This window comes from Sus scrofa, chromosome 4 (genome assembly GCF_000003025.6).
Source record: "Sus scrofa isolate TJ Tabasco breed Duroc chromosome 4, Sscrofa11.1, whole genome shotgun sequence".
In the NCBI taxonomy this organism is placed as follows: Eukaryota; Metazoa; Chordata; class Mammalia; order Artiodactyla; family Suidae; genus Sus; species Sus scrofa.
The window spans coordinates 70,671,650-71,825,082 of record NC_010446.5 but is presented as its reverse complement, the minus strand read 5'-3'; the positions used below and the strand labels follow the sequence as shown (position 1 = coordinate 71,825,082).

At 40.4% G+C, this 1,153,433-nt stretch overlaps 4 protein-coding genes, 3 long non-coding RNA genes and 1 other non-coding gene across 23 annotated transcripts; 5 read left to right on the top strand and 3 right to left on the bottom strand.

The window, feature by feature from the left end:
- On the top strand, positions 199,945-204,504 carry LOC102162563. The gene is made up of 3 exons (XR_002343293.1): positions 199,945-201,972; positions 202,640-202,696; positions 203,517-204,504. It is a non-coding gene; the product is annotated as an uncharacterized LOC102162563 (long non-coding RNA).
- LOC102162444 lies at positions 204,507-210,199 on the top strand. 2 transcript variants are annotated; one of them, XR_002343295.1, is made up of 4 exons: positions 204,507-206,788; positions 208,216-208,510; positions 209,101-209,205; positions 209,716-210,199. It is a non-coding gene; the product is annotated as an uncharacterized LOC102162444 (long non-coding RNA). The 2 variants fall into 2 exon arrangements; XR_002343294.1 differs by having other exon boundaries at positions 208,216-209,205.
- NKAIN3 (sodium/potassium transporting ATPase interacting 3) lies at positions 216,584-784,437 on the top strand. 4 transcript variants are annotated; one of them, XR_002343291.1, is made up of 7 exons: positions 216,584-216,906; positions 507,140-507,277; positions 516,723-516,803; positions 642,021-642,218; positions 654,367-654,450; positions 733,324-733,384; positions 772,371-784,437. XR_002343291.1 is itself a non-coding variant. In XM_021089313.1 (7 exons), exons 1-7 carry the CDS (start codon positions 216,853-216,855, stop codon positions 772,378-772,380), a joined length of 612 nt encoding a protein of 203 aa, XP_020944972.1. In that variant the 5' UTR covers positions 216,782-216,852; the 3' UTR covers positions 772,381-784,437. The 4 variants fall into 4 exon arrangements, 2 of the variants coding, with proteins under 2 accessions (XP_020944973.1, XP_020944972.1); XR_002343290.1 differs by lacking the exon at positions 772,371-784,437 and adding an exon at positions 763,494-763,529; XM_021089313.1 differs by lacking the exon at positions 654,367-654,450 and adding an exon at positions 763,494-763,563 and having other exon boundaries at positions 216,782-216,906.
- LOC110260286 lies at positions 755,768-765,347 on the bottom strand. The gene is made up of 3 exons (XR_002343292.1): positions 764,105-765,347; positions 757,843-757,956; positions 755,768-756,498 (listed from the first exon to the last, which is right to left on the bottom strand). It is a non-coding gene; the product is annotated as an uncharacterized LOC110260286 (long non-coding RNA).
- GGH (gamma-glutamyl hydrolase) lies at positions 804,570-828,353 on the bottom strand. The gene is made up of 9 exons (XM_001926703.4): positions 828,098-828,353; positions 824,699-824,813; positions 820,432-820,482; positions 817,051-817,135; positions 814,252-814,390; positions 811,808-811,914; positions 811,352-811,442; positions 807,005-807,142; positions 804,570-804,956 (listed from the first exon to the last, which is right to left on the bottom strand). Exons 1-9 carry the CDS (start codon positions 828,204-828,206, stop codon positions 804,835-804,837), a joined length of 957 nt encoding a protein of 318 aa, XP_001926738.1. The 5' UTR covers positions 828,207-828,353; the 3' UTR covers positions 804,570-804,834.
- On the bottom strand, positions 844,200-864,503 carry TTPA (alpha tocopherol transfer protein). 2 transcript variants are annotated; one of them, XM_021089311.1, is made up of 5 exons: positions 863,949-864,503; positions 856,468-856,621; positions 851,494-851,687; positions 849,630-849,740; positions 844,200-846,967 (listed from the first exon to the last, which is right to left on the bottom strand). In XM_021089311.1, exons 1-5 carry the CDS (start codon positions 863,997-863,999, stop codon positions 846,797-846,799), a joined length of 681 nt encoding a protein of 226 aa, XP_020944970.1. In that variant the 5' UTR covers positions 864,000-864,503; the 3' UTR covers positions 844,200-846,796. The 2 variants fall into 2 exon arrangements, with proteins under 2 accessions (XP_020944970.1, XP_020944969.1); XM_021089310.1 differs by lacking the exon at positions 863,949-864,503 and adding an exon at positions 863,202-863,776.
- Positions 863,235-880,630, top strand: LOC106510071. Its single transcript, XR_002343289.1, has 2 exons — positions 863,235-863,563; positions 880,422-880,630. It is a non-coding gene; the product is annotated as an uncharacterized LOC106510071 (transcript).
- On the top strand, positions 896,244-937,982 carry YTHDF3 (YTH N6-methyladenosine RNA binding protein 3). Of its 11 annotated transcripts, XM_021089301.1 has the most exons (7): positions 896,269-896,624; positions 897,115-897,139; positions 898,474-898,541; positions 900,384-900,529; positions 902,760-902,845; positions 913,294-914,892; positions 934,910-937,982. In XM_021089301.1, the coding sequence occupies exons 4-7, from the start codon at positions 900,472-900,474 to the stop codon at positions 934,931-934,933; spliced, it is 1,767 nt and encodes a 588-aa protein (XP_020944960.1). In that variant the 5' UTR covers positions 896,269-896,624; positions 897,115-897,139; positions 898,474-898,541; positions 900,384-900,471; the 3' UTR covers positions 934,934-937,982. The 11 variants fall into 11 exon arrangements, 10 of the variants coding, with proteins under 10 accessions (XP_020944965.1, XP_020944960.1, XP_020944959.1 ...); XM_021089300.1 differs by lacking the exon at positions 898,474-898,541; XM_021089307.1 differs by lacking the exon at positions 900,384-900,529.

Sequence of the window (1,153,433 nt, the reverse complement as noted above, 5' to 3'; positions counted from 1 at the left end):
GACTAACTTCCTGAACAGTCTAACCATTCTAGAATCCACTCTCTCATTGATAAATGCACTTTCCATCACTAAAATTATGGACCAAGACTGACCCTTTGCCAGGGATGTATTATAGAGAGGAGGGCAAAGGAAACTGCATTAGACAAATTTATTTTTCTTGCCCCATGCTGAGATGGCAGAATTAAAGTTCTAAAATGATAAATCATGTTATCTTTTTCTCCTTGTTTTTCCCAGACTTTGTTTTTGTTTTCCTTCTTTAAAGCCAGTAGTTGTTATTGTATTTTTTTCATAAGAGGGAGATAGAAGATCCAAATGTAGAAAAAGCCTGTTAGCTCCTGGTTCTGATCTATTTCTGTCTGCCTGGACTTTAGCATATCTGATATGTGCCCTTGGCCAGTTCTGGTTGGTCAGCATGGCTTCTGAACCTCTGGCCCCTATCGTGGGATCTCCCAAAATGTCTTTGGGGAAGGTCTCCCTCTCTGATGATATCTTCCTATTTCCTCAAGTGGCACTTTAATTTCTATGGTTCTGGCCAGTCTCACATCCTTTACCAGTATTATTAAGCAGAATCTTGACACATTTATGAAATATGGTTTAAAAATATTTTTATATTATGATATGATAATACAAACTCTCAATTATTTTCTAAATTTCTGTATGAATAGGAAAATAAATAAAAGCATATACCATTTGAGTGAACTATAACATTTTTTGAATAAATAGTTGAATTATTTTGCAATCTCACACATGATTATAGTTAATGATATATTTTGTCAGAAATGACTGGTCTACAAAATATTCATTCTAGTTATTTAGATGATTTTTAAATAAACCAGCTGTATCAACAACTCCTTTAATCAGCTATTTTGTGATTGGTTAGTGAGGTTCAGTGGAAAGAGTTCAGAAGACATGGTAAAAAGTTCTTAAAAGGTAATACCGAGTATTATATGAATTTATTCAATTTACAAATATTTCCCATAGATCCACTGCATGGAATCACTGCACTGTAAGTGATAGACACGGAGTCTACCTTCACAGGTTTATAGTTTGTTTCAGAGATTGGCAGCCAGCTGCCTATTTTGTGTATGAAGTTTTGTTGGAACATGGCTACACCTACTTATTTATGTATTGTTTGTGGCTTCTTTCCTGCTATGATCACAGAGTGGAGGAGTTGTGGCAGAGACTATATGACCTGTAAAGTCTAAGATTTTTATAGCTATGTATTACCCTTTAGAGAAAATTTACTGACACTTGGTCTATTGTATGTCACAGGTGTAACAGCAATATCACAGGTAAATCATAAAGGAACAGAGAAGAAAATAAGTGATATTTTAGGCATTAAGAAAGGTGTCTATTCTAGGAGTTCCCGTCGTGGCGCAGTGGTTAACGAATCCGACTAGGAACCATGAGGTTGCGGGTTCGGTCCCTGCCCTTGCTCAGTGGGTTAACGATCCGGCGTTGCCATGAGCTGTGGTGTAGGTTGCAGACGCGGCTCGGATCCCGCGTTGCTGTGGCTCTGGCATAGGCCGGTGGCTGCAGCTCCGATTCAGCCCCTAGCCTGGGAACTTCCATGTGCCGCAGGAGCGGCCCAAGAAATAGCAAAAAAAGACAAAAAAAGAGAAAGGTATCTATTCTAGATTAGACACTTAAATAAATATTGTTGAATATAGTGAAGCCATCATTTGATTTGAACCCTGAAATATTTAAACTTCAGAGAGGGAATTTATACTGAGGATCTAGTCAAGTGAAACAATGAAACAAAATTTCAGAATGTCTTCCCCTGTGGTCCTGCTACATCGCCACTAACTTCCATCCCGCCTACACTCCATCCATCAAGACTGCCCGTCTTCTCAACACTTCTCCTCTGTCACTGAGCTTACACTTGTTGACATTATTGAACCTCCTCTGATACCCTTATCATTATCTGCCTATGGAATCCTACCCATCCTTCAAGATTCACATACAAGGTTATTTTAGTCCCATAAAGACTCTTCTTCTTGTCCTCATTTTTGGAAGCAATTTCTCTGACATTTGTCTTCTCTAAACTTTGTCCACAATTTTCTCATGGGACACTTCACAGCCATAAATTGTTCCTTTAGGTGTACGTTAGTAAACCGTGAGAGTATAAGCTTTTAGGGAACAAAGTTTATAGTTTACTTGCTTTAGTTCCTTGTGATTGTTACTAAGACACAGTCAGTGTGGGTGTAATAAACAATTGCTGCCATCACTGTTTTAACTCTCTGCAGAACATGTATTGTTATCTTGTATTTTCTTGATTGTTTTGTTGAATGGCTCTGTCCCAATAACAGAATGTAGACATCATTTGAGTAGGTATTGTGTCTGTCTTTTTCGTTGCTGTTCCAGTACCTGGCATATCCTAAGTGCTCAAACAAAATGTGTTAAGTGAATTAATGATTGAGGGAATGAATAAAATCTTAAACCTGTAGCTTCAAGAAGTAATGGTTAGTGCCTTCATACACTGAACCAACTTCATTTCATGTTTAATAACTTTGATAAATGAGGTCCCCAAATTATGTGTGAGCTGGCATTCTTATATTTACAGGTTCATAAATAGTTATATGGGAAATTGTATGCAAATTCAAAACCATTGATTAATTCTTCCAATATAAATATCAATATACCTGTAGGAAGGTATATCATTCTTCAAAATTAGTTATTAAAAATATGGGCTTTTTTTTTTTTTTGCCATTTGGAGCTGCATGGATGGACCTAGAGATTATCATAGTAGGCAAAGTAAGTCAGAAAGAGAAAGACAATTACCACTTATCACTTATATGTGGAATCTAAACTTTGATGCAAATGAAAATATCTAAAAAACAGAAACAGACTCATAGATATAGAAAACAGACATGTGGTTGCTAAGGGGTGCGGGGATTGGGGGCAGGATGGATTGGGAGTTTGGGATTAGCAGATGCAAACTATTATATATAGGATGGATATATATATATAGGGAATATAGGGAACTATATTCGATATCTTCTGATAAATCATAATGGAAAAGAATATGAAAAAGTATATATGTGTGTATATATGTCACTTTGCTTTACAGCAGAAATTAGCACAACATTGTAAACCAACTATATTTCAACGAAACTGAAAAAAATAAATTATGAGCATTTTTAAAAGTTTTGTACTGACATTTAGGAGATTGGAGAACTCAACTATCTGCAAATGCCTCCTACTACTCAATAAATTCTAACAGGGTAATTACTTATATGCTCTATTATTCTTCTTAAGGATAAGACATGATGGACAAGAAATTTCTAGTCAATCATTCTTCTCTGGTCTGGTTAGGAGGCTCTAGGCAGATAAAGGAACCATTTAATCATGCAAGAAAAGCTCCCATTTACTGAAAGAGTTCTGCTAGACTTTTAAGGTGACTCTCAAAATATAAAAAGGCACTTTCAATGGAGAAATACAGACATTGCACACAAGTAACACAGCTTTAGAGATGACAAGTGAAGAGGTTTCTGGTCATTTGTTGTAAAAGCTTAGGAAATACAGACGTTTCTACTTAAAATTTTCCCTTTATTGCTTGCTTATTTTCTTCAACTTGCTAAATTCACATTTAAATCATATTCATATGTTCTCAGTTTAAACTACAACCATATTTCTAATGTCAACCCATTTCCAAGCTAGAAAGATGACTCTACATCACTTTCAATGCCTCTTTTTATGTCCATGTTTGATCAAGAGTTCACACACTTAGATCGGTGCTGAGCAGAAATGCCTTAAAAGGCACATTTCACAGTTACTATCCACTGCAGGTGGAAGTGTTGGGGCTTCAGGCTGTAATCTCAGGCAGGTCTGGACTGGAAGGAATCCTGGCCCAGACAGCACTAACTTTGTGCCTTGAACAATAAACTTCAACCGAATTCTGGCCTATAACTGGGGGATAACAATAGCACTATTTTTTTTTCTTTTTGGGGCTGCACCCGTGGTATATGGAGGTTCTGAGAATACGGGTCAAATTGGAGCTACAGCTGCTGGCCTACACCACAGCCACAGCCATAGCAACACTGGATCCGAGCCATGACAGACCTACATCACAGCCCACTGCAATGCCTGATCCCCGACCCACTGAGCAAGGCTGGGGATCAAACCCACGTCCTCATGGATACCAGTCAGACTCGTTTCTGCTGCACTGCAACAGGAACTCCAATGGCACCAATTTTAAAGAGCTCTAGTGGGGATGAAATGAGATCATGAGAGAGATCCCCAACGCATGCCACACAGAGTTAGTGCTAAGCGTTTTCAATGTATTTCCCACTTCAGCCTCACAACAGCCCTGGAAGATCAGCACTGCTATTCTCCCCACTCTCAGAAGCAGAACTTGAGGCACAGATGATGGACTTAGATATAGTAACATCGTAATATGTATTATTATTTTTGTTGGTATATATGGAGGACTTTTATGTATTACTTGACTAAAAATATACTAAAAGTCAATCAACATTGCATTGACCCTGGAAGGAGACTGAAAACTTTATGTGATTTTCTCTCTTTTTTTTTTTTTTTTTTTTTTAACCACACCCATGGCGTGCAGAAGTTCCCAGGCCAGGGATCAAACCTGCCATAGCAGTGACCCAAGCCACAGCAATGGCACCACAAGGGAACTCCTTTACATGATTTCCTAAATTAATTCTGACATCATCCCTTGGCATGACTGCAGAAACCCCCATTTTGCAAATGAGCAAACAGAAGTTTAAAGAGGTTGTTATATGTCTGAGATATAAGAGCTAGAAGGCAAAAAAGCCAAGATGACAACCCAGCAGCCTGACTTCAAAGACTGCAAAAGTAAGGAGTTCCCATTGTGGCTCAGTGGTAATGAATCCAACCAGTATCCATGAGGACCTGGGTTTGATCCCTGGCCTCAGTCAGTGGGTTAAGGATCCAGCGTTGCCATGAATTGTGGTGTGGGTGGCAGACCAGCTCGGACCCCACATTGCTTGGCTGCGGCAAAGGTTAGCAGCTGCAGCTCCGAGTCGACCCCTACACTGGCAATTTTCATGTGCCATGGGTGCAGCCCTAAAAAAACAGAGAAAAGGCCCCACAAAGACTGCAAAAGTAACCTGTGCCATTAACTCTAGTCTGTTACCTAATATCCAGGTTGTTAAATAAATGAAGGGGCATGGATTTGACAAAGAGGTAGGCTTTAGACTAAGAAGAGCACCCGGAACGGCTTCCCCTCCATTTAACATATGCACTTGGGGCACAAGCAGTAATATATTTAATTGACTCTAAGGCGCCACCATTTGTAATAGGGATTTTTTTTTTTTCAATTAAGGAAAAGAGTGCCAAGGGTCACGGGAGACCCTGCAACAAGTTATAAACTTGGTACAAGAGTAAACAAGAAAAAAGTCCAACAGACAGAAAAGGACAAGGGAGGTTGTGTGTCTCAATCTCATCCCTGGGCGAAGGAGGAAAACAGACTCACTTGAAAATGTAAAGCTTATATTCACTCTTCTTTGTGGCCTGAATATACACTGCAGGTTTAATCTAAAGTGGTTTCAGATTGGCAGTTTCTGATGGAAGCCAACTCAAATAGTTTCTCCGAGAACACACTGCAGGGGTTCCCGTCATGGCTCAGCGGTAACGAACCCAACTAGGATCCATGAGGATGCGGGTTTGATCCCTGGCCTTGCTCAGCGGGCTAAGGATCTGGCGTAGCCGTGAGCTGTGGTATAGGTTGCACACGTGGCTCGGATCCCATGTTGCTGTGGCTGTGGCATAGGCTGGTGGCTACAGCTCGGATTCAACCACTAGCCTGGGAACCTCCATATGCCTTGGGTTTGGCCCTAAAAAGATAAAAAAAAACCAAAAAACAAAAAACAAAAAAACACTGCAATTCAAGCTTAGATGATCTGAATTGCCGTTGATTGTAAAATGCATTCTGACTTCCAAGTTGCTGAAATGTGGGGGAAAGAAACTCAGATTAGATGAAAGAGGATGTACAATGTACTTCCTGCCTTAAAAGAGCTTAGAAACATCTGATCTCATTATAACTAACAAGATAAAACACAAGCAACAATACAGGTTATTATATCAATGTGTGAAATGAGTGTTGCCGATGTGTAAGAAAATGAGAATTCAAAATTGACAAGCTTCTGGCGAGAATGGTGGGGTGGGACGTGTTCACGGGAAGATGGAACTCAACCTGGATCTTGACGTCTGGTTGCATTTGGAGAGTGAGGAGGGGAGGGAAGGCATGTGAAATAAGGGGTGGAATGAGATTAAACTACAGCATTTTTTTTAAATTTATTTTTTTAAACCTTTTTTTTGGCTGCGCCTGAGGAAAGTTAGAGGGCCAGGGATCAAAGCCATGCTGCTGCAGTGACAACACAGGATCCTTAACCTGCTGTGCTGCAGGGGAACTCCTAAACGACAATTTATATGTGGTACATTGTATTTTAAAAGCAAAAATACACTTATTCTAAAGGTAATTTGTTATGGCAGCAATAAAAAACGAGCACATTCTCTCTGATCAATTCTGCTTCCTTTGTCCCTCACGGGTGTTCCTTCTGAAAGCATTTGTCAATCGACTTCCTGCGCCCAATCTTTGCCTTGAAGTCTGTTCCCATGAATGTGACCTATGACACTAACACATATTTGACTCTTTTATATATTTTTCCTATTTGAAATATAGCTCTCATGTTCACCTAATCACTGGTGTCATGGCTGATAAAATCAGCTCAAAGACATGAGATTGGGCAGTTTTTTTTTTTGTTTTTTTTTTTGTTTTTTTTTTTGTTTTTTTTTTTGCCATTGTGTAGCTTGGATAGACCAGGTCCTCCTTTAAGGGACCGTGGCCAAGAATGGACCTGACAGGAGGATGCTGGTGTGTGGTGAGTCAGGGAAATCGAAGACCCAGCGCAGGGAGACTCAGGCCAGCACTAGGGGTCGCTCAGCTGGGGGCAGGTTGGGGAGGACCTCTACGGCAGGTTTTAGGAACCAGGGCAGAAGACTGTGAGGCAGAAGATTAAGGGCCTGGGCAGTAAATTTCCTGTGTGAAGATGCTGAGGCTGGCGTTAAAGAGGCAATTCATCCATGTGAGCTCCCTGTTTCTGTCCCCAAGTGGCTGAGACCCGCCTCTGTGGCATGGGACTCTTGCTCAGAGTATAATTTCCACTAGCAGCAGGAAAAAGTACTTTTTTTCTGGGTGAGCACTTTGAAGCAAGTAAAACCATTATTGAAAGCAAAAGGAAAAACTGTCAAACAAATTATCTCCTCTCTAATTTAAAAACAAAACCAGAATAACAAGAGCCAGATGTATGTCTGAAGGTAACTACCGGGAAAACAGAATGCGCTTGCTGTTCCCGCCTGTCACGGCGAGATGTAGCGTGCAGTGGAAGAGAGGATAAAAGCCACCATTAGTGTCACCGAGCCTGCACTGGGGGCCTGTGGGACACAGGAAATGCATTAGCTGCAAAGTATGCTCATTGGGGCACTTTTCTTAAGATGTCAGGGGGCTTTTTCACATTCGCCAGTGTTGAGGCTCACAGCCCTCTGCGGCATCGCGAACAGAATCACCAGATACCAGATGGCCTCTAGTGAAGACCTAATTACCTTCATCCAGGTTGTTGAATACATCTCAGCACTTGAATTAGCCCAGCCTCTGGGAAAAGGAGAGTGGCTGCAACATTGGCTCAAAGAGGTCCAGAGAAAGATGAATGCCAGGCTTGTTTTCTCCGTGCTTTATTTACAGCATGGCTCACGCGCTGCGGCTCTCATACCGGTGGTGTCTATGGCTGTGATCTGATGGACTGAAAACACCTTTTCATGAAGGCCTCAGTTTTATGGCTTTATTATCAATTTTCTTTTCTTTTTTTTAATGGAAGTTCCCAGGCTAGGGGTCGAATCAGAGCTGCAGCTGCTGTCCTACACCACATCTACAACAACGCCAGGTCTGAGCCGCGCCTGCAACCTACACCTAATATCATTAAAAAATGCACACGGTCCCACTAGGAGAGCCTTAACAAAAATGTTAGAATCATAGTGTACTATAAAAATTCAATTTAGGGAGTTCCCACTGTGGAGCAGTGGAAACTAATCCAACTAGCATCCAAGAGGATTTGGGTTCAATCCCTGCCCTTGCTCAGTGGGTTGGGGACCTGGTGTTGCTGTGAGCTGTAGTGTAAGCCAGCATCTGTAGCTCCAATTTGACCCCTAGCCTGGGAACTTACATATGCTGCAGGTGTCACCCCAAAAAGCAGGGGAAAAAAATCAGTTTAGTTGTTAATATGTATGTTAGTTAGCTTGGGCAAGCATAACAAAATACCATAGACTGGGTGGCTTAAACAATACAAATTTATCTTCTCACAGTCTGGAGGCTGGGAAGTCCAAGATCAAGGTTCTGGCAGGGTTGGTTTATGGACAGCTGCCTTCTTATATCCTCACCTTGTGGAGAGTGGGATGCTAAGAAGGAGAGAGACGGAGAGAGATGGGCAGACAGAGACAGAGAGACAGAGACAGAAAGAAAGAGAGAGAGCTCTATATTGTGTCTTGTTATAATGGCACTACTGAATTAGTGCCCCAGCCTTATGACCACATTCAATCTTAATTTCTTCTTTCAAGACTGCGTCTCTAATAGCCATACTAAGGGTTAGGGCCTCAGTGTATGAATTTGGGGGGAGCACAAACATTCATGTCATAACAGTGCCCATCATGTTGATATGGAAATATCGATTTATTGATAATTAAAAAGAACACAGAATTCTGAATATTTTATAATTCAATTAATAGCTGTGACGACTTGATTATTGTTAGAGATGCCCCCCCCCAAATCATTTCTTATTTTATTGTGCTTTTTAGCTTACAGGATTCTTTCTTATATATTAATGACCACAACTATCCAATAAGTGTTTTTAATTTTATTTCATTGATCAAATAATTTAAGACACTAAAAAATGACAAAAATGGAGTTCGTTAAGGATCTGGCATTGTCACTGCTGTGGCTCAGGTAGCTGCTGTGATGCCGGTTTGATCCCTGGCCTGGGAACTTCCACCTGCCAAAAAAAAAAAAAAAAAAAGAATTATGTGAAGAAAAATGAGCCCCAGACAACAGGCAACATTATGTTATATAACCTGACAGTCACAGTAAAAGTTACAGCAAAATGGTACATCCTTATATTTTACTGAACAAATATTGTCATGCTTATTATCATTATTCCCTTCCTTCTGTTCATGTTAGATATAATTTGCTTCTTTTTTCCCTCTAGCTTCTTATAGTGGATTAGTGACTTCAGATATTTCTTCTATTCCAATATAGGCATTAGTACTCTCAATTTCCTTTAGGTACTGCTTTACCTTCTTTTCACAAACTGTGGCATATTGTATTTTCATTTTCATTAATTTAATATATTTATGTCTTCTGATTTCTTCTTCGATTCATGAATTATTTAGAAGGATATTGATTAATTTCCAAATATTTGGGGTTTTCCAGATATCCTTCTGTACTAGTTTATTTCTGTCTTGCTTAAAAAAAATACTTTGTGTGATTTTTAAAAAAATATTTGTTATAGTTGATTTACAGTGTTCTGTCAATTTCTGCTGTGCAGCACACTGACCCAGTTATACATATAAATACCTTCTTTTTTTCATGTCAACCTCCATCATGTTCCATCACAAGTGATCAGATATAGCTCCCTGGGCTATACAGCACAATCAAGTTGCTTATCCGCTCCAAATGCAATAGTCTGCATCTACTAACCCCAGACTCCCAGTCCTTCCCACTCCCTTCCCCTCCCTCTTAGCAACCACAAGTCTATTCTCCCTGTCCATGAGTGTGTTTCTTTTCTGTAGATAGGTCCATTTGTGACATATATTAGATTCCAGATATAACGGATATCCTATGGTATTTGTCTTTCTTCTTCTGACTTAGTATGAGAGTCTCTAGTTCCTTCCGTCCATGTTGCTGCAAATGGCATTATTTTGCTCTTTTTTATGGCTGAACAGTATTCCCCTGTGTATATGCACCACATTTTCATAATCCATTCATCGGTCGATGGACATTTAGGTCGTTTCCATACTTTGTGTTATTTTTATCTTCTTCAACTTACTGAGACTTCTTTGAATGTCCAGAACAGAATCTCTCAGTGAATATTCTATATAAACTGTAAAAAAAAGGTGTTGGGTGGAGTGTTCTATAAAGTGAATTAGGCTAGCTAAAGTTTGTTGATTATATTGTTCTGGCCTTTTTTTCCTCACTAGTTTCCTTTTGACTTATTCTATCAATTATGGAGAGTGGTGTTGAAATCTCCAGGTAAAATTGTGGATTTGTCTACTTTTTGATTTCCTACAGTTTTTATTTCAGCTATAAAATATCCTACTTTTTACCTAATAATATTCCTTGTTTTAAAATCAGCTTTGTCTGATATTAATATACACGCTGCAGCTTTGTTACATTGAGTAGTTTCCTGGTATATATTTCTCTAACCTTTTCTTTTAATTCACTTACGTCTTAAACTCACATTTAAAGTGAGTTGCTTGGGGGGAAAAGTATATATTTGAATATTGATTTTTATCCAACATGAAAAATCTCTGTCATATTGCAAATATGTGTCTGTGTCATATGTCAAATATCTGTGTCATATATGAAATCTCTTTGTTGGGATGTTTAACCCATGTCTGTTAGAGTAATTATTGATATAGTTGGTGTTAAATCTACATCCTGTTATTTGTCTTCATGTTTTTTTGTTGTTGTTCTTTTTTCCTCTTTCTGCCATCTTATGATTTATCTGAATATTTTTATGACCCCTTTCACCTCCGCTGTTGCCCTGTTAAATGGACCCCTTTTGTTTGTTTTTAGTGATTGCTCTAAGAGTTAAAAAACACATTTTTAACTTAATAAAAGTCGACTTTCAAGAAATATTCTGCTACTTCATACTATTTCACAATCTTCTTCCATTTACCCCTCTCAAGCTTTGTGCTACTGTTGTCCATTACTTTACTTCTTTTACATTGCATTCATAAATCCTACAAAACAAGGTTATTATTTTTTCTTTAAATAATCATATCTTTTAAAGAAATTTTAAAAATAAGAAATATAAGATTAAAATATCTTTCACATTGAACAAATAATACAGGTTTAGCCAAGCAGTACATCTCATTACTCTGGCTACAGTGATTGATCCAGGGGTGGACATAGGATTTAATTCAATTGAACTGGTGCATCTACACATTTTTACTTAGAACTATGGGATAACATGAGCACATTACTCGTATCCAAATGATATAGAGTTCAGATGTGAGGTCTGGGACTGTATCAGTTATTTATAGTAACACCAGCAGAAAAAAAGGAAGAGCAAAGAGAATTAGAAAGACACAGAGGCATATCCCCAGTGACATTGTAATCTGAAGGATCAAGCCATCTCTAATAATGGCTCTATATCTGCACATTTCAGTTATATAAGCAAATACATTCTTATTTATTGTTTAGGTCAGGTGTGTTGATTTTTTTTTTGTTTATATGTTTGCAACATGCTAATTCAGAAACATACTGAATTCTGCACTTAATTGTGCTTTATTATAAATGTATATTTTCTCTAATTTTTAACATCAACTTTAATAATTTTGAAATATTTTATAATAATTTTAAAATATTTTAATGTTTTCACTCAGAAGTGAAAGATATTTCTAAGTCCACATCAATTTTTGTGTTATAATTTCACTGTTTACAGTAATTTCAGAAAAAATTCCAACAGTCTGAACAGTTTTAATATCACAAATGTTTACTTATCTGTTCCATCAAATTAATATAATCTTGGCACTATAATTTCAGTTTTACACAGTTTAATATTAAACCACTGTGAAGAGCAGCTGAAGGAAATAACAGAATGTTCTTGGGAATAGATTTCTTAAAAGTACAAAGTTGCAAGATAATCTCTCAAAAGAAAGAAGGAAGGAAGGAAAAGAAAGAAAGAATCCAAACTGAAAAATTGATGAAAAAATTCATCAGGTAAAGTAGGATGAGAGGAAGCTTAATGGTATTTGGTGCTATGCAAATTTGGCTGAGCCCTTTCTACCTATCCCAAGTAGATTTAACATTTCAAATCTTCTGAGAATTCAGGCAGAACACTAAAACATAGAAAGGTAAAATACCAACAAAAACATAATTGCATTCTAAGGCACTACATGAACCTTTTTTTTTTACTCTATATCACTGGTCATACCACACTTTCATTATTCACTAACTTAATTGTGAATGTTCAACACTTGAGGACTGGGTTAAGTACATAACCCGTAGGATTTGGGCTATTTCCTTTTCTATAAAATTGAGACTCTTGGCAGCACTATCAGTTAGAGCTCTTTGTCAGAAACAACAAAAATTGGTTCTAACTTGAGCAAAAGCCTTTCATTTGGAGAAAGGATATTGAGGTGTGTGTATGTAATCCTATGAGTAGATTTTCACAGAATTGTTACAAGGCTAGTATAGCAGCTTTGGAAGTAGGAAGAAGTCAAGAGCAAGACAGAGGGACACACACAGGAATATAACAGGACACAAACAACACAAATACCCATCTCTAAACTGTTGTGGTCCATGGGCGAATGCTGGAAAAAGATTTTCCAGACTCATAGCAAGTTGATGAGAGAGAAGAGTATATTGAGATGAGACACTGCTAGCCACTGGGATGGCTTCCTGATGATCAGGGAGAGCCAATGTCAAGTTTTTTTTATAACCAGGGATAGAGGAGAGGTCTTAGGATATACCTGCTGACCTGCTGATTGGTTGGGGAAAGAGGGGTCTTGCAATACACTCGCTGGTCGGTTGGTATAATGCACCTAAAGGGGTGGGGTGAGGAGTGGGCCACATACCTTTCCTAGTAGGTGTAGGAAGGAGTAGGCCAGGTTGCTCAAGGAGAGGGAGGGGGCATTACAAGGAGATGGGAGGAGGGGGTGATGATAAGGGTCTGGTAATTCTTGTTTTGGCCAGAGGCTTTGAATTCTATGTCCTTGAAGAGTCCTTGAAGTCCCATATAAGTTTTAAGAGCCTGTGCTGTTCCAACCACAAGAGGGATGGAATAGCTTCAGTTGTCCCTCTCACCACCTCACTTAGGCAAGAAGAATATCCTCAGGAGAGATGGATCATGTGGTCAGATGGTAGCAACATGCAGGGAAAGAAAAATAAAGTGTCTTCAGCTGGTGCTTCTGCACTGAGAAGTGCTTCTAATCTCCCCAAAGAAGCTGGGTACTACTATGGACTCCATCCAGACAAAATGGCATAACTGGCAACTGCACTATCTATAGAAATAGAACAAGGATCCAAAGTAATTCTTGGGTCCTCAATTGGCCAGGATACTAAAGGAGCAAACAGCATGATTCCTGTCCTTTTGTTTTGTTATTTTAAGCTGGTCAGAAAATTAAGATCTATCTAGAAATATATATCTCAAAGGTAAAATGCTATTTCTCTGGTAGGACAGTTTGAGAGAGGGAATTACTTAGAGATAATATTTGTCATCCTGCTGTTGAAAAGGCCAGTAGAAGGAGAATCCCCCTCGTCCGGACTTGGAAGAGGCGACACCCCAAATCACTCACGAGAAGCGGTCTTGATGCAAACAGCAAGAGGATTTTTATTCCAAGCGCGCTGGGGCCCACAGTCGTACACCACGCAGGGGTAGAGGACTGCGGCCCCGAGTGTGGAATCGGGACAGCTTTTATGGGGTTCACAACAAAGCCCGCGCTCCGTGGACCAATCATTTTAAAACATCGAGAGCCCGCACTCCGTGGACCAATCATTTTTCTACAGTTCCGGAGGTCCGCATTTGCACGGGCTCCTGGGCAGAGTGACAGATTGCAGTTGAGATAGGTCACTAGGGCTTTCAATGTGTAATCATTTCTTCTATGGCACAAGCAGTTTTACAGAATCCAGATAAGCGATTAGTCAACTCATTTCCTATTATCTTACTTAGGCCAGGATTACACACTCAAGGGCCTATTTTACATCCTTTCACCTAGTTTCATACAGAGAGCAGGCCCTGGAACAGCAAGAAGTGTGACCTTCTACCTATTTATTGGCAGGGAGCAGGGTCTGGAATTCGGGGGCATCTAGGGCTTTTTAGGAAGCTGGAGTTAGGGCTCTTTACTACCTTCTTGGGGTCTTGGAGGGTTAGGCTGCATTTTCATCCTTTCACTGTGTGACTCTGAAATGCTGTAGGAGGAAAAACTTGAGATTACAAACCTCCAAGCTGTGTTCTGCCACTTACAGAGATCAGGCCCCTTAAGTCCCATGCAAATAATAAAGAGCAGCCTTCCCGAAGGAAAAGGGATGGCTTCTCAAATTCACCTTTAAGGAGGGGATCGCAGGTAAAGTCAGTAAAACCATGAAAAATGCTTTTATTGGCAATATCACACTGAGTGAGAAAACAAAGTAGCATATTTATTTCAAGTCTTTGTCCTCCAGGTTTCTAGTAAACCATGTGGTTCACTCTTCTCACCTATAGAATCTGGCACGATGAACCTGATTTCCGAGTGCCTTGCCTTTGCTATATTGGATTATTTGAAGCCAGCTGAAGACGGCAGAGTTTGTTCTTAGACTAAAAGCCTGTGGACAAAAGCCCTGAGCTTGGCGTCAATTGTAGCTAAGCAACGAAAAAGAGATAGGCAGCAGGAGGAAAGGAAAATGCATCATTGTTCTTTAACAACCAGCCCATTTCCTTAATGCTCAAAAGAATGGTAATAGAAGAGCAATCACACTTTCCTATAAGCGATGCTTAGTAAATGTAATTCTCCAGCATAATATCTACATACTCAGTTGGTTCTGACAATTCCATCCATCACAATGCACCATTGCCATGTCACTGCCTCAGAACAATAGATGCAACTAGCCAAGTAGAAGGGCCCAGGGAAAAATATATAATGTGAAGTCACTTAGCCCCTTTGATACAGCTTTCCAAGATATATCATTTCTCCCATCCTTTGTTGTGTGTGTGTGTACCCGCCAGCATGATTACATGCTTTGCACACATTTATACAAAATTCATTTCTCTAAAATAGAAAAAAATCCCAATTTAGAAAAGGCTAGAGCTATATTAAAAATTGATTTGGATTCTGTTATGACTGAGGCAGAGTTAGTTAGAATTAAAGTTAAAAAAGAAGTATTACCTTTTTGACTTTTTCTTTATTGCCATTGAGGAGCACACTCTAAAATTTGTAGGCAGGTAGAACACAAAAGCAAGATTCAGTTATATCTCTTCTCCAATTGTTTTTCTTTTATTCCATGGTTCTAAAAAATGTAGACTACATTTATATGCACATTAAAGCAAAATGTTTATAGATGCATTGCAAAAAAGGTATTAATAATATGGATATAGTCATCTATATATCTATAACTTAAAATTTACAAAAATAAACAGGAGTTCTCATCGTGGCACAGCGGAAAGAATCCAACTAGGAACGCTGAGTTTGCAGGTTCCATCCCTGGCCTCACTCAGTGGGTTAAGGATCTGGTGTGGCCATGAGCTGTAGTGTAGGTCACAGACGTGGCTCAGATCTGGCATTGCTATGGCTCTGGCGCAGGCCAGCGGCTAATAGCTCCAAATATACCCCTAGCCGGGAACTTCCATGTGCCTAAAAAGACAAAACACAAAAAAATAAAACATAAATTAAAAAATAAACAAAAAGTTCCCATTCTCTTCCTTTCTTTTCCTGTATTTATTTTTAAATGTTACACTGATTTTATCAATATTTAATATGACTGGGTGTTGACTTAGTAAAAAGCCTAGTTTTTGATTCAGCTATCATTGCAGACTATTACATAAATATATGGAATCTCAAATAAACACATTTTTATTTACATATCATTAAGGAAGACAGCTTGAGTGGTATAACAGAAATAATACCAGCTAGAAAATAAGAGTGCTCTGGTCTCAAATTCTTCTCATAGAGCTCAGGAAACTCGTTAATATTGAAGTTTCAAAATTAATTTCTGTATCTATGGATTTTTATTTTCATAATATTAAAATGTACACCATCAAGAATCTTTAAGGATGTTATTTCACTCATTCCAGAAGTATTTACATAGGCCAAGGTCAGTCCTAGGCACTGTAGATGCACCCATGAACAAGATAAAGACCTTGACCTCTGGCAGTATAGCAGAATTCTGGCCTCTGCACACCTGCACCCATTAAGTTTCAGAGACAGAGTTTTGGGTGAAGAAGAAAGAACAGCTTTATTGCTTTGCCAGGCAAAGGGGGCCATGGTACGCTAATGCCCTCAAAACTGTGCTCTCCCTTGAGAGAGGATAGCAAGGCGTTTTATAGGTTTAGCCTAAAAAACAGGGCTGTTGGTAAGGGCTAGGGTGCCTGCGTTCTTCTCCCTCCATTGATCATTTCAAAGTCATCAAGGCTGGGGTCGGGTGGTCCAGTGACAGTTTCTGTTGGTCTTTGGGGTTGTCGAACCTTGACCTTCTCTCCAAAGTGAAGATGGCTCACAAAAAGAAGGGGGTGTCAGGGAGTGTTTCAAAGGAAAAGAAAACACCCCATGTAATATAGTTCTAATCTGGAAGTAACCAGTAGTAAAAGAAAGCATTAAGCAAGGAAGAGATCATTTGCAAGGAAAAGCTGGTTAGAATACGTTCTTTGGCCAAGTCAGGGCATAGCCTAATGGTAACTGTTTTAACTAGCTTTTAGTTGTAACAGTATTTCCTGATTAGCAACTCTTAAATCAGCTTCTTGAGATTGAGGGGAGGCCTGGAAGGCTAAAGGAAAAGCCTTTTACTTCAGAACACAAGGACATGGGTTTCAGGAGCTGACATTCTAGCAAGGGAGGCAAAATCAAGAAGAAAACAAATGATGTCCCTTGTGATAGATAATTGTGATAAAGAAAATAAAGCAAAGGAAGGGGAGAGAGAGCCATGCATGGTGCATAGTCAGGGGAGGGGACATTTGAGGGAGAAGGACAGTGAGATAATGTGGGGTCAGAACATTTCAGGTTCAAAGGGAAAAGACCTGGATGTCACCTCTATCGTGGAACAGCACAGTAATTTAACAGCATCCAGAAGGGTCTGTAAACTACATAATTTAATGCCACTGAACTCAGTCTAGTGTATCCTTCACTCAACTTTCTCATAGACGAGCATCTTCTCCAGTGTCACCTGAGCCATGTGACAGAGGAAGTACTAATGCAGGGAGACAAGTCCTAAACCTATTATTTTTCAAACATCTGCTTTATACAAATGTTACAGAAACATATGGCCTCTCCCAGTACCTTGAAAGGGGCTTGTATGGTGCAGGGACCTGATGCTTAAGCCTCATTAGCTTTATGGTGAATCCCCTTTCAGTCAAAGGTCACAGTTTATTATTTTCATCTCTTTTTAAAGTGAGCAATAAAATCACTATTTAAGTACCTGGTTAATACAAGGGTTTTGTTTGTTTATTTTTCCTTTCTAGGGCTGTACCTGTGCCATATGGAAATTTTCGGGCTAGGGGTCAAATCAGAGCTGCGGCTGCAACCTACACTGTAGCTTATGACAACACTCCATCCTTAAACCACTGAGCGAGGCCAGGGATCAAACCTGCATCCTCATGGATACTAATCGGTTCCTAACCCACTGAACCACAATGGGAACTCTAATACAAGGGTTTTTAATCCTAATGAAGAAAATTCTGACCAAAGACTTCCCAAAACCTAAGGAGGAGCCAGTATAAAAAAAGGTAAGTCCTGTTTTGGATGTGTTAAGTTTCAGGTGTCTTATTAGATAACCAAATGGAGATGCCACAACTCTAGAACTCATGAGAGATGTGTGTTTGGGAGTCATTAGCTTAGAGACAGTCTTCAAAATCCAACGATGAGGTGGACCACTTTAGGGTTTGAGTATAGTGGGAGAAGGACAGGGGGCCCATGACTGAACTTCAGCACTCTGCCATTTAGTCATTATTTGCTTAAGATAGAAGCAACTGTTTTGTTTTTGTCTACTGATACAGACACAAAAAAGAGAAAAAAATGAGGACACTGGGAGATGGGGCCTGGTTATAGGATCAGTGAGCCTGAACCAGGTGACAGGGAGTGGGATGCATGGGAAAGTGGAAGAGCCTGGCCTTGGCCCAGGTGGGGCAGTTTACCCATGAGAAGAGGTGGGCAAGGAGGGTGTGCAAGACAAGCGTGGGGTCCAGTGCAGTGAAGGGAAGGGAAGTACTGAAACACAGAAAACCCAGACTGTTTCTGCCTGTTGCTGTTCCTTCTGGGCCACAGACATGTTGCTCCCTCTACCTGTTTAAGATTCTTATATCTATTGATCTAACCATGTGTCTACCTATGTTTTCCATAATTGAAAGTAATTCTTTGAAGGCAAGAGTTATCCTTATAATTCCTTCACAAATGCAGTATCTTTCAATGTGCTTTGCACGTTGTAAGTACCCCATGAACTTTGCTTAAATGCAGGAAGCAGTTTATTATTAGTTTATTACAACCCATTAATTTATTACTAATTAATAAAAATAAGTAACGTTTGGTTACCACTGAAGTTAAACTCTATGAGGACAGGAATTTTGACTGTTTTGTGAACTGCTCTATTCCCAACATGAAGAGTCCAATTCATTAAATATTAGTGTCTGCTAATATTATGATTGAGTCTAAAGCCTGGGTATGTGGACTTTGAGGATTATTGTATATCAGGTCCCTTTGAAGGGTCAGAGGAAAAAATGTCTCCTATGACAGGTGATAAGACAAGAGGATTTTTAAAGTACTGACCTCAAACAAATAGACTGCCAATTATTTCTCTAGCAAAAAATTGGATTTACTTGGGATCAGCAAAGAATTATGACTCAGAGTCTGCAATTACAGGGAGCAACGCACAAGCCCTATGCAACAAGGAAAGGAGAAAAGGAAGTTGGAAGGGCAATAGTAAACAGAGTTCACTGGAGGAATTGAGAGTTCAAAGCATAGTGATTTTCATTGGCTAACTTGTGACAATCTGTCATTGGCTGAGGTCTTACCAGGTGAGATGAGACAGTCCTTCGCTTTCCTCTTGGGCTCTGCTATGGTCCTGTATATTGAGCGCTCCCCCACCCATTGGCCTCCCAACTATTTTGATTAAGGTTTCTATTTATTAATTTTTACAAAGGGAGAGGGAATAGCAAGATTAGAAACACAGACTCAGTTACAACTCCTTTAGGAGTTGCTGATATGTCTAAAAGAAATACTTATTTCTAGGGAATGGAGTGATGTAGCAGCTCAGAGCCTGTGGGTAAGGAGGGGGCTGGGCTCCTGTGTAGCTTAGGAGGCACCAGAAATTACGGTTTCCTGTGGGGGAGGGGGCAGCTGTGAGAGCTGGGAGTCCCAGATGAGCATGAGCTAAGTGGCCCTGAACCCAAGGGCTGATGGTCGGGCCCCTCAGGATTCATATAAATGACCTTGGAGAGTGAACTGTACTGGACAGAGCTGCATGGCGCCTGCTCAGCAGTGGGGGTGCTGGGCTCCCCGGCAGTGGAGTCTGGCTGAGTGAACACACGAGAACTTGCACCAGCCGGGGCAGAGCAGAAACAGGCGGGACTCCACGGTTCAGAGGGATGAACGCGTCTCTGCAGAGACCAGCCAGAGGGCAGCCAGGACCCAGAGGTTGGTGCCAGGGACCTCCCCTTGAGTCAGCCCCAGCCTGGGGGCGGAGCAGGGAGGGCAGGGAGGGACAGGAACGTGGATGGACTTTTACCCAGTAGCAATGACCGTGACTGAAGTAACCGAGGGGCCGCTGGGCTTGCATCTGCCCACGTCCTTGGCCCAGCCCAGGGAAGTGGAGCCTGGGGAGGAGCGGATCACAAGAGAAAATAAAGCCGTCATTGTCTTTGTTCTTATGGACCCAGTGTGTTAACGCTGGAAACTGTTAACCTGGAGGTCTGGGGGCTGTGAGAAGAGCAGCTTCCGTAGGAAACCAAGTGGTGGCCTGAGGCTCAGAGAGAAAAGGGCACCACTGTCCCCAGCCATGATAATAGCTGAGACTGCAGGGCCTGCCTGGGCAGGGCTGGAGGGAGAACCCTGGAAGGTTATGAGTCCGGGGGGAATGCCTAACCACCTGGGAGATTGGCAGCCGTGCTTCCAATCTGCTGCAAGCGACTGAACTGTCTAAGTGTCCTCAGCTACCCTGAACTGTGGGGCTCTAGCTAATCTAAATTGCCTCTACTGAGTATTCCGAAATCCCTAAAAAGGTAGTACAATTAAACATGCCCTTGGATTTCCTGGCATGGCTCAGTGGTAATGAACCCAACTAGCATCCATGAGCACACAGGTTCGATCCCTGGCCTCACCCAGTGAGTTGAGGACCTGGCGTTGACATGAGCTGTGGTGTAGGTTGCAGATGCGGCTGAGATCCTGCATTGTTGTGGCTGTGGTGTAGGCTGGTGGCTACAGCTCTGATTTGACTCTAGCCTGGGAGCTTCCATATGCCACAGGTGTGGCCCTAAAAAGACCAAAAAAAAAAAAAAAAAAAAAAAAGTGACACTGAAACATGCTCTGCTGCACCGTTTGCAGTGGGAGTACAATCGGAAGAATGGAAGGGGAAAGGCCAAAAAAAGAAAAACCCCAATGAACAGAGGGTTACAGTAGAAGTTTTCAAGGAGGCAATGATGCAGTGGGCTCTCGGGCTGCTGTTGGGGAGCCCTCGTTACTCCCTCAGCATCTCATTCTTGTCTGGATTGAGGAACGTAGACCTGAAAGAGGTAGATGGCTGTGTAAGGAAAGGGGTTCCCCAGCGTTTGTCAAAGGCTCTTAGACTTGATTGATTCCTCCTGAAATGCCCATATTCAGAATGGTATGAAGCTCCAAATGCTTTAGTCTATAAAATGCCCTTGGTACCTATTCTTCTTTGAAAGTTAAAGTTTCAGTATCTTTGGCCTTCAGTCCAGAGCATCTCATATGCAGGTTATCCCCCATCAGCAGCTTTGCTGTCTCACCAGAGAGTCCAAGGTTAACGCTGCATTAACGACCATGATCTTTGTATCTTCCAGTTTGTTGTCTCTCTATATATGACCCAATCATTGGCCTTCATTCTCTTTAGAAAGATTTTTTTTCAAAAGCAAAGTATCATTTTTCAATATATAATTCACGTGTGGCTACCTCCTGACTATTTATAGACTTAATTATAGATTATAAAGCTAATTATAATCTCCGTGGTGTTTTCCTCTGAAATTGCTCTAGATATGCTGCATTAACCTTCATTACATCTTTGCGAAGTTTAGCCATAAGATTGTTGTGCTTTAATAGAAAGAAGACAAGGAAAGTGGTTTGACAAGGTCACTCACCAAATTAGCACTGGGACCCTGCATAAAGCCCAGATCTCTTGATCCCTGCTCCTGTGCTCAATCAGGAAACCTTGCTGCCCCCAAACTGTGGAGTGGCTCCAGTTCAGCTCAGCAGCCAGACATCTCCTGAGGTGCATGGCGGGCCAGAGAGGACACAGGCCACTGCGTGGCCCAATCTATTCCTACCCTTTGATCAGAAAGCAGCAGACACTCAATTTATTACAGGACCACAAAGAAGCAGCCTCCCAGCTCCACCCAGCACACCAGACCATGCCTGAAAACTCCGTCTCATAAACCTGTCGTCACAACAACAGCAAAGGCAGAGGTGCCATAGACCCATGAGTCCCATCAATTTATTCCAAAATTGAGTCTAATACATGCAAGACCCCAAGGCATTTCCCATACGTCATCCCATTTCATCCTTACAAAACACCCTGAGGTACTGCCAACTTAAAAAATTTGCACAACCTAAAAGTTGAGAATTAAGTTTTATTTGTGTTATGGTGGCTGCCAGCAGCCCAAGGCCGGAGTCTATCAGCTCCTGCGTCTCTGTGGCCTCAGTGTACCAGCTCCAGCAGCTCTTTCACCCGGCGAGAAACCAAGCGAGCACTCGGAGAGTTGGAGAACTTAGGTTTATTAGGCCGGCAGGCTCAGAGGAGATCGCTCTCCGAAGTCTGAGCGCCGAAGAGGGGATTCACAAGGCTTTTATGGGCTAGTTCTTCCGGATCCATGCTTGGCGGACTGGAGTGAGAACTGGCGAAGTAATAGATGTAGGAGTGAGTTTTACAGAAGCGAATGTGTAGGGGAGGGGTAGTTAGAGGTAGTTGATTGGTTAGGGGCAGTTTGGCTGGATTTTGCTTAGTCATCATGGCTGGGGCGTCTCCTTTTGACCTTTTTGTCCGGTCATTTTCCCTTACATTTGGGCCAAAATGAGGACTTAAGCCCTGGAGGCAGCATCTCAAGTAACCTCGAGAAAACTGCTCTGAGGAGTTGGGGTAGAGGGAGCCAGGACATACAGGAGTCTGGTAACAAAGGGCAGGTGGTAGGAACAAAGGATTCCTGCTAATAATAGAAAGCCAGAGATCTCAAGTTAACAAATGTAGTGCTTTTCTTTGGGAAGACCCAGAGGTCTGGGCTCACTGAAACCATTCCTTTGATATGCACCTCAGCTCTCTGGGGCCAGTATCCTGGGTTTTCACAGCCTGAGTTTCCTCAGGGCTCGCTGTTAGGAGTGGCTGCAGTCTGATGGCTGCTAGATGGCAGGTATTCGTTGTTTCCTCCCTGAGTTCCCTCAGGACTTACCAGCAGGCTTGCACAGGTTTTACAGAAGTTTGCTACTGGTCGCCAATCGCTAAAGGTCACTACTGGTCACAAGGTGCAGACATCAGTCACCATGAAGGATTTTAGTGCTTTTCTAGATACAAGGAGATGCAAGAATTGGACTCATAAAATCTCCTAAAATATGTGTCTGAAGACCTGTCCGGCCAGTTTTCCCAGGGCACAGAGCACCTCACCCCTGATCTCCACCCTGAGCTCTGCTTAGGGTGTGTTGTGGGTCAGCAGCTGCAGTGGCTCATGATTCAGTCTGTGTAGAAGCTGATGGCAGGTGAGGGCAAGTGCCAGTTTCCAGTTTGCAGTATGTTAGTGAGCTGAACACAGAGTTGGTTGAGTAGCCAGAACCAGGACCTGAGTCCAGACCTAACTTCATCCTCCACTGTCAGAGCAGGAGGCCTGTGAAGGTGGGTCCTTCAGAGCAGACCATTGACATTCATGGGGACAGGGAGACAAACCCCTGGAAGTCACCTCAGGAGCCAGCTCGGCAGGAACCCGGAGATGGAGTAGAATGTGTGTCCCTTATGCTACCTCTTGGCTGTGCTACTAATTTAACATCCTGACCCTGGTATAGTCAAGTCCAGTGTCAAAATAAATGCATGGAGAAATGACTGATATTTAAACAGAAAAGATGCTGGAGTCATGGGATAATGGTAAATATCCTTCTGGGGGAGAGATACACGACCATAAAGTCTCTCCAAAGGGTTTGCCCTCTTAATTTTTAGCTATTCAGAGCTTCACTGCCCTTTTCCCCAAGACACTGAACTATCACACCTTTCCAGACATGCTCCAGAATAAATATGCAGTATATCCTGACACTTAAAAATATGCCCACCCAAACCAGGACTGGTTGGAATTAAAGTGTAGCCAGTAGTGATAAGGAGAAATGAGTGAGTAATATATCATTTTCTGAAATGTAGAAGGAATGATTTACCAGCCATGTGGTGCCACGTGGTGAGTGTATCAGCCACTTCTGTGCAACACGCTACCCCCAAACAAGTATTTATTTAGCTTATGATCTGTGAGTCAGCAAATTGATCTGGGCTCAGTCAGTATGGTCTTAACTGGGCTCTCTCATGGATATATCCTCAGGAGATGCCTGTGGGCTACATGGCTCACCTTCTAGGAATTCATGGGGCCAGCTGTTCAGCTGGGTCAGAAATGGTGATAGGACCACGTGTTTCTGATTATCCAATCAGCTAGTTCAGACTTTTGTCACATGGTCCCAAAAGCAGCAAGAGAGGAATCCCCAGTGGACTTGCACTCGTCCATCTTCTGCTTACACCATGTTTACTTCTAATCGGTTAGCCACAGCAAGTCACAAGGTCAGCCCAGACTGATGGAGGTAGAGGAAGATTTTTACCTTTGATGGGAGGTGCCACAAAGCATTGTGGATATTTTTGCCATTTACCTGTGCCTCTGGCTGCAATAATGTATCCTGCTTTCACATGCAAAATATGTCCCTCATCTCAGATTCCCTTAAGAGTATTATATTATTAGGGGAATCAGATTTGAAATCCAGGATCTCAGCATCTCCTCCAGTATGAGTTCTCTCAATCCAGAGACCAAGAAATTAAGACAAGGTATGTGCTCTCCACCACACCCACTCCCTGCATCCATGGCGTATAGACACACAATACCGAACCATGCTGCACCATGCCATATAGATATAACATACCCTAACAGACAATTCCATTCAATCACTGGCTTCCTGATTCATTGCTCTCCAGAACTGTTGGCTCTATTCCTTTGGCTTTTGGTTCCTTCTTGGAAATGTCCTTTACTTCTGAAAAAAAAAAAAAAAAAACCCTTAAAACATGTCTTTTAGTTTCTTAAATTCCCATTTACCTATTTGAAAGGTGTTTCTAGACCATAACCTAATCTTTTATAGACCTTAACAATTTTTTTATAGCTACACTCTTGGTCTTTACCATTATAAAGAATTTTACTGCATGAGAGGTGGAATGTGAAAGTTTTATTTTCAAACCCGGTGCATCCTGAATCTTTGAAATTTGCTCTGCATTTGCTGTAAAACAAAATAATTCCTTCTTTAACTCATTTCTGTCTTCCCTCATCTGTCATAAATGAAACAAAATGGCACTTTGAAGATTCCATCTGGGGATCTCAGCAAATCCCAAAGTTCATTACATATTTCCTCTTTTCCAAGGTCTTAAAGGTGTTAGTTTTGTCCATTGTTGTCCCATATAAACTCGAGTCAGCATTTCTGTAAATTTGCAACCAGCTTCTTCATTGTTTTTTGTTTGTTTGTTTGTTCGTTTGTTTTTTAATTTCCTAGCTCTGCCTATTCTCAAAGCCAGTGGCACCTATTTTAACTCTTTCACTGGGCCGCATCCCGCATCTAGCTTCTAACTTCATCATCAGTGTGTTTTACAGTTTAAAAACCACCCCAAAACTCAGCTGCTTAAGACGATCACCATTTATTCGAATTCTGATTTTCGTGGATCAGCAGTTTGGACGGGGCTCAGCAAGAGCTTGTTTCCCCCCGTGGCTCATTCGCATTCCCTCCTGGGCTGGATGGCACTGAGTTAGGGGCCTCGGCTGCTGGTTAGTCAGCAGGGCACCATAGCCGGGCGCGTGACTGGCCATGTGTTTTCCATCATTCGTGCGGAGGCCAGGTCAGGCTTTTCCTTGGAGATGGCAGGGGTCCCAGGAGCAGTGATGAGGTATTGTCTAAATCCTCTTCTGCTTTTCCATGTAGGGATAGCCTCTGTCTTCCTTTGCCCATAACTGCTTTCCCCCAAAACCTGGCACAGTGATTGACTTAAAAATATGTCTAATGTGTAAACACATTTGTAAATGTTTTTGTCTCCTCACGCTTTGTCAAGTTGAGAACATCCAGTTTTCTTTCCCTAGAATGTCAGGAAAGTGATATGTGCTATCTTGCCTTTGCAGATTGTTTTAACAGCTTTCCTTACAGAATTATACAGGAGAGAGCATTAAAATGACTTTTAAAACATTAAGTTTTTTAGCTGGAGGGTATCACCAAAGACTAAAAAATATTGCCACATAGATGTGAATAAAATCATTATTACATGTTTTAAAGTTTGTCTACTTTCTGTCTTATTTTCTGGTTTTGTTGAAATATAAAACCTAAAACCTACAGCCCATAAGAATTGATTTCACTGCAAATGATAAATGGAACATCTTTTTCACCTGCCAGGGCCTGTCACGAGTGCACAGAGAGTGCAGGGTACAAGTTACATTTTAAACATTTATTTTATAGTGCAGACATTTTTACCCATGTCTCTCTTTCTTGGAATTTTTAATTTTGTGATTGACTTAACCTAATATACCCTTAAAAGAGCTTCTTTCTTGTAGATTTTGTTTGTTTGTTTGTTTGTTTTAGCATGATAATTATTTTATGCAGTGGTTTAAACTTATTGCTTAAAAGTGTTGAAAGGTATTTAAGAACATGTCTTAAAAAAACCTTTTCACTTAAAATGAGCAAGTCACCTGACTCTTTTAAAAAATATTCATGATGCTATTACCATATATACTTTAAAAATCCCAACACATATATATTCACTATGTCATTTAACACACTGCTTAGCACTAAGATTAATTTCCTCCTAATAATATATTAAGTTAATATAAATGATTAATTTTCAGGGTCCTGAAAAGTTATTTAAATATTACTAATATAAAGTGACTAGTGGAGGTAAGAGAATTGAAATAAAGCATAATTCAGCTCTAAAACTTTTCAAGCTTTGCTTTCCCTGAAGAGAAGTTGTGAAATTTCTTATACAATTCAGACCTAAATTTCTTTTTTTTTTTGTCTTTTTGCTATTTCTTGGGCCGCTCCTGCAGCATATGGAGGTTCCCAGGCTAGGGTTTCCAATCAGAGCTGTAGCTGCCGGCCTGCACCACAGTCACAGCAACACCAGATCTGAGCAGTGTCTGCAACCTACACCACAGCTCACGGCAATGCCAAATCCTTAACCCACTGAGCAAGGGCAGGGATTGAACCCACAACCTCATGGTTCCTAGTTGGATTCGTTAACTACTGAGCCACAACGGGAACTCCAGGCCTAAATTTCTATTTCAATTTTGATAGATAAATATAACTCAGTTTTTTTTTTTTTAATAAATAGAGGCTACATTGGCAAAAACTAAAGTACAGCTTTTCTCTCAGAGTCTTTAAGTCAGTTTCTTTCTTTCTTTCCTTTTCTTTCTTTTTTTTTGGTTGAGCCTGGGGCATGTGGAAGTTCCTGGGCCCCAGGATGGAACCTGCATCACAGGAGCAAGCTGAACTGCTGCAGTGACAGTGCCAAATCTTTAACCTGCTGTACCACAAGAGAACTCCTCTTTAAGTCAATCTCTAAAGACCCTACTATGAAGATGGAGAAATGAGGCAAATGAGTTTTGTTTCTTGAGAGAAGAGGGAAGCAGGAGGAAAGAATCTAAATAACTTTAATTCTTATTTTTTAAATGATTGTATAACTAAAATTAAGTTAAAATGTTGATTTTCAAATTAGAGCAGGCATCCTAAGGGCTAGCAGGACCTCCACCCTCCTTACTTCCAATCTCAGAGAGAATTCTGAAGTGAGTGACTGAAAGTTGTCAGGAAGTGAATCAAAGTCTAATCTCGGTAATTACAGCCCAAACTACTCTTGTGAAGGCAGCATGATGCGTAGCTAAAAGACAGAGGTCGGTTATGAAGGAAATAAAAGGCTTTTAAATTGTCAAAAAAAGAAATAGTCTAATGAACCAAAAACTTAAATGAAGAAATCTAGTAAATCAAGTTAGGGATTCTTCCATTTATAATTTTGCCCATTGTGGCTCAGCAGAAACAAATCTGACTAGTACCCATGAGGACGTGGATTTGATCCTTGGCTCTGCTCAGTGGGTTAAAGAATCTGGCATTGCAGTGAGCTGTGGTCTAGGTCACAGATGTGGCTTGGATCCCACGTTGCTGTGGCTGTGGTGTAAGCTGGCAAGTGTGGCTCCAATTCGACCCCTAGTCTGAGAACTTCCATATGCCTTGGACACGGCCCTAAAAAGCTTAAAAAAAAAAAAAACATACTTATAATTGTGTCTAGATTTGGTGTGAATAAGCCTTGGTAAGCTCAAAAAAATGAAAAAATAGTAAGTAATGATGAAATAACCACTTGGGAAATTTAAATATAATGTCTAATCATTATATATTAAGAATATTAGATATTGCTTATTTATTCATTTTAAAATAATATTACGGTAACAAAATCTCCCCTGGAATTTGAGGTATTTGATAGTAAATAATGAAACAAAAAGCTACTGCTTAATCCATGTGCTTTTCACTAGAACATACCAGTCTGTTGTCATTAGAGACCGGAAGTGAGCAAAAGCCTTTTACCTTGAGACAACACTGAAATCATTTATCCAAATGGGAATGATCTTCTATTTCTAAAAGATAGTAATTAAAACATCATCATCAGGAAATCTGGGTTTATATGCTCCATCCGCCTCTACTCTATTTTTTGCTTTACGGGGACAGTTAAGTGATTCTTGAAAGTGATGACACTTTTAATTGATAATATGAATTAGTAAAAAAAAATCCACATATTCTGAATCTAATAAGAATGACAAAAAAGAACTTAATTATGAAACACAAACAAATTCAGGGATTTCAAAACCAATCATACAACTCATACAACACTGTAAGTCAACTATACTCCAATAAAAATTTTTAAAATTCCACATATTCTAAAATAAAATTTTGCTGTGTTGGGGATATATAATTAAGAGCAAAATCTTCTATAATGGGGGAGAAAAACCTCTCCATAAAAGTAGCAGCAACAGACAATAGTTTTACTATTGAATAAGCATTAAACCAGAACGGGATGATTGTCAAAGGCAACTTAAGAGTTCGAGAAAATAGACATCTCACCCTTTGAAAAGCTAAGCATATACAGCTTATTTCATACAGGTTCTCCAGATAAGCCATAACTAAACCTTAAGTCAGAGAACTTGACAACATCACTTATTAGATAGGGTTCATCTTGAATTCACCTATTCATATCAGTGACCATCCATCAGTCATTTGCTAATTGGTTTCATACTAGGGAAAATAAACGTGTGTGCTTAGGACAGAGGGTAGCTTTGCGGTTGGGAGCAGGGGACCTGTGAAGGGAGTTCCCACCCTCCCACGGAAAAGAGGTCCATGTGATAGGAGTGCAGCATCTTTTAATGATTGCATTTCAAGGAGCTGCCTCCCAGGTCCTAGAGAGAGGTATTCCTGGGTGATAATGCTGGCAAGAGGCTTATTTAGCTTCTAAAGCGATTTATACACATTTCAAGGATACAAAGAAATTGCATGTGATTACAATTTTTCTAAAGGAAGGGTGAAGAAATTTCTTACCTTATTTTCAATAGAGAGAATTAAACTTTTTTTAGTATTTTTTAATTTTGTAATGATTTTTATTTTTTCCATTAGAGCTGGTTTACAGTGTTCTGTCAATTTTCTACTCTACAGCATGGTGACCCAGTTACACATACATGTATACATTCTTTTTTCTCACATTATCATTCTCCATCATAAGTGACTAGATATAGTTCCCAGTGCTATACAGCAGGATCTCATTGCTTATCCATCCCAAAGGCAATAGTTTGCATCTATTAACCCAAAATTCCCAGTCCATCCCACTTCCTTCCCCTCTCCCTTGGCAACCACAAGTCTGTTATCCAAGTCCTTGAGTTTCTTTTCTGTGGAAAGGTTCATTTGTGCTGTATATTAGATTCCAAATGTAAGTGATATCATATGGTATTTGTCGTTTTCTTTCTGACTTACTTCACTTAGTATGAGAATCTCTAGTTCCATCCATTTAAATTTTAATTTTTATTTGTCCTTACCGCTGCCTCTATTCAATTTTTTTTAAACCAACAACTGTGGACATTTTTAGATGAAAATCATTTATATATTCTTTTATTGAACTATATGCATTTAATAGTTTAAAGAAATACAACTTTCCTGCTCCAGTAGGAAATTACTAAATTTCAAGAAATACAGATTTTACTGAGGGCACTAGTGTTGATCACTATGATGTTGGTATCCACACACTGACTGACAGTGTGAGGGAAAAATGAGAAGCTAAAGAATTTTGCCAAAATGAATATCTGCTTTCCTCCTTAAATGAAATTATCTTTAAAGTGTTTTTGCATTTCAAATAGTGTGATCTTGGACTACACTGATTTAAAACATACATGCCTTATTTAAATCTTTGAAAAATACCTAACATATTGGCCAGCACTCCTCCATGTGATCCAAAGAACTGTTTGCATCAGAATTGCCTGGGGCAGTGGTTCTCAAACTTGAAAATGAATGAGCCTCACCTAAAAGGTTTGCTAAAATCCTGCTTGCTAAACGGCCTTGGAGTTTCCATAGGTCTGGCAAGGTTCCCAAGGATTTGCATTTACAAGTTCCCAGATGCTGCTGATGCTGGTGGTGGTTGGAACCACACTTTGAGAACTACTGACCTAGGGTACCTGACAAGCATGCCTACACCTATTCCCATGCTAGCACCCAAGTTTCTGGAACTGGGTTCTTGGGATCTTAAAGAAACACCCAGGTAAGAGTTTTAAAAATCACAATTTTGAGGAACACTTTGGCAATTTGCCAGGTTAATTGAACTATCATTGACCACTAACTGTATACCACATATCAACCATGAGGATGCTAATAATGCTAAATGAATAATTTCAGGCCCAGCATGTTGAAAAGAAGGCAGTAGTCTTCAACTAAGAATAGAGTAATAATACAATTTATCCTTATTAATTACCTACTCTGGGCCAGGCAGTGTTCTAAGAGCCTCACATGTATCAGCTCCTTTAATCCTAATACTCATCCTGTGAGGTGAAAGGCATTATTATCTCTAATTTACAAAAAGGAAATGGGGGCCCGGAGAGTCCAAGGAAGTTGCTCAAGGCTGTTGGTCATGTGTTAATTTCTTGTGCGTATATTTTACGTTTTCTTAAATGTTTACCAGAAGCTATGTATACCTATGGCATCAAAAAGTAAAAATAAATTGGGGTCCACATTAATATAAAAAGATATTTAAAAAATGGACCTGAATCCCTTCAGTGTTTGGTAGATTTTACCAACGTGAAAACAACAAATAGGTAAATATGGAGGAGTATACCCATGACTTAGAGAGAGTACTCTGATTAAGCACTAAAATGAACATCATTTCTCAATTATGCTGTCAAAATGTCATAGTTTTGTCAAGTTTTGGCAAACAAACATAAATATTTCAGTCATTTAAAATGAGCAACAAGATAAACATATGAGATATTTGTCATTTATAACTTTAAAGTAAGCTTATTGAAAGTCTACAAATTATTCTGTTTGGATGTACTTGGATATTCTTGTTAGATCCAGTAAGAATTAAAATTTTAATTTTTTTCTTGAAACTTTGAACAGGAGATCACTAAAATTAGAAAGAAACATTTGTGAATGTACTTTGGGAGACAATGTTGAATGGGTATATGACTTTGTTTTTATCCACTGGCAAATTTTAACATTAAAGATAGTGAAAATTAGCAAACCTCAGTCTACTATTCATAAATTATTTGGTCTTTTAACTTCTGACTTGCAAAAGTTTACCTAAGCATTCAACACTTTCCAATGTTTTCAATTAATTTTTTATCAAAATCTTACATTCAAATTATTTTGTAATAATGGCCACATCAGATACCAAAAGGAAGAATTTTTAAATTGTTTTATGCAAGACATAAAACACAAAAATAAATTCTAACCTCTCATCACCATGAGAATAAAAAGAACAATTATTATGTGGTTGGAAGATTTTTAATTCATCAATTATAAATGTCATTTAGGAATTTCTAAGGGTGACACTAATGTAAGTGGCACTGAGGAGAGAAAAGCTTTAAGATGACACTGATGTAAGAAAAAGCACTACAGTTACTTAAGAGTAGTTATTAGCTAACAATAGGTACAATTGGGACAAAACATTCTAAAAGGCATGTTTATATAACACTATTGATATTTGAGTAAATAAACATTAATAGTGGAGCATAGACCTCAAGAAATGTTAAACATATTTAGAAAAGAGACCACAGGGCTAAGTGAACAGTGTTCATTCCAGGAAGGGAATAGCCACTAATTAGAATCAAGTATATAATGTAGTCAAGACCCAAGATCATTTCAAAATGTGATTTTGTTAGTGCCTTTTGGGATAAGTGGCATTTTTATTCTACCTTCTTCTGGAAGAAATACCGCTAATTTTGAATAATCACGATGGAATTGGGGGACAGAAATGGGGTGTATAGGGGTGAGTTAAGGTCATTCATGTCATGTTGCAATTTAAATACACACCTCGAGTCTAAAAATACCTGACCATCAATATTTCCTTCCAGAATTTTTATTGAGGCGGATCTGTTTAAAATGCATCCTGTATGTTTTATTTAACATTGTGCAGTGTAGTTTTAGTAAGTTCAGCTGCTTTGTTTTCACAGTGACTGACAATAACATCTAATCAGAAACAGGCAACAAAATCTCATTCTGTCTCAATATATGACTATATAGTATGTAGTGTACATATATATATGACATTACTGTATCAAAAAAACATTTTAACATACTTCGTGACTCCTGCTAAAGCCTCAGTTTGCAGCCATCCCTATGAATATTTCTAATACGGAATATTCACCTAGAAAGACTTACTCCCTGGGACCCAGTGTTCTTCTGTTGAGATGCAGCAGTCTGTCTTCAGCGCCATGTTGGATGTTCTACCCTTGTTCTTTCATGAGCATCTTTCATGGATTTATCGAGTTTGTTTTTGGATCTTTATTTTTGTTCCCTTTGCTTGTTTAGTTTAGTAGATTCTCAGGTAAAGCAGGATACCTGTGTACGTAGCCATATGGTTGGAGATGGTAAATATGCTGTAGCATTGGCATAGGGAAAGGAAACTGCAAAATCACAACAGCAACCTGGATCATTCACAGGAGGATAGTACAGTTACATTTCCAGTACTAAAGGGTCTGGGTAGAGGATCTTGGATTAAGCGGTGTTTTGGTAAAAAAGGGAATAAAAAGTTTCTTTTCCGTGGGGATATCTGGAATCCTCTGCTTCTGCATTAGAATTTCCATTCATGTCCCTAGCACGAAGGCTTCAGCAGTGCAACGAGAGTACAGGCATACGTTTTAACTGCATCAGCAAACCTCAGCTTTTTTGCTGCTCCTCCATTCACTAGCCTTGCTTTCCATCATGCTTAAACCTTCCCCCAAGTAAATGGGTTCTTCAGGGTCGTGGTTTACAAGCAGCCATCTCTACTTGTCTAGTATGACTTATGTATTGTCATCTGCTGTCATAAACCCACCTGCACACTCCAGACTTTGGTCATGAATACCCTGATGGGCTTTAACTCTTTTCCAGTACAGTTGGTATCTGGCTTCTTTGGTGTTTAATCCCACAGTAGAGGAGCCCTTGCTTTTCTGAGCTCATAAACAGTGCTTAATTACAGGTTGAGTTCATGTAGTTCTGTCATATTTGGCTCTTTTCTCTAGACTTTTGAGGTCCTGTCCTAACTTAGCAAAGAATATTCACCTTCTGATAAAGGTTTTCCATGACATCTGCCATCTCCTACTTATGGTGACTGGCATCTGCTTTCAACTTCATCCGCCCTGCTAGATAATTCTTTCAGGATCATCTGAATGTCTCGAAAGAAGATAATTGTTCAGAATATTAGGCTGCAGCTCACCCTGTTTTTCCAACAAAATACTATATGTGTGTTCTCAGTCATTTAGTATTTTGTTGGAAAAACAGGGTGACCTGCAGCCTAATATTCTGAATAATCTGATTGCTGATCCAGAGAGGAAGGTTAAACAATGCAGCCACGAATTCTCCATAGCCGTAGGCATATTTCTGTATCTGTAGTGGTGCCCTCCCAATGCTGGGAAGAGAGTAGGGGAGTGAGGACTGATGGGCTGGGCCACCAGGTGCCAGGCGTGATCCAGGCAGCAGTGTGTTCTCCGCCCTCTGGCTTTATTTTTAACAATCCTTTTGTGTGTGGGCACATGTATGTGGGTTTCTGTGTTACTTTATATGAGCACATACATTGTTTCTGTGACATTTGTTGCTTTGTAACAACTGTAAAAATGTCGTTTATCATCTGTTGAGTGAAAATTGCTTAGGGCAAATTTTAGGATTACTAAATGTAATATGGGCTCAGAACATAAATGAGAATTTTAAAAATAGAATAAATTTCTGAAATAATCAAGCTAAAAATACAAGTAAGTTTGTTAAGAATGGATATTACAATGACTTTTTGTTGTTGTTGTTGTCTTTTTGTGTTTTCTAGGGCCGCTCCCACGGCATATGGAGGTTCCCAGGCTAGGGGTCTAATCACAGCTGTAGCCCCCGGCCTACACCACAGCCACAGCAACACCGGACCTTTAACCCACTGAGCAAGGCCAGGGACCAAACACGCAACCTCATGGTTCCTAGTCAGATTCCTTAACCACTGCGCCACAACGGGAACCCCTACAATGACTTTTAATAAATGTTAGAAATATGTAAATTTACAGTTTTATCTTCAGCTTTATCAGCTTAATAAGGACATTTTAATGTTGAAGCGTATTATCTTCTAAACTGATTTTTTTTGGATTACATCTCTGAAAATTATTTCCGGGTGTTCAGATATTTAAATATGTGAATTGAGTTGATTATGCCAGTGGGGAAAGAGTGATGAAACTTACAGACCTTTCCTATAAGTAGTATTTGCCACAGAGTCCCTTGCTGGGTATTATTTTAATCTATCTAATGAGACAATACAAAAAAGTTCACTTTTTCAGAGGTAATAAAGGTAACGATGGCTTGCCTGCCTGCATACATAGCTATAGAACCGACAATTGCATAAACAATTAATTACACAAATTAATCAGCCAGCAGTTACTAATCACCTGCTCTCTACCTAGAAGTTTGCTAGGTAGTAAGAATGATGTAGAATAATGTCCTTACAAGTTTATATTAATTTCTCAGGAACTACTTTGGAAAAAAATAAGAAAGACAAATTGATATTTAAAACCAATGTGCAGCCATTATTTTGTTTTCAGATTTAACCACAAATAACTGCTTTATTGTCGTCCTTTCCACTGACTTTGTGAGGGGAACATCTGAGTCACTCAACTTTACAAAGAGCCCTAAAAATCACAAACATGACTCTCCAGTAATGCTTGGGATGGGTGGATGATATTCCTGATAGACCTCAAGACAGGTACATGGTATACATTTCTGGTTCTGTGTGACTACCATTGTGAAAGATTTGACTGTCTCAAATACTGCCTTAAAAACAGAACAACATAAGCTAAACTCCTTAATAAGAATGCTGTGCTTTAAGTTCCTTTTAAACATTAAGATATAAAAATATGACATTTGTATCAGTCAGGATCCCAAGAGGGAAGAGATGGTGCCCTCAAATTTGGATATTTCTAGGTGCATTTTATTTACAAAGGAAATAATTGCCAGGGTAGGCCAGGGTACAGGGAACCCCAGGTTTCCCATTAGCACAGGGAACCCAGAAGCAGTTGAGGTGTTACTATGCCCAGACCTGAAAGGGGGAACCACAGATACTAACACAGAGAGAGAAAGTATTGCCAGCTGAACTCAGAGACACCAAACAGGATACATTGTGGCAGCCATTTCTCCTTCCTCCCATGGTCGCTTTCACATTAAGTTGTCCTTCTTAGTCCTTCCCAGTAGATGAACTAGTGTTTGAGGAGCTGAAGAGGATAAAGAAATAGCCACCCCAACCCTGAGGTTTTCCCAGCATTGTGTCACTGTAGCTCTTCTCTACAAAACACTTACTGATCCTGACATGAAATCCACCGGACACCTTTCTGCCTGGTAGTTCTCAGGAAATTCTCAGTTACAAGTGATAGAGATTCAGCTAAAATTGGCCTGGGGGGTGGTGGTGGAAGGAACATTTGGATGATATAATTGAAAAACCTGTTTTGTTTTTTTTTTCCTACAAAAGTCATGAAATGACCAGGCCGGGTGACATGCCATCCCTGTGACCATGGAGATGCATTTCTGATGCTTTATCTCTGCCTCACAGATATAGACAACAAACTGGTGAATACCAGAAGAGAAGGCATTGGGGGGTAGGGTGAAGCAGGTGAAGGAGATTAAGAGGGATAAACTTCCAGTTAAAAAATAACTAAGCCATGGGAATATAATGCACAGCACAGGAAATCGAGTCAGTAGTATTGTAATAACTTTTTATGGTGACAGGTGGTTACTAGGCTTATCATGTGATCAGTTTGTAATGTATATAATTGTCAAATTACTATCTTGTATACCTGGGACTAATATAACATGTATGTCATCTATACTTCAATTAAAAAAAAAAGGACAATTGCTAGGAAACTGAACAGACTCAGGGGTACTTTTCAAAGATTCCTAATCATGAAAGAGGAAAATTCTTTTTTAAGTCTGATTTGTCTGCTATTAATTTTTATCACAATATTCTTCTCTAGAATAATGAACTTTAAACAATACTTTCCCAATAAAATACAGAAATTTATTTTGTTTTAAAAAGTAACTTGACTTCTATTGGGGTGTGAATGAAATAGGAAATTCTACACTTTTTATGATGCATGAGAATATACTTCCTTTTGAATAAATCAAGGTTTCTGAAAAAATAAAAATGAGGGAGTGAAGTTTCATGTTTCCATTACTCTAAAGCAGCAATGAGGTTTGCTAACAGTTGTGCAATTTACCAGTGATAATTACTATCATTATACTGCATGAATTTAAGATTAATTGAATATACTTAGTTCTCTCATGCAGTCCTTTGCAGCAGAAATTAAGCTGTGGCATCATTTCCTCTTATTTTGAAAATCAATGCACTGAAAAATGTATAAATAATTTATTTCTCTAGCACTTGTCAACCACACTTTTATAAGGGCCGTCTTTCGGAGGAGATAAAGGATTCAATGTGTCATTAAAATTACTGAAGGACACAAACCAAAATGGTATCACATGGATAGCTACAATTTACATGTATTCAAATTAACCTTAACTTTTACGTACACTCATTTTATAGCAAATGTTTACATATATCAATTTACATGTGCTTGATTTACATAACACTTACATATATATTAAAGTTGATTTACATATGCTTAAAGACAGAACTTTAGGCTGAGATTTTTTCTTAGAACTGCTAAGGACATGACTTCAAAATTTCTGAGAGATTTCTATTTTAAAAGCTGATTTTTAACTCCTGCATTTTTCATCTTTTGAGGGCAGAAAGACATTTACTCTAGGACTGGTTGGCAAGGAAGGAGGAAAGCAAAACATCGTATTGGGTAAGGTGAGTATATGGTTGCCCGTGTGTGTTTGTGTTGGTGTCAGAGCCTGAGCTTGTGTATTCCTTTTTTTTTGTCTTTTTGCCCTTTCTTGTGCCGCTCCCTCAGCATATGGAGGTTCCTAGGCTAGGGGTTGAATCGGAGCTGTAGCTGCTGGTCCACGCCAGAGCCACAGCAACGCAGGATCCGAGCCTTGTCTGCGACCTACACCACAGCTCACGGCAACTGAGCAAGGCCAGGGATCGAACCCGCAGCCTCATGGTTCCTAGTCGGATTCGCTAACCACTGAGCAACGACAAGAACTCCAGAGCTTGTGTATTCTTGTGTCCCTTTGATGCTAATATATCTGAGTCTTTGGGATTTTTGAAATGGGGGAACTCTATATTTCTGTTTCTGGAGTTTATCTCAAGAAACCCTCATCATGATACAGTAATACACAATATTTGGTGCATAGCTATGTCACAGATTGAGAAATAGGTACCAGAGATAAGTTCATTATTAATAGAATTGAAAACTTGGCATTCCCAGTCACAATTCCCCAAGCCCAAACGATGTTGTTTTTTTAGCTAAAGAGGAAAATGATTAGTGATATGTTTTATGATTACTTTCATTTCCCTTCTTTTTCCATTGTCATTACCCTTTTTGACCAGAAAAACTCTTCAGTCTTCAATCATTTATTCGCTTACTTGACAACTGTTTATTGACCATCCCACTACCTGTGCTACACTGTCCTCAGGTTCTACAGACAGAGATGAAAGCAACAAGGCTCCTGTTCCCAAGGAGCTCATAGCTGATTTGAATTGTCTAAAGGCAGAGGGCAGATGGAAAACAGCAAAGCTAGAGATGAGGCAAATGTCCACTTAGTTTACATTGATGACAAGATATTCAAGCATTGCTGTTTTTCCCATTGCAAGAAATTGGGGTCTTCAGAGAAAAGTCAGGACTACAGATGTCCTTTGATTTTTTTTTTTGTTTGTTTTTTTAAACTTGGAACCCTCCTCCAAAAATCTGAGCTTTCCAAAATAGAAGTCCAGAGTTGATTAGGGAGTTCATTTCCCTCCGATGATGAGAAATGAAATGGGTAGTGGAAACCAAGAGGAAATGGAGACAATTCCATGGAGAATAAGAAGAGTAGGAGTGTGTGTCTTCAGACGTGATTTTATTTTTAATTTCTCAATATTGTAAAATAAGAACAACAAAGATCTACTATACAGTAACCTTTATCCATCCAAGAATGCCCACGGTAATCTTGTGAGGGTTGAACTCATTTTTACACAAGCAGAAACTGAAGCTCAGGGAAGTTAGGTAACATGCTTGGACACTCAGCTATGAGGTGGCAGAAGGAGAATTTGAAATTAGGAGAGGCAGGCCCTGGAGCCTCCTCCTTCCCTACACTGCAGCCTCACGCAGTGCACATCGCCTGAGAATCTTTCAGCCACCCTGCTCCCCGCCTGTAGCTGAGGGCCACTCTGCCCCGGGTCCTTGGCCTCCCACTGCAGAATGAGGTAGAAATGGAATGTGTCCCCTTGGAGAGGAAAAAAAGTGACAGGGATGTGTTTTAATTAAATTTGAGTAGAATTTCCATTCCAAGAACGGTGTGAATTTATTCTCTTTCATAATCCTTCAGGGCCATTTAAATCCTATCTCCTAATTAAGAATTTCGCACCGAAATTGCATTAGTGCATACTTTGCTCTTCAAACTCTGTTTCAATCTAACAGAATATATTTTCAAACTTAGAAAAGTGAAAAGAATAAAGCACTTTAAAATTCATTTTGGTGTACTCAAAAGGAAGCCGGATGTCATTTTAAGCCCTGGCTCAGCACTTCACAGTGGATTTTGAGGGGACATTAGTGTTTCCTAAGAGTTCATCAGCATAGGAATTTTGTTAGGAAAAAAATGCTAAAGGTTCATTAAATTGCACACACATACATGTATACAAACTATATACAAAAAGCACATTCTACTAAACAAATGTACACTTTAAAAAATTTATGTGATGGCTTGTTTTTGAGATGAAGGATATTGTGTCTGAGAAAAGGAGCATCATCTGAAAGGCCACTGATGAATCACCTTGGTCCTCTGCCCATGAAATGTAAGTAGCCTTTCCAGTATGTTCTGAAAATGACACTGTGTTCACTTTCAGTTTTCTGTGCTTCCACATCCATGATTTGTAGAACCACTTTATACATTCAACATATAATTCTAAGATGGGATTCTGACTTTACTGGCTGTCCTCTCTGTGCCAACCACTTGACATGTCCCAGGGTTATAAAGACAAACAGGACATTGAATCTGCCTGCAGAGGCATAGCAGCTGGTCAGAGGCAGTAAGCCAACCTTCGCCAAAGCACAGCATCATCAGTTCAACAGAGAGGTAGGCGCAGGTACAGTGATGCTTGACTAGGATTTGGAAGGTTAAGAACTTAGGCATGGAAGAGGATCAGGCTATCTCTAAGTAAGCCAGCATTTCCCCTCTGAAATTACTTCTTTTTTTACATTATAGCTACTCTAAATTTTTAAGGAAAGAATGAACAATAAAAGTGTAGGTTTTAACCAGTTTCCAAAGTCAGGTATGTATAAAGAATTTTAGAACACTTTTCTATTTGTAATAATTTTGAATAGATTTGCTATTTTTCGTGACTAAAAAGCCTTAAGGGAATGGAAGTAGATGCTTGGTATTATAGTATTAAGTGTATATGGAAAAACTGAGTGAAATCACCAATAGCTTTTCCAAAATCATGGTGATTTCTCACCTAATGTAAGAGTATGCCATGACATTGAGTCTGAATTCTGTCATGATAAGTCTTACAGGGCAAAATAAAAGTAACAGCTGAGACCATTTAGAACTGAATTTGTCAGTCTTCAAAATAATGTTTTAAATGCAGACAAAAATCTCCAGGCCATTCATAAGTATTTTGCCTGTCCATTTATCTGGGTGCATAATTCATGTGTACAGTGTAATGCCAACTGTGATGATTTGTTTTTAACCAATAATTGTGTCTTTGCAATCACAAACAAAAAAATTCCTGAGCAGAGTCAGGATAATTGTTGAATAATAATTTCTATTCAATTCAGAATTTAACTTCTACCGTCACATCTACCATTTGACATTTAACTTTTAAAAATTGAGATCAAAGATAGAAAGAAGTAATTTTTTAAACAGTCTTTTTTTTTTTTTTCTTTTTAGGGCCACACCCATGGCATATGGAAGTTCCCAGGCTAGAGGTCGAATGGGTGCTGCAGCTGCCAGCCTACACCACAGCCATAGCAACGAGGGATCTGAGCCTCTTCTGTGAACTACACCACAGCACGGCAATGGCAGATCCCCGACCCACTGAGTGAGGCCAAGGATTGAACCCACATCATCATGGGTACTAGTCAGATTCATTTTTGCTGCACCACAATGGGAACTCCTGAAATACTTTTAGGTACAGAGAAAGTTTCAAAGATAGTACAGAGGATTCTCATCTACTTTCACTCTGCTACTAATGTTAACTTTCATAACTATTGTCTATCAAAACAATGTTTTCAGTTGTAAACTAGCAACTGAAATGCCTGCTTCTACCTTATTTTTTTAAGTTTTATTGAAGTATAGTTTATTTACAAGGTTGTGATCATTTCTGCTATGCAATCAGTCATACACATACACACATCCATTCCCTTTCAGATTCTGTTCCCACATAGATTATCACAGAATATTGGGTAGAGTTCTCAGTGTAAGCAAAAATATTGGTAAAATTCTGTTAACTAAGCTAGAGATTTTATTTGTATTTTGCCACTAATACCTGTTTTAATATTTATTGTTGTTGTTCCAGGATCCAACCTAGGATACCGAGTTTTATTTAGTTAACTCAGTTGCATCTCTAATCTGTTACAGTATTTCAGTCTTTACTTGATTTTTATAAACTTGGCATAGAGATTTTTGAAGAATCCTGGATATTATGTAGGATAGCCTTCGTTTGGGTCTTCTGATGTTTCCTCATAATTAGAGAGGATTATAAACTGGGGGGAAGGAGAGCACAGAGATGAAGTGCCCAGCTCATCACATCATGTCATGAAGTACATGATACCAACCTGGGTCATTTGGTTAAGGTTCTGTTTAATAGAGTTTCTCCACAGTCAAATTCCCATTTCCCTCTTTTCATGCTTTGTTCTTTGGATGCAGCTTGCTAAATTCAGTCCATAGTGAAAGGAAGAAATACTAAGTTTCAACTCCTAGGCGGGAGGTGAATATAAAAACAATCGGTAGACATGGGTTAAAACCCACACAGTAATTAGTAAATGTTTGAGGTAGGTACTTTGAGGCTATGCAGACAGCCCAGTTTCTCCTTGGAGTTCTGCCCATTAATGTTATCATTCATCAGTGGATCTTGCCCTGCAGCAGTTATTACTGTGGTAGCCAAGGGTAACTTTCTACTTTGCTCATACCATATTCTTTTGAAAAGCAACTAAAAAGATAAGAATTCTTGTGCAGGATTAATTTTATTATCAAGATGGCTTAGGTTAAATAAAATGCGTTCATTGTGTCTTCCTTGAAACAATATCAGCTCTAAGGAACAAAGCCCATCACATGCTTTCTCATGGACAAGTGCATTAGAGCAGTGAGTGCTTAATGGTTCTGGGAGCAGGTGCACCACCCTGACAGTCCTCATTTGCATATGCACGTTGAATCCTGGCAGGAGGTGTGATTCAGGGGTCCCCCAGAGCTGAAGTAGAGACATTCTCAGGTAAAAGTAGTTCTTCATAAACTTTATAACCTCATTCCAAACGCCAGTTGTCAGTGAACGACTTTCCAGATTGACAGCTTAACTCAAGAAAATGTCACCCATGTTCAGTAACTGGCCTAATCTTTTCTGTAAATTGCTGCCTGTGGTTTTCAAAAACATAGTAAATTGCTGGCAAATGACAGTGTGTCTCTCTGCACGGCTAACTTCACTCCTGCCAGTTAACAAATCAGTCTTAAATTATTCATCCGATCACCCAATGTCTATGTTCTGATTTTAGGGAGCTGGTATTCCATTTTTAATACTGAAGTAAAATTTGCCACCTGATTGTTTCTGTTCTCTTCAAATATATAATTAAAACTGTAAGCAGGGACAATAACTACACCTTCTGCCTCAACATCTCAGTTAATGAACAGAATTCCCTACTCAGAGCTTTTGCTGTCCTATAGTGCTCTGATGCAGAGCCAGCTGTTTTCTCAGACTAGTGTTTGAAATATAGAGGAGTTTTTCTCCATTAATTGTGTAATTATAGGAGAACAACAAAATGATTAATTATATGTATAACCTAGAACATCTAATGGCCCATTAAGAAATGGTACCCACTGGCACAGTGGGTTAAGGGTCCAGTGTTGCTGCAGCTATGGCTTAAGTTGCAACTCTAGCTCAGATTTCTTCCGTGGCCTCGGAACTTCCATATGCCATGGGTGCAGCTGAAAAAAAAATTGTACTCTTACACCATTGCACATTGTTCTGGGAACAGGGCTAGGTTGTCTCAAACATATCAACCAAATAGAATTTTGTTCCTGAAATAAGTTTAGGGATATAGTACTTTGTTCTGAAAAGACTTCTTAACACTATTTTTTTTTCCTAGCAGTTACTTTCTTAAGGGGATGTTACCAGAAGCATATTTACCCTTCTTTGAAATGTGGTTTTGATCAGTACTGGCTCTAAGCTAAATAATACTCATGGGCCATAAAGGAGTTTATATTTAAGAAGGAGACTGATTTGCTTCTATATTTGCAAAATAAAAAATCCTTCTATATTTGCTCAGCAAGTTAACTTGAGGGCACCTTAAAAGGATCCCCAACAAGAAGCATGGCACAGTTGCTCTGGTCTATACCACTGTCACTCCACAGTTTGGGTTAGAGCCCACTTCTTCAACAGGCAATGATCCACATTCTGATTCAGATGGTATGCAACTGCAAGTATAAACTACAGGTAAAAGAAGAATCTGGAAAAAGAGTGTGGGAGGGAGATAGATAAATCAACACAAATTCATCACAGGAGGTAGAAAAAACTGCTTTTCTTACAAGTCTGGCCGGGAACTTCGTCTTCAAGTGTGACTTATCAGCATTAGATATCAAGTATTAAGGGTGTATCTCTCAATTCTTAACCATGGAATTTATAAACCCATCGTATTTTCCTCTAGGAGAGCCAAGCTCATCCTTGTATTTAACACTCCTGCTCTATGTGCTCAGAACTCTAAGTTCCTTATTAGAACACTTTCATGTTCCATCATTGTTACTCATTACATTGTCTGTTTCCCATTATACAGAAAATTTCATAAGAACAGAAGCTGTCTTGTATATTCCTATGTTCCGATTGCCAGACTCATCAGTTCTAAATTAAAATATGTATGTATTTGTTCATATTAGGTAGGGTCGTGTATCACAGAAAAGCCCCCCAAACAACGGCTTATAAGATATCCTCAAATATACAAGAAATCTAATAGGGAAACAATCTAGATAAGAGGTCACAGCTCCACAAAGAAAGCTCTCCTGCTATCTTTCTGTTCTATTATCCTAACCAATGACTTGAATGCTCCAGGTTATTTTATGGCTCAAGCTCCGGTCAATCCTTTTTCCATCTTTCCCTACATATCTGGTTTGACCCCTTTCTCAGCATTCTGCTTCCCCTTCATTCTTAGCCTTATTCTTTTGCAGGGGGGGATCCAGAACTCTTGTGGCTATTCTGGGACTGCTGTATTAGTCAAACCACACATTAAATGCACAGGCCCTTTGGCACCTCCCCTAGTCAAGGACACTCCAGAGCCTTTACCCACAAATTCTCATCTATCAATAGTTGACTTTGAATATGGAAGTTCCCAGGCTAGGAATCAGAGCTACAGCTGCTGGCCTACACCACAGCCACAGCAACACGGGCCCTGAACCATGGAAATGCTTAATCCCAAACCCCCTGAGCGGGGCCAGGGACTGAACCCTCATCCTCATGGATATTGGTTGGATTTGTTCCACTGCGCCGTGAAGGGAACCCCAGGATTTTCCTTTTTTTAAAAAATCTTTCTAGGGGTGCACCCATGGCTTGTGGAGGGTCCCAGGCTAACGGTAGAATCAGAGCTGTAGCCGCTGGCCCACACCGCAGCCACAGCAATGCAGGATCCGAGCTGCATCTGTGACCTATGCCATAGCTCACGGCAGTGCTTGATCCTTAACCCACTGAGCAAGACCAGGGATTGAACCTGAGTCCTCATGGATGCTAGCCAGATTCGTTTCCACTGAGTCACTATGGGAACTCCAGGATTTTCCTCTTAATTGAAGTTTTTCTTACCTATAAGTGTATCCTGGTCTCACTCAGTGGGTTAAGGATCCAGTGTTGCTACAAGCTGCAGCCTAGGTCATGGATATGGCTCAGATCCACTGTTGCTGTGGCTGTAGGCCAGCAGCTGCAGCTCTGATTCAGTCCCTAGCCTGGGAACTTCCATCTGCTGCAGGTGCAGCTTTTAAAAACAAAATTCCACTGTACAGTTGAATTTCCTTTCAAAAAGCACAGCAACACATTGCACTAGACCCTTGGAAAGTTGTTTTCTTTGAAGAACAGTACTGCTTTCACTGACCTCTAGCAGCCATAGCTTACTCTCAATGGTTTAACTTTTGCAAACAGTGGCCCAGGAAAGGAAACCCCCAAGCCACAAGCCACAAGTGTGGTTTTCTCAGCCAGGGAACTGAGAAGAGATGAAGATCACACCCCATCTTAACAGCTAAAGTTGGTACAGATTCTCTGCGTTATGTACTAAGACATTGAAATGGGGACTGTAACACAGACGAGTTGGGGAAGGAGGTGTTGGAGAAAATATAGTCATTTCATATTTATACTGCCAAACTAAAACTATGATGTGAATGGATTACACAGATAAAACATCTACTTTTCTTTAAAAATTATTTATTCCCATTTGTGGACTGGAGAAAGGGTATAGTATGAAATAAAAATGGCAGAGACCACATTTTAGTATAGTTGTTCAATTATATTTGCACAGACCTATTCAATACAATTCTATTAGAAATATGAAATCAGAGAAGTGCTGAAAAGAGGGCAACGAAAATGGTCACAGAGAGGATCCTTTGGGGGAAAAGTGGCCAGTAATAAATTCTCTGTCAAGGAGCTGGTCAAGGATCATGATGCCTAGTGTTCAAGTCCAAGGCTCATTCATAATGTGCTGTTTTACCATATTTTATCACAAGCTCTTCAATAAGTGTCTACTCTGCCCAATGGTCCTGAGTTTGGTGGAAGAGAGGAGGTGACTGGCAGAGGACAACATCTCAGAAAACTGGGAGTGACAATGAGGAAATTGATCCCAGCACACAAAAACACAAGTTGCCAACTTCACAGTACATACCTTCTCTAGTTTAATTGGCAGTCTACGTCATATTAAGTTAAATAGAAGGAAATAAGAAAATTCAACTTACAAGATGTAAAATGGATTGAAATAAGCCTAAAGCTTAATGTACAGAATGATCTTATTTGTACGGTCTGAATTATTTTATAATCTACCTATGATAGAAGACAGGTAGTTATTAAAATAACACATTATAAAAGAGAAAATTAGATTACAGGTATTGAACTTAGTGTAGCAAATGCACTGTAGGGTCCACGGACACGTTTGCTGATGGGAAATACAGTGACAGGTTCCAGCTGATTATAACGTAGAACAAACAGTAACTGCCTCGGAAGGGTTAGAGGAAATCCTCCAGGGATGTCTTACTGCTTAAGGGAATCAATGTATTTTTTAACAAAATGAGCCTCGCTGGAGTTTTTGTTAGACTTATTCTGTAAGAATCTGTGCAGGTCAAAGCAGATTTTCTAAGCTCTAAACCACAAGGGCAAGTAGAACCCCTTCAGAGTACTGAGAAACCTTCGAGTGACTTAAAACAATAGCATACATTTGAATGTGGTGTATACATTTTTAATGTCTATATAAGACATTTAAAAATAGATGTGGGAGTTCCCATGGTGGCTTAGCACAAACAAATCTGACTAGCATCCATGAGGACGCAGGTTCGATCCCTGGCCTCGTTCAGTGGGTTAAGGATCTGGCGTTGCTGTGAGTTGTGGCGTAGTTCACAGATGTGGCTTGGATTCCGAGTTGCTGTGGCTGTGGTGTAGGCCAGTGGCTACCGCTCTGATTCTACCCCTGGCCTGGGAACCTCCATATGCCATGGGTGCGGCCCTAAAGAGACAAAATAAATAAATTATAAAAATAGATACGGCTTTTTACTGAATCATACTATGTAGGTTCTTCGCAATGACAAATTGTACTGTATACAAGAAAATGTTTAAATTACTTAAATAAAAATTCAACACAAGCTGCTCTTATTTTTGGAAGGCAATCCAATCCTGCTTCTGCAGGAATCGTGAAAAGCCTGTACTTGGCTGATTTGTGCTGGATAGACTGATGCAACCTGTGTAAAAGTGTTAGGGACTCTGGTTCTTCTGCCTGGTATCTTTTGAGCCGACAGAATGAGATTGAGTTCGGTTTAGAAGCAAAGGAGCGCTCTACTCTTTGATCGGAGAATGCAGAGGTGTGTGCTCTGCTCCAGAGGCTCCATCCTCCTCCCAGCAGGCCCCGGGATCTCGGGATCTGGCGGCGGGGAGTTCTTGTGGGCGCTGCTCATATTCACAATCAAGGGCTGCGCGCAGCCTCTCTGCGCACCTGCCCTCCGCCGCCATCTTGAAATCTCCGTGGCTCGCCAGCGCTTTTGCAATTAGGCCAAGCACAATGGAGGCAAAAAAAAAAAGGTTAGACTTTATTTTATTACCTGGATTCTGTTTTAATTCCTGGGCATTGTTCATGGGCTTTGCTGGTGACAGATACTTCCTCAGGCTTTTTTCCTGCTCCTCCCTCCGGAGGGGCGCTGACAGGTAACAGTTCATCTTCCGTAAGAGCTTCCTGCTGATCTTGAGCATCGTTGTAACACGGATGGAGGAGCAGAATTTTTCCCGGAGTCTTTAGATGTGTGGGATTGTCACCTGACCTCGGCTCTGACTATTTGTAGCCCTGCACAACCCCCATTTGTCGGACTTTTAGAGATAAGGGAACCTGGTCAATTTAGGATGCATGGCCCAAATATCAGTGAGGGAATAGCGGTCACATGTCACATTTTTCCTAAAGATGCGGGTCTTCGAGTTTTCGGCCTGTAGGTGAATATGCCCTGATGCTGAGGCTCGCTGCTATGGCCCCAGCATCCCTGCTCACACTTTGGTTGTTCTGCAGAAGAGCAGCTCCAGGTCAGAGGGACGCTTAGTCAGGGGGCCATTGCTGCAAGTGGTCTCTCCAGAGGTTGGGGCTTGGGGGCCTCTTCCCTCAAGCGTGATGCACCTACAGAGTGACCCCTGTGACTTCAGGGCAGAAGGATGGTTGGGATCATCAAATGGCTTCTATTCACTTAGGAGGGAGCTGGGCTTTCCTGCTGCCAGTTTTCCAGGGTTTCAGGTGCACCCAGTGTCCCTGCCAGAAGGGGTGCAGGGTCAGGTGGGTGGGTGTGGGCAGCACCTGGTGACCGTTTGCAGCGAGGACTTTCATGGTTTCTCCTACCTGGAGGCAACCTGGGTTGCTCTATTTCAAGGGAGTTAAGACGTCCCTTCTCTTGAGCTTGGGGAATGGCTCTACCGTCCATGAGTTCAAATGTACTTCATTTAACTTATCCCTTGGAGCTACCGCACACAGGGCAGGGCCATCAGAAGCAACTTAATGCAATTGTCTTGAATTTCCTGACATCGCTTGGTTAAGCTTCCTTTTCAGGTGTGATTGGAGCTCTCTACTTTCTCTACTAATTGGGGTCTCCAAACCGACCTCAAGGTCCATTTTATGCCCTGGGCACTAGTTATCCCCTTCGTTATTTGAGACACAAATGTTGGACCTGCCATTTCAGTTGTGGCAGGAAAAGCTTCCATTCACTCAGAAAATGTATCTACCAGCACTGAGGGATACCTGACATTGCCTGGTCTCTCTACTTGACAGTGAAACTGGGCTTCCATCCTACCGGGACATGTGGTCCTGGTGGCCCTCTGGTCTGAATGGACCTTATCTGGGGGCTTCTGTAGGATCTGGTGTTGGGGTTGTTCATGGTGCAGATGGGGCTGGTCTCAACTACCCAACTGATTATATTTTTCATGCCAGGAGTTACCAGGACCTCAACTAACCAGTTATGTAGTTCCTTGATGAGCCTCCCTAGTGGCTTAATAGGCTGCAGTTTAGGGAAAGAAGTATTACCCGAGTTCATTAACTAGCCTCCCGTGGCCCCTGGATCTCTGTGGGAGCTCCACTTTCAGGCTTTGTCTAATTCTTCCTTTGTGTAGGTGGGGGAATAATTGGATGGTTTGGCCTTTGAGGTTTGAGGGGTAGTTGCCAAGCTGCTGGTTCTAGGGCTGCCCTCTTGGCAGTTGCATCCATCTTGCTGTTTTCCTTTATTAGCTCCTCTTTTGGAAGCTGCACTGCTCTTAAGAGCTTCAGTATGCTTAAGCCATGTTTTGCCTGTGTAGTCCGCACAGTAAGCATCCCTCTTTCCTTCCCCAAAGCCCTGTTTGTGTGCGTAGGGTGGCACATACCGGAATCTGTGTAGCCACTGCACATCTTCCCTGTACTGAGCTCTAAGGCTCAGGTGAGCCTTAGCTCCATCTTTTAGAGAGACGTCCCTTGGGGAGGCTTCTTGCTTCTATGACTTGGGTCTGAGAAATCATTTCATTTACCACCAGCCTTTCCCTATCTCATAAAACTTGCCCCCATCTGTGAACCATTCCTCTTCAGGGTTTGGTGGAGGCTCACTTTCTATATTGGAGTGACTGGAATAGACCATGTCTCTCGTTTCTACACAGTCTCCCTCCAGGGGTCTCGTGTCTGTGGGTAGCAGTATGGCAGGATTTAACATGAGATGGGTTTTTATGGTGGTCACTGGGTTGTCTAAAAGCCAGCCTGAACTTGAATCAACCTTCCAGGGTATAGCCATTCTGTTCCCTTAGAACTTTTAAAAGCCTGAACCTGGTGAGGAGTCCATCTAGGGATTGCCTGACCAGAATCAACTTTCCAACCTCCTTTAGCAGGGTTGTGGTAGCTGCTACTGCCTGTAGACAAGGCAGCCACCCTTCAGTGGTTTGATCTAATCATTTAGAGAAATGAACAACCCCCCGGGGAAGAGGCCCCAGTTATTGAGCTAAGACCCCATGGGTGAGTCCCCTTGTCTCGTGAATATAAAGATCAAAGAGTTTAGCTAAATCTGGGAGGGCTAGAGCAGGGACCCGAACTAATTGCTTGTTTTAATTCTTGGAAGGCCCCTTCGCATTCTGAATTCTATTCAAAAGGATTATTGTCCTTCCCTTTGAACTTTTCATATAGAAGCTTAATTATTAGACCATAGTTAGGGATCCCAATGTGGCAAAAAACAGCCAATTCCAGGAAACCCCTAAGCTGTCATCTCGTTCTAGGAGGGGCAAGGCTGCCAATGGCTCCTTTCCTTTCCTGGGGTAGACTTTTCTGACCTTCGGTAAGAATGAAGGCTAGATTGCCCTCCCTGAAAGGCTGATTTACACAGTTCTTGTCCGTGGGGAGGAGGGTCGAGTTCTTCTAGGTTGGATGAAGAGGAGCAGCTTACAGACGAAGTGCTGGATGTATCAGCTCTGCACACTGTCCACCTAGCTGAAGGGTCAGGGGCAGCCATGTCATACTAGGGTCTCTGGTCTTAAGGGCCGGGTGCAAGGCCTCTGCGAGCAGCACCCAGTGCACAAGTGAAACTAGACTAGGCACAAAGGAGGGGGAAAAAAGACTTTATTACCCAGATTCTACTTTTATTTCTCAGGAAATGTTAATGGGCTTTGTCAGAGACATGAGTGTGCCTCTGGGCCACTCTGTGCTATCTGATCAGGACTTAGACATAAGAATCGCCACGAAAAAGCACTTGTTTATAAATAAGTGTTCCACTTAAACACGCAGAGGCCGTCCTTTGTGAGATACATACTTTTCAGAATTTATTCAAACTGATACCGATTTACTGTGCATGTTGTTGCATTAACCTTCTCAGTTCCCTTTTCTGCTTTGATAACAAGAATATTTAAAACAATGCTTCACTCACTTCTTTGGAGCTGTGGTCATGCTGATATTATTTATCTAAAAATACACATGAAGATATAATGGAATCCAAGTCTCACTTCAGAGTGAAAAAAACAAAACCATAAGACTATTATTTGAAGTTTTATTATGTTTACATATTTCCAGTGTCATTGTTTACATTTTAAATCAGCGTTTCTTTGATAATATTATCTTGATTGTTACCTTATAATATGTGTCATAATAATTTGTGAGTGTACTTTTCATACCAAAAGTATGAAAAACAGCATGATAAACTTGCCACAGAGAGACTACCTACTTCCTATTCCAAATAGATGATAAAAACATTCCTGGAGAGCAAAGGGCAGGTCACACTGCACACAAGACAAAAATAAAGTAAAAAGAGAGAAGAAAAATGTGGAGATGGAAGGCATGTATACAGCATAGGCCAATAATAAAAATGTCGGCAAGTTTAAATCTTCTGGGAAGACACAGAGCACTCACAGAATGTGCTCTTTGTAAAGTCCACTAAGATATTGCAAACTTCACAGTCCAGTAGTTTCTACCACTTCCAGGACCTGTGAGTGAAATTAATTTTAAAATTGTTTTACCAGCCTGAAAAATACAACTTTATCTTGAATGCTGACTTGATTACTCATTTTCGAGCATTCTTATTTTGTAACCAGTAACATTATGTTAGTTTTCGGTGAGGCCACCCATAACATCACAGTAAATTATGCTAATAAACTGTCAGGACTAGAGACTGTAAGTGACAGCACTTCCATAGGCCTGGTAGAAAGCTAGTTCTAAAAACAGATATTCAGACCTAAGTAAGGAAAGCCTATTTTCTTGATCCTTTTTTTTTTTTTTTTTTTTTTTTTTTTGTCTTTTTGCTATTTCTTTGGGCCGCTCCCACGGCATGTGGAGGTTCCCAGGCTAGGGGTCAAATTGGAGCTGTAGCCACTGGCCTACACCACAGCCACAGCAACGCAGGATCATTAACCCACTGAGCAAGGGCAGGGACTGAACCCGCAACCTCATGGTTCCTAGTCGGATTCGTTAACCACTGCGCCACGATGGGAACTCCTCTTGATCCATTTTATAAAAGTAGAAAATATACTTTCTGTGGATCATCTGGTAAAAATATTAACTAAAAAAGGCCATGAAGCTTGAATGAATAGGATTAAGATGAATGCATTAATGACAGATTTCCATAAAGAAGGAAAGCTTTCCAATCAAACTTGCAAATCTGTTGACGTGACACATTGATTCCTTTAAATTAATGACTCCTTCTGTATTAGAAGATACCTTAATTACTAGAGAGTATTGGTTACCATTAACTTAACTGGTTAGCTCAAGATGGAGATCTTGGGGCATATGAGTCACCTCTAGATACAGATAAAGAAATGATGCCCTAGAGAACTTCATTATAGAGCAGCTTGAGTGAATAAGAACGTTAATTTCCTTGGGAAAAATTCACCACCCAAAGTACAGTTTTCCCATTTATTTTACTTTGTCAGAAAAGTCCGTGAATTCTTGCTTGCCTTAATCTTCATTATATACTTACATTACAGTTATATACTAGTTACAGTTTTCTGTCAGTTAAGGTAGTAAGTGACCTTACCAGTTTTAAGTGATAAAAATTATAAAGAATGTTATATTTGTTTTCTTTATATTTATTATTTTATTCTCCATCCATTATTAGAATTATGCACTCTGATTAATAGTTATAGTCATTTAAAAAATCTTCTCAAAGGCTCATCATAGTTACAATTTTTTTTGGGGGGGTCTTTTTTAGGGCTGTACCCATGGTATATGGAAGTTCCCAGGCTAGGGGTCAAATCGGAGCTGCAGCTGCTGGCCTACACCACAGCCATAGCAACACCTGGATCCTTAACCATTGATTGAGGCCAGGGATCGAACCTGAGTCCTCATGAATACTGATCGTGTTCGTTACTGCTGAGCCACAACGGGAACTCCCATAGTTACAAAATTTAATTTACATTCTGTTTTCTGTTACTGATTTTTTTAAAAGTGTATATCCTGAATTTGTTAAGTTTAATGTCATATTACTCATTTTGCCTTTGAAATGGAGTTTTTTATAGTACAACTTATTTTTAAAGGACCGTAAAACAGTCAAGATGACCTAAGCTCTTGACTCTGGGGATTTGGAGAAGCTGGATAATATTAAGTCATTAAAAATAGGTTGAGGAGACTTCCCAGTTCAGCTTCCACAGTACAGCAAGAAAAGCTGAACAAAATGAAAATCAAAACTTTCATGGGTCTCAAGAGAGAACTGCCGCTCTGAAATTTGGAGGGACAGGCACATCCAGAGAGATGGATCTGGGGTCTGCCTGCCTGGAACATCAACTGCTGGCACCATAAACTATCAGGAACAACACTCATTTGTTGTGATTTTGATGAATTGTTTGAGGCCGAGTGTGGACGCTCATAACAGTGAGAAACTCCACAGGTTACGGTTTTCTGGGGCTTCCACACTTCCTTGGACTTTTCCTCCAAGAAACCCACCAGGTTCTCCTGAGAAGATCAGAGAAAGATCCCCATAGGGCTTTGTCAGAGGGTGGGGAGCTGGAAGAAGAGCCACTTTGAAATTAGGCCCACAGTCTTTGGAACAAAGCCTGCTCCAGGGCAAAGCATTTACTTGGTATTTATCCCAGGTCGGGGAAGAGAATTCCTCCTCTCCAGGCTTCCAGTCTCAGAAAATGGGGAAAATAGTCAGCAGGGTCAGGACTTCAGGAAAGCAAATTGGGAATTAGAGAAAGGAGGGGGCAACAGGGGGATATGGAGTAGGAGCCTTATAACTAGAGAAGTACTTGGTGAGGTCACAGTCCTGAGACACAGGCTGGCTAGAAGACCGAGGTTTAGATGGAAGATAATACACTCTCCCTCGTCCACACCTTACCACCACACCGATGAACTCCTTGTTTGATGAACACAGCACACTTCTAAATAACACACAGCTCCAGAAGAAGTCTCAAGAAAAAATTTTAAACATTTTGAGCTCATTAAAAATTGTTTTAAAAATCAAAGTATGTGGGGTACAGGAAAAACAGTGCTTAGAAGGAGATTTATAGCATTAAATGTATATATTGGAAAAGAAGAGGATCTAAAATCAATCATCTAATCTTAGGTGGAGAAGTAGGTGGAGAAAGAAGAGCAAATAAAAGCTAAAACAGGTAGAATAAAGGGAATAGTAATTTTAAAATACAGTGTGAATCAATGAAAGTGAAAAAAAAACAGAAAAATCAATAAAACAAGCTAGTTCTTGGAAAAGATCAATACAATTGATCCATCTCCTATCAGACTTACAAAGAGAGAAGAGAGAGGATACGAATTATCTGCTGTTACTTCATCATTCTTCTTAGACTTTCAAACCTCAGCTCGGCTGTCTGTATCCTCTCCTCCAAGAGGGCCCTTCACCAAGCTCCAGCCTCCCTAATTTGGATAATTAACTACTAGATAGAGAATCAGGTCTTCATATTTTGTACTTAAAATTTTCTCCAGCACTAGAACAGTGCAGTAGGAACTCAACTGAATGGATGAACACGAACAGCTATGACTTCCTAGTTGTGCCGCATCATAGAATGAAGCCTACTGCATCTTCTTGCCCAGATACCTTTTGCCTAGGTCAAATCCTCCCATTGCTGTCTGGTTTACATAATGTGTTTCTTGGTAGCAGATGTCATGATTGCAATTTAACTCTTAGGGAAAGGATTGTTCAGTAGAAGTATGGCTTTCACTGGTCTATACACCTAGTAGAATATTGGTCTTTTTTTACTCATGAGTGAATTTCAGAGTCTGGGACCCTACCTAGCACATAGCAAGATCTTAGTATATATTTCTAGGATAAATACTTTAAAAGGAATGAAGGAATAAAGGAAGAGAGGAATAGAGGAAGGGAGGGAAGAGGAAGAAAAGAAGAAAGAAGGTTGAAGAATAGTGTGAGAAGAGCTTGGTCATGTAGGTGGTCCAGGAAAGAGGATTGCGTACTATTTTTTTCACTTCATCCTGCTAATAATAAGGGGCCAAAAAAGAATTTTAGGCAAAGGAATAGCATGGTTTAGGAAATAATGTAAAAGTGGATTATGGAACAAAAAAGCTAAAGACAAATAGCAAATATAGTGTAGGAAAGAGATGATAGAAGCAAAAATCAAGGCAGTAATTGTGTAAAAATCAAAAGAGCTAGTGTCTAGTGGGTAAAAGCAATAAGGCTTGAAAACAGTACTGTCACGTGCATTCTCTATCCACAGAAGTAGTTGGTTTCAGGACCATCTGGCATTTGGTTACTGAGCAGAATACCATAAAATAAAAAGTCACTGATAAGTAAAAGTGCATTATGTTCCTAGTAAGAACATCAGAATTCAATACTAGTTTAATGTTTTAAAATGCATCATTGTGCCTGCAATCCCAGTACCACAGGACAAATGTTGGGTAGATTACATAGAAGATTGCAAAGGAGAGCTTTTGAAGAATTAAAAATAAGGCAGAACTTTCTTAACTCAGGACACAAGTGCCAGCTGATCTTAAAATCCTCAAGGCGCCCCACCATGGGCATTTTGAGCCCAGAGATGCTTCTGTGGCCCCAGCAAACTTCACCTCTGTGATGTGATAAAAAGAGCCCAGAGATGCTTCAGTGGTCCCAGTGAACCTCACCTCCGTGATGTGATTAAAAAATAAGGTGTCTTCTGAATTTCAGACAAGAAAGTTGTTGCTTTTGGAGAATTATTTATTTTTTAGACAAGGATAAATTTAAGTCATGACTGAACACTGGCATGTTTTGAGGAGGAAAAATATTCTGGGAGACCATATCACTGCAGAGGAAAACAAATTCCATAACCAAACTGAGCACCGTATGGTTAAATAGTTTCACTGAGAATTTATTTACATTTACCTATAGCATTTGCTTTTTGTACAACATTTTTTTGGATAATTGATTATAAATACTATCTATAGAAAATAAAATTAGGAACAATAAATAACTTATTAAATTGTAGCTTATAGTACATGACCTTTGTATTGGCCTAGAGTAGCGTGTGTATTTATCATATTTGCAAGAGTTAGAATACAGTGTTTTCTTTTTTCTCCCCAAATTAACTTAATGGTTTAGAGAAATATTCAGTAATATATAGGATAAAATTTATTTTGGATATGTCAAAAATAAATTCAGTATGTGTATTTCTAAGTTACTGAATTAATTATAATTTGAATTACATTGTTATTTTCAATCTTCAAACAAGAGTGATTTTAAAATGGGTTTTCATAGTTTTTGCATTTATAATTTATATTCTGATCATCTCTATGTTCATTTCTGTTTGTATGGCCAAAATCTGTACTCTGATTCTGATCAGTCTCTATTTTAAATTTCTGAGAAAAACTTGAATTCAGATCTGTTTTGAGATCATCTGAGCCATTTTGTGCTTGGTGTTCTGTGCTTTGTTCTCACTGTAACGTATTTGATATGTGCAAGCCCTTGTTATCCTCCTTGCAGACAATCCTTTATCAATATAATTCAGTATTTGAATTCTGGAACAATAATTCTATAATATGATGTCAGAGTGAATAACACATTATTTCATTCATCCTCTTGTAACAGTTTACTAATGTTTTTATGAAAAGACATGATAAACATAAGACACTTCTGATTACTATGTGTCAAAAGCTATTCTGACTGTTTTAAACCAACCCATACAGTAACTGTTATATGTAAAAAGTCACTAATAATAGGAGCCCAGTGAAGTCAAGGGAATCAAAAGATATGACTTTTAAAGAGGCTGAAAATCTCCATTTAAAAAACCCAACATAGCAATCTAATAGTGTTTAATTTAGGCACACATACTATTTTGATATTTCTTTCATGGTTGAAGTGGCAGATTACAGTTTCCAAAAATGTCCACAGAGTATTCTTTGTCCTGTATCCTTTTCCAGAACTTTGCCACTCCCCCATCAAGAGGTAGAATGGAATTCCCCTCCCCTCAAAATGAGACAGAGCTGTGGCTGCCTTGACAAGGAGAATATGGCAGAATTCAAGAACAAGATAGGCCACAGTCATTTGTTTAACTTCCACCAGCCTCCTTCCAGTCTTTGGGTGTTCTCCTGTGAACCCACCACAAGGTTGTAAAAGAAACCAGGCCACACAGTGGGGCTGATTGTAGGAGTTCTGGCTGACAGCACCCGCTAAGGCCTCAGCCAACAGCCTACATCAGCTTGCAGACATATGTGTGAGTGAGCCCTGTTTTCCAGCCTTTGCGTCATCCAGCTGAGACCCCAGATATCAGAGCGGAGAAGCAGGCTGTCTCCCTGGGGCCCTGCCTGAATGTCTTACAGCCAAATTTGTGAGCATGATAAATGGTTGCTTAAGCTCCTCAATTTCACAAGCATAATAACTGGAACAGCTATCTAGGTCTGCATATTCAATTTCATATTACGGTATCACATTAATAGATGTTTGTTACCAATTTCATAAACAGTATTTTGCAACTTTTCTCAGAATGTGCCAAGGATCTTGTAAGGATTATGATTTCAAGTATAATGTGGATGATGACAATATACAGAGAAATATATGTTTAAGTTGTCCATACTAGCAAAATCTGGGAAGACTTAAGATTTAAATTTCGTACCGTACTTGAGAAAATGATTGGCTTATTATACTTATGAACAATTTCAGGCTTACAATAATAGAGCTGGTGCTATGTGGAGGAAATTATTTCACATTATTGTCTCCCTGTGTGCAAATGCCCACTGTCTTTGTTTTCCTTTTTTTTTTTCTCAAAAGAATGGTAAGTTTGATGAGAACTAATAACAACTTATTAAAAACAAAGCTCCCTATTTATATTTTATAGCCTTAAACCTTGGTTCAAACTGGAGAAAAGCAATCCTTTTGAAATACATTTCGTAAGGATCTAACCTTTGCAAGATAAATTCTCTTGGATTAAGTAAAAACTCTTTTGAAATAGTCAAATTCAAATTACAGAGCCATGAGAGTTTGGGGGTACATCAGTATTAGTCCATTTCCATTATATATATAATACGGTCAAACAGTTATAAAATGTACTGAATATGCATTTATATAATTTCTAATGATGCAACTGAATTTCATGAAGTTCAGTGACTATCAAGATCATTATCATAGATAAGTTTTACATTCTATATCTATAATTTTCACAGTCTTACCTGCTGTATTACAATACTAACTGATATGTTTCAGGCTTCCTCCTCAGATTTAGTCTGATGAAATAATAATTCCAATAAAATGGACCAATGATTAGTTATACTGATAACACTAGAAACAACAGATTAGAAGTGGCCTAACTACGTGGCCTCTGACTGCCTGGCTGCAGGCAGAGCTGTGTGCAGCTGAACAACAAACCCAGCAAATTGAAACAACAATAACCCTCTTTACCTTAAACATCCTACCTAATTAAGTTTCCTGGCATGTGAAATGCATCCACTGTGAGAAATGATGTCTCAGACACCACTCACCATTTAACATTTTTATGTCATGAAGAAATATAAAAAAGATTTTCTCAAGTAGATGGTAGTTGTATGCATATATATGTAATAAAGCTTATTCTGATATCAATGAGTGGAGATCCACAACTTATATTTGCTGTAGAAATCTCTATATTTCACTTTTATAAATGAGTGCAAATAGCTTAGGGTTATAAAAGAATTAAGAACCACAACCATAAGAAGACTATCTGTAAGGGTCCCAGACTTTTGGTATAGTTGATGACAAGTAATACACACAAGAGCAATAACTCACATTTTGCATAAGGAGAGACATGACAGAGAGAGTAGAATATAGTTTGAAAGAAGATCTCCAAGGACAGCCTTGCAGTCGGCATCTTTGAAATCATAAGACATGAGGAGAACAGAAAAAAAAAGAGCAAACAGAAAGCCTAGTAATTTAGGGGGAATTGAACAGAAAGTAAAGGATAGCAAAACAAACATGGCATCCCCAAGGAGAAGCCCCAAAGGAACAACAAAACTACTGTCACAGCCTAGACAAAAGATAGCAAAGGATTCCTGGGAATGTGATTGCAGTTTCTTACTGTGGGTGTTCACAACGGTTTCCCAAAGTGACTGAACCATTTTGTACTCCCACCAGCAATGCAGGAGAGCTCCATTCACTCTGCACCCTTGCCTTTTTTTGTACATTTAGGATTTTTAAAATTTAATCATTCTAATATGTATTAAGTATATTCAGTATTTTTAATATCCCATTTACAACATAGCACTGGGTGATTTGGAGATAATGAAAGATAAGGCAGAAATGTCTTACTGTTTATAATCTCACAATTATAATCTAGTTTGAAATCAAAACCCAAGGCCTTTGTTCATTGGTATTAATTAGCAACATATAAAAACAACTCCTACTTTATTTAGAAGGTTACTATTATGTTCATTCTTATTTTTTCTTAAAATTTAGTGCAACGTTTACCTTCCACTGTACTTGAGCATTAGTTTAGGCACAGCAAACTGTAATTCTTCTCTTGTGGTGGTATATGAGTGACATTTGGGATGCACATTGTTCCAGTCGTATTCTCTGAATGCATTTTCGTTTATAACTGCAACTCTAAGTACTGGGAGGTAACAGATGATAGCAAATGTAGGCTGGGTACATGAAAAGGCGTGCGTTGTCTCATCACAGTGGTAGGTTGAGTTTCGGACCACATTCTTCATCTTTCCCCATATCCACCTTTTGCCATGGAACTTTGCAGTCCTGCCCCTAAGTATCAGACTGTACTTTCCCATGTCGTCAAATTTGACTTGGCCATGTGACTCTGAGCAATTTGTTGATTGTGGTTGTGATAAGCAGAAACTGGAAATGAACTCACACAGTGGGGCTTGTCCTCTTATACTTTTGCCATTTTTTTAATGAGAAAAATATGTCAGCTAGCCAGATGGCCCCAGGACCAGGATGAAAGACAGGTGGAAATGACCCACTCCGGTGCTTACAGCCTGAAGCTCAGTCCCTGCTGCCAACCCACTCTCTCAGGAGGAAACCCAGTGTCTGTTGTATACTACTGAAAATTTGAGGTTATTTGTTATGTAGCAGTAACTGACAGATTCCACATGTAGATAATGTATAAAGATTGAATATGAAAACTGATGAGATATTTCAATAATAAAGTTGAAGAGCTGTGTGTGTGTGTGTGTGTGTGTGTGTGTATGTGCATGTGTGTGCATGTTGGAGATTTAGGATTGGGACAAGATCAGAGCAATGGAGAATACCAAGTTGAAAAGTTTATAGTTCGGTGGGGAAGTCTGTGGAGAAAAAGAATGAAATGTGAAATGACAGAAACAGTGTGTTTAAAATGGAGTCAGCTGAGGGCAGAAACTAGAGGCTGCAGAACAAAATATATATATATATATATATGTCTTTTTTTGCCTTTTCTAGGGCTGCTCCTGCAGCATATGGAGGTTCCCAGGCTAGGAGTCTAATCGGAGCTGTAGCCACCAGCCTACGCCAGAGCCACAGCAACACGGAATCCGAGCCGCGTCTGCAACCTACACCACAGCTCACGGCAACGCCAGATCCTTAACCCGCTGAGCAAGGCCAATGATCAAATCTGCAACCTCATGGTTCCTAGTTGGATTCGTTAACCACTGAGCCACGATGGGAACTCCAGAACAAAATATTTTTTAAAGAATCCTGCAATGCTCAAGAAAAAGGACAATAACTTGCTATCTTTCTTCAGCAAAACCCAGAAATCTTACCTTATGGCATGTATTCTATGTATTATTCCAAAAAATGACCCTGGCTAAATATTACTCTCATTTAATTGAATCTACAAGCCTAATGACAGCCCAATATCCCTTAATAATGATGGTAGTTATAATCACCATCAATATAGTTGTTATCCAGCACAGCAAGTATCTGGAACCATTCTAAAAACTAAATGAAAGTAACCAAGCAACCACAGAGAATTTGAATTGACTGTGCCATGTAAAAGGCATTAGGCATTTATCATGTTAAATATACAACCAAGTGCTTCAAGAAGTGTGTGCCAAAGAGTTACCAGGGTTAATAGTGAGCCTTTTGTGGGTAATAAGCCCAAGTTGGCTGAAAACCTGGACAGAAGTCCAAGGACATAAGGATAAAGTGTCCTACTGTGGAGGAGAACTAGACTTAAGCTCAAATTCAAATTCATCTCTCAGATATTTTGGTTGGAATGACATGTGGCCAGGACCAGATATTTAGGATCCTTCACAAATTAGAGAAAGCTCTCTCATGATAGGAAGACAGTTCCTGGGGACAGAACTCTCCTTTGAAACAAGTCTGGGACTACACAAGGACTTAGGGGCAGGAAGTGAATTTAGGATTAGCGGAAACCACTTTTCCCCTTGGGAGCGGCTGTTCTAATCAGGCTGCCTGAAGGGCTGGAGACAGAGCTCAGCAATCTCTGTGAGATGCTTGAGAAGAAAACGCAAAGTTCATTTGTGGAAGCTGCCCCAAGTACCAAGCAACCCACTGAGAATAAGGTTGAAAGGACTGCTTCAAGTGTCTTTGTGTTTAAAACATAAAATAAATATAATAAGCCTTTTCACAGTGATTCATCTGGCATATATTGCAAACAGAATTCCTACGTGTATTAGTTCATTCTTTGAACATTGTGACTTTTTCCTTTGTCAAATTATGTTTTATTAATAATTAAAAGATGATTATATACATGAATGTCCATCCACATTATAGTATCTATCATGTATATATAGATGTCAGTGCTATCCTATATATAGTATAGAGCATGTAGCTATGACTTACATAATTCAGTATGTAAAATGGCTATTTGACAACCATCATACAAACCACTATATATGTATATGTGTGTATAGATATAGATATGGGTGTAGATGACTATATCTGTATTATATATTTTGTTATATACTATGTGTCATTTTATATAAATCTATACACACACATGCACAGGCACACACATACATATAGTAGTTTTCTGTGATGGTAATCAAATAGCATTTCACATTTTGAATTATCTCCAGGTCAGGAAGAAATAGAATAAATTAATGTCTTTGGGCCCTAAATTAGAAGAAAAGACTGCTTGGATTACTAATTTGGATGGTTATGATTAGAAAAATAAGACTTTTTACAATAAGACTTTGAACTTCAGTGCCTTATTAATTGTGAAACTTGTTCAATGTTCAGAAATGACATTATGCTCTAAGTTTCATGTCCATTAAGCAGAGTATAACCACTCCGTTGTAGTTATTAAGATACTAGGAAATAGTCTCCTGGGAAAAAGGCGGGTTAATGAGGGACTGTTGGTAAAAATAAAACATTTCTGGCTAGGAAATTAATACATAAAATGATGTTGAAAAATGCAGCTTCTACCTCTAGAAAGAGGGGGAGCTAAAGTTAGTCTAATCTAGTATAATTATGTTACCCAATGTGTTTTAACCCTGAGTCTTTGAAAGGGGATCTTTAGGTGTCCTTCAGAACTCTTCCCATATTTCCTGCCATAATTGGAACCTACCAATCATATGAGCTGTCATGATGACACACTGAATAAATACATGCATGATATGAATTAATGGATTGTCCTTGCTTTGAACGTGGAACGCTACAGAGGCTTCTTACTGAACTCATTGCAGACATTTAATGTTTTAACCAGAATCCGTGGGTAAGATGAGGGCTAATGGGAGGCATTCTTTCCCATGTACTTCTGGCTCTTTTTGCAGGGCCCCTATCAATCTCTCAAAAGGACACCATGCTTTCAACATTATTTAGATTGAAAGAAAATAAAGATATCATTGGAGTTATTCATCATGATGTCCCCTGCCTCCCCAGCCCCCCACAGCCTGGTTATGTCATGTTAGGAATGCTGCCAGTTTTCATTGCGACTACAATGACATTAGTGGTTTAGCTTAAAATGGTTTATTTCATCAGGTACAGTGTCATGATTTTTTGCCTTTCCATTGAAGTTTACATTTGTAAACAGTAAGCATAACACGAAAAGCTGTTAAATGAATAGGGCATGATGATCGTCATACATCACATCCTGCACCTCAAAGCCACTTAAACATCTGTACCCAGTTCCTTGGCTCCAGATTCCTACTTAGGTGGTTTCAGAGATCTAGGCTCTGGTCACAAGTGCTGTGGAGTAACACTGTCCTGGGAATCAGCAGAGCCCAGTCACAGCTAAGTGACCCTGAACAAATTACTTCACTTTGCTGAATTTCACTTACCTGATCCATAAATTGGGAACTCTTATTTCATAGAATCATTTGATCTATCAATAAGATAATATGTATAAATAATTTAAGATGCCAGAGAATGAGTGATTCACATGCTGTTCAAATAGGATGAGTTAGTTGAATCTCTCTATACATCAGTCAACCTTTTCATTTATAAAATGACCAAGTTAGGCCGAAAAATAAATTTAGGTCCTTCTAATCCTACAAATCTATACATTTGTTATACTTCCTACTGTATTGTACACCAAGAGTGGAGATATTTTTGCCTTTGTATTCTTATCAGGAATAGTGTTGACTGAATTTATAACAAAAAAAGTATAGCAAAATGTGTTGATTGTTCACTATCAAGAAGGTGTTCCTGAGTGATTCTCATAACTCTCAGAGCTAAATCTTATGAATCCCAAGACAGACTTATTTTTTAATGCAGCTCGTATTCTACTGTTGCTCATTTCTCTAAATCTCAGCTATACACGTCCTTTTCTTTTGTGCAAATTGTATCCATGTTGTTGTTGCTTTGAGTAGTCACCCTCTAGTGTTCATATCATAATAGTTGCCTTTTCTCATGTAATCTATTTTTAATTATTAATTCAACAAACATTTAATGAAGATCCCCATATCTTAGATGTAAGTGGGCACAGGAGAGTGAAAAAGCCAAATCCCAGTGCAGCATCAAACAGTACAGCTGCTCTAGCTGGAGGGGATTCTGTATAGAGACAAACATAAAATAAGATAGAGTGTGGGATTTCTGAGCAGCGGAGAAAAGATGTTTTTCACTTTCCTCCAAAACTGCTACCAAAAAAGTCACTGAGAAGTATTCTTTTGAAGTACAACTTCAAAAGACATAATGCAAATTGGTAGAATATTGTATTTAGGATATTTTCACAGATTCACAAAATAAATCAGAATATTTGAAAGTCTAGAGCAATATAATTATAGTTGGTGTGTATTTATTTATTGAGTCACATGATCAAGCTTAGCTGGCACCACTGCTGCAGAGGTGAACTGTCCAGCTGAGCCCTGATCAAATCACTGCTCTACAGAATCGCATTGTCTTGTGAGCCTTGGAACTAAGGTATCTTGAGACCAAGGAAGCAGGAGGCTAAAAAAGATGAGTCTGTGAATGTAGAGATAAATCGGAAAGATTCTGAGTCCTTCGTGACATAATTGAGTCACTGAATTTACCAAACCTGGGTACTGACAGTTAGATGAATTGGCTCCATTTGTTTTTTGTTGTTGTTGTTGATTTTTTTTTAACGTGTTGGCCTTATTTTACCCAAGTCACAGGAAACAACATGTAGTTTTTTTTGCCTTAGGCATCATGTTCATGCCTAGGCTTGTGGAAGGCAGGCTAGCTCAAGTGACCCTGCAGAGCTCCCTAACCCCTTCTGTCCTTAGATACAAGCATTCTATGACCTGGGAGAGGGCCCTCTTCTGCCCATGCCAGCACCCTGGTCTCAGTCTACCAGCCTCCAGACCTGCAATAAATGAACTTCTGTTGTTTATAAGCCACCCAGTCTGTGGTATTTTGTTATTGCAGCCCAAATGGAGTAAGACAGCCCCCCAGATGGTTTTATAGGAGAAGGTACTAATACATAAGCTAGTTAAAACTTACCTCTGCTATTAAGTGGCAAAGCCACAGTTTAAACAAAGAATTTAGTTGACTCCAGGACTGGTGTTCTTAGCCTCAATGGCCATACTACCTCTCTGATTAATTCTGCCTTACATATACTTCTTTAAAAACTCAAGTTCTGGGAGTTCCCTTCGTGTCTCAGTGGTTAACGAATCCAACTAGGGACCATGAGGTTGCGGTTTCGATCCCTGGCCTTGCTCAGTGGGTTAAGGATCTGGTGTTGCTGTGAGCTATGGTGTAGGTCAAAGATGCGACTTGGATCCTGCGTTGCTGTGGCTGTGGTGTAGGCTGGCAGCTACAGCTCCGATTCGACCCCTAGCCTGGGAACCTCCATATGCCACGGGAGCAGCCCTAGAAAAGGCAAAAAATATAAAAAAAGACAAAAAAAAAAAGACAAACAAAACTCAAGTTCTACAAAGATTCTAAGTTGCTCATGCTAGCCAGTTATTCTTTTGCATAGCTGCTAGTAGCAATCCTCAAAGCTATTCATGCATTTTTTAAAAATCTATTCAGTTTTCCCTTGTTAAGGTAGGTCTGTATTCTAAGAACTTCTTCCAGAGTCTCTCCATGAAATTTCAAAAGGAACAGAACTCCCAGAAAACAGCATTTTAAAGTCATTAACTCACAGATGCATCACTGACTTAACGTGCCACACTCACGTAGGTGCTGGGGGTACAAAGATGACCAAGGAGAAAGCTCTCAAAGAACTTGATGTCTGGTTAGTGTTCTGGGAAGCAGGCAATTAGGTAAACCGATAAACAAGTTTTATAATAAAGGCATGCATTCGTGCCAAGGGAGATTGGAGCTAGGTGCTAAAGAATAATGATGCTTGAGAGAATCTAGAAAGACTTCTTTTCTGGGTAGGTGTTATTTGAGCTTATCCTTGAAGGATAGAATAGAATTGAGCAGGATAATAAAGGAATAACTTTAAAGCACACAGATACATCTGTGTTCTGAACAATAGATACTCTCTGTATATTAATGAAAGAAAGACAACAGTACACGATGAGGTTTTTGGATGACTTAAAGATGACGTCTTTGGAATCTGAAGAGATTGGACTTGCACATGGATGGGTTATTGCCAAATAATGACATCACTGTATTCTAGTGCAGCTAAAATGCTTTAAATTTTATAAAGTTCCAATTTAAAGATGCAGTGCTCAGTCGTAAAACTAAAAATGAAAATTATCATAAAACATCTCAAAGAATGGAATGGACCAGCAAATTCCTCAGTGATCCAGTTGTCTTCCTAGAAACGTAATATATTACAAAGCTAATTTCTCATGTTTATTAATAGTACCATGACTTCCCAAAAGATTTATTGTTATTGAGGTTTTTACCATTCTCCTAGTTGACTTCCCAACTCTACCTCCCATGGGTAGTCTGTGGCTGGTGATCAAGAATTACCTATGGGTTAAATGCCACTTTTATAGAGAGTGATGCTACACGTATCAAGAGAATATAATTAATGTACAAGACATATGGTAATAAGTTTGGGAATGCTATAAACATTTACAGATTTAAAATAAGCCATATCTTCCTAGCCCATAGTCAATTAGTGAGTTATAAATGTATTTTTGTCATCAGTTTGAAAATGCAAATATCTTCTTGGGGAAAAGTCACTTTTAATGAGGTTAATAGCAGAATATTAAAGGAATAATGCAGTCCTTAAGCCATGTGGAAATTTTACCATGATTCTTCATATTTGCAACATTATTTTTCTCTACATTAGAAAACACCATTGTATCCTCTAAAAGTGTATACCATCTTAAACATTTTTAAAAGATGAATTTACCTAGATGTGTCCCTTAGAGAAACTAATACAGCCACTGCACATCAGATATGTTGCCTCCGTGTGGAGCACCACATCATGGTTTTTCCACATGGTTATACTTAAGTGGCCCATTGCTGCCTTTTATTTCCTGAACCTCCCAGAGTTCAGAGTTTGTGCTGTTTAAAAAAAGAAAGCATGGGCCTTTTCAATTTCTTAGCACATTCTGTGTCACCTTGGAAACTAACTGTGCAGTGCGTATCAGAAATTCCATTCTCTGATCTCAGGCTTGTCTAATGCTGCAGCCCTGTCCCAGGTATGGCGCCAAGTGCTTGTCAGAAACGCGGGTGGGTCCTTGGTGGAATGAAGAGAACTGTTACCTTTTAAGACATTTTCAATAGTTAGAGTCTTATTATAATTAATTACAGAGAAGTCTCTTACTGAGCAAGGCCAGGGAATGGGGTATTCTGTTTAATGGTTCAGCTGAAAGGAAGAGGAAGATAAAAGATGTTAGTGCTTCTAGATTCAGTCTGGGTCTGTGTGAGGGGATTGGGTTTTACCAGCATGTTTCTCACATATGGAAGGCCATCACAGGGCACCATGGGATAACTGAAGAGCAGCAAAAGAATTTTCAGAGTTGTTATGAACCCTGGTTTAAATGTGCTCCCCAATTCTTACCCACTTCCCATTTACAGCCTTTCCTCAGGGAAAGAATGTGGGGATGAAGTTGTGGCCAGGCCTTGTTTTCTGAGCCCTGACACCATGGGGAGCAGCAATGGGAACGACCCTGTGGAGACTGACGCAGAGTACTTCTCACTCTTCCATTCAAGTGGTCCAGGAAGTTTCTCTTTGTGTATTTGTCAAGCTGTAACAAAGCAATATTGCTTTTCCTTGCTTGTTTAAGTTGAGGATAACATGTCAAAAGTTAAATGAAAATGATCAAGATAACCCATTCTGGTTAGTAGTGCAGGAGGTCAAGCTTGCTCCTGAGTTTAACCTTCAGCACTCTTTCAGGTGTCCCTGGTACTCTGTTCCAAATATTTACTATGCCATTTTAGCATCGTCTTTAGATTAAATTATGTCCAAAAGTGTTGTTTTTTTAAATGTGGTTTAAGAAACATTGTGACCCTGAGCTAAGAGTGCAATGAATTGCCTTCATCAGCAAGGTACCAGCTTAGGGAAGTCTGCTTTCCTCTTGACCTTGCCAACCACCTCTGTTTGCCGAGACTCTTCCTCCAGCCTCCGGTGCATTTCTCTCACCTGCTTGTCCCCCTGTCTGGTTTTCTCAACATCCTCTGCTTGCTTTTCTTTCTTGGGCCACCCTGTAGCATCTGGAGGTTCCCAGGCTAGGGGTTGAATCAGAGCTGCAGCCACAGGCCTACCCCACAGCCACAGCAATGTCAGATCCCAGCCGCATCTGCAACCTGTAGCACCAGTGAACACCAAATCCTTAACCCACCGCAAGGCCAGGAATCGAACCTACATCCTCATGGATTCTAGTCAGATTTGTTTCCACTGAGCCATGACAGGAACTCCTTATTTTCTTTATCTTGCCTCTTAAATAGTGTTGTCCCTAGAATTTTGTCCTCAGTGCGTCTCTGTTTCTCTTCTACTCTAACTTTGTGGCATACTCCTTTCATTATAGCTTCAATTATACATCAAGAGGTTCTCAAATCTAATTTTTTTTTTTTTTTTTGTCTTTTTGCTATTTCTTTGGGCCGCTCCCGCGGCATATGGAGGTTCCCAGGCTAGGGGTCGAATCGGAGCTGTAGCCACCAGCCTACGCCAGAGCCACAGCAACGCGGGATCCGAGCCGCGTCTGCGACCTACACCACAGCTCACGGCAACGCCGGATCGTTAACCCACTGAGCAAGGGCAGGGACCGAACCCGCAACCTCATGGTTCCTAGTCGGATTCGTTAACCACTGCGCCACGACGGGAACTCCCTCAAATCTAATTTCATCTTCATTTCTGACCTCCCTCTTTAGTGAGAGTCCCAGATGCAATCACATACTTTAGTTAAATAGCATAGATATGGGATTATTGCCACACTCGATTCTTCATCTGAACTTATATTTCATAAATCAATGAATACATTATAGTCACCTGGTCATTCAAGTCAGAAAACATTTTCATAGAGGCCAAAATTTATTTGTTACTAAGTCTTGTCAGATTGTCCTCCAAAATGTATTTTAAACTCATTCTCTTGTTAGCTTAGGTTTTTGTTCCTTCTGTCTGAGTTTATTCTAAAAGCTAAAAGCTAAGGCATGCACTGATCTCCCCAACTTCAGTCTCGTCTCTTTCCTTCCCATCTGAAATGCTGCTTCCAGGATTATTTGTATGATATAAGATATTATTGTGTCTGTCCCCTGAAATTGCTGTTCCCCAGACTCACAGAATAAAGTCCAAGTTTGGGGTACAATGAAAAGCCCTTAAATATTTGAGCCTGATGCACACATCACATCTTTATCTCTCCTGCAGTAAAAGCAAAGTACAAGAACCTAACTCATTGGACATAAAATCCTTTCTATAGACTCCATGCAGTTTCCCAGTGCCTCCTAAAAAACAAAAACAAATAAAACTTTAAAGCACTGTGGTTTAGAGTTAATCCTTGGGTCCTCATTGCCGCTATTATCAATACCTTTCTCTTGGGTTTTTGTCAGCACCCCAAACTTGTGACAACAGAAGGAGCAAGAAGCTCCATAGACAAAGCTCTAACCCAGGAGAGTCACAGCTTCATCCACCCCACTGTGGAGTTTTACATCCAGTGAAAATATCCTTGAAAATTGGTATTAAAGACATTTTTGTAGACAAAAGCTAAGATAATTGATAGATCTTCCAGGCAACATACAGTAAAAAAAATACCTTTAGGCTGAAGAGAAGGATATTTATGTGTCTACAGGAAGAAATGAAGAACCGCAGAAAGGGAAAAATAGTTCAGTAAACATAGAAGGCTTATTTTTAATTACCCAGCTTTATTCATTTTCTGTAGTTTATTTAAAAGATGACTGGGGAGTGATGTGAGGAAGATGGCAAAATGAGAGGTCGCAGCCCTCACTGCCTTCATTGTGGTTTTAATTTGCTTTTCCTTGATGACTAATTTGGTTGAGCATATTTTCATGTGCTTAGTCTCTATCTCTATAGCCTCGTCAGTGAAATGTCTGTTCATGTCATTTGCCCATTTTATACTTAGATGGTATAGGTTTTTTTTTTTACTGTTGAGTTTTGAGATTTTCTTATACTTTTTAGATAACTAGTCCTTTATCCCATATGTTGTTTTCAAATAAGTTCTCTCAGGCTGGAACTTGTATTTTCATCTTCTTTACAGGGTATTTTGCAAAGCAAAAGTTTTTAATTTTGATGCAGTCCAAGTTGTTAATTTTTCCTAAGAGGGGATTATACTTTTTGCATAAAATCTAAGAGAACTCCTTGCCTCACCCTAGATGGCTACGATTTTCTACTATGCTTTTTTTTAAAGTTGTATAGCTTTATGTTTACATTTAAGTCCATAATCTATTTCAAGTTATTTTTGTATTAAGTATGAAGGTTAGGCTGAGGTTCATTTTTTTTTTAAACTACAGATTGTCCAGTTGCTCCAGCTTTTGCACCTTTGTCAGAAATCAATTGACCATATTTATGTGGGTCTATTTCTGGGTCTTCCGTTGAACATTATCTGAACATCTTTACTAAGAAATTGCTCTATTGACAATATGTCTATACTGCTGCCAATTAACAGATTTGATTATTGTGATTATCTATTAAAATGTAATAACTTGTAGAGTAATTCCCTCTATTTTATTCTTCTTTATCAATATTTTTCTTATGTATTCTAAGCTCTGTGACTTTCCATATAAATTTTAGAAGAAGCTTGTCTGCATGTACAGAAAATTTACTGGAATTTAATAGGGAAATTGCTTTGAACATATACAATTCAATTTTGGGAGGACTGACATTCTTACTATATTGAGTCTTCTAATCATAAATACAATATGCATTTCTTTATTTAGGTTTTCTTTGCTCTTTCCTCAGCATTAGATCATGTACATGTTTTGTTAGGCTTGACACCAAACATTTCATTTTGGGGGGAGCCAGGGTAATTGGTGATGTGTTTTAAATTTTATTTTCCACGTGTTTGTTTTGAATATATAAAACTGTGTTTGATTTGGTATGTTGATATTGTGTCCTGTGACATAGTTGAAAATCACTTGTTCTAAGACTTTTTTGTGCCTTTTCTTTTTCTTTTTCTTTTTTTTGGAATCTTTGTGATATCCCACATGGAAAATCATGCATCTGGAAATAGAGGGAATTATGTTTCTTTCTGTCTAATCTGTATGCCTTTTGCGTATTTTTCCTGACTTATTGACTTGAACTTCCAATACTATGTGGAGTAAGAGGGATGAAAGGGGAGATCCTTGTCTTTTTGGCTGTGAACTGAATTGCGTCTCCCATCTACCTCCCCCCAAATTCCCATTTTGGAGCCCTAACCCAGTGTGGCTGTATCTGGAGACAGGATCTTTTGGAGGTAATTGGGGTTAAATGATGTCAGACAGATGGGACTGTAATCTGATAGCATGGTGGCCTTAGAAAAAGAGGAAGATGTCTCTCTCTCCCATGTATACTTTCTGTCTCTCTATATTTTCCTATTCTGGACTTTGCTATGCATGAGGTCATAAAGTACGGAGTGTTTTGTGACTGATTTCTTTTCACTTGGCGTAATGTTTTCAAGATTTATCCATGTTGTAGCATGTGTCAGTACTTCATTCCTTTATTTCATTACGTGTATATACCACATGTTCTATCCATTTGTTTGTTGATGACATTTGCATTGTTTCTACCTTTGTGTATAATGAATAGTGCTGTTCTATCAACATTTGTGTACAAAGTTTTGTGTGACATATGTTTTCATTTCTCTTGGGTATACATCTAGGAATGGAATTGTTGAATCAAATGGTAACTCTGTATTTATTCTCTTGAAAAATGATCACAGTTTTTTCTTAAATTGCCATACCATTTTCTATTTCTTCCAGCAATGCGTAAGGGTGCCAAATTTCCACATCTTCACCAACACTTGCTATTATTTGACTGATTCTAGCCATCCTAGTGGGTGCCAAGTAGTATTTCATTGTGGTTTTAATTTCTATTTCCCTGAAGACATAGGACCTTGAGAATATTTTCATGTATTTATTGGCCATTTTTATACCTTCTTGGAGAAATGCCTACTCCGTGTCCATTTTTTATTAGCATTATTTTTTACCCTGGTCTTAGACTGCTCTTTCACTTACTACCTCAAATGTGATTTCATTTTGGCATAATTTCTCCCCCAAAGACATAGCATGAACCTATTTTGCAAGCTGTTCCTTCCCCAGTCTTATTTCCTGTGCAGCAATTTCTCTTGCAGGTTATAGGAAAATCTCAGATATAATAAGATTTTATGTCCACAAAATCCAGGTTATTCTCCATCTTTTGTCATTTGATATTACACATAAGCTGCGATGAAACATAGACTCTCTCCTTTTACCATTTCTTCTTGTTAGTGTTCATATTCTTTCACTGCAGTAGAGTGCATAATGCTGCTATTTATAGTGTTCTTCTTTAGAGATTTCTATTAGAATTAAAAAAGAATCTTGTTTTTCTTTTTAGTTCATGAATGCTAGTTCATTCCCCTAGATTGGACTCATGTTATGCAACCAAAACAAATAGTTTTTCCTCTGAGTTACTCAATCCCTGATTTACTAGAGAAGTATTCTCCCTCCGAGTTCCCATATAGCATTTCTCATTCCCTGGTTTTTGAACTACCCACAGTCAGTTTTATAATTTTCATCCCCTGTACATATTACATCGGGTGTCACACCTATTCTTGCTTCTCCACCAAGCTCTTACATTCCATGCATTCACCTCCAATTTCCCAGCACCTCCTACTCCTCTGTGGTGCTTCCTGGATCCTGCAAGAAAGCCTACACCCCTGTCTGCAAGTAATGTTGCTTCTAATACTGAAAATACTAGATCTTTGAAAACAATAGCTTTAAAATATCATCCCCATGGAAATTGTTTCCTTGGCTCATAGCCAGGATGTGAGCAATGGCGAACAAAGAAATCAGTCCTTAGAGAACAAAGGAATAAGTCTAAGTGAAGGTGGAAGGACCTGGGCTGAGTTCCCTCACCTTCTGACTGAAACAGAGGGCTCAGGGCAAATCCATGAAAACCTAATTTATGGGAACTGTGAACATAACAGCCTGTTCTGCTCTTTCCCTCAGTTGCCTCTGTAATGATCTACACAGAGTTCATCCATCCCATTCACAGAGGTTACTTTTTTTTTTCCTGCCAGGGGAACAGATGTGCCCTGGGCCCTCTCCTTGTCAGAGGACCCTTAAAATATGTGTGTATTTGTGTGCATTGTGGCCATGCATGTGTGTGTGTGTGTGCGTGTGTGTGTGTGTGTGTGAATCTGTAAATCTCTGCCCCTCTGTGCCCTCCTTCCAGCCCTGGCAAGGAGCCTGCACTCTCACCTGGCTCAGCGCCTGTGGATTTCCCCACACGATGGCTCCTCTAAGCTCTCTAACCAGCTGTTTCTACCCCTTTCCTCTGCAAGAACATCTCACCCACTGAGTGTTCTCTCTGCCCAGGAGCTCTGTAAGTTTCCCTTGATTGTTCTTGGACCGTTCATATGTTTCACCTCAGTCAAAGCTGCCTCTCCATTTGCAGTCAAACCACACAGCTTTCCATCCTAAAGTCACAGGGTATTCCCTTGTCTCTCATTTCCTTCTTTATAGCTGTATCAATTTAGTTTAAAGTCCCCACGACCCCTTTAGAATGGCAGAGAAAAGCTGTATGTTATTTATGAAAGAGGTGAAAGGATACAGGGACAAAGAGAGGAAAGTAACATAAAAATTACTAAAAATAAAAAATGGGGGAAGTGAGATAAGTATTTCATGTCCTTTTATAGCTACTAGAGAAACATTGACCTACTGTGAAAATGTGCACACCCATAACAGTGTTTACACAATCAAAAATACAGGAGTCTTTTATGTCTTCCATCAATAAATCTTCAAATGTGCAGACCTCTGTGGTCTAAATCTCACCTGAAAAAAAGGAAGTTACTCTCTTGATGCTTCTTTATGTTTTTGTACATTTATTTCTCAGGGGCCCACTCTTTATATGAAATAAGTATCATTGTACTAGTTCTAAAAGTTAAGCCTTCTCATTTGATCCTGGAACAGAGCAGCAAAATGCTTAAGTTGATGCTAGTGCAAGTCTAATTGGCAAATTTATAACTATAATCTACAATGATAATAGTAACACATGCTTACGGAGAGTTTACTGTGTGCCAGGCACAATTCTAAACACAATGCTTGCTTTGTTTCATTTAAGTCTCATTTCAGCTTTGTAAGGATGTCTTTTTAATACAGTTGAGTGAATTAAGACAGACACAGAGGATTTGAGTAATTTGTCCATGGTCTTCAGTAAGACTCGGAGCAGAACCATGATTTTTCTGCAGGGACTCGAACCATAGGGCTATTGCTCTTGACAGCCCCTTTGTGCAACTTTTCAAAAAATGACATCGTCTGTCGATATTCTTCAGCATGACATTTTCTATTTAAATCAACTTGAGTTTGCCCAAGCACATCATGAAAGCACGTCATGAAATTTCTGTGGGATTGTTCTTGTCATCATGATACTTCTGAACATCTGAAGTCTAACAAACAAGTGAAAGGAAATTAAATTTTGACCAGAAGAGAACTGATGTGCTGCTTCTCCAACTCTGGTCAAACATGCAGATTTCTGAGCCCAATTCCCAGTGTTCAATGTTCGTGGGAAGGTTAATGAGGATTTATGGCACCATTGACACAGGCAGTCCCTGAACAGACAAGAAATGCTGTGGCTTGTTGGGGAAGGGACAGGAGCAGAGAGCAGTATTATTTCCCTCTTCTTTGTCTTTTCTGTGGTGATGAACTCTAAGGACATGCTTTATTTTCCACTCCTGCTCTCCCACAATCAGTGGCCAAGGCAGCACCAGCAGGAAGTAGATGAATAACTTTATTTCCAACAATTCAGAGACCAACCAGCCTCCATATTAGCAGCTCAGGTGGGCTCCACAGATTGTAATTTCCTCGATGCTTTGGGGTTGGTTCACATCCTAAGACTGGGTTGTGATGTTAATCCTTTCTTAGCCTGCATTTTTTAGATTATTCTGCCTTTACTGCTTTCGGGCTGTGATTTGAATCCCAGCCTAAATAGGACCCAGACTAGTGGCTGATGTGGCTGAGGTTCTTGGTTCCTGCTGCCACCCTCCTTTTTTATTGATTCTTGTTGATTGTCTTCCTTCTATCTTTCATCCAATCTATCAGGCTCACTAAATCTCCTGCTGCTGACTCGCTCTGTGATCACTGTGGCTTGACTTGGTTTCTCTAGAAGGTGGCACCCTCTGGAGTTAGTATCTCTGCCACCCAGTGTGCCTAGAAGAGACTTAAATAATGCAGAGAAGTAAACTATGATTTACTTTAGATTCCAGTTTGTCACATGTGGAAAATTGAGTTGGACTGCCTATGCATAGACGGAAAGTCCAAGGAAATACTAAAGATGCTGTCTTTTAGAAGAGGTCTTCTGACTTTAAGAGAGAAAGATGACTTTTAAAACAGGATAGTTTTCTTACTCATGAAAAATAAAACAGCTTGTTCCAAAGAAAAGACAAGAAGACAGGATTTCTATTCTCAAAATATGCTGATAAGGCTAACAGGATATAACACTAAACTTGCTTGAAAATAAGAGATGGCAAGTGACAAGTACAGATGCTACACAAAACAGGACTTCAGAGGAGTTAAATAAAACCAATAGTAAGTCAAGAAAGGGTCAGAAAGGAGACAAACATTGAGTGGAGCTGTAAAGGATGAAAATAATTTGGAAAAAAAAAACAACCTGAAGATACTCTATTTCACTGTCATTTAATGTATACATTGGAAAGTAGGAGGAAAATGATCAGAGAAATCTAGCTTCAAAAACTCTTGAGTATCTCAAATGTCAGTATGAATATTAAAAGGACAAACTTTATTTTACTGCCACAAGACAATAAGAAGGTTTTTTCAGTAAATTCTTCAAATTTGACCCCTTTGCAGTTATCTGTAACAATAAGGATAAATTTTAGGCTGCAGCCCTTCCTTAGAGAAATCTTCTTCAGATTTTATAGAGCTGTTTGCTTCAGTAAGATCCAATTTTTGTTTTCCTTTTATCCAGCAAAGAGAATGATGATGATGCCACCATCAGGAATATGAAACATAAAGTTTTCTATTTTCTATCAGACAGCTGAAAATCTAAATGGTGTAGAACGTGTAAATGCTGAGCCAAAGATACGCGAATGACTTGCTGCGCTTCGGTTCGCAATTAGAGATCCTCCTTTCACTCTCCTCAGATGTTCAGACCTGTCAGGAGCTAATTAACTGCTTTGGCAGCGTGGAGAAGTGGCAACACAATTCACAGCTTCCGAATGGCTGCAAGGTATTTCATTTGAACAATAGGCGAATTAAAGGTCAGCAGTTAGCCGGAGTATCAGCAGATACTGATGCCTAAATGGTTCTTATTCAATTTTGAAAAAGAACTGCCTGAAGATTTATATTGGGATTTTTTTTTTTTTTTCACATTGAGAGAGGCTTACATTGCAAATGCCAGCCAGGGAAGGCAGCAGTGTGTAACTCTGAAGTGTAAATGCTAATATAGTGTTCCTGGTCAGCAGCAACAGGAGAGAGCGGGGTTTATGGCATTCATAAGAATGGGGTTTGTGGCCTCAAGGTCTGAACAGCCTGGCTTTGGCTAAGCCCTGTGTAAGTGAAGCAGACGATACTAGCCTGCCTGCAAACAATTATCTTAAAAAACAGAGGAATATATTCAGAATCTGTTAAGTACCTGAACCACTACTTATCCACTCTGTACCCACCCTCACCCTCTGTCTCAGTAGGAACAACTCACTTTGCGTATTTCTTGAATCCCTTCTGTATTAGTCAGAGTTCTCTAGAGAAACAAAACCAAGAGCTATATAGTCATATCTTTATCTACTTACATGCTTATATATTTTTCTTTATGGAGAGAGATGTAGAGACAGAGACACACAGAGAAAAGAAATACAGAGAGATTTATTTTGAGGAATTGGTTTATGAAATTGTAGAGGCTAGCAAGTCCAAAATTTTCAGTGTAGTACAGCAAATGGAGACCCAAGAAAGGATTAATGTTACAGTTTGGGCCTGAAGGGAAGATGGAGGCAAAATTCCCTCTTTTTCAAGGAATATCAGTCTTCTTTTATTCAGGGCTTCAACTGATTAGATGAGGTCCATCCACAGTATGCTTAATTTGAAGTCTACTGATTTAAATGTCAGTCTTATCTTAAAAATATCTTTAGAAACATCTAGATTATGCTTGACCAAATATCTGGGTACTGTGGCCTAACCCAATTGACACACAAAATTAACCATCATACTATTGAGTGGAGAAAACGCCTAAACTAAAAGTTGCAAGTTACATTTTATTGGGGTCCTTAATGAGAACTGTAGCCCAGGAGACAGCTCCTCAGATACCTCTGAGTAACAGTTTTGAAGAGAAAAGGAAGGAACCAGGCTATATTGGAGATTTTTGTTGAAGGAAAAATAAAAACATGTAGAGGAACATCAAAAGATTACTGCTAATTATACGAAACACGTCTCACGTTATTGCTTTTAGTTCTTTTCTATATATGGGAAGATACAAGATATTCTTGTATCTTGAAATTATTCCTCAGGTATGCACCTTAACTATTTAGGGCCAATATCCTATTTTCCTCCATCCTGAATTTCCCTCAGGGTACATTTCTTTCTTTTTTTTTTTTTTTTTTTGTCTTTTTTTTGTCTTTTTGTTGTTGTTGTTGCTATTTCTTGGGCCGCTCCCGCGGCATATGGAGGTTCCCAGGCTAGGGGTTGAATCGGAGCTGTAGCCACCAGCCTAGGCCAGAGCCACAGCAACGCGTGATCCGAGCCGCGTCTGCAACCTACACCACAGCTCACGGCAACGCCGGATCGTTAACCTGCTGAGCAAGGGCAGGGACCGAACCCGCAATCTCATGGTTCCTAGTGGGATTCGTTAACCACTGCGCCACGACGGGAACTCCTCTTTTTTTTTTTTTAATAATGATTTTTATTTTTTCCATTAGAGCTGATTTACAGTGTTCTGTCAATTTTCTACTGCACAGCAAGATGACCCAGTCACACATACATGTATACATTCTTTTTTCTCACATTATCATGCTTCATCGCAAGTGACCAGACATAGTTCCCAGTGCTATACAGTAGGATCCCTTTGCTTATCCATTCCAAAGGCAAGAGTTTGTATATTTTAACCCCAAATTCCCAGTCCCTCCCACTCCCTCCCCCTCCCTCTTGGCAACCACAAGTCTGTTCTCCAAGTCCATGATTTGCTTTTCTGTGGAAGGTTTCATTTGTGCCATGTACTAGATTCCAGATATAAGTGATACCATATGGTATTTGTCTTTTTCTTTCTGACTTACTTCACTTAGTATGAGAGACTCTAGTTCTATCCATGTTGCTGCAAAATGGCATTATTTTGTTCTTTTTTATGTCTGAGTAGTATTCCATTTTGTATGTATACCACATCTTTTTTTATATATATAATGATTTTTATTTTCTTTTTATTATAGCTGGTTTACAGTGTTCTGTTAGTTTTCTACTGTACAGCATGGTGATCCAGTTACATATACTTTTATAAATTCTTTTTTCTCACATTATCATGCTCCATCATAAGTGACTAGACATAGTTCACCTCAGGGTACATTTTTGTTTGGGGCAGGTGCAGTGGCTGATGGCTTGATAGTGGGTAGTGTTGTTTGTTTACTGAAATGGCAGATGACATTTTTTTGGTCTACAGTTATCTTCTGAAAGAGAGCTTCAGATGATAATAACTTGGTACTGGTCCATCTCATCTCCAATTTTATTGACTTTTATAGCTGAGGAGAAACATAAGTTTTGTTATGATGTCAGGATCTTTACATGTTATTTTATTGAACTCCCATGAGAATATATTCAAGATAATTCTGAGTTCCCAGAAAATTTCAAACCCAGGTCAGGCAATTCCAATACAACTCCATCAGTGTTCCATGTCCCAGCTTCCTAGAACTGTGTTTCTTGCCAGATCTGCTCTAATTTTCTTTATTTCTTATCCCTGGTTTATCTATCATTTCCTGTGGAGTTAAAGGCACCATAGCTTTCTTCTCACCTGAATTGGGTGCTACCTATCTGCTACCAGATGACCTTGAATATAAGATGGATTGTTTTTGACAGGACCTGTGGGGCTCAGTTCCCTAATCATGGGGATTCTTATATTGCCCCTGTCCTAATTCCAGCCACCAAAGAACTGAAGTAGACAGTGTTTGTATTTGTTTCCTGTTGCTGCTGTGACTGCTATGTACCACAGAATGGATGGCTTAATAACAATAGAAACTATTTCTGTCATAGTTCTGGAGGACAGAAATCCAAGATCAAGGTATTGACCTATGTTCCATCCATATGCCCTGGAGAAGATTCTCTCCTCACCTCTTGCTATCCTGTAGTGGCTGCTGGCAACCTATGGGGCCATCCTTCACTTGTGGCTATGTCACTCAAGTTTCTCCCTCTATCTTTGGGTGGCCACTGTTGTGTGTGTATGTGTGTGTATCTCTGTATGTCCTCTCCGCTTACAAGGACACCAGTCATTGGATTCAGGATCCATCCTAATCCAGTATGACCTCATCTTAATTTAACTAATTACATTTCAAAATAAGATCTTATTTCCAAATAAGTTTGCATTTGAGGTTCTGGATAGACATAAATTTGGGGATGCTATTTTTTTTCTTAACTATGTGAACCCTTCTGTTATGTGTCATTTTTTTTTATGGCTGTGTTTTAAAAAATGAATTTATACCTTTTTTCAAACAAGGCAATTACAGATATGTGATGTAATGGATCCTTTTATCTGTGACTTTAATACACTTAGAATAGATATAGGATTTTCTTGCTTTAAAGAGCATCCTAAACCAGTTCATAGCACCTAAGATTTTTTTGTGTGTGTAAAATATGGAGCATTTCAAGCATATGGAAAAGTATGGGAAATGATAAACAGACACTTACGTCACTATCACCATAATCAAACAGATGCTAACACTTTTTCTTGGTTTAGATTAGTTTTTTTTTTTTTTTGTCTTTTTTTTGTCTTTTTGCCATTACTAGGGCCGCTCCTGCAGTACATGGAGGTTCCCAGGCTAGGGGTCTATTCAGAGCTGTAGTTACCGGCCCACGCCAGAGCCACAGCAACGTAGAATCCGAGTTGTGTCTGCGAGTTGTGTCTGCGACTTACACCACAGCTCATGGCAATGCCGGATCCTTAACCCACTGAACAAGGCCAGGGATCGAACCCGAAACCTCATGGTTCCTAGTCAGATTCCGTAACCACTGCACCATGATGGGAACTCCTAGATTAGTTTTAAGGAAGAAAAGGTAAAGACACAAGCTTTATCTCCATCCATTTATGACCTTCTTCAGTTCCCAAAGGGAACTACCATCCTGAACCTAGAATAAATTATTCCCATGCACTTTGGGGCCTCTTTTTTTTTTGGCTTTTTAGCAGCATATGGAGGTTCCCAGGCTACGGGTCTAATCAGAGCTACAGCTGCCAGCCTACACCATGGCCACAGCAATGTGGAATCTGAGACGTGTGTGTAACCTACACCACAGCTTACGGCAATGCCAGATCCTTAACCCACTGAGCGAGGCCAGAGATCAGACCCGCAACCTCATGGTTCCTAGTCTGATTTGTTTCCGCCATGCCATGATGGGAATTCTTTTGCCTCTCTTTAATAAAAAAGTAACTATAAAAAATTTAGTGTTATAAAAATTTATGTCAGTTATGTTCTACCATACCCATTCTTTTTGCAGTTTTTTTTCCTGATTCTTCCTTAGTGTCAGCCCTAGAGAAATCAGTTGTGCATAATATCTGTATGAGAATTTTTACCACAGCACTGTATGTAAGACTGAAAAATTTATAAACAAGCTAATCATCCCACGGTGGGGTTAATATAAATGAAAAATGTTTTTTCAATTAAAGGGAATACAGTCTAGCCGCTAAAATAAATGAATAAGATGTATGTAACTTAGGGTTAAAAAATAAACTTAAACCAAAAGAGCAATATATAATACAATTTCTTAGAATTCTCTATTTTTTTAAAATCACTTACTTGATAATGTAACTTCTTTCGAAAAAAAAAAAAATCTCTTGGTCCTCTCACTCTTTGCTTTTTCTGAATATATGCAAACCCTTCAGTTCATGTGTTGCAGCAAAGTCAGCTGAAGGATGCTGGATTTTGACATTGCAATATGTTAGCGTCTTAGCAAACCTCATCCAACACTTGTCATTGACTCTACCAAGAAAAGTAATGATTAAAGAACATTTCTTTTTAATTTCTAAGAACAGTTTCCATATGCTATCACTGCAAAAAGTAGTCAGATTAGTAATGCTTTTTAGAAGCTTGATCTCTCTCAGTGTCTTGATTGATGTATCAACCGGGTCCTGCAAGGCTTTAGATAACTCATTATATGTGTTTTCAAATTGGCAGCTCTAACTGCTACAGCATCTAAAACGCCATGCATAGACAACAGTACATTATTTTCACTTTTACCTTCAGCTATAGGTGAGAATAATGCATGGGCATCTGTGTCAGTAGGTAGATGCTCAATAAAACAATATTGCTCCAGTATTTCAATACAGCGGAGATCTGATAATGGTAGCTTGACATATGTTAATGAGTAAATATTCAGGTGAACTTCACATGGGAAGCAAATACCCGTGTGAGTCCGAAATTAGGTGGTGTGCCCTTCAGCTCAGAGAGCAAGGCACAGCAGCCATTCTCAGCCTGCCTATGCTCTTACTTGATAGAGTTCATCACAACAGCAGTTACATAGTTACTATGTAACATAGTAATTACATAGATATGCTATACATAGTTCATCACAACAGGAATTACAGCATATGATTAAGGTTTTTTTTTTCACCTGCTAGACACTCAGCTGGTTGAGGTTAGAGACCATGCTCAGGATTTCCAAGATATTAGAGAAGGGAAGCAAGACAAATATAGTTACTAAAATAATCCACACCAATTTTGTCAATGAACACGCACAACAGATCAATAATTTTTTCATTACCTACAAAGAATTTGTCTGTACACAGTGAGAAATTATGGGAAAACAATGAAGATGCTTGAAAGAGTCACGGACACCATAATCTTGTCCAGAAATGGCCTACATGTGGCATGTTTGCTGCCACTTTCCAGTGGCAGACCTTGCCTAGTGAGCTGGGCGTTCTGCCTTGGTGAGCCCAGAGATGCCCCAAGAAGATCTTCATCTCAGTGCAGCAGACTCTTCCAGTCAATCAGGCTTGGCTCATGAGAGAGGACCATCTTCTATCCTCATCTGAATCCATCACTCTGTGTTTAAAGGAGAAAAGTAAGACCTCAACAGACAAATCCTCTTTCCCCCTAAAATATCAGAGCCCATTTTTGTACTTCTCCCCCCAGCATGTTTCCCTTCTCTTTCTGTGAGCCTCATTTCTATTTCTATGCTTGTTCAATTAATTTTATTGTTAGAAGCAATCTCAAATGTCAGTAAGAAAAATGTTAGTATATAACAATGGAAAGAGATAATAATTTTCCTGAAGTCACATAACTAGTTATTAGAAAGTCAAAATACTAGTTGAACACTAAGTAGCTATACTTGTGATTTTGAATAAGTTACCTACATAAGAAAGTATGAGAAGAAAATTGTTGGGTTAGGTTTTTTTTTTTTTTTTAATGCTTCTCAGTGGGAGAAGCACAAGATTTGAGAACTTCACTATCTTTTGTTGATGCCAAGAAAGTTACGGAAATGAAGTTCTAACTATAAGCTAACATTAGCAGCTTTTTAGAGAGCTATGGACATTTCAAATCATTTTTTGCTGAACTTTTGTGAAGTTGAAGCAAAATAATAAGGCAATTAAACATTAATTGTAATCGTAATTTTTTTTTGGTCTTTTTTTTTTTTAGGGCCCCACCCATGGCATATGAAGGGTACCAGGCTAAAGGGTCAAATCTGAGCTGTAGCTGCCAGCCTACACCACAGTCACACAGTGAGGGATCTGATCCGTGTCTGCTACCTATAGCACAGCTCATGGCAATGCCAGATCCTTAACTCACTGAGTGAGGCTGGGAATCGAATCCTTGTCCTCATGGATGCTAGTCAGGTTCACTAACCGCTGAGCCATGGTGGGAACAACTTAAATGTTGATTTTAGCCTCCTGGTTGAATTTGGATCAGATTTATTACAGAGAAAATGTATTTTATATCAGGTGCTTAATTTATACATTGATTCGACAAGGAATTGCAACTACGTAGTATTTTATCATACATTTGAATTCTCATGTGGTTTAGGTGGATATATCCTTGCTAACGTTTTTATTCATGACAGTAATTTATTTGCTATGAAATTCTTGGTCATAACTGCCTCAGTTATTTTCCCATGAAAAAATATGATCTATTTGTGATGCAGTGTCTAGATGTATATGGAAGCTGTACAGAGGAAGCATTGACTGTATCTCTGACCTGTGTAGAGCTTGAGGATGGGGTTCAAGAGGCAGCCTTTCAGGCAAAGGGAAGAAAGCAAAGGCAAAGACCCTGAGGCAAAAGAACAATTGGCATCTTTTGGAATGAACAATTTTGCCCTGGCCATAGCAGTTGATGAGGAAAGGGTGATGCAGTCAGAGAGCTGTGGAAGGTTGTCCAGGCCAATGCCAGGAATTTGGATTTTAATATAAATCTATTGGGAAGCCACAGCTGTGTTTTAAGTGCTAAAGTGGCATAACCTGACTTATCTTTTAAAATGATCATATTCCTTTTAACCTTGTATAACTGCTATTTGGTAAATAACTTGCAGTCTAGCTACCTAAGCATCTAAAGGTCAGGAACAGATTTTTTAAAATTCAGGTACAATATTATGTTAGTTTTAAGTGAACACTATAGCAAGTCTGTATTTTTATAGATTATACTCCATATAAAGTTAAAAAATACTATATTCCCTGCACTTTACATTATATCCTTATAACTTTTTTATTTTAGCTATTAGTTTGTACTTCTAAATCCCTTCATCTTATTTTTTCATGCCCCCACTGGTAACTACTAGTTTGTTCTCTGTGAGTTCCTTTCTGCCTTGTTATAGTTGTTTGTTTGCTTTATTTTTTTAGATTCCATATGTAAGTGAAAACATACAATCTTTGTCTTTCTCTGCCTAACTTATTTTACCAAGCATAATACTCTCCAGGTCCATCCATGTTGTCACAAATGGCAAAATATTCTTTTTTTGTGGCTGAGTAATATTCCATTGTATATATACTATAATTTTCTTATCTGTTCATCTGTTGATGGACACTTAGGGTGCTTTCATATCCTGGCTATTGTGAATAATGCTGCTATGAACATTGGAGTTCATTTATCTTTTTGAATTAGTATTTTTATTTTCTTGCAGTAAATACCCAGGAGTGGAAATGGTGGATCAGGTGGTAGTTCTGTTTTTAATTTTTTTGAGGATCCTCCATAGTGTCTGTGCCAACTTACATTTTCCACAACAGTGCACAAGGGTTCTCTTTTTTAGCATCTTTGCAAACATTGTTATTTCTTGTCTCTCTTTTTTTAATGGCTACACTCATGGCATATGGAAGTTCCTGGGCCAGGGATTGAATCCCAGCTGCAGCTGAGACCTACACTGCAACTGTGGCAACATTGATCCTTTAACCAACTGCACCAGGCCAGGGGTCAAACTTGTGCCCCCACAGTGACCCGAGCTGTTGCAGTCAGATTCTTAACCCACTGCACCACAGTGGGAACTCCTAGTTCTTGTCTTTTTGATGATAGACATTCTAACAGGTGGGAGGTATCTCATTGTGGTTTTGATTTACATTCCCTGATGATTAACGGTGTTGAGCATCTTTTCATGTGCCTGTTGAATATACATCTTCTTTGGAAAATGTCTGTTTAGGTTCTTTGCCCATTTTTGATTGTTTTTTTCTTTGTTATTGCTGTTTTGATACTGAATTACCTGAGTTGTTTACATATGTGAGATATGAACTTACTTCAGTCATGTTTATTATCTTTTCCTAATCTCATTTCTACAGGACAAAGACAGGCTCTCTCCCTCTCCGAATAACTTTTGCATAGTACCTGACAGCTGTGTCTTAAACATAAGGATGTTTGCTAAGTCATTTGATGGCAATTATCAAAGTCTGGGCCAAAAATATGTCTGCAGTTGATTAAATGAGTCAACATAAATAACACAGAGTTGCTTTTGAGAGCAAATAGAAAACTCAAAAGGCAAGTCTAAAAAGAATCTTGATAAGCTATGGTTATTTTGAACCAGTAGATCAGCAAAGAGATACCAGGATGGTAATCTCTGTGCCTGACAAAGTCACAGTGGAGCAACTATGAAGAAAGTAAACCAAAAGCAAATGACAGGAACAGGTTTTGATAAATCACTTTCTCTTTTACTCATAATTACCTATGCGAGTTAATTCTATGGGTCAACTTGACTGGGTTATAGGGTGCTCAGGTATTTGACTAAACATTATTTCTAGATGTGTTTGCAAGGGTGTTTCTGAATGGGATTAATATTGGAATGAGTGACCTGCATAAAACAGATATTCCTTCCCAACATGGAGAACCACATTCAGTCCATTCAAGGCCAGTACAGACCATAAGTCTCTCTCTATATTTGAGCTGGGACATTAATTTTCTTCTGCCCTACACTTGAACTAGAATTGAAACTCTACAATTGGCTGTCCTGGGTGTAGACTTCTCTGCTACCATAATTGCATGAGTCAATAATGTATACATGCGCACACACACATTTTCTGTTGGTTCTGTTTCTCTGGACAACCCTGACTGATACACTACTCATAGTAGATTATGACCTGGAATGAATGTTCATCAAATGTATAAAAGAATGAAAAATGAATGTATTACTGAATAAATAATGAATGTGAGGAAAGAAATATTAAGTGGATAGGATTAAAAGTGCATATTGGACCAGTTCTGGCCACCTCTAAAATCTGAATGGAAAGCTAAAGGTCTTTACGTAAGTGTGCATTTATGATTTAATATTGGAGGTGTAATTAGTCTTTGAAATTATTTTTCTCCAGAAGTTTGTTTATTCTCTATTTCTTGTGTTTCTTATGATAAGTTTCTTGTTGTTTTTAAGTAATTTCTTGTTGATGAGCATGCATTTAAATAGGATAATTTACTAAATTACATCTTCATAGAGAGGTTAAATTATTTTAATTACATATTTGTAAATATAAAATAAATATGATGGTGTTAAATATATGACAATAAATAGGATAGTGACAATTTAACAAGGCATTATAAATTTGGAATATTAACTGCTACTCATTTGAACTCAAATATTCTCAAAAATAAAAGCTGTAGAGTAATAATACCTCATTTACTCTATCTTATGTTTTTTGAAGTGTAATTTAAAAAAATTTTTTAAAAAGCCAAAAATTCTCTTTAAATGATGAAATCAGTATCCTACAAATATTCTCATTGCATTTCCAAATGTGAATGATAGCCTCAGATATTTTTGCAAATTTTGATTTTCACTGTCAATAATCTTGTGATAGATAATTCACAAATGTGTCTCTATTACATATAACAATGATTAATTTATATATTTAGGCATGTAAACTGTAGTTGAGTGCATTTTCTAAAGGTAACTTCACCCCACGTACTCTTCTGTATGTGGCCTGGCCACTCCCTATTGAGAGATGGAATCTATTCCCTCTTCCCCTTGAACCTGGGCAGGCCTTTGGTTGCTTGGACCAGTAAGAATATGGAGCACGTGGTGCTGTGCATCAGGAAAGGGCATTGACCTTTTCTAGCCTGGCAGCTGCTGCTTCCTGCTTTTTGGAATGCTTAGCCTTGGAATCTACGCTCTTTATTTTTTCCATATAGCGTTTAATGATTGACTTACAGATTGCTCAATGAAATATTCATTTAATGTGTGGCTCCCTCCAAAAGAATATAATCTGCTTTTCACTTTCAAATTCCTGGTACAAGGCAGGTGGTTAATAAAAATTCGTTGAGTCAATGAAGTAATGCCTGGAAAGGAAAAATCCCATATGGGATTTTGTGAAGTCGCAGTCTGCCTAGTGTGAAGAACCAGAATCAGTGCAAATTCCAGGCTTGAGTTGAGCCTCTGGTTTCCTGCAGCATGGCCCTCCAATAATAGCTGAAACTGAGACCCTCAAAGACCAACTAACTTTCTAAGGATGGAGTCAGTTGAATTTCTTTCTCTTTCACATTCAGTAGAGAAAGACGTTGAGCCCAGGGAAGGAGGATTTATTTTTCTCTTCATTCTGATATGCATAAAATCCTGACAGATATAAACAATGTAACATTTAGTAGAGGTAGGAATTGGTCAGTTTCTACAAAAACATAAACTTAGCAACACTGCTAACTTACCAATAAGTTCACCAGCATTAAGGAAACAAGCTCTACTTTTTAACAAGGGACACAACATAAAAATACTTTGTATATACAACAGGGAAAGCCAGTTTCCGCTTTGGCCATGATTGAGTAAATGGGATCAGACTTATCTTCCCACCATAAAGAACCATCAAACTCTGCTATTACACGAAGCAACTATTTTCATCATTGAACAGCAGGCAGTGCTGGACTGTCAACTGTGAGAGAAGGAAAACCATGAGGTAAGTGCTCCGCCTGCTTTGCCTTTCTGCCCGGGAGTGCTGTATAAATCGTGGGGTAGATAGATAACAACCATGGAGAAAAATGGTCCACCTGCTGAGGCAGAGATTTGAGTTTAGGGGTGCCTAGGAGGCTGTAATGTAGCCATTGGATCCAGGGAGGAGAAAGTTGTATCCTTTTTATGACTCAGCCTGGGAGTCATGAATATCATTTCTTTCACCATCAGAGGACCACCCAGATCCTAGGGAAGGAACAGAGGACCTGGCACCTGTGAGGAAAATGTTCATGGCACATTGTAGGAAGAGCTCGTGAGATGGGGACCTTGCTGTAGGCTTATGGAAAGTACCACTTGCCATAATCTTAGCAATTACTTTACATGGGTAATGGACTCAAGATTTTGTCTAAGGTCTGGCTCCCCAGGCAATTTTATATAATAATCCAGGAACACTTAATAAACATTTTTCTTTATTTGGGGCATTGATTTCATTCACCCTTAGAGTTCATGGAGAAAGGCAGAAAATAGAAGGAATTGAACTCCTCCTTTCCATGCTCCAGGCTGCCTCTCGTGAGTGGGTGCGACCAGTGCACACTCAACCACTGGAGCAGCCATAGAGCTTCATCTAAATCGAGAAGGGCTGGCCTTTCTCTCACATTCCTTCTTCTATATACTTTGCCTTTGGACCCAAACATTACCGGAAAGGCAAGATTCTCGACTGCGTGGGGCTTGTCATTTATTTTCTTTAATCATTATACTTAACCTTCAGTGACTCTTCTCTTTAATGATTATACTTAACCTTCAGGGAGTTGTATTTTTCTTGTCCTTGGAGAAAAGACAGTGAAAGGGAAAGTGCCAGCATGGCTTAAGTCACAAAAAGGCTTTGTTAATTCACCTGTGCACACCTTCCAATTTAATTTGTGTTTTCCTGGATATTAACTTTTAAAAGCCAGGACGTATAGACACTTAAATAGCATAAAGCTGTTAGTTTAATATTTAAATGGTAACATAATATACAAAGAGGACAAAAGCAGAGGACACAATGTTTAGATTTTGGCTGGGCTCCTAGTAGCTGTGAGACTCCGCATGGGTCACGGACGTTCCCTGGGGTGCCAGCTACTTAAACTTAACTGCGAGCATCAGACCAGATCGTTTCTAAGGCCTGCTTTTCTAATGACAGTCTATAGAACACCCTAATTCTTTTAGTAGTGTATCAACCAGTTTGAATTTTGTGTGACTTCAAAGGCTTTTTTTTTTTTAAAGTACACTTTTTTTTTTTTCCTTTTGCAGGTAGATTTTCAATTTCTATGATTTTTCCATGGGTGTCCATAAAAATATAACTTTTGTTCTGTTTAGCACAAACTTGATCTAACTGTCCTTTATCAGGAATGTATAAATACACAAGGTGGTGTTCTGTGGGCTCAATCTAGTCTGCTTCCTTTTTTTTTTTGTCAGTAAAGTTTTATTGGCACACAGACACACCTGTTAGTTTATATAATGTCTATGATGGTTCTTGCGCTACAGTGGCAGAGGTGAGTGCTTGAGACAGAAATTTTAGAGCTACAAAGCTTCAAATAATCACTTTCTGGCTTTTTACAGAAAAAGTTTGCATGTCTCTCTTCTAGGACAAAAGATGTCAAACCCAAAAATGAAAGTAAAAGTCTTCAGAAATTCTTATCCTTAGTTTGAAAGATCTCTGGTTGAATCTGGATACCTCAAGAGGTTTCTCACAATCTTAAGCAGATTTCAAAAGTAAATTTACATTAATAAACATTTTTAAAGTGTGTCATAGTAATAGGAAGGAGTTTGAAGTCCTGAGATACAGATTAAGTTTGTCCCTAACTTAAAATGGCACTTCTGGTGACTTACTGAGGTTATCCAGACCATTTTTCTTTATCACATCATTTTCCTTATGCTCCTGCTAATCTATACATTACTCTTCATAAGGTGTAAAAACTAGCTAAGGCTTTCAATGCCCACCAATATCATCAATGGCTCAAATTAATCACAGTAACAACAACAATAAAAAGAACTGTCTTCAAACTAAGGACAGTAATGCATCATAATACACAACTTTCCTGGTTTCTGTGATTCATTAAGAAAGTGACTTTACAGATTAAGTAAAAATCTTTAAGGTAAAAATTACTACATTATCCTAATATAATTTTATAGCTTTAGTTTTTTATTTGAAAGCCTATGGCATTCTTCATGAATTGAAAATTGTATCGGGGCTCTGGGGTAGAACTGCAAAAGAGGGACCGAAAAATATAGGTCCCCAAAATAGGATATAATTGCCACATGGAACACCACATAGACAGAAATTCATCAGCAGTATAAATGCAAAGAATACTGAAATTAAAATTACATTACTTTAGATCTCCCAGAGATCCTGTTTTAAGAGACTCTGATACCCTTTCATCTCCTTTTTCAGAGATACTCAGCCAAAGTCATGTCAATGCATTATTGACATGAAGCAGCTCCAGCATGCAAGGACCACATGGACAGTGATAATAATTTCATGTGGTCCATGCAGAAAATGAGTAACCTTAATGTGGCTCATTGAAAGTTTGGATAAACACTAGTTTAATTCACTCTGACCATACTGTGAGATACAACATCAGCAAGGAATAAATGGGCTTGGTGGGGGGCAATGTGAAGGTAATTTTCTACTTTAAACTATACATGTATTTTTAGGTGTTTTTAATGCCTAACAGTTACTCCTGCAGAGAACATAATCTGCCACTATAAATCATTTGCACTTGACCTGAAGGATAGGAATTAAAAAGAACTTTAATATGTATCAAAGCCAAATGTTACACTTATGATACAACTAAATGAATATAAGCTGTAGCTACCTCTAATATAAATGGACAATTCAGACCTAAAAGCCATAGCATAGGGCTGTGTGTGATAAATAGACCATCCGAACAGTCCTAAGTGCTCCATTAGGTTTAAAAATTTTGTACCTTCCCTATTTGTTAATGTTTCTAATCAAATACAGACACAAATTGGAACACAGCAGGCCAACTGGAACAATCATTCAGGAAATCAGGCCTGTATTTAACTATTTAGCAGACTCTGGATTGTTTCTAGACTTGGTTTTTATTCACCTATTTTTAAAATTTTTGATTTTTTTATTGTTTTATTCAAAATCTATCCTCATTATGGAAATATTAAATACATAAAGTAGATCAAATTGTGGAAGACTGACATCTTAATAATATTTAGTCTTCCAGCTCCTGAACATGGAATATCTCTCCATTTATTTAGATCTTTGAATTCTTTAATCAGTGTTTTACACTTTTGATCATACTGATCATGCATGTATTTTGTTATAATTATACATAAGTGCTATGTTATATTTTGGTACTAGTTTAAAGGGTATTATTATTTCTTAACTAAACGTCTATTTTTTATGTTAGGTGTGTATGAATAAAATGGATTTTTTGTGGGGTTTTGGGCATACAAAAAACTGAACATATTTAATAATGTATAGAACTTGATGAGTTTGAAGATAAGTATTATACCTGTTAAACTATCACCACAATCAGTCACAAATTTATCATTCAATTCCAAAAGTTTCCTTCTGCCCTCTTTATTGATTTGTATTTTTAATATTTCTTTTTGTGTGTCATAGGAGGACTTAACATAAATCTATCCCCTTAACAACATTTTGAGTATACGATCAGTATTGTTACCTATAGGCTGTATGTAGTACTATAGAGCTACAAAACTTAAACATCTCGCATAATTCTTGGCCATATGTTTTTAAATAATTCTGCTGAAATTTTTAATAATTTTATGTTATTAGTACAATATTTTTCTTCTTTAACATACTTTAGTTTAATTTTAATACTCTTTATTCAAGCAAATACTTTCTAGTCTTTGTAACAATCTTTTCCTTCATTCTTGGTCATAGTTTTCTGATTTTTGTATTTCGATGTATCTTTGCATGTCATGGAATGTCTTAGTGTGTATTGAAACTTCTGTATAAAATGAAGTAGTAAACAGGAAATCAATGGTTCTTAATTTCAAAACAGAAGATACCCTTCCTCAGTGAGAGCTGATCAAAGCTTTTATTGTAAATGGATCTGTTGTGGGTTGAAGGTTTTGTTCACTTGAGTTTACTCCTGTCTTCAGATGTTTTGGGGGTAAGAGCAGGACTTTGCATTTCATCTCGGAATCTAAGGATTGTGAGGCTCTCAAGCTCTCCTTGTACTTTATAGCAGCTTTTGGGCCATCATCCATCTCCAGAGATGGTACCCTGCCTTCCATGTAGCATGTTTCCATGCAGTTGGAGCCCTTGTGAGAACAAATCTATGGATGATCAAGGAAGTCCTTTGCTTTTGGGGCTTTTTCGAATTGAATCCATTGGTTTTCTTTTTTTTTTTTTTTGTATCCAACTCATCTTGCTATCCCTCATGTTCCATTAGAAATTCAGATGGTTTCTTCTTACCTATAGAACATCCCTGGCCCATAGGAGGTTTTGTTCTCTGTCCACTCTGTCCCCAGGCATAATATAAATAACCAGTCATTTCTTTTTTCCTAGGAAGCGATCGTTTCTCTCTGGAGTTTTCCTCATTTAAAATTCTGTGCATCTTTGGATTTCTAATGGCTTAAAAACTTTAATAAAACTTATCCAATTTTTAGAAATTATTATAGTGAGACATTTGGCCTCTTAAGATCCTTTAAACGCTAACTATATGTAAAGGTTTGACCTCAGCTCTCTTGATTGGAAAAGGAAAACAAAGAGATGGGATAGACCATGATGGAAGATAATATAAGAAAGGGAATAATATAAGGGGATAATAAAAGAAAGGGAATATATATATATGTACATTTATATATATATATATATATATATATATGACTGGGTCACTTTGCTGTACAGCAGAAATTGGCACAACATTGTATATCAACTATATTTTAATTAAAAAAAGAAAGGAAAGAGATAATATGTGTATATATAAGCACATGTATATTTAATCTGATAAATTGAAAAGTAGATATATATTGGATTAAAATGTATATATAAAAATGTACATATAAAGTATGTATCTTTTATATTTCATGCTAAAGATATATACTATATATATATGCACCTTGATTTGATATAAATATATATGTTTATATAAAGTATATACTGATTTTTATATGAAAACTACAAAAATCGTGGAACAGGAGTGTTTTTAGCACAGGGAAGGACAAATTCTTCCCTAATACAGGTATGCTCGCTGATCGCAATGACAAACACAAATTGTTTCTCTGTTGATTGCATCTCATTTCCAGCAGTAATGGTTGTTCTATGCAAATTCACTGAGGAAACTGTGACAAGAAAATGTGTGATAACATCTGTCTGGAAATGCTCAGAGCACTCAGCATTTGAATCGATGTGAGTAAGGGCAAGTGTAAACGTTTCTGAGTTACACTGAAGGAGCCTGACATGGAGGGTGTAATGAGGGAGGTGCCATCTGTGTGTAGAACACTTTTCCCGCAGGATGAGTGCTGCATGCAAAGACCTTTGAGGGAACTGTGTTTGTTAGCCGTGTAGTGTTGTTTGTGTTTTAATGTGGACTTTTATGCTCAAACACTGCAAGCTTGCTCTTACTGGGAACCAAAGAGGAGGGTTGAATAGAGGGAAAATATTAACAGAGAAATTGAGCTGCATGGTAATTGTCCCAGTAGTCTTCTAAAATGCACTGCCTCTGTTGTTACCAGGCTTATGAATAGTAATTGCATATATGTGAGCCTTCCTTATAGAAAGAGAATACATTTTAGAAAATGGATAAAAACCTTTGCCAGCTGAATGAGTTTGACCATATGCATACTAGAAAATACCACTCTTTTTGGAGTTCCTGTTGTGGTTCAGCAGTAACGAATCCAACTGGTGTCCATGAGGACGCAAGTTCAATCCCTGGCCGTGCTCAGTGGGTTAAGGATCCAGCATTGCCGTGAGCTGTGCTGTAGGTTGCAGACGTGGCTCAGGGCCTGCATTGCTGTGGCTGTAGCGTAGGCTGGCAGCTGCAGCTCCAACTCGACCTCTAGCCTGGGAACCTCCAAGTGCCACAAGTGCGGCCCTAAAAAAGACAAAAAGAAAAGATCACTTTTTAAAACATAAAATCTTTCCAGAGCATCCTAACATGTTCTATAAGAGTGCATCTCCCTCTCCAGTCTCATTTGGTTCACATATAAAGCTTAACTAGCACAGCCATAGTGGTCTTCTTTCAGTTCTCCAAATGTCAGCACTTTTGAAGTGTTCTAAGGATAGGAAACCTTGGAAATGCCAGGTCACAGTGCTCTGAGAACAGATGTTGATCTTCTCACAACATCCATGGTCCTCTATAGCAGCAGAAAGATTCCTAATACCGGTTTGGTAGCAAACTTAGTATGGGACACTCAGGAGAGAGAGTACATAGTAGGTGTCCTGAGGTTATTGTAACACATCAGTCTGGGAACTCAGGGAGTTTCAAAAAATTTATGTGCTTATTTATGCACATGGATGGGATAAAAGCGGGGTGTTCATAGAACTGTTTTTTTTTTTTTTTTTTGTGCCCATGGCATATGGAAATTCCCAGGCCAGGGATTGAAACGAACCAACCTGCACAGCTGCAACCTGCCACAGTTATGGTGGTGCAGATCCTTAACCCACTGTACCACAGCAGAAAGTCCCACAGAATTTTAATCTGACGTAAATATTAGTGTTATTCTATTTGAGATCACAGGATATATTTAATGAATACCTAGACCCAAGTATAAAAGGATTATTAAAAGTTAAGGTACAATAAATTATTGGTTTTTACTGTTACATGGAAAGATCTTGAAAGTCGTCCCTCTGTCTTTCCACAAGAAAAAAATCAGTAACTTTTCTTGGGGCCATCAGAAGATTGAGGTTGCAGGGCAATTTGCCACCCTCAGATCTGAGACAGGGGCATACAGAGAGTCACAGCTGAGATCAGTTCACCTGGAGAGGAAGCCGCAGGAGCCATACACTGGCAGGCCCACTTAAATAGTAATTTTGGTGAATTGATGGCAACTCCGTGAGGACCAGTTTGAAGAGTAAGAAACTTCTGGTACCCCATCCCTAGGGGGATTCCCATACGTTTTTGGGTCCTCATGGTGTAGAATTAAGGAAAGATTTCCTCTTGGCTCTGGCAGGGGGAGAGGGAGAGTAATCATTGTAAAACCTGATGAGAACATTCTCAAAAACAAACTCTGAACAACTCGTCAGGGGAAAAGCCTTTATCTCACCTGGGAGGAAGGCACTTCTCTGACTCCAGTCCCCTCTAACTTTCCTATAATTACCTAAAAGGGGTGGGAATGCTAAGAAACACTGGTGAAAGTCACAGCCCAGGAACACAATCCCACTGAAAGACCGATATTCAGTCATAAGATTACAGAACGCTTCCCTTCCCTGGTTACCACTACACCAACAGAGCTTCAACATAGTGACAATGAATTACCCCCAAAGAGCTGCAAGAGGCAAATTCGATCTCGAAGGAGTTGGTAGTGGGTCCAAAGGCAACAAGAAGAAGAAAAACTAGAGGAAGTGAAGCCCTGGCACCAAGGGCTGCAGTAAACATTAAACATAGCATGACTTCTAGGCCAGATTAACATAAAACCTCACACTAAAGGCCCATTAACTTCAGTTACTAAATAAGCAAATAAATAATGAATAGAGCAGATTTGTCCTCAGAAGCCAAACAAGTAATAAATGCATAGGGTGAAATATTTAAAGTGTTGAAAGAAAAACTGTCACCTAGAAGTCTGTGTCCAATGAAATTGTCCTTTAACATTGAAGGGGTTTCTCAGACTAACAAAAACTAAGGAAATTCATTACCAATAGACTTGTTCTGCAAGAAATGATTAAAAGATGACCCTCAAGAAGAAGGAAGGTGATATAGGTCAGAAACTCAGATAACCATTAGAAAAAGAAGAGCATCAAAGAAGGAACAAGGGAAGGTAAAATAAAATGTTATATTTTTTCAAATCCTCAGTTCATTTAAAGGATGCTTGCCTAAAGTGGTAATGGTAATACAGCATTTGGTAATTGTAGCAACTGGGTAAGTGAAATAAATGACAGCAATATAGTAAGAGAAGGGATGGAGGAAGGGAGAATACTTGGTCATAAATTTCCTGAACTGTATGTGAAGTGGCCTAGTGTTATTTGTGATGAATTTAGAATACTGTCAATACCTGAGAGACCACTAAAGTTCTTTGAAGAAGTGACACTGATATGCTCAGATAGAAGATAAAATCAATTATATGAAATGCTCAATGAAAATCAGAGAAGCCAGGATGAAAAAGGGGAAAGCAAAGAACAAATACAATAAATAGAAGGTTATAAACATGATAAATATTAAATCAACTTTAAAAAAAAATCCTTTACATATGAATAATCTAAATATACAAATTAGAAGGCATATTATGAAGGTGGATAATTAAAAAAAACTCAACTGTAATTTTGTCTACAAGGAACCACTTTAAAGATTCTGATAGTTTTAAAGTATAGGAATAGGAAAAGGTATACTATGCTAACATAAACTAAAAAAAGTTGGAGTAGCTATATAATTTCAGACAAAAAATAATTAAAAAGAGAGAAGCTTTCAGGAATGAAGAGTAGTATTTATGTAGTGACAAAATGTCAGTTTTCCAAGAGTGCATAACAATCTTAAATGTGTATGAATCCAACAGCAGATTGTCAAAATAAGGGACCAACTGATAGAAATGCAAGGAGAAATAGGTCACCCCACTATTCCAGTTGGAGATTTCAGTATTAACAGATAAAGCAGACCGGAAACATTTAAAGATATAATTGACCTGCAAAACACTATCAAATCAGAAGGATTTAATAGATGTTTATATATTACTGCTCAAATAACCACAGAACATTTTTCTCAAACTTGCTTAAGACATTTATCAAGATAGACCTTCCTCTTGACTATAAAAAAATGCTTAACACATCTTAAAAATAGGGATCATAGAAAAAGTGTTTCATACCACAATGGAATTAAACTAGAAATGAATAATAGAAAGATAGCTAGACTAGCCCCAAATATTTGGATCAAGCAACATACCTAAAACACATGGATCAAAGAAGTCTCAAGAGAAATTTTAAAATATTTTGAGCAAAATATAAATGAAAACACAACGTGTCAAAATGTGTATGATGCTTTGAAAGCAATACCTTGAGGAAAATTTATGGCATTGAATGAATATTTCAGAAAAGGAGGATGATCTAAAATCAATAATTTATACTGCCACCTAAGGAAACTGGAGAAAGAAAAGTAGTGTGTCTAAAGCAAGCAGAAGAAAAGAAATGATAAAAAAAGAATTACGATAGAAATCAGTGGAAATTAAAATAGGAAAACAATAGAGACAAATTAATGACCCCAAAACTTGTTCTTTAAAAAGGCCAAAAAAAAAAAAAAAGAATAATTCTCCAGCAAGGATACCAATTCTCTGAAAGAGAAAATAAACAAATGGCTAATACCAAAAATGTAAGAGGATTTATCACTACTTATCCAAGATTTTTTTTTTAAAAAAGGACTATTATGAAGAATGCTATGCCCAAAATTTGAGACTTTATTTTTATTTTTAATTTTTTTTTTAATTTTTAGGGCCACACCCACGGCACATGGAGGTTCCCAGGCTAGGGGTCAAATCGGAGCGGTAGCTGCTGGCCTACACCCCAGTCACAGCAATGCCGGATCTGAGCCATGTCTGTGACTTACACCACAGCTCATGGCAATGCAGGATTCTCAACCCACTGAGCAAGGCCAGGAATCAAACCTGTGTCCTCATGGATACTAGTCAGATTCCTTTCTGCTGACCCATGACAGGAACGCCCAGAAATTTGGTAATTTAGATGAAATGAACCAAATGTTTGAAAACCACAAACTACCAAAATTCATACAAGGAGAAATAGATATCTGAATACATTTACATCCATTAAAGAAATTGAATCAATAACTGAAAACCTTCCAAAAAAGAAAGCACCAAGCCTAGATGGATTTACTAGTGATGTCTACAAAATACTTAAGGAAGAATTCATACCAATTCTCCACCGTCTCATATGGCAAACAGAAGCAAAGTGAACATTTCCTAATTCATTCTATCCAGCATCACTATGGTAACAATACCAGATAGGATGTTACAAGAAAGAAAGGCTTCAGACCAGTATCTTTCATGAATATAGATGCAAAAATCTTCCACAAAATATTAGAAAATTGAATCCAACAATATGTGAAAATAATTATATATTACAACCAATTGGGATTTATTTTGGTTCTATGATGCTGATTCAACATTTGTAAATTAATCAATAGGGCAAGAAGAAAAATTATCAAAAGTCTCAAGAAGAAAATTCATATGATTGTATCATTTGACATTTGATACAGAAAAAGATACAAAAAACATTGACATTTTTGTAGTAAAATGTCTCAGAAAACTAGGATCAGAGTGGAGCTTCCTCAGTTTGATAAAGAATATTTTATGAAAAACCTTTAGCTAACATCACACTTAATGGTGAGAAGCTGAACATTTTCCTCTTGTAATCATGGATGAAACTGGCATCTTCTCTCTCACCACTCAGAATCAGCATTTCACTGGATGTCCAAGCTACTGCAATAAGAGAAGAAAAGAAAGAAAAAATATATTCAGACCGGGAAAAAAGAAATAAACTGTCTTTGTCCACTGATAACATGATTCTTTTTGTATATGACCCCAAAGAATCAACACAAAATTCCTGACTCTAATAACAAGGTTAGCAGTGTTATTTCTTCAAATAATAATAATCTGTTTAATTTTTGCTGCATATTCACATTTACTGAATATGTTTATAAGTATCTAATAACCTTTAAGCCTTTAAAGAATTTTCTGATTCCCATATTATAATTTTTCTTGTCTGGAAGCAACATTTGGTTCATTTTTATAAATCCTCTCGCATTTAGGTCTACACTTTATTTAAAATTTTAATTATGTTTGTAATTGCTGTATTGGAGTCATTTTCTGTGAATTCCATCATCTCTGTCCTATTTAGTTGTTTTAATAGTCTTATTTTTCTTCTAGTTCTGGGTAATATTTTCCTGCTTTTTTCATATTCTAGTAAATTTTAATTGGGTACTGGTCGTTCTGTTTGTTGCATTTTTGTGGGGAGTGTTCTTTTTTAAAAAATACTGAATTTAGTTTTGATAGTCAAATTATTTATGGAACAGGTTGATCCTTTTTAACGCTTGTTTTTAAAGCTTTTCGGGGTGGATCTGTACTGGATTTGCTGTAGGTATAGAGTAAACTTATTGCTGAGACATAATCCTCCTGATTTCTCTACTGAGTACCTGATGGTTCACTGAGCCATCTCTCCTATGGCAGGTTGTAACTTGAACCTGAGTGGTCACCAGGAATTGTTTATCTGATAATTAAAAGTATATCTTTGTCTGGCTTCAGGATAGTTATGCTACATATGAACAAATAATGTTCAGCCACACATTCAAGTGGCACTCTGCAGATTTCTAGAGCCCTTTCTCTGTGTAGCTTTGTCCTTTCCAATCTCTGTCCTTAAAATTTCAGCGGCTAGGGCCTCATCAAAATGCAACTTCCATCTCCTCAATTCAACAAAATCTCCATGGCCTGCCCTTATAAGCTGATTTTGAAAGTGCCTATATGAAAAACCTCAGGGTAACTTATAAGCTTCTTTGTTTATTTTAACTTTCTCAGGGATCACAGCCTTGCATTGCCTGTTGTCCAGTGTGTAAAGGCAGCTATTTCATATGTTGTGTCCAATTGTTTCCTAGTTATTTATGCCAAGAGGCAAAACTTGATACTGGTTACTCCAACATGGCTTACTGTGATTTTATAGCTTCTCTGACTTATTCTCATTATTACAATCAGAAGAACAGTCTCTTGAGTCTTTTTGCCTTCTAGCTCAATGTAGAAATCAGGACTACAATATTTGTTAAACCCTTGCAAGCATAAAAGGTTATATAAAATTATAAATTATGTATTACTCCACTTGGGATTTTACCACTTTGCTGTAAGAGTGGTGAGTGGGCTCTTAGGTGTCTCTGAGTGAGAGAGATTTATATCCCCAGTTCAACCTGTACCAAGTCATCAAATGAGACTTAAGCCATAGAGTGGTGGTTAGTGCTGAACCCTGATCAAATATGAAAGCACAGTAGACATAAGAGTGCTGAGAAAGTGAAAAATGCAGTGCAGTCTTCTAGGTAGCAACATTAAGGAACATAATACTCATTATTTCTTAGATTCATTGCTGCATGCTTATGTTGTGACATAATTTAATCTTTGATGATGATATAAACTCCATATTAAAATCACATGGTCTAGGACAAGCAGGTAATTTTTTAAAGTGCAATACACTTCAGATAGGCTATTCCCCATGAAAAGAAAAGAGACAATATGACCAAATATAACAATGACATTATAAGGCACAAAAAGCTTGCTAATATACCATGAATTTTCCAGGTTACTTTAAGGTATAGGCCCTTAATTCATGTCAGTGAATTCACTAATTCACATCAGTGTCACAGATAGTATTGTGGGTGACAGCCCCTTTCTTCTTACATAGTAGTTCACTAGAATAATGCTATAGTAATGGATAATTTTTAATATACTCCTGTATATCTTGTTTAAGGACCAAAAGCCATTTGTGAAGATTTCAGACTTGCAAATAACCATCATAATGATCCTGTATTTCCTAAACATCTTTGCAATGTCAGAGACCTTTTCTTTGCAATCCTGTAGATTATTTTGGGCCATTTGGCCATCTTCTAAGGAGGAATAATTTAAAGGAAAAATAAAGAGAAATTATCAAACTAGAAGACATACCTTTTAAGGGAACCAGGTTTAGTAAATGGTTGTTTCTAAAATGTTTTTTATTGCTTACTCCTCCTCTCGCACAAATTATATATCAAATATCGAACAACCTATGGTGAGTTAACAATATTTTATTTATTTATTTATTTTATTATTATTATTTTTTTAGGGCCTCACCCATGGCATATGGAGATTCCCAGGCAAGGGGTCTAATCAGACTATACCACAACCACAGCAATGCAGGATCCGAGCCACATCTGCGACCTACACCACAGCTCATGGCAACACCAGATCCTTAACCCACTGAGCAAAGTCAGGAATTAAACCTGCATCCTCATGTATGCTAGTCAGATTCGTTAACTGCTGAGGCACGACAGGAACTCCTATTTATACTTCAACTGGATGTGTATAGTCTTTAGGACAAATTAATTAACTTTTCTTTTTATGAGCCTCTCCTATTTGTTCAGAGTATCTCAAAAGATAATTAAGCATTCTCTAAGGCCTTTCTCAATCTTTACACCATTGATTTTTGCTAATAAGACAGCAGAAAGTAGTTCACTTTTTTCCAAGTTTATAGATTACTTTTTGAAGATGTTATTTTTGAGTATGATAAAATGATTACTGTAGCAATAATGCTTTTAGACACAAGCTGGAGTTAGAGCAAACACAGAGATGCCATTTGTTTCAATTTGTTGTATTTGAATCTATCAATGGGATTATATATGTGAAATTAAGAGTGTTTCACAAGTTCAGTTACAATACTGGTTACTGTAAGTTTTATGTCTCAATAAATTCAGCACAAATTAGTTCAGCCTGAGCTCCAGGCATAGAAAAGAATGTGGTTGCCACAGAAACAAAAATTTTATTAATATTTTTATTTTGAATTATGTAAAAGCTGCATTTCATTGCAGGAGTGGACTATTTGATGCATTTATATTAATTCATAATCTTATCTCTAACGAGCATTCTAGCTGATTAAATAAAAATGCCAGCATGTTTAGAAGCAAATTTTATAATCAGGAACCATGAAAGCATTTAAAGAAAGTAGAAACGTGCCTTTAACTGTCTCCATACCAAATCAAGAATAGACTTTTTAATTCCCCATTTTTCTTTCTTCTTATTTAACCTGGCAATCCCTAAACTTGAATGCAACTATTTATTCATTCAATGGGCATTTTTCTAGAGTATTCTGTCCCTCCCTGGGAAATTTTTATTTAAAAAGTGACACATGTTAGAGGAAACCTCTGCGCCAGGCTTTAAAATCAAGGCATGGTCTTTTGCCCATTTTTCCATTGGTTGATTGGCTTTTTTGCTGTTGAGTTGTATAAGTTGCTTGTATAGTCTAGAGATTAAGCCCTTGTCCGTTGCATCATTTGGAACTCTTTTCTCCCATTCTGAAAGTTGTCTTTTTGTTTTCTTTTTGGTTTCCTTTGCTGTGTAAAAGCTTGTCAATCTGATTAGGTCCCATGGGATTGTTTTTGCTCTGATTTCTATTGCTTTGGGAGACTGACCTGAGAAAATATTCATGATGTTGATGTCAGAGAGTGTTTTGTCTTTGTTCTCTTCTAGGAGTTTGATGGTGTCCTGTCGTATATTTAAGTCTTTCAGCCATTTTGAGTTTATTTTTGTGCATGGTGTGAGGGTGTGTTCTAGTTTCATTGTTTTGCATGCAGCTGTCCAGGATTCCCAGCAATGCTTGCTGAATAGACTTTCTTTTTCCCATTTTATGTTCTTGCCTCCCTTGTCAAAGATTAATTGACCGTAGGTGTCAGGGTTTATTTCCAGGTTCTCTATTCTGTTCCATTGGTCTGTCTGTCTGTTTTGATACCAGTAGCACACTGTTTTGATGACTGTGGCTTTGTAGTATTTCTTGAAGTCTGGGAGAGTTATGCCTCCTGCTTGGTTTTTGTTTCTCAGGATTGCTTTGGTGATTCTGGGTCTTTTGTTGTTCCGTATAAATGTTTGGATTGTTTGTTCTAGTTCTGTGAAAAATGTCCTGGGTAATTTGATAGGGATTGCATTGAATCTGTAGATTGCTTTGGGTAGTATGGCCATTTTTACAATATTGATTTTCCCAATCCAGGAACATGGAATATCTTTCCATTTCTTTACATCTTCTTTGATTTCTTTGATTATAGTTTTATAGTTCTCGGCATATAAGTCCTTTACCTCCTTGGTCAGGTGTATTCCGAGGTATTTGATTTTGTGAGGTGCAATTTTAAAAGGTATTGTATTTTTGTATTCCTTTTCTGATATTTCATTGCTGGTATACAGAAATGCAACTGACTTCTGAATGTTAATCTTATAGCCTGCTACATTGCTGAATTTATTAATCAGTTCAAGTAGTTTTGGGGTTGAGTCCTTAGGGTTTTCTAGGTATAGTATCATGTCGTCTGCATACAGTGACAGTTTTATCTCTCCTCTTCCTATATGGATACCTTTTATTTCTTTTGTTTGTCTAATTGCTGTGGCTAGGACTTCCAAAACTATGTTGAAGAGCAGTGGTGAGAGTGGGCATCTCTGTCTGGTTCCAGATTTGAGTGAGAAGGCTTTCAGTTTTTCCCCATTGAGTATTATGTTTGCTTTGGGTTTATCATAAATGGCTTTGATTATGTTCAGGAATGTTCCCTCTATACCCACTTTGGCGAGGGTCTTGATCATGAATGGATGTTGGACTTTGTCAAATGCTTTTTCTGCGTCTATTGAGGTGATCCATACACAATGGACTACTACTCAGCCATAAAAAAGAATGACATAATGCCATAGGCAGCAATATAGATGGAACTAGAGAATCTCATACAGAGTGAAATGAGCCAGAAAGACAAAGACAAATACCATATGATATCACTTATAACTGGAATCTTAATATCCAGCACAAATGAACATCTCCACAGAAAAGAAAATCAGGGACTTGGAAAATAGACTTGTGGCTGCCTGATGGGAGAGGGAGGGAGTGGGAGGGATCGGGAACTTGGGCTTATCAGACACAACTTAGAATAGATTTACAAGAAGATCCTGCTGAGCAGCATTGAGAACTATGTCTAGATACTCATATTGCAACAGAACAAAGCAGCATTGAGAACTATGTCTAGGTACTCATATTGCAACAGAAAAATGTATACATGTAAGGATAACTTGATCCCCTTGCTGTACACTGGGAAAAAATAAATTAAAAAAATAAATAAAAAGAAAAATAAAATAAAATCAAGGCATGGGAGGCAGAGGGTAAGCTTTCCAACCTGAAGAAGGGAAGTGAAGCCTACAGCTAGGGAGCTACCCCCCACAGTCCGTGTCCTGGCACTTGCTTCCTCCCTTCATGCCTTTACCCAACTCCCCCTCCACCTGGCAGGGCTTTGTCAGTCTATGCACCACATCACCTGTGCCTCCTAATCTCCTTCACTCTTTAAGCTCAGCTCATGCACTAAGTCCTCCCTTAGCATCTCTCATCTCATACTATTCTGTTGTTGTTGATCTGCATGGAGAAAGCATGGCACATAGGTCTTTGACAAATCAAATATGGCCATTTATATTCTTTTTTCTTTTGGCCACAGCCATAGCATGTGGAAGTTCCTAACTAGAGGTGGAATCTGTGGCACAGCAGCAACCCAAGCCACTGCAGTGACAACACTAGATCCTTTAACATGCTGTGCCGCGAGGGAACTCCTCAGATATTTTCTGCTTATATAAATATTCACATCAGAGAGAAAGATAAATTCCCACTCATCACCACTCTTTTCTCTAGCCGTGTTACGTACTGGCAAACAGTGGACGTTCTAGGTTGGACCAGCTTCATTAAATCTGTTTCATCACTTACTAGTTTCAGAACACTTAATATGTAAGTGTTTAACTTTCGTGTGCCTCAGTGTTCCCCCTTAGAAATAGGGGATAATAGTAGCTACTTTTGAAATTGGGAATAATAGCAGGTACTTTCAAAATTGGGGATATACTAGTTACATTATAAGGTAATTGTAAGCATTAAATTGTATAAGTGTAGAGCACAGTGTAAGCATTCAACACACATTAGCTAGTAAGTGGAGAAATTCTGTAGATCCATATCTCTAAGTAAATTCGAGAGAAGAAAATTCACCCATGCAGAGAAAATCTTTTGGGAGCTCTTTCAGCTGAGCCAGAAAATTCCACTCTGCCTCAGAGTATATGGGGCAGTGTTACCCAAATATCTTCCCTTTTTCAAAGAGCAAAGCCATGGGTATCAGTTTCTTTTCTGGCATCTTTGTATGAGTTCTTTATGGACTAGGAGTCAAGGATTCTCTGGGACTTAGTCTTGCAATAATTTCCCCCTCCTTTGGCAAATACTGACCTGTCTAGGTGGATGCCAGATAAGGTTCCATAGGCGCACACAAATGGACAATGCCTGCATGGGGTCAGGGAGGCTGATAGAAAAGATCCTGTTTAGAGGAAAGCTGATTCTTGGCCACCTGGCTGCTTTGGTAAGTTAGCCATAGGGACAGCAGGATGCCTTAACATGCTAAGTGGATCATTAGACAAGTTTTAATGCTTGTGCCCTACAGTCAAAAGTAAATTGCTTAAAAATGTATTTAACTCTGAGTATAAACTAAAGAGAATATCAGCACTTTTTTTCTAGCATGGGAACAAAGGGAAAACTTCCTGTTCTAAAAATTTTCACATCTGCAGTGCAGGTAAATAAGACCCAACATATTCATTTGATAAAGGGATATTTGGTTTTTATTTTATACTTTCTAATCTCTACAGGACAAAAAAAAAGTCATTGCACAAAATAATACTGTGGCAGATTTTTATTAAAGACTTCACAGTACATTTTATCAATTAAAATATAAAAATATGAATGATTTATTTTCACTTTTATTTCTGTTGCTTTGGGAGACTTACCTGAGAAAATAGTCAACAAAAATACAACTTACAGAATGGGAGAAAATAGTTTCAAATGATGCAGCTGACAAGGGCTTAATCTGTAGAATATAGAAGCAACTTATACAACTCAACAGCAAAAAAGCCAACAACCCAATGGAAAAATGGGCAAAAGACCTGAATAGACATTTTTCCAAGGAAGATGTACAGATGGCCAAAAAGCACATGAAAATATGCTCAACGTCCCTGATTATTAGAGAAATGCCAATCAAAACTACCACGAGATACCACCTCATACCAGTCAGAATGGCCATCACTAATAAGTCCACAAATAAGAAATGCAGGAGGGGGTGTGGAGAAAAGGGAACCCTCCTGCACTGTTGGTGGGAATGTAAGCTGGTACAGCCACTATGGAGATACCTTAGAAATCTATATGTAGAACTACCATATGACCCAGCAATCCCACTCTTGGGCATATATCCGGGCAAAACTTTCCTTAAAAAAGACGCATGTATCCACATGTTCATTGCAGCTCTATTCACAATAGCCAAGACATGGAAACAACCCAAATGTCCATTGACAGATGATTGGATTAGGAAGATGTGGTATATATACACAATGAAATACTACTTGGCCATAAAAAAGAACAAAACAATGCCATTTGCAGCAACATGGATGAACTAGAGACTCTCATACTGAATGACGTAAGTCAGAAAGAAAAAGCCAAAAACCATATGATATCACTTGTATCTGGAATCTATTATAAGGCACAAATGAACCTTTCCACAGAAAAGAAAATCATGGACTTGGAGAATAGACTTGTGGTTGCTGGGGGGGAGGGGGAGGGAGTGGGATGAATGGAGCTCTTGGGGTTGATAGATACAAACTATTGCCTTTGGAGTGGATTGGCGATGAGATTCTGCTGTGTAGCACTGGGAACTATGCCTGGTCACTTATGATGGAGCACGATAATGTGTAAAAATAGAATGTGTACATGTATGTGTAACTGGGTCACCACACTGTACAGTAGAAAAAAAACTGTATTGGGGAAATAACTATTTAAAAATTTAAATTAAAAATTTTTTTTAAATAAAATAAAAATACAAATGATGACTATAGTATTAACTATCATTTATTGCCTATCTCCTTGTGTCAGGTGCTTTATATGTATCCATTCAGTCAGCCTACACATAGATTGAGCATCTACTAAGGAGGTGCCATTAACAATACCAAAATGACATCTGCTCTTATAACCAGACTAACAAAGAGGAGAAATATTAAACTCAAATCACCATTCGTCAATTTCCACTGTGCACAAAACCGTAAAGGATAAATTCAGGTGATACAGGAAGACCTCCCTAAATGAGTGATTTTTAAAACTTGTGAACTACAATAAATAAATAAATGATCCTGCTGTATAGCGCAGGGATCTATAGCCAATCACTTGTGATGGAACATGATGGAGGATAATGTGAGACAGGAATGTGTGTATATATGTATATACATCTACATATGTATATATGTGTATATGCACTTTGCTGTGCAGCAGAAATTGACAGGTCACTATAAATCAACTGTGAAAATAACAAATTTTAGGAAATAAAAAGAAATGAGACTGTGAACTACAGGATGCAGTGAAGTTGTGATGAGGGACAGAGACATTCCAAGTAAAGAATATAGCAAGTGATGATTAAAAGTCAGGGATTATCCCCATTTTATAGGGAAAAACAGCAACTTGGGATTTAAGTTCTGTAACACACAAAAGGAAGAGCCAGAACTTGAACTCACATCTATCTGACATCAAAATCCTCCTTTTAAAATTATTTTATAATAATTTGTTTGATTTGGTCTGAAAGATGATTCTCCGAATTCCTGTTCTCACTCTGGTCACTCCATTCTTGCCTTAAGCACTATTTTCTTTCATGTACAGGGTTTCATTTTTCCTTTTCTTGACTTTCAATTTATTGAAAATTAGGATAATCTTCATGCTTTATTAATGTTTAAATGTATTAATCCAAAGGACACATCTTTGGAGGTCAGTTTAGGGTAATTACCTCATCAGAGACTATCCAAACACTCTAGAAATTGAACTTAGTTTTTCCAGTGATTTAATAAGCCCTAGATTTTTTAACCCATTTTCAATAACCAGGCAGACATCTCTCTTGTATTATTGAGATAGTTAAGGCATATGAGCTTGAGTGGAAACTACAAAGGTTTTATGCAGATACTATTTTTTAATCTAAAGTTTCATTATATTGATTCTTGATAAGACATTAAAATGTGACTAAAAATTCATTTCAGTATATTTTGCACTGAAGAAAATCTGCAAAACACAGAGCTTATTAATAAATATAGCATTAGATCATAAGCTCTTGATTATAATTTCACAATGATCTATTTATCTAAGTAGTATTACTAAAATTAGCTAATGATAATAAAGTAACATGCTCAGTCATCATCCAGACATTTTCTTTGGAACGCAAAATAGGCAAAGATACTTTTTAGAAATTTAAAACATAATGTATATGATTTTTATAAGAATTCATTTTAACTACCCCGATATGTGACTATTTTGTTTAGTAAAATATTAAGCTCCTAAGGTGTCATTCAGTGCCTCTGGCTCTTTTTTTTTTTTTTTTTTTTTTTTTGTATAATGTTATAAAATACTAATTTTGACAAAAGTGAATAAAGTCCTGGAATTCGACTGCTAAAATTATACTTTTATAGAAAAATACTCATTTAGGAAATAGAAGTCCTAGCTTCAGACCCAGTTATAAACTGATATCTACACTGAGAGTTGATGATGCTTTTAGAATCATTCATTGTGTAAGAGCTGAATTTTCAAATATACAAGATTCAATTCTACTCGTATACAAAGCCAGTTCTCTGATTGCAGTGTTCAATTTTTTCAACCCTTGCAGAAATAGGTTTATTGTTTCTAATATTCCTATTGCCCCAAACTGCATTCTTTTCTCTCCATTTTGTTATCAAACTTTTGAGTCTCAACGTCTTTAAAGGTAGACCTCACTTGAGTTCAAGTTTTAGTCATAGAATCATGCTAAACTTTTAAATTCACTAATTAACACAGAGAATCTAAAATTTCTGGTAAGTGCACCCACATCAGTCATTTTGATCCCATGTTCTATTACATTCTCTTTGGTCTAGTACCTTGGAATCAACTCAGACTCATTTCTCCATGTGCTTGCACTGCCTTTGTTGTATTACCTGCTCTGTTCTCCTGGGACCTCTTGACATAGACACCAGTATCAGCTCACATGATCGTCTCCTTAGTCATTAGGTTCCCAGAATACAGGTCCCTCCTCTATACTGAAAAACACCTGAACTAACCAAACAGAATCCATTCCCTTCTCTGAGGTCTGAGTTTCAGCTTGGTAGGGATCATTTTCCAAGCTTCCATATGTTAAGAATTTCAACTCCTCCCCCAATTTACCTTTCCCCATGATAACAGATTATTCCTTTCTGTATAGGTGTTAAGTATAGGCATAAACATACCTAATATAAAATATATTGCCATAACTTAATGGAGTTGGGTTTTTTTTTTGCATTTTGTATCTAGTTAACAGTTCTTTATATTAAGTTAACAATTCTTTGTATTGAATTCTCCATTAGAATAACTGCTGTAATGCTGTCTCCTGAGCAGACACTAACTGATAGAGAAATTTTTATCAGAAGTGGTCCCAGGAAACAGTCTCTCAAAGATGGAATTTAGGAGTTGGCTTGCTCACATCTCGAAGCTTGAACACAATCCCAGGCTCCTTCCCTAATTAACCCTAGGATGCTGTAGAATTATGAGTAATCACCTGTGGTTGATTTTCATGAAGTGCATTCTCAAGAAAGTGTCTTAGAGAACATGAGGTTTCCGTACTGAATTTTATACTGATGTTGACCACAAAAACAGTGACATTCAATTAGTAGTATTGGAGTGGTAAATGTTTAATAACTAATTCTCAAAAAAAAATCTTATCTATAGTAATGACCAGTTTTCCTGGTGTAAATATTCCTACCATGGCCAATATCAAGCTGTGGATGTGATGTTGCTGAACACAGAGTTGGGAAGACACACACCTCATGCTAGGTGCTATGAGCCAGTTCCAATGAATGGTGGCACGGGATAGATTTTTCTGACTGCACTGGGGTTCTTACTAAACAGTTACAGACTCGATTGTGTAAGCTCTCAGATCAAGGCATGATCAGAGAATAAAGAGCTTCTACAGTAGTCCTAGAAGAGACTTTTATTTATGAAACCATTGGAGAAAATGTTTCTGATAAACTAACATGGACTTTCGTTGTGAAGCTTGCAGAACTATAACTTGAGTTGGATTCAGAGTCATGTTGAGTTTTCATGTCAAAGTAGAGACTGTCACTGGGCAAGCGTGGACCCTGAGACTCAGGTCACAGGCATGCGGGTAGATGAGTTGAAGCAGGGGCATCTAGGTCATGCTAATACTCCCTTGTCAGTGAGAACAACTTGCCCCCAGGTTTTTGAGAAATCAGCCTCCCGTTGTTGAATACCTTGTCTTTAATAAAATAATCATGTAGGAGTCCCATCGTGGCTCAGTGGTTAACGAATCTGACTAGGAACCATAAGGTTGAGGGTTCAATCCCTGGCCTTGCTCAGTGGGTTAAGGATCTGGCATTGCCGTGAGCTGTGGTGTAGGTTGCAGACGTGGCTTGGATCCCTCGTTGCTGTGGCTCTGGCGTAGGCTGGTGGCTATAGCTCCAATTCAACCCCTAGCCTGGGGACCTCCATATGCCGTGGGAGTGGCCCAAGAAATGGCAAAAAAAAAAAAAAAAAAGAAAAAAGAAAAAGAAAAAAAGAGTCATGTATATTCATCTCTTTGGGCTTTTTAGCCTTCCTCCTTCATGCTTCCCAGAACATGGTGAAGATATGAGTAAAGCAGCTGATTTTTCTCCTTGTGAGAAAATGCTTTACACACTAGTTCTTAAAGTATGTTGCTAGGGACAGCAGTGTCTGCATCACTAGGAAACTGGTTAGAAATGCAATTATTAGGTCCAGTCTGGGTCTGTTGCTTTAGAAACTGTAGGGGTCGACTCAGTAGCTTGTTTAATGTTTAATGTCTTCTTTAGGAGATTTTGATTCTGCTAAAGTTTGAGAACCATTGCCTAAATTCTACCTTGAGCAACTTATTTTTTATTTCCTATATTAGCAAAAAACCCCTCTAGTATTGATTAATGTTTTTTTTAATTACATAGAGCTCTTCTTAAGAACCCACATAAAATACACTATTCATATATTACAGGCAAATGCAACCTTTAGTGAGGGGTATCATTCTCTTTTATGCTATAAAAATATATGTAATGAAGTTATTTACGTAGGTGCTGTATCAAGTCAGTGAGTATTTATTAGATACTTTATCTATACCACTCAAGTGTTAGGTACTAAAGGACAGAGTAGGGATAAAAATATCTTTCCTAAGAAAGATATCAAAAAGACATTTTGTTTATCATTTGTGGTAATTGAGATAAACTTTGTTTAGTTATACTCCGGCAGGCTCCATTGATAGAAGATCTCACAGTCTTAATGAGGAAATGAAGCTTATAAAGTAAAAACTGTTAGTAATTAGTACAAAATAATTTCTCATCAAGTGACATCTTGTGTAGTAAATTATTAATGCATCATTTGTTAGAGGAATTATTGTGGATTAAAAGAGTAAGAAAGCTTCAGTGGAAACACGTGAAATGAGCCTGTGACGTGGTCATAATTGAATCTGGTAAAAATGAAAGTATGAAGGGTTTTGCTAAAGAAGATCATGTAGGTATATGGTGTGAAGGTTGAGATTACCACATGGGCAAGGCAACAAGGTAGATATTTAGAATAATTGAGGAAGTAGTTTAATTAAATTAAACACTAATAAAATATATGAATATTTATATTAGCAGTTTAACTTGTATTAACAAACAAATAGTCCATACATCATGAAATATTTGAAAATGTGATCAGAAATGAATAGACATATGATAATTTACCTGAGACTGGCAAAGAAAATGCAACAAGACCAGAGAAAGTGTTGGAGGCAGAGTGGACATATGTATTGTTTGATCCTGGATTTGACCAACAAGAGATAAGTCTAAAACATGAGAAAACTCTAGGAAAGAAGAAAAGAATGTGGCAAATGATATACTGGTAGGACTAGAGAAAATATAACAATGTATAATCCCATATGTTTTTGCCATTTGTCTATCAATGAGTAGGCTAGCCTTTCTTGCCCAGTTTTCCCCTGTTATGTACCATATTTAATCTTTAGAAAGTTATATTGCACTTTTAAAATGAGAAGGGGGCCGTATTAAAAAAAAGAGATGGGAGTTCCCGCTGTGGTTAACGAATCCGACCAGAAACCATGAGGTTGCGGGTTCGGTCCCTGCCCTTGCTCAGTGGGTTAACGATCCGGCGTTGCCGTGAACTGTGGTGTAGGCTGCAGACATGGCTCGGATCCCGCGTTGCTGTGGCTCTGGCGTAGGGCGGTGGCTACAGCTCCGATTGGACCCCTAGCCTGGGAACCTCCATATGCCGCGGGAGCGGCCCAAGAAATAGCAACAACAACAAAAAGACAAAAGACAAAAAAATAAATAAATAAATAAATAAAAATAAAATAAAAAAAAGAGATGTCATATTGGATTAGGGAAGAAACTTGAGGGATAGGAGATACAAGTCATGAGGCTTAAGGGATTTATATGAAAACAAAAAGGAAGGAAGCTAAGTATTGCCATGGACTACATGTGAAAAATAACTCAAAGAATACTTGAGTTATTTTGTAATTGCTTTTAGTTGTTGGTCTTTGTGTTTTTTGCTCTGAGACTGGACCACATGACTCATGGTGTCAGCTTGGTTATAGTGAACATCAAGTGTATACCGTGATATTTACCATAAGAAAAAAAATTGCATGTCTTAAGTACATCATGAGTTAAAAGGCTAATCAATGTTACTCTTCAGCGTGTTCATCTGGTCTCTACAGAGAATCCACATTCTCCATAGTTTTCAAAGAGCTACCCGCTGCCTTCCCCATCACTCTACCCTGGAAATGTCTTTATATTGAGAAGGGGGCAGGATGAGGATAGGCAGAGATGTCCCTGAACCATTCCGGACAAGTCTAGAACAGCCTCTAGATAAAGCCGCAGCTCATCTCTTCACCCTGAAAAGGACTCTGAAATAAATCACAGTAACTTCAATCACCTCTTACATTACTGTAATTTTATAGGAAGTCCGGAAGTATGGTTCTTCGAGAGAAGAAAAATATTTTTCTTTATGGAATCCCCCAGAAGTCACCAGGAGTTTTCCCTGAGTAGGTAATTACAACAACAACAACTAATGTTTATTGAGTGCTTACTCTGTGCCAGAAACTCAAGGTGTTTTGTAGGTTTTATATGTAAAAAGTTCCCATAAGAAAGATTCTACTATTACACTCATGAACCCCCAGCTAGTGAATGGCCTGGGCAGGATTTATCATCAGGCTGCACGCTGCAGATTTCTTACTCTAAATATCACAAAAAATATTAATTGTTGAATGATTTCATCTGAAAAATTCTCACAAAAACAGCTGCAAAAAAGTCATCCAGAAAAGATGTCTCTAATCTTAAACTTGAAAATTTTAAGAATAGAAAATATCATTATATCCTGTGATAAGAATAGGCTAATAGTTGAGATATTATTACAAAGGAAGCGTCACTTTATATCTAATGCAGTGGTTTTCATCCAGGCTAGATTTCACCCCTAGGGACATTTGGCAATGTTTGAAGACTTTTATGGTTGTCAAAATCAAAAGAGTTGCTACTGGCTTTTCATGGATTGGGGCCAGAGATGCTGCTAAACATTCTACAAATCACTGAATGGTTCCCCATAACAAAGAATCAAAATGTCAACACTGCTGAGTTTGAGAAACCATGATGCACTCTAAAACTCTTCTCTTTGTATTACTCTTAAAATGAAATAAGAGAATTAATTTCAGTAAGAATTTACTGATTTCTCTCTTTATTCCACATTTTAAATATCAGATGCTTCAAAACTCTATTTCCCAAATTAGATCCCTGAATATTGCCAATTATTCCAGTGTAACTTTTCTAAAGCCTATGAAAACGTGGCTCTCCACTGCTCCTTATCCTCCTGTGGCTTCCTTTATGATTTAAAATCAAATCCAGACTGCAAACTAGGACCTGCAGTATACCACAGGACTTGGCTGCTGCCTAAGCTCAGTGCTTATTAGCCACGATGCTTCGATTTCAACTCTTTTAATTCTCTGCAGATACAAGTCCACCCCTTCTCAGGGCTCTGCACTTCTGTGTCCCCTGACTAGAATGTTCTTTCTCCTGAGTTTAACATAGCTTTTCTTTTTTAAATTTTAAGACCTGATCAAATGAAACTTTCTCCAAGAGACCCTTTCTCTGACCCATGATTGATTTTCCTCATAGCATTTATGACTTTCTGAAACAATCTTCTGTCTTTGTGTCTTACTTGTCTGTATTAATGACAAGAGTAGGTCCCTCAGGAGGAAGGGACTTGGCCCTACATTGTCATAGCATCCCTCATGTCTGGAATAATGCCTGACATGTATTAGATGATCAATAAATATCTGCAGAATAATGAGTGGATAATTGGAAGGATGAGTGAAATCTAAAGGTTGGGGGATCTGCTTAATGCTATGGATTCAGCAAGGTAGACACAGTACTTAACCTCCAGTCTTAGGATACGGTCATTTTCTCCTCAGGGAAGTAACAAATGAAATGATATTCCAAGAGCAGGAAAGAGTTACCCTGGAGAGTGAAAAGAGCTTTCCTTATAAATGGCCTGTGAAATGCCTGAGGCTCAGTTAAGGGAGCTGAGCCAGAGAAGGTGCTGAAAGAGGAACCGGATGGCTGCTCTGGAGACAGGGACTGAGGGAGCAGAGTTGAGCTGGAGGGTAGAAAGGCAGATCCCAAGGGCCGTTTGGATTGATGAGTGTGGACTTTATGGGGGGGGGGGTGGAGGGCTCTAGGAGGATTTTAATTGGGTAGGTAATACTGTCATATTACATAGTGGCCAGAGCATGGAACCTCAGTTAATCAAGACTGCAACTAAGCCACATTTATATAAACTCTGAGATCAGAATTAAGGTAAATAGGAGAGTTGGTGGTGAATGGAGGGTTCCTGGGAGTGTTGATCATCCAACACTCAGGACTCACGCTGGGTGAATGACAGAATGGCTCAGTGCCATTCAAATCTTGGCTCAAAGGACATTCTTGCATTGTGTTAAATATTTCACAAATTGCCGAAGACATTTTTTGACAGATTATTTCCGTTGTGAACTTTTCCAGAATTTTCCATTTTAAATAAGTTAAAGTTTCCCTTTCTATTCATGTGCAGATCTGCTAAATTATGTTGCACAAAAAGTGGTCAGACTTAATCAGACCATTCATACCAGCCAGAGCTCTTAGTAATTACTTTTATCTGAGATAATTTTAATTTGCTTTGCATTTACATAATCCCATTATTTTGTCTCACACTCTACCACGGTCTCAGGAGGGATATTTCAAAATACCAATATTCAGAAGTTCCCATCATGGCGCAGTAGTTGATGAATCCGACTAGGAACCATGAGGTTGCGGGTTCGATCCCTGGCCTCGCTCAGTGGGTAAAGGATCCGGCGTTGCCATGAGCTGTGGTGTAGTTTGCAGATGCGGCTTGGATCCCACGTTGCTGTGGCTCTGGTGTAGGCTGGTGGCTACAGCTCCGATTTGACCCCCAGCCTGGGAACCTCCATATGCCACAGGAGCAGCCCAAGAAATGGCAAAAAAAAAGACCAAAAAAAAAACACACCAATATTCAGTATTCATTAATTATTTATTTTGTTTGTTTAACAATATTTATATATATTCTACTATATGCACAGTGCTGTTGCTTAGGTACATCAAGTAGAAATATCATCATGATTATTTATAAAATATAAAATACAAAGCTAACAGTGATTTGGATGTCTATAAAAAATAATCTAGATAATTCAGGGCACAATGTAAAATTTTGGGGAGAATGTGTAATCAGATATGGCCACCTTCACAAAAATATTAATACATAATTTGATTTTGTTTTTAATTTGTAGACCAAAATTTATAAAAAATTATCTCTGTATGAGTGTGTTTTTAAGTGGTTTAAACTTAGTCCATGAGTTCCTGTAGCTGTATTTGCTTTGTAATCAGAAACTAAATCTTTTATAATTTCTGCATCTAGCACAGTGATGGACACAGAGTAGATGCAGATATATTTTTGTTGAATGAAATAGAGTGGGAATAATTGTCTTTTTTTCCTGCAGATAATTTGGCTGTTGATTCTGACTGTTGGGTAATTTTTTAATTGTTTATGAAATTTCATATTGAAAACTTGATTCCACATTAACATGTCATCACTTTAGCAGGTAACATTTGGTACTTACAAAATCAAGCTTACTGTCATGTTTTCCTTTGCATATGTATCCTATGCAGTCTTTTTTATCGCACACATATCTGTGATTCCCCAAAGACTAGCTTTTGAAAAAACATGAATGCTTTGTTTGTACATAAATAATATATATTCACATCTTGCTCCACCTATCAATTTTACTGAAATTTATTGAAATGTGGACACTTTAAGGCATATCATTATTAATATTAAAATAATGCAAAGCCAAGAAGTTTGTTTTGCATTAATGGAGCTCTTATGCAAACCATTTTTCCACTGTCAAATTAATGCTGAAATGTAAATATTGTTCTCTAAGGATTCATGAACTTGAGCACATGTAAGGTCAGAATTTTAATAGCAGATGAAATAAACTTTTGCGGAGTTCCTGTCGTGGTGCAGTGGTTAACGAATCCAACTAGGAACCATGAGGTTGCAGATTTGATCATTAGCCTTGCTCAGCGGGTTAAGGATCTGGCGTTGCCGTGAGCTGTGGTGTAGGTTGCAGATGCGGCTCGGATCCTGCGTTGCTGTGGCTGTGGCATAGATTCCAAACTCAGTGAAATATATGAGACAAATAATTTGCTTTAAATTCCGCCTATGGGTTATTGAATCATATTTCAAGCACTTTGGTCCCTCAATAAACAGTGAAAGTGCATTACTGGGATGTCCCTTATTAACTGATATTGTTTGTTGTACACCTTCTCCAAACATAGACTCTTTGAAACAGCTTAGAGGATTCTGCACATCGAAAAGTCTGTTTCTATCCTGTTCATTCTCTCAGTCATTTGTGCTGATACACCAACATCTCTGGTTTTGCTGTCAGGATGAAAATGAGTGTAACTCTTTTCCTCTGGTGCTGCATCCAGGAGACTGCAGTGCTGAATATGGAATCAGTTTTCATAACCTCAGGTCCTAGAATGTATTAGTAGTACTGTTGAAGAAGGTGATTATAAAACTTGCATTTAATTCCAATCAGCATCATTTAAAGACTACAACCACACATAACTTACAATGGATAAAAATGGAAAAGCAGTTGCTAAAAATTGCTGCTTCACCATTAACCCCAACAGATGTAGAACTTGACAGATAATCTCCTTAGGTTTTCTTGGTTTCTGTTTGCTTTCCACTCCTATATCTGCCCTATTCCTGGCTGGCCAATTAATTTTCATAGCATACTGGACTCACATTTAATGGGTCAATAAATATAATACATTTGCATTTTTAACTGCATAATGAAGTAAACCAGTAAGTAAAATAACTTTTTGAAGTTAAGATACTCAGAGGCTCCCAAAACAATTCAAATAGTTTACATTTCCATTAGTATTATTGTAAAAATTCTCTCTGTAAACTTATAACGTAGGTCTGAAAATGAGCTTTAATTCACCGAATCTCCTTGATAAAGTATGTACTTTAAAAAAGAGTGTAAACTTGCAGTTATAAGATGAATAAGGTCTGAGGATCTAATGTATAACATGGTAACTATAGCTGATAACACTATATTACATAATTTGTATTTGCTAATAGAGTAAAATTTAAATCTTCTCACAAAAAGACGAAAAATAGGTAGGGTGATGGATGTATAAATTAATTGAGGGGAAATCCTTTCATGACTTTTGCATCCAATCATTACCCTGCACACTTTAAATATCTTACAATTTTATTTTTTAATTTTACCCCAGTAATTTTCAAAGATTATACAACTGGCAATATTCTGTTGTAATGAAAAAAAAATCTATTTCTCTGTTTAAATTATATGTCCATTTCATGTAAAATCTCACTGTTTCTCAGATTTGAAAAGATAAGTAAAAGCAACCTTGTGTAAATTATAGATGTTCTACAAAATTTCTCAAAGCCTTACCCATTTATTTTACTTTTATTTATTTATTTATTTTTTTGTCTTCTGTCTTTTAGGGCTGCACCCATGGCATATGGAGGTTCCCAGGCTAGGGGTCTAATCAGAGCTGTAGCCACCAGCCTACACCACAGCCACAGCAATGCTAGATCCGAGCCACGTCTGCAACCTACACCACAGCTCACGCAACGCTGGGTCCTTAACCCACTGAGCAAGGCCAGGGATCAGACCCACAACCTCATGGTTCCTAATTGGATTCATTTCTGCTGTGCCACAATGGGAACTCTAAAGCCTTACCCATTTAAAAAATTTAATTGTTATGTTAGATCATGATTATCAAACTAAAATTTTTAGTGTCTCCAAAATAATATTGTAGAGTTTTAGTTATTAAGCTTTTCTTAGCATGTCTACTGCATGCTTTATTTAAATACAAAGTGATGCATTAATGATTTGAAGATACCTTATAGATATTGTGGCCATACTAAGTCAATTTTACTATCATAGACAATTTATTGAAAATATTTTGGGGAGTTCCCGTCGTGGCGCAGGGGAAACGAATCTGACTTGGAACCATGAGGTTGTGGGTTCAATCCCTGGCTTCACTCAGTGGGCTAAAAATCCAGCATTGCCATGAGCTGTGATGTAGGCCACAGATGAGGCTCGGCTCTGGTGTGTCTGTGGCTGTGGTGTAGGCCAGCAGCTGTAGCTCCAATTCGACCCCTAGCCTGGGAACCTCCATATGCCGTAGGTGCAGCCCTAAAAAGACAAAAAGACAAAAGAAAAAGAAAAGAAGATATATTTGGAACAGATCTTTTTGTTGCTACATATGTTTCCCAACTGAATCTAACATTATCTTTTATTCAAATTGTTAAGTTTTTAAATAGAGATAACAATCACTTTGCAAGACTCCTAGGATAATTGCATATAGTACATGAAATATGCACTGCAGAATGTTCAATACAATTCTGCTGTTTTTATTTGAGTACTTAAGTTTTTTCTTGCACTTTCTTTTTACACTTACTTCCAAAGGAGATAATACCCAAATTAAGAATTGAGATGATGGTACCTGCCTCATAGGAATGATGAGAAGGTCAGAGTTAATGGTGATAGAAGTGAAAGTGTTTGCAACTGCAGTGTTTGTGTAGGCCCACCAACATAGATATGTGAAAGACAAGGGGACTGAGGTTATTGCCACCACCAGAGAGTGATGAGCCAGCTGGACCATCTGGTGGGACAGCCAAGCCCAGAGTTAGCTTTTAGCTCTTGGTTTAGAAACTGGATCTTGTTGGCCCCCCTGCAAAGGTCAAGCTCAAGTAGGAGGAGTCACAGTGAACAGAAGCACAAGCATTGATGTCTGAATCAGGCTGCCTAATTATTTACACTGACAGAATTTAAATGCTGCAAGGATTTAGAGCACTTCCATCTTCCTAATACCCATTCTTACCCAGAGAGAACACTATAAGGAATCTGAAACATAAAAGTACATTGGAAGAACTCAAAATAGCTTGTGTTATTAAGGTCAAGCTTTTAAATTATTTGTACAAGTGGTTAATTTACCCATTTTGACTTTTCCTATTTCTACTCTCAAAATTAGGAAAATGCCTTACTATTCTTCTCAAATACTGACTATATCAATAATCAATGAATTCCGAGGAGTGGTTTACCTTCAAGAAACATCAATAGTGAACCCTAGTCAGTGTGTGTGTGTGTGTGTGTGTGTGTGTGTGTGTGTGTGTGTGTGTGCACTCTGTCTTTGGGGAGAAAGAAGTGGTAGGGGAGTGGGAAATAAATGCAAGAAAATTAGCTTGAAGAGCAAACAAGTATTATTACTGACACACAGGCTTATATTTGTAGTATCACTTAACTCTGGAGTTAATGGGTGTATCATATTCTAAAGTGGGGAACTATATCTACAAGTTAGTGGTTTCTCTCTCTTTAAAATTTATTTTTCATGTCTATTGCACATGTATTTTTATTTTTTATCCAAAGGATTTCATAACTTTTCCTTCTACTCCATGCTCAACCTTTTCTCTGCTTCCTTCATTATATTCAAATAAATTTTCTTCACATTTGAATTCCTTCTTCTTATGCTTACTTCTTTGTCCTCATTTTCACCTCTTCTCCAACTCCAGGTATCATTTTAATTGTACCTTGTCTCTGGGATTCTGATCCTATTTCACACCCTGGATTAAATCCTTATTTTCATTTCAAAGTTAGTAATTTCATTTAACTCCTTTCATAAGAACCCTGTAAATGAAGGACTCCTTTATCCACTAATATCTTTAGCTAATAAACCCCAAACACTCAGAGCATAGAGAACATCCCAATGATCTTCCCATACCATCCCAGGAAAGCTGTTAAGATGCCAGGGCTCTCAGTGCCTTTCGTTGAAGTTGCATCTACAAGTCTTCATGACTGTCCCCAAGGGTGAAAGGTACACAGAACTAGGCAGATAACTATTGCTCCCAGATGTTTATACCTACAGGGTTTACAAAGGCAATTGTTCTTCTTAGATGGAACTGAATATCCATTTTATTCATAGGAAAAGCCTTTGAAAAATAACATTAGTTCTCTAAGATAGTGCACTTCTACATTGCTTTAAATGATCCCCAGGGGGTTGAAAACTTAATTGGATTCCATGCAATTATGAAATTGTATCAGGAAGCAACTTAATAAACAAGGTATTCTGCTCTTTGGAAGAATGAAGACATTAAAATAATTTACCTTTGTGACTCCCCTGCAGGCATACCTATATCCATTAAAGGAATGCAGATATAGAAAAGCAATTCAAATTTCTCTCTTAATCAAAATGTTTATTCATGAAAATTTAAGCAAAGCAATGGGTTAACTTTTTTCATCAACAATGAACCCTTGCTGAATCCTAAAATGAATACTGCTTGGTTTTTCCACCTTATATGGCAGAGATTATCCAAATTAAGATGTTCTTTGATAATAAACTTTGAAAGCCTATGGGAAACCATAGCCTTGCTTTTCTCATTTTCTACATCAACCTACAGAGGTTAGTTTCAGATGAAGGAAACTTCCATCTATATTTTATATTCTGTGCCTTCTCACAGGACAAGTCAATCTTAAACTTACCACTAAGACTCATGAGCAGCACGCAATCTCTGGGTCATGTTTCTCTGTTGAGTGGGGTTAAGGCATAAAGGCAGTGCTCAGGCATGTCAAGATGATGTGGTTCTGTTTCCCTCTGGCCCCAACTGGCTTCTGGTTGCATGACTTCATATTTACAGTCTCCAGGGGAAAATCTCCCTTCCCCCAGCTGGGACCCTCTCAGAGAACAGGTCAGCCATGCCACAGCTTTTCCACCTACATCTAAGTGGGTAAATTCACTTCAGGCTTGTTTTGGAATGTCTACTGGAGCCTTTTTCCTGACTTTATCTAATAGCCATATACTTTGCAGGTTTAGAGAATTTCTTTGGCCCATTAATAAACCTGAGAAGCTAACTTCCCACTTAGCCACAGAGTTCTTTGTTAGTAAGTGACTGGACCATTTTAAGTCTAACATAGTCCTATGACAGATAAAGCTTATGTACTTTAGTACAGACGGAGCTAGGTTGAATCTCAATTCAGAGACTTCCTGTGAGAAATTGAGAAGTTTAAGTCCACTTGAACCCTGCTTTCTAAATTTTAAGTTAGGGTGACTTAATTGTAACAGTTATTTGAAAGTTATAGGTTGTAAGTGTAAAGAGCTTAGAATAGCACTTTATGAGCAATATACAGATTGAGGGTTTGATAAGAGCAGCTGATTAGGTGTGAGTAAAAATTAGTCTTCTTGTTTGGCTTGTTTGCGATCATTTACTATATTCATTAGGACTTGAATAGCCAGGGAAAGATCATTAAAGATAAAATTTACTTGGAAAAAGAAAATAAGATTTCCCTATCATGCAGTATACCCTGGTTCAAAATGAAATCCCCAGATATTAAAGATGGAAACAGTATAAATGTCTAAAAATTACAGCTTTTATATATCAAAGATAAAAAAATAAAAATTAGGATCAAATGGACTGGAAACTCTCAAAAAGACATCCTACTCCAGAAGACAAAGAGGAGGCCGCATCAAGAGGTAGGAGGATTACATGATATAAGCAACCCCATACCTCCTGGGTGGGAAGCCCCACAGACTTGAAAGTAACTGGTTCACTGAGAGTCACCTGCAGGAGTGAGAGTTCTGAGCCCTGCATCAAACTCTCACATGTGAAGATCTGGCCCTGGGAGAAAGAGCCCCTGGAGCATCTGGCATAGAAGGCCAGTGGGGCTTGTGCACAGGAGCTCCACGGGACTAGGGAAAACAGAGACCCCATTTTTTAAAGGCACACACAGACTTTCACATGCACTGGGTCCCAGGACAAAGCTAAGTCTCCATAGGAATCTGGGTCAAACCGGACTGCAGTTCTTGGAGGACCTCCTGGGAAAACAGGGGTGAATGTGGTTTGTTGTGGGGGAAGGACATTGGAAGCAAAGATCTCAGGAGTATTCAGCATTGTGCCTTACCCTGGAGGTGGCCATTTTGGGAAAATCTGGCCCCACCCATCAGCACTGAGAAGACCCAGGGCAAACAACAATCCAGGTGGAACCACAGCCCCACCCATCAGTAAACAGGCTGCCTTAAGACCTCTCAGGCACACAACCACCTCTAATCTCACCCAGAGACAAAGCCCCACCCACCAGAGGGATAGGAATAAGCTCCACCTACCAGTGGGCAGGCATCAGCCCCTCCCATCAGGAAGCCTATAGCAAGCCCCCATACCAGCTTCAGCCACAAGGAGGGCAGACACTAGAAGTAAGAAAGTCTACAACTCTATTATCTGTAAAAAGGTCACCACACCAAAAACCTATAAAAATGAAAAGACAAAGAACTATAACTCAGATAAGGGAGAAAAAAAATAACAGAAAAACAGCTAAGTGATTAGGAGAGTCTCAGCCTCCAGGAAAAAGACTTTAGACTGTTGATGCTGAAGATGATGCAAGACATTGGAAATAAACTGAAGCCAGATATGGATAATTTACAGGAAACACTGAGCAAAGAGATACAAGATATAAAACTGAAACAAGAAGAGATGCAAAATACAATAACTGATGTAAAAAATTCATTAGAAGCAGCCCACAGCAGAACACAGGAGGCAGAAAAACGAATAAGCGAGGTGGACGGCAGATTAGTTCAAATAATGGATGCAGAACAGAAAAGAGAAAAAAATGAAGAGAGTCTCAGAGAACTCTGGGACAATGTTAAACACACCAACATCTGTATTATAGGGGTGCCAGAAGGAGAAGAGAGAGAGAAGGGGACAGAAAAAATATTCAAAGAGATAATAGCCAAAAACTTCCCTAACATAGGAAAGGAACCACTCACTCAAATCCAGGAAGCACAATGAGTACCATATAAATAAACCCAAAGAGGAATACCCCGAGACACATTAATCAAACTGACCAAAATTAAAGACAAAGAGAAAATATTGAAAGCAGCTAGGGTAAAGAAACAAATAACATATAAGGGAACCCCAATAGGGGTAAAGAAACAAATAACATGTAAGGGAACCCCAATAAAGTAATAAAGCCTTACTTTACCCAGCAAGGTTCTCATTCAGATTTGAAGGAGAAATCAAAAGCTTCACAGATAAGCAAAAGCTAAGAGAATTCAGTGACACTAAACCAGCTCTACAACAAATGAAGATATGAAACTTCTAAAGGAACTTCTTTAGACAGAAAAGGCCACAACCAGAAATAAAAATACCACAAATGACAAGGCTCACCAGTGAAGATATACATATACAGTAAAGATATGAAATCATCCATGCACAATTATGCCACCAAAATCAGAAATCGTGAGAAACACATGGAGACTAAACAACATGCTACTAAACAACCAATGGATCACTGAAGAAATCAAAGAGGAAAATTAAAAAATACCTAGAAGCAAATGACAACAAAGATACTCCAAACCTCTAGGATGCAGCAAAAGCCATTCTAAGAGGAAACGTTAGCAATACAAGCCCACCTCAGGAAACAAGAAAAAGCTGAAATAAACAAGCTAACTTTACATCTAAAGCAGCTCGAGAGAGAAGAACAGACAAGACCTAAAGTTAGTAAAAGGTAAGAAATCATAAAGATCAGAGCAGAAATCAATGAAATAGAAATGAAGAAAACCATAGAAAAGATCAATGAAAGGAAAAACTGGTTCTTTGAAAAGATCAACAAAATTGATAAACCCTTAGTGAGACTTACCAAGAAAAAAAGAAGACTAAAATCAATAAGATTAGAAATGAAAAAGGAGAAGTAACAATGGACATTACAGAAATACAAAGAATCATAAGAGACTACTATATGCAGCTATATGCCAATAAAACAGAAAACCTAGAAGAAGCGGACAAATTCTTGGAAAAGTACAAACTTCCAAGACTAAACCAAGATGAAATAGAAAAGGGGAACAGACCAATCACAAGTACTGAAATTGAAACTGTGATTAAAAAACTTCCAACAAACAAAAGTCCAGGACCACAGGCAAATTCTGTCAAACATTTAGAGAAGAGCTCATACCAATCCTTCTGAAACTCTTTCAAAAATTGCAAAGGATACTCCCAAACTCATTTTATGAGGCCACCATCACCCTGATACCAAAACCAGACAAAGATACCACAAAAAAAGAAAACTACAGGCCAATTTCACAGATGAACATAGATGCAAAAATCCTCAACAAAATACTAGAAAACCACATCCAACAATATATTAAAAGGATTGTACATCAAGATCAAGTGGGATTTATCCCAGGGATGAAAGGGTTCTTCAATATCCGCAAAACCATCAGCGTGATACACCACATTAACAAACTGAAGAATAAAAACCATATGATCCTCTCAATAGACGTGGAAAAAAGCCTTTGACAAAATCCAACACCCATTTCTGGTAAAAACCCTTCAGAAAGTGGGCATAGCTGGAACCTACCTCAACATGATAAAGGCCATATATGACACACCCACAGCGAACATCTTTCTCAATGGTGAAAAGCTGAAAGAATTCCTGCTGAGATCAGGAATAAGACAAAGATGTCCACATTCACCACTGCTATTCAACATAACTTTGGAGTCCTAGCCACAGCAATCAGAGAAGTAAAAGAAATAAAAGGAATCCAAATTGGAAAGGAAGAAGTAAAACTATGACTATTTGCAGATAACATCATACTATACCCAGAAAATCCTCAAGAGTTTACCAGAAACCTGCTAAGAACTCATCAATGAATTTGGCAAAGTCACAGGGTACAAAATTAACACACAGAAATCGACAGCATATCTATATACTAACAGTGAAAGATCAGAAAGAGAAATTAGGGAGGCGGTCCCGTTTTCCATCACATCCAAAAGAATAAACTACCTAGGAGTAAATCTACCTAAAGAGACAAAAGAACTGTACTCTTAAAACTATGACACTGATGAAAGAAATCAAAGATGACAAAAATAGATGGAAAGACATACCATGCTCTTGGATTGGAAGAGTCAATATTATCAAAATGACTATACTACCCAAGGCAATCTACAGTTTCAATGCAATCCCTGTCAAGTTACCAAGGACATTTTTCACAGAACTTGAACAAAATATTTTAAAGTTTGTTTGGAAGCACAAAAGACCCAGAATAGCCAAAGACATCCTGAAAAAGAAAAATGGAGCTGGAGGAATCAGGCTCCTGGACTTAAGACTATACTACAAAGCAACAATCATCAAAACTGCATGGTATTGGCCCAAAGACAGAAATATAGGTCAGTGGAACAGGATAGAAAGCCCAGAATTAAACCCATGTACCCACAGTCAACTAATCTATGACAAAGGAGGCAAAAATATACAATGGAGAAAGGACAGCTTGTTCAATAAGTGGTGCTGGGAAAACTGGACAGCCACATGGAAAAGAATGAAATTAGAACACTCCCTAACACCATACACAAAAATAAACTCCAAATGGATTAAAGACGTAGATATAAGACTGGATACTATGAAACTCTTGGAGGAAAACATAGGCCAAACACTCTCTGACATAAACGACAGCAACATCTTCTCAGATCCACCTCTTAGAGTATTGACAATAAAAACAAAAACAAACACATGGGACTTAATCAAACTTAAAAGTTTCTGCACAGCAAAGGAAACTCTAAAAAAAATGAAAAGACAACCCACAGAATGGGAGAAAATCTTTGCAAGTGAATCAACTGACAAAGGATAATCTCCAAAATTTATAAACACCTTTTGCAGTTCCATACCAAAAAAGCAAACAAGCCTATCAAAAAATGGGCAGAAGATCTAAACAGACAGTTCTCCAAAGAAGACATACAGATGGCCAAAAAATACATGAAAAGATGTTCAACATCACTCATTATTAGAGAAATGCAAATCAAAACCTCCATGAGGTACCACCTTACACCAGCCAGAATGGCCATCATCAAAAAGTCTACAAACAGTAAGTGCTAGAGAGGGTATGGAGAAAAAGGAACCCTAGTAGACTGTTGGTGGGATTGTAAATTGGTGCAACTACTGTGGAAAAAGGTATGGAGATTCCTCAGAAAACTCAAAATAGAACTACCATTTGATCCAGCAATCCCACTCCTGGGCATCTATCCAGAGAAAACCATGACTAGCAAAGACACATGTACTCTAATGTTCATTGTAGCACTATTTTCAATAGCCAAGACATGGAAACAACCTAAATGTCCACCACAGAGGAGTGAATAAAGAAGAAGTGGTACACATACACAATGGAGTATTACTCACCCATTAAAAGGAATGAAATACCAGCATTTTTAGCAACATGGATGGATCTAGAAATTATCATGGTAAGTGAAGTCAGTCAGGCAATGAGACGGCAACATCAAATGGTTTCATGACATGTGGAAACTGAAAAAAGGACAGAATGAACTTCTTTGTAGAACAGATACTGACTCACAGACTTTGAAAAACTTATGGTTTGCAAAGGAGACAGTTCAGGGGGGTGGGGGGATATTCTGGGGGTGCGGGATGGAAATCCTATAAAATTGGATTGTGATGATCATTGTATGACTATAAATGCAATAAATTCATTGAGTAATAAAATTTTTTTTAAGTAAATAAATAAATTTTAAAAGAAGTTAAAAAAATTATCATTCTGAAAAGGTACATTCAATGTTCCAAAGTAACTCATAGGAAAAAACTTTAACATTCCATTTGGAAAAAATTTTTTTAGCAAACAGACATCACATATTTTTCTAGTACCAACTCAGTATAAAAACTCTACATAGCTCTTTGAAAATACTTAGGGAAAACTAATTAACATTTCAGAATTTTATGCTAACAGCTTATAATTTCCTCTATTAAATAATAGGGTGCCTAAGTTAAATATACCAATGATGAACAGTGTAGCCTTTGGGAATATTTTTGAAGAGTGATTTTCATTTCTATAAAAAAGAGAAAATTTTTTCCACCAGCTTCTTACCTACACAACAGAAACTGTGAGTAGAGAGATTTACCTTTTCTTCACAAAAATACACTTGACTTTGGGTTCGGAAAGCACCCCTCAGTGGCTCAAGGCTCACATGGAATTCCAGGCAACCTCAGTATTCCAGTGGCTATGGCCTTGGGAGAGCAATGTGCTGTGAGACCATTTGGATAGGGTATGTTGCCCAAACCCATTATGGCCACCCCATAAATTCTTAAGATTCCTCAGGGCATTGTGGGGATGGGGATATCTGCTTATCTTGTGGGGAGATCTGCTTATCTTGTGGGGCAACCTGCTCAGGACAAGTCTCACATGATATGGTCCCTTGCTTATCGTATGATAAGGTCGCTTGCTTATCATAACTGCTTCCTACCAACCTGGAATACTCTGCTTCTTTCTTAGGTCTCTTCTTGCCCTCTGTGTCCAGGAGCCAGTTTCAAATTTCACCTGGGGAAGCTCCCAGGATTGCAGATCAACACATGTTTTATTGTATTTAATCCTCACATACACATTAGGGTATTAATTATATTGTTGCCCATTTCATCAGTGAGAGACTAGGAGCTTAGAAAGGTGAAATCATCTGTGCTAGGTTACAGGGTTGATGAAGCAGGACCAGGATGAAGACCCAGATCAGTCTGTCCCTGGAGCCCCCAATCTTGGCCACCTGGACAGGTGTGGTCTTCCTCACTGAGGACCTTGTGTGACTGGGACACTGCCTTCCACTCCAACAGAATCATTAGTCTCAACTTCTAAACCAAAAAATTGCACAGTTGGTTTACGTGAAGATATTTAAAGTGAAAGTTTAGATCATTGCTTTGATGTTTTTATTTTTTTCAGTATAACTTTTAATATGGTATTTGCCTCTGTAAGTGCTTATTTGGTTGCATCTCATACATTTTGAAAAGTTGTGTTTCCATTTGCAATTAAAAATATTTTGGGAGTTCCCATCGTGGCGCAGTGGTTAACGAATCCAACTAGGAACCATGAGGTTGAGGGTTCAATCCTTGGCTTTGCTCAGTGGGTTAAGGATCCAGCGTTGCCATGAGCTGTGGTGTAGGTTGCAAACACGGGTTAGATCTGGAGTTGCTGTGGCTCTGGCATAGGCTGGCATCTATAGCTCTGTCTGATTAGACCCCTAGCCTGGGAACCTCCACATGCTGTGGGTGCGGTCCTAGAAGAGGCAAAAAGACAAAAAAAAAAAAAAAAACCCAAAAAACCCAAAAATATTTTGTAATTTTCTTTTTCAATGTACATCCAGTTGTTCAAGAAGCCAGTTTTGAAAATTCTTGCCTTTCATCTTTGATCATTTTGATGTCATAGAAAATTGATGAGCTATATAAGTGTGGGTTATTTCTGGGAACTCTGTTATGTTTCATTGATCTTTATCTTTATGCTGGTACCATACTTTCTTATTTATATAGTATTTATAGTTGGGTTGACACCCAAGAATGAAGGACATCCACCATTGTTTTTCTAAAGAAAAATTATTTAAAATATCCTGGGTTATTTACATTTCCTTATAATTTTAAAATACTGTTTGAGGTTTTTTTTTAAATATTTGATAGAACTCACTGTCATAAGTATCTGAGCCTAAAGTTATCACTGTGAGTATGGTTTGATCATGTTTTCAATTTATCATGTTTGTGAATATATTCATATTATTATTTTCATTTCATCTTGTGTCATATTTGGTGTTATTTAAAAATGAATCTATTACACCTAAGATATTATATTTGTTGGCATAACAGGTATAATGTATAGAACATATATGATCTATAATTTTTGTCCTTTTTTTTTTTTAAGGGCTGCACCTGTGGCATATGGAAGTTCTCAGGCTAGGGGTCGAATCGGAGCTGTAGCCACTGGCCTACACCAGAGCCATAGAAACGCGGGTCCGAGCCGCGTCTGTGACCTACACCACAGATCACAGCAATGCTGGATCTTTAACCCACTGAGCAAGGCCAGGGATGGAACCCGCACCTCATGGTTCCTAGTTGGATTCGTTTCTGCTGTGCCACGGCAGGAACTCCTTGATCTATAATTTATAGTTGCTCTTTTGTGGAAGATTAGCCTGATAGGAACAAATTCTGAAAATCATTCTTGATTTGATTTTACTATAGCAATCACACATAAGTTCCCATGTTTAAAAGTGTTAAAGATGTAAATAATAACTAAGAATACTACAAATGCGTCTTTTTTATTTACTTATCTCTGAGTAGGAAATATATTATCCTCATTTCTCTTTAGAATTCCAAATTCTTTAAAGATTACTTATTTGATGAAATATAGATTGACGCATAATAGGTTTTTTCCTCTAATAATTATGTAACATTTAAAATATTCTATTTTATACTGCAAGTAGAAGTATTTTCAAAATTCTGTCTTTCTCATTTTTAAATGACAAACAGAAGTTCATATAGTACATGTTTAATTTTAGCTGTATAGCTTCTTTTTATAAATATTTTCTTTTTTCCCACAAACATTATTATAATCTACAGAGCATTCACCCTGTTTTGGGGGGATTTTTTTTTTTTTTTTGTCTTTTGTCTTTTTAGGGCCACACCCACAGTATGTAGAGGTTCCCGGGCTAGGGGTCGATTCGGAGCCACAGCTGCCGGCCTACGCCACAGGCACAGCAACACTAGATCCAAGCCACACCTGTGACCCATGCCACAGCTCACAGCAATGCCCGATCCTTAACCCACTGAGCAAGGGCAGGGATTGAACCTGTGTCCTCATGGATACTAGTCAGATTCATTAACCACTGAGCCATGATGGCAACTCCCATCCTATACTTTTTTTTGTTTGCTTGTTTGTTTTTTCCATTTCTTAGGCCGCTCCTGTGGCATATGGAAGTTCCCAGGCTAGGGGTCGAATCGGAGCTGTAGCCACCGGCCTACACCAGAGCCACAGCAACGCGGGATCCGAGCCATGTCTGCAACCTACACCACAGCTCACAGCAACGCCGGATCCTTAACCCACTGAGCAAGGGCAGGGATCGAACCCGCAACCTCATGGTTCCTAGTCGGATTCGTTAACCACTGCGCCACGACGGGAACTCCACCCACCCTATACTTTTTTATCTTTATTGCTTTGCTTGTGCTGGTCCTTCCATAACAGAATTTCAAGTTCCTAATTTCATCTTTTCTGCATGTTTGAATCCTGCTTGTCTTTGAAGTTCTAATCAAAGACACTTCCTCCAGGCAGACTTATCTGTTACCCCTCAGTCACAGTGCTGTCTTATTTCTCAGCTTCTACAGGCTTATTATTACCCACATTGAGGCCAAACCTGTACTTGTGTTTCAATTACACCTATATATGCCTCAGTTCTTCACTCGACAAAGACTGGTATCTGTGATATTGTGTTTTGTAATAGGAAAAATATACCTGGTCTTTGTCCCTGCTTTTGGCCCAGAATACCTAAAACCCTTGGATTTCCTAAGTGGTGAGGGTGTCCAAGTTTTAAAGGTGTCTTTCATTGAGTTATTGAGGTGACTTTTGGACTACACCTAGGATAGGTGATGGATGCCAGTGAGGCCAACCAAGTGATTACAGGGTTGGAACTTCCAGTTCAACCCCGGACCTTCAGGGTGGGGAAAGGGTTCAGAGATTGAGTTCAATTACCAATGGCTAATGACTTAATCACTCATACCTATGTAATGAAGCCTCCATAAAAACCCAAAAGGAGAGGGCTTGTAGGGTTTCCACATTGGCAAACACATAGTGGAGCAGGAAGAGTGGCATACCTGGAGAGGCCAAGGTAGCTCTTCAACCTTTCCTACATCTTACCTTGTACACCTGTTCCACCTGGCTGTTCCTGAGTTACATCCTCTTATAAAAAACCGGTAATTCTATAAGTAAAATGTTTTTCTGGGTTCTGTGAGCTTCTCTAGCAAATTAATCAAATCCAAACAGGGAGTCATTGGGACCAATGATTGATCAGAAACACCAGTGATAACCTGGGCTTATGACTGGTGTCTGAAGGGAAGGGGATCCTTTTGCGAGACTGAACCTTAAGTGTCTCTCCATAGGTAGTGTCAGCATTGAGTTGAATTGTAGGACACCTATATCATGTCCAGAGCATTGCTTGGTGGTGGTGGAGAACCCTTACACTACACACAGAGACACTCATGTCAGAATTGGTGACCAGAACTTGTGCTATCCTGTTCAGTTTGTGGTTTCTTCTACATTCCATCCACTTGCTGAGTAAACTCTGAAGTTAGTGTATAAAAGTTGAAAAAAAAGATTGCTTTTATTTTTTAGACACATTTGAACTAAGGAATGGGATGTTTTTATGGCTGGTTCTTGTTTTTTGTTTGTTTGTTTGTTTTTGCTTTTTAGGGCCGCACCCACGGCATATGGAAGTTCCCAGGCTAGGGGTCCAGTCAGAGCCACAGCCATAGCAATGCAGGATCTGAGCCACATCTGCGAGCTACACCACAGCTCACGTCAACACCAGATCCTTAACCCACTGGGTGAGGCCAGGGATGGAACCCGCAACCTCATGGTTCCTAGTCAGATTTGTTTCCGCTGCGCCACAATGGGAACTCCTTGCTGCTTCTTGTTTATTTATTACACTTGCATTTTTAGAGATCTGAGTTCATTTATTGTTTATTAATTCAACAATTTATTATATAAATAAATGCTGTATTTCATTGTCCTATATGAGGAAGATGATTTATTTGGCAAAAGACAACATTTTAAATAATAATAATAATACTTTATATTTATAAAAGATAATTCCCAGCACATAAATGGCTAGCAGGCACATGAAAAGATGCTCAACATCATTAGTCATCAGAGAAATGCAAACTAAAACCACAGTGAGAATATCACCTCACTCCTGTCAGAATGGCTATCATCAAAGGGACCACAGATAACAAATGTTGGTGAGGATATGGAGAAAAGGGAACACTTGTACACTTTTGGTAGGAATATAAATCGGTGCAGCCACTATGGAAAACAGAATAGAAGTTTCTCAAAAACTAAAAATAGAACTAACATATTACCCAGCACCTCTCCTCCTGGGTATGTATCCAAAAAAATCCATGAAAACACTAATTCAAAAAGATATATGCACCTCAGTATTCATAGTAGAGTTAGTTTACAATAGCCACAATATAGAAGTAAACTAAGATTAATGGACAAAGAGTGAAATAAAATCCCTATCTTAGACCATTTATGAAAAATAACTGAAAATAAAGACTTAAACATAATATCTGAAACCATAAAACTTCTAGGAGAAAACATAAGGAAAAAAGCTCCTTGATGAAGGTTTGGCTACAGTTTTTTGGATATGACACTAAAAGCACAAACAGCCAAAGCAAAAATCAGTTCTTAAAAAAAAAGAAAGAAAGAAAAGTAAAAATCAGCAAGTAGGACTACATCAAACTAAAAAGTTTCTGCACTGCAAAAGAAACAGTCAACAAAGTGAAAAAGGCAACCTGCAGAGTGGGAGGAAGTATTTGCAAACTTTCTATTCGATGGGGCTGATATCCAAAATATATAAGGAATTCATATAACTCAATAGCCAAAAATGACACAAGAGGATTAAAAAATGGCAGAGAACTGAGCAGACATTTTTCCAAAGAAGATATACAGATGGTCAACAGGTACATATAAAGGGGCTCAACAGCATTAATCATCAGGGAAATGCAAATCAAAACTATAATAAGTTATCACCTCACACCTTTTGCCATGTCTATCAAAAAGACAGGAAATAACAATGTTGATCAAGATGAGAGAAAAGTGAACATTTATGCTCTATTGGTGGTAATGTAAGTTGGTACAGCCAGTGTGGAAAGCAGTATAGAGGTTCTTCAAAAAATTAAAAACAGAACTACCATATGATCCAGCAGTTCCACCTCTGGATATTTATCCAAATAAATACACTATCAGGAAGAAGTATCTTTACCCTCATGCTCATTGCAGCATTATTCACAATAAACAAGACATGGAAACAACCTAAGTGTCTATCTATGGATGAATGTATAAAGAAGATGTGATGTATACACATAGATAGGTATTATTCAGCCACAAGGAAGAAGTCCTGCCACTTTCAACAACGTGGATAAATCTTGAAAGCATTAAACTAAGTGATATAAGTCAAACGGAAAAGATAAATTTATTATATGATCTCACTTGTATGGGGAATCTGAAAAATCCAGGTTCTTAGAACAGAGGGTAGAATGGTGGTTACGAGAAGCTAAAAAGTGGGGAAATGGGGAGACCTTGATCAAAGGGTACGAACTTCCAGTTACAGGATGAGTAAGTTCTTGTGATATCATATATGGAAAAAGAGAAGACAAAACTGTCATGAACACAACTTTATAAGTAAGCAATAGTCTCTCTGGATAGGAAATATTTGAAGAGATTTCCGTAGAATATGAACAAGTGTTCATTCGAAAAATAATTCTGTGATAATAGAAGTGCTGGGGTAAAGGAAATTTAACAGATTTCTTTATTGCAAAAGTTTTCTGTGTTTATACTGAGCCCATGTGCATTGTGAAGATTCAAAAAGAGAGTATACTATGCATTGTCGCTATAACATATTTAACTATAGAAGCTTCTCCTCCTTAAAGAGTTGACAAGGCTGCCATTCATGGAACATACTTGGAGAAGCAAGGCCAGGGTTAGGAAGGAAGGCACTGGCTTCAGAAGGAGAGATTCCATCTTTCCCTGATTAGTATATTTTTTGGACCATGTTTTCCCATTGGGAAGTGGAAGTAATTACAGCCATTTATTGGTTTGTCTAGAGACCTGTTGGGCCAATCAGGTTTACATAGAACATAGGAACATTATATATGAAATAAAAATATATCATCTTCTGAATTTATTACATATTATCAATAATTTCCATTCTTCATAATGTTAAAAAGGAAACATTTCAAATAAAAGACCACATTTTTAAAGTACTTTTTTTCATTTGTGTACTTGAAAAAATCATTATAATAACCAGAGATTTCAATTCAAGCTGGTGAGAACAATTGTCCACTGAAAAGGAAGAATACCTAAAATGCACCCAAACTATCTAGTCTCTGGAACTATTTTAAAAATAATCTTATACGTGCTTATATTCCTAGTGGCTGGAGAAATGTCCCCGGAGTGCTATTTAAACATGTAATGGCACACTCAAATAAAGAACTGAGATATAGTCAGCTCTCTGAACCCACAGGTTCCACAACTAGGAATTCAACCAAGGACTGAAAATATTCAGAAAATTTTTTTCAGAGAGTTCCAAAAAGCAAAACTTGAATTTGCCATGTACTATCAACTATTTATATGGCATTTACATTGTACGGGGTATTATAAGTAATCCAGAGATGATTTGAAATATGTAGAAGGATATGTGTAGGTTATAGGCCAATACTATGCCATTTTATCTAAGGGACTTGAGTATCGCCAGATTTTGGTCCTAAAGCCAACCCCCAGCTTATACCAAGGGATAACTATATTACTATAGACACCAAACTTTGAAGTCCTCCACATGTCAAGGTCTAAAAGCAGAAAGTAATCCATTTACAACTGAATATCCCACTCACTGTTTGCCCAGTGGACTCCGACTGTGTGTGGACAAAAGTTTGACAGAGGCCTTATATAATTTCAGACCTTATATAATTCCTAGCAATAAGAGACCATAAGCATGTGTAAATGTTATGAAGAAGCAAGTTTAAAATGACTAACAAATACTTCGGTCTGGATGCTATTAAGAAATTCTTTTATTGGCCAATGAGCATAGTTCTGAAAAATAATGCTGATCTTTAATTTTTAGAACCCCAAAATACTTTATGTATCATGCAAAGCTGTCTGAAAAATACAGTATAAACCTTAAGTAAAACATTTCTGATAGTAATAATTCTTTATGAATTAGGAGTTCCCATCATGGCTCAGCAGAAACGAATCTGACTAGGAACCATGAGATTTCGGGTTCAATCCTTGGCCTCGCTCAGTGGGTTAAGGATCTGGCGTTGCCGTGGGCTGTGGTGTAGGTTGCAGACGCGGCTTGAATCTCGCATTGCTATGGCTGTGGTGTAGGCTGGCAGCTGTAGCTCCAATTTGACTCCTAGCCTGGGAACTTCCATATGCCATGGGTGTGGCCCTAAAAAGCAAAAAAAAACAAAAAACAAAAAAACACCAAAACTTTTTATGAATTAATCATGGGCAATTTGGATTTGGTAATTCTTCTTAAAAAATCAAGTATATTTGAATTTCATTAAAAATAACCTTCTATGAGTCGAAAAAATTTTCCTCATGAGAAAAAGAATAATTAAAAAAGGCCTAAGAACACTTTAACCAGGCTTGCCATTTCCCATCATGTTGTAACATTTTCTCATTAAAAAAAAATCATTTAGTTACTTTAGAATCCAGGTTGGTGACTATTTTGTGATTGTTTACAGAGCAGATGTGGATTATAAATAAGTAGAGCAGAACATTTTGGAATACTTCCACTCAAGGGACATGAAAATTTAAGCAACTCCTGATATTTCCCAAGAGATTTAGTTTAAAAGCTGAAAGTTAATCACATAACGTTGCAGCGCTAAGGCTGTTAAAACATAGAAACTTTTATTGCCCACCATTTGTCTGCAGGCATTTCCCTCTACCTCTCCCAGTTTTACCATAACTTTACCACGCCTCATTTGGTTGTTACCAGCATTAGCAATGTTTGGGCAGCTGAATCTCAGGAAGGGGTTCCAAGCTGTGTTGCCAAGGGATTATAATTTTGACTCATTTCTTAGTTATTTCTCAGCCATGTGTGTACTTTTTTGGTAATCTTTGGTTTATCTGTGTCACTTTAAAGAAATTACAGAGGAGAAGATGAAGTGTATCTTCACATGGTTGTTCACATTACTTGAAGTCCTCTTTGTCAAATAGTGACATTCAGGATGCAAGGTGAGAGTTTCGACTCCGAGTGACAACACAGTTCCTGAAAGTAATCGCTGAAACAGCTGTAATCATCAGATAGTAGAGAAGAACCTCTTCATGTAATCAGCAAAGAGACAGTGCTGGGTCCTCTTGGCCCGCACCAAGAATCAGAGGACTGACTGCAGTGAACATAGCGCCTTCCTGTTCTCAGAGGATAATCAGCAAACCCCAGGTTGAAAAAAAAGGTCATTTCATCATCAAATGTTAGCATTGCTGACGTTGAGTAAAAGTAGTGGAAGTGAAAATGAAATGGGTTTCTAAGAAACAACACAGTGAGGAAAAAAACTGTACAATAAGTGAGAAATATCCAAGTATGTCATGCAAAGTAAGATCAACCTGAGGTCTTTGCTACACTGGGTGCAGTAGTGCAGACACCTGGAAGGCTACAGTGATCTGTCTGTGGATTGGGGACCTCCTTCTGGGCAGTGGCAGTGGCAGTATTGCCTCAGATTATTTGTGAGATTCTCAGTGCAGATATGTGTGGTGATGTGATTAAGAGAACAAAGTCTAACATTTTTTAAAAAAATGCTTTGAAAACCCCTTCTCTGCATTCTGCTTCTTTTAGTGTCTTTGCTGTTGGCTCATCAAGTTGGATAATGAGTGATCCCAGTTCTCTTTCTTTGTGGACTTTCGGATGCACTAGGACGACCCCATGAGCTTGTCTAAGCCTTCTAAACTCAGCAGTGAGAAAGGTGTCCAGCCTCCTGGGCACCCTGACAGAGCAGTACTGCTTTTCTCTTTTGTTAACTATCATTTGGCAATATGTAGCCTGTTTATACTTCTCGAAGTAGTTTCTGGTAAGCAGTTTATGCTAAACTGAGTGATTTTCATTTTGTTCTACAATCCAGAGTTCTAAGATTAAGCCACACCAGCTGGATTTGCCTGTTTTATTTATTAGGGCTCTGGATAATATTATGAGAAATTAAATTGGAATTTTTTTTTAATTTTTATTTTTGCTTTTTAGGGCCTCACCTGTGGCCTGTGGAGGTTCCCAGGCTAGGAGTCGAATTGGAGTTGCAGCTGCTGGCCTACACCACAGCCACAACAATGCAGGATCTGAGCCACATCTTTGACCTACACCACAGCTCATGGCAACACCAGATCCTTAACCCGCTGAGCAAGGCCAGGGATGGAACCTGCATCCACATGGATCCTAGTTGGGTCTGTTAACCGCTGAGCCATGAAGGGAACTTCAGCAAATATTTTGATAAAAGGAGCATGAATAATACTTTGATAAAAAGAGATGCCCTGGGAGTTCCCATTGTAGCTCAGTGGGTTAAGGACTCGACATAGTCTCCATAAAGGTGCAGGTTTGATCCCTGGCCCCTCCCTGTGGGTTAAGGATCTGGCATTGCTGCAAGTTGCATGTAGGTCACCAGATGTGCCTTGAATTCGGTATTGCTGTGGCTGTGGCATAGGCCTCAGCTGCAGCTTCAATTCGACCCCTATCCTGAGAACTTCCATATGCCACAGGTACAGCCATAAAAATTTTAATTTAATTTAATTTAATTAAAAAAATAAAAAGACATGCTCTGGCTAAAATACATTTTAGAGCCACTAACTTAGTGGTTAAAAGTTAGAGTAAGCTGGATTAAAATCATGGCTCTACCTCTTTCTATTGGAATGATCATAAGAAACCTAACTCAGCTTCAAATTAATCATCTAGAAGTAGGGATAATGATATTTCATGAGCTGGTTATGAGAACAGAAGGGGATCATGAATGTAAAACTTACTTTAATGCCTGGCACTTAGTCTGCACCCAGTGACACTTCTTACTGTCGTCATTCTTAACAGAATAGCAAAATCCAAAGAGGGCTAGAATGGTCTAAATTTTCACGAGTGAATAACAACCTTTATATGTCGCTTTAGCACAGAGTGGAAGATAATCAAAGTAGATCCCTGACCATGAAACCGGGTCCCAGTAGAGGCCTGGAGAAAATCATTTCAGCGAAGCTAGATCATTGTTAGTTGATGCATTTTGTTGTATGAATTACAAGCAATTTGAACTTTCTACAGTTACTATAATAGCAATTTGGGGATAATTTATATACATTTCTTCCCTATAGTAACATTGTAAGGCAAATATGATTAACTATATTTCAAACATTAAGACACAGCAGGCCAAAATGATTAGGGCACATTTCTCAAAATCAAAAGCCAGAAATCAGCAGATTTAGAACCCAGATCTAACTCAGTACTCTTTTTATTCTCCCCTTGGCCTTGGGTTCCCAGCAAATCATAAACACCATACTCAGACAGGAGCTCCAGCGTTTGTGACAGGCGCACACGTGACTATTTGCTGCAGTTTCTTTGGTGCACTGTTCCCCAGTCAGCTTGGGGAGGCTGCATCAGTGACCACAGGTCACAGCAGCCCTTGCGCCAGCCCAACCTTGGGACTGGAGAGAAGGAAAGTATATTAGTTCCCCAGTGCTGTCCTAACAGTTACCACCAACTGGTTGATTTGAAACAGTGGGAATGGTCTTACAGTTCTGGAGGCTAGAAGCCTGAGGCCAAATTGTCAGCAGGACCATACTTTCTCTGAAACCTATAGGGGAATCCTTCCTTACCTCTTCCTAGCATCTTCTGTTTTGCTGTCAACTTTGCCATTCCTTGGCTCACATCTTCATCCCTCTAATCTCAGCCTCCATCTTCACGAGTCATCCCCCTCTGTGTGTCTCTGTCTCCACTCAGCTGTCTTCATATAAGAACACCTGGTCACCTGCTCCAGGATGACCTCATCTTAACTTACCTAATTACATCTTCAATGATCCTATTTCCAAATAAAGTCACATTCTGAAGAACAGAGAGGTGGGATGCCAACATATCTTTTCTAAGGGACACAATTCAACTCATAACAGAAACTTGCTTCTCTCATTTTTCTCTTCCATGCTTCCTAAAACTTTGTTTAATATGCAATCATGACCCTTGTTTAGAACCTGACAAGAGATACTGTCGCCGTGTGCTGCAACTTGGGTGCAACTAGAGACAATCATACTAAGTGAAGGAAGTCAGAAAAAGACAAATACCATATCACATGTGAGATCTAAAATATGGCACAAATGAACCTATCTACAAAACAGAAATAGACTCACAGACATAGAGAACAGACTTGTGGTTGTCAGTGGGGAGGGGGAAGAGAGTGGGATAGATGGAGAGTTTGGGGTTATTAGATATAAAGTATTACATTTAGAAGGGATAAGCAATGAGGTCCTATAGGACTGCACAGGGAACCATATCCAATCACTTGGGATAGACTATGATGGAAGATAATACAAGAAAAGGAATATGTGTATATGTATGACTGGGTCACTATGCTGTACAACAGAAATTGGCCAACATTGTAAATCAACTATAATTAAAAAAAGAAATACTGTCTTCAAAAAATACAAAAGAATAATACAATTCCAGAGTCAGGTAACTATGATATTTATATTTAGGTCATTTTTATGGAATGACCATTTTTATGGTCATTTTTATGGAATGTCATTTTCAGGTAACTATGATATTTATATTTAGGTCATCTTCCTAAGAATCACTGCATATATTGGTAATAGGATGGGAAATTAATACAAAATTAAGCATGTCTGATATACATTGGCATAGTAGAAATTAAGCCACATCCCTCCCAAGTCTCTTTTGTTAGAGGCAAGGAGGGATGGTTTCTTTATAGTTAGATCATTGCCGCATCTATTCTCTCCAGGAAAGCATCTCAACTTTTAATAGAACAACAGTCAGTCTGAACTCACATGAAAATGTGAGAGGTGGGGTCAGAACCTGTATTAAAATCTGATTTTATGATGGAACATTTATGAGATCCCAGGCCTAGAGGGAATGGAGATGACGAGAGAAGGGCAGATGGAGTGAGCACGTGGTCTCAGCAGCCACCTGCAAAATTGTGCAGCCATAGGCATCATGGTCTCAGCAGCCACCTGCAAAGTTGTGCAGCCACATGCATCTGTACACACGGCCATCACGAAACAGACCAGGCAGGAAGCAACCTCAGCTGCAGCCGCCGTAAGGGCAGTCGACTACGGTGGCTCCAGGACGTGGACCCCAAACAGAAAACCACTCTGGCTGAAAAGAGCTTGAAGAGGTTGTTAGTTCCACACCATCTAGAAAGTTAGTGGGAGCAGAAAAATACTATCCAGAAAAAAAATTTAATCTCAAAAAGCTCGGAGTGTAAAGATGCTAACAGAACCAAGCAAACGGGAGGATGCAAGCATCCATTCATAGGATGATAATTTAAGACAACAAAAAAACCAATGGTAAGAAATGTCCTTGCTGTCATCTCTGAGCACTTTCAGATGGAAAAGCTAAGAATGAATTCTGCACATTGTAGAGAAATCCCTAAAGGAGTTGAGAGAAAAAAGTGAAATTTCTGTTCAAAGCAGTGCTGCATAATGCTAATCTAACTATTATCAACAGCTAAATTTTTGCCTCCCAGAGTCCTACATTAATATATTTCTACAAGTAAGTATTACCTGAACCCCTTTTCTGACACGGTAGGGGTCCTGTGCCCTGGGTGTCCCAAGCATTGGTCAGATTCCATGGGAAATTGGCTCAGGCCAATGCCAGGGGGACATCCTTCATGAGCTGCACCATGTAGAACCCAGGGTGTCACCCAAAGAGTATGTTCTTGGGGAAGAATTTCAAGTGAAAATCAGGCAGATCATCCAACCACTTTATTTGTCAGAGAGAGCCAGCCAGCCAGGGAAAATCCAGCTATGGGAAGACTCTTGGGAAGACTCTTAGGAAAATGGATGAGAACAGTATATTCTGAGCAGAGGAGTTTGGAGAGCTGGAGGAATGTCCCAAACAGGGGAAAAGTGCTTATTATAGAGGAATCTTGCTACAGGGCAAGGGGGCAGGAGAAAACCTGGGGCAAACCTGGACCTGGAGCTTACTTCTTTTTTCTTTTTTCCTTTTTAGGGCCACACCTGTGGCATATGGAGATTCGCAGGCTAGGGATTGAATCAGAGCTGCAGCTGCTGGCTGTAGCCACAGCAACACCAGATCCAAGCTGCTTCTGGTCTACACCACAGCTTATGGCAACGCCAGACTCTTAACCCACTGAGCGAGGCCAGGCATTGAACCCGTATCCTCATGGATCTTAGTTGGGTGCATAACATGCTTAGCCACAATGGGGCCTCCCTGGAACTTATTTCTTTGGGCATGAACTATGTCACTTGGTCAGTCCTGATTCCTTCCTCTTTGGCTTCTCTGACCCATGTTAGCCCTCCAAGCATTGCATCATGAAATGAAACATACGACAGGGTGGCAATGACTGACCTGGTGCCCTTTTCTCAACTGTGGACCACCAGGGCTTTTACCAGTAAAATCTCACAGCATTACAAATATTGTGTCTTCATGAAGGGAAAAAGGATCTAGGAAACCTGGGGTCAGTTGGCATAAAAGTGATCCATGTGGATTTTCTCCAACATTAAAGCTCTGAGTACAATAATATAAATAACTTTCTCTTTCTACAACACTGAATTTTGACATGCTTAAAGTTTTCTGGGCTTCTTTTGTAAATTCTTGCAAAATCCTCCTCAGACAGATGAAGAACAAATACCTTCCTAACAGGTGCTCTGACGATCAATAATAACGAGTCACACTGAGAAGCACCCAGTACATTTCTTAATTTCATGCCCTCACATACCCTGCTCTGATGTCAAGATGGTCCTAAGCAGGTCCCCCAACTCCTGTGAAACAGTGACTGCGTTTTCCACAGCCTTTCAGAACATCTGCCAGTGCTGCCCAACAAATCCTGAGTTAATTAGCCCATCCTAATGTAAATGTTTAATTGAGGCATGGGATTCTCCTCTGATTACTTTGCTGCTGCAGAGAAATAGGACCTAATTTAACATTAAGCTTGTAATTAGCAAATAGAGCTCTTTTGCTAGGGTAAACTCAGTCTCTTGCATTTTGACAATAAACTTGCCTTCAAAAATTAAATTTAAATAACCTAGATCATCATAGCCCTAATTTGAACACATGAACCCGGTCAATCTCATTCAAGTTGCTTTCAAGGGTAAATTCAAATCACTGTTTCCTTGAGTGAATTTTATGTGGAACTTTTATTTTGGTTTTTTGTGTGTTTTTAATTTTTATTTTTAATGGCACAGGAATCTTCTATTACCTTTTTTTTCTTTTCTTTTTAAGTGCTTGCAGAGTGTATTAGAATATTTGTAGTTTTATAATTTAATATTAAAGTGGCACAGGTATAGGTGGTACAAATAGTCTTAATATACATCTTTGTTTGGTTCCTCCTGTTGAGAACAGGAGACAACCAGTAGCTCCATCTTTTGTATTTCAACAGGATGAGTAGTTTGGGCCAGTCTGAATTCTCAGTGTCTCTGGACACTTAGCCCTGTCTGTTGCTGAACAGAACAACTGATTGTCCTTATAGTTAATGTCACATATTAGAATTTAAACAGAGGCTGTCATTTGTTTGTATAGTTATTGGTAGTGACAAGATCTTGGGTATGCTCAGGAGAGTGTCTGAGAAAAGTGGTTAGATAACATTGTGGAAAGGAGATGGGCAACTGAGAGGCCAGAGTGTGGGAAGGATAATTTCAGGATAATTTCATGTATCCTGAAATTGTCAAGAATTAAAGGAAGAGAAAGTCCCAGTTTTCATGAAAGGAAATGACAGGAACTAGGCTCTATGATCAGTAGAAATGAATGGAAATAAGAAAACAAACCAAGTTATAAAAACTGTTATCTGGTAGGTGAAATTCAAAGCTTGAGGGGTCTCTAGAAGAAAGGGAAGAAGAATAGTTAGAAAGTAACAAGTAAGAAGAGGAAGTTGACCATCTGCCCCACTTTCCAGCACAACATTCAAGGTAGAAGAAAATACAGATGCCATTTGAGAGAGTGATGAGGAGGTAAGGTCCTCAGGAGAGAGGCAGGTTTTGCTACATGAAGAACATAAAAAGAGTGTTAGGGAGGAGGCTAAGGATACAGAGATATTTGCTTTTGATGAAAGGTGAGGTCCAATAGCCCAAAGGAAGGTTTTTAGAAGATGGAGGGAGATGGGAAAAGACAAGAGAAAGTGGGAAGGGCAGAGCCTTTTGTCTATAAGAGACTGGAGGGTGACTGATGTCCTAGGTCTGGAGATTCCTATGGTGACTGAAAACAGAAGAATCAAGCTTAGCAAAGTTAGTTTCTGCGGTTTCAAAGTAGGTGGTAGAAAGGCTGAGTGACGGGCAGTGGAGAGGAGGGCTCTCTGGGCTCTCTCTTCCCCTTGGATAAGGGGGGAGACGCTCTAGAGGAATCATGTGGTCAGTCTCAGCATGCAGTCAACTCCTGATTCCTGCTGGGGGAGGAGGATGGAGCTTGGAGCATTTGTGCTTTGGCTGCACCCTCACTGATGAAACTGAGACTTTTGAGGACTTACCATTGAAGGCATAGGGCCAGTTTCTACTTATGATGATAAAGGTGTGAGTAGGCCTGATCTCACTTCCAGTGCCCTCATCCGTTCCAGATGTTGTGACACGATTCAGTACTGCCTTAATTCTCTACAAAATGGGGAATTCTCTTCAATGGTCTGTCCCTCAAATACATAAAATTGAGGTTTAAGGGACCTAAGCTATATTCAAATTCGACCCTCTACATTCTACAGATGAGAAAATTGAGACTGAAAAGAATTGAGTACCTTGGATAACATCTTGCTGAAAGTTGGTGGACAAGTCAGAATTTTAACTCAGATTTTTATTTTTTATTTTTTGGCCTTGCCCACAGCATGTGTAAGTTCCTGGGCTAGGGATTGAACCCATGCCAACGCAGAAATCTGAATCACTGCAGTGACAATGCCAGATCCTTAATCTGCCGAGCCAAGTGGTAACTCCTTAACTCAGATATCTTAATTTCGAATCTTTTACTTTTCTACTTTTGAAGAGCCCTCTGTTGGCCTCTAATCACTTAAAAAATAGTTTTATGGCTGTTTTAAAAAATATTATTATGGCTATTTCTAATAATATTATTAATATTATTTTAATATGATTTTAAATATTTTAAAATATTTAATTATCTTAAAATAATATTATGGCTTTAATCACTTGAAAAATAGTTTTAGGTCAGAAGACATGCAGATTATTTAACTCACGACCTAAAACTTTTAAAGTGATAGTGTTATGATAATAGGAAAATAGAATTTATTCATATTTCAAGCATTTTCCACAAAACACTTAATACTTCAAGTCACATGAACAGTATCAGTCAAGGTGTTTTTTGGGGGGGACTTAAATGCTGAATAAGGAGTGTAGAATTGGGGTTACTACAGGACCTGTACTTGAACAAAGTCTTCTGAATTCTCTCTCTGTCTCCCTGGCAGTGGGATGCACATATGAGAGTCAGCACTCCTGCTCTGGAGATTGTGTCTGTTTACACAGTAGATTTTGAACTTTCTTTATGAAGGACCTCTCTCAGGGTGACATTGGGCACTAATCCATAGGTTTAAAATGACACACATAAAGCCCTGAGGCATCAAGGTAATTGCATTGCTAAAGTTCACCATTCCCTGTGGTTCCCTTGTTGCAGAAATTCCACATTTTTTGTGATAGGATTTATTGCCTAAAATATTATATTTTATGTTGGTCTTTATTTTGCTGGCAGAATTCAAACAGAGAGAGTGAAGTGGGTATGAGTTGGAAAAGAATTATGAATTAGATGAAATAATTTATATATCGTACATTAATGACCTGTGTTTTTTTGTTTTTCTATAACTTTATTGGGAATTATTCCCAAATATACAAGAGTCACAATATAGTGGTGTGCAAATTCAATCCAACTTACACTTATAGATGATTAAAATCGTGGATATACCAGTTTCTGATAATTACTATGTCCCCTGGACCTCCTTAGTAATTTTTTCTCAGTTAAAAGTCAAGATATTGGAGTTCCCGCCATGGCTCAGTGGTTAACAAACCCTGCTAAGAACCATGAGGATGCAGGTTCAATCCCCGGCCTCGCTTAGTGAGTTAAGGATCTGGCATTGCCGTGACCCGTGATATAGGTCAAAGACATGGCTCAGATCTGGCTTTGTTGTGGCTGTGGCATAAGCCAGTGGCTACAGAACCAATTTGACCCCTAGCCTGGGAATTTCCATATGCCACAGTTGCGGCCCTCAAAAAAAAACCTGATTCACCAGATTATTACATTCCAGACCATCCATAGAAGATACAATTTTTCTGTATTACTAATTTTCTGTAGAGAATTATAGTTTCTAGAAAAACTGTTTTTAGAAATTGTTATACTGGAGCTCCTGTTGTGGTGCAGCAGGTTAAGGACCTGACATTGCCTCTGTGAGGATGCAGTTCAATTCCCTTGCCTAGCTCAGTGCGTTAAGGATCCATTGTTGCTATAAGCTGTGGTGTAGGTCACACATGTGGCTTGGATCTGGTGTTGCAGTGGCTGTGGCATGGGCCTGCAGCTGCAGCTCTGATTCAACCCCTGGCCTGGAAACCTCCATATGCTGCAGAAAGTAAAAAAAAAAAAAAAAAAAAAAAAAAAGGAAAGAAAAAGAACTTATGCTATTCTGAATCAGTTGCATAACTTCATATAAATATTTAGCTAATTAATTAGGAATGATAAAAAAAATCCTCTTTTCTATGTTCTGCCTCTTCTGCCTTTATGTTCTCAATTTTCTGTAAGTATAAGTAGGAAGGAAAAGATAAATTCTATATAAACAACTTATGAATCAACTACCAGTGTTTTCTTTGCATTCTGAACACATCTTTTAATCTATAGAGATATCCTGATTAATATTTCAAATACTGGTGGAATTAATGTTTTATTGGGATCTGTCAGCAAGATCCTTTTATCCTGTTTGAAAAAAAGTGCAGTCTGACATAGCAAACAATGTTTTTCAACAGCTCAGAAAAACATGAAAATCACTGTCATTCAGGTATAGAGTTTTTTTTTGGTTCAAGAGATCAGCATGTTTTAAGTGGCATCATAGTCGTTATAGACAAGAAGTTGCCAGAAATCTGACTCTAATCCATGCTTAAAAGACATGAGTAGCATAGGTTCATCACACTGAAAATTAAAACTACATAACTGATCAGAAATTCCTGGAAGCATCTGATCTATCATGGACAAGAGAAAAATGTTAAAATGTTAAAATCTAAATCATGTCAAATTTCAGGAAATGAGATTCCAGTGTATTGGAGGTTGTTTTTGTTTTTTGTTTTTCGGTTTTTTGTTTTTTGTTTTCTTTTTAAGGCTACACCTGCGGCATATGGACGTTTCTGGGTTAGGCATCAGATCTGAGGTGTGTCTGCCACCTACACCACAGCTCATGGCAACACTGGATCCCTGACCCACTGAGCAAGGCCAGGGATCAAACCCACATCCTCATGGATTCTAGTAGGATTCATTTCCATTGCACCACAAAGGGAACTCTGTATTTGAGTATTTCCATTTTTCTACCAGTTCCTTACAACATTTGCTATTTCATTCTCCTACAGATGAATTGGTCAAATCTTTCTGAATGATTGGACAATCATCCTATATGGAGTTTTCTTCACATAATTTACATTAAAGAAATTGGTCCCTACTAAAAACCAGAATTACATCTTGGGATATTTTTATTTTCTTAGATATCAGTACTTTAATTCTCCATAGACTTGATAACTCCTTGATACCATTCAAAGGATCTAAGGAAACATCTTGTATGTCTTCTACAGTTCTTCTTACGTGTAATGTTTGAAAGACTTATTCTGCCTACACCACAGCTGTGGCAATAGCTGGATCCTTAACCTGCTGCTTCAGGCTGGGGATTGAACCCATGCCTCTGCAGTGACCTGAGCCCCTGCAGTTGGATTCTTAACACACTGCACCACAGCAGGAACTCCTACATTAAAATTATTTGATTATGATGCAGGCTGTTTTTTCTCTCTGAATTGCAGCCAGTTCATGTGTTTGGAAATATAAATTATCTCATAGCAAATGGGACAAAAGTAAAAGTTTAGAGGAAAACAAATTTATTATATTCACTTAAAATTTTCATAGGAAGTCAAGAATGAGAAATGTTAAATTGAAGTTAAAAAAGGACTTCAATTTATATAAACTCCAAATTCCTTAAATGTCTCTCTTTATAGTCAACTTGCTTTGTATTATTCATATTTTATAAACAGAACTGAGAAAAAATACTTCTCCATCTTTTCTCAAAATCATTTAAGATTTTCATTCCACCATAGCACATAAGACATTTTGTTTTGTGTTAAGGCAGAATAAGTCTTTCAGGCAACATAAGAAGAACTAGAAGATGTACAAAATATTTCTTTAAATCTTTTGAACGGTATCAAGGAGTTATCAAGTCTATGGAGAATTGAGGGGCTGATATCTAAGAAAATAAAAATATCCCAAGAAGTAATTCCACTTTTTAGGAGGGACCAATTTCTTCTTAGATCCTGAAGGGCTAAGAGATTGAAAAAAATCTTCAATCAGCTCATAGACTTCTGGGACAAAATTTGAAATTCAAGGTTCACAGTGCATGGCAAGTGCTGAGAGCTCTGAAAGTCTACACTTTATTTATTTATTTTTTTTGGCTGTACCATATTTTTTTTTCTTTTTTTCTTTTCCCACTGTACAGCAAGGGGGTCAGGTTATCCTTGCATGTATACATTACAATTACAATTTTTCCCCCACCCTTTCTTCTGTTGCAACATGAGTATCTAGACATAGTTCTCAATGCTATTCAGCAGGATCTCTTTGTAAATCTACACTTTAAAATAAGCAAACAGGGAGTTCCCCTTGTGACTCAGAGGTAACAAACCTGACTGGTGTCCGTGAGGACATGGGTTCGATCCCTGGCCTTGCTCAGTGAGTTAAGGATCTGGCATTGCCGTGAGCTGTGGTGTAGGTCAAAGTTGTGGCTCAGATCTCTCCTTGCTGTGGCTGTGGTGTAGGCTGGCAGCTGAAGCTCTGATTTGACCCCTAGCCTGGGAACTTCCATATGCCCTGGGTGCAGCCCTAAAAAAAGTAAACAATTCACAATTTTCCTCTTCTTTATCTGCCAAGAACATATCCCCTGAAGTTGTGATTGAAAGCTTCTGCTGTGAGGAGAGATGTCCTCTATTAGAGAAAAGAGGGACACACATGAGTTGGTTGAATTAAGGAGCTGTATTTGGGACTCTCTTGTAAATGGGTAGATAGTTACTAAGATTGTCTCTGTTGTCTAGAGAAAAGTCAGACAACTCTAAACTCAGAACTGACTTAGTAAAGAATAATTTCTTTTCTCTCGTCCTTTCTGCTGTGCCCTTTGAGTAACTTGAACTTGCTACCACCTGCTGTGCCCTTTGAGTAACTTGAACTTGCTACCACCTGCAGAGCAGGCAAGGAGTGGACCTGCATCTTAGCCATGGCAGGGCTTAGGGAGTGGTGATGACAGTGGTTAAAAGCCAGAGATTCTTTCCCCATGGTTGTAAAATAGATTTATGGCGAGTGGAGGGGCCATTGGTCTTCAGGGCAAAGACTAAAATGCAGTCCCTTAAACTAAATCAGATCCTCTATAATCCTAAAAATTGTCAGGCTCAGGTTTCTCTTCTATCAAATCAATGTGTTAATCTCTGAGCTTTTGCTGGATTGATGCGTTTCTGCTTGGTATTTACTTACTAAGGATAAATTATTTTATAATGCAAAAAACTGAGTATGGATTTCATTTGAAATATATATACATATATTGCAACATAGATGATAGATAGAAAGAAAGAAAGAAAGAAAGATAGATAGATAGATAGATAGATAGATAGATAGATAGATAGATAGATAGATAGATGGATAGATAGATAGATAGATAGATAAAATAAGGAGATAGATATTGGTCTAATACTGTCAGAATCCCCATTTATTTGCTGTTAACACTAGGGGTCAGGCTAAGAATAGTCCTGTTTTCTAAACTATTATGAGCCATGTCAGATACTACAGATACATTAAGATATTTAGATCTTAGTTATGTCTTCTGAATTTCCAGGATGTATTGTTAGATGACTCAAACATAGGTTTTCAACAATAAAGATAATAAGCTAAATGAGAATTTTCCTACAAACAAAAAAATTAAGGAAGTAAAAGTATACTTCTAATGTTTCTAATGCCAGTATTACAAATGAAAATCTAATAGGTGTTTTCAAAGTAAATCTTACAACCAAAAGCAAAACAGTTAGCAATCTATATTATCTTTTCCTAAATATACCATTGTTGTGTATGTTTTCTTAGCTTTCCTTGTTTCTCCTTTTCTTTTTTCTCCCCTGTGGAATTACAGGTACTATGACAAACGCAACAATTTTCTACAGACTCCAAATAACCTTGAACATCAAACAAAGGCAATCATAAAGATGAGGAATTAATAACATCCACTTTAAGTTTATTTTTCATGGGTTTTAGCAATATTTTCACCTTTTCAAGGCTCTAGGTATCGAATGTTTGTTAACTTACTAAATACAGGTGCACCTTAAACACCATCGGTTTTACACACCGGTGCACAGAGAAGTTGATGCAATGTGGCTTTACAGAGAATTGGTGAATTATTTCACCCCATGTCAGTAATCCAAAGCAGAGCAAGGAAGTGAATGAAGATGCAGTTAGAGCTCAAAAGGTCAACAAACATTAAACTAGGACTTCTTGAGTGTGAAAGTAGAGCTGGTCTCTAAGAAAATACAAACGTACACTGAATTCCATGAGGAGAACCTTCACTCTACAGAAAGGAAAAAAAAAAAGCACCATGTGTCTGTCACATTCATTCATTTAGCCCCTTTGTGCCTAGAACGTATCAACCGTCATTTTATTTTAGCCAGTATAAGTATGTGAATTTTGTACCCCCTAACAGAGGATGGGTTTCAGGAAACTATTCTTCCTTCAAAGAACCCTCTCCACCTGACCGTTTCTACATGAAGAATGATTTGCTAAAGAGTGAAGGCCCTGTGCAGAGACAGGAAAGATTGTACTAACTGAGGGTCTTTGGTTGAGACGGATCGTTGGGCTCAGGGAAGAGGGCCCTTTTCCGGTCAGGTCCGGTCAGTCCAGCACGCCCTGACCCAGCATGGTCCCCGCGCCCCACAACGCGTAGGGGCAGCAAGCTCTGGCTGCCAGACTTTGGATCAGCTGACTTTTATGGTTTTTTCATTGTTTCCACTGCCCTTTAAATTCCACAGCAATGTTTTGTTTTCTCCAGTGCATCTTTCTAGCCCCAGATAGCTAGGATGCCTTTTCCCTTATGGAAAATGATGCCGCCTTGCAGGTGGCGCTTGGAGGTGAAAGGCGGGGATCCAAGCGACGGCCCCTCCTCCTTTCTGATGCTGCTGGTTCATCAGGGAAAACCTTTACACTCACCTGAGTATTTTTGGCAGAAGAGCTCTGCCTTGTCTCCTAATTGCAAGGTTATAATAGTACCAGATTTTTTTTTAAAAAGCCAGAGTACATTTCTGAGAACCACTTTCACTTTTATTCATCCACCAGACAATAACCTGTTTTTTTCATGCACCAGACAATAGCACGTTTATTTATGTCCTCGTGAACCTGAGCAAGTTCCCAGCCGAGGCTTTCTACACCACGGGATGGTTATGCTCTTCTCCCTAATTCTGAGCATCCTGGTCCATCCAACCCTGAAGACAGAAGACTGCATTGTGCCCTGACAGGGTCAGCTGGAGTGAGAAAAGCAGAATCTAGCTCCTAAGGACATTTTTTCCACTTTCGTATTGCACACTTGCATAATGGGGTTAGTTTTGAGAAACTTCGGAAAACATCAAATCAGCTTGTTGACACTAATATTTGTTAGTAGAATGTGCAAATACAAGGCAAGGAAGAAGGCAAGTGAAATACTGCCTCTGCCTGTTCTCTAGCTGATTATAAGGCACTGCTACAGATAGTAAAATGTTCAACTGCTTTAGCATGATTGAGGATGGCTGACACTATGTAAATGTGAGGCATATATTGTTCATGTATATAAATCTTAATTGCTTGATTCTCTTTATATATTTATGTGTTCATTAAAAGTCTCTTAGGGAGTTCCCGTCATGGCTCAGTGTTTAATGAATCCAACCAGAAACCATGAGGTTATGGGTTCGATCCCTGGCCTTGCTCACTGGGTTAAGGATCTGGCGTTGCTGTGAGCTGTGGTGTAGGTTGCAGATGTGGCTCGGATCCCGCTTGGCTGTGGCTCTGGTGTATGCTGGTAGCTATGGCTCCGATTAGACACCTAGCCTGGGAATCTCCATATGCCGTGGGAGGGGCCCTAGAAAAGGCAAAAAAAAAAAAAAAAAAAAAAAAAAAAGACAAAAAAAAGCCTCTTAGGAATTACCTATTAACAAAAAGTAGATATACTATGGTGAGTAACAATGAAGAAGGTCTTGATGTGATCTGTTCAGTGAGGTGAATAATCCTTTTTTATTTATTGTGTATTTGTATCAGTACGTGGGTTTTGATACCTTTATATACAGTGAGTTACATAAATACATGGAGAATTGAATGTTAATAAGAGAGGAGAACAAAAAAAAAAAAAATAAGGGCACAGTTTATCACCTGCTGTTGTGTACCATGCATCATGTCAAGCATACCATCTCATTAACTTTTCTCAACAAAGCAAAAAGAAGGTACTTTTATGATACTTACTAGTTGGAGAAGTTAAATCACCAAGTCAGAGTCACATCCTGAGTTCCAGGCAAAGCTGGGATTCAAGCTGTTCCCATCTGACTTCTGAAGCCCATGTTTGGAACTTCTGCTCCTTCTTTGAAGAGAGAGCTTTTCAAATCGCTGAGAGCAGTTGTTGCTACACAGAGAAAGACTCTCACCCCTCACTTACCCTGCCATCCTAGGCACACATATTTAACCCTAAGATGATCAAAAGAGGTAAACTGCCTCTTGCCAACATAAAAAGGATGACAAGGGTTTTTTTTTGTTTTTTTTTTTTTAGGTTTTTTTTCCAATTGGAAAAGCACAACATACTAGTTTTTAATAATTGGGGTAAGGAGAAAGGTGAAAAAAATCACCAATACTGTAAACAGTTATATTTTTCAGTCTTTGTATCAGACATGTGTGACTTTTTATCCAACAAAGATGTGGTTTTAAAAATTGAATTCTTCCGGAGTTCCTGTCGTGGCGTAGTGGTTAACGAATCCGACTAGGAACCATGAGGTTGCGGGTTCGGTCCCTGCCCTTGCTCAGTGGGTTAACGATCCGGCATTGCCGTGAGCTGTGGTGTAGGTTGCAGACGCGGCTCGGATCCTTCGTTGCTGTGCCTCTGGCGTGGGCCGCTGGGAACCTCCATATGCCGCGGGAGCGGCCCAAGAAATAGCAACAACAACAACAACAACGAAAGACAAAAAGACAAAAGACAAAAAAAAAAAAAAAAAAATTGAATTCTTCCATGTTCAGGGATAGGAAGACTCAATATTGCCAAGATGTTAGTTCTTCCCAAGTTGATCTATAGATTCAATGCAATTCCAAACAAAATCACAGCAAGTTATGCCGTGAATATTAAAAAAACTTAGTCTAAAATTTATATGAAGGTGCAAAAGACCCAGGATAGCCAATTTGATTTTCAGCAGAAGAACAAAGTTGGAGGGCTGATACCACCTGACTTCGAGACTTATTCTAAGCCCACAGGAATCAAGATACTGTGGTACTGGTGAAAGAATAGACAAAGAGATGAATGGAACAGAATAAAAAGCCCAGAAATAGACTCATATAAATATAGTTAACACATCTTGACAAAAGAGTAAAACAATATAATGGAGCAAATATGGTCTTTTCAATAAATGGCTTTGGAACACCTGGACGTCTGTCATGCAAAAAGAAAAAAAAAAAAATCTAGACACAGACCATACACCTTTCACAAAAGTTAGCTCAAACTAAATCGTGGACCTAAATGTAAAACCCAGAATCTTGAAAGAGAAAACCTCAATGACCTTGAGCATAGCAATCACTTACCATCTCACCAAGGAAGATATGCAGATGGCAAATATGTATTTGGAAAGATGTTCAACATTGCATGTCATCAGGAAACTCAAATGAGCATAAAATGATACAACTGCCTTGGAAGACATTTTGGCAGTTTTTTTTACTAACTAAATATACTCCTACCATATGATACAACAGTCACTCTAGATATTTACCCAAATGAATTGAAAAATTTTGTCTATACAAAAATCTATACTTGGATGTTTATAGCAGCTTTCTTCATAATTGCCAAAACTTGAAAGCAACTAAGATGTCTTCCAGTAAGTGAATGGATAAATAAAGTATGGTACTTCCAGACAATGGAATATTATTCAGAGAAATGAGCTGTCATGACATGGAGGAAACTTAAATGGATATCGCTAATTAAAAGAAACCAATCTGAATAGACTACATATGATTCCAATTATATGATATTCTGGACAAGGAGGAAGGGATGAGGAGTCAGAACACAGAAGAATTTTAGGACAGTGAAAATACTCTTTATGATGCCATAGATAAAGTCCTTATACATTAATGCAAACCCACAGAATGTGCAACACCAAGAGTGAACCGTAACGCAGACAGTGGATTTCTGGTGATTATGCTGTGTAATGTGCTTTTACCAACTGTAACAAATGCAATGCTCTGGTGAAGAATGTTGACAATAGGGAGGCTATAGATGACCTCATTCCAGTCAATTCCAATCACCGATTCTTGGCCACCACAGCTGCCTCCCATTCAAAGCAGTCATTCTGCTCTCACCAAAGATAACTCACTTTAGAAGGAAAGCAAAGAGAGAAGGTAGTGGAAGAAGAATAAAATGAAGAGGAAGTAGAAAAAGTTATTTATATCCATCCCTGAATTTTTATTTCTATAATGATTTTAGACTATTAATTTTCTTCTAATTATTGTTTACATGTATGTAAGACACAATTTATTTATTATTATTATTTTTAAATAATTTTTATTATCCTTTTTTTTGTCTTTATAGGCCACACCCAAGGCACATGGAGGTTTCCAGGCTAGGAGTCGAATCAGGGCTGGAGCTGCTGGCCTGCACCACAGCCACAGCAACACCAGATCTGTGCTGCATCTGTGACCTACACCTCAGCTCACAGCAAAGGCAGATCCTTAACCCCCTCAGCAAGGCCTGAGATCGAACCTGCGCCCTCATGGATACTAGTCTGGTTTGTTACTGCTGAGCCGCAAGGGGAACTCCAATTTGTATTATCTTTATTCAAGATTATTTCAAGAGCTATTTAATAGAAGATTTTCTTTTTTATATTCTATGCCCTGTAGTTTCTGCTCTGTAAAGGTAGTAGTGTATTATTATTATTTTTTTTTTGTCTTTTTGCCTTTTCTAGGGCTGCTCCCTCGGCATATGGAGGTTCCTAGGCTAGGGGGCTAATCGGAGCTATAGCCACTGGCCTACACCACAGCCACAGCAAAGCGGGATCTGAGTCTCATCTGCTACCTACTCCACAGCTTACAGCAAGGCCGGATCCTTAACCACTGAGTGAGGCCAGGAATCAAACCTGGGTCCTCATGGATACAAGTCAGACTCACTTCTGATGAGCCACGATGGGAACTCCTGTAGTTGTTATCTCTTTATTGGGAATTGTGGCTTTTAAAATTAAAAGTGTCCTCCACTTAACTTTTTTTTCCTTGACTTCACAAATCTTACTTCTTGATATTTCCACTTGAGGGATATGTCCCTGAACTTCAGCCTTTTGGATCATCTTGTTTAGATATTCTGTTTATGTACAGAATTATAAATTCACACTACTTTGTTAGTAAAACTAAAAATCTTCTCATAATAGTTGAGCTAAACCCATCCACATTTATTGATATATGAGGTATATATGTGAGTTACTAAATAAGTCATATTTATAATTTTTATAAATTTATATAATTACAATTTCATAGTTATTGTATCAATTATGTCATATATGTGTTCTTTCTGTATTGGTTGTATATATTTTGTTCTTTATATTTTTAAATTTCATTAGGTACTTAGAATAGTTTATATTTTCTTCTAGGGATTACTTTGTTACTTGTACTTTTCTCATGGTCTGAGTACCCTGGTTTCTCATATAAACATATATTTGGTTTATTGATTTGTAATAGTATCTTTTGACTTCTGCCTATTGCCTATGTAAAACAATGAGCTATTCCATGTTCCTCTTTTGCTCTTTTTTCTTCCATTGTCTTAGTTGCATTATTTTTACTTTGAAAGAACATATACCATGTATTCAGTATTCTTCCATTTCCTTCACACTTGAGCCTCAATCTTAGTTCTGTGACATGTTAGTAAGATAAATGCTTATCACAAGCTTATCACAATTCCTTTCACTGAAGATTCTTCCAGTTATCTCTTTATTGGTTCATCCTCGAGAAGATTCTCCAAGGAGGTCTTGAGAGAGAAGCATAGCCTGGATTCTTGCGTGTTTAAAAATCATTTTTCTATACCCTTGATAGTTAAATGAGTTTTTCTGACTGCAGGATCTTTGTTCACATTTTTTTTTCCATTGAAAATGCTGCTCTATCATTGTTTAGCTTTTCATGTTGCTTTTCAAAAATCTAATGTCAGTCAATTCTCTTGTCCTTTTAAATTATTGATCTTTTTGCCTGTAAGTCAAAAGGATTTGCCTGTAAGACTTAAAGATTTTTTTTAATCATTAAAGTTTTATAGATTTATTAGCATACATCTTAGACTTGACCAGTGTTAAGGTTTAACCTGGCCAGCTCTCTTTCCTTTAAAGGTTTCATGTGTCAAAACACATCTCGCCACAGTGAATGATTGCTAGTAATTCAAAAGTTCATTACTCAGGTAAATGCGAAGTAAGGTGAGACCCTGGGCTTTGATCTCCAGGCCCAGAGAAATAGACCGGAGGTCCTGACAGGAACCCATTGGGGATTTTTTTAATAATGCCAAGGGTAGACAGATTTCAGAGTATTCCTAGTGTGGGAGAAGGCAGATAATGAAGCAGAGCAGTACTGAGTCTTGCTGAGGTGTCTGATGCTCAGCCCAGTAGGTTAACAATTTAGTCAAGTTCATTTTGTTGTGAGTGACTTATTGCTTCCAACTTTTCCTCGGTAGTTGTTTCAAGAAAAGTTCTCAGATACCTGTTGGGTGTCTTCCATATTTTAAAAGTGTTCTTATTTTTTATTTCCCATAATTTTTATATTAAAGAATGAAATACTGGCTCTATTTTATTGTTTTTCACTATCAGACTCCATATTACATGATGTTTTTATACCTACCTTTTTTTTCATTTTAACCAATTTTCTTCTCACCCTTTTTATTTCTTTTTTTAAACTGATTTTCATTCCTTAGTTGTTTTCCTACTTTTCTCCAAAGTCCTTTATTAAATTTCTGTTTAAGCCTATTCTCCCTAGGGTACCTTATAATTTAATCATCATTGCTGTTATAATTTTCCCCTCCTCTTCCTCCCCCTCCTTCTGCTCCTTCCCCTCCTTCCTGAGTTCAACCAAATTTTAGTTTACTTCTTCCTTAATGTATACATTTTTTATTCTGCATATATGTCTACAATCACTTGTCTGAGGATATTTAATTCACTTTGGAGAATTGTGTTAGAGTCCTCTTTCACTTTGTGGTTGGTTTTCTGAGAGAGGATTTTCACTTGGGAGAGGAAATGTCTGATCTTTATTGTTATCCTCCCATAACAGTGGGATGTGCAGGTGCACACAGCTCATGTGCAGGTGTGCACAGCTTACGGGCAGATGCTCACAGCTTACGTGTAGGTGCACACAGCTTACCTGTAGGTGCACACAGCTAACATGCAGATGCACACAGCTTATGTGCAGATGTGTACAGCTCATGTGCAGGTGCACACAGTTTGTAAGTAGGTTCACACAGCTTATGTCTATGCTGTTTGTAGTGGGAGGGGCTCTAAGTTTCCTATTTCAAGGCTAGGGAATTCTTGGTTTGTTTGGATGTCTGTGTGGTTAGTTTGGACAGAGATTTTATTCCTTTGATTTTGTTTTGTCTGTTCTCTTTTTTCTCAGCATGATCACACCCCTCCCCCTGACCCTTGCTTCTTTTCCTGCTTTATTTTACAGTCTCCAAAAAACACCGATCTCTTTCTTATATCCTCATCCTTCAGAAATAACGCTTCTCAGTCTTGTCACTGTGAGCCCCACACACCATCTACCCTTCTCTACTGTCAGTTCTCTGATTTATCAGAAATATTTTTCAGTATTTTCACACATACCTGGGGGAATTTTATATCACTCATGGCCATGTCTTCTCCTAGTCTCTCTTCCTAGGCAGTTTTTCCAAGCCCTCCTCCCCGTCTGTCTGCAAAGTTGAGAGATGGCTCTGCTGAAAATAGGCATTTACTTCTGTACAGGTAATTTGAAGTTAGTGTTGTGTGAATTCTAATTATGTCTTTTTCTGGTTTTATTTGCTATATTGAGCAAGAGATACTACAAAAAGTGGCCAGTGGGGAGAACATAGTGTCACAAAAGAAAAGGATAAAAAATTTTCAAGAACAATGATCTATGTGGCAAATGCTTCTGGGAGGTTGAGCAAGATAAAGGCAGAAAACTAGCTATTGGTTTAGGATCATCCATAGCTCTGAAGAGTCCTACTGCTGAGCAAAGTGTTAAAAGAAAGAATTGGCCTGGGTCTACAGAGAAAACAGTGTGAGAAAGTGAATACAGTAAATATAGGAAGTATAAAACACTGACTGGAGAAGGCTTATCATAAAAGATCATATAATTTTGTGGTAGTTAAGGCAATATGAGGTCATTTGACTTTAACTTTTAATATAACTGTATGCTTACAAAAAGTGCATGTATCTTAAATATACCCCTTAAATATAACTCAATAGTCTGCAGATCAAAGAATAGCCATCACCACCTTCCTGGAAGCCCCCAGTGCTGCAGGCAGTCACTAATTATCCCCAAAGGGTGATCTGTATGCTTATGTCTGATACCACAGTGCTCAAACCTTTTGGTAAGTGTTTCTGATATTTTACTATTATAAATTCAATAAAAGTTTTAATTAAATAAAATTATATTCATGTATCAGATCATTTTCATTTTCCAAAAATGAAAAATCTTAATTTTAAAAATAAAAAATAAAGGCTTTTTCACATAAGTAAAGGAAAAGTATTTTGATTAATTTAGTCAAACAATAAGTGTCCGTCATTGGCTTCCTATTGTAAGATATATGCCACTGTGCCATGGTATTAAATGTTAGAATATTATTATTGCATCATTTAATTTTTTTTCTTCATTTGCTTTACTTCTTTAGTCTTAGGAATACTATTCATTTTACATTATTTTTATCTGATTATATTTTTGTCACCTTTTAAATCTCAGCACTTTTGTTGTATGTTCTTTTTTTTTTTTTTTTTTTTTTGTCTTTTTTTTGCCATTTCTTGGGCCGCTCCTGCATCATATGAAGGTTCCCAGGCTAGGGATTGAATCGGAGCTGTAGCCATCGGCCTATGCCAGAGCCACAGCAACGCAGGATCCGAGCTGCATCTGCAACCTACTCCACAGCTCACGGCAACACTGGATTCTTAACCCACTGAGCAAGGGCAGGGATCAAACCCACAATCTCATGGTTCCTAGTCAGACTCATTAACCACTGAGCCACGATGGGAACTCCTTGTTGAATGTTCTAATGTATGTTTTCAATGACTCACTTGTCTTGGGTTGCTTTTTTTACATTTTATTTCTTGTGTATTTTAGCAAGTTTTAGTTCTTTTTTATCTTGTTTATTTTCATTACTCTTTAATTTATTTCATATTTTTATTTTTGTTAAATTTATTTTTAGCTTTTCTCAACTTGACTAGTAGAAAATATATTAGCAGCAGTTATTTAAATAACTCACATCCTAGCTTGAACACTTTTATTCAGCACTCAATGGATTTTTGGCTCATTGTAGTCATTTTTGTAGCAAAATATGTAATCAAAGTCCATGGTCTTTGCTTGTGCAATCATGAATTTTATAAGTTGTGCAATAGGTGTCTGTTTAGCAGAAGAGAGAGGTCAAGGTCAGCTGATAATTCTCTTCCAGACAAGTGCCTCCCTTTTTGATTAATTTAGTCAAACAATAAGTGTCCGTGAAATTTGGGGGATTTCTTCGACAGCGCTATATGCTAATTAGGGAGAAGTTGCTAGAGTCAGAATTTTCATTATGTAGTTTCGGAATGAAGACAGTTTCTTCTTTGTGGGATCAGATAGCAAACACAAAAATCGCCCTAAAAGTCAGTGTGATTTTATTTGATATTTCAGAGCAAAAAGAATTCTTGCCTCATTTTGTACTTTACTCTCAGCTGCCCTAAAAGAAGAATAGACTTCTTAGAGAGAACTTTTTCTTTAAACTACACTTCTGTCTTTGCTAAGTTAGGCAAAAAGTATGCAGGATATAGGTCTCAGTGACCTAGCACTGATAACCAGCCATATTATCATCTTGTTCCAGGTCCCGCTCTAAGGGAAATTGCTTTCCTTCAGTTCACTCTGCCCAGCTTCCTCCCTTAATTATTTTATGAATTAGTTTAAGAAATATGGTTTTATCCACACAGTTGATAAGAAAGAATGATATCATGTAGGAAAAAAATCATGGAAATAGAAGACTACAAGTAACAAACTATTCAGTAGAGCTGTTCATGGAATTGGAAGGGTTTTAGAGCATTTTAACAAATTTGCCCTACTGATTTTTTTTATATTTAGATTTCCTAATCAGATAGTTTTTTATGGAAGCATGTAACATAAAAGTAATAGTCATTTTTAGTGTTATAATTATTTCCCTAATGTTTTGAAAAATCACAAATGTCTTTTCAGAATTCTCTATTAACTGACTGAAAACTCTTATCAAATGACCCCTTTTAAAAAATTTATTATGATTAATTTACAATAGTCTGTCAATTTCTGTTGTACAGCAAAGTGACCCAGTCATACGTAGATATGCATTCTTTTTCTCACATTATTATCACGTTGATTAGATATATAGTTCCCTGTGCTATAGAGCAAGATCTTATTGCCTGTCCACTCCAAATTCGAGTTTTCATCTGCTAACCCCAGACTCCTAATCCATCCCACTCCCTCCCTCTAACCCCTGGCAAACACAAGTCTCTTCTACACGTCCATGATCTTTTCTGTTTTGTAGATAGATCATTTGTGTCATCTTTTAGACTCCACATGTAAGTGATATCATATGGTGTCTGTCTTTCTCTTTCTGACTTACTTCACTCAGTATGAGAGTCTCTAGTTCCATCCGTGTTGCTGCAAATGGCATTATTTTGTCCTTTTTAATGGCTGACTAGTATTCCATGGTATAGTACCACATCTTCCTAATCCATTCATCTATTGTTAGGCATTTAGGTTGTTTCCATGTCTTGGCTATTGTGAATAGTGCTGTGATGAACATACAGGTGTATGTATCTTTTTCAATGAAATTGTTATCTGGATATATGCCTACGAGTGTGATTGCTGGGTCATATGGTAGTTCTATATTTAGTTTTCTGAGGCATTTCCATACTGTTTTCCATAGTGGTTGTACCAATTTACATTCCCACCAACAGTGTAGGAGGGTTCCCTTTTCTCCACATCCTCTATAGCATTTGTTATTTGATGACTTGTTAATGATGCCCACTCTAACTGGTGTGAGGTGATACCTCATTGTACTTTTGATTTGCATTTCTCTAATAATTAGTGATGTTGAGCATTTTTTTATGTGCCTGCTGGCCATCTGTATATCTTCTTTAGTGAAATGTCTATTTACATCTTCTGTTGATTGGTTTATTTGTTTTTTTGTTGTTGTTGTTTTGTTGAGTTGTATGAGTTGTTTGTATATTGGAGATTAAACCTTTGTCACTTTAGTCATTTGCAAAAATTCTCTCCCATTCTGTGGGTTGTCTTTTTGTTTTTTTAATGGTTTCCTTTGCTGTGCAGGAATTTTGAGTTTAATTAGGTCCCATTGGTTTATTTGTGTCTTTATTGTCTTTATTCTAGGAAATGGATCAAACAAGATGTTGCTGTGATTTATGTCAAAGAGCATTCTGCCTATGTTTTCCTCTAGGAGTTTTATAGTGTCTGGCCTTATATTTAGGTCTTTAACCCATTTTGAGTTTATTTTTGTGTATGGTGTTAGACAATGTTCTAATTTCATTCTCTTAAAGCAGTTGTCCAGTTTTCCCAGCACCATTTATTGAAAAGACTATCTTCCCTCCACTGTATGTTCCTGTTTCCTTTGTCATAGATTAATTGACCATAGGTATTTGGGTTTATACCTGGGCTTTCTATTCTGTTCCATTGATCTATATTTCTGTTTTTGTGCCAGTACCATACTGTTTTGATGACCGTAGCTTTGTAGTAGACTCTGAAGTCAGGGAGCCTGATTCCTTCAGTTCCATTTTTTTCTTTTCAATATTGCTTTGGCTATTTGAGGTCTTTTGTATTTCCATACAAATTTTAAAATATTTTGTTCTAGTTCTGTAAAGAATGTCATTGGTAATTTGAGAGGGATTGCATTGAATCTGTAGATTGCCTTAGACAGTATTGTCATTTTGACTGTATCGATTCTTCCAATCCAAGAGCATGTTATGTTTTTCCATCTATTTGTGTCTTATTTGATTTCTTTCATCAGCATCTTATAGTTTTCAGAGTACAGGCCTTTGTCTCTTTAGGTAGGTTTATTCCTGGGTGTTTTATTTTTTTGATGCACTGGTAAATGGGATTGTTTCCCTAATTTCTCTTTCTGATCTTTCATTGCTGTATATAGAAATGCAATCAATTTCTTCGAGATCAATGAAACCAAAATTTGGTTTTTGAAAAGACCAAAAAAATTGATAAACTATTAGCCAGACTCATAAAGAAAAAAAGGGAGAGGGTTCATATCAATAAAATTAGAAATGAAAAAGAAGTTACAACTGACGGTGCAGAAATACAAAGTATCATGACAGACTACTATGAGCAACTGTATGCTAATAAAATGGACAACCTAGAAGAAATGGGCAGATTGTTACAAAGGTACAACTTACCAAGACTGAACCAGGAAGAAATAGAAAATACGAGTGGACCAACCACAAGTACTGAAATTGAAAATGCGATTTAAAAACTTCCAAAAAACAAAAGTCCAGTACCTGATGGCATCACAACTGAGTTCTACCAAACATTCAGAGAAGAGTTAACACCTCTTCTGAAACTTTTCCCGAAAATTGCAGAGGAAGGAACACTCCCAAGCTCGTTCTATGAGGCCACCATTATTCTGATACCAAAACCACACACACACACACACACACACACACAAAGTGAAAATTACAGGCCAGTATCACTGATGAACATAGATGCAAAAATCCTCTTAAAGTCCAATCTGTAACTATCATAGTGTCATTCCATTCCATCATGCCATGATGCTCAAAGGAATCTCAGTCCAGTGTAGATTCAATAGGAAGGGAAAACAAATCCACCCTCTCAAGGAGAGAAAGGTTAAAAAATCTGCAGATGGTGTTACTTTGCTACCATCTTTCCTGCAGCCAAATATTATTTACAGTTCTCCAAAATGCAGAATGCTTTCACTCCTTGCAAGTTGTCCAAAGTCATCATCTCAAAGTCCAGAACCTTATTATGTGTATCAGGACCAGGTTTGGCTGTGGTGCCTCAAGAGTACTGTTCTTTTGATCTGAAAATCTGTGTGCTAAAGAGACAAGTAATCTGCACACCTACAGACTCAATATATAATATGAGAGAGGGCCCCACAAAAGACACCTGCCTTCAACATGGGGGAAATCTGTAGGCACATAACTCAAACTCTACACCTGGACAGGTACATGTCGCCAATTTCTTGATCAGGGCTCTGTCCTAATATCCAGGAAATAGTCTCAGTGGTATTTGGATCCACCCTCCATGAATTTGGGTCCTTGTTCCTTTTCCATAAGAAATGCACAAGGCTTGCAACTGTGTACTCCTCTCAGCCAACTTATGGTCCATAAACAGGAAACCAAACACCAAAGTTTTCTTTTGTTTCATTATGTTCATTTTAATTAACAGTCTTTCAGCCTGTGCAAATACCCTAAAACTTTGTAGCTGTATAATACATCAGATTTATAGCTTGTCTCATTAGATAAAAGCCACACTCACATTACTGCCCAAGTGACCACTTATCTGCCTTGGGCAACCTGTGAGGTTTTGGAAAAAAAATTTTTTTTAATTATTAAAATTATTTTTTTATAATGATTTTTGTTTGTTCTATTATAATTAGTTTATAGTGTTGTGTGAATTTTCTACTATACAGCAAAGTGACCAAGTCACACATACATTCTTTTTCTCACATTATCCACCATCATGCCTCATCACAAGTGACTAGCTATAGTCCCCAGTGCTATACGGCAGGATCTCATTGCTTATCCATTCCAAATTCTTAAAAATGCTCTTTGCTGACAAAGATGATCTGTGAGGCACACCTTTGTATCTTTATGAAGGATTAAGGAAGCAGTCTTACAGCCTTGTTCTGACTTCAGCCTTTCCCAGACACCTAGTCTTACTGCCTTGGGTGTGACTTTTGCCCTATCTTTTGCCATTTCCTAGAGGATATTTTCCTGGCTAGTAAGACTGTGCTGGGTACTCTACATGTTTTCTAAATTCTGCTTAAAAAGTGAGCTTCTGCTTCTCTCTTTATATTTTACAATAGACTAGACTATTATATCATAGCTAGAATAATCAACATTTCAGCATTTTGCCTGGAAATAGCCTTAGGTAGATTAGTGAGTTTATTCATTAGGTACATTTTTTATCTTCTATATTCCTGCAGGTCATAAGTGTTGCCAAACTTTCGGGTGCTATGTAACTATGCTTCCCTCTCTTCAATAAAGTTCTAATTGTCTTTCCAGTATTCATAGACTACTTTCCCAAGACTCCTCCACCTTTCACTAACAGTCTCCTTAAGGCCATTCCAGCTTCTTCCTGCTTAGCCCCAATACCACTGGTTTCAGATTTTCTGTATGGCAGCACCTCACTCCTGGCAGCAAATACTGTTCCAGTCATCTATTCCTCTGTAGCAAAGTACCCAAATTTAGTGGCCAGAAACAACAACCATTTACTGATTCCTCACAATTTTCTGGATCAGGGATTTGGGTTCATCTCAGGTAGGTGATTCTTCTGCTTTATGGGGCATCAGCTGAGATCACTCAGTGGCAAATACCTTGGTGGGGAAGCTTATCTGCAGGGTCCAAGTCAGCTTTGCTCACTTGTCTGGCACCTGGGAGGGGTTGCTGGGAATATTGGGCTTACTTGGGCCCCTATTCCTAGTCAGGTAGACTCAGAGGCTCCCCATATAGTTTTTTGTCTACTTGTTTGTTTATTAAAGTATAGTTGATATACAGTGTTGTGTCATTATCTACTCTATAGCAAAGTGAGCCAGTCATGTGTATATATATACACACATTTTTTTCCTCATACTATCTTGCATCATGTTTTATCCCAAGAAATTGGATATAGTCCCCTGTGCTGTACAGTAGGACCTCATTGCTTATCCATCCTAAATGTAATAGTTTGCATCTACTAACGTCAGACTCCCAGTCCATCCCACTCCCTACCCTTTGGCAACTGCTAGTCTGTTCTCTGTGTCTGTGAGTCTGCTTTGGTTTTGTAGCTAGGTTCATTTGTGCCATGTGTTAAGCCTGCACACACAGCATAGGGACGTTCCTAGGTCAGGGACTGAATCTGAGCTGCAGCTGTGACCTCCTCTACAGTTGCAGCCATGCCAGATCCTTTAACCCACTGTACCGGGCCAAGAACTGAATCCACAGGTCTGCAGTGACCCCAGCCACTGCAGTCAGACTCTTAATCCACTGTGCCACAGTGGGAACCACCCCCCCACCACAGTTTTTATAGCACGGTAGTCAGATTTCTTAATATTGTGGTTTAGGAACCTAAGGCAAAAGGTATAAATAGCCAGTTATCTTAAAGGATTTGGCCCAACCTGATGTGGCATAACTTCCACTTTGCCTTATTAGTGCAACAGTTACAGGTCAGCCCAGATTCAACAAGACAGGAAATAGAACCCACCTCTTGATGGAAGAAATGTTAAAGAATTTATAGCCTCTGATATTATTCTTCCCTGAGGTCACACTCTGAATAGACAAGTGAATCCCCAAAAGGCTTGTACTGCAACATCCTGGCAGCCTCGATTTTAAAAATGTGTGCATCCAGTAGATAAGCATTTTGATATATAATGCTTCATTCTGTCACATGCCCTCTGTCCTCCATCGTCTCAGGTAAAACCCATTCTTTGTTTTCCTTTTCCCACTTTACCCCAGACACCCTAAGAAAATCTACCTGCTGTCTCTCCTTTTTTTCCTATCCAACTGTCTCTCCCTCATTTCTCCCCCTTTCTTCCTTTTTTATCTATATGCTAAACAAAATATTCTGCTTCATACACGACAGTGTGTCCTCATTGCTTTTAGTGAGGGGATTCCACCTCCATCCCAAACAGCTTTCCCTTTGCTCTCTAAATTCCTGCCACACCCTTTTCACTTTGCAGGCCCCTTTCTGCCTAAAACACGTGCATTTAAAACAATCTTCTGTTGTGAAACGATCTCTTCATTGTATCTTTTCTAGTAGATTATAAACAGAACTTCATATTTTTTATTGTGATTCTGTTCCAGCTCAGGGTCTGATACATATTTGCTCAGTAAATAAATGGAAAGAGGAATACTGTCAAAGTTTAGTGAAAATTGGTAGTAAGGATATGCTTATCCACAGGGGAAAATTCAAAAGTGTTAATGAAATTACAGAGGGTACACAGTGTTACACCAAGTACCAAAGCCTAAGAAAATGACCAGAAATTGTTTGCAGTATTTCTCCATGATGTCCTTCTACCTACTTCAGTTCCAATATTCAAGATGAAAAAATGGAACACGAGGCATCTATTTCCCATTCCTTCATTTCTTTTCATTGTTAAGGTCAAAGCAGTATTGCATTTATTCATTGGGCTAAATATCTTTTGGAGTCTAAACAGGAAAATTAATCAATGTTTTTAATCAAGAAAAATGCATTCTCATTTCCCAAAGCATGAAAAATTGAGGCACGACCAAGCTAAATAGAGGACTGCCTAAATAATCTACAAGTATAGAAAAATAAATAGGTTCTGTGCCATTTAAAAGTAGCATGGTACAACCCTTGAGGGCCATGTATAGCTTTAGTTTCTTTTACAATATGAATGCAAGTACAGCATTTAGGAAGGTTTCTAACCTTTTCTCCTGTTTATTGATTATAAAGACAGTAAATAAATGTATTTTTGAAAGACTTTCTTCATTCCCAGTGTGTGTTTTAAGTGCTACATTCAAAACTGTACGTTTTCCCAAAAAAATTGCAGTGTCACAACAAGTAGTTTGCAATCAGTGAAATTTGGTAAATATCTTCTAAGGCAGCAGTATTGGTTTAGTACACTATAAATGCTTATCATCACCTCTGGAATATTTTATGTTTGCTTTCTGCACATACTGATAAGATTTAATTTTTCTCAACACAGATCATTGATTTTAAAGCACAAATCATAGAATGCCAGCCCTGTAAAGGACCTTGAGATGTCATCTATTCCATAGCCTTGCCTTCATATGGGTCCACCCTAGCCCACACTGGATAATGTTCATTGACTCTACTTTTAAAGACCTGTGAAGGAAGAGGGTCCTTCAGTTTTCCTCTGTAGCACATTTCAGTGTTTAATAACCCATAAGGCTTTCAGGAAATTCTTCCTTATATCCATCCTAAATTGCCAATGGCACATGGATTTAGAATTCAGTCTTAAGTAACGGGAATAAATTACCTATGCTATGGAAACGGACATTCACTCTGAATTTGAAAAAGTATTGTCTGTGTGAAATAAACTGAAAATATTACTTCTCAGGGATGGGAGCAAGTGATTTTCAATCAAATGCCCCCAACTCCGTGGAGTTTTTGTGCTGAAGTAAGCTGGGCAATTGTTATCAAATTGACTTGGCAAAGCTCTTCAGGACACTCTGGAGCAGTAGAAGCACCAAGGCCAAAGCAGAAAGCGAAAGATGAACCATGACAAAGAGTCAGATAGATTATGGTCAGGCTGTATGGGTGATAGGCTATGTACACAGACAGGCATTCCAAATTGATCTCAGTAAACATACTGTATCTGAGCAGATGGTGATGGGCTGAGCCTGAGTTCCTGTGCATATTGGTGTCTGTGAGCAAGAGGGGACATTGCCAAAGAGACCTTCTTTTCAGAAAGTTTTTTTTTTTAATCATAATGCCACTCTATTATCTGCAGTGATACAACTTGGGTATTCCCAGGTAAAGATCTTCCTCTTTGCTTGTCCTCTAAATTCTTTTGCTCAGTGTTTGACCTTCACATTTTTGCTAGGTTCTGATGGTGGAAGGTCAAGAGTTTATGTAAACAGGCAGCACTCTTTATGGACTGAAGAAGATGGTGGTTAAAAAATAAGCTCCTGGAGCTGACTAAGCATGGATCAGAATCCTTATCATTTATGTAACTTTGAATACATTAGTTAATCTCTTTTAAAGCTAGATTTTTTTTAAACAGTAAAATAAAAATAACCATGCCTACATCACAAGTTTGCTTGAGGGCTGTGACATAATTCATGAGAAAAGTTTAGTACTTTTAGCTGTTATCACTCAGTTAATAAATGCAAGCATGCACATGCTAACATTAAAATAAATTCATTTATTTTTGACTCAGCAAACATTTGTCTATTATGTACATGAATATAAAACCCTGGTTCAGACCCTTTGGTGAAATCAAGAGTGAATTAAATTTCCTAGTTTCAGTCATAGAGTGAGGCCTATCAAGTATGATGTCTATACTCAGTAAATATTTTTCAGTCAATACTTATCTTAAAAAATTAGTTCAGCTCTCCACCTAAATGGATGGAGACACAAAATCTTATTCCATCCTCCATTTAAACATCTCTACATCTTTGTTGCAGAAGAGTAATAGAATCATCAATCTTTAGTGAGGAGGGTTTCACTCTTCAAGTATGCTCCTTTCACCCATATTCAAGACTGTGACCCTTCCTAGCAGCTTCTCGACTGATTCTCCCTCTTCTCTGTTTGCAGCTTCTTCCCTCTATTGGCTTATTCTATGCAGCTCACATCTTTAGCACTGAATGGATAAAATTCTTCATTACATTCTTTCCCACCTCAAATGTGCTGCTTAAAAAAAAAAAGTAGTCTGTGATATTTCTGGATTTTGGTCCGGTAGGTAAGGAGCTCAGAAGTCACTACTCTGTTTTAAAAACGGAAAAAACTGAGCAACTCTTCTTAAATCCAGAAGAAAAGTGAAGTTGCAGGACAAATTGATATCCTACATGAAATGGACCCATTCTTTGAAAGACAGTCTTCCAAAACTCACATATGGAGAAACAGACAATCTTAACATATCTGTATCTATTAAGGAAATTTGGATCGATAATCAGTGACCTTCTGAAACAGAAAGCACCAGGTCCAGATAAGTTCACTGGTGAATTCCAGCAAACATTTAAGAAAAGAAATTATTCTATGTCCCATCCCAAAAGGGAGAAAATGTAAAGAATAAAGAAGCCACTGTTCCAAAGCATTTTTAAATCCAATTTTGAGATAGAACTCCATCAGTTTCCAGGCCTAAGAATAATTCACTATAATTCTTGGCTCTTTCTACTTGTCTCATGGCTCAACTCTCCAGGACTGAGGTTTTTCCTCTGGGTGCCTGCATGTGTCTTCTAAGTTATTCTTTCTTTCAATGAAGATGGACTTACATTTGTAATGAGTAGTTTTTGTATGTAGAATTCAACAGCTTTCTTTAATTTCATTCTCTCTGTCCCTTTCAGTGCAAGTTGGGAGTGTTTTTGCTGATATAATATTTGCAAAAACCTTGTGGGTTTCCCACATATGTCACAGGTATTCAATCCACTAGACAAAGGCTCATTCAGAGGTCTTTTCTGGTTAATCTTAGCTCTATTTTTGGTTTCTGATGACGTGGCTGAGTGAGTTTATGACTCATATGTCTAATGTCTTAAAAAAGTTCTTTGTGGAGTTCCCGTCGTGGCACAGTGGTTAACGATTCCGACTAGGAACCATGAGGTTGCGGGTTCGATCCCTGGCCTTGCTCAATAGGTTAAGGACCCGGCGTTGCTGTGAGCTGTGGTGTAGTTTGCAGATGCGGCTTGGATCCCACGTTGCTGTGGCTCTGGCGTAGGCCAGTGGCTACAGCTCTGATTCGACCCCTAGCCTGGGAACCTCCATATGCCGCAGGAAGCGGCCCTAGAAAAGGCAAAAAGATGAAAACAAAACAAACAAACAAAAAAGAGTTCTTTGTCTGACTGAATACTTGGACCTTTTGATTCTTCTCAGGAACTGGTAAAAGGTTGTCGAGACATACCCTTGGCTTTTCCTCCAGAGGATTCTTTCCTAACAGGGAATTTCCTAATTTTAGCATCTTTTTGCAATCTGAGGAGGCTAGGACTTTTCCAAATCATCAAATCCTGGTTACTTTTTGCTTAATACTTCTGTTCTCAATTTATCTCTTTCCTCTCAAATTTGACTATAATCAACATGAAAAAACCAGGCCCTACTTTCAAAACTTTGCTCAGATAAATGTCTAACTTCATCACTTACACATTCTACTTCCCATATGACACAATTCAGTTAAAATTTCTGCTACTGTATAGCAAGAATCTCCCTTTTTTTTCCCCTCCAATTTCCAGTAATACATTCCTCCTTTCCTCTGAATTCTCACCTGGAGCACCTTTAATGTTCTGATTTCTACCAAAATTCTGTTCATAATGTTTTAGAAAAGTGCTTGTTATAGCAGCAGTCTACTTCTAGTACCAAAATATGTATTAGTTTCCTTTGGATGCCATAACAAATCACCACAAACTTAGTAGTTTAAAACTGTACATATTTATTCTTTTACATTTGTGAAAGTCAGAGGATCAAAATTAATTTTACTGGACTAATTTCAAGGAATCATCAGATAGTCCTTCTGCAGATTTTAGGGGAGAATCACCTCCTTGCTCCTTCCAGCTTTCAGAAGCTGTGGCAATCCTTTGCCCCTGGGCAATTTAATCTAGTTTCTGCTTCCATTATCATATTGTCTTATGTTTGCTAAATCAGTCCGGTGTTAGTGTATGTGCTTTTACCTTGATTGCTCTTTGCTGGAAAACTCATGCAAAAGCAACTGAAAGCCACTGGAGAAATAAGAAAAGAAGTAAAGAGAAAAACCTTTGAGTTATTCTTCTTTATAAGTTTCATTGCTATTCTTCTCTCAGAGTTCAGGTCATTAAAGAAGTGGTGTTAAAAATGCCAAGTTTTGGAGTTCCCATCATGGCTCAGGGGTTAACGAACCCAACTAGCATCTGTGAGGATGCGGGTTCAGTCCCTGGCCTCGCTCAGTGGGTTAAGGATCCGGTATTGCTGTGAGCTATGGTTTAGGTAACATATGCACTTGGATCCCTCATTGCTGTGGCTGTGGTATAGGCTAGTGGCTTCAGCTACGATTGGACCCTTGGACTTCGAACCTCCATGTGCCACAAGTATGGCCCTAAAAAGACAAAAAAAAAAAATTAATGGAAAACTCCAGAAATAATTCATAAATTTCAAATCGCACACTGTTCAGAGTTGCATAATGAAATCTCACAGCACCAAAACGAAACGAAACAAAACAAAACAACCAAAAAACCCACCAAAGTTTCTAAGGCAAAGTCAGGTAAGCAAGGGTAATGAACTTTGCTACTGAGTTTGTATTATCCTCATATGCAGTTAGTTATCTAAGGTTTTGATGTAAAATATAGATATAGGAAAACCTCTGTAGGGAATGTCCTACAAACTTAACCCTTTTTAACTTATGAAAAATTATAGTATCGGAATCTTTACTCCATGAACTTAGATGGTGCATGCTTGGCCATTTAAATATTGTGGCCTTAACAATATTTCTTTGAAATGGTGTATTAGGAATAGGCATTAGAAAATTGGAAAGCAAAGTGAAGACTCTTTGTCCGCAAGCTGTGACTAAGAAACATGACTAAATCTGTGGGTGGCGGAGAAATTGGGGAAAGGGAGACATTGATTTGATGGAAGGTTCTTCAAATTGTAATGGAGATTACAATAGGATATCTAATAGTCCCAATATTAGATATGTGAGGGGATCAGAATGGAAACATCCGAAAAAGGAAAGTCAAGATCTAGAGAGGTGATAGGAGAATTGGAGACCTTTCTTGCGAGATGACCAACAGCAGTATTATCAAGACAAATTCAGAGAATATAGGCATGAGAATTTTAGAGTTGGAAGAGCAAAAAAATAGCAGGCTACATACGTTTTTTGTGCTAACAGATATGCATTCAGATGAATGTTAGAAGGAGGTGGAGGAGAGAGAGATGAGGAGGAAGAAACGGGGAAGGAGAAGAAGAAAGAGAACAGCAGCAGCAGCAGTGGCAATGACAACAGCAAGGAAGGGTCTGTAACAAGCTGAGCTGGTGCCTTGATTGCAGAGCCCTGGAGACACTGAACACATACCACCCTCTAAGGCAGCAGACTCACTAGCACAGCTGACACCATGGCAGAAACTGAGAAGTACAGCTGGTGGCAAGGGCTCTCCCTGGAGGCACATCCTCCAGGTAATGGTAAGCAGTTGAGGAAGCTTAGTCTCAGCTGGAAAGTGTACTAGACCTGTGCATTCCTTCAATCTTTAATAGTTATAACAGTATTATAAGTACAGTTATTATCCTTATTTTATCAATGAGGAAATCGAAGAACAAAGAGATTAGGTAAACTTGCTTAAGCTAGTACATGCCAGAGCTGGGTTTTAAAACAAGGTAATCATATTCAAGAACCCACTCTTTTTTTAACTTTTAGGGCAGTACCCATGGCATATGGAAGTGCCCAGGCTAGGGCTGGCAGCCTACACACCACAGCCACAGCAATGCCAGATCTGAGCTGCATCTGCAACCTACACCACAGCTTACGGCAACGTTGAATCCTTAACTCACTGAGCAAGGCCAGGGATCTAACCCGCATCCTCAGGGATACTAGTCAAGTTCATTACCACTGAGCCACAATGGGATCTCCAGAGCCCACTCTCTTAAGTGCTATATTGGACTGCCTCTCTTAGAAAACTAGAATAGGGATTATTTTTTAAATGAAAGTTGTCGGTAGTATCCCTTGGAGTCACTGACCTCTGGCCAACTGAACAGAGTGGGGGCAGATCAATGCATTTTATTTATACGTACAACCATCAGTGCTGAGCAAAGTCAGTGAAAAATATATAACAAAAGGAAACTTAAAAGAGTTGTTTTTAATCTCATAAAAAACAAATGGTGATGTCTCACATTAATTTAGCAATATATGACATCTTATTTAATTTTCACAAACATGCTGGCATCAAAGAGAAATTATTACGCTTGTTTTAGAGATGAAAAATAGAAACTAAGTTTCAGTGATATTGGAATTATTATTTCTATAAAGGGATATTGTTTCTCAAAAGAAGTTCTCAACAAGTCTTTTATCAAATCATGTTCCCTTTTAATTATGACTTGTTGAAAATTAACATCTGTTGAAAAAAATTAAGTGTATATAAAATTTCCTACATCCGAGGTAAATGGAATACATACAACTATGAAAGCCACTGAAAAGGGATAACGGAGGACACTCCTTCCCAGGGTCACTCTTCCCAGGCCATCCTCTTGGGGATGTTGTTCTTGGGTCAGTAGAGACTTAGGGTCACAGATCATTGGCCTTCTGTCTGCGTAAACCTCTGATCCATGCAAGTTAAAAATAAAAGGAAGTAGGACTCCTTTGTTCTCCCAACCTCTGCTCATTCTGTCAAAATCCTGAAAGAAATTCCCTATCCTGTGATTGCAGGAGTGATATTCAGAATTGTGAACCAGCAGTATGGCTCCGGCACCCATCCATCACAGAGGCTATCTGTGGAGCTTGTGCCATTGTTGGGTCATGGGAGGTACAGGGAATGTATCAGGGATCCAAGGGATAGATGGGTTGGAGGGAAGAGTCCTTGAATAGCCTGGGAAAGTGGTCACTTTATTAATGGAAAAAACGTTTCAATATTTTAATACCAGCATAAGCCTCCCTGGATGCTCTATAGCTCAATATTAACATTTCTTGGGTCCCTAGAGGGCAGGAACTAAGGTCTAGTTTTCATTAAACACCATAGGTTCACAAGCATTTACATTCTGCAACCCACAAAGCTGTAAGATAAAAATTTTCTCTGTAACTCATTTGGCTGCAAAACCTCGTCTGTCTTGATGTGCGACCATTTGCAAACTTCATTATTCCTAAGTGAATGAGTCATGATATTCACTGCTGACACATTAATGTGTTTGATTATAGGATACTGCTTAGGGTTCCTCTGGGAGTATTTTGTAATAGAAGATGCACGCACTGTTTTACTTTCCTAAAACCTTAAATATTCTGCCTTCAGAAGCACATGTGGTCCCAAGAGTTTGAATAAAGGGCTGTGTTCGGAATACCATCCAGCTTTGTATATGCTCTGGGACAGAGTGGACTTCAACATCAAATTCTACGTTGCTGAATGGATGTGCCTATGTGGCTTTCAAAATTTTACTTTGGAGAGAATAAAGGGTAAAGGGAGTAGAAAAACCAGTTTCTGCTCAGACTTGCTTTTGTACACCTAGTTCATCTAAAGTCAGGGCCAAAATCCTATCATTGGATTTCTATCACCCCATCGTTTTCTCTGCAAAGGGCAGGACCAGTCTGTCCCATAGGGACATTTTATAAACGCAGATACTAAACAACAAGCCCACATGACTAAGTCAGCACATGCATAATTTCTCCTGGTCATGTGTAGAACCCTATGTGCAGAAATATTCATAATCCTAAAAGGAAGATCAACATCAATTTGGAGAACGATGCATCTCACTTTGCCCAGAAGTGTTTCCAGTGTTCAAAAATACCCTGACAATACATCGTGAATAGCCAGATCACCTTTTATATGCTTAAAGTGTTTAAAGATAAATAAATTGTTAGCCTTTAGAAGTACCGGTAATTATCTCATTGGAATACTGTGAAAGAAATGTCATTAAAGAAAGATGGGAAATCCCACATTTTAAAACATATTCCTATGCATACTTCTGCAAGATGAATTAGCTTGCACCCACTGGAATCTCCTCAAGTTTTATCAATGAAAGTTTCTCACCAAATCACAATCGTATAACTTGGACAGGAAACAGCATAAAGCCCAGAACAGTGGGATGAAGGGGAGCGGGGCAGAGAAGGTCAACAACCAAAAAGGCTTGGGACCTAGGGCAGTGAGAAAGCAGACTGCAGACGTGAATACTACCTGGAAGAGGTGAAGAATGGATTAGAACACAAGACATAAGCAGGCAAATCAGCTGGAAGACCATTGCAATAAATCAGGTTAGGCAGGATAAAAAACTGAACCAGAGTCGTGATAGTGAGGATGGAAAATATGAGAAGGAAATACAGAATATATTTAAAATTTTTATGTTGCTCTTTCTACGTAGATCTTAGACTCAAGCTAATGGGGTAATAACTCCAGGCAGATGGGCTAAAAGCTGATAGATTTTGCCTCTTTTAGCATATTTCTACCTATTTACAAAGGAAGAAAACAGACAATTACTGAGTAGATGCATGGCAATGGTTAGAAACGTTTTGTGAATGTTTCATGAGGAACTGAAGATGTAGAGCAGTCCTTGCACAATTGTCATGATCTGATGTATTTTACCACTGCTCTCCATCATGTTTATGGGAAGAAGAGTAAGAGAAAGATGGGCAGGCCTGCCCTTGGTGAGGTCCGACCACAGCAGCCGTGAGGTTCCTTTTTTAATCAGAGCATCATTATTCTTCATGATAAACTCAAAGAGTAAGGGAAACTACACTGAAGAAAGGAAACTATGGTTATATGAAGTGCCCTTTTGCTGTGCTGAAAACAAGTAAAAGCTGACATTTCATAGAAATCACTTGCACTATACCACAATCCATCAGACTCTTAAACATTTCTTCGAGGATAAAATTCTAAGGTTATTAATCTATATAAAACCAAGTTTTCCAGCCTTGAGGAAAGCTGAGAAAATTTACAGAGGGAATTTCTACTCTTCTCTGGGCCTGAAGAGAAGAACTGATTCAGATTTTTATCAATACACTTTTAAATAATACAGTGTATATTCATTTTTTAAAATGAAACACCTCTGGAGTTCCCGTCGTGGCGCAGTGGTTAACGAATCTGACTAGGAACCATGAGGTTGCGTGTTTGGTCCCTGCCCTTGCTCAGTGGGTTAACGATCCGGCTTTGCCCTGAGCTGTGGTGTAGGTTGCAGATGTGGCTCGGATCCCGAGTTGCTGTGGCTCTGGCGTAGGCCGGCGGCTACAGCTCCGGTTGGACCCGTAGCCTGGGAACCTCCATATGCCACGGGAGCGGCCCAAGAAATAGCAAAAAGACAAAAAAACAAAACAAAACAAAACAAAAATGAAACACCTCTTTAATAAGTTTTATTTACTTTTTCCATCTTTGCTGGGAAGCACTTGTGAGAGCTTTTAGGACTTGCATAATTTAATGAAATATCAAGAACTGAGTAAATACTTTATGCATCCACTTAAAGTTTCCCTTATGGTCTGATTATATTGATACTGAAAAGTGTTGCTCCATCACATTTTATAGTGAGTCTTATAAATACACAAATATAGCAGTTTTTACTAGTATTGATGATGAAAAAATAAAAACTGTTGTTTCTTGATGCATATTTTGTTGTCAAAAATGAGTTTGCATATTTGATTATTGGGTGAGTTTATTACTTGCAGCAGTATGGGAACTGGCTTGTTCTTTGATTTGAAGTGCTTCTCTTTATATGTAGGCATCACTTGCTTTGAGGTTTTTTTTTTTTTTTTTTTTTTTTTGTCTTTCTGTCTTTTCTAGGGCCACACACCACACCCAGGGCATGTGGAGGTTCCCAGACTAGGGGTCTAATAGGAGCTGTAGCTGCCGGCCTACACCACAGCCACAGCAACGCCAGATCCGAGCTGCGTCTGCAACCTATACCACAGCTCACAGCAATGCTGGAGCCTTAACCCACTAAGAGAGGCCAGGGATTGAACCCGCAACCTTATAGTTCCTAGTCAGATTCATTATCCACTGAGCCATGACGGGAACTCCTGCTTTGAGTTGTTTTGATTAGGCATCAGTTTTTTACTTTTTATTTTTTGGCTACACCTATTGGATGAAGAAGTTCCTGGGCCAAGGATCAAACCCATACCACAGCAGCAACTCAAGCCTCTGCAATGACAATATAAGATCCTTAACCCACTGCATCAGCAAGGGAACTCCTAGGTATCAGTTTTTATATCAGTAAAATTAAGAACAAACCAGAGTGGTCTTTTTTTCAAGATATGCATATATATTCTGGGCAAATTAATTTTATCCGTCATAATTAAAATACCAATAATATTTATTGCTAAGAATATTTGTGCATTCATTTAGGATATATTTACAAATATGTTTTAAAGAGTAGGGTATTATTTAATTAATTTTTCTGAGGTTGCCCCCAGTAAACTGCCTATGTACTATTACTTAAATCCTCCAGGACAAAGATAATGAAGAAAACCTAAGGATAAAACATTCCAACAGCGATGTCTTTTACAGTTGAAAAATCTGGCATCACAGATCTATATCTATATCTATATCTATGTCTATATATCTATATCTATATCTATATTCTTTTTAGGGCTGCACATGTGGCATATAGGAGTTCCCAGGCTAGGGGTAGAATTGGAGCTAAAACTGCCTGCCTGTGCCACAGCAATGCTAGATCTGAGCTGCATCTGCAACCTACACCGCAGCTCATGGCAACACTGGATCCTTTAACCCACTGAGTGAGGCCAGGGATCAAACCCGCATCCTCGTGAATACTGCTTGGTTCTTAACCTGCTGAGCCACAACGGGAACTCCAAATATATATATTTTTTCTCATAAACTAACAAATGATAGTGGAAACACAGGTAGAATTTTTAGTTATGTTTCTTTTAGTTTAGTTATTCCTCTAAGCCTTCTGATTCATTGATAAAAATATGAACTCAAAATTTCACCATCAATATTGAAACATGAAATTCTGACCACTAGAAAATACTGCTGGAAAAGCCTATCCAGGGAAGAAGTTTTTCACCACTGTACCGCAGAAGATGATCTGTACTCCTTGTTACAGTGCCTATACTCATTTGGAGGTGATGGAGTTTAAATCAGTCATTGAAATGCCTCCTTAATACCTACTCTTAATCTTTTGAGATGAAAGAAACTTCTGAGGTATGTGTATGAACAGATCTGCACTGTAGTTGTTTTAATTTCAACTTAGAGAAATCAGAGATTTGCTGAGCCTTCTCTGATATGTCTTTTCTAGCTCTAATCTTCATCAGCACTAGGATTTCTTTGAAAAACAGAGTAGTAAGTTCAGTGTGCCTACTCATTCTTACTCCTTCAGTAGTTGTTGAACTATTTATATTCTTGTCATATCAGCTCCCCTTATCTAAAAGATATTTATTTGCCTTTACGTATTTGAGGATCCCACTTCATGCTTCCTAAAACGTATTAGATTTTTTTAGAACTTAAATATCTGTGTGGGGGGGTTGTCCCTGAATCTTATAATTTTTGGCTTTTTCAAGCAATATTCTCCTTTTGATGTAGGTCTGCCTTTATTCTGGGCTAGTACCAATTCAATTCAATATTTAATTTGTATCTTCTCTAAATCCTGTATTTCGTTAGGCTCTGTTTGAGACCAAACAAGAAGAAAAATCCTAGAATTTCTCACAAGTCTGAATTTGGGGTGTATTCCCTCTGCAGCTTCCTTTCACTCACCTGAGTTCAAAAAACTCCCCCATCTGCATTTTCTCTCCTGCCCCAATCTCAAGCCATGTTACACATTTGCAAGAAGAGTGTCAAAAACTGCACAGGCAACCTAAGCTTACTATTAAACCGTGTACCTCAAATGTCAGATTCAGTAGTCTATTTGCAATGGCTGGAGTCCCACATAGTGCACCAAATATAGATCACCACAAGTGAGAGGTAAGAACTGGAGCAGTGACACCACATACTTCTGTGGTCTTTGAATCCAACCACCATCTCCTTCCAAGGCTAACTAATTACACTTATGTAATTAGCCTCAATCTGTTCTGTCAACTACTCAGTAAACAAATTGTCTTGGATAATGATTCCCCTTTGCCGTTCCCCTTTGGTGGTATAGCTTCTGCTAGAAAAGCTCTCATTATCAGTATTCCTTTTGATTTGGATAGCTTTTCTATTTTCCAAGTCCAGTGCAAGTAATATTCCCCTGACCCCAGCAACCAATCTTTCTGACCTGTTAACGTGGAGTCTAGTCACAGAAATGATCATTTTACCTTGTTCCTGGGATTGCAGCTTCTCTTCCCACTGATCCCCAGAATCCAACTCTTTGAATACTGCACATTGAGCCATCTGCTTATCTCAATGCGGATTAATAACTTTAGATTTTTATTTAATATTAAGAGAAAAATTAGTTTTCCACGCTGAAGTCCAACCCACCAACCAGAGGTAATTCCTGAACTGGGGATGTGAAGGTGGGAGTTCCTTACCTTTCAAATACCGTCTTTGTTTACACATCAGTCTACCCTCCCCCCAAATATCACCTTTTAATAACATCATTCTTCTTCCAGTCACCCACAATTTGAACTTCAAAATCATCTTTGGCTCATCTTATTCCACCCTGTCTTGGAGCTACTTCATTCCCAAGATCAGTTTTTCTATGTCATTTCCACTGCATAGTTATTATCGTGCAGCTCACCTTACACGTCATACATCATTCTTCAATTGTTTGTCTAAACTTCATGTCTCCCGCTCCAATCCATCCAGCATACCACAGCCAACCTTTATTAAGTAATGCTTTGATAATATCAATTCTGTTCGGAAGTTTCCAGTGATTTCATTTTTCCTGACATAATTAAGATTAACCAAGTTTTAGATATTGTGACCTTGCTGATCATGGCCTCACTCTATGTTTTCTATCTTATTTCTTGCTTATTCAATCTCTACTTTTTTTTTTTTTTTGTCTTTTTTAGGGCCGCTCCCACAGCATGTGGAGGTTCTCATGCCAGGGGTCAAATCAGAGCTGTTGCCGCCAACCTACACCACAGCCACAGCAACATAGGATTCGAGTCATTTCTGCGACCTACACCACCAGCCACGGCAACATCAGATCCTTAATCCACTGAGCAAGGCCAGGGATGGAACCTGTGTCTTCATGGCTGCTAGTCAGATTCGTTTCTGCTGAGCCACAATGGGAACTCCTATACCTTTGTATTCCAGTCAAGCTGTTCTCCTCACTATCCAAGAATATGCTGGGATCATTCTCCTGAGTCTTCAGTCATTGGATTAGTGCGGGTCTCTGCATGAAATGGATGGCAAATTAAGATGGGATGATTTGAGAGACTTAATACGGGAATACTTACAAAACTATGCACAGAGAAAACCACCAACGATAGCAGAATTCACTAGGGCTAGTTTGAGTGGGAATTATTATCATTTCTAGATCAAAAGGGATCAGCAGAAGTGAATGCTGGAAAGTGCAAGGGGAGATTCATGTTGATAGGGTAACTGGAGGGATCCTGGGGGTTGGTGGAGGGTCCCAGAGGCCTGAGGCCGTCCCACAGGGAAGGAGCCCAGAGAATCAATACCCTGGCATTACTTTCCTCCTTTATCTGATCTCCCCACAGGGGCTCCATGTCGCCATGCCCATCAAAATCCTGATGGTGATGATGAAGGAACATGTTGATGTAGCCTAAAAAGGTCAGCAAGTTCTGTGAAGAAGGAATAAGAATGATTAGGCAGCAAAACCAGAAGGTATCCAACATGTTTATTTCATTTTCCTTGTACTTACCTTTACACCTTCCTGCTTCCTACCCACTTTATTTTTATGTTTGATGTTTACATGCAATGAATATACTCTTGCTGGTGTGCAGTTTTAGCAGTTTTGAAAAGTGCATACAAAGAGTTGTGCAGCTCCAATCACAATCGAGATGCAGACCCTTCCATCCCACCCACAGATCCCCTCATGTAGTCCCTCTGCAAACAACTCTCTCCCAGTCTCCTAACCTGGCCACCCATCAGACATCTTCCTTTCTTGTAGTCTTATCTCTCGAAGAGTATCCTATAAATAGAATTATACAGTATATAACCTTTTAAATATAGTTTCTTTTATTAACCAAAGTCTTTTTGAGATCCATTCCTGTTGTTCTGTGCTTCCATAGTTCATTTGTTTTGAATTGCTGAGAAGAATTTCATTGTATCAATGCACTTTTAAAATATCCATTTACCAGCTGAAGGACATGAGGGGTAGGTCTAGTCTGGGATGGTTATGAACAAGAGGGCTACAGACTTTCATATGCAGGTTTTGTGTGAATCTCCTGGGAGTGCGACTGTGGGTCTTATGGTTAATGATGTTTTAATTTACAGAGTAACTGACATTTTGCATTCCCATGGGAAATGTCCAAGTTTCTCTTGCTTTGAATATTTTCTGGAGCTTGGTATTGTTGTTCATTTGTTCTGCTTTTTTGTATAGTCATTTTAGTATACATAAAGTGGTATTTCATTGTGATTTAAAATTGCAATTCTTGATGACATTATGTTGACTGTCTCTTCATATGCTTATTTGTACTTCACAAATCTTTTTTGTGGAGTTGTCTAAATGTTGGTCTTTTTTTTTTTTTTTTTTTTTTTTACTGGATGACTTGTTTTCCTACCTTTTTTTGTTTTGTTTTGTTTTGTTTTTGTTTTTGTTTTTTTTTGTCCTCTTAAGGCCACACCTGCAGCATATGGAGGTGCCCAGGCTAGGGGTCCAATCGGAGCTGTTGAGGCCGGCCTACACCACAGCCACAGCAACGCCGGATCCAAGCCACATCTTCGACCTACACAACAGCTCATGGCAACGCCAGATCCTTAACCCACTGAGCAAGGCCAGGGATTGAACCAGCAACCTCATGGTTCCTAGTCGGATTCACTTCCGCTGTGCCATGACGGGAAATCCATGTTTTCCTACCTTTTGACATTTATATATTTGTAACATCACATATGTTACTTATAAATGTTTTTTCTATTCTGAAACTTAACTTTTCTTTTATTTTTTTATTTTTTTATTTTCCCACTGTACAGCAAGGGGATCAAGTTATCCTTACATGTATACATTACAATTACATTTTTTTTCCCCACCCTTTGTTCTGTTGCAACATGAGTATCTAGACAAAGTTCTCAATGCTATTCAGCAGGATCTCCTTGTAAATCTATTCTAAGTTGTGTCTGATAAGCCCAAGCTCCCGATCCCTCCCACTCCCTCCCCCTCCCATTAGGCAGCCACAAGTCTCTTCTCCAAGTCCATGATTTTCTTTTCTGAGGAGATGTTCATTTGTGCTGGATATTAGATTCCAGCTATAAGTGATATCATATGGTATTTGTCTTTGTCTTTCTGGCTCATTTCACTCAGGATGAGATTCTTTAGTTCCATCCATGTTGCTGCAAATGGCATTATGTCATTCTTTTTTATGGCTGAGTAGTATTCCATTGTGTATATATACCACCTCTTCCGAATCCAATCATCTGTTGATGGACATCTGGGTTGTTTCCATGTCCTGGCTGTTGTGAATAGTGCGGGTGCATGTGTCTCTTTTAAGGAGAGTTTTGTCCAGATATATGCCCAAGAGTGGGATTGCGGGGTCATAAGGAAGTTCTATGTATAGATTTCTAAGGTATCTCCAAACTGTTCTCCATAGTGGCTGTACCAGTTTACATTCCCACCAGCAGTGCAGGAGGGTTCCCTTTTCTCCACAGCCCCTCCAGCACTTTTCAATCATAGTAGTGCCTCTTCAAGAGCAGAAGAGCAAAAGTTTATAATATCGAAATATAAAAAAGGAATTAGCCATAAAATAGAAAAAAATTAAATCACAAGAAACAATGTTTTATTATACTGTTTGAAATACTAGAAAAAATGCAATGCATTAAAATTGACTCTGATAGTAGAAGTCAGAACCATTACCAACATAGAAATACGAGATGTAGGTAACAAAAACCACTGGGCCAAGATGGTTTTGAGGAGGAATTTTGACAGACTTTTAAATAGTTGATCATCTGAATGCTACTTAAATTATTTGAGAGTATAGAAAAAGAAGGAAATGTTCTAATTTCATTTTATGATTTGCCTCAAAGTAATGCAGGGAAACAAGTTTATGGAAATATAGATGGAATAAAACTGGTCTTGACTGAGAACTATTAAATTCAGGTAATAGATGCGTGAGGGTAAGTTGTATTCTGTAGTTCTGGGTTGTCTTCAGTGTTGCAAAATGGTGGTTTTTAGTAAATAAGTCCATATTTTTTGCCATGAATATAAAGCATTTATGACTATAAGTGAAAAATAACAATAACTTTTATGATAGTATAATAAATAAGTTAAAAAGCAGAATCCCACCAATAATAAGAGATTTGAACAAAATATTGGCAAGCTAAGACAAGCAATTGGAATGAAAAATTAATGATAGGTTCAAACATGTAAAAATAGGATAAAGCTGAATGTTCTATTTAAAAATATAAACAATATTCTCTGATCATGATATATTAAACTACAAGTTAAATTTTAAAGAGGTTAGGAAAACTTTACAATTAGAATTTAAAACTTCCTTATAGATAATCTCGATTCAAAGGGAAAAAATAAATCAAAATCGAAGAATTTCTTTTATTTTTTTTTATTATTTATTTATTTATTTATTTATTTTGTCTTTTTGCCATTTCTTGGGCCGCTCCCGCGGCATATGGAGGTTCCCAGGCTAGGGGTCTAATCAGAGCTGCAGCTGCCAGCCTACGCCAGAGCCACAGCAACGCGGGATCCGAGCCAAGTCTGCAACCTACACCACAGCTCACGGCAACGCTGGATCCTTAACCCACTGAGCAAGGGCAGGGACCGAACCCGCAACCTCATGGTTCCTAGTCGGATTCGTTAACCACTGCGCCACGATGGGAACTCCGAATTTCTTTTAGAAATCATTAAAACTATGCAAAAGAAAATCTATGTAATATAATTAAAACAATATTTAGAGGAAATGCAATTAAAAAAAGAAAGAAAAGGGAGTTCACATCGTGGCTCAGTGGTTAACAAACCTGACTAGTGTCCATGAGGATGTGGGTTTGATCCCTGGCCTCGCTCAATGGGTTAAGGATCCAGAGTTGCCGTGAGCTGTGGTGTAGGTCGCAGATGCTGCTCAGATCCTGCGTTGCTGTGGCTCTGGCGTAGGCCGGCAGTTACAGCTCCGATTAGACCCCTAGCTTGGGAACCTCCCTGTGCCATGGGTGCGACCCTAAAAAAAAAAAGACAAAAAAGATAGAGGAAAATGATTCTTAATAAAGATAACAAAAGGGGGGAGGAGATCCACTTCTTAAAGCAAGAAAAGGAACAAAATAAATATTGGAAAAACGAATGAAAGAATAAAGATGAAAGTAGACAACACATTAGAAAACAAGAAAACATAACTAACACATAAATACACAAAGTAGTATTTTCAAGTAATCAACCTAATAGGCAAACCAGCAGCTGAGATAATCAAGAAAAATGGAAGGAAACACAAAGTACACAAAACAAAAAATGAAAAGGAAAATAATTTTTGAAATTACAGAAATAAATAAATTCCTGAAAGAAACCTGTACACAATTCTTTGTAAATAAGTTTGGAAACTTAGATTTAAAAAGGTAAATTACCAGGAAAACAAAATTTACCAAAGACAACCCCAGGAAGAAGAGGAAGTTTGAATTTAAGTGTTGTTAGAAGAAATAGAAAACTGTATCAAAGAGCTATATCCTCCAAAAGGACCTTAGTTGTATATTTTCACAGGACGTCTATCAAACCTTCAAAGAAGCACTAATGCTACTGCTCTTTAAACTGTTTCAGAGCTTATAAAATAAGGGAAACTTCCAAATCAATTTCATGAAGGGAATGACAGAGATCCCAAACCTGACCCTGATTGCAACACTAATTACAGCTACACAAACCACTAGATTACAGATGAATCTCAAAAACTGATGAAAAGTTATAAATAAATCATTAACAAATAGAATCCAACAGGGCCATACAAAAGATGCCTCAGAGTAAGTGGAAGGTGTTCCAAGAAAATGAAAACAAATCAACATTAGCATCTTCATTAGCAAAGAAACATCTTTTCCATCCTCACTAAAATCATGAACAAGGCAAGAGTGACTGTAATACCTACTGCTTATTGTTATACTGGGGAAATGAGCTAATCCTTCGGACATGATCAATAATTTGAGGCATAACAGTTAAAAGGAAGGAAGAAAATTTTATTCATAGACTTCATAGCAGTATACCTCAAAAACCAAAGGCAATCAGTAAAAAAAATTAATGCAGACAATAAGAGAATCAGTAGTTAAGCAGGCTAGGAATTCCCGTGGTGGCTCAGTGGTTAACGAATCCAACTAGGAACCATGAGGTTGTGGGTTCGATCCCTGGCCTTGCTCAGGGGGTTAAGGATCCGGCATTGCTGTGAGCTGTGGTGTAGGTCGCAGATGTGGCTCGGATCCTGCGTTGCTGTGGCTCTGGTGCAGGCTGGCAGCTATAGCTCTGATTAGATTCCTAGCCTGGGAACCTCCATATGCCGCAGGTGTGGCCTTAAAAGACAAAAAGACCAAAAAAAACAAAAACAAAAACAAAAAAAAAAAAAACAGGTTATAAAGTTAAAACACAAAACCAACAGACTTTTTTTTTTTTTTTTATGAAGTGGTACAGTGGATTAAGGATCTAGCAATGACACTGCAGCAGCTCTGGCCACTGCTGTGGTGTGGGTTCATTCCCTGGCCCAGGAACTTCCACATGCTGTGGGAAGCACCAAAAAAATTAACAGACTGTTTTAGACCAAAAATAACAATAGATACAAATGTTGGCAGAGAAAGCCACCACTTATAGCAACAACACCAACAGCAACAAATATCCAGAAATATTATTGACATATGCAAAATCTAACTGAGGAGAAAACTAAAAGCAGAGAAAATGTTAGGCTTGATCAGGTGGACTGATCTTCTAAGGTTTTAAATGGAGCAACTCAATTAAAAGATGTCAGTACTTTCCAAGTGGTAGATACATGCAATGTGATAATGGAATTCAACAAGTTTAACTTTATTTTCTTGGTCTGAAGCTGTACAAGCTAATTCTAAACTTTTTAAATAAATACATAAATAGATAAACCACGACTGTCCAGAAAATCCTGAAAATCAGAGTAATTGAGTTACAAGAGGCTAACAATTTAAATTTTTTAAAAAACATAATAAAAAGTTTCTATAATTAAAAGGGCTCATAAATAGATTGTTATGTTAATAGAACCAAATGGAGTCTGAAATCCCAAAAGATATGTAGAAAACTTTTAAATGATAAAGATGCAATCTCAAGAACAGAAGAAGACCGTGTTTTTAATCATCGTTTTGGAATGCCTAATTAGTCATTTAGAACAAGGAGATTTAGAAATTATACCTCATACAACCCTCTTCAAAAAACTAAAAATGATGGGAGGTCTAAACGTACAAATTAAATCATACAAGTTCTAAGGGAAAATGAGCACCTTATTTTAGACCATGGGAGGGAAGACTGCTTTTCCAACTAAGATTCAAAATCCAAGGAAGAGAAAAATGATTACGTAAGCAACACACAATTTCATTTCTAAGCATCATGCCAAAACAGTACACTGCGAGTGTTGTAAAAAGACCAACAGAAGAAAATACTTGCAGCTAGTATCACAGATAGAGATGTCAATTCTGCAATGTGTTAACAGGTCTAAAACAACTGTGAAAAGAAGCGACTTCCAGAATGGTAGTGTAAGCAGCTCCACAGACCGGCTCACCAGCAACACAACCGTAATGCTGAATATTAGGACAGGTAAAGTTTCTGGAAATTGTGCTAAGGTTATACAAAAAAGGAAGAAACATATTTTTCAAAAAAAAATTGATTAAATCTTGGTTGGAACGGAGTGTCACTTGACCACGACCTGTTCCCTCCCTTCCCACACACAACTCTGCAGGAAGGAAGCTCTTCTCCCTAGGTGGGTGTGGTGAGAAACCAGGGCTCCCTCTGCTCACAGCCCTTAACCAAGGGCTATGAGGTATTTCTGGGAGGAACAGTGGCTCAGAGATTTTGCTCAGAGGTGGAAGCAGGTCAGAGCCCCAAGGCTTTATCCCCAAAGCTGACTTTCTTTTGAACTGAATATGGGTTTGTTCAGGCTGGAGGTTGCTTTCAATATTGATGGAGATTTTTGTGGAAAGCTATTATGAGGAGGATGGTAGCTCCATGAAAACAGCTGGTGGGCTACCTTACCAAAGAGAAAAAGTCCTCCCAGGGTCAGAACAAAATTCACATATTAACTTCAAAAGATATCCCGCTGTTCTCTTATGGCTCAGCGTTTCAAGGATCCAGCGTTGTCACCGCAGCCACCTGGGTCATTGCGATGGCGTGGGTTTGATCCTGGTCTGGGCATTTCCATGTGCTGTGGCAGTGTCAAAAAAAAAAAAAAAAAAAAAAAATCTCTGTAGCGGGTATTAGATGTGGAGAAATTTATGCCCCAGGCCATTATTGAAAACAATAGAGTGATTAGTCAGCTATTAGCGCAGCCTAAAAGCTGCAGAGGATAAAATCAGAGGTAGACAGCTTAGCAGATTGATTAGAGATAGAGACATTCAGAGTGAACCGATAATACAGCTGTCATCCTGAGGACAGTGTGCGTGCCCTGGGCTGCAGCCTCCCAGGAGTGTTGAGTGACAGTTATGAAGAAGACGCCAAGAAGATCTCCAGACGCTGGCCCTGGCCTCCTAGCACTGTTGGAGCAAAGCCAACAGGCACCTACACGCAGACTTTTTGGTATGTAAGAAAAACAAATCCTGACTTGAGTATGCTTTTATAAATCAGGCTTCATGCAACTCGCTGCTTTCCAAACTTGGAGATCAAGAGTACCGTGTGCAGGGTTCTGTTTCTCCAAACTTCCTAAGACCCACCTGGTAGGTGCAGTGTTGGTGGAGGGGAGGGTGGGCCTGGAGTTTGTTTAAAAGTTTACCTACCTGGACTCTAGGGCATTCTCACTCCTTGGCCCTGGACAAGGTCTAGAAACCTGAATTAAAAAAAAAAATTATGAGAGTTGATTTACAATGTTGTATCAATTTCTGCTGTACGGCAAAGTGATTCACACACACACATTCCCTTTCTTTTTTCTTTTTTTTCTTTTTTTTTTTTTTTTTTTGTTGTTGTTGTTGTTGCTATTTCTTGGGCTGCTCCCGCGGCATACGGAGGTTCCCAGGCTAGGGGTTGAATCGGAGCTGTAGCCACTGGCCTACGCCAGAGCCACAGCAATGCGGGATCCGAGCCGTGTCTGCAACCTACACCACAGCTCACGGCAACGCCGGATCGTTAACCCACTGAGCAGGGGCAGGAACCGAACCCGCAACCTCATGGTTCCTAGTCGGATTCGTTAACCACTGCGCCATGACGGGAACTCCAGAACCCTGGATTTTTAATAAGCATCTCAGAGATTTTTAAGAAAATGGCATATAGGTGTCAGTGTTTAGTTTCAAACATTATAGTTTATATTAGTGTAATTCTTTCTTCTAAACTCTTTAGTTTTCATCAGGTCCATCTGTATTGAGAAAACTGTTACTTTTCTTGGGATGTAGCTATGCCCAGTATTTCAGAAATCACATATATGTGAAAAGATAATGTAAGATAATTTAATTAATGGGTTCATTTTTCTTTTTTTTTAGACAATGGAGGTGCATAAAGCGCCCCCTGCCAAAGTGAGAAAGTTATCTTAAAATGGAAAAACGAGGCAAGCAGCTTTGTATAATCAGTGGGGCACTGCTGAAGAGCCCCTGGCACAGTGTGTTAGTTAACCTAGGGTGTGAGGTGCATGCTTGGAAATAGGACATGCATTCCTAGGCGAAGATTCATGAATGGGTACCTAGTCCTGTGGGCACTGGGAATACAGTCTTCCTTCTTCATTGTCAGGGGACTGCTAGAGCATAGAGGCCACTTGGTCCTAATGCTTATGAAACAATATCTATTAATTACAAAGCCCCTTATGACAGAGAGGTACAGTGCAGCCCTGTGCGGGAAGGAAAGAAAGGACAGCCGAAGGACCGAAGGACCTGTACAGGCCCAAGATGGCATCAGTTAGGCTAACAGCCATACAATTTTAACCATATCTCAAAGGAAACAGACTATAGAAACAAGAGAATTCCTTGTGCTCCATTTCTCAAATGAGCACACTAAGTGGAAAGCTACTCAGCTCAGTAGCATAATAAAGCAACAGTGCCCTAATTGTGGATAACTCGTGGACACACAATAAGGTGTCAGTTCACTCCTTGCCCTTACCTGTGAATCCACTCCTTCCAGTCTGCACTGCCTCTTTTGTCTATTTGAAATTAATAAGAATTAATAAATATTCTTTTACTGTCTTCAACACTAGTTGTTGAATTCTCCAGAACCTTCATGGGCCTGCTGAGGGCGACAAGACATCCCTTACTCTCACAAGCTTGAAGCCCAAGACGCCCATTCATGGAACTGTTGATGTCACTTGCTGCTGGAACACAGCAAGAAACTGCACACAGAGGAGTTCCCTGGTGGCCTAGCAGTTAAGGACTCGATGTTGCCACTATTGTGGCTGGAGTTCGATCACTGGCCCAGGATCTTCTGCGTGTTGCAGGCACAGACAAAAAAAAAAAAAAAAAAGCCAAACAAACAAAACAAAACAAAACAAACAAAACACCACATAGGAAAAAAATTTTTTGGATAAAACATCCATCTAGTTTGAATTCTTCAAGCTCAAGAAAATACAGTTCCGAACTCAAGAACTATTGACTTCTGATTTTTTACATTTTTGGCCACTACATTATGAAATAGGTCACTTTAAATCTATTTTCCTCTATTTAGAATAACAAGGGTAATATCACACATTTCAAAGGCCTGGGTGTGGAATAGCCAGGATTTCAGTAAAAGTACGTTGGAACTGGAAACCACCAAGTGCTAAGTGTTATTTTAACTGCTGCACCTTGGAAAGCATCCATCAGCGGGCCCAGGTGTTGCTCTGGGGGTCTGGATGTTCTGTGAAGGCTAGCCCATCCCATTTTGCTTCTCCACAACTCATTGATCTAAGCTCTTTGACACTGCTTGAACTTCATGTTTCTTAGAGTGCTTAGAGCTCGTAGCTGACTGCTCACTGGGGCTGCCTTGCAGTGCCCCAAAGCAATATTAATGACAGCTTGAACTGGATGTGTAAGGGAATCTGAGAGGTGAAAAATTATAGGCCTATAAGGTACATTCCCTCCAATGCTTCTAATTTGGCTCTGGGGTAGACTTTCTCTAGAAATATGTTATCTGAGCAACTTAGAAATTCCAGTAGCAATAACTCATCTGGCTGTGACTGTGGGTTTTCAGCATCTCCAAGTTTTAAGGTGAAGATTCTGCAGAGCAGTAGAAATCTGAAATCTGGCACATACCCCAGACTCCTGGTGCTATTGGACTCTAAATGATGAATATTCCTTATCCGATATTCAATCCAGCTACACCTCCAGCAAGAGTGAGCATGTTTGTCATCAAGCAGAAAACATGAAAATTTTAGAAACATTTTGTGTGTTTTCGTTTAGCTTCCTCTAAAAGTAGAGCTTGAAAGAGGGTTTAAGGGCAGGTCGTTTATCCAAGAGATGAACTCAAGAAGCAGAGGTGAGGAAGGGAGGGAGACAGAATCACAGAAGGAGGAAGACACTATAGTTTCCATTGCCAAAGGTGATTCATTGAGAACCTCTGAGAAATGAACAGGACGCTTTCCAGAAATGTCTTCATGAAAGTCAAGAGGCTGTAGCCTTATCACTGACATTCATCTCCCATTGGTTGAAGGTCACTGCCAAGGGTGCTCGCTTCATGCTGTACCTACAACTGGCCAATGGAAAGCCACCTCTGAAAGACCTGGAGCATGGAGCATTGACTCAGGCCCTGTGTGTAGAAGGTGCAGCAAGGTGAGTCCGAGCTCAGGGCCCACTGTCCTCTGCAGAGGAAGCCGAAGCTGCCCTGAGCCCAGTGGCATCCGCTACAGTCCAGCCTGTTGAACTCTTCAGACTGTCCCTTTGTGTCCCTCGCTACGTCCACTCTGTCACATTTTCAAGGTGGGGACTGGCTACAATTTTTCTGTCAAAAAGTTTTAGACAGGCAGGTTTAGTAGAACAAGCTGTGGCCCTCCTGTTGCAACTGGTACCCGAAAACGAGTAAACTTTTCATCCCCCCACCCATGTCTCATAGATGTCCCTCACGTCATCCAGCACTGCAGCAGAACTAGGCTGCTCATGGATGGAGAGCTCAGACCTTCATTCTGGAGGGACTGCATTCTTCATTGTCTTGCCCTTTTTGTGGGGATGGTTGTTACAATTGTCTGCCTAGTAATCATCCGGCATAGAAGGACCACAGCACCCAAGTTGCAGCCGTATTCCCTTTTCAGCTCCTGATGGTCATCAGAGCTGATTACACTAAAAAGTACAATTCTTCCATGCTGAAACAAAGAATCTAAAATATCCAATAAATTTCTGGGTAAACTGTCCCTTCCCATCCCTTGGTGAAATGTTTCCTGTTGTTTTCTTTCCCTGGACTGCTGATGCTATGGGGTCAGAAACCTATGTAACACACATGCTGCAGGTGTGCCGCTGGAAGCACTGGGGAGTGATGCAACTCCCCTGGCAGCTTGGCTGGATGCAGACGTCCATCAGGCCCCAACCCAGGCCTCAAGATGCCATTATTTCCAACCAGGGCCCTTACTTTAGCAGAGGACACCTCTCCAGACTAAACATCATCTCCCTCGAGCTCTCATCCTTATAATTTAATTCTGGGATGTATGTTTAGCATATTTTGCCATATGTCTGGAGGAGGCATTTAAGCATTTCCATGAGTCTTTCTGGCTGTTACTGTCTGCTCTGCATTGAGGAACCTGCGTCTGACACTCCTTTTTGTTCAAGCCTTCCTAGGCAGTCAGTGAATGCCAGCCAACTCCATAACCTTCGCAGTAACCATCGCCCTGTGCTGCTCCTTTGCTTGAGTGACTGCATGGCCCATGCTGGCCCTTCTTCCCTGCCCCTCACCCCAGCCACCTCACATATGGTGTCATAATTAGGATGCTAAGCATGCCTGGGATTATTGCACTCCCATCAGCAATATGGGAGTTCCTGCTGTGGAGCAATAGGATTGGTAACCTCTTGGGAGCAGGTTCGGTCCCAGGCCCTGCACAGTGGGTTAAGGATCCAGTGTTGCTGCGGCTTAGGTCACCACTGGAGATCTGATCTGATCCCTAGCTTGGGAACTCCATAGCCCATGAGGCAGCAAAAAAAGAAAAAAAAAAAAAAAGGGCTGATGATTCATGATAGACCCAGCTCCGGAACCTCATGCTGGGTACTTTTCTAGGATCACTTCTTACACCAACTGTGTTGGCTTAAGTTCCAATCCAAGGACAGCCTGTGACAAGGATTAGCGCACCCCTATTTTTTTGAGAGGTGATTGTAGGGGAATGAGGAAGCAGGGATATTGAGGAAAGATGAAAAGCCAGTATAAGGGTACGTTATCTAAGCTGCTACTCTGACCAACAGTAGCTCAATTTTGCCATTACTGTTCAGAGCCCAGAGAATGCTCCTAGAATCATCTAATCCCTTTCCCCAACGGAGCTGCAAAATTTCTGTACTTTTAGGCTGCACATAAGCACAGGCTGAAATGAGATACCGCTAACTTAGTCTAGCAAAGATGCAGGTGTTCCATTAGTCAGGTGGGGTGCTGGCAGCACAAAAGCAGGCTGAGCTTCGGTGGAACTGTCCACCACAATTAAAAGTTAAGTCAATTAAAAATAAAATCAGAAGTGCACCAGGTTACTGGGAAGGGAGCATGTGACACGTCTGCTACAATGTGGCGTTAAGAGGGAGTAATCTCCTTGCCTGGCCTGAAGCACACCCTCCCCAAGCCCAACTCGACCTGCTAGTAGCTCTGCCAGATCCCACCCCAGCAATGAGGCATGTGAGCTAGTGCCTGTCGAGCAGCCAGAGGCCCACTGCACCTTCTCCTGCACTTTCACCTCCTGCCCTGCAGATGACGCTGGTCGCATGTAAAAAAAGAAGGCCTGGAAGCTGGTTTTTTTGTTTTTGTATTTTTTTTTTCAACCTGTGACCTCACACTGTATAAAGGGGTCCCTTGTCTTGTTCATAGTGTATGTCACAGGGCATCAAAGTCTAGCCTTTGAATTCCTGAACTTGAATTCCTTCCCCAGAGACAGGACGACGGGGGGAAGGGGGGTTGTGGTTAGCACAGGGCTTGAGGGTGACAGCCTTGGTTTATTTCCTGGCTCAAAACCAATGGTGCATTCTTTGTCAAGTTAAACCAGCTACACATGTTTTGGCTTCCCATCCTGGAAAAGAAGAAATCCTCTCATTCATGGGCTCATCTAAAGGATGACATTTTGGTGTTATGTGTTTATATACGTATAGTATGCACTGTTTTGTACACTGCCTGGTGCCGTGTAAATGTTCTGGAAGTATCCCTGGGCACGGCAGCTGTTAGGCGACTGGGACTTTGCCCAGTCTTCTCCATCCTTCCTGAGCACCCCTCTCTCACACCTCCTCACAGCCGTCCCACTGAAGTGTCCTTGGTAAGCTCAGACAGTCACCGCATGGTGCTCAGAGACCAAATGCAGTCCTATGTGAGACATCACCAGATGCCTCGTGAAAATACAAATGTCTCTGCATTTCACTCCAGAAACCCTATTGAGAAAGGAAATTATTTTTATCTTACATGACTTGCAGTTAGGACATCCATGCTGCACTTTTCAAACGCTAAGGAAACATCTTGCTAAATCACTCTCCTGTCTTCCATAGGTGGAACCTAGTTTGTGGAATCAAAGGCAGACAGCTTTGGATAGATGGCTGTAGATCCAGGCTTAGGCTAGATCAGGCCCTCCAGGAAGTGGCTCCCGGGGAAGGGTTGGAGGTACAGGCGATTTGTTGAGAAAGTGCCCTGAAGCTAAGCAGGGAGGAAACAGGAGGAAGTAAGGGAGCCTTTAGACTGTGCTGCAGGGGTGGCTCCTGGGAGAGAAGCCTGGAAAGGAACGGTGGGGGAGGAGAGCCTCAGACCACCATGTGGTTTTGGGACAGCTTCCACAAGCTGATAGGAAGTCCCCAGGCAAGGGGGAGCCCCACATCTGGCACGTGTGTCCTGCTCTGGCAGCCCTGCCCTGCTCAGTCATTGACTGAGCAGCAGGGGAAGCAGGGCCACAGGCTGGGTACCCCAGGGCCCTGGAGCACCAGCAGGGCTGCGTCCTCTGCGGGAAGTCCTCCTGCTGGGAGGTATTAGGGAGCAACCCTACGGTTCCCTCTTTTCGAGTGGCACTTTCCTATTTTGAATCTTGGAGGATATGTGATTTCTGGCCCAAATGCTCTTGATAGCTTAGAGTAAAATTTGTCCAGGCCAGCAGATTGGACTCATTCAGAGCTAAGTGTGTAAGCCAACACATCTCGATCCCACGCAAAATCCCAATGATCTGAACATGACTTAATCCGCAAGGCCCCTTTGAGTCTGGTGGGAAGAGATGGTTGATCTGCTCTTCACCACTCATCATCTCACCCATGAGTGACATGTGGCTCAGCCCGGCCAGTCGTGCCCTGCCCCAGAGGTGCAGGATTTTAAAGAAACAGGTAGCTAAGTGTGGGGTGTGCTGAGGGCTGATCTTTTCTAAGCACTTGATTGCAGATTTTTTTGCTGCATCATTGAGCTTTGGCATGTAACCAACTCCAGGCATTTCAAGCAATGCCTTTGACTGATCTGGAGCTTTCTGTCTCATTCAGCGAATCGCTCCTTCATTTTTTCACCCCCTGCACGTTTCTTGTTAAGAGATGTTCATGCTAGCTGCAGTTGGCAGGTTGAGTGGAAAGCCTCAGACTGCTCTTTTAACAGAGAGCTTTGTCTCTGTCCTGTGGTTTATCAAACAGCTTCCCTGGCACTGTAATCAGTTTGCCAAGCTCATCTTTTGTCTCTATTGATGAGCATTTGGCTGTAATTTTTTTTTTCCAGGATGGAATCTTTCTCTATCTACAGATCAATTTGGACTTGACGTTTAAAGCTAAGACTTCCTTCTATTTCTGAGCAGTTTTGTTGATATCACTTTCTACACTCTGTCAGTTCCAATGCTATTTAGTATCTTTTCTAATTTAACGTTAAGAGCATTACAGAAAATATAAACAAGCTGGCAGTTTTGAGTCTCTGACACTCCCTGATTTGTCAGTTGCAATTTATCTGGTTTTTCCTTTGGATAACCAAGGAACCAGACAGGTTTTATCTTTTCCACATCCTATCCCATGGCTCCAAATTGAATGCTATGAGTTTCTTCCTCCAGGTGGAATGAGAGAGGCAACTAATTTTCGGTTTTTGATATGAGGATGCACAAGTGACTCTTTGATTTTATATCCCCCAAGTTAGCTGAATGACAGCATTGATCTGATAGGGAGAGCATGTACACAGGGTCTGAGAGTTGCCGTGGACAACTCTTCACTGCTTCCCAGGAGACGAGGTCCAGGTGTCAGAATATCATCCCAGCCTGTAAACAGCCGATGTCTCTGGAAAAAACCTGTTCAGCTCTAAAATGAATCCTTCCTCCTTCAACTGTTATCTGCCTTCCTATTACAATCATTATTTAAAGGTATAATTGCTTCACAAACAGAAGTTCATTATTCCTCACATCAGTTTATGAGGTAGAAAAGGAAATGGGACCTTTAAGGCTTAATCTCTGTAAGGGCTGAGACGGCGGTTTAAAGCCATCACCAGGACCCTTCTACGTCCACCAAAGCCGTTTGATCATTCCACTTAATATTTGTTTTCACCTTTCTTTTTTTATATACTTTCTTATTTTAAATTGGGTACCAATTGTTTGGCCTACGGAGTCAGAGACGTGTACCACTGACAAAAATACTTGGGTAATAAGCCACACATTAGAAAGCATCTTTCATCGCATGTATGTTTTTCTTCTGTTGGTCACTTTATTCTATTTATGTATGGCAAAAAAAATCTAACTTTTTCCTTTTCCTTTGGATACATTTATTTTTTTGTTCTATTGTATGTGCCACCTGTTTTCCCTGGGGACAACGTCTGCTATTTTATATCTTTGTTTCTTGCCTTCCATCAGCGTGGCCACTTAGCATACTGCCACATTTCAGGACAGGAGGAAATGCAAAGGCATTCTTTGTCCCCTCTTTGACCTTGAGGTCTGATATTTAAGGGGGCTTCTTGTGCTGTGTCCCCACATGACAATAAGAATGCTATGAGTGCCTTGGAACCACTTGCAGTTCAATTCCATTAAGTGAAAATTTATGGAAAGTAGTTCCACGGAGTTATAGGGACGCACTTTTATGATTATTATTATTGATTGCAATAGGTTTCAGTCCCACTCTAATCTCGGTATCCGGGGTCCATGCAAGGATGAAGAAAGTACCTGTGACCTTGGACTCGGCTGTTTGTTTTCCCACCATTTGTTCTTGAAGTATGAGCCACAGGAAGTCCGTTTTAACTATATTATATACACTGAAGTGTATTCAGTTTTTCATGTGGTTTTCTTTCCTAAGAGTTATAAGTTTTAGGATTAATTTCCTTTAGATTATATTCTCTATGCACTAAAGTTTAAACTGGAAACAGATTTAAAAAGCAAATTTTGACATCATAGTTACTGGCTCAAAAACTTCAGGGAAAGAGTTTTCAGGCTGGAGGCTTTCATTAAAATATTTTGGAAGAAGATACTAAATAATAAGTGTTTATTTATGGGCATGTAGTCTTTAGTCTTGCTTCCAGTTTGATATAGAATACCGTTTTTAGATCAAAACCAAACAGTGCACTAACATTTGGGGGACCACAAATTTTCTTTGATGTAATCCCTTGCAATAGACCCTGAATTGTAGCAATCAAGAAGTAATCACTGATGTCCTACAATATCCCCAGTGAGGAAAATTAGTGTCAGAGGGCTCTCTTAACTGACACATTAGACTAATGAGAACATGCCAGGGGCCACTCAGGGCTGATCTGCAGTGGTTTCAGGGAATGCAAAGGAGTCCGTGGTAGCAGCAGCACAGTAGAAAATCTGTGTTGGGGAAGTGACAGGACTCTAAACAGAGCCTTCCAGGTCTGCATCTGCTTTGGGGGCAGGTGACAGAGCTGATGAATCCATGGAGTAGGTTCCTACATTGGGTGACCTGTCGGAGTGGAAAGATGGAAAAAGGTATCATAGGTGAGGCTCAGGAAGAAGCCAAATGGAGAACCCCCCTCTTCTGTCTCCACTCTCAGTGCTGGTGAAGGTCTGGCACCTGAGACCTGACTGGCATTCCAGGATGAAGTCAGCCCAGTCCGTAGGATTCCATACGTTACTCTTTTGCAGATGGTAACAGAGGGAAAAGGGGGCTGTGAAATCGACAAGGTGAAGGGAGAGCCTGACACCCCCAATCCCTATCTCTTCCAGATAACGTTCCTGTGCCGACTCTCAGCACAAGCTACTGGTAAGTCCTTCCCTCTGGCGAGAACCCTGCATGGCTCTGCCGCTTGCTGTCCTCACTCATTGCACATCACCTTACGTGAAGATGGAGAAGAAGTGGGAGGCCACTAGGAGGTTTTCTACTGGAAAAGGAAATGAGCCGTGGGGTGGGTGGTGCAGAGAAGGATCTGTGACCCTGAAACTAAGGACAGGCCCCTTTGTGCCCTGCTTTCTGACTTGCATGCAACTGTCCATGAGGATGAGTATTGTTTACATATTTAAAAATGTTTTTATATATTATATTGTGATGTTTTGGCATCTTAAAAACCTTCCTGGGAGTTCCTGTCATAGTCATCGCTCGGAGGAAGGGAATCTGACTAGTATTCATGAGGACGAAGGTTTGATCCCTGGCCTTGCTCAGTGGGTTAAGGGTCTGGTCTTGCCATGAGCTGTGGTGTAGGTGGCAGACACAGCTTGGATCCCGCATTGCTGTGGCTGTTGTGTAGGTTGGCAGGTATAGCTCCGATTTGACCCCTGGCCTGGGAACCTCCATATGCCATGGGTGCCGCCCTAAAAAGACAAAACAAACAAACTTTTTGGCTGGGGAGTGGCTGCCCCTCCTGGAGCTAAAGGCCGGCCCAAGGCCTGCCTTTATATGTAAACTAACCAATCCAAAGAGATATTTTTCAATAGTAAATATTAGAGTTCTGCAAGATCCCCTGTTGATTGAATCTACAGATGTGGCGTTGAGGATATTGAAGGAACATCAGTTTTCAAACATCAGTTTAAAGTGCATGACTATAAGTTATATTTGGATTTTCAGTTCTGCAGAGGGTTGGGGCCCCTGACCTCCCTGTTGTTCAAGGGTCAACCATATTCTCATTGGACATGAAGCTTAAGACATTTTATTTCTTCAGATTTTACTCTACTCCTATAGAAAACATTCAACTTAATGAAGAAAAAAATTATTATCATCATCTCTACATAATTTTATTCACTTTATATTATAAATTCTGATCAATGTCTGTATGATTAAAAAGAGGGAAAGAGGGAGAAGGAACCAGGACTTGCCAACTCTATTGCAATGAAAAGTATAAGCAAATACACTCTCCATCACTGAGTGCCTGGTACTGTCAAAGGCAGCTCTTGTTGATCTTGTAATTGTTTAGAACACATAATACATGCAGAAGGTGACTTATTATGATGTGCTTAATGAAAACTGAGTTCCTTGCATTATGATCCCCTCACCTCCACAAATAAGGTGGCCAGTCGTCCTTTAACTCCATCTCTTAGGGAAGTGCTTTGTGGACAGCGTGGACTATGCGAGGTGGCTCTTTGCTTAGTCATGTTGCAAAGAACACAGGATGCGTGTGCCATCTGGATCTAGAGACAGAGCACAGTCTGGCTAAACCATCCTTCATTCAATTCCTTCCCTTTTCATCTGTCTGTAACACAATAAAGGAAATTAAAATCAGTGATTGATTGTGTTTCAGTGCATTATCATCAAGACCGCATACATAAACAGTGCACCAAATGAGAAGCTATTTAATCACATGCTTCTTTTCTGTGTCTCTAACTCAGTATGTCACAGGCCAAATAATTGACATTTATTTTATTCAAAAGAGGAAAGGAAATTCATTTATTCCCTTTGAGTGTTTCTCCTCTGTTAACAGAACATTCTATTTTCCTTGAAGAATTTATATTTAGGAAAATACACAAAAATCTTTATTAAATGGAAATCGTTATCATGTAACCCCTTTGATAGCACTGCTAGCTCAGTGTTTCCCCTTCACTATTTGTTATTAGTTTATTTGAGTTCCTAGAAATCTTAAGTGTGAATTCTGACATTTCAAATAGGCCAGGAAATTAATTTTCTTCATCAGAAAGGGCATAAGATGGCTGTTCCTTTTACTGAACCAGATTATCTTAGTGCATTAGATTTTATTCGGAAATTAGTTTGATACACTTAAAATAGAAAAAAAAGCATCTCAAACCTATTGTTTCCAATTTCCTTCTAAGGATAACCTTATGTCCTAGAATAATTGGCTCATACTAGTGCCTTTTACTTGGTTAATTACTTATGCGGTCATAAAGACATTTGGTATTTCTAAATTTTATTCACCAACAGTGAATAAAAGAAGCTGGTAGGTTTTTGGTTTGTTTGTTCCTTGTTTTTGGCTTTTTTAGGGCTGCACTTGCAGCATGTGGAAGTTCTCAGGCTAGGGGTCAAATCAGACCTGCAGCTGCCGGCCTATGCCACAGCCACAGCAATGCAGGATCTGAGCCGTGTCTGCAACCTATACCACAGCTCACGGCAACATTGGATTCTAAACCTACTGAACAAGGCCAAGGATCAAACCAGCATCTTCATGGATACCAGTTGGGTTCATTACCACTGAGCCACAACAGGAATGCCCAAGCTGGTGTTATATAAGTTGGACATACAAAGTGCAGTGCAAATCTGGAGGAAATTTTGAGATTGTTTTTTAAAAGGTGGTCTTTTCTCCCTTCTGTTAAAGTGTTTGTGACTTGATCATAGAAATGGCATTGTTTTATTTAGTTAACAAGTATAGAGAGTGACCAGTTCTAGGGAAGAGAGCTCTCCAGTGTGAATAGTCTCTCTAAGGGGGGTTAGCATTGTTTGTGAGAGACAGTGACGTGCTGATGCAGCACATTTCCCAGGATCCATGTGGACTGTCACGTTTCTAACCATCTAGGCTTATTTACAAAGGGGTCCTGGGAGGAGGCTAGTGTTGTGGATTTTGGTCAGGACTCAAGTATGTTACACTGTCTCAAGTTCTACAAGAGTGCAGAGCTGCTGCCTCAAACTCACAGTTGTACCCTGGGCAAGTTGCCTAGCCTGCCTGAGCTTCAGCTTTCTAATCTGTGGAATCAGGATAAACATGTCCACATCCCAGACGCAGCTTGAGCCCTGTAGTCTTATATTACAGCAAATACTCCTCCAATGCTGCTGGAGGGCCTTCTACCCAGGGCTGAGAATCCCGCTTCGATAGTTCCAACTGATGGGTGAGGGTAATGAATTTCATCAAAATGCCAAATGAAGCTCCCTTATTTGTCCAAGATTTTGTACAATTAGAGAAGGTTAAACAGAGCCACCTGAGTGCAAGGCAATACTTGATTTGTGGATTCACAGATATTTTACTATAAAGTTATTTTATGGAGTGAACTGTCCATGGGTGGATGCTAACACATTTATATCTTGTGCAGGTCTCCACTGAGGTGAGATATACAGTGTTCCAGAAGTGTGTGTGGCTTGAGCCAAAAAGCTGGGATACTTCTGTTAGATAAGCTATTGTGGAAATGCATCTCCTTCGGAGCAAGAATGATATGAAATAGGAGGGTTTAAGCAGCCTTGGTGCTATGGTTTGAATGTTTTTGCCCCCACAGTTCAAATGCTGAAATCCTAGTGCCCAGTGTGAAGGTAGTAGGAGATGAAGCCTTTGGGAAGGGTAGGTCATGACAGCAGAGCCCTCACGAATGGGATCATTTCCTTGTAAAAGAGGCTCCAGAGAGAGCTCTTGCTGCCTCCACCACCGGAGGACTTAGAGAGAAAACAGCTGCCTATGAACCAGGAAATGGGCCTTATAGAGAGAAAACAGCTGCCTATGAACCAGGAAATGGGCCCTTAGCTGCCGTACAGAACCTGCCAGCACCTTGATCATGGATTTCCAGCCTCTAAAACTGTGAGAAATTTGTGTTGCTTATAAGCCACACAGTCTGTGGTATTTTGCTACAGCAGCCCAAACAGACAGCCAAAATCTTTGTGTCTGCCTTCTTTAGACCCTCCTAGGATGAAGACTGGGTATCAGTAAAAGATGTGCCAGGCAATGAGAAGAAACACCAAAACAATCTCTAAAGTCAGTACTTTTCCTCAGCTACAGATATCTGGTCTGTTTGGCATGCATATGTGTTTCTGGAAGGCAAAGCCTGGGTCTGTGTATGAAAAATATTTAAACCTTTAAGACCTATATGAATAAAAGAGATTGTTTTTAATGGTAGAAATCCAGTGGTGTTAATTTCCATAAAGTGCAAATTAGTTAAAAATAATATGTGCTAATGTAGGACAAGGACAAAGAACATAGAGATAATGTAAAAATTAAAAAAGCACCTGGCATCAAATGTGTTAAAATCATTCTTCCAGGGTTTTTTTTGTTTTTTGTTTTTTGGTTTTTTTTGGTCTTTTTAGGACTGCACCTGTGGCATATGGAGTTTCCCAGGCTAGGGGTCCCAGTGGAACTACAGCTGCCAGCCTACACCACAGCCACAGCAACACTGGGTAGGAGCCGCATCTGTGACCTACACCCCAGCTCACAGCAATGCCAGATCTTTAACCTACTCAGCAAGACCAGGGATTGAACCCATGTCCTCATAGATACTAGTCGGGTTCGTTAACCACTGAGCCATGATGGGAACTCCCTAGTTTTTCTTTATTAAAACAAAGGGAATATTTACCATTTTTGCTTCAGATTCTTTTATAAGAAATAAGTCTTACAGGAGTTCCCTTGGTGGCTCAGTGGTAACAAACCTGACTAGTATCCATCCATGAGGATGCAGGTTTGATCCTTGGCTCGGGTCAGTGGGTTAAGGATTCAGCGTTCTGTGAGCTGTGGTGTAGGTCACAGACACAGCTTGGATCCCACCTTGCCATGGCTGTGGTGTAGGCTGGCAGCTGCAGCTCTGATTCTATGACTAGCTTGGGAACTTCCATATGCCGTGGGTGCATGAAAGCAAGCAAGCAAGCAAGCAAGAAAAAGAAAGGAAGGAAGGAAGAAAGTCTTACAAATATACTTAAAATTCCTATTTATCTCATCTCTTACCGGTCTGAAATATTCAGCATATCTGTGATTTTTTTTTGTTGTTGTTGCTAACACACTTTTCTCCATTGGTTTTTTAATGCATCATTAAGCCAAAGCAAGCAATTTTAATTATAATTATATATGTGTTAATACTTGATAGAGTATTATATTTCAAAATAATCTTGGTTAATCCCTTTCCATTGGTTTTTCAATATAACTTTCAAGAACAAAATCTAAGAAAAATACTAGTGGAGTATTCATTGGAGTAACTATACATTTATAGATTGCCATTTTTATGATTCTGTGCCTTCGCATCCATGAACATGGTATAGTCTTATTTTATTTCTTAATTTAGGTATCTATAGATATTTACATTACTCAATAACATTAAGTGAAAGCTCTTACATGTGTTTTCTGGATTAATTTGTAGGTACATTAATGTTTAATGCTATTATAAATGGGCTATTTTAAAAACAATATTTTTAATTAGTTGCTGCTCTTTTGTAACAATGTCATTGATTTTTTTTTACTTTATATCTAAAAATCTTACTGATTTGAATAGTGTTAACTAGAGATTTTCTTTTTTTCTAAGGGTAATTTAAGCATCTCTAAACAATGACAACTTGTATTTTTTCTGTTTCTCATTTTGCAGCATTTCTTTGTCTTGTCTTATTGTGCTGACCAAGAACTCCAGAAAAAATGATAAATGTAAGCTATGTCAGCAAACACCTCTTTTCTTTTCTTAGCTTTTATAGAAAATATTGATCGTTTCAACATCCGATATGATATCATTGATGGTTTTGTTTTAGATAAACAGGTTTAGAAAGTTGTCTTCTATTCCTAAGTTGGTAAAAATCTTAATATAAATGGATATTGGATACTGTCATGTGTTTTTCCTGCATCTTCAGAGACAATCCTATGGTTTCCTTCTTTCAATCTATTAATGTGGTAAGTGACATTAAAAGAATTTCTATTGTTCAGGCATTTTTGCATTACTGTGTAAAACCAATGACATTATTCTGTATTACTGATGAATTTTTAAAATATATGGGCAGCTTAGTTTTCTAATATTTTCAGGAGAATTTTACACATGTACTCTTAAAGAAACTGGCATATCATGTCTATATCATCTACCTATGGGAGGAACTGGCTGGAGGTGATACAGGAGGAGGGGAGAAGTGACTTTTCCTACTTGCCCTAACGCTATCCCCAGGGCAGCTGCAGTACCAATAATGCTGAAAGTAGTGACAACATTGATTTCCACAGCAGTAGCAGCGTGGAGGGATCCCCATGATACAGGCTATGGGGGCAGCAATAGGAATAATTCAGGAGTAATGACAATATTAGCTGCAGCTATAGCAGCTAACATGTGACTCCTCGTGGTGGCAGCTTCAAAAACAGCAGGAACAGCCCAGCTCAAGAAGGGCAGCTTCCTAGGCTCCTGCTTAAAGAAGCTCAACTTGGACATCTGAAGGTCTGAAGTACCTTCCACTGACCCCAGCAACATTTTCACTCCAACTTGGTAGAAGCAGAGATTTCTTGTAGTTATTAATTTTCAAACAACCCTATCTTTTCACCTATTGCTCCACACACCCTCGCAAATGATTTCTCTATGAAATATGATACATATGACTCACTTGTTTTGCTAGCCCATAGAGTGTTTTAATTTTTAAATCACTTGCAATTGTGGAAAAATTGGGAGAGCCCACATAAAATTGCAGTTTTCAGCCTTCTCTTGATCTTTAGAGTGGGCAATGCTGTTTGCGCTTCCTGCAGGGCCACAGAGGTCTGATGCTGAGTAATGACTGTCCCTTTCAACAAGTTCGCCAGGTCCCCCACCTGGACTGCTTCCATTGACCACACCTCCTGCCTGGCCCTGCACACTTGGATGTTCGCCACACCTAATATACATGGTAAACAAGCAGAGCAGAATTTCAGAAATACTGTATCGTTTATTTTCTTCACTTACCAAAGCCAGATGTATTACGAAAAGGACATAAAGATAATTGACTTAAATTTCAGGAGAAATATTTAGAGCCCCCTGTAGCTATTAAATGACAAATCGAATAGACTAATCATATAAATAAAGGTTTTAAAGTTAGTTGTTTAGGACTAGCAGGGTTTTTGTTTTTTGGTTTTGTTTTGCTGGTTATTTTAAGGCTTAAGTAAAAAAGGGAGGTTACTTGCTCTGCATTCTCAATTCTTTGTAGCTTCAGAGTGGAGTTTTTTCCTTCTGTGCATATGAATCCTTTGAAGTCAACCAGAGCTGACTGCAGAGGACTGTTTGTGCAATCCAATCAGGCTAATTTCAATTTCAAGTGCAGGAGGCAGGCCTGCTTTTCACCGCCTCCTTTGTGAAGCTGTGATGGATTGACTACTGTTGAGTTAGTAAGATTTCCAGGAAAGGACAGTACAAATGCTGTCCTAAGCAGCCTGCTAATAAATAGACTTCAAGGCTTGAAATCATCCACATGCTATTTTAAGAGTGGAGTAAAGCTCCACTAAAGCACAGAATACATTTCACTTTGCAGTTTCATCTGAAGAGCTACCGTTATTTACATTCCCACTTGTTTCTAATAGGAATTGCAAGGAAGAAAGTCCTGTGTAAGAGAACACAAACCATAAGAGCAAGAACTGGTAAGAAAAAGTAGAGTTTCACGCTATCTAAACCTATTCTTATTTCCTTTACCCATTAAAAAATACTTTATCAAAATCTGTTTTTCAAAGACTATGGGCAGAATGTAAGCTCCTAACCCATTAAAATGATTTCTAAATGATTGTTATGTGTATATTTGTATGTGTGTTAAGTGTAAAAAAATCAAATCGTCATTTGAAAAGAAGCATGAGCTATATTAAACTTAGGAAAAATTAAAGTGTTTCCTAATGATGTTCTTTAATTTACTTTCTATTGCTTGAATTCTTCCAAAAGAAACACAGACGTATGAAATAATGAACAAAAACAAAGAAAAAGCAAAATCAATTATGAACCGAATCCAACATCAATTTTCAATTAAAATCAAGAGATTTTAAAAAATTGTACTAGTCAATTTAATACCTACTGCTTAGTGCACATTCACCCCAGGACCGGGGAGGTTCCAATGGCTTTATACTAATTTCCTCAATTCTTGTAACACCTCTGTGTTCAAAACCTTCATCATGCTCCTCATTTTACAGAGGATACAGAAATAATGTATGTTTCTCAATGCCGTGGAGCTAATCCCTGGTGAAACAGGATTCTAATTGTCTCTTACTACTAGTTGTTGTCTACTATACTACTAGCACTACTTGTTACGAGGTTTGCAATTATTTCTCTGAGATCTTATTTCTCCTTCCAGACAGTACGCTCTTCAAGGGCTGGGGCAAGATTTCATTGCCCAAAACCAGCTGCAGCACTTGGTTCATTGCAGAGTCTCAAAAAATATTTGATCTAGTATTGCTGTCATTCCATTATTTTTAGGAAAACTCTATTGGGTCAAACTTGAAAGGATGCTCCAACTGGGAGAGAAGAAGAGACTGATGAAGGAAGGCATGGTCTGAAGCGTCACCTGCCGCTGAGAGAGTCTTAAGAGGCAAGCGATGAAGAGAAAGCAGTAGGGTAACATGGTGATCATGGCTCTCACAGCTGCTCAGAAGGGGACTCAAACTCAGACATGTCTGTTAGCAAAGCTGGTCTTCTTTCCCTCAGGTCATATTGTCTCCACCTCAGAAAGGCATGGGAGGAGAGAAAGCCAGATGCACAGTAGCTTTTGGTATTAATATCAAGAAAGAATGGTGGTGAAGTTTGGATGAGTGGCCTGGATCCAGCCTCTAAAGGGCCTTGGATCCCAAAGGAGGACCCGAAGACAGTGTACTATCTAGTTTCCACAGGGAAGATATGATTCAGCCAGGCCCCCTCCGGTGAAGCTTGCATCCCTGGGCTGGGAACTATCTGACAACTTTGGACCAGGGCAAAGAAACCAGGCCTTCTTTAGCCAAACAGTAGAAATAAGACTGTCTTCAGGGGCAGAGCTGCTGGACATCATTAGCCAGGCTTTTGTTCCAGGCATTAAAAAAAAAAATAAGGAACATTAAGACTGAGGCCAGACTTAGGGTTAGAACCTTGCTTGGAATGCCCAGAGCTTTCCTTTTTATTCAAGACCCAAATTAGCATTATCATGTGCTTTTTCGCATGAAGACTAAGCCATCTGCATTTCCTTTTTAAAACTAATGATCTTTATGCTTAAAATGACAAATGATACTGGTATGTTATAGAGTATATGTTGTATTTATCTTTATGGTCACCCTATGACTTGGACTCAATAGTAATGAGAGAAGGAGTTTCTACTGTAGCTCAGTGGTAGCAAACTTGACTAGTAACTATGAGGACATGAATTTTGTGGCCTCGCTCAGCGGGTTAAGGATCCGGCATTGCCCTGAGCTGTGATGTAGGTCACAGGTGCGGCTTGGATCTGTTGTTGCTGTGGGTGTGGTGTAAGCCAGCAGCTGCAGCTCTGATTTGACCCCTAGCCTGGGAACTTCCATATGCCACAGGTATGGCCCTAAAAAGAAAAAAAAAATAGTAATGAGAGGAAAGTTTTTCCTGAATTCCTGTGCGTTAGATCATGTAATAATGAGAAAAAATTTTGCCTGTCTTCTTCAGGCTAAGCTCAGAGGATCTACTCCAACTTTCTGAGGAATAAGTTAAATGTACATAGATCAATAGCAGGATCATATGTTGATTATGATAAGAAGGCTGTGCTTCCTCCTGCGCTGTACTTTTGCAGAGCATAAGGATAAAAACTCTTCCTCTCAGTCTTAGTAACTTAGTTATTTTATATAAAGTGTTTCAATTTCAACGAAGAATGTTATTTCCTAGCATGAGATATAAGCATGTATGAATTTAAAATCAGTCATCTTTATATCTGTTTCTTCAAGGATATATTGAACATAGAATTTGCTAAAAACACCAGTGAGCCCATAAAATATTCAATGGCATCCACATAAAAGGTAATGGCAGACAAACATCTTCTGAAACACTTATATCAGAAATAGGGTCAGCCAGTATCTGAGGAGGTGACAGGCTGATCTGAAAGACTTAATTGTATGGGTAGCTCAAGAAGCCCCAGGCAGAGGGTATGAGCCTGAGACTCTTCTTGCACAGGAGCAAAGGGCAAAAGTTCCTGGTAGCAGATGTTGTTTCACCACATGCATAACTTTGGGGATTAGCATTCTCAATGATTCCCATTTTGGCTCAGCAGAAACTTCTCCTCCCCACCACTGTCCATTTGCCCATTCGTTCAACAATTTTTAAAGGTAGAAACTATGCTAGGGACAGGGAAAGCTCAAAGACTGAGGCAGGACTGCTCTCTGTAACAAACTGCAGGCATCTTGGAGGGTTCTGACCCAATATATCTGTACTTTGGGATTATAACTCTGTATTAGAAATGAAGGTTACTGTCATCTATTTTTTTAAATAATCTCTCTGCCTATTGTGATTTGTGGATATGACAAATTTCTCCATGTTCTTATGACTCTTTCCTCTTCCTTTTCTACCATGATAGAAGGAAATAAGACATAATATTGAAAGAGCTAAATATGTTTCTTCTCCCTACACTTCCCCTGCTCTGCCAAAGACATGGCAGAAGTCAAATTCCTTTTCACTTATTAAACCATACAGCGTATAAGAACAGTTATCATGGAGGCACTTTCTTTTGCACCTATTGAAAACCCTCAATTCATGAACAGCGAACATATCACTGGAGACAGTGTCTGGAGTGATATTAGTATAGCTAAAAATAGGGATAAAAATCACTTAAGAATCCTTTTTAAAAATGGCCAACAATAGCATCCTATATATAGGATAGGATAGATACATATGCAGTAGTAATTATGCTGTTTCCTGTTAACTGTATCTCTTATTGCTAACTATATGCATAACATAATTATTTTACCTTTAAATTATATTACCTACTGATATATTGAGAACAAACTGATCCTCTAAGATTTGGTAATTTGGCCCATTTTAATACTATGTTGAAATAATGAATTCAGATTGAAAGAAGGAAATTACACCAACCTACATCCTATTTAGATTCATATAAGAGTTTTGATGCCCACACGGATGCTAGAAGGGACCAGAAGTTCTCATTTCCAGGCTTCTTCTGCTCCCAAATCCCCCACTGCAGCAGGGTGCATGTTCACTGCCCCTTGAGGACAGCTGAGGGTCTAACTGAAGTCACATCCCTAGCATGTGATTTGGGAAGTGGCGGACAATAAAGTCTTTATAGATGATCATGTCCTATGGGCATGAATGGGAGACTCATGTGTTCAATAGTTTCCAAATATTGCTGATTGAGCACTGTGGGGGCTTTAAAAATACAGGTTTCTAGGCCCCTCACTGGCCCATTATAAAAGAATGAGATTTTACTGCTTAGTTTCTGCTTCAGTAATGCTATGTAACCAACACTGCTAAAACGCTCAGGGGCTTACACTTCTCTCTTGCTCACAGGTGTACAAATTGGTTGTAGCTCAACTGGGCTGGGATTGGGTTCATGTCTGATCCATGCATTCTCATTCCAGAACATATACAAAGGGACAGTAGCCACCTGGAGCCTTCTTGTGGCGAATGGCAGGACCATAAGAGGGATGAAAACAGGTGATGGGCCTCAGAGCCCCTGTTTTGAACTGACTCACTTTTGCAAATGCCCACATTCCATCAGTCAAAAAGCAAGTCAGATGACCAAGTCCAAGGTCAGTGAGCTTGGGATGTATCTCTGCCCAAGGGAGGAGGGAGGAGGAATGGTCACTTGGGGTTGGTACTGAGGAACAAGGTGTAACACATTCTGTAGGAGATTCTTATGAAGTCAGGCCCATGTCTGTTGGAGGATTTCCATTTTGGTGCCACTAGAGAATATAAGAGGAAAAGTGGGCTTCATTCTCTCAGTAGCTCAGCAAGTACCTTTTGTCACTAATACACATTGTCCAAAGATAGAGCATGTAATGGAGCTCATGTAATTTAATAATAGTGGATAATTAAGATGGAAAGGGAACAACAAAAGGGGTACCTTACACAAACTGAGCTTGGGGATGAGAACATCAGGGAAGATTTCCCTGAGGAGGCAACATCTAAGCTCAGCTCCCGTGATGGGTGAATACTCTCTAGACAGGAGAAGTGCATAAAGGGGAGGGAGTATTCTAGTGGAGGGGACTACAGCACAAAATGAGAACTTAGGTGATATTATATCACCTGGCAGAGAGGGCTATGCGTTCTCAAAATTCTGCTTCTTTCTCCTCGTGGTCCCAGAGCTGGGTTACATTTGCCAGCCTTCCTTGAACTTGGGTGTGGCCATGTGGCTGAGTATTAGCCAAAGAACAAGCCCAGAAATGATGTGTTCCTTTCTAGGTCTGGTCCTTAAAAACCTTCCACAAGCAAACCTCCCTTCTCTCCCTCTTTCCCCTTCAATCAGCGGAAAGGGAGGAGGGTGAAGCGACAAGATGGAAGCAGCGGAGTCTCTGGAGGATCATGGGGAATGTCTTCCCCATCAACTAGGAATATTTGTGTGGGGGAGAGGGAAAGTCGTACTGTGTGCAGCCAGTAAGACTTGGGGTTCGTTTGTTATAGCAGCTTAACTTGCCTTCACTCATGGAGTTAACCTGTGTTTTGTTGATGGTAAGCAATGGCTATAGGGCAGAAAAGAGATTAACAGCTACTGACTAGCTGTGATAGTTGCTTGTTCTAGATACCTCTGTGGTTATTTTGACAGCCATGTGAATTAAAAAGATATAATAGCACCTTAGAACTATAAATCTGGGCAAAGCATTAATGTTCACATGATGCTCAGTTGAAAGGGTGGTTCATGCTACAGAAACTGTGCGCCCAAAGCAATCATTTATAGGATGCCTTTATGGCAGAAGAACCATGACAGCTGGTAGCTTTTTTATTTCGAATAGGCTTTGACATGTATTCCCAAAGGTCAAGCTTAACTGTCACTAAGATGGGCCTCTTTCTCCATCTTTCAACCTTGGACATGTCTTTTATCCAGTGGGACTTAAGAGAGAAAACCCAACTCATTAATCAGTGTGTCATCACAGGCCTGGAATTAAACAGTAAAGCAGTAAAACCTCCAGGTTAAAGTCATAGCAAGTGTCACAGGTGTACTTTGTTGCTTCCTTTTCAGAGTATGACACCATCTGGCAGGTGTTCTTCCTGCCAAAAGGAGCAGACAAAAAGGCTCACCTTTCCTTCTCAGAATGAGGGCTCACAGAGAAGGGAGCCCTGACAAACAGAGAAAAAAAGCCCTCGATGGAGGCGTAGGGGACTGATGAGAGATGAACGGGAAGAAACCCTGTCCGAAGCAACTTTGTCTGAATAGAAGAGATGGTAACTTGGTGCTGAAAATAGACTTTGAGCTGCACACAAGCCGAGATTGAGAGTAACCGGCACATAATTAGAATAAGAGTTTTGATGCAAAGGTAAGATTACTTCACTGGAGATCATCCCTGCACAACGTATAGAGAAGCAGGCTTGGCAGAACCCATCAATGCTAGAAGAGAAATACAGATGTGAGCAAAGGGAGAGTGAGTTACTGCAGTCACCTCTTGCCAAGAGTGTCCCTAATCTTGAGCAGGGAGGAGGTGGGAAATTCAAGTTGGCAGCTGCACTGAGTAACATTTTTAGCTTGTAGTATATGGTGATGTTTGGGTGAGCGACATGAACTATATGCCCTTCTGATCCGATACTGTGGGTTAAGTCATTATCCACTCATCTTTCTGTTAGTTTCATAAAATCGATTTAAAGAATCACTAACTTATTTTCATGTATAAAAAATCAGGTTGAAGCCTACTGGTGACTTATTCAACATACCCTTGCCAAGAATGGAACACCAGGAGAGGGTAACTGTGTCTTAGTTTGGGCTTTTATGGAAATAGACCCTTAGATAAAAATTCAAAGGCAAGCAGTATGGGAGATGATCCCTGGAACCCGTGGAAAAGGAGTGTGGATGTGAAACCAGAAGGGGTAGGGCCGATAAGAGGTGGATTATGAAACAAATCCCCCCTCACAGGCCACCAAAGCTGGGGACATCTGGAAATGATGCAGAATAATCACTCTGACTCATTTTCTCTGAGGGTCCAGGCAGCTGAAGCATTTATCTACCAACTGCTAGCAGGTGGGTTTCCAGAGTCGCTCCTGGGAGGGGGTCCTTCTCCAGAAGTGCAGCCTGCCCCACAGGTGAAATACAGGTGCTGCTGGGAGGAACCAGCCCTATGTGCCCAGAAGTGGTCAGAATGAAGGGCTGAGGGTGGGACAGCCAGAGCATCACTGAGAACCCCAGCTGGATGCCATCTTAACAAGGGCCCAGCTTGGATGTGCTGCAGAGGAAAATGACATTTGTGCATTTCCCACTCTTCTGGCATCAGTGAGATGGCTATACCCCTAGGAGCTCTTGGTGGGGCCTCAGGATTGATTTGAACCAAGAATCATATTTCTCTGTCCTTTACTTTTCAATCAAATTATTTTTATATATGACTTATATTCAAACCCGAGTTATATTTACAACTATTCCTGAGTTTCTTGCCACTGTTCAGTGTAAGCATTCCCTGGAAAACATAGCAGCGCACCCTAAAAGGTCTAAGGCCACTGTATAATAAAATGTACTGTCCTGTGTTGTTTCTTTCAGGTGAGGCCGTAGCCTTACTGCAGGCACATGTGGGATCGAGGAGGTACAAAGGGAACTAGACTATCTGGCCTGGAATGTCACTGCCAGGAATGTCAAGACTGCCTCAGACTGTCACAGTGACTTTATAAATGACTACTCCTTTTCTCTATCAATTCCATTTTCTTATTTTCCCACTCAAAAATATAAAGGGAAATTATATGATTGTACTACCTTTAATTTTTTTTTTTAAAAAAACCTCTAGATTTCTTTGAGTATAAATGCATGGGAATGAGCAGCAGCATGTTCATTGTGAATTGACAGCTCGTGTCACTGATTTTAAAAATAAAATGAATGTCTATTTATGCACATTGGTATAATTTGGGGGACTGTATATGCATATTATAATACCATGGATAAATTAAGAAGTCATCATTTATATGTTACTAAAAAAGTTTACTCCACATTAGCCTGAGTGAATGTAATTTGTATCAGGTTTTATGTTTCTTTTCTTTTTATGGCTACACCTGTGGCACATGGAAGTTTCCTGGGCTAGGGGTTTAGTAGGAGTTGCAGCTGCATGCCTGTGCCACAGCCACAGCAACACCAGATCCAGCTGCATCTGCGACCTACACCACAGCTTGTGGCAACGCCAGATCCTTAACCCACTGAGTGAGGCCAGGGATGGAACCTGCATCCTCACAGACACTATGTCTAGTTCTTAACCTGCTGAGTCACAAGGGGAACTCCAGGTTTTCTGTTCAGTACTGCAAATGCCTGCTGTGGCAAGTGTTGTGCATTTTATATGATTGCTTCTTACTTTTAACTATTAATTTTAGAGTAATATTAGACTTACCAAAAAGGCACCAAAGTAAATTTCAGAGATCCTATATACTTTCCGTAATGTTAACATCTTACATAAGTGTCATACAATAATATAGGACCAATTTTGGTACCAGATAGATGTAAGCAAATCTGCAGCCAAAATTCATCATCTTGTCTAGGTATTCTCTCCATGTATGTCCATGTATGGTACTGGAATGAATAAAAACGTTTTAATGTTCTTGGTTTAAAAACAGCAGAATAAAAGAAAAAAAAATCTTTGCTTTACTTTGGAACTCAATGTAATCCAATAGAAAGATAGATAACTAGATAGCTAGCCAGACAGGTAGCTAGCTAGTTAGATAGAGGAATACATACAGATGATGTGTTGGGTGGCATCAGGCTTCACTAAGACTGTATTAATATTTTCTTTTTATTTTCAGTTATGTCACCTTCTCTCTTCCTTTGTTACTGCCAATTGTTGGAGGTCTAGCTAAGCCACATGCAGAGGCACCTAATCTGATCTTCTAGAATCTTGAAGAAAGCAGAGGGCAGGGGAGCAAATCTGGCAGTAAGGAAGTGTTTGTGTCTCTGACCTGAGGGCTCTGATGTAGTAGACGTATAGCAGTGTTGGTTGCACAGAAATCCCCAGTGGTTGGCCAGTGTTCAGCAACAAACCACACAGTGAGAAGGGCTTGGACTCCTGCTGTCAGAAGGGGCGGCTCAAAGTACAAGGCCAGGAAAACTCTACATGCGTATCCTTGCGATACTAATTATGATGACAGGAACCATAAGTTCAATGCTGTTAGACCACTAAAGCGTACGATAGGTAAATTTTTTTTTTTTTTGTCTTTTTTTGCTATTTCTTGGGCCGCCCCTGCGACATATGGAGGTTCCCAGGCTAGGGGTCGAATCGGAGCTGTGGCCACCGGCCTACGCCAGAGCCACAGCAACTCGGGATCCGAGCCGCGTCTGCAACCTACACCACAGCTCACGGCAACGCCGGATCGTTAACCCACTGAGCAAGGGCAGGGACCGAACCCGCAACCTCATGGTTCCTAGTCGGATTCGTTAACCACTGCGCCACGACGGGAACTCCCCGATAGGTAAATATTAAACGAGGCTTAACCCAAACTGAAATTTTAAAAGATGGCGCTTGACTATCTCTTGCAAAATTTAAAACTAGTTATTACTAACAGTTCTTGAATCAAAATATACCCAATGTCCTTATTCTTTCTCCTTTTGTAATTCTTACATGCTCCAGGCTTTCCCATGTCCTTAAAATACTCCCACACCACCTTTATTTCTGCCACTTCTCTCACCTTATCTCCTAATAATACAACCCTCTGGGGGTCACTTTTAAATCCTATGATGTAAGCGCATTTAATAGAAAGAAGTTTTTCTCTCCTTAGAGAGTAAGGAAATATTGAGACTATGACTGCCTTCTCTCTTCATGCCCACAGCATTCTGGCACGTTCATTGCTATGGCTAATGAGTGAATCAGTTCTAACTAGAACTGATGGTGGCCTCAACAAGCTCTGGACAGCACACTAGTGAACTGCAGCCATCACCGCCATGCTTCTCTCTCAGGTAGGTCTCCAAATTCTGCTCCAGTGTAAACTTTATCTTTGCTCCAACCGAGCAGCCATACTCTCATTGTGATGTCTGTCAGGAATTCATGGAGTTAAGCCAGTTGCAGGAAGAGGTGTGGATTTTAATTTGCTTGCTCCAGAGAGGTGCCAAGAGAAGTACCAGAGAAAAAACGTATTTAGTGGCACATTTAGGAACTGGAGATAAAAGAATGCTTGATCAGACTGCACACTGTTTCATGCAAACAAAAATGCCAAACTGGAAGGCTTACAAAAAAAAAAAAAAGGCAGTGAAATAACTAAGGAGAAACTTTCATTCCTTCCAGCTGGTATCTCAAAATCCTATTGTTTGTGACACTATGAAATCTAGAAATCTGCACCTTTGGGTCTGGTCTCTAGGGGTGCTCTCTTAACTCAGTAATTTTACGCTTGTGCATAAATAATTTGCTTCTCTCTCAAATTTAAGGGAGATAGGACTGGAGTCTCCTGAATTTTACTGAGAAACTGAGAAATAACAAGGACTGAAGAAAGAAAACTACCACAGACTTGGATGTCATTAGGGTATGTGTGCATGTGTATACAAATATGTTTAATACTTACTCTATTCTACATGTGTGTGTGGATACGTGAATATTCAACACTGTGTGCAAAATATTATGCTAAAATATGCACCTGTTATTTTTCATTCAACAAATGTTGCATTTATTGTTATAAGCATGGGAGAAATAGCACTGTTTTGAGTGAGGGAGATGAGAATTTATAATGTAAATAAATCAATGTTTTGGATGAAAATGCAATAGGCCAGTTGGGGTGTTACATCAGAGGGTGCGGTCATCGAAGGCCTCAATGGGACCAAACATGAGGCTGAGAGGCGAGGGAGCAGGACACACGTAGGGGAGGATTGAGAACAAATGTCACGCTTAGTCCTACGGGGCAAATCAGACATCACACCCACTTTGCACAGGAAAATGAGGACCCGCAGGGAAGCAAAGTGACTTGTCTGAGATTCTGCAGTGAGGAAGTGGCACGACCAACCACAATGGGATTGATGGTTCCTTCCATTACAATTTCCTCCTCAATCAGCTTTTCCAAGATCCTCTCTAGACCCCCCCACCCTTCCCATGGCTCGGTCGGTCATTTTCTGCTCTCCTCTCTCCCTTCCCCAAGAGACAGGTATTCCCTTACCCGTACAGGCAGGAGACCCAATGACAGACTCGGTGCCAAGTGGGCTCTGCTTCACTGACTTCCCACCTCCTAGCCCTTGAGGGGAAAAGAGGGAGTATATCACTTTGCTTTGCAAACCTGGCAGCCAGCATAGCCTGTGACATAAAAGCCATTAAGAAAAGAAGCAAGGAAGAAATTTTTGAGGGCAGTGTCAAGGAAGGAAGGAAACAAATAGGGGAGGAAGATTTTTAGTTCATGATGAAATTCGATTTAGAAAATGAGTATGAGAGACCACAGAGACAAACAGAGGTAGTTTCACACAATTTCTAGACTTATCATTAGCACTCTGCTATCTCTGAATTCTTGCTTTCTCTCTTTCAAAGTCAAATGCATTTGTTCAACTGTCTTAAACTATATAAAGAAGCAGCTTCAGAGTTCCCGTCGTGGCGCAGTGGTTAACGAATCCGACTAGGAACCATGAGGTTGCAGGTTCTATCCCTGCCCTTGCTCAGTGGGTTAACGATCCGGTGTTGCCATGAGCTGTGGTGCAGGTTGCAGACGCGGCTCAGATCCCGAGTTGCTGTGGCTCTGGCGTAGGCCGGTGGCTACAGCTCCGATTCGACCCCTAGCCTGGGAACCTCCATATGCTGCAAGAGTGGCCCAAGAAATGGCAAAAAGACCAAAAAAAAAAGAAGAAGCAGTTTCAATCTGGATCTATCAGTAGAGGGGGCATTAGGAAAAGGAAAGGTCCAAGAGGACCTCCTGGTCCCCTGGGATCACACCAGGTAGGTGGCAATGACTCTGGGGGTGGGGTTAATGCAAATTACCATGCCTATTTCCTAGGGAGCAGTTAGTTCCAGTGCAGGTGTCATTGGTGTCCTAAGAGTCATAGGCAGCATGGCGGTCAAGGTGTTAGTCAAGGAGCTCTTTGAGTCAGATGACCTGGCTTTGTGCTCCTCTTCATCCATTCAGTGGCCGCAGGATATCCTGTTCCCATTTCCACATCTTTTCACTGGGGATGCTGACAGCCCCACTTCAAAGGCTGTTATGAGAATTAAATAAGTGAATAATATACACATAGCACTTAGACTGGTGCACTGGATGCAGTGCATCTTAGTTGCAAATTTGGAACTTCCTACATGAATAAAGAAAGTGATGATGAAAAGGATATTGGGTTAAAGGTACCTAATCTGATGGGGAAGGAAGGGCCATTATCACAATCTCTGGAGGTGAAGAGGCTATTGTAATTTCTGGAAGTTGTAGGCAGACTAGGTCATGTCCTCTCTTCAGATGCCTGCTACATCTTTCAGAGGGGTCAGTGGCCTGGAATTTCTGCACTGTCCTTTTCTATATGCTAAATTTGTCAGGGTCTGTTTTTTCCTATTGTTTTCATTCATCATAAACGGTGACAGTTATGTTTATTGTGCATAAAAGAAGCATGCCCTCATAATCCAAAATCTTTGATCTCTGATGTCTTAAAAGGTGGGTTAAACCAAAAAAAAAAAAAAAAAAAAAAGGCTTCTGGGAGTTCCCATTGTGGCTCAGTGATAAACCCTAACTAGTATCCATGTTCCATCTCTGGCCTTGCTCAGTGGGTTAAGGATCTGGCGTTTCCGGTGAGCTGTGGTGTAGGTCGCAGTTGCAGCTTGGATCTGCTGTTGCTGCGACTGTGGTGTAAACGGCAGTTCCAGCTCTGATTTGACCCCTAGCCTGGGAACCTCTATGTGCTGTGAATGCAGCCCCCAAAAGCAAAATAAATAAATAAGTCTTAAAAGTAAAAATTAAAAATATAAAAATACTAAAAAAAAGTCGTCTCACTCTATTATTACCCTTCTCCAAAACAACGGACAGAGGTGGAGCCTAAGTAGTGAATGTTCTCCACCCCTTCATTGACCCAAATCCTGTTTACTCGTGTGTTTCCCTAATAGTTCAAAGATAGCATGAAACGATTTTCCTGGGAACTATTAAGTTATAAGTTATAAACTCAAGTCCTGAAGGCACAATTCAGAAAGAGCCTGTTAATTTCAAAACCAATCCAAAGAGAACTCCCTTTAATGTTTGAGCAGAGTTTCCATACATGGAGTGAATTTTAAAAAAACGGCAGAGATCGCTCTCCTTTCCTCACTAAGCTACCACTAAGGACCCAGGAGGGCAGCAGTGGGTTAGAACGAGGTTTTGGGGCCAAGTTCCGCAGAAAGCCTCTTTTGAGACAATTGGCTGGGAGGCCGGTTCCTGCTCTTCTAGATGTGCGAGCTCCTTTCGTAAGGTACAGCCAATGTGCCCAGGAAATCCTACACTGAGCCTGAAGAAATCAAATCCGCCGCAAAACTTCTAGGCTCTCATCTAGTGATGAGAGCGCAAGGGAGTCGCCTTGCGGTTCGCGGAGAGTTAGTCGGGGTCTTCGCTATCCCGGACCAGGTCTTAGTTCCGAGGCCCTCTCAAACAGTTGAATTCTCCCTGGGAAGAAATCATATTTATCCTCATCCCGGAAACATTCTCCATTCCTAGAAAAAAGCCACGCATCTTCTGCTTTCACGCCTGGGGACAATCTCTAGCAGCCCTTTAGGTGACAAACACAAGCCGGGTCTCCTAGCAGCGTCCCGCTCCGTCGCCACGCTCCCTGCGGGCGCATCTCCTCGCCGCCGCAACGCCTCTCTCTCATCCGCCTCGTCCAGCTTGCCCTCTGGGATTCCACCAGGGGCACCCTCCGGGCAGCACCGCAGCGACTCTGGCCCTACGCTCGCGGGGCTGCGCGCCCGGCGCCGACCGAGCCGACCCACCCGCGCCCGCAGCCCGCCGTCTCGGAGCTCGGCCCGTGCTCCGCGCGCTCGCCCACCCTCGGCTTCCCGTCTCCCGGCCCTTCTTCCACCGACATCGAGCCGTCTCACCTCCCACCCTCCCCACCTCCAGGGCACCTCGGCCAAACCGTGTCCCCTCTGCACGCGCCTCCCCTGCAGGGACCCCGCACAGCCCCCGCGAGAAAGCCCCTCCCGGGTCCCCCTAGTTCCTCCGCTGGCGGAGAGGCTCCAGCGCCCGCGGCTGCCTAAGTCACTCTCATTCATATTCATTCTCCTTTTCTTCGTCGTCTCTCTCCAAAGACCCCTAACAAGACAGCCGATCCTCCTCCGGGGCACTCCCTCTCATTCATTCCCTCCCATCACACACACACACACACACACACACACACACACACACGCACACCCCCCACTCCACTTTTCAGACGCCCACCTCCCACATACTCCCCTCCCCTAACCAGACTTCCACCCACTCACCATCTGTGGCCTCCCTTCCGCCCCCGCCCCTCCCGCCGGCTCCCCCACCCGAAGAAGCAGACCCGCTGGTGGGCTACAGGGACCCCCGGCAGACGCTCGAGTCTAGCGCGCCGCACTGACCCCTGCCCGCCCGGGAAACTAACAAAGGCGGCGCGCGAGCCTGGCCCCGAGAGCAGCGAGCGGCGGCCGCGGGGCGGGCGAGCCTGGGCCGGGCCGGGCCAGCGCCGGGCGGGGGCCACTCCGGAGTCGGGAGGCGGCGGCGCGGGACGACGCGGATCTCAGGCGGCGCGCGCCGCTCGGACGCCGCGGGCACCATGGGCTGCTGCTCCGGGCGCTGCTCCCTCATCTGCCTCTGCGCGCTGCAGCTGGTGAGTTCCTGCCCCGGGACCGGCGCCCAGCTCCCTCCGTGGACACGGGGACACCGGGACCCGCGGCGCCCGGAGGCGGCCGAGCCCGGCTCTCCCGCCGCTCGGACCCACACTACCCTCCGGCCGCGGGCGCTCCTCGGGTCGCCCAGCCCTGCGGGAGGGTGCGGTCTCCCCGTGGCCCCGCCGGGCGTCGCCACGAGGTCCGGGGGCAGCTGCCCGGGCGCCGGGGGAGGGAGCGGTTTCCCCGCCCCTCGGGCGACCGGCCGGCTTTAGCACCTCCGCGTTCCCGCCGAAGTTTCCCGGGGGCTGGGGGCTGGTGGGCTCTTTCTTCTCGGGGTGGTTTCCAGGAATGAGGGGGCAGGAGAAGATGCGTGGGAATGCCCAGGTTCCGTCCGAGGAGACGGAGCAGCTCTAAGTGTGCCTTAAGAGCCAGGTGGTTCTTCTCTTGGCAGGTTGAAAGGGGGTGCCCTAGGAGCCGAAGGCGCGTTCTGTGTTTTTGAACAGTATTTCAGCCCTGGCCTTATAGTTTCTATTTGGATGTTGTTGAAATTTTTCGTGTTCAGACAGAGACAGACTGACAGCTGTCATTAGGGAGAGAAGGCGCGGTGGCCTGCCAGAAATGCATGTGATGGGAAGTTGGGGACCAGGGTGCAGAGTGGAAGGGCTCTCAGTGTGGAGCCAGTGCTTTTCTTAACGTACGTCCTGTTGGGACCTAGCCTGGCCCTGTGGTCTCTTTCTTAGTCACTTGAGGTCAAGGCCACAGACCTTATGGGAGACTTTTGTGTGTGAGAGATTCATAGACGTCTCCCTTTTATTCCTCTTAAGACGGATTCTGGAAGCTTGGCCAAGCTCTCTTCCGAGTGTTCTCTGTTAAAGTCACAAACATTAGCTAGCATATTTTTGACTAGCAAGAGGAAAAAGGTTTTCAGTGAACTTGACTGAGTAATGTCAACCCTTGCAAGACTCATTAACTGAGCGACAAAATAATGCTCTTTCTTTAGTAGTTAGTCCTTGTACCCATGAATGTTTCAGAGGGTTTCACTTTTCTCTTGCTTCAGTGTTTTGCTCGCCCATTAAACCCTCACTTTAGACGCTCTCTTCATTGTTTACATGTGTGCCTGATTTATGTACTGACACATCTGAAGTCACTGGCTCCTTTTCTTTAAATCTATGGAAGGGGCCCTCCTGTCCTGTATTTTATTGAGTTTTCCTGAAAAGATAATTTAAAAATTCACCGGAACATGGATGTTTTCTTTCATTAAGGAAAGACAGCCAGAAGCTAATTTGCACTTTGGTTATTAGAAATGGACATGGTTTACAAGCTGGGGACACTGAATAAATGTTTAGCCAACCTTTGAATATGCAGAACAAGCATACTGGATTGTATAATCTCTCATGGCATAATGCTTTCTGTCTCACGTGGAAATGACATGGAAGGGTTTTTGATGCAGCAAATGTACCAATAGTTATGATTTCCTTAGTTGATATTGGAATACTTGTGACAATAGTGTGTTTGGTGTTTCATGTATCAGCCTGGAATGGCTCCATTTTCCACATATACCTTCTCAATTGATGGAAATGCAACTTATTCTTCCAAGCTTATTTCAAAATTCCACCTTCTCTATAAAGTCTTCCCCGGTGCTCCAGCTAAAATCAATCACTTTTCCTTTGATTGCATAGTGCATTTTCCTCTGTTAGAATGTATTTCATCCTCTTACACTATTTTAAGTGCTTTGCACATTACTAGACTTTAAGCACCCTGAGGATAAGGATCAAACATGATCCATTTTTGCTATCCCTACAAATCCTTAGGAGTGCTCATATTAGAAACAGACATATTGCTGAATCGATGATGGTAATGAACATTTGTGATCCATACAGGTAAACATTTTATTTTATTTTATTTTATTGCATGAACATTTTTTTTTTTTATCCCTAAAATTATTCTCTGAGGAAGGTGCCCACTTCACTAGTTTGCAGATGAGGAAGGTGACACCCATAGAGTTAAACAACTTCTTCAAATCAAGTTTTTGGATGGTGGAGACAGCAGAGTGATGATAAATGTTTACTAGTTGGGTCTTGGACAAAATAAAACATGTATGTATACATTACATTATTACATAAGACATCAAAATATTACATCTATAAAGGATTGTTGCACTGACTTTGATACATAAAAATAGTAAAATATGGAGTCCACTTTATTGTGAATTCTACAAAGCAGATTAATTCTGGCAGACTCTTTTGTTTGATGAATGTGAAGAGCTCTTGTTTCTGTGGTTTTGACATACATGCTGCTTAATATGTTTATTTCCTTTGAGAAAGAATAGCAAAGTGAAACAAGGGGATGGTATTGGAACTTCCTGATGTCAGAGACATGATCTTGGTTGGAAACCTCAGGAACTTTCACAGGTGAAATTCTAATCTGGCCTGAATAGCCCGAGAACAAGGAGAGCCAGAAGAAGCAGGCAACTCCTGATTGGTCGGCGGCAGGTTTCATGAGCAGGGGAGCTCGTAAGGCTTGTTTTGGGCAGCTGCGCTCGAGAGGAGGGGCTCTCTGTCTTCCGCGGCCAGAATATTACAGGTTTATTTAGAGGCCTTTACTGAGTTCAGTCATGTCTACTGTTCCGAGGTCTCAACAGCACTTTGCTCTAGCAGGGCCGTGCATCCTTGGAAGGGCACCTTCTCTAGGCATATGTGGGCAGGATGTACATTCCAAGGGCTGGGAGGGCGTGAGGTCTGGCTCTAGGGTCAGCTGGAGGTCACATCCTCTCCATGGGCTCCTCCAACATCGGAGCAGATTCTTGGCTGCTTTGGGTAATAGTTTTCAAGTACTGGAAAATTATTTCCTCAATTAAAAAAATTTAATGACAGTTGCTTTACAATATTGTGTTCGTTTCAGGTGTTGGGCTTCATATTTTTTTCCATTATAGATGATTCCAAGATAGTGAATATAGTTCCCTGGGATATACAGTAAATCCTTGTCATTTCTCGGTGTCACATATAGTAGTGTATATTTGTTAATCCCACATTCCGAATTTATCCCTTCTCCTTCCCCCTTTGGTAGCCATAAGTTTGTTTCCTATGTCTACTGTCTGTTTCTGTTTTGTAAATAACTTGATTTGTATTATTATTTAAGATTCCACATATAAATGGTATCATATGATATTTGTCTTTGTCTGATTTATTTCACTTAGCATGATAATCCTAGGTCCATCCATATTGCTGCAAATACCAATATATTTTTTTATGGCTAAGTAGTATTCCATTGTGTAATGTACCACAACTTCTTTATCTGTTTCTCTGTTGGTGGACACTTAGCTTGCTTCTGTGTCTTGGCTATTGCTCTGAACATTGAGATGTGTGTATTTTTTTGAATTAGAGTTTTCATTTTGTCTGGATATATACCCAGGAATGTGATTGCTGGATCATATGGTAACTCTATTTTTAGTTTTTTTAAGGCAGCTCTCTACTGTTCCCCATAATGATTGTAGTGTACTTTCCCATCAACAGAATAGGAGGGTTCCTTTTTCTCTATGCCCTCTCTAGCACTCGTTATTTGTAGACTTTTTGATTATGATCTTTCTGACCAGTGTGAGGTGGTGCCTCATTGGAGTTTTGATTTGCATTTCTCTAATAATTTGTGACGTGGAACAACTTTTCATGTGCTTGTTGACCATCTGTATGTCTTCTTTGGAGAAATGCCTATATAGGTCCTCTGCCCATTTTTTTGATTATATATCTCCTCAGTTCTTTTGTGCTGTTGGCAACATAATGACATGACACATTTTAGGTTTAATGCACATTAGCAGGAAAAAATTCTCCATCATTTTCTTAACATCTAGGCAATCAACAAAACAATGTTATGCTGACTTTCAGCACTTGCCAATTTCTTTGGTGTAAATACTCCACCTTGGTCAGTTTGGAGTAAGTCCTTGGTATAGTATTTCCCTCAAAGAGATAAAATAGGCATAAATAACCTCAAAAGCAAAAAGGAAAACACAGTAAAATAATGAGGAAAGGGTATGTTCTAAATATTTAGTCCATCTCTTTTTAATATGACTTACTGAAAGTTTTTGCTATTTTTTTTAATGGTAATATTTAACAATTGGGTCACAGATTCCTAAAAGTTTAACAAACTCTGAGCCAACGTAAGCCTGCTCCAGTATACTGCCAGGTAGGACTCCCAGATCTAGTGAAAGCAGCTGTCTTTTGTTGTCCTTTCATGTTTTTTTTCTTCCGTTCCCACCGACTCTTGGAAGATGGGGGCTGTGAAGCAGGAAATAAGTGTGGGTGTTGAGGGGAATGGCATTTGGAGGACTCGCTTGCTGAAGGGAATCTCCTTGCTTGCTGATGGCTGAGTCACCGTTTGGGCCATTAGAAGATGGTTCCTTAGCTCCTCCACGAAGCTGGAGAAACAAATGCAAAGTTTTTATGGCCACATTCACATTTTATCTGCCTCCACCCTCCCCAGATTGGGGATATAATTGGAGAGAATTTACCATTTTAAGGCTGGAGTATTTAGTTTCTATTTCTTTTTTTATATTTAAATACTCTGGTTCATCTTATGAAACTTTGAAAAGGTTAGGGAAATTAAAGTTCTGGCTAATAATGAGACTTTAGTTATAATGTGATTGGTGTTGAAATCATTATAATATTCTGCCCTGGCCAGTTTTCTGCAATTCCAGATCCGTGTACAGCTCTCTTCTTATTTCTGTGAACCTTCAGGGTGTTGAATTTGCTTAAGCAGTGTTGCCTTCTTATGGGTTTATGGATTGGTTTGTGTTTCCCTCAAATTCTTATGTTGAAGTCCTGACTCCCAGTGGCTTAGAACCTGCCCTTGTCTGGTGAAGGGAAAACTGCAAGTGTAACTGGTTAAGATTAGGTCAAGGGGAAATTTGGACACATGCAGGCACACGTGAAGAAGCTGTGTGAGAATGAAGGCAGAGGACAGGGTGGTACTTCTTCCAGTGGAGGAAAGCCAAAGCTTGCTGGCAGACCACCAGAAGCTGGGCGAGAGGCGTGGGAAAGACTCTCCTGCACAGCCCTCAGGAGGAAACATCCCTGCCGACACCTTGATATTAAACTTCTAGCCAGAACCATAACCCCATAGGTTTCTGTGGTTTAATCCACTCAAGTTGCAGTACTTGTTTACAGCAGCCCTAGCAAACTAACACAGGTCTCAGGGTTTTTTATTTTCAAAGGACATGAATTACATGGCTCTCTGTGTACGTGCTATTTCTTTTACTGAATTTCAGGTCCACAAAGGACAAAGACTTTGATTTACTCGCAGAATCTTCCTCTCCTCCCTGCAAAGGGTGAGCACTCCAGAAATATTTGGAGAATAAATGGAGGCCAATGAATGGCTACACTTCACTGAGTGTTTTATATGTGTCAGGCATTGCTCTAGATTCTTTATATCTGTAAAATCACGTGGTTCTCCCAACCACTCACTTGAGAGATTCTGTAATTGAGGTAGAGAGGTTCAGCAACGTGCCCAAGACTCTCCAGCCAGTAAAGGATGAAACCAGGGTTCAGATTCAAATCTGCACTCTCTTTACTGTGTTTTTTGCTTCCTGTACCTGAAATCATCCACAGCATTCAACAGGTACCCCTGGAGTCCTGAGCACCGGGTGTACAGGTGGGAACTATTTTGTTGTCAACCCTCAGATGCCTGATATCTGAGGGCAGAAGGACTGTCCATAAACACATGAACAGAGATTATCTGATTACAAAGTGCCGTGGCGGAGATGAAAAGTGTAATATGTACAGAGAAATAGGGAGGGCTCGTCCTAGCTGGGGTCAGGGAGGATTCTCTGTCCTGCAGAGAGAGGGGACACTTCCTAAGCAGAGGCCACCAAACGTGCAGAGTCTGCACTTTTGACAGAGCAATGCACATTTTAGATGTGATAGGAATCTGGTGTTTTGAGGAGACGGCACTGGACATATGCGGTGACATCAGACTTTCTTCAAAGAGTGACGCAAATCTGGCAGAGCATTTTTTTAATCTTTTTTTTTTGAGTTAAAGTATAGTTGATTTACAAGGTTGTGCTGAATTCTGCTGCTGTAAGTAGATGCAGACTATTACATTTAGAATGGATAAGCACTGGAGCATTTAAAATAGAGTCATGGTGTCAAATGACTGTGTGTGCAAAACTGTCCTTGTTGAATAGAGAATAGATTGGCAAGAAGAAGCGGGGAGACAGGAGACAGGAAGACTTGTGTTGTTCCAGGCAGGAGAGAATGCCATCAGAGAGTCAGCTGCATGTAGTAGCAGAGGAGATGGGAAGGGATGGACCTGAGACACGATTCAGGACTAAAAGCCTAGGACTTGCTAACAGGTTGACCTACACATTTTGTGTCACAGAATTGAATTGTGGTGCTTTATACTGAAAGTGGGAAAACTGGGTGATGGGGGCATGGAGGTGGAGCCAGCGGTGTTGACTTGGAGATAGGCAAGTTTTGTTTGAGACCCTTTAAGACCCCGCCACCTAAGGCCAAGGAGCTGTCAGATCAATGAGCTTGGAACTCAGAGGATGACTTTAGACTGAATATTCAGAATTGGGCACCACGACAAAACTGGTATGAAAGCCCTGGAGGAGATTGCTCAAGAGGGAGTGAAGATAGATGAGAACCGGACAGAAACCAGGACTCCAAGTGGTAAAACTGAAGGACATGGAAATGAACAAAATTCACAGAAATGGAAATATTTACATACACTTTTTTCTTTTATTCTTCAGAGAATATCAGGTGCTATTGATTTTTTAATTGTCCTCAGTTTTAATAAAGTCGTTTTCATTCTGGTCACTTCCATGTGGATTTTTGTTTTGCCTAGTTCCCCCTCCCCTGTGGGATAATCCTTATCAGAAGAGATTGAAAAATACATTGCTTGCTATCCCCATAATTTCAGTAGTACTTTCTCTTTTTAAAAAATGATCTGCTTTGTCCATATTTTTTCACTTTTCTCTTGCAGATTTTACAATGTATGTTTTAGGTCTCCAGGAAAGATTTGAAGAATTATCCAGATTATGTAAACATCTTGCTTGAAAAAGCAGGATTTCTAGTGCTTTAATAAAAAACTACTCACTAAAGGTAAAAAATCAGACAGGAAAACACCAAATTTGAGGGCTTTCCCAACAATATGACAATGAAGGAAGCACTAATAGTGCTGGGAAGAAAAATGGAACAAACAGATGACCAAAAGACCTGAGGAATCCAGAAAGATATGGAGCAGGGTATACCTGATCAGAGCCTTCATATAGGGCTGTGGGCTTTGTGTGGGCACACAGGTGTTCTGTGTCAGACAGAAATCTCACACTTGATCTGCTTGTCATGAGGGGCCATCTGGTGCAGGGCTGGAGAATTGGGTGCCTTTTCATTTTGTATTTTGAAAATTAGCTGCCTGAGATCATTGTGGAGATAATATGGAATAGGAGAATCAATACATTCATCTTTTTCAAAGTAAAGCCAATTCAGAGGTAAATTAGGATGTATAGGAATTTAGACAAGGATAAGACGATTAAAAAGAAGAACCACGAATGATTATTTTTTGAATTGCTTATTTTTATTTATTTTTTTTAAAGGCTGCTCTGGTGGCACATGGAAGTTCTTGGGTTAGGGGTCGAACCAGAGCTGCAGCTGTGGTCTACACTGCAGCCACAGCAGCACTGGATCTGGGCCACATCTGCAGCCTACACTGCAGCTCTTGGCAACGCCAGATCCTTGTCCCACTGTGTGAGGCCAGGGATTGAATCTGAATCCTCACAGACTCTATGCTGGGTTCTTAACCCGCTGAGCCACAGGGAAACTCCTGCTTGTTTTGATTTTCTTGTAATAGTTTTTATGCTACATGTCAAAGTCACTTTAACATTAATTTTGAAAAAAGGAGAGGGTTTCAAATTATTGGGAAGACATTTTGAGTGTCAGATTGGAGGAAACTAGTTGGCAAATATTTGATCAGGTCAATGAGGATCTTCTTTCTTGAGTGCATCAAAAATTTATGCTTTTAATCCCCATTAACACTAATTGATGCTAATGTGTGTGAATCTTCCTGCATTTCCAACAGAATATAACATTAGACTAAAAGATAACACTTTGTCAGTGATTGGTATTCAAAATGCCAGTGAAATGGTAGAACAAGCAAATGACATATAGCACAAACTATCTAATTTACATTTTTAATTTGATATATTTGGCAAAGATGCAAAAATAAAATAGGAGAGTGGCCCTGGATGTCCTTTAATGGACCATTCTTAGTGGAAGACTAGTAGATTATTGGAGAACGGATATTTTAAGCTAAGCGTAGTTTAAAAAATTCTGAAAGCCTTGAGTCTTACTCGATGACTAAGTTAGGGAAGGTGAAACCCTCCAACTAGCAGCTTGCTGTTCTGTTTGACTCCTGCAAGAGAATCCCCAGTTCCTTGATTTGTAGAAGCATCTATTGGTAAAGGGAGATGGGGGTGAAGGCTAGTGGGCAACAGGGGTGCAGATAACTGACAAGGGCTCTGATGGCGAGAATTAAATGGTCCTTTGTTCAATGAAGCAGCGGCAAGATCTCATGGCAACATTAATGATCTTGTTCTGTTTTCATAGGTTTTTGTTTTTTTTTTTCCCTTCTGCCTAGAGGAGCACTCTTTAGGATGGTTTTCCTGATGAATTGCATTCCTGAGTCATTAAGTAAAATGAAATGTTTGAGTTTCTTCCCTCCATCCACAGGTGCTTGTATTAAGAATGGTCGCACACAGATGACCCGTTCCTTTGTTAACAAGAGGTATGGGAATAGGATTTTAGCAATCAGATTCTGGTAAGAGGTTTGGGCCTAATGGATATGATGATACGTTGTAAATATATTTCTGCCGGTTTCTCTATTCCAGTCATTGGAGACATGGTTGTACTTTGGTATTGATTCATATGTAGCATAATAAGTGCTTGCATGGGTTAAACCAGTTAATTAAGGTGCAAAGTGGAGTGCTCTGCACTGAAGTTACATCTCCTGTGCTGGTAACTGGCTATGACTGATCGTAATTAAGATAATGGGAAATATGAAATTCTTGGTAATGGCAACTCTTTATCAGTTTGTATTTAAAATATAAATTCTTGATGACAGGGCTCTTGCAAATTATAGTTTATGAAAGGTATGATGTCTCAGATTGGAGGGACCCTTAAGAAATTACCCGGACCTGTCTGTAGCACTACAGCAAGACAACGCACGCATCTTCAAAACCAAAGGCGTTCCTGTTGATTCTTAAATATCTCTGAGACTGGAACTTTTCAGTGTTAACCAAGTCCTCCTCATATTTAAATTGAGATTCTTGTGTTTCGATTTCTGCCCTGTATTCTGCATTCTGAGTAGCAGATGGAAGCAAGGATGCATCAGTGGGGGAAGAGTTGACTCAACATTTCCCGAAATTCTGTGAGCCAGTTGTTAATCATTAATTATATACATTTTAAATTATGTCGAAAGCAAAAGTAATACATACCCAGCACTCAACTTTTTCTAATTATCTTACTGCATCGCCCTCTTGCCTGTGCTCCAGGGGTGATTTTCCACCTCTGGTGTCTGTGGTAGAAATTCTGTGTCACAGCGCACAGCTTGGCTTCGCTTTCCAACTCTGCATCTGGTAACACCATATTGGTAGCAAGAATTCAATCGTGGTGAAGTATTTATATCATGAAGGTACACAACCTCCGATCAGAACCTCCTCTCGCTTCAGAGCCAGTTACCGAACATTTACCAGCCACCCCTGGGATGGGTCTTTCATCAGAAGATAGCCAGTTTTCTTCCTGGGACATGTAGGAACTGATTTATAAGCCCTTCATGTAACTAATGAGTGTGTGCCTAGAAAGTATATTTCCTAACCTAAATATTTTATTTATTGCTTTGAATGCATCTGCAGAATTGTATACACATAATGGAGAAGTTTTTGTTTTCAAAAACTCCAATATTAACTCCTTTTATACAATAGCTTTCGCATCCCCCCAGATAACTGATTTGTGACGGAATGATCCAGAATGGATCATGGGTCGTGGGTTTCACTTCTAGGTGGCTAACTGGAATCCCTCACTGAGAGGGAATGTCATCTCTGCCTGTGGGTGTTGATTGATTCCCATGAGGGTAGGGGGACTGGCCTCTGCACCCACCTGCCCCGCCTGCCCACTTGTTGGTCCTCATTGGCTCCTTCCACAGGGAAGTCAAGGAGTCAAAGGCAGAAAGACCAAAATACCCTTTTATGCCACCTTGGATTCTTCCAGGCTTAGGATGCACTTCAATTTTCCAATGTCCCGACCTTGAAATGCTAAATATTCAATTTTGGAGGAAGCGCTGTGAAGCTGTTTTACTTAAGAACACACTAGAAGATACTTGGTTCACAAAATTGATTCTCTGATTATTAAAAAGTAATCATGGTTGCAGTCTGGAATAAAAGCCTGTGGCCCCCTCAGTTTCCTTGTTGCATCCTTACAGCGCCTCCAGGAGGCAGATATTAATATTATTCCCATTTATAGTCGAGAAAACAAAAATGTGGAGACATTATGCTGTACATAGAAACCCTATGTTAGGAGGTGGCTTAAGCCATCAGAAATGAGCAAATGCGGGTAGCAGGCTTTTGCGTGGGTTACCTTGAGACTGGATTAAAAGAGAGAGTTTTTTCCCTGGGCTAAACTTGTTGGAAAGAGTGATTATTTAAGCAAGCAAATCTTTCCATAAGATGTGATTTTAAATATGTCCCCTTGTTGTACAGTAGAAAATTGACAGAACACTGTAAACCAGCTATAATGGAAAAAAAAATAAAAATCTTTAAAATAAAATAAAATGATCCAAGTGACTTAGGTAATAAGAAATGGCGTTTTAACTCTTTGAAGCAGCCTTCTCTTTCCTTCTGTTTCTGTTAGCAGAAGGTTGCTTTCCTCATGACGGACATGTATTTTTAGAGTTCCTCAGGAGGCACCCCAATCTATCCCCAAACAAAAGAATGAAATGCAAGCTTTCTGCAGACCCAGTAGTCTGCAGTTTTTGCATGCTCTACTTTCTTCAGCAGATGAACCACTTCTGACAATGCTTTCAACTGTCCAGCTAAAATCTTCTAATACCATCGGGACCTCTACTTATAAGCATCTTCTCTCTCTGTAAGACTCTGAGCCACGAACCCTTTTTGCTCTCTGATGGGAACCTCTGCCTTGTCCTGGGAGTGTATGATGGTCAAAGATCTAAATGTTGCAGCCACAGCATTGTCTGAGTGTCTTAAATGCAGGGCCAATTAGGGGGAAGCATTAGATGAAGCCGCTGAACCATTAGGAAGCCTGCAAAGATGCCCTCACAGCCTTTCCACCTCGAAGAGAGCTGTGGTTGGAAATACAGATGGAGTCCTCCTTGGGGATCTGTCCTTCACACGTGGCTCTGGTGAAGCATTTTATAAGTAGGAGACTTTAGGTTTTGTAACATTTCACAGACTACATCATACAGAGGCATGCTGGTCATCTATTATTGATATGTTAGTTTGACTAGTCCTAAAGTGTCTTTCTACATACTTTTTAACTCCTTCACTGCTGCTGATACTTTTATTGGAGGACAGAGGTTTGGGTGAGTTTAAAATGTAAATAATGGCTCAGTTTTTTAAAGTAAGTACAGAATGTTGATTTTCCTAGTATATTTTCTTTATTAATGATGAACTAGGTTGTGGTTAAAAAATATGCGTGGATTCTAATTCAAGATGCTTTGCTTTTGTCCCATTATATTGAAGAAATAATATTATTTGCAGACTTTAAAGGACCATACTAAAGATGAAGGGATAATTATATTTAAACATATTGTCAGACTTTATCTAGCCTTTATAGTTCTTATATTTTTAGTCATCATAAAATTTGATTTTTTTCCCTTTTAAAAAATTATAGTTGGTTTACAATGATGTACCAATTTCTGCTGTATAGCATAGTGACCCAGTCATTCATATATATATATATGTGTGTGTGTATGTATGTATGTATGTATACACACACACACACACACACACACACACACACATTCCCTTATATGTTATCTTACATCATGGTCTATCCCAAGAGACTGGATATAGTTCCTTGTGCTATAGAGTGAGACGTCAGTGCCTATCCATTGTAAATGTAACAGTGTGCATGTACTAACCCCAGACTCCCTGTCATTCTATTCCCTTCCCCGAAATGTGATTAATGGCTATTCTCCCAGTGAAAGGTTTAACATGTCCTTAGGAGAATGGTAGTTAAAGTTCTTTTTATGAACATTTAATCAGTATATACTTTGCATTATATTTAATTGAGACAATCTGTAATTCAGATTTAGGTTCAGCTTCACCTTTGATGTCTGTGTGCTTTCCATGACCCAAAGGGAAAGGAAAAGCAATGGAGAACCATTATCCCACAGGCAGCAGAATTATGCTGGTGGGTGGTTAGTTGCTTTGTAGCCACAATTTTCTCCAAGGTACTCGTGATTCCTTGACATTGACCTTATTGGGTGGGGGGAGATTACAACCAGATGGCAGGGGGTTCAAAACCACAGCAACACCAGATCTGAGCCATGTCTGCAACCTACACCACACTCACAGCAATACTGAATCCTTAACCCACTTATGGAGGCCAGGGATCGAACCTGAGTCCTCACGGATGCTAGTCAGATTTGTTTCTGCCGAGCCATGACAGGAATTCCTAATGTGATATAACTTAATCCAAGGGGGCAGCAGCAGCTAGACGTCATTGGAGGTAGGTTCTCTGGATTGAAGTAAATGAGTGAAAAGATAGTGCAGTAAATCCTGGCAAATTGTGTATGCTTCATCTACAAGCCTAAGGAATAAAATCTTTGGACATTTTCAGGACGTCTTGATATGTGGGCTTATTTTTTTTCTATCACATTCAAGTAGAGGGGAAACAATGGTTTTGATAGGATTAAACTCCACTGTCACCTATCAGTTCCATTATGTGCAGTAATAACAATCAGCGAGAAGGTCCTGGAGATAAAGATCTGAACAGCAATAAGGGGCAGGCAAAAGACGAATCAGCCGTGTAATAATTTTTCAGCAGTGAATATTGAAATGCCTAAACATAAGCATGATATGTAGCAATTCCATATTAGCATTGATAAGATATATTTAAGCAAAAGAATATGATAGTTTCACATTTCTCAGAGTGAAATAGTTAAAGAAATGTACAACTTACAGGGAATGCTAATTTGGAAATAGTTCAGAAGGAAAAATGAAAGAATTCAGATTATTTAGCCTAATGTTGGATTATTAGCATCACTTGGAACTGCCTTAGAAGGTGGAGAGGAAAAGACACTCCCCCTGCCTCACCTCCTCCTGCTTTAGTCTGTGTTTTCTTCATCCCTGGAATCAGTGTCCCCACTCTGCATATTCTGACCCACCCAAGTTACTGAGCCACTATTGACAGAATAGTATGTACATCAGTCATCTTCAGCTCCTCGTTTGGTCCCCATTAAGACTTTAAATCATATACTTAAAACTTTTTCTCAGAGGCAGAAAGAAGGAGAGATAATAGAATAGCAAGATGACTGACTAGAGAAACTTAGGCTGACCTACAAGACTCCTTACAAGAGTGGTCCCTAGTTCTTCCTTACCCACTTGGTTCCCAGGCTTTCTTGGTGCTTCCCAGGGCGTGACATTTGTGCGTCTAACCTAGAGTACTGCACTGGGCCTAGCCACATAATAAGATGCCATTGAGGTTAACTTAGCACCATGTGTAGTTACATCCGCTACCTGCGCTTTCTGCATCAGCCTCTTACTACAGAGAAGACTGCAGACACTGAGGTTTACATACTGACTGACTTTCATCACGGGGTACCTCCCTCAGCTGACCCCAGCTGCAGCTTGATCTGTTCAGCTGTCCGTGGTGACCGTAAAATTACAACATAACAGTGTCTCTGCAGCCGCTCCTGTGATCACCATCTGCCTGTGTCACACCATGAATTCTCCCCTCAGTTGTATTTTTGGGAGCGTGACACTCTTATGGAGGCTCTCAGAGGCCACCTGGAGCAGTGTTTTATGATCTGGTCTTTCCCACCCACATAGCTGAGAGGGGAGCCATGTGAAATTTCCACAACAGCCATTTCCTTGACATAAGAGAAAAGTGATATCAGAAACTTACACCTTATGGCAGCACATGGTAGATAAAACAGGTGCCTAAAAGGTGCCATTACAGAAAAGGTATTGGAGTTCATTTAGCTGTGCAAGTGATTAATTCTTAACTGTCTGCTTGCCACATCGTTGTTTAAAATTACTACCTGGAGCCCGAGAGTAGATACACGTTTCTTTTTACCACTCCTTTTGCTTTTCTTTCCATAGTAGAGCCATGGCGGTGACTATACTTATTCTCTTCTGGAAAAGTGGCAGGTGTGGTCAAATTCTGTAAACATGGTTGTCTGGACAAGAAGTGTTGTGACGTTTACTGGAAGATTTTGCAAGTTATTTCAATGACGACTTAAAGAGTAGAATAGATTGGAGCTTCTTTTGTCTAAAAGGATAGATTCAGCCTGTATTAGTCAGTGTTGTCCTGATAAATGGAACTGTTATGTGTGTGTGCGTAGTATTATATGTATATATGAGGAGAGTTATCATAGGAATTGCTTTACGTGATTATGGACGCTAAGTCCCCACCTGCCGTCTGCAAGCTGGAGAACCGGGAAAGCTATGTATCATATGACTGCATGATTCAGTCCAAGCCTGAGACCCAGGAGGGCTGATGTTCAGGGGCAGGAGAAGAAGACAGGTGTTCCAGCACATTCTGCCTTCCTCTCCCTTTTGTACTTTTCAGATCATCAACATATCGCATTATGACCACCAGCATTCCTGGGGGGCTCTGCTTTAGTTAGTCTGCTGATCCAAATGCTAATCTCTTGCCAGAGACACCCTCACGGGCATGCCTAGAAATGATGCTTTTTCCGTTTTTACTGAAGAGCAATTGACATGAATTACTGTATGAGTTTATACAGCCTGATGGTTTAATTAATATAGATTGTGAAATGATTATAGCAATAGGTTTAACTAATACCTGTCATGCCATTTAAATATAATATAAAGGAGTTCCCGTCGTGGCGCAGTGGTTAACGAATCCGACTAGGAACCATGAGGTTGCGGGTTCGGTCCCTACCCTTGCTCAGTGGGTTAACGATCCGGCGTTGCCGTGAGCTGTGGTGTAGGTTGCAGATGCGGCTCGGATCCTGCGTTGCTGTGGCTCTGGTGTAGGCCGGGGGCTACAGCTCCGATTCGACCCCTAGCCTGGGAACCTCCATATGCCGCAGAGGCGGCCCAAAGAAATAGCAAAAAGACAAAATAAATAAATAAATAAATATAATATAAAGAAATGAAAGAAGAAAGGAAAAAAGCTGTTCTCCTTATGATGGGAAATCTTAGGATTTATTCTCTTAACAACTTTCCTGCGTATCATATAGCAGTGTTAACTATAATCATCATGTCGTGTATTAATTCCATAATACTTATTTATAACTGGACATTTATGCCTTTTGATCACCTTTCACCAATCCACGCCAACTTTATTCTACCTCTGGTAATCCCATGTCTGATCTCTTTTTCTATCAGTTTGTTTGTTTTTGAGATTCCAGATATAAGTGAGAGCATACAGTATTTGTCTTTCTCTGACTTATTTCACTTAGCATAACGCCTTCAAGGTCCATCCATGTTGTGGTAGGATTGTCTTATATTTTTATGGCTGGAATATATATATATATATATATATATATATATATATATATGAAATATAATATATTATATGTATTAAATTTATACTTTAATACAATATATAAATATATGTATTATATATTTCTATGTATTTTTTATATAAAAAATCATATAGTCTTCAAATAGAGACCATTTTACTTCTTCCTTTCTAATTCTCAACCTTTATTTATTTTTCTTGCCTGATTGCTCTAGCTAGGACTTCCAATACTATGATGAATAGGGGTGGTGGGAGGGGGAATCCTTGTCTTATTCCTGATCTTATTGGGATCTTAATGAAAATCTTCAGTTTTTCATTACTGCATAGGATGTTGGCTGTGGGTTTGTCACATTTGGCATTTATTATGTTGAGATATGTTTCTTCTGTGCCTAATTTAAGAGTTTTTATGATGAATGGATGTTGAATTTTGTCAAATACTTTTTGTATCTGTTGAGATGATCATATGATTCTTTTCTTTCTTTGCATTAATGTGATGTATCACATTGATTTGCATATGTTGAACTATCCTTGCATTCCAGGTATAACTCCTATTTTATCATGGTGAATGATCCGTTTAATGTGCTGGTGAATTTGGTTTGCTAATATTCTACTGTAGTAGAAGTAATGTTTTATCAACTCTCTGGGCATTCTTTATCTTAGTCAAGTTGACACATAAAATAAATTAACACGCAGCTCTTGTTGGAGGCAAAAAAGCAAACCATGCAGCTTTCAGTAAACATCAACACATACACAATAGGCACATGATACTTGCGAAGCAAATATTTTTTGTCATTTGTTTACTTTTATAATTGTACATTTGAAATAATATCATCTCATTTAAATATGACATAAAACAGTTTAAATATTTTAATCATGTCTTTGAGCTAGTTATCGTCTCTTATTCACTCTTAAATTTGTAACACTAAATTAGAGTCTTTAGGAAGCTCTACATTAGTGAAACTTCTTTGGTTGCATTTTGTCTTCGATACACATGTTCATTTATGTGTATAACATCAAAACTGTAATCAAGTGGCTTCAGATTTGAAGGCACAAGGAAATTTCAAGCAGTTTCAAACTTTTAAATTGCCTGATGCCTTCCCAGTCTGTTTGGCTTGAGATTTTAAGTATCTGAAAGTCAGTAGATTCAAATATGCAATGTAATTCCTGCATTTGTCATATAGGACCATACTGAAAATAAACAGCACCCCAAGGACACATTTCTCAGGATAGTCCGTGATCCATAAAACTGATTTAGAATGAGTTCTTATTTGAAAGGGGGGAGGTCATTTTTTTTTCTCTCTTCTTTCTCTCTGCCACCTTTCTTCATTCATTCCTCTCTCTCACTTTCCTTCTACCTTTCCTGTCTTATATTTGTTTTCCACTTTCTATCAAGTTTGTGTAGAGGAAAGTGAGCCTGAAAGATTAATAATATGTTGTATAATAGCACAGATTTTTCCTGATTGCTAATTCATTTTCAAATATTTTTATTCTGCTTTGATAGGCTTGGAGCACTTAAAATTAATTCACTTCCACCAATGTGATTATTTGTGGGGCTTTTGAGAGCCTCATCTATGGAATCATAACAGGGAATTGTGACTAGATAGATCTGAACTAAAGTTCATAAGCTATTTCATTCATTCATACAGTCATCCCCCCATCCATCTATTCATTTGTTCATGAATTTATGCAAGGGTATTGACTGAGGGCTAACCATGTATGTTGCACAGTGCCAGACACTGGCTGAAGAGGGCACGTATAGCCCTCCCCTCAGTAAGTGTGACATGTGTGATAACAAAATGTAGTCCAGTCATGGTAGTTGTCTAAAGCACAGAGAATTATAACATGAGTAACTGTTATAATATACGTGGGAGATTTTTTCGCTAAAACTTATGGTAGGATTGTGATGAATGGTGATGTTACCTAATAAAATGTTTGAAACAATTTTTCTTTCATACTCTCCATTCTGTATTTATGACTGTCTATGAGACGAATTAAAAATTATCCTTTTACTGAGGAGTTTATAATCTTGTGACCAGATACAGGTAAATTGATAACATCAAGTGTAATATGCTGCAATACAGAACTAAGCCCTAGGGGCTCTTGGGTCTTGAGTGGGCACCTAACCCAGCCTGAGAGCTAGGGACTCAGGGAGGCTTCCTGGAGGAAGTGATACTGGAACAAAGTGGGAAGGATGGTGGCCCAGTGTCAGCCAGTTTTGATAGGATTAACTGATACAATCATGAGTAAATGATTTATGCTCAGCATTATTGTAAACAAAGTAGAAGGTTAAAGCACATGGAGCATTAGAAATATTTAAATTAATGAAAAATAGTAAATAAATAAATGGAGTTTTCTGGTGACAAAACAATTGACCTCGCTTTCTTCAAGAGAAGGAATAACAAGGTGTGACCATTAAAAAATACGCCATTGCACTGGTGTGCCCATTCACACACATGCTAGGATGTCCTCAGGAGTTGGACCATCCCAGAAAGTGTCCCTAGGCTTCCAGAGGTGAGCAAAAAGGGAACACCAACAAGGAGACTTGGGCTCCACTCCTGATCTTACTCTGTAGGAAATGAAGGCTCATGGCATTTTAAGCAGAACATTTAAGATTCTGTTTTGTAGAACTCTAAAATCCAAATAAGACTTTATTTGGGAAAGTGTTAACAAGTCGGTCCACCAGACCTGCCCTGGGATCATGGGATTCGCACAGCCAATAAGGAAATGGATGCTGAGACTGGAGCAGCACAGGCTTTATTCAATGGCCAGGAATGGAGAAGTAGGAACCTAGTTCGCTATTAACTTCTCAACCCAATTTGGGTGGAGACACCAAATGTACAGGAGAATCTAAGTAAAAGGAGGGAAGTAGAAAGAATGGGAGGAATATTCATGAGTTACCTGAAAACTGGGATGTAGTTTGGACCTGGAACTGATGGCAGCTCTCCTTTTCAGTCCTTGTATGGACTTCTTTTCAGGTTGTTGTCATGGAAGTTTTCAACCATCATGGCGCTGGTGGGTATGTCAGCATATAATGAGGCTCAAGATCCACAGGAAGTCAAATCTTCCACTGTCGTGCACCTAGTTGATTCTAACCAGTTCTTGGCTTTTTACTTTTTTGCAGCCTCCTCTTGAAACTTAGATAAGAGTAATTGGTTTCTGTTCCAAAGAGGGGCAGGGGTATGATTCTGGGGTACCAGCCTTGGTAACCAAAGGGGTTCTACAATTGAAACAGATCTTAAAGCCACTAGTTTAGAAAGTGTGAAGTGGTTCTCGATGTATTAAAATCTAGATTTTAATTTATTTATTAGAATTGTTAAATTTTTGTACATTAAAATTCTTGCTAAGAAGTTTCCATAGTAAAAAACTGAAGAAGCCTCTCTTCACATGCATACCTTCTTCATAAAAAGATGGCAAATCCTTCTAAAAATATACACACATAAAAATGGCAATTTTAAATAGAGATTATCAAAATTTCAGACATGTTCAGAGAAGCATAGCATGAAAGAGTTAATCTTACATGCCCTGTCTTTTAAGGGCACTCTTGAGAATGGTAGCACTTGTCCCATTCAAGAGTTGAAGTATCCAACCACATCTATCATTGCTCTTGTGTAACAACTGTTTTTAAAGGAAGCATATTTTCACTATGTTATATTATTTTCAAAAGTGTAATAGCTTTGGTTTTTGGCTTATAACAAATATTAAATAGAACTTTCTCATTGTGTTCAAAATTGAAATTTTGGTTCACATAGCTATGACTCAAAATTGTAGCAATAGAGTAAATCACTCAATTTGATTTTCCTGCACAGCGTTTTTCCTTGTATGGAAAGCTTACCCACCTTTTTTTTTTTTTTTAAAAAAACAGATTCCTACATCAATGAACCCTGGTGAAATTTTAGGGGTTTAGGTCAAATATTGGCAGTTTCATATGTTTTGCTCTAATTATTTGCCATGATGCTGTTGGCAGATAATATTCTACATTCAAATGAATATGTTTTATATTAAAGAAAGTTATCTTTTCTGAATTGCTACTTGGGGCCAATATTCTATATTGTTACAGCTCTTTAGTGTTTTCAAAAATTATTATTTGTGGAGTTCCCGTCGTGGCTCAGTGGTTAACGAATCCGACTAGGAACCATGAGGTTGCGGGTTCGATCCCTGGCCTTGCTCAGTGGGTTAAGGATCTGGCGTTGCCATGAGCTGTGGTGTAGGTCACAGACATGGCTCGGATCCCGTGTTGCTGTGGTAGTGGTGTAGGCTGGTGGCTACAGCTCCGATTTGACCCCTAGCCTGGGAACCTCCATATGCCACAGGAGCGGCCCTAGAAAAGGCAAAAAAAGACAAAAAAAAAATTATTTGTGTATATTTGCCCCTATTGTAGGATTGAAAAGGCTGTTGCCATCCTCATTTTTGTGTTCTTCACTTGCCTGTTCTCTGATTTACACACAGGAGTTGCTCAATAGATAGAAGCTGAAATCTGGGTAAATGAGTTATTATGTTTTCAGTATTATTAGGTTGCATTCCCTTGCAAGAAGCAAAGCACCCAGGTGCAAATTGGTTAAACCAGTGCTACTCAAAATGTGATCCACAGACTGGTATCAATGCACTCTCTTCAGGGGTTAACAAAGCTGACTAGTATCCATGAGGACATGGGTTTGATCCTTGGCCCTGCTTAGTGGGTTAAGGATCCAGCGTTGATGTGAGCTGTGGTGTAGGTCTCAGATTCGGCTCCGATCTGGCATTGCTGTGGCTCTGGTGTAGGCCAGCAACTGCAGCTCGGATTGGACCCCTAGCCTGGGAACGTCCATGTGACGTGGGTGCGGCCCTAAAAAGACAAAAGAAAAATAAAAAACGAAAACACTGTCTTTATTTCTGACCCGTGAAGAGCTGTGTAATTAAGTCAGTCTTTAGAACCATGTTAGTGTTTAAAATTGGCATGACATTCAAGTGCTTGACCATTATCTTAGGAATTTTTATTATATTTTACAATGGTTTTTATCCTCAACTGGTTAAAAAAAGAAATTTCCTTTATGCCTAAGTGTTTGAGAAGCACTGTTTTTTTGTTTTTGTTTTTGTTTTTGTTTTTTGGGTTTTTTTGTTTGTTTGTTTTGTATGGAGATATGATCAGACCTCAACTTCACAGAATATCTTTTTTTTTTTTTTTTTTTTGGCTTTTTTAGGGCTGCACCTGCAGCATATGGAGGTTCCAAGGCTAGGGGTCGAATGGGAGCTGTAGCTGCCAGCCTGTGCCACAGCAATGCCAGATCCAAGCCATGTTTGTGACCTATGCCACAGCCCACAGCAACGCTGGATCCCCAACCCACTGAGTGAAGCCTGGCATTGAATCTGGGTCCTCGTAGATGCTAGTCAGATTCGTTTCCACTGAGCCAGAACGGGACCTCGCAGAATATCTATTAGGCTAGATACTTTATGTAATTCTTCGTATTTTGTCCAACTCCCCTGCCCACGGCCACTGTTTTCCCTTTTTTACCGACAGGGACAGTGAGACGTGGAGAGTTTATGTATCTCACCCAAGGTCATATCCCTGGGAAGTGAAGCAGAGCTGGGAGCTGAGCTCTGCATCATGAGTATCTAGACCCAGTTCTTTCTCCTGTGTTACAAAGGCAGTTTTGCTTTGCTGCCCATTGGGTATGTGATATCAGAAACCTGGGAAAGTCTGACCTAGGGAGCTTGGCTTCCTGAATGCTGCTGTCTTCTACATAGGCAACGTGAAATACCTTACATTTCCATTGCAGCGAATTTGATTTCTGGCACATGGGTCTACATTTTTTTCCTATTTGCTCACTAAAAGGTGAACCCTCTTTGCTGCTGTCTGAAAAGTGTCCTCTGCACAAAACTGTCAATATCATCACTGCCCCAAGGGTTCAAGGCCTCCTCTTGGCGTGGGGTTGGACGTAACATGTACACAGACACATTCCCTGTAATTCTGAAATCTAAAAGACCACTGTTCTGTAAAATCCACGCGCATGGTGGAGACATGTAGCTTGAAACCTTACTAATGTGGCAGTATTCTATGTCAGCAGCACCCTGGCTCACCTAGTCTTTTGTGGGCTTTCAAAAAGCATTTTCAACCCAGAAGAGTGTTACACATCCAACTTTCAAACACTTCTTTGCAACAAAGCTCTTCAGTAAACTGAAAATTGCCCAGTTTATGAATTCTCCCTCTTGATCTTATAGTTTCTCCTATTCCAATTCCTCTAGAAAATTGCTTTGAGAAAGATTAGACAATATATCTCTGGAACAGTCCATATTTTTTTTTTTATTCTACTGCCGATCTGGGTATACAGTCCTATTATCTTTGACCATGTACCTTTTTGCAGGTGATATTCGGTTTTAGTTAATGTATGCATCAAACCACATGTACAGGGCAATAAAAATAAGCTTTGGGACATTCATCTTTAATGCCCAAATATGTAGATTTAGAATCCCATTTCTGAAGATTTTAGCACTTACCAGTCTACGGGGGTTCATCCTAAGATGTTTTTCCTTGCACAGCCATGTGTTGTCAATTATACTCAGTTGTAAGTTACCTCAGATCAGCAACTTTGACTTGTGTGACATTTGATAATCTCATTAATGTTGCCGACTCTGCCTTTGGATGAAAAATCCTCGCATGTCCCAAATGCATAATTAAACATTCTCATCAGGTTCACCATTTCATGAGAACTCATGAAAAGAAAACTTGGAGCAAAATTAGTCTATTTGTCTTCTAAATTTTCCAGGTACTTTAGGTTAAGTAAAAGTTATAATTTAGGTTAAAGTGCAAAGAATGCAAAGAAGTTTAATTAATTGTATTTTCGTTCATGTGCAGGTTTTCATGCTTTTTTTCCCATTGTTTGGCAACCCAAGTATCACATTTTTACTTTGAGAACATGATGTGATACTGGTATGGCAATATTGAAGGACTGGCTACATTGAAATTTAGGATGCCCTGTAAAATAATTCATTCTTACAGTTCTTTTGAAAATCGGTGAGAAGCTTAAACATTGGTATTAGAGACCTAGCTAATGTTTCCACTCATAAGAGCATAATGGATTGCTCCTATTTTCTTAGCATCAAACATGAAACGTATTCCGAGTATTCTCTCTGAAATCTTTTTCAAAGTATTTACAGGCTGCTTTAGTTTCAGTTAGAAACAGTTCAGAGTCAAAGGCTCAAATTATAAATCTTGGTGGATGTTTTTCTGCCCGGGTTGGAATGCAGCCTGAATAAGATTTACTGTGACCTAAACTTTCAACAGAATAGCTCATGACAGCAAGATAGGGCCTCAAATGAGGGTTTTTATTGCAATCAACCCTTTGACTTGTTTGTTCTTACTGTTGTCTTTAAGCCCAGGATTTGTGGCAGACGCACGAATTGGAAGTTGTAGAAAGAAAGCTTTACGTGGAACCGACTCCGGGAGGGAATGGAGCATGGGTTGCTTTTGTGGTCTGTGATAAAGCAGCAGGGTGCACCTGAGAGCTGAGGCAGATAAATAAACCTAGCTCTGACCTGAGAGGATTAGGAGGTGTTCTGGGTGATGGAAGCTAAGAATTTCAGTGTTACTTTATCCAGGACAATAAGGTTATGCTTTCACAATGCTCCATTTCCCATGTAATAAAGCCTTACCAAGGGTTGTATTTTAGCTCTTTCAAAATGTAAGGTTTCCACTGGTCCATTGGTGTGATAGCACCAGAAAGGACTAAGGATCTGTTTGTTTGCTTATTTATCTATTTATAATGATGTTTTAGAGATCATCCACCACAATCCCTTTCTTCTGAGAAGAAGTAGAATTGATTTCAGCTTTCCCGTTTCTTCAAAGGGCGTGCCGGGGAGCTGAAATCTTGTGGTTTGTCAGCTTTTTCTGCTCCCACACTTAGGCAAAGTCCACAAGGATCTGCGGTGAGCCAGAGGCACCGTGCCTGCCCGCTGTGGTTGGGGGCAGGAGGGCTCTCCTTGCACAGCTCAGCCCAGCAATTCATAAAAAGGTGTGGCTTTTAGCAGAGGCACTAACCAGTGGTTGAATGCTAGAAAAAAAGCCTGCCCTCCAGCCAGCCTCTGATGAAGCTCTAAGGTTCATAGTGGTTTTTTTTTTTGTTTTTTTTTTTTAATTTTAAGAAATTGAAGTCTAGTTGATTTGCAGTGTTGTGTAGGTTTTAGGTGTACAGCACAGTGATTCAGTTATACATATTTATGTATTCAGTTATACATCTCTGTATTCTTTATCAGCTCCTTTTCCTTTAAAGAGTATTACAAAATAATTGAGTATAGTTCCCTGTGGTATTCAGTAAATCCTTGTTGTTTAGATGTAGTGGTGTGTATCCGTTAGTCCCATACACCTAAATTTCCCTCCCTCTCCCTTCCCCTTCTGTAACCGTAAGTTTGTTTTCTATGTCTGTGAGTCTTTCTGTTTTGTAAATAAGTTCGTTTGTACCTTTTAAAAAATATTCTGCATACGAGTGATATCATATGATATGTGGCTTCCTAAGTGTGATCATCTCTAGGTCCAATCCATGCTGCATCCATGTTGCTGCATCATTTCATTCCCTGTCATAGCTGAGTGATACTCCATTGTGTGTGTGTGTGTGTGTGTGTGTGTGTGTGTGTATTTCAAGTCCTCATCCATTCCTCTGTCGATGGACACTTAGGTTGCTTGCATGACTTGGCGGTTGTAAATAGTGGTACTCCGTATGACTAGGATCATAGTGTTCTGATGTAAGAAGTGCTCGGTGAATATTTGCTGTACAAGTGAATGAATATGGGAAATAATGGATGGACTTTTGGAGTGGATGTGGATCCTAGATACAGGTAGTTCAGTCGTTTTCCTCTGGAATTCCCACAATGTGTCTTCTCACGTGGTTCTTCACAAAGGCAGTGTGGGACCCTCCTCTCTCTTGGGACATTTGGACCAGTGTGGTTACATTTTGGTTGTCATGGTGATGGGAGTGGTGGGGTGGATGAGGTGCCACTGGCACTTAGGTTCCCAAGGGCAGAGATGATCCTTCAGTGAACAGGAAGTCCTGCACATGAGGACTCCTGCCTGGAATGATAAGTAGCATCCACTGAGAAGCCCTCTGAGGTCTCTGATGGGAGGAAGGTTAGAGAAGGAAGTCATCACTTTCTCAAGTAACCATATAGCTTGTTGGACATATAGTATTCAGAAAAAAAGATTTCCTTACATTTAGCCAAAACCTCGAAAATTCCATCCATTGGCATCTGCCCTGTCTTCCAGAGGAATAGAGAGACCTGCCAGCTCCCTCTCATGTTATTCCCACAACTCACTCACTGACCTTCTCCATCCTGCTTACTTTCCTCAAGGTGTGACCAGGTTTTCTTTGTCCTGGTTGATGTGGGGCCTTTGGAACTTGACTCCATCCTCTGGCTATGGCTTGACCATGAAGCATGAAAAGCACCTGTAGCCTTAGAGATTACAGATAACATAGGACTTGATAGAGCTATAACTACTGTTATTTCTACTCATGCAACCTAAGATTGCATTACATTTTTTAAATTTTTTTGGCCATGCCCACAGTGTGTGGAAGTTCCTGGGTCAGGGTTCAAACTTGCACCACAGCAGTGACAGCGCCTCATCTTTAACCCACCAGGCCACCAGGGAACTCCAATTAAAAAAATTTTTTTTGTCTTTTCTAGGGCTGTACCCATGGCATATGGAGGTTCCCAGGCTAGGGGTCCAGAGCTGCAGCAGCGTGGGCTCCGAGCCTCACCTGCGACCTACACCACAGCTCACAGCAATGCCGGATTCCCAACCCATTGAGCAAGGCCAGGGATCGAACCCACAACCTCATAGTTCCTAGTAAGATTCGTTAACCACTGAGCCATGACAGGTACTCCCTTTAAAAAAATTTTATTAGCTGACTCTCCATTAAAAATTCAAGTCTTCGGGAGTTCCCGTCGTGGCACAGTGGTTAACGAATCCGACTAGGAACCATGAGGTTGAGGGTTCGGTCCCTGCCCTTGCTCAGTGGGTTAACGATCCGGCGTTGCCGTGAGCTGTGGTGTAGGTTGCAGACTTGGCTCGGATCCCGCGTTGCTGTGGCTCTGGCGTAGGCCGGTGGCTGCAGCTCCGATTCAACCCCTAGCCTGGGAACCTCCATATGCCGCGGGAGCGGCCCAAGAAATAGCAACAACAACAACAACAACAAAAGACAAAAAGACAAAAAAAAAAAAAAAAAAAAGAAAGCCTACAGCAAGCCCCCATACCAACTTCAGCCACAGCGGGGGCAGACACCAGAAGTAAGAGAGGCTACAACTATTATCTGTAAAAAAAAAAAAAAAAAAAAAAAATTCAAGTCTTCTTCGCATAACCATTGACAATCAAAGTTTCCATCATTCTGTAACAGGGGTTAGCCATCTTTTTTGGTAAAGAATCAAATAATAAATACTTTAGGCTTCACAAGCCAGCTGGTCTCTGTGGCAGCTACCCCACTCTGCTTTTGTAGCCAGAAAGCAGTTGTGGACATGACATAAATCTGTGAGTGTGGTCGCATTTCAATTACATGTTATTTATAAAAACAAGTGGCAGGATAGGTTTGGCTCCTGGGCTGCAGTTTGTCAACCCCTGTTCTGTACTTGGATTAAAATCCAAAAATGGTACTTGTTTATTTTGTCTCTTCACATTATTGTATTGATTTCAGCTGATCATTCCAACCCGATGAGAACCTCTTGAATTCTAATTATTCAAATTCTGTTATCCACAAAGAATTCAATTCTATTTCACTTTGTGTCACCTAAATACATCACTTCTCTGCTTTTATCCAGTTATTCTTCATACCAAAACAAAGACACCTCGAACAGAATAAAGTGAAAAAAAAAAAAAAAGACCCTATTCCATATAACTCGTTTTAGCTTAAGATGATGAGTGGTCTAAGTGATAAGGGTTTGATTAGCATAGTTTAACTGTCAGCTAATTCATGAAACCACATCAAAATGCTGTGACGCGCGGTGCAGTTACTTCTTTTCTTTACAAGAATCATGAACGGGTTCTGTGTGTTTTTCTTCCTGAAATCACAGCGTGTGTCTATGACAAGTTCTTGCCGTGCCACTTCATTAATGGCAACAAAGCTAATATTGCTCCTATAAAACTGCCTTTTAGCAAACCATCTGTTCATATATTCTCGCAGTTCGCCAAGAAGAGATGAAATCTTACCAGGCTCACCCTGTACCTGCTCCTTTCGATAGATTTGCCCATGGGGTTTTCAGGATCATAGCATGACTGCAAAAACGTCTGCCTGGTTCCAAGGCCACAGTTATGAGTCTCTTAGGACCCTCTGTGGGAAGGAAAGAGTTAACAGTGGTCCTAGGGCCCTTCCTCCTTCTCAGGGACACCCTGGGCCACTGCTGACCTCCACCAGGCATCCTGCAGCATTCAAGGAGATGTAGTAACAGAAAGATAGTCTAAGAAGCTCATATCTAAGAATGTCTTTAGGAGTATTCTTCTTTTATAAATAAGTAAACCTGGAATTGATGTGATACAGGTGGCCAGGGAGTGGAAGTTAGTCACAGGAGGTTTTTTTATCCACATGAGGAATACAGTATAGAAACTAAGAGGGCCCACAGCTTTTTTCTTTTTTCTTCCTTCCTTTTCTTTCTTTCTTTCTTTCTTCCTTCCTTCCTTCCTTCCTTCCTTTCTTTCTTTCTTTCCTTCTTTCCTTCCTTCCTTCCTTCCTTCCTCCTTCCTTTCCTTTCCTTTCCCTCCCTCCCTCCCTCCTTTCTTTCTTTCTTTCTTTCTTTCTTTCTTTCTTTCTTTCATCTTTTGTCTTTTCAGGGCCACACCCGTGGCATATAGAGGTTCCCAGGCAAGGGGTCTAATCGAAGCTACAGCTGCCTGCCTATACCACAGCCACAGCAATGCCAGATCTGAGCCGCGTCTGTGACCTACACCGCAGCTCATGGCACTGCTGGATCCTTAACCCACTGAGCGAGGCCAGGGATCGAACCCAAAACCTCATGGTTCCTAGTCAGATTCGTTTCTGCTGCGCCAGGACGGGAACTCTTCTTTCTTTCTTATAACTCGCCCTAGGCACATACGAGGCACTCATCTGTTACTCTGAAGCCAAATTGCCTCCATTTGGGATGAAGAATTTTTCGAAGCTGTGATAGTTTAGGGTTCCCCATTACCGCATGCGTGTCTGTGTCTCTTGTACTGTCAGAGATAAGCCCCACACTAGTTCAAGCACTAAGATAGATTTTCTTTGGTAACGCGCCATTGCAGTGGGAAGAGAGTCCAGGGGGACTGAGCACAGCTTGGATTTGTGTAGAGGCAATGTCGCGTTTTAAAGGGAGAATGAGGGTGTGGGGAGAGGGTGCATGGGAGGCCATAGACCTAGGGAAGGGAAAAATTACCAAAAGCAAGAGGGGGTATTGGTCCATGGGAAGGGTTTGCAGTCTGGTGCTAATGACTCAGTTTCCCTCTCCCACAGGCCCTGGGAGATGGGGGCGGGGGCTCAGCATTGGCTGGAACAAACACTAAACTCTTTGGGCAGCATTGAGCTTTCTCAGGCAGGTTCTTGCAGGGGGGATTATGGTCCTTCTTGAGGTGCAACCTTGAGCTCTTAGAAACCGTATTAGTGTTTGTCCTTCGAGGTCAAGGTTGACAGGCCCATTCAAGAAGGAGGCTCAGAGGAGCCTGGCTAGAATTTTCAAAGGGACTCGTTGTCAGTAGGTCCTTCATTGAAGTTGAATCTGCTGTGGTGATACAGCACTCTGGGATTCTGCACGATGTCATATTTAGTTGAGTCTGAAACTCTGATGCTCTGTGTGTGTGTGTTTGGCAGTGGCGGGGGGGTGGTGTCTCTGATTGCTTTATATATTTCCTGATTTCAGTTTTCTTTTAAGGTGTTTGGTATATTATTTCATGTTCCATCTTGGTTTGAAAAAGTAGAAGTAAGAGCATCTGTCATTATGAGCTTTTTCTGCCATTGTCCTCAAGTTGTAAGCCCATTATTTCCATAGTCATAGACTGAGTTCACTTTAAAAAAAACTATGTAAATTCTGCCTTTTCCATTTTAATGACCAGTTTTGATGATCAGTAGAGTAAATCTAAGTGCTGTAGAAGTGGTCAAATATTATTTATGTTAAAGCAGCAGGAGAACTTTTCATAATTTAAGTTACTCAGTATAATTTAGTGAATCACAGTGTACAATTTTTGTAGTATTATAATTTTTCTAATATAATTATATTATCAAAAAACTATTTCTATGAGTATTAATGTAATGTGAGCCTTTTAATTATTTTAATGTTTAAGTGGAACATATATATTGAGCAATATTCATCCTTCTGCATTTGAAGTGTACCATTAATTTTCTTCTTGGAATTCCTCATGACTTTTTAGATGCTAAAGAAAGATAAACTATTTGAGGCTATAGATTAGCTGTGTGGAAAATCAAGATGTCTTTTTCTTGGGTTTATAGAAGGCCCAATAGGTTGGAAATGTAGGAAAAAATTCAGACTTGGGAGCATGGTAGGTTACCAATATAGGTCAGTTATGCCAGTTCTGAGTTTTATTTTATAAAATTAATAATTAAAGGGAAGTATTTTTGAGTGGTGAGAGGGCTCTGCATTGCTAGGCAATGTCACTGGACTTAAGAAGAAAAGCTAGAGATGAAGCAATTATTATATTTCTAATGACCTCAAGCTCTATCCTAATGACCAGCTATAAAAAAGAGAGAAGATGTACTATAAAGCATGTATTTGCTTTGCGTCCATTTTATATTTACCCATATATTCAGTTTTGTCTATTAAAATCACTTTTTTGGTGTTGGCAGTTTTCCCAATTTATTAATTCATCTAGTTCTTTCAGGCAGTATTCAGTCAAGTGCTAAGAAAGGTTAAAATTGAAAGGCCAGGAATTTATAATTACTAGCAGTCATGCTTAAATTAATGAGAATGGTAATTTTCAATGCTTTTTCATTAGGAATAGTTTCAATTTGTCCCAAGTCAATCATCCCAATAAAATACTTATTTTGACTCTCTTTTTAGAATTCAGCTAATCTTTCTGTGTTTTAGAATTCAATTAATAGTTCTATGTAGTGGTGAGTAAAATGCATATTTTCTCATTACTGTTCTGAATTTTATTTCTCCTAGTACTCCATACTTTTAGCACAGAAGATTCTATTCCTTTGATTTCTGACTTGTTTGTTTTTGCCTTTGATTTGTATAATTCAATTATTTGCTAATACAGCTAAATTTTATTGATCACTGAATTTCACTTTTAATAATGATGTGTATAAAATGCCCTTTCCAGAAAAATACCCCTAAACAAACTACTTTTGAAATCAAGGCTAAATACTCTTGAATATAATATAATTTGTTATTAAAAAGCAAGTATGTGTCAGCTAAGTTTTTATTAAATCTGTCAACAGTTATCGGATAGACTATTGTATAAATAAGATATCTTTTTCTTGGGGTATTATCTGCATCTGTGTAGTAATTTGTAGTTTGTAGTTGAATAGAAAGAGGTTTGTATATTTGAGCATGTGGTTGACTTTGAAATTCAGCTTAGACCTGGGCAGGTTTGTGGAGATGTATAGGAGTGTGGGTATGGAGGGGTATTGATGACCACTCATGTCTGTCACTCACACTCCTGACCCTTCTGCCCTCTTCATCTGTGGGCTCTCGGTGGTGACTGACCTCTCATCAGAACGGAAGATGAGTCATTGTGTATTGTAGCTTGTGTGGTATAAAAATTTATCATCTTCTCTGAAACTGCTTAATATATAGTCATCTTTAAAGTCAAGGTGAAATGGCCAATTAGAAGTCCAAACCAAAGAGATTAAAATTTGTTTGCTTTATAGGAAGGATTAAGGTGAGTTGACATGGATTTAGGATATATCCTTGAATAAAGTTCACTTTATTTTTAAAATCCTCCTTTCATTATCTGTAGCCCTCTGCTTCTGGCAGATGAAGTACTGAATTTACTCTTTTGACATGAACAGCTCTAATGCTGGACCCACTCGATGAGGCGGTGGCACTGAGATGTTGGACAACAGGGCCGTGCAAGGCTATGACTCTGAGGAAAGGGAGACCCTAAAAGGTACTTTCTGAATGGGAAACAGGTTCTGGAGTCCACCTGGACAGCAGAGGTGTTGCCGATGTGAGGAGGCAGGTATTGGCGGTCAGGGCTGAAATTTATGGAGTGGGTAAGAGAGGGAGATGCCCAGGAGGGAATAAGGAGTCGACGAAGTTATGGCTCAAGACACTGGCTGTGGGTTGGGCCACAGAGAGCAAAGATTACCATTAGATTTATCAATATTTGGATACATATTTTTTTTCTTTCTTTATTTAAAAGGCAATAAAAATAATGGCGTTGTAGAGTTCCCTGGTGGCTCAGTGGGTTAAGGATTGGGTGTTGTCACTGCTGTGGCTTGGGTCACTGCTGTGTTGCAGGTTCGATTCGTGACCTAGGAACTTCTGCATGCTGCAAGAACAGCCAAAAAAAAAAAAAAATGGCATTGCATTAGGGGTATTACATCACATGTAGATGTAAGACATATGCAAGAGAGATGGTATTATAAATAAGATTGTTGTTATAAGACTCATATTTTACCAGAAATATTGTATTTCTAAGTATATTGTCCTAAATAAAGGATGCATATTGTAATTCCTACAAATAAACATAAAGGATAGTTGTGGTTTTGAAACCAGCAGAGAAAATAAAATTAGAAATAACTTCGATAATGACTTTAGAAAAAGCCAGAGAGGAGGGACAATAATATAGAAATCATAACTGACAAATTAGCAAATATACTATTATGCTATAGAAAATTCCAAGCAAATCAATAATTGCATCAAGTATAAACTGATTAAACACTTCCATTAAAAGCTATATATTGTCAGAATGGATTAAAAAATAATAATTCTGATATATGCAATTAAAATCAAAGATGGGGATAGATGGACTATGCCAACAGCAAGCATCGAAGAGCTAGTATGCTTTATGAATATTAGGCAAAATGGAAATTAGAAAAAGAGTATTACCATTTACAAAGGGAAACATTTTAAAAATAAAAGAGTCAAGCCAAAAAAAAATCCTAATATGCATTCAACTGCTAACAGAGTTTCAAAATACAATAAACAAAGCCAACAGAGCTATAGGGGAAAATAGATAAATTCACAATCAACAATATGAGCAACTCTCAATATCAACAGGAAAACCAGATTAAAAAAATAATTGGTAAGGATATAGAAGATGTAAACCATACTTTAAACCAAATTGACATGACTGATACTTATAAAACAGTGCACTCAAAACCTGCCCACAAGATTCAACATAATGCTGATCGAAAAATCTTAATTTAAAAAAAACCAAATTCTTAAATGTTAACAGGATGTAGATATCCCAAACAATCATGGTAAAGAACTACCTGATTTCCAGATTTACTGCAAACCTCCAGTAAGCAAGAGAGTGTGGCTTGGCATAAAGGTGAGCACATATAGTAAAAGAACATAAAGAGTTTGCAGTAGAAACTACAAATAGAACTACCATTTGATCCAGCAATCCCACTCCTGGGCATCTATCCAGAGAAAACCATGACTTGCAAAGACACATGTACTCCGATGTTCACTGCAGCACTATTTTCAATAGCCAAGACATGGAAACAACTTAAATGTCCATCAACAGAGGAGTGGATCAAGAAGATGTGGTACATATACACAATGGAATATTACTCAGCCGTTAAAAGGAACAAAATACCAGCATTTTTAGCAACATGGATGGACCTAGAAATTATCAAGCTAAGTGAAGTCAGCCATACAATGAGACACCAACATCAAATGCTTTCACTGATATGTGGAATATGAAAAAAGGACAGAATGAACTCCTTTGCAGAGCAGATGCTGACTCACAGACTTTTAAAAACTTATGGTCTCCAAAGGAGACAGTTTGTGGGGTGGGGGGATGTGCTTGGGTTGTGGGATGGAAATCCTATAAAATTGGATTGTTATGATGATTGTACAACTACAAATGTAATAAATTCATTGAGTAATTAAAAAAAAAGTGTGCAGTAGACTCACATGTAGTTGATCTATTAATTTTTGACAAAAGCACCAAGGCAGTTCAAGGGAGGAAAGAAAATCTTTTCAAGAGATGCTGCTAGAATACTGGATACACATATGGAAAAATATGAATTTTGACCCCTGTTCAGTTCCACTCACAAAAATTAATTTGAGGTGGATCACAGACATAAATGTAAAAGTTGAGCTCACAACTTTCTAGAAAAAAAACATGAGAGAAGAGCATTGCAGCCTTGGAATAGGCAAACGTTGCAAATGAAAATACAAGATACCATTATAGAAAATATTAGCATTATACCTTACTGACAAGGGACTTGCATTTACAATATTTTAAGAATGACTAAAAACGAACAATTAAAAGACAAAAAGGCCAATTTGAAAGTGGGCCAAGGGAAAAACAAAAATCAAAAAAAGTAAAAAAAAAAAAAATTAAAACGTTAAAACAAAAGTGGACCAAGGAATTGAAGAGCTAGATACACAAGGACGTATACAAATAATAGCGAGCACGTGAAAAGTATTCACACAGATATTGTTCAACAGGAACATGCAGGTTAAAATCACAACTAAATACTGTTCCTTACCCCTGAAAAAAACTGACCACGCAAATGGCGATGAGGATGTGGAGTAACTGGAACCCTCATTCGTTGCTGGCAGAATATAAAATGGGAAAACATTTAACAGCTTTTCAGAAATTTAAGCATATAATCCCTCCACTCCAGAATTTTACTCCTCGGTATTTACACAGGAACAATATATGTCAAAACAACAACTTGTACACAATTTTAATAGTAGATTTATTAATAGTATCCTCAAACTGCAAACAACCCAAGGATCCTAAGCTTTCTGAATGAACTACTGGTGTGCTCACTAACATGAATGAGTTTCAAAAATACTGTAATGAAAGAAGACAGACTTACTTAATCTTCTGGAAGAAAACATGATAGTTCTTATTGTAAAAACATGTCTAAGTTCAAGAGCATTTATTAGGATAGAAATAAGAATGGTGGTTCCTTATGGGAGGAGGAGGAGGAAAAAGAGTTGACTGGAAGGTGACAGGTGGGAACTTTCTGAAAGTGAAATGTCTGTATCTCTTTTGGATTTTTGGCCAAGGGGGTATATGCATTTGTCAAAACTCTTTGAATTGTAGAACTAAGATCTTTGTATTGCACTGGGTGTACATGTTTCTGCAGTCAAAAACATTTAGGTGCTCAGTTGGAGATTTCCTCTTAGTACCTTAAAGGTCTGATTTTTTTATGTGTCTTTCTCATTTAATAGAAATTATTTTTAGTATGGCAGTTACCTGCCATGTAGCTGTCCCAGTGCATCATTTTGATGACTTGTAGACACTGTCCTGTCATTAGCCTTAGGTCAGCTCTGAATTTTGTCCTTTGATGAGAAGGCATGTTAGTGCAGAGACCATTTCTTCCATCTTGTTAACCATTATGTTCATTCTTTATCATGGCCAATTGATGGCTGATAAATTTCTCACGGACTCCTGAAAACCAGGTAATTAGACTGATTTTTCTGGCAAGGTCTGACTTTTCTTTTCTTCTGAGGATTTTTGGCTATAGGTAAATACAGATACATAACCCCTCTCCCACCCCAGCATTTCAAATACTTTATTAGGCAGGCGGTTTGACAGGATATTCATGGTCACAGACCTGCTTATGGAAGATGCCTGGGGTGCCTTAATGGCTGTAAATCCTAAGGAAGGAAGGCAAGCAAATGATGGAGCTCCAACCAGAGCTGCTGAAATGCGCCACACCAGAGGCTGCGCTCATTAAAGACCTTCCTCAAGTCAACAATCTGGAGTGCTTTTCCTGAATTTTCAAAGAGACTGATGAAATTTACGCTTACATGTGCAAGCTTAAAGATCAAAAGTGCTTAATTTCAAGCCATGACTTATAATTTTCATTTTCAGTCACATGTGAGTGAACATTTTATTTGAAAAAAATTTGGAGTTTAGGTACTTGGGAAATAAATATAACAAGTCCAGGAAACTCTCTGTTGCCCCTGCAGATACTCTTATCTATTTTTTTAAAATAATGTGTTGATCTAATGAGAAATCATACAATAGGCAGCATAAAAGTGGCGAGAATTATGAAGATGATATATGAAAATTAAAGTTTGAAAATCCTATCCTTCTCCATGGAGAAACTGCAGTGCCTTGTAGTCTACCCACTATGAACTCCTTCCACATTTCCTTTCTTAGATCTTGAGACCATACAGTCCAGAATGCCACCTGCCTCCTCCACCTCTGGATGCATTTCACACCGGAAAGGGTGTCATCAAGGAGTCTCTGCTGGGGTCGGGTGAACCAGCATGGCGATGTTGCTGGCTGACTCAGAAAATTGTGTTTGTGGGACTCTGGGACTTCTTTGGCCATTGTAACCCCTGTGAAGATGGTGGTGGCAGTGATGGCCGTTCAGTCTTTTCTACTATCTTTGCTATAGTCCTCACTGTTCTGGCTCAGATGATGGATGTGTGGTGCTTAGTTTCAGAGTATGGCTCATTCAAGACCTAGCAGTAATGAAACACAGTGGGTTGAATTTCAACAAGAGGAAAAGGTTAAGCCATGAATATGGTATAAATGAGATGCAAAAATAAACTCTGAAACTGGGAAGTCCCACATAGGTAATTATTTAAATAAAACATGAGCCAATAAGAATTGCTAGATAAGTTTGGTACAAATGGCTTCAGTGATATCTGAGTTCAGTGGATTAGACATGCATCTGTGAGCAAGCTGGTGGAGAAACTGTCCTTTTAGTTTTCAGATTCCTTTCAGTGAAAAGTAGCAACACAGTAATTTAAAGCATTGGTCCAGGAATGAACTAGAATGGCTCTGTAATTTCAAGTATATTACTCTTTCTGGAAAATAAAGAGACACTGTCCTTGGACCCTTCAATATGCATCATAAAACTTCTCCTTTAATCTTTCCCTTGATGGATCCCAGGCTTCACAAATGCTAAAGCCACCCAAATATAGATATTCACTGAAGAAGAGAAAGTCACTGTAAAATTGAGAGTGTATGCCTTCTAAGCTGTTGATCTGAAGTTGCCATAAAATCTTGGCACAATAACACTTCTGCTGAGTTGTATATTATATGATATGGAGAAAAGTTGAGATGTTGGGCTCACCTAAAAAGATAGCACCTGCTTTTTGGCAATGCTGGCCTCGATTTATTTCATTATCTGGGGCTATGGCATTCTTTGGAGGTGTCCCTGGAATGAGAATTAGAGTTTAAGAGGCTGAGCCTAAAACCAGCTGAGCTGGAGCAGATGATGGTTAGCATCTCACCAGAGATTCCGTGAGTGCCATCCTGGCCTCTCTTCTCCTGTCTGCAGTTGATAGATGAGGGAAGCGCACATGCCTATGGAAATATCCAGACCAGGAAGCCTGAAAGCAATTGCAGTTTTTCTTTACTTAGGATTTTAGGTGATTTATCAACTCAATTTTCTACACTTGTACTTTGAAAAAAAAAGAAAGGCTAAATTAGACACAACTTTTCTCCTAGAAAATTGAATCTGTGTATTATGCTTGTGGGCATATTTATTTATGATGTACGTTCTTCCATTCCTGGACTTGTGGTAGTTCACATATTTTTAAGTGCAAGATAAGATATTTATATCTGCATCCTAAATGCCTCGCCAAGTGTTTGGTGTATAGTAGACACTCAGTAAATGTTTACTTAATCAAACTGAATCCAAAATAGAGCAAAGATGGTTTAAAGACAGGAAGTGATCATACCAAATGTCTGTAGCAGAAAGTCATCACTGGACCATAAGTTTGACTCCGAGCCTCCTAAATTCAGCACACTGTTCCCTTTGTAGCCATTGTCCAGGATTTGGTTTCTGACAAAACAGCATACAAACCTTCCTTTGAAAGTAAAAAGAACATAAAATTTATTTAAGCAAGCTTCATGTAAAGAAGTGGTGAAATATAATGGTCAGCATCCTTGACTATGTTTTCTTCCTATTTGTGTGAAAGAAGATGCAGAAATATTTTTACATGATCAGTTCTCATATATCTCCTCTCAAAGATGAAAGGCGCAATACTCTACCATATTCCAATGAAGGGATTCTCCATGGAGCAGAGAGAATGCTGTCTAGGAACCCTCTATTTATATTATAATTTAATATGATAGGAGTTGTATAATTTAAATGAATGGATTCCTATTAAACTATCATTTTCAAATATTAGTATTCTTGGCAAGTTCCCAGCAGCAGCCAGCTCATGATTCTCTAAGTACCTGCTCGTCATTGTTTCTGACAAAAGAAGCAATCTTGACACCTGACACCAGGAGGCAAAGTTGACGTTCACTAGGGAGTGGGCCAGGAGGCTGATTTGTGGTCTTAACTGGACAGAAATCAGTTCATTTCAGTATAAGACTGAGATGCTTGGGAACTTCGATGGGCGGAACAAATGGAAACAAGTCAATGGCATTTATCTGCACTTAGGTTATAGATACTTGGAAGTATATCTGGTTTCCTTTTAGAAAATCTTCCTTGGAATGTTTGGAAATTCCTTGCAGATCTTCTTTTAGAAAACAGCTTACATGAAAGACTGAAAGCTTAGAGTCCTGGTGTATTTCTAGTAGAACACAGAAAATCCTCATTATTCCCTCATGACCCGTCTGTTAAGTCTTTTGGTGGGTTTCTTTTGCCCGCAAACAGGTATCCTTGCATAGTCTGATTCTAACTGCTGGCTGTTCTCTGCTGACCTTGAATCACCCTCCCCTGTGTCTCCCTGCCCATTTATCACCGTGAAGCACACACACACCACATGCCTGCTGTTTGTGCTGGCTTGCTAAGTCTTGGCATGAGCAATATGTTCTAGTTTCCATTTGTTTTCTCATCTAATGTCTTCCTTCTCTTCTTCCCACCCTCACCCATCAAGAGCCTAGCAAGACTATATAGGAGTTTCTGTTGTGGGGCAGTGGGTTAAGAATCTGACTGCATGGAGGTCCCGTCGTCCATCACTCAGTGGGAAACAAAACCAACTAGTATCCCTGAGGACGCAGATTTGATCCCTGGCCTCAGTGGGTTAAGGATCCAGTGTTGCCATGAGCTATGGTGTAGACCGCAGAGGTGGCTTAAACCCCACCTTGCTGTGACAGTGGTGTAGGCTGGCGGCTACAGCTCCGATTTGACACCTAGCCTGGGAACCTCCATATACATATGCCCTAAGAAGACAGAAAAAAAATGCATTAACAAAGCTCCTAGGAGTCAGGCAATCATCCCAATGATTGTGGACTCAATGTGATTTCATGGCAATAATATGTGCTTTGGAGTTAGGCTGATTTGGGTTTGAATCCTGGTTCACTGACCAGCCATGTCACCTAGGACAATATGATAATTTGTGAGCTTCAGTTTTGTGATCTCTAAAGCCAAGAATGTTAACATACAGCTTTGATGATTAGTTATATATAAAGTACATGTGTTCCAATTTCACAGCTTCTTTCAGGAAGAAAGATTTGCATTGGTCATTTCCGCAGACCTTGGAACAACCCAAGGCCTCCCTTGCTCCCAGCTGCCCCAGACCTAGAGGCCATGTGACTCTGGAGAAGCTGCCATATTGGAGTCGGGAGAGTAAGGGACCTGAACTCAAGTTTCCCAGAATTCTCTGTGGAAAATTCTTCAGATCGTAGCCCCTTCTTTCTAGCTTGAATCTTTGGTTAGAAAATCTACTAGACAAAAAGTAGAATTTCTTAAAGGAAGTTTTTTATAATGCTTGTTTGTCAAGATTTATTCAGTTAATTATATTTATTTGTTTATCTATTCAACCATGCTTATTGAGTAATTACTTTGGGCCATGAAACTTCTATTTGCTGGGGATACAACAGTGAATAAGACAGGCAAATCAATGCCTTCATGGAATTATATGTCTTGTAAACTTATGCCCTAAATATGTGAAATGAAAATGTTGTGTTACAGTCCAAACTAGCCTGCATATCAGAGGATTACGTAGTTTTGGTTGTTCTGCAAGTCTACAACAAATCAAAAATCACCCCTGGTTTTGACTAGAGCGAAATCACCCTTAGCGTTTATTAGGATTTGTGTAATTCCATTAGGGGCTAGAAATATTTTTGTTTGGAGAAAGAAAGACATTTTACGAAGATGCAAGGATAAATGAAAGTTTTTTTAAGGAGAAATTAAAGAAGTGGATGCTGAAAAGCTTGCTGTTATTTCTTGTGGGGGTACAGTTAAGTGAAAAATAGGAAGGGTCTGAATAACTGACATGAGGAATCGATGCGAACTTGATTTGTAGAAAAGAGCTTGACTAACTAGATTAAATATATGAGTGTGGACTGTGTGTAGTGGTTTCATCATGATCCTTGACTAAGTTATGAGGGAGTTAAATGCCATCGAGTGTTGAAAACTTTAAATAAACTTTTAGAAGAAATTCCATGTTCTTTGTTGGGAAATCTTTGAGTGCATCATCTCATAGTCAGGGATGAATGTAGCATATTTATGGGACTAAAAAAATAGATATTCTACGGTTACTGCAATTAACATCATCAAAAGAGCAAGAAAGGACAAGATTTGTTTCAAGTGATTGAAAACTTGAGTTTTCAGTTTGGTGTTAGAGTTGTAAATTGGCAGTCTAATTGTGTTGTACTTACTCCTTTCCAAATCTGCATGGAGAGAAGAGAAAATGAATGTATTCCTTTGGTGTCCAATTACTATTAGAAGGCCATTTCATCAACTAGGAGAACTGGACTCTATCTAAATACATACATGTCATTGTTACAATAACATCATTTTTTTAAAAAAGTAGAATACTGTTCATCTACCTTTCTGTCTTTTTAGATTGAGTTATACTTAAATGATATCAAGACTCCTAATTAACATTTTGAAGTAAAATGACAGTGATAGATTTATTCCTGTTCAGTCACAAGACTTCTCCCACCAAATTCCATTGCAATAAAAAGGCTAACCTTACCACCCACTAATCTTTCTCTTATTTCAAATAGTATCTGATGCAACAAAATGAAATATTATTTACCACTATAAAATAATAGAACAAAATAGTTACAGAATCCTTTGAAGTTTATTAAAATAGCTTCCTGAAGGCATTCTTGGATTGAAAAAATAAGCTAATAACATCAACTTATATTTGCAATATTTTCCATCTTCATTTTTATGAGAATAATCCCAATAAGAGGGTATTATAAATTTTAATGTCAGTGTGAAAAAAAATACTTTTCTAGCCTAGGGAGTGTCCCTAAACTAACAGACTCTGTAAATATTTACTCTCTTCTCTTTTATTGAAAATGTGGAAGTGTTTAGAATATAGCACAGGTAGGTAATAATAAATATTTTCTTCATTTTTCTGGTTCTCCAAATATTTAGAATTTTTAATCTTTATAGACTTTCTTTAATTTGAAAAACACTTTCTAAGGGTGTATTCTGCTAGAAGATGACTGAGGTTACATGTTAGGATTCAGTAACTTGATAAATATAGTTTTCAAATACTGGGGAGGAAGGGGTACTGTTTTCTTGGAACCAGTGGTAAGTTTTATCGTTTTCCTTGAAAAGTGTTTTTGTTTTTTTTTTTTCCTGTTTGGTTGTCTTTTCTGAAGGGATAAGATTAAACCAAAATTGGAAGATAGAAACTAGTTAACTAAATTTTAAAGTTTTGTTCAGATAATCATTACCACTTCAGTCAAAATTTCATGAATGGATACTATTTATTGAATGTAGGGGAGTAAACATATTGATGGGAAGGATTTTTGAAGGAAAATTGAAGATATTTTTGTGAGTCATGTTTGCTTAAAATGCATTTATGGAGTTATTTCAAGAAACTTTTTTCTTGTGTTTGCTTTAATTAACTCTGGCTCTGTAAAATAAAATGGAGTGCTGTGAAATTAACCCAGAGAGCTAGTATGCTCAGGCCAAGAGCAGAAGTTGGTTTAATTGTGGATAATATAGCTGGCTAACCTAGATCATGGATTAAGTAAAAAGTAGGTCTCAGAAGCAGAGTTCCCACTGTGGTGTAGCAGAAACAAGCCAGCTCTTATCCATGAGGGTGTGGGTTTGATCCCTGGCCTCGATCAGTGGGTCTGGGGATCTGGCATTGCCTTGAGCTGTGGTGTAGGTCATAGATGTGGCTCGGATCCTGCATTGCTGTGGTGTAGGCTGACAGCTGCAGCTCCGATTCGACCCCTGGCCTGGGAACCTCCATATGCCATGGGTGTGGCCCTACAAAGCACTGCAGCGCGCACACACACACACACACACACACACACACACACACAAAGAGTAAATCTCAGGAGCATTTCTAGTGAGTTTTTCAAATACAGTTATAAATTCACTTATGCTTAGTGGACCCAGGAAAAATATAAACTAACGCTTGTTTGATGCAGTGTACCCTGGAGTCTTTTTCTCACCCAGTTTATAAATTAGTTCTACACGGAAGGCACTAATATTTACCATATGCCTTTCAGAGACAGCTACGGCTTCTGGGGAGTGTGTAGCTCTTTCAGGCCATGAAGTGGCTTAACCATCGCTCTGCACTGGGGGTTTCCTTATTTTGTGGATAGAGAGATGCACAGCTGAGGAAGGGAAGACTCACATTAATCATATCTATCCAGATTTGCAGAAATATACTGACTGCAGATTTCTTGAGCTCAGGACCTGGAATTGTTTATCCTTGAATCCATAGGGCCCGGCGTCTTGTGAAACTCATGTTAAGCTCAGAAAACCAGAGGGTTGCACATATTAAAGCATGTCTCTGCTTGTCTACTTGAGCCTTGTTTTTTGAACTTTCTTATTTAGTTACTGATTCCCAGTTTTTCTAATTTTCTATAATAATCGCTCAATCGCTCAATAATTCTCATGCTGTTCAAGTGGGACCATTAAAGCTCCTAGCAGATACTGATTTTATAAATAAAGTATATTTATTTATACTGAATTTATAAATGAATTTCAAAACACCTGGTTGTTTTGAAATTCATTAGTGTCTTCTATGCCTCCCCACCCCCCACCCAATTTGCTAACAAGAGAGCTTGTCAGACTGAGTGGAGACCTCATTTGGAGCACATTTCCAAATTCTAGGATTTTAAAAGTGTGGTTGAGAAGCTGTCTAATCCGGTCCTCTTATTTTAGAGATTAGGAAAGTGAAGATCAAAGGTGTTATCCAAGATCAGACAGCCAGTTAGTATCAGAGACCAAATCTAGGGCTCTGTATCACAGTACCGCCTTACCTAATCAGCGATTATACTCACATCTAGTTATCTCTCATTGGATTTGGTATGAAAGCATCAGTGACTCAGTGAACACGTGGTATCTCTTGGGTGCTTCACTGGCCGGCGGTTCCATGGTATCTGACCTGGGTAGTTGCTCAGGTCCTTGAGCTTAGAACGCCACACTTACTTGAATGCCTCACAATTACCTTTTTGAAAATGTTCACAGTTTTTTAACAAGGGGCCCGTATTTTCCTTTTGCGCTGGGCCATTCAGATGATGTAGCCTGTCCCCTGGATGCCGGTGACACTGTCTTCCTTCGAGGGCCTCACAGTATCACGTGGACACGCCAGGACTACAAATGAGACAGTAGATGAGTTTGCCTGGAAGAGGAAAAGGAATTGCAGGAGAAAGTGAAACGCGAACCGAGAGGCATGGGAATAAGCCAGTGGCGAGCGAGCTCGGAGTTCCAGTGGGTGTTGGGGGGCGTGGAAAGTAGTGGGACCAGGACAGAGCTCAGGAAGAGAGCCTGAAGGATGGAGGCCTAGCAGGGACAGCAGTTTTATATGTAGACAGGGATGAGGGCTGAATAAGGTCAAAGGCCAAGGACTGGGAGTGGGGGCTGGGGTGGGAATGTGTAGGGTTGATGAGCAGAGGGAAGGTGAAGACCCCCCCCACCCCCCAGCACTCATGCCCAAGTGCTTGGCTGGGTGGTGCTTTAATATAGCGAAGAGAGAGGAGAATTCTGGAAACTGGGTATATTGGTGCTACTATAAATTATCACTTAACTCACTGGGATTTTCAGCTTTCTCTGACTTTCCAAACTGTGATAACTTCCACATATTTCTCCACCTTCTTGAGAAAGGTGGAGTCTTTTCCAGGCTCTTCTCTCTCGTTCTCTGCCCCACCTCTCATTGTCACTCATGCACAACTCTGACCAGGCAAGAAAACAGAAGCCATCAAGTAGGCTCCCCGCATCTCTCTTGGAATACAAGAGAACGTTTCCCTCTTGTTGATAAAATGTTTTTACATTGAGATATATGTCTTACCGAATCTCTTTTGTCATTTTTTAACCTTTTTATGCTTTAGGGAGGCGTTTTGTGTTTTTTTGGGTGGTTTTTTGTTTTTGGTTTTTTTGCTTGTTTTGGGGAGTAGTGAGAAAACTCTGTGGATCAGAGGATTTACTGTGATGGGGATACAGACTGAGACACTGTCACGGACCAATTTCACAGTAAATGGAGCCTCAATGCCATGGTTCACTGGCCTGTGCTGACCCACACAGCCCTGGTGACAGGCCCCAGAACACCTCCTGCTGTTTGCACACCTGCTTCCCAGGGAGACTGGTGTCCTGGCCTCTTGCTGGAATAAAGGCTTTTCAGAAGCAGAACTCAGGACTGAAGCAGACTCCCTTGAATGTTTCCTTCCTTCATGGGAAGGTTTAACTTAAATGAATTTTATTTTCTCACTATAATTTTTTGTGTATGGTTAGGATCTATATTCAGGGTAATTTGAGAGAAACATTTTGCGAATTTAGGAGTTGAGGGTCATTCAAAAATGAGAGAGGTCTTGGAGTTCCCGTCGTGGCTCGGTGGTTAACGAATCTGACTAGAAACCATGAGGTTGTGGGTTCGACCCCTGGCCTTGCTCAGTGGGTTAAGGATCCAGTGTTGTCGTGAGCTGTGGTGTAGGTTACAGACGAGGCTCGGATCCCGAGTTGCTATGGCTCTGGCGTAGGCCAGTGGCTACAGCACCGATTCGACCCCTAATCTGGGAACCTCCATATGCCGCGGGAGCGGCCCAAGAAATAGCAAAAAGACAAAAAAAAAAAAAAAAAGAGAGAGAGAGAGAGAGAGAGAGAGAGAGGTCTTGCATTACCGCAAGTGTTCTTGCTTCTTTTATTCAACAGACTTTTATAACAATGTTCACACTTGCTATATCAAAAGAACTTTTTTTTTTTTTTTTGTCTTTTTGCTATTTCTTTGGGCCGCTCCCGCGGCATATGGAGGTTCCCAGGCTAGGGGTTGAATCGGAGCTGTAGCCACTGGCCTATGCCAGAGCCACAGCAACGCAGGATCCGAGCCGCATCTGCAACTTACACCACAGCTCACGGCAACGCCGGATTGTTAACCCACTGAGCAAGGGCAGGGACCGAACCCGCAACCTCATGGTTCCTAGTCGGATTCGTTAACCACTGCGCCACGACGGGAACTCCCAAAAGAACGTTTTATAGTTCCTCTTGGAAATATGACACCAATTGAACAACGTGTAGATGTAGAAAAGCTTGATTTTATTGCCTTTGCCATGTTTCTCCTGATTTAGAAAGAAATACTGTATTTTTTTTTTTTTTTGTCTTTTTGTTTTTTTAGGGCCGCACCCTTGGCATGTGGAGGTTCCCAGGCTATGGGCTGAATCAGAGCTGTAGCTGCCGACCTACACCAGAGCCACAGCAATGCGGGATCCAAGCCGGGTCTGTGACCTACACCACAGCTCACAGCAATGCCGGATCCTTAACCCACTGAGCAAGTCCAGGGATCGAACCTGCAACCTCATGGTTCCTAGTCGGATTTGTTAACCACTGAGCCACGACAGGAACTCCTAGAAACACTGTGTTGTATTATCAGTGTTGTGGTTTATTTTTAGCTAAAAAAGTTGGACTTTGAACTTTTGTTGACTTTCTACTTTGAACTTAATTGTGTTGCCAATACATTCTAAATTAGAAATTTGAGGCACTGGGGTTCTATCCGTGTCCCAAATCATAATCAGAAAGAGAATGGTTTCCCTTTCATTGGAAGGATCTGCATGGATGCATGAGTTCCACATCCTATAGAATCAGCTGTGACATGCTGTTCCTGTTGACTAGGAGTTTCATTTGTATCATCCAGCTGGACCTGAGTTTGCACATGTGGTGGTGGTGGCAGTGTTTTGTGTGTCTGTGAGTTGGCGGATGGAGTCCCTCTGAGAGTTGGCTGTTCAATAAACTTGAAAAAAATGTTTATAATAGTATGAAACATAATTGTATTATTTTAATTTGAAAAAGATAAGAAGAACCCTTTTTGGAACAGATGTATTAACAAAATTAAATTAAAGGAGAAGCAACAAATGAAATTATCATCCTCCTGATATGTCACTTATCTCTATCTGGGCAACATAATTTGATAACGGTAGGTATGGATCACAATGAGATTATCCACTCAAATGGAAAAGCAAAGCCAGATGTCAGAAAAAAGTTTAATTTCTAATCATAAAAAATAAAAACCATGGTCAGTGTTAACTCATTATTATCACCCCATTTTCATTCCCATTATTTATCATCAAATGGGAAAATGGCAAAGCACATTTTTCATATAAATAATTTAAAAGGTTTAGAGAATTCCCAGTCAGCTAGCAAGGAACATTGTGGAGGGGGGGTGCAGAGTGGATGCAGTGGGATCAGAAAGCTCCTTTTTGGTCCATTGAAACATTACATCTTCCTTAAATGTGTACTTTTGCTTCTTCTTACGTAGATTTTGAAGTTCCTTTATTACTAATCATTATGAAGTACAGATCATAATGAGAAAGAGCATACTATAAGCAAGCAAGACACAATATGATGGTTGTAAACTCAGTAGTTATTTTGTAGGCCTACAAACAGAAGACCACCAAACCTCATAAGGAACAAAGATTTTAGTACACAGAAAGATTGGTTATTGCTCTATTTTAAAAACATTCAATGTGGAGTTCCTGTTGTGGTGGGTCAAGGACCTGACGGTGTCTCTCAGAGGATGCGGGTTTAATCCCTGGCCTCACTCTGTGAGTTAAGGATCCAGCGTGGCTACAAGCTGTAGTGTAGGTTCCATAGGGGTCTCGGATCACGTGTTGCTATGACTGTGGCGAAGGTCTCAGCCGCAGCTCCACTTTGACTCCTAGCCTAGGAACTTCCATACGCCTCAGGTGCAGGCCCTAAAAAAATTCAGTGTATTAAGAGTATGAATTCTTTGCAGTCTAATTCATATGTTTAATGAAGCTAAATCTAAAGCTAAAGAGGAAATTCTATAAATTCTAAGTAATTCTAAATTTCACTTGAAGAAAACAATAGTAAAAAAAGTTTGTTTTTTTTTAAATATTTTTGTCTTTTAGGGCCACACAGGTGGCATATGGAGGTTCCCAGGCTAGGGGTCTAATCGAAGCTACAGCTGCCAGCCTACACCAGAGCCACAGCAGTGCCAGATCCTTAACTCACTGAGCGGGGCCAGGGATCAAACCCGCATCCTCATGGATGCGAGTCAGTTTCATTAACCACTGAGCCATGATGGGAACTCCTAAGAAAAACTTTTTAAATTTAACTGTTATTTAAGGGGAACTTTTATGCAGTTAGTGTAGACATGAAAAGGCAAGTTAATTTACAGAGTTTTCTGATTTTGGTACAAAAAATAGATATATAAAACAGAACCGTTTTCCCAGAAGTATTTCTTCATACTTCAGAATTTAATGATTATTGAAGAGAGCATTAAAAAATAATGAAGATGAGGAAGTGATATTGAAGTAAGTGATTAGAAATTTATGGAAGGATGACTATAAAGCCTCACCTTAAGCTGTCAATTTTTCAGGAATATAATTCTCTATTTTTAAGATTGAGAAATCAAAAATGAAAGGATCTATGATTATAAGAAGGGTAAAAATTGTGTGGGAAAAACAAAAAAAGCAAGCAAAAGATTAAGGAAATATTTGCAGCAATATAATGAAGGTATTTTTTCAATAAGAGTTCATAACATTAAGAATAGAATCCTTAAAACCCAATAAATTAGTGCTCAAAACTGTTCATCATGGCATTCCTTAAAAATGAGAAAGAAGACAACTATCAACAATTAGGGGATACTGAAATAACTTGTAGAATATATTTTTTTAATAAAAATGGGCCATCTTTTAAAATAATAATAAAGAAAGTCAAGTAGCTACAAAGACAAATACTTGAGGTTTGGGGATAAATGAAAATGCAAGGCATAAGTTGTATGCACTATCATTATAATGAGGGTAAAGACGCAGAAGGGAATATACATGTGTTAGAAAAGTTGTGTAAAGACAGTGTGAGGTCTTATTTTTACTCTGTGAAAAACTTTTTTATTGTCATTTTATGGTTTCTAACATTAAGAATAAACTTAGTTTAAAAATAAGAATTTGGAGTTGTTTGTATATCCCAAAAGTATTAAGAAAAGAAAAAAATCATTAAGTTTTAAAAATTAGTTTTATTCTAAAAGACTTTACTTTATAGGGAAATCTAATATTTCCCACTGGAATATGGTAAATATCAATTTGGAATAGATATTTTATTATGCAAGAAAAATACAAGCAATATTTTTAGGAATGGATGTTGTAAATATATTTTTAGTACTGAGGATAATTCTTTTGATTTTCATTTGAACTAATATCCTATGATATTACAGATTATTTTATTTCGGATTTTCTTATAGCATATAATCTCATTAGTAGGTGTCCATATTGGTCCTTCTTTTTACATCCATAGCATCCTGCTTTCCATGTCCTGTTTACTTATGACCCTAAGTAAACCCATCTAATTATGCTCCCATGTGAGGACCCAGCCCACAATCTGCTTTTCATTTTTTTGTCAACTGTACTGCATCTTCAGTGTTGTTCGGCTTTGTCTGAATAGAAGGAAATGGAAGAAATGAACTCTGCCTCCACCGGTGGATCTCTTTCCTCGTCTTTACGTTTCCCACCAGTCAAGTGGTCCCTATGGGTGGGTGCTGGGTGATGGGGTTAAGTGGCATCTGCAGGATCAAGGAGTTTGTGTAATACAAATTAATCCAGAAGCTAAGTGCCAGGTCTAAATGCCAGGGGGGCAAGTTGGGGAGAGGCAAAATTCAGGAGGGAATTTGAGAGGCAGAGAGGAAGAGTGAATTCAGATGAGGGAGCGTGCTAATAAAGTTATATAAAATCAAGTGGGAGGAGGACAGGGACGAGAGGGCTCAAGAGTCAGAAGAGAGGAGAAACTTATGTTTGTATTCACTTCACAAATCTTGCTGTATTATCCGCGCTGGGCACACCCGAGACAGGATTTGGCTGGGGGTGATGGTCCTGAAGTGGTAGAGCATGAGAGCCTGAAAAGGGGTCATGCTTTGAGTAGACATGTGGCCAAGTGGTCTGTCTACTTTATTTTTATTTTTATTTTTTTGTCTTTTGAGGGCTGCATTCGTGGCATATGGAGGTTCCCAGGTTCAGGGTCTAATGGGAGCTGTAGCTGCTGGCCTACACCACAGCCACAGCAACGACAGATCCAGGCCGTGCCTTCGACTTACACTGTAGCTCATGGCAACACCAGATCCTTAACCTGCTGAGGGCCAGGGATAGAATCCACAATTTCATGGTTCCTAGTCAGATTCGTTTCCACTGTGCCACGATGGGAACTCCAGTGATCTATCTACTTTAGATGTTATGGGTACATGCAGATGATGGCCTGATCATATGTATGCAGTGATTGGTTTTCCCTTTCTGTAAAGTTAGACAGCACTGAAAATACCTATCATGGCTTCAGGAATGGGGAAAACCAATTTTATAAACATAATCTAGGTCTTCTGGTGGTTCAGGAGCTGTATGTTGAGAATCTATAGACTTTAATGATATAATTACCATTATTTTCTGATAAGGTTCAACATAGAATGTGTATATTTATGTATACATTATTGTGAATGGGCTTTTTAATTGCTAACTCGTTAAAAATTTTTAAGTTGAAAATAATTATTGGGATATAGTTGACTTACAATGTGGTATTAGTTTCAGGTATACAGCAAAGTGAACGAGGTTTACCTATAAATATATCCATTCTTCTTTCCAACATGGGGAATCTATGGAGTAGATTTTCCTGTGCTATACAGTAGGTTCGTGTTAATCATCTATTTTATACGCTAGTGTGTGTATGTTGTCCTCACCCTCCCAATTCCTCCCTCCCCCAATGGTTTCATCTGTGGTAACCATGAGCTTGGCTTTGGCCAATTGCTAACTTTCAAGGAACTGGATTCCCACCTCTCTCGGTAGACATTTCCAGGAAAGCAGTGGTGTGTGTGGAAAGTATAGCATATTTTGAGAAATGCCAGTCAAGCAGGCAGGCGGGTGGTGATTCGTGATTCTTGCCCTCAATTACATCAGTGACCAGTCATATTATCCCCCACCCCCAGTTACAAGTAGAAATGGAAAACTTGAAATCTCAAGCTCACACTGAAATATGAGGTGAACTGCATATTGAAATGGACAGAAGCTTTGATGCTCCATCTTAGGATTTTGAGTCCTCTGGGATATGAAATTAGACTACTACTTTTCCTCATTTTTGGTGACTCAGCCACTTAAAATACTCACTGGTACACTTGCAGGATCCTGTAAATAAGAACCAGAGCTTCTGAAAATGCTGCCCGCTTTGATACCGTGCTTCTTTTCTGTTTGCCAGTCTGTGTGAGTTAGTCTGAGCACACTTTCTCTGTCTCTTCTGGTCAAGTTTTGTTTTTTGCTCCAAACGCCTTACCTATAATTCTAGGCTCTGACTACCAATGACGACCATGATGATGATGACAGCGGTAACCACAGCCAGATTTCTGGACATCTTACTTCTTCAGCAGGGGCATTTCAGCTTTAGCCCCACTGAGAGTGAGGGAGGCAGATAGATAACCCGAGGCTTGCACTTTGTGGAAGTGTGTAAACTGCAAAAGAAATGAGTTGGTACTGTTCCATATAGATTTGATAAAAGTGACATTATCTCTCATGTCTTACAGGAAGTAAAAGTCACAATTGCACTTTAATGTAAAGATTATATTTTAGAAAAATATTTTATTGTGAGATCTTCTGAATTGGCAATAATATAGTGCCCATTTAACAAAACTTCTGTGTGCTTTAGAATTCAACTTAACTGAGTTGATTCTCACAAGTCCCATGGAATAGATAATGAAAAGCTTAGTCATATTTTATTTATTTATTTATTTATTTATTTTGCTTTTTAGGGCCACACCTGTGGCATATGGAAGTTCCCAGGCTAGTGGTTGAATCGGAGCTACAGTCGCCGGCCTATGTCGCAACCATGGCAACTCGGGATCCAAGTCACATCTGCAACCTACACCATAGCTCACGGCAATGCCAGATCCTTAACCCACTGAGCAAGGCCAGGGATCGAACCCTCATGCTCATGGATGCTAGTCAGATTTGTTTTCGCTGCACCACAACGGGAACGCCTTTGGCTTAATCATATTTTAAGGTGAGGGAAACAAAGGTGTTGAGAGTCCAAGTGAGCTGCTTGGAGCAGAGAAGGAGACAGGATGATCTCCATGTAGGGGGGGGTCAAGCTGGAAACAAAGCGAAAAGCAGAAAAGAGCATCTGGTTTTCACAAAATCTTTCATGAAGTCGTACTACTTCAGAACTGGTCTCAGCAGAGCGAGATATCATTAAATTATGAGTCTTCACTTGGTCAGAGTTGTGAAGGGCGAAGAGTTCAGAGGCAGGTGCAGCAGAAGTCCCTGAGAGGTCCCTACAGGGGAGCACTGTCAGGGCCCTCAGGCTGGTTGTCCTGGTCCTCGCCAGGGTCCTCCTCATTGGAAACCCTGGGCGGTTGGAGTTCTTACTTTATGAAAGATGGCAGAGATACCCTTCCCAGGGACTGATCTACTCCTAAGGGTCATCCTGGGTCTTAATCGCATCCCGAGTGTCACTGACAGCTGCCCAGTCTTGATGGTCTTATATACTCTTCCTTCAACTCCAGCTCCCCAACACCCCTGCTTCTCAGCCTCATCGAGATATTCATGTCAGATCCCTCATCTCCTTCTTTTATTTCCAATTTATTTACTCATCTTGGAATGTTTTTTGTTTCTACATTTACTGTGGATCCACAGTTACCTTTCTTCATCAGTCATTTTGATGCCCTTCATCAGTCTGCTACAGCTACCCCACAAATCTTTAACCCGGAGTCAGTCTAGCTGTCCACCTGCATTCCAGTTTTGAATGAGGTGAAGAAGATAACACTGTTGTATAGTTTGTTGCTGATACACACTTGGAGCCTACAATTGAGCAAGGCCCATACAACTTTTCCAGGAATTATTGTTCTGAAGAGCATGCACTCTTATTCCCCAAAGTGCTTATTCTTGTTAATGAATCACTTTCAGTTTGTATGTCCCTAACTGCTTCTCACATACCAAATAAGACAGGCCTGAGCTACCCTAACTGGTCCTTCTCAAAGCTCCAGAAATAGCTCCATCCATAGTCCTTCTCACCTCCTCTCCTGTAGGGTTGTAGTGGTGCCTCATTTTTGTTTTCATGTGTCTTTCCCTAATTATTAGTGTATTTAGCTATGTTTGCACATACTTGTTGGCCATTTGAACTTTCCCTTTCCTGATGCCCATTCAAGCCTCTTCGCAATTTTTCTACTGGGTTGTTTATAAAAAAAATTGATTATTAGGGGTTCTTTATTGCTTCTAGAGACAAATCTCCTCCCATGTGTGGCTTGCATTCTTACTCCTTGATGCCTCCTCTCCTCCTCCTCAACCTCCTCCTTCTCCTGGCTCCTCCACCTCATTCATTCTAGCAGCTCCTCCACCTCATTCCTTCTAGCCGTTAGTCTGTTTTCTTAAAATCTGTCTCTGCTGGCCACCTCTACATTCTCCACTCTAATTTACTTCTCAAATAAATGCACTCTTCCTTTCCCGCTGCATTCTCATAATGCTTGCCTTGATAAAGGCTTTCTTACTGACAAATGCCATGGATACCTTTCATTTTCTTTCTTCTTGCTATCTGATTTGATCTTCCAGGGGCATTTTACGCTGCTGATGTCTCAGGCCTACATGAGACTCTCTCCTGTTCATTTACTTCCCTCTTCTGAGTCTCCTTGTTCACTCCACATTGATTGAGCAGGTATTATGCCCCAGGCCCACAGAACTTAACCTCATGGAATCTCTAGTTAAGTGATGAAGATTGACCCTGGAGAAGGAGAGATGTTTAGGATGCATAGGCGAATAATCAAAGCTTTGTGGGGATCAGCTGGACCCAGACTGGTCTGGGAGCTTTATGGATGAGGAAAGCTTTCTGAGGAAGTGATGTTTATGCTGAGACCAGAAGGAGGGGACAGAGTAGAGGCAGTCTACCACACTTTATAAGACCACAGAGTTATACATTGTAAATCTGCTTCCTGTGTAGCAGTGGGAACTCATTCAAAGTAGACTTGGTTTGTTCTATGTTGTATTGCTCATGCCTGGTGCTGTGGCTCATAAATTGTATATGAGTAGGAAATCAATGAAGAACCAAGCTAATGTATATATGGTGCTGATTTTGAATCATACCAGATCTATGTAATGCTTGACTCATTAATCCTGAGCTGTATGAAATTCTGGATGACTTGCAGTATCTGTAAAAGCCCTTTTGAAGCAGCGCAGGCCTAGAAAGCTGCTAATGCTCATAACCATCACCCTCTAATTTTTATAGTGAGGGCCAGTGCAGTCTTTTCAACACAGCACTTAGCTTTAATCTTTCCCATGTAAATGTGGTTTTGTAGGTCTTTGCTTTTTGGCTGTGGATCCTGACTGTTTGATGTGGGCCAGTAATAGTCCCAAAGGAGTAATCTCATGCACTGGACCATGGAGACTCAGACACAAAACAGGTTTCCCACGACGTATGTCTCTTTCGTTGTCCTCCAGTGTCTTATAAACAAAATCCTTTACATTTTATATGCCTTCTATGTGCCAGATGCTGTACAAGGTGTTTTCTCAATGTTGTCTCTTCTGAGACCTCAGGTAATTGATAAGATAGGCATTTTATCAGTTAGTAAAATGAGACATAGAGAAGTTAAGGAAATAGTTCTAGATCACTGGGCTAGTGGTGGTGGGAAGTTTGAGCTGCTGTGTCTCTGACTCTGCAGCCTTATCAACACACATCTCTCTTAAAACCCTGCACTGTTCTTTCCTCTGCAGTGATCACATCCTGCTCTCTAAGATTTTGTTTCTGCTTTGGACAACCGAAGTGTTCGAGAGGAGCTAAATCCAATTTAACCTTCATTCATTCCTTCCATAAAATTTTATGTTTGTCGTGCATGGCTAAGGGTGCCATGGGTCATGCTCCATATTGAGATCATACTCAGTCCCCGTTTTCAGTGAACTCACAGGTGATAGGGAAGAGAAGCCAGTAAGCAAGTCATTGCAGATTAAGGAGATAAAGACCACTGCAGAGGCATACACAGGGTGAAGTGGAGCCCAGGGAGCAAGGAGGAATTTTCCTTGGCTCAGGAGGCATTTGGTAGGTTCCTTATAGTAACCATCACTGGTCCAGGACCTCTAATTATAGGTCCACTGTGCTGAAGGATTCAGATGGACTTGCCAGACAGAAATACAACTCGCTTCAGTGCTAAGGGTTGTAGCTTGGCCTGCAGAGATTATAACTCTCAGAGCCTCACTGTATGGATCTCTGACCCAAGCTTTTCCCACTGGGGTGATGAGCAGAGAGGTCACAATCTAGCTAGACAGAACTCTTCTGGAATGTGAAGTGCACTCTCTATTTCTGTCCTTTCTCCAGAATTTGGGAACATGTCCACCAACCAGAGCAAATCTGGGAGGGGCATGAATGCTGCCCTCTGGCGGGGCCCAGGAGGTGGGGGTGGGTGGGGGGGGTGTAGCACAGCGCCACCACCTGATAGCCGATTACCTGTACCAGAAGATCTAGGGCCGCATGACATTTGCATCTGTTCAGTAAGTTCCCAGGGGAAAGAGCAGATTCAGGATTTAGCCACGTCTTTAACCCTTACCACATCTCAGCTACACTTGAAATAGAAGTAAAGCTGCTCTGGAGTTCCCTTGTGGCTCAATGGGTTAAGGATCTGGTGTTGTCACTGTGGTGGCTTGGGTTGGTGCTGTGGTGCAGGTTTGATCTCTGGCCTAGGAACTTCCACATGCTGTGGCAAAAAAAAAAAAAAAAAAAAAAAAAAAAAAAAAAAAAAAAAAATTGCTGTTCATCTTGGACATTGAAATAGGAACATACCCAGATTTTTTCAATTTCAGACCAATTCTGTCTCTCTCTTTTTTTCTCTCTCTCCCTGTCCTTCTGTCTCTCTCCCCTCCAAACCCTGTATCTCTCTATCTTTCACTCTCTTTCTCATACACATGCACACACACACACACACACAAAGCTCTGTGTTTGCTATTGGCCTTAATATGGCGAAAACAAGAGCAGAACTCTGAAGTCAGTCCATCCAGTTTGAATCAGTCTTTTTATCACATAAAAGTGCAAGAGGAGTAAATGTGAGGGCTGCCTTGTACACAACTGAAGTTGAAATCAGACCTGCGCTGTCATTAGGGCCTTAAACTCGGGATTTCATCTGGAAAAGCCCTACTGAGTGCTATCTTATCCCGGGCCCTTTTGGAAAATTCTTGGTTTTGAACAGCTGCTACCACAAGCTATCCTAAAGCGGCCTGCATGCCACTCCTTATTCAGCCTGAGTGTTCTCACTTGCCTAATTACCCTACAAGGCTTCCAAGACGAATGAAAACATGTTTGTCTAGAACTGCCTCCTTGACATGCTCAGCATTCTCAACCGAAGCTATTCATTGAAGCACAGCTTGGCGGGGTTTTCTACATCAGGTTCGCCAAGTGGGTAAACCCAGGGCATTCACGTGGGTCACCTATTCATTAGGAAGAAAGCACTTTCTGTCCTTCCCGTTAAATGTCTCTTCTACTCGCCTAAACCATGGGAATAAAAGCCATCCTTTCTTCTTACCTCCGCTGGTTTCCCAACTTCTTTGGCTGTCGTTTTTTATCAAAGGGACGTCCACAGGTCAGTATTTCAAAGAGTAGGCATTATTTCTAGGTGCTGTACAGAACAGTAATTAAAGTCCATTACACAAAAGCTCTGTTTTTCGTTAGCTTCTCATTAGAAACCATATCACCAACAAGGAAAATACCGACATGACTTTTAAAATATCATTTTAAGCAGCCTTATGCTTTGTTAGAGTTACAGAGTAGCCCAAGTTTGAGACCCTCAGAGATGTCACCATGGCCCTTGGAAGTCTGATCCAATAGTGATTTCTGGCTTTTGTCCTTGTGCCAATCGCATAGGAAATACTCAGTGAGTATTCACTGCCTGAGGAGGTGAATCCTAGCCTTGGCATTGTTTCAGAGATGAGAAAAGCTAAGGGAGATCTCCAGAGACCATGTCACAGAGTCAATTTTCTTAGTGAACAGAAGCAGAAGGGGAAATTAATGATGCTTGGGTTTAATCTGAGCGTCATAAAATATTATCTAGAGCACCTCTGTCAAAAGATTCTTGTTTTGTGTTGCTTGCCATCCCAAGGTTTCTTTTTTGCAATGGAGATGTTCTGGGAAAGTCCAGCCTGTTAACTCCTCCCATGCTTGCCTCTTAAGGAACAGTGGCAGCAGGACAAGTTCAAGTTGCAAATCATTGGAGCTGCGCGCCTGCGCTCTAGTGGGTTGAGTGAGTGTGCGGTGGAGAAGTTGTATTCCCTAGTCATGGCTTTGAACTCCTCGGGACTATTAAAAACAAGGCATAGAATTCAAACAGAGCAAGGACAATTGGGGAAATGCCTTCTCCGGTGGCTGATTTATCGTTTCTTTTGAAAACAGCTGGGCTCTTTGGTCACACATTCTATGACAATTCAAATGAAATGTGCGAAAAATGTTGAATGATTCCTGGATGAGACTAATAACCCTGGAAGCACTCCACGTGAGCACGGCCCCATTCACATTTGCTTTCGTGGTCACAGGGTTCTTGAAAAACAGCCAGTGACTGAGGGTTTAATTTTTAGTCCACTCATTTTTTTTTTTATAAGATTCCCCAGCTGTCCAAAAGGTATCTGCAAACACCTAACTGCACTTTAAGGTACCCAAGTGAGCTTTATCTGGACCAGATAATGCTGATTGCAGAATAGATTGCCTTAAAGTGAGGACCCATTTGGAAACTGTAGTTTAAGATGGTGAATACACAGTTTGGAAGCTATGAGAAAATGTAGTTGACGTATCAAAGAATAGTACTGACAGCTACTCTTCTTTATTGCTTTCTCTCAAATTAGATATTATACAGCTTAGGTAGGAATCAACTTATTTTTCGAAAGTGGTAACTTGAAAAATAAGATAACTTCAAATTCTAAGTTGTTGAGTTTGGAGCGTCTTTAAAAATATGTATTGAAAATATTGTTTAATTAATAAAAGAAATACAGCATCTAAAACTCAAAACCTAATGTTTTCATTTTAGTGTTATAGGATTGTACATGCATAGAGTAAAAAATAACCCAAGTAGAATTGCGAAAGTTGTTACAGCTTTATAGGTTTAATTTCCAAGGGAGTCTCTAGTCATCTTCTCTCTCTAATTACGTATTTTAAATAAAATGGGAATAGAGGTGTCTTTTTAAAAAGCTGCCAGAAGCAGGGAAGTAGAAAATGGGACAGACTTCATCTGGTCTCCAACCAGCCAAGAGATCCTGGGCAAGTCACTGTTTTTATATTTAAATTGGAATAAGACAAACATGGTCATCTACGGATATACATCCCAGGGGAAGGCATGGAAATGCGTTGCTGAGGATTTGTGTATCTGACCAAATTCATCTGCCTAAGCATGCACTCCAGCAGGAAGGGAACCAATGCAAGAAGTTATCACGACTCTGCTAGGGTCCCCATGAGGGGATAAAGGAGGTGGTGCCGCTTGATGGAGATCCAGTTCACTTCATTCTTACCAGAGAAGCACCTTTCTGATGCATAATTGAGTCTTCAAAGTCATTTTACATTGAAGAAAATTGTAAATCAACTAGCCCGGGCAGACACTTAACATGCATTTGATGAAATATAAATATGCAAATAGAATGAAGAAAGAACCAGAGATTGAGAAACAGCAGGTATAACTATGAGTCTCACTGTTGCTAACTGACCTGGGCCCTGGGCTAGTTACATATCCACTCTGTGACCAATATTCTGGATGTAGTTGTTCACAAGTCAGGAGTTAAAGCACTGCTGACTACCAGAGGAAAGCATCTGCCTCTCTTCTAACTTGCCCAAGGTCATAGCATCCCACTGTGATGGTGTCCTTGGCATAGGGGCGTCTAGTGTCAAGTGCATAGGACAGCAGAAGCTACCTATAAATCACAAGAAAATCCATTTTTAGGTGACCCAGACCTTATTTTTGGAAGTCTTGGTGGAAAGAGTGAGACATGAGAGGAAAATATAGGTAAATCTTAAGTTTTGAACCTCACTTGCTCTGTGACTTTGAGTCAGTAAAGTGAAGAGGTTATGGATTGTTTCAGTGACCAGAAGGGGGGTATATAAAGGAAATAGCACATTGCCTGGCACAGAAAAGTTTCTCTATAAAGACACTATTCTCAGCATCATATTTACCATAACACATCATTCACCTTCGTTATACAAAATTTAAAGTATTTTTTAAATCTTTCAACCCTTAGAGTAACAAATTCATCTTTATTGCTGTTGAAATTGGTAACTGTTTTGAAAACAGATATTTCTTTAAACATGACTTCAAAGCTCTAATGGTAACAGTTCATTCAGCGGAAATTGGATTTTAGGAGAAAATGGAATTTGAGTTACGGAATTGCATAAAGTATGCAGATATAATTTTGACAAGAGGATATTGCAAAGACTGCAGCTACCTTAAAAACTCATCTCAGTGCAGAATACAGTTTAATTAGGATAAACGTGTACCAGTTCAGTTCCTGTTTCTCATTGACAAATGCACTCCTAGACGCCACTGTTTTTTAAAGGGCACGTTATAACCTCCTTTCTAGAGACAATGGAAGCCAGTCCTCTTTCTATGCTTGGCCCTTAAAGAAAATGCCAGTGTGAGTGTCCTATAAATCTCCCCAAGGTCTAAGCAAGATGACGTTGCCAGACTACTTCTCGGGTCCATGGCCACTAACTTGTGGATGAAAAAGAATGAAAGGCTGGTCTCCACCTGCCTTCTCCATCTGGGTTCCAGAATTTGTGGTCTTTATGTATAGTTATAGTATTAGGTTTAAGGACCTTCATTCATTCTCATCCACTGCATCAGCAAATGGGGTACTTGGCCTCTGAGCCTTGAACTCCCTGTACCCTGCTGTGTAATGTCCCAGCCGTTGAGGGGGTGTCTGGTGCAGTGGGCTAGACAGTGCTCAGAGTAACACATCAGAACCCAGCAGGTGATGATGCTTCCTAACCCAGCATTTTGCAGCCTGTTGCTCTTCCTTGAACTATTAATATCTCTCTTGGAATTTTGGGTTGTGGTCAAATATTTTGATCCAACTTTGTTTTCATCTGTGAGTTTTAAACTGTTACATTGTTGAACAGTGTAGTTTTTATATCCGCCATCGATTTGCCTCTGCCTGTACTTTTCCTTTGTATTTTGTTAAATGTCTTACTCTTTTAAGTGCCTGTAACTGTTTTCTTACTCTTTTTTATTACTGGATTATAGCACTTGGGGAGAGAACTAAATTTTTTTTTTTTTTGTCTTTTGTCCTTTTAGGGCCACACCTGCAGCATATGGAGGTTCCCAGGCTAGGGACGGAATCAGAGCTACAGCTGCTGGCCTATACCACAGCCTCAGCAACGCCAGGTACAAGTCGCATCTGTGACCTACACCACAGCTCACGGCAATGCTGGATTCCTAACCCACTGAGTGAGGCCAGGGATCGAACCTGCAACCTCATGGTTCCTAGTTGGATTCGCTAACCACTGAGCCACGATGGGAACTCCAAGAGAGAACTAAATTCTATATTCTTTTCTGTCAAGTCCTTTTCTTAAATGAGATACAATTAACATATAACATATTAGTCTCGTGTAGAGTGCGATTCAGTATATGTACATGTTGCGAAAAAAATCATCACAATAAATCTAGCTAAACTCCATCACCACACAGTTACCATTTTTTCTTGTCATGAAAACCTTTAAGATCAAGTTTCTTAGCACCTTTCAAATATACAATGCAGTTGTCGGTTGCAATCACCGTGCTGTGTATTACATCCTTAGGACTTTATAAGTGGAAGTTTGTACCTTTTGACCACCTTCAGACTTTTTTATTAGGACCATCCCCATGGCATATGGAAGTTCCCAGGCTAAGGGTTGAATTAGAGCTACAACTGCTGGCCTACACCACAGCCACAGCAATGCAGGATCCAAGGCTTGTCTGTGACCTAATATCACAGCTCATGGCTACACCGGATCCTTAACCCACTGAGTAAGGCCCAGGATTGAACCCACATTCTTGTGGATACTGGTCAGATTTGTTTCTGCTGCACCATAACGGGAACTCTGTGACCACCTTCAGGCATCTTGAAGGAGTTTTTGAAAGAAGGACTTTTTTTTTTACCTTTTGCTGCACATGGCAGTGGGTAATAATTAGGTATCTCCCAAGAATTTAGAATTAAGAGCAATAAAACAGCTCAGAAAGTTGAACTGTTAAAGCAGAATGCAGTAAGAAAGAGCAAAGTTGTGAAAACCTTAATGAAATAGTTTTTCTCAGCCAGAGAAATACCTAAATGAATGTATTCTTCGATAAAGAAAGGGTGTGTCTCAGTCATCAGAAGGTGGAACATTGGGGTGAAGAGGGAGTGGAGAGAGGTATTGATCAGCAATAGAACATAGAAAAAGAAGAGTCAGGAGTTCCTTTTGTGGCTGAGTGGGTTGAGAACCCAGCATAGTGTCTGTGAGGTTGTGGGTTCAATCCCTGGCCTCGCTCAGTGGGTTAAGGATCCAGCCTTGCCGTGAGTTGATCATAGGTTGCAGACACAGCTCGGATCTGCTGTTGCTGTGGCTGTGGTGTAGCCTTGCTGCTGCAGCTCTGATTCAGGCCCTAGCCTGAGAACTTCCATATGCTGCAGGTGCAGCCCTAAAAAGAAGGATAGAAAAAAAAAAGTCAGAGTGTCCGAATTTTAATGCTGGTCATTCAACTGATGATGTTTTTAGAGGAGTGATCTGTCTGGCTAAAGAGCCAGGTAATAGAATTCCATGTCCATTCAGGATGGAAGATCACCAGCAGACAGACACGGCAGACCATCTTAGACTAATGCCATTGTCCTTTCAAATCCTATGACAAATCTTCCTGGTTCTGATCACTAAGAAAGAGTCACCTTAATGTTGGACACCCCGTGCAGGTGTGTCCGAAGGGAGAGTGTGTGCTGGTCATGACCACATCACTTCTGTCACACTTTTATTTCTCAGTGTGCATTAGAGGAGTCAAGTTGCATCCTAGTTTTACCACTTTGATTTTTGTGAGCATTGCTATTTGAATACCCTCCAGATGTGATTCACTGCTGCACCTGTTCTCCCAGTGCTGAGCCCATGGAGCTGGCGGCCCGTCCTTGTCAATCTTCCACCCCTGCCTCCTCCCTCCCCCCCATGAGACCTTAGGTGGCTGACCAGAGGCTTCTCTTGGTGACACACTCACCACTCACATGATTCCATTTTAAATGCCCTTTTACATACTCATTTAAAACACCAAATAGCTTTTTTTTTTCTTAAGTTTTAGTTCACTCTATTAAGAATGCCACACAAATAGCTTTATTGTTCTGGAATTCAGTGAGATCAGTAAGCCAAAATTTCAAGAATAAACATGTTCTCTTGCTCTGTTTTCTCTTTATCTCCTTTTCCTACTTTTTTCCATCCTTCCTCCCTTCCCCCTCCCTTCATCCCCTCCTTTCTCCTTTCTTTCTGTCTCTTTATCTCTCTTTCTTTCCTTACCTATTTATTTTTCTTCTTTCCTCTCCTCCCTGCCACCAGCATTTTTGGGAGCAGTCCTGTGAGCCTGACACTACTAAGTGCCAAGGGGGGAAAACCTCTTATAATCTTGCAGGGAAAAGAGACACATAATTAAACATGCAGTAAAAGGTTAAATATGTTTTTTTCTTTGTGACATGAATTCAGTTTAACCACACAAGTATTTGGCTTCTCTTGCATGCAAGCATGATTTTGGGTTTTGTGGAAGATGCAAAAAGCCTAAGACTTGGTTTCAAGTTGTGTTGTTCAACATGTAGAAAAAATAGGAAAAAAAAACCCACTAGGCAGCATGTGAGAAATCTTATGTGAATTGTACAAATTGTTTTCACAGGCAAAGAGAGAGCACACTTCTGGCTGGAGTGTTCTGGGATAAGGCGGGGGGTGTGGTCGTGCAGAGGGATGGCATTAACTGAATTTAAGTTGAGTGGAGAGGTGATTCGGGGGACCAGGGTTAAGGTAGGGTTGTGGGGAAGATAGAGTAAGATGAATATTATTGGCTGGAATGGCTCAAGGTGCTAAGGCTTAGAGACAAGTGTAACAGGCCAGGAGAACATAGCATTGTGGGAGCCGTAGTCTTGAGTGAAGAGATAGGGCAAGTTTGGCTGGATAGTTAGGTTGACACCAGGGCCAAAGGCCATCTCCTCAGAGAGGTGGGGAAGAAGCTAGTTGTTCTGAAAATTATTTAAAGAAAGTATACCGTTTTGATATTTAATTTTTTTGTGGAGATGGCTCTGAGTGGTCTAGTCAACTGCACCTCAAAGGCTTGTTCACCTGACAGATTCCTCAGCCACTCAGCTCTCTGTGTCTAAAGGCAACGTGGGAACCACAGGACTTAGGGTGAGTGTGGTTGGTAAGACGGCTGAGTCCGGGAAGGGGAAGAGCCTTCATGTTGAGTTAAGGAATTGGGAGTTGGGAGTTTAATTGGAGTTAAAATTGCAGGAAAAGGTGAAGAGTTTGAAGGTTGGTCAGAGATGGCCATGATCACAAGCAGTATATTAGAAAGATTATTCTGCCAAAAGCGAATCTGAATTCGGGACATTTATGGGTATATCATGCCTTTGGAAGAGGTATGAGACGGGTGAACTTGGATACTTGTACTCCTCATGAAAGGTCATCCCCAGGGTTCACGATGGAAATAAAATTGATAGAACTTGGCAATCAGTCGATGATAGGCAACAAATGAGAAACAAGACTCTTGTAATTCAAAGAGCTTAAGTCTAGGTGATAAGCCAACTTCTGTAAAAAAAAGAAGGTCCCCTTAGCGGATATAGAGAAATAAGTAAGTGATGAGGAGATTTGGAAATAGGACTTTCAGATCTGCTGAGAAATCTTGCATTTCACTGATGAAGTCTACCTGTGTAGTCGGTTGAGGGAGGTACTGTGTTTATCCTTCATTAATAAAATAGGTATTATTTTGCCTTACTTTGGAAAAGTGAGTCAATTATCTAATCAACTGTATATTGAAATTTAATTGTTTATCTTGAAAGTTAGTGAGATTCATACTGGATAGAAAACATTTTGGTGTTTTATCCAAAGGAAAAAAATTGTATCATTTTAAAACCCCAAATATCCACCCATTATGAAGCAATACTCAAGCCATATACCAAAAGTTGCATTATTTTATAAAAATGATGTTTATTTAAATTTGGAGTTTGAATTTTATTTTATTTATTATTATTATTTTTTAATAGTTATTTCCCCAATACAATTTTTTTATACTGTACATCATGGTGACCCAGTTACACATACATGTATACATTCTATTTTCACACATTATCATGCTCCATCATTAGTGACTAGAGATAGTTCCCAGTGCTACACAGCAGGATCTCATTGCTAATCCATTCCAAAGGCAATAGTTTGTATCTATTAACCTCAAGCTCCCCAACCACGCCACTCCCTCCTCTTCCCTCTTGGCAACCACAAGTCTATTCTCCAAGTCCATGATTTCCTTTTCTGTAGAAAGGTCATTTGTGCCTTATATTAGATTCCAGATATAAGTGATATCACATGGTTTTTGGCTTTCTCTTTCTGACTTACTTCATTCAGTATGAGAGTCTCTGGTTCCATCCGTGTTGCTGCAAATGGCATTATGTCATTCTTTTTTATGGCTGAGTAGTATTCCATTGTGTTTACATACCACATCTTCCTAGTCCAGTCATCTATTGATGGGCATTTGGGTTGTTTCCATGTCTTGGCTATTGTGACTAGAACTGCAATGAACATGTGGATACATGTGTCTTTTTTAAGGAAAGTTTTGTCTGAATATATGCCCAAGAGTGGGATTGCTGGGTCATATGGTAGTTCTATGTATAGATTTCTAGGGTATTTCCATACTGATCTCCATAGTGGTTGTACCAGCTTATATTCCCACCAACAGTGCAGGAGGGTTCCCTTTTCTCCACAAGTATTGCTGAGAAGGCTGTCTTTTTCCCATTTTATGTTCTTGCCTCCTTTGTCAAAGATTAATTGACCATAGGGTTTATTTCCGGGTTCTCTATTCTGTTCCATTGGTCTGTCTGTCTGTTTTGATACCAGTACCATGCTGTTTTGATGACTGTGGCTTTATAATATTGCCTGAAGTCTGGGAGAGTTATGCCTCCTGCCTGATTTATGTTCCTCATAATTGCTTTGGCAATTCTGGGTCTTTTGTGGTTCCATATAAATTTTTGGATTGTTTGGTCTAGTTCTGTGAAAAATGTCATGGGTAATTTGGTAGGGATTGCATTGAATCTGTAGATTGCTTTGGGTAGTATAGCCATTGAATTTTAAAAATCATAGTATTCGCACATGTGTTATGTGTCCCAATTGAAACAAATCCATTGAATCATGATTCAAGAGGTTGGAAGGGTAACATTAAAAAAAAAAAAAAGATTTCAGTTGCTGAAAAAATGTTATTTGAATTTATAAATAATATATGCTGTAAGAAGCACTGTGTGTTTATTGAGACGGAAAACTGCTCTGCCTAAATACTTCTTCTTTTGAGAATGTGCATACAAGGCACATTCAAAAGGGAATGAAAAGTCAAGAGCCACAAATCTACTAAATTCTAATCCATGGCAGAAGATAAAACCATCATGTCCCAGAGTCAGGCATGCTTTATTAAGTTGGTAGTTAATAGGTTCTAAGTGATATTTTAAGAGAATAATACTGGACTTGTTGGTAATATGAATGCTGATCCTCCCAAATCTTTGAGTCTGTTACCTCCAGAGAATCCACTCCTGGGACTTTAAATCCTTCAAGTTGTGTATTTGTTAGGATTTGTGTAGATAAGTATCATTCAAGTTTTTTCGTGTTTTCTGAAATGAAAGTATGTCCTGCCTCATGATTTAGCAGGAAGGTCAAGAAGTACTCTTGATTCTTTGAAGCAACCTCAATTGTTTACAATGAAACATTTAACATATTAATATTTTTCCCCAAATTCCAAGCAATGATTAAGCTATAAACGCTCTAATAGAATGGAATATGCCTGAAACATGTCTATATCCCACAATTCTGCATAGAACTGTATGTCTTGCATTATAACTCAATTATGAATGAAGTTTATAAACCCCAATACATGAAGAAAAATAGAAAATGATTATTGGTGACATAGTAGTATAACTCATTTGTTTGTAAAATAAAATAAGCTATACTGAGTTCTTGCTGTGGTACAGTGGGTTAAGAATCCAATGCATTGGCTTGGTTCACTGTGGATGTGCGGATTTGATTCCCAGCCTGGCGCAAATGGGTTAAAGGCTCTGGAGTTGCCATAGCTGCAGCTCACATTCAGTCCTTGGCCTGGGACCTTCCATATGCCATGGGTATGGCCATAAAAAAAATAATAAGCTGTACTTTTTTCAGATTACCTTCTTTATACTGTCTTATAAAATGCCTTAGTGTGAGAGACATATATGCTAAGAAGGAAGGGAAACTTTAAATAAGCATTCAACTTAAAAAATGTACCTTAAAGGCTTAAAGAAGAGAATATATTGGGTTGGATTCTGTTCCATGTAACTAAAAGGAAAATGTTGGCCATTTTTCTAAGTATTTAAACTCCACGTGACCTTTTAAAGCCATTTGGTTAGGAAGAGAGCTAAAGGATGGGGAAGACACCACTGTTTAAAACATCACAAAGCAAATTGTAGCTATTAATTCTAAAATTGTGGAACAGAACACTTTCATGTTAGGTAGATTATGTTTAGAAAGTATTTAGAAATTATTTCCACAATATAAATATTCCTACTTGATGGTAGGTGCTAGAGTATATGGGACTTTCTCTTTATTATTATTATTTTATTTATTTATTAGCTTGTAAGCCGATTAGTCTATAAGAGGCTGTGGGTAAAATAAAGTAGAAATGAGTTCAGCCATTACTTAGACTATCTGATCAAACACTGAATGAGCAGAAGAGTTGGTTCTTCTCTGTAAATCAGATCCACACAGACCTAGGGGCTGCTCTTCTCTGAAATGGAACTAAGCTGTAGTTATGAGACCAACCATCAACCAGGAAAGGAACCTCTCTGCTGCACACCTTTCCAGGAAGCTGGGTGTAGGTGATGGTGGTGACCCTAGGATCTCTATGAAGATCGGGACCGTCCTCCTCTAGGACCCCAGGACTTCAGTGGTCAATCCAGCATAGTCATGGCTACCCAAAACCCAGACTGAGACAGGAACAGTCGATCCAATACAATCTCTGGGCTATGCAAAAGCTCTTTTTGCTTCAAATTCATCTCACTACTAGGTTATACCTGGAATCCCAGCCCTTGAAGAGGTATTGCTTAGATGCAGGTTTGGATAACTAAATTTAAAAAACCTCACCAAGCCAAACAAAAGTAAAACAAAAAATGTAAGCCTGTGGGAAAATGCAGCACTTGTTTCCTGCCATTGTATATCTTAACCTTAAGGCAGAACTAACACACACACCTTTTTTTTTTTTTTTTTTTTTTTTTTTTTAGTAAGGAGATGGGCGGTGCACAGAGAGGGATGCTGGGTAACCAAGGTGGGGGTGGTGGTGGGGGGGGGAGAGAAAGGGGCAACAGAGACAGCTGTGTTGTGTGCCCTTGCTCAGTGCTTCAGGAAGGTATTGCTTCATTTAATCATCCCAAAAGCTTGCTTCATTTAGAAGGTGAAGATGCTGAGGGTGAAGAGATTTAGTTAAACTTCTTTCGGATAATAGGTGGCAGATCTCTGCTTTCATCTCATGTCTGTCTGACTCCAAATTCCGTGACCCTTTCAGCACCTGAGACTGCATTTACCTGGGAGGCCGACTGGGATAGGAGCCCCCTCCTCCCTGAGGCCATCTTGAGGACTTGCAGGCTGTTGGTAAGGAGACAGCACTGTGGGAGCCAGGACTAAGTAGTTTCACTCATCTAGGTCACCCTTCTATCCAGGGCATTTTCTAGACTGATTCAAGTCCATGGGGGAGTCTTGGTGTCAGTGAGCTCTTAGCCTGCTACTTTTCTTCAGACAAGGATGTGCATGCCAACCAGGGCATGTGGTGACGGCCATGGTGCACCTGTGCATGAAGACTTTCATGAGGATCCGTTTCTAGCACCTCAACTTCTGTACAGTTGTCTATAAAACTAACCTGCCTGAAATATGCCTGTGGTTAGAATGGGTTAGAATGGGTTCCCTTTTCCTCACCCCCATCTTTAAATTCCATTCTGCCACTCTGGAAAATAAAGGTTTACCTCTGACCTATCCCTCATTTCACTGTCATGCATGCTTCCGAGAAGTAAAAACCAGTGGAGGACCATAGAAAAGTGTGTGCAAAATACTGATGTTAGTATTAACAGAAAGAATGATAGTGACAAAAAATAAAAGTCCTAATAATAGATGGATTTTTGCAAAGAAATAAAAGAGTTTGAATGAAAGTTTTAAGAAAAAAAATACTTATATAAGAGAATGAAATTCCTTGGGAGATGTGAAATGTCAATGTGAGTTCAAGGAACGAAGGGAGCTCCATAAAATTTCTGACTCTTGACAGTCTGATCGTTCATGTCCATCATAGTATATGATTCTGGAGTCACTATAATATTTAGATTTGATGGATATTTTTAAAAGAGTAATGTAGCAGTTTTATTTTAAAATGTAATTAATAACAGTGAAAATTCCATCTTTTGTAATTACATAATTTTTTTGGATGTCAGATACATAGGTATATGTGAGGGTTTGAAGGAAAAACCTAGGGTTATATGAACAAAAAAAATGTTGCTGATCACTATGGATTCTGAGGGTCCTTGGGTTGAATGCACCATCCTGCTGGAATCGTCTTTATCGTCCAGCTAGATAGGATCAACTTTGGGAAAGAAAGACGAGGTGAGTGAGCTAGGATTCCACCCTGCCCACCCCTCCCCCACCTTACTTTGGCTCATACACTTGAAAAGCCACGCTGGGAGATGGGAGGTGTGCTGGGTTTATAGTTGCAAGAATGGTGATGGCTAAGAAATTTCCCAAAGAAATCTAAGGATTTGAAGCTGACTGTTCAAGTCCTCTTCCAAGTGACTTGTATATTTTTCTGCCTCCAGTCTTCAGGTTGCTAGTCGGTATAAGGAGATGAGATGCATGACAACGAGTCTTGAGTGGGAAGTGCACTGACGTGGGAACCTATTCAGTTTAAATTACTGTCCTTCTGTCCCCTATCCTGTTACCAACTATTGCTTCCAGTGAAGAAATAAGAACCACTTACTCCTCCTCTGCCTCTAGTCCATGCTAATTACAGATGTCTGGCTTTAATCCATGAAATTGTTGCAAAACACGAATGCGTGTAAACTCTCGGGTTTTTCCTGTTACTGATTCAATGGGTAACCGAGACCCTCTTTCAGAAAATCAGTTCCACAGATTGAATGAAGTTAACTTCTGGCTCCAAGTCATTTAAATAATGCAAGTTGTGTCTGTGAAATAACAATACGTTTTGGGTAGAATTTTAGCTAGCATTGTGATGTTTTCCTCCCTTTATTCTGAAAGCTGGAGGAAAATGACAGTTCAGGTATTGATTCACGACTGGCTTCTATACTTGCCTTGATGTGAGTCAGAATGTTTCTTGGGAAGAGCCAGTGCTCAGGACATAAGTGTCAGCAGTTTTGTAAAAGCTAGTATTAATTATCAGGAGCTCAAGGGGAAATAGTAAATACTACTGATGGGAATAATAGACACAATGGGCTGAATGCATGAAAAGATGGTTCTGTTTGAAGAACTTCTCCCTATTTCACTCACTGGTTCCAAAACACATAGAAGTCTATCCTTTCCGAAACTGGGCTATAAGCATTCTAGCAGCTTTTGTAAAAGGACAGAGATATTAGCACAACTGTTGACAGAGCTCCAAGCCCACCTTCAGACCAAATACCAAGCTACTTACTTCATTTCCATACTCTTTTGTCCATATATTTATTCATTCACAAAACATTTGTTGGAGATACAGTGTACAAAGCACTGGGGATATTGCTGTCAATAAGATAAACCTCATCTGTGACACAGAGATACAATAGGGTTTTCAGTTAAAGAGAGCGGCAATAAAAGGAATGCATGCATTTTTATCAGAATTGCTTCTGTGAATGGTCTCTTGATGTAAGACTGCTCTACAAGCATCCTTTGGTGAGTAAATCCACCTTCTAACAAACTCTCTGTCTCTCAAATTCTTAGGCAGGCACTCAGAATAAGGCCATGAATTAAGGGGGGATTGAAAATACTCTGCATTTAATACAACATTGAATCAAGTGTATAAAGCACAACCAAATGAAAATATTTTCATTCCTCAATTATTTGGCAAAATTTGCATGTTTCAGTATTTAATCGCACCCCAGAAAATGCTCCTGCTCTGTTAAACCGTCATTCTGCTGACGTAATCCAGAGCCACAGTCTGGCTATGGCGGCAGTCGGCATTGCTTGGGGTGCCATTTTCCAAGCTTTTGCTTGGGTTTTATTGTTCCCATCACAATGCGCAGGTGGAAAAGCCCCCTTCTAGCTATAGTGAGAGCATCAAGACTTGTGAAGAAACCAGATTCCTGTTCTTGGCTTTAGGTTAGGGTTCCCTAGTAGAAAGCCTTATTAATTCTATTGATAGGGAGCCAGTGTCTCCTTGTAACAGGGTTTCTCCTTTCAATGATCTTTACCTGGCTCCAGTTGCAGTGCTAGCCTGTATGACGTATTTTCTCCTCCTTGGCAAAAGTAGATTTAAGCGCTAGCTGCCACCCTTAGCCTCCAACTTGTGTTACATTAGAATTTGAAAATTTCTTTGATGGGAAGCCTTTAATTAAAAAGAACCCTGTCCATTTGAGGTGCACCGGCGATGATAACATATTTGCCAGTAATTAAAACATGGGCTCCTCTGTGGCAGATCTTTTTTTTTTTTTTTTTTTTTTTTTTTTGTCTTTTTGCCTTTTCTTGGGCCGCTCCTGTGGCACATGGAGGTTCCCAGGCTAGGGATCTAATCGGAGCCGTAGCCGCCGGCCTACGCCAGAGCCACAGCAACGCAGGATCCGAGCCACGTCTGCAACCCACACCACAGCTCACGGCAACGCCGGATCATCAACCCACTGAGCAAGGGCAGGGATCGAACCGGCAACCTCTTGGTTCCCAGTCGGATTCGTTAACCACTGCGCCACAATGGGAATTCCTGTGGCAGATGTTTTTAACATGCATTGTATACTGTATCAGTGCTAGCAAACTCTTATGTGACAAGGATCAGTAGTCATGAATACCGAAGCCAAAATTCTCCAGTGAAGAAAAGAGGTCTTTGCTTCAGGAGGTTAAATCGCAAGAGCTATAGCTCACGTAAGTTATAGGTGAGATGATTCCCCCAGCCTGCTTGTTTTCTCTAGCCGTGCTCAGCTTCTGGGCCCTGGCTGGGGATAGAATAGCCTGGTGTTTGATGTAAATAGATCACAGGGAAGACTTAATAGATTTTGAAGACACAGCCATCATCAAGGACACATTTCTTTTTCTCTGACAAGGATAGCAAATCTGTCTTAGCACGTGTTATCTAAGTAAAACCCCTGCTTAACCATATATTATAGTTGTTTAAAAAAAACTAGGAAGGAAAATACTATTGAAATGGAATTCATAGAAAGCTTTTACACAGTTTCCCGGAGTGCAACTACAAGCACAGATCATAATGTAAATATAATGGCCTGAGTAGTATTATTTCATAGATTTCTGTTACACTCCTCCTGAAGACTTTCTGCCTAGGACCCATCTATTAAATGTCTTGACCTCAATTTCCAGAGTAGCCTCAGGGATGCTTCAGAATTTGTTGCAAACGCTGAGATGAAATAATCTTTAACTTTGCTGGAGTTACCCCGTTGTCCACAATACTTCATTGGCGTTGATTTTGCTTGGGAAATGTTTTTAAAGAACATTTATCTTGGACAGTTGGAATGAGAGAGAACCCTGTTTCCAGATCTAAAATGTAAGTGTATCTGAAAGAGTCAGGCGTGATTAGCTTGAAGAAGGGCAGGATTCAGGGACCTGCAGCAGTGTAATGGTCCAAATCTTTTTCCACTGGAGGCTGGTGTCCAGTTAGAAAAGATGAGTCTTCTTACTTGAAATGCAAGTAACTCTGTGAACGAATGAGTGGCAGTCTTGAAAGTGGATTGATGTATTTTCATCATGCTTCCCTCTGTTAGAAGCAAACTCAAATTTGGTTTTTGGAGGGTAGGTAGAAATATATCAGCATTTATTCTTAATGATTACTGTAGAGTATTTGCAAATGTACCTGCACAAAATAAACGTTTTCATGCAAATACATATTATAGTGTGAAAGTGCTTTAAATGGGCCTCTTCTAACACTTACTGAATAAGTACTATAGGAAGGACGTAGTCTAAGTGTTGAAGGTCAGCGAGCAAATTAGTTGAGCTACTAAAAACAGATCAGACCGTAGATGGGGAGAAAATATTTGCAAAAGATGTATTTGATAAAGGGCTGGTATGCAAAATATGCAAAGGACTCTTGAAACTCAACAACAAGAAAATTAAAATTAAAAAAATGGGCAAAAGATCTGAACAGACAACTCCAAAAAAAAAAATTGGGCAAAAGATTTGAATAGATACCTCACCAAAGTTGTTATACGGATGGCCAATAAGTATGCAAAAAGATGCCCAGCATCATAGGTCAACAGAGAATTGCAAATTAAAACTACACACCTATTAGAATGGTTAATACCCGAAATACCGACCACATGAAATGCTGGCAAGGATGTGAAACAAGAATTCTCGCTTGTTGCTGGTGGAAATACAAAATGGTACAGTGGCCTTGGGAGACAGTTTGGTGGCTTCTTATAAACTTATATGTACGCCTACTGTGTGACTCAATAATTAAGCTCCTTTCTGTGCCCACACAGAAACCTGCACATGGATGTTCATAGCAGCCTTATTCATAATTGCCAAAACTTGGAATTAACGAAGGTGTCCTTCAGTAGGTGAGTGGATAAACAAATCATGGTGCGTTGGTACAGTGGAATCTTATTTAGCAAGAAAGATAAAAGCGCTATCAAGCTATGAAAAGACACAAAAGAAACTTGAGTACATATTGCTGAGTGAAAAAAAAAAGAGCCAGTTTGAAAACAGGGTACAAACTTCGTGATTCTAATTATATGGCATTCTGGACAAGGCACAACTATGGACCCAGTAAAAAGAAGGTCACTGGTTACTAGAGTTTGGGGTGAAGGGAGGGAGGGATAGATAAGAGGAGCATAGGGGATTTTTAGGGCAGTGAAACTGTTCTGTATGTGAAAATGTACTATAATGTCATTGTACATTTGTCAGGACTCATAGAATGCATAACGCCAAGAGTGAACCCTAGTGTAAACTATAGACTTTAGTAAAAAAAAAAAAAAAAAAAAAAAAAAAAAAATTACTGGTATAGATTCATCAGCTGTAACAAGCATACGACATCATTGCCAGGTGTTAATAAGGGGGAAAACTTGGCAGATGGGCACTAGGGTGACTCTGTAAATTCCATTGTCTGTCTGTAAACCTGAAACTGCTCCAAAAAATAAAGTCTGTTACAAAAAAAGGGACCCTAAACTTTTATTAAACTGGCTCAGCTGGGTCTTTAAGTAGAAACCTTTACATTTAGAACATTTACAATCTAAAAAAATATTCTTGTAAGTAATAAAATTCCATTAAAATGTTTTGTTACATAATCTCTTGTCACTAATTCAAACTGACCTCTCTACCAGTAATTCAAAACTGAGATTGATCTGATAACAAACAATGCTTTGGATTCATAACACATATTTAGAGATGGGCTGCTTTATCAATTGTTATATAATGCATATTTTTAAGAGATATTCATTATAAAAAGGGAGCTAAATTTTTAAGTACCAGTCTTCTTTCAATGACCTTAAATTAAACCAACCAACCAAACAAACAAAAAACTAACAACCTGGAAAAGCATAAAGAAAGCACCAAATTCCTGGCAAGTCAACAGACAAGGCACATTTGAGCTATCTCGATTGCTTACTAGTAAAGGAATGGGATCTTTGAAGATTAAAGTTTGGTAAGTCACAGCATCCACTTGTGAAAATGAAATGTAGCTCTGTATTTTGCTGATAGTCCAAAATAGTAAGTTGGTTATTCACTGTCTTGGCTGCAAGCTTGGATCTTGGACATTTATGTCCTTTACTGGTCTGGGAAGAAAAAAAAAAAAAATACACTATAAAAAGAAGTGTTATCTTGCACCGCCCTCTAGTTGTTAAGGTATATAGGATATAGTGGGTATTTTCTTTCTTTTTCTTTTCTTTTTCTTTTTTTTGGGGGGGAGGGGGCATGCCAGAGGCACATGGAAGTTCCTGGGCCAGGGATTAAACCCCTGCTACAACAGTGACCCAAGTCATTGCTGTGACAATGCCAGATCCTTAACCCACTGCACCGAAAGAGAACTCCCTGTAATGTGTATTTTCAACAACAGGGAAATGAATGCAGGTGGAATTGGTTCAAAAATACTTAGTGCAAGTTCTTTTAAGATCTTCAGAAAGATTGCTGCCACATTGTTCATTTATATAATGTAACCTCTAAATAACTTGTCCTCCATTACACAATCTATTTTCTGAATGCAAAATGTAGATTATTAGATATAGCATTCCTATGCTAATGCACTTATCTCTGTAGGGAATTTTAGTCCTCAATTTATGATACTATAATTTGTTTCAAAATAACATAAGCTCTACGAGCACCAGCACATGGTAGGCGCAGAATAAATGCTTGTTAAAGGAATGAGTGAAAATTTAATCAGACAAGTGGATATTAACACCCAATAAATTAACTAAACATTCTTTTAAATATTAATTAAAATTTTTATTTTGAGTTCATTATAGATTCACATGCAATTATAAGCAATAATATGTAGAGAGCTCATGTACATTTTACCTAATGGAAAAGCTTAACCAGCTTGCAAAGCTGTAGTACAGTCTCACAACCAGTGACCTTGATGAAGTCAAGATATAGACATTTCCATCACCACACAGATCCCAACTATTTTTCCCCCTTTCATTTTAGTTTTCCAAAAAATTTGGTTTTTATCGTGATAACATATGTATAATGTAAAGAATGCCTTCTTAATCATTTTCACTTGTATAGCTCAGTGGTATTCAAATCAGTTATATTGTTATGCAACCATCACCACCATCAGTCTCCAGAACTCTTTCCATCTTGCAAAACAGAAGGTCTGTTTGCATTAAGCAATAACTTCCATTTCCCTCCCCTCCATCCTCTGGCAACCACCATTATACTTTTTGTTTGTATGGTTTTTGATGATTCTAGGTGTCTTGTGTAAGTGGAATAATATAGTGTTTGTCCTCTGGTGACTGGATTATTTCACTAAGTGTAATGTTCTCAAGGTTCATGCATGTGGTTAAATATATCAGAACTTCATTCCTGTTTAAGACTTCCTGATAAATATTCCATTGTACGGTATATACCACAATTTGCTTACCTGTTCATCTGTTGATGGACACTTGGGTTGCTTCCATGTTTTAGCTGTTGTGAATAATGCTGCTATGAAGACAGGAGCACAAATAGCTCATTGAGACCTGACTTTCAATTTTTTTTTGCATCAATACCTAGAAATGGAATTACTGGATCATATGGTATACCTATTTCTTTATGTGTGTATATATATGTATATATATATATTTTTTTTGAGGAACTGTCATGCAGTTTTCCCCAGTAGCTGCACCATTTTATCTTCCCACCAACAGTTCACAAGGGTTCCAGTTTCTCCACATGCCAACACCTATTATTTTCTGGGTTTTTTCTTTTTCTTTTTCTTTCTTTCTTTTTTTTTTTTTTTTTTTTTTTGATAGTAGCTATCCTAATGGGTATGAGGTGATATCTAATTGTGCTTTTGATTTGCATTTCCCTAATGATTATGTGTTGAGCATCTTTTTGTGGGTTTTGTGTGTGTGTGTGTATGTGTGTGTGTGTGTGTGTGTGTGTGGTTTTTTTAAGGCCGAAGGCATGGCATATGGAGGTTTCCAGGCTAGGGGTCAAATCATAGCTGTAGCTGCTGGCCTGTGCCTCAGCCACAGCAACGCCAGATCTGAGCCATGTCTGTGACCAGTGCCACAGTTCACAGCAATGCTGGATCCTTAATCCACTGAGCCAGGCCAGGGATCGAACCTCATGGATGCTAGTCAGATTCGTTAATCACTGAGCCACTACGGGAATTCCAGTTGTTTGATTATTGTTGCTGAGTTTTAGGATGTGTGTGTGTGTGTATTCCAGATATTAATCCTTGATCAGGTATTAGATTTGCAAATGCTATCTCCTGTTCTATGGAGATATCTCCTCTTTTGTTGATGGTGATTATGTCCTTTGATGCAAACAAGTTTTATATTTTCATGAAGCCCAATTTTTTAATTTTTTCTTCAGTTACCTATGCCTTTAGTGTCATACCTAAGAAATCATTGCCATATCCAGTATCATAAAGCATTTGACCCATGTTTTCTTCTAAGGATGTTATGCTTTTAGTTCTTCTGTTAGGTTTTGATCCATTTTGAGTAAATTTTTATATATGGTGTTAGGTAAAGGTTCAATTTTATTTTTTTTAAATGTATATTCATTTTTTCTTGTACTATTTGTTGAAAAAACTATATTTCCCCTGATTGAATGGACTTGGCACCTGTTTTGAAAATATTTGACCATATATATGAGGGTTATTTCTGGACTCTCTATTCTATTCTATTCTATTCATGTCTGTCTTTATGCCAGGACAACTTTATTTTTATTACCGTAGCTTTGTAGTAAGTTTTGAAATCAGGCAATATGAGTCCCCCAATTTTGTTCTTTTTCAAGATTGTTTTGGATATTCAAGGTCACTTTGTATTTCATATTAAATTTACTATGTTTTTCTATTTCTGCAAAAAATGTTATTGAGATTTTGTAGGGATTTTATTGAATCTGTAGATTGCTTTGGATAGTATTGACATTTTAACAATATTAAGTCTTCTAATCCATGGACATGGGATGTCTTTCCATTTAGTTATGTCTTATTTAATTTCTTTCAGAAGTGTTTATAGTTTTCCTTATATAGTTTTTTAAAATAAATGTTTGCTACTTTAAAACAACACCTTAATAATGACATTTTTCTTATTGGTTCAGTCCTTAGCACTTCACCATCATATCGATCCATCTATTATGCCAGCTTATTTTATTTACAGGCAGATAGAGAAATACTTATCAATTGTACATATCGGCTAAAATTTATTAGCACAGTTAAATGACATTTAGTGCAGTACAGCTAGAAAATACTGCCAGTAGACCAGTTTATTATTAAAAGAATTTAGTTTTTGAATCACTTCTCACTAAGCTCAGCCTTGCCTTCTATAGAATTCACAAGTTCAATGCAAAGTAAAATAGTTTGATAGCTTTTGCCTTGTTTATGGTTCTCATTTTCTTGCTTAATGAACCTACTATTTCAGGCATTGTTTTCCTTTACCTTTTAATCCGTTTAAATGCATGAAAATGCCTCTAATAAAACAAGTATTATTGAAAGTAAAGCATGAGAATCTATGGGTAGCAATATTTCTTTCTTCCTCCTTTTCAAGATGTAAAGAAATACTGTAAATAATGTCTCACAGAGCTTTTCTGTTTTCTTCTGGGAATCAATCACCATATGCCATTAAACCAGCCCTTGTGCCGGGTATCTTATGCAAAAGAAGACCTTAACATCCTTGAGATTATGGTATACTAATGGTTCTGCTCCTAGCCAGACCTTCCTTAATTTTTTGCACTCCTGCTCTTCAGGTGTGCGTGCGTGTACACACACACACACACACACACACACACACACACACACACATGAATGTGAGCATATTGCTTCCCTACATTGAGACAGGCTGGGACCTGGGACCTTTGCTACAGTGGCTACAGTGCTTGCACCTAGACAGACATCTCCGTGAGCAATAAAATACGAAGAAACTATAAGGGGCCAAAAATAACTGCATGCATGCACAGTTGGGGTATTATGGACAGTAAGATAGAAAAAACTGAAAACAAACAAAAACACCTGCTGCTTATGAAGAGCCAAGAGTGAAAGCAGGGTGTTGGGAGCAGAAGCAGACAGCTATGCATGCCCCCTGTCTGTCTTCCTGGACACAGAGGCTTGTATCTCTGACTCCCATCTCTGCCAGGTCTCATCCCACTGCATAATAATCTGTGATTCACAGGCAGTCATGTTAGCACAAATCCGTGTGACTGATGCACAGTGAGGCCAAACAAACAGAAATGCCGGATTTGGGAGCAGAGAAAGGTTTATTGCAGGGCTCTTCATGGACACAGGTGGATCATGCCCCCCAAATATCTGAAACTCCCCAAACCAAAATTGCAAAGGCAAGGCGAGGGAGGGGTGTGGTTGGTTGTTGCAAACTTCTTGGTGCAGGAATCCTTTGTGCTTATAGCTTCCCACAGAGGTCAGGTCACAGTGTTACTGTAAACCTCCAACAAGATACATGTTATACTTTAGAGAGGAAGAGTAGAAGATATGGGGGAAGGACCTGCCCATTGAAGGCCCCATAGCATCCTGCTTGGTTCCAGTCTCTCCACTGATTGATAAACTCCTTGAAGGTGGAAACCAGCCCTCAGGTGCCTGGTGCTATCAGCACAGCATCTGGCATAAAATAGACAGTAAATGTGTGTGAAATGACTGAATGGCGAGGAGCATTGCATTCAAACAATCTGCTTTTTTTTCTGAAGTATACCATCCAAAGAAGAAAGCACTGGGCTTAGGAAGTCTTCGTTCTGCTTTAAGAGTTGGGAAAGCTTGAATAATTCTTTCCCGTCAGCTCTAGGAAGGAGTTTGATTTTTATCCTGGTTGAGCTGGACAGTGAGTTAATGAGTATTAGGGGCAGATATCTCCCAACTGGACTTATAACAACTAGTTTAAAGCTGGGAGGACCCATAGGTTACTGTGTATCTTGTCTTTGTCTGTGAAAGGCCAATTACACAATGCTTTGCAAGAGTTCTTTTCGAATGTAAAAAAAAAAAAAAAAATCCCTTTATTTCTTGTGTAACTCTGGCTTCAGATATGATTCAGCTGTCTTCTCTCAGAGGAGGCTCTTTGAAGTTAGGGGGACTCCCCAGCTGGATGACCAGGGCACAAACATGCTCTGACTGATCATGATATGAATTTGAAGGGAACAATTAAGGAGTTATTTCCATTTTGATTCTAAGAGAAAGCCTTTTTACTTCAATGCCTTTCAACCTGCCTGCCTTCCTTCTGAAACTTCAATGGAACCTCATGTCAGAGCTGTTACAAAGGCTTTGAAAGGGGAACGTGTGAAATTATAATGCCTCAGAAATAAGAAAATGTTTCTCAGTCCATTACATTCTTAACCCCTTGTTTCTGCCTAACAGACTTTGTTAAGGGTCAGTAGGAGTTTATTTATTTATCTTTTTAAACAGTGTGTGCTTTAGGCTTCCAGGGGAAGGTATTATTTTTCTCTGCATACCCATTGTTCGCAAGTGACTGGTTTGGTGTATTCTGAGTTTATATTTTGAGTAAAAACAAAAACTCATCATCAGAAAGAATTTAGCATACACCAAACTGACACCAAAAATTTCAAAGCTTCCAGTTAAGGAGACTACACACGAACATTTGAAATTTGGGGTGACTTTCTCACCTAAACTAATGAATAACATAACCTCTGTGTAATGGCTTGCAATTTACAAGGAACATTTCCATACACTTTCATTTTTCATCATAATGATTCAGTGATAGGTAGTAATATCCTTTTGTTCTGTGTATAAGGAGATGGAGACTGAGAAGATTAGATGATTTAAGGGTGCCTACTAAACTCTGCTGGAGCTACATTGTGAACCTAGGTCTCTCGTCACAAACCTCTGCTGCATCTATTTCATACGACATGGTGTTTCTCTATTTGTGTCTATTTCTATGTGAAAAGTTTTTCTTGAAGTTTACGAGATGGTTTTTGAAAATGCACAAGCTAATACTCCTAAAAATAGTTGCAGGTTTCCCATTACACTAGTATAGAAATATGTCATTTTATTATCAACTTTTCCCCTAAGAAATAAATTTTTTATTGTGTAAAAAAGCTAGCGCTACCCATCTCTAAAGGATATCTCTTTCAAGTACTTATTGGCATTTTTGAATTCATGGTTCGTTTCACCTTTTTATGACTCCAGAAATTAAATGATTCTTGGCTGTACATCAAAAGATTATCATGTAGTTATTATTTATTTTTATAGCTGAGGTGAATCTGATACTAACTCATTATAGTGAGTGTCCCACTGGCCAAATGAACACAGTCTGGAAATATGACATGCATTTTTAATAATAATAAGGCAATAATTCTACATTCCGCATAGGTGTACTGGGGGCAACTTAAGGGAGGTTTAATGTCACTTAAGAAATACTTTGACGCCCTTACAGAAATCCTGTGATAGTCACATATATCTCATCTTTTCCTGAAATCAGGTGTAAACAACCACTTGGGAAGAAGACTTACTAAGCATTAGCTTGATGTATCATTTTTCTTCACTGTACATGTTATCATTCAGTAAAAATAAGCAGCATAAACTTTTCTCCCATATTTAGAGTGATTGGCATTCTGAAGTATTGATAGACACAAATGTACATCATTAAATGCTTTGCCTATGCTTTGGCCTCAAGTATCATTATTTGAAAGTATTTAGAATGAGTAACTAAAAGCCATAGAAAATTTCCAAATCCCGTTTCAGAGAATAATTACAGTTATCCATCACCAAACTGCTGGCAAGTAATAGCATTGCCTCCTTGGATTTTGACCCCATTTTATGGCTCTGGCCATTCTAGGTGTAAGGTCTATGTGCCATTAAGTGGATTTGAAAGGCCAGGAGAACTGGAGGCCAGGAATCCTCCAGCCTTGTGACTTCAAGAATCAGTATGAAAAAGAGCATTGGCACAACATGGAGAACTAGCCTGAATATTTGGAATTTATATGTGCCAGGCCATGTGAAGATTATTACCCAGTACTGATAAATTTCCAAAAGAGGTCTTGCATCTTATTAGTGGTATTTGGAACGGATATATAAATTCTACTCACTGCCTCCTGCTGGAAGAGACGACATGAGTCCTCCAGGGCTGTAGTAACAAAGTGCCACCAGTCACGTATCTTAGAATAACAAATTTATTCTCTCACAGTTCTGGAAGCTGGAAGTTGGCAAGGCCATGTTCTTTCGGAAGGTTCTAGGGGAGGATTTCTTCTTTGCTTTGGATGGCTGCTGGTAGTCCCTGGCATCCCTTGTCTTAAAGAGGACTCACTCCAGTTTCTTTCTGCCTCCATCTTCACACAACCTTCTCCCCTGTAGGTCTGAGCTCATGTTTCCCCCTTATCAGGACACCAGTCACTGGATTAGAGCCCACCCTAATTCAGTATGACTTCACCTAAATTCGATTACATTTGCAAAGACCCTACTTGTCAGTAAGGTCAGATTCCTAAGTTCTGGGAGTTTGGACTTACGCATGTCTTTTGGGGAGACACAAGTCCACCCATAGCAGCGACCATCAATTTCCAAACCCAATAACTTTGAAGGGATGGTGTGTTGGAAATATAATTGTGTGTATTTAGTACCAATAGGAAACATGTGTTTATTCTCTATTGCTGTATAACAAACCACTTCAAAATGTAGTGCCTTAAAACCACAAACAATTTCATTGTATCTTGGGATTCTGTGGGTCAAAACTTGGGCAGGGTTGGGAGGGGAAGTTCTTCTCCATGTGGCTTCCATGGTGCCATGTAGCTCCTGGCTCTTCTGGAGGGTCAAGGAGGGCCTAATTCAGAGCCAGAAGTCTGGGGCTTCAGGACCATTTCACATACTTCCTTGAGCAGCCTACTTGGAGGGCTTACCTGGTAACGAGGGGCTCCAAGAGGAAATAACCCAAGAGATAGGAACACAGAACTTTCAGTTTCTTAAGGCCCAGTCCTCAAATTGGCACAGTATCTCTTCCACCATATTCATTGGCTGGTATAGTTACAGAGCATCCCAAGGTTGAAGGGTCTAAATTTTAGGGTATTTGAAGAAATGATGCAAAGAAGCATTTTTATCCAGTGGAAAGAAGTTATCAAGCTCGTCGTAAGATTCACAGAGGCCTTCTTTCCTGGCAGAGAGGGTTGAGTACAACCTTTAAGGTTCTTAGAAGACCTATTAGGTTTGCCCTCAAAATTTATGAGGTCTCAACAAAGAAACCCCCAGGAGCTTATTTATTTACCCCACAGCCTGTTTTACAGGCAATAGCCTGGATTTAACCTTTGTCCTGAGGCCATTTCTGATTTTGTGAGTCTACTGCTAGGAAAGACTGGGGTGAGAAACAATTTCATTTTCCTACCCAGGCAGCCCTGGCTCCTTTGTATTTCCTGTAAATCCTGCTCACAAACACAACAATTCCTTCTTTAGTTTATCTTTCTTCTCATATTTTACCCACAGTAAGTAGAAGCCAGTTGGCACTTTCTCTGTTCTGCCTGTTATTTTTCTCTGCCAGATTCACGAATTCATTAAGTTTCTTTTCCATTTTCTTCATTATCACATGCAACACTAATGCCCAAATTTTCTGCCAATACAGTAAAATAGCCCATATTCTCCTGCCTCTAGTAATGTATTTTCTTTGTTTGGTTTTGTGTGTGTGTATGTGTGTGTGTTTTTCCAGTAAAGTATTTCTTTGTCCCTCAAGGCTCCAGCAATAGTCTTTTCAAGGCTCTGGCAGCTTTTACTAACACTCTGAAAGTCTTTCTTTCCACTCACATTCTCCTAGAAGCCCTTCCAGCTTCTATCCACTGCCTGATTCCAAGGCCATTGACACATGTTGCAGGCAGGTTTTATACAATAACAGCATACTTCTAGATAGTGAATTATGTTCCAATTTCCTACTGTTGTACAAACATCCATCCTAAAACAAGTGGCTTAAAACAACAACCATTTTATTATACTCCATGATTTTTGTAGATTAAAAATACAGGCAGAGTGATTCTTCTGCTCTGTGTGGTGTCTTCTGCAGGCCTTTGGAGGTGTCTGGAATGGCCTAGAGTGGGATAAATGAACTTGTTATTGTTAAGGGCCAGAGAGTAAATATTTTTGGCTTTGTGGGGCATTATTTGTTATTACAACTACTCAGCTCCTCTGCTGAAATGCACAAGTAGTTACAGACATTATGAAAATAAATGGCCATAGTCCATGTTCTGGGAGCATTTCATTTACAAAATCAGGTGGCTGTGTTGTGGGTCATGGTTTGGTAGCACCTGGTCTGTAATATCCAAGAACGCTCCCTACACATGCCTTTTCCTTTCATGAAGGTGGCATGAAGGGAGGGCTCAGCTTCTTCCCATCTCTAGGTAGGTGTAAGGCCTTTTTCCATGGTTTCTCCAATAAGGGAGTCCCATTTCTTTCGTGGAAGCTTGGGCTCTAAGAGTGAGTGTTCCAAGAGGCAGGAAGTGGGAACAACTAAGCCTCGTAAGGTTTTGGTTAAGGAAATGGACACCATTCCTTGTTTCTGCTGTTTTCATTGCTCAGCACAATCGTAGATCTCCCCTCCCAGGTTGAAAGGGAAAAGACATGACCTCCAATGGAGAGTCTTAATGGAAAGGGTGTCAGATACCTTGTGACCATCTTTTTTTTTATTATTTAACTGAAGTATAGTTGATTTACAATGTCGTACTAGTTTCTGGTGTACAGCAAAATGATTCATATATATATATTTTTTTCTTTTTCAGATTATTTGCATTATAGATTGTTATAGGGTATTGATTATAGTTCCCTGTGGTATACAGTAGGTCCTTGTTGCATATCTGTTTATGTATAGTAGTATGTATCTATTAATCCCATACTCCTAAATTACTACCCTCCTTCCCATTTGGTAACTATAAGTTTGTTTTCTATGTCTGTGAGTCTGTTTCTCTTTTGTAAATAAATTCATTTGTATCATATTTTAGATTCCCACGTGTAAGTGAAATATATTACATAATTGTCTTTCCTCTGATTATCTTCACTTGGTATGATAATCTTTAGCTCTATCCATGTTGCTGCAAATGGCATTATTTCATTCTTTGTTATGGCTGAGTAACATTCCATTACACACACACACACATACACACACACACACACCCCCCACATCTTTATCCATTCATCTATCAATGGACATTTAGGCTCTTTCCATGTCTTGGCTATTGTAAATAGTGCTGCTGTGAACACTGGGGTGCATGTATCATTTAGAGTTTTCACCTTAACAGTTATATGCCCAGGAGTGGGGTTTCTGGATCATATGATAATTTTATTTTTATTTCTTTAAGGAACCTCCATCCTGTTTTCCATAGTGGCTGCACCAATTTGCACTCCCTTGTGGCCATCTTTAATCCAACACAATGCATGACCTTAATTCAGTTCACTAATGAATAAGACGTATTCCCACCCTCAAGGTACTTAAATTACAGTTGGAAACAGATATGACAACAATCATCTAATCTGAAATATAAGACAGAATGAAATATATCAAGGACAGGAACAAATAAAGTGAATACTGTAGGGGAGGATAAAGTTTTCCTTGACCCTCCAGAATCCTTGGCTGGATCTGAATATTAAACTGACAAAAACAGACCAACAGGAAGAAAGCATCCAAATTTGCTTAATATGAGTTTTATATGACACAAGAGCCTTTATAAGAAAATGAAGACCCCAAAGCACTAGTTAGACCTGAATATATTTTTATTTTTATTCTTTTAGGGTTTTTTTGTTTGTTTGTTTGTTTATCTTTTTAAGGCTATACCTGTGCCACACGGAGGTTCTCAGGCTAGAGGTTGAATTGGAGCTGCGGCTGCTGGCCTATGCCGCAGCCACAGCAATGCCAGATCTGAGCCCATGTCTGCGACCTACACCACAGCTCATGGCCACACCAGATCCTTAACCCACTGAGCGAGGCCAGGGATCAAACCTACAAACCTCATGGTTCCTAGTCGGATTCGTTTCCGCTGCGCCACGATGGGAACTCCTAGAGCTGAATGTTTTTGTGCTGGGTTTATGAAGAGTGGGCAGGCATGTACAGATAGATCAGGGAGTATGCGGTTTATGTAGTAAATGGGGGTAAGTCAGCAAAGCCTGTTTGTCAGGATAAGATGCTTCTTCCTGGTGTAAGGAGGGTGCCTCTCACATGAGGGTTTTAGGACATGTTTAAGGGGAAGGTGGGGGAAGGTCACAGTGATTATCTGCTTCAGTATTTTGCACAGTCTTTCAGTTTAATGTGCCGAGATGCCATGCTTAATGTGCCAAGGTGCCATGTTTTGGGGTAAAGTCCCTAAACCCCACCATTACCTTTATAGGCATATAAAAAATCTGAATATATGCATATGTTTGACAAGTTGTCACTAGCTCTTATTTCTATCTCTTTTATCATCAGCTATACTGGTTTTCAACTTGTGTGTAACTGCAAGCTATCATTTCCATGGTAACCCAGAATAAACATGTGCATACGCACACACACACACGTGTGCAAACATGCACACATATTCAAAGACAAAACTAAAACAAATTCCGTCAAATAGTAGTTACCCTACATCTGTGCAGTGTACTTTGATCTTTTCCATTCTTTTCTATTTTTTCTATCGTGTTTAATTTTTAGAAATTCTGGTCATTGTTCACTGAATTAATTTCACAACTGCAGTTTAGTTTCATAAACTGCAGTTGAAGAGTAGTTGTCTAAGGACAAAGAATCTTGTGGGCCATGATTGCACAATAACTTCCTGTTAAAAACTTACTTTTTTACAGGAAGAACTGGGAATTGATTTAACAGGGGAATATGAAAGAACCTTTCACACCAATTCTTTGCCCATTGGCTTCTCTGACAAAAGATTTGCCCAGTATCTTTGGATATATGTTATTTGATTCTCTGCCAATGATATGTCTGCTAAATTTGAGCTGTTCTAATGCGACATTAGTTTGAAGGAGCCATAAAACCTTGGTAACTTTGGTAGGTTGTGAAAATAGGATCATGTCCTTGTGGAAGTCATTATATTTTATGCTAAGAAAACTTTATAATCTTTCTAAGTTGTATAGAAGCTATATATTTATGTTAAGAATTTGATATAGAGAAATATATGGGGAAAAAAGGGTTTACTTGTGCTTGAAATGCAACAGCAAGCATGACAGCACAAATCTGCCATACATTCTTCAAGGACAGATAGAAAAAAAAGTTGTCAGACAAAAATGTGAGTTGTGGGGTTCCTGTTGTGGCTCAGTGGGTTAAAAACCTAACACAGTGTCTCTGAGGATGTGGGTTTGATCCCTGTCCTTGCTTAGTGGGTTAAGGATCCAGCGTTGTGTGAGCTGTGGAGTGGACTGCGGATGTGGCTTGGATCTAGTGTTGCTGTGGCTGTGGTGTAGGCCAGCAGCTGCAGCTCTAATTCGACCCCTAGCTGCTGGGGAACTTCCATATGCTGCAGGTGCAGCCCTAAAAAAGGAAAAAAAGAAAGAAAGAAAAATGGTTGTGAGTTGTGATGAATGCTATGAAAGGAACACACATATGCTGAAATCCAGAATATTGGGGTCAGCTCTTGACAGAGTGGTCGGGGGTGGAGAGTGGGCTCAGAGCAGGTGGCAACTAAGAGAATAAAGGATGATAAGGATATTCCTGTGATTAGACCAGAGGGAAGAGCGTTTCAGAGAGTGAGGAGGGGCTCCATGCAGGGATGTGATTGCTGTGTTTGGGGACCCCAGAATGAGTGAAGCCTAGTGAGTCAGGCCTGGGAGTTGTATGAGATGAGAGGCAAAGGGAGGTGGATAGGAGCCCATCCAGCAGGGCCTCAAAAGAGTGTGGATTTCTTTTCCTTTGCGCAATAGCAAGCTATGTAGTTATTGCTGCAGGAGAGGGCAAGGTCCAATTTATGTTTTTTGTTCGTCGTTTGTTTGGGGGGTTTTTTTGGCCTCACCCACAACACATGGAAGTAGTGGGGCCAGGGATCAAACCCACACCAAAGTTGTGACCTGCACCACAGCTGCAGCAATGCAGGATCCTTAACCCACTGCGCCACAGGGGAACAGATTTCCCAGTTTATGTTCTAAGAAGCTCTGGTTGACTGCTGTGAAAAGATTGACTTGGAGATGGGCAAAGTGAAGACACTGACCTTATTCCTTTTGAACGATTTCCACTCCACCCTTCTGGGTTCCTGACAAAGGACATCCCCCAATGTAATGAAAGTCAGATTAACAGGAGAAAAGTAAACAAAAGTTTAATGACATGTATTCCTTCTGTCTATATGGGAAAACTGAGTAACCCCCTGAAATGGCCCAAGCCATCACCTTAAGTACCCCCTTCAGCTAAAGACAAAATTGTTTTGGGGTGACCAGTTATATGAAGTTTATATGAAATTATCAGGAAAAGCATGGTCAACAAGTGTTGGTTATTATGCATATTTGTCACTGCCTTCTCCACTAAGAAGAGCTTACAGAGATTTAGTCATTTTTTTTCTTCCTGGTACAGAGAGGGAGACACCCTTACAAATAGGTATTTCCTTTATAAATGTAAATATCTCTTTTAAAAGGGTAACTTCAACATTGTTTTTAGAACCTCTCCTGTGTCTGCTGTTTCTTAAAAATAATTAGCTTAATATAATCCTTATGCCAAAGAGGCATATTTGGGGGTGGCAGTTTCTCCTACCTTTCAGTCCTGCACTTGAAACTTTAGATTCAGAATCCAGAAGCTGAGCTGCTCCATCTCTTTGAAGCGGTCTCTTAAGACTGAGTTAAGTTGAGTTAAACAATTATGTCATATTTCAGGAGGCAGTGATGCAGGTGAGCTCTCAAAGTTGGGCCTATAAGTTGCTAGCTATGAGGTATTTAATGAGGTATTTTTATGGAAACCAAAGAAAAATAAAGGTTAATGATTAGAGCAGGGTCTGTCTGATTCCTAAGGTCAGCCAGATGAAGGTTTTCAGGTTTCTAGATGTTGGAGTCTAAGTATCTTTTATAGTTTGAATGTCTCTAATGATGTCAATGCGTGTTTAGATAAACTTTCTGAGTTGCCCATACAGCAAAAAAGCATGGAGATTGTCCACACAAAATCTACCATTGTAAATTCTCTGAAGTTTATATTAAGTTGTTCACATTCATTTGCAAGGTTTTGGGGAAAAGGGCAGTGTTTGTTCCTAGTGATTCCAGGTCAAAAGAATGAGAGAAAATTAGAAACATTAGGTTGGAGTGTTTTAGCCAGATTATTTGAGGAAGCTAGAAGAATTCAGTATTCAATCCAGTGATGGGAAAAATAACAAAACCTCAAAGATAATGAATAGGACTAGAATCTGACATCCATGAAGGTATGTTATAGTTTCTACTGAAACATAATTTTTCTCTCTACAATCACCCCTATTTATACCATAGATAATTACAATAATTCTAATTTATTTTCAAACTAAGTCTAGTTGCAGTAAACTTGGCCTATCATTTACATAAATACACCAAAAATGATTGATTATATAGGCTCTTTTAAATCTGCTTTGTTAGGACTTTTCATAAAGAATCAGATTGGACTTAATAAGCCTTGAAGACAAGCCAAGAACTCACCGTTAAACTTCACCTCCAGTATTTATAGATTGGGTACATTTCTCTCTTCTCGAGGTCCCCCAGATACCCTGAAGTTTCTGAGCCTGCCAGGAGGTGACCTTCCTTATTCACATGACAAGGCTGCTGGAAGCCCTCTAAGCAAGGTGTCAATCTCTTTCTTCTTCCAAGGAGCTTCATTGGCTACATAGAATCAATTTTAGTTCCTTAAATTTGTCTGACTATATCTGACTCTATGTGTATCATTCTCAATTATGACATTTTGTCAAAGCCATGGAAATATAATCAGTGTTTCCAACTTAGTTCAGTCCTGTTATAAGAAGAACAGACTCTTATTTACCATATACCAAAAAACTATATTGTAGAGTTCCCCCATGGCGTAGTGGGTTAAGGGTCTTACTGCGGAGACGCAGGTGCATTCCTCCTGGTCTGGCACAGTGGGTTAAAGGATCTGGTGTTGCTGCAGCTGTGGTGCAGGTCGCAGCTGTGGCTCAGATTCAATCCCTGGCCTGGGTGCAGCCATAAAATTAAACAAACAAACAAAAAATCCCCACTATATTTCCATGATAATAAGAATACTTACTAAGAGTTTCCAAATTCTGAGGGATCAAGTAGGGAGGAGAATTGTCTCATCTTTGTTTAAAAGGATATACTTTATCAAATTACCGTTAAGTGGTAGCTTAAGAGAAAAGATTTTCTTAAATCAGGAAAATCAAAACATTAAAGGACCAGCAGTTTTCCAAACAAAAAATTCATAAAAATTATAGTCATCCTCATGAACTTGTTCAGTCCCATGTAATTAATTCTTCTTGATCTTGATCTTTTTAGCAGTGTTATGAATCCAGTTTTTCCTTTGAGTTCTGTAAATTCTTACCCAGTTCAATGGTATTATCTTAAAGTTATCACAAGCCTGTACTTGTCTGAGTCCTTTCCATGAATCTCTCTAAAGATCTCTCTCTGTTATTTAAGTCAAAGAGACTTAAAAATGGCCATGGTTAAAGGTCTAATGAGAGTTCTTTATAATGCTATTGACAAGGAAATTGGTTATTTCTGTAACATATAACGTTTTAAGATAATAACTACAAGTTACAACATTATACCAGGACATAGATTTCTTGGGATGTTACACAGATTATTAGAGCACTAACACATACTTATAAAAACACAACTGAGGAAGGCTTAGTAGTATTTGTTATTTGACAATACTTCCTATGTAATTTAACATATCAAATAAACCTAATTCATTTAGCATCCGTCTTTCATAAGGAGAGAGAACAAATCTTTTGCGATGTTCCAGGCACCTTCTGGAAAAAACTCAAGTTAACTCAAGGTAAAAAGACTTCGTTGAGAATCTGACTTTGAGAAGTTTATTAAAAAATATCAAAGGTTTTGGACACTTTCCTAAATAAGATCACAGATTCTTATGAAGCAGTACTTAATTAATCTATTTAACTAATGTGACAAAAGATTTTAAATACAGGAAGTTACATAGTTATGAGCAAAAATTAGCTCTTAATATTGAGAAGACTCAGGTTTTTTTTTGTTTGTTTGTTTGTTTTAAGAGATCTAAGGCTTTTAAAGGCATCATGAAGCATGGGAAGTTATTTTGATAAGACGCAAAATCTTTGCTTCGTAGGCAGATTACTTAAAAGATTAAGAAAAATCCTTCATAATTGCTTATCAAGAGTAGACTAATAATCCAATAAAACTTTGTCTTTTTAGCAGATGAAAGAAAATTTCAATTCCAGTTTTACTCAAGTACTCTATTGCTATTGAGGCTTTTTTTTTTTTTTTGTCTTTTTGTCTTTTTGTCTTTTCAGGGCCGCACCCCTGGCATATGGGAGGTTCCCAGGCTAGGGGTCCAATCGGAGCTACAGCTGCCAGCCTACACCACAGCCATAGAAAGGCCAGGTCCAAGCCACGTCTGCAACCTACACCACAGCTCATGGTTACACCGGATCCTTAACCCACTGAGCTAGGCCAGGGATCAAACCGCAACCTCATGGTTCCTAGTCAGATTCGTTTCCACTGCACTAGGACAGGAACTCCTATTGAGGCTTATTTTAAAAATCTTTATAATAACAATTCAAGTTTAGCCAGCTTGATTATACAAGGTAAAATTCTTTTTTTTCTTTCTCTCTCTTCCATTTTGTTCTTTATTCTCCTTTCCGCTTCTGAAATAACCAGTTTTACCTTAGGAAAAATTTACTTTCTCTTTTCTTAACAAAAATGCATCCCCATGTCTCAAACATTTTCTTAGCCAGAAATACATTCTACTTTCCTTGCAAGGAGAATTGTTTTCCTTATTATTTCTAGTAGCTTTAATTACATGTATTAGATTTCTTAATCCTTAAAAACCTTAATTTCTTGTGAAAAACTAACAAGCAAGCAAGTGTAAACTATTGCACCAGCAAGTTTATTTATATTGGCAAATTTATGATCACCTATCACAATTTCTAGAAGCGTATGCTTCCTCATTACATAATTTTTCAGTGTGGCATAAGATATGTTTACCAAAAACCCCAAATATCTTAAGTTCCTCTACAATAAGAAGCCAAAATAGATAACCTATATTCAGTAATTAATGCCCAATATTTTATTTTATTTGGAAATGATCTAGATATTCAATGATTCAATGATTGATTGATTCAGCAATTCAAATCCAATGAATTTCCCATCATTTAACTTACCAAAGTCTAAAGTTTCAAGTTACCAAAGAGATTTGGGAAACCTATTTTTAAGTAAACATACCATAAATCATATAATTATTGCCAAACAGTCTTATCCCATTTATATCTGTCTAAATCACTTGCTCTCATGAACTATGTGTAGACTACTCACAAAAATGTTATGAGACATTAGACAAAGTAAGCTGTCATACCGAGCTGTTTTTTTTTTTCCAACAAATTTTGTAACAGCATGAACTTATCACTAGTAAACCCAGGTACCATAAAAGTTATATATCTACATTATTTTTTACTTTGTATATATACCTATTTTAATTAGACCAAGAAACTTAAATTGGTTTTTATTTACCAAGGTTAACCTCAGATTATGTTAACTTGAAAAGGATTTAGGTTAGTTTCTATGCGTCTGAGGATTTTGGAATACCCAATACATGTAAGGGCTTTTTCCTTGAAAATAAGCAAGTAGCACTCTTTTACAAATTAGCTTTGGCAATCCCACGTGGAGATCACATATTTAAAACATACCTAATACAGAAACACATAAAGATACAGTTAGAGACCTTAAAACTTTCATTCCAAAATTTTAGCTATGAGTCAGGTACAGTAGTACAGAACTCACTAGTTTATAAAAGAACAATTGGGTGGGGGAAAAAACTGTAATTGCAATGTGTACATCTAAGGATAACCTGACCCCCTTGCTGTACAGTGGGAAAATAAAATTAAAAAAAAATTAATTTAAAAAAAAAGAACAATTGGATACAAAATTTGTATCTGGCAGTTGGAAAAAGTTAAGTTTACCTGCTCAGATTGCTAAAGTTTTTTAATATTTTTGGAGAAGACTTTTAAGATTTTGTATTTGTCCAATTTCCAAATAATTTATTTATTTTCCTTCTGATGAGAATCATTTCCCTACAGTTTACATTTCAAAGGAAGGCTCTAAAGTCCTAGAGAAGAGAAGGTAGAAATTTTACATCTCAAAGGCAGAGGGAAAGTATTCAGTTTTTCTCCAAGAAGTTTTGGGGCATATTTGCCTATTATCAGAGGTCTTAGGTAATTATTAAAATTTTCTTTTTCTTAAGTGTAGGGAAATTCTGTTTCCACTGTCCTGATCTTTGACAATATCTACAAGAATTTTGAGATGAGTAGGAGAGGTTTTAAGATTGGCAAGGACAGGTGGACTTTTAATTGATTCTAGAGCTGCATTTCTGGTTTTATAGAGATTCACAAGACAAAGACAGTAGTTTCCAATTCTCCAAAGAACTGGATAGCAGCCTGAATGATAAAGAGGCTTACCCTCTCATCCAACTACATTTTCAGTTTGCTTCTTTATATCAGGGAGAAGACGTCCAACTAAAATGGAAATCAAGGGACCTATTTTCTAGAGCTTCAGGGTTTTTAATGCATTATGCACTTGGGCTGTTTAAGGTATTTAACAAAAGCTTTCAGATGCTTTTCTTTGCCCTGAGTTTACAATCCAACCTTGAACCAAACTCCCATATGGAAGAAAACTTGTGCTATTGCTTCCATCAGTCCCTACTCATCGGCCTTCAGTTGTTCCAGTTACTTCTCGTTTTTAGGAGGGCCTGGGAGAAATTCCAATCATCTGCTTTTTTCTGTGAAGTAGATTTTCTGAAGGGAGCCCTCTGGCTTGTCTGACAAGTATACTCCTGGGTGGAAAGAAAACTTAACAGCCAATCTGGGTCCCTGTGAGCAGTGATGGAACAGCCACTGATCTTTCTAACTCTCCTCTAAATTTAGTAAGATCTGAAAATGGAGGGAAAACAGGCTTTGTGATTTTGTCTTGTTAAGGGAGGCCCCGAGGCTAATGGGCTTACTCCTCATGTCCTTTTTCCATTTCATCATTCCATAGGACAATTGTTTAGGATGAGAGCTCTCTACATTTTTTTTGTTGTTGTTGTTCAAATATTGAAGTGTTTCCAATTAAAAGGCTCCATCGTCTATCCATGACAACAGGATTGTCACTTCAATGATGACTCAAATCAGTCAGCCTTTTTATGGCTTAACTGTGGGTGCAAAGTCATCCCAAAAGAGGGTGCAGATGAAAATGTCCTTATAAGATCCAGAAAGTACACTCCCAAAGTTATCCTCAGAATGCAAAACCTTCTTTGCCACAGAGCGTAAGAACGGTGTTGTAAACATGGTGTTTCTGGGATCCCACAAGAGCGTGAGATGCTTCCATTCACAGACCCACTAATCTGTGACACTGGGCAGGCACTCCTGGAACAGATCCTTTCCAGCGCTAATGAGGCAATGAAGGTTGAGACGACAGAAGCCCCTTATGGATCAGGACTCTTAATGACATGCTCCCCTGAGAGCTGGCATGGCTATACAAAGAAAATGCTGCTGCGTGGATCCACAGCCTATTCAGCTGTCTGCCAGATGCATGGCAGTCCATGCGTCCTCCAGCTGGCAGAGATCAGAAAGAATATTCCCTGAGGTCACAAAGCTAAGCTCCCATGACACAGAGCAAGACAAAAGGAAAACCTCATGAGATCAGTATGGTGCTCCACCTTATGATAAATGACACAAAAGACAGAGGCAAAAGAAAATAATGACCGTCTCCTGGGAAAAGAGGATCAATGGAAACAAAAGTACTCATAACAAAAATCTTTACCAAAGTCACTATACTGTATACCCAAGGAACTAGTCCACACAAATATTTTAACCTGCTAACCTAATTTGGAAAGCAAGAGACAAGATAAAAGCTTTACCTTCCGCTCTGAAAGGATCTGACCCACCTCCTTTAATAACATCTGCAGCTAAAAACAACAGAAGATATGGATTTGGGCAGGGGAGGATGCCAGTTACCTGAAAAGCACAGTAAATAGTGATAAGATTGCTGTGCAGACTTGTCATTGCTTCCTCATTGATAAGAGTTCACAGAAATGTCCTATTCTTGGTACACAGAGACATCCCTACAAATGGAGGTTTCCCTTCTAAATGTAAATATGTAAATGTAACTGCTACTCACTTTTTAGAACTTCTCCCATGTTTGCTGTTTCTTAAAAGTAACCACCTCAAAATAATCCCTATGCCAAAGAGGCACATTTTGGGGTGTCATAGTTTGCCCTCCTTCACTGCCCATTAAAAGTAATTCCATTTTTCTTTATCTGGAAATTGCAGCATCTATTTTGGTGCTATTAGATTATCTTTGGAACTACTGTTGGCTATAGCAAGATTTCTGTATTGTTTAATTTAGAAATCACAGGACATATAGACAGCTCACTTATTATCTGTTAATCTGAACCTTTTAAAGACAAAAAGTGGCAGCTGGAACTTTGAAATATTTGTGTTTGCTTATTAATTCAATAGGGATTGTTTCGTAGGTACCATGGTAGATCCTGTCCCTTATTTAAAGCACATAATTTGATTCCAAATATGTTTGCAGTACTAATTTTATGACAAAGAGAAGATGATGTGAATCCTCATACCGTGGGCTTCTGGGTCGGGATGGCATGTTAACAAGAATGGAAAGTCTAATGAAATTAATCCTACAAATAATAGAACTTGTAAGGTAATCTAATTGCAATCCTCGTTGTATTGACTAAGAAGCAGAAAGAGGTCATGGAGCTATCTGGTCACTGCCTCCATCAAGGTAGAGCATTGAAGGCAAATTACTTGAACTGCAGTGGATTAAATCTCCAAAAATTACCTTTACTCAAGTACAGTTCAATAGAATACCTTTAACCTTTTATCCAGAGCTTTCACGTTTTCTAAAGAAGAGTCTAACTTGCTGCCTTTTTATAAAAAGGTCCACAGGAAAAATTCTCTCTAAAATTTGGAGCTAGGAAACAAAACAAAACAAAACAAAAAATTGCAACTGCTTCCCTTGTCAAGAATTATTGGATTTTCCTTTAGCAATAGTGTCCTATGAGGTTCATTTTGTTTCCCTTTTAACTGTGTGCCCAGGACCCTTAGTTAGGTGGAATGGGTTAAGGGAATTTTCTCGTTTTACTCTATACTGTTTACAGATTTCTTGTTTAAACCTTTTATATTTTTATTTGTTTTTTTTTGTTTTTTTGTTTTTTTTTTTTTTTTTTGGTATGCAAGCTTTTATTGCAAGTCACGCCACAAATCCCTTTTAAAAGCTATTAACTATAAATTGTTTAGAGGAGTTCCCCTGTGGTACAGTGGATTAAGAATCTGACTGTAGTATCATGGGTTGCTGCAGAGGTGCAGGTTTGAATCTGGCCAGGGCGGTGGGTTAAAGGATCTAGTGTTGATGCAGCTATGGTGTAGTTTGCAGCTGTGGTTCAGATTCAGTCCCCAGCCCAGGAACTTCCATATGCCACAGGTGTGGCCATAAAAAAATTAATAAAATTTAAAAATTAGTTATTTAGAAATAAATGCTTAACAACAAAGTCAAGACTCCAATTCAGGTCTTCCAACTCTCAATCCAAATTTTATTGCATTCTATCATTATTGGGAGACCATTCATATCCCTATATTTTCCCAATATAGAAAAATAGTTTCCAATATTTATGTAAATGGACGATATGAAGCAAAAGAGTCTGCCTCTCCCCCCTCTCTATAGTTGTGGTATGAATTTCAAAATTTCAAAATTTAATAATCACTTCTCACAACAGCTCAACTCAAAAGCGGAAAAAAAAAAAGACAGTGAAGAAACATTTTGCTTGCTTGCCTTGGAAAATTGGAAATATTTTATTGACACTCAGAACTGTTAGCATCTTATATAAATGCCTATATAGTAATAATAAACTTTGGGACGTATTTGAGTTTTCTTATGAATACAGCTTATGTCGACAAAGATCAATGCAGTAGAAACCTTTTAAATCAAGCTTTTTTCTCTGTAACAAAAAATGCTTGGTTTCCTGCTTCCTGAGTCCATGAATGCATTTTCACCCTCACCTGGTCTCATGCTTCTGGGCATCAGGTGGCCTCTCCTTTGGGGAAGCCTGAGACTTCTACATAAAGAAACTCCTAGCTCTTGATGTTTCTCTTCTGGGGACACTGAATGAGAGGGCCGCTTTTTCATTGATGTGCTGAATGCGAGAGGGTTATCACAGCAGCCACAGCCAGGTTGGCACAGCTGCCCGCACTCTTTATAACAGTCTCTGAAAAGAATACATTAATAACGTCAAAAGGTGCATTAGGCCATCCATCACCGGAAGAGCTGCCCTTGAGAGGTTAAGATATGGTCTCTTAGAATCCAGTGGGAGTCATGGTAGATGTTACAAAGATGGAGCAAGGCAGACTTTAATGTAACTGCTAATGTTCCAGTAAGAGACATTTGGAGGAGAAATTGAGAATATACCTGTAGAAAACAAATCTGGTGAGAACTCAGAGTGGAAAATACAAGCACAGGATGTTATTTTTGATTTCTAGCTATGGTGTATTGTATTTCCTTTATTATCATTATCATTGCAGAGTACAGATAACATTAGTTATTGTTAATCCTTTAGAAAATAATTTTGCAACTCGCACAGGGGTACAAAATTTCAGTGACAGACAAATCCTAGTTTTATGATGTGACTCCTGGACTACCCTGGGCAACTTACTTAATCTCACTTTGCCTTACTGCTTCACCTGCAAAATGGGGTTAATAATGGTGCCTGCTGTTTGAGATTGTTTTAAGGATTGATGGAACTAGTATTTGTGAGTCACACAGAGTGCTGCCTGGCATAGAGATAGCATTATTTAAATAGTTACTATTTTTATTTATATTAGCATCTTTACTCAGATGACATATTATTTTCTTGATAAAACATTACTCTCTCATTTATACATGTAAACCTACTACTATAATTTTTTCTTCTGAGACCAAAGTTTTTTCAGCTCCATTTTCTGCCCTGGGAGCCAGGGCAGATTTGAGAATCACTCAGAAACAGACTGTCGCAGCACTGGGTGGTCAGAAGTCCAGACACTTGAGTCCTAGCACCTCCCAGAGCATCCTCTCACTTTTCTCTTTGACCAAAGCTTCTTCCCCTAGATTCAGAGGGTAAGTGTCTTTTGAGCTATCTGTTTACTTCCACACCATCTAACCCAGAGTTTCTTGACTTTTTTTTTTTCTGTCCAAAAACTATTTTGGAAGTCTTTTGAAACCAGAAAATTGCTTCTCAGAATAGTAATTTTAAATGCATACAGTGAACCACAGTGGATTACAAAGGAAATCACAGAAACCAAAATAGCTTTATCAACATGTTCTTAAGATGTGAATATTGTGCTTCTTTATTAACACATTCAACAATAAGACCTATCGGTGGTTCTCATAACTCCATAATTTCCAGGTGATGATGAGCATGAATGATGTTTGACATATCTACAATAATTATAATGCGAAGTAAAATGAAAATATTTGTGATTTTTATTTGTGGTGACAGAGTCACAGATACTGCTGATACTACTGTAGTTTGTTGCCTACACTGAATAATTGAAGGTAGTGAAAAATTTCAATTAGATGTTAGTGAAAATCAAAATATATTGTTTTCTCATCTAAGATGACAGACTCTTTAAAATTCCATCCAAGACCATTCGGTGGATGCCAATTAAGAACTCCTATTCTAATCCAGATTGAACCAATACCCATCTCCTTCTGATCTTGGAGAAGGAAGGCAAGAAGGGCCTTCTGCGTCAGCACCCTGACCCAGGCTGTCCCTGTCCCTGTCCCTGTATCAGTGCAGGGTCCTTGGGCCTCATCATCTCAGTACTACCCCCATCCCCACCCCTTTCTGCCCTAAGCACTTTTCTAGAACTTTGGCTTCCTCTCTACCATTACATTTATTCTTTCTTTTATTTCTTTTTTAAAAAATTGAGATCTATTGGACATATAACACTGTGGAAGTTTAAAGTGTAACACAGGTTGATGCAATATACTTATATATTGCAGTATGATTACTACTAACACCTGCATCATGTGCAGATGTCATAATTATCATTTCTCCTGTGTGGTGAGAACATTTAAGATCTAGTATCTCAGCAATCTTCAAGTATATATCACCAAAAGGGTAACTGTACTCTATTAGATTCACAGAACTTTCTTGGAATTTTGAAAGAAAATTTTGAAATTTCCTTTGTTCTGCTAACTTCGAGCCTAGTTTTTTCTTCTTTTTCTAGTTCATTGAGTATACCATTGGGTTGTTAATTTGAGAGTTTTCTTTTTTTTAATATAATTTACTGCTATAAAGTCTTCTCTGAAAACTGCTTTTACAGTATCCCATAGGTTTTGGTATGCTGTGGTTCCATTTTTACTTTTTTTTTCAAGAAATATTTTGATTTTCCTTTGACCTGTTGGTTTTCAGGAGTGTATTGTTTGGTTTACACATATGTATATATGTTTCCAGCTTTCCTCAGGTTGATTTTTAGTTTACTCAGGATGATTTTAAGTTTTTAGATACTTGGTATGACATCAGTCTTCTTACATGTTCCTTGTGGACTTAAGATTGTATGTTTGATACTGGTGGTTTGAATGTTCTATTTGTCTGTTAGGTTGATTTTGTTTAAAGTCTGATTCAAGTTCAACATTGTCCTGTTGATTTTCTGTATGAATGATCTATTCAGTACTGAAAGTACAATATTGAAACCTCTTTCTATTATTGTGGTGTGCTCTCTTCTTTCTCCCTTCAACTCTGTTAGTATATGATTACCATATTTAGGTCCTCCAACCTGAGTGCATATACATTTACAATTGTTACAGATTCTTAGGGCATTGACCCCTTTTTCATTCTATAATGACCTTCTTTTCTTGTGTTACCATTTTTGGCTTAAAAATCTTTTTTTTTTTTTCTTCCTGATAAGTATATAGCTATCCCAACTCTTTTTTGGTTTCCATTTGGGTGGAATATCTTTTTACATCCACTCACTTTGAGCCTCTGTGTGGCCTTAAAGCTGAACTGAGTCTTTTGTAGGCAACATATAGTTGGGTCTGGAGTTTTTTGTTTTTAAAAAATCTATTCCATTACTCTGACTTTTGATTGGAAAATCCATTCCTTTTAAATTCAGAGTAATTATTGATATATTAGGACTTACTAATGCCATCTTCTTTGTTGCTTTCTGGCTGTTTTGTAGTTTCATTCTTTATTTCCTTCTTGCTGCAAACCTTTGTGGCTTGGTGATTTTTCGTCATTGCACGCTCTGATTTCCTTTCCTTTATCTTTTCACATAATTTGTATTAATGCCTTGTTGTCACATAGAACATTTTCTTGTTCAACAAATGTTTAAAAACATATATTTAGTGTACTCTGCATAGGAACTAGCCTTTTGAAAGTGAATGCAAAATTGCTGTAGTATAGAGTTCACATTATGATTCTTTATAGATGATCATGGGAGTGATTATGTTCAATGTATACTTAGTACTCCAGTGTTGCTTAATATTTTTAAAGTTAATGTTACTGATAGGGATTTTTAGCAAATCCTTTAACATAAGAAAAATCTTAAAAAGTTTTTTCATCTTGATATGAAAGTATGGATTGATTTTTGAGATTCAGAAGTAAATGTGAAAGCCAGGCTGTGTGTGAAGCGTGTCAGAATGGCTTCTAGAGAATTATTATCCTTGAGTTGGATCTTGATGGACTCCCTGAAAACCAAATAGAGCACTTTTTGAGATGAGTTTATAGGCATGTTGAATATTGAGTAGACCAATCTCTATGACTTCTACTTAATACCCATTGATGTAAATGGCAAATTTACTATACATAAGCACATTATTTGCTTATGAACATTTATGTACATGTATTATACATAAGTGCATAGCATGCACCATATTTCTAACTGTCTGTATTTTGAATTACTGTTACCACAACAATGCTCATGTTTGTGGTATTTCAAAGTTCTCCACACAGGTGGGAAGAATCATTAAAAGGCATTTTAAAATAAGCAATGAGATCCTGCTGTGTAGCACTGGGAACTATGTTTAGTCACCTGTGATGGAGCATGATAATGTGAGAAAATAGCATGGGTCACCATGCTGTACAATAGAAAAAAAAATTGTATTGGGAAAATAACAATTAAAAAAAATAAGAGAAAAAAATTCATTAGATAATCCTCTGCCTTGGAACATTTTTTTAGCTAGAAAGTTTAACATTTATATGTAAGCTTTTAATAGATAATAATGTATTATATTTTCTCTTCTCTATACTTCGCTTTTCTTATCAGTTGGCAGTGGGGAGGGCTGAACCTTATGATCTAATCAGCACTTTATAGCTCTAATTGCTATATTTTTTTAATCCTGCAACTCAGTTGCCTATGTGTGTTGACTGAAGTCAGTTTTCCAGTTTGTTAAACAGGTAGAATGCCACTGTTAAAACAGAGAAATCGGAATTGTGTAGTGTAACATAATAGGCATTAAGATATGAAGTTTCAATGATTTTTAAACCTTATTCAATGCTAACTAACTTGCATTAAATGATCTTTAATGTAATTAATCACATGTACATTTCAAAGGCTTTAAAATTATATACTGTTTAGACACTAAGGGCCAGTATGTGATTGGGGTGGTCCTGGGTCCCAGGAGGATCAAACACACAAGAAAACCAGTGGACCTATCTAGGAGAGGAAGCAGATCTGGCTTGGTTACAAGGCTCTTGAAGTACCTGAAAGAGTTGCGGAGGATGTCGCCTCAAAGGCAATTCCATCTGGAAGACAACTGTTCAGTCCATTCCAGTCTCAAAGGGTCAACCTAGAAATACCAGGATCCTCTCTGGTTGGATCCTTGTTCCATACCCACCTCCCACTTCTCCCAGGATCCAAAGCTATACTCACCCTCACTTTTCTTACTCCTTTGAGGTTTTGAGTTGTGTTCTGGCAAAGAGTCTACTTTTCTTGACAAGTTAATATTTACATATAATTTTGTGTGGCCCCAGTATATCACCCATGTAACCCTTGTGCATAGCTTGTAGGAATGTAAAATGGTTTAGCAGCTATGGAAAACAGTGCATTGACTCCTCAAAAGAATTAAACATAAAATCGCCATATAGCAATTATACTTTTGGGTATTTACCGAAAGAATGGAAAGTGAGGCCTCCAAGAGATAGTTGTACACCTATGATCATGGCAGCATTATCATGATAGCCAAGAGGTAGAAACAACCCATATATCCACTGACATGAATGGATAAACAAAGTGAGGCATACACCTACAATGGTATATTAGAAAATTTTCCTTAAAGAGGAGTGAAATTCCGACACATGTTGCAACATGGATAAACTTGAAGAAGTTCTGCCAAAATGAAATTCGCTGTGCATGAAGGAGCATATACTGTTTTATTCGACTTATATGAAGTCCCTAGGGTAGTCAAATTCATAGAGACAAAGTAGAATGGGGGTCACCAGAGGCTGGGGGGAGAGAGGAGAATGGGAAGTTATTATTTTATAGGGGCAGAGTTTCAGTTTGGGAAGGTGAAAAAGTTCTGGAGATGAACATGGTGATAGTTGCATAACAATGTCAGTGTACTTGATGCCACTGAACTGTACACTTAAAAATGGTTAAAAGGTAAATTTTATGTCATATATATTTTGTTTGTTTTTTAAAGATTTAGGCGGTTTTAGATTTACAACGAAATTGAGAAGTTAGACTTCCCATATACTCCAACCCCCACATTTTCCTAGTCTCTTCCATTATTAATATTATTTACCAGGATGGTACAATTTTTAACAAAGATAAACTCACGTTATAAAAAACCAAAGTCTGTGGTTACTTTAGGGTTCACTCTTGGCATTGTACATTCTATGGATTTGCACAAATGCGCAATGACCTCTATCCATCATTATAATATCCTGAGAGTATCTATGCCCTAAAAACCCTCTATGGTCTGCCTAGTCATCTCTTCCCCCACCACCCCAGCAACACTGATCTTTTTATTGTCTCCATAGTTTTAACTTTTTTAGACTCTCATGTAGTTAGAAACATACAGTATATACCTTGTCGTATTGGTTTCTTTCACTTAATAACATACATTTAAGATTCCTCCATGTCTTTACATGGCTTGATAACTCATTTCTTTTTAGCACTGAATGTGTCATTATATTTTAACTATCGTAAAAATATCAAAATATGTTGCCTTAGAGTGTAAGAAGCCTTTAATCACTGACAGTGATCAAGCAGAGGCAGAACATATGAAGACACAGGGATAGAGACAGATTTAAAGGTAGAGACAGAGATTTTTTTTGGAGACGTTATCTTAGCTAGAGAGACTGAAGGTGAAATTTTGACTATGTCACTTACTACCTGTGTGACTTAGGACAATTTATATGTTCTCCCTCTTCAGGTATCTGAATTTACAGAATAGAAATCATAGTTCCTAAGTTGAAGAGATATTACAACAACCAAATAATATGAAAAATACAAAATTACCCAGCAGAGCTTTTGTGGTTACCAAATGCCTGTTTAATGTTAATTTCTACTGAAAAGTACCTTTCAACCTTTCAGAGTTTATGACTCTAAGAGGAAGTAGCATCACCAAAAAGTAGTTTATTTTGCAATAAGTGTACATAAAGTGATTAATATAAAGATACACATATTTTGAGATATGATGCAGGAATCCTGAGCAAACGTGGAAGAAGCACGGTTGCAGAAGTTACGTTCTGGAATGGAGACAGGTGTTCCTCCTAAGCTGGGTCAGTACAAGCTACAGGCAGATCAGTAGAGATGAAGCTGGTTGGTTGGTCAAAGACCAGGTATGAAGGTTGGCAACACTTACCAGGTAGAGAGATGGATTGAAATGAAAGAATCAGAAAGAGTGGGAGAGAAGATACATTGGGAAGAAAGAATGACGCTTTTGAAACAGACTTCTTATCAGAGTAGGGATTTTTAGAGAACTTAGTAAAGGTGGGGCCCTAAGTGCTGAGATTCTTCCATTTCATACCTTCGTGCTGTTGAACTTCACCCTCTGTTTCTCATCAAGATCTCCTCTAGAGCTTTTCCAACAACCCCGAGAAAAATGAAACCTCCTTCTGTCTCCTCCACGCATTTCTCCCACAGCACATGGACCATTGTATTCTCTTATACTGATTCCAACCTATGGATTAAAGTTTAAGTGTTTTGTAGGGAGAGGCAATGTCTCTTCTGCCTCCATGGGGTTATGGAGGAGATGAATGAAATACCAAAGATGGGCAGAAAAGGAAGCTGAAGAGTGGGCAGGCCAGTCAGGTGCCTTGCCTGGAGGAGTCTTTGACGAAAGACAATTAAGCTAAACATCATCTTCTTCGATGGCCTCACTTCTTTCACCATTAAAGATAACTGACATTTGATCTTGATCTTGAAGAAGCAGATAGAAAGCAGGTGCTTTTGATTTCTGGAGATGACTTTGTCTCACACTCTGAACAAAAGTTAAAAAAAATAGTCGACCCTCAGACAGGGTTTCTTTAAGTCTAGTTTAATAATTTCTATGTGCATTCTTAGTAAGAAATATTAGCCCAGGGATTTTAATGCAATTAGAGTTTAAATTCTCCTTTCCACAAAGAAATGAATTTTCATTAACACTACTGATCTGAAATGGTTTCAGAAATCCCCAGGCTGCCCAAGCACGTATTTGATGCTTCGTCTAGATTCTTCTCAGTTTGCATACTTGTATTTCTTCATGCAGTATCCCTATATTCATTCATTCAGCTATTATTCAAAAATTTTTGTTAATATATGAATGGTGTGTTATCTGCTTTTTGAGGCACTTGAGGTTATAAGAGATTTTATTATAGACTCCTCTATTTTATTGGACATTGCATGATAACAGTAGTTATATTTTGTTACTTTTCATATAATAACATGTATCTCAGTTCCTTGCACATAGTAGGAGCTCAGCGAATTAATGCATGAATAAATTAAAATTTATTAATAAATTAATAAATTAGTGCATGAGTAAATGTCCTACTCTTATAGAAATATTCTTGTCAACTATGAATGCTTTTTCTTTGTGGAGAATCATACTGAACTGAATATTGAACATTGACACTGAAACAGCCACAAAGTTAAGATGTAAAATAGACCAACTGGCTTAAGATGTCAGAGGTATGATGTTAGGCATTTTCAGGTGCTGGGAGAACCTTCAAAACTAAAGGGATATTTGAATGGCTTCTGAAAGGAAGTGAGTGCGCATGAGGGATCTGAGATTGATTACAGCTCAATCTAAGATATTTAAGGGCTGAAGTTTTAACTGAATAGAGTAGGTTGTGTTTTGAAGAGTAAATGGAACGCATGCAGGTCACTGTTTTTTTCCCCTTAGGAAAGAGGAAATGTGTAAAACTGGCATTGGATGTGGAATTCTTTGGCAAAAACAACTAAGGATTATTAAACAATAAAAACATAAAACAGAAGTGCCATTGTTGCCAAGGCTACTTCTGTTCTTACTATAAAACATATGTACTCATTGAACTAAAAAGGGACCCAGAGATCATCTAGTCCAAGACGTTTTTATTCTAGACAAGTAAAGAAAGGAATGTTTTGAATTTTGACAAATGTGAAGGGTCTGAGATTCCACCCCACTCACAGACAAGCAAGGTAGCTAGTCACAGTTTCATGGGTGCTGGGAGAGGACCCAAGACTCCTGGGTCAGAAGTGGAAGACAGGTTATTACACACGGGAATGGCTGTGGCCAGTGTGTCAGCATCTGTGCACCCAACCCCTGAACCACAGGTCCCACAGGGAGACCATCGGACACACACACATGCAGTGGTTTGCATTCAAGAAGAGCCCTGAGATTAGGGACTCTGAATCTTTTCAAGTGGGCAGAAAGCATGTCTGCCCTTCTCTCTGTGAGAAGATTTATCTTCATTATCCTGGGGAATAAATATGCCTGCCCTTTTCCCTGGAGGGAGATGCTGTCTCTCTCTTCTAAGGCTATTTGCTATCTGGTGCGTCTTTGAAAACATAGTCCAGAAAAAAGGGCAGTGTCACACTGTCCAGATGTGCAGAAGTGCAAGAGAGCCAGTGTCTTTCAACAGAAAGGAGGCACCTATAGAGGACCACGAGGCGGTTTTCAAGCTTAGGGCTCTTCTCACACCACGGCGCTATTTCCCCGTAAACAGCCCGAGTCATAGCACGTACAGCTCTTCATTTCTGGAAGCCTTGTTTCTCCCAGTTTCAGAAGCAAACTCTGAAATCTTTGTGATTGAACTTAGAGAGTCAGTTTCGCAAATGTCACTCCTAATTCCACTTTACTCCACTGCCTCTGCTTCCAAGATCAGCCTTGGCTTCCCAATTTCAGCTTAGATAGGATTTAATCAGGCATCTCTTGAGTCAGTGGAGCAGTGAGGGTAGTGAAGGGTGGACAGGATCCAAATGTCAAAGAAGCCTGAATAAAAGGCAACTCAGCATAAAAGATGATGCTTCCACTTTCTCCATAAGAGGAACTCTTTTGGGGGGCCAACCTAAATGTCTGACTCTTAGAGATGTGGATAGAAGTCTGAGGCTTACTTATGATTCTTAATTTATCATTAGCATTCCTTAGGCATACTTAAAATCGCATATGCAATTACACGGTATATTAGTAAAAGTGCTTTTTTCCCTCATTTCTTAAAACAATGTCATTCAGATTCTTGGCCTGTGTCTTCCTCGTTTAGAGCCACTTTGGGATCATCTGCTGCAGTATTTTATGGCCATCCTTTCTACATTCATATTAGTGTTTAAGAAGTCAATAGGTTTTGTTTCTGTGTATGATGTTGCCGCAGTATATTTTATCTCAAACCATAAGTACATTAGGAAAGGTTTTTTTACATCTATGTTGTAGGGGTGTCAGGATCTCCAAAATGTAACAACACCATACGACTTTGCACAGCGATGTTTGAAAACTTTGAATACAGTAACTGCCAACAGTGGCAGGTGTGAGGACATAATCCGAGGTATTAATTCTAAATCCAGGTTATAGCTCTTGGATCCCACTTTCTGTCACTTTATTCAGCTGAGCTCCAGAAGCATCTCAACTAGAATTGGTTGAGGACATTTCAGGCTAGTGCAGTTTCTTCGCAACACAGTGAGTTATACAGAGCCGTGAACCATCAGAGATTGAATAAAGAAACATTTTCTCTTAACTGAGAGATGATTTAAAGGTGGAAGGGAATTGTCACCTTGTTGTATATGTGGTTTTAGCTTACTTCCATTGGGTAATTTGAAATTCTGATCCCATTTTTCTCATTGTTAAAATACAAAAAACTGGGAGTTCCCTGGTAGCCTAGTGGTTAAGGATCCAACATTGTCATTGCTGTGGCTTGGGTTTGATCCCTGGCCTAGGAACTTCCACATGCCATGGGCACAGCCAAAACAATACAGAAAAACTCTGTATACTGCCTATGTCTTGGAGTTGCTATGAGTGCTAGATAAAATAATAAGCGATAATGAGTGTGACAGAACTTTATAAATCATAATTTACATACAATCGTATATTGGCTCATTATGTTCCTTCTCCAATATCCTCTGTCTGGGTTGTTGGACCATATTCACCCAAAAGTTCAACTGTGGGAGGCATCTTTCACCTATTCCCTTATCAAACTAATTGCCAATTCCTGCCAATGTTTCCCTTTTAGGTAGAGCCCAGTCTTTATACTTCTCTCTTCCTATTGCCTTCCTTCTGGCCTTGATCATCTTGTTTTCACAAGCTCCGTGATTACCTTGCAGTCTCTTTTCACACTGCCCTCAGACCAATCTATCTTAAATGCCAACCAAACCAAGTCACTCTTAGGATTAAACTCTCTCTAAATGTCTCCTATTGGCCTGAAGTCATACCTCAAGTGTTTTGTGATCTCAAATGTTCTCTAAAGAAATGTTCACTTAAAAAAGCATTTTATAGTAAAAAGAACATTAGAAATTCTATAGAGTATTCAGAATTCTTATGGCTGAAAATTGCTCATTTGCATATAAAAGACTCTTAGAAGTCCTGGGATAAAGACCTTTCTTTGTTTTCCCAACTAACATCACATTCCCAAATTATTGGGTAATACAGTTCCTTTGTTGGACAAAACATCTGTTACTCCTCTGAGAAAGGCAACCCTGAAAAATAATGCCCAAACTCCTAACTGTGGTCCAGGGCCCGCCCTACTCTCATCATCTCACTTCACCCCTCTGGATGTTGCTCCCAAACTCTGGTAGCTGTCAAGAGAGTTCACGAGGGAAAAGGAGGGGGGTTGATTTCCTCAGAAATTAAGGTATCGTCTACACTCTTAAGATGCTAATCAGTTCTAAGTTTTGTTAGTCCTACTATTTATTTATTTATTTCTGTCTTTTTAGAGCCACACCCATGGCACATGAAGGTTCCCAGGCTAGGGGTCCAATCGGAGCCATACCTGCTGGCCTCCATCACAGCCACAGCAACACAGGATCCGAGCTGCGTCTATGACCTACACCACAGCTCATGACAGTAGTTCCACTCTATATTTAAAACTGTTCTTAGGTAATAATAGTTCGCCCAGTCGTTCTCTTTAATGCACATAAATGTCATCAGATTATTTGTTCTTCGTAGGTAGCTCATGGACTAATTAAATGCTAGATTTCTAATTTCGGCTAATATTTTAAGAGTAATCCTTGGAGTACATAACAGATTCGTAGCATGGAGGTAACAGATGGAAAAGTCCATCTAACTTACAAAGCCTAGGTGTTGTTAATATCTTGGCCACACATATGGAGGAAAGGCTGGAACTGTGTCACTGACACTTTCATCAAGAAGTACATATGTTTATAAGATTAAGAGTTGAAGCTAATTAATACTCTCTGACTTTTTTTTTTAAATACTCAAAAGACCTGAAGATAGTAGTTTGATAATTAGGCTGTTCTTCATTTTCAGACAGAAATTAGGCATGATTAGGAGTGCTGAAGAATGGGGCAGGTCAATTGCGTGTCATTATTAGAGCCATTTAATGCATTTTAATGGTGGTTGATAAGGTCCAAAATGCTACGTCAGCCCAAAGAAGAAGTTTTATTCCATTTTATGTAAGCATTGATATGAATAAACTCACATTTGCATTTTTTATGCATTAGTTCAAAAAAATTAAATGTGTTCTCTTAGATGTGAGGAGTAGAATATGTAATTTCTGAGAGATGAGCACTGCTGAAGCCAGCACCTCTTCACACAGGCACCTCGGGTTCAGCAGACACAAATTGCCCTTAACAGTAAAGTGAAAGAAAAGATGTCTTCGGCATTTGTGTTGCTGAAGAATCATACTTTAAGTTATAAAGTCAATTGCTTGTGTAACTAGCTTGTTCCACTAACCTGTTCATAAGTAGCTTATTTTTCTCAAATGTATTAATAAATATAAAGTAACTGACATGTTATCATATTATTTACACCAGGCTTACAGAGCTCATTGGTTTAAATGGATACAAAACCAAGCACACAACCTCCCTCCCCCTGCCAAAAAAAGTTCCAGGACAATTCCTAGGGGAGTCTCCATTTTCTTAGCTATGCTTTTAAAGTCTTTTACTAATTCCCATGTGCTTTAGATAAGATTCTTATATTTAAACATTTTTTCTTCTCTTTTTTGAGCCATTTTTAAATCAAATATAGTTGATTTACAGTGTTGTGTCAATTTCTGCTGTACAGCAGAGTGACCCAGTCATACACACATATATACATTCCCTTTCTCATATTATCTTCCAGCATGTTCTGTCCCAAGAGAACACGGACATAGTTCCCTGTGCTGTACAGTGGGGCCTCATTGCTTATCCATTCTAAATGTCATGGTTTGCATCTACTCACCCCAAACTCCCCATCCATCCCACTTCCTCCCCCTCCCCTTTGGCAATCACAAGTCTGTTCTCTGTGTCTTTTTCTTAAAGAACTAAGTGTCGGGATTGAGGAAGGTCAGTAAATATCATCCTTTCTATTTATCTGGTTTAGAGATAATTGAGACCTAGACACAAAGAGAGATCAAAATAATCACTTTTTGGTTTGGGCCTGATAAAGAGCTGTTCGACTGCATAGTTTGTATCTGTCAGCGAGGAATGAATTGGAGGTACCAACCCTTCCTGACCCCCAGGCTAGACTGCAGACCATTGCATCAAAGGGAAGATTTGGGTCTGCAGAGCAGAGATTCTTTTCCAGGATTGCTGCCTCTCTTTGGTCCAGGGGAGGAGGATGAATAGAGACCACATTCTCCATGCTCCACCCAATCAAGAGGACCAGTGGCTGCCATCCACTGACTCCTGAGACTCTACAAGTTGGAGAGGAACACGGTGAGGCCAGAGCTCTTCTCTTAGAAACCAGAGGGGCAGCAAACCTCCTCCCCCTTTATAGACTCTCACCGACACTCCTGCTGTGGCCAACACATGTAGTTTATGGGAGGACTATACCACTGCCCTGTGTTGTCTTAAGGGAAGTGATGGGAAAACCATGTATGCCTTCATTCTGTCCCTTCTGTAAAAGGTAAATGGAGCTTGGTGGTCACATTCCTGGTTGAGGGGACAGAGGTTGATTCTAGAGTTCTTCCAACATAAATGGCAAAGGAGGAACAGTCCTGGTGTCAACCTCCCCTTGCCCAGGAACATCGCTGTGACAAGTCTATGATCCACATTGCTCCTCAGGGTTGCCCACCCCAGACACTCACCTGGGCACAGTGCAGTCTCATTGCAACTGCACTTGTCCTGAGCCCTTCCTGGCGACCTGGGGTTGGGGTGGGGGAAGTATGAAGCCAGGAAGGAGGGGAGGAGCTGTCCATCTACATGATGGATGTGCAGGGTAACTGGCATTGAGCAGCTGTGCTTCGGGGTGTGAATGGCTGAGTGTCTGCATATGCGACCAACACGTGCGTGGACTGGTTATGGTGGAGGTTCCCAGGCAGCTTGTGCTGAACTCCTGATTATTTAAATCTCAATGATGATCACTATCAGGACATAATCAGATAGGCTTATTTAACAGGACACCGGCTTTTTACCACTTGGAGGAGTAAGTAGCTCTTTCATGAAAACTGTTGAGAGCATAGGAAGGGAGAAATAATTCACAAACCTCACGGTGGTTCTGAACAGCAAGGGTCTTTACTGTTCTCTTAATGGATTGTAATGCAGAGAGCTAGCATGTTTAGAACAGGCCAGGTTCTGCTCTAAGAGCTTAACATGAATTAAGTCATTCAGCATGAATTAACCCATTGGCAGCCTTCAAGCAACCCAAGTCTGTACTAACATTATTATAATTTGTTTCTTCATGTTATTAAAAAAAGGAATGAGATTCTTACAAGGTCAAGTAACCAACTGAATTTCATCTAGTTAGAAAATGCCAGAAGGAGGATTACAGCTGTCCTCCAAAGCCAGAACACAGAACGCCTGCAAGAGGAACCAGTCTGTTATCATTGCTTGCTATCCCTGCTAAACCAAGTGCAAGTCTAGAAGGTGAATCTGTGACTGTGGTTAGTCAGAAAGTTGTAAGGGAAATATAATGAATGCCATTTACCGCAAAGAATATTTAGTGTTGGTTTGATTTCAGCAGCATTTTTAGTAAATGAAATTTTTTATGTGGTTTGATCTTAGGTGTATGGATCATTTGCTCTGCTTTGCCTTTAATGTGTGTATTTGAAGTGCTGCATGATGTATTTAGCTGTTTACTGGTTTTAGAGTTGGTTTTTCCTTCCCTCTGATAGCATAGTAAGTAAGCATGTTGCGAGAAGTATTTAGCCATAGCAGGAATGCATTCAATATTTGTACAATGATTAAATGAATGAATAAAGTTAAAAAGTTATTTATTTAGTTGCTAGCAGCCCATTTTCTTTCTCACTGTAGTTTTAAGCAGAGAATAACTGTTACAAACTCAACATTTTTAGGGAGTTGAGACAAATGAATTATTGAAAATCTTTACAGGTCCATGACTGTATTAAATGTTGTACCTAATGACTCATACTCAATACAAGCGTGTGCTTAATGATTCATATTCTTAACATTAGTATGTACTTATTTATTTTTAATTGATGGAACGTGAAGGGAGCAGTCAGGAGTTAAGTGTTTAAAACTAAGATTTCCTCTGCCATTCCCAGCAGCTCCAGTAACGAGCAGTCTTGTGCATGTTTCTTTATACTTCTAGACTTTGAACATATGATTTCCTCTGTGTCTAATGCTCACTTCCTCCCTTTCACCTTGAAAATGCCTGTTCATCCTTTAGGGCTTAGCTTCTATGGCTCTCCCTCCAGGAGGCATTCCTAGACCCTCCAGGATGGGCTGAATACGCATTCTGGGCTACCTTCCCAGGCCCCTTTGGAAATGCACTGTAACTTATTTGTCTTTTGCTCTATTTCTCCCACTGGACCCTATTGTTATTGATGCCTGACATTCTCTCTAGTACCTCGGGCCAGATATGCTACAGCAGAGAATTTCACTAGCTACTGAATGAGTGAAGGAATGAATGATTGGGTACCAAGGGCTAAGCAAGAGGGTATGCTGTAAGAGTCCCTCTCAAGTATCAGGACATAATTTAGAAAACAGAATAGGAGCAGAGGCAGGAATTAGAAGGACACATTTAGACTGTTAAATGATTGTAATGGTTTCTGGCTTTTAAAGAACTAGGCATGTATCTTATCTGTCAACTCATGTCGGGTAGTTCTCAGAGCTTCTATGTGAGGTACAGAAGCAAGGAGAATGGAAGGGAACAGGAGGAGAAATGTGCATAGACCACACTTGATGAGGAAACAGCCGCTGCAGAAAGATAACTATTTGTCAGATTCAGGGACAGATTCTCAGTTGGCTGGAGAAACCCCTGAGGCATTGGAAACTGCATGAATCGCAGGCAGGAGAAACTACAGAACAAAAGAAAAAGCACACAGTACCCCAAAAATTGGAAGGACACCATAAATTAGATAAAGGAATAGTATAGGAGAGCAGGAAAGAAAGAGTATGAATAAAGATATGTAGAGAGGGCCGTAAACCTCCGAAAGAAGCAGTGATAACAAAGCAGTGTTTTGTTCTGAAGAAGAGCTTCTGAAGCAGAAGTGCCCTGGAGCATGTGCTTGGTGAGGCTCTTCCCATTCATCTCTTGTGATGGCCTCTGCACACACCTAAGGTGTCTTCCAGGGCTTTTGATTCTTTTGTCAGTGAATCAGCATGATGATGGCCAGGGTCTTATTGCTGGAGATCACTTTCTGGAATGTGTCTTCCTCCAGCTTTTTCATCTACAGTTCCAATTTCATCTTCCCTCCACCCTCATAGTGGAAACAGTGGGTTCTACCTACCTGTCTGGGGTGGTGAACATTAAGTCCGTCTCCTCAACACTCTGGACTTTGATGTTGTGCTTGTAGCTGTTCTTCTCTTTGAAGATTTGTCCTCATTGAGGACAAATGAACATGTCCTCAGCTGTGTGACAGCATATTCCAAAGTGGTACTCAAATGTTAGCGATTATTATTAGGGTAGATAAAAAAAATATTATTCAAAACTTACCATATAAAACTATATGTTTCAAGTGCCTTAAACTGTCAGAGAAAGGAGATATAATTTCTGCCTGAAATCATCAAACAAAAATCCCAGGGATTAAAGGAAAATTGTTTTTATGCCTGGCCCACCAGCTAACTTTTGGGCAAGCCAACATTTATTATAAAGTCTATGGGAGAATCTACTATCTCAAAGATGAGTTCTGTTTTAGAGAAAGGCATAGTTTCATAGAAAAAATGAATTATAAAGATGTTTAATTTGTTCTTATTTTCTTTCTATTTTTCAAAGCAGATTAGAAAAAAAGACCTTATGTAGAATGATGCAGTGTACCATAACAGTTGGGACTGGTTACCCAGAGGATATTTCTCATTTGATTTTCCTTCTCTAAAAGTTTGTGTGAGTTTAAAATTTTTCATGTTTCTTTTCCTTTAAAACCATTGGAGTATAAGGAAAAGTGAATGTTTATTGGGCATGTTAATGAGTGAATGAATAGTTTTCTATATGTGCTCTGTTGTAGTTTCATTAAATGAAAGCACTAAAACAAATGAGGGCATTACTTAATGTGTATATTAATAGATTCAGACCTATTAACATACAAAAAGTCAATTAGCAAATCAAGGCTTAAAGCAATGCCTTAAAGGTAATTATAAAACTTATATAAAAGTTTTTTTTCAAATCATTTAACTTCTAAAACGTGGAAATTTTATAGGAGTGGGTTCAAGATAGCAGTGTAGGAAGATCTTAAACTCACCTCTTGTTATGGACACAACAAATCTACAACTGCATATAATTGCGTATGGACACAGCAAATCTACAACTACAATAATTCCCTCAGAAAGGGATTTGAAAACTGGATGACCAGAGCCTCCACAACAAAGGGCAAAAGGACAGCGTTAAGACGGGAAGGAGAGGCAGAGAGACAGCTCACCAAGGGAAGAAACACAGCCCAATATGGCAACCCACAAGCAGGAGTGATCATAAAGGCACATGACTTTCCCCTGAAGAGTGAGGTTCAAGCTCCATCAAGCATCCAACCCAGAAATCCTGCAAAGGAAACATGAGCCCCCCTAAACACCTGGCCTTGAAAACCAACTGGAATATGTCCAGGAAAATCATAGGACTACACTGAATGAAAAATTCCTTCCTAAAGGGCCCACACCCCAAATGACTTGACTCAAAAACCAGAGCAGAAATACCAACCACATTGAAAAGCACATGGATAATAACTGCAGAGGATCTATTTACACTAATTTGAAGCTTCTGCTAGAGAGGCGAGAACCAGTTGGGATGATCTCCAGGGAAGGAGACACTGGTGGGAGCCATTTTTGTGATCTCAAGCTGCCTTGCTAACACTGATGCTGGTGGACATCCCTTTAAAATTCTCCCTCTAAGCTGTCAGTGCCAGTGGTGCAACCTGCTGAGAGCCTCGTCCACCCCTGTGCCTTGACTGAGGCTCACAGCCAGCCAAGCAATATCCCTATCTACCAACACAAGCAACAGTCTAAGGCAGGGCCCACAGCCAGTCCAGGGGCCAGCACTGCCCAGCAACATGCTGTGGCAGCAGGAGCAGCACCACCACATCAGGAGGGACATGCAGCCCATGGAGGGGACATCCCCTGACTACCTGGCTCTGGTAGCCAGGTAGGATTGTGCCTCTGAACCTTAGCAGACATCTACTAAATAAGGCCACTTTTTCAACACTGGGACAGGTAGCTGATTTACCTAATTCAAATGAAAGAATGAGGTAAAACCTCAGAAAAAAAGAACTAAATGAAACAGAGCTTTCTGTTTTTAAGAGTTTAAAGTAGTGGTCATAAACACACTCACTTCGAACACACAGGATTAATGCATGGACACAGGGAGAGCTTCAACAGAGAGATAGAAAATTTAAGAAAGTACCAACTAGAACTTATAACTGAACAGAAAGCATGTAATAGAGGTGTCCAACAGCAGATAGGATAGGGTGAAAGAATGAATCATCAAGCTGGAACTCACACAGCAGCAAAATGAAAAAAATTTTAAAAGGTGAAGATAATTTAAAGGACAGTTAGGATGACATCACATGGAATAGCTTCATATTATAGGGGTCTCAGAAGGAGAGGAGAGAGAGAGAGAGAGAGAGAAAGAGTCAGAAAAATTATCTGAAGCAATAGTGGCTAGAAACTTTCCTAGTCTAGGGAAGGAAACAGACTTCCTGCTCCAGAAAGCCCAGAAATCTACAATTAAATGAACCCAAAGAGAACCACACCAAGACACATTATAATTACAATGTTAAAAATGAGGAGTTCCCAGGTGGCATAGTGGGTTAAAGTTCTAGTCTTGTCAATGCTGGTGCTTGGGCCACTGCCATGTCACAGGTTCAGTCCCTGGCCCTGGAATTTCTACATGCCATGAGTGCAGCCAAAAAAAGAAAAAAAGTTAAAGAGAGAATCCTAAAAGCAGAAAAGGGAAACAAACAAACAAAAAGCTTGTTGCGTATAAGGGAAACCCCAGAAAGCCACGGAAGGTTTTTCAGCAGAAAGTTTACAGGCCAGAAAGGACCGGAATGACATGTTCAAGGTGCTCAAAGGAAAAGAACAACAATAAAACCTTTCAACCAAGAATTTTCCACCCAGCAAGAATTGAAGGCAAGATCAAGAGTTTCCTACATAAGCAAAAGCTAGAGTTCATCATCACTAAACCAGCCTTAAAAGAAATGTTAAAGGGCCTTCATTAAACCCGAAAGAAATGGCCTAATTAATAATGAGAAAATGTATGAAAGAAAAAAATGTCACTAGAAAAGGTAAATATATAATGAAGATAGGGGGTCATTCACTTGTAAAGTAAGCGTGAAGGTTATGAGAAAAAAGTAATAAATTTAACGAAAATGACTATAGTTAGGCTTATGAAATAAAAAGCTGTAAACTATGTCATGAAAAGTATAAATTTTGGGAGTGAGGGTAAAAAAAATTTTGGAATATGTTCAAGTCGCTAATAACTTAAAACAGGCTACTATTTACATAGGATGTTATATGTGAACTTCATGGTAACTACAAGGAGAAAATTTATAGCAAATACACAAGGAAAATGAAGAAGGAATCTAAATATAACACTAAATTAAACCACCAAGACACAAGGGAAGAGAGAAAGAGAAGAAGAAAGAAAGAACTACAGAAATAGCCAGAAGTTTAATTAGGTCCCATTTATTTATTTTTGTTTTTTATTTCCTTTACTTTAGGAGAAGGATCCAAAAAATGTTGCTGCAATTTATGTCAGAGAGTACTTAGCTTATGTTCTCCTCTAGGAGTTTTATAATATCCCATCTTACATTTAGGTCTTTACTCCATTGTGAGTTTATTTTTGTATATTGTATGTGGTGTTAGAGAGTGTTCTAATTTCATTCTTTAGATGTTGCTCTCCTGTTTTCCCAGCACCACTTACTGAAGGGACTGCTGTTTCTCCATTACTCTCACCTCCTTTGTCAAAGTTTAATTGACCATAAGTTCCTGGGTTTATTTCTGGGGTCTCTATCCTGCTGTATTACTTATGTGTCTGTTTTTGTGCCAGTTTGGAGGTTCCTCAAAAACAACAACAACAACAACAAAAAAAGACCCTAAAAATAGAACACAATTCCACTCCCGGGTGTGTGTGTGTGTGTGTGTATACATATATCTCCAAAAAAATCAAAAAATACTAATTCAGAAAGATACATGCACCCAATGTCCATAGCAGCAGCATTTACAATAACCAAGATATGGAAGCAATCTAAGTGTTCATCAAGAGATGAATGGATAAAGAAGACATAGGGTCAGGGTTCCTGTCATGGCACATGCGAACAAATCTGTTTAGAGATTTCGGGTTCAATCCCTGGTTTTGCTCAGTGGGTTAAGGATCCAGCATAGCCATGAGCTGTGGAGTAGATCACAGACTCAGCTTGGATCTGGCATTGCTGGGCTGTGGCCTAGGCCAGTAGCTGTAGCTCCAATTAGACCCCTAGCCTGGGAATCTTCATATGCCATGAGTGTGGTCCTAAAAAAAAAAAAGATATGGGGTGTATGTGTGTGTGTGTGTGTGTGTGTGTGTGTATGCTGAATTCTACTCAGCCATAAAAAAGCAAAATTTTACCATTTGCAATAATGTGGATGAGCTTGTAGGGAATTATGCTAAGTGAAATAAGACAGAGAAAGACAAATACTGTATGATATCACTTATATGTGGACTCTAAAAAATATAACAAACTGGTGAATACAACAAAAAAGAAGAGACTTGCAGATATAGAGAACAAACTAGTGGTTATGGGGGGGCAATATTGGGGTGGGGGAGAAGGAGGTTAAAACTATTGGGAGTAAAATAGGCTCAAAGGATATAGTGTACAACATGGGGAATATAGCTAATATATGATACTAACTGTAAATGGAAAGTAACCTTTAAAATTGCGTAAAAATTAAAAATAAAATGATAATAGGAAAGAAAAAAACAACCAGAAAGCAATTAAAATGGTGATAAATACATGCCTATCAATAGTTACTTTAAATGTGATTAGACTAAATATAGCAATCAAGACATGGAGTGGATAAATGAATTAAAAAAAAAAAAAAGACCCATCTATATGCTGCCTACCAGAGGCCCACTTCAGAAGTAAGGACACTGACAGACTGAAAGTGAAGGGATGGAAAAGATATTCCATGAAAAGGGAAATGAAAAGGAAGCTGGAGTAGCTATAGTCATATTGGACAAAGTATACTTTAAAGACGCTAATAAAATACAAAGGACATTACACAATGATAAAGGGGGCAGTTCATAAAGAAGATATAACATTTATAAATGTATATGCTCCCAACATAGGGAACATAGGGGCACCAAGATTTATAAACCAAATATTAATGGACTTAAAGGAAAAAATTCAAAGCAATATGATCATAGTAAGGGACTTTAGCAACCCCCTTACATCAATGGATAGATAATCCAGACAGAAAATCTATATGGAAGAATTTGACTTAAATGTCGCATTAGACCAGATAAACAATAGATATACACAGAATGTTTCTTCCAAAGCAGCAAAATACATATTCTTCTCAAGTGCATATGAAACGTTCTTGAGGAACAACTACATGTTAGGTCACAAAAATAAATCTCAGTTCAGGAAGACTGAAATTATATCAAGCATCTTCTCTCACCACAGTGATATGAAACTATAAATCAGTCACAAAGAAAAAAATGGGAAAAACATGAAAGCATGAAGATTAAACGACATGCTCTTGCACAATCAATAGGTCATAAAAGAAACCAAAGGAGAAATAAAAAAAAATGTCTAGAAACAAAACTGAAATATGACATACCAAAATCTGAGGTGCAACAAAAGTGGTTCTAAGAGGGAAGTTCATAGCAACACAGGCCTACCTCAAGCAAAATCCCAAATAAACTTTACATCTAAAGGAACTATAAAAAGAACAAATGAAGCCCCAAATTACTAAAATAAAGGGAAACAATAAAGATGAGAACAGAAATAAATGAAACAGAGACCAAAAAAGCAATAGAAAAGATATTAGATTAGTGGTTACCAGGGGGGAAGGGACTAGGGAATTGATGAACTGGATGAAGGGGGTCAACTGTATATTGGTTGTTACTATGGCAACTTGACTCCTGTTGGTGATCATTCTGTAGTGTATACAGATGTCAAATGCGGTACACTTGGAACTTACACAATAAAAAAGACAGTTTAGAGAGTTCCTTCTGTGGTGCAGCAAGTTAAGGATCTGGCATTGTCTCTGTGGCTGCTTGGGTTTGATCCCTGGCACTTCCATATTCTGCAGGTGCGGCCAAAAATTTTTTTGAAAGAAAGTTGATTAAAATTATAGCGTATGATCATGAAGAATTTAGCAAAGCCAAATGGTCTTTTTTTTTTTTTTTAAACTAAACTTGACTTACATCTAGCCCCTTGTAATTTTAGACATTGCTTGGAATCTAGACTTTGGAATTTATTTATTTTTAAGGATAGCAGCTTGCATGATAGATTCTAACATTTTCACACAGAGGTTTCTATCCTCTGTGGAGTTTCAAAATCATTAGAGGAAATTGTACTCTTCTTGTCTTCCCATTCTAATCCATTTTATTACCTATGGGGTATTTCACTTCCACAGTTCGCTGAAGTTTTTCTTACTTCAATTAATTAAAATATGCGTATGTTCAAAACCTTTATTTGCAGAGTCATTGTCCAGGCTGCCCTTCAAGACAAATCAGTTGAGCTTGAAGGTAATTTGTTAAAAGATCAGATCTAATGGAGAACCGATCTGTCACTCTCTGAAGATAGCGTGTGAAGAATCAAAAAATGAGTCAAAATCTAGATATGTTGTTTTTCAAATCTTTTTCCTTCATTTTATAATTGAAAGGGTTGTTTAAATTAATAAGATTTGATCTTATAGTGCATCATTATTCTTTTGATATTTTTTCAAGAATACAAAAAGTATGGAGGAAAAAACCAAAATGCCTGTGTATTTTTTGCTAAACTCATTCCCTCCCATCCTCCGTATTAGCAACATTTGGTGTTTGTTTTTCCCAGTAATCATTTTATACTTTATATTTATGGACCTATAAAAATATGGTATTGTTTCACATATTTAAACTTTATTTAAATAGTATTACATAAAACTTAAATATGTGCCATATAATACCTACAGTGCTTTTTCTGCTAAATCCAATGTTTTTCAGATATATTCATATTGACACATGAAGCTTTAGTTTACTTACTTTAATTTCTATACAGTATTCTATATAGAAGAGTGGACATCTTTGTTGTTCCTCATTTTTATTCTTACAAACTCTCTTGAAATAAACCATTTGATATATATCTCCTTATACACATTCTACAAGAATTTCTCTAAGCTTATAGGAGAGAAACAGATAAATCACAAAACTTAAACATTTCCAAGTTCTAATGCTATAGTTTGCACTAGTTCCCTGTAGGATCCCAGAGTGCATATTGCTATGCCATTACTCAGTACTTTCTGACTATAAATTTTTATCTGAGTATGAAGTGGTGTCTCATTATTGATTTAATTTGCATTTACCTGAGTAGTGTGATCTTGAGCACCTGAATATTTATATACATTCACATACATATTTAAAAAAATTCAAATCAACTATAATGGAAAAAATAAAAATCAGAAAATAAAAAAACACCAAAAAAGAAGAAAAATAAAATCTATCACTGGGAGCAGAGACTAAAAACATATTCAGTAAAAGTGTACTCATTAAAAATAGGAAAAAGAACTCAGGAAGAAAAATATTACCTATTGCTCCATTATTTATGGAAGACTGCTATTAGCATTTTGCATTTTAATGCATTTCCTTACTATTGCATTTTTCTTTGAATATCATTATTCATGGTTATGACTATACATCATATAATGATTTTAAATAGAATTAATTCAGGAATATTCACATGTTCTAGACTTAGAATACAAGAAGTTTGTTACTGGATGAATTATTTTATTTATTTATTTTTTTGTCTTTTGTCTTTTTAGGGCTGCACCCTCAGCATATGGAGGGAGGTTCCCAGGCTAGGGGTCTAACTAGAGCTGTAGCCACCAGCCTACACAACAGCCACAGCAATGTGGGATCCGAGCCACATCTGATACCTACACCACAGCTAAAGGCAGCTCCGGATCCTTAACCCACTCAGCGAGGCCAGGGATTGAGCCCGCAACCTCATGGTTCCTAGTCGGATTCGTTTCTGTTGTGCCATGACGGAAACTCCATGTTACTGGATGAATTATTAGTCTTCACTGTAAAATAAAAATGGATAACTGTCATATGCCATTCAATAAACTTAAAATTAACAATATATATGTACATACATATATATATGCATGTGTATATATTCCTTAAGTACCATAACAGTGTTGATTTCTGTAACACCTTGGCTTTTGTGAAAGAAAACTGAGCCTTTTTGACTAATAAGTCTCCTAGTAACACATTCAGTATTGTTAGTTAAGGAATATTACCAAAAATGGAACCAGTGCTACCTATTATAGTAAATAATCATTAAAATTACGAAACATTTTGTTTGAACCATGGGTAAAAATATAGCTTAAGAAACTATTTTTGTGACTGGTAGTGAGACAGATCCAGAAGAAAAGCTGTTGGAATTTTGCAGCATCCAGCTGCCCTAGACTGCACAAAACCCCTTGGGATTATTTTGAGATTTAAACCCAGTTAAAGTTGACTCACCAATCCAGTCTTACCTGAAGCCTGATTTGTGGATTTGTTTCTTTTCAACATTGGCTGTAGTAATCTTAAATCTTAAAGAACACTTGTAAACATGAGCACCTAAGTGTGGTGTGTCCTGAGCCATGGCATAGCTCCGTTACTGCCCTTCTGTTGCTTTAATTCACCAGTAAAAGTAGGGGCTGACCTCGCACCACGCTGTCTTATTCACGAGGCTCTGTCAGCATTATGCCTCTGGCCTGAATTTAATGCCTGGGGAAAGCCAAATCCAGACAACATATTTTGTTGCTCTGGTTGTTGTCATTATATCAAAGGCAGCCTTATTTCCCTAGTTCTTTTCTCATTTTCTTTCTCCTTTCATCCCTCCTCTTCCCCTTGTCTTTCTTTGTACTGCATTTTATTTTATTTTAATTTTACCTTCCTCTGTCCTTTCTACATATATGTCCATCTACATATAAGGTCACTTTCTGCTGTTTTTTGGCTGGAATGGAATTAGTGCTTACGTGCATAGTAAGAACTTTTTTGTTGAGTTCTAGAATAAAAGACAGTTTTGTTTTCTTTTATTATGACTTCTCCTTAGGTTATTGCTCCTTCCTCAACAGCTTCAATCCATAGGTTAGATCGCTGTTTCTGCCTTCCGTGCTTACCATGGTTTTCTTGTTTTAATATCTTTGGCGTTTCTTCTGAATTCTGGGGGAACTTTCTATGTGCTCAAGATCCTTGATTTTATTTTCTGCATTGTAAATTCTGAAGTGTAAATATCTGCTTTCCAATGTGGATTTTTATTCAGCTTTTACATTTTATAGTGATTTTAATATACCTGAAATCATTCCTTGTCTCACATATCTCCAGTATATTGCATGCTGTTGCTTTTAATTTTTACCTATACATTTTGGGCACTAGTGAGAATGATAAAGTAGTTTCTAAACTTTCCTCTTGATTCCTATGGTAAGTTATTTTCAGTGATTTATTTACTTCTTTATTCTTTGCAGGGTAGGGTCCCCTTTGCCTCTTTGTCAAGGTTTTATCAAAATATCTTTGCTTTTCTGTTTTTCTTTTTTCCTATTATTTATATTTGACAATAGAAACGTGTATCAAAGATGTAACTAAGTTCTTATTTTACCCAATCAACATAAAGACTTTCAATTCTGATTTTCTGGAATTGAAAAAAGCCATATTGATTATCTGTTGGACTCAGTATATTAGAACAAAGGATTTATGGAGACTGTAGCTCTTTTCCTTTTATATATTTAAGCAATTGCTTAAAAAGAAAAATGAAAAAATTTATATTACACACAAATATAAACTTTAAATAATATTTAGTAATATACAGAGGCACATTATTAAATTTTACTATTATTTCTCTAAAAAGACATAATATATCTTGAATAGGTCTTGTTTTCTTTTAATTGTATTCTTCTTTTCAGCAGGTAGAGGGTATTTACTCCGAACTTTGGTAATAATGTATTTTCATGTTTCTAACAAAGCCTATGATTTTCTACTTGAAGAAGGAGAAAAGTAACAGCCAAATGAATATCTTTAAATATTTATCTGGTAGTGGGTATTCACATCACACATTTTGTGTCAAAATTAAGTTGCTAGAGCACTAGATGTTATTTTACTAGGGATGTACTTTCTTACAGTTTTGATAGATAAATTTGAGGTTTATATGCTTGTGTATATGCTGGCCTCATTCTAAAATGCTATTGTTTCTTGATTTATTTTCATTTTATATCTCCAAGTTGTCTTAGAAGATGGTAACCAATTATACTGTCATAAAACCACAGCTTTATGAAGTATTTACAAAAGAGCAGAACACAGATAAAGGCAGAGATAGATCACTTTTGTAACATTTTCTTTCATGTATGAGCTAATATTTTATTAAATCCAACTTGCATAAAGACGTTTATTTTTAAAACAGTAGCTACCATTTATTTTCATCACTGCACAATAACAAAATTTTCAATAGTAAGGGGAGACTGAAAGAAACTCTTGCTCCATTAACAGAAACCACATTGCATGGGTTTAGCTAAAGATAAGGGTAAAACCAAATGTAATTTCATTTACCATGTCTGATTTTTTACTGATGCAATAATATATTCAAACAAACTTTGTTCTTGAAAACATTTGCATTTAATTTATATGGAGAAAACTAGGCTTTGGATGTGGAAGTGATGGTAACCTTGGAAAGAAGTGGTCTACCTTCAAGTTTACAATAGGGAGAGAAGGAAATAAAAGTGATAAAGATTTAAAAAATTCAGAATCCAAATAAGTAGAATCTCAAGGCCAGAGGCTGTAAAAAGGATTGTAGCTTAAGAGTGACTCAGAGATCTAAAAACAGGAATTTTGACCATAAACCTTAAATTCTGTTAATGAAGAAACAATGAGATAAAGCTGTGGTTTCACAACCCAAGTGCCCTTCAGTTTTGGAATGGATAAATAAATTGTGGTATGTCCACACAAGGGAATGCATGAGGCTTCGGTGAAGAACTGTTGACTGGGCATTGACGGGATCTGATTTTGACATGAGCCAGTCAGGAATTTCTGCTAAGTGAAAATGAGGCTCTAAATATGGAAAGGGCTAGAGTTGTCTCAGCTGTGCAGCCTGGCCCTGAGCTCTGTCTCCAAAGCCGTTTGCCTGTTCAGGGTGGTTTAGTTGCTGTTTAATTTGAATAAAATAAGTGGGGTTTTTTTGATGATCAAACATTAACTAATGGAGTTAAAACACAGGAAACTCATGATCCTATACTGTATGATGTTGCTGTTTATTTACTCCCACTAGACTGTGGGTACCTATTAGACCTAAGAAATTCTGAGCCTCTGAAAAGACAATGCTGTTTCTAAATTTGCCAAAAGTAAACAAAGAGGGAATTTAACTACAATCTATATTGTAGTCTCTCCTTTCCTTCCATACTTGTGAATGTAATTTTTTTTTACAAATCTTTCAAAAGCAGACATAATTCATCTATTACTTGAAAAGGTATGTTTAAGTAACTTTTAACTGATTTGGGGGGTTCTACTTAAACTGTGGTGTGTGATTGAAAAGTCCCACTGGATAGGAATCCATTGAGTTATCCTGGAGAATAGCTAAAATGTGGAAGAGGATTTCACTGATTTTTTTTTAATCTTTACTTGAATGGTTTCACTTTCTTAAAGTCAAGATAGCAAAAATTCTGATGCGGAAGGCGAAAATGATACCCAAGATCTCTTGTTTGGTCTCTGCCTTTATTGCCCTTTACCTTTTGATCTTACAGTAAACATTTTAACAATTCCCTTTCCCTCTTTTTGAATAGATTTTTTAAAATTTTATTTTCTGTTGTTGTTCTTTGTTGAGGAAAATAAACATTCTTACACCCGATGTTAGGATAAGCAAATCCTGGAAGCAGGTTAGCAAATCATTTTTAAAACCTGTTGAGTTCATGCATTTCCTTTGACTCAAAAATTCTGTTGCTAGAAAACGAGGAGAAAATAACTGGATTATTTATTTGAAAATATCACTAGAATCAAGTCTGGATGGAGATACTTATGAGAGTTAAATACCAGAATCCTGTGTGAGACGCTGCCTTTTATCCAAAGTGTTATCCTTTTTTTTGTTTTGTTTTGTTCTAGAAAAATAGAGTTACCTTAAAGGACTGTCAAATTACAGATGAGTTTTGAAAAACAAAAGTGTTTCACAATTCTATCATTAAATTAATGAAATTTGGATTAAGAAAATTTCCTGGCCAGATTTACTTTTAAGATTTCTACATTGAAATTCTCCTAACTTTATTATAAAAATCCGCATATGATTTCGTTTTCGGATTCTTAGAATAAGAATCAGAAATCTTGCCTACCCACTATTTCAGGGGTACCGTTATTCTCATTAAGAGAGGAGACATTATACTCATCTGTTTTGCTCCCATGTCTTATTCTATTTGCCCGTTTGGAAGTTTAAACCCTTTTAAAAACCAAGATTTTTGGATAAGTTAGTTCAGTCTCACAGCTTGATTTCCATAAAGCACCTTTACAGTTGAAATGATGGATCTTTTGCAGTAAGGTTGAAGGGAAAGCAAAGAAAGTCAAAAGCTTTAATGAAGATTTAAGTTACATTTTATTGCACTGAGGAAATGAATTGCCATTCATTGCAGCCATGCATCTACAAAGGGCCTTCCTTATCACACAGGTGTTCCTTGTTCTATATGTTGCAGACTTGACACCCAATGTCTTTTGTAGCAATTTTACTTCTTGAACTCAGAAAGCCACCCTTTATATGCAATATTCAAAATGAGAATGTTGTATTCCTGACCATCTTTGGAATAAAATCACTTTGGGCTAGTGCTGGTCACTAGAAATTCCACTTAAAATATTTTCATTACTAGACCGCAGACTCTGCTTCTGCAGCAGCAGAGTATAACTCATTACTCTTGGCAGTGGCAGCCTAACTCCCATTAGCCTAAATTTGCGGACAAAGTTAAAATGATGCTTTGGTTTCCCCAGGAACGATGCAGTACCTCAGGTGTCTGAGGTTTCAGGAGTCCAGCCTAAAAAAGATTGTTGAACAGCTTTAAGCAAAGTAAGGAGTGTTTTCCCTCCCGGGAAGGTTACTGCTAGTTTTCAACCATGAGTTTGAACCATGACATGAGGGCTTCTTAGTGGCAAATTCCAGAGTGAGGCAGTCAATTTTCATAGTTTTTTCTTTATAGCTTCACCGTTCCAGCCAGTCAAGAAAATCTTGGCAAATGAAGCAGTCCTAAGGGTAGGAGTGGGGAGTAGGATTGGAGATTTGAAAGGAATCTGGCAAAGTCCAAGTCAGTGAACTTCAAGCCAGTGGGTATTAACAGGAAAAGTTTTCACTGAAGTCAACGTTGTTCCAGCTTATTATCTGCCTATTCCATTTACTTAGAATAGAGTGTGTCATTTGAACACAAGATTCACTGAACTTCAGGAAAAATAATCACAACTAAAACCTACCTGCTTATAAAGAGAGGTGCATGGTATATTGGCAGCATTTCACAATTTTTGCTTCCTTTTTGTGTGTGAGCTTGTTAATCCTTTGAATAGTCCATTTTCAGTGTTTCTTATGTGTAAATACTCTGTTCTTCCCACCCTGAGTGAAACAATCCATAACCCTCAGTCGAGATGCATTATGTGACATGAATGATTCTTGATGTTGAGTTTAAAGTTAACCTGGTAGGTTTTGAATTAACAAGATCAGCTTTTGCACCCATCAGCTGCTTGGTCCTAGGCAAGTTGTTTCAGCTCAAAAATTAGAATCTGTCACCTATAAAATGGGGCCAGTGTGATCGGGACTGTATTCCTTAGACAGTGTGAAAATCGGTCATGTCAGGTCTATGAACCCTGTGAAGTGTGGAACAAATGCTCTGTGTTAATATTCCTAAGCACTGCAGGTTTTTCCTTTGAAAACATGCTTAAAACCCACAGCCGGTCTGCCTTGAAAATGAACAAATGTGAACCATGGGCCATGATGGTGATTCTAGGTGGCATGCTGTGGAAAGAACTTAAACTTGAGAATCAGAGTGGATCCAGATATTGTGCAGACTAGTGAGCCCTGAGTCATGTATTCAGCCATTCTGAGCTTCAGTTGGATTTTGATTCACAAGAGTAGGTCATGTATTTAGGACTAGCCAGTGTCAATCCAATTACCTAACTTAGCCGTCAGCCAGACCAAGGGTGGAATTTCAGAAGCAAAGTTTATTCAGAACATATCGTCCTGCCTGACAGGCTATATGGGAGATGGCCAAGCAGTTCCAAGAGGAGTTTCAAGAATGTCAGAATCCTTAGCTCACACGCAGTCTTAAAACTCTAACTGGAAAAAAAAAAAAAAAAAAAAAAAAAAAAAGATACTTTAAAAAGAGTTAAGAACCCTTGCAGTTCCTGTTATGGCCCAGCAGGTTGAGAACCCAGCTAGTATCCATGAGGATGCAGGTTCGATCCCTGGCCTTGCTCAGTGGGTTAAAGATCCAGTGTTGCCCCAAGCTGTGGCATAGGTTACAGATGTGGCCCAGATTTGGCCTTGCTATGGCTGTGGCATAAGCCAGCAGCTGCAGCTCAGATTAGACCCCTAGCCTGGGGACTTCCGTGTGCTGTGTGTGCGGCCCTAAAAAGAAGAAAAACAAGGATAAATTTTCAGGTGAGTTTTAGATGAAACTTCAGTCCGTGTATCTCGGCGCTGCTGTTCTGCATCGTTTCTGTCTCTGGTGGCTCTGACTTAGCCTTCTCTTGACATCCTGTTTGCTTCAGGCCATGAATGGAGTTCCTGCTTCATGTTGGGCTTGACATTAGATGCTGGGAACACGCCAGAACCAGAATGGACACCACCCCTGCCGTAAAGGAGCTTCCACTCATTCAGCCATTCATGAAACCACGCAGATCAAATGCAAAATGTTGAACTGCAGCTGTGTCGAGCAGTTCCCCTTCCTGTCAAAGCAAAGTCACCCCCAAAGCAGGACCCCCCCCACCCCATCGCCCATCTAAGTGTTCTCCATCTGTGAAGTGCTATGAGGTGTTAGTGGGATTCTATCAACTAACCTCTTATATGGGATTTAGAAATGTTCGTCTGTGCAGAAGGGCCTTCCCCGGAAACCAAAACTCTTGGGGCTCTTTTATCACCTTAACCTTGAACATGTCCTTTTCATGGCCACTCCCAGAGGGCCCAGGCCCAACTTGCAGGTTACTCCACTCTGTTCCTGGCTTGTTACACCGTAGTGCTCTCTTCCAACCACTAGTGTCCTGAGGTGCAGAGCCACACCCTGGAAAACCAGCTTTTTTCTGGTAGAGACACCTGGGTGACGGCCTCCTGATCTGCATTGTCTGCCATTGTCTGAGACCACCCTGCTTCCCGGCCCACCTGGGATGCTCCCCAGACCTTTCCCCCGCAGGCTGACCTAGACACAGGCCCATGTTTTCCAGCGTAAGCCTTGATAACGGCCTCCAAGTCTTGCTCTAAGTCTGACACGTGCAGCCTAGGCTTCACCTTGGACAACTTCTTAAAAGGACCCTGACGTTCGCCGTACAGCTGTGGTGCACTGCTAAGTCAGACCTAGTTGTGACAGTTCCTTCCTGGAAAGTTGGTGCAGTCAGTCATATTTAGAAGAGGCTCAGAGGGTCACCTTTAAGAGGGATGTGATATTTGAGTCTCCGCTTAAAATCAGATTGAATTGAAATAAGCAGAGAAAAGGAAAACAGCCTTTACTGGCTGACAAATATCTTGAGATCATCAGTGTCCAGGGGAAAATATACAGGAGAGAATCATGAATAAATCTGTGAAACCCATTTGGTCCTGGACACACTTACTGAGCATCTGCCATGTCCCAAGCCCCTGGGAGTTGCTAGGAGGATAAAATGACTCAAATTCTTTTTTCTTCAGGAGCTGACAGGAAAGTCGGTGGTTATATATGGAAGGATGAGAGGGGTCACAATATGAAACTTTCAAATGCTGATATGTTTAGGCTTTATTCTTTAAGCTAACTGGCATTTCTCATGGAGTTCTAACATAACTTCAATAGTAAATATAAGATATATTATCTCTAGATATTGGTAAAGTAGTATATGATCTTAATCTTTTATCTAGAATGGTTTCTTTGTGGAAGAGACTTATTTAAGTCACAATGGCTACTTTTATATTTAATTATATATGTTATATATGTAAGTATATATAAATTTATATAAATATATGTATTACCTATAGTATATATTATATAAATATATATACTTATATCTATTTCTCTGTAAAGCATAAAATAATAAGGCTGTAGGAAGACCTATATTTTATGCAGATAAAACATGCTAAAATTTTTTTCATGAAGTTTTATCATTAGAAAACTTTAGTACATAAACATAAGTTTTGATGAGAAGGTTAATGTAATGGAAAATTAACAATAGAATAAAAACACATTTTACTACCTAATTAGCATTTAATTAGGACTGAATTTTCATTTCCACTGTGAAAAAATGTTGATTGCTGAGAACATATACGCTCTTATTTTTAAAAAAATTCTCTTCTGTCTCTTCACCTTATTCTCTCTCTTTCAAACACACACACACACACACACACACACACACACACAGAGGAAAGTGTAGTTTCATATACATAAACACAACTTTTTTTTCTTTTTTTCCTTGAAAATAAACCTTCCGGATTCCCTATTTAGGCTTTTAAAAATTATTAAAGATTTTTTTTCTTGTTCTTTTTTTTCTTTTTAAGGCCACACCCACAGCATATGGAGGGCCCCAGACTAGGGGTCGAATCAGAGCTGTAGCTGCTGGCCTACGCCACAGCCACAGCAATGCCAGGTCTGAGCCACCGTGTGCGACCTTGACCACAGTTCACTGCAATGCTGGATCCTTAACCCACTGAGTGAGGCCAGGGAAGGAACTTGCGTCCTCATGGATGCTAGTAAGATTTGTTTCTGCTGAACCACAGCAGGAACTCATTTTTCTTTTAAACGCTTCATTTTTCAGAACCGTTTTCAGTCAAATGGTTGTTTCTTTTAAAAATGTTGTCCTGGAGTTCCCGTCGTGGTGCAGTAGTTAACGAATCCGACTAGGAACCATGAGGTGGCGGGTTCGGTCCCTGCCCTTGCTCAGTGGGTTAACGATCCGGCACTGCCGTGAGCTGTGGTGTAGGTTGCAGACGTGGCTCGGATCCCGCGTTGCTGTGGCTCTGACGTAGGCCAGTGGCTACAGCTCCGGTTCAGCCCCTAGCCTGGGAACCTCCATATGCCGCGGGAGCGGCCCAAAGAAATAGCAAAAAGACAAAAAAAATAAATAAAAAAATAAAAATGTTGTCCTATTATTAAGGAGGTTGACGTTTTCATTTTCAACAGGCTCCACACAAACCTATGCAGCACTAGCTGTCAGGAAAGAGAATGCCAGAAAGGGTGGCCATTTTCAAGTACACATCGGATATTAATAACCTGTCCTATGTTATTGCCTTTATGGAGCCAGAGTTGAAGGTGTTGGCCCCTGAATGTAGCATGGGTGGGGATAAGCCATCTTTCTTTTGGCACAGGTTCTTCACAGGGAACTCTCATGTGGGTTAGCTCCTCCAGCTGACATCCCTGCGTCACACGGGAGGATCCTGGGGCCCAGGCAGCCCTCCTCAGGTGACCTGACTAGGACTTGAGTCTCTGTGTGTCTTCTGCCGTTTTATCTCACTGCCTGAGGCAGTTACCTGTATTTAGGGAAAATTGTTTTGGCAGCGAAGGTTGTTAAATGGTAAAATTGTTTGGCAAAGGAGTTTGCTAACCAGTATGGTTCACAAACACGACAAAATATTTTTGTTAGAAATGGCTTAGGTAGGCTTCCGACTGGAGGGCGAAAGACAATGTAGCCTTTAATGTGGGCTAGGATGTCAGGAGATTTGTAAGTTCATAAGTGCTTTTCCACTGTCCAAAGCTACATGAAGTCCCTCGCTTGCTGCAGGGAAATAACTGAGGAGGCTCCTTGGACTTCTCAGTGTTCGTTTTTGCCATGAGGATAGCGGTTTCTCTTAGGTACCACTTTCATGTAATGAGCTTTTCCATCTTTCTCCTGTCAGATGACAGTGGGGATGTGGGCTGGAACATTCTCAGGTTATCCACGTCTTCTGGCTTATGGATGACCCAGGAGGTGGATGGCATGCTGGCCAGCACTGGACAGAAGCATGTGAGGCCTTCGTCACTCCAGGTGATAGACCTGCATGGGGGCTTTGACAAAGGGGACTGCGGTTCCCATGCTGGTCTCAGGAAAGCCTTGTCACAGCAGAGATGTAGAAGAAGCAGCCTCCACTCTGTGAGATAAGCAGGCTCCCCTTATCAGCTCCCGAGTTTCCAAACTTGAGTAATTTCTGGTTAATGTTCCAGTGAGATAAAGTGAGAGGGAAACAAAGGAAAAGCTCCTTTCATTATTTTAAAACATCCTGGTGAAAGCCTCGGTTTCAGCAGTCTACAGCTGTTCCTGAAAATGTGGGCACGGAAAGCAGATCACCACAGGTGATCTCAATCAAATGTTCATGTGTGAAATGTAAGCGCGGTTGTAAGCCGTTCTGAAGAACTATTATGCCAATAAAGAGCAAATGGTAATGGATTTTTTTTCCCCTCTGAGGCACAAATGGGAACTTTATAATTTACTTCTTACGGGGCCTATTGAAAAAACCCATTGTGATCTCCTTTTGAGGATCCCTGTTTTTAAAAATATCAATTACTTGGTTTTGCAATTAAAACATAAATTAACTGTGCTTTTCCCCATATTACATTTTCTGGAATAACATAAAGGTGAATAAAGTACTATTTGCATACGTTTATGAGACCCTTTATCATTTCTGAATGTTTGGAGCTTTAATTAGTTTGCTTTTTCTTCCCCTTGGCATGGACAGTTTTTCCTGTAGTTAAAATTTTTTACTTATTTTTTCTTGGCACGAGAAGCTTGAAGAATGCTGAAATCCATTTTCTCCCCATTCACCAAGTCATTTTTATCTTGCCAATCAAATTCAAGCTGAAATTTCACTCTCTGCCTGAAGCTTCAAGAGTGCATGAGACCACTTCATATAAAGATGCCCTTTTACCTTTTCCTTCACTACCCCAGGAGCCAAATATCTTAATCCTTTAGGTTTACAAAACATTGTTTGACTAGGATGATGCTTTGTTTATATTAAGGGGAAATACTTTGTCAATTAAGTACAGCAGGGAAAGGAAGGGTTGATTAGCACTGTAGAGATACATCGTGTTTTTTTCCACGTCTGCTCCCAAGTAGGTAGCATGACCAATTATATAAATAGTTATATTAAATGACTCACCCCACTGTAGATCTGTGATAGATGGAATGGAGAGAATTTGATCTGCACACTGGGCTAGACCCCACTCTCCTGACTGTGTTCTTTTCAAGGTAGAATAGCTGGTTACTATCAGTGGACATATACATATTCATGAGTTCCCCCAGACATGAATATTTTAATAATATTTTTATAAACCTGCATATGTGTGTTACTTATTCCCTCTCCTAACTTCTGGTTAAACTTCCTCAATATTAAGCTGAGAAGTTCCTTTGTTAGGGAGAACGGGAGCTGGAGACCCTTCCTCTCCCCCAGTGGTGAAGGATCGCCTTTTATCTCTTAAGACTATACTGCAGTCAGTTGTAAGCTAGGACCATGTTTAGTATTTTTTTGAGCATTAATCATCTGAAGATTCAGTGACTTCAGATGATTTTCTTGGTTCTAAGGATTTGATGTAGGCGGTTGAACTAAACTAAAATAAATAGCTTTTGCTAAAATCACCGTCATCATTGCAAAGACTTCAGAATTCCTCAAAGCTTTAGGGCTCAGAGCCTGCAGATCCCAAAGGATGACCTCAGAGGTAACTAGGGTTACTGAGAGATTTCCTAAATCATGGATAATCCAAAGATCTAGAGATACCTTGTGAGGCATCGCTGTTGTTTAAGAGACCTTTTAAAAATTATAAATGCAAGAACTACATAGGATACCTGTTTGACAGTGTTTTGTATATAGTAAATGCCTAATATTTATCTGCTGATTTCATTCTTCCTGGAAGCTTCCATGTGTTGATGTCTCATTGCTAGTGGGATGCAGGATCTTTTAGGAGAACACATTAACACAATCTTTATTTACAATCAGGACTCTGATAATCCAACTAGTTTCCTAGAGGCACACATTGTCCCCAAATGGTGTTCCTCTAACGGCAACTGCTGTTTCCATCCTCATTGTCATGATCAGCATCTTGAAGAGCGACACCATCGTTTCCCTTTAGTGAGTACTTTCTTTGCACCAGATTTTCTGCAAACATTATCTCCTTTAACTCTCAGCCGAAACTCTGGAGAGTATTCCTTGCCTCATTTCACAGATATAGCATGGAAGCCTAAGGAGTGTATTGTTACTTCCATTTACATATTCTAGACTGAGGCTCAGAGACACGATGATATTTAGTTAAATCACTCAGTGAAGTGCAGGTCCAGAATATAAATAACCCAGGGGTCCTTCTAACTTCAGTTCCTCCAACTCTGCACTATCACACACTTAACAAGAAGAGAATTTTTAAAATTACGTTTTGGTTTACATGCAATGCAATTCAATCTCTTTGATTACAGTTCTGTTGAGTTTTGACAAATGCATCGTGTCCTATAGCCACAACTGCAATCAGTGTAGTTCAGTTACTCACATGCACATGCGCGCGCATACACACACACACACACACAAATTCCATTGTGTTGTCTTTTTATAGTCAAACCCTCTTCTACCCCTAATCTTTGGCAACAACTGATATGTCTTCTGTCTCTATACCTTTTTCTTTTCCAGAATGGCATATAAGTAGAATCTACAATATGCATTTTTTGGGCTGGTTCTTTCACTAAGCACAATGAAGTTGAGATTCCTGCAGGTGGATTGCTTTGTGCATCTACGTGGAGGAAATGGATTGCATATTTACATGAATATATATGTGTGTGTATATGTATATATATAGTCCTTTGTTTATCCATTTAACAGTGCAGGATGGCCTCATTCCAGGACTGGTTGTCACCAGGCTACTGGCCAGGGAGCCTCAGTGCTCCTCATATGACATCTCCCACAGTAGCTTGGGCTCATGCATGTGGAGGTCTCAGTGTACCAAATAGATGGAATAGTGTCTGTGCCCTGGGACTTCTTTTCTCTTGCTTGCATAAATCAGCATTTTTTTTCATCCTCTGCTGACATCTCATTTGCTGCTATTCTGTGAACCAAAGAAAGTCACTTGGCCAAGCCCCAGAGTTATGATGTGGAGAAATAGGCTCCACTTTTTGAAAGGACATGTGATAAAGTCACATCTCAAGTTTCATAAATCAGGCAACTTGCTTATTACTTGCTCCAAATCTCAGTTTACTCATGTGTAACGTCGTTGTAATAATACCCACCTCATAGGGTTGTTTTGAAAATAAAAATTATAAAAAATAGAAAGCTCCCCATAAAGCACTGTCACTGATAAATGGTAGCTGTGATTATCCCTGGAGTGTATGGAACGGTTGCTGTTAGGTAAAAAACCCACTAGGCTATAAAGGCCATGATCTCTCCCCAAAAAGGGATGCCGAGTTTCTGATCACATCAATACATGATTTTAAGTAAATTATTTATGTATGGTTTTAAATAAATTATAGGTATGAATAATGAAACAGATGAATGGATTTATAATATAATAACTTGTTTTTGGACCTAACATGGTCATGAGGGGAAGAAGTTAGAGTGTTACTGGAGTGTACAGCATTATTTGAATGACAGACATGGTAAAGCATCATGATATGGGGGGAGCCTGCTGGTCTTAGAAGACCAGTTTGAGCACCAGCTCTGCCATTTACTGAGTAACTTTGGGCAAATTAATCTTCCTTTAAGAAAATTGAAATCATATCAAGCATCTTTTCTGACCACAATGCCATATGACTAGAAATCAACAATAAGAAAAAAAACACAGCAAAAAACACAAACACATGAAGACTAAACAACCTTCCTAAGTCTCATTTCTCTCACCTATAAAATGTGACTTATAAAAACTCATGTAATTCACCTCGAGGAGAGTATTGTGAGGACCAAGTGAAACAGTGCGCTTGAAAACTCCAAATCAGTATGTAGGAAGGAGCAGAAGAAAGGCAATAAATCAGACGTCCCAGAGACATGATAACAGATTATACTTCTCTAAGATTTGGGCTGCACATGAAAGGTCACGCTGCTGATAGGAAAGTATTGTGTCTATTTATTGATCATCTTCTCAGATGATCACAAGTACCTATCCAGGCCAGGCAGGTAGCATAATTGAATTGAGTGTCACACAGCAGGACATGGTGAATTCTGAAGTAGATGAGGGAATTCTTGTTCCATCAAAAGCAGGCAATCATGTCCCAAACAGAGAGTGGATGAAATAGAAATATGCTCATGGTAGAGTTGCCATGCAGGCTGCCATTTTTGACTCAGAGTGAGTCTCTGTCAGCTTACTTCTGCAGCCTTTCTTAACCCTCCCATGTTCAGTAAGTGTCATGGTTCATCATACCCCAGTGTTGGTGCTTACATTTGGAAAGGACCTATTATTTTATGGAGGACACATATGAATAAATAGATCACATTTGCTCATCATCACCTTTGTTCCTCTTTACTATGACCCTGCCTCCAGTTTGGAGGAGAAAAATGCAAACACTTGCCTGTTATGATAATATTCTCCCAGTTTAGCATATGTTTTGGTGATGCTGTGGCATGTTTGGAAAGTCACCTAGCCATGTTCCTTTTCTGTAAAATGAAGGCATTGGGCTAGATTAAATCTGCAGTGATTTTCACTCTAAAATTCCACTATAGTAAGACTGGTAGTAATTACAATTTTAAGCATACTGTTTCGCCTGCTTCTCTGTCTTTCCTTGAGAAAGGAGAAGTGGTAATTCTGCTTATGGTTTCTTGTTGCCTAGGTAAATATCTGGCAACAAAGATTTCTCTTTTATATATATATAAATTTTAAAAAATTCCAAATGTTCTTCTGTCAGGCATGGTGCATTTAGCCTGGTTAAATTTTAACTCATATGCCTTACTATTTAATGACATTCTGGGGTATCAGAATAAATTATTACTTCTTATCATAGAATAGTAACTTTAAAAGATTTAATAAAAGATTTAATAATTTCCACAAAAGTTTGCTTTTAAATTGTTATAGAACTTAATTTACTAATGTGGAATTAAAATAACATGTAATATAAGCTTCTGTGAATTAATATTTACATTATAAAATGTTATTGTGAATGTTTTACATATTGAATCAAATGCCTTGGTTTTTACAAATGTATTTTAGGACCCCTGAAGTGGAATTTTTCATATTAATAATTTGTATTGACCATGGTTAACACATTAAAGCTGCTAGATTTCCTTATCTTTGTTCGTTTATGAATATAGACACCTCCAATTTAATACTTGAACAGTATATTTGGATTTATTTCATGATTTTGAAAAAAAAAATGTTAGTAATACTTCGTCATTGTCTGTTCAGGCCCAACAAAGTAATAGATGGCAACAGAAAAACTCAGGGTTTGAGGAAAATCTTCAAGCATAAGTGGACTAATTGCAGGTCACACCTAATTAGCTATTTTTATCAAATCCTGGCCATTATCTTGCACACCAAGTTCTACTTCAGGCACTTTACAGTCATTATCTAAATTAATTTTTTAAATTAGCCATCAAGGTTGCATTATGTTAATCTTAAAATAAAGACACCAGAGCTCAATGAATTTGCACAACTTGTCTCCAAATTGAAATTTAAGCCAGATCTGCATACTGTGCATTATTCTGAATGCTGTTGGTCTAGTCCTTCCGGTTGTAAGGAAATCTCTAGTTGACCAAAAACTCTCTGACCACAGGGAGCAGTTGGGTCATCAGCTTTGTTAATGGGCTGGCCTAGAGCCTTATACCTCCCACATAGAGACTTCGCTGGTAAAACTGGAAACAAGACTAGAGTGGGCCCTCCAGGTACAGTGCGTGTAGCCTTAGCCTCAAGTGAGAAACCGTGCAGGGCAGGTACTCTACCTGAGTGAATTTCAGTCAGTGGGGGTGGAAGGTTGCTGCACGGCCACCCCCTCTCCCCCCAATCAGAACACAGTTTCATCTGCAGGAGAATGAGGTCCACAGTCTCAGGGCAGAGAGGAGTCCTGTGCTTTCAATGCCTTCCTTCCAGCCGGTGGAGAAACATGGCCCAGGAATGCAGGCTCTCACCTCTGGTGTTTGATACCTTCTGCTGTGTGAAAAAGAAACAGAGAAATGAAGGTAGAAATGCCCTTCCCAGCACTTCACTGAGGAAAAGAAGTCCTGGCAGAGATGACTTCCCTAGCAAGGCCAAGGGGGGGATGAGAAGAGGGAGACTCTGTCAGACCATCCCAGGCAGCCACGGCCATGCCATGCTGAGGGGTCTCTGGGCTGCCCTCTTTTTAGGTTATACCAATGTGGTATTAAGCCCTTTCCTGACATCTTAAAATAAACATGTTTGCATTCAAGGGAAACTCTGGGTAAATTTGTCTACTGTATCTGGATGTAGAAATATGTACAGGTGGATATTAAGGAAGAGGGATGCAAAGAAAGCAGAATAGCTGTTTATTAAATAGTTTCCTGATGTAGTTTAGTAGTCCAGGGGAATGCAATTAAGTGTCTGGGCCTCGTGAGTATCATTTGTTGCACAGTAGCAGAATGACTTATCTTAGGTAATGTTATTTTGCCTATTTTTTTTTCCTTTTTTTTTTGAGAATAATGGAATTCAGTTCAGTCTCAGGAGAGCCTGATTTGCTTTTATAGCCTTTGTGGGGCTACAGTAGTCCAGAAACAACATTTGCCTGTGCAGAGGGATGCATCTTTTCCTCTTGGAATGGTGGGAACTTTCCTGGGCTGCTCTGGGAAAATCGTCTCTCTATCCTTGCCTTAATGTTCAGAGACATGGCTTTATTATTATTTTTTTATTTTTTAGTCTTTCTAGAGCTGCACCTGTGGCATATGGAGGTTCCCAGGCTGGGGTCAAATTGGAGCTGTAGCTGCTGGCCTGCACCACAGCCATAGCAATGCCAGATCCAGGCTGCGTCTGCGATAGGCACCACAGCTCACAACAACACTGGATCCTTAACCCACTGAGCAAGGCCAGGGATCAAACCTGCGTCCTTATGGACGCTAGTCAGATTCATTTCTGCTGAGCCATGATGGGGACTCCCATCATGGTGGCTTTATTTAAAACAGAAGGGACTTAAATGATATGGCAGTAACTTGGTTGATGATAATCATGATCAAATTCAGGGTGTGGAATAAGGTCAAAATCAGGGGACAACAGCAAATTAAAAATGATGAGCATTAAGACTGTACCTAGAGTTGAACAGATGAAAGACAGGAAATAAAGAAAAGGGAAGTCAGCTTTTAATGTGCAGAAAGGTAATTTGGACACTGTGAAGGAAGAAGAGAAAAGATACACTGAAATGGAACCAAGTAGGAAAGTTAGGAAATCCTATGGATAAGAAGTGAAATGTATGTAACTATGACTTTAAAATAGGTTTTAGTGAAAATAAAACAATGATACAAATAAGAACAGGTGCTAATCTTTGAAATTTAATTTGCAGAATCAAATGAGAAATATGAATATAGAAACATTTTTAATGCCACATGTTGTTTCATGTAGTATGAAGATGAGTTTGTGTGTGTACACATGCGTGCACGTGTGTGTTTGAAAAATATTACATTCATTTGGGAAAAAATACATAGTGTCAAAAACATCACAAACATTTTCTCATGTTTCATGGAGGGAAATTATTATCTGACTCATTCTGGCCCAACTGAGGTTAATTTCTTTTTGACATATTAACCCCTGACTCTCTCTCTCTTAGTAACAATAGCCAGTACAAAAAATTCACTGGACAACTTGAGAAAGTTCTAATTAAAACCTTGAAAAATATTTGGTAGAAAAAAATCAGATTAATAAAATATTAGAGTTGTCAAATAGCTCAACATTCTAATAGTATAAGCCTCTGAGGAAATTTGTAGGACAAGTCTGTACTTTGGAAAAGAGTTACTACTGAACATTTTTACTCTGAATAGTAGTTAAGTTTATTGGCAATTACCTGGTTCCAGAGTAATTCAAAAATAAATAAACTTGTAACATAGAGAAATAAATTTATTGCACCATCATAAAGAGCATTTTGCTAACTACAACTTTTTAAAATTGTGTATAATTTCATGGGTCATTTTGCAGTCAAGTGAAGCCCACTTTAAAACTGGTTTTCAAGTTTAATGATAGAATTTAGATAAGTTTTACTGTTACAGTGGGAAGTTGAAATATTTAAATTGTTTTGAGCTACATAACTTCAAAAAATTGTCTTGCTTACTTGGCCCCTTCATTATGCAGAGAAAAGCACAAATGTATTATATTCATTGAACCATTAAATGGGAGTCCAGCAAACCATTAAAATTAATGGGTCATTCAGGAATAGGACAGATATAGCAGGAAAAAAATAAAACTTCTGTTGACTAGCTGTCAAAGTCTTGCATCCGTTTGGTAAGATGAACAGAGAAGTAACTATTTTATTGTCTTTCCAATTTCTTCATCATAATTCCTCTGGGTTGTTATTTAAAAGCTGCAGACTGGATTTAACTAAAAATATTCTAACTATATTCTTCAGAAATACTATAAATAAAATATGTAGGTTGGAGATAAGAAAACAATTTCATATTCAGCACAAAACAATTTCATATTCAGCACAATCAACTTCCTCAACTGTAACAGCAGCACTGATCTTCATGCTGACAATGTCCAAAGGTGTTGGTTTACTGGCAGAAAAGGTTAAGTAAAAAGTGAAGAGGGGTCATCAGAGTGCAAAACCCTATATTCTGTTTCAACAGAACCTGTGTCTGTAATTCACAGAAAATGTAAATTAAGCATTATTAGCTAGGAAGTGACACCAGAGTAACACACACTCATTATTTTCCTGAAGGAACCAAAGTGCGTTCTTTTGTAACATCAGGTGATACTCCATCATTGGTGTTTGAAGACGTTCTTACCTCATTTGGAATGCTTTCAATATGGTGTCATTTGGTCTTAAAATACTTTCGGAGTAAGAAGATATCCTTGTAAGTTGTTTTTTTGGTTTGTTTGTTTGTTTTTTGTCTTTTTGCCATTTCTTGGGCCGCTCCTGCGGCATATGGAGGTTCCCAGGCTAAGGGTCTAATCAGAGCTGCAGCCACCAGCCCACGCCAGAGCCACAGCAATGCAGGATCCAAGCCGCGTCTGCAACCTACACCAAAGCTCATGGCAACGCTGGATCGTCAACCCACTGAGCAAGGGCAGGGACCGAACCCGCAACCTCATGGTTCCTAGTCGGATTCGTTAACCACTGCACCACGATGGGAACTCCTATCCTTATAAGTTTAATGTTACTAGTTTTGGTAACTATCTTTCCATATTTTAATAATGGTAAGGAATTAAATGTTTCAAATTTTAGTGGTGTCATAGAGGCTTGTAAAAAAAAGATGTTATAAAAGTTACTAAATATGGGAGACTGTAAAACCATTAATAATTACCTCCCTGAGGCATACATGCTGCAGTCACAACTAGACAATAAAAACGAAAACAAGGCCTTGGCGTACGTGGGAGGCACACACATGCAAATTACATGTGTGCACACACTGCCTAACAACATAATGGAGCAGAATAGTCTTTAAATGCTTACAATTTTTATAGTGCAATGAATAACCACTAAAAGTATAGACATGCTAAGGAATACTACTCCAGAAGTGTGGAAAAATATCCACAAAATATATTGGTAATACGCTACTAAAGTTGCCAAAATTAATTCCTTGTTTACCATGGATAAAATGATGCTTTTCCCAGATCTTATAAAAATCATAGATGAGCATGTAATAGGGCAGGGGTAGAGAGTTCCCACTGTGGTGCAGTGGAAACGAATCTGACTAGTATCCATGAGGATGCGGGTTCAATCCCTGGTCTTGCTCAGTGGGTCAGGGATCCAGTATTGCCGTGAGCTGTGGTGTAGGTCGCAGACTTGGCTGGGATCCCACATTGCTGTGGCTCTGGTGTAGGCCAGCAGCAACAGCTCCGATCAGACCCCTAGCTTGGGAACCTCCATATGCTGCAGGTGCAGCCCTAGAAAAGACAAAAAGACAGAAAAAAAAAAAAAAGACTGGCAAATTCAATACTTTTCAATCAATTCAGGCTTTAAATTCAATCGGTTCTGGGTTCTCATCCCCGTACTTCTTGCCCCACACTCCCACTTCGCCCTCCGTCTCAATCCCAGTGTAGCGTTGGGAGCCTTGGAGCCGGGGTTCATGGCTATTGGAAGGAGGGTCATGTGGTCTGTGGTCTTCCTCCAGCCTCTCCTGACATTCAGAATGGCAGCTTGGAGTTGCTGAGCTTTGCAGATCTATCCCCATCTTTATCGCCTCCACTGCTGGAGACTGCTCACACACCTCTCGGAGTCACAGGCACTTCTGCCGGAAGTTCTAAAGATTGTGCTAGGTCCTTTCTGTTTGGGCATGTCAGGCCATCTTCTGACTGATGCTTTGCTATCCTCCTTCTGGAGTCTTTCTTTGGAAGTTTACTATTTTAGTCTTCACCCAGAAATCCAACAGAGTTCTCACCACTGATCAGTCACACGGGGCTTCCATCATTCTCATACCCACCACGCACTGGGAATTTCCCTGGAGGGGTGGTAAGAGATGCCGTCTTAGAAATCTCTGCTATCAGCTAAATCTCTCGTCTGCCTCCTTGTATCAGTTAGCTATTGTGTAAAAAACCCACTCCGAATTAGTGGTTTAAAACAACCATTTATTTGCCCATCACTAAGCAATCTGGGCTGGTTTTATCATGGTCTTTCCTGAGGTCATTTAAGTGACTGTTGGTCACTGGGGGCCCTGAGTCAGGCTGACTGACCCAAGAAAATTTTATTCACTTCTCTCTGCCTCAGCTGTGATGGTTGGAAGAGCTGAGGCCCGGCTAGACCTCTCTCCCACACAGACTCCCCATCAATGTGGCCACATGCTTACGTGACCGCTCAGGTATCCCAAAGAGTGAAAATGGATGCTCCTGGCCTTACTTAGCACCTGAAGCAATCCATTGGTCCAAGCAAGCCAAAACCAGCCCAGGTTCAGGGGAAGGGAAAATAGATCTGCCTCTGGATGTGAGGGGGTGGGGGATGATCTTACAGGGAGGGTAAAACTGGCACAGACTGTCTACCCCACGACTGGCAGAACTTCCTCTCCCCTGAGCAGGAAAAGAGGCTCTTCTGTCAACATGAATTCTCACCTCCTCTAAGTCCTTCGTGTTTCTAATACTTTGGAGATTCAGAAAAGCCTCATTATTACAATTTCATGCATTAGCTCTGAATTTTGTTTGCCATGGGTCTTGAGGCTTATTTTAGGTCAAAGTTAACATTTGACTGCAGTTGTATTTTCTCTTTCTCTGAGGAACTATCTCTCAGCTTCAGGGTCTATGAGAACAGGAGGGAGCAAATTCTATAAACCAATTTAAAAAAGTATCTGCTTATATTTAAAAATGCTTCTCCACTTACATATTTTTGGTTAGTTTCTGTATGATATGGCACATCTATCATTTTCCTGTTCTTGGTAAAATCTTTTTAAAGACCTATTCATTGAAACATTGCTAGAATTGCACTTGTTGACTACAAGAGTCACCACTGAAACCTCAGGTTATAAGAGAAGCCAAGTGGTTAGAAAAGATTGCTCTTTCGTGCCAGGAGTGGATCTCTGGTTACCAGCAGGCCCACTCAGATTGGGGGCCCTTCCCACCTTCACTGTGGTACCTACTGTGGGCTTCATTTTGGATGACAAGCATGAGGAAGGCCGGGGCAAGTAGGTCATGAATGTGAGTGAAGTCACAGCAACTCTAAGTATGTGCCACTCTCCACATTTAGAGCTCAAGTATATGAGCAGCCAGCATGTACACTTCCCCACAGAATCCCAAGTGTTACTCTCTGCTGCCTCCTTTCTTTGTCGTGGAGGGGAATGATGGAACTAAATCTGAGTGGAACAAAGCACTGATCGTGTGAAGTGTACAGGTAGAGGAGATGCTCCATTATTGAAAAGCATAAGGCACAATGGGGCGTTATTTTGTGGCACAGCAAGTTGAGAATCCAGTGTTGTCAGTGCAAAGGCTTGGGTTGCTGCTGTGGCGCAAGTTCAATCCCTGGCCCAGGAACTTCCACATGCCAGTGGCATGGCCAAAAAAAAAAAAAAAGACTCAATGCAGCAAGTTTGCGCTCTCCACTGTAGTAGCCACAAGCCCCAAGTGGCCATTGAGCGCTTGAATTTTGACTAATTTGACTAAGGGACTGAATTTTTAAATTTAGTTGGTCTAAATTACCTTAAATTAAAATTTCAAAGCCATCAGCATAAAATATTTTCCATTAAACACGATCTTTTACCATTTTGGTAGGACTCTTTCACTTTAATGAGTGAAAATTTAATGTCCAACTTGCCATAAAATACGTGTTAGATTCCAAAGACAACGACTTGGTGTGAAAAAGAATGGAAACTAGCTCATTCACGATTTCTGTGTTGATTACATGTTGAATTGATTAATATGTTAGATATATTGAGTTAAATAGATATATTAATAAAATTAATTTCACCTGTTTCGTTTGACTTTTTAAATATTCCTCTGTGGAAACTTAAAATTATGTGTGTGGCCCACATTATATTTCTGTTGAACGGCACGGGAGTAGACTGAAAGTTAAAACTTCAACATCAGGAGTTTCTATCGTGGCTCAGTGGTTAACGAATCCGAGTAGGAACCATGAGGCTGCAAGTTTGATCCCTGGCCTTGCTCAGTGGGTTAAGGATCCAGCGTTGCCCTGAGCTGTGGTGTAGGTTGCAGATGCGGCTCGGGATCTGGCGTTGATGTGGCTGTGGTGTAGGCTGGCGGCTACAGCTCCAATTAGACCCCTAGCCTGGGAATCTCCATGTGCCATGGGAGCGGCCCTAGAAAAGGCAAAAGACAAAAAACAAACAAACAAACAAAAAAAATTAAAAAAAAATAAAATAAAACTTCAACATCACTTATTTGTCCTGGATATAAACTAGTCTTTAAAAAATAGAAATCCCACCTTTTGTTTTATTCTCTCAAGGGTGTACATTATATCTTGATTTATGGTATTAGCAACAGTCTATACTGAGAAGCGACTTCACACTAAGTTCTCCCTGTTTAGCAATACTTAACTCTCAGTTGTTCTGCAAGACGCTAAACCAAATTAGTCTACACTTTACTCCCAGAACAGGCCCTTCATTTATTTTGCCCCTCTGACTTTCCTTGTGTTCATTGCCTCAGGAAAAGGTCCCCATCCACCACCTCAAAGAACCTTCTTAATGTGACTTTGTTTCCGGGGCATCAGGTTAGAGTGATTTCCTTCGGTATTTTTCTACCCTGAGCGCTCATGATGCTTAACCTCAGTTTATCGTGCAGGGAGAGAGGGTGCAGCCCTGAACCAGTGATCATATATACACAGTTTTGAGCAATCGGATGGAATGCACAACACAGGTTTGCTAAGTGTTATTTTGAGTATTGGGGTAGTCAGGCTATTATTTGAGGAGTTCTGGAGGAATCATCGGCAGACTCCCAGCCCAGGAATGGCATTTCTGTGATCGGTGGTGGTGCTCTCCCCCATCTTTAAGATTTGAGAGTGTTATGGGGATGCCATTACTCTTGCTACTCTGAAGATACTGATCCTTTCTCTCATCTTGACATTTCATTAGAGTAGAAAATAAAGTTTAGCCTCTCATCTGTGCCTTTGATTGCCTGTTTCCTTATTAAAAAAAAAAACCCCAAAGCTTCTCTAATCCACATTTTGTTGCTTTCTTTTGTTGTTTTACTGTGTGACGATATGGTGGTATGCAAGTGATTTTGTTTAAATTAGAGCTTTTCTCTCTTGAAGTATGCACTTCTTTTTCTTCAGAAGCACAAACAACTCTGCAGGCAATAACTCATTTAGCTCTTCAAATTCGGTGGAGGGTTGTAGGTGATAAGTAGTATATCCAATTTACAGGGAGCACAATTGAAATAGAATGATGGGGCGAACTGCTCTGAGTCGCAGAGCACAGCTGTAATGGAACTCAGGGTGGAACCAGGGTCTCCTGACTCCCAATTAGTTCTCTGTGCCCTAGATCACAGAACCTGCCCCCTCAGTCCTTGGAAAATAGATGATAAATTTTATATAAAGCTAACTTTCAGTTACCTAGGGTTTAACACGGAATCTACAGATCCTGGTTTACAGCACATTCTTGGTTGCTAGGTCGTTATGGGATGTCTGCCAGCATCCTTCAGCTAAGCTATCCCTTGCTGCTGTGGCAAAGGCAGGAAGAACTGCAAACAGGAAGACAGCAATGGAAGCAAAAGGATCTTGTGTATGGGGAACACACAACCTAGAAAGTTTGGGGAAACAGAATAGTAGTTGGCAGAGTGGATGGTGAGGGGTAGACTGCCCTCCCTTTGTGCAGAAGGATGGAAATTGAAACAATGATCCAGCTTTATTTCATTTTCCAAACCTGGAGATTATATAAGTATACTTAATAAGGACAAATCTAAACCGCAGCACCAATAGAAGCAAGCAACGTTTGAAGCTAGAACTTTCACAGTTCTTCAAAGTCATGCCCTTCCAAACCACAGGCAGATTTCATACAAGCTGTTGAATCTCTGGTATCAATAGAATGACAGCACAAAGTCGAAAGATAGCAATTTAAAGATTTCCAGACAGGAATGGTGGCAATTCCAGCACATGTATCACAAAGTTCAGGAGAAAGTTTATTTCAAATTCTTTAGTTTTTTATAAGTAGTAATTTGGCTCTGGCATGGTGGAGAAATGAGCCGAAGCAAGTTCACTATTAGCGGAAAAAATCTGTCACTATGCTGTTTCATTTATTATCTTTGTTTTGATTTCTCGGCCATTTCTAATGTATCTTCTTGAAGGTCAGAGTGGGTTGTGCTGTGGAAGAAATTATGGTCACAGTGTACATGGGATAAAGCTACTCAACTTTGTTTTTTGTTCCTACTGCTTGGAGGTGCTTATTTTTTCAGGAGCTCCCATTATGGCTCAGCAGTTAACGAATCTGAATAGCATCCATGAGGACACAGGTTCGATCCCTGGCCTTGCTCAGTGGGTAAAGGATCTGGCATTGCCAAGAGCTGTGGTATAGTTTGCAGATGTGGCTTGGATCCTGCGTTGCTGTGGCTGTGGTGTAGGCTGGCGGCTACAGCTTCAATTTGACCCCTAGCCTAGGAACCTCCACATGCCATGGGTGCAGCCCTAAAAAGCCAAAAATATATATATATTTTTCAGAAGATAAGATGGACTTATTACATGAAATGCATATTTATATATGAGTTTTATTTCGTCTGGTGTAATTGTGTAAAAAAAGGGAGAATGGAGAGTATGGTAATTCTGACAGAAAATATAAATAACTTATGTTATCTCTGATAGGGGCCTCCCATAAGGTCCTGGATGACTAGGAAGGTGTATCTCATTCAGTCCTTTATTCCAGCACCTAGAACAGTGCTTCTTGCTTAGTAAGCTCTCTGACAGTGTCTAAATGAATGATTGTCCATAAAATTCAGATTTCAGTGACTTGCAGAATGGAAGTGAAGATATGGAAGAAGTAAGCATAGAAATATCACTTAAGATTTTTCAACTACAGAGGAAATACGACCTGTCTCATAGATGTGAGAGGCTTTTTTTGAGCACTATTAAAAATTGAGGAGTTCTGGGGAGTTCCCGTCGTGGCTCAGTGGTTAACGAATCTGACTAGGAACCATGAGGTGTTGCTGGTTCGATTCCTGGCCTCGCTCAGTGGGTTAAGGATCCAACATTGCTGTGAGCTGTGGTGTAGTTTGCAGATGCGGCTCGGATCCCGCGTTGCTGTGGCTGTGGTGTAGGCCAGTGGCTCCAACTCTGATTCATCCCCTAGCCTGGGAACCTCCATATGCCGTGGGAGTGGCCCAATAAAATGGGAAAAAGAAAAAAAAAAGATTGAGTTCCGTGTTGGTCTAGTGGTTAAGGATCTGGCATTGTGACCGTAGTGGCTCCGGTTGCCACTGTGGCACACATTTGATCCCTGGCCCCAGAACTTCTCTATGCTGTGAATGCAGCCGAAACAAAATAAAAATCAGAGAAAAAGATTTAATATGGTGGAGCCAATGGATGATAGAGAAGAGAGAGGGATAATAAGTAAGAGGAGGGTTCTGAGCATCTAGGAGGGGATGGACCCCAGCAGAAGTGCAGAGCCCATCTCAGATGTTCAAGGCTTCCTCTGCTCATTCAAGAGTGAGGGGATAAGGTGAGATCATAAGGAAGGCTGGCCAGTTGGGAGAGTCCTGTATTGTGGATGCTACATTTTCTGAAAATTGGCTTTTCTATAGAAAAGACTGGAAGTATTAGCAGTAGATACGGAGAAAGTGTGAACAAGAGGCATGCAATAGGGGAGCCAGAGAAAAATGGGGTCCCTGTAAAAAGATACTACAGGGCTCCATAGTGGCACAGTCAGCAGAGCTGTGGAATCTTCTGCAGCCACTGCAGTAGGGGGGCCGAGGTGGAGAATGAGGTCCAGAGATCGGTCTAGAGGTGGTCCCTGGAAATAGCACATCAACCAAGCAATTCCACAGGCACTGAAATTACCCCGATGGTGATGGCACCACTTGGGTGGAGTGGAAGACAGGGACTAGTACTAAAGTCTACAGTGACTGAGGGAAGAGAAGGGACTTTAGATCATGGGAGAAGGAGGGTGCTATAGCTGTATGGCATAAATTGCACACAGACCCAAACAAGTTAACTATTCAGACAAGATCAGATCATAAATCAATAAAACCAATGACTAAACTAACAGCTTTCAGAAACCTAGCTTTGTATTTTCTTGATTGTAAATATTTGTCTTTTTAGTCTCTTTCTCCCGTATAAGGCCAAGTATATGAGGAAAAAATAACACAGGAATATTTCTAAGTGTGTAAGAGTTTGTTCATAAATTAGAGAGTGGCTCGAAGCTATAGTAATTTGCCCGAATCCCAAATAAAGATGTTGAAAAGTTTAGATTGATTAATGTAAGCACCAAAGACATTTCTGTTTATGTTCCATTTATACAAATACATAATTTCACACGTGTATCCCGAATATTTTAGCAGAATCCACATTTTATTGTTTATCTAAAGCTCTTTGTGAGGTGCAATAACAAATCTTAATATTAGAAGTTATTTTTGTTATTCTTTTTAATAACCCTGTAATATTTGAAAATATAGCTTTGCCTTGATTATTTCTTTTTCTCTTATTTAGGGAAATAATATTTCTTTTTCTCTTATTTAGGGAAGTAAAGAAGAAAAAATTGTAGATATTTCTTGTATTTCCAAGTGTGATTTAATTAATTTTTATAGCTACTAAAGCAGAAATAGAATGACTGCTATGCATAAAATAGATAACAAACAAGCACCTACTGTATAGCACAGGGAAATATATTAAATATTCTATAATAACCTATAGAAGAGGTTATTACAGAGTAGAATAGAGAAAAGAATCTGAGAATGGATATATATTTGTATAACTGATTCACTTTGCTATACACCTGAAACTAACACAACATTATGTCAACTATATTCCAATGACATTAAAAAAAAAGGATGATTACTTCAAGTTTACAAATATTCTAGGTCAGTATATTCAATAAAAGTTTTATAGGAGTCTCAGAAATTCTTACATTCCAGTGAACTCAAGTTCTGGAATCCTCAGAGAATCATATTTACATTTCTGCATAGCTAATTTTGATAATGTGAAAATACTTTGCATTGATAAGGGCTTTTATTAATGCAAAACAGACTTCTGCCCTAGTTTTACACAGCTTTAATATTAATAACAATATGCCTGAGATTTTGACACATTTCAATGTCAATAAAATGGTGGGAGGAACAAACTGTGAGTAAATTATTCACATACAAACAAGAACGTTCTTATTTTTCAAAAACTGGTCATTGGAGAATCACAGGTATAGGTGAGATAAAAACAGACTGAATAAGATACAACTGCGAAAGGAAAAGGACATAATTTAACTCTGTAAGTATTACGTATTGCTAAAGTGTATGTGAGCATCATTAATATGGAATCAGTTAGCGATGTTAAATTTCATAGACATTTAAATAAATCAATTACAGATAGTAAAGTCTAAGAGCGAAATATCTGTTTTATCCTATTCTATTCAGTAAATATTTAATCAGTGCCTACTTTGTGCCAGGCACAAAGAGCTGCAAAGGGCTGGTGATACAAACAAAAGCAGCCCTAACTGATGGCTACAAATGGGTGACTTCTATTCTGCAACATATATACACATTGTATTTCAATAAATTGGGTTTACAAAACTGAATATGAAGAAAAGCAGATTACGTCATTAATATACTTCTAAAGATGGGTAAACATGATTACAAACACGTTCTGCAAGATGTGATCAATTGTTTTCAGTCTCAAATCTTAGTTTTGATTTTATTTTGAAATAATTATAATCTCCCTACTCAATATGCCTTTGCCCACAGTACCTTGTACAAAGTAAGATTTCTGTGAGTATTTTTATTTCATTATTATTTTTTGTAGGGCTGCACCTGCTCCATATGGAAGTTCCCAGGCCAGGGATCCACTGAGCGAAGTGAGGATTGAACCTGCATCCTCATGGATACTAGTCGGGTTTGTTACCACTGAGCCACAACAGGAACACCTCTGTGCGTATTTTTGAAAGAATCAGGAAAAAAGGTGAAGAATGGATAAACGTTGTGTATTTCTGTTCCGAAATGTTTATCTCAGAGAAATGTTTCATGAAAAAAAAAAAGACAAAGTAAAAATATCTAAAGTATTCAAGAATAAAATGTAACTACTGAAAACTGTGGCAGGAAGGAACAAGTTGTCTGACAGAATCACATCCCTATTCTTTTTTTTTTTTTTTTTTTTTTTTTTTTTGTCTTTTGTTGTTGTTGTTGTTGTTGTTGCTATTTCTTGGGCCGCTCCCGCGGCATATGGAGGTTCCCAGGCTAGGGGTTGAATCGGACTGTAGCCACCGGCCTACGCCAGAGCCACAGCAACGCGGGAATCCGAGCCGCGTCTGCAACCTACACCACCGCTCACGGCAACGCCGGATCGTTAACCCACTGAGCAAGAGCAGGGACCGAACCCGCAACCTCATGGTTCCTAGTCGGATTCGTTAACCACTGTGCCACGACGGGAACTCCACATCCCTATTCTTTTTTGGAAATACAGGTTAGCATGTCTGAATTATATTCCACCTCCACAAGAGGGGAAAAATTATAGTTAGTCCATTCTGTAGAGGCAAAATATAAAAACTGGGACTAATTCATAACTTAAATAGTCCTACTAGCAAAACAACAACAACAACAAAAAAGGGGGGGCTTTTGAGCTGTGTGAAAAGTTAAAAAAAGGTATGTAAAGGAAGATTTCCTTTGGACTCGCCATTCATCTCTGACTAGCACTGAGTCATTACATCATTCATTCAGGGGAATGATAAATTGTGAGTCTTAAACATGCAATTATGCGCACGTGTAAAAGCTCCCCTCCCCCTATTCACTGCTAAACTTCCCTACCCTTAACCATTTGTAGCATTCATCAAGGCCAGCAAAGGAGAGAATATGCTAGGATGAAAGTCAGTCTTCTGTGCCTTAACTGCAGAATTGATATTCCATCACTTTTGCCTTCTTCTGTTGGTTAGAAGCCAATAGCTACGCTAGCCTACAGTCAAGGAGAGGAGATTACACAAAGATGCAAATACCAGGAGACTGGGATCTTTGGGGACCATCTTTGAGTCTGACGGTCACAGTTAATCATTTTTGTTTGGTCAAAGAAATATAAGAGTCTTCCAACCTCTTTTATTCTTTCCTGAAGCTATTCTCGAAGCTTATATTTGCTTTCTTGGTTTATCGCACATGGTATATATGTCTTCCTTGGCCTCAGGTATATGTCAGTCAATTTTATTTCTATGGCCTACTGATTTTTCCCACCCCAGGTCCATGACCTCATGGCTGCTCCTAGGCCACATTGGTATATTCCCACATGGCTCTAAAGTAATAACATAGGTCAGATCACTAATAAATAGTTGGTTAAAACATGCTAAAAAATAACATATTTCACTCTCATTACAATTCTTTCATCTATTCCTCTAAATCCTGGAGCACCCAGGTTACTTTCCATATATCTTAGTCATCTCTGTCTCAATGCATTTCTCTGGTGCTCTTCTCAGCTGTAACCTCTGTCCTTTCTTCCTACCTTAATCTTGCTCATATTTTAAGTTTAAATTCAACTGTTCTTGATGAGGCTTTCTCCCTTTCTAAGCTTACTAATTTCTCCTTTTTAACTAACGAAGTATCAATAATTTACACTGTACCAGTTATCACTTGATTGTAAATTATTTTGAACCATTGTCCAATTGTTTGAAATTTATGAGTCTCCTTTCTCCAATAAGTTCTTCTATCAATATTTCTCACTACAGTATAACCAAGGATAATTTGTCTTAGTCACCACAAATGTTTAATGAAATATTGTTCCACCGTCTTTCTTAGGGAAGTCAGGCTTGTGTTTAGTCTCTCTCCTCAATACCTAACACATGGCTGAGTACATATAATATATTCAGTAAATGCTTGTTGACTTGGTATGGGAAACTAGTAAATGTTTAAGGTGTGTAAAAAATTTCATTAAGTATATTTTCAACGTCTTAAAATGATAAAGGGTACACCTCACTAGAATAAGTGTCTGTGTTGTAGTGTATGAACTGTGTGTGAGCTCTTCAGAGAGATTCTATGTAAATTTAAGAAATAAATAGAATTTGTATGATGTCCCAGATTTGTTTTCAAAACGCAGGAAAATACTTGGCTATTGTAAATACACTGCACTGAACATAGGGGTGCATGTATCTTTTAAAGTTTTTACTTTCTTTAGATAAATAACCAGGAGTAGAATTGCTGAATGATATGGTAGTTCTATTTTTAATTTTTTAAGGAACTTCCATTCTGTTTCCCATAGTGGCTGCATCAACTTAGATGCCCACCAACAGTGTACAAGGGTTCCCTTTTCTCCACATCCTCAACAACATTTATTATTGTCGTTTTGATGATAGTCATTCTGATAGGTGTGAGGTGATATCTCATTGTGGTTTTGATTTGTATTTCCTTGATGATTAGTGATGTTGAGCATCTTATGTGTTTGTTGACCATCTATATCTCTTCTTTGGAAAAATGCCTATTTATGTATTCTGCCCATTTTTAAAATTGGATTGTTTGGGTTTTTTGATACTGTTATACATTCTTTACATCTTTAAGTATTAACTGCTTATCAGACATATTATTTGCAAATATCTTCTCTGATTCAGTAGGTTGCCTTTTTGTTTTGTTCATGGTTTCCTTCACTGTGCAGAGGCTTTTCAGTTTGATATGGTCTTATTTGTTTATTTTTACTTTTGTTCCTCTTGTCTGAAGAGTCAGACCCACAAAATATTTCTAAAATTGATTTCATAGAGGGTAATGTCTACATTTCTTCTAGGAGTTTTAGGTTTCAGGTCTTACATTAAATCTTTAACCCTTTTTGAGTTTATTTTTGTACATGGTTTGAGAATATTGTCTATTTTCGTTTTTATGCATGTAGCTGTGCAGTTTTTCTAACACCGCTTAATAAAGAAACTGTCTTTTCCTCCTTGGATATTTTTGCCTCCTTTGTAATAGATTAATTGACTATGTGTTGGGTTTACTTCTGGGCTCTCTATTCTGTTTCTTTGATTAATATTTCTGTTTTAATGTAAGTATCATACTGTTTTGATCACTGTAGCTTTGTAGTATAGCTTTAAATCAGGGCGCATGATACCTCCAACTTTATTCTTCCTTCTCAAAATTACTTTGGATATTCAGGGTCATTTGTTCTTCCATACAAGTTTTGGTATTATTTCTTCTCTATGAAATATGGCATTGATGTTTTGATAAGGATTTCATTGAATCATTCCTTCTGTAGATTGCTATGTGCAATATGGACATTTTAACAATATTAATTCTTTCAATCCATGAACATTTTCCATTTATCTGTTCTTCTCACTTATAACTCTGTTTTTATCTGCAGAAGTTTTTTTTTCATGGGGAGGGGAATCTTTGTCTTTTCAAAATACCAAGAAAAGAAACATTTAACTTGCAACACCCATGGCAGATGGAAGTTCCCAGGTGAGGGGTCGAATCAGAACTACAGCTGCCAGCCTACACCACAGCCACAGCAACATGGGATCCAAGCTGTGTCTGCAACCTACACCACAGCTCTCATGACAGTGACAGATCCCTGACTCACTGAGTGAGGCCAGGGATCAAACCAGCATCCTCATGGATATTAGTCAGATTCATTTCCACTGTGCCACAGTGGGAACTCCCGTCAGTCAGTTGTCTTGATGACATTCTATCTTTTCCTCTAAAAAAGCTCAATCTCTTATTCCTGTTACATGCCTTAAAATATTGGCCAGAATTTCCAAAAAAAAAAAAAAAGGTGGTAAATTATTATGACAATAGTCATCCTCCAAATTGTGTTCTTAGTTTTAGTGAGTCTCCCTCTAATATTTCACAGATTCCTGGATGTCATTCTCAGAGTTCTGCTGCAGTGGGTATGGTGTATGTATAAAACTGATGAAAAGGAATCAGATAATGTAGAAGTGAAAAATCTATTGGATTGATGAAAAACAAAATTATAAACCTTGATAGTTGTCAAAATAATTGCATTTTGACAATTCAAAGGCAAGAAAAATGAGAAGTTTTAATAAGCTCCTTTAAAGATTGAAGGTGTATTTAGCATTTGGTATTTGAATTTACAAGGTGGCTGTGTACCAGTTTCATGGAAATTGATGAGCAATTAGTTCCATTCAAAGGACATTGTGCATTTTGTATGCAATTTATAATCTTCAAAACCAGGAGAATATGATATGAAAAAACTTTTTCCCCCCAGTGGAAAAAAAGAGGGTTTTTTTTTGTTTAAATTAGTATATGTTTTGATAAAGTTGATTCAAATGATCTTTTTATTCTTACTCTAAAAATTATTCACACAAAAGTTTTAAATGTAAAAAAATTAAAATGCCCATTGCTGTCTTTCCTCATTATACTGAATGAAGTTTTGAAGTATTTCCATCATTTAGCTATGAGCTTGAGTGTGTCCATCTCTCAGTCTTAGATGCATGAGTGTTTTTCATATAGAGCCTAAGTGTGTATATGGTGGGTAGAGTAGGAGGAGACCCTAACTCCCGTGGGTTTGCTCTTTGGGAAAGTAGCCTATTTGGAGAAGAACACATACTACCTGCCTGGGGTGGAGTTTATTTGTTCTTGCACTTGGGGGAAACTGAGAGGCAGATTGATTGAATAATGTAAAGTTATAATGTCATGTAGTAGGTATGTGGGGAACTGAGATTCAAATTCAAGCTACTAGAACTCTGACTCTTCACTGCCACACTGAGTGGTGCAGAAAAGGGTCATGATGGATAGGAATCTGCATTAAGGTCTGTTATTATAGCCATGATTTTACAGGTATTGCTATTTGGCTTGTCAGAAATATGATGAGGTTCTTGGCCCCATTTTACAGATAAAATTTAGATAATAAAGATAATAAAGAACTAGAGAAAACTAAAATATGTAAGGTATTCTGTTTTAGGGCAAAATGTCATATGGTTAAGTTATATATTTTGTTTACTCTGAATGTTGAATGAAATACATCATTAAATATTTAAAGAAATAAGTTTTTCTCTAAAACTGAGAATTCTTTCTCAAGTCTGTGCTGTCTTTCCTAGAAGAATAGTGTGGTTTGAATGAACAGTACCTTAATCAATTTTTAAGATTATGAGTCTTTCCCTTGGTATGACCATGGAACACGGTGACAAAATTAGAATGTGAAAAGTATTCTGAATGCAAGATCAAACATATATAGGACCCCAGTAACCCTAGTAACCATGTTCTCTAGCTTTTGTTTGTTTTCTTCTTCTCCTCCTTTGAATAGAAAGCACATCCTCCATATTTTCCAAGTGAAGAATGAGGGCTAAGACAGAGGATTCCCTACTCAAAGATCACGTTAATAAAACCTTTCAAGGTGGTTTTGTTTCGGGAGCAAAACCTCGCGGCTTCATACAAGTACAAGCCACATGTGGCTATTGAACACTTTAAATGTGGCTGGTCTGAAGTAAGAGGAACTGTAGGTATCAAATTCAGACCTAACTACAAACACTTAGCCTGGAAAAAGAATATTAACTATTTCTTAAAATTTTGATACTTTTTCCATGCATTAAAAAAATTTTTATTGGAGTATAGTTGACTTACAATGTTGTATTAGTTTCAGGTGTGCAGCAAAGTGAATCAGTTATATGTATACATATATCCATTCCTTTTCAGGTTATTTTCCCCTGTAGGTTATTAGACAGTACTGCGTAGATTTCCCTGTTCTATGCAGTAGGTCCTTGTTACTTACCTATTTTATATATAGTAGTTGTATATGTTAATCCCAACCTCCTGATTTATCCCTCCCTCACCGTTTCCCCTTTGATAACCATCAGTTTGTTTTTGAAATCTTTGAGTCTGTTTCTATTTTGTGAATAAGGACTACAGAATTGGTTTGGAGATGGGAAGAGAGAAAGAATCCTGGAAGGGATGAAGGGATAATTTAGTAGGGCTCTTGTGGACCCTGACAAGACGGGCAGGCAGTCTTGGGCACAAACTGAGTACACATGGTGTGAGCCTGATTGACTGAGAAGTGGCACAGAAATAAAATTTAGGAGAAAGTGTGTGTTAGAAAGATGACACACTCTTAGCACGTAACAAACATGTTTATGGCTTTATATTTTATATAAATGTTCCTTGGAAAGCATTCTTCCTTTCATTAGGTGAGTTTTTTAATGTCGTATTCAAAGAAAATCTGAGTCAAAGAGGGATTCCTAGTTGGGTTACTTTAATGCAACTCATCAATCAGGCTGTATTCTTTGAAAGTAGACTTTCTGAAAACACGAAAACTAATTCTTTTAAATGTTCTTAATAAGGAATGTAAAGAATGAAGGTGCAGCTCATAGTTTTTTCACTTTTATCTCCTCTCTTTAAGTTAAATGTAGCCTATATTCAAAATAAACATATCAATAGCATTTCATTTCTGTCAACCATATTGTTATTTGTCCCGAGCTCTGACCGAACTGATTTATGCTAAATTGACTAAGATATGTGACCAAAAATAAACCAGTGTTGTACTTGAATTGTGAATTCGGAGAGGTGAATAGTGGGGAAACGATCATAATTTCAGGTAAAAGGTTCTTTTAACAAATAGATTGAACTTTCACAGAATGAAACAAATAACGTCTTTGTGTTTGTTCTTACCCAAGGCTTGTATCTGCAAAGCATTATTGCTGTAGCAATTGATTTTCTTGTATTCTAAAATAACAAAGGATTTTTTTTAATGTTTTCAGGTAGCCTAAAAAAAAAGGTGATTTATTTTCTGCTAAGTCTTGTTAGCAATCGATGGTAACAAGGACTGTAAAAGTGCCTTAGAGAATGCTTAATTATCTGCTTGAGATACTCTAAGAACAACCAAAAGGAAGGCATATAAAAAAGGAAAAAGTTAATTAACTTGCTCTAAGAACTATATCCACCCAATTAAAGTATAACTGACATGTAGTTATCCCATGTCAAAGCCCTTTAGATATTTAAGTATGTGTGAGAGAATCATTTTTAGCAAAAAAAAATAAGTGGTAGAAAAGAAATGGAGAACCAAACAGTTGACTGTGTGGCTCGATCCTCGGAAAGCTTCTAATTTATCATTTCTCTTTATAGAGTCTTCTCAATTTACTTGTCCCTAAAAGATAGCCACATCACTCAAAATAACCCATGAAACTTCACAAAGTCTCTGATGCTGTGAAAATACCAAGGGAACATGGGATCATTGTGATGACTGCATGCAAGTCTGAAATGGTCAGATTAGAAATTTCTGTAGGAATGGTTTTGTTTAACTTCAAGCCAGCTGAGTACTCACCTTTCCAGTCATGGGAAATCATAGCTCAGGAGCCCTTTTATCACTTGGAATAACTTCGAGAACTAGGGAAATTATTTCCTTATGACTAGACCATCATTTGAATGATCTACTTCTATGTTAGAACCACTGTGGAATGGCTTAGGTTGGTGACCCAGAAAACCTGCTGTGATGTGACTTAAGGGCTTGTGCGTCAAATTGCACTGCGACAGAAACTGTACGTTAGCATGATATTTGATGTCTGTCATATCACACACATATATCTGTTCATGCCGTCTTTGGTCTTTCTTAAGGGCTGTGTCAAGGGAGATAGCCTATCCAAAGTATAATGCGTTATCAAGATAGAATACATCCCAGTTTAAACTCCTTTGCCTGGACCATGTGAATTGAATTTTGAATGTCGATTTCATATTTGCTCCCAAAATTTGCATCTCTCTCAATTTGAACGACATGCAGTTGTGAGTCTAGGAACAGGAGACTGTATTGGCCCTTGGAATCTGACCTGTCATTTAGAAGACCACCATGCATTTCACACTACCCTGGTCCTATTTTCTGCTGTACAACATAGTGACCCAGATAGACACACACACACACACACACACACACACACACACACGCGCGCGCGCGCGCCGCACACACACATTCTTTTTCTCATACTGTCTTCCATCATGTTCTATCCCAGGAGATTGGATAGAGTTCCCTGTGCTGTATGTTAGGACCTTATTGCTTATCCATTCTCAATGACACTGTTGATCCCAGAACAAGGCTTTCATATTTGATCAGCACTCAGCACTATTCGTCACAGCTGCACCTTTAATGTTTCTTTTAGTGACTTGGTGCTGTTTAAACCAGGGAAATGAATCTGTCTCATTCTTAAGCATGTGACAGCCCAGTAACCACTCAAAGTACTTTGTTGCCTTCTTAATTCCAAATGGAATAAGCCCTAATTAATTCTTTGACAGAGCATCTTATGTGTGTGAATATTTAATAGATGTTGTGACCCTTTCAGGAGTAATATTTAACTATTTTTGGTATCTCTTTGTTCAAATAAAATCTTGTTGATTCCAGTTCAGTACAACTGGAAATGTAGAGGCATTGAAGGGCATGTCCTGCTAAATTTCAAATCACAGGTTTGTGGGCCATCTCTGAGCAGAAGCATCAAGTCCTAATAAATATTCAGTTTATCAGCTTATGTTACTGATGGTCTCTTGGTAGGAGCTGGGGAGCAGGAGTGATCAGCTCATAGAATTTAGTTAAGAAAGGGAAAGAAACAGTAAGGTCATCAGTCGTAACAAATGAAGCTTTTTTTTTTTTTTTGGTATTATTAGAGTACAGTCAATTTACAAGGCTGTGCCAGTTTCTGCTGTTTAGCAAAGTGACACTGTCATACATATATACATGCCTTTTCTTATATTATCTTCCTTCATGTTCTATTCCAAGAGACTGGACATAGTTCCCTGTGCTGTACAGTAGGGCCTCATTCCTTTCTTTAGAGGATGTCGATAGTGAGGGAGGCTCTGCCTGTCAGAGGGTAAGGGGTATTTGGAAAATTGCTGTACCTTCTCAGTTTTGCTGTTCCAAAACAATGATGGCTGGAAAATGCAAATGGAAACATAGTTACAGATATAAGTAAAACAAAAATACAATTCTAAGTAGCCATCTCTTCACTTGCCAGAAAAATGTGGGCAAAGTTACAGCTCATACAGTCTTCACAGAGTTGGGTGACTTTATTTGCATTTTATTTGCATTTTATAGTGATTTCTTAAGCCCTATATGCTAGGAAATCACTTTGTAAGGCTCTATTGGAAATGGAAATTTAGATATATAATATATTGTTCTTTATAAGATGACAGGGACTTTTCTCTAAGCAAGTCCCAGATTTGGAGTTTAGTACTTTAAATTTCATTTGACATTACATTTAACTAATGAAATTAATTGGTTAAAAAGGAGTTAATATTTTCCTTGATGGAAATATCTATAGGTGCTCCCTATTGTGGTTTTTGAAACAAAGTCTTTAATGAATAGAAAAGTCCAGTAAGGGCATGGAATCCTTTCCTTAATATCTTGTCAGCCTTTTGTGCTCTTGATTTTTTTTAAATGGATAAAGGAAATTTTATTTTATTTTATTTACAGGTGAATGATGTTCGCAATTTGCTTTATTTTTCACTTTTTAAAATTTTATTGAAGTAATTTACAATGTTGTGTTAATGTCTGCTAACAGCAAGAATGATTCAGTTATGCATATACACATATCCATTCTTATGCTTTTGATTTTTAACCTTCAGTTCACTCATGCAGCATATCTTTTTTGAGTATTAACCAAATGCAAGAGTTGATGCTGAGTCCTGGTGATTCAGCAAGACCAATATGTCCTCTGTCCACATGGAACTTATAGTCTGTGTGAGCTCACGTGGACCACACCAGGTTGAATAGGACAAGATCCAGTGAAGGAAATTCACATAAAATACTCAGTCACCCCCTGGGATAAGTCATCTGATAGAGATTGGCATTGACATGATAGAAGAACTCTACTCTTTATGAAGGTCAGAGTTGGTATCCTCTGGGAGCTTACACTTGAGACCCTATTGTTATCATTGAGTCATGAATGTCTCAACCTTTTTTTCCCTTTTTTGGCCTCCCCACAGCATATGGAGTTCCCCGGGCCAGGGGTCAAATCCAAGCTGCAGGTGTGAGCTAATCTGCACCTGCAGCAATGCTGGATCCTTAACTCCCTGTGCCAGGCCGGGGATTGCACCTATGTCCCAGTGCTCCCAAGACACCATCGATTCCATTGTGCCACAGCAGGAACTCCATGAATGTCTCAACTTTCTTTCTTCTCATTTTTTATTCATTCAACAATACTTCAGAGGAATCCAGGATGTGAAAGGCATTTTGCAGGAAGCTACAGAGGTGAGTCAATCAAAGACTCTGCTCTCAAATTTCACAGGGTGAGAGTGGGAGAAAAAGAAACAAGGAAGAAACGGATGGGCAAAATGTGGGATGAGAATGCAAAAGGTGGGGCTCTACTCCCCTGGGGAGCAGCCAGAGGACAATTCCCAGATGCAGTGACATTGCAAGAATGGGGAATGTGGCCCCAAGCTTTTCAGCCTTGAGTAGGTCCTGCTGGATTGTAGGAGTGTTATGTTTTATCAGAACCAGGGTTTATCTGAGGATAAAGACCTCACGATGCATAATTGAGGAATATTTTGGGAAGGGACCATTTCTCCTCCAAGTCTCTGCCCCTTCTCCTGATATAGGTAAAGAAAGAAATTATGTCATGATCAAGCCATTCCTTTCCATAAAGGCTTCAAACTCTGTCTAGAAGGAACTACTACTGGATTTAGGCTAGGAATTTTAAAAATGTCTTTTGGAAAGCATGAGTCCTGGGTATGTTTTGTGATTAAAAGAATTACTTGATGCTTAAATTTGGGAAGCATAGGTCTTTCTTGAAAATTAAATACATGTGTATTAAGAAGCTTAGAAATCCTGTCATTAAAAAAAATAAACAAGCTAACCATTTGAGTACCTTTTTTTCATGGAACATCTGTTAACACTGAGGGAGCTTTGGTATACATCAATTATTCTTAAACAGCAAGATATGCTCTCTTACCAAATAGCAGACATTAGCCAGGAGCATGCGTGAAGACATTGGGCTCTGAGGGGTAGAAGGAAGGAGAAGGAAGGGTGAAAGATGGGGCGGGAGGAAGAAGGGAAGAGAAGAGAGAAAAAGGGGATGATAATAGAGATTGATACAGGGACAATTTGGGGCCATCCCTAATACCTCTAGCTGCTGAAGCAAGACAATTTAGGCTTTGAAGTTCTGCCATAGGGTTTGCTGTATTTTCTGGCCACCTTCACCTACTGAAAGTGTGGGGACCTTATTGGCAAGGCTTTCTGATGGTTAAAGGCAGTTCTTCCTGGGGGACTGATAAGCAGTACCTGATTCACAGCAACATCAGATTCTGACAACTAAAGGCTGTAGACCCAATAAAATTTCTCCAACACAGCTTCTTTTATTTTTGCCTTTTACCAAAAACCACATGCTGACAGAGTTAGGGCGTGAGGGAACTGCATTGCTGGACAAATGGATTATATAAAAAATAAAAATTGTCAAGTATACATATGAAGTCAAAAATAATTTTAATCCCTTACAAACTCCACTGGAAGGAAGTTATTGCAAAAAATAACTATGCTAAATTTTGATTAGTTGTGCATATGTAAATACACATAAATGACTCCAAGTTCTCTCTTTTAACCCCCTTAACATGCTTAGAAATTAATATGTATTTTATCAAAGATTGCAAAGTAATATACATTTATTAGAACTGTAGAAAGTATGCAATAAATTTAAAATAAAAATTATTTCTCTGGTGATAAATAATATTTTGGTTATACTATTTCAGGATTTTTTTTCTACCATATACCTCTAAGTAAGGATAAGTTTTCTAAACTTCACCTCATACTACAAAAACTGGTTTCTAGACCTTCTTCATTCAAAAATGTCATGATAATATTTTTCCTAATCATTAAACAGTCTACACAACATGTCTTTATATGAACATGCTATAATTTTAACATATGTAATTGGCCTCTCTTTTATTCCCAATATTTTGTTTTAATTAATTTTTTATTAAAGTATAGTTGATTTACAATGTTGTGCCAATTTCTGCTGTACAGCAAAGTGACCCAGTCATCCATATATATATATATGCATTCTTTTTCTCATACTACCTTCCGTCATGTTCTATTCCAAGAGATTGGATATAGTTCCCTGTGCTGTACAGCAGAACATCATTGCTCATCCATTCTAAATGTAATAGTTTGCATCTACTAACCCCAAATTCCCTGTCAAGAAACACTTGGATAGGGAGTTCCTGTTGTGGTCAGCGGGTTACAAACCTGACTAATATCCATGAGGATTTGGGTTTGTTCCCTGGCCTTGCTCAGTGGGTTAAGGATCCCAGGCCGGCAGCTGCAGCTCCAATTCGACCCCTAGCCTGGGTACTTCCATATGCAGCACACTTGGATAAATGTTCTTAGATGTAAATAATTTTGTTTGCCTTTGGTTTTTTTTTCCTCCAAGATAAATTCCTGAAGGGAAATTGTTGGGTCAGCTAATGTGGACATTTTTAAACTATAATATAACAGATCATCAAATTGCCCCACAGATATTGTGTGTGTGTACCAGGGTCCACCAGATCGTATGTGGAAGAGTTTGTATGTCCTCATCCTCACTCATAAGTGGAGATTTTAAAGTGTCCCAAAGTCTTCTTTCACTCATCATTTACCCCCTTATATTCTAATTAAGGCAAGTAGATGAAGTTTTTCTTCGAGTAAAGCTGAATCCAAGGCTATGATTTTTACGTAAAGGTATTTTCCAAGGAAAGTATAAGCTGTACAGATATCTTTTATTTATTTAAATAGTATTTAATATGGAACTTTTGAAGAGGCAGAGCAAAGCCATTACATTTCTTCTTGTCAGATTAAGTGGTTATAAAACAGCTGTGAGCAGCAGCTTAATGAATGTAGAAATTTTATTTAAGCATCAATAGATTCAAGTCTTCATCTTTCTTTATTGTTAGTTGTTAAAGACACAATGAAGCAACTATATTAACACATAGAAACTGGAGATAGTCTCCATTTTCAGATATCTAAGGTCACTTAATGAGGATTTCTCACATGTTGACCCGTGTCCTAAAATTAACACTGATATAAATGTCAAATAGCTTTTGGTACAAATAGTATTGCATCGGAAATCAACTTTGTTGTACAATGAATGATAATGTCACAGGCTACTAGACAGATGCCATTGGACTTGGTAGTTAGCATTTTTCATGTTTCTCAAAAGCATAAGACTTTGCACAAATAGAATTAAGAAATGAAGATCCCTGAAAACTAAAACAAACAAACAAACAAAAAAGTATCGTCTTGCTGTGTGGGACATACCAAAAAGAGGGATGCATATTAAAACGAAGGAATAATTATATATAAATCTAAAGAAAATATGCCAAAGTAAATGAAATATTGTTTTAGATTCCTCCATGTATTGTTTTTTTCTAATCATTTTTACTTTCATTTCATGAGGTTAAAATAGAGGCAAATGAATTAGAAAGGAGAGATGCAGGACTACAAATTGCTATTATTTGATGTGGGATTTTCAATATTATTAGTGTGGCCAGAAGTAGAAGAGCTTTCTTTTGGCAGAAAAGGCTAAAAGCATATGAAAAACCATTAGATCCTTAATGACCTGTAATATCACACAGCATGGCTACTGCAACAAGAAAATAGGTATGGCTGATTTATTTGAACTTCCCTCAAAGAATCGTCATAAAATTTTTCCTGAGTAGAAACGAAGCTTTAATACTCTTAGTTAAAGAAAGAGAAGTTATGTTTTCTTTGCAAAATAAATTCCCCGAGGTCTACAGGTATACTCAGATAGTGGAATATTGAGATGTTTGCTTTGCACACAGGCTCAATGTTAGCTGTGAGCGTGGACATCCGGAAGGGCTGACTGATGACCGGGCAGTGCTTTTCTGTCACTTCTAGCACTGGCTTAACATGACTTGTCAGTGCTACAGGCTGTGTCCTCCTGTCTTCCTGTGCAAGCAAGGGTCCATGAGAGCAGGAAAGACAACATTTTAGAAGAGTCCTCAGGTTAACTCTTAGATCCTGTGAATTGAGACGTGTGTGATGACTTTTTTTTTATTTTTAATGTGAAACACTGGAAGGGACTTTAATATCCGAAGAGGGAATATATGATGTTCTATCTTCCTGATGGAATCAAGACAGTTATTTAGGTTGAAGTTTAGGAAGAATTTATGATAGCTTGAGAAACTGCTAGAAAAGGAGTAGGATATTAACAATGGTAAAATCTAAAAATAAGTCTAAAAACTACATACATCAAAAAGAGGCTAGAAGAAAGCACTACAGAGGTTTAACATTTGGTTTACTATGTAAAGACCTTGGGTCATTATTTGTTAATCTTCCCGTGTTCCTAATGTTCCAGATTTTCTTTAATAAACATATACTAATTTTTGTTGTATATAATGCTCCCTAATTTGAAAACACGTTGTGGGTCCCTTGAGCGAGTATGTGGGTGAAGGGAACACAGAGCATCTTGAAGAGGAGGTGGCCGTACCTGGCCCCACACCCCCCTTTGTGCCACTCCATCATCCTTGCTCCACTCCCCCCTCTTCTTTTCAGCCCTGTCTCTGTGCTGCTTTTGGCAAGTTTTACAGTTTCCTTATAGATCTTTGCATAATCAATGGCCCAATCCTTATTTGAAGGAATCAAAATCAACTTTTGTTCTCTCTCTCTATAGCTCTACTTTATATGGGGAATCAGTGGGCTAAAATCAGAAGTGAGCTGTGTCGGCAAAGAGAGAGAGTGACATTTACATTTAAGCTCAGTTACAGTTGCTCTGAGCACCCACTTCCCCTTTCTGTGACTTACATGTGCACCAGTGTGTCTGGCAGCTAACAGATCAGTCTGTCACCCAGAATCATCTCAGGTCACCTACCATATTCTCTCTGTCCTTGGCTCCCTCATCAAAGACACCCCTGAGGCCAGTGTCAGGAGCAGCCATCATCTGTGCTCAGAAGTGCCGATGGCCCCAAAATTGCTGGTCCTCAGATGCCAGAGCAGAGGGTTGAGGAATGAAAGAGGCCAATGTAGCAGAGGATGGACGGCAAGCAGGGTATACCCCAAGTTTAGCCTGGCAAGGTGGGCAAGGCTAATCATGCAGGACCTTCCAGGCCAAGTTCATTAAGGATATCAGGCTTTATCCGGGGTCACTAGGGAGCTCTCGAAAGATTTTAAGTGGGAGAGAGTGACGTGATCTGATGTGAAGCGTCAGTGATGATTCTGGCTGTGGTCCACCTTTGCACAGCTGGTGGGTGATGCACCAGGGCGAGAGTCCAGGTCCTCTGGATGGTGACACGCAGATTGCAAAGAAGTCCACACTGCAAGGAAGACTCTGCTAAGTACCCTTGCAGTTCACAAATTGTCAGGGAGATGTGGCATCTTAGGAGACTGTTAGGACAATTGCCATGCGACTCCCTATTTTTCTGTTAGTATAATTTTGATCCCTGCCAGCCCATGCTTTTCACTTCTTAAAAAGATCAAACTTAGCAGGTGTTTGAGCCTGGAAACCAGAAAGCAAGTGCAAATACCAGCGTCATTTTGGCTCACGAATAGGTATCCTTCAAGTGTCTCTGTACCTCAGCATTCATCCCGAGTGAAAAAAAGGACCCAGCCACAGACTGTATCCCTTAGGTTACTCTCTATGTCAGTCTTGGCAGTTGAAATCCTCTACCTAATCTGAGACAGAGTCGTAAACATTTGTACTTAGCCACATGGATCAAACACTGAGTGTCCTGAACATTTGCAGGCAGATGTTGTCAATGATATTCTCTTTTCACAGTTTCCTCGGTTCATTTGTGTAAAACAACTATTTCCACCGAACATGACGTGCAGTCTGTGGAGAAGCATTTTTGTTTGTTTGCTCTTGAATTATGTACATGTGTTCATACAGGGAGAGAATTTTACTTTATGCACGGGATCAACGCTTCCAATCTTGGTTGCTTGTAGTTTTTGTTATTTTACTTACTCTGATGTTAATGTGAAAAGAAAGGCTCTCCTGCTTTTTGCTTAGATGTTGATTTTAATGGAAGGAAATTGAGGACCCACCTTTTCATGGAATTCTGTCGCCTTTGTAACCAAGATTCGATGTTTTGCCTTTACTGCCGTGTGCCTTCTGTTTACTCCTTCATGCATGTCCAAGGTCAGGGCAGTTCTTGAATTAGGAAGACATCATCATCTCCAACATCGATTGTTGGTCTTCTTAGTTACCTTCCGTACTGAACGCCGAAAGGACCCAGAGGGTAAACACTGGAACAAAATCCAGCCCCAGCTAAAGATGTCCTTCAGGTATGAACCCTGTGACTTCTTCAGTCTCGTTCGAAAATGAATGTCAATGAACACATCCTTGTCCAACCTTCACTGAAGATGAAAAGCTGGTCAAGATTCAGACAAGATTGGCCGCTGACAAGGCAGCATCTTTGTCAGTAGATATGGGAGGAATCGGTTGAACCAATACATTGGCAGGAGTGTCCCTTTCACTCAGCCTTAGGAAATAAGAGTCCCACCTGCTGTCCTTGGCCATAGTCTCACCCAGTCCTTTCCATCGCCTTTCATTGTCAAGTCACCTCTCCCTCCAGACTTCTTCTACTGCCAGTTTTCCTGAAACCTACGTACATGTCCATGCTAAAAAAAAAAAAAAAAAAGTGTATCACTACGCATGTCAATATATACAATATAAATCTAACTTAGGTTATACATAACTATATATAGCTATACATATACGTGTGTGTATGTATGTATATAGATATATATATAAATTTCCCTTCCTCCTCAGTGACTCTCTAACAGCTACACTCTTCTTTTCTTTTTTCATCAAGCGAGAGCTAAGGATTGTGAAATAAAACTGGCAATGAGCTCTCTTTCCCCTCAGACATTCTTATTCTCCTGACATGCAGTGTTCCAGAAAGATTAATCTGGCCATGGGGTGCCAGAGGCAGGCAGATCCTTTTGTGGCTGTTGCAAGCATTTATTAAGTGTGAGGCGATAAATATTGGCACACAACTTCTGTTCCAAATAGCCTGACTTGTTGCAGAACTCCCAAGACTCAGGCACACATTGCTCTCAGAATCATCCCCGACACTGAGCTGTTGCTATCTACCCTCCTGTATTTCTAAGGCTTCATCAGCTTGGTATGTTTGTTTTCTCTTCTGTTTCTACTTTTGTTTACCTCTTGTTTGTCATTAAAATTACAGTGTCCCCCTCCCTCCCCCCAGCTGTGCCCAAAGCATGCAGTTTCTGGGCCAGGGATCAAACCCACACCATAGCAGTGACAACACTGGATCTTTAACCCACTGAGCCACCGGGAAACTACCAAGTTTACAGTTTTGAATACAGTTTAGGTCCCAGTGGTTTAAGCAAAGAGCTAAGGTTTTTATTCTTTCATGAAGAAGTAGCATGTAATGTCGCCGGTTTTAAGAGTTAATTAATCTCCATACTTTTTTTTCCCCACTGTACAGCAAGGGGATCAAGTTATCCTTACATGTATACATTACAATTACATTTTTTTCCCTACCCTTTGTTCTGTTGAAACATGAGTATCTAAAGTTCTCAATGCTACTCAGCAGGATCTCCTTGTAAATCTATTCTAGGTTGTGTCTGATAAGCCCAAGCTCCCGATCCCTCCCACTCCCTCCCTATCCCATCAGGCAGCCACAAGTCTTTTCTCCAAGTCCATGATTTTCTTTTCTGAGGAGATGTTCATTTGTGCTAGATTTTAGATTCCAGTTATAAGTGATATCATATGGTATTTGTCTTTGTCTTTCTGGCTCATTTCACTCAGTATGAGATTCTCTAGTTCCATCCATGTTGCTGCAAATGGCATGATGTCATTCTTTTTTATGGCTGAGTAGTATTCCATTGTGTATATATACCACCTCTTCCGAATCCAATCATCTGTTGATGGACATCTGGGTTGTTTCCATGTCCTGGCTATTGTGAATAGTGCTGCAATGAACATGTGGGTGCATGTGTCTCTTTTAAGTAGAGTTTTGTCCGGATAGATGCCCAAGAGTGGGATTGCGGGGTCATATGGAAGTTCTATGTATAGATTTCTAAGGTATCTCCAAACTGTTCTCCATAGTGGCTGTACCAGTTTACATTCCCATCACCAGTGCAGGAGGGTTCCCTTTTCTCCACAGCCCCTCCAGCACTTGTTATTTGTGGATTTATTAATGATGGCCATTCTGACTGGTGTGAGGTGGTATCTCATGGTAGTTTTGATTTGCATTTCTCTTATAATCAGCGATGTTGAGCATTTTTTTCATGTGTTTGCTGGCCATCTGTATATCTTCCCTGGAAAAATGTCTATTCAGGTCTTTTGCCCATTTTTCCATTGATTGATTGGCTTTTTTGCTGTTGGGTTGTATAAGTTGTTTATATATTCTAGAGATTCAGCCCTTGTCGGTTGCATCATTTGAAACTATTTTCTCCCATTCTGAAAGTTGTCTTTCTGTTTTCTTTTGGGTTTCCTTTGCTGTGCAAAAGCTTTTCAGTTTGATTAGGTTCCATGGGTTTATTTTTGCTCTAATTTCTACTGCTTTGGGAGACTGACCTGAGAAAATATTCATGATGTTGATGTCAGAGAGTGTTTTGCCTATGTTTTCTTCTAGGAGTTTGATGGTGTCCTGTCGTATATTTAAGTCTTTCAGCCATTTTGAGTTTATTTTTGCACATGGTGTGAGGGTGTGTTCTAGTTTCATTGCTTTGCATGCAGCTGTCCAGGATTCCCAGCAATGCTTGCTGAATAGACTTTCTTTTTCCCATTTTATGTTCTTGCCTCCCTTGTCAAAGATTAATTGACCATAGGTGTCAGGGTTTATTTCCGGGTTCTCTATTCTGTTCCATTGGTCTGTCTGTCTGTTTTGATACCAGTACCACACTGTTTTGATGACTGTGGCTTTGTAGTATTTCTTGAAGTCTGGGAGAGTTATGCCTCCTGCTTGGTTTTTGTTTCTCAGGATTGCTTTTGCAATTCTGGGTGTTTTGTGGTCCCATATAAATTTTTGGATTGTTTGTTCTAGTTCTGTGAAAAATGTCCTGGGTAATTTGATAGAGATTGCATTGAATCTGTAGACTGGTTTGGGTAGTATGGCCATTTTTACAATATTGATTTTCCCAATCCAGGAACATGGAATATCTTTCCATTTCTTTACATCTTCTTTGATTTCCTTGATTAAAGTTTTATAGTTCTTGGCATATAGGTCCTTTACCTCTTTGGTCAGGTGCATTCCAAGGTATTTGATTTTGTGAGGTACAATTTTAAAAGGTATCGTATTTTTGTATTCCTTTTCTGATATTTCGTTGCTGGTATACAGAAATGCAACTGACCTCTGAATGTTAATCTTATATCCTTCTACTTTGCTGAATTTATTAATCAGTTCATGTAGTTTTTGGGTTGAGTCCTTAAGGTTTTCTATGTATAGTATCGTGTCATCTGCATACAGTGACAGTTTTATCTCTCCTCTTCCTATGTGGATGCCTTTTATTTCTTTTGTTTGTCTAATTGCTGTGGCTAGGACTTCCAAAACTATGTTGAAGAGCAGTGGTGAGAGTGGGCATCCCTGTCTTGTTCCGGATTTGAGTGAGAAGGCTTTCAGTTTTTCTCCATTGAGTATTATATTTGCTGTGGGTTTATCATAAATGGCTTTGACTATGTTCAGGAATGTTCCCTCTATACCCACTTTGGCGAGGGTCTTGATCATGAATGGATGTTGGACTTTGTCACATGCTTTTTCTGCGTCTGTTGAGATGATCATATGATTTTTGACTTTTCTTTTGTTAATGTGGTGTATGATGCTGATTGATTTGCGTATGTTGAACTATCCTTGTGAACCTGGGATGAACCCAACCTGGTCATGGTTTATGATTTTTTTGATATGTTGTTGGATTTGGTTGGCTAAGATTTTGTTGAGAATTTTTGCATCTATATTCATCAATGATATTGGGCTATAGTTTTCTTTTTTGGTGGTATCTCTGTCTGGTTTTGGAATGAGGGTGATGGTGGCATCCTAGAATGTCTTTGGGAGTGTTCCTTCTTCTTCAACCTTTTGAAAAAGTTTAAGGAGGATGGGTGTAAGTTCTTCTTTGTATGTTTGGTAAAATTCTCCTGTGAAGCCATCTGGTCCTGGACTTTTATTTGTAGGGAGTGATTTTATGACCTCTTCAATTTCATTTCTAGTGATCGGTTTGTTCAGTTGGTCTGTTTCTTCTTGATTCAGTTTTGGCAGTCTGTAAGATTCTAGAAAATTGTCCATTTCTTCCAGATTGTCAAACTTGTTGCCATATAGTTGTTCATAGTATTCTCTTATGGTTTTTTGTATTTCTGCTGTATCCGTTGTGATTTCTCCTTTTTCATTTATAATTTTGGTTATTTGGGTTCTTTCTCTCCTCTTTTTAGTGAGTCTGGCCAGGGGTTTCTCAATTTTGTTCACCTTTTCAAAGAACCAGCTCTTGGTTTTATTAATTTTCTGTATTGTTTTTTGAATCTCTATTTTATTGATTTCTTCTTTGATCTTTATAATCTCCTTCCTTCTGCTGACTTTAGGTCTTTTTTTGTTTTTTTTTCTAGTTCGTTTAGGTGGAGGGTTAAGTTGTCAATTTGGGATCTTTCTTCTTTTTTGAGAAAGGCCTGTATTGCTATAAATTTCCCTCTGAGCACTGCTTTCGCAGCATCCCATAGATTTTGAGAGGTTGTGTCTTCATTATCATTTGTTCCAAGGTATTTTTTTACTTCCTTTATGATTTCCTCATTGACCCATTGGTTTTTTAGTAGCATGTTGTTTAGTCTCCATGTAGTAGGTTTTTTTCTCTTTCTTTTTCCCATGGTTGATTTCTAATTTCATGGCATTGTGGTCAGAGAAGATACTTGAGATAATTTCTATGCTCCTAAATTTGTTGAGGTTAGCTTTGTGTCCCAATATGTGGTCGATTCTTGAGAATGTTCCATGAGCATTTGAGAAGAATGTGTATTCTGATTTTTTTGGATGTAGTGTCTTGAAGATATCAATTAAGTCTAACTTTTCTGTTTCCTTTAGGATCTCTGTTGCTTTATTGGTTTTCTGTCTAGAGGATCTGTCCATTGATGTGAGGGGGGTATTAAGGTCTCCTATGATTGTATTCTCATCAATATCTCCCTTTATGTCTGTTAATATTTGTCGTATGTATCTGGGTGCTCCTGTATTTAGGGCATATATGTTGACGATAGTAACATCCTCTCCTTGGATGGATCCCTTAATCATTAAATAGTGTCCTTCTTTGTCTTTCTTTTGTTTTAAAGTCTATTTTGTCTGATATGAGTGTTGCGACTCCTGCTTTTCTGTCATGTCTATTGGCGTGAAATATTTTTCCCCACCCTTTCACTTTCAATCTATATGTATCCTTTGTCCTCAGGTGAGTTTCTTGTAGGCAGCATATTGAAGGTTTTTGCCTTTTTATCCACTCAGCCACTCTGTGTCTTTTGATTGGGGCATTCAGTCCATTGACATTTAAGGTGATAATTGATAGATGATTATTTATTGCCATTTTAAACCTCATGTTCCAGTTGATTCTATGGTTCTCCATTCTTCCTTTTTTTTTTTTTTTTGGTTGGATGGTCTCCTGTTATTATCTGCTTGAGTGTTTTGTTTTTTTTTTCATTTTTTGCGAATGCAATATTTGGTTTTGGCTTGTGGTTGCCCTGTTTTTTAAGTATGCTAACCCCTTCCTACAATTGTGTGTTTTAGCCTGATGATCCTGTAGGTTCAGACACTTCATTACTATATTAAAATTAAGAAGAGAAACATACAAACAAACAAACAAAAAGGGTTATTTATTTCCTAACATCCCTTGCTCACATTTTATGATTTTGATGACTCTTTTATTTTTTTCTTTTTAATTTTATTTTGTTTGAAGCATGTTCATGATTAAATCTGTATGCTGGCTTATTTGAGTGACTGCTCTCTGATTGTGGTTTCCTCAGTCCTAGTTCTTCCTCTTCTTCTTCTTTTTTTTTTCTTTTCTTTTTTCTTCCCTTTCCTTCCTTCCTTTTTGGTTTAGAGAAGCCCTTTCAGTATTTCTTTTAGCCTGGGTTTTGTGTTGCTGTATTCTTTTAGTTTTTGTTTGTTGGAAAAAATTTTTATTTCCCCTTCTACTTTAAATGATATTCTTGCTGGATAGAGTATTCTAGGTTGCATATTTTTTCCTTTTAGCACTTTAAATATCTCTTGCCATTCCCTCCTGGCCTGTAGTGTTTCTGTAGAGAAATCAGCTGATATTCTTATGGGGGTTCCCTTGTAGGTAACATTCTGCTTTTCTCTTGCTGCTTTTAGGATCCTCTCTTTATCACTAACTTTTGTCATTTTTATTATTATGTGTCTTGGTGGGGTCTATTTGGGTTCAATTTGTTTGGGGCCCTCTGTGCTTCCTGTATCTTGAACTCAGTATCCTTTAGATTTGGGAAGTTTCCAGCAATAATTTCTTCAAGTATATTTTCCATCCCCTTATCTTTTTCTACTCCTTCTGGAATTCCTATTATGCATAGATTGGCCTGCTTTATATTATCCCATAGGTCTCTTATATTGCTTTCCTGTTTTTTGATTTGGTTTTCTGTCTGCTGACCTGATTGGGTGATTTCCATTATTCTATCTTCCACATCACTAATTTGTTCTTCTGCAATATTCATTCCGGTTTTTACTGGCCTTAGTTCAGTTTGCATCTCTGCAAATGAATGTTCTAGTTTTTCTTGGCTCCTCCTTATATTTTCTAGCTCCTTTCTGAGGGTATCTGCATTACTGTTCATATCTTCTCTTAATTCCTTCAGTATTTTCACTATTTCTCTTTTGAACTCCAGGTCTGTCTGACTGCAGAGATCTGTTTCATTGTTGACTGCTTTAGGTGAGCTCTCCTGTTGGTTTAACTGGGGGTGGTTTCTCAGCTTCTTCATCTTGCTTGTTGTTTTCTTTCTCCTGAGGGAGTTGTACTCTCCGTTATCAGGCAGTGTTTGCCTTGTCACTGCCGTGGAATGTTTCCTGAGGGCTGTCGTTGTTGGTCAATCTTTTTTGAGGCAGTGTGGCTTTTTTCTGGAGTGTTGATGGAGCTAACAGGGTCTCTTTGAAGCAAAGGAGGACTTCCTGAGGGCAGACAGGACCGGGAGGTCCACACCACGATGGTAGCAGATTTCACTTGGTCATGCAGAGCTTGCTCTGGTGTTTTTAGGCTGTGGGGTTCTTGCAGGGGGTTGGCGGTGTTGGGCAGCTGTTCCTCAGGGGTGCAGCACCCCCTGAGGGCTGGAGCAGCTATCTGGGTCACTGAGAACCCAAGAGGCTCTTCCCCAGGGCAGCCCGACTCAGAAAGACTGTCTGAGAATTAGGCAGATCTTTTCACAGCCCGGCCAGGCTTGTTGTAGCTTTTCTGGGCTGCAGGGGGTCCTTCCTGGAGGTGGTAGTCCTATGCAGCTGATCTGTGAGAACTCGGCACCCCCCTGAGGGCTTGTGTGGCTAGCTGGGCCACTGCCAACCCAAGAGGCTCTTTCCCAGGGCAGGCTGACTCGAAAAGACTGTCTGAGAATTAGGCAGATCTTTTCACGGCCTGGCTAGGCTTGTTGTAGCTTTTCTGGGCTGCAGGCCTTTTCTCGGGGGCTGGTGGTGTTTGGTGCTGCTCTGTGGGGATGTAGCCCCTCCAAAGGGCAAGCAGGCCTGTGCAGGGACAGCCCCTGCGGTGGTAGGCTTCAGGCAGTTGTTGAGGCCAGCCTTCCCGGATGACAGGCAGCCCCAGGTCTGGCGAGTGTGCAGGGGTGGCAGGGGTGGGGGGAGGGGATGCACTGGTAAGCACAGCTTTCTGCTAGCTAGCGGGCCAGTAAGCTTGCTGTGCCATGGGGAGTATTCTATGCGGACCCACCCCTTCTTCTCTCCCCTCCCCAGCACAGGCGCAGACCAGGCTCTTCTCCCAGGTTCCCTCTGATGTGGCTTTCCACTTCCCCGCCCCTAGAGTATTGCTCCCTTCCTCTGCGACAGCTTTGTTTTCTATTCTCCCAGGCAGTCTCTGCCCCGTCAAACTTGACAGACCGGTTTCTAGACCTCCCAAGCAGTCTCCACTCCACCCCCGCCCCCAGCCCTTTCCCGGGGACTAACCTCTGGAGCCGAGGACTCGGTGCCCAGCCCCCACCCAGGCGTCTCAATTTTTGGTGAATGTGCCTGCAGTTCAGATGGTCCGTTTGGTTCTTGATCGGCTTTTCAGTACTCTAACTTACTGCTACACTCTTCTCTGCATCTGGAGATTCCTCTGGTTCGTTTGATCTTTCCCCCGAATAGGTGACTTTCCAGGGTGCAGGATCCCTTTCTCCTCCACAGTTCCCTTTCGGGAGCGCCCGTCCAACTTGGATTCACCTTCTCTCACTCTCCTCTTTTCTCTTGTTTTACCTAGTAATGTCACGAACTTCTTGCCGTTATTGGAGTTTAGGTTCTTCTGCCAGTGACTGGTTGCTGTTCTGTGCGAGTCATTTATCCTGTAGATGTGTTTTTTTTTGGCTGTGTTTATGGGAGAGGGCGAGCATGTCCCCCTACTCTTCCGCCATCTTGTCTCCTCCTTCCATACTCTTTTTACTACTACAGCTACGGTATTTTTTTTTTTCTTTTTTGTGTGTCTTTATGTATTAGATGGGTCACTTCCTCCTTTATTATAAATGTGTGATAAGATTTAATATCTTTACAAGGTGAGGTTGTCTATCAGTGAGTAGAATGTAACTCTCCATTTATTTCTTTATTTATTTATTGCTTTTTAGGGCTGCACCTGTGGCATATGGAAGTGCCCAGGCTAGGGGTCAAATCAGAGCTGTAGCTGCTAGCCTACACCACAGCTACAGCAATGCCAGATCCGAGCTGCATCTGTGACCTACACCACAGCTTATGGCAACACCGGATCCTTTAACCCACTGCACAAGGCCAGGTATCGAGCCTGTATCCTCATCGATACTAGTCAGGTTTGTTACCACTGAGCCACAACGGGAACTTCTCCGTTTATTTAGATCTTTTTATATCTATTAGTAGATTTGATAAAGTTTTAAAATAAAGAATTTTCTGTACCATGTCTTATGCATTATTTCTACATGATTACAACTATTCCTTTATTTCTTTTTGCTAGTTGGAATAATATCTTATTTTTGATTTTATTTCCTATTTATTTATTCATTGTGTAGAAGAAATTGTGACTGTTGATCTCATACTTTAAAACTTTCCAGAACTATCTTATTACTTTTAAGAATTTGTCTGTTAATCCTGTTCAGGTTTCCTCGCAGGTGAGCATATCTTGCTAAGTAATGGTACTGGGTCCCTCCTAATCATTTCCTATGTAGTATTTAAGCTTCATGAAAGATCTTATTAAGTTTTTTTTACTTTATTAGAGATTCATAGTCCCTCATTCAAAATGCTTAGGATGAGGTTGTTTCAGAATTCAGAACTTTCCTGGTTTCAAAAATATAATACGACACTTTCAGTATAAATTTCGTAAAAACCCCAGTGGAATCTTAGACGGAACTCTGTAATCAAGCACATTAGTGCTTCTGCAGGGGACTGTGTCAGAACTCTCACAAGGAGGATAAAGGAATACGTAGTTGTTTTCCTGTTTGTTTGTTTATCTTTTCTCTTTTTAGAGCTGTACCTGCGGCATATGGAGGTTCCCAGGCTAAGGGTCTAATCAGAGCTACAGCTGCTGGCCTACACCACAGCCACAGCAACGCCAGATCTGAGCCACGTCTGCGACCTACACCACAGCTCTCGGCAGCGCCAGATCCTTAACCCACTGAGCGAGGCCAGGGGTCAAACCCGCAAGCAACCTCATGGTTCCTAGTTGGATTCCTTTCCACTGTGCCATGACGGGAACTCCTAAGGAAATACGTAGCTAATTTCCAGGTCAGGTCAATCGTGCTACCAAATGAAGGAGTCCTAAAATTAAGAAAAACTTTGTCTATAAGGGATGTGATGTAGTGTGGACTTTTTTAATGCCCAGAAAATCCTCAAACTCCATTTAATTGATCTTTCCACCTTTCTTTCTTCTTGTTCACTACTAACGGTGAGAACACAGTTCCTAGTTTGACCTTAAACTTGTCTTACCCAGTGTCTGTTGATGGAACATATGTTAGCTGGGGTTTTTCAAGCCATGTTATTTGTCTTTCTTCTTTTATAGGATTTATCCTCGCTAACCCAAAGGTTTATTTCCCATGTGAAGATGTTTGTAATGTGGTCTTTGTAGGAAACTGAATATTTAAAGTGCACCAGAAATCTCAAAATACTTTTCTTATCTGGGGTTAGACAGCTTCATTTAAGTGAAAAACAACTGGTCTTTAGAAGCAGTGCTTACAAGGTTATGGGATCTGCTTTTCTGCATCCTTTTCCAAGACTGCACAGGGCTGTGTTGACAAATACTTTGAGAGATTCTAAATGAATGAAAACAAGCCTAAGATTAGAAGCCAGGCTTGCTCTATTGATAGTCTATTAAGTCTGCATCTGGCTTCCAGAACATCAACCTGCCATATTCCACTCTATATCTGTATTTGACTGGAAACATTCACAAATGCAGAGGGCATAAAATATTTAGAGCCCATGAAGCACTCAGGACTGTCAGAATGATCTATTTCATAGACACGGTCCTAAGCTGGGGCTTTTAGGGCAGATTTGCCCATTTGTGTTGAATATACTACAGTCTCTGCTCTCTTATATTTCATTGCGTTCTGTCATAAAACTAGCAATAAACTTGACATGCACTTGAGTTCTGTTTCTTTCTTGTTTTCTTTCTTTTCTAGCCTTTGGGTCATGTATACATGATTGAGAAAGTAGAGTATGTCTTCAGGATGAGTGAGTTTTAAGTGTTAAAATACCATAAGGACTGTTTATGGTTTAGACGGGGAATAAGGGCCCCCTCACCTCCTCCTTTTACTTCTTGATGAGCTTGTGCCTTACTGAATTGTTAGGAAAACCTGTCTTTATTGAAATTTGATAAGATGTAGTAAGCGTCACATGTCATAGACCACAAGGAAAGCCGCCCACTTACGGTCCTTCCTTCCTGGGTTTGCTGTCCGTAGTGGATATAAGTGGCTTTGATTGAAGTGAATCTTGGCTAGAAGATGAATGTGTATCTACACTGTCTAAGACAAGAGCCTCTGGAAAGAGCAAAATAATGTATTTTTAATATCAATATTCTTTGTATTCAGGTTACCAGTAAGTTTTAATGCTTATTTGTTGCTCCCTGTACCCGGGGGGAGAGGGTGATAATTTTGTTTTGCTTTCGGTGACTGATGTATTGCTCTCAGTCTTTATTTCAGTCATTTCCTTCCCCCAACTTTGCCATCTTTGGTTAATTCATGAAGAATGTTGTAACCTTACAAATCAAAAACTGAGACTAAACCTTACATCAGGCTATCAAATTGTGCTTTTAAAACGCCACTGGGTCTGCAACGTTACCGTCTTCATAAATCCCGTGACCAGGGCGTGTTGTTACTATCAATACTATCTCAGTCTTTAGTTTAACAAAGATCTTTTTGCTGCTACTATGATTGAGTGAGCTAATGAAATTCCAGCTCACCTTCACCATTTGCTAGAACCTCATTTAAGGACTGGCAGGATCACTAGAAAGAAGAAAATCACTTGATTTATTAAAATCATCTGAGTGATGTTTGAAGGGAATGATGTTTGAATTATCCTGAATCCTAATCTCCAACATTCGAAGCCAGCAGCTTCTGGAGTTCCCTGGTGGTGCAGCTGGTTAAGGGTCTGGCATTGTCACTGCCGTGCCTCTGGTTACTGCTGTGACACAAGTTTTGTCCCTGGCCTGGGCTATGAGTGCAGCCAACCCCCACCCCCCAAATAACCACAACAAAAAACAACAAAAACCCAAAAATAGGCAGCTACCTATTTTTCATTTGGTCTTAACATTTGCATTGTTTCAAAACCATTCTTGTAAGCCGAGGATGAGATTTGGTATAAGGGCACAGGTAAGGTAGGTAGGAAAGTAAGAGAAAGGCAAAGAACATGCCCCCAGACCCAGAAGAATTAGAAGAATAAGTGCTGGAATCCTGTCTCCAATTACATCTCAAAACCTGTCAAAATATTCTACAACAGACCAGTAGTAGGCTTAGGCTTGCTTCTCCAAAGCAAATACACTTAATCAATTTAATGGTAATAATTATTAGGTATCCAGGGGCTTGTTATGTACCAGGCACTACATTAAGTACTTTAAATAATGACTCATTTAACTTTTAAAATGGCCCAACAAAGAGATGCTGGTATTATCCACACTTTACAGGTAAAGAACTGAGGCTCAGAAAGGTTGAGTAGCCTGTCCTGGTCACACAGAGTTGACTGCAGAGCTAGGAGACGGAGACCAGTCAGTGTGGTTCCAGGGTCTTGGCTGCTCCTCTCTGCTCTGATGCCTTCTTATATATATCTACAGCATAATTCAGGATCAGAACCTAGGACCTTGCATCCCAGCAGAGGACATTTTATTCCTAAATAATTAAACCTATTTGGAAGAATGTCTTTTATCATCTTGGTGTTGTATATTTTGAAAACACATCTCTACAACCTTGTAAATGAGTAGTTAGAGGTGAATCATTCATTCTGTTGATGAGGAAGTATATACAGTGAACAGTGAGAGATACAGTGATTTCTCTCCAAAGGTCATATTGATGGTATTTATGCAGTGTAGAGTGTGGATAAGTTATGTTTGGACAGCAGTCTTGAAAACAGGAAATAGAATTATGATTATCTTTTTCTTAAATTAGTTTGGATTACATTTGTTTGGCAAAGAGGTAGCTGTCATTTATGACTATGTTCGTAGTAATTTTAAAGCAGCCAGGCTAGCACAGAGAACCATATTCAATGTCCTGTGATAAACCATGATGGAAAATAGTAGTTTTTAAAAAAGATTTTCTTAAAATATATAAAACTGGGAGTTCCAGTTGTGGCTCAGCGGAAACGAATCTGACTAGCATCCATGAGGACGCAGGTTCAATCCTTGGCCTTGCTCAGTGAGTTGAGGATCCAGTGTTGCCATGAGCTGTGGTGTAGGTTGCAGATATGGCTCAGATCTGGTGGTATTGTGGCTGTGGCATAGGCCAGCAGCTCCAGCTCCAGTTGGACTCCTAGCCTGGGAGCCTGGGAATCTCCATGTGCTGCAGGTGTGGCTCCCCCCTAAAAAAGGCTATATATATATACATATATATAAAACTGAATCATAGCAGACATCAACACAACATTGTAAATCAACTGTACTTCGTCACAAAAATAAAGCAGCTCTACTTATATAATTAACTAAAAACTAATCATTCACCGTGGGATCATCTTCCCTTGGATCATAAATCCTTTGTTTTCCCCCTCTTGTTCTACCTAGTTATGTGGAGGTCCTTTTTGCAGGTCTAAGGTCTTCTGCCAGCATTCAGTAGATGTTCTGTGTGAATCGTTCTACATGTAGATGGGTTTTGTGTGTGTGTGTTTGTGGGAGAAGGTTAGTGCCACATCTTGCTCCGCTGCTATTTTGATCACCATACTCCCTTGAAAACAGTCCTAGGTGCTTAAAAGTCTACTTGGTTTAAAAATCCAGTGTCCATGGAGTTCCCGTGGTGGCTCAGTGGTTAACGAATTCGACTAGGAGCCATGAGGTTGTGGGTTCGATCCCTGGCCTTGCTCAGTGGGTTAAGGATCTGGCATTGCTGTGGCTGTGGTGTAGGCCGGCGGCTACAGCGGCGATTAGACCCCTAGCCTGGGAACCTCCACATGCCGAAGGAGCGGCCCTAGAAAAGGCAACGAGACAAAAAAGAAGAAAAAAAAATCCAGTGTCCATTCCAACATGGATATCAGGGTGCAGTGTGATGAGCCTCAAAGGATTCCCCAGATCAATTCCTGATTATTTAGATGATTATTCAAAGCATAAATAATGTATGAATAAAGATTTATAGATAGACAGATAGCCTAAGTAGAAATTAGGCTTAAAGTCTCATACAGATGTCTCATGTATTCTTAGAGGTTTTTAAGAAGACAAACCAACATGTGCTATCTGCTTTCTAAATGACATGTATATTACCACTATGTGAAGGAAATAAGTATTTCTAAATAGTATTTGAAAAAGGCATTGAGGTCTGTGTATTTCCCTCATCAGTCCCCATCCTGAGCACATTATATTCATTCTCTCTCTGTCACACACACATTCCAGACCCAGAATGACATTAGCATTTCCCTCTTTTTCTAAAGTGATAGGTGTTCCAGCTGACCTTTGGCCAATCAGGTGACGACCTCTATCTAATAATTTACAAAGCAAAGTAAAAGCACTTGAAGCTAGGCAAGAAGTGAAGGTAGAAGTTGATGAGTTTGCAAAACAAACATTGGATTCAACCAAATGTCAAAGCGATGCATGAGGAAATCCCAATATCCATGTCATTTGCTGTTTTTCTGCACTGCTTAGTACTCTCAGAACATTTCAAGCAGCAGCTAGCTTAGCTAGTTGGACAACAGCTCATCCAGAAAATGCAAAGTGTTGATAAGCACCACGTGAGCAATCTGTTTCTAGACTCTTGCTATTTGGTGTATGTTTGCTGGAAAGATCTATGCTAACTAACATCTGCCATAAAAAATATTTTGTGGAATCCTAAAAACAGTGTTCTGAACAGTAGAAATAGATTGCTTAACATCATTCACAGTCAAGTATTCTTGAGACATTAAAAAAAATGTGTTATTAGAGTTCCGCAGAAGCCTAGCTGCTAAGGGTCTGTGTTGTTGGTGCTAGGGCTCGGGTCGGTGCTGTAGCACAGGTTCAGTCCCTGGTCTGGTGACGTCTGTATGCTGTGGGTACGGCCAAAAAAAATAAAAGAAAAATTAAAAATGTGGTTTTTTTTTTTGGAGTTCCCGTCGTGGCGCAGTGGTTAACGAATCCGACTAGGAACCATGAGGTTGCGGGTTCGGTCCCTGCCCTTGCTCAGTGGGTTAACGATCCGGCGTGGCCGTGAGCTGTGGTGTAGGTTGCAGACGCGGCTCGGATCCCGCGTTGCTGTGGCTCTGGTGTGGGCCTGCGGCTACAGCTCCAATTGGACCCCTAGCCTGGGAACCTCCATATGCCGCGGGAGCGGCCCAAAGAAATAGCAAAAAGACAAAAAAAAAAAAAAGTGTTATTTTTTATACTTCGGTTAATCTCCTAATTACCAAAGGAGTTATTTTCCATACCTCATGGAGGTGGTGATAGGAAGGTATTTTAAACTTCATTAAACAGTGCCCATATTCATAGCATAGTACAACTAGGAGCAATCTAGAAAGTTTCAGAATCCTGGGCAAAATATTTGAGGTCAGAAAAGCTAACGGGGCATGAAGATGACACAGCTGTTTAGTAGAACACTACCTGTTACACATACTACTTACACACGCACAGATATATGCTTACTTTATTGTCCAGGATACAGCAGTTAGTAGTTAAGGATGTTTGAACTCTAGTATGGTCCACTGGGTAGAATAATGTAGCTCATTCACCATGCTCAGGAAAACATAGCAAAACACCCAGAAGATGAGATCTCTATCTGTACAGGAGGACTTAAAATTAAATTAGAATGTTCCCACATGAGCACCGTGAGCTATTTTGTAAAGCATCAAGTTCTGTGATACTAGTGGTGTTCAGAGATGAGATAATCCACACGCAGTGATGGGTGATAGCAGATTTTTTCAGTCTATTGGAGGACAGGTGTGCCAACTTTGAAGTCTTCTCCAACTATGACCTGACCATGTGACTTTTGGGGGGAATGGAGTGGTTTGTCTAATGTTTCTTTTTTTTTTAATTTTAGCTTTATTGAAGTATATGCGTGTGTGACTTAATGTAACTGAGCACACTGATTTCCATCTGTGGTTTATGATTCTTATTTTTCTTCTTTTTAAGACACTTCCTCGTCTCATTTGAAAATCTCTTTTCTGGAGTTCCCGTCTTGGCGCAGTGGTTAACGAATCCGACTAGGAACCATGAGGTTGCGGGTTCGATCCCTGGCCCTGCTCAGTGGGTTAAGGATCCGGTGCTGCCATGAGCTGTGGGGTAGGCTTCAGACGCGGCTCGGATCCCGCGTTGCTGTGGCTCTGGCGTAGGCCGGCGGCTACAGCTCCGATTCGTTCCCTAGCCTGGGAACCTCCATATGCCGTGGGAGCGGCCCAAGAAATAGCAAAAAGACAAAAAAAAAAAAAAAAGAAAATCTCTTTTCTTATTCTTCTAGCTGTACGTTCTTTTTTCTAGGTAGATAATGATTAAAAAAAATATTGAGTAAAGCATGATTCAAGCACAGTTTACCATTGATTCAGATTTACACCAGTAGCTCTTAGTATATTAAATTAGTCATCTGTGGATATAATCTGAAACAATTTGGGTCTGTCATATATTGTAAATTACTTTTTCATACCATGGTCATTAGCACCTGCTTATACCCAATTAATTTTTATTCAGGGAAGATTTATTCAAGTGTTACTCAGGTGGATGAAACAGGCATTTGGCCCAAATTACCTAAACTGCCACACTGTCAGAGGCTCAGGTTTTCTGTCTCTGTGACTTGGGTTGTGTCTCTAGGTTGGTCCCAGAAGGGACTGGTTAGTGGATTAGTCCAGTTTGGTCTTCAGATTCTAGTCGAGAAACAAAAATTACAGCACTACAATAGACAACTTAAGACATATCATCATCTTCCCATTGGAGTATCTGCAAGTCTGTCTCTGTCAAGATTAATCTCTCTGTGTTCCTGAGCTGCTTAGTTGAAGCTGCTGTTTCCGAAAGATCCCTGGTCTTGTATTCAGCCCTTTGACTCGATTGCTTACTTCTAGTGCTATGTGCACAAAAACTTATTTGCCGAACTTTGAGGAATCAGAAAATTTTTGGAGAGGAAGCGTGTCAGAAAATTTTTCTGAGGAAGGGTTCAGAAAAATGTTAGAGAGGATCCTGTTAGGTGGATTCATGTTAATGCAAAAAGGAATAAGGCTTTTTAAAAAGACAAATATGTCAGAACCTATCTGCTCATGGAAACGAGACTGGAGCGTAGCATGTGGTTGGGTTTGGAGGTCATCGACCCAGCCTTTCCACAGTGTGAATAATGGCTGTTGGTAATTTAGTGCCCGACCCTGCACCAGCTGTCACTGTGAAGGACAAGAAGGAAGCATGTCCTGCTGGTCATCTTGATTTGGCAAAGCAGCTGAGGCAGACGGTTTTCCAAGTCTTTGCCTTTGAGGAACAGCAGTCGTTTGTCAGATGTAAGGTCTTTCTGATGCGTCTGAAATATTGTCCATCCACTTGACACCTGGGCTCTTCACGGGGCATGTGCACTCCGTGTTGCTGGCTTTGCAGACCTTGGGTCATAACATTTTCTTTTCAGAGAATGACCTTTTCCCATATTATTGAGTGCCCAGAACATTCCAGTCATGTCCAGCGTCTAAAAGCTGCTTCTCCCAGCCACATGTGTTCTCAAAGCTCCCACTGCTTTTTGTGGGCCCAAATCTTACAGCACATCTTGTATTAGACCTCTTATTAAATCTCATTTGTTCTTTCTTTCTGTTTCTCCTTTTAGATGTTGAGCTTCTTAAAGGGAAAAATAGTATTTGTATTCATTTTTTGTTATTCTGCTCAGAGCCAGTAAATGTTTTTGTATAAGAAGGAACAACAAAATGTGCAATGGAAGTTAAGTTTGGTCCTTCAAAATCCGGTTTAATAGAATCCAGCCAATTTAAAATCTATTTTAGGCATAGCGTAAGGCTTCTTAGCAATGAGCATTGCCATTACCTTGGAACATGTTGAAAATCAATGCAATCCATCTTGCAAAACAGAGCTACTTAGCAGAAAGACAACTTTCCTACTATGGTCTACATTGTAATATTGTAACTTATAGCTCCTTAAGTCCTGTGGTGGAAGATAGCAGACATATCCTAAAATGTACCAAAGATCTGTTAAATGAAAACTTGCTATTAAAACTGCCATTTTTGGACTGAATCTTGTGATAACTAAAAATTGTGTCACAATATGGAAAACATGTTTTGTTCATTCTTATTACCCTTAAAGCTGGTTCTTTGTCCCTAAATGCTTTCATCTTCGATGTGATCTTTCCCTTGCTTTGTGTATATTTTGTATGTATGTATGTATCTATCTATCTATCTATCTATCTATCTATCAGTCAGTGAGATCCAGCTAGCTACCTATTTATGTCTCAGTATCCCAGGACAAAAAGCAAAAAGTAAGGGGCATATGGAAACGCTGTATTATTTTTTTAACCTTTCTCTAAATCTTCAATTATCCCAAAATTTATTCAAAATAAATAAATGAAAGGTGCAGTATTTAGAAAGCATTCTCAAGTTAACACTGGCAAAGCTGGTACAACCCTTCATGCCTCTTAGATCATGAAGTCAGTAGAATTACTCTTGAAAATAGCATATTTTACCGAATAATTATTAATGTATGACCTCTCTAGGTATAAATACACATGTGTGTGTATATATTTGGAGTCACATATAATAAAGTTAGAAATAGGGTAATTACTGTTATTTGATTCATAAAATAACATTAAAAAATCAGTTACTATGTGGAGTTCCCATCCTGGCGCAGCAGAAACGAATCCGACTAGGAATCATGAGGTTGCGGGTTCGATCCCTAGCCTCGCTCAGTGGGTTAAGCATCTGGCATTGCCGTGATCTGTGGTGTAAGTTGCAGATGTGGCTCGGATCTGGCTTTGCTGTGGCTCTGGCACAGGCTGGCAGCTGTAGCTCCGATTAGACCCCGAGCCTGGAAACCTTCATATGCCGAGGGTGTGGCCCTATAAAGCCAAAAAGACCAAAAAAAAAAAAAAATCACTTACTATGTTGGCCTTCCTTTTTTCTTGTTTTTGTTAAAAAACATTTTAATGTTTGCTAAAAGTGTAATGCTAAAAAGTATATCTGAAATGCTACTTAGAATGTCTTATTTAAAGATGTTCGCAGATATGTCCTAATGATATTCCAAGTCTTGTAATATAAGAAAAGTCTCTCATGATGGGGCAGGAGGAGCTTTAGGTCTAATAACTATTTGGGGAAAGCAAAATAGTTTATTGTCCACTAAACTTTCTAGTTATTCAGTGCTGACTCTGAAAAATTCCAAAAGTGGAATCTTTCTTGATAGGACATTCCACTTGCCTCAGTCAACTTGAAATAGAGCTGTACCTGTGAATTGTCTGTCACAGAGCTGTTTAACAGAGCAGCTTACAATTCATTTGCCGGAATACCTAAGACTATAATTCAAGTGTGAAGATGGAATGCATATTTCAATATACTGAGTTTAGCATGTAGAAGGAATATATGTTTTCTAATGTGATCTTCTAAATGGCTTTCTACCTAATTTGGAAAATGTTTTAAAGACAGACAGAGCCTAGCCTTTTCAACTGTAAAATGGGAAGGTATCCATTTGCTGAAGCTTTCTTTTTTTAGAATGTTCAAACTCAGACATTTTATAGACTAAATAAATTGCTTAAGTCAACAATATCCTGGATTCTATAAATTAACAGCATCTTTCTTAAATTGCCATTATCGTATGCATTGCAAGTAATATACTATCATCTGATTTATACTCTAAGTTGCAAATGTATAATTACTAGAATTTAACCTCTCCAGATTGATGTAATTCAACCTAATTATCCTGGCTACATAAATGCATGCTAATCAGCAAGAACATACTTAAATAAAACAAGAATGTTAAAACACAACAAGTACAGAATAAACAAACACTTGAAGAAGGAAAAAAAATTCAAGGACTAATTAATAATCAGCAATAAATCATAAATGTGTACTATGTTAAAGGGTTTCCCTGTCCACTCGGACCTCAGTGTGGCCAGAATTGTTTCAGCATGTATTCTGAACACTGTCCACATTCATGGTTCTGCCTCTGTATTCATTTCTTTTCTTTCTTTCTTTCTTTTCTTTCTTTTCTTTCTTTTCTTTCTTTCTTTCTTTCTTTCTTCCTTTCTTCCTTTCTTTCTTTCTTTCTTTCTTTCTTTCTTTCTTTCTTTCTTTCTTTCTTTCTTTCTTTCTTTCTTTTGTATTCATTTCTTTACTTCATTAGCCATGCAATCTTCCTCATTTTGTTTATTCTCAGCCTGTTCTGAACTGGATAATGTAGAGGTGTCAGAGATGAGTCAGAAACAATTCCTGTCCTGAGTCTAGTTAAATGACTTACCTAACACTAATTCAGGAGTTCCCATCGTGGTGCAGCAGAAACAAATCCAACTAGGAACCATGAGGTTGCGGGTTTGATCCCTGGCCTTGCTCAGTGGGTTAAGGATTTGGCATTGCCGTGAGCTGTGGTGTAGGTCTCAGGTGTGGCTCAGATCTGGCATTGCTATGGCTGTGGTGTAGGCCAGCAGCTGTAGCTCCAATTAGACCCCTAGCCTGGGAACCTCCATATGCTGTAAGTACGGCCCTAAAAAGACAAAAGAGCAAAAAACAAAACAAAACACTAATTCAAAGAAAAAAGATAATGTTATTTTTAAAGGTTATTCATTTGCTTGCTGAACTCCCCCAAATGAGTCCCCATGAGGCTTAAATTCCAGTCCAACTCCTAACCTACAAGATCTTCCTCAACCTGGCTCTGACCTCTCCCTTGCTCTGAGGGTCTACACTGCAGCAACCACAGGAGGTGAATTCTTGTTTCTCTAAGATGCCTGACTCACTCCTGCCTCAGGGCCTTAGCACTTGCTTGTTACCTCCGTCCTGAAAGCTGGCTCTTGTTCCCTCATACCCCAGCCCCAAACAAGTCAGGTTCTAGGCAGTGCTTTCTTTCTATCACCTCCTCCATGTGTTTCTTAGAAACTGTATCAGCAAAAGAAAAAAAAAAAAGTCATATACTTCCCTAGAAAAGAAAAAATTACAGAATTCCTGACCAGGGATTTTGTAGTACAGAAATCACAGCCATATCATCAGTCTTATGGAAACAAAGGTACATTGCTTAAGTGGTTTATCCTGAAACCTTACAAGTTGGCGCTTCCTTTTGATCAGTGTATGTGATGCATACTTGTTAAAAAAAGTACAATTGTCCCAGTTATAAATTCATCTCAAGTCAGTGTGGAAACTACAATAAAAGATTACCTATTTCATTAACTATTATTTTTACCATTTGCAATATGCAGGACTTTGAGGAAAGATTATTTGAATGGTCGAGATTCTTAAAAGCTGCTCAAGGAGGTTATGTCCATGTCTTTTTGTTTCAGTGACTTTCTTTACATCAAGGAAAGTCACTATGATGCTCAAATATTGTCTCCTTCCTTGAAAAGAGCTTTTATTTTTGAGTTGACTCAACATTTTTCCCATTCATCTTTCCTAACATGATCAGTGGATTCAGTCACAAGTACGTCCTGTTTTCCCACAATCCAGGGTCTACGAAAAACTAGTCAAGTGATTTAAAGAAAGATCATTTAATTAACTAATTTATTTAATAGCTGAGATTTTGCCTGAATGTATTTTATATAAAAATACGGTTAATTGGAATTCCTATCGTGGCTCAGTGATTAATGAATTTGACTAGAAACCATGAGGTTGCGGGTTCGATCCCTGGCTTCACTTAGTGGGTTAAGGATCTGGCATTGCCATGAGCTGTGGTGTAGGTCGTAGATGTGGCTCGGATCCCATGTTGCTGTGGCTGTGGTATAGGCCAGAGACTACAGCTCCAATTAGACCCCTAGCCTGGGAACCTCCAAATGCCATGGGTGCGACCCTAGAAAAGACAAAGACAAAAAAAAAAAAATGTGGTTAATTGAATATAAATAGAAATGGGATCACAGAGAGAGGAAAGGAATATACTAACCAGGAGAGGAGCAGCAGCGGGCTCTGGGATTTTAAGAGCAAAGTGGTTTCCCTTATTTGGCTTCAGTTTTTCTGTTCAGTACTAAGGGATTAATCTCATTCAGGAAGGCAAATAATAGGTCCTCTCTTTTGTGCCAAACCAATTTGGTTAGAAGAGGCCACTGTGCTATGTTAAGAAGCATCTTGAGGCCACCTATGGTTTACCACAGGTCGACCTGACCTGGTCTGGCAGGTCGGTAGCATTGCTGTTTTGCCTCACCAGCTCCATCAGATGGCTCAGTACTTACCAACTGATTCACCCATCACTTCCCTTCTGGGTTTTAACCACAACACAATTTCTTCAGCAGAATTCAGGCTCTGAGCTGCACGGGCCCCAGCATGCTTTGCGGCTCACCCAGTTCACAGCAGCCTCGTCTTCACTAACAGAGGTTTTTCTAAATAAATTTATTAACGTATTTCAGGCTACCATTACCTTATCCGACCTCTGCTCTGCTGAAATACTGAGCAATATTGTTTTATTGATTGGGTACCTACTGACGGTAGCAATATGCACACATGCATTATTCACATACCACTGTCGTTTTAATAGTTTGGAGGTAATATTGAAAGTAATTTACTGTCATCTATATATGGCAGTTTGAAAGTTGTGGTCGTTAGAGCCACCAATTTGGAACTTCTGGTCTGCATACAAATGAGTTATCGCAAATCTTTTTAGAACTAACTTGATAAGACCAGATAGCAAGGAAGACCAAGCCTCGTCTGATTGCTATACACAAAAGCAGTAAATGGGAATGATTTATTAAGAATGAAAGATAGACTTTCTTTATCCTGAGTTTTCAGTGGCGTCATTGAGAGTTTGCTAACATGTTGACTTAATTTAGTGTCAAAACTCTGCACTTTTCTGCTGTCTGCCTTGTAGGATCGAACACAGGAGCAGAAGATGGAGCAGAGGTTTAGATAAAGAAAATCCTGAAACACTATTGTTGTGTTTTTCCCCCCCACCAGTGATAACACTAAGAATTTTTACGTAGTAAATCATTCAATATTTTATATTACCAAGGGATAAATCTTAGAAGCAAACAAAAACTGGCTGTTGTAAAAATTCACTTTATATTCATTGCTTCCCTTGGCCTAAATGCATTTTGAAATTAAAAAAAAAAAAGAGCTTAATTTCTATAAAGATGGGTAGATCTTGTTGATCATTTTAACTACTGGAGAACACTGATAGTATCCCATTCCATAAATCACATGTTATGTCAGCATTGCACAAGAGAAGAACAATTAGGTTGTTTTCATTTTTTGTTTTCCTAGCATACAGTGATGAAATGAAAATCCTTGTACATACCTCCTTATGCTACTTTCCCTTGGATAGACACCTGTAAAAAGTGGGAGAAAAATAAGCTGTAAAAAGTATGCAGTTGGATTTCGATTACATAAATCTTGAAAGACTCATGCACATATTATTTATCGATGAATCTATATTATAGAAGTTCAAAAACATGTATGAGAATGATCCACACCAACTTCAGGGGTGTGGAAACTTCTCGGAGAGGAAGGGGTACAGGATAGAATGGCATTTTAGCCATGTCTGTAACTTTGTATTTCTTTTAAAAAATTATCTGGAGCAAACTGCAATGTGTTAACATCTGTTGAGTCTCGGAAATAATTATGTAGATGTATTTTTTCTGATACTTTTAAATACACTTGGAATGTTTCACAAGTTCTGTTAAAATTTAAGTTCCATGAAAAGTTGCAAGATGTCATTTAGAGGAGGAAAATCTCTTGAGTATCATAAATCATTAGCGTTACCTACCGGTACAAAATCTTTGATACATACACTTATCTGCCCACTGTGGAAGGAGGTACATATGAGTTGGAAAAGTGTGAAAAAATTATCAAATCCCCATGTAGCAGAAGGACTCGTGGCTATGAACAGAAATAGTACTTTCTACTTTAAAGGGGAAGGGGAGGCACCTGGAAATCTTGAGAGTTTAGGGAGCTGAATCACATGTGGCCTGATAAGGACAACACAGCGCCATTCTTGGGCTGAGCAGGGCTTCATTACAGACAGGACTCCATCTTTGGGCAGGAAGGAAGTTATTATAGGGACCTTTAATGCCACATGAAATCAGAATTAAATCAGGGATTAGCTACAGAGAAAACCAGAGCTGAAGATTCTAGAAGAAAGGCAGGGCTATGGGGTGAGCCTGTGTGGTCCAGTGGGAAGCAGACCCTTCTGGAGTCAGCTCACCTGAGTGTGAAGGATGCTCACATGATAGTGAAGCTCTGAGACTTAGTTTCTTTATCTTGAAAGTAGGAAAAGTGCTATGCGGGTGCTATCCTTGTAAGATTAAATAAAGTAATACATGAAAGTTCTTAGCACCTCGAAAAAAAAAATCATTTTCCTCTCTGCTTGTTAAGGTAAGTGTAAGTGGAGTTGAAAGAGGGAGGAGACAGACAGAAAAGCAGTTTCCTTTTTTGGCTGAGGCTGAAGTTACCTGAACTGCTCTCTCAGAAGGGACCTAAGGAAGAGATCCCATCTCTGCTGCCACTTCCTAGATCTGGGAGTGGGACTGGGGTGAAGGGTGAGACTATGTGGTGACTAAAAACAGCTGCAAATTAGCAACATGCATGGATCTAGAAATGATCATACTAAGGGAAGTGAGTCAGATGGAGAAAGACAAATACTGTGGGAGATCACTAATATGTGGAGTCTAATAAAAAAATGATACTAAGAGCTTATTCACAAAACAGAAACAGACTTAAAGATTTGGAAACGAACTCTTGGTTACCAATGGGTGGAATCTGGGGAGAGAGGGATAAATTAGGAGGTTGGGATTAACACATACACACTACTATCTATAAAATAGATAGGTAACAAAAAACCACTTGTAGCACAGGGAAATCTACTCAATACTGTGTATTAACCTACATGGAAAAGAATCTGAAAAGGAATGGATATATGTATATGTCTAACTGATTCACTTTGCTGTATACCTGAAACTAACACAACATTGTAAGTCAACCATACTCCTATAAAATTAAAAAAAAAAAAAAAACAAAAAAACAGCTGCAAATGAACGAAGAGGACACTTATTAGATTATGCATGTATTCCTCAAATTAGTTAGGCTGCAGCAGTTGCTTGATTCAGTTCCACATATTAGAGGGGCAAGCTTAACTGTTCTGACCATGATGCTAAGCACCAGGCATCCTTGACCATGTTCTGAACACTGATCATAAGCAAGACAAACACTCAAGAACCAGGTATCGTGCGTTTCCGTCGTGGTGCAGAGGAAACGAATCCGACTAGGAGCCATGAGGTTTTGGGTTGGATCCCTGGCCTCCCTCAGTGGGTTAGGGATCTGGCATTGCCGTGAGCTGTGGTGTAAGTCGCAGACGCAGCTCAGATCTGCTGTTGCTGTGGCTGTGGTGTAGGCTGGCAGCTGTAGCTCCGATTGGACCCCTAACCTGGGAACCTCCATATGCCTCGGGTGTGGCCCTAAAAAGACAAAAGACAAAAAAATTAAAAAAAAAAAAAAAGAACCAGGTATCAATCAGTCCCTGCTGGGATCTCTGTACCAGCATGAAGTCACTGTCCCGCTCTGCTCCTGCTGTCTGCTGTGGAAGGCTGTCTCTCGCTTTAAAACATTCATCCCCTTAGAAATTTCCAGGGAACCATTTTGAAATCAAATAAGAATCTTTAATACAGGCATTCTTTCTCTGCTCCCACTCTTGCTCACTGCTGCTTTTTAACTCTCCTTTTATTCAAATTAAATACCTTACAGTCCTTCAGAAAGTCTGCCTTCTGTTGCCACATCTCTCCACCATCAGAACAGTTAATTAGCTCTTGGCAGGTCTGAGATTCTGAAGCGCTTGAAAGGATGATTTGTAACTGTGCACTGAAGTACAGCCAGTTGCTTCAAATAAACATGGTTAAAAGTCTATTGTTTGGCATTTGTCAATTTCTACCCCATCTAGATTCTCCTTTATTTGGCAGAAATAGAAAATCTTATTTGTTTCACATTTCTGAGGGCAGAGCCATCATCATTTCTTATACCTGAACAAATGAAGGCTGTAAAAACCTGAGGAAAAACATAAAAAGGAAAATGGGATCTTATTGAAGCAAAAAGCCCTATAAAATCTGAAAAGGGCTTTGCTAGGGAAGACCTATACCATAAAATTGATTCTTATGACTACTGTTACCTTTAAAGAGGTCAAAAACGAGAGACTTCCAGACAATCTTTCTTATTCATCTTTGCCAGCAAAACGGAGTCCATTCTTCCGAGATTGGCATTCAGAATCCTCAGGGGTTTTGAACCTGACACATTTCTCTGATCATTCCTCCCACTCCTTATCTACATACTCACAAGGTGGCAATTTTTGAACATTTCAGTCTTTCGTTAATAACAGCCTGACTCAAGTTTTACTTGCTTCTAGAGCCTCTTTTCTCCCACTAGTGGCCCTTCCTTCCTAGGGACAAATTTAGGAAAAATGCAGGCTGTCTAGATAAATTTGAATTTCAGATCAACAAGGATATAGCTATAGATAAAGATATAAATTGTAGCCCATGCAATATTTGGGATATACCTTCACTAAACATTTCTATCTTGTATATCTGAAATTCAAATTTAACCGGATGTCCTGTGGCAGCCCTACTTCCTCCTCTGAACTCTTGGGAGATTGGTGGTTCTTATCATTCACTTATCACCTGGCATTTCCAGCCTAGTCCTCTTGGCTTGTCTTCAGTCAGATTTTAAGCTCCTCAGAAACAGAAAGGAGTTCCACTTTCAGTTTGGGTACAGAAGGATATGCAAGATATTCATTCACGTGATAAAAACTAGAAATCACTAGGCCAACATACAAGCAAAAACAATCCTGATTTTTTTAAAGACTTTGAAGAATCCTGAGTGCAAAGAAGTGTTAAAGACATAATACCCAGGGGCTGCTGGAGGTGAGGCCGGTTTCGGAGGCTGTCAGGGAACACGAGGAGGCTAGCAGCTGGAGATGGACTCTGTTTGCTTGGACTGGCAGAAACCAGCACCTGATGGGCAGACCTTGGGGCTGGGATGTTATATTTAAATCTGATGCCACCCCAAAACCAAAGTAATCCCTTCTGCCTAGTAATTCCTCCTTGGGGAAATTTGCTGAGTAAGCAGAGGCTGGGAGCTGGGATCGAAAGTGGAGGAAGTTCTCATGATCTTGCATCCGGGAAAAAAAGCTCTGTATCTATAGGGAATAACAATAAATATGACATTGTAAGAAACAATGGAGGCACAGGAAAAATAGAAAATCTTTGAAGTGCCAAATACACAAAAACTAAACAATACTGTCAAACAGTTAAAAAAATTCAAAAATTATGATTAAATGAAAATAGTTTCAGATGAGCAAAAGATGAGAGAAACAGTTGTTGGCAGATTTGCATTATCAAAAATGCTAAGGATAATTTTTCCCGTTGAAGGAAAATGGTACCAGGTGGAAATTCATATCTATGATAAGAAATAAAAAACCTTGATAAGGGTGAAAGTAAAGAGTAAATATGAAGGATTATTTTCCCTCTTAAATTTTTAAAATGTCAATTAAAATATCTCACAATATATGTAAAAACATATGATGGATTCAAGGTCAATCATGATAAATTAAGATTGCATTTTTTCAACTATAATGATAATTTTTTTAATATTGCATATTTTAATTCCTAGAGCAATGATTATAAAAACAAGAAAAGTAGACATAGCTCCAAAGGCCAGTAGACAAGATACTAAAACATAATCATTTTGGAGTTCCTGTTGTGGCTCAGCAGGTTAAGGAGCAGGCGTTGTCTCTGTGAGGATGAGGGTTCGATCCCTGGCTTTGCTCAGTGGGTTAAAGATCCTTCATTGCCGCCAGCTGCAGCATAGGTCACAGATTCTGCTCTGATCTGGTACGCCATGGCTGTGGCATAGGCTGTAGCTGCAGCTCCAATTTGACACCTGGCCCAGGAATTTCCAGATGCCACAGGTGCAGCTGTAAAAAGAAAACGAAAAACTCATTTATACCACTTATCTCTGGGGTGGGGGGATAGGGGAGATGGAAAGAAGGAACAAAGTATAGAAAGAACCAAAAAGAGAATAGAGAACAAGTTTCCCTTTAGAGATCTCCATCTTTGTCATAAACTACTTTTTTTTTTTTTGTCTTTTGTCTTTTTAGGGCCGCACTTGTGGATATGGAGGTTCCCAGGCTAGGGGCTGAGTCAGAGCTACAGCTGCCGGCCTACACCTCAGCCACAGCAACGCCAGTTCTGAGCCGCATCTTTGACCTACACCACAGCTCACGGCAACACCAGATCCTTAACCCACTGAGCAAGGCCAGAGATCGAGCCCGAAACCTCATGGTTCCTAGTTGGATTCATTTCTGCTGTGACACGATGGGAACTCCATAAGCTACTTTTTTTTTTTAATTGAAGTATAGTTGATTTGCACTGATGTGTTAGTTGCCGGTGTACAGCATGATGATTCAACTGTGTGTGTGTGTCTATATATAGGTGTGTATATTCTTTTTCAGATTCCTTTTCCTCATAGATTATTACAAAATGTTGACTATAGTTTGACGTGCTATACAGGAGGTTACTCTTGGTTATCTATCTTTTTATATAGTAGTGTGCATATGTTACTCCTAAATTTCTAACTTATTTCCCCCTTTCCTCTTTGGTAATCATAAATTTGTTTTCTATGTTTTTCTAATTTTGTTTTCTACATGTATGTTCTATCTTTGTCAGAAACAACTTTAATTTTCTGAAGTAAATGAGAAAACCACAACACCTCCAACTTGGAGGACTGATGCATTCCAGCCCCCTTCTTCGTGGGCCTCTGTGAGCTGTCGTTCAAGGGACTTGCCTGGAAGGCTTGTACCTGAGTGGACGGTTTGTGTGGATGATTTTTTTTCAACAGCTTAATTGAGATACAATTTATTTGCCATAGAGTTCACCCATTTAAAGGATACAGTTCAATATTTTTTCATATATTTAAAGTTTTGCAGCCATCATTGTAACCTAATTGAAAAATATTTTATCATCCCTCAAGAAACCGCATGCTCCTCAGCCTTTTTCTTCTAACCGCTTTGCTTATTAAATTTGGAATCCCAGGATCTACCTTGAAGACACTGAAACCGAATGCTTATGGGCAGACTGGGGCGCATGCGTGTTTAACAAGCTCCCATGGCTGATTTCAGGGAACACGAACGTTTGACGACTGCATCGGTAATCGTGTTCGCCTCTCACCAGACCTGTTTCACTTCGCTTCTTCATTAAGTATGCTTCCATCCGCAAAGATCTCAAAATCCATGGTGAGAATGAACGCCCACCCCTGCTTCCTGCACCACCCATCCCCAGAGCACAGCTTCCAGGGCCTAGAATACAACCATATCTGTGCTTTGCTGTTTGTGGGGGGCTCCGCAGATTGGTGCGCGATCTGAGGGCCCTGTGCAAACTCACATAGATTTAAAATGGAAAAAGTTATGGCTAAAGAACATATACAGACATTTTAACTGATGGTCATAAATCATCGTCGGCAGTGTGGCTGAGAACAAGAGCATGAAGTGTGGCGAGGTCAGATCAAAGGGTCTGTCTTTGTGAACCTGAGCACATCACTCAAACTCACCTCAAGTCCTTCTCTGTCAAGTAACACATTCTTCTTGAGGTTGTGATGAGAATAAAAGGACAGGAAAGACATCAGTTATGTGAGAAAAACATCCAGTAGACGTTAATTAGTGTCATTATAGTTTATGGCTAACAGTTTCATGTTAGGGTGGTACTAAGACCAGTTTGAAGCATTTTGCTGCTCTATTCCGTGATCAAGTAAGAGGCTTGGAATTTTATAACCACGGCTCTTATTTCATAGGCATGTTGTCCCTGAGAAGTAGATATATGAAAACACAGAGGGAAGTGGTGGGATAGTAAATTGTCTTGCTTATTCAGGTGGAATTTAGAAAAGTTGAGTCTGCACATTTTTGGAAACTATTATTGTGAAAGCATAGACTACAACCATATCTTTGCTGTTGAAGGGTGGTTAGAAATGCATACATGTATAGTTACTATATGTTTCTATAGTAATTCAAAAGCCATTGTACTTTCCCCCACCCCAACATGTTGGGGTGATTTATTCATTTATGTTTTACTTCTGTTTGTCCCTGTCTCTTATTTCATAAATAATATCCTGCTTTCCTCTGACACTCTAAAGGGATCACAGGAATTCTAAATGGATCACTCCACCAAGACAGAGGGATACAGGAGGGGAGAGAGGACGCTGTGACTTTAGGATGGAAAGATGTGGTTTGACTACAAATGCAGAGGCAGCTTTGATTGGGGAAAACATAGGAAAGGTACATGAGCAATCAGACAAAGCTATTACAAATCTCCTGGGCAGAGGGAGATGTCAGCGCATTTCATGCGGGGAAGAAACAGCTGGTTAAAAATGTTAGAGTATCCATCATGTGGGGAAAGATACATGGAGGTGAGATGCAGGCTCTTTGCCAGGACTGGAAGGAGGGCAAGGATGGGCTTAGATTTACACACACACACACACACACACACACACACACACAGCATCTCTGTGGAGTCCTTTGCCAGTGACAGTGACAATGGCACACCCTTTACTCGGTGATGGGAATGAGAGCTGTGGGCTGTCTCTGTGTGGGGCCCCTGCAGAGGCAGCTAAGGAAGGAGCAACACAGGCTGTTATTCTCATTGATTTCATGGCTCTCCAGGGCACCGCGGCTCTCTCATCACGGCCACAGAGCCCAGAAAACAATTCTCCCCACAGGACAGTTCTTCTGGCTCTCCCTTTTATACTTCCATATATTGAGCTTCCTTGGGGGAGAGAAATCGTATTTCTAGGAGACAGGGGTGCTTGGTTCATTGTGTGAAGGGGGGCGGTGTATACTTTAGGACCCAGAGAGTCCCATAGGGAAAGAAAATGGGAAAAAGGGATTCCGCAGGAAAGCAGAAATAGGAGTTGTGACTCCTGCTGAAATATAATGCGTGCTGGAAGTGGAGAAAAAGAATGACATCCTGAGAATGAAGGCAGAGAAACAGGTTCACCTGTAAAATACAGATGATTGCAGAAGTATTCGAAAAAATATATATTACATAGTTTCCAGAGCCTACTTTGTTCCTAGAAAACAAACTAGTTTCTGTGAGCCAAAATTAATGCATAAGGGAGTTTCCTGTGGTGGCACAGCAGAAACGAATCCGACCAGGAACCATGAGGTTTGTGGGTTCGATCCCTGGCCTAGCTCAGTGGGTTATAGATTCAGCGTTGCCGTGAGGTGTGCTGTAGGTCACAGACATGGCTTGGATCCCGCGTTGCTGTGGCTGTGGTGTGGGCTGGAGGCTGTAGCTCCAATTCGACCCCTAGCCTGGGAATCTCCATATGCCACAGGTGCGGCCCTAGAAGGCAAAAAAAGAAAATAAATATTAAGATAAAATTAATGCATAATCAGTTATTTTTATAATAGAAGCATCTAAAGTGGAAAATGAAGAAGGAAAAAAATACCTCGCTATCATACTTTTATTGCACTGACAAAATCTGAAATTGATAAGCAGAAAGGATAAATGAAGGCATGGTCTGTGTTTCATTGTACTCTGTGGATAATATCATAAGACAAAGAATGGAAAATAACCCGGTTTTTGCGATCATCCTATCTTATACCTAAGATGCTCCCTAGACCTGAAAGAAAAATTGTTCCATAGCAAAAAAAAAAAAAATAGTTTATAAAATGAGTCTGTATACTCTGTGCTTTGGGGAAAGAAAAATGCCTTTGTAAAAAGTGAAGCACAAGAAGGACAATAGGTGACAGTACAGCAAACATCAGAATACTAAGTTACCACCAGGGGAAGAAAAATGCCACTTCAAATAAAAGATAGGAAACTCCTGAGATGTTTGAAAAGAGAGTTCCAGATTCATTCTTATAAGAAATTCAATTAAAAGTGCAAACAGGTCAAAGCCAGATATGTACGTTTTAGAGAGCATCACATACATGAAAATATCACCACTGAAGGAAGCAATGCAAATCAAAGACACTGGTGACAGAAATGTTGAGTTTTTGAGTGTGTACTTGTATATTATCTTTAGCATGTATAATACCAAATTCAACAGGATAAAATCTGCTCAGAGTGTTTTATATGAGCATGGAGGAGAGTGATTTTTTTTCCTCTCATGATAAGCAGCCAGTTTTATGGCCCATAAATAATAATTCAGAAGTGAAAGCTAGCTATAAAAATATGGCTAAATTGTATAAAATTTCCAGTTCTAAAAAGAACAAATCCTATCATAATCAAAGGGTGTCATCCCTGAGCAAAATTTTAATTTGAGATTTAGAAGTAACACAGCCACAGATGTAGCCACCCACTCTAAATTAAGTGCCATTACTGTGGAAATTATGAAATCAAGAGGGGATAAACTAATTTTTTAGAGAATTATGAACCCTAAAAGATCTCATCTATGAAAAGATAAAAGTGCATTAATTAGAAGGACAAGTCAAAATTTAAAATTAGTTTGTACCTAACACTTGTAAAAAAGTTTTTTTTTAAAAAAAAAGGAGAGAACAGACATAGAAAACAACCTTATGGGGGAGGATAAATTCAGAGTATGGGGTTAACAGATACACATCACTATATATAAAATAGATAAACAACAAGCACCTACTGTATAGCCCAGGGAACCGTATTTAATACCTTTTAATAATCTATAATGGAAAAGAATCTGAAAAAGATTATCCATCTATCTGAAGCACTTTGCTGTACACTTACACTAATACAAAATTGTACATCTATTATAGTTCAAAAATAAATTAAAAATAAGAAGGTGGAAGCTGAAGCCATATATTTGCTTGTCTGTTATCTCCATTCTTGGGTAGCTCTCCTGTCCAAGAGTGTCTGCTTTTAACACTAGCTTCATCCTCACCACTGTGGTTAGAAAGTCATTGTATGTTTGTCAATTTTTCATTTACGGATTTTTTTTCACAATGTTCTTACTCTTAAAGAAAAATCGTACGTAGTTCTATTACCCTAACACTTTAAAAAATATTTCTCTTTACATTTTCTTCCTATTCTTTGTCCGTTCAGTGTAAGCATTCTAACACAATAATGATGATAGCATGGTTTCTTTTTGAATCATATGTTCCACCTACAGCCTGGTTCTCTGCATTTCTAGACCAAGTACTGTTTGGGAGCCTTCATTCTCTACCCTTGCAAGGCCCTCTTTCCTGCCAAGAAAAACTGCTTTCTGTCACCTGCCACTTTTACTCTCCCAACAGTCTCCTGCTCATATTCTTCTAAAGTTTAAAGGAAACTTACAATTGCACTTTTCTCTCTGGCTTTATGATTAAAATCTTCTATAGACCATCACCCCAACTGTATCCTGCTTCCTGAATGTTCTTCAGTAGGAAGTTACTGCCATTTTGGGTGGGGCAGTTCTCCCTTGAATGCAGCATGCAATAACCGTGGTTTTTACTCACTATCCAGGAGTAAGGCTCCCCCTTTCTTTATGGCAAATATAAATGCCCCCACACATTCAAAATTCTTAGGAGGTAGGACCACCCCTCATTGAGAAACATTAACACATGTCATTCACTGTGTGTGCTAAAGATTCAGAACCAAATGACCACAATATCCCAGAAATGTGTCAAAGAGTCTCCCCAACAGGCTTCCATGATTTCTGAAATTCCCACCAATGGGCATTTCCCCAGTTAGGTATATAATTATAGAAAAATAAACATCATAAATGTACACAGCGCTTACCATATGCCAGACACTCTTCTAAGCGCTATTAATGCATGGTAACATAATGAATTCTAAAGGGTATTATCATTATTATTATTATTATTTCCATTTTACTGATGAGGAAACTGAGGAATAGACTCCTCTGGAACTAAGAAAACTGTAACTACTTGAACCAGGTATTCGGCTGTTTAATCGTAGGGCCAGGATTTGAACCAGGGCTATCTAGCTGAGTCCAGGTATGCCTCCTTGTAACTACCACCCTGTGATGCCTTTGTACAAAGCCAGGACACAAGTGCCAGGGGCTGCTCCTAAAATGACTATACATTACCTTGGAAGAAAGTAAAGTCATGCAGTATGCTAATTTTTAGCCAGGCTATATGGATGGCCCATTAAATATAAAATTAGAATAAGACAAATATGTGATACTAGTTAAAAATACAATCATTGAAGTCATTCAGACCTAACTTCCTCTCCTGAATCCACCAACTGCAAGTTGTGTAACCAAGCACTTAGCATAGTAAGCAGGATGAAGTAAACTTTCAGTACATACTAGTATTGGTGTTATCATCTTTATAACTAATCATCTTTATTATTAATATAAGTCAAGGAGCACTTTCCACAGTGCTTATCAACTCCTTTAAAGTCAGTGGGAAGGGTTGTAAAAATACTTACATCCTGGGTCATACACCATAAAAATAAGCCAGAATATCCAAGCTGTTGAGTTGGGGGCTGCTCATCAGGGCGTGGGTACAGCTCCCTGAATAATTCTAAAACATAGCCAAGGTCAAGAACAGTATCCGTCTGCTGATGTTCATACAACAGCCATGCAGTGTGCTGCGTGTAGAGGTGCGAGTGGCATAGTGATGGGCACCCAGGAGGTCCTCAGAGAAGGGAGCCCCCTGCCACGTATGGTGCACAGTGTGGAAATTTACTGCATGGACCCCAGGATCAGGCAGGTCTGGTTCCAACAGGGCCTTCTCTGCTTCATCTTCTAATCTGTTTCTCTTTTCTTACTGTGTGTCTAGTTTGGCCTGCAGGTGCTAGCCTCCGGGGTCATAAGAGGGCAGAGATGTCATGTTGAACTTGATATATTACTGAGGCTGATGGTTCTCTGAATCTGAGCAGTCTAATCATGAATTTCTAGGTGTGAGTGTTTTCACAGGAACTGACCTACATCTTCAGGGATTAATTTTATTATTGCTGTCATTAGAACTATAATTTATTAAGTACTTCTATCCTTTTTTTTTTTTTTTTTTTTTTTTTCCTTTTCAGGGCCACACCCACGCGTTCCTGGGCTAGGGGTTGAATTGGAGCTGCAGCTGCAAGGCTACTCCACAGCCACAGCAATTCAGAATCTGAGCTGCATCTGCAGTCTATGCCACAGCTGACGGCAGTGCCAGATCCTTAACCCTCTGAGAAGGCCAGGGATCAAACCTGCATTCTCATGGATACTAGTGGGTTCTCAGTCCACTGAGCCACAATGGGAACTCTGAGGTTCTCCATATATCTTCTCATTTAATCCTCAAAACCATGCCGCAAGATGGGCGATGGCTTGAGATCTACAGGTGAAGGAAGCAATGCAGAGAGAAATCCAAGTAGCCCAGACTCACACAGCTTCTGCGTGTGAGGTCTGATTTTGAACCCAGGTCTCAGCTTCAAATCCCCCCACCCTCCACTGTGCTTGTCTTGTCTGGGGGAGACATCCTGAGTCACCTTCGGGACTGCTCGCGGCATCTGGTCAGGTCTGGACTCACCCTATGTGGTCCTTAGTCTTGAAAATAACAGATCACTTTTGGTTCCTGAGGAGAAGGGAGTGCAGGTTAGGGACTAAGATTGTTCTGGAAAAACCAAATGCATTCAACAGGAACCTTATTCAAAAGTGAGGAAAGAGAAAAAAATGTGTCTCCATTGTCTCTCTGATCCAGACTGTGATGACTCTTAGAAGAAGAGATAAGGAATATTCTACCCCTCAGGGGCCCAGAGTAAACTTTCAGAAGCAAATCCGCTTGAGAAATGGAATTTCACAAGCTCCGTTTGGTGCAGTGTTGGTCAGCGTATTTCTGTCCCTTTTACCCTTATCGGAATTCTAAATAACAAAGAAACAAGGGAGAAAGGTAAAGAAAAAGGAATGAAGGGAGACGAGAAAAATTTTCCTAGAATATTCTGGAATTCCACTTGATTTTCTTTTGAGTCAAAGATTTTTTTTAAAAACAATGCTTGGTTTTAATATTACATCTCTCTTCACAGAAATTTAAATGGGAATTCAGTTACTCACAGTTTTTTATTGATAGTGTTTTCAGGATGAACTTGAGGAGGAAGTAATTAACATTTTATTCCTATTTGGATATAGGAATTAGAGGACAGAGTTGGGATTTCCCAAAGTCCCCCAGTGAGAGGAAAAATCAGCCCAAGACACTTTTAAAACGGTCCCAGCAGAGAGCTGCCTCAGGGCAGGTTGAGAAAAGCCCTGGGTTTCTATTTAAAGGACGGCTCTGAACTGTACCCAGAAAAATCATTTCTCAAATAACTGTGGGGCTTCCTTTGAAGCTCGACACCAAAGTCACAGACTTCTAGAGTCCACTGAATAGTGATGAGTTATAGGTTCTGGGTGCGGTGGGGGTGGGGGCTGAGGGCAGAGGTGATTTTTCTCAGTGTCTACAGAGTGCAGAATTTATAGAGACAAATGTAAGGAATGAGCAGAATGGATTAATTCCCCAGGGACCTGAAAGAGGCAAGAGAGGTGACAGAGACATCACTAATCCCAAGAAAATCCCAAGAAAACATGAACAGCCCACCTTCCTGGACTGACAGTTACTGTCAGGTCTGGATGTCTGGGCATAATCATTTAAAACCCAGCATCTGTCATGCTTTCATATTTATAATCATGATATCATTGTCATTTCATATTAATTGATTGATTTCATGACAGGTAATGCTAAATCTTTCTTTGATTTAGATATTCACATTCACTTTCGAAGTCTTCTAGCCCAGTGATGTTCAAAATATCCTGTAGTGCCTTTCCTCCTCTCATACCTGATGCTCCAGGATCATCTCATTGCTTGTAATTCCTGCACGTACCATACAGCTTCTCATCTCCACGCTCCCTACCTTTTCCTCTTGCCTGTCTCCAGCCATCTCTTACTTGTCCACCAAGACCTCAGAAGGACTTTCTCTAAGAAGGACCTAGATTGGGTGATATGTTCATCCTGTATAGACATAAAGATTCCTGTGCATAATTCTGCCATTGGACTTAACCCATTACATGTTAACCATCCATTTATTTCTGTCACCTCAACTAGAACTCGAAGCTGCTTGAGAGCCCATCAAATGACTCAGAGGCAGTTCCATGGCAACACTGAATGAATGTCCATTGATTTAATATCTGATGGAATAAAAAAGAGTGAAAATACATGGGATAGCTTTACTGAAAGTCATCTAGAAATACATAGAAGTAATCAAAGCTACAAATGCAATGTGTCATCTCAAGATTTGGTAGAATACAGGACAATAGGTCCACTAACCAAGGAAATTATCATATGCTTTAGTATACAATTAAATGTTAAGTGTGATAAAATCCTGTACTAATCAGAGAATTCTCACTTGTGAATATCTTAGGTTCTACTCAATTAAACATATATATATTTATATATTATATATTAAATATATATTTATATATTAAATATAAGTATATCTATAATTAAATATATATATTAACATAGAATTATATGTATTTACATTATATATTATTAAATATATGTTATATTATAAACATATAGATTATGTATAAAATATAATATATTATTAAATATATATTTATATATTAATATTATTAAATATATAAAAAAATATATATGGTATGTTTACCAAACCAAATTATTTTTATTGTGTGCTTTCCTTCTACCAGAAGGTTACTAAAACTATAAATACAAAAATATAGAAAATACTCAGAATATCTCTGTAATACTCTTCTTTCCCTAAACTGGGGCCACCGTCTTTGTTATTTAAAAGCTGGAGCTCTTCTGGTGGCTCACTAGGTTAAGAACCTGACATAGTGTCCGTGAGGATGAGGGTTCAATCCCTGGCCTCACTCAGTGGGTTAAGGATCTGGAATTGCCACCATCTGGGGCATAAGTCAAAAATGCAGCTCAGCTCCTGGATCACATGTTCCTGTGGCTGTGGTGCAGGCAGGTGGCTGCAGCTCCAAATCGACCCCTAGCCCAGGAACTTCCACAGGCCACAGGTGCAGCCATAAAAAAGGAAAAAAAAAAAAAAGCTGATGATCAATGGATTCTGTAAATGTCTCCATATTCCCTGCATGCATCAATATAGATGTAGTTCTTTCCATGCAGGGGATACGTCATCCTCCTGCCAGGTTTTGGAGCATGTATCTATCAGGATAAAGCTATCACTGAATATGGGGATACAGGGCCGGGGGTGGGTGACAGGGAGAGAAAAGTCTTTGAGGCCCCAACTTTCTTCTTTGGATATAGAAGAAAGACCCTTCATTTCTGCCCTTGAGCAGATAGGACCCCCTGACGGTCCAATTTCCAAAGAAGCTGGACTCACCATGAAGTGTGCATGTTGGGGGTGATTACCTTGTGTGGTCACAGGAAGCTCAGGCTATTGAGATGGATGTGGGAAGCCAAGTGGGGCTTTGGATAGAGAACCCATCTGATCCGAGGCGCTCAGAGGGATAGAGGTCGCTTTCCTGCTGGCCTCTGGGCAGCACTTAGCCCTTAGAGCAGACTCTCCCTGCAGCATCCAGGATCAGATGTTAGCCTCAGAGAGCTCCCCACGCCCACTAGCAGCAGCATCTTTGCTCCAGAAGGATGGCCAAGGCGGAGCTCACAGAGAGGCCAGCTGGAGATTGGCATCATGTAACAAAAGGCTGACACATGTTTTCACCATACAGATCCTCTGGTAGTGTGCACCCATGTACATACACACTCTAGCTTACCTCTCAGGGTACACAAGAATCTGTTCCCTTCCTTCTCACTTTGTATGGATTATCCTCTCCTCTCCGATGTAGACACGGCCCCAGAATGGGGAAAACTTGGTCTTCAGCCGCTGTGTCCTCATGCAGCCATTGCTTCAGCCCAGAGGGGCCCCCTGGAAACCCCCAGCCTTAGACAGCCATGCCCAGGCTTTGCTTGGGCAGCGTCAGGGACTGCATTTAGATGTGGACAGGCATTTGCTAGGCTCCAGATTCGGTGACAACAGCCCCTCCCATCCATCTAGGACAAATAAACCCTGTGCACAACTCTGCCATTAGACTCAGCACATTATATAGGAACTATTTCTGTGGACCTAACAAGAACGGAAGAGTCCCTGCCAGGCAGAGTCCCTGGGCCAGCAGGAGACACAGCCTTGACAGCGAATGCACAGCCCAAATAGCTCCTGCTTGCTTGTTCTGGCCTCACAACATTAGAATCGGGGCAACAAAACCCCAGAGAGGAGCATTGGTAATGGTGGGAGTGAGAATCCATGGGTCAATGCTGAGATGCATTTTCTTCAAATCCATTCCTAAGAGGCTTTGGAAATCTTCTTGGGGTCTGTATGTATCATTTCAGGTCAGGTCGGACGTATTAGATTATTTTTATTCGTTTTTACCCCATTGAGAGGAAATAACATTTTCATAGCACGAGTGTGCTAAATCCTGCTTAAACATCACTCATTCATTTATTCGTTAGGTAGATGTTTATTGGGTGCTCATTGTTTGCTGTCTTCTAAACTAGATGGTTGGCAATAGAGATTAAATCCATATATATTGGGGCCAGCTTTTTAAGGATCTTTTTATTCTGTGTCAAGAAGTTTGGGCTTTATTTGGTAATGGAGTGGAGCCAAGAACACTGATAGGAAGGTAACTTTGTGTTACATAGAGCAGGAGAACCCAGGATGGGTTGAAGGGACAAGAGTGTGGAGCTGTAGAGAGCATCTAAGAGTCTGTAGCACTTACTCAGGGAGAAGAAACTAAAATCTAAACATGGCAATGGCCCGGGGGAGAGAGAAGAGAGAATGGATTTGAGAGTGATTCTGGAGGTCGACTTGAGCGATTTAATGACAGATCAGATATGAAGCCTGAAGGAAAGTGTTTTAGCTTGAGTGAGCAAGGGATTGATAATGCATTAACTGATTTATGAAATATGGGTAGGGGGCAGGGCTGAGTGATGACAGTAAGTCGATGTTAATTAGGAAATAGTTGTAGGCTTTTGAGCCGAAAAAATGCTTTATAAATTAGAGTGTCAGGTCGGAGGAAGCCCAGGGATGGAGATGACAGAAAATTTGGGAAAGTGTGGGTTTATGGTTAAAGCCAGGAGAGAGGATTTAATCACACAAGACAAGAGAAGCAGAAAGAACAAATGCCAAGGACGGAGTCCTACGGACACCAACATTTAAGGGGCAAAATAAAATGAGCCAGCAAAGGAGATTTGAGAAAGTCGGCCAAGTGGAGACGAGATGAGACTGATAAAGGGATGCAGTGAGAGAAGAAGGTTCCAGGATCAGGAGGTAGATGTTGGAGGCAAGATGAAAGGGAACCTCGATAAATCAGAATCTGTTCATCTCAAAGATGAACAATCATATAAGGAGTTAATTCACTGCTTGTTGAGCTCAGGTCAGAGGGTTTCTTCCTTTCTTTCTTCCTCTTCCTCTTCTCATCCTCTTCCTCCTCCCCTCCTCCGCCTTTCACATTTTTCTGTGTAAATTCCCTCATCTGAATCTTTGGTGCTCACTCTTCGTTTTTATATATGAATCTCAAGGAGATGGTGTATTTGCAGAGGCAAAAGCAGCCTTTCATGTTATAATTCCAATAGCAGTGTTATCATGAAGAGACATGATTGGATTTCCAAATTGGCGCAATGGCTACTGCCTAATGTTTTAGTGATCCTCTCATTTGAAATGTTTTTTTTTTTTTCAGGAATTTTGAATATATGCATTGTCAAATATGATGACAGACTACATGTGACAATTTAACAAGCTGTGACGAGGTAGAAGAAGATCATGCTGAGGCTATTAATAGTAGAATCATTCAGTCCCATTATCACCACACATCTTGTAAACCTCTCACCTTCTTTTGAAATGTGCCTATTATCATCTTTTACAATGGCATTTAGGCCAGTTTTATTGCCAGCTACAAATTATGTGTGGGAAGAGAGTTTGGGGACATATACTAGAAAAAATGACAAATATCTGCAAATCTCTTGAGGAGTCTTGATGTTGCCATTAAACGTGAGAACTTCACTTTTGTAGTTTACTGCATTTCTACAAAGGCAGCTGGACCCCTAGAGAGACTTATTGGTCCATTTCATTGTTGGCCATGGTTTTACCTTAAAATCCAATTTTTATTTTTATGAGCTTAAACATTGTATCTTTAAATTGAAATTTATAAAGTTAGATCACTTTGGCTGAATGGAATCCAGTGTTGCAATAAATTTGGCAATAACTCAGCCAAGGTTGAGCCTGACCGCTTCCTGTCCCCAAGAACCACCTCCTTACCCACTGTTCCTCCCTCCCCCACAGAGAACATCTCCGTGTTCTGGAAGCATTTCAGACTCCCTTATCCTGAAGCCACTGTACCTACTATTCTCTGTGCTTTGCAGGTGTTTCTTCTTTGTCCCTCCTAGTTCTGACTTATCCTTCAAGGATGAGCTGAGTGTCAACTTCCCTGTGACATCATAGGCCCTGGATGTTCCTTTATCATGACGATTGACTTACTGCTTTTATATAATTGTCCCCAATAGGTAAAAAATTCTTTGAGAGTAGAATTGTTTTCTTTTTCATTGAACTGTTGTCTACCTGAAAGAGTAGCACATCATCTCAGTAAATACTAAACTTCCCTAAAGAGGAAAAACCCCACTTGTACCCTTGCCTGTCCATGGGTTCTGATCTGCCCTTCGTGATGGCCTGTCCTGATTGATGATTTTGGATTTCCTTATCTGAGCCTCACAATTGTATAAACCAATTCCTTGCACTAAATGTCTTAGTCTACTCTCTCCTACTAGTTCCACTTCTCTGGTTGATACAGGAGCAATTTATATGACTCTCCTCTTTGAGAGGAAGGAATGATAAATACAGGAGACAGTAAGAGATGAAACAATCATATTATATACTTCAAAGATTCAGAATGATGGCTGGGAATCTCAGAAGGTTGGGTGGAAAGGAGAGACATGGGAAGCAGTGAGGATAAACAGGAAGGATAAACTTCATCCAGAAGTTTAGGAATAGGGATGTGTTAACTTACTGAAAAGCAGAACTCCGTGAATGTTTACATGTAATTCACGAAGTATAAAGTTGATCCATGGGTGCAAAAGCAATGCCCAGCCCATCAGTCAAATCACAGCTCTGTCATGGGAGAGGCATTATATCAGGTCATGATGAAGAGAACAAGGGCTTTGGAGTCACAGAGACCTGAATTAAAATTGTGCCTTGGTGAATCAGTGCTAGTTGCCTCATCTTACAAAAGTTATTTAACCTCTTTGAAGCTCACTTATGTTATTACTTTTTAATGAAAATGTGAAATAATAATACCTTTCTCTCAGGGATATTATAAAAATCATAAGAAACAAGAGTAGGGCTATGATAAAATAAGCAATAAGTAGTAGCTAATAGTATTACATTGGGACTGTAGATTCTCACCACACTTTACCCTTTCTCATTTTCTGAACTTCTTACTACGAACCATTGTTGATGAACAAGCATCTTTCAAGGGTAATTGAGCACTGATATATTCCCTACCTATTGTGCCACAAGGAAGAAGAAATAGTAAATATTCAAAGAAAAGTCATTGGATCATGCTTCCCAAATTGTGTAGAAAGATTTGTTATAAATGTCACCACATGTCCTCCTAAGAAATGGACTACTTAGGCTATCCACTGGCAGTGTATGCTTTCTTCTATGTCATTACCAGACAATTGAAATTACAGGTGCAACACTGAATGGATCCTGTGGGGCAATGGTCAGCTGTTGTTCCTTTCCCCTGTGGTCTCCTCTTGCCCCTGTGGTCTCCTCTTTTATCTGGCTTACATCACTATTTTATTCCTACCTAGTCATAAGTTAGATGTTTTGGAAGTAACTGAATGTAGGATCTCCCTTTGTTTTCTCAAACTAACTGATACATTTGAATTATCTTTTGAAAGACTTATTCTAGACTTTTTTCCCCTCCTTTTTAAATTCCTTGATAGAAGTGAACAAAATAATAACCTCTAGGGGTTTAATGATATAGATATTAGCAATTTACTGTGGTCTGTATAACATTTAAAAAGCATTGAAAATCACTTAAATAGAGGAGAAAGAGGAGTTCTCCTCATGGCTCAGGGGTTAATGAATCTGACTGGCATCCATGAGGATGCAGGTTCAATCCCTGGCCTTGCTCAGTGGGTTAAGGATCCGGTGTTGCTGCGAGCTGGCAGCTACAGCACCGATTCAACCCCTAGCCTGGGAACCTCCATGTGCTCAAACTCTAGCCTGGGAACCTCCGTATGCTCAGGTGCGTGGTCCTAAAAAGCAAAAAAAAAAAAAAAAAAAAAAAAAAAAGGAGAAGGAGAGCAGGTGCATATGTGGGGTGGGAGAGATAATTCCATCTTGGATATGTGAAGTGATTTGAAGTCCTATTTGAGTGATTGTAGGCAATAAAGGTCCAGGCTAATGAGACGTTTCTGAGCATTATCCCCATTTCCTTGATTATTAGGACAAAAGCGGGAAAATAAAGGGGCTAAGCATAGAACCCTGGAGAGTCCACATATCAAACTGCAGGAAGAGAAGAAGCAGCTCATGGAGGAGGCCAAGGAAGAGATAAAGGAATGTGACTGTTTTAAAGAGAGTCAATAAAAAAAAAAAAAAAAAAAAAACGGAAAACTAAAAGCATTCCCTAGATCTGTTTGTTAAGAAAGTCACGAATAATCTTAATGAAAATAGTTTAACTAGAGTTGTGAAGACAGAAGATGCACTGCAATAGGTTGAGTCAAGAATGGTAGATAAAGAGAGGATAGAAAATGGTAGGAAACTCTCTTTTTCTCCCAAGAAGTTCATCTAAGAATGGAAGAATGAAGAAGATAGGGCCGTGTCAGGGATTTTAGGAGACCTTAATGGGTCCACGTCAGCATTCAACAAAAAATGAGATGCAGTTGCTTCTCTCCGGAAGTGTGGAGTGTCGTATTGTTTAGTAAACATAATGATGGGATTTGGTACCACTTGGTCTTAGCCTTGTCCGTGAATTACTTATGAAACTTTGTAAATACAGATGTCGAAGCCCGACCTTAAATCCGTGAACCAGTATCCCAGGGATGAGTGAATCTTCCTGGGTCCTGGTTTTGCTCTTGTCTTACCAGGGACTGTCTACATGCCCTGTGCCCTACCATACTGAGTTGTTTTTCTTTATATCAGAGCTCTTATAATAATTTCAAGATGTTCATGCGATCTGCCACGCTCAAATGTAAGCCTGAACACCAACCTTCCAACCATTGCTCTCTTGTAGTAGTTCAAATGTTCTGACTTGTTAACTCACGAATCTGTGAAAATGTCGGAAGTACAATTTTCTGCCGGTTTTGCAATTATGCTTTTTGCAGCTGCATGTGAATGACAGAAAATGCTATCAGTCCTTTAATGGGTAGCAATTTTGGAGGGAAAGAGCAACGTCTTTCCAAGAGGTCTCCTTAGAAATCTCTCCCTCCATGATCAGAAACCCTTTGTTCTATGGTTACTTCCTCTCTCTCTCACAGTCCATTATCACATTTTGCTGCAGCAGCTGTAGTTAAAACTGTTGGCCTGCTGCACTGCAGTTTTGCTGTAACTGTTTCATGCCCAATTATGTGTAAACTGTGTAAATCCTTATGAAATATTTTTTTTTTATTATTTTCCCACTGTACAGCAAGGGGGTCAGGTCATCCTTAGATGTATACATTGCAGTTACAGTTTTTTCCCCCACCTTTTCTTCTGTTGCGACATGAGTATCTAGACATAGTTCTCAATGCTATTCAGCAGGATCTCCTTATAAATCTATTCTAGAAATATTTTTGAATCAAAACTTAAGAATAGGTTTGAATGAGGGATCGAAATGAATAGAATAAGGGCATTGTTATACAGTCAAAAAAATAGACACCATACCAGAAAAGGGAAATCTATAGCTGAGCACTAGATATAAATAAATGAGCACAGGCTATTAATTAAATGTTAAAAATCAGCACTTGGGGGGAATAGCAGATACACTTTTGTATATGGAATGGCTGGTCAATGCGGACCTGTTGTGTAGCACAGGGAATTCTACTCGGTGTTCTGTGATAACCTATAGGGAATAGAGGATGCTCCTCTATTCTCATATGCTTATGTGTATATGTGTATATCTGTGGCTGAATCACTTTATTGTATAGCAGAAATTAACACAACATTGTAGATCAATTATACCTCAATGAAATTAAGTTTTTAAAGTATCGTCAATAGGTTTGAGAATCATACAGGTACATTTCTTTGGTGCTAAATTGGCCTTTTTCAACAAATTCATTTAATGGATCGTGCACATGATATGGGGTATACGAAAATAGAACTGCTCCCTTTTCTTGGGGAATAATTAAACAGAGAATATATAAAAATATATTAAAAATGTATTCTTGTGGGACAAAAAGCGTTTTTGATTATTTTATGAAAGAGAACTGTAGAGTTAACTGATCAGCTCAAAGTATAGCCTGGCACTGTGCTAAGCTGTTTCCCCATATTACTTAATATCTCAACAGCTTTCTCAACTAAGAGTCCTAACTGAAAGATGAGAGAATTGAAATTCATAAAGGCAAGGCAGTTTGCCTCAGGTCACACAGCGAGTAAGTTACCCTGAGGGCTGATTTCCAAGCCTGGAAGCCCTTTAGCTGTGGGGCCCAGGTGTAGTGACTCCAGCCCGGGGCTCACTCCACAGCACAGTGAAGTCAGAGCTTGACCCATTAAATTGGTCCAAGCAAGACATGTTCCATCTAGTAACTGGACATTGAGTTTGAGGGACCGCTTTTATTTCAAAGTATCATTTGCGGTTGTATGCTTTTATTAAAATCACCATGCCCTTTTCATTTAACAGCTTTTAATGGTGTGCTTATTGCTTATAATGTGTAAACATGAAAGAAAGGCAGAAAACTATAAATACACACAGGAAGAAATAAGCAGTTTTAAACAAGACTGCTAATAATATTCCTCATAGACTGCTTCCCAAGGGGCATAGAAAACTGATACAGCCAGCATTCGTAACATAGCCTCACCATTTGGGGCAAAGTCACATGTTTTAACAGCCTCAGTGTGTTTCTGATCTTTACTTCAGTCCTGTCTAAATGGTGCTCACAGTTGTGGGTATCAGGCTTGCCCAGAGCCTGCTTGCTGGGTGATCAGAGATGGGGTACAAGGAGCCGTGATGTAGAGGAAGGAATTCTGTAACCCCCATCTTGCCCACTGATATTTGGCTGACATGCAACAAACACTGGTAAAACAGGTTTAGTACCAGGTCGACTTGTATTGCTTATTCCAAGTTTGTCTCCATCTATTCATTCATTTCCTCACATATATGTTTATTCAGCATACCTCATAATGGACATCATATCAAGAGTAGATTTCAGGAGTTCCCCTCGTGGCTCAGCAGAAACGAATCTGACTAGTATCCAGGAGGATGCAGGTTCGATCCCTGGCCTCACTCAGTGCATAAAGGATCCGATGTTGCCGTGAGCAGTGGTGTAGATCACAGACGCGGCTCAGATCTGGCATTGCTGTGGCTGTGGTGTAGGCCGGCAGCTACAGCTCAGATTCAGCCCCTACCCTGGGAACCTCCATAGGCTGCAGGTGCATCCCTAAAAAGACCAAAAAAAAAAAAAAAAAAAAAGATTTCAGTGGTGTTGGGGAATGTGGGAAGAGTTCTGAAGTCCACTAGAGACCCTCCTTCAAAAAAGCAGAGCTAAAGTGGGTTGTACAACGTGGTTAGAATAGATTAGACTGACTTTAAACTCCTTTGGGGAGAGCAGAAGTTTCATTTGCTCTGATTGTTATGCAATTAGTATCTTAGCGGGAATGTTTTCAGTCTGTGGCCTCCTACTTTCCTGCTTCCTCACCGGTGCGGTGATTCTCTGGTATCTTTCTAACTACAATGGGTATGCTCTGCCTAATGGGTATGAGCTTTAGCGAATAATGTCATTTCTGAACACTTCATGAGTTTCACAATTAAGAAGGCATTGAAGTTCAAGGTCTTAAAAAAAACACATTTCCCTAAATGATACAGCTGCCAGCTAAGGAGTTGATAATCTGGGAAAGAAGTTGTTTCTTTGGCTTTAGGCTAGAATAAATTCTTTATGTCTTACCTTGACAAAATTCAAAGGGTTTGAAGTGCTTGTTGACAGCTATTGCAAAAAGAAAAAAACTTCGAAAATGTTATTCAATAGTTTTTAGTTATAAAAATGTAGAATTTGTGGGAAAGAAAGAGAAGGACAAACCATAGCAAAATGAACTGCTAAACATAGAATGTCAACCTCAGTTGTAGACTTGAAAACTAGTAGTGGAAGATAGGATATATATCCTGTTTTAGCAATAAAAACAAATAATGAAAAGCATCGAGGCCCTACTGTACAGCACAGGGAACTATATCTAATCTTTTGGAATAGGCCATGGTGGAGGATAGTATGAGTAAAAGAATATATTCATGCATATGTCTGGGTCACTATGCTATAGGGCAGAAATTGACACAACACTGTAAATCAATTATACTTTAATTAAAAATACAATAAAAATGAATAATGATAACTGAAGCAAAGTTCTATGGGATATGAGATATTTAGGCAGTGACGTCTAGATGTGCCCTGAATTTTCTTTTCCAGCTCCTGGCAGAAGTTGTAAAGGTGTCTGCTGCCTGGCAGGCAATTTAATTTAGAATAAACTCTTACAATGGAGAGTAGAAGAAGATGGTCTGCTAATCTTATAATTTGCTTCCAACCCACTAGTCCCTGCTTGCTTCCAGTCCTGTTTTCAATGGGGAGACGCTAAAGACTGTCATCCTGTTTCACGGAGGCCAGTTCCAATTAGGAGAGGACTCCAAGCACAGGCCCCACATATCCCTGATAAAATGCACTGACAGATTTGAACTTGATTTTGAAATCCAAGTGTCTTATACTGTGCCCTTGGGGTTTTGATTCCATTGCCCTTGGACATGTATGATTCTCTGAGTTCCCAGCTTTAGGGAATTTAGTTTATTGACTTCTGCAAACTGAGTTTCTGGCATTGCCGTCTTATTAGCTACAAAAATTTGAGGATGAACATCAGTAAACCTGCTGGCTCCTACTGCTGAAGCAGCTGAGTGGTTAAGGGGAAGGTGGGTAAGCCGCTTTGCTTGGCATTCATGCAATCAAGCCTCCTTTGTGGCTTAGTCTCTTTTATTTGGTTTTTAGAATATTGCCAGATGTGTGCATAAGTTTAACAGATGTAGTATGACTGTAAACTCTATGGTTTGACTGTATACTGTATAGTGTGCCTCTAAACTACCATAACACATAAGGAAGGGTGGTAATTATCAAGCCTTTGGGCTGTATCTAGAATAATATTTAGCCAGGGTTGTTATATAACATGTTGCAAAATAAGATGCTGGTTGCTTTGGCAAACAAACAAACAAAAAGTGACATAAAGGTAGCAGCCTTCAACCCTTGTCATTGAGCAGGGTAGAATTGGACTGAAGAATGCTTTGTTTTTATAGTCTCTAGTTTTTGGTTTATCTTTGAACTCCATTGTAAAAATTCCATAATGTAATTCTTTTTCTTCTCTGTCTTCCTGTCTTCATGTTGAAATGTTAGCTTTTTTTTTTTTTTTTTTTTTTTTTTTTTTTGGTCTTTCTGTCTTTTCTAGGGCTGCACCCGTAGCATGTGGAGGTTCCCAGGCTAGGGGTGCAGTTGGAGCTGTAGCTACCGGCCGACACCAGAACCACAGCAATGCCAGGTCCAGGCCACATCTGTGACCTACACCACAGCTCACAGCAATGCCGGATCCTCAACCCACTGAGCAAGGCCAGGGATCCAACCCAAAACTTCATGGTTCCCAGTCGGATTCACCTCTGCTGTGCCACAATGGAAACTCCTGAAATGTTAACTTTTAAATTTAGTTATGAAGACTCTCCCTCAACTGCTTTCTGTTCACTTTAGTCCTACCTCCAGCTCCACCATCTAACACCTGCTGTGTCACAGTGCTTCAGCTTTGTTACATTAACCTGTTCAATTGCTTCTCCAGCTCTCGCCTTCCACCATCATAAACACTCCACTGCACATTCCTTGAGGTGCCAGCAAAAGCTCAAGGGACAAAGCAAAAACAAAGCAAAAATATTTCCAAGCTTCTGCTTGGATCACATCTGCTACCATCTCATTGGCCAAAGAAAATCACACACCTAAGTCCAAAGTCAGTGTGTGTATCTGAGACAACTCAGACTGTCATAACAAAATACCATAGACTGGGTGGCTCAAACAACGGACATTTATTTCTCACAGGTCTGGGGGCTGGGAAGTCCAAGGTCGAGTCACAGCAGGTTCAGTTCTCAATCTGAGCCCTCTTCCTGGCTTGTAGATGGCATCCTTCTCACTGTGCTTGCAGGGCTTTCCTCCATGCCTGTGCCCAGAGAAAGATTCTCTTCCTTATTCTAAGGGCACTGATTCCATCATGAGGGGCCCACCCTGGTGACTTGACTTTCATTTAATTACCTCCTCAAAGCCCCACCTCCAGATACCATCACCTTGGGGGTTAGGAGGTCAACATGTGGATTTGGGGGGGCAATGCAAGCATTCGGTCTGAAGCAGAGTGGGAAAGTACCCTCTACTGTTTTAGGGAAGAACTGTAAAGTTACATGGCAAAGGTCTTCACAATGAATGAAGAACTGGCAGTAACTCAACCTCCTACGTGACACATGTATTTCCCTTCACTTAAATTCTTTTGCTATGTACTTGGGATTGTAGCTGGAAGCAAGACAGAGTCTCAGAGTTGATGACTCTTACAGCATGGTGGGGCCAACCATCACGGAGTAAACAAAGTACAGATGCAATCATTACTGTGATAGAAATTTCCTTGCCATATGCCATCCCCCCCAGCTGCATGTCCTTCCCACTTAATACCATTTATTTTTGTCTAATAGCAATTTCAAGATGGATTCAGATATCACCTTTTATAGGAAGTTGGTTTCCAACTGTAATCCTTTTTATTCTATGTTCTCCCACTTTTGTCAATTCAGCTTCTCTACTGAACCCCAGGAAAGGGTTTCTTGTTGATACATAGTTCTGTGGCAGATGTCAGATCATGCCATGTGACTGTCCCAGAGATAACTAAGCTGGAAGTAATAGTGGCACCTGTGTGAAGCACAGCTCTTAGTATAAGAAGGATGAGACCTTGGGGATAGTGAACGCAGGTAGCACCCTTTGTGAAGATAGAAGCTGGATTGTCTATTCTTTTGCTGCCTGTCTGGGACAGAATGCCATTGAATGATTCCCAAATCCAGCTTGACAGTGTTCACGGTGTCAGCAGTTTATTTGAGAGGTGAGTCTTTAATGCCTTCAAGCAAAATTAAATTTTATTTCTGTTAACTTAGAAGAAAATGATGTTCCATGTATCGCTGGGAGGGGAAATAAAGTGGCAAAGGTTATAGCATCATATCCCCCGAGGGATTGAAAGTCAGTATAAGCAGGTGCTTTAACCAAGGTTCGTTAATGACAATAGTAGGACTTAACATTTCCCTTTATCAACAGTTTAGGTGGTAGATTTTTAAGGATGTATTCTGGCCATCCCACTGATAAATCCTTGAAACCTGAGATAAACAAGGACTGTAAAAGAATACAGTGTCCTATCCCTGGTCCTCCCTCTCTCTCTCTCTCTCTCTCTCTCTCTTCTTTTTGTGTCCTTGTCACTGCAAGGAGTCTTCAGTTCACCAATTAATCTTCCTTTTTATAACGTCTTGTCATGGTTGAAGCATCTTCTAAGAACTGATAGCAGGAAGGGAGAACTGATGATTTATTTCAAGAGGAAGATCAGATGTAACAATTTAAGGCTGACACCAACTTCAGTGAACCCTCATGGGAGCGTGTTTGGATGGGTCTGAACGTGCGTACCGCTTATCACCCAGCAAGGTCGCAGGACCTGGGGATTTCAGAGTCCAGAGGACTCTATCATCTTCAACCCTCTATTTTGCAGGTGAGCCATCTGAGCCCCAGCAAAGTTAGTGCCCTATTTGAGAGCACACGGTGCATTGGTGTCCGAGCCTAGATTTGAACCCACATATTCTCTCTCTAATCCTGTGAATCTGATCAGCTTTCTTGGAGATTTATTTCAGTAGCTGAAACTTTAGTTAATGACATTTATCATGTCTTCCTTAAGTAAGGACAAATGCTACATGGGTTTAAATCCCGGGAGAAAAATGTCAGATCTTGTTCTCTTATGTAAGAAATGATCAGAAGACGAGTAGATGCTATGTCTATGGCACCACATACTGGTGGGAAGGATGAAAGATGAGGGCACAACAGAGGGGAGGATTTGGTCAAGGAAATGACCCTGGACTTGGGCCTTGATGAGTAGGCAGTATTTGATGTCATGTGGAAGCAGGAAGGGAATGGGAGTCTCAGAAAACCAGAGAAGGCAGAAGACCTAAGAGCACCAGCAAGGGAACATCTAGATCAGCATTCATCCCTCAAGCAGTGAGGATGGCACCAGGCTGCTGTGAGGGAGGAAGCAGGGTTTGCTCTGCCAGAGGTGGCTGCTAACCAAAAACAAAACGTTCCAGTGTTTCAGACCGTTTGAGAATATAGCAGTCGCTCTTCTGTTATGCTGATTAGCTGCGGATAAACAGATTCTTGCACATGTTCCTTTTTTCTGGTTGTTCCATTTTTGTTATATTTTGACTGTTTCCAAATAGACTGAATTGAGAATTGGAGGAAGGCAAAGTTCGTTTATGACATAATTGTGTTATTCCCAAATTTCCTAGTATTGTTTTATGAATATAGTATACTATTTTCATATAGTGAATAGATGAAAGAACAGGATGCAGGGAAAGAAATCATACCCTGACACTCCTTGAGTGCCTGTTGGAGGTCCCACCCTCATCCCCATGGCCCTCCTAAACCCTCCTAAGCCTGGCTCTTCTCTTTTTAAAATTGCTCTTCCAGGGACAGAGTAATCTAGGATGTGCTGAGAATTGTGTTCTCTTTGGAGCTTTCTCTTTAGGACCCACATGCTGCTTTTGCTAACCTTCATTAGCTTTCTCAACTCCCTCTGAGTTGCAAAACTTCCTACTCATTCCTGTCTATTCGGGTCTCCTCATCTCATGTTTGTTCCTGATTCGAAGCTTTCTCATTGCTCTTGTAAACTTCTCTTCTGGAGTCAAACTCTCTTCCCCTCTCTCCCCGCCACCCCCGATGTCTGGCCATTGTGCAAAATGTGCATTATTGCTGTTGTGTATTCAGTATAACAGGGCTGGACCTTCCCAGATCATCTTTCTGTGTGCTCTAAACATTTGTTTTATGATCACGCACTTAAAATCTGAAATCAATTTCTGTAGCAAACATAAGCCACCGGGACTTACACTTCCTGTTGTAAGGATTCAGATCAGTGCTACTGCATGTATGCAAAGTAAAATCATACATTTGAGGGGCTATCCTGGGTACGAACCATGTAACTATGCTAAGCGATGGGTCATATCTGAGATAGTGCATTTTTCTCAGTGGATGCCTTTTAAATATCACTGTAACCTAGTTGGATATTATGTTTAAGTTAATGATGGTTTAAATGGTCCCCATTTCCTAAATGTGCTGTAGAACTGCCCAGAGCTCTGTCTGCTCTCCCTCCTGTGACCCGTGCGATCACAGCAGGTGACCATCAGAAGGACGTAGCCTAGCACTAAGCATCATCATTCCCACTGCCACCCAAGGGTCTCCCAAGACAGGGAGGAAAACCTGTCTCTTTCTTACATATTCATATGCTTCCTTCTCCACTGTCTCATTGTGCCCAAATAAGCCTTTCCATAGATATTAAAATACACAGAAAAAAAAATACGTTTTTCTTCCCATTCCTCCATCCTCTGTCCTGTCTCTCATCTTCCTGTCACCGATAAATGTCAGGAAGGATGGGCTTTACTCCTTCACTGCGCCCCACCGCCCAGTCCTACAGTCTTGCTTCTGGGCTCTTCCAGTACCTGATGATTGACAGCACGTTGCCCTTGCAGAGCCGAGAATGACTTTTCCTTTGCAAAATTCAGTGTCCCCTTCCCGTTCCTTACCCTCCTGTAGCTTTCTTGTTTATTCCAGCCGACCACCTGCTCTTTTTGACCCAGCCTCTCTTGACTCCTGGGATACCGTGCTGTCCCCTTTCCTTCTTATTCTCATTCTACTTCTCAGTTTCCCCTTTCCAGTTCTCTCTCCACCTACCCTTTAGAAGTATCATTCTTGGTCTTCTCTGTTCCTATAGGTCCTCCCTAAATTTTCTCAGCCGCCTCCCCAGCCATCTCTATGCTCAGATGACTTGAAATCCGTGCCCCAGTTATTCTCTTGGGCAACACAGACACATCTGCAACAGCTTCCATGGCAGGGACGTTCTTCTGGCTTTCAAGTTCAATGTGTCCACAGTGAAACTGGACTGTGAAGAGTAGTGTAAAGAGCATGACCTTTGTACTCGCACAGACCAGGGTTCAATGTCTGGCTCTGTGTTGCCATAGGACCTTGGAGAGGTTATGCAGCTGTAACAAGAAGGCTACATACAGGAGGTCCCTGGTGGGATACTGGTTAAGAATCTGCATTGTCACGGCTGTGGTGTGGGTTCCATTCTCAGCCCAGGACCTTCCACCTGCTGAGTGCACAGCCAAAAAAAAAAAAACAAAAACAAAAAACAAAAAAATGTTTGAGACAGAACCTGGCAAATGGTGTCATCCAACACATAGGAGATGCTCCACCTTATTACCTTCCTTGTCTCCTCTTATTCCTATTGCTTTTAATCAAAATGTCATCATCCCGTAGCCACTCTCTCTCCCCCTGGATTCCAGTCCTCACTCCCAATCACTGGTCATGTCCTGTTGATTCTGCTTCTCTCGTTTCCCTCGGATCTACCCCTGCCCCTACTATCTATGTTTTGATGCTTGCTATTTGTTCCCTAGATTATTACAATAACTTCAAATAAATTTCCCTGCATTCTGTTTCCCATTTATACCTATCCCTGATATTGTTATTGAAGTTTCGTTTTACTTTGTTTTGTTTTCCTGCAACACAAAAATGAACCGGTTAGTCATCTCAAAATGCTTCAGGAGCTCCTTGTGCCTAGAGGATAAAGCTGCCATCATTCCTCAGATTAGCTGCCATTGTCTTTCACAGGGTTATTCCACTGTCTTTTCCAGGTTCTTCTCCCACCAGGGTATGCTCTGCTCTAGCAACATCAGGTCGTTCTGTAGCCCCCAAATAACTGTCTGTGTTAATGACACTCCTTCACTTTAGAAGCCCTTCTTCCCTGAACAAAAGGCCACTTACCTTTTGCCACTTCTTCCTTTTGTTCCTGTAACACTTGAATGTCTTTTTAGGGCTTTTCCATTTTCTTTCTTTCTTCCCGTCTTTCTTTCTTTCTTTCTTAATATGGAAGGCTTCATGAATCTGCATGTCATCCTTGTGCAGGGGCCATGCTAATCTTCTCTGTATCATTCCCATTTTAGTACATGTGCTGCCGAAGCAAGCACAGAGCTTTTCCATTTTCTTATAGTGTGCAGGCATTCTTTCTCCCCACAAGCTAAGTCTTTGGAGAGCAGACAAGAAAAAGTTAATGAAGCTAGAAAAAGAAAATAAAAAATCATAAAGGAAGAAGCAAGAAAAGCAATCCTGCCAAGAATAAGGTCAGTATGGCAGTGAGGGCAGTTACTGTGGCTATGCCCCAAACCTGGTCAAGATGTAGTATTAGTTCATTCTCTTCACAGATCGCTTTTGGGTGAATCCCCTGGGCCTAGCAAGGGGTATTGAAAGGCAACCAAAAATAAGACCGATCTGACTCCTACTCAGAAAAAAATTGTGGGAATAGGTCATATACTTGAAATGATCTTAGAGGAATAGGATCTTAGAGGAATAGAAGAGTCGACCATGAAGACCAGCATTCCTCTGGGTTCTAGCCTTTGAGAGGAATGTCCCATTTGGGACATGCTGTAGGGTATGTTGAGTGACATAAAAGGTAAGGCTCTCACCAGTGCTTTCATATTAAAAGTAGAAGCATAGCTTGATATGGCTGCTAATAACTCTTGGAAAGCAATTAATATTCCCGATGCTATAGGAGGGATTTGCTAAATCATTGTTGAAATCAGGCACTGTGACCTGATTGCGTCAGGCTTTTACCAAATATAGCCAAACCCACCTCCACTGCTGTCATTGACATCTTCGTCAAAGTGGTTTTGTGTGTTTGAGATATCAGCACCAAGAAGCCCTTGTTTTTCCAGCCCATATGTATCAGTTTTCTATTGCTGCTGTAACAAATTACCACACAATAGTGGCTTAAAATAACCAAACTTATTATCTTAGCAATTCTGTGGGTTAGAAGTCCCACACAGTTCTCATTGGGCTAAAATACGAAGGTATGGAGACCCTGGGGAAGAATCTGTTCCTTGGCTTTTTCCAGCTTCTAGAGGCCACCTGTACTCCTTGACTTGTTCTCTCTTCTGTAAGCCAGTATCACTGCATCCTTCTGGATGTTATTACATAGTCATATCCGCCTGCGACGACGACTGGAAAGGATCCTGTGCTTTAAAGGACCCATGTCATTAGATTGGGCACACCTGGGTAATCTAGACCACTCTTATTTTGAGGTCTGCAATCATATCTGCAAAGTTTGGTGTTTTTGTTTTTGGTCATACAAAGTGATATATCCAATAATCTGGGATTAGTGTGAGGACATTTGGGGGGATCTTTATTCTGTCTACCATGCCACCTTGCTGACATGTGCTGATTTACAGTGGAGACTGTGACTCCCCGATACCTGCTCAGAGCAGCAAATTGCATGATGTAATTCTGGACCCTCTCCCTCAAACAATAGCTGAAGTCACATTTCCTTAGTATCCATGGGCAATTGTATATGGATATGTGTGGCTTAAGACATATACATTCTTTTTTTTTTTCTAAGGTTAGAAATTAAAGAGGGTGTCTGGGGTGACAGGGTCTGGATCTGCTTCCTTTATAGGGACTATTGGAGGTCCCTCCCTCCTCCCCCCTCTTTCTAATGCTTTGCATTTCCCTTCTGTACACTTGATGTAGAATTGATAATAGGTTAAAAGCATCTATTCCATTTCTTTGACAGAAGCAAAATGGAGCAATAAAAAAATCTACCAACCCTGGGAAGCTCTTGCATAAATGACTGGTGTTTATTGCTCATGTAAAATGTTTTTGATTGTGAACATGCTGCTTATGTGATCCTCTGAATAAAGATAATTTTACACTCTATGAATAATTTCCCATTGTTTCCAAAGTGTGTGAGTGGTTAGAAAAAATATTTCTATTATGTGTTTGCTGGCTTCACTTTACATAATTGAAATAATCTTGGATATTGTGGATTCAACCAGATGGATTTGGTTTTCTGATTTGAATCTGGACGGTGAACAAAGCATAAAATGCTGCTTGTGGATTATGAGGTGCTCGCTGGGATTTATGGAAAACACGTGTAATCAGTACCTCGGCAACTAGCTAGTTCTGCATACAATAGACACTCAAGAAGTACTTATCGTTTGAACAAGAGAATCATGTTTCACTTTTTCCCTCTAGCCAACAGTTGGTTGATGGTATTCTTTCCAGTCAACCCAGTTTGAATCAGGTGGAAATGCTGGCCATTTCACCTGGACTAGTGCCTCCTACCATAGTTGTCCACTGTCCCCGCCATAGCTCAAGTCAGTGTCCTCTCCCAGTTCCTTACAAGGCTTTCTGCTGAGTGTCATCACCTTGCCATGTAAAATTGTATGCCACTGGTTGAGAATTACAAAGCTGCCATCATTTCTTTCCTTCTTTGTCTCTTTTTTTAAAAAGCCATGTCCCAGGATGAACAGAGAAGACATTATTTCTATGACATGCTCTTCCCTTCTGCTACAAACCTGCTTCCACCTCCTGCAGTTGTAACAAGTTATTCAGCACATGCAAAGCGTTCCAGATGGGATCTGTGAGAGTAACCAAGCCTGTACCAGGCTGCCCACTGCAGGGGTCTGTGATAAAGTAAGGGCTGGCTGAAAGGACACATGGAAAGAGACGGGGGCCGAGACTGCATCAGGGAAACTTTGCAGAGATTCTGTATCAGGGAACCTTTGCAGAGATTCTGCTAGCTCATCATAGATGCCTGAAAGAGCCATGTTTTTGTGCCTCAGTATAAAAGTGCTGAAAGACACCACGGCGTGTGGTTTTTCAGGCTCAGCTAAAACTGGCAGCTGGGATAACTTAGTGATGGGGCTTCTCAAGGGCAGGTGATATGTCACTGTTTCTAGGAAATCATTCCTTTTAGGCCTCTTTCCCTAGAGGGTCATTGAAGGTTGTGCACAGGGCTGGGGAGAAGGCAGGTCTTGAAAGCCTGGGGAGATTCTTTTTCAAGAGCTATGAGGCCTTCCCGCAGATGCAAAGAAGCCCAAGAAAGAGCCATTTAGAGAGTAAACCTGAATCATTCCAGGCCAGGCTTCACAACTGAAGACCTTGCTTTGCTCAGTTTTCAGTCCTTTGCTTCAGATCCACTCTTGCCCTGCCCCTGCCCACCTTGGCCTTCACTTTCCGAATCGCCCCTTTCCTCTCTAGCTCACTCAAGCCGAGGCACAACCACCAGTTCCCGTTGGTGCACATCATAAATGTCCCATCCGCTGTCACACTAGGCTGTGGCTTCTGCCACTGCAGTTGATCCAATGCCAAGCCTCTCGTGTGCTGGGGACCAGCCGGATGTGCCCATTGCCTGGCTTTGTTGGGGAGTTACCCAAAATCATGTGTCTCAAAGGCTTGGCCAGCTCCAAAGCGTTTTTCCAACAGGACACTGTCAACATTCTACAACCATGAAGATTCCGACCTCTCAGCCAGGACTTCGTATTCCCGAGTTTTATTACGGGTTTTCTTTCGGCTTGGAGATATTTCATCATGAATTTGTCAGTAATTTTTTAGAGTTAACATTTGATTGGAGTTCCAGTCATGGTGCAGTGGTTTACTAATCCGACTAGGAACCATGAGGTTGTGGGTTCGGTCCCTGGCCTTGCTCAGTGGATTAAGGATCCGGCGTTGCCGTGAACTGTGGTGTAGGTTGCAGACGCGGCTCGGATCCCACGTTGCTATGGCTGTGGCATAGGCTTGGCAGCTACAGCTCCGATTAGACCCCTAGCCTGGGAACCTCCATATGCTGCGGGAAGTGGCCCTAGAAAAGGCAAAAAGACAAAAAACAAATAAAAAACATTTGATTGAAGTATAACATGCATATAGAAATATATACCGGTTGTCAGTGTATAACAGTACACAAAGTAACCACACCAATATAACAAACACCCAGGAAAAGAAAGAGAACATTGGCGTTCCTGCTGTGGGCCAGTGGGTTGAGAATCTGACTGTAGCAGCTCAGGTCGCTGTGAAGGCATGGGTTCAGTCCCAGCCGGGAGCAGTGGGTTAAAGGATCTGGCATGTTCATAGCTGTGCATAGGTCACAGTTGGACTCAGATTCGGTCCCTGGCCTCGGACCTTCCGTATGCTCCAGATGTGGCCAGAAAAAAAAGAGAGAGAGAACATTATCATCATCAGTCCCCAGTGTGCCTTTATGCCTTTGTAAAATTTAGTAGATTTTTTGTCTCTTTGTTTTATTTTGCTTTATTTTAGTTTTATTAACGTATAGTTGATGTGTAGTATTGTGTTTGTTTCCACTGTACAGCAAAGTGATTCGGTTACACAGACATATATTCTTTTTCAGATTACTTGCCATTATAAGTTATTATAAGACCTTGAATATAGTGCCCTGTGCTGTATTTTAGAGGTATCTTAGAAAGGGTCTTTTGGAATTCATTCACTTCTTCCCACAATCATCAATCACGCACGGTCCCCTCAAGTATGTGCTGTTCTCTACTGTCTTTAAGGGAGGAGATGGCTTTCTTTATGGGGTCTACCCTATAGCCTTGTGGGGAGAGCAGGAAGACCCAGCACTAGGATAACTAAAGACTCTGCTCAGGAGTTCCCACTGTGGCTCAAAGGGCTTAGAACCCCCAACAGAGTGTCGATGAAGTGGTTTTGATCCCTGGCCTTACTCAATGGGTTAAGGATCCTGCGTTGCTGCAAGCAGACCTGTGCCACAGCTTTTGGCTGGGATCTGGTGTTGCTGTGACTGAGGCATAGGCCTGCAGCTGCAGCTCCAATTCAACTCCTAGCCCAGGAACTTCCATATGTCACCGGTTTGGCTGTAAAAAGAAAAAAAAAAAAAAAAAGCTCAGCTCAGATATCTGAGTGCAAGATGAGCATGAACCAGAGAACACGGATCACAGGGAGTGGGGGAGGGGAGTGTGGTGCACTTTTGTCAAGAAAAGCTTTGTCACAGGCTGAGAGAAGCGTTCAGAGACACATCTGTTCCTTATGCTTCACCTCACTTTATAGATTGTACCTCAGACCCTGTTTCACTGTCTCAGATCACTTTGACCACCCACCATGCCATCTGTCCCCGTGAAGGGTCCCAGCCAGGGAGATTTGTGGCCCTTGTTCTTTGCATCCTTCATCTGTCACTTTCAGTTATGTCTCTGCTCCATATGCTCCCTTCCTTTATTGCCAGTGTGGCATGTCCCTGGCCTAACAAAAACAGCCTTGAGCTACTGATGAAATGCAGCAGTGGTTGCATTCTTATCTCTAAGCACCATAAGCATCCAGGTACCAGAAGTGTCAGGTCACCACTAAATCGCCATGAGATAGAGGTCCACGATTCCAATAAGAGGCTGTTTGCCATGAAGCTGTGTCAGAAACTGCTATGAACTCCCTCCTCTGACTTTGATTATTCTACTAGGAGTTTTCCTTCGTATCATAACTCTCCTAAATAGTACATTATCCATGTCTCTCAATTACTAGCTTCATTCATATTTTCAAAGTGCTTAGACATTTTATTAAGTCACTACTAAGGACATACTGTAGACAAAACACTGAATCAGGTAGTGGAAAATTAAAATCATTTGGACATTGATCTTGCCCTCGAGCAAATTAAGGTCCAGGAAAGGACACAAGACAAGTGCATAAATACTTACATACTTTAAATCATTAAAGAGGTTTACAGGAAGGGAAATAGATGGTGAGGGATGGGAAGAGGGAGGTAATTCCTTAAGATTGGGAAGAAGAGGAAAGAACCACATGATGGAAAGTAATGCTTAAAGGGGCCTTCAAAGTTGAGCTGATTTGTGATTTATGATGATTTTGGTAAAAGGTGTTTTGGCAGAGGAATCAAAATGAATAAAGAGAAAAATGGACACAAAACAGAGTTTGTTTAAGAAACAGTGAACAGTTATTTATGTCTGTTAGAGATCCTTCTGTATAGCACAGAGAACTATATCTAGTCATTTGTGATGGAGCATGATGGAGGATAATGTGAGAAAAAGAACATGTGTGTGTGTGTGTGTGTGTGTGTGTGAGAGACTGGGTCACTTTGCTGTACAGTAGAAAATTGACACAACACTGTAAACCAACTATAATGGAAAAAATAAAAATCATTAAAAAAAAAAAAAAGAAAGACATGCTTTCAGATGGAAGGAACAACAACTCGTAAACTAGCTTAGAGTGAAGGGACCTTCAGGGCTTATCCTGCAAGAACCTGGAGGTGGCTGGTGCTGGGATTTGCTCAAGTTCAGCGGTGTCCTCATGGACCTGGTCTTCTCTTCTTTCACTCCATCATCCTCAGGACTTTGGCTCTTTTTGCCACTTTGCCCTGACAACTCACCTCTAGATCAATCATGGGAAGATTAAATAGATTTGCTGTGATCGTTTTAGACCATTTGCATTTGCAGTTGAGTCTCTTAGCAAAACAAGATTTGTGAGCAAGAAGGAGGAGGAAGTGGAGGAGAAAGGTGGAGGAAGAGACGGAGAAGAATGAGAAGAAAAGGAATGAGGAAGAGAAGGCGAGAGGAAACAGCCTGAAAGTTGAGTTTTAGCAGCATGAAGAGAGCGACGTTTGGGTATTGGGGGGGGGGCGTGTTATGGCCAAATTCTATAGCCAGTTGTTAACCGTCTCACTTGACCCCCTCTTGGCATCGGACTCTCTTGACTCCCCTTCCTTCTCCGTGTCAGCCTTTCGCCTGTGTTCTCCTTCTGCAGCACTGGCTACTCCTTCTCCATGTCATTTGCCCGTTCCCCCCAACCTTGGTTTCCCCGATACAGGGTAGGGCTCCAAGATCTCTTCAGTTTCTTTCCTTGTCTCACCTCTCCTAAAGGAGCCCACATGACCTTGCCAGGTTCATACTGACTGCTTGAAAACCGCTGGCACGAACTTTTGAGTATTCTTTCTGCCTTTGGCCTGGCTCCCCACACGCTTCTCAGCCTCTGTGTCTGCCCTCTTGCTTTCTGCAGGCCCTCAAATACCACATCCTCTCCCTGGGTTTTGCCAACTGATAATTTGTCAGTGATAACTTCGTTTAAGAGGCATTTCTTTTAGGATGCTTTCCTGCAATCTAATTCCTGGGACTCTCTGCTGGCATCCCTGTTTTCTCAACCCACCTTTTATATGCTTCGTTCACTATATTTAGCCATGTTTTCAGTGGCCAGTGACTCTCTAAGTCTCTCTACGGCCACTGTGACCTGCCCACCTCAGGCCACTGACAGCTCCCACCCAGATCACTGGGAGAGTCTTCTTTTTAACTTCCTTGTATCCTGCAGGCTCGCCGAACTCTGCTTTATGCCGCAGTGAAATCATCTTTCCTAAACAAAAAGAGTATGATGACTGTTCTCTGCTTTAAAACTTTTCAAAGATTGCTTGTTATTCTCAAGAGACAGACAGAGGTCCTTACACTTCATACAGAGCCCTGCAAGGGGATGCTCTTCAACTCTGATGCACGCTGGCCTCCCCACTGGCCTTCTGTCCTTTATTCAAAAGGCCAGTGCCGTCCCCTTCCTTCTCATCTTCACAATTTTTCTTTCCTTTGCTTGGAATGTTATCTTCTTTACCTTCACAGAACTAACATATACTCACCTGTCTGATCGTAGCTCAAAAACCACTTCCCTGGGGAAGGCTTTCTTAATGTTCAGGTCCACGTCTTCAGAGAGCCTTGTCCCACTCATTTGTAGTGCTTTATTTATGAGCGTGGATCTTTTTTCATGCTTTTTTAATTAATATATCTTTCCCTGTCTAAGTAGTCATCTCCATGAAAGCATCGGTTAGGTCGGTTTTGTTCGTGCTTGTATTCCCAGTGTCTTGCACGGTGCCTGGCAAGGACTGGATGCTCGGTAGATAGAATTCTCTTAGCAAAAATGAAGGAATGAATTGACTTTGCATTTTGTTATTATTTTTTTGAGACGGATTCATCTGGTCTTTTAATAAGACATTTTCCTGCTATTTTTGCAGGATGTCTTTTTTTTTTCATTGCCATTGATTTACAATGGTGTGCCAATTTCTGCTGTACAGCAAAGTGACCCAGTCATATGTATATATGTATTCCCTTTCTCACATTCTTTTCCATCATGGTCTATCCCAAGAGACTGGATATAGTTCTCTTTGCTCTTCATTGCTTACCCACCCTAAATGTCATAGTTTGCAGCTTCCAACCCCAAACTCCCAGTCCGTCCCATTCACTCCCCATCCCCTTCAGCAACCGCAAGTCTGTTCTCTCTGTCTGTGAGTCTGTTTCTGTTTTGTCGACAGGTTCATTTGTGCCATATTTTAGATTCCACATATAAGTCATATCATATGGTATTTTTGACCTTCTATTTTATACCATGAGGTTCTGGAGAACTCAGACAATGCTGATTTGACATGATATTCCCGGAAGAGTTCTCATCTGTGAATGTTACTAAAATTATGGTGGGTGCTTGATTCAATCAGTGGACTATTTTGGCGGCTATCATTCTAACGAATCTGTAGCAACCCATGGGAGATTGTAGGCTCGGAAGGAGTTTATTGCCCTCGCCAGCTCACCCCCAATACTCCCAGCTAGCTCTTCCCACCAATGCTCTCACCTCATTTCTTTTACCCTAATCTTCTCTTTTAAGTAGTTAGCGAAACAGAGAAACGTTCTCAATTCTGCCTCCTGTGGTCAGACCACATCAACAGGACCGCCTCCAGTATGCGACCGTGTTTTCCCTGGTTTCAAAGGATTTCGAGTTTTCTATCTCTCACTTCTTTTTCAACCTTATAGTCAGTTCTGTTCCTGGTTGATATTCACGTCTGTTTTTTAATCCTCCACATCACCTTCCTCGACCTCAAATTTCAGTCTTGTACTGACTCATTCTTTCATCTGGAAGCTACGTTGGGGGTAGAGGCACTTTGCAGGACTCCCGCAGACTCAAGTCCTAAAGGGCCACGTCCCCACCGCAGTGACTGATGCTAGGGGATCTCCTTCATGTGCAGAGAACAAACGGAGTGCTAATCCTACTGTCTGTATCTGAGCTGCTGCTACAGCTGCTGTCTCCCACCTGGGGTGTGATGTTTAAGCTCAGGTAAATCCTCACTTTCAGCCTCATCTTGGCTTTCCTTCCTGATCAGGAAAACTTTTATTTATCGTGTTTTTCATTTTCTCTGAACAGATGGTACATTACCAGCAAGTGACAAATAACTAACTTCCCAACAAGTATTTAGAAACAAGTAAATTTAATGACACACACACACACACACACACACACGAAGCCCACATGGTAGCAGGGTATATGGGAAACTCACTCAGGAAATGAGTTTATCTCACTATTTACTTTCCTACTGGTGTCCTAAGCCCATTTTTGAAAAAAAAATAATATAAAATGTTGAATGAAACTAAATTGGACAGCTCAGTTAGCAGCAGGTATATTTCACTGGAAGCACAATTATTGGGAAAAATAAATAATCTTCTCTTGTCAAAGCATTTGCATTCCTAAAAGACAGAAGCAGCGGTTTAGCCCCATGTGTATAAATAGTAGTCATGCATTATGATACATAGTTGCCTCATACCTTGCTAGGAAAAAAAAAAATTCTGAGGCCATTTACTATAATGAAATGTAATGCACATTCAGGCAACACCTTTGCAAAACTACATTCTGTCACATCAGACACATCACCCAGATTTTCTAGAGTTTAGGCACATGAACAGTTATGAGCCTGATCCATGTGTGTATGTATGAACCATTTGACACATCCATTTGTATTTCTGTGTTCCAGATTTTCAAGTGTTGCTTTCCCACACCACGTTTCTCTATTGGAATAATAGCTAGTGCTATACACAGGTTTCTCTGTATTTCATCAGAAATTGTGTTTGTGTAGTGAATTGGGTCTGCTCCATTGGGTTAAGTATAGCTTAAATTACATGCCAGTTCCTGGATTTACTACTACCAACAACTCACTTCCTTTTTACATACAGTATCCTTAAATTGATCCTTGAATATGAATATGCCATTGCAATATTGTTTTTGTCTATACATGTTTTCAAGAAAACAAAATCATGCTAAATTAAAAAAAAAAAAAACAACTGTGCTAAAGGGGTCATTCAGATTAACATTTTTTTTCTCCATTCAGCACTGTCTTCTAAAATCTATTATGCTATATGCACCACTAATATATTTCCTCTTTCTTTCTTTCTTTCTTTCTTTTTCTTTCTCTCTCGCTCTCTCTCTTTTTTTCTTTCTTTCTTTTCATTTTTAGGGCTGTACCTCTGGCACACGGACATTCCCAGGGTTGAATTGGAGCTGCAGCTGCCAGCCTATGCCACAGGCACAGTAACACGGAATCTGAGCCACATCTGCAGGCTGTGCTGCAACACTTGATCCTCAACCCACTGAGCAAGGGCAGGGATCAAACCCGCATCCCCATGGACACTGTGTTGGGTTCTTAACCCAATGAGCCACAACGGGAACTCCTACCTCTAATGTATTTCTAAGTTCCATAGCATAAACTGCAACTTTTTATTTCTCCTCTCCTAAATTGCCTCTCTCTTCCATACCACAAATAACATTGCAGTGAGTATCCTTAGATATAGTCCCTTTTGTCAAGATACAGTCTCTTTTGTTTGTTTACATCTATTTAATGCTAAGGACACAGATATCCTAAAGGAGAGGCAGACAGTTAAAAAATAGGGTTTTGAGTTTTTTCAAAACAGGATTTTGATTGTGAAAACTAGTGATTCAAAACTCTAACACAGAAACACATAAAAATCTAGAAAAATGCAACACGTATTTGATTTCTTGCCTGAATTACCTGATAACCCTGAAACATTCTTTTGAAGAGATGTCAATATTAAAATTGTGCAATTGTGTTACCACAGTGTTTAAACCATAAAACCAACATCTGGCTTATACCACACCTGACTTTATAAAAATAAAGCATGTTGGAGTTCCCGTTGTGGTGCAGTGGAAACGAATCCTACTAGGAACCACAAGGTTGTGGGTTCGATCCCTAGCTTCGCTCAGTGGGTTAAGGATCTGGTGTTGCTGTGAACTGTGGTGGAGGCCGCAGACACAGCTCGGATCTGGTGTTGCTGTGGCTGTGGTGTAGGCCATCAGCTGTAGCTCCAGTTCGACCCCTAACTTGGGAACCTCCACATGCCGCAGGGTGCAGCCCCCAAAAAGACAAAAAATTTTTAAAAAAAATAAAAAAAATACAGCGTATAAAATATAGAATTCAAAGAAGATCAGGGTGTGAATTTCCTGGTGGCCTAGTGGTTAAGTACTTAGCGTTATCACTGCTATGTGTGTATGAGTGTGTGTGTATATACACACATACATGCACGCACGCACACACCGAGGGGTGGATCTGTGATATCATAGGTTACACAAATAATCAGTGCACCAAGTACTGCCAGGTTGCTTTCCAGAAAGGCTGTATTAATGTAGACTCTCGCCAAAACTCTGCATGGGCTTCTGTTTCCCCACATCTTCACCGACACTTGATATTATTTAGACTTTGAAACTTTTGTCAGTCTAATGAAGGAGAAGTCGTATCTTGTTTTAATTTGCCTTTATTAGATTGCTGGTGAGGTTGAAGAGTTCTTCATATTCAGGTTAGCTTTTTGGATTTCACTATGGTTCGCCTCTTTATATGATTTGCTTGCATTTTCTTTGGGGTGTCCTACTGTCTTGATTTGTGAGTGTTTCCTTATATTTTTAAGATACTACCCCTTATTTATTTTAGACTCTGTAGAGCTTTACCAGTCTATGATGTATCCATCAACTTTGTCTAAGGTACACTCTTAGAACAAAAACTAAAATTTCCAAGTACTCATCCCTTGGTTTTTTTAAAAATATAGTTTGTGCGTTTGTGAGTCTCAAAATGCTCTATATATTCTTTTTTTTTTTTTTTTTTTTTTTTTGGTCTTTTTAGGGCTGCACCCACAGCATATGGAGGTTCCCAGACTAGGCTTCAAATCGGAGCCGTAGCCACTGGCATATACCACAGCCACAGCAACGTGGGATCCAAGCCGTATCTGCAGCCTACACCACAGCTCACAGCAATGCCAGATCCTTAACCCACTGAGCGAGGCCAGGGATTGAACCTGCATCCTCATGGATACTAGCCAGATTCCTTTCCACTGAACCACCAACAGGAACTCTACTGTATATATTCTTTTTTTTTTTTTTTTTTTCTTTTTGGCCATTTCTTGGGCCGCTCCCACAGCATATGGAGATTCCCAGGCTAGGGGTCAAATCGGAGCTGTAGCCACAGGCCTACGCCACAGCCACAGCAACTCGGGATCCGAGCGCCTCTGCAACCTATACTACAGCTCAAGGCAATGCCGGATCCTTACCCACTGAGCAAGGCCAGGGATCGAACCTGCAACCTCATGGTTCCTAGTCGGATTTGTTAACCACTGAGCCATGACGGGACCTCCTGCTGTATATATTCTTATATTAAACAATAGCTCCACCTTTCACAATCCATTTCTAATCACAGTTCCCTTTCAAATTCACCCTGATCCCCTTTCGGTGTGGTATAAGATTAGGATTCAGAAGGTTTTTTCTTTAATTGTTATGCAGATTTTTCCTAATATCTTCTACTAAACAGTCTACCATTTCACTCTTGATTAATGGCACCAGCATGATCACCTATCAAGTTAACACAGTCATGCAGTATGTTCAGAGGTCTCTGTTTTGCACCAGCACCATGCCTCTGTTTATTACTTTGAGGTGTATCCTCATATATGATAAAGCAAGACCTTTGTTTTTGCTCTTTTGTGTCAAAACAGCCTGAGTGGGGAGTTCCCGTTTTGGCTCAATAGCAACGAACAAGACTAATATCCATGAGGTTGTGGGTTCAATCCCTGGCCCTGTTCAGTGGGTTAAGGATCCAGTGTTGCCATGACCTGTGGTTAGGCCAGCAGCTACAGCTCTGATTTGACCCCTGGCCTGGGAACTTCCATATGCCACAAGTGTGACCCTAAAAAACAGAAAAAAAAAAAAAAAAAAAAAAAAAAAAAAAAAAAAAAAAAACAGCCAAAGTATAACATTACTTTTAGGTAAATTTTCCAAGGTCCTCAAAAAGCTTTTTCTGCAAATTTGATTAGCATTGTATCAAATTTACAAACTTGAGAAAAGTAAAGATTTTTAAAGTGTGAAAACATCCATTCATTACCAAAGTACATTTTCTTTTTAATTTGCATATGGTTGGTGTCCTCTAACAGAGTTTTTAAATTGTACTCTACAAATCTTACGTGTTCTTGGTTCACTGAGTTCCTAGATACTTGCAAACTGTATTGCGGTTATAAATATGTATCAGTAGTCCAAGTCTTTCTTTTAAGGAGCCGCTCTGTGTATGTACCAAGCTATGAATTTCAGATTTTCATTTTGGAAATCTCCTATTATTTAAAATGTCATGTCTACGCAACTGAGAATTTTATCTCCACCTCACACCCTAAATGCCTCCCCCCTCAGTCTCTTGCAGTTTAGTAATTGGTACCACTGCCAGCTCCATCCAGACATCTAGTCCTAAATCCGTTACTGATTTCTTTGCTTTAGTATCTTCTTTTTTACCATCGCATCTCATCCTTCAAGGTCTATTTTATTTTATTTTATTACCCCATGAATTTATTACATTTATAGTTGTACAATGGTTATCACAATCCAAATTTATAGGATTTCCTTCCCAATTTTAATGCCAAAGTTATTTGAGTGTTTTTTATTCAAAATTAGTGCAAAAATATGGACTGAATAAATGAGTGAATTAGTGTTGCCATTTCTTTTTTTCTGATTTTTCATCAGTCACTTATGGGTTTTAGATCATGGTAGTAACATTTTTCTGTCTTAAGCATGAAATAAAATAATGCTTCATCACAAAGACAATTGTTTTGCTAATAAAACTTATTTGCTAATAAAACTTACTCTCAGAAACTGCCACGAATATTAATTAGTAATAGATTAAGATACACTGTACTAACAAATATCCCCCAATTCCTAAGGTTTATTTCTTATTAAACAACATTGCCTACAGGTCTAGGCAATTCTCTGGGATAGTTGTTCTCCAAACAGTTTTGAAGCAATACAGGCAGGTGGAACTTTGCCGTTCTATAGCCAAATCATCTGGAACTCATGGCTTTTCACTGACACTGGAGGGGAAGCGAATGCTGTATGACCTTTCATCAGTGGGTAGAAGCTTTGGGTTGAAGCAATACATTTCTACTCAACAACCGTTGAACAATCACTTGCATCTTGTGCTGTGTACACTTTGTTCTCTCGGAATCATGGATTTTAAGTTCTCCTGAGATCCTGCGGTCAATAGTTTGATTACAAGTGGTCTATTTTTAATGTTTGCTTTTCAGAATTTCCTTACACAGAGCTATCTAGGAGAAATACACCTGTCTACCTCTTCACCTATATCTGTCTCAGTGTCCCTATTGCCACATCAGATGGATGGCATGGGAATCATAGCGTAAGATCACCTGACTAGTCCTATTCAGCCAGGTGACTTGACTGTGGGAGCAGACTGAAGACTCAAGTACCACTCAGCACCTACAGGTGCCCAGTCGATTCCATCATTGAAATGGATTCATGTTTGCCTTTGCGCTATTTAGGTAACCTCTTTTGGGGTCAGTTTTCTCATTGGGATGTTGGAGGATTAAATGAGATGATGCCTGTGACATATTTAGCACAGTTTCTGGCACACAGTAAATTCTCTCTCAGTGATGCTGGGTATTAAAAGTTACTATTTTGGGAGTTCCTGTTGTGGCACAGCAGAATCGAATCTGAATAGTATCCATGAAGATGCAGGTTCAATCCCCCCAGTCTTGATCAATGTGTTGGGGATCTGGCATTGCAGTGATCTGCAGTCTAGGTCACAGACACGGCTCAGATCCCGCATTGCTGTGGCTCTGGTATAGGCCGGCAGCTGTAGCTCTTATTCAACCCCTAGTCTGGGAACTTCTATATGCCACGGGTGCAACCCTAAAAAAAGAAAAAAAAATTACTATTTAACTGTGCATTAAACATTTGTTAAAAATTTTTATTAAAGTGTAGTTGATTTACAATGTTGTGCCAATTTCTGCTGTACAGCAAGGTGTCCCAGCCATATATATATATATATATATATATATATATATATATATACATATATATACATATACACATACACACACACATACACACACACACACATTGTTTTATTATGCTATATTCCATCATGATCTATATCAGGAGATTGGATATAGTTCCTTGTGCTGTACACAGGAGCTTATTGTCTACTCATTATAAATGTAGTAGTTTGTATCTATTAACCTCAAACCCCCATTCCATCCCACTCCCTCCCCCTCCAAACCTTTGGTTTTAACTCTAGACGTCAAGAACATCGGGTGTCAAAAGATTAAACATTGTCTTTCCTTCTTAAAAAATGACTTTTGAAAATTGAGAGACTTTAAAATATTTCGTCTGTGTATTTGAGTTGTTGTTAAGTGTCCACCTAAATTATCTCCACTGTTGCTAAAACAGCAGAAAGAAGCCAATCTCTTTGTGACCTGGATTCTAGCTGTGGTTTTCTGCTAACTAGCTGCAGGATTTAGAAGAGACATTACTGCCCGGGTGCCAGCTTTGTCAGTTCTACCATGAAGGGATTTACTAGGCAATCTCTCAGACTCATTTTAGCATTCCCATTCTAATGTTTAACAGCCTTAACAATGTGTAAGTGAACATATTTTTCCTAAGGTTAAATAAACATCACTCCACAGTATTTCATGTAGACCTTTGTACCAGGACTCAGTACATGCAAGAGAAGGTGAAAACACAGTCCCTACCTCTAGGAAACCTTTAATATGAGTGAGGTTTACTTCCTGACAGTGTTAGCATATTCAAAACAAATGCAATGACAGAAGTTAGTATTTTAAAATGTCGAGGAAAAGTTGGAGGGAGAAGTGGACTTGCCAAAAATCTCATGACGATTCATTAAAAGATCTGAAAGCAGAAATTTCATGCCTTCTGCTTTCAGCCTCCTGGGAGTGTGTCTGTGAGAACAGGCCAAATTCACTTTCCTGACCCTTAAAGTGGTGCTGTCCTGAATAGACCTTACACATCAAAGAAAAGCTGCTGGTCATTATATAATTTACTTTCTTAGAAGATCAGAATCTGTGAGAACATATACAATATTAATGCCTACACTCGCAGGGTGTACACCCACGGCATGTTCTTTGGGTATCATTAAGAGACACCTGAAAAGGATTCCAAGAAGAAATAACAAGGAGCCTTTAATGGAAGGCAATGGAAGTGAATACTAGTCCCCCAGAATCCACCTTCCGTGGGCTTCTCTGCATGGCCATCTCTCCTCTTGGACAGAGCTGGATCTGGTGTTGGGCCGCTTCGCAGCTCTAATCCATGAGGTAATACTTGAACTGATCGTTTCCATGTTAATAATGCTGCTCTTAGCCATTTGTAATCACAATAGCTTCCTAAATTGTCAAGTTTCCAGGACCTCTTCCCTCTCTGCATTTGGGCGTTGTCGCCAGCCCTGTCCTGAAGCACACACTTCATGCCATGTGTAACCCAGCACAGCCCTCTGCTCAGGCGCCGTCCAGCGCCACCCCAGGCCAGCCTGACAACGGAGGATGCAGAACAGTCCTTTTCCAGCATTTTCCCTTTTTTGGAAGACTCCCACTTCACATCTGTTATATGCAAAGTCTGAAACAAAACTCACAAAAAACAGAGAACCTTTAAGTGAATTTATTTGTGTACTTCAGATGTCCCTGTGCCTTAGACTTGTAATTAGCTGGAGCACTGGGACCATGCAGACACCCTTAAATCCTCTTCCTTGGGCCGCTTCTCATCATGCCTTTGTGCACAACATTCCAAATCCTGCTCTGCCGACTTCCTTCCTTTCCTCTCTCAACCTTTTAATTCTCTGTCAGATTTAGGATGCATATGAGGGGAATAACCAATAAAACAGAACTTCTGTTAGGGGATTCTTTTCAGGATTGTGATTAGTTACATAAAATATCATTTTTTAAAAAAAGATAAAATTATTATTTTTTCTTTTTAGGGCTGCACCTGCAGCACATGGACGTTCCCAGGCTAGGGGTCAAGTCAGAGCTGCATCTACCTGCCTAGGCCATAGCCATAGCATCGCTGGATCCTTAACCCACTGAGCAGGATCAGGGATCGAACCTGCATCCTCATGGATACTAGTCAGGTTCATAACCTGCTGAGCTGCAACACGAACTCCAAAAAAAGATAAAATCAATTTTGATAATATATTTTATTTAACACCCAGTGTCTTAGTCAGCTCTGGCTGCTGTGACAAAAGAGCACGGAGTCTGTGGCTTAAACAACAGACATTTACTTCTCAAAGGTCTGGAGGCTGGAAGGCTGAGATCAGGGTGCTGGTTGGGTTGGGTCCTGATAAGTCTACCCTCATCACCTCGTTACCTCTCAAAGGCTTCACCTCCACATCGCATCACATTGGAGTTTAGGGTTTTAAAGTATAAAATTTAGGGTGTGGGGAGGGACATAAATATTCATTCCACAGCATCTAGGTTATCCAGAATATTATAATTCAATGGATAATCAGTTTAAAAATATGAGATCCTTAAATTCTTTTTTAAGTCTTCAAAATCCTCTGTTTATTATACACTAAAAGATCCCTCAAAGCAGGTGCTAAATTTTCATCAGCAATACTTGAACACTATTTATAGGTCATACAATTGACATTTGAAAAAGTAAATGCTCAAACCAAGGTTGTTCCAAGCGCACTTCAAGTCTTCCACTCTATTAAAAAAAAAAAAAAAGGGTCTTCAGATCTAAAGTTAAATCATGTAAAATCAAATAAAATTAAGAATTCAATTTCTCAGTCACACCAGGTACACCTAGGCCAGGGGCTACCAATCTGGGCCACACAGAGACTTTTTATTTTATTCCATCTGGTTAGACTTTACTAGAAAGTAATATTTACATCTGGACTTAAGGGCTACGAAGAACTAGAGATAACTTTGAGAAACAAGTGAATGTCACAAAACTTTTTTAATATTTGAAAAGTTTTGGGAAAATACAATCCTCAAGGAAGAAGCCGATTTCCATTTGTGAGGAAAGAGTGTGTGATATAAAAATTGTTAGAGAGGCCCTTCTCTGTCTCAGACAACAGCCAGACAGATGAATAGACTTCAGCTCTAAAGGGAGAGATTGTTTATTGGCAAGAAAGGATTTCTCTCTATTCAGAATGGAATCTTGAGAGCGCTGTGCCTGGAGCCCATTAAAATTAGGGCAGAGGTACTTTTCCTGGATGATTTAGCCACCGTCTTCCTGAAGGACCGAGGGATTGTTCTCTCAAGGTCTCTTCCTGCTCTGATTCTGTGATTCTGAGATAACCTGTGGGTAGAGAGGCCACATGCCATCTGCTTTTAAATGTTGTTTTGGGAGGAGCAACAATTAATCTTTGTGATTACTTGGCTGGTTCTGTAGAGTTTTCTAACTTTTTTTTTTTTTTGGCCTGGGATTGTGTTGATACTTTTTCTTTCTTTTCTTTTTTATCGCTTTTTAGGGCTGCGTATGGAAGTTCCTAGGCTAGGGGTCGAATCGGAACTGCAGCTGCCAGCCTACACCACAGCCATGGCAATGCCAGATCCTTAACCCGCTGTAAGTGAGGCCAGGGATCAAACCCATATCCTCATGGATACTAGTCAGATTCCTTACCACTGAGCCACAGCAGGAACTCCTGTGTTGATAATTTAGCAAAGCACTTAGCTATGAAAGCAGGAAAGTTCAGGAGCAGTGGAGGAGTCCTAAGCCCATAAGTGTGGTCATGGTGAATGGGCAGTAAATCACGTGTGAGGGGCACATACATCCCCTTTACATGCTCTGCAGAAGTGCTATTCACAGTAGCCAAGACATGGAAGCAACCTAGATGTTCACTGATAGATGAATGGATTAAATAGATGTGGTACATATACACAATGGCATACTACTTAACTATAAAAAAGAACAAAATAATGCCATTTGCAGCAACATGGATGGAATTAGAGATTCTCATGCTAAGTGAAGTAAGTCAGATAAAGACAAATACCATATGATGTCATTTATATGTGGAATCTAAAATATGGCACAGATGAGCCTACCTACAAAACAGAAACAGATCAGGAACATGGAGCTCAGACTTGTGGTTGCCAGGGGAGAGCCGGGAGGGAGTGGCATGGACAGGGAGTTTGGGGTTGGAGGATGCAAACCGTTACATTTAGAGTAGATGGGCAGTGGGGACCTACCATACACCACAGAGAACTGTGTATGATTGGATCACTTTGCTGTTCAACAGAGATCAAAGAAACACTGTAAATCAGCTGTACTTTGGATTAGCAATGAGATCCTGCTGTGTAGCACTGGGAACTATGTCTAGTCACTTATGATGGAGCATGATAATGTGAGAGAAAAGAATGTATACATGTATGTGGACCTGGGTCACCGTGCTGTACAGTAGAAAAAAAGTAATATATTGGGGAAATAAAAATAAATAAATAAATAAATAGTAAATCCTGAGAGTTCTCACCACAAGAAAAGTATTTTTCTATTTCTATAATTTTGATGTCTATATGATGGATGTTCACTAAACTTGTGACAATCACTTTGTGATGTATATAAATCAAATTTTTATCCTGTACAGCTTAAACTTATTCATTGCTGTATGTCGGTAATTGAGATCAATCAAACTGGAAGAAGCAAAAAATAATAATAAAGAGGAGTTCCCATTGTGGCGCAGCAGAAACGAATCCGACTAGGAAACCATGAGGTTGCGGGTTCAATCACCAGGCCTCGCTCAGTGGGTTAAGGATCCAGTATTGCCATGAGCTGTGGTGTAGGTTGTAGGTCGCAGATGCGGGTCGGATCCTGAGTTGCTGTGGCTGTGGCATAGGCGGCAGCTACAGCTCTGATTGGACCCTTAGCCTGGGAACCTCCATATGCCGCGGGTGCAGCCCTAAAAAGACAAAGGACAAATAAATAAATAAAGAGGCCTGCCCCTTGTTTAAAATAATAACAATAATGAGAAAAATGGTCTGCAGAAGGCTGCTGAGGCCAAGGATGCATCCATGTTAAGTGCAGAGAGCCAGCCATTGACCCACTTTCAATCATCTTGAGTTGCTTTAATTGTTGGCAGTGCTGCTGAGTGATGAACAAAAGGAGCACCTTGCATCTAGACCTGGTTGCAGCATCCAGTTCTCCACTACATCAGTTTATTTTGGAAGACTCCTTAAGGTAGAGTACTCAGGATTTGTCAATTCAAGAATGATTCTAGAAACTAGAAAACGTCTTGAGCTGATGTCGTCAAATCTTTACTCCTAGATATGATTTTAGTTAAGGTTTTCCCTAAATCCTTTTATTTCCTGGTCTGAAGAAGTATGAATTTTTTTTTTTTTGAGCTGTGCTTTGGTACATGCCTTTTTTTGAAAAAGTTTTATTGAAATATAATTGATTTACAATGTGATAATTTCTGCTCTACAACAAAGTGATTCAGTTATACATGTACACACATCCATTTTCTTTCAAATTCTTTTCCCACATAGATTATCACAGAATCTTGAGTAAATTTCTCTGTGCTATTCAGCAGGTCCCCATCGGCCAGTCATTCCATATACCTCAGTGTGCATAAGCCAGTCCCAACCTTCAGGCCATCCCTCTCACCCCAACCTGTCGAATTGCTGTGAAAACATTTTGAATTATGACTAGAAGTGCTCCATGTTTTGGTTGAGAGTAGGCTTGTGTTCTCTGAACCAGGCAATTGTTAGGAATCTGTGCTGGCAATCACTTTCAAGTTGCATAGCTACCCTCGTTTTTTCATGGGGCTGAGAGTAAATAGGAAGCAAAGAGCCTAAAAAGGGGTCTAGGATTTGTTCTGAGGTAAGCTTTCATCATATTCGTACATGAGACACATACTCATCTAAATACTGTTTGCACCACTATATATAAAATAGACAGGTAATAAGGACCTAGTGTTTAGCACAGGATAATCTACTCAATACTGTGTAATAACCTACATGAGAGAAGGATCTGAAAAGGAATGGATACATGTATATGTATAACTGACTCACTTTATTGTACACATGAAACCAACACAACATTTTAAGTCAGCTATATTCCAATAAAAACTTTTTAAAAATACTGTGTTTGGTGAAAGAAGGCTGGGAAAGGCTGGCCCTTGGACCACAGCACAGTGATCAGGTTTCTCAATATTGACCGACTTCCTCAATATTCATTAGAATCACAAAACAGAAAGTGTTAAGGGCAGTTCACTGGGAAGGGAAGAGCTTGGCCATCTTGTGTGAGAGAGAGAGAGAGTAATTAAATAACCACTGATTATTGACTGTTGCAATCAGAAATCAAAACATTAGGACTCGGAGATATTTTCCCGGTTCAGGGAACTGGAAAAATTCACACCCTAGATCTGCCCAGGGTTCCCATGAGATCTCTGGTTATGACTAAGGCACCAGGGTTCTGAATATCAGCAGAGAGGAAGGAAGTAATCCATCAGTAGAAGTTTGTCTCACACACAGGCAGGTATGGTCAGCTGAACTTATAAGTGTGCGGTGGGACAAGACGGGAAGAAGCAAAAACACTACACTAGTGACCAAGACTTCTAGCCACACAGAGAGGAGGATGAGTTAAACACACATCCTTATTATTTTATAGTTCATTATTTTATAGAATTTTAGCATAACCACAGGAATCTCTCCTGTATGGCTTTGGTCCTCAAGGACAATGATCTGGCCTTAAAGTAACAATTGTTGCTTTCATATAATGTCCCCTAAAACACAGACCTGACCATGAGACTTTTTATGTCAACAACATTGATAAATCCACTGCTCTAGACTAGTCGCATGTAGTCGTGTATACATATGAAAAACAAGGATAGATGAACAAAGAAGTATTCAGCTCATCACACTAAGTTCTCCCAAAACCTAGCTCATATATCTTGACCAAGATTTCAAGCCAAGACTCAGTTGGCTTTAAGAATGACAAACATGCTTCATCACTGATTTGTCTTCAGACTCACGTTGTCATTTCCAGAGGTTTCCACTACAGAGATTCACGCTGTCATTGGATCTAATTATGAATTAGTGATTGATTCATTTAGGGAATAACTCAACCAAATGGCAGTGGATTGAAAAATGAGCAGGCCTGAAGGGACACATCGGCGGTGATAACTAATTCTGTCTGCTGATGGGAATCAGCACAGGTCATTCAGAAAATAGCCCTGAATGGAACAAATTATTCATCTTCCATCCTCAGTGAGTGGCTTCCTCAGCCTTGCACTGCTGACATCAATTAACCCCTGTGGCATTCTTCAATTATTTGAAATCTCCAGGCACACCCCCATCCTTCTATGGGAGCCATCCAGAACTTTTCAGATTTGTTTGGCTTTCTTTGCAAATGTTTTAAACTGAACAGTTGTGCTGTTTTCACTCTTGGTTCTTAAAAGTATTTCACTCATCCCTTGCAGGTTCCTTTTTACTCTCATTCCTGAGTATAGCTTGAGGTTTTTTTGTCTGTTTGTTTTTGGTTTTGGCTGCACCCACAGCATATGGAAGTTCCTGGGCCAGGGATCAAATTCAAGGCACAGCTGCGACCTACCGGCAGCACCAGATCATTAACTCACTGCGCCAGGCTGAGGATCCAGCTCATGCCTCAGCAGTGACCTGAGCCCCTGCAGAGACAATGCCAGATCCTTAACCTGCTGCACACAGTGGGAACTCCTATCTTGAGATTTCATGAAATATGAAATAAGTGCAGGCCTTCAGAGAATTGTTGAGATATTCTTGTTTAATAGCTGCATTTGTTTGGGGATGTTCATGATTGTATTAAAGGTGTACTTATTTCACACAAGGATTTTGCTGAAGGGCTCGTAAGAGCCAGCTTAGAACCATCTATTGCTCAGTCACCTCATTCTTTACAGGGGCTACTGTGGGAAGGCAGGGTGACAGAGACCCTCAAAAGGTAAATGATTCCATATAAATGTCTTCGATTAGCAACAGCTGTATGATTCCAGCTGTGCCCCATCAACCACACTGAAATTAGCTTTCCTGGGGAGCTGTGTACCAAGGATTCTGCCACAGAACCCCCTAATGAGAGCTGATTACATTCGTTTCAGGGATACAATTCATCTTTAAGGGTGATTTGTAACCTTTTCAAAAATGACATTTCAAGAGAAACACAAATACTGTGAAGTGGAGGAAGAGAAGGCAGAAAAGGAGGCAATTTCATAACTAGAAGACAAGATGACATCGGAAGGAGGCCTTGCTCCTGGTAAACAGCCGAGGCTCCACTGGGTTATCACCTCTCTCTCTCCTGTTTTGTACACCTGCTTCTTGCTCCTCTTTGGAATGGGATAGGACTGGGGGCTAATCAAAGAGACTTATATCAAACATTTCATTGGAAGCGTTCCTCCATCATTGACCATTTAAATCATTGAAAGTTGTATTTAATCTGTTTTCCAGCCCAGATTTTCTCTAGTAAAAATTTGATTACATCTAGTTTACTTCTAAACTTGACCTAAGTGATTTTAAGACTTCTTTAAGCAAATCTCTCTATTTAAGTGGGGTTTGTTCTTCAGGTCTTCACCCTAGATGGTTGCCCACAGGAAACATGCTCCTGTTGTAGGTGTGACCCCAGTGGTTGTATTGACCCGTTTCTCTGTTCCCTTCTCCAGTAGGAATCTAGCAGTGCTCTTCCTTCTGTCTGTCAGGGTTGCCCAAGTGGCCTGTGCCAAAGCACAGGTTATCCAGACAGACAGGGATTCGGGGAGGATGGAGAAGCACATTTTAGTCCCAGCTGAGAGGAAAGGATGAAGAATGGGGAGATGAGAGTAGCAGACATGCTGCGTGGGGTGGGTGGGGGAAGATGTGGGTAACAGGAACCTGAGGCTTCTCCCTTCTCTCTGAAGCAGGAGGTATGGTCCTGCCATGTGATAGGAGCCATGGGGCATGGCAGGGGTTACCATGAGGGGAGGAGAGGTAGTGTTTGAACTGTTGCTTGTGGTCCATTGCACCTGAAGATGGGGGAAATGGAGCCATCTGAAGCAGGAGAGAGCTGGCCAAGATGTATGTGGAGAATAGTGGGAAGCAAGAAAGATGACAGGATTGGGGGCTAAGCTTTAGAGAAATAAGTGAGGAAGCAATCACAGTGGTCCAAGAATGAGGTGAAGGAGCTGTTAGCAGTGATGACTGAGCAAGATTAGAAGAGGGGCCCCATGGGACAATGCAGAAGAAGAAGTGATTGTTTGGTGATGAAATATGTAGAGTGAGGAAATAAAAGAATCAAAGGTGGGAGTTCCTGCTGTGGCACAGCAGGTTAAGGATCAGGCATTGTCTCTGTGGTGGCAAGGGCTCAGTCCCTGGCCCAGTGATATGGGCTAAGTTGTTGCTGCAGCTGTGGCGTAGGTTGCAGCTGTAACTTGGATTCAATCCTGGCCCCAGGATCTTCCATATGTTGGGCGTGCAGCCTAAACAGAATCAAAGGTGGTACCTGGCCTGCTTAAACTTCTTAGAGGGCAGGGTTTGTGTCCCTTTCGTTTTGTATTCCTAGCACTGAGCTGAGGGTCCATGAGACAGCTAGACACTTCAAATGCATGCCAAACAGTCTATTATCCAATTTGGAATGAGATTGAAAAAAAAAATCAAATTTATGTATTGCCAAGACCAGCTCAGCAGGATGGGGCTGAAGAAGGGTGCTGTGGAACTTAAGGAAGAAAGTTAATATAAAACAAGACACAGAGACATTTATCTTAAGTAAAGGTGGGAACCAGGGGACTCAAGGTCTCAGGGACCAAGAACACTGCCTCAAGAAACCTCACGCTTTTATTGTGCTCTTTAGATGAGATTAAGTGAGGAGTGGCTTTGGGTGGATGATATAGGGTTTGTTTACTATTATATGTTTTTTACTATATTAAAAGCCAGCTTAGCTGGTAAAAGGTTAAGCTTTTACTCTGACCTTTAGGCACATTTCTTAAGCTTAAGTCATTTACCAGCACTGTGACTGTTTTTCCAAGCAGGAAGATTGGATAAAGTAAAGAATGAAGATGGGATAAAGTAAAGAAGGATAAGATGGAGTTTTCAAAGAAGCATGTCTCACCACAAGTATCAAATAACAATACCTATAGGTGCCTTGTGAGGAGGTTGATAGAGATTATGGAGGTGGAATCCCCCTTTCCCACCCCCTACCGTTAATAATATGAAGAATTACTTTTATCATGAAAAGTAATCAATAAAATATTTGGATGGTATATCAGAAGGAGGGGATGATTTTGTGAGGAAGATGATAGGTTTTATTTTAGGTTTTGAGTTAATTGTAGGTCATTTAACTGGAAAATATCCAGAAGGTGGTTTCAAGAGCAAGTCTGATTGAGATTGCACTCAAAGCTGGTGATAAAGATTCATTTACTCACCTTTTCTTTGTTTCCTTTCTCAATTATTCTTAGATGCCTCACTTCCTTCCAAAAGGGATTTGAGGCATCTTATGAAAATACTAGTATTATCACTATGTGAAATAAACTTGTTGGAAGATTTGATTGGAGCGAGGACATGAGTAGGAAAAGAAAACAGTGCCAAGAACAAGTTTATTCTGCTGCTTTGTTTTGCAGTGTAGCCAGTGGTGGGTGGGTCCATGCTTGGTTATGTGGTCATAGCTTCCAATGGTCAAAGGAAAGAGGAGAATATCAGCAGTTATAAAACTTGCAGGAAATGGAGGATAAGTTTAAAACCAGATGTCAAGAAGTACAGTCTCCACAAAGGAATCTTTTCCCTAGTATCTTCAGAGGTGTCATTATGTAATACAGTGGACAACAACTACAAGAGCATTTTTCCCTGTCAGCTATAGTAGAGAATTTCATCAAACCTTTCCTTGTAATGTTCCTCAGTGCATACATTTGACCAGATGGTATCTTTACCCAATAGTAATGGGACGGAACATCCCATTTGGAACAGCAAGGTAAGGTTTTTGAATTTATGTTCTGGAAGTTTCAGGACATACGGTCCCTATGTAATTAGCAAATCTTTGACTATATATTTGGGAGTTAATTCACTGATCCTCAGTTTTCTTTCTCCTGTTCCAGATGTGAGGAATATTTGCTCTTTGGTACATGACATGGACAGGTTAAGAACTAATGTTTTAGAAAATGTATTAGGATGTGTACCTCTCCAAGCCAGTCAGGACCCAATAATAAACATTAATCAGAAGTGTTCATGCTTTCTGTATTAAAATGCTTCAGAAATGTCAAGAGTATAATGAATGCTCAAGATTCTTGCTCAGTCTGAGATTTGACTTGATGATATCAATATTAAATTGGTTGTTTATGAAGGGTCTGATAGAGTTTTTTGGGCATAAGTAGGTATATGTGTGTTTTAGTGAGGAAAATATATTTAGTTCTATCTTGGCCATTGTAGCTATCTGTATGATTTATGAAAAGAAGTAAACAACTGGAAGAATTCTAAAAGGAAGATAAACACTGTCCTTGATGCCCAAGCTTCCAGTCCAAGAAGTGGGTCAAAGTGGGTGGACCCTGATCTATGACATGACTTCTCTCCATTCTTAGAAGATAAAATCTTCTCTCACAATAGCTCATATCTCATCTCCCCCTCCCTCCCCACCTCCATCTCTCTCTCTCTCCCTACCTTCTGCCTTCCCTCCCTGAAGTTCATCCTCCTATGAGCTATAGATAACCATCTAATAATAGAAAGTTATTAGGTTCTATTAAAGGCAGATTTGAGGGGTGCCAAGTTCAGGTTTCTGGTGACCCTCCTGGACAATAAATAACAACATCCATGAAGCCCGACTGACATCATTCTTCAGTTATGAGACCAGTACATTCTGTATGGTCTACACCAGTTTAAATTGACTTTTCCGTTATTGTGACCAAAAACTTCCTAGTTTACATAGGCATTGTTCAGAACACTTCAGAAAAGAAGAGGAAATAAGTCATATATTGGGCACTTACACTTCATATCATTTCATCCCACTAAATGGTAGATACCCTTTCCCAGTTTTACAGATAAGAAAACATAGAAGCTAGAAAAGCATAGAAGCTAAGTCACTTGACTGAACTCACAGTGGCAGAGGCAGAATTAGAATCAGGACTGTCCGAATGCAAGGTCCATTTTCCTTCTACTAGACCAGCAGTTCTCAATGATTTCTCCTTTTCATTTACAATAGATGAGGGACCCATACTAAACACACTCCCATGGGCATACTTAGGGTTGAATGTAATTCTTGGCCTCTTCTGTAATTCCACCTTTTTCTCCTTTGTTCAAGGAAGTAAATCCGGATGCAAGCTAGAGTGACTTCTTACATGAGAACCTTGAAATTAACTTAAAAGGAAAAAAATTTCCTGAAACCTAAGGCCTTCTGTAGTTGAATTTGGAATTATTTTAGACAAATCTTACTGACGCATTGCTCCTTTCTGCGTCCTACTATAAGAATAAAGTAGACACACCCTCTTACACTTTCATCACTTTCTGGAGGGCTGGCAAGAGTTATAACCCATGGACAGAAGGAGCACTGGCATCAGAAGTGTTAAACTGAGCCCTTGATATTTTCATATGAAGTGGACAGTCCCAGAGCATCTTCTAGAGGTGCTAGTGGCTTCCTCTACAATTTCTAACATCAGCCAGTCCAGATTTCACTTGGTTTGGCTGTAGCCCTGCTCTCTTGACATTGCCCTGTCTGGTTCACTTTCATTAAATGTGTTTACTCACCATGTTCAAAAAGGTTTGAGCTGGCTTCCAATAAAGTCCTACAACTTGTGATTGAAAACAAGAGGAACGACAGGGACAGGTGAGGAGGGAATGATTAGGCATCTTGTAAAGGGTCAGTTCCTCCTGGACAGGAGGTGACTCTGAAATGCGACTCAAACACTGGGACCATTTCTTTTTCCGCCTCACAGTCCCAAAGTCCTCAACAAATTTCGATTAATAAATGTACTTCATATGTAACTTCCATTAAATAAGCAAGGCACCCTAAGCTCAATCACAAGCCAAACTCAAGGAACTTTTTAGCATTAGGTCTTTGTCCTGTGACCTTAAAACTGATATCTTGGCGATTGTCTGGAGACCCATGTGAATTCAGACCAGAATATGATGCTATTCATGAATTTTGCTGCTCTTTGTTCTTGAATTAAAAATGGGAATTAGTAAAAACAACTTATAAAATTGTTTTCCTCTGCAAATAACCTCCCACTCAACATAAAAAACAGTGCAAACAGTATTGCATTCTGACTTTTTCTCAACTTTACACTTTCTGGTTATGAGTTTTGTTTAAATTCTGTCACTACCTAAGAGTGGTCTATCCACTTTAATAAGGAACCACACTTCAAGAGTCCTGGTTTGTGTCCCATTTGTACCCTTGGTCTTTCTGCCACATCAGCCTTCCCCACTGATGATGCAGTTATGAGGACCAGTCACAGGGAGCCAGAGGTGGACAGTTCTTGAGCCTAAAGCACATGACCTTTCTGTGGGATGAAAAGACAAGTGCCCTGTCCACACTCACAGCTCCCCAGAGACCCGATGCTTTCTTGTGTCCTTGGAGTAAGTGGTGACCACGAGATGCCTCTCCCCTTTCCATCTCCTTCCCTCTGTGTTCAGCATGCCACACTCTACTAAACCTGCCCAACATGGCTCAGAGGTGGTACTCACTAATCTATCCTTGAAGCATTGTATGAATATGCACGTGTTACATCAGTTATTTTCTTCCATACTTAGAGGGTCTTTTTAATTAAAAAAAAAATTTAAGTATAGTCAGTTTACAATGCTGTACCAATTTCTGCTGTCCATCCTTAAGGAGTCTTAGTTGCTCTCTCCTTGTACTCCCAGCCCTCTGGGTCTTTTATTTTCATTTTTTATTTTTAAATTTTTATTGTCTTTTTGTCTTTTTAGGGTCACACCTGCGGCACATGGAATTTCCCAGGCTAAGGGTCTCATCAGAGCTGTAGCCACTGGCCTACGTCACAGCCACAGCAATGCAGGATCCGAGCCACATCTGCGATCTACACCATAGCTCCCGGCAATGCCAGATCCTTAACCCACCGAGTGAGGCCAGGTATCGAACCTGCAACTTCATGGTCCCTAGTCAGATTTGTTTCCGCTGTGCCGTGATGGGAACTCCTATTTTTATTTTTAAAATCACGGTGGCAGCACTCTCCCTGTGCACTGTAGGGATGGAGTCATCAGTCAGTTTTCCCAACAATACTGGGCTCTTCAAGGATGGGGACCATGATCTCTGGGATCCTCAGCCCACTGACACTGAGTGGGTAGTTTATCACTTTTTCTGAGTGAAGGGACACAAGGACCCACCAGGTAGTTCAAGATGCATTGACCTACAGATGAGCTGAAGTTAGAAACTGGCTGGTGGCATTTTCCTCCAAACACCCTGTTCAGATGGTGCCTGGTCTGATGAGAGAGGAGCTGGCAGCCAGCAGGGAAACAGGCAGACCCTGAACTGCTGGGCATTGTACTGCTGCCTGCCTTCCTGGGGTGGGATGGGGGGGAAGAGACGAGAGTTCACAAAATCATGCTCCCTCCTGAGGTCCGGGTCAGCGCCACGTGCCAGGCTTCCTGCCAAGTGTCATCCTGAGGTGACAGTAACGAAGCAGGACTTCATGCACCTCTCCTCAGTGTGTCTGGAGAAACACCGTCATTTAGAGTTTACCGTGAGCCCTGATGGACATGTTCTTCTATTTTTGGCATCTGTTCTCTGCTTAAAGCTCCTGGTCTGATGCTTTCTTTTGTGAACCCGGCTCAGCTTGGCCAGGTGCTCTATCCAACTCTTGTTGGTCAGTGACATCCGTGAGAAATGAGATGATTGTTCACGTGTACCTTGTTGTCACTCTGATGACGACTGTGCACTGAAGGTGAAGGCCAGCCTCGTGGTACCAGGAAGGGACTCCAGGTACTGGCAGAGAAACAAAGCCCCTCACCCACATCAAGGCTGCGACCTGGTTCTGCTGAGCAAACCCTGCTTCATCCCCCAGACTGAGGCTCCGTGCTTTCATGATCCAGGCTGAAGTATGACATCTCTATTTGTGCTGAAGCCCTGAGGGGGGAAAATTGCATTATAATGAATGTGTGCTTTGCTAGCTACAGCATAATGAACATGATGCTATAATTATCCATGTTTTCCTAGAGCTAGGAAGCTAATCTCTTTAAGAATTAGTGTCCCTGACAGGCTCAGCATTTTGCTTTGGTTTTGTGATGATACATAGCTTTGTAGTGTGTTTGTTTGTGTCAGCATTTCAGCATCACTGGATGAAGACCATATTCGAAATACTTGGGTATGTGAGTTCTATTAGAAGTCAGTATGGTCGTAATTGCTTGGTGATCTGGCTCTGACTTTGAGTTCTATTCAATGAGAAAAATATATTAGAGTAGCCTCAGACTGTGACAGCAGCTCTCCCTGGCAGCTTCTAGAGTCTCCTCCTCATCCTATGTCCAGTGTCCAAATTGATGGAGGAGGTACTGAGATTTGAGGAGTTGGGTTTGAAAAATTCTACTCCACACCCCATATCGCTGTGGGGTCTGATGATTTACATTCCAGCACAGGTGAGTCAGTGTTCAGGTTCTAGGAGGTATCACATCCTAGAATATTCATTTCTTCATTCTTCTGAAGAATCTTTCAGTGTATGCTCTGTGTCACTCACTCTCCTGGGCACTGCAGTAACAACAGTTGGCCAAACAAACAAAAAAATCTCTGATGTTCTAGTGGGGGAGATAGAAAATAAATAGATACATAAAACATATAATTTTTGGTACAACCACTGTGGAAAACAGTATGGAAATACCTCAGAAAACTAAATATAGAACTATCATATGACCCAGCAATCACACTCCTGGGCATATATCCAGATAATAGTTTCGTTGAAAAAGATACATGCACCTGTATGTTCATCACAGCACTATTCACAATAGCCAAGACATGGAAACAACCTAAATGTCCATCCATGGATGAATGGATTAGGAAGATGTGGCACTATACCATGGAATACTACTCAGCCATTAAAAGGACAGATAATGCCATTTGCAGAAACATGGATGGAACTAGAGGTTCTCATACTGAGTGAAGTAAGTCAGAATGAGAAAGACAGATACTATATGATATCACTTATATGTGGAGTCTAAAATATGGCACAAATGATCTATCTACAAAACAGAAAAGATCATGGGCATGTGGGACAGACTCGTGTTTGCTGGGGGGAGCAGAGGGAGTGGGATGGATTGGGAGTCTGGGGTTAGTAGATGAAAACTCTTGCATTTGGAGTGGATAAGCAATGAGATCCTGCTGTATAGCACAGGGAACTATATATCTAATCATTTGTGATGGAGCATGATGGAGGATAATGTGAGAAAAAGAATGTATATCTATATATGACTGGGTTACTTTGCTGTAGAGCAGAAATTGACAGACATTGTAAATCAATCATAATGAAAAATTTTTTAAAGATATAATTTTGGGGATGATGAAAGGTACCACAGAGGAAATAAAAAGGATGTTTGGCAAGGGAGCTATAACACAGAGTTAGATCAGGAAAGGCTCCCCAGAAAATAATGACTTTTTTTGCCTTTTGCCTTTTGAAGGCCTCACTCACGGCATATGGAGGTTCCCAGGCTAGGGGTCCAGTTGGAGCTACAGCTACCAGCCTACACCACAGCCACAGCAGTGCAGGATCTAAGCGCATCTGCGACCTACCCCACAGCTCATGGCAATGCTGGATCCTTAACCCACTGAGCTAGGCCAGGTATCGAACCCACATCTTCATGGATCCTAGTCAGATTCATTAACTGCTAAGCCGCGAAGAGAACTCCAATAATGTGAATTTAAATAAATACCCTGGGAGTTCCCTTCGTGGTGCAGCGGAAACAAATCTGACTAGGGACCAAGGCCAGGTTCAATCCCTGGCCTTGCTCAGTGGGTTAAGGATCTGGTGTTGCCATAAGCTGTGGTGTAGGTAGCAGACATGGCTTGGATCCTGTGTTGCTGTGGCTGTGGTGTAGGCCAGAAGCAACAGCTCCGATTAGACCCCTAGCCTGGGAACCTCCATATGCCTCAGGTACAGCCTTAAAAGGACAAAAGATAAACAAACAAACAAACAAACACCCTGTTAAAGTGTGATTATCTCAAGGGAAAAAAAATGTAAAAAGATGGAACTCTATGAGTTCCCGTCATAGCTTAGTGGTAACAACCCGACTAGTATCCATGAGGATTCAGGTTTGATCCCTGGCATCGCTCAGTGGGTTAAGGATCCAGCGTTGCCATGAGCTGTGGTGTAGGTCACTCACAGAAGTGGCTCAGATCCTGTGTCACTGTGGCTGTGGTGTAGGCTGGCAGCAGCAGCTCCAGTTCAACCCCTAGCTTGGGAACTTCCATATGCCTCAGGGTGCAGACCTTAAAAAATAAATAAATAAATAAATAAATAAATTTTTTAAAAAAGATGGAATTTTAACCATTAATAACTAAAACTGTAAACAACTGATGCCTTTGGGAGAGTATCTTGTACATGGCCCAGCTGCAGTGGAACAAGTTGGAGGAACGAGATTGGGATTCCATATGGTGACACCAAAAAAACAAAACAAAACAAAATTTTCTTTTATTATTTGGCTTTGAGCCTCCTTAACCCCAGGACTGGGGGACCTTTATGTGGTCATCTTCAGATCCCACCTCCCAAACCAGTGCTCCAGGATGCTTGGGTGGGGAGGACCATTCTCTGAGGAGCATCATTACCCTTGAGAGACAGTTTCTCCACTTTGAAACCTCAGTAAAATCTCCCTCCCTCCTCTGCTTCTTTACAATGCAGGTGGTCTTTCTGGAGCTTCTTAAACTTTTTAAGTTCCCCCTTTTCCTTGAGACCTTGATCATTACCCATCTAGAGAGAAAAAGTCCCACAGGTGTGTAAGTTGGTAGTTCACCTTATGTTCCCCGGCATGGTCGTCATGCCTGGATTTTTAAAGTCTTTCTCTCTGGGTGAACAGAACTCCTCCGCCATGGAATTACAGAAAACAAAGTTATGATCATAGTTATTCTGTGATATCATCCAAGTTTGCAAGGATTTAGACATGAAAGAAAGGAAGCAGATTGAAACTGAGAGCAAGGGCACTGTGGGGAATGAGGGAGCCACAGAGGACCTGCTGGTCCCTCGGCGGTGATCCTCTCTGCCTTTAGATGCAGCACCATCACCACGGCAACTTCATGAAAATGAGAAAGGTGGGCTGAGCTTCACCCAGCTACTGAGTTTCCTGTGGCTCTCTTTATTCTCTGATGATTTTCTTGCCATGGATCTGCCACTCTTTATTAAGTACTATGGTCATGAAATGAAAGCTCTTCTTCCCCTTAGTAGGCTGATTCCAATACATGTCTTCAGATTTGTGTGCTCAGGGAGCCTGGCTTCCAACTAAACAGCAGCTATATATGGGAGGAGTTGCCTCCTTTGAAGGTTAGTGAGAATCAGGCTGGAACACAGCACCCCTTTGAAGAAAAGACCAGCCAGCAGGGACACTAATAAATAAGACGTCTCCCCCTCTGGCCGGACTCTGTAGTGCAACTTCTCTCTTGCCGTGGGGACATTGCTGAATTGTGAAATCACCCACACCCACACTTCATTTAGTAGTTGAAAATTATGTCACTTTGATCATAATTAAATGCATTTTTCATCCCCAAAACTAATACAGGATGAGTCTCACATGTGAACTGGTAAAGTCATCAGCTGGGAGTTCCTGTTGTGGCTCACCGGGTTGAGAACTTGAGACAGTGTCTGTGAGGATGTGGGTTCAGATCCCTGGCCTTGCTCCCAGTGGGTTAAGGACCCAGCGTTGCAAGCTGCAGCATAATTTGCAGGTGTGGCTCAGATCCGGTGTTGCCGTAGTTGTGCCGTAGGTCTGCAGCTGCAGCTCCTATTTGACCCCTAGCCTGGGAACTTTCATATGCTGCAGATGCAGCCGTAAAAAAAAAATAAAGTCATCAGCTGTGTCTTATCACTGGTAGCCCAGCACAGTGTAGCATGTGTGAGAATTACCTGGAGGGCTTGCTAAAACAGGGTGCTGCGGTGGGGTTCAGGCATTTCTATTTCTAACAGAAGTCAGAGGTATTTGCATTTGTTGAGGCTGCGGCTCCTGGACCACACTTTGAGAACCACTGGTCTAACAGATATCTCTGCTTTTCTGCTTCCATGTAGCCATCACTCCCTGTCAGAGAAATGCTTCTTTTTTCACAGCAGAGATGTAATAACATTCCCCTTGTTGTTTCTTTCTTTGTATGTTTTCTGATTTTCTGAAAGTACCACGGAATGGTCCCAAAGGAAGGATGCATAAGCAGCTTCTTGTGAAACACAGCTAGACAAATAACATTCTACTCATTGCAGATGTATATTGAAATTCAAGTCGATTTGTGTGCACACTTTGTTTATGAGTAGCATTATTTATAAAACTTGGAATTGGACTGTCTTTATGGAGTCATTACTATCATTCAGTTAACACTAAGTGATTCCTCCTTGCATCCAAAACTGACAGAGCTAACAGATGAGCACTGAGATGAATCTGTGTACTGCTCATCATATTGAAGTTCTAGGAGCATATGTCCCAGTGTAAGTGCTGCCTTAGTCATATACATCCCATATGATATATGTCATATGTGTAAGTACATATTTATATTCTATTTATATAATAGACATGCACATATATATGAATCTGTAAATCTATATCTACATCTTTCTATCTATCCCTCTATATCTTTAAGTTCTCTTGGACATGCATTCAAATTTTCAGGAAAATATTCCTAAGTATTTTTGGAGCATGACTGGAAGTAGAGCCATTTGGGACATGATAAAGAATGTTTATAACATGTTTAAGAGTAAAATGCATTAAAAAAAATTTTATCACTATAATGCCCTCAGAAAGCAAGTCTTCAAATGCCCATGGTGCCAGGTCTCTAGCTGAAGGAGAGAAGGGTGACATGGTCCAGTTGCTTTCTCTATCACCTTTGGAAAAAACATACTCTTAAGGCATAAATATACTGAGCAGTTATTAAACACCTATTATGTACACGTCAAGCATTACTTTAACAATAATGTTAATATATGTCCTTTTACAGAACCTAATAAACTGGATTTACAGAGTTGCATTTGCTTTTAGCGTATTCTCTGTAGAAATTGGATAAGGGGACCATTAGAGCAGCAGTGAGTGTTTCCTGGATGTTCTAAGTGGTGGCTGCATGGACACATCTGGAAAGGATTGGGGAAACATGACAGGAACAGGTTCTGTGGCCATGAAACTGTCTCTGAAAGAGTCTATAAGGCCCTCTTGAAATTGTTGCTGCTTTTTCTTGTCTCCTGAATTCAATTCTTTAGACAAATGAACCAGAGTTTAGAGAGCTAACTTGCTCAGATTCTCTGAAGTGATGCTAGAATACAGTCAATAAACTTCCATTCATTTCATTTCTCCCAAACTTAAGGAGTTGTTTTTTTGTTGTTTTTCTTTTTTTTTTTTTTTTTTTTTTTGTCTTTTTGCCTTTTCTAGGGCTGCTCCCTCGGCATATGGAGGTTCCCAGGCTAGGGGTCTAATCAGAGCTGTTGCTGCCATCCTACGCCACAGCCACAGCAACGTGGGATCCGAGCTGCGTCTGCGACCTACACCACAGCTCACGGCAACACCGGATCCTTAACCCACTGAGCGAGGCCAGGGATCAATCCTGCAACCTCATGATTCCCAGTTTTATTCGTTAACCACTTTGCCACGTCGGGAACTCCAAGGAGATTTTTGTATACCATCCAAACCATTTTCAGCCTTCATTCCAATAATATTCCCAACACTCATGGAGGAAGGATTGTGATCTGTGGTCTCAGTTTGGTATTGCTGAGTTCCGCCTTTCCATGAGAAAGAAGATCCAAATGACAGCACTAATCATCAGAAAGGAATGCTGATCTCATTTGGGGGCAAGAACATGCAGACATGGCCGCATATCCTCAAAAAGCCAGGCTTTGCGATGAGCATTGCCGCATTTCAGGAAAGAGAAAGGAACGATGAGTTGTAACTGTATGCCTTTACTTTAGAATAAATTCCGGGTAGGGCGCATTTTTAAAGAAGACAAGATGTGATTCCAAATAACAAATACTGGAGAGGGTATGGAGAAAAGGGTACCCTTCTTCACTGTTGGTGGGAATGTTTTTTTTGTTGTTGTTGTTTTTGTTTTTGCTATTTCTTGGGCCGCTCCCGCGGCATATGGAGGTTCCCAGGCTAGGGGTCCAATTGGAGCTGTAGCTGCCAGCCTACACCAGAGCCACAGCAAAGCGGGATCCGAGCCGCGTCTGCAACCTACACCACAGCTCACGGCAATGCCGGATCATTAACCCACTGAGCAAGGGCAGGGATCAAACCCAAAACCTCATGGTTCCTAGTCGGATTCGTTAACCACTGTGCCACGACGGGAACTCCCGGCGGGAATGTTAATTGCTACAACCACCATGGAAAATGGTATGGAGAAAACTAAATGTAGAACTACCACATGATCCAGAAATCCCATTCCTGGACATATATCCAGAAAAAAGCTTTCATTAAAAAAGATAAAGTGCACCCCTATGTTCATTGCAGCAGTATTCACAAAAGCCAAGGCATGGAAACAACCTAAATGTCCATCGATGGATGAATGGATTAAGAAGATGTGTTACCTATACACAATGGAATGCTAGTCATCCATAAAAGAACTAATGCCATTTGCAGCAACATGGATGCAACTTGAGATTCTCATACTAAGCGAGGTAAGTTAGAAAAGAGAAAGACAAATACCATATAATATCACTTACATGTGAAATCTAAAATATGTCACAGTTGAACCTATCTACCTAGAAACAGACTCACAGATGTGGAGGGCAGACTTGTGGTTGCCAAAGTGGGAGGAGGAAGTGGGATGGACTGGGAGTTTGGGGTTAGTAGCTGCAAACCATTACATTTAGAGTGGATAAGCAATGAGGTCCTGCTGTATAGCACAGGGGATTTTCATGGAGACTATAGTTGACCCTTCAACCACATGGGCTGGAACTGTACGGGTCCACTTATACGTGGATTTTTTGTTCTTGTGATAGAACATGATAGAAGATAATATGAGAAAAACATGTATATATGTGTATGACTGGGCCAGTTTTCTGTACAGCAGAAACTGTATACTTTATACTTTAATAAAAAAAATTAATGCTGATATGTCCTGGCAGTCAGACTTAGAAGGAACTCATTCTGTAATTGGTTGTTGTTTAACCAAGCAGGGAGTGCTCCAGAATCTCTATATAGGTGGGGCCTGAGGATAGCAATCTAGTCAGATGGAAGAGATAAGGAATTTTTTTTGGAGTTCTGATTATCAAGTAAATGCACTGATCTTACCTGGAGTATACTGGCAGTGTTTTTCAAAAAGATGCCTTTGTTTATATTTTATATAATTTTTCGCCACTTATGTAGTTCTCTGTTTATGGTGGTAGAAGAGGAAACCAACAGAAGTTCTTGGGGTTCTAAAGCATCTCAGCCTTGGTGCTGCCCCTGCTATGAAGTGCTCAGCATCTTTCTAAGATGCCGCAAGTGATAAAATGGCTTTAACTAAAAAGAAATTTTCCAGTCTCACTTCCAAGAAGAATCATTCTTTTCTTCATTTGGCTTCATTACTCCTGGACACTTCTGCCTAATCACATCTTATTATATCCAGCAATGTTGTAATCAGTTTCCTTCATTTATATTTTTCACCCAGCAGCTCTCAATCAGTAGTTCCTTTGAGCAGTAGCGGGTAGTTTCATGGAGACTACAGTTGACCCTTCAACCACATGGGCTGGAGCTGTACGGGTCCACTTATACATGGATATTTTTTTTTCTCAATAAATACTACAGTACTACATGATCCTGCAGGCTGGGTCCTGGAACCAATCCCCCTTGGATACTGAGGGATGATGGTTATTATGACTTTCTTAGGAATCTCAGAAGATAAGTCCTGTTTGAAAACTTGCGAGAGTCTAGTGGCCCTGAAGTGGAGCTGGTGACTTTAGAGTTGATATCTGCTTTCTGGGGCACTTTGATCAGGTTGCTTTTGAAAGATCCTCTTGCTCAATACTGCATGTGCACAAGTGCAGGATAATTTTCACTTTTTGACACAACCTCAGAGAAGCCAAGTTCAAGGACAGAGCTGTACCTTGTATTGATGGCAACTGTGATTATAGCACAGCCTCCCTGAGTCCAGCATCTCTGCCAGGAGCTACTTCCACTGACAAAAGCAGGTGTCAGAGCACAGCAAGAAGGATCAGGAAAGCAGCTTTGAAGAACTTCAGAAAATTGTAGGTCTGGCTCGATCCCTAAATATGTCATTGGGAAAGGTAGTTCTTATTCTGAAGTAGTTTTATGGTCTTTTTTTTTCCTAGAAAATAAATCTTAAAAAGAGTTCCAAGAGAAAGTGGTTTCAGAGTTTGTGTTGCCATAAAACTCACATTACTGCATTCACATTCAGCCAAAAAACTGATTCCATTGGAGTTCCTGTTTTAGGAGGATTTTTCTATTAGTGACAAATTTCAGATATCCCAAATCACTAAATATAATTTCAGTCTCTGTGGTCTCCTTAAAATTACTGTTGATTTCTGTATTCTTGGGCCATCACCATATTCCTCTGCATTGCATAGCATATTTTCTACAGTTTTCCTACTACCTTGAGTCCTGAAGGATCTGTACTTACACTAATATTGAGGAACTGATACTGTTTATTTATTTATTTATTTATTTATTTTCTGTTTATTTTTTTTAATGATTTTTATTTTTTCCATCATAGCTGGTTTACAGTATTCTGTCAATTTTCTACTTTACAGTAAGGTGACCCAGTCACACATACATATATACATTCTTTTTCTCACATTATCATGCTCCATCATAAGTGACTAGATATAATTCCCAGTACTATACAGCCGGATCTCATTGCTTATCCATTCCAAAGGCAATAGTTTGCATCTATTAATCCTAAATTCCCAGTCCATTTCACTTCCTCCCCCTCCTCCTTAGAAACCTCAAGTATGTTCTGCAAGTCCATGAGTTTCTTTTCTGTGAAAAGGTTTGTTTGTGCCATATATTAGATTCCAGATATGTGATATCATATGGTATTTGGCTTTCTCTTTCTGACTCACTTCACTTAGTAAGAGAATCTCTAGTTCCATCCATGTTGCTGCAAATGGCATTATTCATTCTTTTTTAGGGCTGAGTAGTATTCCATTGTATGTATATACCACATCTTCTTAATCCATTCATCTGTGGATGGACATTTAGGTTATTTCCATGTCTTAGCTATCGTGAATAGTGCTGCAATGCACATTCAAGTGCGTGTCTTTCTCAAGGAAAGTTTTATCTGGATATATATGCCCAAGAGTGGGATTGCTGGGTCATATGTAGTTCTATATTTAGGTTTCTAAGGTACCTCCATACTGTTTTCCATAGTGGTTGTACCAATTTACATTCCCACCAACAGTGTAGGAGGGTACCCTTTTCTCCACACCCTCTCCAGCATTTGTTATTTGTGGACTTGTTAATGATGGCCAATCTGACAAGTGTGAGGTGGTACTCATAGTAGTTTTGACTTGCATTTCTCTAATAATCAGTGATGTTGGGCATTATTTCATGTGCTTGTTGGCTATCTTGATACATGTCTATTTAAGCAGGTAATGAAATATACAACAGCATCTCCCTGACCACTTTGCTCCCATACTCTCCTTTCATTTTCCCTTACACTGTCACACATATTAGATGTCTATCTACTTTCACTATCCTCCAAACACCTAGACTGTGTGGGGCTTCTGAGAGGCAGGAGCAAATGGTATTTGGATGTTTAGCAAATGATATTAGTAGGGCTTCTTGTTTTACCTGCTGATTCCTGGGCTTCTGCCCTGAAACATGAAGGTCATTCTTACACTGGTTCTGGAACCATCCAAACCTATCACTAATTCCTTTTGAATTTGAGTGCAAAATTAGCAATATCACTTTACAAATGCAACATCCTGAAGAATTAATTTCTTGAATGATAACTCAATAGGAATAATTGAATCATCAAAGACAAAGTTATGGAAACAGCAAAATATAATATCTCAAACTGAAGGAAAACTAAAGACTTTACCTGAAATTTCTGAAAAGTCAATTTTAAAACTGGCAGAAAACAAGTATATGCACTTATTTCAGCTTTTCTGCTGTATGAAATTGGACAATTATCATAGACTCTTCCTATAAATCACCAAAATGTGAGGTATATTATGAGCAGATCTTAAGATTCAAAGGAATTTTCTTTTGATCAATCACAAAGACATTAAGTAACCTAGGTGCCTTTTTTCCACTTTTTTTTGAAATAAACATTCTAATGTGAGTTGTATGTGTCATTCAATCTTATTCAAAACAAAAGGCAACAAATGGTCTATGCAATGCTTCATTTAGCATTAATAAATGTGTTAGCTTTCAGTCAAGAACTATAAAACCTTTTATGAACTACATAATGGCTATTATGGTTTCTTATTTTAATTTTTTTCAAAGTTATACATTCATATAATTTAACAATCAACTAGTTCAACAACATTGAAAAATATTAATCTCTTGCCTGACCCCCACTGCCAATTCCTGCTCTCCCAAAGAAACAGTTTAAATTCTTCTAATTGTTTCTTTTGGTATTTATTTACAAATAACTCAATAACATCCTTAAGCCTCTGGTTGATTTTTTTGGCTTTATGCAGGTAGCAATTTAAAATCACCAAAAAATAGAAGATTTAGTATTTTTCATTATCCCTGACCACCGCTCAGTCCCATCTCCACCCTCTTAATTACCTCCTGCCCTTTACCAAATATAAATAAATCATAACTTTTGGATGGATCAGTATTCAGTTTTACATCATTATATAAGAACTATTCATAAATGAGCCATGTAGTATACTCACTTTCCATTCTTATGTTATCTTTTTGCTGATTAATTTACATAGAGAAATATATGTGTGCATGTGTCTAACTCTCCACCTTTCCTCCATAGTGTAAATTCCTCAATACAGTTACACACATTGTTTTTTTTTTTTTTTTATCAAATTTAACTTGGAGACATCTCTCACAGAGCCCTCCAGCTTGGGTGCTATCTTCTGCCGTCACATGAAGAGCCCTCTCAATCATCATTTTGGGTGTTTGGATTTTTTTTTTAATCTTTGTTCTATATGGACTCTCCTGTTATTTAAATGTCTGTTACATTTTTGTTTACTCTTTTAAAAACTTTAAAATTTTTTTAAGGTTTTTATTTTTTCTATTATAGTTGATTTAAAATGTTCTGTCAATTTCTGCTGTACAGCAGAGTGTCCCAGTTATACATATATATGTACTCTTTTTCTCACATTATCCTTAATCATCTTCTATCACAAGTGACTAGATGGAGTTCCCTGTGCTATACAACAGGATCTTATTGCCCGTCCACTCCAAATGCAATAGTTTTGTTTAGTCTTTATTATGGTAAAGCACTTTCTCTAGCAGATTCCCGTGAAACAGGGTGAAAGAAGTAAGGAGATATATATCTCTTTCGATAGATAGATAAATAGATAGATAGATAGATAGATAGATAGATAGATAGATAGATAGATAGTTATGGAGGTAACAGAATACCATTTATCCTTAAAAAAAAAAAAGAGAGAGAAGGAATTCCTGTCATTTGTGACAACATGAATGAACTCCAATGGCACTGTGATTCTACATCCTTTGTGTATTTATAGAATTCCCCTCCTAAAAAAAGAAAAGAGGAGTTCCTGTCTGACACATCAGAAATGAATCCTACTAGGAACCATGAGGTTGCGGGTTCGATCCCTGACCTCACTCAGTGGGTTAAGGATCCGGTGTTGCTGTGAATTGTGGTGTAGGTCACAGATGCAGCTTGGATCCTGCATTGCTGTGGCTGTGGTGTAGGCTGGCAGCAACAGCTCCAAATGGACCCCTAGCCTGGGAACCTCCATATGCCTCGGGTGTGTCCCTAAAAAGACAAAAGACAAAAAAAAAAAAAAAAAAAAAAAGAAAGAAAAAGAAGAATGGCCAGTGTTCTAAACTGTCATAATGAAGTAGCTTATTATGGTAATTTCCATAATAAGCCTTTGGTTGGAGAGGAGGATCTTTCATATGGAAACTTGTTCTTGAACTCTGAGAAATTCTATTAAATTACTTTGGGCTTTTTGTTGTTTCTTTGGAAACTCCTGTTATTTGGATATTGCATCTCTCAACCTTTTCCTCCTATTGTCCTATTTTTAATTATATTTTCTATTTTCTCACATGTATCTTAATGAGCTTTCTATTACTGCTATATTTTTAAATTTCTGAGAGTTCTTTTTTGCGTCTCTAGTGCTTCTTTCTTAGAGCATCCCATTCTTGCTTTATAAATATTATCTTCTCTATCTCTAAGGATGTAAATGACAGGGTTTGGGTTGTTTCATATTGCTGCCTTGGAATTTTTCTCTCTCTACACTATCTCTTTCTTCTGAGTTATTTTTTAAGTTATTTTTTTTTTATGTTTCTTATGTTAAAGATGTGTTATGATTCTTGACCCTCTGCTCACCTTTAAGAGCAAGCTAATACAAACCTCCACCTATGTGGGTGGGTCTTCCTGCCTGTGGACTTTCATCTGGCCAGGTTGTTGCACTGAGGGAAGACACAGATGGCTGCATTGCTAGATCTTTTCTCTTGGTTTGGCCAAATCCCTCAGAGGGGCTGTTACCCAGACAGTGAAGGCCTAGCTGTAGTGTTCTGAGATGTCACTGGGGAAGAAAACTGGGGAAGTGGTAGTTTGTAATATCAGATTTGTAGATTTGCAGGCCTCTTTTCTTTCCAGGAGCCTTGCCACTGATTGGCTTTGTGTTACCCAGTGTAAATTCTCTCATCACCTCCAAAGGATAAAGGTTTTGTCTTCTACCAGAACTGAGAAGGGACAGTCATTCTCCTGTATGGAGTGAGGGAAGGGTTCCGGGGTCTAAGTGCTTTAATTTTGAATTATATTTGCAATATTTAAAGCACATTGAATTAAATAAAGAAGAAAAGGATATTGTATATATCCATATACCCACTACGGAACTTTAGAACCTTCAAGGCACAGTTAAATGTTCCTCGAGTATCCTTTCCATGTTACTCTCTACTTTTTCCTTCACTCTGTTTATTCTCAGTAAGTGTATTCACCTCAGCATCATGTAATGTTTTGCATGTAGTTAAACAGGCAAGCTCTTCCTCTCACCATTGAGAGACTCTGTGAGATGACTCATGACTCATATTTAAAGGGTGATCTCTTCTGCAAAGACATATATTAGCTGAAAAGCTGTATATCTGTGGCCATTAGGCCACTTTCTTCTGTAGCAAACCATCTTGTCGCCTGAGACTGCTGTGATGCTGCCAGTTCCACATTCAGACCATTTTTCTGAACCAGTTTGTCACCTGCTGGCTTTTCCTAGCGTTCCAGGCTCCTAGCCTTCCCTTGGTCCACCCTGCTCATAGATGCCCCATTTAGTGTCTAGACTATGTAGAGATCTTTCATTTTCCTTCATGCCCATTCCAGAAGGAACATGTAGGAGAAACTTCACTCTGTGGATCATGCCTTCAGTTTCTGTGTAAACAGTCATTCGCAGGTGGAACAGATTATAAGGACCCAGTAGGAGACACACAACCCCATTGGGACTGGGGGAATCACAGAAAGGATTGAGCTCACATGCTCTTAAAGGCCTTGAATTGTCCATCACATTGATCTAGAACGTGATACTTCCTGGGCACCATATTCTAGCACCCAGAGAACATACTAATCTTTTATCTGCTTTATGTTGGCTCTTTAATTAGATACATTGGCAAAACCTTTGCCAATATGTAAAGTCCTTGGTACATAGGAAACTGGAAATCTCAACCTAGTTTCCTGAATTTAATTCTCTTACCATTTTGACATACCTTCTATTTTAGGCATTTGGGAATACATGACATTTTTGGTCTGCATCTTCCAGCCAGGGTTTGGAAGGTTTTCATTTATTTTTTGTTTTTACTTTTAACCAGTGCAAAACCACAACTTATAGGTTATAACCAGTACAGACCGTAACATAACCATAACCAGTGCAAAATCATAACATAACCGTGATTCCATTTTAGGGAGTTCTCATCGTGGCTCAGTGTTAATAAACCCGGGTAAGTATCCATAAGGATGTGGGTTTGATCCCTGGCCTTGCTCAGTGGGTTAAGAATCCAGCATTACCATAGGTATAGGTAGCAGACGCAGCTCAGATCCTTCATTGCTGTGGCTGTGGTGTAGGCCAGCAGCTCCAGCTCCAGTTTGACCCCTAGCCTGGAAACTTCCATAGGCTTTGGGTGCAGCCCTAAAAAGACAACAACAACAACAAAAAAAAAAAAAGAAGAAGAAGAAGAAAGAAAGAAAGAAAGAAAACATTTTAAATGCAGTGAAATAGAACACCAAAAAATTATTCAGTGTCATTAACAAAAGGGAATTACTGTTTAATGTTCATGTGCTTTATTCAATTTTTTTTCTTTTCTGATGATAAAAACAAAATTGATAGAAACATGATGCTAAATTTAAAAGATCATTTTTATGATGGCAATGATAGTATGTTTTCACTACATAAAATTTAGAAAAAACATAAATATATAAGAAATTAAGCCCAGAATCTAAATATCCAGATATAACCACTTTTAAACTTAATACTTTTATATTTCTATAAGGTATTATTTTTTGTTTTTCATCACATAAGTATTAAACCATTCATTTGAAAAAAAATAGATAACATGGAGTTATCAAGCACAAATAATTAGGATTCCTCTTTCAGCCTTATCTTTCCTTAAAATAAGGTTCTTCAGGGTTTAGCTTTTTAAAGTTGTATATTTTCCTACAGATGGCCAGCAAACACATGAAAAAATGCTCAACATTGCTGATTATAAGAGAAATGCAAATCAAAACTACCATGAGATACCACCTCACACCAGTCAGAATGGCCATCATTAATAAGTCCACAAATAACAAGTGCTGGAGGGGCTGTGGAGAAAAGGGAACCCTCCTGCACTGCTGGTGGGAATGTAAACTGGTACAGCCACTATGGAGAACCTTAGAAATCTATACATAGAACTTCCATATGACCCCGCAATCCCACTCTTGGGCATCTATCCGGACAAAATTCTCCTTAAAAGAGACACATGCACCCGCATGTTCATTGCAGCACTATTCACAATAGCCAGGACATGGAAACAACCCAGATGTCCATCAACAGATGATTGGATTCGGAACATGTGGTATGTATACACTACTCAGCCATAAAAAAAGAATGACATAATGCCATTTGCAGCAACATGGATGGAACTAGAGAATCTTATACTGAGTGAAATGAGTCAGAAAGACAAAGACAAATACCATACGATATCACTTATAACTGGAATCTAATATCCAACACAAATGAACATCTCCTCAGAAAAGAAAATCATGGACTTGGAGAAGAGACTTGTGGCTGCCTGATGGGAGGGGGAGGGAGTGGGAGGGATCGGGAGCTTGGGCTTATCAGACACAACTTAGAATAGATTTACAAGGAGATCCTACTGAGCAGCATTGAGAATTTTGTCTAGGTACTCATGTTGCAACAGAACAAAGGGTGGGGGAAAATGTATACATGTAAGGATAACTTGATCCCCTTGCTGTACAGTGGGAAAAAAAATTAAAAAAATAAAGTTGTATATTTTCCCAAACCTCACTGTGCATTACACTATTTATAACATTTAAATAAAGCACATATTTCCTAAAATCCAAAAACACCTGTATATTATGCATCCAAAAATAAACAGATATATACACCAACCTTTAAAATTTCTTACTTAAATTGTAACACACATACTATTTCACAACTTACTTTTTAGATTTGGTCATTTACAATGAGCACATGTATTATCTCAGTGAATATATATCTGTCTTGTTCTTTCTGATGGCCTCATGGAATTGATTTGCAATAGTGTATATAAAAATTTCTCAAATGGCAGTTACTTAACTATGTTTCCAATGTTTTTACTATTACACTCAACACTGCTTCTGTGTATCTTTATACACAAAACATTATGCATGTGTCCAAAATGTCTTTTCAGTCAAATAGATTCCTGGAAGTGGAATTATTCAAGCAAAGAATATGTGAATATTTATCCAATTCATGGAAGGTCCAGTTACTTTCCAAAAAGCCAGCATAAGTCATACCCCAAAATATATAAACATACCTGTTTCTTCACACATTTACCAGTACTGAGTCTTGTTAACTTTTAAATGTTTTATCAGTCTGAGCAATCCAAATTACTAATTATCATTTTAATATAGATTTCCTTGAGTTTGAGCACTCATCCAAACCTGGCTTTTTGGAAGCAGACAGGCCGTTTGCTACTGGCCATCTGACATTCTCTGTAGAAAAACTACATTCCGCAGCATGCACTGCTTCCAGAACTTGTCCTATTTCTGTCTACAGTGGGTTCATGCATTACTTGCAGCCCATATCCATCTCAGAATTGGAGGTTAAGTTTCAACAGACCTGTTTCAGACCATTCATGTTGCAATCCCAGTCTTTTTCTGGACATCCTAGTTGGAATAAATGTAGAAAAAAGCACTTCTGGGGGAAAGCTGATTCTTCACGTTTGCTCCCTAAGAAAGCAGAAGCTAGTTCCAGAGCTGCTATGAATCTTGCATTTCTGTTCTCAGGAGCACATAATGAGATACTGAGGTGGTGGAGTAGTGGCGTGAGGTATCTGTATTCACAGTTGCAGGTTTGCATGGTTTCCAAATAACATAGCACAGATGGGTCTGGCGTGGCTTGGCGGCCCAGCTATAGCAGTGATTGTCTCTCCCAGATTCTGTAATTGGTCCTTTGTTTGTGTTACACTTCTCTGAGGTTTCAGTTTTGGTGTCTTCATCATACTCATTGTGTGAATTTGGAAAGACCATATCTTGAGCATGAACCGGACACTATTTTGAATCAGAAGTCTCTGGATTGCCTCTTGATGAACTATTTTATATAATTTCATTCTATTTGAGCAGACATTCATAAAATGTTGGAAAAGGTAACAAAAGGAAACACAACAGTAGGTGTTTAAGTCTTGCCATCACACTCAGCACACTACCCCCAGGATTCTGACGGATGTTGTCAAGGGACTGACACAGTTTTAAATATTGAACGATGGGATTTGTGCCAGTGCAGCATATGGTTTTAAATGGACAATGAATATTCTATTAAGTGGTGCGTGGTGCCAGGGAGGAAACTGGATTTGTCAAGATCGGGTGCAGCTGAGTCTCCATCGTAGACAACCCTTTTCATCATTGGTGTCTAAGGTCTAATGATGGATGGAGGGACTCATCTGAGGAAGGCTGGACAAGGCTGAGGTTGTTGTTAATGAGTTACAGTTGTGCCCCACAAGGGCACCAGAACTTGCTACAAATCAAATACATTTGGAATGACTTGCTAGGGTCCCTAGTGACCTGCAATTGATGGGGGGAGCCACCTGGATTTTCTAACATTGGTGACATGGTGACTTCATCCCTGTCCTTAGAGAGCTCTTCTCCCTCGTGGCTCCTGACAGTTTTTGTTTGTTTGTTTGTTTTAAAATTATCATTGATTTACAATGTTGGGCCAATTTCTGCTGTACAGCAAAGTGACCCAATCATACACATATGTGCATTTCTTTTCTCATATTATCTTTCACCCTGGTCTATCCCAAGAGATCAAAAATAGTTCCCTGTGCTATACAGCAGGACTTCATGGCTTATCTGTTCTAAATGTAATAGTTCAAAACTACTAACCCCAGACTCCCAGTCCATCCCACTCCCTCCCCCTTACCCTTGGCAACCACGGGTCTGTCCTCCATGTCCAGGAGTTTGTTTCTGTTCTGTAGATAGGTTCCATTTGTGTGATAGTTTAGATTCCACATGTAAATGATATCATACGGTATTTATTTTTATATTTCTGATACACTTCACTTAGTATGAGAATCTCTTTGTTGCATCCAAGTTGCTGCAAATGACATTATTTTGTTCTTTTTATGGCTGAGTAGTATTCCATTGTATATTTGTACCACATCTTCTTAATCCACTCATCTGAAGATGGACACTTAGGTTGTTTCTATGTCTTGGCTCTTGGGAACAATACTGAAATGAACATAGGGATGCATGTACCTTTTTTGAATGAAAGTTTTGTCCAGATATATGCCCAGGAGTTGGATTGCTGGATCATATGGTAGTTCTATATTCAGTTTCCTAAGGATCCTCCATACTGCTTTCCACAGTGGTTGTACCAATTTACCTTCCCACCAACAGTGTAGGAGGGTTCCCTTTTCTCCAGACCCTCTCCAGCATTTATTTATTTGTAGACTTATGACCAATTTTTAATGCAGGACCATATCTCCTTCCCTCCAGCCCTATGAGGTTCAATTTTCTCCTGTCTGGGTTTGCCAAAAGCAAAGTAACTAAAAGGACATTGTGTAAGGAGACATATCATTAATACTTAGGAAAAGTAAGGTCCTGGCTTGTGGCAGCTTCAGTTGACTGTCAGGGGCTTTTCCCTGTTTATTCATTTCTCCTTGAAATGGAAAACTCAGAGGCCACCAGGCTGGTGGTAAGGAAAATAGAAGTCTTTATTCCGTGCTTTAGTGATTACATTTCTGTAATTTGAACCAACTTTAAAATGCTTGGAGAATTTCAAAGCCATTAACTTAAATGGCCCCTGGCCACCAGCTCCGAGATGAACTAATCTCGTGATGAAATTGCTTCTCCAGTCACCCGCAGGCACACACAGTAAGAAGCGTCCCCTATCCCTGGGCTTCCGGCTGCAAGGAGAGCCCAGGTTGACTGTTTCCATGGCCACACAGATTGGTACATTCTATAGCATGCAATCAGGATGCAGGTGTCCTACGAAGTACTGCTTCTCAGAGCTGAACATGCAAAGAAGTTCCCTGGGAGTTGCATTAGCATGTGGGTTCAGATTCTGTGGTTCTCAGAGGGGCCAGGACTCTGCCGTCCACACCAGCTCTCAGATGCTAGTGACATGGTAGAGCCACGTTCCACACTTTGAATATCCAGAGTCTTATGTTCTCAATCTTAGAACATAGAGCCAGAGATAAAAACACCACCTCTGTTGGTTTAGGATCCCTTGGGTTGTCCACCTTCTACAATCTGTCCACTCCCATGATCTCACCTGGATGGAAGTGAACAGAAATTCAGTTTCTGCACTGATGAAAAGGGTATATATATAAACCTTTGGAAATATATATATATTCTTGATAATCCCTTTATTCCTCATAAGTTTGCAAAGTAAACTGATTGGAGTTAAAGTTGAGCTTTAGTAAGTGAACTGAAAATATGGTCACTATTTTACTATTTGAAATGTATTTCATATTTTGCTGAACTACAAATACAGGACTTGGGAACACTGGTTAAGAAGGGGCATGCTTGGGTGTTCCCCTTGTGGCTTATCAGGTTATGAACCCGACTAGTATCCACGAGGACATGGGATTGATCCCTGGTCTCGCTCAGTGGGTTAAGGATTTGGTGTTGCCATGGCTGTGGCGGAGGCCAGCAGCTGTGACTGATTCCACTCCCAGCCAGGGAACCTCTGTGGCCCCCCAAAATTTTTTTAAAAATTAAAAAAAGAAAAAAGGGGGGGTCATGCTGAGTAAATAATTGTATAGTTTCCAATCTTCGGCCTCCCAACCAGGACTCAGTTCAGCCCTTCCCTCTAGCCCAGGTTTGCTGCCATCAGAACATCCTGGCTCCCCTCGTGGGTGTCCTTACCTAGCTCCAGACCAGCCCTGCATCCCATTGGCCCCTGGGTCCATATGCCACACACAGACCACCTGGCACCCATAAATGCTCCATGAATGTTAGTGAAAAAATCCCCATTAGGATAAAAATATAGAATAAATGATGGTATGTCATCCCGGTAGAATAAAATGTCCCTCAGGAAATAATGGTTCCAATAGCGCTGATAACATGAATGTTTTATATGAAGTGAAAAAAATGGATGTAACAATGTGTTTTTGTGTGTTTACACTTTTAATATACATAAATAATAAATAACAAAAAGGAATGTGGGAAAAAGAGAACTGTAAGCTAGTCAAGGTATAAATTATAGATGATTTAGTTTCCTCTTAAAAGTATTCCTTTCTTTATATTATGATTTGTAATAAATTATACCAAAAAAGCCCATAATAGTAATTTTTTTACTATTATTAGATATCACTTGTGCTTCCCTCTGGATATTTAATTGTAAAAGTCCACTCTGCCTAGGACTCCCATCAGAGAATTGAAGCAGGTGTTGAAAACATTTCATTAACTCTAAGAGTGAATAAATTTTTATAGATTTTGTTAATGCTCTCATTTCTCTTGTAAACTCTATAGTATTCCCTAAAATTTGATGAAACTCATAGGGCCCATAACGAAGAGCTCTTGTCCTCTTCATTTTAACTTTCCTTATGCAGACACTCAGTAAAAAACGCTGTCAGGAATTCCCCGAAGTGCAGCAAAAACCTCCATATTTTATCTTTTTTTTCTTTTTTGGTCTTTTTAGGGCCACACTGGTGGCATATGGAGGTTCTCAGGTTAAGGGTGGAATTGGAGGTGCAGCCGCTGGCTATACCACAGCCACTGCAACGTGAGATCCAAGCCACACCTGCAACCTACACCACAGCTCACGGCAATGCCAGATCCTTAACCCACTGAGCAAGGCCAGGGATTGAACCTGAGTCCTCATGGATTCTAGTCGGGTTCGTTAACCACTGAGCCACGACGGGAACTCAAAAACCTCCATGTTTTAAAATCCAATTAGGTAGTATGTTCCCCACTGCATTTCTTTTCTTTTGGCCTCTGAACTACCTAAGCTATGTTTTATTTTTTTTTATTTTTATTTTGTTCCTAGCTTAAAGTCGTGTCTTTGTTTTCATCTTGTATAAAATCTCACCTCAGTAACAGGAATATCCCTTACTCTGTCTACCTGCAAACTTTAAGTTTGAAAATGGTATTATTAGATACGGTCACCTTTTTGTGTTTTCACCTGAATAAGAAAAAAAATCTGCTTAGAAATTTGACGTGTGTCCCTGCTGAAAGAGTTAGACTGATGGCGAATAAATTCTTTTTCTTAGGCTAACCCATTGATCTCTTTCTCTTTTCCATTTTCCAGGTGGACATACTTCTTGTTTCTTTCTCCCAGGCTTCCCCCTACAAGTTTCTCTCTCTTTCACTTTATCTCTGACTCTTTTTTTCTCCCTTAAGTGATCTATACTTCTAGATAAATACCTTTGAATTCATTTTGATTCAGATATTGGAGAGATGGTATTTACGTGTACAAATGCATAAATGCACTCACCTCTGCACATTTACCTTGTGGCATCTTCATGTCTCTAAAAGTGCAACATTCGTGAGAGAGGAAGAGTCTTCTTTTGCTCACCTTGTACTACTATGGCCTAGCAGATCACTCAATATGCATTCCTCTAAAGAGTGACTATGTGAATTAAAGCATGAGCAAATGCTATTATGAGTGAGATAAGAACTAGTGTGGAAAACCAACAAGTTACTAGAGACTCTTACAATTCTAGTTTGCAGGTCCACATTGATGTTTGCCCTTTTGCTAGCGTCTTCAGTCATGTGACTTCAGTTGATAAATATTTGTCATTCTTACCCTCCTTCACTGTTGGTGGGAATATAAATTGGTACAACCACTATGGAGAACAGTATGGAGGTTCCTCAGGAAACTGAATATAGAACTATCATATGATCCAGCAATCCCACTCCTGGGCGTATATCTGGACAAAACTATAATTCAAAAAGGTACGTGCACCCCCTATGTTCATTATAGCAGTATTCATAATAGCTAAGACATGAAACAACGTAAATTTCCATCCACTGATGAATGGATTAAGAAGATGTGGTACATAGAACACAATGGAATACTGCTTAGCCATTAAAAGGATGAAATAATGCCATTTGCAGCAACATGGATGTGACTAGAGATTCTCATACTAAGTGAAGTATGTCAGAAAGATAAATACCATATGATATGATTTATATGTGGAATCTAAAACGGCACAAATGAACCTATCTACAAAACTGAAATAGACTCACAGACATGGAGAACAGACTTGTGGTTGCCAAGGGGGTGGGGAGGGAGGGGGATGAGCTCGGAGTTTGGGGTTAGTAGATGCAAACTATAACATTTGGAATGGATAAGCAATGAGGTTCTACTATATAGACAGGGAACTATATCCAATCTCTTTGGATAGACCATGATGGAAGATAATATGAGAAAAGAATGTGTGTATGTGTGCGTGTGTGTGCGTGTGTGTGTGTGTGTGTGTGTGTGAACGACTGGGTCACTTTGCTGTAGAGCGGAAATTGATACAACATTGTAAATCAACTATACTTTAATAAAACAATGGAAATAAAAAAAAATGTTTTTCATTCTCCTTTGCTTCACTACTCACTGTCAAACCATGACATTTAAAATGAGTTTACCCTTTCATTTTTATAGCAGCTCCCCCTTTTCCTTTGAAAAATAGGGACAACACTCAAGAAGCTGTAATTCCATCTCCTCCCTAAGGTAGGACAGCATTTGGTTTTCACCTCTCATGTCATTTATCTCATTCAGCTTCATCATTTAAGAACTTGACCTGTCACTCCTACTAGGTTCTAAGCCCTTTTCAGAAAATAATGATTTCTCTCCTTTTTTATTTTAATCTGTGGCACTGCCTGAATTGGTTCCTGGAACTTCACTGACATTGACTGAATTGAGCTTAGAATTGGAGACATTCTGTACAAACAGCGAGACACAGTGACTTTCAGCAATGTTTATCCTGAGTTGGAGAGTAGAAATGATTTGAAAAGAATAAGATTCTTAAGAAAAAAGTCATACTTATTACATTTCTCTGAGACAAAAATGAGCATTGTATTTTATTCAGATAAATAGGCTTTGGTGCATTTAAAGTGTTCCTATAAAATGAGATGTGCTGTACAGTGTACATGATTTTTACAGATTTTTTTGAATAGAATCTCCTTTGTGTAGAGGGTGAGGAGGGAAGTGAGTATGTACAAGAGGAACAGGTCATATGTGTCTTTGGCTGGCACAAGGAGAATATGTACATTTCTTATGTTATTCATAAATCCTGACTGTTATCCCAGAAGCACTTCAGAGCTGCTCGTTATCTGCTGGGGTTTTCTGGTGTTATCTCTGCCGCTCTCATTCCTCCTTTTCATTGTTTTTGTACTTCAGCAGTATGCGCATGGCTGATTTATTTGTCTATGTGCTTTGGGTGGACTTTCACCCCATACTTTGTCCTTGACACAGAGTAGAGGACATTCATTTTTATACTGGGTTGTTTCTGCAAAGCCCCATTATGAATGATGGTTTCAAGAAGAGAAGACTTCTATTGGTGGCTCTTCTGGAATGTGTGAATATAATGTTGTCATTTGCTTTATTATTTTTCAAAGGGTGTTCCTTCCTCGTGGTTGCAGGGGATGGGGTGGGATGGCGGAAGGAAAAGCAAAGATTGAATCACCAGGTTCAGCTCGGTATGTTCTCTGTTCAGACTTCTGCAATTTGAACATGGCGTTCTATGGCCTAGCGGTTTTGTGTTGTTGTTGTTGTTTTAAATATGGACTAGTTTGGCTTGAAATATCAGTGCAGTTGAACCAAGACAAAGAGGAAAATCAAAGGAGCTGTGGGAATAATGCCTATCTGTGTCTTAGTAATTCTTGTAAAAGAGAAAATAGAAGAATCTTAAAAACCAAGAGAAATTAGTGCTGCATTTTTTGAATGTTTGGTTTTGAAGTAGGGCTTGCTTCTGACTTATTAACTTTTAACTCAACCTACAAAGGTCAGAAAGGACAGAAAGCTATTACCTTTGAACAGGTGTTTTGAGACCTTTGGAAATAGGTTTGTAGTTTGAGTTGCATTCTGAGACCACAGAGGTATATCATTGTAAAAACCAACCTATTACTTTTCCAGTAGTTGCGGCAAGGAAACTTGGATGCAGAAGTCAGGTGGGAACGGTGCAAAATATTCTTATTCTTGAAATATTGGTAGGTAAATAAATCTCAATATCAGATATATTGTTTGCTGTGCATATTTTATTTTATTTTACCTTTTGATCCTGCATTTTTGGCTTAAGTAACATCTCCTTTGGAAAGACTTGCTATACCTTTGCTTTATTTGGGTGGAAAAGTTACCGTTTTGATCACATTTCTTTGAAAATGTTTTCAATCAGTCTCTACCTGAAAAATGCCAAAGTAGTTGAGTGTGTGGGGTTTTCCATTGAGTTCCCTATACCTTGATCCAGGACATAATTGATTTAGCCAACATACAACTATTAAATTCAACATGTTCTAAATATTATAGAGCCACAGATACCTAATTGTTGAGGAAATAACAAGAGTGAGGACCTTGTTGAACATTGTTTGAGCTACATTTATATATCACGGTTGGTTCTAATATTTTGCATGTTTTACTTTCCAAATACGTCTTTCTTTTCTTGCTTATTTATTTGAAGATCTAGCTGATTAATTTAGCAGTTTTTAGAAAAAAAAATAGTACTCTGACTCCAGATTTCCACTGGAAAAATACCAATATATAACTTTGCCAAGCTGTTCACAACATGCATCTGATAATCCCTTGAGATAGAGTTTAATGATGTTTTTGCATTGGTGATCTGTCATAATGCAGTGCCTGCAAGCTCTTCTTAGTTAAAGCGTAGAGATGAAAGAAGGTCTAATCCTGATGAGTGACTCATTCACATTTCTCTTGTTATGGATGTCACTATTCAATGGCTAAAGAAGCATCCAGTTCTCATTAAACTGTATCCTGAATGGCACAATGTGGAACAAATGAAAAAGGAACATGCTATTTCTGAACTGGATGCCAGCTCTCCTGCTTCTCTTTTGTCTGGCTTGATATGTTGAAATCTCAGTTAATGCTGTTGACAAGTATGTACACTTTTAGTTGCCAGCCAGGTCTTAACTTTAACAAAAGAACTGCTGGAGAAGTTCTGGCCCTGAGACAGCTGCTGGGATAAAAGGCACCTTTCACTAAAAAACATCACTCTTCCCCCTGTGGGGTATGCCCGAAAATGCAGCAACGCAGCCACTGGAAGGGGACTCTGAAAGCAAAGGTAGAAAAAGAAAATTGCTGGATTCATGGTTGGCAGTACAGGGTTACATCAAGTTGGCCATACAATTGCAAGCTTGCTGGTAAATCGATATGTGTTGCCATGGCGAGATGGCTATAAGCAGAAAAACAGATGGGGATGGTTGTGTTGGAGGCAAAGAAAGAAAAGCTCCAAGTCTCTCCACGGTTTGTGAGTTGTAATTGTGATTTCCCATTTAGTCGTTGTAACCAGGCAGAAAATTTTCTGACAAATTTCAAAAAATTTTAATAAAAATATAAAGAAATGGTTAAGCAAAAATGAAAAAGAAAAGAAATAGAAAAAAAGCCCCAAATCTCCTTCCATGTAAAAGTTACGTAGAATCCAATTATTTAGGGGAAAATTATAAGACTTGTATTACCATTTTATCACATTAATGTGGAAATGATACCATGAAAATCATTCCATTACTCGTGTCCTTATTTCTTTCCCAGTTCAGGAGTTACCTCTCACTTCACTTGTCAAACCATTTCCCTTATTTCATCCAAACCGTGTAAATGCTCATTTTATTTACTCAATCTATCATCATTTAAAGCAGGATTTCCCACCAAATAATTTCACTGTGAGTTCTTTCTCTCTCAAAAAAAGCTTATTCTCTTTCTCTAAAGAAAAGAGAATTCCGTTTGACAGATGTTTATCATACAGACACAAATGCAGAACTCCTATACTTTTTGTATGTATGCTATCTGATATCAATATGAGCTAACCCAGGCCCTGAATTATTAAAACCTTACATCCTATTTCACAGACTATTTTTCCCTCTAATGTTTACATGCTGAGAATGAGCATGCAGTATTTTTTACAGACTGATTCATGTTTCTAAAACGGCATAATTTAATCATGAAAAAGCAAATTTTAATCTCTATTAGCAAAGAGAATTTTTCCTTTATTTGTTCTAGCGTTTAACATTAAACAACAACGTCACTTGATGGAGAACTAGGAAAGTGCAAGTTCCCACTTAACCGCAAAATACAGAGATGACCTTTGTCAGTAGTTTCCCAATAAAGCACATCAGTGGGATTTTGTTTCCTTGAAATAAGACTTTTTTTTAAAAAAAATGCCGTAAGTAATAGAGTCAATCTATTACTTGAGATCAGAAACATCTTTGGAAGATGTATTTCTGACAGAATGGCAGAATAATTACACTGAACATCACTGTTGTTAACATCATTTAAAAGATGTTTTAATTGCATCAATGAATTAAGAAACTAAGTTTCTATAAACTTGAGCTTAGTTTCAAAACTCAAAGAAAGGGGAAGAAGAGATAAATCCCAAAGCACTGCCCAAGCTGGGAGTCTTAATAGAAGATCCTTTCATAAAGCTGGAATCCCACACAGTCAGTGCTTCAAAGTGAAGGTGAGAAGTAGACCCGAACACATCCCCTCAAGACAAGCAAATTATCTGCCTCCATTCTTGATAGTAGGTGGAAAAATTAAAAAGGGTTCTCAATATACATAAAAATAGATTAGGTCTCACATAGATTTGTAAACTAAATTCACACCACCTGAGTGATCCAGAGAATATATAACCTAATATAAGGTGGTGGTAGTGGTGGTTATTAGTGACTCAAGGCACCAGGCAAATACAAATAAAAATCCAAAAGAAAATAAAATGTCTTTGAAGGTTATCTGCCTTCAAAGTCAGTCACAAAATTTCCTGAAGATAAAGTCCCAAGGAACTAGATTTATAATGAGCAATTCAGAATATACAAAGAACCAAGGGGCCATGCCTGTAAAGCAATAGAATAATCAAATAGCAAATCAAAGACAAAGATATAGGTCAGACACAGAACACGAAATAATATACTAGAAATGAATATGCTCACAGAAATAAAGGAGAGGTTTGAGCTAAGCAAAGAGCAAAATGACTAAGCATACTTGAAAAAAAAAGTCAAGTAGACTTAACAGAAAAATACATATAATATTAAATCTTAAATACTCAATACAATGAGATCCTGCTGTGTAGCATTGAGAACCATGTCTGGATACTTACATCGCAACACAGCAATGGGAGGCAGAAGTATGTATACATGTACGTGTAACTTGGTCCCCATGCTATACAGAGGAAAAATAAATAAAATTTTTTAAAAATCTCAATAGTTTACCAGATTCAAAAGAGTGGAGAAAAATAATGAATGGGAAAATATTTGGGGAAGGTATTATACAGTATACAACCCAGAAAACCAAGGGTTAGAAGATTAATACATAGGAAGGTGGGATGAGAAGCTCTATGTGCCTGAATGATGTTCTGGAAGAAAAAAGAGAGAGAGAGAGGCAAAATATGACAAGTGTAAGTGTTTGAAGAGAATTTAGCTGAAATTTTTCTAGAACTGATGAAGACCATCAATCATCAGATTCTGGAAGACAAAAATTTACCAAGAAAAATAAATTAAAAGACATTCACACAGAGATACATCATAGTCAATCCTCAAAACTTCAAGAATATAGAGAGGATTTAGAATATAGAGAGGATTTAAAGTCTGCTGGAGAGATGGAGAGAAGACATTGCCTTCAGAGGAAGCATAATTAAACACTAGCTCACTTCTTACTAGTACCATTGGGATCCAGCAAATTTTTTTTGTTATGTGGAAAGTAAAATATACTTAATGGGAAATGTGAAGTGTTTGAATTAAATAAAAGTACTTTCATTTTGAAAATGGAAAGGGTTTGCCACCAAGAGACCCTCAACTTAACAAGTCTGAAAGTATCTTCTTCAGGAAAAACCAGTTTTCAGAAACAAAAAGAAATGATGAGCAAGAAGGCAATATATATGTGGTTAAATTAGATACAAATGTTGAGGGAACAAATTAATAACAATAATGTCAAGATAGAAAACTCTACATAAAAAAGACCTATTTGGAGAATTATAGTCTTATAAGATTATATTGTTTGATAAAAGGGGAAAGATGATTAAGTTTAGACATTGATAACTTATGTATATACACTAACAAGCCTAGGGTGGTTATTTAAATAAAAGAAATAAAACCTTGAAACTAATAAGGGGATAAAATGGAATGGGAAGAAAACTGATAATTTCAAAGTAAGGGATGAAAGTAGAAATAAAGTCCCAGGGCAAGAAAAAGAAATACAAAGCAAGAATAATAGAAATAAATTCAAATATATCATTAATCACAAAAAAATATAACTGGACAAAATGCTTGGCTTAAGAGACAGAGATTGTCAGACTGAATTGAAAATAGTATGTGAAGTTATATGTTATGTCACTTATTTAATATGGCTTTCTTCTAAATGGCATACAGATAGGTCATGTTTCTTAACCCACTTTGCCAATTTCTTTATTCAGTGTATTTTCATTTAAGTGATTCTTGATATATTCAGGATTAAAATCTAACATTTTATTTTGTGTCTCTGTTCACACTTTTTTCATTTCTTTATTTTCTTTTCCTGCCTTTCTGTGGGTTATTTGAACATTTTTTAGAATTCCATTTTGAGGAGTTCCCGTCGTGGCGCAGTGGTTAACGAATCCGACTAGGAACCATGAGGTTGCGGGTTCGGTCCCTGCCCTTGCTTAGTGGGTTGACGATCTGGCGTTGCCGTGAGCTGTGGTGTGGGTTGCAGACGCGGCTCGGATCCTGCATTGTTGTGGCTCTGGTGTAGGCTGGCAGCTACAGTTCCAATTGGACCCCTAGCCTGGGAACCTCCATATGCCGCAGGAGCGGCCCAAGAAATGGCAAAAAGACAAAAAAAAAAAAAAAAAAAGAATTCCATTTTGATTTGTCAGATCATTTTAACATATCTCCTCTCTTGATAATGACATCTATTGCTTATCTTCTTTCATTCAGTTTGAGATCTTCCTAGTTCTTGTCCTGGCATCGCATGTATGTTCTTCTGTATTATTAATACCACTTTAGGCAGCTGTATAGAACAGCAGTTATACTCATTGTACGTAAAATTACAGGAAAAAGAATTATCCTTATAAAGAAGTTTACACATATCCATCTTCATTAGAAGCAAGGGAATGAATGTGTCTGAGATGAAAGCTCAGGATGTTGGCAGTGTACCTCTCCACGATCAGTGTTGCTGCATCAGAGCTCATAAAATTAACACTCATTCAACCCCTGTCACTAGAAGAGGAACCAGAAGACATATCATATGATAGGTTCTAATGTATGTAGACAGTTTGTACACTTACAATCTAAAAAAATAAAAAAAACTGCAAACCAAGAGGCTGACCAAGGTTCCCAGTCCTTTGAGAAACATTTTAGTGTCCAAAATGTATGAGCATGATTGAAAAGTGGTTAATTCAGTTTGTCCTCTGGGACTTTGAAGATTAAAGACACCCATACTAAGTTGATGAAGACCATGTCACCAAATTAGACCATAGCTGTTGGTTAGTAATAACTGTGAGGAAGAAGATAAAATGCAAATTTATACCAGAAACACCTCAAACATTGTCTAAGGTTTTCACTAGTTCAGCAATCAGCAATATACTCCATGGTCAGTGGGTCCATGACTAACTGGTCTATTCCAAGGATGTGGTCAGCAATGGAACACTCAACCAGCTGCTCATAGTGAGCTAAGGGCAGCAAGAGAAAGACAAAGAGAATCATCCAAAACAAAAGAGACAGGCAATGGTGTTAACTTACTTTAACCTCATCAACTTGTTATTTACATGTCTGTTGTGTATTCTAATTTTCAAGTGAGAATGGCTTCTCTATAGCATAAATACTTTGACATATTCAAGGTTTTTTCCCATATTGTTTTCTAAAGAAGAAATATTTAATTTCATTCCCAAATGAAAAATCTAGGTCTTTCTGAAAATGGATATTTTAAAGGGATTCTTTTAAGAAGGAATTTTGCAGGTGGTTTCTACTACAAATAAAAATGTGAAAAGGCCCTTAAAGAAACTTTTGGCCCATAACCCTCTCTTCTGTCTTCTCATGCTGGGTTGCCATTTAGGTAAAACCTCCATAGGAGTCTTAAATGCCACAGCAGGCATGTTCCCACCAGCTGTTTGTGGGATTGCATAGGTCACCCAGCCTGGAGGTTCAAGTTTAGTGTTCTTGGATCCATTATGGCTCCACTGGAGGGTTGAAATTTAATCTTCAATCACTGTTCTGTAACAAAGTGGCACTTCGGGCTTTTGCTAAAATAGTTGGCTTCTTCCTGTCTTGAACTATTCATGGACTGGAACTGCATTTTTTAAGGTCGGCTTCTGCTTGGCAAAGTTGGAGGTGTTGGGCTGTAAGATAATTCCTGGCATAAATTACTAAGAAGCTGAATCAAATGATGTTATCTCTCTGTTTAGAGATCAAGGTACATCCTCAAACAACTACTAACAGATAATTCCCTTCTGCCTAACTTTTGTGCAATTCTTACCAAAGCATTATTGATTTAGTGTGAAAAAAGGAAGCAGAGCATTTGTCACCTAGTTTCTTTATGACGTGGTTTGTCTTTTGTCTCTATCAGTATCTGCAGGGCTAGAAAACAAGTACATATATGTACATACATGTTCTTTTTCTCATATTATCTTCTATCATGTTCCATCACAAATGACTGGATATAATTCCCTGTGCTATAAAGCAGGACTTAATTGCTTATCTGTTCTAAATGTAATAGTGTGTTTCTACTAACTCCAAACTCTGAGTCCATCCCACTCCCTCCCCCTCCCCCTTGGCAACCACGAGTATGTTCTCTATGGCCATGAGTTTGTTTCTGCTCTGTGGAAATGTTCATTTGTGCCATATATTAGATTCCAGATATAAGTGATATCATATGGCATTTGGCTTTCTCTTTCTGACATACTTCACTTAGTGTGAGAATCTCTAGTTCCATCCAAGTTGCTGCAAATAGCATTATTTTGTTCCTTTTTATGGCTGAGTAGTATTCCATTGTGTATATGTACCACATATTCTTAATCCATTCATCCCTGGATGGACATTTAGGTTGTTTCCATGTCTTGGCTATTGTGAATAGTGCTGCAATGCACATTCAGGTGCATGTATCTTTTTCAAGTAAAGTTTTGTCTGGAAATATGCCCAGAAGTGGGATTTCTGGATCATATGGCAGTCCATATTTTGTTTTGAGGTACCTCTATACTGTTTTCCATAATGGTTTATCAATTTACATTTCCACAAACAGTGTAGCAGGGTTCCCTTTTTGCCACTTCCTCTCCAGCACTTGCTATTTGCAGTCTTGTTAATGATAGCCATTCTGACCAGTGTGAGATGGTATCTCATTGTAGTTTTGATTTTCATTTCTCTAATCAGTGATGTGGAGCATTTTTCATGTGCCTGTTAGCCATCCATTATTTCTTCTTTGGAGAAATGTCTATTTAGGTCTTCTGCCCATTTTCCAACTGTGGGCTTTTTGTCTTTTTTTGTTTTGGGGGGTTTTTTTTGGTGAGTTGTATTAGTTGTTTGCATATTTTGGAGATCAAGCCATTGTCAATTGCATAATTTATAATTATTTTCTCCCATTCAGTAGGTTGTCTTTTTTTATGGCTTCCTTTGCTGTATAAAAGCTTGTAAGTTTGATTAGGTCCCACTGGTTTATTTTTGTTTTTATTTCTATTGCTTTGGGAGACTGACCTAAGAAAACATTTGTATGGTTGATGTCAGAGAATGTTTTACCTATGTTCTCTTCTAGGAGTGTTATAGTATCTTGTCTTTTGTTTAGGTCTTTAAGCCATTTTGAGTTTACTTTTGTGCATGGTATGAGGGTGTGTTCTAGTTTCATTGATTTACATGCGGCTGTCCAGTTTTCCCAGCACCATCAGCTGAGGAGACTGTCTTTTTCCCATTTTATATTCTTGCCTCCTTCGTTGAAGATTAGTTGGCCATAGCTGTCTGGCTTTATTTCTGGGTTCTCTATTCTGTTCCATTGGTCTGTAAGTCTATTTTGGTACCAGTGCCACACTGTCTTGATTACTGTAGCTTTGTGATGTTGTCTTAAGTCTGGGAGAGTTATGCCTCCTGCTTGGTTTTTGTTCCTCAGGATTGCTTTGGCAGTTCTGGGTCTTTTATGATCCAAAAATGTAAAATTTTTGGATAGTTTGTTCCAGTTCTGTGAAAAATGTCATGAGTAATTTGATAGGGGTTGTATTGAACCTGTAGATTGCTTTGGGTAGTATGGCCATTTTAATGGTATTAATTCCTCCAATTCAGGAGCATGAAGTATCTTTCCATTTTTGGAATCCCCTTTAATTTCCTTGATTAATGTTTTACAGTTCTCAGCATATAAGTCTTTCACCTCCTTTGTCAGGTTTATTCCTAGATATTTAATTTTTTGAGGTGCAATTTTAAAAAGTATTGTATTTTTATATTCCTTTTCTAATATTTCATTGTTAGTATACAGAAATGCAACTGATTTCTGAATGTTAGTCTTGTATCTTGCTACTTTACTGAATTCATTGATCAGTTGGAATAGTTTTTGTGTGGAGTCCTTAGGGTTTTCTATATATAATATCATGTCAACTGCATAGAGTGACAATTTTACCTCTTCTCTTCCAATTTGGATACCTTTTATTTCTTTTGTTTGTCTGATTGCTGTGCCTAGGACTTCCAATACTATGTTGAATAAAAGTGGTGAGAGTGGTCATGTTCCAGATTTTAGTGGAAAGGCTTTCAGCTTTTCTCCTTTGAGTATTGTATTGGCCGTGGGTTTGTCATAAATGGACTTTATTATGTTGAAGTAAGTTCCCTCTGTACCCACTTTAGTAACAGTTTTTATCATGAATGGATGAACACTAGTTTTTAATATGCCTTATTAAAAAAAAGGGGTAAAGGCCACAATTGGAATATGTAATCTGATGCTACAGAAGGTCTTCATAAGAGATTCCAACACATTAACCTCAAAACTGTAATTTTCCTCCTCACTTTCAATAATTGCAACAACATTCAGCCAGCTAGGTGTTTTTTTGATCAGAGTGAATACATAAGCTAAATTGACCTGATTATTCATCACCTCTCACATATAATTGCCTTTAGAGTCTAGTTCCTGAATATTTCCATGCTGTCCCTGTCATCATCTTCCTTGGCCACTGTCTTAGTTCAGGTTCCCATCCTCCTTCATGTAATGATTGTAGTATCTCTCACCACGTGCCCTACCTTAAGTCCAAGTGTTATCCTTACTGCCATCATCTCCTATTAAAAAGCAAAGTCAAAACAGTTCCAAACCTCTAACAGAGGGGTCTTTCTTTCTTTCTGTCTTTTTCTTTTTTACAGTGTTGAGTTAGTTTCAAGGGTACAGCAAATTTATTCAGTTACACATACACATTCTTATTTCAGATTCATTTCCACTCTAGGGTATTATAAGATATTGAGTATAGTTCCCTATGCTATGCTGTAGATCCTTGTTGTTTACCTATTTGAGACATAGTAGTGTGTATATGTTAATCCCACGCTAATTTATTTGACAGAAGGTTTTTTTAAAGCATAATTTGTTTATGAAATTCCATAATGCACGAGAGTAAGCCTTTAATGGCTTCCTGACACCTACAAGATGAGTCTCAACTCACCCGGTTACACCTTGACCTTCATCTTCCCTTATGAACACCTTCCACAGCGTATGCACTACACCACTGTTTAGCAAACTACAATTCTTGACCCACTGGTAGGTAGGAAATCAATTTAATTAGTCTAGGCTAGCACTGTTAATGACATAGAATAAAACCTACCAGACTATGGCACACATAAGAAGGTTAAGCATTGCTTCTTAATATTTTGTTTCCGTATGTATGTTGTAAAAGATATGTTTTCCTCCTATGTATTGAGTTAAGCCACACATACACAGAAAGATAAATGAAACACAGATCTTTTTTTCTTATCACAAATAACCCATGTTTGTTGACTACAATTTTTAGAAAAATTAGAATAGTGATCATTTTTAAACAACCCAAATTCCACTATTCAGATATAATTTAGACAGATGGGTTTAATGTTGTATGTCTACACACACACACACACACACACACACACACACATAGAAATATACCTGAGTTATATGCATAGCCACACAAGCCTTCTATACACTTAGAAGGGTCTCAAAACATTTGTTGATTGACATTGGTAGATACAGATTTCTAGTTATAAAATAGAATTTCATTATGCATACACGTGATTTTGTCCTACATAATGTATATGATCAGTTTTTTATATCAATACATATTGACCTACATTATTTTGTGTAGTGTGTAGTATTTCATATTATGGATATGTCAACATATATTTTTAATATCCTGTATATTGGACATCCCTCCTACCGTGTGTGTGTGTGCCAGGCACCAATTTAAATGTATACATGTATACTCATTTACTATATATAACTTATTGTATATTATATGTATATAAACGTATTTAATCTGCAGAAAATGACAGTGAAAGGGGCCCTATCATTTTACAGATGGGAAGCCAAGACACAGAATTTAAGGATAATGCCCAAGATCCCATGCTAGTAAGCAGAAGAGCCAAGATCTGAAACCAGCCAGTCTGGGTCTGGCCCAGGAGTCTGTGCGCCAACACTATGCAGTGTTGCCTCTACAGTTGTCCAATTAAGATAAATTACTGAAAGTGGACTTAAATTTAATGGAACTAAAATTGAATATTTGTAAAGCATTTTTCTCAGAGGCACATTAGACACTTTATGGCATTCTGAAATCCTCTTCTATATCTTTTGCTTTAATTGTTCTGTCCCCATCCTTCTTTGCATGAAAACTTTGACTGTTCTTTGGGAACCCCATATAATAGCCACCTCTTTTCTAAAGGTGTCATAAACAAACTGGTCATGCCAAGCAGAGCTCAAAACACTTTCCTCTGTGCCCCTATGGTTCTTTGAACACCCCTCTACCATAGCATGGATAATATTTTATTATAACTTTTAATCTATACCTTTTGTCCCCACTAGAGTATGAACTAGTTCCTCTAGGCCAGGAATTCTGTCATTCATCTTTATGCTCCCAGATCATTAAATGGTACATGTGAACAAATGAATTAGTAAAAGAGAAATAATGGTTTTAGATTCATAAAGCTGAATCTGAAAAGAAATCACTGCTGACATTCTAATGATTAGATTAAAAGTGTTTTTAAAATGGTTCTTTGTTTACCTCTTCAGCCTTACCCCATTGTCTTCATTAACCATTACTTTAATAAAATAGTTGCAATATCTCACTTCCTAAAATGATCTGGTGTCATCTGATTTTTGTAATGCTTGACCCTCAAAGCAGACTCTGGACTCTAGAAAGACCAAAAACTACACATATCTTTCAGTTAATTCTTCTTGAAAAAGAGTAGCCTCAATTTGGTTATTATTAATAGAATGGCTTGAAAATAAAAGCTGTTTTGTTCAGTGTTGGGGATCATTAAATATCCTTAGGCATAGACGATGTGTTTTCCTCATGATTGACGTGAAAGTGACTTTATCTACGCAAAGAATAAGGAATTGTTTATTGTCCTTTCATTTCAAATAAGGTATTACTGGGATATATGATATATACCCAAGGATATTACTAGAAATATTTATCTTTTTCCTTTCCATTACACCTTGTTGACAGAGTTTTATAGATACTTTGGTGGAGTTAGAGCTATATTTATTTACATCAACCTTCTTATACCTATATCACAAATTTTTAAATTATAATGCTACTTCAGTGGATTTTTCTGGGAAGAAATCTTCCTACAGATATAGGAAGTTTTGAGACCTCTGGTCACCTCAGTAATGGGATTGGACATAGCAGGAGCTGGGATAGACAGTAGCCCTAGTTGTGGTTTTCTGAGGCTGAGAGAAGGTGGGAAAATTCTGGGCTCTTTCTGGACTAGTCCGGACCTGACTACGACATGTACACATTTCCACCTCAAGTCAGGGACCCATCCCAGAGAAATCAAGAAATTGGGAGAGCAGGAAGTAACAGTTGCATAGTAGGCAGAATGTTGGCTCCCAAAGATGTTCATGTCCTAATCCCTGGAACCTGTGAATACATTTCCTTATGTAACAAAGGGGAAGTAACGTCACAGAGGGAATTAAGGGTTCAGCGGTGGCTGAAATGGATTTTTCTGAGTGATCCAGGAAAGCCCTGTGTAATCACCAGAGTCTTTATAAGTGGAAGAAGGAGGTAGACAAGAAGGAACCAGAGGGATGATGGCAGCATGAGGACTCAGCCCAGAGCCGCTGGCTTAGCTAATGAAGGAAGAGGACCGAGGAAGGTGGGCAGCCTCCAGCAGCTGGAGAAGTCAAGGAAAGGAAACCTCCCTTAGAGGTTTCAGAAGGAAGGCAGCCCAGCCTGCCAACACCCTGATTCTAACACGGCAAAGCTCTTTTTGGACTTCTGAACTACAGAAGACAATATAGTTCTGTAGGGTCGAGTATTTGTTTGAGCATTAGAAGAGCAGCAATAAACTTAATACACAATGGCTGGCACTTATTGATTGCTATCTGAAGTGCCTGATGTGCATATCCTAATATTTATCTGCAAGATTACTGTTTTCTACCTCTGATGAAGAAACTAAAATAGCATAGCTGGTGAGTTTTGGAAAAGTGCAGCTTGCCTCTTCTGAAGGACAAAAGGAGGAATTGAGAAATGGGTGGGATAGGAAGAAGGAGGACTAAATCATGAAACATTCCACTGTGCTTCTGATGTTATTTCTATCTCCTGTGATAGAGCTTATTTCAGAATTTGACCTCAGTAAACAGTGTATGCTTTGCTGCATGATTTCAGAATAGTATGGAAGAAAGACAATAGGCTCCGAACATAAAGATGCTAGTCTGATCTCCAAAGCAAATTAGCTGATTGTTCTGAGTTTCTTCATATAAGGATAATCATATTTTTCCTATTTTTGTTAGCATCAAATTAGATTAACAAACATGGGAGAATGTGTTAAATAATGTTCCACTCAGAATGTTACTATTCTTTTAGATTTTTGGAGTACTTTTTATGCAGTGGCTTATTCTCTGACAGGCTGAGAAGTTGGTGAAATAGTTGTCATTCTACCAGCTAATATGCCGAGTCAGTGCACAAAATATGCTAAAGAAGTTTCTTGAGTGAGTTTATGGTTCATAAATGCTTTTCACATGCATCTTTCAGCTCATCAGCCTCCATCAGTCTGTCCATGTGGGAGGGCAGGAAGTAACAGCTGCAAAATGTTGGCCTACCTGTTCTTTTTTAAATAAGAAAATTCCTTGATCTGTTACCCACAGTTCCTTATTTCTTCAAAAAATAGACTTGCATCCTAACATGAGGCTGTTTTCTGATTTCCAAAATCATTCACTTAACCAAGTAGCTTACATCTTCATGATTGAATTGTAAGACTATTCAACTACTTTGAGATATAGGGACTCAAAATCTGTAGATAGAATTCAAGAAGCCGTTTCAGGTGTTCTGGAGACAATTTCCTAGTGAAGCTAACTCAATGACTAAAGGTCAACAGTCACAGTTAGCATCGTGGAAGTACTCTTCCCTAAAGCTCTCATGCTTCCACCTCCCCTAACTGCATAGACATAGTGGTCATTCAGGCCACCAGAAATGGTACTAAGGTGTGGCCTATTAAACCTGATTTGACTTTATTCATTATATGAAATTATTGGTTTTGGTTTTTTTGGAATAGCCTCTGCCATCTGACCACTACCAAAAATAACACAAAACCATGCCGAAACCACAAAACCCTTAACACAATTGCTCTCTTTATTGGATAAACCAAATCATAAACAGGCCATATCCATCAAAGTTTGTACACATCCTAAGACTTGGTTACCTGTCTATAGCCATAAGAAACCTTTCCAAAATAGCACTTGCTTTAACATAGTGGTAAATCTTCAGGTTATTAGATCTTTTGTGGCAGTCTTTATAAACAGGCTTATGAAACAAATGCTATGATCCTTCTATTTATTTACTTTAGAGCCATGAAAAAGTATTCATAAATTTTAGCTTAAAATATAAGAGCATAATCTGGCCTAGGCCAGGTTTATGAATGCAGCAGTTGGGCATCTTCAACCTCAAGAAATCTCCATTGGAAATTGAATATCTATGAGATTCTAGAGCCAAGAAAGTAAGGATGATGGTGGCAGAGCTGAGGGCTCCATGGACTTTCCAGACATAAGGAAACCTCCTCTAATACCCAAGACATTTGAAATGACCCAGGATGCACCATTTAGCTGATAGGAGTGTTAATTAGCACTCTGAAATTCCCCCTTGAGGGAATGATTCTGTTCTTCATGGCTATCAAATACTTATCCCATGAATTCCTAGACCACAGGTTATGCAGGAGAGAGTGAGTATCAGTCACACAAAATGCTTTCATTTCACCGTGTTTTAGGAAACTATGGGTTGATCAAACACTCTCCTACAATTCTACTAACAGGAGGAACTCTGTTTTGATCTTTTTTTATTGTGTTTGACTCTAGTACACGGCGAAAAGTCCAAGGGGAAGAGGGTGTAAAAGCAGCTCACCTTTCTCACTGTGACGTTCAACCTCCAAGGATACTCATTTCTTAGGAATGAGCATTCTTGCCCAGCTTTTGTTTGGACAGAAGCTTCCTGTGTAGATCCAAACTAAGTAAATGCCCAGGAAAATATTTGGTCACCTGGAGTTTTTATAGCTTTTTCATTAAGATAAATAAATTTTCACCATGTGTAGTAATTATGAGCTAAGGAAAAATACCATGTGAACCATTAAACATAATATATGGATCAATAAGAAAGTTACTGTATTTTAAAGTTGCTTCTGTTTGTCTCTATCTACATTGCTTGGGCATAATAAGAAAATAGGATTTGCAGCAACATGGATGGAACTAGAGACTCTCATACTAAGTGAAGTTAAGTCAGAAAGAGAAAGACAAATACCATATGATATCACTTATATCTGAAATCTAATATGTAGCACAAATGAGCCTATCTACAGAAAAGAAACAAACTCATGGACAGGGAGAACAGACTTGTGGTTGCCGAGGGGGAGGGGGAGAGGGTGGGATGTACAGGGAGTTTGGAATTAGCAGATGTAAACTATTGCATTTGGAGTGGATAAGCAATGAGGTTCTGCTGTATAACACAGAGAACTGTATCTAATCACTTGTGATAGAACGTGATTGAGGATAATGTGAGAAAAAGAATATGTATATATAACTATAAAATGTATATATAACTGGGTCACTTTGCTGTATAGCAGAAGTTGACAGAGCATTGTAAAGCAAATATAATAAAAAAATTGTAAAAAGAAAATAGGGACACTTCTTGAGCTATTGGGAGTATGTGTGTTAATGTGGACTGCAGCTAATGATTCCTAGATTTATAAGAAATTTTCACTTTAGAGTCTGATAAAAGGAAATGCCTGACCCCGAAGGAAGCATTTTAAAACATACCCCCCTTCCCTTTGCCATATACACAGAATTCAGACAGAACACTCAGTCTCTCCCAAGTTCTGTTAGATATACTTGCTATGGTCAAATTACACTTTTATTTTGTTCTATAATCATATTGAAGACTTCCGAGCTTTCGGCAACTGGATTCTGAAAGTTTCAAGCCAATAAGCAACATTTTCATTGGAATGAGTATGGAATATTTGTCATGCAGCCCCAAGTATGATCCAGAGTCACACTTCTCTCCTTGTAGTTCCAGTGTCACCATCCCTGTGCCATTCAGGGAGAATATTTCAATGGCTTCTTCATATTTACATTGAAAATCAGGCCCTATGTCGCAGTTTCCGCTGAGCGCTGTGGGTTAATGATCTGACTTGTCTGTATGGCATTCCTGGTTCTATCCCCGGCCCCGGCACAGTGGGTTAAGGATCCTGAATTGCCACAGTGGCGTAGATAGCAGATATAGCTTGGATTTGAACTATATCTGCTGGGAACTTCATAGGCCGCGGGTGAGGACAAACACAGAAATAAACAACCAACCAACCAAAAGCATGCCCAATATTACTGTTCTTAGTATTTTGGAATTACATTTTCCTTGCATCACTGATCCAGTCTCCTTCCATCCCCTCCCTTCTCCTCTTTCTTTTTATTAAGATCGTTTGCTTTTATTTTTAACTTGTTAGGGGCACACACATTTTCTTTTCCATCATGTTTTTAAACCTCCTGGAGTCTGATCTGCCTCCCCTTTCCCTTAGAAAAGATCCCATTGTTCTTGAGGCCACTGCTTCTTGTTCTGATTTAAACTGGTGACTCCTTGGTTTTGCTGTCTCTGGAGTGCCTCGCTACCTTTCTGTTTTCTTGGATGCCCTACATGTATAGAAAGCTCAGGTTCTTCCATTGTCTCACTCAGTCTCTTTGCTCTGGCGTCTCTGCAGAGCCCGCATCCTCTGCTTCCATCTGGACCGGATGCTTTTCTTGACACTGCATCACATATTCGATCACGTCCTTTTCACTGCTTTTCTGAGTCAAAACTCCTATTTTTCCACGTGCCGTATCCAGTGGCGCACAGGTAAATATTTAATCATACGCTCTTGTGACAAATAATCGAGACCTTGGTATTTTGGTGCTTCCCAGTGTCCACGTTGTAAATACAATGGCCAATGTCAAGTTCCCAACTAGATGTTACTGTCTGTGGAGTTGGGAAGATGCACTGATTCGTGCACGCAGGCCTGCGCCAGCAGCTTAAGCACATTGTTGATGAGACCATTTTGTCCAAGATGTTTCTAAGCTATATTGATACTTTTTTGAGTTAACAAAGTAAGCTGAGCCTCATTTGGTTTCATTTTGTGGCACTAGGTCATTATTATTAATGTCAGGCTATAAGGTGTCACCTCTAAATGTCTAGAGGTGACATTTAGAGGGACTCTGCCTCTAAACTAAGTGACTTAATAGCTTATCATGGAAATTAGATAAAATTCTGAATAGAAAACGTGATGGTATTTGTTTGTTTTTGCAGGGCGTTTTGTTGTTGTTAGCTGACTTTTTAAAACACAGTAGTCAAATCTAGTTTTTGTGGCTTATGTAGTTGTTTCAGCTGCCTCTTGCCTGATGCTTGATATCACCTCCCGGTTTGTTTGTTTTTAAATGGCCTTTTATTTGTGCTTTTATTTCAAGCCACTGTAAATCCATTTCAAGTTATCAGAGAAAAAATGTAGGTAGAGAGAGGGTGTCTTCAATAAAGAATGCAGGGTTTCTAATGAGTGGTGTTAATGTGGCTTCTCTTTCGTTGTGTGTGTTCTCTCTAATATCATAAAAGAGAACGCTATCGATGCATCTTCTGACAGAAAAGAAAATGGGTTTTTCTCTGTTTGAAAAGTTCACTTTAAAGGTTTTTGTGATGCGGGACAGCTTTAAAATAGGGTTGCTTTTCAGAATGAATTGCCTGCAGCTGCTCTTCAGAATTTTTTGTGTTTTTTTTTCCTGAGCACATCCATCCTGTTTGGACATTTTTTTAAAAATTGCATATTTACATCGCTGATGGGCCAATAAATAAAATGCTGCATTTTTAGGGGAAGCTTCCAGGGAACTAATTGCTGTCACAAGCAGAGAGATAAGAGATTGAAAGCAGGGTGCTGCTGCTTACCTTGCTCTGACTATTGGGTGTTTTCGCCCTTTCTCTGCCCCTTCCCATCTGTGAGCGCAGGGGATGGTGACGAATTACTTGATCAGGAAATTCCCAGGAATTGAATGTGGTTCTGCTGGGCTTGTCTTTAGGTATTTGCTCTTTTTTCCTCTCCTCCACAGCTCGCTGAAGGTGAATCTTAACCAAGGTAAATTCAGCTTACTGGATAGAGGACATTTCTTTATGTTCAAGGAAATTAAAGCTATTCAGGCATACACTTGCCACATAACTAGAAAAATACCTCGGGTACCATTTTCATTTCAAATCTGCAGTTTCTAGTACCAGCAGTATGGTTCATCATTGGATCAGTTTCTTTTAGCAGGGCAAAAGTAGAGAAGGGCTTGAAATGTGTAAGATTCGTGTCCAAATACAGCAGGTGGAGTTATACAATTTTTAGATATAAAATACAATAAATATCATTTGTACATGATACTTCCCTTCTTGATATTGCTAGACGATATGAAATTCATCTCTTTCATCGTAAATGGTTTAAGCGTCTATTTTAAGATAGTTCAGAATTGCTTTAAAACGTCATTGTGTATAATTCAAATGTAAAAAACTGTGACATGTCTAAAATTACCACCGTATAATTTTTTTTTTATTATTATTTTCCCACTGTACAGCAAGGAGGTCAGGTCATCCTTAGATGTATACATTGCAGTTACAGTTTTTTCCCACCGTATAATTTTGATTTGAGTATTTAAATTTATTGAGTATTTGAGTATTTTTATTTTATTTGAGTATTTAAAAATGTATCTAATCTAAGATGAATTTTCATGTAGGTATATGAGCTCAGTAAAATATGATTCAAAGGAACTATGTCACTCTAGTTTTAGTAAATAAATAAGCTTATTTTGAAAAAGTGCTTGATCAGTATCATTGATGTAAATAAATAAGCCCAAAGTAAATAAATAAGTAAGCTTCATTTTGAAAAAGTGGTTAGTCATTATCATCAATGGCAATTTAAAGAAAGGAAGGAAAATAACGGGATTTGATCATTCACATTTCACACAGGAAGGCAGAGATGGGTAGTTTTTTGTTGTTGTTTTTCCAAAATGACAGTAGTCCTAGCATTGCAGGCCTGGAGTTACTGTTCCAAGTATGTTATACTAAGTGAATCATTGTGCTAAAAATACTGCTTAGTTAATACCATAAAATATGGTATCAGGAAGTTTCTGCCTAGATTTGCTACTAGAGGAAATGATTTCAGGAGTCTATCATCAGCTCTCTAGATAGGTTTCAAAGATACTTATCCTTGAAGTCATACCACTCCCCATTATGTTAGTGTATTTTCTGAGAGAAGTTGCATCAAATAGTACATGCAGTGGGTATCACAGTCTTAGCGAAGGTGATGTCCATCGGTGTGACTGACATTGGCTATGCAGCCTTCTCCAGCTATGAAACCAGGATGGAAATGGCCTGGTGTGCTCAGCTTAGATGCTCATGGACTCTCTGCTTCGTTGCAGCTCTCAGCACTAGAGAGGCAGATCTTTGACTTCCTTGGCTTCCAGTGGGCGCCCATTCTTGGAAATTTTCTACATATAATCGTCGTCATCCTGGGCTTGTTTGGAACCATTCAGTACAGACCTCGATATATTGTGGTGGTAAGTCTTCTTTCTACCATGTCTTTTCATATCAACACTGCACAAGTGTTATGAGAAGAAGAAAACCAGTTGTTCCCTTTGATACAATGTGATGTTGCTGTTCTAGCCTTTATTTCTGAATTATCTCAGGAGATGACTGTGGGAAAGAAGACTCAGTGAATGTTTACAAGGAAAGCAAAGCAACATGACTGTAGGCGTGAGAAGCACAGTGTAGTTGAAATCCAGTTTCACAAGGAAATTTAAAATGGTGTTTAGATAGAATAGAAGGATTAGCTGTGAGCTTCATGGTAGATCAGATGTAAATGTGCATTACTTATCATTTTAATGATGCAAATCACTAAAAAGCGAACCTGGGAGTTCCCGTTGTGGAGCAGCGGAAACAAAACCAACTAGGAGCCATGAGGTTGCAGGTTCGATCCTTGCAGTGGGTTAAGGATCTAGCGTTGCCATGAGCTGTGGTCAGGTTGCAGACATGGTTCGGATCTGGCGTGGCATGACTGTGATGTAGGGTGGCAGCTGTAGCTCCAATTCAACCCCCAGCCTAGGAACCTCCATATGCCGCAAGTGTAGCCCTAAAAAAAAGCAAAAAAAAAAAAAAAAAAAAAAAAAAAGCAAGCCTATGTAGCCATAACTCTTTACCAAATGAGAGTGATAATATAATTTAATTAGAAGTGATCTAGGACTTTACAAAAGCATATGCTGAAGGTTATTTAGTACTTACCATTAATCTGTTGCCTACTATATATTACTGAACATTTCTCGATTTTATTAAGATAAATTTGAAACATAAATCCATACCCCAAACCATGACATACGTGGTCAGCACACCCTCCATTGCAGGAAAATTTTATAAAGCATATGCTGTGCTCCTCATTGACACAAAGTTATGGCCAGTAACTAGTTTTCTTTTCTGTTAAAAGGAGGGAATATTTGAGGCTACATGTATAAGGAGGTTGTGAGAAACACCAAGCATATATAAGGAATTGAAATTAAGAGTGACATACTCTAAAATGCTCATTGAACTTGAATAAATATACAGGGTTCAGTAGAACTTGTGAGTGTTTTCTTGCAATGCAATGACTGCCTCACTAGAAGAAAATTATTGACTTAAAATATGCTACTTTTCTGTTTTGATTTAATCCAGTCACATAGAAAAGAATAAAGTTATAATTTTTTCTGAAAATGCATCCATTCTCTATTTTGGATCTCGAAATTGGCTTTTTGGTATCTTTCATCCTCTCACACAGAGGAGAAGATAACTAACCCACAGCACACACTTTGCCCTTAAACTCGCTGCCCCCAGGGAAATGGGAGCATTTATGTCCCTCAGCTGACCACAGGGGCTTAACAATTCCTGCTTTACTGCTCTTCTCTAAAGATTGCCTCTGCTAAGCCACTGTACAGTCTCCTCGAAAGGTGCTTCACAGAGTTGATCTTTCAGCCTAAGAGACTTTGATCTGCATAATAGCAAGCTATCGTTGGATTCTGTGTTCCAGTTTGTTGCTCTGAATGCAGAGAATGTTTACTGACTATAGAGTTTTCCTTGTATGCTGTGTTCTGCTGAAGCACAAAGTGCCAGAAGGTTGAGAAGCCAGGGGCTTCTGTGTGATGGAGCTGTTGGTGCCCGTCAGCGATATTTCTAGTCCTGTCACTTTCACCCTCTACATGTCGCACCTTCTTCACGCACCCCTGCCTCGGGCGAGGCTTCTGCAGTCTTCTTCCTGCACATGGACTTCCCGCTTGCTTTCAGCCTCCTCTCCGCCAGTCTGTCCTTTGCACTTTTTCTAAATCACTTCAAAACTCTTCACTAACTCTTAACAGGATAAAATCTAAGAATATTCTTGGCTGCCCCACCTGACCCAAGTGGAGTCTCACAATTCCTCCTTCCTTCTTTCCTCTTCCTTCCTTGTATCCTTCCTTCCTTCTCCCCTCCTCTCTCCCTTCTTCCCTTATTTCATTTTCCTTAACTTCCTTCCCTCCATTTCTCTTAGACTTATTCTTTCCAGCCCTATGTATTGGGTTTCTGCTGTTTATCTGGTATTATGTTCAGTGTGGGGCACATGGCTGAGCAAATACACCTGTATTTTCTTCCCTTCAGGCACTTACCCTACAGTCTAGTGAGGGCAAGTGGCTTTTATCATGTAATCGTCCACTTAACTGTTAAGGGGCAACTATTACAAGTCCTGAAAAGGAGCACCCTGTGCCAGGAGATGCATGTCGGGAGATCCACCTGCCCTGCAGTGTGAGTGAGAGTTCACTGGAGTGGAGGGGACTGAAGGGGGTTCTGGGCAGGAAGCACCAAAGGGCACACAGTAGGACATCAAGAGCAGTAGCTTCCACTCCCTCATTACACATCCACTGCAGACTTGCTCTTCTGTGCCAGGGCTGGAGAAATAGCAACCAGTGTGCCTTGTGGACCCCTGCTCTCCGGGAGCCCATTGCGTAAGGAGTGAGAAGGGGCAGGCTCCTGGGCCATCTGGAGGTGAGGAGATGGCTGGGAAAGAGGACTGGGCATGGGAGGCGGCAACAGGCAGAGGCCTGGGGAGAGCACAGCCAGCTTCAGAGACGGAGATGTGGAAGAGCAGAATTTGTGCACTGCAGCCTGTGGGCCATCCCTCACCTGCTGCTCCAGCCTCCATCTCCCTCTCCCTCCCTCCCTCTCTCTTTCTCTGTCTGTCTCTCTCTTTCTCTCTCTGTCTCTCTCTCCCTCTCTCTCTGTCTCTCTCTCCCTCTCTGTTTCTTTCTGTGTGTGTCTCTCTCTCCCTCTCTCTGTCTCTGTCTCTCCCTTCCTCCCTCTTTCTCTCTCCCTCTGTCTCTCTCTTCCTCCCTCTGTCTCTCTCTGTCTCTCTCTCTGGGTCTCTCTCTGCCTCCCCCTTCATGTCTCTCTCTCCCTCTGTCTCTGTCTCTCTCTCCCTCCCTCTCTCTCCCTCTCTCTCTGTGTCTCTCTCTCTCCCCCCCATGTCTCTTTCTCCCTCTCTCTCTTTTCTCTTCCTCTCTTTCTGTTTCTCTGTGTGTGTGTCTCTCTCTCCCTCTCTCCGTGTGTCTCTCTCTCCTTCCCTCTTTCTCTGTCTCCCTCCCTCTCTCTGTCTCTCTCCCCCTCTTTGTCTCTATCTCTCTCTGTTTCTCTCTGTATGTCTCTATCTCTCTCTCTCCCTCTCCCCCCTCTCTATGTCTCTCCCTCCCTCTCTCCCTATCTTTGTGTGTGTGTGTGTGTCTCCCTCCCCCTCTCTTTCTGTCTCTCTCTCTCATAGCCTCACCTGGTATTTGCGCCCCAGTGCCAGCAGCGGGCTCTCAGTCCCCCACGCTCACTTCCTTCCATGCACTTTAGCAGTTAATCACTGCCTGCTCCTTTGCCCCTGTGTCTTGAGTGCATTTCATAATCTGTTTCCGTTTATGGCTCCCCTACTAGGGAAAGAGTTCCTTGCGAACACAAGTGTCACAGGTGCTCCTGTAAACACCTACTTGTTGCCTTCCCATCCGGTTCCCTGGCGGATCCTGCAGTCCTCTCCCGACAGGCCCTGTCACTTCCTCCTCTGATTTTGGTCCCTCACTTCCTTCTCCCCCTTCTCCTCCTGTGTGTAGAAGGAGGCAGATTCAGGTCTTTCCGAATCTTCAAAGTGTCTGCAAGACAGTCTCCGTTTTTGAGTTTTTGCTCATCTTGATGTGCCCTCGATGCATATGCCAATCAGATCACTGTCGTTTTATTTGCTGTCTCATTCGAGACCCCCTCCAGGAAGGGGAGAGCAGGAAAGGTCTCCACACCAGCCTGTCATTTGGTTTAATCTTCACAAATGTCCTCTGAGTAGGTATTAGCCTCCCTGACTTTACAGACAAGGAAAGGTTGGGGAGCTCACCCAAGGAACCCGGAGAATGAGTAAGTGGCAGAAGTGGGTGATAGTGTTGGGTTTATGGAGTTGCTTTATCAATCTGCTGGTGGCTTCCACCATCAGATTCCAGAGGATATGGTGCCATTATCCGTAAAAGATTTGATATTGGAAATGATTGTGCCCTACCCCTCAGCAGATCAGAGAAGAGTGTTCACCTGTGTGGGATTCCAGATGAACTCTGATTCTAGCATGTCTATTAGGGATAAATGCCTGAAGAATCACTAATCAATGAGTATGGGAAATCTGTTCACAAAGGGGGCTCTTAAGGGGAAGATTAACAAGGGTGCCTTGTTAATAGGGAGGTGGCTACTCCATGTTAACCTTATCACATCACAAGGAGCTCATCCTTAAGTTGTTTTCATGAAGGCTTTGGTTTGAAGCCACAGTTGGTGGCCTGGAATTAATTCTGGTATGAAAAAGCCTGAAAATGAGTGTGACCTCTGTCACATTCATCAAGGGGTGCTTCAAAAGCACGCACTTCTCAACAGCAGTGAGAGGAGACCTTGGTCCAAAATCCGTACGACTTGAGTGGAGAAAGGCCTTTTTGGTAGCAGGAGAGTTTTCTCTCAAACTTGCCTGTGGCATTCATAGCACTGTCCCCCATTATGGCTGAAACAGTCACCAGTAATGCCAGTTAAATTTCATCCATTGCAAACTCAGAGACATTTTGGACACCAAAACATAGAGGGTAAGGCCCTGCCATTTCTTGCATCAGTTTATCACAGCTGACTTCAAAGACTTATCACCCTTATGAAAACGGTGAAGGTAAAGGACCACACAGGGCAAGCCCTCCAGTGGCCACAGGCAAACTTCAAACTCCTTAGAGTGGAAATCAAAGCTTATAAAAACCGCTCTTTACGTAGCTCTCTTGCACCCCTGCCCTCCCCACCTTCCCACCTGCCGGCCATGCTGGATGATTTATTTGCTGTTTCTTTGCCTCCTCAGTTTGCAGTCTCTGTACCTTCTGCCTAGAACACCCCATTCTCTAATAACTCTTAATAACTCTTCAGCAGAAGGCTCACCTTCAAGAGTCCTTCCCTGACCACTCCACTCCAGGATAAGGGCTCCTCCCTCTCTGTCCCCTTAGATCCGGTTGACTCCATCCTGTCTCCTTACAGTTGCATCCGTGCTTCGAGGAGCATCCACCCTCATCAGCAGTGCCCTCCAAGAAGGCAGCAGTGCCCCTCCATTGCTGTATTCTAAGTTATCCTGTTAGATGTGGGCCTTTAAAGATGCCTAATACTTGAATGAATATATAATAAATGAATGAAAAGTTCCTGGATGAAATGAATTTACTGGATGGACTAGGCAGTGATTTTTTATCTTAGAACATGGCAGCAATAGTTCAGCAAAAGAAGCTGGTCTTACTGCCTTGCTTATCTCAATCTGAACTCCAAGATTTATATGATAAAACGATATGCCTGTACCTAACATTCGCTGCCTTACTCCTCAACTTATTTTTTCTACCAAATAGAATGCTGTGGGCCCCTGCCAGTAATTGAGGAGGTCCCATTGCAAAGACTATTAGAAAAAAAATCACCCAAATCACAAAAACGAAAGAGCAGTAATATACACATATGAATGAATGAATGGTCTTCCTGGCAATTGGAAAACAAGCAAGCTCAGGAAGTAAAAATAATTTATGTTATGGACTAATTGCTCAATGAGAAAGTAGACTGGGAGACTTCTGAAGTTCATCTCAATTTAAAAATGCTGAAATATCCTCATAAAACTATGAAATATTCAGGAAACCACATAGAACACACAAATGTTTTTTCATCTTTATAGACATTGTCTAAGTAAATTTGGATTTAAAATATGTGTACTAAACATAAGCAAAGTTGGAGAGATGAATCAGCTGATAGATTATAGATAGATGATCAGTAAATAGAAGGATAGGTAATTACAAAGAATAATATTTTTACTTGGGGAAGTTAAATCTTCTATATAGCAGGTATATCTATGTGGCTGTCTGAGCTTATAGGTGTGCTCTGTGATAACCAAAAGGTATTTGTTAAAAATGGAGAGTATTGGAGTTCCCGTCATGGCTCAGTGATTAACAAACCCGACTAGTAACCATGAGGTTGCAGGTTCAATCCCTGGCCTCGCTCAGTGGGTTAAGGATCTGGTGTTGCTGTGATCTGTGGTGTAGATCACAGACATGGCTTGGATCCCACGTTGTTGTGGCTGTGGTGTAGGCCAGCAGCTGTAGCTCTGATTTGACCCCTAGCCTGGGAACCTCCATGTGCCGTGGGTGTGGCCCTAAAAGGACAAAAGACAAAAAAAAAATGCAGAGTATCTCTTTGTTCTTTATTATAGTTTCAATTGCATTATAGATAAATTAACCCACATCAAAAAGAAGAAAGGGAAGATAGCCAGTCTCTCATACTATATGTTGTTCTAATACTTTCTGCTGAGGCAAATTCCTTTGGATGTGTTATTTGAGTTGCTAGGAATCCTTTCTTTTTATTTCTGTGTACAGTCTTGAGTCTCAGGTGCACGCAATGGTATATAGTTTCCATCTCATAACAATCCAAAATTCAATCATACAGGAACTTTGTTCTCCCTAAACCAATGTATTAGGATAAACACACTTAGGATATTGCTTTAAAAAACAAAACAAAACAAAACACGATGTTTATATAGTGCATAACACATTAACAGCAAAATACAAAAGAAATCCATCATTCCAAAAACATTTCCAGTTACAGATTATATATATGAGTGAAATAAATTTCTGGTAAATTGGAAATTTGGCAAATTGCTCATTTGGTAAACTGACAAATGTGGGGAAGTGTTAACTTGCAAATTAATCTGTATTCCTTTTCCTAAGACCTTTTGAAAGGAAGCCTATCATTTAATAGTTGGACAAACTGTCCAAGTTCCTATCCTAACCCTGATAGTGACTAGGCAACCTAGTGCTTATCTTTTGCCTTGGTTTTATCGTGGTGGTTGAATGACTTGGTCTTGTAAAGTGCTTGGCACAGTACCAGAAAGGTAGAAAGCAGCAGAGTAATAAGTCTTGTTATTGTTAGGAAATTAGGAGCAAACTGTTGGGGTCTGCTCAGCTCGAAAATTTCATCTTTGAATGTTCAGAGGTGACATCAACAGTACATCTTGGTGGGGGGAGGGAGTGGGATGGACAGGGAGTTTGGGGTGGGTAGATGCAAACTATTACACTTAGAATGGATAGGCAACGGGGTTCCACTATACAGCATATAGCACAGGGATCTATATTCAATCATTTGGGATAGAACGTGATGGAAGATAGTATGAGAAAAAGAATGTATATATATATATATATATATATGTATGACTGGGTCACTGTGCTGTACAGAAGAAAATTGGCACAACATTGTAAATTGACTATGCTTTAATTAAAAAAATAGTACAACTTGGTAGGAATCAGAATATATCTCAATCACTGAGTTCGTGCTGTGATTTTAAATAGATTTGTTTTATTGTGTATTTTTATAACTATGAGTTGATTTGCTTTTCCAAAAAAGTACGTTCTTAGGTTTGCCATCCTAATAATTAAGAAGCATGTGGTTTTTCAGTTAATTCTGTTCATTTCCTCACTTTAGTCTCGCTTTATGTCCTTTCCCTTAACTTTTTTTTATTTTTTTATTTTTTGTCTTTTGTCTTTTTAAGGGCCGTACCCACAGCACATGGAGCTTCCCAGGCTAGGGGTCCAATCAGAACTGTAGCTGCCAGCCTACACCACAGCCACAGCAATGCCAGATCCAAGCTGTGTCTGTGACCTACACCACAGCTCATAGCAAAGCCAAATCCTTAACCCACTGAGAGAGGCCAGGGATCGAACCCACAACCTTATGGTTCCTAGTTGGATTCGTTTCCATTGTGCCACGATGGGAACTCCCTCCCTTTACCTTTATCCCTGGCTTTTTTCTCATGACTGAGTGGTCTACACTGCTCTCTCAAATACACCCATAATTAGATTTATTTAAATGAAAAATATCAGACACCAGATGCCATCTTATTAGCAACATCTTTAAAATCTGATGTGGTTGTTTGTAACTTTAGCAGTTTGCCAAACATACACACTGAGAATGTAGCTTAGCTATTTTCACTATTCATGGGGGTACTTTGCGGTTCAGAAAAGTGCATTTCACGCATCTGGTGCATTTTTTAGAAAATGTCTAAACCCACTCATCCTAGAAGACTACTAACAGAAGGTATTAGCAGGTCAACAATATCTGCTAATACCAGAAGCCTCAATGTATATATTGTAGCTTATGTTAACTTTTTAATGTAGTTTCAAGCTCCTCTAAATTTCCAGTGATTTTGGAGCCTTAACTCATTATTATAAATGTATTCTTTTTAAAGAAAATTATAAATGACAAAGACATAAAATGTAAATTGAGTTTTAGAAAAAAGTTAAAAAGCTTCTCATCAGGTTTCTAATAAGAACGTGGCTATTTTATGCAGTGTTTAAAATTCATAAGTCTATTATTTGGCACAGCATTGAATAGCTAATAAATTATTTCAATATTTATTGTCATTTAACAATTGCTAATAAGTTATTTCAACATTTATCTTCATTTAACAATGGGAAGCAATAATTTAATTAGTATGCCTATTTAAGAAGCTAAACATTCATGGATTTTTGTAGTAAAATAAAATGAATGAGCAAACCATTGTATTTGGCCTGTTAATTGTGCTGTCGTGGTGCGTTCCCTCCTCAGCCGTCAAGCTGTTCTTTGTGTCAGATTTCCAGACCTCAGTGTCTTTGTCTGCATAAGAAAGTGGGTGGATGAATTGAGCCCTAAGACCCTCTCCATTGATGAGTCTTGACCTTAATTCAGTCTAATATTCTTGGGGAAGGCATTTCCTAATATATAAGACATTAATAAAGCCCCTTAATCAGTGAGGCCAGCATGCTTAGAGTTCGTAGCATGTAATTGGAAGGTAGTTTCCCATCACGGAAGTATGTTGCCTCCTTGCTCATTCTTAATCCTACTTATTAATTTCTGTGCTTTCAAAAAATATTTTACATGATCATATATTATCCTATAATTATATTAAGGGCATATGCTCTACTCTTAATGAAATAGTCCAACAGTTGAAAGTTTGTTAATTTTACTGCACTCCATTTTCAAACATGATCCTCATTTGGGGGAATGGAAGTGAAGGGTTTTGACTAACATCCCAGAAAAGTGACGATTTGATATTCTGACTAAAAGATAGCTAGATAGCTAGATAGACAGCTCACAGAAAATTTGCATAATTGTGTTCCTTGGAAAAGCTAGTAGTCAGAAAACAAATCAAATCAGGACTTGGATTTAACTTGTATCTGCAAGCCAGCAAAGCACTTTAAAAATAAATCTAGTTTTACTGGCATCTACCGAAAGCAGTAGAAACTATTGGATTTTTAATTTCTAGAGCTCTTAAGGAACCTGATAAGGAACACTCTTTTCTGAAGAGTCTGTTGCTTCCCAGAAGACAGACTTATTGACATTTGTATTATTGATTTATTTAGTATACATGTCTTTCATCTCCACATTTTTCTCTTTCTCCCCCTTCCCCTTTCTCTCCAGTATACAGTATGGACTGCCCTTTGGGTCACCTGGAATGTGTTCATTATCTGCTTCTATTTGGAAGTAGGTGGACTCTCTAAGGTAAGTGTATCGTGCTTTTAAAGTACTCTTTTATAAAGAGTACACTAATAAATCATCCAAGTAAAGTTACAAATGGATACACATATTTCTGTACAGTAATCTAAGCAACAGTACAAATAGAACACTAATCAAAACAAAGCTTGGGTACCATTCAGGAAAGAATGATCTTGGGAGCGTGTTAATACAATGATGCTCCAAAGCAATGGCCCTGTGATTTAGTTAAGCTGTAGTGGAACCCAGTTTCCATTGTATCCCCATGCCCAGTGACCACAGCCCCAAATGTTAAGTGAGAAACGGTTTTGAATATTCTTCGGTTTAAAGTGGGGCAAGGGATTGACTAAGATGTAAATGTAACAAACATGAATAGCAAGTTGCTATCTTTGCTTGAATCTTAATTCTGAAAAAAGAAGTTTGACTGGGAATGAAATTTCTCATTATATGTAAGTAGAGCATATGTCTGCAAACAATCAAGTACATCAGTGTAGTGATTCCTGTTGTGAAATCCTGATCAGAAAAGAGTTGTCTTGATGTGGCGGCATGATACAAATGTTCTTTCTGTCTGTCTAGAACTCATGTCAGCAAAGCACATAATTTTCATTATGACTCTTGTGGAACCATCTTTTGATTACCATCCAAAGGGTAGAGCATCTTGGGTTAAGTCTCTTGTGTTTCCTAAGCATTTTTCTCATGAGGCAGCACAGTTTTCACTTGAAATCATAGAGAGGAAACTGAACAGTATGATTACAAAAAGAATAAAAAGCTGTAATCTATTTTTAGATTTCTTGTTATCAACTTTGTGCAAACTTATTCTATTGTTGTATGATAGTCTCAAATTTTCCTTAAGTAACGGAATGGTCTTCCATTACCATTTGTGATTTTGATCTTAAAAAATTTGCCTTGAGCAGCACAGAGATTTTTAGAATTGTTAGGCTCCACTGGAGTCCGTAAGATAACAAAGAATTTTTGATTCGGCCAAACAGCAAAAAATCCCTGAAGAGTTTTCTCCAGAACTTCCTGAAGTGGTTAATCTTTGTTCTTCACTGCAGTAACTTGGTAATTAGAGCTTGTGAGAGTTCCCGTTGTGGCTCAGCAGTAATAAACCTGACTAGTATCCATAAGGACACAGGTTTGATCCCTGGCTCCACTAAGTGGGTTCAGGGTCTGGCATTGCCATGAGCTGTGGTATAGGTTGAAGACACGACTAGGATCTGGCATTGCTATGGCTGTGGCATAGGCCAGCAGTTGTAGCTCCACTTCAATGCGAGCCTGAGAACTACCATATGTTGCAGATGCAACCCTAAAAAGGAAAAAAAAAATTAGAACTTGTCATCATTTTCTCACACTGGCAAGTATAGTCAGGAACCAGAAATGACATTTCTAATTTTGAGTTCCATACAACACCAACATCTACCTTTAACGTTTGTGCTTTCAATCATATTTCACCACTCATTTCTAAGACAGGGAAAAGTACTAAAATCAGTGCCCAGTTATCATCTGTAACATGCAGATTATAAAGCAATTTTAAAATGCAAATTTTGTGAATAAAATAATTGTGAATAATAAGCCTAACATTTTTCAACTCATTGCATTTTGTATCTCATGATTTGAATGGTCATTTTAAATCATATTTTTAATTCCCTGTGTGGAAAATCATCTTTTATTTCCTTCATTGTTAATTGATTTGGAATAAATTAGACCAGAGAAAAGTTTGTGTGGTAGAATTGGCATCCTACTGTGTTGAAAGAAGACAGAATTTCAAATCATAAGTCTTTCATTCAAATCTTTTCTTTAGCACTTATAAGCTCTGGGTCCCAAATCACTGAGCCCCACGGTCTTTGTGAAGAATAAAAACAAACAAGCTCCTCCAATAATGACAGCAATCAGTGACTATTTGGTGTTTAGCAATGTTTTGAGCACATCAAATATGGTAACTCAGGTAAGCTTCAAACCAATCCTGTGATGCGATTTTTTCTTTTTAAAAAATAAAATAATAATAGTAGTGATTTGTTGCACACAAGGCTTATTTCTGCCTGCCACATACGGTGACCTTTGTGAACCATTTTTTTTTTTTTTTTTTTTTTTTTTTTTTTTTTTTTTTTTTTTTTGGTAACTGCTTTTCTAATATCCATGTGCATGTCAAGGGTTTTTTTGTTTTTTTTTTTTCCTTATTTCTTTGAATTCAAGGTTTTAAAAATGGGTATAATAGCCCTAGTTATTCATTTTATTACTCGTTCAAGTGCCATTGAGCTGTTGACCAAGTACTCTAGGTCATTATAAGGATAGATGACTCCAGAATGAGCCTCTTGGATTTTCCAGTGTTCTCTTTCTATTTACTGTTTCAAAGGCTGGTAACATCTTCCTGGGCAGCCACAGGGAAGCCTCAATTCTAATCTGTAGGAAATTTATTCTCAAAGCTAGAGCAGAGTTAGGGAGCCCTGATAAACCCAAGCACCTCTGCTATTTTCCAGGTTGTACCCCATTTCATAAGCTATTCCTTCTCCGCATGGGCTAGTTTATTTACTAACTTTCCAGAGTCCTCCATCTCCCGCTAGTTTATGGAGGCATTTCTTGGAATACCCCCCTTGCATATATTAATAGACGCCTCCTTTTACCTTTGTTTTTGCCCCAAATGTCCATTCTAAAATGTTGACTCTTTCTCCCAGAAGGATTAAGATTAATTTCCACAACACCTCTGTGGATCTGGGTTTATTCCAATGACACTTAATAAGAATAACCATTCTTCTGAACTAAAGGTACACTTGCCTGGCCATGAGCACTCATATATCTGGCCCATTATGGGGACTTGGTCATGACCTTGAGATTTTCCCTTTGCTGTTATCTGCTCACCACCTCAGCATCATGCTTTTGTCCTGATTCTCCCCAGACTTTCGAGAACTTGAAGGAAACAGATATACTCTTTTAAGGAATGTGGGCATGTACCGTGAAGTTAAGAATAACTGGGGCTGAGTGATCAAAAGTGCCTTCGCTTACATAATCTACTAGAGCCTCAGTTTCCTTTTCTGCAAAACGGGGAAAGCCACAGCACTAATTTTATTGGATTATTGAAGGAATTCGCTAAGGTAATTCATACAGAGAACTTAGGATCTTGGCATACTGTGAGGTTTCAGTAAAACGTGGTTCTTATAATGCCAGTCAGCATCATCATCTTTATTATTATTGAGAAATTAACAGACCTCACGATCCTCATTCTGAAAACCTTTGGGACATATATTTATTACCATGCAAGAGCTATAAAAGGGGGGAAATGTAGGACTGACTGACTTGTTTAAAAAGTACGTAATAGTCCCTTGTGGTAAGACCTCAGATCTGCATATTAACTTCACAGCTGTAACGTTCTTAATTAAACTCTTCCCTTCAACATGTAAATAGCGTTTTTGAAATACTTATGCATCTAAATCCTCCTGCAGTCCCTTCTGCTCCCCCTGGGAGGACTTTATGTATCTTTGGAGTCTCTGAGGCTGTTTCTCATGCCACATTTTAAGATCACCGAGGGTACAATTACTAAGTTATCGCTGCTTCTTTGAAAGTTGCAAGACTTGAAATCATTTTTTTCTTCCTAAGGTCCATGCAGAATGTAAATACGAAAATCCAACTCAATAGCTGCAGTTAAAGATACTGAAAGTTAGGTCGAGAATTCAAGTTGTACTTGTTTTTAATTGCAAAGGAATTCAGCTGATGTCTTAAGGCATCTTTTTGATGACTCCAAATTCCAAGAACTTGAGGCTACTCTTTCTTCTAAATGACTCTTCCTGAAAGATGTATAGAACTTACACATCAGTAATCCTAGAGAATTTGCAGGGTGTCACATTTTTGTGGAATTCAGACTGTGTGCATTTGTGCATGAGCATAATTTGACGTAAAAAGGAATGCAAAGAAATTCTCTGAAGATTTACCTTATATTAATCATGAGCTTTGATCCAGGGTCTTCTACAAACCTAGGCAGGAAGCGGGGAGTGCAGCACCCACTAATCCTTCCTCATGCCTCCTCTGCAGACTTCATGTTGCCTTCACACAGGAGAACTACCTCCATCTGTTTCTCTAGGTCATGTTTTAAGGACATCACTTTTTCCACAGGACTTGATTTGTGGGTATTTTGATTCTTAAAGCAAGTTACGCCATTTCCCCAGATGGCAGTAATAGCACTTTCTTGTCCTCTTGTGACTTAAATCGTCACCATTCATTCATGAGGGTCCTCTTCTCTTGTGAGTTTCTTTGGGTGACTACTTCTCCTGGGCAGCCTGGCAGGGTCAGTGAGATCATTCTTCTTTTTCAAGGCTCGTTATTATTACCTCGCCTGAATTGTCCCTTCGTACTTATTCTCTTTCTTGATGAAGATTCATTTTCCTTCAAGGTTGGAGTCTTCCACAGTGGCTCTGGACAAGCACTTTCAAGTAGGAAACTTTTAGATCATCAGTTCTGAGTTCTGTATAGGAGGAAGGAATTGCATAGGAAACGGAGCCTCTAGTCCCTTCAGCAGCTTACCATCCATTCACTATTTCTAATAAACATTCTAAATTTTTTTTTTGTCTTTTTAGGGCCATACCTGCAGCATATGGAAATTCCCAGGCTAAGGGTTGAAGCTGAGCTGCAGCTGCCAGCCTGTGCCACAGCCACAGCAAGCGGAATCTGAGCCACGTCTGTGACCTACACCACAGCTCATGGCAACGCTGGATCCTTAACCCGCTGATCATGGCCAGGGATGGAACCAGCATCTTCATGGATATTAGTTGGGTTCATTACCACTGAGCCACAATGGGAACTCCCTCTTTTTATGTCTCAAAGAGTTCCTTCTCTGTGGGCCATTTCAAACTAAATCAGGGATGTATTATTTCTTTATTTTAATAAATAAAACTTACTGAATCTAATGATGGGTATTCAGCTTAAATTTATCCTTTCCTTTTGATGGTTTCTTCCTTCTTGGGCATTTTTCAAAAAAAATCTTGAAATGTGATGTTTATGGAGCGCTGAAGCTTGGATACAAAATATCTTTATTTGAGAATAATTTATCACCAAATGACATTGGAATAGCATCCAAGAAGCCCAGCAAAACTACACCTACTTTTGAAACTACAGGAATGATATCTTACGTATTGTATCGTGAGGTAGACAGCATATCTGTGTAAATCAGACTCTTTGGAAAAGCGCATAAACGTTCAGTTCACTAGAATAACAAAATATTTCTGATTACGAAATAATATACTAGTATATATTTTTCCTGCTGTCCTAAAAGAATGTTTTCGTCTGTAGTATTGACTGAGGGGAAGTGGGGGATGGAAGTGGTGGTGGACATCAATTTGGTTATTAAAAATTTATAAAGGAAGAACCATGACAATAAGTTTCTGGGAATTAAATCGAAATGAGACCCCCAAACTTGGAAATGTTCTTTTGTTTGTTTGTTTCCTACATGGTCCTCTTACAAAGTGATGCAATTATATTCTTTTAAAAAAATAGCAAAGCAACATAACTATAGTTATGCATTTCTTATTCCAAGGGACTTAAACAATACTTTTTCCTTTGGCCTGGGTCTAAGTGAACATAATTTCTGAAAATAACATCTTCAGTGTCCTTTGTGTGGTACAATAATTGTTTCTCCCATAGCTTCTTTTTCACAGTAAAGAAAATTATAAGCATGTTTAAACTCAGTATTATATTTTTCATAGATTTCATCAAATACAAATATTTTGAAAATTTTTGCTCAAAAAATCCAATTTGCCGCTACGTTATAGTCCAGTGACATATAGAAACCACAATAAACTAAGTAATTGCTGCAGCCTGGGTAGTGTTAGGAGTTTTTAATCACAAGTTTGTGTGGTAATCTCATGCCCTTCTGTAAAGATTCAAGCAGTTTTTTCTAAAGAGCAGATGAATCTATGAATATATGAATCTATCAAGAGTGGCTTTATTTATTGCTATAGAATGAGGCTCACTGTATTGAACAAAGCCTAATCAAATATCATTGAATAACTAGGTTATTGTCTCAACTCTTTGGATTATAATCATCAAATGGTTTTGTTTCTTTGAATAAACTCTCTCCCAGCTATTTTGTCGGAAACCCTATTCCCACTCATTACATTATGTAACAGATTCTGTAACAAATTTGTCATTAAAAATTAGTTTCCTGGGAGTTTTTATGGCTCAGCAGGTTAAGAATCCAACTAGTATCCATGAGGATGCAGGCTGGATCCCTGGCCTCGCTCTGTGGGTTAAGGATCCAGCATTGTCATGAGCTGTGGTGTAGGTGCAGGCATGGCTTGGATCTGGCATTGCTGTGACTGTGGCATAGGCGGGCAGCTGCAGCTCTGATTCACCCACCCCGCCACCAGCCTGGAAACTTCCATTATACAGCAGGTGCAACCACAAAAAGAAAAAAAAAATTAGTCCTCTGCCTGATAAAGCTGTTCTCCCCTCACCAAAGTTGAGCGTGCTTAAGGGCTTTCCTCTCTTCTCTTGACCCCACTGCTCGGGGAGAAGAGACAGGAAATAGTCATCTTTCTATGGCAGCCTTGAGCTGATGACAAAGTTTGCAGGGATTCTGACCTCACCCTGTCCTTAATCTTTTCCCACCACTGCTAACAGCCACTGCTGATGTGAAAATCCCCAAACTGGCTAATTCTCCCATTATATTTGTTAAAACAATATTTATCTTTCATAAATCTCTATTCCAGTTGATATAAGTTTGTGAAGCCTCTGGTTACGTATCATTAAGCTATTCTCAGTTGGAATGTGGCTGCTGAATTTCCATGTAAGCATTTTTTTTTCAAAAAAGAACTTTGGATTCTGCAGAGTAACCACACTTACAGCTGATATTCAAAGGCTTTGCTGTGTATTTTAAAGGCAGTTTAAAGATGCTACTGAAAAATTTCTGATGCAGTTGGTTGAATATAAGGTCATTTCAAAACAATGTGTAGAACAAATAGAACATGAGTAAATGCCATTAAGATTTTGGATTTTCCTCTGATGTTAATTAGTTTGTTCCAAAGACACAATCTCTTTGCTGTGAAGCGTCAATTAAAGAGTATGGTCTTGGCGGAGAAGAATTTCAGGTGACATTTACAACGGTTCATAAGATTATAAAAGGGAGCCTGATAAATGCATTTAGTTGTGTTTATTTACTCTTTTAAAGCTGGAATAACAGCATATATCACTGCCTGTTCTTATAAAATAAAAGAGCAGCACGCAGTCAAATTATAACTGATGAGCATTAAGCTGAAGGGCCCGATAGGATCAGAGAAGCCTAGGGGAGCAATTACTCAACGACTACTCTCAGATGAAGGCAAACGCATGTCATTTAAATGCTTCGTATCAATTTTTCCTATGGAGCCTGTGAGGAAGGAGGAGAGGAATCCCAGATAACCATAATCATTATCTAAAAAGTTCTCTTTGCCCAGAGAAAGTTTCTCTTTGAGCCCCCGGGCTGTGATGGCCCAGAATTACAGGTCTGATATGGGTTGGAGTGTTGAACGTAGACAGCCTGCAGAGTATCTGTTGGAACCCCAGTGCTGTACCACCAGCGGCCCCAGCACGAGAGTTCTGGATCCCTGGCTCAGAAGGGATAAGCTGAATGATGAAGAAATCAGTCAGGTTTACAGGGAAAGATGTGAAACGTGGAAATGATTGGCCAGAGGTTTAGCAGCAAGGATGCGAAGGGGAAAAGGAGAGAGGTTTTGCTTTCTCTTGACACAGGGCGCTGCTAAGAGAATGACAGTTCAGAAATCCTTGTAGCGAGACGCCCTTTTCTTGTGAAGCTCCTGACAAATCCTGTCTGCCCAGCAGCAGGGCTGCCTGGGAGGGTGGCCGGGCATGGACTGACCAGGAAAGAGAGTCTGCCAGCACAAGCCATTTCAGCCCCCATGTCCTGTCTGAGGACTGACAGGAAAACCGAGAAAAGGGCCCGGAGCAAAGATGGTCCAGAAGATGAGGCAGAACTGGCTGGTCCCAGACCACTGAATAGAGGCCAGGGTGACAGCATTCAAGGGAGAGGAACACAGGAAGAATCTCATTGTCCAGGATTCAGGAGGAGCCTGTGTCTCCTCTGCCCTTTAAGCCTCCAGCCTCTCTTCCCCCTTTGCCTGTTTACAGACTTAGACATAGCAGAAGAACAGCGACCACACCACATCCAGTTGTGTTCCCTGGAATTGTTAGAAGGCTGGTGAAATGGTCAAATCAGCACACCAAAGTGCCAGCGGTCTAGATGCCCTGAACAGTTGGCTTTTTCTCTGGAAACTCTCAGCCTCCTTCAGAAACTAGATGGGTTGTCTCACCATCAAATAACAAATGCCACTGAGAAAACAAAGGAAGGTATTTTAAAAAGTAATTCTACCCTAATCTTGGGGAAGCTTGGCATGGTTCAAGTTCTCTGAGAACTTATTTATGGAATTGGAATATCAGTAGTTCTTAGTTACCTCAAAGTATAGACACTTTGAAAACATGTACTTCTGAGATTCAAATTAGATGGGGAGGGACAGAATTGAATGAAGTGTGGCTCCCTTTTTAAAAAAAAGGAAGAATATCCATTTAAATTAATTTACAAAGGGGAAGTGTAACTCCCTGTGAAAATCATGTTGCTTTCCTAATGTTCTAGGTGTTCAAGCACATCCATCTAATCACTCTTTCATCAAACAAATAGTGGCAGACGTTTCATTCATTCCCTTTTCCTTCTGGTCCAGAGTCAGAGAAAAATCCACCTGTTTGAGGTAGCAGTTCCACTTCTGGGTATTTACCCAAAGGAAATGAAATCACTGTCTTGAAAAGATGTCTGTACTGCCATGTTCATTGCAGCATTATTTCCAACAGCCAAGACATGGAAATAGCCAGAGTGTCCATCATCAGATGACTAGAGAAAGGAAATGTGATATATTATAGGAATGTCACTCAGGCGCCAAGAAAAAAGAAATCCTGCCATTTGCTGGAACATGGATGGACCTCGAGGGCATTATTTTAAGTGAAATAAGTCAGACAGAGGAAAACTAGTGCTATATTTACCACTTATATATAAAGATAATGAACTAATAGATACAAAGAACAGATTGGTGGATGCCAATGACAGGAGGTGACGGGTGGAGAAAATGGGTGCAGGTAGTCAAAAGTCACAGACTTCCAGTTCTAAGATGAGTAAGTCCTGGGGTACAGCATGATGACTATAGCGAACAATATTGATTGTATATTTGGAAGTTCCTAGAAGAGGAGATCTTAAAACTTCTCATCACAAAAAAAATTTATAACCATGTGAGGGGATGGATGTTCATGAAAGCTACTGTGGTAATAATCATTTTCCAGTGTATACATATACAATATTATATGTAAGTTATATCTCAATATAACTGGGGGAATGTGAAAGAAATTTAAGTAAAATCAAGGTGTCAGCAGGCTGTGTTGTTTTCTGGAGGCTCTAGAGGAGAATTCATTTCCTTTCATCTTCCAGCTTCTAGAGGCTGCCCACATACCTTCCTGTCTTCAAAGCCAGCGATGGCAGCCCCAATCCTTCTCACGCTGCCATCTCTGATTTTCTGCAGCCAGGAAAATGTTCTCCACTTTTAAGGACTCAGGTGACTAGATTGGGCCCAACCTGGATCATACAGGCGAATCTCAGCCTATCAAGGTCCTGCACTTTAATCATATGGATAAAGCCCCTTTGCCACCCTAAGGTTCCTCATTCACAGGTTTTGAGGATCAAGACCCAGACGTCTTTTGGGGTCACTCTGCCACCACAGTGGTGGCTGCCATCTTGGACTATGAGGTGACCTTGAAGATGTCAACCATGCATGAGCAAACTGAATAAAAGGAAAATAGGAGCATGGGACGCTAACTCTGTGGAGCTTTTGTATCCACCCTGAATGGCCCATAAAGATTTCTTTCATATTAGAAAATATGTTTAAGCCACCTTGGGGGGCTTGAACTATGCAGATGCAAATAATACCTGCCCAAACCTAGAAAATTCTACAGACAATTGCACTTAGCATTTTCTTGGTTCAAAACACTGTGCCAGGCACTAGGACTGCATCCAGTTCCTGCCCTCATAAAATGTCCCATATCATAGGAAAGACAGACGTTAAGTGAGTAATAACAAGAAGACATAACCAGTGTTATGATAGTGACGGGAAAGGGCTCTGATTGCCTAGGACAGGGAACATCTGTCACCAGGACAGCTTCCTAAGGAGGGTGAGGATTATACACACTCAGCACAGAGCAGCGTTACAGTCCCCCCGCTGACCTCAAACATAAATGCTGCTGTGGACCTACCACCTGCGAGAAAAGCACTTGGACTTGCTAATTTTTTTAACTCCTTGAAATGAATTTTCCTCATTCCACTCAATTCCATCCCACACTCTTTTTCCAGACTCTCTTCTGGCCAGCATGTAGTGAAGAGAGATCTCTGTGGGGTTATATGCGTTAGAGCCAAGGTCACTACCCTTGGAAGATGGGTCCTATAAGGACATACTCTAAGCAAGGGAGCTTTCAAGTTCTCCATCATGACTCCCAGTGGCCTGGAAATATCTGTTTAGGCAGAGCTGGGAGAAAAATCCCAGAGTGCTGGGGGTCCTTTTGCATTAATTTTCCTGAGCGTAAGTAGGCAAATGTGCTCCTCAAATATAAGCCTGTGTCATTGCCCAATTGCACTGTTTAGCTTAGGGCCAGCAACTGATTCAAAAAGTATTTCAAGGGAGGGAAGATAAGCTTCCTGCAAAGTCCTCTGTGTGCTGCTGAATGAGAAATGGCACTGGGTTAAGAAGTCTTTTCAGGAGTTCCCGTCGTGGGTCAGTGGTTAAGAAATCCGACTAGGAACCGTGAGGTTGCAGATTTGATCCCTGGCCTCGCTCAGTGGGTTAAGGATCCAGCCTTGCTGTGAGCTGTGGTGTAGGTCACAGACGAAGCTCAGATCCTGCATTGCTGTGGCTCTGGCATAGGCCGGAGACCACAGTTCCAATTAGACCCTAGCCTGGAAACCTCCATGTGCCGCGGGTGCGGCCCTAGAAAAGACCAAAAAAAAAAGTCCTTTCAAAACAAGCACTCTATCTCCACACTTCTTTTAGCAACAAAAATTCAATGTGGTTGCACTGTCTGGAGAGTTGATTTGACCCTATTTCCGGAATAAAGTGCCGTGATTTGATGACATCATTTCCACAGGAACCATCTATGTTTTAGCTTCTACATAGAATTCATCATTCTGTGCTTGTCCTTAATTAGAGAATTAATAGAAAAAGCACTTCCTCTGTGTATTAAGTATCAGGGGGCGTTAAGGCTAGTGTGGGGGTGAGTGTGAGAAGATATTCTGCCTAGGTTAGGGCAGTAGAGAATCACAGAAGCCCTGATTGGATGAGTCGTGCTCAGCCTTAACTAAGATCCTGAAACAATGAATGTGGTTGTTATTTCCTGTGTACAATTACTCTTATATGCTGAGAACATGGTATGGATTTTGCTTTAGCATAAGAAACAGGCAGGCTACTGGTCCCTGAAATCAATGACAATCAGAAGAGCCTAGACATTGGGTGATTTGATGAATAATTTAAGACTGATTTGTTAACCCTGCAGGAGTGAAGTTAGCCGTGCAGGGAGACACATTGTCAATTGCCAGCAATTTACTATGTTTTTGAAAACCACAGGCAGCAATTTACAGAAAAGATTAGGCCAGTTACTGTACATGGGTGACACTCTCTTGATTTAAGATGTCAATCTGGAAAGCCGTTCACTGACAACTGGAGTTTGGAATGAGGTTATAAAGTTTATGAAGAACTGCTTTTACCTGAGGATGTCTCTCCTTCTGCTCTGGGAGACCCGTGAATCACACCCTCTGCCGGGATTCAACATGCATATGCAAATGAGCACTGTCGGAGAGGGTGGTGCACCTGCTCCAGGAACCCTTAAGCACCTCTGCGTCGCTCGCTGCTCTAATGCTCTTGTCCATGGGAAAGCACGTGATGGGCTTTGTTTCCTGGAGAAGAAATCTTTGTCCATAGATTTAGTCCTCTGCTCTCTAGCTAGGGAATAAACTTTCATCCTATGTCTGGTTTACTTTGCCTTCCTCATAAGAAGCTGATTAAAGGAAAATCCCATTTTTATGAGTGTAATTTCTTTCCACTTCTTTGCCTTATGGGGATTAAGTCAGTAACAATAATTTCTTCATATTTGAATTTGTTTTAAAAAAAAATGAAATGAAGATAGCCTTAGCCCCTAGTGGAATTTATTGCCCTTGGGCGTCTGAAGAATGACCTCTATCGGAAGAATATGCGTTAAATATAGCATCTCATAATTTAAATATGATAAAGTATAACCTATAATTGATCTTTTTTGGAACTCTACCAAAAAATGGACGTTGGATATATTTTGAAATTTATTCTTGAAGTTTACATTATCAACTTCTCCAAGGATTCCTAGCAAGCTTAAATATTGCAAATCAGAGTTGTAATTGTAATTCCTCTTCTGAAATCATAGATGCAAATAGCAACTATATTTTTTAATGAGTCTACTTTTCTGGATGAGAAACAAGTCACAAGTTCCTGTGTGTACCATTGTCAGTGGTAAATCAGTCTGAAAACTAACACAGATACCTTCTGCTTTCCACTTGTTCTCTCTCTGCCCCTTTGACTGAGTCCGTAAATTCCTTTACACATTGACGGCAGCTCTTCTGTTTTCTTTAATCATTTTCCCACATATTGTTTCCAAAAGGAGAAAACAAGATGACCATGTGATAAATTAATCTTTATCTTCTATGTCAAATATTAAAAGCAAAATATAGAATACTAGAAATTTATCATAAAAGGCAAGAATCAAACTGTTTAATAGCTAGACATTAGTATTAGGCTACAGCTCTGCCTTTCCCCAGAGGTTATTTTTAAATGTTAAAAAAAAATCAATAAAATTAAAAGTCCATATGAATGGACTACTTTTAAAATACGACCTTAAAGACAGACAGGACTCTTCAGTGGTTCAGCCGACTTACTGTCTTGCCATCTAAGGCAGTAGAAAAACACTCGACAAAATGCCTAAGTTTTTAATTACTTACACAATCCTGGCTTTGGTGACTCTGAACAATTAAATCATACAATTTCATTGTTCGTTCTTTGTCTATAGCATTGTTTTTGGCCACACACATGGCATGCAGAAGTTCCAGCCCAAAGATCGAATCTGCGCTATAGCTGTGACCCAAGCCACAGCAGTGACAACACTGGATCCTTAACCTGCTGAGCCACCAGCAAACTCCCTGCACATAGCATTTTTAATGTAAATATATATATATATATATATATATATTTACACACACACACGTACTTTCAGTAGGGAAAAATGTTGACTTATTTAAAGACAGCTGTGTTATAGACAATACAATCAAGGTTTTTATCTGTTTGACTAAAGAATACATTGGGGTATAATAATGGTGGCAGCTAATAGAATGCCTTGACTGTGAGAGGCTTTCACCATTGTTGAAAACATCAGGAAATGAATTTCCAGGGTCTCAATATTGATAGGTTTACCCACTAAGGCCCCTTGCTGCTTGGATGGTACTATAATGATTTTGACTTGATCTATTTCTTTACCTTAAGAAACTCTCTACTTTGTTTTTCACTAAATCATCCAAAGCCTCATGTACTTTATTACGAGAACCAAACAGAGAGGTGGTTTATTATTACTTTGCATTTATATTGTGTTTTCCTTCAAGTAGCTCAAGGGGCTTTACAAAACATGACAGCAGTCATCAAAACACTTTGTCAGGCATGTAAGGCGAGAAATAATGCTGGTAAAAATGTGCCAGAGGCATAATGCTTACTGGAGAATGTTCATTTTCTACATATTTTCCAAGAGAGAAACTTTTTGTAAATTTTCTTTTTTTAAAAAAAAAAAAGCTCCAACTTTCTTAAATATTTTCTTTTCTTGGCTTTGGAATTAGACACTTTCATGCAGCAAATTCATTGAGCACCTTCTCTGTGCCAGGTATTATTGTAGGCACTGAGAATATAACTGGGAGATGAAAAGAAATCGCTCTCATAGAGCTTTCATTGTAGCAGAAGAGACATAATATATAAACAAATAAATACATGATGGAATATTGTGTTATGTGCTCTCAAGAGAAAACTAAAGGCAGGATAAGGGGATAAAGGATGATTTCATGGGAATATGGGGTGAAGAGGCCCAAGTGGCCGACAGGAGCAAGCCATGCAAAGATATGGGGGATGCCAGATCCCCAAGACAGAAGGATGCTCGGTTGCATAGGAAACAGGAGAGATGCTGTTGTGTCCCTAACATGCCATGAGTCTGGAGAGCTGGGTAGGGTAAGATCCTGTAGGAACCTCATCGGCTGTGGGAAGGATTTGGATTGAGCCTGAATGTAATGGGAACCCATTACTTCCATAGAAGTTTGAGCACAGGAGAGTGGCAGGATCAAAAATTGGTGTGTCTCTCATATAGGAAACAAGAATAGAAGCAAGAGGCCCCATAGAGATATGATGGTGGTGGCCCAGGTGAGAAATAAAGGTGGCTTGGATGAGGGTGGCAGCAGTGGCAGAGGGGAGGGTAATCAGAATTGATTTACAGTTGGAAATCAGAACTGACAGAATATGCTAAATGATCGGAGGAGAGGTGGTGTATGGAAGAGCTTTAAATTCTATCTCGGCCATGTGTGATTCTATCTGGAGCTGTAGTTCTCTCACCTATAAGGGAGCAACAGTATGGTCATCTCTAGGTATCCACAGGGCACTGGTTTCAGGATCCCCACAAATCCACAGATGTTCAAGTCTCATGTATAAAATGGCATAGTATTTGCATATAACGCTGACACATCATCCTGTGTACTTTAAACCATCTCTAGATTACTTATAATACCCAATAGAATATAAATGCTAAGTAAATAGTCATTGACTACATGGGAAGTTCAAATTTGCTTTTTGGAACTTTCTTGAATTTTTTCTTCAAATACTTTGACCCTCAGTTGTCTGAATCAGCACATGCTGAACCTGTGAACACAGGGGCCCAGCCGTAATTAGTGAAAAGTCGGAGGCCTCCTGCGGCACAGAACACCCTTTCTGTGCTTTGAAATGTCTGCTCCCTCCGTCTTCCCAACTAGCCCCTTTCTTTCTTGCTTTCTATTCTCTTTAACTTCCTTCTCTTCCCCTTTTGTTCCTGTTTCTCCGCAGTTGTACTCTATTGTCCTTGCCCCCCAAATGACTTATTTAAGGATACCAAGACTTGGCCAACTGGTCTACCTTTGAACACATGAGGGATCTCTTCAAGGGAAGAGTCCTGAGCCTCACTTTCTTAGTTCTGTGGTAAATCCATTCTGCATTTTTAGCCTCTAATCAAAGCCCTTGACTCAATTGTTGATGTACTTCTGATGTATACATCTGAAACTACAATGGAAAAAGAAAAAAAAAGAAAGAAATCTGTGTCTATGTCTCAAACATAGAAGGCTTTCATAATGAGAGCAAAAAAAGGAAAGGGTTTTGAGACAGAGTCAGAAAGTACCTTTCTCTACCAATTTGTATGTGTTTACCATGAAAATTCTAATTTCAGTGAGAATCAATTGTTTAAATCCACATTGTGATTTTTTGAGACATTCTGTGTGATTCAATTCTGACACTAGTCAATTTTCTAATCCTCAAACACCAACGGGGTGTCCAACTATTTGATACAGTTCTGACACTGACTACCCAGAGTTAACTCAGACTCCACTGGTTAAGGGCTCAGTGCCACAAAGACTGACCCCTTTCACACACCAGCTGCAAAGGGGATCCCTGGGCTACTTGAACTTCTGCTAAAACAACCACAAATGCAGAGGTTCCTATAGTCCCCCACTGGAATTCATGAAGATGCTTTACTTATGAGTATTGACTTATTATATAGGATACAGCTCAGGAACAGGCAAATAGAAGAGATGAATTTGGCCAATATGGATGGAGCTTCTGCACCCTGTCCAGCTGTGCCCTCCTCCCAGCATCTCCAAGTGTGGCTGTGGTCATCAACCCAGAAGCTACTGGAAACGGGTTGTTCAAGAGTTTTTATGGAAGCTTCATTATGTAGGCACAGTTGATTAAATCACTGGCCATTGGTGAGCGAACTCAATTTTCAGCCCCTCTCTCCTACCCAGAGGCAGTGGGGCTGAAAGTTCCACCCTCCAACCACGTGGTTGCTTTATCTGGCAACCAGGCCTCCCTGAAGCTGTCTAGGCTCTAGTCCCTAAGAGTCACCTCATTAACATAAACTCAGGTAGGGTTAAAGGGAGTGCCTTGTGAATAGCAAAATATACACCTATCTCAGGAAATCCCAAGGGTTTTTTTTTTTATTTTTTAATGATTTTTATTTTTTCCATTATAATTGGTTTACAGTGTTCTGTCATTTTCTACTCTACAGCAAAGTGACCCAGTCATACACATATATATATTCTTTTTCTCACATTATCCTCCGTCATGTTCCATCACACGTGACTAGATATAATTCCCTGTACTATACAGCAGGATCTCATTGCTTATCCACTCCAAATGCAATAGTTTACATCTATTAACCCCAGACTCCAAATCCATCCCACTCCCTCTCCTGCCAGCCATAGCTCCCAGTCCATCTCTCTCCCTCCCCCTTGGCAACCACAAGTCTGTTTTCCAAATCCATGAGTTTCTGTTTTGTGGAAAGGTTCATTTGTGCCATATATTAGATTCCAGATGTAAGTGATATCACATGGTGTTTGGGTTTCTCTTTCTGACTTACTTAGTATGAGAATCTCTAGTTCCATCCATATTGCTGCAAATGGCATTATTTTGTTCTTTTTATGGCTGAGTAGTATTCCATTGTGTATATATACCACATCTTCTTAATCCACTCATCTGTGGATGGACATTTAGGTTATTTCCATGTCTTAGCTGTTGTGAATACTGCTGCAATGACAATATGGGTGCATGTATCTTTCTCAAGGAAAGTTTTATCTGGATATATATGCCCAAGAGTGGGATAGCTGGGTCATATGGTAATTCTATATTTAGTTTTCTGTGGTACCTCCATACTGTTTTCCATAGTGGTTGTACCAATTTACATTCCCACCAACAGTGTAGGAGGGTACCCCTTTCTCCACACCTTCTCTAGCATTTGTTTTGTTATTTGTTGACTTGTTAATGATGGCCAATCTGACAAGTGTGAGGTGGTACTCATAGTAGTTTTGATTTGCATTTCTCTAATAATCAGTGATGTTGAGCATTTTTTCATGTGCTTGTTGTCTATATATATATATCTTCTTCAGAGAAATGTCTATTCATGCCTTTTGCCTATTTTTCCATTGGATCATTGGCTTTTTTGTTGTTGAGTTGTATAAGTTGTTTGCATATTTTAGAGATTAAGCCCTTGTTGGTTGCATCGTTAGAAACTATTTTCTCCCATTCCTTGGATTGTCCTTTTTTTTTTTTTCAAGGTTTCCTTTGCTATGCAAAAGTTTGTCAGTTTGATTAGGTCCCACTGGTTTATTTTTGCTTTTATTTCTGTTGCCTTGGGAGACTGACCTAAGAAAACATTTGTATGGTTGATGTCAGAGAACATTTGTATGGTTTTAGAAGCTCTATCTCCGTAAGGGATAAACAGAACATCTATATGTATGTATTTTTCATTATACCACACTAATCATGACCTCTTTAATTACCCTCCCATTGAGAAAAGAACTTTTGGAAGGAGCCTGACATTAGATGTTAGGGTTCATCCAGAATGAGTGCAGAGGCTGCTGAGCAGGTAGAAAGAAACAGAAGTCTGCTGGGTACCAGGCAAGTTCATAGAAGGAGCTCATTTCACCCTGACATCAATCTCCCAAAGAAAGTGGCCTTTCTCCCTACACAGATAAGAAAATAGAAGGTTTAGAAAAAGCAAGTAATTTTCTCCTGCTCAGACAACTGATGTCTGGCCTGGGTAGTGTTTAGTCTTAGTCTCCAAGACTAAGATCATATCCATTATTGACAGTTGCCTCTGGTATACAGAAGGATCACAAAATGGGAGGGAAAAAAAAGAAAGAAAAACTGGAGCAAACATATTACTATATTCATACCTTCCTCCCCCTAAGTGTCCTCTTATCTAAGCCCAAGACCTGGGAAACTTATGATAAACAAAATTCTGCCCAAGTAGCTAACATCAGGCTACTTAAGTGGGAAGACTTAGTGTAGGAATCTTGTGCTTTCAACCATCAAAGGCTGCAACTCAACATTTGTATTTTCAGATTGCAGAAAAGCTTTGGCCTTGAATTATCTGAAAAAGTATACTCTCACAGCTTGGTACATAGGATCTGAAATGTGGGCAGCCTCCCCGCTTACTGCTTCATTGTTATTTTCATCATAACATCTGCAGTGCAACCTTGCAGTTCACAGCGGCTCCAACCATGGTGCCCTGTTTAGTTTTGCCCTGGGCCCTTCATCCCCTCCTACAGATGAGGAAATCGTGTCTCTGAGAAGTTAAATCTCTGATGAACACACACTAAATAAGTGGCTAAAGGGAGAGTCAGTCCGAGAACATCAGACCCATGTCCAAGGATGTTGTCAGTGATGTGATACAAGTTTGGGTTTGGAAGCATCTCAGTGACTTAACCAGGATCCAGCAGCTACTGAAGCAATGAAACCAGCTGGGAATGAGGCAAGGCAGGTGTACCTTAAAGCTGAGCGGTTCAAAGCCACTGTCCCATCCAGCTCTGATGGAAAACTGGTGTAATGGCAGCGATCACCTCCCTTGCAGTGGACAATTGCTTGTGTGTTTTTTTTTAATTTTTCCACTTATTTATTTATTCAGCATCACTTTCCCTTCATTAGGAAAAAAAAAAGCAATAAAATAGATATTCTGTATTTTTTCCTACAGCGGTTGCTGTCAAGTTAATAAGCATTCTGATTTGGTGCTCATATTGTTTGTTAGACCTCAGGCTCCAACTTGGAGAAGCCCTGTATTGACTTAAGCAGTAGAATGTAACCAGTGCTCTCCTGTGACGATGCTGCTGTGGTGGACAGATGTTGCAGTGCCCTCAGATAGAAGCAAGTATTGATTTACCTTAGCTGAATTCCACTTGGCCACTCCTGAACTGAGTCACTTATGTTATGAAGGGAAATAGAAACATTTAAGCCTGGAACAGCCAATGTGTGTGGGCCAGACGTACTAAAAGAACATGCCAGTGTTTTTAGAGGTCTTTCTACCTGTTGAACGATTGGTGAAATTGTTACTGAATCAGGTCTGGCTGCTCTCCACTTTAGAAAATCAGTACTTGCAAAAGCTGGTAGAAAGGAAATTTGCTTTTGATCAGAACGCTGCCAGTCTGGGGAGATAGGGTACCCGGTGTCCCCCAGAAAACACCTCCAAAGATTCTGCTCAGCCGTGAAAGTTTTAAAGAAAAGAAGGGAAGCGACCTCAGTGAATCACTGAGATGGGGGCTCAGAGTCGTCGCTGTCCACCCCCTGCATGCAGATTTGTGTGCGGTCTTCTCGATTCTTTATGATTTTTCTCTAGATGCTGTCTTTCTTTTTAAATTTCATTTTCATTAGAATATAGTTGACTTACGGTGTTGTATCAATTTCTGCTGTATAGCATAGTGACCCAGTCATACACATATATTCATTCTTTTTCTCCTTCTATGTTCCACCACGTTCACACGGTTTGTTTATGAGATGACCGAAGGGGAAGCTGGAGAAGAGATCTGGGCCTCTGTTAATTACTTATTCTTCATTTCTACTTCTTTGATCTATGGAGAGAACCAACAGATTAGGCAAGGTGTTATGTGATCCAAAGATTTGAAAGGTGTGCTAGGGCGGGTTTAAGGTTAATGGCAAGACAAAAGGGTGCCTCCTGCAGAGAGCGCTTTCCTGCCAAAAGCTGCTTGTTAGGATGTGCAAAAAAACCACAGTGAACAATATCTTTAAGAAAGAAAGTGAACTCACCAAGGACTCACACTGAAAGGAAGAGCTGCAGGGTTGCATTATATATAAACGGACACTAGCATGGCTTTCTCAACAAGTTAAGGACTGCCAGGAGTCACTTGAACTATGTTATATATATATATATTTTTTATTTTTTTTTATTGTTATTTCCCCAATACAATTTTTTTTCTACTGAACAGCGTGGTGACCCAATTACACATACATGCATTCTTTTTTCTCCCAGTATCATGCTCCGTCATAAGTATGTTATATTTGATTTTCACCTTCTATGATTACTCGAGACCCAATCTCACAGAAGAAACAAAGACCTCTTGCCTCTAAGTCTTGATTCTTCAAAACCTGCTTGCCACCACTTATGCCACAGCTCACGCAAGCAGAAAGGTAGTGAGGGAGTAATGCCAATTTTTTTGAAACAGAAATAAAGTTTTATTCATCCCCATCCATCTCCAGCCTCCTACCACTTTCTTGATGTATCAGAACCTTTTCTCAGCCAAGGAAGATATTAGTGATCTTATTAACATATTAAACAGTGGCATCGGAAAGGCTGACATTTCCCAAAGCCTTTGGTCAATGATTAAAGTAAGGAAAGTTGCCAGTTATTCAGGTCAAGCCTATAAAGGCCTCAAATTCACTCACTGCCTGAAAGGTCAGGTAAATTAAAGGATAATATAGGGCTGGCCTGGAACTGTCTGCATGTGGTGGTCCTGAGTGCTCTTCAAAGTGGCTGAAACTAAGAGGCCTGGCATTAATTCTAGCCAGCTTCCTGGTATTGATTAAGACGTAATTGCAAGTGCTCATTTGTGGGCAAATTAAGAGATAAGTCCTTTCCAGAAGGTCATTTACATGTCTTCTGTTTAATTAATATTACTGACTTGAAGATTTGCAGCTAAATTAGCCCATTAATTATAAAAGTCATCAGTTTGGAGAGTAGGAAAGGGTAATTTTTTTAATATCAGATCCAGGTTTTCAGTAAGTTGCCATTTCCTCTGACACCCTGCTGAAAAAGATTTGAAGTTTTGAAGTACGTATTGAATGGGTTGGTCATGGCTTCAGCTATTTTGTTTTGTTGTTGCAGATTATAAATGTAATATATAAACATTTTTTTAAAACCTGGGAAATGGGGAGTTCCCGTCGTGGCACAACAGAAACGAATCCCACTAGGAACCAGGTGGTTGCGGGTTCGATCCCTGGCCTTGTGCAGTGGGTTAAGGATCCAGCCTTAACCTGTGAGTTGTGGTGTAGGTCACAGATGTGTCTCAGATCCTTCATTGTGGTGGCTGTGGTGTAGGCCGGCAGCTCTGATTAGACCCCTAGCCTGGGAACCTCCCTATGCCCTAAAAAGACAAAAGGCAAAAAACAAAAAAAATTAAAATAAAAACCTGGAAAATGTATTGATTCATAATGAAGAAAAGAATCTATCTCCCCCCCCCGCCACTCACTGTATTTCAATATCTGCATTTATATAGATTTCGTGTAATGGGTATGCGTATATACATAGTATTTGTGTAGCTCAGCACATATATAGATATACTCACTAAATTTGTCATTATTTAAAATATATTTTCTTATTTTGCTTTTTCACATAATAGGAGCATTTTTCTATGTAATACATATCCTTTGAAAACTATGTTTTGTTACATTTTTATTTTAAGACAGTTGTAGTTTCAATGGGATTGTAAGAAATAATGCAGAGAGAGCCTGTATAGCCTTTGCCCATCACCTCCAACGGTAACATCTTGCAAAACCATTGCACAGTGTCACAAGCAAGATGTTCACATTTGTGTCCTCAAGAGATAGAATATTTCCATCGCCACAGGACCCTCATGATATCCTTTTATAGACACACCTATTTTCCTCCCATGGTTCATGTCTGGAAACCCCTTAACTGTGCTCCATATCTATAGTTTTATTTCAAGAATGTTGTAGAAATGGAATCATACAGTGTGTAAGCCTTAGAGATTGGCTCTTCTCATCCAGCATAATTCTCTGGATAGTCATCCAAGTTGTTACATGTTTCAAGATTTGATTTTTTGTATTGCTGAGTATTTATTCCATGATACAGATATGCCACCTTAACCATTCACACAGCGAAGGACATCTGTGTTGTTTCCAACTCTTGGCTATCATGAGTGAAGCTGCCATGAACTTTTATGTACAGATTTTGTGTGAATGTAAGTGTTCATTTTTTTCTAGGATGGATGTCCAGGTATGTCATTGCTGGATCATTTGGTAGTTGCATATTCAGTTTCATGGAAAACTGCCAAACTGCTTTCTAGCATGACTGTACCATTTTACTGCCCAGCATCAGGGTATGAATGGTCTAGTTTTTCTGTGTATTCACCAGCATTTGGTGTTGTCAGTGTTACTTATTTTTGCCATTCTGATAAATGTATAGTGATATTTCATTATGGTTTTAATTTGCATTTCCTTAATAGCTAATGATGCTGAATATGTTTTCATGTGTTTATTTGCCATCGGTGAAATATCTCTCCATGTCTTTTGCCCATTTTCTCATTAGATTTATTGGATGTTTTTAATGTTAAGCTTTGAGATTTCTTCATATGTTCTAGATACAAGTCCTTTGTCAAATATGTGGCTTGCAGATTTTTTTCTCCCATCTGTAGCTTTTCTTGTTATCCTCTTCACAGATTCTGTAACAGAGCAAATATTTTTAGTTTTAATGCAAGTCAACTTATCAGTATTTTTTTGGTGTCAAGTCTGAGAACTCTTTGCTAGCCCTAGATCCTGAAGATTGCCATCTTTTACAAATGTTTCACCGTTAACATGTTTTGTATTTAAGTCAGTGACCTATTTTGAGTTCATTAATTTAACTGTAATTTTATTCCTTGTGTAAGATTGAATTACTACAGTGAGAAAAAAATTTTTTTCAGTGTTAAATCTAGACATTCATTAATGAATTGAGACTAGGAGAAAAAAAGGCATAATTAGGTATTAACTGGGGATAAACTACAGTCCACTTTAACCAGTTGAGACAAGGGATCTCAACTAACGCCTCTTCCCAGCAGTCTGCTTTTAGCAGTTTTTCAAAGGTCTAGTCCGAAATGCACAATCATCTTAAACTTCTCCTTTTATTCCTACTGCTAGACTATGAAGTCTTTACTCTGCTAAACCCACCTATCTTCCTCTTTTTTCTTTCCATGTGTTCTTTCTCTTTCTGTTTATAAAGGATATCAACCTATGAAAATTGTTAAGGCACTACAGAATTTAAAGACTCTTTCATTCAATAAAAAAAAAATTTTAATTAAAAGCTGGGGAAAAAAGAAGAAAAAAAAGAGCATCAACCTAGTGCCAATATTGCCAACTGCATTCAAATATTATCCAATAACCTAAAATCAGGAAATGTTTCCCTAGAAATAAAATATATGTATATAACCACTGTGGCGTTTTCCTTCCTAAGGAAATATAAAGAAGTCTTAGTGAAAACAGTATGCATGTGTTTGTTTACAATCCAGACAGATCTAACATAGAGATCTCCACTTGGAGGCAGATAGTAATCTCTAAGAAGGCCATTTAGGTGAGCAGACTCTGAACCAGGATCAAAAGGCTCCAGAGAAGACAGAAGATGTCAGAGAGAACACAATCTTAGAGATGAGAAATGGGGGAGGTGTTCCTGCTGTGACGCAGTGGGTTAAGAGTCCAACTGCTGCAGCTCTAGTTCCTGCGGAGGCATGGGTTCAATCCCTGGCCTGGCACAGCGGGTGAAGGATCTGGCACGTTGCTGCAGCTGTGGCATAGGTCGAATCTGCAACTCCAATTTGATCCCTGGCCCAGGAACTTCCATATGCTATGGGTACAGCCATTAAAAAAGGGGGGGGGATTCACAGATCTAAGGTCACATAATTTATTATAACACACTTATTTTACCTCTCTCCCCTTATTAACCTAGTAATTGTATTTATTAATATGCTTTGTGACTAGTGGTCTCAGAGTCAATACTTATTTTTTTAAGCAGAAAATTTACAACAGAATGATGAAAATCTAGGAAACTTTTATTGGCTGTAAGCTATGCAAAGGGCCCAAAGACTGCAGAAGAGAGAAAAAGAAAAAGGAAAATAAAAGGGGGGGGTCCCCTTTGGAGACAGAGATACGGAAAGGAAGAGAAAGTCCATTATCTGAGACCATTATCTTTAGAGAAGAAAAATATCCATATTTCTCTCTGGATAATAGCAAAGGGATGTTCCTTAAAACCACCAGCAATGAGGTCACAAGGAGCCCCTTTTGTCATAGGCCTGGCAGGTGACAGGACGTTCTTGTTTTCCTACAAGATCAATGATGCCAGAAAAAAAATTCACATCCCTTTAAATTTATTTGGACAATCAACATACACCAAATGAGAAGGTACTCATTTGAGTAACAATAGTCATAATAAAAATGTTATGGAGTAGAAATGGTTGATGGTAGGTTTTTCAATAACATAATGAGTAGGTGCTTCTAGGTAATGTAATGGAAGCTCAAATGGATATTATGATTAGAAAAAATGTTATGCATTTGTACAGACGTTGTTTAAGTACCTAAAGGTGTTCATCAATAGAGCCATTTATAAAGCCCATAGCTGTGTCTTTTATGTTTATATGATTTCTTGTACCTTCATTGCTGTGTGATTGGCCAGCAGAGCATATTTTTATATTAAAATAACAGCAGTAAGCATGGTCTGAACAAGCGATATATTGCATCACTTTAATGTGATATTTCAGTGCATAATATTCTTAGACTTATTCTTCCATCCACCCATTTGTTCATCAGTACCTGTGGCACGCTGGACATTGTGCCAGAGATATAAAGCTGGGCTCAAGGTCTAGAAGTAGTAGATTGTTCTAACAAAAACTTCAATTAATTAGTTCCCCCTGGTTCTTGGCATGCACCATCTTGTTCAGTTTTCATGGGAGTCCCACGGGCTAGACACCATGATGCACATTTAAGATCAAGAAGCTAGAGTTTGCTCAAGGTCATACGGCCAAGAAGTGATGACACCTGGACTCCCACTCAGATTTTCTGATTCAATGTGAACTAGGCACTGTGCTACAGTGAGTTATGTCAAACCAATCCTTGTATTTCTGCTCCATTGGAGTCCTGTCCCCACCACTTAGCGACTCTGTGAGTCAGGTGGATGGCTTCACATCTGACTCCAGTTTCCTCATCTGAAAATGGGGACGCTACAGGTCCTGTGTCATCAGGTTGTGATCAGTTTGACCATGAATTGAGATGGGCTTCTAAGAAAAGATGACATATGACAAGGGAGCGGAAGGGTGAGACAGAATTGGAAAATGCCATATCCGCCTGCCCTTCTTATGAATCCCTTTTGTGCCGTGACCACTATTTTATCACTCTTCTCACTATGAATCCACTCAGGAAAGTCATCAGGCAAAGACAAATCACAGCTATTGGACAATTTTTTACATAACTGTCAAAAATTGTCACAAACATTTTACATGTGTCAGTTCAACATTATCCAGACAGATCCCTGTGATAAGGAAACTGAGGCACTGAGAGTTTAAATATTTTGCACCAGGACCAGAGCTCATGAGTCCTATACTTGTGTGTGTTTAATTGGAGGAAAAGGTGTTCTGTCAATTTCTGCTGTACAGCAAAGTGACCCAGCCATGCATACTTACATACATATATATGTGTGTGTGTATGCACACATACACATTCTTTTTCTCATATTATCTTCCATCATGTTCTAGCCCCCCCCCAAAAAATCATATTCTAGCCCAAGAGATTGGATATAAGTTCTCTGTGTGATAGAGCAGGACCTCATTGCTTATCCATTCTAAATGTAATAGTTTGCATCCACTAATCCTAAACTCCCAGTCTATCCCACTCCCTACCCGCTCCCCCTTGGCAACCACAAGTCTGCTCTCCCTGTCTGAAATTTGTTTCTGTTCTGTAGATAGGTTCATTTGTGCCATATTTTAGGATCCACATATAAATGCTATCATATGGTATTTGTCTTTCTCTTTCTGACTTACTTCACTTAGTATGAGAATCTCTAATTGCATTCATGTTGCTGCAAATGGCATTATTTTGTTCTTGTTTGTGGCTGAGTAGTATTCCATTGTGTATATATACTGCATCTTCTTAATCTTAATGGACATTTAGATTATTTCCATATCTTGTGCATATTGTGGTTATTATGGCTAGTGCTGCAAAGAACATAGGGGTGCATGTATCTTCTTCAGTGAACATTTTGTCCAGATATATGTCCAGGAGTGGGATTACTGGGTCATGTGGTAGTTCTGCATTTAGTTTTCTGAGGAACCTCCATACTGTTTTCTATAGTGATTGTACCAATTTAAATTCTGGGGGAAATCTAATTTTCTAGCTCTCTAGCTCTTAAGACACTTCTGCACCAGCAGGAGTTTCTTGCTTTCCCACACAGTCAGTAGAGGGAGCACCCAGTGATTCTCTTAGGGCAGGCCCTCAAAACCACTCAACTTCCATTGATTTCTATGGAGAAAAGCCTCGATTAGATGGGAATGCAGAAATGGATTTCTTCATTCCTGATATAAATTCATATTTTATGCCAGGCTCAATAATTCCCACACATGGAGAGGTTGAATTCAGATCAATGAAGATTACCGAGATTGTTCTTATTGAGCAAACACATCAAGAGGACTTTGGGGCACAGTCTCTGAGGAAGCATTAAAAGCACATGATCATGGTAGACTGTCATGTGTCCTGTCTGGACGTAGCTGCTGGTACTCACCATCGTCATCAACCTCCATGTGATTCCCCAGGGAGGAGAAGGGAGATCCGTGGGAGGCAGTGAGTGGGGCATCAGGTCTAAAGACAAGGGCTCCCAGGACACACTCCTGAGGTTTCTGTCCACCTGTGGGCTCTCTGGCAAATGACCTCACCGTGCCTTGGAGCTCTCATCTGTACAGTGCACATGAGGACAGCATGTTCCTCGTAGGGTGGACTAAAAGTTAAATGACCCAGTGTCTGGAAAGTGCTGAAAGTGGTACCACCACACATGAAATGAAACAACAGTGTACTCTGGCTGAAAGCATCTTTCCATATGTACTCCTTTCAGACCATAAGTCATCTACTCCTAATATTGCCAAATGTAACAGCTAACTCGTTCAACCTGTCAGTGAAATACCTAGGAAGAGTTAGCAAGTTTTTGAAGGTTTGCCAAATCGCTCACTGAGTGGTTTGGCTATGCCCTAGCTCAAAGAAAGAAGGCGCTGGTGGCTGAAACCAGGAAAGAGCTAAGAAAGGCTATCCTCCCTAAAAAAAAAAAAAATTCCCATGCCCTGAGCAGCTGTGAGAGATAACAGACGGGGCGTGCAGTCACAAATGAGAAGTTCTGCCCAGTTCAAGTGGTGGCCTTTCCATTTAGGAGCAGAGTGACTCTGTGCCGATTGCTCTCTGTAAAATTGAGTTGCTTTATTTGAGAAATGTGGATAACAGCACCTCACCGAGTTGAATATGCTCCAGGTGTATTTGGAAGCATCAGAGCCCTGTGCAAATGCTAGCTGTTATCACTACACTGATTCAGTGGTTAAAACGCCTGTGCTCTTGGAGGGTTGGGTTGGTCCAGCAGTTACCGGTAGGCTGCTATGAACTCCTTCAAGAGGCCATCAGGCTGCCTTTCGTCTTAACCGTGGCTGGGGCCAGGGATGTCGGATGCTGGGGATCTTTCACTGTGCTGTGGAAAAGGTGATGGGAAGAGTGCATTTCCAGAAGTATGGAGTCCTTGGAAGCTGGGATGGGAAGGGGTCCAGAGCAGAAGGTAGTAGAATTCTGCTAGTTTCATGTGCTTTGAAGTGAAGCTATTGTAGGACTTGATATAACAGCTCCTCAAGACGGTGGCATGAATGTGACAGGGGACCTTCTAACAGCTTGCCTTTTCACAACGCTTTCCAAGTTTAAAAAGCTCCTTGTATCATGAAGAAGTCACAACTCTGGTAAAAATCAAGGGTAGGAAAGGGCTTGTCATCTTTGGGATGCTGATTCTTTTTGGGCACTGGAAGGAAAGACCCACTTTGTAGGAGGCAGCAGCACCCAGAGAACAGAAAGTGACTCTGGAGTCAGAGAGGTCTTTCCAGTTTCTGCCCTGAGAGGCCACAAACACCTTGTCAAGCTCCTGAGTCCCGCAGAGACACGGTTTCCTCATCCTTAAGAGTAAAACACCCTTTTTGCAGGCTGTGAAAAGGGAGAATAAGATCTTGGAAACAAGATGCCCTCCACAGGGTGCTCAGTATTCAGGGTCCACTATTCCCGCAGCTTCCCGCATTCACGAATGCATCCTGCCTCTGAAACACTATGTGCTGTCTCCAAATGCGCTGTGAGCTCCTTCAGGATTCTGCTTCACAGACGGGGACACTGAAGCCACAGAGGTCAAAGGACTTGATCGAGACTCTAAAGCGATTTTCCACATCAACTTCCGGAAGCATCCCCTGAGGAGCAAGACCTGGAGAGGAGACCCGGCCCTAATCCAGACTCATGTCCGTGAGATGCTAAAATGTCCTTACCTCACTGCGGAAAGAAGCGCTTGTATATGTTGCCGCTCAAAAAAAAAAAAAAAAAAATTACTGATGCACTCATGTTTCCTCACTGGGTTTCTGCGTCATTTGAATGGCAAATTTTGCACATATTTTCATCATCTGTATTTGAAAATGGGGTGTTTCTGACAAATTATCCCATTATCTGAACCAATTTTATCATAAGTTTTTTTTTTTTCATTTCCAATCTAAGTGTTCATTTTGAGATCGTAGAATGCTTCTTCTCATTCTGCCATCCTAAATCATTTTAAGTAATTCTTCTAGCCTGTTCTGTTATTCCAAGTATGAATAAGTAGGTATCCTTTCCTCTTGGAATTATTTACCGCCAATCTGTACGTATGCTATGTTCTTAATGTTTTTGCGGAGGTCATGCTTTTCATCACTGTTAGCATTTTAATTTGCACTCCAGTTATCAACAAGATTTTATAGTTTTCTCATGTATAAGTTGTGGTTTTTAGGTAACTTCTTGTTCAAGACTGTGAAAAAAAAGGAAAGCGTATGTTGTTAACTCATCCTTCCCCAGATGGCAACTTCTGTGAGGTCAGGGGTGGTCTTTTCTTGTCTTCCTTCAATATTTTATTCCAAACACCCTGCAGAGGACCTGGAACGTCATAGTCCTTGATACATGTTTGTTGAGTGAATATTGAATATATGACTTAAATTCATTTTACTTTTATTTAAACAAATCACTAGCCTCTCAAAAATATCCATTTGAAAGCATTTTCTCCATTCAAAATGTTGTGTAAGACACTGGCATGGGGGCTGGCAGTACAGAAAGAAAAAGGCCTGGTGGGGAGAGAAAAACACAAAGGAAACTGATAACTCTAATACTATTCAAAGCACCTGGACAGTGTTACTGCCTGCCAGGCCCTGTCCTAACAATTCCTGTGTATCAATGCATTTCATCCTTGCCATCACCCTGTTTTAAATGCTTTTCTTATATTTGCTTGTTGAATTTGCTTACCTTAGGCTGTAAATTATTTAGCAACTTTAGGGCCGTTTCCTCATCTGTCAATTGAAGTTTCATTTATTGAGTAAATATGTTTTGCAAGCCTACTGTGTGCCAGATACTGTTGTAGGTGTTAAGAATATAGTAGCACTCATGTTGCAACAGAAGAAATGGGGGGGGAAAAACTGTAATTGTAATGTATACATGTAAGGATAACCTGACCCCCTTGCTGTACAGTGGGAAAATAAAATTAAAAAAAAAAAAAAAAAGAAAAAAAAAAAAAAAGAATATAGTAGCAAACACAATGGAAAAAAATATCCTCATTCTCATGATAATAGCACCTACCTCAGAAGATTGCTAGGAGTATGAAGTGGGATAATACTAATAAAGTCACCTAGAACAACACTGGGGCATGGCAGACACTCAATAGATATTAGACATGATTAGCACATGAACAGCATACATAGACTAAGTAGTTAAATATATGTTTTTCATTGATTAGTTAAGGAAGAACAAATAGTTCAATATAAATTTATTACCACTCAGTTAAAAAAAAAAAACTCTAAATGTTGGACTGTGATGGATCCAAGAATTTGGGGGCAACACATGTTCCTTTAGACTGGAAAATACTAATTAAATTATGTCACTCTTTTTCCTTAGCTCTATGAGTATCTAAGGTTTATACATGGATCTGTACCCAAGGATTTGATACATTCCGGATTCTTTAAAAGGTGCATACTAAGAACTCTAATGTAATTACACTGGATAATTGTTTAAGCCAGAGGTGGAATCTGAACTGTAAAAACAATATGTAGGATGGCCTTTCTTCCATCGGAATATAAATGATGTTCAGCTATAAAATGAGGTGTAAGCCATTCCAGGGACAATTATAATGGGATTTAACCTAATTAGTGTTGGAGAGCAGAGACTCTTCATTAAAAGTAGCACTTCATAATCATGTAGTAATGAAGCTTTCATTCTCAAAGGCTGATGAAATATCTGACCCTTAAAAAAAGTATTTCTAGGTTTTTCCAAGTGGATTGAGCAAGTCACCAACGTGGTGATGAGGCGTCTCCAGAACGCAGTTCCTCCTCCATCCCAGCGCTTCCTGCGTTGCTTTACTCAAGTTGCAAATCCGACCCCCATCACCACCCAGATCAACTAGTGGAAAAGAGAGGCAACCAGTTGTGACTCTCCTAGATTTGCCTTCTCTCTGTCTGTAATCACTTTTTCTCTCTGACTCAAAGAAAAAGATGCCCTTCCTCCTGAGGGTGTCGGGTGGCTGTCGGCTGAGAATGCTGAACTCTAACCACTTGATGTAGGTCCCCAGAACTTTGTCCCTTTGCAGAAAGAATCCAGCAAAGACACTGAGAATAGTGAGACAATTATGTGTTTATTTAAAGAGAGAGGATAGGTGCGGATAAAATACAGGCATGGGGCGGGGGTGGGGGGGAGAGAAAGACCAAAACACAGAAAAAGAGAGGAAGAGGGGAATAGGCCAACATGTGCTTCGGAGGTCCTTAAATCACTGCTTTGGGGACAGACCTTCTGGGCTTCCTCTGGCTAATCATCTTGCTTTGTCAGGCTGTGGCCCGACTCAGGGCGCTGCCCTCAGGAAGCATTTTAGCACAGGGGTCTCTGGGAAGACGACAGGCTGTATGGGGTCTGGGGCCTCTCCTTTCTCTGACCCAAGGAACCTTTCTGTGAGTGTGTGTAGTTCGGAAGTCTCCTTGACCTCCAGAATGAGAAATGGATGGTCTCTATCTTTTATCCAAACAGGATGCAGCTTTGATCTGTGGGTTGTCTGTCCACAGGGAACAGATTACAGCTGCTCAGCCTGGGACCCATCTACCTCCTGCATCAAGAACCCCTCTGCTTCTCTCTCGAAATTGCAGCTCTCCTCCATATGCGTTTTTTATTCTCCCCCTACCCCCCACTGATGGCGCTTCCTTTTTATCATATAAACAAGCTTCAGGCCTTGTCTCCTCTAGGAAGAGAAAGGCACCTTTCCTTCACAGCTGGTCTTGGATCTCTCTTTTCACAGCCCCTTTTCTAGAAGAACAAGTCTGTCTTCAGTCTCCACTTACAAGCCTCCCACTTGCTCTCCAAAAGGAGGGGCCCTCGTATTTCCAATGGCACCGCACTCCCTGTGGTCACGACTGGCCTCTCTTTGCCAGCCCGAGTCAGTGCCTATTGAGTCCCTTTTTGCCAGCGTTAGAAACTTTTCACCGCACTCTCTCCAGCTCTCTTTGAAATCCATGTCCCCACAGGGACACCTTTCCTGACTTCTCCATGGGCATCTCTGAATGGGTCTAGGCAGGTTGTCCTTGAGGCCATGAGATCTTGACCTTGCGTTCCCCTCCCCCTGTCCTGCTCCTTCTCCAATACCCCTTATGTTGGTGGCGGATGCCACTCTTCACGCCAAACCTAATCCAGAAATGTAAAAAATTGCTCTAGACCCTCCACTGTCTCTTGGAAGGGTCTAGAGCAATTTTGGTGCCCTGCTCCTAAAAGGAAAACCTTGTCCTATCACTCCTGTGTTTGTAACCTATCAGTGGTTTCTCACAGCTTTCAGAGGAAAAGTGAAAATATGTCACGAAATACTCAGAGTCCCTAATGACCTGGGCTTGGACGAATTTTTCCCTCTCTCCTCTTGACCTTGCCCCATAGGTAGTTTTCACTCCATCTGTTCCAGCTAATTTTCAACTGCAGAGACTTCTCTGCACTCTCACATCTCTAGAACAGCCCTCCTCCCTCGAATGCCTAGCTAATCCCTCATCCTCAAAATCCGGTCCCAACACCATATGCCCTGAAAGCCTTCCTGCTAATAATTTCTCTCCCATGACCTTCCCGGGGCTCCTCTCTCTTCTGCTGTCTTAACATCTGCGCATTAAATTCTCATGGTTGCTTTGAAAGTCTCACTGGCTAGGTTTTAAGTCACGTAAGGGTACAAGTCTTATTGATGTTTTAATCGTGGAGCTTATTTCAGCATCTGGCACAGGTCAGCCATTGGAGGCTATCCTACGTTAAAATGATAATACAGTGTCAGTGGCCAGGTGAACGCTGAAAAGACAAGCACAGCACCGTTCCTAGATTCGAAATGCTGCTGATGTGTGACTCTCAGGGGATCCTGGTGCTTGCCTTCCTGGGGTGCTCTCTTCTTGGCTACCCCCCTTTCTCAGCTACAGACCTCTTTTTCCTTACTTACTAATAATGCCTTAGATTATTGCATAAGAAGAGCAATAATTTATATTGATTTAGTAGTTTCTCACACATATATTTTTAATATAAAATTCATATATTTTTAACATAACCTGATATCATGATCTTTTTATTGACCTATAGTCAATTTATATTGTGCTAGTTTCAGGTATACAGCAAACTGATTTAATTTTATATTCTCTTACATATATATTCTTTTTCAGATTCTTTTCCATTATAAGTTATTACAAGATATTGACTATAGTTTCCTGTGCTATAGAGTAGGTCCTTGTTGTTTATCTTTTTTTTTTTTTTTTTTTTGTCCTTTGTCTTTTGTCTTTTCAGGGCTGTACCCGCAGCATATGGAGGTTCCTAGGCTAGGGGTTGAATCGGAGCTGTAGCTGCTGGCCTACGTCACAGCCACAGCAATGTGGGATCTGAGCCGCGTCTGCGACCTACACCACAGCTCATGGCAACGCCAGATCCTTAACCCACTGAGCTGGGCCAGGGATCAAACCCATGTCCTCATGGATACTAGTCAGGTTCCTTAACCACTGAGCCAGGATGGGAACTCCTCTATTTTATATATAGTGATGTGTATCTGTTAATCCCATATTCCTAATTTATCCTCCCCCCACTTTTCCCTTTGGTAACTATTTGTTTTCTATGTCTAGGAGTCTGTTTCTGTTTTATAAGTAAGTTCATTTGTATTATTGTTTTAGGTTCCACATATAAGTGATATCACATAATATTTGTCTGTCTCTGACTTACTTTACTTAGTAAGATAATTTCAAGGTCTACCCATATTGCTCCAAAATGGCAGTTTTTTATGGCTGAGTAATATTCCATTGTCTGTATGTACCACATCTCCTTTATCCATTCAGCTTCTGATGGACACTTAGGTTGCTTCCATGTCTTGGCTGCTGTAAACAGTGCTACCATCAACATTGGGGTGCACGTATCTTTTCAAATTAGAGCTTTTGTCTTTTCTAGATATATGCCCAGCAGTGGGATTGTTAGATTATATGGTAGCTCTATTTTTAGTTAGTGAAAACATCTCCATGCTCTCATAGTGACTACACCAGTTTACATTCCCACCAGTCACATAGGAGGGTTCCCTTTTCTCCACACCTTCTCCAGAATTTGTTATTTGTAGACTTGTTAATGACGGCCACTCTAACCAGGGTGAGGTGATACCTCATTGGAGTTTTGATTTGCATTTTTCTAATAATTCCTGATGTGGAGCATCTTTTCGTATGCCTATTGGCCATGTGTATGTCTTCTTTGGAGAAATGTCTGTTTCAGTCTTCTGCCCATTTTTTGACTGGGTTGTCGTTTGTTTATATATATTGCCCTGCCATGTGCTGTTAATATATTTTTGCAATTAAGCCCTTGTTGGTCACATCATATGCAAATATTTTCTCCCAGTCTGTAGGTTGTCTTTTCACTTTGTTTATGGTTTTCTTTGCTGTGCAAAAGCTTATGTTTGATTAGGTCCTGTAGCATGATGTTTTTAAATTGAAGTAACTGTTAACCCTTCAGGAACATAACTGAGAAATGTGGGTCCAGGGTGTAAAAATGAAAAAACCCAAGGTATGTTGAGATGAACTTTAAATTGTTTCCTCCTTTCAGTTCTGGGCAGCAAAACAAAAGTTTCAGTGGGGTTGAAGTCAAAAAAAGTGTTTGAATTGTAGCTTTCCACAGCAGTTACTTTACAGATATCTTTAGGTAGGCATTAGGTTTAAATGGCCTTGAAGGGTTGTGGACTTCACGGATGAGAGTGAATTCACACCCTGATTACTCAAATTAAATAAATTTTATTTTCATTAAATAAATAAAATAAATTAAGAATACATTTATTAAATTTATCATTATATTAATGTATTATTTTAATATTAATAATTTATTAATAATTTGTTGGTGATAGTTAATATTTTATTATTATATTAATTTATTGATAAATTTATTGATTATTTAAATTTTATTAATTTTAAAATGAATTTAATAATAATTTAAAATTAAATAAATTTCTTTAATTTAATAAAACTTTGCCTCTAACAGAGTTTTCCTAGCAAGGGACAGTGTTCCGTAGCTGTCTTGTCTGCAGGGGTTGCCCCAGGCATGGAGGCAGGATGGCCCTGGGCTGCAGGGCAGAGAGGGAGGCTCTCTGGTTCCTTGGTTCAGGGCATGGAGACTGTGAAGCGTAGGGTGAGAGCAAGACCCCAAGGCCAGCCACTCCCGCCTCCAGACCCTCACTCTGCCTCTTAATAGCTGGGGGACTGAGCCAGTCACCTATCCTCTCTGAGCCTCTGTTTCTCCGGCATCTTCTAAAATTAAACTAGTTCAAGCCTCACAGTCTGTTTCAAACATTATTGTTTCAGAAGATGTTGAATGTGTAAAAATAAAAGTATTTATGGGGATACACCCTCCTCTTCTCCTTATTTTCCATATGATTATCTTTTACATCCCTATTGAGCAGGGTCCTAGACTTCCCAGTCCGTACAGCCAGTGGTCTCGTGACCACGGATGGGGGTTCCTGTTCACAGCTCTAGTCCTGACTTGTCTCACAGCCCATGTTTCTTGCAGTGGGAAAGACCCACTGAGCGCGAAAAAGCTGTCACAGTAACAGTAGTCCCTGACCGAATGTCAGGGTCTTACATATACTCTTTCTGATCCCGCAACAGTCCCACGGGGCAGGTGTCCGTGTCTTGCTGTGGAGAGGCCACTGCAGACAGCAGAGGGATATTGTGCAGGGGGACATCCAGGAAAGGCCTGCTGTGGGCCAGGGTCCGGTGAACAAAAACACCCAAACTGCAGCTTGTCTTCGACACACTTTCTGCCATGTGATCCTCCAGTTTCAACTGTGTGACTGGAGGCAGATGTGCCTGGACCAGATCACCAGCCAGCCAGGGCGCACCAGTAGGAACCCCACCCAGGAGAAACCCACTGAGACCTGGTCTGAGGTGAGAGGATGTGGAGAAGGTGTGAGCCTTCTGAGAAGAAGGGTCACCCCCCCTTCTCTGTTCATCAGCATCTTAGAGAGCGAACCAACATGGGCAGTAAGGCCAGGAGGACTGAGTATTTGCTTATGAAGCCGGGACACTCTCTCTCCGCTCTCTCTCAAAAAAAAAAGCCAAAAAATTAGGATGGATTTAGGAATGTGTGCTTAACTAAAACCAAGGAATTAAAAATGTAATTACACGGATGCAGCTTGGATCTGGTGTTTCTGTGGCTGTAGTGCAGGCCAGCAACTGTAGCTCTGATATGACCCCTAACCTCAAACTTCCATAGACCACAGGTGCATCCCTAAAAAGAAAAAAAAAAAAAAGTTAATATACAAAGAAGTGCATTTCTTCTCTGCAGACATCACCCAAGGAAAGCAGTAGCTGCACCTCTCAGAGATGGGAAGAGGTGGTCCCTGGTGGGGATATGCCAGGGGCAGTGGGAGGAAAGAGAGAGCTGAGATGGAGCAAGGGTGTGTCAGCATAGATTCGAGGTAAACGGCCTCTGTAAGTGCCTTTTAAGAAAGAGGAGGAAGAGAGAGAGGGGGGTGAGTGGAGTTACTCCATAACCAAACAAAAATGGAAGGGCTACTGTAATAGCCTTAGGACAGTGTGATGGACATGCAGGGAGAAACAAGAGGAGGAAGAGGGGAAAGAAGGAGGTCAGGTGCTATATTAGGTAGAGTCTCAGCTCAGAAGCAAAACACAAAAAGAATTCAGACTGAACAGAGAGACACCTGGTGGGTCAGGTGGCTTTGTCTCAACCACAAGACAAAGGAAAGCCTGGGGACAGGAAGGAAAGCCAAACAAAACACCTTGTCCAGAGATCTTAGGCATCAAAGTCTTCGAGAGAGAGTTTAGATCGTCTCTAGAAGATAAGAACAGGAGTTTCCATCGTGGTGCAGCGGAAATGAATCCGACTAGGAACCATGAGGTTGTGGGTTTGATCCTTGGCCTTGCTAAATGGGTTAAGGATCTGGCGTTGCTGTGGCTGTGGTGTAGGCCAGCAGCCCCAGCTCCCATTAGACCCCTAGCCTGGGAACCTCCACATGCTGCAGGTGAGGCCCTAAAAGCAAAAAAATATTAAAAATAAAAAAATAAAAGGTAAAAATAAATAAGGTACAAATAAGGGTACAAACAATAAAGCAAAAGGAGGGAACATTTGAAAACTATTTTTAAATGATTTAAATCAATGACAAGCTACCTGAGATTGTCTAGTTATGACCTCTTTCAATTGCATTTTTTATTGAGATTCCCACATAGTGTAGTCTGAAATGTTTATGCATATGAAGAAATTCTGAGACTACAGTAATTAAAAAATGGACTTGTAAAGTTTTTTGTGTTTTTTTAAATTTTGGTTGCACTTTATTTTTTTTGTTTGTTTTTGTTTTCTTACTCAATGAATTTATTACATTTGTAGTTGTACAATGATCATCACAATCCAATTTTATAGGATTTCCATCCCACAACCCCAGTGCCTGCCCCCACTCCCCAAACTGTCTCCTTTGGAGACCATAAGTTTTTCAAAGGCTGTGAGTCTCAAAACCCCAAAGTCAAAGCTGGCGGTTCTTGAAGGGGTGTCCTTGTCCCCAGATCGGGACCACGGGAGCTTCCCTCTGCACAGCACACGTGGGTAGACTTGTGCCCACAACCTCAGAACACCCTCAGAAAGTTGAATCATATCTTCACTTCGCAATCTCTCAGTGATACTGACAGTGATGGAATGTTAGCAGAGCCATGCTGCCATTTGGGAAAATGCAGGAGAAAACATCTGAGGGATGACTGTTCTGTCTACACGGAATAAACCAGCTCCCAAAAGACCCAGTAACACAAGGAGTGCCCACCCACTCGGAAGGGAGCCCTGTGATAAGGAACTCAAATCAGAGTGGTGCAAGTTGAAGAGGATCCTGGGTGGCAATGAAAAGAACAGAAGAAAAAACCATTTCTGACCGGTTTTATTCCTTCTTGCAGATTCAGAAAGAGATGGAAACTGAAAACTCTGGTATGGAAGGCTGGATTCCCAATCGTACTAGTAATTAACTTATTTATAATATTCATTTTCTAATTCGTGATGCAGCAGTCCTCCAAATATTCTCTACCAGTGTCTCATGGTGGATGATTCCAAAAAGAGAAGTTTTCATTTTTCACAGCTTCCAAAAATTATAGGAAGGGGTTGGCCTGTGAACACCCACACACATGCACACACACAAACACACACACACACACACACACATCATATATAGCAATAGCTTCTGTCAGGATTTTCTTAATGCACTTTATTCACAATAATTTGAAATGTACACTAATGCAGGTCTCTCCTTGCATCCTCAAAAGATGAAATTTACTGTAGTAAATTGCACATTAAAAAAAAAAAAAATCACTGAACGGTGTTGAACCTGAAAATTCATGTCCATGCAGTTCCCAGAAAATAAAAATCTCTATCCAGATATAAAGGTCTCTACTTTGAGACTAATCATTCATGTGTGATTTGCAGCTACATCTAGGATAGCATTTTAGTGGGCAAAATTCCACCGATGAAACTTTTATCTCTATTTAGGACCTTCCTCATAATTAGAGAACTGAATTAATTATACTGATATCCTAACAAAAAGAAATCATGTCACTGGTATAAATTTTACTACAAAGGATCTCATTAGAGAACTCAGAAATCCCCATTAATCTTATGTTCATACTCTATAATGATAGTAATTAGTGATGATTAATTGATATTTGAAAAATACACAATAGTTCGCAATGCTCATTCCATCACGATGAACTCTACGCTATGTTCTCCTTCTTATAATTCCTTCAAGTTGAAGCTTTTGCTCCTTTGTAGTGACTTAACTTCCTCATGTTATATAAAAATATAATTTTTTCCATATTGTCCACATAGCAACATCTGTCGGTTTCCTCTTAAAAATGTCAATTCATTGTATTTTGGACAAGTATGGTTTCAGGTTCATTAGTGCAGTACCAAATTTTTTAAAAACACAGAAGCTTAGGCCAGACATTACCAGGCATGTAACAAATGCTTTCCTCTAATTAATAAATTCAGTGTTTAACCAAAAGACCTTTTCTTCCTTTTCATCGCCTGGAGTCTTTGAAGAGCACCCCTGAGGCTTCTCAAAGACTTCACAGCAATATTCCTTTGTGATATGGACCAACCAAGGTGTGGAAGAAACACAGCACCTGTGCGAGAGGACCTGCATGCAAATGAGCTGCCCCCGTCTGCAAATCCTACTGGAGCAAGTGGTTTCTGCCCCACAGGAGAACTCCATAGAAAGACGCTAATCAGATTACTGCAGAGAAATGAGAAGCTCTCTCGCCTGGAGTTTCCTGCACAGAAACAAAATTAGGAAACTAAGCAATTAGTAGGCTTCTCCAGAGAATGTTCTTATCTGCATTTAGTATTCCATCATATGGAATCCTCAGACCTCTGGAACCACTTATTAGATGAGCATAAATAGACTGCCAAGCCAACTTTGTCCTGCAAAGGAAAAGTACTATAAGTCCTGGGCCTTTGTCATTAACTCACTCTGGAGAATCAAGATGCATAATGACAGTGCAAATAGTATTGCAGGAAGAGGCCTCCCAGCAGGTGGCTGGACATCTCCAGTATCAGGAGTCTGGGGGCGAGGTCCTTCTGTGCTGCAAGAGGGAAGATGAAGAATAAGAACACACAGGAAAACATCAGGGCCAAGTTTCCATGAGATGAAAGACGCTACCCATTTTATGTCGACCCACTCTGCCCATCACATGCTATAAAGAGCATCGCGGGACAGCATAGAGGTGCAGCTATGGTGATTCCTTATCCAGTGCAAAAGGAATAACCAGGAGATTTACTAACTTTGGGGCTTGCATTTTCAAAAGCTAGGACAGCTCACAGACAGTATACCAATGACATGTTCTACTTTATGGAAACATGTGAGAATCTGGAATTACGGATTCATCAAAATATTAGTGTTCTTAAGAGTATTTGACTCTGAACCTAAGGCCGTAAAAGATGCGTATAATTGACCCAACCTAATAAGATCTGCAGTCTCCTTAGAAAACAGGGATGGAAGAAGACAGATTCTTGTTTTTGATAAAAAAAAAAAAAAAATCTCCAGTATTTTTCCCACATTTTTTTTTGGGTCTTTTGTCATTTTAGGGCTGCACCCACGGCATATGGAAGTTCCCAGGCAAGGGGTTGAATCAGAACTACAGCTGCTGGCCTACACTACAGCCACAGCAACACTAGATCCAAGCCACATCTGTGACCTGCACCATAGCTCAGGGCAATGCTGGATCCTTAACCCACTGAGTGAGGCCAGGGATCAAACCTGCAACCTCGTGGTTCCTAGTTGGATTTGTTTCTGCTGTGCCATGATGGGAACTCCCACATTTATTATTTTTAAAAAACCACTTTTCCCCATTCTTTGTCTGAATCCTTGGCCATGGACCATGTCTTCCACATTTGAAAGTTACATGCTACAAATCTGGAGCTGATAGCAGGAAGTGGTCACTGGAAATGAGACACAAAATGGCAAAGCTAGAGATAGGATGTGATATGTGTCAACAAGTGACATATATCGACCTTTCAAAATATTCTATAGTGGTATTGGCCATCCTCTAAGCTGCCCAAATGACCTTCTGATGTGAAGGTCTAAGTCAACCCCCTCTGCCCATGACATGTTATAAACAGCATCCTAGAAAGGTGTATGTCCTGTGAGCTATAGACTTCACAAGCAGAATAACTGTGACACAGGTATAGAACTGGAGTAGCTTTGAGTCTCCCCCACCCCAGATGCCAAAAACGACCACATAAGATCTATGAGTACTGCTGAGGCTGTTCCTTTTTCTCAAGACTGAATTTTATAGTCTTAGCTTATTCCTAATGCTCTCCATTCAACCCCGATCTCCTAATTGTGTACTGTCTTTTCCTTCCCTGAACCCCAATACAGCTTTCCTGTACAACTACCAGCATTCTGTAAACATGAGGGTGGATAGTTCTTGTACTTCCAAAAGTGCATGAAGGAGGGTGGGCATCCCACAAACTCTGAACTCCTCCCAAAGGGAACTTCTGCTCATGAACATTTGTAGAACTTGAGATGGAAAAAGCTGAAAGAAACACATAAGGACATGTTTCTAGCACCCTCCCTTTGCCCCCTGCCTTGTTAACGTAGATATTTGTATAAATCATCACTCCTCTGCACACTCTGGCTCAGCCAGTGGAAGCCCTCTGAGCACACCCGAGTGGGTTCAAATCTCACAGCCATTTAGTTATATCCTCTGCTCATCCAGCTCCTCTAGAGCCAGAGAAACTTCTAGTGTGACATGTCTGTTTATAGTTTCTTTCTTTGCAGCTGAAAACTAGGGCTAGTTCCTTTCTTTCACTTTGTGGTGTTCAAATTCTTTAACCTCAAGAACTTCTGGGAGTTCCCGTCATGGTACAATGGTTAATGAATCCGACTAGGAACCATGAGGTTGAGGGTTTGATCCCTGGCCTTGCTCAGTGGGCTAAGGATCCAGCATTGCTTGAGTTGTGGTGTAGGTCGAAGACATGGCTGGGATCCTGAGTTGCTGTGGCTCTGGTGTAGGTTGGCGGCTACAGCTCTGATTAGACCCCTAGCCTAGGAACCTCCATATGCCAGGGGAGCAGCCCTAGAAAAGGGAAAAAAAAAAAAAAGACAAAAAAAAAAAAAAGAATTTCTGACTCTCAGCATTATGGTGGCAAAAGTCACAAACTGCACCTAGCGATAGACAAGAAATGTCTCATTCATATATATTTTTTTTATTTTTAATTCTTTTTTAAATTTTTTAAATTTTTTCCACTGTACAGCTTAGAGACCAAGTTACACATACATGTATACATACTTTTTCCTCCCATTGTTCTGTTGTGATGTAAGTATCTAGACATAGTTCTCAGTGCTACACAGCAGGATCTCATTGTAAATCCCTTCCAAGAGCAATAGTTTGCATCCGTTAACCCCAAGCTCCTGATCCCTCCCACTCCCTTCCTCTCCCCCTGGGCAGCCACAAGTCAATTCTCCAAGTCTATTATTTTCTTTTCTGTGGAAATGTTCATTTGTGCTGTATATTACATTCCAGTTATAAGTGATATCATATGGTATTTGTCTTTCTCTTTCTGACTTATTTCACTCAGTATGAGAGTCTCTAGTTCCATCTTTGTTGCTGCAGATGGCATTATGTTATTCTTTTTTATGGCTGAGTAGTATTCCATTGTGTATATATACCACATCTTCCTAATCCAATCATCTGTTGATGGACATCTGGGTTGTTTCCATGTCTTCGCTATTGTCATTCACATATATTTGTTTGGTCCCTGCTTCTCAAAGTGTGGTCCTTGCACTGGCGCATCAGCATTACCTGAGAGCTTGTTAGAAATGCACCCCAGCCCTGTTGACCCAGAATCTGCACCTTAGCAAGGTGCTCAGGGGATTCACTAGCCCCAAAGTTTGATCAGCTTTCTTACATGTGATAATGTTACTGAAAGTCATGTCCAACTGCTCACCGCTTGAAAGCCAATACTCAAGAGCCAAGGTTGGTGGGAAGGAAGGTTTGTTTCATTTCAGAGGCTAGCAACTAGGGGAGAGGGAGGGTTCGTGTCCAAAGGCCAACTCCCTATGGATAGTCAGGGAGCAAGAACTTTTAAAGGGGAGTTTCAGGGTTGTATTGGTGGAGGGAGGGGGCTACACACAGAAACAGCACAGTCAGCTCTGACAGTCATCCTGACCTTGGTCTCGAGGTGGTCTGACAACCACATAGAGATTAAGTACAGTTAATCTTCAGTTCCAAGGTTTGTTTGTTCCCATTTCTTTGAGGCCAGTTCTTGGGATTGTGGCAGCTATGTCACGGCTACAATCTGGTCATCATAGAGTTAACCTCATCCATCTCGTAGGAGTTTCAGTATCTACAAGACAGCTCACAGGACATGGCTCAGAATATTATCTACAGCCCTTGAGGAGGATCTAAAAGTCCTTGACTTTGTTTAATGACTAAACTATGAGCATTTGGTTCTGTTTGATTGCTGCCTTTTGCTTCTGCATTTTTCTCAATTCTCTGATTAAATTTATTCTTTTTTTAAATTTATTTATTTTTCTATATTTAGTGTCACACCTGCATGTAGCATACAGAAGTTCTCAGGCTAGGGGTCGAACCCGTATCCTCATGGATACTAGTCGGGTTCTTAACCCACTGAGCCGCAGTGGGAACCTAAATTTATTCTTTGACTTAAGTTTTTCTACAGGGAAAAGGCAGGTGGAAAGCATGATGGGGAAGGGCCATAGGGTCTGTCAATAAAAGAACCTCCCAAATCAGGTTATGTTATTGTGCTAACAGAAAGTTTTGCAAAATATATGAAAATTTTAATAATTGCTTTAATTGTTTTATACATAAATGTGTATATTCATATTGCTGTATTTCTGATGGCTTAACACAGACCTAAGGAACAGAAGGGGTTTTGGGTAATTGTCAGGAAAAATGAGCTTTGTTTAATACAGGCTGACTCTTCCAGGTCTATTGCGGCTAAGAAATTAGACGTGAAACATATAATCACAGCAACAAAAATGCTCTCAGTAACCCACTAATGCTTTGGAGCCCATTTGCTCCCTGTAGGCTTTTGATAAATGGCAGGGGAGGGCAGTTAGGATTCAGGAAAACTGCATCAGTGTTATTCAAAGGCCCAATCCTCATCAGGCTATAAATCTCTAAACGTAGAGAAATGTTTCTTGGGCAGTAAAATACGACTCAGCAAGTTAAGCCCTTCATTGATAAAGCAAGATGTAAATCCAGGAAGGGGATACTTATCTGAATCACTTTTGAACATGTAAATCACAGAATTCTTTTCTTGAAAATGGGGATAAGGACGAGTCATTTGACAATTTAGGTACAACTTTCTTCTGGGCTATCAATCTTAGTTCTTACAAAGTCTTCTCCTGTCGGAGGAGTTATTGCCACTTAATTCTAGGATGCATTTGGCAATGGTAAATTTCAGATATTCTGTCTATATTGTTAATCTCACATGCAAATGAATAGAGGAGGCCCTTGTTGAATGTTCAAAAGAATGGTGGGTCACCAGGTAATATGCTAGGATGAAAGGATAGGATGAAACCTGCCAGGAGAGATGTGGATGAAACAAATCAGACCAGCAACCACACTGTCCTCCGGGGGAGGGGAATGATCTCTTTGTTATAACGAAGGTAATACATGGTGATTGTTGAAAGTTTGCAAACTGTGAAAAAAATAAATAAAATTATTCATAGGTCTATCTACCTTGAGATACCTAATTAAAACCTAATTATTGAAAGAGAAACCAGTTCGTCACTAGTAAACTTCCAAGATGTGATCATCTCCTATAACAGAGCAGAACTGTCATTGTAACCTCAGCCAGAATTATGTTTTTCTATCGAACATATTCCTCTAGGATGCTGGAAGGTGCAGTGCATTAGACAAGGACAATATCATTTTCTAAATTTATTATAACAATTCTCCAACCCATAAAGCAGTTATTTAAAAAACATTGCTTTTTAGGCTTCCAGTTTTATTTCAAGTTGGATAATCTTGGCGCTGAACTCTGACTGCCAGGTTCCCAAAGCTCAGCCTCATTTGTAATGATATGATTTCTTCTTTTTTCATCTGATGGTACAGTGCTTAACAATATATTGCACAGTGTAAAAATAAACACTGAGTTTACACCCCTTAGCTTTTTTTCTAGTGAAACAAATATATTGCACTGAATTCGTACCTTAATAATTATCCAAAAAAAAAAAAAAGTTAATCTCTTTTCTTGAATAGATTTCCTCTTGGTCTTTTCCCTGCAGAGAAACTAGGAAGTGTATCCAAAGTCATGTCAAAAGTTCCCTGGCAGCCTAGCAGTTAAGGACTTGGCATTTTCACTGCTGTGGCACAGATTCGCTCCTTGGGCCTAAAACATCCACATGCTGCAGGCACAGCCAAAAAAAAAAAAAAAAAAGTCATGTTATATATAAATTAAATAATGACAAGGTTTCTGTAGGCACATTCCTTCTTCCTTTTCCATACCATCCCTATATGAAGCTGATTTAGCATCTGCATATCACCATTTTCTTCACTTAGTTCAGTATATTCAACTAGTGCAGTATATTCATCTTGCAAACACAAAGATTTATTAGTGAATACAAAGGAGGTATGCATTTCCTATAATAGCAAAATAGAATAAAATTTTATCTAAATTAGCTAAAATTTATCCATTATTAAGCACAGAATGGTCACCTTCAGAAGTGTGGTTCAGGTCACAGTTTTAAAAGCATCTTTTATGTTACAGAAATAAACAGACATCCCTAAAGAATGTTAGTGCTGAAAGAACCCTTTGAGATCCTCTTATTAAGCCCATCTTCTTTGTTTAAGGTAACTTAGCACCAGAAGAATAAAATAACTCGACCAAGTTCATTCAGTTAGAGTTAGTAATGTGATTTAAATGCACAAAACTTTTAAAATCCTAGTATATCAACACAACTCTATAAAGCTAAAATATCACCTTAAAATCGGATGTGGTAGGAACAGAAATCAGATATGATCAGATAGGACGTTCACACACAAAAACATCACCTACGCTCGTAAAGGTCGTAAAGGTCAACCCAAGACTGATTCCCTGCAGGCTGGTCTCCCAGAGGAGTTGCCTTCTGCATGGCTCCGGAAAAACCTGGCTAGAGCTGAGTATCCAGGCAATCAATCCTTGCAGAATGCTGACCTGGGTACTGGGCCAAGGACACCCACATCGCGGGAGGTTCAAAAGTCAAGCTTAGACCCTGCCCCTGACCCTGCTAAGAGAGTTGCTATTGGCTTCCCAACTGTGCATCTTGATAACCCCAAACCCAAGGCCAGGGTCCCCTCCCCAAATCTGACTGCCCTGTGGATCTTGATGGGCAGAAGGAGACCTGCACAACTGCTCCCCACGTAAACACTGCTTCAGAAAGCCTGTTGTGTGCGATGTTGGGTATTTGCCCTTGTTGCTCACTGTCCAGCTATAGAGTCTTTCCATCAGCATGCCTAACGTTCATAAATGGACCCTTCCACCTACAGAAAAAGAACTGTTCCTGTCTTCATACTTAAGTTGTTAGATCTCTTATTGTTCTGGCAGACTAGCTGTGGTGATGCAAGTTTTCTTTCAGTGCAATGCCAGTTATATCCCACATTTGACTTTCCAGTTCCACTTTCCACCCTCTCTTCCCCATATATGTCAAGGCTCCATGTACGTAGAGTCTAGTACGGGACACCCATGCTCTCTGGGTTCCAATGGATTTGGACAAATGAAGAGACCCCGTAGGCAATGGAAGAGGGGAGCAGTGGGAAGTCGGGGATTTGATTTTGCTGGGCTCCTCCCCCTGAGGCCATCTCAGCCTGGCAGGGTCCCTTCACTCCATGCCCTTGTTCTCCTGGGCTCCTCCCTCTGGCCAAGCTCTTCTTCCCTAGTCTCTTCAGCTCTTGGGGAAGGTGGGGGTAGTCCATGTCCACTGGTCCTGCTGGCACTTGGTTCCTGCACTGTCCTTCATGGTTCTCTGAGATCTTGTCACTGTCTTGTAATTACTCCCTTTGCAAACTAGACCACCTCAAAATACCCTGACATGAGCATGCTCACTCTTTCCTTCAGGACCCTCATGATGAAATGTCAGGCTTTTATGTTCATATCTCTAATAAGGGATCTTAATGCATATCAAGTACAGCATTCTGGTTAGGGAATATAGCTAGATTTTTTAAAAAAAGAAAGCTAGAAGAAAGAAAAATATTTCAAAATGACATGTTTGGACCTCCAGAAGAATAAATCCCTATTTAATCTATCTATTTATCCTTGTATCTTACTATGTATTTATATTCCAAATTTCCTAGAAATTCAGAGTTATGACTTTTAGGAACCTTTTTAAAATTAATGAGCCAGACTTTCACATAATGCAGTCAATGGAAAGGATGACTGTACACCAGTTATTTTAGGTTATGACTAAAAGCTAGTGATGGCTGCATATTGATTATAAGTATTGATTTTAGCCTTATCTTTCTGAATATCTTTTGGTTTCCTAAATGGTTCTTCAGAAATTAATATGCATTTGAAAGCTCTCTATTCTTGGTAGCCTGCAGCCCATACATAGCCCTAAAGTGTCAAGCCCAAAACAAATGAGTAGTAACTGATGAGTGATTAATTCGTTAATTAACTGTTTAAGAGCTCTCTGCATTCAGCTTTGTAGTTTGGTATGCAGAGGGACCATCTACAGCTACATCACCTCTGGAAAACGTGAATGTGGTTGCATTTTCTCGTTAGGTAGGTTAAAGGAAGACCCAGAGTGGGGGTTATGTGGCAAACACAACTTGTAGGAAATGTCTCCAACTTTGCTTGATGAGGTTATCATTCACCTCAGGCAAATCTTAGCCATCTCTTGATGGTCTGATTCCAATATTAATTAAGAACCACTGGGCAGGAGAAGGAAAAGGTGTAAGAAAAAGAAAGGTGGAGCAACTGCTTAACAGGAAGCCAGCCCTCAGTGGTTTAAGGCTATGGAGATGGGTAGCACAAGAGTAAGCACAATTCTGGGGTGAAGTTGCAAGTCTTTGAAGATATTGCATATTCATACTTTGGACAAATTTAACCCCAAACCTCCCATTTATCTCAAATTTTTACTCTTTTTTTTTTTTAAGTTTTTAAAGAGTGAAAAATCTTATCAGGTAATATATGAGTGACACTGTTTATTGATCCTCTTTTGATAAATGTCATAAAGTCATGCTGCTTTTGGAAAGAGGTCACTGTAGGGACAAGATTTAGTTTTTCTGGGATTTTATTTAGTGATGAATAAAGACAAAAATCTTTTAAAATAATCAGGATGTAAAGAGATTGTCTCTACACACACACACACACACACACACACACACACACACACAATGTTTAAATACCCCTCCCTTTTTAAATTAAAAAAACTCACTGGGTTGAAGATAAAAGAGCCAAATTTATCTGAAGAGATGGGCTCTCTGAAAGGTCCAAGACCAACATTTCTAAATAGCATTTTTCTGGCTTATTCAGTAAGAGGCATCATCACTGCTGAGGGCCACCCTTTGCTTTAGACAATTCAAGATATTCTGGGGTTTCCCTTCTCAACTCCTGCTCTTGCCATTTCTGCAACTTTGTGACACCGATCCTCTGAGGCTCAAGTTCTCGCAATTGTTTAGCCCCTAAAATAATTTTTAGAAGTATCGCCAAGTTAACGTGTGGACCCATTTACATGAAATTACTTTGCAGAAATACTACTGATCTCAAAAGCAGTTTTCTGCTTTATAACTAAATCTTGAAACATTTCTTTCTACATAATATTTAGCATGTATCAGTTATAGTAGTGACCTAAAAAAGTCAAATTAGATGCAGGTATGTTGACTAACTGGAGGTTAGTCACATGTCCACTAGCCAGTTCTTTCCTCCCAACCCCCATACTCAATTCAAGCATTTAATAAAATAAGGCTTAGAAGGTGATTTTTTTTTTTTTTAGTGACTTAATTCCCTCTTTCTAATAATGTATTTTTATACTTACCCTGAAACTGCAACACAGTGCACAGTGTTTGGTTTCAAATCTATGCTTGTGGAGCCTTTTCATTCATTTGCCCAATCCAAAAAAGTCAATTAAGATACTAAAGAAAACTAATGTAGAAGATAATATGCTTAGACATAACAGTGTCTTGACTGAGCCTATAATAGCTTGTTCTGACCATAAAATGTGGAGGTTAATTTATATGTTCCTAATGTTTATAATAAGCCACTGTATTTATCCATTTTGAACAGGCTTAGCTTTTACATAAAGTTGATTTCTTTGGAAATCTATCCCATTTAAAAATTCCCATTTATAATGTGAGCCCATATTACATTTTATAACCCTAAAATTGCCATCGGCAACTTCTTTTCAACAGATAATAAACTGGAAACAGAGCAGAAATATCCTGCACATGATCGCATAAAGTAGCAGGGGATAAAATAAAAACACAAGCAAAAATTATAATAATCAAAAAAAGTGTTATTGAAAGTACAATAGGTTAGGTTGGTCACAAAGGAAAAACTCCAAGATTGAGAGCCACGGGAGGAAACAGCCGTGATGATTAGCTCTAAGATGCGTAAATGAATAAAAGGTGACTTTGTAGCCCTAGCTCCTTGTATATAGTCCCTGATAAGCAATGCTGAGTGCTTGATTTACTCATTTGCTATGAAATCAATTTTTTAAGACTGGGTTTTGGGGGTTTTGTATTTTATGGCACCACACCCATGGCATATGGAAGTTTCCAGACCAGGGATTGCATCTGAGCCGTAACAGCAGCAACAGGGATCCTTTTACCCACTGTGCCAGGCCAGGGATCGAACCCATGCCTCTGTAATGACCTGAGCCCCTCACTCAGATTCTTAACCCACTATGCCATAGCAGGAACTTCAGGACTGGGTTTTCTAATTTGTAGGACAGAAAGGAAACAAACTTTGCAATATATAATAATGGCTGCATTCATTTCTATGTGGTGTTATTTCTTAGAACTAGTCAATAGTATAGTCTACCTTGGAGCACATGTGTTTAAAATCATCTTAATATCCTGACTTGTGATCTGTAAGGAAATCTCTTGAAAGACTCTACAAAGGCAAGACGGCACACAACAGTTATCTAAAATTCTGGGGAGCAAACACTGAGTGTTCTGGGACTTGACACAAAATGCAAGGTGGCAAAACTACTTATAAAAGTGCTTATACATTAGGAGTATTTTTAAACCAGACACTGTGCCAGGTTCTGAGGAAAGCAATTATGAGAGCCCGTTGACAGAGGATGGGGTCCTTTTTAGAAAGAAAAGAATAAAAGGGTATGTCTGATTCAGCACCATAAGTGCTGTGAGAGCAGATGTGCAGAGGCAGTAAGAGCGGACCTGGACTGGGGAAGGGTGGAGATCAAGGAGGGCTTCTGGGAGGAAGTGATGCTGAGATCTGAAGGATGAGTAGAAGTTAGATGAAGAAGCAGTGAAGAGCGGTAAAAACAGTTTATGTGAAGACTTGGAGGTGAGAGAGAATGTGGAGCCATGAGAAGATAAAACCTCAGTGGAGCTGAAGCCTGAATCTCCTAGATTTCCTGAGAGGTAAAAAATGAACCTAGAGATAAAGGTAGTGCATAAGGTGTCAAGGTCAGAGCAAGCCTCCTTAAGGACATTTTACTGGAAATAACAGAAAGCCTTTGAGATCCAGGTTTTAAAGGATCCCAGAGTCTGTTCTCAATCTTCTAACTGAAAGTTTGTGCTTATTGACCTGTATCCCCTCCCCCCCGCCCCCCACAGCACCCACCTGGTCATCATTCTGCAATACATAAGGGTATCTTATCAACACACTGTACACAGTAGACTTACACAGTGTTAGAAGTCAACTGTATGTCGATAAAGTTGGGAAAAAATTAAAATGAATAAAGGAGCTGCTGTACAGAGAATGAACATGCAGGCAAGGCAGGTGGATGACTTGGAGAAGTCATGGCAGTCAAGATGGAAAGACATTGTTGCGGCTGCGGTGTATTGAGAAGATGGAATTGTCAAGGCCTGGTGGGAGATTGGATGTGAGTGATGAGGGGTAAGAGAGAGTGAGGGATCCAGGTGATTACGGGTTTCTGACTTAGGCAACTGGATGCATGGTGGTGCCATTCACTAGGAAAGGACACATCAAAGGAAGAGAAGTCTGGGTTTGGCATGTGGATCAGTTTGATGCATGTCGAGGTGGAAATCTCTGCAAGCCTTCTAAAGAGAGATGTCCTTACTAGAACTGGCTCCATGAAGCTCGAGCCCAGGAGCCGGGGCTGGAGATGGAGACCTGAGAGGCACCAGACTAATTGGTGATTGAAATCATGGGCATGGGTCATGTCTCCCCAGAAGAGTGTGTGTTGTGAGAAGGGAAGTGGCCAAGGAGATGTCCTGCACCGTAAATGTGCTTGGATGAGAGAGATCAGAGAATGATGGTCTTGTGTCCTAACCCAGGTTTCCTATCAAGCAAAGCCCAAACTAAAGCTAATACCAACCTTTTTTCCAGGGGAGAAGGTGCCACAGTAGGACAGGAAGAATAAGAGAAAATAGGAGTGAAGAAGGAAAATCAGGGAAGCAGATACAGGGCAGTGCATCACCTACTCAGCTTCATGGGAGTCACAGCCTGGTGCTTAGCCACAGACACATCTCCGGAGAGATCCTGTGGACCACTGCCCTGGCCGTCAGTTTGTACAGCTAAGAAAAAACATCCAATTTGTTATCCATCTCCTTCCGTTTCTTGTCTCTCATTGATCAAAATTTGCCTCCTGGAGTTCCCATTGTGGCAGAGTGGGTTAAGAACCTGACCGCAGCATCTGGGGTCACTGCAGAGGTGTGGGTTCCATGCCCACCCAGAGCAGTGGGTTAAAGGATCTGGCATTGCCGTATCTGTGGCATAGGTCACAGCTGCAGCTCAGATTCAATCCCTGGCCTGGAAACTTCCATGTGCAGTGGGTATGGCCATAAAAAAAAGAAACTAAAAAGAAATTAAAAACTGCTTCTTAAGGTATTAGTCCCCTTAGACCTCCGGGCAGCCCTTGGGGAAGCCAGCTCATCCAGAGGATTGTCTGGTCAGGGCTTGGTGCTGGAGCTTCCACTCTCTCCCAGTAATGGGTGTGATGGAGGCTCTGCCACAGCCAAGTGGGTACCCCTGGGAGAGGTGGAGATGGTGGTGTTGGGCAAGGATGCAATGGCATTGGCTGCAGGAATTTTGTAAATGATAGAATGGGGTGAGTCTCAATGGATTCCCTTCAGTGAAGAGTCAGAGCAAGCACCTCCTGTCCCAGGCAATTTGGGACAGTGCCTCAACAGAGCCAGGTAATTCCTTCAGAGGAGCCTGAGAAGGAGGGGCAGAGGAAGTGGGAAATGCACATTATGTGAAAGACAGCCAGAAAGACAGAAGCAGAAAAGCATCTATTAGATTTAAGGAATTCAATGACAAAGATTGTTGGTAGCTTCAGAGAGGATAGTTTCAGTGGACTGGGGCTGGCAGAAGTCAGGACGTTCTTACTGCCTCTTCGTCCTCTTATCTCAACCCTTAAAACACAGTTTAATCTATTTGGGGAAGGATGGAAAAAGACAAAGTAAATGTTTAAAGGCTGCATGGGCTAAAGAAGCAGAAGTGACACCCACAAGCAACTTTGGCCTCTTGGAGCCATGCTTCTCTGGGCCTAATCCAGGGCACAGGTGTACTGCATCACATATCTTTTGTGGGATCTCAACTAAAGCTTTCACATTGTTTTTAAAAATCCAGAGAATGCCTAAAAATATATATTTTAAAATGAACCTTCATTTGAATTAGTTCTGATTTCCCACCAGTACCTGGAAGAAGAAAAACATCTTTTTTGAAAGGAAAAGAATGCATTTGCAAGATTATGCCCCCTTGGGAAAAGTGGATTTTTTTTTTTCAGAATAACATTGAAACATGTTCTTTTTCTTCAACTTGTAATTTATAATTTAATTCTTATTCACATTTTACATTCATATTTGCATGATAAAAAAGATACCACATCTTTTTCTAAATGCCCTTTTATGGTTTGAATTGCTAAAGAGAGACACCCAAGGAATCAAAGAGGAATAACAATTTTCAAGTCTCATGTTGGAGCAATCTGCATAATTCTCCAATATTCACCTCATTAAGTGTCATTGGCAGAGGACTGTCTCCCTAGTGGAAGGTCGGGGAGGAATATTACTTGGCAATTTTCATGGCAGCTCAATAATGTCATTCAATACTTTATATGGAATTATCTTCATCTAGAACTTTGGCCTTCTGTATTAAACTAATTATCCAAACTGTCTCTTAAGAGAAGTGAGACCAGTTGGTGACTCTTCTTATACCCGCCCTCTTGCAGCTTTGCTGAAATACTGCCACTCATGTGGACCGAACCATTTGTTCTCAGAAGAAAGAGATCATTTTTTTAGAAGAAATGTGTCTCATTCTCAGAACATTAGGATAAAAACAAAGCATGCAAGTATGTAGTCTCCTTTTCAATCAGACAATGAGCAAAAATATTTCTGAGGAGATTTTAAAGAGGAAGATTATTTGGGATAAACCAAGAATAGTCTTATATATGCCAGTTCGCTTGTTGCTGGTTTGAATGCCCCACCATTGTGATGTGGGTGGGTGAATGGTACAACTGTCATTTTATGAGACAAGAATTTCTGCCAGAACTTTTCCAAGCACTATACCTTCCATTCTCCAAACCACACTTTGAGCTAGATATAGTCACTGCTTCCCATTTACAGAGGAGGAAACAACCACAGATCAATTACTTACAGCCCTACCATTAGTAAGTGTCAAAGCCAGGCCAAGACTCAGGTCTGATATGGAAAAACCATCCTCTGATCTACTGTCCATTTGTAAAAAGAGACTGAAAGAACAGAACTTTGATTCCTGTTGTCCTTATGAATTTGTGTCCAGAGCAAATTGTTTTATTCAGGATTGTGATGTTTTTGTTTTTGTTTTTTTCTGTGTTAGATACTGTATTACTCAGCTTGAGCTACTTTAATAAGATACCATAGGCCGGGGGGCTTAAACAATAGAAATTAATTTTCTCACTGTCCTGGAGGCTAGGAGTCCGTGATCAGGGTGTCAGCATGTCAAGTTCTGACAAGTGCCTCTTCCTGGCTTGTAGATGGTAACCTTGGTGTGTCCTCAGATGACAGAGAGAGAGAAAGATGATGGTGTCTATTCTTAGAAGGGCACTAATTCCATCATAAGGGCCCCATCCCATGACTTCATTTAAACCTAATTGTTTCCCAAATGCCCCTTCCCCAAATACTGTCGCATTAAGGTTTAGGGCTTTAATGTAGGTATTTTAGGAGTGACGCAATTCAGCCCATAGCAGGTACTAATCCAATGAATAGGGTTTAAAAGTTGAAAAAGACCTGGATTTCCTTTCAAGGAAACAAAAATTTAAGGGAAAAAAAAAAGGGGGAGTTCCCATTGTGGCTCTGTGGTTAACAAACCCGACTAGCAACCATGAGGACATGGGTTCAATCCCTGGCCTCACTCAGTGGGGTAAGGATCCAGCATTGCCATGAGCTGTGGTGTAGGTCACAGAAGAGGCTTGGATCCTGTGTTGCTGTGGCTCTGGCATAGGCCAGCGGCTACCTCTCCAATTGGACCCCTCTCCTGGGAACTTCCATATGTCACAGGTGCAGCCCTAAAAAGACAAAAAAAAAAAAATTTAAGGGGATGCATAAGCAAGTTATTACAAAAACTATAGGCCCTAAAATAAAGAAATAGACAAGGTATCCCGAAAGCACCAAGGAGGATGCAGTTAATTTTGTCTGAATCTGGGAGGAAGGATGAAATTGAAGCAGGTTTTACAAGGGAAGAGACTTGGCACTGAGTCTGGAATTGTACATGGTTGGCCAGTTATACTCAGGCTCCACTGGCCCTACTATTCCATTGGGGTAGGATGGAGTTTGACTTATTGCCTTATGATCAAGACATACACTTAGCCCAGTGTTCTTTTACAAGGAAAGAAACATTAGTATGTTATGGATTGAGAACACGTACAAACCAAATTACCATAGAGAAGCTCAAAATTGACCAACCCTGTCTGTGGATTCAGTGGCTCTAATCATTATTTTAGTCCTTCACTCTTAGTCATAAACAGATAGCCAAAGAATGACATATACCTAAAGGAAATCTTTAGAGTGAAGGATAGTGGCTAAAACAAAGCAGAAACAAAACACATTAAAAGATGTTCAACATCATTAATTATTAGAGAAATGCAAATCAAAATCACCATGAGGTACCACCTTACACCAGCCAGAATGGCCATCATCAAAAAGTCTACAGACAGTAAGTGCTGGAGAGGATGTGGAGAAAAGGGAACCCTATTACACTGTTGATGGGAATGTAAATTGGTGCAACCACTGTGGAAGACAGTATGGATATTCTCAGAAAACTAAAAATAGTATTACCATTTGATCAATCAATCCCACTCCTGGGCATCTATCCAGAGAAAACCATGACTCAAAAAGATGCATGTAGTCTAATGTTCATTGCAGCACTATATACAATAGCCAAGACCTGGAAACAACCTAAATGTCCATCCACAGAGGAGTGGATAAAGAAGATGTGATACACATACACAGTGGAATATGACTCAGCCATTAAAATGAAAGAAATAATGGCATTTGCAACAACATGAATGGACATAGAAATTATCATGCTAAGTGAAGTCAGACAGTGAGATACCAACATCCAAATGCTATCACTGACATGTGGAATTTTTAAAAAAAGGACACAATGAACTTCTTTGCAGAATAGATACTGATTCACAGACTGAATAACTTATGGTTTGCAAAGGAGACAGGTTGGGGAGCGGGGGGATGCACTGGGGGTTTGGGATGGAAATGCTATAAAATCGGGTTATGATGCTCATTGTACAACTATAAATGTAATAAAATTCATTGAATAATAAAAAAATCTATGAGATAAAAAAAGCAGAAATAAACTTCAAGAAATAGAGACTGGGAGGGGATGGTAAACACGGTGGAGAAAAACCTCTATCCTAACATTTTAACTGAAATCACAAGAGATTTTGCAACATCAGAAGAAGAACAAGGTGCTTTAAAAAATGCAGAAAACAAAACTGAGTTCTTGGAAATGAAAAACATTATAGGAGAAATAAAGAACCCAGTAAGAGTTGATAAAATTCCTTTCCTATATAAAAAAGGAAGTCAAAGAAAATGAAATTTTAAAAAGATAAGAAAATTAGAAGAATTAAAAAAGTCTAAATCCAGAATCCAAATGATAGTTCTAATAATAGAACTCCAAATAATAGGGGTTCTGACAAAAGATGGTGGGAGTGTGGAATCAACAGAAATTCAAGAACATTTCCCAGGCCAGTAGAACACGAGGTGTCAGACTGAAAATTAATCCACCATCAGGCACATCATTGTGAAATACCAGAGCAATTGGGACAATTAGAAGATGCTACAAGCTTATAAAGAAACAAAAATAATAAAACAGGTCAGGAGGTTTTTTTTGTTTTTGTTTGTTTTTGTTTTTTGTTTTTGTTTTTGTGGTGCAGTTGGTTGAGAACCTGGCATTGTCACTGCTTGAGTTGCTGCTGTGGCTCAGGTTCAACCCCTGCCTGGCCCGGGAACTTCCACATGCTGTGGGTGTGGGGAAAAAAGGGAAAAAATAAAAACCCTGATCAAATACAAAAGATCAAATTAAAATGAGTTTTTCTTTCTTCAGGCACAGTGGAAGGTAGAGGTCAGTGGAGAAAAGCTCCTGAAATTGAAAACATAAGGGAAAATTATTTCCTATTAAAAATATAGGCCAAGCCAAACTATCAGTCAAATGAGGGTATCACAAGGACATTTTCAGACAAACAGGACCTCCAAAAATGTGTCTCACACACACACACACACACACACACACACACACACACTCACTCACTAACACACACAACCTCACTAACACCACATACTATTTTCCTCGTGAAGGCATGAAAACTGAAGGCTTTGTTCTATGCAACATGAGGATGAACAAAAAAGAGATGAGCAAACAAAAGAGAAACACATGAGAAATAAAGAGAAGACCTCAAACAGGAGAGAGAGACAGACATCCAGAGTCGTGAGAGGGAGCTCCCAGGACTCTGGCCCTTCATGGGCAGCATCCAGACCAAGGCGAGGAGGAGAGCATATATCCTCCAAAGCTCAGGTACCGCACACCTAGACTTGGAGGTGAGGGTGTTGGTGGGGAGAGATGCTTAAGAATCAGTATGAAGAGGTCAACAGAGGGACCTGTTTTCAGATTCAGGGGGGGTGGGAAGCTTGCAAAGGGAGTGGAGGTGAATCTGAGCTGAGAAGGGGCCAGGGATTCACCTCTGCTTCAGCCAAACAAGTCCACGTCCACCTCCAGGACAGACTTTACATATAGAAGAACGAACTTCTGCTGGCGAAAATATCGCAGATCATAGGTTCTCTGTATCACAGGTGGCCGTTGATGCATTTTAGGATTAAATGTTGGGACTGTAACTCTGGCTTCAGAATGGAGAACACACTAGGGGCTAGAAGAAAGGAGCGCATTTAGGAGGCTATGGTACTACAGGCAAGATTTTTAAAACAGAGACAACAGGGATGGATAAAAAGGATAAAACAAAGTATATCCATGTTAAAAAATAGGCAGAATCAATATAGAACTTGGTAAGGCAAAGTGAGAGAGAATGACGATGACTCCCAGATTTCTGGTTTAGACAGCTGTGGTGATGATCATTTATCTGCCAAAATACCAAAAAAAAATAATAATAATAATAACAATCCCAGGAGACCGAGCAGATTGGTAGAGGAAGCTGAAGATGTCTGTTTTGGGCAAGAAGCGTCCATGTGGAGATGGCTGTGGGCAGGTTTGGAGTTTGGGAGGGAGCTAGGCTGTATGTTTTGGCAATAGATGATGTCATCAGCAACAGGTGATTGTAAAGGTGGTACAAAAGTGATCCCCTGTGTAGAGGATATAAAGTAAGAAGAACGAAGGGACATGAAATTATGGCGATTCCAAGCAAATCTTGAGCATAGGAAGGTAGGAACACTGAAATAATTGCTGTCTTAGAGAGCTTGGCTTGGAAATAAAACAAGCCCCCTTTTCCTTTGAATCTGCAAGTAAAATTAAAGGAAAGTTTGCTCCAGCCAAACCTCATGGCTCTGTCTTCCCCAGTGACCAAAGGGACAGATCCAGGAGGACCACAGGGAGCCACCGGCAGCTGAGAGCCTCGGGTGGGAGGCTTGCCTACTTGAGCAGTGGCCTTGCCACCATGCAGCACAACAAGACCCGGTCCTGTCCAGAGCTGATTCTGCTGCCATTCAGAATCATGGCTCTAATTGATTCTCCATTATGCTCCCTGTTTTCCAATTTAGAAAATCTGGTTCAGCAACTTGTTCTGATCTCAGCCTTGAGAATCAGGACATAGATTTTCAAGCCTGAGAATCCTTTTGTGGCTTGCAGGATTTCTGCAGCCATTCTTTCCACACTAAGAAACATTTAGCAAACTAAAGAAACAAAGCAAGGCTCCTAGAATTATAAAATCCTGTGTTTTTCTGCAACTTATGGCAACCAGCCTCATAAATTAAAACCTGATTTTGTAAACTGCATTTATATTTAAAAATTATACTTCCCCAAAGGATGTTATTTTAGGCTTTGGATTTGTGAATTGAAAGAAGAGTGTTTTTCAGGAGTTCCTATCATAGCTCAGCAGTAAGGAACCCAACTAGTATCCATGAGGGTGAAGATTTGATCCCAGGCCTCGCTCAGGGGGTTAAGGATCTGGTGTTGCCGTGAGCTGTGGTGATCACAGACGCAGCTCGGATCCCGCTTTGCTATGGCTGTGGTGCAGGCTGGCAGCTGCGGCTCAGATTTGACCCGTAGCCTGGGAACTTCCACATGCCTTGGGTTTGGCCCTAAGGAAAAAAAAAAAAAAAAAAAAAAAAGGGTGTTTTTCAAGGTTAGTCTAAAATGTCTAGCCCAACCACTCCCCAAATTAAATATACTTCTCATTCTTCCTGTCAGCTCTTTTGTAACCATAGCTCTCATCAATTTTTTTCTTATTTTAAAGAGAAGCTTGAAAGAAAGTTCTGTATTTCTGAGTGGCCTCCAGCTAAGACTGTTCAGGGCAGATAAACCTACAAATAAGGAAAGACAATGGAAGCGGCTTATACATGAACATATTACCAAATAATTTATGACTTTATTAAAAATCCATTTTGTGTAAATGAATCCTTTTTAAATAAAAGGACATTCTTTGTGTTTTTGAAACTCAAGCATGAGAAAGATCATTTTCTAGTATGACGCTATATTGCAGTTTGTATTTATAACTTTCATTGTCTTGGCTATTTTGTTCAGTCTAGAAACAGTATTGAAAACCTTTCAACTCACGTGCTATTTAAAAGGTATGTGTCTGGGTATGGAATTCTATCTTCAAAAATGGCTATCTAGGCATGGCTGAAATTTGCTATTATTTATCAGCAGCTCACAACAGTTTTGTAAATATTTCATAGGTGTACAACACGCCCTCTTAAGATGTCAGAATCCATTTTAGAAACTGTAATAACATAACACATATTCAATAACATTCACTTAAATAGACTTGGTCAATACTTTCCATTTAATTATGTTCATTTGGATCCACTTTACATATGCATTTTATAAGAAGCAAAGCACATCTCGTGTGCCCACAGCCAATTCTCAGGAATAGGAAACTGGGACCCCCGTAAATAAGCAAGGAATCCTTTTATCATCTTCTGTGTTCAAAGCCCATCCCCTAATCATTCATTTCTCCAATGGGTGGGAAGCGGAAAGAAGAAAAAGAACTTGTGATGGGCCATGATGAAAGATAATATAAGAAAAAGAAAATATATAACTGGGTCACTTTGCTGTACAGCAGAAATTGGCAGAGCATTTTATATCAACTATAATAAAAAATTAAAAACAAAAAAGAAACTATGAATTGATACTGCTTTTATAGAAATTTAAAAATAAAATGTCAGAAAATAGCATTCCTTCCAGCTCAAAAAAAAAAAAAGAAAGAAAGAAAGAAAGCTTCATGGTTTCCACGTTGCATTGTCAATCCCTTTGTACCATGGAGGCGGGATCTTTATGCTGTTCATCTAATATAAGATACTTGCCTGCACACAAGGAGCTCTCAGTAAAGACTTTTGAGTGAATTCAGGGTGCCACCTGTTAGTACCTTCTGTGAAATATACCATGGAGGTGGTACTGTGAAAGAGCCCTGCATGACCAAACAAGCACTGAAATTGCTTCTATTTTCTTCCCCTTCTGGGGTGACCTTGGTCAAGTCTGTACCTCAGAGTTGGAGTTTTCACCTTAGAGGAATCCAGATAAAAACCATTGGTCTGTCCTTCAGCAGGCATTACGTGGAACAAATGGAGAAAAATCTGTAAACATTCAAATAACCAAAAGGACAAAAGAAAACAGAATGACAGAAGAGAATGCAGATCTCTTGGTTTATCTCTGCCATCCATGTGTCTTTCTGTGTATTGTCAGCTTTTAATTATTTGCATTAATGAAGGGCAGCCAAGGCGTGAATAATCCCAGGCACTTGTGTTTGGCTTTGAAATTAAATCCAAATGTGTTTTGTGTAACATCGCAAGAGCATATTCTCACCAAGTCATGAAACCACTGCAAAGATCCACTTCTCTGGCCCTGGCTTAGGGCTAAACTTGTGACAGTCCCTCAATCTTCCCCTGCATTAAAGGATTCTTTTTAGATGCCTAGCCGTGCAACACCTGTGAAGTGAGCATCATAAACATGACATAGCAGCCTCCAGCAAAAAAAAAAAAAAAAAAGAGAGAATTTGGTCTTTAGGATGGAGTGCAAGATTCTTCAGTAAACTTTGGAAACGGTCGTTTTGTTTATTTGTTCGCTTTATCTGGGAAGAAAGTAATTGAGTTTATCCTTGGGGAACTGAGGCAGGGCATGCTTAGTTCTAATTTATCACTGCTTGGCATGTTATATGTAAATGAAGCTTACCCATTCAGATAATTTGACCGTGTACTTTTGAATAAATGAATATATCACCCCATGAAGATACTGAGTCATATATTGAGTCTTTAAAATAAGTACAGTATTTATAGCTTCCCTTCTACTCAGTGATTTATCAGTGATGAAACATGGATTTTTGAAAATAGTGTTGAAATAATTTATTTGTTTTCTAGCCTGTGCATTTGTTGATTTGGTTAGTAATTTTATCCTCCCTGCGCAGCGATTGGCTGGTGAACTATTCCTTGGAACTTCAGGAAGTGAAGTATTACCTACTCATTCCTCTCCCCTCTGCCTCCAGCCTGCACTGTAATTCTAACCTGTCCTCCTTCGCTATGGAGGTATTTTTAAGTGTCAGAAGGTTCTGCATATTTACTTGGGAGTGTATATCTGGAATGCAGGGGTTATTCAAAGTTCTTCAAATGGAGCCGTGATGAGGAGAAAGGAGTGGGAAAAATGTAAAGGATCCAGGGCACCTGAGAGGACCATTCCTGCAACCCGCCGCCCCCCGCCCCCCATGGAATTCATCATTTTTCATCCTCCAAGCTTCCATTCAGTCAGAAGCCATTTGTTTCTCTGTGCATTTATTTTGACACTGGGCTTGACTATGCCAAGGTGAGGATGTTAAATTAGTAGCACAGCCAAGAGGTAGCATAAGGGACCCACATTCCACTCCATCTCCGGGTTCCTGCCCAGCTGGCTCCTGAGGTGACTTCCAGGGGTGTGTCTCCCCATCCCCATGAATGTCAATGACCTGCTCTGAAGGACCCACTTTTGCGGGCCTCCTGCTCTGACAGTGGAGGATGAAGTTAGGTCTGAGCTCAGGTCCTGGCTCTGGCACTTACCAGCTCTGTGTTCGGCTCATTATGTGCACCTCAAGGTGTTTCGTAAGGATGAAATGGATGATGCATGGGAAATACTTTGTGGTCTTATGTGTATTAAACTCAATTTTGGAACAGATTGATGGGACTCATGGGTCCATGGCACCTCTGCCTTTGCCGTTGATGAGACAACAAAGGGTTTATGAGACTGAGGTTTTCAGGCACAATCTGCTATGCTGGGTGGATCTGGGAGGTTGCTTCTTTGTGGTCCTGTAATCTATTTAGGGTCTGCTGCTTTCTGAGTGAAGGGTGGGAGTAGATTTGACCACACTGTGGGCTGCGTTCTCTAGCCAGCCATGCACCTCAGGGGAGTTCTGCCTGCTAAGCTGAACTGGAGCCACTCCATGGTGTGGGGCAGCAGGGTTTCCTGATTGAGCACAGGAGCAGGAATCAAGAGATCTGGGTTTTATATCTGGTCTAATTTGGTGAGTGACCTTGAGCAAACCGCTTTCCTTCTTCTCGTCTTTCTCTTAAGAGGAAATAATCGATCTTATGGCCATACCTCACAGAGATATAGTGAAGATTAACAGAGAATATTTGGAGCAGATTCAGGAAGAAACACCACAGAACACACCATTAGTTTTATAATCTATAATTAAGTATATGGATGGTGAGGAGGTGTCCACATGTGAATTATACATTATACATTTAAAAACTAGACCCTTTTTTTTTTCCTTTTCTTAAAAAAGTAAGGAACGCTAATTATGCTTGGTAGAGATGCTGAAAAACTTTATTGGATGGCACTATAGAAGCCTTAATGTTTCAGGCGAAAGTCATATAAAAATTGCTAGTGAAACTATTAAAGGCAGATCACACAGTTCAGGACTAGAGTCAGAATGTGACCAACTAGTCTTGATTCACAAAAGAAAATCTATCAAAGGGAGTTAGGGATGAAAGCTTCGGTCTTAACCCAATCCTAGAGGTGGGCATGTTTTGGACAGTAGTAAATAGTCATGCAGACACTCTGCAGACCCATCTCTCGGGGCCTTGCTCCACGCCCTCCATGTCCACATCCCTTGCCCAAGGGGGTAGAGGAGAGACCAGGAGGCAGAGAGAGCGCTGATGGGGGGTCCAGACGGCTGGGGTGGGGCTGGTCACATGGCTCCTCTGGGCATCTAGAGACTTTCGCCTCCCCACCTCACTCTGCTTAAGAAGAACCCCCACTGAGCACCGGGCCAACATGCCAGGTCTTTCTTCCACCTTCCTAATGCATTTCCAGATACTCAGCACAGGCATCGTAGGAGAAGCAGAGCTCCAGAATTTAGGATCATAACAGAAACACACCTTCAATGTCCAGTCGCTGGCAGCAGATTGGAAGTTTGGCTACCACTCTCCCAGGTTGGTTGGTGTTCCCCCTGGGCTCATGCTGCGATCCTGACCTTCCAGGGTTCTCCCTCCAGCCCTGCCCAGGCAGACCCTGCAGTCTCAGCTGTTATCATGGTTGGGGACAGTGGTGCTCTTTTCTCTCTGAGCCTCAGGCCACCACTTGGTTTCCAACGGAAGCTGCTCTTCTCACAGCCCCCAGACCTCCAGGTTGACAGTTTCCAGCGTTAACACACTGGGTCCATAAGAACAAAGACAATGATGGCTTTTTCTCTTGTGATCTGCTCCTCCCCAGGCTCCACTTCCCTGGGCCGGGCCAAGGACGTGGGCAGATGCAAGCCCAGCAGGCCCTCCCTTACTTCAGTCACGGTCATTGCTACTGGGTAAAAGTCCATCCACGTTCCTGTCCCTCCCCGCCCTCCCCGCTCCGCCCCCAGGCTGGGGCTGACTCAAGGGGAGGCTTCCCATCCTGATGTCGGGATGGAGGGAGGTGTTGGCTGGTCCCTGGCACCAGCCCCTGGGTCCTGGCTGCCCTCGGGCTGGTCTCTGCGGAGACGCGTTCATCCCTCTGAACCGTGGAGTCCCGCCTGTTTCTGCTCTGCCCCGGCTGGTGCAAGTTCTCGTGTGTTCACTCAGCCAGACTCCACTCCCGGGGAGCCCAGCACCCCCACTGCTGAGCAGGCGCCATGCAGCTCTGTCCAGTACAGTTCACTCCCCAAGGTCATTTATATGAATCCTGAGGGGCCCGACCATCAGCCCTTGGGTTCAGGGCCACTTAGCTCATGCCCATCTGGGACCCCCAGCTCTCACAGCTGCCCCCTCCCCCACAGGAAACCGTAATTTCTGGTGCCTCCTGAGCTACACAGGAGCCCAGCCCCCTCCCTGCCCACAGGCTCTGAGCTGCCACATTTACCTGCTTTGATCTCTACAGTCTGCAGCCTTGCTTCTCAGTCTTTCCAGACCATTCAAAATAGAGGTGGACAAACATCATGTCTACAGCTTCTTTCTCAGCTTCTTTTGAAATCGTATTTCTCCCCCGGACACCCCAGTCACTGCCAATCCAGCTATGACCACCCCACAATTCTACTGGCCTTCTTTCCCCTTTTGTTTTGAAGTTGTTCTTGTTGTATTACTTTTCTCATCCTTTCCCCTTAACCGTCATCAGATGGACCTGATATGCATTAATCCTCAAACGCTTTTTTTGTTTGTTTGTTTTTGTTTTTGTTCTTCAAGGCCACACCTGAGGCATATGAAAGTTCCCACGCTAGGGGTCAAATTAGAGCTGCAGCTGCCAGCCTGCACCATGGCCGCAGCAGCAACACGGGATCCAAGCCATGTCTGCGACCTGCACCACAGCTCACAACGTTGCCAGATCCTTAACCCACTGAGTGAGGCCAGGGATCAGAACCTGCATCCTCATGGATACTAGTCAGGTTCTTAACCTGCTGAACCACAACAGGAACCCCCAGACCCTCAAACTCTTTTGAGTCATTCATACAACAAATTTTTATTGAGTTGAGCTTTATTCTTTGTGCTGGGAATTTTAAAAAGTTAATAAAAGGGTCTTCCCTTTTACAATCTAGTGAATGGCCCCAAACTGTTTTTATTTCACATTTTATTAAATATTTAATAGCTTTATTGGTTGGTATATTCGTGTACAAATCTTTGGAACCTATTACATGTAGACCATTTTGGGAGACCTTGTGTGAATATGTTTGGAAGACTATTCCGTGATGAATAAACACTGTCCCTCTCTGCAAGGAGTTGACAATCAAGTACAGGGAATAAACATGGACAAGCACATATCTCCCACAGAACACTAAGTAAGTGCTTACAGATGGCTGTACAGGTTAACCTCATTTTTTTTTTTTTTTTTTTGTCTTTTTGCTTTTTCTAGGGCCACTTCCCACGGCATGTGGAGGTTCCCAGGCCAGAGGTCCAATTAGAGCTATAGTCACCGGCCTACACCAGAGCCATGGCAATTCGGGATCCAAGCCACATCTGCAACCTACACCACAGCTCAGGGCAATGCTGGATCCTTAACCCACTGAGCAAGGCCAGGGATTGAACCCACAACCTCATGTTTCCTAGTCGGATTCTTTAACCACTGTGCCACAACAGGAACTCCTGTACAGGTTAACATCTATGGGGAAGTCGAGAAAAGAGCAACTCCTTGTGACTTGAAATGGTCCAGCAGGTTTTGCCAAGAATATAGAATTTCCAGTGAATTGTTGAAATAATTTGAAAAGCCAAGATGCAAGTGGGTTATCTTTCTTTCAGACTTGAAAGATAGAACAGGAGAAGTGAAGAAGGCATGGAAGCACATGAGAAGGTGGAAGAAAGGGCACAAGCGGCAGGTGGTTCTGTGTGGTTCAAACAGAGGGTGATTTGATGGATGGAAGAGGGGTGAAGTTGAAATTTCAGCTTTGCAGGCTCCAAATGTCACGTTGAGTTTGTGCTCTCTTTAAATGGCAATTTTGGGTGGAAGGAAAATGGCAGATCTGGCCTGTGAGTTCAGAAGCAGAGTAAGGACTGAGAGGTTACTTAGCTGTCATAGGCGTTCAGGCAGTAAATTCTGAACCCCCTCAAATCAAACTTTCAATCTCCCTTTCTCTGAAACTGCCCTTGTCAAGGCCGACACAACCTGCTTTGTGGGAGGAGAGGACGGTAATCGGTAGTCTCTCCTCGTATTCTTTGATCTCGTAACAGCTTTTCGTATAGGAGACCACTCTGTCGTTCTTGATCCATTTTTCTTTCTGAGCTTCCCTGACGCCCTAGGCTCCTGATGTTACTCTAACTTCTGAGCCAGTCAATCTCAGTCTGTCGTGATGGATCATTTCTCCTTTTCTTATATTTTAAGTCAAGATTTCTCAGATGGAGTTCCCCCAAGCCTGGCATCCATTGGTGTAACCTCCCCTTTATACAGCTAGAATGGATTTGCTGGATGCCATCCTTGGCACTGAAATCGTTTTCTGTGTTCTGCGACTTAGGCGAGGAACTCCAAGTTGAGAAAGGGTCCTCTAAACACCAGTGTGCCCCGAAGTTTGGTCCCAGGCCCCTTTCTCACTCTGATTATCCTTACTACTTCAATGATCTCGTCGGATGACACCCCACATCCCTGTTTCTAAACCTCAGCGCTCCTTTTTAATTCTAGAAACTTGAAATCACCACTTGAACTCCTGCTAAGATCTTCTGACTCAAAATGTGATCTTAATTTTACATGAATTCCTGGACACCATATCTTCTAGATCTTTCAGAAACTTTCCTCCAAAATGCAGCCGTAATATACTACGTGTGACTGTGGCAACTAGAAGAAATGGATTTCTCCAAATAGTTCCCGATTTCAAATATTATGCTCCATATTACATGCATGTATCTGTTCCATTTTTCAGATCAGTGTCCCACGTTTCAATGCTGAAAGTGGTTTTGCCGAAAGATACAAATACAAAGCAACTCTTTTCAGAATATATCAAGTATTTTAGAAATACTCCTAACACTTTCGGCATCTCATAAGTCTGAGAATCTATCACCAGGAAATAAATGCCAAAAGAGAGAGAGTTTTATGTACAGCAATATTCATCGCAGTGTATTTAGGATAATAGAAATACAAAATTCAAAAATAGGCAATAGTTACATAAATTATGGTACAATCATATAATATGCACATAAAAATTATTATAGTAATTACTATAATAGTAATTATATAGTAATTATATAGAGAATATATTATATATAATTCTATACATAATATAATTATATAGAGAATTATATAGTAATTCTTATAGTAATTATATAGTCCTCATGCACATGTAAGTGCTGGAGTAAAACGTTTGAAGCCTAACATGCCCTAGAAATAGATCCTGTATCTTCCATTCGCTCCTCTTCAGATGTGCTCAGAGATTCTTGAGCAAATTTCCCTTCTGTGAGTCTGAAGCCCCTTTAGAGCTTATCATGTATTTGGTTATTATTTTCTCTCTCACCAACACCAAGTTTAAAAGAAAAAAAAAAAAAAAAAAAGGACACAGCAAATTGTGACTCTTGCTGTGAACTGGAGATTGGCACCTCCCAAACCGCCTCTACATGGATCGAATCATGAGCCACTGAAGCTGCTGACTCTCAACACCCATGAAAAGAGCCCAGGGTGGAGACCAGGAGTGAGGCTGTCTGTGCTCTGGGAGAACTGGTAGAACAGGTCTTCAGATGGTTAGATATTTTTAGGAGAAGATTTTATGAGCCCAATTCTTGCATCTCCTCATCTAGATATTAGAAAAGCACTAGAATCCTTCATGGTGACATCTGCTCCTCCAGACTAGCAGTAGCTTTCACAAGCCTAGCAGCGACCTTCTATAAAATACGTGCCTGGTTGCATGTACCTCCCCCTTCACCAAACTCACATATATACTGACCTTCCCCCCCACCTCTTTGGAGCGGTATTTCAGAGCTCTCTGAAATGCTGCTTCTCAAGTATAATCCTCTCTTCACCCCAAATAAAACTTAACTTTCAGCTGTTAAGCTGTGCATAGTTTTTAAGTCAACACTGCCTAAAAGAGGATTTACTCTAGAGGAGATGAAGCTTAAGGTTCAGGGCCCCTCTCCACACAGTCCCCTTTCAAGGTGCTGGGAGCGGTCCTCCCATCCGTTCACATGATATTTTAGCAAAATTTGCCAGAGTCATTTATTCCACCGACTCTTTTCACTTCTAGTGTTGTCACATTTCTGGGTGGCAGGACAGCTCTGGAACGGATATGGGCATTTTGGTCATTAGACTAAAAGGAAAGTTGAGAATACACTTGGTTTTTGTTTAATAGGGTATATTTTTGAGTTCCATAGGTCATTTTTTTTTAAGGCTGCACTCGTGGGATATGGAAGTTCCCAGGCGAGGGGTCCAGTCGGAGCTACAGCTGCTGGCCTATGCCACAGCCACAGCAACGCAGGATCTGAGCTTCTTCTATGACCTACACCACAGTTCACAGCAATGCTGGATCCTTAACCCACTGAGCGAGGCCAGGGATCAAACCCACATCCTCATGAATCCTAGTTGGGTTCATTAACCATTGAACCACGAAGGGATCTCCTCATAGGTCATTCTTTGTGGAGCCTTTCTGGAGCATAATCTTTGTGGAGCATTCACAGTGATCCACCCGTACTTACCATCAAGGGTTCACCAAGAAGCTCAGATTCATTCCTGCCCCTGAGTTTTACCATGGCTGTTCCCTCTCTTCCAACATCATCTCTGTCTTTTTCTTGCTCGTGATCTAGATCTCTGATCCAATGTCTTCTTCTCTGTTAGAAGAAGGTGACCTTGACCCCTCTGTCTAAAATCTGAGCCTCCACCTTCACACATTCACACAATCATGCTGGCATATCCCCTGCCCTCTTGGCAGTCTTCATTTCTCTTCACAGCACTGACATCTATCAAAGACGGTGTTGTCTTGATGATTCTCTTCCCAACCAGAGCATAAACTCCAAGAGGGTCTGGAGGGGTTCGTTTCGTACCCCAGTTGCCTAAGGCTGTGCCGAGCCTGAGTCTGCACTCAGTAAATACTAGTTGCATGAATGGAAGGATATCATTAAAGACTTCTTAAAACTTTTGGTTTTAAAAACTATCATACCAATAGAATAAAATCCACAATGGAATTATTCGCAGAAAACAAATTTTTTTTTTAAACGTAGAATTTAGATATTAACTGTTGGAAGAAAAGTCAGGACCAGAGCTGAGGTCTCCTTACTTTCTGCCAGGGTTATTTCTTTTTTTTTTTTTTTTTTTTTTTTTTGTCTTTTGTTGTTGTTGTTGCTATTTCTTAGGCCGCTCCCGCGGCATATGGAGGTTCCCAGGCTAGGGATTGAATCGGAGCTGTAGCCACTGGCCTACGCCAGAGCCACAGCAACGCGGGATCCGAGCCACGTCTGCAACCTACACCACAGCTCACGGCAACGCCGGATCGTTAACCCACTGAGCAAGGGCAGGGACCGAACCCGCAACCTCATGGTTCCTAGTCGGATTCGTTAACCACTGCGCCACGACGGGAACTCCTGCCAGGGTTATTTCTGTTCCACTCTGCATACTGTCTTCTATATGATGTGTAGGTGAAACTATGTTTATGTTTACTTTGAATTGAATTATGTTTCTTCAAGATTCCACACATTAGCCTAATAATCTCTAATAAGGCTCTAGTACGAAAATTACTGTATTAACACCAAACAACACTGACTATTGATATACTTAAGCAATTTATATAAATATAAATTTGTGAAAAGGAAGCTGAGGGAGAGACTGTCAGAGTACACTGTCACATCTACAATACAGTATAAATGACAACATACTTGTATTTCTTGTTTTTCAAAATGTTTTCTATGGGTTGAATGTTTGTGTCCTCCTCAAATTCATATGTTGAAGCTGAAATCCCCAGTGTGATGGTATATGGAGGCAGGGCCTTTGGGTTGTAATGAGGTCAGGAGGGTGGAGCCCTCGTGAATGAGATTAGTGTCCTTATAAGGAGTTCCCCTGTGGCTCAGCAGGTTAAGGATCTGGCATTGTCCCTGCCATAGTGCAGGGTCGATTCCTGGCCTGGGAATTTTCATCTGATGTGAGCGTGGACAAAAAAAAAAAAAAGAGAGAGAGAGAGAGAGAAGACACAAGAGAGATGATGCTCTCAGCCACATGAAGATACAGGGAGAAGACACCTTTCTGCAGATCAGCAGGAGTGCCCTCACCAGGCGCGAATCTGCTGGCTGCTTGACCTTGGAGTCCCCTGCCTCTAGAACTGTAGGAAATAAATGTTTGTGTTTAAAACACCCAGTCTATACAATTTGTTCTAACAGTCCAAACTAAGACAGTGTTTGTGTAATTTTTAATTGGTTGACCGTAAATCTATAAATGCTTCCCTTTAATAGAATACACACTGTAATTAATTATTTTCACTCTCCTCGCCTATGCATTTAGGACTGTGCTCCTGGATAGTAAGTCATAAAAATGAAAATAGGTGAATAGTCAGTAGGTGACAGTTATTCTTTAACTCCGGTCACTGGAATGTCAGCTTTTTTCTCATTCTAGACTTTTGACCATTTCCTATTCTATGGCAGTCAGGAAGCTCTGTCATTCTGAATGCCTCTCAAGAAGGTGCTTGCTGTTTATCTGCCAGGAGTACTGTATGCTGATAGCGTCCTGCAAGATTTGCTTCATCTTTAGAGCCAAGAGCTCACTCACGCCCAGCAGCCCCCAGCCAGTGACTGCGCATGACTGGAATACATGACTAATACCATTTTAGGAAACCAGATTTCATCAGATGAAGCTGCACATAGGATGCAGTCAGGCCGGCATGTGCACTTACAGCCACACAACAAAAGAAAAGGAGAGGGAAAGGCATGCATTGCAGAGTACTTCACAGGACCTAAGTGGCTTCACCATCTATTCACCTTTCCTTCCCTTTGGCTCATTAGAACAGCTGTACTTTGGTGACACAACGAGAGTAGTGTTGTGATGGATGGATGGACCGTCAGAAAATCTCTGAGTACTTGGATATTGCATTAGTGCCTTACATTCACAGTTACGTCCTCTAAAGGAAAGTGTGGCTCCCTCTTTTCCTGTGTGTTCTTCTCGGGTTAAGGAAATCAGCTACTGGAGAGTCACTTGATAAAAAGAAAGAACGGCATGGAACTATATCCAGTTTCTTGGGATAGGACACGAGGGTTGATAGTATGAGGAAAAGGAGGTATGACTGGGTTACTCTACAGTACTGCAGAAACTGATGCAACACTGTAAGTTAACTATACTTTAAGGGAAAAAAAACAAAAGTGATATATTTTCCTTTCCTCTTCTTACCATCAGTTTTGAGCTACTTAATTATAATGGAAGCAAACTCCCAGTGCTTTTGTCCACCAAAGTTTAGTCTACGAATGAAATCTGTATTTTTTAGCCAGCCTTAAATAATTCACACTAGCCACAGCAACACAGTTGAAATCAGGTTCTGCACTAGACACACACACAAAAAAAACAAAAACAAAAACTCACCTTTGCTGAGGAGAGATACAAAAAATGAAGACTTGTGAAAACCCTCCTGGCCCTTTCTCACTCAAGCATTAAATAAGCCAGCCCTTGTCTTTTCAGCTGTTCTTTATTAAGTGGGTGTGATTTTAATGGCTCACTGTCTTTATTTATTTATTGTGTGTGTGTGTGTGTGTGCTTTAATGTTTTTTATTTTTACTTTTTTCCATTTAAAAAATTTTATTGAAATATAGTTGATTTACACTACTGTGTTAGTTTCAAGTGTACAGCAAAGGATTCAGTTACACATACATTATATATATAACTGTATGTATACATTCTTGTTTAGATTCATTTCTCTTGCGGATTATTGTGAGACACTGAATATAGTTCCCTGTGCTATACAGTCAGTCCTTGTTGGTTATCTACTCCATATATGGTAGTGTGTATTTGTTAATCCCAAACTCATAATTTACCCCTCCCTCCACTCTCCCCTTTGGTAACCGTAAGTTTATTTTTTGTGTCTGTGAGTCTATTTCTGTTTTGTAAACAAGTTCATTTATATCATTTTTTTAGGTTGCACCTATAAGCAATACCATATGATGTTTGTCTTTCGCTGTCTTAATCTCCTGAAATGACAGAACAACAGAACTGGCATCCGCAAGCATTTTCCTCCATCTGTAACATAAAGAATATCTAACCATAAACATTCCCTTTAAGGAATTGCTTCTGTGATGTCTGTGCCTTGGGGAGCATTGGCATTTTATCCTTGAGGCATGTATTACTAAACCCAGTGCTTCAGACTTGTGACACAAGCACAATGCCGTCTTCTGTGGCATTCTGTGTGTATGAGAGGAGGCGGGACCTCCTGCCTCGATCTCTAGATACTGGATCTTTAGATACTGGGGTGAAAATGTGTGCTGCTTTGGCTAGGCAGAAGGAGGTCCCTTCCTATTAGTGCTTCAGTGTTCTTTGGGAAATGGACCTTTCTGCTATTAAGTATGGTCCTACTGGGAGGGAAAGGCTGCACATTTTTAAATCCCATCGGGGGAGTTGGGTGCTCTGGACAAGTTAAAACATGGGTACCGTGGTTCCTTTTCCCTGATTTTTGTCCCCCTATAGTTTTCTTGGTTTTGACCTGTTTCTAAGACTGCTCCCTAGTCTCCTGCCATTTATGTGACAACCCACATCTACTAATGCACTATACACACTAATATCTTTCCAAATACATCTGTTTTACTCAAGTAGCTAGCTTTGCTTTTATCTTGCTTATACCCAAAAATCTTAATTATATTGATGCCATGATTCTGAATCTTCTATTTAAAAAAAAAAAAAAAAAACAGAGAAGTGAAACTCAAGTGAGGTAGGTATTTGTCCTTGTCGTCTAACGTTGAACACTTACAAATATTTGTGTGGATAAAGAGTGGCATGTAAAAAGGGAGCCATATTCCAGTGGCTTTCTACAAGTTCGTGTTTTTTTCTTCCAGACTCTCATCTTTTTAAACAGTGTTTCAGTACACGCTGTCTTCAGTCTCCCACACTTGAGACTTTTAAGCTTATGTGGGAGGCAGGTCACCCAGGATGAGACCAGAAAAGAATATATCTTACTTATCTTGATGAGTTGAGATTTTTGAGAGCCTGCCTGACAGGTTTTTGCTAAAAAAAAAAAACACCTACTCATGCCCAAGAACGTTCCATTATATCTTTCAGGTGCTCTTGAAAATAGTTTAAGACTTAGGTGCTTAAAACTGAGAATTTAGTGCCAAGATTTTATTGACTTTTGAATACAGATAAGTAAGCACCATAAAACTCTCTTCTGAATAACATCAGAGAGTGGCTTAAGTGAGATAGAATCATTTTGGAAGGATGAAAATATGATTTTTTTCTGTAAAAAGTAATACTAGGAAGCCATGCAGTTTATAATTGCATGTATTCTTTTCAAGATTTTTATCTTAAAAGTTGACAAAATAAACATGATTTGTGATGGTGAACTAGTATACTTTTATATGCCAGGGCCCTTGTTTTGCAAGTAACATAAAATTTAACTGACCTAAATAATAGGAAAGAATTCATTGGCTTTTGTAATTGAGATGTGGCACCTGGGTCAGGCTTCAGGCACAGTTGGATTCTTGGGATTATAATATTACTGGGGTTCTGACTCTGCTTCTCTAAATTGTTCTTAGTTTTTCCCTCCTTTTGTGGTGTTTTCTTTGGGGTAGCTTCCTTCATGGTAGGAAAAGAATGGCTGCAGCAGTCTGGGGCCTGATGGCCAAAGTAACATACCTTTGTCTCACAATTCTAAGAAGAAGGTCTGAGGATGTGTCTGACTCAAATGGATTAGATCACATGGCCATGCAATCCAGTCACTGTAGACAGGGTCGTGGAACATGCTGATTGGCCCATCTGGGACATGAGTTCCATCCCAATGCAATGGTGGGCTTAGCTTCCCCAGAATCACATGAACCCCTCAAAGAAGCTACTGAGAGAGGGGAAAGGGAGAACAAGACAGAGCAGAGGCAACCAGCAAGTGTCCCGTCATCCTCCCATGTGTTGCCATTGCCAGTTATGAGTGAGAACGCCACGTAGATGTGTGGTACCAGGCTCATCCACACGCTCCGTCACTTTGCACCAAGGCCAAGTCTGATTCTACAGAAAAAGACTTCGAGTTTCTAAGAGATCTGGCAATAGAGATCAAACAACTAGTAATGAGGAAGTGTTATCAACTCCATATTCATCTGATTCAAACATCATTGGTCCTTATCTATCTAACACCTATGCGAGAATATTAAGATGAGCTTTATATTTTCCAAAATTCATTATTAATTTTATTTAATGGTTAAAAAGCAAAATTCTTCATACCTAGAGACAGTGAAAAAAATTTCCAACAAAGTGATTCAATTACATATAATATACTTTTTCATATTCTTCTCCATTATAGTTTATCACAGGATTCTGAATGTACTTTCCTGGGCTATGCAGTAGGACCTTGTTATTTATGCATTCTATATATAATAGTTTGCATCCCAGACTCTCAATCCTCCCCTCCCTCACACCCCCTCCCACATGGCAGCCGAAATCCATTCTCTATATCCGTGATTCTGTTTTGTAGATAAGTTCATTTGTGTCCTATTTTAGATTCCACATATAAGTGATATCATGTGATAACTGAGACAATGAAAATTCTTCATTCATTATTTTGAATGTTATTGAACGTTATTAATTTATTTGTAAGTTATCTATAAATTGTTCGTTTATTTTCTGTTGTCTGTACCTGGAGTGGGCAAGTCCCTGCGTGGGAAAAGGCATAGTAACATTTAGTAATAATATCGTCTTTATTTGCAGTAAGGCCAGTTATGCACCAGTGTTAATAATGATGTGAAAAAAAAAAAATGGAGTTCCCGTTATGCAGTGGAAACGAATCCGACTAGGAACCATGAGGTTGCGGATTTGATCCCTGGCCTTGCTCAGTGGGTTAAGGATCCACTGTTGCCGTCAGCTGTGGTAAAGGTCGCAGATGTGGCTTGAATCTGGCATTGCTGTGGCTGTGGTGTAGGCCAGCAGCTGTAGCTCCAAATCAACCCCTTGCCTGGGAACCTCCATATGCCATGAGTGCAGCCCTAAAAAGCAAAAAAAAAATAATGATGTGATCTGACAGCATGTTAGGTGATGTTTACAGAGATGTTAGAAAGGTATAAATGTTTGTTGAAAGGATACTATGAAGTCTTTTTTTTTTTGTCTTTTGCTATTTCTTTGGGCCGCGCCCGCGGCATATGGAGGTTCCTAGGCTAGGGGTCCAATGAGAGCTGTAGCCACCGGCCTACGCCAGAGCCACAGCAACTCAAGATCCGAGCCACGTCTGCAACCTACACCACAGCTCACGGCAACGCTGGATCCTTAACCCACTGAGCAAGGGCAGGGACCGGACCTGCAACCTCATGGTTCCTAGTCGGATTCGTTAACCACTGCGCCACGACAGGAACTCCATTATGAAGTCTTTAAGGAGGCTGGACAATCAAGGGAGGCTTCATGGAAGAGGGGTCGTGTGAGCCAAACCTGGAAAAAAAATGGGAGAGATTTTTAAACAGAGATTATGGAAATGTCTTCTACTGGGAAAAATAAAAAATAAGAGCCAAGCCAAAATGTAAAGAGGATGTTGAAGGAATAGTAAACAGTACTGTTGGACTGAGGTGAAAACTTTGAATAGCAGACTGAGAGATTTACAAAATTCATGAGCAATGGGGAGTCATTAAAGGTTTCCGAGCTGGGAGTTCCTGTTGTGGCACAGCAGAAACCATCTGACTAGAAACCATGAGGTTGAGGGTTCAATCCCTGGCCTCGCTCAGTGGGTTAGGGATCCGGTATTGCCGTGAGCTGTGGTGTAGGTCACAGACATGGCTCAGATCTGGCATTGCCGTGGCTGTGGCGTCAGCTGGCAGCTACAGCTCCAATTAGACCCCTAGCCTGGGAACCTCCATATGCTGCAGGTGCAGCCCTCAAAAAGACAAAAGAAAAAAAAAAAGTTTCCAAGCAGAGAAATGATATGTTCACATTTACAGTTTTAGAAGATTAATGGGGATGTGTAGAATAGATTCTACTTGAGTAAAGAGGAACTAGAAGTAAAGGGACTCAGCAGCTAAGGACACAAATATATCAAAGAAAAAATAATGAGGTGCTATATCAGGACCCAAGAATAAAAACAGAAAATGGAGTGGTCGTTCAGAAAAGCCAGACACAATCTCTATGACTTGCCAAGTGTGAAGAAGGGAGGGACCAAAAAGATGGAACAAAGAATATCTACCTAGCATTTAGCATCCTCAGAAACCTCCAGAGCAGCAGGGAGACCAGTTATCTGAGTGTGTCATTCTCTTGCTTCAAACCTGGAAATCACCTGCAAGCCACCTCTGGCGCTGTAAGAAACAAGTCCAAGGCTTCAGTGGCAGGATTGAGGGATGAGCATGCTCCTGAGGCAGAAGCAGACATGCTGGTGGGGCAGGAGGTGACACTGGCCTGTCACCATGGTCCACAGTTCCCATGGCAGCAGAGGGCCATGCCCTCTCAGTCTTGGCCACTTGACCACAATCAGACCAACCGTGCCTTCTAGTACTAAGGTAGAGACTCTGATTTTGAATTTGTTTTTAAATTAGAAAAGGATTTATTTGACATTGTTCTTCCTATTACTCTGTATGTGAGCTTTATTTATTTAAAGTACCCACCCACAAAGAATGCATTTCCTGCTACTCTATTGCCATAATTCTCTGAAGGAGACTGCCAGCATCCGAGGAGGTTTTCCAACACCCTCCCTGGGGCTTGAAGAGGAACTTATATTCCTAAATTGCCTCTTCCATGCCAGGCAGAGTGCCAGGGTTTTGCACGGAGGTTATTTAACCTAATATTCACAACCGTCTTGTGCGGTACCTCGGTAACCTCAATCCCTGCTTTACAGAAGCTCAAAAGAGCCTAAGTCACTGTACAAGGGTGGGTGGTTAGTGAGTGAAGGAGAGGGATTTATGCAGGTCTATCTGACACTAAAGAGCATGCCTGTTAGATTAGAAAAGAACAGATACTCAAAGGTCTGCAATCTTGTAAGTCGAATTAAATTACCAAAGGTTTGAAAACAAGAAATAGCCCTAACTTTATGGCTGAGTTGTACACGGTTTACGTACCTGTTACCCAGTGTTGGGTAGTTCAGTGTCAAACAGCCTTTCAAGAAAATGCACAGACAGGCAAATCCTGGGGCTTTTGTATTCTGGTTTTCCTGGTTTGTTAGTTTGCTTAGTTTTGTATTTTTCAAATATTCAATAAGCAGGATTTCCTAGGAAAGGGATCCTGAGGTGGACGTTACCAGCTGGAGGACCACTGAGGGTCTCTCAGGACCAGCAGGAGACGGAAGGGAGCAGGGTTAGCAGAAGGATGTTAAGAGGCCACACAACAGTCGTAGAGACCTCGTATCACCCCAGGGTGAACCCTGAAGCTGGATGAGCCTTCCCTGGAGGCAAGGAGGCTGAGCCTCTGTACCCCCCACATGGTGCATTGGATGTGAGGAGAGGCCAGACCCCAGGGTGATGCTGCTTCTTTCCATGGCGTTCCTGGAAAAGGACTGAACTGAGAGCCATCTAGCCCAGAACAAGAGTGCCCTGGTCATCAAAGGAGGACCTGGGTGTCACACTGCAGTCCACCCCTGGGAGCTTAAGGGCCCACTGATGCATAGACGTTTACCTGATAGGGGACCGGCTCCTCTGGATGGTCTCGTTTCCTGGATAACTTAGAAAAGAAAAGTGATATAAACTGCAGCCATCATGGCTGTGCTGGTCTTGACGCCACAATGGATAGTTATGGCTCTCCATTCTGAATTACTCTCAGCCTCAGCCAGCACTTCTGCTCCCCAGGTAGCTCATCTGTGGGAGTGCCCAGACCTGCATCTCTGAGGACTCCTCCTCAGCCATGGCACTACACTGACAGATGCACCACCAAGCTTAGGCATGACCACAAGACACTAGATCCCCCTGGACATCTCCTGGGCTCCAATTCTCAAAGCTTCCTTTTCCTCCATCCACCCACTGACCAGGTTGAGATAAGCAAGATGTCTTTTGCCTTCTGCTGTGCGGTAGATTTTTCCTGGATTATATCTACACTGTGGGCATTGTCCTTTGCATTTTACGTTGGGCGGGGTTCCCCTAAGTAGACTGCTCTTCTTGGGTGTTTTCCCCATTATTGGTACCTAAAACAATACTGTATGTCACAAGTCATGGATTTGATGAAATATTCCCCACTCTAGTGGGCTGGATGGTGTCCCCACAGAAACCAGGTCTAATCGCTGGAAACTTTAAATCCTACCTTATTTGGTAAAGTCTTTGCAAATGTGATTACATTAAGGATCTTGAGATGAGGCATTATTGAGAGTTATCCACGTGAGTTCTGAGGCCATCATGTGCCTTTAAAAGTGACAGGCAGAGGGAGATTATACGTACACACACCGAGGAGAAGGCGATGTAAAGACAGAACAGAGAGAAATTGGAAGATGTTGATCTGGAAGGTCAAAGTGAAGCAGTCACAAGCCAAAGGATGTTGGCAGCCACTGAGCTGGAAGAAGCAAGAAATGGACCATCATCCAGGGGCTCTGGATGGCAAATTTGCCACTGTCTTGATTTCAGATATCTGGCCCCTGGAACTATGGAGAATAAATTCCTATTGTGTCAAGCCATCTAATTTGCGGTGACTTGTTATAGCAACTGGAGGAAACTCATGCACCCATAGCAGTGCCCCTGAGATCCAGCCCTCCTCCATGAACTCCATTTCCTTTTACATTTATATACATAACTTCCAGAGGTATTAGGAGCTGGGCTGGAAGCTATATAGTAAATGTAGGGTTATTCATGCCAGCTCTGGACTCAGACAAACTGGCTTAGTATTTTTTTTTTCTTTTTTGTCTTTTGAGGGCCGTACCCACAGCATATGGAGGTTCCTAGGCTAGGGATCTAATCAGAGCTACAGCTGCTGGCCTATGCCATAGCCACAGCAATGAGGGCTCTGAGCCATATCTGCAACCTACACCACAGCTCACGGCAACGCCAAATCCTTAACCCACCGAGTGAGGCCAGGGATTGAACTCACAACCTCATGGTTCTTGGATTCATTTCTGCTACGCCATGATGGGAACTCCCCAGACTGGCTTTAATATTGGTACTGACTTTTACCAGTTTCTAATGATGTGACCTAAACTTTTTAAGCCTCAGTTTCTTCATCTGCAAAATGGGAATAATAATCACATCCATAGGTGACTGTGATGATTTAAATTCGATGACCACATAGAGTGTTAAAGCATCAGATGCAGTGTAATGCTCATTAAGCTATTACTATTAGCCTATATTTTAATCAGATTATATATACACCAAAAAAACACAATTTGATTAAAATATAGGCTAATAGTTCATATCCACCAATACAGATAATTATGTTAGCAATATGTATTTATTAAGGACTTACTAGGTCTCAGGCAACTCTCTGTGCCTCCGTCTGAAAAATAAGGATAATAATACTGACTTTAAAGGGTGATTGTGAGGATTAAATGGGAACACTGAGCAGACTGCAGGGCAGAGAAGAAACATGAGTTGTCATTGGTTCTTCCATGCCGTACTTCACTTAGTCCTCATCACAGCGCTATGAATAGACCCTTGTTACCCCCGTTTTATAGACAAGAGTTAGAATAAATGGTTCAAGTCCATACAGTTCATGTTTGAGCCAGAACCCAAGCCCAAGTCCGTCTGAGGTTAGAGTTGGAAAATTCCATTATTTCCACCTGCCAGAGGAAGGTAACTTTTACCGTTTCAGACTTTAGTTTCAGGACAGATTCTAAGTGTACTTTCTACCGGATAGGAGATCTCCAAATGGTCTCTACTGGAGAGAAATATCTTATTCTTTCTCTTTTTTTTAAGGAATGTCCTATTCTTGAAATAAGGAACATATTAACAATTATCTTGTTAGACTACTTCAGGCAGTAGGAAACATAAGGAGATAACTACCTATCTCTCAAACTTCAGCATCATCTGGAAACTCTTAAAATGTCCATGTTTCATAATAATTAAGTATCAATGATAAATATGACAAGTAGCCCGCAAATAAAAGAATACTGAGTCTACAAATATCTTGGAAGTGTCTTTCTGGTGTATAAAAGTAATTATGAAGCACTAAATGAATTGATTTTGTGTATGAAGACACCAAAATTACTTCCTAAATTTTCAGTTTTATTCATTCATTCATTTATTCAGCATCTCCTAGGTGAGCGCTCAGGACATGCTGGACACTCTCCTGGCCATTGACGTTTCACTGGCGAGAAAGACTTAATGAGGTCTGTCAAATAAAGCCTACTCTGCTATTGGAGATTCACTTAACCAACCAACCCAAGAGAACATCACATAGTAAATTAATTTTCTGCAGAGAAATAAAACAGGGAGGGACCAGGTGACAACAATCCATTCATTAAACCATTACTGATCATTTGTTAGGTAACCATTATGAGGACATAAATTTTTTACAAAAATCATACACCCTCTCCCTAAGGAGCTTGAAGACTAGTTTTACCTGTACTGTAGGACAGTGTGAAATGTGACATAGGAAAAGTGCAGAAGAAGTTAAACGGACCCGAGGTGGACAAAAATCACTTCCAGGAGGGAGGAGAAGGTAAGGAGCATTACAGGAGTTGAAACGGTGAACCTTCCAGGCTGGATGACGTTCCACACATAGGAAGTGACGGGGACAGCAGCGAGAACAGACATCTGTGAAACAAGGAAGAGGGCCAGCAGGGCAGGCGAGCAACGAATGGCAAGTAGCCTCCTAGGCTGGAGGAGAGGATGGTGTAGAAAACTAGAGGGCCATGGGTTTCATCAGATCACAGAGCCCCTGACAGCCAGGGTAAGGACCAGATCGTGGTCAGGAAGTGTTGAATACTTCTGATGCCGAGAAGGACCTGTTCATGATTGTGCTCTGAGAGGTTTAAGTGGCAGTCAGGAGTTTGGGAGGAGTAACATGCTAAAGACGAGGGCCCCGTTTGCACTCAGACCAGGCTTTAGGGATGGGTGCTTATCTGGGATGATGATGTTGGAAATAGAAAGAAGAGAATGGCCAACATAATTTTGTTTTCTGCTATAGACGGATGAAATTTCATGAGTCCAAGTGTGCAGGGTGGGGAGAGGAAGGAGAAGGTGGATAAGACTAAGTAACAGAGACCAGGATGAGAAAAACGTGGCTGAGAATGACCTGGTTGACAGCAATCTAAATGATAGAGGTAAACACTGTAACATTAGAACTTTTGTTGTCTCTGTGCTTTGGTTTGCTCTTCTTCATTTAATAGATGACTGGTTTCATCCCCTTTGAAATTTATCAAGATTTAAATCAAATGAGAAGCACAATACATTTGATAATGTTTATTAAATGTCTCTGCGCTACTAGGTACTAAATATGTTTCTTGATAGTGGAGGCTTTTCCTTTCTGTTCTCAGTTTCTTTCAGGCCTCATTGGTGCCTTTATTAGGGCTTTCATTATACTCTACCTTGAATTCTAGGAATTGAGGAACCTGCTTCTTCCTCTAATAGGCTGCAAGTACCTGGAGGGGAAAAATCCATGTCTGTCTCATTTGGATTGCAGTGAATTGCATTAATAGACATAAAATACGTATTTGGTAATTGGAGCTTATGAAGTCACCTAATATTTGAAATACCCTAGTAAGAGATTGACAGTGAGTGCTCAGTTCCACCCCATACTCAGTTAACTCTCCGTTGCATAATAACTAATTATCAAGTAGATTAGCACACTATTAATACAGTTCATTTATTAAAATGACTCAAATTACCAAGATGAATATTTTACAGCCTCTTCATTTCAGGAATATTAACAACATCATCAGTGGAACTATAGTATCATTCAACGTTTTATCAAAAGTGTCTAGAAAATAGTTGATCCAGGCTCCCTAATCTTTGTTTCTATTCATCTAGGTATATAGATTCTTGAAAAATAATTTTGAATTTACATGTGGTTCATCACATAACATGGATCCTAGCTTAAACCATAGCTAATAAATAATGTCATATTTCTAGTAAATAAATCCTGGAACACAGAGAGGACATTTTAGTCACATTCCATCCCAAGTGATAGCTTTTAATAAATAATTAAAAAACAAAAAAGAGCAACAGTGCCTTGTGGTAAAGGATGAGAAACTCAGGACAGAACCAGAGAAATTATGGAAAAACCTGTATATGTTGATAAAGTGCTTAGAAATATTGATGAAACACTTAAGAAAAGTATCTGGAATATAGTCACCTCCTCCCCCCCAAATAGTAGCAAATTTTATTTAAAATGACAATTAACAAGGAGGAAAAAGCAAATGAAGATTAGAAATCAATACCAAAAAACATGCTGGGATATATGTGGGAAGTTGGAAAGAAGAAGGGAGCATTTCTGCCCCCACCGAGAGCAATGGGGAACCACTCAACAGTGGATTTGATTCCTCCAGAAGACCCTAAAGACAGAGATGGTGGTGCTTGCAAATATTCTCCCAGTTTCTCTGTTGTGCCTGCAATGTTTTTCAACCACTTTTATATGGAGACAACACCCATGGAGAGTCTTCTCATCACTTAGACTCAAGGCCGTCATACACCACACTTAGGAGCAGCACTTAGAAGGACCTAGGCAGGAACCAGAGCTTGTGGACAGGGCAGTGTCCACTGTTCTTCCTTGAGAGTTCTTGAAACAGTGCCTTCAGCAGGGTAGCACTGAGAGGGGTTACCATCAAATAGGTCCAGGAGCTGCACTAGCTTCCACGCTTCACACATCAGGGAATCCCATATCTTTTGTAGCACCTCCCTCTCCATAGGCATAACCTCTAGAGTCCCCATTAGGGACATGGCACTTACTCAGGAAAGCATAAAATGATGACTTCTCATTGGCATTTATAACATATGGTCCCTGTCCAGATGCAATTTGCCAGACATGGGTCACTTTTTTCTCGTACTCACTGTGGCTTCACAATGTAGTTGGTACATATTCCCTTTACCAAGTTACCAGAACAGGATTAGAGAGTTACCCAAGGTCAGGTTATTAAGCAGCAGGAGAATGGGTGTCATTAAATTTTCATCTGTAATGAGGAACTGGTTTATTAAGAAAGAATGTGTTGGGGTATAAAAATAAAACTCTTATTTCTCAATAACTCTGCTATATCTGCCGTTGAATCCTATCTTTTCTACAAGTCCACTGACCCAAGATAAAATCATAGCTTGAATCCTAAACTTCTCAGTTATAATCAGTTAGTGAATTACTCACTGACAGTTCTTAAAATTCAGGGTCTCCTAGACATCTCATAACTCTTTTCTCCCTTCTGCCCTGTGCTCCATGGCATGAAGTGGAAGGGGTTTTGGCCTGGCTCTCACAAGACTCTCTCACAAAGATGTTGGTTTAGGGAGTTCCCATTGTGGCTCAGTGGTTTAAGAACCGACTAGTATCCATGAGGACGCAGGTTCAATCCCTGGCCTCCCTCGGTGGATTAAAGGATCCGGCATCTCTGTGAGCTGCAATGTAGATTGCAGGTGGGGCTCAGATCTGGCATTGCTGTGGCTGTGGTGTAGGCCAGGAATTTCCGTATGCCGTGGGAATGGCCCTAAAAAAAAAAAAAAAAAAAAAAAAAAAGACATTGGTACATTGGTTTAGGGAGAAGAGGTGCAGATGAGAGGGCTCTTAGGGAACTGCCTGGGGTGATGAGGCCTTCCTTTTTTGGATGCTCACACTGCTGGTGTGGCCCGTACCTAGTTTTGGACAAGGGTGGATGGTGTGTCACCAACCAGCCTCACCATAAGGGCCTCAGTCCTTAGCGGCCCCCCTGGGCTCGGAACGTGGGAGATGTGGCCTCAGCTCCTCCTCGACTTTAGCTGGCAGCCTGACCCTGATCCCTCTGAAGAATGCATGGTGGCTCCCAATCTCACAGACCACCCATTACCAGCCTGAAGACCACAGGCACGTGCAGGAGCCACTGGGCCTTTCAAGAGTGGTCAGCAGGGAAGGGGAGGAGGGACTTGGACCCACCTCTGGGGATGGAACCCACTGTGGCCTCTCTCCCCCATGTTCTCCTCTTCCACAAGGATTGTCAACCTCCAGTTCTGAGAGGCACATCCATCTTTAAAGAGCTATTTCCTTGGAACTCTCCTTTCCCCAGCCCTTCCAAACACTGCTCTCCTAAAGAAGGGATTCTCCCTTTGTGTCATCTTGATAGTTGGGGGGTGGGAAGTGTTGGAGTGTGAAGTGAGTTCTGGGGAGCCAGCATCTCCAAGCACTGGGGCGGGGGGTCAGGGAGCTGGTCGCACAGGGGCAGTTCTACAAGTGGAGGATGGAGGGCTACCTGTACGTACCTTTGTTCTCAGGTGTGGTCAAAAAGACCACCTCCTGCTCTGCATTTAACATCCTCAAGTTCAAATGTGCTGGAAAGACTGGTGGTACCAGCGTGGCAGGTTGCTGGAAAAGCTCTTACTTCCAGCAGTGGTTTTCCTTCCAGGCAAGCCTAGTCCATCTTCAGTGAGATTTACAACAAAACAGCAGGTGGGAAAAGTTTTTAATATCCTCTCTGTCTGGGGAATATATAGCTTAGATTTACCCAAGCTCAGGGAGCAAATTGAATGCATGAAAACTGGAACTCGGGTGAGATCTTCTAGTTGGTTTCTGTTATGCCATTTGGTTTAGGAAAATAATCATATTAAAGTCTTCAGTCTTGGGAGTTCCTGTTGTGGCTCAGTGGTTAACGAATCCGACTAGGAACCATGAGGTTGTGGGTTCGATCCCTGGCCTTGCTCAGTGGGTTAAGGATCCAGCATTGCTGTGAGCTGTGGTGTAGGTTGCAGACGTGGCTCGGATCCTGAGTTGCTGTGGCTCTGGTGTAGGCCCGGTGGCTACAGCTCTGATTCAGCCCCTAGCCTGGGAACCTCTATATGCTGTGGGAGTGGCCCAAGAAATGGCAAAAAGAAAAAAAAAAAAAAAAAAGTCTTCAGTCCTGGAGTTCCCTTTGTGGCTCAGCAGGAATGAACCCAACTAGTATCCATGAGGATATGGGTTCGATCCCTGGCCTTGTTCAGTGGGTTAAGGTTTTGGCATTGCCATGAGCTGTGGTGTAGGTTGCAGATCCCACACTGCTATGGCTGTGGCATAGTCCAGCAGTTGCAGCTCCAATAAGACCCCTAGCCTGAGAACTTCCATATGCCACTCTTGCAGCCCTAAAAAAAAAAAAAAAAAAAAAAAAAAAGTCTTCGGTCCTCATGTTGAGTCACTGACTTACAAAGTACCTCCTTTTTATTCAGTTTCATTAACTTTCTATTCCTTCCAGCCAAGGAAATTGAATTTAATACGCTTTAATTCTTTACTTCTGACACACCTCTTTGGTTCACTCACTTTTGAAAATTGATCAATAACAATCACTTTAAATAAATCTCTAAGACTTCCCTCATTCTCTCCTTTTAACAAAGCAAGTTCAAGGACATTAATTTCTCTTTGCTTATCTTTTTAGCCAAGTAAGGAACTGTCTTTTTTCTAAGCTTCATTGCTATCGATGGTCATAGTGGCATTTGAACACTTGTCCTGAGAGGTTTAATTGGGCTGCTAACGGAATCTCTATAAAGGATATCAGCAAAAGCGTATACAGGTTTTCCCACTATCGGAAACCAGAGGCTTCTTAGGAAATCTTTCGTAAGCTGAAAAGGTATAAAGAGAAGAAGCAGTGACCCTAGGACACATCTTGCTAACAGATGCACAAAATAAATCGAGATAAAGCACAGATGCCCTCAGACATGGTTCCAAGCTCTGGCAGCTAGATACTGAGATGCTGCATGTGGTTCCCAGGGAGAGAGCTTTTCAAGGCCACTCTCACTGTTCCAGGTGCCCGCTGCCTGTCTAATGGCTCAGCTCACTGCCTGGACACTCCTTCCAGACACTTTCGCTGGGTTCTTCTATCCCCAGGATTTTACCTGAAAGCAGGTGTGGCCTCTTGTATTTTCTTTCTTTTAAGGATCAAGTACCTTGCTGGTTATTAAATGGTCTACACTTTTTTCCTCTAATTCTAATTCACTAGTCCAAATGATCTCTTTCAAACCAATGGGGGAGCAGTGATTTTTTTTTCAGTCTTTTTCTCAAATATTTCATCTGTGCCCCTAAGCTTCCAGCTTCCCCTGAAGGCTTAGGCTTTGCAACCAAAAAGCCAAAAGATAGCAGACTTTCTGGTTGTTGTTCCACACATCCTTCTCCTGGGGCAACAAGCACAATAGCAACCATCTGCTTTAAAAGGAAAAGAGAAAGGGAGAAATGCCAAACGGGGGGAGGGAAGGACCATATTATTCTGCCACTTCAGCATATGGCTAGACAGTAAATTAAAGTTTTAGTATTGAGAGAAACACGGGGGGTTTTCAGTTCACTCCTTTCCCATCTTCTCTATTATATGTTCCTGGCAGAAGGTCAAGCCAACTCCACAATCCCAGTGACAGGTAATTCAGTTCCTCGTGAGAGAGTGCATTCCAGAATGGAAAGACTTCTTAGGAAGTCCATCCTTGTAGTGAGTTGGCATCTGTTTTCATCATGGGCAGCAGCAGGGAAGGTCCGTCATTGTCCAAGCAACAGTGGCCTTGGACCTAAACAGAGATGGTGCGATTTCCTCATTTATAAAACAGAGCTGATAATATCTATCTTTCCAACTCATGGGGAAGATTAAATGAGATAAATACACATAATCATCTAGTGTTTGTCATGGTGGGTGTTCACTGTTTCCACCCAATAATAGTCAAAACTCCTTCATTCATTCATTGGTACAATACTGCTTTAACATTTATCTTATGCCAAACCAGGGAATAGATGCTGGTAGTATAACAGAGAGTAAAACAAATGTATCCCTTGTGTTGAGGAGACATAATGTATCCAAAATAAATATGGAGGGAGTTCCCTTTGTGGCTCCACAGTAACAAACCCAACTAGTATCCATGAGGATGCAGGTTTGATTCCTGGCTTCACTAGCGGGTTAAGGATCCAGCATTGCTGTGGCCATGGCATAGGCTGGCAGCTGCAGCTCAGATCCAACCCCTAGCCTGGGAACTTCCATATGTATCAAGCACGGCAAAAATGGATGACAAATGTTAGAAGTGCTATGAAAGAAAATGCCAGGGTTCTAAGAGAGCACATGCAAAGGGACTCATAAGGAACAAGTCCACCTTCTGTCACACACACACACACAAAGCATAATGTATTATCTTCCTCCACAAAGTCTTCTTATCTCAAGAATAAACATACCAGTGTTATCATCCATTCTTCAGATAACATGGTTATGCCATGGTTTAGTTTTTCCTGTTACAGTATGGAACATAGAAAGATCCTTCCTTAAGTTAACTTTTAAACCTTATATTAAAGAATTTGTATCATTAAAACCCTTTTTCCTGTTTTTCAGTCCCTTTGAACATATCAAATAACAATGGCAAATGTGCCTTCCTTTCATAGTTGGCACATTCTGCGTATGAATTTTTATTTGCTATTATGTTTGCTTCTGTCATGTTGAGGAGGAAAATACATTTTAACAGAAACTTCATTTCCTTGCGGGAGCTTATTTTAAGGTTATTTATATGTAGATAGAGGTTTTACATTTCTCCTCACTAGCGACTTGCTGCTCTTGGGAAGTGACCCAACGTGCTTGTGTAGCATTCCTTTTGCAAAGACACCTGACAGAAATGCTCTAGTCCTGTGGCTGTTCTGTGCAGCTGGCTGTGTGCTTCTCGTTGCAGACACAGCACCCTGGGCAGCCCCCAGCCCTGTCCCCAACACACACCCACATTTAAGCCATCGGTCTGATTTCGTCCCACGTTGTTCATTTTCTTCTGGTTTTAAGAAGAATTTACACTTGGATATTGTCTGTACATTTTGTCTTTTAGGCAGACATGGATATGACCCCATCAGAAGTTTCCAAACAATTAATTTAGTCCCTTTACCCCCTTAGTGTACATTTAACAACCAATGTCATTACCAATAAACATGTATCTTTTAATTTTTTTTATTGAAGCGTAGTTGATTTACAATGTTTCGGGTATCAAGGTGATTCAGCTTTATACATGCTCATATATATATATACCCACATACATACATATTCTTTTTCAGATTCTCTTCCATTTATAGGTTATTACAAGATATAGGATATAGATCCCTTACTATACAGTAAGTCCTTGTTAGTTATCTTTTTTATGTATAATAGATTGTATCTGTTAATCCAGCCTCCTAATTTATCCCTCCCCTGTCCCTTTCCCCTTTAGGAACCATAAATTTATTTTCCGTGTATATGTGCTTGTTCTTTATAAAATGGACCTCCTTGGAGCTCACGATACCTTTATACCAATAAGAGCACATTTTAAAGTATATTCAGATATTCCTACTAACCCCACCCAGGTACCCAGAATTCCTACACCCCTATGGGAATTTGCTCTCCTGTGTCTCTGTCCCTTTTACCCTGAAATTATATAAACAAACTTGAATATAAATGTGAGATGTAATCATGAAGTAGGATGACTAACCCGGTAAAGAGATTTACAAAGTACTAGCTGGGTCTGGACATTCTCTAAGGAAAGTTACCATACAGAAATCTCGGTTTCCTCCAATGATATCAGAGGGAGCTCACTGGCATCCCCTTTCCTGGCCTCCACGCTGAGAAGAAGACAAACAAAAACAAAAAAGGGGAAATAGATACTGTGAAGTGACGTGGAAGCTAGGACGAAAAAGGCTCTTTGGCCCTGGGCTCCTTTCCGATCCACTCCATCCATCCTAAGAAGCCTCCTCCTTAGGCACTGGCCCGGGGTTGCCCTGATCACAGGGCTTCCCCCAGCGGGCCTGGTGCTCCAAGTGGCCACTTCCTGACTACACACATTCACCAGCAGCTACAACGACGGGGGGCAGAGTGCGACAAGGCAGGCACTTGTCCCTGAAAGAGGGAAGAAATGTCACCCTCCCTCTGTGAGTAGATGTGGCTGTTCCGTCTGCCTTGAAAGCCTCATTCTGTGAAGTACAAGCTCTTATGCCAAGGCAGATGTGCGCTCTGGGAAGTTTTCCAAGTGCGTCTCTGAAAAGCACGAGGTATTCAGGGTGGACGCCTCCGCGGAAGTTTCTGTCTCTGTCTCGGGCCGCCTGGCTGGCAGCACCGGTGTATAGACAGTTGTCCAGAAGCCGGGTGGGGAGGAACCCAGGCCTTGTGACAGAGGCTCTCCCAGCCAGTTAGAGTCTCAGTTTGCAGCACCAAGAAGGTTTTTCCTGACAGCTGCATGCATTGCACACAAGCCAAACGTTCCACTGATGAAGCAGCTGCTTCAGTTTGAATAAGCTGCAAAGTCGTGAGCTTCAGAGCACAGCCTCTATGGCACAGAGGGAGGGCGACAGTGTGTTTGTCAGCAGCATCACCTGTTTCCGCTGTGTTCTCTGATACTTGGGATCCGAACTAAAAGCCGTGGACTAAGTTACGTAGTTAATGGTGTGTTCTTCTGCTGGAGAGCTGGAGGGTATCAGACATAGTCCCTGCTACCTGTAACAAAGTATCAAGTCATCCAACTCCCAGAGGCCTTTGAAAATCACGTTCCCGTGCCATAGAATTCCACTGCTTCAAGGATGTAGTTCAGTGTTGTTGTATTTGTATAAGTACTTGAAGCTGAGTATCAGCTTCTCTACCTGGCGTTCCACGTTATCTCCTCCTTCGCAGAAGAGCTTTCAGCACCGAGGCAGGTGCATGGTGGAGAGGCTGGGAGGCCCTTAAGTGCCTCGCTCTGGAATATAACCTCCGAGAGAGCGTGAGATGTGCTCATCCCATTGTCTCTGTTTCTGAACCTATTCCAGATGTGGAACCTAAAAAACTCCCCAGCGGGGAGTGGAGGCTGAGGACAGTGGTGAGGGCTCTCCCCGCCGCAGGTAGAATGAAAGGAGGGAGGGCTCTTGAAGGTTTTCACATAGTTTTACAGCTGTCCCCAGATTTCAAAACTGGGGGCTGGGGGTTGGGAGGACATTTGGTATATTTGAGATTATTAAATTCTCAAATTCTTCCTTTTAAAAAAAAAATTTTTTTTCCCTTTTTATGGCCACACCTGCAGCATGTGGAAGTTTCTGGGCTACGGGTCAAATCAGAGCTGCAGCCTCTGGCTTACACCACAGCCAGGGCAGCACATCCAAGCTGTATCTGCGACCTACACCACAGCTTGTGGTAAGGCCAGATCTTTAACCCACTGAGTGAGCCAGGAATCAACCCTGCATCCTCACGGAGGTTATGTTGGATTCTTAACCCGCTAAGCCACACTGGGAGCTCCAAATTCTCGAATTCTTAACAAGCCCGTGAGGCCCTGTTGTTCTGGGTCCTATCTTCCTACCTTGCTTCATTTCAGACCACTCACCTCTAGGAAAGGAAAGAGGTTACATTTGACCTTTGAAAAAGGAGCACTAGGAGCACTAATACCAGCACAGATGAAAATTTGCCTATATAACTGTTAAGTCCCCTCCAAACTTGACTATTCATGGCCTGCTGCTGACCACAAGCCTAACCAATAACGTGAACAGTCGATTAACAGATATTTTGTATGTTATATGTACTATATACTATACCTTTATAATAAAGTAAGTTAGAGAAGAGAAAATGTTAGTAAGAAAGTCATAAGGAAGAGAAAAATACATTTACAGCACTATACTGTATTTATGTATACCATAAGTTTGCATCTGCCAGTTCTTACATCAGTGTCATCTTATGTGATACAAAACACTGTGGGTGTTATTCATATTACTAACACTAGGCATCAAAAATGAAAAGATAATGTGAAAAAAAGTTCATATTTATTTCTAGATATAATGATTCATGCAGTGATATGAATAAACAGCAATGTGACTGCTTTACAGTCCCCCAGTGTAACGGATATAGTTGCTTTATTGGTGGCAACAGCCTATATACTAATGAGAGAATCATTATAAAATTTTTGTAACACACAGTTTTATAGTCCTATACATAATACAGTATTGGAAATATTGTTACTTTAAAAAAAAATTACCTCTGATATTAGGCTGAGACCTAGTTTCCCCAATTACAAGAGGGAGTATCTTTCCATTACAGTCAATACAAAAACTATCACATGATCAATTTTATGTTAAAAATCCCTCATCTTCTGCCTCTGTAAGGATAGACTAGTATCTACATGTATTTTATGCATTTATGATATACCTTTTTCTTAATTTTTCCAGTTTTTCTAGGCTATGTGGTTCATCTGCACAATTTTTCAAATTGTCCCAAATCTCCAAAAATATTCCAGTGCATTTATTGTAAAAAAATCCCTATGTAAGAGGACCCATGCAGTTCAAACCCAAGTTGTTCAAGGGTCAACTGTACTTGGCTTTTGTTTTTTATTTTGCCTTCCTAGCAAGAGTCATCAAGGCAGCATTCAGGGAATTGATGAGATCTGAGCTAGATTACTGTATCAGTTAGCTGTGGCTGCAAAACAAGTCACATTAGAACATTGGAACAAAATAAACACTTGCTGCCACTAATGAGTCTAAAGCTCAACCTGTAGGTTCTTATGGCTCAGTTAGAAACATCTGTGCATCTGTGATCAGCTCCAGATCAGTCAGGTAACTCCACTCATCTTAGCTGAGTTCTCTTAGATGGTCTGGGACTGCACTGCTGGCAGCTGGCCTATGATGGATTTGACCCCCCTTCGCATGGTCTTATATCTTCCAGAAGATTATCCTCGGCTTTTCCTCAGGTCATGGCAGGGTTTCCAGGAGAAAATGAAAGCCCTCAAGGCCACACAAAGCCTAGACTCAGAACTGGCATGCTTCACATGGCTCATTCTGTTGGGCAAAGCAGGGCTAGCAAGTAGATTCAAGAGCTGGAGCAATAGACTCCACCTCTAGATAAAAGGATCTTCAGTCATATTGCAAGGAGCTTAGATCCAGGGAGCTTTGCAGTCAAGACACCACAAACTTCAAGGACAAGTAAGGGTCCAGTTGGCAAAGATAAAGTGTAAGAAGCTTCCATTTATAAAGAGCAATATGAGAAAAGCATCAAATGTGTCTCATAAAAGGCAAAGAAGACTGCCATGGGAATAAAGATTTTATGTTTGCAAGCACAGAAGAATACTGGGGGTTTGTGGAAGTAGTGGGGATTAGAAATGAGATTTGGGAGGGCTCTTCATTCCCCACTAAGAGGTAGAGCTTTATTTTCTGATCAGTCGACGGCACAAAGAATTATAGCAGAGGATGCTTGTTTGCAGAATTTAACACCGATGGCCATTTATTTGTTCTTAAAATTCTCTTTTTCTGTGGATTTAATGAGTCTGCTCTTTCTTGATTTATTTCTTATTTATCTAATGTTTATTCCTCAGTTTTCGCTATGAACTCTCTTTCTCTGTCCTCCCTTAATTTGGATCCACCCAACAGTCCTTCCTTAGCCTTCTCTCCTCATTCAAACATTGCTCCGTAGCAATTTCATCCACTTCATTAATCTCCACTAATCCCGTGTTGATGACTCCCAGATCTGTACCTCTCCCAGTCTCTCTCTTGAGCCCTGGAGTCGTTTATAAAACTGCATCTTGGGTGCTTCTCATACATGTCCAACCCATCTTGTCTCCAAGTGGATCTTGGTATCTTCCCTACTATGCTTCTCATTTTTGTGTGTAATCTTTTAGTTAAAAACCACTCTTATCTGTTCAGACTCATAAGCCAGAAACTCAGTAAAGACCTGAACATTCCTTCTCCCTCTCACATCTCACATTTAGTCTTGGGTTCCATGAATTATATTTCCTAATTGTTACCTGTACCATTTATTAGCTGTGGCAGTGGTTCCCTGAGTTGTCCAAGTTATGTAGAAAGAACAGAGATGATTCGGTTCCTTTCATTGGAAGATGATTTTGTGGATGTTATAGTGGTATCTTAATCAAATGATATTTAAGTAAAACATCTCTCTCTTTGAAGTATTCCACCATCTGCTCCCTACAATGGTGGAATTTGCACCCCATGACAAGGGGCACTTGTGTCATCTGGAAAGATTGGAAAGAACAAGATTTACAATATGACTTGTGACCTTTATGTACTCTTAGCCCCAGAGATCGCATGTTCATGTGACTTAATGATCATATGGTATAATAGTATTTCTCCACGGTCACAGCAAATGTTCAGCTCAGCCTTTCTCTACATTTCAGCACAAAGTGGTTATTCCTCCAAGTCTGTTGTCAGTACTAACTGAATATTACAACTCACTACATTGAGCAAAAGTTATTTAAATAGCTTTCTTCAAACAAAATCTTATGTGGGACCACACACATAAATCCAGTACAAGCAGAGCTGGCTTTACTGAAGTGTGCGGCAGAGGTACAAGAACTTTGCCCGCTGGTTTTTCATTCCTCCCTTCTAAGCACCTCCTGCAAAGCCCCTCTAACTAATCTTAAGGCCATGGAGAACCCAATTTAAAAATCATGGGCCCAGGGGAAAAAGGAGGCCAGTATACTCTAGGAAAAGAACAAATGTCATTTATATGGAAATACATAATGACCTGGCCTATATCTCACCAATCCTAGGGGAAAAAAAAAAACAACTAAAACCCCTCCCTGTTATAGATTGTATAGTGGGATTTTTTCTCTCCAACTCCCTGCTCTCTCTTCCCTAGACTCCAGCAAGACACTAACTGGTCTCCTGGCTGCCAGTTCCTGATCCATCCCATAAATGAGTAGAACTTTCCAGAGTCATCTTCCTGAAACCAAATATTGCCACATCATTTCCATCATCTATGAATCACCAAAGTCTAAATTGTGTATCTGCTACATAAAACCCGCTCTAAAAGCTTTCTGCCCAACCTCTGTGGTCAATTCTATCTTTCTTAGCTCATACTCTAGGAAAACTGGAAGAGTTAGAGAGCTTCACACTTGCTGTGTTTCCATCTCCATGACCCAGCAAATATGTTCTCTCTGCCTAGAATTAGCTCTCCCTTGTGTCTGCCTGGTGCAAGCCCACCCATCCCACTGTACACAGATTTCATATCACTTGCTCCTGTCTGAAATCTTTCCTAATGCCTCTCACCTTAGGCAGCCTTGGTCCCTTCCTTCAGTTGCCATAGCTCTTTGTACGTGCTCATGTTTCACTAGTCATACCATATTAAAATTGCTTATGTGCGTGTGTCTCTGCCAAATTTAACTACAATTTCCACAGGGGAAAGGACCAAGTCTTATTTATCTTCCCATCACCAGACCTAATACAGTACATGGCATCCAGTGATGGTTCAGTTCATACTTGAACAAAAAATAAGAGCAAAGCTTTAAGAAAATAAGTATGGAAACAGCTTGGAGAATGAATTTGAGGGTAAGCCATACTCAAGGAACTGATTAGGAGGCATTGAGATAGTCCAGGTTGGTGAATAATGAGGTGAGGTGGGAAATGGTCATTGGAATATTGGGCAGCTCTGAAAATGGAATCCACTGTACTCAGTGAGGGTTGGAAAGGGCAGAGGAATAACTGATGATAAATCCAAAACCGAGCCTGGAACTAGGAAGGAATGATATTTAGTAACCAGCAGGAGGGAAACTGAAGAGCTCATTTTTGGATACGGCCAACAGGGACTCCTTGCTATGCACAGTGTTAGCCATTGGAGGCAGCTTAAGAAAAATGGTTCCAAATGAAGGGAATATTTTAAAATTTCATATTTATATATATATTAATTGGGAAACAGTGCTATTGAATTTTACATTGTAATGGTCTTCAAGTAAATTTTCACTCAGTTAAATGTCTAATTTTCATCATTGTAACACGTCAAGTATATTTTTAAAGGAAATCTATGTTAGCTATATTGAACTGTTCTGTTAAACTTCTTTTAAATTACTGTCAGGATTTCTTCCTCAAAGGTCACTCATTGTAATAGGGTAAGAATGGATCTAAATCTGGATTAAAAGCTTTCAGTGAATTCAGAGTGCTTTTTCTCCCCCTGACTCAGAGTTAATGACTTAATGTTCCCCAAAGATTTCATATCTATAGGCAACATACACCATCTTGCTGGGTTAAAATCCTAGTAAGGGATTGGATTAATTCTTCATTTCTAATGAGAGCAGAGAAGACCAGAAATGATTCTAATTATATCTCAGACTTACCAAGCTCATTTTTTCCTAGGAGCTAAGGGAAGGTCTACATCTGTTACTTAATTTGTACATAGAAATGAAGGGGTCTGCAAAGGTTACATGGTATGCCAGTAACATTGGAGTCCCATGGTATTAGAAATCTGGACTTTTTTAATTCTATATTTAGTCATTCTTATTTAAGTTCCCTCTTTCAAAAAGAGAGAGCGAGAGAGAGAGGAGGGGAGGGAAAGAGAGAGGAATAAATTGTAATTTATAGAAGGATGAATTCTTATTTGACATAAGGAAAGTATTTCTGAAAGAGACATCATCTGTGAAGTTTGAGAATATGGATTACAAGGAGTTGTGAAATTTCTTTTACTAGAAGTATTCTATGGTTAAAAAAAAAAAGATTCATATGTCTGAAATCATTTACTGCAATGCTACCTGATTGAAGCAAGGTGGAATATATGATTTCTCAAGGTTTCTTCCAGTCATGTAATTCAATGATTTCTCTGTGATAGGTTGTTACATTTTTTCCTAGTTAAAAAAAAAAAATTAAGTGTATAATAAATTCAAAGCGGCACTGTTAAATCGCTTCCTTTTTACTTTACTAGTGAATAAATGGAGGAGACTTGGTCTCAATCTTTTCACCTTTTGCCCCATACAGTTTATTTTCAACGCTGTAGCTAGAGAGTGATCCTTTTAAAACGTAGATCAGAACATGAGCCTTCTGCTCCATGCTCTGTGTGGCTTCTTATTCCACTTGGCATCAGGGCCAAGTTCTTCCAGCCTACAGAGCCCTGCCTGACCTTTAGAAACATCTCTCCTAACCTCCCCATCATCCCTCTGTCCCCATCCTCTGACCTACTACTTGCTCACTGCTCCAGTCGCTCTGGCCTCATTGTGTTCCTTATGCTGAGAACCTGTCTGCCTCGGGGCCTTTGCACACACTGTGTCCTCTGCCTAGTATTTTCTTCCATGAATTATTCTCATGGCTCTCTGCCTCCCCTTCCTTGAGACTGTCCCAGACATCACTTTCATAATGAGAATATCCTCATCACACCCTGTTTAAAATTACAAACTTCCAAAGTTCCCTGGTAGCCTAGCAGTTAAGGATCTGGCATTGTTGCTGTTGTGGCTTGGGTAACTGCTGTGATGCAGGTTCGATCCCTGGCCTAGGAACTTCTGCATGATGTGGACATGGACAAGAAAAAAAAATTATTTTTTAATTAAAATTTCAAACTTCCTCCACCCTCAATTTTATTTTTCTCTTTTTTATAGCATTATTCACTTTGTAACATACCTAATAATTTGCCTATTCATTATGGGTTTTTTTTTTTTTTCCTTCTTATTGTTTGTCTCTCCCCTTCTCCCAACCTCTAAGACCTCCCAAATACTAGACCTTCTAGTCCTTAAGAGCAGGGATCTCTGTCTATTTTGTTCACTGATTCATCTCAAACACTCATAATGTAATAAAGTTATTTAACCATAAATTGGATCTAAAATAACACATATGTCAATATAAACTAAAAAATGGAAAGAAAATAGAAAGGAGAAAGTAAAACTGGTGAAAAAATGTACCTGTTCTTCACAGACAGAGTCAATAGAATAGTGTGATAATGCCCATTAGAAGGAAAAAAGATTAAGTACTCTTCTTAAACCTCATTTCTACATATCAGACCTTCAAATATTTGAAGAGAGTTTTCATGCTCCACTCAAGTGCTTAGTCAATTCTGATCCAGGATGAGCAATGAACTGTTTAACAATTGACCTGAGTTCATGTGCATCTATCATCTGAGACCTTCTTCTGTCTCCTCTTACAGACAGACACCCAGAACTGAGTGCTCCCTACAGCAAAGAGCAGGGCACGACCCTCCTCTCACTTCTAGATGTTTGGCTGTTATCATTTCAGCCTAGGATCATGTTTGCTCTTTCTGAGGCTATTTTAATGACTCATATGGAATTCCTGTTGCACTGAATTTGTAAGACTGTTAGACTACATGTTCCACTGTGTACAGCCAAGTGTAGGACCTTATGTTTTTCCAATTAAATAGGAACTTGGTAGATTTCAGCCCATGACTACATCATGTGAAGACAGTTTTTATTGAGCATATTTCAACTACGGGGGGAGAGGGGGAAGTACGCCCTCTATCTCTTTACTTAAGAAATGTAAGTAACTGGGGGAAAATGCTGAAGAGGACAGATGAAAAATGAAACCCTGCAGCACCTCCCCAGACACTTCCTTGTGATTGATATCAATTTATTAATGAGTACCACTGAGAAATTCTCATCTAAGTTTCTAAGCCACTTATCTGTTGTTCACATTTCTTTCTACCTAAAGAATAAGAATATTGCTTAAGATCTTGCCAATTTAAGAACCAGTCCTGAAAAACTACTGCTCTGCATTTTCCATCTGTGAACCCAATCATGGAGATAAATCCTGATGGTCTTGTTACCAGATACATACGGGATTCCTTGCGACCTTCCTCAAGATATTTACACACCATTTCTTCACAATTTATCCTAAAATCTTTTTCACAAATTTGCTTCCTACTTAAAATTGGAAATTTGATATGGCCCCACAAAAGCTATTGAAAAAAAGGTCAAACAAGGAAATTAATTTGATATGGTGCATTATTAGGAAGTATATTCCTAGATGTCTCTACAATGATACTTTTAATTCTAAATCAATTGCATTGAGAATCTGTATTAAACCATGAACGATGATCCATTTAAAAACATCTTTAATTGACCTTGTCCTTCAAAATGGAATTAGGGCTAATGAAATAAACTGCTTTTGATATTGTGGAACTTCTGATAAAATCATTGCTGCTATAACTAATTGGGAAGCTTATTGAATGCTTCTATTTTTTTTCCTGTTTTTTTTTTAATTACTCAATGGATTTATTGCATTTATAGTTGTACAATGCTTCTAAATATCTGCTTCTCTTCTACATACTTTTCTAATTTTGTTGAGAAAAAGAGGATGGGGGTGGGGAAGGGGGGAGAGGTCTGTTAGTTGAATTTAAGATCTTCAAAAGCCTGACTTCCTTTTTCTGTGGTTTATTCATCTTTGTCCCATCATTTGGTCTTATTAAAGGGAGATCTTCAGATTTGCTTGACTGTTATTAACATTCCCCAAATGATGATTAGTTAGTCTGGACTGTGGTCTTTGTGGTAGAATAGCAGGGAAAGGTAAATTCACAGATTTTATGCTACTCAAAGTTATCCACTGGAGAATGGAAAGATGGATCATCTCTGAATTATTACATAGTATCTTGATATTTTTAGAACAGATTTTTTAAAATACTTGATTATTTAATTGCTAGGTGGTGATTTTGAAATTCGGAGTGAGTAGGTAGTTCAGGCCACTGTCTGCTATGCTAAATAGTAGAAAACTGGAGAAAGTGTGCGAGAGGAAATCTCTGAAGCAATTTTTTTGTTTGTTTGAATTTACTTGATAATTCAGAGGAGCTTCTCGGGTCTACAGCTATCACGCTGGTGCTTTAAGTCAGATTGTTACAACCTGCATTGCAGTTTCCCGAGCTGAAAAAATGGAGAAGTGATATTTTCCAGAATTGCCTCAGGATAATTGCACTCAAATGTGGACGTGTTTTATGAACTATGAAATACTGTACAGACTCCCAGAAATATAATCTCTTTTCCCATTCACCCCCTATTTCAATCAGAATGGTCAATTTGGTAGACATTCATTATTTAAACCTTGAATTACCTATTAATCATCACCTTTGGCAAAGAAGATGGAGATGCAGAAATAACAAGTTCTGTATAAAAAGCTCAAATACATGCTCTGAAGCATAAGTGCCTACCCATAATTTAAAAAGAAACTTATCTCACCACATTTTTAACAATAGTCAATTAACTGTTTTGTTGTTGTTTTGTGCGTGTCTTTTATTCTTCAAGAAATACAGTTTGATGATGGTAGAAGTTCTCTGTCACAGGCTAAATAGAAAAAAATCATCATCAGACCATATTTTCCAACCTGAAAATATTACATTTTTACATCATTTTCTTCCATCCGTTTACTTTATGGACCCTAACTGCTCTGTGATCCTTTTGGCCAGAAACAAATTAATTCTCAATGTTATGTTTGCATTTTGATCCTTTCTCTTCGCTGTAAAATTATACATTGCAAGTCTTTGCCCTATAAATCCATTCGTGGTTGCCGAAAAGTAAATTATTTTGTTGAAGGTCAGCATTCCATCCAGCCAGATCTACGTTTTATTAATCCCCGTGTGTGGCTTAGGTTGTAAGCTTTTTATCACTGTACTATAACGACTTTTTGGCTCCAGAATATTTTCTCTCATTTTGATTCATAATGCCGCTCAAACGCAATGGATGTGAGGTTTTGACCATCTGGGCACTTGAAAACATGGCTTCAGACCAGCAGAGCCTCCGTTGGATGCTGTGTCTGATGCTCACTTTTTCACTCACATAACCATCCATTTGTCAAAAACGCCCAGCCTGTCCCCAGCGTTTTACTGTGGTCATGTAGGCTTTAGTCATGCTCTCTAACTCTCAATTAGAACAATCTCAGATTTAGTCATTACCTGTTTTATGAGTTGTGGAAGCACAAGGGGTCCTTCAACTGGACAGACTGCTGAAGAACGTGGTGGGCAGTTAAATGCAGATCAGGTGAACCTCCCGCCCCAACCCCTGCCAGGGATCAGCAATTTCCTATCCCTCCTGTGCTCAGTCTGTGGAAATAAAAGTAAAATCCTCTTTTCAGGATTGTGTAAGTGAATGGGGACACTAAAGTTGCAGAGTCCCATGCGGCAGGATCCTGGGGGGGAAGATGATGTGAAGGGGACAGTCACCTCAGCTGCTCAAATTCGCTTCCTTCAGGATGAGCCTCTGGATCCCCATTGCCATCACTGGGAAGAGGGCTGGAGTGAGGAACAGACTGAACTTCCCAGGCTTCTCTCCTGAGATGCCACCCATTCTTCCAGATCCAGATGCCACCTATTCCTGGAAGCCTCCCTGCGTGTGCCCATTTGGAGCTGAGGTTGCATTTCCCAAGCACTGACTCACAAGGCTGAAGGCAGCAGTTTCCGCTGGCCCACATGGGCACAGGTGCATGGAGTTGCAGCTGTCCACAGGGGCATCCTTTTCTTCAAATTCCACATATACCCCTGATGGGTCAGTGGGCCATGTGTGCCTGTTATAGAGCTTTCTCCATTCTTCCATGTTTGATCATCTGGTTCTTTACACACTTGTCTTCATGTCTAGATGATAAGCATCTTCAGGCCAATGGCCATGCCGCCTTCCTCTGCACTTGAAGGCCTGCAACCCAAGCATGTTGAAAGTTGAATGAACGTAGAACATCAAATCCTATTAGCCAACTTTCAGTTCTGCCATGGCTGCCTATGCTCATTTTAGAATTTGAATATGTCATCTGTGTATTATATTTGACATAAAAGATGCAACTTCTAAAACGATGTTATTTGTATCATTCCACTCAGAAGTCATTCCGTTTAAGACAGAAGGCCATACAATTACAATGTTTTTTAAAAATATTTTAATATGGAAATTGTGGACATTTTAGAAGCAAATGTATGGTTATTTTATCTTGAAAGTCATATTCTTATACAGATAGTGCATATAGAAAGACGTACTATAGGGTGGAAAATTTGGTGTCTGATCAAACTAATAATTATTTTATTTGTATTGCCAAGGATGAACACTAATGACTGAACCAAACGTGATTTTGAACTCGTCTGGGTGTTTTACATTTTGCAATTTATTTCTGTTTTCTTTTTTCTTTTTATTGGAGTACAGTTGATTTACAATGTTGTGCCAATTTCTGCTGTACAGCAGACTGACTCAGGCATGCATATATATACATTCTTTTTTTAATATGATTTTCCATTGTGGTCTATCCCAGGAGTTTGGATATAGTTCCCTGGGCTATACAGTAGGACTTTGTTGTTTATTCGTTCTAAATGTCAAAGTTTGCATAGGGAGTGGGATGGACTGGGAGTTTGGGGTTAGTAGATGCAAACATTTTGCAATTTAGGGTCAAGTAACAGCACTTCATCTTAAAGAGTCTTCTAAATTGTCACCTATATTCTGTCATTAGCCACAGATGCATTTTTGAAAATTCTAGATAGCTGGATTTTAAATTTGTCTCGTAAATGGTTCTGTTGTAGAACTCACTTAGAACATTTAAGGTTTTGTTTCCAGAAATTTGTTCTGGGAAAGTTTGGCTGGTTGTCTCATTTTGATTCCTAAGTCAAATTTAAGAACTATTAAGACTTCTGCAGCGTATCAGTGTAAACCTCGATGAAGCCATGTAATAACAGAAGAATTAAAAATAAAAACCACAGGGAGTTGTGCTGCACTGAATCACATTGTCAGCGTTAATGATTGTTTCCATTCGCTCCAATATTTCATGCCTTTCATTCCATGGCATCATGGGAATGAGCTCCATTAGGATAATATATTCCAAAAGAGCTCATTATTTTCTGGACTGGGGGGACAGGGGTATTGTTCCATGACAGAGCTACTAAATTTAATTTCCTCCACCTCGCAAGCAGTACATACATTCGTTACTTTAATTTATTAAAAATGTATTACCTAAAACCACACTTAACTAAGCCATACAATTTACTTAATCTCCTAATGGCCACCGTTTTCGTCATCTTTCACTAGGTGTTCTCTGAAGCAAGTTCTCATTTTCTTTGTAACAATGTAATTTTCTAATTTGGACTTTTAAGATCAACAGACCATTTCAACAGGATAATCATTAAATATAGGCTCTTATATATACTCTTCCGAATTAGCAAGGTAAGTTTTGCTTTGTTTGATATTATGTTATTATTTGGATTGTTCAGGATTTATTTTATTATGGCTGTAAAATTGCATTTGCAGATAAGACATGTGGTCAGATACGAATACTTTTCCTTTCTTGAATAACATTTAACTTCTTTAGAGTTTCTCCAAAAGAGTTCTTTATTTTCTTACATCCCTAAATGAGTTTTTGTTTACACCATAATATTTTTAGGACCCAAAAGGTCATTTTTCTCCTGAATTTTTCCTTTTTAAAAATCGTCGTCTTACTTCATGGCTGTAATATCCTCCCTCAGCTTTCTGAGGATATGAGTGATGGTCTTTTTTTTTTTCTGGAGAAGAGAGCTATCTTTGCCGCTAGGGTGTCTGGTTATTCCAAGTACTTCATTTCTTTTCCCCTGTTTGCTGTGGTCTCTGTCCCCCACCTAAGGGGAGGAATTGCTCAAAAATTCTTGACAAGTTCCCTGAGTCTTCTTGGCAACCTCTTTCAAATTAGGGTAGATTTGTCTTTGCTTTCTGGCTGTCAGATATCCCAAAAGAGAATAGCGTAACCTTCTAGAAGATAAAGCCTGGCTTCATCCTTGCTTGCCTATGTGATTTTCTTAAAAAATCTTAGTGCTATTCTCAGTTTAAGAAGGGGACAATATATATATTTGTCCAAACCACCTCTTTATGAAGAATGCTCCTTTATTTCTGCATAGTCTTAGCTGCTGAAACATAACTTGCAAAAGAAGGGATTAACTAAAATATTGTTGAGAACAAATGATGAGTGGAAGGAATTCAGGAAGTTAAACAGTGATTATCCTTGCTTCTCTCTCTCTCTCTCTTTTCTTAGATGCTTTATTTAGGGAAGTTTTTTTTAATGATTTTTATTTTTTTCCATTATAGCTGGTTTACAGTGTTCTGTCAGTTTTTTACTGTACAGCAAGGTGACCCAGTTTGAATTTAAAGTTAAAAGGTCTAAAATTTCTGAAGAACGTATCATATGGCTCATTTGTTGCTGAGAACAATGATTTGGTCAAATGGTCTGAAAGGCTTTTAAGAATCATTCATTTTTCATTGGCAACACCTGGCACCATTGGGAACCACGCCACACCCTTTCCTTAGAATTTAATAGCCCCAAAGGTACATCACGTTTCTGATGTGGATGATGAATGGTCTAAAAAGTTGCACACATATGACGTTATGGACAAACTCCCCCTCCTCTGAATCTTTAAGATGCTTATTAAATAATATGATCCCATCCAGGGATTTTTCTTACACTGCTTTATTATTTCTCAATTAAATTATCACCCAGAGTTCCAGGATTTAGTCTTTCATATTTCAAGCCTCTGAGAGTTGAATTGTGGTCTGGCTCGAAGGATTCTAAGAGCCCTTTAGGGCATCACCAGACCCAGCAATGGATGAGTTCTGGGAAACGTGAGGCTCTCCACTAACAAGGCATTTCATGCTGAACATTTAGCAGGCCCTCTCTTTCTGGAAACTTATGACCTGTATTTGGGGAAAATGTTCTTAAATCATTTGCTGCTAATTTCCTCCCCTCCGCGTTCTATATCCTCCTCCTTTTTTTTTTTTTTTTTTTTTTTTTTGTCTTTTTGCCTTTTCTAGGGCTGCTCCTGCAGCATATGGAGGTTCCCAGGCAAGGGGTCTAATCGGAGCCGTAGCCACCAGCCTACGCCAGAGCCACAGCAACGCGGGATCCGAGCCGTGTCTGCAACCTACACCAGAGCTCACGGCAACGCTGGATCCTTAACCCACTGAGCAAGGCAAGGGATTGGTTCCTAGTCGGATTTGTTAACCACTGAGCCATGACAGGAACTCCTATATCCTTCATTTTTAATGGGAAATTCTATCACTTAAACATTGGGTATTCTAGCCTATCTTCTAGCTTCTTACCTTTTCTCTATTTTCCATTCGTCTTTTTACTCTGCTTTCAAAGGGATTTCTTAAAACTTTATCTTCTACAGGATGTCCATGCTCTTTTTTTAGTATTCCACATTAATAGCATCTTATTTTTGGCTTGTACATGTTCCTGGTTGTTTTGTTTTAGATTTTTCTTCTCTCTGCGTAATGTTTTCTCAGAGTTGCTTTACTGCCTTGGGGTTTGTTTTCTGGTCTGCAGCTTGTGTCTTTACCGTTGAGAACCTTTCCTCAGATTTTTCTTGTCCCTGGCTTTCTATGGCTGATTCTGAGTATGAGCTTTAAAAACCCATTGGCCCGGCTGAGCACATCATGGGGTTTCTCAGCTCTGAACCACTCTGTGGATTGACCCGTGTAGACCATTTGTTCAGGAGTTCCACGTGTCAGTGTCTTTGTCTTTTCTGCTTTGGAATAGAGCAAATTCCCCAGGGAAGAATCTTCCAGTTTCTATCTATAGGGAAGGGATCTGGGAGCCAGCATCCTGAGAACAGTTAGGACAGAGGCTGGAGGTCTTTGCGCCCCATATTTGGCATGCATCTGATCAGGAAGCCTGACTGTGTCGATTGGTCCACACAGCCTCAACTGTGTGTAGCCTTCTCCAGCTTAAGAGCCTCTGTTTTCCCTTTCTAATGAGCACATCTCCAGGCTTTTGTGGAAGGAGGGACCTGCAGCAGTGAGGGGCAGAAGACATCAAGGTCTAACTGGTTCTCAGACAGATTCTACCCAGGCTGCCTGATTCCAGAGCCATCCTGTCTATTTCTGCTTCTGAAATAATGGATGCTTTTCATGCATCTGCTCTGTCCCTATCTCCTACTGACATGGGTTCCGCTCATCCATTTGTTTCTACCTTTCAAAACTGTGTGCCTTTACCTCCCTGTGTTTCCTCCATCCTTGGAGATTATGTCTTTAAAATATATCCCTTTACTATAGATTTTTTATGTGTATTTTCAATATCCTATCTTAATAACAGATCAAGATGGTATAGTTTTCATTGTGATTTTATCATACCATGTAATAACATCTTGCACAGAATAGACACTGAACTGATATTTGTCGAGTTGAATAAATGAAGACAACTTCAAATATATCCAAAATATGGTACTAAAGCGTTTTCACATACTAGAGATTTATGTATTTGACAAATTAATAAAACTAAATACCTCTTTTCTTCTCTAATAACTTCATAAGTAAAAACATATATATGTATATATATACACATACACACACACACACATCTACATTGGAAAAAGTTAACAATACTTTGAATGGGCTTTTATTTATTTATTTATTTATTTATTTGGTTTTTGGGGCCACAGCCATGGCATATGGAGGTTCCCAGGCTAGGGGTCAAATCGGAGCTACAGCTGCCGGCCTACAGCACAGCCACAGCAACAGAGGATCCAAGCCATGTCTACGACCTACACCACAGCTCACGGCAACGCCAGATCCTCAACCCACCGAGCGAGGCCAGAGATCGAACCTGCAACCTCATGGTTCCTAGTCAGGCTCATTAACCGCTGAGCAAAGAGAGGAGCTCCCAAGTGGGCATTTTATCTACTCCTGTATACTTATCTGTCCAACAGACATTTATTGAGAAAGCACAGTGTCACTAATAATTACTGAGATTAACGTTTGCATGTGATTACTCAGCACGTTTATTATGAATTGGATATCATTCAATTAGTAGGAATATCCCCTCAATTAATTTTTATAAGTTAAAATTTGTTAGCTCCCAAATCAAGAACAGATTAAGGAGTTCCCATATGCCTCAGGTGTGGCCCTAAAAAGACAAAAAAAAAAAAAAAAGAACATATTGAAGTAAACAGTTTCTGTGGTTTGTGTGTCATTAAATATGACTTTGCCGTATTGAAGTCCTCATTCTATTGCTAAATTTAATCAGGCAAATGGAGTTTTAATTTATTGCTTCTGTATAAAGCTTCATCATTTTTGAAAGGGCTAGAAAACTAATTGAAATGTATTTAGAATTTTTTAAGAATCAGGTAGTTATTATTCAAATTTGCTTCAACCAGAATTATACTTAAACCACTAGATTTTGATAGATCACAGTTTCAGTTTATCTAGATATTTCCTTAGAGGTGTAGTATTAGATATTTAATTTTTGTACTTGGGGTTTTGATCTATACAAGTTTATGGATCAGCAAGCAATATAATTTGCCAGACATGTCTCCATTTTTCATTTTAGAAATAGACCAATTGCTTGTACAATAGTATGTCATTTCTTATGTAACAGTTTGCATAGACAGTAATTGGTTTTCATTTATTAAAAAAAGTATGAAGTTCATATTCAGACTGGTTTATTGAAGGAGTAAATCTTTACATAAACGATGACAGTATTTTTTAGTGTATATAATTTTTTAAAAGAGAGCAACATGCTAGGATAATTTTAACTCATAAAATACATCTTCTTTATAAGCCTTTATCAATTGTTTGATCTTTTATATCATATGCATATTATCTTGATTAAGATAAAAATTACTGGAAAGCAAACCACTGAATTTCTTTGAACATTTTCTATATACTAGATATTCTGCTGAATACTTTATATAGGTTATTTCATTTAATCCTCAGAACAGCCCCACAAGTTTATTGTTATTCATATTTTATGAATTAGAAAAATATCAAGGCTTAATAATAAATTATAATAAAATAATAATGTTTGAAATCATGAGTGTTTGCTAAATATTCATGACTCTGTGCTCTATTTGGGCCACTGTCTTAAGTGCTTTTTACATAGCATATCATCTGATCCTTACTATGCAGATGAACTAGGTGCCACCATTTTTCCCATTTACAAATGAAAAAGGGAAAGGATATTTTCCCTCAGAGGGGAAAAAAAAAATAACTGATCCCAAATCGCTAGGCCAAATTCAAACACAAGTAGCTTCATCCATCATTACTGCTAAACTATGACTCTTGGGGAGCTTGGAAACAAATGTTATGCTGGGATAACAGAAACTCTGACTCCAAGTGATGACTCCAAGACATTAAGGGCATTTAGCATCTCACATCCCAAAGCCCCAAAGTAGAGCAGGTTTCAAGGCTGGTTGATGCAGTGACATCATCAAGAACCCAGCTTATTACCACCTCAGTCTGGCTTCCAAAATTAGGTCCACTCCTTACTGGCTGTCAAGTAAAGCACATGACTTAGACCCAAAATGAGCCCAAGTATATTTGACTGTAACTAAGAACAGCAATGTTGCAGTATTGATTTGGAACTGGAAGCAGGAAGGCTAAAGCTGTTCCAGGATTCCTAACTCAGTACCTGTTTTCTTCCTCATGTACAAGGTCAGCAGAGTGACATCACCTACCCCAGGGTCTGTTGTGAGAATTGAGTCAGTTAAAATACATAAAGTACAGCTATTATATACAGAATGGATGGTCAACAGGGTAGTCTACTCAATATTCTGTGATAATCTACAGGTAAAAAAAAAATCTGAAAAAGAGTGGATACATGGAGTTCCCGTCATGGCACAGTGGTTAATGAATCCGACTAGGAACCATGAGGTTGCGGGTTCGGTCCCTGCCCTTGCTCAGTGGGTTAACGATCCGGCGTTGCCGGGAGCTGTGGTGTAGGTTGCAGACGCGGCTCGGATCCCGCGTTGCTGTGGCTCTGGCGTAGGCTGGTGGCTACAGCTCCGATTCGACCCCTAGCCTGGGAATCTCCATATGCTGTGGGAGCGGCCCTAGAAAAGGCAAAAAAAAAACAAAAACAAAAAAAAAGAATGGATATGTGTATAATGTATAACACAATCCTTTGTTGTACAGCAGAAATTATCACAACATTGTAAATCAACATCTCAATAAAACCTTAAAAAATGAAAAAGAAATATACTGCCCAATAAGTAGGAAGAAGAATAAAAGCATCCTAGAAAATTTTAAAAAATAAAGAGCAGTCAAAAGATAAGCAAACAGGGAGTTCCCATTGTGGCTCAGCAGTTAACGAACCCAACTAGTATCCATGAGGATGCAGGTTCGATCCCTGGCCCCATTCAGTGGGTTAAGGATCTGGCATTGCCACGAGCTGTGGTGTAGGTCGCAGATGTGGCTTGGATCCCGTGTTGCTGTGGCTGCAGTGTAGGCCGGTAGCTACAATTCCGATTCAGCCCCTAGCCTGGGAACCTCCATATACCGTGGGTGTGGCCCTAAAAAAAAAAAAAGACAAAAAAATATATAAAGTGCTAAAAACCATGGATGGTACACTGTAAGTGCTCGTTAGTTATTACGGTTGTTGTTTTTCTCGTCATGCTATTGTGTCAGTGTCCAGAAAAAACAACTATGGTGCCCTCTCTTTTTTTTTTAATTTATTTTATTGAAGTAGAGTTGATTTACAATGTTGGGTTAATTTCTGTTGTACAGTGAAGTGATTCATTTATGCATAGCTATGCATTCTTTTTCATATTCTTTTCCATTATAGTTTATCACAGGGTATTGAATATGGTTCCCTATGCTATACCATGGGATCTTGTTGTTTATCCATTCTATATATAATAGTTTGCATCTGCTAATCCCAAATCCCCAATCCATCTGCTTCTCTGCCCAACCAACCTCATCACTGTCTTGCACTCCATCGCCCCCTAAATTTTTCCAACTTCTCCAGTAAACCTTTCATTCCTTTTCCCTCTCTCTGCCTTTATTTAGCCCTTGCAGTAGCTTTTCTCATATATCTGCCTTGTGGGGAGTTGTGGTTCAAGCCTTCCCTTGAAAATCACCTGATAGAACAGGTTCACCTTACACAATAGTCAGGCACCCCCAGAGCAGAGTCATTACCTTCCCTGAGTCCAGAGCCCTGCAGGGATGGGGCTAAAAGGAGCAAGCTCAACAATCTTTCTCATCCGTTGTGAATATGATGTGGAGGCTGTTAGCATTGGTGCATCCAAGGCATGAGGCATAAGGCAAGGAACAGGTCACCCTGAATTTGCTTCTCTGCCATGTAACTGCTATTTGCTTCCAATAATGACTTCTCATTCCAAATCAGAACTAGGTCACCCAGGGTCGTTTTGACTGAGTGTGTGCTTGTCCCTGCCCCCAGAGCATCCCTCCAGAAGCTGCCCAGTTGGCTAGTGACTACCTGCCTCCCCCCAGGAAGGAGAGACCCTGTCCCACAGTTCTTTTTGGTCAGATACAAAAGACACTGTGCTTCTCTGCCATGTCCTGCAAACAAATGAGAATAATAATACACGTCATCCTGACTTTAGAGCATGAATTTCAGAATCAGATACGACGATGTGTGGAAATGCTCAGTAAACCTGTAAGACACAGTAATAAAAGCCGGGGGTTAATTTACCCCTCCAGGACTTCAGATCCATCTGCTAGGGCGATAGATTAGTTCTTTCCTGATAATGGATTAATGGCAGATGTACAACATTAGAAGCTGTGTGGCTCATTAACCCGTGACACTGGAATCTTATTTATAAAAGTGAGCAACTTTATAGAACCCATATTAGCGAGAACATTAACGAAATGATCGGGATTTAATGTTTCCTAATGGGCCATTATATCCTTTTTGTTCTTAAAGTAGATTTAAAAATACATGAATCTGTGGCATAGAGATTAATATCATTCTAAAGAGCTGGCATCAGGACACTAATAGACATGTAGGGAGTTGCTCTGTTTGGTCTGGAAACTGGAATTCTTGGAAAAAAAGAAAAAAAAAAAAAAACTTAGAGAATAGCAGCTGTTAGGAATCATCTTTCAAAAAGCCCAACCATAATTTACCTAGAAATTAGCACCTGCCACTGAAGTTACATCTAATATAGTAGCAAGGAGGCTATATGCACAGTATATTATCATAGTTTCAATTCTCTTTTAAAATTCCATAGCAAAAGAATATTTGATCAGGAGATAGTACTGAGTTTTATTCCAAATGAGGGTTTGACTACAGCTAAAAGTAGTGTCACACCCAGAATGTAAAATATGAAGAGGCCACAATTCAGTCATTCTGTATTTTGAACTGTTAAATGGCCACATTTATGTATAGAAAGAATATTCATTTTCTAGCTAAAGTATTTATTTTGGAAATACCTCACTGAGTCATTTTCCTGGAAGCATTAGCATCTTCCCTATAACACATTGAGCTTATGAAATTTGAAAGGTGATTTTTATGTCTTTCTATGGTTTATTCTTTACTTCAGTAATTGGTGATTTCTGCCTAATAAGATTAACATTGTAATACAGAATTCTTTGTAAAAAAACAACAGCAAAAAAAAAAAAACCCAAAAAACTAGAGCTGTGTGTTTTATTGTGTTATATAATTTATTGTAATTAAAGTTGTATCTTTACAATACCAAATGATGAATAACCACTGTCTAGCTAATTTGACCAAGAACTAACTGGATTCCATGTTGATTAAATTAATTTAAAAGTGTCAGTATTTGTATACACAGATTGAGATTCTTGTTTACAAGTATTTAGTTTTGTTACTTTCTTATAAATGTGTTTCTGCATGACTATAGAAAATAGGATTTGTAGATAGAACTTCAAACCTTTTAAATTTACTAGACAAATAATAATTTTCCCCACCAAATATTTGTGATGGTCAATCAGATGGCAAAAATTATAAGTGTAAGAAAAAGTTTATCAGCTTTCCAAAATTTGACTGTTTCTCAATTATCGCTTTGGCTTCTTAAATACTCCGATCAGGGATTTTCTTGGTTAGTAGGGCATACTACTTGTAAAACAACACTAGCAAAACAAAACAAAACAAAAAAAAGGCAATGGTAAATAGAAGGACCATTTCTTACTATATCCTTGTGTAGTTGTCAAACTATACATAGTTTACAACCAAGTAATTCCCTAGTACTTTAATTCAGGGACCGCACCTAAGGAGCACCGGAATGGTGGACTAAACTCTGAAAAATACTGTCAAACTTATTCATTAAATCTTTAAAGGACATTTTAATGGAGTTCCCATTGTGGTTCAGAGGTTATGAACCCCACTAGTATCCATGAGGATATGGATTCGATCCCTGGCCTTGCTCAGTGGATTAAGGATCTGGCGTTGCCGTGAGCTGTGGTGTAGGTTGCAGATGCGGCTCAGATCCCACATTGCTATGGCTGTTTTGTAGGCCAGCAGCTACAGCTCCGATTTGACTCCTATTCTGAGAACTTCAATGTGCCACAGGTGTGGCCCTAAAAAAAAAAAAAAGATAAATTTCACAACAGTGTGAAAAGGGCCAAAGAACAAGAAGACACAGCTAAACTGACAGTGGGAGTTTCTCCATCGACTAGGGTTTTGCTTCTTGGTGCAGGTAGGATGCTGAGTTTATGGGTACTCACATGACAAAGCTGGACTCACATTAGCAGGAAAGAGTCGGAGTACTGTTGCATATGCACTGGCTCTGTGTGTCCAAGTCTGGGGCAAAGACAGTAGACAACTGTCATTGGGTAGGCACTGCTGCTGCCACTCTCACCTCCTAAGACAGAAAGATCTGATTGTTACAATTGCCTTGCAGTAAATATCAGGCATGGGCTGGACCTCATTGTTTTTGCAATGCACTGTTTAACCTGTGTGTGATGTGGAAACAGATCAGAGAATGTTCATTTGGACTCTATCTTTCCTATATAAGTCATCCACATTATTCTGCTTTTCCTAGTTGTGGGACAAGAGGCATGCATGGCAGGGGTGGAGTTGGGAGCATGGGTGAGAAAGAAAGGAAGGATTTGCTATCATGCCATTAAAAATGTAAGAACCATCAGAGGTAACTAGCATTCCAAAAAAGGACCCTATTCTTGTCACTGTAGTTCTTTAATTCTGTTCCTTGGCAACTCTGCATTGACTGGGAGGCTGGTTGCATTCTCTTGGAAACTAGCCTTTGACACTTTAATACACAATGAGAAGCTTTGAAAAGTTCCGAGATGGCCTAGTCCTATGAATCATTGTCCTATAGTCCACTGAGATCTTGTCTGGTTTTTTTTTAAACTCTGAGCAGTTGGCTTTGTTCTCAATTGATTCCCAGCAAAATTGTCCACAAATAATCCATTTGTCTTATGCTTTGCCTGATAGTTAAGTTTCCACTACCGCCAGCACTAATGCTGTGGGCTGGCTGACACCCTCACTAATCCGCTGAATACATTTCAATCAGATGCAAGAATTGACCTTGCAAAAAATTATCACATTCACACACACACGGAACCAGAGCCCTCATTTTCTGTGTAATTATGACCAAATTTTGTATTTATTAAACTAAGAAACTGTAATTTATACATCTGCAAAGTGGAATCTTTTTCTTCAATACTGAGAATAATTATAGCATATTTTCAATAACATTTCTTGGTATTTTATGATGAGATGATGGTCCTCACACATTATGCATTCACATTAAATTACAGGAACATCTTTATTTCTAAATGTTAATAAATAAATATGCATTGGGTGGTGCATGCCATTACAAGCTATGTGAATTGGAGAGCAGGATTTGTGGTCATGAGTAAAATACATGACCAAAGAGTACTATGAATCACTAAATAGCTACAGAAATCATCAGTGGAATTATTCCCTTGTAATTCAAATCCTGTCTTTCATTAATTGTATATAACGCATGGCTCTGACCCATGGGCTCCAAGTTTACTGATGTCCCCATAAAATTCTCTTTTCTCCTGGGACCAGACACTTGCTCTTTCTCTGACAATGGCAGCTTTACTTCCTCTCTCTTTTTTCCTTCTAGCCTTTTTTTCCACATACTATTCCCCAAAGCCAGTGATGGCCCACGCCATCAAGTTACCTGGCTTTCTGCTACACGCTGGCCCCAGTCGTTGGATGACTCTGACAGAAAGTACTGCTTAGATTCTGGACAAGGGGGAGGGATCATGACAAGGAGGGAGCTTGTCCTTCCTCGTGTCACCTTGCCCCTAGACAAGGTGGCTGCTGTCTTGCCATCAACCCTTCACTCAGCTGCACTTCCGAGTCTTGCAATGTTAGTCCTTCCTTACCACAAAGCACCTGGTAAGAATCATGCCTTCACCACACTCCCCCAGCCCTTCTTCATGGATCTTCACTGAGGACCAGGTAATAGCACATCCTGACCTCTGACATATGTGAGATCTTGGGGCGGGGAGAGTCGGGCAGTTTCTACCCCTCGAGGGTTTATGTCACACACGCTCTCTGATTGCAATGCCTTTTTCATGACTGAGTCTGCCTTGGGGTCATACATACCTGACCAGAGTCACATCTAGCAGATGAAAATTTAAATATATAACTTTCCCCAGAGAGAGGCGGACGTGCCAAATAGCAATAATCTTTTACTGAAGACTGCTTCAATTTTAAAATATAAGAAACTACTTGGACTTTTAAATTGAAATTTTGTAACTTGCCTAAAGTATCATAGTACCGCGACTGGGCGCATGACCTGGAAATAGAGACCGTTAAAGAGGTAAATGAAAATGAAACTACTTAAGGATATGGAAAGAATGCAAGTGCCTGTCCCACTATTTCAATTCTCCTTGGATTAAAGGTTAAAAAAAAAAAAATTAAGTCAGCCAATCGCCTGCTGCCCAAATTGAGATGTTTTGCTTTTTATCAGTGAGACTATGATTAGAATGCCAGGGGAACTGCCTTTTCAGTCTCACTTGCCAGGTCTGTGGTCCAGCTGCTGCCTTTGAGGGCTGTGAGGTCACCTTCCCCAGCCAGACGTGACCCTTTAAAACATTGCTTTTCACTAAGAAGATGGATCTTTAAAGGTGTAATAGTTTTGACAGTAAAAAGAAAAAAAAAAATCTCCACCTGTTTGATCTATTTCTGGAAAGTCTTCAAACTAACTTTTCAGGGCTAGACTACCTCAAACCTGGACATCTCCTTCCCAAAGAGCCTAATCTCAGTCCCAAATCAGGACCCTCCATTGATGAGATTTTCCATCCTCAGGGACTGTGCGGGTATACTCTGGTCACTGATTAGACTGCCCTCCAGGTCCCCAAACCATGGCCCCTACACCAGGCCTTTCGGTGTGCATGGATCCCCCAATGCAAAATGCTTATTTTCAGATAACAAATAAGATGCTCTCTTGCCTTGTCATTGGTTGACAAAATACACAATGCATCATCCTTAAAGAAAAACTGTATCAGACTGTGTGAGCCACTTTCTACCTAAGCAGCTTAAAGTAGTTCTAAATACATTTGTTCTCCCTTCACCAAAACGTTATATTTAATATAGATTATATATTTTAGATTATAAAGGGCTAATGAAGAAAACAGGAATTGTTTGCCCTACAACAAACAGGGACAATGTCTATAAACAGCGTTTCTGTTCAAGAGATGAGCCAGGAAGAATTTATGCATTTATTCTCAGAGATCTTGTGACCTAATGAGATCTTTACATTTATAATGATCTATATGTATAGTCAGACTGTTATACTTGTAAGGAAAAAACCTAAACCATTTGACATCTCCTTGTGTTTAGACAAAGAGGAAACAGAGCAGAGCATAGATAGGCATTGTTACCACTTCAGACCCTGCAAAAGATGTAGCACAATAACTACACAACCTGCTTGGAAGACTCTACCTGCTAAGTCTCCCCATAGAAATAATCTTAGCTCATGATTTCGTTGGTGGCCAGCAGTAGAACTGTCCACAGGGAGAGGCTTTCTACCTTAGATAATAGTATGTGTGTTCATCTAGGTACTTATGGAAAGTGTAGCTCAGTAGCTTTTGGACAAGTTGGATGTGTTAAGAGTAGTTGCTCTCTGGAAGGACAACCAGAAATTGATAGGTCTTCCCATGATCTGCAAATTGGAAAGGATTCAAATATTCTTCGGACAGTTGCAAATTCACCTTTAAGGAAGAGCTCCAAGTGCTCTTATTTCATTCAGGGGAATTAAAATTATGGGGGTTATTCATTGCTAATGAGAATTCACATTCTAATATGAGTTAGTTAATCGTTTGGAAACACCCTGAGCTCCTTGAGACACTAGGAAGGATACCCCCATGACTTAGCCATGGGGTTAAAAAAAGACATTAAATAACACCACCACCACCCCCGCAAAGAATTAAATAGTGATAAATAAACAATGTCCTTTGTGACCACTGGGCCTTATATACTTACGGAATATCTGAGAATTAATCTTGTTTAGATGAAGAGCAGAGAGATAATGTTGGCATGAGGCATCTCTATACTTGGTATGATTACTTAATGATCATATCAAGGGATCTATGGAGACGTGGAGAGAGACAGTGCTCCCAAAATGAATATTATGGGCAGATGTGGACTTTTATTCCCAGTTCAGCTCCTGTCTCACAGCAGAGTGAATAGCCCTCCCCGCCCGCAAACACATGGGCACCCATCTACACGCCAAGGTTCGCATGGAACTCTAAAGACCCCAATGAGGAGTCAAGCAACAAGAGTAGGCTACACTCATCCCACCGCTACAGTGAAAATCCAGCCAGGGTTGGGTTTGAGTCCTTGTCCCTGAAACATCCAGATCCCAGGAGGCTACCTCCTGCAAGCCATCCAAGATGGTTACTCTGCAACTTGAGATTGATGGTGATAGATAAGAACCTGCCAGAGAGGTTTTTACCGCATCCAACTTTGCAATTAATCAGACCTCTTTCCAGCCTTCACAATTATTTGAGCAAAGGAAGCAATTAAGGAAACCAGTCTTTTTTTGCAGAGGGGTTTTAAACCACACCAGCAGCCACATCCATAGGTCAAAAACACCAATGTTTTTCTCTTTATCCAGCTACCTTTCAAAAAAGGAAAAGCTAACAGGATCGTATGACTTTTTAATTTTTTTTAAAAGAATTCTATCATCTTAGGAGTTCCCATCGTGGCGCAGCAGAAGCAATCCAACTAGGAACCATGAGGTTGTGGGTTCGATCCCTGGCCTCACTCAGTGGGTTAAGGATCCAGCATTGTCGTGAACTATGGTGTAGGTCGCAGACGCAGCTCAGATCCCACGTTGCTGTGGCTGTGGTGTAGGTTGGCAGCTGTAGCTCTGATTCAACCCCTAGCCTGGGAACCTCCATATGCTGCAGGTGCAGCCCTAAAAAGACAAAAATAAAATAAAATAAAATAAAATAAAATAAAATAAAATAATCCTATCGCCTTAAAAGACACATCAATTTTTTTTTTTAGCAAGGAATTTTCCTACCAACATTTAAAAATAAGCAAGGGTACTCTTTTCAAATGGTAAACTTAGCAAAAAGCGGATTGAATAGAAAAATTTTTGTTGTGCAAATGAAGTAGAATATGTGCATACATGCATAGGCATGCTTGAATTACAAGTACAACAAACTATAAATATAACACATTAGTACTAGTGTGAAGCACAAAGGTAGCACAATTTTATGGTCTCAAAATCCTAATTAGCATAAAAGGCATAACATTGTAATCAAACAATTATTGATTAACACAAAGACAGAGAAGCCAGATGTGTTGAATGGGCTTTGTAATTAACTAAGTAAACTACAGGTGTTTAAAATTCATAGATTACAAACAAAACATGCACTTATTGTTAAAAAATCATCTGTAGGCAAATCTTAGTGTCATCACGTGCAGCAATTACATAGCATAAATGTCAAGATCTGTGAATGTACATTATACTTTCACATAACATTTGAGGCATCACGGGCGTCAAATGTTGTTTTCATTGCATTGAGAATGCTGTTTCATTCAATGCACAAATGCCCAGCTTTTGGAAGGCTGTTTTTTCATGGGGCCACCCCTCATTCTGCCCTGGGAACCTGATGGGCGTCCAAAGTAGACAGACCCCCTCACAACAAGCCCTGGCTGGTGAGTGGACAAATAAAGATAAACACAGAGTAAACATATGAGGAGGAGAGACATTTAAAAGAAAAACAAAAGCTTCCCTGCAAATTGTGGACTTTTGTAAACTTCTTGATGTACTTCTCCTGCCCCTGCTTCAAGGTGGTCCTGCAGGAAGTGGATTCCACTCACATAATTTCCTCTACTGGGACTGATGATGTTTTGAAAAGTCGGTGGGGAGGGCAGGGATTGTTTGGTTCCCTCCACAGCATCAAATGGTTTGGGAAAGAAATGCAGTCTTTCACCATGGTTCTTTTCCTCCTAGTTTTGCCCAGTCTCAACTATTGTAATTACACAGGAGAAATTGGCTGATCCTCTTCACCCTTGACCTTTCTTAAGAAATGCATTTGATCAGACTCATGTCAACTCCAAAATGAGTGAGACTGGGAGGTAGAGATTTGAAAACCCTGCAACCCCAACTTTCTTCATATAGAAGAAAGGCTCATGGTTTTCCCCAACACCCCAAAACTCCCAGCTTCAGCGACAGCCCCCCTTAGAACTCATCCTCTCTACTTTGACCTCCATCATGGCAGATCAGTCCTGCCCTTCCTGGGAGCCTATAGAAATAGAATCATATAGTACATCCTCCGTTGGGACATGAAACATCATGTCCATGAGTTTCAACCGTGTCTTGTGTGTATCAGCACTTATTTCTTTTCTTTTCTTCTTTTTTTTTTTTTTTTTTTTTTTTTTGCTGGGTGATGAACATACCACATTTATCTCTTCTGCTGTTGATGACATTTGGACCACTTTCAGGTTTTGGCTATTAAATTGCTGCTAAGAACATTCCTTGTGCAAGTCTCCTGGACATATGCCTTCATCTCTCTTGACTGCATACTCAGGAGGAGGACCATGAGGTCATGAGGTACATATATCTAGCTATCTGGCTACAGTGGTATACAAAACTTTTTTTAAAGTGACTGTCCAAAATCACACTCCCACTAGGAATATAAAAGGCATTTTAATGGCTATTCAGTGGCTTTCTGTTTTTTTAGATTTTCTCAATTTTTCATTGAGATGGAGCCTCAAGAGTCCGACAGTTAGGATTTCCCCTTGTGGCTCAGCGGTAAGGAACCAACTAGTAATCATGAGGTTGCAGGTTCGATCCCTGGCCTTGCTCAGTGGGTTTAGGATCTGGCATTGCCATGAGCTGTGGTGTAGGTTGCAAACTCAGCTCAGATCCCATATTGATGTGGCTGTAGCGTAGGCCAGCTGCTATAGCTCTGATCTGACCCTTAACCTGGGAACTTCCATGTGCCTCTGATGTGGCCCTAAAGACCAAAAACAAACAAACAAAACACTTTAAGTATTATTAGTGAGTTTTCCTGCCTTTTTTTTTTTTTTTTTTTTTTTTTTAGTATCATAGAATCAGATTGTCATTGATTCAATCTGTTTGGTCTTTGGAGTTCCCGTGGTGGCGCAGAGGAAACAAATCCAACTAGGAACCTTGAGGTTTGGGGTTTGATCCCTGGCCTCACTTGTTAAGGATCCAGCGTTGTCGTGAGCTGTGGTGTAGGTCACAGACGCGGCTTGGATTCCTTGTTGCTGTGGCTCTGGCATAGGCCGGCAGCTACAGCTCCGATTAGACCCCTAGCCTGGAAACCTCCATATGGCGCGGGTTTGGCCCTAAAAAGGACAAAGGACAAAAAAAAAAAAAAATCTGTTTGGTCTGCCTCAATCATCATTCTTTTTAATACTCAAATTATCACAACTTTAGCTAGTAATAGACCCTTCACACCAGCTCTTAACATCTTTTTAACATGACTCATCAATTTTTTAAAGTCTTCTTGATTTTCTTAATTTCTAGCACAAATATATATATCTCACGCTCTGCTTATCATCTCCTTCGCCACACCTGGATTTAGCGTATCTCCAGGGAATAACCTTGGTTCTTTGTGAGGCGTCATTTTAGAGAGTGTGAACTGGAAACACTCATTGCTACTGGGGTGACAGGCATTTCATTGGTCCATTTCTCTCTCCCTCTCCGTCTCCCTCTCCCTTTCTCTCTCACTCACACGCACACACATACACATTCTATATAAGGATGTAAAATCATGAGTGCATTTTGGTATTTTCAGTTTAGTTTTAACATCGTGGGTTTTTTTGGGCAGCCATGCAATTTGATTACATGTATAAAGTGCCACGCCTATCGTACCAAACCTTCAAAGACTGACAGAGATAGAGCTTATATTAATCCTTTAATTAAAGCAGTGAATATATGCACTTACAGACTAAAACTGTACTAAATCCTAAAATTCAGCTAATCCTGATATAAATATAAATAAAAGACTCAGCAGTAGAGTTTTATCTTTTCAAGTGCCCTTTACTATAGGACTAAGGTATTCAAATGAATGAATTAAAAGATTAAAAAACAAATGAACACAAACATGCATTGTCATGAAAATTATATACTTAACATTATGACTGAATGCACTAGAGCCACAGCTCAAACTGTGTAAATGAAAGTGTTTAGGTAACATCAGGAGGAAATGTAAATGAACTGGTTGTTATCATTTTTTAAGATTAATTGATAATAGGCAATATTTTAGGTCTCATTTCTAAAGTTAAAAAAAATGGCAAATACATTACTGAAATTTATGTTACCAACAAGAAAAGCAATAGACTCTTTGTTTTCCAAATCACGGTATTTACACTTATTTTCTTCGATCTCATGAGTGTCTCTTTTCTCTTACACCAGAAGTCCTTCTCTCTAACACCATTTATTTGATGACCTCTTTGTTTTAACCCACATATAAGGAAATGGTTTGAAAATGGCAAATTGATATAAGTGCGCTAAATGCTGTTCTGTGCCCCATCTTCTCCCCCTGGATAAGCTGCTGTGCCCACTCTCCGGCTGTTGAATTTTTGGCTGTTGCTGGCTCAGAGTGGCCCTTTCCTTCAGAGTTGCCATCAGCCGATGAGTGCCTTCCTGTTCAGTCAGAAACTTGAGTCTGCCCTCATTCCCCTCTTCCCATCTCCTTACGCTGTTCTGCCTCTGAAATATGTCTCCTCTCTCCTGCTCCCCCTCTGCTACCACCATCTTTCTCCCAGTCGCCTTACCTACTACAGTAACTATCTGACTGGCTTCCACTTTGGCCCCGGTCAAATCTATTCTCCATGCAGTTCTTAGACTGATCTTTTAAAAAAATGCAAAGCAGATGATATCCATATTTGACTTCCCAGCTGGACTTGGAGTCAAATCTAGATTCTTTATCACAGTTTGTTTCCTACACATTCGGAAACTCCACTCTTCTTTTCACCTCAGCTTCACTCCAGCTGCGGGGCCCCTCAGTCAGTCCCTGCATGACTTAAACCTCTTTGCCATCTCATGATGTTTCTGTTTGCATGCAACACTTTCCTCAGATCTTCACATGTCTGGTTCTTTCTCAACCAGCAGGCCTGAGCCCAAATACCCACCACCACAGAAACCTTCTCTCACCGCCTGTGTACAGTAGTTCTATTCTTCACCCCAGACCCTCTCCATCACGTTATTTCTCTTTATATTCATTTTTACAGTGTGTAATTATTTTTGTCAACTTTGTTGTTTCCTTTATTATTTGTCTTCTCCATGAGAACAAGAATAAGATCTTATGTTCACTCTTAAATCCCAATGCATAGCTTATTTTAAAGACTCCATAAATTATCTGTTGAATAGATGGATGAGACTTCCTGGCTTCCTGAAGTGATTCAATCTAGGAAATTAAGCTCAAGAATGAAGACCAAAGGCTTGATGACCTTGGCTCTGCCTCTGGCTTCTGATCAATGGAAGACAGTTGCAAAGCCCAGCAATACCTAGTTGTAAGGATAAGAGACAGAATATCAAAATGATCAATGGCCATTCCCCCCTGCACACTAATCTTTTTATTTAGTACCAGTGGCACAGACCTAAATGGTTATGACATTCTCATGGCTGGCAGGAAGAATTCTACAAAAAAAGCAACAGTAAATGACAAACACTTTCTAACAGAAGCTTGAATACCTTTGAACCCTGTCTCTGAGAGTTGCTTTTTTTTTTTTTTTTTGTCTTTTGAGGGCCACACCCACGGCATTTGGAGGTTCCCAGGTTAGAGATCTAATTGGAGATGTAGCTGCTGGCCTACACCACAGCCACAGCAATGCTGGATCCTTAACCCACTGAGCAAGGTCAGGCATCAAACCGGCAACCTCATGGTTCCTAGTCAGAGTCGTTTCCACTGTGCCACAAAAGGAACTCCAGAGAGTTTCTTTTAATATAGGAAAATAACCTATAATTGTTGATATATTTGAACTAATGTTAAGTCTTTGGATGACAGACTCCAAACACTTAAACCTCCCTACCAAGCCCTGTGTTTGTCCTTTGTCATGTAGATCGACAGCGGTACTCTCTGGGATGTTTGATGCTTCAGTGAAAAAAAAAATTATAAATATAAGAGAGTTATTTTAATTTTTCTAATTCCTATTCTGAGATGAACAGTACTTCAAAAGAAGTTTCAGCTGGCACGAATTCTACTATATAAATGTAAACCCAAAGCTAACTCAAAAACTGAGCAAAAAAAATCTATTTGCTATTTGCATTTAGCAAGGTCTCTTCAAAGGTGACATTTGCACTTTCAGAAAGAATGGCTTATGACAAAAGAAAGTGAAAAGACAAAGAAAGTAGATTGCTGCATAAAATTGGCCTCAAGGGACCTTCAAGCCACAACTAAGGAGAAAGGGAAAAAATGAATATTATTAATAGTTGGGAGTCCTTTTCTAGGAATAGTGAGGATTGGCTAAAGTTAAATCAGACACACACCAAAAAGCAGATGATTAAAAGAACAAAGAAGAGTAAGAGACTGGTTTGAGGGTTTGTTTGTTGTTGTTGTTGTTTTTAATTTTTTAGGGCTGCACCTGTGGCATATGGAGGTTCCCAGGCTAGGGGTCGAATCAGAGGTATAGTGGCTGGCCGTCACCACAGGCCTAAATGGTTAGCCCCATCTGTGACCTACACCACAGCTCAGTGGGTCCCAGATCCCTGACCCACTGATCAAGGTCAGGGATAGAACCCACATCCTCATGGATTTTTTTTTTTAATTTTTATTTCTTTTTATTTTTTTATAATTTTAAAAATTTTTTTCATTATAGCTGATTTACAGTGTTCTGTCAATTTTATGCTGTACAGCAAGGTGACCCAGTTACACATACATGTATAGATTCTTTTTTCTCACATTGTCAAGCTCCATCATTAGTGATTAGATATACTACCTGGGTTCGTAATCCTCTGAGCCACAGTAGTTCCTCCAGAGACTGGTTTCTCGGTTAATGAAACATTATAGAGTGGTCTACTGTAACAGAAAGCGTAGGTGGAATTTTTCAGGATGTGAGCTGTTTCCAATACGGTAGCGATACTTCCTGCAAATAAAATGGGGGCGGGCATGTCCACATGTAGTTAATAAACGTTTCAAAGAATTCTGGAAATTCCTATTTTTTTAAATCAGGTATTTGAAGGAAATGGAAACACATTTGGGATTCACACTAAAGTGATGAAGGGGCTTTTAAACATTGCCTGGAGTAGATATTCAGAGGAAAGCAGATATTCTAGAATAATTTTCGTGTAAGTCATGACTTGGGAGTGAGTGAGTCTACGTATTGACTCATGTTTTCCTTGTCCACCTGGAAGCCACCCTCCCGTGTTCTTTCTACCCGGTCTCCCAGACTTCATGACAAAGCACCACATCCCTCTTCTCAATCCCCTTAATTCCTTGAAATCCAGGTTTTCATTCCCACCCCTTTCCTGGTGTTGCATTTGTAAGGTCCCCCTTGCTCCACCAATCAGCTAATTCAGCGCTGTTTGTTTTTGTTGTTGTTGTTGTTGTTGCTTGTCCTATTTATTTTGTTTTAGGAGGCTTTTTGTCTCTGGCGTTACCAACTTCCCAGAAGTTCTTCCTCCTGTGGGCCGTGACATTTTCTCTTGAAAATGTCCTTGAGACTGTCCTCATACCTCCCAAATATTTCATGTTTATTTTCTCTCTCCTTGCTCTCTTCCTCTTTATTTTACAAACTGTCCCTTGATAATCACATACACCTGCATAAATACAATACCATTATTTCTGTCTTTTCAGTTCTAAAGACAAGGGCAAAGATATCAATTGTCAATTTTCTTAGCCCTGGTATGCTTCAGTTATCAGATAATATTCTAATTCCAAAAAATGGAAGAGCAATGACATTTGACCTACTCGTAATTATTTTTAAGGTTACTTTGTTGATCTGTGGTTTAGCACTAACCCAGGTATTTCAGAACCACTGCCTTTGATGTGATAACCAAAAGGGCCAACAAAATTAATGATCTTCTGCATTTATGTATTTAATTTTCTTTAAAAATACTTGTAGCATTCTGAGTTGCTTTTCCCTTGACGTACCTCGTATAGGAAATTGAGTTTACCATGTGTCAAGGTATTTTTAATGTTTGAGATCTTCAGCAGGAGATAGAAATCAGACACAAACTTATGATAAAATTTTATACCAAATTTAAGTAAGAGGTTTTAACTTTATAATTTGATGCTATTGATATTCTTATTCAAATTTTAATATAGTCATTGTAAAGATAGTACAATTTATAAATATGCTATCACTTTGCTGGACAACAGAAATTGAAGAAACATCGTAAATCAACTATATTTTAAATAAATAATTAAATTTTAAAAATAAAATTGGAGTTCCTGTCATGGCGCAGTGATTAACGAATCTGACTAGGAACCATGAAGTTGCGGGTTCGATCCCTGGCCTCGCTCAGTGAGTTAAGGATCTGGCGTTGCCATGAGCTGTGGGTGTAGGTCGCAGACGCGGCTTGGATCCTGAGTTGCTGTGGCTCTGGTGTAGGCCGAGGGCTACAGCTCCAATTAGACCCATAGCCTGGGAACCTCATTGTGCCATGGGTGCAGCCCTAGAAAAGACAGAAAGACAGATAATAATAATAAAATAAAATATATATACATATGTTACAGTACCAACAAATTAAGTGAGAACTACATTGAGAGAGTTTTATGAGTATAACAAATAATCCTTTATTCTCTTTTGTTTTATTTGGGTAATATAAATTGTAGTCAAAGTCATACTGAAAGGAACTTATGGTCTTGGAATAGAAAAGGCCATTGATGGAAAATGCTTAAAGAACAGAAATTGCTGTAAATTTTGAGACTGTGCTAGTTCATCCTGAACCTAATGAATTATATTAAAATGGGAAATAATAGTTCTGTAGTGACTAAGACTAACTATAAGAGATTAAACCTGATGCCAGGAAAGGGAGCAGTGTGCCTGCAGGTAAATTGCCTTGTGTTAAACCGAATTCACTTGCAAAAGCAATTATTTTTCTATAATATTTCCCCTCCAGAGGGTAACTGCAAATGACACCCACAGCAAGCTAACAAAAAAATAAAAATAAAAAGATGTAAAATGTTTTATTGTCCATAAAATGCTGTAACTGTGAAGGAAACTAAATGATATGCATAGCAAACCAACAACCAAAAAAAAAAAAAAAAAAAAGAAAAAAGAGATACAAAGTGTTTTATCATTGATCTAATCAGAGGCATACTTATAATGGTGCTTTAAGTATTTGAGTTGAGGAAAATCTAAAACTGGGGAAGCACTGCTTTACTTATATGCCCTGGAAATGTTTCTCACCTCCCAGTGTGGGTACCACGTGGGCAGAGGGTAACCAGTGGGCGGGGCGGGGGGGGTCCCCACTGTCCCAGCTCAGATAGCTCTCATGCTGGTTATTTTCAGCCACCTAGAAATTAAAGAACTTTCCATTTCACTCCCACTTCCCCTAAATTTTAGAGTGCCAAACCCAGCTGCTGGTACTTTGGAGTGTCCTACGCCATGGAAGTGGAGTCTGTCCTCCAAGGAAAACTGGGATGCACAATTAGTGGGCAGCCCCTGGGCCCCTGGGCCCCTGGGCTGGTACCCGCTCAACACACCACCCTGCACCAGGGACCATAAACCTGCTGAGTGGAGGCTGGGAACTAGTCCAGCTGCCCTGCTCCTGGGCCCTCGGCTCCGTGCGGAGCCAAAATCCTGGTCCCATGGTCTCTGTCCCCGGCGCCTTTTCTCTTGCTCCATCATCACCCCTCGCCCTCCCTCCTCCACACAGGCAGCTCTAATCTCTAGTTTATCTGGGAGTTGCGAGTCTGGCTACACATCTCCTCTTTCAAACTATTGTTTATGACAAGAGCATCATAACCATGACTGATGGAGCAGTCATCCTTCATTACTGACACTCCACAGGTACTAAAGGGCAGCTTTTGGAGATTAAACACTTGCCCTGGTGTCTCTGGTAAGAGCTCTGAAAGCCTATATTGATGGATAAAAGTAGGGGACTGCCTTGTTTGTTCTTTTGCTCAGTGGTGGTGGCATCTTTTTCAAACAACTGAGAAAGCATCTAGCTCCCTTCAGGGATGAGGCATTGTAAGGGGCTGGCCAGGGGAACCGCGCTGGTCATAGGATATACCACCTCATCGCTAGAAGCGCAGACTGCATAGATCGAGTTCTGTGTCTACCACTAAACAGGCAGTTATTTTCATTTATTTATTAACTCGGGCAATTTACTTAACTTTCTCTGACTTACTTTCCTCATCTGTTTTAGTTTCTTTTTATGATCGCTGTATAACAAGTACCACCAACCTGGTGTCTTAAAAGACAGAAATGCATAATCTCATAGTTCTGGAGGTCAGAAGTCTGAACTCAGTTTCATGGGCTGAAATCACGATGTTGGCAAAGCCATGTTCTCCTTGGAGTTTTAGGGAGAATCTTTTCTTGTCTCTTGTAGCTTCCAGCGGCTGCCAACATTCCTGGGTTTGCGGCCATATCACGTGGTCATACTGCCTTCTGTTTTCCCCTGTATCTCATTTCCCTCTGCCTCCCTCTTATAAGGAGACATACGATTGTATTTAGGGCCCACTCAGATAACTCAGGATAATTCCTCCATCTCTCGATCCTTAATGTAATCACATCTGCAAAGTCCTTTCTTACCATGTAAGGTAAAATTCACCAGTTCTCGGGAGTAGGACACAAATGTATTTTGGGAGTACCATTATTCAAGCTATGTACATTAGGATGATGATAGCACCTGCAGGAACACATAATATTTGGTACATGCTGAGAACAATGTCCAGCAGGTGAAAAACCTCTCAATAAATGGGAGCCTTTGATGGTGGGGTCAGTAGCAACAGAGCAACAGGAAAATACGGATGTCAATGTGGACAAAATAATTTTTAAATAAAGCTATGAATTTTTAAATGAACATATCATCTCTGGACATTTTTAATGTATACTAACCTTAAAATATTATTAGTCAAAGAAGTCTACCTCTACATTGAGTAATTACAACCCACGTGAAAAATGAGCCATTGAGCCACAGGGAGCCATTGTTGGCTTTGTCTTGTGTCACTGTTTACCTGAAATTGAAACCATTTCAGGGGAGTTTCCGTGATGACTCAGCAATTAATGAACTCAACTAGCATCCAGGAGGACGCAGGTTTGATCTCTGGCCTCACTCAGTGGGTTAAGGATCCAGGGTTGCCATGAGCTGTGGTGTAAGTCATAGACACGGCTTGGATCCAGTGGTTGCTGTGGCTGTGGCATAGGCTTGGACCCCTAACCTGGGAACCTCCATATGCCACAGGTACGGCCCTAAAAAGTCAAAAAAGAAAAAAAAAAAAGAAACCCTTTCAACAATTTCATTCATCCCGACTCCTTCTGAAGGTGAAAGTCAAAGACGTGATGTGATATGATGGTCGTCTCTCTCTCTCTCTCTCGTCTCCTGCCCACCTAGGATACTGACCTAATGACATTCAACATCTCTGTACACCGGTCCTGGTGGCGGGAACATGGGCCTGGCTGTGTCCGAAGGGTGCTGCCCCCATCGGCCCCCGGCGTGATGGACGATTACACCTACGTCTCCGTCACAGGCTGCATGGTGGACTTCCAGTACCTGGAGGTCATCCACAGCGCCGTCCAAATACTGCTCTCGGTAAGTACCGCGTTGGCGTCCTTGTCCGATCAGGACTCTCCTTAATGGCACTTTCTATCTAGACCTTCCACCACACCCCCAGGTAGGTCATGCTGTAGATAAGCACACAGAGAACGTCCTTTAAACGGAGGAATTTGCAGCAGTTACGCTAACACTATAGTTATGCTGAATGGCAGGTTACATCTCTTCCTTTTGATATCCAGACACTGTTTTTAGAACCAGCTCGTTGCTGTAGTTTCTCTCCGGAGATACAGTGCACACAATTCGGGGGAACAGTAGCCCTGTCCGCAGTAGTAATTGTCTATTTGCTGCCCGTGAGCCCCTCTCTTTTCCCAATAGGCTTCTGCTGCTTACTGCTTCTAATGCATTCTTCCACTAACGTTCAGAGAGAGAAGGGGGTGGAAACACACTCAGTGGCTTTCTCAGTCAAATAAACCTCATGTTTCACATGCTTATTCCTTAAGAAAACAAATTCCTCCAGAGACTCATTTTCGTGCCTACAATTCGTTGTGAGGATACGATTCCATGCAGAGCAGCAGCGAGAGGAGAGGGCTTGATTGGACCACGGAAAGTTTCTGAGCTGGGAATTCCATCAGGATATTTTCCTTCCACTAGACTATGCCACCCACAGTTTGTGCAACTGTGGCGTGGAATTAATTTGAGACATATGCCATCCTCAAGAGGGCTGTTTCTTTGAGATCCAACGAGAACTTGACAATAAAGCCGTCTTCACAATGCTCTTTGCATAACCAACCAGTTCTTCTATCCAGCTGGTTAGGGTTAGTGTCAGATTAAGAGCTACAGCCTCAATAATAAATAAATAGATGACAGAAGTATAAGAACTGTATGTCAATGAAGAATGTACCTGGGAATTATTTCTAGAAAGAACTTCAGTAGTCCTTGCTAACACTTACTGTATCCATTATCTACTGCTGTGTAACAAAACACTCCAAACTGTAATTCTTTAAAACAATATCCATGTGTATGGGCCTCAGTGGGATAGTTCAGCTTCACCTGACATTGGCCAGGGTTATTCCTTTCTACCCACAGCTCTATCTAATCATTAGTACACTGTAAACTTTTATACTATGTCTTTAATAGTATATGCTTAGACATAATTAGGTTTTCTATCACAAATAACAGTAAAAAAAATAACCTTTCCACCCACAGCTCTCCTGGGACAGAGTTCCCATTGTGGCTCAGTGGATTAAGAACCCCAAAATGAGGATGCAGATTTGATTCCTGGCCTTGCTCAGTGGCTTAAGAATCTGGTGTTGTGCAAGCTACAGCATAGGTTGCAGAAGTGGCTCAAGACCAGGGTTTCTGTGGCTGTGACATAGGCTGACAGCTGCAGCTCCAGTTAGGTTGTTCTTTTTAGGAATTCCCATCGTGGCACAGCAGAAACAAATCCATCTAGGAACCATGAGGTTTCAGCTTCCATCCCTGGCCTCCCTCAGTGGGTTAAGGATCTAACGTTGTTGTGAGCTATGGTATAGGCTGCTGATGTGGCTTGGATTCCACGTTGCCGTGGCTGTGGCATAGGCCAGCTGTAGCTCTGATTAGACCCCTAGGCTGGGAACCTCCATATGCCGAAGGTGTGGCCCTAAAAAGCAAAAAAAAAAAAAAAAGAAAGAAAGAAAAAAAGAAAAGATTGTTATTTTTTTTACTGTTATTTGTGATAGAAAACCTAATGATGTCTAAGCATATACTATTAAAGACATAGTATAAAAGTTTACAGTGTACTAACAATTAGATGGAGCAATAACGATGTTAATTTTAAAGATCATATAGAAGACATGGAAAGGTACTTATGATTTGAATATGCAGTCAAGGAGGTGAGGTAAGATACAAAAAAAAAGGTGTGGAATTAAGCATGTGTTTTCCCCAAAATTGTTTTTAAGTTTGTATCACATTCTCAATAATAATTCATGTGTCTTATTGCAAATTTATGTAGAAGAGTGGAAGAGATATCGTGATTGGTTTTTTTTATAAGGCTATTTTTAATTTTCAGGATTAATGATTCATGGGTAAACAGATCCATATACTAATGTTAACTATTAAACAAGATATGCCTGTTTTAAAGGAGCTCATTTTTATAACTGGTAGGAAATTCTAATCTCTAAACCTTGAAAACGCACCTTATCTACCTCTCTTGAGACTCACCTGATCTACAACTCTTTGGAGCTGATTTTGCATGTACGTATTGTTTTGAATCCTTACTGTCAGATATTCTCCTCCATATCTGATAGGTGTTGGGTCTCATTCTTTAACATCTTTGGAGGCTGTCATCATGGTCAAGCTGGGAATCAGAGGCCCTGAGAATGGGTTTTCTGTCTTCCCTGGGTTCTTTGCATTGTGTCTCTTCAGCCCCATCATCAGCCTTCATCACTGTTCTCTGTCCTTCATATCAGACATATTCAGCTTAAAGATAAATTAAAACTCAATAGGGAAGGGTGAACAGTATCATTAGACCACAAAGTATCCTGTGGAATCTTTATCCTCAAAAGGCTGCGTAAATATCTGTTCCATCTGCTTAGAGTAAATGACACAGTCACTGATAATATTGTTACTAATTCAGTAACAAATGTTCACAGAATGTAAGAACAGAAGTCAGAAAATAAGTTTTTGAAATGAGTTCCAATTGCTATCAATTGTACTCCTCCAAAATGTAAAGATAACTAAAAGTGGATTTATTTGGGGTCTTATTTCTGAGTTAATATTTAATTTATTTAACAAACTGTTAATATGTACTTGGAGCTATTCTGAGTGCTTTGCAAATATGAACTCCTTTAATCCTCACAATGACCCGAGACATAGGTATTATTGTATTTTTTTTTCCATTGTGAAACTGAGACACACAGAGAGCTTAAGTAACTTGCCCAAAGTCACACAGCTTGCGAGTGAGAGAAGCTGGACCAGACACCCAGGCACATGGTCTCCAGAGTTCCTGGTCCTCATAATACTGCAAAGAGAGCCTCCAATTTCCTTATGACCCTTAGCTTAGGTCCGTGGTAACCTCTGTCGGGACGGTTAAGGCTGGAAATCTGCTGTGTTGATGGCTTTTACATGGCAGTATTCGAAAGTAATAGAGAGCAATTAATAATTATCTGATAGTTAAGAGATTTGTGGAGTGAATAGTTCAACCTGTTTTCTTGTGCCTTAGAACCATGTTATTACCACCTTTTTGTCATTGGGGAAAACTGGAGGATTCCAACACTTCTAAGATGCTAAGTGTATCAGACTCATTTTTATTTTGCTTGCTTGCTGGGGCTTTTAAAGTGCTAGTAAAAGGAAGGAAATTATGGTCAACCTCTCCTGCCCGTAATTCTTCCCACATTCGTCCTATCCCAGACAACCCACTTTTATATGAAATGGATGATTTCTGCCTCTGTCAAATTTAGAACAATTCTAAGTGCTACCTAAAAGTATGAAGTATTAAGATCATTAGTCTTCCTCAGCACTTCTGGTCTCTGTATTCAGTTTCATCCTCAGAAAACTGAATCAACAGTTTTTATATAAAGTTCTATAAAGGAATCATTTATCGGACCATCAAAATTTTGAAAAGGGCTTATGATTGTCAGAGAAGTCCTGGCGTGTCAACAATACTGAAAAGGCTTTGTGGAGAGCTTTATGTTCAGGAATCGGTGTATACCTGGTCATTAAAATTGTTTGGATTTGAGAGTGTTTGTTTGGTGACCTGTGATTTTAAGTCATTTCTTTCTCAGTATTCATGTTGATGCCCTGGACTCTCTGTCTTTGAAATGTACATACATTTTTATAGGTTTCTTGAGATATAATTCACATACCATACAATTCACCCCTTTAAAGTGTACAATTCAGTTGTTTGTAGTGTATTCACAGATATGTGAAACCACCACCATAGTCAATTTTAGAAGATATTTATCACCTTCAAAAAAAAAAACTTACATGCTTTAAGTAACACTACCTACCTTCTCTTTCTTTTCAACCCTAAGCAAATACTAATCTACTTTCTATCTCTTTAGATTTGTCTATTCTGGACATTCCATAAAAATGAAATTACATTATATATGGGGTTTTTGTGCCTGACTTCAGTCACTTAGCATGTCTTCAAAGTTCACCCATATAGCATGTATCAGAATCACGTTCCTTTTTATGGCTGAATAGCATTCTATCATATATTTACTTTTAATACTTTTGTCTGAAGTACTTAGCAAAAATTTCAGATTTATAATTCAAATGTAGAAAGCCCTCACCTGCCCATGGAGAAAACCCTACATGGATTTTAGACAATTCACATCTCTTTTGTCTACATTTATATCCATGGTTTGGAAACATCCAGGTCTCAGAAGGAATTCCCAGCTTTTATTAGTTGTTTGGTCTTATATAAATCTAACTTTTAAATTCATTTTCCTCTTCTACCACAACATTCTCCTTAATAGTATATGTATGATTGGATTTTATTCTGTATGTTAATCAGTCATCACAGACATTTATGTTTCCAACCATAAATGCATATAATTTCCAAACAACAGAATTTAGTCTCCTGAGGCCCAAATGCTCATGATTATCCCAGACATGTTTTTTAGGTCTTCATAAATTATTACTGCTCTACTAGTTTCAAATAATCTGCCAAACATGGATTATTAAATGCAAAAGTGACTTATGACATTTGGTAGACTTAAATACGATTTCATCAGAGAAATGCAAAGTTTAATTAGAAATCATGTCTAGCACAAAACCATTAATATAGGAAATCTGAGATGTTTAATAATTAATCAAGACAAACGTTGTGGCTGTAGGCTTATGGAGATATTAGAAACAAGAAAGTTAATTTTAGTAATGCTTTACTTAGGGTAATTTAATGTCTTCAAACATTACAGAGGTTTCATCTTTAGCCCTAGGTAGGAATAATTATTGGGTTGAAAAAAAAATGGGTTTTCATAATAACAAAAGTTAATTCAAAAGCATTTACCCTCTTCCTTTAGAAGACCAAATTGCATATAAGTTCTATAAAGAAAATCTCATGTCACTTTTTGTATTCTGCCTAAACGAAAACAGGTAGTGTATCTATCATTCGTTCAAAAAATCATACTCGGCTGTTTTTCTGGGGTTTTTTCTTTCTCCCTTATCTGAGTTATAGTTCTCTGTCTTTTCATTTTTATACGTTTTTGGCGTGGTGACCCTTTTACAGATAATAGAGTTGTAGCCTCTCTTACTTCTGGCGTCTGCCCCCCTTGTGGCTGAAGTTGGTATGGGGGCTTGCTGTAGGCTTCCTGATGGGAGGGACTGATGCCTGCACACTGAAATTAAAACTGTGATTAAAAAACTTCCAACAAACAAAAGTCCAGGACCAGATGGCTTCACAGGCAAATTCTATCAAACATTTAGAGAAGAGCTAATACCTATCCTTCTGAAACTATTCCAAAAAATTGCAGAGGAGGGGATACTCCCAAACTCATTCTATGAGGCCACCATCGCCCTGATATGAAAACCAGACAAAGATACCACAAAAAAAGAAAATTACGGGCCAAGTTCACTGATGAACATAGATACAAAGATTCTCAACAAAATACTAGCAAACCGCATCCAACAATACATTAAAAGGATTGTACGTCATGATCAAGTGGGATTTATCCCAGGGATGCAAGGGTTCTTCAATATCCACAAATCAATCAGTGTGATACACCACATTAACAAACTGAAGAATAAAAACCATATGATCCTCTCAATAGATGCAGAAAAAAAGCCTTTGAAAAAATCCAACACCCATTTCTGATTAAAAACAAAAACAAACAAACAAAAAACCTTCATAAAGTGGGCATAGCACAACATAAAAAAGGCCGTATATGACAAACCCACAGCTAACATCATTCTCAATGGTGAAAAACTGAAAGAATTCCCACTGAGATCAGGAAAAAGACAAGGATGTCTGCTCTTGCCACTACTCTTCAACATAGTTTTGGAAGTCCTAGCCACAGCAACCAGAGAAGTAAAAGAAATAAAAGGAATCCAAATTGGAAAGGAAGAAGTAAAACTATCACTATTTGCAGATGACATGATACTATACGTAGAGAATCCTAAAGACTCTACCAGAAAACTGTTAGAGCTCATCCACAAATCTGGCAAAGTCACAGGATACAAAATTAATACAGAAATCAAGTGCATTTCTATATACTAACAGTGAGAGATCAGAAAGAGAAATTTGGGAAGAAATCCCATTTACCATCACATCCAAAAGAATAAAATACCTAGGAGTAAACTTACCCAAAGAGACAAAAGACCTGTACTCTGAAAACTATAAGACACTGATGAAATAAATCAAAGATGACACAAATAGATGGAAAGACATCTCATGCTCTTGGATTGGAAGAGTCAATATTATCAAAATGACTATACTACCCAAGGCAATCTACAGATTCAATGCAATCCCTATCAAATTACCAAGGACATTTTTCACAGAACTTGAACAAAATATTTTAAAGTTTGTTTGGAAGCACAAAAGACCCAGAATAGCCAAAGACATCCTGAAAAAGAAAAATGGAGCTGGAGGAATCAGGCTCCCTGAATTCTGACCATACTACAAAGCAACAGTCATCAAAACCATATGATACTGGCCCAAAGACAGAAATATAGATCAGTGGAACAGGATAGAAAGCCCAGAATTAAACCCACGCACCTACAACCAACTAATCTATGACAAAGAAGGCAAGAATATACAATGGAGAAAAGACAGCCTGTTCAATAAGTGGTGCTGGGAAAACTGGACAGCCACATGGAAAAGAATGAAATTAGAACAATTCCTAAAACCATACACAAACATAAACTCAAAATGGATCAAAGACCTAGATATAAGTCCAGATACTATAAAACTCTTGGAGGAAAACATAGGCCAAACACTCTCTGACATAAACGACAACAACATCTTCTCAGATCCACCTCTTAGAGTAATGACAGTAAAGCCAAAAATAAACAAATGGGACTTAATGAAACTTCAATGTTTCTGCACAGCAAAGGAAACCCTAAACAACAAAAAAAGACAACCCACAGAGTGAGAGGAAATCTTTGCAAGTGAATCGACTGACAAGGGATTAATCTCCAAAATTTATAAACACTTTCTGCAGCTCCATACCAAAAAAAAAAACCCCATCAAAAAATGGGCAGAAGTTCTAAACAGACAACTCTCCAAAGAAGACATATAGATGGCCAAGAAGCACATGAAATGATAGTCAATATCACTCATTATTAGAGAAATGCAAATCAAAACCACTATGAGGTACCATCTTACTCCAGTCAGAATGGCCATCATCAAAAAGTCTACAAACAGTAAGTGCTGGAGAGGGTGTGGAGAAAAAGGAACCCTAGTACACTGTTGCTGGGATTGTAAATTGTTGCAACCACTGTGGAAAACAGTATGGAGATTGTTCAGAAAACTAAAAATAGAACTACCATTGGATCCAGCAATCCCACTCCTGGGTATCTATCTAGAGAAAACCATGACTCGCAAAGACACATGTACTCCGATGTTCATTGCAGCACCATGTACAATAGCCAAGACATGGAAACAACCTAAATGTCCATCAACAGAGGAATGGATCAAGAAGATGTAGTACATATATGCAATGTAATATTACTCAGCCATTAAAAGAAACAAAATAACAGAATTTTTAGCAACATGGATGGACCTAGAAATTATTATGCTAAGTGAAATGAGCCATACAATGAGACACCAACATCAAATGCTATCACTGACATGTGGAATCTGAAAAAAGGACAGACTGAACTTCCTTGCAGAACAGATACTGACTCACAGACTTTGAAAAACTTATGGTTTCCAAAGGAGAGAGGTTGGGGGGTGGGGGAATGCTGGGGGTTTGGGATGTAAACGTTATAAAATTGGGTTGTGATGATCATTGTACAACTATAAGTGTAATAAATTGAGTAATAGATTTTAAAAAATCATACTCAGTAAGCCTCTACGCTAAATAAAGCACTGTTCTAAGAGCTTTGGGGATGAGAGGATGGAGATAAACTAAAGCAGCCTGCAGTTGCTATTGTTCTGTCCATCATACCAGAGGAGATGAGGCAGGCAATTAAAGGACTGTAAAGAACAGAAAATGAAAATTCCACAATTCAGATTTTTTTAAATGATGGGGGAAATTGCATCTTTTTTTTTTTTTTTGGTTATTCTCTAAGTGAAATTGAACAGTTCTTTCCGTCATGAATACAGGCAACAACTAATCATGGTAGAAATAGCAGAATCTGTGATAGTCACAGTAGAAATCACTGGTATTTTAGAATCATAGTACAGTTCTTGTAGATAACCTGAAATATAGTTTTATGCTCATCAATACACAGTTCCGATTCTAAGTGTAACCTGGGCTCACAGAGGAAATAAATAGTGTTTGGGGGAGCTGTGATGTTTAGCCTCCACCTCCCTGCAAAAAATTTCACTCTTGGAAGTGAACTTTTTCTTTTTTTAAGGACCAGACTTTAACATTTTGAGGACATCACCATGGGCTTCCAGACTCTTCCATTTGTGCCACCATGGAGAGAATTAAGAATTCTGAAAATGAAAGCAATTACTTCTTGGGATACATGAAAACAACATATTAAAGCACATGACAATGTTCAAAAAAGGGAGGCATTCAGCAGAGCAAAAACAAGCAGTAGCTTGACGATCCTATCAAGAAGGCAAAGAAGCTCCTGGAGTTCACAGTCCCAGGAAAGAGAGCCGCCTTGGCCAAAAAAAAAGAGGTCCGGGCACGGGTTTTGATTCCTATTACAACTAGTCAAAGGCAAGCTCAAAGGAAACTGAGGTTCAAGTTCCCATGGCTGCAGCTGGATCCTACAGCCAAGAGAACCTTTGATGACTTCTCATATGTGTTCCATACAGAAGGAACAGCACAAGTGGGAAAATAAACAAGAAGCCAGGGGAACAGTGAGTGGTTCATTTTGGCAAAGAGCAGGTGCACAGATGTAGTGCCTTAAACTGGAAAGAAAGTTTGGGGAGGGGAAGACTTGAATGCCAATTTAAGGTTTGAGGACTTTCCCCTCAGTGAAATAAAGCCATTTTTGGTTTATAAGCAAGTAAATGATGTACACACAAATCGGTACTAGGGGAGTTATTCTAATAAGTGTGTGTAGGATGGATCACACAAGTGGGAATGCAAATTGAGGATAGTCTTATAATAATCTGGGTCCGTAGGTCCCAGGGCATCTTTGAAATTCTTTCCTGCAAATTGAGCCTCAAGAAAGATCCCATGGTGACATAAGTTTGACTGATGTCATGTTATAGCCACTCCTTTGAGATTCACAGTGAAAATGAACATATTTAAGTTTCTGAGAAATCCTGCTGTTTAAAAAAAAAAAAATCATGAAAAACAAAGACTATGGGATTCTTCCAGATGAAATAAGAATGAAGCAGCATGAAATGAAATGAAAGCTGTGACACTAGACCAAAAAAAAAAAAAAAAATAGATCATTGTGGGGCAGTTGTTGGGAATTGAATAAAGCCTCTGAATTAGATGATAATATTATACCAATTATTGTACTGATTAATTCCCCGGTTTTTGTCCTTGGACTATGGCTATGAAAGATGCTAATATCTGAAGAATCTGGATGAGGAGTACATGGGAATTCTTTGATTTTTTTCAATTTTTCTATAAGTCTGAAATTGTTTCAAAATGAAACGTTAAAAATGCTTTTTCTGAAGTTCCCGACTTGGCTCAGCGGAAACGAACCCAACTAGTATCCATGAGGACGCAGGTTCAATCCCTGGCCTTCCTCAGTGGGTTAAGGATCCGGCATTGCCATGACCTGTGTTGTAGGTCGCAGATGCAGCTTGGATCCTGCGTTGCTGTGGCTGTGCTGTAGGCTGGCAGTTGTACCTCTGATTTTACCCCTGGCCTGGGAACCTCCATATGCCGCGAGTACAGCCCTAAAAAGCAAAAAAATAAAAATAATGCTTTTTCACCTAAAAAACTAACTCCACTCCCAAAATTTTCTAAAGGAAACATTTTGAGAAATGCTGGTTTAAGAGAAAGTAAGGACATATCAGGGAGAATGGAAATCCAAGGATAGATCACAAAACACTGCTGAGACTTGGGAGGGAGTGTGAAGGAGGCAAAGGAGGGCAGAGGTGGCTACATCCACAGGGCAGCTGGGGGCAGAGCTACGTTGACAGGGAAAACAAGTGAGTTTAGTTTGACACCTGAGGAATCTTGACTCCATTCTTGCTCTTAACATTTTTAGGTATACATATTTAAATATATATGTGTGTATATATATATATATATTTATAAATATAAAAATACGTATTTATATATATTTTTATAGCTGCACCTGTGGCATATAGAACTTCCCTGGTTAGGGGTCAAATTGGAGTGGCAGCTGGGCCCTACACCACAGCCACACTGGATCCAAGCCACATCTGCAGCCTGCACTTCAGCTTGTGGCAACACCAGATCCTTAACCCACTGAGCAAAGCCAGGAATCGAACTCACATCCTCATGGACACTGTCTCGGGTTCTTAACCCACTGGGCCACCACAGGAACTCCTTAGGTACATAAATATTTTTAAAACCTAATTACCTGTTATGATAAAGAATACCCTCTCTTGCTCATTCAAGAATACTCTTTGCAATAAGTGACTGAGAAAGGAAAATTAGAGACAAAATTATCCAAAAGAATTCACAAGAATCCCAAAAGGAATTTTTGAAAATGTGGACTTAGCTTGTATTTTTACAGCATTCAAGACCAAACAATAGCACTTGTTTTATTAAGATTGTTGGCATTCTCCACTTCAGATATGGTCTCTGGAGATTTCTAAGAAGGCTCCTCAAATTTTAGCACTCCAGTATTATTAATAAGGACATGGTTATACCCATTTATTTTTCTACAGACTGTAAAACAATACAGGTGCAAGGTGATTTTTTAAAATTATATTCTCTTTGCCCAGCAGTCAGACACATCTCAGGCCACGTATCAGATGAAAAGTCAAAAATAACAACTTATGACTAAAGCATAAAAGTTATTGTCTGAAATTTTAGCTTTCACATATATGTTTATTTTTATGGAAATGTCTCAATATAATGCTTTACAAACATAATTCTGTAGCACCTTCAGGGAATAGATTGTTCTAAAAATCTAAATATAGGAATTGTCTTAACTGTCAAAACTTAAATTTTAATATTTCATTTAGGAAAGGTAGAGACCCATGAAATGCTCTTCATCAAGGGAGTACAGTAGGAGTTCCCGTCATGGCTCAGTAGTTAACGAATCTGACTAGGAACCATGAGGTTGAGGGTTCTATCCCTGGCCTTGCTCAGTGGGTTAAGGATCCGGTGTTGCCGTGAGCTATGGTGTAGGTTGCAGACGCGGCTCGGATCCCGTGTTGCTGTGGCTGTGGTGTAGGCCAGTGGCTACAGCTCCGATTCGACCCCTAGCCTGGGAATCTCCATATGCCATGGGAGTGGCCCAAGAAATGGCAAAAAGACAAAAAAAAATTTAAAAAAGGAGTACAGTAATCAGAAACGTGCTTAGGGAAGGGGAATCAGGCAGCAGTGGTAGACTTGCGTTCAGGAGGCACAAAGCTGGGAGGTCAGCCTTGCAGGCAGGTGAGAAAGAATGAAGCCTGAGCGAGAATTGAGTGAGGGAAATGACCCTAAAGGAACGGAAAGAGAGAGCAAATCAGAACTTGGTCACTAATTAGATCAGAAAGCTGTGGAAAGGAAAATGCCAAAGATAACACTCAGCTTTTGAGCTGGATTGACAAGTAACATTGCAATAATATTACAAAAACGGAGGAATAATGAATAAAGGATCATGGAGGGTACATTTGTTTCATTTAACATATCACATAGTAAAAAAAAAAAAAAAAAAAAAAAAAAAAACTGAGCGTATTTAATTTTAATTGGAGGAGGGGAGTAAAAGAATAGTTCCTGGCAGAGAATCTGGCCAACACCACTGGGAAGCGTGAAGCCTCTGAACCTGCTGTGTGTGTGTGTGTGGGGGGGGGGTGACCAGAAACTGGCCAGGTCAGATAGCCTCTGGCACTTGGTATCTGCTGTTTTCTACCCTCGCTTACTTTCTATTTATTTTTTTCCTATTTCTCCTAGTAGGGTTGAACTAGCATACCAAAGAAAAAATATTTTTTGCTTTTTTTTAGCCAAAGAGCTTAGCAACATGCCTAGGACATAACAGGCTGTCGGGGTATATTGCATCATTGCTGCTTTGTGAGACATTCATATAGGTAAGCAAAACTGAGCAAGCCGATTATAGAGACTCAAAAGTCATATGCAGGGGAAAAAACTGTGCTGTGATGGGATGAGGCAGGGTGTATTATGCCCTCTGTCATTTACCTTGAAACAGTATAGCACATAAACAACATGCTGTGGATGTGTTTGTTTTGCTACATATGCTGGGGGGAGGGGCTACAGGTGGTTCTGTCTGGTGGGCTCACACTTTCAGAAGGCACCCTGATCTTAGGGTTGACCCCAAACAGAAGCTCACATGTCAGGGGCAGTTTGTCAAAATCCTTAGCCTCTTTTCTCTAGTCAACACCAGCAAGGGTTTATTTAGCATATTTGATACCAGAAATGTTTTATTGGTGACGTGAATGGTTGTCAAGTCCCGTGGATTGGCTAGAAATATTCGTCAGGGACTCCTGCTGTTTGCATGCACAGAACGTGTGAATCTAGAGAGTCTGCTGGCCTGATATGCTGGGGGACAGGGCTCTGGGGTTGGGATTCACAGCAGCCCTTTGTTCTGATGCTTGAGGGATCCGCTGCCTGACTCCAACACAGAGTATGGCTGCATCTTGCTACTGGAATATTGTCAGAAGCAGCTTTTCAGATCCCTAGAAAGACTTCATTGAGCTTTCAGAATAGGCTTTGTGACAGGTTTTGTGCTATTTGCTAATAAATGTTGGTATGTACTTGACAGAGTTTGTACTGAGACTTTCTTGCTCTCTGGTAACAAGTTTATGAGAGAAAAACTCTGGCCCTTGACTTCCTCTAAATATCTACACCCCCAAAAGGACTTAATGACTATAAATGATCAGATTGGTTTAGTCAATACTTATCAGAATAGCCAGAGAAGCACTGCCCTAGGAAGTGGCATTTGAGTGAAGACACAAAGAAGTCACTTGAAGTATGGGTCTAAGAATATTCCAGAGGAAACAAAGAGTCATGTGGCTGGAATTTAGACAGTGTGGGAGAGAGTGATGAAAGATGAAATCAGAGAAGTTGGTAGAAGTTAAAGAAGACATGGTAGGAGTTCCCGTCATGGCATGCAGTGGTTAATAAATCTGACTAGGAACCATGAAGTTATGGATTCGATCCCTGGCCTTGCTCAGTGGGTTAAGGATCTGGCATTGCCATGAGCTGTGGTGTAGGTTGCAGACGCGGCTTGGATCCCACGTTGCTGTGACTGTGGCGTAGGCCAGTGGCTACAGCTCCGATTCAACCCCTAGCCTGGGAACCTCCATATGCCACAGGAGCGGCCCTAGAAAAGGCAAAAAAGACAAAAAAAAAAAAAAAGAAGAAGAAGAAGAAGAAGACCTGGCAGAGAATTTGAGTTAGATTAAAAGACCCTGGGAAGATGTTATTGGATTTCAGCCAGGAGAGTAGCACGATCTTGAGCGGCTTGAAGAATGGACCAGAGGAGAATGAGTGGCAGAAAAGAAACTAATTTGTAGCCTCTTCCAACAGACTGCACGAGACAAGAGGGTGGCTTCGACTTGGATGGTAGCAATAGAGATAGAAATGCCTAGACAATAGTTCTTGTAGAAGGATTTGAGCAGTAGGGTAAGTGATGCTGCTAGTTCCCAAGATGACAGAGTCTGGGAATCATGGTCCACTGGTAGCTTTTATCTCTTCTCGATGTAAGAAATAATGGGACTCAAACACAGGTCTTTAAAAATAGTTTTAGTAATTCAAGAAATATTTCTGGAATATTACCTAGTCAAAACATCTAGAAGGAAAGGGTTTGCCTTCTGAGAGTGGAAAATCCTGCCATTCTAATGGTTCACAATTGATTATCATTTCATAATGGTTTAAAGCAATTAGTGCAGTATCAGCCATTCACATTTGACTGAAAGTAAAATTGATAGCAAGAAAGCTATGAGGAAGTGGTGCTCTTTATTTAAATTGATTAGTGTTCATAGCCCTTTCATTTAAAATTGGTTTATATAAAATTCAAGCAAATATTTGCAATGCATAATTATTACTTAGTAGCAAAGATAACCAGGAAGTCATGCAGGCAGTGGAACATGAACAATTAAAATCTTCAGGATACACAGCAGCTTTTAATTAATCAGTTAAACTAATCCAAATAAATAGAAGACTGTGTTGTAAGGCTAGGCCATAGAGGATTTTAAAGCCAATGATCATAATAAAAGAAATCATAGCTGTCATTTATTGGGTATATACTATGTGCCTGGCTTTCTCCTTTGAAGTATTATCTTGTGTAACCTTTTCAGGACTAATACAAAGTAGACTTTCTTATTTCTAATTTACCTATGAATACATTGGGACATAAAATAATTATTTCATCCAATTCCCTATGGTCATTGTTTGGGGAGGGGCCATCTGATGTCTTCTCAGAACCACTGTGCTTATTGAGGATACTGCATTCATACAGAAAACAAAAGGCAATATAGATATAAGTGTATCATTTAGTATATGCTTTGGAAAGACATTAGAGTTCGAAAGAGTCAATATGCAAAATTTGCTCATCTATTTCACAATTCCATGTATGTCAAAAGCTTCACATTGTGAGATTTCTGTGTCCCATGTGTACTGGACAGAGGAAAAAAGAGTAAACATCCATTGTCTTTCCTTGCCAGCCTCCACGCCCCCAACCTTTGATCAGAGCACCTCAACTGCTTTGTCATTAGAGAGTGACACCCCAACCCTTTCCTTGTGCATGGAGAAGGGGGGTTCTGGTAGAGCAGGCCTGACCCCACCATCCACCAGCTCCAGGATTGGACATGAGACCCAGGAATTATCCTCAGCATGTTCCTCTCCTGACCCAGGAGGGGTTCAGGCGTAGTCACATGAGGGAGGCTGAGCCCAGGACTCAGTTCTCAACTTTTAGGAAATATCACTTCTTTCCCACAAGACTGTTGAATTAGAAGGATCTGCATTTGCAGATACAGGCAGCCACCATGTGGAGAGGGGCTACTTGAGACAAAAACAGCTGTAAAAGAGAGGGACACATACAGAGACAGAGGGAGACAGGCAGATGTGGTCTGGGTCAAGTCAGACCCAAACCAGCCTGACTCTGGCTGGCTCTTGGCTACTAGACAATTTAAAATCACACTTGCAGTTCACACTGTATTTCTACAGGCTGGTGCCAGTCTGTGACATCTCTGAGGAGTGGAGATGCAGTCTCTGAACATGTAGCTCATTCCCCATCCAGACAGCCCCATCCATGATTGGACTGCTCTAAGCATAAAAAATTGATTTTTTTTGTCTATAGATACAAACTCCATCACACTGGAACTTCTATCTCTTGGCACTAGTTCTGCCTCCTGAGTATCATAGAGTTTTCACTCCTTCACACCCAGCACTTCTGGTTCATATCACAGTCATATCTCATAGGACATCATAGACCTTTTTGACTAGTGCTTTGCTAACAGAATCCTGTATTTGCATTAGCAGCAGTTGCAGGTGGATTAGCCATGATTCTTTTATGCCTAATGCAAAACCTGGGTCCATCTCCTTGTGAAGCTACAGTGAGGCTTAGACTTCCACTTGAAAACTAGGAAGGCCTCTGCCCTGTGAGATGTTAATCTGGGAAGAAGCAAAAGTTGCAGTCATCCATCCATCTGTCCATCCATCCATTCATCCATCCATCCATCAATCCATCCACTTATGGTCTGGAAAGAAGCAGAACTTCCTTCCCTGAGTTCTGTCATGGAAGTGGGCTTTGGCTTTGTGCTGAGAAGAAGGCAGTTGTCAAAAGGGAGTACAGTTCTGAATCCACTTTCAGCAGAAAACAGTCTGTTCCCACAAAACCTGCTCCCACCCAGACTGTTTGGAACAATAGCTGCGATGGCTTCTTTGTCTTTAGTGTCTTTAAAGAAGTACCAAGAAATTTAACATCCTTTTTATTTTAAAAATCAAAAAATTTAGGGAGAATTCCACAGATTGTTTTTTAAACGTATCATGAAATTTTCAAGTTTCCAATTCGTGATGTCTGTTTTTACAGTGAAATAGAATTAAGATCTTTAAAGATAAAAAGTCATGGTTGAAAACACCATTATTGTCTGCAATTTTAACATATTCAGTGTATTTCCGTGGCAGAGTTGTGGGTATCCATGATAAATTGGCCTTTTTAATGGGAATTCCTTTCACGTCAGGATATTGACACTCTTGAAAACAAAAACACACCTTTTTCATTTCTTATTGTTTCAACCTAGATTTCATCACTAACCCCAAGAATACACATTTTAGTCCAATGATCAAATAGAAAATTTTCTTTCTAGGGAAAGCTTTTTATTACAAATAAAAATTTTAATGAAGAAATCGAATAAAACAAGTTCAAAAATTCATACCAGGCACTACTTAGAGCATCCAGATTTTGTAGACACAGTAATATGCCCTGATTATCAAAACTGCAGTAATTGAAGAAGTGATCAATTTTGTGGTGATAAGTCTCATCCAAACTATCAATAGATGCTAACATATTTCAGTGCTGTTTCAACTCCTGTATATATAAAAGACACAAATTAGTTGAAAGTAATACAACAGGAAAAGAGATTCCATCCAAATAGCAATAGTAAGAGTGGTAGAGTCTTAATTAATTTCAGAAAAATAGACTTTAAGAAAAGAAATAAAGTTAGACACAATGAAGGGATTTCATAATGATAAAGGACTCAGTACATCAAGGCAATATATACATACCAAAAGACATATCTAAAAACAAAGAATTGAAAATAGAAATAGAAATTTTTTAAATGTAGTTGGGTATTAAATATTCAGTATAGTTGTTGTTAGATAATCAGCAAGGATCTAAAAGACCAGCAGGGGAGTTCCCATCATGGCTCAGCAGCAATGAAGCCTGACTAGTTTCCATGAGGAGGATGTGGGTTTGATCCCTGGCCTTGCTCAGTGGGTTAAGGACCCAGTGTTGCCATGAGCTGTGGTGTAGATTGAAGATGCATCTCAGATCCAGCATTGCTGTGGCTGTGATGAAGGCAGAATCTACAGCTCTGATTCGACCCCTTGCCTTGGAACTTCCGTGTGCAGTAGGTGCAGCCCTAAAAAAAATAAGAAAGAAAAGAAAAAAAAATTTTTTTAAATAAACACCAGCACAGCACTAGCAACCAACTGGATCTAACTGACATGGATCTAACATGACATGGATCTGACATGGATCTAACTAACATGGATCTAACTTACGGAGCACAGCCAATAGTTATTATAGAAAATTTTATAGCTATAAATTTATAGGATTATGAAAGCAAACTATGAATAACTTTATGGATAAAATAGACAAATTATCAAAACTGATTCAAGAAGAGGTATAAAATCTGAATAGGCCAACCAAGAAGAAATAAATAAAACACATTAGTAATTAAGAAGCACCCAGGGAGTTCCCGTCGTGGCGCAGTGGTTAACGAATCCGACTAGGAACCATGAGGTTTCGGGTTCGATCCCTGGCCTTGCTCAGTGGGTTGAGGATCTGGCGTTGCCGTGAGCTGTGGTGTAGGTTGCAGACGTGGCTCAGATCCCGCGTTGCTGTGGCTCTGGCGTAGGCTGGCAGCTACAGCTCTGATTGGACCCCTAGCCTGGGAACCTCCATATGCCGTGGGAGCAGCCCAAGAAATGGCAAAAAGACAAAATAAATAAATAAATAAAAATCACCCAACAAGAAAAGGCCCAAGCCCAGACAGCTCCACTGGTGAACTCATCAAATATTTTTAAAATAAGTAATACTAATCATTCACAGGCTCTTTCAGAAAATAGAACAGGAAGGACCACTTTTCAACTCCCTCAATTAGTCTATTACTAAGACACCAAGACTATACAAAGAAAATTACAGACCAATATCTGATGCACATATAGACCCATAAAGCCTTAATCAGATATTGGCATGATGAATTCACTAATATATTAAAAGTATTATTTTCAAGTGAAAAATACAATGAGCTATTCACACCTACTAATATGGACATAATAAAAACAGACAGACAATAACAGACATTGGTGGAGATGTGAAGAAATTGAAACCTCCATAAATGGCTGAAATGTAAAATGGTGCAGCTACTTTGGAAAACAGTGGATAGTCCCTCACATGATTGCAAAAAATAAGAGTTTCCATATAAACCAACAATTTCCCTCCTAGGTATAAATCCAAGAAAAAGGATACGTGCATCTACAGAAGAACTTAGACATAAATGCTCGTAGCAGCTCTATTTAGAATAACCAGGAAGTAGAAACAACTCTAATATCCATCAGCTGATGAATTTCCATCCAATGAGACATGATTCAGTATTAAAAAAGAAATGACGTAGGGATGCACACTACCACATGGATGAGCCACAAAAACACTATGCTAAGTTAAATAAGCCAATCACAAAAGACCACATGCTATCTGCTTCTATTGATGTGAAATGTCCACCATAGGCAGGTCTATAGACAGAAAGTAGATTAGTGGTTGCCTAAGACTGGAGGAGGGGGAGGCAGGAATGGGAGTAAGTGTTAAGGAGTGTGGATTTTCTTTTTGGAACGATGTGAATGTTCTACAACTGGATTGGGGTAATATTTGCACGGTTTTATGAACATACTAACAATCACTGAATTGTACCCTTTAAACGATGAATTGTATCCTATGTGAATTATATCCCAACATGGCTGAGTTTTTTTGTTTGTTTGTTTGTTTTTTAAATATCACATACTCTGATCAAGGGGGATTTACTCCAGGTGAATGTAAAGGTAGTTAACATCCAGAAATGAAAGCTTTTCCCATTGTTTTATCTTGCTAAAATTAATAATGCAATGAATAGAAATATTAGCATCTTTGTAGAGCATTTTTGAAATAAGACATCACTCCCTTTTTCATTTAAAATTAAGCAGGAAAATAATACAGGAAACAGACAGATGGAGGTCTGAATATGAGCTTTATTCCTCATAAATCCAATTGAAAAGCATGGCTTTAAAAAGGCAGCTAAGTGGGCTTTCTAATCCCTGCCTCCAAAATTAGGCACCCTTACAGCTAGACATTTAGTCTTTCCCTAATTGGAGAAGGACTGAATTAAGCAACAGAGAGCAGACAATTCATGCTTCCTGCAGGAAGGCTAGCTCTCTCATCCCCACCACTACCTCCCTCAAAAAAGCGAAAAAAGAGCTGACCTCACTAGAGAAAACTTATTCCCTCCAAATGTATATACGAGGAATGGAGATGGTTTTGCAGAGCTTCCTACAGGAGATATAGGAAAATCATAAGGAAAACTTTCTATTATAAATAAATATTTGTGGGGTGAATAAATGACTAAGAATAACTGCACTTAACACTGTAGTACTGAATTGTTTTCATCCCACCTAAGATATATTTTTAAATACCCTCTTTTTTATGTATTGGAGGAGGGAAAAGCAGCTTGGAGATGTTCAGGACTTTGTAGTAAAACCCTGTGCCAACCCAGTATTCCTAAGGCATTGCCACCTGCTTTCCAGGGTGGGTAGAATCAAATATGATCACAGATTGGCCAAGTTCTGCCTCACTACCCAGACTCATATAGAAAGATGCGTGTTGAATACTTATGTAAAGATACATAATCTTTGCTACTGGATCCTATGGAATGACTTAATTCAACTCTCATCCTATCAGTTTTTTGTTGGTAGTAGTGAGAAATATACTTGGATTATTCTAGCTCTACCATATCCTGGGTAAACTTTAGGTCATCCCACGTCTTCATCCATAAAGTACAGGTAGTAACTGTCTTTCTTTTGATGGGTTATTGCAAAGCTTAGAGATTATACATGTCAGGAACCAAGCACTGTGATTGGCCCATAATATGCATTCGGTAAAGTTTAGTGGATAATAATGTCACAAGTACCCAGCACGCCCATGGAGATAAATTAGCCCAAGATTCACAGGATGTATGGAACTCCTCCCAGAAAAGTGTTACATATGGTAGGCATTTCATATAATATTATTATGCATAGATCATCAAAGATGCTGCCTCTTCCTGGAGACAAAGGCATAATTAGTTAGCTGTACATGATTTTAAGTAAGATTTTCTACAGTAGTGGGAAAAAAATAGTTTCATATCAGGACATAAATGCAATAATGTATATCCCAGTACTATGGGATAGCATATAATAGTGGATTGTGTCTAACCTTGGTTGCAGTGAATGCTTGGAAAAGTTGAAAAAAAAGCACCCACTGAGGGTCCATCATGAGTGATCCAGGGAGCAGTAACAGAAGGGCACAAAAAAGAGAATTGGTTGTGTAATTGCGTTCTGTCAAACAGCTAGATAAGCAGCCAGCAGTTTTGCATTCGAATGCATTTGGTTATCCCATTTACAATGGGCTGGTAATCCTATAAATATTTATTGCTGAACTAAAGAAAGCAGCATAAGCTTTTACCCTTTGAGAAAGGTCTGTAACCTGCACAGTGCCAGTGAAGTATGAAACCCCGATGATTTGGTTACTTCTTCATGTGTTAAAGGCTGGATCTCACTTGGCACATGTGAACACTCTGAATGCCACCATCAGAGGCATACTCCTGGGGTGGGGGGCGGGGAGCAGTTGTGAACATATGCTTTTGGGGGTGAGCGCTCAGCCCCGCAGCTGCTCTCCAGCCCAACCCAAGCAGGATGATGTGGAGCCCACGGGCTAAGCAGATTTACCTTTATTGGTCGGGAATCGGGATCAACCCCTTATGCATAGACTGCACATAAGAACAAAAGGAGAAATCATTTCCTTAAAATGATTCTGTATCTGTGTACATTACATAATGTTAATCTTCCATAGTGGCTTGGAGGAAATAAACCGACTTTTTCTTTGAAAGGCATGGCATCACTTAAGCAATAAAAATATTCCATTTGAATTTCTGTGCGTTCTATGTGTTGAACAAACAAAAACCAAAAATATATCACTTCTGGCTTTGCAGATCTTTTCACATCCTGTCTACTCCCCAAAATATTTAGGCTTCTAATAATAAAAGCACGAAAATAAAAAGACCAAAAACAGCTATTGATAAAACAAAGAAAATAATCAGAAATCAGAGAGAGCTCATAATCTGCTGGCTGAGAAAATCTGCAATAACTAAACATGATGGTGATGAACTTCCTTTGCAACCAGAAGAAAGAGGAAAACTCAGTAAATACCATCCTCTTACTTTAAAATGTTACTGTACCTTCTCAAAACTGCAGGTCAGGTGTTCTCTGGTGGCCTAGTGGTTAAGGATTCGATATTGTCACTGCTGTGGCTCAGGTTCGATCCTGGGCCCACGAATTTTCGTGTGCCATGGGCATGGCCAAAAAAAATCCTGCAGGTCAATACACTGTGTTTCTTTCGCTGTGTTGGCATGATAATGAGTACCAATAGGCAGGGAGCTATGGGCTCCTTTGTGTGTGTGTGAGTGTGTGTGTAGTACATGAACATTTTTATTAAAAGTCGACATGGTGGATGGACTGGGAGTTTGGAGTTGGTAGATGCAAACTATTACATTTAGAATGGATAAGCAATGAGGTCCTACTGGGATAGAACATGATGGAACATCATGTGTGAAAAAAAATGTATATATAATGTGTGTGTGTGTGTGTGTGTGTGTGTGTGTGTGACTGAGTCACTTTGCTGTGCAGCAGAAACTGACACAACACTGTAAGTCAACTATACTCTAGTAAAAAATAAAATGGATGTGGAAGCTCAGAGGCAGCTTATGAATTTAAAGATCAGGACCTTTTATGCAGGAATTCTAAAAGGGAAACAATTCTCTCATGTAACATCTGCTATATGTCCAGTACCATTTCAGGCCTAGGGGTGATGCACGAACAAGAGGGCATGGTCCTGTTCTTGCTACACTTGAAAAACACATGGTTTTGAACAAGAAATTGCAGCTCTGATAAAGTAATTGCAGCACTAAAGTAACAGGCTCATACTCTTCCTGGTTGAGCAGAACATTCATCTCTGCCCAAGTATGTGATAGTTAGAGTGCAGGTTCTGGAGTCAGAATACCTGGGTTAGAATTCTGGGCAGTGATTGGCCCAGACAAGCAAAGAGATCTCTGTGACCCCAGCCAGGTTACTTACCCCCTCTGTCTCCATGTTCCTGACCTTTAACCTGGGGGGGATAGTCCTACCCGCCTCCTAAGTGTCATTGAGAGGATTAATGGGTCTTCTCCAGCAGTCACATGGTTCCAAGAGCACGGTAGGAAAAAACCTCAAGATCTCTCAAGTCCTAGGCTTGGATTGCCTCAAACCTCACTTCTGCAGTATTCCACTGGCCAAAGGGAGTCACAAAACTAACCCAGATTCAAGGGTTGGGGAAATAGGTTCCACCTCTGGGTGGAGCAGTTACAAGGGAATGTGACCAGTTTTACAGTTTTCTACATGGCAGTGGGGGTGCAAAGACCACTAAAAACGTAGGATGAGTAGATCTTAATGCTTGGGAGTTCCCGTTGTGTCTCAGCAGTTTACAAACCTGACTAGTATCCATGAGGATGTGGGTTCAAACCATGGCCTCACTCAGTGGGTTAAGGATCTGGCATTGCTGCAAGCTTCAGCATAGGTTGCAGGTGCGGTTCAGATCTGGCCTTGCTGTGGCTGTGGTATAGGGTGGCAGCTGCAGATCCAAGTCAACCCCTAACCTGGGAAGTTCCATATGCTGCAGATGTGGCCCTAAAAAAAAAAAAAAAAAAAGCAAATACTTAATGCTGTATTGAATGTGGGGAAGAAAGAGGAAAGACAGGAACCAACAATGATACCACATTTTCTGTCCTAAGCAAGTAGGTGGATATTTTTGCAAATCACTTGGTACTGAAGTGAGAAATCAGCCCACAGTTTAAAGTACAATTTTAAATTGTGTTATTATGTAAGGTTTTTCAAAGGTGCTAACTCAGGTTGATTTGAAAATCAGAATCCTTGTTGTTATTTAAATATCGTTGAATTTGCTTTGACTCTATATCTCCAGGCCAAAAAAAAAAGCAGACTGATGCCAGGTCCATTAGAACAAAATCCACATACACCCTGACTTATACCAATTATTCTGTTGTTGTTGTTGTTTATGAGCAAAACATGAATATCTCACTTTCTAAAAAAGACATAACAGTGCTACTTGCAAACAGTGGACAGGGAAGAACTCAGAGGTGCCAGGCACTGTATCCTGCACATGCTTGAAGTTGGTACAGAGCACAGTACTGGGTTGGACCACATGAAACAGCATTGGACATCAAGAGTCAAATACGAGTATCCCCTGCTTTTCAAAAGTTCCCTGCTTTTAGGGAGTTCCTGTCATGCCACAGCGGAAGCAAATCTGACTAGGAACCAAGAGGTTGTGGGTTCAATCCCTGGCCTCATTCTGTGGGTTAATGATCTGACCTTGCCTTGAGCTGTGGTGTAGGTGGCAAACGCAGCTTGGATCTGATATGGCTGTGGCTGTGGCCGGCAGCTGTAGCTCCGATTGGACCACTAGCCTGGGAACCTCCATATGCCATGCGTATGGCCCTAAAAAAAACAAAACAAAACAACAAAAAAAAAAAAAACGCAAAAGTTCACTTTAGGTCACTTCACTGTTTGGAAAGATCTGCATTAGTACCCATTTTCACTAACTGAAAGAAATCCAGAGAACTTTTGCTTTTACTAAAAAAGGTAAAAAATTGAAAATAGCTTTTGCCCTGCATCATAGCTGTCATAGGGGCAGCTCGCACCCTGAGTAGCAGAGTGGCTCCTCCACGCTCTTTCCCAGGAACCACACTTAGCATCTCAGCATCCAACTACCATAGCTTTTTTTTGTTTGTTTTTTTAGGTCCACACCCACTGCATATTAAAGTTCCATATGCAGGGGTCTAATCCGAACTACAGCTGCTGGCTATACTACAGCTCACACCAACGCCAGATCCTTAACCCACTGAGTGAGGCCAGGGATTGAACCCACATCCTTATGGATACTAGTTGGGTTCATTACCACTGAGCCATAACGGAAACTCCCCCAGCCACGGTAACTTTGAACTGTGACTCTGGGCATCTGTATTTTACTTCAATCTCTTTTGTGCTTCTGTTAACAAGACATGTCCTAAGGTCATTGCTGCCTGGCTCTCTGCCACTTCTGCTTACAAAATGTTTCCTGGCCACGCTTTAATTTCAGTTAGTGGGGGACCCTGCATTGGAGTCTCAGCAGTTCAGACTTCTAGAATTCATCTGTGGTGGCTTCATCGCTGGCATTTTGAAGTGAGTCTGTCTAACTTGACAAATTTGCTCATGAAAAAGAGAGGCTCCCTAAATGTTTTCCAGGTAAAGGGTGGTTGATTGAAGAGAAACAAAAACAGTTCTCCCCAGGAGTCCAAGCAGAACTGGACTCAACAGAACATCATGGACAATAAATAGACATCCCCCCCACGCTGCCCCATCCCTTAGCCTGACCAAGGCGTCATCAACCTTCCTGCTAAGCCATCCCACACTTTTTCCTCTAGCCATTGCCTTCTCGGCTTATTCAGAGTCTCTGCTCCTTCATGCCTTTGACTTTCTGTAGACATGGCACCCTCCGTCCTCCTCCATATCACAATCCTTTGGCCTCAGCTTTCTTCGGAGACTGAGAATGTGCACTCATTTGGAAATCCTGAGACGGGGAGGGGCTCACTGGCCCAGCCCCTGTTCTGGTGCTAGGCTGTAGGGCACAGGCCAGTGTGTGAGCGGGCTTTCTCTTCCCAGCTGCGGGTTGGTGCTCTGTGACTCAGGGAGTAGCCTGGCCGTGTGGGTGGGCTGTTCATTATGCCCGTGAAGTTGGTGCGTGTCTAGAAGCTGAGGTCTCTAGAGGTCTGAGAGGACCTAACCTCTAACATTGCCCTTCCCGCTCTAAAAATATCCAAGAAGTGCGTCCTCAGCATCATTCCCCAGGATATCCATAATCCTCATCGAACCTGACATGTTTGGGTGAAACAATGCCTCTCCTTGCTGGAGTTTGAGCCCGAGGGAAGAAAAGATCACTAATTAAGTAAAAACAGGCTGCCCTGTTTTCTTAACTAGATTCTTTTAAGTATATAAGCAATAGTTGAATGTCATGCCTTTCACCTACCATTTTAAGACATAGGTGAATATCTGCTTTGCTGTTTTCCAAATAAAGAACCTCTCTTAGAATTCCAGCAGCTACCAGGAAAGCAAGTGAGCCACAGTGCTGGCAGCAGCTTTGCTCTTTTTTCTCTTATCATCTCTTATAGTAGGTTCATTTATTTATTTAATTTTTTTGCCACCATTAGTAGCCTTTGCACACGTATCATATTATTTCTCTACAGGAAGTAAGGTGGCTTGACTGGCAGTAAATGGCATCATAATGAGGTGATTATTTGGAACATGTGTAGATTCTAGTCTGGCTCCAATAAATATCAAATAGAGCGTGAGACAAATGTCATAGAAAATTCCTTTTTCGCTTCCGATGTGGTGTAGAAGGACAAGAAAAATCCATTCGACTGTCACTAATAAATGCTCTTAATAAATAAAATGTCATCAGGCAAAAACGGAACTCAGTAACAGTACTTAGAAAATAGTCCTCAAACCTGAAGCTACTCTCAGGAAAATCTATAGCTCCCTCCCCTGACAAATATACCAAAAATACTGTGCTTACATCTATTAAAGTGCTTCTTTTGTTTTTTTGTGGGTTTTTTGTTTGTTTGTTTTTTGCTTTTTAGGGCTGCACCTTTGGCACATGGAGGTTCCCAGGCTAGGGGTCGAATTGGAGCTACAGCTGCCGGCCTATACCACAGCCACAGCAACTCAGGATCCGAGCCGCGTTTGTGACCTACACCACAGCTCACAGCAACCCCAGATCCTTAATCCACTGAGCGAGGCCGCAACCTCAAATAGTTCCTAATCGGATTCGTTTTCACTGCGCCACGACGGGAACTCCCTAAAGTGCTTCTTGAGGGGAGTGAGGAGTTGGGAAATGACACTGAAAGGTGGTAAGCAGCAGAACTGACAGTCTTTTCAATCTCAAGCCTCCCCTTTTCTTTCTTCTTCATCTATAACTTCTTATTTATCTGGGGGAGAGGTGCCTGTAATGTGAGTCTTCCTGATATTTGCCTGTAGCCCTAAGATGCAGAAATAATCTATCTTTCCAGCACTAGGAAGAGTCTGACTCTGTGGAAATGCAGAGAAGGTCCCCAACACAGGGACTGTGGGGAGAGAGACAGTGACAGGCAGTGTGACCTCAAGAACACAGCACTTGGCTGCAGTCAGCATCTCACCGACTCTCAGTTCCTGCTTCTTCTTTTACTGTGACTTTCCTTTATTCATTCAAGTATTCCTACATCCAGCCGTCCATCCAGCTTTCTCCTTCAGCCCTCATTGTATTCCTCCTGTGTGTATATCATGGCGCAGATGACCTCTGTATCAAAATTTCAGGAGAACAAGTTCCAGGAATTTGTATATTTGACAAAACTCTAAAGGTAATTTCAATTCTCAAATGTGTAGGAGTACCACTTATTTAGAGGCTACGAATATCTATACCTCGGATTCCTGTCACCAAGGAGGTCACCCTTTTGTTTTACCCTGTCCATTATTCAAATCTCATTCCCTATTCGCTCCCTCCCACATAAGCCTGAAATCAAACAAAAACAAGAGCTAATACTTCTAAGGATTGTTGTGACCATTTATCATTGAAATAAGTGCTAGCATTCAGTGAGAGGTGAGGGAAAGGAAAGATGTGTTTTTTTTTCCCCATGGACCCCCTGAACTCCACCCACAAATCTCTTAGGTGCTTGTGGACCTCATGTTCAAAGCAGAGTTCTGTAGTGGCAAAAGCCCCCACATTTTAGAAACAGGTGGTCTTACATTTGGATCTCAGCTCCAGGATTCGCTAGCTGTAGAACCTGCAGCTAGAAGTACCTGAACTTCCCCAAGCTGTTTTTTCAGCTTGAAAGTGCAATTAAAAGGGAATTAAAAACTTAGTATCTTCATATCATTTTAATTTAATTAGATGGCATAGATAGTGGTCTGGAACATAGTGAGTATTTAAAAATGTGTTCTGTGGAGTTCCCATCGTGGCTCAGTGGTTAACAAATCCGACTGGGAACTGTGAGGTTGTGGGTTCGATCCCTGGTCTTGCTCAGTGGGTTAAGGATCCGGCGTTGCTGTGAGCTGTGGCGTAGATTGCAGATGCGGCTCGGATCCTGTGTTGCTGTGGCTGTGGCGTAGGCTTGGCAGCTACAGCTCCAATTAGACCCCTAGCCTGGGAACCTCCATGTGCCATGGGTATGGCCCTAGAAAAGGCAAAAAGACAAAAAAAAAGTTCCATGTATATTCATCACTCTGCCCCATGTTAATAGTGATCACCTAAAATATCCTTAGGCCCAGAAAATGAATACTGAATGAACTCACTTTAACCATATCAGCAAGTCTTGTTTTGAGTCTCCCAGTAATTTATTTATTTTCAATAATAAAAAATAAAGTGAGATTTATTTTTTCCATTTTTAAATAACATACATATGTGTGTGTTTGTATGTGTATCTGAATGACCCTAACCTTGAAATATATGGTTCCTTCAAAATCCACCAAATAGCCAGACCCCAACCTAGCCTCCAACACTTTCAAAGAGCATTTCAAAAAGTGTGTGGGTTTGGGCAACAACACATCACGTAACTGTCCTTAATTCTCCATCTTTGGTTTGAGGCTCCCCAGTTAGAGGTCCCCAATGATTTTAAAGTTGTCAGTGGATGACAGATACGGCCCCCAGCCTCTGCAGAGCAGACAAAGCTGCACGATTTGAGGAGCTGGTTATCCTGCACAAGTACATGTAGAACGAGGGCGCGAATCCAAGAGCAGAAGCCAATCCGGATTCCTTACTTGGAGACCCGTGATGCCTAAATGTGCCCAGTGCTCTGGACCTGCAGAGGACACTTCCTCTTACCACTTAAAACTCAGAGACTGGGTCAAGACAGGGGCCCCAGTCTCAGCCTGTCTTGTGCTGGGCAAAGGAGCAGGTATGCTCAGGTTACAGAGCACTGTGGATTTAATTTCGTAAAGAGGAAGCAGAATTTTTAAGGTGAAAGAACACTAGTCCTTACTTCACACACACACACCACGCATCAAACCTATGAGGAATTTAAAGGCATCACTAGACAGGCTGTCATTCTGGAAACAGTCCATGAACAACAGTGTGGTTTTCCCCTACAGGCTGGTCCTTTCAGAGGCTGTAGTGGAAAAGCACAGGAGAAGTGTGTATTCATAAGGTCACTCAGGGCTGTTTAAGAGAAATAGTGTGTTGTCCAATGCAATTGTTTAGAGCCTGTATTCCTGTGATGTAACGAGTTGGATGAAAATGTCTTTGACCTGTTGTTTCTTCTGTATTTTTCATTTGGCTCGCTCTTTGATTTATTCTCTGGAAAAGGCAAAAGAATGTTTTGTTTCAAAGAGGGATCTTGCCTGAGGACACTTAAAATTCTTTTCCCCACAGCGCTTTCTTTATCAAAAATCACTTTCGGAGTAAAGCAGTACCTTGGTAAATGGATTTTCCAGGTCCTAGGATTTAACACCGAAAGTTCAGGAAAATAACAGTTTTCAGAGAACAAATGGTGAAATCAGTAAAACAGACCCCCTGATCACAGGTAAATTGAGTAACAGACTCTTAGGGAATGGATAGCTGTGTAAGTAGGGAATGATCCTATCAAAATCTGGCAGCTCTTGGCTGGTTAAAACAGTTTTGGGGAAAATGAGTCACCCTCTTGAGACTTGTACTGAAGGATCCAAAATGAGTTCTCTCATCTTGCTCATCAGTGTCTCCTGATGGACAGGGAGTTTCTTCACCCTCCCTGCCTTGTTTGCTTCTTCTAACGCCTGGCAGAGTGTCTTACATATAGTGAGCTTTCAACATATATCAATTGAATGAATAAGTGAACAGAGGAATGAATAAAAAAAAATTGAATGAGGAGTTCCTGTCATGGAGCAGTGGAAACGAATCAACTACTATCCATGGGGTTTCGGGTTCGATCCCCGGCCTCACCCAGTGGGTTAAGGATCCAGTATTGCCGTGAGCTGTAGTGTAGGCGAGCAACTGTAGCTCCAATTCGATCCCTAGCCTGGGAACCTCCATAGGCTGTGGGTACGGCCCTAAAAAGACAAAAAAAAAAAAAAATCGAATGAGTAACAGTGTTTCTGCAAGTTAAAGAAACTGTAGTGTTGTTCCTGTTATTACTGCAGTGTTGTTACATGTTGAATTTTGTCCTCTAAAACCTTATAAATAAGTCCTAATTTCCAGTATTTCAGAAAGTGACCTGGTTTGGAAATAGGTTGTGCAGATATATTAGTTGAAATGAGGTCAAACTGGAGCATGGGTCCTGATGCTCTCTGATTGGTGTTCTAAAAGAGGAAATTCATACACACACCTGCATACACAGGAGGAATGTCATGTGACCAATGGGTTTACACTGCCATATGCCGTTCACCTGTCAGAAGGTAGGGGAGAGGCCTGGAATAGACCCTTCCCTAGGGCCTTCAGGGAACTGGCCCTATAAATGCCTTGATCTCAGACTTCTAGCCTCCAGAACTGTGAAACAATACTTTCTATTGTTGCCACTATTTGGTTTTTGATACTTTGTTGCAGTAGCCCTAGAATGTTAATACTCAGAGCAACTGAGAATTGAGAAGTAGAAACAGTCCCCAGAATGTTGAAAGGAGACATGGGGAAAATACACCCCCTAGGAGTAGCCCAACCACTAACTGGGATGCAAGAACCAGGCTCTGATGAAGACCAACCAAGATAGCTGTCAAGGGGCTGGAGATGCAGTGGCACATGAGGGCCTGGGGAGCAGAACTGCTTCGAGGTGGGAATTTGGGCTGGTTGAATGTTGCCTTCCTCAGGTTTAAATGGATGTGGGGACTGGGAAGGGGACAGACTGCAGGTGGGGGTCTCAGGGACAGGATATGTGAAGAGGAGGAATGCAAAACCTAGATCCAGTGGATCCGAAAGAATGGCAGTCTATTCAGTGTTTCTTTCCTATGTGACATTAAATCGCTATCCTGTGCACATAGCTAGATTATTACTTGGTCTCTGTCAGCAATCGATTCTGACAATTATACATCTACATATAGGCAGGAGTTTATCTGAGGCCCTTTGCCAGGCACTGGGGGTTTGTTTGTTTTTTAATTTTATTTTATTGGAGTATAGTTGATATACAATGTTGTATGAGTTTCAGGTGTATAGCAAAGTGAAATAAGTCATACCTATAAATATATCCAATCTTTTTTCCCACTTGGATTATTACAAACCATTGAGTAGATTTTCCTGTGCTGTCTTGTTAATCATCTATCTTACTCAGTAGCGTGTATATATATGTTAGTCGCACTTTCCCAATTCTTTCCCTCCCCCCACCAGTTTCCCCATAGCATTGGTTTTGAAATGTGTGAGTTTGTTTCTGTTTCATAAATAAGTTCCTTCATATCATTTGTTATTAGATTCCACATACAGGTGATTTGTCTTTCTCTATCTGACTTCATTCAGTATGACAATCTCTATGTCTGTTCATGATGCTGCAACTGGCATTACTTCATTCTTTTTTATGGCTGCGCCAGGCACTGTTTTTAATAGGAAAGGAGTCCAGTACTGTGGTTAAAATCACCAAGACCATGGATGGAGATCAAACTTTGCCCAAAAAAGACCAAGCCTACCCCCCTGCCACTTACTAATTGCAATGGAATGCCACTGTAGTATTGGATTCTGCTATGGAGTCAGGTCTGTGCCTAAAAGAATTCTCAGTAAACTGGACTGAAAATTATGACGTGATGGGTTGATCTGGATTTTCTCCAGCATCAGGTAGCTCTGGAGAATTTCAGGAAAGCTGTCCTGCCTTTCAGAACCCACCAGAACAATATCTTGCTTATTTCCTGTTGTCTGCAGTAGATCCAACAGACTTTAGACAAGGGCCAATAAGAGGCAGGTATTGGGATAGGGAGCGGATGAAGCAGGCACACTGAAGACCCTTCCCGAATCACAGCCAGGACTTCCCCACAATGCACATTCCTCCTCTACCATTTTACCAATATAGTGTTTAATTTATTGAATTTTGCTACAACACAGGATAGATTTTCTTTTTGTTAACGTATGCACACATGCCCTTGTGAAGATAAGTAATTCATGGATTTTATTGTCTTATATTTCAAATTAACAGAAAATAAGATAATGGAGACCCTTGTATACTTCTTAGAGACCCAAGTTGGACACATATTAACACTGTGCCATTTTTGTTTTGGGTATTTTAAAGTAAAACTTTGCTGATGTCACCAAAGCAGTTTTGTCTCCCATTTCTCCATCCTTCCCCAGGGTGGCCATTATCCTAAAGTTGATGTTACCTTCCTCTCATATTTTGTATCTGATTAGTGGATATAGAATTACAACTTAACAGTTAGAGTTTTTTTAATTTCCTGCTTTGTGTCTTCTTTTTACCAAGCTCTTTTCTTGCTTCTCCTTCTTCCCTGCTTTTTGTGAGCTTCATCTATTTTCTTTATTCTCTTCTCTTCCCTTCTGCTAATGAAGGAGTTATATATCTTTTTCTGGACTTTCAGTAGTTACCCTTAAAGAGTCACATATGTACTTGATTTAAAATTCTAAGTTTGAAGTGGCCTAGGGGGTTAAGAATCCAGCATTGTCACTGCTGCAGCTTGGGGGTCCATACCTGGTCAAGGAACTTCTACATGCGGTGTGGCCAGCAAATTAATTAATTAATTACAATCTTAAAATTTTCAAATATAAAAATTTGGAGTTCCCGCTGTGGCATAGTGGGTTAGGGATCTGGCATTGTCTCTACGGCAATGCAAGTTTGATCTCTGGCTAGGCACAGTGGGTTAAGAATCCAGCTTTGCCACAGCTGTGGCATAGGTCACCAATGTGGCTCAGATTCGATCCGTGGCCAGGAACTTCAGTATGCCACACGTGTGGCTGTAAAAGAAGTAAATATATAATAAAAATAAAAATCTAAGTTTATATTTTTATCTTCCTCTTGAACACAAAAAGGGCATAAAACCCTTTACACTTTAATTCCAAACAGCCCCCTCTCATTTTCCTATCATTTTGTCTAGTGTTTTAGGTATTTATAGTGACCCCAACTTAGTAACTAATATTTTTATAATAACTGCCTTTTTTTTTCCTTTTCCCCAAGTGGTTTTTTTGTGTGTGTGTGTGATAAACAACTCCTTTTTTTTCACTGCACTCACGGCATATGGAAGTTCCCAGGCCAGGGATTGAATCCAAGCTGCAGCTATGACCCACAAAGCAGCTGCAGCAAGGCCAAATCCTTTAATGCACTGCTCTTGGCCAGGGATCGAACCCCTGCCTCCACAGTGACCTGAGCCAATGCAGAGACAGAGCCAGATCTTTAACCTGCTTCACCATGGTGGGCACTCCACAACTGTTTATCCTCATGTTTGCACATGCTTAATAATCGATGAGGTGCCGCTTGCATGTCACCTCCTTTGTTCAAGGTTCAAGTGTGCTTTAGGCAGATGAAGTATGTGTTGGGCGGTTCTTTCCTGGAACTCCTGAGCTCTGTTGGTCTTTATGTCTTTCAGCTACATTCTATAACAGTAGTTTGGTTCAATGACTGTTTTAGATCGACAGCTCTGTCCCTCAGCCCGGCATCTTCTGTTGTCTGTTGTAACTGTCAGCCATTATTAATCACACTAGTTGGGTGAGCATGCCCAGAAACATGTATGTGAGAGGACATAACTTGGCCTGAAATTTTCAAGGGAAAACAACTTTTTAGGTAATTAAGTAGTTCCACTCCTGTTATATTTCAGTCTTTTCAAAATAACTTAAATTCAATTTTTAAAAACTTCATTCAATGCCTGTTGAAGGCTAGAGGCTTTCTCATTTCACTGTTTCTCACAATCTTAGCAAATTTTAGCAGCTCTGCATTTTATAGATGAAGACACTGATGCCTAGGGTGGCCAAATAATTTACTCTTGGACACACAACTAAGAAATGGCATTTAGGAGTTCCCACTGTGGTACAGCGGGATCAAGGTGTCTTGAGAGCCTTGGGGCGCAGGTTCAGTCTCCAGCCCAGCACAGTGGGTTAAGGATCCAGTGTTGCCACAGGTTTGGCTTAGGTTGCAACTGCAGCTCAGATCTGATCCCTGGCCTGAGAACTCCATGTGGTGCAAGGCAGCCAAAAAGAAGGAAATGGCATTCATGGGATAGAAACTTAGATCTTGTCATTCCAAACCAGTATTGTTGTGTGTAGAATTAATAAATGTACTGTTATTTTTATGACAGCGAGAGCAGAGACTGATACTAATTGAAACCTAGAGCCCTTGGTCGCTGTCATGGAGTGATCACACCCTATAAGGTGCCTTCTCCAGGGAGGCTGAGGTGGAAGTCAGCCCCGAAGCTCCAGCATCAAAAGCCTCCAACCTGCCCCTGAGGGCTCGGGGAGCAAGTTCGCTTTAGGAGATGGCAAGTTAGAACCTCAGGTGCTTGCTTGAGTGACCACGCTCATGAGCTTCAGATGCAGGGTGGGTTCCCACAGCCACACGTTGAGAAATTGAAAAATGGCAGAATTGAAAAATAAATGACCTTTGAAATACAGAAGAGCCTCTACGCCTGAGAAAAATGTAATTCAGTTTTCAGGCACATTTCCCTTCTTTTATGATTTGAGGCTGTCGCAAGGCAGGCTGGCGATCCTAATGGGAGATATTTGGTGGAGTAGGTCATTTCTGGAGTAAAAGTTGTTTGTTTATTTATTTATTTATAGCAAGGGAGCATGAGAATTGAGGGGACAGGGTTTCGGTCTGGACCCTGAATCCGGTTTCGCTTTTGAGAACACCCACAGGTCATTCAGGCTCCACACACTTCTGTTTTCTTGCTTAGGAGATGTAAAATCTGAAGGAGATATACCTATCTCTTAAAATGTGAGCGGAATGCATTTCTGTTTATTGGACAAACCTTGATCTTTTTATTTTATGTTTTTAATTACTATACTGTGTGTGTTTACGTGTAGATAGGTATGAATGTATATAGGTAGCTAAGTATTGAATTTTGTTTCTTGTTTCCTGATGTCTGTTAACTTGGTAATTTTAAACACTCTTGGTCTTATTTATGTATTTACTATATATATTTTTTTGCTGCTCACTCAGAAACAGCATATATGTTTGCTCTCATTAAAGATTACCCTTAGTTTTTTCTTTACATTTTTAATTAAACTTTTTGAAGATAAGTATAGATTTACATACAGTTGTATGAAATTATAAAGAAAGAACTTGTATACCTTTAGCTCTTTTCCCCCAGTAGAAACCATATTTTGCAAAAGCTTATCATCTCACCCAGGATATTGACATCATTGCAATCAAGATACAGAATGTTTTCATCACCACAAGGATCCTTCTTTTGCTCTTTTATAACCTACACCCAATTCTTTCTCTCCCCCTCATTCTCCCCCTTCTCAATACCTGATCTCTGGCAATCACCAATCTGTACTCCATTTCTATAATGTTGTTATTTCAAAAAATGTTATGGAAATGGACTCAAAGCACGTAAAGGTTTGGGAGTGGCTTTTTCTCACTCAGCATAATTCCCTATGGACTTATCCAAATAGTTGCACACATCAGTTATTCTTTTCTGTTGCTGCCCTAGTAATATTCTTTGGTAAGGCTCTATCACACTTTGTCTAACCATTTACCTGTGGAAGGATATCCGATTGTTTGCAGCTTTAGGCTACTACAGATAAAGCTGTTGTGCACACGTGTACAGATTTTTGTGTGACCATAGTTTTCATTTCTCTGGGCAAATGCTCAAGAGTGTAATTGCTGGGTTGTGTGATAGTTGTATGTAAAGTTCTAAGTGAAACCACCCAACTATTTTCTAGAATAGCTGTGCCATTGTATGTTCCTACTGGCAACGTATGCCTGCCTTAGTTTCTCCGTGTCCTCTCCAGCATTTGGTGTTGTCACTGTTTTTTATTTTCACCTTTCTTTTGATAGGTGGTGAAATCTCGTAGTTTTAATTGGCATGTTTCTGATAGCTAATGTCATCGAATATATTTTCCTGTGCATGTTTGCTATCCATATATCCTCTTCAGTGAAATAGCTATCCATGCCTTTTGCCCTTTTTTAATTGGATTGTTTGCTTTTTTTACTATTGAATTTTGATTGCTCTTTATATATTCTAGGTACTTCTTCTTTGTTGCATGTGTAACTTACAAATATTTCCTCTCAATGGATAGCTTCCTTCTTCATCTTCTTCACTGGGTCTTGCACAGAACAAAGCTTGGAGTGTCCAGTCTATCAATCTTTTTCTTTTATGGATCACATCTTTGGTGTCAAGTCTAAGAGGTCTTTGCATCGCTAGAGGTTCCAAAGGCTTTTTCCTGTACTTTTTTTCTATAAGTTTTATAATTTTACATTTTACCCTAGACTCCATGAACCATGTTGAATTAATTTTTGAAAAAGATGTGAGATTCAGATCAAGGTTAAATTTTTCCTGTGGCTGGTTCTAGCACCATTTGTACAAAGGCCATCTTCCTCCATTAGATTGCTTTTGCACCTTTGTCAAATATCAGTTGGGCATGTTTGTGTGAGTCTATTTCTGGTCTCTCTGTTCTGTCCCGCTGATCTATGTAGCAATCTCTCCATCAATATCATACTCTTTCTTGATGACTGTAACTATATAGTAGGGCTAAATATTGGATAGAATAAGTCTTCCTGCTTTGTTCTTTTATAAGATTGTTTTACCTACCCCCAAGGCCTGTGAATTTCTGCACAAATTTTGCAATAAGCTTGTCTATGACTATAGAATACCTGCTAGAATCTTATTAGGAATGACACTAAATCTGTAGATCAATTTAGGAAGAAGTGATACCTTTACTTTATTGAGTTTATATGAACATGGTATGTCTTGTCACTGTTTAGAGCTTGATTTCTTTACTTGATATTTTGTAATTTGCAGCATACAGACCCCATACATATTTTGTGAATTTACACACTAGTATTTCATTTTCTTTGGAGTGCTTATAAATGTATTTTCAAGTTTTGGTTTCCACCAAATTCATTATTACTAGATAGAATATGAAAAAGTCTATGTAATAAATTGATCAGTTTCTTCAACAAATATGATATTAACCAAAAAAATTTAAGTGAATATAGATTAAAAGACACTTAAGAAACATGTCAACCAAATGTAAGATATAGTCCTCATTTGAATAAAAAAACTGTAAAAAAGACATGTATGGAATGATTAAGGAAATTTGAATATAGATTGAATTGGATAGTAAGAAATTATTATTAATAATGATTTCATAATAATGATATGTGAATAAGAATATAATATTGTTAATAACAATGGTAGTTAATAAATTATTGCTAATTTTATTAGGTAATATAATGGTTTTATAAAGATTTTTTAAATTTTTTATGTTTGTGTTAAAAACTGAAATATTCACAAACAAAACAGTATGATGACTAGGATTTGCCTTAAAATATTTCAGAAAAATACAATTTGGGGTGAAAAATGACTCACAATTAACAAAAAGTGACTTTTTTTTTTTCTTTTTATGGCTGTCCCTGAGACATATGGAAATTCATGGGCCAGGGGTAGAATCTGAGCTGCAGCTCCAAGCCTATACCAAAAGCCAGAGCAACACCGGATCCTTAACCCACTGAGCAAGGCCAGGGATCAAACCTATATCCTCATAGAGACAATGTTGAGTCCTTAACCTGCTGAGCTCCAATGAGAACTCCAAAAATTTCTAACTCTTGATGTTGGCTGATGTGAATGAGAATTCATTTACACTGTTCTTCTTCTGCTAATTCTTAAGTTTGGAAATTTCCATACTAGTAAGTAAAATATATTCCTTAATCATCACCACTTAACATAACAGAACATTTAGCATCTAATCTTCACTTCAATTTATTCTGAGTCGTAGACAGCATTGATTAATTTTTCAGTCCCAGTAGTAATATTTGCTTCTTCTAGGTCATAGTCTTCTGTATTCCAATTAGCCATGGCACTGGGGTGAAAGAAGAATATATTGGAGACATTCGTGCATGATCTGTGATCTCTGGGGACAAGATTGGTTTACTCTTTATCTCTATTACTATTGGACTTAGGAATGCTTTTTTTTGCTCTGAAATCATAAGCCCACACTCCTGACTCTGAGAATAAGCTGATAGGATTTAAACACTTTCTACTCAGAAGCATACATAAACTTTTACAAACTTAAAAACAGGAGTTCCCGTCCATGGCTCAGTGGTTAACAAACCCGACTAGTATCCATGAAGATGCAGGTTCAATCCCTGGCTTTGCTCAGTTAGTTAAGGATCTGGCATTGCCATGAGCTGTGGTATAGGTTGCAGACGTGGCTCGGATCCTGAATTGCTGTGGCTGTGGTGTAGGCAGGCAGCTATAACTCCGATTTGGCCCCTAGCCTGGGAACCTCCATATGCCATGGGTATGGCCCTAAAAGACAAAAGACAAAAATTAAATTAAACTTCAAATAGTCTCAGTAAACAAATTTTATTTATTAAAAGTAATGAAAAATATTAACTATTTAGGGGTGGACCTACTAGGTAAAGAAAAGGAAAGGAATCCCAGGCAAGGAAAACAGTATTAATTAAAAAAAAAAAAAGGTCATCAGGATAAGGACCCGACATGGTCTAGGTGAGAATGCAGATTCAGTCTTTGGCCTTGCTCAGTGGATTAAGGATCCGGTGATGCCACAAGCTGTGTTGCCACAAGCTGTGGCATAGGTCATAGATGTGGCTCAGATCCATTGTTGCCATGGCTGTGGCATAGGCTGCAGATGCAGCTCCAGCTCCAATTCAACCCTGTAGCCAGGGTTCTTCCATATGCCACAAGTTCAGCCCTAAAAAAAAAAAAAAGTTTATCTTCAGGAAATATTGACTGGAGCCAAGAGTAAGCAGGAAACCAAGGTGAGGGGGTAGGTTTATAAAGCTGAAAGATAGTAATCATATGTCTAAGGGCACTTCCTAACTAACAAATGTTTCCAGATTTACAAATTTGTCTTTAATCCTATAGGCAAAAGAGGGTGAATGAAGGGCATTTGGGTTTTTAGTTTTTTGTATTTTTAGGACTGCTCCCACAGCGTATCAAAGTTCCCAGGCTAGAGGTCAAATCAAAGTTGCAGTTGCCAGCCTACACCTCAGCCACAGTAACACCAAATTGGAGCCATGTCTGTGACCTACACTGCAGCTCCCAGAAATGCCAGATCCTTAACCCTCTGAACGAGGCCAGGGATCGAACCAGCTTCCTCATGGATACTAGTCAGATTTGTTACTGTGGAGCCATAACAGGAACTCCCCAATGCAGGTTTGAGGTGGAAGGATCACAGAGTCATGTTTGTTCTATAGGTATCAGATAGCGATGTGGAGTGTGGAATAAAGGCAGATGATCTGGCAACAGCACCATGAAAGGAAGACGCCTTTGAAATGGTTTAGACAAGAGATGATGAGAGCCTGGACTACATCACAGCATGGGGAATGGAAGGGAACACTTTGGCTGAAACAGATTTAATTAAGATTTGGAGTCTCAGTGGAAGAAAGAGGAGGGAGGAGAATGACACTGTTAATCGTAGCATCATTAAACAAGGTCAAGGATACAGAACTTAGAACAGGTTGGGAAGGGAAGACAGCAGGAGTGCGGTATTTGGCATGCTTGCTTTTAAGGTCTACAGGACATCCAGGCAGTGCTGGGGATGACAGCATAGGGTGAGAGGTTGGTCATCCCTCCTTGAAGTGAAGGATGTTACCCATCCAGGGAGAACGTGTAGAACAAGACATGATCAAGGGCAGAACCCTGATGAACCCAAAACTATGTGTGAATGAAGTGGGGGGGCAGGTTAAAAAAAACAATGGGCAGAGGTGAGGGAGAGAAGTATAGGCAAACAATATCAATTTCAGAAAAGCTCCGTGGGGGGAGTCCCCGCTGTGGTGCAGTGGGTTATGGATCGGACTGCAGCAGCTCAGATTGCTGTGAAGGCTCAGGTTCAATCCCTGACCCCGAGCACTGGGTTAAAAATCCCTGGCCAGGATGTTCCCTATACAGCTGGTGCAGTCATACAATTTTAAAAATAAATAAATTTTTTAAAAAAAAGGAAAGCTCCACGGAGTAGATGAGATCTGAGATGTTTGATGGTAGAAGAATATTATATTAGGAAGCTGTCACAATCTGTGAAGAAGAAACTCTGAGTAAACAAACATAAATATGAATGTGCATGTTTAGCTAAATAATTTGAAGCAATTGGAGTCTACAAAGCCTTTATTTTTACTTAATTATCTTTGCAATATATGTTTTGTCGTAGTTCTTGTTCTCCTGAACTTGTCATAGGCATAATTATAAGCAGAAGTATTTTACTTGGATGCACCTGCAAAATTCAAAGCCTAAATTACCTTTTGTAATAATGAGCTACAGAGTTTGCGTTTTCTATAAAATGACAGTTGAAGCAAGAATGATGCCAACTGTTGCCTGGTGGGATGTCTTCCCCCCCCCCCATTGATAGTGAATGTTTTCTTTTATAATTGGCCAAGTCAACTCTCAAATATCTAATCTGTGGCAAAGTTTTACACTTCACAGTCCATTAGGATGGAGATGGGGCAGTGGTGGATTTTGTTTTCTTCAGTTTGTGTTTTAATTTCCTCCTTTACTATATCAAGATTGAGGTCCTGTCTCCACACCGAAGTTCACATTTTATACGCAAACGCTTCATCATTAGAAAAAGTTTCTGTCTGGAAAGATTATAACCGTAGAAGGTGAAAGAGCAGTGGAGTACTGGCTGGTACTTTCCATCAATGTACTGAGTAATCTCATGTGAAATGTGGACTTTTTGAGCAAGAAACAGAATTGGAAAGATAATACTGTTTCCTCTCTCATTTTGAAGTATGTCATGATTTTCGAAGTGGCCCAGAATTTCTAAATTATATATTAAAGTGAAAGGCCCATACCTATGTGCCTGATCCACCTCTTCAGCACATCAATATGAATTGAGATTATAAAAGACAATGTATTTGGTTGTTAAAAATGTCCTTTCTGAGCTCCCATATTTATCTCATTTGAAGGACGCAGGTGGAAGATGTCGAAGAAATCCATAGTGCCAGGTTCTTAAGTTCATGTGCCCATAAGTGGATCTTACTAAGTGACACAAGGTTATCGGAAAGGAAACCTTGAGACAATAATGCATTTCTTATTTACTGCACTTTTGAAAAGGACACCCACAGAAGCTATACTTTTTTGGCAAATGCACCTATAGCCTTGCTATCGAAAAGCCATTCTGCAGAGGCTGATGACCAAAGCTACAGATTACAGCTAGAAGGCAATTCCCTCCAAGATTCAACCCTGAAAGCTCAGTTTCTCATTACTAGTTTATTACCCTCTGCAAAGTTTCAACTGGGTTGAGCACGGTGGCCAGATCCTTCTGTTATCAAAACAAAGCATATTGTCAAAAGGAAAAGGCACCAACTGATCTACAGTAGTTGTTCTATGGCTGATTTTATCTTCCTGATGGTGGAGCATAATTTTTTTCCTCTCACTGGAATGGGAAAGACTATTTGAAGGATTCTGAGTAAAAGACATCAAAAAATGTCTATTGGTAAAGAGGGCAAAAGTAGAAAGCAGTTGATTCTTTAGCATGACAAGATTGTTTCAATAAAAGCATTAACAGTGAGGTAAATTATATGTTAATCAATCTTTAAAGCATTTTACCTTAATGATCTGACTTGCATGTGCGTAACATACATGCTAGTTCTGTGTGGTTTGGTCTTATAAGAAAGTATCACAGGATAAAATTAACTAGTCTGGGGGGAGTCTAAGAAAAACTTACGTTAGAACCAAATTTGGGAAATGATTCTCAACTCTCTTTTAATGCCTAGATGTGGGAGGGTGCTGTGTCATATTATTCTTGCCATCTTTGGGCTAAGTGTTCAAGTTATTTATGTAGCCTGAGAAGTCCCAGAGACCATATTTAGGAGCCCCACCCTTCTGCTAAAGATGTTCCCCAGTGAAGAAATAACACATACATCAGAAACCATAGCTCCTTTCCCACTTAACATTGTAATGCTACACACAAATAAATTTTGCATAACACTGAAGAAAAATGCACAAGGATGTACTTCCAGAATGTTACCGAGTTGAAGCCTGATAGCAACTTCAAATATAGCATCTGTAAAAAGAACAGTTACCTACATTTGGTTTAAGCTGGCATCATATTACTGCCCTTGAACTTCAGCAAAAATGAGCGTGTAGCATTGAGAAGATAAAAATCCACAAACTGATTAGTAAAACCCTTCATGATCTGGCACAAATCTGCCTTTCCCCTTCAGGGTGGCCACTTTCTGTCGTAAAGCACAGCTCAGCTGTGGGAGCACCTTCTGCCTTTATAATTGCGCAGGTTTGTGTATTCAGGGCAGTAATTTTCTGATAAATGGGTAAGGGTAACTCCTTCTCATCCCCATAAAGGTGTCATTTGGGCTCAAGGCAGGGTTGTTCCAACTTCATCCTCTATAGCATCCAAAATGAAACTCCCACACCAGCTGCCTCAGATTGGATTTCATGGGAAATAGACTTGGGTGGAAGCTGGCACACCGGGATTTTAATGGAGTGTATCCCCAGGATGCACAGTGAGACACGTGGGATTGATTGAATAGAGGGGAGCATTGAATGGCAATGTAGTCTCAAAAAAGACTTCTGCCAATCCTCCTGGGAGCTCTGGAGCTGACAGAGCCCTTCCAAATGACTCACTTTGGGGGAAGGAGGCTGAGATCTTTTATTCCTGTATTGACGAGCCAGTGGATCTGGACCCTCTCTGTGCTGGGATGAGAGCAGTTTCCGAAAAGTGATGGAGTCAAGAGCCATCAACCACCAGCACTCCCAGTATCCTGGGAAATGAGCACTTGGTCCCTTGGGAAGACCTGAGTGATGTCCCCTGACACTTCCTCCACCGGCCTTCCCTCCACATATGTATTCTCATCATCTCCCCCATCCGTTCATGTAACACACTTATTAGGTACTCAGTCTACTAGGTACACAATATCCACTGGGTCTTGACAGTGTAAAGGTGAATGGAAGGTGATCCTCCAGTTAAGGAATGCTTCCCCCTGTATCAAAATAGATGCTCCCCTCCTGTCATCACCAGGCCACTGACTCAAATCTTCCTCTGCTCATCTCCAGTCATCAGAGATACTGCACGTCAGGGACCTGTGTTACTTTAGCTTCATTTTGTAACTTCCTAACAGAAGCGAACAATACATCATTGAAAAGACCTTGAAAGTTATTTGAGGCCATTAAGACATGAATAAAATAGGTATTACAGTAAGAATTTATCTAACGTGTTTGTGTGTGTGTGTGTGTGCGTGTGTGAGTGTGCAAACTTAAAATCTGATCTAAGGAATGAAGAGAACAAAATTTATTTATTCTAAACTTTCATTTATTTAAACTTGTTTGAGGAGGCTACTCAGTAGTGTTTATCACAAGAGCTGTCAAAGCCATACTCAGAAATATGAGCAGCCTCTCTACCGACTTCTATATTCTGTTTAATTCCAAATTATGAAGTTCTCTAAGGCAGTACATATGAAAATTTCCTTAGAGCAAGTGTCCTTTTTCTCTAACTTGGTTAAATAAGATTTCTCATGTAGAAGAATTCTATCCGTTCCATAGTAACAAGGTTGATTTTAAACGGATGAACCCAGAGAAATTGAGTTTCCGTCCCCCTAAGCACTTCATAATTGCCAAATAACGGGAACTGATTGCTCCAAGACAAAAACCTGATCTCATTAGTACCTGCTGTTTTGGTACAGAGAAGACAATTATATTGTCAGGGGTACTGTGCTTTTGGAAAAGCTAATTAATTATATATTATTTATTGGAAATACAATGCTCTCCTTGTACTGGAGCTAGGAAAAAACAGAGGAAGGCAGTGAGAACTTGAAGAGCTGGGTCTTGGTGAATTGTAAGGACTATGGCCATGGGTTCCTTGGCTGGACTGGACAAAACTCTCTATCCCTCGTCTAGTCTTTCCCCTTTATCTTTGATGGACCATCAAGGTCTGAGGGCGGAGGAGAAAGAACTGTCATTTGGTGGGGTTTGGCCACGCTAAGCTGATCTGGAGGGCTTAATTTTCCATTTACAGCAGAACTTATAAGCAAATGACCATAAATAGTATGTAAACAATTTCCCAAGCCAAACCAGTGACAACGAAGAGATTGGAGCCTAACACCAGGCTAGTTTCTGATCAATGAAGCTCCTTTGAAACAGTGTAGCAGAGTCATATCCCAGCAAAAGTCTTTATCCATTGTTCTTCTACTATTTGCTGGCCTCAGTAACTGAAGGCTAAGAAGAAATAGGATCTCTTCACACACCAAGCAGAGACTGATGCCTTTCAGTTCTCACAAACCTGCTAATCTGCTTTCTCTGCCAGACATATATCTAGTGTGCCAGGGCACAAAAGGAACAAAGGTGGCACAAGAGTAGTGTTGCTGACCCTGGCTTGCTTCCTTGCATGTGTGATTTTTTTTAAGTATCCATCAATTCGTCCACATAAGTGGTTACCAAATGCTAGAATGTGAGAACATGTAGTTACCTTAAAATTGCTCTGTAATTTGTTGTTTTACCTGAATTGGCTGTTAGCAGCCTGACACATTGAAAAGAGGCAGAAGACCTGGGTGTCTCTCCGCCATCTGCTCCTGAGTCTTAAATACCCTCAAGGCTCAGCTCTCCACCAATCACATGGGTACAGTGGGCCAGAGAGAGGTCACAAACCTTTTAAAAATGTATATTATGTAAATTTAAAAACAAATGAAAGAGTGGAAAGCACAGTATAAGAAGTTCCCTGCATCGATCACCCAGCTTCAACCATTAGCAACACAATCTCCAGTCTTTTTTTAAATCACATTCCTTGCCATTAAGTCAATGAGAACTCACACATGATGTATATGTAAATTATAAGCATGTACTACTATACCATATATCATGTATATTTTTTTAATTTTTATTAAAGTGTAGTTGATTTACAATGTTCCTTCAATTTCTGCTGTACAGCAAAATGACCCAGTCATATGGGCGCGCACACACACGTGTCTTTTTTTCCTATGAGCTTCCATCATGTTCTAACCCAAGAGACTGGACATAGTCCCCTGTGCTGTGCAGTAGGATCCCATTGCTTATCCATCCTAAATGTAATAGTTAATATCTACCAACCCCAAACTCCCCGTCCATCCCACTGCCTACCCCCTCCCCCAAGCAACCAGAGTTTGCTCTCATGTCCATGATCTGTTTCTGTTTTGTAAATAGAATAATTTGTGCTGTATTTTAGAATCCACATATAAGTGAGATCATATGGTATTTGTCTTTCTCTTTCTTATTTACTTAACTTAATTTTTTACTTTGGGGTTTGGGGCCATGGCTGTATGTCCCCCAGCGCAACATTTTTGAGAGTGCTTTGAGTGATCTTTTGGTAGTGACTTATCAGGAATCTAAGATCCACATTTAATTGTTACTTATTCCTCCCACTTAAAAAAAAACAAATGCATTTTTTTTCTCTGTATCCCATAAACTGAAATACATGTACTAAAATCAAATCTGAGGTTTTTTAACAATAAACCCAAGGGTGGGTATAAACAGTAAATAGCATTAACTAAGGGGATGAAAATCAAATAATAAATGTGAACACACTCAATACAGATCCCTGAGCATAACAAAGGCTTGAGTAATATAATTCTCCATAAATCTTTCTGAAGGTAAATTAGTTCCTTTCCTTCTTAGAGGCTCTATTATCGATGATTTTTTCTGATTTTTTTTTCAATGTATGTTCACCCTCATGGCTAGATACAACCGTAAAAACAGTGGTATATCCAGCTGCAAAAGTAGTTGTAATACTGAAAAGACTGTGCTAGAAAAGAAAACATAAAATCCCCACTCAACCCCCATGTCTAAAATAAATGTCTTCCTCTAACATAGCTTTTTGTTTTAGATTTCTAATAAAAGACCTGTAACAGTAAGGTATAAGAAAGATTTAGCAAATTTAGTCAGTACAGTGCTAGCTTTCATCCACAAGTTTCAATATTCTGAGTTGCATATGGCAGTCTGGCTTTCTCTGACTGCTTCACGATTCCCTTGCAGGTGGGACAATGGGGGGATTGGAGAAAGGTGGTGAAAAGTTATAAACTCCCAGTTTAAAATAAATAGGTAATGGGGAGTAACAGACAACATGATGGCTGTTGTTAATACCACCATATGGTATATAGGAATTCTGTAGGACAGCAGCTCCTAAAAGTTCTCATCACAAAGAGAAATTTTTTTTCTTTTCTTTTTATTGTATCTAAATGAGATGACGAATGTTAACTAAAGCTATTGTGGTAATCGTTTCACAATATATGTAACTCAAACCATCATGCCGTATATCTTAAACTTATACAGTGATGTATGTCAATTATTTCCAGTAAAAACTGCAGGAAAAAAATCTTTAAAAAACAAACAAGGAGTTCCCGCCGTGGCGCAGTGGTTAACGAATCCAACTAGGAACCATGAGGTTGCGGGTTCGATCCCTGCGCTTGCTCAGTGGGTTAACGATCCGGCGTTGCCGTGAGCTGTGGTGTAGGTTGCAGACGCGGCTCGGATCCCGTGTTGCTGTGGCTGTGGTGTAGGCCAGTGGCTACAGCTCCGATTGGACCCCGAGCCTGGGAACCTCCATATGCCGCGGGAGCGGCCCAAGAAATAGCAACAACAACAACAAGACAAAAGACAAAAAAAAAAAAAAAGACACGCTTTTAGTAAAATCAGAAGGCAAAGCAGCAACTGCTCTCGTCAAGTGCCTAGAATTGCATGATTTTTTGACAGCACTGAGAGCAGAGAACAAAGTCACCATGGATCGGGGGCTGGCATCATGCAAACACCCCCACACAGGTGGATGGAATTTAGGCAGAGCCTCTCCTTATGTCTGCCTGGTGGCTTTGACTGTGACGGCTTCCAGATCCCTGCAGTGAAGTCCTTGGTAAAGAGAAGACTCTGATAGGAAGGAATGTCCAGAGATAATTAAGAAATTGGACTCAATACCCTGCCTAGGAACTTAAGCAGCATTTAGTCAGCTCCAGGAATTAAAGGCACTGATATCTGTAAGAACAGTTGAGCAGAGAGTGAAATCTAAACCTTTCAATGGACAACAAAAAAGTTTGCCTAGAAAGTTGATGTGTGACAGGTACATTTATCACTAAAGGAAATAAATGCAATTTCTGTCAGATTCACTCACGGAAAAAGTCTAGACTCACAGTCCTGCCTCCTTTTGACAGTTCTGTTAGATGCCACTATTTGTTTGCTGAAAAAACATAAGCCAGGAGTAAGCGGCTTCCCCAGTGTTAGGACCTTGTAAATGACATTGTGTATAATGAACTGGCATCTATTTTTAATGAATGTTACCTTCCTTCTGTTTTCACAAACTTGCAATTTATTTAAGATGTTTGAAGTTGATGGATTCTGGGCATCCTCGTGAGAAGCTAACACTGTCTCTACTTAAGGTTAAAACATGACTTCGTGAGACGTTTAAATCAGCAAGTCACGATCTAATAATGATCACAGCCACTGAACGGAACTGTGGATATTCAGTAATATAGATGCATGAGAAAGACCCCCAAATCGGTAACAGACAATTTAAAGAACTCCCTCCCTCTGAAAATTCCAGTAAGATATTGGAGTTATTGCAAAGTGATTTTTCATTGTTCAGTGGAAAATCTCTGTCTGAATATGAAAACAGTGTGTATGATGCTATCTTAATGTACTCACGTTAGTGAACAAATCAGTCCCGCTGCTCACCACTTACACAACCATACTCACAAATGTCAGTAGAAAGAAGAGGTCCCTTTAATCTGGGGATGATAGTGGACTCAGTGTCCCCCAAAACTACCCTGAAGATTCTGTTCGGCTGTGAAAGCTTTTAAAGAGAAAAAGAGAGTTCCCTCTGGTGCATCAGGTTAAGGATCCAGCATTGTCACTGCAGCAGCTCAGGTTGCTGCTGAGACATGGGTTCAGTCCCTGGTCCAGGAACTTCCACATGCCACGCAGGCAGCCAAAAGATAAATAAGTGAAGAGGAAGAGGGAAGTAATCTCAGTTCATCACTGAGACGGGAGTCAGAGTCATCGCCATCCCCCATTGCATGCAGGCTTGTCTACACCTTAGATTTCTCCTTAGATGCCCTCTTGTTCACACAGTGTGTTCAGGAGATGACTGAAGGGGAACCCAGGGGAGAGATCTGGTCATCTGTTACTTCTTCTTCTTCATTCCTCCTGCTTTGGTCTGTGGAAAGAACTCACGAGTTAGGCAAGGTATTGTGTGATCAAAAGATGTGAAAGGTGAGCTTGGGCCAGAGATGAGTCAAACCTGAGGGTGCCTGGTTTGAAAATTAGCTACAGTATCTTCTTTCTAAAGTGACAGGGAAGGGGGCTTCCTGCTGAGGGCAGTTTCGTGCAGAGAGCTGTTTACAAATCCCCACTTGTCAGAACATCATTTCATTTCTATGGGATAAGGAGAAGGTCTGTCTTCTGGAACTTCATGCCATCTTCTCAGAGTGGAAGACGTTGACATGGATCTGTAGCATCTCTTTGCTGATAGGTTTAATTGTACACCTACATATATGGGCAGAACAAGCTACAATTATTTTGATACCCACAAAGATAGAGATTGAGGCCAGTTCTTGGAGTTGTGCTAACCATAGAGTCAGTTCTGCTCAGGTTGGAGCATCTTATGTCATGGCTGCAGTCTGGTCATCATGCAGTTAGATTTTTCCCCCATGGCAGGTATAGTACCTGTAAAATGACTCGGTAATTTGCATCAGACACCGTCTGTGACTCTAATGTCCTAACCATTAACTGCTCGGTTTTGCACTTGGGGGTGGGGGAGCGCAGCCGGGTTCTGCTCAGTTCCACTCCAACATGGTGGTATTTTGGTGACCAGAACATAGTACTTCTGTTTCAAATTTGTAGCTCAAGATTTTTCATTTTCCATCTGTCTACTGTTTTGTAACAGAATAGCTTTTGGAGTCTCTAAGTTTGGTGAAATGTAATGTACTATCAAATAATATTCACACAACTTTACTACATTAAATACGCTTTGAGCATAATGAAAAACAAGACACACTGAACTAATTCATGTTGTCTCTTGTGCCAAAAACAGTTTGCAATTACAGAAGCAATTTACTTTAAACATGATCCAATATGCCCCCACCATCATGAGAGGAAATCCTTTTGTAGGAGCTACGGGGTGCTTGAGTAGTTGGTATCAAGAGAGACCTTGAACCTCATTTTTTAATTGGTTTGGCTGGGTAGTCAGTTTGTGAAATGTCTATTATGTGCAAACCAAAGCCTAAGCGCTCATAGAGATAGAAGTAAGAATAAGCCCTCCCAACTCCTAAAAACTTGTTAGGAAAAGAAAAAGACTATGGAGGAAGTCCATAAGTCCAAGGGTTTAGAAATGTGTGATGGTTTCAAAAGCACCTTCTCAGCACCAGAAAAGACAGCTGGGACATTCAGAAAGAGATTTGTGGGTTTAATAGAAAACTTAAGAAACAGAAGATGCAAACGAGTAAAATTATGTAGCTAGGATAACTTTCAAGTCATTCCGTAATTGTCCTTTTAGATGTCTGAAGGTTAGTCTGCCCCCAAGTATGGTCTCCATAAATTTTAACCAGAGAAAATCCATCCTTTAGGTCTTAGCAGATGGGGGTATTGGTTGGTTGGGGAGCAACTGACTATATGTTTAAGAAAGATTTTGCATTTATAAGATACCATTATTGGGCATAAGAGCTTAAAAAAACCCCATCATGTACTTATTCTAATTTATGCAAAATAATCAATGGTCAGTCATATCTAAGAAATAAACTCTTTAACATTTGAGATACCAGTTTCCAGTCATTTGAGTGACTTGTGAATATACATTTAACTCCTTCAGCTTGAGCCAGACCATGATATTTGTATTCCTGGGAACAACTTGTACTCCTCTTATGGCAAGAAAATATGTGACTTGTTATTAACTGTCTTAGCTTCAGATCACTGGGGGCAGGAGTAGGATTTCAATATGCCTGGGAGGGGGGAATCCTCCTTGCTCCTGAGTACAGTGGTTATAGGGACCCAGTTCCACACCTGAGCACCACAGAAAGTAGATGTTTCTGACTCACCTTCTGAAACATACCCACTCCCATCTCCCTTCAGGCAGATCTGACAGTCATGCCCTTTCTGTGTCATATTGTGTTTACTGTCCTGCTTTCCTCCTTCTAAAGGCTTAGTAACAAGAATTCTTTGTCCATTGTCAACTTTAACTCCCTTACTTATGCACATTCCAATTGTATCTTTTTTAATATGATAATATTTTAACTATGATAAAATATGCCAAACCTGATAGCTAAAGATTTTAGAGGTGCTTTATTTTTTTGCCTATACTTTAAAAATAGACTTTTAGGAGTTCCTGTGATGGCTCAGCAGATTAAGAACCCAACTAGTATCCATGAGGATGCAGGTTTGATTCCTGACCCCACTCAGTGGGTTAAGCATTGCCGTGAGCTGTGGTGTAGGTCCCAGACACAGCTCGGATCCCACATTTCTGTGCTGTGGCTGTGGCATAGGCTGGCCACTGCAGCTCCTATTCAACCCCTAGCCTGGGAACTTCCATATAGGTGTAGCCCTAAAAAGCAAAAAAAAAAAAAAAAAAAAAAAAACTTTTCCATCACCACAGAGTGATAGCATATTTGAAGTGGTGATGCTTCAGGCTTTTAAAATTATAAATAAAAAGGAAATCCATCTTTTTTAGAGATCTTCTTTTGATGAGTTGAAATGAATCAGATAAGTGAAATCAGAGGTGGGTTTCAAACTATAGCAAATCAAAGGCACTTATAAAATATCTTTACTGAACCCAGACATCACATATGAGTGACAGTATTTTCTCTATAGGTTATATACTGAATAGAAGATGGGAGTGAATATTATTTTCACACTTATATATTCACACACACACACAGCATTACTCTTAGTAGGCATTCAGAAAGTATTTTGAATGAATGAGTGGCTCCTGTGAATATGAGCCAAGACGTACTGTTATCACTAGAGGAGAAAAATGTTCACTGCATCCATCTTCCCTGAACACATCTTCCTTCAGTTGTCAGCTCCACACAAAAAAGAGAGCTTTTAAAGCTGTGTTGACTTATTTAGCCACCTGGTTATATACTTAGAGTGTATAATACATATACCACTGCTTAACATAATCTGCTCAGTTTCATCACAGATGTCAACCAGGCTTGCTAAGAAATTAATTTTTCATCATAAAACATGGTTTTCCCTTTTCTCTGGGGCTTGCTTTATTTAAAATCTGGAAGGTCAGAAGAAAGCAATAAAAGAGGAGGTGAGGGTTTTTTTCCTTTGCTTCCTGTCCTTTTACCTTGCTCTCTGCACTCTTTAGTGTTCAAAAATGTTTCTACCAAGAGACCTCCCGAGGCCCAGGCTGCCTGAGAGGCAGATTGATGGCAGCTTTGCTGTCCTGATGCTGATTGACCTTCCAGGATGAAAGAAGTTCCACCAATAAATGTTTATAATTCTAAGCCTATCAAATACTACAGAGTGATTTCTCCGATTATCCTAACCGTATTACTACCTTTTCAGTCCCCGTGTCTGTGTTTAAAAGCTGGTGACTCAGCCCACATGAGGGAAAAATACAATGATGGCAAAGGAAGGAAAGAGAAATGTCTGTATTGATGATAGGACTTAGGGAGGATGTTTGAGAAAGAAGAGTCACCGGAAGAGCTAGGAAGAGCATTTCAGCCTCAGAGCACCTCAGGGGCCACCAGGCATGTACTTTCCTGGGTTACATTTCTCTCTGGGACTTTTAAGCTGAAGAGGCATGTTCAAGATGTCTCAGGTCTACTGCGGCCAGGTATTCGGCAGGTAGCATCATGGCCACCTGAAGATGGGAGTTATCCCAATCCCAGAACCTGCTGAAATGTTGCTTTACCTGGCACCAAAGACTCTGCAGATATGAATAGATATGAATAAGATTAAGGACCTTGAGTTGAGTAGATGGTTCTGGATTATACAAATGAACCCACTGTCATCACAGGGGTCTTTAAAGGCGGAAGAGGGGAGTAGAGGCATGCATCTGATAGGCAAGATGCAAGAATCCAGCATGATACCGTTGCTGGCTCTGAAATGGAGGGGGCCCCAGCCGAGGAACACACGCAGGGTCTGGACACTGGAAAAGGTGAGGAAACAGAGTCTCCTCCAGAGCCTCCCAGAAGGAACGAGCCCTGTCAACACACTGGTGTGGACTTTTTTTTTTTTTTAATTTATGGCCCCATGTGCAGTATATGGAAGTTCCCAGGCTAAGGCCAGGGGTCAAATCAGAGCTCCAGCCTACACTACACCCACAGCAACATCAGATCCAAGCTGCGCCTATGGCATACACCACAGCTCATGGCATCATCAGATCCTCAACCCACTAAGCGAGGCCAGGGATTGAACCCCCATCCTCACAGATACTATGTCAGGCTCTTAACCTGCTGAGCCACATTGGGAACTCCCCACCTTGGACTTTTGACTTCCAAACCTGTCAGGTGATAAATTTGTGTTACTTTAAGTGATGAAGTTTCTGATAATTTGCTCCAGCAGCAATAGGAAACTTAATAGCGTTTTTTCGGGATTTGTTTCCTACCTGTGTTTATGCAAATTCATGAACTTTCCTCTTTGCCCAAATGAAATGCTGTATGAGGAGTGAGCAAGCTTAAGGACTATCTTCCCCATCATTAGGGGTCCCAAACTTTATGGGAAAAGTCCTAAAACTTGTAACTAAGAAGTGATTTAAGGCACTTTGCAACTCCACCATAAAAGGCTATTTGTATGCCAAATTAATAGCATAGTAACAGTAACTGCCAGCGCAAAACTGAAATAGCAGCTTAAGTGCCTCAAACATGCAGATCGTTGTCCTGGCTGATCTGACAGGGCATCGTGGGCCTGAAAGATTATTTTTGCAACTCAATTTATTTACATTTCTGCCTTGAGCTTTTAAAAGACAGGATTTCATTATTTATAGAAGGCGTAATGGGGGCGCGCTCCAGGGTTAGGGGACATAAACCTGGATAGAAAGTGAGTGTGTCCGCAGAATAAATGACCTCCTTAGAAACGGGCTGTTGTCATGTCTGAGAGGGATGATCTGTTTCTGGGGACAGAGGAATTTCAGATTCCTTCCAGAAAACTGCAGATTGACTGCTTACATTTGAGAAACATTCTTCAGCTTTGGGTTGGCCCTGGCAATGAAATGGGGCGTCAAAGCACAAGAAAATTTTGATTTTAAGCCAAGAATGGAGGAGAGGAGCTCTCTGCTTCATCATGAGATCCTCACGTCATTGGCCTCCCCAGGTTCTACTCTGATTCCTCTGACTTAGTGTTATCAGGTGCTCGCAGCTGGGGTTTAACAAGGACACTCCCTTTGTTCAGTATTAGTTTTATCAATACCAAATGCTGGTGTGTTAGGATGGATGTGGTCTTCTTGAGGGTGACCTAAAAGGAAAATCAAGGCCAAAGGCAAGAATGAGAAAGACGTACCAGTGAAAGGAGATTGTTTCTTCTTGGCATCTGTCTCCATCTGGCTTCCCATGATTGTGGCACCTGGTCTGCCAGGGGATGGAAGCACTAGACCTGGATGATTGACCCCCATGAATTACACCCCATCACCCCGCAAAGAGTTCTGCCCAGGGTGTTATGATGCCCCGAACTCTCCTTGCCACTCTCTTGCCTGTACCCCACCCCCCCCGTACATTGTACACAACCATAAACCCTCAAAGGAGGGCTCTCCAGACCTAGAACTTATTTGGATACGGTTAGAAACAGAAAAGGAATATTTTGCCACGTGCTGGGTCTTTTTTTAGAGTTACTAGGAAGGCAGGTATCCAAAGTTAGGAAGCCTTCAGTCCTTACATGTTTTCCACTCTCTTTCCTACACTGGTTACCTGTTTCGTACATCTTCTTCTTCTTCCTAAGAGTAGATTCATTGACCAGCTGCCGGAGTGACAGAACAATCCTGGACCTCACAGAGCTGCCTTCTCACCCTGTATTTATGCCCCCTCCCCCACCCTCCTCCCTCCCCCCAAGCAAGAGGTTCCACAGGAGAGACTGGGGCTTCCTTAGCAACCTCCCCGCCTCCACAAGACCTAAACCTCAGTCCTGTTTAGGAGAAGAGCTGAACATGGACAGAGGCAAAGCAGGACCCAGAATGAATGATGAAAGATGATGGGGTCGCAGGGAAGGGAGAGGGAGCGGGATGGACTGGGAGTTTGTAGATGCAAACTGCTACATTTAGGATGGATAAGCAATGAGGTCCTGCTGTACAGCACGGGGGACTATTGTCCAATAGACCATGATGGAAGATGCTATGAGGAAAAGAATGTATATATGTGTACGACTGGGTCACTTTGTTGTACAGCAGGAATTGGCACGATATTGTAAATCAACAATAACTTTTCAAAAGAAAAAATAAATAAATAAAAGGAAAAGAAAGAGGATGGTGTCAAGGCTGAAAACTTCCAAAGTAAGGGATGTAGCATTGGCATTCATTACTTTTGCTTGTCAGAATTATCCCAGAAGATGTAAAATAAAACCAGCGAAAAGGAAGTGGTTTTTTTTTTTAAGCATGATTTTTTTTTTTGTCTTTTTGTTTTGTTTTAAGGCCACACCCAAGGCATATAGAGGTTCCCAGGCTAGGGGTCGGATCGGAGCTGTAGCTGCAGGCCTACACCACAGCCACAGCAATGCCAAATCCAAGCTGCATCTGCGACCTACACCACAGCTCATGGCAACACTGGATCCTTAACCCACTGAGCAAGGCCAGGGATTGAACCTGCATCCTTATGGATGCTAGTCTGGTTCGCTTCCTCTGAGTCACAACAGAACTCCCAAGAAAAGGACGTTTTAAGCAGACATTCACATAATCGGCCTCATGGATGTGTAGGCTGATCAGGCATACTATTGTGGCAGGCAGGCCTGTGAGTAGAGAAAAATCAGCATTTTTAAAGCAAGAATTGGATCATATGTTTTAGAAAAAAAGACAAAAAAAAGTCACCCAGAGAAAAGACAGGTTTTGTTCATTATATACCCAACATGCTACCAAATTCAATTTAATTTTATTAAACATGACATTCAGCCTGTTTTCTGTATCATTTTATTTAATAAAAATATACCTGACTTGTGGTTTTATCAACATACAACTAACCAGGGCCTCCAGTCCTTTAATGAGATAGAGCATGAATTCAAATCTCCAAGGCTTGGCTGTAACCCAGAAGATAGAAAAATCTCACTCAGTACTGGAGTTTTTAGAAATCCACACCTGATCACACAGCTATCAAAGAAGAAGAAAGATCAAAACCACTAAAGGGATGTGTAAAGGGTGAGGACAGAAAGCCTGTGTGTTTTCAGTCCAGCAAATGATGAATGTCTAACAGAGAGGCATGAACTAAAAGAGCTTTGACAAATGACTTTTCCTCAAAATCAATGAGGAGACAACCAGGGCAAGATTTATCAAAAGCATAAGAAATGTGACAAGTGGTTTGGCTTTTCTGTTTTTACAAATGAAGAGCTGATTGATTCATATATTTAAATTCAAATTTTAAAGAATAGTATCAGTCTCATGCTGCTTTTCCAATATTCAATGGCCTGATTTTAATGATGTGTTAGCATGCATAGTTTATAGAATCATGAAGCCAAGGAGGAAACGTGAAATTTATCTAACAAAGCATCATTTTCTTACTATTTACTTTCGAACTTAAAGAGAAGTTTAGGTCCCTTTTAAAGAGCAAGTTTGTCTTATTTCAGGTAACTTTCTCTACCCTGCTTACTTCAAGTAAAATAATGCTTGTCTAGAAAGTGCCTAGTTAAATTTAAGCGGAATCAAATAAAGGCACCTATAAGTTTAAATTGCTTTAAAGATAATGAGCTCTTTTTTTCCCCTATCTCTGCCCCTTTCCTTATAATACAGAATTTATAAGATCTTTCGACCAATCTCTAATGCTAAACAAGCTCTCATGGGTCTCACATTTCCAGAGACCCAGATTTTCATTTGCATTTACAGAGATACACTTAAAGCTGGCTTCACATTCACAGAGACAGGGCCGGGTCCGGGTCGCGGGAGGAGATACTGCTCGGATGGTGCCAATTTCCATGGCCTAGAAGATACAGCCCAGTAAATGGGAGGGCAGAGGAGAATGACATTTTTAACAGCTTTGCTCTCTTGGTGCTTTGTCTGAAAGAATCACTGATGCACTTGACATTTGTTGCCATTTTGCTTTTTCATTTTGAAGGAACGTCCATGGGTTGAGGGGAGGAAAAGGGATGACCTCGGAAATGTCAGGGTTATTCTGGACGGCAGACCATAAGTTTGGATATAGGTGGACGAGAGCGTTGCATCCATCTGTTTAAATGCTGGCTCTGGGGCAGAAATCCGAAACATTAAGAGACTTTGTCAGTTTTGCAAGGAGCAGAATATGTGATGGGAAAGGCGTGGCTTCTTTTGCCGTCTGGGCAGGTGTGTGGTAAAGCAGGTGCCAGAAGGAACAAGGGGGAATGCTGGGTGGACCCAAATGGGGTCTCACTTCTGCCCCTTCTTACTGGTGACCTCAGGCAGGGTACACAGTCCCTCTGGGCTTATACTCTTCCGATCTGTAAAATGAAATTGTGCCGCCCACCTCCTGGGCATGTTGGGAAGGGTCATAAGATCGTGTACACTAAGTGCCAGGCTCCAGAATTGCCAAACTGCCTTTTCCTCCTTTGCTTCTGACTTCATTCCCATAGAGCCGATAACTTAAACTAACAGCTGATGAGAACTTGGTCTAAGGCCCCTGGTAAGGACCTGGCCCAGCCCCGCAGGGCTGAGAGACCCTGTGATGGGCTTGCTCCTGCTCCTTCCTGCTGAACAAGTTCTGGCTGAGCCCCTGGAGGTGTTGGAACAGGCACTGGGCTAGTCCTTGGTGCTTGCCCACCGCTGCCATCCCTGACTTGAGGTCTGTGGTCTGCAGTGCAACACTGTCAGATGAATTTCTCTGATGCACGGTGGTCTCAGCCCAGCTGCTTGACCCAGAGTTGCTGGTGTTGACCAGGAGCAGCTGTCCCAGGTGACGTGTGCTCTTGCACACGGCTCACACCAACATTTAGACAGCCTTCAAGCCATACACCCGAGACAAGAACCTAGCTACTTCCACCCAGCTGTCTTTTCTTCCACAGAGATGCTAGAGCTTTCCTGGAGCTGGGTCACCAGCCTGGCTGCATTTGAGGATGGGCAGTAGGTGTTATGCCAAATGCCTACTCAAAGCCTAATGTAGGAGGGCAGATAGGGCTCATCTTGCATGATAGCTCATCTGTTGGGAGTGACTTCCTAGACAGCCATGTGTATGAGAATTCTGAGGCCTCTTCTGGGTTCAGTGTAAACATAAAGTGGGGACTGGGGAGGGTTGCTGGGGCCCAGTGACAGAGCTAGAACCTCATTCACTGGGGATGTTCAAAGCACTGCTTTAGTTCAACCTGGATATAGACCGTTATGTGATAGATGGCCGTAGCCACATCCACTGGCAGTGGGTAATGATTGTGTAGTTCCTTCATCTGGGTGACATCATCATGAACCCTGTATCCAAAGACGATCTCAGAATCTGGTCAGTGCTACCAGAGGTTCCAGATCCTCCCATAATTTTATTTTATTTTATTCATTTATTTATTTGTTTGTTTTGCTTTTTTAGGGCCACACCCAAGGCATATGGAAATTCCCAGGCTAGGAGTCGAATTGGAGCTGCAGCTCCAACCTCCTGCCAGCTTACACCACAGCCACAGTAACGCCGATCTGAGCCACATCTGCGACCTACACCACAGCTCACAGCAATGCTGGATCCCTCATCCAGTGAGCAAGGCCAGGGATCAAACCCACATCCTCCTGGATACCAGTTGTGTTTGTTTCCACTGTTCCACAGCAGGAGCTCACACCCATATTTTAAATATCACCAAGGACATACATTCCTGGATACGACCTGGTCCTGCACAACCTTTTAACTCCAAGGATGCAGGGGCTTATGCAGCAGCACTTGAACTCATTGAAAGCCAAGGCTAGCTTCTGGTGCTTCCCCATCACTTCCGTAGCCTCCCTCTGCAAGCACGCCTCCTGGAGTACAAAGGAAAACAAGATGTGGGGCTCCTGCTGTGGCTCAGCGGGTTAAGAAACCAACTAATATCCATAGATGCGGGTTCGATCCCTGGCCTCGCTCAGTGGGTTTAGGATCTGGCATGGCCATAAGCTGTGGTATGGATACCACAGCTTGGATCTGATGTCACTGTGGCTGTGGCGTAAGCCCAGCTGCAGCTCTGGTTCAACCCCTAGCCTTAGAACCTCCATATGCCACAAGTGTGGCCCTGAAAAGCAAAATTAATTCATTTTAAAATTTATTAATTAAAAAAATTAATTAATTAAAATAAAAGAATTAGGCCCCACAAATACCAGTTTAACGTTAAGTCAGTGTTAACCCAGTCAAGCGGCCTGTGACCACAGGGAAGGCGCTGAGGCCAAAGGGACAACTGGACCTGTGGTCTCTGTCTCAGTGTCAGCTCTGTGGAGTTTGACTGTATCACGTGGGAGAATGAGCTATTTCCCATCAAACCCTCACCATCCATTCACACAACGCTGGTGGCACTTTCTGGTGGGAGCCAAGCTACCCATTAGCCCATTCCCGCACACCAGCATAAACTCAGCGACATACACAAGTTGGCCAGGAGCTGACTGGTATCCTGACCCTCTCCGTCCTCTCACTGCCAGATCCAGTACCTTCCTAAATCACAGAGTCAGAAAAACCAGTTTAAACCTCTTACAGTTTAATTTCTGAAGGTTCTCAGCTGCCAGATTGCCTGCCATGCATACAGAATCTGTCCATCTCGCAGCCCCAGCCAGACTGCCTATCATTTACCGTAGAGCAGCGAAGAGCAGAGAAGCTGCCGTGGCCCAGGAGAGCACTCGTCATTGGTGAGGCCCCCACACCTCCATCACCTCCACCCTGTGTCCACACTGCTCTTCAGGCACGTTGGTGTCTGTCCAGTTCTTGACGATAATGTTAGGAAAACATCCTCATTCTGTGACTCCTGAGAAATCTTTTTTCATGCCATCAAGAATGATGGACTGGAGTTCCCACTGTGGCTCAGCGGTAATGAACTCGACTAGTATCCGTAAGGAGGTGGGTTCAATCTCTGGCTTCGCTCAGTGGGTTAAGCATCTGGCATTGCTATGGCTGTGGCTGTGGTGTAGGCCAGCAGCTGCAGCTCCAGATTAGACCCCTAGCCTGGGAACTTCCATATGCCACGGGTGTGACCCTAAAAAGCAAAAAAAAAAAAAAGAATTTTGGACTGAAAGGACTCTGCTGCCAAAATCCCAGAATGCAGTCACAAATACCTTTTCCAAACTCTTTGTAATCCATCTCAATAATATCAGTGAATAAACCGGATGTCACATCAATTCTGCTCTGAAGGGATAGCTTTGTCCCTAAAAAACTGTACCATAAAAAACTCAGGACTGGAATTCCTGCTGCGGTGAAATGGGATCAGCGACATCACTGGAGCTCTGGAAAATAGGTTCGATCCCTGGCCAGGCACAGTGCGTAAATGGTCCGACACTGCTGAAGTTGTGGCGTGGGTCACAACTACCTCTCAGATCTGATCCCTGGCCTGGGAAGTCCTTATGCCACGGGGTGGCCAAAAACAAAACAAAACAAAACAAAACAGGACTTATGGGGGAAATGGGATCAGGAGAACAACACTCATCAGTGACATATGAAAAAATATGAAACCTTTAAAATGAGAGCACAGTTTTGCGCACATTAAATGGTTAAGAAATAGCTCAGTATTACAACAGATGTGATATCTTTACCATGAAAGAAAAAGATCCACAGTTTGCTTGTGAAAGAGGATGACAGACGGGTTGTAGCTTATGAGTTATTGTAAAGAGGTGGAAGGAAACATCCAAAATTTGATGGAATATTGTAACTCCAGAAGAGGATGAGGGTGGCTCATACCACATGTGCTGACCCAAGGTAGCTGGGAGATATTTGAGGTGTGTTCGTATGTACGTTTTGTGTTTTCCTACACAACTTAGTTCAGTTGGGTGCAGTTTTCTGTTTGCTTTATTTTTCTCATGGACAAAATCATGCATAAACAAAAGCAAAACTTGCATTGCATTTAAATTGTTCCCAAATACATCAATCACACAATTTCCAAGCAAGCATTATAGCAGACCAGACTGTCCTTAGAGCTGCACCAATTTACACCATCCATCAGAGAAAACCATGGCACCCTCTCCAAGAGTACCCATCCTCCACCCCCAAGCATCCCTTACAGTATTTATCACCAGTTTCCTCCTTGTTGCTTTAAGCAACTGCTACCCTCTGCCAACAGAACATTCTAAGGCCAGGAAGTGAACAGATCTAGGGTGATGCTAATTAACTAACAGTAAATGCCACCAAATTCCCTGAGATAGGAAACCAGCTTTGGCTGCCCATGTCACACCTACATTGGACTGGCTGGTTACAAAGATTGTAGGAAACCAACTTCATCCCACCTTGGGAGGCTTTTCAGAATCATCTGTCCCAGGAATACAAAGTCCAGCTCCCAGGGAACCTTATGGTTCCCTTTGGGTTTCCCACTTTTCCTTTTATGGCCCCAAACTGCATGTAGAGCTTCCCTCTCAACATTCTAACCGCACGAACAACACAAAGAAAGTGGGTTATTAGGGGGCAGAGCACAGATTGCGATGCTATCCAGTGTGATACCCACCCCCAAGCATGGGAAACTCAAATGTGCTAAGGCAGGACCCAGATGGAGACAAAGACACAGAAGCCTCCTGGAGTTCCCTGGAGGCCTAGCAGTTAGGGATCTGGTGTTGTCACAGCTGTGGCCTGGGTTCGATCCCAGACCCAAGAACTTCTGCATATTGCAGGTGTGACCAAAAAAAAGAGAGAGAGAGAGAGACAGAAGCCTCCTGAGAAGATGAGCGTTCCTGCCCTGGTCGTGAGGAACTCCTCAGCCCTGATGGACTTGAGGTTAGGCTGGGTTAGGTTCATCTTTGGGCTGCCTTCACAAAGAAGGAACCTGGGTCAAATCTCATTCTGAGCTCCTCCCTCTCTCCAAGCCATCTGAGAAGAAGCTGGGGTATTAGTTTGGGTGCAGGGAGGGCGGGAAGGTCAAGACGCAAGTCCTGGGCTCCAGCCCTCTTGACCTCTTGCATTTTGACCCTCGCTCCTTATCTGCACCCAAGCTAATACCCAAGCATCTTTCTCCTGCTGCCCCTGACTGGGTAGGGTGTCCCCTTCTTCTTAGCCTTGCTGGAGGCCATGGTGAACCCACCCCAGCTCCCCACCCCAGCTCACAGACTCTGCCAGAGCTCCATTTTCACAGTGATCTGCTGGGATTCCCGCTCCCCAAGCCTCACCAGGGGTTCAAATCTCTTGGCCTTCTGCTCCACCTTGGAGCATGTGCCTTGGGGATCCAATGGTGCACTCACAGAAGGGGACATTTCTCTTGGCAATGGTCCCACCAGGAGTTCGGGGGGTCTGACAGATGAGCATGAGAGCTACCGGGTGCAAGTTTTCAGTTTGCATCATCTGAAAATCTTGTGAGAACTCATTGTATTACTTGCAAGGAGTCAACGTAGTGACATAAAAGAAATGGCATCCTTGTTCTTTCCAAGTAGCATAACTTTTAATGCTCTTCTGTAATTTCTGATTAGACTAAGCTATATTTGTTACTAAGAAATTATTTTGCTTTTTTATTATTAATTTGGCATTTAATCAATATTTGATATTGTGAATGATTTTAGGATTAAACCATAAAGAGGTTTGAGTCAGAAGCCTGAACTTCATATCCTAAAATAAATTTAAATGCAAGAAAGAATAAAGGTAGATTCACCTCCAAGTGACATGAAGGTGCTGACATGGAACCTTCTTTTATTTGTTCTCTGATGTCACTTGTGAAACAGATGAACTCTCTATATGGTGCATTTAGGGCACCAATTGTTTTCAATTGTTTCCATAAAGTTGCGCTTGTCCTAACTATATTTCTACAGTTAGCATATTGTATTTACTACATTCTGTTTGATCTGCAGTTCAGTTTGGCTATTGATATTGATTGCCAAAAAGTGAATATACTATCAGGAATCCAACTATAAAAACAATATTAAAAAACTAGACAGCTGCCCCGTTGTATTGTAAGACAGTGAAAAAAAAATGATTTGGCCTCCCATTTATATGACAGATCCAATGCATCATAGAAAATGTAGTCAAAGGGGAAAGAAAGCTTTCCATATAGCTGACAGGTACAAAGCAGTCCAGTTCTAGAAAGAAGGTAATGAGTAATTTGGGGAAAAAAGGAAAGGAAAGAAAATATGCTATGGAACCACTGAATGAGATCCTAATGAAGTCATGGAGGAAATCATGATTATTTGTAGTTATGAGATTAAAGAAAACTGGTTTATTGAAAAGAGGATCAGATAGTAAAACCTGAAAGACAATGTTCAACTGAAAAATAATTTAGGGAGTTCCCACTGTGGCTCAGCAAGTTAAGAATCTGACAAGTATCCATGAGGATGTAGGTTCAATCCCTAGCCTCTCTCAGTGGGTTAAGGATCTGGCATTGCCCCAAGCTGTGGCAGCCTAATGTGGCTCGGATCCCACGTTGCTATGGCTGTGGTGTAGGCTGGCAGCTGCAGCTGTGATTCAACCCCTAGCCTGAGAACTTCCATATGCCACAGGTGCAGCCCTAAAAAGAAAAAATAATAATGATAATTTAAAACATTTTCAGGGGAAAAAGAAGGGAAATATTCAGCATTTATTATGATATCTCAGTTTCCCTTTCTTCATGCAAATGGGTGCTGAAAATCATGGGAGAATCTTAGTTCTTAATAAAATGCTCTAGAGTTTTTGAAGGTCACTGGAAATCATTTTGGAATTGAAGAATAACGAGTGATATGTATATGGTTTTGGGACAAGATGGGACACAAGTCTATGACCTGAAGAAACAAAAAGGAGAAAGACACAAGAAGTAACACGGAGACTGAAAGGAATCAGAATATTCCACAGAGGTAGTTACTGTCGTGTGTCTCAGCAAGTTAAGAACCCGACATAGTGTCATGAGGATTTGGCTTCAATCCCTGGCCTTGCTCAGTGGGTTAAGCATCTGGAGTTGCCACAAGATGCAGCATAGGTCACAGGTGTAGCTCAGATCCCGCATTGCTATGGCTGTGGTGTAGGCCGGCAGCTGCAGCTCCAATTTGACCCCTGGCCCAAAACCTTCCATATCTGCAGGTGTGGCCCCAAAAAGAAAAAAAAAAAAAAAGAATATTCCATGGAGAAGTTAAATAACACGAGTGAGGTTTGGGGGTCTCAGATCAATGGGAAAGGTGGCCTAAGTTATTCTTTCTATTAACTCTAAAAAGAGCTTAAAAGTGGTTTGCTTTTCCATCAGACAATACGGGAGTGAAAAAGTCCATGTTTAAGCGTGTACATTGTGCATGTGTGTATGTGTGTGCATACATGAGTTTTGTGTGGCTGTGTATATACCCACTTGTGCGCAGATACGTGTATACCACAGAATCCGGACACTTCAGTCCTCATACCAGCATCTCTAAAGTTAAGGCAGAGGTACATCAAAGAAATTGCAGGATCTCTCTTTATTGTTATTCAAGAAGGAGGCAGAATAGACCAGTGGTTGAAAGCATGATCTTTAGTCATACGTATCTGGGCTCACCTTCTGGTATGCCACTTCTGCCCCGTGCCACATGGGGCGGTTTAATTAGTCTTCCCATGGTTCAGTTTCTTAGTCACAAAATGGGAAGAGAACGGTCATAATTTCTTCACAAGATTATATGAAGGATCGAATGAGATCATGTATAAAGCCCGCAACATCATGCCTAACACAAAGTTATCATCAATACATGATAATCACTATAATCTTTATTTTTAACCCCAAAACACACGAAGTACTAAACCAAAATAGGACACACCAGAAAGTTCAGCAAGAAATTAAGAAATAGAGGAGATAATGGAGAACTGACTGGCCAGTGGCTCTTATTCAAATGGGAACCTGCAGCCTCTGCTAATAAATACATCCCTGACTGCTATATTCTGAGTAGCTGTGACCCACAGTCAGCTTGGGAAGGAAAGTCTTAGAGGCCAGGAATGGTAAATAGCCATAATATAGTTCATAAAGTACACTACCCAGTAGTGAGAAATATTAGTTGACAATGACTAATTCAACAGCTTGGTGTTGATTTAGGTATCTATAGCAGCATATTAATACTTTTTGGGGGGTGGGGACACACCTTCGGTATGTCGACATTCCCAGGGCAGGAATGGAACCCACGCCTTAGCAGCAACCCAAGCCTCTGCAGTGACAACACCAGATCATTAACCTCCAAGAGAACCCTTATCACATAGTTTTTTAATAACCATTCTTCACTAGTAGTCCAAAAGCATGGAAGAAAAAGCTTCTCCTGGAGCCAAAATGAAATAGATCCCTTGCTTGTATATGTATGAGTATATTTACACTGAAAATCTACACATAAATTCAGAAACACAGGCACAGAGAAATGTAGTACATCCAGCTGTGAAAGACTAAAATGGCTTTAAGACATATCAGCAAATCAGCAACTAAATCATTAAACTGACAGGAAACCTTGTGCGCTATTGTCGTGTCATCCTGAAAAGAATATACTGGATCTGACTAGCATGCATTAAAAGACCAGGGTGTCTGGAGATTGAAAAACATCTTTAAAGGAAAAAAGAAGAGAAATGTGACTATTAGAAAAGAAAGCAGATGTTCTCACCAGAAGAAGAAAAAAAGCCAAATTGCGAACACTTGAGCTTTAGCAACAGTTTTAAATAATCCTCTATGGTGCAGCATAAGAACTTTAAAATTTAATGAAAGCAAAAATCATTTTATCATACTGATGATAGAGTATTTTTTTTTCTTTTCATGTTTCCTTTTCATTCACTCTTGGTTCGTTTTCATCCCCGCCTCCCCCCACCCAGCCATGATCTGGTATTTGCTTCCATCCCAACAAGCTAGCTCTTTCCCAACAAAGGGAAATGGACCAAGGAGGCATTTATCTCAATAATTCAGGCAGAAACAGTTTCTACTGAAGCAACAAGATGTTTCAGACAAAAGAGAATTTTTGCTTGGATTTGAATTCAGACGTGAAATAATATACTGATGACACCACAGTGCTGTGATTTTGTTCCAGCCTGTGCCAGGAGTCCTTCCTTCCTGGGTCTTGGGATCCTTTTGTGATTACGGCAGTGTTGTCGTTTACATAGAGGCTTCCTTTTGAACATCATTACTCAAGTCTCATGTGCTGAAACAGTTAGAAAACAGCATGCATTCAACATTCATAAGCCCTGGGAGGCTCAGGGTCTAGATTCCCGAGTGAGCGTTGATATAGGAGAGCTGTATGGGGTGTGTCGGGTGTCCCCTTAGGACAACAGCACGGGTACCATGTCCATCACCTGCCCATAGACTTCAAGTAACAGACCTACAGCCAGACAGCTGGTCTCCTGAATTCGTATCCAAACCTTTCCCACGGCTACCCCACAGGGGAGGCAGGGGAAAAGAGTGAAGATATTGAAGCAAAAAGTAAAAAGATTTGAAAGATCTGGTCTTTTCTCCGTGCCTCTGTAGCTTTCTGACAACACACGATTGATGGGAATGGAGCAAATGACAGAAATGGGTGAGGACGAGAGGAGTAGAACCTGACCTTGGAAACGCTAGAACGAGAGGGAGGTGTGCCCTGGTCTGCGTGTCCTTGGAAGTGGCCTCAGCTAAGAATGGTGGAAAAGATATGTCTGTTCTAAAGAGAAGACAGGTTGAACTTTTTACGAAAACATTGTTAAGAAGGGAAAATAAAATTATTGGTGTTTTGATGGTGTTTTCCCAAGGAGAAAGTGAGTTTAGAAGGAAGATGGACGCAATCTACCCTGAGGAATAAACCAAGTAGAATCCATCTAGGGCACTGACATCAAGCAGAATTCTTTGACTTTCAAAGGGATAAAAGGAAGAAGAGACACTTGTTTTAAGACAACGGGGTAAGAAAACGATGCAGAATTTAAGTAAACTTTTAAAAAGAAATAGGTATGGGAGTTTCCCCTTGTGGCACAGAGGAAACGAATCTAGTATCTATGAGAATGCGGGTTTGATCCCTGGCCTCGCACAGTGGGTTAAGGAGCCCGCGTTGCCGTGAGCTGTGGTGTAGGTCACAGAGGCAGCCCGGATCCTGAGTTGCTGTGGCTGTGGTGTAGGCTGGTGGCTACTACAGCTCTGATTCGACCCCTAGCCTGGGAACCTCCATATGCCTCGAGTGTGGCCCTAAAGAGCAAAAAAGAAGAAGAAGAAGAAAGAAAGAAAGAGAATGAAAATCAAAACTGAAGCCATCTGCTATGACTGTTTAGCATTAGAAAAGTGGTTTCGGGAAAAGGCTGATTTTTAGATTTGTCTTCTTTACCACAACAAAATTCATGCCTGGAAAACTAGCGTCAAAGACCGGCTTTTGTTTTGGAATGACGAGCGCTTGCTTTGGCTCGATTCTGGGCGCTAAAGGCAGCCAGCCGAAGACTCACTTGGCCCTAATGGCAGAATATTGACTTTTTTCCTTTCAAGCGGTGGCCAAGTAGAGCTCAGCAAATAATTGTAATGAGGTGAAGACGGTGGTAATATCCACCCGCTTTCACAGAGAAGGGAAAGCTCCAGGCAGGGGCAGGTAGCTGTCAGGGCCCGGGCTGTCCTTCCCAGGGCCGGGCCCTGGGGACCTGGGACCTCGTGGCAGGGGAAAGCTGGGCTTTGGGAAGGAGCAGTGTGGGAACAGCCGGATGTGATAGAAAGCACAGGGTGGGATGGCTCCCTGGAACCCTCACGTCTTCCAGGAAATGACCATTTTCACCAGTTCTTTTGTGGAAAATGATGAAGCAGCAATCTGTTTCCCATCTAGGATATCTTGGCTGTGCTTTCTCCAGAAAGCAAATTAGAAGAGAGAGTAAAAATATCTAATTGTCAGAACATATAAATAGAACTCGTTCTGGAAGGAGTTCCCTGGTGGTCCAGTGGTTAGGACTTGGCACTTTCACTTCTGGGGCTGGGGTTCAATTCCTAGTCTGGAAAAGGAGACCCCACTTCAAGCTGCTGCACCCTGTGTACCCCTCCCCCCCAAAATTAGAACCCCTCAGGGATTCGAAATAGAGCAAAGTTTGTTCCAGCAAACACAGAACAGAAAGCACTGAGGGTAAGGGATAGGGCAGGGAATTTGCTGAGGTCTCAGGGGGACTGAGGGCTAGCCTGGATTCTGAGCCAAATATCCTGAACCTCTGAGAGCCCAGGAGCCCCCAGTGGGTTCATATCTGAGGTACATGAAGTTCCTGCACAACAGATGGCGCCTCCTCCCAGCAGCACAGCGGAAAATGCAAAGCCGGGAACATCCAAATGGACACTCAAGTTCAAGTCCCCTCCTTTGCAAGCCTTAGGAAGTGGAGCTGACAGCTGGTTTGGAGCATTAGGATATTGTTGTGTGCATTTGTCCTTTGAATGAGAAAGAAAGGGGTAACCCTGTCAAATGCACTGTGGGCACAAGGTGTATCCTCTGAGGGGAGGGAGGAAACGCTGCAGGTCCATATGTGCTTCCCATGTAGACAGAGGGCCTAGCTGCTCGTGTGTGAGTGGCCCATGAGACAAGGAGCCAAGCTGAACGCAGCAGGCAAGGCTTTATCTACCTACTGTGATGGTGTGAGCAGGAGGCCAGAAAGAATGGGCTGGCTGCCCCCGCCCCCGCCGCCCCCACGGTCCACCTCCCCCACGGTCCACCTCCCCCCCCGGGGGGGGGGTCGTGACCAGAGTGAGGGTGGGATATATTAGTGCTGTTGGGGGAGGGGGATTCTTCACAAATCCAGGGTTCCCGCCCCTCTGTAGACCTGAGGGTTGGAACTTTGGAAGTCCCTGGGGAAGGACTGGAGGCAGAAAACTGTGGAGTTTGAATCAGAGTGGAGAAACGTGTCTTCAAGCCTCCCACGCGCCAGCATAATTACCAGGCTCCTGGTGGAGGCCTCTAGGGAGAGCAGGGCCAGGCACCAGTGCACTTGGCCATGCAAGGTGGTGTGGAAAGGTGGCTTTCAGGGAGACCGACCAGCTCAGGACTTTATCACCGCTTGTGGCTGGGTCTGAAACCAGCACACAGAGGACTTTCACCTAGAGCCAGACTCCCCTGCCTCTAATTAAAAAGGTTAATGCTAAAATGATCAGTTATTTAGTCCTACCAAAATCTGCTCCTTTGATATTCACTGCGCAATGTCCATTTTCCAGTGCACTTGGAAGCGGCCTTATTTTTCTGTTAAAAGATGGTGTCCACATAGAGAAAGATACGAAGAGATCTAACAGGAGACTTTGCATTTTGACCAAGGATCGGATATGTGCAATAATTTGCTTTATGTCATCCTTCTCGGTTTTTGGGTTTTGTTTGTTTGTTTTTTTCTGGTGTTTGAGACTGCCCGGAGGATTTTTTTTTTTTTTTTTTTTTTTTTTTTTTAGTAAGGCAATACGTGGATTAGATGTTTGAGGGGAAGAATATACACCACAGCTCACGGCAAAGCTCATGGCAAAGCTCAACTGCTTTGTTAGTTTTGCATTTCTTTCTCTAAAAGAATTCAACCTATAAAATCCCAATGGCGATAATACCTTGGTTAATCAAATAATCCCTTTCTTATCAGTTAATATATCCTCTTGGAAAAAGCAAGACCTAACTCTGCGGTTCTCCTTGTCTGACATCAGAGTCTTGCCTTAACCCCTGAAACACCTCACCCTACCCGGCCCTCAGTTACTGCTGCTACTCTGTGAGAGCTTGACCTCTGCCGTTGCTGTTGTTGAACGGAAGCCATTGACATAGGGGCTGTCTACCCAGGGTCCAAATGAGGAGCCACTGAGCCAGGCATGGCCCTGGGAATAGCCCATCCTGCTATTGGAGGTCCGCAGAAATGGGGAATTTGTTCTGGTTTCTGGAAATTAAGCAAAACAAGTGAAGTGGTGTGTCACTTAAAGACTGTCCTACTGTGATTGCTAAGAAATATAGGAGTTCCCTGGTAGCCTAGCAGGTAAAGCATTTTTTCTGCTATGGTTCAGGTTACTGCTGTGGCTCGGGTTCGATCCCTGGCCAAGGGACTTCCTCATGCTGAGGGAACCGCATAAAAAAAGTGATAAGAAATACATTTGGCCTGCCCCATTTTGGGCACAGAGTTCCTAAAACACTTGGAATTTCCTAAGTGATAAGAGCGATAACAGTGTCTTGGAGTTCCCATCATGGCTCAGTGGTTAACGAATCCGACTGGGAACCATGAGGTTGCAGGTTTGATCCCTGGCCTTGCTCAGTGGGTTAAGGATCCGGCGTTGCCCTGAGCTGTGGTGTAGGTCACAGACGCGGCTCGGATCCTGCGTTGCTGTGGCTCTGGCGTAGGCCTGTGGCTACAGCTCCAATTAGACCCCTAGCCTAGGAACCTCCATATGCTGCAGGAGCGGCCCTCAAAAGGCAAAAAGACAAAAAAAAAAAAAAAAAGTGTCTTTTGTTATGTTCTGAAGTGACTTTTGGACTGCACACAGGATGGGCTGGTTGCCAAGAGAACAACCTTGTGATTAGTGAATTAGAATTTCAGTCCCACTCCCAGACCGCCAGGGAGCAGAGTGGGGCTGGAGGTTGAATCAATCGCCTATAGCCGATGATTGAATCAGTCTTGCCTATGTAATGCAGGCTCCATCCACAAAACCCAAAAGGATGGAACTCAGTGGAATTCAGAAAACTTTCAGGGTTTTGAACAAGCCATGATTTGGGCAGAGTGGCCCAGCTGGAGAGAGCATGGAAGTTCCACACCCTCCCCCCACCACACACCTGACCGTAAGCATCTCTCCCACCTGGCTGCATCTGAGTTACATCCTTTTATAATAAATCAATCATCTCATAAGCAAAGTGTTTCTCTGAACTCTGTGAGCAGCTCTAGCAAATGAAGCAAACTCACAGTTGGGGCAGGGGCTGGGGGGCATTGGAACCCCCAGTGTACAGTTAGTTGGTCAGAAGCTCAAGTAACTACCTGAATTTGTGATTGGCATCTGAGGGGGTGCAGGGCAGTGGGACAGTTTTGTAGGACTGAGCCTTTACCCCGTGGGCTCTGATGTGATCTCCCGGTCAACGTGTCAGAGGTGAGTTGAATTGCAAGACACCCAGCTGAGGCTGGAGAAGTGCCTGGTGGTCTGGGGGAAACCCAGACATCGGAACAGGTTCCAGAATTCTTGGAGACTGAGAAGAGATGGGACATGAAATGGCAGGGAAGTCCAAGGTGGACTTAGAAGGTTCAAAGCACTTGGGATGGATCTTGAGCAATGACCAGGATCTGAGAGGAGCCCTTGGGGAGCAAAGGTCTGGCACTGGTACGAGTGTGGGGTGACTTTGAATGAGGTTTGGGTTTGAAAAAAGAAAAATAATGCATCATTAATCTTTCTAGTTTCATCTTGAGAAACCAAATAGTGTGGGGTAATGAAAACTAAAATAAATTTGTTTCCTTCAATGAGATTTTGGTTGGAATGAATATTAATATGCAGCATATACTCACCTTCCCGATTAAAGTGTGGTATGTTGTGGTGGCTGTGAGAATAATTGATTTTAAACATGTTCTTCAACTGAATAGGTCTTCAGCTTAGCTGAAAGTTCTAGCTGTTGGAATCTACATTATCCTTCTTGAATCCATTGATCTGAAGCAGCATTAAAGGGTTTTAATAAGCCCCTTTAGAAAGATAGTCAGCCAACATTACTGAACTTATAAAAACACTGCCCTTCAAAGGGGATTATTGAAACATGCTTAAGCTCTGACAGCAAATAAGTACACTGACCACCAAATGGATTTTTGGCAAATGAGCATGAATAGTTCTGTCTTTGTTTCTGATTTTCCTTTTGTTAGTTAATTTGCATGAGGGTGAAGGGATGTGTCACGTAGGTAGTTTCCTCAGTCAAGCTCACTCCTTACACAGAGGATGCACAGGTGAAAACTCATCCTTCAGACCAGGTCTCCCTTTCAACGGATGTATGTTCCATGAGCTGTTTTCTAATTTATAGGAAGGTCATTTCTCTGCCCACAAGTAAAGTATTTCCTTTCTGCCCGTGCCCCTTGGACAATGCTGTGGAAGAAGCAACGGGTGTGACATGGATTCAGGCATAGACAATTATCATTCAGTCGTGTTTTTTCCTCCTCTGACTGGAGTCTGTGCTCTCGGCATGAACATGCTTACAAAGTCCCCCGAAGCCCCCCACCAACGAGGGAGACAGGATTTGAGGTTCCCCTCCCAGGAGGGCTGGCCACTCACCTCAACAGGAAGTGGGTGCCACCATTTGGGGCTGTGCTGTCTGTTCACAACACCCTCTTTCTCATCACTAGATAAAGCCCTTCCCCACAGCTAGTTAATGTGCCATCCTGCCACCTCTGTCCCTTTAAGATCATTAGATGACTTTATCCCTTTAATATTTTATCCTTTGAAGATCACCAGATGGCTGTGATTTTACTCTTTAATGCCAATGAGGCATCTGAGACTATCTGAAAGGGAGAGATGTGGCACTGGACCCTCTGCCCATGAGCCATGGGGGGGATTAGGGGACAAAGAGGGTCAGTTTGACAGCTCTGTTAACTACTGTTGAAATACTTTTCCTGTGGAGTCTTTTAGGCAAAGGCAAAATGCCTTATTTGATAGTTTGCATGGTGACTTTGCTCTTTTTTTAATGCACATAAAACTCCTACAAAAGCCAAGGTTTCAGCCTTGCTCACATCCCTTCTCTCTCCCTCCTTCTCCTTCTCTCCATCCCACTCTGCCTACTTCCCTCTCCTTCCCTCCTTCACTTCTTTACAAACGTGGATAGTATTAATTGGATGAAAAACCAGAGAAAGGATGTCAGGAAAATCTGGACTGAAAATTATTTGAAAATCCATCAGTAAGTGGGAACAGGTTTAAAATCCTTCTATTCGCTGGATTAAAACTGGTAGCAAAGCAAAAACATACCAAGACTGGGACTGATGAATATGTGCAAGGTAAAGGGTACAACAGATTCCGTAGGTGGCATAGATCTTAACAAGGACTAAATATATTTTAATAGTTCTTTGTTGCACAATCGTTTAACCACTTTTCTAAGAGAGATCTCTAGGTATCAGGTAAGGGAAAACCTTTCAGAATTAAAAAAGAAAACAGAAAAAAAAAAAGGGAAGTGGCCGATATTCAAGTTATAACATTATTTCATAGTCAGAGCCTTACATCAAAAGGTTAACATTTCAAATGATATCTGCAAAACGTCTTTCCAAATCTGCTTTCTTTCTAGTCTTAGATTAACTTCACTTCACATCAGCACCATGGGGCGAAGCAGGCAGACGTTTTAAAAACTATCGTCGTATTAACTGATGTGAGAAAATGTTTCTTGATCTAATGAAGTGTGAATAAGATTTATCTTTACACTTTCCAGGCTATGGTTATTAGCCCCCTAGTGAAACGCGCAAATCGTATGCTTGAAAATATAGATACAAATATACTGCCAAAGAAAATAAATCAACAAAGCCAGGTGTGTCACTCTAATTCAAGTGAAAATAGAATCAAATACAACACAAGAAAATCTTAAAGATTCGGAGGGTAAGATGCTCTCATGTCAAAAATCCTAGTTTATTTGGGTAAAAAAAATTAGGTTCTTATTTATTCATATGTGTAATATATATGTGTGTGTATGTGTGTATATATATGCATTTATTGTATCAACTTACAGTAATAAATAAAAGAAAATGATGCTCCTCCCTCTGGAAGTCTATCATTAACGTGGGAAGCTGAGACATATGGGCATAAAATATTAAAGAAATGGTAATAAGATGGACTAGGTAGTGGTAACTAGCTCTGCAGGTCAGTTTCCTGACATACCAAATAAAGGGGGACCCTCTAATACTCAGTAGACCCCGTTCCATTTTTTCCACGTATATTAGACAATTGGCTTAGTAAGAAGAAAATAACTTGGGTGATTACTTCACACAGAGGTAGACAGTCAGCACTGCTATGTACAAGCACGACGTAGTTCTGAGTGAGCTTGAGAAAGTGGACTCTCTCCAGACACGGCAGATGCATGCACATGTTCATATAGAATTTTGTGCTCAGGTTCACTCGCTCATGCCCCCTCCCCACTCAGGCTCTCAGGCCCCACTTTAAGCATCCCTGATGCTCACGGGATAAGGAGAGAGACTCAAATGGCTCAGAGGTCAGGCTGTAGGGGGTGGGGACTCCAAAAACCTTGAGAATGCTCTGTTTTTTTTTTTTGGGGGGGGTTACTTGTATCTTTTTAGGGCTGCACCCTTGGCATATGGAGGTTTCCAGGCTAGGGGTCAAATTGGAGCTACAATTGCCCATCTACACCACAACAACAGCAACGCCAGATCCGAGCCACATCTGCCACGACGGGAACTCCGAGAGACTGCTCTGTTTTAAAGAGCAGCAGCTGTTCAGCTGGAGCTGATGGTTGACACATAGGACTCCAGGTCCAGTTTCATTGTTATTTTTAAGGAAAACTAGAAATTTGACATTTTTTTGTGACATCTCCCAACAAAACAATATTTTATTTTTGACAACCATCTTAACATTTTGAGGAAATAACACATGAACCAAATGAAGCATATCTGTGGGCTGGATATAGACAAAGGCTATTAGGTCGTGACGTTTCCTCTAGTGATTCAATGTGGCTTGAAGTGAGGGGAACTCTATGATGTCTACTGGTGCAATATGAGTTACTTCCTGAAGGTGGGGTGTTGAGGGGTGTATGTGGATGACTGTGGAAAATAAAAATATAGGTAGCCCTCCAGACACTGGAAAGATCCATGATCAATAGGTTGGAAGGATGAGAAAGTATGGGGTGTTTGACCAAAAGAGGAAAAATTTTCCCCAGCTCAAAGAGAAAGAAGATGGGCTTTGTAGTAAAGCAGAGTCTTGAAAGGCAAGTGGGGATGTTTATGGAAGTAGAAGATTCTTGAATGATCTTGATTGATTGCATTTTGACCATACATGAAGATTTGTGCCTCCTGGGATAAGTGCTGAAAAACCACACTCCCAGTGAAAATCCAACATGGGGAGTTCCCATCCTGGCACAGCAGAAACGAATCTGACTAGCATCCATGAGGACGCAGGTTCCATTCCTGGCCTCGCTCAGTGGGGTAAAGATCCAGCATTGGCATGAGCTGTGGTGTAGATCGCAGACACAGCTCAGATCTGACATTGCTGTGTCTGTGGCATAAGCCAGTGGCTGCAGCTCCCATTCGACCCCTAGCCTGGGAACCTCCATATGCTGTGGGTGCAGCCCTAAAAAAAAGAAAGAAAGAAAAGAAAAGAAAATCCAACATTACATTAGAGAGATTAAATTGTGTCAATATCAATAATCAGAGATGAATGCTTTGAGATACATTTCTTCCTTAGCCATTTATTCCTTGTCATCAATCATAAATGTACTCAAAATCTTGGCGATCTGATTTCAGTGGCAAAAATGCTGGAACTTTAATTATTTGGATAGCAATCCTGATGTAAAATTCTGCAGAAGGTAAGATGGAAAATCAGAGTTGAGTTGAATGTCAATTATGCATGCTAATTTCCATTCATGTACAAATATCTGATTAAATTCATATAATGCAGCTGGGTCCACTTTCATCTTTAATGAAAGGAAAATATCACTCAAAGAGTGTGAAAACAGGGATTGGAAATTCGAAGTATGTTTTTCTTGAGCATTCACAAGAAATCATTTCTCACGTTACTATTGTTTCTGTCACACTTGTTTCCTTTTTTGTTTACATTTTGTTATTATTTATTGTTTTCTGCAATTGTTTGTTGCTATTATGAAAACTCTAAAAAGAGCAGATGGGAATATTGTAAAATTTAAATTTTCCTCCCAGCCCCTCAATCAGGGTATATTAGTTCCTCTTCCCAGTGGCAAGAGCTGATAGCAGTTCTATGGATAACCTTCCAGGAATATTCTGTGCATATAATACCAGCTCATAATTGAATTTAGCCGCATACAAAAGAAAGCACAAGTAATAGTTATTTAGCTTTGTTTTACTCTCAACTAAGAGGGATCTGGAGGCAGGCACAGCAGGGCTATAGCGGTGGCTCCACGGTGATCAGAGAGTTAGGCTCTTTTAATATTTCCTTCCTCATCATTCCTGGGATGAAGTTTTCAGACTAAAAATCACCTCATGAGCACAATATGGTAGGGTGAAATCTATCACATCAACATCGCAGCCAAGAAAAAATATAAGGGCAGGGCACCCTGTGGTCAGATCTCTTTAAAGAGTTTTCTGGAGAGCTGCCTACCACATTTAGTTGACTAGCTTTGCCTGCAGAGGTAGATTTTATGCTGGGCCCTCAGCCACTCCCAAACATAGAGGTTCTGTTAATGAAGAACAAAGGAAGAATGGATGTTGAACAGGCAGCTAGCAGCCTAGTACAACATCCAAGCCTGCATGTGCGTGTATGCCCTTCGCCCACATTTTAGACAAATGGCAGCACACTAGCCATACTCACATAGCTTTTGACTCCATCCGCCACGTTCGCTAGATTTTAGTAGGACCAAAGCCTAAGGACCAAACTAGGGCTGACTCGTCTAAATGACAGGTTCTGTCCCATCCTGGCTGCTCATAGCAATTGCTTCCTGTCCTCCTCGCTGTTCAAAGACCCCCGCCCAACAGAGACAGCAGTAGCACCTGGGAGCTTGCTAGAAGTGCAGGATCTCAGGCCCCACCTCAAATCTACAAATCAGAATTTGCAGTTTAACAGGATCCCAAGTAAATGCATGTGGTCATGTGAGTTTGAGAAGCAGTACATGCCCTCAGCCTTTATAGAGTCCCAGCTTAGTGAGATGCAAGCCTGGTAGTAAATTAGCCCTCTCTACCTCACTGTTAGGGTCTGGAATTAAACCAGAGAGCCCTGGAGTAAACCAGGACCATTGTATGCATGAAGATGTATTCAGAAATCCCTCTAATCCTCAGGGGATAAGACCCCCCAGGGGACACTGAAAATCACAGACAGACCAAACCCTATATAGACACTACTGTTTTTTCTTATACGAACATATCTAGGATAAAGTTTAATCTATAAATTAGGCACAGTAAGAAATTTACAACTGCAATAATAAAATAGAACAATTGTAACAATAGATTGTAATAAAAGTAGTCTCTCAAAATACCTTATTATACAAATTTAATGCCTTGTCCATCTTAACTAAGAATTTATCACTCATTGTGGCCATAACTTGTGCCATTTGAGGCACAACAATGAAACTAGCACTAATTCCTTTCTGCCTCGCCATTTCACAAATAGATTTGTTCTCACCATGGATCTTACCAGCCTCAGCATGTGATGTTTTTTCTTTCCTTAACTCAAGAACTTTCACCTTTTCATGTAAAGGAAGCACTGTATCGCTTCTCTTTGGTGTATCCAAATTGCCGGCATCACTACCTTTGCACATGGGGGCCATTATTAAATAAAATAAGGGTGACTGGAGCATAGACAGCACAATAAGGCAGCAGTCCGTCTGATAACCTAATTGGCTATGAAGTGACTCACGGGCGGGTCACGCTGAACAGAGGGATGATTCTTGTCCTGGGTGGGTCAAAGTGAGGTGGTGTGGAACCGTGTGAGATTCCACCACCCTACTCCAAGTAGGGAGTAATGTAAAGCCTATAGATTGCTTATTTCTGGAATGTTTCATTTAATATTTTCAGACTGCAGTTGACCAAAGTGACACTGCAGAAAGAGAAACCACAGATCCAGAGGGACTGCTGTCCTTACTTCTCTGTTCCTAACTGAGCCATCAGTCAACCATCTTGGTTCTTTTGCTCTAATTTCTTGGGCTGGATTCCTTCCTCTTATCCCAATGCTCCTCGCTCAAACTGGATGGAAGGTGACCTCCCACTCCAGCTGCCTCTCCCCTTTCTCCTGGAGCTGTCTTGGCTTCCAGTTACCCTGTCATTAAATGGACTGCCCTTGTTTTCAATCCTTAAAGCCAAGAGCTCTTGGAATGTATCATTACCTTGATGCCAGATCCTGGCGCTGTTTTCGGGACAGCCGCAAAAGAGTGACCGGAGCCAGGATCCCAGCTGACCCCGATTCTCTCCTGAAGCTGGTTTTGGCATCAAGTTTTCCCTTCCCAGATCCCAGGCCAATTTTCCCACCCGAAATTTGCCCGAAGCCTGGACTGTCCCAGCTCATTCTCTTTTGCAAAAGGGCAGATCAACATGTCACGCACACGGGTCCCTGATGCCAGTGTTTAAAAGGAGCTGGTTGCTGAGCCCTGCCATCCACCGAGCCTTTGGGTCCACTGTCAGCTCAGCAAGCCCTGTTTCTAGGCACTGGGGCGGCTGAAGCCCAGAGGCAGTTTGGCTGAAGCTGCGGGGGCGGGAGGAACCCAGCCCTTGTGGTCTAGTTGGAGCATTATGTCTATTCTGTGTGAATTTGGATGGATAAAAAGGCCATTAGATTTGACAAAGTGTAGACTGCTAACCTTTAAAAGAGCAATCTCAGCAGAAATGAAGGGCCAGAAGCCAAATCCCAATGAATTAAGGAAGGAATGAAAAGCAGAGGAAAGAGGGCAGCTGATAACAACATTCACTTCAGACGTCTGTGGGTGGAAGGAGGAAGCTGTAAGACATAACAGAATCAAGTGACATTTTTGTGAGATAAGGGAGAACTGAAACATTTTTGAAGACAGATGGAAAAGAGCCTGTGAAAAGGAGATATTGGAAACAAACTCAAAAGAGCAAAAGAAAGATCTTTGAAAATCAAGATAAGAAAAAACACTAGAGAGACACGGGTGATCTTTAAAGAACAAAGACTCCTTGTCCTCAGACACATTACAAATGAATGAAGGAGTACATGTTAAAAGAAAGCACTAAGGTGTTTGCCTGTATGTATTAATTGGTTCACTTTAATAGTCTTACACTCAACAAAGTAATGGGTAGGAATAAGGATTGTGTGAGTTAGATTTGGAACTTCTGTGGGATCAAAAGTGTTTATTGTAGCAAAAGTCTATGGAAACCATCTATTGATGTAGTCTCCTCATTTGAAGAGATGGGAAACTGTGAAGGAAAAGATAAGCTGATTGGCCAGGATGGGTTGAAAGGGATCTTGTGGCCATCAGGATTTGATACTATGTAGAAAAATTTCTGAAGATCTCAAGCTAGATGCAAAGCCAGAATTGGCCAAGTCCCAGAAATGAAGGTGAAGATCAAGGCTGAAGCTGAGGGGGGAGAAGAAGGCCACAGCTGAAGCTGAGAGAGTTAAAATTCTTTTGTTCTTAGTAGTTCTGCTCTACTTTGTGACCCAAGAGTGGAGGCAAAGAAAGTAGAAGTGATACAGGGTTGGGCTTAGTTTGGTCCCTCCCTGAGCAAGAATGGATGGGAGCTTGGGGCTGTAGGGGGAGAGGGCAGCACGGAGCCATGAGCCATGGTGCCTCCATCAGTGGAGATGCTAATACAACCAACTTCATCTACTCTGGTCTTGCCCAGTGAACAGTGGAGACAGTCTGAACTACATCAAAGGCATAGACCTCTGCAGGCTAATGACATATGCTTGATTCCTGATTCCACTATGAACTAGCTACGTAACCTGAAACTAGTTACTCTGCTTCCTTCATTCCCTCATCCACAAAAGAGAGATACTACTGCTCACCTCACAAATACATTGTGAAAGTTAAACACAACTGAAGAACTTTGCCCTTAAGTACATAGTAAATACTCAGATGATCAAAATGTCACTACAGATGGTTACATAGGTCTCTTCTTCTACTGAAATGACAGTGTGTGCCATAAAATATACGGTTGTATGATCTGTCTTGAAGTATCAGATTATTACATAGACATAACCATGTGACATACGCCCATTCAGATATCCTCTAGGATTCTCTATAATGAATAAGATCATCCTCTCAGCTCAGCTCCCAGCCTATAGAAGAGTAGAAACCACAAATTATAGAGCAGAAAAATTAACACCGTCCTTCCACAATCCTACTATGGGATAAATTCTTAGACACGTTGTTTAAAGACTCTAAGTAAGAAGAAGGAAAGAACCTCTAGAAGTCAACATAGACTCTCTAGGAGTAAGTCACAGGGATTTAACCTTGTTGCATGTTTGGTCATCATTACTGGGCTATGCTAGGACACAAATACATGGTGCACCCGAGTTTCAACAAAACATTGAGCAATCAACTAAACTCCAATAATGATGAATTTGCCTGGACTCTCTCTCTCTGACAGGCACTAGAATTTGAAGGAAATATCATGGTCATAAAGTTCTGGGGTCATTTCAGAGCCATTTTAGAAAAGGAACTCTTAGTTGGGGCAATAAGAAAAGGGATAGATGATAGAAGATAATATTAAAAAGGGAATTTGTGTGTGAGAGCAAGAGAGACTGGGTCACTTTGCTGCAAGGCAGAAATTGACACAACATTGTAAATAACCTATACTTTAAAAAAAAAAAGAAAAGAAAATGGATAGCATTAATGAAAAACTCCCCCTTCCTAATGATTTCAACATATCTTAAGGAATAATGATGTCTGTTGCCCACTGGGTCAGAAAAGAGTCAGTAAAACCAAAAGTCAAGTCTAAAAACTCCATATTATTAGACACAAATATCTTGAAACTATTTTATTCTTTTGACACAAATCTTGTACTTCTTACACTTTTTTAAAGTGCTTTTGAAAGTTCGAATCATCATTTTAAGTGTTCAGAGTGTGTGATGAGCAAAGTGGTGAGTGGATCACTCGATAGCACTCAATTCCATGTAAGGATTACTATGAAAAATTGTACTATCTTCTCGGGATCATACTATAAAGGGGCTTGTAATTGCTTTACCAAGTAAATGCAGCTTTGGGTTGTAGAAGAACTGTGTACATGGCAGTAAGGTGGGGCACAACATCATGGGCCACAGAGCCAGAGGGTAACTTCCTACCTAAATGGTTTTGGAACTAATGAATTAACCTCTGTGCTTCAGTTCTCTCATCCATAGAATGAAGATAATGATAGAACTTAGCTCAGAAATGTAAGGGCTTAATAAATTAATGGGCGTAGAGTGTCTAGCTAAGCCCTGTGCTAAGCACTAGACATCCTATAGCCCAGTAATCCTCACAATAACCAATGAAGTAATATGTTCAACATCCCCATCTTACGGATGAGGAAACTGAGGCTCCGAGAGGTTAAATACCTTGCCAAAAGTCGCTCAGATAGTAGTGGCAAAGTCAATATTTGAACCAAGATTTCTCCACCACAAAGCTGGACCACTATAAACATTAACTGTCAGGTAAGCACTGGATTCCAGGAACAAGTCTGAAAACTATCCTGAGAACTGAAGACAGTGGAACAACACTAGCAGCAAGAGTGGGTTTGTGTTGATTCCCCAGGTGTTAGATAGAGCTCCTTGAATCCCTCCAAAGAACGTCACTGGTTCCAGGGACCATGAAGCTGGTCCAACAGTCAAGAGAGAAGAGATGCAGAGGTTCAGAACCAAGGAGGTGCAAGAACAGCACCGAAACCATGGGCAGAGGGGGTCGTGTGGTCCAGGACAGGGAGTGGAGGGGAAGTGAGCTGCTGCACAACAGAGAAGTACGGCAGGCCCTAGGCAACACATCTGCTTCACTCAAAGTTTCATTCACTCCAAAGGCTGGTGCACCCTGGCTCTGTGGCCAGTTTCTCACACAGAACTCCCTGGGGGCTTTTCGGAACTAGACCACCGCATCATCGGTCTCATTCTGTCTCCGGTTCAAGAAGGTGGAATTAGGTGAAATTGACTCCTTGTCCTAAATTAGCCAGGTAGATCACAGCATCAGCTATAGTTCCCTAGGTGGGGCTTTCAACTATATCCCTTAAACAAATTAATACACCTACAAAGACCCCATTTAATTACAGATAATTAGACTTCCATATTGCAAAATGTCTCCACTCAACTGCATAGATACATAAAAGCAGAAGAATGCCTGTCTTTCTCTTGGGTTAAGATCTATATATCCACATGCAACTCTATCCACAACAAGGCGCTGAGATGTCTACTGCGGTTACATGATTGTCCCCTCGTGGCGGGAGCAGTGTCCACAAGAGACAGGACTCCAGTTAATGTCCCCTCTATAACTCCATTACTCACTGAGCCAGGTCCTCGTTGGGAAGTGGGTGGCAATGGACAGACATGGAAATCTGTGTGCCCATAGGGCAGGGCCTGGCTGACTGTGATGGGGCTCAGAGCATAGCTGCTCTGCCATCCACTGCCTTCCAATGCATGCTCTGGGGATCTCAGGTCTCTAACACGTAAGATTTGGAGATGGACAGCCCACTGTTGGGTTGTTTGGTCCAGTGGCAGGCTGGATTGAGGGTGCTTTGGCAGGAATGTCTCTCCTGAGACACTGAGGGTGCCCATCCTTAACCCTGAGGGGCACAAAAAGAGTCAACATGCTCTAGTAAGCCACAGAGCAGATTCAGAATGAGTCATCAGGAGCTCCATTGTGGCTCAATGGGTTAAGAACCCAATATAGTGTCCATGAAGATGTGGGTTTGCTCCCTGGCTTTGTGCAGTGGGTCAAGGATCTGGCATTGCTGGGTTGTAGCATAGGTCGTAGAGGTGGCTGAGACCCAGTGGTGGCGTGGCTGTGGCGTAGACCAGCAGCTGCAGCTCCAGTTCAACCCCTGGCCTGGGAACCTCCATATGCCACAGGTTCAGCCCTAAAACACACACACACACACACACCCCAAATGAGTCATCAGAACAATAGGTCTGAGTAGCTAGAGGGCAAAGTCAACAGCTCAAGATGGGCACAGGGACAGAAGGTGGAACAGGTGAGTCTGAGGCCAGTCTGGCTGGACACGGGCAGAGGGCCCTGCCCAAGCCCAGTTTTACTCAGTTACCTGCACCTGACTCCATGTAAAGGGTCAGGGATGGGGGAGGCAGAGCTTGCTGTAACCTGGAATAAATGCCCACATCCAGAGACAGGGAGGCTCACCCCAGACCTTACCCATCACATTCTGACACCAGCACAAGACAACTCTTTATCCCCAACAACATTCGTGTTAGTCTCACATAGTAACAGACTGAATTTTAGCTTTTTGTTTAGGATTGTAACATGGATAAAAACTCAAAGACATTCTCCTTAATTGAAATATTTTTCTTCAAATTACCTCATAACACTCAGGTGCTAGGACCCTACCAACCTTTTTTTTTTTTTTTTAAGACAGTAGCGATAGCTGAAATTTATTTATTTATTTTCTTTTTACAGCCGCATGTGCTGAAAAAGTTCCTGGGCTAGGGAGTTGAATTGGAGCTGCCGCAACACTGGATCCTTAACCCACTGAGTGAGGCCAGGGCTTGAACCCACATCCTCTTGGAGACTATGTCGGATTCTTAACCCACTGAGCCACAACGGGAACTCCCCAATCAAACTATTTATATGATACCACTGAAGAATTAAAGAGCTTGGCAGTGGACATTTAGAAAAGTTCCAGGTATGATCTGCTTAAATAGATTTGTTTGTTTGAATAACTTGACACCAGAAATGCACTGGAAACAACGCTCTTTGCGAGTCCGAGTAACTTTCGCATCCTCTGATTTTGCTGAGCTGGCTTGTGCAGAGGGCCTGCATCACAAAAGCTTGTCATTAAAATGCTTATCTTCTTCAGTACAAGCCAGCAAACCATTTGTTTTCCATTTTGACTGTCTACACAAGTGCTTTTCCCACACACAAGGACAGTAAATCCCCAAAGCCCAAATAAATGCGATGCTGTTGCTGTTGTGCATTTTTATGGTCATCGTGGAGGAAACAACTTATTTCCATATTCATTGATTCATTTGGAGCCCAGGGTGCCAGTGGGACTCTTAGGAGAGTGAACCAAATGTCTTCAAATAATTTCAGGCTTCACTTGGCATAGGACACTTCCATAAACAGACGTAACAAATTCTGGATTCCTGAAGGAAAAGGAGGAGCAGCTTGTTTAAAAAACAAGTCGGTTAGAACAATATATTTTTAATTTCAGTTTTTAAAAAACCAAGTAGGTTAGGAATGACTAGGACTCCGAGGATCCTCTCCCCGGAGTGATCCAAATAAATAAGAAGCCGGTCCCTCCGAGGGCTTCCTCCCCCGAGGATCTGAGGCTCCTAGACTTCCGTTCAGCTGGGCACACAGGAGAGAACAGATGGACATGGGTGACAGCTGCACAGAAGGGCCCTCTTGGGAGCCGTAGAGAAAGAAATGTGTCCACGCAGCTCTGTGAGATGAGACTGTCCCCCTGCTGCCTGTTCTTTAGCCTCAGAGTTTTTAAATAACTCCCTGGAAAGGGCGTCCAAAATGCAGGGCGAGCCATCACCCAAAGCCTAGAGGAGGCAGTTGGAAGAGACCCCAGTTAGTAACCCTGTGTCTTGTCTGGACATTGTCATCCTGACCTGACGGGGGCAGGCTGCATGCAGACTTGCTGGGAGGGGTAGAGCACCCTCCTCAGGAAAACCACTGTATCACCTCAGTAAAGTGGTTGGGAACGTCTTATTCCATCACATGACTTCTCCTCTCCCCAGGGAAGGAAGCAGCATGTGTTCAGGAACACCTGTAGCTATTTTTAATGTACTTCAGAACTTACTTGGTTTTGTGTAAAATCAACCAGTAGTCAACTCATAGGTGAAGATAGCCTAATGTCCCTAGGATCCCTTTTCTTCGACGTGTTTATGTTACATCCATCCAGTATCATTCAGTCATTGGCTTGTTCTCTTGCTTATGGCATTGACCCAGATGGCAGAAAAGCACAGATCTATGGAGAACAGTATGGAGGGCCTTCCGAAAACTAAATACAGTCCCACGCCTGGGCATCTACCCAGATAAAACCATAATTCAAAAAGATACATACACCCATGGCAGCACTATTCACACTAGCCAAGACATGGAAACAACCTAAATGTCCATCGACAGGAGAATGGATTAAGATGTGGTACAGAAGTTCCTGTTGTGGCTCAGTGGGTTAAGAACCCGACATAATATCCAGGAGGATGTGAGTTCGAGCCCTGGCCTCCCTCAGTGGGTTAAGGTTCCAGCATTGCCACAAGCTGCAGCATAGGTCATGGAATGCAGGTCGGATCCAGTGTTGCCATGAGTGTGGCACAGGCCTGCCTCTGCAGCTCCAATTCAACCCCAAGACTGGGAACGTCCATGTGCCACAGGTGTGGCCATTAAAAATAAAACAAGATAAAATAAAATAAAGCACAAATGAACCTATCCACCAAACAGAAACAGACTCACAGATGTAGAGAACAGACTGTGGTTGTCAAGGGGGAAGGAGGGAGTGGGATGGACTGGGCATGTGAGGTTCATAGATGCAAACTATTACATTTAGAATGAGTAAGCAATGAGGTCCTGCTCTATAGCACAGGGAACCATATCCAATCTTTTGGGATAGATTATGATGGAAGATAATATAAGAAAAGGAATGTATATATGTGTATGCCTGGATACACATAGCTGTACAGCAGAAATTGGCACAACATTGTAAATCAACTATAATTTTTAAAAAATTTTAATAAAAATTAAATAAAACAAACAAAACCTATGCAACGTATCAAGTCAAGTCGGTAGCTGCACGTGAGCAGAGCTGGCTCTTACTCTGGCTGAATGATAAGGGGAATTTCAGCCTTGCTGACATGCTGGGATTCTGATTTCAGGCATACTGGCTTCCCTACCCTCCTTTGCTTTGAAATACAGTGCTTCTCATCATTTATTCATTCAGAAACATTCAACGAGTGCCTTCTCCGTACCAGACAATGTGTCCGAAATGAAAAACTGAACTGAGAAAAAGTTCCCTCCAGAGCCTGGTGGTGTAGACAGACACACAAGTAGACTGTACAGTCATGGGAACTGTGCCTTCATGGTGGATTGTGAGGCTCTCTCCAGGTAGGGGAAGGAGAGGGTCTGCTCCCTGAAGGAACCAAGGCAGGACTCTCAGAGCAAGTGGCCGTTCTGTCCGCTCCCTCTGAGGGCCCTGCCTTCAAGGATCTACCCAGAGGATAAGTACGATACAAGGTACCATACAAGGCAGGATGGGACATGTCAGAATAAAGATATTAGCTCAGATCAGAGGTATGTCCACTGGAGACCAAAGGAAAGGGCGCTAGCAACAGGGCTTAAAAGAGGAGAGGGTTTGTGCAGGCAGAGACATGAGAACAGGTTAGGGAGTATGGGCAAGCAAAGAATGGGGTACCCTCTGGGAGCTGGAACTTAGGCTCATGGCAGAGAATGGTGGATGATGAGCCTGAAAGCCAGGATCATACAGGGCTTGGGAACAGATTAAAATGTGCATGTGCTTGGACAGGCCAAAGAATCTTTGTTCTCTATGACCCCAAGTTATGAATCATGATTTAAGAATTTATCCCTGTTAGAAAACAAACATGTAGCAGTGCCCACTTTTAAAAAACAAAAACACAAAGACCAAAAAAAAAAAAAAAAAAAGCCATCGACCTCACATCTTTCTCCAGCCGCTCTCCCTTTCTCGACTCTCCTTTGAGACAAAATGCCTTGAAACGATGGCTGACATTCCTATTTCCTCTTGAACCCACTCTGATCAGATTTTTGCCCCACCCTCCATTAAAACAGCTCCCACCAAGGTCATCCATTTCCTCCACTTTACCCAATCTAGTGGTCAAGAATCCAGTGAGGGACCTTGGGCGCAGCTGATGGCCCTCGCTTTCTCTGTACGTCTTTGGTCAGTCGTTTCCAATCTCTTTTGCTGGTTGCTTAGCGTCCCTCTGACCTGTAAATGTAGTCGTGTTTAGAACTTCATCCCAGGACTTCTCCGCCTTCACTCACTTCCTTGGTAGTTTGATCCAGTCATATGGCTTTAAATCCCCTCTGTAGATAGTTTATCTATAGTAGTAGTTTATCATTACTCTTTACTGAGCCATTTTCAGGGTTGTGTTTTCAGCAAGCAACTCTTAGGGATAAGATAACTTTTCCCCCATCCCACCCCAGAGAAAGAATAGGCTTGCTTCCTCTTGCTGTAACAGTTAACAAACCCAACTAGCATCCATGGCCTCACTCGGTGGGTTAAGAATCCGTCACTGCTGTGAGCCGTGGTGTAGATCACAGACTGGCTCAGATCCCTCGTTGCTGTGGCTGTGGCTGTGGCTAGCGGCTACAGCTCCGACTGGCCCCCTAGACTGGGAACCTCCATAAGACACGGGTATGGCCCTAAAAAGACAAAAAAAAAAAAAAGTAACTCCCAAAAAGTCGTTAAAAATATTTTTTTAAATATCTAAGTATGATGGCTTTTTAGAGGTAAAATTATTAGGTGAAAGAGTATAACGGTTTTAGCCAATTTGTTCTTCCAAATGTAGTACATGAAACTATCTCTCTGACCATCCTTGCTAACACACACCTACAAAAATAAAGGAACAAAAATGATGCAAAATTAGCTGACAGCATGGTTTTCTTGTAGTCTTCATGTGCATTTAATTTATGACTGATGTATGACACAGTTTATGTCTTCTTAACTCTTTGTGGCTTAGCGCTCCATGATCTTTGCTCATTTTCCTGTTGTTGGTCTTTATTTTTTTTTAGTACTTTTTTTTTTTTAAGTAGCTCAATATTCCTCTCCTGCAACACAACCCACTTTATTTTTTTTTTTAAGTAGCTCAATATTCCTCTCCTGCAACACAACCCACCATATGTACAGGGATCCATCATGGCCCGGGGTGGCGGGGGTGAGCGTGGGGACACAGGATGCAGCAAAGAGACGTGATGCTCATGCTGGCTTCTGGACTCTGAGTACTAAAGTCCTTGGTCTCCAGTCCAGCATCCATGAAAGGGTAATAGGCTAACTGGTTAGATTTTAAGTAGAATAAAGTCCCAAACTCTGCACACTCTTGACATTAGGTAGCTATGCTTTCTTTTACAGGTAGCATAACACCCTAACCCAAATAAATTATGTACGGAAGCTTTCAACTCACAATCGTTCAACTTTGGACTTTTGTCGGCATATAGCTCTGCACAGAGCTAAGCATCTCAGCCTCTGCCTGCCCCCATCGATAGCACTGGTAAAACCTTTATAAAGTTGTTTTGGACGTGAGGAAAAATGGACCAACAAAGAGCCATTTAGAACCTGTGTTGCATAGAGAAACTTCTGTCATTCCTTACAGATCCTCTTAAGCTTTAGGCCTGAAATGTTGGTGTGAATGCTGGGGGGGTTGGTGAGGAGTTGTTTTTGTTCAAGGATCCCTTTTGGCTTACCTCAAACCCCCAACTGTGTCACCCCGAGGCTAGGCCTGAATGCGCTCCTCTCAATGAGTTTCCTATGTCAGCTTTTCTCACCCCTCTATTCATCTCAAAGTGATGCCTTAAGACACTCAAACTTGTAGAGACGACGCATGTCTTTGATTCATTCTTACTGAGACCCACACTTAGCAGAACATACAGACCACTGTTATCATGCTCATATCTGCTTGTGTGAAACCAAATCTTGTCGATCCTTATACAAGGCCTGCAGCCCCAAACAAATCAGTCTCAGATACAGATCCAACTTGCAAAAAGGAATCAATCTCTTCACACAAAATGGTGTCTGAATCGAGGCTTATGCCATTCGCCTTTTAATATATTGAAAAAAGTGGAATTTATGAGGTCAGAATTTATAATATGGAAGAAACATTTAAATATTATAACTATAGAGATGGATAGCTTTAATGGAAGTGAAAAGGGGTGTCTTTAAAATAAAGGACTCTTAAAACTTTATTTAAAGCAGAAATAATCGGGATTATTATCCTGATGTTATTTATTTTGTGTGTCTTTGCTATTGGCAAGAATGCATTTTATTCCATTTCTTGGAGATAAGCAGAAAGCCACAGAGACTGTTTCAACTCATATTCTGGGAAACCAAGAACTACACAACAGTCAGCTATGTACAAATTAGTGATTAACATGATGTCTAGACATGTTCTCATGAGAATAACATTATTAATTAAACAGCAGTTTGGTTAATCATGATAGCAAAAGTAATTTGGGGAATAAATATTTTATTACTATGCCAATCAATAAAGCAAAAGTAAAAGGATATATTTTAATTAATTCATTTGTTACAGTATTGAGATTATGGTTGGCAAATTGTTCGAAGGCCTAGACAATCATCTGTTTCTAGTATGGCATGTCTTTATCTTATTGTTTCCAGCTAATGGTATTGTATATTTCAATTACTTAGTCAAATTTCCTTTCTTTTCATCCATCAAGATATTATGAAGGTCCATTAATAAATAATTGGATCTGACAAATTTTCTCTTGCTATGCAATGCTCTGTTCTTTTAAAACTGAGTGTTCTCACATTTCATTAACAACAACAAAAAAATTCACTGAATAGAGATGGATAGTGTTGTGTCACTATAATGAAGAACCTGATATTACCTTCTGTCAGTCAAGAGACTCATCTGGAAAAACAGAAAACTATATTGCCAGTTATCTTCAGCACATAGACAATGAGTCTTTTTAGAAACACAGTTATAGTACAATAATTTTAAAATAGTCCGTGATCCTAAAACACAGGGAAAAAATATGATAAAAAACCTTAAATAAAAAGATAGTTTTTTTGAAAAACAGATTTGAAAAGTTACTCAGTTGAGCTTGTTGCTTTTGCCTTTATAAAAGTACCTCTATGATCATCTCCTTACACACAGTCCTTATAACTCATCTCATCCTAACCTCAAACCTCTCCCTCAGTTTCAGCTGCACATATTCCAATAATGGAACCAGAACTACCTAACTTGCATTTGCTCTTCAGTATTAGTCATCTGATCAACCCCTTTTTGTTTAGCCTGGAAGGAGACTTGCATTAGAATCATTAAAGTAGCTCCCTGTGGCCTAAGGGTTAAGGATTTGGTATTGTCACTGCTGTGGCTTGGGTTTGGTCCCTCTCCCAGAACTTTCATGTGTCATGGGTGCAGCCAACGGGGACAAGCTGTATAGCACAGAGAACTCTACCCAATATTCTGTGATAATCTATATGGGAAAAGAATGGATGTGTGTACATGTTTAACTGAATTACTTTGTTGTATAGCAGAAATTATCACAACATTGTAAATCAACTATACTTCAATAAGGTGTTTTGTGTTTTTTGTTTTTTTGTTTTTTTGTATTTTTAGGCCCACACCCAAGGCATATGGAGATTCCCAGGCTAGGGGTCAAATCAGAGCTGCAGTTGCCAGCCTATGCCACAGCCACAGCCACCCCAGATCAGAGTTGTGTCTGTGACCTACACTGCAGCTCCCAGCAATGCCAAATCCTTAACCCACTGAGCAAGGCCAGGGATCGAATCTGCGTCCTCATGGATACTAATAAGATTCATTACCACTGAGCCACAGTGGGAGCTCCAATAAAACTTTTTTTAAAATAAAAAAAAAGGAATCATTAAAAAGTTTCTTGCAAAAGCTAAATTTTTATTTTTATATTAAATTCCTTAGAGGTTGATTAGATTTGAATCTTTAGATGTATAACTATGTAACAAAGTGATGGCTGGTATAGCCATTAACAGTTATCATTTTCCAGGTCTCTTGTAATAGCTGGAAGGCAAACCAGGGAGGGTGGGGTTGAGTGTTCATTCTAAGTTAAAATTTCTTTCTTTTTTTTTTTTTTTCTCATCTTTTTAGGGCCGTACCCACAGCAGATGGCAGTTCCCAGGTTAGGGGTCGAATCAGAGCTGTAGCTGCCAGCCTACACCACAGCCACAGCAACGCCAGATCCAAGCAGCATCTTTACTTACACTACAGCTCACGGCAATGCAGATCCTTAACCCGCTGATCAAAGCCAGGGATTGAACCTGTGTCCTCATGGATACTAGTCAGGTTCTTGTCCACTGAGCCACAATAGGAACTCCTGAAGTACCCCCTCTCTTGGTTTGAGTTTGTTGTAGGAAGAGGGACCCCCCTCCGAGGCCTGAGAATGGGCTCTTGTCTCACACTCAGAAATGAATTGTCTGAGGACACACGTGCTGACAAAGCAAGAGACTTTATTGGGAAGGGCCGCCTGGGCGGAGAGCAGCAGGTGAGGGAACCTGGGAGAACAGCTCTGCCCCATGGCTCACAGTCTCAGGTTTATGGGAGTGGGGTTAGTGTCTGGGTTGTCTCTGGCCAGTCATCGTGCTTGGTCCGTACTTGGTCTGGCCCGGGGTCCTTCTTAGTGGTGCTCACATCTCTCTGCCAAGATGGATTCCAGCTCCAAGGGTCCGGGAGGCTGGTTGTCTCCTCCGTCCTACTGGCCCCTCCCCAGTCCTCCCAGTTGGTCTTCAGGGCAGCACCACATTCCTTATCAGGGCCTCCTGTTGGGAGACAACTCATGCAAGTAGCTACTGTTGTGCTTGGCCAGGGTAGGCAGTTTTGGTCAATGGTCTCCTAACAAGTTGAGGAGAGGCACTCCAGGGGGTGACTGGAAACTTGGCTCCCTGGAACTCTGTGGAAGACCCTCTCACCTCTCAAAGACTTCTTGGACCATCTAGAGGTAGATCATGAGTTCAGGCTCATGATCTATAAGCAGGTCACAAACACCAGATATCCTGTTCTCTGCTTTGGTAACTTCAGCCTTTGGCTCCGGGTGTACCAGAAAAAATTTCTTTTCAAGTGTTATTTTATAAGGAGGGAGGCAAAGACAGACTTTAACAATGGAGAGAGAGGAAGGAAGACAGACTGTATAACCCTTACTTGAGATATCTATTTCATCAAAGTACTTATCAGAGTAATTTTAGACTAGACTGAATTCACTGATAATTTTGTCCTCCCGAAACTGCAGTGTCTCTGGCTCCATAGAATAAAAATCATCTCCTTGGTATAATAAGTACAGAAAACAGTGCGAAAAACTAAAAAGCCTATAGACTGGCACTTGCGCTTATGCTTTTATAATAGTACCCAAAGTATAAATTATCTCTTCTCTCTTATGTTATGATGAATGACCTGAAAGTTAATACCTTTTCTTCCAATATAATTAACAAAACAATTTAGTATTTAAATAGAATTTACATTCTCAGAGCATTTTCGATAATTAAGTAAATGCTTGGTATTTAATTTACAATGAACATATTTTGATTCCCTTTGCAGTAATTAAATATTAAAATCGGTGTAGTAATAATGAGGGTTGCTAGAAGTTGCTTTATAAATAGTCAAAACTTAAAAATATATGTTCTGAAAATCCGTGGTGATTTTAAAACATAAGAACTATAAATCCCAAATCAAAATCTAAGTAAAATATCTACATTTTTTTTCCATTTCTGTGTACTATTTTAGAAAGCTTTTGGGAATTCCCTAATGGCTTAGCAGTCAAGGACTCAGTGATCAAGGATTCATTGTTGTCACTGCTGTGGCTGGGATTAGATCCCTGGCTGGGGAAATTCCACATGCTCTGGGCAAGGCCAAAAAAAAAAAAAAACTCAGTAGACATGAAAGGGTTCTTGAAAACCACAGCAATTTTTTAAAAACATTTAGGGAGAAGTTCCCATCATGGCTCAGTGGTTGACGAACCCGACTAGCATCCATGAGGACCTGGGTTCAATCCCTGGCCTTGCTCAGTGGGTTAAGGATCCAGCGTTGCCATGAGCTGTGGTGTAGGTTGCAGATGCAGCTTGGATCCTGAGTTGCTGTGGCTGTGGTATAGGCCGGCAGTTGTAGCTCCAATTTGACCCCTAGCCTGGGAACCTCCATGCTCCATGGGCGCAGCCCTAAAAAGCGAAAAAAAAAAAATTAAATAGCATAAACAATTTTAAGATTTTTTTTTTCTATTACAAATCCAGAGACAATACTACTTATATCCTTTATCTATTGGTGACATGGGTTCTTTGATTATAGACATTTGTCCTATAGATTTTTAAGGTCTTTTTTTTTCTCCTTTGCAGTTGGTTGGTTTTGTGTATGCCTGTTATGTCATCAGTATCTTCATGGAAGAAGAGGACACGTGTAAGTACTATTACATCTATGTGTGGGTTTATTTTGGATGAGAATGAGTTTGCACAACTGATCATGACAGGGTTATACAGTCTCTTGTATTTGGAATTTCAAATGGTGGAAATCAGCATAGTCAAGTCATAATCAAACCATTACAAACTATGTGCACAAATAAGATGGCACCAAGCCCTGAAGCTCTCAATCCAGGTCATGGGGGAGGGTGGTCAGAGACACAGGTGCCTATGCATTGCTATCTTGTCATCTCAGGAACTCTTCATCAAAGACCTAAATGTTTTTCTGAGTAGAGAATTAGGGTTTTTTAATCCATCACCAACTGTAACTATGTTGCCCGCAAAATGTTAAATTCTGACTATAGCAATAACATCAATACAACAATACATTACACCAAGAACTCTATGTATACAAACGATGCAAAATGCTCTGAGAAAACTAAATATGACAGTCTTCAACAAGAGATGTAAAAAAAAGAAAAGAAAAGAGATGCTGAAAAAGAGTTAATGGAATGGTTAAAAAAAGAGAAAAAGCTGGAGTTCCCATCATGTCTCAATGGTTAATGAACCCAGCTAGTATCCATGAAGACATGGGTTCGATCCCTGGCCTTGCTCAGTGAGTTAAGGATCCAGCATTGCTGTGGCTGTGGTGTAGGCCAGTAGCTTCAGCTCCGATTCAAGTCCTAGACTGGGAACCTCCATATGCCATGAGTGCGGCCCTAAGACAAAAGACAAAAAAAAAAAAAAAAAAAAGTGAAGTAGCATATTTTAGCAGAACACCAAAAAAGAAAAAGAAAGAAAAAAAAAAAAGAAAGACATGTTACCTGAAGTCATGTGGGCAGAAATATAGCAACATAGGTTAGCAACTGGCATTTATTTAGTACCTGCTAATGTACAAGGTGCTTCCTGGCACAACTTCATTATGGGCTCAAATAATACCAAGGAAATTTTTTTTTTTCTTTAAGTAATTGATTATGTAGTTCCCATTGTGACTCAGCAGGTTAAGAACCTAACACAGTGTCCATGAGGACACAGGTTCAATCCCTGGTCTCACTCAGTAGGTTGAGGATCCAGTGTTGCTGTGAGCTGTGGTGTAGGTTGCAGATGCAGCTCAGATCCCTTGTTGCTGTGGCTATGGTGTAGGCCTCAGCCACAGCTCCAATTCAACGCTAGTCTGGGAACTTCCATATGTTACAGATGCAGCCATAAAAAAAAAAAAAAAAGGATTATTAAATGAACAAATCACACCCACCCATCCCAGAGATTTGGTTATATCACTGCAGTTAAAGCCTGAGTTATAAAGTTGACTCAAGAAAAATGAAGTTAAGTGTCTGGCTAACCATTACAACTTCTTGCTAGAACACAACCCCAAAAGATGAATGCTTGCCTCCAAATAGGTACAGCACATGGTGTATGAACTGAAATCCAGTTGACAATGAGGATTTAGCAACTGGAAGAAATATTAGACACTGAGATTAAACTCATCAGAGCAAAAACCGCAAGCATACAACGTCAACATCTTTTGTGCTTGCTTGGGGGTATTTTGTTTTTTAAGTGTTAGATGAGCTGCAAAGTTTCTGACTTCAGAAGTGCTGTTGTAATGACAACACTTATGAGGTTAACTTTAAAACGTATATTTTCAGGCGATTTATGAGTCATTGTAAAATGTGACAAAGTTAATGTCTAGCAAATCAGCAGCATGCTTCCAACGCACAGCTAAGACAGCCTGCACGGCAGAAAGCAACCAGTTGAGCAAGAACAATTTTAACTGGAATTGGGACTTTAAAAAAATACTATTAGAATTGGGGCTGAATAAATACTCCCCCCCCCAAAAAAAACGATACATTGATTAGTAAATCCCAGGTGAACACCTTATAAAGTACTTTTGAGCAGGTATCAAAAGTGTTCTTTTTCTTCTTCTCACTGAGCTGATTGGAGGCTTTCAAATGATGCTAATGCTTCGTCCTATCTCATTGTATGAAGACAGGCAGATTAATCAATAGGCATCTTTTGTCTAGTAGGACAAATACATAAAGGACTTTTCCTTGAGGCTTGTGATTTGAAGCAAAACTTGGAAATGCAGAATGACATGCAAAATAAAAGACTCATCTAAATTGGATAAGAAGATTTTTGACCTTCTATCAGCCTTTTTTAGAATAATAATGTCAGTGTATATAGATCGTATTACGACTGGCAGATATTGTAGTTTCATTGACTGTAGAATCTTTAATTAGCTTAAGTTTCTCCATAGAAATCTCTAAATCAGCTATTTTAATGCCCATCAAACTGGCTTTGAAGCAGCTGCCAGCAGCCTATTCTATTAATGGTTTACCTCGAGTGTTTTTTATTAGATCCATACATTAAGTTACCCAGAGACATTTGGATATCGTTGTGTTACTATCAATTCAAATAATATAGCCAAAAGGGTCTTCGGCATTCAAAATGAAGCAAAGATGCCCTAGACCAACCTGACATGATAATCTGTGCTGGAGAAAGATGACAGTAAAAAGCAATCACAAACCTTTTAGTCTGATAGTTCTCAAGTGAGGGTAATTTTACATTTTTTATTGAGAGAAGTAGGCACCAAAGTGCAGTTGTAATTAAATTGTCCCAGAGTCTTCAGAAGGCAGATGTGAGCCAGAAGAAATGTCTGAAACCAAGTCTAGATTTCTATGTCTAGATCTCATAGACTAGTACAATTTGTGCCAGAGCTTAGCTCTCAGGTGCCGTAATGAACTGCCCTGTGACTATGGCATTACCCATCCAAAGTCAAGAAGACGTGTCCTTTGAATTGTTTTTTTCCAAAATTTAAACGTGAAATAAGAAAACAACACTGGTAACCTTCCAGTTTAGCTAAGTACACTTCTGGAAAGTTTCTTTCGAAAGGTAACTGCAAATAGATAATGTGATGTCACAGTACTTTGGCAGACAATATATCATTTATCATTTCGATTTCTATTCTAACTAATGAAAATCTCTGCATTATTCACAATGCAAAGTTAAGCCTTGTTCTTGGACTGAAAGCTGTCAGCCGGCCTTAAAAATTAATAACTATCCACTTCTCTCCTCTGCATTGCTTAAGTGGCTCTATGGGACTAATGTTTCAGCTGATGGACGTTTCTGAAGGGTAATAAATGCTTGAGGAAATGTTTATTTCTCGCCACCCATCTTCTTAGTTACCTCTCAGCCTTTTGCGCTATTTCCTATAAAGACCATGGTTGCAGGTCAAAGACAATGAAATAAAAAGCTCACAAAAGGAGGAGTATTGCTAGGTGGAGTCAGCACTTTCCATCATTCCTCGTAATGAAAAAGCCTCCTTATATCTGCTTCATTTTTTATTTCTTATGTTAATATCTATCCATCTCTGTGAATGCTTTTGTGAGCCTGGGATATCTGGAAACTGTCGTCACAAAAACATGTCAGCGTCTTGTTTGTGAACCATGAACCGCTGAAAATGAATCTGTGGGCTTGTTCCTATCTTGTCAGACTTACTAAAAAGAATGTTTTTAATTCAAGGCAGTGCGATGGGGACGCAGAAGATGCTGAAAAATTGTATTAACTTATATAAGTATTACCAGGCTCTTTTTCAGAGGATCTGTTGCCAGCACTACGTCCTCTGATATATGTTGCAAATTGCAGTCGGGCCATCAGTGCAGGCTTGCAAAGGCCAGTCTGGCTTGTGTATGTTGAATGGCAGGAGAAATGTAAATTGAAAACATTCATTTTTGGAAAAGGAAATGAACTCCCCAGATGTGAGTTCAGTATTTCACATTGAAAATCTCAAAATAGGAGTTCCTGTCATGGCTTAGGGGAAATCAATCTGGCCAGCATCCATGAGGACACAGGTTCAATCCCTGGCCTCACTCAGTGGGTTAAGGATCTGGTGTTGCCATGAGCTGTGGTGTAGGTTGCAGACGTGGCTCTGACCTGGCATTGCCGCGCCTGTGGTGTAGGCTGGCAGCTACAGCTCCAATTCGACCCCTAGCCTGGGAACCTCCATATGACTTGGGAGCAGCCCTAAAAAGACCAAAAAAAAAAAAAAAAAGAAAAGAAAATCTCAAAATAGCTCTCTTTATACAACTATTAGACCCCTGCTACTGTACTTTTGGGAGCTTTTCATTGGAAGGAAGCATGACTCTTGGAAAAACAGTCCTTATCTCCACTGTTCTTGAGGCTTCTCGCAGGCTGGTGTCCACACATTCGCCTATCTTCCCATGAATACCTTTTAAGAAACTAAAATAATATTACCGAAGCAATGATGGAATTGGAAATAAAAATAATCCCTATGTCTTCCTTTAATTTTACTAGAGAAGCTAATGGGAGAAAAACTGACTAGGTTGAGTGCTAATTTCCCTTCCTCATTTTGTAATGTCTGGAGGAGCTTTAGAGAAGAAGAGTTGAGAGTTGCTGAGCTGCAATCCTGTGCTTGCCCAACCTCAAGAAAAAGCCCAGAGTCGGCGACAGAGACATCACCCACAGCATATGGAAATTCCCAGGCCAGAGACTAAATCCAAGCCACAGCTGCTCCATCCTTTAATCCACTGCACCGGGCCAGGGATCAAACCCTCACCTCTGCAGCAATCCAAGCCACAGCAGTTGGATTCTTAACCAATTATGCCACAGTCGGAACTCCTGGGTAGAGGATCTTTCTTACACGACCAAAGCAAAAAGGGGCCTGGAGTGACACTACTAGGTCGGCTCACCCATGGGTTACCAGGGAAAGAGCAGAGAGGCACACCCCTCACTGCCCCTTTGATAAGCTATCATAGTGGAGACGTTTAGCTCCACAGACTGGAACAGGCACTAACCGGGGCCTGGGACAAGTGTGCAGTCATTTACCGATAGGCTCTGTGATTAAGAGGGAAGGTCCGTCGTGTGGGTAGGATATAGGTGAAGCAGGGACTGGTCACCTGAAATCAGGGATATACAGAGAGTGAACATCCATCTCAGATGGCCTGATCATACAAGGGTGGAGGCACAGGAGAATTTTGTGACAGTCACAGATGGAGAAAAGCATAAGATTCAGGGGAGAGTGATCCTGTGGTCAGAGTCAACATTTCAAAGGAGTCATAGCCGTGGTCCAATAAGCCATTAAGAATCTTACTGTTTCTTGGAGAGTCTATATTTCTTTTGGAAACTATCTGGGGAGTTACATGTAGCTGTTCTCACCACAGTTTATATTTAGAGCCAGAAGCATTTCCCCATAACTCTGCCAAATAGCACAAAACTACCGGCTAATCTTTCTACTAGAAGATCTCTGAGTGCGGAATCTATATTTTGTTCCCTGATATAATCCTAGAGCCTAGAAAATGCCTTGTACATAGCATCCAATGAAAAAGGACTGTTGAGTTTATATTGTTAAGTAAATTCTCTTGGCCTAGCCACTCATTTTTCAAACTGGATTCTCAAATTTGATGAAATGTTTAGAATTATGTTTAGAATTTAGTGAGATGCTCGGCGCACTTACAAATTTTTTTCTTTCAGTTTTTTTTAATTAAAGTATAGTCAATTTATAATGTGACACTTTCTGCTGTACAGCAAAGTGACCCAGTCATACATACATATATATTATTTTTCTCATATTATCCTCCATTATGGTCTATCCCAAACGATTGGATATAGTTCCCTATGCTGTACAGCAGGACCTCATTGCTTATCCATCCTAAATATAAGAATTTGCAGCCTCAACCCCGAACTCCTCGTCCATCCCACTCCCTCCCCCTCCCCTTTGACAACCAGAAGTTTGTTCTCCATGTCTGTGAGTCTGTTTCTGTTTTGTAGGTGGGTTCATTTGTGCCATGTTTTTGGTTCTTTTTTGTTTTGTTTTGTTTTGTTTTGTCTTTTTGCTATTTCTTTGGGCCACTCCCGCAGCATATGGAGGTTCCCAGGCTAGGGGTCCAATTGGAGCTGTAGCCACTGGCCTACGCCAGAGCCACAGCAACGCGGGATCCGAGCCGCATCTGCAACCTACACCACAGCTCACGGCAACACCGGATCCTTAACCCACTGAGCAAGGGCAGGGACTGAACCCGCAACCTCATGGTTCCTAGTTGGATTCATTAACCACTGTGCCACAACGGGAACTCCTGTGCCATGTTTTAAATTCCACATATAAGTGATATGTAGTATTTGTCTTTCTCTTTCTGACTTAACTACTTAATATGAGAATCTCTATGTTGCTGCAAATGGCATTCTTTCATGCTTTTTTAGAGCTGAGTAGTATTCCATTGTGTATATGCACCACATTTTCTTAATCCATTCATCTGTCAATGGACATTTAGGTTGTTTCCATGTCTTGGCTATTGTGAATAGTGCTGCTTTAAACATACAGGTGCATGTATCTTTTTGAATCTCAGTTTTATTGAGATATAATTGACATACAGCACTGTATGAGTTTAAGATGTACAGTAAATGATTTGACTTATGTACATCATGAAATGTTTACCACAGTGTATAGTGAAAAGCCATCATCTTATACAAAAACAAAAAAGAGAAAGAAAAAATACTTTTTCCTTGTGATGAGAACATCCCTAGTATGTATCTTATAACTAGAAGTTTGTACATTTTGACAGCCTTCAACCAAATTTCCAATATTTTTATTTAACGAAGGGAGGGCCTGTGTCTCTTTAGCTTAACTGGGTGGATTTTCAGTAATTTTGAAGGTCGAGATACAGGGAGATGGATTAAATTTCCACTATGTCACATCAGAGCAAGAGCTTGAGTTTGTAGATCCCTGAACAAGACACCTTTGAGGAAATAAGGACCTGGAAGATAGATGCACCCACAGAGTGAATTCAAATGCAAAATACAGCCAAGGAGATAGACTCATTGTCAAAAAGTTGGGACCAGCAGAATGGAGACCTAAGCCAGCCCCGTACAGGGGAAGGTCAGGCAGCACAGAATAGGGGTCTAGCTACAGTGCAATGGTTCAGAGCCAGGATTCCAGGTCTTGGGTAGGTTAACAAGACATTCTTCATAATGGATGTGTTAATTAACTCAATGGTGGGAATCCTTTCATTATGTACACATATATCAAATCATCATGTTTAAACTTTAAATATATTACAGTTTTGTTGATTATACCTCAATAAAGCTGAAAAAACAAAGACAGTGTCTCTCAAGAATGTCATAAACACCCAAATCCCCAAACCAGTGACTCAAGTGGGGACTGTCCATGGGGCCAATGTAGAGAAAGCATTTTACTAGAACCAGCTCCAAAGTCAATGCCGACCCCATGGTGAAGTGGAGCCTAGAAGGTTGTGTCTCTCCAAACCAGTACTCCTGTCATTCAGCCTAACTTAGGGACCAGCCACAGCCGTGTTTTCTCCTCTCCTCACCTCCTCATCCCCAGTCACATCTGTTTCCCCACATCCACCAAGCTCTTTCCTCCCTCTATGGACTCGATAACCCATGTACACCCTTCAGATCTCAGCTTAACTGCCTCTCCCCCATTTTACCACTTCCCTCCCACCCTCTGGAGACTAGTTGTGGGCACTGGGATATACTGTTATATGCTTTCATCATATACTGTATTTTTCCTTGAAAACAGCACCTTTTTTTTTTTTTTGTCTGCACCTGCACCCTCAGCATGTAGAAGTTCCCCAGCAGGGGATCAAACCTGACCCGGGGAACTTCCAGAAAACCTAAGTTTCTGCTTTGGCAGACAGGAGTCGGGGGCATTTGGCTGTGGTGTGCAGTAGTTGGATGGGGGATCTCAGTTCCCAGGCCAGATATTGAACCCAGGGTGCAGTGGGGTTCAGATTACTGCTACTAGATCACCAGGGAACTACCCCAACATAACTAATTTTTTTTTATGGCTGCACCCACAACATATGGAAATTCCCGGGCCAAGGACTGAAATCTGAGCCGCAACCATGACTTATGTTGCAGCTACAGCCACACCAGATCCTTTAACCCACTGCACTGGACCAGGGATCAAACCTATATGTCCACAGTGACCCGAACAGCTTCAGTGGGATTCTTAAGCCACTGCACCATGGCAGGAACTTCACAATTGTAATTTTTAAAAGTGATGATATCCCCAGGGCCTCACCCCTTTCCTGATGTAAAGGACACTCTGTACACTAGAGAATGGGTGAGTATTGAGTGAATAACTGTAGGAGTAAATGGGTTCAGAAGGTTGCTTAGGAGTTCCATTGGCAGAGGTGGGGGAGAAAGCTCTTCGTTTTTATTCTCTGACTCCATTTATAGGAATGGCCACTCCTCACACAAGCTAGACTCTTGGGCATATTCTGTGACTCTTCCCTCACTTCCTACATCTAAGCAGTCACCAAATGAGACACTGTCACCTCCCTCCAAGCAGCTAAAAGTTCCTACGTGTTCTTCAACCTCTTTCCCTGGACGCCCTCTCCCCGTGCCTCAGTAGACCCTCAGCATGTCTCTGAACTCGTGCTCAACTTACTTTTTACTTCTCTGCGTTCCCCACTTGTAGCACCTGGAGATCATGCCCCTCCCACCCTGGGATCCCAGGACCTGAGTCAGTATCTGGAACATCACAGGAAATCAGTAAAGACTTCTTGTACAAATGTTGTACCAAATTTTGTACAAATATGTACAGAACCCACAGCAAGGAAAATGTCCCCAAGTCTTTACGTTCTCTCTCGTCCCTCTTTCCTCACATCTTATGAAAATTTAAATTTCCCCATTCCTTGCCCTATAGAAGCTCATCTAAATCACAATAAGACAGAAATGGTTTGGGCACTTCTCTTTCCCAGAAATTTTCCTTAGCTACTCATTATGGCCTGTTTTGATGAAAAGTTGACACCAATAAGCAGAACACCCACACGCCAGAGAGGGGATGTAATTTTCTATGTTTCCGCTTGAAACTGTATGTCAGGAATGATTTAAATGAAGGTGGTCCTACCTCTGCCAGTATTTAGCCCGCGCTCATTAGCACATGGGTCCCCAGGGCGCTCTGAGCTCTAACATCGCAGCTCTGTGGGTGACACCTGGAGCTGGGGTGGGGGTTCTCTCAGGGCATGTTCAAGTGCATCACTTCTCTCCATTCATTTGCAAACGGTGAATTTGGGGCGGCTATTCCAAACATCCTGAGGGTTCTGCTCCAGACCAACAGCCCTGGGAGTGGAAAGCTCATCCCTTGCGGCAAGTGTTCTGCACAAATGCCCCTCCGCTCCAGGGAGAGCACCTCCCTCCATCCCTGATCACGACAGCCCGGCCCCAGGTTCTCATGGATACCAACAGCCGTGGGTGGCGGCTGGCCCTCCCTTCCTGAAGAAAGGCTGAAGGACCCGCCATCCAGATGGTTCCGGATGGAAGATGAGGGATTTGGGAACCAGATGTGATTATGAGGGAGCAACAAATTTAAAAATTCACATCCTCACAGGACCCTAAATGCAGTGAGGGAGATAGGGGACCGTAAGGATTTTATGTGGATCCTGGGCAATGGTTTTATTCTGGGTTATTAGTGGGGAAATTTAGGAGCCCAAGGGGAGAGTAGGTACCAGCAGTCTGACAGGGTCCCCTGTGCTGTCATTTTAATTCTAAATTCAATATCCCTCTGCCAACCCACCTCCCCTCTCTCGGTCCTCCCACTGCGCTGGTCTCCCAGCCCCACCTGCCAGACCCCTAAGTCCTCCTTTCTCTCCAGCTGTCCCTGAGCTGCCAGGTGACACAGCAGAGAAGCACCTGCTGCAGCCACTGGTCCTGTTGCTGTCCCACAAGGTGGCATTAGCGCATGTGCCCGGCCATCACTCTGTCCTCCCCTCACTCATTCCTAGCAGTGCCTTCTCCAGGTCCCTTAAAACTGCAGTTTCAGGGGTTCCCGTCATGGTGCAGTGGTTAATGACTCCGACTAGGAACCATGAGGTTGCAGTTTTGATCCCTGGCCTTGCTCAGTGGGTTAAGGATCTGGCGTTGCCGTGAGCTGTGGTGTAGGTCGCAGACATGGCTCGGATCCCTCGTTGCTGTGGCTCTGGCGTAGGCCGGTGGCTACATCTCCCTAGCCCGGGAACCTCCATATGCTGCGGGAAGTGGCCCTAGAAAAAGACAAAAAAATGCAGTTTCAGAGCTTCCCACCCTGAGGCTTTGGAGTCTACTCTTGGGTTAGGAACGAGGAAGTGAAGCCAGAGAGGGGGTGATCCTGGTACCATTGCCTGCCCTTGCTCCATATGCTCAGAGCAGAGGCTCTTCCACTGCAGCCAAGAGAAGGAAAGCCAGGAGCCTGGGTTCCCACCAGCTCCCAGCAGGACTGTCCACACGTGGATTATCCTCTTCCTGACCTGGAAGAGGAGGCCTCCCCTCCGCCCCATGGCTTTTGTGGCTCTACGTCCATCCTCCCACATTCAGGACCTTGCCTCATTAATCACGCTCTTTCCCTCCCGAGCTTTCTCTTTCTTTCTCTCTCTCTCTCAATTTTTTTCCTTCTCATTGGTTCTTTTTCCTTAGCTTACCAAAAAAGTCACATACTTAAAAACAAAAACAGAAATTACCCTGTCTCCCTACCCAGTCTACACTGAGCATGCCTGACTCTCATACTTCTCCCTCTACACCTAGACTTTTCTACAAACCAGTCCAGACTTAGTGTTGACTTTATCACCTCCTATTCACTGTCAGTTCGCTGCTGTCCATCTTTTTGTCCTATGTGATCACTAAGGCTGCTCTCTCCAAGGCCAACAATGACCTCCTAATTGTCAAGTTCACTTAGATCTCACCAGGCTTCCTTACCATGCATGGGGTAGGTCACTGCTGACTATTCTCTCCTTGGATATCTTCTCTTCTGGCTTTCCAAGCAATCCCATCTCTTGAGTTTTGCCAGGCAATCCCAACTCTTGAACAGCACTGTTTTGCCAATTAAAAATTATTTCTGTAATTCCCATTGCAGCTTAGCAGAAACGAACCCGACTAGTATCCATGAGGACACAGGTTCGATCCCTGACCTCGCTTAGTAGGTTAAGGATCTGGCGTTGCCATGAGCTGTGGTGTAGATGAGGCTCAGCTCCTGTGCTTGGATCCCGTGTTGCTGTGGCTGTAGCATACAGCTTTGATTCAACCCCTAGCCTGAGAACTTCCATATGCCACAGGTGTGGCCCTAAAAAGACCCCCCAAAAATTATTTCTAATATTCTCATGCAAATTAAGCAGATTTCTGGGGCAGACACAGGTAACAAATTCTGAAGTACTCGCACTGGCTCCTTTGGAGTGATGATGCTTTACCATTAAGGCCTTAAAATGTCAATGCACCATCCTTCGTATCCAGCTTTTTCTCTCACTGTTACACTACAGCATCTTAAGTAAGATCAGATGATGAAACAGAAGCATTTTAAATTAAGACCAAACAATAAAACAGATGTTTATCCCTTTTAGATAGCAAAGAGGCACATAATATTCTCCAGAGCTGTATACTCTAGGATCAAATATTTAATGGAAATCCGATTTTATAATTCCTCCGAAGAAGTATCATGCAAGTAACCAACAATAAAAGGCATATATGGAGCACTCATCTTCATGTGCTTTAAGTACTTTATTGACTAAAAAAAAAAAAAAAACTAATTTAGTGTTATTCCTGGGAGCAGTATTTGAAACTGGCCTAAGTGAAGTCCTTGGTAGTTCCACTTAGCTTGGATGCCCACATGAAGAGAAAGCAGCGGAGGAGTTCTGTGTGGCTTAGTGAGTTAAGGATCTGGTATTGTCACTGCTGCTGTTAGGGTCGGGGCTGTGGCTCAGATTCCATGCCTGGCCCTGGAATTTTCCACATGCTGCAGGTGGGGCCAAAAAAATTTTAGAAACAAAAGGAGACCAAGTAGGGGAGAAGTGAAGGCATTTGCCTCTCCTTCTAAGTTGTATGCAGTACAAAGTAAATTCATTCTAAATTCTATACCTAACTAGCCTTTCGGTTTTGTCCACATTCTTTCCTCAGAGAAGGAAACAGGAGCTCTCTCGCTTGCTCGCTTGCTCTCTTTTCTCCTCCTCGCTTTTGTCTGCTCTCTCTCTCTGATTATAAGAACGAGAAGCCTAGATCAGAATTAATGGTGTACCCTGAGAACAGCTTTCTCTGCTACCTACAGTTCATTCAGCTGCAAAGCTTGTAATGTTTTCCAGCCCTTACTCATTGAATACCATCTACACAAATTTTGTAAGAGCCGTGCGAGCTCAGGTCGGAGACTGCCCAGATCTTTGCCATTTGTCAGTTCTTCTCCTGGCACACAGGTTCCCTGCAGTTAGGTGTCCCATGACATTGAATTCCAGATCATGGAATGTTCTGGAACATGACCACTTCCAGGCCTGGCCCCCATGTCGCTTCCACATGTGGTTCTCCGGGCTCCTTCCCCTTCCTACCTGTTGGGTACAGACCAGCACAGAAGCTTGGGAAGCCACATGTTTAAAATTGTGGAGCCACAGTGTTGAAGGGACCTGGGTCACTGAGTCATTGCTTGGAGGAGAGTTGACCACATAACATGAGAACAGGATGACAGTGCCTCTGAGGCACAAGGCACTGAGGAGCACCCAAGACAGTAGGTCAGGGGAGGGTTCACAGAAGTGGGGACCCTGGGGCAAAAACCAGCAGGATGTCCTGTACCTCTGCCAGGGAGCAGAGCTTTTAGGCATTCCACAAACATGTGAGTGCCTCCTGGGCACTTGGGAAGGTCTCTTGGAGGAAGTGGCATGGAAGCTGAGACTTAAAGGGTAAGAAGGAGCCTGTGAGGTGACTGGGCAGATGGGCCATCAGTGCATAAAAAAGTGATTAAGGAATTACTTCCCAGAAGAGGCTTCCAGCCCAAACCAATGCTGTGCCCTCAGCAGCAGCTTCATCCTGGATGCCCTGCAGACTCAGCCAGAATCTGGCCCCTCTCCACCTATGGACCCTCCAAACAGTAGTAAATTAAAAGGCAGGTTATCCACCTCAGGGACTTGATTGTCAACCCTGTGCGGAGCAGGAAGGCTGTGTGAACAGGATGAAAACCATATCCTTTTCACACATTGCAAGAAGAGACATTGCTTAGAGGGGATTTTGGTTTTATTTTCTTTTTCTTTTGCTCTATATGTGCCTCAATTTCTCTTTAGTCGTCTTCACGTTTCTTTGGAAGAGTAAATTAGATCTGTTTCTTTTTTATTGAAGGAAAACAAAGATTCCAGCTAAGAATCTATTGGTCCTAAAGTTGGAGCCAAGGTGTCACACTGACTCTGCCTTCCTCCCAAGGTGACAAAGATACCCAAGGACAAGTGAGGGTCAACGTTTCTTTATAACTTTGTGCAGCTCCTGACGTCCATGAGGGAAGCGCTTCTGCACAGAAAGTTATATCTATTCAGGGTCTTAAATTACTATACAGTTTATTAAGCTGACAGTTTTTTTTTTAATCTGTTTTTTTTTTTTTTTTCCTTAAGCTCTAAATGCTACCAGAGCTAAATTTTAATAATCACCTTGGGGGAACTTTTGGTTTCTTTTTATTGTGGCAACACATGCATAATGTAAAATTAACCATTTGAACACGTTCAAGTGTCCATTTGGGGGCATTAATTCTGTTCACAAAGTTATGCAACCATCACCCCTATCCATTTCAACTTTTTTTATCATTCCATACAGAAGCTTTGTGTCTGTTAACAAGATCTCCCCAATCGCCTCTCCTCTCCGCCCTGGTAACGTATTTTATTCTCTGTCTCTCTGTACTTGCCTATTCTAGATACCTTATGTAAATGGAATCATAGAGTTATTTGTCCTTTCGTGTCTGACTTGTTTTACTTACTATCATGTTTTCAAAGTTTATCCACATCGTATCCTGTGTCAGAGATTCCTTCCTTTCCAAGGCTGACTAATATTCCATTGAACTTTTAATGACTCTTTGATCAACTTAAATGCAAAAGTCTAAATTCCTTTAACTAATCTGTTCCATTAACAAGTTAAAGTCCTTTGGCTTAGCAGGTTAAGAATCTGATATAGCATTCATGAGGATACAGGTTCGACCTCTGGCCTCACTCAGTGGGTTAAGGATCCAGCATTGCCCCAAGCTGCAGTGTAGGTCATAGATATGGCTCAGATCTCACATTGCCATGGCTGTTGAGTAGCCCTGGAGCTACAGCTCTCAATCAACCCCTAGCCTGGAAACTTCTCTATGCTCCAGGTGAAGCCCTAAAAAAAACCAATAATATGGGAGTTCCTGTCGTGGCGCAGTGGTTAACAAATCCGACTGGGAACCATGAGGTTGCCGGTTCGGTCCCTGGCCTTCCTCAGTGGGTTAAGGATCCAGCTTTGCCATGAGCTGTGGTGTAGGTTGCAGACGCGGCTCGAATCCTAAGTTGCTATGGCTCTGGCATAGGCTGGCGATTATAGCTCCGATTGGACCCCTAGCCTGGGAACCTCCATATGCCGCGGGTGTGGCCCTAGAAAAGGCAAGGAGACAAAAAGAAAAGAAAAAACCACACACACACACACAAAAAAAAATAATAATACGTTAATAAGTCCTTTAACATTTAACCTTCACTCAAGAAATCATTGTAGTTATCATTCTTTAGAAGTACTTCAAATATTCCTTCTAATAAACAAAACATTCACTGGTTTATAAACTATTCCAGCAAATCTAATAAATAAAAAAAGATGTTTATACATATATTAAATCTTACGTTCTCTTAAATATTACCCAAAGTTAATAAAATCTTCCCATGACTTTCTAAATTTGCTTCTAAAATCACAAGCATAAAATTAATTACCAAATTCACATTTTGAAATGATTTTACTTGGTGAACCTGCCAGATCTAACATAATCTGTCTGATGATGTTAAGAAACACAAGGGAGTTCCCATCGTGGCTCAGTGGTTAACAATCCAACTAGGAACCATGGGGTTTCAGGTTCAATCCCTGGCCTTGCTCGGTGGGTTAAGGATCTGGTGTTGCAGTGAGCTGTGGTGTAGGTCGCAGGCATGGCTCAGATCTGGTATGGCTCAGATCTGGAGTTGCTGTGGCTGTGGTGTAGGCCAGCAGCAACAGCTCCAATTAGACCCCTAGCCTGGGAACTTCCATATGCCACAAGTGCGGCCCAAAAAAAGACAAAAGAAAAAAAAATGTAGAACTGGCTTACTTTGTTCTCTCTGGAGTCAACTCCCTGTGTTGGCCATGTGTTTCTCTAATAAATAAGCATCTCAAACAAATTGACTTCACTACATATTACAGGATTTTTCAGCTGGGAAGCAGGACCTAAATTCCAAGAGGATTCTAACTTTTCACTAATGGGTTTTCAGAGATTTTTTAAGTAGTTGGAGGAACAAGAGGAGATCTCATTCCATACCCTTCAAATGTGATTAATTCTGCAACACCAGAACTCAAATGACCTTGGATTTGAGTAGACAGAAGACTTTACTCCTATTAGAGTTTCTTTTGGTTGCTTTTTATATTTGCTAAATCTTTAATGTCTTCCCGTGTGATTCAAATGCTTTGTTGACATTTCACTTCTTTTTTTTCCTACCATACCACCTGATGAATTCTGTGTTCTTTCTATATTCTAAGTAGGTTGCCAATTCTTGTAGATATTTAAATGTTTGATTGGATTCAGCATTCATTTCCTAACTCTTCTTGTTCTGAGGTCATTGACCTGTTCAGATTCAAAAGTATTGTCCAGATTCTGCATTTTATTGTTTAATTTTAGGCTGTAAACAAGTTTAAATAGCTAATCCTTTATTGACTTATTGATTCATTCATTCAAGAAACAGTTATTGAAAGATTTCTGAACATTAGACCACAAGGACACAGAGATGAATAAGACTTGGTCCCTTACCCAGGAGATCTTAGGTTCTATTAAGTGATCCAAGCATGTAAATAATTGTGAAAGAGTGAAGTGCAGATAATGGTCTGTATAAAGTGAATCAGAGGCACAGAAAAAAAAAGGCAGAGGCTAATTGTGTGTCAGGCAAGTATGGGGGCTCAGAGCTTGAGAACATGGTCTTAAATGAAGAATATTACAGAGGTCCCTTCTTGGTGCAGCAGACACGAATCCAAGTAGGAACCATGAGACTGCGGGTTTGATCCCTGGCCTTGCTCAGTGGGTTAAGGATCCGGCGTTATTGTGAGCTATGGTGTAGATTGCAGATGTGGCTCAGGTCTGGCATTGCTCCAGCTGTGGTATAGGAAAGGGAAAAAGGAAAAAAGACCAAAAAAAAAAAAAAAAAAGAATATTACATCACAAGGAAGGGGACAAAGAAATGCATTTTAAGTAGTAGGATAACATGTCAAAACAGCTTGGGAAAACCATGAGATCCTCAGGAAGTGATGAGTAAAGGGGTATTTTCAGTTCACTAAGTGAGCAGTGGGGTCAGTCTTTGAGGGACCTTGGATTCTGTCTTACACCAGTGATTCCCAACCTGTTTCCTATCTTGGCACTTATAAAGTTAACATTTATAAGGCACTCTGTGATAAATAAATTACTTTTCTCCCAGCTAACAATAACCACCCACATGGCTTAGCTACCCCATGCCTTGCACAGTGCACACCAGGGAATGAGGGAATCAATATGCTGTCACATCTGTACCTATCAGATCTCATCAGCTGGGATGCTCTGCTGGATGACGTGGAATCAATGAATGGATTTAACCTTGAGAAGAATATGATCAGATGCCATTTTCTTTGACTAGTAATTCATAGAGAAAAGAATAAGAAAAGTGACCTCGGAAGAAATGGCATTTTGGGGATGGAGACTGTCTCAGAAATAGGAAAACCAAAAGTAATAACAGAGGTTATTTTTTTTAAATAAAGTAAAATAATATTCAAAGGGGAAATGTTCAAAATTGTAGAAGCAGACAGTAAATATGAGCTATAGAGAGACTTCAGAGTCAACAAGTATTTGTCCCTTGATTTATAGAGCAAAGTAAAAGACTGGCTAGATTTCAATGAGAATTATAAAAATATATTGGAGAAAAAATTGGATAACCAAGGAAAGAATATATTACAAGGGGGAAAAGTTATAACTGTTTGGACAGATTCTTAGAACTGTTTTTAGCCCTTACCTTTTTAAGCCATCAATTCCTCTCAGCCTTTCCATTCTGGTTTAATTGAACCCAAAGAGATTTTAGAATTTCATTATGCCATATTTAAATATGACCTACTCTTAGAAAAGTTTAAAGTGGGGAAAAAAATCTATCAGCACTGATTATGGGGACATCTGATTCCAGAGATCTGGACCCGCAAGAGAAACAAAAGCTGGAAAGGCAGCCAAGCAGAACTGAAAGGAGAGCTCCAAAAATAGAAAGGGAGGTGTTTTTAAAAACGTTGTTTTCTCTAGAATGAAAGACTCCTCTGAATGAGCCCAGCAGTAGTGACACAAAGACCTTCAGCCACCAGTCATTGTGAGTAGATAGCAATTGAAAAATTACAAAAACTTTGAAAGAGACTTCACAAAGTCAAACCATAGCTGAAAAGAGTAAGCAGCCATCCCATCCAATTACTGAGCCACTGATGAAGATTAACAGAAGGGTTCAGAGTGTCTCTATGATAGGAAAATCACACAATGTGGGTCACTTTCAAAGAACTGAGTAACTTTATAGAAAATAGAAAATGTACTATTAAAGATGAAAACTAGGGAGTTCCCGTCATGGCACAGTGGTAAATGAATCCGACTAGGAACCATGAGGTTGCAGGTTCAATCCCTGCCCTTGCTCAGTGGGTTAACGATCCGGCGTTGCTGTGAGCTGTGGTGTAGGTCGAAGACGTGGCTTGGATCCTGCGTTGCTGTGGCTCTGGTGCAGGCTGGTGGCTACATCTCTGATTCGACCCCTAGCCTGGGAACCTCCATGTGCTGCGAGAACAGCCCAAGAAATGGCAAAAAGACCAAAAGAAAGAAAAAAAGAAAGAAAACTAAAATAAGAAAGTGGGGGAGGGAACCTAGCTACTTTCTTTAGGAATATAAGAAAATCAAAACCAAAACGCATATGTGTGAGGAGGAAGTAGGTTGGTGGGAGCCGGTATATTACGCGCATCGTGTAAATATCATATAACTCTGGCAACCAAGAGTGAGGAAGGAAGCCACAGTGGCAGGTGTTTATTATCAAAGCACCCAAAGGATCTGGCGTTGCCGTCAGCTGTGGTGTGGGTCGCAGACATGGCTCAGGTCCCGCGTTGAGGCTGTGATGTAGGCTGGAGGCTACAGCTCTGATTAGACCCCTAGCCTGGGAACCTCCATATACTGTGGGAGTGGCTCAAGAAAAAGGCAAAAAAAAAAGACAAAAAAAAAAAAAAAAAGAGTGTCACGTGTGCACTGGGCCAGTCACGAGCTCAACACCTGCCCGGGATGGAGAGAGAGCCCAGATCCCATGTGACACCTGACTCTGAAGACTCTGCCTCTTCTGAGCTTTACTTTCTTTCTTGCCATACAAGGAAGTTTAATTTTCTAGAATAAAAACACTGCTCATGGAAGATGAAACCTCAGGCTTCAAAGCCTAACAGACTAATCAATCTCCCTTCCTCCAAACGATGCTTTCCAAACATGAGAAAATCAAACTAGACACAAGCTCAATGCAAGCTTGCCAAGGACAGACCCGATTCTGGGCAAGTTGGATAACAGAGCACTGGAGTTCTCACAAACCACTATTATCCTAAGCTAAACAAAGCTTTTGAAGTTTTGGAAATCAGTTGTTGATGGGCATGTGTCATCAGAAAAAGATAAATGTGTAAACAATATGGATAGCAGCCTGTTAAGTGCCTTCTGCGGACCAGCCCTCCTGGACTTTATCTAGGGCAGCCACACTCTGGGAGGCATTGTGCTCATTTTACAGATGAGCACACTGAGTTTTCCCCCTATAAGGAGTGGAACGAATATCTCATACAGATATTTCAGGGACCAAAGTCCATATGCTTTCAAATATCCAAGTATGCCTTTCTTTCCAACCAGGATAACAACTAAATTCTTCATACACTGGTAAAGAAAAATACTTTGGTCACTCACTAGATTAAAACTAGAACATTCATATTTAAATATTGAGTGAGAATATAAATTACTTGCACAATGTAGAGAAAGATAATGGGCTAGCCCACTAAAATTTAATCGGATACTGGAGTTCCCGTGTGGCTCACCAGGTTAAGAATCTGGCATTGTCACTGCAGCAGCTTGAGTCACTGCTGTGGCACAGGTTAGATCACTGGCTCATGTCACAGGCTCAGACAAAAAAGAAAAAGAAAAAAAAAATCCTGTCCTAATGTAATATATTTATTCCTAAAAGATTTTTCTTAAGTCTACCATATGATGAAAAAGTATTTATAGATTGAAATTTCATTCTTTTTTTTTCACTTGTAATGATTTTTATTTTTTCCATTATAGCTGGTTTACAGTGTTCTGTCAATTTTCAGCTGTACAACAAGGTGACCCAGTCACACATGCATATATACATTCTTTTTTCTCACATTATCATGCTCCATCACAAGTGACTAGACATAGTTCCCAGTGCTATACAGCAGGATCTCATTGCTTATCCATTCCAAAGGCAATTGTTTGCATCCATTAACCCCAAATTACCAATCCATCCCACTCTCCCCACTCCCCCTTGGCAACCACAAGTCTGTTCTCCATGTCCATGATTTTCTTTTCTGTGGAAAGGTTCATTTGTGCCATATATTAGATTCCTGATATAAGTGATATCATATGATATTTGTCTTTCGCTTTCTTTCTTACTTCACTCAGGATGAGTCTCTAGTTTCACCCATGTTGCTGCAAATGGCATTATTTTATTCTTTTTTACAGCTGTGTAGTAGTATTTCATTGTGTATATGTACCACATCTTCTTAATCCATTCATCTGTCAATGGACATTTAGGTTATTTCCATGTCTTAGCTATTGTGGATAGAGCTACAGTGCACATTCAGGTGCATGTGTCTTTTTCAAGGAAACTTTTGTCCGGATATATGCCCAAGAGTGGAACTGCTGGGTCATATGGTAGTTCTATGTATAGTTTTCTAAGGTATGTCCATACTGTTTTCCATAGTGGTTGTATCAATTTACATTCCCACCAACAGTGCAGGAGGGTTCCCTTTTCTCTATACCCCCTCCAGCATTTGTTATTTGTGGACTTTTTAATGATGGCCATTCCGACTGGTGGAAAGGTGGTAACTCATAGTAGTTTTGATTTGCATTTCTTTTAATAATCAGGGATGTTCAACATTTTTTCATGTGCTTGTTGGCCATCTGTATATCTTCTTCAGAGAAATGTCTATTCAGGTCTTTTGCCCATTTTTCATTTGGGTTGTTGGCTTTTTTGCTGTTGAGTTGTATAAGTTGTTTGTATATTTTAGAGATTAAGCCCTTGTTGGTTGCATGATTTGAGACTATTTTCTCCCATTCTGTAAGTGGTATTTTTGTTTTCTTTTTGGTTTCCTTTGCCATGCAAAAGTTTGTCAGTTTGATTGGGTCCCATTGATTTATGTTTGCTTTTATTTCTGTTGCTTTGGGAGACTGACCTGAGAAAACATTTGTAAGGTTGACATCAGATAATGTTTTGCCTATATTCTCTTCTAGGAGTTTAATGGTTTCTTGTCTTACATTTAAGTCTTTAAGCCATTTTGAGTTTATTTTTGTGCATAGTGTGAGGGTGTGTTCCAGTTTCATTGATTTATATGCAGCTATCCAGTTTTCCCAGCAACACTTGCTGAATGAAATTTCATTCTCAGTGTTACCTTTAGTGTATAAAAGTTCTTAGTTTGTATAGTCCAGTTACCAATCTTAAATCAGGAAATTTCATAGTTTGTTCTTCAAGACTAATCTTCAGTCTTTGCCTCTTTACATAAATTTTAGAATCAACACTTTGATTAAACTGCTGGAATTTTTTTTTACTGAAATTGCCTTGAATCCATAGATTAATTGATCCACAAATCAACTAGTATCTTTATAATACTGAGTGTAGCAACCCATGAATATTTCATATTCTTCCATTTGTCTACGACATCTTCAATTTCTCTTAATAGATTTTGTTGTATTCCGTATGGAGGACTTGCAAGTTTTTTTAGATTTATTCCCATGAGTAAAAATTTAATTTTTTCCTGTGACCGGGTTTTAAGTATTAAAGTTCTTCTTTAAATGGGATTACAAATTGAAATTATTGGCTACCAACATGACTGAGCAAACATAAATGTGTTACAGATATTGATGAATAAGTCTTAAACAATGTAATATGCATTGGACAAGTACCTCTTAAGAAAATGGACAGAGTAGTTTTGTTTCAATTAGTTCATATATTCATGGATGAATATTAGGTATTGCTAGAATGCAGTAGGCTTCCTCAGGTACCTTCACAGAAAAAAACTATGAGAATGGGGGGAGATCAGTTACATCAATGCCACTTAATTGTTTTAATTCCTTCTTTGCTCAAATAGTTTTGAGGGCTTACCTTGTACCAGGTGCTGTTCTAGGTGCTGGGGACATAGAATTGAACAAAATCAGACAAGAGTAGACAAAAATTCTTGTCTCTAAGCTTAAATTGTAATGAAGGAATCAGACATCAAGATTTTTTAAGTGAAATATATAGTACAGTATGGTAAATAGTGATGAAATACAAAAGAGAAAAAAATAAAGGCAGAAAGGAGGTAGGACAAATGGCAAGGAGTGAAACTGTAGATAAAAGTGACTGATGTTTATGTCAGAAAGTATATAGTGATCCATTATCAAAAATTATTTTTAGGAGTTCCGTCGTGGCGCACTGGTTAACAAATCCGACTAAGAACCATGAGGTTGAGGGTTCGATCCCTGGCCTTGCTCAGTGGGTTAACGATCCGGCATTGCTGAGAGCTGTGGTGTAGGTTGCAGACGCGGCTCGGATCCCGTGCTGCTGTGGCTCTGGCGTAGGCCGGTGGCTACAGCTCCAATTAGACTCCTAGCCTGGGAACCTCCATATGCCGCGGGAGCGGCCCAAGAAATGGCAAAAAGACAAAAAAAAAAAAAAGAAAGAAAGAAATTATTTTTAAAGTAAAGTACTACAACTGATAGATTGGTTAGGTTCTCTCTCTCTCTCTCTCTCTCTTTTTTTTTTTTTTTCTTTTTTGTTAGGGCCGAACCCAAGGCATACGAGTTCCTAGGCTAGGGATCAAATCAGACTTGCAGCTGCAGGAGTATAGCACAGCCACATCAAGGCAGAGCTGCATCTGCAACCTACACGACAGTTCACGGCAGTGCCAGCTCTTTAACCCCTGAGCCAGGCCAAGGATCGAACCCACATCCTCATGGATACTAGTCAAGTTCATTACACTGAGCCACAATGGGAACTCCAGGTTCCCCTTTTGGAACTACCTACCTTGTCATTAGTAGCTATTACTTTATCATCCATCACAAGAAATCAAAACTGCCATTTTGGAGTTCCCATGTGGCTCATCGGGTTAAGGACCCAAAACAGTGTCCATGAGGATGTGGGTTCATTCCCTGGCCTTGCTCAGTGGGTTTAAAGATCTGACATTGCTGTGGCTGTGGTGTAGGTCAGCAGCTGCACTCGCATTTGACCCCTAGGCTAGAACTTCGATATGCCACAGATGCAGCAGAAGAAGGGGAAAAGAAAAAAAAAACCTGCCATTTTGTTTGGCACCCTGGAGGTTTTTACTCCCTGGGGAGTGCAGTAAGATAAACGCTTATCCTGGAGGCTGAGATAAACACCTTTCAGTGAATCGGAAAGAAGATAATTGTAGAAGAAGAGAGAGCCAGAAACCAGAATGGCCACAGGTACCGTCTCAGGACACATAAACGTTGGAACAAGTCTCTTGAAATTGACCACCTTGAATGACACTTGCCCACACACAATTTGGGAAGTCCTCACATCCTGGGGTGGGGGAGGGGAGGGTCCTCATATTCCCAGGATGAGGAGGGGCTGGGACTCTCAAATAAACCTGAGCTTGCTTCCAGACCCTCCAGCCTCTTCTGGTGACAGCTCCCTGTGTTTTCCAGGCCAAACTGCCATCTGCGGCAATTGAGCCATATCATTTCTCCAAATCAGGACCAATGACTGAGTGGAACCAGCGGGACATTTTGCTTAGCTATTACTTGGCAAGAAGAGATAAAAATATCGGAAAACTCTGACCTGGACAAGGCAGCCTCTGGGACTGTGGACTCCGCTCTTGAGCAGGGTCTGCCTTCTCCTCGAGCATCTCGTATTGGTCCCCACACTTCCCTTCTTCCGCTTCCTGAGCCTTCCGAAAGGTGGAAGAGATGTTAAACTTGCTGCACCATCAAGAGAACAAGAGTGACTATCCATAAAGCTTGCCGTCAGGGTGTCATCTGCCTGACTGAGCAGCTCTTAAGGTTCACAAAGTTATTTGGAGCAGGCAGCAGCCCGGCCCCAAGCACCTCCTCTTGGGCATCGGCAGCATGTCAGGGAGCCATCAGGTTCACTGGGCAGAGCCAGCAGGCCATCCTTACAGCTACTCCGTGTGCCGTGAGCAGCCTGACTGTGGCCTGCGGGCTTGGCACAGCGGGTCATGCCCTCTGAAAGCTCAGATTCTTCAGATCACTGATCCTGTAGGCTAGCTTGTCCTTAGTAATGCAGGCAGAGTTCACTTGCCAGCTACCTGGGAAATAACCCGTCTCTCCTAAAAGCCTTCATTATCGGTGGGGGGCTGCAAAAAGCCTCCCCACAGTCTTTGAAGGGCCTCTCTGCGTGAACTCAGCTGATGGCAAGCCTCTACCCCAGCTTTTCTCTCATGAATTCATATTGCAGAACAAGTAAATCACAAAGAAACGGCCCCCATCTTTGAGTTCTTTAAGGCCTAAGCGATGCTTCCTTAAGACATTACTGCTATAAAATAAATTCTTATTAGAAAAGTCTCAAAACCACATAGCAGGAACAGTGAGAGACCAGGAAGCAGCTTCAGAATAAATATGAGAATTGCGCCTCATCTTCCCAGGTCTTTTCATTTCTCTGAGCTAAACACAATGATACAGTGCCTGTGTCAGAGACAAGGCAGCATGCACCGAAGCTGGGTCAGAAACAAAATGCCTGCAGTCTAGTTCATTATTTGGTGACTCTAGTGAAACCTGGTCCTCCTTGCAGCACAGGGAACTCAATCCAGTCTCTTGGGACAGCCGCTGATGAAAGAGACTATGAGAATGGGAATGTGTATGTGTGTGTGCCTGAGTCACTTTGCTGTACAGCAGAAACTGGCGCAACAGTGTAAATCAACTGCACAGTAAATAAAACAGAATTAAAAAAAAAAATCCTGGGCTATAAGGAGTTCCCGTCGTGGTGCAGTGGTTAACAAATCTGACTAGGAACCATGAGGTTTCGGGTTCGATCCCTGCCCTTGCTCAGTGGGTTAAGGATCCAGCGTTACCATGAGCTGTGGTGTAGGTCACAGACGCGGCTCGGATCCCGAGTTGCTGTGGCTCTGGCATAGGCCGGTGGCTACAGCTCTGATTCGACCCCTAGCCTGGGAACCTCCATTTTCTTGCCTCCCAAGAAATGGCAAAAAGACCAAAAAAAAACAAACAAACAAAAAAAAACAAACTGGACTATAAATGGTAGCTGGAGTATGCACCGGAAATGGCCTTTGTGGCTTTAGGAGTCAGTCAGGTTTGCAGCATCTGAGTGAAGCACCGAGTCATGAGCATTGGGTTCTCTGCTGGAAACATCACTGGTGACGGAAAGTTTCCTGTAGCAACAGAAAAGTTGCAGCTGGCTGTGAATCCTTCCCAAGTGGGAAACAGACCTGTATGTGTATGTTAAGAGGAGGCTTGAAATAAAGAACAGCTTTGCCCGTCCTCCAAGTCTGTGAGTCCCTGTCCGGGTTTCAGTGGCTACAGTGACCAACCACAGAGATACTCAGTTACAAGTAACATAATTTTTTCCAAGAAGCTGCTTGGCTGTGCCTTGGAAGTTGGCACCCAAAATAGGTTTGAAAGGACTACAAACAGGGAGGGTCCTGGCTCTGGGCGCTCCCTGAGGGGTCTTTTATAGGAAAACCTCCAGCTCTGAGAAGGGGCCAACAGGGCCGTGCTCTGCATAACTGCCTCTTCTGATGCCAGTTCTTAATTGTGCCCTTTTTTTTTTTTCCTTTTGGGGCCACACCATCCACTTATACAAGTTTCCAGGTTAGGGGTCGAATTGGAGCTGCAGCTGCCAGCTTACTCTACAACCACAGCAACGCCACATCTGAGTCACATCTGCGACCTACACCCACAGCTTATTGCAACATCAGATCCTTAAGCCACGGATCAAGGCCAGGGACGGAGCCCACATCCTCATGGATACTAGTCAGGTTCTAAACCTGCTGATGCACAATGGCCATACCAGTTGTGCCAATTTTTTGGTCTACATTTTAAGACTTTAATAACCAGAAGATATAGAATTTAACTCAGTTATCCTGCAGGTCACCCGGCGAGCTGTGACCCCTACCCTCAGCCCTCCTTCTGTCCTTGTCTCTTCCAAGGCCACTGTCCTGCCAAAGACCCTTATATGGTGTTCTCACTGTCATGACTACAGATTTCGTGGATGTTTCCTTCCCAATCCTCTGTTTATAATACCTCTGAAACCCATCCGCGCTGCTTCTGTTACTTCCCATGTTTCATTGAAATTCATCTCCTTATTTCTGCTGATGTAACCCCTTCACTCAGCATCTTCTCTTCTCACATCTTTCTCATTACAGTGACTTCTGGAATATGCACAGTTGCTTTACTTAACAGTATGACATAACTACGTTTCTGCAATTAAAAGCTGAAGGTCCTTCCTACTGAGCTGTCTTCAAGTATTTTGTTAAATCATCTTTAAAAAAAAAACAACTTCGTTTTTTAAAGTATAATTAAAAAAAAAAAAACTTTCAGACTCTATAACCTTGTCCTCCGTTTGCACTTCCATTTACCTCTTAAACTATCGTCCTAGTTTAGCAAACAGGAAGTGTTGGTATGTGCATAAAAATCTATTTTTCTAATATGGAAGCATCAGCCTTCGTTGTCAGAAAGCCACATAGTTGGGTCCCATCCACAAAGGATTCTTGATATTTTCAGTTTCTTTTCTTTCCTTCTTTTTAAGGCTGCACCTGCAGTATATGAAAGTTCCCGGGCTGGGGTTGAATTGGAGCTGCAGCTCCAGGCCACAGCCACAGCTCACAGCAATGCTGGATCCTTTAACCCACTGAGCAAGGCCAGGGATTGAACCTACATCTTCATGGATACTAGTTGGGTTCTTAACCCGCTGAACCATGATGGGAACTCCTATTTTCAGTTTCTTAAATACCTACTTTTCGATGACTTCTTCTTAATAGTTACTTTTTTGGTAGTCTTGTCTATTTCTCAAAATGTATATATCTATACACACACATATCAGGATAAACTGACATTTTTGCCACCTCTTGAATAATGTGAATAATGCATCATCAACATTTGTGAACAAATCTTGGTGTGGATGTATGTTTCCTTATCTCTTGGGTATATAGCTAGGAGCGAAATTACTGGGTCATACAGTAACTCTATTTTAACCGTTTTTAACAACTGCCCATTTTCCAAAGTGGTTGCACCATTTTACACTCCCACCAGCAGTGTTTGAGGGGTCCAGTTTCTCCACATCCTTACCAATATTTATTATTATCTGATATCTTATATAGTTCTTCTAGTGGGTATAAAGTAGCATCTCATTGTGGTTTTGGTTTGCAAATCCCTGAGAATATTTTTTAATGAGGTTGATGATGAAAACAAACAAACAACACTTCAGAATGACCAAATCCATTTTCTGTCTTTGCTTCCCTTCATCAATAGGAGGTAGAGTTATTTCAGCCTTTTGAGAACTACTGTGTAAATTAATCTAAGTTTTCTACAGTTATCATAAGCATTTTTATAATGTCTTCTACATTTTAGTCGCATTGCATTCAAGATCAGTTGAAGAATTTAAATTGAATTACTCAAAAAAATGAAGCACCTCCAAAACCATCTTTTGAAGCTTTTAGTAAATGGCAATAAGTAAAAGCTTATTTAAAAAAATATTGAAATTTATGCTCACAAAAGCAAGTGAACTAGACAAATTAAATAATAAGAGTTCAAATGTTATTCAAGATTGAATTTTCATTTTTATATAATTTCTTGTTGAAATATCTTGACTTGAGAAAAGACTCTTTTGGCAGAGCTCCTGTGTTTTATTCAACAAATTTGAATTCTGTACCAAAATGAAAAGAAGTTAATTTGTGGGAAGATCTAAAAACACCATCAATATATGCAATTTAAATTCTATGTTTTGTAAAATTTTTGGCAAAAAAAAGATGGCCAAATGGAGGTAAAATAACAGTGCCTGAGAAAGTTTTTGGGCTAAACTATATTACATGTGTCATCTCTTTAGCAAAATTGCTTGATATTTACCAGCACCCATATAGAAAATATTTTTATAGTTAAAAATACTATTGATTTATAGTCAGTAAAGTATCAACAATTTTAAATTTAATCATTCAAAGAGATTTTGAATAAGATTGTAAATTATGAAAATAACAAAACCATGTTGAAAAAGTATATGCATATATTTCCCCCCCAAATACCAGTGATACAGCATATTAGAAACAGAGATGAGCTAAGGAGCAGATTCATAGCAGTACGTGAATTTACACCAAAAATCGTCATTCTGTTAATGTTATGTTTTAACATTCAAGTGACAAACATAAAAAAAGTTTTCTTTTTCTCCTTTTTTCTTTTTTTGTCTTTTCATCTTTTTAGGGCCACACCCATGGCATATGGAGGTTCCCAGGCTAGGGGTCCAATCAGAGCTGTAGCCACTGGCCTACACCACAGTTGACGGCAACACCAGATCTTTAGCATACTGAGCAAAGCCAGGGATCAAACCCAGTCCTCATGGATGCCATTCGGGTTCATTAACCCCTGAGCCATGATGGGAACTCTATTTTTTGTTTGTTTGTTTTTTGTTTGGAAGTCTTCTTTTCTTTCCTTTTGCCCTAATGAATGCAGATATTCATTCTATCTTTACTTTTGTAAATATTTTATTTTGAACATAATTTTTCAATTGAATCATTTTATTCACAAATGTATACATTTATAAAGTTGTTTAAACACCCCCTTTAACTTCCGAAAGTGCCCTGCAAACAAGAGGATCATTCAACTTTTAATCCATGATCTTAACTGATCCAGTGATTTTCCTTCTAAATTCCCACTCATTGGTCAACAAGGTGAAAGAGTGGATATTTGATTAAATATCTAAGCTAATAAAAATGTAATCCAGTCTGACTAAAAGGCCACTACAAGCAGGCTTGTTCTTTCTGGGAAAATCTTTTTAATGTCTCAGATTGACTGCTCTCTCACTGCTTCTCCCCTTAAGGTTGTGTCCAGGTAACTTCTGTGATTTGATAAGAAAAAGATGGGGGAGTTCCCATTGTGGCGCAGTGGTTAACGAATCCGACTAGGAACCATGAGGTTGCGGATTCGATCCCTGGCCTTGCTCAGTGGGTTAAGGATCCGGCAGTGCCGTGAGCTGTGGCGTAGGTCGCAGACGTGGCTCGGATCCCACGTTGCTGTGGCTCTGGCACAGGCCGGTGGCTACAGCTCCGATTGGACCCCTAGCCTGGGAACCTCCATGTGCCTCAGGAGCGGCCCTGGAAAAGACAAAAAAAATGAAGAAGAAAAAGATGGGCTTCAGCCTCCTCTGATCTCTAGGGAGATGATCCCTTGTCACCTGATTGTTGTGAACCCCATAGGACTCAAGGCTCATGTCTACATGGTGATCTATCTGGGGAAGCCTCAGCTCACTCCTCCAGTGGAGGCCAAAGGATAGAGCAGGTCAGAGTAGGTCAAGTTCAATAGAACTTCTAGGCTAATTCATCTCTCTCTAAATCATTACAGTTCACTAGCTGAGGATACAATATAATATTCACATACTTTGTTCTTACACACATACACACACACACACACACACACACATTCTTTGTCCCTCTATGCCCCCATACGTGTTAATGTTAATTTGCTATAATATAACCAGACCTTGGTATAAACTAATTAATATTTTTAATGAGTTATGACAAAAAGAAAAAACAAGAGAAAAGAACTAAGATTAGCCATGGACCTTAAGTTTGGAGAAGAAAGATTGAGGCTTTGATGGAAATAGAAAGAAATTAGAAAGAACAGAATATTACCAAAAGCAGTGAGTCTGTGCAGACTGAGACAAGTACCACACTACCAGAGAGGAGACCCTCTGCAAAATGCAGATGCTTATTTGTCAGGGATGGCTTGAGGACAGAAGGCAAGGGCATGGATTTTTGTGACTTCTCAAAGGTCTTTCTAATGATGCAATAAATATTCTTAAGAAAAAATAATAGATTCTGGCAACAAGAAGAAAAGGTATATCTTTAGATATATAGGAGGAAAGGGCATATCTGTATGCCTAAGGACAAACACATTATTTAAAATCTGATGTTACTCAATGTTACTTCATTTTTCACTAAAGCCAATAACAACTGTGATTTTGCAGCCCCTAAGTTCCCAAGTTTTATGTGTATTTTTAAAAAATCCCCCCCCCTTTTTTTGTCTTTTGTCTTTTTAGGGCCACACAAGTGGCCTATGCAGGTTCCCAGGCTAGGAGTTAAATCGGAGCTATGGCTGCTAGCCTACACCACAGCCACAGCAACGCAGGATCTGAGCTGCATCTGTGACCTACACCACGGCTCACAGCAACGCTGGATACTTAACCTGCTGATCGAGGCCAGGGGTCAAACCCACAACCTCATGGTTCCTAGCTGGATTCATTTCTGCTGCACCACGATGGGAACTCCAAAATCTCCCCATTTTTGAACCATTGATAATATTTTAAGAGTTCCTGTTGTGGCGTAGCAGACAAATCCAACTAGGAACCATGAGGTTGTGGGTTCAATCCCTGGCCTTGCTCAGTGGGTTAAGGATCCAGTGTTGCCATGAGCTGTGGTGTAGGTCGCAGACATGGCTCAGATCCTGCATTGCTGTGGCTGTGGTGTAGGCCGGCAGCAGTAGCTCTGATTTGACCACTAGCCTGGGATCCTCCATATGCTGCGGGTGTGCCCCCCAAAAAAAGATAATATTTTGAACAGTCCTTTATATTAAATACCCATTTTTCCATTTGTGGAAAATATTTTTGTTACTATTACTTTTATGTGTCCCTTTTTTAAGCACCTAGTATGATGTGAGTTTTTATTTGCACATTTATTCACATTGGGCTATGCTGTATTTTCAGTTGATTTCATAGGCGGACTTGAGGCACACTCCTACTACCAAGATCATGTTGAGTTAAAGCCTGTTCATCTGTAAGTAAAGGTGTGATGAGATGGAAAATATTAATCCTTCTAACTTGGCCAAAACTAACCCAACCTGAAATAATTTGGACCTGCCACTACTAATCATTGGTTTAATTTTCCACTCATGCTTAAAACACACCTTTCACCTGTAACCCAACATTATCATTATTATTGTTCATTCCAAAAAGTATTTGACGTAGGGCACATGGTTTATGTTCCTAAAATGATCGTTTTATTTCTTTTCTCTCATCAGTAGTTGATTGCCAAATTGGGGGCGGGAGAGGAGGATTCTGTAGTCTACAAAAGAGGGACTAAATATTGTCTTTGGGGCAGCATCGCAGAGGGAAAAAGGAAAAAAAGATGAGGTGGGGATCCGGGCTCTATCTATATGGTCCCAAGGCTCTATCTATGTGGTCGAAGACTTGGTTTTCTCATCTGGAATATACAGTTTCATAGGTGGAGGAGAGAGGATAGATTAAATGAAATAAGGTCTGTAGAGCATCTGTAAAATTACCCTCGATTATGTCTGGCACTCAAATATTTGACTCACCGGAAGGAAGACATCAACTCCAACAAAAGCAGCTCAAACTGGACTGATTTCAGTGTTGACTGTAAGGAAGGAATCTCGGTCACTTGATTGATGATAACACACTAGAAAATAAGCCCATAGATACAGTGACTCCATTCCTAGAAAACTCTAAGTAGCAAACAGACAACTGTGCAAAATAATAGCTATCATGTCCTAAGCACTTTGCATGTATTATCTCACTTAATCCTCATGCAAATCCTGCAATGTACTAATTAACAGTCCACTTTATGAGAAGGAGCCTGAGGTTCATAGAGGACAGACAACTTTCCCAAAATCTCTCAAGTAGCAAGTGGCGGAGCTGGGATCTTGCCTGGGTGATAAATCCTCACCATGACACTGTGGACTGGCTCAGACCACCTCCCAATTTTTTCAGCCCAATGCTCTGTAATTCCACAGTGACAGAGAAAGTTTCTAAAACAGTCACTGGGGTAGGAAACAGCTCATAGGCTTCATCGGCTGCCTCTTTGTCACATTGGTTTCTGCCCAAATCTGCAACCTCCTCCCCAGCTTCTTTGGGGACTACAGCCCTGAGAAGCCTGCAAGGGCTCCTCCCCATCCCCAGGTAGAATTAATTTTATTCTAGCAGAATGAGCTGAAGGAAACATAGCTCATGGGCTACACAAATCAGCACTGTGCCTGTCACATGATAGATGTTGAAATAGATGTTAGTTTCTTAAAGCAAATCCAATTTGGAAAGACATTCACCCCATAGAACACTCCAGAGCCAAGCGGCCACCACGTCATTACTTGTGCTAGTGAGTGCTCGTAAATGACCTACTTCAGTGGATGTTTGTGGATCTAGGGGACTGGACAGGGCTGGTGACAGTAACAAAGATGATCAGCACGTTGGAAATGAGAAAAGAAATGAAACAATGCCTAACGGTGACTTGGAGAGTCCTCTATATATTTGTTGTGTGAAAAGAGGATGATGAATGATTTCTTTCATTTCCACTGTGGAAAAAATAACCTCATCAGAAAAGTCACAATATGAAAGATATTGGTCAGACATAAGAAAGATCTATTAGGGAAGGTTACTAAAAATGGCAAGTGATTAATGCTGGTAATGCATCTCCTCTTTTGATGACACGTATGTATCCATACACCTGAAAAGGGGACCCAGTGGCATGGCCCAGAGGCAAGTAACTTCCATCTCTCTCTCTCTCTCTCTTTTTTTTTTAGGGCCACACCCATGGCATATGGAGGTTCCCAGGCTAGAGGTCTAATCAGAGCTATGGCTGCCAGCCTGCTCACAGCCACAGCAACACTGGATCTGAGTCGTGTCTGTGACCTACACCGCAGCTCATGGCAATGCCTGATCCTTAACCCACTGAGCAAAGCCAGGGATCGAACCCGCATTTTCATGGATCCTAGTTGGGTTTGCTAACCGCTGAGTGATGAAGGGAACCCCGTGACTTCCATCTTTGCTCCCTAAAGTCCCACCCATCTGCGAATCAAGAACACATGAAACGTCCCCATAAGGTTACCTAAAAGGCTTAAATCAACTCCACTCCCTCCTCAAAGGCTTTTCTCAACTACCGTGTTCACTGCCAAACTCTCAGACTCCTCAGCCGAATATGGCATCCGATACTGTCTACAGAAAGCAAAAGAACAAGTTTCTGCTCTGATAGATTAAGCAGGTCATTCTGTCAGAGGACTACGGGATGCCTTTCAGCCAGGAAGGGGCAGGAATCTGCAAAGCGCAAACTAAACCCGAATTAAAACCAGCGTGCATGAAGCAATGTGCACTCCCCTCAAGTATGCAAGTCCTGCAGGCTTTACAGGCTTGACCTCAGTCAGCCTGCTTGATTTCTTTTCATAAAACCTTTATATTAGATTCTGTGCAACCAGCCCAGTGATCTGTTGTACCAGCAACAGATTGGAGAAAAGGCCAATCTTCTGTACTAAATTGTTAGGGGAAGTGCAGTGAACCCTGCCTTTTCACCTTCATTAAGGCTCTAATCGCCATGGATTACAAAACCAGGTTGATGAGGAAACCACTTTATTAAGGAAGGGGATCAAGAGGATCTTCATCATATTCCCGGGCACATGGATATAAGTGGGTAACTTTCAACTCTTGAAGGTTCGTTACAGACAGTCCATTCGCTGCAGACCCAGTCTGGGGAGCCCTCACTCTCTGTTTGATTGTGTCACTGCTTGTAATCATAAAGTGTACTCTTCCAGGGCCCACAGTGCAACTGCATGTGATTATGTGCGCTGAGGTGATGGGATGGGGTGAGGCAGTTCTTACGTGGATTCAGTCTTTCATGCTTTGTCTCTTCGGCATCAACAAACGGACTTACGGAACAGAAACAGACTGACAGACATAGAAGACAAATTTGTGGTTACCAAACGGGAAAGGGGGGAAGGATAAATTAGAAGTTTGAGATTAGCAGACATACACTACTGTATGTAAAGTAGATAAACAACAAGGACCTATTTATATAGAGCACAGTGAACTATATTCAATACCTTGTAATAACTTATAATGGAAAAGAATATGAAATATATATATATATATATTATAGCTATACACTTAGCTATACACCTGAAACTAACACAACATTATAAATCAACTACACTTCAGTTTTTTTAAAAAAGTAACAACATTAAGCTATCAAGGCACACTGGTTAAATAAATTGGTTTACTGCCATTTATAACTATTTATTGATGACTCACAATGTGTGTACCACACCCTGGGCTGGAGATTACAAAAGATAAATAGTACTTGGGCTTTGACCTCTGGGCAGCTAATGATTTAGGAGAGGAGACACACAGAGAAATAAGTGGATACAAAATAATGTCCCCAAGGCAATTTGTTACCAAAAAACAAACAAACAAACAAACAAACAAAAACAATGTTTACTTCTCACTTGGGGAAAGAAGACTCCCCTAGGTGATGATGCCTGAGCTGAAAGACAGGAGTTTATCAAAAGCTGCAGACGAAAACAAGTGTCCCCTGCAAGGAGGCTCATTTGCGGGGCCATTCTGCAGAGAGAGGATGATGCTGAAATTTGTGCCTATCCAGTCCAGCCTTTGCTGTTCTCATATAAAGTCAGCAAACCTAAGAGGAAGCAGATGCAGATGTTTAAGCAGAGGAGGAATCTTGCCAGCTTCTGGTGCAGAGGCTCTGAGAGCCTCGGCAGCCGTTACTGTGACATCTACACCCTGTCATTCTTTGTGCTTATGGCTGTAAAGACGGTTCCGGGGCTTGTTGTCCGGGTCTGGCTTGGGAATTTGTAACACATGGGGTGAGGTTTTGCTGGGGTCCATTAGTTGCCATGGCTACAAGGAGGGAGCTAAAACTCTCAACATACATACATCCTGGTTCTTTACCAGGGTCTCCTCGCTGCTACTAGGTCACCTTTCATGATGGGGGAAGGACAAGGTTGCTCAAGGGGTCATTGGTGGCTTTGAAAAGGACACTTTCACGGAAGCTTACAGTCAAAGCAGCAATACCACCAAAGGGAGAGGACTAATGGAAACAGATTACCTTTCGGGAAAAGAAGTGGCTTGGCATAAACCCCTGCAGCTGTAAAAGAGATGTGGACTATCAAGGAACATCAGAGTCACTGAATTGCTTTAAAGTCTGTCAAAATCATCATAATGGTTAGCGACTAGGTGGTAGGAAAATTAAGCTCCAAGCAGCAGCAACTCTTCACATAAAAATAATTAGACCAAAGCAGTTTATCAAAGAAAGACAGCGGTGGAATTTTAGAACTCAGTTTCACAATGGAATAGAGAGATCTGATGATGTTGGAAATTTCCATGAGGAAGACGCCCTGTGACTGCAGTCAAGAAAGACTTGATGAGAAAAGCTTCTCCTGTTGCTTTTAGCCAATCTTTTTCTAAGGTTTCCAAATGAGAACTTGACTTTTCCTGGCTATCTGGACTTGTCTGATTGCCTTTGCTGGAAGCTAATTTTTCTTAACAAAAATTGTTACATGCTATGTGGCCACTGCTGATTGAGTGTCTGCTGTTGCAGCAAGGAAGACAGACACTGCTGCCTCCATCTCAGGCTGGCCTCACGGTCGCTCCCACTGCACTCAAGCTGCCTGTCCTCCACCCCAACAGTCCAGGCCTGGAGAAATCCACCTCTGACCATTGGGCTGCTGGATGGAGCCAGAGGTGGTCACGTCCACCTGCTCCTCCCTGAGAACGGCCGTTACAACATCTAGATTAAAAACTAACTAGGAGAACAAAGAGAGGTGTGTATGTGTGCGTGTAGGCGGTGAGGAGGCAAGAATGATGTGGTTTCAAACCCTGATTTAAGAGCCAATAACCCGAGTTCCCACTGTGGCTCGGCAGTAATGAATTCGACTGGTATCCATGAAGGTGCAGGTTCAATCCCTGGCCCTGCTTAACAGGCTAAATAAAGATCCAGCATTCCTGTGAGCTGTGGTGTAAGTTGCAGACTCAGCTTGGATCCCACATTGCTGTGGCTGTGGTGAAGGCCAGCAGCCAAAGCTCCGATTTGAACCCTAATCTGGGAACTTCCATATACCTCAGGCGCAGCCCTAAGAAGCTAAATAAATTAATTAATACCAATAATCCTAAATATAGAAATACCATATGATCCAGCAAGCCCACTCCCAGATATATATCCTGACAAGCTTATACTTCAAAAATATATATGCACCTCTATGTTCATAGCAGCACTATTCACAGTAGCCAAGACATGGAAACAACCTAAATGTCCATCAACAGATGAATGGTTAAGAAAATGTAGTACATATACACAATGGACTACTACTTGGCCATAAAAAAGAACAAAATAATGCCATTTGCAGAAACATGGATGCAACTAAGGATTCTCATATTAAGTGAAGTTAGTCCGCGAGAGACAAATACCATATGATATCACTAACGTCAAATCTAAAATGTGGCACCAATGAACCTATCTACAACACAGAAACAGATCATGGACATGAGAACAGACTTGTGGTTGCCAAGGGGGAGGGGGAGGGAGTGGGATGGCCTAGGAATTTGGGGTTAGTGGATGCAAACTATTACATTTAGAATGGATAAGCAATGAGGTCCTGATGCATAGCACAGGCACCTATATCCAGTCTCTTGGGATAGAGCATGATGGAAATATATATATATATATATATTTATATTATATATATATATATATATGAATGACTGGGTCACTCTGCTGTACAGCAGAAATTGACACAGCATTGTAAGTCAGCTATACTTTAAAATTGAGCTTAAATAAATGAATAAATAAAAACCAATAACTACCAGCCAAGTATTAGTAAACATTCATTTTGGAGTTCCCGTCATGGAGCAGTGGAAACGAATCCAACTACGAATCATTCGTCCTGTCACCCCACCATTTCTTGACCAAGCACCAGAAGACTAATAAAATGACAGCTCACTGGCTCTCTCCTGTTTTCATTAGTCCTTGATTGGCTTTCATGCCTTCACATTCATCTATCCATGTGTCTGTCCCCACGGCACACAGAGGCAAGTGTCTGAAACCTGCTCACGGGATGGCAGGCTCCCTCCTCTCGTTACTATTACAGAGTTCTGTCACCTGAGCATTCCCACAAGTCCCTGGAACGGTGGCACTGACGGACATATTAACTCTGGGGGCTGCCTCAGAGCACAGAGCGTGGCAGCTCTAAAGCATGCAGCACCCTGAGTGTTCCCAAAGGAGAGGCGGCTCCCTGCCTGCCTTAGCACAGAGAGGGTGGCACCTGGGGCTGGTTGCTGTCCTTGACGTTGGAGTGTCTTCCCTTTGTCACTGGCGTGCACAACTTCTTGACCCAGCAAAGGAAACGATTATACCATTTTAGGGATTGGATAAAAACACACCCTAATGGCAGTGTTGATATGGCTTACGCGGTTCTGATTCACCCCTACATTGGTCAGTTCGTGTACCACTGTCCTTGGTAGAAAGAACGAGGCCACCAACCATGCAGCTGCCACATGCAAGAGGGGCTGCCATGACCATGACCAATAGCCAATTATCTGCCCTACACTTCACTGAGGACACAGAGACCCTCTCCTTTGACACAGGACCTCTCGCACTGCCCCCAGAGCCTGGTGGAGCCTGGCGCTCACGCTGCCTCGTGAAGCACATAAATGTTTTTCCCAAACGAGGAAGCTCTTATCCAAACAGTACCGTCCAAGGAAGCTGTCGATTCTCATCTTTCCCAGAATTCTCCAGGTCTCCTGAGCCCTTGGCAGTGACTTCAGTGGCTAGGAAAGATCTGTGCAGTAGTGCGGACATACAAAGCATCCCCCACCCCTGAAAAAATTAATCAGTGTAAGTAAAGGTAACTTCATTTGGCCATTTCCAAGAGAACATGTTAAATACATATTTTTTCATTTTATATTCCCATCAAAAATATGTATAATCCGGGAGTTCCCATAGTGGCTCAGTGGGTTAACCCGACTAGTCTCCATGAGGATGCAGGTTTGATCCCTGGCCTCGCTTAGTGGGTTAAGGATCCGGCATTGCCACAAGCTGTGGCTTAGGTCAAAGATGTGGCTCAGATCTGGTGTTGCCGTGGCTGTGGTGTAGGCTGGCAGCTGCGTCTCTGATTCAACCCCTAACCCAGGAACTTCTGTATGTCGCAAGTGTGGCCATTTAAAAAAAAAAAAAAAAAAAAAGTGTAATCCCCATGTGATGACAGATTCTGAGAAGAAACAAGGCATAAGAAAGAACATACAAGTGACAGAGTAAAGCATGCGGGTGCACGTGCACACATGGAAGAAGTGACACAGAGAGACTTTAAAAAGCAAGAGAAGAGACAATGACAGACCTTTATCAGGAGACACACTTTGAAATAACATCACTACCTTATCATTTGATTTCATTTTTCCTTGAGGGTAAGTACCCTCAGGTTACTGCTAATATATCTACAAATCTGCAAAAAAAAAAAAAAATGTATGTATGATCTTAAGGATCCCCAAACTCAAACTCTTCTACCCAGACTAACTGATCTGTCATTTAAAAAGTGACAACTAGACATTACATGTCTCCAGAGGTGCTGTGATAAGAAGACACAGCTCCACCTCTGAAATATCTTGGACTGAATGTGTCGAAAATACAGGAATAACAGAGTAAAGTAACTCTCACAAGGAAGCAATCAGCCAATCTACAATGTGGGAAACAGTATCATGCAAATGAAAAAAAAAAAAAAAAAGAGGGAAAACTTACTAATTAAAAGTTTTAAGAGATATATGTAGCAGAGTTCCTGTTGTGGCTCAGTGGTAATGAATCTGACTAGTATCCATGAGGAGGTGGGTTCGATCCCTGGCCTTGCTCAGGTGGGTTAAGGATCCAACATTGCTGTGAGCTGTGTTATAGGTCACAGTTGCAGCTTGGATCCACATTGCTGTGGCTGTGGTGAAGGTCGGCAGCTGCAGCTCTGATTCAACCCCTAGCCTGGGAACCTCCATATGCCGTGATGAAGCCCTAAAAAGAGAGAGAGAGCACAATGTGTGTGTAGAGAGAGTGAGAGAGATTTTAGGAAAATTGGTTCAGTGATTATGGGGCTGGCAAGTCCGAAATCTGCAGGGTAGGTCGGCAGGCCAGAGACCCAGAAAGAGGCGATGTAGTGTGTTGAGTCCAAAGGCCATCAGGAGGCAGAATTCCTTCTTCCTCCCTCCAGGGACCATGGTCTTTGCTGTCAAGGATTTCAACTGATTGAACAAGACCCACCCACATTAAGGAAGGAATCCACTTCACTCAAAGTCTATTGATTTAAATGTTAATCTCATCTTGAGAAATACCTTCAGCAGTGACTTTTAGGCTGGTGTTTGACCAAATATCTGGGTACTGTGGCCTGGCCATTTGACATATAAAATTAACCATCACAGGGTGGTGTGAAAGCCAGGCTCAGATGGTCCTTGAGCAACTAAGCAACAGAAGGCTGTAGGAAGGCTAAGGTAGGGGTGTATCTAATCAGTCTGGAGACATAATACTACCCTGTCATCTTTACTCCAGGGCCACTAAAGGCAATAAACACCTTGACATCAGGCCCCAATTGCTGCGCAGTTGGCACTTCTCTCCCAGGAGACCACAGCCCTACCCTCTCGTGTTTACACCTGCCAGCCCCATCCGAAAAGCACCCAGGTGTTCCGCTTCCTAACTGCCATGCAGACAGACAGTACAAGACACGTTCTGATTTTTGAAAAGCCCTGATGAATAGAAAGGAAATTTAGCTTTTAATTTAAAAGTCTTTTCAAGCAACTCATATTTTCTGTTTTTAGGTCGAAATAAATAATGGCACGGACTCTGAAATGCGGCCACTGCACTTGACTTAGGAAGCAAAGCACCGTCAACGGCACTTCCCTGCATCCACATGTCTCACTTCCTTCCAGAGGATGGACCGCGCCTCCCTGCTTTCCCACGCATCACGGAGTTCTCAGGTCACAGCCTCTGTACTATTAGCATTGTTTGCTAGATGAGTTGTAGGTGCTTGGGTGGGTATATTTTTAGTCATTTCCTTCTTATATGAATACTCGCAAATTGTTTTTAATTTTAACAATATTCAATGTGAGGCATGCAAAATGAAAACCATTCTGTGAAAAGCTTCCCCAGTCAATTCGAAGAGAAATGCAGGTTTGTGTTGTTGAGGTGTTAAGTCCCCTTCGATGACTGATGCCTGTGGTTATCCTAGGCCTGATGGAGTTTGCACAGTGGACAGTACCCGGGTTCCTTGGCAGGAAGTTAGATGCAGTGACAACTGATAAATGGGTACAGCTAGTGTGTCGGGCTTTCAGACTGAGTCTGGATCATGTTTTCAACATCACAAGAAAAAAAAGGGAGTCCTCTTTCATTCTCGACTTTCCCAAACCCAGAATAATATCACGGCAATCTCAAAGTTCAGATTCTGACATGACGTCTTGTTCCTCTTGTGTTCTGAAAAATACATATCATTGGCGTGTAAAAGGGTGAAATGACCAGTAGGACATCTTTCCCATTTGGAGGGAATCTTGAGTATCTCTGAGGTTCAGATTTTCTACCCTTTATCACAGTTCTGGCACAGGCAGCAGACCTAACTATACAGCCTGTAGGCTTACGGGGCAGAAATCACAAAAATCTGCAGTCAGGAAGGTTGCTCTTAAAATATTCTGAAGAAGGTATTAAAAGGGCATGGAATTCTCTAGAAGTACTTCTAAAGGAGATATTTAAGTGTTTTGCATCAATTTTTCTTTCTCCTACCCACACCAAGAATCAAGAAATTAATATGGGAAACATAATTTTCCATGGAAAAAAGACTGCCTTGGGAAAAAAAAACAAACCATCAGAGTTTTTTCCATTCATATCTTTCAGTGACTATTTGCCATATCAAAATAAGCGTGGCTCACTTGGGTAACAACCAATATGAGATTTCCCATGAGCCTCAAAATTGTGAATATTCTATTTAATCCAGAAGTTAACCTGAACCACACATCTCTCAGAAATCAGTTTACAAATCATCTAAAATTGTGTGCAAATTTGTGTATGTTTGTTGAGGGGTTTTTTTCCCTGCTTCTTCGTCTTTGAAGACCCTATATTTTTTGAGACTCTGTGAAGAATCAGAATTTATGCAGTAAAGTCTGCCGTGGTTCCTCCCAGTGTGTGATCAACACTGTGAGCTTTCTGGAGGACTGTTTCACTCTTAGCTTCTAGATTTTACCATCAGTCAGCGGACAACCCCTGAATCTCATCACTTCTCATTTCACTGAATAAACCCAAATTCAAATGAAGAGGAACTAACAGGGACCCAGAAGGGCCGATCTAAGCCACCTTGTGTTGAGGTGACCTAAAGCCTACGAGGTTTGATGGTGTATCCAGAGTCCTGCTGTATTCAGAGGGCACAGGCTATAGTGAAAGGAAGGAGAAGCTGGAGGGCAAAACCAGGAGGGGCATGGTCCACCAATGTGGTCTTGGACAGTGTTGGATATCTTGGCCCCGGAGACTTCCTCATCTATAGAGTGAAAGATAATCCCTACCTCCAAAGGGTAAGGCTCACCTGGAAGGATTACCTGGAAATGTCAAAAATACTCTGTAAACTGTGAAGCCCACAATTGATAGAGGTGATGATCCTTGTAATTACACAAAAAGTTGGATCCTGTCTGGAGCTTTTGCTACCCATTCACATGCTGTGCAGAGCCCCTGCAAACCCCAAACTCTTTCAAGTTTTCTAAAAAGTAGCTTGAGGAGTTCCCATAGGGGCGCAGCAGAAACGAATCTGACTAGGAACCATGAGGTTGCGGGTTTGATCCCTGGCCTTGCTCAGTGGGTCAAGGATCCAGCATTGCTGTGAGCTGCGGTGCAGGCCAGCGACTACAGCTCTGATTAGACCCCTAGCCTGAGAACTTCCATATGCCACAGATGCGGCCCTAAAAAGACAATAAATAAATAAATAAATAAATAAATAAAATAAAAAAATTAAAAAGTAGCTTGAAATAACTGCCCATGTTTAAGAGATGAGAAATACTACACACGAAACAGTGCTTCTTAATTTAAAACTAACTTTTATGTTCGAATTCCAAGACGAATGCATATTATTATTATGGATAAGGCTAATAGAGTATTTTAAAAAGTAGAAAATCAGTAAAGACAGAAGAATAAAATTCACATTTAAATAGTTTAAACTGGAGTTCCCATTGTGGCTCAATGGGTTAAGGACCCAACATAGTATCCATGAGGATGTGAGTTCAATCTCTGGCCTTGCTGTGACCTGTGGTGTAGTTTGCAGATGCAGCTCAGATCTGGCTTTGCTGTGACTGTGGCATAGACTGGCAGCTGCAACTCTGATTCAACTCCTAGCCTAGCAAATTCCAGATGTTGCAGCTGCAGCCCTAAAAAGAAATAAAATAAAAAGTTCAAACTAGCATTTCATGCCCCCACCCCACCACACACAAACAAAACTATTCTATTTGTGAACACCTCACAAAATAGTCCCACACTACCTTGTGTTGTTTTGCCTTCATGTAAGTTTGCACATCATTCTGCGATGCACTGCAGAGGCCTAGACCTTGTCTCACTGCAGGTTTGAGGAGGAGACCCTCACATTCGTCATCTTTCTATAGATATTCAATGCAGGGCAACTACTTAAAAGCGATATGTTTTTAGTTTTTCATCTTTCTTCATTTAAATTATAACTGTTTCAATCCTCAATCTCAGCAATTCATAATAATTCTAAAATTCCAAAAAACTTGTCCCTCATCAGAAACAAGGCAACTAGGTCTCCCTCCCGCCCCCCACTTGGCTCCTCCCTGCCTCTCCTCTTCCTGGCCAGTCTTTAGAGGTTCTGCTTCCTTAAGGCAAGAGATGAAGCATAGGCTTGTGCAGTAGGACTCGGCAGCCACCTCTCGATCGGGGTGATACCAACGCAGTACTGTCGAGCTTGCTGCCTCTTAAAAGTGAACATTTTTGAGTTTGCAGCTTTTGCCTCCTGTGGTAGGCACTCTGCGCTGTACCCATGTGTCATGCAGCAGGGCTTTCGACAAAGACATGTTCACTGTATCTACATTCTTGCCAAATCTTGGCTTCTCTGTGTGCAAGTGTGTGTGTTGTCAGAGCAAGGGAAAATGACCATGTATTTTTAACCTGCACTCACTTGTTAGAATATCTGCATCCAAAGAGAGATAGTCTAGCTCTAGATTCAAGCACTATCCTCAGAAGTGGTCCAGGGAAAGCTGGAAACAGTACACCCACTGCCCATTGGCCCCTAGCACTGACCGGGATGTAAGGGAAGGTGAAAACCAGGTGTTTTTCCCTCTTTTAACCACCTTGGCATTGCGTCTTGTGACCCTTGGCCAGCCCTGCTCTAGGAAATGTCTTCCGTGTTGCATCAGTGACTTATCCTCGCTTTAGTGTCTTCTGCTTCTGTTGTGCAAAGTTATAGGCAGCTGGGGTGGTTTCCGCTTTACCTTTTGTTTCAGCTTCTGGTCATGTTTCAAAGCAGCAAAAGTTAAGCAGAGGAATCACTGGAGGCAGAGGGGTGCGGGTAATTACTGAATTCCCAAGGGACAGAATACATATCAGGATATGGAACAGCCTAAATCAAGAGAAAGCTCAACCACCTCTTAGGAAAAGCTCTGAGCTGGTACATCCACAAGCATCCTAGCCTCCCACCTGCTTACAACATGAGGGTATAAGTCTTTGGAACAAAAGCTTGTGTCCATGTTACTCTGGCCTTTGAGGCTGTTCTCTTGTCTTAAAGATAACTTGACATCTTGCCTAGCAAAATACTGACGTCTTTCTTTTTTCCTCCAGAAAAAATATAAGCCCTAGTATTTCCTATAGACCTAACTCAGGGAGGCAACCAGCTTCAAGAGGCTGGATCTAACATAATATAACAAGGCTGCCATCTGGTTCACTTAATGAAGGGGACACTCATGATTGAGAAGCATTCCTCTTCAGCAGCAGCAGCTAAAATATACACTGCAAATCTGGAGACAACCAACATGACTCTGCTAAATTGAGAAGCAAGTAAAAACCAAAATTGCTCTTTTCAATCTTTGCAAATGAGAAAGGAATCTTGCCAGAAATAAACAGATCTTCATTTCATACCTAATTTAAAAATTTATAGTATCTCAAAATGTGGATTCACTATGGAGTAAACATTCTGGCTAATTATTTCTCCAAGGAACTACTCGCTTATCATTCCTGAGTTACTTTGGTACGTAACTAGGAGAACTTTTACAGTTGATTAGAATAGAATTCAAATGTTCCAACTTGACCTTTTGGCCCAAGTTCGTAGCTGCTTTCAACAAATCACTGAATTAAGTAGAAAACAATACCAATAATTGATCTTTTGAAACTTAGAAACCTTGAATGTCTGTTTTTCTTGTTTTCTTCCCATTTAGTAGCAATCTGTAACTTTTGCTGGAAAGTCTCTCTATGAACCCTCTTCAATATTCATGATAAGTAGGCCCACAACTCATGGATGTTATGCCCAAAAGTTGAGCTGATAATCACTGCTCACGTAGCTGCATAGTGTGTAATGCAGAAAGAGAGCATAGGTGTTTCAAATATTAGAAGAATGTATTTATTAATAAAGAATTCTTGGGAGCTCCCACTATGGCTCAGTGGGTTAAGAACCAGACATAGTAGCCATAAAGATGTGGGTTGGATCCGTGGCCTCACTCAGTGGGTTAAGGATCCAGCATTGCTGCATAGGTCACATACAAGGCTTTGATCCCACGTTGCTGTGGCTGTGGTGTAGGCCAGCAGCTACAGCTCCAATTCTACCCCTGGTCTGGGAACTTCCATATGCTGCCAGTATGGCCCTAAAAAAAAAATTGGTGTCAGGTGAAAAATGAAATCATCTTGCTCAGATTTACAAGCATATCAAGGACAAAAATCACATTAGATACTAAACATTTTTTAATGAAATATTCAGAGAATCCAAAATATGCTTTGGCCTGAACTAGAGAACTGAATTAAGTAAAAAGAAGAAGGAGAAATAAGACAGGAAGGAAAGAATGGAGGGAGGAAAGGTGAAAATAAATAGAAAGAAGGGGAAGAGAGAGAGAATTCAAATTTGAAAGTTTACCTAATTTGGATTTGGACATATCAATCCTTAACTCGCTATTTTTGTTTCTTTGAGTGACTAAAAACATTGGATCATTTTTCATTTAGGGCATGCTTTTCCTTTACTCTCCAAAGTTAAGTTTTTTAAAACAGTTTGAAGACACCAATAATCTAGTTATTTTCATGGACTTACTTTGGTAGACAACCTTGTCAGTCTATATTAGTTAGTCTGTATTAGATGAGGGTTACCTGGAAGTGACAGAAAGAAAAATGACTGTAGCTTAAATAAGATACAGGTCTATATCTCTTCATATTTCAAAATTCTGGAGATAGCAGAGAACTGGACTTGGGTTCCCTAGAGACAAGGACCCAGGATCCTTTTCTTTCGTTGCTTCATCATGTGTTCTGCCATGATGCAAGATGACTGCCAAAGTTCCAGCCATTGCTTTTGTATTCCAGCTAAAAAGGAGGGGAAAGGGAAAGAGAAGTGTGCTTCTTTCATTTAAGGATGTGTCTCACAAGTTGCACACACACTATTTGGTTAACTCCCAATTTAGCTGCAAGGAAATCTGAAAATTGTAGTCTTTATTCTTGGTGGCTTTGTCTCTGTCTAAAGTTTAGAGGCTTCATTTCTTAGTAAGGAAGGGAAATGTATATTGAAGAATGCTTAGCAGTCTCTGCCACACAGTTCAAACTAGTTGGCATGATTTTGGGGGATAATGTTTTCATTTACTTTAATTATAATACATTATAGAAATAAAGCTCTTCAATATTGTGAGAAATTAATTATCAACCCTGTGAAATGAGAACTTCTACCTCATCTTTCTGCCTTCTTAGAAAAAAAAAATCTGTGGCACAAGACCCTTTCATAATTCTGCAGAGTATATTTTAACTTTCCTTTCTGGAAATTGAATTCAAAATTCAAGAACCAGTCTCATATTGCTTGGTTCCCACTGTTCTGCTACAAAAGTACATTAATTCTTCTACAGTCATAACTCTTCAACTCTTATTTTGGCAGCACCTTTTCTGCTGAATTGATTAGTAGTGTCGTGATTTTCTTTTCATTCAGTTCAACAAAAACGTAATGGACAGTGATGCTTAGGGAGGTGGGAAAGGACATTCAAGTGAAAAGGATACAGTCCTTCCTTTTCTGCTAGTTTTCTCTCAGTAAGTTAGGCTTGTGTTTCCTTTATCGTGTTTCTTGAAGACCATAATATTGGCTAGAGCTGAATGCATCTGTGGGAAACTGGCTCCAAGAGCCCCCATGGAAACCCAACCTCTCCATGCTCACCTCCCTTAAATAAATGATGCCAGTGATGACAAGGGCCACCCTCCCCGCCACACCCCATATCTGTATGCTGTTCAAACCCAAGGATACAGGAAAACCATGGGTGATGGGGAGGGCAGGGTGTATTTTAAACTACTTGACAGTCTAAGAAAAAATACAATTGAGGGAAATCATAAGATGTTTTTGTAATTAGATTTTATCATCTCTTTCTCCTAGGCGGTGTGTGTGTGTGTGTGTGGAGAGAGAGAGAGAGACAGAGAGAGAGACAGACAGAGACGCAGAGACAGAAACCTCCCAGGTACTATTCATGAAACAATAGTCCAGGAAGTGATTTCCATCCTGGGGAAGTATTGGTTACAGTCTTCTTACACCTTGTGCCAGCAAGTCTGGCAGCTGACATTGATAATGGAGATAAGATTGGTGACTTACTCATGTTGTACACACCCATCTGCATACGAATGCCAATAAGCACATCCTTTTCTACATAATCACGCTGTTAAAAGGCGCCATGTGACCCATTTCCCTGAAGGATAAGTAACATGAGATTATTTGAGGGAGTGGGAGTTTAGAGGAGGTGTTCTGGGACAGTGTTCTTCCTCTGCCAGTTCAGGTAACCGTGAAGGGACCTCAGCAATTGGTTTGCTTGGTTCAGGGATTGATGGCACTGCTAGCTCAGAGGCTTGTCCACATTTCATCGGGGTTGCTAGGCAGGTTCTCAGATAAGCCTTCTTTCCTCTACCTTTGGGGGTCATCAGCTGTCACAAGGCCAGCCTGCCAGGCCTTGGCTGTCGTCTGCAATTAACAATTTTTTTCACCTGGGTTCCTATGGGTATCTCCTCCCCCTCTCCCTGCCCTATGCCTGGATCCAAACATCAGGAAGTTCCATCCAGAGGGCTTACTGCTTAAAGTCACAGTGTCTTCTTGGGACAAAAAAAAAAAAAAAAAAGCTGCTCTAGCACAGGTTTGGGCCCTGATCTGGGAACTTCTGCCTGCTGCTGGCTCTGCCTCAAAAAAAAGAAAAAAAGAAAAAAAGAAAAGTACAGTCCTGCCTGCTTTCTTCTTTCTTTGCTCACGATTGAATCATTCCTTCTGCCCCAATCAGCCTTCTCATGCTTTTGTGTCAGACAGCAGATAGTTAAACAGCGAGGTAACAGTCTCTTTGAAAGACTTTTGTTCCTGAGGAAGTGATTTTGTAAGTAATTGCTTCGAGTCACTTTTAACGGCATCATGTAGTTTCATTTCTTTTAAATCTTTATTTTTTAAGGGAATTGCGCTTTCCCACTTCCGGTGTTTTAAATCTATTTTAAACCTAAGATAGCAGTCTTTGAATGCAGTTTTACAAAATAATTTACTTGGGTCACCTATATAATACCCTCATCACTGCAGTTATTCCTACTGTCCTCGGATCACGATGGTATAAATGGAATATTCTAGGTGTGAGCAGTAATTAGCTTTCTGGTCCCTTCATCATAACTTGCATTGTGTTGTACAGACTTCTGTTGGCAATGTCCAGGGATTTTATTCTAAACTGTCACATTTAACCCATGTATTCAACCTGTAAGTATTTAGGTTCTTCTCTGCCTTTTCATTTTGCCACCACTCTGAATCAGAAAATTAGTTTCCTGTGGAAAACATTTTAAAGCAAAATATATGGAGCACCAAATTAAATAATGTTAGAGTTAATTCCATTTTACTTATTATTTTTTGAACCACTTGTTTAGTGAGGTGAATTAAGGAAAAAATCAATTGATTGATCTTTGGATTTTTTTTTTAACATCACAGAGAAGAGCCGTGGATTACCGGAACTCAAATATCTAAAGTTCACCAAGAAATCGAAATTGCTTGGCCCTCTGGAAAGTTCTTTCTGTGCTCCTGGGCTTGCTAGGACTGCTCTAAAATCTTTGTCAAGAAGGAAGTTTCGGGGGAGGGTGGAGGACTTCTGATCCTGTGATATTCTTTCCTCTTTTGTTTCAGGGCCCATGGCCATCACCCTCTTGACTTTATTCTGCCTGGTCTTCATATTCCCATAGCTCTAAATATGGGACTGCATGATAAGTAAAACCTCTTAAGAAAGTGGAGCATTTGCACTACATTTCCCTGAAAATCTAAGATGCCATAGGCTAGAGGCTCACAGCACAGGGGATCATCAGCCTCAGTGATAACTGTAATAAGGCTACGTCTCATTTTCTGGGAAAGACAGATTTTCCAGTTTCCTCCTGTATAACTCAAAGGAAGTTTGAGTGTTAGCACCTCAAAATACTTCTAAATCCTCAGGAGGAAAATGTGAAGCAAAAAATATCTATTTCCTAAAGCAAAATGCCTATTTTATTCTTTTTCCGAATAATGAAGTTATTTCTTATCCCATGGTAGAAATGTATAGGTGAGAACTCCCGCTGAGAACTTCTTGATCTGAAAACCTAAGGAACTTGTGCCATTCTAGGCAAAAAGACAAGAAAACATTGTCTTCTTAGTTGTGCTTACCTTTCACATTTTTCTGAGAGCTGCTTCCTGGCAACCTTACCCATAACAGAACTAAGAACCAAGAACAAACAGAGAAAGTCTTTGACTATCCCAATAAATGTTACAAAACCCATGCTCTGACGTTCCCCTAGTGGCTCAGAAGGTAAAGAACCCGACTGGTATCCATGAGGTGGCAGGTTCGATCCCTGGCCTTGCTCAGTGGGTTAAGGATCCAGCATTCTCGTGAGCTGTGGTGCAGGTCGCAGACAAAGCTCAGATCCTGTGTTGCTGTAACTGTGGTCTAGGCGGGCATCTGGAGCTCTGATTCGACACCTGGCCTGGGAACTTCCATATGCTGTGGGTGTGGACATAAAAAGCAAAAAAATCAAAAATAAAAAGACAAAAAAAAACATACTCTGATACTCCTGAGTTTTTCCAAAGGAAAGTTCTTCAACCCTTTGTTTAAATCCTACTTACTCTTAATTTACACATAATTCTAATTACCTTAATGACATTGTTTTCGATCACATGACAGACTGCAAGCAGAAAATTAGGGAAATAGACATTGCATAAAACAAGTAGAAATACTTACAATAACTTAACATGCTTTCCCTAATGAAAAGAACAGCGATAGAGCAGTTCCCATGTGGCACAGCAGGTTAGGGATCTGGCATTGTCACCGCTGTGACTCTGGCTGCTGCTGTAGTGAGGGTTCGATCCCTGGCCCCAGGAACTTCCCCATGCTGTGAGTTCAGCCAAAAAAAAAAAAGAGACAGAAAACGACTATAAAATTCTATAGCACAGTTGTCTGGAGACATTTAAAATAAGAATGAAAATACTTTAGTAGAGTTTGTGGACAACACTTTATTCCTTCAAAGAATAGCACTGCATTCATACAATCATAAATTCAAATCATCGATAAAAATAGTTATTGTAAATTAGGAACAGGAACCCCTTAATCAAGATACTTTCATCTGTCCTTAATTGTATTATTGATTTTTATTTAAATTAGGCACTTGATCATCTACTGGAAAATCTTTCAAATAACCATACAGATCTTCAATTTGAATGGAAATCCTTTAAATGTGGCCTTGCTGTGCCTGTGTAACCTGCACGACTTTATATTTTGGCCCTGTGGTGAATATGGTCTTCTTAAATAACTAGGTGGTGATTCTGGAAAACACCATAAAAAATGGTTAAAATAAAGATGCTCAGGTATTTAAGAGGTTAAATATCAGTAATACCAAGACATTCCCTAAATATTCAGAATAGGAGCCATGTTCTAGTGAGACACTCTCTGGGCAGGGGTAGATTTTCAAGACTGGGGGCCTTGGTGTTAGTGCTCTAGAATTTTCCCCTTCGATAAATTTTCTTCCAACTTGTAACTGCAAAATTATCTCTTCTAGCAAAATGCCCTGATATTTTTCAGTTGCAAACATATCAAAGTCCTGGGATGTTCCACGGACAGGGGAGGCCTTTGCCAAAAGTACAACCATAGATAGCATGCTTTTTCCACGGTAAGCGTGTCCCTCCTCCTCCAGTCACCAAAACATGCCGGCACCTCCATGCCCTATCACCCCTCTGCAAAAGGAACTAGCTTCTCTCTTGACACTAGCAGCTTTGAGCAACCTGGGATGGGTAGTCACTTCTTCATTCATCGAGAAGTCTGATTTGTACTTTAATGTGTGAAACTGACAATGCCCAGAAGATACTACTGGTCTTGAAGTTGCTCTGCGCAGTAGCGACTGTTCCAGCGTACACCAGCCACATGGAGGAGACAGAATTAAAGACCTCCTGCAAGCCACACCGTGTGCTCATGCCCCCTGGTGGCTGCTGCTTCTTCCTTTCAAAACACCCTGCTGAGCACCTGCTGGGCATGAGGCCTTAGCAGGACTAGAGATGTGATGGGAAATCATACCCGAGTTTGCCCACAAGGAGCTCACAGTCCAGTTGTGAAGAGGAGTATTAACAGAGCCAGACACTGGTGGGACAGGCTGGGGCTGTCCTTTCTCTGGATTCTGGGTCCCAGCAACCTCAGGAGGAAGGAGAGGCTGTAGGTCTCCCTACCATACAGCAAATCCTTAGTGAGCATCTACTTTGCACCAGAAGCTGGGGGGAGGGCGAGGGGTGTGTGTGAAAAAAAAAAACAAATCAAATATACATCTTTGCCTTGAGAAGTTTACAAAAGAAACCCTAGTAGCGTTCGGGGGGGGTGGGGGGGTCAATACATTGCTTTCCTTAGGTTTAGCCTGTAGAAATGACACCTGTTCATTTTACCATAACTGAGGCCTCCCGAGGCCAGAGGCAGCCCCATTCATCCCACCAGACCTAGGCTGTCTCTTCTGTTGCGACTCTGGCTGAAAGAAAAGATGGACAGAACGAGCCCCCTACTGCTCAGGACTGGAACTACAAATGCCAGAACTGTGATGACCCATCACAGATGAACCATAGCAAGTCTGAAAGGCCTCTGAATTCACATCAAAGCTCCCCACAATCAAATCAGTCATGGCCACGACTCACTCAAGTGATATCAGCAGACCTTTTCTTGTTCCAACTGTGGTGATCTGAGAGTGGTGCCACAGGGCTGGGTTTGAAGGGTTAATGTTTAAATAAAAACCAGAGGCAACAAATAAGGGGACAGCGTAAAGGAACAAAAGCAATGCTGAAAGCAGTTTTCATGCAGCTGGCATAGTTGCAGAGATGACATAACATGCAACTGTTTCTTTGATATTGTTTCTGACAAACTCAACATTGTTATCCTTATTTATTACTGAAAGCAGGATAGCAGTATTTAAATTGTGGGAGCAGCTCTAACTCTCTAGGTTGCTGTGACCAACAGAATGAAAGTTAGTTTGTTCTCACGTTTGTAACGGCAACTCTGCCATCTCTTGGAAAATGCTGGAAGTACCTAGAGCATTTCACAATATTTCAAAGGCAAGGATCTGCTGGTAAGAAGACAGATGAAAAGGACATTGCCTGTCTATTTCTATATGATGTTTTTAACCTTTAACATTTGTACCAGCAAACGTCACTAAAAAAAAAAAAAAAAAAAAAAAAAACTTAGTCTTGAACAATTCTTAGAATGCCTGCCAACCATACGTGTCTCAATCTCGACACTGCAGCTTAATGTAAAAATCTTGAATAATATTTTGTACCAACATGAATTTCTACTGCCCCTAACACTGTGTAGTGACTTCACTGTATATTCTTTTCTACAGATATTTGAGCTACCAGGTGAATCAACTGAAAAAGTCAAATTCTGTTAGGAACATCCTATATGATGTTGGTAGCCTGTAAAAAACAAATGTCTTTTTTTTATACAAACCGGTAACAAGACTTGTTTCCACAATTCCTTTTTACATTTTTTGTGCATATAATACCTGTATATTATACTCATATGCTAAAGTGACCAGAAAGTGTTATTTAATAGAAACTGCATACCTTTTTTTATGTCTCTATGGACCCTTTGACTCTGGGTACACTTACAATAAATTAGCAGTATAATAGACTATTCTTTTCAATTATGAATAAAAATGTACATTGAAGTACAAGATGACTACTGTTTTTAATAAGTTTTTCTCCATTCTAGTGTGTATTTATTCTAGTAAAATCAGGAAAGGCATGAATCTTTTGTCTTCTTAGGGCCACACCCACAGTATACGGAAGTTCCCAGACCAGAGGTCGGATCAGAGCTACAGCTGCTGGCCTACAGCCACAACAACACTGGAGCTCCATCTTCGACCTACACCACAGCTCATGGCAGCTCTGAATCCTCAGCCCACTGAGCAAGGCCAGGGATTGAACCTGCATCCTCATGGATACCGATCATGTTTGTAACCTGCTAAGCCAAAATGGGAACTCTCGAAAGGCATGCATCTTGTATATCTCTTTATTTCTTTAGATTTCAAGGGGTTAACTGTCTATTTCATACACAAATAAAAGTTACTTCTCAGGCCATGTGACTATAGGAAACCCTGTCCCTTCACCAAGACTTTCCTGGCATCCCTGGGGAGCTTCTAATGCTCCACAAGTCCACCCAGGTGGTGCTGGGGTGGGTGCCCTGCAGACAGCTGTTCTGGGCCACTCTGCCAGTGACTCTCCTAATTCCTTGTTCCTAAAGCCCACTCCAGACAAGTTCTCTTCAGCGTAGAAACTCAGGCACTCTTTTTATTTTCCGAGCAAAGCTGAAATAATTTTTCTTTTTAGAGTCACACCTGTGGCGTACAGAAGTTCCCACGCTACAGGTGGAATTGGAGCCACAGCTGCCAGCCTACACTACAGCCACAGCAAGACGGGATCCTTAACCCACTGAGCAAGGCCAGGGATTGAACCCACATTCTCACGGACGCTATGTTGGGTGCTTAACCCACTGAGCCAGGTGAGAAACACCTGCAATAAATTTTTGTAACCAATAAATTCTACTAAAGTTTGATGAATGTTTACACCCCGGGCAGGAAAAGCTTAAAAGTGCATCTCAGGGACCAGCGGGCCTAGGGTGGTTCTGAATCCACCTGCACAGAGGGCATTCTGGTGGCCCCTCCGTTCCTCAACTACCTGCTCCCTCCTTTCTCCCCTGGAAACCTGCCCACTGCTGATTTCAGCGCTGTTTCTGAGTTGGGTGGCCAAAATACCTTCGCCTCACCCCAGGTGGCGAGTAAAATCTCCTTAACATCAGCGTCATCTCCACAGAGATGACTGAAGAGAATACTGTTATTTACTTCTTTAACAGAGTACTAAACATCTGGTCTGAAGCATGCACCCTGGGATTCTGCCCCCAAATCAAAAAGCTTCGCCAAAGACAATGAATGAAACTGTCCCGAACCCACACCCACGGACTAGCAACTCACAGTGGCTTCAGCCCACAAAGGGCGGGGGGGGGAGTGGTGGGGCACACGGGAACTCTATTTTTGCAATTTTTCTGTAGTTCTAAAACTAAGTTTATTTAACAGGTGGAGGAGGGGGCTTGTTTCAGTGATATATTCCAGATTCTACCCTTAGAGATGCAAGTCCAACAGCATAAAAAGTAATGTTTTTCCCTTTTTCCATTTATCAAAAAATTAAAATATAATCTGGTCTCAGAGCACCCATGTACTTACAAGCAAAATAATGAAAATTTTAAATGGCTTATTTTATTGCCTTTTCCCTAAAATGGGTATTTGAGTTTGTATGCCTAGCTGCACACATAGAAATCGTGTCCTATATTTTAATCATGGCTATGAATTTAAACAATAGACTAGAATATATCCTTTCCCACTCTAAGCATATGTTAAATTTTTCTTCCCCTATTCACATGTGTGTGAAAATAAATAGCATTTCTTAACCCTGCTCTCCAGTCCCGTCACTGCCTTCATTCTGGTTCTGAACATCTTTTAATTAAACAGCCTCCAAATGGAGCTTGGACCCTCCACCTTTCCCTAAAAACTCTGCTTTCAACATATTTCTAAAACAACAAATCTGAACATTGTTTTTATCACTCTGCTTAAAATCTTGACATAGAATAACCAAACTCCTTAGCTTGGTGTATAAGATCTTCCATTATTTGACCTGACCTACATTATCATCAGCCTTGCCTCTTCTCCCTTTTCTATGCCCTCTACGTCTCTTTCAAGCTGTTTTTTGTTTGTTTGTTTGTTTGTTTGGGGGGGGGTGTCTTTTTTACCACACCCGTGGCATATGGAAGCTCCCATGCTAGGGGTTGAATCTGAGCTACAGCTGCCGGCCTACACCACAGCCACGGCAACACAAGATCCAAGCCCCGTCTGCAACCTACACCACAGCTCACGGCACCACCAGACCCTTAACCCACTGAGTGAGGCCAGGGATTGAACCTGCTTCCTCATGAATACTAGTCGGGTTCGTTACCACTGAGCCATGATAGGAACTCCAGATTACATCATTTTACATTCTGATTTTTTTCAAACCAAACTACTGGTTCTTCTTCTCAAATTCATGTGACTTGCATATGTTCAAACATCTTTTATCCAGAGAGTACAAATGGTTGAATAGGGTGAGGTAGACAGTGATTATTGCCAAATTATCACATTATTCCCATCAGTCAGGCCTCAACTGCCTCCTTAGGATCTGAGATGATACACTACTTTTACACAGATGACCATTCTGAAACCTAGATTCATAACATTCCTAAATCTCTCTAGTGTAATTTACTATATAAACTTTATGAGGAAGAGGTAATATAACAGACCTAAATCATATTAATTTTTAATAACATGTATTAGTTCTCAAATTAACACTTAGCAGTGTTGGTCTGGGAGGTCATCCTTCTTCCTAGAGAAGGTGAAGAAATGCTGACCAACAGTCCTCTGTAATTACAAAATTTCCTAAAGACAAAGGAAAATTTCCAAGAGCTTGGTCTTTAGCAGCCCTCAAGGAGCTCCCATCTTGATGAGCAAAAGCAGATGCAACAGTGATATGGTACGTAAACTTGGAGAAAACCAATGAACAAATTAAAACTAAACACAGGTTGTGATAAGTACTATGAAATATAAACAGAAGGATGGGATGGAAGGTAAGTGGGACGGGGAATGAGGCCCTATCTTGGATATGCGGCCAGGTGACACCTTTGATTTCACTGCAAATGCAAAGACTATCAAACAGCAAAGTGGTGGATGCAAGCAAGGAACTGAAAAGAGCCCTCCATAGCTGGAAGAATGGAAGAAAGATGTGAGAAAAGGAAAACTACTGGAGGGCATCAGGCCCCGTGGGCAGTGGGGAAGTCAAGTCACATCCAGTGCTAACTCTCTGGGTAACAAATACCAGCAAACACGAGGAACTGCATGCATCTTTTTTGGGAGGGGGGCACCCTCGGCAAATGGAAGTTCCTGGGCCAGGGACTGAACCTACACCACAGCAGTGGCAACACTGTATCCTTAATCACATTTTTAAAAACCCAATTGGCTGGCAAAGAACAAGGGCACTGCACCATGCCTCTTACCGAAATAGCAATTTAATTTCATTTTATCCTTTGATAAAACACCTCACCCATGCAGAGCAAAATATGTGCTTACTCAGCTCACTGTGATGCTGAACAATCCAACACAGTCAATATAATTCAATCACGAAGGACTTTTTTTTTTTTGCTTTCTAGAGCTGCACCTGCGACATATGATGGAAGTTCCCAGACTAGGGGTCAAATAGGAGCTGAAGTTGCCGGCCACAGCCACAGTCACAGCCACAGCAATGCCAGATCCAAGCCACGTCTGCAACCTACATCACAGATCATGGCCACACCACATCCTTTAACCCACTGAGCAGGGCCAGGGGTCGAATCCAAGTCCTCATGGATACCAGTCGAGTTCATTACAGCTGAGCCACAGTGGGAACTCGTCAAAGACATTTCTGCTTCCAGGTTATGGAGAAATGACACTTTTAAGTTTGCTTTCAAAAAGTGTTTTCCATGTACCCACGTGTTCATTGCAGCACTATTCACAATAGCCGAGACATGGAAACAACCCAAATGTCCATCAACAGATAATTGGATTAAGAAGATGTGGTATATACACACAATGGAATACTACTCAGCCATATAAAAGAACAAAATAATGCCATTTGCAGCAATATGGATGGAACTAGAGACTCTCATACTGAGTGAAGTAAGTCAGAAAGACAAATACCATGATTTCACTTTTTTCTGGAATCTAATATATGGCACAAATGAACCTTTCCGCAGGAAAGAAAATCATGGACCTGGAGAACAGACTGTGGTTGCCAAGACAGAGGAGGAGGGAGTGGGAGGGACTGGGAATTTGGGGTTAATAGATGCAAACTATTGCCTTTGGAATGGATAAGCAATGAGATCCTGCTGTGTAGCACTGGGAACTATATCTAGTCACTTGTGATGGAGCATGATAATGTGAGAAAAAAAAGAATGTATATATGTGTGTGACTGGGTCACCTTGCTGTACAATAGAAAATTGATAGAACACTGTAAATCAGCTATAATGGAAAAAATAAAAATCACTGTAAAAAAAAATTCTTTTTTTCAAGTGTTTTCCCCTAAAGTTGAGCCACCTCAACTGGTGATGCAAGGGCTCTGATGAAGGCCTGCACGTCCGAACATCTGCACTGGTGGGGCCTGACCCTGTCTTTGTCTCTTGGATTTTGAGAAATACAAGACTGGATATGTCTTCAGCAAATGCAGTCCTCTTAGAGCGCTTATTTGAACAGTTCCTTAAAGGACAAAGTGGCTGGGGAGTAAAAACAGCAGAAGCAATTTCCCCGGGCTGCAGATGTGATTACAGAGGACAGAGGAGTGGGTGGCTGGAGAGGAGGCGCTCCTTGGGGTGAGCCCGCACCCCACAATCCCATTTCCCTTACCCCCACCACCCCCATGCTTTCCCTCTCTGACTTTCCTCCCTCCCACCTCTGCATTTCTGACACATGGGGATTCCCAGTTCCCCCACTCATTAACTCACGGAGTCTGTTACGTTTCTCAGACCTAAGTTTTTTATCCATAAAAGGAGGCTGACACCGATCTCACTGGCTTGTTAGGTAAGAAGATAGATGGAAAGCAGGTAAATAGGCCCTGACCCATCAGTAAGTCCCCTCAAACACGTCTTGCCTCCCCAGTCTGCCTCGTTCAACTCACCCCATCCTCCCCTTCCCCTGCCAGTGCCAGAGGCCAATAGCTGACCTTAAGGGCATAGAGGTTAATACACTCAGAAGTACCTTCTAACATGCAGAGGAAATGTCCTCTTGTTTCCTATTTCAAGAGGTATCATGAACAATTTTATGACCCCTTCTACTAATGAACTAATGAAGAGTAAATTTTTTAATTTAAAATTGAGGAAAGCAGAGTTCCTGCTGTGGCTCGACAGGATTAGCAGTGTCTCTGGCGCACTGGGAAGCAAGTTCAATCCCTGGCCTGGTGCAGTGGGTTGAAGGATCTGGTGAGGCCACAACTGGGGCTCAGATCTGATCCCCGGCCCAGGAACTCCATATGCTGCAGGGCGGCCAAAAAAGTAAAGTAAAATAAAATTTCTAGAAAGTAGTCCTATAGAGGCCACGTATGAGCAAAAACGTTACTATTTTTACTAGAGCATTTTTGAGAGGGAGAAAAGGCTGGAAACAACCCAAAGGTCTATTCTTAGGAAACTGGCTAAAGAAATTATGGAACAGCCACACAGTGCATCCCCCAGAAGAATGGGGAGCTCTGTGCTGGAGGATTTACAAGACAGAGCAGGAGAAAGAGGCCCGTGTGCAGGATGCGCAGTGTTCTGTCAGGCTGGTGATGGGGAAAGGGGGAATCCTATCACGTATTTGTCTCAGCATCGAGGATCTCTGGGATAACACAGAGAAGCACGTACACTGATCGTCACAGGGAGGGAGGGCTGGGTGACGGGGACACAGACCCAACAAGGAAGACTTCGTAGACTTTCCTTTCATAATTTGTTCAGGAAAATTCAAGTTGGTACTAAATAAAATGTTTTGAGCTTAAACCAGCAATGCCTTGGGCTACCGGGAGAAGGGCCCCAGCTCTTCCTTGGAGTGAGAACCTTCTAGGGCAGGACTCATCCTCGAGGCCAGTGTGACTCAGGTGCATGAGGGGAGGTGTGGGGGCCCATTTCCTCCACTCTCATGTGCAGAGCCCTTCCCTAAGGTGCCAGTACAGAAGAATCCATGTCTGCTTTTTAGTAAGGAAGGGGATGTTTTCCTTCATGGACCATCAGACTCTGTTTTCATACAGTTTCTTCAGCTTGGCTAAAGCTCAGGAAAGTCAACAGCCAAAACAGGTGAACCATAAAATTAAGCCCACATCATTGGGGTGTTAACTAAGGCCATTAACTCTGTCATTTGGGATCTAAATATTAGAATAGGACTTTGATGCTGGGGTAAAACTGTACCCAAAGAAGACTAATCCCTATAACACAGTCAACAGCGTAACTGAAAAATGTAAAAAACAATTCAAGCTTTTCAATTGGTATTTACATTAGCACAGACCCATCCTCAATGGCATAGAGAAATAGCGTTACAGATGCTTAATACATCAGGGCTCTGTAAGTCTGGAGGAAAAGCAGATGGCTTATGCAGATTTGAGGGCACTTTAATATTAAACAAATGAGCCAGGATTAGAGGGGCATGGCAAAGGCGCATCCTATTGCATCACGCTCCACCAGGGAAGTGGATCTTTCAGACCTTAGTCCGCTACCTTCTTCAGGAGTTCATGCAAATGGTGCAGACTGAAGGCAAGAGCCAGGGGCATGAAGCCCAGCCAGGAAGGGAGCAGAACTCACTGCACTGCCAGCCATGGAGGTTCTGGCCTGTGCCTGAGGAAAAGGAAGGCCCTCCTCCCCACCTCTCCCCCTCCGCTGTGCTAGGTGTGCAGTAGGGTTGTTGCCAAACTGAAAACCAAGAAAAGCTACACTGATGGACCTTAGTCACGACTGATGTACCAATGTCTGGGATACATGGAAGAACGAAGATGGGAACAGGGGACCAAGGAGAAGGAAGGGGACTAGGGCTGGGGAGAACCTGCAGGAGCAGAAAGAGAAGGAGCTTCAAGGATGCGCCATGTCTACAGAGAATGGTAGGAAATTGAAGGAAACCACAGTGTGTTTGTGACAAGGCAATAATCACCCCTCCTCCATAGCCTCATAAAAAATAAAATGAAAACTTCAACTAAGACCTATTACTCCTCAGTGCTCTGTGGAGTCAGAGCTATGTTCCTTTCAGTGTGTCATGAGGGGCTGATAAGAGTTTTGAGTTGAAAGCAAGAAAGCTTCACGTTTTTCGGGTTGAATTACTAAAAGTGAAACTATGACGGAATTGCAGTTGTGGCACGATGGGTTAAGAATCCCACTGCAGTGGTTCAGGTCACTACAGAGGCATGGGTTTGATCCCCTGTCCGGTGCAGTGGCTTAAAGGATCTGGCATTGCTGCAGCTGTGGCATAGTTTACAGCTGCAGCTTAGATTCAATCCCTGGCCCAGGAACTTCCAAAGTCTGCAGGTATAGCCATTAAAAAAAAAAAAAAATTACAACTATGAGTCTAGCACATTTTTTCAGCATATCTGATGCCCAAAGGCACTGACACCAGCACTTACTACTTGTTGTCAAAGGCTTGAAAGAACTCTGGGTTGCCAGGTGTTTTTTACTGTAAGAAAGAAGCCATGTGGCCATGGATCTTTCCCAGTGGAGTCAAATCCTACTCAGGAGACGAAGTTGCAAAGTGGGTACACACAGCAGCAGCCAGCTAGTTAAAATTTCCATCTAAAATACCGTACTTCACACCTCCAGTCCAATACCTGTGAACTGTACACCCACCTGCAAACTCCAGTCAAGACTTTTTCAGCCTTGAATGCACAGTTGTTCATGGGTTATTTCATGGGCACCAACCACACACAGACAGTGATGTAGGAGAAGAGTCCTCACCTTCATGAAAATGATGTTCTACGTGATGAAGTCAAGAATAATTACCTGAACAAGTACATGAAACGACATCAGATCGTTATATATGCTGTGGAAACAAATACTGCTGAGAAAGGGAAGAGGCAGCCCAGGCCAGAGTTACCGTTTTATGCAGAGTGATCAGGAAAGTTCAGATGGTGATGTTTAAGTGAAACTGGCAGGAAGGAAGAAGGGAGGGAGGGAGGGAATAAGGAAGGAAAGAAGGAAGGAAGGAAGTAGGGAGAGAGAAAGGTAGGAAGGAAGGTGACCTGTGCAAAAGATACATGGGAATTCTTTGCATAATAATTGCAAGTTTTCTGTAAGACAAATTTGAAAAGTTTCTTTAAAAGAAAGTTCCTATTAAGAAAGGGAAAGTAAATGACTTTTGTGAATTTAACAATTCCAGAAATCCTACAGAGGGGAAAAAACATCCAAATCAGCAGTCAGATTTCAGAGTGGAGACACATTAGAATGACCCCAGGCAGAGTCCCGTCAAGGTTCACAGAATTCTCAAGACCTTAATGAGAAGTGATGAGACCTGAACTGCAATATCTTGGCACATAGGCATCAGCACAGCATCTGTTCTTTCTTTAAAGTACACTTCAACACATGGGCACCATTTGTGTGGTTTCGAAGAGCCCCTGAGGAACTACATAGTTTGTCAGACCTTGCTGTTTGAAAGCAAAGAAAAGGTAAAAGATTAATTGTAGTATCAGAGCAACAACAATCCACACACATCTGATCCTACCTGTAAATAGCTGGTTTGGGAAAATGCCATCCAGAAAACTACATACTATCATTACTCTATCACCTGTTGGAATGCTTTTATTCATGTAAAGTACAAGTCTGTAAACCTTAACCTTGCTATGTTATTTATTTTTAACCTTGCTACTTTAATTGCACTATTTAAATATCCAAACAATTCCGCTCTCCTTAATTTAACATGCACATTCAATTCCTTATTTCTATGTGAAATAAAGCAGGCAACAATATACAATGGAGAAAAGACAGCCTGTTCAATAGTGGTGCTGGGAAAACTGGACAGCCACATGGAAAAGAAGGAAATTAGAACACTCCCTAACACCATACACAAACATAAACTCAAAATGGATCAAAGACCTGGATATAAGACCAGACACTATAAAACTCCTAGAGGAAAACAGGCCACTCTCTGACATAAATGACAGCAACATCTTCTCAGATCCACCTCTTAGAGTATTGACAATAAAAACAAAAATAAACAAATGGGACCTACTCAAACTTCAAAGTTTCTGCACAGCAAAGGAAACCCTAAACAAAACGAAAAGACAACCCACAGAATGGGAGAAAATCTTCGAAAATGAAGCTACTGACAAGGGATTAATCTCCAACATTTATAAACACCTTCTGCAGCTCCATACCAAAAAAACAAACAACCTCATCCAAAAATGGGCACAAGATCTAAACAGACAATTCTCCAAAGAAGACATACGGATGGCCAAAAAACACAAGATGTTCAACATCACTCATTATTAGAGAAATGCAAATCAAGACCACCATGAGGTACCACCTTATGCCAGCCAGAATGGCCATCATCCAAAAGTCTACAAACAGTAAGTGCGGGAGAGGGTGGGGAGAAAAAAGAACCGTAACACTGTTGGTGGGATTGTAAATTGGTGCAACCACTGTGGAAAGCAGTGTGGAGATTCCTCAGAAAACTAAACATAGAACTACCATTGGATCCAGCAATCCCACTCCTGGGCACCTACCCAGAGACTCGCACAGACACATGTACTCCAGTGTTCATGGAAGCACTATTTACAATAGCCAAGACATGGAAACAACCTAAATGTCCATCAACAGAGGAGTGGATCAAGAAGATGCAGTACATATACACAATGGAATATTACTCAGCCATTAAGGGAAACGAAATAACAGAATTTTTAGCAATATGGATGGACCTAGAAATTATCCTGCTAAGTGAAGTCAGTGAATGAGACACCAACATCCAATGCTTTCACTGACATGTGGAATCTGAAAAAAGGACAGACTGAACTTCTTTGCAGAACAGATGCTGACTCACAGACATTGAAAAACTTATGGTCTCCAGAGGAGACAGTTTGGGGGGCCGGGGGGATGTGTTTGGGTTGTGGGATGGAAATCCTGTGAAATTGGATTGTTATGATCATTATACAAGTACAGATGTGATAAATTCATTTGAGTAATAAAAAAGTAAAACATACACACAAAAACAGAAAGTAATATTCCAAAACACCATTAAAAAAAATCGATAAGTAACAAAGACCCACTGAATAGCATAATAAAATCTACTCAATACACTATGATGGCCTATATGGGAAAATAATCTGAAGACAATGGATATATGTATATATAAAACTGATTCACTTTGCTGTATACCTGAAGCTGGGGCAACATTGTAAGTCAGTTATACTCCAATAAATTTTTTTTAGAAACAAAGAAAACCCAAATTAATAATCCTAATATACTATATTTATGCATAATACACAAGTACAGATATCTATGCATACATATATTATAAAGAATAATTAAAAATAAAACACCCTTAGGAATCAATTAAAAAGTTACTAGGAGTTCCCGTCGTGGCGCAGTGGTTAACGAATCCGACTAGGAACCATGAGGTTACAGGTTCGGTCCCTGCCCTTGCTCAGTGGGTTAACGATCCAGCGTTGCCGTGAGCTATGGTGTAGGTTGCAGACGCGGCTCCAATCCCGTGTTGCTGTGGCTCTGGCGTAGGCTGGTGGCTACAGCTCCAATTCAACCCCTAGCCTGGGAACCTCCATATGCCATGGGAACGGCCCAAGAAATAGCAAAAAAAAAAAAAAAAAAAAAAAAAATCCTGTCAAAAATTCTAACGTACATCCTATTTTGATGAGTTTAAGGGGCATATGTTTAAAACTTTCCACTTAAGAAAGTAAGTTAATAAATCCCATTGAGAAACAGCAATAGAAAACGAATTATCTAATAAAATTCCTAATAATATATATGAAACTATTTAACTAAATTAAGATATACAAAATATGCATTGTTTATTGCTTTATGATAAAAGCTAAGTGCTGTGAGTTTTTCTCAAATGAAAACATAGGCTTTTCCTCCAAGGAAAAATATAGGCTTATATTTCCAATAAAATCCATGTTGATAAGGGGGAAGGTTTTGAGGACTCAACAAAATAATCCTCAAATTCATTTAACATATAAAAGGGAAAGGATATTAAAACAAATTCTTTTAAAAAAATAATAAAGGATTGGCCATACATTAAAATATATTACAAAGCCATTATAATTAGTACTACTGGCAGAAGAATAAGCAGAAATTAAGGAAACAAAATAATACAAAACAGTATTGATAATAATTTAGTACATTCTATAGACAGCATTGTAAATAAGTAGGGAAGGACAATTATTTGATGTGATGCTAGAAAAACTGGTTGTAAATATAGGAAAAAATGAGCTGCTAACTCCATACCATGCTCTAAAGTCAATTTTGATTGTTACAGTCACACGTACCATGAAAATAAGAGGAAAAAAAGAAGAAAACAGAGCAAAAAAGAGGGAAGGAGGAGTTCCCATCATGGCTCAGCAATAACGAACTCAACTAGCGTCCATGAGGAATCAGGTTCATTCCCTCACTCAATAATGGGTTAAGGGTCCAGCATTGCCCTGAACTGTGGTGTAGGCCAGCAGCTACAGCTCTGATTTGACTCCTAACCCAGGAACTTCTATATGCTACAAATGTGGCCCTAAAAAGACAAAAAGAAAAGAAAACAAAAAACAGGAAAGGATTTTTTAGGCTTAAAGAAAGGGACAAACATCAAAAGGAAAAAAAAAAAAATCTAGGTCTAGACCAAGAAGGCAACATAAGTAGGCTCTGGAATTTCTCTCCTCCCATAGATACACCTAACACACAGCTACACAAGGAACAAATCCCTCTTGGAGAGAAATCCAGACACTAGCTAAGTGACTCCTACACGATAACAGAGAAAATACCCACATCAAAATGGGTAGGAGACAGAGTTCCCTTCTTGGTTCCACTGTTAATGATCTGACTAGGATCCTTGAGGATGAGGATTCAATCCCTGGCCTTGCTCAGTGGGTTAAGGATCTGGCATTGCCGTGAACTGTGGTTGTAGGTCACAGATGAGGCTCAGATCCCAAGTTTCCGTGGCTATGGCATAGGCCTGCAGCTACAGCTCCAATTCGACCCCTAGCCTGGGAACTTCCATATGCTGCAAGGGCAGCCCTAAAAAGCAAACAACAACAAAAAAAAACTGGGTAGAAGAGGCTGAGACACACTCCTACGATAACCCCAAACCCCAACTGGAAGGGAAACCCCAACTCCCAGATGCTCCCTGTGGAGCAAAAGGTATGGGTTGTACATTTAGTGCCCCAGCTTTAAAGGCCGCCTCCTGAGAGATAGGCTCCCAAATCACTTATCTCTGAAAGCCAACAGGGCTTGCATCCCAAGTCCTAGAGTACTCTTCAAACAAAGAAGCCTCTGCTAATGGGCACAAGTGCACTCAACTTGGCTATCCCCTAGGGCTCAGTGCAGAGGGGGAGGGCAAAATCATCCATCTTTGGAAAGGACTTAGCTGCATCCTTTACAATCTGCTGCCCTGTGGGTCTTGTTTCTAATTATTGTGAATCTAGGTACTAAATGATCTGTCCTAGAGCCCAAGTAAGCTGGTGGGTGAGTCCCCCACCTTCTCCCCCCAGCTCACTCCAACAATAAAACCAAGTCTACAGTATCTTCCTGGAAGGAGCTGTCCATGCATCTAGCACCCCAACATTATGGCTGTCATCCAAGGGATAGGCCTCAACTGTCCCACCTCTGCAAACCAACAACAGGGCTTTGCTTGCAAGTCCCAAAGGACTATAGTAAGCAAAGAAGCAGTTTTTAAATAGATGCAGGAGCATGCCCTGTGGCGATACATTCAGGGTCAGCAAGGGGAGGAGGCAAAACTGCCTCTTCCCAGTTTCTCCTGGAAGGGTTGACTGTGTACTTTCCCAGGTACTGCCTCAGGGTCAGATTTCTAGACAGTCTGCATTACAGATGCTGACTGCAATCCTCCCCTCTGGTATGCTGATGGGTCTCAGCACACTCTCAACTACTGGAAGCCACTAAGAAAAAAAAGACAGCAGCTTAGACATTTGCAAAGATCAGAGAAACAACCAGAAGCCCAGGCCAGGTTGACTGACAAGTTTCAGCTCCTATGTGACACCAGTTGGAAAAGTCTGGAAGAGGTGACTTCTTTATCTAGTGTGCAAAAACCAACCCAGACAGTCAAAGAAAATAAAGAAACAGAAATACGTTCAAAACAGAACAAAATAAATCTCAAAAAACCTATCTTAATATAACAGATATAAGTGATTTACCCAATAGAGTTCAGAATATGGACATAAGATACTCACAGGTGTCAGGAGAGCACTGAATGAGCAAAGTGAGAATTTCAACAAGACAGATAATGTAATGAAGTACCAAATGGAAATCATAGAGCAGAAGAGCATAGTAATGGAACTAAAATTCAACATAGATTAGATAAAGCAGAAAAAAGGATTAGTGAACTTTGTCTTTGGACAGGGCAGTAGAATTCATCTAATCAGAGGAACAAAAAAAATTCTTTAATGAAAAAGAGTAAAAATAGCTTAAGGGACTTAGGGAACACCAACAAGGAGACCAATATATGCTTTCTACGAGTTGCAGAAGCAGAAGATAACAGCAAAGAAGCAGAAAACTTTTGAAAAGTAGTAACAGCTGAAAACTTCCCTAAAATGGGGAAAGAGGGATATCCAGATTTAAGAAAGCTCTAGACTTCAAATAAGATGAATCCAAAGAGACTCACAACAAGACACAGTGTAAATGAATTTTCAAAAGGCAAAGACAAAAAGAATTTTAAAAGCACACGAGAAAAACAACTTATGACAAAAGAACCTCCATAAGACTATAAGCAGATTGTTCAGCAGAAACTTTGTAGGCCAGAAGGAACTGGGATGATATATTCAAAGCACTGAAAGAAAAAAAGCTGCCAACCAAGAATGCTCTATCTAGCAAAGTTGCCCTTTAGAATTAAAGTAGAGAAAAAGCATTTCTCAAACAAACAAAAGCTAAAGGACTTCATCACAACTAGAGAGGTCTTATAAGAAATATTAGAGGGAGTTCTTCAAGCTGAAATAAAAGGATGGTAATAAATAACATGAAAACATATGAAAGTATGGCATAGAAAAAACACAAAAGTATAAAACTCACTGGTAAAAGTAAATATACAGTTAATTTGGAATACTCTAATATTGTAATGGTAGTGGGCAAATCATATATAAATAGCATAAAGGTTAAAAGACAAAGGTATTAAAAATGATTACAATAATTTGTTAATGGATACACAATATAATAAGATATAAATTGTGACATAAAAAAGCATAAAATATTAGGGGAAGTGGAAAAATGTACAGCTTTTGTATGTGTTTAAAGTTATAAGCTTAGGAGTTCCTGTTGTAGCTCACTGGTAACAAACCCAACTAGGATCTATGAAGATGAGGGTTCCATCCCTGGCCTCGCTCAGTGGGTTAAGTATCCAGCATTGCCATGAGCTGTAGTATAGGTCAAAGGTGTGGCTCAGATCTGGCATTGCTGTGGCTGTGATGTGTAGGCCAGTAGCTACAGCTCCGATTCATCACCTAGCCTGAGAACTTCCATATGCCATGGATGCAGCCCTCAAAAGACCAAAAAAAAAAGTTATCGGCTTAAAAGAGACTGTTACAAAATGAAGACGTTCTATGTAAGCCTCATGGTCACCACTAAGCAAAAACCTAAAGCAGATAAACAAAAGATAAAGAGAAGGGAATCAAAGCACATGGCAGAAAATCATCAAATCAGTTCTATATTAATGTTTTGAAAGGACAACAGTAGCCACCTGGCACAACTCCTGGACAAAGACACAGTTCACAGATGCAGAATTGACTTAACCTTCTCTCAATGCCTTCAGTGCCTCATAGGCTTGCTCTGGAAGGACCTGGGTCTCAGGCAGGGCACATGAGTAGTACTCACTACCTGCCCAGACTAAAGGGCCACCCAGCAGACCCACAGAATCAGAAGCTAAATAAAATCCACTATCCTAAAAGGCTGAACATAAGCTCAACCTGTTAAACATCACATTATCTGCTTCTCTCCTGACATCTAGTGTTCCTAATTCTTTACTGCAAAATACTTCCATTAACTCTAAACCATGAGAATCAAAATGTTATACGGAGTAAAAATTTTGTTCATTTTATATGTGTTCCATGTAATAAAATAACAAGCTAAATAGTAACAAAATTTGTTTCTACGGAGCAAAAGACTTTTTTCTGTTAATTCTTCCCCTATGAGAAAGTAGTAGATTTTCTTGCTATTCTAGTAGATAAGACAGAGACACCCAGCATACATGGCTGCTCCATTACTGCAGACGAGGGAGGGGACTTCCTGGGGACATACTATTTGCCAGGTACAGGGCCTAAATACTTTAGTGTAAGTTATCACTGTCATTTCAGAAGCTACAAGACCATTCTGATTATGGACACTCAGCCTGACAAGGTACCAAGGATTTTCAGACTCTGCAATGTGGACGTGGAGAGAGCCAACATCCCTTCTTAAAATATCCTGTGCCAGGCTCCAAGTTATGGAACTTGTGGGCAGTCAGAAATATCTGGCTTATTCAAATAGAAGTGAGTGACAGGGGCTGTCCTGCCAAGCAACCGCTCCCATCCCACTGGAGATGTTCACATGTGTGGGAGAATGAGAACTGCTGCACAAAGAACCAACAATTGTTGGGACCACCTTAGCTGTTTCTTACATGTAGAAAAAAAGCCCCATATTTACCAGCTCCTGCCTCCTTTTCTTGCTTTTTTGCTTTTTAGGACCACACCTGTGGCACATGGACGTTCCCAGGCTAAGAGTCAAATCGGAGCTGCAGCTGCAGACCTACACCACAGCCACAACAAGGCCAGTTTCGAACCAAATCTGACCTATGCTGCAGCTGGCAGCAACACGGGATCCTTAACCCACTGAATGAGGCCAGGGATCAAACCTGCATCCTCATGGATACTAGTTGCGTTCTAACCCTACTGAGCCACAATAGGACTCCATTCCTGCCTCCTTTTGTCCTTCCTTTCCTTCTCCTAATCCACACGTTCCCTCACTCACACTCTGTCTTTCAGCCTCTGCTCCCCTCCTGCTGATGAAGTCTGGATCCTGGAAACTCAAAGTGAGACTCGCTGACCAGTAGCATCACCATCACCTGGGAGCTGGTCAGAACTGCAGATCCTCAGGCCCCTCCCCAGACCTCCTGAATCAGAATCTGTATTTGACCAGATCCCTAGGGGATTGGGATTAACACCAGTGTGTAGCAAATGTGTTTATGCTGACAAACCACCTCCAGTAACGGGACCAGCTGACTGGAGCCACGAACTTGCTCAAGGAAAGAGTCCTGGGGTCAGTGACACGTTATCTCCTACAAGCAGGGTATGGAGTGAGGCATCCATACTTTGTGCTCAGAAACGAACCTTCTAATACCGAGTAGCCTTCACCCTCTAAGCTGCCCACTTGGAGGGTCCACAGTGAGCGAGGCAGCATCACCCAGCGACTCAGGCGAGGGGCACCCCTGCTCAGACCTCACCCACCAGGGGTACCCATCAGGGGAGGAGTGCCTTCCTCCAAGCTGTCTAAGCCCCGTCCCAGTACCTGGGAGCAGTCAAGGCCAGAAGGGCTACCTGGGCTAGGAACCCCTTGCCTGGACCTGGTCCTGTGTGGGTCCCCATCACAGGAAGCACACACCTCAGCATTTCATAGGTGCTCCCTCCACCCCCTCTGTGGGGACAAGCCAGCCCTGGGAGCATCATCTGAGCCTGGCCAGACCTGCATGAGTCCTGACTCCTATGTTCCCCCCACAAGGTGCCACCCAACACTACTCCATCCTTGGGGCAGTCCTGGGATTCATGCCTGTGGGACAGCCAGCTCCGGGAGAGCCACCTGGCAACACAGTACTTCTCTTAAGGACAGCAAGAGATCAGGCAGTGAGAGTGGAGTCAACATGCTGATTTTGCAACTCTCACGAAGGGCTCGGAACAAGGTCAGGGATCTGGGCTATAGCTCTGTCAACCCTGGTGCTGGAGCCCCCTGTGTGGGCCCGTGTACCAGCTCCCGCTCATCCATCTTCCCTCCAGTTTACAGCAGGCGAAGGTGGTGGGCGTGGTGACACGTCTCTCAGCCTCCAGCCACAGCACTCCTTCCCCAGGTCCCCAGAGTGTGTCTGGCAGTCCTCTGGCAGTGACCCCTCACCTCCTCCCAGGGCGTCCAGACTTGCTCAGTAATGTCAGCATGTTCTTCTAATCCAAGTCCTCACTTGGCTCTGCTGATGCAGCAATGTCAGGCCTCCCTGGGTCAGTCTTAAGCCAAGCTGGCCAGGGACAGATGTGCCTCACCTGCCCGCCCAGATGGGACTGCTCTTCTGACCTGCCCTCAGGCCCCCTGGTGAGCCCCTGTGGGTAGTGTATGGAACCCAGCAGTGTCGCCAACTTTGAAAGACATTCCATTCTTGGAATAAAATGATTCCAGAAAATTCACAGTTGGAAAACATGAGTGAAAAACAAATGATGGTCCACATTTTCTTCCATTTGTGGTCATCATCAATGGAGCACAGCAAGAAGCTTTGGAAGCAATGAGAAGCCAGTGTCCCTGGGCAGGAAGATGGATGACACAGCAGCATGAGGGACAATACAGTCCGGGCTAAGAGTTACTAGGGAACTTCAGAGTCAGGCAGACTGAGGACATTTCAGTGGAGGCTGGCTGGGAAGAGCCCAGGCAGCTCAGGAATAACAGCAACGGACACGCAGTCAGCCAGAAATGGTACGTCTGGCAAGACTTAATCTTGCTGCTTGGGGACAGAAACCAAATCTGCCACCTTCCATCAGTGCTTCCAGCGGACTAAATGTCTTCATCCACTTCAATTCCATGTTCCATGTGGCTTACTGCCCAAAGCCTATGGTTTACCTCAGTATCTTCAGATAATGGCTCCTATCTTTCTGTACATAATCATTCCTAGTCTTTCGAACATCCTTCCAATCACTCTCTCTGCTTCCCATGTTTGCTTCTCCAGAAGTATCTCTGGAAGAATCAGGACAGCAGATACATACACACTGTCAGAAGAGATCAAAAAATCCTCTCTTCTATGTGCTTGGCTGTCCCCATGGAACGGCTCAACATCAGAGTTTGTGAGGGCATACAGGACGTGGGGGTGGGGAGTGAGGCAGAGACTGAGGACTACATTAAAACACACCCAGGCAAATATACAACAGCAGTTAAATTATTTCCCATGGAAGAAAAGTTCATTCGCAAATAATCACAAATATTTACTGAGGACCTACTGGGCTAAGTAAGCACTGTGGGAGATAAAATTTCAAAACACCGACTCTGCTTTCAGGAGGTGTGCACTTTATCTGTGGAGCTGAAACATCAGAAAGAAAAAGACACACACACACAAAATATTCCAGAGTCTCTGGAGGGAGACCTCAAAGTGAACTGCAAGTAGCATTTAAAGAGTCTTCAGACATACAGAGGGTCAATGGGCACAAATAAACGTGCTCATTATCACTAACCATCAGGAAATGCAAATCAAACCACCTCACACCTGTCAGAATGGCTATCATCAGACAAAACAAGAAAGAACAAGTATTCACCAGGACGTGGCAAAGAGCCCTCGTGCACTATTCGTGGGAATGTAAACTGGTGCTGCCACCATGGAAAACAGGACAGGGTTTCTCAAAAAACTAAAACCAGAATCACCTTATGATCCAGCAATTCCACTCCTGGGTATTAATCTGAAGAAAACAAAGACCATTAATTCGAAAAGATACACACACCCATGTTCACTGCAGCACTACCCACAATAGCCAAGACATGGAAGCGACCACGGATAGGGGAATGGATGAAGACGACCCAGTACATGTGTGTCCACACACACACACACGCACATGAAATGGAACAATGGAATATCATTCAGTCATTAAAAAAAAGAATGAAATCTTGCCACTTGTGGCAAAAGAAATGGATCTGGAGGGTATTATGCTAAATGAAGTAAGTCAGAGAGAAGACAAACACTGTAAAATGAACAAAAACATCTCGGAGTTCCCATCGTGGCACAGTGGTTAACAAATCCGACTAGGAACCATGAGGTTTCGGGTTCAATCCCTGCCCTTACTCAGTGGGTTAAGGATCGGAGTTGCCGTGAGCTGTGGTGTAGGTCGCAGATTCGGCTCGGATCCTGCGTTGCTGTGGCTCTGGTGTAGGCTGGTGGCTACAGCTCCGATTCGACCCCTAGCCTGGGAACCTCCATATGCCATGGCAAGAAATGGCAAAAAGACAAAAAAACAAAAAACAAAAAAAACAAAAACCTCAACATAAACAGTCATAAATATACAGAACAGACAGGGAGTCATCAGAGGGCAGAAAGGTAAGAAGGGGATTGAGATAAACTCCCAGTTAAAAAGTGAGTGAGTCACGGGTAGCAAGGTAAACACAGAAAATACGGTCGACAATACTGTAACAGCTTCGCATGTGACAGTAACTGGACGTACTGTTAAGGTGGTCATTTTGTAAAGTATAAAAACATCAAATCACCATGTTATACACCTAAAACTCAGATCATGATGTATGTTAATTATAACTCATAAAAAATTAATAAAAAAGTCTTCAGCAAGGATGAGGCAGGTAGATGGGCAGGAGGAAGTATGTATTTCCAGAATCAATTAGTTAGAAAAAATATCTATTTTCAATAAATTTATTTTTTCTAATCTTCAGATAAATCTTTTCTATGAAATACATTATGATTATCTGTCTCACTGATTATTAAATGTTATATAAATAGTCAAATTTACTAAACGAAAAATTGGAGCCAATAACATCATAGAAAAGGAATCTCTGTGGCTTTCTATTATTGCCATGAATAGCAAGACATTATAACAGTTTAATCATGGAATTAATCAAAATTCCTTGTTAACACATTGAAGGCTTTCAATCAAATACATAACTTTGCTGAAACGAAGAAATATTTCCAGTATAAACCGGACGGAACTGATAAATTAGTGCTTTGCTCTCTTCAACATCAGATTCAAAATGATGGCTGTTTTTCCGAGCTGCAAGAATAAGAAAGTGTTAATTTTTAAAAAGACAGTATAAAGTTTTTGAAAGCTACTTGATAACAATTCTTCCTATAATCAGCATTAAGTAGGACAATACCAGCAAAAAAGGACAAAAGGTTTACAGAATTTTCCCCCAAATAAGGCAGCACCCAGGCTGCAGGAGTGACCTCCTGACAGCAGTCGTGCCTGCCCTACCCCATGTGACACTCACTGCTCCCCCACTTCTTTTTCTTTTTTTTTTTTTTATTTGTCTGTCTTTTTTGTTGTTGTTTCTTTGTTTTTTAAGGGCCACACCCGAGGCACATGGATGTTCCCAGGGTAGGGGTTGAATCAGAGCTACAACTGCCAGCCAGTGCCACAACCACAGCAATGAGGGATCCATACTGCATCTGTGACCTACACCACAGCTCACGTCAATGCCGAATCTGTAACCCACTGAGCGCGGCCAGGGATCAAATTTGCATCCTCAGGGATACTAGTCAGGTTCATTACCGCTGAGCCACAATGGGAACTCCTCACTGCCCCTTTCATTCAAACAGCTACTAAGCGCCTACTGTGTGCAAGGCTGAGCAGGGCCTGGGGATGGAAACATCCACAAGGCAAGGTCCTGACGCTCAGGGAGTCGAGTCTAGTACCACACAGAATTGGCTGCTGCCACGTTTTTATAGACTAAGCTCAAGGAGATGCTTTAGGAGAAAAGAGGAGGGAGAAACTAGCAAAGCTGAGGCAGGGGGAGAAGTGAGACACTTCGCACAGAAAAGGCAGAAATTGGAAATACAAAGAGGCACAAAGAAGTCAGTGCGGCTGAAGGTTTGGATATGGGCGGGGGAGGGCACAGACCTTGCCCTAAAGTCAAAACGAAGTCAAAACAGACCTTTGCAGCATTTTAGAAAGAGATACTGGGAGATGAAGACTGTTTAGCCTTGACCCGAGATAACAGTGCAGAGTTTGCTATGTCCACTGCTGTCCTCGTTTACTACTACACACGCACCATGAAAATGTTTCTTGGGACTAAAATTGCACACAGGAGAATTTCTTTTTTTTAATATGAGGGTTTTGTCATGAAATTATCCATTCAATTGAGCACAATTCTAAACCACAGTGAACTCAGGAGGAAGAACTTTACCGCAGGTGTGGGCAGAAGGGTTGATAAAACCCTAGGGACAGCTTGGAGGGAAGACGCTGACAAGGTGCTTGCGGAGGCTTCATGCGGCCACGCTCTGCCTCAGTGACATCCCATCCGCTGCGAGCTGTGCCTGGAGCTAGGCCTCAACTCGACTACAACTTAAGCATCTAGAGCCAAATTCTCAGTTTACCCACAAACATAACATGGCATGAATACATCTGTGTTTTCATCACGAACAAGCAGGCAAAGCATATTAACTTTCTCCAATGTGCCAATACCTACAGAGAGACAGCCTGAAAATCACAGACTGATGAATGTATATTCAACTTATATATACATAAGTTGTCTTGTAAAAGTAAGAACTAATTCTCAGAGAATGTTATAATTAAAGCATTATTCCTAGAGTTTCCACTGTGGTGCAACAGGATCAGTGGCATTTTGGGAGTGCTGGGACACAGGTTCGATCCCCAGCCCAGCACAGTGGGTTAAAGATCTGGCACTGCTGCAGCTGTGGCCTATGTGGAGCTTGTGGCTCAGATCTGATCCCTGGCCTGGGAACTCCACATGCCGCAGAGAGGCCAAAAAAGAAAAAAAGGGGGAAAAAACAAAAATATTATTCCTAAAAAGAGTAACAGAAGAGAAAAAAAAAAATTTCAAGATAGGGAGGAAAAAACCCAATCTTTACGCTGTTGTTCAAGAATTCAGCCCACCTTAAAGTGTACAATCCTGTTAACTGAAACAATCATCCTGGTTTGACCTGAATGACTAATACCCCAATACTGGGGCTTTCACGTGAATTAATTTTTTTTAATTAAATCTACAGAACATTTATAGAGCAAAAAGAGTACCCGGAAGTTCAAACAAGGGCAATCTGCTTCAAAACCACACTGTTGTGATAACAGAGTGATAAAATTACCTTCAGACACAAAGAACTCTGCTAAATAAAATGCAGCCTTCACAGCGTTAGGTGCGTGGGAAATGCCCTTTAGTGTCCCCCACTCATAAGGCGCTTTCTCTGGATGCCACTGGACGCCATACACTGGATGCTGGTATCCTGCACAAGCAACACAGACTGCTAAGTATTAAGTAGCAAGAATGGTTTAAGATGTTACAATTAAATTATGTTTTACACCCCTTGTAAAGCATTACTTTCTTTTTTTTTTTTTTTTTTTTTTGTCTTTTTGCTATCTCTTGGGCCGCTCCCGCGGCATATGGAGGTTCCCAGGCTAGGGGTCCAATCGGAGCTGTAGCCACCAGCCTACGCCAGAGCCACAGCAACACGGGATCCGAGCCGCGTCTGCAGCCTACACCACAGCTCACGGCAACGCCGGATCGTTAACCCACTGAGCAAGGGCAGGGATCGAACCCGCAACCTCATGGTTCTTAGTCGGATTCGTTAACCACTGCGCCACGACGGGAACTCCAGCATTACTTTCTAACACACAATCTTAGACAAAGTAAAACTGTGCACATTCAGACACAAAGAATTTCAGTTCACAGACAACAAGAAAGTTCACAGTACAATATTTCACTGACTTTCCACCTGTTATGATTTGAAATATGATTCATTTCACTAGGTGATCAGAGTAGAGAAACAACTGAGCCTTTGAATATATTCCTGTTCAAGTCAAGTGCATATCTGATTCGGCCTACACTACAGCTCACAGCAACACCGGACCCTTAACCCACTGAACGGGGCCAGGGATCAAATCTGCATCCTCATGGATGTTAGTCAGATTCATTTCCACTGAGGCACAATGGGAACTCCTGGTGTCCTTTTATGTAAGCCAGTCTGTCTCAGCCTACACTGTGTTTCTCTGTTAGCTGGTGGAATGGTTCATGGCTTCATGGTGCCAATTTTCAAATAGTTTTTAAAAGTTTAAATTTGGTATAAAAGATTTTTGTTTATGTTGTTCACTTATTTTTAGAATTCTTAAGTGTCTTTATATATAAAAATGATATGGGAGTTTCCGTCGTGGCGCAGTGGTTAACAAATCCGACTAGGAACCATGAGGTTGTGGGTTCGGTCCCTGCCCTTGCTCAGTGGTTAACAATCCGGCGTTGCCATGAGCTGTGGTGTAGGCTGCAGACACGGCTCGGATCCCACGTTGCTGTGGCTCTGGCGTAGGCCGGTGGCTACAGCTCCGATTGGACCCCTAGCCTGGGAACCTCCATATGCCGCTGGAGCGGCCCAAGAAATAGCAAAAAAAGACAAAAAAATAAAAATGATATGATTCCTAGGATTTATTCCAAAAAATAATCTGGTATGGGGAGAGAGTAGATAAGAAACAAAAATGGCCACATAAATATAACAGTTGTTGAAGCTTAGATATAGGTACCTGCCGGTTCATTACATTATTCTGTCTACTTCTAAATGTTTTTAAAATTCCATAATTTTTTAGCCACGCTCACAGCATGCAGGAGTTCCTGGTCCATGGATCGAATTCCCGTCACAGCAGCAATCAGACCCACAGCAGTGACAACCTGGATCTGCTAGGCCACCAGGAACTCCTAAAACTATGTAATTTTTTTTACATACCTTCTGAGAAATTTATACATTCATCTCTTTTCTTCTTCACATACACCTTTCCCCATTTTAGCTGAAAAGAATCCTCCCACTATTATTTTTGCTTTGAAACTACAACCCTGACTACTGTGGGAAGATACTTAGAGAAATGAATTATCTGAAAGCAGAGAGACCTAGGGAAAAGGGCACTGTCTTCTCACACCCCACAAGACTCTGCTAAGAGAGATGGTGTCACCAGGAGGAAACCTACTCCACCCGAGCCTTCTTCAGGCTGGAGAGCCCAAGAAGAAAGAACCTACCAGCAAGCAGCTCCGGGCCCTCTCCCTATGTCCTTGTGACATAATCCTCTCTTCCTCTGTCTGCGTCCACATGTGACGCTATCAGGAGGAAACCCACGGGCTGGATGACTAGGAAATTAACCACTCCACACAGGTAACTGAAAGGCAGATCTTCTTATAGATTTCTTTGAGATATGAAAAGTATTATTTAGGATATGAAACACCCTAAGTGATAAACTGTAACAAGGATTTTCCAGATAGGCAGATAAATAGACAGACAGACTGATGGATGGATAAACAGAGAGATACACGCCGACATTTAGAAACAAGTGAGATTTACTCTTCTTCTGTAAATGACATTACTATAAGATCTGTGCAGGTTCCTGACAACTGCAGGAATCATGTCCTGACTCACGAATTTAAAACAAAAGTAGAATAGACATGGAATATGCAAATAAAGAGAATCACAAATGTTTCTATCAGGTGTCGAGAATTTTCAGAAAATTTTCAAATGAGCCCGGTATGATGACATAGCCAGGAACAGACCAACATGGGATCTTATTTCCTAATTTCCAAGCAATACTCTTTCATTTAAATAGTCACCCACTCCAGGTCTATTGAGATTTCCACAAAGTCCTGGAAACACAAAGAAAAATAAGACAAAGTTCCAGCTCTGATGAGCCCTCAGCCTAGGAGGAAAGATAGAACACAAACAAATGAGTGCAAAAAGAGACACTCCTAGGAGTTCCCTTGTGGTGCAGCAGTTTAGGGATCTGGCATTGTCACTGCAGTGGCTCAGGCCACTGCCGTGGTGTGTGTTCAATCCCTGGCCCAGGAACTTCTGCAAGCCATGGCCAGGGCCAAAAGGAAAAAAAAACAGAGATGTTCCTAGGTAGCACAATGTACAAGGATCACTGAAGATGCAGAGAGGAAGAGTAAGGGGTGGGGACATTCTCCAGGTGGCGACCACTGGACCAGCCTTAACGCTCACGAAGAGCTCAACGGTGGAAGAGAATGGGGAGCAAGAGAAGCTTTTCAGAGGAGAGGAAAAGACAGGGCAAGCAACGCTGCTGTGTGCTCTGTGGAGGCTGCATGCACAAAACAGGATGCACAGAACACAGGCCAGGGATGAAGGCAGGGGAGAGCGGGGAGCGAGCGACCTGGTAAAGCAGACTTCATCCCCCGAGTGCTGAGGAGACACTGAGGAGGTTTCTCCCGAGGCAACATGGATTTGGGATATGGGAAGCAGAAAGTGGCACGAGTCTTTCAGATGTGGAGACAAGGGCAGGAAGTCAAGGACAGCTCACATTGGATGATCTGATGAATGGCGATGCTATCAGCTGGAGCAAAAACGGCATGAAGGGAAACGGGGCTAAAGAGGCAAGTTCAGATGATAAATTCATTTCAGTGTGGGTTCCTCAACCTCCCCCAGATTCCCTGGGATGTTGTTTCTAGGCCTTCAGACATCTGACCTCCCGGGCCACACACGCGAACCAGCGACACAGGCAGTCTTTAAACGACATGAACCACTTCTACTTCATTCTAGGTGCTTCCACTCTCAGGCAGCACTAGCCAGTCTCACCAGCTCAAAGGCCACCTGTTTCTGCAAACTCTCACTCACCAGATTTCGCTTCCTTTTGCACTTGCGACTTTTTTGACTATGAACTGCTCGTTTTCTTTAAAACCTCAGAGTACATCAGTTTCTTAAAGTCTGGGATAAATGGAGATTCTTCCAGAGAGAATTATCGCTATTTTGTGTCTGCCAGGCTTGCTGAGGCACTGTCAGCCTGAGGTAACTGGAAACACAATCTGTGATTTGAGAGCTGTCAAACCCTCCCAGTTAGTACAATGCAGGCCACCAGGCCCACATGTCCTTCAGAAGGCTCTAGGCTTATTTATTTACCAGCCTCACTCCCTCAGTGCTAAGGTCCAGGAGGGCAATTCTCCCTGCAGTTCTGCAGGCAGGGTTCGTTGACGCTCTGGCCTTTTGGATCCTGCTCTGTGGGGTACCTCCAGGAAGGAGCCCCTTTGCTTGGTCTCAAGTTCTCCTGATTCAATACTAATGCTGGTTTAAATAATCCACGTAACTCTTGGAGTTTGGGCCTGAATACCCCTACTGTTACTGCATCAATATATTTAGAAGGATGTTTTCCTGGGTGTAAATCACACTTTTTGTTGTTGTCTAGAACAGGTATTTAATCTGCACTACTGCTAAAAATAGAGTCACTTTCTGCATTTACTCTCCCTTGCCTCTTTCCTTCTTTATCACCATCTTCTAGAAGGTGACCCAAAGAAACCACAACTGATCTGGAACATGGACAAAACATGTTTCCTGGCTCCTAACTCCCAACTTTAGTCCCCAAAGTAATACGGCTGTACTCAGAAGAGAACTATAAAACCACAATAAACATATAAAAATAATAATAAACATAAGGTATATGTGTGCAGTGATACATACCTTCCATTGTTGAAATAAACTCAATATTGCCATCTGTATTTGTAGTTAATACATTGAAAAACTTCTTTAAATTTTCATTCATTGTAAAATTCTACAGTATAAGAATAAATCAAAAATAAAAACATTTCATTTCTGCAATAAATCTAAATGCACAAATTCCTTTCTTTTTTTTTTTTTTTTTTTTTTTTTTGGTCTTTTGTCCTTTTAGGGCTGCACCCGCGGCATATGGAGGTTCCCAGGCTAGGGGCTGAATCGGAGCTATAGCTGCCAGCCTACACCACAGCCACAGCAACACCAGATCCGAGCCACATTTGCAACCTACACCGGATCCTTAACCCACTAAGCGAGGCCAGGGATCAAACCCGCAACCTCATGGTTCCTAGTTGGATTTGTTTCTGGTGCGCCACGATGGGAACTCCTAAATGCATAAATTGCATTGCATAACTAACGTGATACCTTCATAGAGAGGCTCCACTTGTGGTAATTTGCAGTCAGAGGTTCTATTGCCAATGACAGCAACAAGTCAGCAGGAAAATTCTGAAACATTCTGCTATGCAATGTACCTGAAATAATTTAAGCACAGAAAAAATAAAATCCACTGAAGTCACTGATCGACAGCCAGAGAGAGACCATTGCTAAGACATAATCAAGATGACTAAATAATAAGCAAACACATCGTTTCTACAGAAGTATTCCAGTCAAGCAGAAAAGAAGGTTAACACACAAATTCAAATACATTCCATACTTCAGTGCTTTTGTCCTAGAATTGTAACATGAATAACTAAAATCCTTTGGATATGATAATTAGCAGGCTAACCAGAGTAAGCAGAGAATTTTAACTTGAGTTATCTAAACAGGACTGAAAACCAGGTAAAATTTTCCACATGTGTATATAATTGTTCTCTCAGGAAAGGATCCAGAACTTTCAACATATTTTCAAAGGTACTTGAGACTTAAAAGGTTAAAAATACCAACAATGTAGGGAAAAAACAAAAACAAAAAAACACATTAAACAGGCAAAGAAATTTCTCCTCAGTAAATAGACCAAAAAAAAAAAAAGCAATTTATTTCACCGAAGGCTCTGGAGTCTGACAGAGACTCATATATCTGCAAAAGGATAAGAAAATCCTGATGGGGGGGTTCCCATTATCAGAAAGAAATCTGACTAGTATCCATGAGGATGCAGGTTCGATCCCTGGCTTTTGCTGAGCAGGTCAGGGATCCAGCATTGCCATGAGCTATGGTGTAGGTTGCAGACATGGCTTGGATCCCTAGTTGCACAGGCTGGCAGCTGTAGCTCTGATTCAACCCCTAGCCTGGGAACTTCGATATGCTGTGGCTGTGGCCCTTAAAAAAAAAGAAAGAAAAAGAAAGAGAAAATCCTGATGGTATTGAAGTCCCTGAAGCCAGCTGTTCCTGAATGAGCCAGTGCCCCAGATAATAAAAACCCACTGATATCTCACTGCAGTGAATTTCATTCCTTTTTTGTATAAATTGGCTTTTAAACCACATACAACCAAAAGAGACTGACCTACATCATATACTTCCCACGGGGTTCTAGCAGTACCTGAGGTATGTTGAGAAAGAGCTTTAAAAGGTACAGAGAGCACGTTATAGGTTCTATGTATAATAACTACTACTTTCTATCCAAAATCCTTATGAGAACAGGAAAGGTTGGTAGCATTCAATTCTGAGGATGCAGAGATAAAGTAATCTAAAAAAAAAAGAAATTATTATCTACCTATACAGAGTGGATGTTAAAGATGGTCTGGCCCTTGTCCTGGGCTCCTGACGGGGAGCTTTCAAAGCTCCTGGAATTTCCTGGGGGATAGGTGTGTCTTTGTAATGCTAATAAGGTGACACAAGGTGGCCCATGGAGGGCTCGTTGGAGGAGGGTGGTCATTGAAAAAATAACCAGGAGATTAGACCAGGATGGACTCTTGGGCCAGCCTGATCTCTGAGGATGGGACAGGGACTGGAGACTGAGTTCAATACCAGGGCCAATGATGCAGCAATCGATCACGCCTTCACAATGAAGCCCCAGTAGAAACTCTGAGCACAGAAGCTCAGGGGAGCTCTCCGGTGGGGGAACACAGTGGTGTGTCAGGAGGGTGACGTGGCCTGACGCAGGGAGAGGGCACAGAAGTCCTGCATTCCCTCCAGGCCTCCTTCCGTGTGCACCCTTTACAGTAAAACTGTTGCTGCCAACCCAGCACTGCCCTGGAGTTCTGTCAGTCATTCCAGTGAATTCTTAAACCTGAAGAGGATTTCGGAATCCCCAAATTCATGGCCAGCTGAGCAGGAGTGTGGGTGGCCCTGGGTGCATGGCTGGTATCTGACATAAGGGCAGTCAAGTCAGGAAGATGAACTTTTCCTGGAGTCTCCACTCCAGGGGGTTAGTAGTGGAATGGAATTGTAGTTCTCCCCAGCTGGGGTCAAAACCCAGTACACGGCCAAGGGAAAATGTTGACTGTAACAACAAGAGCTGACATTTAGGAGAATTATATCTAAAGTGCTTAGCACAGAACCTGACATTATCTTATTTAACCCTCACAAAAAAACCCTAACAGGTAAATGCTTTCACAAATCATGAAATTAAAGCTGAGAGAGGTTAAATGGTTCCCTCTCAAGGCAGAACTGACAAAGCTAGGACTCAAAACCACGTCTGCTTTTAGAGATTTTAGTCAAGCACGGTCCTGATGTCACTAGAGGCAATAAGTTATCAACATTCAGAATTCCTTAAGCTGACCTCATAACTCAGTACAAAAACTGATCATTCACATCTTCAGCCTGTGTAAATAACTTAAAAATTAATAAATGTTACAAACATTTTTGACTTTAATATCTGCGACTTGCTAATCCAGTTAATATTTTTTAAAGGATCAAAAGAGAATAGTTACCTTTAGTGAAGTTCAGCGGCATTTTAATTCCAATGGTATTTGTGAGCGTTAGTAAACTCTCTCCACTGACCAGATACGTGAGCTCTTCAAACCCAAGGCATGTGCCCCACACAGGAAAATAGTCTCCAGCGCCAAAACTCTTTGCAGAGTAAAAAGAAAACCAAGCTTATTCGAACTTCTGAAAATAAAAACTATACAGTCGGTTTGTCATCATGATTTCAGGCACCTGAGTTATACGTGGATTTCTAAGGCATCTTCCAGGATCACTAACAGCAGGTTATCACTTACTAGTTCAGGTTTACTCAACCAAACTCTGAACTCAGTTGTGTTGGGAAAGATAAAGACCTCTGCCAGTCAACTAGCAAACAACACACAGAATGCTCGGGGACCATAAATACCAAAGATGAGTCTAGACAAATGCCTATTTATACATTTTCTACAAATCTTGTTGCTTTAAATGACTGTTTGATTTTGAACATACTCTGAAGCCTTTCCTCCATTACCTCAGAATTTATAGCAATCACAGCATTATCACACCTTCAGCTAATCAGATTTAAATCAAGTGAAAGCCAGGATCTGGAAGGAATAGTTGGTAAGCAAAAGCAAAATAAATTTTCACTGAGTAGAAACTGTTGACTAAAAAAGTCAAAAGTACTGGGTTTCTTCTGAGGGAATTCACAACCAGTGTGACTAGAAAAATGTATTCAGTGACTAAGTTTTATGATTAACAAAACTTAAACCTAAATGTGTTGATAGTTACAAAAACGGGTTTTGTAACTTTTCTAAAAGCAGTGGTTTCCTTGCATGGGACTGTAAAATATAAACAAGTCACTCATTTTAAATGAGGAAATTGTTAGGGAATCTTTTCCTGTTCCTCAATGAGAAAAATAAAGAATTACATTAATTCCTATACATTAATTCCTATCCCAAGAGAGGATTTTAACATTTTACATACAAGTCTGAAAAAATTTATTTTTAGAAGTTAGAACTGCAAACATTAAGTTGAAGGTTCACACTGCATTCGCTTACAATAAATGTAAAAGAGGGCTGAACTGTTCTGTCTCCATATGTACCAAATTTAATTTCCTGACTAAATATAAAATCCCCACTTGCTGGGTACACACCTTTTATCTGCTGTGATCTGCAGAGCAAAGGACAGGGTGGGATGGAACAATCTAACAGAAATCACTTCCTAGGGCTTCTTCATGAGGGTTTGCGGACCCCAGTGGCTACAGCTAAATGGAAGTTCAAGGTTGCTAAGCTTTTTTCTTTGCTTTGAAATCTTCAAGTAGCTAATTACATTTTTTAAAAAATAGGCCTTTGGGAGTTCCTGTCGTGGCGCAGTGGTTAACGAATCTGACTAGGAACCATGAGGTTGCGGGTTCGATCCCTGCCCTTGCTCAGTGGGTTAAGGTTGCTGTGAGCTGTGTGTGGATCCCGCGTTGCTGTGGCTCTGGCATAGGCCGGCGGCTACAGCTCCGATTAGACCCCTAGCCTGGGAACCTCCATATGCCATGGGATCGGCCTAGAAAAGGCAAAAAGACAAAAAAAGAAAAAAGAAAAATAGGCCTTTGGATCTTATAGGTTAGGTGGCTCCTTTTTGTTGTTGTTGTTCATATATATGCTTCCCAAATGCATTCTATATCAATCACATTAAAAAATTTCAATTTTGTTCACTAGCTTCTCCCCCCAAAATACCCACTCAACATGTACTAACGACACAGAGCCTTACAACATGAAGTGCAGAACGCCTAAAGGGTGTCAGAACCAAGCAACCTGATTAGACAGGAAGAGCTAAGCTCAAGGCATTTATAACCCCCTTAATGGCTCAGATGCTGCCACATCACAAAGTCAGAGCTAACTATATATTCGAGCATTTTTGCAACAAAATACTCTACAAGCTGAGAGGAAGAAGGATGCCACTCTAGTAGCTGGGGTAGAGGGTACCTCCACAGAAGAGCTGCAGCCCCCCTTGGCTCTGAAAAGCTGACTAAGTCACCAATCAGGGACGGAGCAGAAACAAACTGACTAAGCAGATTTAAAAGTAGGAGGACAGAGAGCCTGTGCGGGAAATACCAGCCTGGCTGCAATTAGGTGCACAAGCCAAGTCTGTAAAAGGTGGGCTGTGGACAAAGTCTGTGTTTTGACCCAAAGACTATAAAAGGTTATAGGTTTTTAAGCCAAGGCATTAAAAGTTTTCAAACAAGCATCTCGTTTGCTAAAACAGTTTCTTAGGAAAATATTTAAGGTTGGGGGGAAACAGGAGGGCTAGCAAGATTAATTAGAAAATGGCTGTAAATAGTTAAGGAGAGAAACAGCCAGGGTCGAACTAGGTGCAAAGGCAGGCACAGCCCGAGAAAAGGAGGTGAGGGGCTGTGCAAGCCCTGCATGTGGAGGCTCAGGGGCTAAGGAACCTGTGAAGGAAACAGCACTGAGTGAGTTGGGGACCAAGAGCAGCTTTCGGGGAGATGATAACTGACATCACACGAACAATGCCCAGTACAGAGTGAAGTCAGCTTGCTCGGCCACCATGAGGGCTTGGTCCCCATTCACGTGCCCAGACAGAGAGGGCTGGTCAGCAGGGCAATTGCAGATTCCCCACAAGCCCAGATTAAATGGAACGCAGAGTTGACAGGAAAGAGCTGCCACTGGTACTGCAGAACAGGCACCTCAAAAGTTAAAGGGGTGACAAGGCCCAGGTAACTGCGAAGAAAGTATTACTACCATGTCCTTAAAAAAAGAATTACCCTCCTGGAAAATTACAAAAACTCACCTGGAATAATAAGAACCGATACTTACCTGTATGGCCAACGTGTAAAATATTTTGGCCACGTGGGCGTAACCGGACTTCTTGATGTTAACACTTCCTCCAGGGAAAAGGATCCTGAAACATCAAATGGGGTGCATTTCAACCTCTCCCTCCCCAGAAAATAAACAACCTTTTTATGTTAAAACAATTTTTCCTTATTACTAAGCAGCAAGATCATTACAGAAAATGAGATAAGCAAAGGAAAATATAAAATACTTACAATCTCACTCATTTGTAAACTACCAGAGTTAACAATGCATTTGTGCATATTCTACCAAGCTTCCTGGATAAAAAAGCTTATTTTTTAACTAAAATATAGATAAATTAAAGTAAAATAAATGGAGGGAGGGAAGAAGAGTACACAGAGCTAGCAATCAGGTAGAAATAAAACTCCAAGTATAGCCAGGTTTAAATTAGAGTGGTCAGAGATGCCAGAATCAATCCAGGTCCATAATCATGAGTCAGTCTTAATAAAAAATCATAAACATTTTTTAGCCATAAAGAAGAAACTAGTCATAAAAATATAGTAGGCTAAAATCAAATATCCATGAAAATGAAATGTATTATTATCATCCTGAGATCTCTTCAGAAATAAGCATGGTATTAGAAAATTGTGAAAAAGAACACAATTACAATTCTAAAAAAAAGTCGAGGAGGAAAAAAAGGGGAGAGTCACAAACATTTGACTTTATTTTACTCTAGCCATAAAGGAGAGAGATAGTTGCTGGGCTAGGGGCTGAATCAGAGCTGCAGCTGGGACCTACGCCACAGCCACAGCAACAACGGATCTGAGAGGCATCTGGAATCTAACTAGACTGTAGCAAGGCCAGATCCTTAACCCACCGAGTGAGGCCAGGGATGGAACCACACCCTCATGGAAACTATGCCAGGTTCTTAACCTCCTGCCTGAGCCAAACGACAACTCCAAAATATTTATGTTTTTATATCAACTTTTTAAATTAACTCTAAATTTTCAAAATTACTACAGGACTTAAAGTAACTAAGGATATTCAAAAGAGATGACAAAAGTTGGAGTACATATTTAAAATTTTGAAAATAATTAAATGTGAATTTGAGATTTGTGAAACAGCACTTTTGAGACTGCTGTTCATTCAAGAATAGGTATTAGCCTAGAGAGACAGATGGCTAATTGTTGCTGTTAGTAAGATCATGATCTAGTAGGAAATTTATAAATTAGAAGGCAGAACATCTGTCACAAAACCAAGCAGAACAGTTAAAAGGGCTTAATGAAGACTCATGAGCAGTCTTCCCATTTTATCACCAGTATTTAAAAAGCTGCCTCTGAACAAACCTGGTATGTTTAACCCCAAAGTCCTTTCAAAAAGTAAAACCTGTTGCTCCCAGCTGACAAATTCCTTCAAGGCAAGGTTCTGCCTTTTCACCTCTGTGCCACCCCCCACCCCACCCCCACACACACGTGTATGGGGTCCACTGCGTAACAGGGCTCAAAAAAGATGTTTCTGAAGTGCCAAACACTGCTCATAGTCTGCTGTCTATTTTTACATTTTTGAGATTCTATCACATAGTCTATCCTGGACTTATTTATCTTCATCTGTGCCAAAGTACACTGCACGTAACAGGCACTGTAAATGTTTCACTAAATTGCAATAATTTTACAGTAAATATTTACTGAGCCAAACTGAGCTGAATGCAAATGACTGAACACAGTTTTAAAAAAAAAAAAAGAAAGAAAGAAATGAACAGTTTTTAAAAGTAAAAAAAAAAAAAAAAAAAAGCTCTATTTATAAAAGCTTCACGGTAAAATAAGACTCCCTCCACCTCACTCCTAATCAGAAGTAACCACTGTTAAAATTTATTGTGCTACCCTGATAGATAGATGTGCTATATCTCCTCACCCCAATTCCCAAAACAAAAGCAAATGGCAGCATATACTATACACATCACTACCTGCTTTGCTTGTTTTCTGTAATACTACACTGTTCACGTAACAACAGGGATTTATAACAGCATCTAGGTATCCTCATTTTCAACCTGTGCATAATATACTATTATATGCATATAGCCTAATTTTTTACCCAATTCCCACTAATAGACTGCTGCTCCGGTTCTGATCGGGGGTACTTTAAATAATAGCAGAATGCATATGTTTGGACCTAGATCTTCACATAAGGGGGGGATTATGTTTGCAAAATAAAATTCCTTCTGAAGGATTTCCTAGGTCATACAGTACACACATTTTTAATTTCAAAAGATACTGTCAAACGCCCTCCAAAGACTTTCTAACTTAGACCCTGATGGAAGAAGTTTTCACATACTGACGTATGGGGAAGTCACCTGGCTTATACATGATTTGGATTGAACTTTATGCTAACTAAACAGCGTGACAAACATGTACTGTATGTCTGCTTTAACCAGATGTTTAAGAAAAGAATGCTTTACCCAGAAGTTACAAAAAGGCCTCCTGGACGATAGGGATAAATGTCCCCCTTCATCTCACACCCAGGTTAGCAGTCCTTCAAACATAAGGCTCCCTTCCCAGTCACCAAGGTCACACAGGCTCACTGTACACAGGCTAGGCTGTCAGAAATCCTGAAGGAATGTACCACTGTCATGTTTGATGCACATGCCTTGTTCTGTTAGGTTATAAAAACCGGGTTTTTCCAGAGCACTTTATTCCCTGTTGGAGACTACATGCCTGGCCTATAGTCCTCAGTTTGGTTCCAATAAAACTCTCTTCTATTCCTTAGCATAGATTGCTCATTGATTATCTGCATCAACAGGTCCCATAAATAAAGTATAAGAACGCTGTTTCCTTACACCCTCACCAAAAGAGCACTAGCAAACGTTCTGCTCTTGGCCAACCTGATGTTTTTAAATTGCTATAATTAGCTTTCCTCTAATTATGAGTAATGCTGAACATTTCTTTATGAGTTTTTTGTTTGTTTTTTTCTGTGAGCGAAGCAGTCATATCTTTTATGATGAACTAGGGGATAGAAAACTTTTTTCTAAGTTCTATCTCAAAGTACTTTCTGAAAGAACCAATTAACATCCTCAGTCTTAAGACTTATAAATCCCTTAAGCAAGCAGTATGCCATGGCATCAAAAGTGGCTTCAAAGCATGTAAGACAAGCATTAAAAGAATAAATTATTATGTCACACATTAAAAACAAATTTATGTTGTCCTCTGTGGAATAACATTTGTTTTTTTAACCTGTCTTCTCTCTGTAGGACTTCTGCATCTCTTAACAAAAAGAATCCTATAAAAAGAACTCAGAAACTCATGCTGCACCACTGTAAGATAGTTACATAGAAACAGGTAGGATATTTATATATACTTTCATAATCACTTAGATCTCATACACTGTATTATACCAATGCTGGCAACTTACCCATTAATGGACTGGAAAAGCTTTTGATACTCTTCATCTTTAAGATCAACCCTGAAAATAATAAAATACAGTTACAAAAGATCCATTTCCAAAACTTTAAAAAAAAAAAAGCCAGGAGTTCCCGTCGTGGCGCAGTGGTTAACCATCCGACTAGGAACCATGAGGTTGCGGGTTCGGTCCCTGCCCTTGCTCAGTGGGTTAACGATCTGGCGTTGCCGTGAGCTGTGGTGTAGGTCACAGACACGGCTCGGATCCCGCATTGCTGTGGCTCTGGCGTAGGCTGGTGTCTGCAGCTCCGATTGGACCCCTAGCCTGGGAACTTCCATATGCCGCGGGAGCGGCCCAAGAAATAGCAAAAAGACAAAAAAAAAAAAAACAGCCAGCCCCTACTTGAAGTCACATTAATTCTTAAAAGTCAGATGAAAATAATTCTTAAATATTGAACGATATCACCTGCCTTCCTGGAGGCATTTTTTCAAACTACATGAAAGATCCATGATTATATCCTTGTTCTGCCAATCAGAAAAGTAAATATGTCTTCTTCTGGTCTAATGCAGTTTAACATTGTAAGGTATGTGTTCATACGCAAAACATTAAAGACCATGAGATTAAGGCACCAGTAACTTCTCTGCTAGCCAAGCACTCTCCAAAAAAAAAGGTTAAGGATGGGTAAGGACATTCAGTAGTTTTAAGTAAAGACTAAATAAGAGATTTATTAACATGTCTATCTTAACTACGGGCACCTTTGGTAAATAAAAGCAGTACATATAAATCCCTGCCTCATCCCACCCCTACCACCAAATGCAAAGGTCTCAGAGCCGCTGTATTCAGGAGTCAGAGGAGCTCAGATGTGGGTACAGAACACATGCGGATCCCTCCAGCTGGGCCTCATCTGCCCAGGTAATTGTTCTGAAGCTGCTTCATCAAATATCTAATAAGAGTGTCCTAACCATCACCATGTTATGGACAGTATTATTCCCTCCCCAAGATAACCCATGGGGTTAGTCCATGACAACTGGCTACAACCTTCAATTACGTCACAGTAAGATGGTTACTTTTTTAAAAGTTTGACAAAAAAAAAAAAGGGGGGGGGGAAGCACCATATTTATGAACTCCTCTAAGAACTTTTCTACTTTTAGCAGTCTTCTAGTTGTATAAGAGAATAAGAGGGCATAACGCCTTCTCAACCTGCCATAAAAGAAGTAGGCTTATGGTCAAGTATCAACTACAGTCCATTTCTGCCCCAAGAAACAGTTCCCTAGAACTGCCTCTCTCAGGCATTAAAACACTTCTTCCATTATTAAGTAGACACCCATGATGCCCAGAACGGGGCTGTGCTTTGCCAGCAAACGCCTGTGGGCTTTCCCCAAAACCCAACTGAGCTTTGTGTTCAGTACATAATAGCCCTCCTTGTGGCAGAGAGCCTCGGGGCAGTGGGCTTACACTGTCCTAAATGGAGGAGAAATGGTGGGTGGCCCTGACATGGCAAGTGATAGGGAGATAAAATGGGAGCTCCAGGACTCTGCCAGTTCAATCTCCCCAGATTGTGCCAACAAAGAGGGAACCAGTCGGGACCCAGAATCTTCTCGGTGGATATTTAAACCAGGATGGGTAACCACCACCATCAGGAACCAGAATGGATTTGGATCCCTCAGTGCACTCCACGGACCCCTCCCAGCTAGCCCGGCAGGCTGGTTCCAGTCATCTCAGTCATTCTAAGGGTGCCCACAGTGTCCATGACTGAATTTTTAGGCCCTGCTTATCAATGTTAAAGGGCTTAACAGATGGGGATGGGGCAGGGGGAATGTTATAAACAAGTGCTTTAGACACCTTGCAGGGAAAACAGGCCAGGTCACATTCTTTGAACACAGATGGTATTTGCATATTGTCAGACTGTCCTGAAACAAAAGACCTTTTCAATAGGTTCTCTTTAAAAGAACAGCTTACGGATCCCGCGTTGCTGTGGCTCTGGTGTAGGCTGGTGGCTACAGCTCCGGTTGGACCCCTAGACTGGGAACCTCCATGTGCCACGGGAGCGGCCCAAGAAATGGCATAAAGACAAACAAAAAAAATAAATAAATAAAAGAACAGCTTAAGTCTGGTCATGATGATAAGTGACATCAGCAGTGTGAAAAGGAGGGACAGGTACTGTTGCCAGCGGAGAGCACTTGACCCATTAAAAAAATTAGCTGCAGCTGTTTAAAAAAAAAAAGCCAGTAATTCAGACTTTTATGAAGTCTTTCAATGTGTAAATGTTTTTTAAACACTGTGTGAATGAAACACATTTTTAAACCTAAAGGAGCCTGAGGACCACCCCACCCCACCTCCCAGGAGGAGGACTCTGAAGGTTCCAGGAGCCCCACAGCACCAGGTACCTGAAGGAGAAGGCAGCAGCGAGGAGGAGGAGCCTAAAGACAAACATCTTCACCTGCTCCAGGATTTTGCCTCAGTCTCCCAGCCTCCTCCTCCCTCCTGAGCTGCAGAAGTTGGCCCTCAGCATCCACAATTCAGAAATGAACCCACCGTTATCAGTGTGCTCACCTGTCTCATTCTCCACGTAATCCTATGCACGTTACTCTGGGAACTTGGCTGCCATGTATTACATTGTTTTTATAGGATCATATGATTCTCATTGTGAGCAATATAGCTTAAAATGAACTTTGAGAACCCAACCTAGAAATTAACCTGTATGCTGACAGTCACGTTTTCAGCATCTAAGTCATAAATACCAGTATTCTGAAAGTCATCTGTTTCAAAACTTCCCTAGTTTCAAAACTTCTGTCATTCTTGTCTATTCCTCCCTGCGCCCTTTCATTCCATCAGTCATCAAGTCTTTGATTTTGTTTAAGAACACTTACCTATCTATCCTACAACCACTGCTCTAAGCCAAGCCCTCATCACCTGGCCTACTCACACCTAGCAACAGTCTCTGAACCAGTCTACCTGCCTTTTTTGGGGGGTCTTTTTTTTTTTTTTTTTTTTTTGCCATTTCTAGGGCCGCTCCCATGGCATATGGAGGTTCCCAGGCTAGGGGTCAAATCAGAGCTGCACCTGCCAGCCTACACCACAGCCACAGCAACGCGGGATCCGAGCCGAGTCTGCAACCTACACCACAGCCCATGACAATGCCGGATCATTAACCCACTGAGCAAGTGCAGGGATCGAACCCGAAACCTCATGGTTCCTAGTCGGATTCGTTAACCACTGCGCCATGACAGGAACTCCCCTTGTTACAATTTTTTAGTGTGAAATTATTTACAAAAACAGGAGTTCCCATTGTGGCTCAGTGGTCATGAACCTAACTGGTATCCATGAGGATGTGCGTTGTTAAGGCTCCCGCATTGCCGAGAGCTGTGGTGTAGGTCACAGATGTGGCTTGGATCTGGTGTTGCTGTTGCATAGGCCAGCAGCCACAGCTCCGATTAGACCCCTAGCCTGGGAATTTCCGTATGCTGCAGGTGCGGCATCAAAACACACACACACACACACACACACACACACGTGTATATATATTTACAAAAGCAGGCTGCCAGAGCAAATAGTTGTGTTTTGTGTATGTGTGTGAAATCACATATAATGGGTTAGACGAGGATGCTGGAAGACCCTAAAATACACTAATTTGGGGTGATAATACTAATACCTACAAGGTTTTCTTTGTTGGAAAAAACCTCAACTCTTTCCAAATCAAAATGACATGAAACATTCATTATCATGTCATGTCACAAGTACATGAATCATTTTATTGTTCCTAGGTCATTATACCACAAAGTGATGTAACTCCTTTAAAACTGCATTATCTGCAATATACACTGAAGCAACACTGATGTATTTGTCACTTCCAGACTTCTAACAGAGTTGAAAGTATTTTCAAAGTCCTCTTCTAGAACCCTCCTGATCCCTAAGCAGTTCCTTACCCTAGTGTTGGGGGGGAAGCTGGTGACGCTGCAGAGCCTTCACTTCCTCACTTTCATGATGTGTGATGAGGATCTCACCTTTTCTGGGCTGAAAGAAACCATCCTTTCATTCTCTGTCCAATATAAACGACACACCTCTAACGATATCACAGATACACACAGCTTCATACTTGGAACAACTTCATGAGAGACGGAGCATTAGACTTGTGGCAACAATCAGGTGCAACGTTACCGCATTTTGAGTGATACAATCATAGGAGAGAAGGCATTCGTTTTAGGGATAAAAGGTAATTTGAGAGATAAAACAGTAGTTGCAGTTTTTATTTTTCAGCGGAAGAAAGATCAAATCATACCTTATTGGTACAACTCTGGCACCGGCAGACTCCAGAAACTTTACATAGGATGCGGCAATATAGTATTTTCCCAGGGCTTTCATGTCCTTACCATGGCACCTTTGCATTAATACTCCTAAATTACCAAAAAAAAAAAAAAAAAAAAGCTTCAGTTTCAAGACACTTCCTTTTTTCCTGAACAGAAACTGAAACACATCACCCTGGAAATGTTACTACCTTACTCATTTAATTCGCAGAATCAAATAAGAAGTTTCTTCTGAAAGTACATCTACAGAGTCTGGAAAAGGAGGAGTGGAGCTGAGCTGAGTTTTAAGCAGCCTCCTGTCTTGCCTCATCGGGGAGGCCAAATAAGCCCCCAAAGTAGGTTTACAATAGCAACAGCCTCTTTCCCACAACCTGGAATCAATCACACAGTACAGATCCTTAAATCTAGGAGGCCTCTCCCTTCTCTCACACACCCAGAGGCACTTGGTTTCCGTGCCAACAAGGCAAAAGAGTGAAAATATCTTCTATCCATATCTCTCCAACATCATCAACACCAGCTTAATCCAAGCAACTAACATGTTGCCTCTCCACCCTCCAACCCCCGCCGGGGACTATTATAATGGCCCCTTAAATGGTCTCTTGCATCCTTTCTTAAACAGCTGCCTCCACCTCCAGCCAGTTCTACCATCATTCATTCATTCAGCATACATGACTTTCTCATACCAGGCACTGAAGTAGGTGCTGGGGACACCACCCTGCCTTGCAGGCTTTAATTCTAGTGTGTGGAAGGGAGAGGAGAGAGGACACACCAAAAACAAGATGGAAAGGTTAAACAGCAGTGTGGTTTAGTGCTGGTTGGCAAAGTGCTAAGGAGAAAAAGTAAGCAGAGGAAGAAGGGGTGTGTTTGGGGAAGGAGAGAGGGGGGTGTACAGGGGAGAAGAAATCTCTTAAACGTGGTGGCGGGCAAGTCCCCCGGAGAAGGCAGAACATGGCAGCTGAGGCAGGACTTCAGAGAGGTGGTGGAGCAAGCCAGAGGCAGTATTTACAGAAAGAAGGTTCCAGAGTGGGGGAAGGACATGTGCAAAGACCCTGAGTAGGTCTGCACCTGTCCCACTTTTCTCACCGTCCCAGGTGAGCCAGGGAGGAAGCAGCAGGAAGGGAGAATGGAGAAAGGGAACAAAGCAGCAGGGGGCACTCTCTGAGCACTTCAGAGGGTCCCTAAACTTTACAAACTCTACAGACCCTGGAGCCCCTCCTTTCCCCACCCTCCACCCCCGACCTTCTGGTCTGCCTCTTACCACCAAAATCTCAACCCCAGCACAGTACTGGCATCCAGTACGCAGCAACACATGCGTGTCTTGGGAGCGCCCCCCTGCCTGTATCACTCACTAGTTCTCCATTTGGGACCCTTTCGGTATCTCTCAGGGCCACCTGACATCAGTCACCTGCATTCCCAGTTGCTCACAATAACTGGCATCTATCAGGCACTAAATTAACACATGCCAAATGCCAAACTTTGCTCAGTAAGATTGCTTTTCTCTTCATGGAGAGGTAAGATCGCCTTTATTGAGGAAAATGCACTTTGGCAGGGGAAATATTAGGGAGTGTCACAGGAAATGGGGTGGTTACAGAGGAGGCAAGGATGAGATGCCACAAGGGAGAGTTGGCCTGGGACGTGTGGACGCAAGGTACCAGGAAGGAAAAAGGTACAGGAGAGTAGGGGAGTTCCCTCAACTTCGCATTGCCCCCTTCCCACACGTACTCACTTATCCCATCCTGGGACCAGAGCTCAGGCTGTATGCCCTGCCCCTCGAAATGCGACCCAACTCCACCCACTACTTTAAGGCTACCTCAAGACTTCTGTGGCTTGTCTGTGAATCCTTTGCACTCCTAACTCAATGCTCTGCACAAAGGCATTCAGTTAGCTCTTTTTGTCTCAACTGATTAGGGTAAACCAAAAGTTTACTCACTTGTTCTGGACTTGCTTCCTAAAAACCACTGCCTCTAGCAAAGGGAAAAGTTACCCCTCTTCAGCCCCCTCCCCCCGCACTCACAATCTCCAGCACACTACATAGGATTATATTTTGAGTTAACTTCCCCTTGGAGACTCTAGATACTATTTTAAATAGCTTATAAAATAAGGCATTCCAAGTTCCAAGTATTGATACATATCATGGCTCAGTGGAAACGAATCTGACTAGCATCCATGAGGACGCAGGATCGTTGATTCCTGGCCTTGCTCAGTGGGTTAAGAAGTGGTGTTGCTGTGAGCTGCGAAGCTTGGATCCCACGTTGCTGTGGCTGTGGTGTAGGCCAGCAGCTATAGCTCTGATTCAACCCCTAGCCTGGGAACTTCCATATGCCTCAGGTGTGATCCTAAAAAGACAACTGAAAAAAAAGAAAATTGGGCACTACCAATATACATGAAAAACTGCTCATCTAATTCCTATTTAGTTACAGAATATACTGTCTATCTTCGTGGGGAGGGAAGGAACAGTATGAAAGGCATAATACCACAGCTAAAATTAAACCAATCTTAATTGTCTGCACAAATTATTTTTGACAAATTTTAAGTTCGGGCTGATTTCCCTTGGGAGAAAGGCAAATTGAGTTTACTATCTTTCAAAAACATTTGTTTTTTGTTTTTGTTTTTTGGGGGGGTTAACATTGTGGGGCTTTTTAATCGGGTAAAATATACATGACATTAAATTTACCCTTTTACCCAAGCAGTGGCATTAAATACATTCATATAGTTGTGCAACCATCACCACCATCCACTTCCCGAACGTTCTCATCTTTCCCAACAGAAACTCTGTACCCATTAAACAACAGCTCGCCGTTTTCCCCTTCCCCAGGCCCTGATAACTACCATTCTACCGCCTATAAAAAACACCTGTTGAAAATAGACATGCTTCACTTTAACACCGAATAGAACTGACTAGGATCACACTAACCACTGCTGCCCTCCGCTGCTGAAGATAACAAAGACCAAGGTATATCATAATTGCTTGATTATTTAGTCAATTCGATTTTTATAATGCTTTGTTTCTTGAAATACGCCCTCAACCAGTGAAATTTAAATAAACATAATGCATGTACAGAATCTGTTTAATTAGTAGAAATCCCTGGCGAGGCACAAAGAAGAAAACAATCCACAGGATCTTCACAGCGCATCCTTCTCCCTTCCAAATTTAAGAGCCACATGTTTGAGGAAATCAATGCGGCTTTAATTAGCTGTATTTCAGCAAGACCCAAATGATGTCTTGGTTCTGGGGCTATACAGGACGGCGCACAGTCTAACCCTGAACACGGATGTTTCCCAGATGGGACGCACCTGCCGGAGCGCAGCAACTGGAAGCGCCCAGCGCCGCCCCCACCCCGCCCCGACCTCCCTGGCTCCGGCCGCCGCCTTACCTATGATGGGCTTCTTGGAGGTGCTGGCGCCAAGAGCAGACAGCCTGAGGCTCGTGGCCCCGCACAAGACCAGGCCCAGCACGCTCAGCAGGAGGCCTAGGCTCGCCATCGCGCTCGCTGACTCCCGCCGCCTTTCAAAGGCACTGCGGGCGGGCCGCCGAGCGCCGCAGCCGTGGCCTCCCGGCCGCTCCGGGGCGTCAGGCGGGGGTGGTGCGCCGCCGCGCGGACCTATGGGAAAGGCCGGCCCGGCGCGTGCGTGCAGCGGCCGCGGGGCGGAGGCGGGCGGCGCCAGGATCGCCGGGTCGCGCCCACCCCATAGCTCACGCAGCCCCCGCGACCCTGCGCCCGCCGGGCGGTGCCTGCAGAGTCTGTAGGATATGGTGGTTGGACACGGGGCGCTCGCCGCGGTCTCAAATGTGCCTTTTCAGCTCTTACCCCGACGTGAGACTGAGTCACTAAGTGGGGCCCCCAGCCCCAGGCGGTGGAAGGGGAACCGCTGGGCCTCGGCCCGACCTAATTGGTAACCAGGCAACGAGGGAGGCTGGCGAGAGGTTCTAGAAGTCGCCTGAGAACCTTGCGCCATCTGTAGCTCCTGCCTAAAAACGTCTTTAGGCATGAGTGATGGTGGCCGGATTTGACACCCAAGCGTGCGATGTAAGGATGAACGGCGACTTGGGAGGTAATTTCCACATCCTGCCGTTTGTTTGCAGATGTTTCAAGCATCTGGACGAAACGAAAAGGAAGGAAGGACAATGGCTGGGAACAGGTCCCAGGAGCATCACCTCACCTCAGAAATGGGTCAAGGAGGGGCCGACTACTGACATCAAGGCCAGGCCACTCCCGCAGACGATGCCTCCTCACTTGGCCAGACTGTTGACTCCAAGCACAGACTGGCCCACGATCAGGGCAGAAAGGATGACTTTGGTTCCTACCCACTGGAAGTTTTTTGAAGTTTCTGTTTAAAATGTTAAGAGTTTAGAAATACTAGGCATATTTTGGTGAGCAAGTAGATGAAAGACAAGGCATTTCTTTCTGCGTGAAAACCTAACTGTATAGATAAGGCTTATAGTAGGTGGGAGTTCCCACCTATAGGGGTCAAATACAGAAGAAAGTTGTAGAGTGTTTGAAAATCAGCTCTCAATGCTAAATGTTGAGGATACAAAGAGGAATTGGACAGCGATTTTTTTCCTAAGATATTTACAATTTAATAAGGAAAAAATATGATTTGTTAAGAGAACTTGTAGCATTTTTTGGAAAGAGTGAATGCAATGTGTAGTCTGGTTTAGCAGGAAAATACTGCTAACTGTAGAAGGGTGTGGTGAGAGAGAAGCTCGATAGGTGTGGTTAAAATATTGTGAAAAGTCCTACTTAGCTGGTTTTGAACAGTTGAACAGATAAGGAGCCCTTGTAAATATGAATTTGTGGTGCTGGAGCAATTGACCACAAAGGAAAATATTCAAAGTATTGCTTGCCATTATACGCGGAAAAAAAAAATCCAGGGAAGATGTAAATGTGAAAGGCAAGATTAATATACTTTTATAATAAAATATAGGGGTGTATATTCATCACTTTGGTGGTCTGAAGGGTTTCATAAGACATTAAAAATAGACATGTTAGGGAGTTGCTGTTGTGGTTCAGTGGGTTACAAATCCCACTAGTATCCATGAGGATGTGGATTTGACCCCTGGCCTCACTCAGTGGGTTAAAGATACAGAGTTTCCTGAGCTGTGGGTATAGGTTGCAGATGAGGCTGGGATCCAGGGTTGCTGTGGCTGTGGCATTGGCCGGTAGCTGTAGCTCTGATTCAACCCCTAGTCTGGACTTCCATATGCCAAAGTTCCAGCCCTAAAAAAGGCCAAAAAAAAAAAAAAAAAAAAAAAAAAGATGTTAGTGGGAAAACTGGTAGAGTTAATGATATAATTTTAAAACATCTATATAAAACTTTAAATAAATTAAAGGTAAGGCACAAATTTGTAAGGTAGATTTTCAAAATCTAGAATTTCAAATGTGTTCCTTTCTAGCATATACAAAGAATTGAAGTCAACAATGAAGGCAAGAAGTTCTGTGGCGCAGCAGGTTAAAGATCTGGCGTTGTCACGACTGTAGCTTGGATCACTGCTGTGGTACAGGTTGGAGCCCTGGCCTGGGAACTTCTGCATGCCACCGGTGCTGCCAAAAAAAAAAGAAAAAGAAAAAGAAAACAAGGAATGACAATAACCAAATAGGAAAATAGGGAATGAATCTGAAAAGACAAAGCTTCGCTAGTCATTAGGGAAATGCAGATTAAGACAAAATAATATGTCACATCCATCAGAATGACAAAAATGTAAACTTTGTAAGTCAAAAATTCTTAGGGAATTCCCGTCGTGGCTCAGCAGAAACAAATCTGGTGAGTATCCATGAGGACGCAGATTCCATCTCTGGCCTTGCTCAGTGCATTAAGGATCTGGTGTTTCCATGAGCTGTGATGGAGGTCACAGACAAAGCTCAGATCTGGCATTGTTGTGGCTATGGCACAGGCCAGCGGTGTCAGCTCTGATTTGACCCCTAGCCTGGGAACCTCCATATACAGTGGATTCAGCCCTAAAAAGACCAAAGAAAAAAACTTAGGAAGAAAGAATTATCATAACACTGGTGGTAGAATTGTAAACTATCACAACTGTTTTTGAGAGCAATTAGGCACTATCTGGTAGAGGTGAAGATGCACATATTCTGTAACATGGCACTTTTTAGACTTAGGTATGTACCCTAGAGAAATGCTTGACTGTGTGAAAAAATAAATATATACAAGTATGGTCTTTTTACCATTTTCTGTAACAGTGAAATATTAAGTGCAGCATAAATCATCATCAATAAACTATATAATTAATAGATAATTAGGATTCATGAAAATCACAGAAATAAATTTCTATTATTAAGAGAAAGCAGATGAGTTATGCTGGGGTCTGGAGTATTATGTTAACTTCCTGAACCAGAATCTGTCCACACATCTTAAAATAAACCCTGAGATGAAAGTTCCTCATTGGCTCAGTGCGTTGAGGACCTGGCATTGTCACTGCTGCAACTTGGGTTGTTGCTATGGTGAGGTTTCATTCCCCAGCCAGGGAACTTCCACATGCTGCAGGCCCGGCCAAAAATGAAAACAAAGAGATGTACAAGGAGTGCAAACAAAGTTACACATGATCCATATCTTTAGCAATACTGCGAGATGGAGGATACTACAAACATTAAACTACCAGAAAATTAATAGGTAGCAAACTCCAGCAAGCTTCCTCCACTGCCATAAAACTTTGGATGCTGGGAGTAGAAGATGCAAGGTTTACCGTATGATCCAACAGCCCCACTCCTGAGCATGTATCTGGAGAAAACTATGAAAAGATTTGTGTACCCCAATATTCATCGAAGCACCATATACAATAGCCAAAACATGGAAGCAACATAAATGTCCATCAGCAGAGGAGTGGATTGTCAGGAGACCTGTTTCTACAATATTTTCTTAGCCTCTTTGCTTTTATTTTCTATGCTGAAACCTCTGTCTTGTCCTGCCTTACTTTACCCCATATTCCTGCTTGAAAAACAGTCGCAGTGCTGTAAATGACTTACGCTTAAGAACAAAGACCTAAAGGCATGTTTTTCATGTGGTCAGCGGAATAAGGACATAATGCATTGGTATAGGCATGCTGAACTTGTGTAGATAGGCTCGCAGTTTGCACAGCATGATATGTCCTCTAAAGGATAAGAGGAAAGTGAGCCTCATGGTGAGCCTCATGACCCCAAGGGGTTTATGAGGGGTCCTTAGCAGGATATGCATTAGCAGGGAGAACCGAGGTGCAAACCTAGGCACACCAGGTTGCTGCAGATAGGCAAGGGCTCTGCAGAAGCACAATGGTGATTCTCTAGAATGCTATTCATAGATAGCTGACACCAAGCTTCCTCAATGCTAATGATTGTTAAATGCCTAAAAGTCAGAATAAAAGCTTAATCAGCTATCAGCTATGTGACTTTTAAAATAATTTTAAGGAGTTCCCGTCGTGGTGCAGTGGTTAACGAATCTGACTAGGAACCACGAGGTTGTGGGTTCGGTCCCTGCCCTTGCTCAGTGGGTTAACGATCCGGCATTGCCATGAGCTGTGGTGTAGGTTGCAAACGCAGCTCATGATCCCGCGTTGCTGTGGCTCTGGCATAGGCCAGCGGCTACAGCTCCAATTCGACCCCTAGCCTGGGATCCTCCATATGCCGCGGGAGTGGCCCAAGAAATAGCAAAAAGACAAAAAAAAATTTTAAATAATTTTTAAAAACCTATATCCTGCACCTACAATCCCCTCTTCACTTGATGTAATCCTAAAGAGCACAATAAAAGCAGTGTGGTTTCTTGAGGCAGCACTCTTGGTCCTGGAGATCTTGAGTCCCCTAGTTCCCACCTTTAATTAAGATAAATGTCTCTGCCCACAGAATGGGAGAAAATCTTTGCAAATGAATCAACTGACATGGGATTAATCTCCAAAATTTATAAACAACTTCTGCAGCTCCATACCAAAAAAACAAACAACCCCATCAAAAAATGGGCAGAAGATCTAAACAGACAACTCTCCAAAGAAGACATACAGATAGCCAAGAAGCACATGAAAAGATGTTCAGCGTCACTCATTATTAGAGAAATGCAAATCAAAACCACCATGAGGTACCACCTTACACCAGCCAGAATGGCCATCATCCAAAAGTCTACAAACAATAAGTGCTGGAGAGGGTGTGGAGAAAAAAAGAACCCTAGTACACTGTTGGTGGGATTGTAAATTGGTGCAACCACTGTGGAAAGCAGTGTGGAGATTCCTCAGAAAACTAAACATAGAACTACCATTGGATGCAGCAATCCCACTCCTGGGCACCTACCCAGAGAAAACCATGACTCGCACAGACACATGTACTCCAGTGTTCATGGAAGCACTATTTACAATAGCCAAGACATGGAAACAACCTAAATGTCCATGGACAGAGGAGTGGATGAAGAAGAAGTGGTACATATACACAATGGAATATTACTCAGCCATCAAAAAGAACGAAATACCAGCATTTTTAGCAATATGAATGGACCTAGAAATTATCCTGCTAAGTGAAATGAGCCATACAATGAGACACCAACATCCAGTGCTTCACTGACATGTGAAATCTGAAAAAAGGACAGACTGAACTTCTTTGCAGAGCAGATACTGACTCACAGACGTTGAAAAACTTATGGTCTCCAGAGGAGACAGTTTGGGGGGTGGGGGGATGTGCTTGGGCTGTGGGATGGAAATCCTGTGAAATCAGATTTTTATGATCATTATACAAGTACAGATGTGATAAGTTCATTTGAGTAATAAAAAAAATGGAAATAAATAAATAAATAAATGTCTCTGTGTCTTGTTTTATGTTAACTTTTCCCTTAAGTTTCACAGCACCCATTCTTCAGCCCTAACCTGCTGAGCTGGTCTTGGCAGTAGATAAAGAAGATGCAGTACACATATACAATGGAATATTACTCAGCTATAAAAAGGAATGAAATAATGGCATTTGCAGCAACATGGATTGACCTAGAAATAAATTATCATGCTAAGTGAAGTTAGACACAGACATCATATGCTATCACTTATATGTGGAATCTTAAAAAAGGACACAGTGAACTTACTGGCAGAACAGAAACAGACATTGAAAAAATTATGGTCACCCGAAGAGACAGATTTGGGGGGAGGGGTAGAATGTGGGGTTTGGATGGAAATGTTCTAAAACTAGGTTTTGATGAGGGTTGTAGAACTATAAATATAATAAAATTCATTACATATTCAAAAATAGATGCAAGGTTTCAGAGGGTCTTTGAAAGAGAATTGTGGATAAGACAGACAAAGCATAGGCAAAATCAAACCCCAAAAGAAAACATCAAACATTAAGTGCCAGAGTACTGAACACAGCCTAGGTTACAGAAGGTTACAGCACTGGCTATGAGGAAGGAGCCAAAGGTGGCAGCTACAGATAAGCATTGCTTCTGAGGGGGGAGCAGCTACGTTGAGAAGAGGGTAATGTCCCTTAAAGACATGACAGTGAAGGAAAAGAAGGAGGTAAGGGGAGAAAGAAGGATCCTATAGAAATAACAGAGAAATAAGTCATGTTAACCACCCCACCTCACCCCCACATACAACTGCCACCACTAAAAAACAGTGCCTGTTAAAGGGGTTGCACTCCACTATACGGACAGAGTAAAGCACGAAACCAACACAAACACAGTAAAACACAAACCAGCACAAAACTACTCTGAGAAGAAAACATAAAAACAAATGATGGTAGCATTTCACCTAATGAAAATTCTCCCTCAAGAAAACAAACACAAACAAAACCATAAGACCAAGCCCGAATCAAAATTAAATAGCCATAAACAAGTGTTAGATGACGTGTACACACATCGAATCTAGATCACAAGTTCAGAGCCCGAGGACAGAAATGGACAAAAATAGGAAGGAATGGCACAAGACTTAATTAAATCAGGAAAATTTAAAGGAAAAAAATAAAAACATCTCAGAAATGAATAAATCGCCATCATCTGTCTAAGGCAGAAAAGATTCAAGTGGAATTTTAATAAAGATCAGCGAAAAATGAAGCAAACAACCAAGAGAATGAAAATAACACGAAGGAAAACACGTCAGAGAGAAAAGTGCATAAAGTGGAAGACAGGAAAAGGGAGCCAACGTGTGTATTAAGGAGCCCTGAAAGAGAAAGCAGAGCAATGTAATGGAACCAGCATTTATAACCATGATCCAAAAGAACTTCTGTAAGAGAAAAAAATGGTAAAATTGACCTGGAATGATCAAGAGTTATTCCAGTAAAATTATTGAACATTAAGAAAAAAGAAAAAAAAATTATGAAACCCACCAGCCAAAATAATCAATTTACTTATGAAGTAAGAATGTTCGTGTGGGGAGTTCCCATTGTGGCACAGTGGAAATGAACCCAACTAGGAACCGAGAGGTTGTGGGTTTGATCCCTGGCCTTTCTCAGTGGGTTAAGCATCTGGCATTGCCATGAGCTGTGGTGTAGGTCGAAGATGCAGCTCAGATCTGATATTGCTGTGCTGTGGCCAGCAGCTGTGGGCTCTGATTGGACCCCTAGCCTGGGAACCTCCGCATGCCACAAGTGAGGCCCTATAAAGCAAAGGGGAAAAAAAGAAGAATGATGGTGTGACCTCACATTTTTCAAGGTATCGGTGAAACATCACTTCAAGTAAATTCTTAGTCAAGGATTCTATATGCAGCTGAACCATACTTCAAGTATGAGGGCTATAGAAACACGGTTTGAACATATTATAACAGGGAATACTGTTCTCACACCCCCTTCCTAGAAAAACAACCAGAAGATGAACTTTATCCAAAAAAAAAGATGACTAGAAAAATTTAGCAAAATAACAGTCAGTGAGCATTTTAATACATTTAATGGTAGAGCTAATACTAAAGATAGGGATATGGGTCAAAAAACAGAATGTAAGCACGGAGTTCCCCTCGTGGCTCAGCGGTTAATGAATCTGACTAGCATCCATGAGGACACAGGTTTGATTCCTGGCCTCACTTGGTGGGTTAAGGATCTGGCATTGCCGTGAGCTGTGGTGTAGGTCGCAGATGCAGCTCAGATCTGGCATTGTTGTGGCTGTGGTGTAGGCCAGCAGCTACAGCTCCGATTCGACCCCTAGCCTGGGAACCTCCATATACCAAGAGTGTGGCCCCAAAAACCAAACAAACAAAAAAATAGAATGTAAGCATATATGTTCTGCCTAGTAGAAAGAATGCAACTGAAAAAAAAATGAGAGGAAAAAGGAGAGAGAAAGAGAAAAGTATTACCATTGACTGTGTATAGTTAATAGGTGGGAGCCAAAGTGCCATTTAAAAGTGACTAAGTACAAAAGGTACTAACTTCCAGTTATAAGATAATTAACTACAAAGTATATAATGTATAGCAAGATGACTACAGTTAACACTGTTGTATGGTATATTTGAATGTTGTTAAGAGAGTAAATCCTCAGACTTTTCATCACAAGGAAAAAACAATTGTGTGTATGTGTGTCCACATCCTAACATCCTAACACTATTGTGGAAATCATTTCATAATATATGTAAGTCAAATCATTATGCTGTATGCCTTAAACTTATTCAGTGCTGTTTGTCAATCATATCTCAATAAAACAGGGGGGGGAGGGGTTTCCTGCTGTGGCTCAGTGGCAACAAACCTGACTAGTATCCATGAGGACTCATTGGTTTGATCCCTGGCCTCACTCAGTGGGTTAAGGATCCATGTTTGCCATGAGCTGTGTGTGGTGTAGGTCACAGACAGGCTTGGATCCGGTGTTGCTGCTGGCCTAGGAACATCCACAGGCCACTAGTGCGGCCCTAAAAGGACAAAAACAAAACAAAACAAAACAAAAAAACCCAAAAAACAAAAACTGGAGGGAAAAAACTGACCAACCAGACAGAAAAATTTAAAAAAAGAGGAATAAAGGGCCTGATAGGTTATAAATATCTATACAGATACACATAGATATAAGATGGATATAGAGATACCTCTTAGGCCAGAGATACGACTGGGGAAAAGAGAAATCAGTGAAGCTTTTTGTAGTTATGTAGAACTGGGGGAAAATATTGGAAAATATAAAGTCTGTGGATATATTTCCGTATGTGACATGTGCTGAGTTCTGGGATGGTACCAGAGACTGAGAAGATTGACAGCAGTGGACCACTCAGCTGCCTTGCAGGGCTTTGAAACAGTCCCGTCCAAGGGAAGGAGCCTGAAACAAATGTGAGAGGTTTCCTCTCCAAGACACTTGCTGGATTTTGAACCTGCAAAGGACAGGAACTAAGTTTCAATTTGCAAAAGGCAGAGCCCTCAAGGCTAAGAAGAGAATATCTGGAATCTGGGTTTTGATTGATATCAAAAACCCCAGTAGACCAATCCTGAAGAATGGGGATGAGCCAGAGATGGACTGATTCCTCCTAGATCAGCAAAGACCTTTCATACTACTGGACAAAAGAAAGGAAGTGTCATCACTGATAGAAGAAAAACATGGAGCTTCTATAGTTCAACATAATATCCAACATAAAATAAAATGTTACTAAAAATAAGAGGAAGCAGACATATGTAACAGTAAAAAGAAAGATAAAATTGGCGACCCATAGAGGACCCTGATACTGGAGTTAGAAGAAAATGCTTTATTTTTCTATTGAAATATAGTTGATATACAATATTCTGTTAGTTTCAGCTGTACTATCTAGTGGTTTGACATTTGCATACATTATGAAATGTTCAAGAATAAGTCTAGTAGCCATCTGTCTCCGTGTAAATTTGCAACATTATTAACATTGTGGTGTATAGTGGCATCTCCATGGCTTATTTATTTTATAAATGGAGGTTTATACTTCTTAATCCCCATTCACCTATTTTGCTCTTCCACCCATCACCCTTCCTTGTGACAACCATCAGTTTGCTCTCTGTATCTATGAATCTGTTTTCATTTTGTTTATTTGGTATTTTAGATTCCACATATAAGTGAGATAATATAGTATTTGGCTTTCTCTCTCTGACTTTATTTTACTTAGCGTAATATTCTCTAGATCCATCCATGTCACAAATTGCAATATGTTTTGTGGCTGAGTAATATTCCATTGTGAATATATACCACATCTTTTTTTTTTTTTTCCTCTGGCCGCACCAGTGGCATATGGAGGTTCCCAGGCTAGGGGTCTAATCGGAGCTGTAGCCACCAGCCTACACCACAACCACAGCAATGCCAGATCTGAGCTGCATCTGTAAACTACACCACAGCCCACGGCAACGCCGGATGCTTAACCCACTGTGCGAGGCCAGGGATCAAACCCACAACCTCATGGTTCCTAGTCAGGGATTCGTTAACCACTGAGCTATGATGGGAACGTCCTCTTTATTGATCCATCGAAGGACATTTAATTTGCTTCCATATGTTGTATATGGAATGTATATTCATGTCCTCTGCTCATTTCTGAATTGGGTCCTTTGTTTTTTTTTGATGTTGAGTTTGTATGAGTTCTTTTTTTACTTTGGATATTAGCCCTTTAAGAGATATATTATTTGCAAGTATTCTCTTCCATTCAATGGGCTGCTTTTTTGTTTTGCTCATAGCTTCTTTCACTGCACAAAGTCTTTTAGTTTGGTGTGGTCCTGTTTATTTATTTATTTTCTTTTATTGCTTTTGCCTGGGGTGATAGATCCAAAAAAACATATTGTTATGAGAGAGTACTGTTTTCTTCTAGAGATTTTATGGCTTCAGAGCTTACATATGAGCCTTTAATCCATGATAGCACTGATAGGCGGAGCTGGCCCTTGGCCTGATTGGCTGTGATGCCTTGCCTCATGTGACAGTTACAAGCCTGCTGGAAAGTGGACCCGGGCTGCCTAAGAGGCTGTTTGCATGGCCCAGAGGGACTCATCGCTGGGTCTCTAAATAGCTATTTGCACAGCCCAAGGGAGCTTAAGGCTGGTGCCAGGCCACTGGAGGGCAAGACTGGGTCTCTGCATGGATTCTGCATGCTCTGGGGAGACACAGGGCTGGTGCCAGCTCACTGGTGGGTGGGTAACGCACACCACCCCACCCCATCCCCCTGGGCATGAATAGGCTAGACAGAGGATTCCAAAAGTGTGCTTGCCAGCGTGGCTGTTATTGTGGCAGAAGGAACTCCCACAACTGGCTGATGCCAGTGTCTCCATCTCCGAAGGAGTCCCTCTTACCCCCTGTCTCTCTGGGAGTCTCTCTAAGATCAGCAAGTGGCTCTGACCCAAGCTCCTTCCAAGCTACTGCCTCTGCACCGGGACTTGGATTTTATGTGAGATTTTGCGCCTGCCCTTTATAGATTCTGTTTGTTCTCACCCCTCCTTCTCCCAAACATAAGCAGCTTTCAAAGCCAGATGTTCTGGGGGCCCATCTTCCTGGTGCAGGACCCCAAGGCCCAGGCCCTTTGCTCCTTGGGGAAAGGTCTGCAGTTGTGAGATTCCTCCCATTTGCGGATCACATCAGCGGGTGGGTCCTGACAAAGCACATCTCTTCCCCTCCTACCATCTTGTTGTGGTTCCTTCTTTCTGTCTTGAGTTGTGGGAAATCTTTTCTGCTAATTCTCAGGTCATTCTCGTAGAGAGCTGCTCTGTAAGTAGTAATTTTGGTGTGCCCATGGGAAGAGGTGAGCTTCCTTCTCCATAGTGGCCAGTCCTCTCTTCAACAGGCTTTTATTTTAAACAAAATATGATGAATTTCAAATAAAATAGAGAAAAGGATGGGTTAAAAATGGATGAGAAATTTTCAGCAGGGAACTGAAATCTATGAAAATATTTTTTTAATTTTCTCTAATGTTCCTTAAGCGTAATGTGGCCAGAGTTCATGTTGTGGCTCAGCAGGTGAGGAACCCGACATACTCTCAACAGGGATGTGGGTCTGATCCCTGGCTTCACTTAATGGATTAAGAATCCAGTGTTGCCAAGGCTGTGGTGTAGGCCTCAGCTGCAGCTCTAATTCAACCCCCTAGCCCAGGAACTTCCATAGGCCACAGGTGTGGCCATAAAAAGAAAGATATAAAGGAAAAAAAGAACAATGTTTTCTTGTTTGTATAAGACATTATTACATCATAAGAGGATCCCATTTTACTAGTACTCTTGCTTCTATGACTGTAGGCACTGTAAGTTAGCTAACAAAAGAAGTTCAAGTCTTAGTAAGTTTAACACAGTATCATGCCAAACAAAATCCAAAATGAACACCTAGAGTAAAACACATTGAGTTAAAAAAAAAAAAAATGGGAGAAAGCAAAACACGAATCACTGTTGGAATTTCAAATGGCAAAGCGAAGAGCACTAGAGACAACACACCAAACAAAAACAAACCTGCTACCTCATTCTTCCCACTGAATTGGAATCTAGATAAGTACAATGCCCAGAAAGGCCTTTTGCCTGCCGACCTGTTTGAGGATCATTGGAAATAATAAAGTTTGTTGTTAATAACTAGTCTTTCTTTCTTTCTTTTTTCTTCTCTTTTTTTTTTTTTTTCATTTTTGGCTGCCTCGTGGCACATGGAGTTCCCGGGCCAGGGCTCAGATACCAGCCACAGTCAAGACCTAATCTGCAAGAGTGGCAAGGCTGAATCCTTAACGACTGTGCTGGACCTGGAATAGAACCTGCATCTCAGCGCTCCCTAGAGTCTGCCAATCCTGTTGCACCACGGTGGGAACTCCAACTTGTTTTTCTTAAATAATCCTAATAGTATTATCACATCTGACCAGGCCTAGGATATATTTTTTCCCCTGCCTTAAGAAAGGACAGGTATTCCTGGAATTCCCGGAATTCCCGTTGTGGCTCAGTGGTTAATGAATCTGACTAGGAATCGTGAGGTTACGGGTTCGATCCCTGGCCTTGCTCAGTGGGTTAAGGATCCAGCATTGCCGTGAGCTGTGGTGTAGGTCACAGACAGCTCAGATCTGGCATCAAGTGGCTCTGGCATAGGCTGGCGGCTACAGCTCCAATTAGACCCCAGCCTGGGATCCTCCATATGCTGCAGGTGCAGCCCTAGAAAAGACAAAAAAAAAAAAAAAGGACAAGTATTCCCCTCTAAGTATAGATCTGTTAGTTAGCTGAATATCCCATCCTCATTTTACATTGGTTATTACCTACAACAATTCATGTCTGAGCTCCTTAAGCCAGTGTTTTACCTAAGGGTCAAAGCAGGCTTTTCACAAAGGGCTGCTGTACATTCTTTATTGTGTCTAGACAAAACCACTAGCAGCATGTTTGACTCCACTTGCTTACAGGCTGGTGGTTGCTGTTGGAAGTAATCCAGTATCACCAAGGCAGAACGTGGAGGGCTGTTCGTCTAAATGCTGTAACACGCAGGGCTCTGAACATGACTGCCTACAGCTCACTCAGGGCTTATCTAGCAGAAGGATGTCTGGGTACACCTAGAACTTGCCTAATTTCCTCTCAACAACCCTGTTTTGGCATTTGCTTCTCTCTTCTGCCCACTCTTCTTAAGTCTGGACATCCAGATCAGCAGTGGTGTGGAAAGTTCTCCAGCCCTGGGCCCTGGGCCACAAGCACAGCTGATTAACAGTGAGAAAAGGGCAGGAAATTAGAGAGCTTGTCGGCAGGTTTGGGCAACAGAAAAATGTCTGTGTGCATCTCGTCAGACATTTTGTCTCAAACCAACCTTAGGGAATCTGAAGAATCTTGTCAGAATACAGAATATACACACTCACCTCCCTTCCCCTCACCCTCCACCCCTTGCTACTGACCCTGAGGGGTTTCGTGTGGAAGGGTGATAGTTCTGGAACAGTTTGGTGTGCCTAGAGTGTAGATGGGGTTAGGAGTCCCACAGGACAAGGATGGGGAAGCCTGGTTGTGGAGGGCCTCGGGTGCCAATTAGCAATCACGCTGCATGCAGTGCTGCTCTGGGAAAGCTGCAGCATAGGTTGCAGACAAGACTGGACTCAGCATTGCTGTGGCTGTGGTGTAGGCCGGCAGCTGCAGCTTGGATTTGACCCCTAACCTGGGAACTTCCATATGCCGCACCTGTGGTCCTAAGAAGACAAAAGAGAAGAAGAAAGAAGAAAGAGAAGAAAGAAGAAGAGGAGGAAGAGGAGGAGGAAGAGGAGGAGGAAGAGGAAGAGGAGGAGGAAGAAGAAGAAGAAGAAGAAGAAGAAGAAGAAGAAGAAGAAGAAGAAGAAGAAGAAGAAGAAGAAGAAGAAGAAGAAGAAGAAGAAGCAGCAGCAGCAGCAGCAGCAGCAGCAGCAATAGGTCAGAGTCAGACTTTGCAGGTGGCCTGTGAATTCAGCACTATTAGGAGCCTGGTGGATGTTGCAGAGTGTAGACTTTACAGCCAGGCCAACCAAGTTCAGTATTCACTAGCCTTGTGATTCTGAACAAGGAATGGACACGTTCAGAATTCAATTCTCTTCTGTAAAAATTACACTTATTTACCTCTCTTTTCTTTCTCAGCAAAGATTGAAGGACACCTGTATGTGAATCTAATACAGGGTCTGGCACACAATGAGTAATTCATACATTTGCATGCCCTTCAACTGTCATTCAAGGCCATATTTGTTTCCCAAGCATCTTTCTAGGCAGAAGGGCCACACTCCTGTACCATTTCCCTCCTTCCAAAAATTTAGGCCCATATTTGATTTCTCAGATGTGACTGAATCTTTCTCATCTCTCAGTCTTTGCTCATGTGTTTATTTTCTTTCCTTTTTCACTTTTAGGGCTGCACCCACACCATATGGGAATTCCTAGGCTAGGGGTCAAATCAGAACTGCAGCCACCAGCCTACACACAGCCACAGCAACGCTGGATTCGAGCCATGTCTGCAACCTACACCACAGCTCATGGCAATGCTGGATCCTTAACCAGATGATAGAGGCCAGGGATGGAACCTGAATCCTCATGGACACTAGTCAGGTTCTTATTGCTGAGCCACAACAGGAACTTGTTTCTTTTCTTGGGCTAGCCTCCCTCTCCTCAGTTCTTATTGCTCTCTGGGAAAATCAAATCTCCTTAAAGGCTCTGCTTCAAATGGTATCTCCTCCAAGAACCCATCCTCAATTACCCCAGGCCGAAATGACCTTTCCTTCTGCTAAACTCCCAAAGCTCTGAACTGGTACCACTCCAAAGACTCTTATTAAACTTTACAAGTATCCCCTGATTTTCCAAGGGTTGCCTTATACCCCATCATTTTTGCCAAAGACCGACATGAGTACCTGTTTTTACTAACTGAAAGAAATCCAACAAGGATTTTTGCTTTTTATGAAAAAAGGCAAAAAGCCAAAATAGCGCTCTGCATTTGTTATGCAGGGAGCCATCACAGAGAGGGCGCCACCAGAGCAGCAAGGGTGACACTGCCAAGGTCCTTCCTGGCAACCACACTCAGCCGCTCAGCATCCAGAGCGCTAAACCGTGTCTGTGACCACCTGTGCTTTCTCTCAATTTGCTTTGTGCATCCAAAAGTTTTGGTAGGAAAGCTCTACTTTCAGATACCAGGGGAAACCTGTACTGCACTTGAACTGAACATTTTGGATAAATATTTTCTATTCACTGTATTACTGCAATGCACGAGATTATCAAAGGTAGATATTTAACAGTCTGATTGATATGATTGAGTTGGATGCCAAAGAAGGGGCCAGCAGTCACTCGAGTGCTTGCCAAGAGGGGTGTGCCCTTACCAAACAGAACTCAGTGGGGAGGTCCTGCTGCCAGTCCTAGTTTTACTGCCATGGTTTATGTTTCCATCTCTGTAACTCGTGACACCTCCACAGCATCCAGGTGAGGCAAAATTCAACAGATAAGGCCAGTAAGACAACACTATCTTACTAGTCCGCTGAGTATGAGGTTCGTTTGTATGTTTGACCAGATTTATGAGCTAATGTTAATTTAGGTAGGGGCAAAGGACTAGGACTTCAGCATCACTTCTGTAAGAAAAATAGAAATTTACAAATGAGGAGTTCCCGTCATGGCTCAGCAGAAACGAATCTCACAAGCATCCATGAGGACATAGGTTCGATCCCTGGCCTTGCTTAGTGGGCTAAGGATCCAGCTTTGCCATGAGCTGTGGTGTAGGTAGCAGATTCTGCTCAGATTTGGCATTGCTGTGGCTGTGGTGTAGGCCAGCAGCTACAGTTGCAATTCCACCCCTAGACTGGGAACGGCCATATGCTGCAGGTTCTGCCCCCCCCCCCAAAAAAGCCCCCCCCCAAAAAATTTACAAATTAAATCATGATCTGGGCTAATAGCAGTTTCAAAATCAAATTATCTGATTAGGTGACAGACTCTGGCTTTTTTCACTTTTGAAGTATGTATGGCTTAGTTTTATGAAATTAATTTGTGGTCCTTTTAAGCACAGCAAGATAGGGGAAGGTGGTATTGAACTGAGCAGCAGGAAGAAGCAGTCTGCAATTAAAACGTATAAAGAAAACACTGGCTTTTGTGTAATGGACAATTAGATGTGATCATTTTTTTTTCAACTGTAAGGAAAAGCAGTTTTTGAAAAAGAATACCTGATATCTGTATTTGAAAATGAAAAACAAACAGCTATAGTTCACATATAACATCTTTATTTTCTTTCAAATGATATTGAAACAAATAAATTACCTAGCTCAGAAACACAATGGGCCCATGTTAGAGTTAATATTTTTAAAAGGCACTTCTGGTGCAATTATAGAAAGTAATAGAGACAATTCAGTAGTTGTTTATCTTGCCACCTTATCAAACCGTCTCCACATTTCACATTATTCTTTTGATGTTCTTTAGTGAAATGTTGAATTTCATAAAAAATTCAAAGTCCTATCTAGAAATGTACTTCTATCGACCGACTTATTTAATTCTATTTACTGTTAATAACAACACCAATGAATCATATTTAAAAGACATTTTAAAATATTATCCCGTATTCTTTTGCAAAAGTAATCATTCCTTCACAGAGTCATAAGAAAGCGTTTTAAGTACCCAAATGCAAATGAAGTAGAACTTGTGATGTAAACCTTCTTCCAGAAATAAAAGAGCTTTTCGTTGTTGTTATTGTTTGTACTTTTAAAATGGTTTTATTCTTCTATCATTTTTAACTACACAATTTTAAATTGTATTATTTTTTAAAAAACACTGGGAGTTCCTGTCCTGGCGCAGTGGTTAATGAATCTGACTAGGAACCATGAGGTTGTGGGTTCAATCCCTGCCCTTGCTCAGTGGGTTAACGATCCAACGTTGCCGCGAGCTGTGGTGTAGGTCGCAGACGCGGCTCGGATCCTGCGTTGCTGTGGCTGTGGTGTAGGCTGGCGGCCGCAGCTCCAAGTGGACCCCTAGCCTGGGGACCTCCATATGCCGCAGGAGCGGCCCAAGAAATGGCAAAAAGACAAAAAACAACAACAACAAAAAAAACCCAAAAAAACACTGTAACATGTTTTAGAAAACAGGAATGATCCAATTTTTTTCTTTTTTTAGGGCTGCACCTGTGGCATATGTTACCAGGCTAAGGGTCGAATTGGAGCTATGGCTGCTGGCCTACACCGCAGCTCACCCCCGTCACTGGGGACACACTGAGCAAGGCCAGGGATCGAACCCGCATCCTCATGGATACTAGTCAGATCGTTTCTGCTGTGCCCCATTGGGAACTCCCAAATTTTTTTAATAAAAATTATAATGTAAAGTTAGCTTCCCAATGCTAAATCAAAGTCAGACACGTTCTCTAAAGAACATTCACAATCACGTTCCATTTTTCATAGATATATGTACAGAGAATTATAAGTATCAGCTCACCTGAGTAGAATAATTTTCTTATAAAGAAAAACATCCTTTACATATTCTTTCACAAAGATATATTGCATGATTAATGCTGAAACCCAACTGAGCTAAAAAATGTTTAACAATTTTTGTACGCAGTATTCTTTTATTTTCAAGCTCAAAAGTTAAAAATTACAAAATACTATAAAAATTGCTATAAATTGAAAGCTATATTGACATATCATTCTCAATAAATGAAATATGCTTTGACGTAGCTACGGTACAAACAGCACATTGTAACCAATTTTTTTTGAGTAAAAAATTATAGGATTTCGCTAGAATATTCCGATAATATAGTAAAACTCATTTCATGAATAATCTGAAAATCTCTAGATGTAATTGACAGTGATTTTTTAAATGTAAACATTTCCTTTCCCTTGTATAGTTGTATTATTGTTCAATTAAAAATAGAGCCCACAGGAGCTCCTACTGTGGCACAGTGGGCTAAAGATACTGCATTGTCTCTGCAGTGGCTCAGGTCATAGCTGTGGCATGAGTTTGATCTCCCCCAGCTCCTGGACACAATGGGTTAAGGATCCAGCATTGCTGCAGCTGTCATATGGGTTGCAGCTGTGGCTCGGATTCAATCCCTGGCTTGGGAACTTCCATATGCTATGAGTGAAGCCCAAAAAAACCCCCAAAAAACTAGAGTCCATGTATACCACAACTAAATATTAGTCCATCTCTAAATCTCTGTGTAGTCAATTGTACCAACATAAGTCATTTCATAGAAACTTATAGATGCTATGTATAATAGTTTATGGCATAAAGACTTGTCAAACAAAAATGTCTATTGTGCAAATATGCTAAAATAGAATTTCCCTGAGGCGAACCACCTTTCTGGCCCACAGAAATAACTATGTAAAATTGTATTCAGATTGTAACCTGAATTATAATCTAATCTGATACTCACCCAAAATGAGTATGAATAGATTATTATAATCATTTGATTTGTGCTTATATTTCTTGTCCATGAACTATTTATACATTTGTAATTAAACCAATGTAAGCAAAGAGCTTGTTTAAAATAAAACTCTTCAGAAACAAACCGAGATGCACGTGAATAAGTACTTTAGAGATAAATTTCTTTAACATGTGAGAGTTAGGGATCTCTTCTATGCTTTTAAGGTACACTAACATTTAATTACTTCAAAGGTAAAGAAAAGGCATTTAAGAAGTAAAGTTTCCCAAATACCTATATTGCTCAAGTTAGAAGATTTTTACATTTTAAAAAAATCAATCAGGAAAGTATTACTTAATTTAAAAGATTCTTGTTCTTTCTTTCTGATACCAGGCAGGATCTCACTCATGTATTTTTAATTAGGAAGGCTTTCACATTAAATAACTTCTCCTTTAACGGTCTTGTGAGATGCTGCTGAGATAATTTTCAGACTTCATTATAAAATTTGTCCACTCCTGACAAATGTCCTCCATTGAGACTTCTTCCCCACCATATTCCAGTGGAAGAATGTCTGGGAAATGCTGAAGTAAGCTTTGTTTGTAATCGTTCCCATGCATATGAATCTGAAACAACCAAAATGTTTTAGAAGGTATGCCCTCTGCCTTTCAGTATATCAGATGCATTTCCAATGGAAAACAAACACCATAAAATAAGGTAGTCTAGGTAACTTCTGAGATAGGAGAGCCTGTATAGAGACTGCATCCTTTATTCCTCTGCTTATGAAGCTATGAATTTTACTTATGTTTAGACTGTGCTGCTTATGAATCTGATTATCTTACTGTTTTCTTATATTTGCATTCTTATAACTATGCAAAATTTATAAAAATATATCCTTTTTTTCTTTCAAAAGTAGATTTTTAAAACTCTAAATAAACTAATGTTGGACATTCTATTCCCTAGGTGATTCTCAGCAAAAGATCTGATATTCTGGGACTGTTCTGTAGATGATATAAATGTACTTTCTTTTATTAGTTCATATTAAATTAGTTCATATTAAAAAGCAGGCACACAAGTATGTGGGGAATACTTTATATTCAGTTGATAGGTACTCTTGGGTAATGAAGTATTAAGAGAAATTACAATGGTTGAGAACTTTAAATTTTCAAATATTTTAAACCATAAAAATGGGGTAGGTATATAATGTCCTGACAGTAAAATAAAGACGTGGCACCTTTAATTAAAAGCACATCTTATTTAAAAAAAAAAACTATGTAAATAACCTTTACTCATCTGCTAAGATAGAAAGATTGAAAGATGAATGAAACAAGTTTCTTGCCCTCAGGAACCTCGCAGCACAATCCTTCATTTTTTTCTGAAATATTTGAAATACTATCAGTAAATTGAAAAGGAACTCAACTATCTCTTCAGGAAATGTGAAGTCAGAACACTTACAGGGTATTGCCAAAATGTTTAAAGGCAGAAAATGGCTGGATTTACTCCTCCCCACTACTCCTCATTTTGGCAAGTCTATTTTATGTCAATTAACTTTCACAGAAAGGCTTCACTTAACTTCTCAGTTTTTAATTTTTCCTCCTTTTTTACCTATCACATTATCCTGTTTATTATGTTCAGATTATTGGGGTTTTTTTTTTTTGGTCCATAATATAACCTAAAATAGAAATACTTATTTTTATGTCTTACAGAGTTCAACAGAAGAGAGCCAGCTATTATTATCAAGCTATACCAAAGAGAGGGGGAAAAATGAACAAACAAAAAAATTGACTTTTCTAAAAATAATAGAATGAAAAGCACCCATCTTCCATAGGGGTGGCTCTTCTTGAACACAGACAGAAATACCTACCGGAAAACCTCAAAAGAAGCTCTAGAGTCATAATCTTCTGACCAGATGTAAGATGTAACATTTTCTTAATGTGAAAAAATATACTTTCTAAAATTCCAAATTATGCTGCTAACTCACATCATCAGTCTTTACATTTCAATAATTTTTGAGATTTAAATTGTCAAAGCCTTAGTTCCTGTCATGGCACAGAGGAAACGAATCTGACTAGGAACCATGAGGTTGTGGGTTTGATCCCTGGCCTCACTCAGTGGGTTAAGGATCTGGTGTTGCTGCGAGCTATGATGTAGGCTGGCAGCTATAGCTCTGATTCAACCCCTAGCCTGGGAACCTCCACATGCCACAAGTGTGGCCTGAAAAACCAAAAAAAAAGATGATTGTTAAAAACTAAATTCTCAAAGCCTTTAAAAACTATTCAAGCATTAGATGTTGCCAATATTTGTCTAAATAAACGCTCTAAAAAATTATCCTTTATAGAATAATGTGGAAGAGTGGTTGCCATTCTTGGGAACTCAGATTCTGTTTTCAACACATGAAAAATCCCAAATGATATTAGATATTGACTTGAAATAACACCCCACAAGATAAGTGAAAAACAACAAAGCTCTGCTATAACTAAGGTGACATGAAGTCACATACCTTGGGTACTGTGGTTTTCAGTTACACATGTCTAATTAAAATATACTTATTAATTACACAGATAATACATTCACACGGCTAGAAATCAAAACAAGATAAAAGATACAGTGAGATGTCTTGTTCCCAACCCTATCCTCATCTACCCCATTCATACTTCTGTTCTGTTTCATTGAGATAACCACTTTGGTTGTTTTCTTGTATATCCTTTTAAGGATTACTTTTATGCAAATATACCTATAGATTCTGATTTCTCCCCTTTTTATACCAAAGGCAGTTTACCCATAAACACTATTCTGCATGTTCTTATTTCACCTTACAAATACATCTTGCAAATCTTACTGTGTTCCACTGTGTAGATGCATGTACTTAATTTAACCAGCTCCCTGATGATGAATACCTGGTAATTTCCAATCTTTTGCTACAATAAATCCTCTTGTATATGTAATTTTGTTTACACGCAGGTACATCTGAGGATTAAACACCAGAATGTGAAGGCTGTAATTTTGATGACTGTGACCACACTGCCCCCTACAGGGAATATACCATTTTTCAGTCCCAGCAGCCATGTATGAGAAATCCAGTTTTTTCACAGCCTCACACTAACTTGATTTTTCAAAATTAAAAAGAAATTTTAATCTATAAGTGTAGATGTCTTGTTAAATAAATATTCAAAACATTGGGCTGATGCTACGTATGTGTCATGGGGGCGGAGATTAGAACAATTCTGAAATTAGAATGGAGTGAAACATTTAGTATAGAAGAATAGTGACTTATTAAGTTTTACTTACCCGTGCCTTAATTTTTTCAGTCAGAAATGGTTTAATCATGGAAAAGACAGCATGGAAAATTATTGGCTCATTTATCAAATGGATACCACGAACTTTTAATGGAAAGGAATCCTTTTGAAAATAAAGCAAAAGTCTTATTTATATACAAAGCATAAATCAACATGTAATCCTGTTGACAAGTCCCTTCTTTGAACACTTGCTGAATTTACAGCAGTACTGAAAGTGTGATTTTATTTTCAAAATTATTCCACTGACACAATATTCTGCTTTATATTCAATGTCACTAGATTTAGAAAAGATCTCGAAATGGTTTTACCTTGTATCTTAAGCTACAAGTATTTTAAGAAATACTTGCATCTTTCATAAGAAAAACACAGAAAATATCTTTCCCAATCACATATAAATGTGCTTTTGAAAAATCAATGAGTCTTTTGGATATTTATATTTAAACTTTCCCTCAAAATTTGTATTTTAAGAAAAAAAATCAAACTTTCATAAAAGTCAAAAAATAGTACAAAAAACACACACTTTTAAACTTCTGACACAGATATGTCTTTCATATCAAGGTAATATATGATTTTTTTGAAGGTTTAGAAAGTTAAGAACTGAAAGAAAAACCTCATCAAAGTGTCCCTACCCAAAGACATGTTGTTAGTATAGAGATTTTTTCTGTCAAGTCTCTTTCGTGTGAAGCTCTTTTTTGCCTATAGATGTCTTTTAGATGTATGTTATTAATTTGTGGCTTTTCCATTCAGATTCTTTCTATGAATAACTTTGTTTTAAATATTATTCATAATATGCTCTCTAAAAACTTACACCCTGTTTTGTTTCATTGATATAATTTTTGTAAACAACATGAGTTTTTTTGGTTTTTGGTTTTTGGCTGCGCTCATGGCATATGAAAGTTCCCAGGCCAGGGGTCGAATCTGAGCCACAGCTGCAACCTATATCACAGCTGTGGCAACACCAGATACTTAACCCACTGCACCACAGCAGGAACCCCAAATGTGAGTTTTACAATTGTTGCAAAAAAGCCATCAAAAGGATGAACCATGGTTCAAGAAATCCATTTTCCAATTTCTAGAAATAAACTATTTCTAATTTTCTTCTATAAAAATAAATACTATAGTAATTACCTTCATGTACAGAAGCAATAGCTATTGCAAGTACAGCTTTTATATGTTCAGATGTCCTGGACTAGAATCCTTGCTTCACTGCTGACAAAATGGGTGTGCTTGGGCATTGCTGTGTTACTTCTCTGACAGATTAAAATAATTCATAAAATGGGAAAAGTAATATATATCATAAATTTGGTGTAGCCATTAAATGGTAATGCATTTGAAACACTTAACAAAGTACCTGGCACATAGAAAGCTATTATTACTATATACAAAGTCTTTGCTATATTTAAGATTATTGCTTAGCTAGGTTCCCAAAAGTAGGATCACTGGGCCAAAGATGATGGCCCTTAAAAATTTTTTTTTTTCTGAAAGAACTATATCAATTTATACAGACCAAAACCTATGTGACATTTTGTTGTCCCACTGCTCTGAAGATTACTTTTTGAGTCAATTTTTAATAATTTAGGAAGAAAATTTTAATGACAGAAAGATAATTCACTAAACTATTGTTTAAATGTATAAATTCTGTGGTTACAAATTTTGAACATAGTTTCACAGTTTGCTGCAACATTCTTTTTGAATTGTAACAGTTTACTTCCTCTTAGCATTATTACATTTTATGCATCACTTCTAAAATTTTATTTAATTTTCTATTAAATGTACTATCCCTTCTGTCGAATATATAACTAAATTTATATCTATTTTTTGTAAGTATATGGAGAACGGTTAAAATATACACTTACTGTAAGAACAGCAGCAATCTTCTTGGCTACAGATGGGGTAATCTGAAAAGCATGAGAAAAATGCCAGCCTTCCAAATCAAAGATGGCCTTGATTCCATTCCGTTGTGTTTCTACCTCCTGTACAATAAGCTCGGAAGTGATTAGACTTACACGAAACACATCGTAAGCTGTGAAAACGTTTGGGTTCCAGTGTGCTAAAAAAATAAATTAAAAAAATCGAATCTCAGCACTGCGTGAAGAATCAGAAAGATTTACAAAAGGAAATGAATTCTTTTTAGACTTAAAGGATCAATAGAGGAGTTCCCGTCGTGGCGCAGTGGTTAACGAATCCGACTAGGAACCATGAGGTTGCGGGTTTGGTCCCTGCCCTTGCTCAGTGGGTTAATGATCCGGCGTTGCCGTGAGCTGTGGTGTAGGTTGCAGACGCGGCTCGGATCCCGCGTTGCTGTGGCTCTGACGTAGGCCAGTGGCTACAGCTCCGATTCAACCCCTAGCCTGGGAACCTCCATATGCCGCGGGAGCGGCCCAAGAAATAGCAAAAAAAAAAAAAAAAAAAAAAAAAAAAAAAGGATCAATAGAAATAAAACGTATGAAGATCATGAATTGAATAATGGATCAAATGGGTGGTCCAAGAACACGTGCCTGCTTCTCCCTCCCTCCTCAAACCCCTAGCAAAGAGCAGATTCGTAAGAGCACAGGGAAAAATAAAGAATGAGTGCAGGCTGGATTTCATTGTCAGATGAAAGTTCAGCCCAAAACGTGCAGGAGGAGGCTGTGGCTGAGGGTGGGAATGCCTCTGGGTGTGCTCCAAGTTCAAAGGTACTGGAAATGGGATCACACAGGGTAACTAGGGCCCTTTCCTTAGTTCAGAGTTGCTAAGGAGACTGTGTGAGGAGCAGACAGGCAGGCAGAGCTCTCTGACACTGCTCCATGATAAGCAGCGTGTCCCAGAGTCACATCCATACAGGCTAGAACAGTAAGTGTGGGCTTAGGAAGCCGAGTCAGGGAAGCAGTCTGGGAGCTGCCCACACCCAGGAAAAACATGGAAACCCTGTGCTAAGAAAAGGTCTTACTGACAGCCTTGTCCTCCCTCCACCCCTACCTGTCCTGGGGCAGACCATGGCATGCAGAAGTGACAATCTCGAAGAGGCAAGCAGATAATCTACAAGACACGCATTCATTAAGAACTGTAATATTTTTTGGAGTTCCCATGATGGCTCAGTGGAAAGAACTCTAACTGGTATCCATGAGGACGAAAGTTCAATCCCTGGCCTCTCTCAGTGGGTTAAGGATCCGGCATTGCCATGAGCTGTGGTGTAGGTAGCAGATGTAGCTCGGATCTCCAGTTGTTGTGGCTGTGGCTGTGGCATAGGCAGGCAGCTACAGCCCTGATTGGACCCCTAGCCTGTGAACCTTCATATGCTACAAGTGCGGTCCTAAAAAGATCCCCTCCCCCCAGAAAAAGAATCGTAATATTTTTTTAAAACACAGACACACAAAGAGAGGACCCACTCAATAAACAAAGACATTAAAACTCAAGAAAATAGCTAATAAAGCAAGAAATATTAAAAGAAGCAAAATAGGAGTTCCCTGGTGGCTCAACAGGTTAAGGATCCAGTGTTGTCACTGTTGTTCCCTGGCCTGGGAACTTCTGCATGTGCAGCTGTGGCCAAAAATAAAAATAAAAAATAAAATAAAGGAAGAAATAATTGTTTTAGTGGGTGGAAAAGATAATGTAGACTATTATTATAAGAACAAGGTATTATAAAGAAGAATCACTTGAGCTCTTGGAGATAAGATGATGATGATCCGAGCTAATCTCAGTTGATGGGACAAATGTCAGATAAGACACAGCCAAGGAGTAGAATGGTTTGGAATATCAAGCAGAAGAATTCTCTCAATCTCAGCACAAAAAAGCCAAGAGTCAATAATTGTAAATAAAAAGTTAAAGAGACATGCAGCTAGATCCATAAGTTTCAAAATCCAACTAGAGTTCTGAAAGATGGTAATACAGAGAACAGGGAAGTGAGGAGAAAGAAATGGCAACAGTAGAGAAAATTTTTCCAAAGCTGGAAAAATATGCAAATCTTGAGATTGAAAGGTTCATCAGTGCTTAATAAGATGAAAGGGTTGGGGAGAAAGATTTATAACTAAGAAATGGTAAAATTCTAAAAATACCAAAGTGTCTGGCTTGGACAACTGGATCAAAGGGTGGTACCATTTGTTGAGACAAAAACACTGGAAGAGAAGTGTTGGGGGGAAGGAAAGATCACAGACCTTTTTGAACATGTTAAATGGTGACCGTGAGACCCTCAGTTGGATCCAGCTGGATCCAGCTTGGATCCAACCAGCTTGCATCCAACCAGCTTGGATCCAACTGCTTGGAAGGAGCATTGGGAATAAAAAGATGATGGGGGTGGAGATAAATATCTGGGAGTTGTTTGTGCTTCTGGGTCTATGGCGGGATTACTGTAGACTTATGTTTATCTCTGTTATAGTAGAAAGATAAAGTGGCATGAGAGGAGAAAGCTGAGGCCCAAGTCCTAAGAAGTTTTGGAATTTAAAGGACGAGTGGATAGAGTTCCCTGGTTGTGCAATGTAACCCAGGAGCCAGCATTGTCACTGCAGCAGCTCAGGTCACTGCTGTGGTGTGGGTTTGATCCCTTGCCTTGGAACTTTCACATGCTGTACAGCCAAAAACATACCAAGAAAAAGGGTGAGTAGAATAGGTAATGGCAGAAACAGCTATTTAAGTTATTAAGTTAAGGAAAACACCAGGAAAATGTGGCATCAGAGATGGGAAGAGAATATATCGAAAAAGAGGAAGAGCTTTACAGTGTTGAGAGGTCCAGTGAAAGAGCAGTAGACATACCCATCAGATTTGGTGAAAAGCAGGTCTTTGATGGAGTTCTCCTTATGGCTCAGCAGTTAACGAAGCTGATTAGGATCCATGAGAATGTGGGTTTGATCCCTGGCCTCGCTCAGTGGCTTAAGGGTCCGGCATTGCCATGAGCTGTGGTGTAGGTGCAAGAGGTAGCTCAGTTCCCGTGTTGCTGTGGCTGTGGTGTAGGCCAGTGACTACAGTTCCCATTCGACTCCTAGCCTGGGAACCTCCATATGCCATGGGTATGGCCCCAAAAAGACAATGCGTGTATGTATATGTGTGTGTGTGTGTGTGTGTGTGTATTATATATGTGTGTGTGTGTGTGTGTGTATAAATAAATAAAAGAAGCCCAGGTGAAGATGAATTTCAAATTAACTGGATATATTTTTTTAGTCTGTGTCCCATGCATACTAAAAAAACTATTCCTTGTTTATCTGAAATTCAAGTGTAACTGGACACCCTGTAGGTTTTATAAAACAGGTGTACTTGCTACATAAAACATAGATACTTCACTAAATCTGGCAACTCTCCCCCTCAGGAACTCAGGGAACTTCATTCAACTTCCTATAACGCCAGTGAGGCAACAAAAGGACAGAAGAGCCATTGTGATGTCTGGTTTGTAGACAAAGACTTCGTGATTAATCCAGTTATGTCTGACACAGAAGCTGGAGCAAAACACCAGAATCATTTTACTCAGTCGTCCTTTCGCGAATGAAATGCAGTATCTTTTTTGCAAGATAGCAGAAGTGCTGAGTTATAGGTATCTTCCCTACCAGCAGGCAGGAAGAGCAAATCTATCAATATTTTTAAGTTCCTTAGAATATTTACAGATGTCAAAGTTTCTGTAGGATTATAATTCTTTTTTTTTTTTAGTGCTCATCATTTTATTTATTTTTTTGTTTTATATAATGATTTTTATTTTTTTCCATTATAGCTGGTTTACAGTGTTCTGTCAATTTTCTATTGTACAGCATGGTGACCCAATTACACATATATGTATATGTTTTTCTTTCTCACGTTGTCACGGATTATAATTCTTAAGATTCTGCTGGTGATAAGTTGGTTATCTTTGTCTTTTCAACTGGACCATAGGAGGACGCTGGGGGCAGTGACACCCCCCACCCCCTCTTAAACGCCATTTTTAATCCCATGCAGGTCTGGGGGAGGGGCAGAAGTTATGGGTCCTCAACCTTCAGTAAACACTAGAAAGACACAATGGCAAAAAGGAGACTCGGTGAAAAGAGGGGCCTGTGTCCTTTAACATTTTCTCGGGGGCTGCTTCCTCGACAGGCATCTTCCTCCGCTGGGAAGGAGCCCTTGCTCCACAGCCTGGGGTGTCATCCAATTCCCATTCACTCGGTCACTCACTCCAGAAATATCTAATAAACACCTGCCAGGTGCCAGGCCCGGTTTCAGGTGCTCCGGAAACATCAGCGCCCAGAACAGACAAAATCCGTGGTCTCGTGGAGCATGTATTATGATATAATGGCTCAGATTTTTTTTTTTTTTTTTGTCTTTTTGCCTTTTCTAGGGCAGCTCTCATGGCATATGGAGGTTCCCAGGCTAGGGGTCTAATCAGAGCCGTAGCCGCGAGCCTATGCCAGAGCCACAGCAACGCGGGAGCCGAGCCACGCCTGTGACCTACACCACAGCTCACAGCAACGCCGGATCATTAACCCACTGAGCGAAGCCAGGGATCGAACCCGCAACCTCATGGTTCCTAGTTGGCTTCATTAACCACTGAGCCAGAACGGGAACTCCAATAGCTCAGATTTCTTATTCAGACTTCCTCCTAAGTATTTCCGAAACACTTTTCTTTGGTCTCTTTTACCCCCCCCCGCCCCGTTTCTCTTCTATATTTTCTCTCTCTCTTATTTTATACAATGACTGTGTGGAAGAGGAGAAGTAGGATTGTCACTGGTTTGGGATAATTTTCTCACAACTGCCAGTTTTATTGTATTTGGGGGACCAGAAAGTCCAAAGGAGACCTAAATTAAAACCTGAAGAGCGCAATTCTTCAACATGAACTCACTGAAGCTTTCCATAAGGCAGCTGAGAAAAATAAGAAAGAAGGGCTAGGTGTGACCTACCGATTCTGTAGATCAGCACTTTGCTGCCCGTGGGGTCCCTGGCTCGCAGGACACCGAGGTAGCCGGCCTTCAGAAGGCCAAGGATGCTTCGAGGGTGGAGGTCTGCACTTATCTCTGGACATTCTGCTCTCCACTTGTAGTAGTTCCTTAGTAACTGGAAAATGAAATAAAAAATGCCTGCAGATAGCATCCACGGCAAGCATGTTGTAAACATGATAGGAAAGCCTTGTCATTACGGAGGGACTTTGCCATTTGTTTTGTCAGGATTTTAATCCGGGGTATCTTGGGGGCTATAAAAACTGAAAGTTCCCTCATTAGGGATCTCAAGTGATCGGTGTTAGTCACAAATTCAAAGTTGAGCAATATTTCTTTGCCTCTACGGTAAACAGTCTCCCAAGGTTAGTTGTCGCCAAGGCCTCCCGTCCTGGGGTGATCCTTCCACCAAGAGGTGGAATCCATTTGATTCCTTCCTCTTGAAGCTGAGCTGCCCTTTATGTCTTGCTTTGACAGAAGTAACACTGTGCTAGAAGCCCGGGACCTTTTCTTCTGGGGAAATCCAGACACCCTATAAGCTTACTAAACAGTGAATCACTGCAGAGACCCTGGACCAGGTTGAGGGCGCCTCAGACAGTCGGACCCCAGCTGAGTTTCCATCAGTGCAGTGTGGGGCAGAGATGAACCAACCCCACTGAGCTCCGCCCCAAGCGGAGACTCACAAACAGCTGTGGTTTAAGCGCTAAAGTTGGGGGTGATTTATTACTTAGCAACAGATAACTGAAACATCCACCTTTTGTCTTTTTTGAAATAATCAGGAAGAAATCAATCAGATGAATTAACTTCACACGTTTTTGGCATCTACCCACTGTTTTAGGCACTTGAGGTGCAGCAGTGGACAGAAAAAAAAATTGGACCTGACCTGTTGGTGACAACTGGGTCATCCAGGCCACTCCTGTGTGGCGGAGTTCAATTCCCAGGCTGCCACTGCTTCAGGAAACCCTTGGCCCCACCACTTATTATCTGTGTGATCTTGGGTGGGTAGTTAACTCCTCTGAGTCCTACTTTCTCAATATCTGCCTTGCAGGGTTATGCCTAAAGCACCTGGGTGTCATGAGTGGTAGTACTGCTGCTCTTTTAATAGAGAACGTTATATGGATTAATTGCTCATCCAAGTATTTAGTGCCGGTTTATATCAAGGTAACTAAAATCTGGGGGAGGGGGTTATTTTATTTCCTACCAAAACAAAAAAAGTGCTAGATTAAAGATACAGAGGAACATTTCTATTTACCAGTTCTAATAGAAAATAACAAAAATTAATTTTGTTAATGGTGGTATGCCTTTGGAGAGCCTATGGAACAGTCTTGGCAAAATGTGGTTTGAAAAAAACCATCAACAGTGGTTACTCTGCATCTACACATAATGCAGACATTGTCAGTGCATTGTGGAGAATACTGACATCAAATTGTGCATTTTTTTTCTTTTTTTCTGTTTCTTAGGGCCCCACCCACAGCGCATGGAAGTCCCCCAGGCTAGGGGTCGAATTGGAGCTGTAGCCGCTGGCCTACACCACAGCCATAGCAATGCCAGATCTGAGCCTGTGTCTGTGACCTACACCAGCTCACGGAAACGCCAGACCATTAACCCACTGAGCTAGGCCAGGGATCAAACCTGCATCCTCATGGATCCTAGTCAGATTCGTTTCACTGAGCCACAACAAGAACTCCCAACTTGTGCATTTAAAATGTGTTGTATTTCGTAGTTCCTGTTGTGGAACTCTGCAGAGTGCTGGGCACTGAGGAAACAGGTACATGTGTTGAATGAAAGAATAAATTAATACACAATTAAACCAGCTGGATCCAATACTTGAAAAAATGACTTTTATAAAGATGCACAGTAACATTCATGCTTCCGACACAATGTCTGAAAACTGAAAGCTCTAAACCGGGTCTTTGAATACTACTTTTCCACTGATAAATTCAAAGGTCTAGTTGACATAAAAAATTATGCAAATGAGGTAAACTGCTGCTGAGCAATTCTCAAACAAATCGCCTAAAGTCAATAACAACTAAAAAACTGCCTGCAAGTGAATATTCATTACTGAAAGGCATCTGTTTCGTACTACGATGAAAAATAAATAAATATAAAAAATGATGGCTGATTTTACTATGCCTTGTAGCAGAGTAGGTTTCTTCTTACATTTCTCATGGACTTTTTTTTTTTTTTTTTTGGCCACACCCAAGGCATGCAGAAGTTCCCAAGCCAGAGCACTGACCTGAGCCACTGCAGTGACGATGCTGGCTCCATAACCCACTGCACCACAAGGGAACTCCCATTTTTCATGAGATTTCAAACAAAATTACAAGTGTATCTGTGCCACTTTTATAGGGTTTAATGGCATAATTTCAATTCCTGCTCATAACCATTCTGAGAGGTGACTATTGTTACCTATTTTATTGGTAAGAAAACTAAAGCTCAAAGAAATTACACATTTGTTTGAGGGCAATAACTATGAGGGGCAGAGCTGAGACCAAAAACTGACACTTGACATAAATTTTACCAAAGAAGCTGCATTTAGTGGGAAATTAGCAAGGGAGTCAATGGAATTTTGAAAACTTTTAAGTCTTTGGGAACACCATAAAAATAAAGAGGAGTTCCCATTGTGGCTTAGGGGTAACAGACCTGACTAGTACCCATGAGGATGCAGGTTTGATCCCTGGCCCTGCTCAGTGGGTTAAGGATCTGGGGTTGCTGAGAGCTGTGGTGTAGGTTGCAGATGTGGCTAGGACCTGGCAGTTGCTGTGGCTATGGCTGTGATGTTGGCAGGTGGCTACAGCTCTAATTTGACCCCACCCTGGGAACTTCCATATGCCATGGGTGTGGCCCTAAAAATACCAAAAAATAAAATAAAATAAAATAAAGAATTAAAAAATGTATCACATGGAGCAAAAATATGGGGAGGAATACTCACTTGCGAAAGACAAGAATTCACAAGAATATATAGAACAGACCAAAGTTAACAAGTTGTCGGTCTTCCCCGTGTGGCTCACCACAAAGTTAATGAGTTGTCATGTTAATTGCTTTAAACAGGCAAGTCCTGTGCACTTGAGAACACAGGCTCCTGAGTTCAACCCAAGTTCAAATTCTTGCTCTACCACTTAATAACTGCTATTCGGACAAGTAAGGCACTCTTTACATCTCAGCTTCTTCTAAAATGAGAAATAATGAGATAAACCATGCAAACACTACTTACTAAGGTACTTGGCACTCCAGAAGCTATTAGAACTCTAAAAAGTCACTAACTTGTTATAACTTCAAATACAAAAGCGAGAACAAAGAGAAACTGCATTGTAACTGAGAGACTTATCAAGTTTCCTTCATACGCTAAAATTATAGGGCTTTCATACGCTAAACAAGGAAGTGTGAATTGAATTAACTGCCTCTGTGGAGGAAAATGAAAAAAATAGTTTCATACTCTAATCCCTCTCTTTTCTTTCCCGTTGGCAGGAAAATAGGGCAAAGAGTTCACAGAAACTTGATTCCTATCCAGGGGATTTGGGTCCAGTTCTCCTAGCCAATTCCTCAAGGACATGGTGCAATGAAAACAATTCAGGAAAATAAATAACACGGGAAAAAATATATATATAACACAGGGGCTGGAAGCAAATTTTGTCTTCTACTGAGACATTACTTTAAGAGGGCAACCAAAATGAAATCTGTAAATCATACACTTTTCTTAGTTACCCCACACCTATAATGTTTAATGCCCTACCTGAACTGCACTCTTCATTGGACCTGACATGGTGTTTTCACAGCTAGTAGCTACTGAGTAAATACTGGGATATCTGGGTAGCCATCTAATAAAATATAACCAAGTAAATTAATTAATTAAAAAGTAGGCTCCTATTTCATTCCTCATGTCAAAGCCAACATAGATCTACAACTCCAACATAAAAAAGAGAAGTCACAAATTACTAGAAACAATTTTGCAGAAGAGCTTTGGAAACACAGAAGCAATCAGAATAATCAAATCAATACATTTGATTACATAAAAACTTTAAAATTTTGCACAGAAAGAAAAGAGTATTTATTAATAATGTCAAAAGGCAAATAATAAACTAAGACCACATCCTATCTTCTTTAATACATAAAGATATTTGATGAATAAAATTTTTGTATAGTTTATGTAAACAAAGTGGAAGAAAATAAAAAGCAAAACAAGCAGTTAACTAGAGAGGAATTATTTATTTATTTATTTATTTATTTTTAGAAAGGAATTTTAAAATGTTAAAGAGGGGGAGTTCCCTGGTGGTGCAGCAGGTTAAGGATCTGGTGTCACTGCTATGGCTCAGTTCACTGCTGTGGCTCTGGTTCGATCACTGGTCCTGGAACTTCCACATGCAGCAGGCACGGCAAAAATAAATAAATAAATAAATAAAATGTTAAAGAGGAGCTCCCTTGCGGTACAGTGGGTTAAGGATCCAGCATTGTTGGTGCAGGTCACTGCTGTGGCATGGGTTCAATCCCTGACCCAGGAACTTCCATATACCATGGGCATGGCTAAAAAAATAATAATAAATAAATGTTAAAGACATGAAAGACAATTAATTTCACTTGTAGGTTAAAAAAATGCATATAATAATAATAACAACACATTCCTCACCTGGTTGACACACACATCATAATGTTTTATAATACAGTGTGGGTGATAATATGCGGAAGGCACCATTACATAATATAGAAGTGAAAACTAAGTCCAAACACTTTAGAAGACAGTTGGTATTTTTATCATCAACACTGAAAATGCACATCACACTTCATTCAACAATTAGGAAGTTGAACTTACAAGGATTTTCCTATTTTTATACAATGACAGAGACATACTAGAATACTCAGTTTGTCTTGGTTACTGTATTTTGTGAACTGCCAAGCAAATTGTAGGAATTCAAAAAATAAACATTAAATGAAGAAATAAACAGCCTACACAGCAGCATTGCCAGTGTCTGATGACAATTCTTATGTCCAATACAGGGGGCTGGTTAATAAATTTTAATATAATAAATTGAGACAATGGAGTAGTACACAGCCCACTAAAGAATAATACACCTGCTGAAATAGGTTGATCTATGATAAATTAGGTAAAAAAAGTCAAATGTAATACACATACATATGCTTGTGTGACTGTATATTACATCTGCAAAAGGTAAGAGGCAGGTTAATAGTGACTGGGTAGACAGTTGGCAAACTGAGATCTGGGGTTAGGAATTTTTTCCTCGAGAAAGTTACTTTTAGTAACTTATTTTGCATTTTTTTTTTTTTTTACTATTTATGTATTATTTTTTTAACCTCTGTACTTATTTACTTTTTCAATTAAAAATTAGTTATTGACAGGAGTTCCCTGGTGGCCTAGAGGTTAAGGATTTGGCATGGTCACTGCTGTGGCCTGGGTTCCATCCCTGGCCCAGGGAACTCCCGCATGCCACAGGCACGGCCAAAAAAAATAAAAGAAAAAATAAGGAGTTCCCGTCGTGGCGCAGTGGTTAACGAATCTGACTAGGAACCATGAGGTTGCGGGTTTGGTTCCTGCCCTTGCTCAGTGGGTTAACGATCCGGCCTTGCCGTGAGCTGTGGTGTAGGTTGCAGACGCGGCTCGGATCCCGCGTTGCTGTGGCTCTGGCGTAGGCTGGTGGCTACAGCTCCGATTCAACCCCTAGCCTGGGAACCTCCATATGCCGCGGGAGCGGCCCAAGAAATAGCAACAACAACAACAACAAAAGACAAAAAAAAAAAAATAAATAAAAAATAAAATAAAATAAAATTTTTTTTATTCCTTTCAACAACAAAGATCCTCATACTGAGACAGCTGGCACTCTGGACTATAATACTTCCTGTGCCTACCAGCTCACTGTGTGACACTGAACGAACCACTGGCAGAAAGGTTAGATCGGGTTCAACTTCTGAGCACTTACTACGCACCAGGCTGTGTGCTGGGTACATCTTGTTCTGTTAAATTGGTTAATGTTCAGTCCTGGAAACCGGTCATTGCGAGAGACGTTTTCACGGTTATTTACCAGATGAGGATGCTGAGCCCAAAGTGACAGAACTCAAGGTCTCAAGGTCACATCCCTCTTTCTGATTCCTGTGTTCCCATCACCCTGCTCTCAACCCGCTGTTAACATACCTGGAAACACAAAAGAACAGCCTCATCCCCATCCTTCCATTCAAAATACACTGAACCACTTTACTGTCTTGGCACAAGCATTACTATTAATAACACTCTTTTGCTAGAATTTGGCTTTAGATTTTCTCCTTTACTGGCAATTTCATTTCCCGCACCTCACGTGGAGTTACCTGCTAACATGGAATAAATCTAGGCTTCCCACATCTCCGCTGTCACTTTCGTGTACCTCACCTGCTCTGCCACGGAGAGGAAGGCATTTCCTCAAAACTTTCTAAGTGCTAGAGGCTCATCGGGGGCAGAATTCCAGTGTTTGAGGTCAAACTGGCCCTCATCTCACAGGGTTCCAATTTTTTTCGAGGTTTCCCGTTTCCACGACCCGGAGAAACGAAAAGGACCAGCGCGGAAGACTTTGCAGGACACCCGCGGGCGCCGCCTGATGTGCTCTGCGCGCGTCCCCGCCAAGGTCCAGGCGCCAACCGGGGCATCGGCGGGGGTCCAGGCCCAGCCGCGGTCCCTCAGCCCGTCCCCCGGGTGGGGCGCGGCGGGGAGGTCCCCTTACCCGCCAGGCCAGGTCCAGGTCGAAGTCCCGGGCGCGCAGGAACCGCAGCAGGAAGGCGTCGCTGAGCGGCCCTGGGAGCAGCGGAGAGCCCGGCGCCCGGGCCCGGCGCCGCAGCTCTGCCAGGCTGGGCTGCAGCAGCGGCGAGTGGTCGGGCAGCAGGCTGAGCTGCGCCCCCGCCGGCCCCGGCGCCTCCGCCATGCCCGCCGCCCTACCCACACCGCTGCCTCCGCGCCGGGAAAAGCGCGGCCGGCCGGCCACCCCTCCTTCGCCGGCCGCTCGCCCTGCCCGCCGGGCTGTGCCGGGACCTCCGCAGAGGGAGACACGTGGTGGCCCCACCGCGCTCCGCGTCCCGCAGGCTCCAGGTAGGCACCCTGGGCCTTTCCCACCGCTGTTCAAAGCCAAGGGGAAGACGTCAGCAAGTTTGTTTGCCTGCGCTGTGATTGGAGAGTAGTCTGCTAGAGAACTTTTTTACTTTCTCTTAACTTCTTTCCCTCCCTCTCGCCCCTTCCTTTCTTCCTCTCTTCCTTCTTTTATATACATTTTTTTAAAATACGATTTTCCATCATCTCCTTTCTCCCCTTCCTTCCTTCCTTGCTTTTCTTTTCTCCCCTCCCTTGCTTCTTTCCTCCCTCCCTCCTTTCCTTCCTTCTCCTGAATCGGGAAGGCACCTTAGAATAACCAGTTCATGGCACAGTGGCCAACTCGCTACTGAGCCCCTTCCATTAAGGCTTCAATCTGACTCCTCACCTCAAACCGATTAGGGCAGTGGTTTTGAAAATACACATTCCCAAATGGCATCTTCACTGACTCCCTGTCCTCCCGCTTCCTTCCAATCCAGGCAAAATCTTCTCATTTCTTGGTACTTTTCTCTGCTAGTGACATACAAATAAATGACTAGCAAGTGCCACAATTAAAAAAAAAAAAAACTATATACTTCCTCTGTTATGCCCCACCATCATGTCTAGTCCCTCAACGGATAGTCCAAAGTCCTTATACGACCTCATCTAAGCAATCCCGGGTAGTGAGGATGAAGCAGGGAAATGATGTGGAAATCAGGTCATTAAATCGGTCTTTCTTTGATCTCTGCCCATGGCAGTGATCCCAGAATTGACCTGTCTCCCCAAGGGGGAATCCATGAGACAAATTCTTATTGAATATATATTATGTAATAGTTAAATACTAGGATCACACAAACAAAACCAAATCTTTGCCTCTAAGAAGCTCACTGGGAAGTACCCTGGTGGCTCAGTGGCTTAAGGATTCTCCCTTGTTGTGGCTCTGGTTACACCTGTGGCGAGGGTTCAATACCTGGCCTGGGAACTTCCACATGCCATGGGCCAGGCCAAAAAAAAAGCAGCAGCAGCAGCTTAGTGGAAGATGAGAGAGACTGCCATTTCATTCATGAAAAGAATAGTTATTGAGCAGCTTCTGTGTCCAGACCTTTTTCCAGGTACCAAGGATCCACCTGAAAATAAAACAGACAAAATCCCTTGACTTAAGGAGCTTTTACTCTTGTAGCAAGAGAGATAAGGAACAAAATAAATAAGCAATAGACCAGTGTGGGAGAGGTGGTGATAAGTGATATGGGGAAACATAGAGCGGTAAAGGAGGGTAGCACCTAGAGTGACACTTGAATCAGTTCCCACAGGAGGAGAGGAGGCCAGCCCAGGGATATCGGGTCCCCAGCGGGTAAGCTATTGTCAATGAAGGAGAGAGATTCCAGGCTTTGATTTTTACTTGGAGTGAGATGGAAAGCTGTTGGAGTCAAGGTTAACAATTCAACATGGAGGCTGTTATGAAAGAGGTACAAAGGAAGGCTTTAGGGAACACTGAGGAAGGCTTCCTGACTCTGCTCAGCAGATCCAGGAGCAGCAGGGGACGTTTGCTCAGCCTTAGTGAATGCTTTGGGAAAGCAAGAGGAGGGCAAGAGGAGAGTTTGGGAAGAAAGTAATTAGTCAAAGGGTAGACTGGGAGGTCCTGTTGTGGCTCAGTGGCAATGATCCTGACTAGTAACCATGAGGATGTGGGTTTGATCCCTGACCTTGCTCAGTGGGTTAAGGATCTGGGGTTGTTTCAAGGTGTGGTGTAGGTCACAGATGAGGCTCACTTCCTGTGTTGCTGTGGCTGTGGCCTAGGCAGCGGCTGCAGCTCTGATTCACCCTAGGAACTTCCATATGCTGCAGGTGCAGGCCTAAAAAGAAAAAAGAGGCATGGGGTGGGTAGACTGTGCAAAGCCTTACTTGGAGCTCTGAATAATAAAATAACACAAGAGGAGCCAGTCTTCTCCAGTAGTTTAAAGTGTTTAAAAGTAAATTAACAAGAAAGAGTATACATAGCATATTTTCTTCTGTTTCAAGTTTCAAGTTTTTTCAGGACATTCTTCTACTTGTTCTTGGTAATTAGCATCTGCTATTTTGGTTTGGCTTTTTTTTTTTTTTTACCTATGCCTATGGCATGTGGAAGCTCCCAGGCCAGGGATTGAACCCACACCAAAACAGTGACCTGAGCCACTGCAATAACAACGTCAGATCCTTAACTGGCCACAAGGGAACTCCAGCATCTGCTGTTTTGAAATTGGGCAGAAAGTTCCCTGGAGCTCTGGACATAACAATATCATAGCTATAGCATCCTTTTTTGGAAGTGAGCTCTGTGGGGTGTGGTCCAATTTGGCTGGGTCTGCACTGGTAAAACTCTTATAAACCCAAAAGAATGTTTACTGGTTGATTTGGATCGATTGCCATTAAACTTGGTGAAAATGGAACCAGCATGGAGCCCAGATGGCTGTGAGATATGGCTCCTCTTGGTAGCCATGACAGAGGAGGGATAGCTGTAGCCAAAATGTGAAGCAGTTCCAGTGTCTGCAGTTATCGCCATTGAAGAAAAAGGGAAAGAGAAAGAAAAAGTCATGGAGAAGTGGTGGCCTAGACTCCCACACGAGAACTTGATTATTTTTTGCTAAATAATGCAGGCCATCCTCGTGTCTTTCAACAACATATCTTAGATTGATACAGAAATTTTAGAATTCTTGGCCCAAGTTCTCTGGTGATGTTATTTGCTTTTTGTTTTGAAGTGTTTTTGGTTTTGCTTAGCTCCTCTGTTACTCTTGTGAGCTCACCTGCCTCTTTGTACCAGGCCTCTGGTACAAAGATTCCAGAGGGGTTCTAGAACTAGTGGCACGAGGACATAAAGACAAAAACAGAAGAAAAAGTTCATAATTGTACAACTAGCTTACAGTATACTCTGAAATTATTTAACAGTTGTTCATTGGAGTTCCCATCATGGTAGAGCAGAAATGAATCCAACTGGGAACCATGAGGTTGTGGGTTCGATCCCTGGCCTCGATCAGTGGGTTGAGGATCCTGTGTTGCTGTGGCTATGGTGTAGGCCGGCAGCTACAGCTCCGATTTGACCCCTAGCATGGGAATCTCCATATGCTGCTGGTGCGGCCCTAAAAACACAAAAGACAAAAGACGAAAACAAACAAACAAAAAAACAATTGTTCATTTACATGTAATAATTCGTAAGTAAACTGGTTTACTTGCAGCTTAACAGGAAAGCCATAAATACTATTGATGATCACTGTTAAGAGACAACTTTGAAAAAAGCATATAATGATGACTCTCTTATAGATATAAAAATGAATTTGTGCTAAAGATTTGATTTAACTTGATAGCATGGAACCAGGCAGATGTTATGAGGCTCAAAGGAGGAATCAAGACAGCACCCATTGACAGGGAGTCAAGGCTGTTGAAAAAGGAATGTGCACAGGGAGACACAACTAACCTCTTCTACTGGGAGGGAAAGAGGCCAACTGACACTCTACCAGGTAGGGCAGAATTTGCATGCTTTTAAAAGAGAATTTTCACTGCCTCACCAATCCACAGTTTACAGTGTTGTGAAATGGCCAGATAGAATCACAATCAGATAATCTAGAGGGAGTGTCCTAGAGTCCATACAACGCATTGTTTTCCCCTGAAGCACAATTTTATCCTACTTCACTTGAGAAACTTGATTTATAATTTTTGAAAGTGTTTTTTTTTGTTTTAAGTTTTATTGAAGGATAGTTGATTGACAAGGTTGTGATCATTTCTGCTGTACAACAAAGTGACCTGGTCAAGCATAAACACATAGCCATTCTCTCTCAGATGAAGAAGTTTTTTTGTGTGTTTGTTTTTAACTTAAACATGATTAATTTATTGGGGTAACCAGGTCAGTTTTCCTCAGGATTTGCCACATTTAGATCTGGCTGATTACTTCTTTCTGGTATCATTGAATTGTCCCTCTTTCCCCTGCATTTCCTATAAACAATAAGTGGATCTAGGTGATTGATTCAATTGAGGTACAATATTACTCTGGCAAGAATATTTCCTGAGGTGACTCTTTTTGGATCTTTTTTTTTGCTTTTTAGGGGCTGCACCTGTGGCATATGGAAGTTCCCAGGTAGGGGCAGAACCCGAGCTACAGCCCCTGGCCCACAGCCACAGCCACAGCAACTCGGGATCTGAGCCGTGTCTGCGACCTATGCCACAGCTCACGGCGACGCCAGATCTTTAACCCACTGAGTAAGGCCAGGGATTGAACCTGAATCCTCGGGGGTCCTAGTCACGTTTGTTAACCGCTGCGACAGAAAGGGAACTCCTCTTTTTGGATCTTTGTGTCTTCTTTGAATAACATCAAAGTGATCCTCCTGTTAGTATTACTAATATTGATTAGTTGGCTTAGATGCTATCACACCGATCCATCCATTTTTATTTTATTGCCCTCGTTTACAGATTTTGTAACTATGAAATTGGCATATTTGCCTCCCATCCTGAGGAACTGTCATGTTGATCACAGAAATGCCATGGACCTGTCTGAACGATTCAAAAAAGTGGTTGAAGGATCCATCGAATCTCTCAGGAACGCTGGCTCAAAACCTTGAACCATGTGGCTCTGTTTCTCTGTAAAGTCACCAATTTCAGGTGCACGTTATCATTAGGATGAATAATATAGATGATAAAAGGATGACCAACCCTGAGATCCTAACTTCAACCCATGTTCGTTTGCCTCAATTCAGTACTGTTGGAATGCAGAACAGATGATCACCGTTTTGCTTAGACGGGATTTTCTATTACATACACATACACACTAACCATGCAATGGGGATTCTACTGAGCTCTTCATATATTATCTCTGTTGCTGACTGGCAGTCTTTTGAGAGAAATCATTTAAACATCTTCCAGCAGCAGTAATTCATTTTGCAGATATTTGTAAGGTGCATCCTCTGTGCTAAGTACTGTTCAAGGTCGAATGGAACTTTATTTTGGAATCACTAAACTGAAAGAGTTTATTTCAAAACTGAAGGGACACTGTGTTTTCCTTATCCAAAAAATGAAAGAATTGGGTTAGATACTATCTTAGGTATAAACTTTATCCACCTAAAATTTGCTTTCTTTCCTGAAATATTATATGTGACTGCATCTGTATGGCTAACAGTATATCCATTAGGAAATGTAAAAATCTCTATCATGAAAATGCTTCTAAATGATAGAAAAGTAGGAGTTCCTGTTGTGGCTCAGCAGTTTACAAACCCGACTAGTATCCATGAGGTGGCGGGTTCAATCCCTGGCCTTGCTCAGTGGGTCAAGGATCCAGTGTTGCTGTGGCTGTGGTGTACCCCATGGTATGTACATAGCCCATGGTATGTACAATTAACACACAAAAGGCTGCTTTCCTGAGTGACCTTCCATCCCTGACAAGCAAGATAACAGCAGGGCGATGTTGAGAAAGGAGTTTTATGTGAAGGAACTGAACTGTTTCTTTCTTTTTTTTTTTTTTTTTGTCTTTTGTCTTTTTAGGGCCGCACCCATGGCATATGGAGATTCCCAGGCTAGGGGTCTAATCAGAGCTGCTGGCCTACACCTCAGCCACAGCAGATCTGAGCCGCATCTGCAACCTACACCACAGCTCACGGCAATGCCAGATCCTTAACCCACTGAGCGAGGCCAGGGGTGGAACGCTCAACCTCATGGTTTTTAGTCGGATTCATGTCCGCTGTGCCATGATGGGAACTTCTGAAGGAAACCGTTTCTTGTCCTACAGTTGTTATTTAACATCAGATTAAGGATAGCAAAAAATGGGAATTCCCCAGTGGCTCAGCAGGTTCAGGATCCAGCATTGTAACTGTTGTGGTGCAGATTTGATCACTGGCCCAGGAACTTCTGCATGCTTTGAGCATGGCCAAAAAAAAAAAAAAAAAAAAGAAGAAGAAGAAAGAAAAGGAAAAAATGCCAATTTGTCTTGTTTCATAATACATAATTCTGTTTTATGAAAATTATTTACATAGGTTGTCTCATTCTGGGAATAGAAATAAATGTATAAGAAATTTTTAGAAGGAACGAGGCAATCAGACACCCTCAGTCCACTTACTTGATGGTGGCCTTTAGTACAATACCCCCACATTATAACTAGCCCAAAACCAACTCCAGAAAGTGTTTACTTAGCCTTGCCCTTTGTGTTAGTTCTGGAAATCAGTTATGCAAATTAACCAAGTTCAAATAATACCTCAAAATAATATTTGCTTAAGTTTGCACTACATAAAATTGGAATTTTCACAATTTAAATGTTTCCAAAGTGTATTTCAGTAAAACCTGATACTCATGCATCTCTAAGAAGTTTGCATAAACCATAATAAAAAAAATCAAACAAAGAAGTACTGTTTTTAGTATCAGGTTGGAACTGATGAAAAGAAAGATGTATGGGAGTTCCCGTCGTGGCGCAGTGGTTAACGAATTTGACTAGGAACCACGAGGTTGCGGGTTCGATCCCTGCCTTGCACAGTGGGTTAATGATCCGGCGTTGCCGTGATCTGTGTGAGCTCAGATCCTGTGTAGCTGTGGCTCTGGCGAAGGCCAGTGGCTATGGCTCTGATTAGACTCCTAGCCTGGGAACCTCCATATGCCGCGAGAGCGGCTCAAGAAATGGCAAAAAGACCAAAAAAAAAAAAAAAAGAAAAAAAAAGAAAGATGTAGATGATTGCTGACAAAGGCATTACGAAACCTGGCGGCAGGCTAAACCGGCACAACCTTCCCAGATTGTTTGGCAATCCACATTCAAATGCCCTGGACAAAAATGAAAAAGTACATGCAATTTGACCGAGATTTAGTCTGAGGAAATAATTGGTTAAGAGTACAAAGCTCAGAGTTCCCACGTGGTACAGCAGGTTAAAAATCTGGTTTTATCACCACTGTGGCCCTGGTTACAGCTATGTATGGCTCAAGTTTGATCCCTGGCTGGAGAAGTTTTGAAAGCTGCTGGCACGGCCAAAAAAAAAAAAAAGTATAAAGACCTATATATAAGAATGTTCTGGAGTTCCCTTGTGGCTCAGTGGGTTAAGAACCTGACCAGTGTCCATGAGGATGTGGGTTCAATCCCTGGCCTCACTCCATGGATTAAGGATCTGGCATTCCCATGAGCTGTGGTGTAGGTCGCAGATGAGGCTTGGATCTCTCTTTGCTGTGGCTGTGGTGTAGGCCCTGGCAGTTGCAGCTCCAATTTAACCCCTAGCCTGGGAACTTCCATATGCCTAAAAAGCAAAAAAAAAAAAAAAAAAAAGAGAGAGAGAGAGAGAAAGTAAAAAGAAAGAAAAAGAATGTTTATTTAGGGGGTGGTGAACTCTGAGATTTCTCACTAAATATTTAAAAGTTAAAGCCTGAAGTCTCTGCCTAATTGGACATAACAAGTGGGAGAGGAGGAAGCTTCCTGACTCCAGCCCCAGAATAGCTGGCCAGGCTGTGTGGTCCCCTGAGAGGCAGGGACCATGGCATTGAGAGATGCTCAAGCAGTGCCCTGGAAGGCGAAGCGATTGTCTGGTTGAGTCAATAGAGACACAGTGTGGCAGCCGCTCCAACATACGAGTATGTGTAACACCTGCCTTGGCCTTCTCTGAAATATCCAGGGGGCGGGACAAACTTGTGGGGAAGATTTGGGTATTAAATTAGTATGACCTAATGTTTATCTAAGAACACAGCAGATGTGGAGATCTGGGAGTTGCGTGTTGTAGGGTTTGAGGTAAACAGCTGGCAATCACAGATTTAATGTATTTGGATTTAACTGTCTCTCATTTAATAAACATTCTGAGCACCTGCTATGTGGAGGAAATTTTTCTAGACTCTCGTGTCACAAATGTTGGGGATGTGTCATTCTACTTTTATTTTATTTGTTTTTATTTTTTTATTTTTTGTTTTTTTTTGTCTTTTTGCCATTTCTTGGGCTGCTCCTGCAGTACATGGAGGTTCCCAGGCTAGGGGTCGAATTGGAGCTGTAGCCACCGGTCTATGCCAGAGCCACAGCAATGCAGGATCCAAGCTGCATCTGCGACTTACACCACAGCTCATGGCAACGCCGGATCCTTCACCCACTGAGCAAGGCCAGGGATCGAACCTGCAACCTCATGGTTCCTAGTTAGATTTTGTTAACCACTGAGCAACGACGGGAACTCCCTGTCATTCTACTTTTAAAAAATATTTTATTTTGGCAGTGCCCATGGCCCAAAACAAAATACTGAGTATAGTTCCCTCTGCTATACAGCAAGTCCTTGTTGTTTATCTATATAGATATATAGTGATATCAGGGGCCAGTCAGGAAAATAGGACATTAGGCATTTCAAATACAGGCAACTGAATGCAGATTATTCCTTGCACGAGTGATGGAAAAGCTGAAAGAGTGAAAAAAAAAAACATATAGTGACATAGTGTATAGCGTGATGATGATATCTGATCTAAGAGAGTAGATCCTAAGAGCTATCTTCACAAGAGAAAATTTTTTTTCTTTTTCCATTTATATCTAAATGAGACGATGGATGTTTAAACCTATTGTGGTAATCATTTCACAATATATGTAAGTTATCTGTATACCTTAAACTTATTATTGCTGTATGTCAATCATACCTCAACAAAACTAGAAAAAATATAAATAGAAAAGAATTCCAGAAATTAGTAACTGCAGGAAGCTCCTACCACCCCTGAAACTGGAAGGATGAAGGGACAGTGGGGACGTGCTACCTGGGCTGGCTCTCAGAAGAGGGGTCCTTTCTCTGGTGCTGGATCCACTGAGGGGCCAAGCGGGTGCCACGTGGCTCTGCTGGAATCATGGGAAGGTGTCCTTAGCAGGTATTAGGGCCATGGAGTGGTGTCTGAGACCTGGTGCTGAAGAGGTGTTGACACAAAGAAAAATAAGGGAGTCTTTTTTCTTCTCCTCCCATCTGCCAGTCTCCCATGAGTATCTCATTGGTAGAAGCCACTAGAAGCAAGCTGCCAAGTCAGGGTCTCCACCACAGAAGTACTTATGAGAGCACAGAAAGAACAGGTGGGCCTAGGGACTCAGAACGAAGAGGCTGGTGGCAGGCCTGGAAGACCCCAGGAGGGAATTTGGACTTTGTTTTTGTGGCAGTGTGAAGAGAAGAAATAGGTTAAAATTTCTGGAAGTCTGCACATGACTAAACAAAAAAATTTAAATACTGATATCAAATAAATGTTGTTACAACTATAAATGTAATAAAATTCATTGAGTTATTTAAAAAATAACAATAAATAAATAAATGTTAAATTAAAATATTAAAATAAAAATATTTAAAATAATTAAATCAAGAGGAAGCGCATGTGAATGTGCCTAAATTTGGCACATTTTATTTTCATAGAACATTTTTTTTCTATTAAAAACTAATGCATGGGAGTTCCCTTTGTGGCTCAGTGGTCAATGAAACTGACTAGCATCCCTGAGGTCACGGTTCGATCCCTGGCCTTGCTCAGTGGATTAAGGATCCAGCGTTGCCGTGAGCTATGGTGTAGGTTGCAGATGGGGCCTGGATCCCATGTTGTTGTGGCTGTGGTGTAGGCCAGCAGCTATAGCTCCAATTCGACCCCTAGCCTGAGAACATCCAAATGCCCCTGGTGTGGCCCTAAAAAACAAAACAACGAAAAAACTAATACATGCTTATAGTAGAAAATGTGAGGAAAAAAAATTATAAAAGAAGAAAATAATTCTGCCATCTAGGGACTGTCACAAGTAAATTTAAGTATGATTCCTTGTACTCTTTAGTCTAGAAAGAATATATATTTCCATATTAATATATTTTTATATTAATAATATAGTGTCTATAATAATATAATATTAATATTATAGGGTGAAAACAGACTTTATAGGCTTTTCTTCAATCACCGTTATGTGTGAGCATTTCCTCAAAGGGAAGTTTTTTTAAATGGTTACATGATGTTGTACCTGATGACGTACACTCTAAATTATTTAACCATTCACAACATTGTTAAATGTGGGACAGAATGATAAAGTGGAAGTTTACTAGATCCTAAGGTATTTATTTATTTATTTATTTGTCTTTTTAGGGCCACACCCGGGCATATGGAGGTTCCCAAACTAGGGGTTGAATCGGAGCTGAAGCGGCTAGCCTGTGCCACAGCCACACAAGGTCTGAGCAGCATCTGTGACCTACACCACAGCTCACGGCAACGCCCTATCCTTAACCCACTGAGCGAGGCCAGGGATTGAACCTGTGTCCTCAATGCATGCTAGTTAGGTTCATTTCCGCTGAGCCACGATGGGAACCAAAATCTGATAAGCAAGACAAACTACTCTGTAGGGATAGCACAGTAATTGAAAACAGGCTCCTAGCTTTTGAATGTTTTATTCTTATGTGGGATGTAAAGAATCAAAAGTGGAGGTAACTTTATCCCCAAGGAGTTGGTCTTCAGTGAAGTCCTGTGAGAGCTGGTATGGTTGGCTTCCCTGTGGTAAGGATAACCTAGTAGATTCTTGATTCCTTTTTTTTTTTTTTTTTTTTTTTTTTTTTTTGTCTTTTAGAGCTGCATCTGTAGCATATGGAAGTTCCCAGGCTACAGGTCAAATCACAGCTGCACCCGGTGGCCTATGCCGCAGCCACGGCAACGTCTCATCTGTGACCTATGCTGCCCCACGTGGCAATGCCGGATCCTTAACCTACCCACTGAGCAAGGCCAGGGATGGAACCGGTATCCTCATGGATACTAGTTGGGTTCTTCACTTGTTGAGCCGTAATGGGAATTCTTGATTCTTGACTGGAAAATACTGGGCAGAGACACGCGGGCTGGCTGCTCTCAGGCAGGAAGGGGAGAGCAGGTGGGTGTTCCCATCCTGAGACTGTCAGGGTAAATGATGTTGAGTGCTTTTGAAGACCAGATCTGGGCCACGCCAGTGTGAAAGAGCTGGCCTGGAGCTGTTTTAGATTCTGTCCAAGAGAGGTTGCCTGGGGACATGGTCTCCAAAGAAAAATCTGTGCAGAGTAGACCATGTCATGAGCTGAACTGTATCTAAACAGACCATAAAAACAAAACAGGAGCTGAGGGGGCAGAGTTCAGCCAGAGAAGCCATCATTTGTATTAGTAGTTTCACAACCTGGGATGTTTTTGTACCCCTGGGGACATTTGGCAATGCCTAAGGATTTTTGTTGTTGTTGCCACAACTGGGGGCGAGTGGGGTGCTCCTGGCATTTTGGGTCGAGGCCAGGTCTACTGCTAAACATCCCGCCAGGCACAGATGTTTATTTGGCCCCAAATATCAATGGTGCTAAGGTTGGGAGATCCTGGTATATATAGTGGAGAAAGAAAGAGTCACTGTTAAACATCTGCCAAAAAATTTGTTGTGGGATGGTCACATAACCTCTCTTAATATACTTAAAATACTAAAAACCACTGCACACTTTCAATGGGTGAATTATGTTATATGTAAATTGTCTCTCAATAAAGCTGTTACAAAACAATGGGCATTGCAACATTATAGAACTACTTTTAAAATAGAAAAAACTTTGAGATATGTGGACAATGCATTAAATAAGCACGTCTCAAGGAAGTTAATCAGAAGTAAACTATTTCTTTGTCCCCCTGTGGCTTTACAGTATTTCTGGAAGAAGAAATTTTTTTCCTCTACTCCAGGAAGATTTTTTTTGATCATTCCCAGATAATAAAATTCCTGTGATCACTTAATGTCACCAAAATAGCCTCAATTTAGAAATTAGAATGTTTAGTCTACACAATCAAAACTCTGATATTTTACATTAATTGATTTCTAATGTTAAACCAAGTTTGTATTCCTTGGATACATGCCACATAGTCATGGGGTATAATCCTTTTAACATTTTGCTGGACCTGGTTTGTCAATATATTTTTTGAGGATTTTTGCATCTCTATTCATTATGAGATATTGATCATCAGTGTTCTTGTGATGTCTTTGTGTGGTTTTCTTTTCTTTTTTTCTTTTGTCTTTTTGCCATTTCTTGGGCCGCTCCCGTGGCATATGGAGGTTCCCAGGCTAGGGGTCTAATCGGAGCTGTAGCTGCCAGCCTACGCCAGAGCCACAGCAACGCAGGATCCGAGCCGTGTCTGTGACCTACACCACAGCTCACGGCAATGCCCGATCGTTAACCCACTGAGCAAGGGCAGGGACCGAACCCACAACCTCATGGTTCCTAGTCGGATTCGTTAACCACTGAGCCACGACGGGAACTCCTTTGCGTGGTTTTCATGTCAGGGTAATACTGGCCTCATAGTATGAGTTGGGAAGTGTTCCCTCCAATTATATTTTTAGTAGAGTTTGTGAAGAATTTGTATTAATTCTTTAAATGTTTGATAGAATATGACAATGAAACCATCAGGGCCTGAACTTTTCTTTGTGGGATTTTTTTTTTTTTTTTAGGGCCACACCCATGGCACATGGAAGTTCCCAGGCTAGGGGTGGAATTGGAGCTGCAGCTGCCAGCCTACACCACAGCCACAGCAACACCAGATCTAAGCCGCATCTGTGACCTACACTCCAGCTCATGGCAACGGGGATCCTTAACCCACTGAGTGAGGCCAGGGATCGAACCTGAGTCCTCATGATACTAGTCAGGTAGGTTTGTTACCTGCTGAGCCACAGCAGGAACTCTGGTGGGATGGGATGTTTTTTGACTACTAATCCAATCATTTTACTTCATCTAGGTCTGTTGAGACTTTCTATTTCTTCTTGATTTGGTTTTGATAGTTTGTGTCTTTCTAGGAATTTATCCATTTCATGTAGGTAATCTAATTTCTTAGCATATAATTGTTCACAGTATTCACTTATAATCCTTTTTATTTCTATAATATATATATCAATGTTCCATCTTTCCTGGTTTAGTAAGGTGAGTCTTCTCTCTTATTTCTTAGCCTACCTAAACTTTTGTCAATTTTGTTGAACTTTGAAAAGAGCCAACTTTTAGTGTCATTGATTCTTTCTACTGTTTTTCTTTTTTTGGCTTCACCCATGGCATGTGGAATTTCCTAGGTCAGGGATCGAACCCATGCCACAGCAGCAACCTGAGCTGGATCCTTAACTCCTGCACCACAGAACTCCCATTACTGTTTTTCTATTTTATTTTATTTTTATTTATTTATTTATTTATTTTTGTCTTTTTGCTATTTCTTTGGGCCGCTCCCATGGCATATGGAGGTTCCCAGGCTAGGGGTCGAATCGGAGCTGTAGCCACTGGCCTACGCCAGAGCCACAGCAACACGGGATCCGAGCCGAGTCTGCAACCTACACCACAGCTCACGGCAACGCCGGATCATTAACCCACTGAGCAAGGGCAGGGACCAAACCCGCAACCTCATGGTTCCTAGTCGGATTCGTTGGATTCGTTAACCACTGCGCCACGACGGGAACTCCTCTATTTTATTTCTTTTCACTCTAGTCTTTATAATTTCCTTCCTTCTGCTACTTTTGAGTTTAGTTTGCCATTCCCCCCACCACCCAGAATAGCAGTTCCTTAGAACAGTAGTTCCTTATTGTGGAAAGTTAGGTTATTTATTGAGATCTTTATGTGTTTCTTTTTTTTAACAGTGTATATATTTTTAAAAATCCTACTGTACAGCACAGGGAACTGTGTCCAATTTCTTGGGATAGAACATGCTGGGAGGAGATATCAGAAAAAGAATGTATATACATTATACACATTAGATAGATAGCTGGCTGGGTCACTTTACCATACAGCAGAAAGTGGCACAACACTATAAATAAGCTATACTTTAATAACAAAAGAAGAAAAAAATTTTGTCTGTGGAGTGCAGTGGTTTAATGGTGTATCCAGGGATCCAACCTGGACTGCAGCAGTGAAAATGCTGAGTCCTAACTACTAGGCTACCAAGGAACTCCCTTTTCTGTTTTTCTGTTTTATTGGTTTTTTTAAAATGTAACCATTACAATTTAATAAAATAAAATAAAATAAAATTGTGATAAGCACCATAATTCAATAAATTTAAATAAATAATAAATTAAAATAAATAAATTTACATTTAATGTAAACATTTACTATTTAGTTCCCTCTCAACAGTGCTTTCAAGGCATTCTATACGTTTTAGTATGCTGTATTTTAGTTTTCATTCATCCCAAAGTATTTTCTAATTCAGTGTAGTTGGAAACTGTAGCTCAGATCTGATTCCTGGCCCAGGAATTCCATACACTCAATATGCTGAAGGGCTACCAAAAGCAAAAAAACAAAAACCAGAATCCAATGATTAATTCTACTGTAGCACCACCTAGTGGAACTTTATAAGAAATAAATTGGTTTCTCTATTCATATTTTCTATATGCTTGATATGCTCTATTTAAAGAAGCAACTTTATATTTGTAACTGAAAATCCTATTTTTCTAGTTTTTAATTTGTTTTTGTTTTGTTTTGTTTTACTTTATTTCTTTTTTTAAATTGTACTCAATTGTTATTTCCCCAATACAATTTTTTTTCTACTGAACAGCATGGTGACCCAGTTTCACATACATCTATACATTCTATTTTCATACATTATCATGCTCCATCATAAGTGACTAGACATAGTTCCCAGTGCTACACAGCAGGATCTCATTGCCAATCCATTCCAAAGGCAATAGTTTGCATCTATTAACCCCAAGCTCCCAATCCATCTCACTCCCGACCCCACCTGCTTGGCAACCACAAGTCTATTCTCCAAATCCATGATTCTCTTTTCTGTGGAAAGGTTCATTTGTGCCATATATAAGATTCCAGATATAAGTGATATCATATGGTATTTGTCTTTCTCTTTCTGACTTACTTCACTCAGTATGAGAGTCTCTAGTTCCATCCATGTTGCTGCAAGTGGCATTATTTTGTTTTTTTATGGTTGAGTAGTATTCCATTGTGTGTGTGTTAGTCCAACAATCTGTCAATGGACATTGAGGTTGTTTCCATGTCTTGGCTATTGTGAATAGTGCTGCAATGAGCATGTGGTTACATGTGTCTTTTTTTTTTTTTTTTTTTTTTTTGTCTTTTTGCCTTTTGTAGGGCCGCTCCCGTGGCATATGGAGGTTCCCAGGCTAGGGGTCTAATTGGAGCTGTAGCTGCCCGCCTACGCCTACGCCACAGCAATGCAGGATCCGAGCCGTGTCTTCGACCTACACCACAGCTCACAGCAATGCCAGATCCTTAATCCACTGAGTGAGGCCAGGGATCGAACCTGCAACCTCATGGTTCCTAGTTGGAGTCATTAACCACTGCGCCACGACGGGGACTCCTGCATGTGTTTTTTTTTAAGGAAAGTTTTGTCCGGATATATGTCCAAGAATGGGATTGCTGGGTCATATGGTCGTTCTATGTAAAGTTTTCTAAAGTACCTCCATACCGTTCTCCATAGTAGTTGTACCAGCTTACATTCCCACCAACAGTGCAGGAGGGTTCCCTTTTCTCCATACCCGCTCCAGCATTTATTTGTGGACTTATGAATGATGGCCATTCTGACTGGTGTGAGGTGGTATCTCATGGTAGTTTTGATTTGCATTTCTCTAATAATCAGGGATGTTGAGCATTTTTTCATGTGCTTGTTGGCCATCTGTATATCTTCCTTGGAGAAATATCTATTCAGGTCTTTTGCCCATTTTTCAATTGGGTTGTTGGCTTTTTTGCTGTTGAGTTGTATAAGTTGTTTGCATATTTTAGAGATTAAGCCTTTGTCAGTTGCATCATTAAGCCCTTGTCAGTTGCATCCTATTTTTCTAGTTTTAAATTGAGATATAATCATTTTATGTATTTTACAAAAATAAGGAAAAGTATACGAGAATAAAGGTTATTCATAATTCCACTGTTCAAGAATGTGTATCATTTCACACTCTATGTTGTATATATATTTATATTTTAAAATGGAGTTTAGGGAGTTCCTGTCATGGCTCAGTGGAAACAAATCAGTATCCATGAGGATGCAGGTTCGATCCCTGGCCTCCCTCAGTGGGTTAAGGATCCGGCATTGCCGTGGCTGCAGATGAGGCTCAGTTCTGGTGTTGCTGTGGCTGTGGCATAGACCAGCAGCTACAGTTTCAATCTGACCCCCAGCCTGGGAACTTTCATATGCTGTGGGTGTGGCCCTTAAAAGACAAAAAAAAAAAAAAAATGGAGTTTATATTTTAGTTGTTTAGCTGTTTTCATTTAACACTTCTTTGGTTACATCAAGCTATTAGATATTTATCTATATAATCATTTGGTCACCAGTTCTAATGTGTGTTTTTTTCCCTCCACCAACATGCAATTCTTGGACACGAGTAGGGTGTCCTGCAATTCTAATCAGTTCTGGCATATCGACCAGAAGTAGCATCAGGTTGCACAGGTTAATAGTTCAGTCCCACAAGATCATCCTCCACTTCAGGTGCCAATGACAAGTCCAGGTTGTCACCTGTGCTTCTGACTGACTGGCTATAAACAAGAGGTTCCCTTGACCCTCCCCTAAGGGTTGATGAATTTGGTAGAGGATGGTGAGAGATGCTTATCAACAGCCAGAGGAAGAGATACAGAGGAAGAGGTCCCAGAGGAGCCAGCAGTGCGGAACATGGAAGCATTTTGGTTCAGCAGCTCGGACACTCTCTGAACCTCCTCCTGTATTATTATTATTATTTTAGCTTTTTAGGGCCGAATTCGTGGCATATGGAAGATCCCAGGCTAGGGGCTGAATCAAAGCTGAGCCACCAGCCTACACCACAGCCACAGCAATGCCGGATCCTGAGTCCTCATGGATACTAGTTGGGTTCATCAGCCCTAAGCCACGACAGGAACTCTATGAACCTCCTCTTTATGGGTTTTTATGGAGACTTCATTACACAGGCATCACTGATGAAATTGTTGGCATCGATGATTTTTTTGTTTTTTAGGGCCGCACCTGAGGTTTGTTTGTTTTTCAGGGCCGCAGCTGAGAATTCGTTTCAACTGAGCCACGACGGGAACTCTGACATCTATGATTGATTCAAGCTCCAGCCTCTCTCCCTGGAAATCAGGAGGTGGGAGTGAAAGTATGGTCTATTCAGGCTTGGATCTCCTGGCAACCAGCAGGCCCATTTCTGAGTCATTTCCCAAAGTCACCTCATTGTCATAAACTCAGTTGGGGTTGAAAGAGCCTTGGGAGGAGTAACAAGACATCCATCTCTAAGAGACTGAAAATTCACTGGACTCCTACTACAGAGTTAAGACTTGTCATAAAATTATTGATACGCAATAAGTCATGAATTTGGTAAAATCAAGTTACTTCATCATTGCTCTTGTTCCTTCATTTCCTCTATAAATTCCAAATAGAGTTGGAGAAATTCTGCTATTTCTGCTGATGATCGACTGCATTACTGGGGAATCCTCTAGGATTTTCAAAACAAGTCCCTTTTCTTAAATATTAGAGTGTACATGACAGACTTTATCTTCCATACTCACGTACCTAAAATTGTGCACTTTTGATGCTTTTCAGTATTTATCTGGGGCTTTCTCAACTTCTCCAGATACCATGGGATTACTGTCTTTTTTTTTTGTCTTTTGTCTTTTTGTCTTTGTGTTGTTGTTGTTGCTATTTCTTGGGCCACTCCCGCGGCATATGGAGGTTCCCAGGCTAGGGGTTGAATCGGAGCTGTAGCCACCAGCCTACGCCAGAGCCACAGCAACGCGGGATCCGAGCCGCGTCTGCAACCTACACCACAGCTCAGGGCAACGCCGGATCGTTAACCCCCTGAGCAAGGGCAGGGACTGAACCCGCAACCTCATGGTTCCTAGTCGGATTCGTTAACCACTGCGCCACGACGGGAACTCCATGAGATTACTGTCTTAATGGATCCCTGGCCAGCTGGTTTAAGGGGAGAGATTTCACTTTTGCTTCATCTTTGGAAATAAGATACATCATTTCAATTTGTAAAAGATGATCTTTTTTCACTTGATGTAGTCACCATTTATTTCTTCCAACTGTCAGCTCTTCTCATCACATTTTGGACCACCTGTTAAGTTATATCCACCCACTGTGCTCCAGCCAGGCTTTCCGCCTCCCTTTCCCTCTCAGGGTCTCTGTGAGCCAGAGCACACAGTCAGAGCTTTGAAGGACATTCTAAGCACATTCAAGTCTAATCCTGTAATAGAAAAGGACCCAGAGTTACCACTGTGGCTCAGTGGGTTAGGAACCCAACTAGTATCCATGACGATGCGGGTTTGATCCCTGGCCTCACTCAGTGGGTTAAGGATCTGGCATTGCCTGTGAGCTGTGGATGTAGGTCACAGATGCGCTTGCCTCCAATTCCACCCCTAGCCCAGAAATTTCCACATGCCCAGGTTTGGCCATAAAAAGGCAAGAAAAAGAAAAAAAAGAAAAGGACCATTTGCTCCAAAGAAGAGACATAATTACCGCTAAACTCTATCCTGATAATCTTTATCACAAGTTATTAAATTTCAACATCTCTTAAATTACTTATGTGGCTGAGCATTTTTCACATTAGTCATCGAGGTGTCGTCTTTGGTCTATGCCTGGCTTAGAATGGCCATTGTCTTTGCCCATTTTTCTATTGGAAATGTATTTTTTTTTCTATTGATTTGTACATGATCTTTATCCATTCCAGATATTCATCTATTTTTCCCCTAATCTGTGCTTTATTTTTTAATAAAGTAGAGAAAAATCATAACTAGATGCACCAGAATTACCTCAAATTTAGCTTTTGCAATGGGGTTCAACCTTCTCCTGTCACACACCGGAGTCCTTTCAATGTGTCCATAGACCTGTCCATAATACCATTCTTTTCCTAATCTCCAAAGCTAAAGTCCCCTAAATTATCTTCAGCTCTTCTCTCTGCGAAGTCCCTTAGAGCCCAACCTTTCACCAGGTTTTGTCATTCCTTCCTTCAAAGCAAATTCCTCTGTCATCACCCCACTGCGCCTCCCCTGATCGTAGTGCTGCTAGTAGTGCTAACTGGTCTTCTTGCCTCTGGTAGAAAAAAAAAACCTTTTTTTACCTCAAGGGATACTTGTGTAACTTTGAGATTGACCTCTGGCAGGGGGAAATGAACTGTCCAAATTCCAAAGAAAATACAGGTCTTTAATGTTTTTAAACATGTAAAAGAAGCTTGATGATAGTGTTTTAAAAATGTAGACGTAGAGGCCCAAAAAGGAATCTCTAGGATCAAATAATTTTCAAGCAGGCTGAGCAGATTATGTAATCAAAACCATCTGTTTTATAGATGAGATATAAGAACCCAGAGATATTGAGTGATCTGTTCAAGGATACTTCTAATGATGATATATTTATATACTTATAAATTATGTATATTATAAAGTATAGACAAGCAAATGTGATCTAAAGAAAAAATAACTTTAAAATTATTTTATTAATGGTACCAAAATATTTTTCCTTTTACTATTAATAATATTTCTGATGAATGCTAATGAATATACATAATCATCTTTTAACACTCTTGTGTTATCAATCTTGGCTACAGCAATCGAAAAGTTGAGTTATAAGTTCAGCTTGTTTGATACTTGTTTGTTGAAAAAAAAAAAGATACTTCACAAAGTAGATCCAGTATTTATTTTTCTTTTTTCCTATGCCCATAGCATGTGGAAGTTCCTGGGCCAGGAATCAAACCCATGTTACAGCAGTGATAACACCAGATCATTAACCACTAGATCATCCAGAAACTCCTAAATATTTATTTTTCAACTCATTTTGCTTCTTTCTTTGTTTTTTTTTTTTTTGTTTGTTTGTTTGTTTGTTTTTTGTCTTTTTGTCTTTTGTTGTTGTTGTTGCTATTTCTTGGGCTGCTCCCGCGGCTTATGGAGGTTCCCAGGCTAGGGGTTGAATCGGAGCTGTAGCCACCGGCCTACGCCAGAGCCACAGCAACACGGGATCCGAGCCGTGTCTGCAACCTACACCACAGCTCACGGCAACGCCGGATCGTTAACCCCCTGAGCAAGGGCAGGGATCGAACTCGCAACCTCATGGTTCCTAGTCGGATTCGTTAACCACTGCGCCACGACGGGAACTCCTTCTTTCTTTGTTTTTACGGCCGTACTTGAAGCATGTGGAAGTTCCCAGGCTAGGGGTTGAATCAGAGCTGCAGCTGCCGGCCTACACCACAGCCACAGCAATGCTAGATCTGAGACACATCTACTACCTACACTGCAGCTTGTGTCCTCACAGACACTATGTCGGGTTCTTAAACCACTGAGTCACAATGGGAACTCCTATTTTTCAATTCTATTCACTATTCAAATGTATTTTTTGAAAATCAGTAAGTTCCACCTTTCTTAATGTCAACTAACTGTTGACAGGTAATTAGGAGGTGTTTTATTTTCAAATTTTAAGAAAGTGTTTGGATCTCACTGAAGTGCTTCATTTTTAAGTGGAAAACTTTAAAATACGTTCGAAAAACCTATTTCCAAGTTTCCTAAGTATGTGGAGATACAAGAATTTTTATGGGTGAAAAGTTCCCGTCGTGGCTTACCGGTCAACAAACCGGACTAGGAACCATGAGGTTGCAGGTTCCATCCCTGGCCTCACTCAGTGGATTAAGGATCCAGCATTGCCTTGAGCTGTGGTGTAGGTCGCAGACGCAGCTGGGATCCAGTGTTGCTGTGGCTGTGGTGTAGGCCAGCAGCTACAGCTCCTACTTGACCCCTAGCCTGGGAACCTCCATATGCCTTGGGTACGGCCCCAAAAAGCAAAAGAAAAAAAAAAAAGAATTTTTATGGGTGATATATTTATATCTATCTTGAAAATAAAATTAAATAATTATTTTCAAACATTTGTTTTCAAAATACTTTTGTGTGTGTTTTAAATTGCTTTTGTATTTACTATTAAAGTGTCATTTAAGGAGTTCTCTGGTGGCTCTGCAGGTTAAGGATCTAGCACTGTCACTGCTGTGGCTCAGGTTGCTGCTGTGGCATGGGTTCGATCCCTGGCCCAGGAACTTCCACATGCCATGGGTGCTGCCAAAAAAAAAAAAAAAATCTTGCCTCTGTTGGGAAAGGGGTAAGCAAAATGGGCAACAAATCTTAAAGATGCATAAAACATTAGAAAATCACCCAAATGACATGTCATCCAGCTTGCTCTTCACCAAACTACCTTTTACAAATTATTTTCAGCTGAATAGTGATGTCATACCACATGCTGAGTACTATGCTCAGCAATTTGGAGGTAAGATAAAATCCCTGATCTGTATCTTCAGGGAGCTTAATGACTAGTGGTGGACACAGGCTACATAAAGGATGCCCAAGTTGCTATGGGAACACAAAGGTATCTGATCCTGTCTGAGAGGCTCCAGAAAGGTATTGAAGGTAGTCATGCATATGAGCCCTAAAGGATGGGTATGAATGAGGCAAAGAAAGGGCTAAGGGGAATGGAAGTCTAAGAGAATTTCTGAGCAGAAGGAACAGTCTGTGCAAAAACAGAGTCCAGTGACTGGAAAGCGAAAGAGATTATCTTTTTTTTTTTTTTTTTTTTTTTTTTTTTTTTTTTTTTTTGTCTTTTTAGGACTGCACCCACAGCATATGGAGGTTCCCAGGCTAGGGGTTGAATTAGAGCTCTAGTTGCTGGCTTACATCACAGCCACAGCAACGTGGGATCTGAGCCATGTCTGTGACCTACACCACAGCTCATGGCAGCCCCAGATACTTAACCCACTGAGCAAGGCCAGGGATTGAACCTACGTCTTCATGGATACGAATCAGATTGATTTCAACTGAGCCACTACTGGACCTCCTGGTAAGTGAGAGAGTTCTAAGGGATACATTGTGGCCAGAAGGTAGAGTGTTTGTGTATGTGGGTCTGTGGGAGTTCCAGGCAGTGTAGGAAAAATTGTTACTTTTGTTTATTTTTAGTCTCATTTATATTTACAATTTTCTTCTGCTGATGTCATCACATTAGACCTACTATTAGTATAATAATACAAATATATATTTTAAAAGGCCAGGAAGAAAACCCTTTCAGCCACCCCCCCACACCCACCCCCGCCCCATATTCCTTCCCTGAATACAGGGACAAGAGCCTAAGTGCTGCTTAAGGATGGAGAAGGACAAGAAGACCCTAAGAAATGAGAAAGAGGAGAGAGGGTTTGGATGAAAATTGACAAATATGGTAAAATCAGTATTTTGCTTCATATTCATAAGTAAAATGTTGACTCTGGAATGGAATATTGCTAAAGGGGACTTTTGGGTAATTTGCAAATTCCTAATTCGATAATGTGGTAAGGTACCATCACCAGGCTGTTGGATGGAACATCCCGAGCATCATCTCAGAGAGAATTTCTGTTGGCTGAGTTCCTGCATGGTCCCAGGTGTTGGAAAAATGCTTCTCAACAACTCTGTAGGCGTGATGACTCCTTTTTTTTTTTCTTTTGCTTTTTTAGGGCCGCACCTGTGGCCTATGAAAGTTCCCAGCTAGGGGTTGAATCGGAGCTGTAGCTGCCAGCCTATGCCACAGGCACAGCAACGCAGGATCCGAGCTGCATCTGCAACCTACGGCAACACCAGATCCTTAACCCACTGAGCAAGCCAGGGATCGAACCTGTGTCCTCATGGATGCTAGTCAGATTCATTAACTGCTTAGCAACGAGGGGAACTCCCCCCCCCCCTTTTTAATGGTCACAGCCATGATATACAGAAGTTCCTGGGCCAGGAATTGAATCCAAGCTGTAGCTGCTACCCGAGCCACTGCAGTTGGATTCTTAAAGCACTGCACCACGGTGGGAACTCCTGATTCTATTTTTAAAATGAGGAAACTAAGCATGTTTTATTTATCTATATTTTAAATTTTGGCTGCTGCATGCAGCATTTGGATGTGGGATCTCACTTCTCAGACCGGGGACTGAACCCCAGCCTTGGCTGTTAAAGCACTGAGTCCTAACCACTAGGCCACCAGAGAATTCCCTCCCAAATTTATTTATTTTTTAATTTTAGCACTTTTTTTTTTTTTTTTCCTTTTTTGTCCACCCTGAGGCACATGGAGTTCCTGGGCCAGAGATCAGATCTGAGCCAAGGTTGCTACTTAAGCTGCAGCTGTGGTAAGGCCAGATCCTTAACCCATGGTTCTGGGCTGGGGATCGAACCTGTGTTCCAGTGCTCCCACAATGCCGCCAATCCCATTGCACCAAAGCGGGAAATTCTTAACATGTTTTAACTTAAGTTCACACAGCTATTAGGTGACTTGGCAAGAATTTGAAGCCAGCTACATATGACTGAAAAATCCATATGTTCTTACCTTTTTTCTTTGTCTATCACAGAATTCTGGACTCATGAACAGTATTGGTCCAAGATTATTTTATTCTTTTCTATTTTATGATTATTTAATTCTCCAAAATAATTATTATTTTTTTACAAATTAAGATTATGAAACATTCTTAAAAGAGTTTCCTAAGGTATTGTTTGGTTTTCTAGGGCTGCTGTTACCAAGTACCACAATCTGGGTGGCTCAAAACAACAGAATTTTTTTGTCTCACAGTTTCAGAGGCTAAAAGTCCAAAACCAAGGTGTCAGAGGGGCTCAGTTCCCTCTGAAACCCAGGAGAATCCCTCTTTGCCTCTTCCCAGCTCCTGGTGGTTTGCTAGCAATCCTAGCCAGGCCATGGGCTGTAGCCCCAGCACTGCAGTCTCTGTCCCCTTCCCACATGGCCATCTCCCAGGTCTCCCCTTCTAAAGACACCAACTGTATTGAATTAAGGGCCTCCCTACTCCCACCTCATCCTAACTAATTATATCCCTAATGGCCCTATTTCCAAATAAGGTCACATCCTTAGATACTGGGAATTGAGACTTATCTTTGGGGGGGAACATAATTCAACCTATAATAAGTATGCTCTGAGCACTTTAAACAGCAGCCACTATTTTTTATAACTGAACTAACACCTGGTCATCAACAGCTCATAAAGTGAGAGCAAAAATGTTGGTACATATCTGATGTTTTTCTTTTTTTTTTTCTTTTTGCTATTTCTTGGGCCGCTCCCGCGGCATATGAAGGTTCCCAGGCTAGGGGTCGAATCGGAGCTGCAGCCACCAGCCTACGCCAGAGCCACAGCAACGCAGGATCCGAGCCGCGTCTGCAACCTACACCACAGCTCTCGGCAACGCCGGATTGTTAACCCACTAACGGTTCCTAGTCGGATTCGTTAACCACTGCGCCACGACGGGAACTCCATCTGATGTTTTTCATCATTAGCCACATACTTTTGGATTTAGTAATGTTCATAAACCTAGGTGTGCAAGCAGTTTATAAAATGCCCCAAATATTTAAAGGTTAGTTAATAAATACTGTTGATATTATATTTTTATGTATGTGTATATAACATATATATGTAATTATGATTTTTTCTCTGGCTGCACCTGTGGCATATGAAAGTTCCCAGGCCAAGGTTCAAATCCCAGCCACTGCTGCAACCTACATCACAGGTGCAGCAATCAGATCCTTAACCCACAGCACCACAGCAGGAACTCCTTGATACAACATATTTGTAAAGCACTTAACAGTTTCATCAAATGTTCTTGGATGTGATTTCGACACTCAGTCCTCAAAACAACCCTAATATGTTTTCCTCTGTTTTAAAAATTGAGAAATTAGAATTGAGAATACTTGTTCAAGACATGCTTTCGAGAGACGCAGACTTGGGACATGAATCCAGATGTTCTGAGTGAGATTCTGGAGCTCTTGCTGCACGTTGTGGTATATTTTACTGTTTAATAATTATGACGATAATGATAACTGCTAATGTTTACTGAATCTACTCTCTGCCAGGGACAGTGCCAAGCACTTCACACAATTACCTCTCATTTAGTTTCCCTGAGGACCCTAAGAGGCAAGTACAACACCAGGACACAGGGCCCAGGGAGCAATTAGCCCACAGCCACATGGCCAGCAAATGTAAAAGCCAAGATGCCTGCTCAGGTGGGCCTTTCCAGACCCTGCCCTCTGAACTACCTGTATACGCCTCACTGACCTTGTGAAGCCTTCCTCAACAGTCTCTGTTTGAGTCCTCGTCACCGTAGTTCCTGTTACACCATTACTAATGGGAGAGGGTGTTTTGGCACATTACAAACCAATATATGATTACCCACATTACTTTAAGCCAGTGACTTAAAATTCCCATTGCCAGCTGTCTCGGGTGTCACATGGAGATACACCGCAGGGAGGGGTAAATTACACAAGGCACTGAAACAACCTGGTGCACATCAGCCGTGTAATGGGCACTCGATCAATTGTACTTATGAATGAGATGGATAATGACAGTTCATTGTTTAAAAGTACACTGGGGGTTGGAGGAGGGGACATTTAATTTTTTAATTTATTTTTTAATTATTAAAAAAATGTTTTTTCTTTTCTTTTTATAGCCATTCCTGCGGCATATGGAAGTTTCCAGGCTAGGAGTCAATCGGAGCTGAAGCTGCCAGCCACAGCCACAGCAATGCCAGGTCTGGGCCGCATCTGCAACCTACACCGCAGCTCGCAGCTCGCAGCTCGAAGCAATGCTGGATCCTTAACCCACTGAGTGAGGCCAGGGATCGAATCCTCATAGGTATGAGTTGGGTTCTTAATCCACTGATCCACAGTGGAAACTCTGGAACAATTAATCTTGACAAGTGAGATTGGAGATGTTACTAGAAAAGTAACAGAAGGGCCTTGAATAGAAAAATGTTAACAGGTGGAGGGTATACTATGGTCTGAACATTTGCGTCCCTGCAGATTCTATGTTGAAATCCTAACCTCCAATGTGGTGGTGTTAGGAAGTATGGGGCCTCGAGGTGATTAGGTCATGAGGGCTGAGTGCTTGTGAATGGCTTAGTGTTCTCATATGAGACCTCACGTAGAGGTTGCCATGTGGAGACGGGCGAAGCTGCCAGCTCTGCGCCAAGGAGGGCCCTCACTGTAACTATGCAGGCATTTTGATCTTGGACTTCCAGCCTCCAGAACTGTTGAGAAATAAATTGCTCTTGTGTCCACACTACTAGTCTGTGGTATTTTGTTACGGCAACACAAAGACAGGGCATTCTACACAGAGACTCCTGTGTAGGTAAATGCCTGGGAGAACAGTGCCCCATGTGGAATTAGGAACTGTGACCGCCCCAGCTACCAGGGCTGCAGGTAGGTCAGGAAGCCACCTGTCTGCAGCTCTCACTCTGTAATTCTCTACTCACCTGGGCAGGCCACTGACATTCCCATGTATCACCTTGCCTTTCTGCCAATGGAAAGTCACTCCTGCTTTGGTGGGACTAGCTAGCTGGTCACTGCCCTGGCTCCTCTGGCCTCTGGATCGTGAGCCTGCAGTACTGATCCTTTTCTAAGGACTGTCTGAGACAGCAGGCACCCTATCTACCGGGGAGAGACACTCCCTCCCAATCTGAATTGGCAGAGGCCAATTGCTTACTGCCACACTCAGTGGGGTGAGGGGGCGGAGCTGAAGTCTGGGGTGACCCCCTGGGACAGTATCTGGTCTTGTCCCCTGCACTTTGTGGGGAAGGGAGAACGTAAGAGTAAAGGGGTGTCTCTGCCAAAGTGTCCAAAGATTCCTAAGGGGGAATCAGCCTCCTTCCTAAGTCAGCCCTTCCAGGAGTCTTGCCCCTTCCCCATCACGTCCTGATACCACCTCCCGGAGTACCTGCTAAGCTCCCACTACCTAGACTTTCTTCACTGTCCCCAGCTGCAATCCAGTCTTCAAGGCCCACTTCCCACACTCTACTGATCTCATTTAACTCTTGTGGCATTTTTTAAGAGAGGTGTGACTGCTACTATTTTAAAATTCTGCTCTTTACCTCAAGATAACCGGACACACACACACACTGTAAGAAATCATCTATGAGTTCCCGTTATGGCTCAGTGGTTAGCAAACCTGACTAGCATCCATGAGGACTCAAGTTCAATCCCTGGCCTTGCTCAGTAGATTAAGGATCCAATGTTGCCGTGAGTTGTGGTGTAGGACATAGTTGAGGTTCAGAACCTGTGTTGCTGTGGCTGTGGCCTAGGCCAGTGGCTACAGCTCCGACTAGACCCCTAGCCTGGGAACCTCCATATGCTGTGGCTGCAGCCCTAGAAAAAAGACAAAAGAGACCAGAAAAAAAAAAAAATCATCTAGAAGATACATTACACTGTTTACCCAGTTTCCCCTGATGGGAATGTCTTTCAGAACTATAGAGCCAGGTCACAACCAGGCTAAGGATGTCCATACAGTCACAGGAGAGCTTTCCATCACCAGGAGGGTCCTTCTGGTCACCTTTTTATAACCATACCCGCTTCTCTTCTGCCCCCATCTCTTCCTTAACCCTGAGGGAACCACTAATCTGTTCTTTCTTTAATTTTGTCATTTCAGGAATGTTGTATAAATAGGATCGCACTGTATGTAAGCTTTCGGGACTGGCTTCTTCCACTCAGCATAAGATTTGAGTTGTTTGGTGTGTGTCCATGGTCCTTCCCTTTTATTACTGACTAGTATTCCAGGGGTGGCTACAGCACAGAATGTTTAACCAGTCACCCACTGACTATTATGAATAAAGCTGCTACAAAAATATGTGTACAGGTTTTATGTGAACATAAAAGTGCATTAGTTCCTGATTGTGGCTGTAAACAAACTAGCACAAATTTAATTAAAAAAAAAATAAAAAAGGGAGTTCCTGTCGTGGCGCAGTGGTTAACGAATCCGACTAGGAACCATGAGGTTGCGGGTTCAGTCCCTGCCCTTGCTCAGTGGGTTAACGATTCGGCGTTGCCGTGAGCTGTGGTGTAGGTTGCAGACGCAGCTCAGATCCAGCATTGCTGTGGCTCTGGCGTAGGCCGGTGGCTGCAGCTCCGATTCAACCCCTAGCCTGGGAACCTCCATATGCCGCGGGAGCGGCCCAAGAAATAGCAAAAAAAGACAAAAAGAAAAAAAAAAAACAAAAAACAAAACCCTTCAAATGTATTATCTTGTGGGATCAGAAGTCTGAGTTCCTTTTGGAAGTTCTAGGGGAGAACCTAATCCTTGCCTTTTTTTCCAGAGTTGGCTGGTGTTCCTTGGCTCATGGCTGCATTCCAAGTGTTGCTTTTCCAATATCACAATAGTCTCCTATCAGAACTCCGAGGACTCCTTGTCTGCTTTTTGTCGCAAATAACCAGAAGTTCTTCAGAAACTCTATTACCAAGGAAAATAACAGAACATGAGTGCCTTGGGTAGGTTTTTGACTCAGATCTTTGAGGAAATTTAGGTGTGGTAGTTCTTAAACTGTAGTGTCTCAGAACCACCTGGTGGGCTCGATAAAACACAGCTTTTTGGGACCAGACCCCAGAATTTCTGGTTTTGTAACAATGGGGTGGGGCCCTAGAGAATCTGCATTTCTAACAAATTCCTGGAAGCACTGATGCTCTTCTCCCAGGACTACCCCTTTTTGTGCTGTAGGGAGATCTCAGGGCTACTTGACGCTTTCTGTTGACTTTGTCATTGTAAATGTCCCTGTAGTAAACATTAGAATGAATGAAATAGCTGTGCTCCACAGGGAAATGCTGGAAAAAACAAACAAACAAACAAACAAACAAACAGGGGTATGGCAAAAGCATGCAGAAATCAATCTCATCTCCCAATGGCCAAAACCTGGAACAATGTGAGCAACTAAATACATCATGACAGTATTACAGAGTTCCTGTTGTGGCTCAGTGATTAACAAACTTGAACTAGTATCCATGAGGACAGGGGTTCCATCCTTGGCCTCGTGAAGTGGGTTAAGTATACAGCATTGCTGTGATCTATGGTGTAGGTTGCAGACATGGCTCAGATCCTGCATTGCTGTGGCTGTGGTGTAGGCCAGTAGCTACAACTCCAATTGGGCCCCTAGCCTGGGAACCTCCATATGCAGGAGGTGTGGTCCTAAAAAGACAAAAGACAAAAGACAAAAAAAAAAAAAAAAAAAAAAAAAATGACAGTACTGGATTATGACCCAAAAAATAAAATCTGAGTCCATCATGACAAATAAATATGGAACAAAGGGCAAACTTTCCTTGAACATGAATTGCAAATACTCTAGAAGGTGAGCTTTAATTTCCTTCCCCTTGCTTGTCAACTGGAGTTAATGATTTACCTCCCAAAACTAGAGTATGGAAAGTGGAAAATGGTAATTTTGCCATGGAGATACCTGGCAGCCACCACTTTAACCAAATCAAGATTAACATGACCAGTGAGAAGTTATATTGATGTCCCTGTGGCCCCTGATATAATGTGAAGAGAAAGGTGCTGTTCCTCCAAATCCAAAAGCCCCACTTAGTCATAAGAAAACATCAGACAAACTCAATTTGAGGTTCAGTGGGAAATACATCTGCCTGGTAGTCTTCAAAAAGGGGTCAAGGTCATGAAAAACAAACAAAAAAAAGGAACAAGAAACTGTAACAAACTGGGGGAGACAATGGAGAAAGAAAAATTATAAATTTGGATAGTCTATAATTAAGAGTACTGTGTCAATGTCAATTTCCTACATTTGATAACTGCATCAGGGTTATGTAAGATGTGAATTATTAGGGGAAGTTGGGTGGAGGATACATAGGAACTCAGTGTACTATCTTTGTAACACTCCTGTTAATCTACAATTATTTCAAAACAGCCCCCCCCCCCCCCAGTTTCTGATTTGGTAAATATGACGGGTCCCAAGAATTTGCATTTGTATTAACTTCCTGGAGAGTCTGTCAGCCCAGAGAAGCACTCTAGAAAATACTGGTCTAGGGAAACCTTAGGGCTACTTGATGTTTTCTGCTTTTCTTATTGTAAATTTCCCTGAAGTAAACCCAAGAAAGAAAAACGTTGTTGACTTTTCTGTTTCAGAAACAAAGCAAGTTTCATTTTGGAGGTTTGAGAAGGGATATATTCAGTATCCTTCTGATCTGTTAGTCTTACCTTAAGCATATTTAAGGATACCTTTTTTCTAAAAATGCATATATCAATCCTCAAGTTGCATTTTTTATGTTTGGTTCACTTACTATATTACTTAAACGTAACAAAAAGCCTTACAAGTTTTGTCTTAAATATTGGCCAAAAAAGCCAAGATAAGTTTAAATGCTGCTAGGTAAGGAAGTGAATCTGGGTAATTACTATGTGCATGCAATTTAACTATTACTTTTTATTTCTTACTATCCATTGTCACCTTCTTCCTTTCTGATTTTTTACTGAGCACGTGGCAAACCACAATCTATCTACCAAGTCTCCTTCCACTGGATATTTTCATAAGACTGTTTCCTAGTTACTAGGAGGTGGGCACAAGTGGGAAATACAGTTTCTCCAAAATGTCCTTAAACAGGAGACATGTGCCTTTATTCACCTTGCTTTCGGTTGGTAGGGATGTGATTGTGTTGGTCGGAAGTTGACAGTCATCTTGGACCACAAATAGAAGTGTTATCAGGATGGTGGTGAAACAGAAGCCCAACACTTGGTGCTGTGACAGGAGTCCAAGCCCTGGACTGATGACCTCCAGACCTCTTTTGTATGAGAAAAAAGCAGACCTCTATGTTAAGTTGCCATTAACTTGGACTTGCTGTCACCTGCAGTTGAACTTTATTTGAATGGACACAAGGAGTGATGCAGGGCTTGTATCATTCATTACGGAGTGGAATTTCACTGAATACAGAAACCAAGGTGGCTGAGGGGTGAAAGAGGGCTGAAATCCAGCCTGCCCTCTCCTTTCCAAGCCTTGAACAGAACTGTGTTCACCAGGAGGCCAAGATGCCTGGAGCCCTGTAACAAGAGTGAAATATTGCCTAGAATCTAGACTCTGTAGCAGCAGGTTCTAAAATGTCACCTGCACACTTCTGGAGGCAGTGGAGATGATGTGAAATAGTTCCCAGATGTACCTTTAAAAATATTTAATATTAAATGGGTTTACATCTCAAGGTAGTTAGTGCTCCATTCTGCAAGTTCAGATCTCAATGGTAGGAAGGATAACATGGAAGGAGTTTGCTGGGAGGCAGGTATGAAAGAACTAAAACTCACCAGACTATCATGTCATTAGGTACATGGCTATAGTACAAGCTCTGGAGCCAACCTGCCTGTGTTCAAAACCTGACTGTCAGGAATTGGTTGTGTTGTTTTGGGCACTTTTCTTAACTTCACTGTCAGTTTTGGTAACAGCACTTAACACAGTATCATGCTCTGAGGATTTTAATGATTTTTACAGTACCTGACATATGATGACTAAATGTAGGCTTCTACTACCATTCTGGAAATCATTCAGCAAAGGAACCAGAAATTGGCTTTGTATGGCCACTTCTGTTGAAAGCTTACACTTTGCCAGGAATTGTACATATATGATCTTACTTTAGTCATGAGAAAACTAAGGCTTAAAAAGGTTCAGTGACTTCCCAAAGTTACACAACTACTGCAGCAAATTAGATTGGATTGGATTCCAGAGCCATGCTTTTTAACTAAGATAATTGAGTACCAAAGACAAGACCTGTAAGATTTCATAAGAGTCTTCCTCTATGCCCCCAATCTTCCTACTCATACATGTATTATAGCAGCCAACTCTCAAACTAAAAAGATCTGGGAGTTCCCGTGTGGCATAAAGGGATTAGCATCATCTTGGGAGGGCTGGGACGTAGGTTTGAATCCTGGCCCAGCCCAGTGGGCTAAGGGTCTGGCACTGCCACAGCTGTGGTCAAAACTGTGGCTGAGACCTGATCCCTGGCCTAGGAACTCCATATGTCACAAGGGGGCCAAAGAGGAAAAAAAAGGTCTGTTCCGAGTGGAGGATGGGCAGACGAAAGAGATCAAGTGCAACAGCTGAAGGGGGGTGGGGGAGTTCTGGGAAATTGCAAAAGCTGTCAGCCTTAGCTAAGACTCAGGCAGAGGCCCTGGGATGTGTGGCAAAATGGGAGAGCCTGGGAAAATGAGCAGGCCTGAAAAAGAAATGCCTCTTGAAACAGTGGACACGATTCACTTTTATTATTCAGTGCTGCTAAAATACTGTTGCATTGTTAAATACAAAATCCTATAACTTAGCAATTTTACACTTTCTGATGTCACTTCAACAAAAAGTTCAAAATGTTCCAAATCGGTTCCTTCAGTTTTGCCAGTTGCAGAAAAATAACTTTCCCGTTTCTACTTAAATTTTAAACGTCTCTCCTTTCTAGGACTGAAAAACGGCCTGCAACTTTGCTTACCTTTCCAAAGGTAACTTTATTCTTTCATTAAAGTCAGCATCAGGGGAGGACCAAGTCTGACTTCGAGGTTACCGATGAATTGTCAGTTATCCCCTCTCCTGCTCCTGGAGTATGGAGAGAACGAACACTTGCCGGCGAACCTCCAAGGTGCTTTTAAGTGTCGATGCCCAGGGCTCTAACCCTAGCCACTTTCGCTGCCCAGGTAGGCTAGCGGTCCGCCCGGCAGCTGTCCCTAGGGCGGCTGACTCATGCCGCCGCCCACGCGGCTTTGGGAGGCCTCGGGAGGCTGCGGTGCAGGCCCGGCCACTTATGTTCGCTCACCTGGGCGGCTGCGCCTGAGGCTGCAGCGTTTTGAGCGGCCAACGTTGACTCCGCCGCCGGCTCGACAGCCCAGGCCCACGTCCTACTTCAAAAGGACGGACTCCGGAGCGTGCCCGGGTGCCCGAGGCCGCCGGTCGACGGGGCGCCTGCAGCCTGCGAGCCGTGCAGAAGAAAGGTCCGGCAGAACCGCTGGAGGTGGGCGCTCTCCGCTGCCCCGACGCGCTCCCTCCGCGGCGCTTGCACACCAGCGCGCGGGGCCGGCGCCAATGACGTGGCGATGGGGAGGCGGAGCCAAGGTTGGTGGCGGGAGGGTGGGGGAGGAAGAGCGAGGTGAGCGCGGACGTCAGAGTGGAGAGCGGAAGGTCAGGGAGGCTCGGAGCGGAAGTGAGACTAGGGAGCCTGTCCGCCATTGTGGACCCGAGAAGCGGAGAGCGAGGGGGAAGAGGAGCGTGCAGGCGGAAGAGACGGGCCCCTTCCACCGACTCCCGAGCGCGAGGCCCTCTTTCTGGCTTCTCAGCGAGCGCCAGCGGCGGCGGCGGCTGGAAGGGTCACTCGGCCGAGGGCGGCAGCCAACTGCTGTGAGTGCACGGGGAGAGGCCCAGGCGGCGGCGGCGGCGGCGGTAGCAGCAGCAGCTCTCGGGTTGCGGTGAAGAATGTCAGCCACTAGCGTGGATCAGGTGAGGGAGCAGAGGCCGCAGGCTCGGCGAAGGCCCGAGCCCCGGAGCTCCACCCTCGCGTGGGGCTTCGGCTCCTCCCCGTCGCCGCCGCTGCCGGCCCCTAACGGTGCCCGGGCGCAAGTTGCTGCGGTCCCGCCGCCCGGGCCGGGGCGTGCGCCCTGGCCCCGGAGCCTGCGGCCCAGGCGGGCGGCCGCGGGGCCGCGCTGGGTGGGGGCAGAACCGCTTTCCGGGGCCTTAGGACGCGTCCTGAGGGCGGCAGACGCGGGGCTGAGACCAGGCGAGCTCTGGGAGACGGATTCTGAGAGGCGGGTAGGAGGTTTAACGACCGGGATGGTTGGGAAATGGGTGGCTATGGAGGATGTGGTGGGTTTTACTCCTACGCGGATTGTTTAAAATAACTGACTCTGATAACGTCTTTGATTAACACATTTTCCCTCTCTTCCTTTTTTCCCCCCCTTCTCATTACCACACCTTTCATCTTGCTACACAGAGACCTAAAGGGCAAGGAAATAAAGGTGAGTTCAGATATATTTTATCTTATTTCTCATCGTTGGTTTAATGGTACTTTTAAACTACGTGAAGGGCTTTTTGTTTGTTTTTGCTCCTTCCCCTCTTCCTCCCCAACGTAGGCTAAGGCAGCCAAATGCTCTCCGAAAGTTTGGTAGCTCCTTTCTTGGAAGCCACTTTTATAGAAACCAGAGTGATACCAGAAACAGTTTTATTAGTTGTATTTCACTTAAGAAAGTATTGTTATGCATGTAGTGGTATTTCTTCATTTTTACAGTTTGTATTATGTAACTTCTGCCAAAATTCTGCAAATGTTTGTAGATCAGTGGACATTTTCTTCAACACATCTGGGTTACACTGTAACATGCAGCCCGCATACTAGACTATGTGGCATTAGTGAAAAATTGTACTGTTAATCGCTGGTTCTATTGAAGTCAGTCACATTGAGGCAGTAACCAGTTAGAGATTAAAATTGAAGAGGCATGTTATCTTGCCCTGTAGACCTGCAAGGTTTGACCAGTCAATACGGTATTTTAGAAAGGACTGGGAAGGAAATAATTTGTGAGGTCCCTGCCAGGATTCTATGATTTACTCTTTATTTAGAAGACAAGTACTATTGAAAGTCAAGCATTTAAAAAAAAAATGAGTATTTTGTACTTATTAGTATGGAACAATACAGTCAGCTGACTGGAACTGACATTAATCATGTGACATTAGTAAGTATAGAACAGTAACTGTTTTCTTGGAACAGTGCCAATTAACGAACATTACAGTGAATTATATATTGATTACATTTTGTATTAGGGCTAGAAATTAGACTAAATAGGATTATGCTTCCTGTTTTTTATTTCTGTAGCACAATATTATCTACAAAATGGGACTTACAGTAGTTTTTTAGATAAAGTTCAATGTCTTTATTGGTGTTCTTTATATTCTTAGGGGTTTTATTAGCTTTTGCAAGTTTGAAAGGAATGAGTTCTGTATACACAGCTCAGTTAATTTTCTTTGAGTTGTACAATCTTGAGAATTTTTACATGCTAGATAGATGGCACTGTATTAGGTAACAAATTCATTGCTTTGGTTAAAGATGTATATGGACATAGAAACTTTAACTTTTAGGGTTTAATTTTAATTTTAGAATTATTTCCTGTGTTAGCATAAATTTAAATTTGATGTTGTTGATTTATTTTAAGAGAGTTTTTAAAAGTTTATTTGTAAATTTAAGAAGAATGATCCATTAGTTTCTTTTTTGCTAGTCTGCCCATTAGGAAGTGTATAGATAGACTTGGACATACGTAAAATCTGTGGTCATTATTGCCTAGCATAAATTATTTTATCCTAGATCTGTGGGGAGGTGGCACTTTGCAAGGCTATTTGAAATGCTAAGTGTTTTGTGTTACCTGCTTTAAGGTAAGTATGCAAGTTCTATGAAGTACTTGTTTGACAAAATAAAAACATCTGTTGTAAGGCATTACTATATTATTATAAGATTGATATATGATAGTCATTTCAGTAGGTATGTCCTCATGACATTTTTGATAAAGATGTAAATTTTCTATGCATAATAATGTCGCATGTTGACTATGAATATTTTTTGGCTATTAAAGTTTTTTAATCCATCAGTACCACCTCTCTTAGATGTATTCAGACAAAGTATTTATTTGGATAATCGTTTATTCCAAGAAATTCTCTTTACTCCCATACTATTCAGTTCATAATTTCATCCTTGAATAGAAGGATGGACTAGGATCCCTGCGAGACCTGTGTTCTATAACTACTGACTTCCCAAGTGAGCTTGAACACTTTGTACCTTTAGGTCAGAATTTCCCCTCTCTTTATAAAGTAAAAGTAATCATTCTGGCCATAAATCCTGTTTTCTGTTCTGTGAATTTTGTAATTAACAGTAGTCCACTGCTCTACTAGCCATTATATTTGCTGCCTCTCTTCATCTGTTGTTAAGATGCGGGAGGACTGTTGCCTAAGACCTGGCAGGAGGTAAAAACTCTCCTGGCCTGAAAATATAGGTAATCATTTAAGTTGCTTTAAATTGGTGGATAGTGCAAGTTCACAAATATGCATATGCATTACTTGTATTTTTATGCCTCTGCAGGGAGAATACAAGGAGAAGGCAGCACCTCCAGTGAACTGATAACAAGTAGCTATCTGTTTGTTTAGCAAAAACTACCCTACCTTAGCTGACTTGGTTTTCAAGCTAGTAAAATTATTTTATAATTATTCTGTTTACTCTTATGAAGCAGAAAGCAAAGCTATATTTCTTGAACTACAGCCCTAGTATTCTAAGAATATGAGTATTGAACTTGAATTCAGAACTAATCAGACTTAGGGAAACTACATGTCCCTCTGGAGTTATCAAAGTTTTGAAAGCATAATCCTTTTCAGTTGACTTAATATGATTTCTGGGACTCTGTTTCTTTTCTCAATAGTCTTCACTTGACAGCCTTAGCCTAACACCACATTTCAGTGTTTTTGATTTTCTACTGACTGTTTTTCTGTATATCCTTAAATGCACTACAGAAGCTTAATTTTAAGAGGAATTCTGTATCATTCTCTTTTTGAGACAAAAAAATGATTTTGTGTATAAATAATACTTCTAGGTTTGCTAGTTTATAGGTTTGGATTCTCTTTAATTAATAACATTGTCCCTATGTTAAATATTAGACTTTTTATAATTCTTGGCCAGGATAGTACTATAGGATGGTATAGAAATTTAAGGATAATTTTGTACCTATTGGCCTATAATTGAAAACTGACTTTACATCACTTTTATTTATTAACAATAAATGATTTTTGCTTGCTGGGATAAAAGTGTACCATTCTTTGCCCTGCAGTCACCACAGATAAAAGTGGCAGATCCCACACTCCTAGTAGCCTCAGGTATTGCTACCTGCTTCCTCCTATCCCTTAAGTTAATAAATAGGCAAATATATGGAAAGGAATTTATGTTTTCCCTCTTCTCCTCCCCGCCCCTCCCAACCGAGGGACATATTCAGTGTTTGGTACTGCAGTTTAAAAGAATTAGGCTGAAATTGGCTATCTTTTAGTGTTTCAGAAGAGTGGAAAATGCCTTGTATTTTGGCAATATCTTTTGTATCCTCTCCCTACCCTACCCCCACCCCACCTCTGGAAATGATTGCAAAGCACTTTACTGTTATTGTAGGCTTCATTTTATTAATCCTCAAAACATTCCTATAAGGAGATAGAGGGTATATGGTATTGTCGCTGTTTTTGTAGGTGGGAAAACATGATGCACAGATCTGTTGACTTTCCTAACTTGATGTAGTCAGGACCAGAGCAAAGAATCACCTGGCTCCTAAGGCCCATGTTCTATCTTGATTTGACTCTGCTTCATAGAGCAGAGGAAACAGGCGAAGAATCATGTAAGTCATCTGTTCTTTTTTCCCTGAAGAACTTGTACAGACTATGGAACTGGCTTGGATTTCATTACTATTTAATGGCTTTCAGTGTCCAAGACATTAGATTAAGTAATGTTCAAAACCTACAGTCTTTAAGACAGTTGAATTTCTTTAAGAAAGGTATGCTTCTGAAACTCTAGGGCTAGCTTCTTATTCAGATTCTAATTTGATGCAAATTGCTTGTCAGTGCTTGTGAAATGCTTCAAAACAAAACATTTTTTCCTTAGATTGACATAGTCCTAGAATAATCTTTTAGGACTTCTTAGACATTTTAATGCATTATTTATAAATGACTACAGACTGTTATTTACTTAGTGTACGAGAATATTTTCTTAGTCTCAGCCTCTTAAAAGAGAAAGGATAGAACAGAGGAAATGAGTAAGAATAGCACTGTGGTATATATTTAGATAAATTTTAAATAGGTACTTTTTTACTGTTTTAGCAGTATGGACTAAATTTCTGAGAATAATGAATAAAAAATAGTTGTAATTTGGAAATAAGTAATGTTTCAGACACTGACAAATATACATACTAGTGACAAATATGTACCGGACTAGTAGCATAGTGAAGAATTTTTTCAGGAGGTAATAGACCAGGCATAACTCTTTGATAAAGGAATAGTAAAGGAGAACAGATAAGTTAGAATCTCTTGGGCTGAAGTGATTAGGGCAACAGAAATAACCTAAGGTACCCGCCACTTTAATTTTGTTTCTAGTAGTTGTTACATATTTAAATTCTGGGAAGCACATTTAGCTCAACCCTGAGTCCTTATCAATACACGCAGTGGAGCCAGGATCACGGTGACCTTCAGGTTTCTCTTGTCTTTAAGGGCCAGTGTAGAATCATGAGAGGTCTTTGAAGGCTTCATGGAAGTAGTATATTTTTTGAGAGATCATTGCTTTTTAGTGGGTGGCAAAGAACTAAGGGGTTTTATCTGTCTGCTCCTATGCCTCTGTCAACTTACATTTACGTCTCTAACCTTGTTGGGATAATTAGGGAAAATAAAGATGTTATGATATGGAAGAACACACAACTTAAATCCATTGCTCCTAACCTTAATTTATACCATTTTGTATTTAAATGTTATATTTAAAAGTAAACTGTATTTTTAAGCAATAAATCTTCAGGTATTGAGGGATTTTTGTTTGTAAGAGATTAGTCAGTCATAAGCTTCTGTTTATGTGGTTCTAAAATAATTCTTATTCCTTGTTTGGATCTTGTAAAATTTTATGTAGTAATAGTATCCAAGATTATTAAATACTGTCATTGAATACTCAGATGAGATGAGGTAATAGATGAGGTACTATTAATAACCTTGAACAGAGAAGTAGTCAGAGTTAGAGAGGCTAAATGACCAATAAGAGATCATCCAGCTTCTCCATGTTGGACTTGGGATTCAAACCCAGGACCTTCTTTCCTCCAGTCTGTCTGCTCAAAAGCCCTCTAAGACAGTTGTCCAGAGTAACTTTACACAGAGCATTTATAGAAATGATCTCTAAATAAATATGGTATTATAAATTATTCCGACTAGTTTTCTCATGTGTTGGGAGAGTAATCATGGCTATCTTTAGTATCTTAGTTTTATTTATACTTTCATGTGAAAGTCTTCATTGTTTTTGTTTAGAATTAAGGCCCTTTTTATTTAGATTTTTATAATTTATTTTGATATTGCTTCTGGTGAATTGTAGCCACTTTCTTTAACTGGAGACATTTAGTATATTATTGTAACTGTAGTTACGAGACGAAGTTACTTATTTACCTTTATGGGACTAAGTAGTACAGTGGCTTAACAAAGGTAGAGAACAGTCAGAAATCTTATCAACAGCACTACTTGAACTGGTTGTTTTAGAATCAAATAAAGCATTAGCAAGCCCTTCCAACATTTTAATTTAACTGTTTGCTTACTACATGTTGAAATTGGTGTGTTTATATCATGTTTTTAGTAATGAGAGGTATATATGTAGTTTGTATTTGTGTAGCCTTGGGAGTACATATGGTTATAAGATATGTAACTTGGTGGCACATAACTATTTGTATCCAAAATAAAATTAATTAAGATTAAAATTAAGGGGAGTTTTAAATGAAAAGAACAAAAAGGATAACTTTTTCTGAGTTGATTTGAAAAATATTGAAAATGTTAGATTATTTACAAGTTTCATAATTACAGTATATCTAATACAAACATATTTTTTAGTTTCAGTACAAAACGGTTCGATTCATCAAAAAGATGCTGTAAATGATGATGATTTTGAGCCATACTTAAGTAGCCAGACAAATCAGGTAAGTCTGACAGTCCAATATTTAGGAAATTAAACTTATATTAGTATTGATTTTTTTAAATAAGTGTTTTAATTGAGTGAGACTAACAATAACATGAATCTTTCCAGTGTGCCTGCATAATAGTGAATAGCAGTTGTGGGTTTATGGCACAGCAGAGGCTTTTGGGATTGTAGATGGCTGAAGCTAGATTATGAAATATAAAAATTTGAAGGTGAAATTTATTTTTATATATTACAGTTAGAATTTTTTATTATATATATATATATTTTTTTTTTTACTGGCCCTGCCAGTGGCCTACAGAAGTTCCTGGGCCAGGAATTGAACCCCCACCAGAGCAGTATGTCCCTGCTGCTGCAGTGGCAGTGCCAGATCCTTAACTCACTGAGCCACAAGAGAACTCCAGAATTTTCTTCTTTGAATGTTGAAAGAATGTAATCGTTTAACGCTGCTGCCATATCTTTATAGTCAAAGCAAATTTCAAGGTTTTATTAGCTAGAAATTTGTGGGAGAGGACTAGTTTGTGCCTGAAATTTGAGGTTAGTAAAATTAGAGTGTTAATATAACCTGGTAACAATAGGGGAAAGACATTATAATAAGCACACTTGCTTATATATTGTAGGCATGAAGAATTTCATCAAATCAAATAACTGATGGCTTTTGAGGTTCTTCTTGGAGTTTTTCACAAGTCTTGTGAATTTGTATGTAGGGATAATTTAGGTTTAAACTTTGGCCCGAAAAAATGGTATTCTTTAGTCTCAATGCCATTCCTACATCTATTCTGTTAATAAAAATATTACTAGAAATTAGAAAATATTAATTAAAAATTTTTTAAAATGTTACTACTAAAAAGTAATAAATTATTTTAAAATTTACTGCTAGAATTAAAAAATAAATAAACTTTCATTATTAACCAGTTTCTTTAGGGAGAACATTCTGGAATGAAACTGGTTTTGTTGTTTTGGTTATAAAAAGACATAAAAGATGTGTCTTGAAATCTTACCTTTTTAACTTTTATAAAAAAACAAGGAACCAAATATTGCTGCAAAACTTTGCAATTGCAGAGAACATTTGAATGAAAGTAGATCCTCGTTTGTGGAATGTATGATTATTTTAGGACTTCAGAGAGCCATGGTTATGTTCAACCTGATCTACAGTTATTTCTTTTTAACCATCCCCTTCTATCTGTTTGGTGATCTGTATCCCTGGTGTACTTTGGGAGGGAGTAAATAAATGAGAAAGAATAAAAATGGGTGATAAAATCTGTGAAAGTTTGGCTGCTTTTTTAAAAGTGAGAGTTCATTTCATTTTTGTGTAATCTAATTTTATCATCTCAGTAACAAATTTACTTTCCACCTCAAGTTATGAAAGAATGTATCATTGGAAAATAGGGGAAGATTATTTATTGTGAAATGTAGTGCAAGTTTTGAAAGAAACAGTTTTCCTATTCTCTTTGAGCCCATAGAGTAATCTCAGCTAACATCTGTTATGGCAGCATTTCCAACTTTTTTGAGAACTTCTGATATAATGAGGTATAATAAATGTCCTCCTAAAAAAACTCTGTGGTCAGATATAAGTTTGGGAAATTTATTTAGTCTAAATAATTGAAGTGTGTTTTGCTACTTGATTTTATACTTTATGTATTAAAATGTAAAATGAATTTCTAAGACAAGGGTGTAGTATGACTATCTTCTGACTTATTTGTTCAGACTCTATTTTCAGGAAATTTTAATGGATTATAAATTCTTGAGAATTGCTACCTGTAAGAATCTTCTTGTTTTACTTGGTAACAGATATTTTATAATGTATTTGTCACAGGGGCTTAGAAGATTGGTTTTTTGGCATTCCTCAGAGATGCTTCAGGTCTGCCAGGGGAGAACTGGGGAGGGGACCCTGGATCCCACTTGTGCAGCAACCAGAGCTGTGCTTTGCTTTTTTATGTGTTTTATATGTTGGAATTCTGCTTAAGATTTCACTTAAAGTGTTGGAAAATCATTATTTTTTAAGACTGTAAGGGCATTTACCTTAGTAAACCCAACTTTTGAATTGTATCATAAAAATTTCCCTATGTTGGGGTTAAAACATCTATTAAAGGTTCGTTTTAATGTGATGTTTAAATGGAAGGTTTTATGCTTTATATTACTTTAATTGTTTAACTGGGTGACGTTTGAATCCGTGTATACATGTGCTATTTAAAGAGAAGCCTTAAAGTTTCTTACCGGCAAGACTGTATTTTACCTCAGTCTCCTTGCCAGTACTAACAAATAGGTTTTCAGAAATTAGCTTTTTATAATACTGAAAATAATTATCTGTAACCAGGATACGTATTTACCTTTTAAAAGAGTACTAACACTATAGAATATTAAAAGCTAGGTTTATTGGAGAGCAGAATTGAAAAATTATCTGAAATCTTAAAGGTAAGTTGTTTAAGAATTTAAATTTATTGTAATTATCTAGCTAAAACAATTTTTTAAAAACTGACCTTTTTTTTTTTTTTTTGGCTTTAGGACCACACCCACAGTGTATGGAGGTTCCCAGGCTAGGTGTCAAATCAGAGCTGTAGCTGCCAGTCTACACCACACCCACTCTAAACTCCTTAACCCACTGAGCAAGGCCAGCAATCAAACCTTCGTCCTTATTGATGGTAGTCAGATTCTTGTTTCCCCTGAGCCATGAACTCCCTACAAATTGACCTTTTAAAGCAGATTGGTGAAAACTGGATTTATTGGTGAGATATCTCAAGTAATTATTTGTAGAGTTAAAGTTGTGTAGGTCGTTGTAGCTTCTTGTACTGACGTAGCTGAAATAATTGTTTAATTAAAAAATTTTCAGCTAAGTACATAGTATGTCTTTAAAATTAAATGCTGTTGTCTATCTTAGTATTATAAATAATAAAAATAACTTTTTAGTCTGGAAAGGTTTTTAATATTTGTTTTGTATACCAGGATCAAACCCAGGGATTTTTTTGGTGGGGGGCGTCTTTTGTCCTTTTTTAGGGCCATGCCTGCGGCATATGGAGGTTCCCAGGCCAGGGGTCTAATCCGAGCTACAGCTGCTGGCCTATAGCACAGCCACAGCAATGCCAGATCTGAGCTGTGTCTGCGACCTACACCACAGCTCACGGCAGCACCGGATCCTTAATCCACTGAGTGAGGCCAGGGATTGAACCCTCAACCTCATGGTTCCTAATCAGATTCGTCTGCTGCTATGCCACAATGGAAACTCCGGGAATAATTTTCAGAGTAATTTTAAAAGTAAATCTTTGTCCTTCAGGTCTTAAAATTAGTTCTCTGTAGTACCTCGGGATGAACTCATGATTAAATTGATTGAAAAATTAATTTGAAGACTAAATCAGAAAAATGAAGTTTGAATTTGTCTTTTTGTGCATATGGGGAAATAAATTCCTAGCCATGTTTAGGGGAATTTGTCTTTTTGTGCATATGGGGAAATAAATTTCTAGCCATGTTTATCAGAGAAGAGGTTTAGAGAACTAAGAAAGTAGAATACTATTTTGATTTTTGTTATTTTCTGTCCCTGTTATTACTGCCCTTAGGTAAGGTTTTCATTATATTTGCCCGTTGGAATGAGTTTATAACTGGTATTTGTTATTTTGTCACTCAGCAGTTGGTAGGTCATCTTAAAGTCCTTGTGTGTTGCCATTTGTTAAAAACTTACCAAAGCTTCACAACAGTAGATACATTCTATATGATTGCCCTTAAGATGGTCCCATTTCTCCCTGCCTCATCTGGCCAACTTTATCCATCTAATTTATTCAGGGAAATCGGACCTACTATTTTCTGAGTATTTTCTTTCATGATCTCCAGCTTTCCATTTATATGTATGACCCCCCCCCCCACACACACACACAGACTCCCAGGTCTGTCACTTCATGAAGTCTTCTGATTTTCCTAGTGACTTGCTTCTTCCTCTTTGTACTCAGGTTTTGCATTTTGCTTTGCTCATACTTCTGTAACAGCACTTATCAATTTGTAGGATAAATATGTCTTTCCCACTAGACCTGTGAAGTGCTCCAGGTCAGAGATCACATTCTTCATCTTTTTGTCTTTAGTTACTACCACTGTAGGTAGTAGGCACTCAGTAGGTATTTATTGAATAAATAGGTAAGGTTAACTGCTAGAATTAGGGAATGAAGAGGTATGGTTGATGAAATGGAATGTAATGTGTAATTCTTTTCTTATGACATACATGATTAAATACATATCTGTTATACTTCTTGAAAAGTATAGTATTTTTAAGAGAAAGAAAATTTACAGAAACATTTAAAAAAGTGTACTAAACTTCAGTTTTTGTTGTTAATCCAGAAGTCAGTTCTGGACTTTGAAGTACCTCAGGTTCTTGATGGAAATCAGTATCTTCTGTGCAGGAGTGCTCTTATTGGTGCATAATGCCTTAACTTTTCTGTTGAACTTTTAAGACGTTGTATAGTGTTCTTTCTTGGAAGTTTGGATGTGCAGGTTTGATCCCTGTCCTTGCTCAGTGGGTTAAGGATCAAAGATCTGGTGTTGCCATGAGTTGTGGTGTAGGTAGCAGACATGGCTCAGATCTGGCATTGCTGTGGCTGTGGTGTAGGCCAATGGTTACAGCTTCGATTCGACCCCTGGCCTGGGAACCTCCATATGCCTCGGATTTGGCCCTAAAAAGACTAGGGGAATAAAAAGGGTATTAAGTTAACTATAACTGAAAGACTGTTAAGCTGTAGAGTTGTCTTAAAATGCCCTTAGGTCAGAACAGTTAATCGTGAATTTTTTTCTTAACCGTTGTTCAAGTTTTCTTTGAGATAATAGAAAAACAATTGACCTACATCACAAAGGCAAGAAATAATTATAAAGGAATTTGTAATTCTAAGGAAGAATTTTTAATCTTTTCTATAATTTAGTTTTCAAATTTAAAAAGACTTCTTTAGCATTTTGCAACTAACATAGATTTTTAAAAATCTGTGATTGATTAGAGCAGCAGGTATCCCATTTCACCAACAAAGGTTAGAGAAATTAAATGATCAGTTAGATAAATTAAATGATCTAATGATCACTGGCATAGAAAGTAGAAGAGTTCAGAATTGAGTCCATATCCTTGACTGCTACAGTTACTACATCATATGACGACTCTTAAGATCTGAACTAGGTTTGAATGAAATCATATGGTGTGCTTGGTGATTAATTTACATTTTAAATTTACATTTTTAAGAGGCAAGTTAAATCGTATTAATAAATATAACTTGCTGATTGAATGTTTAAAGTGTCCTAGGTGCTTTATCTTTATTTTAATATTTGAGAAAATTCAGAGTTAAAGTAACTTAATAATGGGTTCACATACTGATAAGTACTGGGCTAGGATTAGAATTTAGATATCTTATGCCTCCATTTCCGCCTTACATTCATTAAATGGCCTCTTTCCAGGTTGTGTTTCTAACTTTATGCTCTGGGTAAAAAGTTTGTGGATCTCTTCTTATAAATGTGTTTAATCTTATCCATTGGTTATTATATTGATATTTATGTGTACATATTGTTTTTTTCCTTTACAATCCTTTGAGTAAAAGGGAGATACCAAACATTTCACATCAGTTTAAAGTTCATCTGTCTTTGAACAACAGAATAAAACCTCACTATTACTGCCCAGTTTCGGAACTGTGAATAAACTATTTTAAAGTGGTTATTTGGACATAAACTATTAAATTGATTATGTCTCGTTGTACAAGGTTTGAAGTAAAAGGTGAAAGGAAGTTTTGGGGTTTTTTTGTTTTGTTTTGTTTGTCTTTTTATGACCGCACCAGAAGCATTTGGAGGTTCCCAGGCTAGGAGTCCAGTCGGAGCCATAGCTGCCAGCCTATACCACAGCCACAGCAACATGGGATCTGAGCTGCGTCTGGGACCTACACTACAACTCACAGCAATGCCTGATCCTTAACCCACTGAGTGAGGCCAGGGATTGAACCTGAAACCTCCTGGTTCCTAGTTGGCTTTGTTTCTGCTGCGCCACAACAGAAGCTCTGTTTTTGTTTTTTTTGTTTTTTTTTGAAAGGAAGTTTTGAGATATTATTTTCCATCATTAGTAGGTGGAAATTTTGTTCCCATTCATTACCCAAAGTATATTCCTTTAATTGATATTCAATTTAGCTAGCAAACAAAATTTTATCTTATATTAAGCAAAATGTATTTTAAATTATTTCCAGTGATAAAGCTTTGCTGATTCGGGAGTTCTAGTCCTGGCTCAGCTGTTAATGAATCTGACTAGGAACCAGGAGGACTCGAATTCTATCCCTGGTCTCACTCGGATTCTATCTAAGGATCCAGCGTTGCCATGAGCTGAAGTGTAGGCCGCTTACGCAGCTCAGATCCTATGTTGCTGTGGCTGTGGTGTAGGCCAGAAGCTGTAGCTCTGATTAGACCCCTGGCCTGGGAACCTCCATATGCCACAGGTGCGGCCCTAAAAAAGACCAAAAATAAAATAAGACAGTTGGGATTAATGGAGCACATTTTAAAGTAATTTAAACTCATTATTTTGACAAAAATCACTAATTTAGGGTTGAAGTAGTAAAAGTCATGATTTTAAAAAATAATTGAAAAGATATCTAATAAAAGCCCCATACCCTAAAGGATTTGGACCTGTTCCAGCCAGCCCCAGAAGTGACAGAATTAGCAAAAATTTGTTACCCACTAATTTAATAATATAGGTTGGGGGGCTTTTTTTTTTTTTTTTTTTTTTAAGCAATCAATATAGGTTAGATAATCAGTTCAGACCAGGTTGATAGATTGTGACCCAGAGACCAAATCCAGTCTTATGCCCTATTTTCTTTGAGGAAACCCTTGAGCTAGCAGCTTTTTAGAACTATTTTTTAAATTAATTATAGTTTATTTATATTAAAAATTTTTTTTATTTTAAGTTTAGCTATATAGCTATACTTTACATAGCTAACAGCTTTTTAAAAGGTTGTTTTTTTTAAAAAAAGATGGGAGTTCCCATCATGGCTCAGTGGAAAATTACCTAGCATCCATGAGGACGAAGGTTAGATCCCTGGCCTTGCTCAGTGGGTTGAGGATCAAGGAGCTGGTGATGTTCTGTAGGTCACAGACGCAGCTTGGATCTGCTGTTGGCTGCGGCATAGGCCAGTGGCTTCAGCTCTGATTCATCCCCTAGCTTGGGAACTTCCATCTGTATGCCTCAGGTGTGGCCCCCCCCAAAAAAGAAGATGAATATTTGACTGGAACCAGAGACTATTTGGCTTGTAAAGCTTAAAATATTTACTCTCTGGCTGTTTAGTTTGCTAATCCCTGAATTATGAGATGGGTAATAGACAATTTAGGAATTCGATGTAATTGTGCAAAATTCAGCGCTTGTGGGGGTGAAATAAGATTATTCAACATAAGTTCTGAGTGAAATTTTGCATAGGATATCAGGAAGAATGAAGTTAAAAATTTTCCACCTTGTCTGTTTTTCCACTCCCACATCCAGGTAAGGACTTACTGAGTCCAGATTTCAATACCAGCATTCTAAATTAAAACTTTGAAATGGATTACCTCCAAGTTCAGCTTAGCTCTCCTCTCTTATTCTTCCTTCGTGTGGAATTTATTCACTTCCCTGTGCTAGGCATCTTTAACTGTAGGTTTTCTTTTAGAATAAATATATTAGTAATTTTTACACATGAAGGCATTCAGTGTTTGTTTAAAAGAAATGATAGAGTTATAAAAGGAAACCTTTAATAACTTTAAAAAAAGACAATTTAAAAAAATCTTGATTATATATGTTATTTATATTGGCTGAAGTTTAAAGTTTTATTGTGAGTTCAGTATGAAGTACTATAAATACTTTTACTTTCAACAGATACTTTAGTGGTCAAATTATAAGAGAGAGTGTGTGTATCCATAGTTACTGAAGTTTACTCATTATTGATTTCAGATTTTTTTTAAAAACCGCTGTTGGTGATTTTGAGCTTCACTATGCTTCATTTCCTTCATGCTGATATCATGAACATTCTTGGAATGTGTTTTTAAATGTAGTTAATAATTACCCAGTATAGTTAAAAAACATGTTCAACTAAATTAGTGAATAGCTGAAACATGTATTTACAGCTTTGACTACAGTAAAATATACTTAATATCAAGTGTATTTAAAGTCATTTTTTCTTGGAGTTCCCGTCGTGGCACAGTGGTTAACGAATCCAACTAGGAACCTTGAGGTTGCGGGTTCGATCCCTGCCCTTGCTCACGGCGTTGCCGTGAGCTGTGGTGTAGGTCGCAGACGCTGCTCGGATCCCACGTTGCTGTGGCTCTGGCGTAGGCTGGCAGCTACATCTCCATTTCGACCCCTAGCCTGGGAACCTCCATATGCCGCGGGAGCAGTCCAAGAAATGGCAAAAAGACAAAAAAAAAAGTCATTTTTTCTTAAAATAGTGCTAAGTGACAGTTTTTTAAGTTCAAGTGAAATGCTTGGTAACTATTATAAATAATTTAAATGCAACTTCTAATTGATTTTCTTAAGTTATTATTTTCATTTAATTACATCAGAATCCTTTCAAAATACAGAATATTAAATTAGCTTTCTCATAGACTTTGGACATGTGAAGTATGTCACAAATAACTTAATAGTAATGCGTCTTAGTTTTCAGTGATAGGTCTTAAAAAATGAATTCCAGGTAGTATCTATGATATAATTGTCGCACATTTAGATTGATATACTTTCCTGAGTGGGAGAGCATGGCAAAATGGTCCCAAGAGAGTAACAGTCCCCCCCCCCCCCCGCCAGATTTGATTTGCTCCTTTGCGTTTTCCACTTTGCTCAGGGAACTTAGAATGTCTGTATAAATCAATTGAATAGAATTGACCCCTGTGAGGGGAAAACAAGTTGTCCTGGCTAGATATTAGCTTAATTTTCACAGCTTGCTTAATTTTACAAATTCTAAAGCTCTGTCCAAGACTTTAAAAATCACACCTGAATCAAAGAATGAAAGTCTATTAATTTGTCTCTTGGTGACCTTGATTGGGGGCTTGGTTCCAGGATCCCTGCTGATACCAAAATCCAAGGATGCTCAAGTCCCTTTTATAAAATGTCATAGTATTTTCATATAACTTCGAACATCCTCCTGTATGCTTCAGATCACCTCTAGCTTACTGGTAATACAAAATACAGTGTAAGTGTCATGTAAATAGCTGCCAGTGTGGCAAATTCAAGCTTTGCGTTTTAGGACTTTATGGAAATTTTTCTTCCTGCATATTCTTGATCTGTGGTTGGTTGAATCCATGGATGAAAAACCAACTGTATCAGACATTTTTGGTATAAGAAACCTTTCAAAAGAGATCCGTAGAATATTTTAGTTTTTACATTGACTAGTAACAAATTTGAGTTTTTTTCCCTTAATAAAATTTAGTGCTTTGATTTTTAGCAAATCATTAAATGGATGATTAGTTGATATTCAGAATAAGGACTGATTTAATTACAGTAATTTTGGAAAAAAAAATAGCAGGAACTCACTTTGTAAATTAAAATTCTGATCAGGAAGGTGATGAGTTTATTTTGTAAAATTTAGAAAAATAGAGTATAAAGAGGTACTTGTTACCAGCAGTTAAAGAAACCATAGTTCAGATTTTGTTTTCTTTTTCAAAATGAGCAAGGCAAAACAAAACAAATTTGGATCATGCTGTAGGCATAATCTTGAGGGTTTTTTTTTTTTTTTCCTTCTCATGGTGTTTCTCAATTTAATTTTTTTTTTCTCTTTTTTTTTTCCTGGCCCCACTTGTGCAATATGGAAATTCCCAGGGTAGGGGTAGAATTGAACCTGCAGCTGCATGTTGCACAGCAACACTGGATCTGAGCTGCATCTGTGACCCATGCTGTAGCTTACAGCTGCACTGGATCCTTAACCCACTGAGTGAGGCCAGGGATCAAACCTGCATCCTCATGGAAACTATGTTAGGTTCTTAATCCACTGAGCCATGATGGTAACTCCTCATTTTATTTTTCCTTTACGAAAGTACAAAATTTAATTGCTGAACTGGATTCTGTCATAGAGATACATTGTAATTTCTCCATTATTTGGCATAGTTTCCAGGTTTATTTAATCCTTGCATATAAATTTTTATATATATCAATTGCTTAAAATCTAGCAACCAGTGTGTCTGCAGGGTTTTATAAGTCAGCTTTTTGTAGAAATTATTTTTAAATTGTACCCAAGGATCTGGTTCTTAAATAGAAATAATCCCCATATCCCCTCCCCCCAAAAAAACCTTCAGTTTTATAACATATTAAAAACAGTCCAGTAAATTTTTCTATTGATAAAATTGGATTTGAAGGTTTGAGATTTTAATTTTATCTATCTGGAACAGGTACATCTGTCTTCCATTTCTTTAAAACTATTTGATTTTAATCTTTGAGATGTTTTTCATCCTCCATTTTTCAGAGGACAATTTCGCTCTTGATTATGATCTTTTGTTTTGCAGAATAACAGCTATCCACCAATGTCAGATCCGTACATGCCTAGTTACTATGCTCCATCGATTGGATTTCCATATTCTCTTGGGGAAGCAGCATGGTCCACGGCTGGAGACCAACCTATGCCATACCTGACAACCTATGGACAAATGAGTAATGGAGAGCATCATTATATACCAGATGGTGTGTTTAGTCAGCCTGGGGCATTAGGAAATACCCCTCCATTTCTTGGTCAACATGGATTTAACTTTTTTCCTGGTAATGCTGATTTCTCTACATGGGGGACAAGTGGATCTCAGGGACAATCAACACAAAGTTCTGCTTATAGTAGCAGTTACGGCTATCCACCTAGTTCTCTTGGGAGAGCTATTACTGATGGACAGGCTGGATTTGGCAATGATACTTTGAGTAAGGTGCCTGGCATTAGCAGTATTGAGCAAGGCATGACTGGACTGAAAATTGGTGGTGACCTGACAGCTGCAGTGACAAAAACTGTAGGAACAGCTTTGAGCAGCAGTGGTATGACTAGCATTGCAACCAATAGTGTGCCCCCAGTTAGCAGTGCAGCGCCTAAACCGACCTCCTGGGCTGCCATTGCCAGAAAGCCTGCCAAACCTCAACCGAAACTTAAACCCAAGGGCAATGTGGGAATTGGGGGTTCTGCTGTGCCACCACCTCCTATAAAACACAACATGAATATTGGAACTTGGGATGAAAAGGGGTCAGTGGTAAAGGCTCCACCAACCCAACCAGTTCTGCCTCCTCAAACTATAATCCAGCAGCCTCAGCCATTAATTCAGCCACCACCATTGGTGCAAAGCCAACTGCCTCAACAGCAGCCTCAGCCACCACAACCACAGCAGCAACAAGGACCTCAGCCCCAGGCCCAGCCTCATCAAGTGCAGCCTCAACAGCAGCAGCTGCAGAATCGCTGGGTAGCTCCTCGGAACAGGGGGGCTGGCTTCAACCAGAACAATGGAGCGGGCGGTGAAAACTTTGGTTTAGGTGTTGTTCCTGTCAGCGCTTCGCCTTCAAGTGTAGAAGTGCATCCAGTGCTGGAAAAGCTAAAGGCCATAAACAACTATAATCCCAAAGACTTTGACTGGAACCTGAAGAACGGACGTGTGTTTATAATCAAAAGCTATTCTGAGGATGACATACACCGTTCCATTAAGTACTCTATCTGGTGTAGTACTGAGCATGGTAATAAGCGTTTGGATGCAGCTTACCGTTCCCTGAATGGGAAAGGCCCACTCTATTTGCTCTTCAGTGTGAATGGCAGTGGACATTTTTGTGGAGTGGCTGAGATGAAGTCTGTTGTGGACTATAATGCATATGCTGGTGTCTGGTCTCAGGATAAGTGGAAGGGCAAATTTGAAGTTAAATGGATCTTTGTCAAAGATGTTCCCAATAACCAATTGCGGCATATTCGCTTAGAAAATAATGACAACAAACCAGTTACCAATTCAAGGGACACTCAAGAGGTACCCCTAGAAAAAGCTAAGCAAGTGCTTAAAATAATTGCTACTTTCAAGCATACCACCTCAATCTTTGATGACTTTGCACATTATGAAAAGCGTCAAGAAGAGGAGGAAGCCATGCGTAGGGTAAGAGTACAGAACTTTTTGTGGGTAAGGTCTTTTTATTGGGGTGGTGTAAATGGATGAATGTTCTTTAATGCTTTTTAATACTACATTCTGAGTTTAAGAACTTTACTCTGAGGAAACCAGCCACTTGTGATTAAAAAAAACCTCTCTATACCCTTGAAGACCTCAGATGCCTTCCCAAGGAAGTAAATTCCCTTACTCTGAATTTGCTTCCTCCCTAATCTTTATACATCTCAGATGATGAAGGTCTTTGAATCCTGTTCCTCAAAGCTCTGTGAGTTCTGCACTTGTAATTAAGCAGGCCTAAGGACTGGCTAAGGATTCTTTTTTCTTTTTGCTTTTTAGGGCCACACCCGTGGCATATGGAGGTTCCCTGGCTAGAGGTGGAATCAGAGCTGTAGCTGCCGACCTAGCCACAGCTCACAGCAACGCTGGATTCTTAACCCACTGACCAGGGCCAGGGATCAAACCTGCAACCTCATGGTTACTAGTCGGATTTGTTTCTGCTGCACCACAAAGGGAACTCCAAGAACTGGCTAGGGATTCTAATCACTAATCTTAAACACTGATTTTATGGGGAAGTGTGTTGGAGTTTGAGACAGCTTTTAAATAAATATTTGAATATTTTTTATTTTGTACTTAGGAGAAATAAAATAGATTCTCCCCTGAGACATTTTTATAATTTGTACATTTAAAGCACTTGTACAAAATATAGTAAGGATTTGACTTTGGGGAAGCAACTAAGAGTTGAGAAGATGTGGGCCTTAGATTTAGACTGTGCACAATTTGATTTCTAGTTGTTATTTACCCTCTGTGAGACTCTTAAGCGAGATTTACCCTGAAGTTATACACTATTTATACTTGGATCAGATTGGCCAGGATTTGGTGACAGAGCACTCAGAGGAGTTCAGGCTGAGGAATGTTTTTTATTCCAAATTACAAAAATAAATTGCCTGGTCTTATTTTTGGGAGGAAAAGAGAATGAATGGAGTGGGCAACTAGCAGGTTTTTCCATTGACAATACATTTAAATTTCAAATGAAGCAGGGCTAAAATTAGAAACTTCTCCAGTAAACTATGTTAGTTACTACGGAAAGCTTCCACCTGGAAATTAAGATAAAGCAGGTCAACTTTATCTGTATAGAAAACATCAGTAATCAGTTAGGGTGCTTCCTGAAAATGCAGCATCTTGAGACCCATTCTGGGAAAAATCTGATATATCTGAAAAAGACCTGGTGGTGTACCAGCGCCTTGGGTTATTCTGGTGCTGGTGACTGCTGCACTGAATTGTTAGCAGTTTTGCTTTGGAATAACACAAATGACTGCTGTTAAAGGCCTGCTCATCCTTTTAAATGGAGTACTGAATTGAATTTTCTCCGGGTTAAATGTGGGAAGTGAGGGGTAAAGAGGGATCAAGGGTAGGTTCTGAGTGTTTGAACTCAGCAGTTGAGTAAATGTTCATAATGTGACCGTCTTTACAGATAGAAGAAACATTTGGGGTAAGGAAGGTGGGGTGCGGGCAGAGATTTCATTTTAGGATATGCTGATTGATATTTTAATATGCCTTTGAGAAATAAAGTGAAATAAACCTTTTTGATTAGGCAGTTAAATGTGGGAGTCTGATTTGGGAGCCTTTTATTTTTAAAAAATTGATTCCATGAAAGTGAGATGAGATTACTGAGAGCAAAGAGGAATGGCAATGAAATAACATATCAGCTTTTTTTCCTCCCACCGCAGAAGTCACTCTTGTATGTCTTTGACATTTCTTCTCTACCCAATCTGAAAATTTATCCTAGCTTTATTCTTTATTATATAATTATCTCTGGAATTACCTAGGACAATTATGTGTTGTTTTGTAGTTATACATATGATGACTTAAACTTTACATGTGTGTGTGTGTGCCTTACTCATGGCATAAATTACCAGGCCTGCCTGGGATCAAACCCACAGTCACGTCACAGCAGAGACCTAGATTCTTAACCCACTATGCCACAAAGGAACTCCAAATTTTATATTTTTAAATTTAAAAATTTTACACTTAAATTGTTTTATGACTTACTGCCAGTCTTTTTATGTCTAAACTTGCTTTTGACATTTTTATTTTGAACCTAAATTGTTTTATTACCATCATCTCTTTTTAAGTGCTTCTAGATCCAAAAAATGCCTTTCTTTGGCCATGACATGTGAACAAATTTTATCTAGATATAGAAATTCTAGGTCACGGTCTTTTCATTCAGGCTTTGCTTTATAGTTTTCTATTTATAGTATGTTATTTATAGTTTTATATTATGGAGAAGTCTGAGGCCAGCCTAAATATTCTTTCTTTGGAAATAACTGTTTCTGTCTGTGTAACAAAATTTATTCTTGCAAATGAAAATGTATGTGGAATGTGTACAATATGGGTCTCATAATTTTCCTTATTCCTTCATCTATAGGCCAAGTTTTTCTTTTTCTCTTTTTTTCTAGTAAGGTCAAAAATAACTTGAATCTTTGTCCTTGAGAGCCAGTACTTTATTTTTCTTTGCATTTGGAAAATTTCTCAAATTTGAATTTGTCATTGAATTTGATTTACTTTGTGTTGATTCTGTGATTTGTGAGGTTTTATGTTCTTTAGTGACAGTTTAGTTTGCTTACATTATCAGATCTAGCTCCCTTGTTATAGCTGTGTTTTCTTACCTGAATCCCTTGATCCAGAGTCCACCTTGATTTTATTGAGCACAGAGATGACTATTTAAAGCTTATTTTGGAGTTCCCGTCGTGGTGCAGTGGTTAACGAATCCGACTAGGAACCATGAGGTTGCGGGTTTGGTCCCTGCCCTTGCTCAGTGGGTTAACGATCCGGCGTTGCCGTGAGCTGTGGTGTAGGTTGCAGACGCGGCTCGGATCCTGCGTTGCTGTGGCTCTGGCGTAGGCCAGTGGCTACAGCTCCGATTTGACCCCTAGCCTGGGAACCTCCATATGCCGCGGGAGCAGCCCTAGAAATAGCAAAAAAAAAAAAAAAGACCAAAAAAAAATAAAGCTTATTTCTACTTCCTTTAATTGTCATTTTTAGAAACTTCTTCCTCTTCGATATCCTTTTTAATTTCTTTTACTTTATTTATTTATTTATATGTTTTTGCTTTTTAAGGCCACAGCCGGGGCATATGGGAAGTTCCCAGGCTAGGGGTCTAATGGGAGTTACAGCAGCTGGGCTACATCATAGCCACAGCATTGGGGGGTCTGAGCTGCATCTTCGGCCTCTATCACAGCTCACGGCAATACCAGATCCTTAACCCACTGAACAAAGCCAAACCCGTATCTTCATGGATACTAGTCATGTTTGTTACCACTGATCCACAATGGGAACTCCATTTTTTAACTTCTCTTAATTATTTTTATTTAAAAGTAATTTTTAACTTTTAATACAGTAAAATTGTAAATTACCTTTTGCTGCCTCTTTCTAGTCAAGCACTCCTCTCCCCCTTCTGTTCTGTCTCTAAAAGGCATTTTCTGTAATTTCACAAATGAAATTATATGTGTGATCTTTTAACACCAGAGTCTTTTACTCAGAATGAGATCTTTGTAATTTACCTATGTTGTGTTACATATCAGTTCTTTCTTCATTTTAGTTACTGAGTATCATTCCATTGTATGGATTTGCCATAGTTTGTTAACCATTCATTCTTTGAAGGACATGTGGTCGTTGCTTCCACATTTGGCGAATGTAAATAAAACTCCTATAAATATATGTATACATACATCCTTTAAAGTTTTTTGTTTAAATCATGCAGTGAATGCCACTTTTTTGGAGTGTACAGTCTTCTGAATTTTAATATATTTCTAGATTTGTGTTAGCACCATTATCAGGATACAGTATAGTCTTATCATCCCCTCCCAACTATCTTTTTCTATCCCCTTTGTATTTTGTCTTTCCTCCATGTCTATCTGGACTCATTATAGTTTTGTTAGTATCCTTTTTTTGTGGAAAGATACGATAAGACTCATGATGGCCTTTTTTTTTTTTTTTTTTTTTTTTTTTTGTCGTCATTAAACCAGGCAGAGAATCGTCCAGTGACAGGTATTTGCCCCCCAGATAGGTTTGTTTTTGTGTTGTGCTTAATGCGTAGTGTTAGTAGCATATTCTCTTTCCGTTGCAGATGTGGAGATGGGAAAGGGATGATGTAAGTGAATTAAGTGATTCAGTTAAGCGATTCAGTGCCCTGTGAAGGGTAAGAAGAGATGGCCAGTGCAATGACATGTTTGTAGCTGAAGTTTGTCTTTGCTTTGAGTTTGAAACCATCATGTCAGGAAACTTTCTTCTGCTTAATAGCCTGGGATATCATGTGTCCTTGTGTTTTCTTCCTGGTGCTCTTAACTTCTTATCCAGGCAGAATTTGTATATGTTCATTTATAGATTTTTCTCTTATACATGCTTGTGGCTTTTCAGCAAAATTGCTTTTAAATACTCTTGGCATTGCAGTGATGAAGGATATGCTCCCTGTCTATTCTGGGTTCCTCCTTGTCGCCATCATAAAGGACAAATTAGTGGGTTTTGCTAGGATTTCCTTTACTCATTATTTGTTATACCTTTTTTCTTTTTTAAATAAAAGAAGTTGCAAATCATTATTTAGCGTTTTTTTAATAAGACCCCATGTGTCTTGTATTCAGCTGCAGTTCCTCAAAATTTGGGTAAAGTAGGGTTTCTTAAATAAGGTACAAAATGGCACTATTTATAAAAGATTGATAAAATTTGCCTAGATTAAAATCTGCTCATCAGAAGATGTCTTAGGGAGTTCTATTGTGGCTCAGTGGTAATGAACATGACTAGTATCCATGAGGACGCAGGTTCAATCCCTGGCCTCATTCAGTGGGTTAAGGATGCAGATTGCCTTGAGCTGAGGTGTAGGTTGCAGATGCAGCTTGGATCTTTCGTTGATGTGGCTGTGGTGTAGGCCGGCAGCTGCAGCTCTGATTCATCCCCTAGCCTGGGGACTTCCCATATGCAGCAAGTGCAGCCCTAAAGAAAAAGGAAAAAAAAAAAAAAAGATTAAGTTTTAAAGAAAAATATGTTAGAAACTAGGAGAAATTTGAACATAACCGATCAAAGACAGTTACCAAGAATATATAAAGAATTCCTATGAGTCCAGTTTAAGAAAAAAATAACTAAACCAGGAGTTCCTGTTGTGGCGCAGTGGAAGCAAATCCGACTAGGAACCATGAGGTTACGGGTTCAATCCCTGGCCTTGCTCAGTGAGTTGAGGATCCGGTGTTGCCGTGAGCTGTGGTGTAGGTGGCAGACGTGGCTCGGATCTGGCGTTGCTGGGGCTCTGGTGTAGGTCGGCAGCAACAGCTCCGATTATACCCCTAAGTCTGAGAACCTCCATATGCTATGGGTGCAGCCCTCAAAAGAAAAAAAAAAAAAAAATCAATGGGAAAATGGGCAAAAGATATGGATGGTGGGAGAGGAAACATATATAGCTAATAAATATATCAAATATTCAGTTTTAATAATTCAGGAAATACACACCAATACTGTAACGAGAAAGTGTTTTATATCCACTCATTTGGCAAAATTAAGAAATTTGATAATATCAAGCATTGGAGAGACAGATATCAAAAAAAACTTACACAATTACATATGAGAGCATTAAATTACCAAAGTTATCAGTTGGGCAGGTAGTTTTGCATTTTCTTACAAAGCTGAACATTTCAGTATCTTATTTATAATTCAGCAGTTCTTCTCCAGGATATATACATAAAAGAAACTTCCCACATACCCCAGAACACATATAAGAATGTAAGCGGAGCATAGTTGATAATTGTAAAAAACAGGGAACTCAAATGTCCATCAGCAGAAAAATGTTTGCTTTATGTTTCTTTGAGCAATTTGAAAGTACATTTCATTTATCATGGCGCTTTACACTTGCAAAGTATGGTGTGTATGTTTCCTAAGAGTAAGGATATTCTCTTTGTGATATTGTCAGTTTGTCTACAGTGTCCTTTGAGCCTTTTTCTTTTTTTCTTGATAATTTTGTGTGTGTGTGTGTGTAAGAGTCAGGCTAAGATTAGAATGGCCACAACAATTTTGAATAATCAGGACAATTTTAGAAGGCTTGTACTAACTTGACTTGAAATCTTTGCCTTTCCCACATCTGGGGAGATTTTTTTTTTCGTATACTTTTTAATAGAAGTTTTGTAGTTTAAAATTTAACATTTAGTTTTGTGATTACTGTAGCTTTCATGTCTCTCTTCTTACTGTGTTCATGTTTGTCTTTATGATCTTGTGCCTACTTGTGATAGTAGACAAGAACTTTGAAAAGCTAATTCCATCTTGTCGTTGCTGGATCTTTTTTTTTTTTTCCTGGTTATTTTGGCAATGGAGGAACTCCCCAGCTTGCTTTGCCAGCATAGCACCCTATAAATATAGGGTTATATAAATTTTTGTCTGGTGATATAAATTTTGGGAAGTCAGGCTATTTTAGAGTGAGAGGTAGCTGTGAAACTTGACACTGCAGGAAAAATCCGTGTCAGCTATCATAGTATTTGTATAGTTCTTCACTCTTTAGATTTGAACCCATAATTTTGGTATACTTGTTTAAAATCCAGCTTGACACACAAAAAGACAAACTTTGTAAAAGAAATAGATAATTCAGAAAGAAGATAATTTATAAGCAAAAATTTGATTTGTTAGGATTCATAATGTAAAAAGAAAACCAGAAAATAAATGTTCTTGGAAGTGAAAAACATGATGGTCAAAAAATTTTAAAAAAAAGTTTTTAAGCAAGTGGATTAGTAAAGTGTTAATTTTTTAAGTCCAGTTGATTATTTGGAATTTCAAATCAAAGATATTTCCAGATGTGGAGCAATAGAGATGAAAAATATGAGGAGTGAAAGATGTGATAGAAAGGTCTGCTATCTCTAAAGGAATTTTTTAAAAAAGAGGAAGAAAAACAGTTGGCGGAAAGAATGATTAAAGAAAAATTTCAAGAGCCGAAAGATACATGTTTTAGAATGAGTGGAGTCACTGAGTATCCAGCAGGATTATTTTAAAAAAAAAAAAAAGATAAAGAGACAAGCTTTCTAAGCAAAAAACAGATAACCTACAAATAAGCTACAAAGGAAGAAGAATTGGACTATTAGAATGATCTCATTCATAAACTTTGGACATTCATTTAAATCTTATGTTGTATAGGGAAAGCAGCATATGAATTATGTTCTTGAAGATGTGTCAGGTATCAGTGGAGGGCATGCAAAAGAAACATTTCAGGTGTGTAAGAGCTTAGCTACATAGCCTTTATGAGAAACTTGAAGAGGTGTTTCAGCAGAATGAAAAAGGAATTCCAAAAGATAGTAACACCTGGTAGCTGATTATACTAGAACAAATATCAGAAAGGACTCTATGCATTTTGAGTCAGACAGGTCTTCCTTGTGCTCTCAGGATTGTAAGCATCTCTTTACTATGTCTATTAAATGACACTGTAGTCTTTGTTTTGTTTTGGGTTTTTTTGTTTGTTTTTGTTTTTGTTTTTTTTCTACACCTGTGACATAGGGAAGTTTTTGTTGCAGCTGCTATAACTCCAAATCCTTAACCCACTGTGCAAGGCCAGGGATCAAACCTGAGCCTCTGTAGCAGCTAGAACCACTGCAGTCAGATTCTTAACCCACTGCACCACAGCAGTAACTCCACACTGTGGATTTTGAAGCCTGACAGTATGAGCTCTTGATTGGGAAGCACTGACCTTGGAGATGGTCTATGAGAGCAGAGCAGAACTTGTTTTGTTCTTTGTTTTTGTTCTTTGAGCAATCCATAGCACCTAGTGCTTGGCACATGGCAGGCACTTAGTAAACATTTGTTAAATGAGTAAATGCTTTGAAGAATCTTTTTTTGCTTTTGGAAGATTTGAATGTTATAGAATTTTTATTTATTGATTTAATTACTGTACTTTATTTAGGAACTATATGCTTGATATTCAAGTTACATAATAAAAGCTGCTCATTGGTTTTACATTTGTAGAAATGGACAATAGTATATAAAAGATTTAATTGTAGTTACAACAGAGTATTATGAGATGGAGTGGGGGAAGGAAAGGTTTGAGGAAAAGTAAATAATTGTACTAATTTTCCCATCATTTTGAAAGTAACAGGTAATTGTTAAAGAGGACATATCTAACAGTTTAAAGTTATTAGGACAGCCACTAGAACTAAAAATAGTGAGTTCTCTTGCAGGGAGAGGGAAGAGAAGTAGAATATAACGTTCATTGGGAGTCCTGTCGTGGCTCAGCGGAAGCAAATCCAACTGGCATCCATGAGGGTGCAGGTTCCATCCCTGGCCTCACTCAGTGGGTTAAGGATCCAGTGTTGCTGTGGGCTGGGGTGTAGGTCGCAGATGTGGCTCAGATCCTGCATTGCTGTGGCTGTGGCGTAGGCTGGCAACTATGGCTCTGATTTGACCCCTAGCCTGGAAACTTCCATATGCTGCAGGTGCAGCCCTAAAAAAGCAAAATCAAAAACAAACAAAATATGTGTATATATATCATTCACTGTGATAAATTGCTCATATGCAGTGGAAATTGATATTGTCTGAATTGATAAATTAAGAAATTTGTATATTAATAAGTCAAAGTTATAGTGGTAGCTTTTCAGAGGAACTTGAAATAAAAAGGAATAGAGGAAGATAGGGGAGCTTTACTTTTTTACTTCAATTTGCAATTGTATGTATTACTTCCCATGATAAAGCTAGTTTAACTGGAAAATAAAACAAAAAACTAATAATGTCCTGAGTGCATTTGTTCAGTATAAATTCAAACAGTCTACATAGCTATAGACTCTACTTTTGACTATTTAGATGAATGTGAGTCATTTCACTTTGGCTATAGTCTTATAAATCCCTATTGATCAGAAAACAGTCTGAAGTTAGATTTTTAGTTTAATATGTCTTTTAATTCTATATAGGAATATTTAGTATTTTCAAGTACTTAGAATTTTGAGATAAACTTCCAAAATAAGGCATTTACCTATTTCCTTAGAGACCCTATAGCTTATATGGAAGCAAGGCATAATTGTAATAAAATCTCTATTAAATAATTTGAATTTTTTAGTCATGCTTGCTATTTTTATCATTAGGTATTTCCAAAGAGTAAATTTTAGTTGCTGATAAAATTTTCTTCACAGTTGGAATAATTTTTGATTCTGAGATAAGATGATCTTAGGTCTGTCTCAGAGTAACCATATTTGTGTTAATATACAAGACATTACTTCAACAGTGGTCATATCTGTGCAACAATAAGGATTTTCCTGGTAATACTTCTTTTTCTCAAGTGGAACATTTAGTTTAATGCTTTCCCATTAATCAAATTATAGTTCTCAAGATCAGTAATAGTTTGAAGTCTCTATTTGATTACCTATGGGTAAACTGTTCTGTGGTTTTAGTTAGTTGGTGAGTTGATTATGATAAACAGAAACAAATTCAGTATATAAAACCTTTTTTTTTTCTTTACAGACACACTTGTGGCATATGGAAGTTCCCAGGCGAGGGGTTAAATCTGAGCTACAGCTGAGGCCTACACCACAGCCACAGCAACACCAGATCCAAGCCACATCAGAAATATCCTGCAACCTAACGTCATGGCTTGTGGCAATACTGGATCCTTAACCCACTGAGCTACAACAGGAACTCCCCAGTATATAAAATCTTGCTTATCCTTTGATCTCTACTGTAAAATTTAAAGGATATTTCTCTCTGGAAAATAGTTTTTGGCTCAGGATGTTTTACAGTTGATAGAATTAAACATATATTACATATTTATTTAAATGAGTAATTATGTGATCGACAGTGATATTTTGAATAGTCAAGATGATTCTGTTTTTATTGCAGTAATACTTTATTCGGAACTTGATAAATATTCTTTATAAACCAGAAATGGGAAAGAAGGTACTTCACTTAACATTTTATAACATTGATTTTTCCCCCTCAGGTTAATTCTGTTACCCTATAGGGGAGTTAAGAGTTTCTGTGTTAAGTTCCAATGATAAAGAATTTTATGTGTTTTTAGGAAATGAATTGTCTGTAGTTTATTGAGTTAATCATAGATCTTTGGGAGAGATTTCTTTCATGTCTATTTTGATGTGAACAGTCATACTTAAGTTGAATGGTATTTCAGTTATTTTTCTTTAGTAGTAAATGCATGATAACAGCTGTGGATGCGAACCTGTAGTTATGGAACCTGTGGGTAGAGAGGTCCACTGTAAGGGACTTGAGCATCCTTGGATTTTGATATCCAGGGGTTCCTGGAACAGTTCCCTGCAGACATCTACAGGTGACTGTTTACAGGTGACTGTTCTTCAGGAATGTGTGTGTGTGTGTGTTTAACTTCAACTGAATATGACGTATCTTAAACTTCAGGAAGTAACTTACTCAATTATCTTTCCTGTTTACTAGTTTATCTTTAAAGTTTGACATGCATTTTCTTAATTTAGAACTGTAATAGCTATATTGTGCTCTAATTTCTGAGTGAAACTGACGTCAGTGTTTCTTGGCAGAAAAAAAACTTTGAATTTTTGAAAGATGTTTCAAATCTAGTATCTTAAACATTTGATGTGCTATCTTTTGCATTTGAAATGACATACAGGAATGGAAAATAGATTGTAGGATATACAGTAAAAGACCTAGGAATTAAAAAGCTACAGGTGGACAGTTCCACTTATGAATGACAATCTGAGATGTACTAATTATTTTCATTTTATTGTAAAGAGTTCAGAATCTCAGCTGCAAAGTAGGGTTGCATATTGATTCTTCTGCTGGCTTGCTACCAGGTCCCAGATAAGTCTCCCCCTCCCACCACAAGAATTCTAGCTTATATATCTTTATTCTAGTCAACCTTTATCACCATATGTTTAGATCCCGAACGTTCTTTTCTTAACTATGTTCCCTTACTCATGCAGTAGATCAATATAAAAAGTTACCACTTAAACAGCCCTTTCTTTGTAGAACTCAGAGTTCTTGGAGACCAACATAATTTCTCTCAGTAAAATTTTGTAGTTTTCACTGTTGAGGAGGACTCGCATGTCTCTTACTAAATTTATTGCTAAATATTTTATGTATTTTTTTTTACTGCCACTGTAAATGTAATTTCTATTTTCAGTTTTCCCAGTTGTTTTCTACTTATAGAAATGTCCAGGGAGTTCTCTCGTGGTGCCCTGGGTTAAGGATCTGGCGATGTCTGTGCAGTGGCTTGGGTTGTTGGCTGTGGCACAAGTTTGATCCCTGGCTTGAGAATGTCTGTGTGTCGTGGGTGCAGCCAATAAAGTAATAGACTGATTTATTTCTTTTTGATCTTTATGCTTCTTTCTTGTAATTTTATTACTTGTATAGTATCATTTAAACATCAAATCAAGTGAAAACTCTGAAGACTACACATAAACAAAAAATTTAATCTAGTGTGCTGAATGGTGTTATTTTGCCAAAACTAAATCACAACTCAAAAGCATGGATTAGTCCTGAGTCTTAGAACCAGGTTTTACCCTCACTTGAACCACTTAAACTAACATGTTATGACTGTTTTCCACCATTTTTCACTACTTGAACGTCCTTCTAGCCCTTCCATTTTATAATACACTTTGAGGTTATTTGGTCTTTGGTACAGATGGGTAGTTTTTATTATTAGACTGCATCTGTTCTTTTCTTAAGCCTGATGTACTATTTTACAAATATAAAAGTGGCCACTGGAATCTTCCTAAGTAGTTATTACAGAGTAGCCATGCAGAAGGTCAGGAATATTAGTGTCTCACTTAAATGAAAACATAAGTTTAAAAAATTTGAAGAATTGACTTTCAAAAGCAGAATCTTCAAAGCATAATTATTGTCCTTTCCCTTAGTGATTTTTTTCATTTTGAATTTATTTTACATTGCAGAATTGGTCTGTTTCCTTTACATTCTTTGTCTTTTACTCTTGATGCAAAAGGATCCGTCATGTTGTTGGGACAGTGTACGTCAAAAACTTATTATCTAATGGCTCTGGACATTACAGACTTTGGTTTTTTGTTTGTTTAATCTCTTTAGGGCCGCACCTGTGGCATATGGAGGCTAGGGGTCCAGTCAGAACTATAGCTGCCACCTTACACCAAAGCCACAGCCACGCAGGATCTGAGCCACCTCTGCGACCTATACCACAGCCCACAGTGCCATTTCCTTAACCCACTGATTGAGGCCAGGGATTGAATCTGCGTCCTCATGGATCTAGTCAGATTCGTTTCCACTGTGCCATGATGGGAACTCCAGGCTTTTGAATTATCCATCTCTTACTGCCCTTACTCTACTCTACAGCCCAACTTTTTCCATTTTGTCAGTCAACCTATGCAGAATTCACTCCTGCTAAGTCGTTAATTTTCCTGAAGAATTGAATCTACTGTGTATTTCAGTTTTAGTCATTGTTCATCTATAAGCTTTGTCTTGAGATAATGTGCACCTTTTGTTGTTGATTACTCAGTGAATTTATTACATTTATAGTTGTACAATGATCATCAGTCACACCTTCTTTTAATTTAAAAATATAGTCTGATAGTTCACTGGTTTTAATGGAATTTAACACTCTCGTCCTCATAAACAATAAAAAGAAAAGCAGAGCAGTCATTAAAATAACAGTATCCTGTAGAATGTGTATGTGTTTCATATTTATGCAGCCGTATGATTTTTGAAGGTAGTAATTTTCTAATTTTTCATTATGATTGTTTTCAGACTTCATTCAGTTTACAGAAAGATAATATGGGAAATCTTTATATATCCTTTATTTAGTTTCTCCTAACATGCTGCAAAATTATGGTACATTTATCCAAACTAAGGAATTAACATTGATATACTACTGTTGGCTAAGCTATAGAACTCTTTGGATTTCTTATTTTCCCACTAATGTCTTTTTGTGTTCAAGATCTGGAACATCAGCTTTTTTTATTTAATTTTTTTTTATGTCTTTTTTTTTTGTTTTTTTTTTTTTGTCTTTTTTTGCTATTTCTTTGGGCCGCTCCTGCGGCATATGGAGGTTCCCAGGCTAGGGGTCGAATCAGAGCTGCAGCCACTAGCCTACGCCAGAGCCACAGCAATGCAGGATCCGAGCCGCATCTGCAACCTACACCACAGCTCACGGCAACGCCAGATCATTAACCCACTGAGCAAGGGCAGGGACCAAACCCGCAACCTCATGGTTCCTAGTCGGATTCGTTAACCACTGCACCACGACGGGAACTCCTGGAACATCAGCTTTGCATTTAGTTGTCATGTCTTATTCTTCTTCAAGCTATGGCGGTTTCTCTTGTCTCTTGTGGCTTTCACATTTTTGAAGACTACTGGCTGGTGTCCTCAATGTTGCTTTCTCATTAGACTGAGATTATGGGGTATTGGGAAGAATACTCCATGAGTGCTGTGTCCTCATCTGATCTTATATAACTGCTTACTGGTGCTGTTAAGTTTGTTTATGTGGTTAAGGTATCTGCTAGGCTTCTTCAGTGTAAATGTCCTTTTTTATTAACCTTTGCATACTCTATTCTTAGAAGCCAGTTAGTGTGTGCAGCCCACACTCTAGAGGAGGAAAATGATGCCCCACCTCATGCAACAAGGAGTATCAGAATTTGAGAAATTTTTTGTGGTTATATACTTATTTATTTAATTCTTCCATTTTTAAATTTTCCCTTCTCCTGGAATGTTCATTTTGGTTTGGATCTGTCCTTGAGTTCTCTAATTTTTCTTCATGATTTCTCGCCCCCTTTTTTTGGTCTGTAGTGTAAGATAATTCTTGGACTTAATGTTCCACTCCCCAAAAAAGGCAGTGATCATTTCCCCCTTTAGGTCATCTATTGAAATTTTCAATTCGAAAAACAGATTTCTAAGCTAGAGTTAGAAAAAAGGGTTTTGTTGCATTTGGATCCAAGTGCCTCCTTGCTTGCTTTTTCTGTTTTTTCCTTTTTCAGTTGTTCGCTGATTCCTTCAGTACTTCATTTTATTGTACTTGTGTTCTGAGTGCTTAATATCATTTTCTTTCTTGATAGTGTGCCTTCTTGGATACAAAGTTACTTTTTCCCTTGTGGTTCATTTGGGCTCATTTACCTATAATGTTAAAGGGCAAGCTGATGGCACTTCTGAGGACACTGAAGAAAATTCTATTTTTAGCTCTTTCTTACCCTTAAAGGTAAGGAACTTCTTAGCTCACCTGTTAAGCTGTGTCAAAAAGACATGGGTTGGCAAGTAAACTTCTTCCTGGAGTTCATCTCCACAGGCCATGTTCTAGATCTTGGCCTTAAGATCTCCAGTGCTTTTGCTCAGCTGTGAGTTAGGAAGAATCCCTGTGCCAGAGACTCTGAAGCCCTCAAATCTCTGCATCTGCCTGATTGAGACCTAGCTTTGTTACTGGGAAAGAGAGGGAGGGAGGATTCCTCTGCAGTTTGTTTTTGAATTGTTAGTCATTATTAAAAGCAAACATTAAGTTCTGTGTAAGAGTAAAAATTGAGTTCTGTGAGTCACTTTGGAGAGTTTGTATCCTAAAGAGTATACATGTCCTAAGTGCTATCTGCTGGACTGTCGCTGGAGGCTAATTCAGGTTCCTTTCCCTGGTGTTACTTCCAGACAACACACCAGGATGTGTAATTATGATGTCAGCTGTGTGATATGTACCTGGTTTTATAACAGCACTAGAAGTTCATTGTATCATTGATAGCATCATTTCTTAGTCTCATGTTCCTAGGGGTCTAGCTGAGAGAATGTCCATAGATTTTTCATCATATTCAAATATTTATTGAATATTGACAGTATCAGGCACTATTCTAGACCTTGTTAATATAAGTGTGGAGGAAGTTCCCTTGTGGTGCAGCTGGTTAAGGATCTGGCATTGCCACAGTTTGGCACAGGTTACAGCTGTGGCGTGGGTTCGATCCCGGCCTGGGAACTTCTATGTGCTTCAGGTGCAGCCAAAAATATACATATATATCTATATATATATACACACATTCACATGCACACACATAAAAATGTAGGTGTTTCTGTTTTTTTGTCTAAAGCAGAGGTACTGACGATGCCATAGACCTTAGGAGGACTTGAGTTTTGTTGATAGACATTCACCGTGCTGAGGACTTGGAATTTGTATACCCATCTCGCACCTTTCCTTCTGTCTAGACTTATGTATCCAGTTGCCTGTTTGACATCCTCACTTCGTTGTTTACTAACTTGTTAAGTTTAATATGACTCCTCTTTCTTTGCTGGCCCCAAACCTTCTCCCTCTTTGTAGAAGGCACCACTGTCCTTCCAGTTGTTTACCACAGTGATAATGGTCTGTTTTGCAATACTTCTCTTTTACACCCCATTTCTAATCAGTCTATCCCTAAGTCTTGTTGGCTGTGCTTTCAAAGTATATCCTGAATCCAAGCACTTTTCAGTAGCTGTACATCTTTCATTCTGGGGTAAAAATTATTATTGTCCTGAATAATGATCCTGCTAACCCTCTTGCTGGCTTTCCTGATCTCACTTTTGCTCCTCTGTACACTCCATTACCATCAAAATAGCCTGAAGAGATCCTTTTGTGACAAGTGAGACTGGACTCTTAGTTTTCTCATGCTTTTCTGAAGTTAGTGTCAAAGTATTTCTTTTTTTTTTTTTTTTTTTTTTTTTTTTTGCCATTTCTTGGTCCGCTCTTGCGGCATATGGAGGTTCCCAGGCTAGGGGTCGAATTGGAGCTGTAGCCACCGGCCTACGCCAGAGCCACAGCAACGCGGGATCCGAGCCACGTCTGCAACCTACACCACGGCTCACAGCAACGCTCACAGCAACGCCGGATCGTTAACCCACTGAGCAAGGCCAGGGATCGAACCCTCAACCTCATGGTTCCTAGTCGGATTCGTTAACCACTGCGCCACGACGGGAACTCCAGTGTCAAAGTATTTCTAACTTCAAAGTACATCAGGAAATATTCCCTCTTTTTCTAGTCTTTGGGAACAGTCGCTGAATGTTTAGAATTAGCAATTCTGGGACAGTTAATCAAAGATCCTTGTAAAACCACATGAACCTGGTAGTTTTTTGTTTGGAATACATTTTTATTTGTTCGTTAAATTTCCTTAGTTCTAAGTCTCTTCAAGTTTTCTTTTTATCTTTGGGTTTGTTTTGGTAAAGAATTCGGTAAATTATATTTTTAGGAAGCTGTCTGTTTTGTCTTAAGCTTTTTTTGCATTTTGGCATTAATAGTATGTTAATTTTTAAAGCAATGTCAGTCTTCATGTCTTCCTTCCTCCCTCCATCCTTCCCTCCCTCCCTTCGAATCTGAGCTGCCAGAGACAACATGAGAGCCTTAACCCGCTGTGCCACAGCAGGACCTCCATTTCTTTTTTAAAATTCAGTCCTTCTATACTGATTTTTAAAAATCCAGGGATTTTTCTATTGTGAGCTCTTTTTTGTTTGTTTTTTTACCTCTAAAACACCAGCTTTTGGGTTTTCTTCTCTTAGGCTTTTTACATTTAATTTTTGTTATGATGCATGTAGATTTCAGTGTTTTTTGGAGGACTTAGATTTATGAATTTTTGTTGTGATTTTTGGGGAGACTTTTAGAAATGTGTTTTACAATTTCCAAATGTGGGTAAGATTCTTTTTGTTGTTATCTATTTTGCTGTTAAAATTGGTGTCAGAAAGTATGATACTGACTCTTTGGTATTTAGATTTGTTTTCTGATCTGGCCTATAATTCCTTTTTGTGGTTGTTCATTGTGTGCCCTGTAGTTCTTTGGTTCAGTTTTCTGTGTATTCAACCTTTATTTTCACTAACTTATGTGCTTTACCAGTTACTAAGAGAGGTGTTAATTTCTCCTGCTATAATTAGGAACAAGTCAGGATTTCTTTGTAAGTCTGACAACTGGTTTGTTTTTTTTTGTTTTTTTTTGTTTTTTTTTTGCTTTTTAAGGCCGAACTTGTGGCATATGGAAGTTCCCAGGCTAGGAGTTGAATCAGAGCTAAAGCTGCCAGCTTACACCACAGCTCACAGCAACGCTGGATCCTTAACCCACTGAGTGAGGCCAAGGATCAAACAGTACTAGTCAGATTCATTTCCACTGTGCCACAACAGGAACTCCCTGACAACTTTTAATATATGTAAAGTTGCATTTTTAGTTTAATACTGCTACAGCTTTTTCTAAAAAATGTTTCTTGGTATATAGTGAGCATTTTATCTCTGCCAATGATTTTTCCTTAGAAATCACTTTAAATTTGGTTTGTTTTGTGTTTTCATTGATAAACCTACATTTTTGATTGCTTGATATAAATGTGTATTTCTCCCATTTTACATTTTGTGCTTTCTAATATAAGTCTTTCAAGCTCCTCTTTCCCCCCTTTTCTGTCCTGTTTGGTTAATTGAGTCTTAAATTTTTTCCTCTTTTCCTGTCCACTGAGTTAGAAGTTCTGCATTATGTACATAGTTGTAATCTACATATTTTATTGATTCAGGTAAAGATGGCCTAGTTGATTATAGCTTGAACTGGAGCAGCATCTCTAACTTTATTTAAATAACACATGACCCTCATTCATGTGCCTGATCACCTCCCTAGATTAAACCTCTCTTTGTCTAATTTACTGTTTAGTAGTAGTTCCCTTTTTTTTTGTCTTTTTGCCTTTTTTAGGGCCTCTCCCGCAGCATATGGAGGTTCCCAGGTTAGGGCTCTAATCAGAGACATAGCCTCCGGCCTACACCAGAGCCACAGCGACGCAGGATCCGAGCCGCATCTGCAACCTACACCACCGCTCAGGCAACGCTGGATCGTTAACCCACTGAGCAAGGGCAGGGATCAAACCCGCAACCTCATGATTCCTAGTCGGATTCGTTAACCACTGCGCCAAGACGGGAACTCCAGCCTTTTTTTTTTTTTTTTTTTTTTTTTTTTGTAGTTTTGGGACTCTTCATGGAGTTACTGATTTCTCTAGTTTTGATCAGCCATTTTATGAGGAAGAATGAGCAGTGAGCTGTACCTCTTCTTGCTTCATCTGTAATACTGTGTTTTATATCCAGCTAATTAAAGCGGGTTGCAACATTTCTTACACAAATCTGTTTCCTTCAGCTGAGAACTAAACTTCCCTTATGTTTAGACTGGTTTTTTAAAAGCTTTCAGGCCTTTATAAAATTAGACTACAGCTTCCTGGTTCCAAATTTCTTTTGTCTTTTTTTCCTCTGTTTATGTTGTTGGATTTTTGTTTTTGCTTATCCTTTTGAAACATGATTAATTAGCTGGCTCTGTGACTGTTTTCATTTTTGTTTTATTCTTTAACTTTAGAATATCCCACTGATGCTTATGGGTCTATGCAATGATTTATTTATAATTATTGAATACTAGGGCCTTTGGTTGTTAGCCTTCTGTACTGTTATTCAAGTTCTAGGAATATATAAAGTGAAAAAGGAATTTAGTAACAAAGAACTTGAAGTTTTCCTTGGAATTTAAAATACAGTTTTCTCATGGGATATTCACAGAGGATGGGATATTAATTCGACCATTTTCAAAGTATATACATATTTATTATAGAACATGTATCACTTATGAAAAAATAAAATGTAAACAGTGAAACCAAAGGTAGAGAGTCTTCAGAGTTTCCTTTGTGACTCAGCGGTAATGAACTCAACTAGTATCCATGAGGACACAGGTTAGCTTCCTGGCCTTGCTCAGTGGGTTAAGGGTCCATTGTGGCCATGAGCTGTGGCGTAGGCCAGCAGCTATGGCTCCAATTCGACCTCTAGCCTGGGAACTTCCATATGTTGTGGGGCGGCCCTAAAAAAAAAAGACGAAAATAGAGAGTCTTTGTTAGACATGAGTGGCTTTCAAAGAGTGGTCCTTAAACCAGCAGTATTAGAGAACTGCGCACTCACCTTTGAGGCCCCTTGGTCAGTGTTTCCACAAGCCATCCAAATGATTCTGATGCTTGCTAAAGTTTGAGAACTAGTGAACTGCACATTAAAACAGATGGCACAGACCACATAATGCATTCACTTGATAGGAGTGCACAGTGCTAGTCATCCTTTTTTCAAAGATAAGTGTTATAGGTGAGTGTTTGGTTAATGAACATCATGAAAACATCACTCAGTTTAACTTTTGTTCAAGGGGGTTTCTGCTTTCTTAAAAGTAATTAATATTCTTGATGTGAAAAGTTATGCTGAATATGAGTATGTAATAGAGGAAGCTTGTGGTTGAAAAGTCTTTTTTTTTTTTTTAATTCACCCTGAAAACTTATTTTAATGCAATTTTAACAAGATATAATGCAGTGCTTTTCCTTTCCTCCTTGACCCTACCTTAGCCATTAGTTTTCACATTGCTTCAGAGTACTTTTTAGTCTGTTTGATACCACGCCATTAAAAACTCATTGGAAGGGCTTGAAAGGCATTACAGTAATTGTCTTACCTAAACAAAATTCCATGGGAAAATAGGGCTGTGGAAAGGACCTGTAATCTCCCAAACTAGGTCTTTGTTTGGATGTGTTTATTTTAAATTGGTTTGTGGTAATCCCACTGAGGTTTATATTGATAATAGTAAATCAGTTTTAACTAATTACTTAAATTAGTATTTGAAGATTTTTTTTTTTTGTTTTAAAGGAGAAAAAGATAGCTTTTGCCTTAAAGACTCTGCCCCCTTGCTGGAAGGGGTTAGAAGGGTTTTATAGTTTAGGGAGTGGAAAATACGGTTGTAGATAAGGATCAGGGTAGAAGCAAGGTAGAAGCAAGCTTGCATTGTCTTTCACAGCTGGTATTTAGTGGCTCCAGCACTGGTTCTGGTAGTCCTTCTTCCTGGTGTCTGAACCTGCTGAGGTTCAGGGTCTTTATGCCTCTGCACAGAAGGAATTCAGCAAGAGACAAAGTGATAGGCAAGAAATAGATTTATTAAGATAGGACACTTATGAGAGATGCAGGTGGCAGGCAAGGAGGCTCTGCCAGTATTTGAAGAACTTTGAATGGAGATGGTTTACATTATATGTGGATATAATTTAAATCATTAAATAATGGTGGTGCTTTGCTAAAGGTCTTTGTGTTTTTCTTTCAGGAGAGAAATAGAAACAAACAATAACCATGTGAAGATGTCCTGTTAGAATCACAACACTAATGATGTAGACTCTGGAAATGCCTAATAAGTCAAAGAAGACGTTATTACAGCTTTTTTCTGCTTAAGGTGACATCTTTGAACTCTAACACAGATTGACTCTTCTTGTAATGGTTTTCATCAGCGCATCTGCCCTTATACTTTCACCAAACACACTTGAGAACTGTAACTTCGTCAAGCACTTTTCTGTCCTGAAGCTTTGACCAGTATCTGCTGTCTTTTGTAATGATGCATCCTAGCTAAGGCACAGAAGACTGAATGAATGCAAGGATTCATTAACTCTTTGAATTTGTTAAATACTAACAGTTAACCATTAGAAGTGGTTCAATGATGTAAGAGTCACACTGCTTCAACTTTTTCTTTGTTGTAGTTTTTAAATTGTCAATTTTTAGCTATTTGACAGATTAAAAGCAAAATAATCATGCCATATTTAGTCCTGGAGTTCAAGTCTAAATGTTTATGTGAAAATTATTGTAGTAAACTTTTAATATGGCAAAGCAACCTTAAGCTCTATTTTAGCCAAATGAAACATAATCTGAGATTATATTAGAACATTTCCCTTGTCTTCAAACTGTTTGGTGTAACAGAATATTGATATGCAGCTTGGTGAATTTCACCAGTTAATGCACATTCTTCTCCCCTCCTTCCCCCAATAATATGTATACTGAAAAATGTGCATTTGTCTGAGGAATTATTTTGTTTGCTACCACTTACTGAATCTCAAAATTTTGAGTAAATGTACCTCAGTCTAATCAGACTTTTTATGACCTTTATAACTACATTTAAAACCCTTAATTCCTATTTCTGGGTGTTTGCGAGCCTGATTGCTATCATGAAGTAAAAATTTATTACTCTAGGTATTCACTAGCTAAATAAACATAGTTCTTGTTTAGCAAGCATATATTGTTCCTCAACTCTTTTCTCCGGCTTTTGCAGTGTCCTGGCATCTTTAAAATATTTGAAAATATGGCCTTGATCCATGGATTAAATCAGTATCTAAGTGAATGTGTTGATGTTTTATTGATCAGATCTATATAAATGGGAATACAGCATATATCTGGGTATTCTTATAGTTATCTTTTTAACATCTTATTTTTTTCATTAATTACATATCAACATTAATTTTGTATCTTGAAACAAATTGATTTTGTATAATTGTGTCAAGCACCTGTATTAATTGATTTGATGGCATAAGGTTATGAAATAATGTACTGCCCCTTATATTACTGTTCCAAAAGGAGAAACCTCTGTAGAAAGACATGTTAAGGGTGAAAATAGCAATACTGTAGATTTGAATACCTTGATGTTTCTTGCATTACTCCATTTATGTTTACATCATGTTTAGAAAAGTTTTCATTTACTACAGCCTTTGGTCACTTCTGTTCAAAAATTTAGTGACAGATATTTCTTTGAGGCTTTCATTTATATGATTTTTCTTTGTACAATGTTTTCTTAAAATGTACAAATACTGTAATCAAAATGGGGGGAAAAAGTACAGTATTTGTAGATAAATTGTAGCTACTTCCCAGTTATTTGGTAGTCCCAGTATAGTTATATCAGTGTTTACTGAAGGGAACATTAAAATATTAATGCTATATTATAAAGACTTTCTTAAAGGAAAATTGCACCTATTTTACCTTTTTAAGAGTAAGCCATGAACTCTTGTAACTTCTCTTAACTATTTATAATGAAAGTTGGCATTTGGGTATAGTCACCACAGCACTGTTCTACATCCCTGAGATTGTAGAGGTAGGACATGTCACTCTGGATTCCCACTGGAGAAAACTGTAAAGGGGTGACCTTGTAGAAAGGGTCTGAGTCCTCTCTCGGAGGGTCTCTTTTTCTTGGTGCTTTATTAGCAACTCTGAATATTTTTATAAAACTAGTTACATTATAAAAGGATTGCAACTTGTTTAATTTACATTAGGTTTCTGTGTAAGAAATGTCTCGGAAACACTCAGCGAGCAGGCTGATTGCCGTAGCTGACTCAGGAGTGTCAGACGTAACTCAGTATCTACTCATGGTGAGGAGTTCATCCCAGTGCCTTGAACCGGGATTTCTAATAGTAGGTGAAATGGGTGCAGCCTTCCTTTGGGAAAAACAAACTGTCTTTTCAATTGGTACATTTTTTCCCCTCATTTACGTTTTCTTTAGGGTACCTACTTTCTCTTCCTCCTTGGTCTGTCAGTTTATGGCACGTTGTTTTTCCTCTAAGTGCACAGATCACAGGTTGTCTCAGTCGCACAGCTAATGGAGGTTTCTTAACTGTAGGGACCAAAAGGGAGAGAAACTGGGCTCCACAGAGGAGACTGATCAAAAGTGGTGAATAATCACAAATGAAGACATTTTTGGCCCAGTAAATTTCTTGCATAATGTTTTTCCAAGATCTGGTTTGAATGTTTATTAAAGTTATCTTATGTGGGTGTTTTATTTTGAAAGGTATTATAGTTTGTATATTTAACAGTAAGGGGGGAAATGTAACCAAAATTAGTATTCTTTCTCTATACATATTGGTACTTGAAGATTTCTTTCAGAAGAAACCCCAGCCTTTTCCTAAGTTCAGTACTTAATTCCTCATTTTAACTTAAGTGATTTTCCTAATTCAAAAGCTGTGTTCTTTTTAAATGCATGGGGGTTAAGCTGATGTTAAAACAGTTTGCAATAAAAAAAAGAATCAGCTTAAGTCATTTAATCATTTCAAGTGCATTCTGCATCGTATAAAAATAAGTTTGAGAAATTTTAAGAGAATTGTGTTTCATTAAGTTTTGCATATCTTTTGTTATGCCATGTAAATTCCCTTCTTTTTCATATGATTAAAGAAAGGTTATGATAAAATTATTAGTTCATTTACATTCACTTGTAGCAATGACATGAGAATTTGAATTTTGTCGTGTTTGGGTTTGTTCATTTCTGTGAATGATGGTACAGTTAGGTGAGATTTTCTGTTATGGTACCCAAACTCACCATTTGGTCCTCTTTAATCTTTGAGGGTTTCAATAAAAATTGTTCACTCACATCTGTGTTCTTTCCATTTTATCTTTATAAATATGTATTGCTTGCCAGAAAATGTCACATTTTTTCAGCTGTTAGAATTTCTCGATCAGTGTATCTTTTAGAAATAGATTATATCACTTTATTTAGTTGGTCACTTAAAATTAAGTGAAGGAATTAAAGAGAGGAAGGATGACAGTTTATCCTCATCTTTATCCACTCCAAGGAGCTTACTGAATTACATGCTCTTAATGCTAAACTTAGAGCAAAAGAGGAAGAGGCCTATTTTCGTGTAGAAGGGGAAGTGTTGGCACCAGCTGTCTAATCACCCTAATCCCCCATTCTTGGTACCAAGGAATGCTTTTCCAGTAGTGCGTCCATTATCCTTGGGGCCGGACAGAGCTTCTGGAGATAGCAACCTGGTGGCTCTGGATGGTGCCCTGATCATCATTGCTGTGCTCTCTATCTGAGGCACTTGTTCAGGTGGAGGAAACCAGAGCTCAGCTTTGTGCTGCATACACTGTTAGCCTGTGAACAGGGCACAGTTTTACAGACATCCCCAGGTGTCCCGCACTGTAGTGTCACTAGAAGCCTCCTTTTTACTGGTCATTTCCTAAAGAGGTTTTGCATCTCATCAGTGTATTTATACTGAGGCCACTCATTTTTAGTTGGGACCCTATTTCTCATTGGCTTGGCTTTATCTTGCTTGGTGGTAATAAATTTAATAATTCTAGTCTTAGAACTAAAATTCATGCAGTTGGAAGTTAACTGACCCAGGTCACTTGCTTTCTAATCACAGTTGACCTGTGAACAACACAGGTTTGAACTTAGTGGGTTCACTTTTACATGGATTTTTTTTTTTTTTTTTTTTTTTTTTTTTTTTTGAGTAGTATATACTACAGTACTTCATGTTCTGGGGGTGGTTCAGTCCTTGGATATGGAGGGACCATGTGTGAGGAGGGCCAACTGCTGTATGTTGGAGAGGGTTCCCACCCCCAACCCCTTGTATTTTTCAGGGGTCAGTTGTACTTGAATATGTTATGTGTTATTGCTGTTGTGTAATCTTGATGTGTAAGTATTCTTACCTCATTTCTCTTGGTGCAAGGGTGAAAAGCATTCCTTTAAAGAGAAAAGGTGGGCGTTCCCATTGTGGCCAGCAGGTTAGGAACCCAACTAGTATCCATAAGGACGCAGGTTCGATCCCCGGCCTCAGTGGGTTAAGGATCTGGCGTTGCCATGAGCTGTGCTGTAGGTCACAGATGTGGCTCGGATCTGGCTGTGGCTGTGGTGTAGGCTCTGATTGGACCCCTAGCCTGGGAACTTCATGCACAACGGGCATGGCCCTAAAAATACAAAAGAAAAGGTGATTGAATCGGCGTCTGTTTTTTGATGGAATGCTTTTGAAATGTTTCTGAGGTTGCTGAATGATATTCTCGCCAAGAGCATAGGCTTCGGAGCTGATAAACTTGCCTTAGAATCCTGGGTCCACTATAAACTAGCTCCAAGCCTAGATTTCCTCATCATGTAAAATAAATGAGAATAGAGCCTATTTCAGAAGGACTAAATGAACTAATACAAAGTGGTTGGCACAGTCTCTGGGCCTGTGGCAGTCCTTCCGATGTTAACTGCTGCTATCCTCTTGTTCCTTACCAAAAATTTAAAAATTAGTGATTACCAAGGAACATTTCTTAGGGTAATCTTTAGTGCTTAGTTTAGAGGTTGTAGAAAGTCGATTATTTTCAGTTCATACTGTTATGTCACTGAGACTCTGAGAACAGACATTGCCTGAATAAAGCTTAGTTAAATTATCATTTATCTTTGTGCAACTTTCGGTTTCCAGGATTTTCAGTGACTGTCAGCCATGCTTTTTCAAAGTAAGTAAAATAAAACAACAGAGAGTTAGTTTATCCTGCTAGAGCAGAGCAGATGGCAAACCAAAGGCAAATTAGACTAAAAGGAAAGCAAATATGGGGGAATAACAAGAAAACTTATAAACAATAGAAGAAAGTTAAGCCAGAGATGAAAACTAGATCAAGAAGAAACGTTTTGCTTGGCTTGTTACAAATCCCCTTGATATTGATGCCACTTGCATATATTAGTAAATCATAAAACTTCATTATGAATATCTACTAACAATTCAAAATGGAAACACTAATGTGAATGTGTTTCCTCCATGTTTCATCAGTGATACTGTACAGATTTCAAAGGAAGAGGTATTTGACAGTGGTTCTAACTATTGTAGTATGTATTCAAGATTATAACTTGAGGTCAAACGTTTACAGATAAAGCTTCAACGTAATACTGTTGCACACCAATGTTAAAGCTATTATGTTAAGCTTACTTTGCTTGGATTTGCTGCAGGAACTGTTTCCTCTGTAAAGCACACAGCACTTGTCTCTTAGCTGTTTTCTAGTCTGCCTGTGTTTGTATGCTTACCAGCATCATCTATGGCCCCTTCCAAGCTTGTTTATTCCAGTTGTACTCATTTCTTTTACCATGAGATTTAAATACAGAAACTGATAAAATGTTGTGAGCCCCACGGGAAGTCCCAGAAACTGATAAAATGTGATTGAAAGTTGTTGCTATGAAAACTAAGTCGACTGCTTTGGAAATACCTGATAAAACTGAGTTGTCTAATTAGGTATAGAAGAGAAAATGTTCAAATTTGTCAGGAAAATCATAAGAGTGTAGAAGTGTGTGTGGAGTTTGCTTGTGTATTTTCAGTTCTCACTCCGGTGGGTATCTTAGAAGTGAGGTGACATCAGATTCCTGTTGGAAGAAGACTTCTCAGATCTAAATCAGATCCCTGATGAATTAAAGTGTATGCGTTTTAAAGTGTCCAAGGTTTGTTTGTATCGCTTATTAATTCACTCCTTAACATGACATCTATTTCATCATTTAATGCTTAATTTTAAAAGTTTTAACCTAAATTATTCTTTGTAAATTATTCTTTTTAAAGACCTCAAACGTTTTCCTGTCTGTATTAAACAGCTTAACATGATCTCATGCGTCCATGTGTAATGATAAGCTGGTATGAGAGTTCTCCTGTGGAGCAGAGGGTTAAGGATCTGGCATTGTCACTGCAGTGGCTTAGGTTCGATCCCTGGCCCAGGAACTTCCACGTGCTGTTGGCGCTGCCAAAAAAAAAAAAAGAATCTTCTATGGTATCCTTGCAAATAAATATAATAAAGTATTCATACCATTTTAAAAATATAATGTGCCCAGCACTTACATATTTATTTCAAGTGTCTAAACTATGAACTGTGTTTTCTGTATGAGATGTTGGAGAGAGGAAATATATCCACTAACAATTCCTTGTACCTAAATTTAAAGCCAACAGAAACCATGGCAAGTCTGAGTCAAACGATTCCTCTTTTGGAAAGGCATGTGTTTCATTTCTCAAAGCCTATATAAATGTATGTTTTCCTCCGTTATTCCTTTGAGAAGGGGGGAAAAATGGCCTGAGAAAGAGGAACTTGGGCATCTAGTACCCATCTTGGAATCATTAGCCTTGGCTTTCCACATGGGCTTATTGTTTTGCTTTCGTTTCTGTTGTTTTTTTGTTTTGTTTTGTTTTTTCGAATTTCTTCTCCTTTCCAGGCAGTATTTGAAAGGTCATATGTTAAAACCAAATGAAACACCAAAGGAAGGAATATCAGTAGCATATACATGTATGTGCACGCACACCTGTGCGTGTGTGTGTGTTTGTGTGTAGAAATAAACTGCTTATTTGCATCAGTATTTATTTTCAACCAGATTGAAAAAGATTTCACAGAGGACATTTTCGGGATGTTTCTGATTTTTTAAAAACTGAAGTATAGTAGGTGTACAGCAAAGTGATTCAGTCATATATATGTGTGTGTATATACACATATATACTCTTCAGATTTTTTTCTATTCAGGTTATCATAAGATATTGAATATAGTTTCCTGTGCTCTAGGGTAGGTCCTTCTTATTCTATACACAGTTGTGTGTATCAATTAATCCCACATTCTTAATTTATCCCGCCCCCACCCCTGCTTCCCCTTTGATAAAGTTTGCTTTTCTATGTCTGTGAGAAGGCATTCTGAAGAACTTTCTGTTATTTCTGTCTTTTTAGGGCTGCACGTGTGGCATACGGAGATTCTCAGGCTAGGGGCTGAATAGGAGCTGCAGCTGCCGGCCTACACTATAGCCACAGCAACTCAGGATCTGAGCTGTGTCTGTGACCTACACCACATCTCATGTCAATGCCAGATCCTTTAGCCCACTGAGTGAGGCCAGGGATCGAACTCGCATCCTCTTGGATGCTAGTTGGGTTCGTTACCTCTGAGCTGTGATGGGAGGGAATACCCTGAAGAGCTTTCTAAGAGAGGTTCAGGGTTCTTGGCCTCCTTCATAGAAGTTGATAGAGGCCAGGCAAGAAATTCTGGCAGGCTTTAATGGGGCCCCTGCTGCAGCAGAAGGCAGTGAAAAGCAACAGTTTCCCTTGCTTTCTTGCTCCCTGAGGGAGGCGGGCTGGTTCCTGTATGGCAGGAGGGTGGGGGTGGGTCCAGGGTTGAGCCAGAGGGGTGGCTTAGGCGGTCTGCCCACCCCTTTGGTGGTGTCCTGTGCAGGGGGCTTGTGTAGTACCTGCTTTTGCTCTTGGCTCTTCAGAAGTGGCAGTTGGCTTTTTAAAGTTTTTGTATCTTATCCATGATTTCTCTCAACTGCTCATGCACGCAGTTATTTTCAGTCTCTTGTAATTTCTTTGGAGATGTTTGCCCGGGCTCAAGCACCGCAGCAAAGGGACCAGGTCCCAGGTCCCAGGCTACCTCAGAACATGATGGCTTAACACTCAAAATCAGTTTCTTTTTTTTTGGCTGCCCTCTTGGCATTGTGGAAGTTCCTGGGTCAGGTATCCTTAATTCATCAGGGATCAAAGCTGCACCACAGCAGTGACCTGAACCATTGCAGTGACAACACCGGATCCTTAACCCACTGCACCACAAGGGAGCTCTGCAAATTAGCTTTGACTTGTCCTTGTGAGGGGTTTTGTGAGGCCATCTGCAGGGCAATGTTTGCCTTTTCTTTTGGTCTTTGTCTCACTCCACCCAGTGTGCTCTCACTTCCTTTTTCCTTGCTCTTCTTTCCCCACCACTGATTTAACTCACCAAGCTTGAAGCAAAGGGGGTGCTGAGAAAATGGGCAGCTGTCAAGTGAGCAGCGATTCCTCTTCATGTTCCTCAGCGCTGTTTCTCTCCTGCCCTTCTCTTGGCCTTGTTAACCAGCCCAGGCTCTCCTCCGGCTTAAGCTCAGCCCTTCCTTCTGCGCTGCCCCTGTTCTCTGGCTACACCGCCTTGCTTTCTGCCTGCAAGCATCAGATTCTTGCCCACTTCAGGGTTTTCTGTTCTCTGCCTGTAACAGATACTTGTTCTCCTCTGCAGGGCTCCGCTAAGATAACTTGCTCAGAGCTGCACCTGATCACCATACCCAGCAGCTGTCTCACGCCCCCATTCCTGTGTAACCTCTGTCTTCTTCACAGAATTCATCCAGAAATGTCTGCATATGGCCTTGTCTTTGTAAACTGTGAGATTCAGGAGAGAAGGGACTTTGTCTTCTTTGTTGCCATAAGCACTGCCCGGCGTGGAAAGGGCTCCATAGCTACCTCCTGGCTGAATGAGACGTGGCTGCCTCCCAGCCTTCCTAGGTTGTGATGAACGGAGCCGCGGTGATGGATGTGGCGATGGGGACCTTTGTTGCTTCAGAAGCAGAGGTCACTCTTTGAGCTGGTGATGCACAGAGTAGGAAGAAGTTGGTGCTGCTAATTATTGTTTGAAAAAAAAAAAAGCCACATGACTTTCATTTTCCTTACCATGGGGCAAGTTCCTGCCTGCCAACATCTCCACTTTACCTGTCGTTTCTATTCGGCTGCTCTTCTGAAATCCACCGGCTTCCCTCCCTTCCTCCTATCTTTTCTCCCTTCCTTTCTTCTCTTTTTCCTTTTTTTCTATACCCTGCCCCCCACTGCCTTTGATTCCCATTTAAACTGGATTTTCCCTGAGTCAGATAACATGGGGGCCTGTAGTGTGATTGACCCTGAGATCGTGTAGAGTCCAGGAAAGGCCCTGGGAGGCCAGCGAATCCCATGTTGCAATTTATAGATGAAGAAACAGGCTGGGAGGGGATGACTTACCCAAAGTCCCAGTTAAGTGCCAAGGAGGAGTTCAAAGCCCAGATTTTCTAGTCCGCACTTCAAAGCCAAATGCTTCTAAACCTGTGGCCAAACCTTCTACTTGGTAGTTGACTGACCAAACAACGCCTCAGTTTTCTGGTTTGTAAAGTGAGAAATACCCTGGCTCAGACTCTTAGGCACATCCAGCTTGTGTCAGTGGGGGGCGGGGGGGGGCTGCTTCCCCCTAACACCCACCCCACACCCGCTGTCCTCAATGGGAAGGATGTGTTCTCTTCCTAATTGGCCTGGTGTGCGTTTCCTTCCCCATGATCAAATGTAGGTCTTCTACATCCTTCTCAAAGCCATGGGCTTGTCAACTCTCACAGGACCAGCAGGGTCTAGACAAGTGAATCACTGCAAGTTTTATTATTAAAAATTAGTCTGAGTTTTAGAGATCGATGTTTCCTTGTTGTTGAAGCATGTATGTCACGTCAGAGATGTGGCCTCTTCTTGAAGTTACCCTAATACTTCTGCCATAAAGAAAAATGTTCCACCCTAAGATCATCCTTATTCATGATACAGGCGTGATGCTTCCAATTTTAAACAACATAATAAGGATTTTATCAACAGACTTCTAGTGTGGTCTCTAACTGAATCATTTCAAAATAAAACAAAGGAAAAAAAATTTTTAATTACATAACATGACAGCAGAGGGAGCTGTTGAGGTTTGATTACATTTTTTTCATGGCCCTCGTTGAGATTTGTCTTTAAACTATGATATTTTGACTTGGACTTTCTCATCTCAGTTGTCAACAGGCAGGCAAAGTTTTATCCTATTGGGGGATGTTACATACACTTTGAAGGATTGCAAAAAAGGTTTTTTTTTTCCATCTGCCCCCCCCACCCCAAGACTGCAATCCCCCTCCCAACACTCCTACAAAAGTATTGGGATAAGAAAAGTAATGAGGGAGTTCCCGTTGTGGCGCAGTGGTTAACGAATCCGACTAGGAACCATGAGGTTCAATCCCTGGCCCTGCTCAGTGGGTTGAGGATCCGGCGTTGCCGGGAGCTGTGGTGTGGGTCACAGACATGGCTCAGATCCTGTGTTGCTGTGGCTCTGGCATAGGCCGGTGGCTACAGCTCTGACTGGACCCCTAGCCTGGGAACCTCCATATGCTGTGGGTGTGGCCCTAGAAAAGGCAAAAAGACAAAAAAAAAAAAAGAAAAGAAAAGAAAGAAAAGTAATGATAATTATAGACCGGTAATACTAGAAGTAAATCTACTCCATTAGCATAAATCTGGGCCATCAGGATGAGCTGTTCTACAGCCACTGTCCCAGCTTGTGTGTCTCTCTGTCTTCATGGAGACTTCAGTTGGGCCTCAAAGTCATACAGGGGCTGCTTGTATGATTGCTGTCACTCTGCTCTGCTTCAATAATGTGTGGTGGAGTATGGACCCTAAAAGGGTTAAAATTCACACGTTTGTGAAAAACCCTCATTATCAAGAGGGAGGCTTCACCTGGACTAGGGCTGCTGTGTGCACGAGAGTTGTGTGTGTGGTGGGTGGGGGGGACGAAAGCAGGAAAACTTTGTCTCAGGCCTTTCTCCACAGGCTCCTTTAGGCCACACCCATGAGTGGGCAACTTCCGCTCCCGCTGGCCCTGTGCCTCCAAATGCCCCCTCCAGGCCCTCCCCCACGCTTCAGCCACAGTCTTCATGTATAACACTATTCGGAATCCCTCCTCTAGGAATTTGTTCTCTTGTGCACAAGTGCACATACACGCACACAAAGATGTAGGTGTGTGGAGATCGGCCTTGCAGTGTTATTTGTGACAGCAAAATGAAAACTGGAAATGAATCTGGGGGTCAAAAAGGAAAGTGGTGGGATTCATCACACCGAGACACTCAACCATGAATGCTCATGTGAGATGTTGAGGACTGAATCTTCTCTTCTCTTCTCTTTTCTTTTTATGGTTACATCTGCAGCGTGTGGAACTTCCCAAGCTAGGGGTTGAATCAGAGCCGCAGCTGCCAGTCTGCACCACAGCCAAAGCAAAGGTGGATCTGAGCTTCATCCTCCACCTACACCAGAGCTCACGGCAACACGGGATCCTTCACCCACGGAGCAAGGCCAGGGATCAAACCTGCATCTTCATGGATACTGGTTGGGTTCAAAACCCGCTGAGTCACAACAGGAACTCCCACTGATGTAGTTTCTTAAATTTAAAAAACTCATGGCTATAAGATCTGTATGATCTGTACTGTGAGTTTTAAAAATTAACATAATTGAAATAAAAGATACCCATATACTTTTAATATATAATTTAGATTTAAAGCAATTTTAAAAATAATTTTATAGATACATTTTTTGGAAGAATACATAAGACATCCATAGCCACGACTCCTTCTGAGGTGGTGCCAGCCTTGCTGCGTGTGGGGAGGGAAAAGGAGCGATTTTGCTCTTTGTCTTCTTTCTTTGGCTTGAACTGTCTGACGAGAGCTTATACTTATAATAATAAATAAAATAATTTAAATATGAATGAATAAATCCACTGATCTTCCAAGACTGCATCACACCACCACTGTCTCCCTGGAGCCTTCCATGTGCCCCTTGGTCCCGAGTTAGACGGTATTGCTCTGTGGCCACTGAATTGGAGTCCTTCTGTCTGCTCAGGCAGCTTATAGAGTAGAGCCAGAAGGGGCTCTGATGGCAGGCAGAACTGGGGTAAAATTGTGACTCCCCCTTTACTGCCATGTGATACTGGCACCATATTTAACCTCTGTTAGCCTGAGTTTCTTCACCATCAGGTTGGGAATATTGATGCCATTTCAGAAGATTGCTGTGAGGGGTAGAGTGAATTTATGCCAAGGCTCATCTGATGACAGGCAGATGTTAGTGTTCAACAAGAGGTAACAGGGGAGTTCCTGTTGCGGCTCAGCGTGTTACGAACCCAACTAGTAGCCATGAGGATGCGAGTTCGATCCCTGGACTTGATCAGTGGGTTAAGGATCTGGTGTTGCCGTGAGCTGTGGTGTAGGTCAGATGTGGCTTGGATCCTGAGTTGCTGTGGCTGTGGTGTAGGTGGGTAGCTGCAGCTCCGATTCAGCCCCTAGTCTGGGAACCGCCATATGTCACAGGTGTAGCCCTTAAAAACAAACAAACAAAGAGGTAATAGGTATTTTTTTTTAGAGAATGGAGATTTCTCCATTATCCTAGCCTTGATACTTTGCTATATAAATGGAGTGATATTTTTTGCACAAGTCTTATTTCTGTGGCCTCACATCATTTTCTGGACTTCTGTGTCAAATTGTACCTCTGTTGTGTCTCATTCACTTAAAGCTACGCTGTCACTCAGCCAGCTATTTGGATGTTTGGATGAACAATCTTTTTTTTTTTTTTTTTGGTCCGCAGCATACGGAAGTTCCTGGGCCAGGGATCTGGCTCACATGACTGCAGTGACCTGAGCCATAGCAGTGACAGTGCCAGATACTTAACCACTAGGCCATCAGGGAACTCCTGGATGAAAAGTCTTTTTTTTTTTTTTTGTCTTTTTTTACCATTTCTTGGGCCGCTCTCACGGCATATGGAGGTTCCCAGGCTAGGGGTCGAGTCAGAGCTGTAGCCACCAGTCTACACCAGAGCCACAGCAACGCGGGATCCGAGCCGCGTCTGCAACCTACACCACAGCTCACGGCAACGCCGGATCGTTAATCCACTGAGCAAGGGCAGGGATCGAACACGAAACCTTCTGGTTCCTAGTCAGATTCATTAACCACTGCGCCACGACGGGAACTCCTGGATGAAGAGTCTTGATTTGCGCCTTCATTATCAAAGCCTGCTGACATGTTTCCAGTGGCCCTGATGACATGTTTCTAGTGGCTTGCCTCAAAGGCAAATCCAATAGTGACATCCAGGCACCGTATTAGGAAGAGCACAACTATAGGAAATTCAGCCTATAGTTGACATTCAAACTTGACATTCCCAAATCAGCTATATGGGTGGTTTCTACTACTGATGGTGTGGCTTAATCTGGCCACACTGGAGCAGTTAAGATGATGTTGTGTCTGAGGACAGCACAAGCCTGCATCAGAGAGGTGGTGGTCTTTTAATTTTAAGTGTCACCCTCTCCCTCTTACGAATAACCTCTCTTTAAAGGCACTTCTCCCCCCCACCCTTTTTTTTTGGTCTTTTTAGGGCCGCACCCAAGGCATGTGGAAATTCCCAGCTAGGGGTCAAATTGGAGCTGCAGCCACAGAAACGAGGAATCCAAGCTGTGTCTGCAACCAACACGACAGCTCATGGCAATGCCGGATCGAATCCATATCCTCATGGATACTAGTCGGTTTGCTACCACTGAACCATGATGGGGACTCCTTCCCTACTGTTTTTATAATGCCTTATTTTGAAATTGTGAGCAGCATTTGTCCTACAGCAGAGTCTTGTCGATAACAAATTTTTAAATAAATGAATTAATCCATGATTTTTGCCCGAGTCTGATAATCTCTCCAAGCATGTCATTTTCTTTAATGAGGTATAATCAAACATTTTCTTCTGTTTCTTAGAAAGCATTGAGATGGCAAGAACCACTAATCAACGTGATTGTTCCATCAAGATATATGTGCTACTGGCAGAGTTCACTTGTTTAGAAGATGCTTCTGGAACTTGGTCCTGCATTAATGTGATAAGGTGATGCATCCAGGTGAGTGAAATACAGGTCAGAAATAGATCCTATAAAAATTCAGTGCTGCTATCTCCTTTAGTTCCTTTCAACGAAAAGCTGGAAGTGTGCTTGGTTTTAGCTTTGTTTCTTTTGACACTTTGCTTTTTTATCAGCAACAGGAGATGTGTTGTTCTATCTTTTGTTTTTAATCTCGGTTTTTAAACTTACCTCCCCATCCTCCATGCCAAGAACAAATTAAAGGGCTCTTTTTCTTGATAGCTAAAATGGTTAGCCCAGGAAATGAGTCACTGAAAACGTGTCTGCATAAACTTAGCAGGAGCAGAATCTGTTCTTAATGAAATGCATTGTTCTAGCAAGAGCTCAGCAGAGGTCAGCTGCTTCTCCCAGATCACATGGCCAAAACTTCTGTCAATCGAGTCGAGGTGCCAAGTTATACACCTGAGAGGAGACACTTCCTAAAGTTCCTCTTCCTTTTTTTTTTTTTTTTTTTGTCTTTTTAGGGCTGCACGCAGTTTTCAGGCTGGGGTCTAATTGGAGCTGTAGCCACCGGCCTACGCCACAGCCACAGCAACTCGGGATCCGAGTCGCATCTGTGACCTACACCACAGCTCATGGCAATGCCGGATCCCTAACCCACTGAGTGAGGCCAGGAATTGAACCCTCTTCCTCATGGATGCTAGTTGGGTTCGTTAATTGCTGAGTCATGGCAGGAACTCCCAAGTTCCTCTTCAATAGCCTGTTTAGGGTGGAAAAACTGGCCCTAGTTCCTTCGTCCTGCCCCCTCCATTGGGAGTTAGAGTTTATCTTCCCCTGGAATCTGGCCTGTCCTGTGACTACTTAACCAGCAGAAAACAGTGCAAGCCACACTTGCCTATGTGGATCTAAGCATTAAGGTCTGGAAGCTTCTGGTTTCCTACTTTGGGGAGTCCTGACTTGCCATATAAAAAATCTGGCCACCCTGCTGGAGAGACCACATGACACCTGATGGAGAGAAAGTCCAGTCCATCCCAGTGCCCAAGGGAAGCCTCTAAATGGTTTCAGTCTCCTCCCCCTCCTGACTGCAGTCTGTCACAAAACCCTATGACTAATGTATGGACTTAACTTTGGGATTGTGAGTGAGGCCTGGAGGGACAGGGAGAAAATTGTCATTGGAGGTTGGAAAAAAGGAGACACATATACCTAGGGCTGAAAACCTGGCAGCAAGTTGAGACTGTCAACTGAAAGACAAGTGCACAACCCAAAAAAGCTGAGCGTTACGTTTTATTCGAAGGACTTTCTAAGGCCTCAAGCCCAGGAGACAGCCTCTCTGAGAGCTGGGAGGGGCTGCCCCGAAGTGGTTAGGGAGGAGCCAGAACTTAGAGGAGTTTGGGCCACAGAGACCAGGTAGTTGGAACATCAAACCATTACTGTTAATTAAAGAAAGCCAGACGCCTCAAGGTCATGGATTTAGGGTTTTTCTCTGTATGGGAGGATGCAAGAGTCTGGGCTCATGGAAATCATTCCTTCAATATGCACCTGAACTAGCTAGGGCCAGGATTCTTTTTTTTTTTTTTTTTCCTGAATCCCCTCAGGGTGCACCATTAGGCAGCTGTGGTGGCTGATGGCTTGGAGGCCACAACATCCTCTGTTTACTGATCAGGCAGGTGACATTCTTCATCCCCAGAGTATGGAAAATAGGAATTACACCTAATACCCTTGTGCTCAGACCTCCATGTATATATACACTGACAATGGTCCTCTCACCAACCTTGCAAGATGGCATCACCAGCCCTGTTACCAGCTGAGGAAGTTCAAACTGAAGCAGATTAAATATTTTTGCTCAATATCACACAGCTGGTCAGTGGCAGGGTCATCTATCTATATATATATACGTATATATAGTCTTTTGTCTTTTCTAGGGCCGCACCTGCGGCGTATGGAGGTTCCCAGGCTAGGGGTCTAATAGGAGCTACAGCTGCCAGCCTACAGCAGAGCCACAGCAACGTGGGATCTGAGCCGAGTTTGCGATCTACACCACAGCTCACAGCAACGCTGGATCCTCAACCCACTAAGCAAGGCCAGGGATTGAACCCACAATCTCATGGTTCCTAGTAGGATTTGTTAACCACTGAGCCATGATGGGAACTCCCCCAGGGTCATATTTTAACACAGTTTGGCTAAGGGGATTGCCAGGCAGAATAAAAAATATAAGTGGGTTTCTTCAGCTGCATCTGAAAAGGTAGCAAGGGGGAGAGATGGACTAAGAAATAGATGATTGTTTTTGAGCAGAAGCTGAAGGCAACATTTCTTAGCAGGAAACTCTTAGAGACTCTTAGAGCCAGTGTGTCTGACAGGAAAACAGGAAAGGTTCCATTGTTAGAGGGTGACTGGCCGCAACTGGTCTGTCTCACTCGCCGCCCAAAGCCTCCAGCCGCTATGCAAACTACTCAGTTGGAAGAGAATCATGCTCCACAGAAAGGCTTTGGGTTTCTGGTTCAATGACTACATCACAGACCACTCATGGAGACTTCCTCCAGGCGGATAAAGTCGCAGAAAGTGCCAGAGAATAAACTCTTCAAAGCACGAGACTTATAGGTTCTCCAGACCAGCTACACAGTGGACAAAATGGCAGTTCTGATAATGAGCCCCATTCCTAGAGAATAATTAGCGAGTCCTTTTTTTTTTTTTTTGTCTTTTTTCAGGGCCGTACCCATGGCATATGGAGGTTCCCAGGCTAGGGGTCTAATCGGAGCTGTAGCTGCCAGTCTACGCCAGAGCCACAGCAACTCAGGATCTGAGCCTCGTCTGTGACCAACACCACAGCTCACGGCAACACTGGATCCTCAACCCACAGAGCGAGGTCGGGGATCTCGAACCTGCAACCTCATGGTTCCTAGTCAGATTCGTTAACCACTGAGCCACAACGGGAACTCCAATTAGTGAGTCCTTTGAAAAAAAAAATTTTTTTAAAGTATAGTTGATTTACAGTGTTGTATAAATTTCTGCGGTACAACAAAGTGACACCAGTCATACATATATATACATTTTTTTCCTCATATCATTCCCCATCATGTTCCATCTGAAGAAACTGGATATAGTTCCCTGTGCTGTACAGCAGGACCTCAATGCTTATCCAGTCTAAGTGTAATAGTTTGATCTACTAACCCCAAACTCCCCGTCCATCCCACTCCCTCCCTCCTCCCCCTTGGCAATCACCAGTTTGTTCTCCATGGCTGTGAGTCTGTTTCTGTCTTGTATATAGGTACATTTGTGCCCCCTTTTCAGATTCCGCATATGTGATATCATATAGTAGCTGTCTTTCTCATTCTGACTTACTTCACTTAGTATAAGAATCTTCAGTTGCATCCATGTTGCTGCAAATGGCATTATTTTGTCCTTTTTTATGGCTGAGTAGTATTCCATTGTATATATGTGCCACATTTTAATCCATTCATTTGTCAGTAGACATTTAGGTTGTTTCTGTGTCTTGGCTGTTGTGAATAGTACTCTATGAACATACTGGTACATGTATCTTTTTGAGATCAGTGAGTTCTTAACCTCTGCCCCTCCGTGTGGGTACCAGCGTTGATCCTTGGAGTTCCCATTGTAGGAGACTGTGATCATTGCCCAGAGCAAGATTAGCTTTCCTATCCCCCAAACCATGCACTGTAGTCTCAATCTGAGACAAAACCAAGAAAGGGAGTACAAACACCCCCTGTTCTAAGGAACCCAGCCTTAATTAACAGGAGTTTCCCTAAGAAGAGGCTGATGGAGGAACATGGCAGAAACCTGGCCCATACATCAACTGGGGGAAGTGGGCTCCAGGAGACAGTGGTCCACCAAACAGAAACAGAAAGTGCCTCTTTAGAACCAGATTTCTCTGTGGTAATTAACCTTCAGCTACTGGAGAAGAAGTCAGGATGCTGCCTGGCCTGAATGCCTCTGTCCTGATTTGACAGCCTACGAGGAGAAGGTAGACTTAGGGTGGGGCCAAGAAGGACCTGACCCTAGAAGGAACTCTGTCCTACAAGGAACTGAAGACCTTACACCCCACTGAGGTGCAACGGGACAGAATGGGAGGGTTGTAGGTACAAACTTGATGGCTCCTTTGGAGGCCAGAGCTCACATGTTTATCTTCTGCAGCTTTTTTGGGGGGTGAGGGCCACATTCCACTGGCTGGATTTGAAAAAAAGGAGGGAAATGTGGAAGGGAAGGATCTGCCAGCAGCTGGATTGGGCTGTTCTATGCCCGTGGGCGTCGTGGCTGCTCATTGCTGAGGATGCCTGTAAAGTAATAGAAGACGGTTTTCCCAAAGGAGAGGAGTTGCTCGTAGGGAGTTGGAAGTGGGATGAAGGCGCTAACTAGGCTTCCAGTTCCATCCGTGTTATACAACGAAACAGTCCAGACTTACTATCTAGAAATAAAGGAATTCAAAGCCGTGATTGAGAACTTTCAGACAACAGAGGTACTGAGAAATGCAATTCTTTACAACAGTTCAGCGGGACCACTGACAAGGCTAATAGGAACTGGATACTTATGGTGGCTTGTTACCACTGAATTCAGCTGTTGTGGCCCTGGCTATCCCAGACGTCATGTATCAAAACTGACACATTTTAGGTGGCAACTGAAATGCCATCTAGGATATTGCTCATACCTTTTTCTTTTTCTTTTTAAATCCCTTTAGCAACAAGGAGATCAAGATCGATTGCCTTCATCTGGCTGGGGCTTCGACACACATTTACGGTCCTGCAAGAGGGGCATGCGAATTCTCATGTTATTTGCCACCAACGAGTGGGCTGAGACGTGACTTAAGTCTCTCTCCCTTTAGGGGACTTAGTTTCGCCACAATGATGACATCATGCAGACGGGTCCCACCTTAGTTATCTATTTCTGGGTAACAAATTAATTAATGCCAACTCAGGATCTTAAAATAACACACATTTATTACAGTTTCTCCGTATGGGAATTCGGCATGGCTTTACTGGGTCTACTGGTCCAGGGCGGGGCTCTCAGCGAGAGGGTCAAGTAGGTAAGAATCTGCTTCCAAGCAGATACCCTTTGCCGCAGAGAGTCTGCCAGGAACACTTTTCTCCAGCTCTTTGCAAGTCTAATTCATTCTCATTCTTAGTTCTTGCATCAAAGATCACCTTTTTTGTTTGTTTTTTGTCTTTTTAGGGTTGCACCTGCCCCATATGGAGGTTCCCAGGATACGGGTCTAATTGGAGCTGTAGCCATCCGCCTCGCCAGAGCCACAGCAATGCAGGATCTGAGCCTCGCCTGCAACCTACACCACAGCTCACGGCAACACTGGATCCTGAACTTACTGAGCGAGGCCAGGGATGGAATCCGCAACCTCATGGTTCCTAGTCGGATTCGTTTCCGCTGCGCCACGACGGGAACTCCCAAAGATGAGCTTCTTAAAAAGGCCCTTCTTGACCACTCTATGTAAGCTAACCTCTCTCAGTTTATAAATTATATAACTGTCGATTTTCTTTTTTAGCACTCGTTTGTTTATATTGTTTACCCCTCCCGCTCCAGAGGAAGGCCTATCAGTGCAGGCTGTTTGGTGCTGCATGGGTGCTGTAAGTAGATAAGAAAGTGCAGTGTAAGATTCTGCTGCTGCCGCCACCTCTACGTTTAGTCCTGTCAGGGTTAAATCTGCAAGCTGTTAGAACGTAAGACCCTTACATGTCTGTATGTACAGTGGTGGGCATACCAGAATGCTTAATAAATATTCTTTCACTATGATAATTGTGCTTTGTAGTCAATTATTTGGGGTAGCTATGAATACAATAAATATAAATATAAAATTAGAATGGCTAATTAAACTTCTGAGAAAGTATTTACAAGTGTGTGTGACTGCACTATATTAATTTAGTGATTAATCTTGAAACATTTCAAAATTGGTTTCAAATGGCTGAACTTGTCTAAATTGAAGAAAGTTTTGTGATTGGTAGCCAATGGATCAATCGTGAAGCAATTTTTAAAATTGGCTTTGTGTTCGTTCCCCACCTGATCAAAGATCTTTTAAATATGTTATCTCGCCAGAGTAACATAGATTTCTAATAGAAATTTTAAACAATTATAATTTTATGCATTAATTTTATGTTCTTCAGGGAAAAATAGTGAGAAAGGAAAAGTAAAAGGCAACATGGCAGACAGCTTGGACTCCTAGAGCTTGTCAATGATCTCAGCTCCTGGTATTCCTGTCCTTGTGGCATCTCCTCCCCTTAGGTGTGAGCTGGACTTGGTGACTCACTCCTCATGGGCAGAAGATGGCAAAGTGAAGAACATCACTTCCGAGATGGGGTTCTTATCGACTGTGACCTCTGTCTTGCTTGTACTCTCTTGGGCTCCTCTCATGGGCTTGCCCTGATGAAACAAGCTGGAGAGACCCAGGTGAGGAGGAATGGAGGGTAGCCTCAAGCCCATCACCATTAAGGAGCTGAGTCCCTCCGTCCCATGGTTTTTGAGGAACAGGTCCTGCCAACAGCCATCTCAGGGAGCTTGAAGGCAAACCCGCCCCAGCTGAGCCCACAGATGAGACTGTAGCCCCGCATGAAACCTTGATTGAAGCCTTGTGAGAGACTGACAGAGAGGATTATATTAGACTGAACAGAAATTATAAGCAAATAAACATATGCTGTTTTAAGCCACTACTTTTTGGCATAATTTGATACACAGTAATATAGCAAACTTGTATAATAATATTAAGGGAACTGGCTAAAGTATTCATTGAAAGTTTTTATCTTTTGTCTTTTTATGGTTGCATCCATGGCATATGGAGGTTCCCAGGCTAGGGGTCGAATCGGAGCTACAGCTGCTGGCCTCCGATACAGCCATAGCTACGCCAGATCTGACCAGTGTCTGCGACCTACACCACAGCTCACGGCAATGCTAGATCCTTGACCCATTGAGCGGGGCCAGGGATCGAACCCGAGTTCTCATGGATGCTAATCAGGTTCGTTAACCATGAGCCATGACGGGAACTCCAGTACTACCCCTTTACCTGTGTTATCACATTATTCTTCAGCTCCAACCTGTTGTTGACATTTGACTGTCAATTTTATGGACTTCACAAAATCAGCAATAAGCAGTTACTGCTCTCTGAAATTTCCATTTAGGCTACATGCCAGTTATCAATTTATTTCCTGTCAGCTCCTAATTCATCTTTCAATATCTACTATGTCATAGTGGACAGGCTAATGTTAAACATTTTTCCTTTATAGTGAGCATGACATTAAGCTATCTCACAGAGGGCAGTGGAAGGACTTTGCAGATGGAAGGGGCTTTTTTGTTGTTGTTGGCCACATTCGAGGTATGCAGGAGTTTCTGGGCCAGAGATCGAACCTGTGCCACAGCAGTGATCCTAGTCACAGCAGTGACAACGCCAGATCCTTAACCTACTGAGCCGCCACGGAACTCCAGGAAGGGGCTTTTTGTGTTGGTTCTGGTGCCTGCACTATCTGTCAGCAGTATGGATGCCAGCCCCAAGTCCTGAATGTATGGCCATTTGATGACCTTTCATCCTTGGCCTGGGCTGACAATCACAGCCATGGTACCCCGGGGCTCTCTGCCCACACTGGCACCCCTGCTGCCTTTGCTAACCTGCTCCCTCCATCCCTGGTTAGTCCCCAGGCAGCTCTCCTAGTATAAACATTGGGCATTCCAGTCCTCTTGCCTACACCAGTGCCCCCACTTCCTCTGCACACCTGTGGGCCTGCCCATCAGTGCAGCCTGTCTGTGCCACAGAAGTGCTTCCTGTTTGCCCTATGACTGCAGGCCTAGTGGGCTGAAAATTTACCATCCTCACTGGGGTCTGAACCCCAGCCTTGGGGCGAGGACCACCTCCCATATCTATATTTCCTTGGGTCCTCTCACTTATATATATAGAGTTTTCTTACATGTTAAAATCACTACGCCACAGCCACGGCAACACTAGATCTAAGCCTCATCTGCAACCTGCATCACAACTCTTGGCAACACTGGATCCTTAACCCACTGAGCAAGGCCAGGGATCGAACCTACGTCCTCATGGATATTAGTCGGGTTCATTTCTGCTGAGCCATGATGGGAAGTCCCACTTATTAGCTGTTTGGCCTTGATCATGTTCACTGTACCTCTACCTATTTCATAAACTTGCAATTATGCTTAAACGAGATATGATATAAAGTGTACTTCTATTAGGATAGGGGCTCAACAAAAAGAAGCTGGGATTAGAATTAGTCAAAGTAGGGAGTTCCCGTCGTGGCAGTGGTTAACGAATCCGACTAGGAACCATGAGGTTGCGGGTTCGGTCCCTGCCCTTGCTCAGTGGGTTAACAATCTGGCGTTGCCCTGAGCTGTGGTGTAGGTTGCAGACGCGGCTCGGATCCCGAGTTGCTGTGGCTCTGGCGTAGGCCAGTGGCTGCAGCTCCGATTCGACCCCTAGCCTGGGAACCTCCATATGCCGCGGGAGTGGCCCAAAGAAATAGCAAAAAGACAAAAAAAAAACAAAACAAAACAAAACAAAAACAAACAAACAAACAAAAAAAAACAAAAACTTTAAGGGACATAGATTATTTGAATGATACTGACTTGAATTCAAGTTATATGTTAATTTTATGCTGCAGATGCAATGTCTGCGTTAAAATCTCTTTCTCTGGTATTCGTATTCCTCATCCATTGTTCTCTAAACCTTTAATACTGTCATCATTCTTAATTCCTTGGCGACACCTTATGCTAACCCATCGCCTCAAAGTATGTCCACTGTAATTACTCTCCCAAGATATTTGGTGACAAGTTTGATCTCGTTATAAATTGTCGAATGGTTGCTGGAACCAATTTTACTGACCTTGATCTTTTGAGAAATTGACATCCTTCTTTGTTTTCTGCTTGACTTGATGGTGTTCTAACAATTACCAAGATTTATTAAGGTGTTTCAGAAATTGTTTCTTCTGTGTTGGAAACATAGCCTCTTGTCTTTTATAACTTGGAAGACATGGAAGCTTTTGTTGTTGTTTTGCAAAAGCAGGCTTTTCTTGGAGCTCGATCGTTTTGCTTTTAGAAGAAGCCTCTCATCGACAGATTATCTGCGACTTCATACATGCCACTAACAGCTTAGAAAAGCAGTCTGTAGACGGCTCAGCCTAAAAGATTTCAGTGCAGTTGGGTAAGATTCAGAGCCATGTAAAGGACATTCGACACTGACAACGGGTTGTTCTTGTTCTTTAAAAAGGAAGAAGTGCGGAGGGAAGAAGAAAGAAGAGAAAAATTACAAAAACTAAAAATGCCCACAAGGGCTGGCCTGAAGTTGTTTAAATATCTGATATTGCTGAAGGTTGTCAAGGTTGAGTCACTAGCCAGTGACGTCGTTGATGTGACTTAAGTCCAGGGAGGCTGCTCACAGACACGTTTCTTCTCTCTCCCTGTCTCTCCCTTACCCTCTCTTCTCCCCCACCCTCCCTTCTTCTCTCTTCCTCTTTCCCTTTCTCACTTTTTAATTTTTTAAAATAATTTTTTTGGAGTTCCCGTCATGGCTCAGCAGTTGAAAAACCTGACTGGCATCCATGAGGACACAGGTTCGATCCCTGGCCTTGCTCAGTGGGTTAAGGATCAAGTGTTGCCGTGAGCTGTGGTGTAGGTCGCAGACGTGGCTCAGGTCTGGCGTTGCTGTGGCTGTGGCCTAGGCCGGTGGCTACAGCTCTGGGAACCTCCATATGCTGTGGGTGTGGCCCTAAAATGAGAGAAAGACAAAATTAAAAAATGATAAAAAATAATTTTTTCGTTATAAGTATGTACACATTCATATGTATGTATGTGTGTGTATACACACACACACACACACACACACACATTTATATACATGGCCTAATGTAATGGCTAAATGGAATCACAGCACAATGTATGGCGACTATCATTTATTTTTCTCCTATGTTTGCCTCCTCCTGCTCCTCTCCTTTGCTCCTCCCCAAATCAGGCAGACATTACCCCTTATGAATGTGTTTAACTCTGTGCTCTATAATTATAAACAAATTACATACAGATACACTCCTACACCCACAAGTATACCAATAAAAGGCAGTTTTTCAGTTCTTTAAAAAAAATGGTCTTATACTATTCCTACTTTTATGCATTTTCTTCTTCTCACTTAAAAAACTTGAAGGAACTGCCTCCAAATAGGTAGTATAATTCTAACGCATTCTTTTAAGTGATGCAAATTATTTAATGATATACTTTTATCTTTATATATTCAACCAACCCCCGAATTGATGGATATCCACTTTGCCAGCAGTTTGTGACCATATCGAGAGTACTGCAGAAAACATGGCTGAACATATTTTTAGATGGCTTTTTTATTTTTTGGCCCCATCTGCAGCATATGGATGTTCCCGGGGCAGGGACTGAACCCTTGCCACAGCAGTGACCAGAGCCACAGCAGTGACAACAATGGATCCTTTACCCAGTGAGCTGCCAGGGAATTCTAAGATGCCTTTAAATTTTTTTTATTTTTTGTGGGCACACCTGCAGCTTATGAAAGTTTGTGGGCCAGGGATTGAATCTGAACTGTAGCTGTAGCAACGCCGCAACTTCTGTGCCAGGCCAAGGACTGAACCTGAGACTCCACAGCATCCTGAGCTGCTGCAGTCAGATTCTTAATCCACTGTGCCACAGTGGGAACTCCCAAGATTCCTTTCTTTTTATGTGATAGATTATCAATAGACTTGCTCTATCGAAAGGAGTAAGTGCATGGAGTTCCCATCATGGCACAGCGGTTAACGAATCCGACTAGGAACCACGAGGTTTTGGGTTCAATCCCTGGCCTTGCTCAGTGGGTTAAGGATCTGGCATTGCCGTGAGCTGTGGTGTAGGTTGCAGACGTGGCTCGGATCCTGCGCCGGCGGCTACAGCTCCGATTGGACCCCTAGCCTGGGAACCTTCATATGCTGCGGGAGCGGCCCTAGGAAAGGCAAAAAGACAAAAAAAAAAAAAAAAAAAAAAAAAAAAGGAGCAAGTGTATTACATTTGATTAATGTTGCTAGCTTGTTTTCCAGGATGACTGTAAAGCTGATGTTTCTTGTAGTAGTGTGTCTCCTTTCCCTGACATCCTTGTCAGGATTAGGCATTTATTGTGCTTTAATTTTTACCAGATATGATATCTCATTGTTACTTTTTAATTATTGTGTTGCATTTACTTGACTACTAATGAATCTGAAATCTTTTCATGTGTGTGCTGGTCACTTACATTTGCTTTTCCGTGAATTGCCTGTTTTTATATCCTTTCCAATGTTATCGCACATTGTTTCGTAGGAAATTTTCATATGTGACAAATGGTCCTGTGTCAGTCTTCTAAGTTGTGACCTTTTTTTCCTCCAAAGACACTGTTTATCTGTGTTATCTATTGATTTGGTTAATGATGCTTTTACCCTGAGGGAAAAAAATTGTATTGTCAAATCTATCTTTTCTTCCCTTCCTAGTTCTGTGTTTCTTTGTTTTAGCTTTTGGTTTTTCTCACTTGGTTAATAAATTTTCTTCTATACCTAGATTATATATGCAGTTTCTTACACTTTCTTCTAACATTTCTATTTATTTATGTATTGATACAGGTAACTCATATACACCCAGAGACAGTTTCGTGTGTAGTGTAAATAAAGGCCCACCCACTTTTACTTTCTCCTTGGCTGCGCCATCATGCTTTTTAAACGAATCAAGCCATTACTCACGAAATTAATGTATCCTTTTGTCACATATACACAGGGATATGTTTCCAGATTGTCCATTTTATTCCATTGATTTATTATTTTTAATCTATTTTCATGTCAATACCATAATAGTTTTATGACAGTGGCTTTATATACATCTCCTATTGTCATTAGATTTCTGAATAGTTTTCCTGAGCTGTTCTGGATATTTATTCTTCCATATGAAACTCAAGATAATCCTAATGAAATAAAAGATTCTTTGGGGATACTAATTAGAATTACATTGATTTCCGGGATTACTTTTGGGAGACTTGACATTTTTATTACTGTCTTCCCACGCAACAACTCTATAACTTTGCATTTGTTCCAATTTTGTTTTATGTCTTTCAGTAACATTCGTACTGCTCTTCATATCTGTGCTGTTCTTGTATTGTTACTGCTTTATAATTGTCCCTTCTGTGCATGGAATATTTTTCTACTTGCATTTGTAAGTGCTTATTTCTGCAGAGAAAAGCTATTGATTTAGAAGTATTTATCTTGAACCCAGCAGATGGATTATTTCCAGTGAGTTTATTGATCATACTTACCATTCATTCAACACCTATGTCTTTTTATTTTTATTTTTTTTGGCAGGGGTGCGTTTGTAGCATGTGGAAGGTCCTGGGTCAGGGACTGAATTGGTGCCATAGTTGTGACTTGTGCCACAGCTTTGGCAACGCCAGATTCTTAACCCGCTGTGCCACAGGGGACCTTCTATGCCTCAAGCACCTTTCTTTTTTTTTTTTTTTTTGTCTTTTTGCTATTTCTTGGGCTGCTCCCACAGCATATGGAGGTTCCCAGGCTAGGGGTCCAATCGGAGCTGTAGCCACCGGCCCACACCAGATCCACAGCAACGCGGGATCCGAGCCGCATCTGCAACCTACACCACAGCTCATGGCAATGCCGGATCGTTAACCCACTGAGCAAGGGCAGGGACCGAACCCGCAACCTCATGGTTCCTAGTCGGATTCGTTAACCACTGCGCCACGACGGGAACTCCTCGAGCACTTTTGTAAGGACTGAGGATGGAGCAGTTGATAAACCGTACAAGACCTCTGCCCTAACGGAACTCACATTCTAATGCTTACAGTAACCAAAGCGGGGCATATGGTCTCAACCGCTGAGAGTGAGGGGCACGACAGGCCCCAGGAACGAACTCGGAATATTTATATGACTTAATGGTGTCCTGCAGAATAACGCTCACAGCCTGACTTCTCTGAACTTTCTGTGCCAATTTCAAGCTTCCACGGTTTCCCCCTCAGGGCACTGCTATCTCCCCATCACATCTTTTCATTTTTAAAAAAATATGTAATATATTTAATGTTATATTTTGAAAAGTACTAAGGAGAAAAATAAAGCCAAGGGAAATTAGACATGGTTGGAGTCATGCTGGAGGATGGGTGTGTGAAAGAGCCAAGGAGGAGTTCCCAGAGAAGGGATGGCTGACCTAGGACCTGAGGCAAATGAGAGAACAAGCCATGGGGACATCTCGGGGGGAACCAATGCAGGCAGACGGATGAGCAAATATGAAGATTGTCGCAAGACATGTTTCCTTGAAAACTCCATCTTGTCCTTCTTTACTTTATCCCATCTTCTTGTCTTACTTTATCCCATCTTCCTGCTTTGAAAAACAGTCACAGTGCTGGTAAATGACTTAAGCTTAAGAGCAAAGACCTAAAGGCATAAGTGACTTAAGTTTAAGTACTGTTATGTGCCTAGGGGTCAGAGTAAGAGCTTAACCCTTTACCACCTAAGTGGCTTTTTAAATAGTAAAAGAACTTATATAATAGTAAACAAACCCTGTATCATCCACGCATAGCCACTCCTCACTTGATCTCATCTAAAGAGCACAATAAAAGCAGTGTGGTTTCTTGAGGCGGAGCTCTGGGTCCCTGAGACCTTAAGTCCCCCGGGTTCCCACCTTTACTTAAGACAAATGTCTCTGTGTCTTGTTTTATGTTAACTATTTTTCCTTAAGTTCCACAGCACCCGTTCTTCAGCCCCATCCTGCTGAGCTGGCCCCGGCAGAAGGTGCCAAGCGAGAGAAAAGGAAGTCAGAGGGACAGGAGACACACACTGCGTAGGACCTTGTAAAGCCATTCAAAGGACTTTGGATTCTATTCAGCCCATTCCATCATTTCTTTTCTGCATCCCCTGCTTTCAGAGTGCAGGTGCTCAGAGACAAATCTTTTAACTTTTGAGGCTGAGAGGTGCCCCAAATCCTGGTTGCCACTTGGAACTCAAGAAAAAAGGTAATCAGAGACATTGCTGTTATTCATCTCAGCTTTTCTAGAAACCAATTAATTACTGTGTCATCTTCGGTTCCTTTATCCATACATTTGTAGACTTTTCATGGATTTTCATCACAAAACAGCGTGGAATGCTTTGTTAAGGTGTAAACACATTATTATTATTACGCTGGTACACCTACGGACTCATTCAATTATGTCAAAAGACATGATGTGCTCTAAGGTAGCTCAGACTTTTATAAACTGACACTGATAACCTCGCTACATATCCTTCTTTCTAAGAGAGACAAAATTAATTTCCTTGCTGTGTTTTCAAATAATTTTGAGATACCAAGATACAAGTCATTTTAGTGATTAACAATTGACTCTATCTCTTCTGGAATTTGACTCACATCATTTTCTATAGCCCTGGCATAATTCCTTTGATGACTATAATAAATCAAAGATATCTTTTCCAATAATTTGCTGCCTCATAATCCTGATAAGATTGTTAATCTTTATTATTGCCTGTCTAGACTCTTGCATCGAGGGGTTGATTATGACAAATCTGAATTGTACATTAATCTCTCTCTTGTTTGTTTTCAACTTATTAACTGAAATTTATAAACCGATTTCTGTTTATACACCCCTGAAACAAAAAATGTGACACTAGATTGTTTCAGAGGCTCCATGTACATAGTAAATGGTGATGGTAAAAGATTCTTTGAGTGATTTAGCTCTTTAACTTTCAGGGGCTGCAACTAGACAAGGGGAGAAGCTCCAAGGCAGACAGAAATGAGCTGAGTGCCTGATAATCATGCTTCCTGCAAGTAAGGAAAATGCTGTGGGTGTGGCCCTAAAAAAAAACAAAAAACAAAACAAAAAACAGAGAGATAAAACAACTATGTTTCCCTGGGAAGGGTGGAAAGTTGGTGATTGGTTTGCATTTTCGGTAGAAGCTGACTGAAAATTCAGGTTTAGAGTTGAAATGAGAACTATGCCTTCTCCTTGGGTCTATCTGTGTTGCCATTTAGGACAGAAAGGCTAGGAGTTCCCTGGTGGTGCATCGGGTTAAGGATCCAGCATTGTCACTGCAGCGGTTTGATTGCTGCTGTGGTGTAGGTTCAGTCCTTGGCCCAGGAACTTTCACATGCTGTGGGCACAGCCAAAAAAAAAAAAAAAAAAAGAAAAAAGGAAAAGAAAAAGAAAAAGAAATACTAGTAATTGCTACCATTAATCATATGCTTATATTGTGTCAAGACACTTTACATACGCTCGCATGCCCTGAGCTGCAGTGTAGGTTGCAGATGTGGCTTGGATCTGGCGTTGCTGTGGCTGAGGTGTAGGCCAATGGCTACAGTTCTGATTCGACCCCTAGCCTGGGACCCTCCATATGCCCTGGGCGTGGCCCTAAAAAGAAAAAAAAAATTATATACACCCACAGTTAATCTTTGCAACTAATCAGAAAGGTTAGTGAAATTACCCCATTTCGCAGATGAAGAAATGAGGCATAGAACATATAGGGCATTTAGGTTATTTACCAAAAGTCACCTAAATAATAAGTCACAGTACCTTATAGGGCTTGGATTGATAGCAATAGAACTCAAAAACCCATGAACTGTTAAAAATTGTATTTTATGCCAACAAAATAACAGGCAGTGGCCTTTGGAAAGACTCCTCCTCATTTTGGGGTTTGTTCTTAGGCAGAGACCTTGCTCTATACTGTAGTTAATAATCCACTATAGAACATGTTTAAGCGAAGAATTTCTTTGGGCATCTCACTAATATAAACGGGAATTTTATAGGCAATTGTCTAATTCTCTATTTGCATTTACATTATGGCAAGATATTTAAATTTGCAACAGCATACACATATTGGTAGAATTCAAATATGTTTCTAGACGGATAGATGTAATTTTATAGTAGAGTTCCACAGTTGGCCACCAGATGGCAGCAATGCAGGATTTTGAAAGCCTTTCAAATAAACTTTTCCAGGGACTATATTCTTAAATTTTATGAATTCAACTTGTGCCCTACTGAAATACACCTTTACATTATCTTGGGAGAAAGGTATATTTCATCCTGGCATTAGGAAAATGAGCTTCAACGCTGAATTCTTGAAAGCCTGGATTAATGAGGTTTTAATATATAGTAAATGTTTACAATAATTAATAGGATAAATTCTTTTTAAAAGAATCTACCATATTCATTATAGTGAATCAATGTGCAATTTCAAGTACAAATGGTTCTTGGAGAAGAACAGACAGATTGTATTTGGCTGCACTTGTTAGCGGGAGCTTTAAGTTGGACTGTAGACTTTACGAGAATAACACTACATTTTAATAACACGGTGTATGATTTAGGCTCTCTCCTAGTTTGTCTGAATTAGCGTTTATTTTATTATATGTTTTAACACCAAATTCAAATATGGTAATGGTAGAAGTAGCGATAATGATATTAATAATATAGCACATCAAAGGGGTTCTGAATAGTTGACCAAGCATTTTCCTAGAATCTGTCTCATTTTGTGATGGCTGATTGGTGGACTGATTTACATATACATTCACATATTACAGGAAGATATTAAAAGAATACACATACACACACACACACACATATATATATTTCTTTTATGGCCACATGGGCAGCATATCAAACTTCCTAGACTAGGGGTTGAATCAGAGCGGCGGCTGGAGCCTACAAAGGATCTGAGCTGCCTCCAAGACCTACACTGAAGCTTGCTGCAATGCCAGATCCTTAAGCCACTAAGCAAGGCCAGGGATTGAACCCACATCCTCAGGGGCAATATGTCGGGTTCTTAACCTGCTGAGCCACAATGGGCACTCCAGGTATTAAACTATTTATACAGGAAATACTTTCCTAACCCTCTCTTACGTTCTTAGATGAATATGTGGGGAAAATGCTGTTGTATTAAATTAAGAAGTTGCTGATTTATAAAGGGCAACATGTTATTACTACTAAATCTGAAGGGACACCCACCTTACAAGATGATAGACTTGGATAATTGTCTCAAGAGGCTCTTGCACCCCAGGCTGTCCAGTAATGAGACAGAATGGGTCCTGGACCCAGATCCATAGGGCCTGTGATTTCATCCTGGAGTTGTTGCCAACTAGTGGTTGAACCATGACATGCCTATTTCCTTACCATTTATTTATTGATTTATTTAAAGCACTTTATTTATTTATTTATTTTTTAAGGGCCACACTTGCAGCACGTGGAAGTTCCCAGGCTAAGGGCTGAATCCGAGTTACAGCTGCTGGTCTATATAGCACAGCTCATGGCAACACCGGATCCCTGATCCACTGAGCAAGGCCAGGAATCAAACCTGCATCCTCAAGGATACTAGTCGGATTTGTTTCTGCTGTGCCACAATGGGAACTCCCTTCTTACCATTTAAACACAGGTATTGGACTAGAAGAACTTCTTTTCTAGCTCCCAAAACTGTGAGATCTTGCAGTGTGGCCTTCCTGACAAACAGAAATGGCTCACTTTGAAAAACATGTAGCGAAAGAGATGCCCCATTTTATGGAAGATCACCTTTGTCTCAGACTCTGAGAAGACGGATCCGACAGGGGTCCCTTCAATAGAATCACTATGTCCCCTCCTGTGTAACCATTAGTGAAGTCTTGTGAAATGACAGACAGCATTCTTGAATTCTATTTGATTTAAAATTACAATTAAAAAAAATTAAAAATCACTTAACTCCACATTGAGTGTCAGACCTGGGACTTAACAGGTTTCCAACACATCTGAGAATTGAGTAGTGCTCCCTTTTCTTTGTTCTTTGACTTGTCTTGACTTCACGCTCACTGTACTGATTCTTCCTGAGTTGTGCAAGAAGATGTAAAAGTACCTGTCTGCGTATTTTTTCTTAATGCAGAACTGTTCCTTTCCCAAGGCTAGTGCTAATTACACTGTCGGGATGCAGGGGTGGAGTTAGCCCAGTTAAAAAGAAAGAAGGGGAGAAAGCTACTTGAGGCTACTCGAGGCACAGTCCTGAGTTTGAGAACACAGCATAAACACTGGGTGGACAGCAAATTAAATTTCCTGGGGACTCTGTACAGATGTGTGTAGACACGTGGTAGTTGAGGATTTTGTGAGGTAAGGATAATAATCCTTTGTTTGCTTGGCTCCATAGCTAAAGCTCTTCAACTGATTTTTATCTCAAAAGAATGTTCCCTTCTGTCCTTAGAAAAGAGACAGGCCAGACTTTCTGCTCCTCACTCTTTGTTTGGGGGTCTTATATACTGGGTCCTAGGACCCAGCCATCAATTACACTGTCTCTAGAACCCAGCGGCTACTCAGGGGGCTCTCTTGTCCCCAGTGCAGCGGAGACTCCACACCAGCTGGGCCACCTCCCTGCTGGGTTGTCTTGAGCAACTTCCTGAGGCTCTATGAACCTGTTTTGTCATCAGTAATATCTACATGTCATTAGGTTTGCAAATATATGCCAAGAGCCCTCACATATTGCCTAGGAGGTTTCCAACCCTCTTGTTCCTTTCTGTTCTCTCTAACCTTGCCTCAAATTCTTCTTCCAAGAGGGCTAGCAGTCAACATTTTGCAGACTGATAGACCCCAATGCCTCCATCTTTCTGCTTTGTGTTCTTTCTCTCCATAGCGTCTTAAAAATTTTTCTATGGCCACACCCATGGCACATGGAGGTTCCCAGCCCAGGGGCTAAATCCTAGCTGCTGCTACAGCCATACTGATCATTCTAACCCACTGTGCCGGTCCTGGGAGCAAATCCATGCCTCTGCAGTGACCTGAGCCACTGTAGTTGGATTCTTAACCCATTGTGCCACAGTGGGAACTCTTTAACATTTTTTAGTTGACGAGCCATGTCTGCAACCTACACCACAGCTCAGAGCAATGCCATATCCTTAACCTACTGAGCAAGGCCAGAGATAGAACCCGCATCCTCATGGATACTAGTCAGATTCATTTCCGCTGAGCCACGACAGGAACTCTGGGAATTTTTTTTTTTTTTTTTCTTTTTAGAGCTGTACCTGCGTCATTTGGAAGTTCCTGGGCTAGGGGCTGAATCAGAGCTATAGCTGGGGTCTACATCACAGCCACATTAATACTGAATCCTAACCACATCTGTTACCTGCACCACAGCTCACGGCAATGCCAGATCCTTAACCCACTAAGCAAGGCCAGGGATTGAATGCTAATCCTCATGGATACTATTTGGGTTCTTAACCTACTGAGCCACAACAGGAACTCGAGACCTGGGATTTCTTGGGGGAGATAATGACACTGTTCTAAAGTTAGAGAGCAGTGATGGTTGAATAACATTGTGAATATGCTGAAAACCATTGCAGTATATTGTTTAGAGTCGTTTAAATGGTGAAGTAAAAAGAGAAAGAGAGGGGACGGGGAAAATCAACTGAGAAATGTTCACTGCCCACCTCAAGCTGAAACTGTTCCCAAATAAATTCAACTTTGTTTGCACCCCTCAAATATGCTCCTTCCCCATGTTCCGTCCAGAGTGACTCCCACTGCTGTGCACGCTGTTGTTGCCAAGAAAACACAGGCCGTTCTTGCTCTCTCCTGTTTTCTCATCTCCTAAAAATCATGAGGTGGCAGAAGTTCCCCTCATCCCAAATGTATCTCCATGTATTCTTTTCTGCCATCACATTATTGTTAGCGCTATTAGTATACACACCATTACTGAGCGCTTCCTATGTCCCATTCTCTGTGCTAACTGCTTTAGTTCAGATCACTTTCTTTTTTTTGCGGGGGGGACGGGGGGGGGGAGGGAATCCCTGGCCCAGGAACTTCCTGTGGCATGTGGAAGTTCCTGGGCCAAGGACTGAATCCAAGCCGCAACAGTGACAACGCCAGATCCTTAATCCACTGAACCACCAGGAAGCTCCCAGACCGCTCTTGTTTTTCACACAAATTTTGCACTTCTATCTCTTAACTGCAACAGGCCCTCATCTTCACCTTCCTCTGCTCTATTCTATTCTTTCTATTCTGTTCTGTTCTGCTTCTCTCACTTACAAAATGGTATTTCCAAATCGCTAGTCTGCTCATGTGCCTCTCACTCTGAAAACCGTTTGATAGTGTACCGTCACCCTTGGACCAAAGACCAAACTCTTTAAGAAGATTCCCAAAGTCTATTTATTTTTTTTAATTTTTATTTATTTATTTATTTTTTTGTCTTTTGTCTTTTTTGTTGTTGTTGTTGCTATTTCTTGGGCTGCTCCCACGGCATATGGAGGTTCCCAGGCTAGGGGTTGAATCGGAGCTGTAGCCACCGGCCTACGCCAGAGCCACAGCAACGCGGGATCCGAGCCGCGTCTGCAAACTACACCACAGCTCATGGCAACGCCAGATAGTTAACCCACTGAGCAAGGGCAGGGATCGAACCCGCAACCTCATGGTTCCTAGTCGGATTCGTTAACCACTGCGCCACGACGGGAACTCCCCAAAGTCTATTTTTTTAAATCATCTCTTCTGAGCTCTTAGGCCTCACTTCTCATTCCCTCCGGCTCCTCCCTCCAGAAATCCGAGTCCCTTACCATGTGTCAAAGGCACCACATTGTCTCTCTCGGCTGTGTGCTTCTGTGCATGATGTTCCTTTTGCCTGAGACGCTCTTCCTGTCGGCCCCTCCTCACTTGAGATCTTCTGTTCACACTTCACGTCTCAGTTCAGATGGCACTGCCTCTGACCCCCTCTGTCTGGGTTGGGCTCCTGCAGGTCCTCACGCTTGATCCTGCTGTGACAATCACAGCAGAGACCAGTTCAACTGACGGCAAACTCCTTGGGACTTGTATCCTTCATGTGCCTGTCCCAGCACCTGGCGTGACATGGGCTCACATCTGTAGAGATTGAAGCTGAACCTGGCACTGCAGCTGAGAGCAGGGGACCATCAGAGGAAGGTTTGGTGCAGGACGTCATTGCCCCGTGGGCCTCCAGCCACCTGTGCCTGCAGGAGCAGACACGTGTTTATGGTACCTGTCTCCCAGGCCATGTTGTGACTCAAAGCCACTAATAGGAATCCTTCACAAGTTGGATAAAGAGAAACGATAATGTTGCAAGAGTTTATCTTAAAAAATGGCTGTGGAGTCTGGAGTTTCCATTGTAGCTCAGCAGGTAAACACCCGATTAGTATCCATAAGGATGCAGGTTCAGTCCCCGGCCTTGCTCAGTGAGTTAAGATGTGGCTCGGATCTGGTATTGCTGTGGCTGTGGTGTAGATGGGCAGCTGCAGCTCCGAGTAGACCCCTACCCTGGGAACTTCCATATGCCACAGGTGCAGCCCCAAAAAGAAAAAAAAAAAAAAAAAAAAGAAAGAAACCTTTAAATGTTTCCATGGGAAAGGTAGAAAGTTGGTGATTGGTTTGCACTTTAGGTAGAAGCTGACTGAAGATTAAGGGTTAGAGTCAAACAAGAACTATACCTCCTCCCTGAGACTCGTCTATGCTGCCATTTAGGACAGAAATGGTAGGAGTTCCCCAGCGGGACAGTGGGTTAAGTATCTGGCCTTGTCACAGGTGTGGCCTTAAAAAGCAAAAAAGGAAAAACTGGCTGTGGAGTCCTTGCTCCTTGATTATGGTCAAGGCCACTTACAGTTTGCCTTTAGTTCTTCAAGCGAAGACCTTTCGAAAACACTGCTTCTTCCTCCTCCTCGTCCCCACTAATAACGCTACATCACAAATCTGTACTATTTCTCCTTCACTGAAAGTCAGTCAGTCTAAAGGCCTCCCTTTCGTGGACAATGATTACATATTATACTGATGCAGAGAACATTTAATGACAAGAAATAAACAGGACTGGCGGTTACTGCAGGCTTGTCACACTTGATAGTCGGGAGAATTTTATTTCCCTGTTGTGTAGAGAAGCCACTGCAACGTCTGAAATGGGAGCCATCACACTGGTTTTCCTACTTGATTTTTGAGGACACAGCGAGGTATAGAAAAAGGTTTCTCCATATCTACCTCCCCAAAAAACCCCAAACAGAAACCTCCACGACTACTTACTTTTTACTGTAGTAACGGAAAGCACAAATCCTCTAATAGATAATAAGGAAAATTCTCTGGCAGGAGAAAGGAGGCCTACGTTGGATGTTCACACCTGCATAGCTCAACCCCTTCCATGTGCCACTGGACAGAAGGGAGGTGAGACGCGGTCACCTGAGGTGGCTTCTGTAGCCCAAGGAGGCTGAGGAGGAGGTGGAGTAGAAGAGCCTTTACTGATTAGGAACCGGTCACTTCTGCCTGGCCCAAGGAGCTGCACTTGCTAAGATTATCACTGTTAATTGCGTGTCCTGGTGGCCTTTGCTCACTGCAGCCAGAAGCCTTGGCCCAGATTCTAGTAACAAAGGATAGGGAGCTGGCTGGTGGTGCTGGCCAATGGCCGGGCAGGTGTGTCTTTAGCTCCAAAGTGAGAATTCTTGGGCTACTTCCTAAGGGGAAAGGTTTCCAGGCTCCAGAGCCCCCAGCCCATTCCTGGTTATGTAACAGTTACTAGAAATTCCTGTCTCTGTTTCATCCCCTGTAACAGAGGCTCCATTAGTTTCTACCTTGACACTTTATTGCGAGGAACACATCATAATAAAAGTAACCAACAAAAATATCTCGAGCTTCTGCTCTGAAACACCTCTGTGCTGTGTCTTTTATAAACACATGTGATTTAAACAAACGATAGCATTTTACCCTCCTTACAAGCTAGGGGTTGTCTGCTGTTATTTCCAGGTTACGAGCTAGGAGGCAGGTTTGGGGGGTGTTGAGAAACTTTCTGTTACATCAAACAGCCAGTGAGAGCCAGAGCCTGGGGAAAGCCAGGCAGGTATGTCCCAGGGTTGTGGCCAGAATATTGATATAAGGCATTCCCAAGCTTAAGGACTGCACTAAGTCCTTTAATGGGTGGGGGTCCCAGGCAAGGATCCTTGGATCCTTATTATGGATGTGAATTATTTTTGTTCGATGTTGCTAAATTTCCACAGGTTGAACATTAAGTATATATTTGATGGGATGGGAGAGAGAGAGTTTGAATGTGGTGCTGATTACTTAAGGTGGAGGAGTTTTTGAGATCAGCACAGCCACCACCTCAAGCCCTGTGACAGTTTAATTCTGTCACTTTTCTCCACGTGAGCTGCTGTAAAGCCTGTTGTCTTGCTGTGCTTGATGGCATTTGGCGCTCATTTGGCTAAAAAAGTAGGATTTTCATATTAAGTTCACTTCTGTTGATTTTACATTAGCCTTTGATGCACAACAAGTTGGTACTGACACATTCATAAAATCAAATGCTAAGGCAAGCATTTTACCACTCTTCTAAAATTTTAGTAAATGACAGACCCTTTTCAAGGAAAATCAGGGTTTCTTGCTCCTATTGGGTTATAAGGATATATGCATATGTTATCCATATCATCGAAGACACAGTTTTTTGCTTTTTGAAAGACTATTAGTTTAATAGAGGCACGACATTTAAATATTCTGCTAGGAATCCTCATGCTATCAGAATACAGCTGAGTGAGGATGTGGGAAAAAAGGGAACTTTCGTTCACTGTTGGAGGGAATGTAAACTGATTTAGCTACTACGGAAATAGTATGAAGGTTTCTCAAAAAATTTAAAATATCATATGATCCAGCAATGCCACGTCTGGGTCTATATCCAAAGGAAATTCAATCACTCTCTTGAAGAGGTATTTGCAATCCTATGTTCACTGCAGCATAATTCACAACAGCCAAGGTATGGAAACAACCTAAGTATCTGTCAGTGGATGATGGTTAAAGAAAATGTGGCATAGGAGTTCCTGCTGTGGCCCAGTGAGTTAAGAATCTGACTATAGCAGTTTGGGTCACTGGGAAGGTGTGAGTTCAATCCCCAGTCCAGGCACAGTGGGTTAACGGATCCAGTGTTGCTGCAGCTGTGGCTCGGATTCAATCCCTGGCCCATACATGGTGGGTGTGGCCATAAAAAAAAAGAAATAAAATGTGATACATACACTGGAATAATACAGCAGACTATTACTCAGCCTTAAAAAAGAAGGAAATCCTGCCATTTGTGACAACATGGGTGAAACCTAAGGGCATTACACTAAGTGAAATAAGTCAGACAAAGAACCACCAATGTTGTGTGAGCTCACCTGTATGTGGAACCTAAATAAATAAATAAATAAACTCATAGGAACAGAGTAGATTGCTGGTTGCCAGGGGCTGGGGAGCAGGGGAAATGGGAGGTGTTGGTCAAAGGATACACTTCCACTGACAAAATGAATCAGTTCTGGGGATGGAATGTACAGCATGGTGACTATACTTAACAAAGTTATACACTCAAAGATGCTGAGAGACTAGCTCTTAAGTGTTCTCACCACACACCAAAAAATAGAACCTATGTGGGGTGATGGCTGTATTAATTAATCTCATAGTAGTCAGCATTTTTACAAGCATCACTTCATACATCTTAAAGTGTTATTTGTCAATTTTGTCTCAGTAAATCTGGGGAAAGAAAACAATGCAGCTGAGGACTCCCTGTGGTCTATGGGCTCCATAGTGGGAAACACCGCCCTTCAACGTTGCTTCAGCAGTGGAGGTGTGTAGAAAGTGCTTAGCTCCAGCAGGCGTGCTTGTGAAATAATTAAATATCTACTTCATTACCTCTTTTTTTCTTTTCTCTTTTTTTTTTTAGGGCCGCATCCGCGGCATATGGAGGTTCCCAGGCGAGGGGTCTAATCAGAGCTGCAGCTGGCAGCCTGCACCACAGCCACAGCAACATAGGATCCGAGCTGCATCTGCGACCTATAGCACAGCTCATGGCAATGCCAGATCCTTAACCCACTGAGTGAGGCCAGGGATTGAACCCACATCCTCATGGATACTAGTTGGTTTGTAACCTGCTGAGCCGCAAGGGGAACTCCCAACATTTTAAACTAGATGTTTTTCAATAGGCAATATATGGTCCCAAGTTTTAAAAGGGTACAAAGGAGATTTGGTGTTTCAACGAACAGATTTATATGTTCTGCCAGAACTGGCTAATATTTTTACTATTTTCCATTTTCTCTCTGCCAATCAAAAACATGAACGATCTTAGGATGGTATATAGAGCATACGGGGGACAGCATTTTGCATTTCTTGTCACAGTTAACTTCAAACACCAGAGAGGCCAATGTCTAGAAGGCTGGATAAATACATTCAGTATAATACGTACCTATGTATAACTATGTGGGTTCTCCCTTGATGATAGAAATTGAGTTTGGGATGGCAGATTCCCAATATTGATGAGGAAACACATGACGTGTGGGAATGAGTGGATGGCCAGCAAGTCATGGGCAAGTTGCTGGCTGCCGAGCACAGCATTTCAAGATACTGCATCCAGGGATTAGATGTGTGTCCCCGGTAAGGCTTCGGAGGGAACAGATGTGAAACACGGAGCCAAATGAGTGTGTGAGATTTTCACATCTGTCCCTTTGATTTTCTGTATTTTTGCTTCATTATCTCCATCGTTGGAATGCTGTATCTGTCATGTGCCAACAGATGGCAATATTATAAGATCATTTTTTTAAGATGGTTAAAATGAACGATATTCTCTGCTGCTCTCAGATTAGTCAGATGGAAGAAACAAGATCTTTATTAGCTGTCTCTTCGGTATTTACAAAATCTTGTTTTCCTAAATTTTTCATAAAATGTTAGCAATGTTATTTCCATGTCAGTGCAACTAGTTTTCTTTTTTCCTTGGCTTAATTTTAACACCATATCTGAATCCACATGTGGTGTATTCTATAGGCAGATATTGATATATCTGCTAGTTCGTGAAAGAAGTATATAACTATGGGTGAAACTATTATTAATCAAGCAGTACTAGGCATATAACATTTAATTCAAATGAAATACCTTTTTTTTTGAGAACAAGATATAAACAAACCACATTTGTATTGTCCCTCTTTTTTGGGGGTGGGGGCATTCCCAGGGCATGTGGAAGTTTCCAAGCTAGGGATGGGACCCATGCCACAGCAGCAACCGGGGCCAACAGTGGCCATGCCAGAACCCCAAGCTGCTCCCATGGTCTGAATGGTCCTTACTGCTTTCTTGCCTGTTGTGCCCAGGACTCACCCTTTCTCTTCTCTGGGACAGTGGCCCTGTTTACACTCTTCCCTTTTGCTGGAGCCCCCACCCCCACCCCCATATTGCTGATAGTTCTCAATTTTGTTTTTTGGGTTTTCTTTTTTTTTTTTGCCCTTGCCTGCAGCATGTGGAAGTTCTGGGGCAAGGGATCAAACCCACGCCACAGCAGTGACCTGAGCCACTGCTGTGAAACAGGGGATCCTTAACCCACAGCGCCCACCACAAGGGAACTCCACTTTTCATATTTTCGCCATCAGGATAGATGTTGCCTGCAGCTACAGTGGAGCTCAGAGCCTCTCTTGAGGCACTCGTCACATTCCATGTTCTCTCCATCTGTTACACTTGTCACACTGTATGGCGGCTGCCTGTTCACACATCCGCCTCCCCGCTGGACTGTCATTTACTTGAGGGCAAATGTCTCGAGCAAGTACATGGATGCCATGTTTTAAAAAATCAATTTACAGCATTCTAATAAATCATCCTGCTTCCTGTCTCTGTCTCAGCTTTTTGTCCACACGGACAGCCAGGTCCTTTCTAATCTTCTGATTGTGTTCTGTTTATCCCTCTTCCTACCAAGAACCTCTGGAGGTTCCTCTGAACTTTCAGGATGGAGGCTAGACCTCTTCACCTGTCATTCAAGAATTGTGCTGGTTCCTCTCTACCTTTGTTTCCCATCATCTTTTTTTTTTTTTCAATCATCCTCTAATCAGGGACCAGTGCCCCTCACCATCCTCAAACGTGGGAGGTAGTCTTATGCTTCCAGCCCCATGTCCATGACTTATCATCTGCTCTCCATGCCTCCACTTAGTTCTTCAGGGCCCAGTTCGAACATTTATTTACTCATCCTACAAATATATTTTACTTTCTACCAGTTTCCAGGGACTGTTGCCTGCACCCAGATACAAAGGTGAGCAGGATATTCAAGATCCCTACTCTTGTGGAGCCAATATTTTAATACCATGGAAATAAGAGTAATAGTTAAGATAATTAATGAGTTCTGAAGAAATGTTCTGAAGCAACATTTTATGTGTTTAAGACTAACTTTGTAGTGTGTTAAAATAGTGCGATCATTGGCAGTTGTTTTAACTAAAATCATCTCACTGGCTTTATTGAGCTTTCATTATAGTTCTGGCACCTCCCACATCAGTATTCCTGTGTCTTTTACATGTTGATTCTCTCAATCATTTAAAAAATATCCCACAGACTTGTTCTTACTAAGATTTTGACAAACTTTTAAATACAGGAGAGCACAAATGAATCAGGTTTCAGGTAAGAGAGGTTAGCTATACTTAATATTGCTAGCTAGCATTTTAGGACTTTTAATCATCCACCTTGAAGGAGGAAATCAAAGAAGGAATTCCATGAAGCAGAAAGAGCAGTAGGTCAGGAGTCTTTGGTCTCATTTTGATCCCTCACTCTTCTATGAGTTAACTATGTGACCTTGAATAATTCACTGAACTCATTGTGCTCGTCTATAAAAGAGACATTGGAAGTTGAAAAACTGCTCAATTCTTTCGCAGTTAGAATTTTATGATCAACTGTGGCCAGCAGGAATAGACAGAGCTATATTTTACTTAGAAGAAGCCCTGTCTGTGAAAAACTTGGCTACCTTTATAAAAGAAGTTTTTAGATATTTTTTTTTTTTGCCTACTCTTTTTATGGTGGTGGTGTATTTTCTCACCACAGCTAACTCCGACAACATATTCTCAGCCCTCATCTTACCTGACTCACTGATTGCATGTATTGCTCGATTATTTCCTTCTCCTTGTTGACCCCTTTGTCATCCCATCTCTTCATTCCCCTTCTACTTCCCTGACAGCCCTCTGTCTCCTTGCAAAGGTGACTGACTTCCTGACTTTTAAACAGTGGTGGGCCCTGGGCCAAACCCTAGTTCTCTCGTCTGCCTACGTTCATCCTAATGGTCTTGTCTTAGTTGTGTGTATTGTTCCGTAACAAATTATTCCCAAATTAGTAGCTTAAAATAATACACATTTGGTTTTGTGTGGGTTAGGAATTTGGGCACAGCACAGCTGGGTCCTCTATCTTAGGATTTCTTGTGAATCTGCAATAAAGGTGTAAGCAGACACTAAGGTCTCATCCAAAGGCTTGACTGAGACGGATGTGCATCCAAGCTCACACAGTTGTCAGCAGGATTCAGTTCCTTCCTACTGCTGGAAACAGGGCCTCAGTTCTCAGCTAGTGGCTGGCTGGAGGTCAGTCTCAGTTTCTTGTCATGTGAGCCTCACTAACATGGGAAATTACTTTATCATCCTTTACAGCAGATATACTTCTATCTATTCCCACTCACTGAAAGGTAATCAGAAAATTCATTATGTTTAATAGGCATCTCAAATTTAACTTGTCCAAAACCTAATTCCTAATTTGCAACTCATGTCCCCACCCCCAACACGCTCCTCCTGCAGCTTTTACCTTCTCCGTGAATGGTAACTACATTTTTACAGTTTCACATGCCCCAAACCTTACAGTCCTCTATGATTTCTCTCTCTCTCACACCTGCATCAATCCATTAGCAAATCCTATTGACACTACCTTTGAGAGACTTTAATGTCCAAAGTTCAACTCTTTTTTTGCTATCTCCTCTATGACCATTCTGGTCCAGGCCACCAACACCTCTTGCCTAGATTATTGTAAAAAAAAATCCCCAACTTATTTGCCTGCTTCTGCCATTGCTACCATTTAGTCTATTATCAATATAGCGGCCAGTTCGATCATGTTGAAATATAAGTCAAATTTCTTCCATTCTGAATCTCTCAATGGCTATTTCACTCAGCAGAAGAGCTAATATTCTTTAAACATTTTTTAAAAATTAAAATATAGTTGATTCACAGTGTTGTGCTAATATTCTTATAATATTCTTGTGTCTAACACTCTACATGACCTGACCTGTTGTTTCCCTCTTCCATTTTCTTTCTCCTGTTCCCCTCACTCTCTTTGCTCCATCCACATCAGTCTTTCTTGCTGCTCCTTGAGCACACTAGGTATGAGTTTTAAAAATGAGCCTTGGACTTATTTTATTTGTTTATTTTTTTAAGGCTGTACCTGTGGCATATTGAAGTTCCCGGGCTAGGGGTTGAATCAGAACTATAGCTAGCGGCCTACGCCACAGCCACAGCCAACGCCAGATCTGAGGCGAGTCTGCAACCTACACTGCAGCTCATGGAAACACGGGATCCTTTAACCCACTGAGTGAGGCCAAGGATAGAACCTGCATCCTCGTGGATACTAGTTGGGTCCTTCCCCTGTTGAGCCACAATGGGAACTCCACTGGATTCGATTTAGTCAGGTATGGCAAAACCCACAGACACAGAGATGACCGTCACAAAGGAAGAGGTGTTTACTCACAGTTCCCCAGAAGCATCATCTGCCAGGCAAGGGCCACATGAGGAGGCAGCAGAGCCAGCCAGGAGACAGTCCTCTGGTGAGGGTAAAAGCAGGGATAAATGCCTTCGCTTTGGTTTTTGCATGGAAAGGCAAGGCAAGGCAGGGGAAGCATGTTTAGGATTGGCCAGTTTAAGTAATTGTAGTGGCCTCTGGGGTGTAGGGATTGTCTCAAGTTGCCTGATACCTGCTCCTGGCAGGTATGATTAGCACAGGGGAATGTTGGCCCTGAACAGAGAGAGGCCATTCAAGAAGGTAGTTGGGCTATCATCTTTGGATTGGTCGGTTTGCATATGAAAGGCATGTTCCAGAGGTGAGTGGTTTGCTGTCTCTAAGAATTAGCTAACCCCAGGAGGGTCAGTCTTCCCAGGATTAACAAGGCCCTAGATGCAAGCGTATCAAGAATACAGAAAATATAGTTAATACAGTGTGCTCCCCACATTAGTATAGTGGCACTCACTTTCCTGTGTGTAGACTGTCATTTCTGCATTGATTATTCACCCATAGACTCTTTACTCAATATTACCCTATTGCACAGGCCTTCCCTGACCTCCATCCTATGTAGAGTGTCCTTCTTTGTCTCAGCCCCATCCTCTCCCTTCTCCTATCCTGCTTTCCACTTTTCTGCTCTCTTCAACACTTATCACTTTTGACATATATTTACTTGTTTTTACTTATTTATTAATTAGAATGTAAACCTCATAAGTATAGAGACTATCTGCTATATATATGCCCATGGGGAGCTTCCTCTGCTCTAAAGGTGAGGAGCATGTCTGTAGAAGGCCAATCTCCATCAGAGTTAAGACCTGGCTGGCCCAGGCTTTCTGCTGGGATAATGCCCTGAGGGTCTTCTGTTTCCTAGAGAGAACTCCTGGCAGAAATTTAGCTCAATAAATCAATAATGGTCAGAGAAGAATCAATATATCACACCCGCTATTGCACACATCTGTCTCCAGAGGCCAAATCTGTGTTGACCTGAGAGAATCCCACACTCTCACCAGGTCTGGGAGAAGAGAGCAGGTGAACGGCCATGACTTTTCCTTTTTGTTTGCTGGACACAGAATAGCCCTCTTTTTCTTAAATAATAGGTAGAGGTAAGAATGCTCAGTTTGGTAAGTACAAGGAACTGAGTGATAGATGATTAAAGTAGTGTATTTTTAATTACTCTGGCTCATCCAGATGTCCCTATATAATACAATGTATGCAGCTTTAGGCCATAAATCTGTCTCTTAGAAATTGTGGGAAAGTATCAAGTTCCAAATGCATTAAAAATTAAATAGATGCAATACTTAGCATCTTCATAGTGCTTCACATCCTGGAAATTTCCCAAGCATTCTTACATGCTTGACTTCGTTTATTCAACACAAATATACTGAACATCAAGCATGTTCTAGGCTCTGTGCTAGACACCACACATGACACGATGACCAAGAAAAAGAAATATAAGGCTTACGATCTAGGAAGGGAGATGATAAGGGACCACCACCAACAGAAGGGTGTCTGATGACTTAGGAATGCAGTGGAAGAGGAGGAGAGGGGCACGTGCGAAGGCTGAAAAGAGATCCTGGGGCAGAACCTTGAAGGTCACAGTGCAGTCTGAATCTCAGTATAGATGTTCTTTGACTTACAATGAGGTTATATCCCCATAAACCCATCCTAAGTTGAAAATGCATCTAATACACCTAATGTACCAAACAACATAGCTTAGCCGAGCCTACCTTAAACGTGCTCAGAACACCTCCATTAGCTTTATGGTTGGGCAAAATCCTCTAACATGAGGCTTAATTTATAAATAAAGTGTTGAACATTTCATATAATTGGTTGACTACTGAACTGAAAGTGAGAATCAGAATGGCTGTCTGGGTCCAGAACATTTGAGAGTGTATCAGTTGTTTACCTCTGTGACTGCGTGGCTCATTGCCACTGCCCAGCATCACAAGACAGGGTCACTGGAAGACTGCTAGCCCTGCAGAAGACTAAAATTCAAAATTTGAAGGCAGTGTGTACTGAACCCTTACTGCTTTTGCACCATTGTAAAGTCAAAAAATCATTAAGTCAAACCACTATAGTCAGGGACCATCATTGAAATGTGTCATATAAGAAAGGGACATGTTCCAATTTGTGACTCTTAACCCTCCTTTCAGGCAAATATTCTTTAAAACATCCCATACAATATGTTTGTTTCTATGTTTATTTTTTAATTTCTTCTTTTCTTTGTTATATTTACTTGACTATACCATGGCTACCATAGAAAAGGGTAGTTGCTAGATTTAAGGAAAATAAATATTTACCCATTAACACTTTCTACTCTCAAGCATGATAGCAAAAGAATGCTTGAGTAAGAGACAAATGGGAGTTTGAATCTCAACTCTACCAAATTATTTGTAAAAATTTGAAAAAAAAATCATGTACCTTCTTTATCCTTCTGTTTCCTTGTATGTAACATAAGAAAGAGTTGTATCAGAACATCTACAAACTAGTTTTCAGCTTGCAGGTTTTGCAGTTTTTCTCCTGGAGGCACGGGGTACTTCAGCAAGTTCTTAACCCATATACGACATCTGATTGAGATGACACTCACTTTGACCTTATAGTTGCTGTTATTGGTCAGTCTACTCACAGGAATTTACCTCTTGACAAACATACCTGTGTGCTCTTGACTTTTCCCCATACCTCCAAAGTACAAAGCATTCCTGTGCTCATCTATGGGATCAGAGGTGTGAAAGACTGAGAAGATGTAAAGGAGCTGTTCCCTTCTATCACATGATCAAGCTTCATGCCATCAGTAGAACTGACTGCTGACCAAGTCTTGTAATTAATTGTCTTGCTAGTCATTAGGAGGAATACAACTTAAATTATCGAATGGTGTTACGTTAGGTTTAATGGCTCTGCGACTAGGGTTACCTTTAACATCAATCCTGGCATCTTGGGTACTTGCAGTCACGGCAAGGGGTGGACCTGCGTGAACCTAATTGCCTGCCATGCTAGGCTCACCTTGACTGTCAACCGGAGCACCCATTCCTTTATCCTGGGTATGAGGCTCTCCACGTAGTTTGCTGTTTGCTTTTTCTGCTTCTCTCTTCCCAAATAGACGGCGTGGGCCAATTTGGCTTGGTCATAAATCCATTTTCCTTTGAAAAAATTTTTGCAAAGTGTTTGTATGCATGGTTAGAGCTGAACATTGGCACTGGGGCACAGCAGGGGACACATTTGCTGTTTTGAATTTAGGTTTTCATTTTATCAACTAACGCACTCCCCCTCCCTCCCCCAAAGCAGCTTGGAGGATGTTCCCTGGAGTCTGTATTTATTGCAAAAATATAGAGCCATGGGCCAGATTTTAATTCTATTAACTTTCCGATGCAATGGATGTTCAAAAGAGAAATGCTGATTAAATTTATATATAAAGGCTAGAAATTTGGAGGCAAATATTTTTCCAAGATATAACTGCTTCTCTAGAGTCCTGTCTCTAGGGCTTTAACTATTAATTTAGATCCGAGGCCCACTTTGTATTTTCCATTTGCCCATGCGGTTTGTTTATAAACAGTTTGTTTATGGAAGCTAAATGTCTTGTTTTTAAATAAGAGTGTGATATTATTACTGCTCATGGCAATCTCCAGCCTAATTTAATAATTCGCCTGGTACAGTTTCTCTAATTGAATGGTGTTAGTTAGAGAGACTATGAAGGACTCAAAGCTATACCTGTTGTCCCAGAGCTCTGCTCGTTCCCTCTGAGCAGGAGGCTGAAGTTTACAGAGGGATTGCTTGGTAAACAGGAATTTAACGAAAGGCACGCTGAGACCAGTGGGGACTGTTAAATGCTTGGATAATGTAATATAATGTCACCCATAGCTCTGGGTGTACAAACTGCAGATTTATGCAAGTAATTAATAGTGTCTTGCCAAGAGAGTCAGTAGGCTTTTCAAAAGGAACCTTTCTTTGTGTCTTTTGATATTTAAAGAGCTGTAATTACAATGGCAGAGCTTTGAATTCTTTTTTTTTCCCGTCCTCTTATACACATTAATTTATGGACCAATCCAGTATTACAGACAAGCTAATGAAAGAACCACATACCCCCTTTATAATTTTTTTTTTACAGTTTCCCTTGTGAGGATGAATGTAAAGTAGTTAATGCTATAAATAAGTATAATGATGTATCTCTTCTCTCAATTGCCAGTTGTTGATGCTGTAGCCTCACACAATAGAAGAAAAGAATTGAATTTAAATCTCTACCCATCTCGTGTTCTTCTCTCTTGTGCACCAGTTAAATTCAAATGTTTCTGCCGGTATGAGGTATTTAAAAAAAAAGACTCAAACTGGATTTTCCCCCCTCCTCTTTAATTTTAGACTTAAGGAAGACTTGGGGAAAAAAATTACATAACTTTTGCAGTCAGCTTAGGCTTTGCCAGTTTCAAGGGTTAGCACCTTAGCTTTTCAATAATAATTTCTCTCCTTCCCACCCACACTTTATTGAGGTATAACTGCAAATAAAATTGTATGTATTTAAGGTGTGCAAGGTGATGGTTTGACATAGGTGTACACTGTGAAATGATTACTACCAACAATTAAGACATCTATCACCTCACCTAGCTACCACTTTTTTCAGTAACTGTATGGTGAAACACTTAAAAGCTACTCTCTTAACAAACTGCAAGTATATAATTTGGTTTTATTATTATTTATTACTACTATTATTTTGGCTGTGCCCGTGGCATGTGGAAGTTCCTGGGCCAGGAATCGAACCCATACCACAGCAGCGACATATCAGATCCTAACCCACTAGGCCATCAGGGAACTCCATGATTCAGTGTTATTAACTATAGGTCACCATGCTGTATATTCAATCTCCAGAATTTATTCATCTCATAATTGAATGTTTGTACACTTTGACCAACATCTCCCCATTTCCCTTGTTCCCCAGCCCCCTGGTAACCAGCATTCTACTCTCTGGTTCTGAGTTTGACTTTTTTAGGTTCTGCGTGAAAGAGAGATCTCGCGGCATTTATCTTTCTATGTCAGGCTCCTTTCACTTATCATAATAATCTCTTTTGCTCTGGTCAGGGCTGGGAAGACGCCTCCTGGGATGAGAGCATGCAAATCCCTGTCTTCAGAAGGGCACGCCACTTAGGCTAGATTGACAATGAACCTTCAGATGTTCTTTTGTTTTCATTTTTGTTTTGCTTTTTAGGGCCAAACCTGCCACATATGGAAGTTCCCAGGCTAGGGGTAGAATTGGAGCTGCAACGGCCAACCTACACCACAGCCATGGCAATGCCAGATCCTTAACCCACTGAGCGAGGCCAGGGATTGCACCCGCAGTATCACAGATACTAGCTGGATTCATAGCCTGCTGAGCCACAACGGGAACTCTCGAACCTTCAAATGTTCACAAAAGTCGTCCAGCTTCTTGTGGGAGTACCCTGCCCAGAAAGCATGACTGTTCTCTGAAATGTTTGAGTTTTCCTTTTAAAAGTTTGAAATGATGTTTGCTTTTTCTTCAAGTGAGCCATTTTTGTATGTGACTTAACCAAAGGCTGAAAGCCTGTTAGGACATCTTACCTAAAGAGCTAAGACCCAGGACTCATGGAATTCAAATACCTGGGGACCAAAGTATACAGCAGAATAATATTCCATTTATAGAAGTACTAGAGCCAAGACTCTTCAAATTCTCTCTGTGCATAGTGAGTCACGGATTTTCCAAATAAAATACACATTGTACTGTACTCGTTCTTGGAACTTAATGACACATCTCATAATAGCCAACATCAGGGATGCTAATTCTCTAAATCCACTCATTGTACGTATTTCCTCTATGAATTTAGACTGTGAAGGGCGCCCCACATCATCTAGTACAGGTTTCATTTACTTAATGGACAGTAAAACTGAGATCTTGCAAAAGGGAAGGGGTGTGCTAGAGCCTAACAGAGAGGTGATAACAGAGCCAGGATTTAGGTCTATATCGGTTAGGACAGCCTGTCCTTCTGTCGTCCAATCGTTGTTTTAATGGCATTCATCAGTTCAGCCGAGTCAGTGCAAGAACGGGTCACTTGGCTGATTTCTCTGTTTATTAACCCTTTTAAATGGTAATTTCCTTGAGGACAACATCCTTGTGTGTTTAATTTGCTCCGTATGCTACCTGGGAGGACTTCATAAAAAACAGAGTGTATAATGTGTACTGCCCTCCAGTAGCAACACAGCATCATTTTTTAAGACCAACTTTGTGTACCATAATCTTGACACTGCACATGTTTTGGTGAATCATCTGGTTCAGCTTAACAATTCCAGAAGGGAGTCATTAAATTCGAACCTTATTAACAACAATGAGAGGACTTCTTGAGAGAACTAGAACTAGATTCAACTTAATAAATCATTAAGCATAATTTTGTAGGCAACAAATTACAGGTAGTACATAGTGGAGAGGCAAGGGTATCAGCGCTGTGTTGGTTCTGTCAAGACCATGTGTTTGGTTTTCTTCTGCAAAGTTGTTTACTGATCTGTGTTAATTGGCTTTGGAAAGTTCCTCCCTTATATCAAGACTTTTGTACTAATTGCAAAGAAGTGCCAGATATTTTGTCTACATTTGTTTAAAGTTCCAACTCTAAGCATTGGGTGATTATGAGTTATATTGCCATGGTAATACTCACAGTTATTTCCAATTTGCAACTAACACAGATCCACATGGGGACACTGAAGACAGCCTGTGATCTAGTTCTTTCCCTTTATGGGGCGATGAAGGTACATGCTGGTGAAGAAAAAACATTATTCATGATGATTGTTAAAGGCGGTAAGGAAGACTTTTCTCAAGAAAGACCTACCACAGTGGTGTTTTGCAGTAAGAAACAGAGATCAGGCTCAACCTCAACTACAACAAGGAGTTATGGGAATTTATAGCTAAGAAGAAGGGTAGCGACTAGTGGATGGAAAATTACTAAGAGGAAGTACCTGGAGTAAGTGGATTCTGGCTAAACCGACCTAGCAGGATTCTTGCTGAAAGCAAGCCAGTGTGATCAGATATCACCTAGGGGATGAGAGAGGATGAGGAATCTGACTAGATATCAAAGGTGATCAAGTACAGAGGATGGGAGGGGGCGGTTTCAGATTAAACTGATTTAGCAGGATTCTTGCTAAAATAGGATACTTCAGAGACAGAGGCAAAGCCCAAAAGTCAAATCTAGTCAAGAAAGAGCTGAGAAGAGGCTGACCAGAGTTTGGTCAAGGAGAGAATCTTTGCTAATGCCCAAAAAAGAGAGAAGTCAGGTGATGAGGTGCATATTCTGCTAAGAATGCTAATAACCAACCTCATTCATGGTGTTTTACAGAAGGAGAGTCCTGATCTGTGGGATGTTTTAGCAAGGTGTCTGATTTAGAATGCTTATGGGAAACAAACCTGGAATCTATAAATGGGACACGACTTCTTAGAAAATGCCACAGGTCAAACTTTCTGGATATTACTCAGAGATATTTCATAACATAGAATGCTCCCTTCCAGGAGAGATAACCATAATTTACCTGGAGAACTCATCCATTGCCCTGAGCCAGAGGATGCCAGCAATGCAAAACCTAAGAACCTGCAGGAATGTACGTGGGATTTGGAACTCGCCTTGCTGTGTCTGTGTATCTTTGCTACTTGTATTAAGTATCGATACTTAATATTAGCAGCTGTTAAACTATTAGCAACATTTGATACTGGGCGACTTGTGTGAGTGTCTTGGCTGCCTGACTCTTTGGGTGAGCTCATCTATAATACAAGAAGATCCACTTTGCTTTCCTTCGATGTTCTTTCTCAGCCATGCCCACTTGTAGAGTGAGGTCAGTGATTTTTCTGCCCCGAGGATCAATCCTTTCTATGTCCTATGGTGGAAGAAGGCTAAACTACGTACATCTCTTCTTTTTTTAGGGATAGAGAGATCAACTTCTATATTGAATATTACCTGAAAAATTCCCTTCAACCCTGAAGAAAACATCAGTTCTTTGAGATTCCCACTTCTGAATTCTCCTCTTACTGTAGCCACCCAGACTTTTACTGTCTTATGATGTCATGACCACTGTGTACCTGAGCTGTGGGTGGGTGGCAAATAGTGGTAGCAGCGCTGAGTTCTTTTTGGCATAACTGACATTGTCTAGTCTTAATATCATTCTTGAAGGAACAGTGCTTTGTCTCGTCATGGACAGAGCATTAGACTGAAAAATCGGATAGTGGTCCATTGTGCTTCTAATTACCTCTCTGTATTTGAATGTATAATTTATTTTCTCATCATCATGCTCTTGAAAAATGGAATTAAATATTTTCCTTTCATGGAGTTCCCACTGTGGTTCAGCGGAAATGAATCCGATTAGTATCCATGAGGACGCAGGTTTGATCCCTGGCCTTGCTCAGTGTGTTAAGGATCCAGTGTTGCCGTGAACAGTGGTATAGGTTGCAGATTCAGCTCAGATCCCGCATTGGTGTGGCTGTGGTATAGGCCAGCAGCTATAGCTCCCATTCAACTCCTAGCCTGGGAACTTCCATATGCAGCGGGTGCAGCCCTAAAAAGACAAAAAAAAAAAAAAAAAAAATCCCTTTGTGGTAAAACTATTTGTGTTTGTGCCTGTGTATATGTAAGAGAGTAAAACTTTTTGCTTTTGATTCCGTAATACAGTCAATGTAATAGGCAAATATTTTGTAATTGATTTTTAGATAATAGCACAGCATACTTTATGAGGTTTTTAATCTCCAATATTCAATATACGCTCAATAAAATAACAATAATTCCATTAAATTGATTGGGAGATTTCTGGAACACCGTCTGTAAGTAAACTAAATTCATATTAGCCATATCAACTGTCCTGACTGTCCTTTATTAACTGAAACCTTTAGAGCAAGTGACCCTGTATTTCCACATCTTATTGTTGAATTGGAGATAAACTTTTCAAAGGTGGCAGAAGCTTATGATTGATATATAAAGTTCTGTTCATGGTCAGAAAAAATTCACTGACTTCTGCAGAGGTACAAAATTGAACCAAAGTGTGTTAAAGAATGTATTCACCCTTTTAAACTCTAATCTTTGTCTTAAATCTATCTTTTTTCCCCTAGTGTATAGCTGAGAGAAGTCTTTAGAATATGTGTAAGTGACAAAAAATCAAGAATTATAACTTTAGGAGTTCCCGTTGTGGCTCAGCAGGTTACAAACCTGGCTGGTATCCATGAGGATGTGGGTCTGATCCCTGGCGTTACTCAGTGGGTTGAGGATCTGGCATTGCTGAGAGCTGGGGTGTATGTCCTAGATGCGGCTCAGATCCTGTGTTGCTGTGGCCAGGGCATAGGCTGGCAACTGCGGCTCTGATATAACCCCTAGCCTGAGAACTTCCATATGCCGTGGGATTGCCCCAAGGTTATTTGATACCATATTAGCTATTTAGTCTATATTTGAATTCACTTTAACAATCATTTACTGAGCACTGCTGGGTATTGTCACTGTTAGTAGAGATATCCAGTAAACAAGACAAATAATCCCTGCCTTCATGAAGCTTGTATTCCAGTGGATGAGAAAGAAAATAATGACCTCAATATGTAACTTACAAAATATATTCGAAACTGGAAATTGATAAGGAGAAAAAGAGGCAACAGTGAGGCAGAAGTCTAGGGAGTTCTGACAATTAGGAGCTTCTGCAACTTTCTGAGAGGGATCAGGAAAGACTGGCACTGTGGCATCTGAGCAAAGCAGGTAAGAGAGTGGCCTTGTGAATACAGGGGAAGAGCAGAAACAGGTGGTGCAAGGATGCCTGTAACTGGTGCAGGTCTTGAGTGTCTGAGACCCAGCCGAGGGGTCAGAGTAGACAAGAGCAGAGAAAGAAAGAAGAACAGCAATTGAAGATAAGACCAGAGAAGCAATGGGGTGTGTGTGTGTGTGTACGCGCACAGATCCTACGAGGCCTTAAGGACCACTGTAAGGTACGGCTTACGGCTTACTCTGTGTGAGATGGGAAGTCATTGGAGGGCTTTAAGCAGAGGTGTAATATAACCTGACTTAAGTAATTTTGGAGTATTCACTCTTGCAGTAGGAGAGGAACTTGATAGGGAGATACTTGAGAGGCAGAGAGACCAGTTTGGAAGCTCTTGTGATAATCCAGGCAGAGTTGATGTTGCTTGGACCAGGGTGGGTACGATGGAGGTGTGGTTGAAATCTGTTTTTATTGAGAAAGTAAACAGAATTTGCTGACAGATTGGATATGAAGTATTAGAGAAAGAGAGGACTTAGAGACAATTGCAAGATGGGGATTATTCTAGAAGAAGGAGTTTTTTTTTTTTTTTTTTCCGGCTATGACTGAACCATGTGGAAATTCCTGGGCTAGGGATCAAACCTTTGCCACAGTGGTGACAATTTAGGCCACCAGGGAACTCCAAAGATAGAGGGCTTTGAGGCGCAATCCTGTGTATGTTAGAACTAAGATGTCTATTAGATCTTCAGATGGAGATATCAGAGTAGTAATTAGACAGAGGAGCCTGAAGTTCAGAGAAGTATCCCAGGTTGGAGATATAACTTTGGAATCCCCAAGAAACAGATAGCATTAAAGCCATGTGCTTGGATGGGATCAAGGAGGGAACAAGAGGACAGGACAAGCAGCCCGGGAAAGAGCCCTGAGGAGTTTCAGTGTTCAGACGTTGCAAAGATGAGGGAGGAACCTTAACAGGCACTGAGAAGAGGCACCTGTGGGGTAGCAGGAACCAGGGGGTGAGGGGTCGGCGGGCAAGTGAAGACTCTGGGTCTAGACGAAGAGGGATCCGCTGTGTGCAGACTGCTGACTGTTGGGGATGTGACCTACTGAGCTTCTACTGTCAGCACTGAGAGACTGTTCCTTATTTGACGTTTAATATATTAAAAGTCTAAAGTTGCTATAATAAAAATATTATTTGACATCAAGCATTTTTTTTTCTAGGACGGGAGTAGGAAGTAGGGGACTTTTTTTTTCTTTATTCTTGGGAAAATATCAGTGAACTCACATTAGTCTGTACCTTTTACATGATGGATTATATGGCATAGCTGGGAACAACTGGGAGCAAACAGTACTTCTCTACTAAACACTGATTTACTTGATCTGGGTCCCTACGCAGTATTTAATGTTAAATAATTGACCAGGAACATATCCTTTGAAATATGACAAAAACACAAGTGATTTCTTTCCCTCTACACACTAGATGTAGAAGATGTTTGCCATTTATGCACATATCCAACTAGGCACTTCTGGTTCTCTGAGGCCATTTTTTTGTGCCTTGTTGTACATTTGGAAAAAGAATTATTCATTTGCAAGTGTGCGAAATGCATGAGGCAAAGGGAACACTGCGTCAGATGATCTCTAAAACCTCGCCCGCGTTCAAAGATTCTAAGAATAATGCTCATACCCATGGTCTGTGTTAAGCCAAGGTGGGTGGGGCTGGGAGTCAGCAGCCCTTCAAATAAGCTGGATTAACCCCACTGCCATTTCTCTGAGGGAAAAGGCAGCTCAGCCTTTTAGAGCATATAGGTCATCAGTAAAAGTTAGATGAAAGTCTTCAAGTCACAATCATTCCATAGAGTAATAGAATTGAATGTGATTTAGGCTTAAGAGTGAGGGAAATGAATTTTTAGTTAAGAGCCATGAAAATCAGCACTATTTCATATAGTTTAAATAGACTGCTATTCTCGGTTCAATATAGGCGTTCATTCGGTTCAGTTTCCTTGAGTTCAGAGGTAATAGAAAGATACACATTTTTCTTCAAATTCAATCAATTTTGAAAAGGCCTATAATTTTTAAAGCTTTTTTTTTTTTTTTGTTTAAATTGCATAACTACTAATTTTTCAACCACCAATTTCAAAGAGAGATGTGGCAGTCCAGATAGTCCCGTGTCTGTTTTAGGACTTAGCCGAGATGACACGACACCAGTGAGCTCTTCCCATGTGTCAAGTTTGTTCTAATGTTTCAAAGAGATTTTAAAATCGAGCAGACTCTTGAAAATTTTAGATCAGAAGTTTCCGTCTCAACTATGACTCCTTTATGCTGAGTATATTGTAAACTACAGCTTCTGGGAATGTTCCAGAAGGAATTTCCTTCACAGTTGAAACTAGTGGTGGGGGATTAAGTTGATTAAAATTGTCTGAGAATGAAAGCTGATTTTATGGTTAAACTGCTGTAAAGTAAGTATGAGGTAATCACTGCTGGAGTCAGAGAGGAACGTCCAAGTAGACACGTGAGACACTGCTTAGCGTGACCAATTCGGTTACCATCTGAGTTTCCTGAAGACCGTCCACAGGCTTCTTTTCCTGCTTAGTTTTTGGAAGCAACAGGTCTGCTCTGCACGTGACAGGATGAACACAAGATGAGGCACATGTTTATCAGTAGACAGAAAGTTGTCTGGATTAAGCAAAGCATCAGGGGCTGAGGTAGGACATGTCCCCTGAGCAGAAGCGTCTCTGAGGAGCTGCAGCTGTTCTGGCCCTGAGTCCACACAAATACTTTTTCTCAGTTTCACAACCTCCACTCTCTCAAGTTAGTCAGGGAACTGTCTTGTGTTTGGGTTTTGGCTTTTCTGTGCAGATGCTGTTGTGGGAAACGCATTGCTCAATGTTCAGGCATTTGTTTTTGGAGCCTGGGATCCCCCCACCCCCACCCCCCGGGAGCCAGGCCTAGTAAAAAGAGCCCAGGATGGGCGACGTGGATTCCTGGCCTGGGAGGGCAGCAGGGGTTCTGGTCTGAGCACAGAGGCCAACAGCCCCTTTCCTGAGGGGCTGCCTTGATGTGTAGCCAGAGGCATCATCCCTCAGCCTGTCCTGACGCCCCCGAGGAAACAAATACCTTCTGTAGGTCCATGGTATTTCTCTGAAGACCCTCCGACCAGCATCCAGCTGTGCTCTGGAGAGGCAGGCTCTGGAGAAGTGGGGTCATGCTGGGAGGCATGGGCACAGACCAGGTCCTCCACCCACCCTGTGGCTCCCAGGTCCAGTGGCTCCCTCTCCTGGGGCTGAGTGGCCAAGTACCAGATGGGAAGTGAGGGTCTGGGTGAGCGATCTGTCACCACTGTCACATTTCTTAGGTCCTTCTTCCCCCATAGCCAGGACAAAACTCTTCACAAAATTAAAAACCACTTTTTTAAAAAAGAGAATTTAGAAAAAGGGGTCTGGTACAAAGAAGCAATCAAAATCCCTCAATGCCACCCCCGTTGACCACGGGATAGATTTTATTCTGGTCTTTTCTGAGTGTCTGTACACAGATAACCCTCCTCCAGTCACTCTGCTCTAGGAAGTCACCCACATCCCCGTCTGCCCCTGCCTCCCCTCAGCCCCCCAGAGAAAACATGAGGCAGATGGGCCTTGGTTTCTCTCACATGGGCCCATATATTCACAGGCCTTCCTCCTGTCTCAGAAGACTGGGGCGGGGGTGGGGGGGGTGTCTCTGCAAGGCTAACTCTTCCCCCGCAACCCTGATCCCACACCCTGTGCTCTGCAGTCACCCCTGGCCCGTGTCGCTCTCATTCAGGCCCTTGGCTGTTGTGCAGATGCAGGACAGTCTGGCCCACCCTGAGAACTGCCTCTGTTGTGCTGTGTACCCTCACAGGAAGCGTTCTCTTCCCCTGTAGCACATCTACAGAACCACTGACTATTTTCTCCCCTTCATTCACCTCTTTCTTCCTCTTTTATTTCTTTTTTTTTTTCCTTTTTAGGGCCGGACCTGAAGCATATGGAAATTCCTGGTCTAGGGGTTGAATTGGAGCTGTCACTGCCAGCCTATACCCCAGCCATGGCAAAGCCAGATCCAAGCCACATCTGTGACCTATACTGCAGCTTGCAGCAATGTCGGATCCTTAACCAACTGAGCGAGGCCAGGGATCAAACCTGCATCCTCATGGACACTATGTTGGGTTCTTAACCTGCTAAGCCCCAAAGGGAACGCCCATATCTGGTGTTTGGGAAGCAGCACTGTCAGAATCCCTGGTCCTCAGTCTCCACCCTCCCAGGTGCCAAGTGATGGTAGCATCACTGGTGCTTTTACAGAGCAGCCCTGGTGTAATCTGGGTATATTCCTGGGTCCACAGCCTGAGCTGGACCTCTGACCCTTCTGGATGTTCTGTGAGCTTCCCAGCATGTGGAGATTCTGTTACATGCAACTAAGAACACTGACCAATTCAAGATGGTATCTGTGAGGACATTTCCATCACCCCAATAAGAGCTGATTAGAGCCTGCACTAGGGGAAGCCTAGAGGTGGGTACAGAGCACTGACTGGAAAGATGACAAGAAAATCCTCTCATAGAGATGCCATTGATTATACATGAAGGAGGATGCTGAGGGAATGAGGGGGAAGTCAGGATAAATACTGAGGAGGAAAGAAAGGAAACCGAAGGACTTCACACTGTTTGGCCTCAGGTTTCTACAAAACCAGCCTGAGGAGGAAAGAAAGGAAACCGAAGGACTTAACACTGTTTGGCCTCAGGTTTCTACAAAACCAGCCTAAGGTCATTTGCGGCGAGTGGCTGACCTAGGAGTGGGCTTGGGGCTAGCGGACCATCAAAGACACTGAGACAGTCACAACGCTCAGCAGCCTGGAAGCGGAACTGAGGGTGTATGTGATGGGCCTGCCCTGGTATTTTAGGGAGGCAAGGCAATCCAAAAGGGCCTTGGCAGATTAAGGGAACAAGAACACGTAGAGAAGGCTGAGCAGGTTTCTCCTATCATGCAAGTTCAAGTCTCTTCCCCAGATACTCAATAACTATTTAATGAAGGAATGAATGAGTCAGATCTTACCAGAGGTGCACAGAAAGCTGGAGGGGAGAGGTACAGAATTTGAGATCTTACATCTAATGCTAGACCTTGGCTTTCTCCAATTTGCATACTAAATGCAGGGCTGCAGATGGCTTCCTGCTATTACAGCTGCTGAATTGACTTACATGGCTGCAGAATTCTATTGCCCTTGCTACAGAAAGTGACCTTGACGTATTAAAGAACTCTCTGGCCTTGTTGCCGAAGACAATAGCAAAAGCAGGATTAATTCAAAGGATGGGTTATATATTTTAAGGTCCTTTAGGTAATTCCAAGGGCAACTAGAGATCTTTTTTGAAGTCTGCATTTAGATTTAAAAGCTTAATAGATACTGTATTCCCACTCTCATGTTGCCACTTTATTATTTAAGCATCACCAGCTTCTTTTCTATTTTTGATGAGGTTGCTTAACCTTTTGTGGTCTCTCTTCTTTTTTCCTCTGCTTTCCATGCTTCCATTTTTAATAAAAGAAAGATGAAAGAAAAAGTGGCTTTTCTACCTATGAAAATGATTTTACCTTTGCATCAGCATGTTTCTCCTTTTCCTAACTTGTGAACATGTAACTAAGATAACAGACGTGCACAGCAGCATGTCGGGAAGTCTGTCTGAGATTACAGAATCCCTCTTCACATTAGGACATCCCAGAGGACCAATGAAAAGTGCTGAATGAATCAATGAGAGCCTGTGAGGAAAGGTTAAGTGGACTGGGATTATTCGTTCTGGATAATAAGGGAATTTGCTAAAAATAATATTAATTTGCTCAGGCAATGTGATCTGCTCAAAAGAGAAACTAACATCTTCAAAAATTTTCCTTCTTTGTGCAAGTAAAAGAGACATATGTGTCTTAGCTGAGCTGAGGGACGTCCTCTTGGAGGTGTCTCATGGTAGGGCTATATCAGGGTCCACCCAGAAGAGGGAAACCATACAGAACCCTGAAGAAGGAATTTTTTTTTTTTAGGGCTGTATGTGTAGCATATGGAGGTTCCCAGGCTAAGGGTCAAATTGGAGTGGCAGTTGCTGACCTACACCACAGCCACGGCAACATAGGATCTGAGCCATGTCTGTGACCTACACCACAGCTCAGGGCAATGCCAGATCCTTAACCCACTGATCTAGGCCAGGAATTGAACCCGCATCCTCATGGATAATAGTCAGGTTCATGACTGCTGAGCCACAAGGGGAACTCCTGAAGAAGGAAATCTTAATGCAAAAAATTACTGGAGCTCCCATTAGGCTCAGTGGGTTAAGAACCCAAAATAGTGTCTGTTGAGGATGCAAGTTCGATCCCTGGCCTTGTTTAGTGCATTAAGGATCTGGCATTGCCACAAACCGTGGCAGCATAGGTCACAGCTCGCATCCGGATGCAGCTCAGATCCCACATTGCTGTGGCTGTGGTGTAGGCCAGCAGCTGCAGCTCTGATTTGACCCCTAGCCCAGGAACTTCCATATGCTACAAGTATGGCTGTAAAAAGGAAAAGAAAAGAACGATGAAGCAGAGTTATTAATTATAAAAGCGAATTGGAATTGGAAAAGATTAGCTAGTAAGATGTAGAGAACATCAAAGAACACAGGAATAGCAATTTTAAGGAGCAGCTGCTACCCCTAGAGCCGAGCTAGGGTGCTCAAGGAAGAGGACCTCGCTGTGACCCCCATCTGGAGATCCAGTCTTGGCTGGAGGAGCCATGGCTATGGTTCGGTGATTGGCAGAGAAGTTGCTGAGGTGTTGTTTGGTAGAAGTGGCTGGAAACCTATCCTTTGGAACTTACTGGGTAGCAGGGAATCTACTGATAGGAAGGGACCTTGTTGGAGGCATCCCTCACAGCAGGCTACAAAACCTGCTGCAGAGGGATGCCTGCGGAGCTGCCTGCAGCTGGGTATTGCCTGGGCTGGCCACTGGAAAGCTGCGAGTGCTGTAAACTGTGCCCTGAAGATGGTGTAGAGTTGAGTGCCAGAAAAGCCACCTAAAGATGGTGTCTTCAGGAGCTTTCTGAGAAAGCACACCTGAACTAGGTAAGAAAGCCCCTTTCTTCTGTAATATGTCTCTAGTGCCCTCTACTGGCAAAGCTTAATATCGTGCCACCTGGCTGAGAAAAACTATCTAAAGGATCCAGAACAATTTTTGCTGAGCAGGCAATGAAGGGTGATTTTTGCAGATGAAGCAGGAAATAAATTGATAAATGGCACAGAGATATTTTTGAGATAGTAACAGGTAGGTGGACTAATATAAGAATTCCAGAGTAGTAAGGTGGACTAATAGAAGAATTCTGGCTTTGGTGCTAGAAGAATTCTGTAAGAGCAGTGGAATGAAAATAAGTCTCTAAGGAGAAAAGGAATAATATAAATAATTTCACTATTAAGAGCTTGTTAGTGTTCATTTTGGAAATGAATGAGGATGAGTATCAAAATCATATAGTATTATGTTTCACTGGATATATTTGAAAGAATGAGCTCATGATTTTATTTTTATTTTATTTATTTTTTATTTTACTTTATTATTATTATTTTTTTTTGGCTTTTTGCCTTTTCTAGGGCTGTTCCCACAGCATATGGAGATTCCCAGGCTAGGGGTCTAATGAGAGCTGTAGCCGCTGGCCTACACCAGAGCCATAGCAACTCAGGATCCAAGCAGAGTCTGCAACCTACACCACAGCTCATGGCAATGCCAGATCCTTAACCCACTGAGCAAGGCCAGGGATTGAACCCACAATCTCATGGCTTCTAGTTGGTCTAGTTGGATTCGTTAACCACTCAGTCACGATGGGGACTCCATGGTTTTATTTTTAAATATCATTATTTGCAACTCTTTAAACTATAATGAAAAAAATTTGATATCAACTTAAAAATATGCAAGGAGCACATACGCTTGCAAAATTCCTTCAAGGAATAGGCAAACAATGATGTTTGAAGAGCATTGGCTTGTAGGACTCCATTTTCTGATCTGCCTTGAGGGACTTCCAGGCCTCCCCAAGGAGATAAAACTTAAAAAGCCTCTGGCTAGGAATGACCAGACTCTTATCAGCCCACTCACCTCACTATCATTGTTACAATGTTCCTGAGGACTGCCCAGCCCCAGCAGCCTGGCCTACTCCTTTCTTCCTCTTATTAGGAAAGGTATGCGGCCCACTCCTCACCCTGCCCTTATAGGGGCCTTATATGTCCCCAACAGCCAGCAAGTGTATCAGAAGTCCTCTCTTTCCCCAAAGAATTGGCAGGTCAACAGGTGTATCAGGAGACTGCTCCTCTTTCTCCTTTGTCTCTGAGCCATAAAAACAGACATGACCATGCGCCTGGGGTCAGCTCGCCCTGATTATCAGGAAGTCAGCCTACTGTGTTAACAGTGACTCTTGCCTCAATACACTTGTCTTTTCTTCACCTTGCTTTGAATCTGGAAAATTCTTTTTCTGACCCACAATCACTGAACATGCTTTCCATGTCTACTAAAGGTAGGTACAGCCTGAGTGGGAGTGAGATGGCACATCCAGGTAGCTCACAGGGAGTACCTTTTCATGCTGAGTTTTAGCCTAGTGTTTAAACATACACACTGTTCTCACACCACAGCCCTAAACACAAGCCAACTAGCTTGCCTGGTGATCAAATGAGGAAAAAGCGCCTATTTGAGAACATGACTCCCACACATGCTGCTGGGGCCAGGTGCTGTGTCCCAGGACAGGGGGAAGGAGCCAGGCTGGGGGAGAGCACAGAGTCAGGCTGTTTCTGTACAAGCACAAGATGACTGTTTACCAGTGTTTGGTCTTTTGTCCTAAAGGATTTAGCTGTCTGAGAAGTCGGCCCTCTGCTTTACCTCCAGGGATAAAATTCTTCATTTTCAGTCCTATTGCTGAAGCCTGGTTTTCCTTCTGTCTTATCTCTGCTAACGGCTGGTCCCACTGCTTGGTGATCTTGCTGGACATGTATAGTGTCTCATCTTCGTCTTCCTCCAGCCCCGCTCGAACCACAGTCAAATGCTGTCAATCTGCTCCCCACAGTTTTGAGTTGCACCCCGTCTCGCTGTTTGTCTGTAAGCCCAGCCGTGGTATAGACGTTCACTGTAGACTGTGTTCTGGTCTTTGTAATGTTTCTATTGTCTCCTCTGAGTCAACTCTCATAGCTCGATGCTCCATAGCAACATTTTATTTTTTTATTTACTTATTGGTTGCACCTGTGGCATGTGGAAATTCCTGGGCCAGGGATTGAACCTGCGCCACAGCAGTGACAACGCCAAGTCCTTAAGCACTAGGCCACCAGGGAACTCCATTCCATAGCAACATTCTAAAATGCAGATCTGCCTACATCTCTCTTCTGCTTAAAACTCTTTGTTCACAGCAGTCTCAATCTTCCCCACCTCCTCTCCTTCACCCACGTTACTCAAACACACTCTGTTCTGTGCCTTCCCAGGTTGTAGCTTCTGTAAGAATAGCCTTTCTCTCACCTTCTTCTTGTCCATCTGTGCAACTACCTTTGCCCTTGAAGAATCTGCGTACACGGTGGAAATGCTGACATTATCCACAGCAGTGCCCACCCCTCCAATCCCCCAGCCTCATTTAGCACCTTGTATGTCAGCGAGTTTGCTAGGCACTTTCCTTGTACAGACTTTGTTTAAATAATACAACAAGCCAGTGAGACAGTTATTATTACTTCTTATTTCCAAATTAGCTAAACTCAGAGATAGGAAGTAACTTGCCTTGGCTGGGAAGTGGTTGGGCCAGGATTCAGAGCCCCGGGATCTGCCTCCAGAGCTTGTTGGTCTTGGGGTCCGGAGTCGAGCCAGTTCACAGAGTGGTCCTGCTCTGCAGCTGTGATAGGTGAAGAGGAACAACCTCTCCACAGTGTCCTCCTGTAAAATGAGGATAAGACACCTATTAGCAGCATTCTTGTGAGAATTAGCAGAAGTATTGAATGCAGACAGCTGGGCTGAGTGCTTAATAAATAAGGCCCAGCTCCTCCCAGCTCACCTCAAAGGCAGAAGAACCTTAACCTGGGGAAAAGGTGCTTGACACCCCACTCTGGTCTCCGGGACCCCCTCCCTGCGGAACCCTTGAAGGCCTCCAGCAGGGGTGCCACTCGCCTGGTTTTACACTAGGCCTCAAGCACCAGCTAATGATTTTCCCATAAATACCCCTGATATAGTTCATGTAAGGCTGGAGGCCTCCCCTGAAGGCTAAGAAGCAACGTAAATGAACTAACTTGAAGGGTAACACAAAGCTGGTCATTTGGGCTGGGAAATTCAGATGGCTTGGAGTGGCACAGACATGTCCCAGGACTACTGGCTACTGTGTGACCTTGGCTGGCTCCTGAGGTTTAGTCGGCAAGTCTACTCATTTGTAGACCTAGAAACAGGGATGTCTACTTGGTAGAACTATTATGACAAATGGATTCATTCATTAACCAGGTATTTACTGAGCCCTATGCGAGGCATCCCAAGACAGCTCATAGTTTCTGCTAAGTGGTACGCGCGGTCTTCCAATGCTAATCACATTAGTTCACTTTGAAACTGAGCAGGGCCCTGTGGGGCTTCTGGGCACAAGAGTGGTTCCGTGCCCCCCTTTCTTGTTTTTGGGAATGGGCTTCAGCCTCCATGACCTTCCCTGAGCTTCAAAAAGCAGATTCAAACAGTTGCTAGTCAGGGAAGGGAGGGGATGCAGAGACCAGGAAGGAACAGTCTAGAGACAATACTGCAGCCTGGGGGCAGGTCCTGGTTCCTCTTCAAAGAATATGCACAACAATAGCTTTGAGGTCTTCCACAGAACTGAACCCCCAACAAAGGGAAGATGTCCATAAAGCATTCTTCATTCCAAAAGAAGGATCAGCAGACCCAATCCTGGGACCAATCAAACACCAGCTCTGAAAAACAGTGCAAGCTCTCATCTACCCTGATCCTTATCAGTGGCCCTATTTTTCACTCCCAAACTGTAAAGCTACCTCCCAATCTTTCCCAAGAGGAGGGGGGCTGCACTGTCTTTAAGGCATTAGACTGCTGTGGCCCCCATTGCCTGGCAAAGCAATAAAGCTTTCTTTTTCTCCTTCACCCCAAACTCTGACTCTGCATTTCTATTTGGCACTTGCAGACAGAGGTCGAGTTTCAGCAACAACTTCCTCCTCCCTGCAAAGGGAAGACGGTGCTCCTTTACTCCCATTTCCCAGATGGCAAGAATAAAGCCCTATGAGGTTAAGAAATCAGTTTGTTGGAGTTCCCGCCGTGGCGCAGTGGTTAACGAATCCGACTAGGAACCATGAGGTCACGGGTTCGGTCCCTGCCCTTGCTCAGTGGGTTAACGATCCGGCGTTGCCGTGAACTGTGTTGTAGGTTGCAGACGCGGCTCGGATCCCGCGTTGCTGTGGCTCTGGCATAGGCCGGTGGCTACAGCTCCGATTCAACCCCTAGCCTGGGAACCTCCATATGCCGTGGGAGCGGCCCAAGAAATAGCAACAACAACAACAACAACAAAAAGACAAAAGACAAAAAAGAAATCAGTTTGCGCAGGACATGCAGCTGGTGACTGATGTGTCCAGGACGGGAACCCTGGCAGCCTGCGCCTAGGGCCCATGGGCTTAGCCTCTCTGCTGCAATGCCTCGTAGGATAGCAGCAGAGATCCTCCTACCAGGAGCTTACCATTTAGAGTGGTTCATAAGCAAGGAAACAAAGACATGCGTAATTAAAATAGGTGCTATGAAGGAAATGAACAGGGTGTGCGGCAGAGAGTGGGGCGGGTGGTGGGGGGGCGGGGGGAAGGGGTGTTGGAGGATCCTTCAGAGAAGGTGATCAGGAAAGTCTTCTTAGAGAAAAGTTACATGTAAGCTCAGATTAAATAAGATAATGTGTTTATTAAAGGGAAGTCTGAGCACTCTGCCTATAAAAGTCCCCCTTCCTTTCCTTTTGTGGATTGAAAGAAAATGTTGCTAACATTTTCTTGACCCTGCATGACCTCCCACTGCTCTGGGACCCCAAGAGGGGGTGTGCACAGACCTCATCTCTTTGCTCAGCCAAAAGCTATGGAAAGTCACGAGGACTCCGGCGCTTGAACAACTGGCCAAAGGATGCTTAAACATGACTTTGTTTGCACACGAGCTCTTTTCTGAGATGATTGAGAAAACCTCGCTATTTACAGGTGTTGTCACTTTTGTGCCTTTAACAATTTGTTAGATTTCAAAAGCATCAACTTTGTTCTGCTGTTCACAATGGCTTTGAAAAGGTGTTAAGACTACTGGAAATCCATCGAGGGTTAGCAATATCATTGCCTAGGCTTTTCATTTCAAAATAATAGCTGATTTCTTTGGCAAACCCATCATTTCTAATTTAATGGGTAGTACTACAGTCATGGAACTTATTTTTGAAAGCTACGATGGCAGCCAGGGAGATCATAATAGAGGGCTGAAATAAGATAAATGGGCACAGAGACGCATTACCTCTTTTTGCTCGTCTGGTTGTTATTATTGTTAATAATAATAATAATAAAATTCAAGAAATTGATATAACTGTCTTTTTTATCATTGTTTAAAATATCCTTAGGAATGTCACATAAAATAGCAGTTGTGGCAGTACACCCTAAATTATAGTACAGTAAAAAAAATTGGCAGTGGTGGGTTCTGCCTGACAATTGCTGCCTGCTATTTTAAAAGCAAAATAGTCACTTTAACGTTTTTAGGCCATTTCATGAAAGAAAAGAAGAATCATGCTTTAGGTAAGCTTCACCCCAATGGTGATTTATTTATGCAGAGGGACTGATGGTTTGGTGTGGCAGGTGCACGCCAAGATGCCCCAGTGATCTTGGCCTTGTAGTGTTCGTGGTCTGTACCATCCTTCACTTCTGAGCATGGGCTAGATTTAGTGACTCACTGCTAACAAGGAGGACAGGGCAGGAGTAATGGGACACCCTTCTGAGACTGGATGGTGGAGGACTGTGACCTCCAGACTGGGGCTCTTTCTTGCTTTCTCTTGGGTCCCTCACCTGGGGAAGACCAGCTGCCTTGTTGCAGGCATCCCCGTGGAGGGTCCAGCAACCACCGGAGTGAACCCGGAAGCAGACCGTCCACCCCCTCCCCTACCCCCAACCAGCTGGGCTTCCAGATGAGACCACAGACCTGGCTGGTAGCTTGACTGTCCCCTTATGAGGGGTCTTGTGCCAGAGGCACTCAGATTTCTGACTCACAGAAACTGTAAGATAATATTTTTGTTGATTGAAACTGGGAAACTTTGGGGTTATTTGTTAAGCAGCGATAGATATTTAATACCGACGGGGACTACAATGGGAAGAATGAGTCCTACGGGGAACTAGGTCTCTGAAAACAGGGAGCCGAAATGACAGGATCCCAGGGCTCCACCGGGGTCCTGAGAGCACATGTCAGGGCTTGTCTAACCTCTTGGGCCTGAGACTCTTCATTGCCCTACATGGAGCCGAACCTTCTATCTTCAAGCTCTGCCCTGAAAGCAGTGGGTATGGAATCTCACCAACTCACACAAAAGGAAATTCACTGGGAAGATATCACGATGGGGTAGGTGTGGAGGAGGGTGCTGTAGAATCAACAGAAGGCTGAGAGGCCAGGCAGGGACCCGCAGAATCCTAGGATTTAGGAAGAAGGATGGCGACATTCCCCCAGCAGCAACTTGGGTCAGCACGTGGCCGCTACAATATATGACCTCATGTTACTGTCTATCCTTGCCTCCCTCACTCGACATTCAAAACCCCGAGAGGGACCACTCAGTTGGCCCTTCGTAGTGACATGCCCAGCTCCTGGCAGCTCTGATGCTGGGAAACAAAAGATGGGGCTCTTGGGATTTCTTCCTGGAGGGCAGGCACCATGGATTTTCCTTTTCTGGCAGAGACTGTAACTGTAACTGCCTCCCCATTGTCTGCTCTCCTCTTCTTTTTTTAGTAATAACATTTCGCTGGACTAAAGACCACATTTTTCCCAGCCTCTCTCACACAAAAGTATGTCTCCTAATTCTAGGCAAAGATCGTACGAACAAAATGGCTTGTGCAACTTCTGGGCTGTACCCTTAAAAGGAAAGGAAGGTACTCCAGTTCCCCTTTTCTCATTCCTTCTTTTTATAGCTGAATGTAAAGATCGTGGAAAGTCATCTTTGACCTCATGGACAAGGGCCATACCCTTGGGATGGCAAAGCCAAGAAATGGAAGAAGCTTGTATGCTCAACACCTTGAGCCCCAAGCCATGAGCCACCACACAGGCCTGGGCCACCATCTCGAATGTTCCAAGTGAGAAATAACTTCTACGTCAAACTTGTATGCTATACAAAAATAACTTTTTTTTTTTTTTTTTTTTTTTTTTTTTTGTCTTTTTGCTATTTCTTGGGCCGCTCCCGCGGCATATGGAGGTTCCCAGGCTAGGGGTCTAATCAGAGCTGTAGCCACTGGCCTACGCCAGAGCCACAGCAACGCGGGATCCGAGCTGCATCTGCAACCTACAACACAGTTCACGGCAACGCCGGATCGTTAACCCACTGAGCAAGGGCAGGGACTGAACCCGCAACCTCGTGGTTCCTAGTCGGATTCGTTAACCACTGCGCCACCACGGGAACTCCCAAAAATAACTTTAACATAAATGTTATAAGTAGAAAGAAACCTGAGTTCCTGTTGTGGCTTAGCAGTAATGAACCTGCCTAGTTTGTGTACGTGAGGATATAGGTTCGATCCCTGGCCTTGCTCAATGGGTTAAGGATCTGGCGTTGCTGTGAGCTATGGTGTAGGTTGCAGATACGGCTCAGATCTGGAGTTGCTGTGGCTGTGGCATAGCCTGGTAGTTACAGCTCTGTTTCGACCCCTAGCCTGGGAACCTCCACATGCCACAGGTGTGGTCATAAAAAGACAAATAAATAAAGTGAAAGGACAGTTTTCATAATAAAGTAAAATAAAGAAACCTCTATCTTGTTTAAAAAAGCTCTCATTGAAGCAGTCTAGTCTGTATCCTGAGGCTATAGCCATTGGGAGAAAGTTAAGGCCCTAAAAAATATTAAGTGCCAGCAGCCTGGCAAACTTACTGGTGATTAAGGTCTTAGGCACAGAGGATCCTGCACACATGTCACCTTGACAGGGTGTCCTGCTGACATCTTAGCCCATGTTAGAGTCTTCAAGTTATACTGGGCTGTGGGGAGTGGGTACAAGGGTGCCGGTAGATGTTCACTAATCTCTTGACTCCAATTGGCTTGGTCACCATAGTAAAAGCAGGTAGACAGAGTAAAGGATGGATGTTAGCGCCACCTTGCTGGATGCTTAAACTTCGGCAGCAACGTGAGCATAATTAATCAGCAGTAGATGAACAGCAGTAGAAGCATAGATTTCTCATTGAAGGAATCAAAGCTAATTCAAACTTGGTTTTAATATAAGATATTTGTTCTCCTTTCCATCAAGTCAGGTAAAATTCTAAGTGGGCATTTTAGGCTTTCAGTGTGAGTTTAATTTACTTTTCTTCATTGGAGTTAGAAACTCATGGCTACAGTGAGACTAGATGTACTGATGTAACCTATTAGGTGCTTCAAAGAGGAGCTGGCTTATTGTAAATACTGCCTGGGCTTTTAAGTCCACTATCGCTGGGTACTTTGGGGGGAATATGTATATATAACAATAAATACTATATTTTATACATAACATAATTTTATATATAATATATTATGTTACTTTATATAATATAAAATAAATATAATACTATGTATAATATATAAATATAACAAATATACAAAACAATAACAATATAACACAAACTTAGGTGAGGAATAAATGTAATTTATTTTTCTATAATTAAATATAATTTATTTTTTTGGGTCATTTTTTGGTCCTTTTAGGGCCCTACCAGCGGCATATGGAGGTTCCCAGGCATTGTAATCAGTCTAATCGGGGCTGTAGCCGCTGGCCTATGCCAGAGCCACAGCAACGCCAGAGCCGAGCCACGTCTGTGACCTACACCACAGCTCACGGCAACGCTGGATCCTTAACCCACTGAGTAAGGCCAGGTATTGAACCCGCAACCTCATGGTTCCTAGTCAGATTCGTCAACCACTGAGCCACCACGGGAAATCCTGTAATTCATTTTTCTATAATTAAAACTAAATTTTAATTTCATGTGCTAATCTGTTGGGGTTTGTTAAAACTTAATTTCAACCTGTTTGGACTTCTCCTTTTCCCTCTGCTTCCATCACATTTCTGGGAGATTTAAATGATGCCACGGAACTGGATGGAGGGGAGACATCTGGCTGCTGTCATGTGTCCCATTTGTTTTCAGTGTGGCATCTGTTAACCTACCTGGTCCTGGCGGATGGTCCGGGAAGGTCACTGCTGAGTCATCCTTTGTTCCTGCCATTCAGATCTCTTCAGGTCCAGACTGTTGTTGCTGCTCCTTGGTACTGCTGCTGAGGGCACATAACCATCAACTTCCAAGCCCCTCCAGCGCCTAAGCCATCCAAGCCACAGAATCACATGGGGGTGCAAACACCTCCTTACCTGGAACACACGCAGGCAAAATGATGTGCAGTCATGGGTATGATGTTCATTTTTCTCTGCCTTCTTGAACTCTGCTAAGTTCTTCATTTCTAACGTGAGAGACCCTCCTGGGAAAACTGGGAAGTGACACCGAGAGAGGCCAGACCGTTGTCCCGCTGCTGAGGATGATTAAGTGGACCTTAGCGCCTAACACCTAAGCCCAGGATTAGAGTAACTTTTAGTCGCCGGGATACAAAAGGATAAATATGATGAAATTATATTTTTGAAATACGAGTTAATGTCCTCACTTGTCCCATTATTTATTTATTTGTCTCTTTTTTTGCTATTTCTTGGGCCGCTCCTGTGGCATATGGAGGTTCCCAGGCTAGCCAGGCTAGGGGTTGAATCGGAGCTGCAGCCACGAGCCTACGCCAGAGCCACAGCAACGCTGGATCCGAGCCGTGTTTGCAACCTACACCACAGCTCAGGGCAACGCCGGATCGTTAACCCACTGAGCAAGGGCAGGGACCGAACCCTCAACCTCATGGTTCCTAGTCGGATTCGTTAACCACTGCACCACGACGGGAACTCCCTGTCCCATTATTCAGCTGGACCGGTGCAAGTTTGCCGTCTTGGGTAAATCAGGAAATCAGGGCTTCCGCAGTGGAAGGGGGTCCCTTCTTCGCGGAGCCTTGGAAAAGGAGAGGGATGGCGTGACGGGGGGGGGGCGGGGAGATAAAAGTGGGTCGCGTGAGAAGGGGCGGGTGTAAATCCGGGGAGCAGCACATCTGTGCTCAGAGCCGCCTCTACGCCTCGCAGAGCCGCCAAAGCTGCGGACTCCCCTGGAACAACCTGTCCTGGGAACCTGCCTCGCGACCTCTGACCTCTCCCTAGACCGGACGCCCGGCGCGTTCCACGCATGCTCAGTCTTTCTGGGCCTCCGGAGCTGGACCCTCGCCCCCGGCGGACTGTGGACCCCAGAACAGTCTTGACTTCCCGAGTCCAGCCAAGTGCTGGACAGGAGGGTTCCAAGTGCTGATGGGAGGGGCGCCGGAGCTGGAGGACTCTCCCTGTCCTGGGGATCTGGGCAGTCCCAATGCCCCCCTCTTCCCACGTTGGTCCCGACGGACACCCCTACAACAAGCGCCATGTGTCCCTGGACCCTCACCCCTCCTCGCCCGCGGTGAGTCTGTGGTGGAGCCCCCCTCTGCTCCCCAAACTTCTGCCATACATTTTTTTTTTCTTGCACAGTTTTCACTCCTTGCTAAAAAGTCATGGCTGTTTTTTTTTGTTTTTGTTTTTTCAAAGTGAGTTTGAGCTTGAGAACTTAAATTTTATGCAGTCATTGAAGAATACATATGGGGAAATCGACCCCCCTGCGAGGCTAAATGAAAAGGATAGGCTACAAAATTATGCACAATATACTTTAAAAAAAAAAACAAAAACTTTTTGAGTGATTGTAAGGGCCAGGCACTGTGCTAGATCTAAAGTTTGTAGATCAATAAAGCATAGTCCCTGCCCTTAAGGAGAGGTGCCAATGGGCCAAAATAGTAACACATTTATTTCTAGAAGACAAAAATGTAGGTGACTTATTTTCTTGGGGTTTGTGGAATTTGTTTGAGGTCCTGAAACACATTTTATGTTTAACTTTAGATTCATCCAGTTGAGTGGTTTTGCCCTGCAATGTTACCTTCAAGGCCCTTGATGTTTTTGGAAGCTGTTGGCTGTAGCCAGCATAGGACAGTGGTTCTCATAGCAGGTGTGGAAACCCCCACCCACCGATTGAGGGAGAACAAAAGACCAAAGCTATTTTCACAGTGATGCAAATTTCACATTATTTGTCTTTTTTACTCTTAATCCCTCAGAGTATACAGTGGCGTTTTCCTCTGTACAGTTGCAATGGTTGTGTGACTTAGTGAACCAGTATTTTCCAGTTGTCCAATACATGATGTTACAAAATCACACGTGGGTGAAAAAAGGCTCAATTCAAACTGCAAGATAAACCAATAAATTTTAGGGTTAACGGTGCAAAAGATACGGTTTCAGATTTCTCATTGCAGTGACTCTTTAAGAATACTGTTTGTTGGAGCTCCCGTCGTGGCTCAGTGGTTAACGAATCCGACTAGGAACCACAGAGGTTGCGGGTTCGATCCCTGGCCTTACTCACTGGGTTAAGGATCCGGCTTTGACGTGAGCTGTGGTGTAGGTTGTAGACATGGCTCAGATCCCGTGTTGCTGTGGCTCTGGTGTAGGCTGGCGGCTACAGCTCCGATTTGACCCCTAGCCTGGGAACCTCCATCTGCCGCAGGAGCAGCCCAAGAAATGGCAAAAAGACAAAAAAAGAAAAAAAAAAAAAAGAATACCATTTTTTTTTTTTTTTTTTTATTTTCCCACTGTACAGCAAGGGGGTCGGGTTATCCTTACATGTATACATTGCAATTACATTTTTCCCCCACCCTTTCTTCTGTTGCAACATGAGTATCTGGACATAGTTCTCAATGCTATTCAGCAGGATCTCCTTGTAAATCTATTCTAGGTTGTGTCTGATAAGAATACCATTTGTTAAGCTATGGTGTAGTATCAAAGAAGAATATCCATAGTATCTGAAATGACTGGTTAAAATGCTTTGTTTCCTAATTTCAAAAAAAAAGCAAAAACCAAAAAACAGGAAATTGGAAGGAATCAGAAACAAAAACAAAAGGAAATCATTTCTTAGTTTTTGGGTGTCAAGAACTAAACCTGTTCCTCTAGTCCATGGCCATGAAACTACTGAAATTTAACTGAATTAAAATTAAACACATGCAAAAGTCATTTCCTCATTTGAACATTTCAAATGCTTCCCTAGTCAGATGTGGCTAGGGAGGCTACTCTATATAACTCAGAATTACAGATCATTTCTACAATGACTGAAATTGGACAACTCTGAGCTAGACCATAATACATAATAAGGAAAAGTGAAACTTTCAGCCTCTGAGATTTGAAGGAATTTCCCTGGGTGGTGGAAAGTAAGGGGACGGAGGAGGCATTAGAAAGGAAAGAGAGTGGTGGGGCATCTGACAGAGGTGGAGTTCACATCTGGAGGGACTCAGTACCCACTGGAGGATGCTGTCCACTGCTCACATCAGCTGCGTCAGTGTCCAGAATCCATCTGGTCTCTCTTCAAGGTTTCACCATATGGAACCTGTCTTGAGGAGCCGTGTCAGGTGTTTTGTCCTGTGACATGAGTCATAGGAGGATTGCTGGTCCATGTTGAGCTTCAAGGCACTGACAGGATTAATTTGCATTATGATACTGTGGATGTTACCTATGATATAGCAGGTCATGATGTAAATAAGAGGATGGTAAGCAGTGGCTTAGGGCTGTATTTTGGCTCGTTTGTTTTTTTGAATAATAGCTGAACAAAGCTGTGGTCAACTCTAGAAAATTCAGCAAGGTCACCGTTAGGAATTCTTAGGTATTCTCAGAGGGTGTCATTTAGTTGGCTAGCCATTATTGTACCTGAGGTTTGTGGGACCAGACAGTGAAGGTGCCGAGAGATGGACGGACATAATGCTGGACAGTGTTGTTCAGAAGCTCTGCCCTGCTCAATTCTCTTGAGCTGGAATGTCCTGGATTTCAAGGTGGGGATCCAAACTGAACTGAGATACCTCTTTCCCTCTTCCTCCTGGCTTTTGGGCTGCTTCCTGGGTGCAGGTACCTTCCTCTACAACCACAGCTCTGGCTGGACAGCTCCAAATACATAGACCCACTAGGAAAATCATGTCCCCCTTAACAACTTCCTAAATGCTGCTCTGCTCTGGGTGCCTCAACACTTCTTACCTGTATCCTTACCCCACCCACACCTTCAGAAGTAACTTCTCTCTTAAAGTCTGTTTATTTAAACCATCTGAGTGACTTCTAAGTTATTTCAGAAACCTAACTCAGAAAAGCCAGCTAAGCTTTTAAAAGGGGGGGGTGTGTGCTTGGCTGACACTCTGGTGACCTTAGAAGAATTGTAGAGTTTCCCTAACCCTATTTAGGAAAATGTATAAGAAACAACCTTTTTTAAATTAAAACTTATCTATTTTCCTGGAAGCGTATTGTTGGAATGTGTGGGGAACATGATTTAGCCTGGTCAGTATCCCTTAAAGGAACCATGCATCTCTGACCCCGAGTCCATGTGGATTGGATGCCATTACTCCATCCCAACCCCCAGGAGACGTGAAGACCTTCCTTGACCGTAGTGAGTGGTTCAGAGGCAGGCATGTGACCAAAGCCATGGCCTCCAGAACCAGTTCCTTTCAGAATTGCTAATCAGGTAGAAGGTAAATCTGGAACTGCTGGTGGCCATTGTTGTTTGAAGAGGGGACCAGGCCTCTTGAAAACAAAGGAAAGCAGAACTGAGATATAGAAGAGAATGCTCCCAGCAGAACTGCAGAACTTGAGCACTGAAATCTGGCAATGCCTGAAACCCTAGATTAACCCTGCATAAGGTGTGGCCTTAAAAAGAAAAAAAAAAAAAAAAAAAAAAAAAAAAGAGGGAAAAAACCCCTCAAACCAGTTATTCCTCTTCTCTGCTTTAGCTGGTTTGAGTTGGGCTTTCTGTCATTTGCAGTGGAGAGAATTCTGACCAATACAAAATATTAAGAATTGTTACCTGATTTTTTAAAGAGTCCACAAGGGAAATTTTGGGGGGTTTCTCAAATCCAGAAATGGCTTTTTCCCTTCTAAGGAAATGCTTTGTTTTTTGAACACTGTGTATCACGTAAACAATTCTGCTTTGGGTGTAAAGTTCAAAACCAAATTTTGGGTTCGCTTCCAGCCAGTGGATAGAGCTTTATCACATTAAAAAAAAACAAAAAACAAAAAAAAACTGCTGACATAACTCTTGGCTCTATCTTACTTTTTTTTAAAAACTTTATTATTCTTTTGACCTGATTTCCTCACCTATTTTTACTTTATCTTGTTTTATTTTATCTCTGTAAGCTTGTCTAATTTGTTTTTTTTAAAACAAAGGCAATATATAAATAAATAAATAAGCCAAATGAGGAGAAAAATTCTGTAAGGTTCTGTTTACATTTCCATTGTCAACTAAGAACATCTGTTTCTTTTGAGAAGATATCTCCTTAGTGTATTACAAACATCACTGCCTGCCTGTAAGAGATAATGTGTATAATCTTGCATTTCTTAGTAGGCTTGTGGCTTTACTGAATGTCTTTGCCAAAAAATTATTGTCTTGAGGGGAGAGCATGGGGTCTTATTTAGGTAGTTATATAATTTCTTCTCACAACTGAAATATAAACAGGACAAGAAAACATGGATTTTTTTTTTTAAGAAGTGGGCCACCATGGAGGGGATGTTAGCCTACATTACTGGTTTTGGCATTTATTCTGTAACATCTTAACCGTTTTTTAAAAATGTGTTGTTTCATAAATGTAAGATTCTGTGGTCAAGGGGTGTCTTCTCCATACTCACTCTCTCTTCGTGAGGTTTCTCCAGCACAGCAAGGGTTTCATGCCTTAGTTTTTTTTTTTTTTTTTGTCTTTTTGTCATTTCTTGGGCCGCTCCCACGGCATATGGAGGTTCCCAGGCTAGGGGTCAAATCGGAGCTGTAGCTGCCGGCCTATGCCAGAGCCACAGCAACGCGGGATCTGAGCCGCGTCTGCAACCTACACCACAGCTCACGGCAATGCCAGATCGTTAACCCACTGAGAAGGGCAGGGATCGAACCCGCAACCTCATGGTTCCTAGTCGGATTCGCTAACCACTGAGCCACAACGGGAACTCCATGCCTTAGTTTTTTGTTCCTCAGTCTCTGTCAAGGTCCACTGAAGTGGCCACTGTCACTCATCTCTGCCTCCAACAGGGTTGTCTACACATTGTCCACAGAGTGACATTTATTCAGCATTTGGAGAGACTTGCTGTGGCTGGTTCACATCCCTGCTGTGGTTCTCTAACATCAGTTAGAGATGATGGCTTCAGAGTCACCTTCAATGAGGTTCCATGATCGGTGTCTCCATTCCACCTGTCTGAGTTCTGCTTATGCTTTTTTACCATTTCAGTGTCATCTAAGTCCTCTTTCTCTATTCATCCACATTCTACAGTTTTTGAGTTTAAATCCAGTGAAACTCTTCCTGGGTGTTGTTTTCTGCACAATTCCTTCTTGTCTACAAGAAGTCTTTGTTCTGGTTCCAGCATCACACACATGATGTGCAATTGGATGCATTTTCCTAAACAATGATTATGTATATGTGTTCCTTCTGTACATATTTTATTTCTTAAAAGTAAATAAAAGCTTGTTGAAGGGAACTAGTAGGCCTTTATTTCTTGCTTATTCCCTAAATATTTAGCACAGTGCTGCATACATAGGATGTAGTTAATAAAAGTCATCTGAAATGGACTGTGAATGAGGCGACCTGAAATTTAGTTTCAAGTGTGTTTCTGATTAGCTATCAGACTTTGGCTTATTCACAATTTTAGCCTTTGAGTCCTCTAATTTCTTATTTAAAATCAGGGAGGGGGAGAGAATTCAGAGACTCTCTGAAAAGAAGAATCCCATCAGCAGTAAAAGGAATGCCAAGTGAACAAGTACCAGTGCACTTTTCTTCTCTGTCTTAGTAATGACCAAAAGGAAGCTTGTGTGAGACTGGACAAGTAACCTCTGATACTTGTGTGCTACACCTGTGTACATGGGTACATTCAAACTTTCAGCATCTCTTATGTTAAGTGAGGCCAGTGGAATGTGAGTGGGTTTCAAGTTTCATGGCCAGCTGAGCTGATAGAAATTCTCACACACTCTCTTGGCTCCTTTCCCGTGTGCTGGTGGCATGGAGAGAACTCTGTGGGTGGCTGTGGGTGGGGAGAGGTAGAGAGGATGCCCCCCTCTTCTTGGGCACCAACTAGGGCTGTGTTTCCTAGTTGACACAGTTAAGTGTGACTTTGAGATTGAGTTCCAGCCTCTGGAATGTGGACAGAAGTCACGTGTCCAGATTCCAGACTCAGTCTGTCAAATCCTCCACTTTCTTTACTCACTGAATGACTGAAAACTGCAAGGACCTGGAGTGGGATGCAGCTGCAAGATGGAAGTAGCGATGATCCGGAGGAACATTGTGGGACAGATCACATCACCCTGTCTGTGGAGAGTCAAATCACCTCACCTGAGGTGAGGAACTGAGATTTCAGGGTTTATTTATTTCATTAACAGCTGGCATTAGTTACCATAAGGAGTACATGTTTTATGGGTTAACTGGAAGGATAAGTACCTTAGATAACTTTTAGCCCCAGACAGCAGAGCCAACTTTTTCTGCACACATGAGTTCCCTGAATCCTTGTCCAAAAATTGGCAGATTTGGGTCACCCAAAGTATAGACTGCCTAGGCTGGAAACTCCCTGAAGACAGGGATCAGGTCTCCCTTACTCCTGCCATTTCCCTAGCCCTCAGCATCGTGCGTGACACATTGTAGGTGCTCAGTAAATACTTTGAGAATGAAGCAGTCCCCTCAAGTGACTGGGCTGTAGGTGTGAGTTTTCCTGGTCCACTTTGTACCCCCGTCAGGTCATAGGTGCTAAGGGTCTAAGAATTGCCTAAATACTTGATTAGGATAAACTGGAAACGCTATCTTTGTTGACTTAAAGCAAGAGATAGTATTGTAAATGGGAAATTCTTTTTAAAAAATATTAAATAATTGTACAACTGATAGCACTCATAGAACTGAAGTAAGAATCCATGTGATTCCTTGTCTTTCTGGAATAAAGTAGTATGTGAAACCTGGATATAGTCAGACGAAAGACTCTAGCCATTACTTCTTTAGATGTTGTAAAGCCCTTGCTAGGCAGGAATGAGCAAATAAGCAGCCTTTCTTCAGTAGGGAAAGGGAGGCTTTGGGCCACCTTTACACTAATTTAATTTTATAAAATCTTCACCCAGGTCTTGAGGATATTGGTTTTTAAGTAATAACCACGTGACCCTCATTTTGTCCATCGAAGGTGGAACTTGCAGTGCGGTTAGTTGAGAAGCTTCATACCTGGTTCTTGGTTCGCTAAGCTATGTTACTAGTAGTTTCCATGGAAATAGCAGTAGAAATGGCTCTATGTGTCTGAGTAAGAGCTGCCAGCTGAGAAGACCTGCATCTTCCCTTGATATCCAGAGCCAGTCATCAGCATGGAAATCTTTGCAGGATGTCATAACCCCTGGCCACGTCCCCAAAGCTACAGTTATTCAGTTGATTGAGGAAATTTGATATTTCGGCTAACACTTCCGGTAGCTAATTGAAAAACTTTTACAGAAACTAAATTATTTAGATTGGATAGCTTCTTTGGTCTCCAGTCGGTTGGATCAAATATTAACACTTTGATTTAATTGAGTCATATATCTGATGTAGCAATTAGTGCATGACTTTCCTAAACATGAATTTGTCTAGATGGTTAAAAATTCTCCAATCTTTTATTAAGGAAAAAGAAAACCTAAATATTGTGTATCTCAAGAATTTTCAGTGGGAGCTATGTTCTCAAATATTTCATGATCAATTGGGAGTATGTGGAAGAATTTTTATTAAACTTTGTAACCATGTTTAGATCCTGCTAACAACTTGCTGAGAGAATTGGCCAAACTACCTAATCTCTTGATACCTTTGTTTCCTAACTTATTACATGGAGTTTCAAGTGTGAGTAATGAAGACAGATCTACTCTGACAGAAATGGTTATAAAGTTCATGACAGAGTGGATGTTTACTAAAGTGTATTAATATATAAATGTAACTAACATTTATTGAATAACTATTCTGAATGGTCATAAATTGGACTGTTCTGGAAAAGTGAATATACTGCTTTATTCATTGTTGACATATAGTCCATATATGGCTTATCGGTTTTCAAACAATTTGATATAATGCGATAGATTGTAAAGTTATTCTACACCTAATTTAGTCGTTAATAATTTTTTTCATTTTTAAAATTTTTATTGAAGTATAGTTGATTTACAATGTTGTGATAATTTCTGCTGTAAAACAAAGCGATTCAATTATACATGTATACACATCCATTCTTTTTCAGATTCTTTTCCTGCATAAACTATTGCAGGATATTGGGTAGAGTTCCCCGTGCTATACAGTGGGTCCCCATTGGCCAATCATTCCGTATGCACAGTGTGCATATGCCAATCCCCAAACCCCAGTTTTAGTCTTCGATGATTTAGAAGTCATTATTTGATTCTGTAGTGTGTGGAGTGTATTATGAAAATGAATTCACAGAGTATAGCACAATGAACATAAAAGTAGTAGAGATTGGATAGGTATCTTTCCCAACTCTTTAAAATTATTATTTGAATTTTAAAAATTATTTGGCAATTTAACTTTTGCTATAAAAATAGAGCTCAGGAATATCATTCTGGTTATCTGACAGTTCCACTGGTTTAGATCATGACTAAAAGAGAAATTAATGAGTGATAAAAATGGATATAATTATATATAAGTAAATCTGATTAGTAAGAAAAAGATTCTAAAGATTTGCCAATATACTTGGAGGGAAAAAAAAACCTGTTTTGACTTAATGGTTAAAATATGTGTATGTGAATTAGAACTGAAAAGTATACATTCACAGATGCGTAAATGTGTATGTTAACTGAAGCTGGAGAAATTACCAAAGGCAGAAGGTAATCATATTGTCATCTTTAAAAACAGGAAATAAGATATTTTGAGTAGCTTTAAGGTTTATTATAAAATATGGAGATTCAGACCTGGAACACAGTAAAGTTCATTAATATTTCCCATGTCATTTGACTATCTTACCCTTTGTGTGATGCCAGTTTGCTTTTTTTTTTTTCATTTCCGTGATAGCAATTATTTTTTATATTCAAGTCACAGTATTCAGGATATTACAGCTTTTGATATTTGAATTTAATATCCTTATAGGACAACTGCTGAATCCATTAGTTAGCCATCTGGTTTAGGGTAGCTTGCCTGCTATCTCTTTAGGCTTTCAAATTCTTGAAATGTTTTGTACTTATGATCATTTACATTTTAAATGTGTGCATGCATGTTCATGTATACACTGACATCTTGCTATAATATTTCATCTTTTAGAGCTGAAGGAAGTGAAAGAATGACTTCCAAGAAGATTTAGTAAATGAAATGCCAAAGCCATCTCATTACAAAGTTTTGTCCCCAACTGTATCAGTTTCTTACTGCTGCTGTAACAAATTGCCACAAACCTGGTGGCTTCTTACAGTTCCTGGACTGAAGTCTGAAATCAGCTTCATTGGACTGAAATCAGACTGTCATCAGGGCCATGCTCCCTCTGGAGGCTCTAGGGGACACCCTTTCCTCGCCTCTTCTTGTTGCACTTTGCATTGCTTGGCTTGTGGCTCCTTTCTCCATCTCCAAAGCCAGCACCTTAGCACCTTACTTCAGGCATATTCCCCTCTGTCTCGCTGTTGCAAAATCTTCCTCTGTTCTCCATCTTATAAAGATGCTTGTGCTTACATTTAGGATCCACTCAGGCAATCCAGGATATTCTTTTCAATGCAAGATTCTCACCTTAATCATATCTACAAAGTCTCTTTGCCATGTAAGATAACATTCACACCTTCCAGAAATGAGGAACTGGATATCTTTTGGGGTCATTGTTTAGCTGTATAGAAAAGGCTGAACTCTGCAGGCCTGGGTTGCTGGGACTTGTACATTCCTAAGGTCTTGAGAACTAGCCCTTGCTCTGGCCCCTAAGGAGAGCTGAGTTCATGGGGTATCCTCCATGATAAGTTCCTTTATATAATGAGGTCTTGGGCTGCTGGAGATAGTTTATATTAACAGTACGATTTATGATGAGCCCCTGTCTGTGCTTCACCTCTTGGAGGAGGGATGCTGGAGACTGAGTAGGCCAGTCGTACAGGTGCTGCATGCTCTGTGGCTGAACCCCAATAAAATCTGGGACACTGGGATTCAGGTGGATGATCAAGTTGGCAGTGCTTAGCATGGGTCATCCCACATTGTTACAGAGATAATTATACGGTGTCCATGCATGGGTCCATAAGGAGAGGACAACTGGAAGCTTGTGCTTGGTTTCTCCTGGCCTCTGTCCTCTGAGCCCTTCCCCGCTGCTGATGTCAATCTGTATCTCTTCACTGTAGTAAACTGTAGCAGTGTGCACAGCTCTTCTGAGTCCTGTGAGTCCTTCCAGCAAATCATGGAACATAAGGGTGGTCTTCAGGACCTTTAACACATCAGCTTGCCACACTGAGTTCATCCAATTACGTAGAATTCAGGTTGATGTTAGAATGGGAGCGGGGGGGAAGGGGGGAGGGGGTTGGCTGTGTGTGTTCACTCTATTGATCAAATACAACATATATCATACAGAAAAGACCATCTTTGGTAAAATATTAGTTTTAATTAAAAACAGAAGCAATTCGAGTATATATAAGCAGATTACTGACAACTGTGGCAATTAGATGCTGTATCATTGTGGCTTTAGAAAGAATTCTATACACGAATTTGTAAGCCAGAACTTCAGATAAATACATAGAAACACCAAGCACAGCTCATAAGTTTAAAAATAAAATATATTCTTATAAGCTTTTGAGAAATGGCAGACAACTGGGATGCCATTCCAGAAGCTGGAGACTTAGGTCCCTCAGATAGTAGAGGTTACTTTGAGTTGTTAAAACATGCCTCTGAAATGATATAGCACAGGAGGCCTTGGAAGTGAGAAGCAGCTGCAGTTCAAGTTTGTATGGCTTTGCATCTGCCAGGGTTTGTTTCTATGACAGAATGCCTGCCAAATATTCAGTATTTGGTAAACCAGAAGTTTCTGGGATATTTTTCAATCAACTCCTGACCACCTACTAGGAGAAAAGATTTGTTCATGCATGTACACGTTTGAGATGTTTTTGCAGTAAACAGCACCAGAAATTACTGTGGAATGTCATTTGGAAAAATCAGGCTCTGTTGGAACTTGGGGCTGTGGGTGTGAAGAGCTCACAGAAACTTTTACCAGTGAAGAAGCTCCAGTTAATTTATGGGTAATCTTAATGTTTTCTTATTATTGAAACTAATAATAGGAGGGCAAAAACAGGCAACTAAACTCTCAGGGAATAACACAGAACAAACTTGATTCCCTGGACTAGACCTGGGGAACTTGAGGTACATCTCAGGGTGAGGTTGAAGCAGTGTTTCCCCTGAGCAGGGTTGGAGACTGGAACTTTCCATTTGCTTCTGTTGAACGGAGAATGGTTACAAAAATAAGAGCTGGAGCCATTTGCAAATTCACCTCTGGTAGATAGCAGGGTGCAGGATATATAGGCTAGATTGAGGTGGGGAGGTCAAGGGGAAGGGATTTGGCTTAAAGCTACCTTTGGTAGACCAGTTGACTGATGTTGCTAAACTTGTATGATTCTTGGAGGGACTTGAACTGGACACTGGGAATTTAGGAGTCAGGGGTGATGCTGCCCTTCTCTCCCCTTGCCATTTCTTCTTCTGCTTAGAAGCTGGTGGATTTTTGCATGGAATCTGGAAGAAGGGTGAGGAATTGGTTGTACTTCATGCCCAGATAGATGGGAGAGAGAAGTTTAAGAAAGAATCCTATGACAATCAGGGAAGACTTCTCTATTTCACATGGCCAGGGAATTGGGAATTGGTTTAGGACAAGCAGACTTCCAAGGGATAGGAATCCCACAGCCAAAATTTAAAATCCAATAATAAAAGTAAATACAATAGCTTCCAACTTAAAAAATTGTATTCTGTGTATTTGAGATTCACTCTACGTTGTCTGATTTAATCCTCACAAGGGAATGAGAAAGTATTATGATTACCAGTTTATGAATAAGAATGCTGAACCTGAGATTCTAGATGGCAGAGCCTGGGTTCATACCAGAGTGGGACTAATTTGAATTCTGTGTCCTTCTCCGTATAACAAACTACTCAGAAAGCATAGATTTTTCAATCAATGCTGACTTAATGCTGAATTTTCCAGAGGTAATAGTGCTCACTGCCTCTGAGAGAGCACTGCATTTTATTGCTGCATCCTTTTGGCATCTTGTCATGGGTTTGCCCCATGGCTCCTCTTAACACTGCTGCCTGGAGATTTATGTCTGTAAATCTTTCTCTTTAATAAATTAGTACTCTTCTTAAGGCTGGGACTCATGTCTTATACATTTCTGTAAGTTACCCAGTGCCTAGCCCAGTGCCACCTGTGTGGTGTTCTTATGAAATATCTGCTTATTGTTGTCTATCCTAGTGTGAGATGGAGCTATCTTTAATGCTATCTTATAAATTATATGTGGATAACACACTTAAAATTTGTATCTGGCATGTGATTTTTCCTGTAATTTCTTAGATAGTTTTAGCATGTAGTAAATGCTTATCTAATACAAACTACATGTACACAAATATGAAATCCCTGATGTTGGAATTTGCACATCTCTGTTGGTGATATATTATTTGGTAGAAGGAGTTAAGTAAAAGATAGCAGTGGTTGGTTACTGTCAAGGGAAAAAAGTGATCTGAATGGCCCTTGAATTTTTAGTTTGCTAGATATTGACAGCCTCAGGGGCACGAGTGAAGGATTTCTGAAGAGAATTCAGATAGGCACAATGTGAGACATTATGCTAAAATCATTTGCTAGCACAATCCAGTGACATGGAATGGAAAGTCACAGACTAAATTGAGAGGCTTTCAGTTTTAACTATTCTTTTAGTCTTCCTCATTTCTCTCTTCTGTTGGGAGTGCTATGTAGTTAACTCCATAGTTAATAGCTTAGAAGAAATTCTCTCCCCTCTTCCCTCCCTCCCTTTCTTCCTTTAATTAGGTCAGAGATAGAGGACAGAAGGAATGCTAATGATACATATATAACATGACTTCCTAAAAAAAGAAAATTGTTTACTTGAAAACGTGGAGAGGAGTAAATGATTTCCCCTTCAGCATCAAATATTGCTTATTTCCACCATGACAAATAGATAAGTAGAAAATTCTGCCTTTGAAAATATACTTTTATGTATTTGACATGAAAGAAAATATTGATTTTGTTTAAACTTTCAGAAGAGTGTTTCACTTGAGACCATTAGTGAAAGACTGTGGTGGAAAGTTAGAAGCAGAAAAATTGTGCTATCTTTTTTTCTTCTTACCCATCGTACTCTTAACAATTTTATTTTTTTTTTCACACAGCTCTCCACATTCTCACTTTCTCTCATATGGTCCCTCCAGACTTCTTAACACTTACAGAACACTTGCAAGACTAAAAATTTTCCTATCTAAACTATGCATTAAAAAAAAGACTTGCATAGGTAAGAATAAAAGCATTCACATTAATTTTAATGAGTATTTAATATATCACAGAGTTTCAGGGATTTTTTTTTTAAATAAAGCCTCTTAATAGTTGCTGAATGTCAGCCTTAGTGTTTTCTCTGCTTCACTCAGTTTCTTAGAACTGTTTCAGAGAGTGAGAGAAGTGAAATGTGTTTTTTCACTCCTTCATTTTCTAAAAATAGCGTGACCAACTAATCAATTAAAACAGAAATTGAGGAGTTCCCTTGTGTGCAGCACGTTAAGGATCTGGCATTGTCATTGCTGTGGCTCTGGTTGCTGCTGTGGCAGGGGTTCGATCCCTGGCTTGGAAACTTCTGCATGCTGCAGGTGTGGCCAAAAAATTAAAAAAAAAAATTAAAAAAAGTAAAACAAAAGAAATTTGAAAAGGAAAATAACCTGTGAATATCCACAATGAAAGGAAACCTCCCAAGACCAAATAGGACACCAAAAAACTCTCTTAGCAAATATTGCATCAAAAAAAAAAAAAAAAAAAAAGAAAAGAAAAGAAAAAAAGGAAAAGCAGTAAAGAAGCATGAGCCAGTAAGAAATTGTTCACTCTGTGAAAATAGCACCACTGATCTTACAACCTGGTTTTCTCTTTGTTCCTGAGACTTTTAGCCTTTGTTTTGCAAAGTAGTGAAAGTAGCTTCAAGAGAAATGGCTGTTCAGTCGTACCTGAGTCATAAACCCATGCCAAAGAGCCACTGTATGTGGTAGTGGCCACTTGATGAGAAAGAAAAATTTTAAGATTTAAAAAAATTTTTTTAGAGTTCACCGAGGTGCCTTTTCCCATCATGTCAACATTTTCCTTAAAATTATTTCTACAAAGAAAATTTGCAAAATACAGAGAAATAGAAGAATATAGTGGATACTTCATATATCTATCTAACCATTGTGAAGATTCAAAATTTATTAAAATTTATTAGTATTTTGCTGTATTTATTCCATGTTTTAGATTTATACAACGTTATTAATCCTAAGTTTTTTTTTTTTTTTTTTTTTTTTTAATCTTTATCTTTTTGCCTTTTCTAGGTCTGTTCCCGTGGCATATGGAGGTTCCCAGGCTAGGGGTCGAATCAGAGCTGTAGCCACTGGCCTACACCAGAGCCACAGCAACTCGGGATCCGAGCCGCACCTGCAACCTACACCACAGCTCACGTCAAAGCCGGATCCTTAACGCATTGAGCAAGGCCAGGGAACAAACCCACAACCTCATGGTTCCTAGTTGGATTCATTAACCACTGAGCCACGATGGGAACTCCAATCCTAAGTTTTTTTAAAATTATTTTTCGTTGAGGTATAATTTACGTACAATAAATATTTTCAGTGTTAGGTGAATAATTTTACAAGATTTAACAAATGTATACAATCATATGACAACCACCAGAATCATGATACAGAATGTTCTATACCCTAAAATTTTCTTATGGCCATTTCAATTCCATTCCTCCACTGAAGCCCCCATAAATGATTGAGTTCCTTTCTTCCTCTGTAGTTTTATCTTTTCTAGAATTTTGCAAAATTGAATCACAATGTACATAGTATTTTATGTCTGGCTTCTTTCACTTTGCATAATGCTTTTGAAATTCAGCGGTGTTGTTGAGCATATTGGTATTCATTTTTTTTTATTCTTGATTAGTGTTGCATTGGGTGGATATACTAGTGTTTCCCATTCTGTAGCTGATGGGCATTTTGATCATTTCCATTTTTTTTTTTTGCCTATTCTGCATCAAGCTGTTATGAATATTTGGGTACACATCTTGGTGTGGGCATTTTTTTTTTCATTTTTCTTGGCTAATTACCTGGAAGTAGAATTTTGTGCCATACCATAAGCATGTATATAATTTTATAGAAATTTTATAGAAAACTGCGAATGTTAAACTGTTTCCATTTTTCATCCCCACCAGCCATGAGTGAGAGTTCCAGGTGCTCCACATCCTTACTAGAACTTAATTATGTCAATCTTTTACATGTTAGCCATTCTGGTGAATGTGTAGTGGTATCTTAATTTGCATTACTCTAATAACTAATTATACTGAATGTCTTTTTACATGATTATTTGCCACTGGGCTACCATACTTTGTCAAGTATCTTTCTAATTCTTTGCTCATTTCACAAATTGAGTTGTTTGTACTCTTGTTACTGGGTTTTAGGGGTTGTTCATGTAAGTCTGGAGGCATGTCCTTCATTGCAAGTATTTTCTCTCAGTCTGTGGCTCGTGTTTTCGTTTTCTTAAGTGGCAAATTTGAAGAGTAGAATTTTTACATCATGATGGATTCCGAGTTATTAATTTGTTTTTATAGCTGATGTTTTCTTTCTTTCTTTCTTTTTTTTTTTCAAGGATGCACCTATGGCATACAGAGGTTCCCAGGCTAGGGGTCGAATCAGAATTGTAGCCACTGGCCTACACCACAGCCATAGCAACACCAGATCCGAGCCGCGTTTGCGACCTACGCCACAGCTCGTGGCAATGCTGAATCCTTAACCCACTGAGCAAAGCCAGGGATCGAACAGGTAACCTCATGATTCCTAGTTGTATTCATTTCTGCTGTGCCGCAATGGGAACTCCGTCTGTTTTTATTCTGATTGAGATTTATTGAGATTTTTAGATCTATAAATTCATGTTTTCCAACAGATTTGGAAAATTTTCAGACATTTTTAAAAAGTTCTCTTTCTCTTTCTTTCTACCCTCCCCCAAGTTATAGACATAATTCAGTTTTACATTAACTATTTCAGGTGCAGCCTGCAGAAATAAGTCATCTACAGTGTATATTGTGCACATTTCTTAGAGTATCCACCATAATGGTTTAACATTTAATACAATTGACAATGAGTCCTTATTATCTTTTAACACTCGGTTCACATTTACATTTTCCCCATTGTCCCCCAAAATATCTTTTATAATTGGTAAATCAGAATTCAGAAAGGTCCACAGACTCTAGTTATATCTTTTAAATGTCTTATTTGGCATTTTTTTCCTAATTCTTTTAAAAATGACATTGAGTCCTTGAGAAAAATAAACAAGTTATTCTGTGGAATGTCCCATATGTTGGATTTGTCTGGTGTTGGCTAACTTGGTCTAGCTCCTGTATTTATCCTGTAAAGTTAGAACTGAAGGCTTAATTAGACTCAAGGTAAACCTTCTTGGCAAAATACAGGTGAAGCTGTATATTTCATGATTCATACTGTTAGGATATGTAGAGTGTCTGATTATTCTGCTATTAGATGGATTAGTGGGGTCAGGTGATCCTCAGTCTCCTTCCTCCCCGATCCTTTCTTCAGAAGATGACCTGGCTAGCCAACTTGGGACTCACTATCCCACCCAGAATAAATGTGCTTATATTGGAATCATATTTCCTCCCTCCAATTCTTAATTCATGCCATCTCCAAAGTGAGGAATTAGCCCTAAATTCTTTCTAGCTCAGACTGAATTCACAAAATTAAAAGTTATTTGAATTGAAGTAAATGTTCTCAGTGAGTCATCTGAGGTATATATTGTGCACTGCCAAGTATCTTCTGCTCTCTATGTGTCTTTCTCCTCTGTAGCTATGCTTCATAAGTCTCTGATTCTAAAAAATAGCCATCGTTTTGCTGATAACTTACCATTCATTTGTTTGATTAATGTAAACAGCTATGGTGAAAAGCTTCAGGACAATGAAAAATACCCATATAGGCCATCAACAGATCATATAAAATATGTAGAAAATAGATAAACAACAAGGACTTACTACTGTATAGTGCAGGGAACTATGTTCAATATCTTGTCATAACCTATAATGGAAAAGAATTTGAAAAAGAACATTGTATATTTGAATCAATTTGCTGTACACCTGAAACTAATATTGTAAACCAATATTATAAATATTTATGATATTAAATTTATTATATTAAATAAATATTGTAAACCAACTACACTCAAGTTAAAAAAAAAAAACCCAAACAGGACTGGAGTTTCTGATATTGATTCTGTTGACCTAGTATTCATAGTGCGTTGAATGCCCAAATCAGAGAAAACTCTTTTATATTATGCAGCTCAAGTCAATTCCTATATATTAGATTATATCAACTTGATTAAATTTTCTTTTATGTATCTCAACTGGCAGCCATTTCCATGGGCAAAGTAAAGACCTTTGAATTATCTTCTTATTTGATTAGGACATGCTGTATTTTTTTAACCTCTTTCTCACTCTTTCCTAAATCAAGATTTAGTCATGTTAATTAGAACTGGTAGGCCCTACAGCCAAATTTTAAATCAAGCCAAAGGTCTCATCTTTTGAAATAGCCATGGACGTTTGCATGGGGAAATCTTCCTTTATTACCATTCTCAATGGTAGAGAGAAGCAGAGCAATTACTACTGCAGAGTAATTTAATACTGTTTTATTAACATGGTCTTTCATCTTGGTAAGGAGTTCTGGGATTCATGAGGATGTCCATTTTCTGTGAAATATTATCCCATTTAAATAGATTAATCCACAATCTATAGTTATAAAAACATAAAAAAAATAAAGATGAACTAAAATCTGAGCAGAGAATAAAATGTAAGAATCAATTAACTTGCATCCTTTTAAAAATTATTATATTCTTATCTTTAATAATTAGATATAGTTTTCCTGTTTCTTACCTGAGCTATTGTTCTTTTTTATGCCAGGTACTTGACACATCAGACTAGAGAAGAGGAATTAAAACTTGATTAATGGTCCAAAATAATTTAGAGTTTAAATCATTCAGATAAAATAAATTGTATAAATTGATGTTCGTTTTCACATGGTGGACGGCTCTTTCAGCATTCGTTATTTTGTGTTTAAGTTACAGTTTACTTTTTCTGCCCAGCAAGTTTCCTGAAGAAATGGCATTGTAGGCATTTTGAGAACGTATATGAAATGAAATTTTTTATGCAGTGCTCTCTGTGTGAAAGCACTATAGGAACATAAACTTTTCTCATAATACTTCTTTCTTTTAATAGCAACTATTAATTCTCTCGAGAAGTGAAAGATTAAATCACAGAGAAATGAAAGGATTGTCTTTTAAAGCCAGATAGTCTTTAAATCAATTGAATATTCATTTTATTCTTCATACATGAGAACTTTTTTATTCCTCCACATCAGAGAATTTGTGTTATGCTGTTTTGTGTATGGATTTTGCAGCCTATATTTCCATATGTAGGGGATAAAATTGCTCTATGGCATTAACGATGTTAAAAAAAAGTCATGTCCCTTTATTTTTCTGATTTTCAAAGAAAACTGGGCTCAGGACCCATTTAACCATACTGTTTATAATCTTCAGATCATATTTTTCTCCTCAGCCCCTGATTTCCCCACATTAGAAGGAGGTGGATCTCAGCTTCACTTTATTTATTTATTTATTTTTGTCTTTCGTCTTTTTAGGGCTGCATCCACGGCATATGGAGGTTCCCAGGCTAGAGGTCTAATCAGAGCTACAGTTGTGGGCCTACACCACAGCCACAGCAATGCCAGATCCGAGCCACATCTGCGACCTACACCACAGCTCATGACAATGCCAGAACCTCAACCCACTGAGTGAGGCCAGGGGTCGAACCCGTAACCTCATGGTTCCTAGTTGGATTCATTTCCACTGTGCCACGATGGGAACTCCTCAGCTTCACTTTAATACTTTGCTGGTTCCTTGCAGGGGACTGTCAGGAAGCAGGGTGGCACAGTAGCTTTTATGACCGTGGCCACTTCCACCTGACCTGCTCTCCATTACTGACCAAATGGGCATTTAGAGTTTTTTCTTTCCCTCCTCCAGGAGTCCTAGTTTCCAGGGGTAGCAGTGGAGTTGGGGATTGGGAAACCTTTTTTCTTGGGTCAGGAGAGCCTCCCTTTTTTTTCAAGATCTCCAAACTATACCTAAAATTTCACACTGAAATTGAGGTCCTCCCCCCCCCCCCCGGCCACTGCCCAGCACAGAGTTCTCTGCTGGGTTTATGATTAACCTCTCTATCCAAAACTTTATTTCCTTTCTCCTCCTGCCTCTGTTCCCTTCAGGATTGAAGAGTATCAAAGAAAAGGGACTGAAACCAATGAGGATCCTGAGTGGCCCTCCCAGGCACAAAAGCCCCTCTGCGTCCCCCATTTCTTATTTGCAGGAAAGAAGCTTCAGTCCCCTAGTCCTTCCCTGAGTTCTGAACAGCAGACTCTAGTGGTTGCTGACGACGACACAGTCACAGGACTCCCAGTTCCTCCTGAAGGGATGAAGATGACAGTCTGATGTGTATTGTCAAGTTGTTCTGTAGAAATCGAGACCCCCCCACCCTCGTGGAGGGTGGTGACCACATGCTGACCACAAGCACGTAGACCCCAGGCTGGTTGGAGCCAGAAGGTTGAGATTCTGGAGACATCACTTGGTTACCTTACCACTAGCCAGCCAGAAGAAGGTCCACGAGCTGACCACACATAGTGCAACCCTAACATGGTTTTAAAATACCTTGTCTGAAAGCCATTGGGGAATTCTGGTCTTCTGAGCATGAGCTGCCCATTCTCCTTGCTTGGCTCTGTAAACCCTACTTTGCTGCAGACACTTGCTGTCAGAGTTTGGCCTTCTGCATCATGGGCACATAAGCCCTTGCTTGGTAACTTCACTTGTGGTGGATTATGCTTATGACTACTGTGATTTTGTGATCTCTGATAGGAAATACATATATTTGTCATCAGTTCTGTTTCTGAAACAGATCTTCTAATATCCTTGCAATTTTTTTTCTTATAATTTTTAAGTGAAGAGAGCCACGAATGTATCTCTTGTTATGTTAGTGAAGTGACTTTCAGACTGCACCTAAGAATGAAGGTTGGTTTTTGTGAGAGTCAACCATGTGATTTGAGGGCTGGAACTTTCATTTCTACCCCTCCAAACTCTGCAGAAGGGAGAGAGGCTGGATATTGAATTCAGTTGCCAATGGCCAATGAATGAGTCGGTTACGCCTATGTAATGAAACCTCCATAAAACCGCAAAAGGATGGGGTTTGGAGAGCTTCTGGGTTGACGAACGCGTGGAGATTTGGGGAGAATGGTGCCCTGCGACGGGGCTGGGAGGTTCTGTGCCCTTTCCCGCATACCTTACCATATGCATCTCTTCCATTTGGCTATTCCTTAGTTGTATCTTTTTATAATGAACTGGTGATCTAGTGAGTAAACAAGTTTTCTGTGTTCCATTAAGTGCTCTAGCAAATTAATCAACACTGAGAAGAATGTCCTGGGGACCTCTGATTTATAGCCAGTTGGTCAGAAGTACTGGTAACAGCCTGGACTGGGAACATGCATCCTGAGTTGGAGGGGTTGTCAGAACCTTTGGTTTGTAGCTGGTCAGTCAGAAGCACAGGTAATAACCCAGGCTGTGGTTGGTATCTGAAACGGAGGGTGGCCTTGTGGGACTGAGCCCTTTACCTGTGGAATCTGATGCTATCTCTGGGTTCGTAGTGTTAGAATTTTGTTGAAGTTGTAGGACAGTCAGCTTATGTCCCAGAGAATTCTAGTCCAGTTCTGAGTATTCTCCAAAGCTGCAAAATAGTCAAGGTCATTTTCTCAAAATCATTTTACTCCAGCTCTAGAAGCTATCATACAGTTGGAGAACATCATGCTTAGAGAGGTTCTTAGCAATCTGGAAAGAGATTCCTGTTATGAAGCATAATGCATTTGTTCTAAACATGTCATATCTTTATTTGACCAAAAAAAAAAAAAAAAAACCAAAAAAAAAACAAAACCCCAAACAAATTTGGTTTGACGTTTACTCATCAGGGTTGTCATGAAATTCAATCTTAGTCATTTGGGGCCTGCTTTTTTCTATTTCCTTGGGATTATTACCGAACCGAACTTGAGTCTGCTCACTTGCTGTGCAGTAAAGCCAATTTACTGGCACCACGTGGTGGTGAAGGAAAGTATTGTGTTTATTGCAGGTACTGAGCAAGGAACATGGAGCTTATGCTCAGAAGACCCAAGCTGTCCAGGGGCTTTCATGGAAGAGTTTTTAAAGGTAACGGGAGGAGGGCTGCAGGGTGCATGACTTTCTTCTGATTGGTTGATGGTGAGGTAATAGGGTGGTGTTTCAAGAAGCTCAATCATTAGCCTTCTGGTTCCAACCAGTCTGGGGTCTATATACTTGTGGTCAGCATGACGTTACCATTTTCCACCCAGGTGGGAGCCCTGGTTCCTGTAGAAGAGCTCCAAGGTGTGTATCAGATTATGTATATCCCCTTGAGGAGGAACTCAGACTCTGCCTTGTGGCTGCAGTATTGTTTCTTGACTGCTTTTCCTTTGTTCTTGCATTCCTTTATGTCACTTCCACAGAACGAATGTGCTTGGGCTAGCACGGTTTCTCAGTCTTGACACTGAGACTTTTGGGATTGGATAATTCTCTGCTGGGGACTGTCCTGGGCACTGTAGGGTGCTTAGCAGCATCCCTGGCCTCTACCTCCTAGTAGAAGCACCATCTGGATGCTTATCTGGGAAAAGAATAACAATCACCTTCCCCCTAGTCAATTAGGACAAACAAAATATCTCACGCATTGTCAGATATCCCACTGAGGGCTCATCACCCCTGGTTGAGAACCACTGGTTTAGAAAAGTTGGGAAGGGGCTTCAGTCCCAAGTTTCACGGCTGCTCCTCACCTTTGTCTCTGGCGATGCCTGCCTGCCCTTGTCTGAAAGCTTGTGCTTCCTCCTCCCCTTTTGCTGAGTCATGTGGATCTTTGCAGAGGCTGCAGAGCTGTAGTCCTTATTGCTTAGATTCCTTAGATAAACATGCAGTGACTCTTCTTAGCATTATTACAGGCTCCAGAAGGGCTGTGTACCAGGGCAGGTTTTCTTGGGAGACCCTATCCTCCACTGTGTGGGGGTCCGACTATTTCTGAGTACACATCTTTTCTACTTCATTTAGAAAACTTTGTCTAATGCTGTTATGCAATTAGTTTTGAGAACAATTCTTAATTATATGGAAAAATTAGAACTCCACTTCCAGGACATGAAGCCCTGGTTTTCTTGTCAACACCCAGTGTGGGGTGAAAGTAATCTACCTGTCCATTTTCTCTCATTTATTTTTTATTGATGTTACTATTCTCTAACACATTTCCCTTCTGGTATTCTCTCTCCTTTTCTTCTGAACACATTCTCTTTCTTCTGTCTTCCCTGTTTCTTCTCCAAAGAAAGCAGTAACGGCCACACCTAATCTAACTGAATAAGGAATGGGAGCCGTATCTGACGTTTCTGTTGATTCAAATATGAGTTATGCTCACTTTTCTGGAAAAATGTTGTATGTGTTCAGATGAGACCCCAGAACTGAAACTGCACAACTCAGGTTGGGGCTTGAACCCATGAGCTGGACCTTGAGCCCAGCCAATACCCAGATTGGGATTTGAACTCTTTTAATTGAAATCACACACTTGGTATCAGAACTTACTGAAGTTCAGGTGCTTTATGTCTCAGAGCAGTGAGAGGCAGAGTGATAGGTAAGAAGTAGATTTATTGAGAGAGGTAGAATGTAAGAGCAGCCTGGGAGATACACATTCCATAGACAGAATTCTGTCCTTCTCAAAAGGTGAAAGAGTGGGCCTAAAATATGGGGTGGTTAGTTTTTATGGGCTGGGAAATTTCACCGGCTAACGAATGGAAGGATTATTCCAACTGTTTTGGGGAAGGGGTGAGTATTTCCAGGATTTGAGCCACTACCTGCTTTTTGGCCTTTTACGGTCGACTGTGGACCTGTCATGGTGCCTGTGGGCTTGTCATTTAGCTGATGTGTTACATCAAGTGTCCACAGGAGGTTGAGCCATCCGCCATCTTGGATCTAGTTGGTTCTAACCAGTTTTTGTTGTATCCTCAAGGCTGTGTCATTCTTTAAGCATAGTGCCCTGCCCCCCTTCCCTCCTGTTTCAAAGCCACTATGTTAAAGTATTAACTATAATATTAGGAAATTTTATAATGCAGTACAGTGGTATGTTTCTTCCCTTTTTGCAGATTCATTTTGTTTCTATTTTTCAGCTTGTAACAAACATTGCCAGAAACTTGAAGTAAATATAAGCTTTGTTTCATCTCCCCAGTGAGGCAGGAGGCTAGCGAGGGCAATACATACCTTAGTGGAAATATTTTGCCGTGGGAGGTGTGGCTACCCTCATTTCTTAGAACATTAAAACACACACACACACACACACACACACACACACACACACACAACCTTTGAATCAAAGTGAAGGCTGCAGCACGATTGAGATTCATCCATAAAACGAGATGGAAAAATTCCTGGCAGAGGTTCCAAGGCTGGAAAATTACTAATTTTCATTTTCCTTGTCCCTGAAAGGCCAGGAAGTTTGTTTATCCCTTGGATAATTAGTGACCATACTCTCAGACATTTCCCAAATCTGACTTATTTTTCAGGCCACTCTTTCTGCACTAGTCTTCAACCCCCTAAGCATCCCAGCTCCCCCTCATCCCCAGGCCTCTCAGGAGTGTGGATAAGGTTATGCAGGCCTGCCTTCTGTCCTCTTCTTTCCACAGGCACTAGGGGTCCTGCTTGCTGTAAGTGTGGCTGTTTCAGGACTCATTTTCTCTCGGGCATGCCCTGGGGATGAAGTCAACTCTCCAGGTGGCTTGAGAAAGTTATGGGCTCTGAGCCAGGCTGTACTTTAAGCTTGACAAGTGGTCAGCTGTACCAAGTGGTCGGCATGGGAGAAATACCTCCTAGGTCATCCTTCCTGGCTCTTGCTTTTGGTTCAGTTTATTTGTACCCCCTTTGGGTGGTAACCTGGCACACCCCACAACAAACTCATAGGTATTTCTACCTACTGTGACATCTGCTCTGAACCCTGTGCATCCAGATCTTTGAAGCTGACTGTACTGAAGTCTTTAACCTTCTCACTGGCCTGATCAGTGCCAGCAAGTAACTGAAGGACAGTTTGATTTGTATCCCTAAGAATATTCTTACAGTTGTCTAGGCTCATCTTTACTGATGCTAATCAGAGTACCAACACTGTAACCTGATTTGCACCCCAATTCCTAAGCCAGTAGTATCTCAGATGATGTTGCTACATGTCAATAGCACTGAAAAAATAGACTTTATTTTTTAGAGCATTTTTAAGTTCATAGCCAAATTGAGTGAAATGTACTAAGATTTCCAATTTACTCCTTGCCTCCACTGTGTCTTCCTTCAGGGTGGAACACTGGTTATAGATGATGAACCTATGTTGACACGTTATAATCACCCAAAGTCCACAGTTTACATTAGACTGTAATTAACATGTTAACTTACATTACACTTAGATATGCTAATGAAAATATAGCTAACAATTTTTAGTAAAATATTCCAGGTAATATTAGAAGAAGTATAAATGACAATGTAACAAATATCCCCACACAGAGGAAATTAAAGCTCCCCTTCTTGCTGGCCCATGTAATTCACCCCATTGCATTGCTCTCTGTGCCCTTGTACGTGAAAACTTAGTTTCAGTTTGACTTTATCATTCCATATATTTCTTTATATTTTTACTTCATATTTATAGAGATGAGAGGCAGTCAAGCACAGTGGTTAACAGCATTGACCATGGAATCACATTACCTGGATTTGGGAGCTCCTACTGTGGTGCACTGGTTGAGTGGTTTGGGTTGCTGCAGAGGTGTGGGTTTGATCCCCAGCCCGGCACAGTTGGGGGATTGGAATCTGGCGTTGCTGCAGGTGTGGCACAGGTCACAGCTGTGGCTTGGGTTCAGGCCCTGGCCCAGGAACTTCTATGTGCTAGGGGTGTGGCCATTAAAGAAAAAACTAAAATGCCTCCAAAACGACCTGCATTTGAATCCTGGGGCCACCATTCACAAGCTAAGCAGCCTGTAAAAGTTATTTAACTTCTTATATAGACCTCAGTTTTCCTATCTGAAAAATGGGAATAAGAGTAATAACAATTTTTTTTAATTACTTTGCTTTTTTAAAAAAATTTTATTGGAATATAGTTGACTTACAATGTTTTGTTAGTTTCAGGTGTACAGCAAAAGTGAATCAGTTATCCATATATAGTACCAATCTTTAAGAGTAACTCATTTAGTATAGGTAAAATCTTAGACTAGTACCTGGTACATAGGAAGCTCCACATTAAATGTTTGCATTTTTATTATCTTAAACCAATAATTTTTCATGTTTTTAAGCTTTATGTAAATACTATGCATATATCTCTGTCTGCGACTTTTATTATTTACTTAATATTATGCCTGTGACCTGATATTCATCCATGCTGATATATACAACTTTCTTTTGTGGTATCTCACTGTGTGATTTTACCCCAATTTATTTATCTGTTCTCCTATTGAAGGAAATTTGGGTCAGCCTCACATTTTTGTTTTTTGCGAGAACAAATAATTCTACTATGAATATTGTCGTACGTGTCTCCTTATACTGGGGAACAAGATTTTCTCTAAGGTTTACATACAATGTAGAATTTCTGGGTCTTCAGTCGTGTTTGTTCATTAAATAATTGAAGAAATTTCTTTACAGTTTAGCCTTCCAATTACAATCCTTCCCAAGAAACACATTAATCTCTGTATATAGTGGAGGAATTGAAGCTTTTTGATTAAGGATAGTCCCATCCCTTTGGTTTCAGTGGTCTGTTTGGATGGTCATATTTTAGGGAAGATGTTAAGTTTCTACATCCCTGTTCCTCCCTAAGGAGGCCTCTGGATTATAGGATGGGCTTCATAGGGCTTAGTAGGAGGAGGTGAGGAGGGCCAGATCCTGTCACTTTCCTGTGGAGCTTTGCAGACAGCTCAGCCTTCTCTCTGGCCTGACATTCACTACTGGAGACTGTGATCTGGATTGTTTTTACTGGTCTTGAAATTGTCATGTATTCAAACTGTCTTATTTTAACCCCAGGCCTCTGCTGTTTCCCCAGCACTTTCAATAACTCTGCAGCCCCCCACCCCCCCATCGCCCAGGCAAGACAAACGGAGACTTTAGGCTTTTGCACAAACTGGACAGGCTGTGGGGGAGCCAGGAGTGCTGCCTCCGGCTCATGTAGCATCATGTCCCCTTCCAGGGCTGGAATGTTGCCTCGGGGTGGGGCCGGCTGTGGCTACACATCTGGAGTGTCCCGACGCTCTCTCTTTCTGAAACACAAGCCAGATCCAGGCCCCTTGTTTGATGTGCTCTGGCTTCTTCTAACTATCCGGATGCTTCTGTTCTGTCTCCTTTTGAGGTTCTGTCTCAAGAGGGGGAAAATGGACATGCTCATATTGACTTCTCAACTTTATCTCTTCCTCTCATTGAAGACATTCACGCAGTAACAAAGGCCATGACCCCTCCTTTCCTCTTTGGAGAGGACTTCCTGTGCAGCCTGTCCTCCTTCAGCCTGATGGCACTTGCCCTGGCCTCTTCCCTTTGGCCGCATAACTGGCGGAGTGTAAGGATGGAACAGCCAGTTCGCAGTCGGGGCACAGGAAGGAGGTGGCCACAGGAAGGAGGTGGCCACAGCACTGAATCTCGGATGGTAGAATACGGCGTTCAGCGGTGGGAAGGCACTGCTGAGAGCAATGGGACATGACATTTACTCTGGAATCTGATGGAAAATCAGAATATGTCACTGGTAGAGTTCTAATTCTTTGTGAGATAGACAAACTGTTTGAAAGAGAATTTGCTGGGGCCAGAAATCTGGTTTCGTTGGGTAATTATTATGTCCACTAGGGAGTCTAAATGCCACATGGCCAGTGTTGGGCTCATCCCAGGCAGCGGAAGAGCGGGTGTCACCAGCTTAAGAGTGGCAGGTAAAGGAAGCCAAATTCATGGCAGAGTCCTGTCCTCCCATTGCCCCGCAGGCTCTGCCATCACTGCCTGTGGATGGCCAGTGCCTCCTTGGTCAGAACTGTTCTCATCTCTGTACAGATGATTTACATGCCTCTTAGAATGCACTATTTCATGTCTTTTGTCTCATAATAATAGGTTTAAAGTACTGAGGGACAGGGGAGAAGTCAAGGCGACCATTTGAGATGGTCATTACCTTGCTCATAAAAGAACCCTATAAATTTGCCAATATTATTGTAGGTTAGTTAGTTTAAGCCATCACTGCCTCTTACGGATGCCCGGGTTGAAAGTCGTATTCCCCCTCCTCTGATAGGGCTGCTCTCACAGAGCATCAGTGGATTAGTTCAGGAATGGTAAAGAAGAAGGACATTCAAAGCATCCTGTGGCAGAAGCAGTTTCTAGAAGAGAGCAAAGAGGTTATTTAGGAAGCTGTTTGGTTTCTGTGAAAAACCTCTCTTTATATATTAGTTATGGAAAGTGGAATTAGAATCGAATGTTCAGGAATGAAAGTCTGGCTGCTTGCAGGAAAGGCTCAGGATAATTAAAGATGAAACATTTCACCTCTCAGTGCAGGATAATGCTCACTAACCAAGAGACAATGTCATAGACAGGCTTTCTGTTTCAACAGAGTTGCCAGTTATGGATGATGGAAGAGGGGAGATGAAGTTGGCTGGAAAGGAAGAAAACAAAGGCTGACTATCTCTGGAAGACATTTGAACTCAGCCTACTCTCTAATGAGATTGCATGAAATTCTAGAAATGGGTGGATGCTGATAAGAGTCCAATCAAAACTTTATATGGGAAGTTCCCATCATGGTGCAGTGGTTAACGAATCCGACTAGGAACCATGAGGTTGTGGGTTCAATCTCTGGCCTCCCTCAGTGGGTTGAGGATCTGGTGTTGCCTTGAGCTGTGGCGTAGGTCACAGATGCGGCTCGGATCCCGAGTTGCTGTGGCTGTGGTGTAGGCTGGCAGCTACAGCTCCGATTAGACTCCTAGCCTGGGAACCTCCATAGGCCATGGGTGCAGCCCTAGAAAAGGCAAAAAAAAAAAAAAAAAAAAAAAAAAACCTACAAAAACCAAAAAAACTTTATATATATGTAAAGATGTGTAATACGAAGATATAGCCAAAAATAACGTTCGAATAATTTTAAAAGGGCAGGAAAAGGAAGAAAATAGGAAAAAAAAGCATCACTGAAGACAAAAAGCAAAATAGCCTCACAGTAGATCTGAATCTAAATATACTACACATGCACGCACTCACACACACACACACACACACACACGCACACACACACACACACACACACAGTGTTGTGTCCTGCATTAATTTGACAAGTAATTTGGGCTGTGTTTCTTCACCTGTTAGTGTCCATTTCCATATTTACAAAGCCAAGTTCATACCACTGGCTCTTTACCTCACTGAGAGGCTAGGAGGGTTAATTGGCTCTTACACTGGTCTTGAATATCAGCCCTCCAGAGTGTGGCACCAAACTCCATTTTCCATCCCAGCCCAGAAATATCTACGAAAGTGAGGACAGGGGACCCTGCATTTTCCTTCTCCAGCCCTCACTCTTCACCAGGCATTTGGCTCTGACACTGTAGTTCCTTTCAGCCTTAACTCTCTTCTGATTTCTAAGAATTAAGCTGGACTTTGGAATTGCAACCGAGGTGTAGTCTGTTAGTTGGTGTTGACAGATTTCTTTTATATTGAGGCCAGAGAATTTAGTGGCAAGCCTGTGAGAGGGTAGACCTGAGAGGGAAAGAAGAAGAATGTGCTGGAGAACAGAAGACAGTAATACATCCCCTGGAATACGCAATGTGCAGATGCAAGATACGCCCAGGAGTAATAGTGTTCAGAATAACTCAAGTCTCCAGCGAGGAATCAGAATCCCTGTGATAGGCATCAGTAGGTGTAAGAAAAACGACCTTTAAAAAGGAGAGGTGGCTTACGATTTCCCATTGTTCTGCTGTGAGTTTCCTGCTGCTTCCTTACCCGTTTTCTTTCCCGGGTCTAGAAGGTTCAGGGCTGGACAGCTGTCCTCTCCAGATCCCCTCCCTGCAGTGGTACTAAAGGGTTAGAGTTACGAGCAGCAGGCTCTCTCTGGGCAAGAGCTACATCATTTTCAAGGGGACCTCAAGTAATTTAGTGCAGCAAAATACTATTCTGATCAGCCAGCTCACAAAAGTGCTGGTGAGCTGGCAATAATTCTTCTGTCTCCTTTAACAGCTACCCTTGAAACTGCATTTGAACACTGGAAGCAAAATGCTTTCATTGTATGCCTGAAATCTTTAATTCAGCCTCAGAGTTCCAGAGGAAGTACTGCATTGCAGCTCTCCTGGTTTTGCAGAGACTCTGTTGGCTGGTGACTGGTAGAGGAGGGGCTGCAGCAAAGGCAGCCTGTCTTCAGCTCGACTCAGCAGATCCCTCGGCTCCAGGACATAATGAGAAAAGTGTCTCCAGCCATCGTGGGGGGCACGGTTGGCTGGGGAGAGAAGGCTAGATACACAGGTACTCATGAGATCAACTGTGATTATCTTCATTTATTCATTAAAAAAATCATTGGTTGTTTATTAGGCAATACATTTTTGTCAAAGAGTCAGACAATTCTGATAGTCTGGAGAATGTATAAAATAGATTCAAGATTCCAGATATATTCTCATCACTCCCACAGGCTCTGCTTAACTGCAGTGAACCGATGTTCCACGTCATGGCCATTAGCACCAGGGCTGGAGAAACATGCACAGCACACTAAGCAAAGTTTACTGCAACATTTATCAGGCAGTGGTGTTCATGCCTGCACACATTCATGCATGCATTCTCCATGCATTTATTGCATATTTCTCCTCTATTCTAGAAACTGGAAACGCAGATGAACAGGACCCAGCTCATCAGCTGCAACAGTTGCTCTCCCTCCTCATGTGTGTCCAGACGTCCCTGCCATCTGGCTCTTTCCTTTGCTCCTCAGGGCCCTAAGCTGACTGCATTCAAGTCTGACCAGTGCTATTTCAAGCCCCCTTACTTTAAATATTTGCTGCTAAATTCCCTTTGCTAAGGAGTGGAGCACACTCCAAGCATACAGGCATCTCTCTTGCTAAAACTGACTTGTGCCTTAGCTTCTGCCATTACCTGCATTTTGCAGAGGGAGACTGCGAGGTGTAGTGACTTGCCAGAGGTCATGTGGCTAGTGAGTGGCAGAGCTGAGGCTCTGATCAGGTCTGTGGACCCTTGTCAGAGCCCTCAACCACCGCACCTCTTGTCCCCAGGTGGTCTAAGGACAAGCTGGCTCTGGCTTGGGGAGAGCAGGACCCAAGCAGTGACTGCTGGGCTCCTTAAATAGACATCAAAGGCTCATCAGAAATGGCTTATTTTACATTTTGACCCCTTTATGAACCAATCCCTTCCGTCTTTCCATGGCAGTAGTTTGGGCTTACAGGGTGTGTATCTCTATTAAAGAACAGTCGGCCAAAGACTTGCCCGCTCCTCTTTCCTCCCTTCAGTGAATTGTGTTATCTGATGCCTGTATTAGGGTGTCATCAACTCAAGGCCATTATTATCATGGTTCCCTCACATCCGTCTGCAATTCTGCTTTGGTGGCCCAGTGCATTTTCCCTTTCATGGTATAAAAAGCATCACACACTTAAAATCTACTGTATGAGACTGGTGTTTTTTCCACAACACATGGCTTCTAAAAATCATGCCTAGAGTTTAAACAGAGAAGCGTTGGCTATTACTCCAAAAGGAGGTTTGTCTGGGAAAAAAAATGCTTTGCAGCTGAGAGCCATTTGAAAGAGGCTTTTGGTAAGCTTTTGTTCTTGTCTGTTTAACAGCTTAAGGTTTAGAGAAGCCTATGTGAGTTCACCTTTTGCATTTGAGTCCAAAAACTGAATGCATTAAAGATCTCTCTTGAGCCTGCCGTGAATTTCAGGGCTCCTAGGAGAAAGCTCCAGGCTCACTTAACTGGTTTGAAATCGCATGGCCTCAGGCTCCATGGTCTTTATTTGGAGCAGGATGGGAGCTGGGGAATTAGTTCAAAAGCTGCAAAATCACTTTTTCCCTTTCCTCTCTAATTTCTGTGGTTCGGCATGAGTTCCACATCATTTGCAAAATTTCAAGAACCATTCCAGAGGACCTAGGTCATAGCAGTTAGAATTATATCATTCTATTACCTTTTCTATTATATTTCATGTTTTACCCATGTAATTCCCTTGTGTGGGGTAAGAGGTGAAAGTTTGGAGGATTGAAAAATACTGCAGACCTTTTCTCCAGCCCCAGATAGAGTTCTCATTTGTTTTCGTTTGTGGTTTTGGTGTGTGTGTATGTGTGTGTGTGTGTTTGTGTGTGTGGTGGTGGTGGGGAGGGAGAGAGAATACAGAAAACAGAGTAAGGGGGGGCTTTGATCCGTGCCAGCCAGTTGTGCGGAGAATATCCCTGTCCCCTGCAGAAGGGGATTTAGAAAGTGGGAAACAGATGCATCCATGGCGGATGACGTCTGTGCTGTCCTAACTGCTCAGAAAACTGAATCAGGGGCTGTGTGTCTATCTTTCCTGCCCCATGAAGAGGAGCAGGACCCTCTGAGCCTCTGCTCCACTCAGAGCACAGGCTGCTCACACTGAAAACCTGTCAGTGGCTTTGGGTGTGAAACTAGAACTGGTCAGCAAGAGCAAGGGCAGGTAGAAGGAGGTGGGCTCGGCAGTGACTGACGCTGGAGTTGCCCGGCTGAAGTGGGGACCCCATAGAGGAGGACTTGGGGGAGGTGGCTGGAGGCCTGGCTGTCCTGACTGTGGATGTAGAACATGACTTGAGACACAGTGTCTGGGCTCCATCCCAATTCTGCACTGCAGGTAACCAGGCGACTTTGATTAAATTACTTAACTCCTCAGCCTCGGAATCCTCCTTTATAAGATAGTAATGAAAAGAATGAGCCGTAGTTCTAGGTTTTTTTGAGAGGATTAATGAAGTAATGAATTTGAAATTTTTGGCACGATGACTGGGGCAGAGTATGTACTCAAAACCATTGGATAATAATTGGATTATTATTACTCTTCAGTGATTAGATTGCCAGAGACTGGCTAGTGTTCTTCAGTCTTATTTTCCTTTCCTCCTGGGCGTATAGCTACTTCCTGCCCCTGGCTCTAGGGATCGGGTGAGGCTGTTTCTGGGCCACTGGAGGTGGCTTGTGGGCAGAAGCAAGGACACCCCTTCTGGGTCTGGCCCACTGAAGCCTCGTGTGCAGCTTCTACGCCCTCATCGGCTGGATGCCGAGGTCCATCAGAGGACCCCTGTGCAGCAAGGGACAGCAGGCCAACAGGTGAGAAGGCGCCTGTGTCCTTGGATGACTCTGGAGACAAGCACCTCTGTCACCAGTTGTACTTGAGCTAGAAATGATCTCGACTGTGTGAAACCATTGAAATTTCTCAGTTAATGTGTTCAGTGACTAGTGAGTTTCACCTTATGACATGAGACCTCATGTGCTCATCAGAGCACACAGTAATAATCTGAAAATCCATGTATGAAAAATTTCTTACTTTAATCTTGAGACAAAGTTGGTTTTGAGTTAATTATCACATGGTAAAGTGGATGGAAGATGTATCAGATGGAAATAATCAAGGATTAAGACAGAGGCACAGACATAGCCACTTTTTTTTTCTTTTCTTTCTTTCTTTCTTTTTTTTTTTTTTTTAAAAAAAACATTTAGTCCTTCAGTGAATTGGGCCGGTTTGTGCACGGGTTATGCAGTCAATGCTCTAAGGGGGTCATTCCTTCTCCTGGAGTTTGTGAGCAGAAGCAAGAGATACCGGTTTTCTTTTATATGACTCTGGGTATAATTTCTCTTGTGAACTGGATCCAACCAAACAAAATAACTGCCCCCTCCATTGCCCCCACTCCCTCCAGCACTGGAGCTGATATTTTGCTGGAGTAGCCCGAGAATTGACATAATATTTTCAGTCCGTATGAGTGGATTATTAAAAAAAAATAAATAAATAAAAAATCAAGGGCAAAATAAGCCGGAAGAGAAGTGAATGAATGGAAGGCTTGGCCTCTAGGGGTGCTTCCAGAGCAGGCTGCTGTCCATGGTACAGCAATAATCCTGCCCTATTCTCCTTGGCATTTGGAGCTTGGTGCACCTGGTGAAGCAGAATTCAGAGCCCCAAGACCTCCAAGAAATGTGATGGAAAAGAATCTGAAAGTAGAGAGAGAAGGAATCAAATCCCTCAAACAGAGCTTGAACACATGAAGAGTGAAAAGGATGCTGGGGAGGGTAGCAGCCCGCTGTCTCCATCCTCAGAGCCCCTGGACTCCAGCGAGGGGCTTGAACAAGGCCCTTCGAGGCTTCTCATCCCAGAACTCAGGTCACTTATGTAACTCAAGAGTCTTCAGATTCCGAAGAGCCTGGTGTCTCTATTGTTGCCAGCACGACACAAGCTCTGCTGACTTTAATGGGCACTTGAAGCACCTTCATTTATTTCAAGGCATCAAAATTGTTCTCAAACCTCTTGTCTTGTCCAGAGATTATTCCCCCACTTAAAGTTTGCTTCAGATTGAAGGACAGAGAAGCAGCATTGGCTAACTTGAGCCCGAGGTTCTGAGGGAGTGAGTCTGAGCCGTGGGGAGGAAGAATGTTTGTGGCCGTGATGGGAATACTTACGGAATTTGGAAAGGCAGTAGGGCTCCATGTTAGTGGTCAAACTGAACTTTTACTTCTGCAACCAAGGCAAGGGAGCCCGGAAAATGCAACGTAGACCTGGTGCACACAGTTCAGCCTCAGAGAGGTGGTTTTTCAACTGATTGTGCTGAGCTCAGTAAGTTAATTCTCACTTCTATACTTGGGTTCCTGTCATATTTTCTTGGCTAAATTTCTTGACTGCTTTATCTCTTCACTGATTCGTCCACCTGTCCATCTGTCCATCCATCCATCCATCTACTTAGTAACCTGATTGCACTGCTGTCATGGGCCAGGCACCACCTAGATGCTGGGAATACTGAGTGTGCTGTCATAGAGCTGGCAGATCACTGAAGCCAGTCCAGTTTGTGCTTCTTCCTTCCTTTTCATTCAAGTCCCAGCCCCTTTCTTGGCTAACTCCTGCACTGTCCTCTGTTAAAATAGTCCCCCAGTATCAGCTTAGCAATTCCTTTCTTATTCCCACAACCACTCTGACGTTTATGATTGCTATATCCCACATTTTCAGGATGGTGACAGAGTAAAGCTCAAGTCTTGGAGATGGAGATGGAGGCATGGAGATACTAGCAGGTGAGAGGATGTAGTTTCATATGTACCAGGAAACCTGAAGATGATGGTTGATGTTTTCCCATAGGACCTCCTGGAATATCACAGTTGCAAAGAGCCTTTCAGGCTATTTTATTCACTTTCCTGGGAACCAGAAATATCTACTATGTCTGTATCAGATCAAGAGCCAACCTTTTATTGATTGCTTCCAGAGACAGAATATTCATTTAGTAGCACACTTATGGCATACTCTAACCATTACAAAGTTCTTCAGTGTATTCTCACTGATAGCTACCTTCTTATAACCTCAACACTTTGGTCTTTGTTCTATCTCTCTATGCAAACAGGAAGAATATTCGGTTCCTTTTCCATGCCACAACTCTATTAATGTGGACTTTTTTCATTTGTAAATAACCAAACCCTACCAGAACCAGCCTAAGCATAAAGGGAGGTTTAATAAGAAAGATGCAGACTTTTCCTGTGAAACCCAAGGTCAGAAATGCACAGATGCATTAGGCTTGAGGAATGATCTGGAATCAGAGACTCAAGATTCTTTCCATGCCTTTCATCTGTGCTTCCTTCTCTCTCTCTGTTTGTCTCTCTCTCTTTCCCCCATCATTCCAGCCAATGATTGCTCTGGTTGAATCAGTTTCTAGCCCTGAACAAATCTGTTTTGTGGGTTGTGCCACGTAGGAACATGGCCATTCCTCTTGCAGCCATGTAGAAAAAGAGTAGAAAGAGGGTCAGTTTCTAGAAAAAGAGCATGAGGTTGGTAATTCTGTGTACTCTACAAACAGTATCTGAGTGTCATTCAGATAACACACTTTTCTGATTTGGCATTGTTTTACTTTTAATTTTTATTTATTTATTTATTTACTTATTTTGCTTTTTTTAGGGTGGCATCCAAGGCATATGGAAGTTCCCAGGCTAGGGGTCCAATCAGAGCTACAGCTGCTGGCCTATGCCACAGGCACAGCAACACAGGATCCGAGCCGCGTCTGTGACCTACACCACAGCTCGTGGCAATGTGATTTGGCCTAGTTTATTACCATTAGTATGCCTGTAGAATCGTGTAAATGCCACAAAGCAAGTGGTTTATCCTCCACAAGATAGTCTACAGTGATGTTCCAACACCCTAAGTGTTTTAACATTTATATGTTTCACAGAGAGTCATAATAAACAAATAGGATTATAATACATTATTTTAGGGAAAGGATGTTTGGTCCACATTTTCTATTAAAATAAACAAACACATACTTCTTTTTTGGCTAAAGAGGTTAAATCCCCCATGGTGAATGCCCAAAGCAAACTCACATTATTTGTTATTTGTCATTCAAATGTCAAATATTTGAATGCAGAAATATTTGCAAATATTTCGCCTAAATCTTATCACCAGGTTATATAGCTCCGGTTTCTCCATCCTTTTCTCAGATGACTCAGCTTCTGTGAGATTACTTCTCCATTTGGTTTCCTTTACTTTTCAAAATTTTATCACGAAAATCTGGCTTCTAGAACTGATTACAGCAGTTATGTTTGATCAACATACAGTTAAAGTCACCTCGTGAAAGATTGGAGGCCCCCTAAGAGATCCCTTAGAACTTACCACTTCACCTTCCCTGAAAGTTTCCATCATTGGTAAGAGGTATGATCCTAAAGAAATTATTCTCGATAGAGAATTCAAGATGAAATGCTGAATGATGACATTGGCTAAGGACGATCTGAATCCAAAGAAAAGTGAAATCTTATTAATAATATAACTGAAAAAATTTGCCCTAAGAACATTGGGCTATTACTTATACCAAGCTTTTTAGAGACATATCGTCTCCTTTGGTAGTTAAAATTCATGAGCTGCAAATGGTAAATGCGTATAGCATTTTTCTCTTTATCTACTATTTATCTCCTATATAGTGATACTTAAACAGTACTTTAACAATTACTTTGTTTTGTAATTGGTTTAAGCTTCATTACTCCCTAAAATAACAAAATTATCTTTACCACTGCATTACTTAATGTAATTTAATAAATCATATGTTAAGAACCAACAGAAGGCACCTATAAAAGGTATTAGGCTAGGTTTTGGGGTTGTGGAAGTGAACATGGTTTTTGAACTTAAGGAGTTCATTATGTAATTATACACGCGCGCGCGCACACACACACACACACACACACACACACACACACACACAGAGTATTGTATCTCAGGCTTATCTATGGTTGCTCCAAAATTAGAAGACAGCATGTATGAAAAAGGACAGTGTAGAGCATGGTGAGGTGTAGAGCTTTGGGGTCAAGTCCATGTGTCCTTCAACCCAGCTCCTGCGGTTACTCTCCATGTCCCTTCAGCAAGGTTAAATATCCTCTCTGAGTCTTATTTTCTTTCTCTGCAGAATGGAAAGAACAGTATCTGACAAAGTCCTTAAAAGATATAATAGAAAAATACAGAATGCTGTTTCTTTTTTCTATTTCCATGAACATTTAGAAGGTTGTAATGTGTTAGAGGATGCAGATAAAGGTGCCACCACTCACCCTGCAGTGTAGCAAGTGCTGCAACAGAAGATTAGATTTGGACTTTTTTTCTCGAAAGTAGAAGCCATTGACAAGTTTAAAGCATAATCTTGCACTTCCAAATGTCCATTTTGAAGAAGTGACTCTGGTCCCTGAGATGGTGACTAGATTCAGGGAGACAGAGTGGTGAGCAGGAGACTTGCCTGGGGTTGTTGCCAAGGTCCTAGGCCAGCGTTGAGGAGCAAAGGCAGTGAAGTAGGAGGAAAGAGGAGGGAGGTGGCTTCTCGATGGAGAAAAGGAGAGGAAAAAAGGTGACGAATGGGGCTCCAGGCTTCAGTGCAAAGGGATTCAAGAGAATAAGTTGGTGTTGGGTAAAGGACAATTACTTATCTCCCAGACATGCTGAATTTGAGGTGCTGTGGAACACGGGGGTGGTGATGTTTAAATAGGTATCTGGGTTTTGAAGAGAAGAGCTAAGGAGAGAAGTCCAACTGAGAAACGTGGCTTTTGGCTCAGATGTCCTCTCTTGTGTCTGAATCCACCCTGAGGCCTGTGTGAGCAGTTTGCACAGGGACCGAACCCTGAAAAGTGGTAGGCAGTACAATCAGGGGACAGAACTTGCCTTTTACTGGCATGAACATACCCAGGAATTTCTTATTTACCAGAAAGCCATTCATCTAACTGTCGTTATGTTTTCATCTAGGACAAAACAATTGACAACAGCTCGTATTGAGGTAATAGATTAGGAGAACAATTAGTCAAAAGTGGTCACTTTGAGTCCGATTCATGTCAGCATTGGAAGAGAAAAATCCCTGTTCCAAAAACTGTCATAGAGATACTGAACATGAGCAAGTGGTGAAAATTGTGGCTTAAACATTTATTGTTGAAAGACTTAGAAGTTTAATAAAAAACTCCAGGAAATCCAAAGCTTCTGGTAATGTGTGAGTCACAGGGAAGGAACACTTCACCTCCTGGCCGAAGGTTGACTGTCTAATGATGAAAAGCCATCTCTGCCTCTTCTCCGCTGAGCTCTCAGACCCACAGCTTTAGTTATGTGGCCTCATAGGTAATTCCTCTCACTCCCTGTCTTCCTTTTAATTCCTTGCTCAGGTGCTGGTGACCTCAACTTGAGCATCACATGAGATTCCTTCCAATCTTCCAGACTGTTCTACACACTCCCCCACATTTATCTTCTTAAGTCCCTGAACACAGTCCAAGCTGATGTTCAAGTTCCTAGCAGGATACCTCAAAGCTGGCTTTCCCATCTTGTTCATTCAGCAGACATTGGGACAGCAGCTGAGTAGCTCGGACTTGTCTAATCATGTGTGCCATCTCCTGTATCGGCATTTCGCTCTTGCTTGTCTCCTGACCTACCCCGTCTCTGTCTTGGTTCTTATCCCTCCACTTCTCCCAGTGCTTGCCTGTCTTCAACAACCAGCCTAAATACTTCTTTTCTTAGGATGTGCAACCTTATCACATTAGTTGGAAATCCATCCTTTCATTTTTTTACTTTTTGAATTTTTCTCTTTTGGTCTTTTTTTAGGGCTGCACCTGCAGAATATGGAGTTTCCCAGGCCAGGGGTCGAATCAGAACTGTAGCCACCAGTCTACGCCACAGCCACAGCCACGCAGGATCCAAGCCGTGTCTGCGACCTACACCATAGCTCATAGAAACACCGTATCCTTAACCCACCGAGTAAGGCCAGGGGTCGAACCTGCATCCTCATGGATACTACTGGGGTTTGTTAACCACCGAGCCATGACGGGAACTCTGAAGTCCATCCTTTTAGAAGAAACTTTATTTATACAGAGTTTACCATATGCTACTTTTAGGAATATGTTAAAGATGGTTATTTTCTCTACTCAGATATAAGCTCTCCTAGGACAGGAAAATGTTATTTTATTTTGGCATCTTGTGCAGTGTGTTCCACCCACTAGGTCCTTATTAAATGACTGTTGAATCAATAAATGAGGCCATGGGTCATGAATATTCTTTATTGAAAATTTTTCTATTTTAGCATTTTTCATAGCGTCCCTCCTCCGCTCAGGAACACAGTTTGGCCAGGAGATTATTCTGACAAAGGTTCTGTTACAAGTGAGTCTTAACCTTTGTTTAAGGAATTGAAATTTGGTTATTCGATGGAAGATTTATCCAGAAATTTTTGTGCCTCAGACACTGTGCCGTGCTTTGAGAGTACAGACCTAAGCTACAGGCAGTCTTTGCCCCAGAGGACTGATTCTGTGGTTGAAAGTCCTCTTATAAAAGCATGTTTGTAATGCTGAGGGAATCCTGAGGAGGGAGCTCTAACCTTGCCTGGGGAAGTAGGAAAAAACATGTAACTTGGTGTAATGTTTCATTTATTTATCAGTGCAGGCATTCCCTTAGCATTCACGCTAGAGAATTTATTGAGTATCCATTGCTGTGTCCATGTACTCTGCCTCTAGCTGAAATATGCTAATTTTTTGCACGATTAATAAATACTTCCACAGTATTCAAGAATCTTTAGCTTATTGCGTCAAGCATTATTCTAAGCACTTCATGGACAATGTGACATTTAATACTCATGACAGCGTTATAGAATAGGTACTCTTTTATATCCATTTAGTAGGTTAAAAAAAACCCAGCCTAGGCATAGGAGCATAGGTTAGTTTTTTGTATTAACTGGCAGCACTGGGATTTAACACAGTTCTGAGTCCATAACCCATTTTCTTAACTGTCATATTAAACCTAATTTTGTAAGACAATATATTTGAAAAAATGTGGAAAAATAATCATAGTAATTTTATACTGAAATATTTTAAAATTGATTAAATTATACCTAAAAGGACAGTCAGTCTTTAAGATTAAGAAATAGATTCGGTGAAATAAAAAAAGCATTATCGGGTGCTATACAAAGTACAGAACAATCAGAAAACCAAACCCTGTCCACAGCATTGCAAAGTTTGTGAAAACATAAAATGCTTCAAAACATGGGGGGAAAGAAGGACCTCATATTTCCATTCTGAAAATGGTCACTTTACTTCTTTACTGTTACAGTGCTCCTTGCATTGTTCAATATTTAGCTCCTGTTTGGAACTGCTTAGGAATAGGATTTCTTCTTTTGCAAAAGCTTCAAACTCATTGTTATTTCTGTCTCTTCCTCTTAGAGACTTGGTATGAAGGAAGTCTTCAGTTTATTAACATCGAGGCTCTTCACCCTAAGTTCCAACAGTTCAGAACCCCCTCCACTTTTTTCCTCTCTGAGTATCGATTTCCAAAATAGGGCTTGGTTCTTAACACTGTGGATTTTGAAAATTTGATTTCATTATTTTATTAGATGTGAGGCAAATCAACTGTTTATTCTCATATTTATTTTTTAATATTTGGAGATACAAGTTTATTGTAGAGTCTCCAACACTATATCCACTTAATGAGGGCAGGTCTGTGCATGGAATTTGTACACAAGGAGCTTAAGTAATATAAAGGAGCTTGATAGATATTTGGAAAAAAATATATATATTTGTCTCTGCCCCCAGTTCCTGGCAGAGAGCTTCCATAACCCTTGTAAATTTCTATTTGGTAAGAGCGTTTGGAGCATCTTTTGTTGTGGAGGAGTGACTCTGGATGATTCCAGGGTCTGGGCTGGTCACCAGAAAGAGGAAGCCATGACTAGAAGCTTGGAACGCTCAGCCTCACCCCCCATTCTTCAGAGAGGGGAGAAGGGCTGGAAGGGGAGTCAATAACAGATTATGCCTTTTGAGGAAGACTCCATAAAATCCCAGTAGTATGAGCTCAGAGAGCTTCCATGTTGGAGAACACATCCACATTCCTAAAACTCCACTGGGACAGAAGCTCCAGCTTGGGACCCTCCCGAGACCTCATCCTATGTATCACTTTCTCAGGCTGTTCTTCTCCTTTAATAAACTGGTAAACCTAAGTAAGTGTTTTCCTGAGTTCTGTGAGATGCTTTGGCAAAAAAATAAAATCCAAGGGGAGGAGGTCATGGGAACCTCTGATTTGTGAAATCGTTGATAACTTGCAATTGGCCTCTGAAGTGGGGGTATGGTCTTATGGGACTGAGCCCAAAACCTGTGGAATCTGTTGCCGTCTTTAGTAGATCGTGTCAGAGTTGACCAGCTGGTGTCACAGAGAATTGCTTGGTGTGGGAAACCCTACATTTGATGATCAGAAGTGTAGACATTGTGAGGCTAAGAATAGAGAAGCGCAGGAGGAATACTGGAGGCTTTTCCCTAAACAGAGGTGTAGATGTCAGGCATTCTGGGTACCACACATGGACGATCAAAGTATGTAGCAAGGTGCTAGCATGAAACTTTCCTGTGTTTCTGAGTTTTTCATTTCAGATCCCAGAACTAAGTCCACACATATATGGTCAAATCATCTTCAATAAAGGTGCCAAGAACACACATGGGGAAAGCACAGTCTCTTCAATAAATGGTATGGAAAACCTGGATATTCACAGGCAAAAAAGGAAATGAAACCTTCATCTCACATACACCACTCACAAAAATCAACTTGAAACTGATTAAAGATATAAATGCAAAACTTGAAGCTACAACATTGCTAAAAGAAACCATGGGTATAAAATGCCTGGACATTGATCTTGACAACAGTTTTTTTGGATATACACTAAAAGCACAGGCAATAGCAGCAAAAATGAGATTGAATCATATTAAAGCCTGCTGCATAGCAAAGGAAACAATCAGAAGAATGAAAAGACAGTCTATGGAATAGGAGAATATATTTGCAAACCATCTACTTGGTATCCAAAAAGAATAAGGATCTCATACAACTAAATTTCAAAAAACCAAACAATCTGATTTAAAAATGGGCAGAGGACTTAAGTAGACATTTTTTTTTTGAAGAAAATATCCCAAATGGCCAACAGGTACATGAAAAGATGCTCAATCTCACTAATCATCAGGGAAATGCCCATCAAAAGCACAAGTATGAGATACCACCCAGTACCTGTTAAAATGACTGTCATCAAGAAGACAAGAGATAAGGAATGTTGGCGAGGGTGTGAAGAAAACTGAACCCCTTGTGTGCTGGTGGTGGGAAAGTAAACTGGTGCAGTGACCATGGAAAACAACATGGAGATTCCCCCCAAAATTAAGAGTAGAACTACCATCTGATCCAGCAATCCTACTTCTGGGTATATATCCAAAGGAAAGGAAAGCAAGATATTGAAGAGATTTCTGTATTTCCTTGTTTATTACATCACAGTATTCACAATTATTCGGAATAGTCCAGACATGGAAACAGTCTAAGTGTCCACTGACTAATGAATAGATAAGGAAAATGATAGATAAATAAGTAACAGTAAGTAAGTAAATAAATATTCAGCCATAAAGAAGAGCGAGGTCTTGTCTTTTGTGACAACGTAGGTGGACCTTAAGGGCATTATGTTAAGTAAAATAAATCAGACAAAGAAAGACAAATATTGTATGCTCTCACATGCGTATGGAATCTGACTTCAGTAGAATGGTGGTTGCTAGGGGTTGTGGGACAGAGGAAATGAGAAGATGTTGGTCAAAGGGTACAAACTTCTAGTTACAATATGAGTAATTTCTGGGCTTCTGATATACAGCCTGGTGACTATAATGCACAATTCTGTATTGTACACTTGAAAGTTGTTAATAGTAGATCTCAAATGTTATCACCATAAACATGGTGATCATATGAGGAGATGGAGGAGTTAACTAACTTTATGGTAATAATTACTTCATGTGTCAAATTATCTGGTTGTACGCCTTAAACTTACATGTAAGTCAGTAACATCTGAGTCAAGCTGGGGGGAAATGTGTTAGAGTTACCCTCTTCTTAGAACACCCAGAGAAACTAGTAGTGTTTCCTGTGTGGTATCCACTCCAGAGCCCCATCCTACCTGTCTGCAAGCCTGCAATGTGCCTGACGTTAGAAGTCAGAGCAGCTGAACTAAGTAGGTGAGTACACAGGGGAGCATATAAGGTGAGTGAGCTCACAAGTTGTATAGAGCAGGACTAGAAAGTAAAGTGATAAACAGAAGTGCCCATAACCAAAGTGACCCTGGGACGCCCTCTCAAAGCAGTCTCAACATCATGACTATCAAATTTTAAAGGAATCTGTGTTTTACATATTCTCCCCAATTGTTAGGAGAGACTATATTTTAAAATCTTAAGCTCCTTCTCTCCTAGTTTTAATCGACTTAATTTTGTCCTATCACATAGTATTCCCTTCTATCAGCTGTCCATTTACAGGGCCATTTTTATTCTCAGCTCATCCATACTGATGCTCCCAAATCCTCTGAGCCAGTTCCTTCTCTTCTGTGATGTCTATTTCAAGACTCCTGAGAGATTGACAAGTCCTAGAAATACCACTAACCCATCTGCTTTCTTTCGCCTCTTTCATAGTTGGACCTGAATTTCACTCTCTTAAACACATCTTCCTAAATGCTGCATGATGATGACAAACCCGACATGCTTGTAACTGACTGGCTCTTGTCTAAGTTTTGTGCACCTGCCAGTTTTAGGGCAATTGCTGAAGTTGCTATGTGTATTTGTGTGTCTCTAGATGCTGAGATATGGGTAATTATTTCTTATTCCTCCTCCTCTTCCTTCTTTGTGTCTGTTTCTTTTACTCCTCCTCCTTTTTCATCTTACTCTTTTTTTATTCTCCTCCTCCTTTCTCTTCCTCTTCCTCCTCCACTAATTAAAACCTTGTCTTTGGTTACAGTTCTTCCAATGCACTTCTGATGATGGTTTTTTTTCTCCATCTGATGGGAGTAGTTCATTCTTTGTCAGCATCCCAAGTACTGTGAAGCCTGTAGCTGTCAACACTCAAAAGATTTTTTATTTTCCATTTGCTTTTTATTTTTACAGCATTATGGAGGTATAATTGACAAATGAAAATTGTATATGTTTAAGGTATACAACATAATATTTGATGTATGTAAGTATAGTGAAATGATTACCATAATCAAACTAATGATTATGCTCATCATCTCACATAGTTCTGTTTTTGTTTTTTGTTTTTTGTTTAGGTGTGTGGTGAGAATACTTTAACTTTCTTAGACAGTTTCAAATATATAATACAGTGCTCTTAACTATAATCACTTTGTTGTACATTAAATCTCCAGGATTTATTTATCCCACATAACTCAACCATTGTACCCTTTGACCAGCATCTCTCTGTTGTCCTGTCCCTTTCTCCACTGAGTGTTCTTGGCTCCCTTGTCAAATATTAGTTGAGCAAATATGTGAGAGTTTACTTTTGGTCCTCAGTGCTGTTCCATTGGTCTGTGTGTCCGTTTTTTTTTTTTTTTTTTTTTTTGCCAGTATCACACTGTTTTGATTACTGTAGCTTTGTAATAAAGTTTGAAGTCAGGACTTGTGATGCTTCCAGCTTTGTTCTTTCTTAAGATTACTTTGACTATTTGGGGTCTTTTGTCTTTTGTTCCATATTGATTTTAGGATTTCTTTTTCTATTTCTGTGAAAAACACCCTGGGAAGTTGATGGTGATTGTATTGACTCTATGGCTGGCTTTGGGTACTATGGGTATTTTAAGAGTATTGATTCTTCCAGTCCATAAGCAAGGGATATATTTATTTGTCCTCAGCTTCTTTCATCAATGTCTTCTAATTTTCAGCATACAGATTTTTCACTTCCTTGATTAAATTTATTCCCTCTTTTTCATGCTGTTGTGGATTTGGTTCTTTATTTCTTTTTCAAACGTTTCATTGTTGATATACAGAAACAACAGATTTTCGTATGGTGATTTTATATCCTGCAACTTTGCTGAATTCCTTGATTATTACTAACAGTTGTGTGTGTGTGTGTGTGTAGTCTTTAGCCTTTAGGGTTGTATATATATAAGAACTACAACTACAGAAAGACAATTTTACTTCTTCCTTTACATATTTGGTACCTTTAATTTTTTTTTTGTTTTGTTTTGTTTTTTGTTTGTTTGTTTGTTTGTTTGTCTTTCTGCCATTGCTTGGGCCGCTCCTGCGGCATATGGAGGTTCCCAGGCTAGGCTAGGGGTCTAATCGGAGCTATAGCTGCCAGCCTATGCCAGAGCCACAGCAACGCGGGAGCCGGGCCGCATCTGCGACCTACACCAGAGCTCACGGCAACGCTGGATGGTTAACCCACTGAGCAAGGCCAGGGATCGAACCCTCAACCTCATGGTTCCTAGTCGGATTCGTTAACCACTGCACCACGATGGGAACTCCAGGTGGTGCCTTTAATTTAATTTATTTATTTATGTATTTATTTGGTCTTTTTAGGGCCACACCTGTGGCACATGGGTTGAATCAGAGCTGTAGCTGCCAGCCTACACCACAATCACAGCAATGCCAGATCTGAGCTGCATCTGCAACCTACACCACAGCTCATGACAATGCCAGATCCTTAACCTACTGATTGAGGCTAGGGGTTGAACCTGCGTCCTCATGGATGCTAGTCACATTTGTTTGCACTGAGCCACGATGGGAACTCCTATTTTTTAAATTTTTCATTGTCTAATTGCTCTGTCTAGAACTTCTAGCACTGTATTGAATAGGAGTGGTGGGAGTGAGCATCCTTGTATTGTTCCAGATCTAAGAGGAAAAACTTTCACCCTTTCACCATTGTCTTTCTTTGTGAATTGATAATTTTTCATAGTGTTCTGCTTTGATTTCCTTCTGTTTATATTTTGTGTATTTACTATCAGTTTTTGCTATATAGTTTTTATGAAGCTTACATAAAATAGCTTATAGATATAACAGTCTGTTTGAGGTTGATAATTTCGATTGCATACAAAAGCTCTACTCTTATATTCTTCCCCACAACTTGTGTTTTTAATATCGCAATATACTTTTTATGTTGTGTATCTATTACCAAACTATTATAACTATAGTTATTTTTAATCCCCTTTAACCTTTATGCTGGAGTTAAGTGATCATATGATTATCACACTGTCATATTGCAGTACCAGAGCAACCTGAATTTGATTGTATACTTAGGTTTACCAGATATGTTCTATATTTTAATTTTTTTTAATTTTCAAAGTTTTATTGAATGTAGTTGATTTAAATGTTGTGATAACTTTTGCTGTACAACAAAGTCATTCAGTTATACATATATACACATCCATTCTTTTTCAGATTCTTTTCCCACATAGATTATCACAGAATATTGGGTAGAATTCCCTGTGCTGTGAAACAGGTCTCCATTGGCCACTTATTCCATATACCACAGTGTGCATATTTTGATATTAAAAAAAATTCTTTTTTGTCTTTTTGCAGCCATACCCATGACATATGGAGGTTCCCAGGTTAGGGGTTGAATCGGAGTTGTAGCTGCCAGGCTACACAACAGCCACAGCAATGCCGGATCCAAGCCGCGTCTGTGACCTACACCACAGCTTATGGTAATGCTGGATCCTTAACCCACTGAGTGAGGCCAGGGATTGAACCTGTGTCCTCATGAATACTAGTTGGATTCATTAACCACTGAGCCCTGATGGGAACTTCAGTGTTTCTAGTTAGTGTCCTTTCATTCCAGCTTGAAGAACTCCTTTTAGCATTTATTGTAGATGCAGAACTAGTGGTGATAAATTCCTTTAGCTTTTGTCTGAGGAAATCTTAATCCTTCCTTCATTTCTGAAGAGATAGCTTTGCCAGGTAAAGTGTTCTTGGTTGACTTTTTTTTTTTTTCTTTTAGCACTTTGAATATATCATCCCACTCTCTCCTGGCCTACTAGATTTCTGCTGACAAGTCCATTGATAGGCTTATGAGATTTCCTTATGTGAGGGATTTTTTTCTCTCTCACTACTTAAAAAATTCACCATCTTTGATCTTAGCTAGTTTTATTGTAACGTGTCTCGTCTTTTATTATAATGAATTGAAGTTTTGGGGTAACTAGTTAGCTTCATGACCTTTGGATGTCCCTGTCTCTTCTCAGTGTGGGGTATTCTCAGTCATTTCTTCTTTAAATAGGCTTTCTGCTCTTTCTCCCTGGGTTCTTTTTCTGGGACTCTAATCATGTGTAGGTTGTTTCTTTTAATAGTATTCCATAACTGAAGCAGAATTTCTTTACTCTTTTTCATTCTGGCTTCTCAGGAACCTGCCAGGAGCCTGGTGCTGTGGGAGTTGGCTGGCTCAGGGCTAATCTTGGAGCCTGTTTGCTGAAGTCCATGAGGAGACTGGCATCATGGGATCTGCCTGGCATCATGGGAGCCACTCAGAGCCTGAGTGGGCTGGATGCTGGGGTTCATTGAAATCACCTTGGGGCTTCAGGACAACAGATGGGGTGTGGGTTGGGGCCTGGATTTGTGGGATCCCCTTTGGGAACCCAGTGCCATGGAAGTGACTGCTGGTCCTGGGGTAGCAGGAACTCACTGGGATCCTTATGACATGGAAATCACCTTGGATCATGGGAGTTTCCCGAGGCTGCTGGACCTGGCAGGCCCTGGGGTGAGCCAGGGCCTGGGCTTGATGGAGCCCACTGGGAGCCACCTAGGAGCATGGGAGTCAGCCTGGTGCAGGCTGTAGGTCTGCTCAGGGTTGTAGACCATCTGCAGGTCCATCCCCCGTGTCTTTTCATTTCTGGATCCAGGCTGGAGGAGCAGCCCCCGCCTGGGGCGTGGCGTTCTTGTGGCAAAAGGCAAGCACCCAAGAGGCTGTGCTGCATATTTCAAACTTCTTTCTCCACTGACATTAGCAGGGCTCATGGGAAGGCAGAGGTGCGTATTCTGCCTCCTGCAAGGGGTGTATAACCTGTTCATGTGGCAGGGAAAAAAATAATTTGAGTGATAGTGAGAGGTACTGTATTCATCATAAGCTAGATCTTAGTTTATTATACTGGTCTTCGGGGTACTTGGGGGTTTCATGAGAAGGAAAGAAGTCTTTGATTGTAGCTGTGGCGAAGAAAAGAATTAGAAAGTGTCCCATGTCCATCTATTACTCATTATATCATATTGCTTTATCCCTGAAATTAAAAATGAATTCAATATTTAAAATGCAAATATAATTAGAAATGCAAAGAGTATAACAATATTAAAAATGCAAAGGAATGCAAATATAAATTATGTAATTTATCTTTTTGACATATCTCGTCTGCAGAGACTTGTGCTGACATAATTTCATCTTGTTGAGTTTGCAGATAAAAAGATAATCCCTGATACCATGTGAATTATATTGTGGAAAGCTCTTCTAAACCACCACATGGGGGGAAATAGAGCTGGGCTTCTTACTCACACTATTGACTAGTCCTAAAGGAAATGAAAAAAAATACGGTTTTACCTACCCAGGTTCTTCATCTCAATTGAGTTGGCAATTTACCCCTCACATCTTTCTCTTCGGATTGCTTCCTTTACCATGGAGAGAGGACAGGCCGCCGCTGGACTGCAGAAGTACGCTATCAGCAGCCTCCTTCTTCAGAGTAACTGCTCTGTAACCAACTTCACACTGTCTTTGACTGAAAAGTCTAAGATATGAAGCCTTAAAATTGAGGTTTTGAATTGAAAGGAAAACACCTCAATTTTAACTGTAGTGCAGGACTTTGGCTTTTTAACATAGTTCTATAAGAATCTTTCTTTGCAAGGCATGTTTTCAAATATGAGGTTACTTTTGCCTTCTCCTTTCAGTAAATAAAGCCAGAACACTAAGGTGAAAATGCCATGAAGGATGATGTGACTATGAATGCAAATTTTGAAAGTGTAATCATTTTTCGCTGGATGGCTTTTACCACCATGATGAAATTAACGATACCTTATGAGGTGTTTGTATTGATTGCCCTGTTTGGGAATTAAGTCGCTAGCTGGTGTTTTACTATTCTTTGTTGAAGAACAAACTCAAATCCTGTTCTTATTTAAAAGCCTTTTCCAATTACTCCAGTCCTCAATGAACTCTCTAAACTGTGACTTTAATTTTCTTCCTTCCCACAAAATCTGTCACGTTGTACACTTTATGGCGTGAGGCCAGCCAACCCTGTTCACCCTTGTCCCAGCTCCCAGCACAGCCTTGGCAGGTAGTTGGTTCTTGATGTGTATTCGTTAAAGGAATGATTATGCAGATTTGCAGAATCATCTGACTGCGTGTGATATGTGAGTGTTGCTTTCTTCACTGGGTCTGAGAGCTTTGCAGTTGAGGGTCCTGTTGTACTTTTGTTTAGATTTCACAGCACCTTGCAAAGTGCTGGCTGTAAACACGGGGACACTTATGTGATATTTATTGAAATGGTTCAGTTATGTTATTTATTGAAATGGTTACTTATTGAAATGGTTCAGTTATGTTCATGTCTTCCCTGACACCGCCTCTTAAATGTCTAGTGTGGTCTTTAGTGTGATACAGCTGTGAGTACGTTAAGGGCTGTGTGGTTTCATATGTATTTGTTGAGTGTCTCACCTGGTACCTCACATCCAGAGGGTGGATTGTTACCATGAACTGCATCCTTTTTTTTTTTTTTTTTTTTTTTTGCTTTTTAGGGCTGCAGGTGCAGCATTTGGAGGTTCCCAGGCTAGGGGTCAAATCAGAGCTACAGCCGCTGGTCTACACCACAGCCACAGCAATGCCAGATCTGAGCCGTGTCCGCTACCTACACCCTCAGCTCATGGCACTGCTGGATCCTTAACTCACTGAGGGAAGCCAAGGATTGAACCGCGGCCTCATGATTCCTTTTTTTTTTTTTTTTTTTTTTTTTTTTTGTCTTTTTGCCATTTCTTGAGCCGCTCCTGCGGCATATGGAGGATATGGAGGTTCCCAGGCTAGGGGTTTAATCGGAGCTACAGCTGCTGGCCTAAGCCAGAGCCACAGCAACATGGGATCGGAGCCGCGTCTGCGACCTACACCACAGCTCACGGCAACTCCGGATCCTTAACCCACTGAGCAATGCCAGGGATTGAACCCGAAACCTCATGGTTCCTAGTCGGATTCATTAACCACTGTTTTTTCTTTCTTTTTTTTTTTTTTTTTTTTTTTTTGTCTTTTTGCCATTTCTTGAGCCACTCCTGCGGCATATGGAGGTTCCCAGGCTAGGGCGCGGCCTCATGATTCCTAGTCAGATTTGTTTCTGCTGTGCCATGACGGGAACTCCAGAATTCTTAATTTTAGGCATGATTTAGTCCTGCCCAGCTCTGTGGACAAATATCTCTCGCTAAGTACAACTCGAATGAAATATCAAACAGTTAATGGGACAAAATAAAAGAACGGGAAGGTTGATTAGCTGAGTAAAAATGATAGTGCTCAAAGAATATCCTTTTGGAGTCCTGGGCTCTTTGAGGTTTTTGCAATAGCTTGTGGGCATTGCCAGGGCGATATCCAACAGATTCTGGACTCTGACATCAGATGGCCTTGGTTCCAACCCTGGCTTCTCCAGGTGTAGCCATGTGCCATTTATTTTTTGTCTCTTGACTTAAATTCGTTATCTCTGAAATGGTGATAATCACGGAATTGTTGTGAGGATTACATGAGATAAATACAAGGAAGACACTTGGCATAGTACTGGGTAGAGTAAGTGCCTCCTCAAAGTGAGTTATTTATTGTTGTTGTTGCTGTCATGTGTTGAACACCTGTGGGGAGGTTGCAGTGTGTAAGCCATGGTGTTGGGAGTTCATTCTCACGGCTACCAGTCATTTCTTAAAAGGACCATGTACTAAGCACTTAGACATGATGTAAAGTATTAAATTCATTATCTCACTTCGTAAGGCCACTCTTTTACAGGTGTGGAAACTGAGACTTAGGAAGGCCAGATAGCTCACCCTTGGTCACCCAGCAAGCACTTAGAAGACTCAGAGTCAAACATTGCTTTCCCAGCTGAGTTCTGCCGTCTACACTCGATCAAGGGGAAGCTCCTCCTCCCCAGAGTGTTGTAATAAGGGATCAGCAACGGTACTGCTGCAAAGTCGACGTTTTTAGGAAAGGGCGATCATTTCAGGGTAGCAGCAATTGTGGAAGACTCTATGAGGAAAGTGACCTTGGATGAGCAGAATTGTAAAGGAGAGAAATAGGGATAGTTTTAGCTTAAACCATACGAACTTGCCCTTTTTGTCAAAAAAAAAAAAAAAAGAGTCAGATATTGTTAATTTCACATAGCTTAGCCTAGAAGAGTTTGTGGCAGTGATGATGACATGAGCAAAGTTTAAAACATGGGGCATTTCAGTCTTCTCCTGGGCTACCTGGTGTTACATGAGGGGCCTTGAATGTTAGAAAAAAAGAAAAGAAATCAGACATGTGAACAGATTGGGATCCAGGGATTCTGGAAAAAGGAGAATTAATCTTTAATGGGATGAAATTCAAGAATAAATCACTAATGCCATGACTGTTAGTGTGTGGGGATTTTAAATCTTTCTTTTTCCTTCTTTTTTTTTTTTTTTCTTTTTAGGGCTGCATGTGTGGCATATGGAAGTTCCCAGGCAAGGGGCTGAATCAGAGCTGTAGCCTTCTGCCTACACCACAGCCACAGACAGCAATGCTAGATCCAGCCACGTCTGTGACCTACACCACAGCTCACAGCAATGCTGGATCCTTAACCCACTGAGCGAGGCCAGGGATCAAACCAGCGTCCTCACAAAGACGACATTGGGTCCTTAACCGGCTGAGCCAGAACGGGAACTCATTCAGTCATTATTAACATCTTTTTAGGCAATTTATGTGAGATATAAACGAACGATTTACTTAATGCTGTAAAGAACTGTAAGGGCAGTGAAGATGTTTCCACAGAGTCACTTAAGGTTTTAATGCAATGTTGTAGGACTAACCTGAAAACACAGCATTCATTATTTCAAGAAGGGCTGTGTCTCAGACCAAATGACATTGTAATAAGCATGCCTTCTTCAAACTTGCCAAGAATGTTTCCATGACACCAAAGTATAATTTTACTCCACGTGTTAAAAGGATGACTTTGCACTTTTCTGATTGAAAAGTAGGGACCAAAATGGAACCTTCAAAGACTATAAATATTTCTGGAATGATCGTTATCTGTTTTTACCACCCTCTGTGAGTATTTATCCTGGGAGCGAAGGCATCTGCACTGCGTCCTGAGCAGGCACAGCCTCTATTTCAGGAACAGTTCTTCAGAAGGAAGGGATGGTGACATTATTCACAAAGGATCCCAAGGCCCTTCCTACCCCACCTGTGCCAGTCTCCCAGGACTCTTTTAAACTGTCCCAGAGAAGCTTTATTTCATTTCTAGAAGCTTCTGGATGAGGAAACGACATGATAGGTATTGACGTTGTCAAATACTAGGCAATATACCAGATCCCTTATGTATGTTATTTCATTTAACCCCTCAACAACATTTTTCTTATTATTACCATTGTTATGTTATTATTTTTATTATGTCCATATGTAAAACTGAGGCTTAGGAGAAAGAGGCACAAAGTCACATCCTTGAATCTGAGCCCTGGACTTACTCCAAAGCCTGTTCTCTCTGCTGTACATAGTGGTGCCCTGTAGTCACACGTCTTCCATCTCATCTTGGATCACCAGTTGCAGTATTTAATATTTTTGTCACCAGCCTCATCCCCATCAAGCAGTGGCCCTCAGCTGGGGGTGGTTTTGCCATCAGAGGACATTTGGGTCGTCACAGCTCGTGGGGGTGCTCCCCGCATCTAGTGGGTAAATGCAGGAATCCTGCTGTGCATTGCGAAGGCACAGGGCAGCCCCACTAACAAAGGTTATCCAGTTCAAATAGCCAAGGAGTGCCAAGGTCCAGCCTCCTGGTCCTGAATCCAGTGTGCTTCCTAAACCCCTCACCCATCCCCATGTTCCCTTGTTCTGGAAATTTCTGTCTAGCTTCTGACACCCCATTTTTTATTTCTAGACAACTTAGAAAAACTGAATAATTAATGCAGTCTTCCCTTTGTCAAACTTTCACCCATGTCTGTTTGTAGAGGTGATTAGCTAGACCTGCATAGCACTTCGATCTTGTTTCTTTCAGTTGGGAACTTACAACTCTAGGCAGGCTTCTTTCCTAAAGCCAGAAGAGAATCCAGCAGGAATATAACACTCCCAAACACTCCTCAACATCAATAGCGAAGCCTCCTCAGAGGTTAGTGGGGCAGGAAGTGTTTTTCAGGTGAGGAGTAAGGGCTAAGAGGAGAGGGTAGTGCCACCTCCCTTGGGAGCCAGGGAAAGTCATGACCTTCTCCCAGCCCAGGGCTGTGTAGGCACAGGGAAGATGCTGGGCTTCAGAGCCCTCCCCACATTAGGAAGGAATTTGTCCCAGAGGCTGTGCAGAGGCTGTGCTCACCAAACACGTGTGATGTCAATGCATAGATACAGTAATATCTACTTCTTTTACATCTTTTAAAAAAATTTCTCCAATACATTATTTTTTTCCCCTACTGTACAGCATGGTGACCCAGTTACACATACATGTATACATTCTTTTTTTCTCACATTACAGCTTGTTTTTAGTTTAACTTCTGAACAGTTCTGCAAATAATCTAAACCCTCGCTTGTGCTTTGCTTTACCCATGCAAACACAGTCACAGGCCAGCAGTAATTCAGTTATCCTCGCTACTTGGAGCCTCCTTGATTGTTACACGTTCTTTTCACAAAAAAGCTAATATTTATTTACTGTTCTTTGCAACATAGCTTTAGTTGGGATAGACCATCACAACCCTTTTAGAAAGAATAGTTCTATAGGTTTCCACAAGGAAAAGCATAATTTGTGGAAAGACAAGCTTCTCAAATCCTGAATTCTTGGTATTTCAAATTACCTGAATTGTAGCTTTAAGGTGGGAACGAGGTCTCACCTGGCTACATTACCTATAAGTAGCCACAAGAGGGCGCAGGAAGAACGCAGTCTTCTATGGACCTGGATTCCAGAAGCCATTTCCTTTATTACACAGCCCCTGCAACTCTGCAGCTTCCTGCATTTGGAGCAGGTGGAACGGATTCTTAGAACAATCATTTACACATCTTTTTAACGTGTTGTCTACACAGAAAGGGAAAAAGCTCTAAGGTTCTGTGAGATTTTCTGTCTTGGTTTCCAAACACTGTCTGGGAGGGGCCCAGCCCACCAGCTCAGGCAGGCATTGTGCCCTGTTGGATCAAATTGGAGCTCTCTCCACTGCCAGAAATGGTCAGGGTGTCTGGGCTGACTTGGGTTTGGGTAGAATAAATCACTCCTATCAAAAAGGAGCATGCTGGTGATTTCTTTTGCCTTTGACATTCAAAAAGAGAGAAATCATCATTTTCTCTTTTCCTTCAAAATAGTGGGAAAAGAGAAACGGAAGGCAGAGCGCCTGCCTCCCTCTCCCCACCTGTGTGGTTTATGTGGTTCTATCACAGGTGGGGGTCCTCCAGGATACCCAGAAAATTCCTGTCAGGGCGCCTTGGGTCTAAATGGGAGCCCAGGAGGGTGCTCACACTTTGACCTACCTCCTCATCACCCAGAATTCTTGTCCAAACATGGACCTTTGAGCCCTGCTGTGGATTCTGATTCAGGAGGCCTGAGGTGGAGCCTGAGAATCTGCATCTGTAACAAGTCCTTGGGTGATGCTGCTGATGCTGGCTGGGGACACACCAGGAGAGTCAGTGCTTTGGGGAGGATTCTAAGATTGCCAAGGCTTCTTGATGACTCCTGAGGTTGGCCCTGGGGATCTGCAGCACACAGGACCCAACAAGGCATGTGGGGCTGGTTCCTGAGATTTCCAGCCTGGCTCCTAGGTCCTGAACTATGCCTCACAGACCCCCTGTAGACTCCGCTGCTGGACTTCTGAGTGGAATGACAGCTCTCAGGCTCCTTCTCCCCTTGCCTGGGTACCTCAGAGCCCTGAGCTGGGCTGGCCCCCACAGTCCCACTGAGAGCTGTGGCCTCCATTTTTAGATCCTAGTGGGAGTGCAGGGGAGTATGGGCAAATTCAGCCTCTACTGAGCGGCCAGTTTGCCAGAGCTTGTAGCTTGACTCCATCTCTGGGAGACCCCAGCAAGTCATTTATCCCCTTTGTGTGTTTGTACGTGCATTTTCTCCTTACAAAGTGAGAACAACACAAAAGAGTTCCGTGGTGGTCTAGCAGTTAAGGATCCGGTGTTGTCACTGCTGTGGCTCAGGTCACTGCTGTGGCACAGGTTTGACCCCTGGCCTGGGAACTTCTGCACACCGTGGATGCGGCTAAAAAGTGAAAAAACAAGGTGGCAACAAAGCTGCTCCTACTTGACAAGGTTGCCTGTGTTAAATGAGGTAATGCCGGGAGAGTGTTTAGAGTGGTGCTTTGCACATTACAGTAACTATAAGCCGAGATCATCATTCTCCCCCTTTGCCTCCAGGATCCATTTCCTTGTATGGAGGCTGGAACTAAGAAGGTTCCAGTCGCTGGGAGTGTGCCCTTGTGCCTCGTTCCTGGGAGGCCAGGTGTATCATGGCCTCACCTTTAATCCTCTCACTTGGCTGAATCACAGTGCAGAGGCCGGAGAGCAGGTGTAAAGGTCAGTTATAATTTCTCAGGGGTGAAGGTGTCCACGCCATATAACTGGGTCAGGTTTTCTTAATTTTGAACAGGCTGGTGTGGTAACTCTATTGCCTGGGAGCCAGATTAGAACATCTTGTGCAAGTGCTGTTCTTTGTGCCTTCCAGTACAAAGAAGCAGTGACATCGCAGGAAGAGGAGGGGATAGAAGTCTTCCTGGCTCAGCGAGTGTGACATGGGGCAAAGCCCTTCATGTGCTGCGTCTGCTTCCTGAGTGCACAGCCCTGGGCACATGGCTGCAGACCTGCCTCAGGATGGCTGGTCATGTTTCCCACGTTTCCATATGTGACATGTGACTATGTACGATTTAACTAATTATAAAAGTCTGTTTATTTGTGAACTTGGAAAAACTAAGCCAGTATCATTGATGTTGGTATATATTTTCTCCTTTTAATTTTGGAAGAAACGGTTTGCTGAATAGGTAATATATTGTCATAAGGCAAAATTTGAAAGGTTGAAAAGGATAAACAAGGAAAAATAAGCCTCCCTCCCACACCCATCACCTACCCACAGTGTCTGTCCACTGAGGCTTTTAACGCAAATTAGTCGACATTATTTTTTTGAGCAGTTTAAGATTCACAGCAAAATTGAATGTTAAGTACAGAAATTTCCCTTTATGTCCCCTCCCCCCTGCATATGCACAACCTCCCCCACTATCGACATCCCTCCCAAAGGAATAGCTGTTACAATCAATGAACTCACATGGACATGTCATTATCGTTTAAAGTCCACCATTTACATCAGGGCTCACTCTTGGTGTTACGCTTTGTATGGGTTTTGACGAATATATGAAGACATGCATCCACCGTTATGATATCATGTGGAATAGTTGCACTGCCTTAAAATTGCTTGTGCTCCAATCTGTTCAGCTGTCCCTTCCTCCCGCCAACTCCCTGGCAATCACTGATCTTTTTACTGTCTCTGTGTAACTGAGCAGGACCCTCTGGGGCCTTCTGGGGAAAGACCCCCCCCCCCACCAACCCACCACGTCCTCAGCCTGCCTCCTGTTTGTGGAAAAACTGTAGCCTCCTAGGTGCTCCCCAAGTTCTGTATGATAAATTTAATCAGAGAAGTGTGAAAATGTAGAAACAAAGGAAAACAGTCAAGCAAGACAAAATAATAATGCTCTAGCCATTAAAAAGTCAGATACTTTCAGTTTCTCTTCAAGGACTATAGGTAATATTCTGAGCCATGACCTTTGAGCTGTTTTGCAGATACTGAAACCCCTATCAGGTGAACAAAATTAACTGTATGCTGCCCACAAGCATAGACACCCCAGACCAGTTGGAACCAGACGGTTGGTGATGTTGGCTCCTGATTACCTCACCACCAACCAATCAGAAGATGCCCAGGAGCTGATCATATACTCTGAAACCCTCTTCCTCACCCTGTCTTTAAAAACCTATAACAAGGACCTACCGTATAGCACAGGGTAATCTACTCCGTACTGTGTAATAACCTCTATGAGGAAAGAATCTGAAGAGGAATGGATATATGTATATGTCTAACTGATTTACTTTACTTTGCACCTGGAACTTACACAGCTTCTAAGTCAGCTGTACTCCAATACAGTTTATTAAAAACAAAACGAAACAAAAACCAAGCCTTTCCCTGAAAGCCATGGAGGAGTTGGGGGTCTTTTGAGCACTAGCTGCCTGGACTCCTTGCTTGGTGTCGTGCAGTAAACACTGTACTTTCCTTCACCGCGACCCAGGGTCAGGAGATTGGATTTCTTGCATGCTGGTGAGCGAACCCAAGGTTGCTTCGGTGACATCCATAGTTTTGCCTTTTCCAGAATGTCATGTAGGTAGAACATGCTGTCTCCATGCTGTGGTCTGCAGCCTTCACGGACTGGCTTCTTCCTCTTAGGTATCTGCATTGACGGGTGTTCCACGTCTTCGTCTACTCATCTTGATCTTCACCTATTTGTGTTCACCTACTGAGGGGCATCTTGGTTGTTTCCAGGTTTTGGCAATTATGAATAAGCCGTTAGAAACATTCATGTGCAAGTTTTTGTCTGGATGTAATTTTTCAGGCTGAGACTTGAAAAGAAATTCTGTGTTCAGTGTCCTATGATTAACCATAATGGAAAAGAATATATAAAATATGTATAACTGAATCACTTTGCTGGACAGCATAAATTAGCACAACATTGTAAATCAACAACACTTCAGTAAAAATAGTGAAGAAAAACCCCTTGAAGTTCCTGTTGTGGCTCATCTCATCAGGCTAAGGACCTGACACTCCCTCTGTGACAGTGTGTGTTTGGCCTTGCTCAGTGGGTTAAGGATCCGGCGTTTCTGCAAGCTACAGTGTAAGTTGCAGATGTGGCTTGAATCTGGTTTTACTGTGGCTGTGGTGTAGGCTGGCAGCTGCAGCTCCAGTTTGATCCCTGGCCTGGGAACGTCCATATGCTGCAGATGCTGCTGTAAAAACAAAAATAAGAGCCTCTGAGTTGTAAAGAAATTTTACCACCTGAGACCTAGGACTGTATCATGTATTAAAATTGGTATCAAGTAGCTAGGGTCATTGTTGTCACATGCTTTTAATAGAAGTATTCCTTGTAACACCCATGTTTTTTTTTTTTTTTTTTTTTCTAGTTTGATGTTGGCTAGGATGTTCTCTCCTCCAGGAGGCTGGGGTAGAGTTGCAGTGTCTCCCTTGATCACTCTTCTCTTTTGCCTCCATTGGGCTTCCATCCTGCCTCCAGATCCAGGTGGGGCTCTTTACTGTTGAGAAGACTGTCGATCCAGCGCTCTATTGTGCATCGTTCTCAGTCTGGCTTTTCCCATCTCCAGCCCACACTTACCACGTCCAGCTCTCATCATGGTTTCTCCATCTAGGTCTCTGTCGATCCAAATCCACATCTATTTCCCTTTCTAGATAATACTACCATCTTCTTCCCCCACCTTCAGAATGTCATACAATGATTTGCCTCTACGAGATGTGTTGTAAGCATGTACTGTTAGCACAATATGTTGTTGATGTGATTGCATTTAGAACTGTTTGACTAATCAGATTCTACATCTTGTAGCAGAAAAGATGCGGACTCCTAAGAGGCACTGCTCCAAGAGTAACGGTAGCAAATGTATTTAATATTTAGTGTGTATTAGGCACAATGCAAGCATTTTCACCTAAATTATCTCACTTAGGCTCATAAAAGTCCCCATTTGTTACTACTGCTCCCATTTGATATATGAGAAGACTAAACCTTGGTGAAATTAAATAACTTGCTTGAGGACCTTTACAAATGAATCATGATTCAAGATTGCACATCAGGGCCTATGGCATACAAAAAAATAAAACAAATTTTAATTTAACTCATCTGTCATGTTGAAGTGAATTATGTAATGGGCGTCCTGATCAGTATCATGTGCACGTTTGTGTTGATTTGACTGGTATCTGTCTTCCCTCGACTATAAACTCTATGAGGATGGGGACTGTTTTGCTCCATCTGTCCACGGTCCCTAGCAAATTCCTGGCCCAATTTGGATATTTTCATCAATGAATGATCTCAGTTTTCCTGTAGGACATCTAGCTTGTTTTGTGATACATAGCCCTGATGTAAGAATAATGCATTTTTGGAGTTCCCACTGTGGCACAGTGGTTTAAGGACCTGGTGTTATCTCTCCAGTGGTCTGGGTCAGGTTTGATCTCCAGTACAGTGCAGAGGATTAAGGGTCCCACATTGCTGCGGCTGTGGTGTAGGTCACTACTGTGGCTCAGATTCCACCCCTGGTCCAGGACTTCCATATGCTGTGGGTATGGCCAAAGCAAAACAAACAAACAGAAGAGTAAGGCATTTTGGAAGCTGAATGTGGGTAGTCAGAATGAGGAAAGCCTTTTAACATCTCTTAGAACAATGGTCACACATGCCTTTCTTTTACTCTTCAGATTAATTTCTGGCCTGTATCTTTGAAGGAGAAAAAGAAGCATTACCATCATTACCATCCAAAGAGAAGATAGCTGGATCCCAGGAAGCACATATTCTAGTTTGTATAATCTTATCAAGATTAGAAATTTACTCTTGAAAGCCTAGCCTCTGGTAGTGCATGGTTGTTGCTGGCATTACTGTGCTCAGCTGTGAGTTTTCAGTTATCACTCAGGAAGGAAGCGTTTATCTGCCTCTGAACCCCAAGTGGCTCTTAGAGATCTGAGTGCCATGGGAAAGGACAGTGGAAACAAAACCAGACTATATTATACTCCTCTTTTCAAAATCATTGTGCTTTTGTTCTTAGTTTTCTATTGCTTAGAGTTTCAAGTTTTAACTTCTCAGCCTGGCATTCGAGCATGTCATTTTATGACCCTAGTTTGAATGTTCACCTTTACATAATAGTCCCCAATAGGGACTCAGGTCCCCTGGAATGGATTCTGCTGCCCCTCTCTTATGTCAAGGTCATTATAATCTTCACTTTGCTCCGACAGCATGATGTACTCACTTCTCTGTTATTTTCTCTCATTTCTTGAAACCAGGGTTAAATGTGGCTTTCTGCTTTCTTCTGATGACCTTAGTATAGACTATGATTGTGATTATAGTTTAGTCGTGTGGCTACGGGTTCATATTTGGAGTCAGATTTAGGTCGACATGAGGCTTCATCATTTGCTATTTAGGTCATCTTAGGGGTATTATTAACTTGTCAAAGCCCAGTTTCCTCATCTGCAAAATGAGAACAGATAAAGTAACCTTACAGAATTGTTATGAGAGTTAATGAACTTTTTTGCAGGTGAAGTGTTTCATCTTGAATAACTGCAATCTTAGATGCTTAGTAAGTACTTTAAACTCAACTTAATTGGAGGACCACAGAAAGTTAAAGGAAAAAATCACAGCTCTGGCCTGTGGCCCTTCATCAGGTCTGTGTTATGTTGGGATTCATTGCTGCGCTATCAGTGGTGGTGATGGCATGAGGATTTGGTGTTCAACATTAGCAATGTGAAGTTGACAGAAGTTGAGGACATTGAAGAAGCAGCAAGAAGTAGGCGGTAGGATTCACAGATCTGGCAACCATGGAGGGGCCTGGGCAGCAATTTCCAAGTTCCCTCTGTTGAGAGATAACTGAAGCTATAGGTATGTAGGGGATCACCTAGAAGAAGAGAATAGAGTGTTAAAAGGAGAGGGATCCAAAGCAGAGATGAAAGATTTTAGTCTTTCTTATAGGCTGCTTAGAAAATGATTAGTTTGCAGAGGAAGTAGAAAAGTGAGAAAGAGGATGAAGGCAAAGCGGGGGTGGTGTTAAGTCCCCAGGGGAGAGTATGTTAAAGCTGGCATGTGTGGTGTGGCCAGAAGCTTCTGGGGGACCAAATCAGCTGAGCCCTGAAATAACCATTGTGTCATCTACCCGAGGCCACTGTTGACCAGGAGCTATTGGGGAGTTATTTGGAGTGAATCAAGTAGAGAATGGGAAATAAAGAAATAGAGGCATGGGGTAAAGAAAACACATTTTAAAAAATGACTCTTAGGAGAAGTGTAGAGACAAGGGCAGAATTTGGAATGAAATATGGGCTCTGTTATTTTTGTTAAAGGGAGAGGTTTAAGCATATTTAAATGACAACGGGAAGGATGTGGATCTGTTATGGGCTGAAAACTTCTATGTTACAGCCCTATCCCCCAGCACCCAGAATGCAGCCTTCTTTGGAAATCGGTTTATTGAGGATGTACTTAGTGAAGGTGAGGTCATGCTGGAATAAACTGACCCCAATCTAATATGACTGGTGTTCTTGGAAAAAGTGGAAATTTGGACACAGATACGCACACAAGGAAAGGCCATGTGAAGATGAAGACGGGAATTGGAGTGATGCTTCTACAAGCCAAGGAATGCCAAAGATTGCCAGCATACCACCAGAAGCCAGCTGACGGGCATGAAACATCATCCAGAGCCTTTAGGAGAGGCCAGCTCTGCTGACACTTTCTGATTTCCAGCCTCCAGAACTGTGAGACCACAAATTTCTGTTATGTCACTTAGTCTGTGGTACTTTGTGATGGCAGCCCTAGCAACCTAATGTGAGATCCGAGGAGAGAGGCATATAGACAAGGGAGAGATGATGGCGTAAGTTCCTCAGAGGGAAGTGAGAACGGATTCAAGTTGATAAGAGAGTTGAGAGCATATGTAAAAGGTGAGCAGGCCTGTGTGTTTACTTTTGAAAAGGTGATGGATTTCCCACTTTAGAGCTTCTATTTTCTCGGTGAACTAGGAGGAGATGTTATCTGGTAAAAGTGAAGGCCTAGGTGTGGGAGTTTGGAGGGCCTTTGTAAGGTTGGCCATAGTATCTACCCTAGTTGGCCAGTCACTCTGTTGGGTGACTCTCTTCAGTTGTGCTCAGCTGTGGGTGAGTCCCAGAGTGCAGAACTGGGCCACCCAGGGCAGGGCCAGCAGGACAGAATAGCCCGAACACAGAGCATGAAGAAGAAATGTTACTGAAATGATATTCTATGGAAGCTGGGCCAACAGAGGTAGAGTTTGGTTTGAAGGAGAGAGTTGCTGGTTTGATGGGAGCAAGAGAGTCTTGATGCATTTAAAGAATGTGGTAGGAGAAATTGCCTATGTCAGTAAAGGAGAGAGATGTGGGGTGGGTCGGTTGATCATGGATAATGAAAAGGTTCAAGCTGTGATGCTGCAGTAGCTGGACTGGGGCAGAGAAGGGGTGTAGGACAAAGAAATGAGAGACTGTAGCCCACAGTGTGGTGTAGAGTTATTTACTTATTCTACAAATAATTGTCTGCCTACTCCTGGCCAGGCATGACTCTAAGTACTGGGAAGAAAATTGTGGACAAAATAGACATACATTTGCACCTTGCAGAGCTTCCAGTGGAAAGAGTCAAATGATAAAAGATGTAATATGTCAGGCTGCAGTAGTGCACTGGAAAAATTAAAGTAAGGGTACGGGAGTTGTGTGTGTGTGTGTGTGTGTGCGCGCGCGCGTGCACATGTATTGCCACTTTAAGAAAGGTGGTTAGAGTTGCAAGGGATGAACTTTTTTTTTTTTTTTTTTTTTTTTTTTTTTTTTTTGTCTTTTTGCCATTTCTTGGACTGATCCCGAGGCATATGGACGTTCCCAGGCTAGGGGTCGACTCGGAGTTGTAGCCACCGGCCTACGCCAGAGCCACAGCAACGCGGGATCTGAGCCGCGTCTGCGACCTACACCACAGCTCGCGGCAACGCCGGATCGTTAACCCATTGAGCAAGGGCAGGGACCGAACCCACGACCTCATGGTTCCTAGTCGGATTCGTTAACCACTGCGCCACGACGGGAACTGGGATGAACTTCTTGATAAGATGATATTTGAACAGAGACCTGAAGCAGATAAAAAAATAGGTGTCCATCTGGAAGAACATTTCAGAAAAGGAGAATGCCAAGTATAAAGGTCTTGAATCCATGTATTTGTTCTAAGATCCTAGTGGCTCCCTTGATAGAAATGAGTCTCAGAATTTCTTTGGATTTCCTCATGGAGGAGGCTCCCAGGCATCTGTGGACGTGTTGGGCACAGCTGGCTTCCCTGTGGTGGCATCGAAACTCCCTCTGGTCTTGGGAGGAGATGCATTCAGTCTTGGGTCCAGAGAGTCAGCGTCCTTGCTCTGTTCTGTGCAGCTGCAGGACCTGATGACAACTATCTTGCTGGTGGCCTTCCCATAAGAACCCCCCCACCCCCACCCCTGCACTGCTGCCTTCACCACCTCTGACCTCGGGGACAGCAGATGCCCCTTTCCCACAGATGGGGTTGGGGGCAGCCTTGTCCGTTGTGGGAAACAGAGCACCCCTCCAGAGAGAGGAGAAGCCCCCAGCCATGTCTCAGCCCACTTCTCCGAAACAACCACTCGGCATGTTGGTTGTCATCGCTTTTTCCAGGTGAGGACAGGTGTGGTTTATTATGATTCCAGAGAAGAAAGTCCGGAGAGTCTGACACTGGACCATTTCTCAGAGTCCAGATTACATGGCCACATTCACAAGTACCTCTTTACCTGTAGGGAAAATCAAATGCCTTTAGCTTGTTTTGCAGGACAGTAGCCGGTTACATAGGCGATTGGGGTTTTGTTGCATATTTCCTGACATCAAAGGGCTGGGCTGTGCTGAAGCAGGTGGAGTTGAGAGGGCAGTGCCATGTTGCAGAAATTGAAGTTTGTGAATTAATAACCTTATAAAATCTCACCATAGAAACTCAGTATTTAAAGGGCTCCCACAATGGGTAATTTTATAAAATGATTAGCTATCCCTGAATTTATTTGCTAGGTAAATCTGTTCTTTTCATAGTTTAGCTTACAATAAATCACATCTTCATGTATATTTATACACACATGAGCACTCATGCAGGTTCATTTGACAAAGTTCAGTGGGAAACTTGCTCAAGGAATAAATTGCTGTTACTACAAATAGTATGAAACTGGGAAATGAGTTGAAAAAAAATTTTTTTTATCTCAAGAGGAAAAAAAATAGGGGCCTGCTCTCTTTCTGGAAGATAAAAAATTTGAACAGTGTTATGTGTCTGAGAGGTTAAAATATTTCAAAACTATTCTAAGTACCCTAAATTTTATATCTAAGCTAATTTTTTTTTTCTTTTTGCGGCCTCACCTGCAGCACGTAGAAGTTCCCAGGCTAGGGTTCAATCCGAGCTATAGCTGCCAGCCTATGCCACAGCTTGCAGGAATTCCGGATCCTTAACCCACTGAGCAAGGCCAGGGATGGAACCTGCATCCTCACAGACTATGTTGAGTTCTGAACCTGCTGAGGCACAATGGGAACTCCTTTTTTTTTTTTTTTTTTTTTCCTTAATGGCTGCACCTACGGCATATGGAAGACCCCAGGCCAGGGACTGAGTCCCAGCTGCAGCTTTGGCGGTGCCAGATCCTTTTATCCCAGTGTGCAGGGCCAGGGATGGAACCCATGCCACTGCAGTCAGATTCTTAAGCCACTGCACCACAGCGGGAACTCCTAAGTTGACATTTTTATAAATGGCTAGGAGGTTAGACTAGCATCATTTAGTGACCGAAATCTAAAATGTGCAGACTTACACAAGTCTCCTCACAGAGAGGTAGCTGGAGAAATGGGTCCTGGGGACACTCTATGATGTGTGCCTGTGGCAGTGACAGTCTTCTCCCATTAAGGGTATTGATGTTTCTGTGCTGGGTCTCTGTTCTCAGGGCCCTTGGCGTTCAGCTGCACAAGAACTAGAATCTTTTCATATCCCTTCTGTTGAGCTAGTGACCATACTAATCTCTCCCTCCTCTTGTGACTGACTTCTCTCAGGATGGAGGACACAGAGCCCAAGAAGCCCTTTCTCTTCGTCCCCCGCCTTCCACAGACATTTCTGAGGCTCACACAATTCCATGCAGTTTGCCACCTCACAGGTGTCCTCAGTAATTCTCTCCTCCTGACTTCAGCAGTCCCATTTCCACTTTTCATCTGACTTGGTAGCTGATAAATCAAGAAGAGAGAGAAAGACAACCTCCTTTACTACAGCTTCTTTTATTTTTGTTTTTCAGGGGTTATGTACTGAAGTATGGTCTTCAACATATTCTTACTTTTATGTTTCTGCCTTTCTTTACAATTGGAAATTTGTGAATTTCCTCCACTTATATCTCTTTTGAAAACTGTTCTACAGTTTCATAGAAAACATGATTAAAAAGGGCTTGAATGACAGGTATCTTCTGTCTAGTCACCTTGATTTATAAAATGTTGAGAGAATTTATGTGTCTCTCAAATTAGGTATGTGCAGTATTAAAATAGGATGGTAGAACCCTGGAGAAGGTTTGTTTATTCATGGACTTGAGTATGGTACAATGATTTGGTCCTTTCCCCATCATGGGCTTTATGCATTTTAGCAAGGATGCAAGGATGCTCTTATTGTCAGCAAGAGAAAACCCTCACTAAACTGGCTTAACAGTGAGGATGGTTATTATCTGCTGGGGTAGGAAGGGCAGGGTGCAGAGAAGTGGGAGGGGCTTCTGCTCCACGTTCTGTGGGCTCTGCCTTCCTCTGTGCGTTGGCTTTGTTCTTAGCCATTTGCACAAGGTCGCTGCAGTTCCCGATGTGGCCACGTCCAGGGGGCCAAGAAAGGATTGTCTTTCCTCGTACTTTCTTCTTAGTACCAAGAAACATTTCCCCTAGAGCCCCCAGTTTTTCTTTCCCTGGGATTGACTAGGATTGGGTCACATGCCCATCCCTGAACCAGTAGTTGGCACGAGGGATTTGCACTGTGACTGAGTGAGTAATCATTTGGTGGGGGTGGGGGTGGGGGTGGGGGATTGACCTTGTCTCTGGGCTCCTCATCTCCCTGACCTTTGGTCAGGCCAATCATGTGGTGTGGCCACGTTGACTTTGGAGTACACTGACGCTTCAGCTCCTAAGGTCTTCAAGGATGCTTGTCCATTTCATGCTCTTACCCCAGACTCAGGAAGGACTCAGCGGCGTTGGTGGACAGCCGACACTGTCCAGGTGAAATTCAGGCTGGGAGGAGGGGAGGTGAAGCTGTTTCAGGCTGCTGTCAGCCCTAAGGTTGCTCTCCCAGACGTGTTTGATAATGGATGCCGATTGTCCAGAGAAGAAAGTGGTCCAGGCGTGGTGCATCAACACTCTCTTGCTTTAAATTCCATATGAGCCATAGTATCTCATCAGGCAGCCATTCAGATTGCTGGTAGGAAACTCCACTAGGATATAGCCACTGTGAGGTCATTGTTTGTAAGAGGGACTCTCTGTATAAGACCAAAACATTTGATCAGTTTTTTTTTTTTTTTTTTTTTTTTTTTTGTGAAACCAATTCCTCCTTTATCTTTCTCATCAGGCTCACTTACTTGCCTGACCCAGGCATGGGTGTTATCCTGGAGTCTTCCGTGTTCCTCCTCCTGGCCGTTTTAATTCATCGGTGAGATCATGGTTCTCCTTCCACAGGAATCAGAATTCCTCCGCCTGCATCACCCTCCCCAGCGTCCGCTCTAGAGTGGGCTGTCAGGTGGGCTGCCTAGGGACCTCGCCTCTTTCCCTGGTTCCATCTATGTCGCTGCTCAACTCTCCCACCTGAAGCAGTGTTCAGCAGAACCTTACAAAATGTAAATGGCACGTCACCCCTCTGATCTTTGAAGGACTTCCCATTGCATTAGGGAGAACACACACTCTTGGCCATGCCTTGCAGTGTCCTGCCTGCCATTTCCCTGCTTGTCTCTGCAGTCTCACCTGGTGTCATCCTGCCATCTCTCCAGCCACATGGAGCTACTGCTGCTTGCACATAGGTAAACTGTTGCCTCTGCTTTGACCATCTTCTCTTCCCCCTGTTGTATGGCAGCCTCCTGGTCTGGTTTCTTGCCTTTCTCCCTATTTATTATCTGTATCCCTCCCTAGACCTGATGCCCATGAGGGCAGGGTCTGGGTTGTCTCCTTCACCACCAGACACTGTTCCCAAGAGCAGAGTCTGACTCCTATAAGTACTCTATGGATAGGAGGAAACTCAACAGATGTAAAAGGGGATGAGGTGACAGGCAACGTCTCGGTTTTTTTGGCACCCAACTTAGGAACCACGACACAGTGTGTTCCCAGTATATGTTTGTTATTGGATGAATGGGTATCTCTTATTAAAACAATAAAAATTAACATTAGGATCAGAAAATGCTAGGATGGATTTCTCATTATTTGGAGACATGCAGTAGCATCATTAGAAAACATTCAGCAGGGTTTATGATATTTTCAGGTCAGTGTGGTATCATTCTTGCAAAAGAGTACCTCAGTATTTCCTTAATGAGAAAACATGACACATGAAGAGTCAGAAAGTCAGAAGAAAACAATTACAAACCAGGAGAGTGGGGGAATCACCTCCTTCAAATTTGTCTTGATCTTATGGGACATCCTGATAGATTCATGGAAGATTGAAAACATCTATAAGGAGTTCCCATTATGGCGCAGCGGAAGCAAATCTGACTAGCATCCAAGAGGACGCGGGTTCGATCCCTGGCCTCGCCCAGTGGGTTAAGAATCCGGCGTTGCCATGAGCTGTGGTGTAGGTCACAGATATGGCTTGGATCCTGCGTTGCTGTGGCTATGGTGTAGGCCAGAAGCTATAGCTCTGATTCGACCCCTAACCTGGGGACCTCCATATGGCACAGGTGTGGCCCTAAAGGAAAAGAAAAGAAACGAAAACATCAATAGATAAGCCTGTTTGGCGATATATAATCAAAGACAGGCCTTGTTTTTGTTACGGTCCTATGGCTAATTGACCTTTGTGTCCTTACTGATAAATGTTGGCACTTGTGTAGTATTTACTATAAGCCATGCACTATTCTAATGCATGAACTCATTTAAAATTTCCACAATCATATCAGAGAGGTTCTATCATGATGCCTATTTTACTGAATCCCAGAGAGGTTAGGTGACTTTTCAAAGATCACACAGCTAGCAAGTGGCAGAGCTAGATTTCAAACACAGGCCTATAATTTTCATCATGCCACGTCTGTGACCTACACCACAACTCACGACAACACCGGATCCTTCACCCACTGAGCGAGGCCAAGGATTAAACCTGCGTCCTCATGGATGCTAGTCAGTTTCGTTAACCACTGAGCCATGATGGGAACTCCCAATGCATCCTTTAATAACATTTTTTAATTGAGGTGCAGTTAGTTCACAGTGTTTGAGGTGCACAGTAAATTGATTCAATTATATGTCTATCTACCTATATATGTATTCTTTTTCAGATTCTTCTACATTATAGGTTGTTACAAGATATTGAAAATAATTTCTGTGCTATATAGTAGGACCTATTTTATGTATAGTATAGTATTTATCTGTTAAATCCAAATTCCTAATTTGTCCCCCCATAATCCATTCTTTACACATGACTTTGTTAATAAAATGCTTGGCTTTACCATTGTCCTGCATAAGCATCCTCAGTAGCTGCCCTCTCATCAATACTCAGTGTCCGCAACCAGACTTGCTTCTGTGCTCTACCTTGAGTGCCATGCTCTTCTGCACCAAACTGTATGCAGTCCCTTGAGTAGTGCAAGAAGCTCTTTCACTCCTCTGGGCATTGGCTCTGGTGGTTCTGTCTGGAATGCCCCCATCTCTGTCCCTTGTTGGAGGTGGACCTTTCAAGACTTAGGAAAATGTCAGCTCCTCTGTGAGCCTTTCCTCTCTGGACCTCCATGTCTCAGCCCCCCACTCCCCCTAGCTCTCATCCCAGATAGATCTGACTGTTCCTCCTCTGATGTCTCCACCACCCCCAGCCCCACTCCCTACCTGAGACACTTTAACACTATTGTCCACCTCTGCCTTCTCACATTCTTGGCCATGAAGAAGATGTTACATCCATCTTTGCATCTCCTCTGTATGGCTTGGTGCCTGATGTGCAGTATAACTCAGTACATATGAACAGATGAGGAAAACAGGGATAGAAAGCATGAGAAAGCATCGACTGTCCGCAAAGTATAAGTTGTTTCTAAACTTCTCAAGCATTTGGCTGAATGCGTTTAGAGATGGGGGTGGATGAGGGAAAAAATATGCCTAAAGAGTGGAGCAATTTCGTAGGAAGTCTTCCATTCCATCCCCTATGTTGTTTTCAGCTGTTTCTGATACTGTTCTCTCTTCTGACTCTTGTAACTAAAGATTTTGGAATTTTTCTGGTGTCTGATGTGGTATCAGTGCTCCAATATGTCTTTTGAAATACTCTTATTTGGACAGAAAACCAGAAAAGCTGGTTGAGGGGGCGTATGCTGCACTGGGAATTAATTTGAGAGAACAGTGGCTCAGACTTCAAGAATTATTTTAGGCTGCCTTTTCAAATTCAAGAAGCCCAGACATGTATGTGATTTTGCAGTATTGCAGCAAATGTACCAAAGTGTAGATTTCAACATGTGCAAGAGATTTTATACACATGCCTACATTTTTGATTAATTTATTCATTATCCCACTGACATTCACTGGATACCTTCTGCAGAGCGCTGCACTGGAGTTTTAGATTTAAAAAAGGTGGCTTGAAGGACAGCACTTTGCTTGTGCTGGACGAAGGCCTTGATGTTTGGAGAACATTTTACAATCAGTTGTGGACCCATCGTTGCCTTGTATGAACTGTCCAGGAGCTCTGTCTCCTGCTGGGGTCCTGTCTTCTTTATCACATTTGCACAAGCCCTTTGCTGGTTCCTCAAATACACCATCTATGCTCCCACCTTTGCTCCTTCAAAGAGCTCTTTCCCCTACTTGAAACCTTCTCAGCAGAGAACTCCATTCATCCTTCAGGACTTAAGTGTCAGTTCCTCAAGGAAGCATTTGCTGAGCATGGGACCACATCACGGCTGTAGCTGTGCTTCACAGCCTTCAGTGGAAGCACAGTTACAGTGCGTGCCATTGTTTAATACCTCATCTTCCTGCTGGAAGTGTATGAAAGGACCATCTGTGTGTCCCTTTTCCAGGGACACTGTTTTCTGTGATTCTAAACAAAGTCAGAATTGTACACATTTTGGTAAGCCATTCTCTCGTAGTTCCTGAAGAGTTCGGTGGTCTATATGCTTTAGGTAGAGTTTTCTACAACTTTGCACACTAAATCTGTTTGGTTTATTTATACCAATAGCATCCAAGCAACCTGGGGAAACTGAAAGCTCGTGGGCATCAACGCAGACCTACTGAATTATGATCTCTGGGAGAAGACCGTGTGTTCGGTGTTTTAACAGAATACATGGTTAAGCTTATCTGATGTGTACCTCTGTGTTGACTGAAAATAAAAAATGGGCTTCCCAATCAAATTAAGGGTTCAAAAAAGATTATGAGGTAGTGATTTAACTTCCCAGAACAAAACTGAATAACAGTTTAAAGCAGTATGATTTACCTATTAATAATAAATGGCTGACCGCAGTGATTTTGTTAAATGGGTTAATATACGTCAGACACTTAGAATATTGCCTGACATATAAGTAATGTTTTATAAATGTTTGCTAGTATTAAAATTATTTGGTCCCACAGGATATTATTAAATATTATTATTTTAATATTAATTTATTAATTGTTAGTTATAGTCCTCTCCTTCTAGAGAGTATTTAAAGGGTCTTAACACAGATACAAACTAAGCAATAGTTAATGCAATTGAGATACAGTAAAAAATACTCACATTAAAAAAGGAAGTTTCAGTGCATGCCATAGAATACCCATATCTGACTCTTCTAATTACAGTTTTTCATCTGACTTGTGTTATTGTTTAGCTGTTGGCCCTATGCTTCTTCTTCTCTTTGGGTACTTCTCTGCCTGGCTCAGAAAACCCTTCTCTGCCAGTCTCTGTTTTTCTTTGTAAGACTCCAGGCTGGAGGTTGGCATCTAAAGTGACTTTGCAAGACGTCAGAACCCCTAATTAATTTGTTCCCCAAAAGCATGAAAATGACTTTCTCTCCTATCCCTTATTCACAGCCAATGGGATTTGGCCAGAAGAAGACACAGACTTCTATTCTAGTAAGCCAAAGAGAAGTGGAGTTCTCCTAAGTAAGAAACGATGTCATTGAATTCTGCCCATATTTGATTCTGTAGCATGAGTTTTAGTATGAGATTTAGCATACCAGCAGTCTGCTCCATTGCATGCGTGCGCGCGCGCGCACACACACACACACACACACACACACACACACATTCATTTCTACAAAGACGACTGCATAAGGATACAAGTATGTGAAACATATCACTCTTTCTCCAAGGCATCATAAATATCCAAAAATGCATCTTTACGTAGGGAGGGAAAATAGCTACCTCCTTTCTGTCGAAATAAAGGAATGTTTTACAACTGGTGTGATGATTACCTGAGCAGATTCTGTACATACAAATAGAGATTCACCCAAATTACGTCCTTCACTAGCCTGGAGGAACCATGTAACCTCGAGCTTCAGGTAACCTCAGGGAAGCCACAGAACGTTCTGGAGGCTCAGTTACCTCACTAGAAAAGAGGGATTATAGGGTTGTGCAGATGAATGAGATAAATGTGCCAGGAAGTGCTTGTCCCTGTGCCTGCCCTCTAGTCAAGCCTGACTATTGTTATTTTATGTGGATTAGGAAGGAAGAGGAGAAAAGTGAATCAATACTTTGTCGATACTTTGTTTCAGAGGCCCTCCCTGAGCTGGAAGCACCTCATGCCAGAATCTTATTGCAGGAGTTCCCATTGAGGCGCAGTGGAAACGAATCTGACTAGTATCCATGAGGATGCGGGTTCGATCCGTGGCCTCGCTAAGTGAGTTAAGGATCCCATGTTGCTGTGGCTGTGGCGCAGCTGCAGCTCCAGTTTGACCCGCAGCTTGGAACTTTCCACATGCCACAAGTTCAGTCCTAAAAAGCAAAAAGCAAAAAGCAAAAAAAAAAAAAAAAAAAAAAAAAAAAGCATATTGCAAGATAGAGGTTCTGTGCCTGGCTGGCAGGGGACTGCTTCTGTAGGAGAAATAGGAAGATGAGGAAGGGAAACTTTGTTTCTCCATAGGCAGATCTTGCATAACATTTCCTTCCTGAGTTCTTGAATCCCAATGAGAGAAGTGAGCGTATGTTTGGAAAGAAGAACTCATGAATTAATATTTTTTCCCCATAGAGAAGCTCACAGAAACTTTGAAGTGTTTATTAAAGAGTTGATAATGAGGACAAAACTTTTTGAAAATCATATTAAAAAGTACCTCCTAAACTGCTTCAATAATTTAACCTTGGACTCACAAGATTGTCCTGGAATAGAAAGAACACACTTTCCTCTCCCCCCGCCGTCCCTGGTGTATCACCGGCATGTTGATAGCCATGATGTTCTCTCTCTAGGAGCTGGTGGTGGAATTAGACTCTTTTGTGACCAATCGAATCATTACTGAAGTTGAAATTTATAATCCCGATATCGAATATTTCGTAATGACATCAATTTAAAGTTAATCCTGCTCTTATCTTTTGACAAAAATAAGGTTTAATATGTCTTTTCTGCTAGAGGGGGTGAAGTAAGGAGAGACTTTATTATACAAGATAATTAAAATTCTTCCTGAGGTTAAAAGTGATTTAAAAAGAATCACAACATGAGATAATTAGGCCTTATTAGACACTTTATCTGCTTCACCGAAGTCACTTTTTCCAGGATGATAAAATGTGCCTTTGTCTTTTTTTAGAAAGCTAGATACCAAATTTGGGGAAAAAAATGATCTTTCCTCCTCCTCTTAGACTCAGCACATGACTGTGTGAATGGATTTGGGGAAATAATTTAATGACAGGGTTACAGTTTCCAAAAGCTAGACCTTTATAGAATGTGATGGTTTTCAAGTACTTATTCATTTTTTTCTAGTGGAATTACATTTTACCCTCTATTTTTAGTTGGTTAATAGAAAATGATATGAATTTGTGTTTTCTGATTTTTTTTCCCCCTGACAGGCAGAATAATAACAGATTAGTTTGGGGATGTTTAACAAAATCCTTTTGTTACTTGACAGACTCGTTTATGCTTTCTTGTGCCATAACAGGTAAGGCAAAGAATGTCAGTGTTTGTATTTTTAATGTCTAATGAACATATAATATAGGTTATTACAATACCCATGCAGTAGTGGATGGTATTTTTTTTTTTTTTTTAGATGAAAAGTGGTTCAAGCATTTAAAGTGCATGGTGTTTTTGTGAGAGGAAGCAGGTACCCTAGGAGCATGGGAGTTTTGCCAGAGTTCTAAACCATATCCCTACATGAGGCCTGATATTGCTTTTCTATTCTGCTTTTAGGCCGGTTGATGGAGATGCTGTGCCTGCCGCCCTTTGCTAATGGCTCTTTGGGCTTCCAATGGATTTTAACAGTGTTCAGTGCAGCTAACAATAAGTGAATCAAATAGTGCTTGTTTGTGCCCATAAATTTATATCCAACTTATTTTTATCTATTGATCAGTAGTTGAAAAGAAATTGTTCTACTTTGTCTTTAAGAAAACATTTCAGTTCCATTTACAGTGCCTTGCTATATAGGCTTTATCAAATTGCTCCTTCCTTCTGAATGACCTTTTCCTTTGGGGAAATGCTGATGTTAGATCAGTGCATCAAGAGCCGTGTATAATATACAGATCCCTTTGACTGAAAGCTGGGTACATAGAATTGTCAAGTACATGTCTATTTTAAGGTAAAATATCTGGAAGGGAAATAGTATGCTTTGATGGATAACTAGCTTCTGTCATAGTTTTGCAGGTTCTATTGTAAATGATATAAAGGAAATGGTCGTTTTAAAATGAAACTTAAACAGTAAAGTAGGAATGGAATTAAGCCAAATCATGAGCATCAAAAGTATCCATTAAGTAAGGTTTTACATGTTTCACTATAAGTATACTCTTGCTTCTCAGGCTGAGTGCTATGTACCTTTTTCCTCTCTATAGAGCTTGTAGAACCTCTTAGGAAGAGTATGACACCTTTAGGGTACTCGCACTGGTTAAGGGTTAATAAAAAAAGGTGCATGAGACAGGCATGGATACCTTAACCGATTATTAAAGGCAAATGCACAGACAGCAACTTTCCAGGTTAAGGAGCAGAATACTGCCAGCATAGCTGACTTCTGTATGTTGATTTTAAATCAGGTTAACTTGCTACATCTTCGTGAATCCTAATAGTCAGTAGAGTCTTTTGGATTTTGCTGTACAGATATATCATCTGTGAATAGTGAAAGTTTGGTTTCTTTCTGATCCTTTTACCTTTCATTCTGCTTTTGTCTTACTGCACTGGCTAAGACCTCCAGCATAATGTTGCATAGAAATAATAATAACATTCTAGTCCTTCCCCAATCTCAGAGATAAATTTTTAACGTTTCGCCATTAAATAGAATGCTTGATTTTTTTGGTCGTTTGCTTCCATTTATCTTGACGAGATGTTGAATTTTATCAGATGCCTTTTCTGCCTCTGTGCAAATCATCGTAACATTTAGTAAATACACTACATTACATTGATTTTCTAATGTTAAAACAACTTTGAATTCCTGGGGCAAATCATAGTGTTATTTTTATCTATAGCTGGATTCAATTTGTTAATATTTTATTTAGAATATTTGAAACTGTTCATAGTGAGATTGGCCTGTGGTTTTTCTTCCTTGTTGAGTTTTGTGACCAAGGTTATCTTGACCTTGTAAAATTATTTGAAAAGTATCTCCTCTTTTCCTGATGTCTGGAAGATTTCTTGTGAGATTGGAGTCATTTCTTTCTTTAATATTTGGAACAACAATATCTGGTAAAGCCATTAGGCCTGGAGTTTTCTTGTGGGAATGTTTTATATTCCATTTATTTTTATGTCAGCTTTTAAGTTGTGTTTTTCTAATAATTTGTCAGCTGCAACTAAATTTCCAAAAAATTTAGTGCAAGGTTATTGCCATTTTTAGTGAAATTTTCTTCTAAATTCTGTGTTTTTCTGAGTTCTGCAAGTCTCTATGTATACTAATTTTGTTATCCATCAGTTCAAAGATTTTCTAATTATCTTCATGATTTCTTCTTTGACACATTTGTTAATTAAAAGTATATTTATTATATTAAACCCTATGGGAGGATTTTTAGTGTATCTTTATCAATTTCTAGCATAATTACATTGTCATCAGAGAATATACTCTGAGACTGTAATTCTTTATGGTCGAGTATATTATTGTCTTTAAAGCTGTTCCATGTATTTTTGAAAAGAAAGTATATCTGTTGTTATTGAGTTTGAATGTTCTATACACCCATTAATTTGGGTTTACTAATTGTGTTCTTCAAATCTGCTGTATCCTTACTAATTTTTGTCTGCTTCTTCTTTCAAAAACTGAGAGAGATATATTAATATCTCTCAATTTTAATGGTGAATTAAACTTTAATTATGATTTAACTTATCTGTGCACTTATGCTGCTTTTTGTTTTGTTTTGGGGTTATGCTCTTAGATGAGTATGATTTAGAATTGTTATATATTCTTGGCAAATCGAACATTTTATCATTATGAGGGAGCTTCTTCATCTTTGCTATGCCTTTTTCTTTAATTTTTATTTTGTGTAGTATTATGCCACCCCAGTTTTCTTTTGGTTAATTTTTGCATGGTCGAGCACGTTTTATTCTTTTACTTTAAGCCTTTCTGTATCCTTATGCTTTAGATGTCACTTTTAAACAGCAAACATTTTATTTCTAGGCTAACAGCTTTGTCTTTTAATTGAAACTTTTTAATCCAGTTACATTTAATGCACTTTGTTTTTTTTTGGCTGCCTATGTGGCATGTGGAACTTTTTGGGTCAGGGATTGAACCCGTGCCACAGTAGCAGCCTAGGCCATAGCAGTGGCAATGCTGGATCCTTAATCCACTGAGCCGTCGTGGAACTCCTAATGTTCTTCCTAATATATTAGAGTTTAAACATGCCATCTACTTGCCTTTTATTTGTTCTGCCTTTTCTTTGATTCTATTCTCTTTCATTCGACCTGAGTATTTTTTCAAATCATTTGATTTATTAGCCACTATCTTATTAATTTGGAAATTTATACTCATTTGATGTTCTTTTAGTGATTACTCCTAGAAATTAGTGAGGTTTCTTGACGTCACATTTTTTAAAATTTAATTTTATTGGAGTATAGTTGATTTATAATACTGTATTAGTTTTAGGTGTCTAGCAGAGTAAGTCAATCATGTATATAAATATATCCATTCTTTTTTCCCTTATAGATTATTACAAACTATTGAGTAGATTTTCCTGTGTTATACCATAGGTTCTCATTAATCATTTATTTAATACAGTAGTGTATGCATGTTATTCACATGTAATACAGTAGTGTATGCATGTTATTCACATCTTCCCAGTTCTTCACTCCCCACAAGTCTCACGTACTGTAACCATAAGATTGGTTTTGAAATCTGTTGTTTGTTTCTATTTTATAAATAAATTCTTTCGTATCATTTTTATTAGACTCCACATATAAGTGATATCACATGATATTTGTCTTTGTCTGACTTATGTTGATAATCTCTAGGTCCATCCATGTTGCTGCGAATGGCGTTATTTCTTCCTTTTTTTTTGGCTGAGTACCATTCTGTTGTATGTATGTACCACATCTTCTTTGTCCATTCCTCTGTTGATGGACATTTAGGTTGCCTCCATGTCTTGGCTTTTGTAAAGAGTGCTGAAGTAAACATTGGGGTTCATGCATCTTTTCCAATTATGGTTTTCTCCAGATAGGTGCTTAGGAATGGGATGGCTAGATCATATGTTAGCTCTATATTTAGTTTTTTAGGGAACCTCCATACTGTCCCTCCATAGTGGTTTTACCAATTTACATTTATACCAGCAGTGTCGGAGGGTTCCCTTTCTCCACATCCTCTTCGGTATTTGCTTTTAGACTTTTTGGTGATGGCCATTCTGTCTGGTGTGAGATGATACCTTATTGTATTTTTGACTTGCATTTCTCTAATGATTATTGATGTTGAGCATCCTTTCATGTGTTTTTTTGCCATCTGTCTGTCTCCTTTGGAGAAATGTCTGTTTAGATCTTATGCTCATTTTTTGATTGGGTTTTTTGTTTTTTTGATATAAAGCTCCATGAGATGTTTGTATATTTTGGAGATTAATCCCTTGTCAGTCACTTCATTTGCAAAGATTTTCTTTCATTCTGTGGGTTGTCTTTTTGGTTTTTTTAATGGTTTCCTTTGCTGTGCAAAAGCTTTTAAGTTTAATTAGGTCCCGTTGGTGACATCAAATTTTAATGTTAATAAAAACTTTTACTTTTCTCCCAAATAATAAAAGAATCTTAGATCACTTTCACTCCATTTATCATTTGTTTAACTTTTGTCATGTTTTTGTGTATTTCATTCTCCCTCACAATATACTTTGTTTATTTTTATTGAAGTATAGTTGATTTACAATGTTGTGTTAGTTTCTGATGTATGGCAAAGTTATTGTTTTATATATATATGAATATACATATTATATATACTTCTTCATATTCCTTTCCATTAGTTTATTATAAGATATCGAATATAGTTCCTTGTGCTATATAGTTTATTGTTGTTAATTTTATATATAGTAGTTTATATCTGCTAATCTCAAGCTACTAATTTATCCCTACCCCATCCCCTTTCCCCTTTAGTGACCATAAATCTGTTTTCTGTGTCTCTGAGTCTGTTTCTCTTTTGTAAATAAGTTCATTTTTATCACATTTTATATCCCACATATAAGTGATATCATATGACATTTGTCTTTCTCTCTCTGACTCCACTTAGTATGATAATCTCTAGGGCCATTCATGTTGCTGCAGATAGCATTATTGCATTCTTTTTTACGGCCAAGTAATATTCCATTGTATATTATACTACATATTCTTTATCCATTCCTCTGTTGATGGACATTTAGGTTGCTTCCATGTCACAATATACTTTAAATTTCATTAACCTTATACATTATTATTGTTTTATACAGTCAAAAATGAATTTTTTTTTTTGTCTTTTGTTGTTGTTGTTATTGTTGTTGTTGTTGTTGTTGCTATTTCTTGGGCCGCTCCCGTGGCATATGGAGGTTCCCAGGCTAGGGGTCGAATTGGAGCTGTAGCCACCGGCCTACGCCAGAGCAACGTGGGATCCGAGCCGCGTCTGCAACCTACACCACAGCTCACGGCAAGGCCGGATCGTTAACCCACTGAGCAAGGGCAGGGACCGAACCTGCAACCTCATGGTTCCTAGTCGGATTCGTTAACCACTGCGCCACGACGGGAACTCCCTCAAAAATGAATTTTAATTAATACTGAAAATGTTGTATTCTCAATCTTAGGTTATTATGGCTTTGTTGCCTCTCCCTGGTGTTTTTGAACTCTTATATTTCCTTTTTCTTCCTTTGGAATTCTTCTGTCTCTGGTGGCTGTACTTTTTACTTACATAGCACTCTTGATTTTGATGCTTTCCTTGGCATTCATTAATTGCCATTTAGATCATGTTTGCATTATTTCTGATATTTACATTTTTCTTTTGTTGTTGTTGTTGTTTATTTCTCTGCTTGTGTTTTGGCCACATGCAAAAATGGGTGACATGGACTGCCAGGGTGTCATAGACTAGCTACCTGATTACTAGAGCTCCTGAGTTCCCTGCCATCTAGTTGTCACTGTGGCTTTCTTGAGAAGAGAGTGGCCACTGGGGGAAACTCCCTCTTTGGAAGAAAACACTTGGATATCACCAATGCTCTCATTTTAGAACTTCTACCTCTAAGGAAACACTTGTTATGGGATTGTGAGTATTAACAGAAAAGTTTTTTTTTTTAAGTTTTTCTTTTAAATCATTTAAAACAAGTATATGAGTAATCCAAGAAAACCTCTACAAAGCACTTTGTGTTATGTAAATGATCATTGAACTAGAATATTTGGGGATATCTTTTGGAATGATATGAAGACTATGAGTGGAGTTTATGAAAAATGCTTAACATTCTGGATCATAACATCTTTAAGGAGCTTGTACAATGATATTGGTACTTACAAAGCATGCTTTAAAATGGTAAAAAAAAAAGGGGGGGGGACCTAAAAACAATGAAAACATTTTTATTTAAAAATTCCTGCCTTGCGCATATGATCTAGTTTTTCCTCTTAGAATTCATTACGTAGAGCCACAAGGAGAGTTGGCATTTTTTTCTTTCTCTCATTTAAATTCGTATGCTCATCGTCAAACAATTGAACAATGATTCAGATGAGAATCATTTTTCTTACCATTTTATGAAACTCAGGCCATTGTGACTCATTGGGCAATTGCCTGAAAAGAACATATTTAAGAGGAGCCTCACCAACCTGTTTGAAAAGCCCTCTAAAAAGTGAAAATTGAGGGGAAAGAAGAATATGTCCCCAAAGAACTCCATAGCATTTTTATGTCATCAGTAATTCAACTGTGACACAGGTTTCTCCTTCAGAGGGGAGACTTATAGACTCTCAGGGAGGAATGTAAATAAGAAGGCCATGATTGACAGTCATGACTACAGGCACCTATGCACTACTGCATAGAATAATACAATAATGAAAGACTTTTACCACAAATTGATATACATGGGCTCATAAGAATCACCAATACCGTAAATGGCAATGAAAGTGACAAACATTAACAAGAGAAATACATGCAATAGAAATGGCTGGAGAGTATCAGAGTTTCCTACAGAAGAAAGTTAATAAACCTGACTTTGGAAATACAGTTGAGAACATCTGGTTAAGGGAATATTGAGAAGGAAACAGATGTGATACCACTATTGTGGGCGGCCGGGCAGTTAGAGGAAGGGAATGAATGATGCATTTCTCACATGGATTATAAAGCAGGTGCAGGAGTATGTCTGGTTGTGATAGGAAGCTTGAACTATCCAGACATCTGCTGAAAGCCTTACTCTGCACGGCTTTGATAAACTCTTCAGTTGCCTTGATGAGACTTTGTTTTCTAAGAAGATAGAAGTTGTAACATGTGGAACTTTGAGCCAGTTCTTGTCAGGAAGGAAGAACTTCTGCTGGTGATGCAGCAGTAAGAGAAGACATGTCAGATTTCATTACAGGGGGAATATGAGGGCGTTCCAAGAATAATTGGACAGATAGATGAGTGTTGAGGAAATGAAATTTTTAAAAAATCAGAGGAAAGTATGGTTCATTGGTGGGCGATTCTAGAGAAGAACATGGCTTAAGGCAGGGAGAAGGGGAGTTCCCTTGTTGCATAGCAGGTTGAGGCTGTGGCCATGTCCCTGCAGTGGCTTGGGTTGCTGCTGTGGTGCAGGTTTAGTCCCTGGCCTGGGGGCTTCCACATGCCATGAGTGAGGCCAAAGAAAAAGATTGGTAGAAGGTCCCCAAAATAGAATATCAAGAAACAAAATACTCAAGGTCTTCATGCACTGTGAGAGTTAGAGGTGTATAAAGCAACCAGTGTGGCTGCAGAGAGGTCTCTTTGCTGAGCTCCAGTTTTATAAGGAATCCACTCATGTTGAAAGGAGGTTTACAAAACACAAAGCATACAGGATGATAGAAAAATGAAAATGTAGACTTTCTATAAGCTTAAGATGAATGCTGAAGAAACAGAAAGGACTGGAACTGGGCTGAGTCCAGTCAGGGGTAGGTCTCGAATGGCCCTATTTAATAGCATCATTCTCTAAATATAGGTGGCAGAGCACCTTCCTCAGATAACACCTCGCTAGATGTCCACCATCTCCCTTAGTTTGGATTTATAAAAATGCTGGAACTGTGTGTGGGTAATTTGGACAGGGTCAAAGGATATCCGGTCATGGATAAACATTACTTTGTAGAGCCGTTGGTTAAGATTCTGGCTGCTGACTGAGGAAAACTTGCACTGGCCGCTGGTGGTTAAGGCAGCCAGCAGAGGGTAGAGGTAGGTTGTGCTCACCTTAGAGAAGGTTGGGTGGTCTGTGGACTGTGGCTTAATTGTCCTGTAATTTTTGATTCTTCAAACCACGTTGCTTATACTAACAAGGATCTGTGTTGAAACATCCCTTATTCTTGTCTCATTTGTCCAGTGTTGTCTAAGAACTCTTTAATCTCTTTTTCTCTTTACTTCTTTTTCTTTTTTCTTTTTTTTCAAATTCCCTCACCCCACTCTATCCCAACGAGGGCAATTTATTCTTAGACTTGGAGGCTTTTTTTTTTCCTCCTTAAATCCTATTGTCTCCACCAGATTGCCACAAATGTTTCCTAAATTAAGGGGGAAAGATAAGGAGAAAACACGTTAAAAAAAATTTTTTTTTTATTCCTCAGAATTATCTTGCCTCACTGTTTCTTAAAATTGTGCCTTTTATTTGGAGGTAAGAAAAATGATACAGAGATCCCATTTACTCTTAATGCAGTTTCCTCCAGTGGGAACATCTTGAGAAGGAGCAGTACGGTAACTAGAATATCAGTATTTTTCAATCCATCAATCTTCATTTCTGTTTGCCCAATTTTGCTTGTACTTAATGTTTGCGTGTGTTTGTATGTTTTGTTGTATGTAATTTTATCCCATGTGTATGTTGATGGCACCCACAACCACTGTCAAGATACAGAACAGTTGTATCACCACAACTGTTGCCCTTTTAATAATCATAACTATTCCCCTCGCAGTACCCCTGACTAACTTCTGGAAAGCATTAGTCTGGTCTCCATTTATTAAATTTTTACATGGGCTTGTTTTTTCAAAAACATTATACAAACGAAATCATTTAGTATGTGATCTTTGGGGATTTTTTGTTCTAAGCAATTCAGTACATGGCAAAGAATAAGAAAAAAGAGATAACCTCTATTTTGGGGATCACAGAAAGAAATAAATGCACATTCTACTTGGCATGTTTTCTTTATTGAAAGTAATATTCAAAGTGGAAAGGCTAGAATGGACCATATGCTGCCAAATGTATATGACCATTTCCAATCTCTATTCTAAGCTCCAAACCCAGATTTACACTTCCTTCTGGAAAGTTCCACATGGACCACTTGAAGAAAATTAAAATGCAGCATGTTCAAAATCAAATGTGTCATATTCCATCCTTTCCCCACAAAAAAATTCTCTGCTCCACCTGTACTTCTTGCCTTAATTGCAGGCACCGTTGTCCCTAAAAGCACCAATTTTATCTTCCTGTTGGAGTATCTCTCAATTCCTGCCTTTGATTCCCCTCCTTAGCTCATTGTCATTATTAGCACCTTGATTTTTACCTGCCATAAATGCCTCCGGCTTATGCTTCTCTCCACTCCCATCACCTCTTTCTTGGTAAGAGCCGTGACATCTATCATCTGAACTATGGCAAAGCATCTTAACTGCTTTCTTTCAGTCCCTCTTCCTTCAATATCTCATTAACCCCATTGTCAAAATTAACTTTCTGAAACAATGATCTGATCATATTACTGCTCTGATATTGATTGTATTTAGTTCAATCAGTAAATAAAATAGACTGTTTCATCGTGCCATATTTCCCACAGAGGAAAATTCCGGAGTAGATGTCTTTAAGGGGTCATGTTCCATAAGCCCATACAAGGAACATGTTTGCAGTCCTGGCCTATCTCACACTTTGAAGCAGCAAATAGTAAGGGTTACAAAAGAGAGAAATAGGTCATTTTTCTAATAGGTGGGGAAAAGCCTTACTCTAATGGTAAAGTATTAAATGCGGGTTCTAATATCCCTGATAAATCTTCTACAACCTACTGGGTGGGTCAGACCTTAAAAGGCCTGCCTTAACAACCTCCTTCAAAGGAACTTTCCATTGCTGGCTGAAGGTACCTTCACAGAATGTCATTAGGCACAGGTGGCCATTTGCTCTATCTATAATGTCCAGTCTTCTCTACTCTGGGGCATTTTATTGGACTGAAACTTTCCAAGGGCAGATAATCACATATCAACAGCATTTGATAAGTATTGACTTGAAAGCTTTACTCAAATGTGATTTTTCTTCTTTAGGAATTTGACCTAGAGATATGGGGAGCAAAGAGGAGTTAGTACAAGAAGTGTAAAAGGAGAGGGACACCTAGAAAGAAGAAAAATCAGAAAAAGAGCTGAGCCATGTCAACTGAGAAGTGCTAGAGGGAACATCCACATGCTGTAGCTGAAAAGCATCAGGATAAACTGACTTGCGGAGTTTCTTGGATTCTCAATATCCATTTTGTTCCTAATTTCTTTCTTCTCTTCAGAAAGCTTGGGGTGTATGTCTGCTTCTAGAATCTAAGGGATCCTGATATTAGACAGCATGTATATCATATTAACTAGGCAGAAGTAACTTGAATGAACTTCTGTTTCTTGAGGCAAGCAGGAAAATTTTCTTTGAAATTGCCTCTGGATAATTAATATTCCTTTCCAAAAGTGACTAGGTGAGGCTGCATAGTTAAAAATAGGAACGTGTTGGCTTTTCTGATGCAAAAGCATATACCTGTTTGGCTCAGGATGTGGGTTCTAGACTAGACAGAAGTCAGTCTCAATATATTTTCCCTACTGACTTGCTGTATGACCTTGGAAATTTACTTCATATTTCTAAAGTGGGTTTTTCTTATCTGTAAGTGGAGATAAGAGCAGTCATTGTGTCAGAGGGTGGTGGTGATGTTTTTAAAGGAGGCAACGCAGGGAAGACACTTGGTATGGGGTTTGGTAGATAGGAAGCACTCATTGCATGTTGGGAGTTAGGGTCAGGAAAACCTAAGAGATGACTGTCAGTTTTATGTCTTCTTGGTATCAGTCACCAAAAGGTATGACACAAAAGAAGGATCTGGGATGATCCTTCCAATTGTTTCAAGTTGAAGAAAGGTGGCTGGATCTTTACACCAGTCATATAAATGAGTTACTGAACACAAGCTACTGTGGGAAACACTAAGGCAGGTGTTCCCAGGGAACTGAAGCAGTTTCCTGAGAGGGCTGACATCTGGCAGCAAGAGTCTTTCCTGAGGCGAGGGGAATAAATCCTTTCGTCGGTAATGGGGGATTAGGGTGGCTTGCAACATGGTACCCTGGGCACAGGACTCAAGACCAAGAAGAGAGACCTACCAAACTCCTAGAGGAGTGGCTTCAAGAACTACGTGAAGACACTGTGTGTATCTACCAGTTTCATTGATGTTATGGAAGCAGCTCTACCAGGAGTTTGGTAGGTTTCCTTTCTTGGGGGAACCCCTCAAAACTTACAAGAAGAAGGTCGTGAACCTGATGATACATCTGGTCTTTAATCCATCTGGTCTTTAATAAACTGATGTTTATTTCTTTCCTCTATTATTTGTTCTAGATTATCCTTGCCTCTGCATTGGTATCTGTTACTAAGAGATTAGACATATGGTAGCTAGAAAGGCTGCATTAGCCTTGATAAGTGGGAACCTGCATTCCTGGGCTTGTGGATCATATCAGCTATTCATTCATATACTGTTATGTCAGAGGCTGAATGATGTCAGTTTGCTTGGAGCATGTAGTCTGTTCCTGTGGTGACTATAAGACTCCAGGCCCTAGGATTCTAGAAGATGTCCTGAAGAGAAGAACATTTCCAACATGGTGCATGGCCATGGCAAATAGCAGCATTGAAAGAGGCAGGGCTCTGGTTTTCCTTCTCTGAGTCGAAATCCTTGAGAGAGGTGTGTGCTGAAAGTGAAGTGGGAAATACACAGAACAGAGTGGGTGTCCTCAGCGGATTCTGTGTGATAATACATCATGATTGTGTAGCAGAGGTTTCTGGGATTAGCTCTCGGCTAATTCAGTTCTGTGTCTTAAATGGGACCTGCCTTCTCCACAAGGGAGTTAGCTGACATTCTGGTTAGAAAACTTTCTGGAAAGTGTAACCCTGGAGTCAAGCATTGCAGAGTAGACTGCCTGGGTCACGATCAATTAAGAGACTCTGCCAGTGATCAAGGAGCATGCAGAAATACAGAGAGTTAAGGTGCACCAAATGAGTGAAGACCACTGGTGCCTGAAGAATTGGGAGGGGGTGGGGAAAGGGAGGGAGAGAGAGAGAGAGAAAGAGAAAGTGAGGGAGAGAGAGAGAGAGGGAGGGAGAGAGAGAGGGAGAGAGAATCACAGCACATGTTGAACCCAAAGGCGACAGAGCAGAAATTGGCAGTGTGGACCCACATAGAGCAGGAACACACCAAACATAAATTCAGATAAATTCAGCATCCCCATTTCCGTCCTGACCAAGCCATTTAAGCCATATGCCTCCCATACACTCAGCCACCATCTTGTAGAGGAGTGGGGGAAGGAAACGAAGCTGAACTTTACGTAAGAAGAGTGATTATTTTCCTAAAGGAACTGTTGGGATTATTGACTGTCCCCTCACTCCAACACACACATTACTGTTCCATTATAAAGTGGCCGTTCAGTGTTCACTAACACTCCTGTTTAATGAGAAAGTCCTTGCTTTGCACAGTAGTGCAGAATCCATGCAAAGAAATGCCAGTAATCCATGAGTTATCTGTTGATTATTTGTATATCTTCTTTGGAGAAATGTCTATTCAAGTTCTTAGCCCATTAAAAAAAAATTTATTTATTTATTTATTTTCCTTTTTGGTCACCCCATAGCATATGGAGTTTCCAGGCCAGGGATCAAATCTTAGCTGCAATTGCAACCTATGCCATGCTGCTGGCCAGGGATTGAACCCCTGTCCGGGTACTGCAGAAATGCTGCAGATGCCATTGTGCCGCAGTGTGAGCTCCTTTAGCCCATTTTAATATCAGGTTATTAGTTTTGGGATTGTGTGTGTGTGTGTGTGTGTGTGTGTGTGTGTGTGTGTCTGTCGATTGTTTCCTTTGCTTTGCAGCTTTTTAGTTTCATGTAGTCTCTTTAGTTTAGTTTTATTGCTTATGCTTTTGGTATCATGTCTGTGGAATCATTGCCAAGACCAGTGTCACAAAGCTTTTGTCTTATGTGTTCTTTTAGGAGTTTTATAGTTTCATATCTTATGTTCAACTCAATCCATTACTGTAAGATAATCATGCAGTTTCATTCTTTTGCCTATGGCTATCTGGTTTTCCCAATACCATTTGTTGAAGAGACTATCCTTTTCCCCTTTTTTATTGGCATCATCCTTGAAGATCAGCTGACCATTAATGCATGGATTTATTTCTGAATTCTGTATTCCCTTTCATATATGGCTGACTTTATGCTCATGCCATACCATTTTTTGTTTGTTTTGTTTTGTTTTTCCTTTTTAGGGCCGCACCCACGGCATATGGAGGTTCCCAGAATTGGAGCTGTAGCTGCCAGTCCAAGCCACAGCAACACCAGATCTGAGCCGTGTCTGCAAACTACACCATGGCTCATGGCAACGCTGGATCCTTAAGCCACTGAGCGAGGCCAGGGATCAAACCTACAACCTCATGGTTCCTAGTGAGATTTGTTTCCACTGTGCCATGATGGGAACTCTGTGCCATATTGTTTTGATTACTATAATTTTGAAATATATTTTGAAGCCAGGAAATGTGATACCTATAGCTATGTTTTTCTTTCTCAAGATCATTTTGCCTAATTATGGTCTTTTGTTGTTCCATTTGAATTTGTGAAATTTTTTTTTATTTCTGTAAAAAATGCCATTGGGATTTTGATAAGGATTCCATTGAATCTGTAGATCACTTTGGGCAGTATGGACATTTTGATGATATTAAATCTTCCAATCCATGAACAGGCATAGTCTTTGGTTTGTGTCTTCTTTAATATCTTTCATCAGTGTTGTGTACTTCTCAGTATATGTCTTTCACCTCCAAATAGCCAACAAGTATATGAAAACAAAACAAAACAAAAATGCTCAGTATCACTAATCTTCAGGGAAATGCAAATCAAAGCCACAATAAGATATCACATCGCTGGTGTCAGGATGGCCATTATTAAAATGAAAGAAAGGTGTTGGCTAGAATGAAGAGAAACTGCAATCCTTGCACACTGTTTGTGGGAATGTAAAATGGTGCTGATTCTGTGGAAAACACAATGGACGTTTCTCAAAAAGTAAAATAGAACTATCCATGTGATCCAGAAGTCTCACTTATGTGTAGTTATCCAAAAGAATTGAAATCAAAATTTCTCAAAGACATATTAGCACTCCCACATTAATTTCAGTACTATCCACAGTAGCCAACATGTGGAAACCTAAATGTTCATTGATGGACGTGTGAATAAAGAAAATGTGGTATGGAAGATCCCTAGTGGCAGAGTGGGTTAAGAATCTGGTGTTGTCACTGCTGTGGCTTGGATCACTGCTGTGGCACAGGTTCAGTCCCTGGCCTGGGAACTTCCATATGACATGAGTGTGGCCAAAAATGTATATACATGCAATGGAATATAATTTGTCCTTAAAGATGAAGTAAACTCTACAATATGTGATGACATAGATGAAGCTTGAGGACATTATGCTAATAAGTTCAGTAGGTATCAGAGGAAAACATATGCATGATTCTATTTGTATGAGATACCTAAAATAGTCAAAATCGTAGAATCATTTAGTGGGATGATGGTTGCCAGGGACTAGGTGGAGGGATAAATGAGGAGTTATTAACCAGTGACCAGAAAGTTTCAGTTAAGCAAGATAAGTAAATATAACTAGGCTACTGTGAAACAATCATATTGATTAATGTAGGCTGTCATAAAGCAGTAATACTACTGCTATAAATACTGTTATCAGTGCATAAATTGTTATACCTATAAGTAAATATGAATTTCTTTTTCACATTATTTTTCATTTTTGGTGAACATGTAGTGTTAGTAACACATATAGCATCCAGTATTTTGTATTTCATAAGGCAATATTAATGTAGGTACTGACAGATGATACATCTTAAAACAGACAATGTAAATTTATAGTATCAATAAGTACAGTACAGTCCTGTAAATATACTTTCTCTTCCTTATGATTTTCTTAATAGCATTTTCTTTTCTCTAAATTACTTTATTACTTATATGTAAAAATTATTATTTGTAAGAATACACAAAGTAAGAGGTGTAACATAAAATGTGTACTAACTGACCATTTTATATTATTGGTAAAGCTTCTAGTCAAAAGTAGACTATGAGTGGCTAAATTTTGGGAGAGCGAAAAGTTATATGTGGATTTTCTTTTTGTCTTTTGTCTTTTTAAGGCTGCAAACTCTACATATGGAGTTTCCCAGGCCAGGGGTTGAATTGGAGCCGTAGTTGCCGGCCTACACCACAGCCACAGCAACGTGGGATCCGAGCTGCGTCTGCCACCTATACCACAGCTCAGGGCAATGCTGGATCCTTAACCCATTGAGTGAGGCCAGGGATTGAACCCACATCCTCATGGATACTAGTTGGGTTTGTTAACCATCAAACCACGACGGCAACTCCTATATGTGGATTTTCCACTCCAGTGGGTGGTCCCCTAACCCCTGCATTATTCAAGGGTCAACTGTAATGTAAACTTGATAATTTGTTAAGGGGGTAGATCTTAAGTGTTCTTACCACAATAAAATAAAAAAAATTAAAAGTCAATGAAAAAAAATCACAATTGTTCTTCCACCCCTCAAAATGTCAAATATTTAAAAGCTCGGAGTTCCCATCATGGCGCAGCAGAAACGAATCCGACTAGGAACCATGAGGTTGTGGGTTCCATCCCTGGCCTTGCCCAGGGGTTAAGGATCCAGCGTTGCCCTGAGCTGTGGTGTAGGTCGCAGATGTGGCTCGGATCAGGTGATGCTGTGGCTCTGGTGTAGGCCGGCAGATGTAGTTCTGATTAGACCCCTAGCCTGGGAACCTCCATATGCCCCAAGTGCGGCCCTAAAAGGAATTAAAATTAAAAAAAAATATGTATATATTTAAAATCTCTCTTACTTTTGATTGAAAATGTATAACAAAATAAAAATTAGTAAAATCAATGTTTATTTATGATACTGACTTAAAACATTAGAAAGTGAGATTTAAGTTTTATTATTTTTTTGTAAAAAACAAAATAGTTTGAACAATGCTTGCCTTCTTGTCATATAACTTAGGATATGGAGCGAGCATCTTTTTTATGCTTTGGGAATTGTCACACTCCTTTCTGAGTTTGGACCAGCCTCTAGCATTTTATCTGTTATGCTTTCAGTGTCATGAAAGTTCCTTTAATGTGAACTTTTTTCCTGGTGTCACCACTTCTGGGACACCTTTATCTCTTTTTCATCACAAGTGCTTTTATCCTTCTTGTGGATAAGTTGTTGGCCTTCACTAAGTTCTTCCAGCTGCTCACCTAGAGTCTCTTGAAGGGCAACAGTGTCAATATTCCCAGTCAGTTCCTTTTTTTTTTTTTTTTACAGACCTTTGATTTGAATTTCACTTCCAAGCGTTATCACTTTTTGTTTCTTTGCTGCACTTTCATCTTTGTTGGCCAGTTCTCTCTTTTAAGTATCCATTTTCATAAAATGTCTTAAGGGTTTACCAGTAAAGATAAAGGAGGCAACACAACTACAAGCTTGTGTGAACTGAATAACAGATGCTCAGTGACCAATCACCAGCAGACTTTGAAAGAAGTGACATGAGTGGTCATTATCCTGAGTGCGTCTGGTTTTTACCCAGTAACGTGTGGATTGAAGGGCTAGCAGTGAAGTTTGTACTTTATGCAGTTACTCAGGTAATCTGTTGTGGCACCTGAAATTTGAACTATGTATCAGGGAACTGATGTTATTTAACCAAATTTTGGTAACTGAAATTCATGCATATTGGAACTGCAAAAAGAGGGCTGCTCAAAGATAAAACAATGCCTTTCTAAGCCCTCACCTTCCTGAGGTCTTAAAACATCAGAGTGACTCAATGTCTTTCTTCTTAAGTTGAGGTAAATTTGATATCCTGTAAATGCATGGCTCTTAAAAGTACATTTGGATGAGTTTTGAGACGTATATACACTAGTGTAAGTACTAGTTCTGTTCATTTCTTGACCTTCCCCGAGTGAAGTCTTTCTGTGTAAATCACCATGAGACACACTCTGGTCTGAGCATTATGATGTTAAAAAAAAAATGTAGATGACCCCAAATGGCTAAATGTAATGTATCTTGTTCTGATGGGCTTGCCCCTTTTTTATTTGGGCCAAGTCACCTACAACAGCTATAGTGTTTGAGCTACCCTGTCCTAAGAAGAAAGGCTGTATTCTTTTGATTAGATTTCCTGAAAGTTGCTAGTCATTAAGATTTCTTCCCTGAAAAGTGGTTGGTTGGGATTCCAAATGTAAGAGCCTGGAGGAGTTAGCTTTCCTGATAGGTTTCCTGATTGTTTTGAGGACAAAATGTCAGAGGGAAACCTAGAGGCCAGCAAATGACTGTTTATTCTCAGAACTCCTTCATGTTGCGTCTCATGGGAAAAATCTGATGCATTTTCTGAAATGGTATGTGGTTCACACAGGCTCAGTAATCTTTCAACTGTTCTTTATTTCAGGCATCTCTGTGATAGAAATAACTGTCTCTGGACATCTGAATGACTAGCCAGGAGCAGGCTTGGTAGAGCTCTACATGCAGCCAGTGTAGAAGGAGAGGGTTGCATTTTTGGGACTCTGCTCCTCTGGTGAGTTGAATATATATGAGTGAATAATTCTTTACTCAGAGAAACTGGTCTTGCTGAATGGACTGTGTAGCCAAGCCCTGGGGAGAATCTGGGAAACAGAACGATAATTCTGTTATCTCTTCCTTCTCTCTGCTTATTGCTGTGCTTAGGAAGGATTCTTTGAACCTGTCAGAAAATGATCAGTTTCCTCTCACATTAACTTCAACCCAGGTCCTGTTTATAACTCAAGATTGGATTACTAGGATTAAAGGGCTAAGAAGAGTGAAATGGTTGGGACCTTTGAATTTTATTGGTGATTATTTGGTGTCCCAGGACCTACTGAATGCTGTCTTGGTTGCCTTCATAGAGGAACGGGTGCTCCCATTTCACAGGGTTTTCATTCTTGGCTTGACAAAAATTGGTGGGAAGTTAAGAAACGACATTGTTAAAGTTACTTGTCCAGCAAACAAGATGGAACTCATGAGGTCCCATCTGAATTCTTCTTATATTTAAATTATACTATAAAAACATTATTTCTTCTAGAAATCTCAAAACTTTGTATGACAGGTTTGGAGCTCATATCTGGGAATAAATATAGATTCTGGGGTTTTATTTTCTATAGTTGAATATGGTGAGTGAGGTGCTAGATATCCATATCATGGTTAGTGTTGGGATATTATTTTTTACTGTTACCAATAGTATTATAGTAATATATGCCACTTTTCAGATATTACCACTTTTCATATTTCTTATTATTGTTCTATTTAAATCTTGTATTTCTTTTTGTATTCGGCAATAAAGCAACTGATTATAGCCCAGTATGAAAACGAGCAATTAGCATAATTTAATTACTCTCACACCTTTCTCCTTACTCATAATTTTAATTTATTTTATGCAATTATATATTTCAATATTATTGTTATTTATATACATTTATAACTTTAATGTTACACTTAAACCATTATTTCTTAACTTAGTATCTTTTGATTCATGTCTATGTAAAATGAGAAAATATTTCAATATTTTTATTTGTAAATTTTCAAGTGTTTTATAGTTTCTATTCAATTTTATAACTATAGTTAAGAATTCTGGACTTTGTCTTTAGGTTATTTTTACTTTTTTTTTTTTTTTTTTTTGTCTTTTGTCTTTTGTTGTTGTTGTTGTTGTTGTTGCTATTTCTTGGGCCGCTCCTGCGGCATATGGAGGTTCCCAGGCTAGGGGTCTAGTCGGAGCTGTAGCCACTGGCCTACGCCAGAGCCACAGCAACTTGGGATCCGAGCCGCGTCTGCAACCTACACCACAGCTCAAGGCAATGCCGGATCGTTAACCCACTGAGCAAGGGCAGGGACCGAACCCGCAACCTCATGGTTCCTAGTCGGATTCGTTAACCACTGCGCCCCCTATTTTTACTTTTATTTTTTGTCTTTTAGGGCCACACCCATGGCACATGGAGATTCCCAGGCTAGGGGGCGAATCAGAGCTGTAGCCGCTGGCCTACACCACAGCTCACAGCAACGCCAGATCCTTAACCCACTGAGCGAGGCCAGGGATTGAACCTGTGTCCTCATGGCCACCAGTCAGATTTATTTTTGCTGAGCCAGGACGGGAACTCCTTTAGGTTAGTTTTTTTTTTCCCCTTGAGGATTTAATTAATTTATTATTATTTTTTATTATTATTTTTTAATAGTTATTTCCCCAATACAATTTTTTTTCTGCTGTACAGCATGGTGACCCAGTTACGCATACATGTACACATTCTATTTTCGCATATTATCATGCTCCATCATAAGTGACTAGACATAGTTCCAAGTGCTACACAGCAGGATCTCATTGCTAATTAAATACTGTTTATCTAACTATTATTTAGTGAACAGCCAAGCAAAAGGTATCAACCACAGTAAAGGAAATCTTCGAAATTTTTCATTTTCTTTCCCAATTCTTTCTGGGTTTTTTGTGGTGTCTTTAGCTGTTGGTGTTTTTTGAATAATTGAATTGAATATTGTTCAATTACCTCCTGAGGTAATTTTTTTCACATAAGGTGTATCTGTGAAAAGCTTTGCTGGGTTTTTGTATGTTTGAAAATGCACTTACTTTGTCATCACATGCTGTTAATAGTTTGTGTAAAACTCTCAGGTTGGTATTTAATCCCTTTCTCAGAACCTTGAAGGTATTGTTCCTTTTCTTTCAGCATCCAGTATTTTGAACGAGGCATTTGATAGCAATATGAGTTTTCCTTGGTTTTGGTTTCTCTTTTTAGGAGCTTCTAGGGTTATCTCTTTATCCTGGGAGTACTTAAATTTTATTAGAATGTGGCTATATTTAAGATTTTTTCAGTAATCTTTGTGGTACCATTCAATCTAGTAATTTTCTTTAGCTCTGGAATATTTTTCTTTTACTATGTCTTTGATTGTTACTTCTCTTCTGTTTTCTTTCTGAAGTTTTTTCATTTCATCTTATCTTCTATGACAGTCAAATTTTCCATATTTTTACCTTTTTGTTCAATGCTTAGAGGTTACCTTTTCTATTTATTCCAACTTCTATTGATTTTTTTTTAACCAATAATATTTTTACTTTCTAAGAACTCTTTTTTTTGGTTCTTTGATTTTTGAGGGGGAGTGGATAAAGGAGAAAAGAATAATTTTATTGCTTTGCCAAGCAAAGGGGGACATCTATTTTTTAAAAAGATGGAAGCCTGTCTTGTTTTTTGAGTATCATACGTTTTCATTAGTCAATTAATCAAATATTAAAAATTTTTAAAAATTTTCTTCCATTCTTCCACATTATCTTTTTTTCATTCAGAATTATTTATTTTCTTGACTTACTCATTTTTATTTCACATTGTTGATTTCCCTTAAATGTTGGGCAGCATTTTATTAATTCATATTTAAAATCACCTAGGAGTGATAGTTGACTAATATAGATGGTTGGCATGGGTTTCTTCTGTCATTGTAGGTCTTTTTCCTTGGCAGGTCCCTGCTGTGAGTAGAAAGTTGATTTTGGGCTCTGTGAACTGAGTCCCTATGTGTTAATTTGCCAGCTTCATCTTCTGCTTAGTGGGCAGAGAGATGGTAGGTGGGGTACATTCCTTCTTTTCAAACATAAATGAAGTTGAAATGAGATGAGTTTTATCCTGCAACATTCATGCTAAGAGATGTTGATTTTTATCCCATTTATTTGGAGCACATTTGCCTTTTCTTTTATTCTTTCTTTCTTACTTTACCCTATAGATACTTATCCTTTTATTTCTTTCATTTTCTTTTCCTTTTTTTCTGTTTAGGTCTTTTTGTCTTTTTAGGGCCGCAAACGTGGCATATGGAGGTTCCCAGGCTAGGGGTCTAATCAGAGCTGTAGCTGTCAGCCTAAGCCAGAGCCACAGCAATGCCAGATCCAAGCCGTGTCTGTGACCTACACCACAGCTCACAGCAACGCCAGATCCTTAACCCACTGAGCAAGGCCAGGGATCAAACCCACAACCCCAAGATTCCTAGTTGGATTCATTAACCACTGAGCCACCACGGGAACTCCTATTCTTTTATTTCTACCAAATCTTGAGTTTTCCTAGGAAAGATGGGACCCACATCTCTGAGGTAAATGCAAGTGTCAAGTCAACCCTCATAAAGTACAACAAAGGGAGTTAATTTAATTCAAGAACTGCTTGAACTTTGTAGTCTCCAAAATTTTTTTCAGGTTTTATTACTGTACATAGTTGTTGTTCATTTGGAACACTTGATTAGAGTTTACGTAGACTATCTCCAGAAGACTTTCTGCTCTCGGCAGTTTTTATGGTTTATTTGCAAACTATGGGGTCTGATTTTTATCCCATCTGAATGTGCTCATTGAGTAATCTATTCATTTTTTAAAAAGTAATCTACTTCACCCTGTGTTATAGTTCCTTATTCATTCTTCAGCAGTAATCTTTTATTTCATCCTTAAAGTCCATTAATTAATCCATGCAGTTTTTAAAAGGTAATATTTTATTTACCCTGTGTTATAGGTCTGTTGGTTAAATAGGCTCATCTTCTGAAATCTGGGCTACTTTCCTTCCTAACTAATTTCTGTGTTCCTTGGGCTAGGATTTCTACATGATGAACTACTAGGCTTTGGGTTTGCTCATTCAATTTTAACACCTTTTATCCATAATTTTACACTGTAATTTTGTAAATAAAAGTATCTAAGATTTAAAAATAGTAGTTTTTGACTCAGAAGCAGTTCTCAGTTATCAATGAAGTCCCAAATAGGCAAAGTTTTTCTTAAAGGGACACATAATAAATGTTTTAGTCTTACTGCCATGTGGTCTCTGACACTGCCACTCAGATCAGCCATTGGAGCAAAAAAGGAGTATAAATAAAACATAAAAAAATGGATGTGGCCATGTTCCTATAAAAAAAATGTTATTTAGGTCTCTGTCCTGTGGACTGTAATTTTTTTTCTTTCTTTTTATAGTTGCACCTGTGGCATATGGAAGTTTCTGGGCCAGGGGTTGAATTAGAGCTGCAGCTGCAGGCTCAGTGCCGCAGACACAGCAGTGCAGGATCCAAGCCGCATCTGTGATCTACACCGCAGCTTGCAGCAATTCCAGATCCTTAACCCACTGAGTGAGGCTGGGGATCGAACCTGCATCCTCATGGACACTATGTCAGGTACTTAACCTGCTGACCCACAACAGGAACTCCCTGGACTGTAGCTTTTAACTAGAATGAGTTGTATAAGGTCTATATAAACTTGTCATACTGAGGCTTGCAAAGAAACTATAGTCACAAGTGTGTCAGTTGGTGCCAAGCCTGAAATTGATAACATCCTCATTGAAAATATACTAGTGTATATATAATGGGCATGTGTTATCCTCTTTGTTCTTCTGACATTGTGATGAATTGAAACTGCTTCTAGATGAAGTAGATGCATTCTTGTTAGAATAAACAGATAAGTATTCTTTTTTGCATCACTGGTATGGGTTTTCTTTCATAGGTTATAGACAGTTGATTTTACTATCAAATTGTCTTAAAGGACGAATATGCATCATTCAGCTATTTCATATCACAAGTGATCATTTTTAACAGATGTCCTCCAACATTTAATTGGCTTATATCCAATGATCTTTTATCAAATTACTCATTTTTTCAGAGGTGTCTTTTCAACCAGTTGATTTTTTTAGAGTTCTCTAAGGAATTGTATTGTTAAAAATTAGACATTGTGAATGCTGTATATTATAAGAGTTCCTATATTGTTTGAAAACTTTCAAAAATACTGTGGTTAAGTACATACTCTATAATATAAAATTCTTGGATCTTTATTACTAAGTATGTACCTATCACTATTTTATTAATTATTTCTGATTGTTTTTGTAATTCTTTTTTGTTCCTTTCTTCTTTTGCTCTCTTCCTTTGTGATTTGATGACTATCTTAATAATATTATGTTTGGTTTCCTTTTTCATTTTTTTGTGTGTTTCTACTATAAATTTTTGGTTTGTAGCTACTGTGAGGTTTTATATATAGCTATCTATCTGTTTATCTATCTACTTATCTATCTGTGATTATTTTAAAGCAAACTTAAAATGGATTAAAAACTCAAATGTGGAGTTCCCATTGTGACTTGGGGGAAATGAATCTGACTAGTATCCATGAGGACACAGGTTTGATCCCTAGGCTTGCTTAGTGAGTTAAGGATCCAGCATTGCTGTGAGCTGTGGTATAGGTTGTAGATGTGACTTAGATCTTGCATTGCTGTGGCCATGACATAGGCTGGCAGCTATAGCTCTGATTCAATCCCTAGCCTGAGAACTTACATATGCCACAGGTGCAGCCCTAAAAAGACAAACAAACAAACAAGCAAAACCCAGAACAACTCAAATGTAAGACCTAAAACCATAAAAAGAAAATATAGGCCGTACACGCTTTGACTTTGGTCTTGGCAATTATTTTGGATATATTTCCTCAGGTAAGGGACACAAAAGCAAAAATAAACAAATGGGATTAATATTAAACTAAAGGGCTTTTTGCACAGTGAAGGAAACTAACCATGAAATGAAAAGGCAGCCTACTGAATGGGAGAAGATATTTGCAAATGATATATCTGATAAGACCTCAATATTCAAAATATACAAAGAACTCATACAACTTAACATTAAAAAAAAAAAACCTGACAAAAAACAAATAACACAATTTAAAAAATGGCGGAGGACCTGAATAGACATTTTTCCAAAGAAGACATAAAGATGGCCCACAGACACTATAAAAAGATGCTCAACATCACTAATCATCAGTGAAAAATACATCAAAAGTGCAATTGGATACCACTTCCCACCCTGTCAGAATGGCTGTCATTAAAAAGACAATAAATAACAACTCTTGGTGAAGATGGTGAGAAGAGAGAACCCTTGTGCACTGTTGTTGGAATTGTGCCACTGTGGAAAACAGTATGGAAGTTCCTTAAAAGATTTAAAATAGAACTATCATATAATCCGGCAATTTCACTCTTGGGTATTTACCAGTAGAGAACAAAAGCATTAATTTGAAAATATATATGAACCCCAGCAGTCATTGTAGCATTATTTACAATAGCCAAGATGTGGAAGTGACTTAAGTGTCCATCAGTAAATGAATGGATAAAAAAGATGTTTTATACACACACACTCATAATACGTATAAACATACATATGCATACACACGAAAGAATATTAGTCAGCCATACAAAAGAAACCTTGCCATTTTGATAACATGGAAGGGTTTAGAGGGTATTATGCTAGGTGAAATAAGTCAGAGAAAGACAAATATTGTATGATCTCACTTACATGTGAAATCTTCAAAACAGAATAAAAATAGACTCATAAATACAGAGAACAAATGGGTACCTGCAAGAGGGGAGGGGAGTGAGAGAGGACATGAAATACATGAAGGAGATTAAGGGGTAAAAACCTCCAGCTATAAAATAAATGAGCCAAAGGGATGTAATATACAACATAAGGAATAAGTCAATAATATGCTAATAGCATTGTATGGGGACAGATTACTAGATTTACAGGATTTACCACAGTGATCATTTCCCAAGGTATGTAAATGTCAAGTCACTCTGTCATATACCTGAAACTAACATAATATTGTACAATTATATTTCAATAAAAATATTTTTTCTTATTAATAAAAATAATTTTTCTTATGAATCAGGAAATTAGGGTCTTCCTATGCAATTGATCTTCTTTGAATAATTTTATGGAAATTATGAATTTTACAACTCATTAGCCATTAGGAAGGTCTTGAATTTGGACCTTTCCCCTGGAAACTAATTATATGTACTTTTGCATACTTGGTTTACATATGACTTTGTGTAAACTTTTCCATTTATTAACTGTGTGCATCTCTGTTTCTGTTTACTTTTATCTGGATGATTATATGTATTTCTTTGAATTTATTTATACCCTGTCTCCCAATAGAAGTGGTCAGTCAGTAGGAAAGAATTCTCTCTTACTAGAGGAAGGCCAACCTTTTTGTTCAAGTCAGCCTTGACCTGATTAGATAAGGCCCACTCACATTAGGGAGAGTAATCTGCTTTACTCAGTCTGCTGATTCGAATGTTAATCTCTCCCAGAAATAATCTCAAATAATGTTTGACCATATATCTGGTCACCTGTTACCCTAATCAATTTGATACATAAAATTAACCATTACCATTGGCCCTCCTAAAGGCATCTAGAATTGTCTTATTTGGTCTGATTCACTTGATTTTGGTAGCGTGTCCATCCTTGACCTATGTTTGAAGCCAGAGAGTGTAATGTACTGTTTTTCTAAGCCTGGAGCATGTCATACACCCTGGCTGTGGGGATGGTGTCTGCAATACAAGAGGAGGCACAAGGGCTGAAAGTAGAGAGGTGTGTTTCTGAAGACCAAAGTAGAATACATCTAACACAAAAAACTAAGTGATTACTAGAGCAAAACAAGGAAAAAAATGTCTATTTGTTGGGATATAATTTAAAATGTAATGATAGTTATTTTTCAGCACCCTGAAAACCAAAAGTATTGAATTACCCTCTGTGGCCTCTGGAATAGTAATTTGTAAGGGGTGACCATAAAATAATGGGACTGACTTTTTAAGAAATATAAAAGAATTTATATATTCAAATGAGAATAGCATTTCAGGGTCATTACCTTGAGGATTTATACACATAATTATAACAACTATCACTAATTGAAAGCTTGCTCTTCCAAGAACTTTAGGAATGTAGCTTAAGAGTAAACAACATTACTTTAAATGCTGCGCACCAAAGAAAGTCTTAAAATCAGCTGCTCTGGGCATAACAAGAATGTCCTTGGAAGTGAGAAGCAAAGGTAATCACACTGATTTTCAAAATAAATACACCAAATTTTGCTGGTTGGGAGTAGAGAAAGAGATATGAGGAAGATGTTGAGAGAGGGAGCAATTTTAATAGGAAAGTTCATCGAGAATAGGAAATATCTCACAACATTTCTAAACATTTATAAGTCTACTAGTTCTACCAATGTCTACTAGGCATAAGTACTTCGGACGACTTAGAGAAATTAGAGAAAAGGGATTGTGTTCTCAATGAGGTGCCACAATTAGAAAAAAGAGGAAGATACAGGATGCATAATGTGAAAGAGATCAAAGATTTAGGAGAACCAAGAATTTAGAAGGAGAGAGATCTGTATAATTTAAGCCCCAGTGTGACTCAAAGCATCTTGGGGATTGGAGTTCCTAGAGATCATAATCTGAAAAGGAAAGGGTGATCTCAGATGACATTTGGATTAGAAGTATTTCATTGAGGAGTTCTCGTGGTTCAGTGGGTTATGAAACAGAATAGTATCCGTGAGAATATGGGTTTGATCCCTGGCCTTGCTCAGTGGGTTAAGGATCTGCCATGAGCTGTGGTGTGGTCAGAGAAGAGCCTCAGATCCTGTGTTGCTGTGGGTGTGGTGTAGGCCTGCAGCTGCAGCTCTGATTTGACCCATAGCCTGGGAACTCTTGTATGCTGCAGGTGTGGCCCGAAAAAGAGAAAAAAAGTAAGAAATATGTCATTGATAATTTTGCCAACAATTCTGTATCGATATCCACATTTGCCAGTGAGAAAACTTGGATTCTGAGAGAACAAGTGACCTGCTGAAGGTCACATAGCCTCTAAACTGGCAGAGCTAGATTTAATTTCAGGTTTGATTCTAAAGCCCAAGGTCTTATTTTCATTTATGATGTACCACTTGCCCATATTTCGTCTTTGTTTACAACATTTTTGTGTGCTCACCATTTAAATATGACGAGTTGATATTTGTAACAAGATGTATAACTGGCACAGAACAAAAGCACATATTTGCATGGTCAGTACATTCTTTTCCTGAAGGAGGATAAACAAGGAAAATAAATTAAAATCTAATGGTTGAGAGTAACATCAGCATCATGGCAGCCTAAGAAGTGCCTTGTTTTTGTCTCCACTCCCTCAACAACAAGAATTAATCATTCATCCATGGACAAAAGTGCCTTTGAGGGTGCCGTGGGTCCAGCACCATGTGCCAAGGGATCTGGGGAAAGTCTTATCCACTAGTGTATCAGGTGATAGGCAGAGAGACCTTGGTCTCAGCTCTGGACACCTCAGTGGCCTATAGGCCATGGTCTGGTAGCCCCTGGAGAACACTGATAGATGAGAGGGTCCTTGTGGAAGTCCCGGTTTCCATTGAAAAAGTTCCAGTACTCCACTGGAGCCAAAAATACAAGTTAGGACACATTGGAGTGGGTAAAAGGAACAGTTTCACTTTGTCTGTGTCACCCCTCTCCCAAGGTGGCACAGCTTTGGGCCAAGAAAGACTGTCTTCAGCTCAGGATGTCTCTTGCAGCATGCTGCCAAAAGGCTCATTTCTCTTCCACCCCATCCAGAGTACTAAACTGTGAGCCACATGACTGAGGGGCAGATAGAGGTTGGGAAAGAAGCAGATAGAATTCCAGAGGATAGTAAAGGGACACAGATCCTAATTGTGTCATGGAGCCCATGAAGAATCCTACCTGTGAGCCACTGGAAAAGCCTTACCTGGGGATTTTCCCAACTGGCCCACGGGGACCCTTTGGTGCCCTGCATGCCTCACCCACACACCCCCTTCTCTACCCTGTGGTCAATAAGAGGAGTGCAAAGAAAAGAAGTAAAAAACAGTAAAGAAAGTTGTATAATTTAAGGACACCATCAAAAAGACCAATTCATATATTGTCAGATTTCCAAAGGAGGAGAGAGAGAAGGGAGGCAGAAAGTTAATTTAAAGAAGTAGTGGTTGAGAGCTTGCCACATCTAAGGAGAGATTTGGACATCCAAGCCAATGAAGCTCATAAGTCACCAAACAAAGTCAACTTAAAGAACTGCTCTTTAAGACAAATTGTAATAAAACTGATGAAAATCAGGCATAAAGAGAGAATCTTAAAAGCAGCTAGAGAAAAAATCTTATAACTTAGAACTTCTGTAAGGCTATCAGCGGATTTCTCAGCGGAAGATTTATGGGGCCGGAGTGAGTGGGATGATATATTCAAAGTGCTGAAAGAAAAAAAATGTCAACCAAAAATACTTTACCTGGCAAAGCTATCCTTCAGAAATAAATGACAGATAAAGACTTCCTCAGACTGAGTGAATTCATCAACCCTAGACCTGCCATAGAAGAAATGCTGAAAGGAGTCCTTCAGCTGAAATGATACACTGTATCACTGTATATTTTATAAATGCACACACATACAATGTATCATTGTGTGTATATATATATCAACATATATAATGTATCATTGTATATTATATATAATGTATCCATATATAATATATAATGAAGTATATAATGGATATACACTGTATAATATATATGGATTATAATATATAATCCATATAGCCATATATAATACATATGGATTATTTATACGATCAACATATATTTGACAGAGAAGCCAAGAATAATTAATGGGGAAAGAATAGTTTCTTCAATAAATGGTGTTGGAAAACTGGCAGCCACATGGAAGAGAAGCAGAGTGGACTACATCCTCATACCATATACAAGATGACTACACTGAAGTAACTAAAAATCATATGTATAGATTTGTAAAATTCAGTCTCATTACCTTAATACTTTATATCTTTTTTAGTTTTTTTAGTTTCTTTGTGCATAGTATACTGTGTTCTTTTTATGATGGTCTGCAGTGAAAGTTGGATTAATCTTTATTTTAAGATTTATTTGTCATAAAATCATCTTTTGTCCAAAGATAACTTTTAAGAAATAGCACCTGTCTTATTTTAATGCAGAATTAAAAGGTTTTGCAACTAAAAGGAAATTCTTTTCTCAAATCCCTCGTATCATTTTTAAAACAAAGCCTTAAACGTAAGCCATTGACCTGCTCTTGTAAAAATTGCCTTGGGGAATCAGGGTACCTGATTCATAGAACTGACTATAATAGCTTCTCCAAAGCCATTGTATCCTGTCAGGCTTATACTTCTTCAGGGACTTCTCAGATTGCACATGACAGATTCAATTGTTTAAATACATGCTGAGTGAATTTCTCAGATGCTTTTGTTGGATCAGAGCTTGTGTGTGCCCAGACATTACATCTTGGGGAATATGTTATCACTCTCCTAAAGAATTTGTCACGAAGGTACAGAGTATTGGAGTACCCATGGTCTTCTGTGCCTGTGGGTCCCCACATTGGGGCCTTGAAGAAGCAACACTTTATATTGTCTCTTTGCAGATTAGCCTTGTAGAGTAAAGCAATTTCTTTTGATCTTTTTTCAACTAAATTAAATACGTTAAATTTAAATTTTTTATTCTTTAACAAAAAGTCTGGAACAGTTGGTTCCCAGATCAGTGATGCTATCAAGGACCCAAGGTTTTCTGTTCTTTTTCTCTACCATGCTTACCTATTGGTATAGCTCCAGGAATCACAACCTTATATCCCAAGCAGTAAGGAAGAGACAGAGGTATAATATTTTGTCCTTATGAAGCTTTGTCATTTTATTTACGATTTTATTAGCTTTCCCAGCAACTTTCCTTTAAAGCTCATTGACCAGAACAGGATCAAGTGCCTTCCCAAGGACCATTGACTGGGTTAGACCAATCACAGAGCAGAGGAGGGGCCATTCTTTTGTAAGAGAATAGGCTCTCTCTTGCCATTAGAACACAAAATTCAGGGCTCTCCTAGGAGGGAAGGTGATGCTATTTGTTGAATAGACAATGGACAGTGTGTGCTTTATAGCTGATGTAGGTATGTGAGAAAGAGGTCTCAAGAGAAAACAAGGCTGAAGGAATGTATATCGTACAGGGAAAATTTAGAGGCGGTGAGTGGAATTAGAGGGCTGTTAGGGAAAGCTTAGTTTTCTAAGGGCAAAATAATAAGTGTCTATTATGCTGCGGTGGTTGGAATCAAGCAAAAGGAAGTAGTCCAGTCTTTTGAAGGAAGAAATGATAACACCTTCTGAGGAAATCAATAAAGGGATTAAGAAGAGATAGCAAAAGAGGGAAAGATATTAACGCAGTTCTAATTCAGGAGACCAAGGAACAAGTCTTGTCACTAAAAGCCTGTGGTCGTTGAAATGGGGAACTGACCGGGCGGGCGGGGGGGAAGCATGAACTCAGGCCTAAAACTCAGTTCAGCACAGCATCATTTATTGAGGGCTTCCCATCTGAAAGCACTGTGTTACATAGAGCCTCAGGATATGATAAACAAGTGTAAATGTGTGTACTTTCCCCATTGGAGAAGAGATTTAATCAATCAATGCATGATGTTTAAGAAAAATTTTAACACCCAATTAGTGTGCCAAAAAGGGCAGGCTTTAGGTGGGGCCAGTCTGACTACGTGGTCTCTTAATATATAGTGAGATTTTAGGGAATCTGTAAAGGACATAGATAAAAGATATACAAAAAAGTTCAAATATTAAGGACACAGTTCTTGGTGATTTATATCCTTTTTTACCTATTTTAACGTGAAAATACTCTGTAGAGAGAGACTACTGAAATTTGAAATAGCTAACAAGTTGATGTAACTTGAGAGTCAGGAAAGGAGAAAAAGAATTGGAAAAAGCTTGAACAGGAGGTAATAAGAAGTTTCCACCCTTGCTGAGGGCTGCCCTGTGCTCAGGCTCCATCATGCCCTCTTGTACCTCATTCATGTGCTTCAACCATATAAATTCAGCAAATTCACTAAATAATTTGCAGCTTTCCATCCTGTGATATGGATCCAGCTCAGGGTGATGGTGTTTGGATAATTTAATAGGAAAAACAGTCTTGATGAGAGCAAGTATTTTTAAAGAAAGAGGAAAAAAAAAAAAAAGTAAAGCCCTGACATTGTAATCGGATTTAGCTAAGTGAGGCTGGAACCTCTGGAGAAAACTAGAGAAGCCTGGGATAAAAATCAGAAATAGCATTTTTTTAATGGATGTGATAAATTTGGTAAACAGCTTCTCTGCATCATTGTGGAGAAAATCTACACTAAAAGAAATCTGTTTTGATTTTAGACATTTTTTAGAAGGTTATTTTAATTTAATTAATGAGAAATCATAGGTTAATTGCCTCCAGCTTTAATGTGAGGGTATTATGCATGCAGGCATATTTTATTTATATCTCGACTGTTTGATGTACACAATCAATTCAAAAAGGGATAATGAAGAGGTGTTCTGTCCTGTGTGGAATAATAATTAGGGACTCTAGTACAGAATATTTTTTATTAATTGTGCTGCTCAGTAAACATGTTTGACATAATACTGAGAAATGTATTCGTCAAATTTTATGAATATTTTTCCCTGCTCTTTCCTTTTGCTTACTTTAGATTTCTTTCAGAATCTTTCCCACACTGACCCTGTTTTTCTAAGCTAGGACCCCTCCCTGCCCCCAAGAAACCCTAACAGTTTGATTTAAAGACTTAGGACCTCCTGCTAAGTTTGCTGCATTATGAAATTCAGAAAGTCATATTGGACATTTGGTTGCCAGTTCAACAAGGTTCACCTATGTTGTTAAGGATATGAGAATCTGATTTTTTTTTTCCCCAGCCAAGGGGAGGCCACATCAGTCCATAATGAAGTAACGTTAGTGGAATCACTGTGGTCTTTTGACAGTTGTATAATTTGCTAGACAATTTTATATGATTCCCAAGCTCCTTAGACAGCGTCGTTTTCTTTACTAAAGAAAGGTTTGAGCATGGTATCTTAAGGCTATTCTTCCCTGTGAAATACAAACCATGGATTTCTCTTGGTCCAAAGTACAAACTACGTAACTACCTCCTAACCTTTTCTCCTTGCTTGGGGCATCAGTCAGTTTCATGGAACATTTTCCACAGTTTTGGGAAATGGTTTGAACTCTTGAATGTTCTTGCAAACTCCTAGTGCATAATTATTGAAAAATTTGTATTTATATTCTTTTTATTTTTGGTGGGCAGTGAACATGTCTGAAAGTTTCTAGGATGTTTTTCCTTGAAAATCTGTATAGCCAGGAGCAAATTTCAAGGGCTGGGGATATGCACCCAAAGGCCTGCGTGTTTTGGCTCCTCTTGCTGCTTTGGCACTTGCCTCTTATGACAACCATTTTTCAATTTTTTACCAACTCCCAACTCCATCACCTCAACCCAGTCTTTCCTCACAGCCGATTGTTCCACATTTCTCTTCTCCAGTCTTTCCCATAAGAGCATCTCAGCAGCAATAGTATATCTTGGTTAAGCCAATTGCTCCTAATTGGTGAATGATGCAGAATTTTCTACTGAGCCACTGATGCCCAGGGCTGATGTTTTGGCCTCAAGTAAGTTGTACTTGTGAGATTTGTAGAGAACCATATCGTTCTAAAGACCCAATATGAATTTTACAGCCATTCCTCCTAATGTCCAGTTCAAATAGAACCGAGGTGAAACTGACTAGTATCATAACATTCAAATAACATTCAAATGTTGTCACCATCTGGTGCCTGTTTGGTGGCCTATGTTATATGAGCAGGTGGTCCTTGTGTATCTTTGAGTGGCCAGCTGTCCACGTCACACAAGCCACTGTCACATTAGTGTTAATTGGCATCTTGGTTGTAATGATCTGTGGAGAAGCCAAAGCTTGAATAGACCTCAGTATATTATTCCTCTTTGTCTTAAGAACTCTGGGTCAAGGCTGACAAAACATTTCTCTCTGTCCTCTTTTCCTTATTTCCTATATGAGTCTGAAAAGTCCAAAATAAGTAATATTTTTCAATTTGCATAAAACAGATACACATGTGGTTAACCTATTTATTATCAGCTGAGCTAAGAGTTCCACAAGGAATCTTCAAAGAAACCTCATGGAATTTAGGAAACGTCAGCTGTCTGTTTGCTCTGAAGATGATTTATCAACCTCCCAACTTGAAATATCAGGATTTTAGAAATAAAAGTCGCCTTTCTTTTATAAGTTTGATTTGGGGGGAAGTTTGCTCTGTGGGTAGTGGCTACCGGCAGAAACCATTTGGAAGAGTCTCATACTCTGTGGTGAACCATATAAGAGAGCTGATATTTTGACTACAGACCTGGCAGTTTCATCTGGTTTAACTTAATACTTCTGCTTTTTTAGTTTTCAGGGTTTACAGGAAATATCTATTTCCTTAGGTGAAATATTCCTATATTATAAATTCTTGGCAACAGGACTGGTACTTAAAATAAGCTCACCTGGACTGACCTGCGTGATGACATCTCTGTTGCATGAAGCTGGTCATAGGATGCTATAATCGTGCTTTCTAAGCTCGTTACCTGAAAAAAATAAGAGTTTTATTTGCATGAATTTTAGTTAGAATGATAGGCTCTATTTAAAGCCCCCCCCACACACGTGTTGACACTTGAGTCAACTTCCAAAAGCAAGCATTCATCTTTTTATCTCTTATCACGCACAAAGAAAGAAAACATACCCAAGAAGTTAAATAATGTTTCAGATGCAGGGGAAAATTTTGTTTCATACTCAGTAAATTGGCCTGAATTGTTTGCATCAAAACAACTCACAGGTGACTCTTTGATCCCCTCTTTGGCCTTCATGGGTACCCTAGCCTTTGTTTCTTCTTTTAAAATGATGTTTATTTTTTCCATTATAGCTGGTTTGCAGTGTTATGTTAGTTTTCTACTGTACAGTAAGGTGACCCAGTCACACATACATGTATACATTCTTTTTCTCACATTATCCTCTATCATGCTCCATCATAAGTGACTAGATATAGTTCCCTGTGCTATACAATAGGATCTCATTGCTCATCCATTCCAAAGGCAATAGTTTGCATCTATTAACCCCAAATTCCCAGTCCATCCCATTTCCTTCCCCTCCCCTTGGCAACTACAAGTCTGTTCTCCAAGTCCATGAGTTTCTTTTCTGTGGAAGGGTTATTTGTGCCATATATTAGATTCCAGATATAAGAGATATCATATGGTATTTTTCTTTCTTTCTGACTTACTTCACTTAGTATGAGAATCTCTAGTTCCATCCATGTTGCTGCAAATGGCATTATTTTGTTCTTTTTTATGGCTCTGTAATACTCTGTTGTGTATATATACCACATCTTCTTAATCCATTCATCTGTCAGTGGACATTTAGGTTGTTTCCATGTCTTGGCTATTGTGAATAGTGCTGCAGTGAACATGCGAGTACATGTTCAAGGAAAGTTTTGTTTGGATATATGCCCAAGAGTGAGTCATATGGTATGGTAGTTCTATGTATGGTTTTCTGAGGTACCTCCATTCTATTTTCCATAGTGGTTGCGTTGTACCAATTTACATTTCCACCAACAGTGTAGGAGGGTTCCCTTTATTTCTCTTCTCTTCAGATTTTTCTGAGTGCCACACAATTCTTTGTGCCACACATTGTAGCCCTTGATTATTAATTGTTTTGAGTATTTTTGTTTCATAGTCATATTTATATCTCTCTACAATCACTTGGAGTGAGGTATTTTGAGTATTTTGAGTTCCCCAAGAACCTAGTACTGTGCCAGGTAAATAGGGGGAACCTATAAATACTAAATCTTGAGTAAATATTCACTGAGAAAACATAGAAGATAGGATGGTGAGCTCTGTAAACAAATTAAATTCTTAGGTCTGATTTTTTAAAATGAAAATGAACAAAAGAGGCCATTTGCACATCAAATGTCTTCAAAATATTGATCTCTGTATAAAAAGTCTGGGATCTTATTAATGATGGAACCGGCCATCATTAATAAGTCCACAGATAACAAATGCTGGAGAGAGTGTGGAGAAAAGGGAGTTCCCATCGTGGCGCAGCAGAAACAAATCCGACTAGTATTCATGAGGATGCGGGTTCGATCCCTGGCCTCACTCAGTGGGTTAAGGATCCAGCGTTGGTGTGAGCTGTGGTGTAGCTTGCAGACGTGGCTCAGATCTGGCGTTGCTGTGACTGTGGTGTAGGCCAGCAGCTGTAGCTCCTATTTGACCCCTAGCCTGGGAACCTCCATGTGCCACAGGTGCGGCCCTTAAAAAAAAAAAAAAAAAGAAAGAAAGAAAGAAAAGAAAGAAAGAAAGAAAAGAACAGTAAAAGTTAGACTGTCCATCTTTTATGCATTTCATTAATTCTAAGGATTTCATAGTTGTGAGTCAGAACTAACTGCATTAACGTATTATGTATGCTGAGTTAGTCATAATACTCAATCCTGTTCTTTTTCCTCTGCAGATATTTGTCACACACATACTTAAATGGGATCAGGGCTGTACATAATCATGACATAATACTTTGTCAAAAAGAGAAAAAAGTTAATCAAATTGGTGAGTAATCATAGCCTACCTTCCCTACCCCCAGCTTATAGACTCATAGGAAGTAGATGCTAAAAGAATTAGTCTTTTTTTTTTTTTTTTTTTTTTGTCTTTTTGCCTTTTCTAGGGCCGCTTCCTGCGGCATGTGGAGGTTCCCAGGCTAGGGGTCTCATCGGAGCTGTAGCCGCCGGCCTACATCAGAACCACAGCAATACAGGATCCGGGCCACGTCTGAAATCTATACCACAGCTCACAGCAACGCCGGATCCTTAACCCACTGAGCAAGGGCAGGGATTGAACCTGCAACCTCGTGGTTCCTAGCCAGATTTGTTAACCACTGCGCCACAATGGGAACTCCAAGAATTAGTCATTATTAAGGGTGCAGAATTAGAGCACCTTAGTAAAGTGTAATAAAATAATAGTCATTAGTCCATGTATAATATTTTATTCCTTTGACAATTAAGCACACTTTGTTATAAAAGGGAGTTCTATGTAGTTTCTGTCAAGCAATTCTGGAAAGAGAAATAAAGTAGAGTATTTCAGTATGAAACAGAATAAATCACAACCAGCATGAGTTAAATAACTAAATTAAAATCAAGTTCCAAATTGTCTTATTTGAATGATTAGCTAAGGGATCTTCTCAAAAAGCCATATTGCTACCCTGGAGGCATACAAAAAAAGAGCATAGAATATGGTGTTTTGATATTTTTCTACTAGACCTTTTCTTCAAAAAGTCCTTGGTAGTCTGAAGAGTGTCTCATTGTAGTTGCTGGAAAAATATCTTGACCAAGAGTTTTTCCTTTAGTCAAAAGACCTGCTAAAATGGTGGGAATATACCCTTTACAACAAAGAAGGGAAATTTAGGATGAGGCTTGTATTAGCAAGCCTAGACTCTAGTACAGATTGCAGCAGAAAATGGAAGGCTCCGAGAAGGAAGAGATGGTGGAAAAATATGACTTGATGTTACAGAGGAAAAATGAAAATATTAGGGAAAAATCATGAGGTCTTAAAATTAGGAAAAATTTATATAATGGAAGGAAAATAAGAAACCAGTTAGGACCTCTAGGAAAAATAAAAAGCTCTTCAAGAAATAAAATTATGTTATGCCGTTTGGCTATACAGTGAACCATAGTTGTATGGTCAAAGGTAAGTAAACACTGCCTTAAATTTCAAAGTTTACAGTAACACTTTTAGGGTGAAATATGGACTATATATTTATGATTGAAAACAGAATGTAAATATTACCACCTTGGAGTTGTAAGATATAGATGACAGAGTTTGGAGGACCAGAGGTGGAGAGACCGCTAAAGGGGAGGATGGAGGTAGGAATATTCTCCTAAGACAGAGTGAGGAGTCAAGAAATGCTGTATCAGTTGGTAGAATAAGAAATAAAGAGTAAAACATATTACATATGGTTATGAACACAACTGGAAAGCCTAAAAAATAGTGATATAACCATTTTAAGTGGATGATGCGCGGAGGTGGGGGGTGATGTAAGGCGAGCTAGATCCTAATCCATCATAGCAGGGACTTGATCAATGCATACAGTTCCCAAATTTATAAGTAGGTGTGTGAAAACACTGCTTGTCAGCATGGACATAATCATAGGAAGAAGATATTAGGAATGGTTTCCTCTGGATCCATCCGAGATAGATAGCTGGTGGATAGGGTGCTGTTTCTTTTCATTATGTCCTTCCTTATAAAGTGATTTAAAATCCTCGTGTTTATATAATTCTGATAAGTATTTTTCAAAAAGCTATTGGAAGAATGCAAAACTCTCACCCAGTGATAATGCATCTTTGCTTCTGTGTGTAGATGGGAGCTTTTTCCAATGGGTCAGGGTCAGTTGAGCACCATGTCTTTCCTGGAAGAGCTTTCTGTAGGTTTAGGCTGGCATTAATTCTCCTTCTTTTCTGTTCCACTTCAAGAGGTCATCAGTTTTAGGAGGAGAACTTTAAAAAATTATTCAATAATAAATAATGTATTTGTATGACTCAAATTCAAAAGGCATAAAAGGAAATGTAATAAAGTTTGTATATTATTCATGTTTCCCATCACTCAGTGTTAAATTCTTCCAGATCCTTTCAGAGTTATTTTACTCATATTGAAGCTAATAAACATACAGCATACACATATACATTACTGAAAACCTACTGGATTGCAAATTTTTGGATAGTTTGAGTTTATAATCCATTATTTTAAAAGGAAAAAGTAATATATTCCCAGACAATCAGAAAGCCCAATTTATTTCTCTAATTGTTATATATTAATTGAGCAAGGATGTCTGCATCCTCAGATACCAAGAACCTAATTAGTTAACACTTAATGAACTCATCAATGAGTATGTTTACATGCAGTACGCAATGGTAACAAAGTTTGTTACTCCAAATATAGTCCATGGACCAGCAGCACTGACATCACCCAGGGCTAGTTAGAAATGTCCAACCTCAGACCCAAACCCTGACCTAGTCCATCATAACATGCACTTTGCACGGGGTCCTCTCTCTCCCTGTTTCATCACTTCAAAGTTTTATTGTGTATGGACATTTCTATATCTTTAGGCACATTTATTTTCTCCTCTACTTTAAGGAGATAATTGTACTTCTTGGGGGCGGAGGGAAGATAATGCCAATAATGCAGAACTTGATTAGACAATTTCAGCAGAGACTCAGTTGTATCTGGAGAACACCGGAGTAATGACGGCCATTCACTCTGATCTTGCCTGGGATCATGCATGACGTCCGCGGGGCCTTGCCTGTGGATTCATTATAGTGGTATTTCAATTTAGATGAGGGATGTTGAATAAAAAATTTTCAGATAGCAAGCAAAACTAGTGCTCCCTTCCCTCTGCTCTCTCTCTTTTTTAATCAAATAGTAAAACAAAATACAGATGTGCTATGCTGTCATTTGTTCCCTTAGAGGTCATTACATGTTGGGGCACAAAGAAACATCATCGAGCTTCTCTTATGGCAGCCAGGTACTCCATTGTGTGGTTAAGCCATAATTTAATAAAACAGATCCTTTTTGATCTCAACATTTTACTAGTTTACTCAATGCAATCTTTTACTATTAATATCTTGCCATTACAATATTTTAATCTCAATGTTTAACTATTACAAACGATGTTCAAAAACAGTTTTGTACATATATCTTGTCATACTCCTGAAAGTGTGTCTGTAGCAGAGAAGGGAGTGACTCAGTCAAGTGAAAGCACCCGCTTTTGCTAACCTGTTCTCGACAGATACTTAATTTACACTCTATACGAGAGAGCAAGGGGGTTCCCCACATCTTTGGTCAGTGTTGTCAAACTTTGGGACTTTTACCATTCTTAACTCTGAAAAGATATTTCAGTGTAGATTTAATTTACTTTTTTGTTATCATGATACATAAAAATAACATGTTCTTTTGTTTATTTATTCTAATCTTTTGCTTATTTTTTTATATTGGGTCGTCATCCTTTTTCTTATTGATTTGTTGGAATCCTTTACATTAGAAAGACCAAATTATAAATAGTTATGTAAGTTAAACTATTTTTTTCTAGTTTGCTATCTTTTGACTTTCTTATGGTTGGTCTATCTATCTATCTAATATAAATAGATTTTATAACAACATTTAAAATATGCTATATTGCTGAATTAACCCATCTTTTCTTTCATAGTTTCTAGCTATTCTCATTCTGTGATTGTAAAAGAATTCTCAGATAGTTTCTTGCTTGTCCCTTTGTGGTTTTATTTATTTTTTAGCTTGGAATCCATTGAATTCCCCCTGTTGCAATGTGAGGTATGGATCCAACTTACTTTTCCCCCCCTCAGAGCCTCTCCATTATCCCAATTCTAGTTCCTGAACGATCAATCTTTACACAAAGAACTTTTCAATAATACAGATTCACAGAGGCCACACCCAGACATTGTTAATATTAATAAATTTTGCTGGAACACTGAAAGAATGTCCCAGGCCATTGACTGTGCAGCAGTATTTGTAAAACACAGCAAGAACTCTCAGTCTGGAGGTGAAGGTCAGAGAATTTTGTTTTTCTTAATGAAAATTATCCATATAGTTGGCTGGACGCCTACCCCTTATTTGGAAGAAGGAGGTGTTCTGCATAAGTGCCTTGGTAATATATTTGCCTGAATGTTTCTATAGATCAGACACAATATCAGCAAATTTATATACTGGTCAGTCTCCTCTCAAGTAATTGTCTGGGCTTCATATGGATGATATGGGTAGCTTTGTTTTTCATTTAAAGTACTTAAACATATTATTTTGCGAGTTGGATACCATTTTTGCACTTTGAAAACCAAAACGTCCTAATTTTAGGGAAAAACCAAGCTTACTAGACTTTTCTTTCCTAATAAATTGGTAACGGTTTAGACCTATGAGATCAGACTTGAGTTCAACCCAGCATACTTTACATGCATAGACCCTGTGGCATTTGGATCATCTTGTTCCATCCCTTAGTGTGACCTACCAACAACAAGGAGAAGTACAAGGGTTGGCTGAGGTAGGACCAGTTGTTGGGTGGATGGAATCGGAGGTTTAAGAATGTCCTGAAGACTCACTAACATATGACCTACCTTGAAGCACTAACATTCATCCTTGGAAGCTTAGACTGAGTAGTGTAATAAACTGATGTTGATGGAAAGTAGGGTTTATGTATTTGATTTCTAGCAGGAGCTCCTCTCACTGATTATTACCACCATCACTTAGCATCAAGTTAATTCTGCACCCTAGCTACATATCACAAGACTTGGGAAGCATCCAAAAATACTGATGTGGTTGAACCACCATCAAATCACTCAAATCCAGATTTCTGATCTCACATTCCAAGTTCCTTCTCCTTCTCTTCTGAGCTCCTTTGAAATAGCAAAGTGGGATAAGAGAAAGCGTGGGTGTAACAACGATGAGGAAAACGATCTGGTTATTGGGAACCAAAGTAGTTCCAGAGACTCCGAGAGTTCCAGGAGATGACAGGAAAGTGCTAATGGGCAGAGAAAGACAAGCCTCAGATTTAAGTACTTTTTCCCCCTCTATCTAGAAGGGCAAGTAGAACACACTACATCATATGTGATGGAAATAATTGCTCCTTCACTGGGGGACAAAGTACAGAACATATATCAGAGGAAAGGGCTGATATTCTCTATGCTTTTTTTTTTTTTTTTTTTTTTTGCAATGGTGTGCTTTTTCAAGGCCTTGACCTTCCTCCACATATACCCCTATAAATACTGAGATGCTTTTTGGTGCCTCTCAAGACTTGTTTAGGTTTTCTGCAGGACCCATTGCCTCTCCTTTTCTTAAAGAAAAGTAATGAAATCTTGCTAATTCATAATTCACAGACTAGAACATTTGCTAAGATGTTGGATGCTATAAACCCAGGCTTATCTTGGCTTTCCAGCTTATATTTATAAGAAAGTCTCTAAAGCGTTTGGCAAACAGTACTTGGGCCTAAGAAACAGTTTAAATAGTGTCATTCATGGCGGGTCATTGCCTTGTCCTGAGGATAAACCTGATGTGTGCTGAGCAAACAGTTATATCACACAATTTTTAAGCATTTAACAACTGAAGTGCTTTCTGATTTTGAAAGTTGGCTACTCCTTAGACCTGGGTCTTGTTAAAGACCAGCTCTGAGAAGCATAATCAGAGTTGAGGCTGAGGTAGAACATCTGGACCAAGCTCTCAGCCCCACTTGGTACTGAGCTGTGGAAGCTGGAAGTGAGATCTCAGGTTGGTCCCTTAAGGCTATGCTCCAGTCAGGGAGAGATGAACCTTGAACCAGGATATGACTAGGAGGGTCTCTCTCCCCATCCTCTCCTTTACTCTGGCACAGCCCAGCCACCCCCCAGTTCTTTCCCTCCTATCTCTATTCCCTCAGGTGTCAGAGGCAGTACCCCGGGGCCTTGGCAGGACCCATCTTTACAGCCAGTGTGTGTGTGGGGGGTGGATTTTTCTTCTGGTTGCTCTATTATCAGTTCCATACCATTGGTCTACCATAGAAATCGAGGGACCCTACCAGCCTTCTGAAATGCTGAAAATGGATGGGTCACACCATCATGAGCAAATCAAAACTACACGGATCTGGCATTTTTCACTTTGCTCCAAGGCTAATGCTGCCTATGGAGCTGGCAAAATGCAGCCACTTACAGAGTCGTGTGTTCAATAATAGAGACAAAAACATGAGAGGAAATCCATTTAGAGAAGAAAAGAGAGTCGCATGTGAGGTAATGTTTATGATTCCTCTTTAATAATCTCCTCTCCTACTCATTTGGTCCCTTTCTGCAATTAGTATATACATTTCTCCCACTTAATGATGAAACACGAGGGCAAGGATTTCCTTTGTAATTTTGGTGTCTCTGTCCCTTAACATGAAGCCTGACGGATGGAAAGTTTTCAAGAATTATCTGTTTGAGAATAAGTGAAAGGCTGGGCTGGCATTTTTGTGTTTTGAATTCTGAAGGCTGAGTGTTGGACACAGCCATTAGCTAGAAGCTCCTGGAAACTCCCTGTCAGATGGCTGAGAAAATGACAAAGGGACCGGCCTGGAGAAGCTACTCAATCAATTATTTAAAATACTCATGTTTCCACCATTTCTTGGGTGCATTCCTTGCACAGGCATTTGGCCCAGGCACGTTATATGCATTATGTCATTTAGTCATGGCAACAGCCTTGGGAAACAGGTCTTCTTTTCCCTGAGACCTGAAGAAAAATAATCTGAAAGTCATGTAATTGTTGTTGCAGAATTACAGTTCACACGCACAAACCTTGACATTGAAAGGAGAACTCTTTTGGAGTTACTTGGCATTATGCTTTTAGTCCTGAGCTTTTTAAGAGCAGCCGAAGGCTTTTTTCCCTGAAGACCAGGGGAAGGGGATGGATGGAACAAGATGGGCAAGGGGCTCATAGCGACCTCCACTGGACTCCTGTCCCAGTTGGCCACCAGTGCCGCTCATTGTCCCTCCCTAACTGGAGCCTGCTGCTTTATAGATAGCACTTATCAAGAACGTTTGTGAAATTACTCGTAGGGCAATACTCTATAGAACATGATGTATTACTGCTCGTGGCAGCACTGCCCTGAGGAACGACAAGGGCCCAGATTGAGGCTGTTTGTGTCAAGGACTTGATCACTGAACCAGCTGCAGATCTGTGGCATCCTCCCAAGACCTTCCGATGGGGTATTCTCCCTGATTTTAAGGCCATCTGGAGTTATTAGTCCCTGCAGGGCCCCCATAAGACCCGTTATTCTGTTTTCCTTTGCTCCTAGGTGCCTTAGCTCTGATCCTTAGTTACTGTGAGATGGGAGAAACATCCACGGGCAGGTCTGTCTTGGGTGACCATAGCTTGCTAGCGTCACTGATCCCTCCATGCAAGTGACGCAGGAAGGCGCTTCCTTAATGGCAGTAAGTCTGAGGTCAGTGTCATCAAGAACCAGAGTCTGAACTCCACCTTTCGGCTAGCTCAGACTGGGTCACTGTGGTCATTAGTACCTTCTGCTTTTGCTTTATCTCGCTATAGTAAACACTGTTGATAGTTTTAAAAAATCTTTAATTAGTTTTTCTTTAGGGAGTTAAGTTCTGAGGCAACTTTACAAGTTTGCTCCTGAGGGGATAAGAGTTAGGTTTCCAAGAAGAAAAGAAGCCTCTGAGTCACTGCGTGATTTTCTTCCTTGTGTCTTTCCCAACACTGGGGTATTAGAAATGTTTTTGAAAATGTTTTTGTATGAAAGGTCTATTTCTTAAAAAAATACAGTGATGAGAAAGATAAGAAATTATTTAGAAAGAGTTTAAAAATAAATATATGAAACTTTTCACTGAGGGCACACAAACTAATTGGCTGAGAATCAGTCCTTTTCAGTAACATTACATTAACGATTTCTTACTTTCAACCTACATGTACACTTTAAAATGTTTAGTAACATGAATTGGTTAAAGAAAAATCATTGTGCTTACAATAAACGTTAATACTTGACTGTTGGGAGTTGCCTTGTGGTGCTGTGGGTTAAGGACCCAGTGTTGTCACTGGATCTGAGTCCCGGGAACTCCCACACTTCCACCAGTGTGGTCAAAAAATAAAAAATAAAGTAAAATAAATTAAAAGCTGACTATTTATTTATTTACTACCAGTTCTCCTCCTTCCAAGGAACATATATGCTTCTGCATGTAATAAGTAGAACCAGAGGCGAGGATACTAATTTTGATGGAGTCTCTGGAATAAGTGAGTGCTGTTTTCAAAGTTGCAGTGCTTCCTCTTATGAGGTAGAGGGCAAGAAGAGGAAGGAAAGGGCGAGAACCACCTCTGAGAGTCCACTGTGTCCTTGAGTCTTGTACTTTGCATGCTATGTAGTTTCTGGCATTCTTCCCAGCCATTCTTTTGGGCAGGCTTCTCACCTCTCCTCTGAGGGAAAGCTGGAGTTCAGACCTTTGTCTGTTTGATGCCAAAGCCTCTTTTTCCCCCTATTATTCCTCTATGTCTTCATGGTATGCTTCTCTAAAAAATACTGAAATAGAAAGGGGAGTAATAAAAATTCTAAATGAAAGTAACAATTAAGTTCAACATAGTGTAAATAACCTTGAGTTTTAAGAGGGGGGTTGATAATAGTTTGCATATTTATGTTTTAACTGCAAGTTAAAGAATAGGCTACATAAATATAATCATTGCCATATAACATAAAATGATGGCAAGCCTACAAAGATCAGGGGTAAATACTTGAATTAAGTTCTGTTTAAAGTCTAAGGTTGCCTTCAATCAAAAAATTCAGTGGTATGTTGGTTTGCATGCATGGACTTTTAGTCAACTTTTGGGTCTTACATCTGCTGAAAGCCATGGCAGTTTCTTCCAAAAAATGTCCATTGAGATGTAGTCATTTTGCATAAATATTTTTGAGAGGGTCACAGATTCCCCAAAGCTCACTTTTTCCTGGGGTCCATGGGTCAGTGTGGAAAACATCTCTGAGTGTATCACTGATGTCATTCTCTAAAATATTGGATGAATTTTCTTTTTTCTTTCTTTCTTCTTCTTTTTTCTTCTTCTTTTTTTTAAATGACTCTACCTGAAGCATATGGAAGTTCCCAGACCAGGGGTTGAATCCTAGCGTCAGCTGTTTTAACCCATTGTGCTGTAGTGGGAATGCCTATTGGCTGAACTTTGTTCTTTGGGATTTCACAAGGCTTGGAAATTTAGCAAATCTTTCATTAATAGCCTAGCTATAGCAGGGCACATGTTTAGGAAAATATCTAACTGGGAGAGTAAAAAGATTTTGAAATGCTGGTTGGGTCAGGGCTACAGTAATAGCTCACACATACGTACTGCTTAAGGCTGGTTTCCCTGAGTCACAGACCATTACTTAATCATCACAATCATCCTGCAGGAAAGTTCTGAGGTTTGAAAGCGGTCTGTGGCTTTAGGGTTCAAGAATGGGGGAGGCTAGGACTCGAACCTAAAGAGTCTGGCCCCAGAGTCTTGTTCATTATACACTGCAAACCTCTCTAGGCAGTTCAAAACACATTTTGATTCACAGTTAACACATTTGCTGATTCATCTGCTTTGGATGATTGGAATTTGGCTCTTAGCTGCAGTTCTAAGAAAATGTTATAAGGGAAGAAAATTGAAAATTTTCAGTGACCTGAAATTGCAAAATATCTAGATGTTTGGTGGTGCAGTTGACTAACTAACCAGATGTATTAGATTTCTGTGAGGTGTTGGGCTTTGAGTGGTATTGGTGGCATTATATAAGGGGTAATTCCACAACCAACTTGTGGACCAGGTCATGTTCTCTTTGCCTCCATATGCTCCTGTATCCTTGTATAATAAACACTAGGATGGCATTTTCAAATAATGAAGGGTAATTTTAATAGGGCATTAATGAGTTTATAAAGTTAGTCAGAATTATATCCCTTAGTAAAAAATAATTCTCTTAGATCTATTTCTAGACTCACAGGTAGAACCTGAAAGCAAAGTCTTCAGTTCAGCACTGGGAGATATATAAAACAGTGTTCTGACCACACAGCTCTGTGAACTCCTCACGGAAAATTGGTCTACAAGGTCTTTTGAAGGGCAGCCTATTTGTAAACTCTTTTTGACTTAGCTGGCAATGCATAAAAGTTCTTTTTTCTGTGCTAAGAGATACCTGAGGAAAGAAAAAAAAATGTGGTGAAGCTGGGTATGTCTAGTTGAAATAAAAATGACTCCCTTATTTCTGCATAAGCAAAAAATACTACTTGTAGGGAAAAAAAGAATTTATGAATAGAAATAGAATCAGGTCACAGTGCATTTCCCTATTCCCCACAGGAAATTATTACATAAGTACTGTGTTTTTACCTCTCTTGTAACACCTGTCATTCTTCCTTGTGCCTTAGAGAGCAGTTCATCCACCTCTGCTGTAGTCTTAGCTTTAGGGTGTGTATCATGTCTTTCTTTTATCTTTGGACACACTTCCTGGCCCCTTTTCCTGCATCAGTTTCTGCTCCACTTGGGATTTTTGCATTCACAGGTGAACCATGACTATTTATGAAATTAAATTGAATTGAATGGTCCGATATCAATTCAGGAAAATTTTGACATATTTGTACAAGTAATCTAAAACACTCCCTTTCCCATGGAGATAGAGGAGCCTCCAGATTGCTGCTCACTCTTTCCCTCTAAGCAGGTCAGTTAACTTGTGTGGCATTAATTTCTCCTAAACCAAAGCCATTACCTCTTCATAATTCCTTGTCTGTGCTTGGCGATTTTCATCACTGTGGTTTCTCTCAGCTTATTCCTGTTAGTACACCCATTTTGGTAGCCTTTATAACACAAAAAGCATTGGTCTAAACAGGAAAGTGTTCATTTCTTCAGTGAGCCAAAGAGCACAGAAAATTGGAACCTTTTTATTGTATAGAAGATGATAGGAGTCATAGGAAGAATTTCACAACTGTGGTGTCTCCTAAATCAGCCCTTCTGCCATGCTTTAGTGTTTTTATAATGTCATGTGCTATGTCTGCCCACTCCCCTTTCTCCTGCCTTCCCTCTTTCTCTCCCTCCCCTCTTTCCTTCATTGAGAAAAGCATTCCAAACCCTTTAAGTTGTGGTTTGATTTTAGAGTCTTTTATGGACTTACATTTTGGTACACTAGGGATATATAAAATTTTGTTTGTTTTAAAATGTTTATGTTATTTTTATATGAGGATTGTCCTAGGTATCTCCAAAATAGGATGCAAAATTCACATAAAACTTGAAAGAAATTTTCTTCTAACGTATCTTCAGACTACATATCTAGAAAGACTGGAGGCCAAAGATCCCCTTTTGCTTTTCTCTTGTTGGGGATAGCTCTGTGACATTGTTGAGAAGTGTTCAAAACCTCTCTGTGAAGACAGGCTTTTCTTCTCTTCATCTTATGTCTCTTAGGCTCTCACTGGACTCCCATCATGCCCTATTCCCTACTCAAAGTCCAGCTGACCTCTGATCTCTGGGGACCATGGGGGTAGGTGGGGTGGGTGTAGGTGGGCTGAGCATGTAGTAGTATGCTGGGCAGAACTTATTTTATTCTGGACCACCATCATAAGGGCTTTTTTTTTTTTTTTTTTTTTTTTTTTTTAGCTGTGTCTGTGGGATGTAGAAGTTCCCTGCTCAGGGATCCAGTTCCTGCCAGAGCAGCTACCCAAGCTCCTTTACTAACAATGCCAGATCCTTAACCCACTGCGCCACAAGAGAACTCCTTGCAAGGGCCCTTGAGAGACAGTTTTTAGAATTTCTTCCTGTTAGAACAGTGGGGAGGAAGGAGGCAGATGCTGGAGCAATGAGATTGCAAGCAGAGTTTATTGACCAACAGAGTGGTGGGGAGCTCTGAGCAAGCAAGACTCAGGCTCCTCCACTGCACCCCCCAACCCCAGCAGGGAAGTGCTTGGTTTTTTATAGACTGGGGTTGTTTTGTTGAGCCCTGTAGTCTGTGGCCTTGGGGCTCTCTGTCTTTGGGAGCTCACCTGTTAACATGGGTCTGTTCGATAGGAAAGGGTCTGCAAGTCTGGATTCGGCTGAGTTATGTTTATTTTTTGTCCTTTATAAGGCCTTGTTTCATTTTCCACTTGAGACTTCCTAACTCTTCTGTCAGTAAAATCAAGATGGTAACTTGAAGTTGACCGTGGTAAGGGGTATTTATGGTGCAGAAATTGGCTAAAGTTACAAATCGCTCTTGCTCTCTCTTTTTTGAGAACCGGTGTGAGGTATGGACCAACACACTCTATACAGTTGATGCTTGGTCTAAGTGTCTTTATTATGCTCCGTATGTTACAACTGCAGCCTCACCAGCTAGTGTGCATGAGTCCCTGGGGATAAGGGAAACCATCAACCTTTGCTCCAGTTCTTACAAATGGCTCGGTTATTAATCAAGTGGTCATTTGGTCAGGCTGCCTTTGTTCAGTCCCCTGCTTGTCAGTATGGAAGCGTGAGCTCTAGACAGAAACCCAGATAGGGACCAAGAGCCCAGAGTGATTAATAACCCAGAAGGTCACTCTTCCAGGTGGAAGCAAAGCTGGGCCAAGAATCCAGGTTCTGTGTCCTGGGTAGGTTTTGCTGCCATTCTTCACCTTAGTCTCCCAGGAGTTAAGAAAAAAATCCTAGGCCATAAATGTTCCATTGTAATGAGCTTCAAAAAACATTACAGGCTACAGAATAAGATGCTAGGTCGAATAATGTGAATCTTTACTTCTTTTTTTCTAATCTGAAGAATGAGAGACATCAAGAGAAACAGAAATTGTGAAAGTATTCTTAAAAAATCAAAGCTCTAAACAAATTAATAGGAGGCACATACTTTTAAATCCTTTGCCATCCTCATCCATCGACATTTAAGCGAATGTCTGGATCAAGCTTTCATGACTTTAAATCACGTGACATGATTTTCCTCCTAATTTTAATGATTTCTTCCAGATTACTTATTAAAGCCAAGTGAAGCATCTTCAGCAAGGAACAGACAGATAGAGGGCAGCACGGGACCGGAGTGCTGGCGCCCTTGGGAAGAGCAGGGCTTGTAACCTGCACATCCGACGACGATGAGGTGGCCAAGAGAGCAGGGAGAAGCGGCTCTGCCCACCCCTCCCCCACCTCTCCAGAAAGAAACGCAGTGTCTCCTCATTGTGTAACAGGAAGAGGGCAATCCTGGAGACATAGCCAGTGAAGGACAGGGGAGCGCCCTGCCAGTTCCCAGTCAATATGCAGACTGGATGGGGGACGCGTGCAGAGCTCAGAAGGCATTATTTTTAGAGGGTACAGAACTGGCCTGGCAGAAGGTCTCGTTGTTGCGGTCCCTTCCTGCTCCAGTAACTGGGTCGGTCTGGCATCCTGGCAGGGGTGCTCTTGGTTCCCGCTGAATGCTCCCCTTGTGGAGGGGGCTGGGACAGGGGTAGCAGCCAGCCTCAGCAGAAAGGGAGAGCCTATAAATAAGCCACGGGGTCACAAGAAGCGATTTCATTCATTCTGCCTTCCGGGTACAGCTGATGAGGTCTGACAGGGCAGCCCCACTGCCTGACCGCATCACAAAGGCGAGGGGAGCAGCAGCAGCCGGCTGTCACCTGAGCTGTGGCTCTCAGGAAGGCAGGCCTGGAAGAAAGGTGACAGTAGGCGAGGACAGTCTCAGAGGCTGGGGCTTTCTGCTCATTCTCCTGGCCCTGCTAAAATCCCTCTCCTTCTCTCTGCCTCTGTCTCTCTCCGCTCACTCCTCTGTCCCTCTCTATTCATCCCTTTGCTATATGGCTCTTTCTAGAACCTTTTCTCTTGCTGGCGGCATGTTTGTAACAAAGGAAAGATAGAGGATGCTGAAGGGTGGAGAGCTTTTAACTGCAGGAGTGTTGGCTCTGAATGCTCCTCTTAGGATGGAAATGAGAAAATCCTGGGAGAGGAAGTATGCTGAACTGTTCAGAGAGGAAAAAAAAAATCTTTCCAGAAAAATTGCCCATAAAAAAGACCTGAAATAAAGCTCTTTTCCTGCAAATCGTTTTCTTACTTCAGGAAATAACAAATACCTTTCCCCAGGCACCTCCTAGTTACCCCATCCTTCGTGGCTCTTTTGCCCTTGCTCAGGCTGCTTTTTCTTTTTCAGCTCCCAGACACCCCCTTTCCGCTTGAAGCAATATTCCCTCTTCCAAGGCAGGAGAAGAGCACTCGTGCACGAATCTGACAAATGGACCAGCAGCCACTGCCCGGCTCTTTCAGCCAGGTTTTGAGGCTGTGTTATCGACCTGCCCTGCTGTGGACTGTGCAGAGAAATGGGAAGGGTGAATGATTGTGAAATAAATTTAGTGGCCTTCCTTGGCACCTTCCTCTCTTTCTATACTGAGGGCACCCACCAGCTATTTATTTTGCCTTTGCAGTTTTCAGGCAAGTGAGGCAATCATGTAGGGTTTGGAGGCAGGCTGTCCTCTTTCCCAGGGTGACTGCCCTCCTAATTCCGTCTGTCTCACTCAGTACCATGTGTCCTAGTGACACTTTTCTGAACAGGTGTTATCATATTTGCTGGAGACCGCCATTTTTTCAAGTGATTTTCTAGGTAGAAAAAGATAAGTAGATGCACAGGTATGACCTGCATTGCTTAAAAGCCAGGCTTATTTCCAGAATTAGAACCCACTGGCCTGTAAATTGTTCATTTTTCATGGCCTTCTGGCTACCGCCAGTTTTCTAAGTTTTGTAGGTTTAATGAGGTCCTAGGAAAGGGTTTTTGGGGAGTTTCCTGGTGCCTTAGTAGGTTAAGGATCCGGCATTGTCACTTCTGTGGCTTGGGTTCCTGCTGTGGCAGGGGTTTGATTACTGGTCTGGGAATTTCTGCATGCCATGAGTGCAGTGAAAGAAAAGGAGGGGGTTGTTTGCTTGTTTGGGGTATATCGTGCTTTTGCTATATGGTTACTGAGTTTATATACAAGGGGAAAAAAAGCTAAAACTTCAAAAGCATTGTTTGAAAACATGCACTTCTATGTGTTTCATGAGTCCAGACCTATTCTGCCCCAACCAACACTGAGTTGATTTAGATCAAGGATTGTGTAACTTGCACTGTGTGTTTCTGTATTTGAACAAACTGCTCAGAAGAATAGCCAGTGATAAGGAAAGTACTTATTATTTTTTTGGTTTGGATTTTGTTTACTTTTGTCTTGTCTGACTGCCTTGGAAAGGGTCAATGCCATTCATCTTCATACCTACGAATAGGCCTGGCTCAGTGTTCATGCATAAAAGGGTGGGGGTCATTGTTAGCTGAATAAAATTTAAAGCATATTTTCTTTTTTCCCTTTTTTTTTTTTTTTGGCTGCACCTGCAGCATGCGGGAGTTCCAGGGCCAGAGGTTAAACCCACAGCACAGCAGTGACAGTGATGGATCCTTAACCTGCTGAGCCACCAGGAAACTTCAATAAAGCATATTTTCAATATTTTAACTTCAGTAAAAACAATATTGAGAAGTTGTGGAGTGGAGAGGGAAGACAGGAAGGTAAACTCCTAAAAGGGTGCTTAACCCAATAATACATTTAATTCCAAATTTTTACCTCTTGTTCTTTTAATTTATTATTATTTAGAAGAGAATATATGAGATCACAAAATAGGCAAAATTAAGCAAGGAAATTAAAAGACTCCCTAAGAAACACAAATGAACAAGGATTCTCATCAGGCAAATAATGAAAGAGTCAGCATTTTCAAGTGTTTGAAAGAGTAGGGGAATTTCTACTTTACAAGTACAGAAGGAGAAAAGGAAAGATAATTGATAAACCTCTTTGCCCTGTAAGGTACATTTGGAAATGGTACACAGCCCCACATTCTTTTTTTTTTAGAACAAGAGAAAATCCAGGGACTTAAATAAAAGGGAAGGTTTTCCCCATGCTGAATAAAACAGTAATCCCAAGAAACTAAAAATTAAGGCCTGAGAGGAAGAAGGCAGACAGAACAAATCTGGTGATGACATAGGGACATGAAAACACTGTGGCTTTTGGTACCTGGCTCCACATTCAGTGTGGTGGGCACAGTTCGTTGCCTGCAGAGGAATGGCCTCCTTGACCCTGGCTAAGTGCACGAAGGGTCGGCATGTTTTATTAAGTGTTCTGTGGCAGCAGCACCTCCTTCATGCCTAAGCAGAGTTTTTCTTCTGGTTTTCACCTCTGATCTCTTCCTTGAAATCCATGTCTGTGATGCCTTTGCGATATGAATAAAGTCTGCTCATTGTGAACCTATCTGGTGGAAACTTGAATATTGAAAAGGACTTTAGATAAATGCTCTGAGCCTTAGTTTCATAAGCAAGTGGATTATGATATGCCTTGATGTAGTTTTCTTTATGTTTCTTATGCTTGGGTCCCATGAAGCTTCTCATAACTGTGGGTTTATAGCTTTCATTAAGTTTGGAAAAATTTTGGCTATTATCTCTTCAAATATTTTTTTCTGCCCCTTGCTCTCTTTCTGCTCTTTTGAGAACTCCAATTACACATATATTAGACCATTTGAAGGTGTTCCACAGCTCAGTGGGGCTCTGTTCATATTTTTCGTCAGTGTTTTTTTTTTTTTTCCTTGCTTTGTTCTATTTTTTTTTTTTTTTTTTTTTTGTCTTTTTGCCATTTCTTGGGCCACTCCTACAGCATATGGAGGTTCCCAGGCTAGGGGTCTAATCGGAGCTGTAGCCACCGGCCTACGCCAGAGCCACAGCAACGCGGCATCCGAGCGTGTCTGCGACCTACACCACAGCTCACGGCAACGCCAGATCGTTAACCCACTGAGCAAGGGCAGGGATTAAACCCTCAACCTCATGGTTCCTAGTCGGATTTGTTAACCACTGCACCACGACAGGAACTCCTTGCTTTGTTCTATTTTGAGTTGTTTTATTACTATGTCTTCCAATTCTCTAAAATGTTTTGTTCTCCATTTTCAAATCTTCTGTTAATCCCATCCATTATATTTTTCATCTGATTGTAGTTTCCGTCTCTAGAAATCTGATTTGGATCTTTTTCTTTACATCCATCCCTCACTATTGCTCTAGCTGTTTGAACATATGGAATATAGTTGTAACTGATTTCATGTCCCAGTTTGCTAATTCTGACGTAGATTAGTTCAGAGTCACTTTAGATTATTGACATTTGTCCTCATTAGGAGTTTGTTTTCTAGCTTTTTTTGCATGATTGATTTTTTTGTCTGTGCCCACAACATATGGAAGTTCCTAGACAAGGAATTGAACCTGTGCCACAGCAGCAACTGAAGCCACAGCTATACAACACTGGATCCCTAACCCACTGAGCCACCAGGGAACTTCTTGGTAATTTTGTTTCTTTTGGGCTCTGAGTAGTCTTTTATTCCTACACATCTTCTTGAGCTTTTTTTTCTGGGACACCTTTAAGTTGTTGAGACATAGTTTGATCCTTTTAAGCCTTGCTTTTACACTTCGTTGGGTGAGTCCAGAGCCGTATTTCATCTAGAGTTAATGTTACCCTATTACTAAGGCAAGACCCTTCTGAGCATCCTCTGAATCAGGAGCCTTTCCAGAATGACTGCAGGAGGGTGGAGGCAGGAGACACAGCACTATTCTTGGCCCTCTGTGAGTTCTGGGTCCTTTTCCCTCAGATGCTCTTAATGGTTCTTTCCCTGGTCTGGAGTAGTTTCCTTGTGTAGGTTTCCTTGCATTCGGTAGTGTTCTGCCGAATGTACAAGGGGACTCTCCCCCCTGCAGATCCCTGGGGTTTTCTCTGGACTCCTCCCCCCCTGTGTTCTGTTCTTGGAATTCCAGCCATGTTGCACTCTGAATTTTCCTCTCCATCTCCTCCTCTTAGGGGTCTACTGGGTCCTGCTGGAGTCCCTTTCTCTTCTCCAGGGCCTGGAAATGTCTCTCAAGGAGGTAACCATAAGCAGTGGCGGGGCTCATCTCATGAATTTCTAGTCTTCCAGGGATCACTGCCCTTCTCCTCCCAATCCCCCCGCCCCATGTCCAAGGCCTTAAAGACTAGTGTTTCATGTGTTTTCTCTGGTATTTTTGGTGTTTAGGGTGGAAGGCATTTTAAGAACATCCAGTCCTTGTTATACCTTCTTGACCAGAATCACAAGTCCTTAATTTTCTTCTTTTTAAAATAACACTCTAATTTTGGACTTATATACAGAGTTAGATGATAAAGTAAGCTGTATTTTCAACATATAATTACCTTTCTTCTTTATGGCCCATCCCCTTTCAGAAATTTATAGAGATAAAAATATAAACAGCAGATAAGAAAATCATGTTGGAAGGTAAGATGAAGCCAGGGCTAATATTCCAGTTTATCTTAATATTCAACTACAACTGTGGAGTGCCTGCTTTCTGCCAAGTCCCAGGCTGGGTACTGAACAGAGCTACCAATGATGTTCTGTTCTGTTGACAGAAAGCCTGCAGACTTTGTCATGCCCAAGATGGTGTCAACTGATAGCTCACAAGAGGCATAAATGCCTGATACTGGGGTTCATATTCTTGCTGAAGATTCTCATAAAGGGAAACCAGGTGATGCAGTGACTGGTTCTCTCATCCTTGACTTCTTTCTTCCCTGTTCACTCCCACATCAGCAGCTCACTTTATACTTTTCTGTGATTCTGTACTTTCACTCTGCTGGTTTCTTCTGTCTGAGTTTCCTTCAGTGCTGCTCTCACTTCCTCCAGGAAGCCTTCCTGGATCCCCTCATCGAGGCTTGCTGCCTATCTTAGAGATTCCAGAGTCCTCAGAACTTTGGCGTAGCTCTGGTGATGCTGGGTTATAATTTGCTTGTCTGACTTCATGCCAAACTATAAGCTCCTTAAAGGGAGGGATGATATGTTAATTCTCTATCCTCAGGGCCTTGGGTACAGGGCTTGGCATATAATCAATGTCAACAATGTTCAGTGGAAGCATGGAATGAATGGATTAATTCTAAAATAAATACAAGAGCCAGATTCAGAGGCCTGGTGCTGTTAAGTTCCCTCAGTATCTGGTTATGGAGTAATGCCAGCACAGTTGGGTGAGGCACGGAGGAGTTCAGGTGCCCACTTAGTGATGGTCTGGCCAAAGATCATCTATCTGAGATGTAAGACATGCTTATTCCATGACAAAGTTTTGTTTAGGGCCAACTCTCTGAGTTAATATGGCCCTTTTCTATTTTCTCTTGCATCTCTATATATCTATATCTATATTTTGTCTTTTGTCTTTTTAGGGCTGCACCTGCGGCATACAGAGATTCCCAGGCTAGGGGTCCAATCGGAGCTGTCGCTGCCAGCCACAGCCACAGCCACAGCCACAATGTGGGATCCGAGCCTCATCTGCAACCCACACCACAGCTCAAGGCAACGCCAGGTCCTTAACCCACTGATCGAGGCCAGGGATCATGGATACTAGTCGATTTGTTAACCCCTGAGCCATGACGGGAACTCCTCATACTCATATTGTTATGTCACCAATAATACTTGCTGTGAACTGAACACATTCTCTCCAGAATCCGTATATGCAGAAGCCTAAATCCCCAGAGAGATGGTATGTGGCAGCTGGGGTCCTGAGGAGGTGATTAGGTCATGAGGGTGAAGTAAGAAGACACGTGGGAAAGATCACTTTCTCTCCACCACATGAGGCCACAGTGAGAAGATGGCTGTTTGCCCACCAGGAAGAGTGTCCTCTCCAGACACTGCACCTGCACGGGGCTTTGCCCCTGGACTTCCAGCCTCCAGACCATTGTATACCTGGCATTCTTCTACAGCAGCCCAAACCAAGACAACATAACATACCTCACTTTAGTCATGGTAATTATCTCATTAATCATACACTCCCTGAAAGTAGCTTGTTGCTCACTAGCACCCCTTCTTTCCAGCATCGAACAATAATACTGCTTATGCAGAAGCCATGGAGTTGAATAAATAAAAATTTTAAACCTCATAGCACCCCGTGATCTCGCGTCCTCTTTCATTCTGCCACAAGTGTCTGCTTGTATTATCTGATATGATGATAACAATTCTTATGACAGGAAAATGTAGGGATTATTTTATTTGAATGACTAATAGCATAATGTTTGAAGAAAATACTTGTGGATGATAGAAAATGACCAATTTTACCTTAAATTATAGATGAAGGGAATTTTGGTTTGCTGTAAAGGAGGTGGATAGTTTTCTCCCCATATATTTAAAAGTCATGGGATAAAAGGATGAACACCAAGAACTCTCCTGGGATGTGTAATTTTAAAGAAAGGAATGAGGCATCTTCCCCTGCACTGGGGAATTCAGTGCCATATTCTGGCATAGAGCCTGGTGGGCTGGGCCTGGCCAACACCTGTTCCTTCTGAATCAAATTGTGGGGATGTGTCAGTAAGTCCTGAACACAGGCCATGTCCAAGGGCCCTCAGGTAATAAGACTGGCCCTGCAACCTCAAGGAGAGGGAAATAGAGTCACTGGGTCCCTGAGATGAGGGCCTGGTTTGTCTCATTTTCTGTTTTAACTCCAGTGCCTGCAGCAGAGCCACATTGTGTACAGATTTCAATAAGTATTTATCAAACGAATGGCTAGATTCTGTTACAGCAGAGCAGTGCTCTAACTGGACAGGCAACCCGATTAAGAAATGATGGAGCATGTGTGATTACTTCTGTTGGGTTGCGATGGGAGGTGAGGAGGCCTTTGAGCAAAATTTCATGGAGGAGACGACATGTAAGTTGGGGCTTGAAAGCCCAGGAGAATTTTTCCAAAGAAAGGCAGAATGGGCATTTCAGTGGTTGTCAAGGCTGGTGGCAGGGAACTCTCTAAGGGCTAGTCTTGTAGCCAGGACTAGAGAGGATAGAGGCCCGTCTGAGAAAAGCGTCAGTGGAATTGAAGAGGAGGGAGATTGAGAATTTATGGGAGAGAAACCAGTCAGTGGCAGTTTGAAGCTGACTGCCACGCACAGTGGGGAACTCAGGGAGGCTCTGGGAGGCCATGGAAGGACGGGGGGCACTGCGTCAGCTGCCACTCCTTCCTACCCCACCCCATTTTTCTCTCCCAACTAGAACAGAAGCTCACCCGGAGACAGGCTTGTCTTTTTGTTTACTGTGGAATCTTCAGTACCTAGAACACTTACTGGCACATTCCATTTTTGCTGAATGAATGATTTGGGGTTTTGCAAATGTCGTCCTTGAGGCTGATGGCATTAGCTGGATGCTCCCTGCTCTGGAGAAATCTCCCTGCTTTGTGTGTAGTCAGTATTCTGGTAGGGAGGCCTTCTGTGTCCACACATGACGCAGTTCTCATGTTGGTGTTCCACAGCCAGCCCCGAGCTCAGGAGGAGATTGTGAACCAGAGCAAGACAGCGACAAGATAAGAAGTCTGATTAGACTTTCACAGTGGGGTGTCCATATTTGAATAGTCATAGGACATCAGGACTGGAAGTGGCCTTGGATAATAATGATTCTAATAACTAGTATTTATGGAGAGCCCCGGTACATGTTAGGATCTCTGCTGAGCACCTTTTTGGATTATTCGTTTAACAACTCTGTTTTATTTAATCTTTTGCAACCACCAGCTATTTCTGTGTTCAATTTATAGATGCAAAACCTGGTGCTCAGAGGTACTGTACAACTTAGAAAGGTCCCCCAGCTAGGAAATCACCTGCCGTTTACTTATTACAACAAAGGCTCCAGAGCTGGAGCTGAACGTGAGTATAAAGCTGCGCTGGTCCAGAGGCCAGTCTAGGAGAAGACCCGAGGAAATCTTTTCTGTGATACTGTCCTTATTTCAGGCTCCTTCCTGCTTGTATTGGCCCAGTTGCCTGTTGGACACAAAGGTAATAGCAAACCCTGGTGAACTGAAGCACAGTAAGATTCCTTTGCTTGATGCTCTAAATTCATCAACCAGAAAGGAATTGTTTCAGTAATGACCCTGAGGTAAGAGTAGGTGATCAGTCAGTCAGCTCATAACCCTTGGCATGAGAAAGTCAACTTCCTCTGACATTCTGGGTTCTCAGGCATGAGCCCAAAAGGTTGGTGCCAGATACCTGTATTCCTAGCTGAGATCAAACTTGTGATTCCAGAGAGCAGAAGGTCAGAGCACTAAAATGGATGCATAAGAATTAAGCTGGCTTCCATCAGAAAGCTTCGTATAAATATTACACCCAGCTCTATAAGGAAGCCCGTGTTTGGTTTCTGAACCTATTAATATATAATGAGGCTACAATGTAATTAATATCGTTTGTTTTGATTTTCTGTTAAATCCGCTTTAGTAATAAGAATGCAAGGTAATTATTCAGAAAGCCTTTCCAACAAATGTCAGTTTTCATTGATTAAAAATCAAGTCAGTGCTTCATTTGAAATGATATTTACAAGCATGCTTTAAGCCGAAATGAATAATTATCAGGTTATTGAACTGAAAGTTATCTGCAAAGAATTGTCTACCTTCTTTTTTTTTTTTTAATGGTTTTGCACTAAGGCTTGATTGCAAATAATAAGACAGGACAAAATGGAGGGTGCTGAGAAGAAATGTCATGCTTTTGCTTTGAGGGATTTCATTTTCGTTATTTAATGTCAAAACCACAGTTTCCCTCTGTTGGTTATAGAGTCTCCAAAGCTGGAGTCTGGGGGACTAGAACCAGACATTGTTGTTTGGGAGGGACTGGAAACTGTCAATTGCCCACCATCTAGAGTTCCTCTGTTTTCCTGGGGTCCTGCTGCTGTGAGGGGTGGTTGGCCTGAGCCAACTCTGGCTTGTCTTTTCATTCTAGAATGACTTTTTCTCCTACGTATTTCTCTTTCATTCTTTCACATGAAACGGTGGGTCTGTCATCTGTTACTCCACGTTGTGCTGAAGGTAATGTGAATTCAGAGCATTTTTCCCCCCAGGGCCTAAGGAATGTGTACCACAACAACCGTGACAGTTTAGACCACAGTGTATTCGCATTCACAAATGGACATGTGTGTATAAATCTAGTCACCAAAATTATGTGCTGCATGGAGTTAAAAATTATGTTCCTTGCTCTTAGTCGATGTACTCCAACAACACAGCAGACATCCATGACTGTATGCCCTCTCCCTTCTCTTCCTCATTGTCCTCTGTCCCAGACAGTCTTGTACGTGCTCGAGACATGGCGACAAAAAAAGCTACCCAAAGTCCCTCCCCTGTGGGCCCCACATTTGAGCCTGGAAGACTGACAGTAATGAATAATCATGGCAGATATGGAGGATGTCAGATGGTGAGGACCCTATCTGGGAGGAGGGAGCTGCAAAGTGGGTGGCGGGCTGGGCAGGGAAGGAGTTTTGTTTGCAATTAGGTCATTAGACAAGCTTTATTGAAAGGGGATAGTTGAGCAAAGCCTTGGAGAGCATGACACTGAGCCATGTGGGAATCTGGGGGAAGAGCATCCTAGCCTCAGGGAACAGAATGTGCAAAGGCCCTACTGTGGGGGGAGGCTGGCTGTGGAAGAGAGGAAGGAGGCCAGTAGCTGAAACAGGGCGTAAGAGGAGAGAATAGTAGGAGAGACAGCAGATCAAAACTCTAAGTAGTAAAGTGAAATACCTACTTCCTGACAGCTCACATCTGTCATAAAAGATGAGTTATAATAACTTGAGGCCAGGAGTCTGTTGATCTGATGTGAAACTCATGTCTTTCTCTCTCTGTCTTACCATGTGAGCCCTAGGAACTCAACCATTAAATCAAAGGCCATCACAATGAGACCACTCTGGATTCTGGGAACTGGTCAGAATTTAGCCCTGGCCATGGTAATTAGACCCATGTAGATTGGTAATTTTTTTAAAGAGAGAAACTAATAAGGAGGAAAAATATTAGAGATGAAAATAATGACTTTTTTTTTGTAATTGAAAGCCATGGGGGACATAGATATAGGTATATGAGTTAAAGGTGACAGGTTTGCCCGTAAAATTGACTTTTGTATGTTATGATATTTTGGTAATGTTCTTCATATGAAAAATGGGTCAGTATTTTAAATACCATATTCTTGATTCCTGACACCCAAGAGAGGCACTCAGGAAGTCTCTCCTTTTGTTTTTTCCTGGGTTCTATTTAAATGGCAGGAAAAAGTCAAGGATCTATTTGGCTGAATGATTAGACGAGGGCAATGGGAGAGAGGAGGGGACCTGGAATTTATTTGATGTTTACTTTGGCCAGCGCCATTCTAGGAGTTGCACGTTCCCTTCCTTGGTCCTCATGGCTCTCTGAGGTGGGGGACAACCTGCTCAGCTCTGTAAGCAGCCCAGCAACCCCTTCTGTGCTTCCAACTCCCTCACATGTCCATGGAAGGAAGGTCCTATTAAGTGATGGAGGTGGAGGGTGTGAAGGTGTGAAAGTTGGGATCCACTTACATTAAACGTGGCTTCAGGGAAAGGAAATACCAAGTCAAGGTGTTTTCTTAGCTCACTAGAGAGAACATCCTCTCCAGATGCCTTTAGGGACTGGAACCATCACCTTGCACCAGCATCACAGAGCACTGCTTTCTGAGGTTACACATTGTAGTCTGCCAGAAGTACAAATCTTGAAAATACCCAAGGACCTAACCAGTAAATGATCAAAAAGTTTGCAATTAGGGTGGATGAAAATCTGGGAAATGTGAAGACCCTTAGTAATTCTATGGCATCAGAAAATTAAATTTCTGTAATAACAAATTACGATATAATGAGGTCACATTAGTGGAATAAGAGGCCCAGATGCCTCAATGATTTAATCTCTCTCTTCACACAAGCTTGCGCCGAATTTTAATGAGTATTTTGATTGATAACATATTTAGTTCAAAATAGGTCTTTAAAGACAGCTGTAAGAGTATTAACATTTAAAAGATGCTATGATAGAACTCCATTTCATTAAGTAGCTGATAAGAAAAAAATGACTGTGTAAACCTGCTGGTGTCAGACATCCTGTTATGACCCATCTACTCCTATTGAGCCTAGAGACAGTAATGTAGCTTTATTGAACTATTTTTGAACACTACAGGAGCTCGTTTTCCTGATTTAAGAAAAAGCTAAGTGACACCAATGAAACAGGTACAGTAAATGCATTAAATTCAAGAAAAGAGAATTTCAAGTAAAAGCTGCCTAAATATAAAATGGCTTTGGTATTTCAGCTCTTGGTAAAATTGCAATGGCTTTGAGGGCTTAGGGATTATCTCTGTGGGGCTGAAACCTCTGGTACTCTCCACTAGTAACATAATGTGAGCCAAAATTCAAGCTGTATATATATAGCTATACATATGTAATGAAATATATATGTATGTGTGTATATATATAACTGTATATATATATATATATATATATTATTTCTTTCATCTACTTTAATCTGGAAAAATTTCCACAGCTTTTATGTATTTATTTTTATGACACTGGCATTTTCGAGGAATTTGATATCCCTTCCTCTTTTTTAATACAACTTTCCCTCATTTGGGGATTGCCCATTGTTTCCTCATGATCAAAATCGGGGTGTATATTCCAGGATGGGACGGAGGAGACGTTTGTGTCCTTCTGAGAGTGTCACTTCTGGAGATGGACAATGTCCACTGCCTCTTATTGGTGATGTGATTTTCATTACTGAGTAAAGGTGTTACTTTGTCACTGTATAGTTACTCCCTTTTCTCTCGCGACTACTGGAAATGTGTAGGGAGACATTGTAAGGTTACACAAATATTGTGATTGGTCCTCATCAAAAATTTCCCCTGTATTTAGCAATTTAGCATATCCATTGATAATCCTTCCTTCCTTTCTTCCTTTTTGATTTTTAGGGCTATACCAGCGGCATATGGAGGTTCCCAGGCTAGGGGTCGAATCAAGCTATGTCTGCAACCTACACCACAGCTCATGGGAATGCCGGATCCTTAACCCACTGAGCAAGGCCAGGGATCGAACCTGCAACCTCATGGATACTAGTCAGGTTTGCAACCCACTGAGCCACCATGGGAACTCCTCCATTGATAATTCTTGCTTGAGACAATCTTTATTCCAGTGGTGCTGAACTCAATTTCTAACTGCACTTTCCCAGCCTCTTTTACCTGTTGGTTCTTGAAATTCTAGTGTAAGCCAAAGCTTTCCTCTTCATTATCTATTTACTTAGCTTTCAGTTATCTGTTTGTTATCAACATAGACACATGCATTTCTATTTTTGCGATGGTCTAGAGTTAACTACTGTCTAATTATTTTGATGTTTAAATTGTTCAGGATCTGCCAGTGGGAGCTTCTTCATATCCTTGTTATATTGACCTACTGTTTTGTTTTTGTTGGTCATTAACATTTACTAATTTAGGGTGATAGCAGATTACCTCAAGTCATTTTGTTGGTCATTAACATTTACTAATTTAGGGTGATAGCAGATTACCTCCGTCACTTCGGAGTCAGCCATTTCTCTGAAGAGAACTTTTTCTATTTGGTGAAGAATTGTATTAGAGACCAAGACATTTTTGATTTTTGATAGGGATCAGTATCACTTTTCTAAATGAATTATTCCTAGAATCTACCTTTTTTTTTTTTTTTTGAAAATCAAGTCTTCTACAGCTTTTTCATAATTACTGTCATTCTCTTAGATTATGTTAGCAGACCCTTTATTACTTTAAGGCATATTTCACTTAGACTCAGTGACTTGAATTCCTTTTCCATTGTGGAATACTCATCCTTTTTGAAATTTTGTATTTTTGTTGCAGAGTAGTTTTCTGTCTTTCCTGTTTTAAATACATTATGTCTAATAATGAGAATAGAAATAAAATATGATTTGGTTAGTTCTTTATTTTTGGCATTAAAAAAATGGAATATAGCATACACACTATAAAGTACCCAGATCTTAATGAATTTTTTAAATTAAATATACCTGTGCAACTACTATTCAAGGTATAAAAACTTACAGACAACCCAGAAGTTTCCATAATGCACAATATCACTCATGACCTTCCTCAAAATATCCATTTCTTCCAACAATGTTTGGTAGTTTTCATTGTACGTATATGTACATATATTCATCAGCAAATAAAGATAGTTTTGTTTTTTCCTTTTCAATCTGGATGCTTTTATTTATTTTACTTATCCACTTGCCTTGGCTAGAACTAATACAATGATGAATAGATGTGGCAAGCTAGCCTTATTTCATTTTTTTTATCTTAGTAGGAAACTTCATTCTTTGACCATTAAATGTGATATTATCTGTGCATTTTTTTTTTTTGTAGATACCTTTTTATCATGTCAAGAATGTTCTCTTCTGATCCTAGTTTGTTGAGTGTTTTTAGTATGAATGGGTCTTGGATTTTGTTGAATGCGTTTTCTGTGTCTGTCAAGATGATCATATGGGTTTTGTCCATTATTCTGTTAATATGGTGTATTACATTGCTAGATTTTCATACGTTTGAACAGCGTTGCATTCCTGGGATAAATCCCACTTGGTCATGGCATATAATCCTATTTTTAGTTTGTTGGATTTAGACTTTGTTGAGGATTTTTACATTTATATTCATAAAGGATATCATTCTGTAGTTCTCTTTTCTTGTGATGTCTTTGTCTGGTTTGAGTGTTAGGGTCATACTGGCCTCATAAGGTAAGTTAGGAGGTGTTACATCCTCATCTATGTTTTGGGGGTTTATTAAAGAATGATATTAATTCTTTAAGTATTTGGTAGAATTCACCAGTGGAGACTTCTTATCCTGGGCTTTTCTTTTTAGGAAGGTTTTTTTGTTTGTTTGTTTGTTTTGTTTTTGTTACTGATTTAATCTCATTAGTTGTTATAAGTCTATTCAGATTTTCCATTTATGTTCTCAGTTTCAGTAGTTTGCATCTTTTTAAGTTTATTAACATTTCACTTGGGTTATCTAATTTGTTGGCTCAGTTGTCACTAATAGTCCCATATAATACCTTTTATTTCTGTGCTTGGTAGTAATGTGCCTTCTTTCATTCCTGATTTTAGTTTTTTTCTCCTCCTTTCTTTTTCACTGGATCAACCTTTTAAAATTTTTTTTTTCAAAGTTGTTGATTATTTTAAGAATCAACTTTTGGATTCATTCATTGTCTCAGTTGTCTTCATATTATGTATTACATTAGTTTTCACTGTTATTTTCTTTTGCTTGATTTGGATTTAATTTACCTCTCCTTTTTCTAGTTTCTTTAGGTAAAATTTTGGCTATTGAATTAAGATCTTTTTTTTAAAAAAATAGACATTTAAAGCTATAGCATTTCCTCTAACCATTACTTTACCTGCATACTATGGAATTTTTGGCATGATGTATTTTTGTTTTCATTCATACCAAAGTATTTTCTAATTTTCCTTGTGATCTCTTCTTTGATCCATTGCTTATTTAGTAATATGCCGTTTAATTTTCATATATTTGTGAATTTTCCAAATTTTCTACTCTTATTAATATTTAATTTCACTCCATGTGGTCAGTGATATATAATTTCAGTTCTTTTAAATTTATTTAGACTTGTTTATTGGCCTAAAATATGGTCTATTCTGGAATATGCTGCATGTACACTTGAGAAGAATGTGTATGCTGATGTCATTGGGTAGAATAGTCTATCGATGTTTATTAGCTTAAACTGGTTTGAAATGTTGTTGATGTCTTTTATTTCACCCTTGACCTTCTGTCTTATTATTCCATTCTTTATTGAAAGTTGGATATTAAAGTTTCCTACTGTATTGTTAAAATGTTAATTTCTCCCTTCAATTCTGTTAGTTTTTGCTGCAGGTATTTTAGCGCTATCTTGTTGATACCTATTCATTTATAATTGTGTCTTCTTAATGGGTTGACCCTTTTATCATTATCATTCTCTGCTCATAAAATTTTTGTCGTAAAATCTATTTTGTCTGATATTAATGTAGCCATTCCAGTTCTCTTTTGGTTTATTATTTAGGTGGAATATTTTTATTTATCCTTTCAGTTTCAACCTATTTGAGTCTTTATGGTGAGTCTCTTCTTCTTCTTCTTTTTTTTTTTTTTGTCTTTTTTAGCTATTTCTCTGGCTGTTCCCGCAGCATATGGAGGTTCCCAGGCTAGGGGTTGAATCGGAGCTGCAGCCACCGGCCTACGCCAGAGCCACAGCAACGCGGGATCCGAGCTGTTTCTGTAACCTACACCACAGCTCACGGCAACACCGGATCCTTAACCCACTGAGCAAGGGCGGGGACCGAACCCGCAACCTCATGGTTTCAGGTCAGATTCGTTAACCACTGCGCCATGACAGGAACTCCTACGGTGAGTCTCTTATAGACAGTATACAGTTAAATCATTTTAAAGAGTCCATTTTGCCAACCTCTGCCTTTTGATTGGAGAGTTTAATCCATTTATATTTATAGCAATTACTGATGACAAAGAATTAAATTCTGCTGCCTGCTATTTGAATTCTATGTGTCATATCTTTTTGTTGTTGTCCTTCATTTTGCCATTACTCCCTTCTTTTGTGTTAATTATTTTCTAACCTATTATAGGTTACTATTTTATCTTGTCATTCATTTACAATACATTTTTGAGTTATTTTCTTAGTGTCTTCCCAGCCGATGACAATTAACATCTTAATTTATAACAATCTAATTTGGAATTCATACCACTTAGATTTTTGATCTGTTAAGAACATACTTTTTAAAAGATTAAAAAAAATTAATGTATAGTTGATTTACAATGTTGTGCTAATTTCTGTTGTATGTCAAAGTGGCTTAATTAGAAACATAAATACATTCTTTAAAAATCTTCCTTTCCATTATGGTTTATCCCAGGAGATTGGATATAGTTCTCTGTGGTGTGCAGTAGGACCTTGTTGTCTATCCATATTAAATGTAGTAGTTTGCATCTATAACCCGCAGACTCCCAGTCCATCCCTCTCCCCCCATCCCACCCCCTTGGCTTTCATTTCATCATTTATTATAATCTTTGCTTTTTTTGAAATGGACTTTTCACATTATATTGTTATATTATCAGTAGTTGCTAAAAATTCTTTTGATTTCACTCAATTCATGTTTCAAATTTAATATAACTATTGGGATATTTAATTTCATCAAATGTTTTTAATGGGTATTTTGAGATGACCATGTAATTTTTCTTTATTCTATTGAGATGGGGATTTTTACTGATTAACTTTATGAGTTAATCTAATCTTGCATTCCTGGTATAAACTCCCCTTTGTCATGGTATGTTATCCTTTCTATATGTTGCTGTGACTTATTTGTTAACATAAATAGATTTTATACAGGTGTTCAGAAGAGAGATTGGCTTATGATATTTATTTCTTTTAACTTTTTGGCAGATTATGCTATACAATTTATGCTGGGCTTATAAAATATTGTGGATAGTGTTTTCTTATTTTTTCCTTCCTAAATCAGTGTAGAATTGGGGCTTTTTCTCCCTTATTCTGAAGAATGCACAAGTTAATCCATCTAGTCTTGGAATTTTCTTTGTAGAAAGGTTTCAAATTACAGATTTGTCTTTCTCTGACTTATTTCACTAAGTATAATGTTCTCTAGGTCCATTCATGTTGCTGAAAATGACAGAATTTTATTCTTTTTTATGGCTGAGTAATATTTGGAATATATGTATGTGAAACCTTTTTTTATCCATTTGTCTGTTGATGGGCACTTGGATTGCTTCTGTATCTTGGCTGTTGTAAATAATGCTGCTCTGAACATTGAGGTGCATATATCTTTTCAAATTAGTGTTCTCATTTTTCCCACATATATACACAGGAGCGTAATCACTGGGTTACATTATAGTTTTATTTTTAGTTTTTTGAGGAACCTCTCTATACTTTTTTCCAAAGTGGCTGAACTAATTTACATTTTCACCAACAGTCTACAAGGGTTCCTTTTCCTCCACATTCTGGCCAACATTTGTTATTTGGAGACTTTTTGATGACAGTCATTCTGACATGTGTGGGGTAGTATCTCATCCTTTTGCTTTACATTGCTCTAATAATTAGCAATACTGAGCATCTTTTCATGTTCCTATTAGCCATCTGTATGTCTTCTTTGGACAAATGTCTATCACTTGTTCTTCTTTTTCTAATTTTTTCAGGTGATAGTTTAGGTTGTTTATATGAGATTGTTTTACATAGTTAGGTAACCCTGTATTGGGTGCCAGCATGTTAACAAGTGTAAAATCCTCTTTTTGTATTGATCCATTTATTATTATATAATGCCCATCTTTGTCTTTTGTTGTAGCCTTTGTTTTAATGTCTGTTTTGTCTGATATGAGTACTGTTACTGCTGCTTTGTCGTCATTTCTGTTTGCATGAAGTATTTTTGTCCCTCCTGTAAGTTTCAGTCTGTGTGTGTCTTTAGCTCTAAAGTGAGTTTCTTGTAGGCCAGCTAGAGACATGACTCATGGTTATTTAAAAGTGTTTCAATTGGCACAACATTGTAAATCAACTATACTTTAATTTTAAAAGATAAAAAAAGTTTTAATTTTTTAAAAATTTTGAGAATTTATAATTATGCTTTGTTATTGATTTCTCATGTATTTTTCCTTCTGTTGTTAGAGGAAACATAATCTATTTAACTTCAGCTCTCTAAATTGATGCATCTCAAATTTATTTCTCAAGCCCTTTACTTCCCTTGAGCCTTAGACTTTAACACACACACACACACACACACACACACACACACACACACACACACACTTTTATGTAAGATTATAGAAGGATAGAGCATTGAGTGAGAAGCTTACTTCTCCATGGTTACAATGAGAAACACTACTGTTTAGGAAAGAGAAGAGGATCTAAGGACACAATGAAAGATTAGAAGAAAATACTTTTAATTTTCAGAAAGCTAAGGGATTTGGGCTTCCAAAACCAGCAAAGGCCTTTGCTGTAATAGATATTTATTTTCTGGTTTTAATATCACTCTTTCCCAAAATAATGGCATATAAAAAATGTGGCAGAGGCAGCAGTTCTTACCCTAATAGAAGCTTTTTCAAAATCATATTTTATGTCATAGTACCCCAAACCATTAAAATCCTAAAAGGTAGAGTATTGAATTGTAGGTAATGAAAGGTGACTGTAGACACTTGGTATTTCTTTTTCAAAAGACAAAGGTAAAAAAAATGCACGTCAGGGAAGCTAATATAAAACTTGGCTTACAGGAGAAAAATACAACCAAGCTGTAGGGAGAGTTTCTAGCATATAAGACCAGGACATGGGCAAGGATAAGGAAGAGTCTAGTTTATGTTGGAGACCAAAATGAACTTTTTTTCTTAGGCTAAAATCTTAATGAGCTTTTCCCAAAGTTTAGAAACTCACACACTTCCCAGTTTGAAGTCGTTAACATATCACAGCAAGCCCCTTTTCTAGTTTGTGGAATCCTGAGAACATTTCAATAGAAGAAGTGGGAACCTGACCTGCTGTTTTTCACTTCTTACCTCATTTACATACTCGAGGGTTCAGGAAATAAATGTAAGAAGTACATGACCTTTTAATTTCCCTTTCCAGATTTCCAACATTTTCTGGTAGGTTAGGTATACTTTCTTGGAGACGTTGCATTGGAATGCTTACATAAGACACACGTGGAGAATATGTCTAATGCTTTTTATAAAGATGAACTTCTTTTTGCTAGATTTTCACTCCGGGGGCCTTTTGTATTTTAGGAGACAGAATTTGACCTGGAGTGACATGTGTAACCACAGAACTCTGGTGATGAGCAACATGTTATGCCTTGTACCTTTCCCATATATGTGTGTGTATGTATGTATATATTTTTCAGCAGCCATTTTTAAACTAGCTGTTTTCTTTGACATTATGAGCTGTCTTTTAAATTATTAGTAGTCCTGATCAACACGGAGGCATCTAAAGAGATAATGAATTTATAGACTCAGATAATGCAGGAGCAGGAGCCTCTGTGAGGACATCATTTTGGATCTTTGTAGACCACCTTCTACATGATCAGATTCAGTAATTTCTTTTCCCGTTGACCTGTCCCATTTTATAGGGGTGTTTTACTTCTTAAAACACTCTTTTTCCTTGAATTTCCAGATTTCACTCCTCCAGTTCTCTTAGAACTTCCCTCATTACTTTTTTTTCTATTACAGCTTACTCTCTCTCTCTTTTTTTTTTTTTTTTTTTTTGCTGGACCTTGATGGAATTTCTTGATGGAGTGTCTTGGAATTTCCCATGTTTAAAACTGAGCAGGCTCCTCTAGCTCTAGTAGCCTATGGTGCCATCAATAGAAATTTACTGTTTGGAGTTCCAATTGTGGCTCAGCAGTAACGCACCTGACTAGTATCCATGAGGATGTGGGTTCCATCCCTGGCCTCACTCAGTGGGTTCAGGATCTGGTGTTTCCATGAGCTGTGGTGTAGGTCACAGATGTGGCTTGGATCTCACATTGCTGTGGCCATGGTGTAAGCTGGCAGCTACAGCTCCCATTCGACCCATAGCCTGGGAACTTCTATATGCCGAGGGTGCAGGCCTAAAAAGAAAAAAAAAAAAGTTAAAAGAAAAAAAGAAATTCACTGTTCTAGCCCCAACTTCTTGGAATCTAACTCTGACTTTAGTCCCTTGATAGCATCCTGGCTGGGGTTCCTCACATCCAAGAAAAGATTCAGACATTTTTAAGTTCATAAGCCTTGAATGAAGAAGGGATCCTAGAATTTGAAGCCTTAACTCTGCAGGTTCCACTCAGCTGTCTGTCACCTTTCTTTCCCTCATTCTTGTGCACTTTATAAACTTCATGGGGTTAGCAACATGCTCTGCCTTTTTGCTCCTACTATTTCCACAGCCTAACAATGCTATGGCTTTAACATTATAGGCACTTGATAACTGTTCACTGGGTGAATGAAGAAATGGATGAATGAATGAAACTTCCCCAAATAGTATGTGCTTTAGGCTTGTGTCTGTGAGGGAACTTATTTATAAAGATGGTGGCAAAGCTTCCTCTTGTCCTGGATGCCCGCCCCTTGGCCAGCCAATGGCCACCACAAGGTGGCATCTGTTTCCCCCAATCGGTACCTGTGTGGGTCCTCTGACTTTCTTTGACCAGTAAAACTTGGTGGAAGTGATGCTCTGTGACCTCTGAGGGAAGGGAGTTAGAAGCTTTGCAGATTTGTCCTGGGGTAGTATTTAAGGAAGCCTGTCTGGCCAACTAGAGGAGAGAGGCTATGGGCAAGAGCATCAGGGAAGCCCACCTGACAGCCAGCCACCTCCTGCCAGACCTGTGAGTGAAGCCAGAAGTTTTCAGCCTGGCCAACCAGTCCGGATAAGTGGAGCCACATGAGCAAAACCAGGTGAAGGCATGAGAGGAATCACCCAGACAGCCTGCAAATCAAGAGAGATGATACTTGGCTGCTTTTTTTAGGCACTAGACTTAAAAGATGGCATGACTTTAAAGAGGAACAAGTCAATGTCATTCCCTGTAAGGAGTTTCTAATCTGCTGTTGAAAGGCATGTCACATACACTGAATAATTTCTGGTTCTTGTTTGAGTAGATTATAGGTACAATTGTAAAGTCTTTCTCCTGCAGTTGTGAATAATTCTTGGCAGCTAGGAAAAGGACATCTAACAAAAATAAAATGAAGACAGAGAGACCTTGAAAAAAAATCACATTTGGCCTAATAAACATGAAATATTGGGAACAAGGGAGAGACACAATGCATAAAGCTGAGAAATTGGAGCCATTTATTTTATGCATTATTTGGAAAGGAAGTATGAATTTAGTACTGTCCTAACCACCTCAGCTTTTCTCCATGGGAGCATGCTGGAAGAATATATTTACACTGGGTTCTCTACAGATATTACATATATTTTACATATAGGCTCTGACAGACTCAATTCGGAACGAGGAGTAATCTTTCAGAGACTTTTCATTGCATTTATATTATAAACTCCATTTGGTGGGTGAATATCACTGTAAGCCTCGGCATTCATATGCTAATGTTATAAGTTGGAGTTGTCAAGAGAATTATGCACAGGCTTGAGTACATGTGTGTGTGAGTGAGTGATATTTGTGTTTGCCAAAGCGGCATGTGCTCCTGAAGGGAGAGTGTGTGTCTTATCTTACTAGCTGTCTGGTCTCAGTTTCTCTCTCTAATGTGCCAGGAAGAAAATGTCTTTATCACTGAATATTTTGGTGATGCACAGATTCCAGGATGCCCTCCAGTGGTATGAGGCATCTGTGTGTGGGGAGCAAGGGGGGCATCTAGGTACGTGTACATATATTTATTAGGTGTGGGAGATTAGGATGCTTTTTATTTCTGTGTTCATCATTATCTCATCTCATGGGCTGTCTCTTCATTTCATGGGGTATTTTCTAACATGCTCTCAGAATTTTTAACTCTTTTGGTTTAACTCTACTTACAAGACAGTTTAACATTCCGCAGACATAAGGAAAGTGGTCAGGTATTTCACTCTTAAGACTTAAATTGATCCTGTGTTTCTATAAGAAAAATAACCTTACTTAATTGAATATCTAAAGTAGAAAGCCCTTTCTATATGTTTAAAATATTTTTGGCCACGCCTGTGGAAGTTCCCAGACCAGGGATCAAACCCACACCACAGCCGTAACCAGAGCCACAGCAGTGATAATGCTGAATCCTCAGTCTGCTGAGCCATGAGGGAACTCCTATATGTTTTAAATTTTAATCATTTTGTAACAATTGTGTGAAGCAGCAGAAGAGGTGGAGTTTAATGCAAGTGTAGTATAGAGTTTGAGCAATGAAGGCAGAGGCAGGGCCAGGAAGGAAGATCATGTGAGGCCATGGATACTCCAATTAAGTCACGGCTATTCCTCTCCATGCAGTGAGATGTCACTGAAGGATTGTGAACTCAGAGGTAACATGATAAATTTCATATTTTGGACCGATCACTTGGGCAGGGGTGTGAAGGAAAGACTTCACACAAGAATGGATCCACACAAGAATGGATCTCCTCTCTCACCAAGCCAAATGAGGCATTTTACCCATGATCAAATACTTCTGAGCAAGTTCTCTAATAGCTAGATGGTGGAATGACATTTCATGAAGTATGGTTTTAGATCCAAGTGCATCAGAATTACTCAGGGGATGCTTGTTAAATAAGCTAATTCCTATGACTATCTCATACTTACTGAATTGTTAATGTTTTTCATCTGGACTTTGCTCCCTTTGTCCAGAAAATTCTCCCTTTGTCTTTCTCCATCTTACTTACCTTTAAAAAAAAAAACAAAAAAAAAAAACTCAGCTAAATCATCACTTCCTTCAGGAAGTCAGTCTTAAATCAGGATAGACTTGACCACTCTTTTCACTGTGCTCCTGTTTTCCCCTTTAATTAATTCTACATAGAATGCAGTGGCATATTATTGCACTTCTTTTGTTTATATTTGTATTTTTCCCACTAAAATGTTAGAGATTAGTGATTATGACATATGTGGCTTTGAAGTTAGGAGCTTCATAAACATTGCTGGCTAAATACATGAAAAAAATGAAAGTCTTCAGCATATTTGCATTTCTCATTTATTGCTGGCTAATTGTACTTAATTTGACACGTGTTTATTGAATGCTTATTTTGTGCCCAATTCTGTGCTTACCAGTAGTAGAAGCTCATAGGTTTCTAGTTGGGGCAGTGTAACACATCTAATTGAAGTTAATATTTTATGGTTTGTACTCTAACGCTGTGGACATTTCCCAAGGGAAGAGATTAGTATTGGTTAGTAATCTCAGACAGCTTGTTTGAAGGATTTGGGATTTGAAATGGACATTGAGGGTCCAATAAAAATTGAAAAGGCGAAGAGACCATGCTACTCATAGTCATTGTTCAGGTAGGAATGTATGTGGGAAAGTCTAAGGTCAAAGTAAGAATTGAGGGTGAAAAATTATATGAGTCAATTGAAAAAAGTGGCAGTATATTAGTATAGAATAATAAATAGACAATTCTTGAAAGAAAAGAAATGAATCCTCTGGCATAATCTAAAAAAGTAATTCTATCGTAGAGAATGGAAAAAATAGGACATAAACAGTGGGAAGCAAAAATGAGCAAATGAAAATATTCAAAATTATGAATTAGTCTAAACAGCTCCATAGCATCTTGTCTAAAGAAGGAAGCTGTTTGTGATGTGATATACATGCACAGTGTGTCCAAAAAGGATCCTATGGGGCCTTCCTGGAACAGACCCCTCCATATCTTCTGTCTGCCTCTTGTTTGTAGAAAAGCTTTAGTCTCCTAGGCATCCCCTGAGTTATAAAAGTCTGGCTCAAGGGAATATCTGTTGTAGTGCAGTGGAAACGAATCTGACCAGCATCCATGAGGATGTGGGTTTGATCCCTGGCCTTGCTCAGTGGGTTAAGGATCTGGCGTTGCTGTGAGCTGTGGTGTGGGTCGCAGATGTGGCTCGAATGTCATGTTGCTGTGGCTGTGGTGTAGGCCAGCAGCTGTAGCTCCCATTCAACCCCTAGCCTGGGAACTTCCATATGCTGCCTGTGTGGCCTTAAAAGAAAAAAAAAAGTCTGGCTCAGAGTTAATGATTGGAAGAATGTGAAAATTTAGTAACAACAAAACTAAATATAGTAGTTAGGCTAGGAGAACTGATAAATAGTAAATAATAGATCAGCCATACAGTAGGCTCACAGTCTCTTTATTCCTTCCCAAAGGACATAGAATAGTGTCTGGTGCACACTCCTGAGTTGTATTACAGACACCAAAACTCCCACCAGTGGAAGAAACTAACTGCATGATGACCATGAACAAGTAGCCCCCAAATTGGCTGGACCTGAGGATTGATGATGTTAATCCCCATGACATCACCCTTTGACCTCAGCATCAACCAGTCAGAGTATTATGCACAAGCTGATCACATACTCTGTGACTCTTCTTCCTCACTTTGCTTTTCGAAACCCTTCCCTGAAATCCATTGAAGAATTTGGGTCTTTTGAGCATTAGCTGCCTATACACCTTGCTTGGTCTTGCAATAAATGCTGCACTTTCCTGCACCACAGTCTGGTGTCAGTAGATCAGCTTTCCTGCATGTAGGCAAGCAAACCCAAATTCATTGGGTAATAAAAGGACAAGGCCACTGTGCCCATTTTAGCTTTTCCCATGGTTCACAGTGACTTTGAACAAGTGGGGCCTGACCTTCAGCTGTACCAGAGCTTCCAATCTCAGAGGTTTCCCCAGCAGAACAACTCTATGGGGAGGCGTGTCTTAGTGATCAGGAGCTGGCAGAGTCCATTTTGTCATGTGAAGGGGCTCATGGTGACATCAGGGGCCTATTAAAAAGGTGGAGAGGAGTTCCCGTCGTGGCGGAGTGGTTAACGAATCCGACTAGGAACCATGAGGTTGCGGGTTCAGTCCCTGCCCTTGCTCAATGGGTTAATGATCCGGCGTTGCCATGAGCTGTGGTGTAGGTCGCAGACGCGGCTCAGATCCTGCGTTGCTGTGGCTCTGGCGTAGGCCGGGGGCTATAGCTCCGATTCGACTCCTAGCCTGGGAACCTCCATATGTTGCGGGAGTGGCCCAAAGAAATAGCAAAAAGACAAAAAAAAAAAAAAAAAAAAAAAGAGAATGGAGAATGATGGGTGACCAAGGTCCCAATCCTAGATCGTCAGACATGGCAGAACTCCTGTTATGCCTGTGAGTTTCCTGACAAATATGCCACTTTAATTACTTATATTAAAATTCCCGTGTCTGTCTGTGAGCTGTATTCAGTGATAGCCTCCTCTTTGGTCTTTGCTGCAAGAATGAAGTATAGTATTTCTTCCTTGGCAGACTCATGTGTAGCTTTGATCTCTCCACTCTTTGTAATGATAGAGCCATCCCATATATGAAGTAGTCTGGAAATTTCTGCTTAAGTATTTCCAAAAAGGAGATATGAAGTCGATAGCCACCAAAGAGCCAGAAGGATTGTGCAAGAAAGAAAACATTCTGGCAGGTGTGCTTGGCTAATCAACACCAAAAATCCAAGGAAAGTTGAAGTGTGTGTGACTAAGACATCACGGCAAAAATGACATATAAACTGTGAGAAGGAAGCATTGAACAAACAGGGCTTACAGTTTGTGAATTATGGGATTAGATAAATGAGAACTAAATCGTCAGGACAAGTTGGGAGATTTCTGCCTCGTGAAAGTTCTCAAAGATTCATTGATACTTCATTTCTCTGTGATGTATGGCTCCATAAATTTTGGGCAAAGGCAAGAGGAGAAGGACTCACACCTACAGCCCGGGAGTCCCTGCCCACCTTGAAAGGTGCTGATTCTGCCAGTTATAATGTGAAAGCTGTCATAGCACATGTTTTCAGATTAGGTAGATGATTCTTGCAACGTGGCCATGTATAGGCGGGGGAGGATGGGGTTCAGCCTGCCACAGTGCCATTTGCAGTGGGGGACCTCCTCAGATGACCTTAGTTACTATTCATTCTTCTCTAAAACTGGGGTCTGTCTGACAAACTATATGAGTTACTGTATCTTTTTATTTGTGTGAAGTAGAGATTGGAAATTTATGGAATAGGAAGTGATAAATCAAAGAGACGGGAATGAATAAGAAATGGCTCTCTTAAACTTTTGTATTCGTTGATGCACCAGCAAAAAATAAACAGCCAGGAAAAGTGAAGACAGTAAAATACTTTTGCATTCCTCCTAGAACGCATGATATAAATGCAATGCATTATATTCATTTATGCTCCTAGAAGGCACAATTTTTTTTTGAGTGTTCCAAAGAAAGGATGATTTGATACGTGGCAAAAAAAAAGTGCTAAAAGAAACTTTTAAAACATTTGCCACTGAAACATCATTTCAAACCTGTCAGAAATGTGGGCAGGAAATAGAAAAACTTTTGCCTTGACGATGTTTTGGGGAAAAATAGGCCAACTAAACAAATATCATCTGAAGGCAGTAAGGAGTAAAATGCTCAGAAACACAATTTTATTTCTTTTTACAAATTCTTCCTCCAGAGTTTTTTAGTCACTCACAAAACAGATGTCATTTTTGAAAATGCAGAATTGCAAAACACAAAAAAATCAGCATCCTTCAAGAATACTGTTGTGCTCTCTTCTCATTTGCTGGTCGAAAACATGTGTGTCTTGAATGCCAATTATCTTTTCAGTTCAGTATTTTCTTCAGAGAACAAAAACTTTCTGCTACAGCTGCAGAGTACAAACAAAATGGTATCACAGAAGAGCAGCTAGCACCTTGGAACCAGCTGTTTATGCTATTTTGTCATCTTCTCTTTAACCCTGTGAGTCCTGAGTGAGAAAGTGGAACATTCTGGAACGCAATGCGGTCTCTGTGTGTCCATGTCATTAAGGCTTTCTCAGCTTGCACCGGAGGGCGGTGTGAAGACAGACCAGCACTGCCCCTTGTAAGTTGTGTGACTTTGGGAAGTCTGTTTAACTTTTCTAAGCTATATTTTTCTCTTCTGAGAAAATGGATATAATAATGTTTGCCTCATAGAGTTATTATTAGAATTAAGTAAGACAATATGTTAAAATAGTCAACATAGCATGTGGCACCTATCAGGTGCTCAAGAGATGGTGACTGTTATGAT

What these genes read in the sequence shown, in the direction of transcription:
- NKAIN3 (XM_021089313.1), top strand. Translation starts at nt 216,853, where the DNA reads ATGGGCTGCTGCTCCGGGCGCTGCTCCCTCATCTGCCTCTGCGCGCTG. An exon ending in GCCTCTGCGCGCTGCAGCTG is followed by an intron (nt 216,907 to 507,139) that starts GTGAGTTCCTGC and finishes GCTTCGTTGCAG; the next exon opens with CTCTCAGCACTAGAGAGGCA. An exon ending in AAGTAGGTGGACTCTCTAAG is followed by an intron (nt 516,804 to 642,020) that starts GTAAGTGTATCG and finishes CTGCCCACCTAG; the next exon opens with GATACTGACCTAATGACATT.
- YTHDF3 (XM_021089300.1), top strand. Translation starts at nt 900,472, where the DNA reads ATGTTCTATCTTGATTTGACTCTGCTTCATAGAGCAGAGGAAACAGGC. An exon ending in GGAAACAGGCGAAGAATCAT is followed by an intron (nt 900,530 to 902,759) that starts GTAAGTCATCTG and finishes CATATTTTTTAG; the next exon opens with TTTCAGTACAAAACGGTTCG. An exon ending in TAAGTAGCCAGACAAATCAG is followed by an intron (nt 902,846 to 913,293) that starts GTAAGTCTGACA and finishes TTTGTTTTGCAG; the next exon opens with AATAACAGCTATCCACCAAT.
- TTPA (XM_021089310.1), bottom strand. Translation starts at nt 863,399, where the DNA reads ATGGCGGAGGCGCCGGGGCCGGCGGGGGCGCAGCTCAGCCTGCTGCCC. An exon ending in AGTGCTGATCTACAGAATCG is followed by an intron (nt 851,688 to 856,467) that starts GTAGGTCACACC and finishes TTATTTTTTTAG; the next exon opens with CACACTGGAACCCAAACGTT. An exon ending in AGATTGCTGCTGTTCTTACA is followed by an intron (nt 849,741 to 851,493) that starts GTAAGTGTATAT and finishes TATTTTCAAAAG; the next exon opens with GATTCCTTTCCATTAAAAGT.
- GGH (XM_001926703.4), bottom strand. Translation starts at nt 828,206, where the DNA reads ATGGCGAGCCTAGGCCTCCTGCTGAGCGTGCTGGGCCTGGTCTTGTGC. An exon ending in GCCGCTGAACTTCACTAAAG is followed by an intron (nt 811,915 to 814,251) that starts GTAACTATTCTC and finishes AAATTATTTCAG; the next exon opens with GTACATTGCATAGCAGAATG. An exon ending in AGTGGAGCCTCTCTATGAAG is followed by an intron (nt 811,443 to 811,807) that starts GTATCACGTTAG and finishes CTTATACTGTAG; the next exon opens with AATTTTACAATGAATGAAAA.